The sequence below is a fragment of the Triturus cristatus genome, chromosome 12 (genome assembly GCF_964204655.1).
Source record: "Triturus cristatus chromosome 12, aTriCri1.1, whole genome shotgun sequence".
In the NCBI taxonomy this organism is placed as follows: domain Eukaryota; kingdom Metazoa; phylum Chordata; class Amphibia; order Caudata; family Salamandridae; genus Triturus; species Triturus cristatus.
In genome coordinates this window covers 96,496,209-97,556,991 of record NC_140595.1, presented here as the reverse complement: position 1 = coordinate 97,556,991, position 1,060,783 = coordinate 96,496,209, and the positions used below count along the sequence as shown (strand labels likewise).

At 45.7% G+C, this 1,060,783-nt stretch overlaps 2 protein-coding genes across 2 annotated transcripts in view; both read right to left on the bottom strand.

Annotated features, from left to right (window-relative positions):
* The window catches only part of GOLPH3L (golgi phosphoprotein 3 like), a 111,213-nt gene extending 23,290 nt beyond the window's left edge, over positions 1 to 87,923 (bottom strand). The window contains exons 1-3 of the mRNA XM_085639251.1: positions 87,616 to 87,923; positions 85,513 to 85,678; positions 29,119 to 29,250 (exon numbers count right to left, since the gene is read on the bottom strand). Coding sequence (XP_085495377.1) covers positions 29,119 to 29,250; positions 85,513 to 85,677 — 297 coding nt within the window. The 5' untranslated portion in view covers position 85,678; positions 87,616 to 87,923. The remainder of the gene's footprint in view (positions 1 to 29,118; positions 29,251 to 85,512; positions 85,679 to 87,615) is intronic.
* Positions 87,924 to 173,870: 85,947 nt separating this feature from the next.
* Positions 173,871 to 1,037,082, bottom strand: HORMAD1 (HORMA domain containing 1). Its single transcript, XM_085638767.1, has 15 exons — positions 1,036,727 to 1,037,082; positions 1,015,009 to 1,015,066; positions 960,586 to 960,730; positions 957,802 to 957,865; positions 853,892 to 853,928; positions 699,723 to 699,743; positions 699,605 to 699,631; positions 641,711 to 641,778; positions 610,109 to 610,260; positions 491,120 to 491,367; positions 457,891 to 457,957; positions 347,270 to 347,352; positions 271,277 to 271,357; positions 244,825 to 244,905; positions 173,871 to 174,323 (listed from the first exon to the last, which is right to left on the bottom strand). Exons 2-15 carry the CDS (start codon positions 1,015,039 to 1,015,041, stop codon positions 174,237 to 174,239), a joined length of 1,194 nt encoding a protein of 397 aa, XP_085494893.1. The 5' UTR covers positions 1,015,042 to 1,015,066; positions 1,036,727 to 1,037,082; the 3' UTR covers positions 173,871 to 174,236.
* Positions 1,037,083 to 1,060,783: the final 23,701 nt, after the last annotated feature.

Here is a 1,060,783-nt window from a genome sequence, read left to right as displayed (position 1 = left end):
ACACACACACACACAGAGACACTGACACACACACACACAGAGAGACACTGACACACACACACACAGAGAGACACTGACACACACACACAGACACTGACACAGACACACACACAGAGACACTGACACAGACACACACACAGAGACACTGACACACACTGACACACACACACAGAGACACTGACACAGACACACACACACAGAGACACTGACACACACACACACACACAGAGACACTGACACACACACAGAGACACTGACACACACACAGAGACACACACAGAGACACTGACACACACAGAGACACTGACACACACACACACACAGAGACACTGACACACACAGAGACACTGACACAGACACACACACAGAGACACTGACACACACACACACACACACACAGACACTGACACACACACACACAGAGACACTGACACACACACAGACACGGACACTGACACACACAGAGACACACACACACACACACACAGACACTGACACACACACACACACACACACAGAGACACTGACACACACACACAGAGACACTGACACACACACACAGAGACACTGACACACACTGACACACACACACACAGAGACACTGACACACACTGACACACACAGACACTGACACACACTGACACACACACACACAGAGACACTGACACACACAGAGACACTGACACACACAGAGACACTGACACACACACACACAGAGACACACACACACACAGAGACACTGACACACACAGAGACACTGACACACACACACACAGAGACACACACACACACACAGAGACACTGACACACACACACACACACAGAGACACTGACACACACACACACACACACAGAGACACACACACAGAGACACTGACACACAGAGACACTGACACACAGAGACACTGACACACAGAGACACACACACACACAGAGACACTGTCACACACACACAGAGACACTGACACACACACACACAGAGACACTGTCACACACACACACAGAGACACTGACACACACACACAGAGACTGACACACACACACACACACACAGACACTGACACACACACACACAGACACTGACACACACACACACACACAGAGGCACTGACACACACACACACACATAGACACTGACACACACTGACACACACACACACAGAGACACTGACACACACAGACACTGACACACACACACACACAGAGACACTGACACTGACACACACACACAGAGACACTGACACACACACACACACACACACAGACACTGACACACACACACACACACAGAGACACTGACACACACACACACAGAGACACTGACACACACACACACACACACACACAGAGACACTGACACACACACACACACAGAGACACTGACACACACACACAGAGACACTGACACACACAGAGACACACAGAGACACTGACACACACACACACACACACACTGACACACACACACACACACACAGAGACACTGACACACACACACACAGAGACACTGACACACACACACACAGAGACACTGACACACACACACACAGAGACACTGACACACACACACACAGAGACACTGACACACACACACACACACAGACACTGACACACACACACACACACACACACACACACAGAGACACTGACACACACACAGAGACACTGACACAGACACACACACAGAGACACTGACACAGATACACACACAGAGACACTGACACAGATACACACACAGAGACACTGACACAGATACACACACAGAGACACTGACACACACACACACACACACACACACACACACTATAGTGACCAAAGAGGGATTTTTTTGATTTTTGTCCCTTTATAACTTTGCAACCGTTTGACGAATGTGCATGAAAGTTTGCAGACCTGGTGCCTCATTTCTTTTAGGGAGATCTTAAAGTTTTGCTACATTTGGTCAAGGGTACACCAAAGTACTCCCTTTGATATGTCCGCCCCCCCCCCCATTTTTTGGCTGGTATTCAATGCACTTTTGACTGGAAGTGCACTGGCACCTGCTAACCCGGTCCCCAGTGCTAGATCTCTTTCCCAAAACTGGACAATTGTTTCCTCAATTGGCAAGATCTTTGCCACTCACTGTAAGTCTATAGTAAGTGGTACCCCTGGTAACTAGGGGAAAGTGGCTAAAGAGGGTTCCTAATGGCTGCAGCATGTATTGTGCCATCCTAAGGGACCCCTCATCAAACACATACAGACTGCCACTACAGGCTGCGTGTCTCGGTGCAGACAAAAGTGAAAACACAAAGTGGCACACTGCCCTGCGTGCCATGTCTGCAAACAGTGCATGTCGAATAGGTAAGTCACCATTAACAGCAGGTCTTAGAGCTCTAAGGCAGGGCGCACTATATTATATGTGTGGGCATATCTGCACAAGCAGATATGTCCCTGTGCTGGTCAGTTCAATTGCTGCCAGTGATCAGGGAAGCCATTTTAAGTACATATGCTGGGTACTGGTCAAAAACGAGTTCCACAGCTACATGATGGCTTTATTGAAACCAAAGATGTTTGGTATCAAAGATATTGAATTAATAGGCCCACACTGATTGCAGTGATTACTTTATTAATACATGCACCCAGAGGGCCCCTTAGAGGTGCCCCCTGAAAACTTACCAACCACTAGTCTGCTGACTGGTTTTAGCCAGCCTGCCAACACAGATTAGTTTCTGCCCCCTCCCTCCCCCCTGAGGGAGGGCCTTTTCTCTCAGGTCAGAACAAAGCCTGCTCGGGCAGAGTGTTTACACCCCCACCCACAGGATGACATGCGAATTAGTATTCCAAGGCAGGAAGCTTCAAAGAGCCCACCCCTTCTGGCATGTGAATCTGGCTTCAGGCTAGTTCCACCCCTAAGGTGGGCTACCTAGAATTAAGATGACATTTCAGAGTCTGCTATCTTTGGGATATCAAACTTCAGAACTCTGGAACAGGGTTATGCCCACTTACCACAGAAATGACACAAGGGGTAAGTAGCCCATTGGCTACTACCCTACACCCCCCTAATGCCCATAAATCTATTATTTAGAGGAGCTCCGGACACCAGGAAATGAGATCCTGCCGACCTGAAAGACAACGACAGTCGTGAAGAGTTGCAAGAACAAAAGAACCAGCAACTGACTTGGCGCCAACTCTGCTGGCCTGTCTGCTGACTTCAACAATTGCACCAAAGATTACTTTTCCTGCAGGTGCTGCATTTCCAAAGCCTGGGAGACCTACCAGCACTTCACTCAAGAACCAGGAACTCCTGAGGAGCAGCGGAGTTGCTTCCCTGCATCCTTCAGGCACCCTAAGAGACCTGTGAGGACTCCGGACCGCCAGAAACCAGACACCATTGCACCAGAGCTGAGCAGAAGTGGGCCACCTGTGCCAGCAGGGTCCCTCGACCCTCCACAGTCGAAGGCCACCTTGGAGTTCCCCACTGTGGACTTCCCGCCACCGCCTGCAGCCTCTGTGTACAGGCCCCCTCAACCGGGTCTCGTGTGACGAAAAGCTGACGCCTTGAAGTACCTCTGCACCCGTCATCCGTGATCCACGGAGAGGAAGACTAAAAGTGTCCCGGAGCATCGTGAGACTTGAGCCCTCCCTGTGGTGCAGGCCAACAGGCCTCTCAATCCAAACATGCAGCCTCTTTGTGACCGGATCGATCCCCATTGACTAACATTGGGCACCTGACGCCATTACACTATACGACACTCCACAGTACAACACACTGCTCTGCGCTACTCCACTCTACGCTATTACATTGTATGCATCTCCACTCTACGCCTCTTCAGTGTATGCCACTCCACTGAATGCTACTCCGCTATACACTACTGCAGTATATGCTATTTCACTCTGTCATTCCACTGTATGCCACTCCATTCTATCCCACTGTGTGCCACTCCATGCCACTCCAGTGTATGGCACTCTACCCCACTTCATTCTACGCAATTTCATTGGACGCCAATCCATTGTGTGTTAATACACTCTACTCCATTCCAGTGTACGCCACTCCAGTCTACAATCGCTCCACTGTACGATACTCCACTATACGCTATTCCAGTCCATGCCACTGTACTGTACACCACTCCACTCTGTTACTCCATACTACGCTAGTCCATTGGATACCACTTCACTATATGCTATTTCACTCTACCCCACTGTACACTACTCCAGTCCACTGTACGCCACTCAATGCTATTCTACTCTTCACTATTCCACTCTACCCCACTCCACTCAATGCTATTCCACTGTACACCACTCCATTCTACGCTATTACATAGGTCGTAACTTCTATCTTTGCCCCTCTACTGCACTGTATTCCACTCTACCCCCACCCCAATGTATGTTGCTACACTCTACCGCACAACACACCACTACATTCTAAACCACTCCTCTGCTCCCAACTCCACTGTACGCTACTACACGCTATTTAACTTTACGCCACTCAACACTATTCCACTTTATATCACTCCACCGTATGCTAATCCACTCTACGCCATTACAGTGTACTCTCCTCCACTCTATATAATTCCACTGTACTCAATCCCTATACACTCACCACTGTCCAAATTTGCACTCAACTCTATGCCTGTACACTAGATTGTACAACACTCTACAGCAGTTTCAGACACTGTACGGAACAGCACTCCATTCTACTGTACAAGATGCCACTACAATTTATAAGTGTTTCCTTAACTCTACACCACTCTCCACTATTCCACTCCACTGTACAGTATTCCACCTTATGGTACTCCACTCTACGGCACTACAGTGTATGACTCTCTCCTCCACTCTATAAAGGTTTACCACACTTCATGGCACTCTGACATTCTAGTCCACTATACCTCACTCTACACTACTATAAAACATTCCACTCTACTCAGCTCCACTGTTTCACATATTGTACTCTAAGCAACTCTACAACACACTACTACACTGTGTCACTCTCATACTGTACTCCTGTCAATACCCCTTCACTCCACTGTACTATACTGTACTCTAGTCTACTATACGACATTGTACGCAACCCTGTGTAGGACACTGAACCTCGCTCTACTCCACTACACACTACTCAATGCCATTGTACTCTAGAACACTGTACACCACTTCACAAAAATCAACTAGCATGTATGCCACTACATCACTTTCCAATACTGTACGATCCCCCCCCCCCACCACTACACTACTGTACAACACAGTACTTCAGTTTAGGACTGTGGAAAGTGCCCCTTTGTGACATGGTCACTGTAGGAAGCTGGCTCTGTATATACTATACCAATGTGAGGTATAGCGTGCACAGAGTCCAGTGGAACCCCAAAGGTAGGCAGAGGTAAAGTCAGATAGCACCTTACTCTCTATTTGTGGTAGTGTGGTCAAGCAGTAAGGCTTTATCAGAGGACAGTGATAAGCATTTGTTGTACACACTCAGTCAGAAAAGGATTACACACACTCAAAGACTGAACTTCAGGCCAATTGTTTTTGAATAAAAATATTCTTTTAGTTATTTTGGTTTCTAGAACCAATCAAGTCTGGCACTGGTAAGCAATAAATACTTGACAGTAGTAATGCAGTTTGTAAATAGTTTGAATTGAAATTGTATATGCACTTTGTTTTTAATTACAGTATTGTCACTGATAAATGCAATGTTTTGTAGAATACAGTACATATACTTTGAATGGGCTTTTCAGTAAAATTACAGGTAAGTTACTTTTGAGATTACTTTTCTTACACAGTGTAGTATACCAGAATACTAAACTGGGACATTTCCTGAAAACAGGTAAGTAAAATAATTTTAGTTAGTTAGTACAATTTTAAAGAATTTCTTTAGGTTTCTAAACTCCACACTTAGAAACGTTTCCAAGAAAAACAGTCAATGTTATCCTACAGAGGAAAATAGTGTTATCGGTTTTAGGGTAAGTATTTGGTAGTGGGAGTTGAGGTTCTGGGGGTAGACTCAGGGGTCCCCCTGGGTCAGGGATGGACTCTTGTTACACTCTCAGCAGCACTAGGGCGGCCAGGTGCAGAGTGCTGAGGCCCAATGTTATCCAATGGAGGATAGGGGGGCCTCCGGTTGGTGGCTGCTGAAGAGCAGGCCACTTTGTTGTGGGAGCAAAGCTCCTGGACTTTAGCTCAGGGCTAGCAGCACTAGGTCGGCCGAGTGCAGGGGGTTGTTTCGACGTCGGGTGCCCTGTTTGCAATGGGGAACCTCCTGTTTGCAAAGGCAATGCAGGCTCGGGGACAAAGGTCTTATAGGTGCGACCACCACTTCGAGAGGTAAGTTGGGATGCTGGGGGTTGGTTAGGCACCGGTGGTTGGGCCACCCAAGGCTGTGGGGCATCTGGTGCAGGGGTGCCTTTTAGGGTCGCATCTTCTTACCAGCTCCTGGTCGCGGTTGGGGGACCTTCCGGACTTAGGCTGCAAGCGTCAGCTGGAGGCTTGAGGCAGGTCAGGGATCTCTGGACCTCGGGTCAGGATCGCTGGGGAGACCTCCTCATGGTGTTTGCCTACTCGAGCTCGGTCTGTGGACGGCAGGTGCAGAGTGGGGCGGATTTGCGGTTTCTGTCCGGGGCCAGAGGTTGGAGATGAACAAATCCGGTGTTCACAGGAGACAAAGTCTTTGGGCTTGAAGGCAGGCAGGTCCTTCGGGTTTCTCGAGGTTGCTGTCTGCAGGACACACCGGGATTTCACAGGAGCAGGTTCGAGGGGGAGACAGGCCGGTAGGGCTGGGGCCGTCAATAAGCGTCTTCCTCTTGTTAGCTTCGGCACAGCTGTTCGGTTCCTCTTCTTCTTTTCTTGTTGCAGGTTCTTGTCTGACTTCTTGGTTCAGGGCTGCCCCCTAATTACTGTATTTAGGGGGCATTTTAGGGGTCTCGAGGTCAGTAGCCTACGGGCTGACCTTAGGGTGACTACTCCCTTGGTGTGCTCATCCCACGTGGGGGTGTGAGCACAATCCCTACACCTGATTGGGGAGAGCCTGCCATCTGCAAGATGGCGGGCACTGAAGAGTGGGCTTTACCTCGCCTCCCCACCTGAGGGGTGGAGTTGGCAGAGGTGGGCACACCTTCTGGGCTGGCTAATTTTTCCCACCCGTCTTACCGCCGAAAAGGAGGGGAGACAGGAAGGGGGCCTGCTCCTGATAGCAGGAGAGGCTGGGGGTCGCATTACAGAGGCTGCAAGGCCTTTGAGGCTTCCCTGCCACAGATGGCTTTTTCTGGCCTGGGGGAGGTGTGAACACCTTGCCCAGGAAAGGCTTTGTTTCTGGGCTCAGGCAGCAAAGGTTCCCACCCTAGGGGTCCAGAAACATGTCTCGTGGTGGCAGGCTGGTGTGTACCAGCCAGGGAACCCACCAGAGGCTGGCCGTTTTTCAGGGGGCATCTCTAAGATGCCATCTGTGTGGGTTTAATGTGCTGAGAAGTTTGATATCAAACTTCTCAGATTTCAGTGCAGCCATTATGGTACTGTGGAGTTCGTAATGACAAACTCCCAGCGCCATATACTCTTAATTGCAGCACTGTACTTACAATGTTTGAGAATTGACTTAGACACTGTAGGGGTACAGGGCTCATGCACCTGTACCCTCACCACTGGCATCGTGCACCCAGCCAGAGGGGTGACTGATCCATGCCAGGGCAGTGGGTTGTAGGCCAGGATGTGTGCCATGTCGACTCTTCACTTTGTTCAGCACCAAAACAAGCAGCCTGCAAAGGCAGTGTGTGAGTGTAAAGGTACAGGACCTCTAAGGGTAGCAAAATAAGTGCTGCAGCCCTTAGCGGCCTTCCCTGGTCACAGTGCCCTGGGTACCATTTACCAGGGGCAGACCTGTGGTCAGAGAGTGCCAATTGGGTGTAAAGAACACAGCCCCTGGGAACCTGATTTGCAGGGACCCAGAGCACATCAAGTAAGTCAAGGTGCATCAGTAGTCTAGCAAACTGTGTGTGTGTGTGGGGGGGGGGGGGGGTTGTTACTGCAACAGAAACCCAGCTTCTCACAGTCACCCATACAAGACGCCTTCGGGCATACGTGCGCTAATCAAATCAACAAATCAAGCAATCAATCAATTTTGCCTCTGGTAATGATGTTTTTCGACTGATATGCACTTGGCCCCTTCTAACCAGGCCCAAGTGCTAGTGCTCTCTCTTTAAAACAAACTACATGTTCAATTGTAAAACCAATTGACCAGGACTTAAGCATCCCTATTAATCCCTTGTAAATGGTACCCCTCGTACCTAGGGCATGGGTACTAAAGAGGGTACACCCCCCACCCCCACCCCCCCCCCCCCCCACACTCAAATCCATGCAAACTGCCATTGCAGGCTGCATGAAATGGTGCAAACCACTGTGAAAACATGACATGGAACACTCCGTGTGTGCTATGCCCACAGACACTGAATGCTATATATTTAAGTCGCCCATTCATGAGGCCTTAAAGCTTAAGGCAGGGTGCATTATATTACATGTGAGGACACATCTGCATGGGCAGGCATGCCCCTGTGATGTCTAGCTTCACTGCTAGATACAACAAGTGATCAGGGAGCCATTTTAAGTACATGTACTGGTCATTACCCAGCTACATAATGGCCTCACTGGTAAAAATGGCATGCCCCCCCCCCCCTCCCCCCAAGGGCGCTTTTGGCCCCAGGGATCCCCATCCCCGGGGCCCAACAACATATTTGAGGAGAAGTGGACACCCGGGCCCCCCTCAGGCGCTTTTGACCCCCCCCCCCCCAATGTCAATTTCAGCCACAGGGACCCCATTCCTCTGGGCCAGAGACCATTTTTAAAGTGGAGGGGGCACCCGGACCCCCCTCCCCGGAGACCCCATCCCCCTGGGCCATGCTAACAAAGGGTTGGTGCCCTGGTGCCTACCCAGGGCACCCACTACACTATCATTGGGGGCCGCCGAGGGAGCCCTAAGACCCCTGCGGCCTCAGCTGGCTCTCCGCATCTAGTGGGAGCTGGCACTGCTCTTGGTCGCAGGGAGCAACTAATAATACTGCTCCCTGCAGGCGGGAGCAATCTTTTCATCAGTTTCCCTGCTCACATCACTGCGGGCAGGAAAACAGATGAGTCTGCTCCCAGTGGGCGGGAACATTTTTCAATCTCTCACCAGCTGAGAGCGGACTTGGTGTTTGCTCCCACCTGCTGGGAGATTTGAAATTGCTTTCGCCAAACAGGATCAAACACAGGTTTACATGCCGATGCCAGTGCGGGCAGGGAAACTGCTCTATCCCATGGGTGGACTCCTCCGGACATAGCTTGAGCAGGCCCTGGGGGATGGGGTCCTCAGAGCCATTAATGGGTCAGATAGGAGGGCAGCAATTGACTACTTCAGCCAATGAGTGAGCTATACAGCGAGGACTCCTATATTAAAAAAAAAAAAAAAAAAAAAAAAATCAGCTAACACACCGCCATCCTAGGCTGATATGAGAGGCTAGTTCAGGTCAACTTTCTGCCCTGCAGACAAAAATCCTAGAACATGACAGAAACACCTTGTTTACATGCGTCAGAAGATGCATTGGAAAGTGCATAATGGTGGAAATTCCCAGCGAACCTTAAGGCAGGTCCCCATTTTCACCCCCCACTGACACCTTCAATGAAAGGCTGGGGGAGGGGTTCACATGCAGAAACTGTCCGCAAGCACTCCCCGGTCAGATGAGAAAAAATTGCTTCATGTAAACATCCTGAAGCTGAGGGCCTCGATTTAGGACTACAAACGTAACTGCAGAGACTGCCACTGGCTGGCCAAGCGGTATTGGTCAGAATAGACACAACCTCAATGTACCTCATTGCCAAGTAGGGAAGCATGAGTCTTCTGTCCCTGTCAAGAGTTGCAGATGCTGTGGGACTGTGCTATAGCAAACAGAGTGGATATGACCATAGATCCCCCTTCCAGGTTATAGAATGAACAGTCGCGCACTGTCAGTTTGCCATGGATGGGAGCTGCACCAGGACTAACTAGACTATGTCTTCCAAAAAATTGAGTCATCCTACTGTATACCTATTTGCTACCCTGCAGAATACGAAATGTCTATACTTCCCCAGTAGGTGCTGGCAACCTGCTTCCAATAGAAATGCCCGTTCGATGGAATGTTTTCACTTGCTTTTATTTTCTGTTTCCCCACATTCCAAGAATACCACAGACAGTAAAAGTGAATTACTGCTCACTAATATGGATTGTTTAAGCATAGTTGCACCAGTTTTAATACAGCAACATTTTTAAAGTGTCACAGTATCTACTAAAACTGAAACCATTTGTCGCTCTTCTCCAGACATAACAGAAATGTACTCCACCATCACTGGAAGTCACTGAACCAGACAGCTTGGCTCCCTGACTACTTACAACTTGGCCAAGTCGACATTCCCTCGGACACCTTCTACAACACAAAATTACAATGCTAAGTGGAAGGTCCTAGGTTGGAGATAGAGGGATTAATCTCATCTTGGTGCAGCCCCATCAAATACTATACTAGTTTCTACAAACAGCCCTAGAAAGGATCAAACACTCCTTGACCAGAGTTCACATGGCCACAATATCACTATTTAGGGCAAATGACGCAGGTCATTATTCTCCCAGAGGATCTTCAGGTAATTCATAAATCACCTTTTCGGGCTTTTCTACCAGTAGTTGGACACCATCCAGTACCATGGGAGTTAAATATAGTGCTTGGTCTGCTGATGAAGCCTCCCATCGACCAGCACCTTGGGGTATCTCAAGTTCCTCCCAGGGAAAACGAGGTTACTGCCCTCTCCTCAGCAGGGCAAAATGGAGAGCTAGAAGCGTTCACCATAAAAAGTGTCACTGTATTTCTCAAAAGACAGCCACCTTGTGTATCAACCATAGGTTAATGTTTTGCCTAAACAAACCTGCACTCTTTTTCCCCCAAACCCATACACTTGAGGAGAAAAATCCTTGCATTCACTGAATGTGTGCAGATGAATCAGTTTCTATATAGACAAAGCCTAAGACAGTTCTGCTCCTGACCAGTTATTTGTCTTGTTTGAACACCTAGGCAGGGGTCTCCCTCTATATAAACAAGAACAAAAAGGTAATTTAACTTTGGTAACCACCTTTCTGATAGATGCTGTAACTGCAGATTCCTCACCTTGTGAATATTCCCCAGGTGTCAGACTGGATCTAGAAATTATAAAGTGGTACTTCTCTGCGCCAGTAGGTGGCGTCATTCGGGTATGCGCCATGGTTGTCCTGCTCAGGATGCCAAGTGGAATCATATGCAAGCGCCACTCATGCGTGCGGATGTCAGTTGGTTTCTTATGCGGTTTCTACCATCATACGCAGATTGGCATGACAGGTGCACATACCTGTAGATTGGGACCTTTTTAGATGAAAAGTCCAGCTCAAAGAACGAGTAGGCGGGAGGGTTAGTGGGGAATCTGCAGTTAGGTAGTGTATCCACCTGAAGGATCATTACCAAAAGGTAAATAACTTCTGATGGATACTTCAGATTGTAGATGTCTTACCTTAGCAGTACCTTCCCACCGAGTCGATCTGTAACTGGCTGAGACCAAAAAGGCCTGCAGACCAGAGGGGGCAAAATCCCCCTCTTGACGGACCTCACTGTCAAGACAGTAGTGCTTTGTGAGCGAATGTACAGATGGCCATGTAGATACCTGACAAATGTCCAGGACACAAACTCCGTTTGCTAGCACAGTGGTACCAGCGCTCGCTCTTGTGGAACGAGCCCGTGAGACTTCTGAAGACGGCGTCACCAGTTCGTAGCAGATCTTTATGCAGAGAACAATCCACTAGGAGATCTGTTTTTGAACTAACCTTGCCCTGGGGAAACCCACAAAGAGCTGATTGTCCACCCAATGTTCTTTGGTGGGATCTCTATAAAGGTTTAATGCCCTCTTAGGGACAAAATAATGGAGCCTCTCTTCCTCAGAGGGATGAGGTGGAGGCAATACGAAGGCAAAAGGATATTAGCATGTCCAACATCAAATGGAGTGACCACTTTCAGAAGAAAGGAAACTCGGGTCTCAACACCAATTTATCTGGTAAGAATGTTGAATGAGATGGGTTAACTGAAGGAGACTGCAGTTCGCTCACATGACTAGCTGATGTTCTAGTAATGAGCCTCAATGGGCTATTATGCAACTGCTCTAAAAGTGATGCACATCAAAAAAGTGTCCCACTGTGGCATCACAAAATGTTGATGGCAACAAGCAATGCAAACCTTTCAAAAAGCTCATCACAAGAGGCGATTTAAATTAAGAAGGCTGATCTGAAAACTTTGAAAAGGCAACAAATGACATTTAACAATGCCCAAAGCAAATCCTCGCAGGATGTGGCCAAAACAAATAAATAAAACACACCTTCAGACACCTTGGCTCACTATGGGCCAATTGGGTAGGTGGTCACCAAGCAACAAATTTGTCCCAATGACATGCAAACACCAATTTCTGTAGAAGTACGCCTTGCCACCAGGATGACAGACAACCTCAGAAGGAAGGTCAAATGAGGTTAACTACAGCTGCTCAGTCCCCAAGAACGGAGATGCAGATTGCACAGACCGGGGTGCAGCACCCAGCACTGCTGCTGTGACAGAAGATCCATCCAAACAGGCAGCTTGATCGGAAGACAGATGCTCGCATTGCCCACGAGTTGTGGGTACCACACTATCCTGGTCCAATCTGGCGTCACTAGGATGACTTTGGCCCTGCCGTTCCTAATCTTCTTCAGAAATTTGAGCAGGAGTGGAAGTGGTTGAAAGGCATACAAGAGTCCAGAGCTCCACTCCAGACTAAATGAGTCTCCAAGAGAGCCTTTTGGGGGAACTTCAATGTGCACAGGTGGTGGGATTGTGTATTCTAGGCGGTGGCAAAGATCGAGCTTGGGTTCTTCCCATAGATGCAAAATGCCCTGCTCCAACTGTAACTGCCATTGTGGTCTCCTAAGCATCGACAGCTGAGTTCATCCACCCTGGTGCTTAGAGATCTTGTCAGGTGGTCCACCACTAGAGAAGTTTTCTGGCATTCAAGACACTTCTAGAGGTGTAGTGTCTTCTGGCACAGAACAGGACCCATGACCCCACCCAGTCCTTGTTGCAGTAACATCCGGTGGTGGTGGTGTTGCCAATGAGCACCCGCACTAGTCTTCCCATGATGTTGGGCTGTAAAGATTCCAACGGCACGTAAATCACACTCAAATTGATGTGGAACCGAGCTTCTGCAGGAGACCATAGACCTCCGATTTCCACCGCTCTCAGATGGCCTCCCCCAGAGAGGTCTGCCACTGTCCCAATCATTGTCCAACAGCCACAGCAGATTTTTTGCAGTCTCCCTCGAAATCTGTATACCAGGTGTCTCCAATCAGTCGATCGCAAGCTACCAGGTGCTCCTTGACACCTTCATAGTCTTAAGTTCATTTGTTTTAAAAAGCACTGGGTCACATTTTTCTTTTAAAGTTAAGGGAAGGCTGTATTTTTTGTTACATTATCATCTTCAGGCTGCAGATAGCAGGGATTGATAATGAGCAGTACTGGAGTCAAATTTATGGCCCAGGGCACAAAGGTGAAGAACTGGTGAAGAATTGAAGCACTTAAGTATTTAACTCCTAAATAAGTCCTTGTCAACTCAATATTGGAGCATGAGAGCAAAATTATGTTTCTGAATACTTTTAAATGGTAGGAAATTAAAAAGGAAAGTTACCTTCATGATTAAGTTAACTCTTCATTTTAATAGTCTCCCATTTGATAGTGACCTCCTTTGCACGGCTCATGGAGTAGGTCTGTCACCTAGTAACCAGTACAAGAATGAGGTGTAATATCTAGGTCATCATGTGGAGCAGGTGTGATACTAAGGAGGTGCTAATCTCACAACAGAACGGTGAAGTGAGCATTTGTAATACCCATGAGGTACTGGGAAGAAGTACAATACCAGTGAGTTACAGGAAGCACATGCCATACCAGTAAGGCACATAGGGAAGGCGAGTTCATCATTGTGCCAAGGATCTCAGAACTACTCCCTGTGGTTTGTCACCATGCATCTCAGACATGTCGCCTTCACAATGCATGTGGACTCACATGCAATCCTTGGTCCTAATCGGTGTCAGTCCTGTACCATGTCATGGATATCCAGAGAGGCCACCAGTACGGACTCACGAGAATGAAATATGCTATTTGTAGCGTGTGTATCGCTCAGCTCCCTTTAGTGTGTTGCACTTTTCCCTACTGTTATATGGGTCAGCTCTTTGGTCTAGGTTTGTCAGTAATCCTCCTGTATCTCATCATTTTCTAACCAGTGCCCCGAACAGTATCTGAGACCTAACTTAGGCTCAGTACTTTACCGGTACTGCACAAGCTCCCTGTACCTCACTGGTATTGCACAAGCTCCCTGTACCTCACTGGTATTGCACAAGCTCCCAGTACCTCACTGGTATTGCACACGCTCCCAGTACCTCACTGGTATTGCACACGCTCCCAGTACCTCACGGGTATTGCACATGCTCCCAGTACCTCACGGGTATTGCACATGCTCCCAGTACCTCACGGGTATTGCACACGCTCCCAGTACCTCACGGGTATTGCACACGCTCCCAGTACCTCACGGGTATTGCACACGCTCCCAGTACCTCACGGGTATTGCACACGCTCCCAGTACCTCACGGGTATTGCACATGCTCCCAGTACCTCACGGGTATTGCACATGCTCCCAGTACCGCACGGGTATTGCGCCTATTTCCGTACTTCAAAGATATCAGACCTCCAACACAGAGGTAAAAGACTTGCTCCGTGCACCACGCTTTGTACTCTTACCGGGCATCATGCTTGCTCCATCCATTGTGTCATTCGTACGGACCAGTATTTTGTACTAGTTTGCGAGTACGGGATGTGCTGATTGCATTCTGTTACTATTCAACACGTTCTTTGTACCGCAAAGGCATAACGCATGCTGCCCGTATTAAATCATGGGTGTTCAACCTGGTCCAAGTAGTGTGTTCTGGTTACCAGACCTGCACCCTGTACTGCCTTGGGGATGTTGCACTTCTCCCTGTGCAGTTGAGAACTGCTTGTTGTGGACTCTTGACGTGCTCCCTGTACTGTGGGGGGGATCAGATGGGCTCTCTGGACTCTGTGTTAGGTAGCATACCCATGTCCTGTGCTTTGAAACCGCTGTCAAATCATTCAGTGAACAGTGCTGTGATTATTCCCACTGCTCCATATACTTTCTGTATGTATTAAACATGTTTCCTGTATAGTATATTGGGAATCTAATCTGTTCCCTATATTGCTTCCACCAATAGCACCTGTTCCATGTACTGCATTTGGTGTACCGAACCAGCTCTTGTAATGTTTTGTGGGTATTCAACCTGCTCCCTGTACAGTTATGGATATAGAGACTGCGCTCGCCACAGTTTTGTGGGTTTCAGACCCATCCCTTTACTTGTGAGCATCAGATCTGCTCAGCATTTTTGTTGTGCGCATTAAACCTGCTCCCTTTACAACGGCTGGGTCTATACGGTTACCTACACTGTGATTTGGGTACAAGACCTGCTCCCTTTACTGTGCTGTGGGGTGATTCGGCCTGCTTCTTGGACTGCATCACGTGTCAAACCTCACTTTGAACTGTGTTGTGGGTATTCAACCTCCAGACTGTACGCTGGAGAGTTATAATGTCGATCTTATGACTGTTTCTGGATATCAGACCTCTTCTATGTAACGTGTCTAAGCATTGGCCTTGTTTTATATGCCTGGTCATGGGTCAGCAGCAGTTCCTTGGATAGGGCGCCGGGCTATGCCCACACAATTATCTAGGCTAAGTGGGTAGTAATTGGTAACACAAACTGCCATCCACTTAACACTTAATAGAAAACGTAAAGATTGTTCCGTCCTCTGTGCCTGGCTTCTTTTTGTAACTCGTCCTGCCTGACAGGACGGTCAGGCAGCCAGGCACATTTCAGAAAGACCTGTGCGCTAGTGTCCTACTGAGTGAACTAATGTAATCACTGAAGACTACAGGCTGACCTAGCATCAACCCCGGCGTACAGTTCTCTGGGGTCTGAAGAGACCACCCACTTATGACGTAAATCGGCGTCCTATTTTCGAAGCAGCCCCGGTCGTGTAAGGTAGTAGCCCTCTATTAACAGGGTTGCCCATCAATCACTACACGGGGCGGCAACACCAGTTTCCACCTCGTCAAGAGTGACGAGTTGAGAAATGGGTGGGGTTGCAACACATTGCCTGGGAGTGATGTTTTGGTGGTGAAAAGTCCATGTTTGTGCCAGTTATGGAGCTTCAGCCTTTTTAGCACATAAAAAGCAGTTGGTAGAGAAATGAAAGCCTTGAAAGATCCTTTTTAGGTCGAGCCTAGCGCAGCGTGCATGCACTGCTCTAGGAAAAATCCTCTTGGAATCGTGCGTGTTTCTTTTTTGTTAGCATTTTTTCTACTGGGCTTCGCGTGGGTCTTTCTAAAAAGACAGCACGCAATTGGTCAAAGCTGGGTGCATGTCCCACCTTTCCCAGGAAATGTATACGCCTAGCGGTTACGAGCAGGGGCGCAATCTGTTCGGGGTCATGTCACCATCTGTTTTTAATTAGCGCATTCGCCGCGCTGCCGTGCTCACTCTCCCCGCGCCATTCTTTTTAACCAACCGTCCCTTCACATGCCACATGCACACGCACAGCCCTGCCAATGCTCTGTTTGCAATGAGAAACTTGTGCATTCGCTGTCATGCTAGGCCCATTGCTGATGACTTGTAGAAGGAGGAAGGCAGCAGAATTGTGTTTTAACAGTGGCGGCCGAGGTAGTGAGGCCTCTGCTTACACACACGGCTCCTGATTTTCTCTACTGTGCTCGCTTTCTGATTTGGTACTGGCATTATGTAATGCAATCTTAACTTTAAGGCAAGCATCCTATTAATCTTATGTTTGACCTCACAACCACAGGTTCGAACCCCAGTGTGCCTGCTCAGTCTTTTATCGTACTAGAGGCCGACGGACTAATTAACATTCATTTGGTTGGCAATAAACATCTGTTACTCGGCACCAAGATGCAGCATACTCCAGCCCCGCCTTCACTTGCAAACTGCGATAACCCACTATCTCCTCCTTTCAATTCGGCTCCCGATTTTCTATACTGTGCTCGCTTTCTGATTTGGTACTGATTTGGTACTGACATTCTATAATAGGAGCCAGCAGCGGCGGCGTGCAGGCTGCCATAGGTTTCGGGTCAGGTTTCATTTCCAGACCTTGCCGCTTTCATTAGAAGGCACGTCCCCTCCACCCCACTTCCACAAGAGTGCGCTTTCATTTTCTCTAAGACACAAAGGAACAGAAACAAAGTCAATTACGGTGACAATCTTACTTTTCAGCGGAATCGTCAGCACCGTCTAATGAGCGGGCCTTGACCAACAAGCCTTCCCTAGAAGGCAACAAGCAGCTGCTACAGTAGTTAAAGCTCCTTAAAGACCACTCATGTCTTGGGGAGGAAGGGAACAATCCTCATGGGGATTCAGTAAATAGCTACATTGTAATGCTTAACCATTTGTTGACCGGATGATCATGCTTCCAATTAAACAAAACAGAAGAACGTTAGCAATCTGCATTTTACCTCAACTGTTGTGGAGAAAAACCAAACATCTACAGCAGATCAGAGAAGTGTTTAGATGTGCAGGAAAGGCACGCTCCAGTTCAAATTAATGGGTGTGGAGGTGTGCCGGTTCGGTAATTGAGTGTTATTGCTACAGTTACGGTACCAAACGAGGACTGGGTGACAAGGGTTAATTTCTTATTAATGTCCACCTGGGAAGCAGCATAGTTACATAGTGCGTCAGCGACCAAATCGGGTGTAACCCGAGAGAAGAGCACGAGCCCAAAAAGGCACTATGGCTTTTTGGAAGTGAATGCACGTTCACCTGAAGGCATTGTCAAGTCTGCAGAGTGATTTAACTGCTTACTGGCACATAATTAAAAGGGCAGTAAACGCACACTACAATACCAGGCGCAGGTATGGGAACCTGTTCAAATAGTAAATAATTAATGAGAAGTTGAAGTTAACTTGCAGGTGAGGCTAGGTAAAGTGAGATCAACAGTGGCTAATGTTGGTCAATTCTATGACCACATAATGTTTCCTTTTCCTGCTGTTTTGGAGTGTACATGCTAATGAGTTGCCCACATGTAATGTACTTGTACTTAAGTCCCACGAAGCATTGGAGACTGCTTAGAACATAAATGTGGTGCAAATAATATTTAAATTTGTTGGAATGTGGAGTGCAATAATGTTTTTCTTTTGCTGACATACTGTCTCAAAATAGAGTGCGCAAGTATCTGTTTTCGGGAGAGAAAAATGCACCCACTCACCTCTAAGCACTACATTGACTTTTACTTTTTCATCCTGTTAATGTTTTGGCAGTTGTATACTTCCTTCGTGTGCATTTTCACAGAAGCACAACTGAAACAGGAATGTGTCATTAGTGCTCTGGACACTCTACAAAGAGGCCAAGGATTGGATGAGCATGTATTCTGTACACCTTTCTAAACCACTGACTGGCACACTGAGCCCCTCGCACTGCTTTCAGCCTCAACTCCACAGCTCTCATTTGTGGCACGTTATAAACACCAGCAAGCAAGAGTAATACGCTACACAAATAAAAGGTTAAAAAAAACATTAAGAGTTTTCCCTTCATAAATGCTATAGGAAAATTATTTGATACATTTGTCACAAAAATAGTGCTGACAATGACACCTATATAGACCAGTTTTTTTAAAAAAAAACAGTCTTGGGAGAAGAACCCCCACACCCCCCCCCCAAAGCACCTGAGAAATTGTGGTCTTACGCACCACCACTTTAAAATTTCACCAGCTGCGACGTTCAAGGGTATTGGACCAACTCTCTGTACAGTGTCCTGGACACAAGACCTAATTCCTGTAATGTGATGTGTGGTTATCAGGCGTTCTCCCCTCGTACAATACCAGTGTACTAGGTCATGGATATCAGACCCGTTTCATCAACTGTGTCCTCGTTGTACTGTGCCAGAGGTAACAGACCAGGCTCCTTGGGCCGTGGACCGCCCCCTTGGGCCATGGGCAGTGGACCCCTCCCCCCCCTTGGGCAGTGCGGACCGCCTCCTCGTGCCGTTCGGACTGCCTCCTCATGCGGACTGCCTCCTCATGCCGTGCGGACCGCCTCCTCGTGCCGTGCTGCCTCACCTCCTTGTGCCGTGCCGCCTCCTCATGCGGACAGCCTCCTCGTACCGAGCGGCCGCCTCATCGTGACGCCTCCTTGTGCCGTGCCGTCTCCTCATGCCATGGGGACCGCCCCCGTGTGGACCGCCTCCCCGTGTCGACCGCTTCCCCATGCCGTGCGCACCGCTTCCCCGTGCCGACCGCCCCCCTGCAGTGCGGACTGCCTCTCTGTGCCGTGCCACACCGCCTCCCCGTGCCGTGCCTGACCGCATCCTTGTACAGTGCCGGGGGCAACGGACCGCATCCTTGTACCGTGCCGGGGGCAACGGACCCCATCCTTGTAACGTGCCCCAGGCAACGGACCACATCCTTGTACCGTGCCCCAGGCAACGGACCGCATCCTTGTACCGTGCCCCGGGCAACGGACCGCATCCTTGTACCGTGCCCCGGGCAACGGACCGCATCCTTGTACCGTGCCCCGGGCAACGGACCGCATCCTTGTACCGTGCCCCGGGCAACGGACCGCATCCTTGTACCGTGCCCCGGGCAACGGACCGCATCCTTGTACCGTGCCCCGGGCAACGGACCGCATCCTTGTACCGTGCCCCGGGCAACGGACCGCATCCTTGTACCGTGCCCCGGGCAACGGACCGCATCCTTGTATAAGGTCATTGGGGACGGATCTGCTTCTTGTAGAAGGTCATTGGTGACGGATCTATTCCTTGTGCTGTGACGTGGGTAACTGACCGCCTCCTTGTACCAAGCCGAGGGTAATGGACCCGCTTCTTGTATAAGGTCATTGGTGACGGATCTGCTCCTTGTGCGGTGACGTGGGTAACACACTGTTATTATTCTGGTACCGGGTAGATGAACTGGTCCTGGTACAGTTTCAAGAGTATTGGAGCCGCTTTTTGCATCGAGTCATGGGTATCAAACCTGCTCTGTTAACCTTGCCTCGGCTGCAGAGGGTGGACTTCCAGGCCTCATTGAAGCGGTCCTGCACGTGTCCTGCTGTTCTGGTATCAGTCCGCCTAGAGTCCTGCTGGGAGTCAAGTGAGATCCTGGCCGTGTGGCTCTTCATCGCAGGCCTCGGGACAAGGTAGCGTGAAGTCTGAGCTATCCTTAGGCATGAGGGGTTTCCTAAATGGCACTTTGATTAATATGTACGGCATCCGAAGGCCTCATGGTATTGCGAGATGCAAATGGTTAACCTGGATTGCAGAGCTTCCTGGTTATGCACCGGTGTTTCTGCCTCCACATAGGCAGCCTTGCTCCTTTTCAATGGACTGGGCGTTTCTCAACACTTTTGTTCTGCCTAACTGGATTTTCAGCATTGCAGACGACTGGTTCCTCTCCCTTGGCGACAAGCATTTCTTTTGTGTTTAGTTCCTACACCCTCCAAGTGTGGGTGAGGCAAGCAGAAAAATCCAACGTAGACGGCAAAGGTCAGACAGGCCCGTGGCAAGGAGATAGGAGTTCCCAGCTAGTGCCCTCGGGGTATAGAGGGGTGCCCGACTACTTCACTGGAGCATGGGAGAGGTTTGAAGGGGGCATGGGGGCACCGGCGTGCCGGAGAGAAAAGCCAATCAGGTTTGACGGTAATAACTGGAGGCATGGGGGAAAGGACAAACACAGGCACTGGGGCAGCACCCACCTTACACGCAGAGCACAATAATAATAGCCGAGTAGTCTCGCCGGTGAAAAGCAGAAACCATTAACTTTTCAAAAACAGAGCCTTTAGTGGTTATCATTTGCCAGAAAGGTGCCGGTTTCTAGCAGAATTCAGACCCCGAGCACCTCGAGGCCGAGAGCAGGCAGGTAAGGAGAGGAGACTGCTCCTGCCATCTCTGCTCTGCATAGGACACCAGCACAGACGAGGCGAAAAGACCCCTCACTTCCGGGACCTAAACGAGTCAACAAAGAGAAGGTATGATATATAGATCACAGCACAGAGATATGGTCTTGCAGTCACAACAGTGCAGAGAGCAGGCCTTCCACCCATTACGAGTACAAAGAGCAGCTCGGATTGTCATAACATGATGCTCACAGCCAGTCTGATGTGTCTCGCATAGGACAGGTCCGACACCTGTGTTATGGTACAGAGCGGACATGGTGCTCTGTGTGCATCTCATACACCAGTCCCACGACAGCTCTAACACTTATGGTACAGACATCTGACATTACAACCACAACATGGTACTCTGGCCTAGTCCGATACCCAGTGGCAGGGTACAGACAGCTGACATTACACCCACAGCGTGGTACTCTGGCCTAGTCCGATACCCAGTGGCAGGGTAGACAGCTGACATTACACCCACAGCGTGGTACTCTGGCCTAGTCCGATACCCAGTGGCAGGGTACAGACAGCTGACATTACAACCAAAGAGTTGTACTGTGGCCTAGTCCGATACCCAGTGGCAGGGTACAGACAGCTGACATTACAACCAAAGAGTTGTACTGTGGCCTAGTCCGATACCCAGTGGCAGGGTAGACAGCTGACATTACACCCACAGCGTGGTACTCTGGCCTAGTCCGATACCCAGTGGCAGGGTAGACAGCTGACATTACACCCACAGCGTGGTACTCTGGCCTAGTCCGATACCCAGTGGCAGGGTAGACAGCTGACATTACACCCACAGCGTGGTACTCTGGCCTAGTCCGATACCCAGTGGCAGGGTACAGACAGCTGACATTACAACCAAAGAGTTGTACTGTGGCCTAGTCCGAGACCCAGTGGCAGGGTACAGACAGCTGACATTACAACCAAAGAGTTGTACTGTGGCCTAGTCCGATACCCAGTGGCGGGGTAGACAGCTGACATTACACCCACAGCGTGGTACTCTGGCCTAGTCCGATACCCAGTGGCAGGGTACAGACCGCTGACATTACAACCAAAGAGTTGTACTGTGGCCTAGTCCGATACCCAGTGGCAGGGTAGACAGCTGACATTACACCCACAGCGTGGTACTCTGGCCTAGTCCGATACCCAGTGGCAGGGTACAGACAGCTGACATTACAACCAAAGAGTTGTACTGTGGCCTAGTCCGATACCCAGTGGCAGGGTAGACAGCTGACATTACACCCACAGCGTGGTACTCTGGCCTAGTCCGATACCCAGTGGCAGGGTACAGACAGCTGACATTACAACCAAAGAGTTGTACTGTGGCCTAGTCCGATACCCAGTGGCAGGGTACAGAGAGCTGACATTACAACCAAAGAGTTGTACTGTGGCCTAGTCCAATACCCAGTGGCAGGGTACAGACAGCTGACATTACAACCAAAGAGTTGTACTGTGGCCTAGTCCGATACCCAGTGGCGGGGCACACGCAGCAAACCTAATATACTCGGGGATGGTCCCATAGCCGTGGCAAAATACAGAAAGAGTCTACCTATGGCATGGTGAACAGGGCGAATGATCCCTACTCCATGGAAATCTTGAGCACAGGTTGCAGGTCCAATACTTGCGTTATTGTACAGAACGCTGGTCTCATGTCACCAACACAGCATGGGTCTCGCACTAATGAGGGAGACGAAGCAGATCCCATACAGAGGACTTCACAGAAGGAGCTGGTCCCATACCATGCCATCCTACAGGAACTACATCCTATGCCCTTGGCCCTATAGTGGGGGGTGGTAGATAAACACAACACCATGCAGGGAATACATCCTACACTCATGACCCCAAACAAGAGACAGTCCAATATCGATGGCACAGTACAAGATCAGGGCAGAGACACATGGCTTAGTAGTCACAGCATATCAGGTATTCATCTCTATGACATGGTCCAGGGAGCAAGCTTGACATCTGGAGGAAACATGGAGGTGGTCTGAGGCCTACAACACAGTGCAAGGAGAATGTGTTTGATGAGCATGAGATGCAAGGAGCAGGTCCAATACCCTTGAGATCCAGCATGTCTGATATCCCAACACAAAACAGGACTGGAGCCCATTAGGGGTAGAGAGAGGTGTGATAACTATGGCATGGTACTTGGGGCCAGCCTGACATCCTTGGCATAGAACAGGTAAACAGCACAGAGAAGCAGGTCAGACACTGATGGCATTATAAATGGAGCAAGCCTGACACTTCAACAACCTGGCCAATAATCATTATCTCTTCCACATGCTGCGCTGCAAAAAAGATAAGTTAAAACATCAAACAGGTTCTAAACTATGTAGAAAACCATAACCTATTGCATCAGAGTTAGGTCTGCCCCCGAGGACCAGGGAAACCATCCTAAAGCCTTCGGCCAAGATCAAGCAGTGATCATGATCTTGCTCCAACTACCCATGGCCCACAATGAACACGGTAGGCCATAAACACTCTTACAGCAATTAAAGGACTAGCTGTGAGTACCAGGTCCTCATAGAAGGTCTGATCATCGTTCCAGAGCTGCAGTCCAGAATCAGAATGGGAACTCTTGGAGAAACAAAAGGGTCACCCTCGTTCACCCTACAGGCCCTCTGTTCCATTGGCAGCTACCCGAACCCAAGGTACCAGTGAAAGCGCAATCGGAGATGTCCTACGCTTCCTTCCTTCAAACCCATAAGACCATCCACAAGGTGCAGCTTTAACATTAGAACATAAGTTCTATGTATTCGGGGCTTACGAGGAAACAGTTACAGGAACTGCATAGTTCAGAATCCGCTCACAAGACGATGTATACTTCTAAACAAGCCAACTCCCAAAACAGGGATCACTGAGACTGGGAACAGAATAGCCACTTCAGAGAGGATTACGTTACTTTGTGGAAGCCAGTTAAGGGGACTTTGACCCCACACATCTCAGGCGAGGGTGCATTTCAGAGCTACCACAGGCTCCTCAAAGCCTTATTTTTGTGCAACATCTCTACATGTGTGTGGAGCAGAGTATACAGCTCATTTCACAAGAGCAGACCCCGTATGAAGGGATAGCAGTGGGGCAAGGGCGTGGCAGACACCTGGAATCATGCCAGAGAGATTGGGGTACCACACAGGTCAGCACAGCACCTCGGCAAAATGCGAATGATGGACACAAAAGGGTAATCATTTACAGAGAGGGCGAATTAGGCAACTTATTTTAATAGGAGTCCACAGCAGTGTTTAAATATGAATAAAGTAGAAGCAAAATATCTCAAAGTAGAAGAGTGGAAAGGCGTGAGGAGAGACAAGTCACAGGGCGAGTGTGAGGTTCAGGCAGAGAAGGCACCGCCCAAGAAGGCCAGCCATGCACTCAGAGGCACAGTTGTAGGAATGTTCCAAATGGGCAGATGTTGGCACAAATACTGGCACTATGCTGTTCTGTGGCGGAGGTGCTTTTCTGCATAATTAAGGATTTACTCCACTTGCCACATTATTCGTCAACTACTTCGTAATTTAGAGTCGTCAACTGATATGAGAGTCCGTAACTTAAACGGACCAAGAGTAACTTAAAAAGCACCGGAAGTGGTGCAGCAGAGTGGCAGCTGTTAGGAAAAGATCTACTTCCCTTGAAGTAAAAAGAATTACAATTTCTTTATTGACCGTTCGATTAATTAAAATCATTACAGTAAAATATGCGTTGCTGTTTACCCTCCCCCCACCACCCTACTTCCCTCTCAGTTGATATTTGCTGTATTTAATTGTTAAACCGTGCTAATGAGGCAAACCCGTTGCCCAAACAGTGTTTTTTTTTTTTTTTTTTTTTTTTTTTTTTTTGAAACCGTTTATTGCAGTTTATAGAAGTTACAGGTATGGGCCTACAACCACACGGCCGGCCGCTAGAGCATCAAAAGCATATTACATACATACAGCAAAAATTTTCCTCAGCGGTGCACAGTAGGAAAACAGGAGTGATCAATGGTGCCGGTCTCCAAGCTCCATGCCCACAGTACGGTTCCATTTTCTTAATACAAAACATAAACAAACCACAACCGCAAGGCAACCCTCGATCCAAGTGACAACACGTGCTCCATAAGTGGGGGATCCACACCAGCAGCAAAATTCTGAAGAGGGGGACGGGAGTAGATCAGGGATTGGGGGACCGCGCGCCCGCGGCCAAGGGAGGGGCGCCATCTAGGGAGACGGAGCCGGCGAGGCCGCCGGTAGCAGCGGCGGCTCACAAATACCCCCGCGGTAGGCGTTCCAGGGGCCCCAGAGTTTCATCCACGCCCCAGGCTTACCCCTCGCCACATACACCACCTTTTCACGAAACATACACCAATCCATATGCTCTTTCCAGGCCGACACCGCAGGGGGCCTCTGGGATCCCCACAATTGGGCAATATCACGCTTGGCTATCATGTATCCCAGAGTCACCCACCGCGCCTGCGGGACTGAGTAGTCATTTGGTTCCCAGACATTCAGCAAGCATCTCCTCGCTTCAGGCAGCAGCGTGACACGCGTAACCATTCGTAGAACCTCATGCACACCACGCCAGAATCGCTCCACCTTCGGGCACTCCCACAGTATATGCATGAAAGTCGCCAACGCACCACAGCCACGCTTACACATTCCATCACCGGCAAAACCCATACGTAAAAGCCTTGGCCCCGTCACGTAGACCCGGTGAAGGATCTTGAGCTGGACGAAACGAAGGCGAGCCGGGATGGCCACCTCTTTCGGAGAGGCCACCGCGGAAATCCAATCCTCGTCGTCCAGCTCCAGCCCGTCGGCAACCCAAGCCTCGCGGAGACTGGTCAGCAGACACGATCTATCGTTAATCAATTTTTTGTAGATGAGGGAGATCGTGCTGTCCGGGACATGGCCATCTAGCACTCTGTCCTCCAGGGGGGAAGACTCCGGAATGGATGCAACATCCGGGAAGACGGAGCCCAGCGCATGGCGAACCTGCAGGTACCGAAAGTACTCACTGCCCTGCAGCTGAAACTCTGCCTGCAGCGTCTCAAAAGTTTTGAATCCCCCCCTCGTCCAGAGATCTCCCACCGTGCTGATTCCGATCGTGTCCCACTTCTCGAAGCCCTTCGACGTCCACAGGGAGCCCAGCCTCTCAGACGCATACAGCGGTGACGCCCGGGTCAAACGGTCCTTCCACCCCATAGCTGCATTAGCCGCGTGCCAGACACGCACCATGACACGCGTCGGTCCCGTCAAACGGGAGTCGGGCGCGCCAGAGTAGAGCGCTCGATTATAATCGCCACCGGGCAGAAGCGTCCTGTCCATCTCGAATGCCGGGTTCAAAGCGGGCCCGTAAAGGCCATGATTAATTGCAGCTAGTTGGGAGGCCCAGTAATACCGTTTGATGTCCGGGAGGGCGACCCCTCCGTCGTACCACGGGAGCGTCAATTTAGCCAGAGCAATACGCGGCCTCCCGTCCCAGAACAGGCGCCGCTGGAGGCCCTCCACCTCGCGAAAGTAGCGTGCCGGGACCAAGTCCATGGTATTCTGGAGGGCGTAGAGGAAACGCGGCAGGGACATCATTTTAAATAAGGCCGCTCGGCCGAGCGGCGAGAGCGGCAGACGCCGCCAGCGCACCACGTCCTCCCTCAGACGCTGGAGGGGGGGCAGCAAGTTCCGCTCATAGCGGGCCTCCGGGTCAAGAGTGATATATATACCCAGGTACCGGAAACCCTGGGAGGCAATCTGAATCGGACAGTCCCGTGGCAGGACCGGGGCCTCCCCGGAGAGCACATAGACACAGGATTTCGCCCAGTTGATGACCAGGCCTGAGTTGCGACCGAAGGAGCGCAGAACATCAACCAGGACGATCAGTGACTTGCGCGGGGAGGCGAGATACAAAAGGATATCGTCAGCGTAGAGCGACACGCGGTCCTCATGCTCTGGGGTCCAGCGGAGACCACGGATAGAAGGGTGCCACCGCAGCCACTCCGCCAGGGGCTCCATGGCCAGGGCGAACAGGAGAGGGGACAGGGGACAACCCTGTCGCGTGCCCCGCCCCAGCGCGAACGGGGCAGATACTCGCCCATTCACCACCACCTGCGCCAACGGGCCCGAATATAACAATTTGACCCAGCTGACGAAACCCGGGCCGAACCCAAACTTCGCCAGCATCGCCCAAATATATGGCCATTCGAGCGTATCAAACGCCATGGTGGCGTCCAAGGACGCCAAGATGGCCGGCTCCCGCACAAATGGGACACGCGCGAGCACCCCGTGCAAGCGCCGCAGATTAAGCGCCGTGTTGCGGTGCGGTATAAAGCCCGATTGGTCTTGGTGGACCAAATCGCTCACCACGCCAACCAACCGGTTGGCCAACACCTTGGCGAGGATTTTGGGCTCCGCGTTCAAAAGCGAAATCGGCCTATAGGATGTGACCCGCTCACGGGGCTTCCCCTCCTTATGGATCACCACAATTGTGGCCAGACGCTGGTCCGGCGGGAGGGAGCCCCGCGAGTGGGCCGCAAGGAACATCGCGCGCAGGTGGGGCGCCAACACATCCGGGCGCAACTTGTATAGCTCAATGGGAATACCATTGGGGCCCGTGGCCTTGCCGGATGCAACCGAACGAATAGCCGAGGCAATTTCGTCCGAGGTGGGAGGGGCGTCCAGCGAATCCCTGTCCTCCACCGTAAGGGAGGGCAGTGCGATGTCCCGAAGCAAGGCATGGGAATCTTCCTCCGAGCAGGGAGAAACCGGGGAGTAGACTTCGCGGAAATAATCCGCGAAGCAGGAGACAATGGCTTCCGGCTCAGTGACGCACACACCATCCACGCTCTCAATCAAAGGCACCACGCGGCTCGCTCTCTCCCTCTTGTCCAACCACGCAATCAATTTGCCAGCCTTGTCACCCACATCATACAATCGCCCCTGCTGCTCTCTACTGAGGCCCCTGGCCGCCTCCGTAACGAGGGCCCGATAGGCCGCCTGCTTTAAATGCAAAACATGCAACTTGGCGTCTGTTGCCCCGCTCCCCAGGTCACCCTCCAGTTCAGCAATCTCGGCCTCAACCCGGGTCACCTCCTCCCGCTCGCGCCGCCGGGCATTGGAAATAAAGGAGAGGGCCTCCCCTCTGAGAACCACCTTGAAAGCCTCCCACAGGGAGATGGCAGATGGGACCGACCCCACATTCTCATCGAAATAGCGCTGTAAGGATTTGATCAAGTCGGCACGAATGGTGGGGTCACGCAAATACCATGCATTGATCGGGGCTACCCTGCCATCCCCCCTCGGGAAGACATCGAAATGCAACAACAATGGGGAGTGATCTGAGATACCCCGTGCCAAATGGCGCACCTCCCCCACCCTCCCTGCATGGGCCGCCGGGACAAGGATGTAATCAAGCCGCGAGAGGCTACCATGGGCCCCCGAGTGGAAGGTGTACTGTTGCAATACGGGATGCTTTAAGCGCCAGCAATCCACCAGGCCCAGCGTGTCTAAAAGGCCGGGCAGCCACGCCTGTGCCCGGGGGAGGTCCCTAGGGGGATGGCGGTCCATGGACCCAGAGGCAACCGCGTTAAAGTCCCCTCCAACCACCAACAGGCCACCCGGAAGGTCCAGAAGGAGGCGCCCAAGGTCCGCAAATGTAGTGGCTTGTAACCCAGGCGGGACGTACACTGATATAAAGATAAACACTCTACCCTCCATTCGTCCCACCAGAACAGTGTAGCCCAAACAGTGTTAATGTGTATTAAATTGGCAACTAGCAAAATACTTAAGACATAATATGCCACCTTATGCTAAATATTTTCAATTTTTTTCCACTTATTTTAGTCAACCATGCCACATAATTTGGTCTTCCGGTGCCGCATACTTCCTGAACCACTTAATACCAGAGAGGCTCGAATGAGGTGTCTATTCAGAGGGCTCAGTAGCTGTTCATAGCCAGACTGGGCATGTGAAAGCTACAGAGATTCAGTGAGCGCCGATGTAGAAAATATTGGTAAGGGAAGGCTAGTGCGGGCTGGGAAAGGCTACTGATGACAAGGGGATTCAGGGGAGTAATTTCTGGCACAGTGTGTCCGAGTTTTGTCCTACTGTGATCCCTGCCACTTGCCCCCCCTTACACATATTTACAGATGTGTACCTTTCGGTCCAGTAGCCGCTTCTTCCTCAGGGTGGCAGGTTCCAGCTGTACTCGCCCCCGCATCGCCAGCTCGATGAGGATGCCGCCACGCAGCCCAGAGGAGATGCAGTCATTCCAGAAAGAAGTATAGCCCTAAAAAAGACATGAAAACAGAGGAAATCAGCAAACCCTACTGCAGAAGCACGAGAGTTGCAGCCACACACCTGTGAGATAAACTACTGAAACCGCTGTCAGAGAAGGTGTGGCTGTTCTAGTTATCTGAAAGTTGTAACACATCCTCTTACATATTTACTCCGGTTTTCCTTAATGTAGTGGAATTTCAACATCTGGAAGCGGCCAGTTTACTTTTATTGTCCTTAAGAAATGAGAAGGCAAAACGACGGACAAAAGCGATGGACTGGTAAAATCCACATTAGGCAATGTTACAAAGACGGCCTGATGCGGCCTCATCCAACTTACAGATGGTAGCAACCTATCATTCAAAGTATGCACAGCTGCCTACTCCACGCACAATACACAAACCACATCAAAGTATATTCAGGGTCTGTTTTATTATGTATTGCTTTTGCAAGGCTAAAGTCAATATAGAAGAAACCTACCTTTGCGTGGCTAACCCAGTGCCAGATGTCTGGGAAAATGTGTGGCATCTTTTTGTCTCCAAACAAGGCAACTTTATCGTCCACTTATTAACCTTCCTAGTCATGGAGAAATGGTTTTAAAAGCGTCGGTATGTCGAATCTGTATACTTGTATTAGTTGGCATCGGTCTATGGTCCTTCTAAATAAATCTCGACCAGTTACAACCAGTTTTACTACTTTCTAGGGCACTTCCGGTGCTTAATCCTGCTGCCCGAGTGTTCTATTGTATGTGCTTTCAGGATTGCTTTTCCTTTAGCATTGCTCCCGTTTATGTTTAACTTGCCTGCTGTTTGTAGAGTGCTCCGAGACCCTGAGGGATCATGGGCGCGCATAATAAAACTCCAAAAATAAAAATAGAATAAACAACGACTCGGCCACACGATAAAGGATATAGTGCGTACAAACCAACAGAAAGAACACAATGAGAAAGGAGAAACACCACCAACCAAAAAAGAAATCACAGAGAGATGGTAGGGTGGAATATTTACAGAGTCCCGAATCGAATCATCAAGCTAGAGAGAGGCGAATCGAGGAAAACGGGCAGCACAAACGCTCGAAGAAAAGAAAGACCCAGATGCAGTCACTCAACCAGAGAGTTTAGAAGAAAAACGTAAACAAGCTGCCATATGATTTTAAAGACTGAGAAAACCTACTGCCACAGCGGAGTTACAGAACTGAAACACTACAGAAAATAAAAAACACAAAAAAAATAATAACAGAACAGCAGGGTCGGACTGGCCTACAGGGCAATCGGACACGGCTAGAAAAGCTGGTCTGACGGGCCAGTGTGTGGGGAGTTTTTTTTTGGCTGTTTGTGGCCTGTTGGGCCGGTTTCTCCTACTGAATTCCATGACATTAGTACAAACATTGCCTTAAGCAAGCACGAGTTCACGCGGTCTCCTATACCTTGTAAAAACCTATACATCTTATCTTTAGAAGTCCAAAACCTCGCCGATTTGATAATGGGAGGCACTTTTTTAGCTACAGATTTTCTGTGTCCTATTTCTATTTCAGAGCCCAGGCCTATTCTCTGCCGCAGTCCAATCCGGTAGAACACGAGGAATAGTAACGGGCAGACAGAACAACAGACACTTAATATAAGCAGCACTGACAGACACCGTAGGTGTGAGAGGCAGCGATGGATTAGAAGAGAATGAGACAGAGGCAGAAAGAGACAGAGGCGTGGAACAGAAAGAGACGGAGGCCTGGAACAGAAAGAGACGGACAAAGATATACACGGACCAAAGATGGCTTTCGGAGATGAACATTCATTGCCAACAAACATGCAAACCGAAAGCTATAAAGACACAGAACCGAAACGCGACCAGAGAAACTCCGAGAGAGGCTCACAGCCTTTGAGACCACCACAGGTGCAGTGAAATGCGGCCGAGGGTTCAAGCTCCCAACCTTGAACAGTGGCGGCGTCAACTCCCAAGATAAACTGTGCGTGTACCGTTCAACTAACCCGCACTAGTCACAAGCAAAGGGGAGTGTCCCTAACTCCTCACACCCCGCCACCATCATACCACCTAACACCACACCGCACCACACCACACCGGGGGAACAGCAAACAAGGAAGTAATAAACGATCCACATTTCCCTCAGAGAATGTACAGACGCTCCCCAACCCGGTCACCCCGTGGATCCGATACTTTTAATATTTAACCAACAGAGAAAGAACCCGGACACTCCCGGGAGTGTGTTTGCTGTGTTACTGTTGTACCTACAACGCCCCCCGACAGATGTCTGCAGACTTGCTGCACGCGGCCTTGTTTTTCCTGCTTCAGAAAGCTATCTATCGCCTGAACGCACTCATCGAAAGATCCTGTTGGGGCACAGCGGGACTCCTCTGTGGCACGGCTTCCGGTCTCATTTTTTGGAGGGGGTCCGTATCACAGCGAAAATAGCATAACATGACGTGTGCAACGCCCACGTTCACACAGAAGGGTATCTTGGCGCTAAATAACAAATGATTATGGTTACCAAACTCAATGGTACTCATTTTATCGACCTCTGAAGTATGAAAGGCTGAAAGGACAGACACACCGTATAAAGAAAATTGAATCTGCTTGTGCGCGTCAAGTCTGCCGTGGTAACCCTCTGTTGGACCAGGGTTTATACTATTAGGTCACTTCAGAACGAGCTTCCCTTTTAGTGACAAACTGTCTCCCCGTATCCCCCACCCGAGAGATCCAGAGTGCCCCCGAGGCAGGATTTACTCAATGATGCCACAAAGACTCGAGACGCCTGCTCATAGTGCTAGGACTTTCCGCCATGCTGCAGTCCACCAATCACACCTCCAGCTGCCCCACAAACGTCTGAGAACAAATAACACACCACTGAGAAGAACTGAACACCCAGGTCTGCCTTAGAGCCTGGGGAATCCGGCCGGGCTGCACAGCGGACAGCAAAACACCACAACTACTTTCGAATGTGATGAACATGCACCAGAAGACAGCAAGAGCAGATCTGATCAATCATACACACCACAACGCCTGCGCCCAGGCATGCACTGGCAACAGGGCCGTGCCACCATACCCGCCTACTGCGACGCAGCACCAGCAAACAGACCTGCACAAATCAACAAAAACTAGGAGAGGCCATTAGTCCAGAGGTGGACCGAGCACCAGAATCGACCTCAATCTGCCAAATTTGGGGCTTATAGTTCCATGGGTTTAGAAATGTGCACCAAAGTGTTCCGATGTTCCCTCACTTCGCCAGTCATTTTGTCCATCTACCAAGGAAATCAGTACTTGGATAGAGTGACTAGCTAGGCTTTGTAAGACTTCTACCTTTGGAAACAGTGCTCCCATGAACCTTATGCCACTTGTTTCCATTATTTGACAATTTTTGTTTAAATTTCAAGTGATTCGAATTCCACACCAAACTATCCTACAGTTAACAGCGTAATCCCGAGACCACTACTGTGGAGCAGGATTACACACGCCTGTCCTCCAGAATCTCCCAAATATCCCAGAAATAACTGAGGAGGAATTTCTGGGATCCTGTCATCCTCATTTTAACTGCTTTGCTACCACAGGATATATTCCACCAGATGCATTTTTATCCACCCCTTATCTTGACTGCTTTAAAAAGTCACTTTGAATTTTTTTTATTTTCTTCGTGTTGGTCAAATGTTTATAAACAAGTTAAGGGCAAGGACAAGAGCCAGAGCGGCAAGAACTCGGATCCTCCAGTGCATTCTGGTCTAGTGCTCATGAAAGCTACTTGCTCTCCTGGCTCCGACAGCTGATAGAGTTGGAGGACAGGTCTGCGGAGGAGTATTTACGCCCTTCCACCGAGCATGGTTCCAAAGATGAGAAAAAAAAGAAAGCGATGCATGTCGCAGGGCAGAGGTAAAGGGCTACGATGCATCTGTGAGGTCACAGGAGAGCAGAGGGTAGAGTGGCAGCTATTGCCTTTGGGCTAGGTGAGAGGAGAAGTAGTAGAGATCTGGTACGGATGCAAGCATTGGGAAGAGGAATCACTGAATTTTCGAGTAGGAGTGACGTGCAGGAACAGGAGCGTCTAATCGTGGCCATTACAATGCAGACACTCAAGTGGGAGGCTCCCAACCAGTACTCCAAAAATAGTCACGCACACCCTTGTCACAAGCTGAAGTACAGGAACACCCTCTATACAGGGATAACTTTTTTTTTTAAAAAACGCACACCAAAAGGCTACAGACCATTCAGAACTCGGCAGTCAGAATAACTTTCAACCTCCCACGCCGCACTCCAGTCACACATACCAGAAGGAGCTCCACTGGCTCCCCATACATAAACGAGCACAATTTAAACTCCTCGCCCACACTTCAAGGCACTACATAACTCTGGCCCAGCGTGCCAGAACAACTGTATCTGCTTTCACAAATCTTTCAGGCACCTCCAGTCGTTCGGACTCCTACTTGCACACATCCCATGCATACGGAAAACCAAATGTGGTTTGAGCCTTCTTCTACATCGTTCGTAACGCGTGGAACGACCTGTCACTATGCAGAAGAGCCTCCTCCTCACTTCTTGAATTTTGCAAGAAGCTGAATACCTGGTTTTTCCAGTAGCCCTCAAGGCAAATGATAGTTCTTTGAAATCTCAAAAATATGTATTTTTCCATTATTGAGCCTCGCCAAGTTCCATGAAAGAAGGAATCTTTTTTTCCACTAAACCGGCTAAAATATCGGAGTGTGAAATATATTTCTATGTAACACGTTGCCCTAAGTTTGGCTAGGCTCACACACTTATAATGCAGATTATGTAATCTTATTTGACCGGACACCATTAGGTCTTCAATGAAACTTGCTGGTGTTATAGCATTAAGCGAAAAAGCATAAAAAATATATATATATAACAGAAAATATTTTAGCTTTTGAAGAAGGGGGAGAGGGCTGCATATAATTGGTGCATGGGTCATTAACAAATTGAAACTGTACGAAATTATGGCCATTTATGTACAACATTCTCTAGTAATTTAAGTGGCAGGCTGCACTTTACAAGCATGGGGTAAAGCTGTTGCACACACTTCTCTACAATCTCTCTATAAAATTCTATGAAGAGAAAACATTTAAATTATAAAATGCAAATTTCTAAAATTAAGATCCCGCCCTCAAGTTATGCCCTCCAGTATAGGCTCATTTCCAAACAGTAATTTTGAAATGTATACAAACTAAGTATTTTAAGGACATTTTGTAATCCGAGTTCTGCTATTCCTGTTCAGATGCTCAGTTCTATCTAGTACATATGCTCAAGCATGGGCGGATATAGAGCTCCTCCAAGGGCCAGTAATATCCTTAAGAGAACTCCACCGGGAAGACTGAAACAAGCAATCTGCTTATTATGCTACGATTTCCCATAATCGAAAAAAATGCTCTGGAGACCTTTAACTGCAATATGGACTTTCTTAAAGGTTGGTCCCAAGAGCACATTCGATTATTTCTTAGGGATATGCCAGTGCTCCGCTGGAAGACCACCAATGCTGTTCTCACACCACCCACCAGATTACTATCCAAAACGTTGGCGGGCGGACGGTGTTGCGGCGGTCCCTGTCTAAGGCTCATAGGAGAGCCTAAGACAGGCACTCCCATGGAACCGCCGGAGCACTTTCCTGCACTGGAAGTAATGCACCATGTTGTGCATTGCTTCCCATGTAGGAACTGGGGGTGCATATTTACAGGGTACACAAAATGTGCCCCCCTGCATGTACCCCCAGGCCCAGAGGCACAAGGGGGCCCTGTTGGGGCCCACTTTGTTGCCTCACTGCCACCCTTTTCATGGCAGTCTCCCCGCCATGAAAAGGGAGGTATTGAGGCAACTCGTAATACGCTTGGTGGTGCGGCTGCAGCACCACCAGCATTTTACTGCCTCTGATTCTGCAGGACCGCCGCAGGATCCTGGATCCCCCGCAGTTGCAGCCGTCCTGTGGCAGTCCGACCCCCTCACTCGTCATGCGACACACGATGCCACAGTGTGGCATTGGTCAGACAGCCACTACAGCTAATCAGGCCCTTAAGAAGCAGCCTGCCCAGTTAAGTTTCTTACATGATGTGGAGCATTGCACCAAGCTGAAAATGTATAAAAGCTTAAGTTCCAATATTTCTTTTGGCTAGGACCCACCCTACCTTGTTTTTCACATTTTCCACAAGGTAAGGAGTTTAATTATGATTTTATGAATGAGAACCTCACACTTAATCCCCTCACTGGGAGATGGAGAAGAAATTCTCTTGATTCCCACAGCTGTAATATCTGCCAAGTAGGAACTAAAACTCTGTTCCCTGTGTTACATCTGTGTCTAGCATTACAAGGAATCTAAACTAGGATTTCTAAACACATTAATTGAACATTTTAAATATTGACACACATCATGAAGAGATTAATTTACTAATGAAGCCTCGCAATGAACAAGTTTATTTTAAGGCATTGGGAGTTTCTTACCAATATTCTGATGAGAGAATATAATCCGTAATAGATGACAATTTTAATATTGCATATGGAGCTTGTTAATATTGTTCGGTTTGTTTTATTATGTATTGATGTGAAAAATTGTTCATCTTACTTGAGGTCAAAATCAGTTTTAAATAAAACTTTAGCCAATAGGTCTCGCCTTTGGGACCTTATAAGTGTTTAGTTATCCAGCACAATTTCCTTGGTGCAACAATATCAACTGTTGCATGGCTAAACACTTATAAGGTCGTAAAGGCCAGACCTATTGGCTATGCCAATGCTTGTTTACTAAACAGGGTCTTTATATAGAGGCCTATCATCCTATGGATGATACAATGCATAGCATGCGGTCAGCTTCAAGATTGCAAACTGTGCAGCCCTTCCTAATAGCAACAGACCAAACAGGTTTGAAAAGTGACAGACAAGCCTTTAATAACACAAAGCGCACAGCTCACGTAATTCACAAGGTCAGAGGCACACCTACAGCGAAAATACTGGTTTCCTTGGATGCCTAAAAGCCAGCTCACAGACATTTCTCTTCAACGTTTTGGTTAATGTTGAGATAAGGCCGAAGTTCTGCAGGCTGATCGAAGTCAATTACAAGGACCCCGCACAACTTTTATTATAATGAACGGAGACCTTTTGAAATTAGTAGTTTCCAGAAGAAACTAGTCAAAGAAAAACGTCCTTATTAAAGGCTTTCCATGAAACCTTTTCTAACACTAAAAGGGGAAAAGTAGATCAAATGGATTCGATGTGGAGAGAGAACCCCCCCCCCCCCCCCAAAAAAAATGAACAGTGAATGAACTGCTCCTGACACCCAGTGAGGCATGTAGTGGCAGCAGAACGATATGCTTGCATGGAAACCGGCAAAAGCAATCTTTAAACAAGGAAGCAGACGAAAAAGCCTAGCCCTCTTCCTGGAACGAAAAATCCTTTAATGGTAATCAGCACACATGCTTTCTGTAATAGGAGAAAATATGTAGGAGAGCTCCCCAATATTCTCGGTCTCCCAACACCTTCCTTAAGCCAATGGATGGTCTACAGAGGTTGCAGGATGACCTTAGCCATGACGGAGTCTACAGTAATCAACGCCTGTGTAAAGGAGTGGCATTTAACTCAACAGTAAGTAGATTTACCTTTTGTTGAAATAGTCTAAATCCAGCGTGGAAGCGGCACTCCTAGGCCTACATTCAGAATCCTCACTCACAACCAGAAAGAGATTTAGAAGCCCAGGGCATATACCTTCAAGAGTAAGCATTGGTCACTGCAAAAACTATGGAATTGTCGTCCTTACCAGATACCATCAAAGGTATCGGAGAAGGCATCACAGGTTCTTTTACCATAAAAGAAAAAAAAGGATGACACAGTGATATTCACGACGGTAAAATATTCATCTAGATACTAGTATTTTTTAAATTTTATTATTATTGATTTATAGCACGTGTAGCAGTGTGCATTGAAACACTGAACATCGAGATCCCGGAAGGCAAACCGGTGTTGATTCTGTGTGGGTAGAGAGATGATCGTGACAGTGAAACACAATGTTCCTGGATTATGCCGCTATATATCAGTAATTCTTTTGAACGCTTCTTTCAAAAAGGAAGTGAAAAAATCTTAAATGATCAAGTTCTTGCCCTAAAGGCCTTGGCTCTGCTCCTTCATTACTACTCTCTTTTTTGTTGCTCTGATTATTGATTACATGATTGTACACCTGGGAATAACAGTGTTAGCAGGCCTTTGCTCATATTTGTATTATATATGGTTTGTTCTTCTCCCATTAACTGATCGGGAAGTATGCTGTGTTTGCCTATTACATGCATGTACTCCGGGGTTTAAGTGTTGGCAGTCTATGCACATATCGGTATTGTATATATTTATTCCTCTTCTCCCATTACTGGATCCGTCCAATCTCAAGTTAAGTGCTTTGAATCGCGCTGGGGTCATGCTCACGCCTCCCACTTATTTGCCCTTTATTATTTCCTACCTACTCAAATTGTGAAGCGCTCCGATAACCGCCTGGGTCATGTATGCGCTATACAAAACTTTATAAATAAAAAATAACTCCACTGCTAGATATGATGTTAGTGTATCGCCTACTTATAAATTCTACTAACCACAAAGCTGTTTATGCAACGTGACTTTGTTTGTTTAACCTGCAAATTGTGTATGTAAACCTTTGTAAAATATAATACATATCTTCTTGTTTGCTTATATAAAACTAGAAAAAGCACTTAATAAAAGCTTACAGGTCAATTAATCTAGGTAAACCTCGTAAAGAAACGAGAGAGAATCAAGCAGCAATGCCATGGTAACAATTTATAGTGGTCTCTTAGATGTGTTCGGAGGCCTAAAGACCAAGAAACCAGTTCAATCCTATTCAATCCTGTCGCGCGCGCAGCCCCCAGGGATTGGCTTTCATCGCTTGGCCTTCTCGCGAGGAGAGATTTGCCTCTGAGGCGGGTGAATGCGGAAGTGCCGGCAGCGGCACGCGGCAGCCCCAGCACACCTGTGTCGCACCTACAAGTATTCCAGGAAGGCTGGGGAGATTCTTCGCCGGGGCCCCCCGTCCCCTCTAGGCTGCTTTGCGTATTTAGACATGCAAATGCGGCATGGCGATACAACACGTGCTAGGAAGGATGCGACAAGACTGGGCCACCCTGAGAGAATTAGCTTAAAGACAACCCGAGTAGGGGCTGTGGGGTGGGTGTTCTCTACGAACAAGAAGAGCACCCTAGATTTAAAAGCAGAAGATCCCGTGTTCGGATCCACTAAAGAGAAATGCACCGCCCAAACGTTCACTGGGGTATAGTCCAAATAATGTCAGGGGAATCAGTTCGAACACATTTTTTGATAGCCAGTCAACACAGCAGCAGCAAAGCAATCTACGCTCGTTCCTCTCTGCACCTACTTCTATCTCGCGCTTCTTTTAAAGAATTATCGGGAAAGAGGCACTGGGTGCAAAGGAATTGCAAACTGGCCCTCGCCCATTGCTCTCCCTACTGTCGCCGACTAGGCACTTTCACACCAAAACATTTTGATTGAAGGAATGAATGAATAAATGTTGGCTCCCGAGGATGGCTCTGGACCACACCCCAGCCCATTGTTTTTCACCCACTATGCCACTCAGGACAGAGTCCAGCCATACGCAAATCATTTTCGGTCCAGGAATGGTCCAAACCGAATTGCCCGGTCAGGTACCCTTCAGAAGTCTGCACTGCTCCTACTGGAGCAGACCAAGATGTATGGAGACGAAGGATTGGAAAACGAGGGTGAGTAATTACAAATAGTTGAGATTAAACCAAACATTGCATCCATCCCCTATTCCTTTTCCTCAGTGTGACGCCTTAAGTCTGGCCACTATACCCAGGCAGGGTTCGGTCCTCGCTATGCTATCAGTATCAATCTATCATCGATGAGGACTAAATCGAGCAAAATAGATAATGGGTTCCGCATGGGCCCAACTGGAGGTGACCAGGCCTTTGGGCTGAAGATTCCCTCTAGCACAGGATCAAGGCTAGTTTGGATATGGCTGGTCTCCGTCCAGAAAGGGACAGTGGAGAAAAAATAATGGATTGGACTGTCCACCGGAGTAACTCCCAGTAAATGAGATTTATTCATTTTATTCTTTGTCGCCTTCACACAGCAGCACATGTGCGCTTGCACTGGTAGAGTTAAAGGTCAGCAGATGGCCCGATGTCACTAGGACCCAATTTTCAAGTCCTCAAGTTCTTAGAACAGCGTAATGCACTCCATGCAATATGGGAATTATATTCCGGGTTTACGTTTAACTAGACCAACTGGAATAGGACATATGAAAACAGTGATTTGGGAAAGAAATTCAATCCCATGATGCAAACCCTTCTCCACGAGGACATATAGAGTCCACAGGCAAGGTTAGATGGGGCTGTTCGTTAACTAGGCTTCCCTGACATATCGATCACCAGTTGTCTGTGTGCTGTGGACTCCTAGCCAGCCAAGTTGGATTATTTTGCCACAAAACAGAAGTCCCAATTTGTCGTTCTCACATCTCTAGCTAAAAGTGTGTGGTACACAGAGGAAAACCTGGGTCATTTGATGCCTCTTGCTTAGCATTTGAAAAGTGGCAGGGAGACCAGGGATTCGTAATGGAACATCGACAGAACTCGTAGTACATGTCACAAGCATAGAAGAGTGGTTCTGCGTTAAATAAGTAATATTTGCCTATACCCATGTGACTCCAGAATTCTCTCTGAAGAATGGGATTAACCAGTTTAACTTCAACTAAAAGGCCAGCTTTCTACCACACGCTAATAACTGCTCTACTGGGTGAGATACTCAAGTTTTGGCGAATACCAAATCATCCATAAGATAACCTCCTCATTCTATAATTTCCTTTCTCATCGAGCTCCGGTCTGCCCTAAGCACTTCGAGATAATCTCCGGGCCATACAAACAGCCATGTAATAGAGCGTAATAGAGTTTTGTGCCTGACCTCCCAGAATTTCAATGGTTCATCATGGCAATAAATCTCTTTTTACCCAGAAATCTACTACTGTGTGGGGCACTGCATTAGCCCTACCGGCCTCCAGAGACCCCATCATGTTCCAAAATGTCTCCATTTGCTTAGAGTCCTTCAACTCCTGACACCGACTTGGGTCTATCAAAGTCCTATTGTATCCAAATATCGCACCCTTTTCCTGTGGACCTTACGGAGTTGTGGGGCGGTGGTCTAGAGGTATTATTGGAGCTTTGAGTGCCTTCTCTATATTGACGGGTGTTTAGTGCAGGGCAAATAGTTAGTCCCAGTAAGGCCTGGATCCTGAAAATCTGTCTTGTGACAACAGCCCTAAAATCCTGAAGCATAAAGCACATTTCTGTAGCTGCTTCCTCCATTCGTCACAAAAGCGAGCTCCAGCATTTAATGGGCTAAAAGCACAAAAGCCACCCTGAAGTAGCAAGCAAAGCAACCAAAGAATAGGTCTTGAGGAATTAACACTCAGTCCATGCCACACTAGGCTTGCTGACAGCAGAGATGCCCTTCAGCAACCTGAGAAGCCAAGCATCCACAAAATAGGTAGCCGCAGCTCTTCACAAAAAACTCTTATCTTCACCAGTGAGCACAAAGGTAAATCCATCTTCTAGACAGAGGTTGAGCTGCAAGCACAGTGAACAAGGTGAAGACTTTACAGCCTACCTCTCGGGTCTCTCCTGCATGGGCCAGCATATCCCAGGCAATGCACCAGGACATCTACTTTTTGAGCCTTGCAGTATATAGATGTAGATCACCTGGAAGAGCTTAACCAAGGGCAGATTGTCTAGATTTAAATATTACCAAATTACTTCGTGGTGTAAGAATCAACAGTGGTAGCCCTCTGGAGACAATGCTATAGAGGACGACCTCCAAGAAAAAAGGAAATAGCGCTTTGGTATAATCATCTCCTTACTGCAGCAAAAAATAAGCTCGACCCTCCATATTTGATCTGGGAGAAGTGCTTGCCGGACAAAGTGCTGCAAAATTTATGGCAAGTATCTTTAGACTTATTATATCCCCGAGTAAATTGGCTGCACTAAAGAAGAACCACCTTTTCACTCTTTACAGAATATATTGGTCCCCTCTTAAGTTATCCAAAATACGGGGGAGGAGGAGATGCCAGCTGTACTAGATGCCGAACCCCGGAGGCGGACGATATTCATATGTTTTCTACCTGTCCACTTTTGAAGGAGTTTTTGGACAATGTGGGTAAGACCTTGACAGACGCATTGGGCAGAAGAGTGGAGGTAAGCCCTATTTTAATTCTTTTTGTTATAGTTCAGCTCTTGGAGGGTGAGGCAGACTTTACGAATGAGCAGAGCAAACTTGTGTTTTATCTAATCCTTCTAGCAAGACGAGAAATTTGCAAGAATTGGCGCCAGGTAGTTCCCCCAATTTGGAGGCGTTGGTGGAACTCAGTAAGCTATTTCAGAGATCTTGACCAAAAGGTTAATTCCTTTAATAAGAGAAATGAGTCTGAGCTATTTTGGAAATTACTAGAGTCTGAGTAAATGGTTTTATGGTAAAATGTCCAATGATTACACCTCTTGGTCAGCTTCTGATGTGTAATACGGGTCGGATCCCTCAGTTACACCAGCTGAGACTTGCTTCTAGATGTAAGCATTAGATATAAGCATTAGGGTTGGCAAGGACCCAGAGAATGCTTATTCTTTGGAGGTTATACGAGGACAAAAAAATAGATAACATACCCAAACAAACACAGGATCTTCTAACTGGAGGTTTTCATAGCAGAGCACAAAATATTGTGAGGGCGTTTCTCCATTTTCTGCGCTTTCATCATGTCTGCTAGAGCTCAACATTCAGGGTGTTTGGGGTGTGTTGTGTGTGTGCGCTTTCCATCATACTGCCCAAGTGTAAATTGGAAATATGCCAACAACACAACTCAAACATAGGGGGAAGGGACCACTTTAATAGGCAACTTGACAGATTTTACAAAGACTGCTTGTAAGCCTCCCCTCCCCACCGGTGACACAGGTAAAGATAGCTTGTGCCCCAGCAGTACAGAATCAAGTGTCCTTAGTGTGGTTGGTGGCGGCTGTAGCCACACTCCACTGGGTGTGATAGAAAATTGTGTGAGTACAACCTGTCAGTAGATCCTTATGCTCAGATAACTGAACATCCAACTAAGCACATGTGTAAACTAGACCGTTGTAGAGTAACAAAATGCTCCGCTTTGATTTAGTTTTGTTTATTTAAGGAGTTTTATATAGCGTGCACATGACCCGTCAGGGTATCAGAGCGCTGTACAAACAGGTAAGTTATACATACAAGGGAGAAATGCAAAAAGGAAAAAGCAATCGTCAAAACGTATACAATAGAACACTCAATCCGCATAATTAAAGCAGCGGTAGTGCCCCAGAAAGTAGTAACACTAGTTGTAACTGGTCAAGACTTATTTGGAAGGGCAAAAGCCAGTTGCCAACTCCTACTTGTATAAAAAGATGTGGCACAACGATGCTTTTTTTTTCTTTTCAAAACTGTTTAATAAGCAGCAAAAAAAGAAAGGCATTAGATCATATATTCAATCCCCTCTAAAAACTAAAGAGGACCCAGTTTCTCAATGCCTGGGTACATCTAATATTAGACAACTTGTCCATTCCAATCACACCGATGCTTTTAAAACCATTTCCTCACAACTGGGACGGGTAATAAGTGGGCAATAAAGTTGCCTTGTTTGAAGGCAGCTAAGAGGTCACGGATTCCCCAGACATCGGACACTGGGTTATCTATGCAGACGCTTGAGCGCCCGGCTCCGCCGGCCCTCGGCCTATCATCCTGATTCCTATCCTCGCCGATTTTCGAGGTGCAACGTGCGCGACGACGCGCTGACCGCGCCGCCGCTTTCCCGGAGTCTGAGCCCGCCCGGATGCCGGAGTTCTTGGTGCCTTTGTTCTCCGCGCTGGACCCCTGCTCTATTGTGGCCTTGGCCGGCCCCCTGGAAGCTCCGCAGTCACTGGACCCCCGGGGCAAATCTGAGCCCCGCGGCCCCCGATCCCGCCTCACACCACGGATTGTCGCCAGATGAGCCGGGGGAGAGACGCCCGGACACCTCCTTCACCTATCACCTGACGGGCTGGAGCTATAGGGTAAGCCCCGGTGTGGCGGGTCTCCTGCTTCGCTCTGTGGCCCGCGCTGTGGAAGGCTGCGGACCCCCTTCTTCTATTGCCTAGTCGGCTGCAAAGAGAGTCCGAGAGAGGGGAAGCGACTGTTGGCTTTCACCTGTTGCGGCGCAGACCTGCGTGGAATTGCCTCCTTGTTACGACCCCCCCCCTGGCCACTGTACCGTTCAGCGGTAAAACATGGCGTTGATTGCCTGCTCGCTGCTGGGGGGCGATGCTCCGGTCTCGCCCGCTGCCCGCTTCGCCCTCCCTCTACCAGACTCCAGCTCCACAGTGCCGTCCCGGATTGCTGCCGATGTGGGGGCGCAGCTTCCGCTGACATGCGGCTCCGTGCTGGCTGCCCTGCGGGACCTTCGTCTGCAATTGTGTGTTGGCTTGCACACGCTGAGTGAGCGGTTCGACTCCATACTGTCGGCTGCGGGTCGTGAGCGTCCCGTTTGTTCTCAACAAGACGTGGGTCTGCCAGTGCTTCTGTCCTCTTGCGGGGACGCAACGACTGTGTATAACCGTGCTACACTGGTGTCTGCATCTGGCCTTTCCGGCACCCAGGATCAATCGATCTCCTGCTCAATTGTGGACACTTTGTTTCCCCGTTCATTGCTGCCTGCTTTGTTGTTGCCTGCCTCACCGCGTCCGCAAGAGTATCCAGCTGAGCGACACCTGACGTCCTCGAGGAACCGTTCACGGTGGCCTACGGCTTCTTTTATGTGGAACTCCTGTACTTTACAGGCCAGGTCTGGATTTTATATGGTGCACAAGGGGACCTCAATAGATGATCGGCGGCCATTTTGTGACTCTACTTCTCCATCTTCTCCCAAGCGGCCATATTGTCTTTGTCTGCACGGGCTGCGGGGCCTTCATGTGGGGGCTAGTCTAATCTTACGCCCGCGATCGGGCCAGGGCTAGATTGATTTCTATCACCATGGTGTCACGGATGGGCTGGACTGGGACTGGAACTGTCTGCATATGTTGTGCGCACTCGTCGCGATTTGTCTGCCTTCATTTATATTGTTGTGACACGTTATCTTCCCACGACCGCCTTTGGGTGTAGTGGGTTCTCAGTGTGTGGAGACGTAGTTGGCCGGTGGTTTCGGGCGCTCCGAGGTTACGTGGGCTCCTCCCCGCTTTCTTCTTTGTTTTCTTATTTTCTTTACTCTATTCCTACTTTCTCTCTTGTCTATATTTCGGGTTCATTGGGCGACAGGCACTATGCCGGGGGGGGGGGCAGGCCGTAGCCTCCGCATTGGTGTAGGGTGGGGGGGTAATTTACCTTTTCTTTTTAGTTCTATGGGCCTCTTTCTTCTATGTCTCTGCGCTATACTTGTTTCCGATTCGGGGTCCGGGTGTGGGGTGGATTGAGTGGGGGCGGCTTTGGAGGGGTGCGCATTTACTCATGTGACTATCCTGTTATATAACTGCATCGCCTCACTGTCTGAGATTTTCTATGGCCGTTTTAATGATGCTGCTGCTCTCCCGTGTGATGAAGCCATCTTGCGGACTCGAATCTCCTTGGTTCTATCCTCTACTGACTTTTTCCTCGATAAAATTATTTTGAAAACCTTAAAATTAACCTTTACTTCTCCTTCCCCTGGTGTCAAGGATCTCTCCAGTGTATAACTCCTGAATCGTTGCTAATCTTGACCATTGACGCACAGGGGTTGTAATGTGTGTCTCAGTGCTTAACCGTTTTGTGGCCGGCCTGATGGTTGTAGGCCCGTATTTGTCCTTTTCATATGCACAAATAAAGGTTTTAAAAAAAAAAAAAAAAAAAAAAAATACAGTTCCATGAGGTCGATACCACCAACCGGGCCTATTGCAGTGTAGGGACCACAGTTCTGTGCGACTTCAATGGAGTCGAGGGCTGGCTACAGCGTAGGGGGGGACAACCTACCAACAGTACCTGGAAGTTGAAGGGGCCTAGAGGACCGCGCGGTGTAGTGTAGCGGCAAGGTGTCGCTGGAGTCGCAAGGCGTCGGTGCAGAAGTCGGCGAGTCCTTGAAGTCATGGGTGTTGCAGATCGAATTCCATAAAGTAGTGGTCAGGATCACTGATTGCAGTGCCAGGGCCGCGGTATCGTCACGGGCAGTGCATCATGCACTACACGATGGGGTGTCTGTGGCTTCGGTGCAGGCAGCAGCGTGGAGTCTGTGCGGCGTGGCGAGGCGTGACCACAGCAGTGCTGCAAGCAGTGGAGTTGGTGACGGCACTTAGGCAGCATCGGTAAGACCAATGTTGCGGTGCGGTCGAAGTCTGCGGCGAGGTGGGAGACTATGGCTGCTGTGTCCTCGAGGTCCGTGCTACGCTCACTCAGCCAGGGTGACCACAGCATCGGTGCAGGCATTGGTGACAGCGTCGGGAATCCTTTTCTTGAAGTTACAGCCCAGCAAATACCTCTAATGGCCCAGAACTGAAATTGGCACCACTTGGCAGATCAGAACTCCCAGCAATGGAGTTCAGGTTCTATAAGTGAAGTCTTTGATGGCCCTGAGACTTCCAACAGGAGACAAGCACACATAAGCCCTTGGAGAAACGTGGAAAGCAGGATTTCAGAAAGCATAGTCCGGTCCCTTTCAGTGCTCATAGACCGAAGCAGCAACTGCAGGCCAACCCAGCAAAGCAACACTTAGCAACGGGGCAGTACTCCTCCTGACAGCTCTTCAGCTCTACTTTTTGGCAGAATCCTCAGTCCAGAAATGTTTTAACAGTCAGGGGTTTTAGGTCCAATACTTATTCCCACTTTGAAGTAGGCATTCTTCAAAGGATTTTCTTTGTAGTGCATAAGATCTTGTCCTGCCTGGTCTTGGCTCCAGACTCACTCCAGGGAGGGTGGAGACAGCATTGTGAGAGGCCAGGCACAGCCCTATTCAGATGTAGGTGACCACTCCTCCCACCACTCTAGCTCATGAAGGCCCATCAGCCTGGTGATGGGCCATCAGGATATGCAGGGCACACCGCATCTCCCCTTTGTGTGACTGTCTAGAGTGAATGCACAAACAGGCTCTTGTCTGTCTAAACCAGACGTTGATTTCACCGGCAGGGAGACGCAAAGGATGGCTTAACAAAAAAAAAAAAACTGCCCACTTTCTATAAGTGGCATTTGCAGGCACGCAGTTTAAAAACCATCTTTACTAAAAGATGTGTTTTTAAATTCTGAGCTCAGAGAGCCCAAACTACAAATCTCTAGCGTTTCCCAGTATTTCACTAGGAGGACATGTAAAACATACCAGAACATGTCCTACCTTTCACATACATTGCACTCTGCCCATGGGGCTACTTTGGGTATCTTAGGGGTGTCTTACATGTTGTGAAAGGGTCTAGCAAGTGGGTGCACTTGCCAAGTCAACATGGCGGTTTAAAACTACACTCACTGACTGGCCTGAGATAAGTATACAGGGCTACTCATGTGGGTGGCGCAACCAGTGCTGCAAGCCCACTAGTAGCATTTGATTTACAGGCCCTGGCATACTCAGTGCACAGTATTAGGGACTGAACAGTAAATCAAATATGGCACTCCTTTTGAACCAATCAGAATCGCAATTCACACAGGGAGCCCTTGCACACTGATCAGTAGTGGTAAAGTGCCCAGAGTACCTAAACTAGCTAAAACGAAGTCCAGCATAACATCAAAAATACAGGTGGTAGAGGCAGAAAGACTGGGGAAACCACGCAAAGGATGCCAGGTCTAACATTTACTCATCTGGCTTTTTGTGGCTCCATGTAAATCCACTCTGTAGCTTTTGAGACTTTAGCATTTAAAAAAGGTACTACAAGGGTTCTAAAGAATTAACACTTTTTGTCCCTGCCATTTAAACGAGTCAATCCTGTTGATCACACTTTAGAATTCTAACAGAATGGGACTGGCTCGGTTAGGGCAGAATTATTATTATAATATATATATTTTTTTAACTGTCATATTGACACTCGTGAGTCAGCACTTTTACACTTGAAATCAAGTTGAACGCAGCCATGGACAGCCAACCACAAAGGAGGCAGACCCCAGGGCAGTGTTCAAGGATATCCAGAGGCATGAAAAATCCACAGAAACCCTAAGAAAAACTCAGTTTTAGGCACATGGCTCGCGAGTTTGAGCCAACTCAAGCCCAGCTATTTTAGGAGGTTGATTCAACGGCCATTTTGTGTCAGACTCATAATTCGCTTCCGAGTGACTTACAAAATCAAACACTAAGATTATTGTCCCAGCTATCATGGAAGGGAGGAGGTACGATCTGGTCGAAAACCAGGCCCTGCGCCCGACCTCAGCGCACTTCCTAAGGCTCTGAGGCGTGTGGGCTGGGCAGGCATGGCACACTGCCTCCCCCAATAAAGTTGCTTTTAAAAAATGACTAAAGAATAAGGCACTGTCAGTCAAAAGTCCTGCAGCCAGGCCCCAACCAATTGGCTTTGCCAATGCTTGTTTTTAATGTACACAGGCTGGACCAGGCGGTTAAGCGCACTGCAGGATTTCTTTCTCACATACTGAGCCACAAAGTCACCCACATTTAAAGGATGTAACACCTTCCAGGGCTTGGGAGGAATGCAGTCCATGCAGTAAATTGCTCCTTAATGATACCAAGCATTCCTAATGCAAGTCACCTTAACAAGCATTCAAGTTCATAAGTAGCCTAAAATCCTCTTGGTCCGATTCATAACAACTAAGTAATAACATGGTTTAGAACAGGTCACCAACTGCCCTGATGCTCGCAGACTGTACACCTGGTTTCTCAACTAAAGGAGCCGCCCATGCAAAATCTTCACCACCTCCATCTTAGTCATTCTCACTCGACTCTCGAAATGCATGTGGGGAATTTTTGCTCATTCGGCGGTCTGTAATGTTCCCTCAAACCATAGTCAGGTCATGGGGAACCCTGCAATTTGGTGAAGCTCCCACACCAGCTGTGCACCGGTCGGCAGCAACCCCGCACCAGGCGGCGGATAGCACACCCCTATTACAGGGAGGATAGATCAACAAGCTAGTAAAACACGCCCACTGTCAGCCATGACAAACCACCCAAAAAACTGGAAGCACATAGCAACCAACACACATCTAAGGCAGAAGCTGGTGTAAAACAATATTGGAACACAGGCAGCTGCCAGCATGGACTAGCCCACCCACAAGAGCTGGCATCTGGAACATCATTCACGAGTAGGATTACACTAGGTGGCAGCCAGCAAACAGAAGCTGGCAGTAGGCATGGACACAGAAAGCAATCAACATGACCCAACCCGCATATCACCAGTGGCACTGCCAGTAGACTATGCTCAGTGCACTATACCCTCTGCAACCAATTACTAGCAGGTCTCACCTTTCACCAGTGAAATTCACTTCGCAAGGTCAAACGCAGTGCCACCCTGTGGGTCATGTATGGGATGCCAAAGCTACATAGTGCCCTTGCACCCACCGGGCATTCCAACTTCACCCATTTCCCTCCAGATCCTACCTAAAAGGTCTATTCCTTCTTCACCACATCAGCCGTGACCGATCAGTGTCCAACCTGTTTTGATCTACTTTATTTATAAAGTTTTTTATAGCGCGAACATGACCCTTGCGGGTATCAGAGCGCTTTACATTACATTAGATGGATACAGGGGAAGGTAATATACATACATTTGGTTTAAGAGGTAGACAGGAGTAGATAAGATAATGTATATCGATAACAGTAAAGTATGATTTAAAGTCCTAGGATGTGCATTTGTTCGATAATAGTCATCATAATGATGCAACTGTGTGCTGCTTGAAGGCCCATTAAAGTGCCCTTTAAATGAAGGACTTTTTCAAAAGCCATAAGAAGAACCTTCGGCCTCAGCTGTGCTTCCAAACTCCACACCCCTCTAGACCCCACACTCCGTATATTGATGCTCACAACAACTTTCTCCATTGGTTTCCAGCCTCATCAGCACGGAGTCAAGTAAAGCAACAATCTCTCTTGCAATGGCTGGTGGCACAAATATGCGCACCTCTGCCAATTAAGATACGTGTATTTCAAGTCATGTCACACACACACTAACTGACAACTACTACACACCGGCCAACAACTACAAGTCAGCAGTGAGCCACTAGCTACAACTAACCAGCAGCCTTCCAGCACAAAATAGCTTATCACTAAATTACATACAAGCTGCCGCCCGGGCATAGGCTGTAAACCCCACCCTCACATATATCCCACAATATCAACCAGAGCCAGCCCACACTCCCTGGAGTAGCCGTGCGCTTTATAAATCATTCATTCACACATACCAGAGAGCAGTTAGCACAAACAGCCACACAAATGTGCCAGCTCAAACGAGCTGGCACAAAATATCAGGCAAGAAGCACAGAACTGCTGAATGCCAATCCACTCACACTGGCAATAAAGGCTGCAGCCCATCGGACAATTACGGAGGATGAACAGCCAAGATGACAAGCATTGGCATAGCCAATAGGTCTCGCCTTTGGGACCTTATAAGTGTTTAGCCATGCAACAGTTGCATAACTAAATACTTATAAGGTCCCAAAAGCGAGACCTATTGGCTATGCCAAGCGGCCGTGCAAGTGATCGCGATCAAACATCAAAGCGGCCCTGCGGCTGCGAAAGTGAAAGTAATCGCGATAAAAGCGGCGCGCGCGCCAGCGCACCTGCACTGTAGCTCTAGGCTGGCCTGGTAGCACTTTTTAGAGCCCTCTCAACAAGTCTCGCCAGACCAGCGCATGCGCTGGGTCAGGCGAGACCTAAAAAATGAAACATAGGCTTGAACCTGTGGAGGAGCGGTCCTGAATCAAACAAAAGGCATCTTGGGGCCCACTGCTAGCAGCTTGTTCAGAAGCGGCAGGTTTAAATATGCAGCTCTGCTGGCATCCTGCCACTCTAGCCCTGGAAAGATCTCAATAACCTGAATGCGCGCACTGCAATTTAAGCCTATAAAATATTAACTGAGCGAAGAATGACGAACGAAGAATGAGGACCAATTTAGTACGTCAGAAACCGAAGTTGGAAGAAAAATGATCTGACAATGACCTACTGTGAAGTGACGATACAAGGCCACTCTGCTTGACGCGGACCTTTAAAAAGGGAAGAGAGAGACACGCTGCTAAAAGTTATCTAGTTTAGAGAAGTATTTATGGCTAGTACTCCCTCTCAGATTATTCAAGGGACAGAACACTGTCATATGGACACTGTCTAGTATCGACCAGCTCTTGTCAACTGAAAGTGGGGGGGGGGGGGGGGGGGGGGGGGATCTCCTCACTCCCAAGCGTACCCCATGTGCTCCTCGCACTGAGACCAAGTTTACCTTTATGGGCCACCACTCCCAACGTTAGTCCCTCAGCCATTGGGTCCAGTGAGCTCAACCTCATCCTCTACAAGCTCACATCAGTCCGCTGTGGTCTACCGCTGTATCGCTTAACTTAAAAACCACTGTGGACTCCACTTGATGTTCTGTGGACTACAGCAGTTCTCGGGGCACCAACACTCTGTCAATGACCAGTATTGTTGGTTCCCTACATGGAGTGGCATTTTCCCACACCTAATCCTGGCACTAGAACAGAGTATGTGAACTTGGCCTTCCCTTGGGACTTGCTTGTACCCACTATGCACTCCACCGTACGCCCTGTGAATTCCCTCTTGGGGTTGTGCAAATGCTAATTAGGTTCATATTATTTTGAATCAAAAATATCTGTTTGTCGCGGACCTTCAGGAGACTTTAGGGTACAGACTAATGTTAGAGCATCCAACAAATGTTTCGCAAGTTTGCTGACTGCGGACATGCATGAATATTCATCTTGACCGGTTGGGGAGTTCCTTATGCTGAAGCATAGTGTTGGGCTGGACCATGTGTGGAGACGGATAGGCCTGTCTTTTGGGCTATATGTGGGGGGATAAAGGAGACTTAGTATTGCACCTTTGTGATTCTTGGCAGAGCACTTTTGAGAACACTCCCACCTGGGAGGTCGCTAAAACGGTCACTGTGTACACTTGTCCTGCATATTGATTTCCTCACCAATTTATCATGGTGCCCACAGGGCTGTATGTATGCTTGTTGAAAACCAATAAAAAGCTGTTTAAAAAAAAAAAAATCTATATATTCATCGAGCTTGTTTAACCCCTTCCCCACTCATGACGGAACCGCTCCGTCATGAGCCACGGTCGCCGTGTGCTCATGACGGAGTGGTTCCGTCATGCTGCGGCCGTTGGCGGCCGCGCCACCCACGCGGCGCTAATTCCCCGCCTGTGCGGGCGATTAGCACAGTGGGCGGAGTCATGACGGAACCACTCCGTCATGAGCACAGCTCAACCGCGGCTCACGACGGAGTGGTTCCATCATGAGCACCGCGCCACCGCGCTGCCCCCAAACCCCCCCCCAGCGCTGCGGCGGAATTCCCGCCGCAGCGAAAGGGTTAATAAAAAGTTTTATAACAAAAAAAAAAAAAAATATGTCTGTAAATGTCTGTTAGTAAATAAATATTTGGATTGGATCACACAAAGGTGTATTGATTCAAGCAATAAGTGTCACTCTTGGAATCAAGATTTTTTTTTTGTTGAAATAAAAGCTACTTGGGGGCACGAATTTAAACACTTATCAATAAGGACCCCATCATTGAGATAACTGCCCTTAAGGTCCTTACTGCTTAAGATGAAAAAAACATCAAAAGACAGTAACAGGTCAAAACCGCACTAACAGCATTCAGTTGATGAACCCCACCAACACTCGGCACCATGAAAAAAGTCTCACAAGAGACCAATAACTGTCCAGTCTGTGCATCCACACAGTCAATAGCACATCACACTAATTGTTCGCGGAACACCAAATGCGGCCCACACTTTCAACATTATGAATATATTTAAAGCTCCAAAAACAGCAGCCATCACCACAGGAGGCACCAGTCTCAAAAGATTGCAGATGTGGACGCCATAGAACTTCCTCATATAAGGCTCTGTTGACACTCTCTCATGAAGCAACTCTAACTTCTTTCATCTGACCCTGGAATACAATGGGTTCATTCACAGTATCAACCATGGTAAAATACGGACATATATTAGCATGAGCCCGTGGCAGACTGTCTTCTGCTTTGCGCACGTTTCTATACAAACATATATTGCTTTGTGCCACAGGGCAACTTTCACAAAGGACATGCGGTTGCTTTTGCGTTCTGTTCTTTCCTGGGATTTAGTCTGAACACTGCAGACAAGATAGAACAACAAATGGCCCTTGTTATCCTGGTCTGGTCAGGCCCTAGAAGATATACAAAACACGCAGATGCAGCTATTTGGGAACATTTACTTTGTTCATATAGGTATACACGGGTGGGTAACACATTTTGGAGAGGGATCTTTCCAGAGAAGGGAGCGCGACAGTACCTGTGATGTAGATCGTTCATCTATAGACCGGGGTACTGGGTCTGCTGCTAAACACCCAGAGATCTTCTAATATAATCATATTGCTTCTGTAGAAGGGGGGAAGGGGTGTTGGGCCCCACAGTTGTAAACAATGACAGCACCTTTTATAACTTATGGACTACTTACTATGCTAACCATATTTGTGTTAGGTATTTTTCTACTTGTTGTGGCACGTATACTGCATACAATAGCATGTTAGTTAAAATAAACATTTTTAACTTTTCTCGTGTCTCTGTCAAATCTTATTGTGGACTGGTACGAGAGTGAGAGCAAATGGGTGTGTCCTGCAACCGCATTTCCCGAGAGGATTGGGAGTGGTATGATCTGGGGTGTCAAATCACTTGTTCCTCTGTGAGTGATAGGTGGACAAGTGAGACACTATAGCTAGTCGGTCTCCGTGCTCATGGGTACCTAGGTGGTAGGATGACTCAGTCAGTCCCTGCCCACTAAGGTTCCATGATCTCAAGCATAGTTCTGTGAAGCCGCAGAATCCCTGCAACAGTTACATCTAGACAGAATTGATCCATTGTGATGCATCCCCGAACCCCACCAGTATCTTACTGCTCCTTTCAAGGCAATACTTAAGCAAGTGACAAGGATGGCCACAACCTCAGGGGATATGATCGCATCCCACCATACTGCACGATCTCCACCGGCTTCCTACCATCATGATAAACATTCATTTCAAAGCCTGCTGCTACGTTACAAAGCCATCCAACACAACACCTTCTCATCTAGCTGGATTACGGTCTATTTTTGGTGGCCCGCTTAGAAACCAAAAACAAACCTTCAAATCGGGGTATTGGATTTCAGGACAACTGGCCCAAACCCATGATTCACCACTGAGGCTGCTACGGGCAGAAATGTCATACACCTCGACGACATTAAGAAGAAATCCACCTTTTCCACCTTCAATAAACTTCTGAAAATCCACTTCTACCAATACCAAAACAAAGGCCATCCAAACTTTTATGCTCAATACTGTTATATCTTTGTTATAACTGCTTGTTTCCGATGCTTATTATTCACCCTGGTCAACACTTCTCTCGGTAGGGCCTGTTGACGAAAAAAAAAAAAAAAAAAAAAGTTTTATGAGAGGTGCCCTAATACCAAAGGGCCAGATATGCTAAATAAATGATAATGGCAAAAATGCACCAGGGAAAAACGTAAATAGAAGAGAATTGGTACATAAATACAGAATGGGTTAAATTTACAGGGAAATATGGGAATGCAGAGACTCCAGTCGCTTCGACAAAGGACAAACTTATCAAACAGTGGACAGATTAAGCCGCCAGCTGCATTCTCATAGAAGCAGGCAGGAATTTTAGAACGGCCACAGTATATTTCAAATGATCCCAAATGTGTGAGGATTTGTCTCGAAAGGATTACATACTTATCTGGGAGTTTTCAGCTCCTAGTTAGGTGCTCTGAAGAACTTCCACCACTGAGCTCATAATATTATGAAGCAAGATAATGAATAAACAAGGCACAAATGAACCCATTCTAGGCTTCAGTGAGGCACCTTATACCCCAAACTAATAAATCCGATTCCTGCTCATGCTCTAGTCTTGCCAGTTAACGCCAGGATTTTGTGACGAAGACATTGAGCCAAACAAAGCAGGAAGTGTAGTGAAAAGCAGAGACCGCACAAGAGTAGGGAAGGAGAAGTAACAGTAAGTAATCTTCCTCCTCCAGGACCAGAGAGTTGTGGGTCTTCTTGAACAATTGCCAGTGCAGGATTAAACCCTGCAGAGGCCCACTAGGCTTCGAGATTTCGCCCCCCCCCACCCCCTCGCAAATTATCTCCTAATACGTGTTTAATTTTACCAACCAACAGTTGTAATAAAAACGCTACTACACAAAACAAAACATTAACAATGAATGTTATTAAACAAAAAATAATTGAAAAGTTAAGAAAGGTGGATTGTAATTTTCTATCAAGATCAAATCAATATTAATTTGAACTGTTGATGCGGGGCCCCCAAAAAGGAGTGGGGTCCCAAGGCCGGTGCCTACTTTTGTCTATTTGGTAAAGCAGAACTGGCAATTGGCATGTGCACTATAGCAGCTCCACACAAAGGTGATGGGAGCAAGGCTATCTTGAGCCCCCCCACCCAAGAAAATGCTTGGACTGACTCCACCCCCCCCCCCCCCCCCCTCCGCCTAGTAGAGGGACAGTTGGCAGTGTCCACACAATGTTTAGTGAAAGCGGTTCCATGTGGCAGTCTCTCAAACATAGGCAGCAGTAACTACTGTGTTTCTGGTTCACCGACCTGGTACATTCAATCAATCAGGGCAATGAGATTTTAACAACCTAATGAGCAGAAAAACACATTAAACGGTACACCGCGTTATGGGTTAGATCAGACCGTGATTACAAATTGTTTCCAGACAAAGAATTTAAAACAATCGACTTAAAGTCCTTATAGGTATTACTTTCTACAGAGAATGTAAAAAAGAATCTTCATTCCATTATGTGATCACTATTCGTATGAGGTGTGAGACCTTTATTTTACTGTTAACATAAAAGCTGAACAGAGCTGGGAAGAGATGGAAAATAAAATGGCGTTTGGTAACAAAGAAAGAAAGTACTTGATCCCAGTCTTAGTAAGGTTAAGCATCAGGCAACTAGATCTCCTCCCAGCGAGTCCGTGTAACAGGAGAGGCGGGACACCAGCAACGCACAAGTTCGAACCTAGAAAGAGGTCTGTTGCTCCAACTCACAGCCATTCCTCTCCCTACGGATCATCAACATCTGGTTTCCATTTCGTGAATTATCAACAGCTGCTGTACCCCTGAATATTATCTTTGCTAGTCTCTTCTTGGTTCATTCTTTTATGAAATCCTCTGCTTTGCTCTCCTGCTGCTGGCAGGAGTCAAGGATTATGTTAATACATCTTCAGGGGAATGTAGCCGAGGCACTCACACTGAAACCAGGAGGTTCCTTGGGAGAGCGTCAGTTCATTCAAATGTTCGTTTATGGAGATGGCTGAAAGAGTACCAGACTGGAGAGCTCCACAGAGGGGGTCGTGCAGAGGGCCCCAGAAGAGAGACGCTCAGGCAGACCAGGGCTCAAACAAGCATTGGCATAGCCAATAGGTCTCACCTTTGGGACCTTATATGTGTTTAGCCAGAGCAATTGGCTTTATCAATGTGTTTAAGCTATGTTATAGAGCATTGTGGCTGTTGTGCAGGATGTTGAAAAGATATAATAAAAAGTGTTATAAGTATTTTTGTTACCTTATATAGAACTAAGAAGACAACAAGAGAGTGACGGTTGGGAAATAGTACCTGAATTGCAACATGAGCAGCGGACGGACACTAGGGGAAAATCAACAGATGAGATTCAGAGGGCAGACTGAGGTGGTGCTAAGTGATGCTGAGGTGGTAGTGTGCTGGTGCGGAGGTGATGCTGAGGTAGTGGTGCTGCACTGATGCTCAGGTGGTGCTGAGTGATCCAGAGTGGGTGCAGTGCTGAGTTGATGTGGCACGGATGCCGAAGGGGGCTGCGCTGTTGCCGAGGTGGTCCACTAATGAGGAGGTGGTGCTGTGCTGAGGCACAAGAAAGGAGAGTGAGAAGAGCAGCAGGGAGGTACAAGGAAGTAGAGAGCAGAAAAGCAGCGTGAGGCACAAGGACGAAGAGTGAGGAGGAGAAGAGCAGCGTGAGGCACAAAGACAGAGTGAGGCAGAAAAGAGAAGCATGGGGTAAAAGGAAAGAGCATGAGGAGGAAAAGAGCAGTGTGAGGCACAAGGACAGAGAGTGAGGAGAAGAACAGCGTGAGGCCCAAGGACGGAGAGTGAGGAGAAGAGCAGCGTGAGGTCCAAGGGAGGAGAGTGAGGAGGAAAAGAGCAGTGTGAGGCACAAGGAAGGAGAGTGAGAAGAGCAGCGTGAGGCCCAAGGACGGAGAGTGAGGAGAAGAGCAGCGTGAGGCCCAAGGACGGAGAGCGAGGAGGAAAAGAGCAGCATGAGGCACAAGGAAGGAGAGTGAGAAGAGCAGCATGAGACAGAAGGACGGAAAGTGAGGAGGAAAAGAAGCGTGGGGTAAAAGAAAGGAGAGTGAGGAGGAAAAGAGCAGCGTGAGGCACAAGGAAGGAGCGCGAGGAGGAAAAGAGCAGTGTGAGGCACAAGGAAGGAGAGTGAGGAGGAAAAGAGCAGTGTGAGGTACAAGGAAGGAGAGTCAGAAGAAGAGCAGCCATGAGGCCCAAGGACGGAGAGTGAGGAAAAGAGCAGCCGTGAGGCCCAAGAACGGAGAGTGAGGAAAAGAGCAGCCGTGAGCCCGAAGGACGGAGAGTGAGGAAAAGAGCAGTATGAGGCGGAAGAAAGGAGAGTAAGAAGAAGACCAGCAACAAAGAACTTTAGTTGTGATTATTTATAATACGATCTTGCTTTTGTGCATTAGGCATCTATTCACCACTTAAAAAAAGGGACACAAATCTTAAAAATTTACACATGATAGGACGATGGTGTGCATGCCTCGAAAGGGACTGCCAACAAATCCACAGATGCTGAATTGTTGAAAATGTATGGTGCAGAATGCTTCAATTTAAAAAAACAGCAAAGGAAATTTTCGCTTGCTTTCTTGGATTCTTGGAATTTTTAGGAAACTTGATACATATGGTTGAAATAAATAAGCGCCGATTCTGTAAATCTGTCCTGTATGGAAAAGGTAGGAGTCCGATGGGAAACAAATGTACAGGCTGTGTCTGTGGGGGTTGGGAGCAGGAGGCAGCCAGGAATCCTAGGCACCGTTGTTCCCCCAAGCCAGCGTCTGAAGTGGGAGAGAGGACCCTGCGGCTACAGAGCTGGTATGGACATTCCTCAGGCTATGATCCTACAATCCGTGCAGGAGTCCACGACGGGGGCGCTTCCTGAACTGTGAAGCCTTGCTTCAGGGAGCTAGGTTTGTGAGGAGGTCTTCGTTTCAGCTCAACAATGCTGTTGGTTAGTGACGGGGTAGGTGTACCTTCCACAAACCGGTCCTGATCTATCCCAGCTCACTCCAGCAGCCTTGTGCGTAGCAGTATGTTCCCCTGTAAGGCAGGCAGCTCGGACTCGCTGGCTGACAGAGGCCTCCTTACAAGGCTCGGGCCTGGTTTACTGTGAGGCTTCTCCAGGTGTCCACGAGCCTCCTCTTTCAGACTAAAGTCCCTGGTTTAAGGTAGCTGCCTCCCTTCTCATACCCCGGCTCCAGTCACCTAGGGAAGGGCTCGTTGCTCCTCTGTCGGGATGGTGTGAGAGGGGGAGTGTGCTACATTTGTCTCCTACCTTCCGTGACCGATGCCCACCCCTCATCCGTATCAATGTACCCCAGTGCAACTCGGAGGCTGCAAAACACTGTTGTCTCGATGAGCTGAGGTACAGTGCTCTGGAGTCCCACTCCCTTGTCCCAGGTCTCTCTTCCCCCCCCCCCCCCCCCCCCCGAAAGGGCCCGCTGTAGCCTTACCGTTAATGACATTGCTGTTATTTGGAACTCCTCCTATGCCCGTATGTCGAAAGCAAATGCCCATGAATAATGCGCATTTGCTTGAGGAAGGTGAATTTGCCACTCTCGCCTGCACCCAGCTGCAGGATCGTCATAAGCCGCTTGATGCGAGTCTTCTCCACTTGAAGGTTTTTATCAATCTCCCTCGACTTGCGCTGCTACTCGGCCTCGCGGCTATTAAGCACACAGTGTGGAAAGCAGACTGAGCACACAACGGGTGGGCAGGAAGTGTGCCATATTTGCAGAGCTTCATGCGAGGGACGCCAAGAAAGGAGCGCGCATGACCTGCCCCGAGAGGCCCGGCCTGCAAGGTTTGCCGTCCTCTCACCACCTCTGTTCCTAAATGCGGGAACTGCAAATCACCACTCGAGTAGGGCAACCAGATTCTCAAAACAAGCGCGGCGAACACGCTAATTAGAAACAGATGGCGCTCCTGCTCGTAACCGCAAGCCATAGGCCATGGGCGGATACATTTCCTGGGAAAGGTGGGACATGCACCCGCCTTTGCCCAATTGTGCGGGTTTTTTTTTTTAGAAAGACGTATGCAAATACCAATAGAAAAAAAAAAAGACAAAAAAATAAATAAAAACCACACGCACGAGAGTGTGTAAAGTCCAGAGTGACTCCAAGAAGTCGTTTTCCTAGAGCAGCGCATGTGGCCTGCGCTAGGCTTGACCTAAAAAGGGACAAGCGGACGGCACGCCTCATCATGACAGCCTTGGCGGCCCTGCCACTCGCGTCTGCAGCGTGGTGGTCCCTGCCTACAGCCCCCAAAGAGCTAAGCTCACTGGTGTGAAACCCACACAGCCAAACGGTGACTGGATACAGCGAGCGATGTGAAAAGGGGAACTGAGGCGGTGAGCTCAGGGACTGCAGAACCATCGAGGAACCACCCGAGGTTTGCCAAACAGGCCTCTCCGATCTCGGACCGTTAGGTGCAGCATGAGAGACTGCACGCAACTGCGACAGAAGTTCAGTTTTCGTTATCTTCCACATGGGAGGACGGACATAGAGGGACTGGTCCTTTATACTTGGGAGACTGCCAGGGACTGCCATCTTGCTAGCCCTATCCTGCGCTGGGATCGCCTGGAGTGCGGCGTCTACGGTACCTCCCGCGGCCCAACATGACCACATCAAGGTCAATAAAGGACACTGCTAACATCAGGGATCTCCTGAGTAAGGGCACCGTCAAAAAAGCGGGGGACGCCGCGACCTCCCAAGATGCAAGTGGAACGAGCTCACCGGCGTGACAGGAGGCAGACGAGGAGGCCCCAATTACAAGGGGATTAATGGAAGCGCTCATAGGCACGCTACAGAGTGATATGCCAGCCCACCGAACAGACATGGCCACCGAAATTAAAGACTTGCGCCATGACATGGGGAAATCGGAGAAGAGGGTGAACTCGGTGGAACGCACCGCAGATTCCAGAGAGGAGGAGATGGAAGAATGCTGCAGGGAGATCTTGGAACTTAAGGATCGAAATGCGGACCTCAACCTGCATCTGGAAGACTTGCAAAACAGGTCAAGTGGGTCAAACATCCGAATTAAAGGGGTGCCTTTACAAGCAGATGCGGGGTGCTTGGAGGACTACGTTCTGTGCTTCTTCCGACACATCGTGCTGGCCCTGGAGGGAAAAGAATAGGGCGGGTCGCCCCTCTAACTCACCAGGTGTGTCACAGGACCTCCTGACCTGTCTCCATAACTATAAACAAAAGGAGCTAATCATGGCAGCGGTTTGGGACCAGCCCCATCTTCTCTTTAAGGGCAACAAAGTCCGCTTGTACCAGGACTTGTCAGTCATTACACTCCAGAGGCGTAGAGAACATGAGACCTGTGATGGCGTTCCTACGGGACAAAGGAGTGCGGTACAGGTGGGGCCATCCGTTCCGGCCGGTTTTTGAATGGCAGGGAGAGACACGGGTGACACCACACAGTCAGAGGCAGTGGACATTCTGGGTCTAGAACTTGATCAGGACTCTTCCCCACAATGCTATAGCATGCAACGATCAGCTCCGGACTCCCAAAGGGGACGCCGCGTCAGGAACCCTCCCATGTCACAACATACAAGGCCCACGAAAACCAAAAGCATCAAGGAACGCTCGGCTTTACTGCAGAAGCTCTCTGAACACCACCAGTTTCCAGAGTGAGACAACGATTAAGGGTAAACCGCTCAGTACTTAGCCTTAATGGAGAGGGACGGGTGGCTCCCCCCAGGTCCTATCTGTGCCTTTCTTCCTATCTGACCGGTTGCAGTGGGGGCCGTGTACTCCTATCTCTCATCACACCTCCCGTGGATGACCAGCGTCATGGACCCTCACTAAACACTCGCAAGTTGGGCACCATTTCGTGCTTTTTTTTACTTTTTGTTCTTGTTGTCATGTTCACTCAATGTTTCAGTGCCCTATCCTTCATCAGACAGGCTCACTTTATACCTAGGTTGGGGGTAGGGGTGATGCAGGCGCCGTTGGGGGCTCTCACAGCGGCTCTGTCCCCATTGAATTATGGTGATGGTACTTAGTTTGAATGTAAGAGGTCTCAATTCCCCAGCCAAAAGAATAGCAATCCTCAGCCAGCTTAGGGCGGCCCGATGTGATCTATGCCTCTTACAGGAGACACACCTTTTAGAACAGGACTGCCACAGAATGCGGTCGAGATGGTTCGATCGCCAGTACTGGTCCCCTGGCCAGGGGAAAAAGGCGGGGGTTGCGATCCTCGTGGCCACGCACTTCAATGGGAGGGTATAGGGGTACAATCTGAAATTCTGGGGTGGCTGTTGTCCCAGAGGGTGTCTTTAGCTTAACATACACTCACTATAGCCACCTTCTATGCCCCCAATGAAAGACAGGATCCCTTTATTCGTCAGGCATTAGGCAAGGTAATGGCTTCCCCAGACTCCAACTTGGTAATAGGGGGCGATTTTAACTTGGTTATGGACGCTGCCATAGATGAGTCCCCTCCACGTCCAGGGCCCACCGGGATGTTTTCTTCACAAGGGGTGAGCTGGATTGCGGAGGCAGAGCTTACCGATATTTGGCAGGTATTGTATCCGCCTTCCCGGTCCTACTCCTTTTCCGCTGCCCACCAATCTCACGCTAGAATCGATTACTTTTTGGTCTCGCCCCTTTATGCCCAAGAGTAGTTTCTGCCATGTTTGAAGTGGCAGCCATATCTGACCATGCCCGATCCAGCAAGATATACGCCTCCCGGCCACACATCAAACTGACAAAATGTGGCGTCTTAATCCTAAACTGTTAACTTATGATGCTACTGCGAAGGAAGTAGAGAAGGCAGTAGTAGATTACCCATCAGTCAATGATAGGCCGGAAACCACGAGTACAGTGCTTTGGGTGACTCTCAAGACGGTCGTTAGAGGTACCTATATCGCGATAGTGGCCAAGCTTAACAAAGAGCGAGCCTCGAAGTTAGCGTGAGAGAGCTGGAAGACGATCATCGACAAGTAGCCTCACATAAAAACAGACGGCAACTAAATATAGCGCGGAAATAGCTTAGAGCGCTAGATATGGATGCGGCTGTGTACGCCTTGCTGCGAACGCGGCAGAAGTACTATGCGGGGTAACCAGGCCTGGAAACTGCTAGCACGCAGGCTGAGGGCGCAGACACACTCTAGGCATGTGCAGGAAATCATAGACGGCAGCGGACACCATCTTGCGAGGGATGAGGATATAGCAGTGGAAGTCGGCCGCTTCTATGCTCAATTATACCCAGCGGAGGAAACATCCCCAGACACTAGCTCCTGGTACATCGAGCAGGCCCCCCCATCACAAAATTGCTGACCTTTCATGCTGAGCAGTCGGAGAAAGACGTAACTGAAAGAGAGGTGTTAGATGCAATAGGTCGACTGCAAGTAGAAAAAGCGCCAGGGCAGGACGGGTTCATAGCCACCATTTACAAGCAATACGCGTCGCCTCTATCTCCCATTTTAGCTCATCTATATAATTCCTTTAGTGAATCGGGGGGGGAACTCACAGAATCAATGCGCATGGCAACCATCACGGTGTTACCAAAGCCAGGGAAGGACCCCCAACTCTGTGCCTCCTATTGCTCCATTTCCCTCCTGAACGTTGATGCTAAGATTTTTACCGGGATTTTGGCAGAGCGACTGGGTAGACACATGCCAGGCCTGATAGAGCCTGATCAGTCTGGCTTTACACCAAGTCAAACCTGCGGTGATAACACTAAACAGCTTTTTCACCTATTGGGCAAGACTCGGCATTACCAAGTCCCGACGCTGTTTTTGTCCATAGACGCCGAAAAAGCATTTGACCGGGTGCATTGGCCTTTCCTGCAGTGTGCGCTGGAGATGGTAGGCTTCGGACCCAGGTTCCAGCGTTGGATCGGGGCTGGCTATGTGGATTCCAGAGCAAGGTTACGGGAAAACAACACCGGCAGGGCTGCCCTCTCTCACCCCTTCTATTTACGCTCTATATGGAGCCGCTAGCGGAGCGCATCAGACGTCATCAGCAGATAGAGGGTGTCTGGATGGGAGGCCAATCTCACAAACTAGGTCTATACGCGAATGACATCTTATTGACCATCACCAACTCGCGTCACTCCTTGCCTCCTCTCTTGGAGGAACTGGCACGGTTTGGAGAGGTCTCCGGTTTTAAAGTGAATACAGCCAAGACGCAAGCCCTGAACATCACCATTTCTCGAGACGAACAAACTCACTTGGAGTCAGCATTTCCCTTTCAATGGGCACAGCAGGGTATCCAATACCTGGATATTCAAATGTTGCCCATTATAGAAAGCTCAATCGCACATAATTACACGACCCTGAACCGTATGCTGGTAATGTCGTTGCCACCTTCCCCAGCCATTTTGAGGAAGTTGCAGGTTGCTCTTGAAACCTTCATATGGGCGGGTAAGCGGGCTTGGATGGCGAAAGAACGAACATATCGGCCACTAGCCAGTGGGGAGGGGGCGCACTGGGAATACCAAACCTGACAAAATATTACCAGGCCGCTTGGTTGCACCATATAGTCGAATGTCAGCGTCTGATGACCGAAAAACACTGGTGCTTCCTGGACCAAGCGGTCGCGGGAATCCATTTTTGGAAGATCCCGTGGTGACAGCGTAAGTATCGCCTGCCGGGTGTATACATCTCGCCTGTGGTCAGAGAGACTATCGGGGTTTGGAACAAGGTATACTCCATTCATCAGCTATCCACAAGTATCTCGCCACTTATGCCGATCATAGGAAATCCAGATTTCCCTCAGGCTATGTCAGAGAAGGTGTTTGCACATTGGCAGGAGGCATAATGTAAGAGGATTGGGGACCTGTTTGATGTACGAGGCCTGTTGGACTTTAATGCTCTCCGACAGGACTTTGGGCTCCCGGACTCGGAGTACTGGCATTATCTAGCGGTCAGCTGGGTGTCCCTTCCTACAATTAAGCCACATGCTAGTAGAAGACTAATGCTGTTTGAACACTGGCTTTTATCTCGGAAGGATGACTCTCATATTTTGTCTGACATATATTCCTTTTTAAATGCCCTGCCTACACCGATACAGACTCCAGCTAGGAAGAGATGGGAGCGGGAATGCGAACGCAGCTTCACGGATAAGGAGTGGTTAGATATATTGCACCGAGCACGCACTTCCGCCACGAGCGCCGCAGACAAATAAACTCTCCTAAAACTAGTACACTACTGGTATTACACCCCGGCCCGCTTGGCTCAGTGGCAGAGGGGGGAGGTCGAATGAATGTTGGAGGCACTGCACTCACACGGGCACACTCACCCATCTATGTGGCACTGCCCCAAACTTCATAGGTATTGGAATGAAGTCCTGAACGACATTAACAAGATGTTCAACACTGAAATACCCCGCTTCCCGGCCTATGTATTGTTGGGGTTGCCCAATGCCTTAACTTATCCACTACACTCCGAACAGGGCAAAGCCATCACATTGGCGCTGTGTGCAGCGCGCAGGTCCTATTGTCAAAGTGGGGCACATATGCAGTTCCAACTCACACAGATTGGCTTCATAAACTTTGGGATTTATTAGGGATGGAGAAATTGACAGCCACCATTAGCCACACTTTAACCAAATTCAAAAAAAGATGGGGGAACATGCATTGCGCACCTATCGGGAGAATTCCAACAACTTACATGCCCGATATACTTGGGCATACTGCAGATCACGCCACCCGTACCTACGACGGATCCAGGGTAAAAGAAAGAGTGATGTCTACAACCTAGCGACTTGAGCACATGTTCCTTTTTTTTTTTTTTTTTCAAGGATTGATGCAGCTTTGGATTATGTTTCCCCAACCATCTCTAGCCTTCCTACCTCCCCCTTCATTTCTGGTCTCATAACTACCGCGCCGGCCAATAGATGAAGGTGCAGGATGATGTAAATTGAATTAACACCTTACTGCTTATTGCCCACCGGCCGATAGATGTAGGCGACAGCTGATGTTCCCTATCCCTTCCCTTTCTGAAATCAATAAAATGTTACAATCCTAAAACAGATCTCACTGACATTTACTTAGAGTACCAGAGGCGTCTCACTATGACATTTCTCTAACAGGAGCATCCGGCTGGTGTCGCTGTGACATCTGGTGGGCGAGACATCCTTCGAAATAATCTAAGAGCCAGGTTGACCTTCCAGGGATAATCTTAATCAGAGTCTCGAACTGATATCACCGTGACACCTCAAACCCAGGTCTCAAGCAGACACCTCTTTAACTGGAGTGCCAAATGTACCCAGATGTGACTTCTCTATATTATATGCCTCAGCAAGATCTCACTGGAACATCTCCATCCCAACACTGTAAGATGTCCCCAACCATGCATGCCAGGGAGAAATCTTTATACGGATTGCTAGACCCTTCTCGCTGCAACATCTATGGAATAGGAACTTAAGGCTGGGCTCCCCGTGATCTCTCGTTCAACAGTCATGAACACTTCCCACGGTGGAAGATGGTCCTACCCAAAGCTTACAAATGTCTCACTACAGCATTTCTAGCCGGAGTCTGACTGATCTCAAAGTGACACCTCGTTAATTAGTGACATATGAATCTGATTAGGAACACCTAGTCAATAAAAAAAAAAAATGTGTATTATATATTGTTCACTGTGGCATTCAGTTAAACAGTCTCAAAAGTTTTTCGCTTTGATAGATGGCTTCAATCCAAGCCAGAGGGTGATCTCACTGCGTCATCTCTAGCCTGAGCCAGACCGTGACATCTCCAAACCAGAGAATCCAAGAGCAAGACCTCTTTAACATGAGCCTTGGATAGACACCGCTCTACCCAAAGCAGCAGGTTGCTGGTCTCCAGGAACCGTGACGAGACCTCAGGTTAAACATTACACAAGTGCTAGGTGAGGTTCGGCCCTAAAGGTTTCTTCCTTCTGGCTGAGGCAGGAGGCGCGGGGTGTTTACTCAGCACGTACATTCACTGCCAAGGCGGGGCTGCAACACCCTCCATGACATCCACAGGTAAATCCTGGGATTAGAACACAGCAAAGAGGGTGGGAGGATTCTGCACACTAACACCCTGGAGATCTGCTATGTCTAAAGGGTTTTTAGTGACTCAGGAATATGGGCGCACTACTCTGTAAACGTACTGTATATAATGATGGCGCAAGCGGTAGATGTACGGTGCTACCAAGTAAGGGGATTTTCCCTAAAAGTGTGTAAGGACGGCCCTACACAATTCAATGAAAAGGTAAGTCCCGGGCACACGTAAACAGGGTGTCAATCAAGTGACAACATTGGTAATCCCAAAGAAAAGTCAATGTTCATCTCCAGTGTATGGATTCTTGTTTTAATTATTCAAACGGACAAACAAAAACCAGCAGACACGTGTTTCGTCGCAAATGGGAGTAATCCTGCGACTTCCTCAGGGCTGTGGAGTAGCGATATTAGTATTGGTATGAATGCTCTGCCGGTGATAACTCCAACCCGGCTGGTGATGGTGTCGCAAGGTGAGAGTGGCCGATAACGGAAATCAAATACGTGATCTGTAGGTAGCAGAGTAATCTTCGTATGAACGAGCTACCGGTGATAATTCCAACCCGGCTGCTGAAGTTCTGTTTGTAAGTAAAAAGTCCAAGGAATATAACCAGTACAGTTCCATCTACAGCGAGTAAGCTGTGGTATCTCCCGGCAGTATCAATGGAAGCAAAAATACAAAGTAGGGTGTGCTGCGAATGTCAGGTACACAAAGTGTAATCCGTGTTGCTTCAGCGGATACGCGGAGGTTGTTCCCAATGTTGACGAGGAGTGCACAGTCACTGCACGAGGGGTGCTGTGAGCCTCGGATTGCACGGAGAGTCGTCCGTGTCTTTATCAGCGGGTGCGCTGTCGAGATACACTGCCTTAGTGTGTGCGGATTTCCCGGGTATCGCACCCTAGAGATCTGACTGTACTACAAATGCTGAACAATGTCAATGGTGAGGACCTGTCCCTGGATCCGAATAAACGTTTATGTGTCACATTAAACAAACAAGCATTGGCATAGCCAATAGGTCTCGCTTTTGGGACCTTATAAGTATTTAGTTATGCAGCACAATATAGTTGGTACAACAACATCAACTGTTGCATGGCTAAACACTTATAAGGTCCCAAAAGCGAGACCTATAGGCTATGCCAATGCTTTTATTGTATCACTCATTGTCCTCAGGGGATTGCACTCATAAATGGTAATGAGTGCCTAAATATTAAGCTTTGTTAAAACCTTTGATTCCAAGTGAACAAGGATATCTAATGGGCTTATTAGAGGTCACATTTGTGTAGACAGAAAAATGTCGGTACATTTGTCAGGAATGAGCTTGTGTAATTATTTTCCATGGAGTATTGTATGCCCGACCTCTATTCTCTTTTAGTCTCTTTTCCCTTTCACCTTCAGTGGGGACATTTACTCAGGCATGGTCTGAGCAGAGGATATGCTGTAGACCATTCTGATGGAGTTCAGGTAAAAAGGTAAATAACACGTTTAGACTGCGACATCCTGCATGAGTAGGCTCATCACCAACTGAGTGAAACTAGGGATTTCAATATCATCAAGGAGGCTTTCACTATACAAACTATATGGGTCATCTGCCCAGGTGCTTAGGATCCCTTAGGGTGAAGGTACGATTTGAAATGGGTGATGTCTCTTGGGCTAGTTCAGGAAGGTCCAAGGGTAGCAATATTAGACATATTTTAGGACAGTGATAGATTATTGCGCTTATTAAAGATGTGAAAGGACTGTTTCTGCATTGGATTAGCAGTTATTCACAGGAGGTAAAACGGGTCTCGTATACTCCTTCTAAGACAATTGCTGTATGTAATGGAACTTCACTGCCTCAGATCTAAAAACTGTTCTTGGTAATGAGATTATAGTTGTTTGCAATTTGATCAATGATGATCAGGTGATTGTTCTTTTTGCATATATAATTGGCAGCCAGAAGCTGCACGTTTTATATTCACATTAATGACATGTATTGTAGTCAAATCTCTTAATCTCAGTGTGTCTCAAATTGTAAAATTGTTCAGTTAAATGAATAATTCTAAGAATGTGTAATGCAAATATGTAAATGTCCATTTGATGGATGCAGTCTTGATTACAAATGATGTCGGTTGCACCCAAGCCAAGTTTTAGATTTATTAACACCAATGTATATAAATGGGGAGTACTCAGAGGGCGTGTAGGAATTAATGGTAGAAGAAGGTAGAGCACTGTCCTCATGTGAAACTCAAGTGTGCGAGCTAGCTTGGAAGGAGGACAGAGCAAAAATAAAATCAACTATAAACCCAGGTTCCCCATATAGGGAGTTTGTGTTTCAAACAAGTGGATTTTCATCCTAGGCAGGCGGCTGCTGTAGATAATCAACATGATTCTGAATCGGTAGGTCAAGAAGCAAGTATCACGTGATCATATATTTCTTTCCCAAATAAATAGATGAAGAAGTATCCAGCAGCTCTTGGTGACTAATTAGGAAAGATCTGAGGATTTTTTTCATCATCTCAAAAAAAAAATACATTGGTTGTTATTCTTTGCAAAAATTTTAAAGTATATATTTGAATTATATGTTTGTAAATTATTACGGTTTTATACATTTATGTGATTCGTGTGTTTTTCAAAATGTAATATTTTTAAAGTAAGTATATGTTTTAAAGTTAATATGTATAAGAGTTAAAATTCAAAAAAAATTGATGTTTTATATTTATGTTATTGATTTTTTTGACTTTACATACAGAGTATCCTCATTTATGCAATGTTTTGTAAAGCAACTGATTCAGCAGCAGGCATTTCTTCTACGAAAATATTGTGCTGACGAAATGTGTGTACTTGGCACACATTGTTTCTATTGTGAAGCAATCACTAATGGAACGGATATTCTAAATGGGACCTGGATGCCATGAGATCGAGATCTAGACATAAATGTACCCCTGACATGGGTTTTCTATTTTCTAGTGGAAATAGAGAAATGGAACTTATGAAATCTTCAGGAGGAGGTTATCATGGATTTATTGAGAGTCATTTGTGGAAAATTATGTCCATTTGCGCTGATTGTGCATCCTTAATTACAGCCCCCTATTGCCTCTGCTCCCTGAATTCCGGGCAACTCATAAGGAGTGCTATAGTGTTGCGCATTCTGCTGACATCTGTATGGGGAGAATTTAATGGGCTTGTTGATGTGAATAAATATTAAATTTTTGCTTATGCTTCAATTGTATCACACACAACTCAATAGATCTGGTGTGGTACCGTACATACAAGGCACCAGACGAGCGCATCTGTTACAAGGAACTGCAGAATGTATTTCGGTAGACAAGTTGCAAGTAAATATAAATGGTACAAAGAAACATTGAGACGGATCACAAGTGTGTGTTAATACCCTCCTTGTTGACTGGTAACTTCAGGGAGTACGGTTAACAGGACCCTAAGGTAGCATGGAGAAAAATGAAATTGCTAAAGGCATCACCCAGATTTTCAGCTGGCGTCTTTGAGTGAAACTTAACAGTTCTGTTACTTACTGTGGACTTTCTATTTCTGATGGGACCGCAAATTACGATCACAATGTCCCATCCGAATCAAACTCTTAACCAAGTCTTTAAAGGGTTTTCTGTTAAGATGAATCTGATTACTTTCAGGAAGAGCTCAGGTTATCAACAGAACACACCGAATACCATGAGAGCATTGCAGATAACACTACAGCCAGCCCTTCATTGACTTTCTCTCAACAATAGACAGCATGTGCTTATCACATGAAGAAACAAGCATTGGCCGCGCGGCAGTAAAAGTGACGCCGCGCGGTCGTAAAAGCGAAAGTGATCGCGATGATGCGCTAAAGCACGCTAGGGATGCGCGCGCAGCAGCGGGGGGGAGGGGTATGGTGCTGAAGGCTGGCGCAGGAAAAGCAGATGGCTGGGCGAGGAGGGAGGGGGGAATGCGGGGAGCAGCTGTGCGCGTGCACGCCATCGTGCACTGAAGCTTGTAGCCAGCACAAAAATGTGGGTAGCACTTTCAAAACCCACCTACTAAATGTCTCGCCAGACCAGCGCATGCGCTGGGTCAGGCGAGAACTAAAAAGATTTGAATAAACTGCAAAGGGGAATCTCCGGAGCAAAGGACAAGAAAGGAACAGAGAGTTTCAATTCGAATGTGAACAGAGCAAACTTGACCCCTCATCTTAATAACATAACAGGTGTATTAGCAGAGAGCATGTTCATTTTTGCATGGTCTCTCTCCGCTACTGCTAGACAGCAGTTGGTTGCAGTCAGCTGGAAATACGGAGGATTTTATAAAACCAGAATTTTCAGTTGGGTAATATATTTTATAAATATCATGAGATTCTTTTAAGACAGAACTATATAGCAGTCTATCTTAATCAATAAGGAGAGACAATCATAAGAAAATGGCTTTAACCTTGAGTCAACCAGCGTTAAAGAGAACTGGAGTGAAAAACCATGTGGATGCATTAGAATATGATTCTGGGTCACGTGATTGGAGGGTACTAACTTCATAAGCAGGGCCACGATCAAGCAATGGAGGTGCTGGCTATGAAAACAAACACATAACATAACAACACTTAGCCAAATGAGAGACGCCAAATGAGAGACGGGGCACACATGGAAGGCCTAGTCAAAGCATAGGCAGGCGGACTCAGACAGAGGTGCACAGGAAAATCCACCGCTAAGGTCTACCTTTGTCAATCAGGAAACAACACCATGAAACTTGTGGTAAAGGAGGCGTAGCAAGTGACTGTACTATCAGTGATCTGTATTATAAAGCAAGTTGTGGCACAGGTAGCATAGCAAGTGACTGTACTACAACGCAAGCTGCTGCACAGAAGGTGTAGCAAGTAATAATACTATAGGTGATCTGTATTAGAAAGCAAGTTGTGGCACAGGTAGCAAGAGACTGTACATTTGGTGATCTGTATTAGAACGCAAGCTGCAGTACAGGAGGCGTAGTAAGGGACTATACTATCATTGATCTGTATTGAAATGCAAGCTGTGGCACATAAGGCGTAGCAAGTGATTGTACTATCGGTGATCTGTATGAGAACATAAGCTGCGGCACAGGAGGTGTAGTAAGGGACTGTACTATCGGTGATCTGTATAAGAACACAAGCTGCTGCACAGGCGTCGTAGTAAGTGATTGTACTATCGGTGCTCTGTATTAGACTGGACACCTGTACTGCTGGAAATTTACTTCACTGGACTAGTCAAAGGATAATCACACTAGTAAGAATTCGGATTAAACAACCTTCATGAACTGGCCAGCAAAAATCCTACAATGTTTATTTCAGAAACTGACTAACTCCCTAGGAAATAAGAGTCAAATATAGGACGGTTGAGAGATTGAAAATGAAGTGCAAAAGTGTGTTGATGGAGAAAGGGGAAGAGATAAGGGGAGCAAAAAGAGCTCAAGGTCAACCCCCTGTCTTATCCAGAGCACTTGATGCCCTGAACTGAAGAGGTCGAAAGCACTGTAAAAGGCAGCCAGCAAAATGCATCCGACAGGTTCCCTTTTGCACCCAACATGCGCCCCATCTAAATGACACGACGCTTCTCCAATATATAAATGATGCTCGAAAAGGAGGCGTTGAGAAGAATATTACAAATCACCCTTTGGGTCCATCTCTGGTCTTGCCACTGTGCACTTACATGCCACACTGTATTTTGTGGCTTCAGTTATAAGATGTTTTTTTAAACAACTGGCATACAAAAGCCTAATCTGTACCAATAAAGAACAAAAGCCCAAGGCCAGCCGGCAACTCAATACTGGCATTCTGCTGGTGAAAGTAGCCTTTGTATCTGTAGCAAGGCTAAGGTACAGATGAGAAGGGCACCACTCAGACAGGTACAATGGGGCTGCTGTCCCGAGGAGGAAAGCAGCTGTGTCATCGTCTGGATGAGGGGGGCACTGGGAACTTCAGTACAAAAACACTACAGATTGCAACTGAAAGGCAAAAGATGGAGAGGGCACAAGTGAAGAGGCATAAATGCAGAAAAATCACGGCTGCAAGCAAGTGTGAGACCAAGCAATAACAGAACTTTTGAGATATGGAGACAGCAAATATCAAGGGCTGCTACGAGGACAGAAGAGTGCTGGGCCAGACTACTACCTGCTGCCATATTCCAGCTTTCACATGGCACCTGAATTTTCCACTCACCTCTGGCTGTATGTATATCTGGCCAGAAGGGGAGGGTTGGCTAACCTGCCTGCCATCAGAGCCTCTGAAAGAATCTTCTTGGGATGTTGCATTTCTGACGACTATGGCCTTCATGAAGTTAGTACCCGCCTTCGTACTGTTCCCATGAGGGTACATGAGCACTCTACAGACCATTGAAGGCAAAACTTTTGGAAGCCTAACTATTGTGGAAGTTGAACGTGCACTGTAGCCTCGGCCAATGAGTCCAAGCCAACTGCCTCTGCCACTCAAATAACCAGGAGGCTTAAGCTACACAGCCACTATCAAAATCTTAGCCCACAGTTTTCTGTTCCACACCACACTGATTTAACTTTCATCGCTTGTCGAAATCGCACCTGGAGTCAATGCAGTTCAGTGTGTGCCCCTACTGGCCACCGAGCTACAAAGAGGCGTGAGCAGGCTCTTAAATGAAACAGTGCAATCTTCACCTCACAGCTCTGCCGTAGCAGATCCATGCTTTTGTAACACTTCCACTGTGGATGAGTCAATGAAATAGTGGACTTCTGGAGCAGGCTGCCTCTATTAGGGCTGCAATCCCCAATTCTCTTTCCCTTGTGCTTGAAGAGCTAGCCAAGGCCCGTGAACACATTTGAGGAAGAAATATAAAGGACTTCTACAGAACAACTTAACCCACTCTTAGAGACTTCACTGCTCGATTACAGCAGAATGCACAGTCCTGTTCCAGTCCTAGGTGCACTTAAGAACAAGAAAGCATGAGAGAACTAAGGCCTTCTCAAAACCTTCCTGATTGATTGGAACTAACAGACTGCTTTTCTGAAAGAAAACAGCCTCAGATGACGATACGGATTATAGACTAGCTTTTCTTGCACCTTAAACTCAACAGGAGGTCTAAGACACCTTGGTACAGACAGCAGTGGCAATATCAACCCCATGGCTTCCCGCATCCAAATGCTCTTTAACGATGTGTGCGGGATCTGAATAGACTTAACCTGTTGCGGCAAAGCAACTGTAAATTGGAAACTGGACAGAGTGAAGGTGAGAGACCACACAAACTGCAATCCTGAAATAGCGAAGGTGTGGGACTACAGCAATGGTAAAGTGTAACCTGGAAAAAGTGAGACCACAGCAGCTGCAAAATTGTAACCTGAAAAGAGTGATGGTGAGAGAACAAAATAACTTTAAACTGTAGCCTATAAATAGTAAAGCTGAGAGACTATAGCAAGTGCAAACTGTAACCTAGAAAGAGTAAACAGGGCAACAGAAGGATGGAAGTTGCTTGAGTCCTCTACCATCAAAGAGAAATTTATGAGTGATGTGACAAAGTGTTGTCTAATCTGTGGGGTTTGGTACCTCAACACTGGCAGAAAGGTAGTCTGGCCCCAGTCCGAGCACTTAAGAGGGTGCAGTTTGTGTCTCAATGCCCCTCTCCACAAAATCTAGGGCTGCTTTGTAGCAGTCTACACTGCCACACTGAGCTGCATATAGAAACCAAGTATGTTCAAGCCTCCAAAAAGCAGAAGTAAGCATCTATCTTGTTCCCTTTCTGGGGTGAGGAGTAGTTGGCACACCCTACTGACTTTCTGCCCCTGAAGTCGACTATCATCACACCCGGGCATACAATTGCCTGCCTGAGAGTAAACAAGGCTTGCAAAGCACAGAGCACCAAGGAAATGTTGGTTCAAAACGCAGTAAAATCCATGATGGAGAAGAGGAACAAAAAACACAAAGTGAAGATAAGAGCACACACTTGAATGCATGGCTGATGCCATAAACGACTGAAAAGCATGGGTGCAGTTCATCCCTGCACCCGGCACCCCAAGGTGCCTGCCACCGGGTGCAGGGATCCACAGAGGGGCACCATAGGTGCCTCGCACCCATGGGGACACTACGGGGGGCCCTAAAGACAGTTTCTGACTGCCTTTTCATGCCGGAAAGACCGGCACGAAAAAGGCAGTGAAAAACTGTCATCGTACTCCCTCGGGCGTACAGAGGCGGCCGGGGGGAGTACTGAAGGATTTCTGGACGGCAGACGGGCTCTCCGAGCCTGTCGTCAGCCATCTGGAAATCCGAGTCGGATTCCTTTCCTACCGAGCCCATCGGAATGGCTCAGTCGGAAAGGAATCCGGATAGCACATTCCGATGCGGGCGGAAGGGCTCCGAACGTCATTCGGAGCCCTTCCGACCAGATTCGGAATCGGCCCCTTGGTATATGCAATTTTCCCAGCAGCTGTGACACCACAGGGTTTCCCCAGGGGATTTCATGGCAAATACGACAGACAGCCACACACTCTAGTCCCAACTTTGTGGATCGCAACAGACAATTGTTAAGACTCTGTTTGACATCCCTCTGTGCTTCAAGACTTACACCTATCTGGCATAGGTTTTGCACAAAGTAGGTGAAAATGCACAACTTATTGTTACAGAGTGTATGGCATAGAGATGACGTCACATGGAAAACATTCTACGTGAAAGGAAAAATAAAAGTTCGATAACAAGAAGTCCCTTAAGCATATGCTTGCAATTCCTTCACTATGAATCTACTTTGTATACAGAAGTTGGGGGAAAACAGCCATACACTAATTAAATTAGGAAAAGTGTACATTTTCATTCCAGACAGCACAGAATTTTGTTTAGTAGGTAAAATATTGGACATCCCAAAATGCACTGGCAAAAGCCCATGCGGGCAATGTTTTAGGACTATTGTTTTAAATGAATTAAAAAGTGTCTACACCAAGCGATCCAATGTTTCCAGCAAAAAGAAACAAATAAAATCCATGAACTCCTCCAATGCCTCCCTGAAGAAATAAAAATTATCTATAACAAAGAGCACTGATCAATGCCCCTGTCAACCTCATTCGGCGACGTCCTCCACACATATGTACCACAGTAGACAGACTTTCTTCCATACTTTAATATCACATGCAAAGCCCTGGACTTTCCATCACCTGGTTACCAGTGTTTCGAAGAAGCGTGGTGACAGCATAGGGCTCCTATCATGACATTATACCACCAAGCCTACAATTAAACCAATGTCTCTGTCACACTTGTCAAGCTTTCAAACCAGTTCTGTAACTGCTGACAGTATCTACTGCTCAATGTTGGTGCCTCAGCTCTCGCCTCAGAATAAGATAGCCCTTAGTCTGGTAGAAGCAACAACTATAACTTAGAGACATTGTGGAACACAAGTTTATTAGACTAACTGTGTACATCGATGACAGCAATGTTGAAAGGAAATTCAACCAAGGGTCAGTGGACAGAAACATACAACAATTAGATGAAGTAAACCATGTGGTGGGGTGACAGAGCAGAGGTCCGAAGTAGGGTGCAGGCCGAACAAGGTGAGGAGTGACAGAAAAGCATGGTAGGACAGTCCACAGAGGAGCAAGATAGACAGGGCTTCCTAGAGGTGAAACACAGAGAAGCACAACACACCTTAAATCATTTTGTTTACACCATAAATAAAAGAAACTATAGGTGGTATTTGGATTCAATTGCCATATGATGTGGAGCATGTTTAAGGGGAGCTCCAGAGAAGCCCACACTAAATGAAAGACACCCATTTTTTTTTTTTTTTACTATTACCCATATGCAAGCAGGGATATCCACAGCATAAACCAATTTCCCAAAATAATTCTAAATTCTATTTTCAATACATCTCACCGGTATGCATCTCTTGCATAAGGTGAAGGGAAATAGCAGAACTCTGCTGTTGAAAACCTAAGGTGACCCTTGATGGATTCATATTGGTTAACAATGTTCAACAACTAGATACTCTGCCCCACACAGCACTCCCTTTTGCCTTCACATCACACAATATGGAAGAGTGGTTTGATAAAAGAGACGTTTTCAATATCAGATTATTCTGCAACGCTTGCCAAAAACGTTATAGGTATTTATGTGGAGACCGTTCTGCTAGTGGTATGGTTTACCAGCATCAGTCAGTTTGGTTCCTTCTCAGGTAGGTTTAGTGGCTTGCACTGGCGACTGGAGGCTGCTGGTGAACTGTAGCAGAAAGTGAGTATCTATGGTTGATAAATAAGTGTGTTATAAGTTGGATGGGAATAACCAAAGCTATGGTCCGGTGCAATGTTACTGTGCTCCCTCATTCCCTCTATGGTTCCATCCTTTTCTCCCTCCTGCTGAAAGCCTGTTCCCCCTACACCTCTCTCTGCCAAATGCTTCGAGACGGCTTTTCGCGAGACACAGCGCTAAGGGCCCAGCCCACCTAGCCTAAGATGGAGCACGTTCACAGACAGTTTCAAGATTTTAGTTCCAAAATAAAAAAGCCTCAGTGCCTCCTTTGTGGCCAAGTCATTATCCATCTAGCTGAGATACCCTTCCGTCTCATCCCTGAAGTGTTAATGGTCCTCGGTGACAGGAGCAGAGAGCACCGCGCCATCACCCCCACAACTAAGGTAGCTGGAAACTAAGCAGGAAGAATTTCGGAATAGGATTTCCTGCTGTCTTCAATGGCTCACTGAGGTAGGTATGGTTAGATGCCACCAGTGACGCTGCCGTATGGGCTTTTCGAGCACAGGTGTATTCTTGTTTCCGAGTCGAAGGGTATATATATTTGTCTCACTGGTGTTATTCCTATTTTAAGGCAAATTTGATGGAATGCATTGAATTATTGTGATATATTTAAATCTATAAAGCGTGTCATAACTTACATCCCATATGGTTCACCTCTCTAGAGCACTTACAGATTCCTTCCCATTAACACCAACAAGCTGCATCAGCTTTGAAAACTACTCTTAACATTCCACCCCCAGAAAACACAATTATGTAGGTTTACAGCTTAGTATGGTGTGTTGGGTCTTATGTCCTGCCACGGATTCCCTCATGTCATTGCATTTGCTTCAACCCTATGGCTTAAAGGTGAAGATCAGATGCTAGGGTGTGAAGGAATGGAGAAAGGGCTCTACTTGGAAGTTCCTTGAGGGCCTTGCAGAGGATGGGCTGCTGGTTACTGGTTCTTCCTGAGCAGTGATTGTTTGATGGATGGGAGGTGTGAGGGATGGGACTACCATTTCTGTTTCTGGGTGAGGAGACTATAGGAAGAGATTTTCTTTTTTGTGTGTCCAGTTGCTACTACAAGAGGTCTTAATAACAGCCAGATGCACTATTTTACACTTTATGGTGCATATTTTGTGGGTGCTCCAGATTGAAGACTGCCCCGGTACTGCCTGTCCAGAGAAGCATTACTTTATACAAACTCACTAGAATGAACTCTGTTCTCCTTTAACCCACTTGGATTAACAGCGGGAGAAGGAGAGCAGCATTTCTAGAAGGAACATTTAAACCACAACATTCCTGCTTTGTGGTTTCCTTCCATCAGTTTTAATAGGAAAGTAAACCCATATTTAATTGCATTTACCCCATGGGTGATGGTGGTTTCTGTGCACACTGGGATTCACATGGCGTATAGTGTTATTATAACACATGCACATAATGTTTCCTTCTACAGTTTTGCACACTATATCAGAAAGCCTCCACAGTACTCCTAAAAACCCTGTATGAGAAAAGACCTGGACTTTAAAACTTCTGATTTGCAACTCACCTTTTTAGGTCGAGCCTGCGACCGTGCATGCGCTCTAGCATGCAAGACCCTACTGTTTAGGGTAAAGGGCTTGGAGCCCATCTATTAGGGACCGTTTGTTGACTTCAGTGTCACTCTTATTTGCAGCCTCCTAACTGGCAAATACAGGCCAAGTTTCACTTCTGTTCCTTTCTATGGAGCACGGACCAAGCACAGACTGATTCGACATAATTAGTGCCCGTCCACTACTCATGCTCTGCTTGAGGTACTACTTCTTCCCCTCTCCCTGCCCCCGTTCAGTCCTCCCAGCGCCCTCCCTAGTTTTGTTTTCCCCATAGCCCCCTCCTCGCTCTCAGTTACTGCTACCACCTCTACCATCACACTCCTGTTATAGTGCACAGAAGCACAGGCTACTGTAGAACAGGGCTTTTTTTTTTATTTTTAAAGCACTACAACGTGGTCACCGCTGACAGCACCCTATCACTTTTCTTTCTGGACTTTAAACCAGTGTGCACAGCAGCTCGTGCTACTTCTCCGAAAAATATTGACAACTGCATTAGATCTCGCATAATTATTGGCCTTGCAAATGCTTGTTCTTTCAAACGATACTTCCTTTCAATCTTCTGCATGCCTCCGCTCTGTGAGCTAGCCTACTCAGAATCATGAATGTTTGCCTTAATCCCCATTATTGTATCTCAGCAAATTGCCCACAACTCATTTAAAAAAAATCACTTGCTATACTTTAAAAGCCATACCCCTTTTACTAACAATCCTTAACCTCCGGTAGCCCAGTAAAGATCACACCTAACTCAGACTAATGTAATTTATCATACAGAAACTAGAGTAAAGGCTGGAATGGTTTCCTGCAGAGCACAAGAATAAACTCAATAACCACAACAACAAAAAACACTAACCTTGGGATCTGGACCAGCGTGCTGTCCGGCATAGAAAGCAAAACCAAAGGGGATGACGGACGGAGTGTTGAACATTGCAAGCACTCACCCCTAGTCAACTGATCTGGGTTTAATCCATCATCATTCTTTAGGTCACTCTGCCACCCCAGTTCAGACATGGCCATATGCAAATCAGTCTGACCCTGTGCCTCATGGGAACAGTCCAGCCCGAACTGCCAAGCCATGTCTTCCCTGGACCGGAAACAAGCATCCTGGGACCGGTTTCTGGCTAATCAGCCGTCATCAGCCAGGCTAGCTTGAATCCAGTGGCAAAGTGAGCAAGGGACCCACGTCTGGGCATACCCTGCCAACTTAGGGCGAACAAAACAAAACCAAAGGGGATGATGGACGGAGTGTTGAACATTGCAAGCACTCACCCCCAGTCAACTGATCTGGGTTTAATCCATCATTGTTCTTTAGCTCACTCCGCCGCCCCAGTGCCGAACTGCCAGCATTGAACACAACAATGCCCCGTAAAGGATAGTAAGAGCTATATAATATAATGCAATTATGATACATTACAGTATAACCTGTACTAAAACTAATGCCATAACCCACAGCATTCAGACAGTCGATTATAGTTCGGATCTGCTGGAATAATAAGTCGACAGTATCAGACCACAGGAGGTAGCCCATAAACCACAGTGAGACTGGGGCAGTACATGATATCTAACAACAATGTCTCAATGTGGAATTCATTGGGAAGACAAATTATTCAAAAGTGAGCCGTATCAGGAAGTATAAGAGGAATCAATCCATACAGAGAAGACACAGGGAGACCAAGAATGCCGGAAAGAATTATATTTTTCAACACATGATGGACATATTACGTCATATGTACATATCATATAGGTTAAAAGCACTGCGTAACACTTAGTGAAAGTGTAACCAACAAAATACTGTGCACAAGTGCTCGTGGAGTTTTGTGACGGCGCAAGTGACACATAAAGTGGTATGTACAGCGGTGAAGGGGCACAAAGAACAAATGGTACATTAAATATGTCAGTGTTAGAGCATTTACACAATTAATGTAAGAATTTACAGAAAACAATAGAGCAAATGCCCATGTAACAAATGTGCCAAAAGTAACGCTGTTGTAGTCGACGGCGTTTCGGCCCGTAACATTCTAGGCCATCATCAGGACTGGTTACACCTATTTAGGGCAGTGTGAGGTGGAACGGGGAGAAACAGGACGGAGACCGCGTGGTCTGTCAGGTCAGTCCGTGCGAGTCGTGATTCAGCGGGGAGGGGGCAATCAATGGGTCCATACACTTCATTCACCTCCTGACTCGTGCTGGCTAGCTACTAACTTCGGACCCCCTCCGGTGATTGATTCGCCTATAACTCTTCCTCATTGATTGCCCCCTCCCCGCTGAATCACGACTCGCACGGACTGACCTGACAGACCACGCGGTCTCCGTCCTGTTTCTCCCCGTTCCACCTCACACTGCCCTAAATAGGTGTAACCAGTCCTGATGATGGCCTAGAATGTTACGGGCCGAAACGCCGTCGACTACAACAGCGTTACTTTTGGCACATTTGTTACATGGGCATTTGCTCTATTGTTTTCTGTAAATTCTTACATTAATTGTGTAAATGCTCTAACACTGACATATTTAATGTACCATTTGTTCTTTGTGCCCCTTCACCGCTGTACATACCACTTTATGTGTCACTTGCCCCGTCACAAAACTCCACGAGCACTTGTGCACAGTATTTTGTTGGTTACACTTTCACTAAGTGTTACGCAGTGCTTTTAACCTATATGATATGTACATATGACGTAATATGTCCATCATGTGTTGAAAAATATAATTCTTTCCGGCATTCTTGGTCTCCCTGTGTCTTCTCTGTATGGATTGATTCCTCTTATACTTCCTGATACGGCTCACTTTTGAATAATTTGTCTTCCCAATGAATTCCACATTGGAATAATAAGTCAGCAGAACATAAAATTATGCAGCAGGATTGACTAAAATATGCAGCAAGAAAAGGCAAATTATGCGGCATAATGCAACACATTTTTTGTTCACATTACGTCATTATTTTATCATTTTTACATATGGTAATACATCTGGGTAAAGCCTTCACCTCATAGGTAAATGTTTAACAACCAAATACAGAAATAAGCGACTGAAAGAGGACCAGTTAACCTTTGCAAAGGACCTTCCACTGTGCACGAACATGTTACCACGTTTTAGTAACTTTTGATCAGTTTGAGCTTGAAAAATGTTTATTTGAATCTGCAAATTATGCAGCAGATGATGGATTCAGTGGTAAATAAGGCAAATCCACAATTATGCGGGACAAAAAGGGGCTGCAGAATCGCATATTTCCAGTGGCCACGACTCTAGATCATACGGGCTGCTTAATAATTCTTTCACTACTTGGCATTTTTACATTCACAGAAGACAAAACTGTTGCAGGTCATATCCATCATCCAGTGCTGTACCAGTCCACAGCAATAAACCTTCCATTACTATCTGATCAGGTGTGGAATAACTGACGAAATCTTCCACATGGTGCAGTCCAAAAGAGTACTCTTATTTAGTTCACCACTACAGGTCCATACAAGCTATATGCTACAGCCACTTCTTTACATCTCACAAAGACAATCAGATAAGGGATGCCATTAAAGTCCACCCCAGCAGATCACTCCACCATTTCTCCCTTTGACCTATGCCTGCTCTGGACCATAAACCTTAAACCAAAAATCTCAGATTGGACATTCCAGTGTAGTAACCAGCTAACTGGACGATAAACATGAAATACCAGAAATTGAACTGCAGAGCTGCTCAAAGCTGCCAGTTACTGAAAACCATAACTGCACACCTGTCGTTCATACTTCATCCATCACACTGCTAAGCGCTGTGTCCCATAACACAATTATCGCACCTCGATGATCCTCACGTGCAACATGCAAACACTTCCCACATAAAATGTTTTAAAAATGTAAACGAAATGAAAAGGGACAGCTCACTTCTAAGCACCCGGAACAGATTAACGTGCTACCATCGTAGGCAGGCGTTTCAGTGCCCCACATTGGGGTAGTAACTGCTATGTACAAGTTACAATAAGATATGTTACTGATTTGGATATTTCTGAACAAATAGCTATGACAACAGCTGTAAATATACTAGTTTGTTATAAATTGTAACGGAGCTCCAATTTAAATATTACTCAATTTTGCAATAAAATGTAAATAATTTACATACATGGGCGGCTGGGGGGGGGGGTTTAAACATGCCTCAGGAAAAAAAAATAAACACCCAACTTGATTTCGAAATGTACTGCTGCCTGGGCTGCTGGACATACGGCTCTGTGATTTGCTCAGCAAGCAGTACGGTTGACAGGGTTGTGCCCGGGGCTTGCTTGTATTCTAACACTACTACCCAGAAAAGCAAAGAAAGACTTGCTGTTATGAAGCACATGAAGATGGGAAAATTATGTACAACATGCACTGTGACTTTAAGGAAATGTGACCAATGACTGACCAGAGGCTGGTTAATCAGTGTGCACAAGACCTAACTGCGTTACAGAACAAAGGAAAAAGCTACTATTCACAAGGAGACCACAAATTCTGGAGACACTATCAAATAGGAAAGGCTCCTAACAAACCAAACCAGAAGTAATACAAATGTACAAAAGAGGAACATGAGCAGTACAAGTATATTCCATAACCTCGCCCACGAAACAGGCGCACGGCACTAATAACACAAGCGTCCCCCAACACAAAAAAGAAGTTCAGCATGAACAGCAGTAGCAATAGATATTCACACACATAGCAGGTACAACACAGGAAAATGGAGTCTATACCTCCACATACCAAGTGCAGTACAGGCAGCTTTAACAGACGTTGGCTTACGAGGGCAGGTACAGCACATGCAACAGCAGTCAAGCATTTGCTCTCACACACTGAATAAAGACAGCCAACAACAAGGGATTAAGCATACCAGCTTCCCTTTGCAGAGAGGACAGGTAGGCATAGGCAGCAACATTGCAAGTTTCCCCATGTTAACTGAACAGGTACAGAACTGGCAGCAGCAAAGCAAGCTTGCCTAGCACACACAGAATACGTAAACCATGGGTAACAATTGTGCAGCCTCCTCCCACTCACTCTCCCCCTCAAACTAGAGTATGAACAGGTACTGAAGAAACTCCTGCGACACAAAGACCAGGTGCAGCACAGACAGGAGAAATGTAAGTTAACCTCACACATATTTTAGCAAATGGACAATTCGTAATTGTGCAAGCTTCTCTCACACACGAAGCAAGTAAAACACCATTTTTCCTCGCTCACCAAACAAGCAGAGCATGGGCAGGTGTGGCAAAATCCCCACTTAAGGCCCGATAACGAGTGGCTCAGTTAATTCCGACACATCGCTAAACACCTGTTTTTCCACGGGTTGGAATTACAAGTTTGGTTTTATTTAACACATCCGATAATTATCGGATGATTAAATAGGAATATCAGTTTCATTTTGGCAGGTCAAACCTGACAAAATTTAATGGGGGAGGGGAGGTGAATATGCGGTATTTACCGTAACATGCGGATTTTGGTGCGATAAACACCAAAATCCACGTTATTTCCCGGAAACTCGTAATAGAGGCCATTTATCGCACCCGTGGTATCTTTATTTACCAGGTACAATAAAAATAGCACCTATACTTGTAATCAGGCCCTTAGGCACAGAGAAGGTAGGACGGACAGAAACAGTTTGAGCTGGCCTCACATACAGCAAAGGGACAGAATGGGTAGCAACAAGGAAACAATAACTGAAAAAGACAATACGTGCACCACAGATAAACATCCCTCACGTATATATCAGGTTCATCACAAGCAGAAACTTATTGAGGTGTGTATACCAATCTCCCCTGCCTTGGGTGGGGATAGCGGGGGCTATACCTACTGGAAAAACCTGAACATCCAGGTTACTTATCTTTATCAGACTCACTTCCGCCTGCTGACACAAACATTCTCCCTCACACAACACAGGTCCCTTAATGCAAGTGGAGACGCTCAAAGCGGCCAGAGACGTTGGGCGAGCAAACTGAGGCTCTCATCGTCGAAGGAGGGATTAAAGCAGCAAAAGTCGAAGACCACCAGTCTACCTGTACCCCACCCATCCAGCTTCAGGGACTCCCTCATCCCGTAGCTGAAGAAGGCCTGTGGGAGAATGTGTCAAGGGAGGGTAAAAGGACAACCAGACTAATCCAAGACACTATTTGCATCGCCCACTCATTGGTGGGAAACAGACAATGGTCTAGAATGGGGAAAAAAAGTGTTTGCTCTTGCTGAAAGAGAGCCTCCTGTTCCAAGACTCTTAATGAAGCTTTTAATTTTGATGAAATCGATGCTTACACCACTGTAAGGTGCCGAGTAAGCACTGTGTGATGATTCACATCAAAAAGAATACATATGAGAGAAACATCTGAAACAGACTCAAATCCTGACCTAGTCTCACTTTGTAACCATTCCCCCTTTACCGATGAGAAAGGACACAAGATAAAATGGTCCAAAATTAAAAATAAAAAACACACAAACGTTTGATTATTTTACCTGCACATACAATAACTGAAAGTAGGGTACAAAGAAGATTTTGTGGTCAAATTTGACCCAATGAAGCATCTTATCTAGTTAAGCTTTCTTGCACAGACCAGGAAAAACTGAAAAAGTCAATTGGTATTTTTCCACATCCATTTGATGAAATTTTATGTTATGTTCTTAATAAACAAATATGTTTTTTCTTTCCAATTTTAGATCTAAAAATACAAACTCATCACAAGTTACGTCCATGCACTCCGATTACCAATTCATTATATAAAATACTGCAGAAAATGTTTACAGCGGCGATCTGAGCAAATTTTGCAAGTGTTTTATTTTACAGGGAATGTTGACTCAAATAGGAAACATGCAAAGCCAAGAAAGGTCCTGTAGTCCCGACACGCCAAACTCGAATTCACATTCAATGGAAAGATGCGACGCTATTATACTGTTCACTGTTAAGAGATAACATCCTATCAATACACAGCTGCAGCTTTACAAAAAAATTCTAAGAGCAACAGCTGATTTGAGCTCATATTAAGGTGCACCATGAAAGTCTGGTAAGATCTGCCGCCAAGCTCATTGAACAAAAAAAGTGAGATTTTAAAACTGATTAATTTAAAAAGTTACAGAAATATTTTCATAGCAAAGAATTCACAGACTGACTTTAACCAGAACATTAACAACACCCTCATTTGGGACTAGCCGATGAATATCGCATTAATGTCCAGAGCAGAATGTATTCCAGTCTTTTACAAGTTCCCAGTCTTTTACAAGTTCCCAGAAATGAATGGGAATCAGCAGTAGAACCCAGGTTGACAGATCCCACTTCTTCACAGAGTAGTTTTCTGGCAACTTTCAAATGTCAGCGATTAGTGCTGTAAATTCTAGCTCCACGTCATGATAATTACCGTTAAAGAATAAATGCAACACTGTTGAAAACATCTAATTTTAATGATGTTTACTTTTGTGACGCCCAAAAGCTGCCTTCTAATGAAGCCTTAAGTATTCAAAATACCATTACTTTGTAACATAGAAAGACAACCAATTGCACAGCAGGTTAAGTGGTTACAGCACATATATCTGTGCATAATGTGCAAGCAACAGGTCACACTCGTATCAATACAGTTCCGAGGTTCCATGACTGTCTTATCTGAAGGTCTAAACCCCTGTTCAGGCAACTTAACCTCTTATTCTAACAAGGCCAATAAAAAGCTCCATTGATTTGGGAAACACTAATGACGTAATCAAAAGGCTAGGAAAATGAACATTTATGAAGCAAGTTCTCTAAATAGTTCTTTTTAGTAAGATGTGCATGTAAAAAGAGTACTTTATATCATAAGCACGCAAATTAGTACTGCACAACACAGCAAAAAAAAATAGATGGTTAAAATTAGGTTTTAAAGGGACAAAGGAATCTTAGAGAACCCTCGGTGAGGAGTAAGAGATGGTTGGCCATATCTCATCTTATCTCAAAGCAAGCATTTCACATCGCTCTCAAAATACACAAGCTCGCCAAAAGGGTTAAGTCTATGTTGAAGTGCCAAAGTGCCTTAGACGGATGCTCTAAGAGCAGGAACTATCCAGGGACACCGAGCACAGCACATGGCACTTTCCCAAGCTCAACAATCACAGTCATTTACCTCCTTATCCTTCAGGCCCAGGAGCAGCACCTCCTCCATCAGTGTGAGACGCATGTCCTTGCAGTCTCCAGGATCCTCATCCTCTCTGTCCCGGCCCGAGTCCTCATCTTCTCTTCGGTCCGGGCCATCATCTGTGCGCCTGCCGCGACGTATCAGTGTGGTCATCCTAAAAGCACCGAAAAAGCCAGAAGAGGAGAAAGTAAGAAACAGGCTTTTGATACAAGGAACAAGCCAACTCATGAAATTGAGAAAATATATCACGATAGAAAAAAAACACTTCACATAACTAAGATGACAATATTTCCATAAAACAAGTACTTTTAGTACCTTTGCAGACACCATAAAGCAAGTGTTCTCCAATACCTCCTGCGGAGCAAGAGGGACACCAATATCTCCAAGTGGTGAAATGGGATACCACTAGCTCCAAGGAGGTGTCAGAGGAAGATCAATTACGGAGTAGGACAGCCTTTCGGAAGAGGGGAGGAGGAGGAACCCCAACATCTCCTTGGGCAGATCAATCAATCATAGTATTTGTAAAGCACGCTACGCACCCGTGAGGGTCTCAAGGTGCTGAGAGGGGGGGGGGGGCTAGGGGGGGAATTCGCTACTGCTCAAAAAGCCAGGTCTTGAGGAGTCTTCTGAAGGCGAGTAGGTCTTCGGTCTGCTGTAGGAGGGTAGGTAGGGTGTTCCAGGTCTTGGCGGCGAGGTAGGAGAAGGATCTGCCGCCAGAGGTTGTTCGTTGGATGTGGGGGGACGGCGGCGAGGCTGGCGGAGCGGAGCTGGCGGGTGGGGGTGTGGAAGCTGAGTCTGCTGTTCAGGTAGGCTGGTCCGGTGTCGTGGAGTGCTTTGTGTGCGTGGATGAGGAGTTTGAAGGTGATCCTCTTGTCGATAGGGAGCCAGTGTAGGTTAGTCAGGTGGGGGGGGTGATTTTGACAGATAAAAAAAACAACAAATCCAACATAAAAGTATATTCCATAAGTGGAGTGGTCTGAAAGCAGATCGCAGCTTCCTGGACCTCCGAAAAAACATGGATATTGTAAAAAAAAAAAAAAAAAAAAAAAAGTGTTCCTTTAACCCCTTCCCCGCTCATGACGGAACCGTTCCGTCATGAGCCACGGTTGCCGTGTGCTCATGACGGAAAGGTTCCGTCATGACACGACCGTTGGCGGCCGCTCCGCCTACGCGGCGCTGTTTCCCCGCCTGTGCGGGGGGGGGATAACGCAAATGGGCGGAGTCATGACGGAACCGTTCCGTCATGAGCACAGCTCAACCGTGGCTCATGACGGAGCGGCTCCATCATGAGCCCAGGCCCACCGCGCTGCCCCCCTGCCCCCCCCAGCGCTGCAGCGGAATGTCCGCAGCAGCGAAGGGGTTAAGAACCGAGGCGAGAGGAGTGGAGAACAACAAAGAGGGGGTGTGGAGAAGTCAAGGAGGATGGGTGGGAGCAACAGGGAGTGGGCTGAGGAGCCACACAAAAGCGGACGTAAGGGAATTCAATGAATAAAAATATAGACTAAAAAGGGGGGAAATATGAAACGCAAGGGAGTTGTTTGAGGGAGGATGCTGCACAAAAGGAAGAAAGCACGCGCTCTTTGGAATGCTAAAAGAAAAAAATTAGTCCCCTGAACATGGGCAGTAGAAGGATAATCCCACAGTAAGTTTTAGTGTGGTCTACAAGAGTTATTTCGATGATTAGCTGTCTGGAGATTAAAGAGAGGCATAAGAACCATGAAGTCAATGATCTTGCACCGAGGCAAGGAAGTGTGACCCTACGAAGCACTGCGGGTTAACAACTACAGTTCCAGGTTACTGGACACCTACTAGAGTCCATCAGGGCACACATCATCAGAAGACTTTGCGCACAATAAAGCACATACTACAGCCCTGATAAGTGGGGCTAAAGAGAAGCACCAGGAAAGTAAGAACCAACAACTGTGTGTGGGGGGGGGTCATTATCAAAACATGGGACTGGGAGGAGCAGGCACCATCTCATTTACTGGCGCAACATCCAAGATGCGAGGACAGGTGGGAGGAAGGAGCTGCCAATGTCTAAATCAAGCAGAGATGACCACCTCAACCCCATAATGAGAAGCAGGGACGTACCTGGTGGAGCTATCCTAAATTACTGAAGAGAAGAATGCGCTTCAAGGAATCGTTCGGGAGCTCCTCCTGGGGGAGGGGTATTTCTCCTCCGGCGTTCCTTCTAGCCAGTCTTTTTCAGAGGGTCCTCGTCCTTAGGGACTGCTCTTGCTCAGGCGCCTCATCATCCTGTTCCTCAAAGGATACTCTCTAATGGAAGGGGAGTCCTCCGGCTTCTCGGGGATTCTCTCTGAGGGATCCTCTACCGCAGGGCCTCAGATCTACAGCTCACAAACTTCAGCTCCTGCAAACTTTACTTCCTGGAGTGCAGCAGGATGGGGGAGGTTCAAATTCATCATGTTACATTGAAATAGAAGGATTACAAATTAGTCATATGCATAGAAAGGGGAAGTGAAAGCGCCATCCCTTAGAAACCCTAGCAAGACCGGCGGCCATCTTAGACGGTAACGATTCCCCAGGGCAGGAGAACTGGCAGTTGGGCCACGGGTCCTTATATTCTGCCGTCAGCCAAGCCTCATTGCGTAACTGGGGTCCAAACTCTACGTGCCGCCTTACCCAACATATTTAGCGCTTTACTTCTTTAACATATCTCGACGTTATATAGCGGCAATTCAGCGACGTTTTGTACTTGTTATTTGGGGCTCCCATCATTAATGCTCCAGCTCTTTTTCTCATGACATTTTGTTAACACTATGACCACTCGGTTCTGTCTGTCCGCAGTTTTTCTTACGGTTCGTGAATACCCCTCCGGAAAAGCAACAATTCCAAGATGGTTGACGAGATCACAGAGTTTACAAAAACCTCGCACTCGCATGACATTTAGTCCTACTTCTATGTTTCTATGGGTTTCCCTTGGCTTCCAAGAAAGCCGCGTCATTGACATCATTGGTTGAGCAGAGCTCCTAGCAAACCAGCCCTTGAAATTGACACCCATTCGCTTACCTCTAGTTGACGTAAAAACACGGAAATCCGGTTCAAGAACGGGTGTGAATGATACGTGTAAACTCATCCGCCAATCCTAGGTGTCTAGCGCCGCCGCCCACTCAAGAGGGATATTTCGAAACAAAATCGAGCGAATTAAGTTTTCCCGCGAAATCGCAATGTTGACACCAAAGAAAGCTGAAATGCAACAAATATTGTTGAAAACCCGCTAGTCTCTCTCCCAAATGCAAAGCTCACAATTTTGAACATTTCTGTGAGTGAGGACTATTTGGCATAAACGAGAGCACCACAAGCAGTTCGTTAACACAATACATACTACACGCCAACATTTTAGACCAGGAACATGGGAAATTTTTGGAAAAAAAAAAATTGAGGTAATGTATTTCTCCCATTGACTTCTATTGGAGCAGAGGCAATTACAGGAGGACGACTGCTAAAACAGCCATTTTTGGCTTCAAATATCTGGAGTCTCCCGCCTGAATCAGGTCTATTGGCATTAGACACGAATGCCAAAACGGGAAGTAAGTAAGAAACCATACCAAACACCTTTACTTGCAGTGAACTGATACGCTATGTCCAAATTAAATGTTTGGCTGATGATATCACCCCGCCTCCTACATCTTAACACGGTCACTATTCCTTAGGCCAGCAGAATTGGCAGTTGGGCCACGGGTCCCTATAATCTGCCGTCAGCCAAGCCCCATTGTGTAACTGGGGTCCAAACTCTACATGCCTCCTTACCCAACATATTCAGCGCTGATACGGTATGTCCAAATGAAATGTTTGGGTGATATCACCCCGCCTCCTACATCTTAGACGGTCACGATTCCTCGGGACAGGAGAATTAGCAGTTGGGTCACAGGTCCCTATAATCTGCAGTCAGCCAAGCCCCATAGTGTAACTGGGGTCCAAACTCTACGTGCCGCCTTACCTAACATATTCAGCGCTTTACCCCTTCAGCATATCTCAACGTTATCTAGCACCCAAAAAAATTGAGGTAATGTATTTCTCCCATTGACTTCTATTGAAGCAGAGGCAATTACAGGAGGACGACTGCTAAAACAAAGTAATTTTTGGCTTCAAATATCTGGAGTCTCCCGCCTGAATCAGGTCTATTGGCATTAGACACGAATGCCAAAACGGGAAGTAAGAAAGAAATTATACCAAACGCTTTTACTTGCAGTGAACTGATACGGTATATCCAAATTAAATGTTTGGTTGATAATATCACACCGCTTCCTACTTCCAGAGAATATGAGTTATTTCCCTTAATAGCACATGGACCCGGTAATACCGGTCCACATCAGCATTATTTTTCCACCTTCTGGAATAAACACCAGGATGAAATCTGCACATACTTCCTGTTTGTAGCAGATGGTAAATATGTGTGAGGCCTAATTTCCCGGTTGAGGAATATAAAAAAATCTTTCTAGCATTCGCAATAAGAGTTTTCAATTCTATTAAGAACACGGAGGCAAGTATTGTGCTTCTCTTTGTATGATTTATTTTTTCCGCAGCCAATCAAAAGTTACAACTGAAACACTACATATCAAATGAGTATCCACAGTCACATGCACCAATCATAGAGCCCACAGCCCTATATAACTCCAGAAATGCCATCTTGTGTCCTCTGTCTTTGGCCAGATACGGGAAATAGCTGTTCATCACTCCAGAATCCCACAGCGAAGGATCCTACAAACTTTGAAGAAAGCGTGGCTCGGCGATGCGTGGGGACGTTGGCCTCCTGGCTCAGCCTGGGTGTCCGCTGGTACCGACCCTCCGGCTCGTCTCCGTCCTCCGTCTTCTCCTTTTCTCCACGTCACTGCAATCGCTACGACTCTCCCGTCTTCCGTCTCTCCTCCGGTGTCGATGCACACCGGCTTCTGGGTTTCCTCGGCCTTTAGCAGCTGATTCCCACTGACGTCAGCTGGGGGCGGGGCTTCTTCGTACTGAAAGTCCCAGTTAAAGGCGCCGGCCTCTTCTTCTTGAACTGTCACAAGCGGTGTCTTTTCCCAGTTCCACTCACCCTGCTGAGAAGGGAAAAGAGGGAGAGTTGGGGGTATAGCGGTCCACCAGTTCCTGTCGGGGTTACTTTGTGGGGCCGGTGAGTCCACCCAGTCACACACCACCCCCCCTGGATTCTCCCAATCGGGGAGAGGAAATGTCCGAGACAGGTAATCAGCATTCGCATTTTCCCTTCCCTTCCGGTGACGTACTTCAAAGGCAAATGGCTGCAGGGATAAAAACCAGCAGAGTACCCGAGGGTTCTGGGCCTTATTCCTGCACATCCACTGTAAGGGGGTGTGGTCTGTGTATAGAATGAAGGGACGTCCTTCCAGGTAATACCTTAGCTTATCGACAGCCCATTTTATCGCTAAACATTCCCGTTCTATTGTGGTGTATCTACACTCCCTAGGGAATAGCTTTCTACTTATGTATAGGACGGGGTGTTCCAACCCATCATCCCCAGTTTGTGACAATACCGCCCCCAACCCAGAGCTAGATGCGTCAGTGGACAGTAAGAAGGACTTGGTGAAGTCTGGGGATATTAACACGGGACTGGTGGTAATGACCTCTTTCAGATTCTGAAAAGCCCTCGTCATGGATTTGGTGGGACGTAGTAACTGCTGTGGTTTGATGTCCTTTCATAAGACTTTGGTTAGGGGCGCTGCTACCTCTGAGAATAGGGGGATGAATCTCCACTAATACCCAATGAGCCCCAGGAACGCTCGTAATTCTCGCTTGGTGGTGGGAAAGGGTGTGCTCGCTATCGCCTTTACTTTCTCTGATTGGGGGCGATTACTCCATTCCCCAGTACATATCCGAGGTATCTCACCTTATGGTGTGCAGCTCGTGACTTTTTAGAATTAATGTGTACTCCGGCTCGTTCTAGGGCCTGCAGGATAGTGTCCAAGTACTGTAGGTGTTCCACCCAGGACGTACTGAAGACAACGATGTCATCAAGATACGCTGAGCAAAACGAGGGATAGGGTTGGAGGATGGTGTTCATGAGCCGTTGAAAGGTGGCCGGGGCGCCATGAAGCCCAAAAGGGAGGACGTTAAACTCAAACAGACCTTCTTCGGTCGCGAATGCTGTTTTCTTTTTGTCCTCCTCTCGAAGGGGCACCTGCCAGTATCCGTTCGTTAGGTCGAACGTGGTGATGAACTTTGCCTCCCCCAGCTTTTCGATTAACTCGTCAACTCTCGGGATCGGGTAGGCATTGAACGAGGATATAGCATTCAGAGCTCGAAAGTCCATACAAAAACGGGTCGTCCCATCCGGCTTGGGGATCATCACAATAGGCGAGGACCAGTTACTTTTGGACAGCCGGATGACCCCAAGCCGGAGCATCTCCTGTATCTCTCTTTTTACTTCTGCCCTTCTAGCCGCTGGTATTCTGTAAGGCTTCTGTTTTACGTGTTTTCCAGCCTGGGTCTCGATGCAGTGCTCAGCTAGCGTTGTTCTCCCTGGGGTGTGTGAGAATATGGCTGAGAAGGGCCACAAGGTGTCCTGCAGGTCTCGTCTCATGTCGCCGGTGAGCTCCTCGTTAACTATAAGTTGGTCTAGAGTTGTTTTGTCGGGGGATGTCGGCAATACTAGCTGGGCAGTCGTCGGCAAAGGCCCCAACCATTTTAAAAAAAGATTAATGTGGTAGCACTGTTTTCGGGTGGGAGAGATCTGGACTCGGTAGGTTGTGTTACTGAGTGTTTCAACCACTGGATAGGGGCCTAACCACTCACTCTGAAATTTACGGGTGGACGAAGGAAGCAGAACCAACACCCAGTCTCCTACCGATACTCTCCTCCATTTCTTTCCTCTGTCATATTGTTTCTTTTGTTTTTCTTGGCTTTTCTCCAAGTGGGAGTAGGCTAGGTCCCTCAGTTTCCCCAGCTTGGATCTCAATTGGAGGGTGTACTCCAAGAGGGACTGTTGATCACTTTCTTCTTCTTTTTCTCAGGAATCCTTTGTGATCTTGAGAAGCTACCGGGTTGTCGGCCGTAAAGCAGTTCGAACGCTGAACAACCCAGGCTACTTTGCACCTGAGCTCGTAGGACATACAGTGCCAAAGGGAGGAGGCGATCCCAGTTCCGCTCTTCCAGTGTGAGCATCTTCTTATAGGTGTTTTTTATTGATCGGTTGTACCTTTCGACCAGGCCGTCAGTTTGGGGATGGTATACTGACGTGCGTAGGTGGTGTAGGTCTAAGTAATGGCACACTTCTTTCATCAGCCTGGACACAAAAGGCGTCCCTTGATCCGTCAGGATCTCTTTGGGGAAACCAACCCGGGAGAATAGTTCCAGCAGTTTCTCGGCGATGTTCTTCGAGGTGGGGGCCCAGAGGGGAAAGGCTTCGGGGAATCGGGTGGCATAGTCCACAATCACTAGGGCGTATAGGTTTCCTTTGGATATACGGGGTAGGGGGCCTATTATGTCCATCCTGATTCTTTCAAAGGGATTACCTATGATTGGCATTGGTTGTAATGGGACGGCCGGGGGTCGCTGAAGGTTCTTCTTCTGGCATGTTTCGCACGTCTGACAGTACCTCTGTGTGTCTTTATAGATGCCGGGCCAGTAGAAATGCCGCCAACAGGTTTTGGGTGGTCTTTTCCCCTCCGGAGTGTCCTGCGGTGAGATGTGCATGAGAGTAGAACAGTATCTGTTCGCAGAAGGACAAAGGAACTAGCAGTTGCATGGGCTCTCCCGCACCCCCTTCCCGATATAAGAGCTCATTTTTGATCACGAACCGGGGATAAGTAAGAGGGGGCGTATTTTGGTTGATATGGGCTGCTTCCCAGGCATTGAGGAGGGTGGTGTCGTTAGCCTGGGCAAACCTGAAACTACGGTCCTTCAATCAGGGCTCGGGGGTCGTTAGGGCGGAAAGGGGAGATCCCGGATTCCCTACTGTGTTACTAAGAGTGTCGTGAAACAGGGAACGGAAGTCGGGATTGTCCACCCCTAAAATAAGATCCTCGAGGAGGGAGTCCACTACCCCAACCCTTACCGTACAAGGGGCCCGGGAACACGGGAGTAGGGTGACAACCGCAAGGAGGTATGGTTTAACATCACTATGCACGCATCGGATGTGGACTAGGGTGTCTGGAACGTGTTGGGAAGGAAGGACAAGACTCTTCTGTATCACCGACTGTTTACACCCAGAGTCTAATAAGACCTTCACCACTTTGTCATTCACCTGTACACGTACATAAAAAGATGGGACCATTTCTGCAGAGTACAGCACGGCCTTTGGGATGTACCCGACCTCCATGGGCTCGTCTACTGGTTTCTGTCTAGGACATAGCCGGGCGATGTGGCCCCATTCGCCACATTCGTAACACTGAGGTCCTCTAAGCGGAGGTAGTTCAGTTCTGATAGGTTTACTCCTTGTGACATTTAGTCCTGGTTTTGACTTCTTCTCTGTTTTTGGAGGAATCCCGCCTCTAGCGGTTTTATCGCTATCCCAGGGTAGGGCTCTAGGCTGGGCTCTTGAGTAGTTGGCGGCCATCTCTATGGCCTGTTCCGCAGAAAGGTTAGAATGCTGTTTGAGCCACCGCTGGGTAGCGTATTGAAGTGCCTCCATGAACTGCTCTAGATAAACCCGGTTCATGATTTCCTCCTTTGTGCTGGTGGCGGGTCTGAGCCATTTGTCAGCTGCCTTCTTTAGCCGAAAAAACAAAGTCTTTGGGTTTTCCCCGGGTATCCCTCTTTCCTTGCGGAACCTAACTCTATAGGCCTCCGCGTCAAGGCCCAGGTGGTCGAGGATAACCTCTTTGATCTGTGGATACGGTGTGTTAAAAACGGCCATTTCTCTTCTGGCCAGCCTCATGCTCGGGCGGTGCGCTCAAAGTTTGTTAAGAAGGCATCGGGGTCCTCCCCTGTCACATACTTCTGGAGGGACACCCCCGACGGGCTATGGGAGGGGGCTCGTCTTTCTCCTTGTACGAGCGCCCCTGGTTCATGCATCGCTTTTTGTAGGCTCTCTATCTGGGCCGATATGGTGTTTTTAAATACTTCTCGGTCCGCTTGAGCCGAGGACATCTGTCTTTCAATGGCCCATTCTAGTTTCTCCTGGCCTTTGATCAGGTGTTGTATCACGGTCTCCATCACAGGATCACTGATGGAGGAGGATAATCCCACTTCTGACACCAGTTGTGGTGGGGTCGGAGGCCAGGTCTCGGTAGATAAGGTTTTATTTTTTTAAACACGCGCTTATGGCGACTTGACAATCTCTCTGCGGCAAACTTAGCCGGATCCGTGATGCCGGGTGGTTCGTCGCGCTGTCTTCGGGCCCGGTTTTCTGCTTAGGGTCAGGTCAGGCTTCTCCGTGCGTCAGCCATCGATAGGGCATGTAGGAAGGAAGAAAACACAGGGTCAGGACGGCGTCCGATGGCTAGTATACAGTCCAGGGACCGGGGAGTGAAAGGATCACCACACTCCTGTGCACTTTTAGTAGCCCACACAAAAAAAAAGAAGGAGTCGTAGGAGGGAGGGTAGTGAAAAGTGACCAGTGCGCGGGTGAGGATCCAAAATCAGGTCGTGAGATGGTATGGGGTTTCAGGGTTTGTTCCGCTTTACGCAGTCGGGCGTCCCCACCTCCCAACCCACCCCGAGACTTTCTCTCGTACCTGTAATAGCCACGCTCCTCCAGGAGCGTGGCTCGGCGATGCGTGGGGACGTTGGCCTCCTGGCTCAGCCTGGGTGTCCGCTGGTACCAACCCTCCGGCTCGTCTCCGTCCTCCGTCTTCTCCTGTTCTCTCCGTCACTGCAACCGCTACGACTCTCCCGTCTTCCGTCTCTCCTCCGGTGTCGATGCACACCGGCTTCCGGGTTTCCTCGGCCTTTAGCAGCTGATTCCCGCTGACGTCAGCTGGGGGCGGGGCTTCTTCGTACTGAAAGTCCCAGTTAAAGGCGCCGGCCTCTTCTTCTTGAACTGTCACAAGCGGTGTCTTTTCCCAGTTCCACTCACCCTGCTGAGAAGGGAAAAGAGGGAGAGTTGGGGGTATAGCGGTCCACCAGTCACTGTCGGGGTTACTTTGTGGGGCCGGTGAGTCCACCCGGTCAAGGTGCCCAGAGATGTGGCTGTCCTACTGGATTTAGCAACAAGTTCCGACTAAATGGAATCAAGATCGGACAAACACACACCAATTCGAGTACCGGAAACCATGCTTCGGCTTTCCAAAACAGAGTCAAGAGAATCAGCTCTGTCCTTTGACACCTCACCTGGGAAAGAGCCCTGGGAATCATTATAGAAGGGGAAAACACGTAACTCGGAGAAAGACACCAGTCCTGAATGAAGGCATCCATGGCCTCCATTTCCAGATCTGGGGGCGAATTGAAAAAGGTCGGGAGTTGCCAGTTGAGGTGAGAGGCGAACAAGTCCACTACACAAGGCCCCCACCAGCGATGAAGCACGTGAAAGATCTTTGAGCGAAATCCCTAGTCACTAAAATCCCATAGGTGACAGGAGTGCCAATCCGCTGCAACATTGCGCTGGCCTGGGAGATATTCCGCCACCACCAACATGTGACTTTGAAGGCAAAAGTGCCAACAATTCTTGCCTATCTCTGCAAGCAGGCACATTTTGATTCTGCCCAATTTGTTCACATACAGAACCGCAAAGACGTTGTCCTTTTGCATAAGGATGCAACAATTTGTTCTGTCCAGGGAGAGACTCCATATTGCAAAATTTCCCGCCAGGAGTTTCAAGCTAGTGATGTGCAGGGACAGTTCTGACTTGGACCAACTGACCTCAATGGATATCGTGCCACATAGAGATCCCCAGCGCCACCGGCTGGCGTCCAATTCTATAATCATCTCCAGGGTCGAGCCAAACACCGCCCTCCCGTTCCAGGCTTCCATGTGATCCAGCCACCAAGACATTTCTGTCCTGGCTTCATCTGACAGAGAAATGTGCTCTGCGTAATGTAGACCCTTGCGGAGGTGTTGGATCTTGAGCTGTTGAAGGGCCTGGTAGTGAAGAGGACTCGGGAAGATGGCTTGAATTGACAAAGCCAGAAGCCTAACAATCCAAGCTATCAACCTCAAGGAGACCTCAACTCTTTCTTTATATTCTTGACTTTCTAAGAGGGCAGGACTAGCTGTGTTAAGATCAAATCTACCTGAAAACGCAGAAATTCCAGGTTTCGAGATGGGAAAAGGATTGAAGTCTGGAGATTGTTAATGAAACCCAGATCTTGCAAAAGAAGATTTGTCCACTCTAAGTGAGACAAAACCGTTTGAGGGCTCTGGGCCATAATAATTATGTTGTTCAGATATATGATCAAGCGCACCCCCTTGCTTGAAGGGATTCTACCACTGGCTCCATGATCTTAGTGAAGCACCATGGAGAAGAAGAGAGGCCAAAGGGAAGGACCTTGAACTCGTAACAACTGCCCAGCCAAAGAAACTGAAGAAAGTGCAGATGAGTAGTAAACATTGGGATGGTGAGATAAGCATCTTTTAAATCTAGACGAACCATCCAATCTCCTTAAAGGATGGCTTGTGAAAGATGAATGACTTCCATCTTGCAATGCCGGTAAACGAACCAAGCATTGAAGTCCTTCAGATTGAGTACCAGACGCAATCCGCTCCCTTTCTTCTCCACAATAAATATAGAAGTGAGAAACCCTGATGGTTGAGAAGTCAGCCCTATAGCTCCTTGTGAGAGGCTGGCCTGATATATGCTGTCCACTAATGTAAGTGTTGCAAAACAAGGGAACCCCTGATATTTGAACCTGGGGTGGTCAATAGTATTGCAGAGTAACAATGGTTCATATAAGGCCCAAAATAGGTCATAAGGCAGCGAGAGCTGTTAGTTTTGAAAGTGGTAATCACTTAGCCTATAGCTCAAGGCATTAAGCATTGAATACATGTTAAGAGAAGCACCAATTAGACAGATTCTAGTTGTATAGAGGGACAAAGAAAGGTACTGACAAAGTAAATTATTTATTTCATAAATAATATGTTAGCGCTTTTTTTTTAAGAGTATTTTTTTCACAGAAGCTGAGGTTCTGTGTAAAAAAACTTGCTGACAGAGGCTACGCTAGATGATTGATAAAAAGGTCCTTGAAGCGTGCATGGTACTCCCACAGAGAAGTTCTGCTAGAACCTAAGAATAGGTCAGCAATATCAAGAATCACATGTGTCACTACATTTTGTCCCATTAGCAATAAATTGACCAAAATTATCAAAAAACATTGGTTGGTCCTAGCTCCAGCCAACTTTTTAGAAAAAGCCCCCCTTTTTTCCTTTAAAAGAGGCCGCAATATCAAGGATCATCTAGTGAGAGCCTATAAGCCAAACGCAGCTAAACCACCATTCAGTCATACCTAGGACTCACCTCCGTGCAGGGCGACTTTAAATGCAATATTTGCACGGCTTGTGCTTCAACCAAAAATACAAAAGTGTTTGAATATGGGAACGTAAGACACACTCAGTTTCTTCTCCAACTGTAATTCGAGTAATGTCATATACTGCATTCGTTGTCCTTGTAACCTTGTGTACATGGGCCAAACCACTCAAAAAGTAAAAGCAAGGATAAGCCAACAAGAGCAGAATCGGCTGCAAAGTCGTTATGGCCCCCCTGGTCAAACACTTCATGGAAAAAGGACATACGGTAATGGATTTTACATGGCAAGTTATTGATACGCTACGCACACAACAGAGGGGGCAACCACTAACAGTCTCTGAATAGACTTGAATGTAAATGGATTTTCAACTGCCGCTCAGTTGAACATGGTCTAAATTTTCTGGAAGAGTGGAACGCAATCTTGTAAAAAAAAAAGAAATCCACTGCCATGACTTACATGTATCCAATGTTACTCAACTGCACTGCCAACTGCTCAACTTCACATTGACCTCGTTGTAGAAAACAATGTTATATGTATTTTCATTTGGTTATCACTGAATAATCCCATTATGTTGTACATATGTCTTTGCTATCCACATGTATATAATTCACCTCCTTCCAATTATCACACCAGGCATTTCCCTATTCTGTACGCTTCATCATACCGCCGCAGGCATTTTACTAGACGTAGCTTGGTGTTTAAACAAATGTCACTCAAGTGTACTCCTATTTGTTCGACTTTATAATGACCTTGCAGAAACAAGTAATACCATATGTAATTTTAAATGTTCATCCTCAAACATTCCCATTTTAATGCACATATCTTCTCCAATTTTTTCCTATCCTTCCGATTTTTCCTATCCTTCAATTCACCACTTTTCACTAACCCCGGCACAAGGGGCTGCCCGAAGCCTAATGCTTAATCAGATCTGCCATAGACATCATACTAAGCACTGCCCAATGGTGCTCTCCCCCACACATGTGCTAGTTCTCGCGCGGTCTAGTTGTTTTTAGACAGCTCCATAAAATTTCCAGCTTCCATTTAGAAATGATTCCACGGGCATACCAAGACAAAGCGACTGCCCGTCCTCAAACCCGAACGAGTAACACGTTCTTCTACAAGTAAGTTTCTCCTGATATGATACCATTCGAGATCAGGCCTGGCCCAATTCCCTTCTGTAATAACCCCGTTTTTCTCCCGTCCTTTCTATCACTAATTAGTTTTTCCCTGTGGACACAGTGCGTCTCTGCCGACCGCCTAAGGGGCTTGGACACTTCCACTATAACTCAGTGAGCATCCTGTTTGAGATCCGCTGACTCCCATCACAGCTTCATTGATTGACCCTTGGAGGCCCCAGATAATTATTAGTAAGTCGCTAGTACTGACTAAAACCATTTGTAGACTCTTACAAAGACGGGTCCTCATTCACCCTTACCCATTTTCTTTAGGACGCGTGCCTGGGTCTGGATTCCTCCGGTGACCCACCCTGACTCATCCATCTGGCTCCATTCCTTCTCGGCCTCCTCCGGGTTGCCCAGTAAGTTATTCCTTGCTGCATGCTCTAAATCACCTTAGTCAATTAACTATCGAGGGACACACTATAAAACAGATATATCTTATTCTCTTCTTATAGATTCCACATGCTCACAATCTTGTCCTGATGATGATCTCAATTCCTTGAGATCGAAACTCCGTTGACCCCTTTTAACAACAAAAAACTCCTGTATTGTGTAAATTCGTCGTTAGGAGTTTCTGGTTATGTTGCCAATGCGATGTATATTTTAAATGTCACCTTCACTCGTCACATCATGCCCTTTTCACTTTTTTTGTGAGCATGTGAACTATATTCAGTAATGTAAGTGGGTACCTTGCACCAGTCCAGACAACCCTTATGGTGATTTTAGAGGTCTCAGACAACCTTAGAAAGCCATCCAAGTGGTAGCTGTGGAGAGCAGCCTTCAGGCTTAGTCTTGAAGGAGTGTAAAGCAGCTTGTTTTACCAGAATGCAATATTTTAGTATAGATCATATGAAAGAGAACCACACAAGGTACTTATAAAAATATGTATTTATTATATAATACTCTCTAGTACGTTCCAGTATCTCCTACATAGAGATATACACAAAGCACACAATACTTAAGCAAAGAAATGTCAGTAAATAGCACTAATATACAGTGGGCCCAAAGGGGGGACCATATCATATACTAAGAAAGTGGTATAAGAACCATGACTCGAGTCAGGACGATGTCGAGAGGACGTAGAATTGCTGGGACCCCAAGGAGCCACCCAAGGTGAATAGATAGGGACCCCACGGAGTGCGTGTGAAGTGTGAGTACACAACCGCGTACTCCGTACAACTCTATGTGAAAGTCGCGGTTGGAGTTTTAAAGATTAGGGACCCTTCCCAGTGGACTACGAAGAAACCCCATGGAAGACACAAGGTTGGAGAGCCAACCCATCCGTGGATACAGAAGTACCCAAGTTACCTAACCCAGGGAAGCAGGGTGCATAGGTGTGAAGTGGCGTCGGAAACCACAGTCGAACCAAAGTCTGGGTCACTTGAGAGTGACCAGGGGCTCAGTAGACGAATGCCCACCGATGTCGGGTGCCTCAGGATAGTTGACGTTGACCATGACTCTGTAGCTGCGGGTTCCAGGCGACGTTGACGATGATCAGGAGCCAGATGCGAGCTGTCCCATGAAAGATGTCAAGCGCTGAGGGGTCGGTGTCCGGAGGGAGCACAAACAAGCTTGGCAACAGCAAGCCACACAGGAGGTCAAGGATGTGTACGGTTCGGACCAGCAAGGTCCAGGAGACTCACCACAGCCAGGGGAGTCGGGGCAAGTCTGGAGCAACCAGAGGAGCCCAGGAAAAGCAATGTTGACCCTCAATTGGACCCACAGGCCAGAGGCACAGGATTCGCAAGAGGACCTTGAGCAGCTTCACAAAATGACAGGTCACGGAGCACATGGTGCAAGGTGGTTGAAGATCTTTGTGGAAAAAGGTGTCAGAGGTTAGCGCTCATCGGAGCCCAATGCAGTTGTTAAGGAATTGTCAACAAGCACATGCACTTGCAAAAGTACGCATGCACAGGGGTTCGGGTATAGCAGCCCCCACGAGGGAGTCTGACCTCAAACTTGTTGATAGGGCAGCTCGTACCTTGAGGGACCTCCTGTGTTGCTGACCCTTTCGGAGTCCGTAGGAGCTCGGGATCAGCAGACCAGGCAGCAGTGTTGCGGTGCCTGCGAATGCAGGGGAGTGACTCCTTCACTCCAAGGGAGATTATCTTCAGGTGTCTTGGATGCTCCACAGGTCCTACACGGATCCTGTACGGGGTACAGGCGCAGACGAGGCAGCAGACGGAGAGGGAGACAAAGTCAGGCCCAAAAGAAGTCCAGCAAAGTCCAGAGTGCCCAGACGGTCAAAGTGCAGTGGTTTCAGTTCTGAATCTTGTCCACGACAAATCTAAGGTCCTACAGCTAGGTAAGCTCTTAAGTACCCACGGGAGAGGGTTGGAAATATTCAGGGGAAGGTCTTGACAGGGGGGAGGCTACTCCCATGTCTTTTGTCCAGTTTCGCGCCGGAGCGGGAGCCAACGGCTCCCAAGACAGTTTTGAACTGGACTATGCACAGGGACACCAAATGTGCCCCTCATGCAGACTTTCAGTCGCTGGCAAGCGCACCCACCCAGCCCTAATTCACTAAATCCTGTCTGGGAGGTGGTCACACCTCCCTGTGACAGGATGCCTATTGTTCAGCCTTCCCCTGCTCGAGCTTGGCTCAGCAGCAGGAGGGCAGAAATGTATCTCTGGTCGGCAGCAACAATTTGGTGCTGTCCGGAGTTAGAAGGCTGGTACCGAGAACACCAGGGACCCCACAAAGCACACTTCTGAGGGGTGGAATCATACCTTCAACACTGATTACCAGTGTGGGCGTATGATTTCAACATGTTTGACAACAAACTCGATAGGGTTTGTTTCAGCCATTTTAGAGTAGGTCATCACGCGGTCGCGTAATACCCCTCTATAGTAGTCTATGGCTGCTTCACTGACAGCCCGGGAGAATGGACTCCATAGGCTGCAGGGGTGTCCTGCTCATGCAGGGGCACCCTCTCACATAGAACCAAGCACCCTGCCCTCAGGATTGTAAAGGCCTGCTATAGGGGTGACTTATAGGTTTTTAAGTGCAGTGACCCTTAGTTATAGTAAACCCATATCTTAAGTAAGTGGTGCATGTACCAACTTACACAGGCTGCAATGGCAGGCCTGTAGTTCCATAATGCATGGCCTCTCATGGGTGGCAAAATACATGCTTCAGCCTACGGGAGGCCTCTGGGGTACCTATGCCCTGGGTATATGCGTACCATATACTAGGGACTGACAAGGGTACCCCAGTATCCAATCTGGAGTGTACCTAATAACATAACAGTTTAGGGAGAAATCAGATACACTGGGGTCCTGATTAGCAGGATCCCAGTCAGAATAGTCAAAAACAGTGTTACATCAAGCAAAAAGTGGAGGTAACCATAAGAAGCAGACCCTACTTTCCTACACTCCTTTATTTAGGAGAGTCTGAATATCCGAAAAAAATTAAATCTGGCTTTTTTTGTGAAAAATATGTCACATTGGGTTGTTATTCTTGGAAGGTGATGTTCTAAAACTCCAACCTGAACCCTTGCACTGACTCAAGTATCCAAGCGTCACTGGTTAGCATTTGCCAATTGTGCACGAATAAACCAAATCTGCCCCACAAAATGACCTCTGAGGTAGGAATAATTCTCACCTGGATCTCCAGATTCCTGGGAGGGTCCTTGTGCTCCTCTGTAGCGCCCTCTACTCTGGCGATTTCGGGGCTTTTGATGCCTCGATTACGTGAAGGATAGAAGGTGGAGGTATAAGAGGAGTCCTGACCATCTCCTCTGTTGCGTTAGTAATAGCCTCTCTGTGAGCCTTGGTGGTAACCTCAGGCGAACACTCACCCCCTAGGATTCCAGCCCTGCCAAAAAGGGATTGGGACAACACTTTCTTTAGTGACCCCTGGGTCTTGGTAAAAGAACTGTAGGTGTCAACAAATTTGGATAGTTCTTTAAGGAACAGGGACCCAACCAGGAGAACTTGCGCCATAGGTCCTGTCTTGGAAGAAGTCAGCTCTTTCAGCTTAGGGTCAAATTTGATAAGGATAGAGCATCTGCGTTAGGAGGAGACCAAACAGTTTGCATTGCCAAGATGACACACAGCCCTTTGGGCCCATCCAATCAAGACATCCAGATCGATGGGGGTTGCGTAAATCCTTGGCCTGGAAGGCCATCTCAAGGATCTTTGCGTGAGGGCTTGAGACGTAAAGCAACTTGTCCTGGCAGTTGTGCCAGGCCCGGTCAAGTCCAGTCCCTTATTGGGATCTCTCGAATATTTCTTAAGAAAGGTATTCATAATGAGATTGACATCTGGGGTTTCAGTCAACTTGCTCGGAAGATCTGGTCTGTGGCATTCCAGCTGAAATCGTGCCCTGATGCCCTTGTTGAAACCCTGGCGAATATGGGACTGAACATAGTCCACCACTTCTTGTGGAGGAAGCCAGTAGGTGGAGCGAGGATGATTAATTTGTGTTGGCAAGAAATCTAGTACTTTTGGATGCTTCAATACTCCCCATGGCACGTTTGGCGCTTATGTTTGCCGGGCCCAGTCTCGTCATCATGATTAGAGGTATCTGAGTTAGATGAATCTGTATCTCCCACAGTGGGGGAAGAGGCCATATGAGGTGGAGCACTATATGCGTGATCCCCCGATAGCGGAATGGAGACCTTTGGAGGCCTTATCTTTTGTCTTGTTTTGCTTGTGGGCAGTAACTTTGTCTCCTGTGAAAGAGGAGGGGGGAAACCAACATTTCTGGTTAGCATAGCCACGGAGATGCCGGGTAATAGGGGCCAGAGCTCTAACCAAAGCTATATTAACCGACTGTTGTACTCCAGCATCCAATTTTACCACCAAGTCTTGTACTAAGGACCCTTGAGGGTCATCATAGTATTGATCCATCTCCCTTTGAAAGGATCATACATTCTGAAGACTGCTAAGCAGGCAAATGTGCAGTACAGTAAAGTAAATATATCAATGGCTCCATAAAGGGAGAATCTCAAAGGGGGAGTGTACACCAATAAACTTTTGACCCCGGGCAGGCAGTATCAAAACTTAAGATGTGGAGGGAGCAGCCTGCAGCAGTCTAGGTCTTGACAACTTTGTAAAATACTTCAGCCCTGAAGCATAAATATGATCAGGGCGTCTTCTTGGAGGTTGACGGGGCAATCTGCACTGGCGAGGATTAAAGTGCCAACAACGAAGTAGAACCAACTGCCTACAGAGTACGGATATAAGTAAGCCCAAAAATTGGGTCAGGATTAAATGGGCAGACACACAACGAGGCTGACAATGAGAAAGTCATACAGGAATAGGATGAGGTACAAAGTATCAATTTATTTTAATACAGAAATTCAGGATAATAGTCAATAGAATACAGCTAAAAATATATAGGTCCCACACTACATCAAACATTCATACTAGCATTCATTCCCACAACATACTCATAAATTTAACATACAAAGGATCCAAAATGTCAGTTCATAAATAACTTGGAACAGATGGATTTCAGGAAATGATAATTCCAAGGGGTAACAGTTCCAATACTCATGAGCTCCCAGTCGTTGGGGGAGGCAGGGTATCCAAATAGACACGAGACAAATAGAGCCAACGCATGTTTCGGTGTTGGGCCCACAAGGGGCTACACCTTCGTCAGGGCAGAGGTTGATATAATCGTGAGGGACACAATATAGCACCTAAAACACAATACAAGTATTAAAAAGAGAAAGACATTTAGATAACACATACATTTCATATGTACTTTGATGATTCACTCGTCGTGGTCTAATAATTCAAGCATTAATTGTATTAGCGAGCTAGAGATCCAAAAAATGATATTATGATTTATTTTAGATCAATGTCAATCAAGGTGTGGTTCGATAACGTAAGAATAAGAAAAAATAAGACAAAGAGTTTAATAAAAACGAAGTGCACCATAGATAAGACGCCAAGAAGATAGGGGGCGAAAAGTAGAGTGCAGCATAACACATGTGATGTCTATAAAAAATAAATCAAAGAGTGCAGGAAATACCAGAAGGGTATAAAGGGTGATGAAAGGAAAATTCCAACTGTTCCAGAAGGAAGAAAAGCTCAATACCTTTGTTGGGATACGTGGCTTTGCTATCACCCTCTGTTCGTAGAGGAGGTCAGAGTCTCAAGAGACTCAAAGGGATACATTCTATGGCAATAATAAAAATACAAGAAGGAAGGAATCATCAGATGGCCTATAGTGTATATCAAAAAAGAGTATTTAGTTAGGTGATACTTACCCTGGAGATTAATGGTACAACAGGTTCAAGGCTCATTCATCATATAAAGAGCTGGGCCGTATGTCGAGATTAAAGGAGGGGCACTTCAGTGTAATTTCCAGTACGGGGTTCCAAAGAGCCCATCAAGTGTGCCGGTGAGCACAGATATTAGCTGATTCCTACACAGAGCGAAGAGACGCAATACAAAAATAACGGGGAGTTAAAACAAAGATAGCATAATGATGTAAGTGCATACCAGTAGTACCGACAATCTGCTAAAATCCGCCAATTCCAAGGCGCAGGTGGCACGGAGAGGGGATGTTGGTTAAATGTTAACTGAAGGACAAATGGGGCAGGCGTGACAAGTGCTGGTAATAATACCTAAAATAGTTAGGTAGGCCTCCCTGGAAGTGAACTAACAAAAAAGTGCATATAAAGTTATTTAGCTGGGTAACGAAAAGAAAAAAATAGAGGCCAACCCTAGGGTTCAGAGTACGACGCCAGGTCAAAAGGAGAGGAGGATTCATACCGTTGGTCGTTCAGGTGCGGTGTACCGGATACAACCAGCCGGGTATCCGGATCAGGGGCGAGTGATAGCCGAATAAACCGTTTCGGACGTCAGCGGTGGGTTACTGCTTAGCGTTCTTAAACACAGCGATAGGGAGTCTAGCGAGGCCTAACTAGGTAACACGAGACAAATAGAGATAGAGATAGGACACCCGCGGTGCGTGCCTGATGGGGGCAAAGGCGGCGGCCATATTGGAGCGATGAACGCGGGGGAACATGAAAAGGGAATAGGGGGAGAAAAACCAAAAGACATTTATTTAGTTATGTTTGGGGATATAACACTACAGCCAAAAATGAGAGAACGTGTTATTTGACCAAAGATATGGTCAATATGAATATTAATCAAACGGGAGAATGGGGTCGTAGTAGGGAGCGTAAAGAGTTCAGGTAATGGCATTTTCCCAGGAGCAGATTTCATTAAGGCCTTGGGTTACTGCATTTAGAAAAAAGATCCAAAAAACCTCCCTCTTTTTTCTAGTAATGGTGGGATCCTTGCCAGCAGGAGTACGTATTTTTTCCACAATAGACCATTTAAGGTCATACTCTGTGTGGCCACATTCAGTCCAATGGGAGACCAGAGGGGCAGAGAGTTTGTTGGTACGAATATTGGACTTATGCTCTCCCACTGTGAGTCTACATTCTCGGCCTGTTTCACCAATATAAACCAGATCGCAGGGGCAGAGAATGGCATAGATGATGTGGGAGGTACGACAGTTAGTCATTTCAGTCAGGTTAATGACTCGTTTGTTAATACTGATGGTGTGCCCTACAGTGGCATTGGGGCAGGCTTGACAGGAACCACAGCGGTGGTTACCTGTGATAGGTGCGAATCCAGTGATGGAAGTTTGCCTGAGGGGATGGTTATCCACAGTTTTTCCTCTAACCAAATGGTTTTTAAGATTTTTATTCCTCCGAAAGGCAAAGAGGGGTTTGGACAATTTGTTATCATCATCAATATTCAGTAGGTACCACAGTGAGTTTATAGTTTGTCGTATTTTGTGGTTAATGTTGGAATGTTTGGTCACACAGACCAAATGATCCACCTGTTTTTCCTCCTTCTGAAGGAACATAGACTCGCGGTTGTAGTACCTAGCCCTCTTAAATGAGCTCTTGACCAGTTTGGGTGGATATCCCCTATTCAGGAGTTTGACCTTCAATATATCCGCCTGTAGTAGAAAATCCTTCATCTCAGGGCAGTTTCTCCGGAGGCGGAGGAATTGGCTGAAGGGTATGCCTTCCCTTTGGCAGCGGGGGTGATAGCTTTCATATTGAAGCAAGGTGTTTCTTGCGGTGGGTTTAGTGTATAACAAGACAAATAGTTTGTTGTCTTTGTGCTCAATCCACACATCGAGGAATTCAAGCTTGCAGTTGCTGGAATGGACCGTGAATTCGAGGTTCTCATCGGCCAGATTGATCCATTGAATAAAGTCATTGAGAGATGCCTGATCCCCCTTCCAAATGAAAAAAATATCATCAATGAAGCGGGACCAGGCGTACACGTTCTCATAAAAGGGGGCCAGTTCGTTGTAGATGTTGGTTTTCTCAAATGTGCCCATGTACAGACAAGCTACACTAGGGGCACATGCGGCCCCCATGCTGACTCCCTGAATTTGTTGGAAATATTTGTTGTTAAACTCAAAATAGTTCTCCGTTAAAATGACGTTCAGACATTGAAGGATAAAGGGCGCATTGAGGAATAACGTGCCGCCTATGCGTTCATTCAGCCGCGTTGTACTGAGCCAGCCGTTAGGGGGAGACAAAGACACATGCGAGTTTGATTAAAGCCATGAAAAGAAACAGAGAACTGCAGCCAGCGCAGACGTATGCTTGCTCCCGCTCCACAGAATGGACGCGCGCGGCAAATCCTCGTGGTCTGGAGACCGCTGTGCTTCCTTGGGCAAAATAAGCCCTGCACAAGATGCAGTAATGAGAATAAACACGGCAAAAACTATCCGCAGTTGAAACCTGAACGGGCGTTCGCCCAAAGACTAAGACATTGCAAGCAAAAACAAATGATTAGACAAGAATAAAATATGGGGCACTCATCCAATATGTAATACAAAGTTACATGTAAACTGCACGAATCAAACAAGTACAATATATATAAAGGAATGAACACTTAACTGGCTGCGATGCAGCAAAGAAAGAGGACCCAAGATGGCGTTTCTGGAGTTATAGAGGGCTGTGGGCTCTATGATTGCTGCATGAGACTGTGGATACTCATAGGATATGTAGCGTTTTAAATTAACAATCCCTGCTTGGTAACCAGGTAAAGACCACACTATGGGCGCTCAACTGAAGTAAACGTTAATGTAACAGCTGAAAATATGCGTCTAAAGTGGTGCTCAAAGGGGAAGAGTGGTTGGTTACCAATGTTACCACACAAATACCTTCAAAAAAGAAGGGATACAACATAACAAATGGGGTGTCTACCCCGAGCACGCTAAATCACTATTTGCAGTCCAAAGTATTGAGACAGGTCTTATAAGTTGTTCCAAATTCTCGATTTTTTATTCCAATATTCACAGTTCAATCAGGTCGCTTTTCCAAGATACAGCTTGATACAAGGGTAAATTCACGGATAGCTACAGTTCAATCAGGTCGCTTTTCTGACGAAAACGATGCCATTTTAGAAGAAGTACTTACTAAACTGCAGGATGATTGATATAAAGGGTAGGGAGGCAAGAAAGCCGCTATCTGCGAATTTACACTTGCATCAAGCTGTATCTTGGAAAAGCGACCTGATTGAACTGTGGCTATCTGTGAATTTACCCTTGTATCAAGCTGTAATAGTGATTTAGTGTGCTCGGGGTAGACCCCCCCATATGTTATGTAGCGTTTTAACTTTTGATTGGCTGCTGAAAAAATAAAGAATAGACAGAGAAGCTTAATCGGCACAAGTGGGCAGAATACATGTTGAACCTGTACCACTCCGTGGAAGACTGAATAAGTACAGTTCATCTATCGAACAATAAACTGGAATTCATGCAAGAAAAACAAGAGCAATGGTGAGAAACGATGGCTGAAAAAGAAAAGATTGCACGAATATTAGCTTCATTTCGATCAGCAGGAGCGCTAAGACCAAACGGTCTTCCAACTAGAATATTTAAATAGGCGCCAGCAGAATGGGCCTCTTTACTAAGGCCTGTTTTAAAAAATTGCATTGTAATATATGAAGTGCAGGACAGTTGGAGTGATGCCATATTAACACTAATTTATAGAAAGGGCACACAAGATGAACCAGACAGTTTTAGGCTAATTGCCCTCTTAGACATCGAGGGCAAATGCTTCGCAAAAATTTTGAACAACGAGCTATAGGAATGGGCATACCAGAAGTCCTTAATCCCTATTACTCAGTCCGGTTTCATGTGCGGTCATGGAACGGAGGACAATCTAATTATCCTCTCTACTCCAATCCAAGCCGCCAACATCAAAGACGCCCCAATTGATTTTTACAACAGTATCCGACAAAGTGGACAGATCGAGACTCTGGCAGAAGCTATCCAACTGGGGCATCCCAGGAATCCTATTCAGAGCTACAAGAAGCCTTTATACCAGAACCTGGGTACGAGTGAAAACATCAGCAAGTAGAGTTACAACCCACAAGATATATACCACTACTTGGGTGAAACAAGGATGTATTCTAGCCCCCTTTCTGTTCAATATCTATGTGGTAGACATAAATGACGCACCAGCCTCAGCCCGAGATTTCCCCACCCAAATTGGCTGGCACACACATCCATTGCCTCCAATCTGCAGATGATACATTACTATTTGATCAGACTGCAGTTGGGCTTCAACGATCACTGGAGGCTCTTGTACAGTACTGCAAGGACAACATATTAGCATTAAACAACTCTAGAACAAAAAACTATGGTCTGTGGCGCCAGGAGTAACAGCACTTCCAACAGACCGAAGTTCAAATTCACCATGAACGAGATAGCCCTGGAGGTAGTTCCAAGTCTAAAGTATCTAGGCATTTACATTACTCAATGAGGCTCAAACGCAACACATCTTGATTCCCTGAAAGATACCTCTTTGTCTATGATTAGAGCTTCAAGAAACTGTCAAAGAAAATGCATGGTCCAACCTGACAGGCATTTGCAAAGTAATTGAAGCCAAGTTTATGCCAACATTAACCTACGGGTGCCTGATTTTTAAATACCAAACTGAGACTGGCTTGATAAAGCGCAAATGCGATGCTTCAGAAAACTGTTCCTTCTTCCCACTGCCACATCATTGTCCCAAATTCGATTAGGAGTCGGACTGAACAAACAAGCAGAAATGATAAAAGCTCAATTCTTGAGCTATTTTGTTAATCTCACGGTGGCTCCATCAGGATCCCTCAAAGAACTGATAAAGCAAGGCCTTCAGGAAAAGAAACTTCAATGGGATCCTTTCGTGACAACAGGAACAGACTATTTAGTACCCCAGAGAATACTCACACAACAGCTGCCGCAAAAACTAATATCCAAGATTCTAGTTAAAAATGCAAACTCAATATCATGGGAAGAAGACCGACAAGGACTAGCGCAAAAGACCACACAGACATATGCATGTCATTTTATCAGGACCAGAGAAAAGCCCGATATCTATCCAACTCTATAAACCTGGCCCTTAAAAAGACACTCTGGAGGATGCGATGTGGTCTAATTCCATTAAAAGCATATACATTTGGACGCTTAAAGGGCACTGGCAATTGCAACTGCCCACTGTGCAACTATAAGCAGAATCAATCAATCAATCATAGGCATTTATAAAGCGCACTACTCACCCGGAGGGTCTCAAGGCGCTAGGGGGGGGGGGTCCGCTACTGCTCGAACAACCAGGTCTTGAGCTTCTTCCTGAAGGAGAGGTGGTCTTGGGTCAGGCGTAGGTCGGTGGGGAGGGCGTTCCAAGTCTTAGCGGCCAGGTGGGAGAAGGATCTTCCTCCTGTTGTCGCTCTGTGGATGCGGGGGACGGCTGCGAGGGCGTGACTGGTCGAGCGGAGGTGGCGTTTGGGAGCGTAGAAGTTGAGGCGGCTGTTGAGGTAGGTCGGGCCTTGGTTGTGTAGGGCTTTGTGTGCGTGGGTGAGGAGCCGGAAGGTGATTCTTTTGTTGATCGGGAGCCAGTGCAGGTCTCTCAGGTGTCTGGAGATGTGAGTTTGTCTGGGGACGTCGAGGATGAGTCTCGCCGAGGCGTTCTGGATCCGCTGGAGTCTCTTCTGGAGCTTGGCGGTGGTACCGGCGTAGAGGGCGTTGCCGTAGTCCAGTCGACTGGTGACGAGGGCCTGGGTGACCGTTTTCCTGGTCTCGGTGGGGATCCACCGGAAGATCTTACGTAGCATGCGCAGGATGTTGAAACAGGACGAGGAGACGGCGTTGACTTGTCTGGTCATGGAGAGGGAGGAGTCCAGGATGAAGCCCAGGTTGCGTGCGTGGTCTGTCGGTTTGGGTGCGTTGCCCAGGGCGGGGGGCCACCAGGAGTCGTCCCAGGCGGAGGGTGAGGAGCCCAGGATGAGGACTTCCGTCTTGTCTGTGTTCAGTTTCAGGCGGCTGGTCGTCATCCACTCGGCCACGTTTTTCATCCCTTCGTGTAGGTTGGCTCTGGCGGTGGCGGGGTCGTTGGTCAGGGAGAGGATCAGCTGGGTGTCATCGGCGTAGGAGATGATGTTCAGGTTGTGTTGGCGTGCGATGGCCGCAAGGGGGCTCATGTAGACATTGAAGAGGGTGGGGCTGAGCGAGGAGCCCTGAGGGACGCCGCAGATGACTTCCGTGGCTTCTGATCTGAACGGGGGCAGGCGGACTCTCTGTGTCCTTCCGGTGAGGAAGGAGATGATCCATTCCAGTGCCTTCTCCTCGATCCCGACGTTGCTGAGGCGCTGCACTAGGGTGCGGTGGCAGACAGTGTTGAATGCCGCGGAGAGGTCCAGGAGGATGAGGGCCGCTGTTTCTCCGTTGTCCAGCAGGGTTCGGATGTCGTCGGTGGCAGCGATGAGGGCGGTCTCGGTGCTGTGGTTGGCCCGGAAGCCTGACTGGGAAGGGTCGAGGGAACCAGTCATCTCGAGGAAAGCTGCCAGTTGCTTGTTGATGGTCTTCTCGATGACTTTGGCTGGAAACGGGAGGAGCGAGATGGGGCGGTAGTTCTTGAGTTCGGTGGGGTCCGCCGTTGGTTTCTTTAGTAGAGCGCTGAGTTCGGCATGCTTCCAGCTCTCAGGGAAGGTGGCGGTGTCGAGGGAGGTGTTGATGATGTCCCGCAGGTGGGGTGCGATGACAGCGTCGGCCTTGTTGAAGATGTGGTGAGGGCAGGGGTCGGTTGGGGATCCGGAGTGGATGGAGTTCATCGTGCTGATGGTGTCTTCGAGGTAGATCGGTGTCCAGGCATTGAGGGTGGTGGTGGGGGGCGTTGGTTTGGTCGTGGGGAGCGTTGGTTGTGTTCTGAAGCTGTTGTGTATGTCAGCGATCTTGTTGTGGAAGTAGGAGGCGAGGGAGTTGCAGAGGTCTTGCGATGGGGTGATGTCGTTGGTTCCGGCGTTGGGGTTGGAGAGCTCTCTGACGATGTTGAAGAGTTCCTTGCTGTTGTGTGCGTTGTTGTCCAGCCGGTCCTTGAATGCTGTTTTCTTGGTGGCGTGGATCAGTTGATGGTGCATTCGGGTGGCGAGCTTGAGGGTAGTCATGTTGTCCGGCGTTGGGTCTCTTCTCCAGGCTTTCTCGAGAGATCGGCAGTTCTTCTTGGAGCTCTTGAGTTCGTCGGTGAACCACGGGGCCTTCTTGCTTCCGGGTCTGCTGGGTGGGGTCCTCAGAGGGGCGAGCTCGTCCGCGCAGGTGGAGATCCATTTCGTGAGGTTGTCGGCGGCTTGGCTGGGGTTCGGTGAGCTGGCGGGAGGGTGCTGGCTCAGGGATGCGGTGAGTTGTTCGGCTGTGATCTTGTTCCAGCTTCTTCGTGCAGCCTGTTGCTGGTGGTGGTGGACCGTGGTTCTTTTGAAGGTGAAGTGGATGCAGCTGTGGTCCGTCCAGTGGAGTCCAGTGGCGTGGCTGAAGGAGATGTCTTTGCTGGACGAGAAGACGGCGTCGAGTGTGTGTCCGGCGAGGTGGGTGGGGGTGGTCACCAGCTGCTTGAGTCCGAGGGTGGCGAGGTTGTCAAGCAGGGTGGTGGTGTTGCGGTCGTTGTTGTTCTCCAGGTGGAAGTTGATGTCCCCGAGGAGGATGTAGTCGGCAGAGGGGAGGGCGTGCGGGCTGATGAAGTCGGCGATGTCTTCGCTGAATTGAGTGCGTGGTCCCGGGGGTCGGTAGATCAGGGTGCCTCTGAGGGTGGTCTTGGGGTCGGTGTGGATCTGGAAGTGCAGGTGTTCGGCGGTTGTCAGGGTGTTGTCGGCGTTGGTCGAGATACGGATGGTGTCCCTGTGGATGATGGCGATGCCTCCTCCAGTCTGGTTGTCGCGGTCTCTCCGGATGATCTTGTAGCCCTCTGGGATGGCAATGGCGATGTCGGGCGCTGAGGAGTCGTTCATCCAGGTTTCCGTGAGGAAGGCAACGTCAGGAGCTGTGGTGTCGAGGAGGTTCCAGAGTTGAACGGCGTGTCTGTGGACGGAGCGGGTGTTGAGCAGGATGCACTTGAGGTGGTTGCTGCTGGTGTTCGGCTTGGCGGGTGCTGGTGTGGGGCAGGTCCGGATGCAGGTGAACTTGCAGGTGAGGCAGCTGAAGGGTCCGTGGGTGCGTCTCGGAGTGGCTCGGTAGCACCCGGGGGTTCGGCCGGTGTTGAGTGCGTTGAGGGTGGCGGCATCGTAAGTCCGGCGGGTGGGGTGGCCTCTGCGGAGGCCAGGGATTCTGGCGCTGGGCGCGGTCCAGGCGCGGACGGGCGCAGACGGGCTTACCTTTGGCGCACCTTCGGCGCTCAATCGGTGCTCCCGCTGCGCGCGTCCGCTGCGCGGTCGCTCTGGGGGCGTCATAAGAGGGGAGCCGGGAGGGAGGGTCTGCGGGGAGGCGGGGAGCGCGGGATCCAATCGGCGGGCGGGGGGGCGGGGTCTCGTGGGAAGCGGCGGGAACCTGGGGGCTCGGTGGTGGCTGGGGCGGCGCTCGGCGGCCCTGTGGCGGCTGGGGCGGCGCTCGGCGGCCCTGTGGTGGCTCAGGCGGCAGCAGGAGGCCCCGCAGGTAAGGAGCAGGCGGGAGGTGTGGGGGCGACCAGGCCGAGGGCACAGTGGTCACACCTGGGGCAGAGGAGAGGGTCCCCTTAAGAGGGGAGCCGGGAGGGAGGGTCTGCGGGGAGGCGGGGAGCGCGGGATCCAATCGGCGGGCGGGGGGGCGGGGTCTCGTGGGAAGCGGCGGGAACCTGGGGGCTCGGTGGCGGCTGGGGCGGCGCTCGGCGGCCCTGTGGCGGCTGGGGCGGCGCTCGGCGGCCCTGTGGTGGCTCAGGCGGCAGCAGGAGGCCCAGCAGGTAAGGAGCAGGCGGGAGGTGTGGGGGCGACCAGGCCGAGGGCACAGTGGTCACACCTGGGGCAGAGGAGAGGGTCCCCTTAAGAGGGGAGCGGGGAGGGAGGGTCTGCGGGGAGGCGGGGAGCGCGGGATCCAATCGGCGGGCGGGGGGGCGGGGTCTCGTAGGAAGCGGCGGGAACCTGGGGGCTGGGGCGGCGCTCGGCGGCCCTGTGGCGGCTGGGGCGGCGCTCGGCGGCCCTGTGGTGGCTCAGGCGGCAGCAGGAGGCCCAGCAGGTAAGGAGCAGGCGGGAGGTGTGTGGGCGACCAGGCCGAGGGCACAGTGGTCACACCTGGGGCAGAGGAGAGGGTCCCCTTAAGAGGGGAGCCGGGAGGGAGGGTCTGCGGGGAGGCGGGGAGCGCGGGATCCAATCGGCGGGCGGGGGGGCGGGGTCTCGTGGGAAGCGGCGGGAACCTGGGGGCTCGGTGGCGGCTGGGGCGGCGCTCGGCGGCCCTGTGGCGGCTGGGGCGGCGCTCGGCGGCCCTGTGGTGGCTCAGGCGGCAGCAGGAGGCCCAGCAGGTAAGGAGCAGGCGGGAGGTGTGGGGGCGACCAGGCCGAGGGCACAGAAAACACTGATGCATGTGATCTGCCTTTGTCCTGCTTTAAAAAAAATTAAGATGCTATTGTCTAAAACCGATATTCCGACGTTTGACTATCACCCAATGCAGTCAGGCTGTCACTGCGTTGACAAACAACTTTCTGGCAGATGCATGACATTTCTTCAGGAAGTGCTTATGGTATTGAACTCAAGCTCTTTAGACGGCAGAAAGAATGGGCTGCCCATTAAACTCCATTACAAAATCTTGTATTACATTCAAACAAAGCATATAGTCAGGCCTAGTGGGATGAGGTGGTAGGCCCACTCTATTATACTCAACATTCTATGATCAGGCTGGGAGTCTTTGAGGCCCAGATTTTTACCAATTTGATGTGGGCCTGTCTCCAAGCAGGCTGTGTTCCCTTTCCTCAAGGCAAGCCAGCATTTGCATGACTTATCACTGGTTACAAGCCACTGTTTGATGCCCTCCACTAACAAAGCTGTTTATAAACCCCATAAGGTTGTACAGATACAGTCACACATGCAATTACTACTATTATCACAACCCACTGTATATTGTGCTTCAAGAAACATGCTGGCCGTAAGCCCATAGAATGGCATTGAGTCAGTTTACCGAGTGGCCACTTTTTTTTGTAACATTTTAATATTTTTAGCTCTGACCCCCTTCCTGACATTTTTAGATTAGTAATTGCAATCATTTCTGACAGGAGTGCAGAATAAGCGGGACAGCTGTAAAGCTTTATATGACCAGTGCTTTCTAGTGGTGTTATTATGCAGACTAGTCGCAGATTTGAATTCTGTGCCCCTTGGATGAACCAACTGAGTGGCACTACGCACGAATGGAGAGGTTGTGTTGTTATCTTGATGTTATTGCAGGGCGCTGACATGAACTGACGAACTGTGACACCATGTGATTTTATGGTTTTTATTATATGAAAGACTTCATACAATGTTACGGTTTTAAATAACTTAAAACATTAAAAGTTTACCTGCCCATCATTGGAGCCTCCGGTCCTGACATAGAATGGCAGAGCTGGTGAGACGAAAGTGTTTGCTGCTCTCCTCATCCTGCCTTGGAGCAGGGACCGCGCACAGCAGCGCATGCGGCTCGGAACTAAAGGGCACGAAGTCTCGGGGCCCAGAATAATCTGTTCAGAAGTTTGTGGTCCTGATAATTCCCGGCCTGGGGACACAGGTAAACTAAGAATGGCCCAGATCGGTATCTGCTCTAAGGGTTTCCTCTCCATGCCCCTCCAAATGAGGCCTTAAGTAGTGGCGAATGTAACATTTTCTTTTATTTCTAAACGTTTTAAATGTTAATAAGAACTCAGCTGGTCCATTTAGGGACTAAACAATATAGTGAATATGGAGTACAGTCATTCAAAATACTCTCAGTGAAAGTGGGGGTAGCAAGAAGAACTAAGAGCTCTTGTTTTGCTAGCATTGATTGATGCGCAAAGGATGCTCGTCACGACAGAGCCCCTGACAACGGTGAACCACTGAAAAGCTTTACAACCTATAACACAGAGCAACGGAGTACAGACACCCAGTCTGACCCCCCCTGACTGCCCAATTACTTTTGAGGAAGTTTTTTTGTGTATCAATAAGTTAAACTGGGCAAGTCCCCAGACCCTCATGTTTTCACAGCTCCACTTCTGAAATACTTCTCATTGAGTCCCTTACCCACTTGAAGTGTAGTTTTTCACTTCCTTCTGCAAATCAGGTACCATAGCAGGCTCAGTGCTGGATGCAGCTGTTCTGATCATTCCAAAACGGGATAAGGATCGTCCACAATGTGGCTTGAACAAGCTCATACTCTCTTGAATCCAGACATAATACAGTTTTTTAGGGTACTCACAGGGAGCAATGGAGGACCACTGACATGATTATTGCCGTCTAATCAATCTGGCCTTCTAGGGAGGCAATGTAGAGAAGATACTGAGAACATTTTTCATATACTGAAGAATGTACACACACACCTTAAAACGCTCTATTCCTTCTTAGAATGTATTAAAAGCATTAGACAGAATCAAGTGGACATCTATGGTGACCTTGTTAAAAGATTTCCTAGGTTTTCAGCCCTGTTTTGTTTGGTTGCTTCAAGCTTACTACCAGAACCCTAGGTAAGTGTTTCTTAGCCTTTTGACTTCTGTGGACCCTCACTGAATCCTTAATGGAATCCAGGGACCTCTACTGAGTCTCTATTAGAACCCAGAGAGTCCCGGCCTAAGCAGTTTCTATGATTTAAGTAGCAAAACTACACAAAAATATAGAAGCAATTATACACAAAACAAATTCTCAAAAATTGAAAGCTTTTATTTAATTCGCAATCAAAATATAAAGTTTTCCGATTTTCAATTTTGTTTCTTTATTTGTATATAATTCATTAATTTAAATGTATCAATTTTAATAATATTTAATTTTGTAAAACAGTCTTGGACCTCATAAGTGGGCTGTGCAGACCCCATGGGGCCTCAGAGCACTTGGATACCCTCACAGGTGACAAGCAGAGATCTACAAATCCACCTTACATTACAATACATTGCATTCACATTTATAGAGGCAATGAACGACTTTCATTTGTAGGAACTTTATGAAAACCATTCAGCAGAGGTAGGAAACTACAAAGGTGAAGTTGTGCATAGCTGACTCCAGCCATGCAGTATTAAACAGCTAAAATGCATCCAACTAAACCTGATATAATTAGCACTCACCTCTTTGCAAGCTTAGGCTGTCTAATAGAAAATCTAGTCCACCTCCACATTGATAACACGTACAGCCAATAATGCTGCTTCACATGAAAATACCCTTCAACATCAGGCTATAAGTTGTGGGCGAGCTGCAAGAACTGGAAGAAGCAAGAGTTATTAAAAAGTTTGAGCAACCTACCTTCTGGGTACTCTCCATGGTCATCACTGAAATCCGTATGGCCTGGATCTTTGAGAACATGAATAGACATGAGGTTACCAAACAGAGATCACTAAGAGAGAGAGGCACCTCACACCCACAATCAATGACTTAGTTGCTGATTGAAATGGTGCAGGATGATATTCCAAACTGGACCTTAATTCTGGGTTTTAAGAACTACCACTGGCTGGAAAAAGCCACTCCATCAACGCTTTCTCTACCCATGTCTTCTTCAGGAGATACATCAGCTCGGTGTTGACACCTCATCTTTTCCCAAGGTCTTCGGAAACACCATTAGGGAGGACTTTGCAGGACTTACGAAGCCAAACAATGTGAGTGGTGAAATCCTCCTATACACCTCAACCTTTTCCGAGCACAGTAAGTGGACTTATAAGTTGTCAGAATAGGGACTGAGTTAGAAGCAAGTTGGAATCCTTTGAGTATGTGTTCACTCACCAGTGAAAGAGTATGTGCTGACCAAAAAAAGGTACAAGACGTTCACACAGCAGGCTCACCCCAGAATGTCACAGCAATACGTGCTGCAAGTGGGCATATTGACCATGAAAATTAACAAATGGAAGACATTCTCGAAGAGCACCGACACAAGAACTGTCTACCAGAACCATTCCCTAGGCCCGGAAGAAAGTAATGCATACCAACCCGCCATGAACAATTACCCTAGCTCATTCAGGACATCGAAAGATAGGTAAAACCTGAGCCCGTTTGCACTAAAAGGTTGCTTCCTAACTTAGACAATGTTGTGGAGGACATTATGTCATCTTTACAATGCATTCAGAACTGTTGAACTTTAAAACCCAATTACCATAGAGGAACAACGTTCATGTTCCTGGACCAAGACAAATGCAGAATTCTGCACAAGGCAGACAACTAATGGCCCTTATGGATGCCTGCATAAAGAATCCTCTAGTGGAGTTTGAATTGTCTGACCTCATTCAAGAACATCATCCCCAAGTTAAAGACATATTGGCAACACAACATACCATAGTAGATCAAAAGAATAAATAGGGTACTGTATCCGAAATCAGAGTTCCAACATCCAAGAGAGATCCAGCAGGCTAAATATTAAGCATAAACCCTAAAAAGGACAACGAGGATTGGCGTGGAACAAAATGTTGACTCGAAATAGACTATTTTCCACTTCGTCAAAGTATACACAACTTGTCACATAGCTCTACGAGATGCCCTCCAGCCTCAGTGCTACTTCGCTACACCTTAAGAGATGTCAGTCCCAATGGCCCTGGGTGGCTGGCATCCACGACCACCCAGAGGAGTCTGAGAAGTGATGAATGTATACCAATCAATGACAGTCAGTTCAAATCAGAGAACCCGCTAGTCCATGAGTAAAATGGGTGTCACTGTACAGGTCAAAGATCTTCATCCTGGGAGAAAGGTTAGCATGGTGTTTTAACATGAGCCGTGAATTGTAATAGCTAAAAAGTGTCCATAGTCATGGATGCAAGAGGACTGATCATGATACCCAAAACATCCGTGCTCAAATCGACAGCTACTACAGAGGCTGAGAAAATTCCATCTGTGTTGAGGGCACTGGTGAATCTGCAGAGAAGTGTGCAGTGCCTGAGAACAACACCGAAAAGCATTAGCCCATCAGGTGGGTCAACTACAAACCCCATTGGCAGAAGTGAACGTGAGCAGTATGTGGAATCAATGGATGATGCAATTTCTGCCCTCTCCCATGCCTGTCTTAAAGACTGCAATTACCGATTAAAATAAACAATTTATTTCTCTTTCCCCATCCCTGTCCGTCCTGATTAAAGGCCAGATTCCGACTTTTGGCTGAGCTGTGGCGCGGCGGTGCAAACCGCCGTGCCACTGCTCCGCTGAAGGTCACCGCCTCCCGCCTGCCAGATTACGACTTTTCAGTAGTCTGGCAGTCGTGTGGCATTACGGTCCCATGGCGGTGCCTCTTTTAAAGGCTGCGGTGCCTTTTTGAAAAAGGCACCGCAATGGTACAGCACGACAAGGTTTCTGCCCGGCATTGACTCGAAAGTCCATGCTGTGCGGGAACCTATGTGCATGCACACAGGGGGGCATATGTTATGCCCCCCTGTGTGCATATACATGCGGTTGAGGCACAAGGGGGCCCTAAATGATTTCTCTCCCCCAAGGTTTAAATGGAGGAAGAACCTCCATGTAAATCCTGGAGGTAAGGAAACTCGTAATATACTTGGCGGGACCGCGGCAGTCCCACCAAGCATATTGCGGCCTTTGACCGTCGCTCCAATGCCAGGGAACGGCGGTTCCTTGGCGGAGCCGGTGGTCCCAACTCCTAATGGTGTGATCGGACTGCCGGTGCGGCGGTGGCTGAATCCGCCACCTCCACAGCACCATGAGTCTGGCGGTCCTCGGACGGCCAGACTCCTAATAGGGCCCTTGGAGTTTGGTGGCCAGGTTGCTCTATCATGAATGTAACACATATGCTGTTGTTTGTACAGTTGTACTACAAGTGCATTACACCCTACGGCACATATAATAAGGCGGATATCTGAAACGTTCGTAATTGAGTAAAACATCAGCCAAAATCTAAATAAGGCCCTAAATCTTTGTTTTCTCTATTTTGTTTCCTGTGATTGATAGGATCGGCTGTTATATTTTCCCAGCTAATATAAGATGTAGTGTGCTGGCTAGAAGCAAGTACAGGTCGCTACCGCCGGGAACGGCCGCTGGGGAAAATAAAGGGATCTTGCGCCACACAGGCGGCGGTCTCTAATGCATTTACTGCACGTTCTGTCATGGTGAGCTGTGTATGTGTGTCTATTGTGCGTTCAAGTGGAAATAGTACCCATAACATAAAAGAATTGCTCCATCCTGGCTCCTTTAACACACTATAGACTCGCTTCCCATCATCAGCACACCACTGTGACCTTATTACCCCCTGATTACACGTAATACTGGCAGGCCTCCCATTCCCAAGCACAAAGCTGCCCTCTGCGGAGTCTCTCAAGGCATCTGCCTCTACCAGTAGTGAGATTCCAAATTAAAAATAGCAGGGCATTAGTTTCCCCATTTACACGTATTGCAGTGGAGAAGGTCTTAAGCAGGTGAAAGCTAGAATAATGTAATTTTGCCTAAAAAATCGAGGTTGTTGATGCATATTCTATGTCCTCTAACAGTAAAAGCCCACACCTCATTAGTATCTACCCTCCTGTTTGAGGTGAAGATTTAAGAATAAATGTCAGAAAAGAACAGTGGTGGAGACACTATACACATATATTTCAGCCTGCTTGTCATCTTTTGAGACAACGTTATCCCAGTTGCCAAACGTCTCCACATAACATCTGACTCTTCTGAGTCCACCCCAGGCATTGTCTGTAAATTCTCTAGCAAATGGTCCATTTAGAACTTATTTGGCATAAACCATCATAGCCATGCCATGGCAGATTTAACCCTTTGATGGCATGCACACAACATACAGAAATTAAATTTATAATACATTTAGATACCAAAACCAAGGAAATTAATCAAGAATGATTAGCTGAAAAGTGAAAGAAAAGGAGTTACCTTGTCATGCACGTAAGAAGGAAGTGGTACTTAATCTATCAAGGTACTTGGCCAGTTATTATTACTATTTCCTGCAGCCCCAGCCCCAGCTCCAAGGGACCTCTATCCAACACCAGGTAGAAAAAATTGTTCGACAAGAAGGTCTGAACTATTTCTGCCTGTGCCTGTTTCAAGGATAATTCAATTTTTCAATAACCATCAACAGATGGTCAAGTGGCTACCAAGAAAGAGTATCCCATATCCAGAACGAAGAATAACATGCTTCTGGAACACGACAACAACGAATTTGGAAATCTGTTTCCTCAAAGGATTCTATGTTGGAATTAGAAAATACTACTCAGCATAAAATGGCGAACTGGGATCTCTGTGTAGTGAAAATGCTGCTCTAAGGCAGACAATAGTTAGTCGAGTGTCCTCAGGGTAATCATGTATTGCAGCTAAGGCTACATGTTTTGATGGAGATCTACATAAACAGAGTACGTTCTTGTACTTTCTTATGGTGCAGTTCACTTTCGGATTTATTTAGTTTCCCCTAGAAATAACAAAGGTTGAGTGTTGGATTTGTGCCGGCAAGTCTGCAATGGGCCATCTTTTGGTTTCTTCGGCTGACCCCAGTTCAAATGATTATGCCACCCTTGTTTCTGCATTTCATTGAATGTTTGAACGGCCTGACTCAGAAAGCCCTGAAGGAGAACTTTTGAAGTTCAAAAGGGTTTCATTTCATGTATTGTCTTATGCCACCTATTTTAAATGTGTGCCTGCAGAAACCACTTGAATGAAGAGTTTAAAGATGAATATGCCTCGCTCAGTTTCTTTGACTGAATTAATTGAGACAGTTTTATATACTGAATACAAATCAGTGAATAAAAAAAGAGAAGTAGATGTCCTTCTTGCCCTTAAGCATCGGTGAAACCAGTTAGAAACACAAAGATCCAAAGTCCAAGTAGTAACCCATTTATCACCATCGAAATCTTTATTATGATTTATGTTCAGATCCATAAAATAGACAAAGATCAGTTTTATACATAAAAGTGGGGAGTCCGTTTCTGCATATTGCACTTGCCTGAACCGCCGGAGAGAGCGGAGACCCAGCGTGCCTGTCACCAAAGCCCACAGCCCACGGCCTTTACCTTCGTGCTGGGAGGTTGGAGACTACACCTCCCAGCGCTCCGAGCGGCAGGGACGCCGCGAGGAAGCCAAGCTCACGCCAGGAGGTGCTTGAACAGTCACGTAGGGCGCCTGCAGCGCGGGATGCGCGCGGGCGCGCTTGGGCCAAGGGCGGGCCCGTCTGCGCCCGTCAGAGACCGTAGGAGGCCGGGCTCCGCCATCCCTCTGACAAGTACTCTGATAACTACTTTGGTGAGTTAAACATCTTATTATTAATACGTGTAAAGGATCAACAAAGCTATGGGGAAACGCACAACCTAATCACTATAGACAGCATGTTGGAAAGAGCTGTTAATATTGTTGCTACCGAGATAGAGTTAACTGAGAGGCGCTTGTCACTGGGACTTACAACCCCCCGGATTGCTCCTATTACTACTCTTATTGTGGACAGTGATCATTCTAGCCCGCCCCTGACTTCGAACTTGCCATCTACTCCTATCAGGGATACACAAGTCATGGAATCTGGCTATAACGACGAAAGAAGCGAGAATGGTGTGGCTACTGGGGGTGTTTCTGATGGGGTCCCCTCAGGAGTGATATATAATGACCTTGTACCGAGCATGAATGTCTCCCCAAATTCAGCAGTCACAGGGGCAAAAAGAACAAGCATTGGAAATGCAATAGGTCTCGCATTTGTTGGAGCTGGAGCTATTGGTATTGTAAATGGCAATGTTTTGTACTTTGAAAAAGGTCTTGTGTTTGTTGGAGCTATTCACATTGTAAATGGCAATGTTTTTTATTTATCCTTAGGGTTCTATATAGCACGAACTTAACAGCCTCTGTTGTGAATTTCGATTCATCAAAGTTTTGTGAGCCCTGAAATTTGCACAAGTAAAGTGCTAACAGTATAAATATGGGCACTGTTTAATAAACGAAGCCACTGCAATACAAGAGCAAAGGTGACAGAGTGACTGCTTCTGGGTTTACGGAGTTGCTTACACTCACTGCCCGTTAAAGCTAGCTAGCCCGCTACTATGAGTTTATCAAACGTAATGCTATGTTTTCTTATGTTATGTTATGCTATGCTATGATATGTTTTGTTATGCTATGCTATGTTTTGTGTATGCTATGCTATGTTTTGTTATGCTATGCTTTGTTTTGTTATGCTATGCTATGTTTTGTTATGCTATGTTTTGTTTTGTTATGCTATGTTTTGTTGTGTTTTGCTATGCTATGTGTTGTTTTGTTAGGCTATGCTATGTTTTGTTAGGCTATGCTATGTTTTGTTATGCTATGCTATGTTTTGTTGTGTTTTGTTATGCTATGCTTTGTTATGCTATGTTTTGTTTTGCTATGCTATGCTTTGCTATGTTTTGTTATGTTCTGTTATGCTATGTGTTGTTATGCTATGTTTTGTTTAGCTATGCTTTGTTATGCTATGCTATGTTTTGCTATGCTATGTTTTGTTATGCTGTTTTGTTATGCTATGTTTTGTTATGCTATGTTTTGTTATGCTATGCGTCGTTATGCTATGTTTTGTTATGCTATGCTATGTTTTGTTTTGTTATGCTATGCTATGTTTTGTTTAGTTATGCTATGCTATGTTTTGTTGTGTTTTGTTATGCTATGCTTTGTTATGCTATGTTTTGTTTTGTTATGTTATTTTTTGTTATGCTATGCTATGTTGTGTTTTGTTATGCTATGCTATGTTTTGTGATGCTATGCTATGTTTTGTTGTGTTTTGTTATGTTATGCTTTGTTTTGTTATACTATGTTTTGTTTTGCAATGCTATGTTTTGTTGTGTTTTGTTATGCTATGCTTTGTTATGCTATGCTGTGATTTATTGTGTTGTGTTAAGCTATGCTATGTTGTGTTGTGTTTTGCTATGCTATGCTGTTTTGTTATGCTATGCTATGTTTTGGTATGCTATGCTATGCTTTTTTATGCTATGTTTTGTTTTGATATGCGATTCCATGTTTTTTATGCTATGCTATGTTTTGTTTAGTTATGCTATGCTATGTTTTGTTGTGTTTTGTTATGCTATGCTATGTTTTGTTATGCTATGCTATGTTTTGCGATGCTATGCTATGTTTTTTTGTTTGTTATGCTATGCTTTGTTTTGTTATGCGATGTTTTGTTTTGCTATGCTATGTTTTGTTATGCTATGCTTTGTTATGCTATGCTGTGATTTGTTGTGTTGTCTTATGCTATGCTATGTTTTGTTGTGTTTTGCTATGCTATGCTATGTTTTGTTATGCTATGCTATGCTATGCTTTTTTATGCTATGTTTTGTTTTGATATGCTATGCTATTCTATGTTTTTTATGCTAAGCTATGTTTTGTTTAGCTATGCTATGCTATGTTTTGTTGTGTTTTGTTATGCTATGCTATGTTTTGCTAGGCTATGTTTTGTTATGCTATGCTATGTTTTGTTATGCTATGCTATGTTTTGTTGTGTTTTGCTATGCTATGCTTTGTTTTGTTATGCTATGCTATGTTTTGCGATGCTATGCTATGTTTTGTTGTGTTTTGTTATACTATGCTTTGTTTTGTTATGCTATGTTTTGTTTTGCTATGCTATGTTTTGTTATGCTATGCTGTGATTTGTTGTGTTGTGTTATGCTATGCTTTGTTGTGTTTTGCTATGCTATGCTTTGTTATGCTATGCTATGCTTTGTTATGCTATGTTTTGTTTTGATATGCTATGCTATTCTATGTTTTTTTATGCTATGCTGTGTTTTGTTTAGTTATGCTATGCTATGTTTTGTTGTGTTTTGTTGTTTTTTGTTATGCTATGCTATGTTTTGTTATGCTATGTTATGTTTTGTTATGCTATGCTTTGTTATGCTATGCTATGCTGTTTTGTTGTGTTTTGTTATGCTATGCTATTTTGTGTTTAGTTATGCTACGTTTTGTTTTGTTATGTTATGCTATGTTTTGTTATGCTATATTTTGTTATGCTATGCTATGTTGTGTTTTGTTATGCTATGCTATGTTTTGTTATGCTATGCTGTTTTGTTGTGTTTTGTTATGCTTTGCTTTGTTTTGTTATGCTATGTTTTGGTATGCTATGCTATGTTTTGTGATGCTATGCTATGTTTTGTTGTGTTTTGTTATGCTATGTTTTGTTTTGCTATGCTATGCTTTGTCATGCTATGCGTTGTTATGCTATGTTTTATGCTATGCTATGTTTTGTTTAGTTATGCTATGCTATGTTTTGTTGTATTTTGTTATGCTATGTTTTGTTATGCTATGTTATGTTTTGTTTTGTTATGCTATGCTTTGTTATGCTATGCTATGTTTTGTTTTGTTATGCCATTTTTTGTTATGCAATGCTGTTTTGTTCTGTTTTGTTATGCTATGCTATTTTGTGTTTAGTTATGCTACGTTTTGTTGTGTTTTGTTATGTTATGCTATGTTATGCTATGCTATGTTGTGTTTTGTTATGCTATGCTATGTTTTATGCTATGCTGTTTTGTTGTGTTTTGTTATGCTATGCTTTGTTTTGTTATGCTATGTTTTGTTATGCTATGTTTTGTGATGCTATGCTATGTTTTGTTGTGTTTTGTTATGCTATGTTTTGGTTTGCTATGCTATGCTATGTTTTGTTATGCTATGCTATGTTTTGTTATGCTACGCTACGTTTTGTTGTGTTTTGTTATGCAATGCTTTGCTTTGCTATGTTTTGTTATGCTATGTGTTGTTGAGTTTTGTTATGCTATGCTATTTTTTCTTATGCTATGCTATGTTGTGTTTTGTTATGCTATGCTATGTTTTATGCTATGCTGTTTTGTTGTGTTTTGTTATGCTATGCTTTGTTTTGTTATGCTATGTTTTGTGATGCTATGCTATGTTTTGTTGTGTTTTGTTATGCGATGTTTTGTTTTGCTATACTATGCTATGTTTTGTTATGCTATGCTATGTTTTGTTATGCTACGCTACGTTTTGTTGTGTTTTGTTATGCAATGCTTTGCTTTGTTTTGCTATGTTTTGGTATGCTATGTGTTGTTGAGTTTTGTTATCCTATGCTATTTTTTCTTATGCTATGCTATGTTTTGTTATGCTATGCTATGTTTTGTTATGTTATGCTATGCTTTGTTTTGTTATGCTATGCTTTGTTATGCTATGCTATGTTTTGTTTTGATACTTTTGTTATGTTATGCTATTTTTTGTTGTGTTTTTTATGCTATACTGTTTTGTTATGCAATGCTATGTTTTGTTGTGTTTTGCTATGCTAGGCTTTGTTTTGTTATGCTATGCTATGTTTTGTGATGCTATGCTATGTTTTGTTATGTTTTGTTATGCTATAATATGTTATGTTATGCTATAATATGTTATGTTATGCTATACTATGTTATGTTTTGTTATGCTATGTTATGATTTGTTATGCTATGTTAGGTGATGCTATGTTTTTTTATGTTATGTTATGTTTTGTTAAGTTATGGTATGCTATGCAATGGTTGTGTTTTGCTATGCTAGGCTTTGTTTTGTTATACTATGCTATGTTTTGTGATGCTATGCTATGTTTTGTTATGCTATACTATGTTATGTTATGCTATACTATGTTATGTTATGCTATACTATGTTATGTTTTGTTATGCTATGTTATGATTTGTTATGTTATGTTATGTTAGGCGAGGCTATGTTTTTTTATGTTATGTTATGTTTTGTTAAGTTATGGTATGCTATGCAATGGTTGTGTTTTGCTATGCTAGGCTTTGTTTTGTTATGCTATGCTATGTTTTGTGATGCTATGCTATGTTTTGTTATGTTTTGTTATGCTATACTATGTTATGTTATGCTATACTATGTTATGGTATGCTATACTATGTTATGTTTTGTTATGTTAGGCAAGGCTATGTTTTTTTATGTTATGTTATGTTTTGTTAAGTTATGGTATGCTATGCAATGGTTGTGTTTTGCTATGTTAGGCTTTGTTTTGTTATGCTATGCTATGTTTTGTGATGCTATGCTATGTTTTGTTATGTTTTGTTATGCTATGCTTTGTTTTGTTATGCTATACTATGTTATGTTATGCTATACTATCTTATGTTTTGTTATGCTATGTTATGATTTGTTATGTTATGTTATGTTAGGCGAGGCTATGTTTTGTTATGTTATGTTTTGTTAAGTTATGGTATGCTATGCAATGGTATGCAACGCTAGGCTATGTTTTATTATGTTATGTAATGGTATGTTTTGTTATGTTAGGCTATGTTCTGTTATGTTATGCTGTTATTTTATGTTAGGCTAGGCTATGTTTTGTTATGTTATGCTATGTTATGGTGTATTAAACTACTGTGGATTTTATAACATCCAAAAGCTGATGAATGGAGCGGGCTTGCACGTCTTTGGGCTTGTGCGCGCTCCCCTCCCTCCCCCACCACAGTACTTTGCATTTTGCCCTGTGTCTGTGTTTAGTTATGCTACGTTTTGTTGTGTTTTGTTATGTTATGCTATGTTTTGTTATGCTATATTTTGTTATGCTATGCTATGTTGTGCTATGCTATGTTTTATGCTATGCTGTTTTGTTGTGTTTTGTTATGCAATGCTTTGTTTTGTTATGCTATGTTTTGTTATGCTATGTTTTGTGATGCTATGCTATGCTATGCTATGTTTTGTTATGCTATGCTATGTTTTGTTATGCTACGCTACGTTTTGTTGTGTTTTGGTATGCAATGCTTTGCTTTGCTATGTTTTGTTATGCTATGTGTTGTTGAGTTTTGTAATGCTGTGCTATTTTTTCTTATGCTATGCTATGTTTTGTTATGCTATGCTATGTTTTGTTATGCTATGCTATGCTTTGTTTTGTTATGCTATGCTTTGTTATGCTATGCTATGTTTTGTTTTGATATTTTTTGTTATGCTATGCTATTTTTTGTTGTGTTTTTTATGCTATACTATTTTTTGTTATGCTATGCTATGTTTTGTTGTGTTTTGCTATGCTAGGCTTTGTTTTGTTATGCTATGCTATGTTTTGTGATGCTATGCTATGTTTTGTTATGCTATGCTTTGTTTTGTTATGCTATACTATGTTATGTTATGCTATACTATCTTATGTTTTGTTATGCTATGTTATGATTTGTTATGTTATGTAATGTTAGGCGAGGCTATGTTTTGTTATGTTATGTTTTGTTAAGTTATGGTACGCTATGCAATGGTATGCAACGCTAGGCTATGTTTTATTATGTTATGTAATGGTATGTTTTGTTATGTTAGGCTATGTTCTGTTATGTTATGCTGTTATTTTATGTTAGGCTAGGCTATGTTATGCTATGTTATGGTGTATTAAACTACTGTGGATTTTATAACATCCAAAAGCTGATGAATGGAGCGGGCTTGCACGTCTTTGGGCTTGTGCGCGCTCCCCTCCCTCCCTCACCACAGTACTTTGCATTTTGCCCTGTGTCTGTGTTTAGTTATGCTACGTTTTGTTGTGTTTTGTTATGTTATGCTATGTTTTGTTATGCTATATTTTGTTATGCTATGCTATGTTGTGTTATGCTATGCTATGTTTTATGCTATGCTGTTTTGTTGTGTTTTGTTATGCTATGCTTTGATTTGTTATGCTATGTTTTGTTATGCTATGTTTTGTGATGCTATGCTATGTTTTGTTTTTTGTTATGCTATGTTTTGTTTTGCTATGCTATGCTATGCTATGTTTTGTTATGCTATGCTATGTTTTGTTATGCTATGCTACGTTTTGTTGTGTTTTGGTATGCAATGCTTTGTTTTGCTATGTTTTGTTATGCTATGTGTTGTTGAGTTTTGTAATGCTGTGCTATTTTTTCTTATGCTATGCTATGTTTTGTTATGCTATGCTATGTTTTGGTATGCTATGCTATGCTTTGTTTTGTTATGCTATGCTTTGTTATGCTATGCTATGTCTTGATTTGATATTTTTTGTTATGCTATGCTATTTTTTATTGTGTTTTTTATGCTATACTATTTTTTGTTATGCTATGCTATGTTTTGTTGTGTTTTGCTATGCTAGGCTTTGTTTTGTTATGCTATGCTGTGTTTTGTGATGCTATGCTATGTTTTGTTATGTTTTGTTATGCTATGCTTTGTTTTGTTATGCTATACTATGTTATGTTATGCTATCAGTGGAAGCAAAGCGTGAAGGCGATACACTGAGGACAAATGAGTGTGTGGCAAAGGAGCAGAGAGTGATGTAAAGTTAACTAAGGACAACATAGGAGGAAGGGAGAGATGGAGAAACATGATGCAAGCGTCGATGTATAGTCATGAGCGAGGAAACATGAAAATCTGCTGCGCGCTGACAAACACACGTGCTGAAGACAAAGTTGAATGGAAGCACAAGCGATTATCCTTACCGTTTGTCTGATCGTGCCTTTACATTTATTTACATGCGTTAGAGGACACGCGCTGTAGATGATATGAAATTAAAGTACAAGCGATAATCCTTCACGCTTGGCTGCATGCTGTTAGTTGAAGATGGCTAAGACTTCCCTTGAAATCGGAACAAGCGCGTATGAATCAAGGCTCAGCAAAATAAAAGAAAATCAAAGGTGGTAAAAGGCTTGAAAAGTTTGTAGCGGCGAAAGTGAAAGTAATCGAGCAGAGCATCAAAGGGCTGGGTGAGAAGGGAGGGGGGAATACAAGGGTCAAAGCGGCTAAAGTGAAAGAAAGCTATAGAGAAGGGAGGGGGGAGTGGGAGCAGCTGTGCACGTGCATGTGATCGTGCACTCAAGGTTTAGGCCAGCCAAAAGTGTGGGTAGCACTTTGAAAATCCCACATACAAAATGTCTCTTCGAGCCTTTGGCTCGCGAGACCTAAAAAGGAAGATAACTAAACCTGTGAGCTCTAAAAGAAAACAACCACCTCGTTTAAATAAACAACGCACCGCCCTGAGCTCTTGGATTCAAGGCACAGTGGCCCCCACGGCTCAGAGCGTAACTAACGCTATTGTCACTGTTGATTCAACAGCACTCGTAACACCTAATCAGTCTACTTACATCCAGACTCATACCCAGACTGAGCCCGTGATATGCCCCTCATCCTGCTTTAGACTTGGCGATACTGCAATTGATATTATAGCAGACTCTGTGTATGAGCGCGTTAAAACAATTATTGATAAGAATTTCACAGCCCTCTGGAAATGCCTAGATCGTTTAGAGTCAACAATGAAAAAACTAGGCTTGCATAACAACACCTACAAGCAGGCCCCACGGCAAGGGGAGATTCTTAAGACGCCCCCCTCTAATGCATCTAGCGTAATTAGCCCTAATAATCAAAAGCAAAATCCGACCCCTGTACATCTCTCCTCTATTAGTACCCCTAGTGCCTGTGTTACTTGTTGTAAGCTAAGGGAATGTTTAACGCCTAAACATACTTCCGCACAGAGCGCACCATTAACGACTGGCGCTATTAATAACGTACACCAACTAGCTTATTCAGCCACTCACGCTGTTGCTACAAACCATGCAACCAACACCACTCTAGTTTGTAACACCCAGAGCAACACGCAGAGCGCGAAACCCTCTACTACAAATAATGCTAGTGAGTCTGTGATGCCCAATAAAGAAAACCTTAGTCTACCTCCGGCTGCCTGTCCCTATGTCCTAGTGCTAGCAGGTGTCCCCCCCCTAAGGAAAAATCAGACTGAGTCATGGGAACAACTGCGTAACAAAAGTGCTGATTGGCTAATCAAGCACAAAGGTTTTAGATGGCAAACACTAGTGATATCATAATGGTGCATAGGGTAGGGTGGGTTGGCTCTTCAGCAAAGAACGGGAGTTTGTGTTGTTATTAATTTTCGCCGTCCAGCTTTAGTGAGATCAATATTAATTTCACAGGAACTTAACAGCATTACTCCCACCCTTATCTGGTCACTACCCCTGGGTTTCTTTTATAAACCGACCCCGGGGCCAAACACATATGTCACTACCCCGCTCATAGAGCCTAACAGATTTTCTGTTTTGTCTGGGTTGAACAGCCTAGATTGACTGTCGTCTATTCGAACACCTCCTGAATATATTCCCCCGAGACTTATGCCAGATTCCCTAGAACATGCCATTTTAGAAACACATGATCCAAAGCCCAACCACATAGAATATGACACCATAGAACTACATGATCCAAATCTGCAGGTCCTAAGCTGGAATATTGCTGCCTTAGTTTCAAAAATAAGTTCTGAAGACTGGGCAAATTTAGTTAAAAAATACGACATCCTCATGTTCCAGGACGCTTGGGCAACAACAGAACTATACCTAGAGGGGTTTGAATGTTTTAATATTACTGTTTCCACCCCGAAGCAAGGCCGCCCATCTGGCGGACTCTCTATATGGGTTAACATCTCTTCATGTGGTAGCGTTAAAACCCTTGCTACAAATAACGACAATTACCAAGCTGTCATTTATACCCGAGGGATTTCAATCTGTTTTATTAATTTTTATTATAATGATTTTTCTAATGTACCAAATGGGAATTACATTAATCTGTTTAACTATGTTTCTGTTTTACAAAATCAGATCGAGTTAAGTAAACTCGCAGGAATTTGCTTGGGCGGGGGATTTTAATGCTAGAATGGTGAGGGCAAATGAAGTAGTCCCCGCATCTATCATAGACATGTATACATGTAAAAGAGGGAAATAACTGCTGGATCACTTGTCAAATTACGATCTACTGAATGTGATGGATATTGCAAACGTAAACCATAAAGTCAGTCCTATTCCAACTTATAGGGGTCGTGGTTGTGCCTCGATAATAGATTATACTTTTATTTCTGCCTCGTTAGAAGATTTCTTAGTACAAGCCGAGGTCCTACCGACTGTGTATGGTGACCATAACCCTATCTTAACAACAATTGGGTTTGCCCCCAGACCTGTCTTCATCAAAGAACCGGGTGCGAGAAATGTAACATACTCAACAGATAACTTGAGGGTAATCTGGAAGGGCATCGGTAACGGCAAACTGTTTCTCAATATGATTACAGCATACTTACCATCTATTGAGATCTGTTTGTCTTCTAACGATCCAAACTTGGAGGCAGTCAATGCTTTTTGCCATCTATGTGCTGGCGTTAAACGATTAATCTCGAGGCCTTTACCCAATACCAACTCGAATCCCAGATGGTTTAACAATGTCTGCTCCCGAGCTAATAGAGAGCTCCGTGCAGCACTCGTAGCGGTACCCAGGGATGCAATTCTTGTTGGAATTTTGAGACAGCATTATAAACAAGTGACCAGGCAGCGCATAGAGGAGATTTTAAAAGAACGCTGGGATAAGCTCGCTTGTGCCGCCTGTCTCAATAATGGAAACAGTTTTTGGGCAGCAGTCAAAGACATACGATCTATTGGTCTTCCACTTACGCCTATAAGTTGCAACATAACAAGCGAGGCCTGGGAAGCACATTTTTTAAAAATGTATGCAGCCCCCTCCGAGAGTAAGGAGCCCTTTGATCTTTATGATATAGCACGCATCCAGACATCAATAACAGAAGTCGAAGATGCAATTAACCAAAGCTTAGGTAACAAGGCTCCTGGCCCAGACAGGCTTCCCATCAACCTGATTAAGTACAATCATGAGTTCTGGGCCCCTCTTTTACTTAATGTTTTTAACAACCTAGTAACTAGTTTTATGCTAAGCACATGGTCTACCAGCATAATTGTTCCGATTTTTAAAAAAGGGGATTGATCCAACCCTAGCTGCTATAGACCGATCTCCCTGATTGACAACACACTTAAGATACTTGGGAGGATCCTGTTTAATAGAATTAGATCATGGGCTGAGGAGGAACACATTTTAAATAAATGCCAGTTAGGATTCAGAAGCAAACTGGGAACAGTCGAACAATGTTTAAATCTTAACTTGATCGTCGGCAAATATATCATAGCGCGGCAATCTCCAATTTATCTGGCTTTTATGGATCTCTCCTCAGCCTTTGATTTTGTAAATAGGTCACGTCTATGGTCAGCACTTTTAAAGTATGGGTTGGATGAGGTTTTAGTTCATTTTTTAGCTTATCTGAACAGGGACTTGAAAGCACGGGTGAGGATCAGCAAGGATGGGGAGGTTTCAGGAAACATTATCATTGGTAAAGATGTCAGGCAGGGGTGCGTACTGGCCCCTCTCTTGTTCATCCTGTACATCAACGATTTAAACAATGCCCTGTTGTAACTCACTTACGATGTTCCAAAAATCAATGGCAATACACTCCCCGCCTTATTATATGCAGACGATGCGGTTCTAATGAGCCGCATTCCTAACGCACTTCGCACTTTAGTTAGGGCTTTGTTGATTTTATGGCTGGCCTATATCTTTGTACTAATTTTAAGAAATCGTTTATAATGTGTTGCGGTCCCAAAAAACATTCTATCCACTCAATTATCGTAGGGTCTGAACGTCTTCTATGCACTCGCACTTTTCCATACTTAGGACTAATGTTGTCAGACATTGGTTCCTGGGCAGCTCATCTGGCCTATAGTAGGACTACAATTTTAAGGGCGGTGTGAGAGATTGCAGAGCGGACTCACCAGCATGTCGCCATGGGACGGCTCTTCTCGTAAAATGCGAACTCCTCCCTGCCTTCAAGACGCGCGGGACTGCAGAGAACTACCATACCCATACACCTCTCCTGTCTATCCACAGACAGAGGTCGAGGAAGACCCGGAAGTGGGCGGGGTCGACCCCGGAAGTTCTATCAAATGCCCAATGAAAGGAGACGGTAGCAGTAAGGCGAGGTCTCAGACAAGCGACGTGAGAGAAAGAGGTCGGCGGGACGAGCGGAAGAGAGAAGACGGATCCGGTACGAGGACGACGGGAGGAGAGACCGGGAACCTGGAACCCCAGGAAGAAGACGGCGACGACGCGGAACCAGAGGAGCGGTGGTGTGAGGAGTGGTGGTGTCCGCCGGAGGATGCTGGGGAGCGGCCGCAACTCTGGAGAGTTGCGGCGGAGCCGGTGAGTAAAAGCGTCCCAAGGGATCAAGGGGTGGGTCTAAGGGGAAGTGGGGAGTGACCACAGGGAGCGATACGGGAAGGGGCTGGGAGGGTAGGAATTCAGCACTAAAGTCACCCCTAGGCTCCGACTACGCGACGGTTGCCCTGCTAAAAGAGAACCTCAGCGTGTCATTGACGGCATAGCCCAGTGTAACCCGGACCCTGCGTTTATTCAAGCACTGCTAACTTCCTATCGGCACCTTGTGTTATGTGGCGTTAAAAACCCAGTTGACGCATAGGAACAGTCTTGTAGTTGGGTTCTGTCGTCCCCTTTTTCTTTCTTTCTCCCCCCCTCACATCCCATCAGACAGCAGAAACGGTGTAAACACTTCATGGTGTGGTGACGGTTATATTAAACACAGAAAAGGAGTGTAAAACACATAACTGACGGCTCACTCTCTTTTCCTCCTATGAGCCTCTGGGGAGACAGCCGTAACAACGAAGAGGAGGAGCCCGGCACATTGACTTCGACGTCCCCATTGGACCCAACTAAGGCCACCGCGGGAGGAGAACCAGAAGGGACATTACCCTCCCGATATATCTTTTCCGATAAAGGAAATAAAAATCTTTCTTTTGGCAAATATATACAGCCTCCTCGCCTGCTTATCAGACCTGCCCTCCCACAGGCGGTTAACTCAATTCTATGTCTTCCGCAACCAAAAAGAACTGAGGTAGTGCTATCAATAATTAAAATCTATAAATCACAATGCATACCTACAGCAACCTATGGTGCGGAAGTCTGGGGCTACGTAAAAAGTATCAGTATTTAGGGAGAAGAAAACCGGTTTTGTCGAAAACATTTGGAGATTCCAATTTCTTCGTCAAATTTTATCTGCCATCAGGAACTACAGCTGCCTTATATCGAAGATTATATCAAGTCTCGTCCTGCCATATTTTGGTTAAAAGTCTGGCAAAACCCGGCAGCGTCGTTAACTAGAGAAATTATAACGGACTGCCTTAAATGTGACAGGGGGGAGATATACCTTGGCTCGCTGCTGCCAGAAATAGCTTGATCAGCGTAAACCTTGACCATATTTTCCTGAACCCAAACAGCGTAGAGGGCATAACCAAGAAGACCCTACAGGAGGCCTTATACGACCAATACAGGAATTCAAGACATGATATAGAATTTGTGAAGTCGTCAGTTATAAGGTATATGTCTTCGGCATCTACTAACTGTCCTCCATCCCATTTGCCATCTAGCTACCTCCTACTGAATTTAAGTCACTGGGAGAGAAGCTTGTTATTTCACCTTAGGGCAGGCACCTTAAAATACTTACTGTGCTTCCCCGTAGGCTTCAACATTAACCTTGGGCAAATGATTTGCCCTTGTGGTATTCAGAGAAATCAATCAATGCTACACTTTTTATTTTTCTGTAATTTTTATTTATTATATACTAAACAGTTTCTGATTCCTTTTTTCAAGGCTACTGCCACCACTGATTTTAGAATAGCTTACATGGAAATTATTAATCTTAAAAATGTGGATTTGATTTTCAGAGTAATCTCTTTCCTGAAGGCGACAGTTCGCTCACGCGCCTCAATGAGCACCTCTTAAAATCATCAGATTTTATCTGTTTACATCAAGCTGCTATTTATTGAGAAATATATCGTTCAATGTTTGAGGGCGCCATGTAGAAACTGTTGCCTAGCACACCATGGTTTCTTACAAACAGCCTAAACCTGTATGCACTTTAATATAATACGCTGCTATTTTCGCACTATATTTTACCATAATGCGTTGTGCTGTTATTTGCTACCTTTGATTGTCCCTAAATTAATCGATTTGTTATGTTAATTGCATATTTGCACTCACTACACTATGCTGCTATTGATATGAATTACCACTCCATTTAAAGGAGTGGTTGTTTGACATACTTGACCCTTTTTGTACTATGAACATTTTATCTCTGATTATGCCAAATATATAAGTTGTTGTTATTTATTGTCATTGTTGTCTTTCTATTGAAAACATTCTTAAGGTATTATTTTATGCTGCTGTTTTTCTGACCTGTGCTTTTATTGATACTGCCTATCCGAATAAAGATGATTTGAATTGAATTGAATAGAAGTGGAATATAGGTGGCATATACCTGGATTCCGGAGAAGAGCTGCCAAGGATTAATGGATACAGGACTGGATGTATTATATGTTACAGGATATGCACATTGTAATGATGCACATGAAACTAAGAAATGCAATAAAATATGTTTAAAAAAAAAAAAAGAATAGAAGTGGAATATATCATCCAAAGATATAAAAGAAACCATACAAAATATATTAAGAATGTAAAATATTACAATCAGTGTTTAGGGGGGGGGGGGTCAGCAAATAGTGCAAATTACATATTCCAATTTTTAAAATAATTCCAAATGGTTATTTATATACATTAACAGGCAACATTTAAAATTTTAAACTGACAAAAACATTTTTAGCACTGTTTAAAAAATAAGCAATAATAAAATATAAATCAGCCATGCCTCTTCCTGGGAATTGACATATCACTACAGCCTTTTCAGTTTTCTTTGTAGCTTAAACCGTCCAAATGAGATAGTGCTTTTTGCCTACGAAGAGCCATTTTAATATAAATGAGGGTTGTACAACACTTATGCACATTTCTCAGAGATTTAAAAAATGTGAGGGCCTTGTGATGGTAAACAACACCTTGTGACAGGAAAAGGGGTCGTAGAATAGAAGATCTAACATCACAGTAAAATTGACAAAATAACATAAAATGAGTTGTCGACTGTGTTGCCTTTCCGTCACACGGGCATCTCGGTAAGTTCCGGGGCCGCAGATCTATTTTTGGAAAGACCACTAAATAATGAATCAATTCTAGGCGTAATCTGGTCAACAAAAACTGTCATAGGATTTTCAAACACCTACTAGGTAGCCTTTTATGCCTTGATCATATTGGGCCATACAGTACCTATTTATTGTAGGTTTAATTTTTTCCTGGCGTTCTCTACACATATTACTTTTACCCACCAGGATGGATTTGATTTCCTTTTTGCAGAATTGCAGGATACTACGAGGTATCAACAAATCAAACATTCACCCCCAGTCACAGATCTGGGTTTAATCCATCTTTTTTAGCTCCCATTGCCATCCCAGTTTTGACCAAGCCATATGCAAATCAGTCTTGACCCTGTTCCCTATGGGAACAGTCCAGCCCAAACTGCCAGGCCAGGCCCTCCCTGGACCAAAAAACAAGCATCCTGGGACCGGTTTTGAGGTATCACCCCATATTAGCCAGGCTAGCTTGAATCCAGTGTCACAGTGAGCACGGGACCCACCACTGGGCATATTCATCCCACTTAGGGCAACAAAAGCAAAAAGAGCAGGTGATGAACGGAATGCCGAACAAATTAAGCATTCACCCCAGTCACAGATCTGGGTTTAATCTATCGTTTTGTTGCTCACAATGCCACCCCAGGTGGACCTAGCCATATGCAAATCCTGAGACCGGTCCCGGGATGTTTGTTTCTGGTTCAGGCAGGACCTGGCCTGGCAGTTCAGGATGGACTGTTCCCATGAGAAGCAGGGTCAAGACTGATTTTCTTATGGCTGGGTCTAATCTGGGGTGGCATTGTGAGCAAACGAATTATGGATTCAGCCCAGATATCGTGACAGGGGTGAGTGGTTGAAAAGCTTCTGCACTCCGTCCATTATCTTGTTGTGTTGCTATGTTTCCCGACATGGCCAAGGGTATGCCCAGAACTGGGTCCCTTGCTCGCTGTGCCACTGGTTTCAAGCTGGCCTGGCTGATGAGGGGTGATACCCTGAGACCGGCCCTGAGATGCTTGTTTTCAGTCCAGGGAGGACCTAGCCTGGCCGTTCAGGCTGGACTGTTCCCATGAGGAGCAGGGTCAATACTGATTAGCATATGGCTGGGTCTAATCTGGGGTGGCATAGTGAGCAAAAGAATGATGCATTCAACCCAGATCTCTTGACTGGGGGTGAATGGTTGAAACATTTTAGCACTCTGTCCATCATCTTGTCGTGTTTGTTATGTTTGCCCTAAGTGGCCAAGGATATGTCCAGACGTAGGTCCTTTGCTCACTGTGCCACTGGATTCAAGCTGGCCTGGCTGATAAGGGGTGATACCCGAGGCCGGGCCCGGGATACTTGTTTACGGTCCAGGGAGGACCTGGCCTTGCAGTTTGGGCTGGACTGTTCCCATGAAGAGCATGGTCAAGTCTGTTTTGCATATGGCTGGGTCCAATCTGGGGTGGCATAGTGAGTCATAGAACAATGGATTCAACCCAGATCTCTTGACTGGGGGTGAGTGGTTGAAAAGTTTCAGCACTCCGTTCATCATCTTGTTGTGCTTGATATTTTTGATTCATCAATAATTTATGGCTTTCCATGGATTATTATAGGGGGTGAACAATTGCCCACTTCAAGGAATAATCACAATCCTTGTCAGGGTGAACCCTTAAATTAAATAAAGTAAACAGATTAACCCCCTGATAGTTATGCCACAGAGCAGATAGGCTTAATTTAGGACAATGTGTAAAGTATTTATCCAGTACCAAAACAGTAATAAAGTCAAAATGCATAACAATAAAAATCCCAAACCGAATTAGAGAAACAGTACCTTTTAATAAACAGACTGACACCAAAAATCATATAAGGGGAATCAGAGATATGAACTTTTAAAGTTTTAAGTGGAAATAGTGCCATAAAGCACAAAGTGCCTATGATAGTCAATTGTCGGAGTAGAGTGTTTCTAGGCTAATAATCAAGGCTCATCGCAATGGAGTATGGGTCAGATACACACACCAAATTTGCATTGGTCAAAGGTTTTACCTTCTGACTTAGTCCTTTATATCCCGGTCCACCATAGGTGTGCACTTCTAAAGCACCACAGGACATCCGGGCAGGTATGTACATACTTACTGGATGTTAGGACAAGACCAACAGTAGATCGAGTCTATGTTGTCTATGTCCAGTTGATTCTGGTCAGCTGGGTGCCTCCAGGAAAAAAGGCCTCTGGTAGCTTGTTGAGTCACTATAGCTTGAACAGGAGGTCAGCCTCATGACCCTTGGAATCTACCTCTTTGTCCTGGGTAAAAGATGGAGAGATCCAGTCCTTCACGTTCCTCTCATGTCACAGACAGCAAGTCCATTCCTCATCTGATCTTGCGTAGGTGCAAGAAGTGTTCTGAAGTAGCTGCCTAGAGGAGCCACATTTATACCTGGCATAAGCTAGTGGGTGGGAATGACTCAGAGGCATTCCCTAACCAATGTGGTTAAAGTTCCGGGGCTCAATTCTACCTACTTTGGGCATTTTCACGATTGGGAACGTCTTCAGCCACACTAAACTTGGGGTCTCAGGCCTGAGGGTTTGTTTGGGTAGTGTACTATGGTAATTGTAATGTCCTCCTACGTCTAACACTAAAATCCATTTCATTCACAATGAACCCATAAACAGAGGTCTGGTAAGACAAAAGCAGAGTCCTTCAGCTTCTAGGTAGAAGATATACAAAAATTGTCTTGGCATCTTATCCTAGTCTCTCCCTTTTCAAGTATGCCCCAAGTGTTGTATGTAAACTGAGAGACAAAAGTCTAGTAGGATAAAATCAGAGTCCTTCAGCAACCAGACAGTAGATCCACATTAGTCTTGGCATCCTGTTCTCTCCGCTTTCAAGTGTGCCCCAATTGTCCCAGAGGACCTGTCAAGCAGGATTTGATACTCAAGCAGCATTTGACAGTGTAGTGTCCGAAAAGATGCCCACAGCCACACCCTGCAATTTAGAGGAGTCATCTCTCCCCATTATGGTTAGGCTATTGTTTGCTCCTGGGAGGCATTTCACACTTATTCACACCTATTCAAGGCTAATTACTAGCTGAGAACTGACAAAGGCTTAAGACTCCAGGGCACTCCATAACCAATGTGGCATGGAGGTGAAAAAACGATGGTCTGGCGTGTGGCCTGAGTGATTGCAATTAGCTGAGATTACTTCAAGCAATCCACCCATCACTTTCTATTTGAAGCTTAAGATGGAGGCCTCTCTCTTACACAGCAAGGCTGAACATTGTATTCGAGGTCAGAACCCACATTTTACTGAAGTGAAGGCAGTTGTTTTGTTCCTAATAATACCTTGTTTCAAGCTGGACAGGAAGACTATGCGTACTATGGGAAACTGTAACATTCAGGTTCTTGCACACATTGTATATTGTCCCTACCTAGGCTTGAACCGATCCCGTTGGATCATTGTTGGATATTTATTTGAGTTGCTGAATTTGTTCAAGATGGAGATCCAGGTTCTTTGCCACCCTTCTTTCCTCATTCACTCTCCTGAGTCACGTGGCATCAGGGACATATTTGCTGATACTGTGGACTCATCCTCTGATTGTCGATGTAGTCATACTTTTGTACATTAAAATACAAGACAAGGTCAGCATTATTCATATTTACCATCTGATGTGGGCAGTGCGTTTGCCTAAACAGTTTTGCATGAGATATGTAATCACAGTGTGTGCTTATTTTCACTCAATAGAACGACTGAACAATAGTCTATGGAGCAAGTAGTGGTGAACAGCTCCTAGATCCTGCTTTTGCAACACAGGACTGAAAATAACACTTATATTTGTTTGCTAGGAAGCATGTGGAAAGCAGAGCTCCTGTTTCAGTTCAGTTGCGCTAGCAATGAAGAAGAGATTGCAAAGCTCCTTCTCCGTGTCAATACAATGGGAGCAGCAGAGTTGACAAGCACATTTACCAGTTTTATGAGCTAAAAAACTGGGATAGTTACAGAAGAATCAGATCCAGACTTTCTGCTACTTCTCCTTATGGGATGAGGAGAAGCATTTATGTTTCTTGTGACATCTGTGGAGCTTTTCAGGAGAACGGTTCTGGGTAGGAGCCCTTGATCCGATGGGTGTCTTTGTTCTGCCTTTCAAAGCTTCTAGAGCCATCTTAGCCTACATCTTACAAATTGTCTTGGCATGCATGAAAGAGCAAACGTTGTAGGGCACAAAAATGTGGTTCAACCCGGGGTGTTTTACCGTGACAAGATCCATTAGCGAACTCCCCTTGAAACATTTCTAATAGGCTTAAAGCCACAGACCTATCTGAGTGGAAAAGTCATGGAAAAGATACAACTGTTGACAAAATTATGAAAAAGAAATTGAGGAAATCCTGTAAGCATGTAAAAAAAAAAACTTGCATCAATGGCTTAGAGGCAACATATAAAGGTCTCCTGACATCACGTCTGATTGGCCAAACTCTACAACTGACATCATCTAGCTCTCCGTTCACATGTGAATCACTGCCAAGATATTTTGAACTACTTTGGTGCCTGGAGATATATTCACACTAAGAGGTGACTATTTTAAATATAACATTACCAGATGTGCCACAACTGAAGTGGCATACTTCTCAAAAATGTGGATAAAGACTTGAAAAAAATTGAATGCTTACTGGATCCTCTTACCCCTCTTGGATTAAAAAGAAAATCCTGTGACTATATATTTCCAGTGTTGTATCTCCCATCGATTCACAAACTTAATTAATTCCTAGCTGTCGAGCTGAGAGTCTCACAGTGATTATATATTGGTTGTACAGTCAAATTCCGTACAAATACTCGGAAACCTTCCTTGTTTTAGTAGTCAATATGCCTCACTAGAGAAGATCCGAAGTCCAATCAATCAGGCGAGAGAACATTGAACTTCGCCGCTCTAGACGCTTCCATACTTCAGATTTTCCATATCACAGTGTGAAAGGAAACAAATGTGATACATCTGACTTTGGAGGAGGGGGTCTCAAGTGAATATATAAAAAAAACACCAACAATGAAGAAACTGTATTTTCAGGTATGTACGTTTCTCTTCTTCAACACTGGACTTTCAATACATTCACATGCCTAAACTGAGTAGCAATAAGTATTGCTTTATACTATGGCAACATACTGTAAACATCTTGCAATTATATGCAATAAAATTACATAATACTTTGATTAACTAAAGTGATATATCATTAGCAGAAAAAGCCTCACACTTTAACCGAAAAGATGTTGAAGCACTGTCTGCAGAATCAATTGACATTCTTGTATCCAGACAGTAGTGTTTCAGACCTCTGTGCTTCCAGGTTGCTGCCCAACAGATGTCTACTAAGAGAACATCAGCGTATAGTGCACAAAGGCAGCCATAGTTCTGGTGGAATGAGTAACTTTGAAGTTCGCTGAGACGACTAGCTGTAAAATGGCAGAGAGCAAATGACAATCCAATACTCCTGAGTGTACCTTGTTTAGAAAGTGGACAACTTTTTTATGCACGGTCAAAGGCAATGCATAAATAATCCTATTTTCTGAATGCTCCTGTTTGAGATAAAATTGCAAACATAAGCTAATGTCTAATAAACGTAGAGTTCTTTTAGCCGTTGATGTGGGATATTGGTACTACATGCACTATTAGAGGAAAGTCTGATCGAACTTTTGGAATACATTTCGGGTCACTCAGAAGACTGATGCTGTCTCTAATAGAAAATGACTTTGAGGCAAGCAGCAGTGCAGTGTTCCAGAAGAATTCTTAATGGCTGCTGAGCGCATTGACTGAAAGGGTGCTTTCATAAGTTGACTGCGAACCGTTTTCTACTTTGCTGGAGGAGGCAATACTGGTGGATAAGCTCTGAAAAGCCCTGCAACAAAGTGTTCAATGATTCTAGTAGATAAAAGAGCAGTTAAATCCAAAGATCACCAGAATCTTGGTATTGCTAAAGGGCGACCCTTAATGGAAGTATGTTTAAGTTCTGAATAGACTCACTACAAGAGGTGGACTAAACGCTTGTGCGGCTCCGAAGTTACACTGTGGAGGCCATTATTACTGACACCAAATAGAGAACATTTTCCATTTTTACCTATACATATTCCCTGTTGAAGGAGCTTGAGCTTGAGCTTGATGCAGACCAGCACGGCAGTCTGGAGCAATAGCTTAACGGGGAGACTCCAGGTATTAAGAAACTAGCCAATAAACTGAGAGATCCCAGACTGTGGTGATGAATCTGGGCCCTCTCTCTGTATTGAAGGTCCTTGCAACTGCCAAATGGAATGTGCAGGGTTTTCTGACCAATGAAAATAATCAATGAATGTATTCAGGCGAAGGCACACTAGGACTGAAAGGAGACTGCAGGGTACCCTCTTGGTATCTCTGGTCACTCATAGGATGAGAGGATGTGTTGGAAAAGGGTATGCAATTGAAAACACATTGCCTCTTAAAGTTGGGTACTACTTTCTCCTTGCAAATTACCAGTATTCCTTTGTTCTGTGGTGATGTAAAGAGATTTATTGTTGTTTGACTCAATTTCTGGAATACCATCTCTGCCATGTCCTGGTAAAACTCCCATTGGTGAATAACACTGGCCATTTTGTTTAGTGTGTCTGCTTATGTGTTGGTGATTCTATGGAGAAATACTGCATTTATTGAAATGCTGTGACTTATTGCCTAGTCCAAAGATATTGAGATACATATGATCTTGTTTGTGACTTTGTACTTCCTTCTTGATATAAAACGTTGTGTTTGTCCGGACGAGCACAGTAGAGTTGGCCTCCTTCTGATTGATTTCAGTTCAGGGATCTTCAGGTAGAGCTGGATCTGTGTTTGTGACCAGCGTCCCTTTTGTACAAAATCATGCAGCCATTGGGCCCAACCCTCCAGACAAGCGTCTGGATGAGCTTGTAAATATAAACCTTCTTTTGTACTAGACTTCACTTTCCAGCATGCCAGCGCTTGTTTCATTCTTGAAATGACTTCCCCACAATCTTAACAGGAGTCAGATATCTGAAGCCACTGCACATCCAACTCCTCCTGAAAAAAACATATGGATCAGAGAAATGAAAGAGGACATCATACCCACTAGTGATTTGCTGGTGCAGACTGAGACCTTCTTTAGACACTACATACTTTTACAGTACAGTGTTTATAGTTCCTGAATTCTTTCCAGCGATGGAAAGAGCTTCCCCTTCACTATGTCTAGAATGATCTCAAGAAACTGGATTGAGTTGGAGGGCGATAGCTGTTATCATTGTATTCAGAGAGAGATCCAGAGACAGGACTGGTGCAAATATGATTCTGTTGATGATTTGGCACTGTTGAAAGTTCTGCCCTTGACTAACCAGTCATCTAAATATGAAACAACCTGGCACTTATGAATGTCACTAAAAGGGCCATACATGTTGTGAAGATTCCTGGTGCTGACTTGAGGCGACAAGATAGGCACCTGAGCTGATAGTGTTTCCTGGCTCATTCAAATCACAGGTACTTGGAGTGCTTGGGGTGTATGTAAATGTTGAAATAAATATCCTTCAAATCCAACAAAGGAATGTATTGATCATAGTGGAGCAGCTGCAACCGCTCCTGAAGAGTGACTTTTCTAAAAGATTGTTTTTTCTGGCACGTTTTCAGCAGTTTTAGATCTAAACTGGGAAGTCACACTCCTGATTTCCTTTGCATCAGAAAAAATGTGTAGTAGAAGTGTGAATTTTGAGGTGGAGGTTCTCCAAAGCCTCTTAGGCAAGCATGGAAAAGCCTTACACTTTCAACAGACACACTTGTTGATGAGCAATGTATGCAGGGGGAATAGGTGGTGGTCTTGGAAGAAGCCTGAAGGTATGCCTGTAGCCAACTACATCCGGTAATCACTTGTCTGTAGTAATGCCTTCCCACTTCTGATAGGAAGCTGAAATCCTTTTCAACACCCTAACCAGGCTCGGAAGGAAGGTCAAGGGACACGTGGTAGCTGGGGCCTGCAGGACGTCAATCCTAACTGGATAGATTTGTTGTTTATTTGGTCAAGTATCTCTAAAGTGGGATTGTTTCATGGAGCAGAAGTGAAAAAGGCAGACCGTTGTAGACGGGTAGTAAGACAAAAGTAGAGCACTTGCTGTGGTTGCTACTGATATTTGCTATTACAAGTGGAAACACAACAAACTCAAAAAAGAGGTTCTCTTCTCGTGTCACGGTCATGTCACGTGAGCGGAGCACGGAGCAGAGCGGCAGAGGAGAGCGGCTGCGAGCTGAACCGAGATACTGGCGCTGAGCCGGGTCCGAGCCACGAGAGCGCGGGGCACGGGCCCGAGTGACAGCGGGGCGGTGGAGAGCTGCCGCGAGCTGGGACTGAGCCGCAGTACTGGGACAAATACCGGCAAGTACCCCCGGAGCAGAGCTCAAATTTGCAGTAGCTGCGTGTGCCTCCTATTGCCGGCCGGCAGACTGTCCTTTAGCGGCGGGCTATCCTTCAGCAGTGGGGAGTGGAGGGGAGTGGCGGCCGGGTGGTGCCATCCCGCAGTTTGTACCCCCCCCCCCCCCCCCCCCGCAGGGAAAGCGCAAAGATAGCACATTGCTCCAAAACTGTGTAAACTTTACCATAGAGTCCAACAGAGTCCTTTGTTGCTGCAGTCTGGACCTGTTGGACCAAGCTATAGCGAGCTGACCCACTGCTTTGTGCTTTATGATATATTGGGTGAAAAGAAAGCTACAGGTTGTCCTCCTATGCAGCCGAGATCTCTCCCGCGAGCTGTGGTTTCCTGCATCCTCATCCCCCCCCCAGGGTTACTCTCTACTAATTTTAATAATTACTTCAACCATTGCACCTACTATCAGCTAAAAGATCGCTAAGTATCTCAAGCTCCTTATAACTAGTTACTGCAATCAATCTAGAATGACTTACAAAAAATTAAGATCTCGTATGATCTTTATGAAAAGACTCGGAACACAGCAAGCCATACGCAAAAATGCAGGCAAGAAGGTCCATATAGGACACGCGGTGGGGAACACTGAAATAACGGAATTCTTTCCAAAAAAAGTCATATTGAACAAGGGATTGACCCTAATGATCAAGGAACTGCGCAGAACGTCGGAAACATCAATGAAGTGCACCTGACCGAAAGTCAAAAAAACCTTAAGGGAAATAAAGTCAGTAATTCCACTGTTCAAGAACTGGTAAATACAGAAGTACTGCAGGACCAGGGGATAACACCTACATTTTTACTGGAACATAAATTACATCAAATTTCTGCAACAGATTTTACTCTACCTGATATCACTGTATCTCCCTCGAGCCAAGTGCCTAGAGAGATGAAGGATCACTTGCCAATTGTAAATAGTACTCCCCCAACAATATCAATTTCATCAGGGAATTTCTCTCTATTACCAGAATTCCTCTCTACAATGCATTTACAATCTCCAAATGACCACACACCGGTATCTAACTCTTTATTTACTCTACAAAACATTTTAGAATCAATCCTTACCCTCTTGGGGAATATGATGGATAACTCAGATCAGATGTTGGACACACAAACAGGTATGTTCCAATATCTCGTGGATAAAAACAGGAAACAGCAATGTATCTGCCAGTCACCACCTTGAAAAGGAGTAGAAAAAATCGAGGCTAATCTCCCCAACCATAAAGATACTCCTTTAAACAAAGATGTATTACTGAAGATGAAGCATACATCAACCCAAACGGGGAGGAGCAAGCAAAAAGTATCAAAGAGGACATTCAAATATTTTCGCTTAGGAAACTTTTTAAGGAATCAGATACCGATAAACCTTCAAACCAGGTCTGTTCATATTATCCAATCTTTAATCAGACAAATTCCAAAGTTGTAGCCGACCAAACTAATAATTCTTTGACTACCGAAATCAAAAAAAGAAGAAAATCTTCCGAATCTCCAGCCCCACTCCTTTCAGATACGCCCTTATTAGATGCGCCCTTATCTAAAAAGGAAAGGAGAACCAATAAAAACACAAAGAAAAGGCAGAAGAAAAGAATAACAAGAAGACTCATGAAACATAAACCACGAATGTTAAAGTTTCCAAAACTTTCAACTCCCGATCATCAAACTTCAGGACAAGACAAATCCCTGAAAAATAACTTAAATCAGAGCATCACAGAGCAGAATGACACACAATCAAAAAAGAAATCTTTAACGTCTTAAACCCCCTGGCAGTTAGCTTTTCAACAGCTTTAAGTGGTAATAAACCCTCCCATCCAATGTCCACTCAATTGACAGAACAGCCTCGGACCTCTCACTAACTGCAGACTCGTTCAAGTATTTTGGAGTTCACAGATCTATTACCAACAGGGATTGACCCACTCAACCGGGAGAGAATTACGAATCTTATCCAAAAGATACCCGTGTTACACACTTTTTCAAGTTCAGAGATGAAATTACTAGTCTTTCCGCTGAAATCTAAAATCACGGTGGCTGTAGTGGAGTTCTGGTCTCCGGTGATTCTGGGAATTATTTTGAAGGAAAGAGAATTTCTGTTTAAAAATGGATACGATGTCGTAGCAGTTGACCATGAGGCATTCCACAGTCGGAACAACCCCAAAGAGATCAAAGATACGAAAAATCATTCACCCACACAGGATGTATGTCGTTACAACGCACACTTTTACAACGCATGCACTTACAACGCATTTTTTACAACGCAACATCCACTACAACGCATTCCATTACATAGCATGACAATACAACGCATTTTTAAAAACTACCTTTACAACGCATTCCATTACATCGCATACTACCTTTACAACGCATACCATTACAACGCATAATATTAAATTGCATTTAAGGTAAGTGTTGGATAGTATAGGGGTAAAAATTGCTATTCTAACTCCAGGGGGTGCAACAGTAGGGTAAGTGTTGGATAGTATAGGGGTAAAAATTACTATTCTAACTCCAGGGGGTGCAACAGTAGGGTAAGTGTTGGATAGTATAGGGGTAAAAATTACTATTCTAACTCCAGGGGGTGCAACAGTAGGGTAAGTGTTGGATAGTATAGGGGTAAAAATTACTATTCTAACTCCAGGGGGTGCAACAGTAGGATAAGTGTTGGATAGTATTAGGGGTAAAAATTGCTATTCTAACTCCAGGGGGTGCAACAGTAGGGTAAGTGTTGGATAGTATAGGGGTAAAATTACTATTCTAACTCCAGGGGGTGCAACAGTAGGGTAAGTGTTGGATAGTATAGGGGTAAACATTACTATTCTAACTCCAGGGGGTGCAACAGTAGGGTAAGTGTTGGATAGTATAGGGGTAAAAAATACTATTCTAACTCCAGGGGGTGCAACAGTAGGGTAAATGTTGGATAGTATAGGGGTAACAATTACTATTCTAACTCCTGGGGGTGCAACAGTAGGGTACGTGTTGGATAGTATAGGGGTAAAAATTACTATTCTAACTCCAGGGGGTGCAACAGTAGGGTAAGTGTTGGATAGTATAGGGGTAAAAATTACTATTCTAACTCCAGGGGGTGCAACAGTAGGTTAAGTGTTGGATAGTATAGGGGTAAAAATTACTATTCTAACTCCAGGGGGTGCAACAGTAGGGTAAGTGTTGGATAGTATAGGGGTAAAAATTACTATTCTAACTCCAGGGGGTGCAACAGTAGGGTAAGTGTTGGATAGTGTAGTGTAATATTATGCGTTGTAATGGTATGCGTTGTAAAGGTAGTATGCGATGTAATGGAATGCGTTGTAAATGTAGTTTTTAAAAATGCGTTGTAGTGTCATGCTATGTAATGGAATGCGTTGTAGTGGATGTTGCGTTGTAAAAAATGCGTTGTAAGTGTAGTGCGTTGTAACAGTTGCGTTGTAAATGTTGTTCCCCCCCCACACAAGGCCATAGCGGTTACACTGACTCGACTAACATTAAGAAAGAAAGCATAACCATCTCAATTCGGAATGGTGAAAGAAGGATTTGGAATAAACCCATTCCCAAGGAGGAGATAAAAACCGATGTAAAGCACTGGTCCTGGATCTCGGAGAACCTAAATGGTAATAAACAGGGAAGGGCAACCATACTCCCTTTTTAACCAAGGCCTGACCATTACCTTCTGGAATATTGCAGGGAAAAGCCAGGAGAAACTCGCAAAGATCCTGGAAGATGACCCAGGGATTGTGGCACTCCAGGAAACCTGGTCAACTACAACTTTTCACCTAGATAAATACATTGTATACGACATTCCAGCAAAACCAGTTACCCGGGGACACGCCAAAGGCGGAATCGCAGTACTTCTAAGCGAAGATTTCTTCTGGGATCAGGAAATCATCCCCATGAAATCAATGAATAACCAATGTATTAAGGTTAAGTGCCGGAAAGAGCCAGCAGACACTCCAAATTACTTACTTATTTTCAACTTACATATTCCGCCTGGCTCCAAATCGGATTCCCTTATGTGTCAAATATTTGAGGAACTGGAATTGGTGGTAGATAGCCAAGGATTCCCGTGAGTCTTCCTAACAGGAGACCTCAACGGGAACATTTCCAATGATTTACTGGAGAAATGGGAATGCGGAATACAGGACGAGGCCCTGTCAATTTCAACACCAACTTTTCCTCCAGGGATCAAAGCAGATAAACGGGGGAAAATAATACTCTCCTCGCTACCAGCTTCTAATGGAGTTATCTTAAACGGTAACATAGAAGGAGACATACCGGCAACAAGCACAAGAAGAGGTATTTTTAGGTCCTCAATACTAGATTACATGATATGTAGCCAGGATTTGCTGAGGAGGATAGAAAACCTAAGCATCAACTTCAATCAGGGAAGCGACCATGCAATTCTTAATCTTACGACTGGTCTAATAGTGAAATCCAGCTCTACGGGTTATAACACATTTCCACAAAGTCCTGCACTGGTGAACCAGGTACAAGGACGTCTCACCTGGAATATGAGGGCACTCGATAACATTAACATAGTAAAAGCAATTGTGCAAATAAGTGAGAGTATATATTCCACAGATCCAATACCAAATTTGGAAGTTGTTTTAAAGAAACTGGTGAAATTCCTGCAAGATTTCTTAAATCAGCGAAGTTCTCAATTATGAAATCACAAACGGAAAAATTTCGACAAAAATGCAATACTGCTCAACAAATTAATTTGGGCACAATTCCTACATTTCTCCGAAAGTAGACAACACGAAATTAAAACACTTAGAAATCGCTTGCGGAGGGCGAAAGAAAAAAAAAGAAAAGCGCAACAGGACATAAAATGGATGGACATTCAGATTGCGGCTAAACAAAATATTGGACCCTTATTGTGAAAGAAACAGGCACAAAGAAACCTTTACAAGCCTCACCAGTCCCCCCATGGGAATGGGAAGTGTATTTAACAAACTTGTACAAGACAAATGTGAGGAAAGAAATCATGATACGACCACCAGGCAAGACAGGGGTCATTACTCTTGATGATGCCGCTCCTTCACCATTTCAAATTGAACTTCACATAAGAAATGCAAGAACATCTGCAGCAATGGGCCCTGATCAGATTCCAATAAAGGTGCTCCAAAAGAATCCAAAAGAGTGGAGTCTGCTTTTAGCCCCCCTCTTTTCCCATTGTTTTGCTACTGGCGAAATTCCCAAATCCTGGAAAGGAAGTATAATTATTCCAATACACAAGAAGGGCTCTCGACTGTCCCGTGGCAACTACCGACAGATCGCCCTGCTTGACGGGACAGGAAAGATCTTCGCAACCAGTGTTTTGGACCATCTCAAAAGAGTGGGCCTTTTCAACTGGATCAATCCCATTAAACCAAGCTGGGTTCCGTAAAAATCATTCTGTAATCGATAATATAGCGATGTTACAAACAATAATTGATAAATATGTGGTTTCGAAGGCACAGGTCGTCTAATCTGTCTTTGTTTTTTCAACAGCATTTGACAGAGTGGACAGACCAACACTCTGGTGCAAGTTCAAAAAACTGGGAATCCCGGACAACCTGTTACATATATTTGTGTCACTCCACTCCGAAACTTGGTGCCAAGTGTTAATGGGGAAAGAGAAGGGCCTCACTCCCCCAATTAAAACATCGAATGGTCTAAGGCAAGGGTGTCTCTTAGCTCCTCTCTTATTTTCCCTTTATCTTAGTGATCTCCCAGATTGTTTCATGAAAGTAATTAATTTCTCTCCGAAAATTTCTTTACATAAAATTCACACCTTGATGTATGCAGATGATGTGATTATCATTGATCTTACCCCGTTTGGCCTCCAAAGGTTATATACAGAAGCAAATTTCTTAGTCCCTTAATATAACAAAAACAAAAATAGTTCCTTTTCGAGGAAGACAAAGATATGTAAATTATAACTGGAACTTATGAGGACAACCACTGGAAATAGTGAAGGAATACACCTATTTAGGGCGTATTTTTTCTCAAACTTAAAAAAATGATTCTCATCTGCAGCACTTGGCCCACAAAGCTGACGTTCATGCCGGGGCGCTTCAACGATTATACTCCTCTACCGGGTATAGGCACTTTTCATGCCTTTTACAGGTTTTTAGTATCAAGATTCCACCTGTTCTTTCATACGCTCTTGAGCACATTCCTATAACTCAATGGCAACCAATACAACTCAAAGAAAGCCAGATTCTTCGGAAATTAACCAAAGTGCCTCAAGCTGTACCCGTGCAAGCCCTCCGCCTCAAATTTTCTCTAATTAGTACATATGCCAGAGGAATCACGAGCATTATTCGATGGGCGTATAAAATCTTACATGCTGAACAAGGTACTCTAAGAGCTCTATTAAGATTGGAAACCTTTGACCAAGGATCCTCAAAATATGTTTTTTATCGAAACCTAGCATTTGCACTGAAGTTGTCAGGATGTACAGTTGATCTGCTGAAATCCTGGACCCCGGCACATTTGAAACTCCATCTAAAACATTTGACTCCAAGGATAAGCTATGATCTTGACTTCCAGCACTGTACAAAACTGCAATGTTATAAGGTTTATTCTGAGTCAATTGAATTCAAACAAAGGCAACAATATCTTACTTTTACTTTAAGACATGGCGCCCGGCGATGCATTATTTTACTTCGGTTTGGGATCCTCCCTTTTAAATTTCTTACTTGTAAATGGACAAATAACAATCATGCTAGTAGTTTATGTGACCTCTGTAAAGGAGGAATTCAAGACCTGATGCACGTTTTGTTTGTCCTAATTCCACAGCAGTTGTTGCTAGAAAGCTTTTTTTTAAACCAATTCAAACAAAGTGTAATTCTACAAGTGTACAGAGCTTGATTTCTCTTCTTAAGTCACCTCCCAATGAATTTGTTTGTTACAATCTGTTTACATTTTTTAATTTTTTTATAAATTTGTATTAGGTGGAAAGTTCAACATTTTTATATCCATAAATGTAATCCTATTGTTTCTAATAATTTTATTTGTTGTTCTCAGTAGAGAACTAAATCAAATGAATACAAATTTGAAAAAATTGAGGTTCTCTTCTCTTTTAGTAAGTTTCTGAGAGATCAAAGAGTATGTGTGTTTGATTAAATAGATTGTAGAGCTTTGTTTAAGTACATTCCAAGCATGTTCCTACATCAAAAAAGATGTCCAATAAGCAGTTCTGAACTGAGGTCACAATGAAGTGGATTAAGGTGCTGCACCAGTCATCTGATTAAAGCCTGTAACTGTAAGCTCTACATCCATTGTATTACGCCTCATAGCCGCTGAGGATTTTCACCCTCTTGGGAAATTGTGCTCACCTCTTGCTTCTCTGGTAGGAGCTCCAAATAAAAAACTACACCTGCCCACATTTGTCTGTTATAGCATCCGACATATGACATTAGCCACTCTGATGTAAGTAGCCACCAGTGTAGATACTCGCTTGCCTGAACTGTCTATCTCTTTTCCTTCCTTACCTTGAGAGGCCGATCACTGAGAAGGGGGGCTGTGTCAATGGGACTGAGCTGGCATCATTACAACAGAATTGGCACAATGATGTCTAGTGAGACATGCTCAGAATTAAACATTTCCTGTATTTTTTAAGACAAGGTACAATCACGGAGACAGCCTGGGGACTTCATTATTTTGCTCCTTCCAAAGTAAAAGTAAGATGCTAAGCAGAGCTCTGAATGGGACTCTCTCCATATTATGTGAGATGGAAAATCTGAATTGTGACCTCCAGGGGGAGTTGACATGAGTGTTTGCTTACCACAGTAGTTAGACTTCATGCCTGTATAAATCAGGTCTTTTGGATACAAAAGCAACGTTTTTTTCCATGTAACTGTAAAAAACTTAGCCAGTGGACTTCCAGTTCAAAAGCGAGGAATGATTCAAGGATGTGAAACTATAAAAGATTCAATGTTGAAGCTATCTAGATGTTTGTAATTTGTTTTTATTTTGGTCATTTTTTCAGCATGCCTAGACCAAGTAGGTCAAAGGTCCCTTAAAATAAAACAGATCTGGAAACGGGTTACATTGGAACAGGAAAAGGATTAATGGTTAAGAGAAATGACAGTCATTGTAGAAGTGAAGAACTCCTTAGCGTAGCCTATGTCAGTGCAGGCCAGAGCTGCCTATGTCAGTCCGGGTCATAACTAGTTTAGGAGCTGTCTGAAGAGATCAACTTTGAGATGTTTTCTAAAAGTGATGAGCGGGGTTAATTTACATAGATCATAATAAAGAAAGTTCCATAATAATGCAGCTTCCCCTGAGAAGGCGACGTGTGAACAATGGAGATTTAGAACTTGGGGATTTTCAGGAGCAGCATGCCTCTGCGTCTTAGTTCTCTCAATCAAGAAGAGCTGGTAAGTAAGCATATTTAGAATTGAATAACCAAGAGGGGGAGTGAAGAGACAGTGCTCAGAAGAGCATAAGAGGCGGAAACGTCCTCCTCTAGTCAATAGGTAACAAACAAAGGGATCCACCCTTATGGAAAAGAAAGGTAGTGTTCCTCCAGACCTAGTGTGTCTCCTACAGTGGTGGAAAGCGCACAGCTTTGTGAAAATACCCCTCACTCACCAAAAGGACCCTTGGTGGCATGCTTCATCATCGGGGTCTTCCCGTCCAGCTGAGGGACGGGGCGTGCTGCGACCTACGACTACGTGGGAGCACTGATTATATAACAATACTATGTGTGGTGTAGGAGAGTGAGGATGTAGACAAATCACATCTATATATACCCCGGCCTGAAGGCGCTCCCGGCAGCTCCCTAGCTTGAAGTAAAAGAGCACTGGGATGGTGATTGTGGGCTCGAATTGTCAGAAACGAAATTGAACAGTAAAATAAGTTACTTGCCTGTAACTGCAGTTCTCCAGTATTGGTATCTTTCAAACATTCACATGCTTGAATCGTTCCTAGTCATCGAAAAGGGAGCCCCAATGGTACCATAATAAAGCAGTATCTATCACTATCATAGGCAATGTTCCCTCTAATTATTTTCCTCTGTGTGCGGCAGAGTAAGGTCTCTGTGCGCTACAGCCAAGGCTATGTGCACTAAGAACCCAACTGCGCGTGTAGACCAGGGGTTTGAGTGGGATGAAAAAACTAGGGGGTCTCTCAAAGGGGCGTAACCGATGCAAATAAGGGCATGGCTTAAAAGCAATTAAGCTAAAAATATGTGACTCGCACAGTGTGCCACCCAACTGATATTTTGCTGCTTCTGTCATTGCATCCAGATATATAATACAAGTAACATTACACCTACAAGAAGCCAGGACTATAGGCTTTGTCAATGGTTGTTTTTTGCATCAAGTTGTATATAATATTGAAAATGCTTCTGCTCTTGTGGTAGAGGTTGTGGCTTAATGCTCGAGCTGTCGACTTAGGAGATGGGTTTTGAGTCTTGGGTCAGCTTAACCTCCTGTGATTCTGGGCGAATCAATTAATCTCCCCATGCATACCCTAAAAAATAATAATAATAAATCATGTAAAGCGCTTCAATACTTTTGGGTTGAGTTCGCACTATAAAAAAACTTGCTGCATTTCTTTTCTAAATGTGGGGTTGATGGTTTGCCTTTTGAAAGAATTTACATCTGCACTTGATAGGGTGGGATAGCTTTGCTCAAAGTTTGTGAAAAACCTCATTGGCATTTCAAGCCTGGGACAGCCTCTCCCTGCCTATGGGCAAAAATATACTCTCCCGAAAAGAGAGTGAGTGTATGTAGCTTTTGATAACATCAAGCGTGGATATACACTCCTAAATCAAAAGAATATGCACACCTAAATTCACCTTAGGCATGCAAATAGATTTGTGAATCAGGCCTTAAGATTCCCCTGTCTAAGGGGACCCACAAAGTTATCACACTGATTCTTGGGCCTGAGAAGCCACTACCTATATAAACAGATTTTAGAAGTGATAGCTTTTATTGTAAACTGAGAAACTTCACACACTGCCCGATGGTGGAATCCCACTAAATCTTCTTGGAAAAACATCTGAGCTACATTATGCACCATTATACCGAACATTGTCAAACGCTGAATTTATTTAAACTCAGAATCAATAGTCCCCAACTGGGGTGTTAGGCCCAGAAGGGCCACAGGAAAAAAGAACAATAGTTACTTACCTGTAATCTGTGGTTCTCCAGTATTGGTGTCTTTCATAGATTCACATGCCTGAATCATTCCCCGTCGTCGGAGTGGGAGTCCCACGGTACATAGAAAAGCAATAATTATGCATATAACAACCAAAAAACCCTGGTAACCTGAACCAGGAAGTAAAGTAGCCTAAGCTACAAGGGAAAAAACTTCCACAGCTATGACTATCACAGTCATTATATCCAGTCCAAACTGCAGCCAATCAGGCGACAGCACCCACCAGAATGTTCTCCTCAGAGGCTCAGGCTCTCAGATTTTCTCGCACAGGAGTGAAGCAATACATAATAGCCTAAAAAAGCCTCTGAGGGGAGGTGGGCGGGTTGCATGTGAATCTATGAAAGACACCAATACTGGAGAACCACAGATTACAGGTAAGTAACTATTGTTCTTCTCCAGTATTTGGGGTGTCTTTCATAGATTCACATGCCTGAATCAGAGTAGATAGCAGTACATAACCTTATGCTCATAAGACGCCACTTTGTATCATAGACATATACATTATGAAACAGTATAACCATAGAGAAATACATGTGTGCTTCAACGTATGCAAAACAATTTCAAGACATAAATAGTATGGAAAAGAGTGTCTTATAAAAGCATAGTGGAGGAGGGAGAACAGAGGCTCACCTTATTTGAAAAGATTGCGTAGAACAGCTTGTCCCACTGATCCATCCGCATCACTTGCAGCTTCCAAACAGTAGTGTCTGGTAAACGTATGGCAGCTGGACCATGTTGCCGCTTTACAGATCTGGTGAAGAGGCACATCGGCGAAAAGAGCTGTAGATGAAGAGATTGCTCTCGTAGAGTGTGCTCTTGGGGTCGCTTGCAATGGTCTGCCAGCTTGATCATGGCATAAACAAATTGCAGCCGAGATCCAACGAGCTATGGTTGGCTTTGATACTGAATGGCCTTGGCGTGGTTTACCATATGCTACCAAGAGTTGGTCCGATTTGCGCAGTGATGCTGTTCGCTGTAAGTAAAACTTCAGACATCTTTTGATGTCTAGGGAGTGCAAGGCCCTTTCTGCAGCTGTTATCGGATTTGGGAAGAATGTTTTCAAAACTATGGGTTCATTAAGATGGAAATCCGTCGGAACCTTTGGCATAAACTTTGGATTAGTGCGCAGCACCACATACTCAGATGTGAATTGCAGAAAGGGTGGATGAACAGTGAACGCTTGGAGATCACTAACCCTTCTTGTTGAAGTTAGAGCCAATAATAAAGCAACCTTCCAAGAAAGGAACTTTAGATCCGCCTTGTGGATGGGCTCGAAAGGATGCCGCATTAGTTGTGAAAGTACTATATTAAGGTGCCAAGAAGGAGGTGGATACCGAATAGGCGGGAACATCCTAAATAACCCCTTAAAAAATTGTTGGATGACTCTATTGGAATAGAGAGAGTTAACACCATCCTGCCGAAACCTTGAAATTGCAGCCAAGAACACCTTCAGAGTAGAGTGGGAAAGACCTGACCTCGCCAACTGAAGAAAGAAAGGCAGAATTTGCTCTGGTCTTGCGTGGATCGGATGGAGATTAACGGATTGACACCACATGCAAAACCTCTTCCACTTTAGTTTGTAAGTCTTAACAGTTGCGGGTGCTCGAGCATTGGCCAAAACCTCTTGACAGTCTGGAGGGATATCTAGCTGTGCAAATTCAAGTTGTTGAGGAGCCATGCCGCTAATCTCAGCGATGCTGGGTCCGGATGACAAATTTGACCGTTCTGAAGGGTCAGAAGATGTGGAATTGGTCGAAACTGTATGGGCTCGACCTCCGAGAGGAGGAGAAGTTCTGTGAACTAGTACTGGCGGGGCCACCTGGGAGCAATTAAAATCATGCGGCAAGGCTGTTGTTTGATCTTGCGCAGAACTCGTGGAACCAACGGGATTGGTGGAAAAGCGTAGGCATATATTTGCGACCAATTCATCGAAAAGGCATTTCCCAGCGAGTCCTTGTGGGGAGCCCAACTTGCAAAGAATGGGCATTTGCGGTTCTGGCTGGTTGCAAAGAGGTCTAGATCGGGATGCCCCCATTCGTGAAATACCCCGTCTAGGAATGGTTGGTGTAGCTCCCATTCGTGATTCGACGTTGTGGTTCTGCTGAGGGAATCCACCAGAACATTCGTGATTCCTGGGACGTGAATGGCTTTGAGGTTGATCTTGTGGCGAATCGCCCAATCCCAAATCTCTTGCGCTTGCTGAGATAGGAGGGCTGACCTCGTCCCGCCTTGTTTGTTCAAGTAATGCATACTTGTTGTATTGTCTGTTCTTACAAGTATGCATGCTCCTCGGATGATGGCTTGGAAGGATTTTAGAGCCAAGAATATGGCTCGCAGTTCTAGCAGGTTGATATGCCACTTTCTTTGTTCTAGAGTCCACCTGCCATTGACTGTCATTCCTTGAAGGTGCGCTCCCCAACCCTCGAGGGATGCATCTGTGGTGACTGTGAAATCCGGCATTTCGACCAGAAATTGACAACCCTCTTTCAAGTGGTTCATCTGACCCCACCATTGAAAGGCGTCCCGCATTCGTGAGGTGATGTGAATGATATCCTCGAATGACCCTGTGATCTGAAGCCATTGCAGATTGAGCTCCTCTTGCAACGGTCTCATTCTGTACCGACAGTTGGGAATGAGATGAATGCAAGAAGAAATCATCCCTAGGAAGGATTTGTACACACGGACTGAAACGCACTCTTTTGATAGCAGTGAGCGCGCAAGGTTGCATATCTTGATTTGCCTTTCTTTTGACACAAAGGCCTTGGACAGATCCGTGTCCAATGTCGCTCCTAGGAACGTTCTTCTTTGCGAAGGAGCTAGATGTGATTTCTCCAGATTTGTTGACAGACCCAGGGACTGGAAGAGTAAGAGGCATTTTTGAACATGTTCGGATGCTACCTTGGCGGAACTCGCCTTGATAAGGCAGTCGTCTAGGTACGGGAATATTTGAACTCCTTGCAGACGGAGATGCGCAGTCACTGGCGCTATGACCTTTGTGAAGACTCTGGGTGCAGAACGGAGTCCAAATGGGAGGACTCTGAATTGAAAATCCCTGCCAGCCACTCTGAACCGTAGAAATTTTCTGTGCCTGGGAAGGATTGGTACATGAAAATAAGCGTCCTGCAGGTCGAGGGTGGCCATGTAATCTCCCATCGAAAGCAACTGCAGAATTTCTTGGAGCGTTAACATCCGGAAAGACATTTTCTTTAAAAATCTGTTGAGAGCGCGAAGGTCGAGAATTGGACGCCACTCTCCTGACTTTTTCCGGATGAGGAAAAACCTTGAATAAAAGCCCGTTCCTTTCTGTAGGAGAGGGACTTTTTCGATTGCTCCTTTTTGAATCATCAAATTTATTTGGGAAAAAAGCTCCTTGAGATGAGCAGGGGGTGGGCCCTTGGGAGGAGAATTTGGCGGAATTTTTGTGAATTCCAGAGCATGGCCTCTGGATACTATATCTAATACCCACTTGTCTGTGGTAATCTTGGACCAATTTGAATAGAAGTGGGATATTTGACCTCAAATCTTTGTATGTGGTAACGGTAGAGATGGTGGCAGGTGGCAGAACTCATTGCTTCTTACTGGACTCTCGTCCACGAAAGGACTGTTTCCTTCGAGACTGCGAATATGGTTGATTTCGCTGTCCGTAATATTGCTGGCGATAATTCTGAGATCTTTGGCCAGATTGGGAGGTTTGGAAGGAACGCTGCTGATTATAACCTCCCCTGCTAGAGAAGGATCCACGTCCTCTGGCTCCACAGAAGGAAGACTTTAGAAATTGCAAACTACCCAGGGACCTTGCCGTCTCCGTATCCTTCTTAATCGCCTGTAGTGCTTCATCCACATGTGCACCGAACAAGGACTCACCATCAAATGGCATGTCTATGATTTTAGACTGCACCTCCTGGCGAAAAGATGTTGACTTTAGCCAACCCTGCCTCCTCAGCACTGCAGCTCCTGCCAACTGCCTGAACCCAGTTGATGCCACATCCACTGCTGCATCAATGATCTCCGCTGATGCATACTCCCCTTCCTGCAAGATCTTTATGGCCTCGGATTTTGAAGGCTCCGATAAAATGTCGAGGAAAGGAGAGATGTCGGACCACATCTGGCGGTCGTATCTCCCTAAAATCGCCAGGGAGTTTGCAGCACGAACTGTGGTTGCTGCCATCGTGGAAACCTTCTTTCCTATTGCGTCCAACCTTCTACCATCTCTATCAGGTGGAGCTGATATGGGCGTTGATGGATTTCTAGCCCGTCTCTGAGCCGCTTGTGCTATAACAGAGTCCGCCTTAGGTTGACCAATAAGGCATGTCGGCGAGTTACTCGGGGCTTTATATTTCTTGTCCAGCCGTGGTAAAACTGCTGGAAGAGAATTTGGGGTAGCCATCAGTCTCAATCCCTCCTTCCAAATAAAGTCAATAATTGGTATTGCCCGAACCTGCTTCCTTGGTTGGTCTTTAAAATCATACAGGAAGCAGTCATCCTCCTTTGTTTCCATGGGGATCGGGAATCTCTTGGTCGCTCTTTCCATAAGTGAATGGAAATTCCCAATGTCCACCGGGGGAGAGTCCACCGGAGCCGGAGCACTTGGAGAAGGAGTTTGTACCTGATAATTATCCCACTCCGACATGCTAGATTGATCATCTACCTCTCCTTCCTCCCTTTCATCGTCAGTAACCTGCAATTGACGAGATGGCAACGGAGAAGGTGGTCTTGGAGACTGAAAAGACGACAACTGCACTCTTGGCCTAGGTGTCGACGGAAGAGATTCCGCCGTTTCCGAAGGAGGGAAACGTCTATAATAATCTTGCAACATATACTGCAGATTATCAAGCAGTTCCAATGGCATTTGACCAGACGGCACCGGTGCAGGAGGTGTCGGCTGTGGTTCCGTATTGGGATGTTCGTCCTGGTCATCATCATCTTGATATTTGATGAGACGCTCCGAAGGACTCCTTGCAGTCCGAAACCTCTCATCCTCTCCGGAGTCGTTATCCTCATCCTCCTCCGATTGTAAAAGTTGCACCGGCAATTTTAGAGGCGAAATAGCTCCTAAAGACGATCCTCGGCGCTCAAGAAGCGTAGTCGCTGTTGCCCTTTGATCAGATACGGCAGACGCCGGCGTCGCAGTCCATACCTGCATATCCATTCAGGTAGATAAAGGAGGTGGTGACAATCGCGTCGACGGAACCGACGACGGTGGTAATCTTGACTTAGAAGCCATTTTCGACGACGAGGTTGTTTTCGTCGACGAGATGATAGCCGTCGACGAGGCAATCTTCGTCGACGAAGGCGTCGACGACGAGGCAATCTTCGTCGACGAGCCACTCTTCGTCGACGGGGCAACTGTCGACGGTACCACAATCTTCGTCGACGGAGCAGTCGTCGACGAGGAAGTCTTCGTAGACGGAGCAACTTTCTTGCTTCTTACCGTCGACGGAGCGGAGACGAGCGATGACACACCCTTCGTTGACGAGATGGGTTTAACACTCACCGAGACCAGCGTCAACGGCGACGAAGCTGATGACATTATCATTGCAGGTCTCGGCGACGAGAATGTAATCGTCGACGATGAAACCGTCGACGCCACTGCCGTCGACGGCGCCGTCGACGACGGCAATCTCGCCTGAGGTAAATTCCTGTCAGGAAAACTTTTAGCTGGTAGAGCTTTTCCTGATTTCCTCGGGGGCGTAGAGGGCTTGGTTCCTGAAGGTGGAGACGTCTTCTTAGATGAAGACGAAGACTGACCCGAGCCCTTAACAGACTGGGCTCTCCTCAACACCTTCGCCCCAGTAGAAGAAAACTCTTCTTCAGCCACCCTCTTTCTGGAAGAGATAGAGGATCCAGAGGCACTTTCTATCTCTGACAAAGGAGCATCTTTATCCTTGAGCTTCTGTAGCCACAGAAGAAGGCGTCCTTCCCTATCCCTTAGGGTTTTCTGAGGAAATGTCCGGCAAATCTTACACTCCTTCACCTCATGATCAGGATAGAGGCAATAGATGCATTTTTTGTGAGGGTCTTCAGAAAAAAGCCGAAGCTTCCTGCAGGACTCACAAGGTCTGAAGAGGGATCTCTTTGTAGTTGACATCCTAGAAGTTGAAGAAACAGCAGAAAAAACTTGAAGTACTGAGCAGAGCTCAGGGAGACTCCCTTCACACGACGTGTGGTAGAAAATCTGAGAGCCTGAGCCTCTGAGGAGAACATTCTGGTGGGTGCTGTCGCCTGATTGGCTGCAGTTTGGACTGGATATAATGACTGTGATAGTCATAGCTGTGGAAGTTTTTTCCCTTGTAGCTTAGGCTACTTTACTTCCTGGTTCAGGTTACCAGGGTTTTTTGGTTGTTATATGCATAATTATTGCTTTTCTATGTACCGTGGGACTCCCACTCCGACGACGGGGAATGATGCAGGCATGTGAATCTATGAAAGACACCCCAAATACTGGAGAACACTGGATTAGTTTAGGCATGAGCAAGAACTCACAGCGAATTAAACAGAAATAGTGACTACTAACTTCAACAGGTCGGATCCAGACTCAAGGATGTTTGTATGTTTGTAACGTGAAGTAACCTAGGAGGAAGGGTGGGGCTATAGGAGCAGTGACCGAAAGGAAGAGAATGAGAGAAGGACTGGGAAGAGTGGGAGTGAGGAAGGGAATGAATGGTGGGAGAGAGGAAAGGAATGAATTGTGAGAGTGAGGAAGGGAATGAAGGGTGGAAGGGAATAAAGGTTGGGAGGGAATGAAGGGTGGAAGGGAATAAAGATTGGGAGTGAGGAAAGGAATGAAGGGTGGGAGTGAGGAAAGGAATGAAGGGTAGGAGAGAGGAAAGGAATAAAGGGTGTCAACAGGAAAGCGTGACAAAGAAATACATGACGGAAAAGTGAAAAGTGGTGGACAAGGGTAAAAAAGTGGGAGAAGAGAAGGTAAACAGTGGGAGACATGATGGCAAAGGGGAGGGACAGAGGCAACAAAAGGGAATATAAGTAGTTTACCTCTTTACCTGTTTCTGTGACTGTGATGCGTTGGCAGTGGTCCACTGTTGGCTCTGAATTAGGCCAACACCCTTTCCATGAAATGTGTCAGATGGGATGGAGTAGGCGAGAGATCAGCCTAAGCCAGGAGGCAGTACTCTTTAATGCATTCCACAGAAGTGTATGGAGCATCTTTGGAGGCTTTATCCGAGGCCATCACTGACAACCGCACCTATCTGCCTCTCGGATGTTACCACCTCCTCGGCAAATTCAAGGGTCAAGTAACTTCTACTGATGCTACTCTGCTGGTGGAGCATGGGGTCTTGTTGACAACTTTACATTAGAAGCATAACTCATGATTATCACGTTTGGGGAGGATTGCCCTGGTAGAACATAAAGCATGTAATAGGCTATTAATACTACTCACATGCTAGCTTGAGACAGCTCTTGTGGATCTTGTACCTGAAAAGACCATTTTATTCAATTATTTCCTCATTTCAGTCTCTGCATTAATTTGTCGGAGATTCCAGAGTGTGTTTATAACATTAATTAATTATAGATCTGTATCTAAGAATTGCTGGGGTGTGGGGGGGAGGGAGGAGTTGCAAAAGTGGGTGCCTTCAGAGTGTTTTCATTTGACTTTCCTCGGTGTCCCTGAGTTTTCGGCTGAAACTGAATACTACATCTGCAAGTCTGGTGTAGTGCTCCAAGGGTTGTGGTTTTGCTTCCCTAGCAGAGAAGAAGCCTGAGAGCAAGTTTCTTGTAGACTGGGGTATGCATCATTATGCACTATGTCCATAACGGACAGTACCCTCTCATATCTACATGAAGGCCCACTTCTGTTGGTAGATACTAGCGTTGGACACAAATGCTTTTAACCACACCTCTGGGAGACAACACACACAACTGGCTTACTGAAAAATATGCTCAGCTCTCATAACTAAGGTCCTTTGGTAACCCATGTCAACATGGGGTGAGCTACAACATGCAGCCTGTGTGGTGAGCATGGTTGGTTTACAAGTTACATGACAAGTTACACATATGCTTCATGAGTGATGTCCTTCAAGATGACACTGAAGCACGCGATGGGGGTTCACTGCCATCTAGTTTTCATGTAGCTTTCCAATGCACAGCTTTGTATCCCATCTAAGAGTATTTGTGGATTCAACATTCAAGCCCACTGCACGGCTGAGCCTATTGGCAAATAAGGCTCTGACCAAAACCATTCTGCCTGGAGCAGATGAGGTTTCCCCTCCTTGGATTGGCTGGCTGGTTATCCACTGCTAGCCAACCTTGAGACCATATGTACTCAACCGGAAGCATCCTAAGCTAAAATGTCTCCGGAAATCACAGGGTCCACACCGTTTCCCTTAATATATATATGTATCCTGTAATCATTTGATACCTGCTCTCAGTTTTTTGGCACGAAAGCCTGGGAAACGTACTGTGCTTCAAAAGCCCTGGTATACAAGTAAGGTGTGTGTTTGCAATAGGAGGAGTATAATGGCAGCAGGCACCACCAAACTGAGACTGATCAGCAGCTTCTGTGGCGGCACTCACTGGAGAGCCAAAGAGAGCGCGGCTGAGGGCTGATTGTGGGCCATTGTTAAAATATTAGACTTGATAATCAATATAGTAATCATTGTTTCCACGAACTAACTCGAGGGAAGACAATAAATACAATTAGGAACAGCATTATGCAGATCAATTTATGTATTGAGTGATATAACAACTATGCTATTGGGGCATTGTACTCATGTGTAACTAACTTTTGGAACCTACATGTGTCACATTTCTGTCCATTAGGAATCAATTGTAGGACATTAACTGTTGATTATACTCCCCTTTGTTTAATGTTTTAAGGTAAAGACTAATCTGTTTTTCTGTGAGTTTGCTTATGTCAGATGTATTTTGTCAGGATATTTCTCTAAATTCATTTTTTATTTATATTTTTTTAACAGCCCTGAAGAAGTTCCATGAGGTTGGGACGAAACACGTAACCTGTGCTTTGGCTGTATCGTGTTTGTTGTATAATGATATGAAGATTGTTGCTCCTGCTCGTTCCTGATACGAGAAGCACTCGAACGCTGACACGGGCTTCGAGCTGCAGCCCGAATAGCTAGTATGGAGGAGTCTGTCTCCCAATCACTTTCACAGCCAGACCACCGCTAAAACCTAAAGCCTGATGCGTTTCGATAACTTTCTTTTTCAAAGGCAGAGGTGGAAAGGAAAACGTCAATAGCCGTTACTGCATCAATACATTCCCTTTTATTGCGTGCCTTCTATAGGCTGCCCATAATGAGACTACGCTCAGAGTTCTGGGAGATGCAGTCCAGGATTTGAATGTGTTAATGTTCTGCTGTAATATTTCAAGCCCACAATGAAGCCTCAGTTGAGGTTCGCCTCCTAAATCCATTGTCAGTCGCCCCACATGACGAGATGCTGTATGCAAACTCCAGTGGTCCCCAGGTTATTGGGGTGGTGCATTCTCGGCGGTAAGAACACCGCCTTAAAATTGTTGCTCCTGCTCGTTCCTGATATGAGAAGCACTCTAACGCTGACACGGGCCTCGAGCTGCAGCCCGAATAGCTGGTATGGAGGCGTCCGTCTCCCAAACACTTTCACAGCCAGACCACCGCTAAAGCCTAAAGCCTGACGCGTTTCGATAACTTTCTTTTTCAAAGGCAGGGGTGGAAAGGAAAACGCCAACAGCCGTTACTGCATCAATACATTCCCTTTTATTGCGTGCCTTCGCTGGGGACCATTGGAGTTTGCTTACAGCATCTCGTCATGTGGGGCGACTGACAATGGATTTAGGAGGCGAACGTCAACTGAGGCTTCATTGTGGGCTTCAAATATTACAGCAGAACATTAACGCATGCAAATCCTGGACTGCATCTCACAGAACTCTGAGCGTAGTCTCATTATGGGCAGCCTATAGAAGGCACGCAATAAAAGGGAATGTATTGCTGCAGTAACGGCTGTAGGCGTTTTCCTTTCCATCTCTGCCTTTGAAAAAGAAAGTTATCGAAACGCGTCAGGCTTTAGCGGTGGTCTGGCTGTGAAAGTGATTGGGAGACGGACGCCTCCATACCAGCTATTCGGGCTGCAGCTCGAGGCACGTGTCAGCATTAGAGTGCTTCTCGTATCAGGAATGAGCAGGAGAAACAATGATATGAAGATTTACAAATAAAAAGAAGAAATAACAAGGACACTAAGAGTTTCTGACTCCATGAGAAAAAGTGACTGTGTAGTCTTGTGTAAAAGAAACTTTATATTAGGAATGCAGGATGTATGCTCTATGCCTTAATTGTGTGGGACTCATTGTTCTTTAATGTGAGCTATTAACATCTATGGTCACTGTGCTCCTCTACCCTTGTGATTATTCACCCACTTGGAAGGCATACACAAGCGAGCAGAACAGCATGAAAAACACATTTCTACCGCCGAACAACACATTTCGGATCTTGAAGACACGAGCTCCTAGCAACCAAGTGCATTGATAAACTTAAGAGGATCCTCAAACAAACTGCTGCTAAAGCAGAAGATTTAGTGGCAAGGTCACGCAGAAACAATATACGCATAGCAGGAATCACAGAATCCACTAACACTGGACGCAGAACTCCTATGTGGAGCATCTACTCACAGAATTTTCATAATTGAAAGAGCCCACAGGACCCTCGGCCCGCAACTGGTGCTGGGAGCACCTTCCCGGTTGATTATAGCCAAGCTTCTCAATTATCAAGATCGTGATACAATTTTACGCCTTGCCTGGGAAAATACACCACTACAATACCAGGGTATGACACTCAGCTTCAAGTTTATTGATGCTTAGCGCTTTCTTAGGAAGGCTAATATAAAATATTCCATGCTGTATCGGTGCGGCTACAAGTGCAATTTAACGGCAAGACCCACATCTTTGATTCACCAGCTGAGGCCATTCAGTTCTGCAAGCAGGAACCATGTTGGATGGAATCTGCCAGTTGGGGAAAGACCTGATGGCTCTTCTGCCCATTCCCCAACAAACTAGTGACACACTACTCCTCCTGCTCGATGATGTCTCAAAGAACTGTTTACATACATGACTGATCACATGGCACATGGATGGATGTTGGCTCTGGTTGAGCACATCTAGTTACTATCGTTTCTGGCACTAATTTAGTAAGACTTTACCTCCGTTTCTTATGAGGCCTTTTTTAATACACTAGCATGATCACGGATAGCTGGCGCTCTCCCCTGAGTTTTGCCTCCCCCAAGGATGACTCCATTTGTTAGTTTCTATTTCTGGTTGGTTATATATTGGGATGGGATTCACCGGTAGCGGGTTGTTAGCTATCCGATGTGGGTGGGGGGATTTGGGAATTATTATGTTTAATTATTTGGTTATCACTTTAGATTTTATGCAAGGGAATGAACATATAATGGAAGATGCATTGCCTTGCACTCAGAAAAATGCTTGTACCCACTACTGAGGTTGAAAAGACGACTTTAAAATGCATAACTTGGAATGTACGTGGATTATCCAACCCGCGGAAAAGTTGTCAAGTCTTGTCATACCGAACCAGGCATGGTGTACAGATAGCCTAGTCACAGGAAACCCACTGTGCCCCTGGTTCTCTCAACAGCTACACTTCCAATTGAGGGGATACTCGTTTTTTCGCCTACTACAGCACATACTCTAGAGGTGTGTGTATTCCAGTGCATAGGGCGATCCCTTTTGTACCGCGTAAAACAATAGCTGGTCCTGAAGGTCACTATCTGTTAGTCTCAGGCACGCTAGCTAACATGCCCCTCCTATTGGCTAAAAATTTACGCCCTCAATGTGGATGCCCCTGATATCTTTGCTGACATTTCCATACACCTAAATCATATGCAGGTCCACACAGTGCTTATGGGGCAATTTCAACCTCACTTTGGAGCCCTCATTGGATTCGACAGGAATGGGACATATTACCAAACCTCATTCACTTCAGACATTCTCCACTCTCATTCAATCCTCTTTCCTTGCGGACGCCTGGCAATCCAAACACTTGTCTGCCAGGAGTTACAGTTTTTACTCCGTCCCACATGGATCCTGGTCTTGAATTGAACAATGGTACATTGCCCCGATTCTAACACTCACACTCACTGACGTTGAACACCTCCCCAGAACCTTGTCGGATCATTCCCTGGTGCTCCTCATTCTCCAACTTCCCAAGGCAGTATTACAATGTGCGCCCTGGCGTTTCTTCACGAACGCCTTGCTTGACAACGTTTTCCGTCCTGAAGTACGTGACACACAATAATTGAATATTTCCAACTCAACACAGGACCTGTACAGCAATACCCAAATGCTTTGGGATACCTGTAAGGAATACATCAGAGGGGTGTGTATAGCCAACACTCAGGAGTACTGCACTCCATATGGGGAGAGCTGGCAACCGTTAAACAGGCACTGGGGACCTTGACACATTAACAAAGATTGATGATTCCCTTTCATTGCAACGTCAACGGGCTTCTTTACTGCACGAGTTTCAGGATCTGGCAGCCTGTGAGGTCAATTACCTTGGTAAATATGCACAGGAAAGGTCTATGGTGAGGGGGAAAGGCCTGTCCGCACTCTGGCTGGATTGCTCTGTTCCCCCTATCTGGCATCTTTGATCACACGCTTCCAACTTGACGATGGCTCCCCCATCACCACCAACGACGATATAATTTATGCTTCTCTTAACTATTATGCTCAGCCGTACACATCTTGCTGAGATGCTTCTGTAGACACAATCGAAAGCTATCTGGCGGAGATTGCCATGGTTTGGCTAGATGCAGGGTAGCAGTAATTTCTTGCTTCCCCTATCTCAGGCGACAAGATCTCACAAGCCATCCACGACCTGAGGAGCACACGAACCCCGGGACAACACTGCTTTACTGGAATTTTCTATAAGACTGATAAAACAATATCTGCCCCACACCTGCTCGAGGTTTACGCCACGTTCTTGACACACGGAAGCCTCCCCCGACAATACGCGAAGCCGTCATCACCCTATTGCTCAAACCTGGCAAACCCCGGATAAGTGCATCTCTTATAGGCCATTGTCCTTATTAAATCATGACAATAACATTTTAGCAAAAGTTCTTGCCACTCACCTTTCCCTACTTATGGACAAAATATTTTCTCAGTTACAATCAGGATTCATCCTGAATTGTTCCACATCAGTTAATTTGCTAACTATTTTCGCCCTTCTTAATCAGATTAATCCGGAGCTCCCTGAAGCAGCAGTCCTACTTACGAGAGCTTGTCCACCTTCTTTTTACTTCCCCACTGGCCCGCTTAAAAATCAACAGTACTTACACAATTTATATTAACATGCAGCACCAGACAAGGATGCCCTTTGTCCCCTCTTCTATTTATCATATACATGGACCCCCTGGTGCGACATTTCCAGGAGCGTCACTTGGCAAGGGGCCTTTGTTTCCATCATGGCCCACATTTGGCGTCTCTCTACGCATATGACGTAATGGTATTTGCCAGGGACTCTGAGACCAACCTGTCACCCTTTCTTCGGAGGGGGTCCATTTCGGAGCGCTCTCTGGTCTCGCGATTAATTGGAACAAATCCTAAATCTTCTTCTTGACGGACACCACAGCCTCTGGTCCCCTGGACTTTCCCTTAAAATGGTGCACAGACCCACCCAGATACCTTGGCATCTATCTCCATCATCAAAGTGCCAAAGTTATACGCCTAAATTATGGTCCAGTAATAGATAGATTAGCATCACAAATATAGCAATGGATTACACTTCCACTATCCATAGCAGGAAGAATAGCATTCATAAAGACGGTGGTACTACCCCATTTTTTATATTTATCCCTCAACATCCCGATAGTCCTGACTAATGCCTTTTTTCGATACTTTACGTGTCATGCTAACGCGCTTGGTATGGGCTGACAAGCAACCCAGGGTCAACTGACAAACCTTGACCTTGCCATATGAACGCGGAGAGTTTAATGTCCCCAATTTTTAACTGTACTATTTAGTGGTGCAATCACACTTCGCATACCACTGGTTTCATTATGATGCATGTCTGCAATTTCTGAAGCCAGATGGTCGCAGGCCCACCCATACCCACTCTCCGCAATTATGCCAAGAGGCCTACCTAGAACTGATACTAAAAAACAAATACTTCCAACTACATGCTGGCTTGGGCTAGACTCCAACGGTATCTTGGTTTTAGTTATTTATATTCCCCACATGTCTCTCTCGCTGACAATCCCTGGTTGCCAATAACCACTGAAGCCCTAACCAAACGCACCTTATCCGTATGCTGACTATTCAGGCTGGGCAGCCTCTTTGCATATGCCGAAATACACTTTGTCACTATACTAGCAGAAGGGTATAATGTGACATACATGGACAGATTCACTCTACATCGACTGTGCAATATAGTCCGCACTGCAGTCCTGACTAACCAGACGGAACCGCCTGATTTTCCATTAGTCTCACTGGTCATTACAACCTCGGACGGTTCCCTTTTGGTCCAGCGACTATCTTATGCAGCTCTTTCACTGAAGCTTGTTGTAGATAGGGGTGCACCAGCAGAGTGGGAGAGAGATCTGGGTAGCCCAATACCAGATACGACACGGTACTTCTGCTGTGAACAAACCAGATTGATCTCAAGTAATCACAGGCATAAATTCCTACATTTCAAATATTTACATCACGCCTACACTATGCCTCGTTTACTATCCCACTAAATCACATTGCTGTACTAGATGTGCAGCAGAACATGCTGATTTTTCACATCTTGTGTGGAACTGTGCGCCGATACTAGCCTTTTGGGAAGAGGTATTTCGCACTTTGTCACAAATTATTGAAACCGAGCTAGTTCTATTCCCGCTTATGGTGCTGTTGGGATACGTCAAACCACTCTCGGTAGGAATTCAGTGTTACGCCGCCAGTGCACTTCTGTTAGTGAAGCGCCTGGTATCTTTGCATTGGTGTGAAACATCAGTCCCAACAGTCAAGGGATGGATCCGAGACCTAGTATGTTGTGATACTATGAGTGATACTTACGCCACTCTACAGCCACCCACTTCTAGGCCTACAAACATATGGCATCCACTGAGTAATTACCTATTACTCTTCTCGCCTGATGATGGGATACCTACCCGTGCCTGTGGCGTCCTCAGATCCAGGGCAAGTACTCCGGATCACACAAGGTGGCTACTAAACCTCACTATAGCATATATGATAAGAATCCTCATTGTAACATCCCTCCAGTGCGGGGTCACTTTTTGTATATTTTACCCTGCTTATGTTGGTATTATTGTGCTCCCACACCATTGGTTAATTTTCTCACTCTCACTCCTTTCTCATTAGTATTGTCTATCAATGTAGAGGCCTATAGTTTCTTCTTTTTCTTTGTTTTAACAGGAATACACACACAGACTATAAGTTTCTGATTGCCATAATTTCCTCCCTTGCTTATTCTTTGTTTATGTAATGGTTTTGTATTGTTTGTTTCTTCATCAAAAATAAATAAAGACAAATAAATAGTCGAGTTAGTTGAGGCCGTCATAGATGAGGCCATTCATAGATGAGGCCATTCATAGATGAGGCCATTTGTAGACGAGGACGCCGTAGACAAGGCCGTCATAGGTGAGGTAGTAATAGTCAACATAGTTGTGGTTGTCGATGTTGTCATCGTAATTGTTGTTAAAAATGATTTTGATGGTGGATTTGCCGTAGATGCTTTATTGTTAGGTTATGAGGATTTTCCTGATGTAGTGTCAGGGCCGAAGAGGGATTTGTAGGGTCTGCCTCTGAGGTAGTTTTTTTTTCAAATTTTCTCTTTCTGTGAGAAGAGCCTTAAGAAGACTCGTGGTAAGTCTTTTTTATGGCTTTTCTGCGTGCCTTCTAGAGACTCTTGGCACAACCTCTCCCTTTGACCTTTCCTGTGAGGTGGAGGAATCCTCACTGCCCTCATCAGAAGTGACAGATTTAAGTTTCAGAAGTCCCAATAATAGCCTCATCTCTGAATGTTAGAGTTTTTGAGGAAAAGGTTATACATATTTTGTAGTCCTTTACCTTCTTTTCTGCTACTCTGACATATTAATGCCAAGGTCCGAGAAATGAAACATTAAATATAATCATGGATGTTCCAAAAAGGAAGTGATAGCTGAAGAAACTGAGCAGAGCTCAGGGAGACTCCATTCACATGACGTGCTGTAGAAAATCTGAGGGACTCAGACTAAGTTGGGAGTGTTCTAAAGGGTGTTGTTGCCTGATCTTGTACTAGTATAACTCTATTTGGGAATGCCCAAAAGTAAGGCAATGTTGGGTCCAGGTTCCAAGTACATAGAATGAAACAAAAGGTTGGGCTATTTGTGTCACTTACCTCTCAAGAATATATGTTCGGTCCTATTGTGAATCAGGTTAATGGAGGAACAATTAGTCACAAGCCGGTTATTAAAGACATTGAGACGAGTGGCTAAACGTTGGTTAAATCTCGTAGCATTGACTTTGCAATTCTGCCTTAAGGTCAGACAAGATTAAACTCTGGTCAAAGACATGCATAAATATAAAGCTAGGAGTGATGAGAACCTTGCAGCTGACCTCATGGATTGGAGGGAAAGGGGCACATGCACCTGATATCAGACCTCTTTAGACAGTATAGGACAGAGCTAAACCACACTATTTATTACTGATATTAAATTGATTCATTATTGTACTGGAGAGGAATGCAGAAGTCAATAGATTGCTGAAACCTAAGAATTATTTGTCTTTCAAATAACGAAATTAGCAACTCTTACAGTTTGAAAGTGTGATGTTGTTACTGCCATAAACTTCGTGAATGATGTAACGTTCTTATTGAACTTTGTATAATGTGAGTCTAAGGCTGTGTCTCCTAATGTAATGGATCATGTTTACATTTTATATGCGCTTAATAAATAAAAAAGAAGGTTCAGCGTGTTTGCAAGCATGCTTAATTTATCCTTGTGCTGAGCAGTGAAGGGCCCTGCGGTTGCAGGGTCGTCCTCTGTCAGGCAGTGACAAGTAAGATTCAGGGTTTGTAATGGAGCCATGTAGTCCACGCATTCCGTGAGCCAATCAGGGAGTGCTGGACTCAGGATGCAGGGGATGGACAGGCATGTTCAAGCCTTGGTCATAATCCTTTGTTCAGGTATTCATAATCCTTTGTTCAGGTGTTCCTTCTCTCATGTCACAGTCACACTTTCCATGCCCTGCTTGAACAACAGAATTGAAATAATTCTTGGTGCTCCATTTATGTGGTTATTATTTCAGAATCAGACACTGAACAGCTGGCTTGCAGTGGTTACGTCATTGGGGAGGCAGTGGAGTAATCAATACAGAAGGACATACTTAAAGGGGGAGATAGCTGACTTTACGAACAACCATCCCTAAAAAGCACCCTCCAAACCTGGGGTTACCTACACGGAGTGGCCTGCCCATCTCTTTGAATGCGCCACCATTCACCTGCACAAGCAACCATCACAAACACACTCAGGCACACCTTTCAATCTCAAACACTTATGTAATGAGGGGTTACTGTCAGACGCATAATACAAATTTAACTGGGACAGCAATTAGGCAATTACATCAATTTGGGGGGGGGGGCACCTGTCATAACCTGGATAACTACTGGAAATTAACAACAAATTCATATAGAGCACGTGGTCAAGAAAACACACCGATTCTGTCAGGAAACTGAAATGAGAAACGACAGAATATAGGTAATGTGCCATTAAGCTTTAAATCTATAACAACCTACAATAAATAAAACACTCCTCTATCCATGTATCACGAGTGCTGTGCTTCAGGTTCTATCAATGACAACGCATAAGAATAAAATGGGGGGGCGGTGACAGCGCACAAGTGTTATCTATTTTCAAACACCCCACATATTAAATCCGACAAATGAAACCTATCCAGACGCTAAATGTGAGTTTGAGAAATCCCCCACTTTGGCAAAGGGTGGTGCGAGCCACAGGAAATAAAGAGCAAAACCACAAACATTCTGTGTGTATCGACTGTTTATTCGTGACATACATTTAAGGGACAAGTCTTGCCACAATGAAACTATACTGAAATTCATATTTAAAATTGTTAATTGAGAATAAAACATTGCGTTCCTAAACTATCTTGTGTATTAAAATGCATTAATTACCAAGCCTTGTAATCTTAGATTTTAATAAATGAGCCCATCCTTATCAGGGGCCGAGAATCCGTTGATGCAAACTACCACATAACAGTGAGTGAGTAAAGAACTTAACAACATGAGCTGGAACCTTAACAGTTACATATGCTGTTTTATGCAGTGTGCTCGATTCTTTCATGACAATCTGCTAGAACACAATTCATTGCATTCTGCAAACTGTTGGTAATGAGACCAGAACTGTTTCTTTTAATTCAACCGCTACCTTTGAAAGAATGGCATGACGAAAACCCCTTTTCATATAGCCAAAAACAATACAATTGAGAATATAGGGTTTACTTTTGATATGTATATTTACTTTTAATATAACATTTTAAAAGGTACTACATCTTGCAAGGCTATATAAACATATTTAATATGGGTCTTTTGGCTCACTAAATTTCTTTCTTTTCACAGCAGGGTCTTCGTCCTGGCTACATGGAATGTCCAAAGTTTGGATCTATGAATAGAAACAAATAATTCCAATAATGACTTCACTGCTTCGTTAAAACATAATTTACAACGCTGTGCTGAGTGATATTATCACTATCAGAGCATTTTAACTGTTTCCAAGCTATCAGCTTCAGATAATCATTGTGGTATTCTCACCACTAATTAGAACCAGTTATTTCACTTCTTACTAGTAAGTGTCTAAAGGCATAACGGGAAACATCCATTACAACGAATCTATAACAACGCATGCTATTACATAGCATGCCATCACAACACATGCCATTACAACGCACTACCATCACAACACATGCCTTTACAACAAATTTTGTTGTAAAGGCATGCATGGTAAAGGTAAATGTGTTTTACATGTAAGTATAAGGTAAGTATATATGGTTTAGGATGGGTATGGGTTTTGGCGTGGAAGAGTAATTTTGGGTTCAGGGTGGGTATAGGTTTTGGAATGGCAAGGGTCATTTTTGTGTTCTTGGTGGGTATGGGTTTAGGTGTGGAAAGGGTAATTTTAGGGTTCAGGGGGTATGGGTTTTGGGGTGGCAAGGGTCATTTTAGGGTTTAAGATGGGTATGATTTTTGGGGTGGTAAGGATGATTTTAGGGTGGGGATGGGTTGAGGGGTTGGGGGTTTAAGGAATTATGTGTGTATATATATATGTTTTTTATATATGTGTGTGTATATATATATATATATAAAATATATATATTTATATATGTGGAAATATATGAAAACATCTCTAAAATATATACATTAGTGTATATATATATATGTATATATTATATTTCACGCCCCGGTTCATCTTATATCACACTTTTTGGTGTATAGTTTATACCATATACTATATCTAGTTTTCATTTTCAATCGTGCTCTCAGGACTATGTTCTATATAACACTGCGTCCACCTGCCCTTTTCACGGGCATTACATTTTGCGATGGGGGGTGGAAGGTCAGGGGATGTTTCTGCTAAGTGAGCCCGGAGTCACAGTCCCAAACGTCCTCTTCTTCCTGAATAAAAGTGAGATTATGCTGCATACTTGTTCATATTTTAAGTAGTTCGCACAGACACACATTTTTAAAACAATAAAGTTCCTAATACCCACCTTCTATGAACAGTTAGCTTGCTGCCCCATCCACCTCCTCCCTATCCTCTGTTGTCTGAATCCATGGACTAGCCTCCTCCCTCCTGCCATGCATGGTCTGATGTGCTGCCACTGCCCTCCATTTAGCATGATGTAACAGTCCACTCCTCCTGCCCTCCATTGCCCAATTCTATGGGCAATCATTGACCTCCTGCTTAGCCTCTGTGCTTAGCTTGCTGCCCCTATTCTCCTTCCCCCTGCCCTCCGATGTCTTTGTGCATGCCCCTGCTCCATCCTTTTTGACCACAATGTTCCATGGACCTGCCACTCCTATCTACTCTGAGTGTTCTGTTGAGCTGCCACTCCCCTCCCAGCTGCCTAGCATTGTCAGATGACTGTAACCTGTCCCTGCCACCTCCACCCTGCCTGTCCACATGCCATGCCCCTATCCCCTTCCTCCTGTCCTTCATGGTCCATTTCACTGCCACACCCTTCTGCCCTCCCTGGTCTGTTGTGCTGCAACCTGCTTCTCCTGCCTGCCCCACGCGGTCTGTTGTGAGGCCCCTTCCCCTGAACTCTCTTGTCTGTGCCCAGGTCCTGACCCTCCCTTCTATCCTCCATGGTCCTTTGTGCATGCCCCTGCACCCTCCTTCTTGCCCATCATAGCCAATGTGCTGCCACTAACCCTCCCGCTTGCCATGCATGGTCTTCTGTGCTGCCATGGCCCCTCCCACCTTCCCTGTGTGGTCAGCTAGATGCTCCTGACCCCCTCCCACCTTCCCTCCATGGTCTGTGTGTATGCCATCAGTCTCACTGTTGCTCTCCATGGTGTGTCTTGTTTCTAGTGCCCATCATGCCTGACCTCCATGGTCATCTTGCTGCTCCTGCCCTGCCCCCTTGCCCCCAGCCCTCTGTTTCCATGTGCAGACCCCTATTCCCTCCTTCCTGGCTTGTCGGTTCCATTGTAATGCCCCTGATCCGTCCCTCCTGCCCTTTATGGTCTGTTATGCTGCAGCTTTCTCTCCTGTCTGTCCATTATGGTCAGCTAGCTACCATTGCCTCTTTCCCCTCTGTTGTCTGTTGTCCATGTGCATGGTCCTGTCCCCTCCCTATTGCTTTCTATGGATTGTTGTGCTGCACTCCCGTCCCGCATGCCCTGTGTGGTGTATTGTGCTGCTGCAAACCCTGATGCCTGCCCTGTAGGGTTAGTTTGGTGCACCTCTCAATGTCCCTCCTGTCCTCTGTTATCCGAGTCCATGTCCCTACCCCAATTCCTCCTGCCTACCATGATCCAATGTACCATACTTGCGAATATTTTGAACTTGGTAAGAGGGAGATTTTGAAATAAAACTGGGGTATTGATTTTCCCCTTTGAGTTACATTGAAAAAGAGAAGATTGTAGACAGGAACCAGATCAAGTAAAGCCCATTTGAGCTTAAAAACATTGGACGTTTCCTGGCTGAAACGGGTCTGTTGGCATGTATGGTTGTATGACCACTGCCTCTTCCTTCTGCCCACAATGGTCTATTACATCACCACAGCCTCTCTTGCCAGTCCTGTATTGTTGGTTTGTAGCCCCTGCCCCCCTTTCCACTGCCCTCCATAGTCTGTTGTGCTGCCACTGCCCTTCCTGCCTGCCTAGTGTGGTCAAATTGTTGCCTCTGCACTCTCCTACCTGCCTTCAATGTTCCGTGCCCCTGGCCTCTGCCTCTCAACAGTATCCCAATGAACAACTAGATTGCTAACATTCTATATTTATTACAAAAGTGTGGAACGCCTGACGTCATCTTGATGTAATCAAAACTGTAATGCCTAGAGCATTTCCTTTAGAAATTACATATATGAGATGGTCTTATTTGCATCAAATTTATGGTTAGTGCTCTAAAAAACTAAAATGAGGACATATTTTCTGAGTTTTCAAATAGCGACAAAGAACTTTTAAATTATTTGTAATCTTAGTTTTTTTATCCAGTTGACCACTTGATTAAATGTTGCATCCAAGGGGAGAGGGTGTGGGGTTACTTCCAGAGCTGCAGACTTTGCAACTGGGGAACCAGGTTGGAGTTTCTGCTTCAGCACAACATTCTGTGATTCTGGTCAAATCACTTAATCTCCCCATGTCTACAACCAAAATGAATTTGATCTTGTGTGATGTAACCAATGCTCATGTAAAGCACTCCAATACCTGACAAGTCTGCACTATATAAAACTGCAAATACACAAAAAATAAGTGTTTTGCACACTTCTGTAATTGGGCTACATTTGGGCTACATTTGGGTGATATTTGGGCTACATTTGGGCTCTTTTGTCTCTGGTGGCCATTTTAGGAGATTTATTTGTTATGAAGTTTCCTAATTTCCTCATTTACTGCAGTCTCCTCAGTAGGAAATACTTTCAGTTTTTTACTTTGATTCCATCAAGAAGGCATTCAGATGTGTCACACATTTTCCATAAATTCTGAATGTTAGCACTCTAGTTGCTCATTAGATCACTGTAGTAAAGCTACTGCTCACCAGGCAAATCTGCTGCTGGTATTGTAAGTGCATGTTTCAGTCTGCATGTCAGAATTTTTTTATGAAATAAAAGAGGATTTCAGAAGTCAAAATGTGTTTTACTTTCTGCAGTACTAATCATAATTTATATGGCAAAATGAACCCCCTCATTTTGTTCCTTTGTAAATTAAACGTTTTAAGTGTTACCACTTTATTCCAATCAAGATGGCTTCAGGTGTGCCATACTTTTGTCATAAGTAAGACTGTTAGCGCTCTAGTTGTTCTTTAGAACACTCTGGGAAGCTGCAGTAGAACACAAAGGAATCAACTGACAGTCTCTGCCCTTGTTGGATGTACATGTTTTACTGAGAATGTCAGACTTCATTCTCACATGACTGAGAAAGATAATGTGAATTTACAGAAAATATGCTCTCAGTTTAGCTTATAGATCACCTTCCAAACCTCTGTGGGAAAACCACGAGAAAATAGTTTTCTCTAAAACATGGTTCATGATATCACAGCAGAAGGCTTTTTCACATGGTAAAATCACCTTAAAACACACCACAATTCCTTAAATGAGTATGGTACCATCAACAAATGATTTATAATGTAACTAAAGTCTTAAAACCTTCTATTAACTGCAATGCTTTTTAATGAGGTGCTATCATGTACAAGATGGCTGCCAACACTTCTTGGATGAAGTGCTGACAGCCAATCAGATCTCAGGATGAGATGTGTGGTTAGGCTCCGCCCAGATATATATATGATTTTACTTTTGATTTTCTCAGGAACTACTGAACAGATTGACTCCATATATGCAAAAGGCACTTCCCTGAACTGAGGACTACCTCTTTGCCAAATTTCAAGTAATTCTGTTCAGCCGTTCGGGCTGTACCTTGGACTAAAGGTCCCTATGGAAAATTGCATGGGGAAAACGCGTTTTGGGACCCCCCTTTTTTTCTCAGCCCCCGCTTGACGAATCCCCCCGAGACGTTCAGGGTAGGAGCGGAGCGGAGCGCCCCACCTATTTTGAAAATTTCGCGAGGATTCGTCAACCGGCGCCAAAGTTATTCCAAATAGAATGTTGCGGATTTCCTATGGAAACACGGTCCTAACTATAACTATCTACTGGCGACCGCCAGTAGATAATATATATATAATATATATATATATATATACATACACACACTCTCCAAACTTCGGCGAGATGGCCGAATAAACAGCAGGTACTCCAGGACGTGATTAAAGATGTTTATTCAACAACGATGCACTAACGCGTTTCGTCCAGAGCCTTTTTCAAAGTGCAAACCACTCCATCTTTGTTTTTGCATTTTAAATAAGTGCATGTCATCATCAACATAGAAGAAATACGTTCATCTATTATATCCTGCAGTCATAGCTGCGTCCAAACACCAAGTATCGCAATTATTTACAAAATACTATTCCTAAAACCACCAAATTTATAAAAAAGTGCACATCATCTTGAACATAAAAAAATGTCCATCCAAATCATGCCCCAATGTACACAACACGGAAACATCAAATATAGTTATTATGTACAGAAAAATCATATATTACAAAGAAAAAGGACTCATTATTTCCATTCCTTGACTCTTTTTTCCTATCATTTCCTGAAATGTAATTAAAGGCAAGAGAATTCAATCACAAATAAATTCATCCATTTCTTTAAATCTATGTTATGCCTTTCTCAATAGGAAAGAAAAGGAACATGGATCCCAAAGATAAAGTGTGGGACCCTTAGGGAGAGGAAGCAAACAAAAATATGCGTATGTTACACAAGCACCTACAATTTATAATTAAGGTTGAGGTCATTCTGGGCAAGTGCCCTAACTCTACATGTGTCAAATAAGATGTGGTTGAGACTCCAATACAACATGTATTCCACTTTTTCTTAATTTGACTCTGTTAGCAACTGGTAACACCATATAACTTCTTAAGAAGTAATGCTCAAAAGGACTAACATTGCTATGTTAACTCAAAACATCTGTTCATCCAAATTTGTGCTCAGTCAAGTTCCAATATTATAATAAGTGTTCAATGTTTGAAATTGTTTAACCAATGGGATTATACAATCTCAATTATACCGCTTATGTGGGTATGTAGAAAGGAATTGCATGTATTCAGTTCAAACAGGTCATTCTAGGGGATTTCAAGCTGGGATACATGTTATCCCACATGTACTTCCATCTCCTCATCTTTGTTAAGCCCAGCTGGAGTTTTTTTTGTGGAAGGCTAGAATTTATTGTGATTCAAGGCGTCTAACTCTGCCACCTTGTTCACTCTCCTCAGATTAGCGGGGATTCAATCAATAGCCTAGAACCTTAATTTGAACACATCACTGTCATGTTGTTCTGAAAAGTGGCGTGCCACATGGTACGAAAAAAACACCTTTTTAATGGCTCTCTGGGGTTCCAAGATCCGCTTATATAATGGGAAGATAGTACTTCCCACATACAAAAGGGAGCATGTGCATTGTAAAACATATACACGGTGGTCAGTATTACAGTTAAAAAAGCTGTTTATACTCCTTTTTTTTCCATCAGAGGTCGCATATTCAGATGTATTGGAGATAAACCTATAAGCCTTACAGTGACCACATTTGAAAAATCCTCTGGTTTTATTCAGCCACGTGTCCTTTGTCCGGGCCTTGGTATAATACCTTCTAGTTAGGATAGCCCCCAAAGTTTTGCCCTTTCTACGGGTGACTGAAGGTTTTTCAGGTAAATCTCGACCAATGATGAGGTCTTTTCTCGCTATGCTCCAGTGCTTACATATCAAGTTTTTTGACCCTGTAAGATGTGGCGTTGTAGGTCATAATCTCGTAATGTTATTTTGTTTTTTGATTTTGTCATTTTGATATAAAAGTTGTTCTCTTTTTAGGGGTTCCACTTTCTTAGCGGCTATATTTAATTTTTTTACCCATATCCTCTTGACTGAAATCTCTTTCTCATGAGCCTTGTTTGTGTTTTCAGCACTTCCGGGTAACTGCAAATCCTTTTTAACCTCAGTGTTTCTCCGTACAGAATGTTTTCTATTGAATTCCTAGGATGCTGACTAGGGTGATGTAGTGTGCTATTTCCTGCAGTGGTTTTGCGATATACTGAGGTGTGTATCTTGTCATTCTGAACCTGCAGCAGTATATCCCAAAATGTGATCTCTTCGGAGCTCACAAACACAGTCAATTTTAAATTGTGTGTGTTTTGATTAAGCTTCGTAAAAAATGTGCGTTCCTTTTCTTCTGGCCTGACCATAAAATGAATAGGTCGTCACTGTACCTTGTCCACATCAGGCTACTATCCAGGTACTCCTGATTGGCATCTGTCCAGGCCACCTGCTTCTCACACCAGCCCACCACCAAATTGGCTAAGCTGGAGGTGATGCAGGTGTCCATCGCAGTCCCCATCATTTGGCGATAAAATACACCATCATGAACAAGAATGTTCTCTTTTAGGCAGTAGAGAATCATTTCAATAAACATTTTGTTGTGCTCAAAAAAACAAGCTGGTCTGGTTTTTAAAAAGATCCCACGCTTTCACTCCAAAATCATGGTCAATGCAGGTTTATAAGCTCAATTCATCAATGGTAATCATCAAGTAGGCGTCGGTCCATGTATCAGTTTCAATCTAGTTAAAAAATCTCCACTATCCCTACCATAAGACGGAAGTGTAACTACAAAAGGGGCGAGGAAAGAATCGATGTAAATCGCTGTGTTCTCCAGAAAGCCATTATTGGAAGAAACAATGGCCCTGCTAGGAGGATCAATCAAGCTTTTATGTACCTTTGGTAGTATATAAAAGGCAGGTACCCTGGGAAAATCAGATCTCAAAAAAACAAATTCATCATGGTTAATAATAGCTCTATCTCTCCACTGAATCAGGCTCTGGTGGAATCTTTCCACCAAATGTTTGTAGGTCTCCATGTTAATCACCTCATATCAGTACCTTTATGACAATTGTCTCATAATTTCACCCTCATACAAGAAGGCATCCATAATAACTACATTGCCTCCCTTATCTGAGTTTTTTTTATCACTATTGTTTTGCCGTTTTTTTTAGGCTTGTGAAAGCTTCTCGTTGAGTTGGAGATAAATTGTCATTTAATTTTTTTTTATTTTCTTGTATAGATATCAATTTTTGGACCACCATTTCATGCAACACATCTATATTGTCATGAGGTAATGTCGGAATAACCCAACAGGGTGGCTTAAAGCCACTCCCACTCGGGGTGTCCCCATCAATGCCTAAAGTGTTTAACATGTATTCCATATTTACAATTGAGTCATCCCATTCACTTTCTCATCATAAAATTTCTAGAGCCAGCAATCCTTCTGCCTCTCCAATTTGTAGATCACAAAATGAATGACTTACATGATCAACATTCGTAGATTTCTTTGCCATTTTATGTATTTTGTCTAGTTTCAATTTCCGCACAAAAAGATATAGATCAATACATGCTTGAGCATATTTGAAAACTCTATGTGGACAAAAAGATAAACCCAGTTCCAACAGTGAAATTTCCTCTTTTGTCAACTTTCTTCTAGATAAGTTCAAAACAGTCAATTTGGAACTCAGTTCTTCTTCATCTGGCACGTGGTCCTGCTGGTTGGTGTCTGTTCTTCTTCTAGTCCCTCTTCTTGTCCGGTATCTTTGTTGGCACCGTCTGCGCCCCCTTCCTTTTCCTTGCAACTATGGAAGATCTTGTTTTGGTTTGGGTTTCTCGACACCCTAACTAGATCCAGCTGAAACAACATTGTGTCTTTTTAACATATCCTCAAGATGCATCTCTTTTCTATAGATGTCATAATTTCTAGCAAACGTGAGTACTCGCCCTTCAGTATAATCCTGTTTATCGCTCTGGAATTTCTGGTGTTTGTTAGCTTTCACCTTATTCTCGTATTTAGCAAGTCTCTCATTCAACTTGACTTGTAGTTCCTTCAGGATCTCCTTGTCATATGCAGCTTTCACCTCCGATTTGAGTTCTTTCAATTCTTACGTATCCTTGCCAGGTCTAATGCAGCGTATTTTATAAGGATCTCTAGCATTTCCTTGCCTGATTTAGCCGTAAAATCGGCCCATTCTTCCAAGAGACCCGGATGCGGGGTTTCATAAGTGGGCACTGTTAATATTCGTAAGCCACGGGGAACTAGATTAACTTCCACATAACATGTCAACGATGTCAGTTTCCACCATTTGCTGATTTCCTTTTTAACCAGTCTCTCTATGTTAAACATTTTTTGTTTGAGAGTTGTCATTCCTGTGTTTCCATTGTTGGTGTGGATAGCTGGGCCACTGTTCCAGACCTCTAAGGTGTCATTAAAGATTTCTTTGGCTGCTTCCATTCTCAGAGAGTCACTTTTTGTAAATTCCATTGTATTATCTAATAACTTCAATGATTAGCTTCGCTCCTCTTCGTCGCCAGCACCATACGATTGTCGGCCAGGGGCACTGCCGCTATTATCCCAATATTGACGGAGATAACAGGAGACACTCAGGGAGAGAACGACTCCGTCTGACTCGAAGCACTCCAACGTACGAAACTCCAACCTTCTCAATGCAGTTAATTGGATGCGGTGGCGGAGACTACTTCGTCCAGAAGACAGAAACAACAAATACAGCGTATGTAGTCACTACCACCTACGTGCGGGTGCACTGCGGCTGACGCAGTTTTCAGCCTATACATGCTCCAAACTTTGGCGAGACGGCCGAATAAGCCGTAGGCACTCTAGGACGCGATTAAAGAAGTTTATTCAACAAGGATGAACTGATGCGTTTCGGCCAGAGCCTTTTTTAAAGTGCAAACCACACCATCTTTGTTTTTTTGTTTGAAATAAGTGCACGTCCTCATCAACATATAAGAAATACATCAATCTATTATATACTGCAGTCACAACTGTGTGCACACACCAAGAGTCACCATTATTTACAAAATACTGTTCTTACAACTACCAAATTTATAAAAAGAAAGTGCACATCACATATATATATATATCTATATCTATATATATATATAGCGCGTTTATACTTACCTGTAAAATACTTATATTTTCAAACTAAACTTTAATCATGCATATGCCTTTACCAATCATGCTATTAGAAAGAAATTCGTTGTAAAGGCATATGCGTGGTACAAGTTTGCGTTGTAATGGTAACGCGTTGTAACAGCACTTGCGTTGTTACAACCGCGTTGTAATGGCATGCGTTGTGCTGTCATATATTCTTTTCAAACATCAACAAATGCAAAGTATATCGATTCAATTCAATAAACTGTATTCGGTTAATACAATGTTAAAACCATAAAAGAATCATGACAGTTGTACAATATTAAAATATGAATATCATATATTCTAAATATGGCAAAATTCACACTGTCATCAAGTGTTCAAGGGTCCTACGCAAATCTTTGTAAAACCAGTTAAAAAATGTAATCTGCAATATTGTGCGCAGCACCATGTAAATATCAAATTAGACAGTAGTTACGATCCTAGAGAACTAATGAAAAATTGGAATTTGCCCCAAAGGTGATTTCAGCAACTACCCAAAATGAATTATGTAGTACGTTATGTAAATATTTCTCAAAGCTAGTCATATTTGACTTTGCATTCAATTAGCAATTTCAAAGGTTTTCTTTACATCATCAGCAAACTGAAATTTTCTTCACAATTTAATGCACTTTTAGAAATTATTTACAACCATTTTTCAATTAAAATAAGACTCAGTACACTCATTCTTAAAGACTATATCTATAATTCTTGCGATCACCAATTCATTCAATTTCCTGTGCAAATGAAGCATTTAGTTCAAACAAGATTTTGCCAATTAGGGCATAGGTTTCTCAAAAATTACAATGTCAAAATACTTACGGGTCAATTCACAAGCTGTATTTTGTAGTACATGTACTACCACAGTAGTACTACTCACGTAATACAAAAAGCTATTTAATACTCTAGAGACAGAGATTTCCACCTCTTCCATCTTTGTGGAGCTATCCATGCTGTCTGAGATCCCTTTATTTGTACGTCTATGTTTTCGTGGTAAATGATCAAGTGACAAGAGATGTGGCAAGAAAATGGAGAATGCTAACTACAAAGTGGGATGTCTTTATGGAAAAGTGAGGAGGGGACAAGGAGGAACAGGCCCTCACAAACACCAGCACCCAAAAGAGTAAGCCTATTGCTATTGACAAATGATACTTCTAATGCTACTACATTACTAAAGGTGATAACATATTAGTAAATGTACTCTAGCCCAGATTTGGCATAAGTCAAGCATCAAACCTGAGAATAATGGATCAGGGTCATAAAATAACACTCCATAGGAAACCATGTTGTATAAAATAATTTCAGTGTGTGTGTGTGTGTGTATATATATATATATTATGTGTAAATATATATATATATATATATATATATATATATATATATATATATATATATATATATATATATATATATATATATATATATATATATATATATCTCCTTGCTCTCCAAAATCAGTCTGAATATGCATTGATAGGTAGTCCATTGCTTATGTTTTGCACTTTCACATCTTGAGGATGAATTCATAAAAATCATTGACATTGTAAGGACATATAGTCCACTTGGACGTTTGCACAAATACTCACACGTTTTGAACTTTGAATTATACCTTTGTGAAGCATTTGACCAATTGATTTATAAATTAACATTGCACTTTGAACATTTTCCATGAAGGAATCAATGTTGAAAATGGATAAACTATATTACTTTATGAAGTTGTGGTTATAATATAGTGATTCACCTAGATTTATTTTTGTAACCTTGTTTCAGTACCATTTTCAATTCAACTGCTGATTTCGGTAGCATATATTTTTTATGTCCATGAAGCCATATCTATTTGTTTTGAAGAAGTGGTGGGGCGCATTAGTTTGATGAACGTCTTCATGCCGAAACGCGTTAAGTCTGTAACCACTTGAATAAAATGTGTTTGGAAGCCCCCTTGGAGTGCCGATTCATTACATAACGGAAGAGAAGAGTGTATATCTATCTATCTAGATATATAATTAAAAAAACAAAGATTAATTGACGCTTTATTTACGTGGAAACGTTAGTAAAAACGTAACATTTTTAGTTAAAAAACATTGAAATACACCAGTAGGTAACTCATGTAACTTTAATTTGCACACTCGCCATGCACAGTGATGTCATCAATAATGTAATTTCAGTTGCCATCATTGATGTCATCAATAATGTCATAGAACATTTTATGAGTGTTGTAATATGTGAGGTCATAGGCAGTGCATGGTGAGGGCACAAATTACTGAATTAACTATAACTGTTGATTTTAGAATTTTCTTTTTAGCTTAAATTGTTAACTGACATTTTCACCTAGCTGTAAGGTCACTTTAACCTTTGTTTTTTTTGTGACTTTCGAGGGTGTTTTTAATTTAAAGTAAGATTGTATTACAATACCTAACTATGCCGATCCCCGCTGTGCATGTCCTTGGGGGTGCTCGACGTGTGGTTGGCCACAGGCCGGACCCGACTGGGAACCGAAAGCATCTCTGGCAGTTTTGTCAGACCTGCCCCCGCACAGTGCATAGTTAGTAAACCTGACCACTACAAGGAGAGTTTGGGAGAGGAGTGTGTGTGCAAGTGTGAAGCATTGGCTGTCCCAGAGATGCCGGAAATAAAAGTGAGTGGATTATGCTTCCTTGCTGCTTTTGTTACTGAGGGCCTATATTGCAGCACCTCTGAAAAACCAGCCCCCAGTAACAAAACCGGACCCCACCCTTCCAGCCGTCTGAGGAATCACCCGATGCTCGGAACGGCCAGCCTGCCCTGGCTGCAGGGCCTGGCTTATGGCTAGGCTTTTCACCCCACCCCCTCTGCCAGTCAACCTCCCAGCACGTGTAGTATTCAGCTGAGAATGGCGTGCAGTTGGTCACAGGGCCTGCAGCCAGGCTCTACACAAGGCCTCTGCACACCCCGCCACCCCCCCACAACCTCGCCCCGGGCAGCCAGCACCCGCACACCCAACCATACCTTTTTATTTTTAAAAAATATTTAACCGATTCTTTGGGAAGGATAAGTCACTTACCTGTAATCCTAGTTCTCTTCCAGGGGTATCCTCATCAAAGTCATAAGCACTGAATATTCCCGCCCATGTGCGGGGACCCCGGAAATAATAAAATTATATATGTAAAACCATACATATATACAGCTCTGTATATGTATAAACATATATCATTTTTTCCAAGCAAATGCAGCCCCCATAAAAGGCTAGACAATGTATTTATAAACATCCAATAAAACATATAGGTATAATATACACCTAAATCTCTTTTTTTTTTTTTTTAATGAGGTAAAAACACTCATGAGAAAGAAAAGAGAACACTGTGAGAAACACAGATCACAAAAACATTGTTAGCCTGCAGGCTGCATTGCAATACAATACCATAGAGACTGAAAAGCTCTGTACAGGTAAAAACTGGCACCGTGCCTTTAAGGCAGCCCTGACTGTAGTATCCCATCATGCCTCAGGGGTGACAGTTAGGTCAGTTGTTCTTTGCGGGACCGTAGTCTTAAACACAAAGATATATCTTTTCCATGGTAAATAATACACTCCTCTCATTTGCCTGGGGAGGCGGGTGGGTTGCTTATGACTTTGATGAGGATACCCCTGGAAGAGAACTAGGATTACAGGTAAGTAACTTATCCTTCTCTTCCAGGGGATCCTCATCAATAGTCATAAGCACTGAATAGAATAGCAAGCCCACCCTTCACCTGCAGGCAAATGCAAAAATTGTACTATACATGGAGTAAGAGAAAACATGAAACAGTTTAATTATTGAACAGATTCCTCAAGGAGGCTTGTCCTACTTGAGTGTCTGCTCTGGTGTCCGAATCCAGACAATAGTGTCTGGTAAAGGTATGGACAGATCTCCAAGTAGCTGCTTTGCAGATCTCGGAGAGTGGGACATGATTGAGAAAAGCAGCGGTAGCCGCTTTTCCCCTTGTAGAATGCGCCTTAGGGCGCGCCATCAACGGCTTCTGGGCCAGTTGGTAGGCCAATTTAATACATGAAACAATCCACCTAGCAATGGAACGTTTGGATGCAGCAAAACCCATGCGGGCAACACCATAGTTCACAAACAATTGATCAGATTTCCTGACAGCCTTAGTCCTATCTAGGTAGAATTTTAGGACCCTTTTGACATCTAAAGAATGCAACGCCCTATCCGCTGGCGAGGAGGGGTTGGGAAAAAAGGTAGGCAAGGAGATGGTCTGATTGACATGAAAGTCCGACACCACCTTTGGCAAGAAAGATGGATGAGTCCTCATCACTATCCTATAAAGATGAAACATAGTGTAGGGTTCTTTAGAACAAAGGGCCTGTATCTCACTGACCCTCCGTGCTGAAGTGATGGCTATTAAAAAGGCTGTTTTCCATGTAAGGTGCTGTAAGGTAGCCTTATGTATAGGCTCAAAAGGCGACTCATGAGCCTTGACAGAACCAAGTTTAGCTCCCAAGAAGGTGAGGGAGGCCTAACAGGGGGATACACTTTCTTGAGACCCTGCAAGAAATCCTTCACCACCTGCAGCTTAAAAAATGACTGCTGCGTTGGAGAGCGCCTATATGCTGTAATGGCTGCTAGGTGAACTTTGATGGATGAAAATTTCAACCCCGCCCTCGCTAAGTGTAGAAGATAGGGCAAAATTACATCCTCCTGACATTTTGTAGGATCATAGTGATGTTGACAACACCATATGTAAAACCTTTTCCACTTACAGAGGTAAGAGTGTCTAGTCGAAGGCCTCCTGGCTTCCTTCAGTATGGACTTACACTCCTGTGGAAGGTTCAGATGGCCATTCTGGAGGACTTCAGGAGCCATGCAGTTAAACTCAGCGAGGGAAGGCTGGGATGGTAAATCTTCCCCTGCATCTTGGATAACAAGTCCGGCCTGCACGGCAGCCGTTTGTGAGGTCGGATCGACATGTGTAGGAGATCCGTGTACCACCACTGCCTCGGCCAGTCCGGTGCTATGAGGATCATCTTGGTAGATGAATTCTGCAACTTGTTCACTACCTTGGGGATTAGTGGGAGAGGCGGAAAAGCGAACACAAATGTCATTGACCAATTGATCAAAAGGGCATTCCCTATGGATCCTGGCCGATGGTATCTTGAGGCGAAGCCTCGGCATTTTGTGTTGTGCTCGTCCGCGAAGATGTCCACTTGCGGACGCCCCCATTCCCCGAAGATGTCTTCTAACACCTCGTCGTTTAGTACCCAGTCCTCTGGTTCTTGAAAATGACGACTGAGTAAGTCCGCTTGCACATTGAGTTCGCCTGGCAGGTGCACCGCTTTCAACGAGATGTTCCTTGCTAGGATCCAGTGCCACAGGGACAGAGCTTCCAGCGAGAGCGTCCTGGATCGAGTACCCCCCTGCTTGTTCAGGTAGTACATTGTGGTGTTATTGTCCGTCTGTACTAGAACGGTACTCGTCCTGATCACGGGCAGGAACGCTTTGAGGGCTAGGTGGACTGCCCTGAGCTCCAGCATGTTGATGTGGTACAACTGCTCGCTGCTGGACCACCGCCCCTAGGTTTGCAGAGATCCGAGATGCGCACCCCAGCCTTGAAGGGATGCGTCGGTGATTAAGGTCTGAGTTGGTGGTTCCTGGTGGAAGAGAATTCCCACCTGTAGATTGGACGGTTTCAACCACCACTTGATTGACTGTTTGGCAGCTGAGGAAAGGCAAACTTTTTCTTCCCACAGGGAATTCCTTTGGTCCCATTTGTCCTCGAGATCTTGCTGGAGAGGACGCATCCTTAATCTGGCATTGGGCACTAGGAAAATGCAGGATGCCATGGCCCCTAACAGAGATGAGATTTGTCTTGCCGTAGACATATTGCTGGATATGATCTGCTTGCCCTTGAGGATAATGGATGACTGTGTCTCCTCCGAAGGAAACACTTTTCCTACTGCGGAGTCTATGGTTGCAACCAGATAGTGAATTTGTTGTGTTGGTGAGAAGTTGGACTTCTTGACCTTCACCCTGAGCCCCAGTCTGCGACATAATTGCAGGCAAAGCGTCAGCTGTGATTGAACACTTCGAGGCGATGGACCTTTTATCAGCCAGTCGTCTAGATAGGGATTGACGAAGACTCCTGCGCGCCTCAGTGCCGCCGCTACTACTGACATGCATTTTGTAAACACTCGAGGAGCTGACTTCAGGCCAAATGGTAGAACCTTGAACTGATAGTGAGAGGTTCCCACCACAAACCTGAGAAACCTTCGATGAGTTTGTAGGATGGGAATATGAAAATATGCGTCCTGAAGGTCCAGCGAACACATCCAATCGCCTATCCGGAGGAGAGGATATATTTGGTGGAGCGCCAGCATACGAAATTTTTCTCTTTTGATGTGTTTGTTCAGTATTCGCAAGTCCAAGATGGGTCTGAACTCTTCTTTTGTGCTCCTTTTTTGAATCAGAAAATATCTGGAGTAAACTCCTTTCCCTCTTTGCATTCTGGGCACTCTTTCTATTGCGGACTTGAGTAGAAGAGTTGCCACCTCTTCTCTTAGCCTCTTGAGATGCTGAGAGGAATGCACAGGGTGAATCGAGGGAGGGTGACTCCGGAAACGAAGCGAGTATCCATGACGCAGTATCTTTAGAACCCACTGGTCCTTTGTGATGGATTGCCACTCTGGAAGATGATGCGCAATACTTCCTCCCACCGGAGCGGTGGACAGCATCGGAGGAAGCGGTCCCTCATTGTTTCCCTGGAGCTTTATTTCCAGCGTTAGATTGTCGGTTGTTACCACGTCCCCTGGATGGTCTGCGGGACTGGTATTGCTGTTTCTTTTGACCTTGCTAGTCCTGATTTTTCTGCCAGTGAGGGGTTTGAACCCTCTGCTGGTAGTTACGCCTATTGTTCCCCCTGCGGCGACGAAATTCTTTTCTCTTTTCAAGCCCCACGGCTTTCATGGTGTCGAGCTCTGCCTTCATGCGAGCCATTTCATCATCCGCATGAGACCCAAAAAGCGAACTACCCGAGAAAGGCAGGCTCAGTATTCTCGCCTGAGCTTCAGGCTTCAGAGCAGTCAGCCTCAGCCATGAAGATCTTCTGGCCGTAATCCCATGTGCATACGAGTGTGCTGCTAAGGTTGCTCCATCCGCTGCTGCGCTTATCACTTGGTTGGAGACCAGACTGCCCTCTTGTAAAATCTCTTCAAAGTCCCGTCTATCTTCTGATGGAACTTTATCTATAAACCTCTGGAGAGAGTCCCACAGTGATCTATCGAAGCGCCCCAGAAGCGCTGAGGCACTGGCCACTTTAAGACTTGAAGATGCAGAGTCACAAACTCTTCTCCCCCACGAGTCTTGTGATTTGCTGTCCTTATCTGGAGGCACTGTGGAAGACGCAGCCACTGCATGAGTTTTTCTGGCAGCAGCGGTGATAACAGAATCCTGTGGTGGATCTGATTTTAGAAAAAACGGATCCTCAGGAGCCGGACGATACTTCTTAAGAATCCGCGCCGGCGCAGATTTAATAGTCGCTGGCATGAGGAAAATATCCATTACTGGTTGTAACAAACTAGGGACTAACGGCAACAGTGGGCGCGATACTGCTCGCTCATGAAGGGTTTCAAAAATTATAGAAGAGGTGGTTTCTTGAACTGGCATTGGGATGTTCAATTTCGTAGCCCCTCTGCACAACACTTCTTGGAACGTAGAGATAGCATCCACCGGCGATACTCTAGAAGGTGGTGTATCCGAGAGTGTAGGTGAATAATCCCTTCTTGAAGAACGACTTGACGGAGAGGATGAGGGAGTCCTACGCCGCCTTCTCCCCGATCTGGTTGACTCCCTTCTGTGAGAGGAGGACCTGGATCGTCTCCTTGGTGTTCGAGAACGACGTTGAAAATCTCTTTCTCGAGAACGTGATCTTCCTGTTCTCAATGGGAGGTTTGTGTTTTTCAACCTTTCTAGGGAGGCCTTAACTGCGAGAGACATAGCAGAGTCCTGAGGTATCTCTCTCGGAGGACTTTGAGGAACCGCATTGTCCTCTTCCTGGGAACTATTCTCCATTGCAGGCACTGGAGATAGATTAAAAACCTCTGGTGATCCAGATCTTGATCTCGAACCATCTGATAATGAAGGCGAGATAGAGATAGGGCGCGGTGAATCATGCTCAGATGTAGTATACAATAGTCTATGAGGAGATTTGCACCTGGATTTTGGTTTGATAGTCAGACGAACGTGCGACAGCTCTTGATAACCCACTGGAGAGGGTCGCCTCAACGGTGATAAGCCTATCACCGGAGACCTGGGCCTTGACTCCGGGTGGATAATTGGTGAGTCTTCCTTCCTCGACGTCGAGAGCCTTGTCGTCGACGGAGGGCTTCGTCTGAACGGAGGCCTAGACCCCGACGGGGAATCTCGCCTCGACGTCACAGTCTTCTCCAAAGCCTTAGAGACTTGTGAGGACGGAGGCACCTGCCTCGACGTTGATCCCGACGGAGGCGCATGCCTCGACGTCGACCCCGACGGAGGCCCCTGCCTCGACGCCGGCCTAGACGGAGGCGCCTGCCTCGACGTCGAATGTTCCGACGATGAAGGTCTCGACGTCGTAAGTGTCTTCGCCGACGGTCGGTCTTGTCTCGCCGGCGAACCTGGTCTCGACGACGATCTAGGTCTCGACGTCGTAGCAGACTTTGAAGTCGAACGCCTATGAACTTCTTTCGACGTCGACTTTCCTCTTGCCGCTTTTGACGTCGAACGATGTCTCTCTCTCGACGTCGAACGATGCCTTACTCTTGACGTCAAGCGATGTCTTGACGGCGAGCTATGACGACGTTCCCTCGACGCCGATGATTTCTTAGACGTCGAAGTCGCCGACGACGAACGCATCCGCTTCGCCGCTGTGTCTAGAGTCAACGACGATTTCCTTTTCGAAGCATGACTCCCCCTGGACTCCTCACCTCTCAGCGACGATCCCGCCGCTGGAGTCTTCGACGCCGAGCCCGATGCCGAAGGAGAGCAAACAGGGACCAGCTGCTTCGACGTCGACCGCTCCACTGATAATCCATAGAGCCTAATCCTCTCTCTCTCCTTCAAAGTTCTCTTGGAGAGGTCTTTACAATGACGACATGTAGCTGGAGAGTGAGATTCTGGCAAACAGACGATACACACAGCATGTGTGTCTGAAGAAGCCTTCTTTTTGCCACAGGAAGGGCAAGGCATAAATAAAGAAGGCATTTTTCTGTTGAAAATAGTCAGAGAAACACAGGATACAAACTTCCTCACAGATATTAATAAGAGGAAGCTTAAAAAATTACTAGAAAAGCAATAATTCTTGACTGACAAGTCAAAAAGGAGAGAGCTGAATTCCAGGGTCCTGACTGAAGGAGCCGGAAAGAACAACTGACCCAACTGTCACCCCTGAGGCATGATGGGATACTACAGTCAAGGTTGCCTTAAAGGCACGGTGCCAGTTTTTACCTGTACAGAGCTTTTCAGTCTCTATGGTATTGTATTGCAATGCAGCCTGCAGGCTAACAATGTTTTTGTGATCTGTGTTTCTCACAGTGTTCTTTTCTTTCTCATGAGTGTTTTTACCTCATTAAAAAACAAAAAACAAAAAAAAAAGAGATTAAGGTGTATTATTATACCTATATGTTTTATTGGATGTTTATATATACATTGTCTAGCCTTTTATGGGGGCTGCATTTGCTTGGAAAAAATAATATATGTTTATACATGTACAGAGCTGTATATATGTATGGTTTTTACATATATAATTTTATTATTTCCGGGGTCCCCGCACATGGGCAGGAATATTCAGTGCTTATGACTATTGATGAGGATCCCCTGGAAGAGAACCAGGAGGTTGTGCTCACTCCTGTGGGACTCCAGCTAGATCATGGCACCTCAGAAAAAAAAGTCGTGAACTTGACCCATGCAGGGGGGGGGGCTCGCTGGTACCCCCACACAAGGTCCACGAGTCAGGGTACCGAATCCTCTTAAAGCTTATTTGGTATTTAATTTTCAGGACTCAGGGACCAAGTTCCTGAGTCCAGTAATAGCAGCTGCAAATCTTTTTTAGGTTTCAGACAACAATCAGAGAGCAAGCTCCTGCAAGTATGACAGAAGCCTTTCACTATCATGGGAGCAAGGCAGCCTATGGGATAAAAAGCCCTCTCAGTCAATATCATCGCTCTATGTTTTAAATTACCTATCTGTGGGACTCCCACAAACCCAACCGTCCAGATATTTATCCCTGTTAAACCTTAATTTCTCAAAAACGACTGAACAGATTTACATCAAATCACAAAGGAAAACTTTCTGAGTAAAGGATCAAGGGCCCGATTACAAGTTTCAGGTAACATTCCGACCCTTGCATAAACTACTGTTTACCCACAATTCGGAACTACAAGTTTCAAGATATTTAACCCATCTGATAATTATCAGATGCGTTAAAAAACTCAACCTTCATTAAATTTACAGGGGTAAACATATTGTATTTACCGTATCATGCATGTTTTGGTGCTTCAGACACCAAATTCCGCATGTTATTCCTCATGAACTCGTAATAGGTGTTATTTATCGCATCTGCTAAATAACGTAGCCTGTGGTATCTTCATTTATCAGGAGCGATAAATAATGCCTTAACTCATAATCAGACCCTTAGCTTTCTGGCAAATTTGGTATAATTCTGTTCAGCCAGTTTGGCTGTAGTCCTGTTAAAAAATCCCTATGGAAATTGCGTGGGGAAATTGCTTTTTAGGATCTGCCTTTTCCTCTGCCCCCATTAATTACCCCAAAATTTTCCAAGAAGATTTGGAGGAGGGTGAACTTTTTTTTACGTTTAGTGAATATTGGTCAAAGTGCACCAAAGTTATTACGACCCAAAAATCTATTTCCTATGGTAACTAGGTCCTAACTATAATTACACAGTCGGGACCACTACTGTGTAATATACTATACATTATTTAACAAAGCAAAATATATATATATATATATATTTTTTTTTTGTGCAAATTTTATATAGCGCAAACTTGACCCGAATCGGATATAAGCGCGCTTTACATAGCACCAATTACGTTACATGAGGACACACATTCATTTTTGTTAGGCACGGGGAGATCATTGAAAAAGCAGGGAAACTGGACCTTTCCCAGTCAGGGTTCAGGCCTAGACACAGCACTGAGACCACCTTGCTGTCCGTCGCAGACGATCTACATATGTTCCAGGACAAGGGTTATTCCGTCATCATGGTGCTGTTGGATCTGTCTGCGGCGTTTGACACCGTGTTGCATAACATCTTGACTTCCAGGCTAGTCAACATTGGCCTGGGAGGTAAGGCGCTGGCCTGGCTGAGGAGTTTTCTAACAGATCGTACCCAAAGTGTCATCTTGGGTACATTTCGGTCAGAGGAGCTGAGGATCTCCAAAGGGGTGCCACAGGGCTCTTGTTTGAGCCCTACGCTTTTTAACATCTATGTGGCCCCCTTGGCTAACATCATGAGATCCCATGGGTTCATCCTGGTGTCTTACGCGGATGATACCCAACTCCTCTTTCCATTTAAAACACTCACTACAGAGACTAGGAACTCTTTTGCCCAGGGAATGAAAGCAGTGGCACATTGGATGGCGTCCAACTATTTGCAATGTAATGTTGCTAAAACCGAGGTGATGCTATTTGGCGAGGTTAAACTCCTGTGGACCCCGGACTGGTGGCCTCAAGATCTTGGGCCAGTCCCTGAGCCTAAACTGATAGTGAAAGATTTGGGTGTTAGGTTGGACCAGGAGCTTTCCTTAAAACAACATGTTAATCAAGTGGTGGGCTTATGCTTTCATATCATTGGGTTGCTTCGGAAGGTGTTTCCGTTACTCCCAGACGCCACAAGAAAGACCTTGGTGCAAGCCTTAGTGTTAAGCAGACTAGATTATTGTAACAGCCTGCTACTATCTGCTAACGAAGGAGTCATCTCAAGATTGCAGGTGGTGCAGAATACTGCTGCCCGTCTTGTATTAAACGCACCCCCTCGAACACCCTCAAAACCTTTGCTGATTAAACTACACTGGTTACCAGTGAAACAGAGGGTGAAGTTTAAAATATGTTGTATTATACATAAATGCCTGACGGGGTCAGGCCCGGCTTACCTGGCCAACAAGTTCATTCCCTATGTTCTCACACGCTGGTGAATAGCAAAAAAGTTTAGATTTACACCTAGGCGCAGCAACAGATGTACATGTGAGTAAATTTACATAAGTCATTTTACCTTTCTGAATAGGCTACTTTTCTTTAACTTTCTAGCCCGCAAACTCCAATTGCTCCCATTAAAGAGGAGATGAGAAGACTTCCCGTTTTTGTGATCTTTAGGTGCTGTAATACCACACAGGGGAAATATCAAAACTGCAGAATGCAGTATTTACTGGGTGCTATATTATCGCATTATTTTCAGTTATGTACATTCAGATGTAGCCAAAAAGTAATACTGCATGCTTTCCATGCGAAAAATCAGAAGGATGTATTTTTTGGGCTGCTCAGATGTCATCACATTCTACTTGGTTAAAAATGTGGGGAGTAAAACTATCAAGTCAAGTCAAGTAATTATATAACTAAGAAGTTAAAACCTTTTTTGGTGAAATGCCATCAAGTCTACTTTGAGTGTGCACGTTTGGTGGCACTTTAAAAAATGGTAAATGTCTTCTAGATTTTCACAACCAATGTTTAATACATTTTATGACCCTTGAACTAATGCAAATAAGAGTCCATATAAGCAAACTCACAAGGGACTCAATTGTTTTGGCATTTTAACTGTTGGCAAACAGCTCTGTTCATTAGTCCAGTTTCACGGCTTTTGAGAACAAGTCTACCCCTTCTTCATTTACTATCTTTAGGAGCAATACTCCGACGGATGGGATCAGTGAAAGACTTATGATCAAGCAAAACCCATAAAAAGAGCACGTTAGACCAATTAACAAGAGGAGGTGCGGGAATGAAGATCTCGTTAGGACAAGTTATGTCATTGTCCTTGGACCCATTGGAATTAGCTACTAGTAACTCTGCTTTAAACTTTAGCTTTCAGTAGGTACAAAGGTCGAACAGTTAATTCATGCTTACTGTTGCAGGGTGGAATGGGGTAGAACACTTAGTTCAACTAGCACAAGTATAACATTAAATATAATGTTAAGCTATGTTATTCAGTAAAAAGTAATACAGCTTTATTTTTTATTAAGGCAATGAGCTCAGTGACTCCATAGCTTACTCATTATCACTCTGTACCTAATTCTATGTTTCTGGACCTACACACAAGTAAGCTACGTTAGTTAAAATAGGGGTCACTAGAGGCTACAACAAAGTATGGTGCTGGACAGAGGCATCTGCTATTTAACAACGGTGCTGAGGGGAAAGGGGGAGGGAATGAAAAAAAAATAAACATCCGCTTACCTGTGTGCCGCCGCTGCCTCTTGGTCCTCTTCGCCCGCTTCCAAGCAGGAACAGGAAGCACCCAGGATTCCAGGATCCCCCAACCCAATCACAACCCTGTCTGAGCTTTGTGGTTCGGCGCTCACATGGGGACAGGGAACCTGGGCATGGTCTCCACCAAGGCTGTAATGCAGACTGGGTGGAGAACATGCAAAAGACGCATGAAGGTTTGGCCGGCCCGAGACGGCTGGCCAAACCATCATGCGCACTTAAGAGAGTGCAAACCACTCCTCAGTAAGAGTCCAGCACCGCCCCTACCCAGCTGAGCAACAACTGAAGAAAAATAAAATGATAATCACAATGAGTTATCATCATTTTCTTTTTTGACCTGCTCAGTAGGGTAACACTCCTCCGCGTTAGCAGATTAGCCGCCCCTGGTGCTGGATTGAAGCAGCCAGTGACCACATAGTAATACAGTCATAGTTCACCTACATCTCTCGGATGCTACATCTCCCACCAGCAGCCTCTCTCTGTTACCAAGCCACAATTTCTGAAGTCTATATGAAAATTGGAGTAGTTTCTTTTCTGTAACTCCAGTTCTGTAGTAGGGGTATCTCTGTTATAGTCATAATCTAGTGAATAGTCCCGCCCATGTGCGTGGACCCCGGAGCAATAAAAAATAATCTCTAAAAGGTGACAAATCATGCAGACCTGCATACACCTTTAAGAGAGAATTTAATTTAAAGACAGATAATGCAGCCTATACCCACAGGCTACACTGTCCAGTACTTCAACTAGAATTCCACCAACATCCACAAACAGCACTGCCTGTCTAGTTTTTCTCCACATAGGAAAACACCCTGCCTCTACCAGCAAAAGCCTCTGGAATGATAGAGAGGAAGGAATGGACAGACAAGCCCCATAGGCTGCCATTATGTGGCTTAGAACAGGATACTGTGCCTTTAAGAAAACTTTCCAGATTTCCAGAACTTTCCCCAGTATCCCAGAATGCCCAGCAGGTCCCATTTACTTTCAGTTCTTTTTGAAGGGGTAGCACGCCAGACCTGTAGCATTCTTCATATGAATAAACATCTCTCCACCGGGGAGGAGGGCGGGCGCTTATGACTATAACAGAGATACCCCTACTACAGAACTGGAGTTACAGAAAAGAAACTACTCCTTCTGTAGTAGGGGATCTCTGTGTATAGTCATAATCTAGTGAATAGAATGGCAAGCCCATCCCCACACAACAGCGGTGGAGAACAAACAAGACAAACCCACTACTGTGCGAACAAATTTCGCAGCGAAGCCTGCCCAACCTGAGCATCTGCCCTGGCATCCGAGTCCAGACAGTAATGCGCAGCAAAGGTATGGACCGACTTCCAAGTGGCCGCCTTGCAGATTTCCGCAATAGGAACATTACGCAGCAAAGCCGTCGTGGCAGCTTTGCCCCTGGTGGAATGAGCCTTAGGCTTACCCCCTAAGGTATTATTAGCCTTTTGATAACACAATTGTATGCAGGACACAATCCACCTAGAAATGGACTGCTTAGAGGTCGCAAGACCAGTCCTGACTGATCCATAATTAACAAACAATTGGTCAGACCTACGAATATCCTTGGTCTTATCCAGATAAAATTTCAACACCCTCCGAACATCCAGGGAATGGAGAGACCTTTCCGCTGGCGAAGAGGGAGTCTGAAAGAACGTAGGTAAAGTTATGGTCTGGTTGACATGAAAATCAGAGATAACATTAGGAAGAAATTTAGGGTGAGTACGCATCACAACCTTAGCAGCATGAAATACAGTATAAGGTTCTTGACAACATAATGCCTGAAGTTCACTCACCCTGCGGGCCGATGTAATGGCCACTAGGAACGCCGCCTTCCAGGATAGGTGCTGCAATGAATCCTTATGAATGGGTTCAAAAGGCTCCTTCATCAGTCTGGACAGCACCACATTCAAGTCCCAGGAAGGCGAGGGAAGTCTGACGGGAGGAAACACTTTCTTCAAGCCTTCCAAAAAATCCTTGACCACAGGGATCTGAAAGAAGGAAGTCTGTGAAGGGCATTTCCTGTAAGCAGTCAAAGCAGCCAGATGAACCTTAATGGAATGGAAATTAAGGCCAGACTGCGCCAGATGTAAAAGGTATGGAAGGATGACATCTTCCTTACATGTTGTCGGATCAAAGTTCTTGGACTTACACCAGATACAGAACCTCTTCCACTTGTAAGCATAGGATGTCCTAGTGGAAGGTCGTTTAGACTCCTTCAGTATGTCCATACAATCGTTTGGTAGATTCAGATGGCCATATTGCACTATTTCAGGAGCCATGCCGCCAAACTCAAAGACGAGAGGTTGGGGTGCACCATCCGTCCCCCGAACTTCGTGAGAAGGTCCGGCCTGCACGGCAACCGCATGTGAGGAAGGAGAGACCGGTGAAGAAGGTCCGTGAACCACCACTGCCTGGGCCACTCCGGGGCGATCAGGATCATCCGCGCCCTGGACTGGGACAGCTTGATGAGCACCGCCGGAATCAGGGGAATGGGTGGAAAAGCGTACAGAAAGTTGTTCGACCAATCGATCCATAGCGCATTCCCCAGCGTCCCCCGCTGGTAGTACCTGGATGCGAAGTCTCGGCATTTGCTGTTTTCGGCGGTGGCAAACAGATCTACGTCTGGAGTCCCCCACCTTGCGAAGACTTCTCCTAGTACTTCGTCGTTTATGACCCATTCGTGGTTTTTCTGAATCAGCCTGCTCAAGGCGTCCGCCTGAGCATTCTGCACCCCTGGCAGATGCGTGGCCGTAATCGTCAGTCCTCGGGCCAGCAGCCAGCGCCAGATCGCCTGCGCCTCCTGCGTCAGAGTGCGCGATCTCGACCCCCCCTGCTTGTTGAGGTAATACATCGTGGTTGTATTGTCCGTCTGTATCAGCAGCGAGTTGGTCTGGAAGGACGGAAGGAAGGCCTTCAGTGCTAGGAAGACAGATCTGAGTTCCAGGAAATTGATGTGGTACGTCGATTCCAAAGGAGACCACTTTCCTTGAATCTACAAGTCCCCGGAATGCGCTCCCCAGCCATCCGTTACGACACTCGTCGTGGGAATGTCCTTGTGGAAGGGAGCCCCCTTGAGGAGGTTTTCCGCCGAACACCACCACTTCAGAGACTGAAGAGCATGCAGCGACAGTCGTATCTTGTCGTCCCAAGAGCCTGTCCTCTGATCCCACTGATCCTCCAAGCACTCCTGCAGTGGTCTCATGTGTAGCCGTGCGTGAGGAAGATACAGGAGGCCATCGATCCCATTAGAGAAGACACCTTCCTCACTGTCGTCGATGGAGCAGTCCTGAGCCTTCCGAAGGAGTGATAACCGTCTCTCCTCCGAAGGAGACACGCTTGCTGACTGCATATCGATGGAGGCCCCCAGGTACTGTATGCACTGGACCGGAGTCGTGACCGATTTGGACATGTTGACGTGTAACCCCAGCTTGTGCAAGAGAGCGCACGTCCATCGGAAGTGATCTTGCGCTTCCGAGAAGGATGAAGCCTTGATCATCCAATCGTCCAGATACGGGTAGACAAACACCTTGTTCCTCTGCAGGTGTGCCGCCACCACCGCCATGCACTTCGAGAAGGTCCTGGGCGCAGACTTTAGCCCGAATGGCAGTACTGTGTATTGATAGTGATTGGCGCCGACTTGGAATCGCAGGAACTTCCTGTGCTTCCGTGCTATGGGCACATGGAAGTACGCATCCTGTAGATCTATGGCACAGAGCCAGTCTCCCCGTTGCAGCTGAGGGTAAATCTGGTGCAACGATAGCATGCGAAACTTCTCTCTGCGAATCCATTTGTTTGCCTGTCGCAAATCCAGAATGGGCCTGAACTCGTTCTTGTCCTTCTTGCGAATGAGGAAGAACCGAGAGTACAGACCTCTTCCCCTTTGAGACAGAGGTACCTCTTCTACCGCCTTTTTTCTCAACAAGATGTCTGCCTCCGCCTGGAGCTCTCTCAGCTGGAATCGAGAGCTGTCCGGCGGGATCGCTGGAGGCGGGCTGATAAACCGAAGGCTGTATCCATTGCAAACAATATTCAGCACCCACTTGTCCTGAGTAATTTTTCTCCACTCTGCCGGAAAAAATGGAATGCTTCCCCCACTGGAGTGGGAAACGGTTGAGGGGGAAGTAGCCGCTCAGGGCCGAGACCCGGCCGGGCCCTTGGTAGTGGTAGTAGCCTGCTGGCCTCCTCTACCCCTCTGGCGCTTCTGGAAGGGCTTGCGGAACTGCTGCTGTTGTTGCTGCTGCTGTCCCGAACCCTGCCCACGCCCTCTGCCCGAAGACCCGAACCGCCTCTGGAACGGGCGCTTCTTCTTCTCGGCCTTCTCCAACCCGACGGCCGTCAGGGTTTCCGCCTCCGCCTTCATGCGGGCCATCTCATCATCCGCATGTTTCCCGAACAGGGTTTCCCCCGAGAAGGGCAGGTTGGCCACTCTTTGCTGCGCCTCTGGCTTGAGGGACGTCAGGCGCAGCCACGAATGCCGTCTCTGGTGGACGCCATGACAGTAGGCGTGGGCGGCCAACAAGGATACATCCGCCGCTGCGCCGATCACCTGATTAGAAACCAGCATGCCTTCGCGCACAGTCTCCAAGAAGTCCTCCTTCTTGTCCCGGGGCAGCAGGTCCGCATACTGCTGCAGGGACTCCCACAGGGCCCGGTCGTAACGGCCCAACAAAGCCCCTGCACTCGCCGCCTTCATGGTGGTGGCGGCGGTCCCACACACCTTCCTGCCCGCAGAATCCAGCCAGCGGCTTTCTTTGTCAGGCGGTCGCATGCTGTTTCCTCGCCGCCGTCACGATGACCGAATCCGGCTTCGGGTCCACCGTCAAAAAGGTAGGGTCCGACTCCGGGGCCCTATACTTTTTCATGAGCCTGGAGGGGGCGGCCTTTGTCACCGCGGGAGTGAGGAACAGCTCCAACGCGGGTTCCACCAGTCCTGGTACCAGAGGCAGTAGAGGGCGAGACAGATGTTTCTTATGAAGTGTCTCGAATATCACGGACGTCGTGGGTGTTGGAACCGTCACCGTGATTGTGAGAAGTTGGCCTGATCTATGATGTCACTAGTTCTAGTGTACACCCTATATCAGTCCAAATACCCTTATGGTGATTGGTTGTAAAGTCAACCTTATAGACCAGCTATCCTAGTGGAAGCATGGACAAGAGCAGTCTTAGGCTAAACTCTGAATGGCATGTGAAGCCAGCTGTGATACCATATATAATCCCTTGAATACCAAATGAAAGGACACCACAACAGATATATATATAAAATAAAGTGTATTTATTCTAGACAAACCCTCAGCACTCTTTATGAGATTAGAGGTAAGTACAACACAGTCTTATTTATGCATACATTAAGTCACACAGGTAAGTAATACAGTTAGACCCTAGGGGCCACGCAAACCATATACTAAGTAAGTGGTATAAGGACCACTGTCACGGAAATAGGATAGGCCTAGGCCTAGGGAATCGCTGGGGCTACACTATACTACCAAAGGTTAGGAAGTGGGAGGCCCACGGGATTCAGGTGCAGAGTGGAAACACTCACGCGTAATGCTTATAATCGATAGAAATAGTACAGTTTTGAATTAAATAGATTTAGGACACTTCCGGAGTAGCTAGGAAGTCGAGACTGGAAAACTAGACACTAGGATAGTCACTACCCTGATGAGCACCGGAGTACCCAAGTTACCTAGCCCACAGGCTGCGGGTGCATAGGGGTGAAGTTGCGTCGGGTTTCGTCGTCGACTCCTATGGATGCCTGAAGAAAGATGCTGACAGGCAGTCAGTGAAGAGTGTCCGGTGGATCCCAAGGCTGGGATCAGGAAGAAAGGATACCTGCAAGCAGAGGGGACAGAGTCAAAGTCACTAGCCAGTGACCACGTGGAAACAGGAAGGAACCAGGCGATGTCGTGAAGATTGCAGGTGAAGGTGAAGCTTGTCACTGCAGCCATGAGGACCAGGGAACGTCGAGGACGACCAGGACCAGGAGGCGAGCTGTCCCACGAAGGCTCTTGCTGTCGGCGGCGTCGAAGTTGGACTAGGACTCACCAAGCCTTGGCAAGCAGAACCCACGAAGAACGGAGGACTTGCTTCTGGTGCAGACCAGGAAGGTCTGGGGTGCTTCTCTTTTGCAGAGAAGCGGGAGCCAGTCTGGAGGAGCCAAACCAGCGCTGAAGATTTCAGGGTGCGTCGTCTCAAAGGCCACTAGCCAGCGGGCAAGCAACCGGACAGACGCGGCAAGCAGGAAAATGCAGAAGGGCCCCACGCAGGACTCGTGGAGTGTGGGGGGCTGATCTTCGGTGCAGATGGTGCTTGGGGTTGGGGCTTCTCAATCCCCGGTGCACAACTTCGAGGGTGCCTCAGAAGCTGCGCTTGAAGATACTAGCCACTTTTCCCAGGTAGCCGGTCCCACGTCTCTCGTCGCCTCCACGGATCTCAGCACGGCTGTGGATGTGGATCAGGGTCGGAGAAGTCTGGAAGTCAAGGCTCTGGTCGGGCTCTGCAGTCGGTCCCTCGTAGAACTGGAGCAAAGCAAAGGGTAGTCTCTTGATGGTGCCTGTTTGCACAGGGTAGCCACTCCTTGGCCACAAGGGAGATTCTTCAGTCTTCTTCTTTCGTCGAATGTCGAAGGTCCAGAGTTTCTGTTCAAGTTGCAGGTTCAGGATAATCTAAAGTCTTGAGGCCCAACTCCCACTCTTATACTAATCTGGGGGGCTGGGATACCTGCTAGGTCACGCCTTATGGGTGGGACCTGGGAGGGGGGTGGTTACACCCCCTTCCCTTTGTCCAGTTTCGCGCCAGGACTGGGGCTGGAGTGCCCCAGCACTGGTTTGAACTGGACTAGGCACGGGACACCTTGTGTGCCCCAGGCCTGTCTCATTCTATTCATCCCTTCCTGCCCCAATACACTAAGGCCTGTCTGGGGTGGTGCTAGCACCTCCCAAGGCAGGAAACCTATTGTCCAAGCCTCCCTTGCCGGGATCACTCCCAGCAGCAGGAGGTCAGACTCGTGTCTGTGGCAGCAGCATCCATTTTGTGATGCTGGGGCTCTGGTTAACTTTAACCGGGTAAGTAGGTTACAACATGTCTTCTCTCGCTAGAAGGGAGGGATAATATCCTCATCCCCAGAAATGGGATGGGGGTATTATTCCAAAGTGTTAGACACCTTACACGACATGTTTTGATAAAGCCAAACCATAGTTACCATAACCGTTTAAGATTATAAGGCACTTTAAGAGTATATGGTAGGCTATATCATAGAACAGCTATAAGGACATGGTTCCGAAAACTGCAGACAGGCTCAGCTCATGCTAGAGCACCATCTCACATGTTACCAAGCACTCTGCCTCCAGGATTGTTAATGCCTGCCATAGGAGTGACTGATAGGTACACATGTGTCTATACATAAGGTAGGTATAGGAATACTACACCTAAGCAAGGGGTGATTACACGACCTTGCCCCAGCTGAGTGATCAGCCAGTTGTGTCATAATAGAAGGCCAGGCCAGGGGTGGCATAATACATGCTGCAGCCCCTGGTAGGCCTAGGGTACACCAATGCCCTGGGTACCTAAGGTACACTGTACAGGGGCCAATAAGGTGATCCTATCCAATTGGGTTATGCACCTAAAGTACATAGTATTAATTTAGAGAGAGAACAGCAGGGCTGTGGGTCTGATTAGCAGGCCCACAGCCACATCTAAGTCGAAAACCAGTAAAGCAAAAGCAAAAAGTGGGGGTGAACATAGAAAGCAGACCCTACTCTCCTACACAACCCCCCCCCCCAAACTTAGGGACATTAAACAAACCTTGACCAGTTGAGTCTTCATGTTCTAAGTGGAAATATCTGGAGAGTCCATCTGCATTGGCATGGTCAGTCCCAGGTCTATGTTCCACTGTGAAGTCCATCCCCTGTAGGGAAATGGACCACCTAAGAAGTTTGGGATTTTCACCCTTCATCTGATTTAGCCACAAGAGGGGCTTATGGTCTGTCTGAATCTTGAAGTGAGTGCCAAACAAGTATGGCCTCAGCTTCTTCAGGGCCCAAACCACAGCAAAGGCCTCCCTCTCAATAGCTGACCAACGTTTCTCTCTAGGGGTCAGCCTTCTACTTATAAAAGCAATGGGCTGGTCTTGACCATCTACATTCAGTTGTGAAAGAACAGCTCCCACACCTAACTCAGAAGCATCTGTCTGGACAATGAACTCTTTGGAGTAGTCTGGACTTTTCAGAATAGGTGCACTGCACATGGCCTGCTTCAGGTCATCAAATGCTTTTTGACAGCTTACTGTCCACTGAACTTTCTTTGGCATCTTCTTTGAGGTCAAGTCATTAAGTGGTGTCACAATGGACCCATAGTTCTTAACAAACTTTCTGTAGTACCCAGTCAGGCCCAAGAAAGCTCTGACCTGAGTCTGGGTAGTTGGAGGAGTCCAGTCCTTTATGGTCTGGATCTTGCTCTCCAGTGGTTGAACCTGACCCCCACCAACTAGGTGGCCCAGGTACACAACCTTGCTCTGCCCTATCTGGCACTTAGTGGCCTTGATAGTGAGGCCTGCCTTTTGCAGGGCCTCTAAAACATTCCTCAGGTGGACCAGGTGATCCTCCCAGGTGGAGCTAAAGACAGCAATATCATCAAGATAAGCTGCTCAATAATCATCCAACCCAGTAAGGACTTGATTCACCAACCTTTGGAAAGTGGCAGGTGCATTCTTCAAACCAAAGGGCATTACCACAAATTGATAATGTCCTCCTGGGGTCGAGAAAGCAGTTTTGGCCTTTGCACTCTCAGCTAGTCTGATTTGCCAGTAGCCTGCTGTCAGGTCAAATGTGCTCAAAAACTTAGCAGCTGCCAGTCTGTCAATGAGCTCATCTGCCCTAGGTATTGGGTGGGCATCTGTCCTAGTGACAGCATTGAGACCTCTGTAGTCTACGCAAAACCTCATCTCTCTCTTACCATCTTGGGTGTGAGGTTTTGGCACAAGAACTACAGGACTAGCCCAAGGGCTCTCTGAAGGTTCAATGACTCCCAGCTCCAACATCTTTTGTACCTCAACTTTTATACAGTCCCTGACATGGTCAGGTTGCCTGTAGATTTTACTCTTCACAGGCAGACTGTCACCAGTGTCCACCTCATGGGTGCACCAGTTTGTCTGACTTGGGGTCAGAGAGAACATATGTCTGTAGGACTGCAGGACTTGCCTGCAGTCCTGTTGCTGATAGACAGTGAGGCTGTCAGAAAAGACCACACCATCAACTGAGCCATCATCAGGGTTCTGAGTCAACAGGTCTGGGAGAGAGTCACTCTCTTCCTCCTGCCCCTCATCTGTAGCCATGAGTAGCCCCATGTCTGCCCTGTCAACATATGCCTTCAATCTGTTGACATGAAGCACCCTGTGGGGGCTTCTGGGAGTCCCAAGGTCCACCAAGTAGGTGACTTCTCCCTTTTTCTCAACAATAGTGTGGGGTCCAGACTATTTGTCTTGGAGTGCTGCTGGGGCCACTGGCTCCAACACCCACACTTTCTGCCCTGGCTGGTAAACAGTCAGCACAGCCTTTTGGTCATGCCAAGCTTTTTGGAGTTCTTGGCTTGCCTCAAGGTTTTTAGAAACCTTCTTCATATACTCTGCCATCCTGGAGCGGAGACCAAGTACATAATCCACTATGTCAAGTTTGGGTTGTCTGAGAGGTCTCTCCCATCCTTCCCTTACCAAACACAGGGGTCCTCTTACAGGATGCCCAAACAAAAGCTCAGAAGGGCTGTAGCCAACCCCCTTTTGTGGGACCTCTCTGTAAGCAAACAGAAGGCAGGGTAAAAGGATGTCCCATCTTCGCCTAAGCTTGTCTGGTAACCCTTTTATCATTCCCTTTAGGGTCTTGTTGAATCTCTCAACAAGCCCATTGCACTGTGGGTGATAGGGTGTGGTGAACTTGTAGTTCACACCACACTCCTTCCACATTGCAGTCAAGTATCCTGACATGAAGTTGGCACCTCTGTCAGAAATGACCTCCTTTGGAAAGCCCACCCTGGAGAATACTCCAAGCAGGGCCCTTGCCACAACAGGAGCTGTTGTGGTCCTCAGGGGAATAGCTTCTGGATGCCTGGTGGCATGGTCCACTATCACCAGTATGAATCTGTGCCCAGATGCTGTTTGTGGGTCCATTGGTACTACAATATCTATGCCCACTCTTTCAAAGGGAACCCCCACCACAGGTAGTGGTATGAAGGGGGCCTTTGTTGTGCCACCTGATTTGCCACTGGCTTGGCAGGTGACACAGTAGCGACAAAACTCCTTAGTATCTTCTGACATATGGGGCCAGTGAAAGTGAGGGACAAGCCTGTCCCAACTCTTGTTCTGGCCTAAATGTCCTGCAAGGGGAATATCATGGGCCAAGGTAAGAAGGAAGCCTCTGAACTTCAGTGGTATGACCAACCTCCTGGATGCACCAGGCTTGGGGTCTTTAGCCTCTGAGTACAGTAGCCCTTTATCCCAATACACTCTATGGGTACCTTGAGCATTCCCTGCAGCCTCAGCAGCAGCCAGCTGTCTGAGGGGTTCAAGAGAGGGGCAGTCTAATTGAGCCTGCCTCAGATCTGCCCTTGAAGGTCCCCCTGTCCCAAGAAACTCAACCTGATCAGGTTCAAGTTCTGCTAGGACAGTTCCTTCAGGGCTCTCAGAATCATCCTCCTGGGAGGGCTGATCCACCACCTGAGGCAGGGGGGAAGGCACAGCCTTAACCCTACTGCTCTTTCTCTTGGGTTGTGACTGGTCCATAGTTTCAGGATCCAGCACTTGTTCAGTGGTGCACTTTTTGGCCTGTGACCTGGTCACAGCAAGGACATGTGCATCTATCCCCAGCATTTCTGCATGGGTCCTATACTCCACTTCAGACCAAACTGAAGTTTCAAGATCATTGCCCAGTAAACCCTCCACAGGAAGGTCTGAACTAACAACAACTTTCTTGAGGCCAGTTACCCCTCCCCAGGAGAAGTTAACAATAGCCACACTATGGGAGGTAGTGGCATTGCTAGCGTTGGTCACTAGGTAATTCTCACCTAGTATGATCTGTCCAGGGTCCACAAAGGCAGGTGTCACCATTGTGACACTAGCCCCAGTGTCCCTGTAGGCCTGAGCCATTCTTTGGTTGATAAAAGGAGTCTGTCTGTACTTGCCCAGGTTACTGGGGCCTATAGTAGAGGACAAAGCTAAGTCCCCATCACAGATCAGAACAGCCTGAGTAGGTATTCTGACTAGGCCAGAATCCTCCTCAGTTCCCAGGGTTAACCCTACTACACCCTTTTGCTGGGAACCACCACTTACAGCTGAACTAGGGGGTACAGTTGCCTTAGGGGCAATGGTGGCTGGGGGCTTATCCTTTTTGGTGCACTCACTAAACCAATGTGAGTTGGACTTACAATAGTTGCACCATGGTTTCTTTTGGCCTTCTTTCTTTTTATCCTTTTTGGGACCACCCTCCCCCTGAGCCTTTTGGGGGCCTGGTGAAGACTTCTGGTCTTTTTGTTTCTGATCATTACCCTTCTGGTCTGCCTTTTTCTGATCACCGCCCTGGTTCTGGTTTTTCTGCTTAACTCTAGTCCTGACCCATCTATCTGCCTTCTTTCCCAATTCTTGGGGAGAAGTCAGATCAGAATCAATCAGGTGTTGATGCAGTAGCTGGTTTTGACAGTGGTTAAGGATTTGCTCTCTCATGATCAAATTATACAATCCTGTATAGTCCTTAACCTTACTTCCCACTAGCCTGCCTTCCAGAGCCTTAGTGGCACAATCTACAAAGTCAGTCCAGTCCTGAGTCTGTGTCTTCTGGGTATCCCTGAACAACAACCTGTATTGTTCAGTGGTTAGGGCAAACCCATCAATTAGAGCACTCTTCAGGACAGTGTAATTATCTGCATCCTCATCACTAACTGTGAGGAGCTTGTCTCTGCCTTTCTCAGAGAAGGAGAGCCACAAGATAGCTGCCCACTGACTTTGAGGTACCTGCTGTACTTTGCAAGCTCTCTCCAAAGCAGTTATCCATTTGTGGATGTCATCCCCACACTTGTAGGGAGGGACAATCTTGCTCAGGTTTCTATTATCATAGTGCCTGTCTCTATCCTTAGGGATATTGCTGCCACCAGTGGGTTCTAACCCACTTAACTTTTGTTCTCTAGCCAGAGCAAGCTTCTCTTTGGCAAGGGCAAGTTCTTCCCTCTGAATCCTCAGATTAGCTTCCCTCATTCTGGCTTCATGCTCCTTTCTCTCAGGGGACGTCATTCCCCTGTGAGAGGAAACACTAGAGATGCTAGAGACATGGGAGTGGATGGATTCCCTTGAAGGGGATCTGTCCCTCCTGTTTCTCTGGTTAAGCCCACTTGGGGGTCTGTATGGGGGAATCCCATGCAAACTCCCATGTAAACTTAGGTTAGCCTGGCTAAGTCTTCCTACTTGGCCCTGGCTATCTACCTCTCCATCTGAAGCCCCATCTGACTCCTCTGTGGTGGGTAGACCCTTATCTACAGCTATGGCCCCGTCCTGGGCAGCTCTTTCAGCATCATAGGCCTCCAGAAGCTCCACTAGCTGTCTAAGGGTAGGGTTGGAACCCTGTTTTAATCTCCTGGAGGTACACAGTTGTCTCATCTCCTGGAAAGTGAATGCATCATACCTAGAGGGAACCTGTCTAGGATTCTCCTCTCCTGAGGGAGCATCAGTGTGATCTCCATCCAGGGGCATGATTCTAGTGAGGGTGTGGTGTGTGCACCTACCTACACTAGTTGTATCTACTAAACCTCTCTAGTAGTTGTAGTCAGGGTGTGTTACTCCCTTCAACCTACAACCACTAAGTCCAGTAGGACTTAAGTATTATAATCTATGTTATATGTACCTAAACAATATCTGTGTGATCTTTCAATCTAGTATCTCAAGATTACAATGGTATTACAACAGCAAGCTCAGATCCCAACCGCTGCTCACCAATGTGAGAAGTTGGCCTGATGTATGATGTCACTAGTTCTAGTGTACACCCTATATCAGTCCAAATACCCTTATGGTGATTGGTTGTAAAGTCAACCTTATAGACCAGCTATCCTAGTGGTAGCATGGACAAGAGCAGTCTTAGGCTAAACTCTGAATGGCATGTGAAGCCATCTGTGATACCATATATAATCCCTTGAATACCAAATGAAAGGACACCACAACAGATATATATATAAAATAAAGTGTATTTATTCCAGACAAACCCTCAGCACTCTTTATGAGATTAGAGGTAAGTACAACACCGTCTTATTTATGCATACATTAAGTCACACAGGTAAGTAATACAGTTAGACCCTAGGGGCCACGCAAACCATATACTAAGTAAGTGGTATAAGGACCACTGTCACGGAAATAGGATAGGCCTAGGCCTAGGGAATCGCTGGGGCTACACTATACTACCAAAGGTTAGGAAGTGGGAGGCCCACGGGATTCAGGTGCAGAGTGGAAACACTCACGCGTAATGCGTATAATCGATAGAAATAGTACAGTTTTGAATTAAATAGATTTAGGACACTTCCGGAGTAGCTAGGAAGTCGAGACTGGAAAACTAGACACTAGGATAGTCACTACCCTGATGAGCACCGGAGTACCCAAGTTACCTAGCCCACAGGCTGCGGGTGCATAGGGGTGAAGTTGCGTCGGGTTTCGTCGTCGACTCCTATGGATGCCTGAAGAAAGATGCTGACAGACAGTCAGTGAAGAGTGTCCGGTGGATCCCAAGGCTGGGATCAGGAAGAAAGGATACCTGCAAGCAGAGGGGACAGAGTCAAAGTCACTAGCCAGTGACCACGTGGAACCAGGAAGGAACCAGGCGATGTCGTGAAGATTGCAGGTGAAGGTGAAGCTTGTCACTGCAGCCACGAGGACCAGGGAACGTCGAGGACGACCAGGACCAGGAGGCGAGCTGTCCCACGAAGGCTCTTGCTGTCGGCGGCGTCGAAGTTGGACTAGGACTCACCAAGCCTTGGCAAGCGGAACCCACGAAGAACGGAGGACTTGCTTCTGGTGCAGACCAGGAAGGTCTGGGGTGCTTCTCTTTTGCAGAGAAGCGGGAGCCAGTCTGGAGGAGCCAAACCAGCGCTGAAGATTTCAGGGTGCGTCGTCTCAAAGGCCACTAGCCAGCGGGCAAGCAACTGGACAGACGCGGCAAGCAGGAAAATGCAGAAGGGCCCCACGCAGGACTCGTGGAGTGTGGGGGGCTGATCTTCGGTGCAGATGGTGCTTGGGGTTGGGGCTTCTCAATCCCCGGTGCACAACTTCGAGGGTGCCTCAGAAGCTGCGCTTGAAGATACTAGCCACTTTTCCCAGGTAGCCGGTCCCACGTCTCTCGTCGCCTCCACGGATCTCAGCACGGCTGTGGATGTGGATCAGGGTCGGAGAAGTCTGGAAGTCAAGGCTCTGGTCGGGCTCTGCAGTCGGTCCCTCGTAGAACTGGAGCAAAGCAAAGGGTAGTCTCTTGATGGTGCCTGTTTGCACAGGGTAGCCACTCCTTGGCCACAAGGGAGATTCTTCAGTCTTCTTCTTTCGTCGAATGTCGAAGGTCCAGAGTTTCTGTTCAAGTTGCAGGTTCAGGATTATCTAAAGTCTTGAGGCCCAACTCCCACTCTTATACTAATCTGGGGGGCTGGGATACCTGCTAGGTCACGCCTTATGGGTGGGACCTGGGAGGGGGGTGGTTACACCCCCTTCCCTTTGTCCAGTTTCGCGCCAGGACTGGGGCTGGAGTGCCCCAGCACCGGTTTGAACTGGACTAGGCACGGGACACCTTGTGTACCCCAGGCCTGTCTCATTCTATTCATCCCTCCCTGCCCCAATACACTAAGGCCTGTCTGGGGTGGTGCTAGCACCTCCCAAGGCAGGAACCCTATTGTCCAAGCCTCCCTTGCCGGGATCACTCCCAGCAGCAGGAGGTCAGACTCGTGTCTGTGGCAGCAGCATCCATTTTGTGATGCTGGGGTTCTGGTTAACTTTACCCGGGTAAGTAGGTTACAACATGTCTTCTCCCTCTAGAAGGGAGGGATAATATCCTCATCCCCAGAAATGGGATGGGGGTATTATTCCAAAGTGTTAGACACCTTACACGACATGTTTTGATAAAGCCAAACCATAGTTACCATAACCGTTTAAGATTATAAGGCACTTTAAGAGTATATGGTAGGCTATATCATAGAACAGCTATAAGGACATGGTTCCGAAAGCTGCAGACAGGCTCAGCTCATGCTAGAGCACCATCTCACATGTTACCAAGCACTCTGCCTCCAGGATTGTTAAGGCCTGCCATAGGAGTGACTGATAGGTACACATGTGTCTATACATAAGGTAGGGATAGGAATACTACACCTAAGCAAGGGGTGATTACACGACCTTGCCCCAGCTGAGTGATCAGCCAGTTGTGTCATAATGGAAGGCCAGGCCAGGGGTGGCATAATACATGCTGCAGCCCCTGGTAGGCCTAGGGGCCAATAAGGTGATCCTATCCAATTGGGTTATGCACCTAAAGTACATAGTATTAATTTAGAGAGAGAACAGCAGGGCTGTGGGTCTGATTAGCAGGCCCACAGCCACATCTAAGTCGAAAACCAGTAAAGCAAAAGCAAAAAGTGGGGGTGAACATAGAAAGCAGACCCTACTCTCCTACAGTGATACCCAACTTTGCTGCCCCTCTCAACAGCACCTCTTGGAAAGAGACCAAATCGTCCACCGGAGACACCCTAGTCCCCGGCGAGTCCGACAGCGTCGGGGAAAAGTCTCTGGTTGAGGAGCGCGTGTGTGACCTGGACCTGTGCCTCCTACGGCGTCGTCCTGAGTCCGACGATGACCGTCCATGGCTCCGTGATCTTCTCCTCCTGAGAGAGCGGGAGCGCGACCTCTTCGGCTTCGGTCTGCCCGCCGGTCTAGCCGGTCCCGGCGACCGCGGGCGTCGTGGCTTCGGAGTCCCCTGCGGCGGAGTCGGGTACCTCGGAAGGGAAACCGACCGCGGGGGAACCGCCGGCAGCCCCACTGGAGTGCGTGGCAATGACCGAGGTGGGGGCGGCGGAGGCAGTGTCCGCGGCTGTGGAGGCGGAGGTGGAGGTGGTGGAGGTGGTGGCGGTGGTGTTGGCGGTGGTGGTGGAGGCGGAGTCGGAGGTGGTGGGAGAGGAGGCGGTGATGTAGGCATCCGAGGAGGCGTATACACCAGAGTACACCGATCCCGATGACTCTCTTCCTCGACCTTCGCCTCGACGTCGACCTTCGCCTCGACGTCGACCTTCGCCTCGACGGCGACCTGCGCCTCGACGGCGATCTGCGCCTCGACGGCGATCTATGCCTCGACGGCGATCTGCGCCTCGACGGCGATCTATGCCTCGACGGCGATCTTCTTGATCTCGAGTGCCTCGATGTCGATCCCTTCTTCGACGGCGACGTCGACCGTCTCCTCTTCATCGACGGCGATCTCCCCTCGACGGCGAGCGCCGACGCCGGGTCCGATCTCGACGCCGACTGCTGGACGGCGCCGTAGACGGCGTCGTCGCCGACGATGCCGATGTAGTCGACGGCGGCCTATTCAGGTCCCTCGACGTCGACCGTCGACGCCGCTTCTCCCCAGAGCCCTGGGGAGACGGCGAACAGATGGTGATCATCCTCCTCGACGTCGCCGTCGACGCCCTCGACGTCGACGGGGAGTGGGAGCGCTTACTGGTCTTCCTGCCCCTGGGGAGCCCCCCAGAGGCCTCAGTATGGGCCAAATCAGCCCCTCCAGACCCACCTGGTGCCTTCAGTCTTCTCTCTTCCAGAACTTGAAGCCTGATTTTCATTCTGTCCCTCAGGGTCCTGGCAGATATCACAGTCTGCAGGCACGTGGGACTGGGGAAGGCAACCAATACACACCTCGTGTGGATCAGTTTTAGCCTTCTTTCTACCACATTCCGGGCACTTGTCGAACAAGCCAGGCATGTTGACAGTACCAGCTACTAAGCACTTGAAAAAAGTGACAAAAATTGACAAAATCTCCAATAAACCCTTGAAAAGGGGAGAGCTCAATGCTCCAGGGTCCTGCTAGCAGGAGCCGGAAAAAAGAACTGAAAGTAAATGGGACCTGCTGGGCATTCTGGGATACTGGGGAAAGTTCTGGAAATCTGGAAAGTTTTCTTAAAGGCACAGTATCCTGTTCTAAGCCACATAATGGCAGCCTATGGGGCTTGTCTGTCCATTCCTTCCTCTCTATCATTCCAGAGGCTTTTGCTGGTAGAGGCAGGGTTTTTTCCTATGTGGAGAAAAACTAGACAGGCAGTGCTGTTTGTGGATGTTGGTGGAATTCTAGTTGAAGTACTGGACAGTGTAGCCTGTGGGTATAGGCTGCATTATCTGTCTTTAAATTAAATTCTCTCTTAAAGGTGTATGCAGGTCTGCATGATTTGTCACCTTTTAGAGATTATTTTTTAATATGGGCGGGACTATTCACTAGATTATGACTATACACAGAGATCCTCTACTACAGAAAGTTACTTACCTGTAACTAGTTCTCCAGTATTGGCGTCTTTCATAGATTCACATGCTTGAATCATTTCCCGTTAAAGTGGGTGTCCCACTGTATAAAAAGAAAACAGTACAAAATGATAGATATAGAACACAATAAAGCATTACATTCAGTAACTTATCCACATTATTTATTAAGAACTACAGCTAATCAGGCAACAGCACCCTCTAGAACACTGCCCACAGAGGCTTCACTCCCTCAGATTTTCAAGCACTAGTGGGAAAGAGAACCTTAACAAATAAGAGGAGCCTCTATGGGGAGGAGGGTGGGTCACATGCAAAGCTATAATAGATGCCTATACAGGAGAACTACAATTACAGGTAAGTAACTTATTTTCTTCTCCAGTATTGGATCTTTCATAGATTCACATGCTTGAATCAGAATAGCTAGCAGTTAGAACACATGCACAATCATTATAGTGACACAATAGCAGATGGTGGGTAATAGAATATGCCAAGGCTCACCTTATTGAAATAGATGACGGAACACTGCTTGTCCCTCCGCCGCATCCCTCTGTTCAGAGGACTCCAGACAATAGTGTTGTGTGAACGTGCGCATGTTCCTCCATGTTGCCACTCGACATATTTCCTCAATAGGTACACAGCGGACAGAGCAATGGTCAAAGAGACAGCTCTGGTAGAGTGCGCTACTACTTAGGCCATCAAAGGCCATCCAGCGTTACTGTTACAAAGCTGGATAGCCGCTGCAATCCATTGAGCTATACTCGGCTTTGGAACTGGAATTCCTTTACCATAGTTACCAAATGCGACTAGCAGCTGGTCGGATCTTCTGCATTGTTTTGTCCGGTGGAGATAGAATTAGAGGCATCTTTAAACGTCCAAAGTATTTAAGGATTGTTCAGCAGCACAATCAGGATTCATTTAAATGAAAATCTGCTGAGACCTTAGGTATACATTTTGGATTGGTTCTAAGAGCCACACTGTTATCTTCAAACTGCATAAATGTTTCTTTAATTGTAAACGCTTTAATTTCACTAACTCATCTTGCTGATGTGAGTGCTAATAATAGTGCCATTTACCAAGTTACAAATTTCTTGTTTGATTTGTGAATTGGCTCAAATGGAGGCTTCATCAGTTGCGCAAGCACTGTATTGAGTTGCTAAGATGGAGGAGGTTTCTTTATTAGAGAAAAGACTCTGAAAAGACCTTTAAGGAATTATTTAATCACTCTACTAGACCATATATAGGCGTTCCTGTTTTCAGTTTCTATTTTCGGTAAATTCTGGTGGGGTTTTTCAGTGATTTCAATACTTTTAAAACAGTGGTTATCAGTGGTTACAATTTTTTGGACCATTAAAAACAACAGAAATAGTGTTTTCCAGTGTCTATGGAACATTTTGCTTTTATTATTGCTTGCTTTCGGCACTAATAGTGCATGGTATATATACAATGTACGTACAGTGTACATGAGGCCCTAATACACTTTTACAAAACAAACTTATTGTAGTCCACTATACAATGCTTCTTTAGTGAGTCTTTGGTCATGCGCGCATGCTCTTTCCTTACAATGTATATTTTTATCCGTGAAAATGCCCTCTGAACATTGACATATCAGACGGGCAGCTCCAAAACAGTCAATACAATTTTTTCTAACTCTAGAAACTGACATACCTTTCCATGCCAATACTGGTGCACCTGAAGATTGCGACTCTCTGGGACAGGTTCTGCAACATATGTGTTAAATGGGGCACATATGCCCTCAGAGTTATTGAAGCGGGGAAAAATGAGGGATTACTTTTCAAAGTCCGGAGAAAATTCCCCTTTACAGAGGGATCTAGGATTTCAAATGCAATGGTTGGTGAAGGGCCCCCTACCATCCCGTTTACCACGGCACTCCGCCTTTTGAATTCCAGTAATGACCTTACTGCATTCTGCACCAGCGCCGGTTGCAAGAGGACATTATCATCTCCCCATGGCCTTCAATTTCAGGCAGGGGTAATTGTACCCTGTGCCTATTGTATCCTGTGCCGATTTTGGCTGCAAGGGGGTGTTGGTCAAAACATCCGGACTTGGCCCCTCCCCACCTGCCCTTTAGGCAGGAACAGCTTTTGATTGCTTTCTCTCAGACATAATCTCTTCTGTCCTGATGATGAGCCCACCACGCTAAGTTGCGATCTAAATGCCGTCGACAAACATCTTGACTCTAATTGCTTTCGTTTTGAATTTGAGGAGCACAAGATGTCCTTTACATTCTGACTACTGTAAATATGTAAATTGTTGTTGAAGGCACTATACTTGTACATGCCTGAGGTCTGGAAATCTGCTGATTTCCAAGCCCGTTTTTACCCACTGCACTTCATTGATAAATTTGACCTTTTTTTCTTTTTTGAATGCTCGTTTAAATAAATATTTCTCAATTTGGTCAATAACTTCGCAGATCATAATGTTGTTCTGTGTAACATTACCTATACTTACTTGATAGGGACCACTGTCTCTTAAAATATAGGGGGATTTCTATGCATCACTGCAACCCATTTCTCATGCATTGTAAAACAAAATTTCCTGAATTGCTCCTCAACATTTCCTTGCTTACCAAGTGGCAAGCATTCTAACATAGAACGTGTTGCACTGCTAAAGTCACTAAAAGTGTCACCCAGCCTACTCTCAAAGAGATGTTTCACATCTACACCAATTACATTGAACACTAGGTAGACAAGGCTGTTTTCAGACACTACTTTTTTGATTATGTTCACTACAGCAGTCATGTTTTCCTGTAAAACTGTAAGAATGCAGTAGAGTACTTTTTTTCACATTACTATCAATATGCTACCGAAGATCCTCACATTTCTTGCCTTTGGCATCATCACTAAGCAAAAATTCTGTAAACTGCCGCCACATAGATAATATAGCATTCACGGCCTCTAGGACTGAGAACCACCATCTAAACAGCACAGTTGGGATAACTTCTTGATGCCACACAAAGCACAATATGTGAAATATTTGCTTTTTAGTTTCCATGCATAATAAAACAATGCACCAGAATGGACTACAAAGTCAATAGCATTCTTCATTAACTCTGAAGATTGTAAAGAAACTTTCAGCATACCATCTGGCAAGTGGCAAGGATCACTTACAGGGAAGCACTTCAGATTAGGTATCGATTTTTGACAGGTCATCACACAACTTTTTCATATACGTAGCTAAATCACTGCAAATACAAACAATATCACTCCAATCTTTGTTGACCTTGGAAAGAACTCTTTGCCGCAGTATTCCAAGTGACACTGCGTTCCGTGTTTTCCAATAATCTGGTGTCATGTTTTCACCACTATCCCAGAGTCTTGGTGACAACACTCTTATCACATATACTTGTCACTACACCTTGCATTGAATGTTTAATGCCTGGGGTGTTTGGCAATTCACCTAATATCACTACTGATTCGCTGGAAAAGGGGGCTTATGCATCAAAGGGTTTCACCCATTCGTTGTCTGTGGGTAAATGTAAGGGTACATATTGGGAAAGATTCTTATGAAACCAGCCATTTTAACTATTAGTGAAAGAATCAAACGTTGCCATTTTTTGATTTTGATATTTCCTGATTCGCTACAGTTTATAAAATAAATAAGATCTAAAATATGCCTCTAAGCCCTGCATCTCTTTAAATCAAAGACCACAAAACTGAAAAAAGCAAAAGGAAGAAGAACCAATATTTTACTGACATCCCTAAACAACAAAGCTCACGCAGAAAAATGTTAACCCAGTCTTTCTTGCTGCTACCTTGCATAACAAAGTTGCTGTGTAATGGCCCCTTCAAGAAGAAATAAAAATGGCTCTTTCACTCTTAACTTTCTTTGAATGGCATTTAGTTTGTGGTTGTGCGGGTATTTTTTCAGTGTTTATATGTTTACACTAGTGAGGGCTATTTCCCTTTTGGTGTGGTTTTATCAGTTATTATAGGTTTAACCCTAAAACAGTATAGCCTAACCATGAAGGAGGTGAACCATTCAATCTTCTAAATCTTGAGATTGCCAGTAAGTGCACTTTGATTGAAATATGTGCCAGACCTGATTATGCTAAAAGTAACAGATAGGGTAGAATTAGCTGAAACAGGGTGAATTTTTGAGTTTTGACACCACAAAAACCAACACTTTTATTTCAACATGTATGTCCTATTGTTAGTATAAGCTCTGGCTTTAGCAAGAATTTCTCTGCAATCGTGAGGAATATTCATGTTAGCAAACTCATGTATTCAGGAGCCAGGCTGACAAGTACAAGGATGTCGAGTTCAGGTGAAGTACCTGGTTGTGGTTCATTGACAGTAGTGGTGGTACAGGCTTCTGGCAAATGTTACTCTTTTCGGATAGGATCAGTAGTTCTGTGAGCCGATGCTGTCTGAGCCATCTCGGGGCAATCAAAATTACTTGGCACGGTTCCCTTTTCATTTTGCTGATAATACTTTAAAGTAACGGGGTTGGGAAAAAAGCGTAGGCAAATATCCTTGGCCATCTGACTGAAAAAGCATTCCTCCATGACCCCTGCTGTGAGTGCCAACTTACGTAGAACTTGAATTTTCGATTTTCCTGTGTCACAAACAGATCTAGGTTTGGTCTGCCCCAATGATTGTGAATGCTGCCCAGAACTTCCCGGTTGAGCTCCCATTAGAGATTGTTGTTGGTATTTCTGCTCAATGTATCTGTTAGAACATTGATTGATCCTGGAACATGCTCCGCCTTGATTGTTATTTGGTGTTGTAAAGTCCGGTTCCAGATTTCTTGTGTTTCTCGCGATAGAGCTTTGGATCTTGTACCCCCTGGTTTGTTTATATAATGCATGCTGCTGGTGTTGTTTGTACAAATCAACACTGACAAAACTTTTATCCTGGGTTGGAATGACTGTAGACTCAGTGCTATGGCTTTGAGTTCCAGTAGATGTATGTGCATTTTTATTTGATCTTGAGTCATTCTTCCATTGATTTTCAAATCCTGTAGGTGAGCGCTCGACCCCTCTAGGAACACGCCAGTGGTACTAACAAATTCAGGTATCTTAGGTAGAAAGGTTAATCCTATGGACAGATGGCCATCTTTCATCCACCAGCGTTAAGACATTTTCATGTTTGGAGTTATTTGTATTACGAAGTTGAATAACCTGTTAAATTGATGCTATTGTTTCTCCAACTCATCTTGTTAAGGCCACATTTTTCGGCGGCAATAGGGTACTAGTGAAACGCAAGAGGACATCATCCCGATAAGTGACCTGAATAGGCAAACTGAAATACACTTTCTTTTCAGTAATCTCTGTGCTAAGAGCTTGATATTTATTTACTTTTCTTGTGACAAGAATGCTTTGTCTTGGATTGTGTCGAGAACTGCTCCCAAGAACGTTCTCTTCATTGAAGGACTGAGGGACAATTTCTGCGGGATAACTATAAGGCCCAGATTGTTGAATAGCGTAAAACAAGCTCTTGTTGACTCCTCTGCCTGACGAGAAGTTGGTGCTTTTATGAACCAATCGTTGGGATATGGGAATACCTGAAAACCCCTTTGTCTTAAATTAGCTGCAACTGGAGCTAGGCTATTCGTGAAAATACGGGGCGCCGATTTCAGTCCAAAAGGCAGAACTTTGAATTGATAATGAGTTGCCAGTCATCCTGAATCTTAGCTACTTCCAATGTTTTGGGTGGATTGGGAAGTGAAAGTAGACATCCTGGAGATCCAATGTGTACATATAATACCCTTGATTGAGAAGATACAGGATGTCTTGGAGTAACCATGCAAAAGGATTGTTTCCTTACGTATTCATTTAACTTCCGCAGATCCAAAATGGGTTGCCACTCTCCTGTCTTCTTTCTGATCAAGAAGAATCAGGATTAGAAAGCATGGTTTTCTGGGTGAGCTGTACTCTTTCTATAGCTCCTTTACTGATGATGGTTACTAGTTCCCGCTGAAGCAGGTGGAGATGAGGAGGGGATGCGCCCTTTGGAGGAGCATTTTTTTTTGTGAATTCCAAGAAATTACCATAGGTGATTTGATCTAAAACCAACTTGTCGGTTATCAGTTTTCGTTAATACAAATAATTTATGATCTGGCTCCCAATACATTGTCGTGATAAAGAGGGTGTAGCCCGCACCATCAAGTTGTCTCTGTTTTCGACCAGTGTCTCTTCCTTGAGAAGGTTGCTTCCTTCTTGTAGCTTGTTTACTGTAAGCCTCTGTTGGTGGTTGTCTAAACTGTTGGGGATAAGAAGGTTGAAAGGGCTGATAATGCTGATATCTATATAGTTCATATCCTCCTCTGTAGGAATATAGCCCTCTTCCTCCTCAAAAAGGCAGCTTTCTCATTTGTAAAGTTACCATAAATTTTGGAGTATCATTGTCTTTTTTAATTCTCTGCAAAGCATCGTCCACATGCTTTCCAAACAAAGCTTCTCCATTGTATGTCATGTTCAAGATTTTACTTTGGATTTCTGTCTGAACAATGTTGCTTTCAGCTATACCTCCCTCTTGAGAACAGCAGATCCAGACAGCTGTCGAAAACCTGTTGACGCAATGTCCATTGCACAGTCAATTCTTTAAGATTATGTTCTTTTCCCTTCTTGTAGGATCTTTGTTGCATCTCCTCTCACATCTTCTGACAGGATATCTATATATGTGGTGATGTCTGACCACATTTGCCTATCATAGCGGCCAAGAATAGCCAATGAATTTGCAGCTCGAGCAGTAGTCGCTGACATGGTGGAAAACTGTTCTCCTATAGTATCTAAGAGCCAGCCTTCTCTATCAGCTGGTATGGAGATGGTCCCTGCACCAGACGGTGATCCATAAGAGAAGTGGGGCTGGTTTTATGAAATCTTTGACGAACCTCAAACTCAATTCATCATGGATTAAAGTGCTTGGGCTAACTGGGCCAACCCCAAGCAATTTTCGACAAAACCGGTTCTCTTCCTTCTGCACTTTTGTTCAATTCTGGCAGCCCCAAATGGTTGTGCCACATGTAAGTACCAGCAAGTATTCCATCCTATAAATTTGAAACCGAGGAACTATAGGTTTGTTTCCAATGGATGCAGAAAACTTAAAAAGGGCACCACAGGCTTGATTAAACCGCTGACGTCTAACATCAGACAGGGGCTCCAGTTGCAGTGCTGATCGAAAGTAATTCCCATTAGGCGAAGAAACTAACTCGCAAAATTACTCTGTCCTTAATAATTAAAGGCTAATTTTAGAGGGCAACTTCTCACAAAACATTAATGGGGGTTGGAGATATTGGTTGTAGGAGAGTAGGGTCTGCTTTCTATGTTCACCCCCACTTTTTGCTTTTGCTTCACTGGTTTTCGACTTAGATGTGGCTGTGGGCCTGCTTCTCTTTTTTTCACTATACACTATGTTTTACACACTATTGCAGTAGCGAAAATTTAACAACAAGGGTCCTGAAGAAAGCCGCAGGGAGAAATGGTTCCCACTGGGCTGAAACATGTCGACCTCTCTATATAGCAGTTATTTGTTTAACACTGCTTTTTGCACTGTTGTTTTATTTAGAGTGTGAGACACATATTAAACTAGTAGTGTTTTCTCACAATTCTATTTTAACACACCACTTCAATTTCTCTTTTGCTAGCACTGCATTCCTTTCAATTGTTCTATCACTTTGCAATTGTTGGTCTCCTCGCTCCAATCCTTTGACGATCTTGGGCCTTTTTTGAGTGAAATCACTCCAAATTAGATGCTCTCCATGATCAAGAGAAGTATCTTATCCTGGATTGGATGACCAGATGATAAGATTGATCACTCAGACAATTGATGGGTATCCAAACTTCGCTCTGAGGTCCTCATAGATTACATTTGGATGTCTCTTTCTTCTTCTTTTACTCCCTTTTCTGCCATGTGGGACTAATAAGCCCTCTACCTACACTTCTGCTCACTCTGCAGGATTTTGTTAATCCCCCAGTTCCTTTCATTTGTTTTGCAATTATAGGATTAGGGGATTAGAACTGAGGCAGGTCATTAAACTTTCCCTTAGACCCTATCATACTTTTTGTGTTTAGGTGCTAGCACCACCCTAGACAGGCCTTAGTGTATTGGGGCAGGGAGGGATGAATGAAACGAGACACTGCCTGGGGCACACAAGGTGTCCCATGCATAGTCCAGTTCAAACCGGTGCTGGGGCACTCCAGCCCCAGTCCTGGCGCGAAACTGGACAAAGGGAAGGGGGTGTAACCACCCCCCCTCCCTGGTCCCACCCATAGGAGGGACCTAGCAGGTAACCCAGCCCCCCAGATTAGTATAAGAGTGGGAGCTGAGTCCCTAGGACTTTGGATTATCCTGATAACTGAAACTTGAACAGAAACTCTGGACCTTCGACATTCGACTACGGAAGAAGACTGAAGTATCTCCCTTGTGGCCAAGGAGTGGCCACCCTGTGCAAACAGGCATCATCAAGCGACCTGCCGTTTGCTTTGCTCAACGTTCTACGAGGAACCGACTGCAGAGCCGGACCAGCGCCATGACTTCCAGACTTCTCCGACCCTGATCCACATCCGCAGCAAAGCTGAGATCCGTGGAGGCGACGAGAGACGTGGGATCGGCTACCTGGGAAAATTGGCTACTTGCTTCCAGCGCAGCTTCTGCGGCATCCTCGAAGTTGTGCTCTGGGGATTGAGAAGCCCCAACCCCGAGCACCATCTGCACCGAAGATCAGCCCTCCACACTCCACGAGTTCTGCGTGGGGCCCTTCTGCATTTTCCTGCTCGACGCGTCTGTCCGGTTGCTTGCCCGTTGGCTAGTGACTTCTGTGACGACGAAACTTGAACTTTCCACCGCTGGTTTGGCTCCTCCAGACTGGCCCTTGCTTCCCTGTGAAGGAGAAGCACCTCAGGCCTTCCTGGTCTGCAACAGAAGCGAATCCTTCATTCTGCGTGGGTTGCGCTTGCCAAGGCTTGTTGTGTCCCAACTCGACATCGACGCCGCCGACAGCAAGAGCCCTCGTGGGACAGCTCGCCTCCTGGTTCTGGTCGTCCTCGACGCCTCCTGGTACCCGTGGCTGCTGCGACAAGCTTCACCTCTTCACCTGCATCTTCACGACATCGCCTGGTTCCTTCCTGGTTCCTTCCCGGCTCCTGGCTGGTGACCTAGACTCTGTCCCCTCTGCTTGCAGGTATCCTCCTTCCTGATTCCATCCTTGGAATCCACCGGACACTCTTCACTGACTGCCTGTCAGCATCTTTCCTTCAGGCATCCATAGGAGTCAATGACGAAACCCGACGCAAGTTCACACCTATGCACCCGCAGCCCGTGGGCTAGGTAACTTGAGTACTCCGGTGCTCACAAGGGTATTGACTATCCTAGTGTCTAGTTTCCAAGTCTCTAACTCCTAGTTCCTTCCGAAGTGTCCTAAAGCTCTTTAATTCTAAATACTACTATTTCTATCGACTTTAACGCATTACGCGTGAGTGTTTCCACTCTGCACCTGAATCCCGTGGGCCTCCCACTGCCTAGCAACTTATAGGATAGTGTAGCCCCAGCAATTCCCTAGGCCTAGGCCTAACCTGTGTTCGTGACAGTGGTTCTTATACCACTTACTTAGTATATGGTTTGCGTGGCCCCTAGGGCCTTACTGTATTACTTACCTGTGTGACTTATGTATGCTTAAATAAGACTGTGTTGTACTTACCTCGAATCTCATAAAGAGTGCTGAGGGTATTTTGACTAGAATAAATACATTCTATTTTTATAATATATCTGTTGTGGTGTCCTTTCATTTGGTATTCAAGGGATTGCAAATGGTATATCAGCTGGCTTCACATGCCATACAGAGTTTAGCTTAAGACTGCTCTTGTCCATGCTACCACTAGGATAGCTGGTCTATAAGGTTGACTTTACAACCAATCACCATAAGGGTTGTTTGGACTGATACAGGGTGTACACTAGAACTAGTGACATCATATATCAGGCCAACTTCTCACACTGGGGGTCATGGCTGCCTTAAAGGCACGGTGCCAGTTTATTTCTATGTTGCCATGAGTTAGCTTTTCAGCTTTTCTGGGCTATGTTTTCTGCAATGCAGCCTGTGAATGCTTTCAGTCCTTGCTGAGCGATTGTGCTAAGTGCTAAGCATTAAAGCAGTTTTCAAACATACTTTGCTGTTGTTTTTCCCTGGTTTTTAAGGTATTGTTCATGATATACAGGGGAGCCCTTACAGCATTATTCAGCTCTGATTATGAAAGGCTGCATTTGCTTTTTTATAATATATATATATATATATATATATGGATATATATAGGGAGATACACATATGTTTGTCACATATATGATTGTGTTTCTGGGGTCCCGCGCATGTGCGGGAATATTCTAGTGCTTATGACTATTGATGAGGATCCCCTGGAAGAGAATCTCTAGTGTGCCAGTCTATGTTGTTACAGATTTTCGAGCCTGGAAGTTCGCATGCACTGTCTGCAAGACATGCTGTATTCACTTTTAATCCTGTCTGCAGCTTACCATACTCCAGTGTTGCTCTTCTTTGCTTCCTCCTAATTGGTTTGCGACCCAATACTTCACTTCTGTTTTCTTGCTGAGGAGCAAGGCACAACTACAGATTAAGGGCCAGATGTATGAACACATTTTTCTATAGATGGGTAAAACTGTTTGATATATCTGGCCCTAATTCTTCTTGATTAGTGGCCCTCCGCTTTGATGCAGGTACTATTTCTGCTACTCCCCACCCATTTCCCCTGCCCTCTTTACCATGGCATGTATTTTTTTCTTTCAGGGTATTTTATGATCCATTTTTGTCACAACGGCCACTTGAGGACTCAATGTTCATGTATGCCGGGCTTTGTGCGGTTAATTTTTTTTGTTGCTTGAAAAGGCAGTGTTTAGTTGTTTTTTTTAAATGGCGTATAAATAATTATTGGCCTGGAAAAGGGATTTATAAGTTCGTTCTGATTGCAATGTTTGGTGTGCTTCAAAAAGCATTCATACTGTGTGATCGGCAGCAGTTTCCCCGGACCAATCAGGGAGCGATTTGAGTGCTTCCCGATCATCACACACTCAGTAGTCCTCCCCCCGGAGCCAAAGTAGGCAACCACTTCAGTGCATACAGTGAAGGTACTGACAACTGCAAAAATGACTGGGGCAGGATCCGACCAAGGGGCAATGGAAAGTAAGCTCTTTCTTTACTTTATATTTAGTAGTTTGTGTTTAAATTTAAATCTTATCTTTTCAGGCTGATCTTGCACCATCTTTGATATTTCGTGAGTAGGCTCTCCCTTCCACCTTGCACACACTCTGCACACAGCTCTGCTGCCTCTCTCCAGACCTTAGATCCATTGTCACCAGGCACCTATTCCCCCCATGGTCCACTGCAAGCCCCTGCTGGAGAAGTCAACAAGTGGTCTGGAAGCCCCTGCTTCTGGTGCCGTGCCCACTTCCACGGACAGCTCTGCACACTCTGCGCCACCAGCTCCATGCATTTCATGCCAAGCCCTAGCACAGCAATCTTTACTGCCATTGTAATCTTTTGGGTCATCTATTAAAAATGGCTCTTTTCAAAAGAAATCCAGCACAATCTCTACTTTACTAGCCCATATGTGACTCCATTCTGGCGGTGGTTTCAGAAAAAGAAGGTGAGAGGGTCATATTTTGATTGACTTAATTAGTGTGGCACCTGCTTCACGAACGCTGTGCTTTATCTCTCCTAACCTAAACTATATAGGGTTCGGCCCACAATCAGTAAGGCTAGGCCATATGTAATCTATAAATATCAAACAAATGCCAATACTGATAATCATTCAGTCTTCCATTCAGCCCTGATGATCACAAACCTCAATTGTTACGATCATTTGATTATTTATTCAGAATGGTTCTTTTTCTTTCTATGCTATTTCTTATATTTTACAAAATTTCTCAAAACGTAATGAATCCCCAATTAGAAACAATTCAATGAACCAATGACATTACATACCACAGAGACACAACACTTATAATATGTACTACATTGGACGAATCACACAGACAATAAAAACAACATATCAGACATCAAAATACAAGACAAATTATTGCTCCGGTTCTGTACAATTTGAGTTCTTAGAAATAGAACAATAAACCCTGATATATACAATCTAAAACAATTTTGTATCTATTTATTACAAAGGCAATCACCAAACAGTGATCCTACTGGGCTCGAACAGAAGTAGTCATAAATCTGTAAATCAATTGCCATTCGAGTCACAGTGGCATTTCAAATGTAGAACACCTGTTTGGTTATGAAAATAGCAGTCGACTACTTTGTTTTTGTCATCTGATAAACTCATTTTTGTATTTTTTCCTTTGCCATTGTTTGTTTATACTGAAGTTTGTCTCCTTTTTAGGTCTCGGCTCGAAGGCTGCGCTTGCGCAGTCTCGCTACGAGATTTAATGTTTTGGAGAAGAGGGGCTTGAACCCGCCCCTCTTCTCTCCTCTTCTCCATTGGCTGGCCTCTTAAATGCTGGCCAGCCATTGGAGAAGAGGCTTTGTCTCTCCGAACAGGCCCCGTCCTTTTCGGATTCGGGGGCGTGTTTTTTTGCTACTTTTCTAATTATCTCCTCCAGCCAATGGCAAGAGGAGAGAAAAGTAAAACACGCCCCCGAATCCGAAACCGCCGCTGCCTTTCTCCGAGGCATTTCTGCTTCGCCTCGGAGAAAGGCAGTGGTGTGCTTGTTCTTGGTCTTCGTTTCTACTAGTCCTCCTTCGTTTTACATTTATTTCATATCTGTTCTCGTCTCTGGCTCCCTTTTTAGCCCCAACACTATAATGCAGCACATTCAAGATTTAAAGTACGAGTCTTTATAGCAAGACCAACGACCACGCGTGTGCGTGGAGCTAAACAACAATATAAAGTAACTGAAACCGTCAATATACACATGACAGAGAACGCGACCACGGTAGCAATGGGCGTCTTCCATTTATCAACAGCCAATGGGGGAAAGCGCAAATTCAGGCAGGGGTGTCTTTTGTCACATGTAGTCGTTCTTTTCCCGCAGTTGCATCAGCCGAAGGGACCTATCGCAATGAATTTGAAAGGCAGCTCAATGCTCCAATGGCAAAGCCGGAAACTTGCCTGTTACCCTTTCAACTTCTGGAGGGCGTGTCCGAGGCTGCGTAGAATTCTTTCTGTCAACCCATGGGCCGCGAGCTGGAAGCCGGTTGTGAACAAGAGCGAGGTAAGGGTGTGTAACTGGGTAAGGAGTCCAGGGGGGCTGGTACTATTGACCGGTGGGTGCTAAAGGAACTTGAATGATTCAGTACAGTGAGCTGAGGGGGTCCGTGAAGGCTGCCGGGGGGTGGTGTTCATTGAACTGTGGAAGTTATTGAGACATCATGGTGTACTGTAGAAGGAGCCGTGTGGGTCACTTGTATATGTAGCTTTAGGTGTATGGAGGCAAGTTTTTCCGCCGTGCATCGGTTTTCTTCCCTTCACAATGAAGTGCGTGCGCAGGCCTCTCACACTTTTTTTCAAATATCGGTCGAAAATGTTTTTGCAATAATTTGATTTAATGAGCTGCGCCGGAGGCTTTGAAGTTTTTAGTGTCACTGAAGAGCGGAGGCAGTTTATGAGGAGAAAGAGGCCTTTGTGCACAGGGCGGGCGGCCGGGCCTATTGTCGCCAGGAAAAGAATGAAATCTTTCGCATCTTTGTGTGAAATATTTTTTTTGCTTTGCTTTTAAGTGAGCACCCTGGCGCAAGTTAATGCGGGCCTGTGGCACAGAGCGAGTACCTCCAACTGCATCCAATGCGCAAACAGATCTGTTAAACTGGGCAGGGGCGGCCAGTAACTTTACCGTGGAGGAGGCGGGGCCGCACGCACACTCACACCCAAGTATTCACACACGTGAACGCACACACCCATTCACAACACTCACTAACAAATACACAGGCAACCATACACATGCACTAAACGAAAACAAAACAAAACCCATAAAACTTAACTTCACTGTAGAGAGGGAAGCCTCGGAGTTCCCGACGGGGTTGGGGCTACTGCCTTCCCATTTAATCACAATAACAGTCTTGTGAGCTACCGGGATGTTGACAGTCTGAATGTTGACGATGTAAATTACATTTTGTCAAGGCCGAATGTGAAACTCTTGGTTCTTTCCACTGGCTAAGGACTCTGGGCACACGGCATGAAGTGGGTAGCCATGCCATAGCTGTGAGAAATGCAACACGGCTTATACGCAGAGGGAGAGGTGTGGCGCAGCGGTCAGAGAGGCTGACTCCGGAGCGCGGGGCACGTGCTTCGATCCCTAGTGCCAGCGGCAGCTCAGCACCATGCGACTGAGCAATAGCTCACAATCTCCCCGATGGCCCCGGGCGCCTGGATACCTTTGCATGATAAATTCACACTTTACAAATCGGAAATTATTATATTACGCATACGAGTAGGTGCAAAGGTTGGCACCAAATAGGGCATAAAGATCCTGTCATAAGTCCTAAGGGCAGCAGTAAACCCACAGGGTCCGGTCCGGCTGCCATACTGTACATAGCTATGACGTGCTTACTTGCTGCCACCACTGCCTGCATTGCCCAGCCGCGGAACAAGGAAGTGTTTGTTTGCATTCCAAGGTTCCAGGTGTGAAGGTGGCGCAAGACAATAGATTTTAGGGGGGCTTGCACTTGTCCACGGTTCGGCCCATTTCTTTCATTGAACCATCCTCATGATCCGTGGAGGCCCCGAGTAGACTGGGGGAAAGAATAATTAAGCCAACGAGATCTGCACAGTTCCTGAATTACACAAAATGTAGCAAATTCATGTAGTATATGCAAGAAGGAGACCCGCTCACCCAGAAAATTTCACCAGCAGACATTTTCTACTCGAACCACACTTGTCAGTCTCACAGCCTTCGTTATGCAAAGTCGGAGTTTAGATTTTTTTTTAAAAAAAGCAATGCGAGACACCGGCAAACAATATATCAATCTAAAACCATCATTTTGCTTTTTATAGTAATTGGCAATACTGTGGAACAAAATATGGGACTTCCTAAACTCCTATGGGGTGGCGGTGTGAGTACAAACTCTGCAAGAGGCCCTTATCACTACCACTTCATACCCAGACGTGTTGTCCATCTGTCTGTCCTCTGGAGAGGACAGTGAGCAGGGCCTCTCGCCTCCTTTGCACCAAGTACTCAGACCCTGGGACATGTCGACTGACAGTTTCCAGGGCCTACAAAAGAGATGGCTACGTCATAGAAATGATAATATGGAAGGAATGGGGTGTGGCAGATAAAATCCCCCAATAACATGTCCTTCATGACCGCATTTTCCAAAACAGATCGGGTTCAGCAGTGGGCTATGACGTGCCAGTTTCAGAAATGAAAACACATTTTATTTCACCTCCTTAAAGTATGGTACATTCCAATGACATAACACTCGCTTTAAGATGCTGCTGGGGACCACAGGCCTTCAGAAAACCTCATGTCCTTCTAGTCCAATCCGCTTTCGCTTATTAGGTCTCGGCTCGAAGGCTGCGCTTGCGCAGTCTCGGTCCGAGATTTAATGATTTGGAGAAGAGGGGCTTGAACCCGCCCCTCTTCTCCATTGGCTGGCCTCTTGAATGCTGGCCAGACATTGGAGAAGAGGTTTGTCTCGCAAAACAAGCCCTGTCCTTTTCGGATTCGGGGGCGTGTTTTTTGCGAGGTTTTCTCAGGGCGTGTTTTTCTCTCCTCCAGCCAATGGCAAGAAGAGAGAAAAAGGAAAACACGCCCCCGAATCCGAAAGCGCCACTGCGTTTCTCCGAGGCATTTCTGCATCACCTCGGAGAAAGGCAGTGGTGTGCTTGTCTCCTTTAGCCTTCAATTTCTCTCCTGTAAGACTCTCGCCTTTTATTAAGTTAAAGCCATTTGCTTTGCTGTACAATACCATTAGCAAAGCAAATGGCTTCAACTTGATCAAAGGCAAGACCTTGTTGCCTCTATGTGTGGGTGGCTCTGTCTGGGGGTAACTGTGTGTGTGTGTAGGCGGCTCTGTGTGGGTGGCTCTATTTGTGTGTGGGTTGCTCTAATGTAAATGTAAATGTTGTAGACTTGTAAAGCGCACAGCTGCCCCAGCAACAGGGCGTCCCGGCGCTGTAGACCGCTGGGGAACCCGTCCTGGCTATCCCTGTGAGATGGTCCCTTTCTGGGTATCTCCAAGGTGAAACCAGGCATCCCCGGCATCTGTGGGGGGCCGTTGTAGAGATGAGGCAAGCTGAATGCCCAGAGTTGCCGAGTGTGTTCCTGGTTAGAGTAGGTACCGAGGCGAGAATTATCAAGTCCGTTTTGACCCTGGTCCACAACCCTGCCGCGTTGGGAATTGAACCCTGGTCCCTGGCCAATTCTCTGCTTACGGGTCTGCCGCCTCTAACCAGTGAGCCACACCTCTCCAGAGAATGTGAATAGCTCTGTGTAGGTGGCTCTGTGTGGGTGGCTCTGTGTGTGTGGGTGGCTTTGTGTGTGTGGCTCTGTGTGTGGGTGCAAATGCAATAGGTCTCACATTTGAGAGAGATTAAGCTATTGACATTGTAAATAACAATGCAGTTCCGTTAAATTTTTTAAAAACAAAAACAATGTCATGAGCAATGCCAATAGCTCTAACTTTAACAATGCCGAGACCGTTGCATTGTAAATGCTTGTTTATATATGTATGTGTAACCTTGTGAGCACCACTGTATTACTGTACATTTGAATATTTTATATTTGTTTATTAACAAAAAATTGTTTTTGATATATATATTTGCGGGTACTTTATTATTTATTTGTGTGTTTCTTTGAATGGATCAAACGATATAATTGTTATTTTTTCTCTAAATTAGTACCGGAACCATTGTTGCATTTACATTGTTTTTTAGCCCCAGGTTTGGGTTACAGGGCTGCCCCTGTTTGTTGCAATCACACAATTCTAATCAGCGTAATTTCACTCAACGTCACACACTTCCACACCACACAATTCAACTCTACACATTTCAATTCCACAACACATAATTCAACAACAAACCACATAATTCAACTCAACACAATTACACAACACATCACATACATCCAATCCAACCCACGCCACAGAATTCCACATCATGCTACAAAATTCAACAGCACACCACATAATTAAACTCCACTACATTCCACTCCACAACTCAAAATAGCATTTCACATAATTACACTCCATGACACACACTCTGACTCTACATAATTCCAGTACACAAGTCCACTTCACAGCTAACAATTATGATCCAACCCACATAATTCCACTCCACGCCAAATACATGCACTCCACTTCAAACCAAAACACATGGGTAGAAGACATTGTCATTTATAACGCCAATAGCTCTAACTCTAAAAAATGTGAGACCTATTGCATCACAAATGCTTGTTATGTTTGTGAGAGAGTTCTCCTGATGTACTAAGCTCTCCTGACAACCCACAATGCCTTTTTGGGTAATCCTGAATATAGTTGCTCATGTGATCTGTCTTATTTTTAGGACCTGTGTGTTATTTAGGAATCTTCACTGCCTTCCTCAGAAACTGAAGACTCTAGATTTTAATTTTTGAAGTCATATAAGCCTCCCCACTCTAGCCTTCAGAGTCTTAGATGAAAAGGTACAATATATCTTACAGTCCTTTACCTTATGTGAAGGATGGAGACAGCAAATACACTCCTTGTGTAGGTCTCCTGAGTGTAGACTTTTCTTCCCATATGTCCTCATGGTCTGAAAAGTCATTTCTTTACTGATTCTGACATCTTTAGTTGTCAGATCTTGGCAGGTACAGTATGAATGTTTTTCCTGATGAAAAGTATTTATAAAAGGAATAGACTTGTAATAAATAACCTGAACAGAGCTCAAGGAGACTCCCATCACATGATGTGCAGTAATAAATTTGAGCGAGTGAGGCCTCTGTGGGGAGTGTTCTAGAGGGTGCTGTCGCCTGATTGGCTGAAGTTTAGGTTCTTAATAAATGATGTGGATAAGTTACTGAAATGAATGCTTTATAGCCATTGAATGCTATATGTATAATTTTTTACTTCTTTCTAATTACACCATGGGACTCCTACTTCGCAGACAGGGAATGTTTCAAGCATGTAAATGTATTGTAATTGTATTTATATAGCACTTATTGACCCTGACAAGGCATTCAAGCACTTTTGAGTGAGTAATGCTCTACTCCACAACCCAAAAAGGATTAAAGGTGAGTTAGTATAGGGAAAAATGAATTAATTTGAGAGGTGGACATGTGAGTCTGTTAGCTGGATTGAAAAGGATAGTGGAGGGATAGAGTAGGGAAGGATCTAGAAAGTGTTTATTTGGAGATCATAGCAGTAGGTCTGGGTGAGTAAAGGAGAGATAGAGGGGAGGGAGAGTCTCTAGAAGTGGATTAGGGAAAAAATGGCGTATCAGACGAGTCTAGGAGGGATACATGAGATTAGTAAAAAGAGGTTTGAGATGATACATGGATGGATAGAGGGGGAAAGAGTAATCTAGAAAGGGTTATTCTGGGGATCATGGTAGTAGAATGAGGTTTGGGATGAGTCACAGAGTGGAGGTAGAGGATATATTCAGTGAGATATAGGGTAGCGCATTGGAGAGGCTTACGTTTTTTTTAAACAGTAGAAGTAATATATTTAATATATAGGTAATATATAGGTACATTAGTACATGGAAGATATATATGTATAAGGAGAATAATATATCAAGATTTAAGTTGTATTTAATAAACTCAGACTTTCAAGTGTTGTACTTTATGCTAATTTATTTGAATGTTTAGTTATATATATATTTATATGTATATTTAGTTTAAGAATTCAATAGTGAAGCAATTGTAGATAAATAGGTATGATAAAAATGGACATATTGTGACAAAAAAATAAAGGGGGAACAATAGGCATCTAGTCAAATAACTTATATGAAAATTATGCAGTGACCTATATACACGTTAGGCATAGAATAATATAACCATAAGTAATATGTACTTTTGTTAAGAATATCTATATATTTATAAACATAATTATTATATACATTTATACAAAGGAATACACATATCCAGATACATACATATAATCAAATTAAGTGCTTATATACACAGGGATATGTTGCACATTTATGTTTGAGTATGGTGGTTATGTAGGGAAGAGCCAACTCTTAAGTAGTCTTCTGAAGATAAGACAGTTATCCATCGATCTTACATTTGGGGGTAATGAGTTTCATAGTTTGGTTGCTTGAACATAGAAGGATGTGCCACCTATGTTTTTTTTATTTGGGGGGATTTTGAGGGGAGGTACCAATCTGGAGCTGAAGTTCCTTTGTTAAATGTATTTGGTGATTTTATTCCTAATGAAGAGTGGCCCTGTTCCATGTATTGCTTTGTGGGTGATACAAAGCAGCTGGAATGTGGATCTTCTGGCAACTGGTAACCAATGTAGGGCCCTCAAGGCAGGGGAGATGTGGACCTGTGGCTTTACATGTAAGAGTAGTCTGGCAGCAGAGTTCTGAATCCCTTGTAGTCTTTTCATAGTTCATCAAGATTATCCGTGGTAGAGGCCATTGACATAATCAAGTTTAGACGGTACAAGAGAGATTGTAGCCTGGGCCTTGTGTGTGGACTTTGTGTGTGATTCCCAAGTGGGGGAAGATGAGTCTCAGAGTTTTTAAAGTAATGAAATTTGATCTCGCTAATTTGTCCACTTGGGCATTCATTTATAGCTTAGCGTCCATGGTAATTCGAAGGTTTCTTACTTTGATACTTTAGGCGGTATTCCCAGATTATCAGGCCAGGCGGTGAGTGGGTCATAATTTTTCCAATCGCCACATGTAAGTATTTCCTTTTTGGAAGCATTCAAATTGAGATGGCTCCAAGTCATCCACTGAAATGTTTTGAGTTTCCAATGTCTTTGAGGCATTCCAGTTTAAGGAGTATTTGTGTGTCATCTGCATAGTTACAGCATGTGAGGTGAAACTCATGATCAGTGCCGGTAATGACTGCATGTAATGTTGAAAAGCATGGGTGAGATGATAGAGCCTTGAGGGACCCCTGCTTTTGTGAAGTATGGTTTTGATGAGAAAGGCGGGTATGGATGACATTTGTTTTGTTTCGAAGGATGGATGTGATCTAGTCGAGGGCATTCCCCTCTATGCCAGCTTCATAGATTCTTTGTATTAGAGTGTCATGGTCAACTGTGTCAAAGGCAGCTGAGAGGTCCAAGAGAAGTAGAACAGCAACCCTGTTCCAGTCTACTGGTTCTAAAGGTCATCTCAGATAGCAATGAGGGCAGATTCTGTGCCTCTTCCTGGAATGAATCCTGTTTGGAAGTCTGAAAGTATGGAGTCATCTTCAATAATTGTGACATTTGGGGCGAATGCTGCTCTTTCAATCAGTTTGCCCAGGAAAGGTCCATTTGTAATTGGTCTGTAGCTGTAGTGGTTAAGCGGGTCCAGGTTTGTTTTCTTTAATAATGGGCGTATGTAGTGCTTTTTTAGGTCTTCTGGAAATATTCCCGTACTTAACCAAGTATTGATAATTCTTCTTACTGGTGTTGCAGCAGAGGGAGTCAGAAGAATTTTCTTGAAGGTTTGTAGCGGACATGGGTCAGAAGGGCTGCTGGCTGGCCTGCTTGCTTTGGCCAGATCCATAAATTGACTTTGTGATATTTGTTGGAAGGAATGCATAGGCTGGGTTAGCCTACTCTTGGGAATGCTTTGGGGGAAAAGGGTCAGTGCTGGAAGTTTTCGTTTGTTTTAAATAGGAGTCCCATATGTCTGCTTTGGTTGTGTAATGATTTGCCAATTTGGCTGTGAAATCTTGATAATGGGATGGGTTCCTTCAAGGCAATTTGGATTACGAAATTCTGTGAGAATTGTATACAATTCTTTATTTGCACATTCAGCATTTTGAATTCTGTCTGAATAGTATCTTTTTTTTTTTAGCTTTTTTGATTGTAGACTTGGATAATCAATCAATCAACAAGCTTTATTTCGACATGTAATATCATAAAAGCACATTTACACGTAAAGACACAATTCAGTGAAATACATTTAATCTGTTAAGTTCCTGTAGGTGAAGTTTGTCTTGATTGCTGTTTGTTTTGAGCTCTTTAAGCTCTGTATTTCTCCAAGGTGCCTGTATGCTTTTGTCCGATATTGTTGTTCTGAGTGGTATTATTATATCAAATGCTTCCTGTAGCCACTCATATAGATTTTTTTTAAATATATATTTTTAATAATTTCACAGCATTAGAAGTCACATTCAGCCCTTGGTCAACATTTCAGCAAGTTATACAATACATTGAACCATTAGGGAGAGTAACGCAGGTGCATTCACGGTACCTCCAAAAGCCGCCCCCCAGTGTGTTGCGATTCCATTTCCACCGATGGGGCAACACATAGTTCACCTCGATATACATTCCATTTGCCCCATTTTCTGTCCCATTTCTTTGGACACCCTCTCGTTTTAAATACCTCCTTCTCAGCTATCATACATTTGTTAAACTCCTTTGCCCACACTCGATGAGAAGGCCTATCCGCCACTCCCCACTGTTTTGCAATCTCACGCTTGACTAAGGTGTAACCCAGTGTGGTTAGTTGCTATTCCACTTCTGTTAGGTCAGTCTGTTCCCACATATTGAGAAGGCCCAGTCATGGAGTAAGGGTGAGCTCATTCCCCAGTGCATCTTGGATACGTCTCGTGGCTCCCTCCCCTATGGGTCGTACAACTGGACAGCGCCAAATTGTATGATAAAAGGTTGCCGCTTGTTGACAACCACGTAAGCAGAGCACATCAGATCTCGAGCCTATCCTCACCAGTGTTACCCCGGTGAGATATGATCTATGCAGAATTTTAAGTTGGATTAGTTGGAAACGAAGGGTGATGGCCGCCTCCTTCGGGGACATTAGTGCCGCTTGCCAGTCTTTATCGTCAATGGGCCCGAGATCTATCTGCCATTTCTCTCGGAGTTTGTGGAACGTGTCTGGTAGGTTGTTGCACAGTTTTTTATAAGTTAGTGATATGGCTTTATTGAGCAACGACCCCTCTAGCAGCCGATCCTCTAAGCGGGACGACTCTGGTATGCCGCTCATGTCGGGAAGAGCTGTGGTAAGGGCATGTCGAATCTGTAGGTACCTAAACACCTTCCCTGCAGCGCCGGGCTCGAAAAATCTGAAAAATGGTACTAGTCCTGCAGGTCTAGTACCTTGAAAAATCTCCTCGACCTAACAATAACCTACTTGACCTCCGTCTCTGAAAGCGGAGCAAAAATGACAAGATAAGAAGATTTAAAGGCATCTTTATTGCTCATTTGCTTTGTGAGCAATAAAAAGGCCTTTAAATCTTGTTATCTTGTCACATTTGCTCCGTTTTCAAAGACGGAGGACAAAAGTCAGTATGTTTTCCTACTCGCCAGAAAGGGCGAGTAGGACCTAAAAATAGCTCGACCTCATAAAATTTACCTCGCAAATGCGAGCGGTCGAGTGGATTTGTCGACCCCTGGAGCCATATCGTATTTCTCTCTTAACTCCCCAAATTTAAGGATCATACCCTTCCTCACCAAGTCCCCTATTGTGGAGATTCCGATAGTGTTCCACTTATCAAACCCAGGCTGATAGCACAGTAGTTCAAGTCGTAGGGTAAACCACAGTGGTGTGGCTTTGGTCAGTACATTTGACCAGCCTAAATGGGAGTTTGTCTGCTGCCAAATTGCAACTGTGTGGGCTGTAGGGCCGAAATACTTTCCTTTCCAGGCCTTCGAGTACAGCGCCCTCATATACCTCTCTCTCCTCATTTGATATTTGTTCAGCAGATAGGCCGGATCAAAAGGGGAGCGATATATCCAGTGATTTACCACCATCAGCTGCGATGCCCAATAATAGAGTCTTATGTCATGGAGGGCAATTCCCCCGCCATACCACCCTTTGGTTAGCTTGCTCATTGCTATGCGAGGGGATCCACCGTCCCATAGTAACGTCCTGACCTCACACTCCACTCCCGAGAAATAGGCATCTGGGACTCTATTGGGACAGTTCTGAAGGATATAAAGGAAACGTGGAAGGGCTAGCATCTTAAATAGAGCAGCGCGGCCTACCAAAGAGAGGGGCAAGGAACTCCAGTGTTTGACATTGTTACGCAGCCTGTCTAAGGGAGCGGCTAGGTTGCGATCATATGAGAGTTGGGGGTCTGGAGTTATGAAGACTCCCAGGTATCGAAAGCCCTCAAGGGCCACCTCCACCTTGCATCCTGGGGGGAGCCGGGGCACTCATAGTTTTTTATCTGAATTTATTGTGTCTAGATCTGTATTGGATGTTAGTTGTGTTTCTAAGTGTTCAATTTTTAGTTTGTTCCAAGGTCGATAGGTTGATACAAGTAAGGCGATTTTAGGTGTGTTGGTTTGTGGTGTTTTATGTAGGAAAGCTAGCAAATGGTGGTCTGATCATGGCACTGGAGTACTGGTTTGAAAGGTAACTAGTACTGTATTTGCAAAAAGGACATCTAGGATGTGTTTAGCGGTTCATGTGGGTTTGTGGTTGATCTGATGTAGGTTCAATGTGTCTTGGCTCATGACGATTGTTTTAGGATGGGGCATATTGGGTTTGTCAAACAAATGTTTAGGTCACCAAGAATACATAGGTTGGAGTGTAGTGTTATTAGGTCTGTCTAGAAGTGTGTCTGGGAATGTTGCATTGCTAGGTGGAGGTCTGTAAAGCAGTAGGATGTTACAGGAGGTAGATGGTGTAGGGTTGCATCTGGTGAAGAGGGCCGCACAACCTTGTATGGAGACGTTGTCTGCTTTAGTGATGTTTAAAGTTTGCTTGAATACAACAGCTAGGCCACCTCCTCTTTTGCCTATACAATTCAGTGTGGAAATCATGTCAGTATAGTTGGTTTAGGATGTGTATTATTTGTGAAGTAAGGAGGTTGGGAGTGGGTGTACCTTTCTAGATTGTGACGGAATTTATTATGAGGTAGTGTGTGTGTGTGTGTGTGTGTGTGAGAGATTTTGTTGTGCTGGCCTGTGTGCTATGTTTTGATTTTGAGGAGTAGTGAGAGGAGATGATGTAATTGTTTTCTAAAAAGCATTTGTATGTAAAGTATTGTTAGTGAGTGGAGGCTGAATGGTAAAGAAGGTGTTGATATGTTTTGGAAAAGAGTGCATGTGGTGTGTGAGAGGGGCTTAACAAGAGTTAAGAGTGTTTGTGTTAGATTTGTGTGATAGAGTGGAGTGTAAGGGTTGTGTGGTAGTCTTTTTTGGTAAAACAAAGGGGAAGGGGGTTGGTGGATGAAATGATGGATGGTTGAGATTAGTTTGGTGGTGACAGGAAGGGGTCTGTTAAGAGTAAGTAGATTGTTACGCTGGTGCTTTGTATGAGCAGGGAGTGTATGTCTGGATAGAATATAGTTATGAATAGTGTGGATTTGTGTTGTGCTGGCGATGTGTGGATTTGTTAGTCGTATAGGATAGAGTGGTGTTTTGTGTCTGAGTGGAGGTGCCATTGTGTGGTAGTTGGGGTGGAATGGTGTATAAGTGTGGTATGTGGGGGGTTTTGGTGGTTGCTGAGATAGAGAATTGTGGTAAGTGTTTGTTTGAAATTAGTAGTGCATTTGCTGTAAGTGTGTTAATATGTTTGTGGTTAAGGATGGGTTAACGTGGGTGCTGGTGAATGGGAAAAAGGGCAGCATTTCTGACCCCAGGCCGGACCAGACCCGAACAGGTCCAAACAGGCAACTGCCCTTGTCCTCTCTGCCCTTATCCTCGATACCCGGATTGAGATGCTCTAAGCTTAAATAGCCCTAGTGATCAGGTGAGACTTTCAGCCAATGGGAACACTAGCCCTCACCCTAACCAGTCAGATCACTAACCCTAAGCCCTAGGGCCAACAGGAGACCAAGTCTTTGCAACCAATCACAGCCCTAGTGGTCAATCAGAAAACAAACCCTAAGTTCTAAGGCCAACAGAAACCCTAGCCCTAGGACCAATCAGAGCACCAGAAACCTAACCCTAATCCCAATAGAAACTCTAGCCCCAGGAACCAATCGGAGCACTAGACCTATCAGCCAATCAGAATCCTAGTCCTAAGTCTAATAGAAACACCAGATACAGGAACCAATTGTCAGGTTATCAGGAGCTCACCTGTATTTTCTGCAGAAACGCCCAGGAACTGAAGACAAGATCCGAAACTTCCCTCAATCACCTATTGTGTCTATCAGACTCTATGCTACAAAGGTGACTAGGGGAAGAAGGGAGACAAAACAAGGAAAAAAGGGGAAGAATCCCTTGTGTGATGTCAGCTTCCGGGAGACTCTCTTCAAAGGAACTAAAAGAAAGAAGGGGTGGGTTAGATGACAGTATCGGTAATCATTTATGTATCTAACTATATGTAACCACTCTTAGTACCTTAATTCTCCCTTCTTCCTAACTGGAACTGAAAAACGATAACTCTGTGCAGAATGCAGGGCTGTGAATAGAAGGAGAGAAAGCAGGACTATCATACAGTTAGTGCCTATATTCTATTAGTAGTCACTATTATCAATGATCATGCTCACCAGTCTAATTACCCGATGGTTTGGTGAATATTCTCGTGATCTAACCTTCTGTGATACACTACTGGTTAGACTTCTGTACTTCTTTGCTTAAGAGACTGTTCCTTCTATCTTCAGGAACAAAGGAAGTTTAAATGCATGAAGAAAAAATTAGAAAGCAGCGAATCCTCGCTGTTACCGTTACTCAGAGTTCACTTGGTAGTTCATACTGCAGCTTGGGGCATGCACCGGAGATCCGCAAGAACGTTCAGGGCAAGAACGTTCAGGGCTACTTTACAAGAACTTGTAGCAGTATTCAGATGGGTAGAAATCCAGCGTGGTCCGCCACTGGTTTGCCAGGAGTCTTTGCCATACCAAGAAGAGCCATAGGTGGGAAGTGATATGGTGGCAGTGTGGCGGGACCACAGAGTAGAGGTAGTCCGGCAGACAAGCAGAGCGGCAAACCCGTAGTCCGGCCGGTGGGCGGGACAACTAAGTCCGGCTGACAGGCGGAACCAAAAGCCCCCGCTCTACCCGACCACAGAACTCCCCTCTCTGGAAACCGGCCACCGGGCAGAATGGATATCACTCCTGGTCGGGCGGACCGCACTGCTACACAAACGGTCCGAGAGCACTGAGGTCTCACTTCTGAGAGACCTTTCGGGGAAACCCAGGTACGTAGAAAGCAAGGGGCAGGAGTTCCAAGTACTAGAAAAGATACGGGACGTAGATTAGGCTTCGGGAAAATGAGGTTCGAGAATCTCGTACGCAAAGCGCGATATCTGGTGGAAGCTAGGCTTTTGTGCCTGCCTGACTTCCTCGTGCATGCGCAGTCTTGGGCCGCCATCTTGGATCAGGAACGACGGCAATCGTGACACCAATCAGAGCACTGATTCAACGCTCAATAGCAAACTTATATAAGGAGCATGTGAACTCAAGCACAGGCTGATGGCCAGGAGGCAGTGAGCTGCTCCTGAAGATCAGAATCTCCTTGGATACAGACAGGCTCAATCCACACTTTTCTGATCCTGGTTCACCCTGCAGACCAATTTCACACAAGACAAGAGATTAAAATCAAACAGTCATGGGTAGGAAAAACAGCAGTTTAAAGATTAAAAAACACAGCAACTCTTACCACCTTCTCTTTAGTTTTTTCACTGGGGTCTATAGGCCGCAGAGAGCCTGGGGCTACAAGATGGAGGTGGGTGTCTTGGAGTGCCCCACACACACCTTAAGGGTCGCTGCAGGTGGGGGGGAGGGCTCAGGGTTGCTTGCGAGCTAGAAGGCCAATCATGAAGGCTCAGGCTGATGGCCAGGGGGCAGTGAGCTGCTCCTGAAGATCGAAATCTCCTTGGATACAGACAGGCTCACTCTACACTTTGCTAGTCCTGGCTTAGGTAAGTCCAAATCTAAGCCACTTAAATACTGCTTTTCTAGCACTTTAACAAATTGCTCTTTTCTAGCCAAAAACAAGGGCTATATACACTTTCCAAACACAGGCTATACCTTAAAGCAGATTCAGAAGTCTCATAGGCACACTCTACTTAACTTCTGAGGGTGCAGTTTGCCTTTTTAACTTTTGAAAGAATGAAGTGGGGGGGAGGGGTTGCCCCTGCACGCCTAATGACAGTATAGGGGCAAATAGGACAAAATCTCTAACAGTCACTGGTAGAAAAACAGCAGTTTAAACAGTATCAATTGCACAGAAACCAAGAGTTCAATTCAAACAGCCACCTTGGGGGAAGGGCTCATGGTTGCTTGGTTTCTACAGGGCCAGTCAGGAAGGCCCAGGCTGATGGCTAGGGAGCAGTGAGCTCCATACTCCACGGTTTCCAAGAAAGCCTCTACAAGCAACTGCAACTCTGTGTGACTGCCTATGCCTTCACATATGTCATCACCCTGGAGGGTCTACTTCTGATATTGACCAGGAAATAAAGTGTGCGCCTGTGTGTTCACCAACGATCTTAAAATCAACTACAAGCAACCCCAACCTAAAGGGAGCGGACCTATGTTCCTTCATATTACCAACATACTTGAGAATGTTTATTAGCCTGGCAGAGAAGGCCTGTGTGTCTCCAGGGAACACAGCCAAGATTAATGTCTCTAGTCCCAGGGTCCTCCGCAGAGGTGTGCAGAGCATTCCCAGGAAAAAGTGATAATCAAACGTGCCAGTTAATATACTGTACTGTTGCCAATGGCCAATTAGCCACTTAGATACAAAGCAAACCACAATTATTCGGGGAACCAATCATTACACAATGTATTTCCTTACAGACTGACACAGCTCCATGTGGCCAGCCACCAGTGGAACCAAAACCCTCAGGGTATGAATTAAAAACCAGACAACCTTTGTCCAATCAGATACTATTGCTTGGCCCTGGCTTCTCTGGCAGAATAGGACACTTGACGAGAGGGATGGCTAGGGAGCATAGTGATGCTGGGGATAGGCTGGTAGGTAGACAATCTTTTGCTAAGGTGTGCCCCTTTCGCCATACCCTGCCATTGGTCACAGCCATTGTTCATATGTCCAAGGACCCTTGTGTCCTATGGGATAGTCTATTGGATAAAACTGTATACTCCACATTAATGTCATGTAACTTTAAATGAATTTATAACAACAGTTATTTAAGATTGTCCATGTATGTTCTGCTGTTGTTTACCTTTCCTGCACTCCCTTCCATGTTAAATACTGAACCGAAATATTGTCTCTGACACTTATTTTAGTATAACTTGCTGACCTTCCGAAAAGAGTTGAAAACATGGCTTTTCTCTCAGTAATCTTTGGCTGCTCCATCTACCCTGTTTTACCTCACGGGTTTTTGCTAAAGCGCCGGGACACTCCTTGGAGTAGCCGTGCGCTATAAAAGACCCGTTTTAACATAACATAACATAACATTACCTCTTAACCACATTTTCATTAATCTCATCTAAAATGTGTGCTCCCATAAACCGGTTTACTTAGAGTAGGATTTCTAAGTTCTAAAAAGCTCCTCTAGATACTTTGCTGCAAGGATCATTAAGAATAAATGATTTCCTCATAATTTATAAACAAAGAAAAATATATCAGCAAAGCTAATCGAGACACAGCCATTAACCGGGAAGTAATGAATTTAAGAAACATCAGTTTGTCACTCCCACTTAAAGGCCCATTATATATCTGCTAGAGCAGAATCTAGTTATGGGATGCAGCTCTGCCCAATTTTAAGTTGCCAGTGTTCCTCGACCCGAAGTGACCATGTGCAAGAACCCAAGGCCCAATTTTACTGGGTGTCATACCCAGTAAAACCTCTTGGGACTCTGGGGAAGGGACTGCTGGCACAGACACGACACAGCACAGTGTCACAATAATGTCCAAAACTAAGCTAAAGATCAGAGCGTACCCAACTTCATGCAGTTTGGAAAAGGAAAAAGGTTTTCTAAGCATTACTGTTCAGAACACTGCTGCATGCCTTCCCATGTTGAGCTTATGGTTTGCTATTCTTGGGACTCTTTCCAGCTCCTCCACCCCCATGGAGACCTGAATGGGTATCATACAAGTAGCTGGCAGCAGAAGACCTCCAGAAAACTACGTGGGGGCGAAATGTCAAAGGTGGGCTTAATCTTGCAAGCACAGACACCACACGTTTTCATCTAGGGCAGAGGTTTACTATGTGAAATATCTGATCTAAGATAGTGGCCTCCATTGAGATATTGAACTTTCCTGTGCTAGAAAGTCAGTTCCTGGTAAGGAATATACAAGCCGGTATTTGAAAAGGCTAGATGAATGGGAATGTGCACATCCTTTATTTTTCCTTGAGCTCTTCACCCCCTTGCAATCTATTTTTATCCCAGATTTTTCTCAGCAGATAGGATTATTAATTCGGAATTAACCACTTTCATCTACTGTCTTTCTTACTATTTCTTACTACAATAATTTTTCCTCAAGCAGTTTGGATCAACACCCTTGTTGATTTTCCGACTCTGGAATTCTATTTCTTCTCCTACCTGATATCACGGGGAGGTTGGGGACTTCCTGATTTTACCAACAGTCTACATCTTCAATCAACCAAAAATCAACTACATCTTCAATCAACAATTACATGGATTCCCAAAAGTTTTTCCCCCTTGTGGGGTTCCACCCCTAGGTGTGACCCTCAAATTAATACTCTCCACCAGTAAGCGGGGAAGACTGCTTCAACCGCCAACTGATTCCCCCTCTATTGACTACCACTTTTTACTTACTACCTGCTCAACGCAGCTTGGAGGCAGGAGGGAAAGTACCCGGAATTTGCTCAGACCCATGTGGAAAAGAATCCAGAATTTCTAGGTCTGCCCAGTCATTCCACATTCTGGAGACCGATACTTGCAATTGTATGCATTTAATTTTGTCACACCTGCACCGTGGAACGCGTAATTAGCCACCAATTACTTGTTTTTATACTTGGCAACTTACAGATTTGATAGATCGAGTTCTCTTTCTGTTTTCTGCAAAAGTTGTTTTTGCTTCAGATTTTGGAGCTTCAGTTGGATCAACCTTCAAAGAGAAAAATAAATAAAGCTACAATTATTTTAACATAAAATAAAACTTTAGTCTACATTCTCAGTAACATAATTAAATCTCCTCCATCAGAAACAGAATCAAGTAACTCCCTATTTTTTCAAACAATAATGCCATTTCAATCTCATGCTTGCACACACTATCCTAACACAACACCAATAGGCACAAAATTATTCTGACGATCAATCAATGAGATTGGAACAGTGGTCTTTAGGTGACGCTCAAAAACCTCTTCAGATGTGAGAGTATAGGAAAGTAAAATTTACTTTACCACCATTATATGTAGAAGGAATGCTTTCTGTAGCCATGGATGTTAATCATGAATATCCTTGTCCTTTTCACGTTTGTAGTTGTTTTATTGTGAACCATTTCATCCAGAAGAACAAGTTACTTACCTTCAATAATAATCTTTCTGGTGGATACTCTATCTAACCTCAGATTCCGCATATTGTGAAGATTCCAAAGGCATCACACTGGATCTGGAAACTTTTAATTTAGTTCTCCTCTAGATGCTCAGGTCCTCAAAACCAACTTATCGTGGAAGGTGGTGGTCTGAAGTGGACTGACAGAAAGAGCCTGAAGCTCAATCACACATCTAGCCAATGTTATGGAAATCAAGATCTTAAAGGTCGTAAGTCTCAAGGGACAACTGCACAGCGGGTGAAAGGAGAAGGCTATGTTCAAGTCCCACTGAGGCATCATATTGGGGTTTGGTGGGAAGGAAAAGTTACCTGCCTGTACTCCTAGTTCTGCATTGTAGCTATCTTCATTGAAGTCATAAACGTTACATAATACCCCACAGGCTGCAAGGACCCCAGAACACCTTCTTTAATATATCTATTTAAACATTAGGAAAATAAAATTGAAGAATGTTCATCACTGACAATAATTTCCCATAAACTCTCAGTATTGTCTGTCAGCGATGTATTTTCCTTCTGAATGCTGTAGAAGAATTGTTGAAAAAACTCTAAACAGCCTTTTAATGATCAACCCTTTGTCATGGAAAAAAAGGCTGCCTGTGTACAAACAGCGTAGGCTGCTGATAGCCTACTGCTGGTGGTAGCTAAAAAAGATGCTTGTACCTGTAAGAACCTCAGAAGCACCCTTTCCCACAATGTACGGTAGAGGCAGTTTGCTTGTGAGCAGCAGTTCTTTCTTATGTGAAGTACACAATACATTTGTCCTGACAGCCGGGGAGGAGGGAGAGTAATTTATGACTTCAATTAAGATACCTATGATGCAGAACTAGGACTACAGCTATGTAATTTTTCCTTCTGCATCGTAGGATCTTCATTGATAGTCATAAACGTTGACTAGAGTAGCAAGCTGAAAGAAGGAACTCCATACCGCGGCTGTCAGGTAAACCTCTTATGTATGTTAGCTGTAATAGTCGCACTACATTGAACTAACACATCCAGTCAAAAACTTCAAACTATTTAAACAGATTCCTCAACGTTTCTTGCCCGAACTTTGCTTCGGCTGAGTTTCTGTGTCTGGATACTAGTGTCTTATAAAAGTGTGTATAAATCTCCAAGTAGCTACCTCACAGATATCAAAGTTGGAACCTGTCTGACCCAAGCTATAGTTGAGACCAATGCCCTTGAATCGTGAGGGGGCCGCTGTTTTTGTAAATATTGATAAGGTCACCTAGGGGTTTGAATTCTATGGTAATAAAACTGCCTGTCCCAAGATCTGTATTGTTGTCTGAAGGCTCTCTTTTGATGTTCAAGGCCTACAGTCTTTAATGTTTCCGCCTCATTTTTCATTCTTATCATCTCTTCCTTAGTATGTTGGCCAAATAAAGAGGAACCTGAGAACGGCAAATTCGCGATTTTCAAACTGGGCCTCAGACTTTAGTGAAGACAGTCTAAGCCAGGATGTTCGACACAAGAAAATGCCATTACAGAATGATGTGGCTGAGAGCACAACAGAATCCACTACTCCAATAATGGACTGGTTAGAAATTAAGGAACACTCATTCACCATTTGTAGGAAGTCTTGCTGTCTGTAAGTTGGTAAATCAGACATATAATCCTTTATTCCGTTCTAGATTTCTCAGTGATATATGCCTAATAGGGTGGAGCATTGGTATTTCTTAAATGGGTGGAGGCTGTTCCACAGACTTTCTTACCAATGGCATGCATCCATTCGCTTGATCTCCCTATCTGGTGGGGCTGTGGATTCCAGAGCAGAAGCAAGTCTCCGCCTCACCACCGTCGCAATTATTGAATCCAGTTTCCGATCTGTCAGTACAAAATCTGGATCCTGTTTCGGAGGCCTTTACCTTTTTAGAAGCCTAGCTGTAACCAAAATTCACTGTGGCTGGAGTAAGGAACTTCTCCTCTATTATGTTCAGAAGCCAGATAGAAGAGGTCTTTGCAGTGTTCTGGGCGGCAGAGTTTCCAAGATCACTGATACTGTTGGTTGGGGAGTATCTACAGTAATATTTAGCTCCGTAGCCCTCCTAACTAGTGCATCCTGAAAAGTGATAATATTGTCCACTGGTGAAATCCTAGCCGGAGACTGAGCAGGAGAAGTTGGAGTATAGGAGGAATGCGTTGAGGTGGAATAAGGTGACCTTGACCTTCATTTGGAGCATAATGGGGTCATGGATCCTCTGTCAGAAGGCATCCTTGGTGGCGGAGTTCTTATCGGAGAAGGAGCTTTTAATTTTTTTAATAGGTGACATGGACATGACTTTTGAAAACCTTTCCACTTGAAATAGATTCAGAGCGTAAAGGAATCTGTAAAGCATCATCCATATGTATTATTGCCTTATAGGAGAAAGCGTACTATCCGATTAAGCCAATGAAACCTCTTGCGGCTGAGAGACGGATGAATGAGTGGTTGGAGACCTGGAACATTCTAGAGAAGAGAATAGGCTGACTTGAAGTACCCTCGACGTCGTTCAAGACTTGTTTGCTGGACCCGGTGTCTTCGATGGAGAAAGGAGTATTTTTGACATTGAATTAGTACTGCTACTTCAATGCGAACAGTGGGATCTCAATGTCGATCGGTGACTTTTTGGCGCTGATCGAGAGTGTGGCGGCAGTGAAGATAGTGCAGTCATAGTCTTCAGCGTTAAATGTGGTGATGACAATCTCTCTGCCAACTTGGATGCAAAGCAGTGCTGATGACGCATCAACGTTGACCCTTCCTTGGATAGCTAACAAGTCGGGCCAAACCTCTCAACGAGTTTTTAAAAAAAAAATTTCAACAGCATTCAGAAGTAAAATAAATCACTGACAGACTACACTGAGGCTATCAATGAAGATCCTACGATGCAGAACAAACATTACAAACCTTTCAAAAATCTCATCACAGCGGGTAATTTGAATAATAATGGCTAGTCTGGCAACAGCAAAAAAGCAGAAAGAACCACTAAATAGCCTTTAAAGTCCTTGCTGGGCTAGGGGCAGTACAAACAATAATACTTCAGACAACTTTGCTTGTAATGGGTCAATTTGTCAGGTGCCAAACATATCCATAAATTGGTTCCAATGAAAGGCATACACTTTTTTTGTGGGTGGAGGCCTTGCTGCTAAGATGACATGAACGGGCTCAGGGTGAAGGTTGAAGGAGGTCAACTGCGGCTGATCTATTTCCAAGCATGGAGATGCGAAGTGTGTAGGCAAGGATGCCATACCCCACCCTCCTGCTGCGACAGAAGATCCTACAGAAGCAGTAGCTTGAGCAGGGAACAGATGCTCATGCACAGGAGTTCCAGGTACCCCACTCTCCAAGCCCAATTCAGCATCACTAGCATATCATGGGCCTGGTCATTTCTAAACTTCAGAACTGGTAGCAGGGGAGCTAGTGTGAAGGCATATAGGAGTCCTGAACTTCACTCTAGATGGAAGGCTTCTCCGAGTGAGAGCTCATGGCCTGAAGGTGGCATGTGCCACCTTCGGGTGCAACTGCCATTCGAGATCAGCTAAGCAGCTGAGTATATCTGCCCTGCCGTTTAAACCACCTGCAAAAATCCCGTGGAGGTCCAGCCACATACAGAGCCACCTGGCTCTGCTTGTTGCGGTACCACACAGCAGTGGTGTTATCCATGATCACTTGCACCAACCTTGCTTTAATGCTGGGTAGGAAAGCCTTTAACACCAAGCGAATCTCCCTCAAATAAAATAGATTGATGTAGAGTGGAGTCTCTGCCGGAGCCAGAGGCATGGCCATCCCTACCCAGCAGTGATGCATCTGTGACCACAATCAGATCTGCGTGGAGTAAGGAGCTGGGCTTACCACTGTCCCAATCACGGTCTAGCAGCCACCAATGCAGATCTTTTGGAGTCTACTCCGAAATCTGGATGCAATTTAACAGATTTCCTTGATGTTGTGCCCTCTAGCATTTAAGGTCCCACTGCAGTCTGCACGTGCCATCTGACTCAACTCACCAACCTCAGTAGCTTTAGATTCATCCCCACTGAGATCAAGGGCTGAGGCTGAAACATTGAGATCATAGCCCTATGTCCTAAACTCTTTGATCCGGGGAAAGGCACAAACCCATAACGTATCTATAATAGCTCCAATAAATAGGAGCGTCTGCCAAGGAGTTAGGTGAGTCGGCACATTAATAATGAGCCCCAACATTTGGTGATTTACCGTCATCTGAAGCTGGTAGGCAACTTCATGGGGGTAGCGCTCCTTCAACAGCTAGACTGGTAACCCGGATCTCCAATGGTGTGTTGCGACCACCGCCATCACTGGTGAGTCCAAAAGGAAGCACTGAGAACTCAAAATACTCCTGGCCTACTGAGAACCTCAGGTAGATCCTGTGGGCCTGAATGTGAACATAAGTATCCTGCAGGTCCAACACCACCATCCAGTCTCCAATGCTTAAGGCAGACATGACCTGGGCTAGCATGAGCATCCTGAATTTGTCCTTCTACAGAAAAGCATTGAGAGGACAAAGATCTAAAAAAGCACTAAGGTGCATGTCCTTCTTCAGTACAAGGAAGTATCAATAGTAACCCCCGCTTCCTACATCTGAGTCTGTGGACCAGCTCTATGGCCCCTTCGGACAAAAGAGATTGCACTTCCTACCAAAATGTCCCTCTGTCAGCCACCCTGAAGGCTATGGAAGGTGCGACAGGGTAGAAAAGAAGGAAAGGACATAGCCTCAATGCACAATTTGGAGGTCCCACTTGTCTTTTGTGATTGCCTGCCACACTTGGCGGAAATATCAGATCTTGTCTCCTGCAGGATGGCTGCGTGCCGGCAAGGACACACTATAGTGGCTTTACAGCTTGATCTTTTAAGGGGCGCAAAACAGTTTTGAACAGTGTCCTTGCTATCTCTGAGAACCGCAGCCCATGCTACGAAAGGGATAAAAGGCATGCTGGCTTGGAGGAAAAGTATGGTGCTGGCAAAATGGGATGCCTGTGGGGACATATGGCCAATTGCAGGTGAAGTATCAAACCCAGCAGCACCTTGAAACTCTTCGCACCAGTTCTCCTTGTCATGCTAAAGAACATAATTGTCCACTGCATCATAGACTGTATAAGGTCTGGGTCCCACTGCGTGGTAATGGCAAAGTATTGAATTCAGAAGGACTGCCAAGTGGATGCCTGCCAGTCAGTGCAAGATGCGACTTCACTCAAGATCATGGTGGATAGAGCTCACAATCGGAAAACACTAAGGGCTGTACATCCTCAGCCAGCGTCAGCATTAATGCAAGTGGAACTGGAGCTGGGGGTGGCAGTGAAGCAGGCACCAGAGTCAGGGCTGAAAGATGATGCGGATTCAAGGGCCGCTGGGTGAACCCACTAGTGGAAGTTCAACTGGAAGCCCATGCAGTTACTTGGGCCTGAAGTCAAACCTGAGGGAGCTGGGAAAATGCAAAATATGCAGCATGGCCTCACTGAAGGCTTCAACTTGTGACATTGCCAATAGGCCTGGAAACTTAGGCTGCTTCCGGACCAAACTAAGAGTTGGCTACTATGGACATCAGGAGCGAGACTGGGAGACAAGCTGACGCTCTTGCGTCCTCTCTGGAGTTCAAGAGTGATGGGAAGGGGTGGTTTCCTGCTTTGCTTTCTTTTTGTCTTCAACTTACCCAAACACTTTGACTGTGACATTGATCTGCCATGGGAACATTACCTTCCTTTCAACTTCAACTGTTCACACCGTAGGGTCTTCTTGTGTTTTTCAATGTAGATTTTGGCATTACGGTCCCGTATTGTCTTAAATTCCCTTTGTTGCAGGGATTCTGCTTATGCACAGAACTATGCACAGGAAACCAGGACCTCAGTGAATTGTGGTGTACCAAAAACTCACCTCAGAACCCAGAACCCCTTATCCGACCAGCATCAGTGTCCCATTCGTTATCCGAGGTTTATCTCGGCGGTCCCAATGTATAGACAACCCAGAAAAAGCCACTTAGGGTATTCTCAGAAATGGTGGGAATCAGAAATACCTGTTCGTAATTATTCTCATATCAGTCCACAACAGAATAAACAGAGACACGTTAAAGTTTAAAGAGTTTATTTTATAAACCTCGTGTCCTAAGATGCAGTACTTTGGCTAACATAAGCAGACAAATGATTAAGATCAAAACCATCAGCATAGTTACAATACCATAGAAAATGAAAGGAGTAATCATACTAAAATGACAGTGGATATCAGCCACCTTCCTTTCCTAGTAAACTAATATTATTATTAGACTAATAAAAGGTCTCTAGGCTTGAATGGGGAACCCCATACCGTAAAGATCAGCTAAGTGAGATCACATCACAGGATCAGCTAGACTCTGCTCCTGGGAAAGCTCTTCCTCCGAATGTAATGAAAAACATGCAACACTGCAATATTAAAAGCCCCCGACTTTCAGGTATTTGCAGCTACGTGCGTGTTATGGCTAAATAGTGGGCCGATCAACCTGAACCCAACAACATGCACCGTCTAGCGACCCAGACTGTTTCTTTACACGATGTTCAGACCAAGGTCGCTGCACACTGTTCGGGATGTGAACAACAGACAGTTCTCATGTGAAGCAAAGTCGAGCAAGCATTTCTCAATTTAATAACATGTAGCTAAAGTGTCGTGTGCAAAAGCAGCAGAAGCGGCAAGATGGCTTTCTAACATCTAACGCGGTTGAGCTAACTTAGCATTGTACGTATATAGATAGCAATCTTCACTACACCCCCCCTTGATCGGACCACTAACCAGTAGGGGCGCACTTGCAAGAACGCAGAGTTCAAGTTTGATAGAACGGAACCAAGGGCATGAACTATAAGTCCATATAAGGTAAGTGAAAAAGTTCAAAGAGAAAAAAACAAAGAAAAAAATAAAAAGGATTGAAAAAAACCATTTAAAGGATAAAAAAACATCAATGAAGGACGTATGACGAAATGAAGGAGCAAAAAAGTCAATCCATCAATGTATAAGCACAATAAGTTGCAACAGCTTCCAAGAGGAAATCATTGGAACGTTCTGCAAAATTATCTGCCATCCAGTTCAGCACGGGGAAGGAACACACATGCTCCTCGTCAACCGGAGCCTCCAGCACCATTCGAGGACAACTGGCGTGCTCTTCAAGATAACTTCTTGCTAAGAATTCAGTTGCAGCCGTTCCGATGTCCCAATTCCCAAGGACTCCATGTGCTGCTCCACAGGCCATAATCCTGACGCCAGAACAGTCCAACTCATGAGCCACTAAGGGGCTCATTAGCCGATCATAATCCGGGGTAGGAGACACCGAGTTCGACAGGCACAAGTCCAGAGCCCATTGGAATGGACAATCTAGGCAATGAAAGACAGGCTGTACACAAGTAAAGTAGGGAAACCGGAAGGACAATCCATAGGCTATGCTTAAGGTCGCCAGTGGTAAAGTGCCACAGTATTCAAGCATCCGGTTACGAAGATGGAGCAGCCGGGACCTGCTGTCGTGAGACGCAAGTTGTGCATCCATAGCGTAGTACGCAGATCAACAAAAGTACCCCAGCTACGAGGGCGAGAAGCAAAGGGAGACCTCCGAAGACGCTGGAAAAAATAGAATGAAAAAATGCCGGGATCACACCAAAAATAGTTTGAAAGGAGGTCACGAGGCCGGAGCCCACAATTTTAAAAAAATGAGCCAGGCCACTTGTTGACGAGGCATTAAAGATAGTCTGAATCAGGGCCCCAAAATGAAGTGGGAGATCAGTATTCAAAAGCGCTTGCACCTCAGTGCGCGTGTTTGCTACATGAAGGACAAATGTTTCCCGGGATGAAGTCAACGCGACTTCTTTTTGAGACAATAGAGCCCTTATTCTGCTCATCTTATTGAACTCTGCTTTCAAGGTTGGAATGGAAGGCCAGATGGATACATCGAGCCGTCCATGCGGGAATGGGAAAAGGATGTTATTACAGCAAACCGCTCTCTGTGATACAGTCACTATGTAGGGAATTCCCACTAACATCCCACAGCAAGCTTCATTATTTAATAGCAAATAACTACCGTTAGCAAGCAGCGTAAAAGACGGTGTTATAACTGGCACAGGGATCCCTTTCAGGACGCAAGCTAAATTAGGAGCGTGCACATTACATGCACCATGCAATTGAATGTGCCTACACACTACAGAGTGATCCGGAGTGGAAGTGCACTCTTCACCTTTTAAGTATACTTCTTTTCCGTCTCTCACACATCTATACGTGAATGGGAGTGACCAAACTTCGTGCAAGAAGGCAGTACCAAGTTTTTCATATCTGCCAAGAGCATAATGTTTCATGCACGAACTGAACTTAAACAGAGGGAACGGTAATGTGATCAACCCGTTGATAAGCCACACAGCGGAATTTAATTCGGCATCAGAGAAAGGTAAAGGTTCTAACTTTTCAATGTGCAGCAAAGAATATGTCGCATCTTTCATGGACAAAAATTGTTGTTTCGCAGTTAAATTAAAAGGGAGGAACAAAGATGAAGTATTCATGTAATCCCAAGGGACTTTCCCAGCCTTTAACGTTTGCAAAGTCCATGCAAACTGCATAATGGAACGCAATTGATTCTGACCATGATACAAAACAGACAAATCATCCTGCACAATGTCTACCATAGATGAAACAATATTATCTAAGGTATACATTCTGGAAGACAAGGTGTTAATGCTATTATCTATTACAGCCAATACCTTCTCCATATTGGCCTGGTCAATAGCTCGTAATCTGGATGCAGCCTCAATCTGTGATAGCTTCCAAACTTCGTTGTAAATAGCATATACCCATCTTTTGGACCTGCCAACCGCAGGACCCTTAACAAAATCATTCAAATCTATTTTGTCGTTTAATTGTGATAAATGAAGTTTAACGGATGCTAAGGTGGAATGTTGAAGCCAAGATTGGCATAACTTCCCTACTGAGTAGGTAGTCACAGTGTGAGAAGACTCAAAACGGGGGTCTACACGAACTTGTGTATACCCCAGTGCTAAATCCAGAAACCGGGAATCTGAACTCGTCTGCCATACCAACCACCCTTCCGGATTCAATTCAGAAATATTGAAGGATGTGTTGGAAATGTATGACTGCAACGTAGCAAGGGACAGATCCGTATGATTACCCCAATTAGGATAAGCACCCAGACCCGGAATGGAGGGAGAATTAAATTTTTTAGAAGTAGCCAATCCAAAACAGGTGGTCTGAAAAATTGACGAATTTAAAAATAACATGTGGTTCGGGATGAAGCAGGCACTATGCAAAGCTTCTGTTCCCTGTACCTGCCACGGTTTAGAACCCCAAACCGATTTAAGATCGATAGTAGCTTTCCACAGATCATATCCTCCAATCGCCAACTTGTCCATAAAGGACTTGGAATACTACAATTTGGTGTGTGTCAGTCTAACTTTAGAAGCAGACTCAGCCGCAACCTTAAAATAAAAGGATGCCGGATTTGACACACTGAAATCCGAAAAATATGTGAATTTGTCCACTAACGTGGTGGAGCTGCCCAGCCTAGGGGCGGGACAAAGTTCCCATTGTGTATAATTTACTAAATTTCTAAACGTATTTGCTTTGTGTAGGAAGTGTGTGCCATAATGTTGATAGCAGAATTGCTTATCATAATTAGCATTATCTATATTCAAATCTTCAGCATCAAATGCAGCATAATATGTCAAATCAGAAAACAGTGCTTCTATTGCTTGAACATCCCAATCATCCGAGTGGATGTTCTGCTTAACTACATCACCCATAGAAACACGAAATACATTTGGCACATTGATCACTTCAGTGGGGCCATGAATTTGAAATTTTACAGCATCCCAAGCGATCCCATCACGTACAGGCCAGGCAGTAATGTTCACAAAAGTCTGGTCCCTTTTCATGATATGTGACGAGGAGTGGGGGGCCAAAGTTCCATCAATTAGTCGAATTGTAGATCTTTCTTTCAGCTAGTGTCCATTGATAAGTCTAAAAAACACAACCACAAAGCCAATGGACATAAACAAAAAAATACCTATGAGCACCAGCCAAATGTAAGTCCAAGGGGGAATTAAAAAATGTCTTTTGAACCAGGCCACAAAAATGGAAACTTTGGACGGGGCCAATGGAAGTCATTGAATTAGAGTCAAAAGAGTATCGTGACTGGGTAACTGTGGTGGATTGTAAAACAGGCAATGGAACATCCGCAGGATAAGCATACTCAATATCTTCAGGTAGACCACCAGGTGTCGGTGGCAATAAAGGACCAGTAACTGTATGCATCTCGACGGCAACATCAGGCAAGGTGTTAGAAGCTGGGGCCACAACAGAATTTCTCAGCATCGAAGGGCAAGAAACTGCCGGTGTCATACTAAGAAGAATCGGCCACTCGCTGTAGCTTGACATTGTCAATAGAGATGTACCTGTTATCCTTTCGACCAGGAAGTGTAGGTAAAATGACTGTACGTGTACCCTGTACTCCAAGCACTGGAACTGGTGCACGATAAGAGGGGCCGATCTCCTTCTTGTTCTCCACCTTCTCACAGACCAGATCACCAACTCGAGGTAGCCAGCCGACTACCGGAATCTGAAGCGCAGCATCAGATGTGGAGGGTACGTGTTCCTTCGCTAGACTGTCTCTGGCTTCTTGAAGATTCTGCAATACAGCACAGTGATCATCTACGTCAAAGGGTGCGGCCGATGCCGCCATGTCTAGACCATCAAGGTCCGGGACAAAAATTCGTATGCCAAAGAGCATCATGTATGGGGTCCGCCTACCCAGAGACCTTCTAGGGAGATTATTAAGTGCACGTTGCACGTCATAAGTGGGCTAGCCAGTTCCGGCCAGTACCTAAAACCCTGGCTGTCAAAGATTGCTTTAAGTCATGGTTCATTCGCTCCACTACACTATTACCCTCAGGTCGGTATGGAGACCAATATTTGAATTGGACCCCCAAATTTGTCATTGCATCTTTGTACGCCTCAGAGGCGAACGCAGGGCCCTGATCAGAATGAAAGGTACCACATGCAAAACTTCCAACAAAGACACGCAAATCCTTGATGACAGTACGGGCATCAGCACTCCTTTGTGGCCACACCCACAGAAAACGTGTGCACGAATCCACTGCAACCAAGATGTATTTGTACACAGTATCAGAGGTAAATGGACCGCAATGATCTAAATAAACACAACCCAGTGGTTTATTAGATATGTACGACTGAGTTTGTGGTGGGCGCGCCGCAGTTGAAGGTTTTAACTCGCTGGCAAATGTCACAATTAAGAACATAAGCACGGGCTTGTTTATATGAACCGCACCACCAGTAACGTTGTTGTAACAGAGATACAGTAGCTGCAACGCCGGCATGCGCGGACGCCATGCCCTCGTGAGCTGCTAATATCAAAGATGGTCTGCAGTCCGCGTTGGGAATCAATCTGTCACCAACATCATTAATCCTCACTAATGGGACGTTATCAGGACTTAAGCGATAATGGTAACGAGAATGGAAACCTCTTGTATATTTTGTTCCCTTCTCTGTCGCAGCAATAGCTGCCAAGATGTCATCATCAATCTTACTTTTGGATCTTAACTGCTGCTACTAAGTATGTTGCCACTGCTGTTTTTGCTGCATCGTCAGCTAGGCTGTTGCCGACAGCATGGACACCAACTCGTTGGTGACCAAGAGTGTGAATAACATTCACGAGAGGCAGATGTTCTTTAAGTTCTGCCACTCAAACCCAAAGCGTTTTATGCTTAATCGTGCTACCTTTGGAATCCTGGTAGTCATTCTGAGACCAAAAATGTAGATTGTCGTTGTATGATTGGACACAATAAAATTAGTCACTCACTATAAGATAGTGACTCGGTGATCAGCAAACTCTATTGCAAGCACCAGAGCACGAAGCTCCGCCAACTGTGCGGTACAATCACCCAATGACTGCGTATGCACGACATCGGATTGGAATTCACCATTTACGAAAGTACCGACCACAATTGCGCAGGCCGCTGAATAGGCATGCTTCGCTCCAGTTGCCGGTTGCGCAGAACCGTCAGTGTAAATGACACAATGGTAATCCACAAGCGGGTGCAAAGACTGAGGTGCTGGATGAACGAATTCATACTGCAAAAACTCCTGAGTCTGAAGTGCCGCGTCAAAGAGATATGTGACGTCAGGCGATGTCAAGGAAGTGGCCCATTGTATCCACCTTGGATGCAAAGCCTTAGAATTTGGTACACTTGCTTTTGTCACCGCCTCAAGGGCAGGATATGGCGGTACCACCAACATGCGTTTACCTTGCGATAGCGCTCGCTCTTTCAGAATTGCCATCTGTACTGCCGTCAGAACTTTCTCGACAGCGGAAAATCGCAGTTCAGCCGAAGTGTACAAGTGTGATTTGTAGGCCTTGGGGACGGTGTCGCCCTCATTGAACGTTAAGTATGTGAAACCCACTGCACCTGGCACAATTCTTATTACCAGGTTAGTGTGGTTATCACGCGTTAGTAAGTATTTTGAAGCAAGAAGATCAGCTTGCAATGATTGCAATAAAGCTGAATCCTCTGGCAGCCAACATGATTTGGAAAAAGTAGGTTTTATCAAGGCATAAAGCGGCTTGATATGCTGGGCATAATCTGGAATGTAAGTTCGACCGAAATTCAGAAAACCCAGCAGAGATTGTAATTTCTTCAGTGTCGTGGGAGCACGTAGGCATGGGCATTTCTCTAGGAAGTGCAGAGCCAATCCTCGACCTTCATTGTTGAGTTCGTACCCCAAGAACAACACTGTATATTCTGCAATGTGAGACTACACAAAGTTGAATTTGTAACCAAAGTCTGCAAACAAATAAATATCATCCACATACGAGTACGCATCAGGGTCTTTGCTCTCTAACAGAGAGACCACGTGAGCGGCGAAGACACCAGGGCTGTTTTTATAGCCCATCGGTAATCTTTTGAAATGTTTTTGTTTGCCACCCGAGGTAAATGCCATCCACTCACTACTAAGAGATGACAGGTTATGACTGTAAAAGCCATTGGAAATGTCAAGTGTGGTTTTAAACCGTTTTCTCACGAGACTATCGACGAGAGCCGAACTGTGGGTATTTTGTACTGCGCATGTCCGGCAATGAGAGTTTAAATGCCGGTAATCCAAAACTAGGCAGTATGACCCGTCAGGTTTCGTCACAGTGAATAAAGGAGTATTCATTGGTGACTCACAAGTTTCAATTACCCCTTGATATTCCAATTGTTCAAGTATAGCCGCGACGTGAGGTATTGTATTGTATTGTATAAAATATTTATATCGCGCAACTATCACCCCACGGGTATCCTGGCGCATAGAGACCATGATGACATAAGGCAACCAATCGATTCGGCCACTAAACGGGAAACCTACTAGCTGTTTCTGGCAAATAGCCAAGTCTTAAGGTTCTTCCTAAATAACAGTAAAGAGTCTACTTGTCTAAGGCTTAGGGGAATTTCATTCCATAGACAGGCTGCTGCCAGGCCGAAAGCTCTGCCCCCTAGTTTTGTCGAATTAACTCTGGCAACAGACGCCAGGCTTTGGCCTTGCTTCGTGACGCATGGGATATTGGTGTTGTGGCTGGGGCGTGGACCGCAACGGAATTTCATGGCTGGGGGACAATTTATCCCAGCCTACCTGATTACGATACAGCGCAGGTGCAAGCACCAGAGCCCACTCCTCGGCGAACTTTTTAGCTTGGTCCTTTGGCACCGTGTGCGCAAAGGACGGGAGGATTACCTCCTCCCCTCTAGGAGCATCTAAAACGAAAGCCGGGGGCTAATCTGCCTCTGCCAATAGAATATCATATGAAGTGGTCAGATGATCCCAAAAAATCCCTTTAATCGTGCGTTGTATGTCACCTTCAATTAAAAGGACTATGTTATATAGTCTGTCAGGGGGAGCCACTCTAGTGTCAGCAGTTTCTACAGTTATGAACGTATCAGTTGCTGTCGCCACCAGATATGGATGCAGTGCTTGTCGCACTACTGTAACTTCCGCCACGCTGTCGAGCAGCGTTAGTGCTCATGTCAGGTTCTGAAGCTGCGTCCGCACCATCTGTGGCATACCTCGCTGTTAGCGCAGCAACTTTCTTCTTCTGAAACGGGGGTCGTTGACGCGCAGACTCGTCCTGCTTGCCTTTGCCGTCAGTCTGGCGGGGTTGCTCCCGATCTTGGGCACCCCTTCCTTTCCCACGGTCTCCGCCACCGGATTGTGAAGCCGATTCCTGTGAAGAACGAGGAAAGCGTTGTTCAGAAACCTGAAATCTATCAGGTGACTTAATACGAGATCGATCGCGCAGATCATATGTGCGTTCACTAGACGAATGCACGGGCGAGGCAGGACGAGACCCCTGTTTCTGTTGCTGCTTCCCCTGTTTCTTTGCTCGCCAACTTTGTTTAGGAAAGTTTGGGCGTTCGTCTTTAGTTGACGAGCTCACCTTCGTTTGCTGTACTATATCAGGAATAATTACGGCTGGTTTAACACCCAACGCACTATGGCCCACTTGCCTGTAGGCTTGCGCAATTATTTTTACGAACTCCTTGGGCTTGTCGAGTTCATCCACTCTGTCCAACTTATTTAGTACTTGGAACTGCATGGCATCGCCTTTGAGGTTGCCCATTACCATGGGAGCCACCACATCGAACACTCCGACAAGCCTCATTCCCAATTCAACAGCAGCCTCCGCACCGTGATTCTCTTGAACACGTTTGATGACGGAGGGTAGTACAGACATAGACGGAGTGCCGAAGCACTTCGAGTAGGTCGCGGCAAAGAACTTGCCCCCGTTTGTGCAATCAGCCATATCTGGGACTAAGTCTTTCGGCAAACTAATGGTGAGAATCCTGTGTTTCTCCACAGGAGTGGTATGCAGAAAAACCGCCTCCAGTTGGTCAAATTTCTCAGCAAGCCAATAAGGAAAATCATCCTTACTCTGTGGGCGCTTGTCCATAACCGAATTAACCATAACAGGACTAATAACCACCGCGTGGTGGTCCGTTGGTTGCCCCGCAACAGCAGGTGTCCCCACCTGCACGTTGCGCGACACGTACTGCACTAAAGCCCTATGAATTGTAATCAGGGCTGTGTGTAGTACCCGCAACTCAGCCACCGCCACCGTGAGATAGCGGGGATGAGGCGTAAAGCCGGCCAGCACCGGCCATGTGGCCCCTGCAATAGACAACGGGCCCATTCTTTCCGGTGCAACCGCATGGGGAAGGGCGCCATTAAACCAAATGGTATGCTGCCAGGCAGAGATTGGAATTTCTTGTGTCCTATACGGCGTATAGACCGCAGGTAGCTGTGGGGCAGTAAAGGAATGAAACGTATCATCGTCATCCACCGCCGGAAAAGTCACCCAAGAGTAAAACAACTCATACGGGTAAGACGCATCAGCGCTCACCACAAAAATAACAGCCATCCCATCATCCGGCATCCCATACGTCGTCAAATGACGGCGTAGAGGTGCACGACTATGCGCGGCTATCTCAACCGCCATTAGAACACACTAAAGAGTATCAACGATATCAACAGTAGCACTGGGGTTCAGTAAAAATAATCTTTTTAATGATCAAGCTTGAATGAACCTATTAGACGAAACACAGGTAGGTTAAACCGTCACTCCCGTCAACCGGAAACCAGAGTGAGGGTGTTGTGGACTAATACAAGCACTACTAAGGCGTTTCAAATCAATAGACCAAACGCTAGGTGCGCCATGTTTCAGGGATTCTGCTTATGCACAGAACTATGCACAGGAAACCAGGACCTCAGTGAATTGTGGTGTACCAAAAACTCACCTCAGAACCCCTTATCCGACCAGCATCAGTGTCCCATTCGTTATCCGAGGTTTATCTCGCCGGTCCCAATGTATAGACAACCCAGAACAAGCGACTTAGGGTATTCTCAGGAATGGTGGGAATAAGAAATACCTGTTCGTAATTATTCTCATATCAGTCCACAACAGAATAAACAGAGACACGGTAAAGTTTAAAGAGTTTATTTTATAAACCTCGTGTCCTAAGATGCAGTACTTTGGCTAACATAAGCAGACAAATGATTAAGATCAAAACCATCAGCATAGTTACAATACCATAGAAAATGAAAGGAGTAATCATACTAAAATGACAGTGGATATCAGTCACCTTCCTTTCGCTAGTAAACTAATATTATTATTAGACTAATAAAAGGTCTCTAGGCTTGAATGGGGAACCCCATACCGTAAAGATCAGCTCAGTGAGATCACATCACAGGATCAGCTAGACTCTGCTCCTGGGAAAGCTCTTCCTCCGAATGTAATGAAAAACATGCAACACTGCAATATTAAAAGCCCCCGACTTTCAGGTATTTGCAGCTGCGTGCGTGTTATGGCTAAATAGTGGGCCGATCAAACTGAACCCAACAACATGCACCGTCTAGCGACCCAGACTGTTTCTTTACACGATGTTCAGACCAAGGTCGCTGCACACTGTTCGGGATGTGAACAACAGACAGTTCTCATGTGAAGCAAAGTCGAGCAAGCATTTCTCAATTTAATAACATGTAGCTACAGTGTCGTGTGCAAAAGCAGCAGAAGCGGCAAGATGGCTTTCTAACATCTAACGCGGTTGTGCTAACTTAGCATTGTACGTATATAGATAGCAATCTTCACTACACCTTTGGCACAGTCATCGGACTCCTAGGAGTCGTGCTCAAGCCATAAACTGGCTTTGAGAAAGTCCTTCCCAGACATTTGTTTGCAACAGTCCCTGCACTGCTTAAACCCTGTTGTTTTGGGGTGCGACACTTTCCCTTGCATTCTGAAAACATTTAGGCTAAGAAGCTGGTTAAAACACCAGGGATAAGATCCAGATTGTCATTTGATGGCGCAGAAAGAAAGAAACTGAAATCAGCATACATTGGTGGCACATATATGCTGCTTTGCTCTTTGCTTCTGGAGCCGAATGACACTGGCACGGAGTCGCGCATTAGAAGTGCTCTACAAGATTCCGAATCCAGTCTGATGCCTAAGGAATATTCACAAGGTGTGGAATCTGCAGTTCTAAGTATCCATCAGAAAAGTTCTACATAGTATCAAGCAGTACACTACAACAATAGTGGCAGAATAGTAACATCAATTGGTGATGAAAATGATTTGTGAGAAATGTGACAATAAAATGACAGTACACTATATATATTAAATTTTGAAGCATAATATATATTGCTTGCTAAGGTACCAGCAAAGAATTAGAGGAAGAACAGACTCTAGACACTGAAAAAGTGGATCTTAACAAAATGTTTGAAGGGGACAAACTTCCAGTAAACCAGTTGCTGGGATTTGAAAAGACTTTTGGTCCAATTTAGAGTTTGGTGACTTGGGCACTCCGTTGTAACAGCAAAGGAGTACAATGTCTGTCATCAAACTCTCTTTCATCCTGGATATTGGGCACTCTATTCCAGGAACTTGTAACAACAGAAATGAGAAGCGTTTTCATGTAAACATTCAACCTTCTTTACAGTCAATTGAATGACGCTAGAGCACTGCTCTCCCGCAGCAAGTCACCCTGTGAAAACACATTCTGTGATCTGGGACAACACCTAGTTCTAAGAACTATGTGATCTTCTCTGGCAGCTGTTTGTAAAAGAAGACATAGAGATATATGGCTGGATACAGATAGAGGCTTATTGCGGATATTAGCTATGAGTGTCCTTGGTAGATATCGACTGACTAGGACCACTCAAATTCCAGCATTTTGGTAGAGAACAGCTGTGTGATTTACAATGTACATTATGTCTGATTCCCACATACAAGTTTATTCCAAAATGAACCCTTTCTTCTAGCAGTTGCACTTCAAAAGAAGAAATGCGATGATGGGTCCTTGTACTTTTGTAAACCAGTCAACTTCATTTGCAAAGGCCATATTAAAACCTTCTCAAGACTGTAAATTGCACCAAATACATGTGTTGATCTATTTGCACATTTAAAATGTTTGCCTAAGTTGATGGTGCATAAGAATCTATTTTTACCATTTATCTTCGCATGGATCTGTGATTTCCTCTAGTTTGCGTAGTTTAAGAGCTGTGTTCTCCTTTGGTATAAATAGTTTGGAGTTGTGTTTCCCTCAGATATCAGTAGCTCTGCTAGAAGCAGATTTCACAAGACCCAGAACTGAGCATCCAAAACCTCTACCAAATAAGATGGGACTTGCGTAAGCGCTCTTCACTCTTCAGTCATGTAGGCACAACATGAATAGGTGTATATCATGGAGACCCTGTATTTACCATTATTTCCGCTTCTTTTTGCAGATGGCCACTCTCAGGCACCAGTTGTGACTTCAGTCATCAGCTCGGTGACTTTAGGATAGAGGAACACATTCAATTGTGATGCTGGTACCAAAGATAGCAGTAGAATAGTTTTCATCAAGCATATTCCAGGAGAAGTACCATGGGCATCATTACTCATCATTATACATATTGATACGTTTTCTAAAGCATGGGAATGCCAGTGGCATTTTGGCGCTAGTGCCTACCATACTTATTAAACAGGGGACTAAGGGTGGAAACTCATTGTATTTACCTCTCATAATGCGCAAGTGACAAGCCAGGTTTGAAGAAGTTTTCTGAAACTCAAAACTTTTTTATTTTAGCATTATATAGCTACCATCAATTCTGCTGGCTGTAGTCTGAATTTATTGTGCAAAATATAGGATGTAAGAACATTACTTCGTAAAATGTTAAGACAGTCCTACTGCATACAACTGTGATTGAAAGTCTGACAAAAAAACTACCATCCCCACAGAAACAGGAATGGAGAAAATCAGATCTGAGTTGTTCAGTTAGTTATAGCTGCTTTGCAGGACTTTCTGCTCACACAACGTATTTCATGTTCAACTTCCTTTTGTTATTGCACATTTTTACAAACCTTTAGTTTTGTAATGAACAAAAATTGAGTAATGCAATATGCAAAATAATTTTTTAGGATGAAAAAGTCACACTGTATCAGTGTTAACAATGAACAAATAGTATTTTTGGCAAATACACATCAACTTTTAAGGTGCATACATGATTGTTGGACTTGGCCCTTTTTGCAGGGTCATCCCTGAACTTTTTGCCTTCCTCCTATATATTTTCTGACCTGTTGTTGGCTGTTTTATGACTCTGGGCACTTTACCACTGCTGATCAGTGCTAAAGTGCATATGCTCTCCCTATTGTAAATTATTGTACGAATTAGTGATTCCATGATTGGTTGGTTTGGTTTACCTGTCAGACCCTAGTACAGTGCACCAGGAGTGCCCAGGGCTTGTAAATCCAAATGCTGCTGGTGGGCTTGCAGCACTGGTTGTGCCACCCACAGAAGCAGCCTGTAAAAGTGTGTCTCAGGCCTGCCATTGCAGAGCCTGCATGCAGTCTGGTACTGTCATGCTGACTGGGCAAGTGCACCCGCTTTCCAGTCCCTAAACCTTCCCTTTTCTTCATATCAGACACCCCTATGGTAGGCCCAAGGGCAGGGTGCATTGTAAGGATAAGGTAGGACATGCCCTGGTGTGTGTGGCATGTTCTAATAGTGAATTACAGCCATTTTCGTTTTTCACTATTGCAAGGCTACCTGTTCTCCATAGGCCAGAATGGGCAGTTTGGTTATTACATCTTATAATCCTAACTGACTCAGGGAACATGGTTGAAATTCGAATTTAGTATGCCTGAACTCAGAATGATAAAATACATCTTTTAGTGAAGTTGGTTTTTAACATTCTGTGTTTGAAAATGCCACTTTTAGAAAGTAGGCATTTTCTTGTCTAACCATTCAAACCTGCCTCTGCTAGGCTGTGGATTCCCTGTCTGCAGTTTGAGTGACAGGGCTGAGTAATTCCAGGAGACAGGGTGAGTCCGCCCAGTGGTGAATAGAGAGATCTGCATATAGATGGGAGGGAGGAGTTGCACCTGGGACCTGAATAGGACAGTGCCTGCCCCCCACAGTGCTGGCTCCACCCCCTGTGGTGCGTCTGATGTCTCTGTCCTGCACTGTGAAAGGAGAGAAGGAATCATGTCAACAAAGTGCTCCAGGGCTGTGCTTTCCCTCCACAATGCTGGCTCCACCTCCTGTGGGGCGTCTGATGTTTCTGCCCTGCACTGTGAAAGGAAAGAAGGAGTCGTGTAAACAGAGTGCTCCAGAACTGGTTTGGACTGGGCAAAGGCCCCTCTGCCCTTAGAGGACAAAGGATTTTGGGGTATAAGTATTGGGACCCTGATCCCAAGAATTTAGATCACTTTGGGAAAACAAGAAGAACCTCTGCTGAGGGAGGAACCAGAAGAAGCTGAGGAGGGAACTATCCCTGAACCTGGGGGATTGGCCTGCAGTGGTTGCCTTACTGCCAAAGACAGGAGAAAGGAACTTTGTGTGTATTTTTGCTCAACTTGTGAAGGATCTCCAAGGGCTTGGAAAAGAGCTTGCCTCCTGCTGAAGTCTAAGGAACAACAGACTTCACCCCCCAGCTCCCCAGAGTTCTTTGGAAGTGCCTGCTGCTGTTTTGGGCCTTCTGAGGGACTGCGTGTCGCAAGGAGCTGGAAGCGCGACTCAAGAAGGAGAAGCGTGCCGCCGTCGGAGCTGTTGTCGTCGCATCTCGTAAAGTGTGTCGCTGCTGCAGCATCGCATCGAGCGGAAGCGTCTCACATCATCCAGGAAGTGTCTCGCAACGCCGAAGAAGCGTGTCGCCATCGCAGCCATCGTAGGTGACGCATTGCACCGCCTCAAGAGAAGAGTCTCGCATCGAGGAAGAAGCGTGTCGCCATCACAGCCATCATAGTTGTCGCATTGCACCGCATCAAGAAAAGCGCCTTGCATCCACGGAGAAGCGTGCCGCCGTCGGAGCTGTTGTCGTCGCATCGCGTAAAGGGTTGTCGCCGCTGCAGCATCGCATCGAGCGGAAGCGTCTTGCAACGTCGGAGAAGAGTGTCGCTGCCAAGGCCGCTGTCGTCGCAACGCGTAAAGGGTGACGCCGCTGCAGCTGAAGCATTGAGTCGAGTCTTCTCGCAACATCGGAGAAGCGTGCTGCATCTGGAAGATCTTCACGTCTTTATTTCTTTGCACCAAAAACTTAATCGCATCAACATCGTTGTAACACTTTCGTTGTCCTGCGTGTCGGATCTAAAAGGTACACTGACTTAAAGTGTCGCATTTAAGAACTTAAGAGAACTAAGCAAAATTCTACTATCTAAAGTATCAGTATTGTGTGTTTTTGTCGTTTAATGGTCTTGTGGTAAATCTATATAAAGAATACTCATTTTTGATATAAAGCCTGTGTGGTGTCCATTTGTAGTGTTGTCACTTGGTTACTGTATGTGTTCACAAATGCTTTACACATTGCCTCTGAGACAAGCCTGTCTGCTCGTGCCAAGCTACCAAGGGGGTGAGCAGGGGTTATTTTAGGAGTGTACCCCCTTACCCTGACTAGAGGCGAGGGTCCCTATTTGTCACAAGTGCATACCTGTGCCAACTAGAGACCCACAAGTCTAACAATGATCATCAGGTTTATAAAGTATAATGTGACATAATGGGGGAGATAGGAAACATGAGGAAAGATATCACAGTTAAAGCTATACAAAATTCCCTTGATTGGGTCTTCTAAAATGTATTTGTCTTACAGTACTTATGGCTGCAATGGCTGGATTTGTGTTTTCCCTAGGAGATGAGGCTATTTTATGTTTAAATTCAACAGTGGGCCTGCTAGCCTCCTAAGACATGGAGATTTCAGGTAAAATACAAACACAGCATTTCCCACGCTCAGTCACAATTTTATTTGTATTTATGTTGTTCACTACATCACTTTTAATAAAGGCATCACAGAAAGATAATGCAAAGGCACAGACATTTTGTAAATAATTCCAATGTACAGAGCACAAAAGCTACCTGAAATATAGATAAAACAGAAAACCAAGTGCAAAGGAACAAAAGAACAGCAATAAAAGAATTGCCTGCGCCTAAAAACCAGTGTGAACTTGTTTAGGGCATCGAGAGTGGCAATCAAAAAGATACTGGATACTTAGTAAACCAGTATTAAATCAGGAAGAGATTTAAGTCTTGTGTAGTTAATGAAGAAATATATGTTGGAACAATATACACAAAAATGTGAGATCTCCTGGCAGGAGCAATAGTCCCGCCAGGTTCTTGCTGCTTTTCCCCATCGTGAGGTTGTTAGCCAGGGTAATGTGACCAGTGACCAAACTGTACATTTCTGAACTTCTTAACTCTTTTGTATGCACTCTGAAAGAATGAAACTTTGTTTTGTTTTCTTTATGCAATCATTGAAAATCCTAACATTTAAAAACATTTAAAAGATTAAAAAATATTCAGCTAAATACATAGCTCACAGCTGTTCCTTCTTATTAATCAAATAGGGAAATAATTTGAAAAACATTTATCACAATTAAAACAGAATTAGGATTTTTTTATTCAATAACATAAATTAAATGTTCGTGCAGTTCATAAATTTGAGATTTTCTGAATAATGGCAGTATTAAACCTTTTTTGGGTTTATTTATGGTTTTGCAGAATAAGATCACATGATTGAAGTAGGTGGCCCCTGCCATAGGTGTCACATTAAGTCAGCTCTTTGGTTACCTTTCCATTACAATGTTATTCCCTTACTGTCACCCAGGTCTTAAGTTCTAGATCAAATGCCTTGCTTCTCTAAATTGAGCACTTTATAAATATAAGGGAGGTCTGCCAAAACTGATTGTTTTCCTATATGCGCATATTTAATACGACCATTGCAAAACCCCAAATCCAAAAAGTTATTTTCCTGTCCTGACAGTCTCTTATTATGTTTTTGCAGCTTGCATAACTTAGTCTAGATGTTAACTCTGCCATCTTCAGTCCAAATCGACTGCAGACTGTATTGCGATTCTTTGTCCATAACCAACATGCATATTTTTCCAGGTGATCCTTTATCAAAAACCTTAAAGAACTCTCTCCTGAAAAACAAATACACTGAATGGTTGACAAGAATCTTGCATAGTATTCAAACAATATGATAATATACTAAGTTCCAGTCTTAAACGAGAGGCCCAGATGATTTAGAAATAAATGCCCATTTTTACATATTTTCATCACTGCCTAAAGGGGTGTACACAATGAGTTACAATCTTGTAGTTCCCAGAGATACAGAAGTATACACCAAGTTTTTTCCTCAAACTCATATGTTATAATATTTCAATAGACCAAAAACCTGGGGCTGCGTCAATTCTTGGCAGTGCACATCCAACCTTTCTTGCGCACGTTATGGTTGAAATAACATGGGCTTTAAAAGACATATGCAGGTAAAGGTAACACCAAGGTAACAATACTTGGAAACAGTCTCTAATGGTATTCCATACAGCTCCCAAATGCTTGTCGGGAACTTCCACTGTGTTCTTAAATCATCTTGGGAACTAACTAATTGTTTTCTAACTAACAATGATGACAACTGAGCTTTTCTTACAAACCTTGTCTGGTCATTACCTGCCCATATGATACAGGCCTTCGCCACATTTTCCATGTCCTTGTCCACTTTGGGATACCAGTATCTCTCCCTCACCCTTGCCATTGTGAGATTAATGCCTCTTGTTAGCCAAGTTACATTTTCACCTCTGGAGCACCAGGGCTATCAACCTGTCACCTTTCCATAACTCATTCAAACTATGAGTGAGCTCACTCCTCAAATTCCAGTATTCCTTCAGAGGTTCAGGCAACTCAGCAACACTAGGCCACCCTACAGTTACGTACCTTTCGACCTAGTGGAGCACCACATCATGATCAGCTTTGCTTTTCCATTCTTCTGTACTCTCTACTTAACGTCCTCTTTCTTTTGGACTGTACTCAATTCTTCTCTATTGCACCTAACCATGGGATTTCCCTCCATCATCTTAGACTTTCCCAAGGGCAACCTCAACAAACTACCGCAGCAACATTTCTTTTTTTTAACTAAAATCCTGTTTATTAGTTATTCAACAATCGGTACATACAGGACATGTTCATGGTACATTATCAACTTCAGTGTAGGTCAATAGCAGCAACATTTGTAACCCAGGAAGATATTCCAAACAAACTTGAACTACACCAGTCCTTGAATCCATCTTTTGATTCTGGGCATCACCACCTCTGCAAATACAAATATGTTGCAACGGTCTGTGTTCAGCCCTAACTATAAAGGTGAGGGCCCACAGGAAAACATGTAAATGATTTATAGCCCAAGAACATGCAAGGGCCATGCGTTCAATAACTGATTATTGCTCTACGAACCCCTTGAGCGAATGTGATGTGAATGTGACCACTCTCTCTTTCACGTTCACTGGTTGGGGAAAACTGTTCCTATCACCATCATGCTGGCAGCAATAGCCACAACTGACTTTTTGGTGACATTCAAATGTACCAAAATAGGCATATTACAAATATCCTCCGTTACACTCCTAACAAGAGAATCTTACACCTTTCTTCTGCAAGCACCTCACAGGCTATATATCACACCATCAAAAAAACTGTGCACAAATTTTGAGAAATACTCAGTCAGGCCTAGGAAAGACCTGACCTAGTTCTTGTGACAAATGGCAGGTGTCTTCAGAACTGTGCCTGTTAACTCCAGCTTGGGACTAATGCCATTACCCGATACTGTGTCTCCCAAAAAGGATACTACTCTTACTGTGAACTTGCACGTCTTTCTCTTCCAAGTGAGGCCACTCTAGCTCAACCTGCAGAAACGCATCTTAATGTCGCATCATGATGCTCTATATGCTCTTTCATAGGCCAGTATGTCTTGTTCGAAAAACATCACACAACTAATTCTTTAAAAAAACCTCTTCATTGTTCTCTGGAAACACAGAGCTTGAGATGCCAAACTAAAAAACATCCTGACAAATCTTTAAAAAAAGATGACAAAATATGTTAAAGCCCTATCATCCTTATGGAACGGGCACTGGTGGTATGCAGAAGAAAGGTCTATTATTCTGAAACAGATTTGCTTCGCCCAGCATGAACAATGCTTCTCAGGTACTAGTATGGCCAATTTGTGTTTCCTGGGGCTGTGAACATGCTTATTTGAGGATATTGTCAGTCCTGGAAGATGCTTTGTAGAACTTCATCCATGAGAACCCACTTGTGGTTTTCTTGGAAAGATCGGCTAAAGTCCACTTCTTCAGTCTGAATCCCTGACAGCTACATCAGTATGATGTGTATGTCTCTTGCTGTAAGCCATCTCCAGATTGTTTGCACTTTCAGGCACAGTGGTTTAGATGAGTCTTTCTCTGCTTGTTTAAGTAACATTGCTTTGTGGTGTCCGTTAACAATTAGGAACTTTGTCTTTAAAAACTAAAGTAATTACTTTATAGAGAGATGGACAGCTGTCAATTCCAACAGGTTGATATCAAAGGTATTTTCCTTCTTTGACCCGGTCCCTTGAACCTTTAAATGATCAGTGTGTGCCCCATCCCTGAAGGGAAGCATCCATGACTATTGTATGTGTTGGGATATCTTAGTGAAGGGAAACTCCTTACAGCAGATTCTTTGACTGGAACCACACCACAAATGATTGGATCGTCCAACAAGCACATGCTAATCGATCTAGCAAGCAGCAGCAAATTGGAGCATGCGCTAGCATCAGGTAGGACCCAGTCAGCTAAGCTCAGTAATCTTCAACATAGGTGCCACCCAATTTCAGTACACAAGTTCTATGCAAGTGCCTGGGAAGAGCTGGAGGGAAGGTTCATGATGAGGTCAGTCATGTTGAAGATCAGAAAGAGGCTCACTTTCCTCCACTTGGTTAGTACACTACTTAGCCACCACCAGCAAATAGTATGAAAATTAATAACAACTTAGATACATCCTTACAGCAGATGGATACATGAGTCATGGAACAGTGCACTTTGTGCCACTAAAATGCCAATTTAATAGCATTTGAAGCCAAGCAGTTAACAGATGGAAATACTAACCATGTTTTGAAATATCTTCCCACTTCTTGTTCTGGCTCCAGAGACCTCGAGTTGAGATGTCTGATTTACCAACTGTTCCACCTAAAAGAGACATGTAGGAATCTTGTTACATGTTTATTGAATATACAAAGCACAAATATTCTGCAGATGGTAAACAATGAAGACATCAAAGTTACTATCCTTAAGCAAAATGCAGTGTTACATTTATTAGGATTTTGTTACTCCTATCCCTTAGTTTCCCCATAAACCTACCCCGTGGGGTACCCTGCCACATAACAACACTCGCTAGTTTCAGTAATAAGGACATAATGGCGTTGACCAATGTCAGTTGGCTATGCTGGAAGATTATTGTAATAGGAGAAAACGTACGGGCCATGAGTAATGGAGTCAATGGATTTAACCTACTCCCGTTTTGCCTGGCTTCTGTTCCAAACCTGTAGGCAGATACGCCATCATGGCATCTGCTTCATGAATAGTAGAACACTTCTGCTCATGTGTGGGACTGCTTTGACATTCAGAAGATTTTCCTCGTTTTAAAACAAAAATGAAAAGTTGTGAGCTAAACGCTTCTAATTCTTTTCTTTTTGCACATACAGTTGGAAACTGACTAAGAAAATGGCTTTGACCTCTGCTAAATGTATTTGTGTTGCTGATTGTCAGTTTCTCCTCTATATATTTTCAAAAACTAGAAAAAAAGCAAGCATTTAACTTCACATCTCAAACTCTTTACAGAGTCCAAAAGCCACAATGTCCCACAATTCACTGCAAGGTCAGTTAGCCAGTGATTTTATGGCAAGATACTGAGATACTTTGGTAACTATCATCATAGTCTTTATGGGAAGGAGCGTGGGACGTTTATGAATTCAAAAATAATGTCCAAGACGGACTATTAGTATTATAGGTAAGTTCTCTTTACTTGTTCGCCCTAGTATTTTCCTTGCCATTAGTTAAAACTACAATACGTTAGCAGGCCCATCCCAAAGACCACCACAGAGGATCATCCTTTAAGCAATCAATCTGCACACCTTTAAGCAATCAAGCTCACAAGGAGGTTTGACCATGGCAAAGGTATACAATTACATCTAGATAGCTGATTTATATATGTTTAAAAAGTTTACAACAAAAACAATGATTCGGCACTCCAACATGTGTACGGGTCAATATTTTCCACAAGTACAGACAAGATGAAGAGAAGCACACCAACTCAGCAGGTTCTTGTTTCTTTATTGAAAAAAATTCTTCTTAAAAAATTACTGTAGCCAACACATTTTGACCCAAAGGGTCTTCTTCAGGGCAATGGTAGTAACAAAGTTCTATTGCAGTTCATTAAGATCCTTTTCTGTAATTTAACTCAGTCCCCACTCTATCTAGGAGTGCCACTTAAACCTCTTATTATTTTTTAAGGAGACCAACAAGGTAAGTATTTTCCTGTTTGAGGTGCTTCGCAATGAGCTATTTCAAGTAGGTCATGTCGTTGTGGACATGGGTTTTTCAGCCCATGTGTATCTTTGTTCTGTATAAGAACCGCTCCAGCCACATGTCCAAAGTCGTCACCTATGATTAAAAAGTGTATTTTTCTCAATAGAGCTGCTGAGGCAGCACTGATACTTATGGAATGAGTTTTGTAGTTACCTGTAAGGGGGTCTGTTGGTGTTCTGGTGGTATGTGTGTATGAAGGATATTATACATCTAGCAATAACTTGCTTTGAAGAAGTGAAACCAATGTATATATAACTACATTTCACCAATAATTGTTGGACTTACTTATGTCTTTTATGTTCTAAATAATAACTGACGGTTCTTGTTTGTGCCCAAGATCTAAAGAGGTCTCTCTGCTGTGGAGATCTCTCATTTGCTGTGAATTGCATCAATAAAACTGCCTAGTTCATGTGGAAATCTGAAATGATTTTGTGTAAGAGACAGTTGCATTCTCAATGGCACCATAATATGCCAAACTACAGTACTGCTCTTGTGGAAGCATGCAGTAAGTATTTAGCACAAACACACATTAGCACTATTAGAGCAGAACATACATTTAAGTGTTTCAAATCTTTCAACAGTTCACCCTATTAAATTGGACAATGCCACATCCAACCTCCAAGGAAAAGCTGTGCTCTTTACTGGAAAACACTACACAATGTAGGGTTCCAGATCACATGTAGATGCTCTGGCACTTTTAAAATCCATTACTTTTTTCGGATCTCGGAAGAATTTTGGGAAAGTTAAGGGTGGCATTGAAGATATAAAAATGTGCTTCTTTCCAGGTCCCGACCCCTGCAATGCCCTTCCATTGGCATGAGGGCCTAAGGGCCGCATCACTACTTAAAGTATTTGGGAAAAGAATACATTATATGTTGTTGACCTGTTTATCCATTTGGCATTCTATTATTGATTGAGGTGCTGGAAACATCCATTCAGTATGTATTTTCTGTGTTGTAAAAAAAGTCAATGCTTGGTGTACATGTGGAGAAGACTCATTTGAGCACTTTGCTCTTCTGAACCCATTGTTTGCTCCTGCTGGAGATGACTGCTCACTTACTCTGCCTCAGTGTTTTGCAGGCCATGTATGTGAACGGTTACACCTTGCTATAAACTAGATGCCACTATCAAATTTTCTATGGCTCCCACAACAGAAATGTTGATTCTGTTCCACAATACTTGGTCAGATAACATATTGTTGTGGTACTATCTAACTGAATTAAGATAGGGTCCAAGAACTGACTTTAGAAATAGATGAACCAATAACAATTTCAACATGGGATGTGTCATGGCCTCTTGCCCTGATGTGTGATGTTGTTGAAATATTCCTATATTGTCGTCTCAATTTCCTGAGCATCTATACATTTCTAAAAGGGTCTCATTTGAGGAGTGGTATTAGGCACTATGAAAATCACCCGATTCACATTCTTTGACAACTCTTGCATCCAGCACAACTCTGAGGGCCGATTATGGGCGGTCTTACCGCCGTACCGCCTCGGCAGCAGTCCCAAGAAGACCGCGGCGGGATACCGCCCGCCGTATTACAATGTCACAGCTGGGCCAGCGGCAGTGTTTCTGACAGCGGGGAATATTTTTTCATGTGTGTCAATGCAGGTGTGTATATTTTGACTTCAGTGTACACATATGCATGACATGTGAAACAATACCTACTACGAATACTTTCCCATTTTTTGAGTCTGGACCGTATGTGCCCAGTCCAGTCAATGGGTAAATAGTACAAAACTGACTTACCTCGATTTCGGTGCCAACAGGGTCGTTTTCTTCTGGGTCAAAATGCTGCTGTGAAGGGGTACTTGGAGGAAGGAAGCCAACTGGTAAACTGAAGGTAAGAAAAGGAAATGGATGAATATGCATTCCAATTCCTTTGATTCCGCCGACTCGCAGCAGGCGGTCATCCCACCACGGTCGGTTCGACGGAAAGCCAACTCGTAATTTGCATGGTGGTGAACTTGTCTGTACCACCCTCTGACAGCTGGTCTTCTCCTACCGCCCTCGAGGGAGTCTGCGAATGGCTGGCGTGGCTCTCTGGCGGTCTTTCATTCAGCAAACCGCCAACATCATAATATGGCAGTCGGACCGCCACTTGTGCGGCAGGGTTTCCGACACCGTTTCGACGACGGCTCGCTTACCGCCAAACTCGTAATCATGCCCTAAGTTATCAGACTGAGTGCAATGGCACCTGATGGATTTCTCATATTGGATGATCCAGATTGTGAAGAGTTGCTGCATGATCTAAATATTCTTAAAAACTCTGAGAAAAGGAGAATTCATGAGTTAACTGTCAAGATATGGGTACACCAATTTCTAGTCACATCTCAAGAAAGCTGCCGTCACTGGTCTGTACTTCAGAAGGCTGGAGTAGCCAATTCCAAGCTGACTAGTATGGCTGACGTTGGGAATGTCAATGCATACATCGGAGCAAAGGAAATTCCTGTTTCTTTAGAAGTGGAACATGAAAATACGTACTTCAAATGTACAGTGACCATTCTGTCCAATAATAAGCATTTGCTTGCGTTGTGTCATACTCTGACATGGTGGTAGATTAGGTGCACTATTTACAGAGAAGGAGATATATCAAGACCTGGCTGAATTTATCAGTTGCCAAAGCTCCACAGCTTTGATCATATGAAGGACTGTGGAAACCTGGGTTGTTGCAAGGGAATCTATATAGGAACTTGCCTGACCAGTCAAATGTTCACCAATGACAAGGGATACCCTTGCCTTTACAAATGGAACATTTGCTGCTTTCTGAATTGTTTGGGTCTAAATGTTTCTACATCAGGGTGACTCTAAGTGCCAAAGATGGGAACTGTTTTGTTTGAGTTCCTATTAGTGGGGTGACAATACACAATATTTGAGGCTGGTTGTTCACTGGCTGAGTACTCTGGAAATGAGGTGAAATAGATAGAATGGGCCCTGGCAAACTTTAGTTAAGCATACTGAGGTGGAGCATGGATATCCATACCGAATTCCTGGATTTTCAAATGCTCAAAAAGAAACAGTGATCGTGTATGTGAACTAAGATTAAATATTAGTAAATACAAAACAAACCCTCCTAAAAGAACAATGAGTACAATTTGCCACAATCTATCTATTTCTAAGAGCCTTATTTATAGGATGCAGGTAATGGGACTTTCATTCCTTTGTCCAAAGAAGACTCTGACACTAATCCCTTTCAAAACATTTGTGAATAAGCAATTTGCCACAATCTGTCTATGTCTACAAATCCCATGTAATGAATTATTTTAAAAATGAAGAAAAACTCATTGTTTTTTAAAAAGTGAAAGAAAAGAGTACTGTATCAAGGTAGGCTGAAGTCCACAGGGACTGAAACATTCACACTGTTGATTTAATGAAGCACATCAAACCACTGTCACATCATGCCCTGTCAGTGGCAGTTGTTCAAGTTCTTTTAATGTGTCTTTTCTTCAGTAGGAAGGAGGGTTGGTTATTTACTTTTTTTTTTTATTATAAAGTTTTGTATAGCACGAACAAGACCCTAAAGGGTATCAGAGCGCTTCACATTATAGGGTAGGTAGGATACATTTGTAAGAAAAGACATGTTACATATATGAGAAAGGCAAAGTAGTGCTGGAGTTAATGGTTGCACAACAATGTAGTGGTCAGGGCATTGGAATAGCGGGTAGATGAGTGATCAATAGGACCTAAAGTCACTAAGTTAGAAACGTGTTCATCAGTATTGTTTTCCCTTCTTTTTTGAAGAGGAAGATGAGATTCGGCGGACATCCCGTGGGAGAGACTTCCATATCTTCGGGGCGATGCTTGAGAAGGCTCAGTAACTTGTTCTCTTTTTGCGGAAAACCTGTGGTCTCAGTAGCAGTGAACTTGTACTTTGTGAGGATCTGCATCCCCCTGAAAACTCTAGCTTTTGAGCCACATATATGGGGATTTTGAAATGTAGGGCTTTATGAGTCATGCAAGCTATCTTTAGCTGTATTCTTGCTTCGTACGGCAACCAGTTTAAGGTTTTTAGTGCTGGGGATATGTGACCATCGGTCCGATTATGATGATGGGCGGACTCTAGTCCGTCCGCCCGCCATCGTTGTGGTGACTTGGACTGCCTGCCTGTAAGGCTGCGGTCCAGCACCAGGGATTACGATGCGACCGCCACCATGGCGGTTGCATTCAGGCCATTTAGCATTGTGGCGGGTGCTGCTGGCTGCAGCACCCGCCACAATGCTAAACAACCATGTCGTGCATTTCCCTGCACTGAGGGGCAGGCACCGCGTGTCACTTAGTGCAGCCCCCCTCAGTGCACCACCCCCCAAAACAAGGGGGGCCCGCAACGGGCCCCCGAAGCCAATCCTCACCAGCCTTTACATGGCGGTTTCACTGCCACCATTTTACACATGCTGACCGCTCCGCCAGGCAATCGGTACGATTGCCTGTGGCAGAACCGTGGCGGGCGGTCTTTACGACCGCCACGGTACCAGAACGGTTCCCACTGCCATCGTAATATGGCGGGTGGAAAATTGCTATCCGATGGTGGAGGGCCCGCCACCGCACGGATGGCGGTGGCGAGCCCTCTGCCGACGTAATGACCCCCCATTTCTTTTTGTATGTTCTTTTATCAGTCTGCCCGTGGCATTAAGGGAGGCCCTTAACTGGGCCAAATTGTATTTAGGAAGACCACAAAGAGTGGAGCTTCCATAATCTAGCCTTGGCAATACAAGAGCTTGGACCGCCATCTTGAAGTCGTCCTGAGGTAGAAAAGGTTTGAGTTTCCTTAGTGTACTCATCAGGTATTTAGCTCCCTTTGTGGCATTGCGCATATGATTCTGCATATTCAGGTGTTTCTCTAGTGTGATTCCAAGTGATTTAACAGATTCAATATTGTGAGGAGAACAGTTGAAGGCTGTTAGCTGTTTAATCAAGAGGTCGATCTTGCGAGAGTGGTTAGGAGGAGCGATGAGGAGGGATTCCGTCTTGGGGGTGTTGAGCATGAGGTGGTTATCAGTGAGCCAATTTTGAGGTGTTCAGCAAGATAGAGTTCAGTGAAATGAAGTCTTCTGGGGAGGAGATTTTCAGATACAACTGTGTGTAATCAGCATACATGTGATAAGTAATGTTTGCAGAATTCAGTGCATTTGCAAGTGGTTCCATGAATAAGTTGAAGAGTATAGGCGACAGTGGGGAACCCCTGTGGAACCCCCATATTGACTGCGGAGAGCTGAGAGAGAGCGATTGATTCACCTGGACTCTTTGGGTTCTGTTGTGGAGGAATGACGTAAACTTTTGCAGAAGAGGCCTGATAGGCCCATTCTTTGTTCAAGAATGGAGAGTAAGCTATCATGTTTAAGAGTATCGAAGGCAGAGGACAAATCAAGTAGAATCAAGAGACATGATTCATTTTGGTCTAGCATTTTTAAGATGTCGTCCAAGATGTGAGAGCGGATTCAGTGCTGTGCTCTTTATGAAAAACAGATTGATGTTGATCCAATAGTTGGAATTCCTCAATATGTGGGCTGAGTTGTATATGCACGCAATTTTCTAGGAGGTTCGCAAGAGTGGGGATGTTGGAGATAGGGCGGAAATTGTTCAGATCGGAGCTGTCTGCATTAGGTTTTTTTAAAATGGGGGTTACCTGTGCTATTTTTAGGCAGTCCGGTATAGAGCCTTGCGATAGTGAAACATTAACACTCTTTGCCCATAGGAGGAGAAGTCCTGCTTTTATTTCATTGAAGATTGGATGTGGTAGTGGGTTGATCGCTAGAAGGATGTAGATGTCACTATCGCTGAGTGGAGTGAAGGTGTGCTTAAGGACATCGCCAGGGGGACCGAACCCATCACTGCCCAGAAAGGCGAATGGAGGAACTATCCTGGTATTTGGAAGAAGAGCCCTCTTTGATTCCAGGTCTTTTTCAATGCTTTTTGTTTTCTCCAAGAAGAAAGCGGCTTATTCCTCGCATGAAGGAATGCTGTCATCATGGGCTGACCGGTTGGATGCGTTGAGCGATTGTTGCTTCACAATTTCGAAAAGGCTTTTGGCTTCGTTAAATTGAGTTCTAAAGAAGTCGGCTATTTCTTTTTTGATTTTTCCGAGTTAAGCGTTCCTGATCGATCTAAGGAGTTTTAGGGTTACGGTGGAAGGTCTGGATCTCCAGATTCTTTCGGCTGACCTTAGAGAGCAACGTACAGAGTTTAGGTTGTCATTGAACCAAGGTTTGGAAATTTTGATAGAAGCATTTTTTTGTTATAGAGGGGCGATAGAGTCAAGGATGCTCGAGATGGAGGAGTTATAGAAGTCTGTGCGGTCTTGTATATCTTTCATGTCAGCTTGGAGGGTCAGGGCATTGTTCCATCGGGTTGCTAAGACTACGGTATTGATGTTGTGGAGATTCCTTTTCCATTGCTTTGTTTTCATGGGTTGGTCTCTCTTCAGAGTCACTTCCAGGTTGGTAAGGAAGATGATGCTGTAATAGTCAGACAAGTCATTTGGGATAATGGAATCCAGTGTGATGGTGTTTCTTTTAGATATGATAAGGTCCAGGGTTTACCCCATGTTGTGGGTAAGGCTTTCGCAGAATTGGGTGAGCTCGTACTCTGTTTGGAAGGTTTTGTTTGGGTTAGACCAGTGGAGGTTGAAGTCTCCAAGAAAGATTTGGGTCACTAGGGGGTCATCGTTGGATGTGATGATTTCCAAGAGTTGTTCAATGAAGGACAGATTGTCTCAAGTGGGGTAATAGAATGTGTGTGGTTTGCAGATGGGGTTGTTATTGCTTGAAATGTTGATGCAGAGATATTCACTGGTGAGCAAGGAGACGGTTTCTGATTGGGACGCCAAGAATGTATTTCTATGAATACAAGTTATTCCCCCACCCTGTTTAATGGCTCTGTCTAGACAAATTATGTTGTAGCTGGGAGGGACTAGTAGGTCGACCATAGGAGTGGAGAAACGGTTTAGCCAGGTTTCAGTGAGGATGATTATGTCAAGCTCATTTGTGAGGATGAGATCGTAGATATTGGGGGCATGTTTACTTGCTTATCTTCAGTTGAGAAGAATGTGTTTCAGTTGGCTAGTAGAATGGTTGGTGGGAGTCCGAGGGAGATTAATACACTTGAGGTTATCACTATTTATACCTCTAAGATTGAGGGTGGGCTCTCTGTAGGGGTTAGCTGGAATGGTTTGGATTTTACCCATGAGTGTTTTGTTAGTGTCTGTTGTAATGGTGTACGAGAAATACATTGTGGATATCAGCGTTAGATAGATCAGCCTTCAATCTTCTGGGATGAGAGGAGGCACTTGGAAGGGGTAAAGTTTTTTAGTTAAGTTGAGGGGTGTGTGGGTCTCGGGCTGGGTAAGCGCAAGTTTGAGAGTTGGCCCGGGTCCTCAGGGTACTACTGTTTCTGAGCAAGGATAAATGCTCAAACGTGATGGCTGTCAAATTATGGATTTCGTCTGTGAGGTAGCTGAGTCAGTTAAGGGTTAAGGTGAGGGTTCCGGTAGGGGGGAGAGGCCTTGTGAGAGAGCTGTTTGGGCAGAGGCTGCATTATTACAGTCCAGGACAGCGAGTGAGTCAGGGGTGTCTTGTGGAGGACCACACTGTGTGTAGAGGGGAACCGGGGTTGGGGGGAGGGTAGGATGGCCACTGGGCAGAGGGTAGGAAGTGGGTGATTAGAGGTTGAACGCAATGGGTGTTTTAGGTTCCAAGGATGGAGCTTTCTGTGCATTATTAAGGGCTGATGGCGTCCTGAGATGGATCTTGCCAGGTAGATTCACTGGAGAGGGATAACTCAGATGAGCAGGAGAGGTCATAGCGGTGGGGGACCCGAAGTGTGTTGGCATAGAATTCGGGGGAGTATGTGAAAAAGTAGGGCATCTAATCATTTGAGTAAACGGTTGTGTAGGGGATGAGGGCTCTGTATTTGCTGGGTCAGGGGACTGGATGGGGTGGGAATCGCTTAAAGAAAGAGTAGGGCTAGGAGAAGTTGGAGTCACCCGGTACGTTAGTTGAGGTGTGTGGGTGATATGGCGATTAGTGTGAGTGAGGGGGGCTGTGGGCTCTTATTAGTCACCTCTTTCTTGAGTATAGGGAAGATATTATCCACTTGAGATAAATTGTCATTCAAAGCTTGAATTAGGATGATACCATTGTTGTAAAGGGATATGGTGGTGTTCGCATTGAAAAAGGGAGAAGGCGAGGCAGATAGGCTGAGGCCATAAGGAGTTTTCCTGGTGCCCGTGATGCGGAGCATGAAATAGAAGACACTTTCACTTTTTCTTTTGATTTCTCCCTTTCTTCTGAATATGTCTAAATTACTATCTTCCCTACCTTTAACTTAAACAGCATCTCTCCTTCATTCCATAGTAATTTAACCATTATAAGCAGTCAAAGATGGCTACCAAATTAGCAGTGTTGTATGTTGGATGAGGTTAGTCCTCTTTTGGTTTCAGTGTAGCTCAGAGGGAGGGGCGCCAACTTGTGTGCATAAGCCCAGATCAGTGATAAAAGAGGTTTGGGCCTTGAGGGCCCTGCTGGGGGGCAGTGCTGGATCACAAAAAGCCCAGCGCTCGCCTCAAGTTATCCTAATGGGAACAAGCAGGCTTCCCAGAGTTTCCTTCCCCAGGCTAGCTACACAATGCGGGTAATATGAGTCATCCTCGGGGGCTAGTGCCCCTGTTCATTTGTTCCTGAGACTGAGCTGAGCTGGGCGAGAGGCGAGCATGTCCTAGACTCGCCGGAGCTCGTCCGGCCTCAACAGGCAGAGACCTCCTGACTCACGGGCAGGTCAAGCAGGGGGGATTAGCATGTGGGCCAAAGGTGAGGTTGCCCGCCCCTCATACGGACAAATCAGCAGCGGCATCACAGGCGGGCCTACCCAAGACATCAAGCAGTAAGCCACTCACTGTCTCACTCACGCAAGCCAGCGGCCCTGGATCCCGTCAGGCAGAGGCTCACCATGCGGACAGAAGTTCACAGCCTTGGGACAAGAGGCGAGCGTGTCCTGAAGATGCCGGAGCTCGTCAGACTCTCCCGAATACATCTGACTCACGGCAGGACAGCAGGGGGCCCCAGGTGACAAGCTTGAAAAACAGGAGCCGCAATGCGATGTCAGGCAGCCATGGAGGGGGGCAGTCACTCTCTGGCTTACCCGGTCCAGCAGCATTGGTTCCAAACAGGCTTTCATCAATTTCGGTGGTCATCCAGATCAAGTAAGCCGCGGCCCTTCCAACATGTGCAAGGGGAGGTAGTCACTCTTCGATTCAGCTGCCCTGGGTCCCAATGTGCCTCATTCAGCTTTCGCATCAGCGGCCATTCGGATTAAGCACGCTGCTGCCCTTCCAGCATGAGCAGTTGGGTATCACCCCGAAGCCGAGACCGCATTTAAATTATCAGGTAAGTGGTTGGATGATATAATTGAATGAAACCGGCATGAAGTTCGCAATCTTCTGCAGGTTACCCCAGGCTAGATGGCAGGGGTAAACAGGGATATGACACGATGGGTAATTGCAACCCCGGGAGCAGCAACCAAGAGCTCCTACTCCTGGGCCATCTTGCTTCAATGGATATTACCCTAAAGAAGACCTAGGATTACAGGTAAGTAACTTTTCCTTCTCATTCAGGGGATCTCCGTAGATAATTGTAAGCACTGAATGGAACGGCAAGCACACCTCATGAAACTAAGAGTCAGAAGCAATAACATTATGCACCGATCAAAGATTCTACAAAGCTTCTTGGGTGTCTGCTCTGGAATCCTAAACAAGAAAGTATTGCCTTATCAATGTGTGTGCTGATCTTCAAACAGCTGCTGTACAAATGTCTGCCTAGGGAATGTTCCTTAACAAGGCAGTGGTTTCAGTTGTTTCACCTGTAATAGAGTGAGCTCTAGGCCTGCCTATTAAGGATTTATTGGGCTTCTGGTAACACACTTTCAGACAAGAGACAATCGGTCTGCAAATGCACTATTTAGAAATGGATAGGCCTCCCAGGGAAATAGTGGTACATGAAGGGAGTTTCTTGGAAGCTTTATCAGAAACATGAGGACAGTTTCAACTATTGATCTTGCCAAATAGATTAGATATTAACCATAATAATAACTGAGTGACTGCAAGAAAACCACCATTCAAACTATCTGAGTGACTGCAAACAAACCACCATCCAAACTATCATCTCCCAGTTTAGATTATGTTATATCTTTGTATCTATAGCTATTCAAATTTCTGCTGTCATGTTTTAGATGGTCCAAAATGCTGTGAAATGTCTTTCTTGATCTCCCACAATGTACTTCTGTTTGTGACCACCTGCAAGGACAATTACATTTTGACCCAATCGATAAAAGTGTGATACACAAGGTCCTCTGCTCTGTCACAGCACATTTTAGAAGACTGATTCTTTATATTTTTAGGCTTTGCTAAATCCTTTTGTCCCAAAACTTTTTTTAATCCCAATATTACTTTCCATATGTTCCAAAGATCAAGAAGGCTGTAAATTAATTTCCATACTCCCTCAGATATCAGCTCATTCACATTCATGTTTGTAAGGCTCTTAAAAGTTCACATATTTATTCATAGCAAGTTCCATCCTCGTCTTATTCCTCAGCGCCAGGACACAGTTTTGGGGTAACAATGTACTCTAAAAGTCATAAACAGATAAGAAGTAGTGCTTCTTCATAACAGTTCATTGGCTTGATGTTTTTCTGGCTGAAACAAATGCAGAATCTATTTAATTTGAAAGCAAAGTATGTTCCATTAGATGGGCATTTAATTTCTTGTAGAGAGTCAATACATTCCTGAGGAAGACTCGAATGGTCATGTAGTTTAATTCGGGAGACAGGCCACCAAGTTCAAAGGGTGGTAGGTTGGGTTGCAGGATCTGGCCTCTGAACTTGTGAAGGAGATCATGTGCAGTTGTTCTCAAAGTTGAAGAACATTGATAAACTAGCACTGCCACACCACTCAGCTTCTAGGGCTCAGTGGGGCATGAGTTTGAAGATAAACAATGGGATTAGAGGTATTGTGGGAAATGCACGTAGAAACTTCAGTGATCAGTTGCTCAAAAAGGCATTCCTTTGTCCACTGTGAGAAAGTTTGGACCTTTCTTGTCCTCTGTGTATTTCTTGTCTTCTGTGTCTGAAAAAATATCCAGTCGAGGATACCACCCATGTGTCAGAGATGCTGTGTTGCACTTCATCATTTATATAATTCGCATTCCCGGCAGGTGGAGAAAGTACTGGTTCAGTTGAAAGGTATACTGGTTGCATCACAATCTGGGGTGAAGTTGGTGAAAGTGATAAATGCAACTGAAGACACAGAGGCTTGAGCCATCTGCAGCTGGGTGTTGAGGATCTAGGAAGAGATGGAGATAAACACATTTTTAAAGAAGCTTACTTTTGTGCGATCAAGAGTGGACCTAAAATATTCACTATCAGAAAGATCAGGACTCGTACTCCTCCTCAATGTGCTGATCCAGTCATCAGACAAGTGTAATGATCTGCCTGAAGTTGAGACTGAAGCATTAAGGACATTTCCATGGGGGATGAAAATCAGGGAGACAAACAATCCAGGCATCCTATGAATCAGTTTGTGGGGGGGGGGAGGGGGGGAATTAAAACATTTTCTGTCAGAAAACAGTAAATAAATGTTCCTTAGTTCAAAAGATTTCGAGTGTATTTTGTATATGTCTGGATAGGTTTTTCCAAGACAATTTGTCAAAGGTTCAGTGCTCCATGATCCTGTTTCCAGGACCCCAAAAAAACAGAAAAGGAGCAGCTGCCACTGACAGGGAATGATGGGATAAGTCTGGAATTTGTGCTTTCATAAAGAAGTACTTTCTGTTTTCAAGCCTCTGTGGGCTGTAGCTATCTTGCTACATTGCCTTCCCTTTCTCTCACTAAACCTTTAAAAAAGGTCTTTTTTTAATATAGCAACTTTTTAAATTAACATTATGTTGCTTTTTTTAACAAATAAAAATTGCCAATAGGTGTCAAAAATATAGTTTGTTTTCAAAAATTACTTTTGTTAAAGAGTATACCATATATACATTTTATAAAGATTTCTTCCCAGATCCTGTGCATTAGAGGTCCAATTCACAACTTGATAAATGATTAATAATGGAGAACCCCTGAAGAACATTTATTTTAACTTGTTTCAAACGTAAAGATTGCATTTTGGTTTCTGTCTTGGAAAAGGAAAAAATGGCAACAGATCCGTCATGCTGCAATTGCACGGTGGGCACACTGGCATTGTGGAAGGGCTTCAGTTGTGCCACAGCCACATGGAGGAACGTGTAAAGGCAAATGTGGCAGAGTTGATCAAACAAAGCAAAACAATCAAATAAAATATATGAAAAGAGACTCTACTAAGCATGAAGAAGGATAAAGTATGGTCTTTTAAGAGCTAGTGGCAAATGTAACCACAACTGTTTTTATACAAACACTGCAGAAAAAGGACTTAACTCCCTATAATTTCTGAATTACTAATGGCAAATATATATATACTTTAGTGTCAAGAGAATAAATTTCCAATTTGCATGCATGTGAATGTTTTACCTAAGACTGAATCACATACTAAAGCTTCCGAAATGTAAAATACAGGCATATCTAAATAGCCTGGCTTTATGAGAGTTGTTAGTCCGAAACCGGTCCCAGGATGCTTGTTTCCGGTCCAGGGAAGACATGGCTTTGCAGTTTGGGCTGGACTGTTCCCATGAGGCACAGGGTCAAGACTGATTTGCATATAGCTGTGTCTGAACTTGGGTGGCGAAGTGAGCTAAAGAACGATGATGGATTCAACCCAGATCTGTGTCTGGGGTTGATTGCCTGAAAAATGTCATCGCTCTGTCCATCATCTTCTTGTGTGTGCTTTGTTTGCCCCAAGTTGGCAGGGTATTCCCAGACGTGGGTCCCTTGCTCACTTTGCCACTGAATTCCAGCTAGCCTTGCTGATGAGGGCTGTTAGCCCGAAACCGGTCCGAGGGTGCTTGTTTCCGGTCCAGGGAAGATATGGCTTGGCAGTTCGGGCTGGACTGTTCCCATGAGGCACAGGGTCAAGACTGATTTGCATATAGCTGTGTCTGAACTGGGGTGGCGAAGTGAGCTAAAGAACGATGATGGATTCAACCCATATCTGTGACTGGGGGTGATTGTCTGAAAAGTTTCAGCACTCCGTCCACCATCTCCTTGTGTTTGCACAGGATGCATACCTCCCATGTGTTACCCACTGTGCGTTCGGTGCAGTCCGCCAGGTGAGTGGTGACTGCTAGCCAGTAAACGGTTAGGGCAGTGCTGCCCCATAACATGTGGATTATGTCTGCGTTTACCAATTTGCAGGGGAGGCAGTGTGCATCAGTGCGCTGAAAGTAGCAGTTTATTTTTTATGGGTGAGGTATCCCCTATGAATTATGTAGAGCTGTATGAGGTGGAACCTGCCATTCCTGGGTATGAGTACGGGCCCTGTCAGAATGCTCTCCCATTCTTTATCAGTGCTATGGCGATGGAGGTCAGCGTTCCAGCGGTTTCTTAGTAGGGTCAGTCGGTGTGTTGCATGCATATGCAGGGATTCAGCTAACAATTTGACAAGATGTCTCCCTGTACCCATGAAATAGATGTACTGGATAGTGTGGTGTGTTGTAGGTGCCTGTGACGGGTCCCCCCACAGTGTCCTCATTCAGACCCTCCAGCTTTTCACGATTTCACGATTCACAAAAAAATAGCGAAATCAGCTGAGAAGCGCGATGGCCATGATATTTACTATTTCGGCCACAAAAAAGGTGTCCCAGCTGCAATAAAAAAAAAATGGTGGCTGTTTTCATCTCGTCCTTAGAGAGGGTGAACCACGATCGTTTCCAACACTCCCTTTTTTTCTTGAAAACTTCTGAGCCCCGCGCCGCCGCACCAGTAGTTAGCGCTTAGTGCAAGATCAGACGTGTTTGTTGTTCATCTGTATCGGACCACCAAGCCCTGGCAACGGCGTTCTTCGGATCACTTCGATTTCCACGAAAGATGTGTAAGGCCTCCTCAGACGGACTGCATGTACTTCAGGCCCCTGCTCATGTAAGAAGGATTAGTTACTTACCTGTAATCCTAGTTCTCTTCCAGGGGTATCCTCATCAAAGTCATAAGCATTAGAATATTCACACCCATGCGCGGGACCCCGGAAACACTATATTATATGTGCCAGACATATATATATCCATATATATATACATATATATATATAAAAATAAGCAATCGCAGCCTAATAAACACCAGAGCTGAATCATGCTGTAAGGAATTTCCACCATACATGAAAAACATGCATTAGAAACAGGAGAAACAACAACAAAAAAAGGAGAAAAGGGAAAAAAAAAAAGGAAGGAAAGGGAAGGGAAAGGGGAAAGAAGAAGGGAGGGGAAAAAAAAAAAAATATATATATATATATATAAATAAATAAAGGGAACACGTTGTACGAATAAGTTCAATGGAGCTTAAGGGTGAAGAGAATGGAGAGAAGGGAGGAGAAGTGAATAAGAAGGCTAGATGAGGGAGCTCAGGTCACATGCTGCACGTCCATCATTTCGGACTCTTATGGAGTCTGTTTGTCTCACTATTGGGTGGGGGTGGGGGGGGGGGTTGGAGGGCAGGAGTTGGGCGGGGGAGGGGTGAGGGTCAAGACTAAAGGAAAAACAAGCAGCTTCAAATTTAATACTATGACAGTACAATATAAAGGAATAGCGATTGTGAAGTATATACCCAGAGAATACGATTGGATCTATTTTTATATAGCAGATGGTTTCGAGGAATTTGAGAGCTTTTATTCTAATTGTTTATGGGGAGATTAACATGTTGTTCTTGGAACGTGGCTGGGTTGAATGATAAAAACAAGAGGGCGTGTTTCTGTGAATTAATAAGGCAAGGCTCCTACGACATCGTTTGCTTACAAGAAACCCACATTTCTTGGGAGAAAAAAGAGCTTTTAAAAATTGCTGGCTATAATCTGCTGGCCTCCACAACTCAAACTTCGAACATCCGGGGAGTAGCAATTATGGCTAAAACTGCTTTGGGGAGGCCTAATCGTAAGCTAACCGACACCCAGGGTAGATGGGCTATCGTAACACTGACATCTGGCATCACCATTTGCTCAGTTTATGGGTCAAATAAAGATGAGCCACAATTGTTTGAAAATCTGGAGATTGAACTTGCCTTGTGGCCAAAATCAATAATCCTTTGTGGTGATTTCAATATTTCTTTAGGCCCCTCTTCTGGCAATAATATACAAAATCACTATGCAGGCCGAAAGCCTAAAGTCTTTAACGCTATTAGCCATCTTTGCTCTAGCCATGACTTAGTAGATATTTGGAGTATAAAGAAACATCATGATCCTGGCTTTACCTACTATTCATATCCTCACAACAGATATGTTAGGATAGATTATGTTTTTACATCACGCGATTTAATCACTAAAGCAGAAATAAAGAAACTCCCCAAAATCATCTCAGACCACAACCCTCTACTTCTGACAATCGAGGTAACCAATTATACCAGGCCACTCTTTAAATGGACATTTGACAGAAAACTTCTTGTTGACGAAGAGTATATAATGGTTATCAGAAAATGGGCAGAGGAATTCTTTGGATATGAATCGATACAGTGCTTCCAGGGGGGTAGTATGGGATTGTTTTAAGGCAGCTTTAAGAGGGGAAACGATTAGCTATGTGGCTAGGGTAAAGAAACAGCGTGAGGTGCAGAAGCTACAATTAATTAAAGATCTAGTAAAAGCCGAAGAAGAGCATATTACAGTAATTTCCCACGGTAAGGATGGAGCTCATATTCTCTATCAAATACTAATCCTTAAAACTGAGTTGAACAGTTGGCTAACAAAACGCTCGGCCGAGATATTTAAGACACATCATAGAAATGTATATGAAAATGGTGAGAAAGTGGGCAAACAACTAGCGCTACGTACTCGCCAGAAGGCCTCGTATAATTCGATAGCATCTATTAATATAAATGGCAGTAACTGTACAGATCCCGTTGAAATAATTGAAGGATTTCGCCAGTACTATCAGGGATTGTATATGGACGATACTTTTCAGAATGCCAACGAAGTTACGAACGCTCTGACCAATTTCATCGAAAATACCACACAAATGGGGATATTAGATGAGGTAACTAAGGAGGATCTGGAGAAAGAGTTTAGTATCGCGGAGATACAACAAGCCCTTGATGGGCTAGCCCCAGGGAAGGCAGCAGGCCCGGATAAAATCCCTCTAGAAATATATAAGATTCTAGGCCCATTCATCGCTCCTCTTCTCCATGATTTATTCACTGGTATACAAAGAACCGGTAATTCTCCAGATTCCTGGAAGGAAACAGACTTAATAATTTTTGCAAAAAAGAATAAACCTCCCGAGAATCCAGCATCATATCGTCCTATCTCCCTAATTAATTCAGATTCTAAACTTTACGCGAAGATTCTAGCCAATCGCCTCGGGAGGGTCATCGAACACTTGGTCTCCCCCTGGCAACACGGGTTCATTCCGGGAAAGGGCACAGCGGATCATATCCGCAGAGCCATTGCGCTCTTTGATTATATGTCCGGTGTGGGGGGTCGTATGTCGATGATCCTACTCGATGCCGAAAAGGCGTTTGATCGAGTTTCCTGGGAGTTCTTATGGAGGGTCCTTTCCTTAAACAACTTTGGGACTAATTTTATAAACTCGATTAAAGCTATGTATCAACACCCAAAAGCGAAACTGCAGATAATGGGCAAAGAATCAAAGTTCATCAATATATCTAGGGGAACAAGACAAGGTTGGCCCTGTTCCCCGATTCTCTTCGCCCTCTATATTAATCCATTAATTTTAAGACTACTGCAAGAAAGAAAAATTGAACCCATAAGAATTGGCAATTATGAAACAAAGGTTCTAGCATATGCCGATGATGTGGCTATATTAACACCAAATCCCGCTGAGGCAATTACAGAAATCGATATAATTACTCACCAATTTGGCCTTTTTTCTGGATATTTACTTAATAAAGGGAAAACAATTATCATATGTACTGATAATACAATATATAGCGACCCACGGAGAGCTGAGCAATCTACATATCTTGGTATATGTTTAACATCAAAGGTTGAACTGATCAATAAGTTGAATTATGACCCGCTAATTAAGAATATTGAGAGTGATCTGAAAAGAGTTAACAGCCTACATTTATCTATTATTGGGAAGGGAAATTTTTTAAAAATGAATGTATTACCGAAGCTTCTTTACCTATTTCGCACGATACCTCTTACAATTGGAAGACACTACATTAAAAACTATCGACTCGATGCTATCTTCTTATATGTGGCAATATGGGAAAATAAGAAGGTCACTTAAATATTTAACGCTGCCACAACATCGAGGAGGCTTAGCACTCCCTAATATGGTATTCTATCACTGGGCGGCCTTCCTCCAACAGATGCTTCCCTTATTTACTATTTTAACGCCAGCTACAGAGAATATTTCATCAAGAATCCCCTCCATCTATGAATTATTGATAGGAAAAAAGTACCAAGACTGTCTCTTAATCCAATTAGAGCCTAGTTATTTAAAAAAAAGTAAATTTAATATTATTAAAAATACGTGGAATGTCTGGTGTAAGATCTCAAGGCTTCTCAAAATCCCAAAGTACAACAGATACACCCCTTTATGGGGCTCCTCGCTATTGCCCTTATTAGCAAATGATGATATGGCAAAAAAATGGGAAAGGGCAGGTATAAGAACAGTTGGGGACTTCTGTGGCAAAGAATTAGATTGCAACTTCTCTAGGATTCAGAATAAATTTGGAATTCCGAAGCACATAGCTTTAAGTTTATGCAGGTTAAAATAGCTCTGAAATCAAAAAACCCTAAGATTCTATTAGAAAAAATACCACTTTTTGATATTCTTTGCATAAAATCCGTTAAAATTGGGAAAGTCTATGACTTGCTTTTAAATACCCTATCCGATGACTTAGAGCATACTGAGTCCTCCTGGGCTCGAAGACTTGTTAACCCCAACGTGGACATTGATAAGAATTTGTATTTGATAGATAAAATATTAATGTCATCGAGCCTTAAAGCCCAAGCTTATAAAACTATTTTTAATCTATACTTTACTCCTGCTAAGTTGTTTACATGGGGAAAGAGACTCGATGATCATTGTCCTAGATGTGGACTGGGACCCGCGGATCTTAGTCACATGCTTTATGACTGTGATAAATTATCAGAGCTAAAAGCTAGAATATGTAAATATTGGGAAGAGGTACTTGGATATCCTTTATGTATTTCCTCTTCATTGCTTATCTTAGGTTGCGATAGCTCTTTGGGGTTGAACAAATCTGCAGAATTATGCCTGTTTATTGGATCGGCGGTATTTCGAATTTTACTTACAACTAATTGGAAGGAACAGATTCCACTGTCTTTTCAAATGTGGCTTGCCAGACTTTTGGCCATATTTAATCAAGAAACAGCTATATATACAACTAGGGGTAGACACCATAGATCACGTGGTCAAAAAATCTGGCAACCCATTGCAGATTGGATGGACAGAGTGAAGGGGGACTCATAAGTTGGAATATACTTGTGATAATGTGTTTTAATATTGTATTCTATTTATAATGTAACTTGGAATAATATTCACTCTTTTTTGTAAAATGCTATTATTATCTGAGCTGCTATCTCTTTTTTTTTTTTTTGTATAATATATATTGCTGTTATGTATTTATTTGTCGCTGCACAATAAAAAAAAAAAAAAAGAATATTCACACCCATGCGCGGGACCCCGGAAACACTATATTATATGTGCCAGACATATATATATCCATATATATATATACATATATATATATAAAAATAAGCAATCGCAGCCTAATAAACACCAGAGCTGAATCATGCTGTAAGGAATTTCCACCATACATGAAAAACATGCATTAGAAACAGGAGAAACAACAACAAAATTTGTTTAGAAACTGTTTTAATGCTCAGCAAACAGTAGAAATTCTCATAAATCACTGAAAGCATAGGAAGCTCCCAGGCTGCATTGCAAATACCCAGTCTAAAAAGACTGAAAAGCTAACCTGTAGCTGCATAGTAATAAACTGACACTGTGCCTTTAAGGCACTCCTGACCCCCAGCTTCCCATCATGCCTCAGGGGTGACAGTTAGGTCAGTTGTTCTTTGCGGAGACTGAAAAAGCCATGGTATAAAGAGTTAACAATCTCTTCAAAATATAAAAATCCTTTGCCCGGGGAGGCGGGAGGGTTGCTTATGACTTTGATGAGGATACCCCTGGAAGAGAACTAGGATTACAGGTAAGTAACTAATCCTTCTCTTCCAGGGGATCCTCATCAATAGTCATAAGCATTAGAATAGAATAGCGAGCCTCACCTCATCTCCCTGCGGGCAAAGGAGAACACAGAAATGTGATCAGTAAGCTTAGAAAACCAAGCTCGGATAGAGCAAAAAAAGAAAAACTATCCAAACAGATTCCTCAAGGAGGCTTGGCCTACTTGAGCATCAGTCCTGGAATCAGATTCTAGGCAGTAGTGCCTCGTAAAGGTATGAACCGATTTCCAGGTTGCTGCCTTGCAAATCTCTGACAATGGGACGTCATGTAAGAAAGCAACTGTGGCCGCTTTACCCCTAGTGGAATGCGCCTTAAGAGGCAACGGTAAGGGTCTTTTCGCCAGCTGGTAAGCTAAGGTAATGCAGGATACAATCCATCTCGAAATGGATCTCTTAGCGGCTGGGAAGCCTGTTCTCATGGCGCCATAATTGACAAATAACTGATCTGTCTTCCTTATGCCCTTGGTACTTTCTAAGTAGAACTAAAGCACCCTCTTGAGGTCTAAGGAATGAAGCGACAGCTCAGCCGGGGTCGCTGGATCTGGGAAAAAAGATGCAAGGGAAATGGACTGATTGATATGAAAATCAGACACCACCTTAGGGAGAAAAGATGGATGCGCCCTTAAAACTACTCTGTTATGGTGGAAAACAGTGTAAGGCTCATTGGTACACAGCGCTTGGATCTCGCTTACTCTGCACGCTGATGTAATGGCTACCAGAAAAACGGCCTTCCAAGACAAATGCTGCAAGGAAGCTCTGTGGATTGGTTCAAAAGGTGGGCCCATCAATTTAGATAACACCAGGTTCAACTCCCACGGAGGAGAAGGGTTTCGAACAGGGGGATACACTTTCTTCAACCCCTGTAAGAAGTCCTTGACCACCTGCATTTGGAAAAAGGAGGGCTGACTAGGTGATCTCCTGTACGCCGTAATGGCAGATAAATGCACCCTGATAGAAGCATACTTTAAACACGATCTTGCTAAGTACAGAAGGTAAGGGAGAATGACATCCTCCTGCCCCTTCGTAGGATCAAGGTGATGTTCTCTACACCAAAGAAAAAACCTCTTCCACTTAATCGCATATGACGCTCTTGTGGAGGGTCTTTTCGCTTCTTTCAAATCATGCATGCAATCAGGAGGCAGTTTCAAATGTCCGTATTGCAGAACCTCAGGAGCCATGCTGTCAAGTTCAGTGAGGGAAGGTTGGGATGAAGAATCCTCCCGCCCATCTTGGTCAGCAGGTCCGGCCTGCAAGGTAGTCTCCTGTGTGGAAGTACCGACAGATGAAGAAGGTCCGGGTACCACCACTGCTGTGGCCAGTCTGGAGCTATCAGAATCATCGTCATGCTGGATCTGAGTAGCTTGGAAACCACCTTCGGGATCAGGGGCAGAGGAGGAAAGGCGTAGGCAAATGTCCCTGACCAGTCCATCAAGAGCGCATTCCCTCTTGTCCCTGGACGGTGGAATCTGGACGCGAAGGCGTGGCATTTTGTGTTTTCGTCATCTGCGAATAGATCTATTTCCGGACGACCCCAACTATAGAAAAGGTCCGCCATCACCTCGTCGTGTAGCACCCAGTCTGGCTGATCTTCGAAGTGCCTGCTGAGTGCGTCTGCCTTGACATTTAGCTCTCCTGGAAGGTATACTGCCACCACCGAGAGGTTCCGGGCGAGAAGCCAGTGCCAGATCGTCTGTGACTCCAGGGAAAGAGGACGCGACCGAGTTCCACCCTGTTTGTTTAGGTAGAACATGGTCGTCGTGTTGTCGGTCTGGACCAGGACCGAATCGGACTCGATTGTCGGTAGGAAAGCTTTCAGAGCAAGGTGGACTGCTCGTAGCTCCAGCATATTGATGTGGTAGGTCTGTTCCTTCGCAGACCACCGTCCTTGTATCTGAAGGCACCCCATGTGTGCCCCCCAGCCTTGCAGAGACGCGTCTGTCACCACCGATTGCACTGGAAGTGGCTGGTGAAAAGGGACTCCCACCATCAGATTCCGCTGCTGAGTCCACCATGTGAGGGAGGATCTCGCCGCCTGGGAGAGACATATCTGATCTTCCCAGCGACCTGTTGACTGATCCCACTGGTCCTCCAGAGTCTGCTGCAAAGGCCGCATCTTCAGCCTGGCATTGGGAATGAGAAAGATGCAGGACGCAAAGGATCCTAGCAGGGATGCCACCTGCCGGACTGTCGGATTCTGCACCTGGAGAAGAAGCCTGCACTTCTGTCTCATCGAAGACAATCTCTCCTCCGAAGGATACGCTCTTCCCACGCTTGTGTCCAGAACGGAGCCGAGGTAGTGGATGGTCTGGGTAGGCTGCTGCACTGACTTCTCCATGTTCTCCATGTTGACATGAAGGCCGAGATCGTGCAACTGTTGTAGACAGATCTGGAAGTCGTGCCTCACCTGCAGCGGGGATGGACCTTTCAGCAGCCAGTCGTCTAAGTATGGATAGACGAAGAGACCTTTTCTGTGAAGAAAAGCTGCCACCACTGCCATGCATTTGGTGAAGACTCGCGGAGCCGACTTGAGTCCAAAGGGCAGGACCTTGTATTGATAATGTTTGTGGCCGGCCACAAGTAGGTACTTGCGGTGACGTTTTGCAATGTAAATGTGGAAGTACGCATCTTGGAGGTACACCGAACACATCCAATCCCCTACTTGCAGATGTGGACATATTTGGTGAAGGGCCAACATGCAAAACTTCTCCTTCACTATGACCTTGTTCAGAAGTCGAAGGTCCAGGATCGGTCGAAACTTGTGCTCCTGATCTTTTTTGGGGACAAAAAAGTACCTGGAGTAAACTCCTTTTCCTCTTTGACAGGGCGGCACCTCTTCTATAGCCTGCTTTTGAAGAAGAGCCCTCACCTCCTTTCGAAGCAGCTTTAACTGGTGAGGACGAGACTTTTTCGGTGGTATGTCCTTTGGAAACGCACGGAAACGTAGTGCGTATCCATTGCGCAGTATATTCAGCACCCAGTGATCTTTTGTGATGCTGTCCCACTCTGCCAGATGTTGTGAAGCACTTCCTCCCACTGGAGTGGGCAACGGCGGCAGAGGTAGCCCCTTCTCATGACTTCCGTCCCGCTCTCGCCGTGGTAGAGGACTGCTGCTGGTGGACCCCCTCTACCTATGTTGGACTTTCCTCCCCGAAACTGGGACTTCCCCTGGTTCTTGTTCTGGGACCACTGTGGGGTTTGAACCCTCTGTTGAGGCCCCTTGTGCTGGTTGGATTTGTAGCGGCGTTTAAATCCCTTCTTTTTCTCCAACCCAACCGCCTTGAGGGTGTCCAACTCGGTCTTCATTCTATTCATCTCTTCATCTGCGTGTGTGCCGAAGAGAGAAGAGCCAGAGAATGGGAGGTTCAAGATCCTCTGCTGCGCATCTGGTTTTAGTCCTGTCAATCTTAACCAGGACGATCTCCTGGCGCATATTCCATGCGCGTAAGAGTGCGCTGATAGCACCGCACCATCTGCCGCTGTGCTAATCATTTGATTTGCCACCAAAGATCCCTCAGTGACTATCTCGTCAAAATCCTTTTGGTCCCAGAGAGCTCTGTCATAACGGCCTAGCAACGCAACCGCGGTGGAGACCTTAAGGGATGCAGCCGCAGGAGTGCAGGCTCTGCGACCCCACAAGTCCTGAGACCTGCTCTCTTTACCCGGTGGAACAGAAGAAGTGGCCGTTACAGCATTCGTCTTCTTTGCTGCCGCCACGATGACTGAGTCTGCAGGAGGGTCCGTCTTGACGAAGACCGGATCCGAGGTAGCCGGCTTATATTTCTTTAGGATGCGAGCCGGCACCGCTTTGATGGTTGCTGGAGTTAAAAAAGTGTCCATGACCGGGTCAAGGATCCCAGGAACCAATGGAAGCAATGGCCCAGATGCAGTCTTCTGATGAAGAGTCTCGAAAATCACTGTTGTCGTGACTTGCGGGACAGACATCTCAATGTTTAGCTTCTGAACACCCCTCTGCAGAACCTCATGGTATGTATTAATGTCATCTACGGGAGAGACCCTGGAAACCGGGCTGTCCGATAGTGTGGGGGAATAATTCCTCTTGGAGGACCGGGTAGAGGAAGTAGATGGTGTTCTTCTACTTCGCCTTCTCGTGATCTGACTGCGCGTTCTTCTCGCCTGGGGGAACGCGATCTATAGTGCCGTCTCTCAGGGCACTTCTCGTGCCTATGCCTGGGAGAACTCACTCTGTCCACTTCGTCCACCAATCTCTGAAGAGGAGATCTATAAACCAGACCGGCATACTCCAGCATTCGCCTTGTCGCCCCTGAGTCCTGCTAGTGACGTAAGGGCAGCTGCCATCTTGGGGACAACTGAACAGCAGAAGGGTCCTCCTTTTGTCTTGAAGGAGACTTGCGGACATGGCTAGCAGCTTCCGGAGTGGCTGACCTTGAAGAAGCCCTCCTGGAAGAGTGAGAGGACGAATGACGCGAGGCTGACTCCGTCACCAGGACCACGATCCATTCCCAGACCTCACCGAGGCCTGTCTCGATGTCGAGCGTGCTCTCGTCGTCGAACCTGCATGCATTCCAGACGTCGATCTTGGCTCCTGACTTCTCGCTAGTTGGACCTACCGTCTGCTCGACGGCGACCGGTGCCGATGAGAAGCAGGTGAAGAATGCTGTCTCGACGTCGAACGGCGATGTGAAGCAGACGACGGAGGCACTCTCTCTCTCGACGCCGAGCGTCGTCTAGACGACGTCGGAGCTGTGTCCAATCTCGACGTCGAAGGTCTGCGAGACGACGGCGGAAGGGTATTTTTCACCCTCGACGCCGAACACCGTCGAGATGACTACGGAGACCTCATCCCCGACACCGATCGTCGCCGAGTTGACGACGGCGGAGGAGTCTTTGCTCTCGACGTCGAACGCTGATGGGACTGCGATGACAGAATTGAGCCTGCCCTCGACGCCGAACGTCGTGCCGATGACGGTGGGGGGTCTTCACTCCTCAACTCCGATCATCACCGAGTTGACGACGGCGGAGGGTCTCTGCTCCTCGACGCCGATCGTCGCCGAGTTGACGACGGCAGAGGGGTCTTGTCCCTCGACGCCGATCGTCGCCAGGTTGACGGTGGAGGATCCCAAATCTTCGACGTCGACGACGTACCTTTTCTCGGCGGTGAGCCCGCTGTCGAAGGTCTTTTCTTAGATAAATGACCCACCTGAAGATCTTGTCTCAGCGCCGAGCCCAACGCTGAAGCAGAAGGACGCGAGGACTTGGTTCTAGAAGGCGTTCTAGATCTCTTGGAGCCCTTCCTTACCGGAGACCTTCCTCTAGATGATTTATCTGCCAGGCCATACAGGCGAATTCTTTCCCTGTCCTTTAAGGTTCTTCTGGACAGGTTCTGGCAGTGAGGGCAGGTTTTAGGATCATGATCCTCAGGTAGACAAAGAATACAGATCTCATGAGAGTCTGTTTTGGCCTTCTTTTTACCACAAGGGCAAGAGTCAAAAAAAGATGGCATTTTAAGTTGTTAAAAAATGCCAAAACTTGTCAGAAAAAGACAGCTTCTTACTTCAAAAGATGAAAAACGTCGAAGTAAGGAATAAAAGTTGTGAAAAGTGAAAAGATTTTCTGACAAAAAGCAGAAAAGAGTGGAGCTGTGTTGCCAGGATCCTTCCTGAAGGAGTCGGAAAGAACAACTGACCTAACTGTCACACCTGAGGCATGATGGGAAGCTGGGGGACAGGAGTGCCTTAAAGGCACAGTGTCAGTTTATTGCTATGCAGCTACAGGTTAGCTTTTCAGTCTTTTTAGACTGGGTATTTGCAATGCAGCCTGGGAGCTTCCTATGCTTTCAGTGATTTATGAGAATTTCTACTGTTTGCTGAGCATTAAAACAGTTTCTAAACAAATTTTGTTGTTGTTTCTCCTGTTTCTAATGCATGTTTTTCATGTATGGTGGAAATTCCTTACAGCATGATTCAGCTCTGGTGTTTATTAGGCTGCGATTGCTTATTTTTATATATATATATATATATATATATATATATATATATATATATATATATATATATATATTCACTTAAAAAACCATAGGTTTCACACATGTTATAGTTAGCTGGGCATTTTCCTCGTGAAAAACCAATGAAATTCCCCCGTTATAGTTAGTGCAGGCAACTATAACTCACGCGACCGTAATCCGCTGCTGATGACGTCAGATATTACATCACTGATGACATATGTGTCTTTCTGAAAAAAAAAAATATATATATGTATAGCTAAAAAAAAAAGGAAGAAGACATGGGTATATAAATGTGTAAATACAGTGATGTAATATCTGATGTCATCAGCAGCGGATTACGGTCGCGTGAGTTATAGTTGCCTGCACTAACTATAACGGGGGAATTTCATTGGTTTTTCACGAGGAAAATGCCCAGCTAACTATAACATGTGTGAAACCTATGGTTTTTTAAGTGAATATATATATATATATATTCACTGAAAAAACCATAGGTTTCACACAAGTTATAGTTAGCTGTACATTTTTTTCATAAAGACACATATGTCATCAGCAGAGGATTGCGGTCGCGTGAGTTATAGTTGCCTGCACTAACTATAACGGGGGAATTTCATTGTTTTTTTACGAGTGAAATGTACAGCTAACTATAACTTGTGTGAAACCTATGGTTTTTTCAGTGAATTTGCAAGGTTTTTTAAATGCTAATTCCTAACTATAACGTGTGTGAAACCTATGGTTTTTTCAGTGAATTTGTACGGTTTTTTAAATGCTAAGTTACTTTACGCCATTCGTGGCGTTCGCGCCCAGTTAACGCAGTTCGTTCCGTGCGCGCACGGTGCGCTTCGCGCACCGTGCGCGCACAGTGAGCACGCGATGCGCTTCGCGCACCGCGCGCCCACTTTACGCAGTTAGTGCCGTGCAAGCACGGTGGTCACGCGGTGCGCTGCGCGCACCGCGTGCCCACGTTATGCGGGATGGCCCATGTACGCACGATGCGCTTCGCGCACCGTGCGCACATGGGGGACATATTATGCGCATCGTTGTGAAATGTATTCTTTATTAATTTCACAGGTGAAATATGCCATGCACAAATTGTGCCCTTCGGCCACCATTTGCACACGGGGTGGGGAGAGTGTGGATAATTTTTTTTTTTTTAAATTTTTTACCGTAAGCGTAATCGGCGATTTTTCGAAAAAAAAAAAATGCTGGGTGGTTATGATCTCAATATACTGCCCCTTTAGACATTTTTTGGCTTTATTTTGGCTGCCCCACTCAGAGTGCGAGAGAGAAAATGGCAGCCGCCGCTTCCTGGTTTCGACCGATTCGAATGTTTACTTAGATCTAACAGCCAATCAGAATCGCGCTCGCGCACGTCACCGTACGCGTACGGTAAGCGCACGGTAAGCGCACCGTAAGCTGGCTCAGATATATATATTGATTTAAAGGCTATTTTCTCAGAATCTACTGAACAGATTTACGCCAAACCTACAAAAGGCACTTCCTTGACCTGTAGACTACCTCTCTGCCAAATTTCAAGGAACTCTGTTCAGCCGTTCGGGCTGTAGCTGTGTCTAAAGGTCCTATGGAAAAATGCATGGGAAAAACGCGTTTTGGGACCCCCCTTTTATCTCAGCCCCCGCTTGACGAATCCCCCTGAGACTTTCAGGGTAGGAGCGGAGCGCAGCGCCCCACCTATTTTGAAAATTTCGCGAGGATTCGTCGACCGGCGCCAAAGTTATTCAAAATAGAATGTTGCGGTTTTCCTATGGTAAGAGGGTCCTAACTATAACTACCTACTGGCGACCGCCAGTAGGTAATATATATATATATGGATATATATATATGTGGGGCACATATAATATAGTGTTTCCGGGGTCCTGCGCATGGGCGAGAATATTCTAATGCTCATGACTATTGATGAGGATCCCCTGGAAGAGAACTGCCAACAGCTACTCTCCCACCCACTCCCCTACTCCTCACCCAGACCCGCACGACTGCTTATAGAGGTTTCACTGCAGAATTTTACTTCGGGGTGGGCAAGCGGACGCTCGAAGTAGTGTAACGACCTGATTGATGGCAGTCTCTCGCTCACAATCTTTAATAGATTTTTCAGGGCCATTTTCAAAAGCGGTAAGTCTCTCTCCCAGGTTAATGTGTATTAAAGGGGAGGGTGTGTGGCTTAATGACCTGAGCTGACGTATTTGGATTTGGTATGCCAGGTTAAAATCTCGGCATCGTGTGACATCCTGTGATTCTGGACCAATCACTCAATCTCTCTGTGTATTAAAGAGACACCAGCAAAAAAACCTGGTGCTCATTTAAAGCACTGCTGGTCGAGTTTGAGTTATATAAACCTGTAAAACAAAAAAAACTGAAAGGTCTGTCTGGATTGTTGCTTACTTTGAGATAAACAGGGACAGTCAGGGGTTTAGCTGTCGACAGTGCAACAGGTGCAGTAGCACAGGGGCCCAGAACTGTGATGTTCCCTTTGCACCTCAGTTATGGCTGATTTTTTAATGTGTACCACAGGTTGTGGGCTCCTATTTTCCTTATATTTATTAGGGTCTTTGACAACTTTGCAGCAACACTGGCGAAAGACTTGAGATGTTAGTACCAACACATCTCAAATCTGGAAGTCCTTATAAACAACCATAAAATGAAAAATCACAAAGTTTGAAGTGAAAAAGAAAGGAAATCTGTGTAAAATAGTAATAGTTTAAAGATTAGCAAGAATTTACGAACTGATCATCTGGTACTGCTGAGGAAATCTGATACTACCCGAGATCCTAGCTGGGATTGATAGCGATCAGGGTGTGTATAATATTCCCACTACCACAGATAGAGTAATCTCACAGTTACACGCACATACATCCATCATACGCTAGGGCCCATTTCACTAACATACGCTCAAATACTCTACCAGCAATAAACCTGTGGAAAGAAAACTCCTAGTCACCCTGCATCTATATCGAGATCGATAAGACCTGCTTATTATGACTGTCCATAAACATAATCTATACAACCTATACGGCAATAATCAAAATATAATACACAATAATTGACAAGAAATAATATCCAACACCATGTTCAAATTATATTGCTTTATCTAAAATTAGTCAACATGGAAAATCAATCAGAATAAATCATTTTCTCATAGTTACCTATTCTAGCTAAATGTCAGAACGGGTCAGGACAAGTCTCTCGGTAAAGTCTCTCAAGACGAAGTCCCTTCAGCATCAATCCTCAGCAACGCAGATTCGGTACGCGGCAAAGGCAAATGGCAAGTGGCAAGTGGCCTCTCTAGGCTAACAATTCTTATAATGAATCGAACAAAAGAAAGATACATAGAAAAGTTGTAATGTCCGCTGGACCGCTGAGCAGAGCGAGAAGGAAAGGATGTAACATTGCTACATTTGAAAATCTCCGCTCAGGAAAAATCACAAAATAAAGACTACGGAACAGGAACCAAGAAACATAAATGTATCTTGTTAGTTCTACTTCTCCTCGGCAATGAAACCATAATTCAGAGTCTTTCTCTAAGGCTCCTTTGTTTCCCAAGGCTGCCAAGGACGTTCCATTTCACTTGGAGATTACCCAGGCTGCTGCTGTCCTCACGGAAATTTTAGCAAGGCAAGCAAGGACTGTGGTCAGCTGACTTCAGGACCATATTCAGCAGGGCTCTCTCCCATCACGGTTTTCTACTTTCAAATCGAGGCCAGGCTTACAAAATCGGCAATCTTTGTCTAGGCCACCATAGGCCACAATAGACCATCTTAATTAAAAGAAACAAAAACAACGTTACCACAGCATAGTGATTAAACAGTGTTAACCCCACTAATACCCTTATGTGTATGTATCTATCTAGCACTTGCAACATAGAAAAGCATTAATTCGGAAAGCGTTTTGTGCTAAAAAATAAACAGCACATAGCAACGTTTAAACATGAAAACACGCACGTTATTATTAAACAGCACATTTATGCGTACCCACGTGTAACTCTCTCTTATTAGAACAAACGGATTGATTAATATAAACACACTTGCACAAGACAAATAATTAATTATTAGTAATTAATAAATTTAATATGACAAATAGACATACCAGAGCTTCAAAAACCAACGAATTTTCAAACAGAAAACTCTGCTCCAGCAATCCCCCCTTTGGTGATTTTATCACCAAATAAACCCAAAAAAAAAAATTAGTGAAAATTTAGTCCCATTTTAGGAGAAATCGGAAATGTCTTTTTCCCCTTACACAACATTACACACCAGTCACTCTTTCATCATCCCTCTTTGTCTCTAAGTAAACACTCTCCCTCAATTCTTCCAATTCAATTTCTTGCGGTTCTCTTTTCAACCTCTTGTTTTTCTTCTCTTTATTCAGTTTCTTCTTCCCTCCCCTGTTTTTACAACACACACACACTAATCTCAGTATCAATAAAGCAACAATTATACAAGTTAAAGGAAACAATATTCTACCTATAATAGTACTACCTATTTTTGCAATAAAATCCTTAACAGCTATCATTTTATTAGCTATTTTAGTCCATAAATTCTCAGCTTCAAGTGGTACTAATTCTTCATGCAAATCAGTAATATTTTTGATATAGACCTTCAGGTCTTTGCTTTCGTCTGGAATGTAAGTGCAACAATGTTGAACTTTCAGCATTCCACAGACTCCACCCTCCTTGGCCAATAGAATATCAAAGGCAAGTCGATTTTGCATAGACATGGCACGTACGGCACTTAATTCCGTATTCACCAAAAGAAACCCTCCAGCGGTATTCGTCGATAAGCGATCAACCACTGTGGACAGTTTCCGAATTCCATAAGCATTCAAAGAAATTCCCACTGCTGGAATCAAAACTCCAAAAATATCACCCACTATTTCAGACCAAGTTTCTCTCTTAAAACGCATTAGTAAATTAATATGTTCCACATCTCTTATCTTATCTATATGAAAAATCTTTGGAAAAACCAGGCCCACATAACACGTGCCATACCAATGGTCAGGCAACTTGCTCGAAAGATTAAAAGGGGCAGGACTTGGAGGTACGGCGTTTAGCTGGGTAGCCAGCTTCCTCACTGACCGTACTCAGACACTGAATTTTGGCCCTTTTCGTTCACCCACCGAGTGTCTGTCCAAGGGTGTCCCGCAGGGATCATGCCTGAGCCCTATACTGTTTAATATTTATGTGGCTCCCCTTGCCTCTCTTCTAAGATCTCTTGGGTTCATCCCCATTTCTTATGCGGATGACACTCAACTAATCTTTCCATTTGACACATCTTCATCTTCTGCTCAAATCCGCTTCTCACATGGTATGCTTGCCATCTCTGAGTGGATGAGTAGTAATTTTCTGCAGCTCAACACCAGTAAAACAGAAATTATTCTTTTTGGAGACGCTACCATTTCGTGGTCTCCCACCTGGTGGCCTACTGAGCTGGGGCCTGTTCCATTACCTAAACAGACAGCAAAAAATCTGGGCATCCGTCTGGATCAGGCCTTGTCTATGAAGGAGCATGTTTCTCACACCGTCAGCACATGTTTCTTCACCTTGCGCCTTCTGAAGAAAGCCTTGTAATTTCTTCCAGACCCTTTTCGTAGGACTCTGGTCCAGGCCTTGGTATTGAACAGGCTGGATTATTGTAATGCATTACTGGTTGCTGCCAATGAATCTGCTCTTAACCGTCTGCAAGTGGTACAAAACACCGCTGCACGACTGGTTATGAAAGCTCCTAGCAGATCTGCTTCTATTCCGCTACTCCAGCAATTGCACTGGCTGCCAGTGAGGAAGCGTGTGAAGTTCAAACTTTGCTGCTTGACCCACAAAGCACTGTGGGGTCCCGGTCCGCTCTACCTGACTGAAAGGCTCCATAGGTATATTCCAAACCGTGATTTGAGGTCTGGATCCAAAGCGTTGCTTCTTGTTCCGAGGATTAAGAGAATACGTTTGGGAGGAAGATCTTTTTCATACCAAGCTCCTTCGGTATGGAATCAATTGCCTCTCCCACTCAGACAATGTTCCGACTATCTCGGCTTTAGAAAGGCTCTTAAGACCACTCTCTTCTCAGAATGACCATACTTTACCTCCTTTTGCACTCGGTGTCCAGCGCTGAGAGACCCCTGCGGGGGTGATTCATGCGCTTTATAAACTATAAACTAGAACTAAACTATATAAACTATAAACTTGTAATAAGCCTTGTTCCCACAAACATAGTATACTCCTGGAAAAATTGTATCTTCTCCACCTCTGAAACCCCAACCTGTTGCAATGAAGTATGTATCATGGCACTCACTAGTCCCAACAAAATATGTATCATATTGGGATTTCCTTCTTGTAATGCAAAGTTTACCCTTCTGTGGTGCATCTAAAGCTAAAGTTGGACTAGCCCCATTCTTCAACTCTTTTCCCATCTCAATGTCCCAAATTGTCTCACTCACTTTATATTTTCCTGCTTTCTCCTGCATATTCAATCTCCTTTCCTCTACCATATCCAGGAAAGCTTTCTCCTCTCCTTTCAGACTGCAAGTTAAATTATTCTTAAAAATGTAATCTAATGTTAATCCTTTTTCTTCAATAAAAATGTCACCAAAAGTGTTAGCTTCTTTAGCTGGATTCAGCTCCTTGTTCATTGGCAAATGCCCAAAAATACTATCTCTGTTAGACATCTTATAATCTACTTTCCCTAACAAATAAAAAACACTACTTAAAATACTACAAGAAATACCATATGTAGCTGGTAAATGATGATAAGTAACGCCCTCTGAAACGGATGCAGGTAATTGCATACAAACGTAGCAATCCCTCACTTCCATTGTTTTCACATATTCATATAACAATTTTGAAAAAACATTACTAGAAAAGTTATTAATTGACCTATCTTTGTGTATGTAAGTATTACTAATTCTAATCGGAACTACTTTTTGCGAATTCTTCTCTACATTTGTCACATTCTCTGTATGCATCTCAAACTCAACTTTAAAAGTAACTAATAAAACTAAAACACCCCATAGAAGCATTAATAATCCAGTACAGCAGCAGCACATTCTACACCACCTTTTAAAGAAGGCACATCTATTTCGATTATCCTCTATGTTAGCCATTTTACTACTTTAATTTAGCCTCTACTACTCCACTACTGAAATTGGAACTCTTAAATTCTTCAACAATTCTTTCCAAAAAATTTTCTACAGTCTTTCCAAATGATCCTTTCGTTCACTTAATCCAAGTGAATCCTTCCTTTATTCAGTTTGGATACTTGTCATTCTTCACTTCAATTTCTTCAACATCAAATTGTATTAGATCTCCAACATCAAAATCCTCAGTACTTGACTCTTCTCCAATGTCAGTCAAGAGTACTTTCAGAATTTCACCAGTATCTTCCTCAACCACTTCTCTCAAGATCTCTTCCGGATTATCTCGAGTCACTGTTTCTTCTTTTCCTTCTTCAGACAGTGCCACATAAGACCATTCCGGTGATCTGTACTTTTGGTTGGGTCTTCTTACTCTTTTTATTTCTACTGGTTCTTTTGATTCCTTTGATTCTTCTCCTTCAGCTTTTGAACTTTGACTCGATACTTCATTCACTTGTTCAGCTTTCGATGTATTTGCTCTTACTATTTTGTATCTCAGCCTCTTAACTCTGTTGTTAGGCCAACGATCTCCTTTTATCACCTTTTTCGGCTTTATTTCTTTATTATTTCTTTCTCCAATCCAAGTTCTCTTTCTCAGAACTCGACCCTCTGTTTGTTCATTCTCATCATCCAATTCTGCTTCAAGTGCCTTCTGTTTTCGTTTTCTAGCAGTTTTCTTTTTTTCCACAGATTCTTTCACCACTGTTTGAGATTTCCCTACTTCTGTCCCTCCTCGAGTCTCCGACACGCAATCTTCTTGCTGTCTACTTGTCCCTTCACCTAGCTCATCAAGAATGTTCCCTACACCTCCTCGGGGGTCTTCCGCAATCTTTCCCTCTCTATCTTCTTCTGACCCTACTTCTTCAAGTATAATCTCAAGTGGTTCCTCAATCTCCTCCTCTTCTGATTCAGGAGTAGTCTCTGTGAAATTTCTCTTTTCTTTTCTTCTTCCTTCACTGCTTTTTGAAACTTCAGGCTTTCTTACAGAATCTGATCTTTTCTCTGATACTCGCAGTGGTTCATTCGAAGCTTTTCCTACTTCTTTCCCCACTGATTCTGTATCTTCATCATCACTGGAATCTGACTCTTCAAAATACTCTTTACCAGTCCCTTCTTTTGGGTTTGGAACTCTCAGAGTATGACTTGCATGTACCCAGTGTTTCACTCCAGCACACTTTACTGCAGTTGTCGTAGTCAGAATAACTTGTCTCGGCCTTCCCCACCTTGGAACCAAGCAATTTCTTCTTCTGTGTACCTTAATCCTCACCCAGTCTCCTGGACTCAGATCATGGGCTTGCTTCTTCTCAAGTGTGGTAGCTTCTTCTCCAACCTGGTGAAACACAGAATGAACTGCGTCAGCCAGGCCTTTACAGTAATCCAAAATCATGTCATCAGTTATTGTCACCAACTTATTGACAGGCACAAATGCATGGCGCATTGCACGTCCCATGATTATTTCGTGCGGACTCAAGCCAGTAGTTCTATCTGGAGTAGATCTAATAGTCATCAGCACTAGAGGTAAAACATCTGGCCATTTCATGCCAGTGGCTAAGCACATTTTTCCAATCCTGTTCTTGATTGTGCCATTAATCTGCTCAACCACACCAGAAGCCTCTGGTCGGTATGCACAATGTAGCTTCTGCTGTATTTTCAATGCTTCACAAATCAAACCCATGAGTTCATTTTGAAAGTGTCCACCTCTATCAGACTCAACTGTTACTGGAAACCCGTACCTAGGAATCAACTCCCTTAACAGTAACTTTGCCACTGTTATTCCATCATTTCTTCTAGTCGGGTAAGCTTCCACCCACCTTGAAAACAAACAGACTACCACTAGAACATACCTCAGTCTGTTTACTTGGGGCATTTCAATAAAATCAATCTGCATTCTTGTAAAAGGACCTCCTTCTCTGCCTATTGTTCCCAGACTCACCACTGTCTTTTTCCCAGTGTTAAATTGCTGACAAACCAAACACCTTTGACAGATGCTTTCTGCAATTGTCCTGAACTTTGCATTGTACCAGGTTTGTTTAAATGACCTAACCATCGCATCCCTCCCCAAATGTCCCTGGCCATGATACATTCTTGCCATTGACGACAAAATGGAGTTAGGCATTACTGGTCTGCCATCTCTATAGACCCAAACATGGTCTGTTTCTCTTGGAGCACATCCTGCCTTAATCCAATCTTTTTTCTCTTCCTCTCCTGCCTCATCTTGCAACTGTTTCACTTCATCCCATGTTTCTAAGACATTAGTAAACATCACAGAGAGAAAAGACATTTCCCCCTCTCGGTCCCGATTAATGGACTGATTTGTTTTGGCGCAGTATTACGCAACATCATTTGTGTAACGGTTTCCGACCGTTATAAAATCTTCTCCTTGTCCATGGGCAGCACATTTTACAACTGCTAACTCCTTAGGCAGCTGTATCGCCTCAAGCAATTTACCAATCATTTCAGCATTCTTTATCGGAGTTCCACTCGATGTCAAGAAACCTCTTTGTAGCCAAAGCTGGCCAAAATCATGCACAACTCCAAATCCATACTGACTATCAGTCATCACAGTTGTCCTCAAATCTTTCCCAATTTCGCAAGCTTTTGTCAATGCTATCAATTCAGCAACTTGCGCAGATTTCACTCCTTTCAATGGTGATGCTTCCATGACCTCTGAAACTTTGCACACCGCATATGCTGCACATAACACACCATCATCATTTCTCAGGCATGATCCATCCACAAACAACACATGATCACTCTCATGCAAGGGAAGATCCCTTATGTCTGGTCTCGGTTTTGTACAGTACTCAAGCACATCCAAACAATCATGATCATCTTCCATCTTTACACCCACATTTTCAATATCCGGCAAGAGTGTCGCTGGATTCACATTCACACATCTTTCAAGAGTCACATTTGATGCTCCCAGAATCACTTTTTCATATTTAGTCAACCGACTATGTGACATGTACTGGGTTCTGCTTCTTGTCAAAAGAATTGCCACATTGTGAGGTACGAATACCCTTACAGGATATCCCATTATGATTCCCTCACTTTGTTCCAGACTTCTGCATGTTGCAGCCACAGATTTCAGACAACCTGGTAAACCCACAGCTACAGGGTCAAGTGTCGATGAGAAGTACGCAATAGGCCTTCTCAGTAATCCATGCTTCTGAATTAACACTGAAAGTGCACATCCATTTCTCTCACTGCAGTACAACTCAAACTCCTTTTCATAGTCAGGCATACCCAAAGCTGGAGCCTCACACATTTTACTTTTGAGCTCTTCAAATGCTGCCATTTGTTCTGCATCTAGATCCAATGGGTCTGTCATCTCACTTTTTGTCAGTTTAATCAGTGGCTTTGCTATCAAAGAAAAATTAATTATCCACTGACGACAATAACCCACCATACCCAGGAACATTCTCACTTCCCTCTGAGTTTTTGGGGCTTTCATTTCTCTGATTATTCTGATCCTGTCATCCGTCACTTTTCTCAGACCCTTTTCAATATGGTGTCCAAGATAATGCACCTCTTTCTTGCAAAATTGCAATTTAGCTGGAGATACCTTTAACCCTCCATCGGCCAGATGATTCAGTAAAGCTATGGTATCTACTTCACAAGCTTCACGTGTCTTTGATGCCACAAGTAGGTCATCAATATACTGCACTAGTACTGAACTCTCAGGCATGATCAAACTCTCCAACGATTTCTTCAATAACTGATTGAATATCGAAGGACTCTCCGTATACCCCTGTGGGATACGACACCATGCTAAGATACGCTGGCCAAACCTAAATGCAAAAATCGGCTGGCTATCATGATGTAATGGAATTGAAAAGAACGCATGACACAAATCAATTACTGTATACCACTCGGCATCATGTGGAATTTGATACAGGATCACTGATGGATTTGGCACGATAGGACAACATGCCACCACAATTTGATTAACTTTTCTCAAATCCTGTACGATCCTAAATTTCCCATAAGGCTTTTTTAGTCCCATTATCGGTGAATTACACGGACTACTCAGTAGTTCTCTCAGGACTCCCTGCTGAATCATTTTCTCAATTATAGGAGTTATCCCTTCAATTATTTCTGGTGTCATTTTGTATTGAGGAATGTTAGGATATGTAATTCCCTCTTTTACTGCAATTTTCACTGGATCTACATTATTCATCAATCCCACATCCTCTCCAGTAAAATCCCAAACTGTCCTTTTCACTGTGTCTCTCAGCTCTCGAGGCAAATCCTCCGGATTAAACACAGCAAATGCACCAATTAACTCACTTTCTCTATTCTCTAGAGTCACTCGGTACAAAACATCCTCATCTGGTGTCTCAAAGGCTATTCCATCCGGTGTACAAAAAATTGTGCAGTTCATCTTGCACAACAAGTCCCTACCTAACAGGTTCACTGGACTCGTGTCACAGACAATGAATCTGTGCATGTCTGAAAATTTCCCTATCTGTACTCTTACTGGTTCAGTAAGACGTGTTCTGATTTGCGTATTGGCTACACCAACTACTTGGATTGCTTCATCCGAGAGAGGAAGATTTCTAACATCTGTTGACCTGACAGTTGATCTTGTCGCACCTGTGTCTACCAAAAAAGTAACACTCTCCTCATTTATTTTCCCATCCACAAATGGTCCTGTCTGGTCTATTTCTAGAGTTGCACCAAGTATGCACTCTTCTTCCTCTCCTCGGCACCGTCAATAATCACCCTCAGATTCACTCCCTTCACTCTTTAACAAGTACTGTTTTACCTTGTTTGAACGTCTTGGTTTGTTTACCTGTTCATCATTGTAGAATCCTGAATCCTGATTATACTTTTGTAACCCTTTATTCTGCGGCAAGGGCGGTTTTGGCTCTTGACTCTGCTGTCTCACAACTTTCTGTTGTTGCTGCTGTTGATTATTTCCTTCATTCTGCACCTGTTGATTTAAGGATTTATTCTCATTACTCACTAATGGTGGATTAGGACACTCCGATCTCCAATGCCCCAATTGGCCACAGTTGTGACAAGGAAACTTTTTTTTCGCTTCCTCAAGACTTCCTTTTCCTTTCCCTGCATATCTAGGTCTATTCCCTGCATTGTTTCCTGGATTATTCGCCTGTTCCACTAACTGTGCTTCCTGTCTTTCCGCAACTTTCACTTGTGCCCACATTGCTTTCTCTTTCAGCTTTCTTTGTTTCGCTTCAATTTCATCACTGAAGTATTTCGCATGTCTCAGAATCTCATCTACTTTCTTACTCTGCCAATCCACTGTATGCTCACGAATTCTCTCACCAATTTCAGGTCTAAGGCCATATACAAATCTGTATACAAAATGACTCAAATCTTTGTCACCCAGGTGTTCATCTCCACTGAATTGTTTAAAAGCCAGTATCAGCCTCTCGTAAAAAGCATGAACTGATTCTTTCGCTTCCTGTTGTGTTCGATCTATCTTTACCCAGTCTGTCTCTTTTGCAGGAACTTTACTCTTCAGGTATACCATCACCTGATCATACTTTCTCATTACCTCTGGATCTGGTGCCCCTGTTCTTGGGTCTCTTGGATATTCCTCAGTAGGCCAACTCACAACTATTTTACACTCAGTCCACAAGTCTGCTGGAACAATTATATCAAACAGACTATTCAGGTCAACCCACAGCACTTTTGACAATTTCACAAACCTATCTACCTGCCTATACCACTCGACGGGCTTTTCTCTCAATCGAGGGAAATCATTCGTGAATGATAAAATATCCTGTCTGGTCCATGGAACATGTACATATCCTCCTCCAGGTATTTCTCTCATAGGATAATTATCCACCGGTTTCTCTTTTTCTCTCACTGGAAATGCTGAATATGTTGTTCTATCTTCAGCTTCCTCTCTTTTCTTATACCACCTATCCTTCCACTTTTCTACATCACCCCATCTTCGCAATAATGCTACCATTTCCTTAATCTGTCCTGTTCTACCAGTAGCATTCAAATTTTCAATATCCTTCTCTGTAAAATCCATCCTGTAGGTTTTTTGTAAAGCTTTCACTTTATCAATGTCAACTCCCTGCTCATTCGCTATTGCTCTTAGCCTGTCATGTGTATTTCTTGCTCTCCAGGTAATGTTCTTGCACATAAACATTAATTCCCCATCATGATGACTCTTCAGAATTTCTGTTGGAACTGTTCCTGTAACAAGCTCTTCTAGTTCTACACGCAACCTAGCCACGTCAATTACTTGTGAATCTTTATCCTTTTTCTGTAGAACTTTCATCCAATCATTCAAATCTTCAACTGTTATTTCAGCAGTTTTTCTCACTGGAACCACTCTCTTCTGCGGTTCTAAAATTGGCATCCCTGAACAACTAGCTTCACTAGTATCCAATATTTCACTACATATGTCATGTCTTGATTGTCTCAGGTCACTTCTTTCTGCTCTTTTGCCTGAATCTCCTGAAGGACCAACTGAATTTGTCAAATTATTCCCAACATATGGAATCACCAGTCCATTTTCACCTGTCCTCTGTTTGTCAAACACAGGCATAACCGGACCTATAGTTACAGGCACCATAACAGCTTCCAGATTCTTCGTTAACTCCCTAATCTTCTCAGTCAACTCTGTTGTAGTTCTGGCTAATTGTCTGGCATTCTCATCAAGGTAGTGATCATTTCCTAATTCAGGTGTCTCATTTTCTGTCTCACTGACACAAACTGTATCTCTTATCGGAGAAACAACTGGTGTACTCTCATCCGGTTCTGGTCTATATGGAGGTGGTCTCTTGTAAATCATGTCATTCAAGACCTCATCCTCATACTCATTAACTCCATATTTTCTCATTTCTGACTCAGGAACCCTTTCTGCTCCTCCTTCAACTGTTCTCATCGGATATAATCCCTCTGACATACTAACATCTCGCCACCTTTTCATTCGATCATGATGAGTCTCACGATCATGTCTCCTCCCAAACATATATCTGTAGTACCCTCCAGATCTCTGTTTTTCTCGCTCATGTACTTCCTCTTCCCATTCCACTAAAGCCTCGAACTGTGTAGGTCTTGGTTTCGGGTCTAGACATAACATCTTTTCCCGTAAATTTCTCAACACGGCCAGATTAAATGAACCATGTTCTGGAAATGCTAGAACACCATCTTCTTTAGTATACCTAACCCAATTCTCCAACCATATACAGGTATGAAACCCATATTTCGCAGCCATGAAGGATGCAGGTGATTTCGTTGGAGGTAACAACTCACCCTCTCTCGTTTTAACATCTTTATCCTTGTTAAACCACTTTTTAATTTTACCAAAAAATGTTTTCTTCTTTTTCTCTTCTTGGTAATACATTTTAGCGTTTACCAAAAACTCTCTACTCTTTCCGTATTATAAATATACAATACGAATTTTCAACCAATAGCAGCGCGACTCACACCAACGCACCAATCCTGGAGCGTCTACGTCACTAAATAGCTCTTCCAATCCTTGCGCGGCTCACACCAACGCACCAATCCTAGCGCGAACACTATTCTGATCCACTATCCAATCAGAGCGCGGTCTTTCTGATGTCAACAGTCGCTGCAGTCGCTTGTCTCCTGTCTTCTGTCACTCGTCTACCCCTCCTTTACAAAATCTTCTCAGTAGACTTCGTGTCAAAATTTCTACAAAATCTATTAGTTACAACATAAAAACATCTCCATTGTCTGCTTCGCTAACCACAGAATAGTAAAAGAGAGTCTATTCCTCAAGAGTCAACAAACTTTCATACATCTCTTAACTGTTTCCTCTAGGACTTGTCCAAAGAGTCTTACAATCAATTAAATATGTATATACATTTACGCACATTCATACAAGAAAATAAAGTACATACATACAGAATCCTGCTTCCCGAGAACAGCGAACAATCTGTCCCACTACAGAATTATAACATACATCAACTAAACAGCTTTCCTCTGTCCAGTTTCTCAAACAAGCTCAGAGAATACCTATTACTTCTCCCGTGATAAGCTTTAACGGTAATCCTTACGGATCCCTGGGACTTAAGACCAGAGTTTCACAGATAACCTTCACTATCATACACACTCCTTATATACCAGAAATATCTAATAGTAACATACGACAATGTCACTGATTCCGAACCCAGACAATGTGACGCGCAACTTCAATTGTCACACGTTATTCCTTACAATTCCGTCTTTCCCGAGAGCAGCATATACTTCCCTCTGCCCTACTACGGAACTGCTACCAGCTCCCAAATTCCAGAAGCACTACATATAACTCAACATGACGACTCCAACATATAGTATTAGTACATATACCAACATCAACCAATAATCAATAAGCTAATGTACAAGCAATCTTATCAGATCAAGACAATCATCAATAACCATCCTACTCTGCTACCAGGAAATTGATAGCGATCAGGGTGTGTATAATATTCCCACTACCACAGATAGAGTAATCTCACAGTTACACGCACATACATCCATCATACGCTAGGGCCCATTTCACTAACATACGCTCAAATACTCTACCAGCAATAAACCTGTGGAAAGAAAACTCCTAGTCACCCTGCATCTATATCGAGGTCGATAAGACCTGGTTATTATGACTGTCCATAAACATAATCTATACAACCTATACGGCAATAATCAAAATATAATACACAATAATTGACAAGAAATAATATCCAACACCATGTTCAAATTATATTGCTTTATCTAAAATTAGTCAACATGGAAAATCAATCAGAATAAATCATTTTCTCATAGTTACCTATTCTAGCTAAATGTCAGAACGGGTCAGGACAAGTCTCTCGGTAAAGTCTCTCAAGACGAAGTCCCTTCAGCATCAATCCTCAGCAACGCAGATTCGGTACGCGGCAAATGCAAATGGCAAGTGGCCTCTCTAGGCTAACAATTCTTATAATGAATCGAACAAAAGAAAGATACATAGAAAAGTTGTAATGTCCGCTGGACCGCTGAGCAGAGCGAGAAGGAAAGGATTTAACATTGCTACATTTGAAAATCTCCGCTCAGGAAAAATCACAAAATAAAGACTACGGAACAGGAACCAAGAAACATAAATGTATCTTGTTAGTTCTACTTCTCCTCGGCAATGAAACCATAATTCAGAGTCTTTCTCTAAGGCTCCTTTGTTTCCCAAGGCTGCCAAGGACGTTCCATTTCACTTGGAGATTACCCAGGCTGCTGCTGTCCTCACGGAAATTTTAGCAAGGCAAGCAAGGACTGTGGTCAGCTGACTTCAGGACCATATTCAGCAGGGCTCTCTCCCATCACGGTTTTCTACTTTCAAATCGAGGCCAGGCTTACAAAATCGGCCATCTTTGTCTAGGCCACCATAGGCCACAATAGACCATCTTAATTAAAAGAAACAAAAACAACGTTACCACAGCATAGTGATTAAACAGTGTTAACCCCACTAATACCCTTATGTGTATGTATCTATCTAGCACTTGCAACATAGAAAAGCATTAATTCGGAAAGCGTTTTGTGCTCAAAAATAAACAGCACATAGCAACGTTTAAACATGAAAACACGCACGTTATTATTAAACAGCACATTTATGCGTACCCACGTGTAACTCTCTCTTATTAGAACAAACGGATTGATTAATATAAACACACTTGCACAAGACAAATAATTAATTATTAGTAATTAATAAATTTAATATGACAAATAGACATACCAGAGCTTCAAAAACCAACGAATTTTCAAACAGAAAACTCTGCTCCAGCAGGATTCTATGACACTGCGTAGAAGGTCACACTAATAAAGTCTTGTAACACTGAAAAGACACTCAAGAAAAGCTCAAACTGCAGGTGTCCTACAGCATGAGAGCCTGCGACTGGGGGAAGCTAATAGTTCCTAGGATCACAAAAACACAGAAAAGGCTTTCACACAGGGGCGGTAGCTACCATTGGTGCAACAGGTGCAGTGGTACCAGTGTTAAAGCCGTAAGGAGGTGGGAAGAGTCTCATATTTGGGATGTAGACTGCACACACATCACCTGTAAGTCACATTGAGGTGGGGGCTGTATTTTATAAGGGCGCACACCCAGCCCATGCCACTGATCTGCGTAGTGCAATATATATATTTTTGATTTTGATAATCTTTTTATTGGTACGTAAGATTACGGAACTTACAAAAAGCACATACATTGCATCCCCCATCTCTTTTCAAGGTTAGAACAAACCCATCCTGTAGCATATTACAATAATGCGATATTAACTAACAGTGAACAAAACATTACACGTTTCCCATCTACAGGCCTCAGTACGTCTGCCATGGCGTAGAGCAATATTTAACATCCTTACATTATCCGTGCCAATGCACCTCCACCCACTACGATCCTGTGCTCTAGGGCACATGAGGAAGAGGTGTCGTGCCTCATGGGTCCAGGAGGCAGCGGTGCCACAGCAGGGGTGCGTACATGGGTGCTAGAACATCCTGGGGAGAGATAGGATCCCCTCAAATGTGGTTAGGATTGGAGCTGTGCTTCTGTAGAGCGGCAGAACTTTAAACATGCCTATTTTAAAGTGGAATACTCTGCTAAAACATTTTCTATTGATTTAAGGCTGAAAATGAATGATTATGAGAAAATAAAGTGCCGCAAAAATGACGCTAAATTTCCATATTTGTGACGCTAAATTTCCATATTTGTGTTGCTAAATTTGGTAATCCATGCCGCAATATCCTTGGGGTCTGCTCATTGCTGCGAGCAGGGAGGCATGTAGCAGGAGCTGTCTCCGTGGCAATCGGTCTTCTGTCACTAGTGTGCCGAAGGGTGTTAGTTGCCAGTCATGGTAAAGGTCTCCCAGTGTCTGCAATCCTGCTGCGTCCCATACTGGAAGATCAGTTCTGTCGATGCTACATCGGTCTCGCTGCATGCCCAGTATGAGTAAAGCAGGTGTGTATGGGGTATGGTTCTTGGTAAGGGATAGGGCCTGTTTGAAGCATAACATTGCTGTATTTAATATCGTTGTCAATTTTTTTTTCAGGTGTTTTATTTAATATCGATGTGTTTAATATCGATGTAGTTAATCATGTTTTTCTGTGGTAAACAGGGTGCAATACATTGCCCTTTTCTTTTTATAGTTTTTTATTTATAGTAATTGTTGATCATTTTAGTAATGTTTTATGAGAATTAATTAAAACAAAATCCCTTTCGTATAATTATATTTATTAGGAGCGGGATGTTGGGTTTATAGGGGATAAGGGTGGGAAGTATTTTAAAAATAATGTATTACTGTATATATTTTTATGTTTATCATATGTTTAAGAGTGGAATTATAGCATGCTCCCAATCAGTCTGCATGAGAATATGTAGAGGTTGGAATTTGCTTGATTCCTATTTAGAAACGCATTTGAGTCCTTATGCGAGATATAAAGGGGCTTTCCTAATCTGTTAAACTCCCATGTGGGAACGCTACTCAAGAACAAGCATTTGCAATACAATAGGTCTCGCATTACTGAAAGTTTGAGGTATTGGTGTAGCTAATAATAATGCAATGGTAATAGCTCAAACTTTCAGTAATGCGAGCTCTATTGCATTTCAAATGCTTGCACCCACACTTAATAATGCCCCGGTTACTTACCGGTAATCTTTATTACTCCAAGTATAGTCTTCCTCGCCACATGACTAACAAAGTGAGCTTCAGCTCCACACCAGAACCCTCCAAAGCAAAAAAGTCAGTCTCCCATGCCTCCCATCCCTTCCCAATATGGCCGACCCATTACACCCTTGACCTCTATAAGAGGCGGGCCGGCCCAACCTATCAGCCTGAAACTAGCAAGCACAAACATGAAGCCGATAGCCAGACAGGGAGGGAGGGATGGGAACTCATGTGGCGAGGAAGACTATACTCGGAGTAATGAAGCGTACCGGTAAGTAACCGGGGCATTACCTCCTCGTAAGTCTTCCTCGCCACATGACTAACAAAGTGAGCACATACCAGAGCCAAGCGGCTTCATGAAAACTCGCAAGAAACCAACGGACCAGAATGGGATGCCCACGAAAGAGGGAAAACCCAACAGACCAGATGAGTGGAAGGACCACCCAAGAGAGAGGCAACTGTAGGAGAGTAGGGTCTGCTTTCTATGTTCACCCCCACTTTTTGCTTTTGCTTTACTGGTTTTCGACTTAGATGTGGCTGTGGGCCTGCTAATCAGACCCACAGCCCTGCTGTTCTCTCTCTAAATTAATACTATGTACTTTAGGTGCATAACCCAATTGGATAGGATCACCTTATTGGCCCCTGTACAGTGTACCTTAGGTACCCAGGGCATAGGTGTACCCTAGGCCTACCAGGGGCTGCAGCATGTATTATGCCACCCCTGGCCTGGCCTTCCATTATGACACAACTGGCTGATCACTCAGCTGGGGCAAGGTCGTGTAATCACCCCTTGCTTAGGTGTAGTATTCCTATACCTACCTTATGTATAGACACATGTGTACCTATCAGTCACTCCTATGGCAGGCCTTAACAATCCTGGAGGCAGAGTGCTTGGTAACATGTGAGATGGTGCTCTAGCATGAGCTGAGCCTGTCTGCAGCTTTCGGAACCATGTCCTTATAGCTGTTCTATGATATAGCCTACCATATACTCTTAAAGTGCCTTATAATCTTAAACGGTAATGGTAACTATGGTTTGGCTTTATCAAAACATGTCATGTAAGGTGTCTAACACTTTGGAATAATACCCCCATCCCATTTCTGGGGATGAGGATATTATCCCTCCCTTCTAGAGGGAGAAGACATGTTGTAACCTACTTACCCGGTTAAAGTTAACCAGAGCCCCAGCATCACAAAATGGATGCTGCTGCCACAGACACGAGTCTGACCTCCTGCTGCTGGGAGTGATCCCGGCAAGGGAGGCTTGGACAATAGGTTTCCTGCCTTGGGAGGTGCTAGCACCACCCCAGACAGGCCTTAGTGTATTGGGGCAGGGAGGGATGAATAGAATGAGACAGGCCTGGGGCACACAAGGTGTCCCGTGCCTAGTCCAGTTCAAACCGGTGCTGGGGCACTCCAGCCCCAGTCCTGGCGCGAAACTGGACAAAGGGAAGGGGGTGTAACCACCCCCCTCCCAGGTCCCACCCATAAGGCGTGACCTAGCAGGTATCCCAGCCCCCCAGATTAGTATAAGAGTGGGAGTTGGGCCTCAAGACTTTAGATTATCCTGAACCTGCAACTTGAACAGAAACTCTGGACCTTCGACATTCGACGAAAGAAGAAGACTGAAGAATCTCCCTTGTGGCCAAGGAGACGCTACCCTGTGCAAACAGGCACCATCAAGAGACTACCCTTTGCTTTGCTGAAGTTCTACGAGGGACCGACTGCAGAGCCCGACCAGAGCCTTGACTTCCAGACTTCTCCGACCCTGATCCACATCCACAGCCGAGCTGAGATCCGTGGAGGCGACGAGAGACGTGGGACCGGCTACCTGGGAAAAGTGGCTAGTATCTTCCAGCGCAGCTTCTGAGGCACCCTCGAAGTTGTGCACCGGGGATTGAGAAGCCCCAACCCCAAGCACCATCTGCACCGAAGATCAGCCCCCCACACTCCACGAGTCCTGCGTGGGGCCCTTCTGCATTTTCCTGCTTGCCGCGTCTGTCCGGTTGCTTGCCCGTTGGCTAGTGGCCTCTGTGACGACGCATCCTGAAATCTTCACTGCTGGTTTGGCTCCTCCAGACTGGCTCCCGCTTCCTTGCAAAAGAGAAGCACCCCAGACCTTCCTGGTCTGCACCAGAAGCAAGTCCTCCGTTCTTCGTGGGTTCCGCTTGCCAAGGCTTGGTGAGTCCTAGTTCGACTTCGACGCCGCCGACAGCAAGAGCCTTCGTGGGACAGCTCGCCTCCTGGTCCTGGTCGTCCTCCACGTCTCCTGGTCCCCGTGGCTGCACGGACGAGCTTCACCTTCACCTGCAATCTTCACGACATCGCCTGGTTCCTTCCTGGTTCCACGTGGTCACTGGCTAGTGACCTTGACTCTGTTCCTTCTGCTTGCAGGTATCCTCTCTTCTTGATCCCATCCTTGGGATCCACCGGACACTCTTCACTGACTGCCTGTCAGCAACTTTCCTTCAGGCATCCATAGAAGTCCACAACGAAACCCGACGCAAGTTCACACCTATGCACCCGCAGTCCGTGGGCTAGGTAACTTGGGTACTTCGGTGCTCACAAGGGTAGTGACTATCCTAGGGTCTAGTTTCCGAGTCTCGACTCTCTAGCTGCTTCAGAAATGTCCTTAAACTGTTAATTTCTAACTGCTAGTAATTCTATCGACTTTTACGCATTACGCGTGAGTGTTTCCACTCTGCACCTGAATCCCGTGGGCCTCCCACTTCCTAACTGTTGCTAGTGTAGTGTAGCCCCAGCGATTCCCTAGGCCTAGGCCTATCCTATTTCCGTAACAGTGGTCCTTATACCACTTCTTTAGTATATGGTTTGCGTGGCCCCTAGGGCCTAACTGTATTACTTACCTGTGTGACTTAATGTATGCTTAAATAAGACTGTGTTGTACTTACCTCTAATCTCATAAAGAGTGCTGAGGGTTTGACTAGAATAAATACACTTTATTTTATATATATATCTGTTGTGGTGTCCTTTCATTTGGTATTCAAGGGATTATATATGGTATCACAGCTGGCTTCACATGCCATTCAGAGTTTAGCCTAAGACTGCTCTTGTCCATGCTACCACTAGGATAGCTGGTCTATAAGGTTGACTTTACAACCAATCACCATAAGGGTTGTTTGGACTGATATAAGGTGTACACTAGAACTAGTGACATCATACATCAGGCCAACTTCTCACAGCAACCACAAGCAGGAAGAACCAGCCCGGGACAGAAAAACACCGGGAGGGCCGAAAACCCGGACCCCCGAGACATGCAGCCCCGCCAGAAAAATCCACCCCAACCAAAGGTCGAAGGAGGATAGAGAAGGCACGGAACCAGACCGCACGGAGCAAAAAGCAACAGCAAACAGACCCCAGAACAGAAAGCAGCAAGTCGGTCCAAACACACCAAGACTGCCCAACGGACAGCCAAAAGTGAGAGGGGAGCAAAAGCCCAGACAGTGGAACCGAAGAAACAGAGGGCATCCCCGCCACAGCGACCCAACAAAAAGTCACAACAGAAAAGAGACGCAGTCTGCCCGAAACACAGCAACACCGCACGGTGGACCACCAACCGCGAGAAAGCCGAACCATCAGAGGGACGGGGCAGTGAAACCAGATGCACCAAACAGACAGGCAGGAGCCGCAAGAACGGACAGAAGTGCAAAAGGAACCCAGCACGCCAACCGAACAACCAAAACCACGAAGGTCACCACAACCCCACCCGCAAGGAAATAAACAAGCAGGAAACGGACCCCAGTCACACAAAGGACCCCCCGGAAGGGAGCGCGACACCAAGAAGAGAACCCAGGCAGGCCCAAGGCAAAAAAGACCCAGGTAGGCGCAGGAAATGACTCAGAAGAGACTCGTCCACCAAGGTAACCCAACCGGCCAACAGCAAAAAGCGGAAAGCCCACAAGGCCGCCCACGGATCCTGAAGAGCGGAAGGGACCAGGCCCAAGGCCAAGCCACCAGGAAGGAAGCAAAGTCTACCAGTGGCCACCATGCAGAAAAAAGCACCCAGAGCCCAGCAGGGAGGGGAACGCAGCACAGAGGAGCGAGACTGCCCCGCACAGGGACCAAGCAAACCGTCCCAGTAACATTCCACAAGAAAGGAAGCGAGCACCCAGACGGCCACACAGCCAGCCAACATCCAGGCCCGGCCCTGCCGAACAATGAAGAATCAACAGGAACAGGAGCGCACAGGGAGGAAAAGCCACAGACAGAAACACACCAAAGTAGGGAAGGACAGAAGAGCTGGGTGAAACAAGCCCGAGCCACCACACCACCTCCAGGGGGCAAGCCCGAGCCAACAGGCCCCAGTACCCCAAAACCAGGGACAAAGAGGAAGAGGAAGCAAAATCCACACAGGAAGTGCAGGGCCACGCCCGGGGAAGGAGAATCAGGAAAATCCAGTAGCCCCGGACAACGAAAAGCAACATTTGAACACATACCACCTTGGGACAATTCGAAAGCCATGGCGGGAAACAAACCCATGTCTTGTGCAAGAATGTGCCCCCCGAAGCACAATAACGACCATTGAGCCAGAGCACCACGGTCCAACACTCGCAGCAGCACAAACCAAGGGAGAAACACCCAGGTGAGCACCACCAACCAGCCAAATGCCCTGTCCAGGCCAGACAAGCAATCAATAACTCATATAGACACTCATATAGGTATTCACAAAACCATGCAGCCACTTATACACCAACATACAGAAACATACAGACATTTACACAGTTTAGTCACTAGTCTGCAGTAAGATACATTTAATGACTCACTTATAGAGTTAGTTACGCACCACAGAAAATCATCCATTTACACACTTGTACACCCACTCATTCTTCAACAGGCCTTTCCCTATATATATTAAACATATTAAAATTGTTCAGAAACACATACTCAATGGATGATGTCATCAGTGATGTCATCAGTGATGTCATCAGTGATGTCATTTGAGATGTCATCAGTGATGTCATGAGTGATGTCACTGCCCATGTCATGAGTGATGTAATATGTGATGTCATCAGCAGTGGATTGCGGGCGCGCGAGTTATAGTTAGCTGAACTAACTATAACGGGGGAATTTCATTGGTTTTTTACGAGTAAAATGTCCAGCTAACTATAACATGTGTGAAACCTATGGTTTTTTCAGTGAATCTGCAAGGTTTTTTAAATGCTAATTCCTAACTATAACGTGTGTGAAACCTATAGTTTTTTTCAGTGAATATATATATATATATATATATATATATATATTCACTGAAAAAACCATAGGTTTAACACATGTTATAGTTAGCTGGACATTTCAATCATAAAAAACCAATGAAATTCCACGTTATAGTTAGATCAGGTAACTATAACTTGCGCGACCGCAATCCACAATGTGTCATTTCAGATGTCATCATTGATGTGAAGAGTGATGTCACTGACCATGTCATGAGTGATGTAATATGTGACATCATCAGCAGTTTATTGTGGGCGCGCAAGTTATAGTTACCTGATCTAACTATAACGTGGAATTTCATTGGTTTTTTATGATTGAAATGTCCAGCTAACTATAACATGTGTGAAACCTATGGTTTTTTCAGTGAATATATATATATATATATATATATATATATATATATATATATATATATATATATATTCACTGAAAAAAAACTATAGGTTTCACACACGTTATAGTTAGGAATTAGCATTTAAAAAACCTTGCAGATTCACTGAAAAAACCATAGGTTTCACACATGTTATAGTTAGCTGGACATTTCACTCGTAAAAAACCAATGAAATTCCCCCGTTATAGTTAGTTCAGCTAACTAAAACTCGCGCGCCCGCAATCCACTGCTGATGACATCACATATTACATCACTCATGACATGGGCAGTGACATCACTCATGACATCACTGATGACATCTCAAATGACATCACTGATGACATCACTGATGACATCATCCATTGAGTATGTGTTTCTGAACAATTTTAATATGTTTAATATATATAGGGAAAGGCCTGTTGAAGAATGAGTGGGTGTACAAGTGTGTAAATGGATGATTTTCTGTGGTGCGTAACTAACTCTATAAGTGAGTCATTAAATGTATCTTACTGCAGACTATTGACTAAACTGTGTAAATGTCTGTATGTTTCTGTATGTTGGTGTATAAGTGGCTGCATGGTTTTGTGAATACCTATATGAGTGTCTATATGAGTTATTGATTGCTTGTCTCAGTATCTGTATGGGTTCCTGAGTGTTTGTGTGGGTAGGGTGTGTGTGACTCTATGCATAGATGTGTGAGTGGGTGATTCTATGGGTGCATGGTTTTAAGAGTGCATCTGTGATGGACTGTATGGTTGAGTGAGTGTATGTATGGGTGTGTTAGGGATTGAATGTATATCTCAGTGGTACATTTTTGACTAACTACATATGTGAAAGGCAGTATATATGCGTGTAAGAGTATATAAGTGGGTAGATGTAAGAGTGTGTGATTGTGAGAGTGACTGTATGGATGAGTGTGTGCTTGTATCAATGATTATATAAGAGCGTAAGAATGTGGTACTATTTTTATGATTAAGTGAACTTGAGTGTGTATAACCGCATAGGTGAGTAAATGGGAGTTTAATTATTTGCATGACTGACTAGGTGTGAGAGTACCTCTATGGATGATTGGTGGTGTGTGAGTGTCTATATAGGTATATAAATGCATATGATAGTCTTGTATGGAGTGACTGTAAGTATGAGTGACTGTACAGGTGAATGAGTGGAGGTGTATGTAGACCTAACAGTTAATAAGTGGGTATGTAGTTATTGGTATTGGAGTATGTATGGTTTTGAGAATGGAACTCTTAAGTTTTGTGTACCGGTGTACCGGTGTATCAAAGGTTATATTAGGGTGTGAGAAGATGTGGTAATTTATCACATGGATGACGTCATCAGTGATGACATCAGTGATGTCATTTGAGATGTCATCAGTGATGTCATGAGTGATGTCACTGACCATGTCATGAGTGATGTAATATGTGACGTCATCAGCAGTGGATTGCGGGCGCGCGAGTTATAGTTAGCTGAACTAACTATAACGGGGGAATTTCATTGGTTTTTTACGAGTGAAATGTCCAGCTAACTATTACATGTGTGAAACCTATGGTTTTTTCAGTGAATTTGCAAGGTTTTTTAAATGCTAATTCCTAACTATAACGTGTGTGAAACCTATGGTTTTTTCAGTAAATTTGCAAGGTTTTTTAAATGCTAATTCCTAACTATAACGTGTGTGAAACCTATAGTTTTTTTAGTGAATTTCAAATGTTTTTTAAATGCTAATTCCTAACTATAACGTGTGTGAAACCTATGGTTTTTTAAGTGAATTTGCAAAGTTTTTTAAATGCTAATTTATGAATGTATTATTATATTTTTTAAATATTTATTTTACAATAAGCTACCTATATATATAGTTATAGATTAACTTTATCCTGTAATATGGAATGGCTCAGTTTTTTTTTTTTTTATTTGGATAGAGTTGAACAGCATAGTTAATATCTTCTATAAACTTATAAACACTTTTAAAAAAGTATTATTTTTTTAAGGGTTTTTGTCCGTGCGTGCACGGTGCACGCATGCGTACATGCTCAGTGTACGCATGCGTACGTGCTCCACGTGCGCATGTGTACGTCATGCGTGCTCCGTACGCGCAGGCGCGTGTGCTCCGTGCGCGTGTGCTCCGTACGCGCATGCGTGTGTGCTCCGTGCGCGTACGCACATGCGCACGTGCTCCGTACGCGCATGCGTGCATGCTCCGTGGGCGTACGGTGCGCGCACGGCAAGTCATATGATTTAGAAACAACACTTTAAATTGGTTTATAGTAGTTTCAGGTCATGTGATTAAGAAACAACACTTTTCATTGGTTTATAGTAGTTTCAGTTCCAGAAACTTCCAACACCACACCCACTCCCCTCATTATTACTTCTGATTCCCTGGGAGAAGGAGCTGAGCAGCTTTTCCAGTACTCCAGTACTTAAGAATGGCAGAGCAGCAGTCATCTTCTGGGAGTGAGCAGGAGACCCTTGTGAGACAGAGACAGAGGAAACAGAAAGACTCTTTTATATGGCAATTTTTTACATTTCCAGAGGGGCAGAAGAAGGTGAATGCTCCAAAAGTCACCTGCACTCTTTGTGATCATGTCTTATCAAGAGGAGATCCTAAAAAGAAATACTCTTTTAGTATCTTCACTATGATCAGGCACGTTAGAGATGTACATCCTGTGGCTTATGCTCCAGCTGCTAGAGAAAACCCTCCAGCAGCTCAGCCGAGCACATCCGCAGCAGCTCAGCCGAGCACATCATCGGCAGCTCAGCCGAGCACTTCATCTGCGGCGGCAGCTTCACCTGCTTCTGTTCCTCTGGATATACACCCTCTGTCTAAGAGGGTGCATATACGGTGCAATACGTGCAATGCTCTTCTCTCTTATGGGGACACCAGCATTCCCCTAATAGAGAGCAAGATACAGCAGCACACGTGCGGCACCCTGTAATTTTTGCCATTTTTCTGTTCCTCTGTCCCTCTATTAACACAACGGCTCTTTTTACAGCCACCTAATATCTAAACACTTAAATTTGATTTTTAATTCTATTTTTTTTATGATTTTTTTTCCGCCGTGCGCGCACTTCGCGACGGTGCGCGCACGGTGCGCGCACCCCGCGATTTTAAAAAAAATTTTAAAAAAATGTTTCACCCTTCATGGTCCTTCAGGGACCCCCTGACAAAAGCTAGGGGGTCAGGAACTCTGTACCCTGCCCCCTTTTCACGTTCTCCATCTTTCTTTTTCACTGTCACACACAAAATGGCGGACAACACTTCCTGATTTTGACCGATTCGAACGTTGACTGACATGTAACCACCAATCAGAATTACGCTCGCGCATGGCACCGTGCGTGCACGGTGCGCGGCTATAGATATTTATGTACTTTTAACTGCAATTTTCTCAGGAACTACTGAACAGATTGACACCATATATGCAAAAGGCACATCCCTGACCTGAGGACTACCTCTTTGCTAAATTTCAAGTAATTCTGTTCAGCCGTTCGGGCTGTACCTTCGACTAAAGGTTCTATGGGAAAATGCATGGGGAAAACGCGTTTTGGGACCCCCCTTTTTTCTCAGCCCCCGCTTGACGAATCACCCCGAGACTTCCAGGGTAGGAGCTGAGCGCCCCATTAGTTTTGAAAATTTTGCGAGGATCCGTCAACCGGCGCCAAAGTTATTCAAATTAGAATTTTCAGATTTCCTATGGAAACACGGTCCTAACTATAACTATCTACTGGCGACCGCCAGTAGATAATATATATATATATATTCCAAACTTTCTGGCAACGATCCTCATGCGGCGAGAAAAAACCTGTGCCGCAGCCACAGTTTTGCTCTAGCGTATTTATTTAGGCAACAAGAACACCCAACGCATTTCGGAGTTGAACTCGCTCCTTTCTCACGGGTAAGGTTACACATTGTTAGTTTCCATTTAAAGGTACAGACAAAATCATAACGTGCACGTGATCATGGACATAGAAAACATTGTTCATGCTGTTACTTTGTTGCTGTTTTGGTTTAAATAACGTTTTTTGGGAGATTAAGCATAAACATAAAACAACGCAGGCTTATTATTCAAAACATATTTGCGGGGTTTATAAATTTGTTTACATAGTCTACCATCGTAAATGCACATAAAATAAACGTGCAGTTATTAGTGATTATCATAATCTATGATAACTTTGTGTGCATCTTTGTACTTCGTTCATAACCTTAATCAACCTGGTTATGTTTCACAATTCTGCCCCAGTGGGCCGGCACATTTTAATCAAACTACCCCAAGTGGAGAAATATAAACAAAACAGTTGTTAGCAAAACACAAGACAGAGAGAAGAAACTACGAATTCTAGAGTCAAGATACATCATTGACCTAAATTGCAAAACTCCCAAAGGTCTGAATAGTGGTGAGGAGCTTGCAACTCACATTGGGCACTAGATGTAGAGAAAGTAACAGTCACTGCTATTACCATCTTTTAATCAGTTTATATTTTAGTTTATTATCTTTTTGATTTGTGTCACTCTTTCACAATTTTAAAGGAGGAAGAAGATTTTGAAAGTCTACTGTCTATATTGAGCCACATTGTGGCTTCAAAGTGTGGTAAACAAGTACACATTTGTGGCTTATCACACTGCTTCCTATGATGATTAGGTAACCCTCAGACAGATCTACGCCCCAATCAGATTCCAGCCATTTTTCACCTGTGTTAGGGGACATTCACTCACCTCAGTCCCATTCACTTTGCACCACGTAGAGGCTTATTCCTGGTTAAAGATGCGAAAATCTTATGGTTTCAGAAGGATATTGCAAATCTTATGGTTTCACGAGGATATCGCATATAGAAAAAAGAGCGATTTTGCAGTTTGGAGTGCTCCTAAGAAAGGCATACATGGACTGAAAGATACTCTTAGGCAGTACTGGGGAGGAACTACTTAGGTACTTGATTACAGCAGTAGTTGCTCACATATCAATTAGGTGGCATTAATTGTAAAATTTGGATTCACGAAATGGCATTTTTCATAAAATTATTTAGGAGTCCAAAGATATGGTCAATAATCGTATTTATACCTACCATTGCCAAGCATCGCACGTACTTAAATAATTGTACTGGGGAAGAGCTACTTAGGTACTGAATTATAGCAGCAGAGGCTCACATATCAATTAGGTGACATTAATTCACTAAATGGCACTTGTCATAAAATTGTCAAGGAGTCCAAAGATATGGTCCAAAATTGTATTTGTACATAGTTTAGAAACCATCGTTAAGTACTGCACGCACTTGAATAATTGGTGGAATGCCAGATTGATTGCATTGTGCCGAGATGATATAGTTTGAATTTAAAACTTTATTCGTTTCGCAGCATTCACACTGCGAGTATATTTGTCAAAGTGGCGGAAGATATATGGTGGCATTGTGAGGTACTTGTGGTTAACAATTATGCTTTTGGAAGTATGACCAATAGTGCAGAGGACTCACTGTTGTTATGGCAGCCCGAAGACTTTATTGTACCTAAATGTAAAGAACAAACACTGCCGATGATTCTTGCGTGTTTAGCGGAAATTAATAGCATGTATCGTGATGCTTATAATGAATTGCAGACTACTTCTATTGCTCTATGATGTATTCAATTATCATTATCATTTAAAATGTTTTGATGCACTGCTAATTGTGAGACATATGAAATACGTAAAGTATGTTGTCTATGCCTATGAACTCTGAAACCTATTTCTATCCGAATTAGTTGTACAGGAAGTTACTTGATAAAGGCGAAACACCGAAACGCGTCGTCTTTAACTTTGGTGCACAATAAACTATTTGTGCTGTCTCCTGGTGTGCCGCATCCTGATTTGTTCAGCCATCAAGGCGGAGCGAAGGACTCCTTTATAATTTACAAACGGCTGCTGTCGCCGTTTAGCTGGCACAGACGCCGTGGGATCCTGTTATTATACCAAAATTATTTCCTCACAGAAGTATGACGACTCCAGTGCACAAAAGATTTTAAGCACTTTATTTCAAACTCTGGAGACAGGCTGGCAGTCCATCTTTAGGCACTTGTCATAACACCTTACGCGTTTCAGCTTTTCCTTAAGCCTTGATCACAGGAAGGCAATCATCAAACTAACGCAAAATGGCACGTGCTTTTCTAGCATAGGTAAGACTACCTGATTGAATGTAGTCTACCAATTACTGTGTCCGTGTTTGATGAGCACATTTTTGAATTTTTAAAGAGAGATTTCAATAAACTGCATACTTGTTGAATTATTAGAGGATTGAAAAACTGCAGTTCTTAGTGTTATTAATGCTGTAGGAAAATATGAAAAATAAAACAGTGCAATGAACTTGCCTTGTGCATTTTCAGACTCCGAGTGTGTGCTTTATTTCCTTGAACACCAACCAGCAGAATACATTATTCCACAGGCATCCCTTGAAATTTTTTGTGCACTGGAGTTATCATATTTCTGTGAGGAACTAATTTTGGATATATATATATATATATCTTCTGGGTCCGATTTATTGATGATTTGTTTCTGGTGTGGGATGGGACCACTGCCGAAGTAAAAGAGTTCATTGATTGCATTAACAGTAATGATCTGAACCTTAAATTTACAGAAACCATAAGCAAATCATCAGTAACTTTCTTAGACTTGGAAATATACGTTACGAATGGAAGCATCCATACGAGAACTTATAGGAAAACCACTGCAGGAAACTCGATTCTTCATGCAGGGAGTTTCCATCCCCAGTGTTTAAAAAAGAGCATCCCTTATGGAGAACACATCAGAATCAAAAGAAACTGCAGTGAGGGTACTGAATTATTCAACGCACAAACTGAACTCAATTTAAGATTTATACAAAGGGGCTTTGAGACCACTACCTTAAATCAGGTTTTAAAAAAAGTTGAAGTCTTGCGTAGGGATGAACTCCTCACTACACCCAGTGAACAAACTGTTCAAATCAAACGAGATAAGGGTAATGCAACAAGATTAATAACTGGCTTTTCAGCATATCAAACAGATGTTAGACATAGCCTTACCAGGCATTGGCATCTACTTAAAGGAGACCCAATTTTGAATGACCTTATTCCCAATAGACCACTGGTAACGTTCAGAAAGGCAAAATCGATGATAGACGAACTGGTGGTAACTTGCCCAGAATTAAAATGTAAACATACTTGGCTAAAGCCCAGCCCGGGTTTTCATCGGTGTCTTAAATGCAAAGCCTGCAAATTTGGGAAGAACGAAACACAGGTCACATCGACTTTGATAAAAAATCCATGGAAGATTAGGCACTCGCTTAACTGCAGAAGTGAGTTTGTGGTTTGTGGAAGAAGGGCAGAGACGCCCTTCTTCTTGGACCATAGCTGAAGATGACGACAAAAAAGCACTGTCAGTACAAATCCCTCTTTTATTTCCACAATCAGCATGTTAATCATCACCCAATGTATTCTGGGACCGGTAGTGCAAAATGTCTAACCCATGTGGGCGTCGTCAAAGTCACTTCCCAAACAATCAAAATGGGATAAAAGGTGCTGTCCACCTCACTGTACAATATATATTTGGCATCTCCCGCTCCACTCAAACTGTACAATCCAAACAGCAAGCAGACCCGCGTGGCTCCGGGGGTGGAACTCCAATGTAGCAGCGGCCACACAGGAAATACCTTTTCCGTGTAGCTGACCAATTCAAACAGCACACGGACCCACGAGGCACAGGCGGTGGTGCTTTTTTGTCGTCATCTTCAGCTATGGTCCAAGAAGAAGGGCGTCTCTGCCCGAAACGCGTTGGCCAAAATAATGAGGATGTGGCTGCTACACCTATCTGTAATAAGGAGCGATCCCGAGTGCGCCCTCCACCTGAAGGGGTAACTTTTGAAAACAAATTAGTGACCAGCCCTTGGTCACGGAGGTGCACCACCGCCTGTGCCTCGTGGGTCCGTGTGCTGTTTGAATTGGTCAGCTACACGGAAAAGGTATTTCCTGTGTGGCCGCTGCTACATTGGAGTTCCACCCCCGGAGCCACGCGGGTCTGCTTGCTGTTTGGATTGTACAGTTTGAGTGGAGCGGGAGATGCCAAATATATATTGTACAGTGAGGTGGACAGCACCTTTTATCCCATTTTGATTGTTTGGGAAGTGACTTTGACGACGCCCACATAGGTTAGACATTTTGCACTACCGGTCCCAGAATACATTGGGTGATGATTAACATGCTGATTGTGGAAATAAAAGAGGGATTTGTACTGACAGTGCTTTTTTGTCGTCATCTTCAGCTATGGTCCAAGAAGAAGGGCGTCTCTGCCCGAAACGCGTTGGCCAAAATAATGAGGATGTGGCTGCTACACCTATCTGTAATAAGGAGCGATCCCGAGTGCGCCCTCCACCTGAAGGGGTAACTTTTGAAAACATATATATATATATATATATATATATATATATATATATGCCAAATTTCAAGTAATTCTGTTCAGCCGTTCGGGCTGTACCTTCGACTAAAGGGCCTATGGGAAAATGCATGGGGAAAACGTGTTTTGGGACCACCCTTTTTTCTCAGGCCCCGCTTGACGAATCACCCCGAGACGTTCAGGGTAGGAGCTGAGCGGAGCGCCCCATTAGTTTTGAAAATTTTGCGAGGATTCTTCAACCGGCGCCAAAGTTATTCAACATAGAATTTTCAGATTTCCTAAGGAAACACGGTCCTAACTATAACTATCTACTGGCGACTGCCAGTAGATTATATATATGTATATATATATAGATAGATATATATATACATATATTCACTGAAAAAACCATAGGTTTCACACATGTTATAGTTAGCTGGAAATTTTACTGATAAAAAACCAATGAAATTCCCCCGTTATAGTTAGTGCAGGCAACTATAACTCACGCGACCGCAATCTTCTGCTGATGCTAATACTGTATTTAGACATTTATTTGCCCATGTCTTCTTCCATTAAATTTTAGCTATACATATATTACAAATATTTTTTTTTCATAAAGACACATATGTCATCAGCAGAGGATTGCGGTCGCGTGAGTTATAGTTGCCTGCACTAACTATAACGGGGGAATTTCATTGGTTTTTTATCAGTAAAATTTCCAGCTAACTATAACATGTGTGAAACCTATGGTTTTTTCAGTGAATTTGCAAGGTTTTTTAAATGCTAATTCCTAACTATAACGTGTGTGAAACCTATGGTTTTTTCAGTGAATTTGTACGTTTTTTTAAATGCTAAGTTACTTTACGCCATTCGTGGCATGCGCGCCCACTTAACGCAGTTTGTTCCGTGCGCGCACGGTGCGCTTCGCGCACCGTGCGCGCACAGTGAGCACGCGGTGCGCTTCGTGCACCGCGCGCCCACTTTATGCAGTTAGTGCCGTGCACGCACGGTGGGCACGCGGTGCGCTACGCGCACCGCGTGCCCACGTTACGCTAGATGGGCCATGTACGCACGATGCGCTTCGCGCACATGGAGGACATATGATGCGCTTCGTTGTGAAAGGTAATATTTTATTTTTCACATTAGTTATATGCCATGCACAAATGATGCCCTTCGGGCACCATTTGCACATGGGGTGGGGAGAGTATTGATAATTTTTTTTTTTTAAATAATTTTTGACCGTACGCGTACCGTAAGCGTAATCGGCGAAATTATCGAAAAAATAAAAATTCCGTTTATTGGCCTTGGGGGGTCTTTGAGGACTCCCTCAACATGGCTAGGTGCTTAGGAGCTGTCTAAACAGCCCCTTTACATGTTTTTGGCCTTTGTTTTTTAACCCCCTCTCAGACTGCGAGAGAGAAAATGGCGGCCGCCACTTCCTGGTTTCGACCGATTCGAATGTTTACTAAGATCTAACAGCCAATCAGAATCGCGCTCGCGCACGGCGGCGTGCGCGTACGGTAAGCGCACCGTAAGCGCACCGTAAGCTGGCTCAGATATATATATTGATTTAAAGGCTATTTTCTCAGAATCTACTGAACAGATTTACACCAAACCTACAAAAGGCACTTCCTTGACCTGTAGACTACCTCTCTGCCAAATTTCAAGGAACTCTGTTCAGCCGTTCGGGCTGTAGCTGTGTCTAAAGGTCCTATGGAAAAATGCATGGGAAAAACGCGTTTTGGGACCCCCCTTTTATCTCAGCCCCCGCTTGACGAATCCCCCCGAGACTTTCAGGGTAGGAGCGGAGCGTAGCGCCCCATTAGTTTTGAAACTTTCGCGAGGATTCGTCGACCGGCGCCAAAGTTATTCCAAATAGAATGTTGCGGTTTTCCTATGGAAACAGGGTCCTAACTATAACTACCTACTGGCGACCGCCAGTAGGTAATATATATATACCTAAACCTACACATGTATATAAAAAATGTATCTACATGCATTAGTATCTGACAATGTATATATATAGAATAACAGTAATATAAATTATCATACAACAATTGTCAAACATAAAGGAAGGTGGGAAAAATAGAGGCTCACCTTATTGAAAAAGATTACGTAGCACCGCCTGTCCCACAGCTGTATCAGCATTACTTGCAGCTTCCAGACAGAAATGCTTGGTGAAAGTGTGCCTGCTAGACCGGGTTGCTGCTCTGCAAATCTGTTGAATAGGCACACCGGCAAAGAGAGCCGTTGAAGAGGAAACTACTCTCGTAGAGTGAGCTTTCACTATTGAAGGTAGAGGTTTGCCTGCTTGTTGATGGCAAAACTGGATCGAAGAAGATATCCACCGTGTTATAGTCTGTTTAGTGACAGGATATCCCTTTTCAGATTTTTTCATAAGCCACAAAAAGCTGATCAGCCTCACATATGCTGGCTGTTTTCAGTAAGTAGAATTTTATGCACCTTTTTAGATCCAGGAAATGCAAAGATCTTTCCACTGGTGACTGGATTTGGGAAGAAAGTTTGCAATACGACTAGTTCATTTAGGTGAAAATCCGATGGGACCTTGGGTATCAAGGTAGGATTTGTACTAAGTATAACAGAGTCTGTAGTGAACTGGAGGAAAGGATGATGAGTAGTGAAAGCCTGTATATTGCTTACTCATCTGGCTGATGTCAGCGGCAGCAGAAGAGACATCTTCCATGTAATGTATTTTAAGTCAGCCCTATGAATAGGCTCAAATGGGGCCTTCACAAGCTGCGTTAGAACAATGTTGAGATGCCAAGGCAAAGGTGGGCGCCTAATTGGAAGGGACATTCTGAACAATTCTTCAAGAAATTGTGTTATTCTTGATGACCAAAGCGACTGAAACCTGGAAATAGCGGCAAGGAATACTTTAATAGAAGAATGAGAAAGGCCAGATTTAGCCAGCTGTAGGAAAAAAGGCAGTAATTGTTCTGGTGAAGACTGAATGGGGTGCACCTCCGAACTTAAAAAAACAATGGCAGAATATCTTCCACTTGAGTTTGTCGTGATAGTAGAATGAGCTCGAGCATTAGCCAGGACTTTCCTACAGTCAGCCGTTATTACTAGGTTGGCAAACTCATAGTGTTCAGGAGCCAAGCTGCTAATCGTAGAGATGTCGGGTCCGGATGGCAGACCTGGCCGCAATTGATTGTCAGTAAGCTCAGTGAACCAAAACTGGCGAGGCCACCTGGGAGCTATGAGAAGTATTAGGCAGGGTTACTTTCTCATCTTCAGAAGCACCCTTGGGACTAAAGGAATTGGAGGAAAAGCGTAGGCATAAATCTTTGACCAGTTTATCGAAAACGTATTCCCATACGATCCCTGTTGGGGTAGCCAACTGGCAAAGAATTGGCATTTGTGGTTCAGAATGGTGGCAAATAGGTCTAACCTCGGTTTGCCCCACAACCAAAAGATGTGATCCAGCATTGGTTGGTGGAATTCCCATTTGTGGTTGGTTGTAATCGACCTGCTCAAAGAATCCGCAAGGATGTCGGCCACTCCTGGAACATGTTCTGCTGTTAGTGTTATCTGGTGTTGAATTGCCCAATCACAAATTTGCTGAGCGTGTGGGGACAGCATAGTTGATCTTGTCCCCCCCTGTAGCACCGCCTGTCCCACAGCTGTATCAGCATTACTTGCAGCTTCCAGACAGAAATGCTTGGTGAAAGTGTGCCTGCTAGACCGGGTTGCTGCTCTGCAAATCTGTTGAATAGGCACACCGGCAAAGAGAGCCGTTGAAGAGGAAACTACTCTCGTAGAGTGAGCTTTCACTATTGAAGGTAGAGGTTTGCCTGCTTGTTGATGGCAAAACTGGATCGAAGAAGATATCCACCGTGTTATAGTCTGTTTAGTGACAGGATATCCCTTTTCAGATTTTTTCATAAGCCACAAAAAGCTGATCAGCCTCACATATGCTGGCTGTTTTCAGTAAGTAGAATTTTATGCACCTTTTTAGATCCAGGAAATGCAAAGATCTTTCCACTGGTGACTGGATTTGGGAAGAAAGTTTGCAATACGACTAGTTCATTTAGGTGAAAATCCGATGGGACCTTGGGTATCAAGGTAGGATTTGTACTAAGTATAACAGAGTCTGTAGTGAACTGGAGGAAAGGATGATGAGTAGTGAAAGCCTGTATATTGCTTACTCATCTGGCTGATGTCAGCGGCAGCAGAAGAGACATCTTCCATGTAATGTATTTTAAGTCAGCCCTATGAATAGGCTCAAATGGGGCCTTCACAAGCTGCGTTAGAACAATGTTGAGATGCCAAGGCAAAGGTGGGCGCCTAATTGGAAGGGACATTCTGAACAATTCTTCAAGAAATTGTGTTATTCTTGATGACCAAAGCGACTGAAACCTGGAAATAGCGGCAAGGAATACTTTAATAGAAGAATGAGAAAGGCCAGATTTAGCCAGCTGTAGGAAAAAAGGCAGTAATTGTTCTGGTGAAGACTGAATGGGGTGCACCTCCGAACTTAAAAAAACAATGGCAGAATCTCTTCCACTTGAGTTTGTCGTGATAGTAGAATGAGCTCTAGCATTAGCCAGGACTTCCCTACAGTCAGCCGTTATTACTAGGTTGGCAAACTCATAGTGTTCAGGAGCCAAGCTGCTAATCGTAGAGATGTCGGGTCCGGATGGCAGACCTGGCCGCAATTGATTGTCAGTAAGCTCAGTGAACCAAAACTGGCGAGGCCACCTGGGAGCTATGAGAAGTATTAGGCAGGGTTACTTTCTCATCTTCAGAAGCACCCTTGGGACTAAAGGAATTGGAGGAAAAGCGTAGGCATAAATCTTTGACCAGTTTATCGAAAACGTATTCCCATACGATCCCTGTTGGGGTAGCCAACTGGCAAAGAATTGGCATTTGTGGTTCAGAATGGTGGCAAATAGGTCTAACCTCGGTTTGCCCCACAACCAAAAGATGTGATCCAGCATTGGTTGGTGGAATTCCCATTTGTGGTTGGTTGTAATCGACCTGCTCAAAGAATCCGCAAGGATGTCGGCCACTCCTGGAACATGTTCTGCTGTTAGTGTTATCTGGTGTTGAATTGCCCAATCACAAATTTGCTGAGCGTGTGGGGACAGCATAGTTGATCTTGTCCCCCCCTGTAGCACCGCCTGTCCCACAGCTGTATCAGCATTACTTGCAGCTTCCAGACGGAAATGCTTGGTGAAAGTGTGCCTGCTAGACCGGGTTGCTGCTCTGCAAATCTGTTGAATAGGCACACCGGCAAAGAGAGCCGTTGAAGAGGAAACTACTCTCGTAGAGTGAGCTTTCACTATTGAAGGTAGAGGTTTGCCTGCTTGTTGATGGCAAAACTGGATCGAAGAAGATATCCACCGTGTTATAGTCTGTTTAGTGACAGGATATCCCTTTTCAGATTTTTTCATAAGCCACAAAAAGCTGATCAGCCTCACATATGCTGGCTGTTTTCAGTAAGTAGAATTTTATGCACCTTTTTAGATCCAGGAAATGCAAAGATCTTTCCACTGGTGACTGGATTTGGGAAGAAAGTTTGCAATACGACTAGTTCATTTAGGTGAAAATCCGATGGGACCTTGGGTATCAAGGTAGGATTTGTACTAAGTATAACAGAGTCTGTAGTGAACTGGAGGAAAGGATGATGAGTAGTGAAAGCCTGTATATTGCTTACTCATCTGGCTGATGTCAGCGGCAGCAGAAGAGACATCTTCCATGTAATGTATTTTAAGTCAGCCCTATGAATAGGCTCAAATGGGGCCTTCACAAGCTGCGTTAGAACAATGTTGAGATGCCAAGGCAAAGGTGGGCGCCTAATTGGAAGGGACATTCTGAACAATTCTTCAAGAAATTGTGTTATTCTTGATGACCAAAGCGACTGAAACCTGGAAATAGCGGCAAGGAATACTTTAATAGAAGAATGAGAAAGGCCAGATTTAGCCAGCTGTAGGAAAAAAGGCAGTAATTGTTCTGGTGAAGACTGAATGGGGTGCACCTCCGAACTTAAAAAAACAATGGCAGAATCTCTTCCACTTGAGTTTGTCGTGATAGTAGAATGAGCTCTAGCATTAGCCAGGACTTCCCTACAGTCAGCCGTTATTACTAGGTTGGCAAACTCATAGTGTTCAGGAGCCAAGCTGCTAATCGTAGAGATGTCGGGTCCGGATGGCAGACCTGGCCGCAATTGATTGTCAGTAAGCTCAGTGAACCAAAACTGGCGAGGCCACCTGGGAGCTATGAGAAGTATTAGGCAGGGTTACTTTCTCATCTTCAGAAGCACCCTTGGGACTAAAGGAATTGGAGGAAAAGCGTAGGCATAAATCTTTGACCAGTTTATCGAAAACGTATTCCCATACGATCCCTGTTGGGGTAGCCAACTGGCAAAGAATTGGCATTTGTGGTTCAGAATGGTGGCAAATAGGTCTAACCTCGGTTTGCCCCACAACCAAAAGATGTGATCCAGCATTGGTTGGTGGAATTCCCATTTGTGGTTGGTTGTAATCGACCTGCTCAAAGAATCCGCAAGGATGTCGGCCACTCCTGGAACATGTTCTGCTGTTAGTGTTATCTGGTGTTGAATTGCCCAATCACAAATTTGCTGAGCGTGTGGGGACAGCATAGTTGATCTTGTCCCCCCCTGTTTGCTTAAATAGTGCATGCTTGTTGTGCTGTCTGTCCGAATTAGCACTTGAAACTCCTGATATTATTGAGAAGAAAAATGTAAGAGCAAGGAATACTGCTTTTAACTATAAAATGTTTATGTGTAAGGTTTGTTGGTGGCTGTCCCATCTTCCTTTCACTGTCCGCACTTCTAGATGTGCTCCCCACCCTTCGAGGGATGTATTGGTTGTTATTATGTAACCTGGCGAATCCACTAAGAATGATGGGTCTGCAGCTATGTACGGGATGTGAGTCCACCATTGGAGAGCTTCTTTCATTTGAGGTGTTATCCTGATAATACAGTCGAAGGACCCTGAAATATGCAGCCACTGACTGTCCAGTTCCTCTTGCAAGGGTCTCATCCACAGGCCACAGTTGGGAACAAGGGGAATGCAGGAGGACAACATTCCCAGAAGCGATATGACTTGTGGACTGAAGTGAACTTTCTTGTGAGAAGTAAAGTTGCCAACTTGCAGATCTTTTGTTGTCTTTCATATGAGACAAAAGCCTTTGTCTGATGAGTGTCCAATGTTGCCCCTAAGAATGTTTTCACCTTTGAGGAGATTAACTGAGACTTTGGAAAATTTATAGTAAGACCCAGGGATTGGAAGAGAGAGAGACATTTTTGAGTATGAGTGTATGCCAATGCAAAGGATTTCGTCTTTATTAGGCAATCGTCCAAATAAGGAAAGATTTGAATTCCTGTTTGACGTAGATGAGCTGCCACCGGTGCTAGGACCTTGGTGAACACTCGGGGTGCAGACCGAAGGCCAAATGGTAGAACTCGGAATTGGAAATCCCTGCCAGCCACTCTGAAGCGTAAGAATTTCCTGTGCCTGGGGAGGATAGGGATATGAAAATAGGTGTCCTGAAGATCTAAGGTCACCATGAAATCTTCCTGATTTATCAAATGAAGCACCTCCTGAAGTGGCAACATCCAGAAGGATTACTTTTTTAGAAATGTGTTGAGACAACAAAGGTCCAAGATGGGGCGCCGCTCTCCCGCTTTCTTTCTTATGAGGAAAATCCTTGAACAGAATCCTGTTCCTCGCTGTATACCTAGTACCACTACGATTACTCCCTTTTTTTAACATTATCTTTATTTTGAGACAAAAGCTCCTTTAGATGAGCAGGAGGGGGACCTTTGGGAGGGCAGTTTGGAGCAATCTTTAGAAATTCCAAAGAGTGACTGTTGGAAACTATATCTAAAACCCATGTTATTGTAGACCATTCAGGGAGGAAAAAGGAAATTCTTCCACCAACTTTGACAGGATTGGTGGGAACTGAGGCCGGCAGTGGGCGTTTGTTACTGCTTCTTGGAGTTATCCCTGCCTCTGAAGGCAGTCTTTCCTCTGTAGTGCTTGTAGGAAGCGGCAGGAGGTTGTTTAAACGACTGTTGATGCTGTGATGATGGGTACCTCGATTGACCCTGATATGGCTGGTACTGCTTGTACTGGCTGAAACCTCCTCGAAAGGAAGACTGTGAGAAGTTGGCCTGGTATATGATGTTCACTAGTTAAAGTGACCACCTTGTACCACCACACAGATATATATTGAAAATATATATGTATTTATTTCTCAAAGTATCCCCTAGACTCTTTATGAGCACAGGAGCACAAATCGTTAAACAAGACAATGTTATAATATACAGAAGTTGCACTTTATATGGATGGGCCCGGGTGGCCACTCAAACCATATACTAAAATAGTGGTATAAGTACCACGAACAGGAAAGTGAAAAGGCCTAGGGCCTCTAGAATCGCTGGGCCTACAAGGAGCTAACTTTAGTTAATGACCAGGAGGTCCAAGGGTCGCGTGTGCAGTGAGGAAAGTTACACGCGGGCTCCCATAGGTTTTCAATGGGTGCGTAAAAGTTAAAAAGTTACTGCAGAAAGGGTCTTCTGGATGGACTACGATCTTAAGATTCAAAACACAGACACTAGAGATGTTTCTCTACACTTGGGCACCGGAGTGCCAGCTTTACCTCACCCACAGGAAGCGGGTGCATAGGTCTCGAAGTGCGTCGGGTTTCTTCTATCGATTCAATGGAGCCTGATGACAAAGATGCTGCAGGCGGTCGGTCCAGAAGAGCTGCGTTGGATCCAAGGGTGGATCGGAGTTGTAGAAGACCTGAAAGCAGAGGGGACAGTGTTCACAGTCACTAGCCAGTGACCGGCATGGCACCAGGTAGGTACCAGGCGATGTCGGGTGCAAACAGGTGGTGAGGTGTAGCTTGTCTCTGCAGCCACGTGGTCCCTGAAGGTCGACGACGTCCAGGAGTCGAGTCACGAGCTGTCCCACGCAGGCTCTCGCTGTCGGCGGTGTCGGCGACTCGAAAGAAGCAACCAAGCCTTGGCAAAGGCAGGAGTCGTGGAAGTTCAAGAAAGCTGATTGTTCTGACCAGCAAGGTCAGAGGGGCTGCTCTTTTGGAGAGCAGCTAGGGCCAATCTGGAGCAACCAGACCAGCGTCGTTGATTTCAAGTTTCGTCGCCCAAATGGCCACTAGCCAACGGGCCAGGGACCGGGCAGGCGCATCGAGATGCAAAGTGCAGAGGGGCCCCACGCAGATCGTGGAGATGCTGGAGGGCTCACCTTTGGTGCAGATGCTGCTCGGTGGTTGGGCTTCTCAGGACCCAAAGCACAACTCTGAGGGAGCCTCTGTCGTTGCGCTTGCAGCTTGTCGTCGGTCTTCCAAGATGGCTGGCTCCACATGTCTCGGTGCCTCCACGGGTTCCTTCTTTGCAGGGACTGTGGATCGGGCGGTGAGAGGTCTGGAGGTCCAGGTGTTGTCGGGCTCTGGGCTCGGGCTCCGGCGGGAGGCGGCGCCAAAGCAGACGTTCAATAGCTGGTTGGTGCTTGCGTTAGCAAGATGGTCACTCCCTGACCATAGGGGAGATTTCCTTCAGTACCCTGTGCAGCAGAGCGTCGAAGTTCCCGTCTTCTTCTTGTGGTTAAGTTGATTCCAGGATGTCTGAAGTCTTAGGACACAGCTCCTACCTTTAAGCGGATTCTAGGGGCCGGACTACCTGCTAGGTCCCTCCCTAAGGGTGGGACCAGGAAGGGGGGTGGTTACACCAACCAATCCTTTGTCCAGCTCACCCCAGGTCCGGGGCTGGTGTGCCCCAGGACCGGTTTGAACTGGCATATGCACCGAGGCTCCTTGTGAGCCTCAGGCATGTCTGGTTTCTTTCAAGCCCTACCTGACCAATACACAAAATCATGTCTGGGGTGGTGCACGCACCTCCCCTGGCAGGAAACCCTTTGTCCACACCTCCCAAGCTGGAAGGACTCCCAGCAGCAGGAGGGCAGACTTGTGTCTGTGGTGGCAGCATCCATTTTGTGGAGCTGAGGCTATGTCTGATTTTACCCGGGTTTCAGGTACTGTACATGTCGTGTCCCTCTAGAAGGGTGGAATGCTAACCCCGTCGCCAGAATTGGCGAGGGGTTAGTATTCCAATTCGTATGACACCTTACTCGACATGTTTTGATATAGCCAAACCAAAGATAGCATTTAACAGCGAGGTTCATAATGCACTTAAGAGTATATGGTATGATGATATCTGGAAACGGTAGAAGGAAGTTGTTCCGACCACTGCAGACAGGCTCAGCTCATGCCAGAGCACCATCTCACATGGAACCAAGCACTCTGCCTTCAGGATGGTTAAGGCCTGCCATAGGAGTGACTTATAGGTTAACATGTGTCCCATTTAAGGTTAGGTATAGGTATACTACACCTAAGTAAGAGGTGGTTACACCAACGTACCCCAGCTGAGTGATCAGCCAGTTGTGTCAAATTTGTTAGGCCAGGCCAGGGGTGGCACGATACATGCTTCAGCCCCTGGTAGGCCTTAGATACACCAATGCCCTGGGTACCTAGTGTACACTGGTACAGGGGCTCACAGGGTGATCCACTTCCAATTGGTTATGCACCTAGGGTGCATAGTGTTAATTTAGTTAGAGAGAACAGCAGGCTGGGGGTCTGATTAGCAGGCCCACAGCCTCAATATGTCAAAAACCAGTGAAGCAAAAAGCAAAAATTTGGGGTGACCATAGGATAGCAGACCCTACTCTCCTACAAAGACGAACCACGTCCTCTTGCTCCACGAAAGAGCTGCTTCTTGAACTGTAGAGTGCCAAGAGCTTTTGCCATATATGTGTCCTGCTTGATGGTCTAAAGCGCTTCGTCGATGTGTTGTCTAAATAAAGAATCACCATCGTAAGGCATGTCAATTACCTTGGTCTGCACTTTCTGTCTGAACGAAGTAGCCTTTATCCAGCCCTGATGCCTCAGGACCGCAGCTCCAGCCAGTTGGCGAAATCCTGTGGAAGAAACGTCCACTGCACAATCGATGATCTCAGCCGAGATCCTTTCTCCCGCCTGCAGAATCTTGAGCGCCTCAGCTTTGTTTCCTGGCAGCATTTCTATAAAAGGGGAAATGTCCCTTGTATGTACGGTGCGTAACCCCACCCCACCCCATGTAGGTACGGAGCGTACCCCCACCCCGTAGGTACGGAGCGTACCCCCACCCCGTAGGTACGGAGCGTACCCCCACCCCCCGTATGTACGGTGCGTACCCCTCGTATGTATGGTGCGTACCCCCACCCCCCGTATGTACGGTGCGTACCCCCCACTCCGTACCTACACGGGGTGGGGGTACGCTCCGTACCTACGGGGTGGGGGTATGCTCCGTACCAACACGGGGTGGGGTGGGGGTACGCACCGTAAATACGAGGGGTACGCACCGTACATACGGGGGGTGGGGGTACGCTTCGTACCTACGGGGTGGGGGTACGCTCCGTACCTACGGGGTGGGGGTACGCTCCGTACCTACGGGGTGGGGGTATGCTCCGTACCTACACGGGGTGGGGTGGGGGTATGCTCCGTACCTACGGGGTGGGGGTACGCTCCGTACCTACGGGGTGGGGGTACGCACCGTACATACGGGGGTGGGGGTACGGCGCGGACATGGGGGGGTGCTGGGGTACGGCATGGACATGGGGGGGGCTGTGGGTACGGTGCGGACATGTAGGGATGGGGGTACGGTGCGTACCGGGCCCCCTTTTTGCCGTGCATCATGGCGTACTTAGCTTTTACGGTACTTTTTGGGTCCCGTAAAAATATTGCCGTGCGAAGTGCTGTGGGTACGAATCATACTTGCTGGTCCGTTAAACGCTGCCTGACTCCGTGCGAATGTCGCGTACGCGGTGTCCCGGATCGGAATTGCGGGTATATTTTAGCCGCTCGTGTTTTTTACGATTAGTACGGAAATGGTGTTTCCGTACGAATCGTACTTGCATGTTTGCAAGGTATTTTTCCCGGGTACGAGTCGGACGGAGAAAACGCTCCGTCTGACGATTCGTACCCGGTTTTTCCAGGATCGGAATCGGCCCCCTGGTGTTCAGGGTGAAGGCAGTAGATACACTTCTTGAGAGGATCATCTGAATGAAGTCTTAGTTTTCCACAAGAATCACAATGCCTGAACGAGATCTTTTAGAAGAAGACATGTTGAATTGAAGACCTGAAGAAATCCAGAAGGCCAAGAGAAAGTACTGAGGAGACTCCCTTCACCCGACGTGCGGTAGAAAATCTGAGAGCCTGGAGCCTCCGTGGAGAGGGTTCTAGAGGGTGCTGTCGCCTGATTGGCTGGAGTTTGGACCATCCTAATGAATAGGATGAGATATTAAAGTGAATGGTTTTTCTCTATTAACTTTAATGTTAGAGTAATTCTTACTGCTTTTTATGCACTTCGACGACGGGGAATGATTTAAGCATGTGAATCTAAGAGAGATACCCCAAATACTGGAGAATCAGGTTATCTACTGAACAGGGAAAAAACTCAGATTGTCTGTACTGAAAATATTGCCCTTATAGATACTCGTAGGACTGATACAATTACATATCTCGGGATCAAGATAAACCCCAAGCTAGATACTTTATGCCATATTAACATCGATACCCTGATGAACAAGATCAGTACTGGTGTATTAATGGTTTACATCAATTACTGGTAGATGTAATGTCTTTAAAATGATAGTTCTAACTAAGGTACTCTATCTGTTTTGTTCTATTCCCCTTGCGGTTGATGGTCCCTTACTCAGGAAGTTGGATTATATTTGTATAAACTTTATACGGCAATATACGAAGATTAGGTGGTTCCTTACATTTTTTATTATTTGTCAATGGGACCGGGAAAGCTGGGCAGTAACTAGCTCTTTGTTTTATTATTGGGCGGGCCTCTTACAACAGATGGGGGCATTGTTCTCTTCAGAAAGGTGCTACATGGAAGATCAGGGACATGACATGGCCCCAATATTATATATGAGCTTGTGCTTAATAAAACAGATTGGGGCTGTCTCCTACGGTAAGTTGAGCCGAGCTAGTTGAAAAAAAAGTGTTCACCACTTGGAGGGTTTTCAGCAAGGTTTGAAAATTGATGAGGATCAAACGCTACAGTAAGTATACCCCCTTGTGGCGGTCCTCTCTTTTTCCAATTAATTTTTATGATGTAATGGGTGGGCAGTGAGAAGAATCTGGTCTCAATAAGATAGGGGATCTTTATTTTGCTAACCTACTCTGCTCCTTTATGGAATTATGACAATATTTTGGAATACCGGCCAGTTCTTTTTTCAAGTACTTGCAGGTAAGGGAATTTCCGAGTCAACTTAGTGTAGGCACGTTTTCCCTGGAAAGAATCGCCCTTTTAAATGCAACAAGTCCGCCAGACTGCAGGATAGGACAAGTGTATAAGCTTTTAATGGATACAGGCCCAGATGATCTGAGAAAGCTGAATCTAACTGGGCAAGGAAGTTAGGGGAGGGAGATAAGGATCTAGATATGTGTTTTGGACTAGGAATGAAGGTTCTTCTTTCATCTAATTTGAGAGCTCAGCACTATAAAATGGTTTTTAGTTTATATTTTACTCCAGCGAAATTGTTTGGATTGGGTAAAAGGGAAGATGATAAGTGTCCTAGGTGTGGGGAGGGCCCAGCTGACTCTATACACATGTTCTATAGTTGTGAGAAATTACAGTCTCTGTAGGAAGGTATCGAGACATTTTGGAGGAAGCTGTTTGGGAAAGAGATATGCATTGGTGCACACATGATGCTTCTCGGCAATGGTAACCATTGTGAACGAGACTTGACTCAGACGTATTTTATTTTTATATCAATGGCAGTAGCTTGATTGTTAATCACAATGGTGTGTAAAAATGTAGAGCCTCCTAAAATCAAGGCATGGCTGGGGCGACTAATGGGCATTTATAATCTGGAAAGATCCTTATTTAACTGTAAGGGTAGGGAGCCAAGAGATGGGGTAAAAGGATTTGGTTTCCCATGAACAACTGGGTGACTGGCTGCCTTGGACATGAGGATTGGTTAGTCCCTGATTCCTATTTGGGAGGGCGATAGTCAACTACTCTTGACACGAGCAGGGAAATCAGATTTGTAGGAGGAGGTTTATCGCTCGATTGGCTATATATAGTAATGGCCTTATTTGGTTGGGTTTCTGAAATAGCACTCTCCCATGGGCAGGGGAATGTATTACCTATTATCTTTTTGGTTTTAGCAGGGATTATTTTCATATCAATCAAATACCCATCCCCTTATTTACAATGCCTCATGATCCAGTGGAATGGGAGACTATGTTTTTTTTATTGCCCTCTGATACATTTGAAGTTTGCTTTTAACCAGTGGCGGCCGGCACGGATATGTGGCGTCGGGGCGGGGAGACAGGCGGGGACCTCCTCACTGCGTCCTCCTCATCCAGTCTCTCCTCTGGATGGAACAAGGCACAGGAAGCACCCAGGTGGAGGCTACCCTGAGCCAATCACAACGCTGCATTACAGCATTGTGATTGGTCTGAGTGCCAAACCATGGTGCTCAGACGGTGGCAGGGAGCCTGGGCAGGTTTTCATGACGTTGAAGCCCATGACGTTGAGAGTCATGACGTTGAAGCTTATGATGTCGAGGATCATGACGTCGAAGCGCATGATGACGAGGGTCATTACGTCGAGAGTCATGACGTCGAGGATCATGACGTCGATGCTCATGACGTCGATGGTCATGACGTCGACACTCTTGACGTCCATGGCAAACGAGGGTCATGACGGCGAAGCTCATGACGTCGAGGGTCATGACGTTGAGGGTCATGACGTCGATGGTTTTGACGATGATGGTCATGAGGTCCATGATCATGACGTGGATGACCAGAAAAGATGCTGTTTTGGTGCTGAAAGCCTCAGTTTGGACCTTCCACGTCCTTCAGAAGTAAATGGTAGAGCCCTGGTTGAGGACTGACCCTCTCCTTGCTATTCAAAGGTAAATGGCCGAGCCCTGGTCGAGGTCTGACCCTCTCCTCGCTCTGAAGCCCTACCTTCAGATGATATTCTTTTCTTCAATGTATGTGCTGAAATTCTTCAGAGCGATGCTGCCTAGAAGGCAGAGTCTTGCTCCCCAGGCAGATAATTTTTTTTTATTTGACAAATAAACACCATTTTCTGTCAGAAAAGGGCAGAAACTGCAAGGGAGAGATGAGAAATGTGGAATGCAGTTGAAACCAAAAGAAAACAATGTTTTTTGAAGAGAAAAAAACTAAAAATGCTGAGCTCAATGCTCAAGGATCCTGTCAGCAGGAGCCGGAAAAATGAACTGACGCAACTGTCATCTGCTGAGCATGACGGGATACTGGTGGTCTCTGGGTTGTTAAAGGCGCAGTTCTTTTTTAGACAGATAATGACAGCCTGTGAGGCTACTCTGTCCTGCTCTCCTTCATGTCTATGATAAAAAAGAGTTTGTGAGGGAGATTTATGCTGCTTGCAAATCATCTCAAGTTGTCCTTATTTACTTTATCTTGGACCTTTTTTGTCTTCATGAAGAAGAATGTGGCCATTGTAGCCTAGGTAAATAGGCTGCCTAATCTGTCTCTTTCTTAAGTGTCTTTGCAGGCCTTCCTCAAGATAGGCAAAAGTCTACACTTAAGAAGATATACTGAAGTGCTCCGGGATCCCCGCACGTGGGCAGGACTATTCAGTGCTTATGACTATAAATGAAAATCCTCTACGAGAGAATCAAAGTTTAGGTAGGACACACATATGAAGAACAAGCATCAACTGGAGCTTACACTGTTTCCAAGGTGGCCATCCTGCTGACTGCTGTGGAAATTGTATATTGTCATCTGTTCATGGGATGGGTGAAGTTCCGAAACAGAGGAGTCCACAGTCTTTGGTGAAAAAAAGAATAGTCCTAATCCTCTTCGATGATCCGAAAATTGTCTTTAGGAACACCAAGGATTCAGAATTTCTCTTAGATGCTAAGGGGCTGATCATCGACAACGACCTAGATAATAAAGAATGAGTCTCTCTGTTTACCTGTATGATGGGCTTTCTCCTTGTTTCAGTCTTGTGTATTGCATCTCAAGATAAACCTAACTCCTCTTTTACGAACTTGCTCGTGCTCCTCTTTAAAAAATACTTCATGTATGAGAACGCTATTTATTGAAGAGAACTGGCATGGTGATTTGGAAAACAGGATGTGGAAAGGAATTTGACTGAGATCAAAGGACAATAAAATGTATGTATCTTGTATAAAATAATATATTTACCAGCAGTCTGCAAAACAGCTCAAGTACAAGATACACTCAAACATAGGGGTCAGTATATGTTTTTGGGCTGCCTGTCGGTCAGCAGGTTTGGCAAAGGTCTTTTCATGAACTGATTTAAGAGGTAATTTCCAATCTCATAACTATTTGGTTGGTTAGGAGGAGGCGGGATCCATTGCAAAGTCACTTATTTTGAAAAGAAGCATTTTGAAACAAAAGAGGTTGTACCTGAGAATGACATTCCGAATCTGAAGTCTTGTGGCTCTCTTCGGACTTCATTGTTACATCCTCCTCACAAGCTAAACTCGGTTCTGCAAATTGTTAATACAATATTAAAATTGACAAAATTCAACAAACACTAAAATCCATTCATTATTTTGAAAGGTAGTGGTTTGACATTTATAACAGAAACAGAGTAGGACACAGTTACATACCCGTAAGCAGCTGCTTAGTTTTATCAACACCACATGTTCATGTCACAAACTTCATCACATAACCATTATCCAATCATCCTCTTCTATCTTTGTACCGCTTACACTTTATATAGCATTCATACTATAGATCACTCTATTTCACTTGAAACCCTCAAGAACTCAGCCATCTTAAGTAAAGTTCTCAACTGGTTCCCTTCCTTTTTCACTGACTTCTCTTGTTCAGCAACGGAATACACCAAGCTATCATCATCCACATTCCAACCTCAGATTTCAATCAACAATCAGTCCTGAGCCCTTCTCTTTTCTCACTCACCATTTCCGTTGGTGACAGCATCTCTTTGTCTGATTTCTCTTACCCTCGATATACTGATGACACCCATATCTTTTTTCATTTCCTACTCTCTCTCTCTCAATCTAAATTGTCTCATTGCTACTCACCCCTGAATGACTCTATAATCTGTCATGAGGAACACATCCAAAACAGAGTCCTTCTACTTTCCTTCCTCGTTTGCTCTTAAGTCATCACTAAATTAATTCCACTCCCCTCCAAACTCACTGACTTCGCCTCCTCTGCCAGAACCTCAGTGTTTTCTTTCACTCATCCATGTTCCTGGAATCTTTCATCACCACCACTGTGAGAGGGGTCCACCGCCAAGTTCATCACATTACACACATCCAGAGGACTGATCAACTCCATGGTAATCAGTACTCAACAATGAAGGGTTAAACAAAAGTATGGAATAGTTTCTTACCTATATCTCCTGTTCTCTGGTATGGGAATTTCCATGATAGTCATAATCACTGAATAGTCCTGCCCACGTGCGGGGACCCTGGAGCACTTCTTCAATATATATCTTCTTAAGTGTAGGCTCTTGCACGACAACATTGTTCAGCACATCTTCGAACTGTGGGGCACGCCCTCCATCCACTTGTTCGCCACCGCACAAAACAAAAAATACTGCAACTTTTTCCTCGAGGTACTACCAACCAGGGATATTAGGGAATGCCCTACGGATCGACTGGTCTGGCAAATTTCTTTACGCCTTTCCAACGATTTACCTGATCCCCATGGTTCTAATCAAGCTGTCCCATTCCAAAGCAAAGATGATCCTCTTAGCTCCAGAGTGACCACACCAATGGTGGTTCCTGGACCTGCTTCACCGGTCACAGTGTCCACATCTCAAGCTCCCATGCAGACCAGACATGTTGACGAAATTTGGAGGCCAGTTGGTACACCCCATTTGCTCCTCCTTGTGTATGGCTGCATGGTTCCTGAGCTAGTGCAGTATGGACATTTGAACCTGCCACAAGACTGCATGGAGATCCTGAAGGAGGCCAAGCGACCGTCCACACGGTCAGCATATGCTTTGAAGAGGAAGAGATTTTGCATCTGGTGTTCCTCCAAAAGTGTGGACCATACAACTTGCCAAGATAATGTCATTCTTATATACTTATTACATCTTGCAAAATCTGGTCTGCAATTCACTTCCATAAAAGTTCACTTGGCAGCTCTTACTGCATACAGGAAATGTCCTTCACAAACCTCTTTTTTTAGAATCCCCTTCATCAAGGATTTCTTGGAGGGTTTGAAGAAGGTTTTTTCTTCCATCAGGCGCCATTCTCCTGCATGGGAGCTTAATGTAGTTCTTTCATGCCTTACGTAGGATCCCTTCGAGCCCATACACACGGCATCTCTCCAACAGCTGTCGTGGAAAACCGCTTTCCTTATGGCTATAACTTCCCCACGGTTAGCAAGATCCAAGCACTCTGCTCTCATGAACCATACACTGTATTTCACTCTAGAAAAGAGGTCAAGAGAACTCATCCGAAGTTCCTCCCTAAGGTGGTTTCAGACTTCCACGTCAACCAGACAATCTTACTATCAACATTCTTTCAGAATCCCTCAACTCCAGTGGAAAGATCTCTCCACTCGCTGGATATTAGGAGAGTTCTGAAATTCTGTCTAGACAAGACATGAGACATCCACAAATTGGACCAATTGTTTATCAACTACGATACTATCCATACAGGCTTAGCCACCTCTAGGCAATCCATTTCTCAATGGATTGTTTCATGTATTTTGTTGCGCTATCAAAAGGCTAACAGGGCACTCTCAGATAAACCTAAAGTACACTCTACCAGGGGAAAAGCGTCCACAGCTGGTTTACTACGCAATACCCCTATTCCAGAAGCTTGCAAAGCAGCTACCTGGAAATCAATATATACATTCGCCAAGCACTATTGCCTAGACTCTGACACTAGAGCAGATGGTCAAGTAGGGCAGGCTTCCCTCAGAAACCTATTTGCATAAACCTTCTCCTTGAACCTCTGTCTCCTCCACCACACTATGTGGGGTTGGGCCTGCTACTCTATTTAGTATTTATGACTATACATGGAAATCCTCTACGAGTAAAGGAATCATTTCTTAACCTTTAACTCCTGTTCTCTCGTAGGGGAATTTCCATGATAGTCATACGCAACCCTCCCTTCTCCTTGGTTGAATGGACAGAGGTAGTCATACAATCTACATCTGTTCACACTTCACCCTAAAAAGAACTGAAGTAACTGCCACCTGCTGAGCATGATAGGATACTGGTGGTCTCTGTGTTCTTAAAGACACAGTCTCTTTTTAGCCATATAATGACAGCCTATGAGGCTACTCTGTCCTCCTTCTCCTTCATCTCTATAATAAAAAAGGGTTTGTGGGGGAGATTTATGATGTTTGCAAAAACATTTTGAAATTATACACAAATGCTTTGTACTGGCCCTTATTTGACTTCATGGGGAAGAATCCACCCATTGTAGCCTTTGTATATAGGCTGCATAATCTGACTTTTTGTTAAGTGTCTTTGCAGACCTTCCAGAAGAATGGCGAAATTCTACACTTAAGAAGATATATATTGAAGAAGTGCTCTGGGGTCCCCGCACTTGGGCGGGACTATTCAGTGATTATGACTTTACATGGAAATCCCCTACAAGGACCCTATACAGCCTCCCAAAGCACAAGCACACATATGCTAAGGTTGGATTTCTTTCTATATCATTTACAAGTCTTTTACTTTTATTTTATTTTTTATTAGGCATTCAGTAATTCGGATCTTTGTATTTAAAATGTGTATAAAATGTTAAAAAGCTTGCTAAACAGAAGAAAGTAAGATGAGGGGAAAGAAGGGACTGCATCAATCACATGCTGGAGGCCTGGGGAGAAAGGGTGTAAAAAGAAATTCAGTTGAAACTATAGAAGATATGAAGACATTCCATCTAAGCTTGCTAAAAATGTAGCTCTATATGGCCATCGCCCTGCAACACTCCAGCTTTTCATTTTGTGGACATACATTTTGTCGTTGCATGGTTGTCAGAACTTGGTGGTTTAGTCTGTAGCCCCAAAATGAGTATGAGTGCCCAGTGGAAAAATAGGGCAACCTAGGTAGAAGAAAAGGTGTCTAATACACACAGACAAGAATATTGTTTTTTCTTCCTGCTGGGTCCTTCAAAGTTGCCACTAAGGCAGTAATACTTATATTTCTTATTTTCCAGGATGCCCTGAGGAAAGCTACAACTTTCTGTGTGTGTGTACTGGAATGATCTTCAGATTAGACTGTCTTCAAAACTTCTTCAAGAAAGGTCTTTCTACTCTTGGACCAATATATCACACTCTAAGACAATATGTTTCTTACTTTTGACTGACTGGTCCATATATGAATTCTTCACTGGAGTCCAGAAAATTGTAACATCCAGGGTGAAGCTCCAGCAATCATCCATGTCTTGCAGAGTCCGGATGTGTTGCCGCGTTGTGGGATGCTTCTCATAGACCTCAATCCATGGAATGCTTTTAATCAATTTTACATTCTCTTGCCATTCTTGGAACTTGAATAGTGTGTACCTCTTTTCGAGTGCTGATTTATAAGCTGCTCTGCTTGAACAAAGTCTATTGGGTGAAACAACTTTATGGTTAAATTAAGTTTTCTTTATTTTTGGGCCACCTGGTCTTTCTTACCGGCTTTATGCTGGGAATACATTTCTCTTTGCATTGATCGAACACCGTGGATGAGCATGCAAAGCTGAATTTGGCTGCATTTCCCATGACCTTTTTACGGCACTGTAGTTTGACTGGGGTAAATGTACAGTCAGATTGGAGAACTGCTGTTAGAGCTGACTGTGGTATCTGGAGCAAAGATTTCCAAAATTTCCTCAGTGGGGTGCCTTGACCCAAGTATTCATAAATTGCACAGAGCACCTCCTTCAAAGCAGCCTGAGAAACAGGGGACTCCCTTAGGAATAATTTCCGTTTTCTAGAGGACTTCTTCAAGTGTCATTTCCAGAAGATTGACACTATGAAAGTTATGACCAGTAAAGGTCTTTTATCATGACTCTATAACCTGATACACACACACCCGAAATCCAAGTTGCACCAATTCAAATTTTCTAACTGTCATGTGCTATATCTAGATGTCGATCATTTTATCTTCTCTAACCCCACCAGGAGAACTGACTTCTACAACTAATCCAAGTATGCACCTCACTTCACAGCTTAAAACAACGATGGAGAGACCACTGCTTATACTTGAAGGAAAAAAGCAATCTTCACCTTATAAAGTTGGCAAATGTCACTATAATTAGATTACTTGTTTGTACACATGTGGCACTTGAAACATGTAGGACCAATACTCACCAATGTAAGCCATGCACTCACCTAAAGTTCACGCTGCATAGTGTGGCACATTATATTGCGATCCTAAGTGCAATAGGCTGTTACAAGATTCCCTTCACATAATTAATCAAATGTGAAGAATTCAAGAATGTCACAGAAATCATGATATAAACATCTAATGAAATACTGTCAAATAACATGGCCATGGAAGAACTGTCTGCTGATTTTCAGACAGTAGAATGTCCCTGACCATAAGCAGAAATAGTTTTTTGTATCTTAGTTGGGATTAGCCATGCCCAGGGGAAACGCGCATTCTCAGAGGATTTATATACTGCAAACATTTGGCATTTAGTGATATGCTTTTCCCTTAAACTAACCTCATTGTCAAGCATTTACAAACATGAGTAGCTGTGCTCATCATTGTTACCGCTCGTTATTTTATTTGCTCTGTATGTCAATCCATTCATAGGTGTCGAATATACTGCAAATAGTTTTATGTACTTCAGCCCTGCTCAAATTGTGTTTGAGGAAATAATGTAAAAATAAATAAAGTAAAATAACTCAGACCTGCTTTTCTACATGCTTAAACCAGAGCATTTCATGCCAAGTGTATATTTTACCTTGCTCACCGTGCCTTGAAAATCAAACACTTCAAAATCTGCATTATCAAAAAATGTAAGATTACAAGTAGTTTAATTTCTTTGGGTTTTAACTAGACTGTCAATATTCAATCACCGTCTAACTGACACTACTAGAGTCCTTCGAAACCCAGCATCTTTGTTTGCTACCTGAAGTACAGATGATTATCATTTTATTTCTGCTTGTTTTAATTGACTATACATATTACCTATATTTTTTGTTGCAATTATATGTTTAGGTATGAAAAATATAGCGCTGCCATTGTGAATAAGCACTTTTTCAGGAGAAAGATTTTTGACAAGGCTGGTCAGGGTAGATGACATCCAGCTGAGAACAATGGTTGAGTTCTCTGGCATTGCATCAAACTAGAGGATGCAGTGTAAACTACATTATGAGAGGCAGGAGAGGAAGCAGCATATTCTTTTGAGAACCATATAAAGGCACAAGAAGTCTCCAAGTAAAGAATTGTTATAATTTCTTCCGTAGTAAAGGTGTTAGGAAGCTAAAATGATTATTAACAAGTGGGAAAGCCCGACTTCAGATGCCTAGGTCATTCAAATTGGAGGGCTTCAGAATACAATTAAACTGAATATTTATATACCCTGCCTGACCAACAATGATTCACTTCTCCAAGAAGCAGCAGCAACTAGTTTCAGGGGATGTAATAAGCCCCGAGCTGAAGGGAGCCATTGTGCTACTATACAGTGCTATTCAAGCCAATGGTAGTGGTGCAGCAACATCATCTACTTAGGTTGACAAGATCTGGGGGGTGCAGTCTGTGATCATTCTAAAATCTCATTTGCATGTGGTGATCCTCATTCTGGAATATGATTCCCAAAGGACAGTGGTCTTTTTAGTCACAGTGAGTTTTGTGGAAGCCTGATCAGCTTTACGATGGACATGCTAAATTTGACTATAAAAGAAACAGCGGTGAACCAAATGTGGACAGATGCTTCTTCAGAGAACTAGCACACTTGGCTTTCTGGCTTCCTCAGTTCAAGTGATTTATTTAGGTCTTCTGGCATCCAAAGATCTTTCACCTATGAAAGTGTTCGTCAAGGTGTATCACAAAATATTTTTAACACAAATATCTTGTGACATGAAAAAACTGTCAAAAATGTAATTTACCAAAATATGGTGTTTCTGTATTTATAATAAAATGACAAAAATATTGTGTAAAGAAATTTGCAGACTAGAATATCGCCGAAAAAAGGCAAGAATATATTCTTTTTTCTAACTAAACACCGACTTTAAAGTAATTTACTTAAAATAAGGTATTAGTTAAAAATTATATCATTTTAAATAGTTTTAGTCATTTAATATATATATACATACACTTTAAAAACATAACAACAACTACTTTTAAAAATACATTTAATTTTACATAACAGTAAAATAAAGTGAAAAATAGAAAATATATATACAACCAAAAATAACCCTATTTAAATTATTTTTTTAAATACAGTTTATTTAATCATTTTAATTAAATATACAAATACACACATATATTTTAAAAAGTAGTAACAGAAAAAATAAAAAGTAATTATGAAAAAGTAATATAACACATATACAAATAAAATATATACTTCACAAAATAATAAAAACGTTTAAAAAACTAAAATTTTAAAAATAAAAACAAATAAAATGAACCAACAATATAAAAAAATATTATAAAGCCACTCCAATCAATATCTCAAAACTGTTGGACTTCAAAGTAATTAGATTTACTATTGCCACTCCAGTCTAATCAACGGTAGGGAAAGCATTTTACTTGGGAGGGGTAATATTTACTATTCTCACTCCAATCTAAGGAATAGTAGGGAAAGCATTGGAATTCGGAAAGGTTATATTTAAAATTCCCCCCTCCAATGTATGCAATAGTAAGGAAAGTGTTGGATTTGAAAGGGTTTACAATTACGATTCCCACTCCAACGTAAGCAACAGTATGGAAAGTGCTGAACTTCAGAGCAGTGACTTTTGCTATTCCCACTCCAGCCTAGGCAACAGTAGGGAACGTTTAATGGACTTCGGAGGATTTAGATTTACTATCTCCACTCCAGTTTCAGCAATAGTAGAGAAAGTATTGGACTTTGGAGGATTTAGATTTACTATTGCCACTTCAACATATGTAGCAGTAAGAAAAGTGTTGAACGTCGGAAGGATTACATATACTATCCCAACTCATAAATATTTTTTAGAAAACATTTACATAACTACAGCATTTTAAACATAAAAAATTAGACTCTTACTGTTTCTTGTGCATCACCGATAGTTTATTCGATAATTATTGCTGGTATGCAACATTCAGTGTGGGAGAGGTCACTCCCTGTTAGGGTCTGTATGAAAAGCAAATGCTCATTGTCCAGTACTGTTGTTTCAAATGTGTATTGCCTTCACGTCTTCTTGAGGTTCTCTAAATTCATCTCATCACTGTCAATTCCCTGAAACCTCAAGAATAGCTCTGCTTATGGCCTTCATCCTCTTGTCCCTCATTCCTTTTCAATGTTTAGGTTAGACATAATGTATGTATGAGGAGGGTGGTCGGTGGCATCCAGTCTTGATTATTTCATATGCACTTCATGCATTGATTAGCTCTGTATCAGAGTCCTTACTGATCTTGAAGGAACCACCTTGGCCAATCTCACATTCTGGCACATCATGGTCAGTACAGTCAACATACACACACTTTAAAAGTGGGTCACCTTCAGAAATGTTCCTGCCTTGAACATATGCATTCTTCTTTATTGACTCTATTGAACAAGTTACTTACCTTCGGTAATGCCTTAAGTGATAGAGACTATATTTAGCTGCAGATTCCTTACCTTGGAATTTCCCTAGGTGTCAGTCTGGATCTGGAAGATTTTTCGCGAGTAGTACCTCCATGCACTGGTACGTGGTGTCGAACGGCTCTGCATACGTCATCAGCGTCAGAAATGACATCCACGGCACCTATATAGGCGCCACCCAGGCATGCTGATGTCAGTTTCTTTTCACGACTTTCCATGCCAAGCCATGAACAACACTGACCACTGGTGTGGAAAACTATGGCCCTGAAAGGGATCAGTCCTGTCCCTAGAAATCACATATTGATATACACAGATGCATACATGTATATATGCATGTTTATATATATATATATATATATATATATATATATATATATATATATATAAATTTAATTTTAAAGAAAGTTGATCAGACCACCTATGTGGGGAGGGGGTGGGGGGGGATCACTGCGTAGTATGACATGCCACCACAGTCTCAGCACTTTGAGCTTTTGAGTCCACTTGCCTTCTCTACAGGCAGCTTAAATATAGCACTCACTGCGCGATATACATTTTATGTATAAAATAGCTACAAATGCGCGTTAACTGGAAATAGTCATCACACTTTTACCCTAATACTGTAGAAAGGTTGTGAACTGAAATGTTTGGTTTCCCCACAAGTCATACACTTCTCTGTCTATCATATTTGGCAAGGGTCCAGTTATGCTTTTTTCACTCCAATGAAATGCCTCCCTTCTGCAGGGACTCCCCCGATGCAACTCCCCCATTATTATCAGTCTCCCTTTTCTCCTATCAGCTGATCCGAATTGCTGGCATCCATGCGCGGCGCGACGAAATAGAACTCTTAACAGCTTAGGTCCGTCCATACACCTGATTGCACAAACCAATAGCCCCAGCAGAGATAAGTGATCTATGGCAGGCAGTCAATGCAGTAAAATAATCTATTGTATGAAAACGAAACCTAAAAGTTCAAGGAGTAAGCGTCTTACCTTTTGACGAGTTACCAGTTTACACATTTGTTGTGTAATTTATGTGCCAAACTGCAATGAATCGGCCCGTGCTTTGGCCCTTAGGGCCCAGCCAGACCCCTGGCCCCACGGCTCTCTCTGGCGCATTTCCTTATTATCTTGTATTGGTATAATATATTACAATTTCCTGATTCATGAGACCCCCAAAACGAGTCTGGTCGAGGCGGGAGGTTTCTTAATTTCCCAAGAGAACCAAAAACCGGTGCTTGAAACCTTAGAGAGAGATGTCGCACACTTTTAGTCATTATTGTATCTCTTAATGTGAGTGCGTAGGGATTTTCAATTCGCATTCTGTCTTTTGCCATCTCTACAGAGTCGCCTTGCAAAAGTGGAGCAGGGAAGAATATTATTACCCATACATGAATAAATTGATGTTAGTGCTGACCGGAAATACCTCCAGGATATAATGGTCCCCCATCACCCGATCCATTTTGCGGCCACTGGAGCCTTCACACTTCCTGCCCACGCTCCCCTTAACAGGCCAATGATCAGAGGCGGCCGCTATTACTGGGGGTGGCAAGGTGGGGAGAGGAGGGGCGGGGATGTAAATGAAAATAATTAATAAAAAAAACTCTTACCTTTAGGCCGGTCACCCGTTCGGCCTCCGCCTCTCATTCTACTAGCCGCAGCCTCTCGCTCATCAGAAGCAGGAATCGGGAAGCACCAAGGGTCCTGACTCCCCTAGCCAATCACAATGCTGCATTGCAGTGTTGTGAATGGTCAGAGCGCTATGGTTCGGCGCTCAGACAGGGAATCGGAGCCTGGGCATGTTGTGCACCCTGGCTGTAATGCAGCTGTGTACAGCAAATGCAAAGTGAGCATGACTGTTGGCTTCTGCACACTTTAGAATGACAGTCATGCTCACTTTAAAATGAAGCAACCACTCATCCTCCTGGCCCCTGCTCTGGCAGTATAGCTCTGCCCCACACCAGGAAATGGAAAACTAAAATGATAATAACGATGGTTATTATTATTGTAATTTTTCTTTAACTACTACTCGCAGAGCAGTGGGGCTACGCTCCTCTGACTTAGTGGAGGAGCTGCCACTGCCGATGCCACTACCCGAAGTCTCTTTTGCCACTCGTCGTGACCTCAACAACCGCCTCTGCTGCCCTCCCTGAACCTCGATGCAGCGATCCATTTTCTCAGGCACCAACCAAGACCTGGGGTGCAACAATGATATCGTGCCCACAGGACTGGCAGGGATGCTGGGTATGGCAGCGTCGCGGTCTCCTCTACAAATGAAGGTACGAAGAATGTCTTGTGTGCTGCCCCTGCTTCACGAATGTACTTTCTGCAGGGGATTCACCGTCCTTTTAAACCCCGCTGCTGAGGTGTATTGGTGTACCCCCCATAGGGGAGGTTCCAAACATTACCTGGTCCCCCACTGGCCCAGTGTTTTCCGCCAACCTTGGCATGCTTTTTTCTTCCCATGGGAGGGAGCCGGACGCCTCTCTCCTCATTGTTTGCCGCTATGATGGCTTAAACCGGATTTTCGGGTCCCTGGTGGTTGTTATTGCCCCGGCCTTTAAGGCCCCCTACGGGGGTGGCCTCTGCCAAATTTAGCAATGTGCCCAGAATCGAGGGACGGTGAACAGCTCTCCCAGTAACAAAAAGTTGGAATTCACTGACTGCCTTTAATGCCACACCCAGGGTTAAGGCTTTGTTTTACCTCGTTGTGAATTTTTTTCCAGGCTTTGTATAGCGCAAGGTCGCACCAATGGTATTGCAGCGCTTTAAATGAGCACCAGTTTGATTACACAAGGTCACTTTCATTTTAAGAAGCATCGAGAAATTAAGTGATTTGCCCAGATTCACAGGATGGTGAGCCGATGAAGAGACTCGAGCCTGTTTCCCCAGTTGCCATGCACTGACCGCCCTTAACGCCACACCATGGGAAGAGGGAGGCTGTCAGGAAGAAGCTTCCTATGGGCTTGAGGTTCCAACAGGACCTTGACCTGAGCCAGGCTTCAGGCCTGAGTTCTCAATTGGTACCCCACCTCCAATATCTGGATGCAATAACTTAAAGCTAAGAGATGCTCCAAAATACTAGCCAGATGGCAAAGGGAAACAGGAACAACAACAATTCATCCGTGTGCAGCAGGTATATTGCTTGTCATGTCCACAGAATCACACAGAGACAGGTAAGAAACAAGTTACTTACCTGTAACTACAGTTATCCAGTATTGGTATCTTTCATAGATTCACATGCCTGAATCATTCCACTTCGTCGTAGTGGGAGTCCCACGGTACATATATAACAAAGTAGTAAGAAGTAAATATTACATTTCCATAAGCTATTATGGTAGTAACCATATACTCTATAGCCTATAAGTCTCCTTTTACAAAAAGGATCAAACTGAAAACTCAGCCGATCAGTAACCAGCACCCTCTAGAGCATTCCCAAGAGAGGCTGAGTCCCTCAGATTTTCCAGCACGAGTGAAGTCATTACTGTATCCAGAGGTGCCTCTCCGGGGAGGAGGGTGGGTTGCATGTGAATCTATGAAAGATACCAATACTGGATAACTGTACTTACAGGTAAGTAACTTGTTTCTTATCCGGTATTGGGGTATCTTTCATAGTTTCAAATGCCTGAATCCGAATAGTAAGCAGTTCCTTATCTTTGTGTGTATATATATGTGTGTATATATATGTGTGTGTGTGTGTATATATATATATATATATATATATATATATATATATATATATATATATATATATATATATATATATATATATATATATATATATATATATATATATATCTCCAGCTCCTTACTTTGTAGTAAAATAGGGCCAGCACTCACGTTAGGTTAAATCTATTGTAGATTTATTCGCAAATTAATTTCAACAACAAACGAGTTTCAGCGTCAGCCTTCGTCAGTGTCGACGGGCGTCATTGGCATGGCAACTTAGATCGTACATCAAATTCATTACAACAAACAAAGGACTGTTGCTCCTCTATGAGCGCCATCTTAATACATGTTATCATTCACATGTCCTACCTTTCGTAGATAATTTGACAACTTATAATGCACAAATCTCTTACATTAGTGCTTCATACGTTTGTAACTCTTTACCATAATTCATTAAGAATCTGTTAATCAATACTAATGGTTCTCGCGCACAACTAGGTTAATGTTCGTTTTGTGCGCTCTACTAGTAACGTCATATCTCCCTGTATGGGCTAACTGTATTTGTATATACATTATTAATACGTTACTTGCATCTCGAGGCTCACAATACCCATTGTAAAACACTAATTAAATTCATTACAACAGACAACAGATTATTGCTCCACTATGAGCGCCATCTAGGAACATGGTGTCGTTCGTATGTCAATATATTTACATTATATCGCTAATTCAAATTCCATAGATCTCTTTGGTTGATGCACCATGCGTGCATCTCTTCACCATAATACCTTAAAATCTATCATATCGCCCTATATGGGCTTCCTTTATTAGTACATGTGTTGCAATACGTTGCGTGCATCCCTATGCTCTCCATGTCTGTTATAACTTGCTCTATACGTTGTTCAAATCATATATTATTTGTATTCTTATGTAATCTAGTTCTCCTGCTCTCATATCGAATGAAGGTTACAAATTTCAAATGTTCCTACTTGTCATAAATGAACTGCAAGTTCTTCCCCACTGTTCAGACCTCCCGGATGTTTTGTCTGAAGGTCAATAATATAACGAGATTCTAATCTCCTCAAACACTTCTCCCTGTAGTCCCCTCTAATACTCTTTGGGACGTGATCTAAACAAAAGTATTGTAATAGAGATCTATTACTGTTGTGCTTGCTTGCAAAGTGGCGTGCAACTGGATAGTTCGTGTCTCTACTGGTTATTGCCCTCTGATGTTCTAAATCCGCATCTTCACAGGATTAATAGTACTCCCAATATATCGTAAACTGCATGGACATTCCAGACAATAAACCACATATGGGGTACTACATGTCATAAATTTATTAATGTGCCTCTGTCTTTCATCATTCCAGATTTTATATGTCGTGACTCGTGGCACATGCTCTACACTTGCCGCAAGGAAAAGAGCCATGAAGTTTCTGTAGACCTGTTTCTGATTTGCTTACTTCTAAATGACTCTACACCAATTGGTCTTTTAAAGGTCTAGCTCTTCTGAAGCTTATACTAGGTTCCATTGGTAGATCCTTGCCTATGATGGTATCTGATCTAAGAATTCTCCAATTGCTCCGTAAAATGTTCTTAACTTCACGTGCAGCATTGGAGTAGCTGGTAATCATTCGAAATTTATTCTCAAGACTTGTTTCTGCTGTTTGGGTGCCCTCCTGGCTCAAAAGTTCTATCCTATTTTTCTGTGCTACCTTAGCTTCTGCTGTCTTCAAGATATCATTGGGATATCCCCTTGCTCTGAAGCGTTGAAGGCTCTCTGCTGCTGCTTTTTTATAGTCTTCTTTCCTTGAGCTGTTCCGTTTGATTCGAAGTAGTTCCCCATAGGGGATACTCCTGATCAAACTAACAGGGTGGCTACTTTTCTTGTGTAGTACAGAATTACCAGCTGTTTTCTTTCTGTAGAGTGCAGTGTGTATCACATTGTTCTCTACAAATACTCGCAAGTCTAGGAATTACACTTCTGTGGTGCTCATTTCTCCTGTGAACAGAAGGTTCAGTTCATTGGTATTTAATGAGGAGATATATTGTCTAGCTGATTCTATAGACCCTCTCCATATAATCAAGAGGTCGTCAATGTACCTCCTCCAACAGATTATATTGTCTACCCAGCCCTCATTGGTTTCGGCCCAGGCCACCTGCTTCTCCCACCAGCCCACGAATACATTTGCGTAACTGGGGGCGAAGCAGGTGCCCATCGCCGCCCCCTGTATTTGCCTATATCTCTGTTCCTGAAATAAAAATATATTGTTATTCAGGCAGAACAATATAAATTCAACAATCATGGCATTGTGTTCCAAAAATTTGATTGATCATCCTTTCAAAAAATACTCTACTGCTGCCACTCCGTCTGTGTGTCTAATACTTGTGTATAGACTGGATATGTCCAACGTTATCATAATTAATTCCGCTTCCCAGTTGATTCCCTGGATTTGTCTTAGAAAATCTTTTGTATCACGTGTATATGATGTCAATTGTGATACTAGAGGTGCCAAAAAAGAATCTACGTATCTCGACAAGTTTTCTGTTAGGCCTCCAATCGAAGAGACTATCGGTCTCCCTGGAGGGTTAGTGGCATCTTTATGTATCTTTGGAAGATGATAAAAAGTGGGAATCCGTGGGTGTTTATTCCATAGGTAGTTGACTTCATCTGTGGACAGAATACCTTTTTAATGCCATTTGTCAATCATTTTTTCAAATGCATCTATGCTGTGCAAATAATCTCTCTCGCTGGCTAGTATGTAGTTCTCACGGTCATTCAGTTGTCTGAGTGCCTCTTTGCAATAAGCTTCTTTAATCTGTAAGAAAATATTGCCCCCTTTATCTGATGGTTTCACAATAATTGCTTTGTCATTCTTTAAGTCCTGAATCGCCTTCTTTTGATTATAAGTTAGATTCCAATTTCTGACTTTTTGCTTCCGTGCTCTTAGTAAAAGGAGATCTTTATTCACGTTATCCGCAAAAACGTCTATGGCATCCAGTGGCATCTGAGGACAAAATTTCGAAGTTGGTTTAAAAGGACTCAACGCTCGTGTTTGCGTAATTTCCATCTCTTCTATTCTGTCTTGGTAGCCTCTATGCCTCAATTCCTGTGAACTATATTCTTCTCCTAGTTATTCTAAGGTAGCCAGAGTGTCTAGGTCTCTAATTGTCAGTGAGTTGTCTTCCTGTCCCTTCATATCATCTCTCGAATATGCCCCAACTGGATCTTTCATTTTAAAAAATTTATATAATTTCATTCTTCTTATATATTTGAAAAGATCGATCCGAGTTTGTGTATACTCAAAGTTCTCCGTTGGGCAGAATTTCAGACCCATTCTTAAGACTGATTCTTCTGTCATTGTAAGCCTTTTACTGGTCAAATTTACTATTGTGAGGCTATCTTTCACCGTTTCATGTTCCTGCCCCTCCTGCTCCTGGTATTTGTTCTGGTGTTTTCTGCCGCCCCTCCTTTTGATTCTTTGGCTTTGGTTTCTGGGGGTCTCCCTTTCCCCCCTCTTAACCATGTCTGCCTGATCAAATTGAATTCCTCGTGAAAAGGGGGGTCTGGCGTATAGCTCCTTGATTCGCGCTTCCACCTTCCTCTTCTGACTGCTCAGCACTGGTTACTTCTGATTCCGAGGTAAAGCCTGGCTCTGTAATTGGTCGTTTTGTGGATCTTAAATCACGTCTTGGGGCATCATATCTTCTGGTGAAAGTTAGTATTCTGCCTAGTTCATAATCCCTGGCATCCCTTTCGAATTTTTGCTGTTTTCTTTCTTGGATCTTCTTTTCATAGGCTGTGAGTCGTTTCTTTATAATCTCTTTCTCCTCTTGATGTTTACTGCTGTCCGTAGTTTCCAATATACATTTCTCAAGTTCTTCGGTCTCCTTAATTGCTTTCTCTCTATCTCGCCACGCAAAGCGCACCAGAATTTTGAGCATTCCTTGCGACGAATTAGCTGTAAACTCCGCCCATTCATCTAGGAGCTCTGGATCTGGATTTTCGTACGCCGGGACCGTATATATTCTTAGACCCCTGGGTACCCTGTTAACATCAATGTAGTTTTGTAAGAATACAAATAATATATGATTTGAACAACGTATAGAGCAAATTATAACAGACATGGAGAGCATAGGGATGCACGCAACGTATTGCAATACATGTACTAATAAAGGAAGCCCATACAGGGCGATATGATATATTTTAAGGTATTATGGTGAAGAGATGCACGCATGGTGCATCAACCAAAGAGATCTATGGAGTTTGAATTACCGATATAATGTAAATATATTGACATACGAACGACACCATGTTCCAAGATGGCGCTCATAGTGGAGCAATAATCTGTTGTCTATTGTAATGAATTTAATTAGTGTTTTACAATGGGTATTGTGAGCCTCGAGATGCAAGTAACGTATTAATAATGTATATACAAATACAGTAAGCCCATACAGGGCGAAATGACGTTACTAGTAGAGCGATCAAAACGAACATTAACCTAGTTGTGCGCGAGAACCATTAGTATTCTTAATGAATTATGGTAAAGATTAACAAACGTATGAAGCACTAACGTAAGAGATTTGTGCATTATAAGTTGTCAAATTATCTACGAAAGGTAGGACATGTGAATGATAACATGTACTAAGATGGCGCTCATAGAGGAGCAACTGTCCTTTGTTTGTTGTAATGAATTTGATTTACGATTTAAGTTGCCATGCCAATGACGCCCGTCGACACTGACGAAGGCTGACGCTGAAACGCATTTGTTGTTGAAATTAATTTGCGAATAAATCTAAAATAGATTTAACCTAACGTGAGTGCTGGCCCTATTTTACTACAAAGTAAGGAGCTGGAGATTTAGCGGTTTGCCACCGCTGGACCGGGCACCCGCTCACGAGTGCAGTAACTAGGCAACACACGGAGCAACGATATATATATATATATATATATATATACAGTTGAGACAGTCCAGGTCCCAAAACAAAACACGTTTCGGTGTTACCGCCTTCCTCGGTGTTGGCTACCATAGATAAAATCACCATTTTTAAAGTGCTCAGTGTACGTAAACAATGATCATGAACAGCGAAGAAGGCTTTATTTCACCTAAAATTCATGCTTTTTGTGGCGGCCATCTTAAAGCGTCCCTTTCGTGCAGTTTCATTAATGTCTTATACATATGGAAACAACTATTAACATATCAGAAAAATGCAATAATTCTGTAAATTATGTTAAAGAAGGTGAGGGATTTCGCAGAGCAGCGGTAAGAGGAAGTAAGAAAAAGTTCATAACCATAGTTATTCATACAGGATCTTTAGTCAAATTAATTGTTGCAATTCATTGATATTGATCCTTTCAAGTTCTTACAAGCAATGTTATTTATGATGTATCATACCCTTCCTTATGTAGGGTCCATCTCTCCTCCTCCCTCTCATAATCCTAATTTACAAAATTGTATGTCTGATAAACAATTGGACATCTTAATTAAGCCCTGAATGGGCAATCACAGATGGTACTTTTAGAATTCTACGTTGATACCCAGGAAACAGAACGGCCCTCTTTAAAAGGGAGGAAACAGTCGCTCTCAAGTTATTTACATAGGACCTCTCAAGAATGAACATTTATCAGAGAATATATATAGATACATTTCCCTCATATACAAAAAAATCCTAGCCTTTTTGGAAAGGATCTTATTACAAGAATTGCGTGTGAGATGGTTTTCTTAAAATGTCAGTTCTCATTCTAAATGAGACCAGAGTTCTTCTGTCGTATTGAGACCTATGGGAGCCATGGTATTAAGTTCTATAATGTACCTCGACTCCATCCTGCATGGGGTTTTTACTCTATCCCCTCCCATTTCATGTTTGGGGGCCTGGTCTATACAGAAGAATCTTATGAGATCACAGTTACTGCTATGGACACTTTCGAAATGACGTGCCACTGGATATGTAGGATCCTTTTTATCTATTGCACGCATGTACTCCAGAATCAGTTTTTTCGTTGGGTGGATGGTACTGCCCACATATCTTTTAGGACAGGGCACTCCAAACAGTAAACCGTGAACTCTGAGTTGCAATTAAGCAACGTATTGATCTTTCTCATTTTGTGTTGGCCCTTAAGTTGAATGCTATAGCTGTTAATTTTCTGACTGTACTTGCACGCTGTGCACTTCATGCAAGGAAAAAACCCTGTTATGCACTCTTTGCGTCGTACCCACGCAACATAGTGACTTGATACCAAATGGTCATTCATGGATTTGCACCGTCTATGTGTAATGAGTGGTCGTTCAGAGATTACTGACTTGAGGCCAGGATCAGCTTGAAGGATATGCCAATTTTTCTTAAAGAAATGCATTAGTTCTGGTGTTTTAGAGCTGTATCGAGTAATCATTCTAGCAGGCTGAACAGTATTTTTCGGAGCTCTGCTTTGGGACTTGGAGACAAGGAGTTCAGACCTATTTGGAATATCCGCTCTTTTCTCTGCAGTTTGTAAAGCCTGTTGCGAATAGCCTCTGGCTTCAAATCTTACAAAGGCTTCGTTCTTGGCAACATTATATTCCTCTGCAGACGTACAGTTTCGTTTTAACTGTAGGAGTTTCCCATACAGGATGTTGTTGGTCATGATTCTGGGATGAACACTTCAAGCATGTAGAACGGATTACCCGCTGTAGGTTTACGATATATATATACACATACATGTAAACATATGCATGACTATGCATAAAATGTAGATGTATGTATGTTCGTCAGGGAAAAGCACCTTATGTCTTTAGTTCTTTGCAAATAAAATTTGAGACATCTCTTTAGGTCTAGAATGTGTAGCGCTCTTTCCACAGGCGTTGATGGGTTAGGGAAGAAAGTCATTAGAATGACTGCCTCATTCAAATGGAATTGCGTAGGAACTTTAGGGATGAACTTAGGGTTCGTCCTCAAAATGACCATTGATCCGTGAAGCGCAAGAACGGATGGGATATGGTGAAGGCCTGTATTTCACTAACCCTTCTTGTCGAAGTAAGTGCTAGCAAGAGGGCGACTTTCCAGGTCAAGTACTTCAATTCTGCCTTATGAATGGGCTCGAATGGTTGTTTTAGCAACTGAGACAACACCACATTAAGCTGCCATTCCGGAGGTGGAGCTTTGATGGGCGGAAAAGCTCTAAACAGTCCTTTCATGAATTGCTTTATGATTCTTGATGACCATAAAGATGGAGTATGTGGCGATCGTCTGTATCTTGATATAGCAGCCAGGTGAACTCGGACTGACGAGTGTGCAAGATCAGATTTTGCTAAAGAAAGCAAATAATGTAGGACCTCTTCTGGAGCAGAGAGAAATGGATGTCCTTGTGTTTGCACCATACACAGAAACGTTTCCACTTAAGCCTTTAAGTCTTATTGGTGCTTTCAGCCTTAGATTTGCCAATAATGTCTTTGTAGTCTTGCGCAATGTTCAAATCTCTAAATTCAAAGGATTCAGGAGCCAAGCATGCAGTTGCAGAGAAGCTGGCTCTGGGTGAGGCACTTGGCTCTTGTTCCTTGTCAACAGTGTCGGTGTTGGCAACAGACGGATGGGTCGAGATTCCAATAGAAGGAGGAGTTCCGTGTACCAATGCAGTCTTGGCCACCTGGGGGCTATCAGCAGAATGCGGCAGCGTTCCCATTGCATCTTCGTGAGGACCCTGGGTATCAGAGGAATGGGGTATGGAATGGGCGTATGCATAGATCCCTGACCAGCGCATCAAAAGAGCATTCCCCCGTGAGTTTGGGAGAGGGAATCTGCTTGCGAAGAACCGGCATTTGGAGTTGTGCTGGGGCGCAAATAGGTCCAGCGCTGGTTTACCCCAGAGTGCAAATATCTCGTCCAGCTGTGCTTGTTCGAGCTTTCATTCGTGACAGTTGTCGCTCATTCTGCTCAAGGTATCCGCCAAGGTATTCCGGAGACCCGGGACATGTTCTGCTGTCAAAGAAATGTGGTGGAGCGTCAGCCAGTTCCACAACTGCTGCGCGTCCTGTGACAGAGTTAGAGATTTTGTGCCTCCTTGTTTGTTGATATAAAACATGCTTGTGGTGTTGTCCGTCCGGATCAACACCGATGACCCTTGTATTCGAGGAAGGAAAGCCTGAAGAGATAGGAAAATGGCTTTCAGTTCCAGTCTGTTTATGTGCCTCTGCCTCTGAGCCAAGGACCACTTTCCTTGTACTTGCAGGTCCTGTAAGTGTCCTCCCCAGCCTTCCATAGAAGCATCTGTTGTTACTACGTAATCTGGGATGACTGGAAGAAAAGACTGGCCTTGGGACAGATGTGAAGTCTGAGTCCACCACCTTAGGGCCTCTTTCATCTGAGAAGTGACGTTGATTATGTCGTCAAAGGAACCTGAGATTTGAATCCATTGATGTTGCAACTCCTCTTGAAGAGGCCTCATGTGCAATCGAGTTAGTGGCATGAGATCTATTGTGGAAGAGAGCATCCCCAGCAGAGATTTGAACACTCTCACAGAAACGCACTTTTTTCTGTACAGCTTGAGTGCTAATGCTCGTAACCTTTGTTGCCTTTCCTCGGAAAGGAAAGCTTTGTTCTGGATGGTGTCCAGCTTGGCTCCCAGAAATGTTGTTATCTGGTTTGGGAAAATTGAAGATTTCTGAAAATTGACTGAGAGACACAGTTTGTGAAAAAGAGTGAGGCAATTGTTTGGTGTATTCTCCACTAGGCGAGAAGATGGTGCCTTTAGCAGCCAGTCGTCAAGGTAAGGAAATACCTGATGACCTTTGCTTCTCAAGGCTGCTGCTACGGGACCTAGGAATTTTGTGAACGTCCGTGGGGCGGATTTGAGGCCAAATGGAAGGACTCAGAATTGATAGTGGGTACCAGCCACTGTGAACCTTAGGAATTTCCTGTGATAAGGATGAATAGGTACATGGAAGTATGCATCCTCAAGATCCAATGAAGTCATGAAATCGCCACTGTTGAGGTGTCATAGGATGTATGAAAGAGTAACCATCCTGAATGATTGACTTTTGAGAAATTTGTTCAATTTTCTGAGGTCTAGGATAGGCCTCCACTCTTCTGACTTTTTGCGAATGCCATATTAGAAGTCTTCCTTCTCTATCCCTCAATGTCTTGGTTGAGAAGGTACGGCATTGTTTTGTCTCATGGCTGGGATAGAGACAATAAAGACAATCCTTGTGGGCATCGTCCACATGTAACCTCTTCTTCCCACAGGATTTACAGGCTCTAAATAATCCTTTTTTATCAGACATTCTTCTTAAAGAAATCTAAAAGAGACGTATCTGAGAAACTGAAGAAAACGGAGCAGAGCTCAGGAAAACTCCCTTTCACAACGAAGTGCGGTGAAAATCTGAGGGACTCAGCCTCTCTTGAGAAGGTTCTAGAGGGTGCTGGTTACTGTTTGGCTGAGTTTTCAGTCTGGTCCTTTTTGTAAAAGGAGACTAATAGGCTATAGAGTATATGATTGCTACCATAATAGCCTATGGAAATATAATATTTACTTCTTACTACTTTGTTATATATGTACCGTAGGACTTCCACTACGACGACGGGGAATGATTCAGGCATGTGAATCTATGAAAGATACCCCAATACTGGATAAGAGTTCTTACAGTATGTTCTTTATTCTGGTGTCTCGCTGCTGCACTTACATGCACGTCCTTGCCCATGCCCTCGCTGTCCAGGAATGCCCTCCTCACTCCCTGACCGGAAGTGGTGTCCGGTTCCTGTCCCCTCCCAGCATTCGGGTGCAGGGTCCTAGTGCCCCTGACCCTGGTCACACATCTCCCCCCTTTATCGAAAGAAAATGATGAGAGGAGAGAGAGAGAAAGAGAGAGAGAGATAGAGAGAGAGAGAGAGAGAGAGAGAGAGAGAGAGAGAGTCATCATTATCCTTCTCCCCATCATTACATTTCTTCTATCAGTCTTGTTGGCCTTTTGCTTACTCTTTTTGAACATGTTCCTTCCGTGATCCTTCTTCTTGTCTATCACCGTTGTATGTCCTTCTTCTGTTCTCATCCATAACTTCCTCTCTTTCATGTGTGTCACTGTCCTTTGCTGCTGTGTCCTCTCCGTTTTCATCCATGTTCTAGCCCCTTGAAGTGAGACTTATTCCTGGTGATCCGGTAGGGGCCAGACACAGCTGTAATCATTGAACCCTTAACGCTGGTTATCATTAGCGGTTCACTTGAAAATGGACTGTTTGATTTTCTCACTTGCCACTGACGCACCACCACCGAGTCTCCTTGCTTAAGGTGCGACAGAGTGGCATGTCTCCTAGTGTCTGCATATGCTTTCATCTTTTCTTTCGCCTCCTGGTCTCTGACAGCGATACTGCTGTGCTCAAGTGGCGCTTTTGCTTCTAGTTATGGTAGTCTCGTTCTACTTGTCCTTCCCAGCACTAGTTCAGCTGGACATTGTCCCGTGGAGCTGGGGGGGGGGGGGGGTGTTTTGATAGTCTCTTAGTATTTGACAGAGTGCTTGTCCTATGGAGATATGCGCTAGCTTTGCGCTTTGGACTGCCTTCTTTATGTTCCCCATGAACCTCTCCACCATGTCATTCGCTTGTGGTCACAGAGGCGTTATTTTCCGGTGGTGAATGCCTAGGTAGCAGATGAACTTGCGAAATTCCTCCCCTGAGAAGGGAGGACCATTGTCTGTCTTTAAGGTCTGTGGGGAACCCCAGGCTGCAAATATGTCATTCAGGATTGGCAACGTCGCGGTCACTGATGTTGACGAGATATATCGCACTATGGGGAATCTTGAGTATTCGTCAATGACCACGAGCAAGTAATTGCCCGTGTCCAGTGGCCCATAGAAGTCTGCTGCCAACGTTGCTCACACTGCCTCTGGAAGCTCCGACTTCTGTAGCTGTTCGGGCTTTGCTGGTCGTCCTGTTATTTGGCACGAGTGGCAATTTATGATGGTGTTTTCCACCAGTCTATCTAGACCTGGGAACCATACTTTCTCCCGTAGCATCTTTTTTGTTAGCTATCATTCCACTGTGGGATTCATGTGCCAAGTTTACAGTCTGCCGACGTAGTGCATTCGGCATGACTATCCTTGTTCCCCTCATTATGATTCCTTTTTCAGCCTCTGATAGTTCTTCATGTATCTTTTTTTTTTTTGTAAAAGATGTTTTTATTAATAAAAAACACAGAAAGGAAACACAGGCGACAATTCCGCACAACTTCCCTCGCAGGGTGACGCATATTAGGAGGGGAGGCCTGGAAGCCAATCCAGCAGGCAGTGTATCAACCATGTCAGGCAGTCCACCATGCAGCTAGGAAGCACCCCAAAGTAGGACCGATATAGCAAGGAAAATGTCAATGACAGGGTTATGCTTCCTCCCCGCAACATGCCCCTGAAAAGACCATATTATCGAGCCAGGCTCGGCTTTTGAGAAAGATCCAGCACTCCCCTCCGCTGCCTGCCCTCGCCCAAACTAAACTCTGAAGAAAAAAGAAAGCCCCCCGCCCCGCAACCTCCCCAACTCTCCCAGGGCCACCCACCCTCCCCCAGTGGTGGCAGCTCTCAGTCGTACGTGGGAGCAGCTCCAATCGACAATTACACCTGGAACAGGTGAAGGGCTCGAATCGAAGAGGGACACACCGCTGTCGGCAACCCCCTAGAGAGAAAGCGCACTAGAGGACCCCAGCGGAAACTGAAATTCTTAAAGGACCCCAGAAAGACATCAGCCATCCGTTCCATGCTCAACAATTTCCACAACCTCGCATGCCACAAAGAAATCGCCGGGGCTTCCTTCTTTTTCCAAGCTGCCGCCAGAGTGATCTTAGCCGCCCCTATGCACAGCCAAAGAATCTTTTTATCCACGCGTGTCTGGTGTTCGAGGAGGGGATCCCGGAGGCCCAGTAACACAGAAGCTACAGAATCCGCGATGGGATAACCCAGGATCTCTTTAATATGGGACAGGATATCCTGCCAGTAAGGGCGGATGACCGGGCAATCCCACCAAATATGGCGGAAGTCCCCCAAGAAGCCAAAGCCCCTCCAACACCTGTCCGATGAGGCAGGAAAAATGCGGTGCAGTTTGGCGGGAGAGAGGTACCAGTCCATCATAGTCTTGAGGTGTGCCTCGCGCAGCTCCACTGAATGATTGTGGCTCGTCAAATCACGCCACAGATGAGACCATTCTTCATCCGCCACAGCCCTCCCCAGGACGTCCTCCCAAAAGCCCATATAGCGCGGCCGCGGCGAAAGAACGGTGGCTAAGAGATGGCCATATATAAAGGAGATGGTACCGCGCATCGTCGAGGCGCGGGAGAGGAAGGCCTCAAAAGGGGTGGGCGGCCTAATTGCCGCCTCACGGACCGGTGGGGACAAAGCCCAGTGCAACAGTTGGGCGTGGCGGAACCGCTCTGTCTGAGGAACCCCATAATCCCGACCACAATTGTCAAAGGTGAGCGGGGCAGAGCCATGGAACAAATGCGTAAGGGCGAGACAGCCCCCGCTTCTCCATGCGTCAAACGGGCCCTCTTGGAGCGCCGGTGGGAAGGCCGGGTTGAAATGTATGGGAGTAAAAGGTGACGGGAACGTAGTCCAGCGGTCATCCCCGGAAACTGAATCCCAGACCTTAAGGGTGGTGCCGGTAGGCGTGCTGATGTACGCATTCTGGGGCCTGTCCCCCTTGGGTTTCCATACCAGGTCCCAGATCGTACGCCCCGCCACACTCCTGTCCATGTGGAGCCAGTGCTTCTCTGAGAGCGGCTGGGTCAACTCCACCAAGACCCGCAACTGCGCAGCTTTATAGTAGAGGTGCAAGTCCGGGAGGCCCACCCCTCTCTCTCCCCGAGGGCGTCGGAGAGTGGCAAAAGAAAATCTAGCTCGCCCCCCCTGCCATATCAAACGGAGCATTAGAGACTTTACACAGCAAAAGAAATCAGTGTCCAAGACAATCGGGAGCGCCTGGAATAGGTATAAAAGCTTGGGCAAGAGCGTCATTTTAATCGCATGTATCCTACCCAGCCAGGAGATGAACAATGGCTTCCAGCGGTCCAAATCAGCCCTTAGCGCTGCCAGAAGAGGTGGGAAGTTGGCCGAATATAGTTTCCCCACCGTGGGAGTCAAGTGCACACCCAAATACAGTAGTGAGGAGTGTGCCCAAGGCAGGGGCGAGAGCGGTCGGAGGAGGTCCATCTCACCCGACGAGAGTGTGAGATTAAGGATGTAAGATTTGTCGTAATTCACCTTAAAACCCGCCACCGCTTCAAAACTCGCCAGTGCCATTTGCACGTGGGGGAGAGATTGCGCCGGGTCCGCAAGCGAAAGCAAGACGTCGTCCGCGAACAAGGATATTCCTCGGATGTCCGGGTGTTCTCGTATCGCCAGCGCCAATGGTTCAATACTCAGAGCGAACAGCAAGGGAGAGAGTGAACACCCCTGCCTCGTGCCCCGCGTGTGCGGGAAGAAAGGTGAGAAGTAGCCATTGACCGCGACACGTGAACGGGGCTCGTTATAGTTGGCCCGAAGCATGGTGAGGAATCTGTCCGAGAACCCAAACGCTGCCAAGGTACGGAAGAGGAACTGCCAGTCCACCCGATCAAACGCCTTCTCGGCATCCAGGCCTAGTAATATAGCCGGAATGTTAAAGCGGTTGGCCTTCTCGATAAGGTGAATCACCCTCCGAATGTTGTCATGGGTTTGTCGCCCCTTAATGAACCCCGATTAATCCGGGTGGATTAGCACTGGCATCAGATCTTGCAGGCGGGACGCAAGAATGGAAGAGTAGCGTTTGGCGTCGATATTGAGCAGGGCGATCGGCCTGTATGAGGAACAGACAGCGGGGTCCTTACCGGGCTTAGGGATGACTGAAATGACTGCCTCCGCCATAGAGGCTGAGGATACCCCAGACTCAGCCATTGCATTAAACAGATGGACTAAGAAGTCACTGATGTCAGCGGCAAAGGTTTGATAAAAGAGGGCCGTAAATCCGTCCGCCCCTGGCGCCTTGTGAGGCTTCAGGGCCTTGATGGCCCCCAGCACCTCCTCCCCAGTGATGGGAGCGGAGAGCAGCTCATTCCAGGCCGCAGATACCTGAGGGAGCGGGAGAGCGCGCAGGTAGTCTCCCTGGGCAGCGGGATCCAGGGAGTCCCCCGCGTATAGCGCCGCATAAAACTCGCCAAAGCGTGCAGCCTTGGCCGCATCACAGTGCTGTAGCGCACCCGTTGCATCCCGAATACCGCCAATGTAATCCCGTTCACGCTTACGACGCAGCTGGCGGGCCCAGTGTTTCCCTACTTTGTTCCCCTGAGCATAGGAGAGATGACGGAGCTTCAGGAGGGTAAACTCCGACCTATTGTTGTAGTGAGCCCGTAACTTGCCCCGGAGAGCCGCGAGAGGGTGCCACGTTTGTCTGGAAGGTTGATCCTTATGCGTACGCTCCAGCACCGCTAGTTCCGCCTCTAAAGCCTTGCGCTCCGTCCTCCGTAATCTATTAAGTGCCGCATTAATAGCTATGCAACTACCCCTCACGGATGCCTTAAAGGCGTCCCAGGTAGTGAAAACAGATGTGTCGTGCACCGGGTTAAGGTAAAAAAAGTCCCGAATCGCCACCCGGAGCTCCTTGCAAGAAGAATCGTCACGCACCAGGGAGGCCGGAAAGTACCACCTGCGCGGAACCTCCCCCACCGGCGCCCACTGTAGTCCCAGGGCAAACAGGCTATGGTCAGAGACAGAGAGGGGAAAAATCCGGGCCTCACTCACGGATCCCCGGAGGGATTGGCTGTAAAAAATATGGTCTAGGCGGGAGTACGATTGGTGGACATGAGAGAAGAAAGTGTAGTCCCGAGAGAGGGGGCGCAAGGAGCGCCACCCATCTAGCAACCCCAGTTCCTCAATCCGCCAGCGCAACTCAGCAGAGAAGACACCAGTCTCAGCTCGACGGCAGTGGGAGCAGTCCAAGTCCGGATCCCAAACTAGATTGAAGTCCCCCATAACGAAGAGCGCCCCCTCTACAAAGTCCTCTACCGTGCGCAATAAGTTCAAGAGGAATCTATTTTGTCCCATGTTGGGAGCGTACAGCACAAGGAAGGAGCAAGTCCTCCCGCGGAGCACCCCCTTAACCAGGAGCCATCTACCCTCCTTGTCGCTTCGGACTCCCAAGGGCTGGAAGTGGAGAGTTGAGCGGAACAGCAGAGCTACTCCCCTATGTTTAGAGACCGCAGAAGACTTATATATAAGGGGGAACCGCTTATGCTTCAGCCGGCCCTCATCTCACCGAGCCAGGTGGGTCTCCTGGAGACCCACCACATCCAGGTGATGGTCAAGGACATACTTCCAAACCTTTTGGCGCTTCTGCGGTGAATTCAACCCCTTCACATTCCAAGTGCCTAGGGTAACAGGCATTCTTCACGTCTCCCAACTCTCAGCTCTCTCAAGTCAGTCACAGCCCAAGCGCCGCTCCCGTCCCCGGGACCCAACCCGTCTAGAAAGGCCACGTCAGAAGTGAGCCCACACCGCACCCCCGGACCACAGCTCGTCGACCCCCTTAAACCATCTCTCCGAAGGCGACCGTCAGCCACCACACAGCCAGGGCAGCGGCCCTTACAGCAGCACCTCCCTCCACTTCCACCCCCCCCAGGACCAGGGTCCCCTCTAAAGCAAGCGTCACTCCCTCCCTGCCAATCCCGGGTGACCCCCTCTACCCTCTACCCTCTCAGGTCTCCTCCCCAGAGCCCCCACTAGGCGCAGCCCACAAAGCCGTCCTCGCAGCCACTCCATGCTACCACCACTGGATCATCCCCTCCCCACACCCACCCATCCACCTCGACGCCCCCCCCACCCCATCCCCAAGATCCCCTTCCCAAAAACTCAACAGAACCCCATAAACATCAAACACAGGAGCTATCCGCCCCCACCTAAAGAAAGTCAAAAAGAGAAAACATTGCAACCAAGAGGGCTGACGTTGAGACCCTAGGAGAGCGGAATCGCAGGCAGTGGGGGTGTCCCACCCGCTCTCCAGACCGGGGTGTCTTCCCCCAAATTACATAGTTACCCCCGGTACCTGAACAGGAGGAAGGCGTCCCCCCGCCACCAAACAGCCTTCACTTTACCATCAAGCCGCTGAAGAGCTGTCCCGCGGCGATGACACCGTCACAGTCACTACGGAGGCCACAGCTCCATCTCTTTCCTGCTGACTGGCCGCGGTGTTCGGCCCAGTCTGTGCCGCCAGTCGCCCAACTCTGTGCCAGGAGGAAGAGCGCCGTCGTCGCCGTGATGGTGAGCGCCCCCCCCCCCGGAAGAATCCGCAGCATCAGCCAGCCCCAGGAGCTCCTTGGCAGCTGGATGACCCCAGGAGTAAGCCACATCTTGAGCGCGCAGAAAGGCCGTCACAGGCCAGAAGTCGCGGCGCTTCTGCAGCGTAGAGGCTGCCAGATCTTGGAAGAGCTGGGGACGGTGATTCCTGAATAACAGGTCAGCCATGGACCGCGCCTTCTTAAGATTACGTTCCTTGAGTTGGAAGTCATTGATGCAGACCAGAATGTCCGGAGGGGGGGCCCCGGAGCCCCTCGGTAGGCCCACTCTGTGGACCCTGTCCATCCTAACTTCATGGAGGTCATCGTCACCCAGGATTTGCAAGAAGAGGGCCTCCACATACCCACGGAGATCTCCAGCCTCGCCATCCCATGGCACTGCTCGGATACGGATGTTGTTGCGCCGAGACCGGTTTTCCAGGTCTTCCGCATGGGCCTGGAGATCCAAGTTCTGCTCCGTTAGTCGGAGGACATCTTGTTGGAGCTGATGGACATCCCCCGCCAAAGCAAGATCATGCTCTTCCAGCGTCGCCACGCACTCACCAATGCCATCCACTTCTCTTCGCACGTCTCTGAGGTCCGCGGCGAGCTGGGAGCGGAGATTCGAGATGTCCTCCTTGATGGCGGAAAATAGCTCCAACATGAAGGCCTTGGTGGCCGGCGCGTCATCGTCCTTCCGCTGGGGGGAAGCGCTGGTACCCAGGGGCCCCTCTTTGCCTGATTTTTCCTTACGGGGCCTATTCGACATCTCGACTTGAGTCCCCCGCCGCCGACCAGGCCAATGTCCGCGCTGCACAAAAGTCCCGGCTCCGCAGGCCCCCGGCGGCAAGGCGGCCAGACAAGCGACGCCGTCCGTCGCAGCCCAGGTGGGGAATGCGCGTCCCTCCGGTCGTATGCAAGTCCACAGTGGCAGAGGCGTCCGGATTCCCCTGTGGTACTGTAAATTTCGGAACCATGTTGGTAGCATGGTCCTACCCTGCCGATTTCGGTATCAGCGAACCGCAAATGACTAATGAGGTATGTATGAGTGTTTTCGTCATGTTTCACCGATGAATTCACCGTGTATACGATACTACATATCGAACCCTCGGGTTCCATTTTAAAACGGTAACCATTTTGTGGTTGCCCTCACATAGGCTGCGCATTGAGGCCATGCCTAGGCCTAAATGACACGCAATCTTTCTGTGACTTCCTTGTGACCTGTGCAAACTGACTCCGCTGCCCGAGGTCAGTCCTGCCCGGCCGGTTCCTTTTACTGCGGCCGTATGGGATTTGCATCAGGGCTCGACACATCATAAAGTCGTTCTTCCCACACGAACCCTGACCAATCTCTTTCACACCTGACTCTGTTTCCTACTTTATGGCTTGTTTTACGAGTAGGAGGTGTCCGTTTTATTGGGGTCTGCTGATATCTGATGAGGTTTCTGAGCCTCGCTGGGTAAATAATTATGTTCTGACCGAGCTGAAATGTGGGATTATCATCATGACTGCGCTCTTTCTTTGAAGCGAAAATATGTGAACGACCACTTGTAAAATAGGGGCGGTGTTGCCCAGAGCGTAATATTCTGTATATAAGAAAAGACTGGTTTTTGGTTTGGGGCAGTCTCCTGAGAACATACACCGTGCTGTACTTCTCGGATACCTGTGATTGGTCTGCAGCCAATAAATACGATCTTTGACTTCACCTAGAAGACTCTGTGTTTCTGTGGTCTGAAACAGGAAGAACTCGAAGTCTTCGGGTGTGTCCCCTGGCACCGCTGGGTTGGTTCTGAAAAACCCAGTACTTCAGTTGGCGCCCAACGTCGGACGATTTCAGCGGTACCGGTCCAAGCCAGAGGTTTGTGAGGAGCTTCGTGTGAAAATTCTGGAGGAAGGCTGCCACTTCATCGACCCCTGCATGTCGACGTGGTCTGAATTACTGCGAGGTTCTCCGCGTCCCGACGGCTACAAAGGACTGCTGCCCTGACTATCGCCCTGTTTTGGACCCTTGATGATTTGGTAGAGTGAAACGATTTAATGAGTCTTCTGGTAACGTCATCGATACCTCAGTTAAGTATAAGTGGAGCGTCTCCCAGTTCTTAGTTTGGTATCCCTTTGGGATCGCTTTGATTTGGAACTTGCAAGTGCCAAAGCCAAAGGACTCGTGTATTCACGAGACTATCGTATTCGATAATCCTTTGAAGTTTGAAACTAGACTAGTGAGCGACGATGCCTGGTTCTAGTATATTTGGAAATTTGTTTTGTTTGGGTTGTAATAGGGACTCCCGATTAGAGGATTCGTGTCCGGTTCCTCCAATTGGAACTCCAACGTATGAGCTTTATGTGAAACATGGCGTGGGCCCCACTGCGTATAATGAAGTATGGATCCGATACACCAGGAAGGATGGTGTTTTAAAATGGCCCCAAAATGGTAGTTTCGACACAGAAGTCCTAGATAACTTAGAAGTTAAATTATTTAAAAAGAAAGCCCGGCCGGCGATGTTTGATTCTTTCCGCCTATGGCGAAAGGAAGCCAAGCAGAAAGAAATCAAATTAGCGAAGAAGAATGAAAGAGAGAAAGGTATGTCGATAATGCAAGCAGCCTTACAGTTTAAAGACAATGAAGAAGAACAGATGAATGAGCAGTTGCGTAAATTAGCGATTGATGAATGCTACCCAGTTTTGCCGCCCCTTCAGCAAGATGTGTCAAAAGAAAAGGAGAAAGATCCCCTAATGTCACATTTGCTGAGTTCGCCACCCCGTATGCGCAGAGTGCTACAGCGCCTCCGCAGCCTTTAAATGTACGGCCTCCAGTTAATTTGCCGCAAGCTTTCCCGCAGCTGCCAGCTCCTCCTCATCCGGCTCCTATGCCCACGGCGCAGCCCTCTCAAGGGCCGCCGGTTTCGCTGCCTATCTCTTCTGCGCTTCCTGCGACTTTTCCTAGTACATCAGCTGCCTCCCTCGGCGCTCTTCCTGATACGACCCCTGTACCTGTATCTGCACCCGTTTTTCTTCCCTCTGTCTTTCCCCCTGTTCTTGCCTCAACTTCTCCTTCTACACGACAACGAATAGCTAGTGCGGTCACTAGTTTTATATCGCCTCTCTTCGGGTCATCTAGTACGACCCCTGGTTCACAACGTGTGCAGTTGCGTAGTCAGCTGCCAGGTTCTGAAGAGAAAGAAGTATTAGACCGGATGGCATATAAATGGATTGTTTTTCCTTCAAGATATGATGTAGAGTCTGTTGTAAATGTTTTTCATCAATGGGAAGCACCAAAACAGAGATACGTTTGAGAAAATGTGTGAATTCCTCTGTGAGGAATTGGAAGATCATGGTTTGGACTTAAGCCCGCAGGAGTTGTGTCATGTACGGTTTGAATTCGGAAAAGGTACGATTGTGGGTCCCGATGTTGAGAAAGCAGTTGCGACATTATTGTCTTTTAGGATCGAGGGTCCTTCTCAGTCACTGTTTGAACATGACTCCTCTGATAGGAAGGTTAAACAATACCCTATGAGGGAAGTCCCTCCGGTATGGAAGGACGCGGTTGCGGCTGATGCCGCTAACGGTATTGCTGCTATGCCAGCTCATTTCCAGCGTGTTTGGGTACATGTTCCTTGGAAGCGATCAGAAGTTTTAGCCCTTAAACAGACATTGCCTGACCCCCGTAAAAATCCCGCAGGATATTATAAGGAGTTATCACAGACTGCAGAATCGTGTGTCATGAACCTAGCTGACATAGATATGTTGTTCGGGAATGTCGTTCCGCAGCCTTTATGGGGATTGATTCGTAATACAGATGATGCTGCAGAACTAGGTGGCCCATGGGCTAATATCACTGCTACAGACACTAGACAAGTTGGTGGTGCGAAACCTGAGCCCTTAGTAGCCGAACTCCCTGGTAGAATTATTACCTACATGAAGACTTTAATGCCGGCGATGCGTGTGAATTGGGATAAATTATCCGCATGCAAACAAAAGAAAGACGAAACAGTGTCTGATTTCTTCACCAGGTTTGAAGAAACATTTATCGACCACAGTGGTCAAGACATGAGTACGGAAGGTGGTCAACGGTTATTTGTTGATAAATTTGTGCATAATTTGCTTCCCGAGTTGTGTAAGAAATTAAAAGATTCAGAGAGTTCTTGGGCTGTTCCTTATCAGCGCAAATACTGGCTACTGCACAGTATTACGAAAATAGGGATAAAGATGAGAAGGATAGAGCAGACAAGAAAACAAAAGAATTAAAGACGAAGGTTCTTTTACAGCAGGCTTACCCGCCACGTGGAGATCAGAATAACTATAAGCAAGGTCAGAGTAACTATCAACAACCCCAACAGTTCCAGAGTAACTCGCAAAGGTTCGGGTATTCCCAACCGCGTGTTCCTGTGGGTCCCAATCGGTGTTCGTATTGCAAACAAGAAGGTCATTTTAAGTATAGTTGTCCTATATTGTTGCAGCGCACGAATAATGCTTATGGCGCGAGAGGTAGAGGTGGTCAGCAAGCTCCTAGAGGTAGAGGGCGTGGGAACGTTCCCCAGAACGCGCGTCCTCTTCCGCCTCAAAATACGATGAACAGTTTTGATCAGCAGGCCAATGTAACTGGTGGGACAGCTCAGTACTATAATAACGACTATTATGCAGAAGATGGAAATGCGGAAGGTGATGATTACTAGGACAGCCATAGACAGAGAGAGGGAGTTGTTTCAGTGCCAGTGGACCAGAGTGGACCGTATGTCAAGGTGACTACAGCGGGTGTATCAGAGCCATTTCTGTTGGATACTGGTGCTGCAAAGAGTTCAATTATGCACTCAAAACTCCCTGGCGCGCCTTTGTCTGGCGAAATGAATGTTTCAGTAGGTTTTCCTGGCGCCCCGGTTAGGAACCCGATCTCTAGTCCTATGCCCCTTTCTGTTGGACCTTGTGAGCTGAAAGCACCCCTTATCCTAACGACAGGTTGTGGTGAAAACCTGTTAGGATTGGATTTGTTAAAGAGATTACATGCGACATTATATTGTTCCCCCTCGGGAGTACAACTTACACTGGGTAGGGAAGTGATTTCTACAATGTATTTATCGAAGAATAAACTGCCAGCTGAATTGTCGTCTCTTCCGGATGTCCTTTGGGCTACTGGTCCTAACAATGTGGGTCTCTTGGAAATACCGCCATATGTGGTCACTTTGAAAGCCAATGTTAAATTGCCACGCATTCCCCAGTACAAGATCTCTAATGAAGGTGAGAAAGCGTTGTTAGCGATCATCTATGACTTGATTGAAAAGGATGTAATTGAAGAGACAAGAGGCAACGTTTGCAATAGTCCGGTTCTGCCTGTTTTAAAACCTACTGACCCTTCTCAGCCACCTGTTAACAGATTTGTGATCGATCTTAGAGAGGTCAATAAGATAGTTGTGCCACAGTTTCCAGTTGTCCCTGATATAACTGCCTTGTTAACTATGATCCCAGCTTCCGCTGCTTGGTTCTCAGTGATTGATTTAAAGAATGCTTTCTTTAGCATTCCGATTGCAGAGGAAAGCAGGGATATTTTTGGTTTTAGTTTAGGAGGTCGCAGCTTCCGCTTTAAACGCGCCCCACAGGGCTACTGTGAAAGTCCATCCATATACAGTCAGGCTTTAAAGGCGCAGCTTGATGCAATTGTCTCACCTAGTGGTGCTACCCTTATTCAGTATGTTGACGATTTACTAATCGCCGCGGATACTGAAGAGATTTGTAAAGAAGCTACATTGTCGCGTCATTTGTCTGCCTTTCATCACAAAGTGTCTCTCTCAAAACTGCAATATTGTCGACAAGAAGTGACCTACTTAGGTCATCTCTTGTTGAAGGAGGGAAGGAAACTGACCCCAGAAAGAATTCAGGCCATTGCACAATTGAGCGTGCCAAGAACACAGAGAGAAGTGCGTGCTTTCTTGGGTATTACTTCATACTGTAGGCAATGGATCCCGAGTTTTTCTTTGCTGGCAAAACCTTTGATAGCATTAACATGTAAAGATACACCGAATCCCGTCCCATGGTCTGAAGAGTGTCAGAAAAGTTTTTCGGAATTACGTAAGGCATTATGTTCGGCTCCTGTGTTGGGTACCCCCGACTACAGTAAACCTTTTACATTGTATGTTCACGAGAAAGAAGGTTATGCGTTGTCAGTGCTGACACAGTCTTTTGGAGACAGACAGCGTCCATGCGCGTATTTTTCGTCAATTTTGGATCCGGTAGCCAAGGCATTGCCAAGTTGTTTGAGAGCCACAGCGGCAGCAGCTGTTTCTATTCGACAGTCTGCTGGGTTAGTAATGAACAACACGTTGATCGTGATGGTTCCACACGCAGTGGACACATTATTAAACAGGACCAAGACACAGCACTTAACTAGTGCTCGATTGTCAGGTTATGAGTTGACACTGCTAGCAAGTCATGTGCACATAAAGAGGTGCAATACGTTGAATCCAGCTACATTATTACCGATTTCAGCAGACACAGATGAGATTGAACAGCATGATTGTCTGTTCAGAACAGAAGAAGAAACAAAAGGGAGAGTGGATCTTAAAGATACTCCCCTGGTTGAGTGTGATGGTACCTTATGGGTGGATGGCTCGTGCTTCAAGCTTCCGAATGGTGATACGACTGCTGCATATGCTGTTACGACTTTGCACATGATTGTTGAAACTGCACGTATACCACATAATTCGGCTCAAGCAGCAGAATTAATTGCACTTACAAGAGCATGCGTGTTGTCGAAAGGAATGAAAGTGAACATATATACTGACAGTCAGTATGCCTTTGGCGTGGCCCATAGTTTTGGGCGCTTGTGGGAAGAACGTGGGTTCCTGACTTCGCATGGAACTAAGATTCAGAATGGTCAGTTGGTGAATGATCTCCTTGAGTCGTTGACCTTGCCATTACAAGTTGCGATTGTGAAATGCAGTGCACACAAGAAGGTTATTGATGATGTTGGTCGTGGTAATGCATTTGCTGATGAAATCGCGAAAGAAACAGCAAAAGATGTGACGAATCGAATGTATGTTGCAGGCCCTGCAAGATGGGTTGGTGATGTTGGAATGTGTGAAGACACGATAGAGAGTGTGAAGTCCCTTCAAGCTGAAGCCACAGGGAAAGAATTGAGCATGTGGAAAGAAAGTAAGGGTAAATTGGATGAAAATGGTTGTTGGATTGATTTGTCAGAACACCGGCGATGGTTGTTACCTGATGCATATGTGCTTCCAATGGTCAGGATGGCACATGGAATGGCGCATATCAGTGTGAAAGGGATTTGTAAGTTGTTAGCTCCAGTATGGCAGAATGCTGGGATTCCCAAGTGTGCAGAGAATGTGGTCAAAAATTGCATGGTATGCTTGAAATACAATCCTGGTAGGGGAACCCCAACTCCAGCTGGTCATTTTGCGCCTCCAACGTATCCGTTTGAGGTTTTGCAGCTGGATTTCATCCACATGGAAAGGTGCAACAATTTGAAATATGTACTTGTTGTTGTCTGCGCTTTTTCAAGGTGGATAGAAGCCTATCCCCTAAAAGACAATACTGCCTTATCCACAGCTAAAGCCCTTGTCAAGGAATTTTTCCCTAGGTTTGGAATGCCAAGAATGGTATGGAGTGATAATGGGAGTGAATTTGTGGGACGAGTGATGAAGAATGTATGTGAGGGACTAGGTATAAAGCAGAAATTCCACGCTGCAAATCACCCCCAATCAGCTGGACTAGTAGAGTGTTACAATGGCACATTGAAGCTCAAATTAGCCAAGATCCAAGCGAGTTCTGGTCTTAAATGGCCTGACGCTCTGCCCTTAGCACTCCTATCAACGAGAATGACTGTGCATTCACGAGTGGGACTTAGTCCGTACGAGATCGTGTTTGGCCGCCCGGCCAATATATGGGGAGTGCCAAGGCCTACAAAATTCAGCGAGATTGAACATCCAGTACTGCTTGATTACCTGTATGAATTGACGGCTAAATTGCGTGTTTTACACCAACAGGTGCATGATACTCTGCCTCAGGTCTCTGAAGCTCCAGGACATCCTATCAATCCTGGATCATGGGTGCTGGTCAAAAACTTCAAAAGGACAAAGAATGATGAGCCCCGTTGGACCGGCCCCCATCTCGTCCTTCTTTCCACGAGATCGGCTGTTCGAGTAAAAGGGAAAAAGAACTGGATACACGGCATTCACTGCAAGAGGGTCCCTTTGCCTTTGCCCTACGACCAGTGGGTCCAGAAAGGGATCGCTGACTCAGAGACTGAGACTGCGCCTCGTTTTCTGCCCTTTAGCGATGCACGAGTAAAAGGAACGCTTTCTCAGAAGGAAAGCGATGACATTTTGCAAGAAGCTGTGCCACCGTCAATTCGATTGGACACTACAGAGCCTGAACTCTTGTTTTAAGACCAAACAGTACCTACAAGAAGTCGCTACAATTTGGGGCCGAGAACTATGGACAAATAAAAATTCTTTTTCTTTATTATTTTTTGAGAAGTGCAGCTCTCTCTTCCATCTGAGAAACTTTCTTATTTTTGGTTTTCCGAACCGCCATCCGGGTTCAGCTGTAGGGTCGCGGTGCCAAGACTTTGGGGTACAAGCCGGAGACGTTAGGTCAACGGTCTGGTTGGTCTAGGGCGTTCCCTGGACTGACAGGTGTACTCCTTAGCAGAAGACACTCATCCGCCGCGAACAGCACGATTAGAGGATGGAGTTTATCGAGATGAAGAGACCCGCTGAGGAAATAAATTTTAAGAGCAGAATATGTAAAGTAATGAATAGCAAACGTTTTGTAATATTATGTCTGTTTGTCCTATTTAGCATGATGATGTTTTCTGTAGGTTATGTATTATTGTCTTTTCAAGTGCCGTTTGCACCCACTATACAGCCCATACCTCCTCCTACTGTTTCTTCACACTCTTTCCACCATCTGCCTGAACACGAACAAGCTAGACGTTCTGAGTTCGTAAACAATTCGTTTATTCAACTTCTGCACCAGCACCAACTAGTTATGAATACGACAAATTGCTGGGTGTGTGGTTTGATGCCGCATACCATTAATAACGGTATCCCATAGCTAGTGCTGCCGTTTAGCTATAATGGGTCATCATGGGCATTCCAGACTATGTTTCTTTTTGCGCTTGAAACCTACTCCCCGCGACCACCGCGTTCCATTAGACCTAGCACGAACAATAAAGCCTTGATGAGAGGAGTTGCTGATATGAGTAGAGATATCGATGCATACTCATCTATCCCCAAGGATGAGTTGCGAGCTTATGTGGGTTGGAACGCGACGGGGTATAGCATTAGTCTGGGCGAGAAACAGCGTAAAAGTTAATCTCCGATTTGGGTCGTACCCCAAATAGGTCGGTTCTGTTTACAAGGTAATGGTCAGAATCCAAGAGCTCAATTAGGGAAGAGTGACTGTGCTGAAACGTACATTTTCCCATCACAGTTTTCCCCTGCGTTTTTGGCTGCCAAGGGTACATACTTTGTCTGTAATCATCGAGATATACATGGTTGCCCCCTGATTTCTCGGGCACGTGTTATGTTGCAAATTTGCTACCGCCGACATTCACTGCCGCCTCTGATTATCACAAGACCAGAGTTGTGAGAGGCGTTGTTAGTAAGGAGGATACTGCCGGTCAGGAAGCGGGAGACTTTTTCCTGGGTTTCCGGCCGTTTTGGGGACCAATGGTGAATAGTAGGACCCTGAGACAACTGACTCGTGTAGTTGAAACCACTGTTAATGCAACGGCTGGTGCCCTTGGTAACTTGACAGCTGAGCTCCAAGCGGATCGCCTCATGACGTTGCAGAACCGTATGGTTCTAGATGTCATACTCGCAGACCGTGGTGGGGTATGCAAGGTTATCCAATCGAGCTGCTGTATTTTCATACCAGATAACGCTCCGACAGTCTATCAAGCCATCTCCAAACTGCATAAGATTTCCGAATCCATTCATGTGGATAAAGGAGATTGGTCGATGATGGGGTGGTTCTGGGGACTGATATCAGCTTGGGGATGGAAGATTCTAATAGTCACTGGGACGATCTTAGCCATTCTTTTCCTGTTCTGTCTATGTGTACAGTGTGCTCCTGTAATGTGTAGCCTCTGTGTTACATCATGTGTAAGGAGACCTGTATCAAGGGACGAGTTGAGCAATAGGATGATGCTACAGCAACATCTCCATGGCCTTATGAAAATAGACCTGGACTCAGATTAGTATAAGTATAGTTATTGCCTATGTAAGGGCAAAAGGAGGGTCTGTGGTACTGTAAATTTCGGAACCATGTTGGTAGCATGGTCCTACCCTGCCGATTTTGGTATCAGCGAACCACAAATGACTAATGCGGTATGTGTGAGTGTTTTCGTCATGTTTCACCGATTAATTCACCGTGCATACGATACTACATATCGAACCCTCGGGTTCCATTTTAAAAGGGTAACCATTTTGTGGTTGCCCTCACATAGGCTGCGCATTGGGGCCATGCCTAGGCCTAAAGGACACGCAATCTTTCTGTGACTTCCTTGTGACCTGTGCAAACTGACTCCGCTGCCCGAGGTCAGTCCTGCCCGGCCGGTTCCTTTTACTGCGGCCGTATGGGATTAGCATCAGGGCTCGACACATCATAAAGTCGTTCTTCTCACACGAACCCTGACCAAGCACTTTCACACCTGACTCCGTTTCCTACTTTATGGCTTGTTTTACGAGTAGGAGGTGTCCGTTTTATTGGGGTCTGCTGATATCTGATGAGGTTTCTGAGCCTCGCTGGGTAAATAATTATGTGCTGACCGAGCTGAAATGTGGGATTATCATCATGACTGTGCTCTTTCTTTGAAGCGAAAATATGTGAACGACCACTTGTAAAATAGGGGCGGTGTTGCCCAGAGCGTAATATTCTGTATATAAGAAAAGACTGGTTTTTGGTTTGGGGCAGTCTCCTGAGAACATACACCGTGCTGTACTTCTCGGATACCTGTGATTGGTCTGCAGCCAATAAATACGATCTTTGACTTCACCTAGAAGACTCTGTGTTTCTGTGGTCTGAAACAGGAAGAACTCGAAGTCTTTGGGTGTGTCCACTGGCACCGCTGGGTTGGTTCTGAAAAACCCAGTACTTCACCCCCCTCCGTGAGCCGCAGCGGCCGCGTTGCCCCACACTCGGCCCCCAAGAAGCCTCGGGCCCAGCGAAAGTCCAACTGGGGAGGTGGGGGGGAATGAGGCAGGAGCTCACCAGCGGGCGCTAGTCCCCGCCCAAGCGATGTAGCAGGGCCCACTTCAGTGGCAATTACTCCTGCTCGGCCGGTGCATCAGCGTGTCAGGGCACTCCACGGGGCCGTGCGTAGCAAAAGTTCCCACCAAATCACCAGAGCTGGCCCACCACGAGACCGATCAAGTCCAGGACCCCAGGGATCGATCCACGCCGCAGCACAGGCTGCACCCCTGGCCCGGGCGCCGCAGCTCCTCCGACCAGCACCCCCGGTCAGCCCGAGCACGCCGGCCCCCAGGCGCTCCTCTCCAGAGCGGGGGTAAGGGTCAAGGATAGGCCCCGCGTCGGACTCCCATGCAGGGGCACCACACCGCAGCCACATAAATCCAGCCAGGAGCTCCACGGGTGCCGCTCCTCCGAAGCCGCGGGTCCACTCGAGGACCAGGCCTCCAGCCGCCAACGTGACACCCCAAGCTCACCTCCGCCGCGGCACTCTGCTTTCCGTCCGGCCACCCGCAGGCCCGGCAATGCGCTCCGCACCGGGGGGATCGTCGGGACTTCGCCAGCGGGACCCGACCGCCGCTCCGCAGCCAGCAGCACTGTCCCCGCGGCGCCACAGAAGGCTCCGCCCCAGCCGCGCCTCCACGCGAGGCGCCCTTCAAATGCTCGGCCACGCTACAGGCCCCAAAGCTGCCGGGAGGGCTCCGCTCGGTCCACGGGACCGGCTCCGCCGGCAGACCGTCCCCAGAGCAGTCAGGGGGACAGCGCTACCTGAGGGCCCCCGACAGGGCAAGGGAAGGCTCTTGATCAAAGCTAATGCATTCACGGCGGCGGAGGGACTGAAAACACGTCTTACTCCGCCGCCATCTTGGACACGCCCCCTTCATGTATCTTTTTGAATGCCAGCATTTCTTCCTTGTCAACTCCGTCTCCCATGGCGCTGTTGTTGTTGATGTGTCTCCATCTTTGATGCCGTGTCGTCATTTTGACTGCTTGCATTGTTGCGTCCCGTGCTGTTTTTTGATCTAGTTGTGCCAGTGTTATTGGTGCAGGGGTGTTCTGTCTTAGCACAAAATTATGGTATTCCTCGGCCATTGATGCGCTTTCTTTTGCCTGCGGTAAGGGGTGCCGTGACATGTAATCAGCTGAGTTGTGTTCCTTCTCTGGCTTGTGCACGATCTTGAAGTCATAGTCCATCAGTCTTATACCCCATCGCTCAATGCGGGCTTTATCTTTGCGTTCAGATTGCCGTATATTGTCACTAGGGCCTGATGGTCTGTTATGATGGCAAATGGTTTCTCGTAGATGAACATGTGGTAGTGTTCACACGCCCGTACCACTGCTAGGATTTCCTTTTCTGGCTGGGAGTATGCCCTTTCTATGTCGGACAAGCTTTTGCTGGCATAAGCGACAATTTTGCTGGGCGAATCCCGACCTGGCATGTGTTGTGCTAAGATTGCTCCTAACCCTACCAGGCTGGCGTCCACTGTTAGCTCGGTGCATTGCCATGGGTCAAAGTCTGCAAGATGATCCACAGTCATCATGACATGTCTGATGGCCTCAAATGCCAGATTGAATTCCTGTGTCCAGATGAATTTTTGACCCCGCTTTGTTAGGTCTCTCCGAGGTGTTCTCACTGTGGCAAAGTCTTTTAAGTAACGAGCACAGTAGTTGGCAAGACCCAGAAATGACCTCACCTCTGCAACGTCTGTTGGAGGACTTGCCTTTTCCAGTGTTTCCACCTTGCTGGGGTCTGGCCTCATTCCATTCTTTGAGAAGATGTGCCCAAAAAATACCAGTTCATTCCTCCCCAGTTCGCCCTTGTCTTCATTTAGAGTTAGTCCTGCTTGTTCCAGCTGTCTGCAGACCTCACTTAAAGCCTTGTCGTGTTCGTCGTCTGAATGACCGAATACCAGGATGTCGTAACTGTAGTTCAAACTGTTTTTCACCGGCCTTATTATTTGCCGTATAATTTCTTGAAATATCTCCGCTGACGATGATATGCCAAAACTGTTGAGAACGTGGTGATGTACCATGATTGCGGGTCGAGCACCAACTGATGATATCCTTTGCAGAGGTCTAGTTTCGAAAATCGGTAAGCGCCTGTGAGACAGCTAATCATGACATTAAGGTGAGGTCCAGGGTGTCTTTCCCTCTCAATTGCTGTGCTAGGTACTCTCATGTCCACACATATACGAATCTTTGAAGTGTTCTTTTTTGGTACTGTGACTATTGGCAACATCCAGGGGGTCGGCCCGTCTGTTGGCTCTACGATGTCCTGGGTCAGCAGGCTTTGTATTTCTTCCTCCACTTGTGGTTGCAATTGTATGGGCACTCGTCGGTGATGTTGAGCCAGAGGTTTTATCGCTTCATTGATATGCAGTGTTATTTGTCTTTCTTTTAGTTTTCCTGGCCCTTGTAGTATGGCCGGATCTTCTTGCAGGATGTTCCGTCTTTCTGACATGCTGTATGTCATTGCTAGGAGACCCATCACCTGTGATGTGACGATGCTTAGCAGACAGGGTGCTGGAAAGTCTCCCCGTAGTACATGGATTTCCTCGGTGCTTGATTTTTCTTTGTAAGTCAATGTCTCTGTGAACTTCCCCATGTTTACTACTGGTTTCCTCGAGCATCAGATGAATACATCAACAGTGGACGGTGATAATGGCGGCTTCACTTTCATCTTCTCATACTCCGACATGCACGTGATATTGCATGTAGCCCCACTAACTAACACGAAACGTGTATTGTGTCTTCCTACTTCAATGTCCACTGTCGCTGTTTTCTTGATCTTATGTTTCTCTACGACATTGATGTGTTCTTGCATTCGATCTGCCACTGGGGCATCTGACATTGGATATAGCCGTTCCACCACTTCTGGCGTGGCTGCTCCTTCTGATTCAGCTGAGGAACTGCGATTTGTTGTTTCCATGTGCCTTGCGTACCTGCTTGACACCGTACGTGGTCTTGCCGGTAGTCCTCGCTCACTTTTAAATTAACCACTCATTCAGGCGCTTGCAAAATGGTTTTCTCTGTTGCATTTCCTGCATTTGTGGCCCATTGCCGGGCACGCGCCGACATGTGGAAACTCGAGTCCGCACCGATAGCATGTTTTCTCATGCTTCCTTCTTGGTGGTGGCAGTGTAGCGTCTCTCCTTTTGCCGTTTCCAGTTAAACAGTTCGCTTGCTCTACTCTTCTTTCTTTTCCTAGTTCCATCTGTCTGGCATGCGTTGTTGCTCTGGCTTCTGCTCGAGCCATGGTCAGTATTTTCTCTAGCGAGGACGGCTCTTTCAGAATTCGTGCCCGGAACTCCACTGACTGACAGCCTTCAATGATGCACAGTCGTTGAGGCACTCCTCTGCTCGTTGACATGTGGTGTTGACGGTGTACCATAAGAAGTCTATGCTTCTTTGCGGGCCAAATTTGTCAGTGAGGCACTTTATCAGTCCCTTGTATGTTGCTTTTATCTCTGCAGGAAATGTTATTAGCAGGTCTTCCACTGCATCCCCGACGAAAATTAGAAATAGATCCACGTGTTTTGCTTCTGCGATATCGGTGGCCACATGTATCTTTCGAATTGCCTAATCCATCTTTCCCACCTGATGCCGGTCTGTGGTTCCGATAGGCTGAATGGTAGTGGTCTGCGCAATATTGCCTGCGTGCTATTCTTGTCATTTGCGTCGGCCCTTTTGTTGTTATTCCCTCCTTTCTTTGTGTGTCTGTTTGCTTTTGTTGTACTTTGTTCCTCTTTGTGTTGAAAGTCTTTTTTATTTCCACCAATTTCTTCTTTTCTATGTATTTAGTTATTGCCTGACTTTGAAATGGCCACCTGGCGTTCTCTAGCCTCTCATTGGCTGTCCCGTCTGACTCTAAAATGGCCACCGGGACTTCAGTATGGGCGAGATTTGCTATTAGTTGTATGGCCTGGCTCTAAGATGGCCGCCGGGTCTTCTTCAGCATTTCATTGACTGTCCTGCCTACCTCCAAGATGGCTGCTGAGCTCTAGCAAGATTTTAGCTCAAAATCCATACGTGGGAAGCTTGGGGCTCTCTTTCAGTCGGCGGGCAGCTTTCTTCACAGTCGGGTGCCTTTTTGCTTTCCCCTCACCTCATCTCTCTTGATGCGGCCGGGGTGGGCTCCCGATGTCGCTGCAGGCACTTGTACACGGACCAGGGTGGGCTCCTGGCTCCGCTTGGTTCGCGCTTCTACTTCTCGGTGGTCAGCGGACCAGGGTAGGCTCCTGGCTCCGTTTGGACGTCATAGGTAGGGCACGCGCTTCTGGTAGTGAATCCTGATCCCAAACCTTCGTCGCCAGTTGTCGTGTCCACAGAGTCACGCAGAGACAGGTAAGTGTTCTTACAGTATGTTCTTTATTCTGGTGATTAACTGCTGCGCTTACATGCACGTCCTTGCCCATGCCCTCGCTGTCCAGGAATGCCCTTCTCACTCCCTGACCGGATGTGGTGTCCGGTTCCTGTCCCCTCCCAGCATTCGGGTGCAGGGTCCTAGTGCCCCTGCCCCTGGTCACTACATCGCTCAAGGACACATACCTTTGGCTTTGCCCCGGCTGGGACAGAGCTCAGTCGAGGGGAGGCAAACAAGACGGCAAGTCAGCCACAAAAAAGAAAGGGCAAAAAGGTATGGCACAGAAGAAGTGTTCACACTCCCACACAATGACGCATGGATCTGACCACGATTGGGTCAAAGAAACTAAGGGGCAGGTCAGCAGGGTTATGGGGGCAGGTCAGAGGTCAATGCAAGACCCTCATAGGAAGGAATTTCCAGCACATCAAAAGATTCATAGCCCTGCAGGTGTTACTATGGACGGCCCCTGGGCACCTCACCCCTGACTGTAAATACGCCTTTCACCTCAACGCAATCGGCACCCTGCAGGTGGAAAGAACACTAGTCTGATTGGTGCACCAAGTGCTAAGGAAACCATCTTCAGATTACAGTGGTTGATAAATTTCCACTGCCGAACACCTCTGAACCAGAACCTTTAATGTGCAAATAACCAGCCTCTGGGATATGCTTGGATTTAAAAAAGACAGTATTTGAGCCTGGATGTAGTCACTTTTTCCTTCTCTTATGGATTTTTGGAGGCAGACATTATCATGTGGATCGGTGTGCCTTAGAATATTTATACGTGCCAGCCTTCTGTGAAAGTGGGTGCTGTTTCTGTTAGTGCTCGTTGCCAGGGAAGGATTGACCCCTGTGTAGAAAGGGGCCCTGAGCTTCACTATCCTTTGAGGGAAGCTTCGCGGTGAGGGGTGCTGGAGGGTGTCTACAGGCACGGCGTTCCTGGCTGCACTTATTCACCCCTTTCCAGAGCAGCAGTTTGACGGCAGGGGTTTCAGATTTCTCTCAGCAGCCCCTATGCGCCTCAGTCACGATTTTCCAGATGAGCAGAGGCGGCAGGAGTAGATTTGGGTCTCACTGGCTTATGCGAAGGAGGGCACATTGTGCGCCGGGTTCACGCCCCGCTTGGTGTCTCCTTGTGGCGGAGCGACCTAGCATACTTCACCCCGCATTCTGCTGCCAGTATAGACAGCATGTAGCTAAATGTCAGAATTTTTCCGTTTCTATTTATAAAGACCGGGAGCCTAAATAATAACACTTAATACTTGCATGTACTCACCTGAAAAACCTTTAAAATGCATATGCCTTTACCATTCATTCCTTTACAAAATTAAAATGAATAATACTTTTAAAACCTTTACCTCGCATATGGCTTTATCATTCATGCCTTTAGAACAAAATTGGATGTACAGGCATGTGTGGAAAAGGCAAATTCGTGGTAACGGCAGGCGTGCTAAAGGCACGTGTGTAAAAGGCATATGCATGGAAATGGCTTTGTGGTAATGGTCACGCGTGGTTATGACCCCGTTGTAACAGCTGTTTCCCATCTGCGGCTAGATAGCGTCTCTACCGGATACAGTGTTACCGAAGGTAAGTAACTTGTTCAATTGATAGAGACTTCTAGCTGCAGATTCCTTACGTAAGAATAGATACCCAAGCAATACTCTCCACGGTGGTTGGTCTGCGTACCAATTTCAAACAAGGAAGTCCTGCAGGACATAAGGGGCAAAATGGCCATCTCTATGGACCTGACTGTTCAGATGGTAATGATTGGTGAATGTGTGCAGGAAAGCCCATGTTGCTGCCTGGCAGATGTCCAGGACCAAAACTCCGCAGACTAATGCAGTGGTCGCAGTTTTAACTCTAGTGGAATGACCTCGAAAGCCTTCGGGAGGTTGCTTCTTGGCCAATGCATAGCAGATTTTAATGCAGAGCATGACCCATCTGGAGATGGTCCGCTTCTTGTGCAGCTGAAAGCTGGGGCTGGGCACCCCACCTTTCTTTGCACCAACATACCCCACGAACAGTTGGTCGTCCACCCAGAACTCTCATGTGCAGTCAAGGCAGAACAACAGTGCTCTTTAGGGGTCCAGGCAGTGGAGTTGCTCCTCTTCATTAGAGGGATGTGAAGGAGCGTAAAAAGTAGGCTGTGTGAAGAATTGGCCTACGTGAAAGGGATTGACCACTTTTAGGAGGAAGGAGGCTCTTGTGCGAAGTACCATTTGGTCAGGAAAGATTGAGAGTATGGCAGCAGCTCACTTACTCTTCAGGCAGATGTAACAGCCACAAGGAAAACTGTTTAAGCCTGAGGGGACCAATATGGAGAAGCTTGAAAGGAGCACACATCAAGAATGTTAAGACAAGATTAAGGTCACACTGAGGCATGATAAATGGTGAAGGAGGGAAAAGATGAACAAGACCTTTCCGAAACCTATGTAACATACAGGATTTGAAAAGGGAGTGTTGGTCAGACAAACGCAAAAAGGCAGAAAGATAGCCCATAAGAGTGCCAAGAGCATAGCCCTGCTGGGTAAGGGAAAGAATGAAAAGTAGAACTTCAGAAAGGGGCCATAGAGGGGATCAATGTAAATTTTTTCCAACGGCAGGCGTATACCGTCTTGGTGGAGGGACGACTGGCTGCCAAAATGACGTTGAAGACTTCCGGGAGGAAGGTCAAAAGCTGTCAACTGCTGCAGCTCAATCTCCACGCAAGAAGGCTGAGACTGGACAGGTGCGACAAAAGATCCTCCAAAATGGTAAACCTCATAAGAGGATTAATGGCCATGCTCAGTAGCTCGCCATACCAAAATCTCCATGCCCAGTTTGGAACGGCAAGGATGCCTTGGGCCCGGACATTTTTCATCTTTTTGAGAATTCTGGGCAGGAGTGGTATGGGAGGGAAGGCATACAGGACACCTGTGCTCCACTCGAGACAAAAAGTGTCTCCGAGCGAGAGCAGCCTTGGAAACTCCAGCATGCAAAATTGCTGACATTGCGCATTCTCAGCAGAGGCGAACAGATCTAACCAAGGCTCTTCCCACTGTTGCAAGAGACCTTGCACTTCCTCCGGGTGGAGACGCCATTCATAATCCACGAGGCATCGAGAGCCTGCGAGGTGTAGAACCACAAGGGATATGCCCTGTTGTTCCAGCCATGTCCAGAGACGCTTGACAAAGGGTCCACAACCCCACCACACTCTGTCGCAGCATCACATGGCAGGGGTATTGTCCGTGAACACTTGCATTAGCCTTCCCTTGATGGATGGTAACAAGACTTTTATTGCCACTTAGATCGCACAGAGCTCCGACAGGTTGACGTGGAGTCCAAATTGCGCCGGAGACCAGAGTCCTATGATTTCCACCTCTCCCTGATGGCTGCCCCATCCCAGTAGTGATGCCGCTGTCACTACTGTGAGATCTGGTTGTGGAAGGGAAAGGGGTCTGCCTCTGACCCAGTCTTGGTTCGTTAGCCACCACTGCAGATCTTTTGAAGTTCCGGACCTTGTCGAACAGGTTCCCCTCATGCTGCACCCACTGGAAATTCAGGTCCCACTGCAGAGCCCTGATATACAATCAGGCATAAGTTATCAGCAGGATGCAGGAGACCATGAGCCCCAACAGTTTCAGAATATGTCTCACCGAAATCCAGGAAAGAGACTGAAATATCGGTTTCGTAGCCAGAATATCCTGGACTCGCCGCTCAGGAGGCTAAGGCCAAAACTTCACTGTGTCCAGAATAGCTCCGATGAAAGGGAGCTGAGAGGGAGTCAGGTGATGCTTCGGCAGTAGCGAAGCCCAGCGAGTGTAGGAGGGTCGCCGTAGCCTGGAAGTGGGGGATGACAGCCTGGGGTGAGCCAGCCTTTAAAAGACAGTCGTTGAGATAAGAGAAGACTGGTACGCCTGATCTCTGCAGGTGCGCTTTAACCACCGCCATCACCTTGATGAACCCCGAGGAGCGCGGGTAAGGCCAAAAGGGAGCAGGGTGAAATGAAAATGCTCTTGGCCAATCGTAAACCTCAGGTAATGCCGATCGGCAGGCAGGACCAGAATGTGGAAATAGGTTTCCTATAAGGTGATTATTTTTAACTACTTCTTAAGGATATAGTTGAGAGGCCATAGGCATAAAATAGGATGAAGGCCTCCATCTTTTTTGAAAACCAGAAAGTAGCGGGAATAGCAACCATTACCCACTTCTTGCGTCGGAACCTGGCTCTCTTGGCCAAGATAGCCGTGACTTCCTTGCGGAGAAGGGATAGATGATCCTCCATCATTCTGTTGTGAGGTGGTGGCATGGAAAGAGGGGTGGTTACAAAGGTAAGGGAGTAGCCCTTTCGGACGATTTGCAAAACCCACCTGTCGGATGCTATGGACTGCCAATGGGGCAGGTGATGGCGAATACTGCCACAAATTGGGTGCCCATGATGGTAATAAGGCAGATTAGGAAGGTTCGGAGGCTGAAGCTGCTGGGGGGTGTGGGTGGAGGAGAGGCTGTAAATGATGTTGCCAGAGCCCCCGTGGCTCAGGTCCCAACACTGAAGGCGTCCGGGATGGATGTTGACATTACCCTGGATCAAATATCTCAGGCCATCCGGAGCCTACCCTCAGGCAAGGCCCCTGGTGATGATGGCTTTACCCCTGAATTCTATAAAACATTCGAGTTGGATCTTCTTGCTCGCCTTTACAACTCGTTTAGTATGATAGGTAGCCTTACTCCTACTATGCAAATGGCTTCCATTATAGTTCTCCTAAAGCCAGGCAAGGACCCTAAGAGATGTGCATCGTTTAGGCCCATCTCCCTGCTAAACATTGACCTGAAAATATTTACTAGTATACTGGTGGCGCGTCTGCCTCCATATATGCAAGGCCTCATAGACCCGGATCAGTAGGTGTTCATCCTGGAGAGGAGCTGTAGTGATGGTACAAAGAGACTCTGCCATATCCTAGACAAATCACGGAGCACACAGACACCGACTATGGTCCCGTCAGTGGACGCAGAAAAAGCCTTTGATAGGGTACACATGCCATATCTGCAAGAGGTACTCACCAGATTTCGGCTTGGGGAAAGATTCCAGCGTTGGGTCCGTTGTAACTATACTCTTCCGGAGGCCAGGCTCAGGGTAAATGGAATATCATCCCGCCCCTTTGGAATCTCACAAGGGACAAGACAGGGTTGCCCCCGTCTCCTTTATTAATTGCGCTATATAAGGAGCTATTTGCGGACCGTATCCGCCAACACACTGGCATTGCGGGACTTCACATGGGAGATAGGAAACACAAAATGTTGCTGTAAGCGGATGACGTGCTACTGATTTTGACACAACCATTTACTTCCTTATTCCCCTTATACAGGAAATTACTACTTTCGGTCAGGTCTCGGGGTTTATAGTTAACCTACAGAAAACACAAGCCCTTAGTCTGACAATACCCAGAGCTGAACAATCACGGTTGGCGAGCATGTTCCCTTTTGAATAGGATCCTGAAGGGCTGATATATCTGGGCATACGGATCTTAGGCACACCTGAACGCACAGCGAAAGAAAATTACGCAGCTTTACTCACTATGACCAGATCTGAACTACTGAATTGGAAAGCACACACATTATCCTGGCTGGGTACACTGGGGGTGGTTAAAATGACACTACTTTCCACAGATTTTATATGTCATGCAAACATTCTCTATACAATCCCCCACCATGGTGATATCTAAATTACAGCACCTTATAAGCAACTTCATATGGAGTGGGCAGAAAGCGTGCATGGCCCAAAACCAGACCTACCTGAAACAGAAAGATGGAGGACTGGGAATTCCCCACCTAGATAGATATTACCAGGCGGCCCAAATCTGATACATGATAGAATGGTATAGAAATGCATCAGAGAAGCACTGGTTCTTTATGGACCGCTCAGTCACTGGGATTCATGTGGGAAGATGCCGTGGCTCCCAAAGAAAATCAGACCTATAGGAATGTACATTTCACTAGTAACTAGGGCAACTATGGGACCGTGAGACAAGGTGCAAGGGAAAAGACTTCTCTCCACTCCAACATCACCCCTGACTCCCTTAATAGGGCAGCCAGAAGTCCCACAAACGGTAGTCGGGGATGGTTATATTAAGTGGCAAGAAGCTAATTGTAAAAGGAGAGGGTACCTCTTTGATGAGGAGGGAGTGATGGAGTTTGCGAAGTTGCGTGCCAACTACAGCCTACCCCCAGACACCCAATGGCAATATAGTGCACTAAGACACTGGGTCACATATTCCCACATACGCCCACATGCCAGTCGCCCTTTAACAGCATTTAAAAAGTGACTTATTACCCACCAATCGGATAAAAAGCTGCTATTGGAAATATATTCCTTCCTTACTGCACCTCAACAACAAATTAAGTCACCAGCGCAGCGTAGGTGGGAGAATCAATGTGAACAGGAATTTTTGGCCAAGGAGTGGCAGGACATAATACACAGAGCACGGGCATTCTCGTGTAGTACAGCGGGCAACGATATGTTTCTCAAAATTGCCCACTACTGGTACTATACTCCACTGAGGATTGCAAAATGGAGGGTGGGAGGGGACACACAGTGCTGGAGACATTGCAGACAGGAGGGCACCTTGACACACTTACTGTGGGACTGCCCAAAGATCCAACAAACAGGCCAAAGTTAGGAATACTGCCAAGATCAGTCCTTTCTCCTGGAGTGTGGGTAGGACTGACAGGACAATCTTGAACCAAATGTGTTGGATCTGTACAGTACAGCCTTTTATCTTCACTCTTTCTCAGCCTCAGACAATGGTCCATTAATATTTCCAGTCTTTGCCACTCTTCTTGTGCAGCAGAGCTAGAGTGAGAAGTGGAATCAATCCATCAGAAAATTTGAGATTGGGGTCCAGAATAACTGGCTCGGTGTCTGTGTCATTCAGTCCTTTTTTCTTGAAGTCTATGTTCAATCTGTAAGGTTTGATAAGGCAACTCAACTCAGCTAAAAGGATGAGTGTTACGAAATAGTTCATCCTTGAGACCTCTCCAAAACCAGGTAATCCAGGTTGTCTCTGCAGCCAAATTATGAAAGTGTGTTATATATGCTAGGAAATTCATTGAACCGTAAGATGTATCACAAAGTGGGCCTTCTGCAGAAAACTTGCGATCTGTACTGTCACACATTTTCTTAAACTTCTCTAGAGAGTACGAGTAGTTATTTACACTAGGTTCCATTGCAGACACTAAAGGAGTTGCCCAAGCAAGAGCAGGGAATGATCTCAATAGCCAACCTTTGGACAGTCGGAAAAAAACCGTCCTGGACGAAAGGCAACATGGACTGAGACCAGCCAGGAGCTTCTGTAAATTTGTAGGATCTCCATAGAAACGTGGAGTGCCTGGAGCTACAACTGGAACAGAACATCCATAATTGTAGCTGTCAAGGGTTGACAAAGAGCTGCATTCTCAGCCCCTAACTGATTCAATTCCTGACACTGTTTCTGTAAAAGACCGGCCACGTCCAAGTTCGGAGCCATGACTTCACTGGAAACTAAAAATTTTGGACATCTCAACCTGTCAAGGGTTGGACGATGACATAGGTTCCAATTTTGGGCATTCGTCTGTCCTGAGTAAGGATGACTACACCTTGAAGGCAAGTGTCTTTCTGCAAAATGAGTAATGTGTAAAAGAGAGATGTTTGCAGCGAGGGTTACAACTGTGAAAAACGCCAGGAGCACAAAAACCTGCAGGGAGTAGAACGGCTAGAGACTGTGATTCAAAAAGCCAACGAGGAAGATGGTATCAGGATAAAAACAGGCTTAAGATGGTTCCAATTCTCGAAGAAAAATCTGGTCCAAAAATATAGGGCAAGGGGGATGAAAACCCACCAAAAAATACAATGGCCGTGTTGCAACATAGTGAAAGGAAGCACGTCTTTAAGTAGCCTACAAAAGGAAATTATATGGAAATCACATGGCAGAAGCCACTGGAGACTGGGAAAAAGGTATGAAAAAAATAGGGTACCTCCACCTTGGAATCAGAAGGTGGTATTCAGAAAACCAGGACTGCACTTCACTTCCTTAAAAGACTCTTACAGACCCTTTTAAAAGACTCCTAAAGGCCCTTACACGAGTGCTAGCCCTCCTCCTCCAAGAAGGCTCAGAGGCAGTAAGAGTGTATTGGCCCACTCCCCTCTTCCACTGAGGGAGGCTAAGCTGCAAAATGGTGTAGGCTGAAACTGTCAGAAAGAGCATCTACTAAGAACCCAGCAAAATAGTAGGCCGGGAACTCCTGAGATTGCAGGGGGGTCTGGGCATCCAGCAAGAGAGTTCCCTGAATGCTTGAGTCATCCTACTGGTCCATAGAAGCACCAGGACCCAGAGAAGACATCCTACGAGCGGACGCAACACTTCTGAGGGTTGGTCCTTCACAACCACGACCTGGGGTGAAGGCAAGAGAAGTCTTGGCAGCCATCAGCCTCCAATGCTGGCTCCTAAGGCTGGACCTCGCTCCGTGAATGACATGTAGGTTGTCCCTCCATCTGTATCCCACAGTAAGTCTGGCTTTTCTTGCAAGACCCATCTCTTTTTTAAACTTGTTTTGCTTTCAAAATATAGATTCAGAAAAGTAGAGGTTGACGTCTGTATGTACCATGCTCTAGAGTGGCTATTAAGGCATTAATCTCAGCATTTAGTTTGCATCTACAACTGCCTCGGAGGTAGGCAGTGACATCCACAATGTGGAACACCATGGAGTACGCGTCACCTTACTGATTATACAGTACATTTTTCAATGGACTAATCCGTTAACAAGAAACACGAAATATAACAGTAACTTTGGCAGAGAAAAGGCAGTCGGGTAAATCATCACATAGCATCTTGTTTCAGATAGATGGGTCTACGTGAGTACTAGGGACTGCCACACCCCCTTCTGGATTGGGCCCCTGATGGATCTTGATTCAGGGTTGGGAATGTAATCTGAGGTGTCTAGCGAAGTTAGTAGCTGTTTGGGCATTGAGTGCATCTGGTAGCCATTAAGTGTCCCCCCGGGGGGCTGTGACCTCAGCCTGCATGTGCCCGTGGGTGCCATGTCTCGTCTTAGCACCTGCCTTCAGCATGGACATCACTGTACTTACCATTCAGTCTCTCCATAGTTATTGTCCTTATGTAGCAACAGTCACTCCGTCTATGGGTCAGTCTTCTGTATCCCCGCATGTGATGTAGAAATCGTCGTCTGGGTTGTGCCTGTGGTGGCCTCTCCCATCCCCTAGTTGCCTGTAGCGTCTCTCCCATCTCCTTCCACACACTCAAATCACGTTCTGCGTTCTCATCCGTACGCACTGATCGCAGGCCGCGCTCCTCAGCCACACTCCATTCACTGAGATCAGTTTTCCACTTAAATAATCAAGGGGGCGCAGTATGGCTATGCAGTGCTTGGCAACACTAGGCTCATCAGGGCAAATCTGTGTTGCAAGCAGGTCTCCAACTTGGGGAGCGGTAGAACCCGAGCAGGCAATATTTGGCCGATGATTCGACAGGGACTCCCGCAATCTCCCGTAGTAATTTCAGGACTCTCGCCCAGTATGCTCAGAGCCGTGAGCAGTTCCAGGTCATATGTATAAACGTCACGGGTCCGTGCGGCAGCGGGGGCATGCCGATGATGTAGCGTGGCAGGGTGACCGGCTGGAGCACTGGACGGAATACTCTCGGACAACTCAGTTGCTGTGCCTTGATGCGTCGACCCGGCAGCATCCGGACCACCATGGCTTGCTCGCCGGGGTGTCTCCAGCGACGGACTCCCCATGATGGGTGATGCAGGAGGGAAGGAGCTCAGAAGCTTATCTCGATAGTCAGATACTTCTTGGCCCAGCTCACTCTCAGCCGTCTTCTTGAAGCTGGACACCTTCCTCGTTACAGAATGCTGTCCCTTTTGAGCAGTGACCATGGTCCCTTGAATGCCCACAACGGTCCATACTTCTGGCTCGTAGGGCGTCCGGAACTTCCAACCGGGGTGTTGGTCTTTGATCACTACCCGATCTCCCACTCTTAGCTGGGGTTCTTGTGCCCTTCGGGCTTCGCTGGCTTTCCGGTTCGTTGTCTCCCTCCTTGCTTGGACCGCCTCATCGTCCCGCTCCACGGGCACCCACGTCGGGTCCGACGGGAAACTGTCCCGTGATGCCCGCTTGAACAGTAGATGAGCCGGAGCACACTTGGTTGTGCTGTGAAGGGTCTGTCTATATGCTGTCTCGGCGTCCTCTCCTTCATCCACCGCGATGTGCAGCGCTCGGTTGAGTGTCCTCATCAGACTTTCCACTTCCCCGTTTGCTTGTGGCCACAGTGGAGTGATCTTCCGGTGGCGAATTGCCTTATTCTCAAGATACTCCTGGAACTCTCGGCCTTGGAACGGGGGTCCGTTGTCGGACTTTACCTCTTCCGGCAGCCCCATCATTGCAAAAGTCTTGTCCAGGACCCTCTTAACCTGGGGAAACGCCATTGATGCCACTACTTCCATGATGGGAAACTTGGAGAACGAGTCGACTATGACCAACATGTGTCGTCTGTCCGGGAAGCTCCCAAAGTCTAGGCTGATGTGAGTCCAGGGGGTCATGCTCGGTTCTTCCGTGATCACTGGCGCCGGTGCGGGGTCTCCTCCGGTGATTGTACAGGCATGGCACTGCCTCACCATCTCCTCCACCATGGAGTCCATCGCTGGGAACCAGACCTTGTTCCGCAGCCTGGCTTTTGACTTCGCCATTCCATGGTGGCCAACGTGCGCCAATGTGAGAATCCTCTTTTGCAACCCCTCCGGGACCACTATGAGGTGTCCTCTCAAGATTACTCCTTGCTCCCCCATGCTGAGTTCGTGGTGGACCTGCCACAGCTGCTGCCGGGCATGGCTGACCTCAAGCTGGAGGATGCGGGCTCCATCCATGAAGTGTGTCCATCCATGGTTCTCCAGCGCCTCTGTCACTCGGGACAGTGTGTGGTCTTCTTGGGTAGCCCGGACAATTTCTTCGAGCGTCATGGCCATGGGACACGCCCCTTGCGACACCATGTTGACGAAGGCCTCGGTGTGACATACATCTTCAGACAGGTCTGATGGCATTGGTGATTCTGGGTGACGGGACAGGTAGTCAGCCAGGTTGTGGGCCCCGGGACGGTAGATGACCCTGAAGTTGTATGATTGCAACTGTACCGCCCACCGTTCTATCCTCGGGGGCACTAGCCAAGATGAACCTGCGAACAGTGGGAGCAGCGGCTTGTGGTCGGTCACGACGAGAAACTCCTGGCCACACAGATACAGGTGGAAATGCTGGCACGCCCATTTGATGGCCAATGCCTCCCTTTCGATTTGGGTTTATCTGGTCTTCGTGTCAGTGAGGACTTTGCTGGCATAGGCGACCGGTCTCCAGATCTCTGAGCCGTGTTCCTGCAGGAGAACCGCCCCTAGGCCGACCGGGCTTGCGTCGACAACCAGTTCCGTTCGCCGCCGGGGGTGGAAGTAGGCCATTACTGTCTTGTCTAGTAGCCCTGCTTTGATGTCATTGAACGCCTTGTTGGCAGCCACCGTCCACTCCCACTTGTGATCGTGGCGTGTGAGGGTCCAGAGTGGCTCGGATATGGCAGCCAGGTTCGGAATGAAACACCCACAATACGTGGCCATGCCGAGGAAGCTATTGACTTCCGTGGGGTTCTTTGGTGTACTGGCTGCGGCCTTCTTGGGGTCCACTAGGAGTCTTTCCCGGGTGAAGGTGTACCCAAAGAAGTTGATGGTGTCTTGATAAAATGAGCACTTGGACTTATGTAGGGTCAGGCCACAGTCTGTGAGCCTCTGCAGAGTCGCTCGGAGATGATGGTGGTGGGCGTCCAGCGTGTTTGAGAATACCAAAATGTCATCACTCAGGTTGATCACCCCCTGCAACACAGACAGTGTTTCTCTGATGGCATTTTGGAAAACCTCGGCTGCCGATGACACCCCAAAGCTGAGCCTCTTGTATCTTCGGAGGCCGATGTGCGTCGAGAAGGTGGTGATATACCGGCTCTCCGGCTCCAGTTCCAGCTGATGGTACCCTGCGTTTAGATCCAACTTGGAGAGCTACCTTGCTCCGTTTAAGTCTGCCACTATGTCGTCCATCGTGGGCGTGATGTGACGCTCTCTATTTACTGCTGTATTTGGCAACCTCATATCGACGCAGAGCCGGATGGCCCAGGTTGCTTAGGTTTGGGGGCCACGACCAGCGGGAACATCCATGGGGTTGGGCCAGAGACCTTTTAAATCACGTCAAGATCTTTGAGCTTTTTCAGTTTCTCCTCCACTTGTGGGCGAAGATTGAACGGCACTCGCCGGTGCCGGAGGGCCACTGGTCTTCCGAGGGGTCGAAGTGGAGCTTGAATCTCTTGCCCTTGAGCTTTCCTAGTCCTTCGAAGAGAGCCGGGAACTCCTTCAGCAGTGCATCAGCATGGGAGTCATGGATCTGATTTGCGAAGAAAACGAGTCCTAGATCCTCGGCCGTGTGGCAGCTGAGCAGAGTCCCTTTTCTTCCCTCCGTGATGTGGAACCTGGTCTCCGTAGAGTTGTTTCCGCTCGTGACCTTGGCGTGTATGACTCCACGGAGAGGCAGCGGATCAGTCCCTCCATAGGTACATATCCGGGCCTGGGAAAGTGCTAGTGGGGGTTGAGGTGACAGGCGGTTGTACTGCGCTGAGTCCATCACGTTGACAGTGTCAATGAGGGCTCGTACTTCTGTGCCTTCGACTGAGACAGAGCACATGGGAGGTGGTCTTCGGCGATGGTCTGTCCTGCTGACATACGACACCACAAACACCTCATCGTCCTCAACTTCGTACCTCGGCTGTTGCCCCTGCGGCGGGTCTTCCGCAGTCGATGGCGGATCTTCGAGGCAGATCTGGCGAAAGCGTTGTGGAATGCTCCTGGACCTTGACGATGTTTGTCTGAACCGTCCACCGCGGCATACCTTGGCATATTGATTTATCTTGCCACAGCGGGAGCATGTCTTCCCTTTCGCCCCGCAGACAGCCGTCGCGGGGTGGTCTTCTTCGCAGAATCCACACAGTCCTCCTGGTGGCGGCCTGTGCGCTTGGCAGGCCGCGGTGGGGCATCTCTGGGTTGCTTCAACCCTCTCTTTTTTGATCGGCGGGTGCCTGGGCGCATGTGAGATGGCAACCGGTGTGTGTAGGGCGGCTTCCATTTCCTCTGCTTGGACGTTCGACAGCTCGTGGGAGCTGGCCAGGATCTCGTCCAGCGAGATTCCTGGCTGACGAAGGATCAGCTTCCGCAGGAGCTTGGAGCGGCAACCCTGGATTATTTGGTCTCGTATCTCCTCCCGTTGGTTGGTGAACGGGCACGTGCTGGCCAGCCGGCGTAGGCGTGCATCGAACATGTCAACAGACTACGAGTCCATCTGCCACGCTCTCCTGAACTTGAACTTCTCAAAATCGGGGTTGGTTGGGGGTCAAAGTGACTGTTGAGCGCGGCGACCGCCGCCTCGTAGTCGTCGTCATTTCTGTGTTGGGGAGCGTCTCGAAGAGGTCATAGATTTCCACGCCCCCATAGTAGATGAGAATTGACCGTTTCACGGTGCCATCGGTTTCCCTTGTCCCCTTGAAGTAGTGGTTGAGCCGTCCAACCCACAAGTTCCATCTTGGCGCAGCTGTGGCAGGGTCAGAGGTCTCACTGAAGGGGGGTAGAGGTGCGACCGCCGTGTGGCTGTGTCCTGGGGGAGGCGCATTGGCACCCCCATGCGGATTATTTGTACCATCCTGCTGGGCCGCAGTACTAGCTGTTGGCGGGTTGCTCATTGTGGCCGTGCGCCGACGCGCCGGCGCAAGGGTATGGCTTGGGTGCTGAAAGCCTGTGTCTTGGCACGCGTGTCAGCGTGTAGTCACGTGTTTCCGACTGTCCCGTGGCTCTACTGGCGTGTAGGAGGTGACATGCCCCTTGGCGCAGCCTGGTGTGGCAGAAAAAGTGTAATTTCCAGGCCTCTGTCCGCCTTGCGCAGTAGCTGTCCTGTTCCCTTGTCTTTATTTTATTTGCTTAGTTATCGTTTCTTTTTTTTGTTTTGTGTGTTTGTGCCCACAGTGTCCACAGTCTTCCCCCAGGATCCACCTGTATGGGGGGTGCGCCTATTGTGCTGGTTGTCTCCGGGGGCAAACACACGCAGGATGACCTCTGGCAGGGTATGTAAACGCTGGTGTACACCACTGAGGATCCTTGCAGCCTGAGTCAGACGTGAGGGAGGTGCTGGGCAGGCAGCCGACCGGGCAGCTCAGTCACGGGGCCTAGTCCTTTAGAATGCAGATGGGGAGCCGTGCACTTTGCCGGTGTTGCACTACGTGGCACTGATGAGGCAGGGTGGGCGGGAGCAAGTGTGCCTCGGAGCTGTTTCCTCGTGTCGTGCAGACGGGGGCGGTCCGACCGCAGCGAGGCTCACTGAGTCTTCGCGCCCGCGCGGTGGGCACTTAACCCAGCTTGAAGACGGCTGCCACGAGCGCCGTCAGCTGAACGCGCTCCCGTTGGACAGGGAGACGCGTGGGCGGGCGCAGGCTGATGGGTGGTGACAGCACGGCAGGCGGTGTGGCTGCGGAGGCCGCGGGCAGCCGGGGCTTCCAGGAGCGGCAGGCGCCGGCCGACGTGGGGCGGTACGGGTGGGCTCCGCGAGCTCCCTGCGGGAACCAGGCAGGTAGGCGGGCATGCATGGGGTGCGACCGGCCTCGTCGCCAATGTAAAGCGGTGGGGCCTGGACAAACTAGGCCGCAGCAGCGCTCGGTAAAAACACACTAGACACTGTTACTTTTACACTCGTGGCCGGAAGACCCCGAGCGGTCTCCGGCCGTTTATTTATCCCCTCGGGTCGAGCCCACCCTGTGGGGTGTGTGTTGATGCATGAAACTGCTACATTGTAGTAGAGGGCCCGGGTGGCTCTCTACAGATGAGTGTGCAGAACAAAATCTGGATAATCAATGAGGTGTCAATTATGTGAGATGCAGATAGTGGAACATTGCAAGTTTAAAATGAGCATTTCTGGCCACCTCCAGAACCTGTGCCAATACCTGCTGCCACTTCCACAATGTAAGGGGCAATGGCAAGTCCTCCGACCATCTGCTTTGGATTTAAGAGACGTTGACTCTGCTATCTGACTTCAAAGCTTAATACAGGCAGGATATAAGAGTCCGGAAGGATCCTTGGTCTACAGTAACCAGCAAAGTATGGGACTCCTCCGGGAAGGTTGTCCATATCTTGTGTGCCGTGCAAGATATTTTTGCTTATTGCAGAAAATGACCCTCGGGGATGTTGCAAAAGTCCCTCGCATTTGTAAAGGAGAGAAATTTACTGTATACGTAGATATCGCAAGCTGCCTCGCAGCTACCTTCAAACCATTTTGTTAGGTTCATAACCTCTGTATGTGGTGGAAGCCGTGAAGCCAGCGGAGGGGAAGTGAACTCACGTATGGGGCCCTATGGTAGAGCCTCCCCAGAGTTACAGGAGATATCCTGCCTGGCATGAATCCAGATTGGTCATTGTGAACCAAATGTGTCACCACTCTACTCAAGCACACTGCAAGTACTTTAGCCAGTATTTTTGCATCCACTACTAGCATGCGCAGGGGTCAATAACAGCCAGGTAGGTGGGGGTCCTTGCCCGGAAGCATAACAATCTGGGCTTCCTGTATGGATAAAGGTAAAATCACCACCCGTTTAGCCTCCGGTAGGGTCTCTAGCAATATGGGTAATAAGAGATCTGCAAAGGTTTAGTAATACTCCACAGGGAGACCGTCTGGGAAGGGGGACTTGCAAGACCCATTTCTAATGGGATCACAGAGCTGTAGAATGGCATTAGGTCCACTAGAGATGTGAATTGATTGCTAGTCACCCATGACAATACTTAGAAGAGTCACTGTCATATTTGTCATGGACTGTATTCTGTGCTTCACGATTGAATCTTGAATAATTTACAGTTAACCTACAGAAAACACAAGCCCTTAGTCTGACAATGCCCAGAGCTGAACAATCACGGTTGGCGAGCATGTTCACTTTTGAATAGGATCCTTAAGGGCTGATATATCTGGGCATACGGATCTTAGGCACACCTGAACGCACAGCGAAAAAAAATTACGCAGCTTTACTCATTATGACCAGATCTGAACTACTGAATTGGAAAGCAAACACATTATCCTGGCTGGGTACACTGGGGGTGGTTAAAATGACACTACTTTCCACGGATTTTATATGTCATGCAAACATTCTCTATACAATCCCCCACCATGGTGATATCTAAATTACAGCACCGTATAAGCAACTTCATATGGAGTGGGCAGAAAGCGTACATGGCCCAAAACCAGACCTACCTGAAACAGAAAGATGGAGGACTGGGAATTCCCCACCTAGATAGATATTACCAGGCGGCCCAAATCTGATACATGATAGAATGGTATAGAAATGCATCAGAGAAGCACTGGTTCTTTATGGACCGCTCAGTCACTGGGATTCATGTGTGGAAGATGCCGTGGCTCCCAAAGAAAATCAGACCTATAGGAATGTACATTTCACTAGTAACTAGGGCAACTATGGGACCGTGTGACAAGGTGCAAGGGAAAAGACTTCTCTTCACTCCAACATCACCCCGACTCCCTTAATAGGGCACCCAGAATTCCCCCAAACGGTAGTCGGGGATGGTTATATTAAGTGGCAAGAAGCTAATTGTAAAAGGAGAGGGTACCTCTTTGATGAGGAGGGAGTGATGGAGTTTGCGAAGTTGCGTGCCAACTACAGCCTACCCCCAGACACCCAATGGCAATATAGTGCGCTAAGACACTGGGTCACATATTCCCACATACGCCCACATGCCAGTCGCCCTTTAACAGCATTTGAAAAGTGGCTTATTATCCACCAATCGGATAAAAAGCTGCTATTGGACATATATTCCTTCCTTACTGCACCTCAACAACAAATTAAGACACCAGCGCAGCGTAGGTGGGAGAATCAATGTGAACAGGAATTTTCGGCCAAGGAGTGGCAGGACATAATACACAGAGCACGGGCATCCTCGTGTAGTACAGCGGGCAAAGATATGTTTCTCAAAATTGCCCACTACTGGTACTATACTCCAGTGAGGATTGCAAAATGGAGGGTGGGAGGGGACACACAGTGCTGGAGACATTGCAGACAGGAGGGCACCTTGACACACTTACTGTGGGACTGCCCAAAGATCCAACAAACAGGCCAAAGTTAGGAATACTGCCAAGATCAGTCCTTTCTCCTGGAGTGCGGGTAGGACTGACAGGACAATCTTGAACTAAATGTGTTGGATCTGTACAGTACAGCCTTTTATCTTCACTCTTTCTCAGCCTCGGACAATGGTCCATTAATATTTCCAGTCTTTGCCACTCTTCTTGTGCAGCAGAGCTAGAGTGAGAAGTGGAATCAATCCATCAGAAAATTTGAGATTGGGGTCTGAGACCAGCCAGGAGCTTCTGTAAATTAGAAGGATCTCCATAGAAACGTGGAGTGCCTGGAGCTACAACTGGAACGGAACATCCATAATTGTAGCTGTCAAGGGTTGACAAAGAGCTGCATTCTCAGCCCCTAACTGATTCAATTCCTGACACTGTTTCTGTAAAAGACCGGCCACGTCCAAGTTCGGAGCCATGACTTCACTGGAAACTAAAACTTTTGGACATCTCAACCTGTCAAGGGTTGGACGATGACATAGGTTCCAATTTTGGGCAATCGTCTGTCCTGAGTAAGGATGACTACACCTTGAAGGCAAGTGTCTTTCTGCAAAATGAGTAATGTGTAAAAGAGAGATGTTTGCAGCGAAGGTTACAACTGTGAAAAAAGCCAGGAGCACAAAAACCTGCAGGGAGTAGAACGGCTAGAGACTGTGATTCAAAAAGCCAACGAGGAAGATGGTATCAGGATAAAAACAGGCTTAAGATGGTTCCAATTCTCGAAGAAAAATCTGGTCCAAAAATATAGGGCAAGGGGGATGAAAACCCACCAAAAAATACAATGGCCGTGTTGCAACATAGTGAAAGGAAGCACGTCTTTAAGTAGCCTACAAAAGGAAATTATATGGAAATCACATGGCAGAAGCCACTGGAAACTGGGAAAAAGGTATGAAAAAAATAGGGTACCTCCACCTTGGAATCAGAAGGTGGTATTCAGAAAATCAGGACTACATTTCACTTCCTTAAAAGACTCTTACAGACCCTTTGAAAAGACTCCTAAAGGCCCTTACACGAGTGCTAGCCCTCCTCCTCCAAGAAAGATCAGAGGCAGTAAGAGTGTATTGGCCCATTCCCCTCGTCCACTGAGGGAGGCTAAGCTGCAAAATGGTGTAGGCTGAAACTGTCAGCAAGAGCATCTACTTAGAACCCAGCAAAATAGTAGGTCGGGAACTCCTGAGATTGCAGGGGGGTCTGGGCATCCAGCAAGAGAGTTCCCTGAATGCTTGAGTCATCCTTCTGGTCCATAGAAGCACCAGGACCCAGAGAAGACATCCTACGAGCGGACGCAACACTTCTGAGGGTTGGTCCTTCACAACCACGACCTGGGGTGAAGGCAAGAGAAGTCTTGGCAGCCATCAGGCTCCATTGCTGGCTCCTAAGGCTGGACCTCGCTCCGTGAATGACATGTAGGTTATCCCTCCATCTGTATACCACAGTAAGTCTGGCTTTTCTTGCAAGACCCATCTCATTTTTAAACTTGTTTTTCTTTCAAAATATAGATTCAGAAAAGTAGAGGTTGACGTCTGTATGTACCATGCTCTAGAGTGGCTATTAAGGCATTAATCTCATATCAGCATTTAGTTTGCATCTACAACTGCCTCGGAGGTAGGCAGTGACATCGACAATGTGGAACACCATGGAGTACGCGTCACCTTACTGGTTATACAGTACATTTTTCAATGGACTAATCCGTTAACAAGAAACATGAAATATAACAGTAACTTTGGCAGAGAAAAGGCAGTCGGGTAAGTCATCACATAGCATCTTGTTTCAGATAGATGGGTCTGCGTGAGTACTAGGGACTGCCACACCCCCTTCTGGATTGGGCCCCTGATGGATCTTGATTCAGGGTTGGGAATGTAATCTGAGGTATCTAGCGAAGTTAGTAGCTGTTTGGGCATTGAGTGCATCTGGTAGCCATTAAGTGTCCCCCCGGGGGGCTGTGATCTCAGCCTGCATGTGCCCGTGGGTGCCATGTCTCGTCTTAGCACCTGCCTTCAGCATGGACATCACTGTACTTACCATTCAGTCTCTCCATAGTTATTGTCCTTATGTAGCAACAGTCACTCCGTCTATGGGTCAGTCTTCTGTATCCCCGCATGTGATGTAGAAATCGTCGTCTGGGTTGTGCCTGTGGCGGCCTCTCCCATCCCCTAGTTGCCTGTAGCGTCTCTCCCATCTCCTTCCACACACTCAAATCACGTTCTGCGTTCTCATCCGTACGCTCTGATCGCAGGCTGCGCTCCTCAGCCACACCCCATTCACTGAGATCAGTTTTCCACTTAAATAATCAAGGGGGCGCAGTATGGCTATGCAGTGCTTGGCAACACTAGGCTCATCAGGGCAAATCTGTGTTGCAAGCAGGTCTCCAACTTGGGGAGTGGTAGAACCCGAGCAGGCAATATTTGGCCGATGATTCGACAGGGACTCCCGCAATCTCCCGTAGTACTTTCAGGACTCTCGCCCAATATGCTCAGAGCCGTGCGCAGTTCCAGGTCATATGTATAAACGTCACGGGTCCGTGCGGCAGCGGGGGCATGCCGATGATGTAGTGTGGCGGGGGGACCGGCTGGAGCACTGGCCGGAATACTCTCGGACAACTCAGTTGCTGTGCCTTGATGCGTCGACCCGGCAGCATCCGCACCACTTTGGCTTGCTCGCCGGGGTGTCTCCAGCGACGGACTCCCCATGATGGGTGATGCAAAAGGGGAGGAGCTCAGAAGCTTATCTCGATAGTCAGATACTTCTTGGCCCAGCTCACTCTCAGCCGTCTTCTTGAAGCTGGACACCTTCCTCGTTACAGAATGCAGTCCCTTTTGAGCAGTGACCATGGTCCCTTGAATGCCCACAACGGTCCATACTTCTGGCTCGTAGGGCGTCCGGAACTTCCAACCGGGGTGTTGGTCTTTGATCACTACCCGATCTCCCACTCTTAGCTGGGGTTCTTGTGCCCTTCGGGCTTCGCTGGCTTTCCGGTTCATTGTCTCCCTCCTTGCTTGGACCGCCTCATCGTCCCGCTCCACGGGCACCCACGTCGGGTCCGACGGGATACTGTCCCGTGATGCCCGCTTGAACAGTAAATGAGCCGGAGCACACTTGGTTGTGCGGTGAAGGGTCTGTCGATATCCTGTCTCGGCGTCCTCTCCTTCATCCACCGCGATGTGCAGCGCTCGGTTGAGTGTCCTCATCAGACTTTCCACTTCCCCGTTTGCTTGTGGCCACAGTGGGGTGATCTTCCGGTGGCGAATCGCCTTATTCTCAAGATACTCCTGGAACTCTCGGCCTTGGAACGGGGTCCGTTGTCGGACTTTACCTCTTCCGGCAGCCCCAGCATTGCAAAAGTCTTGTCCAGGACCCTCTTAACCTGGGGAAACGCCGTTGATGCCACTACTTCCACGATGGGAAACTTGGAGAACGAGTCGACTATGACTAACATGTGTCGTCTGCTCCCAAAGTCTAGGCTGATGTGAGTCCAGGGGGTCATGCTCGGTTCTTCCGTGATCACTGGCGCCGGTGCGGGGTATGCTCCGGTGATTGTACAGGCATGGCACTGCCTCACCATCTCCTCCAACATGGAGTCCATCGCTGGGAACCAGACCTTGTTCCGCAGCCTGGCTTGTGACTTCGCCATTCCTTGGTGGCCAACGTGCGCCAGTGTGAGAATCCTCTTTTGCAACCCCTCCGGGACCACTATGAGGTGTCCTCTCAAGATTACTCCTTGCTCCCCCATGTTGAGTTTGTGGCGGACTTGCCACAGCTGCTTCCGGGCATGGCTGACCTCAAACTGGAGGATGCGGGCTCCATCCATGAAGTGTGTCCATCCATGGTTCTCCAGCGCCTCTGTCACTCGGGACAGTGTGTGGTCTTCTTGGGTAGCCCGGACAATTTCTTCGAGCGTCATGGCCATGGTGTGACATACATCTTCAGACAGGTCTGATGGCATTGGTGATTCTGGGTGACGGGACAGGTAGTCAGCCAGGTTGTGGGCCCCGGGACGGTAGATGACCCTGAAGTTGTATGATTGCAACTGTACCGCCAACCGTTCTATCCTCGGGGGGGGGGGGGGGCACTAGCCAAGATGAACCTGCGAACAGTGGGAGCAGCGGCTTGTGGTCGGTCATGACGAGAAACTCCTGGCCACACAGATACAGGTGGAAATGCTGGCACGCCCATTTGATGGCCAATGCCTCCCTTTCGATTTGGGCGTATCTGGTCTCCGTGTCAGTGAGGACTTTGCTGGCATAGGCGACCGGTCTCCAGATCTCTGAGCCGTGTTCCTGCAGGAGAACCGCCCCTAGGCCCACCGGGCTTGCGTCGACAACCAGTTCCGTTCGCCGCCGGGGGTGGAAGTAGGCCATTACTGTGTTGTCTAGTAGCCCTGCTTTGATGTCATTGAACGCCTTGTTGGCAGCCACCGTCCACTCCCACTTGTGATCGTGAGGTGTGAGGGTCCGGAGTGGCTTGGATATGGCAGCCAGGTTCGGAATGAAACACCCACAATACGTGGCCATGCCGAGGAAGCTATTGACTTCCGTGGGGTTCTTTGGTGTACTGGCTGCGCGGATGGCTGCGGCCTTCTTGGGGTCCACTAGGAGTCCTTCCCGGGTGAAGGTGTACCCGAAGAAGTTGACGGTGTCTTGATAAAATGAGCACTTAGACTTATGTAGGGTCAGGCCACAGTCTGTGAGCCTCTGCAGAGTCGCTCGGTGATGACGGTGGTGGTCCTCCAGCGTGTTTGAGAATACCAAAATGTCATCACTCAGGTTGATCACCCCCTGCAGCCCAGACAGCGTTTCTCGGATGGCATTGTGGAAAACCTCGGCTGCCAATGACACCCCAAAGCTGAGCCTCTTGTATCTTCGGAGGCCGATGTGCGTCAAGAAGGTGGTGATATACCGGCTCTCCGGCTCCAGTTCCAGCTGATGGTACCCAGCGTTTAGATCCAACTTGGAGAGCTACCTGGCTCCGTTTAAGTCTGCCACTATGTCGTCCATCGTGGGCGTGATGTGACGCTCTCTCTTTACTGCTGTATTTGGCAACCTCATATCGACGCAGAGCCGGATGGCCCCAGGTTGCTTGGGTTTGGGGGCCACGACCAGCGGGAACACCCATGGGGTTGGGCCAGAGACCTTTTAAATCACGTCAAGATCTTTGAGCTTTTTCAGTTTCTCCTCCACTTGTGGGCGAAGATTGAACGGCACTCGCCGGTGCCGGAGGGCCACTGGTCTTACCGAGGGGTCGATGTGGAGCTTGAATCTCTTGCCCTTGAGCTTTCCTAGTCCTTCGAAGAGAGCCGGGAACTCCTTCAGCAGTGCATCAGCATAGGAGTCATGGATCTGGTTTTGCGAAGAAAACGAGTCCTAGATCCTCGGCCGTGTGGCAGCTGAGCAGAGTCCCTTTTCTTCCCTCCGTGATGTGGAACCTGGTCTCCGTAGAGTTGTTTCCGCTCGTGACCTTGGCGTGTATGACTCCACAGAGAGGCAGCGGATCAGTCCCTCCATAGGTATATATCCGGGCCTTGGAAGGTGCTAGTGGGGGTTGAGGTGACAGGCGGTTGTACTGCGCTGAGTCCATCACGTTGCCAGTGTCAATGAGGGCTCGTACTTCTGTGCCTTCGACTGAGACAGAGCACATGGGAGGTGGTCTTCGGCAATGGTCTGTCCTGCTGACATACGACACCACAAACACCTCATCGTCCTCAACTTCGTACCTCGGCTGTCGCCCCTGCGGCGGGTCTTCCGCAGTCGATGGCGGATCTTCGAGGGAGATCTGGCGAACGCGTTGTGGAATGCTCCTGGACCTTGACGATGTTTGTCTGAACCGTCCACCGCGGCATACCTTGGCATAGTGATTTATCTTGCCACAGCGGGAGCATGTCTTCCCTTTCGATCCGCAGACAGCCGTCGCGGGGTGGTCTTCTTCGCAGAATCCGCACGGTCCTCCTGGTGGCGGCCTGGGCGCTTGGCAGGCCGCGGTTGGGCGTCTCTGGGTTGCTTCAACCCTCTCTTCTTTGATCGGCGGGTGCCTGGGCGCATGTGAGATGGCAACCGGTGTGTGTAGGGCGGCTTCCATTTCCTCTGCTTGGACGTCTGACAGCTCGTGGGAGCGGGCCAGGATCTCGTCCAGCGAGATTCCTGGCTGACGAAGGATCAGCTTCCGCAGGAGCTTGGAGCGGCAACCCTGGATGATTTGGTCTCGTATCTCCTCCCGTTGGTTGGTGAACGGGCACGTGCTGGCCAGCCGGCGTAGCCGTGCATAGAACATGTCAACAGACTCCGAGTCCATCTGCCATGCTCTCCTGAACTTGAACATCTGGGTTGGTTGGGGGTCAATGTGACTGTTGAGCGCGGCGACCGCCGCCTCGTAGTCGTCGTCATTTCCTGTGTTGGGGAGCGTCTCGAAGAGGTCATAGATTTCCACGCCCCCATAGTAGATGAGAATTGACCGTTTCACGGTGCCATCGGTTTCCCTTGTCCCCTTGAAGTAGTGGTTGAGCCGTCCAACCCACGGGTTCCATCTTGGCGCATCTGTGGCAGGGTCAGAGGTCTCACTAAAGGGGGGTAGAGGTGCGACCGCCGTGTGGCTATGTCCTGGGGGAGGCGCATTGGCACCCCCATGCGGATTATTTGTACCATCCTGCTGGGCCGCAGTACTAGCTGTTGGCGGGTTGCTCATTGTGGCCGTGCGCCGACGGAAGGGTATGGCTTGGGTGCTGAAAGCCTGTGTCTTGGCACGCGTGTCAGCGTGTAGTCACGTGTTTCCGACTGTCCCGTGGCTTTACTGGCGTGTAGGAGGTGACATGCCCCTTGGCGCAGCCTGGTGTGGCAGAAAAAGTGTAATTTCCAGGCCTCTGTCCGCCTTGCGCAGTAGCTGTCCTGTTCCCTTGTCTTTATTTTATTTGCTTATTTATCGTTTCTTTTTTTTGTTTTGTGTGTTTGTGCCCACAGTCTTCCCCCAGGATCCACCTGTATGGGGGGTGCGCCTATAGTGCTGGTTGTCTCCTGGGGCAAACACGCGCAGGATGACCTCTGGCAGGGCTATGTAAACGCTGCTGTACACCACTGAGGATCCTTGCAGCCTGAGTCAGACGTGAGGGAGGTGCTGGGCAGGCAGCCGACCGGGCAGCTCAGTCACGGGGCCTTGTCCTTTAGAATGCAGATGGGGAGCCGTGCACTTTGCCGGTGTTGCACTACGTGGCACTGATGAGGCAGGGTGGGCGGGAGCAAGTGTGCCTCGGAGCTGTTTCCTCGTGTCGTGCAGACGGGGGCGGCCCGACTGCAGCGAGGCGCACTGAGTCTTCGCGCCCGCGCGGTGGGCACTTACCCCAGCTTGACGACGGCTGCCACGAGCGCCGTCAGCTGAACACGCTCCCGTTGGACAGGGAGATGCGTGGGCGGGCGCAGGCTGATGGGTGGTGACAGCACGGCAGGCGGTGTGGCTGCGGAGGCCGCGGGCAGCCGGGGCTCCCAGGAGCGGCAGGCGCCGGCCGACGTGGGGCGGTACGGGTGGGCTCCGCAAGCTCCCTGCGGGAACCAGGCAGGTAGGCGGGCACGCATGGGGTGCGACCGGCCTCGTCGCCAACGTAACGCGGCGGGGCCTGGACAAACTAGGCCGCAGCAGCGCTCGGTAAAAACACACTAGACACTGTTACTTTTACACTCGTGGCCGGAAGACCCCGAGCGGTCTCCGGCCGTTTATTTATCCCCTCGGGTCGAGCCCGCCCCGTGGGGTGTGTTGATGCATGAAACTGCTACATTGTAGTAGAGGGCCCGGGTGGCTCTCTACAGATGAGTGTGCAGAACAAAATCTGGATAATCAATGAGGTGTCAATTATGTGAGATGCAGATAGTGGAACATTGCAAGTTTAAAATGAGCATTTCTGGCCACCTCCAGAACCTGAGCCAATACCTGCTGCCACTCCCACAATGTAAGGGCCAATGGCAAGTCCTCCGACCATCTGCTTTGGATTTTAGAGACGTTGACTCTGCTATCTGACTTCAAAGCTCAATACAGGCAGGATATAAAAGTCCGGAAGGATCCTTGGTCTACAGTAACCAGCAAAGTATGGGACTCCTCCTGGAAGGTTGTCCATATCTTGTGTGCCGTGCAAGATATTTTTGCATATTGCAGAAAATGACCCTCGGGATGTTGCAAAAGTCCCTCGCATTTGTAAAGGAGAGAAATTTACTGTATACGTAGATATCGCAAGCTGCCTCGCAGCTACCTTCAAACCATTTTGTTAGGTTCATAACCTCTGTATGTGTTGGAAGCCGTGAAGCCAGCGGAGGGGAAGTGAACGCACGTATGGGGCCCTATGGTAGAGCCTCCCCAGAGTTACAGGAGATATCCTGCCTGGCATGAATCCAGATTGGTCATTGTGAACCAAATGTGTCACCACTCTACTCAAGCACACTGCAAGTACTTTAGCCAGTATTTTTGCATCCACTCCTATCATGCGCAGGGGTCAATAACAGCCAGGTAGGTGGGGTCCTTGCCCGGAAGCATAACAATCTGGGCTTCCTGTATGGATAAAGGTAAAATCACCACCCGTTTAGCCTCCGGTAGGGTCTCTAGCAATATGGGTAATATGAGATCTGCAAAGGTTTAGTAATACTCCACAGGGAGACCGTCTGGGAAGGAGGACTTGCAAGACCCATTTCTAATGGGATCACAGAGCTGTAGAATGGCATTAGGTCCACTAGAGATGTGAATTGATTGCTAGTCACCCATGACAATACTTAGAAAAGTCACTGTCAAATTTGTCATGGACTGTATTCTGTGCTTCACGATTGAATCTTGAATAATTGTGAATACAACTAAGCTTGCAGGAAGAGTATCTCCTGACAAGTCTTGGACTAACTTGAAAGTTCATTGTTAGGTGGGGGGTTTGGAACATTAGTAGGCATGTTATCAAAATGATCTTGACTTATGCTGAGTCAATCCATTTCCGATAGAGAAACCAACTGTCCTAATATAGAACATTGTTTTTATCTGTAAATAAGGTTATTTGCAGGTGTAAAACTAACTTTAATGTGCAAATAACTTTAAAAATCCAGCCTGTCGCATTTTTAATGCAATTATCATACAAATCACAACTGATGTGGGGGTATATTCAAACACTGAAGTAGTCACTATTTTTGCACAGCGACTGGTTTGCGAACTTGGGATTATAGCCTGATATAATGGATGTATCTTTTACAGAGCAAACTGACTTCCGGTAGGATTTGCAAAACCCTCACCCATTAATGTTGATGAAGTAATAGTCTGCTTGAGAATCCTGAGAAAGGGGCTGAGAATACCTGGACAGATGACTGCGAGGACCAGCAGCCCTCAGTTCCTGCATTCAAAATCGCAATAAGATTTGTACATCCAACTCAAAATGGGAATGCTTCAATCCCTCATGCATTGTGGGAGGGATTCACATGAGTGGGACACTTTACACCGCAAGCTTCTACATCTGCCATTACCCCGCAAAATCTTTTACAATGCAGCGCTTTACAACGCAATCCATTACAACAAATTCCCCATTACAACTCAATTTACTATTCTAACTCCACCGGGACATAACTTTGGGGAATGTGTTGTAATGGTTTGAGGTGTAAAGCAGTGCGTTGTAAAACTTTTTGTGTTGTTAAAAATGTGGGGTAATGGCATGCGTTGTAACACATGCGTTGTAAAGGATGTTTCCCGTTTCATATCTATTATTTGAGGCAATCCCATTGCCTGTTTCCATCCTACAGAACAAGATAAAGAGGCAGCAGAGGCCATGCTGGAGGCCAAGCTACTTAACCTGTAAATAAATGAAATATATGGCCTCTAGCGAGATTCCACTAAAAAAGATGTAAGCTTCACAAGTAATATAAAAATAAACAGCAGCGCTTTCGACCTAGTTGACGACACTAACGTCTGAACAACTCTGCTCGCTATGCAGTGGCGTAACGATAATTGAGGGGGCCCCCCTGCAAGGTACGTGGAGGGGCCCACTCCGGACTCTATCAGGAGCTCCCCGGCAGAAGTGCAGTGCAGAGGGGGCCCCCTGGAGCTTGGGGGCCCCCCGCACTGCGGGGGATGCGGGGGCCTGTGTTACGCCCCTGTCGCTATGGGGGCACCTAGGTCTATTATTTGCTTTCTGGCAAGGTTATATGAGAAATTAGCATGTAAAGTACGCTATGGTACACAAGGTGGATGTACTAACAACTTTTCAGTTAAACAAGGTGTTTGGCAAGGCTGTGTACGTGCCTGCTTACTATTTTATTTGTTCATTAACAGGGTGAATCAGACCTCACAAGCAGTGCAAGCAGACGCCCCCCTAGTTGCTGGGCGCTCTACACCAGTGCTTTTGTATGCAAACAATGCGGTCTTGTTTACTAGGACTCCGGTGGGGCTACAGCGTCTAATGAATACATTTGGAGATCTTATTGCTGCTAGAAAATTGATTATTAACAAAAACAAAACCTACACAATGATTTGTGGGACAGGACAAAAGCAATGTAGAACATTTTTTATGGACAATTCGTCGGTGGTAACTGTTGATACCTTTTGCTATCTGGGTATCACCTTCTCAGGCAGCGGCTCATGGTCCCGAGAAGTTATAAATGTTAGGGGTAAAATGAACAGATGTACTCTTAGAATTTTTAGATTATCAGCCAAGCTGGGCTTCCAACCGATTAAAGAGATGACAGCAATCTATAGGGCGAGGGTTTTATCTATAGCAACATACGGGCCGGTGTATGGGGTTACTACAATAGTAAGGCGCTACAGACTGAGGAAAATAGTTTCCTCAAGCGCTTACTCTGTTTGCCTACCTCAGCCTCTTCTGAGATTATCCATAGAGAGGTAGGGCTACAGTACCTCACAGATATAGTCACACTCCGCACCTTGTTGCTTTGGTGCTTCATCTGGTCCAGAGATGAGACCAGTTTTACCAAGTTAATCATTTCCGATTGTTTGTCTCTGGATAATGCACTGGCTATTTCCAGGCTAAGTTATATTAATTTTTGATATAATAAATTATTTAAGATCCCTGTTTGGACTAAACCCTTATCGGTAACATCACTTACCAAATTGTCTATCCGAGAAACGTTTTACAAAAGGTAAGCCCGGATGGACTGTGAGAGAAGGAAATCAACTGTCATGTTTTATCTATCACTTATGTTAATGGAAGGCTGCCAAGAGTACTTAACTTATACTTCTAATTTAATGCACTGTTTTGTATTAATCAGATATAGACTGGGAGTTGCTCAGCATTTTGTTGCCTCCCCTAACATGAAACTTTGTCCCTTGTCCATGTGACGGCCAGAGCAAGCAAAGCACTATGCACTTTATATTGTTCTGTGAATTTTATACAAGTTTTAGACGTTATTACCTAAAACCACTTTTGCTTGCACAAGGTATTAGATCGCATATTGCTGCTTTAAAATATTTCTGTGAGCTAAATGATATTAAGGTCTGTCTTAATGTAGCACTTTTTATTATAAATGCAATTAATTTACGTAAAATTAATGTCGCACCGACATAGTTATGACCTAGCGGTATCCAGATGGACATTTTATCTTTTTAAATACTTTTTATGCTTCTCTGGTATGATTAATTATGGAATATTGGGTGTTGACTTATCTTATTTTTCTTAATTTTTCATACTAATTACGTGCAATGTGATCCGTTTTTATCTTCTCTTGAATACTTTTATGGTTGTTCTACACATACCGAATAAAGTTTCTTGAACTGAAATATGTAAATAAACAACCACTCATAATGTGAGCCTGAACTCTTCTCAGATTGTCTTCAATGGCATGCACAGACTGGGGGCTTCATACAGTATCTGGGGTTGTGGGGTAGTCCATAAGTTCTGGTCAGACATTCCAGGCATCCTATAATAAATATCAGGTTAGAGTGTTCAATTGTCCACCAATAAAACACTTTTGGGATTAATGGAAGACCTTTAATACACAAGAAGTGTTAGAGCTTTGATTTACATGGGGCACTTGCTGGCTAATTGAGATAATGCTTGGCACTGGATATTAGATGGGGTTCCCATTAAACCTGACTAGCTAGGAAGGGGTGAACTGATGTTCACTTTTAGAAGGGCCCATGTTACTTGCCGGAGGCACCCTGTTAAAATTTGGGGACCCTGGTAGAACTATTTTCGGATTTTTGTAGGAGTTTATTTCCCTGGGTGTTTTATGTGGAAACCATCAACAGTTCTATTGCTATACTGCAGGGGTCTCCAACATTTTTGTATAATGAGAGATACTTCATTCTAAGCTACGTTATTTATCCCTGTACACAACTGATCACATCTGATAACAATACACTATTAAGCACCCAAACATTTCAGTGGTGTTGCCAGCAGAAATGTCAGGAAAAGCATTATCAGTATGCAATACCTCCATGTGACTAATTAAATAACACCTAAAGTAGCACGCACCCTTGACACAAAGGACATAACCCCAGCAATAAGTCTCTCCAACTCAGCTTGAATTCCATTACTTTGTTTTCAACATGCAATTTTAGCTTTTTTTAAAGCAGTCCGCTCGCTGTGTGTTTTTCTCTGCCATGCCTTTTCTCCGTGCTAATACTGTAGCCACAGAAAGCAGTTTGTGTGACTGCATGTTATTCTCTGCTCTGCCTCTTCGTGCTAACACTGAAGCAATGGACATATTTAATTTTTAAAAGCTCCATGGCGTTACTACCATAGCTGACTTATTTAATGTTTAAATGCACAAGTTACTTACCTTCGGTAACGGTTTCGGTAAGAAACATTAGTTAGTTATAGATTCCTTACCTTAGAATTACCCCCAGGTGTCAGACTGGATCCGGAAAGTTTTTTTGTCAGCAGTACTTCTGAGCGTCGGAAGGTGGCGTCAGTCGGCTCCGCGTCTGTCGTCGTGGTTGCCGGGATGACGTTGCAGCAGCTACTTAGACGCCGCCCTCGCGCGCTCACGTCAGTTCTGTACATGATTTTCCACACCAGAAACGCAGAGCCATGCAAGACACTGACCACTGGTGCACAAAACTAGGGCCCTGAAAGGATGTCCTAACCCTAGATATCATTTCGCAGAACGGGGAGGATGGGTGGGGCGGTAAGGAATCTATAACTAACTAATGTTTCTTATAGATATATCGTTACCGAAGGTTAGTAACTTGTGCATATGAAAAAAACATGTTAGTTATAAATTCCTTATCTTAGAATAGATACCCCAGCAATACCAACCCCGGTGGTGGGTCTGTGAACCAAGATCACACCAGAAAGTCCTGGAGAAGAGAACGGCCAAAGAACTCGTCCCTCCGGACTTGGCTGTCCAGGCAGTAATGTTTGGTGAACGTGTGCAGAGATGCCCACTTGGCCGCCTGACAGATGTCATTTAGAGGAACTCCTCGTACTCAGGCAGTGGTGGCCGCCGTCGCCCTGGTGGAGTGAGCGCGCAGCTAAACTGGAGGCTCCTTTTTAGCCAGATAGTAACAAGCCTTAATACACAACACGACCCATCGAGAAATGGTGCGTTTGTGTACGGCCCGACCCTTCTTTGTGCCCACGTAGCCAACAAAAAGTTGATCATCCACCCGGAACTGTTTTGTGCGATCCAGATAGAAGGAGAGCACACGTTTTGGGTCCAGACGATGGAGCCTCTCTTCCTCCTTCGAAGGATGCGGAAAGAAGGTGGGCAAAGTAATGGTCTGCCCAATGTGGAAGGCAGTGACCACCTTAGGAAGGAAGGATGGACGGGTTCGGAGCTTGGAGCTCACTAACCCATCTAGCAGAAGTGATGGCTACCAGGAAATCAGTCTTAAGAATTAAGAGACGTAAGGGACAGTTATGAAGCGGCTCAAAGGGAGCGCACATTAAATAAGTTAGTACAAGATTCAAGTCCCACTGAGGCATAACGAAGGGGACTGGAGGAAAAAGATGTGTTAAGCCTTTTAGGAAACGGCTAACTATCGGGGACTTGAAAAGAGAAGGCTGATCTGGTAGCCGAACGAAGGCAGAGATGGCTGAAAGATAGCCCTTGATAGTGCCCAGAGCAGAAGATAGAAGAAACAAGAGTACTTCAGAAAGACTGACTGACTGACTGAAGTATTTATTAAGCGCACTTATGCCGCGGCGTCTTGGCGCTGAGATAGAAGGAGGTGTGTGGAGAGGATCTAAGGTTTGGTGAAGAGCCAAGTTTTCACGGCCTTTCTGAACAAGATCTTACTAGTTGTTAATCGTAGTTCTGTTGGTAGTCTATTCCATAAGCTTGCTGCCTGGAAGGAAAAGGCCTTGCCTCCCCATCGGGCCCTTTTGAATTTTGTAATGCCGACTAGGCCCATACTAGTGGATCTGAGTGTACGACTTGGAACATACCGAGGAAATAACAATTTCATGTCATCTGCATCTCCTCCATATACCGCTTTATGTACAAGGCATAAGGCCTTAAATTGAATTCGGTTACGCACAGGGAGCCAGTGGAGCCTCTTCATGTTTGCTGAGGTAGGATGATGCTTTGGGAGGTCCAGCAGTACTCTTACTGCCACGTTCTGCAAAGACTGGAGCTTTAAAAGCTGTCGCTCACCTATCCCAGAATATAGTGCATTACAATAGTCTATACGAGATAGAACTAAAGCTCCCACTACTGTTTTTCTTAGAGAAGAAGGGATGAAAGGTAGGAGTTTACGGATAATCTTGATCATCAAGAAACAGGCAGAGGTGACCTGGTTGACTTGATAGGTTAATGAGAGATCTTTGTCAACCAGGAAGCCTAGGTTCTTCACTTTGGGTGCAGGAACAGGGCAAACGCCCGCCTCTGGAGGCCACCAGAGGTTGTTCCAGATGGAGGGTTTTTGACCGAATTCCAACACCTCAGTTTTTTCGGTATTAAGTTTAAGAAAGTTTGAACTCATCCATTGCATCACCCTGGAGAGACAACTTCTGAATCTCTGCGCAGTGACTTCAACAGTTTGTGCCAGAGACACCACCAGCTGGGTATCATCTGCATAAGGTACTAATTTTAGACCATGATTCTTGATTAGGTTAGCTAGTGGTGTAACATATAGATTAAACAACGTAGGGGATAATGCTGATCCCTGAGGAACGCCACAGGGGAGAGAGAGTTCAGCAGACTGAAGTCCCTCCCAATGGATTTGCTGTGATCTGGAATCAAGGAAGGAATGTAGAAGCGCTAAAGCAGAGTCTTTGATGCCTATTTTATTCAGTCTTTCCAATAGTACTCTGTGATTAACGGTGTCAAAAGCCGCCGTTAGATCAAGAAGGACAAGAGTGGCCCTGCCTCCACTGTCCATGACTCTGCGGATTTCCTCCGTAGCCATTATTAAGGCTGATTCAGTAGAATGACGAGGTCTAAAACCATGTTGTGTTACATCCAACAGGTTATTAGAGTCAATGAAGTGCATTAGCTCCTGGTTAATCACTTTTTCTAAGACTTTTGATGGAAATGGAAGACAGGAGATAGGGCGATAGTGTTTGGTATCCTGTGGGTCAAGTGAGGGTTTTTTAAGAATGGGCCTGATACAGGCCTTTTTCCAACTTGAAGGGAAAACACCTGAACTAATGATCTTATTTAACAAGGGAGCCAGGGAGGCGCTTATTACTGTAGGGGCCAGATGGTACACGTAAGAGGTGCACGGATCAAGGGGAGAACCTGACTTTATTTGAAGTAGTGCGTCACTGACCTGTTTTACGCTAAGAGGTGAAAATTTGGACAGGGCGTTAGACGATAATCTATCCTCCATGGGGTTGCCTATATTTTTATCAGGATCAGTCTGTAGCTTCTGGAGTTCATTATAGACGTCTTGAATCTTACGTTGAAAAAAGAAGGCAAGATTATCGACAAAATTTTGATCTGGACAAAAAATTGTGTCGTTAGGACTTTTGATTAAGGTGGTCACTGTTTTAAAAAGTTCCTTGGATGAATTTTTTGCCTCTTGAATATTGTTGGTAAAATATGTCGTTTTGGCAGAGGGGCAGAAATGGGATCCATAGCCTTTGCTGTGCACCATGCCACAAATTTGTTCCACCGGCAGCCAAATACCGTATTAGTGGAGGGACGCCTGGCTGCCAAGATTACGTCACAGACTTCGGGAGGCAGGTCGAAAGACATCAGCTGCCGCCGCTCAATCTACACGCAAGGAGGTGGAGAGTGGACTGGTTCGGGTGGAGGACCGCCCCCTGCTGCTGCAACAGAAGATCCTCCCGAAGAGGCAGTCTGATCGGAGGATCGATGGCACATGTTAAGCAGCTCGGGATACCAGACTCTTCGTGCCCAATCCAGGGCCACAAGAATGAATTGAGCCAGGTGGCGCCTGATCTTCTTCAGCACTCTGGGCAGAAGTGGTATAGGCAGAAAAGCGTACAACAGACCGTAACTCCACTCGCGATGAAAAGCGTCGCTGAGCGAGTGTCGCATTGGAAATTCCAACACGCAGAATTGCTGACATTGCATGTTCTGTGGCGAATAGATCTAACCAAGGCTCTCCCCACTGTTGAAAGAGACCTTGCACCACCTCCGAGTGAAGACGCCATTCGTGATCCATGATGCACAAGCGGCTGAGTTCGTCGGCCCTGGCATTCAGGGAACCTGCCAGGTGTTGAACCTTATGCCCTAATGTTCCAGCCATGTCAAGAGGCGGAGGGCCTCTTGACATAGGGTCCACAACCCCACCCCGCCCTGTTTGTTGCAGTACCACATGGCGGTGATGTTGTCTGTGAATACCTGCACTACTCTTACCCGGACAGAGGGAAGGAATGCTTTCAGTGCAAGACGAATCGTCCGGAGCTCCTGAAGGTTGATGTGAAGCCGGACTCCGCTGGAGACCAGAGGCCTCTGATCTCCACCTCTCCCATGTGGCCACCTCATCACAGAAGAGAGGCATCCGTCACCACAGTGTGGTCTGGTTGGGGAAGGGAGAGGGATCTGCCATTGACCCAATCCTGGTTTGTGAGCCACCACTGCAATTATTGTGCAGTGCCCTCCGAAATCTGGACGCAATCAGACAGATTCCCCCGATGCTGTGCCCACTGGAACTTCAGGTCCCACTGCAGAGCTCGCATATGCTACCTGGCATGATCAACCAGCAGGATGCAGGAGGCCATGAGGCCCAGCAGCCTCAGGGTCCTTCTGACCGAAACCCGGGATAGAGGCTGAAAGATCGGAATCATAGCCCGAATATCCCGGACTCGCTATTCGGGAGGATAGACCCGAAACCGCGTTGTGTCCAGAACCGCTCCAATGAAGAGGAGCTTCTGAAAGGGAATCAGGTGCGACTTTGGCATGTTGATGGAGAACCCCAGCGAATGCAGGAGGTCAGCCGTAGTCTGGAGGTGGGAGACGACTGCCTGGGGCGAGCCCGCCTTCAACAGCCAGTTGTCGAGATAGGGGAAGACTGAAACCCCTAATCTGCGCAGATGAGCTGCGACCACCGCCATCACTTTCATGAACACCCAAGGGCGCTGGTAAGGCCAAAGGGAAGCACGGTAAACTGAAAGTGCTCGTGGTCTACCGTGAACCGTAGGTAACGCCGGTAGACCGCCAGGACGGGGATTTAAAAAATAAGCGTCTTGCAAGTCCAACGCTACCATCCAGTCTTGCGGGTCCAGGGCAGACAAGACCTGAGCAAGCGTCAACATCTTGAACTTCTCCTTCCGGAGGAAGCGATTGATGTCCCTGAGGTTCTAGATAGGAAGCAGGCTTTTGTCCTTCTTGGGAACCAGAAAGTAGTGGGAGTAACAACCAAGACCTACTTCTGGGACAGGAACGCGCTCGATGGCTCCCTTAGCCAAGAGAGCTGTAACTTCCTGCTGGAGAAGGGCCAGATGATCCTCTGACATGCGGTGGTATTGCAGTGGCATGGCTGGAGGGGTAGTCTCAAAGGGGAGGGAGTAGCCCCTCTGGACTATTTGCAAAACCCACCTGTCCAACGTGATGGTGCGCCAGTGGTTGAGGTGATGGCGAATCCTGCCGCCCACTTGTGTTTGATGGGCCTGAAAGGTCGGACTAGGAGGGTTTAGAGGCAGCTGCAGAGAGGGGGGGGGGGGGTTGGTGGACTGGCCCGCCCGCTGGCCCCCGGAACCACAACGGTTGTTACCACGTCCCCGGCCACGTGAAGGTTGAGTAACATCCTGTGGCCCTGGGTGGGACGTAGCGGGGCACCCCTTCCGTAGCCACAAAAGGGGCGAAAAGCAGACTGCGCAGAGTGGGTGGAGAGGCCCAAAGACTTGGCCATAGCCCGTGAGTCCTTGAAGCGCTCTTGGGCATTGTCTGCTTTGTTGCCAAAAAGGCGACGGCCATCAAAGGGCATTTTTATCAAGGTGTTCTGGACATCCCCTGAAAAGCCAGTGGACCTCATCCAGGTGTAGCAACGAAGCGCTACCGACGTTGAAATGGTCCTGCCCAGAGAGTTGGCGGTGTCCAGCCCACAACAGATCGTAAACTTTTCTGCATCCCTCCCGGCGGCAACAGTCTGGGAGAGCACTGCCCGGGCCTCCTCCGGACACTGAGGCAGCACTTGTGCCACCGTATCCCACACTGAGTGCGAATAACGGCCCTAGAGACATGCGGTGTTTACGGACTGCAGTCCTAAGCTGGAGGAAGAGGACATTTTCTTCCCAAGGTGGTCCAGCTTCTTGGATTCCCTTTTCGGTGGAGCGGTAGGGAAGACGCTTTTGGAGGTGGAAGCTTGAACTACCAAGCTCTCAGGGGTGGGATGTTGGGAGAGAAAAGTGTGGTCACCCGGAGCCGGGCGGTGGCGTCGGGCAATCATCCTGTCCACGGGAGCCCCCGTGTTGGGCCTGGACCATGTGCCCAAAAGGACGTCAGTGAGGGCCTCATTGAAAGGCAGCAGGGGCTCTGAAGAGCTCACAGCTGGTTGAAGCACCTCAGTCAGGAGGTTAGTCCTGACCGCCACCATAGGAAGCTCGAGGTTGAGAGCCTCGGCCGCCCCACGCAACACCACTGCGTATGATGCTCCTTACTCTGTAGCCACGGTAGGAGGCGACAACATGCCAAAGGTCAGGGGAGGTGTCCAGACCACTGGCATCCCCAAGTTCTTCTCTCCAGTCCAATTCACTGTCCAAGTGGTCAGTTAAAGTGTCACCTGACCCCTCCCAGTCCTCCTCCTCATCCTCTGGGTGCCACTGTGGTTGAAAAGGAACCCCAGGAGTGAACAGGGGCACGAAAACCCCACCCGGCGCCGGATCCGGCGCCAGACAAGGCCGGTCCAGCTCCGTGTCCACGTCAGGATGGAGGCCGGGGGGCCGACTTGTGACGAACGCGGAATGGGTGCCGTCGGAAGTGGCACCTGTGGAGGCGTAACGAGGTCGACCGGCGCCGATCCGGATCCAAGGGGGGCTTGCGGCGCCGGGGCCAGAGCCGCCAGAGGCAAAGACGTACTGAGTCCGCGGGGCCGGAAGGTGCGCCGGCGAGGTCGGTCCGCCCAAAGATGGCATGCATCGCTTCGTAGAACGTACGAAGCTGGGCAGGGGTCGCTCCGGGTCCCAGAAAGGGAGGGAAACTCGGAGTCGACCCTTCGGGCACCGGGTGCCTCGTCGAATCGGCTGACCGACGAGGAGAAGTCGAAGAGCGATGATGCTTCTTTGACTTCTTCTTGGGCTTTGACTTACCCGACCCCGAGTGCGAAGACTTCGATGATTTCGAACCGGAATGGTGGTGGCTCCGCGAACGGTACCTCGACCTCCCTCTCGACCGGGACCTCGAACGGCGCAGAGCCGACTGCCGGTGTTCAAGCAGCTTTCGGGAACGCTCCCGCAGAGCCTTCGGCGCCATCCACCGGCAGTCGGAGCACGACTTGGGGATGTGGTTGCGCTCCAGGCAAAAAAGACAAACGTGCAGAAAAAGTTAGTCAAAAAATTACTGAGGTACAGCTCTTCCCGGATCTGCGCTGACTGGTGCGGAAAACATCAGCGAACGAGGGCGGCGTCTAAGTAGCTGCCGCAACATCATTCCGGCGACCACGACGCCGGACGCGGAGCCGACCGACGCCACCTTCCGACGCGCAGAGGTACTGCTGACGAAAAAACTTTCCAGATCCAGTCTGACGCCTGGGGGTAATTCTAAGGTAAGGAATCTATAAGGTAAGGAATCTATAACTAATGTGTTTCTTTCAGATACACTTTGTTTCGTTTGCAATATTTACAACAACGTTGCTTTTAGATCCTTCAGGGCAACACTGTAATCACTGACTTATTTAATATTTAAAAGAATTATTTATTTCAATGTGCAATTTTAGCTTTTTAATCAGTCCACACAACATACCATACTATACAATGCAATAACAGGTCATACCATATAATACCATACTATACAATAACAGGCCATATCATATTAAACAGAGAAAGACTATACCATACTATACAATAGCAAGCTATACCATACCATATCATACAATGATAGGCCAGACCACACTATACAACGTAACTAACAAAAATCAACAAATTCAACAGATCTTGCATAGGCGAGACTTATTTGCTTTGCCAATGTTTATTTTCTCACTGCAGCCTCTTAAGGAACAAGAGCTGCATTTGAAAATTGATTTTTAAACTTAAAAAAAAACATAATAACAACCATTTTGGACGTTTTCACAACAGTGGCATAGCAGACCAAATCAAATTATATGCAATACAGCGTAGCAAATTTAGAGATGGATGTATGTCGTTACAACGCACACTTTTACAACGCATGCACTTACAACGCATTTTTTACAACGCAAAATCCATTACAATGCATTCCATTACATAGCATGACACTACAACGCATTTTTAAAAACTACCTTTACAACGCATTCCATTACAACGCATAATACCTTTACAACGCATACCATTACAACGCATAATATTAAATTGCATTTAAGGTAAGTATTAGATAGTATAGGGGTAAAAATTACTTTTCTAACTCCAGGGGGTGCAACAGTAGGGTAAGTGTTGGATAGTATAGGGGTAAAAATTACTATTCTAACTCCAGGGGGTGCAACAGTAGGGAAAGTGTTGGATAGTATAGGGGTAAAAATTACTATTCTAACTCCAGGGGGTGCAACAGTAGGGTAAGTGTTGGATAGTATAGGGGTAAAAATTACTATTCTAACTCCAGGGGGTGCAACAGTAGGGTAAGTGTTGGATAGTATAGGGGTAAAAATTGCTATTCTAACTCCAGGGGGTGCAACAGTAGGGTAAGTGTTGGATAGTATAGGGGTAAAAATTACTATTCTAACTCCAGGGGGTGCAACAGTAGGGAAAGTGTTGGATAGTATAGGGGTAAAAATTACTATTCTAACTCCAGGGGGTGCAACAGTAGGGTAAGTGTTGGATAGTATAGGGGTAAAAATTACTATTCTAACTCCAGGGGGTGCAACAGTAGGGTAAGTGTTGGATAGTATAGGGGTAAAAATTACTATTCTAACTCCAGGGGGTGCAACAGTTGGATAGTATAGGGGTAAAAATTACTATTCTAACTCCAGGGGGTGCAACAGTAGGGAAAGTGTTGGATAGTATAGGGGTAAAAATTACTATTCTAACTCCAGGGGGTGCAACAGTAGGGTAAGTGTTGGATAGTATAGGGGTAAAAATTACTATTCTAACTCCAGGGGGTGCAACAGTAGGGTAAGTGTTGGATAGTGTAGTGTAATATTATGAGTTGTAATGGTATGCGTTGTAAAGGTAGTATGCGTTGTAATGGAATGCGTTGTAAAGGTAGTTTTTAAAAATGCGTTGTAGTGTCATGCTTGTAGGAGAGTAGGGTCTACTTTCTATGTTCACCCCCACTTTTTGCTTTTGCTTTACTGGTTTTCGACTTAGATGTGGCTGTGGGCCTGCTAATCAGACCCACAGCCCTGCTGTTCTCTCTCTAAATTAATACTATGTACTTTAGGTGCATAACCCATTTGGATAGGATCACCTTATTGGCCCCTGTACAGTGTACCCTAGGTACCCAGGGCATAGGTGTACCCTAGGCCTACCAGGGGCTGCAGCATGCATTATGCCACCCCTGGCCTGGCCTTCCATTTTGACACAACTGGCTGATCACTCAGCTGGGGCAAGGTCGTGTAATCACCCCTTGCTTAGGTGTAGTATTCCTATACCTAGCTTACATATAGACACATGTGTACCTATCAGTCACTCCTATGGCAGGCCTTAACAATCCTGGAGGCAGAGTGCTTGGTAACATGTGAGATGGTGCTCTAGCATGAGCTGAGCCTGTCTGCAGCTTTCGGAACCATGTCCTTATAGCTGTTCTATGATATAGCCTACCATATACTCTTAAAGTGCCTTATAATCTTAAACGGTTATGGTAACTATGGTTTGGCTTTATCAAAACATGTTGTGTAAGGTGTCTAACACTGTGGAATAATACCCCCATACCATTTCTGGACATGGGGATATTCTTCCCCCCTTCTAGAGAGAGAGACATGTTAAAAACATACTTCACTGTTAGCCTCTGACCAAAGCCTCAGCATCACAAAATGGATGCTGCTGCCACGACACAAGTCTGACCTCCTGCTGCTGGGAGTGATCCCAGCCAGGGAGGCCTGGACAATAGGTTTCCTGCTTGGGGAGGTGCTAGCACCTCCCCAGACAGCCTTTAGTTTATTGGGGCAGGGTGGGCTGAAAGGAATGAGACATGCCTGGGGCACACAAGCTGTTCCTTGCATAGTCCAGTTCAAACCGGCGCTGGGGCACTCCAGCCCCAGCTCTGGCGCGAAACTGGACAAAGGGAAGTGGGTGTAACCACCCCCTCCCAGGTCCCACCCATAAGGCGTGACCTAGCAGGTATCCCAGCCCCCCAGATTAGTATAAGAGTGGGAGTTGGGCCTCAAGACTTTAGATTATCCTGAACCTGCAACTTGAACAGAAACTCTGGACCTTCGACATTCGACGAAAGAAGAAGACTGAAGAATCTCCCTTGTGGCCAAGGAGTGGCTACCCTGTGCAAACAGGCACCATCAAGAGACTACCCTTTGCTTTGCTCCAGTTCTACGAGGGACCGACTGCAGAGCCCGACCAGAGCCTTGACTTCCAGACTTCTCCGACCCTGATCCACATCCACAGCCGTGCTGAGATCCGTGGAGGCGACGAGAGACGTGGGACCGGCTACCTGGGAAAAGTGGCTAGTATCTTCAAGCGCAGCTTCTGAGGCACCCTCGAAGTTGTGCACCGGGGATTGAGAAGCCCCAACCCCAAGCACCATCTGCACCGAAGACCAGCCCCCCACACTCCACGAGTCCTGCGTGGGGCCCTTCTGCATTTTCCTGCTTGCCGCGTCTGTCCGGTTGCTTGCCCGCTGGCTAGTGGCCTTTGAGACGACGCACCCTGAAATCTTCAGCGCTGGTTTGGCTCCTCCAGACTGGCTCCCGCTTCTCTGCAAAGAAGAAGCACCCCAGACCTTCCTGGTCTGCACCAGAAGCAAGTCCTCCGTTCTTCGTGGGTTCCGCTTGCCAAGGCTTGGTGAGTCCTAGTCCAACTTCGACGCCGCCGACAGCAAGAACCTTCGTGGGACAGCTCGCCTCCTGGTCCTGGTCGTCCTCGACGTTCCCTGGTCCTCGTGGCTGCAGCGACAAGCTTCACCTTCACCTGCAATCTTCACGACATCGCCTGGTTCCTTCCTGGTTCCACGTGGTCACTGGCTAGTGACCTTGACTCTGTCCCTTCTGCTTGCAGGTCTCCTCTCTTCTTGATCCCAGCCTTGGGATCCACCGGACACTCTTCACTGACTGCCTGTCAGCATCTTTCTTCAGGCATCCATAGGAGTCGACGACGAAACCCGACGCAACTTCACCCCTATGCACCCGCAGCCTGTGGGCTAGGTAACTTGGGTACTCCGGTGCTCATCAGGATAGTGACTATCCTAGTGTCTAGGTTTCAAGTCTCGACTTCCTAGCTACTCCGGAAGTGTCCTAAATCTATCTATTTCTAAACTGTACTATTGCTAGTGACTTTTACGCATTACGCGTGAGTGTTTCCACTCTGCACCTGAATCCCGTGGGCCTCCCACTTCCTAACCTTTGGTAGTATAGTGTAGCCCCAGCAATTCCCTAAGCCTAGGCCTATCCTATTTCCGTGACAGTGGTCCTTATACCACTTACTTAGTATATGGTTTGCGTGGCCCCTAGGGCCTAACTGTATTACTTACCTGTGTGACTTAATGTATGCATAAATAAGACTGTGTTGTACTTACCTCTAATCTCATAAAGAGTGCTGAGGGTTTGTCTAGAATAAATACACTTTATTTTATATATATCTCTGTTGTGGTGTCCTTTCATTTGGTATTCAAGGGATTATATATGGTATCACAGCTGGCTTCACATGCCATTCAGAGTTTAGCCTAAGACCGCTCTTGTCCATGCTACCACTAGGATAGCTGGTCTATAAGGCTGACTTTACAACCAATCACCATAAGGGTATTTGGACTGATATAAGGTGTACACTAGAACTAGTGACATCATACATCAGGCCAACTTCTCACAATGCTATGTAATGGAATGCGTTGTAATGGATTTTGCGTTGTAAAAAATGCGTTGTAAGTGTAGTGCGTTGTAACAGTTGCGTTGTAAATGTTGTTCCCCTTAGAGATCTGTACCTAAAAAAGTGATAGGCAATGACACTGTTTCCATTTCTGGGATTTTGTAATACCATGTAATGTAATGTATCCATAGTCCCGGTTTGCATCCATTTGCCTCATCAGTCTAATAAACCTGCGAGCCAGAATTTGCAGATAAACAATCCAGGACAGGAAACATGTCAGTAATAACATCAAGGGAGCTGACTGTACTTCTCACGTGGGCCGCTACAATGGCCCAGGTTAAGTTGGTACCACCAACTGTTGGGAGGTTTCCACTTCTCGGTGTGCCTAACGTGGTCCCAGGCCGCCACTCTCACTGTTCGCAACAGGCGAGGGAGATGCTCGAAACGTTGGATTCATTATGAGGTACATGGTGCCTTCTCTCTCCATCTTTAACACTTCTCTTACATTCCTGTTCCCTCTCAGAGGACCTTACTTGATTCACTATTGCCTGTGCACTTAAAATCCATGCTATGGCCGTTTGGCAGTGTCTTAGGCCCCTCAGCTAACTAAGAGCTCACTCCCAGTAAAAAGAGATTCCATCTTGTTCACCCTCCTTTGCTTGCCCCTGGTTCTACCGTCCCTCCCACCAGACTGACTCTCAGCAATAGGTCGTGGTGCGGAGTGTCCCTAATGATCGCCTTCGGGCTTCAATTCCTCCCCCCCCCCCCCCCCCCCGACCCTAGACTCGCTCCCTGTAACAGGAGCCTCGGAACAGAGCATCCATCATATTGGTCTCTTGAAATTATGCTCATGCTCCCGAACAAAATAAACAAAATTTGGTCCTCAAAGCTAGAAGATATGCTAAAAAAATATTTACATTTCAAAATAACTGTATGTTTTATAAAATGTGGTCGACCATCCCTGGAACACATGCCAATTTTCAGTGATTCTGACTATCACTGAAGACCCCTCAAAGAGATTGGGGCATTTCTCCAACAAGCAGCAGTGCTGCCTCTGATCTTTTGGAATGATCCTTGGACCTACCCAGGAGACTCATGTTGGTCATCATATAGCAAACGACTAATCGTGATAGTATGCATCTGGCTACCAGTACTTTTAGAATGCTAAATCAATGTGAACAGAACTTTAATTTACGAAAAATTGTGTACGTTTTCATATCTTAAGTCTTATGAAGATTACACTTTTTGACATGATTATTGACATAGCAGCCCATTCCGTCAATCTGAATGCAAGACAGTTAGGATCGTGACAACCCTAATTATAAAACATGTTGCACAGAGAAACATGACACAAAATAATATCAATTTTGTTGTCAGGATAGAAGCAGCTTTTTCTTTCACAGGTATGAATCAATATCTAGGTGGCCACTCAGCAAATCTCACCCGCAGGGATATTCCTTATAAGATATGCAGCTAATATTTTCTCTGTTGTGAAGTGAGCCTGGGACCTCCAAGGAAGAGGTCTGCTAGGCTCCCGATAGCAAGCAATAAATAACACAGGATCTACCTATCAGGCTAGGATTTATTTGCCAATGATGGCCTGATACAAACTGACAGTTAGAGAAATGCTGTCTAGACGTAGGTGCATTCTCAGTTTTAGGTCTCTCCTGATATCAAAGGTATGTATGTACATGCTACTATGCCAGAGAGAACAATCAGAGAGGAACGATCTCACAGGGGCAGTTTCAGTGGAGTTGTGAGGCCTTGGGGCCACAAAGGAGGAAACAGGGCAGTGAATGGACTGGTCGTGAACAGCCCCGTTTTCAGAGCACACCCAAGTGCAGGGTCTGGTCCCCAGCACTTATTCCCATGTGCCACGGTTTCTTGCTGATCTGCGCCAACAGCACTCCAGTTGTACACTGCTTGCTGCATACCTGCCTCATCCTCACTCATATACCTACACTGTTCTTTTCCCTGTTTCCCTATTGTGGGAAGGTGAAAAGTAACTGCCTTCCACATTTCGACTGCAAGATCTCCTGCACGCAAGATATCTTGCATAGGAAATCCATTGCTCGAGCAGGTAGGAAGAGTTTTACTACGCTCAGCCATTTCTTGACCACGCTTACATTCAAGGACTGAGACAAAACCAGAACATAAACCTACTTTCTGTGTCCTGCATCTGGACACTAGGCAAATAGCATTTTGTTAGCAGCCTGAAGGAAAGCCTCCATTTCACGGCCATTAGGTATAAACAGTGAGTTGACTTCGATTATCATCTTAGGGTTAGAACTTCCAAACCTGGAACCACGCTCAGATTTGTGGAAGTAAGGGTGTGTGCATTTCAGATGTGGCTGCCCACTCTATTCTAAAATGGCCCTTTATGGGCAGCTCTTCTAAATTTGTAACAAGTACTGCCAAATAACTTGTGTCATAGGAAGTAAGCAGCTGCTACTCTGAGGCACAATTGGTGAGGTCATATTGATGGTGACTGTGATGCAGAGGACCTCCTTCTCTGGAACCATTACTGTCACCTCCTATATTAGAACCTAGGGTGTTTATTGCTTTATGTGAATGTGCTGTTGATGGAGCGGGCAGTATAACATTTTGTATACCCCGCCATTTCTGCATGTTTATATTAATCCGAGGAATCTATTAATTGTAATAATATGAATCTGTTTGAAGTGATATCTATTCAACTATATTAATGAAAGAATTACACGTGGGATTTGCATTTGCATGGCTGAAATAATTTGTATATTAATATATGTACGCATACTAATGGTAGAAAATTAGAATATTGCATGATATATGTTGTTTTTGTGACGTAATGGTAAGTTGCACCAGATGACATCGTTGGGTGAATATAAACACTTTGAATGTTGCTATCATGCTAGATAATTACATACACATAAGGGAATTAGTGAGGGTTTAACATTTTATTAGCCATTTCAATGTTTTAATTACGTTTTGTGTTTGTTTTGCTTAAGTTGACCGATTTGGGCCTTCGTAAAGATGGCTGACTTCGACATGACGGCCCTAGTCACCGTTCCACAAGGTTTCGGGTGAAGTGCGCCTGCGCCACAGCCAGCAACAAGTGGCCTCGTCCTGACCCCATGAAGTGTACCCATCAAGGACGCACTGGGAGAGTTGCCAAGACTATTAAACAAAAGACTGTCTTTAAAACCGGAACCAGCAAGTAGACTATGTGAGAACTTCACCGAACGACCCCAAACCCTCCAATCAGGACTGCCTAAAACTGATTTTTGTTACATCTTGACATTAAATTTATTATAAAAGATGGTAGAATAGTGAGTTAAAAAAAGAACGCAGAGATTGCTGACGCTGACGGAGAGGACGGTGACACTGCTGGACAGCTGTTTTCCTGAATCTTTGACAGACTGAATTGCTGCCTGACTTTGATGAATTAAAGACTTTTCACGACTTGATTGACTTAGAGGACGACTAATAGCCAGATTAGGTAAATATGATGTTCCGTGGTTTTGTTTATGACTTATTAAATTTGCAATTAATTAGATAAACAAAAATATTATTCTAACAAACAAATGTGTTGGGTGATTTATTTGAAGAAATTAGAATAAGATTAAATGTAGATTAAAGAATTGAGTCACCAAATATCCAATTTCAACTAACTGATCTATCTACTAAATGGAGGGAATATCTCGAGGTTCTGAGTTTAATAAAGGTACTTAATGTATGTTCATGTGAATTAAGTTCTTTAGGTGAAAAGGTATTCCTTTCATGTCAGCGTTTGGAAAATGTATCTCTCCCATGACAAAGGATCAATGAAGTGTGAGTGTTGGTGTTATGGCCCCCACCATGAGTGAATATGCTAGTACGATATTTGGTCTGTGACGAAGGGAGGATTTAAAATTCCACGCTGCATCAGTTTTTCTGGTAGCAGAATGATGGTTGTTATTGTTTTGGTGATTATTGCTTGTACATTGCTTATCGATTATTGGTTATTGATTAGTATTGGTTTATGTATTAACACTCTATGTTGAGTCGCGTCAGGTTTTATGTTGTTTGCACGGCTTCGGGGATGTAGAAAGTTGGAAGTTTGTAACAGTTCCGTAGTAGAGCAGAGGTAAGCGCTGTTCTTGGGAAAGACTGAATTGTTGTTGCCCTGTAGGTACACAGGGAAAACGTGTAACGAGTGAAGTTGCACGACGCATTGTCTGGGTTTGATACGGTGACATCGTCGCGTGTTGCCATTAGAAATATCTCCTGTATGAAAGAAGTGTATGGTAGCGAAGGTCACCTGTGAAATTTTGGTCTTAGGTACAGATGGCACTCCGATAACGCTTATCACTAGAAAGGTAATAGGTGCTCTCTAAGCTTGTTAGAAGGATAAAGTAGAGGGAAGTGCTACTTTATTAACGTATGTCATAATTCTGTAGTAGGACAGACTGTTCGCTGTTCTCAGGAAAGACAGGATTCTGTGTGAATGTACTACATTTTCTCTTGTGAAAGTGCGTGAATGTGAAGGCATTCAGGTTAATTGTGAAACTCTGGTTTAATTTCTCAGGAGCATTGGGTCTCCAACTAAGTGTCTTAATTCTGGAGAAATGGTTAGCTAATGCTTGTTAGAAGGGTAAGGTAGAGGGATGTGCTACTTTATCAACGGAAGTAACGATTCTGTAGTAGGGCAGAGGTAAGCGCTGCTCTCGGGAAAGACGGAATTCTCGTGAAAAAGGTCTATTGCTATTCCTTGGTTAGCGAAGCGGACAATGGTGGTGTTTTGTGTTGTTAACTAACAGATTTGTAAAATGTGAAACAAAACTTACCGAGTGAATTTTGTAAAGGAGGGGTAGACAGGAGCAGGAGCTGTGGCAGCAGACGTCAGAAAGACCGCGCTGGGATTGGCCAGTCAGAAACGTAAACGCTCCGGATTGGTGCGTTAGTGTGAGTCGCGCTAGGAGTGGAGAATTACAGAGTGACGTAAACGCTCCGGATTGGTGCGTTAGTGTGAGTTGCGCTGGGATTGGAGAATTGCAAAGGTGACGTAGACGCTCCTGATTGGTGCGTTAGTGTGAGTCGCATTACAATTGGTCAGAATAGCGGTACAGTCGAGAGGAGAGACTAGAGATAAACGAAAAGACAGGAAGATGTATTACGATCCCCCAGAAAAGGAGAAGAAGTCCTGGTTCGGTAGAATTAAAAAGTGGTTTAAGGAGGACAAACCGAATGTAACTAGGGAAGGACAATTACTTCCTCCACCGAAACCCCCCGCATCCTTTATGGTTGCGAAATATGGATATCACACCTGTATTTGGTTAGTCAACTGGGTTAAGTACACTAGAAATGACGGAGTTTTGGCTTTTCCAGAACATGGTTCATTTAATTTAGCAGTTTTGAGAAATTTAAGAGAGAAAATGATGAATCTAGAACCTAGACCGACACAATTGGAAGCATTGACAGAATGGGAAGATGAAATGCATGACCGAGAAAGACAGAGGAGTGGCGGAAGGTATAGGTACATGTTTGGTAGATCATACGGACATGAGAATCATGATGATCGAATGAGAAGGTGGCGGAATGCAAGTATGACTGAGGGTTTGTTTCCCGTAAGAACTGCAGAAGAAAATGGAGGAAGGAAATGTGCAGAAAAAAGACAATGTGGAATCGAGAGGGTAAGGAGTGAATGAATCAGAGGATGATGTTCTTAATGACATGTTCTATAAAAATCCACTTCCATATCGGCCAGAACCAGAAATATTAACACCAAGTGCCCCAATGAGAGAAACTTTACGAATCATAAAATCGGAACCAGAGTCCCAAGATTTAGGGAAAAATAATTCCATTAGAGAGGTAGAGAGGAAGTCGGAGAGTAGAGTAAATGGTGAAAATTCAGCAGAACTAGCAAAGACAACCTTAGAATTAACAGAGAAAATAAGAGAATTGACTAAAAATCTGGAAGCTGTAACAGTTCCGGTAACAATAGGTCCAGTAAGGATTAGTTACTTACCTGTAATCCTAGTTCTCATCCAGGGGTATACTCATCAAAGTCATAATCTATGAATAATCCCCATATATATACATATGTGAAAACATATAACTGCACCCTAACAATGTTCAAAACCTGGCAATGCTGTAAATTACATATATTTGCATAGTAGTGCACCCCTATCCCATAAGGAAAAAAGGAAGCATAGACAAATCATAACACAGCACTGCTTTATTGCCATAAAGCAACATGTAATTGTAGGCATTCGCCAGTAGGCTGCAGCAGAGTATCAAGAAACCAAGAAAACTGACACCCTGCCTTTAAGGCATTAGAGTAGGGGGACCGTGCCTTTAAGGCCTGCCTGAGACCCCCTGCTCCCATGATGCATTACAGGTGGCAGTTGGGCCAGTTCTTTTTTGGCGGTGCCTCCGCACCTGAGTAGATCTGCCTTCCATACATCACTTATTTAAAGAGAAAACAATGCTCGTCCGGGGAGGTGGGTGGGTCGCTTATGACTTTGATGAGTATACCCCTGGATGAGAACTAGGATTACAGGTAAGTAACTAATCCTTCTCATCCAGGGGATACTCATCAATAGTCATAATCTATGAATAGAGTAGCAAGCCCATACCCAAAGTCTCGCGGACGAGCAACAAAGCAGTTAAAAACATACATTAAAAAACACATCTTGCATTACAGTTATGCAAATAGGTTCCTCAAAGAGGCCTGCCCCACCTGGGCGTCGGCCTGCGCGTCTGAATCTAGGCAATGATGGCGCGTGAAAGTATGGACTGAGCGCCACATAGCCGCTTTACAGATCTCAGACATGGGAACATTGCGAAGGAGTGCTACAGTAGAAGCTTTCCCTCGAGTAGAGTGTGCTCTAGGTTTACCCTGCAGAACTTTGTGGGACAGTTGGTAAGCCAAAGCTATACAAGAGACAATCCATCTAGAGATAGACCTCTTGGCCGCAGCCAGCCCGGTATTAGTGGGCCCATAGTTAACAAAGAGCCTGTCTGACTTTCTAAGAGTAAGGGTCTTAGCTAGATAGAATTTCAAAACCCTCCGGAGGTCAAGAGAGTGTAGAGCTCTCTCCGGGGGAGTGGTCGGCTGAGGAAAGAAGGTGGGCAACGTGATCACCTGATTAATATGGAAGTCCGAAACCACCTTGGGCAGGAAGCTCGGATGAGTACGGAGCACCACCCTATTAGCATGAAACACAGTGTAAGGTTCCTTGCAACAGAGGGTCTGAATTTCACTAACCCTAAGGGCCGAAGTGATGGCTACTAAGAAGGCAGCCGTCCAGGTCAGATGTTGCAAGGAGGTCTTATGAATAGGCTCAAAAGGAGCTCCCATCAGCTTAGAGAGAACGATGTTAAGTTCCCAGGAAGGGGAAGGAGACCTCACTGGTGGGTAAACTTTCTTAAGCCCTTCTAAGAAATCCTTTACCACTGGCATCTGGAAGAATGAGTGTGAGAAGTTGGCCTGATGTATGATGTCACTAGTTCTAGTGTACACCTTATATCAGTCCAAATACCCTTATGGTGATTGGTTGTAAAGTCAACCTTATAGACCAGCTATCCTAGTGGTAGCATGGACAAGAGCAGTCTTAGGCTAAACTCTGAATGGCATGTGAAGCCAGCTGTGATACCATATATAATCCCTTGAATACCAAATGAAAGGACACCACAACAGATATATATATAAAATAAAGTGTATTTATTCTAGACAAACCCTCAGCACTCTTTATGAGATTAGAGGTAAGTACAACACAGTCTTATTTAAGCATACATTAAGTCACACAGGTAAGTAATACAGTTAGGCCCTAGGGGCCACGCAAACCATATAAGGACCACTGTCACGGAAATAGAATAGGCCTAGGCCTAGGGAATCGCTGGGGCTACACTACACTAGCGTTAGTTAGGAAGTGGGAGGCCCACGGGATTCGTGTGCAGAGTGGAAACACTCACGCGTAATGCGTAAAAGTCACTAGCAATAGTACAGTTTAGAAAACGATAGATTTAGGACACTTCCGGAGTAGCTAGGAAGTCGAGACTGGAAAACTAGACACTAGGATAGTCACTATCCTGATGAGCACCGGAGTACCCAAGTTACCTAGCCCATAGGCTGCGCTGCATAGGGGTGAAGATGCGTCGGTTTTCGTCGTCGACTCCTATGGATGCCTGAAGAAAGATGCTGACAGGCAGTCAGTGAAGAGTGTCCGGTGGATCCCAAGGCTGGGATCAAGAAGAGAGGAGACCTGCAAGCAGAAGGGACAGAGTCAAGGTCACCAGCCAGTGACCACGTGGAACCAGGAAGGAACCAGGCGATGTCGTGAAGATTGCAGGTGGAGGTGAAGCTTGTCGCTGCAGCCAGGAGGACCAGGAAGCGTCGAGGACGATCAGGACCAGGAGGCGAGCTGTCCCACGAAGGCTCTTGCTGTCGGCGGCGTCGAAGTTGGACTAGGACTCACCAAGCCTTGGCAAGCGGAACCCACGAAGAACGGAGGACTTGCTTCTGGTGCAGACCAGGAAGGTCTGGGGTGCTTCTTCTTTGCAGAGAAGCGGGAGCCAGTCTGGAGGAGCCAAACCAGCGCAGAAGATTTCAGGGCGCGTCGTCACAAAGGCCACTTGCCAGCGGGCAAGCAACCGGACAGATGCGGCAAGCAGGAAAATGCAGAAGGGCCCCACGCAGGACTCGTGGAGTGTGGGGGGCTGATCTTCGGTGCAGATGGTGCTTGGGGTTGGGGCTTCTCAATCCCCGGTGCACAACTTCGAGGGTGCCTCAGAAGCTGCGCTTGAAGTTACTAGCCACTTTTCCCAGGTAGCCGGTCCCACGTCGCTCGTCGCCTCCACGGATCTCAGCTCTGCTGTGGATGTGGATCAGGGTCGGAGAAGTCTGGAAGTCAAGGCTCTGGTCGGGCTCTGCAGTCGGTTCCTCGTAGAACGTGGGCAAAGCAAAGGGTAGTCTCTTGATGGTGCCTGTTTGCACAGGGTAGCCACTCCTTGGCCACAAGGGAGATTCTTCAGTCTTCTTCTTTCGTCGAATGTCGAAGGTCCAGAGTTTCTGTTCAAGTTTGCAGGTTCAGGATAATCTAAAGTCTTGAGGCCCAACTCCCACTCTTATACTAATCTGGGGGGCTGGGATACCTGCTAGGTCACGCCTTATGGGTGGGACCTGGGAGGGGGTGGTTACACCCACTTCCCTTTGTCCAGTTTCGCGCCAGAGCTGGGGCTGGAGTGCCCCAGCGCCGGTTTGAACTGGACTATGCAAGGAACACCTTGTGTGCCCCAGGCATGTCTCATTCCTTTCAGCCCACCCTGCCCCAATACACTAAAGGCTGTCTGGGGAGGTGCTAGCACCTCCCCAAGCAGGAAACCTATTGTCCAGGCCTCCCTGGCTGGGATCACTCCCAGCTGCAGGAGGTCAGACTTGTGTCGTGGCAGCAGCATCCATTTTGTGATGCTGAGGCTTTGGTCAGAGGCTAACAGTGAAGTATGATTTTAACATGTCTTTCCCTCTAGAAGGGGGGAATAATATCCTCATGTCCGGAAATGGCATGGGGGTATTATTCCACAGTGTTAGACACCTCACACGACATGTTTCGATAAAGCCAAACCATAGTTACCATAACCGTCTAAGATTATAAGGCACTTTAAGAGTATATGGTAGGCTATATCATAGAACAGCTATAAGGACTTGGTTCCGAAAGCTGCAGACAGGCTCAGCTCATGCTAGAGCACCATCTCACATGTTACCAAGCACTCTGCCTCCAGGATTGTTAAGGCCTGCCATAGGAGTGACTGATAGGTACACATGTGTCTATATGTAAGTTAGGTATAGGAATACTACACCTAAGCAAGGGGTGATTACACGACCTTGCCCCAGCTGAGTGATCAGCCAGTTGTGTCAAAATGGAAGGCCAGGCCAGGGGTGGCATAATACATGCTGCAGCCTCTGGTAGGCCTAGGGTACACCTATGCCCTGGGTACCTAGGGTACACTGTACAGGGACCAATAAGGTGATCCTATCCAAATGGGTTACGTACCTAAAGTACATAGTATTAATTTAGAGAGAGAACAGCAGGGCTGTGGGTCTGATTAGCAGGCCCACAGCCACATCTAAGTCGAAAACCAGTAAAGCAAAAGCAAAAAGTGGGGGTGAACATAGAAAGCAGACCCTACTCTCCTACAATGAGGTCTGGGTAGGAGACTTCCTATAGGCTGTAATAGCCGCTAAGTGTACTCTGATGGAAGAGTATTTTAACCCAGACTTCGCCAAGTACAGTAAGTAGGGGAGAATAACCTGTTCTTGACCCCGGATCGGATCAAGGGCGTTATCTCTACACCAGAAGCAGAATCTTTTCCATTTAAAGCCGTACGACTTCCTCGTGGAGGGCCTCTTTGCCTCCCGAAGAATGTTCATACAGTCCGGAGGCAGATCTAGATGTCCGTATTGGATGAATTCAGGAGCCATGCCGTCAAGCGGAGGGAGGGAAGATTGGGATGGAACACCCTCCCCTTGTCCTTGGTCAGCAAGTTCGGTAGGCACGGCAACCTCCTGTGTGGTACTTCCGACAGCTGGAGGAGATCCGGGTACCACCACTTTCGGGGCCACTCCGGGGCTATTAGGATCATCCGAGTTCTGGCTCTGTAGAACTTCTGTATCACAGCCGGGATGAGAGGGAGAGGAGGAAAACCGTAAAGCAATGTCCTCGACCAGCTGATCAAAAGCGCGTTCCCCTGCGACCCCCGTTGAGGGAACCTGGAGGCGAAGACGGGGCATTTTTTGTTGTCCGCGTCTGCGAACAGATCGATGTCCGGTGTGCCCCACAAGCGGAAGATGTCTTGAGCGACGTCTTCGCTGAGCACCCAGTCGTGCGCTTCGATGAAGTCTCTGCTGAGGCCGTCTGCCTGCACGTTCAGGGTCCCTGGCAGGTGAACCGCAACGATCGTCAGGTTTCTCGCCAGAAGCCATCTCCAGATTGACTGGGCCTCCAGAGACAGGACCCGTGATTTGGTCCCTCCTTGCTTGTTCAGATAGAACATAGTTGTGGTGTTGTCTGTCTGAACCTGAATATAGTTGGTTTGCAGGGATGGATACAGGGACTTGAGAGCCAGGTGGACTGCTCGTAGCTCCAAGAAGTTAATGTGATAGCTCTGCTCGATAGCGGACCAGAGACCTTGTACTTGAAGCCGGCCCATATGAGCACCCCAGCCCTGCATGGAGGCATCGGTGACCACTGTCTGTGTCGGGGGCGCCTGATGGAACGGGACGCCGTGAAGCAGATGGGAGCGCTTCATCCACCACCGGATGGAATCTTTGGCGGCTTGATGAAGGGTAATGCGATCCTCCCAGCGGCCGGACCTCTGCGACCACTGATCCTCTAGATCTTGTTGCAGAGGACGCATGTGCAGACGTGCATTGGGCACAATGTAAATGCACGAAGCCATCGACCCCAGAAGAGACGACACTTGTCTGGCCGTGGGGCAGTCCGTGCTGAGAAGAGTGCGGCCTTTCTGAAGCATGGAGGATAACCTCTCCTCCGAAGGACACACGCTTGCCCTTGAGGAGTCTAGAGAGGCGCCCAGGTAGTGGATCCGCTGAGTGGGATTGAGGACCGACTTCCTGTAGTTGACCTGAAGGCCCAGCGAGTGTAGAAGGTTGAGGCAAAACGAAAGATGACTCTGGAGTCGAGCCGGAGTTGAGCTTTTCAAGAGCCAGTCGTCTAGATAGGGGTAGACGAATATCTTCCGTTTGCGGAGAAAAGCAGCCACCACCGCCATGCACTTTGAGAATGTTCGTGGCGCGGACTTGAGGCCGAATGGCAGGACCTTGTATTGATAATACTGGCGAAATATCTGAAATCTGAGAAACTTTCGATGTTTCGCTGAGACAGGAATGTGGAAGTATGCATCCTGTAAGTCGATGGCACACATCCAGTCCCCCTGGTGAAGATGTGGGAAGATCTGGTGCAGTGCCAGCATCCTGAACTTTTCTCTTTTGACAAATCCGTTGAGTAGGCGGAGATCGAGGATGGGTCTGTACTCTCTGACCACTCCTCTTTTCTGAACAAGAAAATACCGGGAGTACACTCCTTGATTTCTCTGCCTGGTTGGAACTTCCTCTATGGCGTTTTTGGAGCGGAGAGTGGTAACTTCGTCCTTTAAAAGTTTGTTTTGGATGGGAGGGAGCGACTGTCTCCGTGGGGGTACCTGCGGAGGGGGAGATTTGAACCTCAGCAAGTAGCCACGCTCTACAATACTCAGCACCCATCTGTCGCTTGTAATGGCTTTCCACTCTTCCAGGTGAACAGTGATACTTCCTCCCACCGGAGTGGTGAACGAGAGCGGAGGAAGTAAGGTTTCACTGTTTGGAGGGCTGCTTGTTAGAGGACTGCTGCTGTTTTGTACTTCCTCTTCCTCTGCCCCGACCCCTTTGCTGAAACTGGGACCTCTGTTGGTTCTGAGAGGACCACTGGGGTGTTTGAACGCGCTGGTGAAAGGCACGTTTGTCGCCCTGGCGAAAGCGCTTCCGGAATTCTTTGCGCTTTTCCAGCCCCACAGCCTTCACGGTGTCCAACTCCGCCTTCATCTTGCTCATCTGGTCATCAGCATGAGCCCCAAACAGTGATGATCCATTAAAAGGCAGATTGAGAATTCTTTTCTGCGCGTCCGGCTTGAGGCCCGTTAGCCTGAGCCAGGCCGAACGCCGGGAGCAGACGCCATGGGAGTAGCCATGCGCTGCTAGGTCCGAGGCATCCGCCGCTGCGCTGATGATTTGGTTGGCCACCAGGCCGCCTTCTTGTAGGATCTCCGTGAAGTCCTGCCTGTCGTCTCTAGGCAGTCTGTCCACGAATCTGGTGAGGGAGTCCCAGAGGGAGCGATCATACCTCCCCAGCAGGGCTGAAGCGCTAGCCACCTTCATGTGCGAGGCAGAAGTGTTGCACATTTTCCTGCCGTAGGAGTCCATCAGTTTACTGTCCTTCTCAGGGGGGACAGAAGAAGATACTGAGGCCGAGTGGGATTTCATAGCCGCCGCCACGATTACTGAGTCTGCTGGCGGGTCCGCCCTCAAGAATAAAGGATCCTCGGTCGGAGCCCTATATTTCTTTGCTATCCTCGACGGCACAGAGCCCGCTGTAGCCGGAGTGAGGAACGTGGCCATTGCTGGTTCCAATAATCCTGGCACCAAAGAAAGCAGAGGTCTGGGAGCCGACCGATGATGCAACGTGTCAAAGATCACAGAAGTGGGCGCCTGAGGAGTGTGCAGCGCGATGTTCAACTTCTGCGCCCCTCTACCCAGAACATCTGAGAAAGTTGCGATGTCATCCACCGGGGACACTCGCGATGGAGGTGTTGAGGAGAAGGTAGGAGAGTAGTCCCGGACTGAGGACCTTGTCGATGAAGTCCCAGTGGACGACCTGGTGCGTCGCCTCTTGTGGGAACGTTCACTATGGTGAGCCCTTGACCTTGATTTGCGCTTGGACGGAGATCTTCGACGCCTTGGCGCGGAGCGACGGTCTCTGGAACGAGACCGGCGTGGTGAAATTGGCCTTGGCTCTCTCGGAGGAGACTTACTCCTGCGCGGTGGGGAATACATGCGGGAGTAGTCCGATCCCGGACTCCGACATGCGCCAGTGTTCCCATCTCGTAACCAGCGCGGTGACAGTCCGAATCGCTCTGGAGCCTTGGGGGATCCTTCAGGAGATACTTGCACGATGTGCAGTCCCGGCGATGATGACTGTTCTCCTGGGGACCTCTCCGTGGTCGCTCCAGTTTTCGCCCTCGATGTCGAACCGCTTGACGTCGACGACGTCTGCGTCACCATCGGCAAGTGTGGGGTGTGGCGTTCTGGTCTCGACGGCGGTCTCGACGCCGATCGCGGAGACCTCGATGTTGACCTCCTCTATTCTGGCACCTGACGTCGGCTAGATGACCTCGACGTCGGCTAGATGACCTCGACGTCGGCCGTGACTTCGACGGCGACATCCCTCGACGTCGACTGGGCGACTTCGACCTCTCTCGGCGCCGACTGGGCCTCGACGTCGACCTCTCTCGACGTCGGCTGGGCAGCTTCGACGTCGACCTCTCTCGCCGTCGACTGGGCGACTTCGACGTCGACCTCTCACGGCGTCGAGGTGGTTATCTTGACGTCGATCTTCCTCTCGACGTCGACCTTCTATGTCGCCGAGTGGGGGTAACCTTCGACGGCGACCGGTCCACTCGCGGCGGAATGTACGTCGCCGCATCTCTCGACGCCGACCCCCTCGAGGGTGGCGGAGAGTGTCTCGACGTCGACGGAAGCCTCAACGTCAGTCCAGACGTCACTGTACCAGCAACCTGCGAGCCCGCAGGGCTGCGCCTCGACGCCGACTTACTTTTGTGCGGCGGAGAATCTTGATGGTGGGATGAATCCCTCGACGTCGAAGTTCTCTGCCTCTTCGCCGGCACCCTCGACGTCGACGGCGAACCTCTTGGACTCCTGTTCTTTCTGGAGCCAGGGGAGCTGGTGTGTCGCCGTTTTTATACTTGCGTAGCTGAAGAAGGAGGTCTTGATGAAGAATGCTCGCCTTCACGACGGCTTCGTTCCCTCTGCAGTCCTGCATGTAATTTAATGCGCTCTCTGTCCCTCAGAGTGCGCTTAGAGAACTTCTGGCAGTGGGGACACTGGTCAGGATCGTGTTTAGATGGTAAACACACGATACACACAGAGTGTGGATCCGCCAGTGCCATCTTGTTGCCTCAAGAAGGACATTTCCTAAATAAAGGAGACATTCTGACTGGAAAAAATGCGAAAATTCACTGGACACCAGCAGAATTATCCCTTAGAAGTCAGAAAACGTCGAAAAAAGCTTGAAAAAGCTGTATTCCAAAATTTCAGTCAAAAAACTGAAGAGCTCAAGCTCCAGGATCCTCACAGAAGGAGCCGGAAAAAAGAACTGGCCCAACTGCCACCTGTAATGCATCATGGGAGCAGGGGGTCTCAGGCAGGCCTTAAAGGCACGGTCCCCCTACTCTAATGCCTTAAAGGCAGGGTGTCAGTTTTCTTGGTTTCTTGATACTCTGCTGCAGCCTACTGGCGAATGCCTACAATTACATGTTGCTTTATAGCAATAAAGCAGTGCTGTGTTATGATTTGTCTATGCTTCCTTTTTTCCTTATGGGATAGGGGTGCACTACTATGCAAATATATGTAATTTACAGCATTGCCAGGTTTTGAACATTGTTAGGCTGCAGTTATATGTTTTCACATATGTATATATATGTATATACATATATATTTTCTATATGCTCCGGGATCCCGCACATGGGCGGGGATTATTCATAGATTATGACTATTGATGAGTATCCCCTGGATGAGAATGCCTATTTTTGATAAACAGAAGGATAGCGAACATTGTCTAACGGTCCCTTATAAAAGCAATAAACAGTTTGAGCAGCCAAAACCGAGTCAAAATGAAAATCCATGGAGACAGACAATAAGTATGATTGAACCAAATGTTTCAAATAATCCGTTTATAGGCCAGAATTTTGCAGAAAAATGTATAACAACAGTGGAGCCAATATTAGAAACACAAAAGGATTCTAAACAAGGTAATGTAGACAAGTCAGTAGGACCATCTACAGAGGAATTAAGTGAATGGTTGAGAAGCTTGCAGAGAAAAGACAAAGAATCTCAGTCAATAGATTTGGCCAAACTACGAATGGTATTAGAAGAGTGAATAGTAGGAACTATTCCCACGGAGAAGTTGAAAACTTACCAGGATGAGCAGTTGCTTTTTCTGTGTAAAAGCATAACTTGGAGAGCAAAAAGTCTCCATGAAAGATTAGAAGAAGACGCAAATTAAATGGGTATAGGCATTATAAAGGTAAAAGCCCTACAGAAACCATATCAAATAGATTTCACTGAAAAGGACATGAAAATATGAATACCACAGGACGAATGAGTCAGATTAAGGAAATAATTATCTTGCTGAGAAAATGGGGAGATGTGGACAAATGGAAAAGTAGATGGTATCGAAAACGAGATGATGCCTCAGATAAAACGTTTACAGAATTCCCTGTAAGAGAAAAAGAGAAGGTAGTAACAGAATACCCTATGAGAGAAATTCCAGGAGGAGGATATGTACATGTCCCATGGACTAGGCTAGATATTTTGTCATTCACAAATGACTTCCCTCGACTACGTGAAAAACCCGCCGAGTGGTATAGACAGGTTTGTAAAATTGTCCAAAGTATTATGGATTGATCTAAACAGCCTGTTTGACATAATAGTACCAGCAGATCTATGGACAGAGTGCAAAATTATGATAGATTGGCCAACACAAGAATACCCAAGGGATCCAAAAACAGGGGCTCCAGACCCCGAGGTAATGAAGAAATACGAACAGGTTATTGCCTTTCTGAAGAATAAGGATCCACCTAAAGAGACAGATTGGGTAAAAATTGTCAGTACATGCATATTATGAGAGGCTGATCTTGGCCTTTAAACAGTTTAGTGGAGATGAAAATATGAGTGAAAAAGATCTAAGTCATTTTGTATACAGGTTTGTATATGGTCTTCGTCCAGAAATTAGTGAGATGATAAAACAACACACTGTAGATTGGCAGAATAAGAAAATAGACGAAGTATTGAGACATGCTAAATATTTCAGTGATGAGATTGAAGCTAAACAGCGAAAATGTAAAGAAAAGACTATGTGGGCACAAGTAAAGGTAGCAGAGAGACAGGAAGCTCAATTAGCGGAACAAGCGAATAATACAGGATCAAGACAAAAATTCAGTCCTGGGAAAGGTAAAGGGAATATAGAGGAAGCTAAATTCCCATGTCATAATTGCAGTAGAATAGGGCATTGGAAATCCGAGTGTAAATTTCCCCCAAGTACTAACGATGAAAATGCATCATTGAATCCACAGGTGCAGAATGAGGTGAGTGGTCAACCGCAGCGACAGCAGCGGGTTGTTACCCAACAGAATCAGGTGCCAAAACCGCCTTTTCCACAGAGCAAAAACTCCCAGAGGTATAGTAGTGAAACGGGATTCTACAACGAAGAACAGGTAATTAAGCTGCCACGTGCTAGCGCTGTTTCGCCGTATTGGCTGCAACGCGATGAGAGTGATTCAGAAGAAGGTTATTGACGGTGCCGAAAGGAGGAAGAAGGGTGCGTACTTGGCGCAACTCTAGAAGTAGACCAGTCAGGCCCCTTTGTAGATGGAAAGATTAATGATGAAAGCATTACTTTCCCAGTTGATACTGGTGCTACTCGATCAACTGTCATATCAGCTGATGTTAAGAATCTTCCTCTCGCGGATGAAACGATCCAAGTAATTGGTGTATCCAACAGGCAGATTAAAACTTACCTTACAGAGCCGGTGAAAGTTAGCATAGGGAAATTTTCTGAAATGCACCGCTTTGTCGTGTACGACACCAGTCCTGTGAATCTGTTTGGTAGAGATTTGTTGGGCAAAATGAACTGCGCTATATTTTGTACCCCGGATGGGATAGCATTTGAAACCCCGGATGAAGATGTGCTGTATAAAATGACAATGACAAACAGGGAAAATAAGGTTATTGAAACCTATGCTGTATTTAACCCTGATGAATTACCTAAAGAATTGAAACAATCTGTAAAAGCAGAAGTTTGGGATTTCACAGGAGAAGACGTGGGATTAATGAGAAATGTAGATCCAGTAAAAATAACAGTAAAAGAAGGAGTAAGTTATCCAAATGTCCCTCAATATAAATTGACACCTGAAATAATTGAAGGAGTAACTCCTGTGAATGAAAAAATGATAAAACAAGGTATTTTGAGAGAAATAATGAGTAGTCCATGTAATTCACCAATAATGGGACTGAAAAAGCTTAGTGGGAAGTTCAGGATATTACAAGATCTGAGAAAAATAAACAAAATTGTTGTGTCATGTTGTCCCATTGTACCAAATCCATCTGTGATTTTATATCAGATTCCCCATGACGCAGAATGGTATATAGTAATTGATCTATGCCATGCTTTCTTTTCCATCCCATTGCACCATGACAGTCAGCAAATTTTGCGCTTCGTTTTGGCAAGTGTATTTTGGCTTGGTGCCGAATTCCAAAGGGGTATACTGAAAGCCCCTCAATATTTAATCAGTTATTGAAGAAGTCTTCGGAAAGTCTAGAAATGCCCGAAAATTCAGTGTTAGTTCAGTATATCGATGACCTTCTTGTGGCGTCGAAAACCTGTGAGGCTTGTGAACTAGACACTATAGCCTTGCTGAACCATTTGGCAGATGGAGGACTTAAAGTGTGACGATCAAAATTTCAATTTTGCAAGAAGGAAGTACAATATTTAGGACATCACATTGAAAAAGGACTGAGAAAAATAACGATAGATAGAATCAGGATCATAAAAAGAATGAGTGCACCCGTGACCCAAAGAGAGGTGAGAATGTTTCTGGGAATGGTTGGATATTGTCGTCAATGGATCAGCAACTTTTCGTTGATCGCAAAACCTCTGGTACGACTGACAAGAAGCGATGTGAAAGATCCCATTGATTTGAACAAGGAAGAACTGGCAGCATTTAAATGATTGAGAGATGGGCTGTGTGAAGCACCTGCATTAGGTATGCCTGACTACGAGAAAGAGTTTGAGTTGTACTGCAGAGAGAGAAATGGATGTGCGCTCTCTGCGCTAATACAGAAGCATGGAAAACTGAGGAGACCAATTGCATATTTTTCATCAATGTTGGACCCAGTCACTGTGGCCCTACCTGGGTGTTTGAAAGCAGTAGCTGCTACATGCCGAAGTTTGAAACAGAGTGAGGGAATTGTGATGGGATATCCTGTGAAAGTGTTTGTACCTCATGATGTGGCAATCCTTTTGAAAATAAGTCGTATTCAGTATATGACACACAGTCGGCTGACTAAGTATGAGAAAGTTATACTAGGTGCCAAAAATGTAAGTCTTGTGAGGTGTTTAAATGTGAATCCTTCAACATTACTGCCTGATGCTGAGAATGTGGAGGTCAGAGATGAAGCAGATCATGACTGTCTGGATGTACTTGATTTCTGTACAAAACCACGACCTGACATAAAAAATGTACCCTTACCAGAAAGTGATTTCGTCATGTTCGTGGATGGATCTTGTTTGAGAACAGATGATGGAGTGTTAAGTGCAGCATATGCGGTATGTACGGTTGCAGCAGTGATGGCAGCATCATATCTGAAAGGAGTAAAATCATCACAAGTAGCTGAAATTGTTGCTTTGATTAGAGCATGCAAGATTGGAAAGAGTGTGAGAGTGACTGTGATAACTGACAGCCAGTACGGATTCGGTGTCGTACATGACTTCGGTCAAATATGGCTGCAGAGAGGCTTTTTGACATCGAGTGGAACTCCCATTAAGAATGCTGAAGTGGTTGGAAAATTGCTTGAGGCGATACAGCTGCCTAGGCAATTGGCTGTTGTGAAGTGTGCTGCCCATAGTCAAAGTGGTGATTATATAGCCACTGGCAACAAATATGCAAATGACATGGCACAATACTGTGCACGAAATCAGAATTCTATTAATCGGGCTAAGGAAAAAGAGGTGATTTCTTGCTCCTTGATGTTTACTAACATTGTGGGAACATGGGAAGAAGTGAGACAATTACAGGAAGAAGCAGGAAATGAGGAAATGAAGCAGTGGGTAAAAGCAGGATGTGCACCAAGAGAGAAGGATCATGTGTGGGTCTATCGGGATGGAAGACCAGTTATGCCTGATAGCATGATGTCTGCCATGGCACGGATGTATCATAGTCAGGGACACATAGGGAGAGATGCCATGGTCAGGTCATTTAAACAAACCTGGTACAATGCAAAATTCAGACTTGTAGCAGAAAGTCTTTGTCAGAGATGCCTAATATGTCAGCAATACAGTCCTGGAAGAAAGACAGTAGTGAGTCTAGGAACCATAGGTCGAGAAGGAGGGCCTTTTACCAGAATGCAAGTGGATTTCATTGAGATGCCTCCCTGTAATAGACTGAGGTATGTTTTGGTTATGGTCTGACTGTTTTCCAGATGGGTAGAGGCATTCCCAACTATAAGAAATGATGGGATGACAGTGGCAAAATTACTTTTGAGGGACTTTATCCCTAGATTTGGGTTCCCAGTGACAATTGAATCAGACCGAGGAGGACATTTCCATAATGAGATCATAAAACTGATTTGTGAAGCATTGAATGTACGACAAAAACTACATTGTGCCTACCGACCAGAGGCTTCTGGTGTGGTGGAACAGATGAATGGTACTATCAAAAATAGGATAGGGAAAATGTGTTTAGCCACAGGTATGAAATGGCCTGATGTCTTGCCTCTGGTACTCATGACTATTAGATCAATTCCAGATAGAACTACAGGGTTAAGCCCCCATGAAATCATCATGGGACGAGCCATGCGGCACGTGTTTATACCAGTCAACAAGCTGATGACTATAACTGATGACATGGTGTTGGAATACTGTGAAAGCCTGGCTGACGCAGTTCATTCTGTGTTTCATCAGGTTGGAGCGGATGCCACCACCCTTGAAAAGAAGCCAGCCCATGATCTAAGCCCAGGGGACTGGGTGAGAGTAAAAGTACACAGAAGAAGAAACTGTTTGGTTCCAAGGCGGGGAAAACCAAGACAAGTCATCTTGACCACAACAACAGCTGTAAAGTGTGCTGGATTGAAAAACTGGATCCATGCAAGCCATACATGGAGAATTCCAAATCCAGTGGACAGCACAGAAAAGGAGTATTTTGATGAATCAGAATCCAGTACTGAGTCAGATGACGGAGAGCCAAAAACTAAAGAAAACCCTGAAAGTGGGGAAGCAGAACAAAGTTTAACATATGTTCCAAGAAGTATTTCCCTGAGAAGAAGGTTACAGATTTCTGATACCAGTTCAGACTCAGAGACCGAACAAGGAGCGAAGTGTTCAAGGGAAAAACAAGGGAAAACCAAAGAAAAAGACAGTGAAGAGACAATAAAAGAGATTCATGAAAAGGAAGTGCCAGATGAAATATTGAGAGAAATTCCACCCATTTAGATGGACAGGTGCCAGATACAGAGAGAGAGGGAAAGATTATTGCGGAAGACCCCCGAGGAGGTGTAGGGAACTCCAACACTCAGTTAGAAGCAGGGACAAGTAGTCAGCAGGAAGATTGCGTGTCGGAGATTTGAGGAGGGACAGAAGTAGGGAAAACAAAACAAGAGGTGGAAAAAGAAACTGTTGAGAGTAAAAAGCAAGTTGAAACAGAATCGGAGGAAAGCGAAGATGAAATACCTGAAGGTCGAGTTCTAAGGAAGAGAGCTTGGAGAACTGAAAAGAATGATAAATGAAATAGATTGAAAAGAGCAGCAAAAGATGACGTTTGGCCGAATAAAATAAAAAGATTGAGATATCGACTGACACGGGTGAATTCACCAAGGGCTGAACAGGTGAATGAAGTAACAAGTCAGGAGGAATCAAAAGACGAAGAAACCATTGTAATTAAAGAGAGTAAAAGAACAAGAAAACCTAACCAGAAGTATAAATCCCCAGAATGGACGTATGTGGCCCTGCCTGAAGTAAAAGAAGAGGCGGATAGCCAAGGAAATCCAGAGGTGGTTGTACCAGAAGTGGTTGAGGAAGACGAAGAATCGGAAATCCTGAGAGTTATCTTGTCCGATATTGGAGAAGAAGCGGATGTTCAGGACATTCTGTATACAGATCACAAAGGAAAAGTGAAAGACGATGAAATGCCAAACTGAATGAGATAAGAAAACAACTGATGGAAAGACAATAAAAATACAGAAAAAGATAAAAACTGGTAGAACCGAGTAGGTGCTTAGAGCCTTGGGTTAGAAAACTAGTTGTGAAGTAGAAGAGGCTATGTCAAAAGACACAGTCTATTTTAGCAAAGATGGCAAACATGGATAGTAGAAAAGATAGATGTACATTTTTGAAGAGATGGTGTAAAATGTGTTGTTATTGTACAGGATTATTAATGCTTCTATGGAGTGTACTTGCTCTCCTGATCTCAATTAAAGTTACTATAGATACAATAGAAGGACATAGTGAAAACATAACTAATATAGGGAAGATTCAAAAGGTAGTTCCGACTAGAATAGATAAAAACTATTTACATAAAGACAGGTCTATAACTAATTTTTTTAATAATGTGTTTTCGAAATTGTGTAAAGACAATGGATGTAAGGGACAGCTATGTCTGTATGCAGTTACCTGCCTCTGTATCGGAGGGAGTGACTTATCACCACCTTCCAGTAACTCATGGAATAACATGTAGTGTAATAGCTAGTCTATTTTATCAAACAGGGAAATTAGAATATTATTTTTCAGATGTAGATACTATATTTTCACAAGTACCGTCAATTAACAAGCTAAACAAGGTAAAACCTACAAAGGTATTAGGTGAATTTTTCTTAGAGACTACAGAACTAACATTAGAATACATATTTGAAAACAATTTTGACTTGCAGTTTAAAGAAAGAGGAAAAGATATTTTTAGACATGGTTGAATAAAGGAGACTGAAAATGCAAAGAATGGCATCTGAAGGAAAGGTGGATAAAACAGTCTGGGATGTAGAACTGGAAAAACACTTGAAAGGGGAAAATAGTCCAACTATGGCTTTAGATTGGCCTCAGAAAGGGAAATGATGTATTAGAAGGAATCAAACTGCATATGATAACTATTCTGTAGGGAATAGCGAATGCCATGATACATACCGAATCATGGGTGGATGGGGATTTAAAGGTGGGAAAGATCCAGTTTTTCCTGGGTTATATTTCATTTGTGGGAACAGGGCATATTATCGTTTGCGAGACCATTGGTGTGGCACATGTTATGTGGGCCTGGTCTTTCCGAAGATTTTTCACAAAACTAGAGAAGAAGATGGTGTACATACTTTAGGTAGTAATTTAGCACATAGTAAAAGAGAATCTTGGTCAGAAATTGTAGGTGATATTTTTTGAGCACTGATACCAGCAGTGGGAATATCTCTGAATGCAAACAGAATTAGAAGACTGTCAACAGTAGTGGATCGCTTGTCAACAAGCACCGCTGGAGGATTTTTATTGGTAAACACTGAAATGGTTGCCATGCGTGCTATGGTAATGTAAAATCGACTTGCCCTTGATATATTATTGGCAAAAGAGGGTGGAGTCTGTGGAATGCTGAAAGTTCAACATTGTTGTACTTACATTCCTGATGAAAGTAAAGATTTGAAAATTTATATTAAAATATTACAGAATTGCATGACGAAATTGTACCACTGGAGGTTGAAGGTGTATGGGAAAAGATTGGAAGAAAAATATCAGCTATTAAAGATTTCTTAGTAAATTTAGGTAGTACCTTTTTAGGCAAAATATTATTTCCATTAACATGTGTGATTTTCATAGTATTAATAATAAGATTAGAGTGTATCTGTCGTAAAAAGAATAAAAACCAGAAAAAGTTAAAAAGAGAAAATTTAAGGAGAAAAGACATAAAACAAGAGAGATAATTTGATGGAGATAGAATTGGAGGAAGTTAAGGAGAGTATGTACAAATCAGCAAAAAGAGAAGAAACAGGGGAAACTGAATTATGAATAAAAGCAAGAAATCATTTTGAAATTCCGTAAAATAGATACAAAATTTTGATGGTGTGGTGATATAATCACCAAAGGGGGGATTGATGGAGCGGGTAGTATAAAATTTTGTATACCCCCCCCATTTCTGCATGTTTATATCAATCCGAGTAATCTATTAATTGTAATAATATTAATCAGTTTGAAGTGATATCTAATCAACTATATTAATGAAAGAATTACACGTGGGATTTGCATTTGCATGGCTGAAATAATTTTTATACTATTATATGTACGCATACTAATGGTAGAAAATTAGAATATTGCATGATATATGTTGCTTTTGTGACGTGATGGTAAGTTGCACCAGATGACATCGTTGGGTGAATATAAACGCTTTGAATGTTGCTATCATGCTAGATAATTACATACACATAAGGGAATTAGTGAGGGTTTAACATTTTATTAGCCATTTCAATGTTTTAATTACGTTTTGTGTTTGTTTTGCTTAAGTTGACCGATGTGGGCCTTCGTAAAGATGACTGACTTCGACATGGCGGCCCTAGTCACCGTTCCACGAGGTTTCGGGTGAAGTGCGCCTGCGCCACAGCCAGCAACAAGTGGCCTCGTCCTGACCCCATGAAAGATGTACCCATCGAGGACGCACTGGGAGAGTTGCCAAGACTATTAAACAAAAGACTGTATTTAAAACCAGAACCAGCAAGTGTGATGACCTAACCAAATAGACTATGTGAGAACTTCACCGAACGACCCCAAACCCTCCAATCAGGACTGCCTAAAACTGATTTTAGTTACATCTTTACATTACATTTATTATAAAAGATGGTAGAATAGTGAGTTAAAAAAAGAATGCAGAGAATGCTGACGCTGACGGAGAGGACGGTGACACTGCTGGACAGTTGTTTTCCTGAATCTTTGACAGACTGAATTGCTGCCTGACTTTGATGAATTAAAGACTTTTCACGACTTGATTGACTTAGAGGACGACTAATAGCCAGATTAGGTAAATATGATGTTCCGTTGTTTGGTTTATGACTTTTTTAAATTTGCAATTAATTAGATAAACAAAATTATTATTCTAACAAACAAATGTGTTGGGTAATTAGAATAAGATTAAATGTGGATTAAAGAATTGAGTCACCAAATATCCAATTTCAACTAACTGATCTATCGACTAAATGGAGGGAATATCTCAAGGTTCTGAGTTTAATAAAGGTACTTAATGTACGTTCATGTGAATTAAGTTCTTTAGGTGAAAAGGTATTCCTTTCATGTCAGCCTTTGGAAAATGTATCTCTCCCATGAGAACGAATCAATGAAGTGTGAGTGTTGGTGTTATGGGCCCCACCAATGAATGTATTGAGTGAGTATGCTAGAACGATATTTGGTCTGTGACGAAGGGAGGATTTAAAATTCCAGGCTGCATCACTGTAACTACTGCCTAATCACAATACATTTTAAGGGTATGCCAACATTTTAAGATGAGAAAAACATAAACTACTATGAAGTCCTGATGTACTTGCAGAATTCTGGACAAGTCTTATTTTAATGTGCATGTTGCACATCTCTTTGACAGTCCTACAAATATTGTTCACAATCCTAAATTGCTTACATGTTTTACCTTCCAATCTGAAATCTTCAGTCCCCTTTGTCATGTTCTCCAATTTACATTCTGAGCTCACATCCTCCTAAAAATAATGTAAAATGTTGCATTTCATATTTTTTATTTAGTTTTTTCAGAGTAAAAATATTTGCAACAACATTTCTAAATAGAACATTTCACTCGAGAAAATTCCACTTGTAAGCTCTCTACCGCAAATTGAATAATTATTTTCTACCAGTGTCCGGATTTAAATCAACAGAGGCGCTGTTAATCAAGAAGACACTGCACTCGCACTTTAATAATAATGACGCTCTCCCTTCACCTGGAAGTCTGTGCTGCTCCTGTGCGCTATTTTCGTCTATTCTCCTTCTCGTGATTGAACCCAGCAAGAGCGTTCAGAAGACAGAGGGCAGGGCGAAAGTAAAAAGAAAGACTGATTTGAACAAGGGGAGCATATTTTGTGCTCTTTTACTGCTGAAGAAAACAAGTTACTTACCTGTAACTTTGGTTCCCCAGTACTGGTAACTTTCATAGATTCTCATGCTTTGTATCATTCCCCGTCGTCAGAATAGGAGCCTCGGTAAATAAAAAATATCATAACCATAGAAACAAAAGAGAAAATAGGCTTAGGCTGTGAGAAGTTGGCCTGATGTATGAGGTCACTAGTTCTAGTGTACACCTTATATCAGTCCAAACAACCCTTATGGCGATTGGTTGTAAAGTCAACCTTATAGACCAGCTATCCTAGTGGTAGCATGGACAAGAGCAGTCTTAGGCTAAACTCTGAATGGCATGTGAAGCCAGCTGTGATACCATCTATAATCCCTTGAATACCAAATGAAAGGACACCACAACAGATATATATATAAAATAAAGTGTATTTATTCTAGTCAAACCCTCAGCACTCTTTATGAGATTAGAGGTAAGTACAACACAGTCTTATTCAAGCATACATTAAGTCACACAGGTAAGTAATGCAGTTAGGCCCTAGGCGCCACGCAAACCATATACTAAAGAAGTGGTGTAAGGACCACTGTCACGGAAATAGGATAGGCCTAGGCCTAGGGAATCGCTGGGGCTACACTACACTAGCAACAGTTAGGAAGTGGGAGGCCCACGGGATTCAGGTGCAGAGTGGAAACACTCACGCGTAATGCGTAAAAGTCGATAGAATTACTAGCAGTTAGAAATTAACAGTTTAAGGACACTTCTGAAGCAGCTAGAGAGTCGAGACTCGGAAACTAGACCCTAGGATAGTCACTACCCTTGTGAGCACCGAAGTACCCAAGTTACCTAGCCCACAGGCTGCGGGTGCATAGGTGTGAACTTGCGTCGGGTTTCGTCGTGGACTTCTATGGATGCCTGAAGGAAAGTTGCTGACAGGCGGTCAGTGAAGAGTACATAAACAAAGGGATCCACCCGCAAGTGCAATAGATCAAGAGACTCCCGTTCATACCATGTGTGTCCCACGGTCGTGGAGAATACACATCAGTTGTTAAAATACCCCTCACACACCAAAAGGGCCCTTGGTGTCATGCTTCATCATAGGGGTCTTCCCGCCCCTCTACGGGACGGGGCGTGCTACGACCAACGTATACGTGGGAGCACTGTTCTTAATGAGACTACTATGTGTAGTGCAAGGGTGTGCAAGGAAGGGTCAGGAGTGAATGGAGAGTGATTTAAAAAATACCTGGCTCACTGGACTAGGAAATTTTTTTTATTCTGCCATCTAAGCTGGTATTAGTAAAAAGGTGGGGGTGGAGGGTGTATGCCTCAATGAGCTTGACCTCCTGGTGTCGACATGTTTCGAAGCTTCCCCAAGCTTCTTCGTCAGGACCTAAAAGATCCCTTCCAACGACGCACTGTGATGTGGTAAAAAATAGTAGGTGAAAAAATCAAAGAGGAGGTAAATAGCCTCCAAAAGTTGGTAACGCCCCAATGGGTCTTACATACTCCTTTTAACCTAAAAGGAGAGAATGGTATGAATGAGAGATACACAAGACATTATTGTAATATGGATAGAAGTTCATTCCGTCGTGTTAGAACAGTGATCTGAAAAAGGAAGTGAATGATGATCGTCTTCTAACGCTATCACGTGATCTGTGATAAAAATACTGTGTGACATACTACATCAAAAACATAACATAACAAAACACAACATAAAACACACACTCTATTCAGAAAGGAAACGAAGTTCCTGTAGGGCGAAATATAATAGTGGTTGTTTGCATGCCCAACAAAGCAAAGAGTAAAACATACTTGCTGCAAAAAGAACAATATCCTCATGAGCTCAATTACCGAGTGGTTGGAGTGCCAAAATAGGCTACCTAAGTAACGGGAGAAAGAGACTGTAATCCAATCGTCAATATTGCAAAGGTACATCCTCCACCTGCCGGCTGTGCCGTACTTACGCCTCCAAGGATCAGTGTCCTGCCCAAATAACCACCCCGGTCGGCTCCGTCGATAAATTCAGACTGGAGATTTCGTAGTTTAAATACCCACACCAATCAGGGAATCCGCGCCAAACAGCCCCGTTTGACGGACCAATAGAAGGCAACCTGCTCGCAAAGTTAGTGGAAACCTGCAGGCGCTGCTTCACGGGACCCGGTGCCGGAAGTTAAAAGCGGCCGGGTCACCGTGGTGAGATCGCAAAGGACTCCCTAGAGGGAGAGAGGTGTCTATGTAAGATGCCTGATAGAACGCTGACCGTGGGACACACATGGTATGAACGGGAGTCTCTTGATCTATTGCACTTGCGGGTGGATCCCTTTGTTTATGTACGCTTTATTGGGAGGAAGTATCCACCTCCACCACTCGTTGAGTGGAACCTCTCTACTCCCTGTAGGAGAGTAGGGTCTGCTTTCTATGTTCACCCCCACTTTTTGCTTTTGCTTTACTGGTTTACGACTTAGATGTGGCTGTGGGCCTGCTAATCAGACCCACAGCCCTGCTGTTCTCTCTCTAAATTAATACTATGTACTTTAGGTGCATAACCCATTTGGATAGGATCACCTTATTGGCCCCTGTACAGTGTACCCTAGGTACCCAGGGCATAGGTGTACCCTAGGCCTACCAGGGGCTGCAGCATGTATTGTGCCACCCCTGGCCTGGCCTTCCATTTTGACACAACTGGCTGATCACTCAGCTGGGGCAAGGTCGTGTAATCACCCCTTGCTTAGGTGTAGTATTCCTATACCTAACTTACATATAGACACATGTGTACCTATCAGTCACTCCTATGGCAGGCCTTGACAATCCTGGAGGCAGAGTGCTTGGTAACATGTGAGATGGTGCTCTAGCATGAGCTGAGCCTGTCTGCAGCTTTCGGAACCATGTCCTTATAGCTGTTCTATGATATAGCCTACCATATACTCTTAAAGTACCTTATAATCTTAGACGGTTATGGTAACTATGGTTTGGCTTTATCAAAACATGTCGTGTAAGGTGTCTAACACTCGGGAATAATACCCCCATGCCATTTCTGGGCATGAGAATATTATTCCCCCCTTCTAGAGGGAAAGACATGTTAAAATCATACTTCAACTGTTAGCCTCTGACCAAAGCCTCAGCATCACAAAATGGATGCTGCTGCCACGACACAAGTCTGACCTCCTGCAGCTGGGAGTGATCCCAGCCAGGGAGGCCTGGACAATAGGTTTCCTGCTTGGGGAGGTGCTAGCACCTCCCCAGACAGCCTTTAGTGTATTGGGGCAGGGTGGGCTGAAAGGAATGAGACATGCCTGGGGCACACAAGGTGTTCCTTGCATAGTCCAGTTCAAACCGGCGCTGGGGCACTCCAGCCCCAGCTCTGGCGCGAAACTGGACAAAGGGAAGTGGGTGTAACCACCCCCTCCCAGGTCCCACCCATAAGGCGTGACCTAGCAGGTATCCCAGCCCCCCAGATTAGTATAAGAGTGGGAGTTGGGCCTCAAGACTTTAGATTATCCTGAACCTGCAAAACTGAACAGAAACTCTGGACCTTCGACATTCGACGAAAGAAGAAGACTGAAGAATCTCCCTTGTAGCCAAGGAGTGGCTACCCTGTGCAAACAGGCACCATCAAGTGACTACCCTTTGCTTTGTGAAACGTTCGACGAGGAACCGACTGCAGAGCCCGACCAGAGCCTTGATTTCCAGACTTCTCCGACCCTCATCCACATCTGCAGCAGAGCTGAGATCCGTGGAGGCGACGAGCGACGTGGGACCGGCTACCTGGGAAAAGTGGCTAGTAACTTACAGCGCAGCTTCTGAGGTACCCTCGAAGTTGTGCACCGGGGATTGAGAAGCCCCAACCCCAAGCACCATCTGCACCGAAGACCAGCCCCCCACACTCCACGAGTCCTGCGTGGGGCCCTTCAGCATTTTCCTGCTTGCCGCGTCTGTCCGGTTGCTTGCCCGCTGGCTAGTGGCCTTTGTGACGACGCTCCCTGAAATCTTCTGCGCTGGTTTGGCTCCTCCAGACTGGCTCCCGCTTCTCTGCAAAGAAGAAGCACCCCAGACCTTCCTGGTCTGCACCAGAAGCAAGTCCTTTGTTCTTCGTGGGTTCCGCTTGCCAAGGCTTGGTGAGTCCTAGTCCAACTTCGACGCCGCCGACAGCAAGAGCCTTCGTGGGACAGCTCGCCTCCTGGTCCTGGTCGTCCTCGACGCTTCCTGGTCCTCCTGGCTGCAGCGACAAGCTTCACCTTCACCTGCAACTCTTCACGACATCGCCTGGTTCCTTCCTGGTTCCACGTGGTCACTGGCTAGTGACCTTGACTCTGTCCCCTCTGCTTGCAGGTTTCTTCTCTTCTTGATCCCAGCCTTGGGATCCACCGGACACTCTTCACTGACTGCCTGTCAGCATCTTTCTTCAGGCATCCATAGGAGTCGACGACGAAAACGACGCATCTTCACCCCTATGCACCCGCAGCCTGTGGGCTAGGTAACTTGGGTACTCCGGTGCTCATCAGGATAGTGACTATCCTAGTGTCTAGTTTTCAAGTCTCAACTTCCTAGCTACTCCGGAAGTGTCCTAAATCTATCTATTTCTAAACTGTAATATTGCTATTGACTTTTACGCATTACGCGTGAGTGTTTCCACTCTGCACACGAATCCCGTGGGCCTCCCACTTCCTAACTAACGCTAGTGTAGTGTAGCCCCAGCGATTCCCTAGGCCTAGGCCTACTCTATTTCCGTGACAGTGGTTCTTATACCACTTACTTAGTATATGGTTTGCGTGGCCCCTAGGGCCTAACTGTATTACTTACCTGTGTGACTTACTGTATGCATTAATAAGACTGTGTTGTACTTACCTCTAAACTCATAAAGAGTGCTGAGGGTTTGCTTAGAATAAATACACTTTATTTTATATATATATCTGTTGTGGTGTCCTTTCATTTGGTATTCAAGGGATTATATATGGTATCACAGCTGGCTTCACATGCCATTCAGAGTTTAGCCTAAGACTGCTCTTGTCCATGCTACCACTAGGATAGCTGGTCTATAAGGTTGACTTTACAACCAATCACCATAAGGGTATTTGGACTGATATAAGGTGTACACTATAACTAGTGACATCATACATCAGGCCAACTACTCACATTGGTGAGCAGCGGTTGGGATCTGAGCTTGCTGTTGTAATACCATTGTAATCTCGAGATACTAAATTGAAAGATCACACAGATATTGTCTAGGTACATATAACATAGATTATTATACTTAAGTCCTACTGGACTTTGTAGTTGTAGGTTGAAGGGAATAACACACCCTGACTACAACTACTAGAAAGGTTTAGTAGATACAACTAGTGTAGGTAGGTGCACACACCACACCCTCACTAGATCATGCCTCTGGGAGGAGATCAAGTAGATGCTCTCTCAGGAGGGGCAGGTCTGCAGAAGACCCCCTCTAGGTATGATACCTTAACATTCCAGGAGATGAGACACTTGTGTACCTCCAGAGGAATAAAACAGGGTGCAAACCCTACCCTCATTCAGTTAAGACAACTCCTAGAGGAGTATGATGCTCAGAGGGCATCTCAGGAAGGTGCCCTAGGCACAGAGGAGGGTCTACCCACCACAGAGGAGTCAGATGGGGCTTCAGATGGGGAGGTAGACAGCCAGAGCCAAGTAAAGAGACTTAGCCAGGCTAACTTAAGTTTACATGGGAGTTTGCATGGGGTCCCCCCATACAGACCCACAAGTAGACATTCACAGAGAAACAGGAGGGACAGATCCCCTTCAAGGGAATCCATCCACTCCCATGTCTCTAACATCTCTAATGCTTCCTCTCACAGGGGAATGACTTCACCTGAGAGAAAGGAGCATGCAGCCAGAATGAGGGAGGCTAATCTGAGGATTCAGAGGGAAGAACTTGCCCTTGCCAAAGAAAAGCTTGCTCTGGCTAGAGAACAAAAGTTAAGTGGGTTAGAACCCACTGGTGGCAGCAACATTCCTAGAGATAGAGACAGGCACTATGATAATAGAAACCTGAGCAAGATTGTCCCTCCCTACAAGTGTGGGGATGACATCCACAAATGGATAACTGCTTTGGAGAGAGCTTGCAAAGTACAGCAGGTACCCCAAAGTCAGTGGGCAGCTATCTTGTGGCTCTCCTTCTCTGAGAAAGGAAGAGACAAGCTCCTCACAGTTAGTGATGAGGATGCAGATAATTACACTGTCCTGAAGAGTGCTCTGATTGATGGGTTTGGCCTAACCACTGAACAATACAGGTTGTTGTTCAGGGATACCCAGAAGACACAGACTCAGGACTGGACTGACTTTGTAGATTGTGCCACTAAGGCTCTGGAAGGCTGGCTATTGGGAAGTAAGGTTAAGGACTATACAGGATTGTATAATTTGATCATGAGAGAACAAATACTTAACAACTGTCAAAACCAGCTATTGCATCAACACCTGATTGATTCTGATCTGACTTCTCCCCAAGAATTGGGAAAGAAGGCAGATAGATGGGTCAGGACTAGAGTTAAGCAGAAAAACCAGAACCAGGGCGGTGATCAGAAAAAGGCAGACCAGAAGGGTAATGAGCAGAAACAAAAAGACCAGAAGTCTTCACCAGGCCCCCAAAAGGCTCAGGGGGAGGGTGGTTCCAAAAAGGATAAGAAGAAAGATGGCCAAAAGAAACCATGGTGCAACTATTGTAAGTCTACCTCACATTGGTTTAGTGAGTGCACCAAAAAGGATAAGCCCCCAGCCACCATTGCCCCTAAGGCAACTGTACCCCCTAGTTCAGCTGTAAGTGGTGGTTCCCAGCAAAAGGGTGTAGTAGGGTTAACCCTGGGAACTGAGGAGGACTCTGGCCTAGTCAGAGTACCTACTCAGGCTGTCCTGATCTGTGATGGGGACTTAGCTTTGTCCTCTACTGTAGGCCCCAGTAACCTGGGCAAGTACAGACAGACACCTTTTATCAACCAAAGAATGGCTCAGGCCTACAGGGACACTGGGGCTAGTGTCACAATGGTGACACCTGCTTTTGTGGACCCTGGACAGATCATACTAGGTGAGAATTACCTAGTGACCAACGCTAGCAATGCCACTACCTCCCATAGTGTGGCTATTGTTAACTTCTCCTGGGGAGGGGTAACTGGCCTCAAGAAAGTTGTTGTTAGTTCAGACCTTCCTGTAGAGTGTTTACTGGGCAATGATCTTGAAACTTCAGTTTGGTCTGAAGTGGAGTATAGGACCCATGCAGAAATGCTGGGGATAGATGCACATGTCCTTGCTGTGACCAGGTCACAGGCCAAAAGGTGCAACACTGAACAAGTGCTGGATCCTGAAACTATGGACCAGTCACAATCCAAGAGAAAGAGCAGTAGGGTTAAGGCTGTGCCTTCCCCCCTGCCTCAGGTGGTGGATCAGCCCTCCCAGGAGGATGATTCTGAGAGCCCTGAAGGAACTGTCCTAGAAGAACTTGAACCTGATCAGGTTGAGTTTCTTGGGACAGGGGGACCTTCAAGGGCAGATCTGAGGCAGGCTCAATTAGACTGCCCCTCTCTTGAACCCCTCAGACAGCTGGCTGCTGCTGAGGCTGCAGGGAATGCTCAAGGTACCCATAGAGTGTATTGGGATGAAGGGCTACTGTACTCAGAGGCTAGAGACCCCAAGCCTGGTGCATCCAGGAGGTTGGTCATACCACTGAAGTTCAGAGGCTTCCTTCTAACCTTGGCCCATGATATTCCCCTTGCAGGACATTTAGGCCAGAACAAGACTTGGGACAGGCTTGTCCCTCACTTTCACTGGCCCCATATGTCAGAAGATACTAAGGAGTTTTGTCGCTCCTGTGTCACCTGCCAAGCCAGTGGCAAATCAGGTGGCACCACAAAGGCCCCCCTCATACCACTACCTGTGGTGGGGGTCCCCTTTGAAAGAGTGGGCATAGATATTGTAGGACCAATGGACCCACAAACAGCATCTGGGCACAGATTCATACTGGTGATAGTGGACCATGCCACCAGGTACCCAGAAGCAATTCCCCTGAGGACCACAACAGCCCCTGTTGTGGCAAGGGCCCTGCTTGGAGTATTCTCCAGAGTGGGCTTTCCAAAGGAGGTCATTTCTGACAGAGGTGCCAACTTTATGTCAGGATACTTGACTGCAATGTGGAAGGAGTGTGGTGTTAACTATAAGTTCACCACACCCTATCACCCACAGTGCAATGGGCTTGTTGAGAGATTCAACAAGACCCTAAAGGGAATGATAAAAGGATTACCAGACAAGCTTAGGCGAAGATGGGACATCCTTTTACCCTGCCTTCTGTTTGCTTACAGAGAGGTCCCACAAAAGGGGGTTGGCTACAGCCCTTTTGAGCTTTTGTTTGGGCATCCTGTAAGAGGACCCCTGTGTTTGGTGAAGGAAGGATGGGAGAGACCTCTCAGACAACCCAAACTAGACATAGTGGATTATGTACTTGGTCTCCGCTCCAGGATGGCAGAGTATATGAAGAAGGCTTCTAAAAACCTTGAGGCAAGCCAAGAACTCCAAAAAGCTTGGCATGACCAAAAGGCTGTACTGACTGTTTACCAGCCAGGACAGAAAGTGTGGGTGTTGGAGCCAGTGGCCCCAGCAGCCCTCCAAGACAAATGGTCTGGACCCCACACTATTGTTGAGAAAAAGGGAGAAGTCACCTACTTGGTGGACCTTGGGACTCCCAGAAGCCCCCACAGGGTGCTTCATGTCAACAGATTGAAGGCATATGTTGACAGGGCAGACATGGGGCTACTCATGGCTACAGATGAGGGGCAGGAGGAAGAGAGTGACCCTCTCCCAGACCTGTTGACTCAGAACCCTGATGATGGCTCAGTTGATGGTGTGGTCTTTTCTGACAGCCTCACTGTCCATCAGCAACAGGACTGCAGACAAGTTCTGCAGGCCTACAGACATATGTTCTCTCTGACCCCAAGTCAGACAAACTGGTGCACCCATGAGGTGGACACTGGTGACAGTCTGCCTGTGAAGAGTAAAATCTACAGGCAACCTGACCATGTCAGGGACTGCATAAAAGTTGAGGTACAAAAGATGTTGGAGCTGGGAGTCATTGAACCTTCAGAGAGCCCTTGGGCTAGTCCTGTAGTCCTTGTGCCAAAACCTCACACCCAAGATGGTAAGAGAGAGATGAGGTTTTGCGTGGATTACAGAGGTCTCAATGCTGTCACTAGGACAGATGCCCACCCAATACCTAGGGCAGATGAGCTCATTGACAGACTGGCAGCTGCTAAGTTTTTGAGCACATTTGACCTAACAGCAGGCTACTGGCAAATCAGACTAGCTGAGAGTGCAAAGGCCAAAACTGCTTTCTCGACCCCAGGAGGACATTATCAATTTGTGGTAATGCCCTTTGGTTTGAAGAATGCACCTGCCACTTTCCAAAGGCTGGTGAATCAAGTCCTTACTGGGTTGGATGATTATTGTGCAGCTTATCTTGATGATATTGCTGTCTTTAGCTCCACCTGGGAGGATCACCTGGTCCACCTGAGGAATGTTTTAGAGGCCCTGCAAAAGGCAGGCCTCACTATCAAGGCCACTAAGTGCCAGATAGGGCAGAGCAAGGTTGTATACCTGGGCCACCTAGTTGGTGGGGGTCAGGTTCAACCACTGGAGAGCAAGATCCAGACCATAAAGGACTGGGCTCCTCCAACTACCCAGACTCAGGTCAGAGCTTTCTTGGGCCTGTCTGGGTACTACAGAAAGTTTGTTAAGAACTATGGGTCCATAGTGACACCACTTAATGACTTGACCTCCAAGAAGATGCCAAAGAAAGTTCAGTGGACAGTAAGCTGTCAAAAAGCATTTGATGACCTGAAGCAGGCCATGTGCAGTGCACCTATTCTGAAAAGTCCAGACTACTCCAAAGAGTTCATTGTCCAGACAGATGCTTCTGAGTTAGGTGTGGGAGCTGTTCTTTCACAACTGAATGTAGATGGTCAAGACCAGCCCATTGCTTTTATAAGTAGAAGGCTGACCCCTAGAGAGAAACGTTGGTCAGCCATTGAGAGGGAGGCCTTTGCTGTGGTTTGGGCCCTGAAGAAGCTGAGGCCATACTTGTTTGGCACTCACTTCAAGATTCAGACAGACCATAAGCCCCTCTTGTGGCTAAATCAGATGAAGGGTGAAAATCCCAAACTTCTTAGGTGGTCCATTTCCCTACAGGGGATGGACTTCACAGTGGAACATAGACCTGGGACTGACCATGCCAATGCAGATGGACTCTCCAGATATTTCCACTTAGAACATGAAGACTCAACTGGTCAAGGTTAGTTTAATGTCCCTAAGTTTGGGGGGGGGTTGTGTAGGAGAGTAGGGTCTGCTTTCTATGTTCACCCCCACTTTTTGCTTTTGCTTTACTGGTTTACGACTTAGATGTGGCTGTGGGCCTGCTAATCAGACCCACAGCCCTGCTGTTCTCTCTCTAAATTAATACTATGTACTTTAGGTGCATAACCCATTTGGATAGGATCACCTTATTGGCCCCTGTACAGTGTACCCTAGGTACCCAGGGCATAGGTGTACCCTAGGCCTACCAGGGGCTGCAGCATGTATTGTGCCACCCCTGGCCTGGCCTTCCATTTTGACACAACTGGCTGATCACTCAGCTGGGGCAAGGTCGTGTAATCACCCCTTGCTTAGGTGTAGTATTCCTATACCTAACTTACATATAGACACATGTGTACCTATCAGTCACTCCTATGGCAGGCCTTGACAATCCTGGAGGCAGAGTGCTTGGTAACATGTGAGATGGTGCTCTAGCATGAGCTGAGCCTGTCTGCAGCTTTCGGAACCATGTCCTTATAGCTGTTCTATGATATAGCCTACCATATACTCTTAAAGTACCTTATAATCTTAGACGGTTATGGTAACTATGGTTTGGCTTTATCAAAACATGTCGTGTAAGGTGTCTAACACTCGGGAATAATACCCCCATGCCATTTCTGGGCATGAGAATATTATTCCCCCCTTCTAGAGGGAAAGACATGTTAAAATCATACTTCAACTGTTAGCCTCTGACCAAAGCCTCAGCATCACAAAATGGATGCTGCTGCCACGACACAAGTCTGACCTCCTGCAGCTGGGAGTGATCCCAGCCAGGGAGGCCTGGACAATAGGTTTCCTGCTTGGGGAGGTGCTAGCACCTCCCCAGACAGCCTTTAGTGTATTGGGGCAGGGTGGGCTGAAAGGAATGAGACATGCCTGGGGCACACAAGGTGTTCCTTGCATAGTCCAGTTCAAACCGGCGCTGGGGCACTCCAGCCCCAGCTCTGGCGCGAAACTGGACAAAGGGAAGTGGGTGTAACCACCCCCTCCCAGGTCCCACCCATAAGGCGTGACCTAGCAGGTATCCCAGCCCCCCAGATTAGTATAAGAGTGGGAGTTGGGCCTCAAGACTTTAGATTATCCTGAACCTGCAAAACTGAACAGAAACTCTGGACCTTCGACATTCGACGAAAGAAGAAGACTGAAGAATCTCCCTTGTAGCCAAGGAGTGGCTACCCTGTGCAAACAGGCACCATCAAGTGACTACCCTTTGCTTTGTGAAACGTTCGACGAGGAACCGACTGCAGAGCCCGACCAGAGCCTTGATTTCCAGACTTCTCCGACCCTCATCCACATCTGCAGCAGAGCTGAGATCCGTGGAGGCGACGAGCGACGTGGGACCGGCTACCTGGGAAAAGTGGCTAGTAACTTACAGCGCAGCTTCTGAGGTACCCTCGAAGTTGTGCACCGGGGATTGAGAAGCCCCAACCCCAAGCACCATCTGCACCGAAGACCAGCCCCCCACACTCCACGAGTCCTGCGTGGGGCCCTTCAGCATTTTCCTGCTTGCCGCGTCTGTCCGGTTGCTTGCCCGCTGGCTAGTGGCCTTTGTGACGACGCTCCCTGAAATCTTCTGCGCTGGTTTGGCTCCTCCAGACTGGCTCCCGCTTCTCTGCAAAGAAGAAGCACCCCAGACCTTCCTGGTCTGCACCAGAAGCAAGTCCTTTGTTCTTCGTGGGTTCCGCTTGCCAAGGCTTGGTGAGTCCTAGTCCAACTTCGACGCCGCCGACAGCAAGAGCCTTCGTGGGACAGCTCGCCTCCTGGTCCTGGTCGTCCTCGACGCTTCCTGGTCCTCCTGGCTGCAGCGACAAGCTTCACCTTCACCTGCAACTCTTCACGACATCGCCTGGTTCCTTCCTGGTTCCACGTGGTCACTGGCTAGTGACCTTGACTCTGTCCCCTCTGCTTGCAGGTTTCTTCTCTTCTTGATCCCAGCCTTGGGATCCACCGGACACTCTTCACTGACTGCCTGTCAGCATCTTTCTTCAGGCATCCATAGGAGTCGACGACGAAAACGACGCATCTTCACCCCTATGCACCCGCAGCCTGTGGGCTAGGTAACTTGGGTACTCCGGTGCTCATCAGGATAGTGACTATCCTAGTGTCTAGTTTTCAAGTCTCAACTTCCTAGCTACTCCGGAAGTGTCCTAAATCTATCTATTTCTAAACTGTAATATTGCTATTGACTTTTACGCATTACGCGTGAGTGTTTCCACTCTGCACACGAATCCCGTGGGCCTCCCACTTCCTAACTAACGCTAGTGTAGTGTAGCCCCAGCGATTCCCTAGGCCTAGGCCTACTCTATTTCCGTGACAGTGGTTCTTATACCACTTACTTAGTATATGGTTTGCGTGGCCCCTAGGGCCTAACTGTATTACTTACCTGTGTGACTTACTGTATGCATTAATAAGACTGTGTTGTACTTACCTCTAAACTCATAAAGAGTGCTGAGGGTTTGCTTAGAATAAATACACTTTATTTTATATATATATCTGTTGTGGTGTCCTTTCATTTGGTATTCAAGGGATTATATATGGTATCACAGCTGGCTTCACATGCCATTCAGAGTTTAGCCTAAGACTGCTCTTGTCCATGCTACCACTAGGATAGCTGGTCTATAAGGTTGACTTTACAACCAATCACCATAAGGGTATTTGGACTGATATAAGGTGTACACTATAACTAGTGACATCATACATCAGGCCAACTTCTCACACTCCCCTCTTTGTTTTTCTTTCCCGGTCAGTGAAGAGTGTCCGGTGGATCCCAAGGCTGGGATCAAGAAGAGAGGATACCTGCAAGCAGAAGGGACAGAGTCAAGGTCACTAGCCAGTGACCACGTGGAACCAGGAAGGAACCAGGCGATGTCGTGAAGATTGCAGGTGAAAGGTGAAGCTTGCCGCTGCAGCCACGGGTACCAGGAGACGTCGAGGACGACCAGGACCAGGAGGCGAGCTGTCCCACGAAGGCTCTTGCTGTCGGCGGCGTCGAAGTCGAACTAGGACTCACCAAGCCTTGGCAAGCGGAACCCACGAAGAACGGAGGACTTGCTTCTGGTGCAGACCAGGAAGGTCTGGGGTGCTTCTCTTTTGCAAGGAAGCGGGAGCCAGTCTGGAGGAGCCAAACCAGCAGTGAAGATTTCAGGGTGCGTCGTCACAAAGGCCACTAGCCAACGGGCAAGCAACCGGACAGACGCGGCAAGCAGGAAAATGCAGAAGGGCCCCACGCAGGACTCGTGGAGTGTGGGGGGCTGATCTTCGGTGCAGATGGTGCTTGGGGTTGGGGCTTCTCAATCCCCGGTGCACAACTATGAGGGTGCCTCAGAAGCTGCGCTGGAAGATACTCGCCACTTTTCCCAGGTAGCCGGTCCCACGTCTCTCGTCGCCTCCACGGATCTCAGCTCGGCTGTGGATGTGGATCAGGGTCGGAGAAGTCTGGAAGTCAAGGCTCTGTTCGGGCTCTGCAGTCGGTCCCTCGTAGAACTTCAGCAAAGCAAAGGGTAGTCTCTTGATGGTGCCTGTTTGCACAGGGTAGCCACTCCTTGGCCACAAGGGAGATTCTTCAGTCTTCTTCTTTCGTCGAATGTCGAAGGTCCAGAGTTTCTGTTCAAGTTGCAGGTTCAGGATAATCTAATCTCCTGGGGCCCAGCTACCACTCTTATACTAATCTGGGGGGCTGGGTTGCCTGCTAGGTCACGCCTTATGGGTGGGACCTGGGAGGGGGGTGGTTACACCCCCTTCCCTTTGTCCAGTTTCGCGCCAGGACTGGGGCTGGAGTGCCCCAGCACCGGTTTGAACTGGACTATGCACGGGACACCTTGTGTGCCCCAGGCATGTCTCATTCTTTTCATCTCTCCCTGCCCCAATACACTAAGGCCTGTCTGGGGTGGTGCTCGCACCTCCCAAGGCAGGAAACCTATTGTCCAAGCCTCCCTTGCCGGGATCACTCCCAGCAGCAGGAGGTCAGACTCGTGTCTGTGGCAGCAGCATCCATTTTGTGATGCTGGGGCTCTGGTTAACTTTAACCGGGTAAGTAGGTTACAACATGTCTTCTCCCTCTAGAAGGGAGGGATAATATCCTCAACCCCAGAAATGGGATGGGGGTATTATTCCAAAGTGTTAGACACCTTACACGACATGTTTTGATAAAGCCAAACCATAGTTACCATAACCGTTTAAGGTTATAAGGCACTTTAAGAGTATATGGTAGGCTATATCATAGAACAGCTATAAGGACATGGTTCCGAAAGCTGCAGACAGGCTCAGCTCATGCTAGAGCACCATCTCACATGTTACCAAGCACTCTGCCTCCAGGATTGTTTAGGCCTGCCATAGGAGTGGCTGATAGGTACACATGTGTCTATATGTAAGTTAGGTATAGGAATACTACACCTAAGCAAGGGGTGATTACACGACCTTGCCCCAGCTGAGTGATCAGCCAGTTGTGTCATAATGGAAGGCCAGGCCAGGGGTGGCATAATACATGCTGCAGCCCCTGGTAGGCCTAGGGTACACCTATGCCCTGGGTACCTAAGGTACACTGTACAGGGGCCAATAAGGTGATCCTATCCAAATGGGTTATGCACCTAAAGTACATAGTATCAATTTAGAGAGAGAACAGCAGGGCTGTGGGTCTGGTTAGCAGGCCCACAGCCACATCTAAGTCGAAAACCAGTAAGCAAAAGCAAAAAGTGGGGGTGAACATAGAAAGCAGACCCTACTCTCCTACATAGGCCTCATCTCATTTTGTAGCATATCACCCTCTTTGTGTAAAAGAGCCCAAACTTTTGCCAGGACCAATCAGCACAGCCTCACCCTCTGGAACCTTCCTGAGAGAGCTCAGAGCCTCAGATTTTCGTAGTCGTTGTGCAAACAGCCACTACCTCAGTAAACAGGCAGAGCTTTCCCAGGGGAGGTGGGTGGGCGCATGAGAATCTATGAAAGTTACCAATACTGGGGAACCAAAGTTACAGGTAAGTAACTTGTTTTCTTACCCCAGTATTGGAACTTTCATAGATTCTCATGCTTTGTATCAGAATAGCTAGCAGTAAATCATAAAAGCACATTTTGGTAGACACTTGGCCTTACATAACCATCTCAATTTACAGTAAAAACTAGTACATGGTAATCAAGAAAAAACAATCATCACTGAACCAAATGTGCTTACCAGGATGGAGGGATTGTAGGGAAAGCTCACCTCTCAATGAAAAAGATTCCTGAGGACTGCTTGACCAACAGCAGCGTCATCTCGTCCCACCGACTCCAGGCAGTAGTGTTTCGTGAAGGTGTGTAAACTGCTCCACGTTGCTGCCCTGCAAATGTCTTTGATAGCAACTCCAGCAAAAAGAGCCACTGAAGACGCCATCGCTCTTGTAGAATGAGCACGGGACCTTCTGTCCAAAGGTTTGCCCGCAGCCTGATGACAGAATTGAATTGCACTGGAGATCCAGCGGGAAATGCCACTCTTAGCGAGAGGCAATCCCTTCCGTGGTGCACTGTAGGAAACAAATAACTGTGTAGACTTCCTGAAAGATTGTGTGCGCTCGAGATAGAATTTCAGACATCTCTGGACATCCAAAGAATGCAATGTTCGTTCCGCCTGGGTAGAAGGACGTGGAAAAAAAAGAATTCAAAATCAAGGGTTCATTCAGATGAAAATCCGAAGGCACCTTCGGGATGAATTTTGGGTTGGTTCTCAATATTAGCACATCCTTTTTGAACTGAAGAAATGGCTCCACTATGGACAGAGCCTGGAGTTCACTAACCCTCCTAGCCGATGTCAACGCTAAGAGGAGGGCTAGCTTCCAAGAGAGGAACTTCAAGTCTGCCCTGTGAATTGGCTCAAAGGGAGCTTTCATGAGCTGAGCCAGTACTAGGTTGAGTTGCCAGATCGGTGGAGGTGCTCGGACCGGAGGTTACATCCGAAACAACCCTTTAAGGAACTGTTTTACAATCCTCTCGGACCATAAAGATGGCCCGATGGCTTTCGTCGAAAACGCGATATGGCAGCCAGATGTACCTTGACAGAAGAGTGCGCCAGACCTGATTTAGCCAGCGACAGGATGTAAGGTAAAACCTGATGTGGCAGGGATTTATAAGGATGGAGTTTATTCCTCTGGCACCACAGACAAAACCTCTTCCATTTTGCCCTGTATGTCTTATTAGTGCTTGGCGCCCGCGCCTGAGACAAAACATCCCTGCACTCCCTGGAGAGATTCAGATGACGAAATTCTCTGTATTCAGGAGCCACGCTGTCAAGTGTAGTGACTTCGGATCCGGATGGAGCACCTGTCCCTGATCCCGCGACAACAGAGATGGAATCAGCGGCAAGCGAATTGGGCGATCCTGGGAGAGAAGCAGGAGTTCCGTGAACCAGAACTGCCGGGCCCACGCTGGAGCAATGAGAATCATCTTGCACGGTTCCGCCTTGACCTTCCTGAGAACTCGAGGAATGAGGGGAATGGGAGGAAAAGCGTAGCAAAATGCGCCGAACCAAGCAATCGAAAGGGCATTCCCCAGAGATCCTCTATGGGGAACCTTGCTTGCGTAAAACCGACATTTGGCGTTCTCCGGGGACGCAAAGAGGTCTATGGTCGGAGTACCCCATACCTCGAACACTCCCTCCAGCGTGGCTTGGTCTAATTCCCACTCGTGAGTCACTTCCGTCTGACGACTCAGAGCATCCGCCGTGATGTTGAGGCATCCTGCTAGGTGCTCGGCTTGTAGGTTGATCTTGTGAGAAATTGCAAAATGCCAGATCGTCTGAGCTTCCTTGGACAGAGTTCGCGATCTTGTTCCCCCTTGCTTGTTGATGTAGTGCATGGTCGTCGTATTGTCTGTCCGGACCAGCACTGCACGATTCTGAATTCTGGGAAGGAACGCCAGCAAGGCTAAGCGAATGGCCATCAGCTCCAAGAGGTTGATGTGGTTTAGGCTCTGTGCTGGACTCCAGTGACCGCTGATTTGAAGCTCCTGGAGTACCGCTCCCCAGCCTTCTAAGGAGGCATCTGTGGTCACCACCATAGGAGACGGTGGAGTCCGGAATGTTAATCCTACTGCGATGTTCTCCTTTACCAGCCACCACTCGCAGGCCTTGCGCATATCTGGTGTTACCCACACCTTGTCGTTGAATGACCCTTCTGCCTGGCGCCATTGTTGGTCTAACTCCTCCTGCAGAGGACGCATATGAAGCCTGCAATGCGGTATTAATGGTATGCAGGATGATATCGATCCGAGTAAGGACTTGTACCAGCGAACCGACAAATATTTCCTCGGCAGCACTTGACGAGCGGAGGTGATCAACTTGCGTTGACGCTTCTCCGACGGACGAGCGGTGCATAGTGTCGTGTCCAGAATAGCTCCAAGGAACCTTTGCGACCTGGAGGGTATCAGCACCGACTTGGACCTGTTGAGCTGAAGACCCAAGTGGGTGAACAACTGAATGCAAGTTGAAACGGCTTGAGAAGTTGCCTTGAGCGATGGAGCCTTGACGAGCCAGTCGTCCAAGTATGGGAACACTTCTAGGGATTGCTTTCTGAGAAAAGCAGCGACTGGTGCCAGCATCTTCGTGAATATCCGAGGTGCAGACCGAAGGCCAAACGGAAGCACTTTGAACTGGAAATGGCTCTTGCCTACTGTGAAGCGTAGATATTGCCTGTGAGCTGGGTGGATTGGAACGTGGAAGTACGCATCCTCTAAATCCAGGGACGCCAAAAAATCGCCCGGATTCAGTAGACGGAGAATACACTGGAGAGTGACCATCCTGAAGGAGAGCTTGATGAGATAGGTGTTGAGCTCCCTTAGGTCTAGTATAGGACGCCACGTATCTGCCGTCTTCCGAACCAGGAAGAACCTGGAATAGAAACCCATGCCCCTCTGTGAAAGAGGCACCCTTGATGAATAGTTGGTGGGCTTCGAGATGTAACAGTTGGAGATGTTTTGAGGGACGGGCGTCCGGAGCTCTCGTTGGAGGAAGATCTTGGAATTCCAACGTATGGCCACTCTGAACAATATTCAAAACCCACCGGTCCGATGTTATAAGGACCCAGCTGTCCAGACAATAGGAGATCCTGCCCCCAACCGGTGTCTTTGGTAGGGGAGGAACAATAGTCAGAACCAGGAGGCCGCTATTGCCTCTTGGCATTGCCTCGTCCCTGACGATTCTGACGTCCTCTCTGGGACTGACGAGAGAAAGACGCCGATTGACCTTGGCGTTGGTTCGAGTACTGAGCCTTGTATGATTGTCCTGACTGCGTTGAATACTGACGCTGGTTGCCTCTGTAAGAAGTGAACCCTCTTCCACGAGCTCCTCTGAATGGAACCTTCCGATAATTTAAGGATCCCAAGGACTTTGCTGTGTCCGTGTCCTTCTTGATGCTCTGCAGGGCCTCATCGACATGCTTGCCAAAAAGCATTTCCCCGTCAAATGGAAGGTCCAGGATCCTATTTTGGACCTCCTGACGGAACCAGGTTGCCCTTAACCAGCCTTGACGGCGCAAGACCGCTGACCCTGCCAAAGCCCTGAAAGCGGTAGAGGCTATGTCCATAGCACAGTCAATGATCTCAGAGGAACATCTCTCTCCTTCCATGAGGACTTGCTTGGCCTCCTCCTGATTAGAGTCTGGTAGTAGATCAATAAACGGCTCCATGTCGCACCACATTTGGCGGTCGTACCTGCCTAGAATGGCTAATGAATTTGCTGCCCGAACCAACAAACTGGCCATGGTGGAAAATCTCTTCCCTACATTGTCCAGCCGCCTGCCATCCTTATCCGGAGGCGTAGTCAAAGGTGTTGAAGGATTCTTGGACTTGCTCTGTGCGGCCTGAGATATCACAGAGTCAGGCTTTGGTTGTCCAAGAAGACATGCAGGACTGCCCTCAGGGGCCTTGTATTTCTTCTCCAGCCGGGTAAGAACCGGGATGACAGTGGCCGGGTTCTGCATAATCTTGATTCCCTCATCCCACACATGCTCAATGATGGGAATCGACCTGACAGACTTCTTGTATTGTGCCTTAAAATCATATAGAAAACAGTCCGACTGTTCCACTGTGAGAGGCAGACCAAATCTATTGGATGCACGCTCCATAAGATTATGGAACCCCCCAATATCTGCCGGAGGCGACACGTTCGTGTCCCGCCCTGTAGCATCCGGATCTTGCATTCCAGTATCATCAAGATCCACATCTGCATCCCCTGGATCAGATAGTGGGACCACGTGCCCCTCATCCTCTTCATCTGTATCAACATCCTGTGTATCTTCATTGGCAGGTTCCGGATACGAAGTCTGAGGAACCACTACTGGTACCACCACTGGTGAGGTACGTGGTATATTTTTAGGGGGAGGTGGCAAGTCCACTGACGGCCCTTGCGGAACCACTGATGTAGATGGATGCACTGGTTGAACGTCAGGGTGTGATGGAAATCGAGCTCTGTAGTCCTGCAACATCATCTGCAAGTCCGTAACCAGAGCAACTGGCATAGCTATCATGTCCTGTCTCAAAGTGCGAGGACGTACTTCCTGCTGAACATATTGTTGTTCCTCCTGCTCATCTTGTTCATAATAATCCTCAGTATTAATCTCTTGCTGCTTTACATGCAGATCTGAGGGACCGTAGGCATCCCCATACTGCTCAACCTCATCCTCCTCCTCCGACTCATCTAGCAGCATAGATGGTGGTAAAGGCGTAACTCGCCTAGGTGATGTCATCTCAGGTGTAATTTTCAACCTCTGTATTGAAAAACCAGAAATTTGACCCGTCGACGGTCCCGTCGACGAAGTCATCGTCGAAGGAATCCCAAGCGTCGACGAAATCGATGATGATATCGTCGACGGCACAGTAGTCTTCGTCGACGGAGTGTGAATCGTCGTCGTCAATAAGGTCGTCGACGATGCTTGAATCGTCGTCGACGGTAGGATCGTCGACAGAGCCTTTTTCTTCGTCGACGGCAAGCTCGTCGACGGAGCTTTCTTCATCGTCGACGGGACAACTGTCGATGGTCTCGTCATCAGCATCGACGACGACGTCGCCGTCGCCGTCATCGTCGAAACTGCCATCGACAGGAGCTTCATGGAAACCGTCGTTGACGACGAGAATGAAGCTATCGTAGACGATGAAACAGGAGCAGACATCGTCGACGGTCCCGTCGACGAAACCAAGGAAACAGTTTTTACAGTGGAAATCGTCGTCGACGTACCTGCTTTAATCACCGTCGACGGACGCTGTTTCTTCACAGGAGCCATCTGTGGATTTCCTGCAGAGTGTTTCTTAGCAGGCTTTTCCTTCTGGGACGGAGGAGAAGATATAGAAACCTCCTTTTTGTCCCTAGAGGCTGTGTCCACACCAGCAGCCTGTCCCTGCCTCTCCTTTTCACTTTCGTGAGGAGATTTCATGGGACCAGCCTCCCCAGACCTTTCAGAGATCCTGTGAGGGGCTTTGACAGGGGGTTCTGCAGAGATGGAGGGAGATGACCTACCCCTCTTCTTTGATCTCCTGGAGGAAGTGCCAGAAATCGAATCTTCCTCATCTGAAGAAAGAACCTCCTTCCTGGTCTTCAGCTTTTGCAGCCATGTCAGCAGTCGACCCTCTCTGTCCCGCAAAGGCTTAGTAGATAGAGTCCGACAAATCTTGCAGTCTGTGGCCTTGTGTTCAGGGTATAAGCAGTAAATACAACTCTCATGCTTATCCTCAATGAAAAGTCTCTTCTTTCCACAAGAAGCACAGGGCCTGAATAAGGCTTTCTTTTCCTTATCTGACATAATGTCACTATAGATGTTAAAAAAGTAAATATCTGAAATAAAAGTTGAGAAAACTGAGCAGAGCTCAGTGGAGACTCCCTAGCACAACGTGCGGTAGAAAAATCTGAGGCTCTGAGCTCTCTCAGGAAGGTTCCAGAGGGTGAGGCTGTGCTGATTGGTCCTGGCAAAAGTTTGGGCTCTTTTACACAAAGAGGGTGATATGCTACAAAATGAGATGAGGCCTAAGCCTATTTTCTCTTTTGTTTCTATGGTTATGATATTTTTTATTTACCGAAGCTCCCATTCCGACGACGGGGAATGATACAAAGCATGAGAATCTATGAAAGTTCCAATACTGGGGTAAACAGTTTTCCTTCCAAGACCCTGCATTTGCGTTTTGATGTTATGGACAGTCTCTTTACATTGAAATTGATACGCTGCTTCAAGCTGTTTCCTTCTTTCTTGCTTTCACTGACTGACTCCTGCAGGTGACTTTACGTACTAGAAGTCTGTGTCATCTTAAGGATTTTTGGGGCCATGGGCAATACATATTGAGGGGCTCTTGTCTGGAAGAAATTTGAATTTTAATACCCTTTTCATGCTAATTAAAGCTTCAATAAAGCAAAATAAAACTAAATTATATGTTAAACTTTATCACAGTCACACAAAAAAGTTTCAATTTGTCTTTCTTTGGACACCAAACGTCTTTAAAATGATACATGATAGAGAGAGAAATAGGTTTAGATCGAGAAAAGAGAGAGAAAATTCAATTTCCCAGAGGGCTCCTTGAAAGGTAGGGAGCCTGGGCAATTGCCACTTTGCCTATGCCTTAAAATATCTCTGTAAAGAGTGGAACCAAAGTAAATTGAGAAACTCTGATTTGCACATTTGGAACATAAGTTGGCTGCAAAGTGCCACTTTACATCAATTTTATTACAGGATCTTTTAGAAGTATTAACAAGTTTGCACCTTTCGGAAACGATGTATGATGTTTTTCATGCTCTATTCTTTAAAGAGAAGATTAATGCACTGGCAGGAGATACACTTCATCTACCATAGGGATTGCCTCCTGTGTCCTACAGCAGGACATGTGATACAATTGCTGAAAAACCCAACTTAGATCCTTGATCTTTCTGTAAATTAGAGAAGGATGTCTACCATGTCCTCGCTAGATAAAATAGTTGAGACAGTTGGCACTGGTCAGGTTCAGGTATATCCCTCTGAATACCAATCTGGAATCGGTTCCTGGAGAGACGGAGACACCTGTGTTGATTGTAAGGAGTAACTGCTGAAGTTTTGGGATAAGAGTTGTTCTGCTGTCTTCTTCGCCTTGGCACTATCATCTGCCTTAAATACATCAGGCAAACAGTTGCTACACAATTGTCTGGATCATGGTTTGGGGGCTCGAGGTGACACATCAAACTACATCAACACAATAAAGGTAGGAACACGGTTTACTGATCACCAATCTAGCAGCAGCTGTACGTGGAACTGCTCTGGCCCGTGTTAAGTGATACAATCCATACAACCTTTTGACGTTCCTCTGTCATGTTTTTTCAGCATTATAACCATAATAGTAACAACAATATGCAAGATATAACACATCTGCCTTTCTCACAAACCAACAAACAAAGATGAAACTATAAAAAGAACATGGTATATAAAATAGCAAACAAATGCACCAGATTGGTTTTTGGCAGGGACGGATAAATGTTAAGCGTAAAAGTTACATTTCCACACATGTGTGAAACTATCATAATCAACTACTATGCACCAACACTCAATCCTTGAATCTTGAATGAGCATGACCTTTTCTCTTTTCACTCCAGCTTTTCCTCTTCATTAATACCCTAACTTCCAAATTGTCATTCGTCCTAGCTTTCACTTTTAACTCTTGCCTAACCTTGGGAAGGGTTGCATCAGGTAAACTTCAGAATATTCCACCTGCCACCATTCTTCATTACAACAGAGTTATCAAAAACCTTTATTACCCTTTTGGGCTCTAACTACTTCAAACCATGTTTCAATTCGCCATACCTAAATATATACGCACTGTCATTCTCCTTGAACCTCCCTGACTTATCCACAAATGCTTCTGCACACAATATTTCTGTTGCTTGGTACTGAACTTGTCCACAATAAATTCAATGTTACGCTATTTCGATCGTTTCTTCTTTATCCAGCATAGACATATGTTTGTACACTTTAACCCACTCTGCATGACCAATTCCCCAATGAACCTTTCCACCTCTTCAGGACATCCTTCTTTGAAATATTAGTTACCATATGTCCCTTTACAGTTTTTGCCTTAATCTCTTTAACAAACTCTACCTTGGGCCAGAATAATTAACAATGGTATATCTCTCTGATGATCCCCTTCCTGAGAATAGACCACGAATATCTACTCAAACCCTTTGCCAGCTGGGAAAAACTGGTGTTTCGTTCACTTTAAGTTACTCGTCGCTATTGGTGCATGGTAGGCAATTTATGATCTCTCATCTGCCTTTCCATTCCTGGCCATGAAAAGTTGCAATGGGTCCTACATTTCATGACGGACATGCTACCATAACCCTCATGTACAATCACAATAAGGCTGCCTGCTTATTTCATCAGGGACTGCCAACTTAACCCCTCAATTTACAATTCCTTTTATTACCATCCATTCCAACCATACCATTTTATAAGGATTCAGGAGCACTTTCATGTCTTTTTCGGCCAACTTAATCCATTCCATGACCTCTTTATGTTCTTTGTCTTTTCAGTAACTCTTTTCTATTCTTGTTTCGGTAATTACTCCCTGATAACATTCACAGTCTGTAGGTCAGTCCGCACTACATAACTCTCCTCCTTTTGTTTTTATACAAGCAAATGGGACAAACAGGAGACATTGATGTTATGACAACAGGAACACATATTAAATGAAACCTCTTGCACATAACACACCCACTCGGTTAATTGCGCCTTATTTTTTACACTCTCCTAAATGGAAAATATGTCTGAATGTTGTATAAGGTCACTCCACAACTCGAAAACGGGGAACAACCTTTACAACGCAACTTTTACAACGCACTACACTTACAACGCATTTTTTACAACGCAACATCCACTACAACGCATTCCATTTCAACGCAGGACACTACAACGCATTTTTAAAAACTACCTTTACAACGCATTCCATTACAACGCATACTACCTTTACAACGCATACCATTACAACGCATAATATTACATTAAAACCCCTACACTATCCAACACTTACCCTACTGTTGCACTCCCTGGAGTTAGAATAGTAATTTTTACCCCTATACTATCCAACACTTGCCCTACTGTTGCACTCCCTGGAGTTAGAATAGTAATTTTTACCCCTATACTATCCAACACTTGCCCTACTGTTGCACCCCCTGGAGTTAGAATAGTAATTTTTACCCCTATACTATCCAACACTTGCCCTACTGTTGCACCCCCTGGAGTTAGAATAGTAATTTTTACCCCTATACTATCCAACACTTGCCCTACTGTTGCACCCCCTGGAGTTAGAATAGTAATTTTTACCCCTATACTATCCAACACTTGCCCTACTGTTGCACCCCCTGGAGTTAGAATAGTAATTTTTACCCCTATACTATCCAACACTTGCCCTACTGTTGCACCCCCAGGAGTTTGAATAGTAATTTTTACCCCTATACTATCCAACACTTGCCCTACTGTTGCACCCCCTGGAGTTAGAATAGTAATTTTTACCCCTATACTATCCAACACTTACCCTACTGTTGCACCCCCTGGAGTTAGAATAGTAATTGTTACCCCTATACTATGCAACACTTGCCCTACTGTTGCACCCCCTGGAGTTAGAATAGTAATTTTTACCCCTATACTATCCAACACTTGCCCTACTGTTGCACCCCCTGGAGTTAGAATAGTAATGTTTACCCCTATACTATCCAACACTTGCCCTACTGTTGCACCCCCTGGAGTTAGAATAGTAATTTTTACCCCTATACTATCCAACACTTGCCCTACTGTTGCACCCCCTGGAGTTAGAATAGTAATTTTTACCCCTATACTATCCAACACTTGCCCTACTGTTGCACCCCCTGGAGTTTGAATAGTAATTTTTACCCCTATACTATCCAACACTTGCCCTACTGTTGCACCCCCTGGAGTTAGAATAGTAATTTTTGCCCCTATACTATCCAACACTTACCCTACTGTTGCACCCCCTGGAGTTAGAATAGTAATTGTTACCCCTATACTATGCAACACTTGCCCTACTGTTGCGCCCCCTGGAGTTAGAATAGTAATTTTTACCCCTATACTATCCAACACATGCCCTACTGTTGCACCCCCTGGAGTTAGAATAGTAATTTTTACCCCTATACTATCCAACACTTGCCCTACTGTTGCACCCCCTGGAGTTTGAATAGTAATTTTTACCCCTATACTATCCAACACTTGCCCTACTGTTGCACCCCCTGGAGTTAGAATAGTAATTTTTACCCCTATACTATCCAACACTTACCCTACTGTTGCACCCCCTGGAGTTAGAATAGTAAGTTTTACCCCTATACTATGCAACACTTGCCCTACTGTTGCACCCCCTGGAGTTAGAATAGTAATTTTTACCCCTATACTATCCAATACTTACCTTAAATGCAATGTAATATTATGCGTTGTAATGGTATGCGTTGTAAAGGTAGTATGCGTTGTAATGGAATGCGTTGTAAAGGTAGTTTTTAAAAATGCGTTGTAGTGTCCTGCGTTGTAATGGAATGCGTTGTAGTGGATGTTGCGTTGTAAAAAATGTGTTGTAAGTGCATGCGTTGTAAAAGTGTGCGTTGTAACGGCATACATCCCTCGAAAACTGTTCCATCCACAAATTACTTAAAATGATTCACCACCTACCCCATTGCTACTACTTCCTCTGCGATCACAGTGAGCAAGCTTTCTGTCACTTTATACGTCTGTGATGCAAACACCACAACCCTTTCAATTTCACCTTTCCTCTGCATTAGAAAACTAGGCCATAAGCACTTGCATCAGTGGTTATAATTGTGTTGTGTTTGGCACTGGCACCAAAAACATTAAAACACACAGCTCTACTTATACACATCCTAATCTGTAGGCATGCTGTAGGTTTGTCCATACAAACCTGGCATTCTTCTTCATTGTAACTCTCAAATCCTTTATCTGGTCTGAAAAAGGGTCAAATGATTTTGCGCACTACACTGCCATGCCAACAATAGAGTGAAACTGCTCCTTGTATTGCAGACACGGAGCTTCATCAATGGCACTTATCAATTTCACCTAGGATTTAATCCCCTCAGAAGATAGTAAATGTCCCAGATATTCAAATTCTACCATAGCAAACCAACACTTGATAACTCCATTGGTCAATCCAGCTCATCTAAAATACTCTAAACCTTTCTCAATACTACAACATGATCTTCCAATTAATTTCTCATAGCACAACATCATCTTGAAAAATCCATGACTTGCTTCACTCTCAAGCAATCACTTCACTACACGTTGAAACGCTGCAAACAGTGGAATTCGTAAGCATCTATATTTTTTTTAATTTATGAAAATATCAAAAAAATCAGATACAAAACACAGGAATAAGTTACAAACTGAAAGGTGCATCAAACGTCTACAAATCCACCTGAAAGCATAACCGAGAGCACATTAATTACAGTACATGTAGCTTAACACATACCTGGAATGTAACCTGGAATTAACATCTGCATCCATTCTTTTATCAGATCCTATGTTCTCATAAACTTAATGTATCAAGGATCGTTTTGAATAATGGAAATTTCTAATCTGCAAAGAGTTCTAAACTCTTGCGACCAAGCACTTGGATGAGGAGGATGTTCCTGTAGCCACAGTCCGGCTAACCTAAGTCTGGCAAGACTGATGGTTAAAAAAATAAACTTCCCACTTTGAATAAGGTATCATTGATGAGTGGCCTAATATAAGAATTTTTGCAGCCCATACTATTTCCAACCTTATTAATCAATTTAGCAGATAATAGACCATATTCCAATACCTCTGAATCACAATATATGTTGCAAAATGATGTATAATATCGGCCTCAATACACTGACATTGAAAGCACTCAGAAGTTCCCTAAGCCTCCATTTCCAAAGTCTATAGGGAGTATGATATAAATTGTTTTGTATTTTAAAATGGTGCATTCTAATGCAGGAGATATTAGGAACTGAGAAAGAAAGCAAATTACTCACCCGAATTTCATCTGCGGAGACCTCAGTGACAAGATCACTCTTCCATTTTAGAGCCAGAACATCACATTTATGTCCCCTGCCATCATTAAGGAATCTATAAACAGCTGGGTCTTACTAAAAAGTTCCAGAAAATCATTGTTAGTTAGATCAAACTCACTAGTTCAGAAAAGTCAGGACCAAAACTCATCCAAGTCATAGTTAACAATAAAAACCCAGGAGAAGACAATGTTGAATGCCTTTTCTGCATCCAAAAGGATCATCCCATAGGGCTTACCCGTAGGACTTACCCATCACCTCAAGTGCTGTTATAGCACTATTAACACGAGAGGATGCGTCCTTATTTGGGAAAAATCCATGACGTAAAGGATAAACAAGACTGGTAATGGATGTAGCCAAATATTTGGACAATATTCTAATATACATTTTAGAGTCTACATTAATCAGCAAGATTGGCAGAGAAGAGTCACTGATCCTTATTTTTCTTTAAAAATATTGCTATATATGTCTTCCTCCATGAAGGTGGCAGTGGATCCCTAAACGTTGCAACAATAAAATGATCATATATGTTTGAATTGGGTCTCTAATTGGCAAGGTTTTGCACCCTGTCCAAGTAGGGAAGGCAAGCCTAGTCAGGGTAAGTCAGATACACAACCTAAAATAACCTGTGCTTACCCTCTAGTAGCTTTGCACAGAGCAGTCAGGCTTAACTTAAGGGGCAATGTGTAAAGTATTTGTGCACAATTTAATTACAGCTACACAGTGAAAACAGCACAAAAAGACTACACCACAGTTTAGAGAAATAGAGAACATTTATCCAAGTTAAAGAAGGTCAAAACAACAAAAATCCAATAAGTAGAACTTAAGATATCAATTTGTAAAGAATAAACTGCAATATAGTGCTTTAAAGTCGAAAGTGCTTAGGGATTACTTAAAGTCACTCTAGACTGCGGCAAATCCAAAGTTTCAGGCCGACCGCTATGGAGGGCAGGCCGGCTACAGAACCCACGCAGGGCCTACTGAAAAGTCCCTTGGATGGAGCCAGCGTCAAAGACTCTATGCGTCAGCTCCCATTCATGCAGGCCGCTCGATGCGTCGAAGTCGAGTCCTTTACGGTGAAGGTGCTGAGTTGTTGTCGGCCTCGCATCCTGGACCTCAGATTGGCATTGGGTCACGCCTCATAGTTGGATCCTCACATCACTGCTGCATCGTTGCCGAACCTCTTAGTTGGATCCCGCGTCACCATCGAGCAGAAGGGATGTCCTCAGATCAGCACTGCGTTGGCTTCGAAGGGCACTGCATCGATTCTGACCGGCACAAAGTCGTCACTGCGTCGAAGTTTGAAGAAAAACAGCTGCAGAACCCACTTTCAAACCCCAGGACTGGATTGGCACCTCTTGGCAGGGCAATACTCACAGTTGGCAGACTCCAGCAGCTGAAGAACGGTGGAAGGAAGTCTTTGATGGCCCTGAGACTTCAAGAATAGGGGGCAAGCCAGCAAATCCTTGAAGAAACTTGGGTTCAAGGATGTAGAGAGCAAGTCCAATCTTTCTCACTTCCAGGCAAGAAGCAGAAGGCAGTAGGCCAACACAGCAAAGCAGGTAGCAAAGTGACAGTCCTTCCTGCAGCACAACAATCAGCAGACAGCAGGCCACACCGCAAAGCAGTTAGCAAAGTGGCAGTCTCTCCTGCAGCATAGCAGCTATTCTTCCAGGCAGAATGTCTGTAGTGCTAGAGGCACCCCTATGTACTGAAACCACGTGATGACTTTTGAATACTATTGTTTTAATTGACTTTTGGTGTTTTATTTTATCCTAACTTGAATGTCCTGCATGTCACGTTTCTTTGAAGATTTCTTTTGTGTCTCTCTGAAGATTTAGAGTGGGAGCTTTCACGGAGTAGAACAGCTTTGCCAGGAACAGAACGTGTGGGATGTGCATTTGAAAGCATGAGAGAGAGAGAGATGTGGAATGTACTTCTTGGTCTCGAAGTGCAGTGTTATAAGCAGTGGTGCTCAAATGTGCATATTTATACATTGGGAGATGAAGTGTGCAGTGCAACAGGCAGTGGTGCACAAATGTGCATTCTGTTGTACATTGGGAAGTATTATGAAGTTCTTACTATTGGCTTTGACATGCCCTCATGCCATCTTGAATTCTGTCAGCCAGCTTGAGCTTTTGCGCACACAGGCAGGCCCCCAGATTACTCTTGTTGTTTAGGCTATTCATGTTCAAGGTTGTTTTAGCCTTTCATAAGCCTCCTTGGGATAATGTGTGGGAAATGTGCTTGGTACCTTTCAGAGCAGAGATTGTTGTTGCCAGAGAAATGTAAATGTGGTATTCTTTTTGGCATGTGCACTGCAAGTAAATTCAAGCGGTGTATGAGGAGTAGGAGGTTGAATTTGAGGAGAGTGAATTGCTTGTGGTGATAATGTAGCCCAAGAGGGCTATTGAAATATTTTATAATAGTTCAGTAGCATGCTCTGTAAGTCATGAACCAAGGTTTTTGGTACTTGCACCATCTCCTCCTGGGGTTCATGATGCTTACAGGGTTGGCAAAGTTCAATAGAAGTAGATTTATCCATAAACTGTGTTCCTGAGAAATAATAATCTTCCTCACTCTGCTCTTGATTTTTGACATGAAGTTCTGAAGGACCATGTGCTGTTCTGAAAAGACCATCATCATTTAAATACTCCACATCTAATAAATGAGTTGGTGGGACAGTGTCATCAATGGCTTTTTCTGTAGAGTGGACTTTGTTGATGGCACTTAGGAGGGCTTTTTGAGTTGTAACAACAACCTTGGAGAAGATGTTATAGGCTCTGACTTTAATATTTTGAGGAGACATCCTCTTTAGAACGCTTACCCAAGTGCTCACTAGAGGAAGCATGTTCCTGAGATGACCCTTGATGAGTCTTTTGGTGAGCTTTTTTTGGTGGATCACGAGACATATGTCCCTCAGCCCTCTCTCTCTCTTCTGAGACTTTCTTCATTAAGGAGAATCCTCATTCTCCTCTTTAGATAGAGGAACTACCCTGGTCTTAAGCTTTTGAAGCCATACGAGCAGCCTCCCCTGTCTATCCTTTAAAGCTTTTGAGGAAACGGTACGGCAACTTTTACAGACCTTTGCCTTATGAGACTGGTGGAGACAGTAAATGCCATCCTTGTGAGGATCCTGAGTGCAGTCTCTTCTTGTCACAGGTTCCACAAGGTCAAAAAAGAAATTATTTGCTTTAATCTGACATTTCAGCTAGCCAGTTTAGGTTAACCAATAAAGAAATTCAGAGAAATACCTTTAAATATTAGTTTTCTGCAGTCCCGTGCTCTCCATGCCACTGGAGTCAAGCTTGCCTGACTGATGGGAGGTGATTCCTCGAAACCGGTCCCAGGATGCTTGTTTCCAGTCCAGGGAGGACCTGCCTGGCAGTTCGGGCTGGACTGTTCCCATGAGGATCAGGGTCTAGAGTGATCTGCATATGCCTGGGATTGAACTAGAATGTCAAAGGGAGCAAAAGAAGATTGATTTAGGGCCAGATCTCTGTACTCGGGTGAATGTTTGACATTGTTCAGCATTCTGTCTATTAATTGATCTTTTTGAATTTGTCAGCCCGAGTGGGACGGGTTTGCCCAGACGTGGATCCCGTGCTCTCCATGCCACTGGAGTCAAGCTAGCCTGGCTGATGAGGGTTGATACCTCGAAACCCGTCCCAAGATGCTTCTTTCCAGTCCAGGAAGGACTTGGCCTGGCAGTTCGGGCTGGACTGTTCCCAAGGGGAGCAGGGTCACGACTGATTTGCATATGGCTGGGTTAAACTGGATTGGCATGGGTAGCAAAAAAAGATGGATTTAGGCCCAGATCTCTGTACTGGGGTGAATGTTTGACATTGTTCAGCATTCTGCACATTAATTGTTCGTTTTTATATTAGTTTCCTGACAGAAACTCCTGGATAACTGAACAGGGCTTAGGGAGACTCCATTCACACGATGACAATCTGAGAAATGAAGACTCTGTGGAGAGTGTTCTAGAGGGTGCTGTTGCCTGCTTGGCTGGAGTTTGGTTCTTTTGTAATGATGGAGATGAGTTAATGAAGTGACTTTTTCTTTTAGCTCTTATGGGCTATGTATGATCTATACTGCTTTTGAATGTACCACTTTGATGCAGGGGAATGATTGAAGCGTGTATCTATGAAAGATCCAATACAGGAAAAAAGTTACAACCTCATTGAGCCATCCTCCTGACCCGTTTCTAGGTTCACTCATATAATGTAAACTTCAGACAGATTACAGAAAAGAGCTTTTCTACAGGCCTCGCGCACTAATTAAGATATGCTAGGCACCAAAAACCATCTCAGGATTTTGTTGTTTAAAATAGAGGCACTTTAGTCAAAGATGGGACCAAAGGATATAAAGCACCAGTAATCTGTGAAAACGTGTTCTTTGTAGGGAATTGATACCTATTTATGAAGTATATTACATCACTTTAGGGTATAATAAATTACGGTACAGAATACTGTCAGTGTATTCTGGAAGCCCTCTTCATTGTCCCAAGTACAACACATAAGAGTGTCTGTTTTCTAGTCTGTTAAAAGCACCATAGTTTCTCAACATTAAATTAACTTTATTGTTTCAGCTTTACAAGTGTAAGCCATACATGATAAACACAGGATGCTAGTTCTATACAAACACAAACAAACCAAGAACATATACAGAAAATAAAAGTCATATCAGTGCCAGCAAAAGGACAAAAGAGTTATTTTGGGCTTGTTGCTCTTCATCTGTCTAGTAATACAATGCAATGAAAATGTTTCTCTCTGATCAGTTACACGGGGTCAGAACTAAAACAGGCACTGATTAAAACATATTAATATAGATACACTATTCTCTTGGGTCACCTGAACAAAGAATAAAGATAAAATGCAAATTATTCTTTCATGACGCATAAATGTGCAAACAAGCTAACAAAGTGGTTATATTTTGTGCTACAAATTGTAGCGGACATGGATATTCAATTAAAAGTAAATTTGGTAGTTGTCAGAAAAGCAAAACTCCTAAGTGTCATAAATATGATATGGCCGGACCTGGACTGCTAAGTGAGGAAACATATTCACTGAAATTGAGTATTTTCTTTGAAAATGCCTATACAGAATAGTCTGAGATGAGAAGAAAGTGCAAACAAAGTTTACAACCCTTGACTGTGCAAATGAGCTCATGAGGTACGGCAAGCCTGGCACGTCTAGGATATACCATTTCCTGTCCATATGTGACGCTTGGTTTTTGCCACCCATATCACCCAAAAATTGAATCTCTCTTTCGCCAACAGCATCCCTGATCTCTCCGTCTACTCCATGAATATTTATTCACTTTAATGAAGGAAATGTGTTTTTCTTCAGCAGACAATCATATATATTTGACATTCAATTTAAATTGTGACTGAATCTGCGAAATGCACATATGCCACTGACTCACATTCATTTGATTTTCCTGCCCTTCAAAGTCTTCTTTGTCCAAATCAATAGCCTGTACTTGATGACTTTCTTTTAATATGGTTTTCTCAAGATTTTCCATTCGTTCTCTCTCAGTCGTTACTTTCACTTTCAAAACATGGAATGGGGTGGCAACTTCCCCGACATTCAGATGCATCGGTTCCCCCTCAAACATCATCCCTTCTGCATTGCCTTCTTTAAAACCAGGAGGTTGGTAATCTGGTGGTGTCACTGTCGGAAGAAAAAATGCCATCTGAAGCATAATATAATGCAATCTGTAATATCTGAAAATAACTTTGCACTCACTGTAAGTTAATTGTAAACAATTAGGTATGAAGAACGAGACGGTGTGATTGGAACAAATATTAAGCAACCTTTATAATGACTGTTATTCTCAGCCACCGTCTCTCCTCTCAGTACATACGTTCACTGCTACTAAAGGACATACCAAATTAAATTAAGGAAACTGGATTGTGAAACTGTGTGTATAAGGGTCACACTCTTTATACATCTATTGATCTGCTACAAAGTGAAACAGTGTTTCCTACTAGAAAATGTTGATTCTTTGAGGAATTGTACTCACCCTTAGTAGCTAGACAAGAGAAGTGGGTCCTTTGCCAAAAAAAGTACATAGTACATTTGCAATAATACCAAAACAGCAGTGCAGTTAATAAATAAATGATTTAAAATGCAGATTTTCCAATGTTTTAATGGGAAGAAAATCATGATTTTATTAAAGGCATGGAGGCCAATATTATGCATCATCTCTTTTATTGCCTCATACACAGCAGCAACAAGAACATAGAATTAGAACAACAACCAACATTCCTGAATCTTAGAGCATACATATAATCACTGAACGCGCAGCCATATTCCTTATTTTCTTGCTGCAAATAAATTGTAAGTCCATTCCAAAAATACAGCAAAACCACCAGAAGCAACTTGTCCATATCCATAATATCCTTCTGAATCTCCACCTTAATCGTTCTCTCAGCTTTGTCCCGAAACACAAATTTAAACAATTCAGACGGGCGGAGCACAAATCAGGGAGGGATAATATTAGCCTCCATGCATTTAATAAAATCATTATTTTCTCCCCATTAAAACTGCGTAAAATCTGCATTTTATGGCTAGGCCGGGAGGCCAATACCATGTATGTTCAAAGCTCATCCAAAACTCTTTGCACAGCATTTTCCACAGGTTTAACGTAGAAACATTTACACTTTGAATCACTAGACCAATCCGCAGCCTTAATGTTAGTACTTAGACTGGAACCTGATAAAAAAGCCTTACTAGCCATTGCCCCCCTCCCCCCCCGGTAGTATATGGTAAAAAAACACTTACCTGCCACTTCCATCGGCTCCTTACACCTAGCCAGCGTAAAGGCAGACACAGCTTTAAAATGCTGTATAAAAGAAATCAACATTTGCAAACATCCTTCCCTCTCAACCTCTGTCCTTTTCTCATAATTCTTCAAGCAACAGATCACACACAAATCGTAATGTCCCTCTATTTTTGGATAAAAAATGGTTCTAGACATAGTCTTAGTGCTCCTTCGCAACTCAAAACACACACCCTCAGGCTGGAAACTTCTAGAGGTCACCTCCAAAGCCCTAATATCAGAAACTCTCCTAAAAGACATTAAGCATAGCAAAATAGCCATCTTCCAAGACATCATCTTTAGCACCAAACATTTATTTCCTCCCCAACTTCCCTCAACACTTGAGAAACATCCCATAAAATAGCACACTTAGCTTTGGGAGGAATTTCCATACACACACTCTTAACTATCCTTTTCACCAAAGCATGCTGTTCAACCGGAATCCCGTCTACCAACTCATGCCCTGCTGAAATTGCAAATCTACTTTTTTTAAATCATTTTTTTATTATTTAATCCACAGTATCAAAAACATCAATAAAAAACAGACAGATCTGATAACACAACATAAAAACAATTCATTTTGTTCACTTTTACCAAAAATTAAATTTCAACACTTCATGTGATCGATCATTGCCCCCTATACATAGATACCTAATTTGCGTTTTCTTGGTCCTTTAACAGAATACAAACTGTACTCCAGATTATATATTTTGTAAAACCGGGCACGCTACATTTCATAAGACGGTACTTCAGGCTGAAGCCATGAAGACGCTAAACACAGCCGTGCAACTGCCGTTGCAATAAAGAGCAACAACCGGAATTTATACATGGGTCTCCCTTGCTCCAGGTCTTCACCAATTCCAAGTAACATCATAGAAGCTGATATTTTAATAACAACCCCAGTAACCTCTGTCAGAAACTTCTCGATATGTTCTATTAATGGCACCAGTTTAGCAAAAACATAAAAAATATGGAGGCTGTCAGCATTATCTATGCCACAGCGAAAGCATTTACCATCGTACCCCCTCCCACATTTCATCATCTTAGCTGGAGTATGGTAAAGATTAAATATCGTTTTATGAAACTGGGCTTTGAGATTCGCCGACATGCAAATTTCCCTGGCGATATCAATCGCCATCTCTAAAGAAACCGTTGGTTCTCCCAGTTTAAGTGCGCACTTAAGGTTGTGCTTATCCAGATCATCCCTTCTCGAGGCTAACAGGATTTTATAAAGGATCCCTATCTTTTCCTGGCGCCTAATAGCTTTTACTAATTTATGAGATGTCATCAAAGTGGGCTGTTTGCTCAGGAAATCTCGAGTCTGTAAGTATTTGAAAAACTGATTCTTAGGTAGAAGAAATTTGTCAGCTAGGTCACTAAAAGATGAATATAACCCCCCTGCGTTGTAAAAGTCCCCAATTTGATTAATACCCTTACATCTCCAGCTGGTTGCCACGTGGTTTTGAAATATCGGCGGAAATATACCTACAGCCGTAGTAGGTGTATAAAAGGTTGATCCCTGAATTTGTATGTTTTTACGTACTGTGCTCCAAACCTTAAAAACTGCCCCCAAGATTTTAAAGCACGTCTTTTTGTAATAGCTCCTATCCAATTTCTTGAACAGGCAATCCTTAACCTCGGATCCTAACACCACCTGATAGAATGAGGGTGCCTCAGCAGGATTACTCACGTCTTCTCCTGTCAATATTATCCGCATATTTGACAAGAGGGACGCATTATAATAGAGCGTGAAGTCGGGAACCGCCCACCCACCCCTCTCTCTTGGAAGAGTCATAAATCGCATGGCCCTCAGTGGTTTTCCCGGAGCCCACAAGAATTTAGCACAAAGTGCATGTAGATGTTGTAATTGACCACGGGAAACCTCCAACGGTACTGATCTAAAAATATACAAAACCTTGGGGAGTATATTTATTTTGAGAATGTTGGCTCTACCAACCAAGGACAAATGTAGACAGCCCCATCTTTCTAATGATTGCTTTACATTGCCAATGATATCCCCCCCAGTTGATGTCAACCAGTTCTTTCAAACACTCTCGGATCTTGATTCCCAAATATGTGACCTCCTTGGCCCCTCTAGAGTCATTGGCCATGAAATGGTTCGAACACAAGATCTGAGTTTGAGATATATTCATCTTATAACCAGAGACTGCGCCGAACTCATAAGCCAGAGGTTCAGTTTCAGATATAGCTATAACAGGATATGATGTTATAATGGCTATATCGTCGGCATATGGAAGGACGCAAAAGTGATCTTCCTGAACATGAAATGGTTTAATCAGGGTACTTCTATCCAGCATTGTTAAAATGGGTTAATGTATAGGGCAAACAGCAGGGGGGAGCAAGGGCACCCCTGCCGTGTGCCTCTAGAAATCTTTATAGGATCCAATACAAGACCCATAGAGCAAATCCTGGACATGGGCGATCGATATAATATGCGTATAGCCTGAATAAACCCCTGACCAAACCCCATCAGCTGCATAACCCCCCCAGAAAATCCCAGGCAACGCGATTGAACGCCTTCTCAGCGTCGAGTAAGATCAGTCCTAAGTCTCTAGATTCGACCTGAGCAATATCGAACATCGTCACGATTCTGCTAATATGATTCACAGTTCCCCTGCCGGGAATAAATCCATGTTGTTTTGGGGAGACCAAAGACAAAATAACTTTTGCCAACCTATTTGCCAAAATGTTGGCGTAGATCTTCCCATCGCAGTTAATAAGATAAATTGGCCGATACAACCCTGGCAGCTCCGGTGGCTTATCTTTCTTCTTAAAGATGACAATATTAGCCTCATCCCATGATTGTGGTGCCCCGCCTATTTGAGCTGTTTGGAAGACGGCTAACAAATCTAATTTAATATCCTGAAAAAAGGCCCTATAAACCTCCAAAGGGAGCCTATTTGGGCCCGCTGCCTTACCAATTGTCATACTATTTATAGCTAGCTCTAACTCCTCCATAGTGATGGAGCTATCTATTATCTCTACCTCCTCCTGACTAACCCGCTCCACTAAATGTTGTGACCCGAGATTCCTAATTTGCTGCCCCAGCTCCTTTTCCAAACTTATGAAAGATCCGAAGAATCTCTTAGGGGTCATATACTATATCACCTAGGGCATTCTTCATGCCTGCTATTCTGAGAGCATCCTCCTTAGAGCGTAACCTTTTAGCTAAGCTACGTCCTATTGCCTCCCCATACTCATAGCAGTCCTTTCTATATACCAAATATTTAGCTGCAATTTCCTTGCTCTAGGATAGGTTGATGTTAGCCTTACATCTAGCCACATTAGTTTGTAATTCATCGATATTATTCTTAAACAGAATCCCCTGTGCAAGGCGTTCTTCCGCAGTTTTCAGTTTGGTATATAATTCCTGTACTACGAGTTTAGCTTTCTTTTGTTGATACAGTCCATAACTCAGGACCTCCCCTCTGAAGCAAGCTTTAAAAGTATTCCACAAAACCCCCACCGATGTAGAGTGCTGATTATTTTGAAAGAAATCCTTAATCCAAATCTTCATATGATCTATGAAAATATTATCAAGAAGAAGTTTCCTATCAAAAGTAAAAGTTCTTGGGGTTATACAAGAGCCCAATGCGGGAATATCCAAAACCACTAGTGCGTGATCAGAAGCGATTTTTGGGTATACTCGTATTTTAGCTTCAGCAAATAGTAAGGGAGATACAAAAAAATAGTCAAGACATACTAACATCTGATGGGGGTAAGAATAAAACATGAATCCTGGATGAGGCATGCATAAAGAGTCCCAGACATCGACCAAGCCGTGATCCACCAGTAAGTGATATAGCGCCTTAAAGACTCTGGGTTTTCTTCCTTTATAGTTTTGTATACCCGATTGCAGTTCCTTATTAATCAAATTAATGTTGAAATCCCCGCACAGGACCAGGGGGGTAGGCCACAATGCAAGCTCCATATTTAGTTGTTCCAAAACCATGGCTACATTGAAATTGGAACCATTAACAGTGCATGTGAATTTTTCCCCCTATCATACATTCCACAATAAGCCAGCGCCCCAACCCATCCCGAAGTTTGTATGGTAGGTTCTGCTAAAACCACCACCCACGAGTCGTAGAGGATTGTTGTGAAGCGGCTAAAAGCACGAAACCCATTTCCGATAACAATTTCCGCTTTCCCCAAGGTAAATGAGTTTCTTGTAGGCAGATCAAGTCGGGTTGAATCACCCGAAGTTCAGAGGCAACCCTTTGTCTATTGTTATAACTATTGAGCCCACATACATTTAAGGAACATATTTGAAGTCCAAATCTAGCCATTAGAAAAATAGGGGAGCAAACAAATACTCAATTCTCTAGATAGAAACATTATATATGTCAAAGTACAGGATGTATGTGCTAAATTGCCGCTCCTTACCAAAACACAGCACACAGATTGCCATGCTGCTTGAGGAGCAAAAGCCAGACGCGGTTTTCCTGACTGAAACCTGGCTCACTGTCCATTCTGAGCCAGATGTGGCTTTAGCTCTACCCGGAGGCTATCATATCCTTAGGCTGGATAGACAGGTAGGGAGAGGCGGAGGTCTAGCGATCATATTGAAGAATCAATACCGATGCCGCACTACTGCAGAAACTATCTCTGAGTGCGAGAGTGTAGCATTCTGCATAGAGTTCAACGCAAACAGCTCCTTCTCAGGCACCCTGATCTACCGCCCCCCTGAGCCTGTAAAAATTTTCCACAGGTCTCTTCCTGAAATTATAGCGGAAAGAATTCTTTCTTCCGCTATCTACACGATTCTAGGGGACTTGAATCTCCATTTTAACTCCCCGTCAGACCATATTGCTCAGGAACTACTAGACGACCTAGAAGCTCTCCAACTGTTTCAGCTGGTTGAAGCCCCGACCCATGAAAAAGGAAACTTACTGGACCCTATATTCAGTAACTGCCCGGATATAACTGTTGACCAACCCATCCCTCTTCCATGGACAGACCATTTTTTGGTCCCGTTTACCTGGGTCACACCCAAAACCTCCAAAGCACCTCCTCAAGCCACCACTAGGAGGAACTGGTCAAAACTCCCTTTGGAAACCTGGCTGCACAACCTGGACGCCACTCGCCCGGCACCCTGCCTAGACCCTAATGTGGCAAACGTCAACTATGAAAGTTGGATCAACCATTCGCTAGATTCGATCCTCCCGTTTCATAGATCCTCCTCGAAGAGATCACAGAAATCTGCCCCCTGGTTCTCTGACTCTCTAAGACAGTTAAAACGCCGTTGCAGGCAACGAGAGAGAGCCTGGCGTTTAGACTTCCTCCCAGACAAAAAGGCCGCCTATAAAGAGGCGATTAAAGCCTACAAAGAAGGGATCAGAGCGGCCCAGGCAACCCACTACACTGAGAAAATTTTAGGAGCAAAATCAAAACCCAAAGAAATTTTTCAAATTATAAAGCAATGTACCAGTACCAACACGGCACCCCCTCCTAATAAAACCCAGGACCAATGCAACGAGCTTGCAGATTTCTTCTACAATAAAGTTTAAAAATGTATTCTTCTTTTTCAACTACAGCAACTACCGCGGACGTGATTAATCCACCCCCCCCTAGATCACCCTGTCACCCTGACCAGCCTCGTCTCGATCACTTCCCTCCTCTGGACCTCGACACTTTAAGCAAAGTGGCTCGACAGGTCAAGTCGGGCTCTCCCTGTGATCCTGCCCCCCCAGAAGTCCTGATGCAGGCTAGCAAAGCCATCCTGCCTGTAGTTCTGGATCTTCTGAACTCGTCCATATCTGCCTGCTCTGTCCCCACTGCTTGGAAGCAAGCCATGGTACGGGCGCTATTGAAGAAACCTAGTCTAGATCCAGACGACCACTCCAGTTACCGCCCCATCTCACTTCTCCCCTGGGCCAGTAAGGTACTAGAGAAATATATAAATGCACAGCTGGTCCAGTTCCTGGAAGAGCATTCTCTATTACACACATCCCAGACAGGCTTCAGACCAAAACATGGTACGGAAACTGCCTTGTTAGCGGTCACCGAAGAAACTAGAAGGATACTGGATCAGGGAGGATCAGTGCTAGTGATCCTCCTTGATCTAAGTGCCGCCTTCGATACGGTCAGCTACACCACCTTGCTGGACCGTCTCCATAACATCGGAGTTTCAGGTGATGCTTTAAGGTGGTTTGATTCCTTCCTGTCTGGTAGGTCGTTTCGGATCTTCGACGGTGAGACAACGTCCTCTAACAAACCCTTGAGCTGCGGAGTACCACAGGGCTCCTCCCTAAGCCCGGTTTTGTTTAACGTGTACATGGGGCCGCTGGCGGGTGTTGTCGAACCATATGGCATTAAAATGGTGTCATACGCCGACGACACCCAGCTTGTGGTCTCGCTGACAACTGGGAATGATAGGCACTCCCCAGCCAATCTGTTAAAATGCTTAGAGGACGTCAAGGGATGGATGACCACCTCCTCCCTCAAACTAAATGGAGAAAAGACGGAGCTCATGCTCCTTGGTCCAACCTCTCCTGTACCTCTGACCTCCCTGTGGCCCAGTACTCTGGGACCCCCCCCCCTCCCCTAAGGAAAGTGTTAAAAGCCTGGGAGTATGGTTGGACAACAAACTTTCCTTCTCCATCCAGGCCACAAAACTGTCCGCCTCATGTTTTGGCCTACTTCGAATCTTGAGATAGGTTCTCCCGCTACTTCCCTTAGAGGCAAAAAAGGTGGCTGTACAAGGTCTCATACAGTCTCGCCTGGACTCGAACAATGCCCTATACGTGGGGGCTCCTGAGATGACCCTCCGAAAATTGCAGGTTGTGCAAAACTGTGCAGCACGCTCTCTGCTGAAAGTCCCGCGCACCCAGTAGGCTAGACCTGCTCTAAAAAGCCTCCACTGGTTGCCAGTGAGGCAGCGAGTGGCCTTTAAGGCACTGTGCCTGTCGCACCGCGCCTTCTGGAAAACGGGCCCAGCTATTAATAACGACCTTGTCATCCCCTACCACCCTAACAGGAATCTTCGGTCGACGGAGGCGTTCCTTGCCGTCGTTCCCAGAGTGAAGCGAGCCAGGTCTGGGGGCAGGCTGTTCTCTTTGAATGCCGCCAAGCTATGGAATGCTCTCCCTTATTCACTTCGTTACAATCCGGATCTTTTCTCATTCCGTAAAAACCTGAAGACACTGCTGTTCGCCAAATCCTGCGTACCTTAGCTCCTTCTCCCTTCACCTCTCTGATCAACTTAGCGCTTGGACGCCTACGGGCAGCAATCGCGCTTAATAAATACTTTTACAATTACAATTACTCAAAATCTTAACAATACTGTGGATTATTTTTCTTATTTTACCCCACCTATGCCACCCAGCCCCTCCACCCCAGACCCCCACCTGACCCCCCTACAACCCATGAACCCCACCCACCTCACCTCACCCTGCCCGTACCTCAACCCTTCCACGAGGCTTTAGGACCAATGGTCCCTGTGATGACGAGCTCCCGCCACCCTGGTGATCACCCCTACCACACACCTCTCACCCTATGGACCATACAAGACAACAATAAGACAGAACAGATTTCAAAACATTCTTAGATCATATATATGTTGCCACTAACCAGTTATCCTATTAAATGTATTACCCCAGTTTCACATAGGGTGAGATAATACAAGATAATAAAAAAAAGAGAAGAGAGAAAATAGCCACATAATTACAAATCTGCATCTTAGATAAAGATAAAGGGAAAGATATTCAATCCCCCCAGGGTGCACCTACTGCTGCAGCATCAGGCTGCAGGAACATTACTGACTATCTCAGAACAGGGAGGATCTACCCTCAGTCACGCTGGTAATTTTAATCCAGGACTATCACCCATACATGGAGTAGCCCAAGTGAGCAAAATGGGTGAGGGTGTAACTGGAGACGGGGAATACACGATAGCTCACATAGGGCTCCTATCCGGGATAGTGCCTCCAATGCCAAGCTTATAAGCTCAAAAGGTGATGCTGCTGGCCTCAAATCTCCTTTGAAGGAAATAGAGTCTGGAGATTATTTCTTTTCACTTTCGGATAATTCAAACTCATCAAGTGACAACCTTGAGTCCATACTTATGGCGTCGGCCAAGACCGGCGCGCAGGGTGACGGTGGTAGTGATCTCAGTAACACACATCTGGGAGATACAGGTGATACATCGGATACTAGCCCTTGGACAGTTTGCAAAAGACTTGATATTAGAGGAGGTGCCAAGCAAACGAATTGTGGCAATAGCAGCAATGCCTTACAATGGGACTATTCCGGCTCAGCTGATTTAAGCACCGATAATGGGCATAGTCTTGGGACTGTTACTGAACCGCCAATTAATTCATCCGAAGATATATCACTAGCTCCTTTTTTATCAAACAATCGGCACCCACAGGGAGGAGGCATGAGTAGAGAATCAGAGAGTGCAGGGCTCATGTTGTAAACTACAGAATTCAGTGCGGCGCATAGCTAAGACCTGCACAGAGTTTACAACTAGTAATTAAAAGAGAAGCAGCTAGGTTAGACGCGAATGCACTGCCTGGACATGTCACTGTGCAGTAGTGAGAGTATTGCCCACCACAAATGGCCAACTGCTTAAAGACCATAAATGATAAATATGTACACAAATATATGAGAGGCAACACAAAGCTAGATATGCTAAGTCAATATAGTAGGAAGCAGGTTGTAGAGTCCACACAGAACTTGTAAAATTCAAGTATTCTTTATTCCATAGTTCGGTACTATCACATTCCCAGCCAACGCGTTTCGCCCAAACTTGGGCTTCTTCAAGGCAAAAATATATAAAATTGATGAAGCACAGATGACTGTCACGAAACCAGGGCGTGTCTTTAATAAATTTATGGTAGCGTGACGCCAATAAGAGAACGTACATAGGTATCCGTGAGGAAATATATGTATCAAGAAATCCTTGTCAATCCAATCTTGCCAAAAGGTAACGTAAGACCAGTAAAGAGACGTCTGTAAGTATACGTGAAGAGTTGAGTATTCTAAAAAATCCTGATGAATTAAATTTCATGTATCGTGAATCAAATCCCTTCGATGGGTGGTCTGTAAAGAAACGGGTACCGTCATGTTGGAGCTTCAACGCGAAACGCGTTGGCTGGGAATGTGATAGTACCGAACTATGGAATAAAGAATACTTGAATTTTACAAGTTCTGTGTGGACTCTACAACCTGCTTCCTACTATATTGACTTAGCATATCTAGCTTTGTGTTGCCTCTCATATATTTGTGTACGAGTTTACAACTAGATTCAATGAAGCTGAAGCCCGAATTTCATGTCTCGAAGACGAACTGGTTGCACAGAAGGCTTTGACTGAGTCTCTGCGGTCTCTAGAAGATGATACGCAATGGAAGTGAGCCGACTTAGAAAATCGCTCACGTAGGAATAATCTCAGAGTTCTACAAATCCCTGAGGGGGTTGAAGGACAGGACCCTCGCAAATTTATAATTGACTTGTTCACGGAAGCCTTCCCTGAGCTGGAAATATGGGATTGGCAAAGAGAAGTTGAGAGAGCACATCGCTTCCTATTTACTCTTTGTCCTAGATCCGGTCAAACTCTAGACAGACCTAGAGCAATTTTGATATCTCTTAATAGCTTTTTGGCTCAGGAAGATGTGTATTCGCTGGCACGTCCTGATAAAAAAAGGGCAGGGAAAGGGCTAGAGTTCTTTGTTAGGCCTAACTTTTGTCATCTAACCGTGGAAAGGCACTGGCATCTACGTCAACATATTGCACCTTTTCAGGCCAAGGGGGCTCAAGTCTTCTTACTAAATCCAGCAAAACTTAAAGTTATACATAAAGATCAAACCCGTTTTTTTTTTCTCTGAGGTGTTAGCGAAAGCGTTCTTATAATCTTTGTAAAAAGCGCTTAACCGGGATGATTGCTGTTATATGTGCCATAAGGGCCAGAACTAAGATGCAGATTTGTAATTGCAAATCTACTTAACTTAACATAATTATATGATAGACCTTTCCTGAACAATTCTGTAAAATGATTCACCACTTCTACTACAGGTGCTGATAAGGGATCCAAAGAAAGCCCTTGCCACACACCTTCTCCCTCATTCCGATCTGTACGCCTTAGTCATCACTGGGGCCCAGGATTCAATAATAAGCTCTGTAGCCTCTTTCAATAACCCAGACACTTGCTACGCTCTCCTAAAAATAACCAACCTATCAACATCAACTGCCCTTCCACAATCATCTCGTGACAATTCCCCTGGCCATCCATCAGTACTTGAGGGAAACATGGTAACACAACTGGATCGTCCAGCAATAAACTCTTCAGATCCGGATATCACACCTGAGACTGCCAAAATGGAGTTATCAACACCAACTCCTTTCCCTCTCTCCTGAGCTTCATGAGTACTCTCTATATCATTGCGAATGGATGAAAAGCATTTATCCTTTCTTTCCTCCAATCTTGCAGAAAAGCATCAACTCCCAATCTCCAACTGTAAAACTTTGGCAACTGAGCATCCAATCTGTCCGCAAATAAATCTACCTTCGAAGGCCCCCACCTTTTCTCCAAACTCCTGAACACTCCTCTGTCCAAACTCTAATTGCTTGGATCTGTTTGATTCCTTGAACTCCAGTCCACCTACAAATGGCTTTTCCCTGGAATTTATTGAGCCTGTACCATGATCTTCCTCTCTAAACAAAACCCCCAAAATTCTTTCACCATCTCTGCCAACCCTCTCAAACGAGGACCCGCAATTTGTTGACATACCGCACTGCTGACACATTGTTTGTCTTCAACAGCACACAATTTACTTGACCCTTCACAAAACTCCTCACTGCGAAAGAAACCGCCAGGAGCACCAGACAATTGATATGCATCTCCATCCCTGAATAATACTTCCCCAAAATTTGCTCTTCCATTCCATGCATCCATGTTCATCAACCACCAATCCAGTTCCTCCAACGTATCTTGATTCATTCTCACTTTCTGTGAATACTTCACCCCTAATCGCAAACGATAAGCCTTAAATCTTTGCAGGGCCCTGTAATGAAGGGGACCCGGAAGTATTGCCTGTAAGGATGCCGACAGCAGACCCAAAAGCCTCGCTAACTGGCGTAACGAAATCCATTCCAAATCCCCCACTCTTCTCAACTCCTTGCAAACCCTCTTTACCTTTTCCATAGGTAATTTCAACACACCCGCCAAGGACTGTATATGGAAACCTAAACATTTCATCTTCTGTGCCGGTACTAGGCAGAACTTGTCCCTGTCTACAACAAAACCTAAATCTTCCAACATCCCTACAGTCAACTCTGTCTGTTCCAATGTCAACGTTCTCTCCTCTGCCATAATCAGCAAATTGTCCAGATACACAATTAGCCGGACCCCTGTGTGCGCAACCACGCCATCACTGGTCTTATGACCTTCGTAAAACACCATGGCACTGAAGTCAGCCTGAACGACAGACTCTTGAACCTCCCGCCGTACCCAGTCCACCTGAACTGAAGAAAGTCCCTGTGCTCCCGACACACTGGGATCGTGAAATACGCATCCTTCAAGTCCAATCCCATCAACAAGTCTCCCTTCCCTTACAAATCTCTTAACAAGTGTATCCCCTTCATTTTGAAGTGATTGTAACACACCCAATCGTTCAATTCCCTCAGATTGATTACAGTCTCATCCCCTTGTCCTTTTTCCCAAATAGGAAAATGTTGCTCACAAAACATCCTAGGTTCTCCACTGCCCTTTCTATTGAGCCCTTCTCCAGAAGCACCTTTGCCTCTTGAATAACCGAGGTTCAGCATTAGAGGCGGGCATATAGGCTTACCTTAAAAAACTATAAAAAAGCCCTAAAAGAGGAGACCTGAGAGAAACTGCATGAGGCCAGTCGTAGTAATGATACCACCGTATTTTGGCGTGTTATTAACTCCCCTTTTTTAGTGAGGGTGATAAGCCAAAAATAGAGGTTGCAGTGACTAAAGAGGACTGGGTAGCACATTTTTCCAGCTTATCTTTGGCTACTACAGATTGCGTTATTGATCATCCTGTTTCCGCTCTTATGGTAGATCCTTCGACATTCCCCCCGCCCTTGACTGGTTTGCTCTAAACTTTACAATGGGAATATTTTCCTTGCAATAAGTTCAATTAAGGGAAATAAGGCTCCAGAACCTTAGGGGGTCCCGATTGACCTATTTAAAGCTAATATTGATCTTTGGGGCCCCCTTCTCACTCATGTTTTTACATCTTACCAGAGTGTGGGGTTCCCTATGTCATGGGAGAGGCTCAGATCGTACCTATATTTAAGAAAGGTGATCGCAACTGCCCAGCGCACTATAGACCAATCTCCCTACTAGATTCGATGGTTAAGGTGGTTGGCAGTATTCTCTTAGCTAGACTACAAAGCTGAACGGACTGTAACAATATCTCAGACTTACAATATGGATTCTGTCAGGGTATTGGGACCAAGGAGCAAGCCGTCAATTTGAATTTGTTACTGGGCAAATTTGTGTATATTAAAAGTGGCAACCTGTATGTGATTTTTGTTGATTTATCATCAGCTGATGAATGTGTATCCCATGACAAGCTTTGGTTTATGAGTTTGATGTGTATTGATTGTACTATCATTAACTTTTTAAGACCCTAATACTCAAACTGTTACGCTAGGGTACGTTTTGGTATAAAAGGTGAGTGCACACGCCCCTTTAGTATTGAAAAAGGGGTCCGCTAAGGGTGCGTACTTGCCCCTTTTTTATTTAACTTGTGTGAGAAGTTGGCCTGATGTATGATGTCACTAGTTCTAGTGTACACCTTATATCAGTCCAAATACCCTTATGGTGATTGGTTGTAAAGTCAACCTTATAGACCAGCTATCCTAGTGGTAGCATGGACAAGAGCAGTCTTAGGCTAAACTCTGAATGGCATGTGAAGCCAGCTGTGATACCATATATAATCCCTTGAATACCAAATGAAAGGACACCACAACAGATATATATATATAAAATAAAGTGTATTTATTCTAGTCAAACCCTCAGCACTCTTTATGAGATTAGAGGTAAGTACAACACAGTCTTATTTAAGCATACATTAAGTCACACAGGTAAGTAATACAGTTAGGCCCTAGGGGCCACGCAAACCATATACTAAGTAAGTGGTATAAGAACCACTGTCACGGAAATAGAATAGGCCTAGGCCTAGGGAATCGCTGGGGCTACACTACACTAGCGTTAGTTAGGAAGTGGGAGGCCCACGGGATTCGTGTGCAGAGTGGAAACACTCACGCGTAATGCGTAAAAGTCAATAGCAATAGTACAGTTTAGAAAACGGTAGATTTAGGACACTTCCGGAGTAGCTAGGAAGTTGAGACTTGAAAACTAGACACTAGGATAGTCACTATCCTGATGAGCACCGGAGTACCCAAGTTACCTAGCCCACAGGCTGCCGGTGCATAGGGGTGAAGATGCGTCGTTTTCGTCGTCGACTCCTATGGATGCCTGAAGAAAGATGCTGGCAGGCAGTCAGTGAAGAGTGTCCGGTGGATCCCAAGGCTGGGATCAAGAAGAGAAGAAACCTGCAAGCAGAAGGGACAGAGTCAAGGTCACTAGCCAGTGACCACGTGGAACCAGGAAGGAACCAGGCGATGTCGTGAAGATTGCAGGCGAAGGTGAAGCTTGTCGCTGCAGCCAGGAGGACCAGGAAGCGTCGAGGACGACCAGGACCAGGAGGCGAGCTGTCCCACGAAGGCTCTTGCTGTCGGCGGCGTCGAAGTTGGACTAGGACTCACCAAGCCTTGGCAAGCGGAACCCACGAAGAACGAAGGACTTGCTTCTGGTGCAGACCAAGAAGGTCTGGGGTGCTTCTTCTTTGCAGAGAAGCGGGAGCCAGTCTGGAGGAGCCAAACCAGCGCAGAAGATTTCAGGGTGCGTCGTCACAAAGGCCACTAGCCAGGGGCAAGCAACCGGACAGACGCGGCAAGCAGGAAAATGCTGAAGGGCCCCACGCAGGACTCGTGGAGTGTGGGGGGCTGATCTTCGGTGCAGATGGTGCTTGGGGTTGGGGCTTCTCAATCCCCGGTGCACAACTTCGAGGGTACCTCAGAAGCTGCGCTTTAAGTTACTAGCCACTTTTTCCAGGTAGCCGGTCCCACGTCACTCGTCGCCTCCACGGATCTCAGCTCTGCTGTAGATGTGGATCAGGGTCGGAGAAGTCTGGGAGTCAAGGCTCTGGTCGGGCTCTGCAGTCGGTTCCTCGTAGAACGTGGGCAAAGCAAAGGGTAGGCTCTTGATGGTGCCTGTTTGCACAGGGTAGCCACTCCTTGGCTACAAGGGAGATTCTTCAGTCTTCTTCTTTCGTCGAATGTCGAAGGTCCAGAGTTTCTGTTCAGTTTTGCAGGTTCAGGATAATCTAAAGTCTTGAGGCCCAACTCCCACTCTTATACTAATCTGGGGGGCTGGGATACCTGCTAGGTCACGCCTTATGGGTGGGACCTGGGAGGGGGTGGTTACACCCACTTCCCTTTGTCCAGTTTCGCGCCAGAGCTGGGGCTGGAGTGCCCCAGCGCCGGTTTGAACTGGACTATGCAAGGAACACCTTGTGTGCCCCAGGCATGTCTCATTCCTTTCAGCCCACCCTGCCCCAATACACTAAAGGCTGTCTGGGGAGGTGCTAGCACCTCCCCAAGCAGGAAACCTATTGTCCAGGCCTCCCTGGCTGGGATCACTCCCAGCAGCAGGAGGTCAGACTTGTGTCTGTGGCAGCAGCATCCATTTTGTGATGCTGAGGCTTTGGTTAGAGTTAAACAGCAAAGTAGGATTTTAACATGTCTCTCCCTCTAGAAGGGAGGAATAATATCCTCATCACCAGAAATGGTATGGGGGTATTATTCCAAAGTGTTAGACACCTTACACGACATGTTTTGATAAAGCCAAACCATAGTTACCATAACCGTTTAAGATTATAAGGCACTTTAAGAGTATATGGTAGGCTATATCATAGAACAGCTATAAGGACATGGTTCCGAAAGCTGCAGACAGGCTCAGCTCATGCTAGAGCACCATCTCACATGTTACCAAGCACTCTGCCTCCAGGATTGTTAAGGCCTGCCATAGGAGTGACTGATAGGTACACATGTGTCTATATATAAGGGTAGATATAGGCATACTATATCTAAGCAAGGGGTGATTACACGACCTTGCCCCAGCTGAGTGATCAGCCAGTTGTGTCTGATTGGAAGGCCAGACCAGGGGTGGCATAATACATGCTGCAGCCCCTGGGAGGCCTAGGGTACACCTATGCCCTGGGTACCTAGGGTACACTGTACAGGGTCCAATAAGGTGATCCTTACCAATTGGTTATGTACCTAGGGTACATGGAGTCCATTTTAAAGAGAGAGCAGACAGCCTGAGACCCTGAATGGCAGGATCTCGGGCCAACTAAGTCGAAAAACCAGCTAGACACTAGGCAAAAAGTTGGGGGTAACCATAGTCAGATATCCACCTTCCTACAACTTGTATATGAATATTTTGGGTGACACACTCGCAAGTACGTGCATGGACCTGCCACAAGTTTAGCACCGGCCAATACCTGTTCTGCTATACGCGGACGATGTGGTACTTATGGCACACACCCCACTGGCATTGCAGCGTCTTCTCTACAGTTTTGTCCTTTTTATGGAAAATCTGGGGTTACAAATTAACATAAGTAAGACATTTGTTATGAAAGTGGGCCGTAATGCAACAAAGTGTTGAAATGTTTATATAGGAAAAGATACTTTACCATTTACCCCGACCTTCTCCTATTTGGGAAATCTATTTGACTGTGAAGAGAACTGGAAAAGTGCCATTAATTCGAGAAGGTTGCAATTTGTTAGATCTATTATGGCTCTTCGCATTTTTGCAAGGAAACTGGGGAGTATTCAGCTGAAAGAAATGTTAACCATATATTATGCAAAAGGAAGAACTATTGCAATGTACGGTTCTGTAATATGGGGCCACACAAATGCTGAATCACTTCTGGTGGTGGAAAATGCCTTTTTCAAAAATCTTTTAGCACTACCTTCAAGTTGTTCAAACTGTGTATGTCACTCTGAACTGGGAGCTTATTATTTAACAGATTTGATCAAGATTCAGCCAGTCCTGCTTTGGCACAAAATATGTACCTCAGATTTTATGGACTTGAATCGTGCCATACTAGAGGACAGTTGTAACTCAGAGTTTGTTTTAAAGATCCCCTGGCTAAGGTATATTAAGAATTTTATGTCAGATATTGGACATCTTGAATTTTATGATCAACCTGAATCTTTGACAAACATCTTGAGAAAAGAACTAAAGAAAGAGTGTTTAAACCTATTGGAGGATCTCAGATTGTGCGTAGAACTGGCCAAACCTACTTTTCAACATAACCAAATGGTTTTGACCACCTCTACAATGCAACCGTACCTTTTTAATGTTCTTAATGCCCAGCACAGATTTGTTTTAACGCGTTTCAGGCTAAATATATTTCAGCCGTACAGGGTAAACCAGGGTGTGCAAAAGGGATTCACGCACTTCTTCTTGAGACCCAATTTGTTGTTGGTACGTGCCTCACAAATGGATACACCCACAAGCCATTGGAAGGGAGATCATGTAGGTAATTGTTGGAGGTTTGTACCCTTCTTAATCATACAAAGATTTAGGTGAACATAAAAGTTCATACGATGTGTTCGTTGGACAATAAATAATCTCTTTATTGTCATGTGCAAGCAAATTGCTGGTGTAAAAAGAAAACGACAAGCCACCGGGCGAAACATGTGTTGGCTGTTTGTTTTCTTTGTTGTTTTCTTTTTGCACCAGCAATTTGCTTGCACATTACAATATAGAGATTATTTATTGTCCAACGAACACATCGTATGAACTTTTATGTTCACTTAAATCTTTGTATGATTAAGAAGGGTACGAACCTCCAACAATTACCTACATAAATATATTTCAGCGCCTGATAAGTATCCCAAGTGTTAACAACTGGTCAAATGATCTACAGCTCTGCCCTTGTGATAACGCGTCTAATCAATCAACTATACATCTAGTGTTCTTTTGTACATTTTATACAGACTTGAGAAGAGCTTTTATTATACCTTTATTGAAATCTTTGAATTTAAAACAATGTAGGCCAGCATTTTTACATTTGCAGCTCCTTCCAAATCTTTAAACATGTGTGTTACTTGCAAGTTTTTTTAGGGCAACTCAAAGGAGAAGAAAGTCTCTACCTGTGGTATGCTAAAGTGTAACCTTTATTATATTGTTTTTGTTTTATCGTACCAAGTCTGTTTTTAATTGATTGCAGTCTTTTTATGTATTCTTTTATGATACACCTTGTGCGAATCGAATAAAGATGAAATTGAATTGAATCGAGTAACCAACTTGTCTTGATGTCTGGCAAACCTTAGAATTTTTGGACATCCCTCGGAACTCCCATAAAATCTATATGATAACTTTGTACCATCCTCAAAACTCACGTGTCTTGCATAACTTCTATTCACCTTGTACCGAACCGAGTTAGTCTGCTGCCCAGCTTTACATGGGTACATGAAATGCCTTTGCCTAAACTCACCTGCTGCTCCTCTTCCTCTTCTCTCACTCCATGATCTGCGTGACCTTGCCCTTTGTCCTTGTGGATAAAATTCATCTTGCTCGGATTCCGTTGATGGAGCCTCATTGGCATAGACAACCTCTGGGATAAATGGCGGAGTGGGAACATGATCACCTTTAAGGAACTTCAGACAGAATATCTAATGACTGACGGAGAACAGTTTTGTTACTTAAACTGAGACATGCCCAATAACGCCACATACCCGAAGGGTATTCTTTGCCCGACCACTCCCCGCTGGAGGATAGACTGCTACTCGACCCCATGATTGACAAAGCGGTCTCCCTCACATATCGAAAGTTATTGAACAACCTCCCTGACCCCTTAGGCCCGTTGAGAGCAGCTTGGGAATCAGATTTGGGACTGATGGAAGATGATGACTGGCAAGAAGCATTCCAGAGCCCCAGGGAGGTTGCCAGACGGGCAAGATTCAGACTAATCTCGCTTAGAGTCCTGCACAAGTTGTGCACTCCCCGAACACTCCACCACAGACTAGGTAGATCAGACACAGACCACTGTGCTAGGGGATATGGAGAGACAGGCATTTTCTTCCACATTATCTGGGAGTGTCCCAAAATACAGCGCTACTGGGCAGGGGTGGCTGGAGTGATGCCCGAAGTGCTGGGCCTACACATACACATAGACGCACGCTGGCACTTACTGGGAGTCACAGGAGAGACCAGGTGGCCCACACATCTGAAAATCTGGCTCATGTTGGCCTCGGCGGTGGCAAAGTCAAATATAGCAAAGCTGTGTGGGGCACGTGATCCACCAAAGCTCTCCAGTTGGAAGCAGGACCTGGATTGGTGCAGATTGTAGAAAGAGCTGTATATAAAAGTAATCCAAAACGTGGAAAAAAATTGGAACCCATGGGAGAAATATAGGACCTAGCTGGATGAGGGGACAAAAGCGAGGGAGCGATAGAGAAATAATTGTAAGACGTATCAAGTGTTATGTCTGTGATCCTTCCCAAATGCATGCAATATTATATCTCCTGTTCTGGATGTTGCCAAAAATACATCTACTTGATGATCTTTGACTGTAATGGTGGATCAATTACAGATTTAATAAAAAGATATTAAAAAACAAAATAGACCCTGCTCTGATCTATACCCGTATCCATACCCATATCTATAGCGCCTGTTTCCCCATGGGAAGGACCCACGAGTAATCCCTCGTCCACGGCTGGGGAATCGACTACGCATTCTCCTGGCCCGCCAAACAACCTTTCACATATCCTTTTTGACCTTCTGTAAGGAATTAAAAGTGCCCACATATTTAGACATATCTCTGATGAATTCCTCGCCGAACAACAATCCAAGGGTCTCCATTCCAAACTCTTTGCTTACCAGCTCCGCCAGTTTGGGATTGATTTTCATTAATATACTCTTAAGCCTTTTCATGCACAAGGGAACATTTATATTTCCCAGAAGGAAAATCGCCCTCTCGACCCATTGCCGTAACTCTGTAACATCCATTCCAGTATTAATCGAATGTGCCTCCTCGCACAAGTCAAACACCTTCGTAAGGATTTAAAGGACATCTAGCAACCTATGCTGACACCCTTTAAATCCTTTGTCCAACCCCTTCCGAGGCACATAACTGGACTTATTGAAGAAGTTCAGCATCTTAGGGCCTAACTCTGGGATATAAGCCACTTTTGACTCCAGTGTGGGTCTCGGACAGTCTGAATGCAAACGAGTACGCACTTTCTTAGTTATTTCTCTTCGTATCCAATATGAAATATACTGAGCCACATGCTCAGCTGGTGACCACTGAGGAGAGAGCATATGCTGTATAAACAGGGGATCAGACATCACCTCCTCGAACAGGTCTATAAGGTCACACTGTTCCAACTTAATCCTTTTATTATCTTTCCTCATCCTGCTACACCTCTCACCTTACTCTTCAGTTTAATCAAACTATGGAGAGCAGTTCAACTCAACATTCCCACTTGTGGAAGACCCGTCGAATGCCACCACATTATGACTATTCCCATCTGCCGTTATAGACCCTTTTTTGCCTTTATAACCACATCCAACTCTGGAGTGTTATGCCCAGATTCTTTACTCCCTTTATGCACCTCAATATGCTTTTTCTTATATGTCCTCTTTTTTCCTCCGTCTTTTGAGTCGCTAGTACCTGGCTCCACCTTCTCTACAGACCAATAACTTTCATCCTCTACCACCTAAATAGCACTTTCTTCTCTAATGTTCTTCGGTACACAACTGTTAATTTTCTTGCACATTCTATCTGCTAAATTCCCAAACATTTCCTCCATGTAGTCCTTTACCTCATTATTAAAATCTTCATCTCCCTTAGGTAGGGAGAGGGTATTTGATTATTTGGGAATACGTATTTCACAAACAATGCAATGGACCCCACATTTAGCCAAAATGCTTCTAACCCATAAGAGGGTAACTGGGGCCCTATTAAAGGAACAGCGCCTCTGCTCAACAAAACCAATAGCTCCAGTTATTGATATTTACAAAGCAAGAGGAGTTAGTTCTGCCCTTTATGGAGCTGAATTATGGGGTACCCATAATATAGAAGAACTCTCAAGGTCGGAAAAGAAATTTTGCAGGTCATTGATGCTACTTCCTCAGGGCACGCCAACCTTACCATTGATGCTTGATTTAGGCTGCCGCCCGATTGCTGACCTTGCTAAACTCCGGCCATTGCTCTTATGGGCCCGGTTGTGGCGAGTTCCAGAACTCGCCAAATACGCCAAAGGGTTGTCCGAAATAATGGCATCACCGGGATGGCACAAGATAAAGTGGTTAAAAGATGTAAAAACTTTACTTGTTGATCTTGGGTTAAGGAAAGCATGGGATGACAGATCCTCTCCTCCAAAGGCAACTCTAAAGACTTTATATTGGAAATGGGTTATGTCCCGAACAAATGCTGACCATTCACTGGGAAAACTCTCGGAGGACTTTCTAAAGTTCAAGGACTATCCCATTCGGGAACTCTATTTGGACATCATCGAGAAACCGTTTGATAGAGCTCTTTATTTCAAGTTTAGAGTTGGGACTCTCCCATTACGAGCATTCACCGCACGCTGGAAATATCCGGCTCAGACTACCGCATTTTGCCCCTTCTGTATAACTAGTTCTGAGACCTTAGCGCATTTTTTGTTTCAATGCCCGGAGTATGCGAAACCCAGACAAAAGTGGCTCAAAGCACTGTGTCGCCTCTTAGGCACTAGGTCCTAAATTGAGGCCTTGCGTATTTTAACGTCAGACTCACGTCCACTATATGTTTGTGGTCTATCTAAATTCTTATCATGGGCCTGGTATCTACGTAGCAAAAGGCTTAAATCTAATGTTTAATTACTTTTTACTATCAATTTGCACTAACTGCTTTTTAACTTGTGTAGAATGTATGTACTCTTTTTTAAAAAAACCAATTAACATAGTGATTGCTGTAAATAACTTTTTAAATTTATTTATATCCAGCTTTTATGATATGTTTTTATCGAAATAAAGCCTTTTTGACTGACTGACTGACTGACTGACTGAAAATCTTCATCCCGACTGATATCATTCTGCAAATCCACCTTACTAAGAGTAACAATGAATGAAAAACATCCTCTCACAGAAAAAACACTCTGATGCTGCCCCTTTCTTCACAGCTGATCGCAATGACAGTTACGCTAAAGCTGCTTCATAGCAATGACCTACAATCCCAAAATATGTCTTCCTATGCTATAATACTGTGGGCAGTCAACTTGCCCAATCCTACAAAATGGCCGCTGCACGCAAGCGCATACGGTCTCTCTCTTGGGACATAAAAACAATTCTCGAGTGCAAGCCTTCTAAAACCACAATTTGCGCTTGCTCAGCGGCTGGCCTCGATACGAGCCTAGTAACCAGGAAGGGTAGAGGTGTACCAATCGCTGCTGCCCTTCAATGCCGCAAGGAGACACACGCTCTCCAAAGCCACAGTAAGCTCTTTTAAAAAGAATAAACTACTGGCTTTAACTGCCACGCTGCCCCCACTCATCGCTGCTCCCCGGCCAATGAGTCCGAAGAACGCCAAACACCTTTGCGTCTTAAACAAACTAACTACAATATGACTCCAACTGAATTTATTAAACAAATTACAGTAGACACCCGAAGAGCCCACAAACAGTCATCCTCCACAACAGCCCGATCTGCCTATACTACTATACGATTTCCAGCTGGAAACACCAGAACTCTGCCTTTATTAACATGCCCAAGACAAATGTAGCCCACATGCACAGGCTATCATCCCAATGCGACTACCACTGAAACCTGTATTCACCTTACAGGAATCTCCCAGCATACTCCCTGTTTCCACATATATGTGTCAACCCTGAAATACGCCTCAATACACTCATAAAACCCTTAAACTTCCTTCACATACAATGAATCAAGCTACTTATAGAAGGTACTTATCTGTGCATGAGCAGCAATAAAAAAAGGAATATGGCTGTGCATTCAGTGACTATATGCATGCTCTAAGGCTCGGGAATGTTGGTTGTTCTAATTCTATGTTCTTGTTGCTGCTGTGTACGAGGCAATAAAAGAGATGATGCATAATATTGGCCTCTGGGCCTTGCCCTTAAAAGTTTCAACCAATCTTTTTTTTTATAACAAATTCAGATATATCAATTTAAAGTTATTGCATGGTTTAGTTGGACCAAGACACCCTTCAAGACTGAGCAGCGACTGTGTGTAGTTGCATACAGGCTGCCATTTCACCTCATTCACAAGATATTAGGACCATTCCGATTGCACCTTTCAAGGCTCGCCAATATTTGTTTATTTTTATCTCTCAAGGTAATTGACCCAAACATAACATGTCACTGACACATGGCCATGGGTTCACGTTTTAGAAAGTCTTCCCACAAGTCCAAGTTCAGGTCCATGCTCCAATGAGAAATTTCCTATGGGGCACCTGAATAACTGTCAAGTTACTACTCATAGATTAATCTTTTTTCCTGATGGATGCATATTTGTAGACCTCTAGGACACTACGCACTCCTTAACTCTAGCAGAGAATTTCTAACATGCAAGCAAGTTCTCCTAGAACATCTTGTCCTTTTAGTTGGAGCCAGGGTTATCATCCTTAGCACTTTGGGGCAGATTACCAGTCCGAAAAATTGAAGATACAGCTTGAAACTAAATTTGTTTTACATTTCTCTATCAGGTAGATAGGAATTCTTCACTAGAATGTCTTCTTTTTTTTCCTATTCCTAATGGCTTTCAATTAGAACAATTTAAAAAGGTTAAGTTAGCCTGTGGTTGATGGCAACCCCAAACAATTCTAACTAAATGCCACACAGTTACCCAGCCTGATACTTACAACAACGACTCAGATCCTGTTTGAGAAAATTGCTTTGATGCAACTGTATTCGAGCACATCTTCCTCCAAAGACAAAATGATGTCAACACCTTCCTCCCGCCAACCGTCTCCCCATCATCCACCCTGGTCTCCAATCATTCATGGAGCCAAAGGATCAAAGAAAGTCCCCCACCTCGAGGTCAGCGGTGCTGTGAAGGGTTTTGATGGGATACGAAGGTCTTGGTTTACAAAGGGGGCAAGAATTATGGCCCCAATCGATAGGAGATAAATTCATAAAAAAAGGATAGGCCCTTAAAGCAGACTTGTGTGATGCCTGCTTTTGAAGTCAGGCAGTTTGTCACTTGGGTTTTAAGACTGATAATATGTTAAGTTCAGCAATTAGGTGTAATTAACCGGGGCTGTTAAGGCAAAATGAATGCCCTTTTGCTGAAACTAAAGTTTAGTCAGTCACTATGACAAATTATAACACATGTGCATTCTTATAGCAGTGGCCTAACAAACTTTAGAAAAATAGGGTTAAAGTCAATCTGGAAAACTATTAAACTCAATGTTTTCTAACCAGAACACAAAATGTTTACTTTTTAACACATTTCCTTTCTTCAACGTATGTGAAGAAATCATCTCCTTCAAGTTTTCATCTAATTTTTTAACTCTGTGGAACTGATCCAAACGTTTGCACATAACTAAAGCTCACTTAAACAAAGTGTAAAATTAGCCAGCTCCTACGGAAAACAGTAACAGATAGTCTATTTACAAACTGCACCTTGTAGTATATTAGGGAGTAATGAACTATTACTGCGAACCTACTACATAAATGCTACTCACAAACCAAAGGGCGGAAATCGGCGTCTCTCCTATCCTTTTCTATGCAGAAGTTTCTGCATATGCAAGTATACATTTTAGTAGTTAATGTGGATGTGGCTGAAAAGATATCTATTTGCACCTTAATAGTAGGGGTTATGGAGGGACAACACAAACCCACAAAAGAGTAACCACTCTTTATCACCATTTACACTTCTAAAGTTAGTAGAGCCAAAAAAAGGAGCAAAAGTACTCCAGCTCAGCTTTGGAGTAAGTCCAGCACCATACTTGGCCACTCGTAGGGACATTACCACACTCCCATAGATAATAATGGAGGGTAGGGCTTAAAATACAATCCCACAGGAAATAATGTTAATTTTGTTTAATGTTAAAGCATTCATATAATTAATCTATCATTATTATTATAATCCAAATGTAATGTCTAAAATGTCAAATTAAATCAAACATTGGCAAAAAAATAAGATAAAATAAAATAAAACGACTTTAAATTAGTTCAAAATATAACGTTAAGGAAATTTTAATTTATTAAATTCAATTTTTACTATAGGTGTCATTTAAAAAATTAATTATTACAAACAGAATTCATAAATGGATTAAATACATTTTAATTAATTATTTAATACACATTTAAGTTAATGTGCAGTAACTTTTTTAAATTTATTCTAAACTTGAGATTCATTTTTATAATTATTTTCTATTAAAATATTTGCAATGTTTTTTAAAGTTGAATAACCTTTATTTTTCCCTGATTCTCTATTATACGTAAATTTACAATTGGAAATTCTGTCTTAGTAGTCTTCAGCCACTGGTTTCAGGGGTTGAAGACATATAAGTCTGCCCCAAGAAGTAACTTTACACTCAGTGGTGGAAAGCAAATAAGTGTAAAGTTTCTATTAGATCCAAGAGTAAATGTAAAGATGAGTAAATATACACATGTAAATTTACTTTTGGGAATACGCCGCACAAATCTCCATAAGGTTTACTTGTATAACTTTCTATACAATGACGTGAGCTGGCAGGATAAAGTTGGTAATATTGGTTGAAACTGTTTCATGTTAGCAACCATAAACAAATCAGTCAAGGATAATGGATAATGGAAAACCAAGGTTTTGCAAAGTCTCTTCATCAGGTTCAGAATTCCACATTTTTGTAAATCTTTTTTTTATTAATATATTTTTAAACATACAATTGAAAAATCAAGGTGTGCCCATTCAGTAACCTACACAAATACATATGTCCTCAAATTTTTCAAATATAACCTAATGTCCTCCATACAGTTCACTTGTGGTAGTTAAGACTCATGGACGTAGTTCATCCACTGCCCATGTGAGCCAAGTCCCACCTCAAAAGGGATGGTGAATGTGGCACCCATTCTGGGAGACCATGTTGGGTCCTATTAAAGAACAAAGAAAAAAGTTTGGACAATGAAGGTGCCGTATTTGTGGGTGACAACCTAGCAATAGAAAAAAAAGCTAAGGAGAATGGGAATGGCCTACTGGGCTGCTGACTCCTGTTACAGATAGGGGAGGCAAACCGGTAGTGTGGATTGAAATAAGATGGACATAAGGAAATTAAGTCGATTCGGGAGGATGTGGTTGAAATTGGAAAAATGTGTAAAAGGGATTGGGGGGCATAGTGGAGATTGGAAGGAGGAGACAGAGAAAGGAGGTAAGAGAGGAAAGGTGGCGTGACCAGGATGTTTAAAGGTAACCCTCAGTGACAGTGGCCAAGTGCTCCAATTTAAATTATAACCATTACTTTCACGACTGTAAACCTTCAATAAAATAATATAATAATCATGTGGGTTTGGGGATGCATTATCCAATATAGTACGTTCATTCCTCAAGAGCTCTGCAGACATCTGCTTCTGCTCAATTTGTCATCTTGGCTTAGCCAGTGCTTCATTTGTAAAAAAAAAAACTGCAAAAATTCTTTCTTCGGTGCATGCCAACGGTGCTGCAAAACTCCAAAGTTGCGCTGTTTTGATTCCACCTCATTTGTCTTTCCACCACCCAACACTTCCAGGCTCTTTATCTCACTCATGTAGTTTTTTTCATCCAACATTTCTCCCTTTGTCATTGTTTCCTATCTTTCTCTTTTTCTAATTTCGGCCTTTCTTACCTGCTTGGGGTGAAAGATGACATTGACAAATATGTCCCTGACGAACTCTACTATGACCCACTGTGTTTATATATATATATATTTAACATTCAATACTTTTATTACTATGTTACACCACAGTTGACAACAGGGTTTCTGTCTTTCTCACACCAGTTCCGGTTTCTCATAAGTTTGATTTTCAGCACTGGTTTTTCACTTGGCATGTAGAGGGTCTGTCTGCTTGCATTGGTGGTCGTGGCAGTTTGCAGGCCAGCTTTAGAGCTGCTATTCAGACTACTGAAGAATTTCTGAGGATATTACATGCTGCTAGAAAAGAAAGGAGAAATCTGCTTGATAGATTAAGGGCCAGATGTAGGTGGCCAAATAGCGATCAGTAATGCTGAAATTAGCAGAATTCCAGCGTTACCGATTGCTATTTGGCTGCGAGCAATGTAGGTGAGTTTAAACCTACTAGCAAAATAAGGAATCGCAAAATTTGCGTTTCCTTATTTTGCTCTTGCATTTAAGGAATCGGGAATTGTGAATCCTTAAATGCAATGTAAGTAGCACAAAAGTAAGTGCACTTTAGCCTTAAGGAATCGCTAATTACCACCAACTTCAAGTTGGTGGTAATTAGCGATTTCCTTTAAAAAAGCACTTTTTTGCTTTTTTTAAAGTGGCATGTGGCACACATTCACATGTATGTGCGCCACATGTGCACACATCCACATTTTGACACCATGGCACCCTTGAAATAGCGCCCGCTAATTGCCATTCTTTAATACCGAATCGCTAATAGTGAATATCTTCCCATTCATTCCTATGGGCCTCCTAACCCATAGGAATGAATGGGTGGGTATTCCTTATTAGCTAATCTCAATTTGATATTCGTTATTAAGTAATGTTAAGGAATCGCTAATATTTTAGTGATTCCTACCTACATTCTTAATAGCGAATCTGTAAAATTCGCTATTTCGGTTTTACCTACATCGGGCCACAAATCACTTGCATAGTCAAATCATTCCCCTAGCACTAAGGTAGCTAATACATCTGGTTTGGCACAGCCCCAATACGATCTAATGGGGTGTCATCTTCTATTAGAGCTACACTTCCAGTCACTAGCAAAAAGCATCATGTGAATGGCATGCCCAGAGGAAGTTTTGGGTGATCCCAAACACTTTTTAGCATTACTTTTCCAAAGCCAAGTGCATTTCATGAACTGGCCTAACCATTTCTAGGTATGATACCTTCCTTGTTCAATTTAGGGCTATGTTTGAGAGCGGGCAAATTGGCCAGGAGGCACATATGGGTCTTTTTACACTGCAACAAGGTAATTAAGTATTGGTTCCTTATGTAACAGCCTTCCAACGGCGGTGTGCTAAAGCAGTACTGACAGATGAAGTGGCAGCCTCCGCCTTCTATAATGGCCTACGGAAGAAAGTTAAAGCTACTGGGCCAGATTTAGAGTATTGCAGATACGGTACTCCACCCCAAAATGTGGTGAAGTGGCCTGTCCACCAAAATGACTGACCTTCTGCCCTATTAGGTTGTGCAGATAGTCATTATTCCGATGGTGGGAACCCCACATGTTTCTTCATTAGAAACCCTCCACCGAACGCCCAAAGGAGTTGGGCGCCATCAGTAGAGGTACAACAGAGAATCTGCACTATTTAAAGTGAACTGCATGATGTACTTTTTTTGTGCTTGGAATTAGCAACGAAACTCTGGTAGTCTCAAACTGAAAAAATGATCCCTCTGAAGTCACACAGATCTCCACAGGACGGCAGAGATCTCTAAATATATCGGCCATGATCGAGGAGGAACTGCCTCTGCCATCTTGTCAGACAGCGGCACAGCTGCCTCACTTTAAATCTGGCCAATAGTTCCTACAGTGGCCAATCGATCCACTACTAACACTGGATTGACTGACTTAGTTTTGCAAGTTGATAAACGATTTTAACATTGACGACATTATAGGAAAGGGATCAGATTTACTTTTGTGATGGCAAATCAGGGATCATCCATGCAACCATTCAAAATAGGAACAGTTAGGAAGAAATAAATTGCAGCAGTGAAGAATCACAAATGTACTTTGTTAAAGGGGCAACTTTCTGAGGCAGTTTCCAAAATTATGGGAAAATTCTATTTGCATTAAATTCTGTTGAAAACAATGCACGTCTTACAGGACATGACACTCTCATTGCCAGAAGGCCCTTGTTGGGTTACTGCACTGCTGGATTCCAGAGCTTCAGGTGTTTTACGAATACATGATATGCTCCAAATATGTCTATTCAGTTAAGGAAGAAGGGTCATTCAGAGTCCACACAGGCCATTAATGGAAAGCTCCACAATTCGGAAGCTATGGCTCAACAAACAATGGCATTGATATTACCTTCTTAAAAAGAAACCGCCATATTCAATGAGATTGATGCCTCTGCATTTTTCATTATTTTAGCACTCACAAGCTTACAACAACATAACCTGTGCATCAACTTTGTTTCTCTTCCGTTCTTTGCTTAAAACACTGTTTCCCTCTACCTTAGCATGCAGTCGAGTACATTTGGCTCTGCAACAATGGTTAGAAGCTCTACTGCTAATCATGGCAAATACTAGTGAGAAAGTTAATTATAAAATAACGTGCGATTTTGGAGGTTTTTTTAGACTACTTTTGATAGCCCATGTCCCCATCATTAAATCACAGGCCCTATGAGTGTTCTATCAACTTGCTTCAGAATGACAAGATTTGTGCTCTACCATAGAAGTACATCTAAGAAATCTGACCAAAAGTGTAATCTATACCTCTTTTTGTCCCCCCACTCGAGCTACCATTTTATTTGTGCCAACAGGTAATGGTGAACTATGACCAAGTGTGGACTACAATGTGTAAGGAATGTTTTCTTACCTGTAACTTCTGGGACCCCGGAACACTTCTTCAATATATATCTTCTTAAGTGTAGACTTTCGCCTTTCTACGGGACGGCCTGCAAAGACGCTTATGAAAAAGACAGATTATGCAACCTATAGACATAGGCTACAATGGCCCAGTATTTCATAATGAATTCAAAAAAGGACGAGAAAGAAGTATTTGTATATAATTTTATGATGTTTAAGCAAACAGCATAAATCTCCCTCCCTTTTTATGACAGAGATGGAGAGAAGGACAGTGTAGCTTCATATATTATCAATATATGGTTAAAAATAGAGACTGTGTCTTTAAAAACCCAGAAAGCAACAGTATCCCATCATGCTCAGTAGGGCCAGTTGCTTAAGTTCTTTTTTAGGGCAATGTATGATAATATTTAGATTCCATGGTTACCTTTGCCTAGTCCACCGGGGAGGAGTGAGGATTGCTTATGACAATAACGCAAGTTCCCCTATGAGAGAACTGGAGTTAAAGGTAAGAAACTATTTCTTCTCGTAGGAGATTTCCATTTAAAGTCATAAGCACTGAATAGAGTAGGAAACCCATCCCCTCTAAGAGTGGTGGAGAAGAAAGAGGATCAACTAAGGTAGCCTTCAAGCAAACAGATTTCTGAGAGAATCCTGTCCAACTTGAGCGTCTGCTCTAGCATCAGAGTCTAGGTAATAGTGCTTGGTGAATGTATGAACAGATTTTCACGTGGCTGCTTTGCAAATATCCAATATAGGGATATTCCTTAATAAAGGAGCAGAAGCCGTTTTACCTCTAGTGGAGTGTGCTTTAGGTTTAGTTCAGAGTGTCTTGTTAACTTTTTCATAGCACAATAGGATACAGGAAACTATCCATCAGGAAATGGATTGCTTGGAAGTGGCTAACTCCGAACAGATCGAACCATAGTTGAAAAACAATTGGTTCGATCTGCAGATGTCCTGTGTCTTATCGAGATAAAATTTCAAAACTCTCATCACATCCAGGGAATGAAGAGTTCATTAAGCTGGAGTACAGGCATTCTGACAGAAAGTTGGTAATGAGATGGTGTGGTTGACATGGAAGTCCGAAATAACCTTATGGATGAATTTCGGGTGAGTGCTCTTGACCACTTTGTTAGAGTGGAAGACTGTGTATGGTTCATGAGAACAAAGTGCTTGGATCTTGATAATCCTGCGAGCTGATGTTATTGCTACACGGAAAGCTGTCTTCCAAGAAAGGTGTTGCAGGGAGGCTTTGTGAATAGGTTCAAAGGGATACTGCATAAGACGTGAAAGTACTATGCTACGTTCCCAGAGAGGGGAAGGACGCCTAATAGGAGGGAAATCTTCTTCAACCCTTCTAAAAAATCCTTTATCACAGGGATTTTGAAGATTTTGAAAAAAGAGGTTTGTGAAGGACATTTTCTTTTCTGTAGGCAGTAAGAGCTGCCAGGTAAACCTTTATAGAAGAGAATTGCAAGCCAGATTTAGCTAAGTGTAGTAGATATTGAAGAATTACATCTTCTTGACAAGAAGTAGGGTCCATGTTCTTAGAGGAACACAAAATGCAAAATCTCCTCCACTTGAAAGCATAAACGGGTTGAAGTCCGCTTAGCCTCCTTGAGGATCTCCATGCAGTCTTGTGACAGGTTCAAATGTCTGTAGTGCACTAGCTCAGGAGCCATGCAACCAAATTCAAGGAGGAGAGATTGGGGGGAACTACCTGGCCTCCGAATTTTGTTAGCAGTTCTGGTCTGCATGGTAGCTTGAGATGTGGATGCTGTGACCAGTGAAGCAGGTCCGTGAACCACCACTGATGTGCTCACTCTGGAGGTATGAGGATCAACCTGGCTATCAAGTGGGACAGCTTGATTAGGACTGCCGGGATCAGTGGAAAGGCGTAAAGAAATTTGCTGGACCAGCTGATCCATAGGGCATTCCCCAGTGTCTATGGATGGAAGTGCCTTGAGGCCGAGCCGCATCATTTTTAGTTTTAAGCGGTAGCGAACAAGTCGATGGTTGGGGTGCCCCACATGTGGAAGATACTTTGTACGACATCGTCGTGCAAGAACTATTTGTGGTTTTTGGCGAGAAGTCTGCTGAGAGTGTCTGCCTGTACATTTTGGACACCTGGGAGGTGAGTTGTGATCTTCAGGTTTCTGGCCAAGAGCCACCCTCATATCACCTGGGTATCTAGTGACAAGGCTCTGGACCTCGTGGTCCCCCTGCTTGTTGAGGTAGTACAAGGTGGTTGCACTGTCTATCTGAAGAAGCAGGGTCGTGTTCGTGAATGATGGGTGAAATGCCTTGAGTGCGAGATGAACTACGCAGATCTCTAGGAGATTGATCTGATAAGTCATCTCTCTATGCGACCATGTGTCCTGAACCTGGAGGTGAGCCATGTGGCCCCCCCCATCCTAGTAGTGATTTATCTGTCACTATGTTCTGAGAGGGGACTTGTTGGTGGAACGGCATGCCTTGCAGGAGATTAGCTGGAGAGCACCACCAATTCAGGGAGTGCTTTGCATGTATGGATAGCTTGATCTTGTCCTCCCAGTTGTTTATTAGTTGGTCCTACTGGTTCGCGAGACATTCTTGCAGAGGCCCCATGTGGAGGCGAGTATTTGGGGTGAGGAAGATGCATGAGGCCATTGATCCGAGAAGAGTTGATACTGCTCTCACAGTTGGATGAAATGCTTTCATGAGAGTGTGACATTTCTGAAGGTTCAATGAGCATCGCTCCTCTGAAAGACACACTGTTACCTGTCTGGTGTCGATGAAGGCTCCCAAGTAAAGCAAAGTCTGAACCGGAGTTGGTGTGGACTTGTTGAGGTTGACATGAAGCCCCAGCTGTTGAAGGATAAAGCAGATCCAGTTGAAATTAAGTTGGGCTTCCTGAGAAGTTGAGGCCTTTATTAGCCAATCATCTAGGTATGAGTAGAGAAAGATTCAGTGCTTTCTTAGCTGGGCTGCCACCACTGCCATGCACTTTGAGAATGTTCTTGGTGTTGACTTTAGGCCAAATGGAAGCACTGTGTACTGATAATGGTCCTTCGCCACAACAAACCTTTAAAACCTTTGATGCTTTCTGGTGATCGGAATATGAAAGTATGTATCGTGAATGTCAATGGATCAAAGCAAATTTCCTTGGTGCAATTGGGGATAGATTTGATGTAATGCCAGCATACGGAACTTTTCTCGTCAAATCCACTTCTTGGCTATCTTGAGATTGAGTGTGTGTCTGAATTTGTATTTGTCTTTCATTTTCACCAGGAAGTACCTGGAGTAAATGCCTGCCCCTCATTGTCTGTGAGGAACGGCTTCCACTGTCTGCTTTTGTAAGAGGATGTTGACTTTCGACCGTAGAAATGTGAGATGGAAACTTGATGGTTATGGAGTAATGGACAGTGGCGAGGTGGTGAACCAGAGACAATATCCATTTTGCACAATATTCAGAATCCAGGCGTCTTCTGTGATGTTTAGCCACTCTGCCAGATAATGAGAAATGCTTTACCATACCGGAGTGTATAACGGAAGAGGGGGAAGAAAAGACTAATGGCCTGGACGTTGATGCCTGTTTACCTCCTTAAGCAGGCTGTTGGGTAGAGCGTCCTCTTGTTTTAGCTGTTGCTGGTACAATCTTTGGTGCTGATGCTGAGATCCATCTGTGTACCACTGAGGGATTTGAAACCTCTGAGAATAACGTTGGTAGGGTCTGAACGATTGTCTATGTTCTTTTGGTCACTCTAGACCCACCGCTTTTAAAGTCTCCATTTTGCTTTTTATTCTCGACATTTCATCGTCAACATGACTTACAAAGAGTGTGGAACCTAAGAATAGCAGGTTCTGTATGCGTTGTTGAGACTCCAGCTTGAGAGACGTCAACCGGAAGCAAGCATGTGTCCTTAAGGTCACTCCATGACAGTAACCATGTGCGCTAACAGGAAAGAATCCACCGCTGCACTAATCACCTAATTAGATACCATTGCTCCCTCATTGACTATCTCCATGAAGTCTTCTCTCTTTTTTCTTAGAAGATGTTCAGTGACATTCTAGATGGAGCCTCAGAGGGCTCTGTCATTTACCTGCCCAAGAGAGCTGTTGCACTTGCTGCCTTCATTGATGCTGCTGCAGTCCTGCAGACGTTGAGTCCAGTTTTCTACTCTTTATCCAGATAATGATGGAGAAGTGGAGTAGTACTTCTTAGCAGCTAAAATTACTACAGAGTCTGGTGGAGGATCAGAGTCAAGGAACAGAGGGTCTTGATCCGGAGGCCAATATTTCTTTTGTACCCTCAACAGAGCAGGCTAAAATATGACCAGTGTCAAAAACAGGTCCATGGCAGGTTCTAGGAGGCCAGGGACCAGTGGTAATAGAGTTTTAAAGCCGCACATTTGTGTAGTGTCTCAAATATCACAGATGTGGAAGGTGTTGAAACTAACATTTGTATACTCAGTTTGGCTGCTCCTCGTACCAGGAGCTCTTGGAAGGTTGTATTATCATCCACCTGGGAGATACGAGGCGGGGCACAGTCCAATAATGTTGGAGAATATCCTCCTGTAGACCTGGAGGAAGTATCTGTACGTCTATGATGAGATCTTGAGTAGATCTTGTATAGTCCGACCTATGTCGTCGATGAGAATGGCGTGAAGATATTGATGAGCGCCTAGGACTATGATATGTATGATGGCGAGAGAGGTGGTGCATTTGAGAGCACAACCTATTCCTTGGAGCGGAAGTGTCTCTAGGTGGAACTGGCACCACTGGAGGAGGCGCTATTGGTGGAGGTAGTGGTTGAAGACATGAGGTTGGTTGCGCAGTTGGAGGTAATGCCGGTGGTGGTTGAGGAGGAAAAGGGGCAGCAGATACCTCAAATGGAGATAAATAAATTCTTCTCCTATTCATCCTTGTCTCCTTTGGCCCCCTCGATGTTGAGAAACTCATCAACACTTCACTCCTCGATGTCGACCTCCCTTGACGTCTTGATATTGAGCATCTCCATCCTGACGATAAGGCACTCATCAACGTTGAAGAAGTAAGTTACTTACCTGTAACTGCAGTTAACCAGTATTGGTATCTTTCATATATTCACATGCCTGAATCATTCCCTGCTCGTCAAAGTGGGAGTCCCACAGTACATATAATAAATCAGTAAAAAATAAATTAAATAGGCTTTCATGGAGGTAACCATGTATTCAATAGCCTATCAACCTCCTTTTATAAAAAGGACCAAACTCAAAACACGGCAAATCAGCAACCAGCATCCTCTAGAACCTTCCCAAGAGAGGATGAATCCCTCACATTTTCCAGCACAAGTGTGGTTAGTAGTACTGTAATTCCAGAGGAGCCTCTCCAGGGAGAAGGGTAGGGTGCATGTGAATCTATGAAAGATACCAATACTGGATAACTGCAGTTACAGGTAAGTAACTTATTTCTTATCCAGTATTGGGGTATCTTTCATAGATTTACATGCCTGAATCAGAATAGTAAGCAGTTCCGTATATATATAAATATAATATATATATATATATATATATATATATATACATCATCCTAGTAAGCACTTAAGTGGAAGGTAGGCAGTGCTAAAATATCCTTCAATTTAATGCAAATACCCAAAGTAATGGTGTGCATACTCAATATTGTTATATCATATAAATCAATAATATGACTTAAAGAAACCACAAACAGATATATATATATATATATATATATCCCAACAACGAGTTGCCTGCAATGAGGGAGCCCAAACAAGTATATTGATTCAGCGAACATCTTTAATGAAGGACAGCATAGGAAACGACCTGGTACTTCGCCAAAGTTTTCAAAGAGTCCAGCCCGACGCGTTTCGTGCCTGGCAGCACTTCCTCATGGGCTCTGGGCTTGCAGGTAAGAACAACGGCAGTTTCAAACAGCACATCTTTAAATATCCTGACACACCGCCCCAGTGGGTGTGGCCACCCGCGTGGCCTGATGGTTGTCGTAGTGCTGCTGATTTTCTCTAGTGAGTTGTCGTGTCTTCCTTATGATAAAATGCAGTATTATCCAAGTGGATTGCAGACAGTGCTTCAGCCGTTACCATAGCCTGCTTACACCTCCATAAGCTGATACTTGCTCCTTTAGCTGCCGCGTCAGGTGGCGCCGCAGCAGGTCAACACCAAGGTGAAGCAGGGCTCTCCTCGCGGCTCAGGCGGTGCCGCTAACATCCCAACAACGAGTTGCCTGCAATGAGGGAGCCCAAACAAGTATATTGATTCAGCGAACATCTTTAATGAAGGACAGCATAGGAAACGACCTGGTACTTCGCCAAAGTTTTCAAAGAGTCCAGCCCGACGCGTTTCGTGCCTGGCAGCACTTCCTCATGGGCTCTGGGCTTGCAGGTAAGAACAACGGCAGTTTCAAACAGCACATCTTTAAATATCCTGACACACCGCCCCAGTGGGTGTGGCCACCCGCGTGGCCTGATGGTTGTCGTAGTGCTGCTGATTTTCTCTAGTGAGTTGTCGTGTCTTCCTTATGATAAAATGCAGTATTATCCAAGTGGATTGCAGACAGTGCTTCAGCCGTTACCATAGCCTGCTTACACCTCCATAAGCTGATACTTGCTCCTTTAGCTGCCGCGTCAGGTGGCGCCGCAGCAGGTCAACACCAAGGTGAAGCAGGGCTCTCCTCGCGGCTCAGGCGGTGCCGCTAACATCCCAACAACGAGTTGCCTGCAATGAGGGAGCCCAAACAAGTATATTGATTCAGCGAACATCTTTAATGAAGGACAGCATAGGAAACGACCTGGTACTTCGCCAAAGTTTTCAAAGAGTCCAGCCCGACGCGTTTCGTGCCTGGCAGCACTTCCTCATGGGCTCTGGGCTTGCAGGTAAGAACAACGGCAGTTTCAAACAGCACATCTTTAAATATCCTGACACACCGCCCCAGTGGGTGTGGCCACCCGCGTGGCCTGATGGTTGTCGTAGTGCTGCTGATTTTCTCTAGTGAGTTGTTGTGTCTTCCTTATGATAAAATGCAGTATTATCCAAGTGGATTGCAGACAGTGCTTCAGCCGTTACCATAGCCTGCTTACACCTCCATAAGCTGATACTTGCTCCTTTAGCTGCCGCGTCAGGTGGCGCCGCAGCAGGTCAACACCAAGGTGAAGCAGGGCTCTCCTCGCGGCTCAGGTGGTGCCGCTAACATCCCAACAACGAGTTGCCTGCAATGAGGGAGCCCAAACAAGTATATTGATTCAGCGAACATCTTTAATGAAGGACAGCATAGGAAACGACCTGGTACTTCGCCAAAGTTTTCAAAGAGTCCAGCCCGACGCGTTTCGTGCCTGGCAGCACTTCCTCATGGGCTCTGGGCTTGCAGGTAAGAACAACGGCAGTTTCAAACAGCACATCTTTAAATATCCTGACACACCGCCCCAGTGGGTGTGGCCACCCGCGTGGCCTGGTGGTTGTCGTAGTGCTGCTGATTTTCTCTAGTGAGTTGTCGTGTCTTCCTTATGATAAAATGCAGTATTATCCAAGTGGATTGCAGACAGTGCTTCAGCCGTTACCATAGCCTGCTTACACCTCCATAAGCTGATACTTGCTCCTTTAGCTGCCGCGTCAGGTGGCGCCGCAGTAGGTCAACACCAAGGTGAAGCAGGGCTCTCCTCGCGGCTCAGGCGGTGCCGCTAACATCCCAACAACGAGTTGCCTGCAATGAGGGAGCCCAAACAAGTATATTGATTCAGCGAACATCTTTAATGAAGGACAGCATAGGAAACGACCTGGTACTTCGCCAAAGTTTTCAAAGAGTCCAGCCCGACGCGTTTCGTGCCTGGCAGCACTTCCTCATGGGCTCTGGGCTTGCAGGTAAGAACAACGGCAGTTTCAAACAGCACATCTTTAAATATCCTGACACACCGCCCCAGTGGGTGTGGCCACCCGCGTGGCCTGATGGTTGTCGTAGTGCCGCTGATTTTCTCTAGTGAGTTGTCGTGTCTTCCTTATGATAAAATGCAGTATTATCCAAGTGGATTGCAGACAGTGCTTCAGCCGTTACCATAGCCTGCTTACACCTCCATAAGCTGATACTTGCTCCTTTAGCTGCCGCGTCAGGTGGCGCCGCAGCAGGTCAACACCAAGGTGAAGCAGGGCTCTCCTCGCGGCTCAGGCGGTGCCGCTAACATCCCAACAACGAGTTGCCTGCAATGAGGGAGCCCAAACAAGTATATTGATTCAGCGAACATCTTTAATGAAGGACAGCATAGGAAACGACCTGGTACTTCGCCAAAGTTTTCAAAGAGTCCAGCCCGACGCGTTTCGTGCCTGGCAGCACTTCCTCATGGGCTCTGGGCTTGCAGGTAAGAACAACGGCAGTTTCAAACAGCACATCTTTAAATATCCTGACACACCGCCCCAGTGGGTGTGGCCACCCGCGTGGCCTGGTGGTTGTCGTAGTGCTGCTGATTTTCTCTAGTGAGTTGTCGTGTCTTCCTTATGATAAAATGCAGTATTATCCAAGTGGATTGCAGACAGTGCTTCAGCCGTTACCATAGCCTGCTTACACCTCCATAAGCTGATACTTGCTCCTTTAGCTGCCGCGTCAGGTGGCGCCGCAGCAGGTCAACACCAAGGTGAAGCAGGGCTCTCCTCGCGGCTCAGGCGGTGCCGCTAACATCCCAACAACGAGTTGCCTGCAATGAGGGAGCCCAAACAAGTATATTGATTCAGCGAACATCTTTAATGAAGGACAGCATAGGAAACGACCTGGTACTTCGCCAAAGTTTTCAAAGAGTCCAGCCCGACGCGTTTCGTGCCTGGCAGCACTTCCTCATGGGCTCTGGGCTTGCAGGTAAGAACAACGGCAGTTTCAAACAGCACATCTTTAAATATCCTGACACACCGCCCCAGTGGGTGTGGCAACCCGTGTGGCCTGATGGTTGTCGTAGTGCTGCTGATTTTCTCTAGTGAGTTGTCGTGTCTTCCTTATGATAAAATGCAGTATTATCCAAGTGGATTGCAGACAGTGCTTCAGCCGTTACCATAGCCTGCTTACACCTCCATAAGCTGATACTTGCTCCTTTAGCTGCCGCGTCAGGTGGCGCCGCAGCAGGTCAACAGGCTATGGTAACGGCTGAAGCACTGTCTGCAATCCACTTGGATAATACTGCATTTTATCATAAGGAAGACACGACAACTCACTAGAGAAAATCAGCAGCACTACGACAACCATCAGGCCACGCGGGTGGCCACACCCACTGGGGCGGTGTGTCAGGATATTTAAAGATGTGCTGTTTGAAACTGCCATTGTTCTTACCTGCAAGCCCAGAGCCCATGAGGAAGTGCTGCCAGGCACGAAACGCGTCGGGCTGGACTCTTTGAAAACTTTGGCGTAGTACCAGGTCGTTTCCTATGCTGTCCTTCATTAAAGATGTTCGCTGAATCAATATACTTGTTTGGGCTCCCTCATTGCAGGCAACTCGTTGTTGGGATGTTAGCGGCACCGCCTGAGCCGCGAGGAGAGCCCTGCTTCACCTTGGTGTTGACCTGCTGCGGCGCCACCTGACGCGGCAGCTAAAGGAGCAAGTATCAGCTTATGGAGGTGTAAGCAGGCTATGGTAACGGCTGAAGCACTGTCTGCAATCCACTTGGATAATACTGCATTTTATCATAAGGAAGACACGACAACTCACTAGAGAAAATCAGCAGCACTACGACAACCATCAGGCCACGCGGGTGGCCACACCCACTGGGGCGGTGTGTCAGGATATTTAAAGATGTGCTGTTTGAAACTGCCGTTGTTCTTACCTGCAAGCCCAGAGCCCATGAGGAAGTGCTGCCAGGCACGAAACGCGTCGGGCTGGACTCTTTGAAAACTTTGGCGTAGTACCAGGTCGTTTCCTATGCTGTCCTTCATTAAAGATGTTCGCTGAATCAATATACTTGTTTGGGCTCCCTCATTGCAGGCAACTCGTTGTTGGGATGTTAGCGGCACCGCCTGAGCCGCGAGGAGAGCCCTGCTTCACCTTGGTGTTGACCTGCTGCGGCGCCACCTGACGCGGCAGCTAAAGGAGCAAGTATCAGCTTATGGAGGTGTAAGCAGGCTATGGTAACGGCTGAAGCACTGTCTGCAATCCACTTGGATAATACTGCATTTTATCATAAGGAAGACACGACAACTCACTAGAGAAAATCAGCAGCACTACGACAACCATCAGGCCACGCGGGTGGCCACACCCACTGGGGCGGTGTGTCAGGATATTTAAAGATGTGCTGTTTGAAACTGCCGTTGTTCTTACCTGCAAGCCCAGAGCCCATGAGGAAGTGCTGCCAGGCACGAAACGCGTCGGGCTGGACTCTTTGAAAACTTTGGCGTAGTACCAGGTCGTTTCCTATGCTGTCCTTCATTAAAGATGTTCGCTGAATCAATATACTTGTTTGGGCTCCCTCATTGCAGGCAACTCGTTGTTGGGATGTTAGCGGCACCGCCTGAGCCGCGAGGAGAGCCCTGCTTCACCTTGGTGTTGACCTGCTGCGGCGCCACCTGACGCGGCAGCTAAAGGAGCAAGTATCAGCTTATGGAGGTGTAAGCAGGCTATGGTAACGGCTGAAGCACTGTCTGCAATCCACTTGGATAATACTGCATTTTATCATAAGGAAGACACGACAACTCACTAGAGAAAATCAGCAGCACTACGACAACCATCAGGCCACGCGGGTGGCCACACCCACTGGGGCGGTGTGTCAGGATATTTAAAGATGTGCTGTTTGAAACTGCCGTTGTTCTTACCTGCAAGCCCAGAGCCCATGAGGAAGTGCTGCCAGGCACGAAACGCGTCGGGCTGGACTCTTTGAAAACTTTGGCGTAGTACCAGGTCGTTTCCTATGCTGTCCTTCATTAAAGATGTTCGCTGAATCAATATACTTGTTTGGGCTCCCTCATTGCAGGCAACTCGTTGTTGATATATATATATATTATATATATTCTTAATTTGTAACATCATTCATCATTTCATTTTATTTTTATGTAAATCCTCTAATTAAAGAAGCTTACCTTACTGAAATAGGTTTCGTAGCACTGCCTGTCCCATGGCTGCGTCAGCTTGCTGTGATGACTCCAGGCAGTAATGCTGGGTAAACGTGTGTGTTGTTTTCCACGTTGCAGCTCTGCAGATTTTTTCCAGTGTTATTCCACCAAACATAGCAGCTGAAGTGGGAAATGACCTAGTGTATTGTGCCTTGACAGTTCTTGATAATTGTTTGCCAGCCTTGTTGTGACAAAATTGGATAGTGTTCGCTATCCATCTGGCGATAGTAGCCTTAGAAACTGCAGCGCCCTGGCGGCCTTGTCCATAGGCTACGAATAGCTGACCTGACATCTTTTGACGTCGACAGTGTGAAGCTTTCTTTCTGCAGGCGTAGAAGGATTAGGGAAGAAAGTTCTTAGGATGACCGGTTACTTTAAATGGAACTGAGAGGGAACCTTAGGGATGAATTTAGGATTTGTTCTGAGAACGACGATTTCATCAGTGAAGCGCAGGAAAGGATGCGCTATGGTAAAAGCTTGTATTTCACTAACTCTTCTCATTGATGTGAGTGCCAAAAGAAGAGTAACTTTCCATATTAAATATTTTTTGTCTGCTTTATGGATGGGCTTAAAGGGTTGTTTTAGCGGTTGTGATAGAACTACATTTAGCTGCCACTCTGGAGGTGGAGCTCGGATGGGTGGGAAAGTTCGAAACAGCCATTTCATAAATTGCTTTATGATTTTTGATGAGCACAAGGATGGGCAGTCAGATGAGCGTCTGTATCTAGAGATAGCAGCGAGGTGAACTTTAACTTAAGAGTATGTCAATCCAGATTTTGCTAAGGATAGCAAATAAGTTAAAACTTCTTCTGAAGCAGAGAGAAAAGGATGCACTTCATTACGCCTTCACCATGGACAAAAACACTTCCATTTTAGTCCGTATGTCTTATTGGTGCTGTCAGCACAGAATCTAGCGATTATGTCTTTGTACTCCTGTGAAATGGTCAGATCCATAAAGTCGAAGAATTCAGGAGCCACGCATGTAACTGCAGAGTTGCTGGCTCCGGATGACATTTGGTCCTGGCTCCTGGTCAACAGTGTTGGTGTTGGCAACAGGCGGATGGGCTGAGCTTCCGATAAGAGGAGACATTCCATGTACCAATGCTGTCTGGGCCACCTATGGGCTATCAGGAGAAGGCAACAATGTTCCCATTTCATTTACGTGAGGAATGGGGGGGGAAAGCGTATGCATAGATCCCTGACCAGCGCATTGAAAGAGCATTCCCCCGAGAGTTTGGGAGAGGAAATCTGCTTGCGAAGTATCGGCATTTGGAGTTGATTTGGGTCGCAAACAGCTCCAACGCTGGCTTTCCCCAGACTGCAAACATCCTGTCCAGTTGGTTCTGTTCTAGTTCGGACTCGTGGCAACTGTCTTTGGTTCTGCTCAAAGCATCCGCAAAGGTATTCTGGAGACTTGGAACATTCCTTCCTTTTTGAGTAAGTGAAGACGAGAGGGGTGCGATCCCCTGGGTGGGGTATTGAGTGGTATTTGGGTAAATTCCAAAGTGGCCATAAGAGATGAGATCCAGGACCCACTTGTCTAACGTGATGTTGCGCCACTGGTGGATATGGTTCGAAATCTTCGCACCGGTTGAGAAGGGGGGAAATGTAACTGGTACCCTGTTGTAATCACTGCTTGCGACCGGAGTCGCGGGCTTGAGACACTAGCTTGCGTCTGGAGCCCTGTCTAGAGAAAACCAGCCGTTGTTGGTTGTCAGTAGGATTGTTGTTGGTATCCTTGGTGATATTGTGGCTGGTAGGATTGGTGAGTCTGGGCACGTTGGTAGTTTCCTCTGTATCCAGAAATACCACAGCCTCGAGCTCCTCGAAATGGCACTTTACAATACTGAAGGGTAACAAGCGCTTTGGCAGAGTCCGTATCTTTCTTAATTGCTGTAAGCGCTTCTTCTATGTGATTGCCGAATAGGCCATTGCCATCGTATGCCATGTCCAGAATTATTTACTGTACTTCTGGGCGGAAGGTTGTTGCTCTTAGCCACCCCTGGCGCCTTATAACGGCCGCACCCGCTAGTTGACAGAAGCTTATAGTGGCAATATCCATAGCGCAGTCTAGGATTTCTGCCGCTGCTCTTTCTCCTTCTGCATGGATCTTATTAAACTCTTCCTTATTTTCTTCTGGGATAAGGTCCCTCCTTGTTCCCATATCGGACCACATTTGTCGATCATAGCGGCCCAAGATGGCTAAAGCATTCGAAGCTCTGACAGAAATTGCCGTCATTGAGGAAAATCTTTTTCCAATGGAGTTAAGACGGCGACCCTCTTTATCCGGTGGAGATGTGATGGGAGTAGATGGGTTTTTTGTTCTCCTTTGGGATGCCTGTGAGATTAAAGAGTCAGGTTTGGGATGACCTGTGAGACATGCAGGAGAATCCTCTGGTGCCCTGAATTATTTTATCAAGGCTCTGTAGCACCGGAGCCACAGATGCTGGCATCTTCATTACCTTAATACCCTCTTGCCAAATGTAATCAATGATAGGCATTGACCTGACGGTCTTTCTTGATTTTTCTTTAAAATCGTACAGAAAGCAGTCCGATTGTTTTACAATTGTGGGCAAGTGGAATCTGGTAGGGGCTCTGGCCATTATATTGTGGAAACCTCCAATATCCTTCGGAGGCGAGTCTGAAGGACGAGGTGGAGGACACGGTGTTGGTACTACATAATCATCCCATTCATCCGTGGGCGGAGGAGGATCAAGGATTTCTTCTTCCTCAGTGTCTTCCACATCTAACAGATGACCTGGAGGTAATGGAGAAATTTTTGGTGTTCTAAATTCAATTTGTGTAGCTTGTAGGAATGGAGTTGATGGACCTGCAGACGAAACTGGAATTTTCGTCAACGATGCCATCGTCGACGGTATAATTATCGTCATCGACGGAGCTGTCGTCAACGGTGGTATTGCTGTCGAGGATGGAGTTGTCAACGGTGCAGCTGTCGCCGATGATGAAGGTGCCGTCGACGATGGAATCGTCGTCATTGTTGGGGTCTTTGTCGATGACGAGGTCTTCGTCGACGATGAGGTTTTCGTCGACGATCTTGTCAATGATGAGATCTTTGTCAACGGTGGTGTCTTCGTCAACGATAGAGGTAACGTCGACAGTATGGAGCCCTAAATACTCGCCATCGATGTACTTAGCGCTGTCAACGGTCTCGACGACGATAGAGTTATAGTCGTTGTTGTTGATGAAGTAATAGGCGTCGCTGGCGAGCTTGACCCCGATGAAGATTTGTGCCTGATTTTGCGCCGGGAATAGATTGAAGAACAAGTTACTTACCTTCGGTAACGCTTTTTCTGGTGGATACAGTATCTGCCTGTGGATTCCTCACTTTATGAATACCCCCTGCGCCAGCATTCTTCGAAGAACGGTGCCGAGAGCCATGTCTCCTCTTGGGCTTCTTATGTTTCTTCGACGTCGATGTATGGGAAGACAAAGATTTCGCCCTCTTACGACCCCTCTTCTCCTTTTTGTCTTTGGCCATAAACAGCTTAGCTTCACCCTCCTTAATAGCCTTGGGATTCATCTTCCTGCAGCTTCGACATTCTTCGACGTCATGATCCGAAGATAAACACTAGAGGCAATCTTCATGCGGGTCCGTGATCAACATATGCCTGCCACACACTCTGCAGGGTTTAAACCCGGTCTTCCTGGAAGTAGCCATCAAAAACCAACAAGTGATACAAAGTTTTCTTCTAAGAAAATGGAGAGCCCCTAGATAAACCACTAAGCGTTGACGGAGCGGAAAAAAGGGAACTGACGCCAGCACGCCGATGAGGTCCTCTTATGGCTCCGATGATGTCATACAGTGTCGCAAGCGGAGCCTTGTTATTGTGACGTCCTCGACGACGTGAGAGAGCTCGGAAAGAATTTCTGCTGAATGCTGGCGCAGGGGGTATTCATAAGGTGAGGAATCCATAGGCAGAAGTATCCATCAGAAGATTCTGGTTTTTCCTTGGATGTCCCCGAAGAATGAGGGGAACCTATTTCTGAGGAGACCTTAGGCTGTTTCTCCTGTTTTAGAGATTCTCTGGTCAGATGAGAGACTTTAGACTGTTTCCTTCTTTCTTCAGGCTGACCCTCAGGCGACCTGGGTCTCTTATGAATCTTGGAGGATGTGTTGCTCTCAACATCTGATGAAGCACTCTGCTTTCTCTTCAGCCACAATAAAAGTCTGCCCTCTCTATCTTTAAGGGTCTGAGTTGAAAAAGTGCGGCATATTTTACACTGCTTCGCCTCATGATGAGGATGAAGGCAATAGATGCAATCTTTGTGGGCATCATCAACATGCACTCTTTTCTTTTCGCAGAATTTACAAGGTCTAAATAATCCTTTTTTATGAGGCATTCTTCTATAAAATTATAGCACAAGACTTATCTGAGAAAAGTTGAAGAACTGAGCAGAGCTCAGGGAGACTCCCTTACACATGACGTGCGGTGAAAATCTGAGGGATTCTGCCTCTCTTGGGAAGGTTCTAGAGGGTGCTGGTTGCTGATTGGGCGTGTTTTGAATTTGGTCCTTTTTTATAAAAGGAGGTTGATAGGCTATTGAATACATGGTTAACTCCATGATAGCCTATGGAATTTATTATTTACTGCTTTATTATATATACCGTGGGTCTCCCACTTCGACGACGGGGAATGATTCAGGCATGTGAATCTATGAAAGATTCCCCAATACTGGATAATGCAGTTTGTGAGTCGGCGGAGTAAGGTCTTTCGACGTCGACTGGGGATGCCTCGACATCAATCCAGCTCTTGACGGCGAACATGTTGGAGCAGTACCTTGCATCGACATCAATACTCTCAACGTCGACTGGGACCGATGTCGTTTTTGCCCAGAAACCTCTTTTCAGATCTCCCACATCCTCTAGAGGTTGAAGAATGAGCCCTGGTGGAAGACTTGTCTTTCCCTTGCTCTGAGTTCCCACCTTCAGGCTGTGTTTGCTGCTGCCGTCTTTCTTCAGTCCCATGAAGGTAAATTTGGTCACTTTCATGTAAGGTGCATCTTGAAAAGTTCCTGCAATGATGACATGCGGCAGGAACATGGGATGGTGGAAGGCAGATGATACAGACTTTGTGAGGGTCTGTTTTGGTCTTCTTCCTGCCATATTTTGGGCACTTGTTACATAATGAAGGCATTTTATTTGACAAAACAGCTCACTTTTCTGTCAGAAAAAAACAGAAAAAGGCAGGGAGTGATGAAAAACGTTGAATAAAGGTGTTGTCACCAATTTGTAATAGAGAATTCTGATGAGAAAAAGCCTAAAACAACTAGCTCAATGGTCCATGGCCCTGTTAGCCGGGAAAAAAATTTAAGCCACTGCCGCCTGCTTCTTTCTGGCCCTTTTCTGACTTCATGACGAAGAATTGGCCTATAGGCTGCATAATCTGTCACTTTTTGGGGTCAAAATCTTTTTATTGCATTTTCAAAGATTAACAACTGATAAGGCTCATCATAGCATTACCATAAGCCAAGATCGTTAAGTATCTAAAAATCAAACACAGCTTTCCCACAAATACTCGGCACTTTCCATAGTATATTCAGGTACACTTTTCCCCTTCATCAGTGTGCAACTGCCAATCATTTACACATGTCTTGATGTACCCTTACAATATAAGCCTGAGCCCCCGACAAACAAGAAATTATATAAAACAACACAAACTGGTGGCCTTCAACTTTTTTAAGTGTCAGTGCAAACCTTCCAGAAGAAAGTGGAAAGTCTACACTTAAAAGCAGGTGAGATTATTCAGTGCTTATGACTATAATGGAAACACCCCTACAAGAGAACCATATGGAACGGATATCATCTTCCACTCATCTGTCATTCGAGACCAGTTACATATAGCAAAGTGGTTTACCTCTCTCACTTGGATGGTTGGTAACAACGTTTTACGAAATTGAGAAGGCAGGATTGGAAGCCAGCATTTGACATTAAATTTGGAAAACTATGGTTATTTGGCCATGCTTTTTGGTCTTTCTAAAGCCACTGCAGCTTTCCAACACTTCGGCCCAGATTTACTAAGGCTTAGCACTGTCGCACAATGACGCATTGGTATTTAATTTGTAGCACAAAAGGTACTTTGCGCTGGAAACATGTCCATCCCCCAGTGCAAACAGTATCTATGCTTGACAGCGCTCACTCCCCTCCGTACCTTGGTGCTAGGCTGTGCGTTGCACAAGGCAGCCTAACTAGAGCATCAACGAAGGGGATGACAGAAGGAGGCCAATCTTAATTGATATGGCTCTACGCAGTTTTCCCCTTTAAGCAATGTAGCGCAGCGCCGTTAACTTAATAGCTGCACTGCACGAAAAATGTATAAATCTGCCCGATCGTGAATTATATGACATATAATACCAACATGTAGTGATGTCTCGATGACATCTAGATTCCCCCCACCAATCTCAGAAAATCTGGTGTAAGCATTGATCAAGTTAAGAGGGAAGCTTTGCAGCAGTTACTAATTTAAAACAGATCTGTGGCTTTCTATCATTAATATTTTTTGCCACCAGTTTCTACACTAATTTTCCACCTTCATTGCACCCGTCACTCAGATGACCAAAAAGGCAGTGACCTTTCATTGGGGACTAAAACAACAAGAAGCCTTTGATGTATTAAACGGGGCCCGATGTTTCGTTATCCCATTGTTTGTTTTCCATTTGTTTTAGAAACTGATGCTTCAGTTACAGAGGATGGGGTAATCTTTTGCATTGAGACAAAGAGATGGAAGAATAACATCCACTTGTTTTCTTACTCTTGCACCTTGACTACTATGGAACATTTTACCATATATTATTGTGAGCTGTTAGCCAAAAAAGGCTGAATTTGGGCATTGGTGACTTTCCTGATAGGACTAATCATCAAGTACAGGTGTGGATGGAACATAAATTGCTGGGCTTTTAGACGCGTAAGAGGGTGAAAAATCATCAATATGCCCAATGGGAAACCATCTCTTTTCCATCCATAGAGCATATTAGTCACCTTGGAAGCTGTCGAAGTTTGGGAGGAGAGGCGAAGTTCCTTGCCCAAAGTGTGGTAAAATTAAGGCGGATGATGTCCACATGTTTTTAGAATGTGTAGAATTGCAAATATATTGGAATGAAGTGACTGGGTTGTTATCCCAAATGCTTAAGCTGCAAGCTAAGGTAAGCGTTCTATTTGTTATTTTTGGGCAGTTGCAGACTGAAGTAAAATTAACTAAAGACCAAGCGAGACTTAGCTTCTATATTGCATTGCTTGCACGAAGAGAAATCTGTAAATTATGGGTGTCTCCTCTCTCCCCAAACCTAGATGATCTGTTAAATTCAGTCAAGTATATAGTCACCCTAGAGGGGAAGAGTAAGAGAGATGTACATTTTTGGCTGCCTTTCACTGAATGGTGCAATAATTTAAATGATAGTAGGTAGTCTTTTTTATGGTCCGATGATTACGCCTTATCAGCCTCGCTCGGCATTTGGGTTTTGGTATGTGTGATTTGGTTCTGCTTGGCGGAAAGTGAGAGAAAAGAACGCAGACAAAGTCACATGACTCCACCCCCCTTGTCTTACATTCTCATTCATACCTACCTGTATTGCTAAAAGCATAAGAGGGCAGTGGCCCAGGTGCCCATCAGGATGTGCAATTGGGAAGAACGGCTGTTCTTTTTTCTTCCTAATAAAGAGGCTTATGAGGACTAAAAAAAATAAATATGCCCAATGGATATAATGTGTTCTCATTTCAATTTTGTTATCCGTTATTTCCGAGGTAACTGATGAGGCAAAGCAGATACCATGTTGAAAAGTCACCAGTTAAGAAATAGGATACAAGCTCCCAAGATTTTATCAGTCGCAATTGTTACTTCACATTTTCCAGACACATTCTTCCAAGGAATACAAAAGGCTCAACAAGGAAGCTCAAGTTGCACACTGATTCATCACTTTCTATGCCGAAGGGTAAGCTATATGTTCCAACTAAAAATCCACACATTGTGATACACCATTAATGTTTGCCGGTGAATTGAGGATTTAATTTCCTTTTTATTCTGGTGGCCCACCCTAACAAAGATTATCCAGGAATATTTAAAGGTGTGTTGTATCTGATCCATAAAAATTGCAAAGGAATAATACTTCTATGACACCAAAAAAATTGCAAAGGAATAATACTTCTATGGCACCAAAGGAATACTACTACTATGGCATCAAATAAAACCTGACAATGATAGGAGGCTTATCCACAGATGAAGCCATATTGTTTTCCCCACAACTTGAAAACCACATCTTCTATTCCAAATTACATTTCTTTTTCATATATATTTCCATATACATGCCAGAAGGTCCGAAATCCAAAGCCAGATAAATAATAATGTTAAACATAAATAGAAGAGACAGCAAGATTAGTTCTGCTTAAGGGTGAAGGTGAAACAGTTCAGTAGATCTTACACTGTGACAAATATGCCTCAATTAGTCACAATAAAAACATACATTATGTAACATGAAATAATCTATTTTTGGTTTTAATTCGACCCAAACTATCCACGTGTTTATTCTTAAGGGTCTACTTGGATTCCTGTTTCAATATGGCTTGACTAACACACTGTACTTGCCAGAAGCTACTATCATAAATACAAAATCTAACTGAATAGGGTATAAAACTTAGCAAGAGGGGCGTGGCCAGGAGCGTCAAGATGGCGGTCGCACTTTAGAAGCTCTGGACCCCTCTGTCATCCGCCACCATTAAAGAGGGCTTACCTCGTAATCCTGCTGCCAAGCTGCCTTGGGCCCCGAATCCATTCCTGGATGTGGTGTCGGTGGCATCTGGGCACCGCAGGCAGCCTTTGAAGTGAAGTCCGGCTTGCGGTGAATTCAAGATGGCAGCCCCGCCAGCTGAGTTCCGGCTCCTCCTGGCACCCTTGTAGTCTTTAGCTGCCTAGCGGCTGTGCGAAGGTGAGAGCCTCTGAGGGACTGCCTGTGCCGGACCAGCTGCGAGCCGTAGTGCCATTCATTGACCCGCTGTGGATCGTGCCTTGTAAAGGTGTGATAAAGGACAAGGGTACCCCTTATGCGAACCTGGGGTGATATAATGTGGAAGAGAACAATGGTTCGAGATGGCCTGAGAAGGTCCGGTGAAATGAAAAACCCTTTGGAGGGCGAGATGATTTAGTATAGGTTCAGGGACTCATATTGGAGAGTGATACTTAATATAGAGAAACAGGGGACAGGAGAGGTCAAGGTATGACACTTATTTATTGAACAAAGATTGAATTCAAGTGCTCACATATTTAGTGACAAGTAAGCGTGACATGCAGGTGAGGGTGGAGTCTTTAAAAAGGAACATCGCATTGGCAACAATAGAGAACCATTTTTTCTTAGTAAAATTAGTACAAAATAGGTTCGAGTTGCATAGGGTCGACGGCGTTTCGAACTCAGTTATTTGAGTTCATCATCAGGACAAAATGTGAGCATATGAACTCTAAATGTGAAAAAAATACAGAAAAAATAAATAAATAAACAAGTACAAAACATAAATTAGTCCCTGAACTGTAACAAGCATCACAAGCAATTAATGAGCGGTACATAGTGTTCTCCAAAACGTGATGCAGTTTCATATAGATGAAAAAATGGTAACCTGGCAGAGTCAAGCAAAGTGATGGAACTGACCAGTCTAGTTCCCGGAAGGAATGCGCAATTACAAGATTAGGATGTAAGAGACTCGGAGCTCATAGTGACGAGGTAACTTATAGCGCTAGGGGCGGAGGTTGGGGCATCATTGCGCGCGCATGAATTGGATCACTTACTGAGCATATGAGCGGTAAAGTGACGGGGTAGTCGTCAGTAAAAACCGTGCTCGTCGCGGTAGTGAACGTCTTGATGTGAGTCAATAGCCTAGGAAAACGGAGTGATTATGGGTTAAAAACGGACAAGGCGCGTGGTGATTAAAGCAAGAGTGCCGGGAGGTGCCAGGATAGTGAGGACACTTACTGAAGTAACACACTAGGTCCAGCCTTCTCAATGAAGGGAGGCGCGGTGTCAGTGCCGAAAATTATTCAATCAGGTATCAGGAGGAAGTTGCCTGAGGAAAAGGGGGGGTTTCGTTAATAGGACGTAGTTCGGTGTGTGTACACGGGAATACGGGGCGGTGCCAAATTAAGGCGGAAGCACTTACTGAAAAGAGGAGTGTAATCATGCCTGCTCAGCGAGTTGCGGCGGGTTTTCGATGCCGAGAAACTTAATCAGTAGAAGAGGATGCGGGAGGTTACCTTCAGGCGGATAATAAAGCCGCGAGCAAGTGGAGGGAGGGGGTGTAGTTTCAATAGTACTTACTTAATCCATGCGGCACTCGATGCAGTCAATGGGGGTCACGGGGAGTGGAGCGAATCCTGGATGCGTGCAGCTACGCGCGGCGACTGGCCGTGAAGTGGGAGGGGGAGGTTTTTAAAGGAACAGGGTTGCCCCTGGTTACGTGAGGCGTCTGCAGCTGCGCGGATCGCATTGTGTGAAGGCCCAGCAAGGAGAGTAGGCTCAGAGGATGCCTGTGTTCAACTAAAAAACGCTAGCATGAAGGGGACTGCTCGATTACTAATTACTGAGATTGAGCATGATTCCAGAACGTTGGGCAGCCAGAGTTGAGAATTCTTAAGTCTGGGGTCAATGCAAAAGAGCCAAAGGGGGTATTGGTAGGTTCAATAACTAAATTGCAGCAACAATATAGTAGAGAGGCAGCGTAGGTGTTCTAATACTTGCACGCTTAGTCTCCATTCAACTGTATACATATAGTACAATAAGAAACAGAAAGGTTGCTTTACAGACAAGAGTACAGAATTGCATATACGTTGTCTCAGGGTAAACAAGAAGAAAAGACTGGTGTTACAAGAGTTAATGGCACATTTGAACACAGAAGGTGGTTACAGAATGGTTCTGTATTCGTCCAGAGTGTTAAGTCCTTGTTCAATGGAGCGGCATTTAAAAATCCATTTACATTCCATGCGGTTAAGGATTTGCTGTTGATTTCCTCCTCTGTGGTTGTGGTGTAGACTGTCAATCACTTGCCATGTGAAATCAGATTCAGAGTGTCCTTTGGCCAGAAAATGTTCCACAAGTGGTGCCGTTTGTATTTTGCAGCGGATCCTGCTCCTATGCTGCGAGATCCTGGTCTTGATTTTTTGCGTGGTTTGTCCGATATAGAGTAGTTGGCAGGGACATTTAATACAGTAGATCACATTTTGTGAATTACAATTAGAGAAGAACTGTAAAGTGTGTTTGGTGCCATTATATTCAAAGGACTGGGTGTTACAGGTGGAATCACACGACAAACAATTGTTACATTTATAGTGGCCTTGTAGAGGAGGGAGGCCAAGGAAAGAATGAAGAGTATTGTCCTTGTGCACTGGTTTCTGGGCTCTAACTAGGTGGTCCTTAATATTACGTCCTCTCTTGAAGGCAAAGAGTGGGGTGCCTGTATTGAGTTCCAATGGGCCTAGTACTGACCAGTGTTTCTTTATCATTTTGGTAAGTTTGTTGCTAACTGGGCAGAAGGTAGTGACGCATGTGATCTTGTTGAGGGATGCCTTTTCTTTGGGTTGCAGCAGGAATTCACGATGTGAATACCATGCTCGTTTCATTGACCGCTTTACTAGACGTCTAGGGTAGCCCCGATTGGTGAGTTTCTTACATAGGATTTCAGCCTCTTGGAAGAAATCCTCTTTGAATCTGCAATTTCTGCGAATACGGAGGAATTGACCGTAGGGTAGGCCATCTCTCAGAGCCCTGGGATGACAGCTATCATACTGTAAGAGGGTGTTACGCTCTGTAGGTTTTCTAAAGAGGGTAGTGTAGAGTTCACCCTCGGAGGTTTTGACCGTGACGTCTAGGTAGTCAATTTTGTTCTTATTGAAATTGTAGGTAAATTTTAGATCCGGCTGGGTGTTATTGAGCCATGCACTGAATAGTTGGAGTTCAGTTTCAGTGCCAGACCAAATCATGAAGACGTCATCTATGTACCTTCGCCAGACGCGAATTTTGTTAAAGAAGGGGTCGTTGTTGTTGAGGATGAACTTATTTTCAATGTCATCAACAAAAAGTATGGCAAAATTAGGGGCAAAAATGGCCCCCATTGAAGTGCCTTTACATTGCCTGTAGTACTGGTCTTCAAACATAAAATAGTTTCTGGTAAGGGCTATTTCCAGGAGTGAGATGATAAATTCTGTTGGGACCCGATGAGGTGCTGGGCGTAGATTGAGATGTTTTTTGATAACTTCTATGCCTTTGTCTTGGGGAATGTTGGTGTATAGTGACTCGATGTCCAGAGTGACAAGGAGTTCAGTTTGGGGGTCAAAGGGCTGGGATTCAATTAGATTGATAAAGTGAGTGGTGTCCTTAACGTAAGGATCCATTCTAGAACCTTTAGGGAGCTACATTGACTTTTTTATAAAGAATATGGTACAAGACACCGCCACTTACGTTAAGGACACCACTCACTTTATCAATAACACCCAGCCGGATCTAAAATTTACCTACAATTTCAATAAGAACAAAATTGACTACCTAGACGTCACGGTCAAAACCTCCGAGGGTGAACTCTACACTACCCTCTTTAGAAAACCTACAGAGCGTAACACCCTCTTACAGTATGATAGCTGTCATCCCAGGGCTCTGAGAGATGGCCTACCCTACGGTCAATTCCTCCGTATTCGCAGAAATTGCAGATTCAAAGAGGATTTCTTCCAAGAGGCTGAAATCCTATGTAAGAAACTCACCAATCGGGGCTACCCTAGACGTCTAGTAAAGCGGTCAATGAAACGAGCATGGTATTCACATCGTGAATTCCTGCTGCAACCCAAAGAAAAGGCATCCCTCAACAAGATCACATGCGTCACTACCTTCTGCCCAGTTAGCAACAAACTTACCAAAATGATAAAGAAACACTGGTCAGTACTAGGCCCATTGGAACTCAATACAGGCACCCCACTCTTTGCCTTCAAGAGAGGACGTAATATTAAGGACCACCTAGTTAGAGCCCAGAAACCAGTGCACAAGGACAATACTCTTCATTCTTTCCTTGGCCTCCCTCCTCTACAAGGCCACTATAAATGTAACAATTGTTTGTCGTGTGATTCCACCTGTAACACCCAGTCCTTTGAATATAATGGCACCAAACACACTTTACAGTTCTTCTCTAATTGTAATTCACAAAATGTGATCTACTGTATTAAATGTCCCTGCCAACTACTCTATATCGGACAAACCACGCAAAAAATCAAGACCAGGATCTCGCAGCATAGGAGCAGGATCCGCTGCAAAATACAAACGGCACCACTTGTGGAACATTTTCTGGCCAAAGGACACTCTGAATCTGATTTCACATGGCAAGTGATTGACAGTCTACACCACAACCACAGAGGAGGAAATCAACAGCAAATCCTTAACCGCATGGAATGTAAATGGATTTTTAAATGCCGCTCCATTGAACAAGGACTTAACACTCTGGACGAATACGGAACCATTCTGTAACCACCTTCTGTGTTCAAATGTGCCATTAACTCTTGTAACACCAGTCTTTTCTTCTTGTTTACCCTGAGACAACGTATATGCAATTCTGTACTCTTGTCTGTAAAGCAACCTTTCTGTTTCTTATTGTACTATATGTATACAGTTGAATGGAGACTAAGCGTGCAAGTATTAGAACACCTACGCTGCCTCTCTACTATATTGTTGCTGCAATTTAGTTATTGAACCTACCAATACCCCCTTTGGCTCTTTTGCATTGACCCCAGACTTAAGAATTCTCAACTCTGGCTGCCCAACGTTCTGGAATCATGCTCAATCTCAGTAATTAGTAATCGAGCAGTCCCCTTCATGCTAGCGTTTTTTAGTTGAACACAGGCATCCTCTGAGCCTACTCTCCTTGCTGGGCCTTCACACAATGCGATCCGCGCAGCTGCAGACGCCTCACGTAACCAGGGGAAACCCTGTTCCTTTAAAAACCTCCCCCTCCCACTTCACGGCCAGTCGCCGCGCGTAGCTGCACGCATCCAGGATTCGCTCCACTCCCCGTGACCCCCATTGACTGCATCGAGTGCCGCATGGATTAAGTAAGTACTATTGAAACTACACCCCCTCCCTCCACTTGCTCGCGGCTTTATTATCCGCCTGAAGGTAACCTCCCGCATCCTCTTCTACAGATTAAGTTTCTCGGCATCGAAAACCCGCCGCAACTCGCTGAGCAGGCATGATTACACTCCTCTTTTCAGTAAGTGCTTCCGCCTTAATTTGGCACCGCCCCGTATTCCCGTGTACACACACCGAACTCCGTCCTTTTAACGAAACCCCCCCTTTTCCTCAGGCAACTTCCTCCTGATACCTGATTGAATAATTTTCGGCACTGACACCGCGCCTCCATTCATTGAGAAGGCTGGACCTAGTGTGTTACTTCAGTAAGTGTCCTCACTATCCTGGCACCTCCCGGTACTCTTGCTTTAATCACCACGCGCCTTGTCCGTTTTTAACCCATAATCACTCCGTTTTCCTAGGCTATTGACTCACATCAAGACGTTCACTACCGCGACGAGCACGGTTTTTACTGACGACTACCCCGTCACTTTACCGCTCATATGCTCAGTAAGTGATCCAATTCATGCGCGCGCAATGATGCCCCAACCTCCGCCCCTAGCGCTATAAGTTACCTCGTCACTATGAGCTCCGAGTCTCTTACATCCTAATCTTGTAATTGCGCATTCCTTCCGGGAACTAGACTGGTCAGTTCCATCACTTTGCTTGACTCTGCCAGGTTACCATTTTTTCATCTATATGAAACTGCATCACGTTTTGGAGAACACTATGTACCGCTCATTAATTGCTTGTGATGCTTGTTACAGTTCAGGGACTAATTTATGTTTTGTACTTGTTTATTTATTTATTTTTTCTGTATTTTTTTCACATTTAGAGTTCATATGCTCACATTTTGTCCTGATGATGAACTCAAATAACTGAGTTCGAAACGCCGTCGACCCTATGCAACTCGAACCTATTTTGTACTAATTTTACTAAGAAAAAATGGTTCTCTATTGTTGCCAATGCGATGTTCCTTTTTAAAGACTCCACCCTCACCTGCATGTCACGCTTACTTGTCACTAAATATGTGAGCACTTGAATTCAATCTTTGTTCAATAAATAAGTGTCATACCTTGACCTCTCCTGTCCCCTGTTTCTCTATATTAAGTATCACTCTCCAATATGAGTCCCTGAACCTATACTAAATCATCTCGCCCTCCAAAGGGTTTTTCATTTCACCGGACCTTCTCAGGCCATCTCGAACCATTGTTCTCTTCCACATTATATCACCCCAGGTTCGCATAAGGGGTACCCTTGTCCTTTAAAACACTTGTACGTGCAGTGGCTTCACTGCAAGGGTTCCACTCTTTAGTGGTTATATTAAGATATACTATAAAGAAATTACTCTGTTCCCTTCTTTTGATCTATGTACATCACCCTAACTTACAGGCCAGCCAGAAGCCCTACCTCGTTATCAGACTATGTCTACACCCACTATCCCAACCTATACCGAGGAATATATAGCGAGATTGATTAATGGTCCTTCACTTTTCCATACATCGATACCAGCTAACAACACTCCCTCTAATGTAGCAAGTGAGAAACTTATTAGTCTAGAAAGACTAAAAAAGAAACACATACGTACTGAACTACACGCCCGTATGCTTACGGAATATCTGAAGGCAGACATAATTCCAGTAGGTTTGCAAGTACGCAATATCCCTGCAATTTTCCTACAAGACCCAAAATTTAAGAACGGTTTCGCCCACATTGGCACTACGTGTTCCCGCCACTGGATGGTGCTAGGTATTGACACTGCATTAGAACACAGCAGAAAAGAACTACTAGAAATCCGAGAACTAGAAAAGGCAATCTTGGAACTAGACAGCCTAGCAGATGCCAAATCAGCCCTAGAAAAACTAGAACGAACCATTGTTGACTTTCAAAACTTTGAACACCATAAAAAGTCAACTAAAGTGACAAAGGACATAAGGAATTACAACAAAGAACAAACCTACCCTTACCTCAGAGAAGACTTCTTTACTCAAAACAACCAAGATCAACAGAGGTACCCAACAGGCACTTGGGGTAGATTTAGAAACAGGCAGCCGGTCACGTTCTCAACCTCCTCTCTAGAATCCGACAACTCTGACCCCGGGGAAGGTACTAGTTCCTCTACATACAATCCCAATTTTTTAGAGAGAGGCCAAACATTCACAGGGGAGAGACCAAGAGGCAGAGGTCGGGGCAGAGGGAGGCCCAGGTACAACCTCCCCCCAGGGGAGCGACAAACACGCAGGAAATTCTACCAATGGGGATACCAATACTAACCCCTTCCCCCCTCCCATCTCCCTCATCCAACATGGACCAAATGCCTATCTTTAACCTTTCCAAACATCAGCTGGCCTCGACTGACATAGCCCTACTTAGTAGAGGACTTTCCTTTGTCATCACGGAAAAACCTAACTGGTTTGACATTCACACCGAAATTCTTCAATTCTTTAGGAAAGTAAGACTTAATGTATTCTTCCAAGATAAAGAGACAATCACTAAAAATGATATCACAGGACTGCGACCCAAATCCACATTCAATCCACCTAGTGGTTCGATGCCCCCGGAAGTTATTGCCTTTGAACATCTCGTACTTAAAGACTTCAACAACATAAAAACCAACTACAGGTTCACTCCCTTTAATGTTAGCCTTGAAGAAAGACACAGTCTCAACGCTCTAAAAAACCTCGATGACGTGGTCATAAAACCCTGTGACAAGGGAGGCGGTATCGTCCTACAGGACAAAACCGCCTACGACAATGAAATCCAACGCCAACTCAGGAACACGTCACATTATGAACGCCTTATGCGCAATCCTCTTCAAGACATCAGTGACCTCATCCTCACAGCTACCACAACGGCTCTAGAAGAAGGCTACATCAGCAAACACGAATTTTCCTTTCTAAATAACAAAAACCCTAGGACTCCTGTCCTATATACTCTTCCCAAGATCCATAAGAATCTGGAAACTCCACCAGGCAGACCCATCCTTTCTGGTTGCGGATCCATTCTAGAACCTTTAGGGAGCTACATTGACTTTTTTATAAAGAATATGGTACAAGACACCGCCACTTACGTTAAGGACACCACTCACTTTATCAATCTAATTGAATCCCAGCCCTTTGACCCCCAAACTGAACTCCTTGTCACTCTGGACATCGAGTCACTATACACCAACATTCCCCAAGACAAAGGCATAGAAGTTATCACAAAACATCTCAATCTACGCCCAGCACCTCATCGGGTCCCAACAGAATTTATCATCTCACTCCTGGAAATAGCCCTTACCAGAAACTATTTTATGTTTGAAGACCAGTACTACAGGCAATGTAAAGGCACTTCAATGGGGGCCATTTTTGCCCCTAATTTTGCCATACTTTTTGTTGATGACATTGAAAATAAGTTCATCCTCAACAACAACGACCCCTTCTTTAACAAAATTCGCGTCTGGCGAAGGTACATAGATGACGTCTTCATGATTTGGTCTGGCACTGAAACTGAACTCCAACTATTCAGTGCATGTCTCAATAACACCCAGCCGGATCTAAAATTTACCTACAATTTCAATAAGAACAAAATTGACTACCTAGACGTCACGGTCAAAACCTCCGAGGGTGAACTCTACACTACCCTCTTTAGAAAACCTACAGAGCGTAACACCCTCTTACAGTATGATAGCTGTCATCCCAGGGCTCTGAGAGATGGCCTACCCTACGGTCAATTCCTCCGTATTCGCAGAAATTGCAGATTCAAAGAGGATTTCTTCCAAGAGGCTGAAATCCTATGTAAGAAACTCACCAATCGGGGCTACCCTAGACGTCTAGTAAAGCGGTCAATGAAACGAGCATGGTATTCACATCGTGAATTCCTGCTGCAACCCAAAGAAAAGGCATCCCTCAACAAGATCACATGCGTCACTACCTTCTGCCCAGTTAGCAACAAACTTACCAAAATGATAAAGAAACACTGGTCAGTACTAGGCCCATTGGAACTCAATACAGGCACCCCACTCTTTGCCTTCAAGAGAGGACGTAATATTAAGGACCACCTAGTTAGAGCCCAGAAACCAGTGCACAAGGACAATACTCTTCATTCTTTCCTTGGCCTCCCTCCTCTACAAGGCCACTATAAATGTAACAATTGTTTGTCGTGTGATTCCACCTGTAACACCCAGTCCTTTGAATATAATGGCACCAAACACACTTTACAGTTCTTCTCTAATTGTAATTCACAAAATGTGATCTACTGTATTAAATGTCCCTGCCAACTACTCTATATCGGACAAACCACGCAAAAAATCAAGACCAGGATCTCGCAGCATAGGAGCAGGATCCGCTGCAAAATACAAACGGCACCACTTGTGGAACATTTTCTGGCCAAAGGACACTCTGAATCTGATTTCACATGGCAAGTGATTGACAGTCTACACCACAACCACAGAGGAGGAAATCAACAGCAAATCCTTAACCGCATGGAATGTAAATGGATTTTTAAATGCCGCTCCATTGAACAAGGACTTAACACTCTGGACGAATACAGAACCATTCTGTAACCACCTTCTGTGTTCAAATGTGCCATTAACTCTTGTAACACCAGTCTTTTCTTCTTGTTTACCCTGAGACAACGTATATGCAATTCTGTACTCTTGTCTGTAAAGCAACCTTTCTGTTTCTTATTGTACTATATGTATACAGTTGAATGGAGACTAAGCGTGCAAGTATTAGAACACCTACGCTGCCTCTCTACTATATTGTTGCTGCAATTTAGTTATTGAACCTACCAATACCCCCTTTGGCTCTTTTGCATTGACCCCAGACTTAAGAATTCTCAACTCTGGCTGCCCAACGTTCTGGAATCATGCTCAATCTCAGTAATTAGTAATCGAGCAGTCCCCTTCATGCTAGCGTTTTTTAGTTGAACACAGGCATCCTCTGAGCCTACTCTCCTTGCTGGGCCTTCACACAATGCGATCCGCGCAGCTGCAGACGCCTCACGTAACCAGGGGAAACCCTGTTCCTTTAAAAACCTCCCCCTCCCACTTCACGGCCAGTCGCCGCGCGTAGCTGCACGCATCCAGGATTCGCTCCACTCCCCGTGACCCCCATTGACTGCATCGAGTGCCGCATGGATTAAGTAAGTACTATTGAAACTACACCCCCTCCCTCCACTTGCTCGCGGCTTTATTATCCGCCTGAAGGTAACCTCCCGCATCCTCTTCTACAGATTAAGTTTCTCGGCATCGAAAACCCGCCGCAACTCGCTGAGCAGGCATGATTACACTCCTCTTTTCAGTAAGTGCTTCCGCCTTAATTTGGCACCGCCCCGTATTCCCGTGTACACACACCGAACTCCGTCCTTTTAACGAAACCCCCCCTTTTCCTCAGGCAACTTCCTCCTGATACCTGATTGAATAATTTTCGGCACTGACACCGCGCCTCCATTCATTGAGAAGGCTGGACCTAGTGTGTTACTTCAGTAAGTGTCCTCACTATCCTGGCACCTCCCGGTACTCTTGCTTTAATCACCACGCGCCTTGTCCGTTTTTAACCCATAATCACTCCGTTTTCCTAGGCTATTGACTCACATCAAGACGTTCACTACCGCGACGAGCACGGTTTTTACTGACGACTACCCCGTCACTTTACCGCTCATATGCTCAGTAAGTGATCCAATTCATGCGCGCGCAATGATGCCCCAACCTCCGCCCCTAGCGCTATAAGTTACCTCGTCACTATGAGCTCCGAGTCTCTTACATCCTAATCTTGTAATTGCGCATTCCTTCCGGGAACTAGACTGGTCAGTTCCATCACTTTGCTTGACTCTGCCAGGTTACCATTTTTTCATCTATATGAAACTGCATCACGTTTTGGAGAACACTATGTACCGCTCATTAATTGCTTGTGATGCTTGTTACAGTTCAGGGACTAATTTATGTTTTGTACTTGTTTATTTATTTATTTTTTCTGTATTTTTTTCACATTTAGAGTTCATATGCTCACATTTTGTCCTGATGATGAACTCAAATAACTGAGTTCGAAACGCCGTCGACCCTATGCAACTCGAACCTATTTTGTACTAATTTTACTAAGAAAAAATGGTTCTCTATTGTTGCCAATGCGATGTTCCTTTTTAAAGACTCCACCCTCACCTGCATGTCACGCTTACTTGTCACTAAATATGTGAGCACTTGAATTCAATCTTTGTTCAATAAATAAGTGTCATACCTTGACCTCTCCTGTCCCCTGTTTCTCTATATTAAGTATCACTCTCCAATATGAGTCCCTGAACCTATACTAAATCATCTCGCCCTCCAAAGGGTTTTTCATTTCACCGGACCTTCTCAGGCCATCTCGAACCATTGTTCTCTTCCACATTATATCACCCCAGGTTCGCATAAGGGGTACCCTTGTCCTTTAAAACACTTGTACGTGCAGTGGCTTCACTGCAAGGGTTCCACTCTTTAGTGGTTATATTAAGATATACTATAAAGAAATTACTCTGTTCCCTTCTTTTGATCTATGTACATCACCCTAACTTACAGGCCAGCCAGAAGCCCTACCTCGTTATCAGACTATGTCTACACCCACTATCCCAACCTATACCGAGGAATATATAGCGAGATTGATTAATGGTCCTTCACTTTTCCATACATCGATACCAGCTAACAACACTCCCTCTAATGTAGCAAGTGAGAAACTTATTAGTCTAGAAAGACTAAAAAAGAAACACATACGTACTGAACTACACGCCCGTATGCTTACGGAATATCTGAAGGCAGACATAATTCCAGTAGGTTTGCAAGTACGCAATATCCCTGCAATTTTCCTACAAGACCCAAAATTTAAGAACGGTTTCGCCCACATTGGCACTACGTGTTCCCGCCACTGGATGGTGCTAGGTATTGACACTGCATTAGAACACAGCAGAAAAGAACTACTAGAAATCCGAGAACTAGAAAAGGCAATCTTGGAACTAGACAGCCTAGCAGATGCCAAATCAGCCCTAGAAAAACTAGAACGAACCATTGTTGACTTTCAAAACTTTGAACACCATAAAAAGTCAACTAAAGTGACAAAGGACATAAGGAATTACAACAAAGAACAAACCTACCCTTACCTCAGAGAAGACTTCTTTACTCAAAACAACCAAGATCAACAGAGGTACCCAACAGGCACTTGGGGTAGATTTAGAAACAGGCAGCCGGTCACGTTCTCAACCTCCTCTCTAGAATCCGACAACTCTGACCCCGGGGAAGGTACTAGTTCCTCTACATACAATCCCAATTTTTTAGAGAGAGGCCAAACATTCACAGGGGAGAGACCAAGAGGCAGAGGTCGGGGCAGAGGGAGGCCCAGGTACAACCTCCCCCCAGGGGAGCGACAAACACGCAGGAAATTCTACCAATGGGGATACCAATACTAACCCCTTCCCCCCTCCCATCTCCCTCATCCAACATGGACCAAATGCCTATCTTTAACCTTTCCAAACATCAGCTGGCCTCGACTGACATAGCCCTACTTAGTAGAGGACTTTCCTTTGTCATCACGGAAAAACCTAACTGGTTTGACATTCACACCGAAATTCTTCAATTCTTTAGGAAAGTAAGACTTAATGTATTCTTCCAAGATAAAGAGACAATCACTAAAAATGATATCACAGGACTGCGACCCAAATCCACATTCAATCCACCTAGTGGTTCGATGCCCCCGGAAGTTATTGCCTTTGAACATCTCGTACTTAAAGACTTCAACAACATAAAAACCAACTACAGGTTCACTCCCTTTAATGTTAGCCTTGAAGAAAGACACAGTCTCAACGCTCTAAAAAACCTCGATGACGTGGTCATAAAACCCTGTGACAAGGGAGGCGGTATCGTCCTACAGGACAAAACCGCCTACGACAATGAAATCCAACGCCAACTCAGGAACACGTCACATTATGAACGCCTTATGCGCAATCCTCTTCAAGACATCAGTGACCTCATCCTCACAGCTACCACAACGGCTCTAGAAGAAGGCTACATCAGCAAACACGAATTTTCCTTTCTAAATAACAAAAACCCTAGGACTCCTGTCCTATATACTCTTCCCAAGATCCATAAGAATCTGGAAACTCCACCAGGCAGACCCATCCTTTCTGGTTGCGGATCCATTCTAGAACCTTTAGGGAGCTACATTGACTTTTTTATAAAGAATATGGTACAAGACACCGCCACTTACGTTAAGGACACCACTCACTTTATCAATCTAATTGAATCCCAGCCCTTTGACCCCCAAACTGAACTCCTTGTCACTCTGGACATCGAGTCACTATACACCAACATTCCCCAAGACAAAGGCATAGAAGTTATCACAAAACATCTCAATCTACGCCCAGCACCTCATCGGGTCCCAACAGAATTTATCATCTCACTCCTGGAAATAGCCCTTACCAGAAACTATTTTATGTTTGAAGACCAGTACTACAGGCAATGTAAAGGCACTTCAATGGGGGCCATTTTTGCCCCTAATTTTGCCATACTTTTTGTTGATGACATTGAAAATAAGTTCATCCTCAACAACAACGACCCCTTCTTTAACAAAATTCGCGTCTGGCGAAGGTACATAGATGACGTCTTCATGATTTGGTCTGGCACTGAAACTGAACTCCAACTATTCAGTGCATGTCTCAATAACACCCAGCCGGATCTAAAATTTACCTACAATTTCAATAAGAACAAAATTGACTACCTAGACGTCACGGTCAAAACCTCCGAGGGTGAACTCTACACTACCCTCTTTAGAAAACCTACAGAGCGTAACACCCTCTTACAGTATGATAGCTGTCATCCCAGGGCTCTGAGAGATGGCCTACCCTACGGTCAATTCCTCCGTATTCGCAGAAATTGCAGATTCAAAGAGGATTTCTTCCAAGAGGCTGAAATCCTATGTAAGAAACTCACCAATCGGGGCTACCCTAGACGTCTAGTAAAGCGGTCAATGAAACGAGCATGGTATTCACATCGTGAATTCCTGCTGCAACCCAAAGAAAAGGCATCCCTCAACAAGATCACATGCGTCACTACCTTCTGCCCAGTTAGCAACAAACTTACCAAAATGATAAAGAAACACTGGTCAGTACTAGGCCCATTGGAACTCAATACAGGCACCCCACTCTTTGCCTTCAAGAGAGGACGTAATATTAAGGACCACCTAGTTAGAGCCCAGAAACCAGTGCACAAGGACAATACTCTTCATTCTTTCCTTGGCCTCCCTCCTCTACAAGGCCACTATAAATGTAACAATTGTTTGTCGTGTGATTCCACCTGTAACACCCAGTCCTTTGAATATAATGGCACCAAACACACTTTACAGTTCTTCTCTAATTGTAATTCACAAAATGTGATCTACTGTATTAAATGTCCCTGCCAACTACTCTATATCGGACAAACCACGCAAAAAATCAAGACCAGGATCTCGCAGCATAGGAGCAGGATCCGCTGCAAAATACAAACGGCACCACTTGTGGAACATTTTCTGGCCAAAGGACACTCTGAATCTGATTTCACATGGCAAGTGATTGACAGTCTACACCACAACCACAGAGGAGGAAATCAACAGCAAATCCTTAACCGCATGGAATGTAAATGGATTTTTAAATGCCGCTCCATTGAACAAGGACTTAACACTCTGGACGAATACAGAACCATTCTGTAACCACCTTCTGTGTTCAAATGTGCCATTAACTCTTGTAACACCAGTCTTTTCTTCTTGTTTACCCTGAGACAACGTATATGCAATTCTGTACTCTTGTCTGTAAAGCAACCTTTCTGTTTCTTATTGTACTATATGTATACAGTTGAATGGAGACTAAGCGTGCAAGTATTAGAACACCTACGCTGCCTCTCTACTATATTGTTGCTGCAATTTAGTTATTGAACCTACCAATACCCCCTTTGGCTCTTTTGCATTGACCCCAGACTTAAGAATTCTCAACTCTGGCTGCCCAACGTTCTGGAATCATGCTCAATCTCAGTAATTAGTAATCGAGCAGTCCCCTTCATGCTAGCGTTTTTTAGTTGAACACAGGCATCCTCTGAGCCTACTCTCCTTGCTGGGCCTTCACACAATGCGATCCGCGCAGCTGCAGACGCCTCACGTAACCAGGGGCAACCCTGTTCCTTTAAAAACCTCCCCCTCCCACTTCACGGCCAGTCGCCGCGCGTAGCTGCACGCATCCAGGATTCGCTCCACTCCCTGTGACCCCCATTGACTGCATCGAGTGCCGCATGGATTAAGTAAGTACTATTGAAACTACACCCCCTCCCTCCACTTGCTCGCGGCTTTATTATCCGCCTGAAGGTAACCTCCCGCATCCTCTTCTACAGATTAAGTTTCTCGGCATCGAAAACCCGCCGCAACTCGCTGAGCAGGCATGATTACACTCCTCTTTTCAGTAAGTGCTTCCGCCTTAATTTGGCACCGCCCCGTATTCCCGTGTACACACACCGAACTACGTCCTATTAACGAAACCCCCCCTTTTCCTCAGGCAACTTCCTCCTGATACCTGATTGAATAATTTTCGGCACTGACACCGCGCCTCCATTCATTGAGAAGGCTGGACCTAGTGTGTTACTTCAGTAAGTGTCCTCACTATCCTGGCACCTCCCGGCACTCTTGCTTTAATCACCACGCGCCTTGTCCGTTTTTAACCCATAATCACTCCGTTTTCCTAGGCTATTGACTCACATCAAGACGTTCACTACCGCGACGAGCACGGTTTTTACTGACGACTACCCCGTCACTTTACCGCTCATATGCTCAGTAAGTGATCCAATTCATGCGCGCGCAATGATGCCCCAACCTCCGCCCCTAGCGCTATAAGTTACCTCGTCACTATGAGCTCCGAGTCTCTTACATCCTAATCTTGTAATTGCGCATTCCTTCCGGGAACTAGACTGGTCAGTTCCATCACTTTGCTTGACTCTGCCAGGTTACCATTTTTTCATCTATATGAAACTGCATCACGTTTTGGAGAACACTATGTACCGCTCATTAATTGCTTGTGATGCTTGTTACAGTTCAGGGACTAATTTATGTTTTGTACTTGTTTATTTATTTATTTTTTCTGTATTTTTTTCACATTTAGAGTTCATACGCTCACATTTTGTCCTGATGATGAACTCAAATAACTGAGTTCGAAACGCCGTCGACCCTATGCAACTCTAACCTATTTTGTACTAATTTTACTAAGAAAAAATGGTTCTCTATTGTTGCCAATGCGATGTTCCTTTTTAAAGACTCCACCCTCACCTGCATGTCACGCTTACTTGTCACTAAATATGTGAGCACTTGAATTCAATCTTTGTTCAATAAATAAGTGTCATACCTTGACCTCTCCTGTCCCCTGTTTCTCTATATTAAGTATCACTCTCCAATATGAGTCCCTGAACCTATACTAAATCATCTCGCCCTCCAAAGGGTTTTTCATTTCACCGGACCTTCTCAGGCCATCTCGAACCATTGTTCTCTTCCACATTGTAAAGGTGTGAGGCGCTGGGAGCGGCCTGGGACGGTCCCGCCCGCCGCGCTCGGCGTTGGCTCCCGCAGTGGACGGAGGGGGAATTCGGCCGTCGGTTCGGGCGACAGGAAGCTGAGAGGTCCGACCCCCCCTCGCCCTCTTGGTGATCGAGGCCGTTGGTGACCGGAGTTACACGCTCTCTCCCCGGGTGCAGCAGAGGGGTGCTATGAGCACTCGGCTGGCAATCCGGACAGCGGTGGAGGAGTTGGTGGATTCCTTCCCCCCTCTCCCTCGGCACCGCGTTGGGGCCTAGCCGCGCTCGGCTGAGGCCCTGAGGTAGGCGGTGGCCTCCTAAGAGGGTCCAAGCGGCTGTGTGACGGACAGAAACCCTGAAGAGCAGCCTGCGCCAGGCCGACTGCAGGCCAGAGGACCATCCATTGATCTGCTGTGCAGTCTGATCTGAGGAGGTGAGGACGCTGGAGGCAGCATAGGACAGGCCCGCCTACCACGCTTGGCTGTGGATCCCGGAGTGGACGGGGGCCAGGAGGGAGAGTTCGGCCGTCGGCTCGGGCGGCAGAGAGATCGGAGTCTTGTCCCTCCCCCCCTCGTCCTCTTGGTGACTGAGGGCCCTGATTGAGTGTTGGTCCCTGGATTCTGGGCCTGCAGCTGACGCGTGGCACGTTCCTTGAACTGCACGCTCTCTCCCCGGGTGCTGCGGCGGTGTGCGGAGAGCGGCTGGGCTGTCAATTCGGACAGAGGTGGACGGGCTAGTGGATTCCCCCCCTCCTTCTCCTGCGGCATCACTGTAGGGCCCTCCGCGCTCGTCTGCGGCCCCAAGGTAGGCAGGAGCTCTCCAGGGGGGGTCCGGCTGCCACGTCGGGCGGCGGGGTGATCGGGGCCTTCCTTCCTCCACCCCCCCCCCATAGCCTGCTCCCTACATCTTCACTTCGCACTACCCCTGCACTCTACCCTGGACCGGACTCTGCGCCCCGGACCCATCGCCAATGCCGGCCCTGACGTGGACCTACACACCTGACTCCTGGCCTGGTGGTGCGAGGGGGGACTGCGGAGAGGAGGTATCGGCCGTCGGTTCGGGCACCGGGGGGTCTGGTGAACCCTACCTTTTGCCCCCCTATTTTCCTCTTTACTTCTCCCCTGCCGTGGTCCCCCCTAGAACACCTCTGGAACAAAGGGGTTCTCCCATCTGCCCGCCTTCCACCCAAGCGCCAGACGATCAAATTGACCACCAGCCTTGGACCTGTGGATAACGTGGGGCTCGGGACGGATTGGCGCTGCAGCGCCCCACCGCCTGGCCTCTAGGGTGACCGTTGGGCCTACCCGCACCCTGCTGCGACTGTCGGTGGGCCGGCGGTGGGGGTGCATTGTGGCTGACTTGGACAAAATCCGCTGCACAGTCATTGGTCGCTGGGCCGGGTGCCCCGAGGTCCTGCATCTTCTCCGGCCCTATGGAGTAGTGGGGGGAGGGCCCGTAGCCATTGGTCTGACTGCTTCCTCGTCTCCTCCCCAAGAAGGGGTCGCAGCTCCTGTCGCGAGCGCTCCCCGTTTCTTTCCTGCCCGAGCTAGACGCAGTTGGCGTCCCAGCCCCACGTGCTGAGCGGTGACCATGGGAAGAGACTGGGCACCGAAACACCCCACCACACAGACTGAAATGGATCAGTATACGATCACCAAACCTGGGGCGACGGGGGGGGACCACGGAAAAAGATGCCCCCACCGCTACAGACCTGTCCACTATCCTCCAAGCCATCCGTACCTCCTAATCCTAGGTGGAGGGCAAGATCGAGGAAGTCTGGGTCAACATGACTCTTATCCGTCAAGACCTCCGCAACGCTATGGCCCGGATCAAGGAAACGGAATCCCGCATATCCACGGTGGAGGATGCGGCCAACAACTTAAAACCCAGGTCGCTCGCCTTCAGAATCATACCCAAGAACTACACAGACGGGCCGAAGATGCTGAAAAAGGTCAAGGCAAAACAACCTCCGCCTAGTGGAGTTTCTGGAGGGTGCGGAACAAGGCCGGACCTCTGACTTCACTGAGCGCTGGCTGCATTCGTGGATGCCCGAAGGCTCCCTCTCCCCGTGGTTCGCAATTGAGCGGGAACACCGATCTCTCGCCACCAAACCACCACCGGGTGCACCCATTAGGCCGATAATAATGCAGATCTTTCATTTTAGAGAACGGGACTCCATCCTGGCTGAAGCGCCTTGTAAAGTGTGAGGTGCTGGGAGCGGCATGGGACGACCCCGCCCGCCGCACTCGGTGGTGGCTCCCGAGGTGGACGGAGGGAGAGTTCGGCCGTCGGTTCGGGCGGCAGGAAGCTGAAAGTTCCGCTCCTCCCTCGCCCTCTTGGTGATCGAGGCCGCTGGTGACCGGAGTTGCCCCCTTGTGCACTGGCCAGGTGTTGGGCCCTGGATTCTGGGCCTGTATCCGGTGTGTGGAGTGCCCCCTCCCCGGGTGCAGCGGCGGGGTGGTACGAGCCCTCGGCTGTCAATCCGGACAGCGGTTGAGGAGTTGGTGGATTCCTCCCCCCTCTCCCTCTCTCGCGGCACCGCGCTGGGGCCTGGCCACGCTCGGCTGAGGCCCTGAGGTAGGCAGTAGCCTCCTAAGAGAGGTCCGAGTGGCTGTGTGACAGAGAGAAACCCTGAAGAGCTGCCTGCGCCGGGCCGACTGCAGGCCAGAGGACCATCCATTGATCCGCTGTGCAGTCCGATCTGAGGAGGTGAGGACGCTGGGGGCGGCCTAGGACGGGCCTGCCTACCGTGTTTGGCTGTGGATCCCGGGTTGGATGGGGGGCAGAAGGGAGAGTTCGTCCATCGGCTCGGGCGGCAGAGAGATCGGAGTCTGGTCACTCCCCCCCTCGCCCTCTTGGTGACCGAGGGCCCTGATTGAGTGTTGGTCCCTGAATTTTAGGCCTGCCGCGTTCCTTGATCTGCACACTCTCTCCCCGGGTGCTGCGGCGGTGTGCGGAGAGCGCCTCGGTTGTCAATTCGGACAGCGGAGGAGGGGCTAGTTGATTCCCCCCTGCCCCCTCTCCTGCGGCATCACTGTAGGGCCTACCACGCTCGGCTGCGGTCCCGAGGTAGGGAGGAGCTCTCCAGGGGGGTCCGGCCGCCACGGGTGCGGAACAAGGCCGGATATCTGACTTCACTGAGTGCTGGCTGCGTTCATGGATGCCCGAAGGCTCCCTTTCCCTGTGGTTCGAAATTGAGCGGGCACACCGATCTCTCGCCCCAAAAGCACCACCGGATGTGCCCCTTAGGCTGATAATAATGTGGATCCTTAATTTTAGAGATCGGGACTCCATCCTGGCTGAGGCACGCAAGCAGCAACACCTCAAGTATCAAGGCCAGACAATCATGATCTTTCCCGATTATACCCACGAGGTCCAGGGCCAACGTCGCTCGTTTGGACAAGTCAAACAAAAACTGCGTGCCCTCAACATCCAATACAGGCTTCTCCTCCCGGCCCGCCTCCGGGACCATATTGGAGGTACCCGCCAGGCCATGCCTGGCCCACTCCCGCAGCGCACCCGCTTAAGCAGGAGACGAGGCCCGAGGCGGGTCAGATCGGACTCGCCGCAGGGTCCCTCCCATCCTCCAGCATCCGGAGCGGCCCGTGTTATCTCCTCACCCCGCGTCGCCCTGGCTCCTCGAACCGCTCGGACCAGGGGGCGCCTAACCCCGACCATCGCTGCTGGACCTAGCAGACACACACCTCTCCCGAAGCCCGACCTTCCCCATAGGGCTACCTTGAGCCCACCATAACCTTCTGGCCATAACCAGTCCGGTGGCCCATGGTGCTGCACTTCAGCTTATTGTCGCTTCTTTCTCTCGATGGACACTACCACAGAACATCCTACTATGAGGAGGGGTCCTTCATGATTCCCCATTCCCAAGCGTTTTAGTTTGGTTCTCTTCTAGTGCTTATTTGTTAGGGTCAACAGATGCTTCAGTTCCTGAAGTATAGGGAAGGGGTAAGGTTGGGGGGTAGACCGTTGTCCCAGTTTTTCTTTGACACACTCTGTTCACTACACTAGCATCTTTGATCAACAGCATGATGACCGCGCAAACAATAGGGACAGTTGTCCCGGTTATTCGTTGTCCCATGTCGTTCATTACATTCACATCTTGACCAACACCATAGCGAGCGCACACACCCTCAGCCTTATAGATACTCCTACTGCCTCACACAGGCCAAATACTTCGCCCGTGCCTGACACCCACTCTAGATGTCTCCTCCTGCACTCATACCCCCAATGACTGACATTCACAATGGGAAGGGGTCGCTCCACATAATGTCCTGGAATGTCAATGGGCTGATAGATAGGGTCAAGCGAACAGCGGTTCTGCGATATGAACAGCGCCACACTGTTGACGTATTGCTACTCCAAGAAACCCACCTGGTAGGTAATAACTGTCCCTTCCTGGCGAGGTACGACTACGATAGGGTTTGGCACTCTGGCTTTAATTGGGGGTTGAGAGGTGTAGCTATCCTTGTACGCTGGACCCTCCCATTCACTCTACATTAGGTTACTACGGACCCTCAAGGTACCTACGTCTCCTTGGAAGGAGCCATAGGGGACAGAGTCCTAAATCTGCTGTACGTATACTCCCCACCATCACTGATGGCCCCCCACACTCAAGCGCATTGTGGGGTTGATTGCCACCCAGCCCCCAGGTATGGCCATCATTGGGGGAGACTTCAACACATTAATGGACCCTGCCCTTGACACAGCTGGAACCCCTTTGACCTCTAGAATCTCCCAGGCCAATCTTTTATCAAACTGGGTGACCGCCCTGGGGGTCTGCACCGCCTGGAGACTTTGGCACCCCATGCCCCGACACTACACCCACACCTCAGCATCCCACCATACACATGCACGACTCGACTACATTTTTATGCCGGCCCTGGATTGTTAGATAATCAAAGAGATAACCAACCTCCCCAGAGGTATATCTGCGAACCACGGGGAGAGGGAGATTTCGGTGGCGCTGCAGGTGGGCGACCTCCCAGAGTCTTTGCACCCGATTTGGAGGCTGAACGCCTGGTTTCTCCAAGACAAAGAATTAAGGAACTCAGTGGGCAGCGAGCTCCGTCATTACTTTACTACCAATCGGGGCTCCGTTCCCTCCCCTGGCACCCTATAAGAGGCTGGTAAGGCCACCATTCGTGGCTTTGCCGAGGGCCAGCTCAAACTTTAACAAACTGAGCAGGATTCCTGGCTTACCCTCCTAGAAGCTCAAACCACCCTAATTGAAGGCCAGCCACCCGAGGAGAGGACCGAAGCTCTGAACAGGAGACTGGCATTTCTGAGAGATGAGATCAGACAGACCTCCCTGGAGGCTGCCAGGCTGCTATGGAGGTCTTCGGTAGCATGAGTTTACGGGTGGCGAGACAAAAATGGGAAGCTCCTTCATCTGCTGGCCATGTACCTGATGGCCAACTCCATCATTCCCGAAGTGTTAGCTCCGGACGGCGAGGTCCAGCGGTCCCCGGCGGCGGTGGCCCAGTGCTTCGCTGCATACTACACCCCCCTCTTTGCCGTGCAACCTCCCACTATCTCACTTTTGGAGCTGCTTCATAGAGAACGGATCCCTCTCCCGCGACTTAGTGAGCCGGAGGCAGAGGCACTGGACCTCTCGATTACTCCGGAAGAGGTCAACAATGCAATATCTCACATCTCATAAAACCCAGGGCCCGATGGACTCCCACAGAAGTTTTACGCAGCTTACCGGGACACGCTAGTCCCCCACCTTTTGGAGTTGTATGCTGAGGCGACTGATAAGGGCTCGTTTCGCACCGAAACCGATATGGCCACCAACGTGGTGATCCCTAAGTCTCAGTCTCCCTCGAAGCACTGCTCCGACTACCGTCCCATTTCGCTCATCAACTCGGAGCTCAAGGTGTTTGCCTCCGTCTAGGCCAATCGCGTATGACCGTAGTTGGCCAAACTAGCCCATCCTGATCAGTGCAGCTTTATGCCATGGCAGGGTACCAGACACTGCCTCAGACGTCTCCACCTCGCCCTAGCGAACCGCCAGCGCTTGACTCCATACTTATCCCTTCTTCTAGTTGATTTTGAGGAAGCTTTTGATTCAGTGGACTGGCGGTACCTGGAAGCAGTGTTGGAGGAAATGGGATTTGGGGCATACTTCCGCAAATTAGTGAAGATGCTATACTGCCCGCCGAGGGTCCAAGTACTGGCTAATGGAGCCCTGTCGCAGTCCTTTCCCATCAGAAGGGGTACAAGGCAGGGATGCCCCCTCTCGCCCCTCCTCTTTGCTTTAGCAATGGATCCCTTTGCATAGCTCATATGATCGGACGAGCGAATTATGGGGTGGAGATGGCCTGGATTGGAGGAGGACAAAATCGCTCTCTACGTGGATGGTGTCCTCCTATTTCTGGCGGAGCCTGCGCAGTCGGGATCCCGGTGCCTCCGGGCGCTGAGTCTCTTTGAGCAGACCTCCGGCCTTCGACTGAACACCACTAAGTCCATCCTAGTCCCCCTTCACCTCTCTCTCTAGAGAGTGCTTTGGGTGGCAGTCCACGATCCCGTTTCGTTGGCAGTCCTTCAAGTATCTTGGGATTTGGGTTGCCCTCCTCCCGGACCTCGCTTGGGTGCTCAATGTAACCCCACTAGTGAAGAAAGCTCGAGTTGATCTCCTCAGATAGAAAACGCTGCCCTGAACCCAATGGGCAGAATATCCCTATTCAAAATGATGATTTTGCCCAGGTTCCTCTACATGCTTCAGAACACACTCCTATCCTTCTCACGTGTGTGGTTTAGGGAAATGGACAGTCTGGCCATCAAGTTCCTATGGGGGGGTCGAAGACCCCGTCTGGCCCTTACTCAGTGCCGGATACCGCCCTTTGATGGCGGTCTGGGGATGACGAAACTGTACGTCTATTATTTAGCTACCCGGCTCCTTACCTTGCATGACTGGATCAACGGTGGCTGGTCGGACCCGGCATATCGACTGGAACTACACGCCCTAGGTCTGCCCAACATTCAGGGGATGCTATACGGGAACACTGTCCCCCAGAGCCCTGCACAAGGTCACGCGCGGGGTACTTCTGGCCTGGCGGGTCTTTTCTGCGCCACACCCATTGGTCGGGAAAATTGACTCAATACACCCCACTTTGGCAGGGCGCCCGGCTTTGTGAGGTCGCCAGCTTATCTGGCTTTAGAGCGTGGGATCTAATTAGGATTTCACAGTTGGGGGACGTCTGGAAAGGGGGCAATATACGTACTTTTCAGGACCTTCAAAACCTGTATTCCCTGCACACCTCACAGTTTTACTGCTACCTGCAGCTGCGCCACGCTCTCCACTCGCACATCACAGAGGGCACATCTATACCCGAATATAGCCCGCCTGAAGCCCAGATTATGACTGGCAACCTGGGGAAAGGGGGGATTTCTCGTATCTTCCGCTCCCTCACGAATAACACCCGCAACACACTAACCCGGCTCTGAGACAGATGGGAGGGATGGCTTGGGTCCTTAGATGATGACAGCTGGAGGGATGCACTAATGGCCCCTAAAACAATCAAAGCCACAGCGCGGCTTCACTTGGTCCAAATATACTACCTCCACGCCGCTTATCTTACACCGCTGCGCCTCCACTGTGCCGGGCTCCAACCCGAGGCATACTGACCCCGCTGCAACCACCCACAGGCTGACTTCTTCGATATATGGTATGGCTTTGCTCTGTAGTCACACGCTTTTGGGAATCAGTGATTAGGGAACTTACTGAGGTCCTAGGCTGTGAAGTTCCTCTTAACCCACTTAATGTGCTCCTGGGAATCACCGAAGGGCTGAATGGCTCTAGAGCCGACAAACGTTTTCTGAATACAGCCATGATGGTAGCTAAGAGAGACATTGCAGCAAACTGGCTGAACTCGAATGCCCCTGCCATGACACGGTGGGGCAGGGGGGTGGACTGGTGCGCGGCGCAGGAGCTGCACTTGTACGAGGCCAGGGGATGCCCGAAGAAATATCGCAGGGTGTGGGGTAAATGGGTGGGGGTGATGGAAGACTGAAGCTCTCTTTGGGCGCTCGTGGGTTGTGGTGGGTGCTATCCTACTTCTTCCTTGTCTATCAAGATCATGTACAATGCCTTAAGGTCATCATGTATATGCGCTGAGATCCGCACTTGCTGTTGGTCTTCTGTCCTTTTATGTATGCTTCCCACACAATTAATAAAGTTGGTTATCAAAAAAAACTTAGCAGGAATGGTTATGTTAATGATGAAGCTAGGACAGGGTGTAAACCTTTACAAGGCACAATAAATAGCATGTTCATTTTATTCAGAATAAAGACATAATCTATGTATCATCTTCTAGCTTTTCCTCATCAGACAGGATCAACCTATTATCTAAAATTTGCACAGGATCTTTGATAGATGCAGGAAAAGCCATTAATAGCTAGACACCTTAAGATTAGCACAATATGCCAATGAATGAAGGAATCAATCAATCAATCAATTCAATTTTTTTATTCGGTTAATATACATCAACCATCTAAGCACAGACATAATATCAGTCATCATGTAACAACAGGACTATCCTTGATATAAATACATGGGACTTCGTAGGCATGTTAATCAATCAATCAATCAGGGGATTTTTAAAGCGCGCTACTCACCCGTGAGGGTCTCAAGACGCAAGATAATCAGGCTCAGCACAACCATCACTTTATCCATCATATCTTCATAGCATCTGTAGTGTCTCGAAACAAGCATCTTACCTAGCTAATTTGTTGACCTTACAAGAGATCAAAATGCCTATTCTGCCAAGGGTTCATTACTAGCACCTGCAAATATGTTTGAAATGAACACAACTGTACTCTAGGGGGAGGTGGAGATTGGAAGTGAACAGTATGTCCACCTTCCATCAGAACTCCTCTGGCCAGGCTAGATAGCTAGCTCTGATCGTGGATGCAGCTTGTTGATTTGGTTGAGGACAACTTGGAAGAGAAGCATAGGAGAGGCCCTGGGCATGCTGATATTCTGGGTGCAGCCACAGTGGCAAAAGAAGTGTTGGAGTATTGAGCACCTGGCACATCATGTCAACAAGATGTGGGAGGAAGAGAGAAGTGGCCTATTGTGGAGCGGTGATCCAGGTGAGAGGAGCACATCACCTCCTGTAGCATTCAATCAATCAAACATTTGTAGAGCGCACTACATACCCGTGAGGGTCTCAAGGTGCTGGGAGGGGGGGGGGGGGGGGGGGGAGGGGCGCTACTGATCGAACAGCCAGGTCTTGAGTAGCCTCCTGAAGATCAGCAGGTCTTGGGTCTGTCGTAGGCTCAGTGGGAGGGTGTTCCAGGTCTTGGCAGCGAGGTGGGAGAAGGATCTCCCGCTGGTGGTTGTTCTTCGGGTGCGCGGGACGGTGGCGAGTGCGAGGTCGGCGGAGCAGGGCTGGCGGTTGTGGATGTAGAAGGAAAGTCGTCTGTTGAGGTAGGCTGGGCCGGTCTTGTGGAGTGCCTTGTGTGCGTGGATGAGGAGCTTGAAGGATATCCTTTTATTGATGGGCAGCCAGTGCAGGTTTCTCAGGTGGGAGGTGATGTGGCCGTGGCGTGGTACATCGAGGATCAGTCGTGCCGAGGCGTTTTGGATGCGTTGCAGTCGTTTGATGAGCTTGGTCGGGGCTCCCGCGTAGAGAGTGTTTCCGTAGTCGAGTCTGCTGCTGACGAGGGCCTGGGTGACAGTTCTTCTTGTATCTGTCGGTATCCACCTGTAGATCTTGCGGAGCATGCAGAGGGTTTTGGAGGAGGAGACGGCGTTGACTTGCTTGGTCATGGAGAGCGTTGAGTCAAGGATGATTCCCAGGTTGCGTGCGTGGTCGGTGGGTGTCGAGGCTGCCCCCAGTGCCGTCGGCCACCAGGAGTCGTCCCAGGCTGAAGAGTTGGAGCCGAGGATGAGGACCTCCGTTTTGTCCGTGTTCAGCATCAGTAGGCTGATCTTCATCCAGTCGGCGACGGCCTTCATTCCTTCGTGGAGGTTGGCTTTGGCGGCAATGGGGTCCTTGGTGAGGGAGAGGATCAGTTGAGTGTCGTCGGCATAGGAGATTATGTTGAGGTCGTGCTCCCGGGCGACGTGTGCGAGCGGGGCCATGTAAATATTGAACAGTGTCGGGCTGAGGGAGAATCCCTGGGGTACGCCGCAGATGATCTCGGAGGCTTTGGATCGGAATGGGGGGAGGCGGACGCTCTGGGTTCTGCCAGAGACGAAGGAGGTGGTCCATTCCAGGGCTTTGTCTCGGATCCCTACGGCATGGAGGCGTAGTGTGCGGTGGCAGACGGTGTCGAAGGCGGTGGAGAGGTTCAGGAGGATGAGGGCTGCGGTCTCACCGTTGTCCAGCAGGGTCCTGATGTCGTCGGTGGCGGTGATGAGGGCGGTCTCGGTGCTGTGGTTGCTATGGAACCCTGACTGGGAAGGGTTCAGGATTCTGTTTTCTTCGAGGTATCGGGTTAGCTGTCTGTTGACGATCTTCTCGATGACCTTGGCCGGGAACGGGAGCAGAGAGATGGGCCGGAAGTTCTTGAGGTCTCTAGGGTCTGCCTTGGGTTTTTTGAGTAGGGCGTTGATCTCGGCGTGTTTCCAGCTCTCTGGGAAGGTCGCGGTCTCGAGGGAGAGATTGATGGCGTTGCGCAGGTGGGGTGCGATGGAGCTGCTGGCTTTGTTGAAGATGTGGTGCGGGAATGGGTCTGACGGGAAGCCGGAGTGGATTGTGCTCATGGTCTTGATGGTGTCATCGATGCTCACGCTGGCCCAGGCAAGCAGGGGGTCGTGGTCGATGGTGTGTGGAGAGTCTGTTGGGTTGCTGTCTGTTGGGGCTGTCTGGGTGTTGAAGCTGTTGTGGATGTTTGCTATCTTGCAGTGGAAAAAAGTGGCATTGAAAGCGAGAAATAGATGGGGAGTAAACCAGAAAAGTTTGCAAACCTTTGTGTACATTGGGGAACCGTGACGGATGAGCTCCATAATTACTATTATTGTGGATGAAGTGGAGTGCGGCAGTGACCCCTCACACAACAGTATCTCTTACTGGGCAGAGAAAAGGTCTACGCCACCATGTGAACTGTGTCAGAATGGCTGGCAAGGCATTCTTATACAGTCCTGGGTGACAGAGGTGTCTTGAGAAGAAGCTACGGAGAAGCCCTCTCTAAATGACTTAGCTATGGGTCAGGGTGAGAAGGTGGATGCTGTGGAAACCATAATAAAGAAACTATAAGAGGTAAAACAATCCGTTTCCATAATGGAAATATGGCTCGAGAAAATGGAGCATGTTATTGCTAGCATAGATACCCTTGGTGGAAAACAAGGGTGCTTCAATTCAAAAGTAAGAGAGACGCAGTCGAGTCTCTGATGCGGGAATAAAGCGACTGTAGAACCACTGTGACATATGCAATAATTCTGCCAGAATAAATGATAAAGCTTGTAAAGGAGAGAAGACTGCCAAGTCTTCCCATCCTGGATTCCCCACCACAGTGCTCCTCTCATCTCCATGACTGAAGTAGTGTATGCCTTTTTTTCTTCTTTTTTTACGAAGCAGCTGGGCTCTGTACAGGATGTCAATGGAGAGCTGGTGCTAAAAATCTATAGGCATCCTGTTAAGGCATTGTGCTTAGGTACTTCCTTTAACAGGGTCTCAGATTGACCTCAGGGCACCAAGTTTGCAGGCACCAGCCTCATCATGGAACTCCCTATGAGTGTGTGACCCAAGAGTACTTCTCTTCCCAGATTGTGAAAACATTGCACAAAATGAGAGACATCGGATCGAAGCCGTCACAAGGAGCGGTTAGACTTGGGTGTAAGCACAGTTGTGAGAAACCCAGTGAGGCTAAAGGTCTGACATGCAGAAACAGAATATCTCTTCTCTGACGTGGATGTTGTGCAATCCTTCATTGATGGTCTTAAACCGACTGAGGCATCTGGAAGTCATTATATGGGTGATTTGGTATGGAGCACTATGACAGTTCTTGATTGTACCACTGTGAAAACATTCCAGAGCCATTAAAGGGCATGTCAATCAAAGACACTTGGACACCTCCTGAAAAAAATGATTGTACTCATCCAGGCATGCTTTTTGAGTATGACACTGGTGCCAATAGCTATGAAAACACAGACTGTGGTGTCTAAGTCAGCATGTAAGGAATACTTTCAGAGTCCTGGCAATCATGTATCGTTTGAGCCAGCAAGATTCTGGGGTCTTTTGACATGGTTGGCAAGATCTTGCTGGCCAAGTCCCATAAAGAGTGGCTGTACCTGCCCAGAAAGGTCACTTTGTTGAAGAGTCTGAAAAGGACACTCCCTTTCTGAAGGCATCAATATGTTATGACTCTCTATTCTGGTGACTGATCAGAAAGGCAAGGAGTGACTTTACTTGTTGATGAATGCACCACCAGGCTTTCACACATAGTATGCTTTGTCAAACAACTGGGATCTTCAGAGTCGGGTCTACATCAGGACCACTGACTGGAGGCTCGAGCACAGCTTACATCAGGTTCAGGTGGCCATGAGAGAGTCAGTGAGTCCTTCCTTTAATGGCAACAGTGGCTCAGAAGATGAAGGACCTGGTTGAGGAATGTCTGGAAAAAGTTAACCTTGGTTTAACAGTAGGCAACTGAATAGCTAGCACTTATGCTGCCATTTGCACAACTACTGCAAAAGTGGCACTTTCTTCCTCTAGTGGCCCAAGTGGTGAGTTCTGCTCAGCTTCTGGCAGCATGCCTTGCCCACAGACCTTTTGTAAATCAAGGTATACCCATCATCAGCATAATGAGGGGGGGGGTAGATTGTCCATCTCCTAATTATCATCAGTGTTGTGGGGAACATTCTGCACACCGTAAACTGCATCATATCCGGATATGAATAAGGACTCCTAGCCTCTGATAGTATTGGCATTGAGACAAAGGCCAAGGATTAATCTGGTTGTAAAGTGTCAGGTTGCACTTTTGTAATCTTGTAGTGCAGCACAAGCCTAGGGCAGGCTGATAGCGGCTCGGGTTCAGAGGCTGGAGTCATAATCGGGACCAACACAAGTACTAGTAGAGTCGGCAGTGGAGCCAGCACAGAGGGACCGTCATACAGCTGGGAGTGGGGGGAGGTGGTGGAAGTGTAAATTCGCCTCAGAACAGTCCCACCTTGTCAGTTGGCGCTAAGGGATAGCCCACCAGAGGAAGTCCGACTGAAACCCTTTGCATCTCCATTTGGTCTAAAGGTGCACTAGAGAGCCAGAACCATCTGAAAGAGCACCAGCATGGTCTCCTTGAAGGTTGCAATTTGCCGCGGGTTCCACTATGTCATGAGGAATCGGGGGGGGGGGGGGGGGGGGGGGGGGCGCGCATAAAGACGAGCTACCGGACCAAATAAGAGTCAAATGTCACTTATGGGTATGATCTTTCTATTGCGGCATTCGGGCTTTCTTCCTACTAAGCTTTCTTCCACTTATGGCGCATCTTTGAATTACCAGAAAGATTGGAGTGGGACAGGGACTTCAGGTGGGACCCTTGAGGCCCCACGAAATGGAGCTGAACTTGTGTTTCAAGCACAACCTCTTCTTGTGTTAGGTGATATGGAATTTCACCGCCCGCTCCAGGATTGCCTTTGATTCAGTGAAGATACATTTATCACTCAACCTCAAGTCTTGAGAGGAGTCTAGGCACCAAGGACACATATTGTGGAGGTCCGTGACCAACATCTGCTTCCTGTATATGTAGCATGGTTTGAATCTGGTGCTTTTTTTGGGGGGGGGGGGGGGGGAGGGTGGTAGGAGTAGGGTATCATTCAAGTAGTCTGAGGACCGAAATTATTGAAAGCGGTGCTCTGGACAGGCAATGAAGGAGGAAAAAAGAAAGAGGAAATGAACTAAGATCAGTCTACAATGGTGGTAATTATATGCGTCTCTGCTCTGTCTCTTCCAGGCAGTAAGGCGTCAGAATGAGCCATACAGTGCCACCTACTGGCGCACCATTGCACATTGCTGTAAAATCCTTCAGATCCATTCTGGTGTCTGGAGATTTTCTAAAGGTGAAGACATTCCAGTTGGAATAAGGAACACAAAGTATGTATATATGGATGGCACCAATCCAGGGAAATGATTTTCATGGGTTTTAGCTTCTTGTAGTCAAAGTGACTTGGAAATGTTTGAGCATTACCAATAACCATATCCACGAAAAGCTGAACTGTACATCTATTTAACCTTTAATGGCGAGAGAATTCAGATATTTTAGCTGAAGCACTAGAAACAGGTGACTTCTTATTATATCTCAAACAAAAGTTAAAAAATGTTCTGGGTAGGAAATCACCTAAATAGAGGGCTACAATTTTGTCCTTACTAGTCAATAATGTGATCTGCTTTTGTCTGAAAAGATATATAATAAAGCCCTTCTGTAAAAAAAAGAAAACTGCAGAGATGCAGGGGAAAATAGGTTAGGCATCTTTTTGCATATTTTCCACCAGGTATTGCAGTTTTGGGCTAATGACAATAAATTAGTACTTGTTGAACTAGCTTTCTTTCTTTTTTGCCTGGGATGAGTACACTCCACCAATTGTAGATTTTGGCCACAAAGTCCATGAATGGTGCTTCATAACTCCACTTTATGTATTTTAAGGCAGCCGTTGATACAGTGGATTATGTTGCTCACTGGAGTAAGATCATTGCTTGGAAGCTTCCTTCTGCTTTATTGGAATTTATTTACATCCTTTTTTTTCTTGTAAACTGGGCCCAAATTTAAGTGGAAACAAGGGTTGCGCTATCTAAGAAAATTGTCAAAAATAAAATGTTGTCTGCTTAAAAACACTAACCATGGGACACGGAGCAGCGTGTAGCCTAGTGTAAAAGCACAACAATGCCTCATCAGGAGTAGTAAGTGCTAAGTAATGCAATTACAATACAATATATAACCAACACTAAAACAAATACCCTAACACTAGTGTAAAAGCACAACAATGCCTCACCAGGAGCAGTAAGTGCTAAGTAATGCAATTACAATACAATATATAACCAACACTAAAACAAATACCCTAACACTCCGCAATCAGTTAATTGTGGCTCATACAGGGAGCATAACATTCTCTTTTACTGCTTGAAACTCTTACACTCACATTAGGACAAAACTGCTAAGGGTCATATCCACCACCCACTACTGTACCAGTCCACAGCAATATACCAAACATTACTAAATGAACAGGCACAGAAGTCAAAGTATATTTATTTCAGTTAATAAAAACCATAACAGGCACAGTATAACTACATAGATCTAATAAATATCGCTAGCCAATGGAGGACTCTAATGTAGTCCCACAATGCAGGTCGCAAAGGCCACATTCTGGCATTTAACAATGATTATCAGATTTAGGATGATATTAACAAAGTCCATCCCAACAGATCTCTCCACCACTTCTCTCTTTAATCTATGCCTGCTCAGGACCATAAACCTTAAACAAAATATCTCAGAACCATTGGACTATGAACATAAGAAATACCAAAAAGAGACCTGCGGAGCTGCTTAAATCTGCTAGCTTCCTGAAAACCATAAACTGCGCGCTTATCTGTCACATTTCCTCATCCATCACACTACTAAGCTCTGCATATCATAACACGTTCACAGCACCTCAGTGTTCCTCACGCACGACATGGAAACACGTCCCACACAGGATCAAAACAAATACAACTTGTTTCCAACCAAACACCCTACACAGTGTAGGGTTCGACCCATGTAGGCAAGTGCTAAAACACCTGACATAGGGGAAGTAAGTGATGTATAAATATTGAAATACAATATAATGCAGTAAAAGGGTTTGCCGTCAGCACACTTACCTGGCGCAGTAACAAACTTGTGTGCAAGGGGTGGTTCCATCTGCTCTAACCATTGGGGTCAAGAATCCTTGCAGCAGTCCCCGATTCAAGGGGAAGGCTTGTGGCTTGCAGTGGGGCTGCGGAGGCAGCTGGGACTGATGGCCTCCTGCATCCAGCTGGTTGAGCACACCAGGTGACATATGCAGGCTCCACGTGGAATTTAAAGTTTTAGTGGGCCCACCATCAAGCGGACCTCTGTGACCACATTCAGATTTCATGAGACTGCAAAAGATTTGCGCTGGGGGTTACTGAACCACGAGTGGGTCAGAAGCAGACCCCTGTATCTTTCCCACACAGAGCTGACAGTGGTGACTGATGCATAGCTTTTGGGTTGGGGTGGCTATCTGGGAGAGGTGGAGATCAGAGGCCTCTAGTCTTCGGCTGAGTCCCAGTTCCATATCAACCTTCTGGAGCCAAGGGCCATCTGATTGGTATTGAAAGCCTTCTTTCTATCCATTCATCAGGGTGAGGCTGGTGTTCACATACAACATCACTGCCATAGTGTTATGACAATGAGAAAGAATGTCTCCAAGGTCAGAAGCCTCAAGGGCAAACTGCAACAGCTCAAATGTGGTGCACATCAAGAATGTGAGGACTAAGATCAAGCCCCATTGGGGCATGACAGAGAGATTTAGAATGAACAAATATTGAAAACCTTTAAAAAATCAGATGATTTGAATAATGAAGGCTGGTCCGGTAACCGCAGAAAGCCTAAAGTGCTGATAAATTGCTCTTAACTGTGCCCAAAGCAAGTCCTTGCTGGCTAGACACAAAACAAATAATGAAACTTCAGACACCTTTGCGTGCAAGGGATCAATATGTTGGGTACCACACCAATCCTCAGCTTTGTTATAATGATTTTGTTGGAGGATGCCTCGCTGCCATAATGATCCGCTGGGTGCCTTAGCTGAGTTCATCCGCACTGGCATTTAAATATCTCGCAAGGCGGTTCACCACCAGAGAAATCCCTAGACTGTCCAGCCATTTCCAGAGGCAAACAAAGAGTCTCCTCGGAAAGGGCTCACGACCCCACCCCAACCTACCCTGCTTGTTGCAGTACCGGGTAGCAGTGGGGTTTTCCATGAGCACCTGCATGAGCCTGCTTTTGATGGTGGGCAGGGAGGCCTTCAATGGCAAGCAAATCACCCTCAACTCCAACAGATTGCTATGGAGTTGAGCCTCCACGGAGCCCATTGATCTCGAACTCTCCCTGATGATCTCCCCAAACTAGCAGTGATGCATTCGTGGGGTACAGAGGGGGGCCTGCCACTGATCCAATCACGGTCCAGTAGTCACCCCTGCAGACCTTTTTCAGTCACCTCTGCAATCTTTATAAAAAATGCCAGATTTCTCTGATTTTCTGCCACTAGGATTTTAGGGCCCACTGCAGAGCCAGCATGTGCCACCTGGCATGAGTCACCAGCAGGATGCAGGAGCCCAGCAATCCTAGCAGCCTCAAAGTCATTCATACAGAGATCCAGGAGAGAGGCCGAAACATCAGGATCATAGCCCGAATGTCCGGGACTCTCCATTCAGTGGGAAAGGCACTAAACCGTACCATATCTAGAATGACTCCAATGAAAAGAAAGCACCTACGAAGGAGTCAGGTGTGACTTTTGCTCATTGATAGTGAACCCCAATGATGCTAGGAGGTGAACCGTCATCTGGAGGTTGTTGATGACTGTCTGGAGTGATCTTGCCTTTCACACACAGTCGTCAAGGTAGGGAAATACTGAGATCCCTGACCTCTGAAGATGTGATGTGACACCCACCATCAATTTGTGAACACCCGAGGGGCACTGCTGAGGCCAAGGGGAGCACTGTGAACTGAAAATGCTCCTGGCCCACCATGAACAGCAGGCAGAACCTGTGAGCCTGCGGGATAGGGATATAGAAAGAGTTCTCCATAACTAACACCGCCATCCAGTCTCTAGGGTGGGTCTAAGACAGAAAGTCACCAGCTATTGTGAACCTGTCTTTCCATAGGAAGGGGTTGATAAGGCAAAGATCTAAAATAGGACGAAACCCTTGGTCCAATTTTGGTACAAGGAAGTAGCAGGAGTAACCACAAGTTCCTACTTATGAGGCAGGAACCCTGTCCATGGCCGCTCTGGCCAAAAGAGCCTGCAATTCATGGCATAAGATAGACAGATGATCTTCCTTCAAGGCGGTGGAAGGTGCAGTGGGGTAGAAAGGAATGGAAGGCCATAGCTCCGCGGGAGAATTTGGAGGACTCAATTGTCTGTTGCGATGGGCGGCCAGTCTTGGAGGTAATATCGGATACTACCACCGGCAGGGTAGCTGTATATCAGCAAGGACACACTAAAGCGGTTTTGGGGCTATAGGCAATGGAGGGGCAGGAGACTGAACTGCAAGCTGTCCAGTCTGTCCTTGCCGTCTCTGAGAACCGCAGCCTCTGCCACTGGTGGGATGAAACGCCTGTTGGGCTGGCGGAGCATAGCATCAATGAATTTGGGAACCTCAACTGTAGTCATGGAGAGGGCGAAATTATTTATGAAATTGTCTTGTGAGAGCAAAAAGACCTAAAAACAAGCTGTGATTCTGCTCTCCTTGTACTGTTTCAAGGCCGAGTTGCTTTGTCAGCAAAAAGGTGAGTCGTCAAACAGTATATGTGTAGGAGAGTAGGGTCTGCAATCCTATGATCACCCAGATTTTTTGCTTTTGCTTCATTGGTTTACGACTTTCCCTGGCTGCGGGCCTGCCGATCAGACCCACAGCCTAGCTGTTCTCTCTCGAAATTAACACACATGTACCTTAGGTGCATCCACTAATTGGAACTGGGCCGCCTTATCAGTCCCTGTATCAGCATACCACAGGTATCCAGGGCATCGGTGTACCCAGGGCCTACCAGGGGCTGCAGCATGTATTGTGCCACCCCTGGATGGCCGCCCAAATCTGACACAACTGGCTGCACGACAGCTGGGGCAAGGTGGTGTAATCACCCGTTGCTGTAGGTGTAGTATTCCTATACCTAACCCTAAAATGGACGCATGGATTCCTGTCAGTCACTCCTATGGCAGGCCTTATCAATCCTGAAGGCAGAGTGCTGGGAATCATGTGAGATGGTGCTCTGGCGCGAGCTGAGCCCGTCGACGGCTTGCGGAACCAAATCCTAATAGCCGTTCCATGGTGACGCGGGCCAACTACTGTAAAGTGCATTATAATCCTCGCGGTTATTTGCTAGCTTTGGCATCGCATCACCCAAACATGTCGAGTAAGGTGTCATACGAATTGGAATACGAACCCCTCGCCAGTTCTGGCGACGGGGTTAGCATTCCCCCCTTCTAGAGGGACACGACATGGAAGTAACCTTGAACCCCGGTTAAAGTTGACTCAAGCCTCAGCATCACAAAATGGATGCTGCCACCAGACACAAGTCTGACCTCCTGCTGCTGGGAGACCTTCCAGCGAGGGGAGCTTGGACAAAGGGTTTCCTGTCGAGGGCGGTGTTAGCACCATCCCAGACAGGGTTTGTGTATCCCAGGTAGGCAGTGCTGAAAGGAAGGTGATTGCAAGTGGCACCCCGGTGCTCACTGTGCATAGCCCGGTTCAAACCAGTTTCGGGGGCACACCAGCCCCTGAGCTGGGGCGAAGCCGGACAAAGGATAGGGGTGTAACCACCCCCCTCCTGGTCCCACCCATAGGTAGGACCTAGTCATGGGCCAGCCCCTTTTTCCTAGAATAAAGGTGGGAGCGGGTCCCCTTCCCAAATTGGATAATCGGATAATTCTGAATCTTGAACTACGTTCCACGAAAGGAACTCTTGACTATTTCTGAAGACTCTCCCTTGTGGCTAAGGAGTAGCCACCCTGCACCAGCAGGCACCACCTAAGCGCTTGCAGGTTGCTGTACGTCTCTCCCACGGATCAAGACTGCCCAGCTCGACGAGACCCGGGTTCCCTGCCATCTCTGACCTCTACCTACATCATCAGCCCAGCTGAGATTCGTAGGTGTGACGAGACCTGCGGGACCGGCCATCTTCAGAACCTGCACGACGCTTATCTAGCACACCCACCGAGGGACCCTCGAGTGAGTGCACCTAGGGTTTGAGAAGCCCTAAACCTGAGCGGCTCCAGCACCGAAGTCCGCCTCCCCAGCATCCACGAGATCTGCGTGGGGGCCCTTCTGCTCCTTGTTGCTCACCGCGTTGTCCGACCACTCGCCGACCGGCTTGTGGCCCTCTTCACGACGCACCACGACAGACTTTCATCACTGGTCTGGTTGCTCCAGACTGGCTCTTGCTCCCCTTCAACAGAGGAGTACCTCGGACCCTCCTGGTCCACTCCCGACGCCATCTTGACTCCACCGCGTGGGTTTGCCACTGCCAAGACCTGCTGCCCCATTCCTGGGCCCAGCATCATCGACAGCAGACACCTTCGTGGGACAGCTCGCCCTCCATCCTGGTCACCGCCGCGCCTCCTGGTCCGAGGAACAGCCGAGTCCGACGTCATCCACTCACCTGGTCGAGGTGACTTCAGCCGGTACCTTCCTGGTACCCACACGATCGCTGGTTAGCGGTTGAGAACTGAGTCCCCTCTGCTTTCAGGTTTTCTTCATCACCGATCCAGGCTTGGATCTCTCTGAACATCAACACTGGTCGCCTGCCAGCAACTTCTTCTTTCAGGCTCCTGAGACTACAACGAGGACTCCCGACATCTTGCTGAACCCCACGCAGCCGCAGCCTCTGGGCTAGGTAACTCGAGCATCTCGGTGCTCCATCGTAGGTTCGCTCTACGAGTGTCCAGTTCCTTTTTCGTTTAGTCCCACTGATCGGATTCCTCCGGAATCAGTGACTTTAAACTATCTAACCTTTCCCATTCCACTTGCAGTGTGTATGGTTTCGTGCCCTCCGGGCACTTGTGTAAATTGTGCAACCAGAAGTATTTTCAGAAGAGTTTTGTAGTGTGCCTAGCTCCCTGACTCATAAAGAGCCAGGGTAGTCTTGTTATAAATAAATATCCTTTATTTTCATAACAACTTGTGTGGTGTCCTTTCACATGGTGTTCAAGGGGTATATGTGATGGTAAACAGCTGGCTTAACACGCCCTCTAGAGTTTAGCCTGAAGACTGCTCGTATCCACGCTACTAGGATAGCTGGTCTATACGGTTGACTTACAACCAATCATCAATAAGGGTCGTTTGGAATGATACACAGTGATCACTAGAATAGTGAGCACTACATATCAGGCCAACTTCTCACAATATGCATTAAAGATGCCAGGATATTCCCAGAGAAGCCTGAATACCTCATCTAAGCATTGCGATAAAGACCCACACTATTATCCATGGCACGTATCAATAAATAAGTCAGTCCTGATCTTATGTTGCAAGGGCAAGGTATCAGAATCCGAGGGAATGCCAAGGGGCTACACACGTGTCGATGCTGGGCACGACTTTTGTTGAGAATTCAGCTGACAGTCAGATAGCACTATGGGCTGTACATCGTCATCTAGTGTCAACGGCATTGATGCAAGTGGAAACAGCACAGGGGATGGTGCTGGAACCGAAGCAGGTACCAGTCAGTGCTGAACCTGATTCGGGTCCCAGAGGCAAACAGGGTGCCAAGGGTGGACCTGATGACAGAAGTCCAACTGGAGCACCCTGTAGATCTTTGGGGCCCGAATACAAACCAGAGGGATCAGTAGGCCGCCAAATATAAACAGCAAAGCCTCCCTGAAGGCTTCTATGTTGCCGATGGACCTGGGAACTTGGGGTACGTCTGGACCAAACTCAGAATCGGCTCCAATGAGGATCGGGAACAAGACCGGGACGCACATTGATTCCCTCGCTCCCTCTCTGGAGTTCCAGAGTGGCAGGAAGTGTCTGTTTCCCGCTTAGATTTGTAGGTGTTTTTTCTTTGACCTGCACAAAGATTTTGACCACAACGATGATCTGCTGTGGGAATGACTTAGGGAGCAGGAATGGGACCTTCCTTTTGACTTCGACTGGAATGTTCTTGCGTTTGGCGATGTAGAGATTGGGCTTATTGTCCTGTATGGCTTTTGGATTCTTCTAAGTGTAGTCACTGCAGGCGTTGGACTCATGACTTTCTGAGGGTCAGCCAACAACATAGTTTTGCATAAAGTCCCAGCAAAGTTTTAAATCCTGTGGGTTTAGGTGGCAAGATCTTTTGCAGAAAATGTCTAATCGAAGACCAGGGAGAAGGTTAAGTTACTTACCTGTAATCCTAGTTCTCTTCCAGGGGTATCCTCATCAAAGTCATAAGCACTGAATATTCCCGCCCATGTGCGGGGACCCTGGAAATAATAAAATTATATATGTAAAAACCATACATATATACAGCTCTGTATATGTATAAACATATATCATTTTTTCCAAGCAAATGCAGCCCCCATAAAAGGCTAGACAATGTATATATAAACATCCAATAAAACATATAGGTATAATAATACACCTAAATCTCTTTTTTTTTTTCTTCTTTTTTTTAATGAAGTAAAAAACACTCATGAGAAAGAAAAGAGAACACTGTGAGAAACACAGATCACAAAAACATTGTTAGCCTGCAGGCTGCATTGCAATACAATACCATAGAGACTGAAAAGCCTGCACAGGTAAAAACTGGCACCGTCCCTTTAAGGCAGCCCTGACTGTAGTATCCCATCATGCCTCAGGGGTGACAGTTGGGTCAGTTGTTCTTTGCGGGACCGTAGCCCTAAACACAAAGATATATCTTTTCCATGGTAAATAATACACTCCTCTCATTTGCCTGGGGAGGCGGGTGGGTTGCTTATGACTTTGATGAGGATACCTCTGGAAGAGAACTAGGATTACAGGTAAGTAACTTATCCTTCTCTTCCAGGGGATCCTCATCAATAGTCATAAGCACTGAATAGAATAGCAAGCCCACCTTCCACCTGCAGGCAAATGCAAAAATTGTACTATACATGGAGTAAGAAAAAACATGAAACTGTTTAATTATTGAACAGATTCCTCAAGGAGGCTTGTCCTACTTGAGTGTCTGCTCTGGTGTCCGAGTCCAGACAATAGTGTCTGGTAAAGGTATGGACGGATCTCCAAGTAGCTGCTTTGCAGATCTCGGAGAGTGGGACATGATTGAGAAAAGCAGCGGTAGCCGCCTTTCCCCTTGTAGAATGCGCCTTAGGGCGCGCCATCAACGGCTTCTGGGCCAGTTGGTAGGCCAATTTAATACATGAAACAATCCACCTAGCAATGGAACGTTTGGATGCAGCAAAACCCATGCGGACAACACCATAGTTCACAAACAATTGATCAGATTTCCTGACAGCCTTAGTCTTATCTAGGTAGAATTTTAGGACCCTTTTGACATCTAAAGAATGCAACGCCCTCTCCGCAGGCGAGGAGGGGTTGGGAAAAAAGGTAGGCAAGGAGATGGTCTGATTGACATGAAAGTCCGACACCACCTTTGGCAAGAAAGATGAATGAGTCCTCATCACTACCCTATTAAGATGAAACATAGTGTAGGGTTCTTTAGAACAAAGGGCCTGTATCTCACTGACCCTCCGTGCTGAAGTGATGGCTATTAAAAAGGCTGTTTTCCATGTAAGGTGCTGTAAGGTAGCCTTATGTATAGGCTCAAAAGGCGAACTCATGAGCCTTGACAGAACCAAGTTTAGCTCCCAAGAAGGTGAGGGAGGCCTAACAGGGGGATACACTTTCTTGAGACCCTGCAAGAAATCCTTCACCACCTGCAGCTTAAAGAATGACTGCTGCGTTGGAGAGCGCCTATATGCTGTAATGGCTGCTAGGTGAACTTTGATGGATGAAAATTTCAACCCCGCCCTCGCTAAGTGTAGAAGATAGGGCAAAATTACATCCTCCTGACATTTTGTAGGATCATAGTGATGTTGACAACACCATATGTAAAACCTTTTCCACTTACAGAGGTAAGAGTGTCTAGTCGAAGGCCTCCTGGCTTCCTTCAGTATGGACATACACTCCTGGGGAAGGTTCAGATGGCCATACTGGAGGACTTCAGGAGCCATGCAGTTAAGCTCAGCGAGGGAAGGCTGGGATGGTAAATCTTCCCCTGCATCTTGGATAACAAGTCCGGCCTGCACGGCAGCCGTTTGTGAGGTCGGATCGACATGTGTAGGAGATCCGTGTACCACCACTGCCTCGGCCAGTCTGATGCTATGAGGATCATCTTGGTAGATGAATTCTGCAGCTTGTTCACTACCTTGGGGATTAGTGGGAGAGGCGGAAAAGCGTACACAAATGTCATTGACCAATTGATCAAAAGGGCATTCCCTATGGATCCTGGCCGATGGTATCTTGAGGCGAAGCCTCGGCATTTTGTGTTGTGCTCGTCCGTGAAGAGGTCCACTTGCGGACGCCCCCATTCCCCGAAGATGTCTTCTAACACCTCGTCGTTTAGTACCCAGTCCTCTGGTTCTTGAAAATGACGACTGAGTAAGTCCGCTTGCACATTGAGTTCTCCTGGCAGGTGCACCGCTTTCAACGAGATGTTCCGTGCTAGGATCCAGTGCCACAGGGACTGAGCTTCCAGCGAGAGCATCCTGGATCGAGTACCCCCCTGCTTGTTCAGGAAGTACATTGTGGTGGTATTGTCCGTCTGTACTAGAACGGTACTCGTCCTGATCGCGGGCAGGAACGCTTTGAGGGCTAGGTGGACTGCCCTGAGCTCCAGCATGTTGATGTGGTACAACTGCTCGCTGCTGGACCACCGCCCCTGGGTTTGCAGAGATCCGAGATGCGCACCCCAGCCTTGAAGGGATGCGTCGGTGATTAAGGTCTGAGTTGGTGGGTCCTGGTGGAAGAGAATTCCCACCTATAGATTGGATGGTTTCAACCACCACTTGATTGACTGTTTGGCAGCTGAGGAAAGACAAACTTTTTCTTCCCACAGGGAATTCCTTTGGTCCCATTTGTCCTCGAGATCTTGCTGGAGAGGATGCATCCTTAATCTGGCATTGGGCACTAGGAAAATGCAGGATGCCATGGCCCCTAGCAGAGATGAGATTTGTCTTGCCGTAGACAGATTGCTGGATATGATCTGCTTGCCCTTGAGGATAATGGATGACTGTCTGTCCTCCGAAGGAAACACTTTTCCTACTGCGAAGTCTATGGTTGCACCCAGATAGTGAATTTGTTGTGTTGGTGAGAAGTTGGACTTCTTGACATTCACCCTGAGCCCCAGTTTGCGGCATAATTGCAGGCAAAGCGTCAGCTGTGATTGAACACTTTGAGGCGATGGACCTTTTATCAGCCAGTCGTCTAGATAGGGATAGACGAAGACTCCAGCGCGCCTCAGTGCCGCCGCTACTACTGCCATGCATTTTGTAAACACTCGAGGAGCTGACTTCAGGCCAAATGGTAGAACCTTGAACTGATAGTGAGAGGTTCCCACCACAAACCTGAGAAACTTTCGATGACTTTGAAGGATGGGAATATGAAAATATGCGTCCTGAAGGTCCAGCGAACACATCCAATCGCCTATCCAGAGGAGAGGATATATTTGGTGGAGCGCCAGCATGCGAAATTTTTCTCTTTTGATGTGTTTGTTCAGTATTCGCAAGTCCAGAATGGGTCTGAACTCTTCCTTTGCGCTCCTTTTTTGAATCAGAAAATATCTGGAGTAAACTCCTTTCCCTCTTTGCATTCTGGGCACTCTTTCTATTGCGGACTTGAGTAGAAGAGTTGCCACCTCTTCTCTTAGCCTCTTGAGATGCTGAGAGGAATGCACAGGATGAATCGAGGGAGGGTGACTCCGGAAACAAAGCGAGTATCCATGACGCAGTATCTTTAGAACCCACTGGTCCTTCCTGATGGATTGCCACTCTGGAAGATGATATGCAATACTTCCTCCCACCGGAGCGGTGGACAGCGTCGGAGGAAGCGGTCCCTCATTGTTTCCCTGGAGCCTTATTTCCAGCGTTAGATTGTCGGTTGTTACCACTTCCCCTGGATGGTCTGCGGGACTGGTATTGCTGTTTCTTTTGACCTTGCTGGTCCTGATTTTTCTGCCAGTGAGGGGTTTGAACCCTCTGCTGGTAGTTTCTCCTATCGTTCCCCCTGCGGCGACGAAACTCTTTTCTCTTTTCAAGCCCCACGGCTTTCATGGTGTCGAGCTCTGCCTTCATGCGAGCCATTCCATCATCCGCATGAGACCCAAAAAGCGAACTACCCGAGAAAGGCAGGTTCAGTATTCTCGCCTGAGCTTCAGGCTTCAGAGCAGTCAGCCTCAGCCATGAAGATCTTCTGGCCGTAATCCCATGTGCATACGAGTGTGCTGCTAAGGTTGCTCCATCCGCTGCTGCGCTTATCACTTGGTTGGAGACCAGACTGCCCTCTTGTAAAATCTCTTCAAAGTCCCGTCTATCTTCTGATGGAACTTTATCTATAAACCTTTGGAGAGAGTCCCACAGTGATCTATCGTAGCGCCCCAGAAGCGCTGAGGCACAGGCCACTTTAAGACTTGAAGATGCCGAGCCACAAACTCTTCTCCCATACGAGTCTTGTGATTTGCTGTCCTTATCTGGAGGCACTGTGGAAGACCCAGCCATTGCATGAGTTTTTCTGGCAGCAGCGGTGATAACAGAATCCGGTGGTGGATCTGATTTTAGAAATAGCGGATCCTCAGGCGCCGGACGATACTTCTTAAGAATCCGCGCCGGCGCAGATTTAATAGTCGCTGGCGTGAGGAAAATATCCATTACTGGTTGTAACAAACCAGGGACTAACGGCAACAGTGGGCGCGATACTGCTCGCTCATGAAGGGTTTCAAAAATTATAGAAGAGGTGGTCTCTTGAACTGGCATTGGGATGTTCAATTTCGTAGCCCCTCTGCACAACACTTCTTGGAACGTAGAGATATCATCCACCGGCGATACTCTAGAAGGTGGTGTATCCGAGAGTGTAGGTGAATAATCCCTTCTTGAAGAACGACTTGACGGAGAGGATGAGGGAGTCCTACGCCGCCTTCTCCCCGATCTGGTTGACTCCCTTATGTGAGAGGAGGACCTGGATCGTCTCCTTGGTGTTCGAGAACGACGTTGAAAATCTCTTTCTCAAGAACGTGATCTTCCTGTTCTCAATGGGAGGTTTGTGTTGTTCAACCTTTCTAGGGAGGCCTTAACTGCGAGAGACATAGCAGAGTCCTGAGGTATCTCTCTCGGAGGACTTTGAGGCACAGCATTGTCCTCTTCCTGGGAACTGTTCTCCATTGCAGGCACTGGAGATGGATTCAAAACCTCCGGTGATCCAGATCTTGATCTCGAACCATCTGATAATGAAGGCGAGATAGAGATAGGGCGCGGTGAATCATGCTCAGATGTAGTATACACTAGTCTATGAGGAGATTTGCGCCTGGATTTTGGTTTGATAGTCAGTCGAACGTGCGACAGCTCTTGATAACCCACTGGAGAGGGTCGCCTCAACGGTGATAAGCCTATCACCGGAGACCTGGGCCTTGACTCCGGGTGGATAATTGGAGAGTTTTCCTGCCTCGACGTCGAGAGCCTTGTCGTCGACCGAGGGCTTCGTCTGAACGGAGGCCTAGACCCCGACGGGGAATCTCGCCTCGACGTCACAGTTTTCTCCGAAGCCTTGGAGACTTGTGAGGACGGAGGCATCCCGACGGAGGCACCTGCCTCGACGTCGACCCCGACGGTGTCAGAGTCCCCCCCACGACTTACCGTCAGCTGGGTGGGATGTTCCTGCAGAGGCGACAAGAACCACCACCCCGTTCCCCGCCTTGCCCTAGTCGAGGTGTAGCTCCGTCTAGGATAAGGGGGTACCCGGGGTGGAGGCCAGATAGGCGTACGGTCTAGATGGCGCTGGACACACGCTGTGAGGGAAAGAAGGGAACACCGTTAGCGTTCTGCTCGTTCCTTCTCCTTCCTCTGTCCTGTGTCGTGCGTATGAGACCCTGGTTTACCTGGTGCGTGGGTGTGCGAGCCGCTGGCCTCCGTAGTCTGTTCCAGTGCTCCAGTGCAAATGAGGCAGAGCCCAATTCTGCTGGGTCACGGTGTGAACAAAAATTATAAAACAAAACCAGCGCTCCTGCGCAAATTATAAAGCGCCCAATCCTGTTGGGACAATGGGTGAACCAAAATTACATAAAACAAAACCAGCGCTCCTGCGCAAATTATAATGAGGGCTAGAACCCCCGTTCCACTGCACTCCTTCGGTGTGCCACGGAAGCAAGGTCACGAGTTAAAACGGCAAGGACCGCCGTTCTTCTGTAGGCGAAGCGCCGTTAATGAAAGTCGGTACCTAACCCGTAGTTGTCCGCTTCCGCGTCCTTCCGTCGGCTGGTACTCGTCTTCTCCGGAGTGGCGTCTCTCCTTCCAGGGCGATGACTTGAATTCAAAGCGATCAGTAGCCGGAGTTCCCGGCTTTTGTGCGCGGTCAACCGGAAGTGAGTCTTTCGGCCTTCCGTTGTCGTCCCGCAAGAGCTAGACCGCTGACCCTCCTCCTCGAGTAGCGGGTGGCGGAACCATGACAGCCGGAGGCCCCTGCCTCGACGTCGAATGTTCTGACGATGAAGGTCTCGACGTCGTAAGTGTCTTCGCCGACGGTCGGTCTTGTCTCGACGACGATCTAGGTCTCGACGTCGTAGCAGACTTTGAAGTCGAACGCCTACGAACTTCTGTCGACGTCGACTTTCCTCTTGCCGCTTTTGACGTCGAACGATGTCTCTCTCTCGACGTCGAACGATGCCTTTGTCTTGACGTCGAGCGATGCCTTGACGGCAAACTAGGACGATGTTCCCTCGACGCCGATGATTTCTTAGACGTCGAAGTCGCCGACGACGAACGCATCTGCTTCGCCGCTGTGTCTAGAGTAGACGACGATTTTCTTTTTGAAGCATGACTCCCCCTGGACTCCTCACCTCTCAGCGACGATCCCGCCGCTGGAATCTTCGACGCCGAGCCCGACGCCGAAGGAGAGCAAACAGGGACCAGCTGCTTCGACGTCGACCGCTCCACTGATAATCCATAGAGCCTAATCCTCTCTCTCTCCTTCAAAGTTCTCTTGGAGAGGTCTTTACAATGACGACATGTAGCTGGAGAGTGAGATTCTGGCAAACAGACGATACACACAGCATGTGTGTCTGAAGAAGCCTTCTTTTTGCCACAGGAAGGGCAAGGCATAAATAAAGAAGGCATTTTTCTGTTGAAAATAGTCAGAAAGACACAGGATACAAACTTCCTCACAGATATTAATAAGTGGAAGCTTTAAAAAATTACTAGAAAAGCAATAATTCTTGACTGAAAAGTCAAAAAAAGGAGAGAGCTGAATTCCAGGGTCCTGACTGAAGGAGCCGGAAAGAACAACTGACCCAACTGTCACCCCTGAGGCATGATGGGATACTACAGTCAGGGCTGCCTTAAAGGCACGGTGCCAGTTTTTACCTGTACAGGCTTTTCAGTCTCTATGGTATTGTATTGCAATGCAGCCTGCAGGCTAACAATGTTTTTGTGATCTGTGTTTCTCACAGTGTTCTCCTTTCTTTCTCATGAGTGTTTTTTACCTCATTAAAAAAAAAAAAAAGAGATTTAGGTGTATTATTATACCTATATGTTTTATTGGATGTTTATTTATACATTGTCTAGCCTTTTATGGGGGCTGCATTTGCTTGGAAAAAATGATATATGTTTATACATATACAGAGCTGTATATATGTATGGTTTTTACATATATAATTTTATTATTTCCGGTGTCCCCGCACATGGGCGGGAATATTCAGTGCTTATGACTATTGATGAGGATCCCCTGGAAGAGAAGCTCCAGATTCACATCTGAAAGCACAGAAATAAAGAAACTGGCAACAGAGCGCAAAGTGGTGCTTATGTCCAGCTATTGAATGTCACTTCCAGAGTGAAACGGCTATGAAGGGGAGCCAAACAATGTCCCCTAGAGCAGCGCATGAGAACTGCTTTAAAAGTTGTCTGTGGATTATTAAAAATATGAGTGATCTGCGGTTAGAAATAGCCATCAGAATTAGGTTTATTTTTCAATGGCTGTCATTCGACCTCTGCTCTTGTCTCTATCTTCAGTGATGTTGAAAGCACCTCCACTTATTTTATATTGGGTAAGGGAAGTTCTTGAGAGGGTAGGGATAGGATCAACTACATTGAAACTAAATCTCATTTTTTGTTCCTTATTTCATGTTCAGCTCATTATATCCCAGCATACAAAACTCTTGTGCCAGTTATCCTCGCTTCAAAAACTAATACAAATCCACAATTCATATCCTCAAGACACTACATGCAGTCTGCAAGCAATGTTTCTTTGATTCACCAGCTTTTATATATGTATATGTTGTTTGTGTTGGTTGTCCGAGTGATATCAGGGATTGTTCTGAACATTACGGTCTCTTGACAAAGTCAATTCAAACTGTTAAAGGTATGTGATAGGTACGTGCTTGCAGCAGTTATTTTCTGGGAAATCTTCCAATATCTTTGGGAACTTTCTATGTGCTGAGAAGCTTATTTATATTTAACAGACTCCATTTTAAGGGTCAGAACCCATGCAATGAGTCCTGCTTAGCAGGGCTCTGTCATTTCAGAGCCATTACACTAGTAGCTAGTAGTCAAAATGGATGCAAAAGGTGGGGGTGAAACTGCAAAAAGCCTGTTTCTCTACCTTACCTTCAGGGGAGCACCCCATAGGTCAGCTATGATTGTAGCAGTTCGAAAAAGTGGGAAGAAGTGTGTATGGGTAGTTGTGCAATATATATAATGTCTGTGATCATTTTAAATAGGACATCACTGCCAACAATAGATATTGGGAGTTTTCAGATGAGAGATGGAAACTAAATATCGTTCCAGTACAACAGAAAATGAAAGATAAAATAGAGGCAATGGGCATACTTCCAATCTCATGCTTGCCCGAACTGCATATGCTTGTGATCCTGGTTTTTGATTTTATTCCAGTCCACACACTAATCCAGTGTGCAAACATTGACCTAGGCCTAGTCATTGACAATGATAGGGTTTGAACCTTGTTCTGAACTAGGATGGGCACACCAAGCTTACCCTCAAAGTGACAGAGGACTACTATCCTTGTGACAGGTTTCGCACCCGACCACGGTGTGACCGCATACCATGTTAAGTGAATTATAGTAACAGGTCATTTTACCTGAGATGTGCAAGGGCAACTACAGGCCCATTCAGCTAAAAAGTTCAGCTGCTCACGATGAATACAGGATCCTGAAAGCCGACATGCCATCCATTGAACATCTGCGTGTTGTGCTAGAATTAATAGTGTGCCATGCACAAGTGATACAGAGCAGCTGGTTCCATTTTGGAAGCCCACAGAGTGGAGAACAGTACACAATGGAATAGAGGATGCTTTATGTGTATGGCTGGCATCTCTTAGAAGGAAGGAGGGAAACACAAGATGCTATGGTAAGAAAACAGGAGACAGGCTTTCTTTGGCAATGCCAGGCCATTCACGATATAGTTCATTATAAATAACTCTAACTGCAGCATGCCTGTAAGCAGATGGCAGATGCAGGATGAGGCTTGCAGGATCTGTTTTAGGGAAGAGTCATTTAAAGGGGCACAGTTTGTCTGTATTCCTGATCTCTGTGAGGAGGGAGTCTTAAACAGTTGGGTGCAACACACTCACTCCTCTTTGTACTTTTGGTGGAGGGCACTCCTGCTGAAGATTGGTCTGCTGAGCAGGTCAGCATTGGTGAAAAAGGCCAGGACTAGAAGGAGGCCTAGCCAGGATACATGAAAGGGGAACAGACCCAAACTGGTTCCAAGAAAGCAGATCTGAATTCACAATTTGCAAAATCGGTATAATGATGGGAGTCCAAGACCCATTGTTGTGGTCTCTTATACTGAGGAGGGAACACTCCGTAGAGTGCTAACAGCTACTACGCAGTTAAGGATTGATGTCACACTGACAGCCAACTTCACAAAGGTGAAGGAATATCACAGGGAGTCCTATCTGAAGGAAGAATTACTGGACTATCCTCGGTGCCAAGAAGTCCAGCCTATGAGCAAAGGAAGGAAGGGCTAATCCCTCACGAGGTACTGTTCGTGGAAGGGACTGCCATAACTGAGTTTCACCTCTCAGAGACTCACTAATTAACTGTGCCAAAAGAACTGCGGTACTCCTGTCAAGCACAAGAAGAAGCGCTAAATACTCACCAGTGTGTTGGAGTAAGGCACACAGTGAGTCCTGTACCCATCAGAGTATTGGAGTAAGCCGTGACCCACAGCTAGCCGTCAAAAAGATGATCACCGGAAAAGCCTTCACTCCTTTCAATACACTCAGCAGAATGCTGCACAGTTATTTACAAGGCCCTGTGTGCCGCCTGGAACCACCCCTCCCACTGCAAATTGTGAGATCCTGATGTAGAGGGTGGGCCAAACTCAGCATGGTGCTGCTTCTACGAACTGGGTGCGAGCCCGAACGGGCCTAGGCCTGAGTGACTGAGTGCTGAGACGACAAAGAGACGCGGGGCTGAAGCAAAAGCTTCACCTATAAACCTTAACTCAAACACCGAACCTGACTGATGACACCCAGAGAGGGACAGGCCCACAAAGGGAACATGGAGGGGCCCCTGAAACCACACAGAATTGCACCTGTGAATCAGGTATTTGTGCTTTAGTGAGTGTATAGTGGAATTCTGTGTTTTCTGTGTAATAAAATATTTCTCTTTTCTTTACAAAGAGAAGCAATGGGCTGGACAGTGATTGTATTGAGCTGCAAGGTGGTACTGATCCCAGAGCCCGAGTACCTGCACACTAACCCCAGATTCCAGTCATCTTGTTTTAGTAGAGAAAGTTCTTTGCTGACCACACATTTTTTGTCTTCCAGTGTTTGGGGGTATTCAGAATAACTTCCGGATCCATTTCTGGAGAGACTGATTCTGAGGATGAGTCATGGGTGCCACCCAGAGTCTCACTCAAATGAGCCACTTTCGTTTGGGGAGGCCTTGTATCACCGTCGATCTTTCCCTGGTACACAGGGCTTCGGTCCTTGTCCTTACCAATTTGGCCAATTTATTAGTATCGGTGGGTGGGCTTGCTAACTAGGGCGTGATCTATGATGCAACTGCTTATAGATGATGCCGATCTCCAGCCTGGGTGACCAAGACGCCTCCAAACCATGTAATCCCAGCCTTCTCAGGTCCTGCACAACTGCAGTTTCATATCCCACTTCAACTAATGATGTTGCCCGGGTCTATTACTGGTATTTCTGGGCGGTACATGATTATTGGGCACAACAATTCTGGGCCCAGTCCGCATGTGGGTGGGGCGTACGTGTGGGGGGAGCACACTGACCCTCCCACCCACCCCAGTCCACAATCTGTTCTGGCAATTAGGGCTCCCCCTACTCCCCACTCCGCCAGGCCACAGATATTCCCAAGTAAGCGCGATGGGGTCATGAGGGAAAGCTGGCCACCATACACCTCATTTTTCAAGCACAGGCCATGGTTCACATAGCGCCTGGTCTCATTCCTTCAGAAGAGGTGGGAAAAAATTAAAGGAGTCCCCGTAATACATTTGGGTCACTGCTGGATCCATTCTTGAGAGCAGCAGTATTTTGCTCTGCTAGGTCAGCCATGCTTCTTCACTGGAGCGGCCAACCAGGACGTTGAAAAAATCTGTAATTCCCCACAAATAAAATCCACGAATGAGTAAACTTACTGGATAAAGCCTGAATTGTCTCTTAGTCCCACTACACCACAGGAGGGAGGAAAGTTTCTCCTTTTGTTTAAAAGGATTCACACCGACTAGGATTCCTAGTGGCATGCATTTTCATCGTGTCCTCACCCAGATACTGGCTGCATCTGAGTGGGCCTTACCTTGAGCCAGAAGGGAGCTTTTATGATTTTCCAGAGGGAGTGAAATTTGAATATAATTGGATACAGAAATACTGAAAGAACTGAATATAATATGGTATCCAGTGGCAAGATTAAAAATATAAGGTGATGTCATAGAAGTAATTATGACTCTGACATCTCTTAGAGATAATTATTTCATCCAAGTTTCAATGCCCAGAATGGTCAATTTGATATTCTCAGGTCTGAAACCCCTTTACCAGAGAACTATAAAACTATTAGTGTACCAATTGGTGCTGCTGCATTCTTTGTGCTAAACCACCATACTGTGTTCATTTACTGTCATTCAAGCATGCATTACATACAAACCCAAATGAGGAACATCTTCATACTGTGGAACATCTAGGTTAAAGGATAGACACAATTATGGAAATGTCATTCTTAATTCATATTATTTGCAAAATCACTACTGGCATTCTATTTGGTGCAGAGTAAGAATATAGTTGTAAAAATATCGACTTGAACAAATATCGAGGTAAAAATATCGTAGATCAGAAATATCCTCAGACAAAATATCGTGGTCAAGAATATCGATTTTAGGTAAGTAATATTGATATAAAACATATCGAAGTGTTTAATATAATTTGTAAAAATATAGTTGTGTTATTAATGTTATGTATTTTAGTATATATTTTATGTGTGTGAGGTTTGTTTTCTGTATAAGAATTGTTTGTATTTTTATTTTTGTGTTAACATTTTAGTAGTTATTAATTTCTTTTTAATTGAATTATGCGTTTTTAGTTCCGTAGCGGGTTGTGGGTTTATAGGGGAATAGGGTGGGAAGTAATTTAATTATATAAAATGTATTGATTATAGTAGTTATTAAAAAAAAAATTATGTGAAATTTGCATTTTTAGTTCCGTAGCGGGTTGTGGGTTTATAGGGGAATAGAGTGGGAAGTAATTTAATTATATAAAATGTATTAAATATGTTTTATTTATTAATATTTGTTTAATTGAGATGTTATAGTGTTAAATGTGTACATTCATTTATTAATAATTGTTTAATAATTAGTTGTGAATTAATTTAATTTAATTAACTAGTAATTAATTATGGTTATTATGTAATTAATTGTTAACTTTCATAGATTCCCATTGCTTGTATCATTCCCCGTTGTCGAGATGGGAGTCCCCGGTATACATAAAATAGCCATAGAAATAGGTACAAAAAAAGAATCAGGCCTAGGCCTCACCTAGTTTTGTAGCATATCCACCTCTTTTTGTAAAAGAGACCAAATAAAATGACCAGCCAATCAGAACAGCCTCACCCCCATACAACCTTCCTGAGAGAGCCTCAGATTTTTGTAGCCGTTGTGTAACAGTACAACAGAAGATGGTGAAGGCTGAGCTTTTCCCGGGGAGGAGGGTGGGCGCATGGGAATCTATAAAAGTTACCAATACTGGAGAACCAAAGTTACAGGTAAGTAACTTGTTTTCTTACTCCAGCATTGGAACTTTCATAGATTTCCATTGCTTGTATCAAAATAGCTAGCAGTCAGAACGCACATTTTGTGAAACAATACAGTGTTATAAAACATTGCAAGATGCATCATGTTCAGTACAGATAAAAACATCAAAAGCATCTAGACTTGCAAAATGTGCGAAGAACAAATAAAAAGGAAGGAGTGTTAAAATGGAAAGCTCACCACTCGTTTAAAGAGGTTCCTCAGGACTTCCTCTCCCACTGGAGCATCACTACGCGTGGAGGAATCCAAGAAGTAATGCTTTGTGAAGGTATGGGCACTACTCCAGGTTGCTGCTCTGCAAATGTCTCTGATAGGCACTCCGAGCCGCTGAAGAGGACATAGCTCTCGTAGAGTGCGCATGGACCCGCCCCTCAAGGGCCTTGCCAGCTGCTTGGTGACAATATTGGATCACGCTGGCAATCCAACGAGCAATACCCTGCTTTGAGAGAGGGAAACCTTTGCGAGGAGCACTGAAGGCCACAAAGAGTTGTGTTGACCTCCTGAAGTCTTTGGTACGCTGTAGATAAAACTTCATACATCTTTGAAGATCCAGAGAGTGGAGTGCCCTCTCTGCTGGAGTAGTAGGTGGAGGAAAAAAGGATTTGAGAATAACCGGTTTATTCAAGTGAAAGTCTGAAAGCACCTTTGGAATAAATTTGGGATTTGTTCTCAGTATCAAAGTCTCTCTTTTAAACTGTAAGAACGGTTCCTGAATAGTGAGAGCGTGCATTTCACCCACCCTTCTGGCAGATGTTAAGGCGAGAAGGAGGGCCACCTTCCATGAGAGGAATTTAAGGTCCACCCTATGAATCGGTTCAAAAGGATGCCTCTTGAGTTGAGTAAGAACCAAGTTAAGCTGCCGCAGAGGAGGTGGAGGCCTAACTGGAGGGAAAACCCTAAAAATTCCTTTAAGAAATTGTTTCACAATCCTTGCAGACCAGAGAGAAGGTCCAGAGGAAGTCCGTCTGAATCTAGAAATGGCCGTGAGGTATACTTTGATAGAAGAATGAGCGAGACCTGATTTAGCCAATGCCAGAATGTACGGTAAAATCTGATGAGGTGCAGAAGAGTAGGGATGAATGTTTTCTTGCCGGCACCAAAGGCAGAAACGCTTCCATTTCAAGCGATATGTCTTATCTGTACTCGGGGCTCGACTTTGAGCAAGCACCTCTCTACATTCGGACGAGATATTTAGATCTTGAAATTCTCGGTGCTCAGGAGCCACGCTGATAACTGAAGAGATTTCGGATCGGGGTGTACCACTTGGCCCGGGGACATTGTCAGCAGGGGAGGCATCGGCTGTAGATGAACTGGACGGTCCAGGGAGAGTAGAAGAAGCTCCGTAAACCAAAACTGGTGGGGCCACCAGAATCATTCTGCAGGGTTCTGCCTTGAGCTTCCGGAGAAGTATGGGAATCAGTGGGATCGGAGGAAAAGAGTAAACAAAGGCACCTGACCAGGCCATCGAAAGCGCATTCCCCAACGATCGGCATTTTTTGTTCTCCAGAGTGGCAAAGAGATCTATGGGCGGAGTGCCCCAGAGTCGGAAAATCTCCTCCAGAGTGTCGTGGTCTAACTCCCACTCATGGCTCACAGATTTCAGGTGACTGAGCGTGTTCACTGTCTTGTTGAGGGCACCTGGAAGATGCTCCGCTAAGAGCGATATCTCCTGCTGGACTGCACATTCCCAAATCGCCTGAGCCTCTTTGGACAATCGACAAAACTTTGTACTCCCCTGCTTGTTGATGTAATGCATGGCCGTCGTGTTATCCGTACGGACCAGGACGGAGGATCGTCGAATCCGTGGAAGGAAGTTCTGCAAGGCTAGACGAATCGCCCTAAGCGCCAACAGATTGATGTGGAGCAGACGATGCTGGGGCAGCCAGCGGCCACTTACATGAAGGTCTTGCAAGACTGCTCTCCAGCCTTCCAGTGAGGCATCTGTTCTTATTATCAAAGGAGCTAGGGTTACCCTGAAGGTGAGACCCTGGGAGATATTGCCCTCGTCCGTCCACCATGTTGCAGCCTCCTTCATAGGCTGAGTGATTATGATCTTGTCCTCGAAAGAGCCCTCTGCCTGGCACCACTGCAAATCCAGTTGCTCTTGGAGGGGGCGCATTCGCAATTTGGAATGAAAGGAATGCAGGATGAGATAGACCCCAGGAGGGACTTGTAGAGGCGAACTGAAAGTGACCCTCTTCGTTGCAATCGACGAGCTGAGGTTATCAGCCTTGTCTGTCTTTCCTTTGAAGGGAACGCTTTGCAACAAGATGTGTCCAGAATGGCCCTTAAGAACTGGACCGATTTGGACGGGCACAGGACTGACTTTTCGTGTTGAGCTGAAGCCCCAATTGATGGAAGAGCTGTGTTCAGGTCCTGACAGCTTCTCCTGCTGCGTGATGAGACGGAGCTTTCAGCAGCCAGTCGTCCAGGTAAGGGAAGACCTGGAGCTTCTGCCTCCTCAGAAACGCCGCCACAGGGGCTAGGACCTTTGTGACAATCCACGGAGCGGATCTGAGTCCGAAAGGCAGGACCTTGAATTGAAAGTGGCTCTTGGCTACTATAAAGCATAAGAACTTCCTGTGGGCAGGGTGGATGGGGACATGAAAGTATGCGTCCTCGAGATCCACAGTGGCCATGTAATCTCCCGGTTTGAGGATACGCAAAATGCCCTGTAAGGAGACCATCTGAAAAAAGAGCTAGATGAGATAGGTGTTTAGCTCACTCAGATCTAAAATAGGGCGCCATTTTTCCACGGTCTTTTGAACCAGAAAGAACTGGGAGTAGATTCCTTCTCCCCGTTGGGATCGAGGGACTGGTTCTATCGCTCCTTTGAGGAGTAGTTGGTGCACTTCTAGACGTAGAAGATGAAGATGTCTGGATTCGGTGGTGCGAGGGTGCTTGGATGGTGGTTGATGTTGTAATTCCAGAGTATGGCCCGATTGAACTATATTCAGAGCCCATCAATCTGATGTTATTAGTTGCCACCTGTGGAAGTATTGGAATATCCTGCCCCCCACTGGTGTTACAGGGGACAAATGAACAGTAGGAAGAGCCAACAAGCCGCTACTGGCGCTTAGAGGAATCCCTCCACTGGCGCCCCTGTCGTCCTCTAGATGATTGATGAACGAGCGAAAGAAGACGATTGGCTGTGTCGTTGAGTATATTGCGGCCGGTATGATTGAGAGGGCTGCGAGTAAGAGGAATTGCGCTGCTGCTGATATCCGCCTCTGTAGGAGGGGAGGCCTCTACCCCAAGCTCCACAGAAGGGGACCTTGCAGTACTGTTAAGTCCCAAGGGATTTTGCAGTTTCAGTATCCTTTTTTATATCCTGCAGCGCATTATCAATGTGCTTCCCAAAGAGCGCTTTGCCATCAAAGGGAAGGTCCAAGATCTTATTTTGGACTTCAGGCTGAAACCAAGTAGCACAAAGCCAGCCTTGGCGCCTAAGGACTGCTGCCCCCGCTAGGGATCGGAAAGCTGTTGTGCCATTGCGCAGTCTGTTATTTCCGAAGATGTTCTCTCTCCCTCCTGGAGGATCTTCTTAGCTTCCACTTTAGAATCCTCTGGCAACTGGCCCTGATAAGGGGACAGATCACAACACATCTGGCGATCATAGCTTCCGAGAATTGCTAAGGCGTTGGCTGCTCTGGCACGGAGGCTAGACATAGAAGAGAACCTCTTCCCGGCATTATCCAACCGCCTGCCCTCTTTATGCGGAGGTGTAGTGAGAAGGGCCGCCGGATTTTTAGATTTTCTCTGGGCCGCTAGACAAATTACGGAATCCGGTTTAGGTTGGCTGACAAGACAAGCTGGGCTATCCTCGGGGGCCTTGTACTTCTTTTCCAGACGAGGCAGAACAGGTATGACTGAGGCAGGCGTCTTCATCACCTCGAGTCCTTCATCCCAGGCGTGACCCACAATAGGGACAGATCGCACGGACTTTCGGTATGCTTGCTTAAAGTCGTACAGGAAACATTCTGACTACACCAATGGTATGGGCAGATCGAATCGTTTAGACGTTCTCTCCATTAAATTATGAAAAACCCCAATATTTGCAGGGGGGAATCCGCCGGCTCCGGAACAGGAGAGGCGGGATCTGAATGATGTAAGCATCCCATTCCCTGGCAGGATCCTGAATAGTTGTTGTACCCTGGTCATCATCAGATGTTTCATCCTGGACAGTAACCACTGGCTGCGGTTCAGGTAAGTCTGGCAATGAAGTTTGAGGAGGAAGTTGAGGTGTCACCGGATGAGCAAGTGGAGTAGGAGGCACTTGCACTGTGTCCTGGGCAGGAGATTGTGTAGGAAATCTCCGCCTGTAATCCGATAGCATGAATTGTAAGTCTGTGATGAGGGAGGATGGCATACAGACCATCTCCTGCTGATATTGCTCCTGAGATCTTAACTGGGGCTCATATTGTTGCTGCTCCGTGTAGTACTCTTCCGAGTCAGAGTCCTGGTATTTGACATGTAGCTATGATGGGCTAACGGCAGCACCATAAGGACCCCGTCATCGTCCTCAGAAAACTCCTCTTCTAGAAGGAGAGCAGGAGGCAGAGGTGTCACTTTCCTGGGAGAAGTCATCTCCGGTGTAATGCGGCATCTCCGTATTGAAAATTGCCACATTTTGTATCGTCGACGAGGTTGTCGTCGACGATGTTTGAGTCGTCGACAGAGAGAGGGAAACCGAAGACGGACCGTCGTCGAGACTGTCGTCATGATCATGCTGGAAGCCGCCGCCGTGGTAGCCGTCGACACCATCACTGACGGAATAGATGTTGTCGTCGTCGACGAGCGAACTTCTTTCTCAGCTTTATCATCAGGTGGGGCAGAAGCTGGTTTATTAAAAGTTTTAGGGCCCGATGTAGGTAAAACCGAAATACCAAGTTCCTAATAGTGATTTTTACCGATTCGCTATTAAGAACTCAGTATTTCCGATGTAGATAAAAAAACGCTAAAAGTTAGCGAATCGGAAAAAATCGCTAATAAAAATACCAAATTCTCATTACTGAATCGGTATTACCGATTCCATAATACCGATTCGGTATTTCAAAAAATTGTAAATTTGTGCTTCAGCCAATTCTGTGCTTCCTGATGACCTCACAACCAGAAGTGGCCACACCCATGCAGCTGCACTGATCCTGAATCTGTTGGAGAGGCAGGGAGCAGGAGCAAAAGCACAGGAGCTGCACAGCTAGCACCTAGCTGATACACAACATCAGAACCATGGACTCACAGGAGAAGGGGAAGGATGCTGGAGAAAGAAAGCGCAAACACAAAAAAGAAGCGATGGTATGATCTCGGGAAACATGCCAAGGAGAGGGTGGCCGACCGGATGTAACAAGCCAGGATGACAGGTGGGGGGACCTCAACAGCGCCTGCACCGACTGCATTAGAACAAATGGTGGAGTCCACCCTCCAGCCGGAGAGCATCAGTGGCATCTGAGACGTGGACAGTTCAGCCACAGGGTCCAACAGACAAGGTAAGGTGCATGCACAGCATGCTGTGCCCACTCCCTAAACCCAATCCCCCTGCAAGAATCCCACTCCAGACCATGTTTTGCCTAAAATCAAAATGCATCATGGGAGATGTAGTCCCTATCAACTAATAGCACATCAGTCAGTCCACAAAAAGCTTATGCATTTCACACAAATCAATACATAAGCAAGAGGGGGACAGACAGCTAGATTGGCAGTCATGACATTTATTTGAAGGCAAATGCTGCCAGACAAGTGAGTAATAAATAGTACATTCTGTATCCACAGGCGAAACATTGCGCAAGGCTGCAGAAGGGGAGACAGGAGAGGCTTCCAGGGAGAAAAACACACTGGAGGAGGATGTCCTATCACCTGCTGATGCCACACCACCACCACCACGTGCCAGGAGGTATACAGTGGGTACCCTCCAGGTGATGGAGGGCACAGATGATGAGAGCCAGAGAGCACAACAGACCCCGCAGGATGATAGACAGGCATCTGTAACACAGTCTCCCATGGAGGTTGGCAACACAGGTGCACGTAGACGCCGACAAAGGGCACACAGTCCTGAGGCAGAGGAGTCCAGTGTCTTCTCTGGTCTGGAGGGGCAGATGCTTAAAGTGCAGCGCCTGCAAGGAAAAACAATTATGGCAATGCAACGCCAGATGGTGGCAAACAATAGACACATCAATTACATGAAGGAGGCCATACACTGCCTCAACAACACCGTGGCAGAGGGCATGAAGGAGATGTCTGATGCTCTGAGGCTGTTTTGCAGCAAGATTGACAGTGACCGTGGTGCAAGGCGCAGAGACAGACAGAGACTGGAAGGGCATACTAAGGCAGTTAACAGGCTGTGCAATGCCAGCCATGTCCTCAGCAGGCGCTCAGTGGCCATGCAATTGGAGATGGCCAAGTGCAGCCGTGAAATCACTCAGGGGTTGGTAACAGTCACCAGTGCTTTGGAGGTGCTTCAGACCAACCAAATTGCTGCCACAGGGTCGGAGATGGGGCTGAGAGTGAGGAGGCAACAAGCCGCAGCAGCATCACCCCCCCCCCCCATTACAGAAGAACAGGAGGCGCAGTGGTAGGCACGGTTCAACCGCAGGACACAGCACTGGCGAGGACAGTGTGCCTGCTGAACGCAGCAGTGCTGCGCGTAGGCACAGGAGATAAGCACTGCCATCACATTCCATTGTGTGGCGGGTGACGTAACCCATTGGACACAATGCTAGGACTAGGGATGTTGCATGGTGGAGTGACTATGCCATGTTTGGCTTGACCAGGCACTGTGAGGCCATCATATTGTTGCGGTGTGCTGTACAATTGCCTGACTGAAGGTCAATTAAACGCCGTCACACAATTGCAGTTACTAGCTTTGTCTCATTACTTACTCAGAAATAGTTGTGTGTGATCTCTGCCAGTCTCTGTCTCCCATCGGGTGCAGCTGTGACGCCTGCAGCGCTGTGCTGTGGTTGGGGACATTCCTCATCGTCTGATTCACTGATTTCCACGGGTGTACCCCTCTTTGTGGCAAGGTTATGCAACATGGCACATGCAGCTATCATTTTGCAGCAGATCAGGGGCCGGTACTGCCGTGCATCTCCACTTTTGTGGAGGCAGCGGAACCTGCTTTTCAGGAGTCCAAAAGTACACTCCACCACATTACGCGTAGATTTATGTGCCACATTATATCTCCTTTCACTTGGGGTAGATGGGTTGAGGTACGGAGTCAGGATGAAAGCACACACCGCATATGCGCTATCACCTAAGTGTAAAAGAAAGGAAAATTATTCACAGTCAGCAATCGTTGCATCAAATGTATACTTCAGGGTGTGTCACGTGGATTTACCTAGCAGGTAGCCTTCTTCAAATTCACCTGCAGCAAGACGGGTATAGATCCTCCTGTTCCTGAATATGTAGGAATCATGCGTGTTCCCTGAGAATTTGGCAACTATGTCGGTGATGATGTGAGGAGCAACACATATAACCTGTACATTTATTGAATGTGTGGATTTGCGGTTGCGGTAGATGTACTCAGTCGCAGCGGGGGGGGGGGGGGGGGGGGGGGGGGGGTGCCAGATTGGTATATGTGTTCCGTCAATGCACCCTATGACGTGTGGGAACTGGGCCTTCTGATAAAAGTCCATCTTGGTCTTATGCAGTTCTGCCTGTGTGCTGGGGATTGGATATAGTGTGGTATCCTTTGCAACATGGCGTCCAGGATTGTATTGAAGAAACGTGACAGGCAACTCTGTGAGACTCCACCAGCCACAGCTATTACCCCCGGTAACTGCCGGATGCCGGTAGGTGCAGGCAACAGGGTACCTGTACATGTGGAGGTATTGCGTGCGCCCTTGGTGTCTGGTGCTCCAGGATTAAGTGCAGGTCCCGTATCAGGTCCAGGCGAAGCCTGTACCTCTCATGGATTTCAGCCTCTGTGAGTTGGAATAAGGTGATGCGCAACCTGTATACGCATTCCTGTCGTCTCCAGATCCTTTGTGCTGCAGTTCGCATCCTTAACCGCCTTGCTATGACGTAGAGGGCTGCCATTGTGTTCAGGCTGATGCATTCTGGGGCTGTTTATATGCTGCGCACCTGGTTACCACCTGCTTTGAGTTTGTGGTAATTTGCGACTCTTAATTAGCGATTTTTAAAGGATTCGGTAATAGCGAGTTTATGTACATTACTTTAGCAGTACTTTATTTTGCTAATCACTAAATAGTGAGTCGGTGTGCCATTTTCGCTAAATAAGGAATCGCTAGTTGTTTTCCGTTGTTTTTAGCGATTCCTTATTTAGCGATTCGGTGTTTCTGCCTCTACATCTCACCTGGGTTAATAGCGATCGCTAACGCTGAAAGTCTGCGATTTTCAGCGTTACCGATCACTATTTGGCCACCTACATCTGGCCCTTAGTCTTTTCAGAAGAAGGAGAAGAAGAAGAAGGCACCTAGCTTGCCTTCTTTTCAGGTACCGCTCCTGGGACAAGTCCTTCCCACTCCTTTACACCTATGTGAGGAGATTTGATGGGACTACGCCTGTCAGACCTATGAGAGGTCTTTTGTAAGGCTTTGGAAGGGGGTTCTGAAGAAGTAGAAGGTGAAGACATACCCCTTTTTTGAGACCTCTTGGATGAAGTAGCCGATGAAGCGTCATCACTGTCACTGGAGACAGTATGCTTCCGTGACTTTAGCTTCTGGTCCTGCAAGGTCTTTGAGGAGAAGGTCCGACAGATCTTGCAGTCAGCCGTCTTATGGTCAGGATACAAACAATAAATATAGTCTTTATGTTTGCCCTCCACATAAAGTCTCTTCTTGGAGCAGGTGGCATAACCATTGAAGAGAGTCTTCTTCTCATTGTCTGACATGCTGAACACGTAGTGTAGTTGAAGAGAAAGATCAGGTTCAAAATAAAGGTAAATATTGAAGAAACTGAGCAGAGCTCAGTGGAGACTCCCTTGCACAACGTGCAGTAGAAAATCAGAGGCTCTGAGGCTCTCCCAGGAAGGTTCTATGGGGTGAGGCTGTTCTGATTGGCTGTTCGTTTTATTTGGTCTCTTTTACAAAAAGAGGTGGATATGCTGCAAAACAAGAAGAGGCCTAGGCCTGATTCTTTTTTGTACCTTTTTTCTATGGCTATTTTATGTATACCAGAGACTCCCATCTCGATGACGGGGAATGATACAAGCAATGGGAATCTATGAAAGTTCCAATACTGGAGTAATTAGCTGATGTTTTAGGATTTGGGAAGAATGATTTTAGTACAATCGGCTCGTTAAGATGAAAGTCTGAGAGGACATTAGGTCTAAACTTAGGGTTGGTGTGCAGAATTACCGTATTGTGTTTAAACTGTACGAATGGCTCCTCGGTAGTGAAAGCCTGGGGTTCACCAACTCTCCTTGCTCATGCAGGAGCCAGGGGGAGAGCGACCTTTCAGGACAGGAACTTTTTATCCTTTTTATGCATAGGCTCGAATGGATGCTTCATCAATTGTGCAAGCACTGTGTTAAGCTGCCATGTAGGAGCGGGAGCTCTCACAGGTAGAAAAGTCCTGAATAATCCTTTATGGAATTGCTTTACCAGTCTGCTGGACCATCAAGATGGAATCTCAGATGATCTCCGGACACAAGAGATAGCGGATAAGTGTACTTTGACAGAAGCATGAGCCAAACCTGTACGTGCTAGATGCAGGAGGTATGGCAAAATATATTCTGGAGATGACCAAAGAGGGTGCACCTTAGCTGATCTGTACCAAATACAGAATCTTTTCCACTTTAAAGAGTATGCTTTGTGGGTACTGTCCGCTTGAGCCCGAGATAGGACTTCTCTGCATTCCCGTGGGATCTTTAAGTGCTGAAAGTCCGGAGACTCAGGAGCCAGGCGGATAACCTCAGAGAACTGAGGTCTGGATGTTGTACTTGTCCCTTGTGTTCATTGTTAATAGAGATAGAATCGGTTTGAGGGGTATCAGAGGTTGCAGTGAAAGAAGATAAAGTTCTGTGTATCAGTGTTGGCAGGGCCACGCTGGTGCTATTATGATGATTTTGCAGGGCTCCGCCTTTATCTTCTATAGCCCCCTTAGAAGGAGAGGAATGGGAGGAAAAGCGTAGGCAATTATGCCGGACCATGCTATTGAAAAGGCATTCCCCCATGATCCCTGATGGGGATGCCAGCTTGCGAAGTACTGGCATTTGGCGTTGCCGTAAGTTGGAAACAGGTCTATGTTTGGTTTGCCCCACCGGGAGAAGATGTTGTTGAGAGTGCGTTGATTCAACTCCGACTCGAGGCAGGATATTTGTAGCCTGCTTAGCGTGTCTGCTATGGTGTTCGGTTTTTCCAGTACATACTCTGCTGTCAGAGACACCTTGTGTTGAACTGCCCAGTTCCATATCAGCTGAGCTTTTTGAGACAAAGGAAGAGATCGTGTTCCCCTTGCTTGTTTAAGTAGTGCATTGTCGTAGTATCATCTGTCCTGACAAACACTGAAAAAAACCTTATTCCGGGTAGGAAAGCTTATAGAGAATGGGACACTACTCCTAGTTCGAGAAGTTTTATATGAAGATTCCGATGAGATGGTGGCCACTTGCCGCTGATCTGAAGTTCTTGTAGAAAAGCTCCCCTGCCTTTCAAGTAAGCATCTGTTGTTATCATCAGGGGGAGAGGCTTAAGGCAGGAATGGCAAGTCTTGCGACAGATGACAAGGTTGTGTCCACCAGAGTAGTGAGGAAACCATGGGTGGAGTTATTCGAATTAAGTCATTGAATGTTCCCTTGACTGACACCCACTGGATGTTTAGAGCTTCCTGGAGAGGAAGCATGTGCAGGCGACAGTGAGGGACGAGAAAAATACAAGAGGACATCATGCCCAGGAGAGATTTGTAAAAGTGTACAAAAATAACCTTTTTTTTGTGTGCAGTTCACCAAAGTTATTAACCTCTGCTGTCTTTCCAATGTGGGATAAGCCTTGTTTAAGGCAGTATCCAGTATGGCTCCTAAGAAAGTTAGTCGCTGAGAGGGTTGGAGGACTGATTTTTCCTGATTTAAGGTGGGGCGTAGCTGACAGAAGAGGCGCAGACAGGCCTTGGTTGATGCTCTTGCAGCCCTGTAGGTAGGAGCCTTGACTAGCCAGTCGTCGAGGTAGGGAAAGATTTGGTGATGATGTTGCTTGAGTTATGCTGCTACTTGCGCAAGCCATTTCGTAAAAATGCGAGGGGCCGATTTGAGCCTGAAAGGTAATACTTAGAATCTGAGAAACGTTTTGTGTTTCTTGTGTATGGGTATGTGGAAATATGTGTCCTGAAGGTCTAAGGACGGCATGTAGTTGTTTCCGTTGAGAAACTGCAACAAATCCTGGATGATGATCATGCGGAACAACTGTTTCTTGAGGAATTTGTTGAGACTTCTCAAGAATTGGTCTCCACTTTTTTGACTTCTTGCGAACAAAGAAGAAACGGGAGTATAATCTTTTCCCCCTCTGGTGAAACGGAGCGCTTTCTATTTGCTCCCTTTTGAATCATGGAAACAACCTCTAACTTTAAGAGGTGTAAATGCTTGTGAACAAGAGGTTGTGGAGGCGTTAGGGGTGGGGTTTTTATATATTCCAGAGAATGACCAAATTGTACTAAGTCTAAGACTCATCGATCTGTTGTAATTTGTTTCCAATTTTACAGGTAATAGGAAATTTGACCTCCTACTTTGGTAGGAATTGGAGGAACAGCAGCTGGCATTAGTAGAAGGTCATTGGCAACGGTTAGTATCTTTGCCCTAACCTGCAGTCCTGTTTTCCCTCTGAAAAAGGACTTGTTGTAGCCAGCTCCAGATGGTTGTTGTTGGGGAAACTGTGGCCTATATTGTTGGCTGGAAGAGGTCTAAGTGGGATACCGTTACTGTTGGTAACCTCCTCTGTAGGATGACTGACACTTGCCCCGTGCACCATGAAAAGGCATCTTTCTATACTGCAGAGTGCCAAAGACCTTAGCAGTGTCTTTATCTTTCTTTATTCCTTGTAACCCTTCATCGATGTGTTTTTCAAAATGTTCCTCCCCGTCATAAGGCAGATTTAAAATCTTGGTCTGAACTTCAGGCCTGAATGTTGTAGCTTTCAGCCATCCCTGATGTCTTAAAAACTGCCCCCCCCAGACCAGTTGCCGTAAACCAGTGAATGCGATGTCCATCGCACAATCTACGATCTCTGAGGCAGATTTTCACGCATCAGCAGTATTTTCCTAGCTTCTTCTCTGCTGGTAGGTTATTGATGTAAGTGGCAATATCTGACCACATTTGCCTATTGTAACAGCCTAATAACGCCACGGAATTAGAGGTTCTGACCGTTAATGCTGACATTGCCGAGAAGCGCTTGCCTATGCTATCAAGCCTTCTACCTTCCTTGTCTGAGGGTGCTGATAATGGTGCCGAAGGGTTTCTTGATCTACGTTGCCCCGCTTGTGATACCATCAAGTCTGGTTTTGGATGACACATGAGACAAGGAAGCATCATCAGGAGCCTTATACTTTTTATAGTCTTGGTAATACTGGAGGCACTGCTGCTGGATTCCGCATTATTTTCAAACCATGGTCCCAAATATAATCGATAATGGGCATGGATCTGACTAATTCGCTAAAAGGCTCCTTGAAATCATAAAGGAAACAGTCCTGCTGATGCACAGGCATTGGTAACTCAAAACGCCTGGCAGCTCTCTCCAAGAGGTTATGGAAACCTCCTTTGTCCTCTGGAGGTGAATCAGTTTGTGGTGGAGACAGCGACGCTGGTGGAGGAATTATGTAATCGTCCTATTCGTCATGTTGTGGTATCTCACCTTCCTCCTGCTTTTCTTCGTCCTCAGAGGATGATAGTTGTTGTAAAAGTACTTCTGGTTGAGGAGGAGGTGGAGGTTGACTTTGCACCGCAGGAAGTGGAAGAGGTGCTTGTGAAGGAGACAGCGATGTTGGTGTAAATCTCTTTCTGTAATCCGGTAACATGGATTGTAAGTCTGTAACAAGAGTGGAGGGAAGACATACCATATCTTGTTGAAGCTGTTGCTGATGGCGTTGGTTAGAGTAATAATATTGTTAGCCATAATACTCTTGTTCATCTGAGTCTTCGTGGTGCTTCACGTTAAGCTCTGATGGGCTTTGAGCTGCCCCAAAGAGACTGTAATCCTCAGAATAATCATCATCATCCAACAGATGTGTTGGCAACAAAAACGAAACTCTACTTGGTGATGTCAAAGAAGGAGTTAGTGTTTTTTGCTTCACTTTTTGGTGAAAAAACAATTTCTTATTTTTGATGTTGGGGTCATCGACGAGGTTGTTGATGCAGTTGTCGTCAGTGGTACATCTGACTGGCTTCTGGAAGAGACTGTCGTCAACGACGATGAGCCGTTGGCGACGGCAAGCTGCCTCGACAATGACAATGGGGGCGCCACAGTTGATAAAGGCATGGACGTTATTATAGCTGTCGACAATATATCCACCGCTGACGCAGCAACTGATGGGATGATGGCTATGATTGTCGGTAGGTTCGTCGTCGACGCGGGAATCACCGTCGACGTTGAATGCTTCGTTGACTATGACTTGGAAGACATAGTCATCTTTACCGTCAACAACAAAGGGAGATGAGGCAGGCTTTTTGAAAGTATGTTTAACCTTCACAGGAGGAGTAGAAGGTTCTGAGGCCAGTTTCTGAGATGATTTTTTGGCAGAAACTGGATCTTTATCCTGTTGGTATTGAGGAGGCAACCTAGAAGGGGTGCCATGTTTTTGGGGACCTTGTGAAGAATTTTTGTGAGCCTCCTTTGGAGGTTGCTGAGAAGAATGACCTGCGGAGTCAGGAAGCGGTCTTTTTTTTAGGTGTTTTCGAAGAGCACCGTGTAGAAACATCACTCTCCTCATGAGAAACAGGATCATCTCTGTCTTTAAGCCTCTGCAGCCACAATAAAATTCTCCCTTCACGATCTTTTAGGGTCTTGGTGGAAAACGTGCGGCATACTTTGCAATCCTAGATCTGTGGTCTGGATAGAGACAATAAAGGCAATCCTTATGGGGATCATCAATATGTAGTCTCATCTTCCTGAAGAGGCCTTTTTTAGGTGTTTCTGACATGGAAGCGTCAGTTTACTTCACCTAAGAACAGATACAGTGATCTGTATAATATATATAACTGTAGTGAAGAAAAAGAAAAAAACTTGTAGAAAGGTAATGCCAAAGAGTTGTGAGGATAAACTGAGCAGAGCGAAGTGGAGACTCCCTAGGATGACGTGTGGTAGAAAATCAGAGGGACTGGAGCTTCTCTCAGGAAGGTTCTATAGGGTGGAGTCATCTGATTGGTTGTTTTCTAAGTTTGACCCTTTTTTAAATAAGGACACGTATATGTTACTAAATAATGAGCCCATAGGCCTTTAGGTTCTATGTCTATTTGGACATTACTTTTTAAATGTACAGAGGACTCCCATCTCGACGAAAGGAAATGGTTCAAGCATGTGAATCTATGAAAGTTCCAATACTGGAGTAATCTTGCCATTCATTATTGTTTTGTCATTATGTATGACAGCAGGAATTGTCAGTTTACTGTCTGTTCCTGCCAGACGACCAATCAGTTCAGGACCACTGGGTTCTTGCATATGTTCTATATTTCATCTTGCCATAACCACTTTCATGTTTCCAAAGCCATTGTAACTTGTTTAATAATGCTTTAAAAAATTAAATTAAATTGAAGTAAATAAGATGAAGGAGGCAGGATGGTCCCGGTGGAATAGAGGAAGATGCGAGTCGTAGGAAAGACTGGTACAGGTGAACCACACAGGGCAGAAGTTGTTGCCCACAGAAAATAATTTCTGTACGAGATCCACAGACAGAAATCTTTTGGTTGAGGGGGATCCAGGTCTATCACCGATTTTATTCCTTTTATACATAAATGGATTAGAATCAGCCCTTACAAATAAAAACATAGATATCCCTCTACTCTATGCAAACTATGCTTCTTCACTTACTTTTGGCCCGAAGCCACGCATGATGCTCAGTGTATACCAACAAGAACACCCTGTTGCCTCCATCCAAGAATGTTCCTACTTGGGTGTTCTTTCTGATGCCAAAGGGAACTATCCCCCTGTGAAATTAAAGCCTCCCATAGATAGGGGTTTTTCTACAGTTTAAGCTCCTGTATTGGGAGTAAACCGATGGCTGGCCTGTTGGAGGAGCACAGAAACAAATGTCTCCCTATTTTCACTTATAGGGCGGGATTTTGGGGTACTCGAAACTAGCTCCCTCCAGGGAGAGCAAAATAGGGTGCTAAGGCGCACCTCTGTCCTGCTAAACCTTTATAACACGTGCATTTATAACATGTATTTGTAAAGTGCACATTCATCCAGAAAGGCATCATGTACTGAATAACTGATGTCTATTGTTACCCAACTCAATGGTACTCATTTTATCGCTCTCAGAAGGATGAAAAACTGAGTGGACCCGCCGGGATTTGATCCTGTGACCATGAATTCAAATACAGGCCCCTACAGTGTAAACATGAGTCCACTAAGCCACAAGAACCAGCTTACTGTTCATCAAGCGTTGAGGGTGGAGTATGTGAAGGGGATCCTCAAAGTGGTCCCCCCTCACCCTGCGGTGTGCTATCTGGGAGAACCCACACGCCGATTTTAACAGAGAGGTTATCCTTGACTGCTTATCTAGTGTGAGGGCCCTGAAATTCCTTGGTTTCAATAAATTAAGTCAGAATTAACCAATCTAGGGAGATCTGACTTATTTTCTAGCCCCCTCCAGTATGACTAAATGGGACTTGGCTTGGGTCAAGAAGTCCTCCAAGGCCAGGTGCCAGCACACAGGAGAGGAATTTGAGGCAAAAAGTACCGTTAGGACTTAAATGAAGCTTCAAACCTCCCCTGTGTTGGAACTATACTTAGAATGGGCTGACAGCTCTTGGGACAAACTGCTTCTGACCAGATTCAGATTAGGTTTTATATGGGGGAACCTTGGCTTTCCACTTGGCCAGTTCGATCCTGCTAAGGTTTTACTCTTGTGACTAGTCTACCTCCCACCCCTCCCCCGATATTGCTGCGTTTTATTTTTTTTGTCAATTTTATAAAGCTTTTACAAAAAAAGTTTTAATTCCAGTTTTAAGACCGAGTGGTATCAGAAGAGGAGGTGATGCCCTGGTATATTTACAATAATTCAACTCTTTCTCACTCTGTGTAAATATCTGCGCCTTTTTAAAATGCGCCATCGCAACGAAGAAATATGTTATTTTAAGCAGGTGCTGCTCGGAGAGATACCTTTGTCCTGTATCGTTCTCGATGGGGTGGGCTTTCAAAGTTTAACTTGGAAGGTCGTACTCATTCTTGAGCTCTGTCTGTAAACTAAAGTGCTCTTCATATTTTTTGAGTCTGTTCAATTATATTTCTGCTCAGGAGGGGTGTAGCCGAGGCCTTTCGACACTATATGATGTGTTCTTGTTAGTTTATTAACCTGATGCATTATCATGTGCCTGCCATTGTATTTTGAATTATGAACTGCTGTTAGCCTATCATTTTTATTTGATTTAATCTTGTAATGTGAATGATTTTTGCTTTTATGGTTACTGGCTGTAGCCGAAATAAAGTTTTTGAAACAATACAATACGACTGAAGCACCAAGTTACAATTGATTGTTTCACTCATTTTTAACAGAACTTGAGTAAATCTTAATTCTTAATGTACTATTAATTTGACCGCCTGGCTTCATCCTCCTCCACTTCTAACACACTCCATCCTAGTTTGTAATCCACAGATGACTCAGATCATTTTGATTTTGTTGACATTCCCTTCAAAACATTTAGAGCATGACTATAAGCCAAAATACCAATTTTACAGAAAACTTAAGCACAAAGGTCAACTATCAGAAGGTTTTACAATAGAAAAAACTACAGTTTAACAATGTTAATTTGAACACCGAAAAATAATCTACACTGTTCACACATCACTTCAATGAAGGAAAAAAATTTAAAAGTCTGATGGGTTGTACCTTCATCGAAGTAGAAAAGTTTCATGGTCAAACAGACATTATTGGGCAAGGGACCAAGATTTTGCATAAGAACATAAAGTTTGCGAATAAGGAGGATACTTGATTTTTTCAGATCAGTACATGTCACACTGGTTTCTCGCTTGTTGCAATTACTACAAAGAAAATTCAGAATAAAAAAATTATATTAAAGCACTGTCACTTATTTATTATTTTATAAACATTCTATTTCCATTTATTTATTGTATTTTACCTTTACAACCAAACGTGAATATGAGCATTAGGTTAAGCTTTTTCCTCAATTTGAGTGGGTGTGAATAAGAACGGGCCACTGGCCCATATCAAACGAATAAGTGACTAACCTGTAAAATCAGTAATCCTGCAAACAAGAGAACCTATTAGGGAGTCGAGATTAAAAAACTGTTAAATCAAGGGGGCGTGGTCAGGAATATGGCAGGCGAGATGCGTTGGTGCGGAGCTCCGGCCAGGCCCAGGGATATCCTGCATTAATCATGTGCCCCTGTATGTAATCGACCTACGCAAATGCTGGCAGTATACTACTGATGTATGATGGATTGGCCGGGCAGGTTGCTACTTAACGGACCGCTGATGTAAGACGCTGTTTGGTCCATGGGAAGCTGAGGCCCACTGAGGACAATATAGCTGCGACCTGACGTGCCAGAGAACTGCTACGGTCGTTCGCCAGTGTCCGGAGCCTGAGGGGCGGGAGAACGGCCCTATCATGGCCCTGCACCGTCCGCATCGATCCCCTCTCCACCCCCTCCGGAGGAGCTGACCTGCAGGGCGTAGGACCGGAGCGGAGGGGCTGAATCGCGTCTGGAGCACTGAGGCCTGGGAAGCGGCTGAGGTGAAGCTGGCTCCGCTGAGGCCTGACGGTGGAGGAAGTTGGAGAAGCCGTGGGGGGCAGGCAGCCCGTCCTGGTCCCCGGGGATACCTTGCAGATTGAAGACTGTCTGATAAATATTGCAGCGACCTGCGCCTCCACCCCGCATTTGGCCTGGTGAGACGGTAGAGGCGGACGGGAGCCTGGGGGACCGGGGACGAGCTGGGACTGTCCCTGAGGCTGTTGGACCCACAGAGACACAGGTCCAATAGGCAAGGGGCCACCCACATACACCGGGCGGAGGTGGATGGCGTTAGGTCGGAGAAGCTGGCCTGGGTATTGGGAGCCCTAGTCTGACCGCTGTGGCCCCTGCGGCAGGGATCTGCTGGACTTGGCGTGCCTCTCTCCCTTCATCCACGGCTCAAAGGACCCTGGTTGGTGAAAACGTGTCATCCCCTCCCCCCCACCCCCCCGGACTACGGGGCGGCGTCACTGTACCCTGATCATAACAATATGGGTAACATTTAGACTGCCTAGCTGCTAGGAGGGAGGTGGAACGCAGCCCACTGCCTGCGAGTTGGTGGCCCTGGTTCGACAACTCACTAACACCAAGGAAATGACCAAGAATAAAGCCCCCAAGACAGGGACGACTCAACCGTTTTGTGAGTTTGGTGAATGCCCCCTTTCCCTCGGGGTCTGAGGCGCAGCCAATGCCGGATAATGCAGCCCTCCTCTTGGCTATACAGTCTTCCCGGACGACCCTGGAGGACTGAGTGGGTGAAGTACAGTCAGAGGTCACTCTACTGCGCCAGGACCTCCGCAATGTGGCAGAGCGAGTCACTACGGCAGAGTCACGAATATCAGAACTCAAAGACATTGTGGCCACTCTGCAAAAAGGAAGTCACAGAAGCCCGGTTCACCACGAAGGACATAACATGGCGGCTAGAAGACTCAGAAAACTGGTCCCGCAGGAAAAAAATCTTCGCTTTGTAGAATTCCCCGAGGGTGCTGAAGGCACGGACGTAGCGAAGTTCCTTGATAAATGGCTTCGCTCTCTCATTTCACAAGTCAAGTTCTCTTCCTGCTATGTCATAGAAAGGGCTCACCGGACCCCTGGTAGACCCCAATCTCCAAGCGCCACATCCAAAATTATCATAGCCCAATTTCAGAATTATCGAGATAGGGATATGATTCTGGCTGAAGGTAATAAACTCGCTGATATGATGTACGAGAACTCTAAAATACTCATATTCCAAGACTATAGTAGAGAGGTACACAAACAGAGGAGGCCCTTTGATTAAGTGAAGGCCTGATTTCAAGGACTACGGCTAAGATACATGCTTATGATCCCAGCCAAATGCAAAATCCTTTTTCAGAGGAAATCCCACTTCTTCCTCACACCTGAAGAGGCTTGGCACTGGATTGAGGAACGTCCCACCCTAAGGCGCATCCAGGGATAAAGCAGGGCTCCTGTTCTTATGCAACAGAAGGAGCCAGGCCTAAGAAAGATGTCGGCTCAGGAGCGGGAGATCACAGCGGGCCGCTTGACAATAGTTCTGACATGACGTGGCCGGGATGGCCTGGACAAGTCGTCTGTCTCCTCAGACTCAGAAGGAAGCCGGCCGTGAGAGGAGGGGCTGACAAGCGCAGCAGAGGTGGATGCCACACTTTCTACTGGTCACGAACTGGATTCTGAGACTACGCACTCCCTGGCAGCAGCCATCGCGGGGCTTGAGGGAGAACAAGAATGGACCTGGCAGGACATGATGACCCCGATCCACCAGCGACGTCCTAGCAGCACTTGATAATTCATCTGGGGCCTCAAGGCGATGAGCCGGCATTACCCAGAAGATTTTCACTGATGACTACTCTCTCCAGGGTTATCCTCTATTATTACCAAGATGACACACAGGTGGGAGACTGCATCACCTTGGGGCCTGACCCAAACACTCGCTAAGCTCTCAGAATCCAATTCACTGATGAGACCTACCCAGAGCCCATGCAGTCTCTCACTCACTACATTGGGACAGCCATGTACGGTAAAGCATTAGAGGAGGGCCCTATCTCGTCCCTATCATGGAACATAAACTGCCTGGGGGACAAGATCAAGAGAGGGCTAGTCACACAATATATATAGACATTCCAACTGTCTGTAGTATTTTTACAAGAAACACACTTCAAAGGGACACACTGCAAGTTTCTAGACAGGGGGGCATACCATATGGTGGCACATGCAGGCTACACATCTGGATCAAGGAGAGTCGCCATTCTACACCATAAGAACTCTCCCTTCACAGTCAATAAATAATGGATCAACACACTGGGCAGGTACCTCAGGGTGAGGGGTTTATGAGGTCACCGAGCTGTAACGCCGATTAGCCTGTATGCATCCCCAAGACTCCAGGCCCCCATGTTAGAGGAAACATCACATATTCTTCTAGAAGCAGGTTCCTCCTTTCATCTAATAGGTGGGGACTTCAATGATGTTATGGTCCCTACCCAGGATAGATCGAGGCCAAGCCTACTGAGTGCCCGTTCAACCCCTCTGGCTCCTATACAGAGGAAGAGCAGGGGCCTCTGCAATGGTTGTGGCCGAGTCACAATGAACCATACATCCTTATGGGCTATAAATGTCTTGACAGTGCAGCCTAGCCGGGCGTCTGTGGCTGCCTCAGTAGTTCATGTTTCTGAATTAATCAGACTGTTTCTCAAATTCAGTCTTAGAAGCTGCTCTGAACTGTTTGGGCAGCGCAACACGTCTCCAGGTGAGAGGTGCGAGAGGTACTGGAGGCAACTTATCTGGCCCGGGGTCTATCGGACCATTCTCCCCTGATTGTGCGCATAGGAGGAAGGGGAAGGCAGGGCATCTCCTGGAAAGTTAATGCCTTGGACATGGAGGTGGCGACTGGTCTCAGAGTATTCTCCAAAATTACCCTATGGGAGGCGTACAAGGCAGTCCTCTGGGATAGGGCATAGAACTTAGTGGCACAGAAACGACGTCAGGCATATGATGCTCTCGAAACTCTGGAGTCCCAGATACAAGAGCTAGAGGGTGGACTGGACTCAGACTCGGACCCCACTGTACTCCGACAACTAGCACTCTTTAGGAAGAATACCGCAGTCTGGAGCACAGTAATACAAAAGCACAGCTTCATGCAACACCACAAAAACTATACAATGCCAGAGAGAAGGCCGGTAGACTACTGGCCTGGTTGGCAAAGAAAGAGTTCGAGACCTGATGTGTGCACCGGGTGATCGGGCCGAGTGGGGAGGTGGTGGAATCAGACCGGGAAATCGCGAAAATGTTTGCACACTATTATAGGTACCTCTACAAGGACAGACCACTGCACACCCTGACGGAGGTCCAAAATGCAATAGCCTGCCTCAACACTATCAAAACCCCGGGAACCAACGGGTTACCCTCTAAGTTCCAAAAGAGATACATGGATCTCCTGGGTTCCCGGCTCCTTGATATGTTCCTAGAGGCTGACAGGGAAGGAGCTCTCCCCCCCGACCTTCAAAAGGCGACCATAAGAACAAGTTACTTACCTTCGGTAACGATGTATCTGTAAGAAACATTAGTTAGTTAGATTCCTCACCTTAGAATAGATACCCCTTAGAATATCCCCAGGCGTCAGGCTGGATCCGGAAAGATTTTCGTAGCAATACCCCTTGCGCGTCGCTAGGCGTCGTCTGCGGCTCCGCGTCCGTCGTTGGCGTCGTGCGCCGGAATGACGTCGGAGTACTTAGACGCCGCCCTCGCGCGCTGACGTCAGTTTTTGTACATAGCTTTCCGCGCCAGGAACGCAGTGCCATGCAAGAGACCGACACTGGTGCCAAAAAGTCTAGGGCCCTGAACAGGATGACCTTAACCCTAGATGTCGGTTCGCAGAGGGGGGAGGATGGGTGGGTCGGTGAGGAATCTAACTAACTAATGTTTCTTACAGATACATCGTTACCGAAGGTAAGTAACTTGTTCATCTGAAAGAAACATGTTAGTTAGATTCCTCACCTTAGAATAGATACCCCAGCAATACCAACCCCGGTGGAGGGTCTGCGAACCAAGATCACACCAGAAAGTCCTGGAGAACAGAACGGCCAAAGAAGCCATCTCTCCGGACTTGGCTGTCCAGGCAATAGTGCTTGGCGAACGTGTGCAGTGAGGCCCACGTCGCCGCCTGACAGATGTCCTGCAAGGGAACGCCCCATCCCAGGGCAGTAGTCGCCGCCGTGGTCCGGGTGGAATGGGCTCTCAGCCCAACAGGAGTGTCCTTTTTCGTCAAGGAGTAACAAACCTTTATACACAAGACGACCCACCGTGAGATGGTCCGCTTGTGTACGGCTCTCCCCTTCTTACAACCTACGTATCCAACAAAAAGTTGGTCATCCACCCGGAACTGTCTGTTGCGGTCCAAATAAAAGGACAGCGCACTTTTGGGGTCCAGACGGTGGAGCCTCTCTTTCTCTTTCGAAGGATGCGGAGGCGCAAAGAAGGTGGGCAAAGTGACCGATTGCCCCATGTGAAAGGGGGTCACCACTTTCGGAAGAAAAGAAGGAAGAGTCCGGAGGACAACCTTGTCCGGATGAACAGAAAGAAAGGGAGGCTTAGATGACAGAGCCTGGAGCTCACTCACCCGTCTAGCCGAGGTGTTAGCTACCAGGAAAGCAGTCTTAAGAGTCAGAAGACGAAGTGGACAATTGTGAAGGGGTTCAAAGGGAGCGCACATCAGAAAGGTCAAGACAAGATTCAAATCCCACTGAGGCATTACGAAGGGGACAGGAGGAAACATGTGAGTAATGCCTTTAAGAAAACGCGAAACAACAGGGGACTTGAAAAGAGAAGGCTGATCAGGAAGCCGTAAGAAAGCAGAGATTGCAGAAAGATAACCTTTCAAGGTGCCCAGAGCAGAACCCTGCTGGGCCAAAGAAAGAAGAAAGAGTAGAACCTCAGAAAGAGGGGCGGAAAGGGGATCCACAGCCTTTGCTGTGCACCATGACACAAATTTGTTCCACCTGCAGGTGTATACCGATTTTGCGGAGGGACGCCTGGCTGCCAGAATCACATCACAGACTTCAGGAGGCAAGTCAAATGGCATCAACTGTCGCTGCTCAATCTCCACGCATGGAGGTGGAGACTAGACAGGTTTGGGTGGAGGACCGTCCCCTGCTGCTGCGACAGAAGGTCCTCCTGAAGAGGCAGTCGTATCGGAGGATCGATTGACATACTGAGTAGCTCGGGATACCAGGACCTTCGTGCCCAATCCAGAGCCACTAAGATGACTTGGGCCCGGTCGTGCCTGATCTTCTTCAGCACTATGGGCAGAAGTGGTATAGGCGGAAAGGCGTACAACAGACCGCAACTTCATTCGCGACGAAAAGCGTCTCCGAGCAAGTGCCGCCTTGGAAATTCCAACGCGCAGAACTGCTGACATTGCGCGTTCTCTTCGGTGGCGAATATATCTAACCAAGGCTCTCCCCACTGCAGAAAGAGACCTTGCGCCACGTCTGAGTTCAGACGCCATTCGTGATCCATCATGCACCGGCGGCTGAGTTCGTCTGCTCTGGCGTTCAGAGAGCCTGCCAGATGTTGAACCACCAGGATGATGCCCTGGTGTTCCAGCCATGTCCAGAGGCGCAGAGCCTCCTGACAAAGGGTCCACGACCCCACCCCGCCCTGTTTGTTGCAATAGCACATGGCGGTGGTGTTGTCCGTGAACACCTGCACGACACTTCCCTGGACAGAGGGAAGGAAGGCTTTCAGTGCAAGCCGGATCGCTCTCAGCTCTAAGTTGATATGGAGTTGAGACTCCGCCGGAGACCAGAGGCCTCTGATATCCGCCTCTCCCATATGGTCCCCCCATCCCAGGAGGGACGCGTCCGTCACTACTACGTGCTCCGGTAGGGACAGGCATCTGCCCCTGACCCAATCGCGGTCCGTGAGCCACCACTGCAACTGTTTCGCAGTGCCCTCCGAGATCAAGACATGGTCGGAAAGGTTGCCTCGATGCTGGGCCCACTGAAACTTCAAGTCCCACTGCAGAGCCCGCATTCGCCACCTGGCGTGATGCACTAACAGGATGCAGGAGGCCATCAGCCCCAGAAGCCGCAGCACCAACCTGACCGAAACCCAGGATAGAGGCCGAAAGATGGGAATCAGAGCCTGAATATCCCGGACCCGCTGTTCCGGAGGATAAGCCCGGAACTGCGCCGAATCGAGAACCGCTCCGATGAAGAGGAGCTTCTGGGAGGGTCTCAGGTGCGACTTCGGCACGTTGATGGAGAACCCCAGCAAATGCAGGATGTCGGCCGTAGTCTGGAGGTGGGAGACGACTTGCTGGGGCGAGCCCGCCTTCAACAGCCAGTCGTCGAGATAGGGGAAGACTGGAACCCCCGATCTGCGCAGATGAGCTGCGACCACCGCCATTATTTTCGTGAACACCCGAGGGGCACTGGTGAGGCCGAAGGGGAGCACGGTGAACTGAAAGTGCTCCTGACCCACCGTGAACCGCAGGTAACGCCGGTGGGCCGGCAGGACGGGGATGTGAAAATAGGCGTCCTGCATGTCCAACGCTACCATCCAGTCTCCAGGGTTGAGGGCAGCCAGAACCTGAGCTAAAGTTAGCATTTTGAACCGTTCCTTCCGGAGGAATGCGTTGACGCTCCTCACGTCCAAGATAGGGCGTAGGCCCCCTTTGCCCTTCTTGGGAACCAGAAAGTCGTGGGAATAGCAACCACAGCCTACTTCTGGACCAGGAATGCGCTCGACGGCGTCTTTGGCCAAGAGGGCCGTAACTTCCTCCCGCAGAAGATTCAAGTGATCCTCCGATATACGGTGGCACTGTGGTGGCATGGCTGGAGGGGTCGTCTCGAAGGGGAGGGAGTAGCCCCTTCGGACGATTTGCAGCACCCACCTGTCCAATGTGATGGATCGCCAGTGGAGCATGACTTCAATGATGATCCGTATGATGCAGGAAAGAATCTTCATTAAAGGCATATGTGATTAGAATAGCAAGCACACCCTTTTTTATCCTATCCTCTCTGCTCAAATAGAGAAGAGAGAATACTAGAATGGCTAGTGCCAAAAAGAAAAGTTCACTGAAAAAGTTTGATGGAGCAGATGGACCAACTGCAGTGTCTGCTCTTGCACCGCTTGAGGGAAGGTTACTCACAGAGGCCCTGAGGAGGGGGGTAATCTCCTTGACGTACCAAACCCTCCTTAATAACACACCTGATCAATTGAAAGGCCTCAGAGAAAAGTGATGTAGGAGAACTAGAAGATATTGATTGGGAAGCAGCCTTGATGTATACCCGCGAAGAAGCAATAAAGGCATGACTCCACCTGATCCAATTTAAATTCCTGCATAGAGCTTATGATAGAAGGTGTCTTCACGCCATGGGGAGAGACCCCGATTCCTACTGCCTACGTTGTGCGGCTAAGGAAAGCTCCTAGCTGCACACAGTCTGGAGAATTCAACTGTACTGGGTAATTATCACGAGGGAATTATCAGCGGTGATTGGCACTCCCCTCCCTATGGGTCCTAAGTCTATTATCCAGGGAATCCCGTGTAATGTTGATCTGCCATGAACCCAACTACTATTCTGTAACTTGGCTTTGGTGGTAGCCAAAAGAGATATTGCCCACCACTGGGGATCAGCAGAAAGCCCTACGGCCCAGGAATGGAGAACTGCCATGGACATATACATGATAGCCGAGAGGGTGATGTACCTCAACAGGGGCTGCCCCATAAAATTTGGAGTAAATGGATCTTCCACAACTCTCTAGAAAGCCTGTGGTGGGAGGAAGGACATGACTAGTGACTGAGGGATGACTGTCATTATATCTGTAGCTGTGTGTTTGTGTTTCACAAACTACCTTTATCTTTCTCCTCAACTGCGATCTGGACTGGAGTGCTGTCGGTGGAAGGGGGGTTGTTGCATGTTATGCATTGCATTGTTTACTGATGTTGATACGGCGGTGGCCTCCTGGAAGTGTACTAATTATGTACTAATGCTGTGTCTTTGCTAGTTGGTCAATATCAATTCAAAATGTCAATAAACATATATTTTTTTTAAACGGTAACATTATGCACGGTCACTTTAAGGAGCCAATAGCTTCCATATCCCATCATGGTTTCTACTGGAAGTAACCAAAGATGTTCAGTTATTATAACAATGTCATAACACCCATATTCTGTAAATACTATAGCCACACAAACTCAAGGATCTAGGGAAATGGGGCATCACATATGACTTCAATGATGATCCGTATGATGCATGAAAGAATCTTCACTAAAGGCATATGTGATTAGAATAGTAAGCACACCCTTTTTTATCCTATCCTCTCTGCTCAAATAGGGAAGAGAGAATACTAGAATGGCTAGTGCCAAAAAGAAAAGTTCACTGAAAAAGTTTGATGGAGCAGATGGACCAACTGCAGTGTCTGCTCTTGCACGTGAAGAGTATTCCAAGAGCCTGCACTGCATATGTGTATAATGGAACATTTCTCCATCAAGGATAAGCACTTTGGGTTATCAGGTAAAGGTTTATTTGCTTGCAGAGTCCTTAGCATAATTCATTAAACCATCCAACTAGACAGGGACTGTTTTAATATGACTAACCCTATGCAAATGAGGCCAAAGCTGACAAAGAGCTGGCTAGATTTCATGGCCTCCCTAACAGTGTTGGGGTTACCAAAGGGAGACCAACAAAGAAATTGACTGGTTGATATGAATGTCTCAAGTTTTTGTTAAATAAAAGGGATATGTTCTCATAACCACTCTATGATAATAAGAAAGTGTGTGAGGTCCTGAAACGGAGAGAGCCTGAACCTTGCTCACACTTCTAGCTGATGTGATAGCCACCAATAGAGAGATCTTCACTCAGAAGGAGGAGAGAGCTTCCAAAGGGGAAGGAAAAGGAAAAGTTACATACCTGTAGGTATAGTTCTGCGTCATAGGTATCTTCATTTAAGTCATAAACCTTGAATAATTCCGTGCTGCCCGCGCGGACCCCAGAGCACATTATTCCATATATGTAGAATATCCAGGAAAAAGATCTGTATAGCGTTCATCACTGAAATACATTTTCCATTCATTTGCAGCGTAGACTGTCAGCGTTGTATTTTCCTGGAGAATGCTGGTAGAGACTACAGGAGGCAGGAACTGCAAACTTACAACACTACGATGTAGAACTATACCTACAGGTATGAAACTTTTTATTTCTGCATCGTAGGATATATATATATATATATATATATCTATATAAATATATATAAATCTTCATGAGCAACTATAAAGATCGTACAAGGGAGGCTATCCTGAACAATCTGTAGAGTAGCATAGGACAAGAAAACCTATTTGAAGAGGTTTCTTTCTTTTTTTTTTTCATACATTTAAAAAAAAAATTAAATCAAGGCTTGACAGACGAAAAAAACACGTTGCACATACATTGGCAATATCGTTACATTACAAGTGATGCTCAAGACATAGTGATCACGACTCATTAAATACAGTCCCCAATGAAACATATTCAGATGCCATTCACAATATCTTCTCTCAATCTTGGAGGTTCACATATCTCTCCCCTGTGAGTGTTCCATTGCCCCTAAATTTGCGACCATTTATTCGGGCGCTCCCTGGCTTCGTATATGGACTTTTCCGTGACCATACACCAGTCCATATCTTTACCGCATTCTTCGATACCAGTCCCTATCTTTGCCGCATTCTTCGATACTCGGTGGGCTCTGAGCCCCCACAGTCTCGCAATGTTTCGTTTTGCCACCATCAGCCCCAAGGTAGCCCATATTCGCTCCTTGGAACTTAGGTCGGTAGGGCCCCATACATTTAGGAGGGCCAGTTTAATGTTACAATCTATCTGCTGTCCCAACACTTCTTCCATAAGGTTCGCTACCGCCTCCCAGTATAGCTGGATAGTCGTGCACTCCCAAAGTGTGTGGATAAAGGTTCCCTCCTGCCCACACTGCCTTACACAGCCACTATCTGAGCTATATCCCATGTGAACCAACAATGACCCAAACAGATAGGACCTGTGGAGAAGCTTCAGCTGCACCAGGCGAAGCCTGGAGGAGATGGCCACCTCATGAGGGGAGGCCACCGCCGCCAGCCACTCGTCATCATCCAATCCCGCCATGTCGTAGTCCCATTTAACCCTCAGGTGAGTCAGGGGATCTGCCATGTTGTTAAGCAGTTTTTTTGTAAATGAGTGATATGGCCTTCTCCGGCAGGTTACCATCTAGAACTCTGTCTTCGAGTGGGGTGGACTTGGGGAGTGCACTACCTTTAGTGAGAATCGCAAGTAGGGCATGTCTAATTCGGAGATATCTGAAATGTTCCGAATGCGCTAATTCATATTCCCGCTGCAGCCGAGGAAAAGGGACCACCTCATTCGATTTCCACAGATCACCCACTTTGGATATACCTATGAGGTCCCAGCGATCAAAGCCCCTCGAGTGAATCAGCCTGCCCAATTGTTCGCTATGCCAGAGTGGTGCGGCATGTGTGAGTTTCCCGTCCCAACCCAAACTTTTGGTAGCTGCCTTCCATACCTGCACCGCATGCCCAGTTGGCCAGTCAGGGCAGGTTTTAACGACTGCACATAAAGGGCCCCCTCAAAGTTACCTCCCGGGAGGAGCCACCTGTCGATCTGGAAGGCCGGGTCGCCCTGCGGTCTATACATACATTGGTTGATCGCCGCTAGGTGTGACGCCCAATAGTACTTTCGTATGTCTGGAAATCCGATACTCCCATCAAACCACCCTAACGTGAGCTTGTGCGTTGCGATACGAGGCGGCTTCCTCCCACAGCAGGTCCCATATGATACAATCGATTTCTTTAAAGTACGAGGGTTCAACAGGGTGGAGAGTATTATGCAAAGCCTATAAGAACCGGGAAAGGGACATCATTTTGAAAAGGGCCGCGCACCCCAAGAGAGACAACGGAAGCGATTTACAATGTAGGACGTCAGCTTTAAGATGCACGAGTGGCGGCAGAAGATTGCGATAATAAAATCTGGATGGATCTTTAGAGACCTAGATCCCCAGATATTTGAAGCCATCAATGGCTTCCACCAATTGATATCCAGAGGGAATAGAGGTCTCCTTCCATAGAGGACATATAGCAATGATTTGGTCCAGTTTATAGAATAGCCAGCATATCTACCGAACACATGAAATATGTCTAGTACCACATTGAGGGATGCAGCCGGGGATGCCAAATAAAGCAAAATATTGTCCGCTTATAGCGATATACGGTCTTCCCATCCAGACGTCCATTTAAGGCCCCTAATGGCGGGGTCTTTGCGGATCCACATTGCTAGAGGCTCAAGGGCCAGGGCAAAGAGTAGTGGGGACAAAGGGCATCCCTGCCTGGTGCCCCTGCTGAGAACGAAAACTGAAGATTTCCTGTTGTTAACCACTACTTGGGCGAGCGGCTGTTGGTAGAAAAGCCGAACCCAATTCGTAAACTCGGGGCCAAAACCCAATTTGGGAAGGACTGCAAACATATAGGGCCATTCATTGGTGTCAAATGCGGAAGCAGCATCAAGGGAGACCACAACAGCATCCTCTTTAATTGGCACAACACCCCATGAAGCCTACGCAAATTGAGGGAGGTGTTCCTAGCAGGCATAAACCCCTATTGGTCTGAGTGGACCATACGGGTGATAACCCCGAGCAGACGGGAGGCAAGCACCTCTGCCAGGATTTTCGCTTCGCAATTAAGCAACAAGATGGGTAGGAGGAACACTTGTTACTCGGTTTTCCCACTTTGTGAATGACAACGATATTAGCAAGTCTCTGATCCTCAGGCAGGATACCCCCCTTCTTACTTTCACAAAACATTTTGGTGAGATAGGGTGCTGTCTTGCCCGCAGTAAGCTTAAACAATTCAATGGGCAATCCGTTAGGGCCCGATGCTTTCCCACCGGGTAGGTCGTGAATGGCCTTTTCGATCTCTATAACTGTGATGTCGAGGACAAGATCAGTACGCTCCTCGTCGGTGAGAGAAGGCAATGAAATGTCCCGCAAAAAGTGAGGAAGCCTCCTCCTACGTGTGTGCTGTTTGGGACTTATAGAATAACTGATAATACTGACCGAATGCATTCGCTATATCCTGGAGGCCAGTGAGGTGGAAGTGAGTCTGTCTCTATCTCCACTACAACACGACAGGCCTGATCTCTACGATCTAGCAAGGCTAACAGTTTGCCAGCCTTATTTCCAACGTCATAAATTCTGCTGAGCGTGGCCCTATGGTGCGACTTGGCAGCCTCATTCGCCAATTCGGTATATTCCTTGACTTTAATACACAATCTCTGTCGCACTTCCACCGAGTCGTTTAGCCGAAGGGTTTCCTCTGAGTATAGGATTTCTCCCTCCAAGCGAGTCATATCTGCACACTTCTCTTTCCGCTGTCCCGAGATCTGGGCCAATGCCCCCCACCCCTATAACGGCCTTGTAGGCCTCCCAAAGCGTTGTTGTCGAGTCCACCGACCCATCATTCTCCTGGAAGTAAAGGTCCGACTCACTTAAGATCTTATCACAGATTTGGGGAGTCGTAAGATACCAGGGGTAAATCGGGGCTGTACGGCCCACCGTGGGCTCCCCCACCTCCAGGAGACATAGGATAGGTGAATGGTCGGAGATCCCCCTGGCTAAGTGTTGTATTTCCTTCACGCTGTCAAGTTGGTGTGCGAGCGTTAAAACATAGTCTAAACGGGACATACTATGGTGTGCACCTGAGTAGAAAGTGTATTGTTGCTCAGTCGGGTGCAATCTCCTCCAGACATCCACCAGGCCCATCGCCCCAAGGAAGCTGTGGATCCGTGTGCGGGAGGGCGGCAAGGCCTTCTGGGGCCATCGGTCAAGGGAGTCAGAGACAATGGAATTGAAATCGCCCCGATGAACACTCTGCCTTCCGGCAAGGCCAGGAGGAGAACCCCAAGGTCTACAAAGGTTTGGGTGTGCAGTCCTGGTGGTACATAGACAGAAAGGAGATTGATTGTGCACCCTTCCCAGGTCCCGGAGACGGCCACGAACCTACCTAGGACGTCGGTACGGACAAGGTCAATTGTCATGGGGAATGATTTGAGGACAATTATGCTCACTCCCCGGGAGCCAGAACCAAAAGCTGAGTGTGCCACTAATTGGAAACCGCATCGCGACATGGCCTTACACGCATTTCCAAGCAAGTGCGTCTCTTGTAAGAGGACTACATCGGGGGTGTGTCTTTTAAAAAATTGGAGCACTATACCCCGCTTGATCTGGACTCCCAGCCCGTTGGTGTTCCACGACAACAGCTTGAGCCCCTGTCTAGTTGTCGTGTTCATTGCGTCCTATTGCTTGTTCATTCAGTTGCAGGAGAAGCCTCCCGTGAACACCCCAAGGGGGGTAAACATCAGTAGACCACATTCCATTCATAGACAGAAATACCAAAAGCATGTAACCAGTGATTGCCATTTCTTGGAGACAGTCATATATGTCATACGTGAGAAACAAAGAACAATACAAACTAGAACATCCCCCATCCCTTGCTAAAAAAAACAATACACTGAGTGAAATGCATGACAAAGAGGTGCTGCGAACAGGATGCGCAGCCCCCAAACACAGAAATGGTCCAACAGAGATAACCCCCCCCCCCCCACCCCCAAGAAGCCCCCGTCCACCCCCTCCCTGCCTCCCTGCATGGTGGGCAAGAAACCACCCGCCTCCCCAAACTTGCAGAGCGCCTTTCGCCCACCCTAGAAAACTTGTAGGTGCATGTACTAACCCCACTCCCCATAGAAGCGTTTTGTGGTGAACGTATGCCCCCAGCACATGTCCCTAGAGAAGAGGCAAAAACGAGCAACAGTACCATTCAGTGAGTATCCCCAACACCCCACTTTATATACATAGTTACGTTTCTGTTGTCTTCTTCAGCCGCAGCCAGCAAACGCAAGCAATCGACCCACAGTAGGCGTAGCATACAGTGTACAGTGTCCACAATGAGTTCTCTAGTGTGGATCGCAGTTGAAAAAGTTCCATGGTCTCACCACTCCTCCGTTTGACTCTGACATGGTGAGCCATCTGCATCAACGACATCGGTCTTTGTGAGGCTTTGACGACTGTCCGTCCATGGCTGACGACCTGTCTCCCGACGATCCTTGTTATTCCGCTTCTCGACTGTGCGCCATCCCTCCAGCCAGTCCCATGCATCCTCAGGGCTGGAGAAGAACCAGGTTTTTCTTTCAGCTTCGACACGCAGCTTTGTGGGAAACAGCATTGCGTACTTAATCTCGTGCCCACGCAGAGCTTGTTTTACCACTAGAAAGCTGTGGTGTTGTTTCTGTACCCGCAGTGTAAAGTCAGGAAAGAAAGTGATCGTGCTGTTATCCATCGTGACTGGCGGGCTTACTCTGGCCGAGTGTAGTATGACATCTCGATCGCGAAAGTTAAAAACCCGCGCCAGGAGGGGATGGGGCGGTGCTCCTGGTTTTCACCTGCCACCCGGCACCCTGTGCTCCCTTTCGATCAAGAAATAGTTGGAGAGTCCTTTGGGTTGGAGGTGTTTTAGCACAAGATTCTTAATAAAGACATTGGCCGCCTGTCCCTCCGCCCGTTCAGGCACACCCAAAATTTGCACGTTGTTACGGCGCATACGGCCCTCATAGTCATCAAGCTGATGTGCTAACAGTTCCTGGTTGGCCTTCAGATCCGCAACTGGGCGCTTGAGAAGGTCAGAGTCATTCGCTAGGTCCTTGGTTGTAGATTCCATCTCAGAGAGATGCTCATTCGTTCTTGCGCATGTCCGCCCTGATCAAGGAGACCTCAGCCACGGCGGTGTCAGTGCGGCCCTCTAGGGTTGTGCACACCGTGGTGATGGCTGCCAATATATCCTGCAACGTAGGCTCTGGTGGGCTGCTTACTTCTTTGGGAGAGGTCTGTGCATCCCTCTGCCCCTTTTGCCAGGCATATTTTTCCAGCTTCCTCTGCAGCGCGTTGTGGCCACCACGGACACTCGCCATGTTTTATTCGGTGCTTCAACCGCAGCTGGGCGAAAAGGAGGGGTCTAGCTAGCTACTCGCTGCCGCCTGCGTACAGGACCAGCCCTGAACCAACCTGTTTCGCCAGCCAGATTGCGCCGGGGGCAATGGCTACTGAAGCGCGCCCTCGTAAGAGGAGGTGTAGGGCTGGATTACGACCCCCGTGTCTCAGGTGTTCTGGTCAGTTGTGCCCTGTGTGCATAATGTGTTGCTGGTAGCGGCCCTTGGTGGTGGCACCGGTGCTGCGTCGCTGTGGCTGCCTGCGGGTAATGAGTCTTAAGCATGCTCCCAGCTGCTAATCTCTCAGGCCATGAGGCGAGCTAGATTCGTTGTCCGTCTCCCATTAAAGACGGGGCATCATGACGAGCTCTGTGGATACCAGGTAACTTAATTACAGGGGCACTTCTCCTGCGCTTCGCATTTCATACCTGGTGGGGGCAGCAGGTTGGGGCATCCGCCCCGCGGGCGTACGGCACGCCTGTCAAGCAGAGGACCTGCTGGGAGCTGGAATCAGTTTGGCACCCACAGGTGCCACGTAGTGGTTGAGGTCGCCGCAGCGCCCAGCGCCGTCGCTGCAGGGAAGTCTCATCAGCAAACCGAGCTCATTGGCGCAGCAGTCGTTGTGGGGGCCAGTGCCGGCGAGGAGTTATTGAAGGCAACACGCAGGCTCCTGCGCACACACCACCAGTCACCTTCAGGCCGTCGGCGTAATGAACTGGCTGATTGCACATAGGACCCGAGTCGCGCCACCCGCCCAACAGCAAATCACCGGGCACTCCTTTGCCGCCAACCCGGCAGAGTTGGAACCAGCTCCGGATACACAGAAGCGGCCCCCCAGGAAGCAGCAAACGGGGGCCGCACATCAGCGAAGTCGGGCGGTGCGCGCTCACCAGGCCGCACCTCGGTCCTCCGTACGCCCAGTCCGGATCCGACTCAGGATCAGTAAATGTGCCCAACGGACTCGGCCCAAAATCGGCTGGGTGACTCTCCTCCCCTCCGGGAACAATCAACAGCAGTTGCAGGTAAGTTGGTTCGGGGCAACACTGGAATTTACAGATTATAGGAGTGGCGTGAGGGAGCTCCGCTACTATGTGGCCATTTTCCTCGCTGTTGACCATGCCCCCCCTCGAAGAGGTTTCTTAATGTCTCTTACCCAAACTTACAGTCAGCTTGAGTATCTGATTCCAAACAGTAATACTTTGTGAAAGAGTGCAGAGAGCTCCAAGTTGCTGCCCTGCAAATGTCCTGAATAGATACTTGCCTCAGCCAAGTTGTGGTTGCAGCTTTTCTTCTTGTTGAGTGAAGCCTAGATTTGCCTGGTAAAGGCTTAATGGCAATCTGGTAACATAGGGTAATGCATGAACTTATCCACTTAGCTATGGATTGGTTTGGAGTAGGTAAACCTTGTCTCATGGCCCCATAATTTATAAACAGTTGGGAAGATTTTCTAATATAATTCGATCTAATTAAAACAAGGAGTCTTTTAAGGTCGAGAGAGAATAATGTTCTCTTTGCTGTAAAAGTGGGATTTGGAAAAAAAGGTAGGAAGAGTAACAAATTGATTGAGATGGAAATCTAAGAATACCTTGGGCAAGAAAGAAGGGTGTGTACGTAAAACAAACCTGTTATGGTGGAAAACTGTAAACAGTTCTACAGAAGATAGAGTTTGCAATTCACTGACTCTACGAGCCGAGGTAATTGTAACCAAAAAGGCAGTTTTTCACGATAAGTGTTGCAGCGATGCTTTATGAATCATTTTAAAGGGGGAACCTATAATTTGGATAATACTATGTTTAGCTCCCAAGGAGGAGAGGGGTATCTGCGGGGAGGAAAAAGCTTTGTGAGGCCTTCCAGAAAGTCATTAATAACTGGAATCTTGAAAAACGATTCTTGTGTTGGAGATTTATGATATGCAGTGATAGCTGCCAAGTGAACTTTCATAGAGGACAGTTGTAGGCCAGACTTGGCTAGGTGTAGTAAATAAGGTAGAATTAGGTCTTCCTGTACTGTGATGAGATCATAGTTCATTGATCGACACCATATGCATAAGTGTTTCCACTTAAAGCGCAGCAAGCCCTTGTTCAAGGGCGCTTCGCTTCTTTAAGAATGTTCACACAATCTTGTGGAAGACTTAGATGTCCATACTGGATGACCTCAGGCGCCATGCTGACAAATTCAATGGTTGGATCGAGGGATGGAGAATTCTGGCCTGATGTTTAGAGAGCAGGTCTGAGCGGGAGACGCTTGTGGTGGGTTATGGATATGTTGAGTAGGTCCGTGTACCAAAATTGTCTCGGCCAATCCGGAGCTATGACGATCATTGTGATGCGTGATCTCAGTAGCTTTGGATCACCTGCGGAATTAGTGAAATTGGCGGAAAGGCTTACACAAATAAAGTCGAACAGTCTATCAAAAGGGCAATGCTCAGAGACTTTTGTTCAGGACCTCTGGATGGGATGTCTTGGCATTTTGAGTTTAGGTAGGTAGGGAACAGATCTAGAGTTGGGGTGCCCCATTCTTGGAAGATAGCATCTACGACTTCGTCGTTGAGAACCCACTTGTGGTTTTCTTCGTTGAAGCGGCTGAGGAAATTCGCTTCCATGTTTAGAACTACTGGGATGTGAAAGGCTGTAATGGAGAATCTTCTCGCTAGAGCCTAATGCCATAGTGTTTGCGCCTGGTAATACAACTGTCTGGACCTTGTTCCAACCTGTTTGCTGATGTAAAACATTGTGGTGGTGTTGTCTGCTTCAATCATGAGGTCCTTCGATTGCGGAGATGGAAAAGACGCTTTGAAGGCCAGTAACACTGCATTCAGTTCAATAATGATTATGTGGTATTTCTTTTCTTTTTAGGACCATAGTCCTCAGATAGTCGGATCGTTCATGTGGGCACCCGAGATGTATCTGTGACGATCGTCTGAGATGAGGTTGTTTGATTTTTTAAAAAGAACAGATTGCTGGAGGTGGTCCACGATAGAAGAGATTGACGTGCATTGTACGTCAGAAGGATCCAATCTTCCAAAAAGCCTGCTCTTTGAGACCATTGATCTTCCAGACATGCCTGTAGAGGTGTCGTGTACAGGGTGCGTTTGCCACAATATTGTTGCAGGACGCCATTGACCCTAGGAGAGACGCTACCTTGCGAACAGTGGGCCTGGTCTGTAGCAGAATTTGGGAGCATTTTGTTTGAATTTCAAACACTCCCTCCTCTGAAGTATACACGCCTTCTTTTGGAGTGTCCAGAGTAGCTCCTAGATATGTGAAGCACTGCACCGGTGTTGCGATGGACTTCTGTCGATTTAACAAGAGACCTAATTTTGCCAGGAGATACGGTGCGTGGGTTAGTTATCCTTTGTATTGTGAAAAGACAGCTCTGATGAGCCAATCGTCCCAGTATGGTTATCCCAAAATACCTTATTTTCTTAGTTGAGCCGCAACCACTACCATACATTTGGAAAAGGTTTGTGGCGCTAATTTGAGTCTGAAAGGTAGCACCACATATGGATAGTGGTGAGAGCCCACAAGAAACATGAGAAATTATATGTGACGCGGAAGTATGGGAATATAAAAAATATGCATCCTGTAGATCTACTGCACAGAGCCAATCGTTCTTCCTCAAGTGAGGAAAAATTTGGTGCAGTGAAAGCCTTCTGAACCTCCCTCTCTTTATAAATTTGTTGAGGAAACTGAGGTGCAGGATTGGCCAAAAAATGATGTAGGTGACTCTTCATCTTGACCCTCTCATGTAGTGGGACTATCTCTATGGCCTTCTTGTGCAGTAGTACAAATGTTTCTAGTTTGAAACCGTGCAAATGGGCCATTATGATTGCTTGTGGAGGGGCTGATGGTGGGCCGCTGGGGAAATGTAGAGCATAGGTGTTCTGAATAATATTTAGGGCCCATTTGTCTGTTGTTATTTTTGTCCACTCTTCCTAATGAGAATGTACCACTCCCCCACCAGAGTGGGTAACTATAGAGGGGGTATGTGATCCTCATTGCTTTGATTGAGATCTTTTCCCCTTGGTTTGTGAGGGTTTGTGTAGAGAGGAGCTTCATCTTTGGGATCTTCTTTTAAAAGACCGTTGAGGTTGTCCCTGTTGTGGTTGGTATTGATAAGGCCACCTAGGGGTTTGAACCCTATGGTAGAAATGTATTTTGTCTTTAGGTTTGATTTGTTTGAAGATTTTTTTGTGTTCCTCTAAACCTACTGCCTTAAGCACATCCGCTTCATTTTTCATGCGTAACATTTCCTCTTCCGTGTGCTGTCCGAATAGGGAGGATCTAGAGAAAGGCAGATTACCAATCTTCAGTTGTGCGTCTGGCTTTAAAGATGAAAGTCACAACCAGGATGTATATCTTAGGGAAATGCCATGGCAAAAGGCAGTAGCGGTCAGATCAACAGAGTCAACGTTAGCAGTGATGGATTGGTTGGAAATGAGAGAGCCCTGTCTGATCATTTCTATATAATCCTATTGTCTGTGATCTGAAAGATCAGATATAATAATTCCTTCCCAAATCTCCCTATGACATCTGCCCAATAATGCTGCTGAATTGGCATTACGTAACTGTGTAGATGCAGTGCCACACATCTTCTTTCCAATCGCATCCATTTGTTTGCTTTCTCGGTCAGGTGAAGGCATGGTCTCAGAGCAGAGGCTTGTTTCCTGCGAACTGCTGTGACAATCAAAGAGTCAGATTTAGGATCAGTGTTGAAGAAGTCTGGATCCTGAGGAGGAGGTTTGTATTTCTTTAATAGCCTCAGAGTTGCAATTTTACTGTAGCTTGAGTCAGAAACCTTTCCTGCATGATGGTTATGAGGCCTGGAAGAAGAGGAAAAAGAGGCCTTGGTGTAGCACTAGGTTGCAGAGTTTCCAGTATAACCGATACTGATGGTTGGGGGGTACCAACTTGCATGCTGAGCTTAGAAGAGCCTCTGGCTAAAGCCTCCTGAAAAGTAACAATATCATCAACAGGAGAAGATCCAGATAGAGAGCGAGGTGGAGACGTTGGTGTATATGAAGAAGAGGAATATGGAGATCCTATTTGTGATGATGTTGACGGTGATAGTGGAAAACTGGGAGTTCTAGGACTAGTGGAAGATTTTATAGGTGAAGGAGCTTTCCACTTGCGATATGTGACATTGATGAAGCTCTTGAGTGCCGTTGCATAGGAGAAATATTAAGAGGTTGCATGGGATCCTGAAGAGCATCAGAAGGAGAGATAACAGGACGTATTGATGGAAGACCTGTTTAGGTGAGGAAGGGTCCATATGATGGGGTGAACCAGACCAGCGAGAAGAGGAGAAAGATCTCCATCTGAATGATGTTCGACTTCGAGAGAGGGGTGTTCGACGTCGTACGCTGTCTCTTAGAAAGCAACGGAGATCTTGTAGGAGAGGCATGCCTTTTCAAAGTAGAGTGTTTCGATCTGTGAGACCTTGACGTTGATCGAGGTCTTGCCATAGATGCCGACCTTAAAAGAAGCATGACGGCAGTGCCGTACCTGTTTTTGGCATTGAGATCAGTCTTTCAGTCGATAAGGACGGTGGCAATTTCCCATCGACGTTGAGACGTCCTTCGAAGGCAAGCAAGACGGTAGCAGACTTCTGTCGTGACATCAGCGACTATAATAGGAAAGAATGCCACTAACCTCAGAAAAACACCGTCGGGAGCGATGGAGCATGGAATACCCCCCCTGGACTCGGAGGCGCAGACCCCCGCAGCGTGATGGAAACACCACTGCGCGAGAAAGCCCCCCGGGGAAAAGGGAAGTGGAGAAAATAATAAAGCGCTGCTGGACAGCGAGGTGCCTCTAGTTCTGCGCCTGATGTTGGGGTCGGTGCAGATGCAGAAGGAACTCCCAGAGTATAACTATAGAGGGGACAAAAACAAGAAGTGTTGTGAATTAATGCTCCCTACACCCACTCCTTTCATACACACCATGCTACGTCTCCCCACTATGTTCAACAGATACTCACAGGGGAGTGTAGCAGCAAGCGCAGGGAAGCTCTGAGGGACTGAGGGGGTGCTTCTGTCTCAGGAAGCAGGTCCTCCGCCTGGTCGAGCCCTTCAAGGACGGGTAATGTCAAGGACAGGATAGGGCACCCTCACACGGGCACCCTCACACCTCAATGCTGTTGCTCCACAGCATGGGTGTAACAAACAACAGGAATAGCGCTGTGCTATTTAAACAGAAGAAAAGAGTACCTGGGTGAGACGCTTCCGTGCGTTTCCTGGCACGTACGGGATTTCACCGCTCAGGTCCCTTCAAACTACTCGGAGTACCTAGTTGTGCGCTCCTGCGCTCTGCTCCCTTATGGTCCAGAAACTCCGACTCGCGTAGTCCCACAAAAGGAAATGTCGTTATTCCGTGATTCTTGCTTGCAGGCTCGAGAATCCTCTGGCGTCGATCCCGCGGGGAATACCATTCGCGATCTGCTCCGGAACTGGATTGTCAAGCCCTGATCCCTGGAAGAGGGAAGGGCTTTATTGTGTCAATTCCGGCGGCGAAGCCGGGAACTACTTCCGGGCCGCCGGCCTTTGCATGCCGGGAATTGTAGTGCCGGGCGTTGGCGGACTCCTCGGTCTCCCCTTACGCGCCATGCATTCCGTACAGCGCGCTGGATCTGAGAGGCGCCTGGGGGGCTTCGTGTCGTGCACGCCGCACCCTGGCCTTGGTAAGTGCAAATCGCGACAACTTCTCTGTGTTGACGTTGAATGCTTTGATGTCGAAGCAGGACGATGACGGTGTTGAGAATGTGATTTTTTTTTTATTTAGATATCCTCTCAATTGAGTCTTTATCCATTTTGTACCTTTTCACAGAAGGATGAAGAGAGGGAAAACTCTCCAATCTCCTCCTTTCTTTGTCTGCTTTCAAAACCTCCATTCATCCAAGAAGTCTGATGCCTTCTCTGTCTTTACGTGTCCTTTTCAACGTTTTACTACAAGTGTCACAACCTTTTGTGAGGTGCTGAGGAGATAGACACACCACACAAATCTTGTGTGCATCAAAGGAAGCTTTCTTTCTGCCACAGGAAGGACACGTTGTGAAGAGAGATGGCTTTTTGACAGAATTTTCCTCAGAAAAAACTATAAAAGTATTTCACTTGACAGAAAAGGTGATAAGATGTCAAGGAAAAAGCTTTGGAAAGCACTAAGAGTATTTTAAATTAGTAATAAAAGGGGTGTTCTGAGATCGTGTCAGAAGAAGCAGGAAAAAAGAACAGAGTCTCACAGACAAACTGCCACTGCAGGGCATTGTGGAATGAGGACTGTAGGAAAGTAGGATCTGCTTTCATGGTCACCCCCACTTTTTGCTGGTGTAATTATGCTTTTCTGACTAGTCTGACTGGGATCCTACTAATCAGGACCCCAGTCTCTGTGTTTTTTCCCTAAATTGGACATGGTGAGTACTTTAGTACACCCCAGATTGGCTACTGATGTGCCCTTGTAAGTCCCTAGTATATGGTACTAAGGTACCCGGGGCATAGGTACACATGGGGTCCTCCATGGGCTGAAGCATGTATTATGCCACCCATGGCAGACCACACAAATAGTGACAACAGGCCATCCATTGCAACCTGTGTAAGCTGGTGCTAGCATAACTTAAGTCAGATATAAGTTTCCTTATATCGAAGGTCACCGCACTTAAAACCTATAAGTCACCCCTAAGGCAGGCCTTTCAATCCTGAAGGCAGGGTACTCGGTTACAAGTGTGAGGGTGCCCCTGCATGAGCAGGACACCCCCACAACCCTTGAAGTCCATTCTCCCGTGTTGTAAGTGCATCAGCCATTACGATACATAGAATGGCCATGCGTCATTACGTAATGGGTAACTCTAAACTGGCTGTAACAAATCCTGTTGTGTTTGGTATCAAACATGTTGGAATCATACCCCAACACCGTTAACAGTGTTGGAGGTATAATTTCATTCACTGTAAAGCTCCTCCGGGAGGCCCTCAGTGCTCCCGGTACCAGTCTTCTGAACCCGGACAGCAAAGTATGGCTGCTGCCGACTAGAGACACAATTCTGCCCTTCTGCTGCTGAACCAAGTTCGAGCAGGGGGAGGCAGGACAATAGGTTTCATGTCACAGGGAGGTGTGGCCACCTTCCAGACAGGACTTAGTGTATTGGGACAGGGTGGGGGCGCTTGCCAGTAACACTAGACTGCTTTGAAAGGCTCTGAAGAACACATTTGGTGCCCTCCTTGCATACTACAGTTGGAACCAATTCAGGGAGCCGTTGGCTCCTGCTCTGGCATGAAACTGGACAAAGGACATGTGAGCATCATCCTCACTGTCTAGTCCCTCCTGTGGCAAGGACCCTTGAATCGTCCTAACCCTTGCCTTAGAGTACTAAAGGACTTACCTGTGGGTGGTTCCTTAGATTCATCGTGGGACAAGATTCAGCTCTGAAACCACTTCATCTTCATCAGTCTGGGCACTTTGGACTTCGCTTTGGGAACCGAGACTGCAACTGGGAAGACTCCTGCTGGTCTCATCGTCCTGCCAGTCTTCTGCGTTGTCTGTGCCTGTGCTCCATACAGGTTCTTCTACAGGCCTGTGAACATCCAATATGCCCGAAGGAATCGCCCTTGAAGTGAGAAAGTCACTTCCCTGCTTCTGCAGGCACTGCAACAAAGATGACTGGTTTACTGTCCCTGAGCTCCTACTGACTCCGAAAGGTTCAGCAACACAGGTGGTGGTTCTGCAACTCCCTCGAGGCCTGCACTGTCTTTACAGCAGGTTTGAAGCCAGTATCCCTCGCCCGAACTGCTATAGCAGTACTCCTGTGCACAGAGTCGACTTGCCATTGCCAAGGCTTGTTGACTCTCTTCACCAGAGATCCTCGGGGTCCAAGAAGCTCCAGCCTCAAGCATCTCCTGCAACCAAGATCTTTAGCTGCAACACATCCTCTGCACTGTGGGCCTTCATCCTTTGGTGAGCTGCTCGAGGTCATCATGCGACTTCTGTACCTTCGGCCCGTGGGTCCTCTTGAGGGTCTTTTTTGGCTCCAGTGGGCTCCCCTGCTTGCTCTGGGCCTGCTCTGACTTTACTGCTCATTGTGAGTCACTTCGATCTTGCTGGTCCCAACACTGCACCTTTTTTGCATACTACGTTTGTTGCCACTGCCAAGGCTTGTTGGTGCTCCTGACGGACACCGACCCCCTGGCTCTTGACGTCCGACGTGGGACAGCTTATGAACAGCTCCTGGTTTTCCACAGCATCACCTGGTCCGCACAGCTGCAGCTCCAAGGGCACCGTCAACTCTCCTGCATCACCGACATCGGTGGGCATTCGTCTCCCGTGCCTCCTGGTCACACCTGAGTGGCATAGACTCTGTCCCTTCTGCTTGCAAGTACCTCTCATCTTGAATCAACCTTTGGGTTCCACCGGACACTTTCCCCTTCTTCACCAGCAGCATCTTCATTGAAGTCCTCCATTGTGGTCTACAGCGCTTTCTGACGTCACTTTGCACCTATGCATCCGGCTTCCCTGGTGTATGTATCCTGGTTCCTGGGGTATTCACGGATAGGGTGATTCTCCAACCTTCCATCTTCCTGGGAGTTTCATCAGTGCCCTCTGGGAAGGGTCCTTCTTCTTAAAAACTGCAACCGCGACTTACCCATTGATTTGTATTCAGCACGCGGTTATGTTCCCACTCGGCCTCCGAGGGGTTTCTGGGTACTTACCTTGGGTGGTTCCTTGGGTCCCCGGCTCTTCTACGTCTTCTGGGTCCAGTCTAGACTTAAGTCATGGTTCGCATTCCACTTCATTAGTATATGGTTTGGTCTCCCCTTGGAGACCACTGTGTATTTGTGCTACTTACGTGTTTTATCACTAAAGTATTGTGACTATATCTCCGGGTGGGAGATTTTGCAATGTGTTAGTGAGTGTTTATAATAAATACATATTTTTTATAACTACACTGTGTGGTTCTTTTTCAATTAACCTACACTATATGATTAGTTCTGGTAAAACAAGCAGCTTTACACTGCTTTTGGATTAACCCAGAAGGTTGCCCTCCACAGCTACCACTTAGAGAGCATTTTAAGGTTGTCTAAGACCACTAAAATTACCATAAGGGTTGTCGGGATTCGTGCAGGGTGCTACACTTACATAAGTGAGCACCATATACTAAGCCAGCCTCCTACAGGGTCCCTTTGGGATTCTTAAAGGTACAGGTCACATTTTGTACTTTCTAGTGTTATGTTATCAGACTGTTTTTCCTTTACATTCTAGGCTTTCTGACACAGCCCCTTTTCCTATAAAAAGTGTTGCAAGCTTTGCAGTTCCTGCCTCCTGCAGTTTCTACCAGCATGCTCCAGGAAATTACAGCGCTGACTGTCTACACTACAAATTAATGGAAAATGTCTTTCAGTGATCAACTCTATACAGATATTTTTCCCGAATATTCTCCATACATGGAATAAAATGTTCGGGGTCCACGCAAGCAGCACGGAATTATTCAAGGTTTGTGACTATCAACGAAGATCCTACTATGCAGAACATTCTTTAAATCTCACATTAAGTCCTTGACCAAAGGAATCGTAAAAAATTAACTTTGGGCCTGGTTCTTTTGGCTAGCCATAATTATTGCTAGTTTTACATTCATTGAAGCAATCTGTCATCTTGACTTGGCTATGTGAAGACAATATTGCAGGATAACTTCTTGACAGCAGATAACGTTAAAGCCTTGATGAGGGCACAGCAGGTAGAATCTTTTCCATTTAAAAGGCTAGAATGTTCTTGTAATGGTGTTTTAGTTACTTTTAAGATGTCGGTACTGGACTTAGTCAAATTTAAGTGACTAATTTGGATGAATACAGGAGCCATGCTTCCAAAGTGAAGGACGTCACATTGGGTTGGAACATTTCACTCCGCCCCAAGTAATATGGACAGAAGATTCAGTTTGCATGGAAGTCCCCTGTGTGATTTCACAGATAGGTGGAGAATACTTGGAAACCACCACTGTCTCAGCCGTTTTGGTCAGAGTGGGCTATGGTCTCGAGCCGAAAAGTGTCTCCACATAAATCCTCTGCAGCTCCTTCCCGAAACCTCTGCCATAAAAAGCCTCACCAAAAACAGGTCCCACTGTTTCCTTCTGCTCTTCATTAACAACCAATCCAGGGCAAAATATGTCAGCAAATGCGGAGGCCGCCAAGATCCAAGTCTCTAGCTGGTCTCTCACAAAATCTTTGGGAACTCTGCCTCAAATATACTGTAGATTGTTACTCCATACATCTCAGGGACAGCAGCAACTCTAGACTATATGCAGCCATTTTCCTTTCTTTGTGTCTTATTTGGCGTCCGTGGACATAGTCTTTCTTGCTTCCCACTTGAATTGCTAGCTTCTCAGCTTCTTGAGTTGGCATCCCGACTCTGAAGTTTGGACTGGTTGCAGTTCTGCCTCTATGTTTTTCCCTAATTAAGTCTTCTCTGCATGGTTATTTTGTTTGCTAAACACTTCCCATGCAAGATGGTCATGATCACCTCCCACTGACCTGCTCAGGCCTGATTTCCTCACCTCTTGGTTTTAGCCGCGGACATTCATCACCTCCTCCAGCTCTCTCCTTCTGGACGAAGAAGGCCATACTCACAACCACTTTTTTACAGTGCCACCTTCAAATTTTGGTGTGGGACATATCTGGGAATCTTCACAATGGCAAGACCTTTCAGATATCGCTGCTCATCTGGCCGACAAATCCTGGGTTCCAGGGACTCTATGAACCTATAATTCTGCCTGGACAACCTTGACTTTTTGGTGCTAGGAACAACAGCAGGACCCCCTTGCTTCCGCTTTACTGATCTTGTCCAATTTTCTCTCAAAGTACTTTCCCAAAGGTATCCATTTCATACAGGACCATCAACATCGACCACTAGTGTAGCTCATCTTCCTCTGCTTAATTATACCTCCAAAGGAAACCACCCCCTTAACTACACTCTTATAAAGAGTATTCCTCCTGGAACGCTGCAGCCATTCTTTCCTTCTTTTTGTCCAAGTTCCCAAATTCGTCTCTCTTCCTATTTTTGAAGGCTCTATCTCCACACTTGGGATCACTACGTTGTCTCATTTCTTTCAGAAGGGTCTTGGACCTCAGACCCCCTTTCCTGTCAGACCTCCATTGCTTTCTGGACAGGTTCGTGTTATACATTTCGGCATTAAACCAAGGAAGCCTCCCTATCGGTCCTTACTTTAAGCTTTCCCTGCTCTCTGTGTTAATCTCCTGCCTTCAGGAGTATATATTCAGCACTTCCCATCTCCAGTCCTCAGACCAGCTTCTTTTATCTTTCAAGAGTCACCCAATCTGTTTCATAAGCCATCTCCAACTCATTGGTCAGTTTGAACATGCCCACTGTGAGTTCGGACACCTCCTCCTCTGGATATCAATCTACTTGCAGAGTTTTGTCTTCTAAGGCTTTTCGCTGGTTCCAGGCTCAAGAACATCCTTAGCTCTACAAACTGATCATGAGCTGTAACTTTTAGAACCCTTTACTTTACTCCAGCTGAACACATTGCGATCCAAGTCCTTTCCAGGATTTAAAGCTACGCATTTTACCGTCTTCTTGTGATAAAATGGGGATTTTCCTAGCTTCAGTGATGAGGAAATCTAAGATTTTATTAAGGTCAATGAAACATGATCAATATATTTCCCTCCCTCACAAGGATAAGTATTTCGAATTAGCATCTAATGTCTTCATTTTGATAACTTTACAAGCCAGTTTCATTTATTATCTCCATGCTACTGCCTTTTTTTGGTCTCGTCTAACAAAAGGTTTTCAGCTATCTGGTTGCGAAGCACCTTTTGTGGCCTATACCAATTTACAGTAGGTGTAGAGTCCACCCCTGCTTCCAATGATGGCTTCATTGTCACTCTCATTTTCTTGCTTCTCATTTAATGGTTTTTCTTCACCTTCCTAAATCTGTCCCTCCCCTGGAGATTGGCCTTTTTACCATCCTTTTGATTTACTGACTTGTATTCTTCCACTGCTCTTTTTAGGGAACTTTTTTCCCCCTCGTTATTAGGCACTCTATGAGAATGAATGGGTTTTCTAGCTCTCTCTTCCTCATGTGCTTCTCCCCACGCCAAATATCCGTCCATGTTCTTTGTTGCCCTTTCCTTCGTGTGCTGCTTTCTACTTCTTTTGTGGTTCTCCCCCCAAAGTCTGTATTGCTCTCTCCCTGGTATGCTGCTTCCCCCGCCATTTAATCCCTTCTCCACCCACCCAGCTTTTTATTTGTTTTATAGCTCTTCCTCACGCTGGCACCTCATAGCTCCCCGTCCCGTGCGGGCATTTACATTTCTTTTTAACTTTTGTTTTTATATTGAACATTTTCGAATAATCAGTACAGGACAATCATTTTAAAGTAAAAGGGAAGAAAAAGGGAAAAAAGTGGGTGGGGGAGAATACAAAACAAAGTACAACCATATTCCTGAAATTAACATTAGGTGATAAAGACAGATGGGGAAATTTAGAGTCTCAGCATTATATGTCACATTCAGTGCATGTTGGCATAGCTGTGTTACATTTTTTCATTGATGGGAAATACATTACATGTTAATCGCATCCTGGTTGTCTATACAGCGGTCTGTTCTTTATATAAAGGTTACGGACGTATTGTGTCAAAGTGATTCTGCCTATGGCATGATCTGGCAGCACAATGCATCTATACTTCATGCTCCTACTGGGTATGATCAAGACACGGTCACTACTGTAACTCCACAATAGCCTGATTTGTCTGTACATGTTGCTGTATCCCTTGTTGCCCTGCAGCCTCCCGCCGCTCTGGAGTGTTTGGTATAGCGTCTGGAATTTAACTTGCAATTTTGGAGAGCCTTGCAGCTGCTGGGCACTCCTGCACAAAAAGCCCTTTCACGCACTTAAAAATCCATTTAATCTCCCAATCTTGGAGGTGTCTGGCATCTTAGATCAGTCAATAAAAAAAAGAAAGACAAGGGCGCTTGCATCATTTTGTAGACTTGTGCTTTAGTAGTGATGCATGCGACCATCACAATGACCGCGCAAATGGCATATTTTCCCCTTTGCTGCGTAGCACATTGGCATAGTGAACATATCAAGAATGTCAGAGATACTGACTATACTAATGATTTTTATGATCACGTTTCATGTTGTACTTACTGCACTGCTGGATCGGCCTGCACCCGGGCATCTTTATGAGGTTCAGCTTGATCACAACACTCCCCAGGACCAGCAGTCCCGTTTTATTCTCTAACTGAACCCCGATGTCATATGTCCTCCATCTTGCTGTGGTTAGAACCAACTACTGTTTCTTCAAGTTTGCACTGACCTTCGGTTTTGTCTTGCAATAAGAGGGCGCTGCCGTACAGATTCTTATATAGTGCCCGTCACATCACTGCCTTCATTATGTCACCTCTCATTGCTACTGCCAGGAAAAATAAATTACATAGATGCTGCATATTATACATGCCCCATTGTCTTTAATGAAATCCTTAATTCCGTCATCACTCTAGCAAGGAAAATTCCCCGTTTCAATCAAAAACACAAGGAATTGTTTGAACCAAGTTCATTGCCTGACTGACTACATGCTGGGCATTATTGGACAATGGCTGCATTTGTAGTTCTTCAAGTGGCAGGACAGGTCTACAGCATTCAACCAATTTAAGTGTAGGAACATTTCCAACTTTCTTATTCTTTGATTTCATCAACTTTACAGTGTATGTTCAACTTGGAAGATAGAGTTAAAAAACACAAGACAGAATATGTTTCCCTTGGTATGCATGTTTCCTGTTAACTTTGCTTACAATTTGATAACATTTTTATTTAATAATGGACTCCATGACCTGGCACATGTGCCTAAATATTCTAACATTTCTAAATATCAGAGGCAATGCCAGGATGGAGAATTTAACCAGATTGCAAAAACAATTCCAACACAAAACCAAAAAGTGTGGTCCTGATGAAGGTGCATTTTCTGCAAAAAAATTCAATATGAAAAATAAATAAATGGCAAAAATTTCAAAATAAAGAAGTGACCCTGGAGCCCAGGGACAAAAGATAGGGTACTGAAGTGTATTCCTTCTTAGACGGGTGTGCCCATGTGATGAGGCAAAATGCCATCACATACAGTACAAGACAACCAATGGATTAAGTGGGCTGACATTGTATGGTGTGATGGCCGTAAGGTGAGCATGACATGCCAATACACCAATGAATGAAGAGGCCTGAATGAAAGTCAGTATGGGGTGATGGGTGTAAGGCGTGAACGATATATTAAAAGACCACTGAATGAAGAGTGCTGACTGAAAGCCCCTGTGGGTATATGTGCATGTCTTTTTCGCATAATGTTTTTTTCAACCATGAGATCTACAAGACAGATAAAGGTTTTACTAGGTGCAAAGCTTAAAAAATATTATAACTGATAGTCCTCTACAATGGTGCAAAGAAATGCAACAGTTATTTTTACATAAAGTGCTCTATGAACAATACCACTATATTGTAAATATGAGACTACATAAAAATTCCACTTAGGTAATGGTTCTAATTGTAATCTGATTAATACCGCTGACAGTGTGTATAAATACCACTGTGTCACATTTAAGAAACCCGTACTTATACAGAAAAGGCCCGTAAAATGCATAGTGTGTCAAAAACTGCTCCATGAATAAGAATCGACTAGTCTGTAGAGCTATAGTTTAAAAAGAAGTACGTTAAGATGAAATAAAAATCAAAGAAAATATTAACCTTGAAAAGTCCATCACAGGCCCGCTGCTGGTATATTTGAACTTGAACTGATAGCATTCTGTAATCGTCTAAACAAAAGATCATCTCGTTACCACACGCCATAATGGTGTACATTATTCACAAATTATCTATATATGCAAAAACATGCTTCTTTTTTCCTTAATTCTGCACGGACTTCATTTTTTGTTAACTGTGCTAAAAAATGATGGCATTTCTCCGTACACCTCAAGTGATTATTTAAGTTTAAGAACAGTTCTTGAGCAATGGAACTTTTATAAATCCACGCGCATAGTGACAATCAAAAGTCTTCAAATCGACTTAAAATAAAATAAAAAATTAGATTTCGCAGACTGTGTGTTATGTTTGCTTTGTGCTGTCACGAGACATGACGTTTCCGCATAACTGCTTCTGCAAGCACTCTGTCTCCACTCCTATCTTAGAGAGATTTTTCTAACGCTCATGAATCTTAGGATCCTACATAAGGATAGGTTTATATTCAACGTTTTGTTCAGAAACAAATTATGTCAACTGTTGTTTGGCAGAATGTGTAACTGAGTATGCATCTAAGAGCTGTCTTGCGCTAGGGAAACTATAGAATCGTTTTTTATGTATCCAAAGAGCAGAACAGGCAAATGCAACAGGACTGTGTTTAATGTGCAAATACATGCAAACATAGGCGTGCACAAGTATGTATTTGTGCATGCTTGTGTTGTTTGCCTTAGCACTTTAGAGCTAGATCTTTTAACATTGCCAACGCTCCTTTATTTTCCTACTACCTGACTGCTGTGTCAGCATGGGCAGTTCAACCAAGTGGGCACTGTCAGGTGTAGCGTCTTGTAAAGTCAGTTTAGGCAACAGAACTTTACAGGCTTGTATTTTCTTTCAGCAGTACGATAATCTTTTAAAGGAATGGGCAATTGGTAGGAGACCTACCTTCCAAGAGCCCACGGCTAAAGTGGTTAGGACATTTAGAAGACACACACCCATAACTATGTGATAAATAACATTTTATGTTTTAATCTGACAGCTGGCCTGCCTAACCATAACCTTTGCGTTCTCTGGTAGTTGGCGGTGACTAAAAAAATAATCTTTGTGTCCCATGTCCTTCTTATTTCACCTCTTCTCCCTGACCAAATACTCTTTATTGCCCTCTTTACCTATCTCAACATCTACCATCTTTCTCAACTCTCTACATCACCTAACACCGCCTCTATCTCTTAATACAATCCCAACTCTACCTTTCTCACAACTTCAACTATCTCGACAGCGCTCTGTGCCTAGCTCAACATCTCTGTCTCTTGGTACCTCAGTATCAATTTTCATCTCACTTTGCTGTCTTGCTCCATCTTCTGTACCTCTCTCAACATCATTTGTTTCGTCATCTCTGAGTCCAATTTTTAGCTTTCTTCATTCACTATTTCATCTCACTACCAAATATCTCAGTTTACTCAAATATTTGTTTGCTACCTCACATCTCCACCTCCCTCCTCTACCTCCAGTCTTTCTACTACTAAACTTTTGTTTGCTGCCTTTCTTTGTCTACCTCTAGATCTTTTCCTGTTATCGCCTCTCTTCGCTCTGCACCTCTTCTCTATTTTAGCTCAATCTCTGTACCTCACTCCTTTCTTCTTCTCTACTTCTTCCTCCCTCACCACCCGCACCTCTGTATCAGCCTCTCCTTCCTTTCCCTAATCTCTGCTTTGGGAGGTGAGGGGGATGCTGGGTGCTCCAGTTAGACAAAAGTGATGTTCCTGATCTTCTTCCATTTCCCTTAACCACCCCTATTAGGAAGCGCATGGGCTCACGCGTGTTGTTGGAATGCTGAGGGACGTTTTGACAATTTGGGCGCAGGGTGGCGGTCATTCAGTGGGAAACCGATGATGAAGAAAGAATAAAGGTTGGTTTCGCTACCTTGCGTCCTGTCATCACTACAGGAGGAAAATTGGTGAGAAGTGCGGGGTGACGCTGTACCTTCAGAACTCTGGCCGCTAAAATAGCAGACCAGTCAGTAGGGTAACTAACCGTTGATAAATTTCATGGACCGTCCGTAATTTGGACCTCACGCCCATTGTCCGTGAGTATCCCTATTACGGACGCCTTTTGTCTGTAATTTTGGGCTTTCCAGGGAGCAGAGTTGTTCCACTGCGAGATGCCTCAGCCCTGATGGGGCCGCCTCGCACTCATCCTCGGAGCACAAGAGCAGCCCCACCCCGCCCATTGTCATTCTGTATGCGGCTGATTGTTACATACCGAATGACAATGGGCTGTTAAAGCATGTGGTGGCCTCCTCCTGCTTCGTTCTAGGGCAGGGCATTTGTTAGGGTTAGATGGAAGAAATGTACAAAACAAATGTACAAAAACGCCCATGCTGTGCTATGTGCCAGTTCATGAAAAGAAGCATACGAAAGAAGCTAAAAAGTAGAGGTTATATTCTTACAGTTTCATCATTTCAGAGCTGAAGCATTTTTTATATTCTATTCAACGAAGCCATAGTTGCTGCTTTTTTATTTATTTTATTCAACTAACATCCATTGACAAAGCCAATAGTCATGGCTTGTTGTAGGCCTTATGTTACTGGATGCAATGATAGAAACAGCAAAATACCAGTCAGGCGGCACATTATGCTCAGCACATATTTTTAGCTTAGGTGTTTTAAGCTATCCCCTTAAATACTTCAGAAACACAATTTGGAGAGAGCCCCAGTTTTTTCATCCCACTTAAAGCCCTGGAAACAACATCATAGTCACCTCACGTCCTGGCACTGTGCATCATGCATGACTCATGACTTCCAAGTTTACAGATTGCCTATATGCAGGAGCATAGTGAACCCTCCCTCACCCCACCCCTTGCTTTAGCAACTACAGTGAGGGTGAAGTTCTTGATGGACCTCTTCTGTCTGCAACTCAGTAGACAAAGGCTCAGCTCATAAAATGGCTGGATGGATTAGTGAAAGGATGAATGGATGAGTGAAAAGGTAAATGGATGGATAATGAGAGAAAGTAAGGATGGATGAGTGAGTGGAAGGATGGATGAGGGTAAAAAGATGGATGGATGAGTGAAAGGGTGGATGATGGGCGAGTGAATGGGTGGATGGATGAGATAAATGATGGATGGATTGATGAATTGATAAGTGAAAGAGTGAATGCACGGATGGATGAGTGAAAGGGTGGATGTAAGGATGGACGAGTGAGTGAAAGGAAGGGTAGATGGACAAAATGATGGGTGAAAAGGGTGGGTGGATGAGAGAAAGGATGGATTGATGAGTGAAAGGATGGATGAGTGATAGGGTCAATTGATGGATTCATGAGTGGATGAGTAAATGGATGAGTGGGTGGATGGGTGAAGGATGGATGGAAGGATGGGTGGCTAAGTGAAAGGGGAATGGAAAGACAAAGGGAGGATAAATGGATGGATGGATGAATGATTGACCAAATGGGTGCATGGATGAGTGAAAAGAAGAATGGAAAGATGGATGGCTGAAAGAATGCATACATGAGTGAAAGAGGGGTGGAGAGCTGAAAGAAAGGATGGGTGAGTAAAAGGTTGAATGCATGGACGGATGAGTGACTGGGTGGATGGATGAGTAAGTGAAAGGATGGCTGGATGGGTGAAAGGGTAAATGGTTGGATGGATGAGTGAATGAATGGATGGGTGGGTGGAAGAGTGGATGGATGAATAAAAGGATGGATTGGGTGAAAGGGTGGATGGATGATGGATGGATGAGTGAAATGATGGAAGGAAGGATAGATGATGGATAGGTTTGCAAATGGTTGAAAAGGTTTGGATATGGATGGGCACACAGATGGAAGGACAGAATGAATGGTGAAAAACTGAATGATGGATGAAAGAATTAATAGATGACTGAATGTTCATTTGAAATGGTGGATATCAGGGGTTTGATGGAAGAATAAATGGCTAGATCCTTGGACAAGAGAGCTCTTCTGGGGGAGGGTTTCGAAGACTTGCTTTGCTTTCTTGGTGCCATAAGAGCTTTAGTTCAAAGAGTGAGGTATTTAAATTTCCTGGCTACTGCCTTGCCTATGTGTTACTATTCTGTATTTGCTGTGTGCTTATGTGTGGGATCTATACATCATGCATACAACATTTTGAGTGACACCCAACTGCTTCTTGAATGTAACACTAGTAACTGTAAAGGTTTGCATGTTTTGTTTTAGGTGTAAGCTTTTAGGGAGAGCCTCACAGTGCCATGAGCTGTGCTTGAGATGTATATTGTGTTTGTAGCAATAGGCAAGGTGTCATAAATAAACAATGTAATAGTGTATCGACAGTGCCTTCTTTAAGAAAGCTGCAGGGAAAAGCACCTTTGTGACTTCCGTCAGCTAGTGCAACTCTCTGCGAAGCCACCATAAGCAAAGTCAGATTCCATATTTTAATTTCCACTTACTAAAACACCCACAATTCGTTCCCTATAGTGGGTTCATCACAGCAATCCTCCCTTTAGTTCACCTATGTGTGCCGCTTTACATCTTAAAATGGCACTCAAATACAAGATGCTATTAACAAAGTCTAGATCTTCCTGACCACTTCTCTCCCCAAACATGCCTGCTCAGGACCACGAGTTGTACATAACATATCAGACTGTACAACCCAGTGCAGTAACCATATAGATAGATTATTATCATATGAAATACCACAAAAAGACCTGCACAGTTGCTCAAAGCTGCGCGCTTACCGAGAAACCGTGAAGTGCACGATTGTCTCAAACTAATATAAACTTATTTTGACTTGTACTTAAGTGGTTCTCTATTTACTTACTTTTATAGTATTGAGCAACTTCCTCTGAAGTGTCTGTAAAACTTACCTTTTGTCCCGAAGTTCTGTCCTTTATTTTGACCTTCTGTCCTGAATTTTTGTCCTTAATTTTTACCCTTTGTCCTGAATTTTTACACTTACCATCCTGAATTTGCACCCATGCCAGTTGGTCACCCAAGTTATTAGTGCCCCTGTTGGTTTTCCTTCCTTGCCAGGAGTGCTCAAAGCTATCTGCCATTACGTTTGGGTTCCTCTTTAATAGCACTACTCAGCACTCTGGCAGCTGGGTGTATCCTGTCATCTTGACCTGGGACACGTGTTTTCAGTGAGGTTTACCTGGCCCTGTGCTTCACACAGCTCCGCCTCCGTTGTCATTTGCCCAGCTTTTCTGTCAGTGTTGTCGCATGAAATCTCTGCCCTTGCCCACCTTCCCTGGAGGTTCGGCCACACCCTACACCCCCTCCCTGCATCTTCTGTTACTGCATAGTGTTTATGCAGAAACTACAAAATGTTCTCTGCAGTTGAAAGTGTTTTATCCCAAATTACAGTGTCATAAAGACCACTCTCCATTAAACTAAGTGTAAAGGATAATCTATGTTAATCCCACACATCTCTTCAATTGAGGAAGCTTCTGGAGCAAGTTAAAGTAGCAGTACTCCACCAGTCAAAATATGGTGTAGGAATAACTCTTTAGCACAGTGCCTCTGATTTCCTTATTTTGCAGCGCCCTGAATGCCGTTCCCACACAACCGCAATTCCTGGATGTAACGGGTGCTCCTAGGGAGAGATGGGGCCAATGAATTAAAGTTTTGAGATGTATTTGGTTGCAAGTGATGAATTGGAATACAGTGCTGATCGAAAAACAGCATTTGAGTACAATAGTCTTGGTACTGAAGGTAGGCAGTTGTTTGTTAATATGAGTCCAGTTGAAAAACCTAAAGGAGAAGAAGTCTGAAACATATATACAGAAGAAAAGAAAATAACGGGATTTGATACTACTCTTGGCATCATAAAGGAGAAACATAAATTCTATTACAGATACCAAGCCCACGGTGAATCTGTTGAGAGGTATTATGCCACCTTACGGATGCTTGCTTCTTCATGTGCCTTATAAAATCCAGATGAAATGATCCGGGATCAATTAGTAATGAGTACGATGAGCATTAAGGCACTGGAGAACCTGTTATGTCAAAAAAACAATGTTGGATAAGGTCATAAGGGCTATAAAAAGTTGCGAACGTTCAGCAAAGGTATTAAAATGTTAAGGAGAGCCGAAAAGACTAATGACATTAATTTGGTTCGTACACAGAAAAATGAGAAAGAGGAAATTCTGCGCACAATGGGCAGAACAGAATTACCAACAGAGAAACTAAATGAGCACATAAAGACTGAATGCTACTGTTGTGGATTAAACAGCCATGTAGTATCATACAAAAGCTGTCCAGCTTTAGGTAAGGGTTGCCGGATATGTGGTATGAAGGACCACTTTTCCAAAGTCTGTTCTTCTGTTTCTCGCCTTAAAAAGGACCTAACTGTACAGGAAGATGACTATACACAGCAATCTTGAGGAGCATTTGGATGATTTAGTCCCAACGGGCCTGTACATGGGTAATATTGATTTTGGGCTCCCCTGCTCATGAACTTGTTAAACTCCTCCTGCTTGGCTGTTTTCCCAGAGTCTTGGAGGTCTGCAATTATCATACCAGTTAAAAAAAAAAAAAAAGGGGGGGGGGGGGGGGGGTGATAGACAGGACCCGAACTGTTACCAGTTCATTTCCTCCTTAGGCTCTTCTTTTAAAACAGTGGGCCACATAATCCAAGATAGGCTGGATCTCTTGACCAGTCTTAATAACGTCCTCTCGGGGGCTCTGTATGGTTTTCGACCTGGATTGGAACTGTTGAACAATGTCTCAATCTTCACTTTATGATTAGTATGTATGAATTGCTCAAGCGCAGTGCAATCCATCTCACTTTCATAGATCTGTCTAGCACGTTTGACAGCGTTAACAGATCCAAGTTTTACAGATTTTGTGAGAGCGTTGCACTCTAATCTCTCTGCTACAGTGAGATATGGGAACAACGGTAAATGTTCAGACCCCTTTAGCCTCAAGTGAGGTGTCCGCCAGGGGCGTGTGCTGGCCCAATCATTTTCTTATTCTATACAAGATAGAGTCTGATTTTCAAGGTGTAGGAGCCGATGTCCCAGTACTTAAGAACAGATCATTGCCGGCGGTCCTCTATGCCGATTATGCCATTTTGTTAGTCAGAACCACTAATAGACTTAAGGATATCTCATTGACAGTTCTGGGCCCTTTGTGGAGAGCCTTAATTTGTAAACCAAAAGGTCCAAAATCTTTGTTATGGGTTATGGCCCCAAGATCGTGAAGACTCAAACTCTTAGCATCAACGGCAAGTGTATTGAGAGCGTGTGATCTTTTCCCTATTAAGGTGTTACTTTTGAGGAAAACTACATGCATGGTGAATAGGAGTATTTGCTTCTCAAGTGCCACTGGCTCTATTTTTAATGTCTCGCCTTGCATCAGGAATAAGCCTATTTGCCTGCTCGGTGAGATCTACAGGCCCTGTCTTAACATATGGTGCTGGGATTGTTGTAAAACTGATAATTTACAAATTGAAGAAAGTATTATTAGGTGTTGCTCCCAGCAGCCATAATCCTATGGTGCATGAGGAGCTTGTTTATATTATGTGAAAGACTGTATTAAACTGGCCCCTTTGTTACTCTGGTATTACAATGGGTGTAATGTTCGGGTCTCCATCAACAAAGATGTAACTGAGGATTGCTTGGCGTGTGCTCTGGGATCTTTGATACCCTGGTTTGGATGTATGTCGTTACAACGCACACTTTTACAACGCATGCACTTACAACGCATTTTTTACAACGCAACATCCATTACAACGCATTCCATTACCTAGCATGACACTACAACGCATTTTTAAAAACTACCTTTACAACGCATTCCATTACATCGCATACTACCTTTACAACGCATACCATTACAACGCATAATATTAAATTGCATTTAAGGTAAGTATTAGATAGTATAGGGGTAAAAATTACTATTCTAACTCCAGGGGTTGCAACAGTAGGGAAAGTGTTGGATAGTATAGGGGTACAAATTACTATTCTAACTCCAGGGGGTGCAACAGTAGGGTAAGTGTTGGATAGTATAGGGGTAAAAATTACTATTCTAACTCCAGGGGTTGCAACAGTAGGGAAAGTGTTGGATAGTATAGGGGTACAAATTACTATTCTAACTCCAGGGGGTGCAACAGTAGGGTAAGTGTTGGATAGTATAGGGGTAAAAATTACTATTCTAACTCCAGGGGGTGCAACAGTAGGGAAAGTGTTGGATAGTATAGGGGTAAAAATTACTATTCTAACTCCAGGGGTTGCAACAGTAGGGAAAGTGTTGGATAGTATAGGGGTAAAAATTACTATTCTAACTCCAGCGGGTGCAACAGTAGGGTAAGTGTTGGATAGTATAGGGGTAAAAATTACTATTCTAACTCCAGGGGGTGCAACAGTAGGGAAAGTGTTGGATAGTATAGGGGTAAAAATTACTATTCTAACTCCAGGGGGTGCAACAGTAGGGTAAGTGTTGGATAGTATTGGGGTAAAAATTACTATTCTAACTCCAGGGGGTGCAACAGTAGGGAAAGTGTTGGATAGTAAAGGGGTAAAAATTACTATTCTAACTCCAGGGGGTGCAACAGTAGGGTAAGTGTTGGATAGTATAGGGGTAAAAATTACTATTCTAACTCCAGGGGGTGCAACAGTAGGGTAAGTGTTGGATAGTATAGGGGTAAAAATTACTATTCTAACTCCAGGGGGTGCAACAGTAGGGTAAGTGTTGGATAGTATAGGGGTAAAAATTACTATTCTAACTCCAGGGGGTGCAACAGTAGGGTAAGTGTTGGATAGTGTAGTGTAATATTATGCGTTGTAATGGTATGCATTGTAAAGGTAGTATGCGATGTAATGGAATGCGTTGTAAAGGTAGTTTTTAAAAATGCGTTGTAGTGTCATGCTATGTAATGGAATGCGTTGTAATGGATGTTGCGTTGTAAAAAATGCGTTGTAAGTGTAGTGCGTTGTAAAAGTTGCGTTGTAAATGTTGTTCCCCCCCTGGTTTTGGTACATCCAGTCACACCTCGCTACTTCTGGGAGACCTAACCTCTTCACCGACCCAACCTCCGTTAAAGATATTAAATTGTGGGTAAAGGAAAATTTCTTGATGAAGCAGGCCAGGGATAGGGATCTAGCAATGTCCATCTCGGTTACCCTTAGAAGTTATGCGACGATCCAAACATGCCCTGTGATTGAGCCATACTTGGAATGGATTAATTACCCTTCAGAGAGATCACGTCTCACTAGATTCTGCTTTGGCTTAGTCAGATGGAAACTATTTTTCCTTATTGGTAAATATGATGTTACCACCAGCAGCCGCTGCCCCTGTGACAAAACAGCTGCCCAAATATTGTTGCACTTTGTATTTGTTTGCAGATTATATAAAGAATTGTCAACTGGCTTGCTTATCCCAGCGATTTAAAAGGTATAGATTATAAATTGTAGAGCGCTTTAATTTATCTGCAATCTCTACATATGCAGGAAACATGCATTAGAATAGGCCTATTTTTAAAATCTGCTGTTAGACTTCGTAACTTGAAGCTGTTTTAGTACTATTTTTATGCAACTTACACCATTTTATATAGCTTTTGATATGACTCACATTTTTGTCAACTGTGGTTACAATTATTGTTTTGTACTAGGGTGCTTGTTTTTAATGTATTATGTTCTTGATTGTATCTGTAAGTGCTTTTATGGTCGTTTCTGGTCTAAATAAAAATAATTGAATGCTATTGATTTAGTTGTAATGGTAGCTCTTCTCAATAAATTGGATCATCACAACCAAACAAGATGAACTATACAAATAAACAAACAACCTCTGGAAATTTTAGTTGATACTGGATATCGCATTACTATAACTTCAACAAAAGAATACAACAAAATCTTTTATAAAAGAACACTACAACCTGGTAAAATTACACCAGGAGCTGATGGAAGACACAAAATCTAGGACTTTTTGGTGCGGATATCAGATTAGAAGAAACAATAATGAAAACAAAAGAATATGTAGTCAACCAAGGTGTGAACATTCTAGGATGGTCTGCGCAAACCCAATCACGCATGAAAATTAAACCTTGCGTAGCTCCTTATGTATTCGCTATAGCAGACAAGCATCCTGAAAATTTTTCACAAGAATTTGAACCAGTATTCAAGTAAAAATTGGGACAACTAAAAAGATTTCAACATAAGATCAAACTTAAAGTCAATGCAGTCCCTGTTAAACAGAAAGTACAAAATATTTCTCTATCAGTGAGAGAAGATGTTAAAAGCATCTTAGATGACTGGTTAAAGGAAGAGATAATCGAACCAGTAGATGCATTGTCATGGCTATCCCCAGTCGTCATTGCAAAAAAAGAAATCTGGTGAAATAAGATTATGCATAAACTTGAGGCAGCTCAATCAACAAATAATTGTTGAAACACAACCCATGGCTAACATCCATGAACTGATGGCAACTCTTGGCAATGCAAAGATATTTTCCATATTAGACTTAACTACAGCATATCGTCAGGTGTTGATACTCTCTTTATCTCACGTCATTCATAACACCTATGGGATAATTTAGGTTTTGCCACATGCCCTTCAACCTTAGTTCAGTGTCAGCCGTTTTCCCAAAAATTTTGAACAAACTATTTGATGGAATGCAGGGGGTAAAAGCCTTCCAAGATGATGTATTACTTTTGTCCAATGAAAGGGAAAATGTCACCTACAAATTTTGCGAGAAGTACTCACTCACATACAGTCCAGTGGATTAACTCTTCAAAAAGACAAATGTATGTTTTTTAAAAAGTAAGAGGTAACGTTTTTAGGCTATGTCATCAACGCTGAGGGTGTTAAACCTAAACCCATTCATGTTACAACTATAGTCAATTCACCCAGGGCTGCAAATAAAGATAAACTAAGATCCTTCCTGAGGTTATGTAAATTTTATTCAAAGTTTATAAGTGGGTCACAACACTCCCATACAGCTGTGACTCTCTCCTCTATGCAGTCCAAAGTGTAAATGAAGCCCAATGAAGCGCCTTCACAAAGTGATATGGCCTGTTCAATCTAACAAATGACTCGTGTTACACATGCCCCCCCCCTCTCCATCTTAAGAAAAGGACAGAACACACTAGAGAACTGAGCCATATTGAAATGGAATCAATCTTATCCTTAAGTGACATTTCCTTGTCAGATACTGTGGGTCTGTTTCAAAAAGGGCCTCTGCACTTGTGGCGGAGGCCTCGCAGTTGTGGGGGAGTACCATTGCAGGGATTCTGACCCGAGTGCGGAGACTCCCCTCACGGCTCTGGGTTGAAACCAGAAAAGAGCTAAATTGACCATGCAACTTAAGGAAAAAGCCCCTTTTAAATTAACCGATGATTGAGCTACATAAAACAGTAAGGAGAAAGATGGCCAGATGAGTAGTTTGAGCCACGACAATTATTGCAATAACAAAAAATGGTCAGTCAAGGTTTCTGGCCTTTAATGGCACAAGGATCAAATCTAATTGAGCCTACTCTGTATAGGCATCAGATTATTATCCTGTCTTTCATCAAGCAATTTAATTATAAGTAGGGCTCCCGGTTTTCCGTTTAAACGGATTTTTCCATATGAATACAGACGGAAAACAAGCTTTCCTTTATCTGTATTTATATATAAAAACAGGAAAATACTAGTACATTTGTCATTGACCATCTGGTGTCTCCTCCTCCTTAGAGGGTTAAGAGGTGTCAGCCCGGGCTGAGACAGCTTCCCGGGCACACACTCAGCCCCACCCAGGTACTTCACAGGTCTTTGAAAGACTGTTTCCTTGTTAATGACGCTTTGATGTTCTTTCACCCTTAGCCTCTGCTGATTGCACCAGCACCCGTCTTTTCCTCGCAGACTGAGTTTTACAATATCCAAGGCCTGCAGAGGAGGCTCGGCATTAGTGGCTGTTCAGGGACGGGCGGGGAGCAGAGAAGGAAAAGGTCTCCATCTCTTGCTTCCTACCCAGACAAGGAAGGTGTCCGCTTCTGCTCTGCCGCTGGCAGCTGCCCCTCTCCCCTCTCTTTCTTACTCTTATTCCCTCTGTCTGTCTAACTCCTCCTCACTTACTGAAAACCGTGACTCAAGAAATGGTTCTCACCCTCTTTTTCTTCCTGACATTCATGTGTTCCCCTGTGAAATGGATGCAAAAAAGAAAACCACTTTTGATGGAAATGCCGTTTTGAGATTTTTCTATTCCAAAGTGCAGCCACGGAAATAAAATGTTCAAAGTATGAAAAATCAATAACTAAATAAAGCAAGACAGAGTGTTCTTAAAGTGGCCGGATCGGTTTTATTCAAACCCCAAAAACATTAGTGTCACTTTACCGAATTTGCCAGTGAAGCGCTGTTTTCCCCCCGGTGGGGAAGTGCGCCAAACCTGGAGGTACAGCAATACTTGGTTGATGGGTGGATTGGAAAACAAAATGTGTACGGCGGCTTTGTGTTCACGAATGTGGTCTTTTTAAACAATACTGTTTACGTTTTGTAAGCATATAAGCAGTGGACATTGAAATGGGTCCTTTTTTGGCCCTGTAGTTTTCTGGCATAAGCACTCAGTGATTTCTGAATAGTGAGTGTAAAAGCGTTACGTTCACCATGTTGTTCCTGCTTATATTTCATTATTTAATCTTTCATTCCCTTTCATGCTCTTGCCTGGTGCTTAATTTGAATTGAGTCGCATCCAGGTGTTTATAGCAGATCAAATTGGATTGTAGTTAAAGGCAGTGTGAATTTCTCTCAGTGGGGCAGTATGGTGTTCAGTGAGGGAGCGGATGTGGCACTCTGCCTATGACAGAAACTGCAAGGCTCGGAGACAAATGACTTGTGATAGCACTTTTAAGCATATTTGGGACATTCTGCAAATAGCAAAGTTTTCAGATTAATGTATAGTGTTGAACAATAAAAAACCGAGCGCATGTGTGCATTGTCAATTTAAATAAATGTGGAAAAATACTAGCTGTACCGTCGTCTTTTGCTTGTGGCAAAAATAAATATGGATAAATACAGAAAAAATGCCCAACAAATATGGATAAATACAGACGGAAATGGCAAAAAAATAAATACCATAAAACAGGGAGCCCTAATTAGAAGATGCTTTGGATTGGACCTCTTGGGAAATTGTAACACGGACTTCACAAAAACCTTTGATGCTAGAGGTCTCATCAAATGTACTTACAACAGACATCCTCACACACCAGCTTGTCAACAAGAAAATAAGGAAGCCTAGGAGCAGCAGCACCGCGGCGCCAGCTGCCGCCTCTTCCAGGTCCCACTCGTAATGTAAGCTGCGTGACCGCTTTTGTTTATCGACCGCTACCCCTTTCACTTGGAGAAAAGCCACGGCCGGCGGACGGCCTGGAAGCTGACACCGCCCGGGATCGTTAGCAGTGTCGGGACTCCACGTGCACCCACAGAATTATACATTGTCCTTTCCGCAGGAGGTGTACTGCAAGAGATCCCACGGCGCCAAACAACCGCGTCGAGGCCTCCCACATCTCCTCACCTTGTATAGTTCTACTTTACTTAATGTGAAGAGGCTCCTGTACTGCCGTCCCTGCCTCTGGACTCGGTGAGCAGCGGCCCCGTTTGATTCTGGATTTCGCCCCTGCTCTGCAGATGTACCGGCTCTTTCTCTGGACCTGCTACTGGACTGCTGTTGCTGCCATTATTGCACTTTGCCTTTTCTGTCTTGAAATTCACCAGCAACTCGCCGGACCCGCTTCGCGGGTCCCGCAGCGCCCATTCCACCAGCGAGAGTTGCTGCTGAGAGAGGGGCTGTCTTCTGCTTACTGACTTGGGGTGTGTCATTGCTGGCAGGGCTGTGAGTACGTTAGCAGGGACTCCATCACCCAGGAGTCCCTGCGAGCCCGATTTGTTTCACCTGGGCTGCTCTCCCTGCTGGCCACGCCCCCCCGCCTTCGGAGTTAAAACTGTGTCTCAGGATTTTGTTTGTGGGATTCCTACCGGCTCTTTCTCTGGACCTGCTACTGGACTGCTGTTGCTGCCATTATTGCACTTTGCCTTTTCGGTCTTGAAATTCACCAGCAACTCGCCGGACCCGCTTCGCGGGTCCCGCAGCGCCCATTCCAACAGCGAGAGTTGCTGCTGAGAGAGGGGCTGTCTTCTGCTTACTGACTTGGGGCGTGTCATTGCTGGCAGGGCTGCAAGTACGTTAGCAGGGACTCCATCACCCAGGAGTCCCTGCAAGCCCAATTTGTTTCATCTGGGCTGCTCTCCCTGCTGGCCCCGCCCCCCCGCCCATCACCCCCTCAGTTTGCTATTTCAGAAGGCCGTATTGCCGCAGCGCGGGAGCGCGCGGGTGGCGCTGGTCTAAGCCCGGGCAAAGGGCGGGTTTCTGTGGCCGTCCGGGGCTGGCCAAGGCTGGGCTGGGCCACCCCCCTGATATGTGCTGAAGGAGGTGTGTGTGTAGCAAGTATTGTGTTTAATGGACTGTTAGCTGAAGCACTTCTCCCCTAGGCCCAGTTAGTGGCTTAACTATCTTGCTGAGGTCTCTATGTCAATGTCTACGCGATCTGGTAGGGGCTTGAGGCGGGTAGGTGGGGCTGGTGCTGCTAGAGTTTCTGGGACTATGGACCAATTTATTACCCGGGTTGTTACGGTTATCGAGAAAGAAATCGCCATGACAGAACGGCGTCTTTCTCGGGAACCCTTGACCGGTAAACGCTCATCGTTGGGCTCTTTGGAATTAGTCCCTTCCCCAGTACGCCCAACTGACTCTCTAGTCAATGTTTCTCCTGTTCATGCATCTGATTCCTTAGCTAATGTTTTATTAGACCCTGACCACCCACGGGTTGTTGCGATTAGGGCCAGCCTGGACCGGCTAGAGAGCTTGTCCGCTGCGGTTTCGCTGGGAGGCGAGAGCGTCCTACCAGAGCCACGGCCGATTGAGACCCCTACACTTTCGCTTCCTGTCGCTACTTCCCCTCGTCAGGAGGATTTCACCTCCCCTTCTGTGCCCTTACCACTGGTAGCAAATGGCCTAGCTTCTAGTAAAAGGAAACGACTGGCTAGTCCACGTAAGGGCAGTTACTTAAAACTTTCTAAGAAACCTAGGAGAGTTGGAAGTAGGGCAGGTTGGTCCCATAAGGGTGCAGGGGTGGGTGTTGGTTATTTTCAGGGACTAAAAGGGGGAGCAGTTACCGGTGCTACTGTAGAGAAGACATGCGTGGATTTGACGTCCGACCCTCCTGAACCTGCTGAAGGCCCTCCTACCGAGACCCCATTAATCATCCAGCTCGAAAAAAGTTGTGAAATCACTGTTGATCCCGGTTCTAGAGAGAGTGAAGGGGCTAATAGAGCGACTGGACAGATTCCAGCAAGTCACTCTTGATAATTTCTTCTCCCTAAAATCTCTCATTAAACTCCACTCTAGAATTAGGGAGGACGGTTAAGTAGGGAATCTTGCTCCTCGAGAGTCACCTACTGCCTCAACAAGCCTTACTAACACAGGTGGGACAGTGCAAGGGGCAATCAGCCCTGTTGTACAAACTGTGGACATCCCAAAGCTTGGGGTGGCCACAGTGGGGGTCCCGGCGCAATCTAACACAGCACTGGGTAGCATGGTCTATCCAGTAACGACTGCGAGGACTGTGGGCCCAAGTTCAAGCGGTACCGCTACGACTAAAAAATCTGGCTAAAGTCATTGTACTGGTACCACTAATACCAAATCTGGCAAAACAACCCCAACTCCCATCTTGCAATTAAGAAATGCTCCAAGCAGTGTGCCTGCCCCTAATGCCAACCTACCCCCTGACTGCCAGCCCTATGTGGCAGTACTTACTGGGGTCCCCGTACTAAAACCAGGCAAACAGGAGTCATACGCCGAACTTAAGAATAAAACCTTATTCTGGCTGAAGGAAAACAGACCTCTCCCTAGTTCATTGGGTGGTCGGGTTATTCATGTGAGGAGGGTTAGCTGGTTAGGTACCCGGCCCAAAGACATAATGGGGGACTGTATTATAGTTAACTTTGAAGACCCTAGGGTTGCCAGTTATGTTTGTAGTTTCAACAATAGTGAGGGCAGTATGGGCCCTAACACAGGAATTGGTACGCGTGACCTTAGTTTTTTTAATCCCTATGTAGCTCCCGCCCGGCCTGCTAGAGCCATTAGTTGGGAGGGATGGAATGGCAGACAAATTCCTCATAATTTCCCTCAATTTAGCCTGTTTCGACAAAACCCATGCCCATTTCCCACTTGGTCCTGGCAGGATTATTGACATAATAGTTACCAACCTCCCATGAATTCATTTGCTGTACTTGAGGAGGAGGAGAGCTGCGTTTCTGATTGTAATGGGATAGTTTTGGGACCACCCTGTTGTAATTCATCTTCTTCTAAGGGTAGTGCTGTGTCCCATACTGGGTAGTCTACAGGTTATTTAAATTCTGATGAGTCTGCCCTTGATGCCCCAAACCAGCTGAAATCCGTGAGTGATGTACCAACTAACTCTGGATTTCACGATAGTCTATCCGAGCAGAGGTTTCCCTCTGCGCAGGTTGTAGTTGATGACGAGGTACTGAAGATTGTCAGCTGGAATATAGCGGGCATTTCTCGTAACCTGGACATACTGGAATGGAACTCTTTTATTGAGTCATACGGGATATGCTTATTCCAGGAAACCTGGTGTCTGGAACCTCGGTACAAGGTTGGTTATATTACCTACTTCGTACCTGCAACCCCTTCGCCCGCCGGGAGAGGTCGACCTTCAGGCGGTCTATTAATCTGGGTAAGCATCATTTTGGGGTATCATATAAGGTCTATAGAAACTAAGTCCCCAGACTTGCAGAGACTAGTAGTCAGAGGGGCGGACTATAGAGATTTTTAATATCTATGCTAGACCCCCAAAAGGGGGCACGCCCCCATTGACCCTACTGGGTTTAGAGGATGCACTTAGATCCTGCAGGCCAGAAACGTATATTATGTTAGCAGGGGACTTTAACTGTACCTTTGGGGGGCGTGGCTTGGCTGCAGAGTGGAATGGCTGCCTAAAACCGCAGCTCCGCCGATCGAGCACATAAATCTGTCATTTATCGGCTTTACTGGCGTCTGGGCTCGGACCTCCTGACCCTGGAAGTGTGCTGGGTATATCTGCCCCGCTCGCCGGACCATCCGGTCCCGTTGTTGCAGCTGCTGCGGTACGAAGCCCAGAGTGATCGCATTGCCGCGGCGGCCTGGAGCTCGAGCGAGCGCCGGGGACTGGAGTACGGCGTGGCCCGAGTGCAGAACGCGCAGTGGGGCGGCGGCCGCTTGATCGCTCCGGCTTGCAGAACGTCGGCTGGTTCAGCGCATTCCCCTGAGGCTGCCATCGAGGTGTCGCGAGGCCAGCGAGCCGGCGAGATGGTCCGCGGCATCGAATACTGAGGTGTGACGAGGGGAGGAATCGTGGACTGGCTGTGGGACGCCACGGGGTCGAGAGACGAGCGCCGGAGCTGGCGGTGAGCGGAGTTGCTGGGGCGGGGGCCAGGGGGCTCCGGTCCTGACCAAGAAGGGGGGGGGGGGGAGGCTGCCCCGTGCCCATAGATCGCCTGCGCTCACCTCGGGACTTCGGAGACTTCGGCGGCCCTGGAGGTGGCGGCTGTGAGGCGGCCATTTTAATCAGCGCCGGCTACGTGGCGACTCCCTACCATTGAGAGCCTAAAGGTGTCGATCGGTGTGCCGTGGTTGGCTGGGGGGCTCCTCTCTGGCCCTGGATCGGCGCTGGACCGCGCACGCTGTGGATCGGCGGCCCCTGCTGCGGCGACCGGACTGTTGGATGGGCCCGGGGCCGGCTGGCTCTGACCCCGGATTGTGGAGTGTATGCTCCCCCCCCCGAATTGAGGCCAAGGACGCGGCTGCTGGCGGCGGAGTGTGCGGTGCGAGGATCCACTGTACAACAACTGGCCCGGGGCTGGAGGGCTCGCTCTGTGGGCGCCCCTGTTCAGTTTGCCACGTTACGACCATATCGCGACTCTGAAGTAGCCCCCTGGGACGTCTGCCCTTCCCGCTGCCTGCTGCGAGAATCAAATCAGGGGTGGCCCGTATCGGGAGGGGAGTTTGTTGACTGTCTGCCCTCGCCTGCGACACGCGCTGGGAGGTAGCCATGGGCAAGCCGGATACGCGGCAGCCGAAAATTACCTTCGACAAGACCAAGCAGAAAACGTCGGACCAGGAACACCGCGACGCAGAAGCCGCCCGAGGCGATCAGAGTGGCTCCCAGGACGCGGACATCAAATCCATGTTTCAAGAACTAAAAGTAAGCCTGCAGGGCATAGATGGCAAAATGGACGCAATGGCGGCGCGCATGGACAGTATCACGTCTCGTGTGGACAAACAAGAAGGAAGAGTAGAGACGCTTGAAACGCGAGTGGCTGACACGGAGGAAAGCCAGACGGACCTCGCCACAAAACTGCGGGGCACGGACAAAGTCCTGGCGCTTATACAACAAAAAAACGAGGACTTAGAAGTGCGCTCAAGGCGCAACAACGTTCGCGTCACGGGAGTAGCGGAAACGACAGACATCACAAACATGGAACTATATGTTGAACAGATGATGAAAGACCTGTTTGGGTCGGGTCTATCGCCGATGTTCCTTGTCGAGAGGGCGCACCGCACACTGGGGCCCAGGCCTAAACCAGGCACGCCACCTAGGCCTATCATTGCACGCGTGTTAAATTATAGGGACCGAGACACGATATTGCGCATGGCAAGAGACATGAAAGATGTGCAATATAAAGGCAACCACATCGCAATATACCCTGATTATACTATGCAGGTGCAGGCCGCTCGCAGAGAATTTATGCCAGCAAAGAAACTATTCCAGCAAACGGGAACGAAATACTCCCTAATATACCCTGCGAAACTCCGGGTACAAGGCCCCGGAAAACCATCTTTCTTTTGTGGACGCGAAGGCGGCTCTGCTATATGCGAAACAACTAGCGAAGGATCAGAAGAATCAGGCACCTCCAGTGGGACCGGTACAAGGGGACAGGCTGAGTGATGTTGAATAAGTTACCCTGTGTGGCTTTCAGTTATGCTGCTCTGTTTTGCCTGCGCTGGCCGGTTCGGCTACTATTGACTGTTTGGTAGATGGGAGGATTGGATTGAGACGCTGGGAGGGCACTGTGGCAGATTGCTGGGTTCTGGCGAAGGAGGTCCTCGAGCTGCCATGCCAGGTCATAGCTCGATCACCCTGTCAAAAGTACGGGGGTAGGTGTTGGCCAACCTGCGTACCTCAAGGGATGATTCCCACACATTGGTTACGACCACTGGCTGTAGTTGCAGCTCTATTAGTTGGGAGGGTAACCTGGGGGGGTATTGCACAACCTAATTGGGGGGTTGGAGCGGGTGGGGATTGGGTTGACTTCAGTTTGGGGAGGTATGTTAAGGTTGGAGTGTTTTACGGTGTTGAGTCGAGAGAGGCGAGATATGTTGCTGCAACGCATGCCGCTCACTGTTCACTGCCTTGTCGGCAGGCTTTCAGTTTGCTGAGCTCTAGACGTCCCCGCATATTGTGGCCCGACAGGCTGATAGGGTATTTTTTGCATCTAGGCGCGGAATGGCCGGGCGACTGGGAGCAAGGAACATGTCTGCTGTTTGAACGTGATCTTATCCTATGCCTGTCGCTGTGAAGAACATAACATGCATTACTTGGAATGTACGAGGTATGAATGATAGACGCAAAGCGCGATTGGGGCAGGCCTTCCTACTCGGAAAAGGCGCCGACATCTGCCTCCTGCAGGAGACGCATTTGACAGCTAATGCTGCGCAGTTGCTCAGACATAACAGATGGGGTGAGGTAATTCATGCACCTTATTCCAACTACTCCAGAGGGGTGGCGATATTACTTAGAAAGGGTCTTCACTGGAGGACACATGTGGAAATCAGAGACACAGGGGGCAGATATATTCTACTAGTGGGGTCGTTGTGTGGCGCAAGAGTGATCCTGGTGAATGTATATGGCCCGAATGACGACAACCCAGAGTTCTACAAGGACTTGTGGCACAGGGTGCGGGCCCGCAGCGATATTGTGGGGGTGACTACAATGTGGTACTGTCGGATACTATAGATAGGCAGGGCACAACCAGAGAACATCACCCCAGGGCGTCGGAGGCGCTTGGCTATATTATGCAAGATGCAGGGCTGGTGGACTCCTGGAGGACGTTGCACCCCGGGGTCCGCGCGGGTACATGCATTACAGCTCACGAGCGGCCTGGTCCAGACTGGACTTCTGGCTACTGTCCAGAGACTTACACTTGTCGGTGTTAGAGGTGACCCACTTGCCGCGGTCTTTATCTGACCATGCCCCGGTATGCCTGACGCTATCCACGCCGCCACAGTACATCCAGCCGTTTAGCTGGAGGTTCCCCTCCCGGGCGCTGCGTGACCAAGTCTTTCAGCATTCTTTGCGGGAACGACTGGAAGAATACTTCGAACTTAACGAGGGCTCTGTGGATTCGCCTGGCACGCTCTGGGAGGCTTGTAAGGCAGTGACGAGAGGGCACTGCATGGCGCTAAAAACGGGAGTACTGAGAACCATAAGGGAAACCTTGAGCAGGTTAGAAACTGAACTCGCGCAGCTTGAGGCTGTGCTGCTAGAGGCCCCCTCTGGCGGGGCGCGTGCTGACTTTAGGACGAAACTAACCATGTATCAGGTGGAGGCAGACAGGGAGGTTGCGTTCTTGTCTAAAGATTCTCAAGCCAGGAGGTATGGGGAGGGTGATCGTGCCGGACGCACGCTAGCGAACATGCTGTGTGCGCCGCGAGGGTCGGAGCATATCCTGGAGCTACATGGGGCAGGGGGTGGCATGGTGCGAGAGCCTCCGGCTATATTGGCAGTGATGACGGATTACTATAGGGACCTGTACACCTCTAAGGTGACACCTGAGGACACGGTTCTCAGCGATTATCTAGACACCATAGCCCTAGCGTGGTTTAGTAACAATGCCCGACAATATATGGACTTGCCGTTCACGCAGGAGGATATTCGAGCGGTGATAGCCGCTATGCCCCTCAGCAAGGCACCGGGCCCTGACGGGCTGACGGCGGCCTTCTATAAGGAATATGCCGACCTACTTGTCCCACGATTGCACAGAGTATTTGAGGAGGCGGTGGAAAAGGGCATCCTCCCCAATCGATGCGAGAGGCCCTAATTATCATGCTACTTAAACCTGGTAAGGACCCCGTCAGCCCGGACTCATATCGCCCACTCTCGCTAATCAACCTCGACGCCAAAATCTACGCGAAACTACTTGCCGACCGTTTGAAATATATGCTGCCACAGATAGCGCTGTCCGATCAGTCGGGATTTGTAATGGGGAGGTCAACTTCCCACAATTTGAGAGTTTTGTTTGGGCTACTGCATTATTTGGACCCCAAGGTGCAGGCCGCGGCTGCATTGCTGGACGCCACTAAGGCATTCGACTCCTTAGAGTGGAAATTCGTAAGGACGCTATTTACTCGTATGGGGTTCAGCCCATCCTTTGCCAGGCGTATCGGCATACTCTATAATGATCCGACGGCTAGGGTAAGGATAAATGGCCAGACGTCTGCCCCGATCTCCATAACTCGAGGGACTCGGCAGGGTTGCCCGTTGTCGCCATTGCTCTTTGCCATGGCGACGGAGCCGCTGGCGGCCCGTTTGCAACAACATCACACTCAGCGCAGTATCGGATTCGTCGCGGGGCTTACTAGTATCTATGTATGCCGACGACATCACCATTTATATGATGAATCCGTCGGAGAATTTTGACCCGCTGATGCGAGGGGTGACCCGCTACAGTGGCCTCACAGGCATAGACATAAACTGGTCAAAGTCGGCTATGTTCCCACTAACGGATGGTACGAGCAAATGCCACACGGAATTTCCGATTGACTGGGTCACGGATGAGGTCAAGTATTTAGGCATACAGTTGAGCCACTCTGTACAGGATATATAGCTGGCCAACTTTGGGGTGGCCGTGGAGAGGCTGGAGAGTAAGGTGAAAAGATGGAAAGCGCTGCCGCTGTCTAGGACGGGCCGCATAGCTATTGCAAAGATGGTGGTCGTGCCTAAATTTCTCTACTTGTTCGTGAACATCCCTGTGCCTCTTACGAAGGCTTTCTTCCGCCGGCTCCGCTCAGCCTTGATTGAACTTGTCTGGGCGGGTAAGCAGCCCAGAGTGGCATGGAACCTACTCATGCTCCCCTTCCGCCAGGGAGGCCTTGCGGCCCCGGACATGGAGCTGTATGCGTATAGTGCACAGGCTCAGTACCTGCACTACTGGCATCACCCGATTCCCTACCAACCCCACGCGGCAATAGAGACGGACGTTGCGGCCCCCTGTCCCCTTCGAGCGGCGGTGTATCAGAGATACAAACGCTCCCAGGAGGGCATTGATACTGTCGAAATGGTGCGCTGGGCCTGGTCGAACATTGCTAAGCGTGCAGGCGTTGGAGATTTATATGCGCCGAGTATGCCCCTTGCGGCTAATCCACTGTTAGGTCCATTGACAGACGCGGCGGTGGTGCGACGGGCGCAGGCTTGTGGTCTGAGTGTGGCGGGAGACTTGTACCCGGACGATACCTTCCTCACAGTGCAGGCTATGGTGACAGCGCCTGAACCGACGGCCTCGGAGCTTCTTCTATACTATCAACTGCGGTCTGCCTGCAAAGGCAGGTACCCTATGTTTCCAGATGCCCCGCCGACGCTTGCGGCTTTGGAGGACATACTCTCGAACTCCTCGCGTAAATTGATTACGCGTATCTATAGGTCTACTCAAAGCGCAACACCGGTTGCGCACGTGGACTCCAGGTCCTCGTGGAAGGGTGAAGCGGGTATATCTATTACAGAGAAACAGTGGGAGTATTGCTGTTCCCAAATTGAAAACCTATCACCTAATTATAGACTGCGGTTGGTACACTTCAACTACCTACACAGGACCTACCGTACGCCCATACAACTGTGTAAAATGGGTCTGCGGGCCGATGCGAACTGTTGGAGATGTGGCGAGAGTGAGGCCACGTTCTATCATCTAGTTTGGGTGTGTGGCCCCATACGCGGATTCTGGGTTGCAGTCCTCAACACCATAGGACAGATCGTAGGAGCGGAGATGGAACTGGACCCACTTGTGGCCCTCTTGGGTTTCATGAGAAATGTGCCTATGGCCTCGCGCAGGCTTGTGGCCCTTTTGCTATTACTTGCCAAGCACCAAATAGCGATACACTGGAAGAAAACGGCTCCGCCGAAAGTGGCGGCCTGGATAGGAGCGGCGGTGTACTGTAGGGAGCAACTAGATTCCTACTGGGACCAGTTACCACAGCGCTCGAGGCCCGTAGATATATGGCAGCCGCTGGTGGACTGGCTGGCGAGGACCACAGTGTTGGATGATGACTGAGGAGGCGGGTTGTGGGTCTGGCGGGATGGCGTGGCTGGAGGGTGACTGCGGTGAGATGCACGCAGTGGGGCCGCCTGATATAAGTGCTCTGAAATATGGGGTTTGCTCTACGCGGAGGACTGCCTGGTGTCTGAGCAGATATGGCGCAATGTGGATGCAGAATGGCGACAGTTGTGACATTTCGTCTAGTCATTACTCGCTCTATTTCGACTCTCGCTCACTGTTAATTTGGTTGTATAATGTTTATCGTATACTATTGGAATGCTGCTCAAATGTGCGACCTCAAATGCTTGGGCGGAGAGCCGCCGTGCAACCTAGCTGCCTGCCTCCGGGTTGTTGGCTGAATAGCAGTGTACAACTTGATGGAATAATAAAGGTTTTTGAAAAAAAAAAAAAAAACAAACAAAAAAAAAAACTGTACCTTTGAACCCCTAGCCGAGGATGATATATTAGGCACTCAAGAAGAAGATGTTAGGAGAGGTATTCCATCCCTGTCAATACCACCGATTAAGAGTTGGACCCAAAGTGCTATCCATTTAAATGCCCTAACCCTGGAATACGGTGTGAGGGCAGTAAATGAACGGTCAAAGTCGGACTCCTGTGGGGCCCACACCTTCAATAGGGTAGGTCATTCATCCCGAATTGACTATATCCTGCTGAATTTCAAGCTCTGGGGGCATCTGTTGGATATGGCAGTCCTCCCTTCGTCTGACAGCGATCATAACCCGCTGTCTTTGTCATTGTCCCCAATGTGGACGGTTGGGGAGAAACTGCAAGCCCCCCAGGCGTGGAAGTCAACAAGTGACGTCTGTCCCTCGAATTGTGGGAGGTGCCTAAAATGGAAAAATGTAGCTTTCGACGAAGGCAAGATTGTGGAAATAAGATCAATTATGGCTAATGCCCTGTCCAGACTAGATTCCCTTGTGTTAAACGTTCATGAGATTTCCACTCTGTTTACCTATACTACCAAAGCACTGGGTGATCTTTTCACCGTGCGAAACCCAGAATATAGGGCTAACAAGTTGGGACGCCCTAAGGGTAACCCTGGTTGGTATTCCGTTCCCTGCAGAAGTGCGAAAAGGGACTTAATAAACGCAGTTAAACTTAAGGATACCGAATTGATTAGTGCAGCCAGGAAGCTGTACAGGGGTGCTATTGGTAAGGCGAAGAAAGAGTGGGAGAATCAGTTCTGGTGTGATTTAAAACTGGCAAGTGCTGGGAGGGACTCGAAGGGTTTTTGGGACCTAATCAGAACCAGGGAAAAACCCATGGACTCCCTTATAACATGCAACATCCCTGAGGCGTCATGGTTTGACCATTTTCCAACCTTTACACTGTAGCAACGGGGGTTGGGGTAGATTCAGCTGAAAGTTCTTTGGTTGACTTCTTTGGGCTGAGCGAGGACTTCTTTGGGCTGAGCGAGGACCTCCTGTTTACAGGGCAGGAAGTAGAGGATGCGATTTCGTGTCTTATCCCAAATAAAGCTGCGGGCCCGGATGGGCTACCCGGGGATTTGATCCGCATTAATACATTAGAATGGGGAAAGCTCATTGCAACATTACTTAATGCAAGTTTTTATGATGCACCTCTCCCAGACTCCTGGATGGGCGCTGAGGTCGTCCCGATTTTCAAAAAAGGGAGTCGGGATGACCCAGCTAATTATCGCCCTATAAGTCTATTGGATTCATCGCAAAAGGTGGCAGGAAAGGTGGTTTTAGGGAGGATGCTCCAGTGGGTTGAGGAGAATAGGATACTTTCTGATTTCCAGGTGGGCTTTAGGTCAGGTACTGGGACCATCGAGCAGTCATTTCGTCTGCTGTTGTTATACTGGAAGGTGGTCGTGTTGGGCAAAGGCAGTCTGTATCTCGCCTTTATAGATGTACGGACTGCCTTTGACTTAGTGCCCCGCAGCCGCCTATGGAGGGTGTTATCAGACCTAGGCATGCCACCGTACCTATTATCTTTGATAATTAAGTTTCATGCAGAAAACTTTGCACAGGTTCGGTGGGGTAATCTGGGCCAAAAGACCGCCCGAATAACTGTAAATAGAGGTGTCCGTCAGGGATGTGTTCTAGCCCCCACTCTGTTCTCATTGTATGTCAATGGAGTGATGGAGCATCTCTTACAAAATCCTTCAGATGCTCCATCCCTGGCGGGCAGGAGAATACCCACTCTATTATTTGCTGATGACACCCTCTTGATCTCCAAGACCCCAGTTGGCTGCAGAGCCTCCTTGATAGGTTCCAAACTTTTTGTAATTTGAGGGGATTAGAAATTAACACGGGAAAGACCAAATATTTGGTCTTGAACCCCCCGAAGAGAAGGGGTAGGCCACCTGTACTGAACTCAGTGTCCCTAGAAAGGGTTAAGGAGTTTGACTATTTAGGAATCCGCCTCTCCGACACCATGAGGTGGAATTGTCATCTCCATAAAATGCTGCTAAGCCATAAAAGGGTGGTGGGGCACTCCTTAAAGAACAACGGTCCTCCACCCTCAAACCGATTGCCCCAGTACTTGACATCTATAAGGCAAGAGGGGTGAGTGCGGCACTTCATGGAGCAGAGCTTTGGGGGACGCAGAATCTGGACCAGCTGACCCGTTCAGAAAATAAGTTTTTGAAGGATCTAATGGGCCTCCCTTATGGTACCCCACCCTTCCCCTATTCCTGGACTTGGGCTGCTGCCCTATCAAAGACCAGGCAAGGTTGCGCCCTTTACTTCTCTGGGGCCGCATATGGAGAGTTCTGGAGCTTGCTAGTTATGCGGAGGGGCTAAATGAGGTTTTATCAATGCCTGGTTGGCACAAAATAGGATGGTTGAGGGATGTTAAGCAGTTGTTAGGTGAGTTGGGTCTTGGAGAGGCCTGGCAGTCCAGGACCGCACCGTCCAAGTCTGTCCTGAAAAAACTGTATTGGAAATGGGTAACGGATTCTAGAAACTCTAATCCTAATTTATGCAGATGTACTGCTGAATTCCTACTAGTAAAGGAGGTGGCACTACTTGAGCCTTATCTCGATATTATTTCAAAATCTAGAGATAGGGCTTTATATTTTAAATTTAGAATAGGTGTGCTGCCCGTGTGTGAGTTGACTGCTGGATGGAAGGTGCCAGCACAGACTACTCCCTTTTGTCCTTTCTGTGAGACCAGGATTGAGTCGGTTTCTCACCTTTTATTTGAATGCCCCGCATATAAAGCTCCTCGCCTCAGGTGGCTGAAACCCCTATGTAAAGAACTAGGCACAAGACAATGTAGTGAGGCCCTCCGTATTTTAAAATCTGATACACGCCCTTTACTCGTCTGTGGTATGGCGAAGTTTCTAAATTGGGCATGGACGATCAGATCAAAAAGGCTTTTGTATGTTGTTTAATCATGGTTTTAAAATTGGAATTTTTTATGTAATTTATTTATGCCATTCGTATTTTGAACCTGTATAACTGTTTTCTTATGAATTGGCTTTTTATTGTATTGCTTTTAAAGGTATGTTTTTTATCAAAATAAAGCCAACTTTGACTTTGACCGACTTTGAATAAGGGAGACAACTCTAGAAACCCTAGAGGGACTATCTTATAATGTCAACCATGAAAACAAATCAGTGACAAGTTTGGGACAGTCTGACTAATGCTCTGATATTCCAGCTGTTTCGTCTGCTGTTTCAAGAAGCGCAGGAGATTAAATTAACTCAAGCCACAACGTTTTCATTAAAACACACCAAGATCAATAACAATAAAAGTTAGACTGAAGTCTTCTCTCGCCACGTTGAAGTCTTGGGAGTCAAAGCTTTCTGTATTGGAATATATCCATGCTCTTTCACATGCCGTGGATTTCTTTACGTACAAAGTAGGTATCTAGTCTTAAAGTTTGAAGACCTCAAAAATCGCTCACAGAGAACAAATATTCTAATTGTCTGGGGTTCTGAGGGGAAGGAGGGTGGACAAAACATAACCTAGGTTGATAACGAGTACCGCTTCTTAATCACCTGTGATAACTCCTACAACATATCCAGAAGAGGATGAAAGTTGAAGCAATTTACTGAAAATGTTAGGAACAGTGCCACAAAGGCATAACTTTTGAAAGCAACCAGGCTTAAAAGCATTGTGGGACAATTTTTCCCACGTGCAATCAGAAACCTCATCTGTCCACTCTGTCAGTTCAAATCTGACAATTTAATCTTTCAACAGGGAAATACCAGAAGAACTGAAATCCTTTCTCAACGTTCATAGCACTAACATATTATTATAATTTAGCAGGTTTTTTTGCCTGCAAGTGTTTTTTTTTTAAAACAATAGCAAAATGTATCTCTTACTGGATTTGGGTTAGTCCCTTGAGCTGGCGTAACATCAAATAATCAAACCGTGCTATGATAGGGAGGCATTCCTATAGCGGAATGTTTGTGCACCCCGGGCACTAGGATGGTTCTTTTTCTTTCTTTTTTTTCATATTTATGATGGCGGTGGGGGAAGTTTGCACACTCTTATTGAGGGCAAAACAGGGAGGTGTTTGTGGGTTTGAAAAGGGGGAAGAGAAAATGGGGGTGCAGAATTCCTTTTTGTGTCTAATAGTTGGATTGCCCATATGTTTTCCTTTCCTAAACTGATAATTTATGGTATTCTGTATTATTAGTCTCAGTGTGAATGGTCTAAATGAACAAAAGTTACTTACCTGTAATCTGTGGTACACCAGTATTGGTATCTTTCATAGATTCACATGTCTGAATCATTTCCCGTCGTCCGAGTGGGAGTCCCACGGTACATAAAAATAGCAATATATATGCATATAGAAACCATAGCCAGAAATCAAAAGGAAAAAATCCTCCACTTTCATGACTCGTCCAAGTCATTATATATGGTCCAAACTACAGCCAATCAGGCGACAGCACCACCCAGAATGTTCTCCTCAGAGGCTCAGGCTCTCAGATTTTCTAGCACAAGTGTGATCCAGAGTGAACAGAGAAGAGCCTCTGAGGGGAGGTGGGTGGGTTGCATGTGAATCTATGAAAGATAGCAATACTGAAGAACCACAGATTACAGGTAAGTAACTGTTGTTCTTCTCCAGTATTGGGGTATCTTTCATAGATTCACATGCCTGAATCAGAGTAGAGAGCAGTAACTCCATAACAATACTAGTGATATTATCATCACAAACATAAGCATATGCATATCACAGGCAATATGTAATCACAAATATAGATATTTCTATACATATATAACACATATATAGATAGATATATATATCTACGCATGTATATGCACCAACAATCATAGAATATCTGTATGTCAGAAAATAGCAAGAGGAGGAGGGAAGAACAGACGTGTCGGCATCGCTGGCAGCTTTCAAACAGTAGTGCTTGGTAAAGGTGTGCCTGCTGGACCACATAGCAGCTCTGCAGATTTGATGAATAGGCACACCAGCAAAGAGAGCAGTAGAGGAAGAGATTGCTCTAGTAGAATGTGCTCTCGGAGTTGTCTGTAAAGGTCTGCCTGCATGTTGAGGACAGAAACAAATTGCAGCAGACATCCAACGAGCAATGGACTGTTTGGATAGTGGGTGTCCTGTACGCATCTTTCCATAAGCTATAAATAGCTGATCAGATTTCTGTATTGAAGATGTCCTCTGTAAATAGAATTTGAGACACCTCTTGACATCAAGAGTATGTAAAGCCCTTTCAGCAGGTGATTGAGGATTAGGAAAGAACGTTTTTTAAATGATCGATTCGTTGAGATGGAAGTCCGAAGGTACTTTAGGCATAAAAATGGGGTTATTGCGTAGCACTACCGAATCTCTGGTGAATTGAAGGTAAGGCGGTTTTATAGTGAAGGCTTGAATGTCACTGACCCGCCTAGCAGATATGAGGGCTAATAATAGAGAGACTTTCCATGAGAGAAATTTTTAATCTGCCTTATGGATAGGTTCAAAAGGATGGCGCATGAGTTGTGAGAGCACAACGTTCAGATGCCAGGATGGAGGTGGACGGCGAATGGGAGGAAACATGCAAAACAATCCCTTGAAGAACTGTTGAATGATCCTAGAAGAGTAAAGAGAGTTGGAACCATCCTGTCGGAATCTGGAGATAGCCGCTAAAAATACCTTAAGGGTAGAATGCGAAAGGCCTGATCTTGCCAGATGCAAAAAGAAAGGCAAAATTTGTTCTGGTTTTGCATGAATTGGATGAATGTTGGCATCATGGCACCAAATGCAAAATCGCTTCCATTTAAGCCTGTATGTCTTGATTGTGGAGGGCGCTCAAGCATTGGCCAAGACTTCTCTTCAGTCCGAAGGAATATCTAAGTGAGCGAATTCAAAGTGCTCAGGCGCCAGTCCGCTAAGTGCAGGGATGCAGGATCCGGGTGGCAGATCTGACCAGTCTGAATGGATAGAAGGTTCGGTATTGATCGCAACTGAATGGGATCGCATTCGGAGAGAAGGAGGAGTTCGGTGACCCAGAACTGGCGAGGCCACCTGGGAGCTATGAGTATTGCACGACAAGGCTCCTTCTTCATTTTCCGGACAACCCTGGGAACCAACGGTATCGGTGGAAAAGCGTAGGCATAAATCCGCGACCAGTTCATCAAAAAAGCATTACCGCACGATCCCTTGTGGGGAAGCCAACTTGCGAAGAATGGGCATTTGCGGTTCAGACTGGTCGTGAACAAATCCAGACCGGGCCGACCCCACTCCTGAAAAATCTGATTCAAGGTTGGTTGATGGAGCTCCCACTCGTGATTGGAACTTGTCGATCGGCTGAGGGAATCCGCAAGAACGTTGGAAACTCTCGGGACATGGATTGCTGTCAGACTTATCTGATGTTTGATCGCCCAATCCCAAATCTCCTGGGCTTGCTGAGACAATAGTGCGGATCTTGTCACTCCTTGTTTGTTCAAGTAGTGCATACTTGTTGTGTTGTCCGTCGGGATCAACACTGATGCTCAGAGAATGATGGTGCGAAAAGATTTTAGGGCTAGGAAGATCGCCAGCAATTCCAAGAGGTTGATATGCAAAGTTTGTTGCTGAGCATCCCATCTTCCGCTTACTGTCAGTCCTTGCATGTGAGCTCCCCATCCTTCTAGGGAGGCGTCCGTGGTGATGACAAAGCTTGGAGCTTCTATTAGGAAAGAGCAGCCTGCTGCTACATTCTTCTTGTAAGTCCACCATCGTAGAGCGTCCCTTATTTGAGGAGTGATGTGGATGGGATCGTCGAAGGATCCCGAAACTTGTAGCCACTGTTTGTTGAGTTCCTCTTGCAGAAGTCTCATTCTGAGACGGCAGTTGGGGACCAGAGGAATGCAGGATGAAAGCATCCCCAGTAGCGACTTGAACTGCCGGACTGAAACCCACTCTTTTGATCGCAGTAGCTGGGCAAGTTTGCAAAGTTTCAGTTGCCTTTCGTTTGAGACAAAGGCTTGTGTACGCAAAGTGTCTATGGTGGCTCCTAAGAACGTTCTGTTTTGCGATGGGACGAAGTGAGACTTGTCGAAATTGATGGAGAGGCCCAGAAATTGGAAAAAAGATAGACATCTCTGAGTATGGACGTTTGCGATGTTGAAAGAATTCGCCTTGATAAGGCAGTCGTCCAAATAAGGAAACAATTGAATTCCCTCCAGTCGAAGGTGTGCAGCCATCGGTGCTAAGACCTTGGTAAAGACCCGGGGTGCGGAACGTAGTCCGAAAGGGAGGACTTTGAACTGAAAGTCCCTGCCAGCCACTCTGAACCTCAAGAACTTTCTGTGTCTGGGTAGAATTGGTACATGAAAATAAGCGTCTTGGAGGTCGAGGGTGGTCTTATGATCCCCCGCAGTGAGAAGTTGAAAGATTTCTTGCAGAGTTAGCATCCGGAAGGATAATTTTTTGAGATATTTGTTGAGGGACCGAAGATCTAGAAAGGGACGCCATTCTCCCGATTTCTTCTTTATCAGAAAAAATCTGGAATAAAAGCCGGTTCCTCTTTGCAATCAAGGGACTACTTCGATCGCTCCTTTTCGCAGCATCAAATTTATTTGGGCAAAAAGCTCTGAGAGGTGAGCTGGAGGTGGTCCTTTGGGAGGAGAGTTCGGAGGAAATTTTACAAATTTTAGAACGTGGCCTCTGCCTACAATGTCCAAGACCCATTTGTCTGTTGTTATCTTCGACCAGTTTGAGTAGTAACGGGAGATTCTTCCTCCAACTTTTAACAGGGCAAGCGGTAGAGCAGGTGGCAGTTGTCACTGCTTCTTGGACGTATCAAATCCGCGGTAGGTAGACTTCCTTCTATTTTGCGAGTAGGAGGTAGATGGTTGCTGTCTGAATGATTGTTGGCGCTGGGAAGAGTAACGTTGGTTACTTTGATAGGACTGATATTGTCTTTGCTGATTACATCCTCCTCGATTAGAAAAGGATCTGCGGCCTCTCGCACCCCGACAGGGCGGTTTACGAAACTGAAGCGTTCCGAGAGATCTTGCTGTCTCGGTATCCTTTTTAATAGCCTGTAGGGCCTCATCAACATGCTGACCAAATAGAGACTCGCCATCAAAAGGCTTATCAATTATTTTAGCCTGAACCTCCTGGCGAAATTATATCGATTTTAACCAGCCCTGCCTCCGCAGGACTGCGGCACCTGCCAGTTGTCGAAAACCTGTAGATGCAACATCCACTGATAAATCAATAATCTCAGCCGAGATTCACTTCTCTTCCTGGAGGATCTTAAGCACCTCTGATTTAGAGGGCTCAGGCAACATGTCGATGTAGGGAGAAATGTCCGACCACATTTGTCTATCATATCGTCCTAAGATAGCCAGTGAGTTAGCTGCACGAACTGTCGTCGCCATAGTGGACACCTTCTTTCCAATAGTGTGCAGACGTCTACCATCCCGATCCGGGGGAGCGGACAGTGGAAAGGAGGGATTCCGCACTAGTTGTTGAGCTGCTTGGGCGATGACTGAATCTGCCTTTGGTTGGCCTATCAAGCATGCAGGCGAATTGTCCCTGCCTTGATAAAAAATACAAGGCGGGGCAGGACCACAGGAACAGAAGCAGGAGCTTTCATAACTTTTAATCCTTCTTGCCAAATGAAATCAATAATCGGAATAGACCGTACTTGTTTTCTTGGTTGGTCTTTAAAATCTTAAAGGAAACAATCATCCTTTTTTGTTTCCATAGAAGTAGAAAATGCTGTGTAGCCCTCTCCATAAGAAGGTGAAAACCTCCAATGTGAACAGGAGGAGAGTCGACAGGAGCAGGAGTTGAAGGCGACGGAGTTTGAATTAGGAAATCATCCCATTCCGTGAGGAGTGATCTGTCATCCAATTCTCCTTCCTCTCTATCGTCATCAGAGGTGTGAGCATCCTGAGAGTGATGCGAAGGTACAGGAGAATGAGGCCTGGGCGACCTCAAAGCTGATGAAGATTGAGGCACAGGTGTGGGTGGTATAGAAGAAGCCGATTCAGATGGAGGGAAACAGCGATAGTAATCGTCCAACATGTACTCCAGATTGTTTAAAAGAGCCAAAGGCATTTGGGCCGTAGGAACTGGTTCTGGAGCTGAAGGAACCATCTCCGGACAAAATGCGTCACCTTGATCCACATCTTGGTACTTAATGAGGAGTTCAGAAGGGCACCTGGCGGTACGAAACCTATCTCCCTCATCTGACTCTTCATCATCCTCTTCAGAATCCAGTAGTTGTTCAGGTAACCTAAGAGGAATCTTAGCAGGAGAGATTGTAATTGGAGAAAGCACCTCCAATGAAGATCCACGTCATTGTAGTAAAGAAGACGTTGTTGTCGACGGAGGTAATTGTATAAATGGTGTCGTAGACGGTGTAGAAGATACTGCAGGGGTAGACGAAGACCAAACCTGAAGAGCCGTACATGAAGATAGTGGTAACGTCGACGAAGTAGTCATCGACGAAGCGGACGTCGATGGAGTCATCGTCGACGAGGCGGACTTCGTCGACGAGGCGGTCGTCGACGAGGCAATTGTCGACAACACTCTTTTAATCTTCGTCGCCGAAGGAGCGTCGACAGTAGATTTAATGTCTTTCGTCGACAGAACTGGTCTGACGGCTACAGATACCAGCGTCGACGGCGAAGACGCCGACGACATTATCATCTGTGGCTTCGGCGACGAGAAGGTTGCAGTCGATGTCGTCGTAGCGGCGATGGATGGCTTCGTCAACTAAGGCGTCGTCGTCGAGCTCGTCGACGAGGGACCCCGTTTCTGAGGTAAATCCTTGTCAGAAACCTGCTTTGAAGAGTGAGACTTCGCAATCTTTCTCGGGGACGTAGAAGGCATAGTTTTACTCTTGGAAGGTGGAAGAGCATTTTTTTAAAGTAGAAGGCAACTCAGCACTCTTGGAGGTATGCTGTTTCTTAGACACCTTAGCCCCAGGAGAAGATAAATCTGTGTCAGCACTCCTCTTTCTAGAGGACGTAGTCTGGACAGAGGAAACACTCCCAACTTCAGATAAGGGATTGTCCTGATCTTCAATCTTCTGAAGCCACAGAAGTAGACGCCCCTCTCTGTCCCTCAGAGTCTTTTGTGGGAAAGTTCTGCAGATCTTGCAGTCTCTCACCTGGTGGTCAGGATACAAGCAGTAAATGCACTTCTTGTGGGGATCACAAGGTCGAAAGAGAGATTTCTTTGAAGGAGACATCCTAACAGGAAAAGTTTCCAAAGAAAACTGAGAAGAACTGAGCAGAGCTCAGGGAGACTCCCTTCACACGACGTGCGGTAGAAAATCTGAGAGCCTGAGCCTCTGAGGAGAACATTCTGGGTGGTGCTGTCGCCTGATTGGCTGTAGTTTGGACCATATATAATGACTTGGATGAGTCATGAAAGTGGAGGATTTTTTCCTTTTGATTTCTGGCTACTGTACTTCCTGGTTCTACGTTACCCATGATATGGTTTCTATATGCATATATATTGCGATTTTTATGTACCGTGGGATTCCGACGACGGGGAATGATTCAGGCATGTGAATCTATGAAAGATATCCTAATACTGGAGAAAATAAGCGTACAGCAATTTTTTGAGAGGCCATACATTTTAAATACTGCATTAATACTGCTCCAAGAAACACATTTTGTATGTGGAAAAAGAGCAAATTATCTGTCCGTATTTAGAACAGACATACTTTTAATCATTCTCTGCAGCTATGTGTCGTGTTGCCATCCTTGTTAATATACAAAAATACAGACTAGGTAACTGTTACAAAAGACATCCAGGCCAAGTGTTTTACAGTTCCATCAAAAGATTAATGTTGTATCTTATTTACAGACACTATTAGATGATTATCCATCCCTACAGAAGTTAGGTTGCCAACCAGGTCAGCTACCCGGCTGGGTTTGTATAGAAGGCGATTTACATTTCTGCCTCTGACTAGATTTCTCTTATCCTGGGTGTGCTCAATCTCGGTTCACTCCCAAGGAAGTGTTTCAGTCCTTCACAAAGGCTCTTGGCAAAGCCGAGACAGATATTCCGTCCCTCCACCATCAACCAAAATGGACTTTGGCTCCCACTCTAGTTGTATTGAGTTCCATTAGCATATATATCAAAGAAGCAAACACCCTAATAAATGCATAGACATACAATGCAAGAGCCTATAAGGAAGGTGAAAAAACTGGCATATTTTTTGCCTCTTTGAGAAGAGAAAAAGAAGGTAAAACACTAATAGTATCAATTAACTACCCACATATAAAACCCATGACAGAGAAACATTTTCTTTTTTCCTACATCACAGCAAATCAATTTATGAAAAAGAAAACACATTTCATCTCATACTGCCCTTTCTTTCTTCTTCTAATTCTATTTGACTAGCTAAATCTCTAAGATTAAAACCGCTATATTACAAGTGCTATTAAAAAAGACCCTGGAGAAGATGGGTTTAGTATTGAGCTTAATAAAATCTTTGTTTCTAAGCTAATCCCTTCTTTTACACTATTTGTGAATAATATATTCTATGAAGGAGAAATTTCTTCGTCTTTTGATGTCACAGTAAGTTTTCTGAAACCCAAAGTAAGTCCCTTAGAACTCAGGTCATATTGTCCAATTATACTATTTAAATAATTTTATAAAACTCGGGTCAAAGTTATTACTAATCGATTATTACAGGTTACCCCTATGTTAATATACTGTGATTGAATCGGTTTCCTACCAGAACGCAATATAACAGTGCACACATATTTTCTCGTTGGAGATTCAGATTATTTCAAAATTAATAATATTCCAGCTGCGACTGTTTTACTCGATGCCAAAAACCTTTTTGACCTGGTAGGTTGTTTTATTTTTTATTTCTAATTATCCAGCATTTGAGTTCACTACCTTTACAAAAGGGCTAACCCAGTAATCATTTGTAAATCTAGTGGTATTTTAATACCCAAAAGAGGCATGTGTTATGATTGCCCAATTTTTACTAGTGCTTTCTGCATTATTTATTGAAACTTTAGCAATATTTATTTGCCCTTTTCCTTCATCCCCCAGAGACAGACTTTCCCATTATGTAACTGTATGCCAATGACATAGCCCTGTACTAAGGCTTAGCAGCAGGATCTGATAATATTTGTTTTGCACAGTCAGCCATCAGGCAATACACCAAGATGAAATATATTGCATTAAAGAGATAAAAACTAAAGTATTATTTAATAATTAAACAGAAATTCTAACCTCTATAATTCGAGGTCACTACAATTCAAGCCCTAAAAGGTATTTGTGGATATATTTTACAGAATCCTTCAATGCTCTTTACAATAATTATTATGTCCCATTCAGGGGAAAGATTGAAAGGCTACTTTTGAAATGGGATAATTTCCCAGTTTATTTAATTGGTTGTCCTTCTCCAATTCCAAAACAATTTCCTTACCTTTGGAAACGCCTTATCGGGTAGAGACTCCATCGAGCAGCAGAATTATCCCCAGGCGTCAGAATGGATCCGAATTTCTTTCGTTAGTAGTATACCTGCGCGCCAGATGGTGGCATTATTCGACTACGTGTGACATCATCGAAGTTGTCTGCACATGAAGTGATGTGTACGGTGCCTATATAAGCGCCACCCCAGTGAGCTGATCTGTTACTTTTTACAACTTTCCACACCTGGAGTACGGAGCCACGAAGAACACTAACCATTGATGTGGAAAACTACAGCCCTGAAAGGGGAGCAGCCCTGTCCCCAGAAATCCAATCGCAGAGTGGGGAGGATGGGTGGGGCGGTAAGGAATTTGCGACTAGATAGTCTACCAGATAAAAAGTTACCGAAGGTAAGTAACTTATTCATCTGATAGAGACTTCTAGCCACAAATTCCTTACCTCAGAGTAGAAACCAAAGCAATACCTACCCGGAGGTGGGTCTGCAAAACTGTTTCACACTATAAAGTCCTGCAGGACGGGACAACCCAATAGCCTGTCCCGACGGACCTGACTCTCCAGGAAGTAATGCTTCGTGAACATGTTTAGAGAAGCCTATGTTGTTGCAAGACAGATGTTGAGGATCGAAACTCTGTGTGCTAACGCAGTGGTTGCAGCCGTAGCTCTGGTGGAATGAGCACACAAGCCCTTAAGGGGTTGCTTCTTGGCTAATGCATAGCAGATCTTAATGCACAGTAGGATCCATCAGGAGAGAGTCCGTTTCTGCGCGGCCTTCCCCTTCTTTGCTCCGACATACCCCACAAAGAGTTGGTCATCCACCCGATACTCTTTCGTGCAGTCAAGGCAAAATGAAAATGCTCTTTTTATATCCAGTCGGTGGAGTCGCTCCTCTGTCTTACAGGTATGTGGCAGAGTGTAAAAGGTAGGCAGGGTGATGGACTGGCCTACATGAAAAGGAGTGACAACTTTTGGAAGGAATGAAGCTCTAGTGCGAAAACCAGCTTATCTGGGTAGATGTTCACGTACGTGGGCTTGGATGACAAAGCCTGAAGCTCACTGACCCTCTGGGCAGATGTCATTGCCACTGGGAAGACTGTGATGGTAAGGAGCTTGAGAGGACAGTTGTGCAGTGGCTCAAAAGGAACGCACATCCGAAAAGTGAGCTCTAGATTAATGTTCCACTGAGGCATGATGAAGGGAGGAAACGTGTTGCAGACCTTTCAAAAATTAATTTACAACAGGGGAATTGAACCAGGAACTTTGATATGGCAACTGCAGGAAGACTGAGATGACAGAATGATAGCCCTTTAGGGTGCCCACGGCAGAGCCCTGCTGGCCAAGAGAAAGAATAAAGAGAAGGACTTTAAAGAGGGGAGCAGAAAGAGGTTCAACCTATTTCTCTGCACATCATGCTACAAACTTGCCCCAATGGTAGGCGTATACTGTCTTGACAGAGGGACGCCTGGTTGCCAAGATAACAGACTTTGGGCAGAAGGTCAAAAGCTGTCAACTGTCACCGCTCAATCTACACGCATGAAGGCGGAGCATTAACAGGCTAGAGTGGAGAACCCTACTCTGCTGCTGCGACAGAGGATCCTCCCAAAGAGGAAGCCTGAGTGGAGGACCGATGGCCATGCTCAAGAGCTCGGGATACCAAATTCTCTGAGCTTAGTCTGGAGCCACAAGGATGACTAGGGCCTGATTGTTCCTGATCTTCTTGGGAACTCTGGGCAGGAGTTGTATGGGCAGAAATACGTATAAGAGGCCTGAGCTCCACTCAAGACAAAACATGTCTCCGAGTGACAGCCGCCTTGGAAACTCCAGCACGAAAAACGGAGGCTATTGCACGTTCTCTGCATTGGCAAACAGATCTAACCAAGGCTCTCCCCACTGCTAAAAGAGACCTGCACCAACTCCAGATGGAGATGCCATCCGTGATCCACTAGACACCTTCAGCTGAGTTTGTCTGTCCAGGCATTCAGAGAACCCGCCAGGTGCCGAACTACCATGGATATGCCGTGACATTCCAGCTATGCCCAGAGACATAGGGCCTCTTGACAGAGGGTTCCCGCACCACCCTACCCTATTTGCTGCACAACCACATGGCGGTGTTTTTTTCTGTGAACACCTGTACTAGCTTTCCCTTGAAGAAGGGTAGAAAGGCTTTCAATGCCAGGCGGATTGCCAGGAGCTCCAGTTGGTTGACGTGGAATCCAGATTCCGTTGGAGACCAGAGATCTCCACGTCTCCCACATGGCCGCCCCATCCCAGGAGTGATGCATCTGTCACTACCGCCATATCTGGTTGGGGAACGGAGAGGGGTCTGCCACGGACCCAATCGGGGTTCATTAACTGCCACCACAGATCTTTTGCAGTTCCCTCCGAAACCTGGACCATGTCGGAGAGACTCACCTGATTGCTGTGACCACTGGAACTTCAGGTCCAACAGCAGAGCCTGCATATACCAGGAGGCATGTTTTACAAGCAGGATGCAGAAGGCCCAGCAGCCTTAAAGTCAGTTACACCGAAACCCAGGATAGGAGCTGAAATGTCTGTATTAAAGCCCGATTATTCTGGACTGGTCGCTGGGGAGGATAAGCCCGAAACCACACACTGTCAAGAACAGCCCAGATGAAAGGGAGCATCTGAGGGGGAATCAGGTGCAACATCGGCATGTTGATATTGAACCCAAGCCAGTGCAGGAGGTCTCCCATAGTCTGGAGGTGGGAGATGCCTGACTGGGGAGAGCACGCCTTCAACCGCCAGTCATCGAGATAGGAACCCCTGATTGCGCAGATGAGCTGCAACCACTCCCACCACCTTGGTAAACACCTGAGAAGATCTGGTAAGACCAAAAGGGAGCATGGCGAACTGAAAGTGAACTGCCACTAAGGTCTGTGGGCAGGCAGGACGGGAATGGAAAAATATGCGTCCTGCAAGTCCAATGCTACCATCCGGTCTCCTGGGTCTAGGGCGGATAGGACTTGAGCAAGTGTGAGCATTATGAATTTCTCCTTTGTGATGAATAAATTGAGAGGGCGCGGTCTAGCATAGGACGAAGGCCTCTGTCCTTTCTAGGCACCAGAAAGTAGCAGGAATAACAACCACGACCTACTTCCGGCGTCGGCACCCTCTCTATCGCTCCCTTGACCAAGTAAGGAGAGATGGTCCTCGGCAGCCTCTTCGGACAATCTGGAGAACCCAGCAGTCTGATGTCATTGACTTCCAGTGGTGCAGGTGAGGGTGGAAGAAGTGCGGCGCAGTGGCCAGGGCACCAGACTCCGGAACCCGGGGGCTCACGGTTCGATCGCTGGCGGCAGATCTGCCCAGCACCATGTGACTCTGGGCAATAGCTCGCTTAATCTTCCTGACGGCCCCCAGCGCCTTGACACCTTCGGGTAATTGTTTCCACTTTACAAATACTGGACATTTACATTTACCGGGTGTATCCTACCTCTCAGAGGGTGCCCACGATGGTTTGAGTGCAAACCAGGGACTTAGAATTCTTAAAGCCCAACGCCCAGGACATATTATTTGGGGTCAAGGGCAACAAGTTTTCATGTGTATTTTGTCCTTGGGACAAGTAGGCCCAACCCCCTACAGCACAAACCCTTTGGCTGCCAGTTTACAGTAACACATTATGGATCAGGAAGTAATATTTGTGTCCGTGTGTTAATGCTGTTCAAACTTGTATGTATGGTTCATTAATGCAAGGCCTCTATTATTAGGGTGAGCGCTCCAAGTAAATGTTGTAAGCTCAGACTGCACTACTGACAGTGGTTCCAGCATATAAATGTATACACACATTTTCAATGTTTAGCAATACGAGGCTATGTATAATGCGCCCAGAATGCTCTCTGATTAGGTGCAAATATTTGCAGAAGCTTGAAAGCAAGTTTGATGATTCTTTGCTTTCAAAATAAAATGTTCACAAAAAAATACAAAAACATTTGGCTAAACTACTGTAAAATTGTAAGTAACATTTCTTTGCAGCATCATTTAGTAAAATGTGTTGATGTATTCTAGTATTTCCCAAAAATATTCATAATGGAAAATCAGTGTAACCAGTTTTAATAAGAGTATGGGTAACATAAAAATAAAAAAGCATTGGTAAAGCCAGTAGGTCTGAAATTGTTGGCCAGCCTTTTGGTTTTGTCAATGCGTGACTTGTTTTGGCATGGTTTTTGTAAAACCTTATTGGTGTGGGAGCTGCCTCACCATTATAACAAAGTTGGTGAAAATCCATAAAACATTTAAAACATGCAAGTTAGTAGGTTTGCACAGACTCAAAAGGGCATTCCAACCCTGGAAATGTTGCTTACTAGTACCTTCAGCCCCAATATGTAGATCTGCAGAAACGTAGTAACTTAAGAGATTGCCTGGCATATTCAGAGAGGCTATTTCAGAGCTCTTATCTAATTAGATTGTTGACATAATTTGTCGCCGCATTACACTGAACAAAAGGGACAAGTGGATTTTGTTACAGGACTGCGACTGCCGGGGAGGGGGTGCAATTGGAAAGGCGCGACCTCTGGCTGCCCAGTGCACGGGGTCTGTTGGTGCCACGCAAAGGCTGGGAAGCTTGCGCGTCGTGGTGGCTGGGCGGGTGAGAACGAGGCTAAGGAGGCCCTTCTGTAGCCAAGAAATGCAGATTGGGGTTGGCGGGGGGCCTTGGAAAGGCGGAAGGACCTGGTCGTAGCCCTGCTGTCCTTGAAGCGATCCAGTGTTGAGTAAGCCTTGTCTCCAAATATACAGGAGCCATCAAATGGAATGACCATAAGCAAAGCCAGTCTTCTTTCGCCAGGCGTGGCGCCGTACGCCCACTGATGAAGAAACCACTCTGCCTAGCAAGTCGGTCATATTCAGCCCACATCATCCCTCCCATCTGCCATAGCTTGGAAGAGTATGACCAAGGCCTCCTCCGGGTCCATGAGCAGCACCTGTGCAACCAAATCCTACAGTGCATGGGAGTTGGTGCTCAGGGACAGCAGTGCCAGGCTGGTAGAAGAAAACATTCTTTCCTAAGGTGTCCAGCCTTTTGGATTCCCTATCTGGTGGGGTGGTAGGTAATATGCCGGCATTTACATGGGAACTGGAGGCTTGGATCACCAAGCTCTACGGGGTAGGGTGTTGTGTGAGGGAACTGGGGTCTCCTAGGATGGGGAGATGGTAGTGGGCAATTGTCCTGTTCACACGAGTCCCTGTGCAGAGTTTGGACCAGGTCCCAAGTAGGACGTCTGTAAGGGCTTCATTAAATGGGAAAAGAGGTTCGGAGAGGGTCACTCCCGGCGAAGCACCTCTGTCAAGACGTTAGTCTTGGCTGCCACTCACGGTAGGCTAAGGTCCAGGACCTCGGGTACCCTTCTCACCACCAAAGTAAAAAACGTTCTCTCTTCTGTAACTACGGTAGGAGGAGGGACCATTCAAGTATCTGGGGAGGTGTCCAGTCTGCTGGCGTTCGCCAATTCCTCGCACCAGTGCAGGTTAGGGTCTAGGGTTGGTATTCTTCAGGGACCAGTCGCCCCTCCCAATCTTTTCCAAGTACTAGCTCATAGGAATAGGGCTCAAGCTCTGGCCTGGAGGGCATGGCTCCAGTCGGTGCCAGAATATGTGAACAGTGCCCCTTCAGCTCCATGTCGGAGTGCGGGGTGAGAATGTCGATGGCACAAACGGAGTCGACATTGGGACCGGGGAAGACCCATCTGTGGATCCAAGGGGCTAGACTGGTGCCAGGTGTGGAACTGCCAGCAGAGGACCCATTGTGGTCTCTCCCAAACCCACGGGGCCCAAAGGTATGCCAGTGGGGCTGGGCCACCCAAATATTAGGTGCATGACCTCATAAAGTTTGCAAAGTTGAGCAGGGGTTGCGTCGCTTCCTGGAAACACTGGGAGGTGTGGAGCTAGCCCAAGCACAGGGTCTACTGTGGAACCAGACCTTGAATGACGACGCTTCCTTGTCTCGTCGTATGACTTCGACGGACGGAGCATAATCGAAGACCTCTTCAACTTCTTGCTCTTCTTCTTTTTGTGGGACTTACGAAAGACAACTTCAAGAGCGACTAGGACCTAAGGCTCCATTACCAATTCTGCGACCTTCATCTCGACAAGGATCCAGATCATCGCGGCCACGCACGTCGGGCAGCAGGGAGCTTGAGAGGTCTCGGAGCACATGAATAGGCAGTTGACATAAGTCTTCGCCTCATGGTCGCGCTTGAAAAGGCTTTCCTAACTGACATACCTGCCACACCAAGAGAAAAGATCTAAAAAAAACTTCAACAAAAAGTTGAAAAAGAGCAAGTCAAAAACTGAATAGACGTACCTCTCTCCAGGTCTGCGCTGACTGGTGCGTAAAGAAATGAACTGACGTCAGCGTGCTGGGGTGGTGCCTATATAGGCACCGTGCACATCACTTCTAGCGTGGACGACACTAGTCAGAGCCGAACTACGTCACCTACCGGTGCGCATGGGTATGGTCACGAAAAATGTCTGGATCCAGTCTGACACCTGGGGATAATTCTAAGGTAAGAAATCTGCGTCTGTTATGTTATGTTATGTTAAGTGTAATTTGTAAAGCGCACTGACACCGAAGCTTCCTGGCGCTGATAAACAGAGCAAATGAGGGGAGAACATAAATGATTAATTCTAAATAAGAGGGTTAAAGAGATGGGTTTTTAGCATTTTCCTGAAGTTCAGAAGGGAAGAACAGGATTTGATTGGGAGAGGGAGGAGGTTCCAAAGTCTAGAAGTCTTTATCAGGTAAAACTAATAAGAAATGTCTGTTTTACCAGTTTTTGTTCTTTTGTTTTTAAACTTTTTGTTGTTATTTAATGTATGTTTTTTATTAACATTGATTATTTTTTCCCCACGTTTTCTGGATCACAAAAGAACTAGATGGTCAATGAAGATTCTTAAACTTTCCAAGGATGAGGGAGGACTAGCCCTCCCCAATCTTCGCTTATATCATTTGGCTTCTGCCGCAATCCAGATTAGAAGAATCAATACTGATCAGTATGACAATGTTAATGTGAGACACATGCTTAAACAAATTGATATGTTTATGCTTTCTTTGCTTATTCAGTTCGGGTAAGTAACCAAAATAGTACACTATAAGGTTTTTAACTTTCTTATTAAGAATAAAACTTGGCTTCATACATTGCTTTAGATTCTCATTATTCATGCTGAGACTCCACTACAGGTATTATCTAATTAATTTTTTTAACAGTAGCAACTCCAACATGGATGAATGTTGGACCCGACTAGGCATTGTGAAAATTGTCTGTTTTTTCAAGATTACTTTAAAGAAGAAAAAAACAATTTACTTTACTTACTCACCAAAAATGTGTCAGTCTCACAGTTAGTTCACTGGGGTGCCATTTGAGGACATTTGACGTGCAGTAACCTGGAAGAACCCTATCATTAGTGCCTTGAGTAGGCAGTACCAAAAGATGCTGCGGCTGGACAAGCGGTTCTGCGCCATCTCTTTCAATAGGGTAAGTCCTCTTAAAAAACGTTCCCACCTTCCTCATGTATAGGTACTATCTTATGTGAATGCTTGCCAGTCTGACTCAAGCAATTGTGGTTCTCCGTGATTGGTATCTTTCATAGACTTACCTATTCACCTCCCTTTCAGAGGCTCCCGTAATGCTGAAATTACTTCCCACTAAAGGTAGAAAAAGGAAGGATGGTGGCATCTCAAGATGTAGTCATCAGGCTGACTGTCTTTGACTAGTTGGAATTTGGTTATTTGCAAATGGTGTTATTAGGCTACTAAACATTCTTTGTTTCAGCTTTAGAATTAAATTAACAGACAACTGCAATTGAGATGTTTCCGTGGGACTCCCAGTTCGACAACAAGTATGATTCAAGCATGTGAATCTATGAAAGATACAATTCTGGAGAAGCACAGAATCTGGTCTAGGATGGCTCAGGTGACAAGCAGAGGAGATGTCAGGAGCATTGCAGACAAGGGATAATAGCTGCTGCAGTTGCTGTGTTCTTCGTTAATTTCAAACACTCCACCCAGATGAAATCTATGATCAAAATGACATTGACCGACTTGTGATCTGATTCCCTAAATTCATATTAAAATATTCTGACTTTTTTATGGGAAGAGGTAAACCAAACCTACTAGATGCATTCTCAAGTAAAGAATGAAACTCTCTCAATTTCATCAGGTAGAGAGCTTGTGCAGGTGGAGTAGCAGGAGCGGATAGTAGTGTCATATCATTGTCCTATTTGGAGCCTGCATCCTGATGACGATCATCAGAAATCTCACATTCCACCTGGCCCTCATGAGAGTACAGGCCCTCATGTGTTGGACGGACAAAAGGTAATGGAGGAGGCTCAATACATTTTACAGTTATTATTGGAGTCTATAGAAAAGATACCATCTGCGGGTATGAGGTGTCAATGGCAGTGTCAGTGGCTGGATCCAATGCAATGCTGGTGTGGCTGTAGATTGGATAGGTTATTTTGGGAATCTTTTATTACAATTTGCAAGCATAAAATGCAGGTCTTTAACTAGTGTTGTGGAAACCTGCAGCATAGATTCTCCCGGGTAATGGTAGCCCTCTTTATAGGGTTCATAGGCAGATTGTTCTTCAAAGGTTTCCACATATCTTGGTTTGAGCATCCCTGAATTTGAAGATAAAATTGAGATAATTCTCTGTTTAAAAGACAAAAAACTGAGCAGAGCTCCGGGAGAATCCCTTCATACGACATGCAGTAAGAAATCTGAGATATGGTGGCCCTTGATAGGAATAGTGTTCACTGATTTGTCCCGATTGGCGGAAGTTTGATTCTTTTTATATAATGTGAATAGGGTAACAATATGGAAATTATACTCTTTTTCAAGCTCAATTTGGTATTGTACTCCTTACTACAAATTACTGAAAGACCCCCAGCTTGCTGACAGAGGATAAGTCAAGCAAGTAGATTCTAAAGATCCAATGCTAGAGAATCTCGGCTATCCAACAGTTGAGATGGTGGAGGCTGGTTGGCTCAATTTGCTTAAGTATAATTAACTCATTACATTAAACAATTTCAGATTCCCTTCATTACACAAACTATTCATTACACAAACTACAGAAATAACTAGTCGGTTATACACTGAAAAATTGCCTATTTCAAAGGAAATAGATCAATTCAACAGGGATAATTCTCAATGATGCGGATTCCTCCAAAATGAATAACTTCACCTACTGTGCACTTAGCAGTTCAAACTTCCATTGCGTGGCATTCTTCAACAAATATCCTCAGGAACTCAAAAAATTCTCTTACCGGTTTTCTGAAGCTTGCCCTAGATGTGTTAACAGCCACTTAGGAGACTGGAAACATATGTTTTGTGACGCGTTTCTTTAATGTTGTGGCCTGATTTGCCCAAGTCGTCATGCCTGTGAAGAATGTAATTCTCATTTTTGAATGTTTGAATTCAAATTATGTGAAATAGTTGATGACTTGCCTGCAAGTAGTTTGCTAGCACATTGGTTGTGCTCCTGTTCTACAATGCATTCCTGTTCCATAGTGCAGAGAGATATATAGGTGGAACATCAAGACAATAGGCTCTTTGAACGCCCTCATCTAGTTACATTCTGGAACAATAATTTTTGCTTCTCAGATCTGCAACCTGGGGTTCAACTTACACCAACTCCAAAAGCAATCTTCACTGGTCTTGATGAAAACTTGTTAACAAAATATGGACAAGTTTTTATTGGACTTTTGATCACTCGATCATTAATAACTACTCACTAGAAAACCCCTCTCCTGCCCACGGTTGGTCAATGGCATTATAAAATGCTTAAGATTCGTAAATTTGATATGCTTTATTTGTCACAATCACAAGTAATATTTATGACAAATTATGGGGTATTCTATACTAAGATGCTATGCTTCCTGTTTTAGTTCAATAGATTTACAGTTTGATTTGATCTGTTTGTTATTTTTCATTTCGATTTCCTTAATTTCCGTTTGTTGTATTTTTCTGCATTTCCCCAATAATACAAATAAAAAGTAATCTCTGCTTCTGTACCTAACCTCTTTACTCTCTACACCTCATTTTTGCTACTCTTTGCATTTATCTATCTTCTTCCATGCGTCACTATCTTGACCTCATCTGTCATTATATACCTCTTTTCATGTTAGTCCCCCACCATACCTGTCCCATGCGTCTTTCTATACTTCTGTCACTACCAACCTCAACCTCTTCATCTCTATATCTCACTTTACCTCTCCTCTCATTCCTCACTCTACTTCACCTTTCTCTTTACCTTACCTTACTCCACTGCACTTCTAAGCACCTCACCCCTTCACCCTTATTTTCTTCTGTATCTCAAATCGCTCTCCCTCTCACAGTAAAACCTTCTCTCTACCTCTTTCTCTATGTACCACCGCTTGTTTCCACCTTTGTGAATTGTTCTTGCTACCTACCTTACTCTCCATACCTTATCTCCTTAACTCATCACCTCCCCAGGTCAAGTCAATTTTTGACTTCCTTATGGCTCTACTCAATGACGATAGAAGCATCCAGTTAGTGGGAAGAACCTGCCATGTAACAGCGTAATTGTTTGGCTCTCATATCCTCACTTCATCCACCATAATTCTGTTCCATTCTCCTTGTATCTTTCAAAATTTGCTTGACTTTTCTACCTCTCTTTGCTTTGTATTTTTATTGAAGGCTCCCGCTTTTACTTTGAATGTTCAACACCTGATTTCATACTAACGCCACACTCGTTCCTCTGTGTCTCCTGGTGTTCCTGAGCTCGGGAATGGTCTCCCCTGGTACTTACTGGGTTTGTAAAAAGCTACCTTTAATTAAGCATCTGGTGAATTAAACAGGAATGGGAAGTGTGTTGTACATACATACCCGTTACACTGCGTAACTGTGTAGATTTGTCTTTATTGTAAGGCCAACAAATCTACTAGCATGTGCTGTCCCTTTGTCACATTTGCAAGAGAGAGATGTGTACCAACCTGTACTACTGCAAAACAATTTACCAACCTCCAGTGTGTTTTTCTTTCCTTCCTACTCCCATCTCTCCTTCACAAGAATTTGTAGGCATGAGTTCACTCACATCTCAGCACTGAGCTCCTTTTTTGTCGAGAGGTTGATTTGTACTGGAGCCAGTTTCTTTCACTTCTCCCACCAACCTCCTGGGTCGTGACAGTTTTCGAAGGCAGAGCCTTAGAATCCTTTGTCCCAACTGCCACTGGACTCAGCATACAGAGATGGGATTTGTGCCCTATTCAGGGTTGGCAGCCCCACATGCACTTTTTACTATTTGTGAGTGCGACCACAGGTAAGACTATTAGGAACAAGAAAAAGCAGTCTCTGCCGAAGCTAAGAAAGGAAAATTACTGCTCATCAGGGGCACTGTTTTGTGATTTGCAGGAAGAAATCCCAGCTTAATGGACTTGTTTCTGTCAAACAAAAATAAATGTTCTATGGCCCATAGATATATATATATGCAGGACCCAGCCAGGAGTCTCTCTGAATATGGCTGCTGTCACCTGTCCTGGCCCTGCTTCAGCCTAAATTTTTTGGAGGCTGAAGGAGGCCAGATATCCTATCTATCAAAAAGTCTCAATGGCCATCAACAATAAAAGGGTAGGGAGACTGGAACTCAGTGTCTCCCTTCCCACCCCAGTTTGCAACGTGACACTGCTAAGAGCAACACCAGTGCCCTGTTCATAATCATAAAAAGCGTAGTGGGGCTGCCCAAGGGTGATGGGAGATAAGGTTTTTGCAAAAAAGTTCGAAGACAACTCAATGCGGTCTGTTGGAAATGACGATCTTTTGTGTGGTAGTCGAACAGTTTTTTGCTTTAACTGGTTTTGTTGGTCTTAGAACACTGCTCTTTACCCCTGATAAACAGTGGGCAAATGCCTGTGCTAATCTTTTAAACATGATGAAACTGGTGCCCACTTGATTGGCAGCTTTAACTTACCTATAAGTCCCTAGTATCCCTAGTATATAGTACTACATGTGCCAAGGGCCCAGTGGGCAGTACTGCCCATAGTGCCACCCATCTGCAGTCCATCTTGACATAATTGTAGTTATAAATTGTATAATGTTGGTTTGACAAAAATTGGCAGAGTTGCATCACCACAACAAAGATGAATTATTTCTTAGACATTTTTTCTCATGCATATCCAGTATTCGGCAGGTCTTCATATGATCAGTTTTGCTTCTCGTGGCAGGCAGGGAGACTCTACTCTACTCTACTTAAGGCCGCAGCCATGGATCTGGCACAACTAAATAGGGTATTATCTTGCTAGAGACGGGGTGAAATTCTCAAATGTTTCAAACATTTCCACGTGCAAGTCTAACTTAGAGGTTAGGCTTATTTTAAAAGCACAAATCTATGTTTGATATTCACAAACTCAACTTTGCATTTGTGAAGTAACGTACGCATACATTATATACCCGATGGAGATGTGATATGATGGCTCTGTAAATCCTACTGCAGGGGCATGGAGGGACATTCCAGAGCTGGGATCACCTCAAGGTTTGGGAATAACCACAAACTAGTGAGTCTGTGAGCATGTATTCAATATTTTCCACCCTGGAAAGTGTGAGAGTTACTTATGTCATGGGCAGAATTAAACCTTGGTCTAGTTTGGGAATGGAACACTTAAAAAACTGGTGAGGGTGTAGGGAGAAGGAGTTTTGCAATTGGGAAAATAATGTAACCTTCGGAGAAAAAAAACAAAAAGATAAACTGTTCAAATGCAAAAGATTTTTTCAGACATAACAGTTTATTTTGTTTAATTAAGCAGGTGGAAAGCCCTTTGTGTGGTTTTAGGTAGAAGTTCACGAAAGATTTTGAGGAGTATAAAAGTTTGCAAATCACACTTATGAGAGGTAGTAGCCAGAGTGTGCAGATTTCCTAACATCACCTAGTCCATCCTTCACCCACTTTCAATGGCTGAAATGGTCCCTAATGGATTAATAAGTCAAAACTCAGTAAAGATGAATCACACAAAAATCAATGATCTGATAACACAGATGTATATATATATTTGACAGAATCCCCTATACTAGTCTTTGTAGGAAGTCAAAAATATGTGCATCGTAGGGTCAAGTAGTCCTGCCACAAACAGAAACACAAGTATTTCTAAGGTTTTTTTTTTAAACTGTATCAAATATTACTGAGATGTTAATAGAATGAGTAATAGCCTCTTGGTGATGCTTTTTGGCTTCTCAGTTGGTAACTACATGAAAGAAAGTTATAGTGTGTACTGGAAAACTCCAGGAAGGTAGATTGCAAGAAAAGAAATCCCTAGTGTGCAGACTAGGTCATTAGCGAATCTGCTCTAGGATGACCAATGAGATAGGAAAAGTGTTGTGTGCTTGTTTGGGAGGGGAGAGGGGGGGGGGGGGGGGGAATCTGCTTTTTGTCTAGCCACAGAACCATTTTGGCCACCATTGCCAGAATCCATGCTAAAATACGATCAATGATCGGAATCACTCTTTGTTAATTTTGTTTGGTGGTTTGCAAATATCATACCAGCAATCTGCCTCTTTGTTTGCCAATCGCAGTTCTAAAATTTCAGAAGCCACTTCAACTAATGAATGAAACTCTGTGATGTCATCCGGTGCCAAGTACATTAGTAGCGCGGTCAAAGGGGTTGGTCAATGGAAAGACATAGTCGCTCTATTCTCCACCAAACCTGCAAGCGACATAATGCAGAACTTCACACTCCATATTTTATTTCTCATTATCTTCTTCCATCATTTCTTCTGATAGTCACATTAAGAGGCCGTGAGTCAATTACAGCAGTTGTTGAGGCAGCTATTATTTGGGGCGTTTGCTGCAGTTGAGGTTACTGTGGCTAACATGGGGACAGCTGTGGAGCAGGTGTGCTTCTTTCAGTGGTAGTGGTGGCAGCGGTAGAGTAGCCTGGACCACTGGTCAAGGTTGACTGGGAAACCTGGAGTAGAAGTGATTTCTTGAAAGTCCTCTACAAGATAGGGGGAATCTGAAGCACAGGCAGGTGTGTCATCATCACAGTGAGGATCATAATAACAATCATAATGGGGATGGTTATACTAACATCGGTTACCCTCTTCATGCTCGCAGTATGGACATTGAGGTTCAGTCATTTGGTGATCTCCTGCTTATCTTTGTCCTGAAGGCCACTGATGGGTTTCGTGTCTTCTTCCTCAACAGCCTCTTGGCATTTGGTCCTCAGCTGTGTCAGGCTGTAGGTTCAGAGTACATTTTTTGGCAGTGGTTGAGAGGATACCATTCTCAGTGAAGTCAGTTGTGGCAACACAACTATCTTAATGCTCTTGGTGAAGACAAAAGTGTTTCTGGTCTTGAGGGACTTTTCTGAAGGTGCTGTCAATAGTGTCATTATCGACGTAACTATCAGTTATGAAGGTGCTTCTGACGGAATCACTGTCAAGGAGCAGTCAACATTGACTATGGATAATTGGGCAATTAATGAGAAACTGGCACTAATGGTAGTTATCAGCAGGCTGAACAATCTAGCCAGTAAAGGTCACTGGCAGGGGTGTCGCTAATTGTTTCTTTGTCAATGGTGTTTCAGTGGCCAACTTTGTAAAGACACCGCTGTTCAAGTTGACATGGTAGATGCAAAGGTTGACAATGTTTTAGCTCTTGATGCAGCCATCAATGATGATTTTTGTTGGAACCACTACATTGTTTAGATCATGTCAGGAGAAAATTGCAGTATCTAACACCTTTGTTAAATATGAATGTTATTTTTTAGTGCACCTTTTATAGAAAGCTGGAAGAGCTGTATCTTCTCATGATCAGAGAATTGTAATAATCCTGTTCCCATGGCCTGGGTCCTTTGCAGCCATATGAGGGGGCGGCCCTCTTTCAGGGTCTTAGAAGAGAACTTCCTGCATATTTTGCAGTCTTTGGATGCATGGTTGTGCCTAATAGACTAATTATTAAAAACTACCTTTCTCAAACAGGAAGCACAAAAGGCTTAGTAGTATTTAGTAATATAGCCTAGTTTTAATTTTTCGGAAACAATAGTATGTTAAAATTGCATATTTATTCACATCAAAAAAATAATGTTCTAGATAAACATATAACATGTTCTTTACTAAATCGGTGCTTACCAAACAGGTCTGACAAAAGCAATTCATGAATGTAAGAAAAACAATCTACAGGCCTCACTCTATTCATATATTCAAAGAATGAATGCCTACCTGTGGATCTTCTGGATTGGTGTATATCTAATATTTTTAAAGGGACATTGATTATTAGTGCTAGTTAATTCAATATTTGGGAAAAATGTTCTGAATCAAGCATTTTAAGCACACTTACCGCCAAAACAACCTTCCAATTTGAAAACTGGACATCCTGTGGGGGAAAGTCTGTTGGCGCCATCCCTGACCTGCTGTCCCGTCGCTGTTCCTGGGCTAATTAACACCGTGTCTCCCCTGCTGCCGCTTCACCATCGTGCGGCCGAAGAGCGGGGAGACTACATTCCCCAGGTGCCCCAGCGCCCGCCTCACGCAAAGCACGCGCCCGGAGGCGCTTGAAAGGACGTGGATCCCCCCGCGTCGCGGGACGCGCGCGGGCGGCGCCGGGCTGAGCCCGGGCAGAGGGCGGGCCGGGGCAAATCGCTCATCCTGCTCCCTCTCCTACCAGACACTGTCCTGCAAGGCAAGTACAAAACCGCTGCTACAGGATTTGGGACACTGAGACTATTGCTGCGGATGTCGATTCACTGGGTGTATCCATTGTATTCTGTTGACCGCTAACTTTTCCCGTTCTTTGCGGTCAAAAGTCCCGCTTTCATCCCGCCTCATATATTGGTTGGAGGCAGTGGTGAGAGATCTATGTTGTGTCCTGCACTACCCCTTCGGTGCCCATTAAATTTATAGTTGGCCCGTCCCGTCCCTTACCCTATCGCCATGGTAAAGAGCAAGAACCCTCAGCCTAGGGCGGAGGGAGGGGTTAAGGGGACCCTGGACGCCTTTATCGTAAGAGCAGAGTCCCTACTTGCCCATGAAATCTTACTGACGGAAAAGCGGCTTTCCCTGGACGCTTTAATAGCCAAGAAACGTTCCTCGCTGGGAAACTTAGCCCTCAGTGTAACGCCGGGAGGAACTCTCCCTGACCCTTTGCAGGTGGCGGACCCTAGTCCACGGGGGTCCCTAGATCTAGAAAGCCCGTCTGCCATAATTATTTCCCCGACTTCCAGGGAGCCGCAAGCTGCTGGCTCTCAACACCCTGACACTGTCTCAGGAGAAGCAGAAAGGGGGGGGGGCAAATGCACTCTCGCCAGCAGTAGTCACTGAATCCAAACAATCACCCACCAGGGAAGTGGTAACTCGCTCGAAAAGATCTCAATTACGGCCAGGCCCAGTAACCATAGGAGGGATGCATACCCCTAATCCCGCGAGTAAGCCTAGTCGCAGAGGACCAACCAAGACCACCAAGAACCTTGAGTGCTCTAAATGCACAACTTGTAAAACCATAATTGGCTCGACAGGGCTAAACGAAGCCACTACAGCACTGGAAGGGAAATTGGAACAGCTATTAGTCCAACATCTAGGCCCGGTATTATTAGCACTTTCCAGTTTGGAACGCACAATAAGGAGGCTGGTGGAATCAGTTTCTGAAAAGCCAGATGGGATCCTCCCACAGAGGAGGCAAGAGGGTGGAGGGAATGAAGAAGAGTCACACAGGGTTGCCTGTGACAAAACGGTTACCTTTAATAACGAACCTGAACATAGTAACTGTAGGGAAGCCACCTTAGTACAAGCACATACAGGCAATAAGCACCCGGGACAAAAATCTAAGGGTAACACACGCACCCCCCCCGACCCAAACACCGCCCCCTGTGGTCTAAACGAGAATGTAGTCCGGCCCAACACTAGCAACAACACTGCTTGCGCACAGAATACCCCAGGCCTCCCGATTCTTGATTTACCCCCTGCATCCAGTCCCTACACGTTAGTGTTAGTAGGTGTTCCAGGCCTTAATAAAGATGTCGAGGAATCAACTAGCACCCTGATAAATAAGACCGCACACTGGGTGCGTAACAAACCACATGGGATGAGGCTCGAACACAGGCACATCTTAATGGCTAGGAGGGTGGCCTGGATCGGGAATAGCGCGAAAAGTTTCACAGGTGACTGTATCATAGTTAATTTTAGACACCCCGAGATGGTGAGAGAATTACTTGACAACCGACATGTACGGGGGCTTAGAGTCACCTATATCGATGCTACCCCTGCATTTTTTTTATAGGAATAACATACCAGACATTGGGCAAGGATGGCGGGGGCCTTGGCGCCCCAAAAATCGGAGGGAGGTGGCACCTGTATTTGACACAAATAGATTTGCACCGCTCTCTTGTCCCTCTGCATTGGACGAACAGGACTGACTGTTGGAATTAGGGAGTATGGTGCCTGAGCAGGTAAATCCTACCTTGGTCAATATTGTAGATGCCATAGGGATCCCGGAGCAAGTGGTAGTAGCCGCCCCTGGTGTAGAGCAAGGGACGGAAACGGAAGACAGGCCGCTAACATCACACGGTCTGGACAAGAGCCCCTCCCTAAGAACGATGCTTAGCAAGACTAGGGGCATAGCTCCAAACTCCAGGGATTTGGGGATCATTTCCTGGAACATTTCAGGACTCGCTACCAAGATCCATAACACTGAATGGTTAGCATTTATAACAAACTTTCAAATCATTTGCCTACAGGAAACATGGGAATCCAACAAAACTGTCCCATTCCTGGAAGGATATAAAATGTTTTTTGTACCAGCCTTGAAATCTAACATGGGAAGAGCCAAAGGCGGTTTAATCACGTATGTAGCATTGTCATTGCAGGGGAAATGGCAAGATCTGGGGTGGGACTCTGCCTGCCTTCAGGGCATAAAATACACATTGGTGGGTCAAAAGCTGATTTTTATAAATTTTTATAATGCGGGACAATCATTAATAAACTTGATGGAATTAGAGGAAAGATTGGCCACCCTTCAGAACTCAGGGGACGAGGGCTATCAACTAATTCTCATGGGTGACTTTAACTGCCACCAGTGCCCACACTTGAAATGGGAGGGCGGCACTTGGGATAATTGCCCCTCTATTAAGGGTTGGCACTTGGAGCATTCCAGAGAGGGTTTTTCCCTGAGTACAATATTGAGTGAGTTCGCCCTAACCCACACAATGGATCTGATTGATCGGGGGAATTCTGAGGATATAGCCCCTTCCTTTAAAGGAAGAGGCTGTAATTCAATAATAGACTACATCTTCATTCCCACTGTCTTAATACACAGTATAGGCAAGTTTATGATAGTACCCAGCGTGTTTAGCGATCATAACCCCTTGGCTTATGCTTCTAGTGGACATCCTCCCAGGCACCAAAATAGACAGAAGGACCACCACGGGTGTATTCAAGGCAAAGGATCAAGGAAGAAGAATCAAATGGGAAAACATCGATGGAGAACAACTCCATAAAGCCCTCCTTGCCAATGCCGAGAATCACCTGTGGAGATGTTTAGATCCCACGGTTGAGGGGATGGATTTGATTGCAGCGTTTGAGGGCACCGCACAGCATATAGACACCCTCTTAAGAAGTAAACCAAGGTCCCAGGCAGATTGCTGCCCTAGATGGTTCGATAAGAACTGCTCTAGAACCCATAGGGACCTAAAAATGGCATTATCATCCGCCCCTAGGAATAGAGGAGAGATTGCAGCGTGTAGGGCCCGGTACAAAAAGGCAACGAAGTTGCGAAAAATATCCTTACAAACAGAGGCATGGGAATCCCTGAAAGAGGCTGCAGAGCTCCATGACATGACCAGTTTCTGGAGGATTATAAACGCCCCATGTTTTCAACCCCCAAATAAGCCCCAGGTGGCTTCCCATATTTTGCCAGATGAATGGATGGCGCATTTTAGTGGCCTATACAACCGTGGTGAGTCGGAGGAGTTGCCAAATATCGGCATAGAATCACTCGGTGACGATTGGTCCCACTTCACGGTCGAGGAGGTCACACTGGGAATTGAGTGCTTGGTGATGAGGAAGGCCCCAGGCCCAGACGGGATACCCCCCGACCTTTTTAAAAGCCAGGTAGATCTCTGGGCCCCGGTATTGACTAGGGTGCTGAACACAGCCACTGAAGTAGGCATGCCCAGATCCTGGTCCACTGCTACGATCGTACCCATATTTAAAAAGGGCAACAAAAACGATCCACAGTGTTATCGCCCAATTTCCCTTATTGATGTCTCGGCAAAAATTTTAGGAAGAGCTGTTTTAAATCGTCTGCTGACTTGGGCCGATGAAAATAACATCATCACGGATGTGCAATACGGGTTTAGAAATGGGCGTTCTACTACAGATCAGTGCCTTAACCTGTACCTCCTGACAGCGAAGTACACTGTGGCCAGGGAAGGCACCGTTTACCTGGCTTTTATGGATCTCTCAGCAGCATTCGACTGCGTGAACAGAAGACGACTGTGGGAGATCCTGGTTGCGATGGGCGTCGAACCTGGCCTGATTCATATTCTACAAACACTCCATTTAAACACCACGGCACGAGTCAGATTTGGTGAGAGAGGGGAAGTGACAGAGGACTTTGGGTGCAGTGGATAGGTGAGACAGGGGTGCATCCTCGCCCCTTTTTTGTTCACGCTCTATATTAATGGACTTGACAAGGCACTCAGAGAGCTGGAGGCCGATTGTCCCTGCATTGGGAGGAGAAGTATACCAGTCCTCCTTTATGCAGATGACGCAGTACTCCTGGCACGCACAGGAAGGAGCCTGCAGACCCTCATCAGCGGCTTTGTACGTTTCATGGCAGATTTAGACTTAGTTCCCAACCTATCAAAGTCTTATGTCATGGAAGCGGGCAAAACGCCTCTAAGGAATTACACCTTCTCCATAGGCACCCATAAACTTGAGAAGGTAAAAACCTTTAATTATTTGGGGATCATGCTCGATAAGGACCTCTCTTTTAAACCCCTTGCAAAGCACAAATGCAGTCAACACCCGAGTGCAGCGGGGTCAATCATGAATTATGCAAGTAGACTGGGTCGGTGGTCTCCCAAAGAAATAGTAATGCTATATAGGTCAGTTTGCCGTGCTAAGACTTTGTATGGGAGCGAGCTGTGGGGTTTTATAGATCCAAGCAAAATCCAAGTGGAAGAAAACAAGTTCCTAAGGAGATTATTGCAAGTGCCCCAATGTATCCCCTCATACATCGCCCACGAGGAATTGGGCACTCCTCACCTTGGTGACAGGATACAGCTTAATCCGTTAATTTGCTGGATCAAGATCTGGACAAACCCCGAGGCACTGTTAACTAGACAAATCTTGGAGGATTGCATGAGGGGGGATAAGGGCCTGCTAATACCTTGGCTCAAGTACGTCAGGGAGGCACTAGATACATTGGGCCATGCATCCTTTTTCAACAAACCTTCTACACTGGCCAAGAATGATCTGGTTCTCACCAAGGCTGACCACCTACGACATATAGCCAGGGCAAGAGAGGAAATAGAAGGCCGAAAACATAGTGTCCGTGACTATCAGCTCACAAAAACCTCCGTGGGGATGGAAGCCTACCTGTCTAACACATACAACAAACAGGATAGATTCCTGATGACTAGATTCAGGTTAAACCTTGTGCATCACATTTTGTCAGTCCCCGCTGGCTTTGTGAGCGATGTTAGGACAAAAGGGTGCTGCGGCTGCGATCTGCGATCTCCGCAGGACACCCTACACTTCGTCCTTCTTTGTCCCTTTTATGCACTACCAAGGTCCCGGTTTTTAAAAACAGTCTTAAAACAAGCTAAAATTAGACAGGCCAAAGTGGCCCTTTTGTTCCTTAAAATGTCGACTGACCCTTTTGTCTTATTTAGCACTGTGCACTTTTTGAGACTTGCAGTCAAATTAAGATTGACCAAAGGAGAGGCCCAATGAAGCAGATAATGGACAATTTGTCTGGGAATGATTTGACACACACAGATATATTTTACCCCCTTTCATGTAAGATTGTCGTATATAAAGGCTTTCCGCATTGGATTGTTCTTTTTTTAACTTGTTTTTATATAGGGATTTTATATTATTGATTTTACTGGAAATGTATATAATTGACTCATATCATTTTTATTGGAGTTTAATATTGTTGTATGAATTGTATCTTTTATGGATATCTTGTCTTTTATCCGAATAAAGATTATTGACTTGACTTGAGCTCTTGATGCAGCCATCAATGATGATTTTTGTTGGAACCACTACATTGTTTAGATCATGTCAGGAGAAAATTGCAGTATCTAACACCTTTGTTAAATATGAATGTTATTTTTTAGTGCACCTTTTATAGAAAGCTGGAAGAGCTGTATCTTCTCATGATCAGAGAATTGTAATAATCCTGTTCCCATGGCCTGGGTCCTTTGCAGCCATATGAGGGGGCGGCCCTCTTTCAGGGTCTTAGAAGAGAACTTCCTGCATATTTTGCAGTCTTTGGATGCATGGTTGTGCCAAATAGACTAATTATTAAAAACTACCTTTCTCAAACAGGAAGCACAAAAGGCTTAGTAGTATTTAGTAATATAGCCTAGTTTTAATTTTTCGGAAACAATAAATAGTATGTTAAAATTGCATATTTATTCACATCAAAAAAATAATGTTCTAGATAAACATATAACATGTTCTTTACTAAATCGGTGCTTACCAAACAACAGGTCTGACAAAAGCAATTCATGAATGTAAGAAAAACAATCTACAGGCCTCACTCTATTCATATATTCAAAGAATGAATGCCTACCTGTGGATCTTCTGGATTGGTGTATATCTAATATTTTTAAAGGGACATTGATTATTAGTGCTAGTTAATTCAATATTTGGGAAAAATGTTCTGAATCAAGCATTTTAAGCACACTTACCGCCAAAACAACCATCCGGAGCTATAACAACACAAAAGAATCGAAAGGTTTTAATTTTCATTACAAATATCTTTATTACATTAAAACTTAAATTCTTTAAATTCTATGCGATGTATTGCCTAGCATAATCCCACGGGTAGTCAGATTAGGGATCGAGTGAAGATAACCCAGTGAGTTACCAAAAGGTTTGCTCCACATAACCCCTATACTCTTGCTTCTTCAGCCACTTCACTCATGTGCATAGGCTGTCCAAACATTGGAGAGTATCTTAGAGCCAGTGTCAATTTTTATTTACACACACACACGCGCGCACACACACACACCATTACACGCAGTTCCAATCCCAACAAATCTAGACACGTCTAGTAAACCCAGTTCTACTTTTCTGTGCCTATGAGTGGACATGCATTAAGGAAATATCAGCATGGTGAGAATGGATAGATAGTAGTTCGACCAAAGGGTCTTAAGGATTAAGGACTCCATTTTGGATCTGGAGGCCAAACTGCTGTGATGGAGGAGGGCTATCTCCGGTGGCCGTGCAATGACCTATTCACCATAATTAAAGATCTCCATCAGATGGGATTATTTTGTCTAAGATGTATCCGCTTGACAAACTGGGAGCACCTTAGGTCAAAATGTTCAATGCCATTTACTCCAGGCACGTTAGCTGGGTCTGCATTTGTTTATTTTTCAGAAACAAGCCCCAAAATAGAAAAGTGTTACCATCGCTATATATTTCCAGCTTGGGCCCACCTCATCCTACATAGAATGTCCAGGAAGGAGAAACATTGGGGGAAGCTGCACCTTAATTTGGGTGTGGCTTCCAACATCGTGGAGATGTGGTCCTGCATCAGCTAACCAGATAAAACTGTTTGGTCTGTAACATAATCCACTACATAGCTTAAATGCAGCATATCTTCAAACCGCAAATGTCAAATTAACACCGCCAATAGATGCAGATCTACAATGTATTTTTAAAAGTTAGCATTTGCAAAAAACATTTAGGAAAAAATAAATACCACTATATTTACAGTTACATCTACAGTAGCATGTAATGATACCCCTTTCCCAATATCGCACTTACACACGCACTAAAAAAGACAGACAAATCGTGATTAAAATAAATGGTGATGAAATAAGTGCCTGCTGATGGTGTTCATTTCCCATTTGAGGTATTGAAAAAGAGCTGTGTTCAAGCCATGTAATGTAATTTGTTACAGACCACATATTATATATTGTTACAGCTTCTAGTCGTTTCTCTTTGAATCCCTTTCCTACTATCTAAATTTGGTGTACACCTTTAACTTTAAAAAAAAGATTTTTTACAACTGCTGACAAGGTGTTTCCACATGCATTGCTGGCTGAGGCTCTGTCGTTAGATACTTAGCAGGTCCCATACCACTCAATCAGGCTGTTGAACTACAAGGAATGAATATGGGAAATGGTGATTTTTGCAAATGTCTTGTTACCACACACCTCTAAATAACCGCTAAAAGTAAAGATGCTTATTGGAACATTTCAGAGTTAAGTTTTCAAAACACTGCGGTAAAAAACTGCTGCACTCATATCAGCTGTCTCAGAGTTAGCAGCAGTCTACAACAAACTGCAACAATTCCTTGAAAATAATGAAAGATGCAGCGGAAGTGATCATCACATTTTAGTAATATTTAGCCAATTACAAAAAATAAGACTAACTGCCCCCCACTTCATCAAGTGTTTCCACTTCCTTAAAGGCTTGCTTGGGATAAAAAGATAACCTCCCCTCCACAACACTATATGTAGTGCTTCCTGTCTTATTAGTTAATGTTTGTATTTATTACAGTTCGACGTGGGGGGCCCACCAAAAGCTTAAGCCAGAAGCGTGGCTCTGGCACAGCTCGGGGCCCTCTTCGACGATTGACCTCAAAGCAAGCTCAGCTTCACAGGAGGCAATATGGCCTTATCTGAGCATCCTGCAAAACTTGGTAAATCTCCCTGTGTCGATAAAAAGGCTAATGTAGTCAGTGTCTGTTGTGAAGTGCCCTTATATACTTGACCAAGGTTCGCGCTGTTTAACTCTCAAAATTATAATGTCGATTCAGCCTATCACTAATGCGCTAATCGCATTCAGATAGAATTAAGGGCCATTCATTAACCTTTCATGGCTCAAAGAGATACCCAACTGGTGGCTGAATTGCACACAATGAAAATGGAAAATTTGGGATCAATCCCAGCTTCTCTTCTTGACCAAATCTAGTGATCCTAGGCAAATACTTTATTTCACAGTGCCTCTTTTTTGTTAATTTGGTTAATTAGAACACCTTTAAATACACAAGTTCAAGATGGAAATTGAATAAATATCTCTTTTGTTTCGTTTATTGTCTATAATGTTGCTCCATCTATAATAAGACTCGACTGAGGCTACATTCAGGGTACACATAACTGACTTGCCTTTTAGTTTAACTTTAATAAAAAATACTTGTGAATACAGAAATATAGCCTCATTTACTATGTTTTTAAATAATTTTGACAACACCTTATCAAATTTGATCATGATGTGTGTTTCATTATGCTAAGTTACCTACCTGTAATCTTAGTTCTCTTCCAGGGGTATACTCATCATAGTCATAAGCACTGAATAATATATATACACATACATACATACATACATACAGGGGTGTGGAATTTAGTAAAATATCTACTTGTCCATGGGGCAGGGTTCTTCATAAATCCATTTGTCTTGTAACAAAATCCACTTGTCCCTTAGGTGCCATGTAGTGCAGCGACAAATTATGGCAGCAATCTCATTATTCAAGAGCTCTGATATAGCCTCTCTAATAATGCCAGGGCTCATACCATAGTATTGTATAGTGTTTGAATATTTGCAATCCCCTTATATGTTGCCACGTTTCCGCAGATCTACATACTGGGGCTGAAGGTAGTGGTAAGCAATAGCTCCAGGGTTAGAATGCTCTTTTGAGTCTGTACTAACTTGCATGTTTTAAGGGTTTTCAACAACTCTTCTCTAATCTATCACAAACTGTGAAATGTTGGAAGTACTCCTGACAATGGCAGACGTAAACCTTCTTCCAGAGTTGGGAAAAAAGTAGTTGGAAGGAAAGTGAACTAGCAAACACTCAGGTTTTCGCATAAGCAAATCTACACATGCATATTTACTCATGCCAAAATACAGTTCACAAATATGTTCTAGGAGTGCTATTTCTTGTCCTACTTCTGTAAATTCTTGGGACTTTACAAAAGCCATTTAAATGCATGCACATATACCACGGGGGCACTTTTGAGACTTTCTTTAATAATTGGGCCCTTAATTTGGTTTGGCGTTGACCATGACGTTTTGCGTTTATTATAATTCTGTCTCTCTCTCTCTCTTTGTATCGGCTGGCTTCACTGTGAGTGACAGCATTCTGCTCTTTCACAAGGAGCATATCGGCACACAAAGTAGTTTTGTTCAGTGCCAGTAACTACTGTGGCAGTGTATCCTTTTTGAGACCTAAAACTATTTTTCCTTTTGCCAATGTTTGTTATAATGGAGAGGACCCGGCAGCTCCCACACCAATAAGGTTTTACGAAAACCATGCCAAACAATTCACACATTAACAAAACTAAACAGCTGATCGCCAATTTCAGACCTACTGGCTTTACCAATGCTGGTTTATTTTTGTCTCCCATAATCTTATTGAACTGGTTACACTGATTTTCCATTATGACTATTTTTGGGAAATACTAGCATGCATCAACACGTTACTAAATGGTGTTGCAAAGAAATGGTACCTGAAATTTTACAGTAGATTAGCTAAATGCTTTTTTCCCTGCTTTAATTTTGTTTATCAACATTGTATTTTGAAAGCAAAGAATCCTCAATCCTGCTTTCAAGCTTCTGCAAATATTTGCATCAAATCAGAGAGCATTCTGGGAGCATTATACAATGCCTCATATTGCTAAACTTTGAAAACATGTGTACACATTTTTATACTGAAACCACTGTCTGTAATGCAGTCAGAGCTTACAGCATTTGCTTAGCGCTCTCACCCTAATAACAAAGGCTTTCAATTAATGAACCATAAATACAAGTTTGAGCAGCATTAACGTGTGGAAAATATAACCTTAACTGCAGACGGTGCCCTTCCCTGATCCATAATGTGGTACTGCAAACTGGCAGCCAAAGGGTTTGTGCTGCAGGGGGTGGGGCCTACTTGTCTCAAGGACAAAATACAATTGAAAACTAGTTGCCCTTGACCCCAAACAATATGTCCTGGGCGTCGGGCTATAGGAATTCCACATCCCTGATTATATATATATATATATATATTATCTACTGGCGGTCGCCAGTAGATAGTTATAGTTAGGACCCTGTTTCCATAGGAAATCCGCAACATTCTATTTGGAATAACTTTGGCGCCGGTCGATGAATCCTCGCGAAATTTTCAAAATAGGTGGGGCGCTACGCTCCGCTCCTACCCTGAAAGTCTCGGGGGGATTCGTCAAGCGGGGGCTGAGAAAAAAGGGGGGTCCCAAAACGCGTTTTTCCCATGCATTTTTCCATAGGACCTTTAGACACAGCTACAGCCCGAACGGCTGAACAGAGTTACTTGAAATTTGGCAGAGAGGTAGTCCTCAGGTCAAGGAAGTGCCTTTTGTAGGTCTGGTGTAAATCTGTTCAGTAGTTCCTGAGAAAATAGCATTTAAATCAATATATATATGTGGGCGGAGCCTAACCACACATCTCATCCTGAGATCTGATTGGCTGTCAGCACTTCATCCAAGAAGTGTTGGCAGCCATCTTGGGACCAATATACATGATAGCACCTCATTAAAAAGCATTGCAGTTAATAGAAGATTTTAAGACTTTAGTTACATTATAAATCATTTGTTGATGGTACCATACTCATTTTAGGAATTGTGGTATGTTCTAAGGTGATTTCACCATGTGAAAAAGCCTTCTGCTGGGATATCATGATTGAGAGAAAAATATTTTCTCATGCTTTTACCACAGAGGTTTGGAAGGTGATCTATAAGCTAAACTGAGAGCTTATTTTCTGTAAATTCACATTATCTTTCTCAGTCATGTGAGAATGAAGTCTGGCATTCTCAGTAAAACATGTACATCCAACAAGGGCAGAGACTGTCAGTTGATTCCTTTGTGTTCTACTGCAGCTTTCCAGAGTGTTCCAAAGAACTACTAGAGCGCTAACCGTCCTACTTATGATAAATGTATGGCACACCTGAAGCCATCTTGCTTGGATTAAAGTGGTAACTCTTAAAACATTTAATTTAAAAAGGAACAAAATGAGGTGGTTCATTTTTCCATAAAAAGTATGATTAGTGCTGCATAAAGAAAAATTAGGGCACATTTTGAGTGACTTCTCAAATCCTGGCATGCAGACTGAAACATGCACTTTCAATACCAGCAGCAGTTTTCCCTGGTGAGCAGTAGCTTTACTACAGTGATCTAATGAGCAAAAAGAGTGCTAACATTCTGATTTTATGGCAAACGTGTGACACATTTGAATGCCTTCTTGATGGAATCAAAGTAAAAAACTGAAAGTATTTCCTACTGAGGAGACTGCAGTAAATGAGGAAATTAGGAAACTTCATAACAAATAAGTCTCCCAAGATGGCCACCAGAGACAAAAGAGCCCAAATGTAGCCCAAATATCACCCAGATGTAGCCCAAGTATAGCCCAATGACAGAATGTCCATAAAAACAACTAGAGCACTTACTGTCTTCATTATGACAAAAGTATGGCACACCTGAAGCCATCTTGATTGGAATAAACTGGTAACACTTAAAACATTTAATTTAAAAAGGAACACAATGAGGGGGCTCATTTTGCCATAGAAATTATGATTAATGCTGAAGAAAGAAAATGAGGGCACATTTTGAGTGACTTCTCAAATCCTCTTCTATTTCATTAAAAAATTCTGACATGCAGACTGAAACATGCACTTTTAATACCAGGAGCAGACTTCCATGGTGAGCAGTAGTTTTACTACAGTGATCTAATGAGCAACTAGAGTGCTAACATTCAGAATTCATGGCAAATGTGTGACATATCTGAATACCTTCATGATGGAATCAAAGTAAAAAACTGAAAGCATTTCCGACTGAGGAGACTGCAGTACATGAGGAAATTAGGAGACTTCATAACAAATAAATCTCCCAAGATGGCCACCGGAGACAAAAGAGCCCTAATGTAGCCCAAAATCACCCAGATATAGCCCAAATATAGCCCAATGACAGAAGTGTGCAAAACACTTATTATTTTGTGTTTTTGCAGTGTTATATAGTGCAGACTTGTCAGGTATTGGAGTGCTTTACATGAGCATTGGTTACATCACACAAGAACAAATTCATTTTGGTTGTAGACATGGGGAGACTAAGTGATTTGACCAGAATCACAGAATGTCGAGCTGAAGCAGAAACTTCAACCTGGTTCCCCAGTTGCAAAGTCTGCAGTTCTGGAAGTAACACCACATCCTCTCCCCTAAGTGCAACATTTAATCAAGTTGTCAACTAGATAAAAAAACATAAAGATAACAAATAATTTAAAAGTGCTTTGTCGCTATTTGAAAACTCAGAAAATATGTCCTTATTTTAGTCTTTTAGAGCACTAACCATAATTTTGATGCCAATAAGACCCTCTCATATATGTAATTTCTAAAGGAATGCTCTAGGTATTACAGTTTTGATTACATCAAGATGATGTCAGGCGCTCCACACTTTTGTAATAAATATAGAATGTTAGCAATCTAGTTGTTCATTAGGATACTGTTGAGAGGCAGAGGCCAGGGGCACGGACTCTGAAAATTGAAGGCAGGTAGGAGGGTGCAAAGGCAACAATTTAACCACACTGAGCAGGCAGGAAGGGCCGTGGAAGCACAACAGACTATGGAGGGCAGTGGAAAGGGGGGCAGGGGCAACAAACCAACAATACAGGACTTGCAAGAGAGGCTGTTGGAGGGAAGATCTATTACGGGTCAAGGAAGCTAGGGGCGGTCCCCAGAGCCCCGGGAGCCACCACAGAACTGAGCAGGAGAGTGAGTCAGGGACAAAAGGGGCACCTTAATTTGAGCCGGGGTGCCTAGGAACGCTTGCTCCAAAAATGAAGAAAACAGACATATGAGACATGGAATTGGAGGCAGAATACAATGGCAGTTTAATGAGAAGATGCAACTTCAAAGAAACCGCAGAATAGAGACCTAAAGTACAAAATACAGAATCCAGATAATCATACAGCTGTCATGATATTCTCTGTATCTCAATTAATGGACTGACAGAGAGAGAGAGAAAACACATCTATAAATGCATCATGAGAAACAAGTTACACCAAGGAAAATGTTACCTAGGGACACTCACATTTACTCTTAGAGCAAGCATTCCTGCAATTACAATACAACATCTTTTAAATGCAAAAGTAAAGAGAACAATGGTTAAACATAACATGACATTTCATATAGGTAAAATAGAATAAGATACTTCAAGCAAAGCCGAGCAAGACATTTTAAGCAAAGGAAGACAAGAGCTCCCAGTTCTTGGGGAAAACCTGCACAGCCTGTTAACCTACATACAGACGGCGAGGTTGTCCGTCGATATCTGTGGGTGCTCCCTTTTTATATCATTTTGTGGGCTCCTTTGCACGCTACATCTACCTACGTATGCTACCCAAAAGCTTCGTCTGCAGATTTTACCAGACATTTCGTCATTTACCCACTTAATGCTGACAATGGACTGGGTGAAAAGGTCAGTCTCTCAGGCCAATCGCTTATCGTAAGTTCCATAGAGCAAGCAGAAAATAATGGGTATTGTACAGGAATTCAATATATTCATGTATAAAATCTCCTCAGTTCTCCTAACTTGACGCTCTGCGGTTGCCACTTCCTTAAAAGCGGGAAACCTGCCCAGGAAGCAAGTACCAGTCCAGGATGCAGCCTACTGTATGTCGACAGCTTCAGGGGGATGTTGAACTTTGATACCGAGCACGGAGCACTCGGGTAGGGTGGGGGCTACTAGTTTGGAGCAGAAGGCCTCGCAGACCTGCCTTCAGACTGCTATACACTAAAATTGCAGAGCTATGGTCAATTTAACAAAGAGGCCTACATATTGAACAGAAGGGCCTACACAGGGGTTTTATGCTGGCTGAGTGGTAAGGATGTCTCAGGATAATTATATAGCAACACAGGACCCGCTGGTCAATTTAATACGGCCTACAAATGCGGCTGGCAGGGCAAGGACAAGGGTCTCATACTTCAGGTGTGGACAGAACGGGCCAGGGGCCCCCTGTGATACAAAATCTACCCTCCTTCAAGGCTGTGGCAATGTAATAGACCATTGTGGGCAGAAGGAAGAGGCAATGGTAGTACAACCATACATGCCAACAGACCCGATTCAGCCAGGAAACGTCCAATGTTTTTAAGCTCAAATGGGCTTTATTTGATCTGTCTCCTGTCTACAATATCCTCTTTTTCAATGTAACTCAAAGGGGAAAATCAATACCCCAGTTTTTTTTCAAAATCTCCCTCTTACCAAGTTCAAAATGTTCGCAAGTATGGTACATTGGATCATGGAAGGAAATGGGATAGGGACATGGACTTGGATAACAGAGGACAGGAGAGACATGGAGAGGTGCACCAAACTGACCCTGCAGGGCAGGCATCAGGGTTTGCAGCAGCACAATACACCACACAGGGCATGCAGGACGGGAGTGCAGCACAACAATCCATAGAAAGCAAGAGGGAGGGGACAGGACCATGCACATGGACAACAGAGAACAGAGGGGCAAGAGGCAATGGTAGCTAGCTGACCATAATGGACAGACAGGAGAGAAGGCTGCAGCATAACAGACCATAAAGGGCAGGAGGGACGGATCAGGGGCATTACAATGGAACAGACAAGCCAGGAGGGAGGGAGTAGGGGTCTGCACATGTAAACAGAGGGCTGGGGGCAAGGGGGCAGGGCAGGAGCAGCAAGATGGCCATGGAGGTCAGGCAGGATGGGCACTAGAAGCAAGACACAACATGAAGAGCAACAGTGAGACTGTGATGGCATACACACAGACCATGGAGGGAAGGTGGGAGGGGGTCAGGGGCAGCTAACTGACCACACAGGGAAGGTGGGAGGGGCCATGGCAGCACAGAAGACCATGCATGGCAAGTGGGAGGGTTAGTGGCAGCACAATGGCTATGATGGGCAAGAAGGAGGGTGCAGGGGGATGCACAAAGGACGATGAAGGATAGAAGGGAGGGTCAGGACCTGTGCACAGACAAGAAAGTTCAGGGGAAGGGGCCTCACAACAGACCACACGGGGCAGGCAGGAGGAGCAGTTGCAGCACAACAGACCAGGGAGGGCAGAAGGGTGTGGCAGTACAATGGACCATGTAGGACAGGAGGAAGAGGATAGAGGCATGGCATGTGGACAGGCAGGGTGGAGGTGGCAGGGACAGGTTACAGTCATCTGACAATGCTAGGCAGGTGGGAGGGGAGTGGCAGCTCAACAGAACACTCAGAGTAGATAGGAGTGGCAGGTCCATGGGACATGGTGGGCAAAAAGGATGGAGCAGGGGCATGCACAAAGACATCGGAGGGCAGGGGGAAGGAGAATAGGGGCAGCAAGCTAAGCACAGAGTTTAAGCAGGAGGTCAATGATGGGGCATAGAATTGGGCAATGGAGGGCAGGAGGAGTGGACTGGTACATCATACTAAATTGAGGGCAGTGGCAGCACATCAGACCATGCATGGCAGGAGGGAGGAGGCTAGTCCATGGATTCACACAACAGAGGATAGGGAGGAGGGGGATGGGGCAGCAAGCTAACTGTTCAGAGAAGGCAGGTATTAGAAACTTTATTGTTTTTAAAACATTTTGTCTGTGCAAACTACTTAAAATATGAACAAGTATGCAGCATAATCTCACTTTTATTCAGGAAGAAGAAGACGTTAGTGACTGTGACTCCGGGCTCACTTGGCAAAAACACCCCCTGACCCTCCACCCCCTATCGCAAAATGTAATGCCCGTGAAAAGGGTAGGTGAACACAGTGTTATATAGAACATAGTCCTGAGAGCACGATTGAAAATGAAAACTAGATATAGTGTATGGTATAAACTATGCACCAAAAAGTGTGATATAAGATGAACCAGGCGTGAAATATAATATGCAATACATTGTGCGCAATGACAGATTCATTGGAGAGCGCGAGATAGCACAGGCACTAGCGTGTGCTATGCGATATGCGCCTTGGAGTGTAATATGCACAGGGCAGTGTTGTGTAACCTAACTAGTCTCTAAAGTTGTAATATAAAATATGTGCTGGGGAGTGTAACGTTGCATATGCACTGTGACAAAGATATGGATCCCAAATTGTAATATGTATGGCATAGCACTGTGCGTTATAACATAGGCATCGAGGAAGGCACGTTAGATGGGGCAATATAACCCGTGCGAAGACAAGTGTGGCATGACATTTTCACGGGGTGGTGTTACAGTGCACATGGGCTAGAGAGTGTCATAGCATATGCACTAGCTAGTGGAATACAATACAGAGGTGTGTGGCACTCGGCAGGCAATGGTGGGTGTAACGCAGCATTGGGCTCTGTCAGGAGCGCGCTGTGACTCGCAAGTGATGTTCGTCCCCTTTCCAGAGAGTAAAATAAAAAGTATTACACATCCGGCAGTGGATGTGTGTTTTATTAACTGTGAGGGGGGTTTCTTGCATAGTTTTGGTCGAATTTTTGTCGAATCCCCTTTGAATGGCTTGGTGTGCATGTGTATTAAATGTGCCCGTCAATAGCTACCCATGTTTGTATAAATAAACGACAAGGGTGTCTACCGGGATTAGGCACGGTAGAGCATCAGACATGTCAGAGCTTCACTAGTGGTGTAAATACATTCCACGTGGATTAATTGCATGCATAGTCGCCTTTTAATGAATATCACGCAAATCGTCATGGTGATAGGTACGTACGGTTTGTCCAGCATGTCCTAGGTGTGTCTATAAATATATATTTTTTAAAAATAATAAAAAACAGTGGCCGGCCCTGGGGATTGGGGTCAAAAAAATATAATTAGGAGACAGGCCCTGGGGGATGGGGTCATCAGGGCCAATAAATTAGAATAAGAAGGGGAACCACACAGCCCCCCTTCTTAAAAAAATAAAATAAATAAAAGACTGGCATCGTGCCGGAGGCCATGCCCCCTCCATGCAGCACTCTGCAAACGCGCCCCCAACAGGCATCTCCAGTATGCGCCAGGGAGCTGCGCTGCAGACAGGTGTTCTGAGGCCAAGCCCCTTTTTACACCTCTCTGCAACGCAGCTCTGTGGCGCTTACTGGAGGTACCTAGTGGTCTAGTGTGACCCTAGGGACCCTTAGGATTCAAGGGGACTTAATCTCTCAACTTAGAACAGCCACAGGGCGCGTTTACACAGTGGTGAAGGGAGGGGACGGGGCCTGAGGTGACGTGTGCAAACACGCACCATGGCACGTTTTAAATTGGGGATATAATTTCCCTTCAATACTGAGGGCCCCTGGGGGCTGACTAGCCCACCAAGTGCTTCCAGTAAGCGCCACTGAGCTGCATTGCAGAGAGGTGGTCCAGGCCGTGCCACTTTTTACACCTCTCTGCAACGCAGCTCTGTGGCACTTACTGGAGGTACCTAGTGGGCTAGTTGGACCCTAGGGACCCTCAGGACTCAAATGAACTTAATCTCCCAACTAAAAACGGACACAGGGCGTGTTTACACAATGGTGAAAGGAGGGGACGGGGCCTGAGTTAACGTGTGCAAAAACGCCCTGTGGCCTGTTTTAAGAGGTAGTTTTAATCCCCATGCCCTATTATATACTAGGGGCTTATAGAGGAGGTAAGGCTAATCACAGGGGGACCCCAACGCATAATGTTCCCTAGTGTATGTAGGTGTTTTCACTGTATTCTAAGTGTCTTTTAACATAGCACTGGCTCTAGGACTGGTTAGTCAGACTCAGTTACCACCAGTATCCGTCTGAAAAAGTTGAGGGTACAGGATGATTTTGCAACAAGGCTTCTTTCTGCTCTTCTTTTTGTTCTTTCTGCACGTTATCCTTCTTCCTGCACTTATCTTCGTATTTGAGGACTTCTGTTGCTTCTTTCTGCACTTCTTTTGTTTCTTTCTGTGCATTTTTTCTTCTTTCTTCACATGTCCTATCTCTGTAGGCATAGTTAGAAATTAGCATTTAAAAAACCTTTGAAATTAACAGAAAAAACCATAGGTTTCAGGCACGGTATAGTTAGGAATTAGCATTTAAAAAACCTCAGAAATTCACTGAAAAAACCATAGGTTTCAGGGGTGTTATAGTTAGCTGGACTTTTCACTTGTACAAAACCATTGAAATTCCCCCGTTATAGTTAGTTCAGCTAACTATAACTCGGGCGCCCGCAATGCACTGCTGATGACGTCACATATTACATCACTCATGACATGGTCAGTGACATCACTCATGACATCACTGATGACATCATCCTTGTGATAGAGTGGCAGACCTCCTCTCACCCTAATATAACCTTTGATACACACATTCAAAAATAGAGACTAAAATTTTCAAAACAATGGACATACCAATACCAGTTACAACAACCTCTTCAGTAATTCTAAGATCCACATACACATCCACTCATTCACCAACAGTCCAATACAGTCACTCATACATGTACTCACTCATCATATGTACTCATACACCTATACATCCTGTTACACAATGCCACTCATCCATAGTTACTCACACACATAGTCACTCATGCTAATAAAGAATCAAACATACATTTACTTGCATATACAGTTATACACACACCACCACACTTACTTCTACGGAAACTTACACATACTTAGTCTTTTAAACAATCACTTATAGAAACACATACTTATTCATACAGGAACTCTTTCAATCTCTCACTCTCACATATACTCACATATATACACCAATAGTCACATATACTAGTTTAAAACATATGTAGTTACTCATAAAGACACTATTGAGACAGTCATTCACTCACTAACACACCCATACACACACTCATCCACCCATACAGTCCTGCACACATACTGTGTTCAACACATACAAACAGTGAGTCACTCATTCATGCACCTATGCACTACGTAATACCCCCACCGAACCATGCAGACACTCAGACTGATACTCAAAAAACCAACTAATAACCTATATAGACACCCATGTAGCTACTCACCAACCCATGCAGCCACTTATACACAAAGTGAGAGACTGATACAGATATTTACATATTTAAACATTACTCACTAAGCCACGTATTCACTATGATACACTTAATCAGTCAGTTACACAATCAATTTTTCAAAAACAAATCATCCATTTAGACACTTATATACCCATTTATTCTTCCATCGACCTTGAGATATACATATATAAAACATATTTAATTTTCAGAATAACACACATTCACTGGATGATGTCATCAGTGATGTCATCAGTGATGTCATTTGAGATGTCGTCAGTGATGTCATGAGTGATGTCACTGACCATGTCATGAGTGATGTAATATGTGACGTCATCAGCAGTGCATTGCGGGCGCGCGAGTTATAGTTAGCTGAACTAACTATAACGGGGGAATTTCAATGGTTTTGTACAAGTGAAAAGTCCAGCTAACTATAACACCCCTGAAACCTATGGTTTTTTCAGTGAATATATATATATATATATGTTAGACCTGGCACCATTGGCGTGGGTCTCCCTTCCATTATTCGCTGTTGTCCCCTCTGTTTTTGCTGGCATTAGATGCTCTGGGCGCTGTGCCGCTGCCATTCAGTGCCACAGCACGAATGCTCCCTGTGTAAATACGACATGTGAATTGGTATATCCATGATTGTCTTATTTGGTTTGCCTGTTAGTCCCTAGTAGCGTGGCCTGTGTGTGCCCAGGGCTGGTAAACCAAATGCTGCTGGTGGGCCTGCAGTGCTGGTTTGCGCCACCCACTGAAGCAGCTTGTAAAGTGTGTCTCAGACCTGCCACTGCAGAGTCTGTGTGCAGAACTGCCATCTTGGCTGTGAAGTGCACCCACTTCCCAGCCCCTGAACCTTCCCTTGGCATCATATAAGTCACCCCTATGGTAGGGTGCATTGTATGTGTAACGTAGGACATGCCTTGGTGTGTGTAGCATATCCTGGTAGTGAATTACAACCAATTTAGTTTTTCACTACTGTCAGGCTACCTGTTCTCCATAGGCCAGAATGGGCAGTTTGACTATTACATCCTATAGTCCTAACTGACCCAAAGAACATGGTAGAAAAAAGAATTTAGTATGCCTGAGCTCAGACTATTAAAATACATCTTTTAGTGAAGTTTATTTTTATATTCTGTGTTTGAAAATACCACTTTTAGAAAGTAGGTATTTTCTTGCCTAAGCCTTCCAGTGTGCTCTGCTGTTATGTGTACTGGCTGTCTGGTTTTGGAGGGACAGGACAGGCTGAGTCAGACCTGGGTTGAATAGAGAGATCTGCATTGGAGTATGGGGAGGGGTAGCTCCTTGACCTGAATAGGGCTGTGCCTGGCAAGGTGAATGCTGGCTCCACCTCCCACTGCATCTGATGGCAGACCCCCTCTTTCTGAAAGGAAGGATGCAGCCTGGTAAACAAAGTGCTCCGGGACTGGGCAGAACTGGTTCTGGCTGGGTTCAGTGACTTGTAGCTTCTGAGAACAAAGACTTTTGGGGTATAAATATCTGTGCTGAAACCCCTACAATTTGTATTGCTCCTGGACAAGAAGAACCTCTGTCCGTGTAACTGAAGGAATCTGCAGGAGGTGACTGTCCTTGTGTGCTGTTTCTTGGATTGGCCTGCAGTAGTTGTCACTGGACTTGGAAGAAGAGGAAAAGGACTTTGAAGAGAACTTTTATTTCAACTTGCTAAGCAATCACCCAAGGGTTAGAAGAGAGCTAGCCTCCTGCTGGAGTCTCAGGCACATCAGACTCCACCACCAGCCTCTTGTTTCCTCCCAGCGAGGATTTCTATCGGCAGGTGAGGCTCCTGTGAGTTCCAGGGCCTCTAGTTCTACTACAGAGAAGAGAGTGCTGAAAATCGACGCTAACGCTCGTTTGCGAGCCGCCGCAGCTGAAGAGCGTATGAAAAATCATCTCGCTGCTGCCGCCGAGTGCTCACTACCGGAGATCATCGCATCACACGTCTGCGGGCTGCCAAATACTCACTAACCTCAAGATTATTGCATTGCACGGTTGCGGGCTGCCAACTGCTCGCTAACCCAAAGATTATCGCATCACACGTTTGCGGGCCTCCAAGTGCTTGCTAACCAAAGATCATCGCATCGAGTTCATCGCTTTACGGCATCGCAGCGCAGACGCCGGGCGTCCACCATTTTCATCGCATCGCATCAGGATCGTCGCTCCCTCGCGGAGCGCCATTTCTTTTCATCGCAACAAGATCGCACACGCAACAGGCTCGGCGCATCATCCTCCCTCGCGGCAAGGATTTCAACGCATTGCCGGCTTAGCGTGGAGAAGTTTGTCGCTTTGTCCCGCACGCTTCTGCAGATCAGCGCATCATCCTCCCTTGCGGCAAGGATTCAACGCATCGCTGGTCTCGTGTGAGGAAAATCATCGCTACAGCTCCCATTGTGACATTTTGGGTTGTTTTGCTACAGAATCCAGGTACTTTGTAAGTAAAAGGGTCGCAGAGACCACTGCTTTGAACTGAACTCCTCTTTGCACACTTTGAACTATTTTTGCAGCATTTCAGGAATAATCCTATTTTACAGTATTGTGGCTTTTTACTGTTATTGGTCTTGTGATAAGTCTATATATAAAGATACTTATTTTTCTATAATTACTTGTGTGGTGTCCCTTTGTAGTGTTAGTCACTGTGTTACTGTGTATGGTCATAAATGCTTCACACACTGCCTCTGAGATATGCCTAGCTGCTCGTGCTACGTTACCACAGGGTTGAGCAGGGGTTATCAAAGGGTGTAGCCCGCTTACTCCGATTTAGGAAGAAGGGTCCCTACTTGGACAGTCGCCAGCCATTGCAAATTAGAGACCCCCATTTCTAAAAAATATATATATATATATATATATATATATATATATATATATATATATATATATTCCACAGCAGGATCCCAGGGGTACCACCATCCAAAGAAAGGCGCAACACCAGGAAACAGACTCCAAAGGCAAAGTTGAGAGTTAAATGATGATTTATTCAAGCATCAAGTGTCCAAATGACACGTTTCGGCTGCCAGACATGCGGCCTTGATCACATAGCGCTGTACTTGTGAATGAGTGGTATTTATATATATGTGTGAGTGGCAGTGTTTTTACTATGTTCATTGCAATGACCGAGTAGTTTTGCAGCGTGTGACTGTGGGCAAGATGCAGTAAAGCACATGTGTGACATCATGTTTTACTACAGTTAGTAACACCAGTGTAAACAGACTATAAAACTGTCAACTATCTGCTGAAGCCGGTGATTGCCTCAGTCCTCCCGCACATGCATCGTGGAAGCTGGTACAAGAGCATATAGCGTCCCCAGATGCAGCCAACCGTACACATTAAAACGGAAAGCATGCCCCTCGTAAGCAATCATGTTAGTGTTACCAATTGCACACAACTAGAAACGCGAGACCTAGCACGAGTGTGTGTCCGTAACTCCCTGCTCTCGGCATGTCTCATGAAGCAGAAAGTGAAAGCGCTGCATGTGAACAAAGGCTAGTGATAGGATATGCGCGTCTAGCCCCGGTACAGTAAAAATGCAAACAAACTAAATAACTGCATAAATGCAAAACAACGCTGCCACTTAATACAACAAAAGTTGAAAGTGTGAGTGAGGGTGAAATGTGCACATAGGTGTGTATATACATGTTGAAGAAGGCGTGAGTGCGCATATAGGCCAAAATATATCAGTGTGGTGTTTGTACCCCCTCAAGAGCATTTGAGTGACATAAAAATGCATAGAATGTACTAATAAAAAATGTGTGAAAGCGCAGGAAATATTCTAGAGTCTGCCAGTGCTTGTTCAAAGTATCCCTTACAATGAAGCAATGGGTGTAATGCATAGCGTATTGTGAAAAAGTGACATTCTAATTCATAATCAAACGCAAACATGGTCTAAATACATATGTTGCCATTCCTGCCGCAGCATTGGTTACAAGCCTGTAGTGCCTATGCTTAAAGACCGACTATAGACAACCAAAATGACAGTATCAATACTGGGTATTCTCTTCGTGGAAGCACATAGCCTGATGACAGGAAACCCAACTCTATGTGAATTCTGAGAGTGCACAGGTAGAGCCTGATATTAACAGTGAAATATATACAAGTGATAACATTAATATACAGTTACAATGCGATGGTATGATCACTAAGGGTGTGAATGCAATGCTATGTTACAGGAAATGGTGCAGATCCTCCGTGGTGTTGAGACCAGCGGGCGCCTTGGTGTTAAATTGCAGAATATATCTACTCTCCAACTGCCTCAAAAGCTTCTCCCTGTTGCCACCACGTCTAAGTGGTGGGACGCAATCAATGACTGAATAACGGAGGTGCTCTAGATTGTTATTATGCATCTCCTTAAAATGCCTGGCTACGGGGTAGGCTGGGTCATTCTTGACTATCGCTCTGAGGTGCTGGAGAATTCGCAGGTGCACTTGTAATTTAGTGCTCCCGATGTAACGCAACCCGCAGTTACATTCGAGCACGTACACCGCAAATTCCGTTCTGCACGTGAGTCTATGTCTGATGTTAAGTGGCGCGTGTCTAAAGGCTGAGTCTACCTTCGTGATGTTCTTACCAAACCTGCATGCCCTGCAACTCTGGCATTTAACAAAACCCTTTCTGTCTGCTAGCCAATTCTGTGACGTGGCGATCTCCGGACTGTTTCTGACTAGTGCATCCCTCATGGAAAAAGCTCTTCTGTATGTGATGTCAGGTTTGTGGGCTACTACAAGTCCTAGTGCAGGGTCTGATTTAATGATACCCCGATGCTTGTTGATTACTGCTCCGATAGCTCTTTCCTCAGTGTTGTGCGTTATAATCAATCTCGGGGTTGTGGTAAATAAAATTCCTTTACCGGGACTTAATTTGATGCGGAGACATAATAAAATAGCTCAGTAAAATGAGAGGCAGAATCCGTGGTATTAGAGGTTCGGAATGGGCTTTATTCCAATGAACGATTATAATCGGTTGCTCCAAGTTCCGTCACCACGAAGGTTCAGGAAGTGAAGTACATACTTTATTGACAAGAAATGACTTCTATAGTACATACATTACAATGAAGCGAATACAGTAGGCGTAACAATTGATAAGGAAAATGACGATTCATATGCGTAACCGAAAATGGGTGTAATAAGAAGTAAAAAGGAACATAATTGGTTATGATGTCATATATAGGTGGATCTATAAGATAATACTTGGCATAGATGCGCGCGCAGCAGCATGACGTGTGATTGACGTGCAACTAGGGGGTGAAGGGGACTTGACATTTAGCTCTACATGTGGAGACGAAAAGTCTGGGGGGTCAAGTCAACCTAATCCCAAATCATATCTAACATCCTATGTTTAAAGAACTAGGTTATCCATAAAAGAAGGACTCTCGGACAGAATCTATTCTATACTGACTATACTGACTGTTAGTGCGTGCACAAGCGTCTAAGTGTCTACACTAAATGCGAGGGCGGAATCTTCCATAGTAACAAGGCTATGAATTACTTGCATAAAGACAGAGAAGCCGAGCCTTTGCTCGGTAGCTGGAAGAATGTTTACTTAAACTACTAGACAGGAATGCATCGGGCAGGGAACGGAGCAGATAATTTTGAAGGTGAAATACAGTTCTTGGCAGGCAGCAAGCTGATGTCAGGCTTCGTGAGCCGCGCAGAGAATGAGACAAAGTTCATGGTCACAGATGCAGGCTCAGACTGGAGTTTTCAGAGGCAGAAGGCAAGAAGAGTTCGATGACAGAATCAGGGCCTACTTGCCTGGACTGTGAAATGGCATAAGTGAACCATATAAAGGCGGTGGCCTTTCGTACTTAGGAATGGAATATCCGGCCCATTCATGGCGGATCAACAGAGGACATGTTAACGGTGGACGCACATGTATTTGCGTCTTCATAACTGGAACTGGAGGGAGCATACATGTACTTGTAACATGCACATAGAACCGTTGGGGTCCAAGATAGGGGACATAACTGACCAGAAAAATCCATATTTCCACATTCCCTCCTTGTCCCCTACTTGCCCGTCAAGAGATATCAATCTTCATTAATCCATTGATCTGTTCATATAGCATCATTTGTTCTTCTTTCTTCTTCCGGGATCTTGAATGAAAATCTTGATGTGGAATGCACGATGTGGCACACAGACCACAAATCGCTGGTCCACATTGCAGGCATAAGCAGCAACTGAATAATATGAGAAGGCCAATACCTAGGAAGGATAGGACTCTCCATCCCCAGGCTGATATCACACTCCAAAACCAACCGGACCAAGTCCAGGTGCCTGGGTTCTGGTGTATCTGGCTTACAATCTTATGAAGGCGAGTTATAGCTTTATATACAGATGGCGAATTTTCTGGTATGAATACGCAGCAGCTTGATCCGATGACCCTACAAGCTCCGCCCCTATCAGCCAGGATGACGTCAAGGACAAGACGATTTTGAAGCACAACAATCCGCATAGCAGACTGCTCTTCTGTTAAATTGCCTAAGGCGGAAATAGTTTCATTTACTACTGCTTCAAGGGTTCTAGTTAATCTACGTATCAGCTTACTATTAGTAACAGTACCTATATAGGGAAAGATGCCTTTATTGAAATCTGTGTATTTTTCCCATGCTGTTTCAGTGTAATCGACTATCGGGAGATCTCTCCGCTCTCTGTTGTGTACTAAATGAATATTTCTATAATAATCAGGAGGAGCTAGGAAAACAGGTGGCAAAAGGAATGCAATGTAGCAGGTACCATCCCAATCTAGAGGTAGACGCATATATGCAGTCTGACCACATATAAAGTAGGAGTGGCGATAAGCTCTAAATGAAGATTTGCCTTGATCACTGAATTCTACTGTAGTAGTGCATTTACTATGGCCCATATGTATGGAACCAACTTTTCTTACACACAATTCACCTTTCGCTGGGAATACTGACATGGTTGGTAAAACTAGTTCAACTTCGGATTCGACATTTAGAACCATGAGATTAGGAGTAAAGTTACCTAATCCATATACTTCATTTTCTAGATCAGTTCCTGTTCCTTTGGGGCGACCCTCCTTGTCAGGGTAACAGACTTTGAATAAAACTAGGTTCAGATTTCCCCATACCCAATGGTCTTGATAAACTGCTGTGTCTGAGTCTATGGAATTGATTAAGCTGAACCATGCTCCACAGGAGCCATTATGTGTAAACGGATGTGGAAAGAAAGGCAGGACTCCTTCATAATTCTGATAGGGAGGGAGCCGGCCACACACCCAACAATTAGTTGCATTACTAGTCTGATGGGAATGATGTAACATACTAATGAAAGTGTTATTGCGCAGCGCAAGTCTATAAGACAATTCATGCGGGGGTAAGTCACTAAAAGAATGTTCAGCAGTAACATTGTAAACGTTTCTGGCAATAGGGTAATATATGTGCAACAATATACTTGCAGTAATTATTAAAAGACTTAAGAAAAACAAGATTAATAATGTCACTATGCAATGGCTACGCAGTGATTTACAATACGCCTGTCGTTTCATCATTTTTCGCGACTGTCCATGATTCAGGTCTAGGCGATACATGTCGGAGACAGATTCAACCGCTTCACCTAGGAGAGGACTTAAACAATCAAATCGTCCGACGGCCTAGGCCTTAATTTTAGTTTGTAGAGTTCTTTACTGTCGGCCTCAGCCAAAGGTAGTTTTGAGTCAATTGGTGAGGACACACGAGGTGGGCTGTTTATATCTGAAGAAAGTCCATGAAATTTCTTGATATGACTTGAGTGAATCCATCCTTTCCTGCCTTCAATCTTCACGGCTGTCCTTGTGGTTAGCAAGACCAACTTGGGTGTCTTCCACCTGGGCTCCAGCTGAGTCTTTCGGTCGAAATTCCTCACAAGGACGAGGTCCCCCGGAATTACGTCATGGGGTTTCACCTCAGTGTTGTCGGGAAAGGCTGCAGCTACCTGTGAACGACAAGATTGTAGTGCAGACATCAAGGAAGCCAAATAATCTGTCAGCATATTACAGTCAATATCAGTTATTTTGCGTGGTATAGGCGTCCCCCACATATTTGGTGGTCTGCCGAAGATCACCTCATACGGGGATAGCCCTGTTCGAGAATGTGCTACCATTCTTGTGAAAAAGAGTGCAACTGGTAGTGCTACTACCCAGTCGACACCTTTCTCCCTGCATATTTTGGACAATCTAATTTTCAGTGTCTGATTATGTCTTTCTACGAGACCTGCTGCCTCAGGGTGTCGGACACAGTGGAATTTCCACTGATAACCTAACAAAAGTGAAACATGTTTCATTAATTCGGATGAGAACGGCTGGCCGTTATCTGAGTGAACAACACGTGGTAAACCGTATCGTCGGAAGAATTCTCGAACTAACTGTTTGGCAGTAGTCGGGGCAGTGTAATCTGAAACCGGGTATGCCTCCGTCCAGCGGGACAGAGCGCAGACAACTACGAGAACATATTTGAATCCTCGACATCGTTCCATCTGGATATAATCCATCTGGAGGACTTCAAAAGGGTGATTAGGAGGATGAAATCCACCTTGTTCTACGGGAACACTTTTTCCTGGGTTGAACTGGCAACAGATCATACAGGTACGGACCTTTTGTTTGGCTGCAGCTCGTAAATGCTTGTTGAACCAAATATGTTGAATGCTGTCTAGCATAGCTTTCTCTCCTAGATGCGCTGGACTATGGATAGTGTTAATAATGACTTGGACCATTGAATCAGGGAGGAACCACACAGACTTTTCCTTCATCAACCATCCTTGATCCGTTTGGGTCCCTCCTAATTCGGTCCATTTCTTTATTTCATCTGGTGTAGCATGTGTCTGGATGTCAATTACGTCAAAAGTAGGATCTTTAACTGTCATACAATGTGTCGGCATCGGGACTATTGTCTTTGTCATGTCGGATGTTTGAGTTTGAGCAGTCTGTTTAGCTGTTCTGTCGGCTAGATCATTGCCTTGAGAAATGATATCAGTAACCTTCGTATGTGCTTTGCATTTCATAATCGATATTGCAATCGGTAGATGTATCGCATCTAATAAGGCATGAATGAGGGGTCCGTGCTGAATGTGGGCACCGTGGGAAGTTAAATAACCTCTCTCTCGCCACAGCACGCCGAAGTCATGTACAACTCCGAATGCATAACGTGAATCAGTGTATATGTTGACTTTTTTACTTGTGGCTTGAATACAGGCTTGTGTCAGAGCAATAAGCTCTGCGGCTTGAGCTGACAAAGTATTTATACGATTAGTTTCAATGACTTCAGTATCTGTTGTGACTGCGTAAGCAGCCACCAACTCTCCTGTACTTGTTCTCATACATGAACCATCTACATACAACGTCAGGTCTGGATCTGACAATGGAACATCTGTCAAGTCTTGTCTGGGTTTCGTCGTGATAGTGATAACTTCAATACAGTCATGGGCTAGTGGGTCTGTTCCGGTTACTGGCAAAAGTGTGGCAGGATTCAATGTGTTACAGCGTCTGATTTCTATGTGCGGTTGAAACAATGTAAGTTCGTACCCTGTAAGTCGCGCTATAGTCAAGTGTTGTGTTTGCGTTCTATTTACAAGAACCTCTACTGCATGTGGTACTTGAACTGTCAATGGATGTCCTAACACTATGGCATCGCTTTGTCTGATTGCTAATGCTGTCGCTGCCACTGATTTCAGGCACGCAGGCAAAGCCTGAGCTACTGGATCTAATGTGCTAGAAAAATAAGCACATGGTTTGTGTGCTCCTGCTTGTTCCTGTGTGAGTACTGACAGGGCAGTACCTTCGCGTTCTGTAACAAAGAGTGTAAACTGTTTTCTGTAACATGGTGTTGCTAAAACAGGTGCTTGACATAAAGCTTTCTTTAGGCTTTCAAAAGCTTGTGTATGTTCCTGAGTCCAAGGGAGAACAGTCGATGTGGCTGCCTCCTGTGTTGTCAACTGAATGAGTGGTTTTGCTAGAAATGCGTATTGAGGGATCCACTGTCTACAATATGAAGTGAGGCCTATGAAAGCCCGCACCTCCTTTTGTGTCTTGGGTATTGGCATGTTAGCTATTAACTGAATGCGGTCTGGTGTAAGCTGCCTTCCCTCCTTGGACAGCGAGTGACCAAGGTAAATAACTCGCTGGACACAGAATTGCAGCTTAGAAGGGGACACCTTGTGCCCCTTTTCGGCTAGAAATTGTAAAACTGTCAGTGATGCTTTTTCACATTCGGGTTCGCTTCGGGCGGTGATCAGCAGATCATCGACATATTGAAGCAAGGCAGTGTTAACTGGCATGTGGATACTGTCAAGTTCTCGTTTCAGTGCTTGGCTATAGATGCTGGGGCTTTCTGTAAATCCTTGAGGTGCGCGTGAGAATTTAAAGCTACGTGCATTTAAACTAAATCCGAACAAATATTGGCTTTCCGGATCTATTGGGACGCTGAAAAAGGCATTCTTGAGATCGATTACAGTAAAGAATGTCGCTTCGGAATCAATGGCTGTCAATAATGATGAGATATCGGGGACCACAGGGAATTGTGGCACAATGCACTTGTTTAATTCGCGCAGATCAATAACCAATCGATATACTGGCGGGGCCTTTGGATCTGTTCGTTTAAGAATCGGAATTATCGGTGAATTACATACATTGGAGTCTGTTTCTACAACCACTCCTTGGGCAATGAGCTCGTCAATGATTTGTAGTAAAGCCACTACAGCATCTGGTGGTAACTTGTATTGTCGCATTCGTGGTAGTACCACTCCTGCCTTTAATGTGACTCGATATGGTGTAATATTCATGCAACCAACATCAGTAGGGCCTTGTGCCCATAGATGTGTAGGTAAAGTCTGCAGTCGGGGGTCCATGTCTCTAGATACATAGTGACCTTTAAAATCACGTAAAAACAATCTTACTCCTTCCGGAGAACAACATATTATAGCTCCTAGAGCCTTCAGTGTCTTTATTCCTAACAGGTTTTCTGGACATGATTTAGTAAGCAATAAATCTGTAGTTCGGGTCAAAGGTCCTATCGTAAGTGGAAGAGGCTGTGATACTTCATTAACAATAGGTTTTCCTGAAAAACCAAGGGAAATATTCTGTGAGCCTGAGAGGGGTGCCCCTGGAACTTCGCTACGTTTTATGGTTGTTCGACTTGCCCCTGTATCGAGTAAAAATTTTCTGTCTTGGCCTAATAATTCACTATGTACATAAGGTCCTTCTTGATCTACAGGGATCTCGATAAGGGGTAAGTCAACTTCCCTCTCTAGGCTGGTTCATGCGTATCGTTGATAATCAGGATAGTCGTACTGTGCGGTCTGGTACAGTTGTCGTGTCGTGGTTTGTGTGGCAGCAACAGGCAGCGCTGGTGCAGCTGGCACAAACTGTATAGACTGTTGTGAAGCTGGCATGGACTGTGCATGCTGCGGAGCTCCTTGTTCATTCTGGTCCTGTCTAGGTGGCCGTGATCTTTCTTGTGTTTTACCTATGGCGATATTATGTTTCAAAACTGGACAATCGTGTACGTAATGACCTGGCTTTTTACAATAATTGCATGTCCCTTTTACAGGTCCGGCTGAATCACCGGAATGTGTCATACCCTTCTTATGTCCTTCAGCTGGAACTGTCTGAGAGACTAGCATTTTCATTTTCGTGTCTTTCATGCGTCTTTGTTCATGATCTTGTTCCTCTCTGATTCTATTGTGATGGTACTGTAACATTTGTAACATTTGTGATGGAGTGTTACCTTGCCAGGTACTCTCGAATTTTAATACTCTATTCTTTACTTGGGGCAGGGCATTTTCTACTAATTTTGTTACAAACAGATGTGGGTATGATTCGCTACTCGCTTTTATGCCACTATTTATACCAAAACATTTTTCAAATCGGGCATAGTAATCACTAGTGTCTTCATCTTGCTTCTGTTTACAGGCTGAAATTGTACCCCAATCTTCCTTTTTCGTAGTTAATAAACGTGGCAGTACCTGTACTAATAAACCTGGTAGTGCTTTAGTTTTATCCCCAAGTCCTGCTCCTGCAGTTCGGGCCTTTTCTTCTGCTTCTAATACTGACCATTCTATCTTTTGGTCTCCTACCTCCGACTCTTTTTCTCTGAGTTTCTCATAAATGCCAGCAGGCATCAATACCTTTAATATTGTCATAATGTCGGGATAGGTATACTCTCCCATGAGTAGCATGTCTTTAATTTCTCGGTGAAAACCCGCTGGATCTTTGTCATGACTGGGTACCACTTTCTTCATTTCTAACAATTCTATTTTTGATATGGGGTATATACAAATACGCGCTTAAACTCGTTGTCCTCGCCCTTTATTGGGTGCACTTCTCGTAAGGGATTCTGTCTATCCATGTAATACGTGGTTCTTTCCTTGATGGGCAATGAGACACGGTCTGAACATACAAAAAGAATATACTGCTTTCTTGATTCTAGAATTTCTTTAATTAATTTAGTACCTGAACCTCTCCATCTATTCATGAGTAATTCAGTCAATATATCAGGTAAGGGACCAGGATCTGAATGTTGACTCTGATATAGTATAATGAGTTGTTGAATCATATAAATCCCAGCTAAACGCTGTTCATATGGGGTGAGATTCAAAAATGTGCGTGCTACTGTATCATCACTATATTTTCCGGGACTGTCAACCCAATGGACAGCTGACCTGGCTAATTCTTGTTCATCCATAGAATCGAGAAAATGATAACCCCTTCGTTCTCGGAGTAGTTTGTCGGCGGCTTGGAACGAATGCTCGTTAGACCTTATATGGACTATGGGTGTTAGGAAACCCCTGTTATTGTCTGGACATATCGGACGTATCGGGTCAGTAAGACCTCTATTACTATTACAAGATCTTCCTCTACCTACATAGGCTATAGTTTCTGACTGTCCTGTGGGCAGTCCTGACCCTTCCTCCTCGTTTTGTTCGAACTCGTCTACCGCTAATCTTTCTTCGTGTAGGCGTTCTATTTCTTTACGGATCTTTCGGCACATGGCTATTAAACAATTCTGCTTATCATGTCTTCCTTCTGATATATTCTGACTCCATCTGGTAAGAATTTGCATTGCTTCCGGGTCTACCCCCGGTCGGTCTTCATTTCTGATCACACAATTTATAAGGAAACGCAACAGTTCCCCCTGTATTTCCACTTTCTGGTATTCCATAGCTCTGTTAATACATTCTGGATCTCGCCCTGTTTGGACAAAATGGTATATTTTATCTAGATGTGCAGTCATTCCTGGTAATTTCCCTAAATACACTGCGGCTCGTCTGATACGTAATGATGCTAGGGTCATTTCGTCCTCTTTTCCGGGCACAGGGTCATATCTACAATCTATCAGAAGTTCCTTAAGCGTACGGGCATTTATGAGTTTGGGTGTACGTGAATGTGCTGACTCTTGAAAAGTAAGTTTATTTATTCTGGGTGGCGTAGAAAAGATGTTGCTAGCACCTCCCGTAGCCCCATCTGGGGTGTCGGGCGTGAAAGGATTCGTCGAACGTGACACAGCAACTATAGGTGTGGACACAGCTATAGAAGCAGCTGTGGGAACAGATGTAGAAACAGATGTGCTTGCCGGAACTCGTTGCTGTAGAGATACGGGTACCGGATCTTGGCGTTGAACCTCCCTGATAGGTGGTCTATGTGGGGCGGAATTAGCATACTCGGGAGCTGCGTCATCTAAATATGAGGAAAGAAAAACATCTTCTGCGGTTCTAGGATGCCCCTTGGGATGTACCTTTATTGGGAATAATGGGGGTGGCAAGTCTTTCGGTATCTCTGGAGTAGCCTTAGGTAATCCTTCGGCCAGAAGGGGATACATACCATTCATAAGGGCATTTCTTTGTCTGTCTACTTGTTCTGATTTCACTCGGATACCTTCCTCAATTAATAGATTTTCTTGAACTTTATTGGAATTCTCTTTACTCTTCTCTTCCTGTCTACGTGCTTTTTCTGTTCGTCTATGTGATTCTTTACGCCATAATTCAATGGCATCTTTCTGTGATTGTCTAGCTTTCTTTTTCCATAATTCTTCCTCCACTTTCACGATGCACTCTGCATCCCAGGTCCCCGCTGCGGGCCACCTCTGACTTTCTGGTAATTCCTTGGTGTAGTCTACCCATAGATCAAGAAATAATATAGCATCTAAGCCATGTTTATGATACATGAAGTACCCTGGAGTGTCCCTAGGAGGAATAGGAACGGCTTCTTCGAGTACCCCTTTTCTTGTAGTGATCTGTCTTAGTTTCGAAAAGAGCGGCATATTGAGAACTGATCTGATACTTAATCTTGAACACACTTAGTACAAAAGCACAATAATGAACAACCATTCATACCACAAAATGCCGGACGTTTAACACATTAAACATTAAACATTTTTTTTTTAACCTTTAAAAATAACCTACAATGATGATCGTCTGCATAACTAATCACCAAGCATAATTCTTTGACAATAGCTAGATACTTCGGAATACTTGATATACTGCTAAACAGTACATATACACTGCTAAAACAGTGTAGACCGGATTTGTGTACCCAAACCCGTCTTGACCGGCACAACCTATGTGCACGTCAGAAATGCCTCCCCAGCAATGGTACTCACCGGGTAGCTTCGGAAACGGAAGGCCTCGGAGACTGAACTTGGACCGGACTGGACTCGACTCGACGGACACTGGACTCGACTTGTGACTTCGGAAACTGGTGGGCCTCTGTATACCTCGGATCTTGCTCTCTCAGCTAGGCTCTGGTCGGGATACTTCGCACTTCTCACCGCCTCGTCTGGGTGTTGATCGCAGCCTCAGTCGCCCCCGCTTGACCGGAGGGAGATACAGGAAATCCTGCTGGTACGCGTTATTGTCCGTCCAGCTGTGGCAGGAAACCGGGCCTGCAACTCACCGCCGGCGCGTGAGATGAGAAAGTGTCCCTATTCGGGCGCCATTCATGTGGTAAATAAAATTCCTTTACCGGGACTTAATTTGATGCGGAGACATAATAAAATAGCTCAGTAAAATGAGAGGCAGAATCCGTGGTATTAGAGGTTCGGAATGGGCTTTATTCCAATGAACGATTATAATCGGTTGCTCCAAGTTCCGTCACCACGAAGGTTCAGGAAGTGAAGTACATACTTTATTGACAAGAAATGACTTTTATAGTACATACATTACAATGAAGCGAATACAGTAGGCGTAACAATTGATAAGGAAAATGACGATTCATATGCGTAACCGAAAATGGGTGTAATAAGAAGTAAAAAGGAACATAATTGGTTATGATGTCATATATAGGTGGATCTATAAGATAATACTTGGCATAGATGCGCGCGCAGCAGCATGACGTGTGATTGACGTGCAACTAGGGGGTGAAGGGGACTTGACATTTAGCTCTACATGTGGAGACGAAAAGTCTGGGGGGTCAAGTCAACCTAATCCCAAATCATATCTAACATCCTATGTTTAAAGAACTAGGTTATCCATAAAAGAAGGACTCTCGGACAGAATCTATTCTATACTGACTATACTGACTTAGTGCGTGCACAAGCGTCTAAGTGTCTACACTAAATGCGAGGGCGGAATCTTCCATAGTAACAAGGCTATGAATTACTTGCATAAAGACAGAGAAGCCGAGCCTTTGTTCGGTAGCTGGAAGAATGTTTACTTAAACTACTAGACAGGAATGCATCGGGCAGGGAACGGAGCAGATAATTTTGAAGGTGAAATACAGTTCTTGGCAGGCAGCAAGCTGATGTCAGGCTTCGTGAGCCGCGCAGAGAATGAGACAAAGTTCATGGTCACAGATGCAGGCTCAGACTGGAGTTTTCAGAGGCAGAAGGCAAGAAGAGTTCGATGACAGAATCAGGGCCTACTTGCCTGGACTGTGAAATGGCATAAGTGAACCATATAAAGGCGGTGGCCTTTCGTACTTAGGAATGGAATATCCGGCCCATTCATGGCGGATCAACAGAGGACATGTTAACGGTGGACGCACATGTATTTGCGTCTTCATAACTGGAACTGGAGGGAGCATACATGTACTTGTAACATGCACATAGAACCGTTGGGGTCCAAGATAGGGGACATAACTGACCAGAAAAATCCATATTTCCACAGGGTGACTAGGCTATTTGGCTCACTTAGTATGTTGGTCGCACTGGTGACCTCAGGGGAGGATGGGACCACTAACAATTCCTCCCTAGGGATGGCATTGGCTCTGACAATGGCTTTACGTATGACAGCCCCTGAGTAACCGCGTGCCTTGAATCTTTTGGCTGCTTCCCCCTGGCACTCAAGGAGATCTTCATGGGTACTGCAAATTCTGGCCAATCGTAACATCTCCCCATAGGGAATGCTGGTTATGAGGTGCCTAGGGTGAAACCTGGAGGCGTGCAGTGTGGAGTTTCCTGCGGTAAGTTTACGGTGAAGCTTGGAATGCAAAGCCCCATTGGCGATGTACAGATTGACGTCCAAGAATTTGGTAGAGGTGGCACTAATGATGGCATTGAATTCCAAATTAAGATCATTGTCATTGATCTCACTAATGAAAATTCTAGCACTGTTAACATCACCTCGCCAAATCAAAAAGACGTTGTCTATTTAACGCAGCCAAGACACAATTTTGTTATTGAAAGGGGTCTGGTGCTTGACCATGAGAACCCGCTCATCCCATCAGCCAACATGTAAACATGCGTAGCTGGGCGAGAAGCAGGCTCCCATGGCCACGTCCCTGAGTTGCTGGTATACCTTCCTATTGAACATGAAAACATTATGTGTGAGACACCAGTCAATGAGAAACAAAATGAGTTTGTTGTGTTTGTGACTATTGATGGGTCTTTTACCCAAGAAGTATTTGCATGCAGCTAGACCATCATGGTGACGTATGCTGGTATACAGCGTTATAATGTCCACAACATAGAACATCCATGCTTTCACTGTTTAGACATAGCCTTTATTTTCCAAGAAAAGGCAAAGTAATAGAAGGCATGTTAGCCCATAGGCTGCATAGATAAACCACAACAGTATAAAACTGGCGCCGTGCCTTTAAGACCTTCAAGACCTCCATGCTCTCATCATGCCCTCACAGGTGACAGTTAGGTCAGGTCTTTTTTACTGTGTATCAAAATGTAGAATGATAGTAAGGAATACGAGTGCTACTGTGAATGGTATTTGTCAGGGGAGGCAGGTGGGTTGCTTATGACTTTGATGAGTATGCCCCTGGAAGAGAATTAGGATTACAGGTAAGTCATTTATCCTTCTCTGTCAGGGGGTACTCAGTGACGTAACGAAACTTGAGGGGGCCCCTCTGCAAAGCACATGGAGGGGGCCCCCCACCCCCCCCCGGCGGCCAAGCCCACCACCTACCACTTTGCCCCACCACCCAGAAATCTAGCATATTTTGATTTGAAACCTCCAACATTTAAATGAAATGCCTCTATAATGTCTTTCTCTAAGTTCCAATGAGAAAGTGGGAAACACGCTTAACATATAAGCTATGCCATTTGTAACAATAATGTCAAAAGCAGATTATTTAACTGAGGCAGCATTCAGAACAATGCCAAGGAGTGATCCTATTGTCTCAGGAACTGCCTATGGATGAAGAACAAAGAACAACTATGAAGGGTCTGAAATAGAATTGACAATACCTTGAAACTTTGAAAGACAAACCCAAACCTGCAATTCCATAAAAACTCAACTGACAATATACATGAGATGTACACAAGCTATAACTCAGTACCCTGCGAAAGTCAAGAGAAATAGACTGGTGAATTATCTGCATGCCACACACTAGCGACTGTCAAGGGCTGTGCATGAGAACGTGAACTGAGGAAGCAATTTCAATCATAATGTCTTTATTAGTAAGCACTGCAAAACAGGCAGGCAAACAAGGCTGACGAAGAAAACTGTTTGGATGCTTCAGAACATTGATGCAGATGTTTGTCTGTTTTAATTTATCATTTCTGTAGTGTAAACAATGCTAAATACAAGATTTAAGGTACATGTATTACAGACAAGAGCAAGCAACACTATAAATAACACTGCATGTAGAATAAAAACAAACCATATCAGCAAGTACCTAATGACAATCTATTCAAACTCTAGTTGGTAAAGCAAAAGAAAAAGTGCAAATACTTTCAAAGTGCAAAATAAAGCAATCACCAGTCCAGCAATATACAAAAATCAAGCATGTTTTGTAAAACAATCCAAGTTTCTTCTTGTATCAAGGTGAAAATACTTTCAAAGTGCATGGTAAAAACAAGTCCAGCAGCTTCCCTCACAAGGACTGACCTGAACCACCAGACTGGGCCTTACTTCATAACAAACAGAGGCCTCAGACCTCAGTGTGTCAACACTGGCGGTATTTACAATTTACTAAGAGTATAGACACGCCTGCTAAATTACAGATTCACCATTGCCTCCAAATGGCTCTATCATCACGGTTGACACCGCCAGCTAGGCCTGGATTTTAAGCCAACAGCGCCTTGCATTCTGGGAGTTGTGCTGTGACCATCTAAGTAAGGGGTTAAACATTCCAGCATGCAAAGTGTTGTTGGATAAAAGCTACGAATGGACACAACATGGTGCCAATGCCACTTGGCAGCTATGTTTTATACAAGCACAAGGGGATGTTTAATTTCCTCAACACAAGCTGCAGAAGTCTGGCGTCAAATAGCAAACACGTTGTGCAGAGAACCTAGAAACGTGTTGTGTGTAGCCCCCGTGTCTGGACCTGAGGTGTCATTCTCTAAGAGACCCAGTGGTAAAAGCCCACAGTTGTCTCTAATGCATGCTAGTGCCAGGCAGTGGTCGAAGTGGAGGAAAAAAAGTAGGGACTGTGGGAGGAGAATCAGAGGGTGGGAATAACCAATGGATTGGGTCAGTGGGCGGAGTGAGAGGTGTGGCAGAAAGAGCAAAATATCCGAATTTTTAGTATTTGTTTCCCATTTCACTAACCGGTTACAGCTTATTACATGTTTATTTAAGGTTAAATATGTGTTATTGACATTCACATACATTCACAAAGTGGGATACGTTTCCAATCACAGAATTTCCCAAATATCCTTAAAAGTGGAATTTGCAAGCCATTTGTCTCCCAGCCATGGAGTTTCTGTCATCAGCACTTCTCCTCCCTCTTTCCACAAGAGCAGTTCAAACATGAATGGCAAAATATCCTAGTTTGCAAATGTTTTCCACATAACTATGGCTTTGCCATATTTGCCACCTAATACATCATCTGCTGCATAATCTGACGATTTTAACTAATAAATTGTTTATAGCTCAAACACATCAAAAGTTACAAAAAAATGTGACTTGTGCTGCTGTGAAGTGGAGGGCCCTTTGCAAAGGTTGACTGGTCACCTTTCTCATTGCTGCAGTTGTATGTTCCACTAGTACTAATAAGGGAAAATCTTTGCAGAGACTGTTAGCATATGTAAACATTTCAAAATAATAAAGTATCAGAAAATGTATAGCAACATTAATACCAGTGTAGGGTGTCAGAGCACTTTACATCACACATATTACACAGAGACAATCATTCATATGTGTGTAAATCACTGTGTAGGAAATGTTACATAAGACAAAGGACTACAAGGTCTAGGAGTCACATGACAACCATACTAGTAGGCAGCATAGTTTAATAGTGATTGGTCTGCAGAAACACAAACTCAGAATCAAAAACATAATACCATGATTGGGGGTTCTCTTTAATTATCAGAATTGATTTCTACCCAAATGAACCCTTTTTTGCAACATTAGGATAATCGAAGACTGGGGAAAAAAACATAACGCTCTAATTTATACCTTGCAGTTTGCATGCAGCTCTTACATGACAGTTAATAGCTCACTGTTCTATGTTAGGATTTTAACTTATTAATTGCAAGTAACAATAGGGTCTCTCTGACAAAAGCAGTGACCCACTGACCTAGTCACATAATGTGCACTTTGTGATCTGCATGGCTCATGTTCTTCGCAGCATGCACATTACACCTCTGCCATTCCTTTTCATGAGTCAAACCTTCCACTAGACAAAACACCATCTCTCTCTACTAAGAACATTAATCACTGGAATTATCCAGACATGTTTATTGTTGCACAAAAATGTTGGAGGCCAGGAAGGAGGCAGCAAGTGCTTTTAAAACCATATTATACTTACAAACACGACGCCCCCACCTGAAGTTAGCGCCTGGTGCGGTCGCACTGCCCTGGAGCCACCCTGCTCAAGGTTCCTGTGACCTCAGTGACAGAGTCACTGCCACTCTATGTTGTGCTGCTTCATAGGTCTGACCCAAAGACTGGAGGTGAACTTCATGGATAGTGGTGGACAGGCCTTCAAGGTTAATCCACACTTGGCACCGCTAGGGTCCACCTGCTGGTGCTAAGACACCAGGGCTTTTAAGATCTTGTGGCGCCTTCTAAGGTGTAGCACAGGAATGTGCTCCCTCAGGAGAGTGGTCTGGGAGCCTGGTCATTAAGGCTGAACCTGGTTCATCAGTTCCACTTCAGCAGCTCTGACCATAGTGCCACATCCTCTCCCCCACTGAACACCATACTGCCCCACTTAGAGAAACTTGCACTGCACTGACCCGCTATAAACACCTGGATGTGACTCAATTCTAATTACGCACTAGACAAGAGCAATATGCTGCCTACAAAAAATTAACAACATCCTAGAAAAAGCAAACAATCATAGGGAATGCAAGATTAAGTAAAGCATGTGAAATGTAAGCAGGGACAACATGGTTACCTTTTTCCTTTTACACTCATTATTCTGAAATTAGTTAGTGCTTTTGCATGAAAAGGTAAAGCCATGACTACAGGGCCCGGAAGGGACCCGTTTCAGTACCCATTGCTTATATCCTTTCAATACATAGGCAGTGTGGTTTAAAAAGACCACATTCGTAAACACAGTCGCTGTACACATTTTGGGGCATATTATCAAGGGCAATATCGCCGCTTTAGCGGCACTTTTTGCCGCTAAAGCAGCAATATTTTTATCGCCCTATTAGCAAGCTGTCGCTAACAGCTGTTAGAGACAGTTTACTGGCAATAGCGTCAGTTTTGTTGTCAGCGATATTTATCGCTAATGACATGCAAAGTAGGCGTTCCTCACTAAAACTAAATGGAAACAGTCGTAAACACAACTTCCCCCTATTATCAATGCCCGCGTTGCCATAAAACAATTCGGGTTAACCGCGATTATCTCTGGTTCCTAATGCCTGATTGAAACCTGACTTAGACATCTTTTCACTGGGAGGTGGATTGTCAGGCTGAGACCACCTTAGCTTATTACCAAGGATTTCACAATCGCAGGAATTTCATCACTGGATTTCCAGCGATGATCAGTAATTTCGCCGCTATTGCTGTTTTTTTTATCGCCTTGGAGATACACGTTGCTAATAACGTGCTATCTCCGCGATAAAAACCAGCGATAAACAAATTGACGCCAAGCGCGCTTTGCGATATTTATCGCAAAGCGTTGCTAATATGCCCTTCTGTTTTCCAATTCACCCATCAAGCAGGTATTTCAGTACCTCCAGGCAAGGTGCACTTTCCCACACAGGGAAAACAATGTTGTTCAAAGAGAGAGGCGAAAACAAAAGTATCACTTCACTGGCAAACACTGTAAATTAGTTATTTGTTTTCCACATTTGGAATGTTTTATTTCTCTCCACCCGGAGGCTGCACTTGTGTCAGAAAAAGACAAAGTTTCCAGCAAAAATGGTTTTCTTTTTTGGATCCATTTCACAGGGGAGCAAATGAACGGAGGAAAGAGAGGGTAATACCCGTTTCTTGAAGTCTCGGTTTTCACTAACTGAGGAGCGAGACAGAATGAGAGGGAAGACTTGGAAGCCTAGAGGCCGTCACCGTGGCGTGCGCGCATAGTTTAATTTATGGGAAGCCTGAAGAGGCTTGCTTGCAGGCGCAGCCGTCTCCCTCGCTGAGAGTGAGGGGGCTCCTGGAGTGTCGGGGCCTGTGTTACGCCCCTGGGGGTAATCATCAATAGTCATAAATGCTGAACAGAATAGTAAACCCATCCCCAGAATCCTGCAGCCTAACACCAGAACAGTTAACACACCCTAAGGCTAATGTACCCAAACAGGTTCCTTAACGAGGTTTGCGCAAACTGGGCATCTGCCAGAGTGTCAGAATCTAAGCAATACTGGCGAGCGAAGGTGTGTATCGATCGCCATGTGGCAGCTTTACAGCTTTCGGCAATGGGTACATTTCTGAGAAGAGCCATAGTGTAGGCCATTTCCCTCGTGGACTGAGCCTTCGGCTTACCAAGGAGTTGTTTGTTAGCTAACAGGTAAGAGAAGTAAATGCAAGAGACAATCCTTCTAGAGATGGTTTGTTTAAAGGAAGGGAAACCAGTGTGCATAGGACCATAATTTACAAATAAACGGTCCGATTTCCTTATGTCTTTGGTTTTATCAAGATGAAATTTAGGAAACCCTTTTGAGAATGCAACGCCATCTCTCGAGGGGCGGACGGGTTATGGAAGAAAGTAGGAAGAGTAACTGACTGATTAATATGGAAATCAGAAATAACCTTTGGTAAAAAATACTAGGGTGTGTTTTCAGGACCACCCTGTTGGAATGGAAAATCAGATAAGGCTCCTTAGAACACATAGCCTGGATCTTGCTAACCCTGTGAGCAGAGGTAATTGCTACTAAAAAAGCAGCCTTCCAAGTCAGGTGCTGCAGGGACGCTTGATGTATTGGTTTCGAGGGAGAACCCATCTATTTAGAAAGGGCTACATTAAGCTCCCAAGAAAGGGAGGGAGGCCTAACTGGAGGGGGGGGGGGTAAACCTTCATCAACCCTTCAAGGAAGTCTTTAACTACAGGCATCTGAAAAAAGGAAACCTGCGTGGGTCATTTCCGATATGCTGTAATGGTCGCTAGGTGAACCTTTATCGAGGCGAACTGAAGACCAGATTTAGTCCAATACAATAAGTAGAGAAGGATAACCTGTTCGAGCCTTAGGATGGGATAACAGCTGTTGCTGGTCCACCACAAGTAGAAACACTTTCATTTGAAAGCGTATGACTTTCGCGTAGATGGCCTCCTCGATTCTTTCAGAATGTTAACAGTCTGGTTAAATACTTAAGATATCCATATTGGAGGAGCTCAGGAGCCATGCCGCCAAGCTCAGGTAGGGGAGGCTGGGGTGGAACACCCTCCTCTTGAGTTTGAAGACTAGATCCGGATGGCATGGCAACTTCCTGTGTGGGATCTCGGAACAGTGAAGAAGGTCCGGATACCACCACTGGCGTGGCCACTCTGGTGCGATAAGGATCATCCTGGTCTTAGCTCTGTAGAAAATGTTGAAGACTATAGGAATTAACGGTACTGGAGGGAAGGAGTACAGTAATGTCTGACCAGCTGATCAAAAGTGGATTCCCTCTTGAGCCTGGTTGGGGGTACCTGGAATCGAAGATGCAGCATTTTGCATTTGTTGCGTCTGTAAACAGATCGATGTCTGGAACTCCCTATCATTGGAAAATGTCCTGTGCTACTTTGTTGTTTAACACCACGTTGTGAGCTTCGTCAAAGTTGCGACTAGGGGCGCCTGCATGAACATTGAGAGTGCCTGGGAGATGGATCGCAGATATGGTCAACTTGCTTGCCAATAGTCACTTCTATAAGGCTTGGGCCTCTTGCGATAAGGGACTTGACCTGGCCCCTCCCTGTTGTAATGCATGCTTGTGGTATTGTCTGTCTGAACTAACAGGGAGCGTGCCTGGCTAGAAGGGAAGAATTATTTGAGTACTAGATGTACGGCCTGAAGTTCCAACATATTGATGTGATACCCCTTCTCTGTTTCGGACAACAATCCCTGCACTTGAAGAGTGCCAATGTGGGCTCCCCAGCCCTGGAGGGACCCGTCCCTTGATGAGTGTCTGGCTGGTAAGGTCCTGATAAAAAGGGACCTCTTTCAACAAATGAGGACGCTTCATCCACCATTGAAGGGAGTCTTTGGCCATCTGAGGCAGAGTCACTGTGTCTTCCCAGCGGGCCGAGATCTGCGACCACTGATCCTCAAATGCCTGCTGGAGAGGTCGCATGTGCAGCCTTGCATTGGGTACAAGGAAGATGCAGGACGCTATGGATCCCAGCAGAGAGGATACCTGTCTGGCCGTGGGATGAAGGGTGAGGAGGAGAGTGCAACACTTGTTGGTGATTGAGGATAACCTCACCTCCGAAGGGTATACTCTTGCATCTGCGGTATCCAGAGTCATACCCAGGTAGTGAATCCTTTGGGTTGGGCTGAGGATAGACATTTTGTAGTTGACTTGAAGGCCCAAACGGCTTAGCAATTGAATGCAGGATTGAAGTTGTTCCTGCAGTAGATAGGGTGACGAGCTCATGAGCAACCAGTCGTCCATGTATGGGTAGACGAAGAGTTTCTGTTTCCGCAGGGAGACTGCTACCACTGCCATGCATTTTGAAAACGTGAGGGGTTCTGATTTGAGTCTGAAATGGAGAACCTTGTACTGGAAGTGCTCTGATGCCACCTGCAACCATAGGTATTTCCAATGTTTTCTAGAAATCCGTACATGAAAATATGCGTCCTGCAGGTCAATGGAGCACATGCAGTCCCCTTAATGGAGCTGGGGGACAATTAGGTGCAGGGCCAGCATACTGAACCTCTCCTTGCGGAGGAACTTGTTTAAGAGTCTTAAGTCGTACTGTACTACCGAGCTAGACCTTTCTTTAACACCAAGAAGTGGCGAGGGTAAATTCCCTGCTGTTGTTGGGACAAAGGAACTTTTTCCATGGCTTCTTTTTGCAGCAGCATAGCTACCTCCACCTGAAGTAACTTTTGCTGACGGACAGATGTTCTCCGTGGTGAGTAACCATTCTGCACAATATTGAGCACCCAGTTGTCTTTTGTTATTTTGTGCCACTCGTCTGGGTGTGCTGTGATACTTCTCCTCACCGGAGTGGGGAACAGAGATGTGGGAAGCAAATGCTCATTGTTTTGCCGACTGTTTAGCAGAGGAAGGTGATGGTCTGGAAGCTCCCCATCCACACTGATGGTAGTGGTGTTTTTGCGATGCCCATTGGAGGGTTGGAACCTTCAACTGATAATGGTGGCGGTCGTAGGGGCAGTATCTGCACCTAAAATCCTTGCGTTTCTCCAGACCCACTGCTTACAGGGTGTCTAGCTCAGATTTTTGTTCTTCGCCATTTCATCATCAGCATGAGTGCTGAATGATGAGGTTCCACTGAAGGGTAGGTTCAGAATCCTGAGCTGAGCCTGAAGTTCCAGTCCAGTGAGCCGTAGCCGGGAGGAGCACTTATAACAGATGCCAAGAGAGTAACCATGGGCTGCTAGGTCCGAAGCATCAGCTGCCGTGCCGATTACCTGATTTACCACTAATCCACCCTCCTCGAGAATCTCCTGGAAATCTTGCCGATCTTCCATTGGCATTTTTGTCCGTGAACCTAGCCAGGGAGTCCCATAGCGCCCTATCGTATCTTCCTGAAAGTGCTGAGGCACTCATGACTTTCATAGAGGAAGCAGAGATGTTGCACATCCTTTTACCAAGGAAGTCCATCTGCTTACTGTCCTTATTGGGTGGTACTGTAGAGGAGGATGTCACTGGGTGAGTCTACCTAGCCGCTGACACTATGAGGTAGTGGATCAGCTCTTAGAAAAAGTGGATCCTGGTCTGGTGCTTTGTACTTCTTTGTAATAGGCGAGGGTGAAGGCCCTATCGGAGCTGGTGTAAGAAAGGTCTGAAGAGCTGGTTCAAGCAGACCAGGTAACAGAGAAAGCAGAGGTCTAGAAGACGCTTTGTGATGCAGTGTCTCAAACATTACTGATGCCGAGGTGGCTGGAGCAGGCATCTAAATGTTTAGTTTAGCTGCACCTCTACATAGGACCTAATTGAATGTGGCGATATCGTCCACTGGTGAAACTCTAGCTGGAGGGGTCGCAGACAGGGTAGGTGAATAGTCTTGAACAGAAAATCTCAACGTATTTGCAGACTAGGAAGGAGATCTGTGTCTGTGCCACCGAGATCTGGATGAGTAAGAGTGATGAGATCTAGGAGATGATCGTCTGTGAGGTGTCCTAGATCGAGACCTTCTGTAGAAGGAGACCGCGTTATTCTTGGAGACCTTTGAGGAGATCTTGTGGCAGTTGTCATATGAGGAGGAGCACCAGCGGAGATCGTGGAAGGGGAATAGGTTTGAGAAAAGTCCGAAGTCTTTCAAACTTTGTAGCCAGCACGGTGAAAGATTAACTGGCAGCGTCCCTTGTTCTCGAATCGGAGAGCCCTCCCGAGTAATTTGCACAATCCGGAGTTCTGGGGAGGATGATGTGCTTCTCGATGATGACCGTCAAGATCCCAATGCTGTTCTCTCCGTTTCACTTGTACCTTTCTCGGCGTCGAGGGAAGCCTCGACGTCGGTGTGGGTGAAGCAGAATTCTGCTGCCTTTTTGCCGGTGGAGACACGTGTGAAGTCAGAGGTCTCAACATCGACCTCCTAGACGCTGAGTGCCTTTGCCTCGACGTTGGTGAAGCTGCCGACGTCGACCGTCTGTGTCTGGATTATGGCGAGGCTCTCAATGCTGAAAATTCTATGCCCTGACGTTGGTGGAGTTTGACGTCGACCATCCATTTGCAAGGCTCTTGACTTTGAATGTCTGTGTTCTGACGTCGGTGAAGATTTGGAAGTCGACCTTCTTTGAGGGGTTGTCGACGTCAGCTGGTAAAGCAGCGGAGAAGTTCTCGACACCAACCCAAGTCCACTCTTCGACGTAAACTTACGAATAGCCAACTGTGACAACGATCTTCGGACTTCAGTCCCTGATGCCAGACGAAGTTGTTTCTATGTCGAACGCCTCAACGGCTATTTCTCCCTCGACGTCGTTGCATGCCGCGCGACACCGATGGTGAGCAAACAGGTATTCTCAATGCTGATCTTCTCCCTGTCAACGTGGAAGCAGAGCAGTGTTTACTTTATTTCTTTCCTCCCCTGTGCTCAGACTGCATGAGAGGAGAGCTCAATGAAAGGTTGTTGAGAACCTTTAAGGCCACTTGTAGATCTCCCCTTTCTTCTCTCCTGTATGGCATGCAGTTTGATTCTTTCCCTGTCATGCAGGGTCGTTCTGGAAAATTGTTGGCAGTAATAACATTTGTCCGGCTGATGAGAAGATGACAAACACACAATGTAGACATTTGTTGTACAAGGTTGGCATTTCTGACTAACAAATATAGCAAAATAGTCATACAAACAGGATGGAAGTACAGATTGTACTCAAAAAGTCTATGACTATTTATGAGTATTCCCTGGAAGAGAAGGATAAATTACTTTTGTGAGATAAGGGATGAAAAGGTCCTGATCCCTTACTGGCCGTATATTGAGCAAAAAAATTCTTGTTATAATACTTGCCCTTGACAGGGGGAAACCCCTAACCCCCTAATATAGACAAGGTTCAAGATGGTTGTCAGGGCAAGATTGGTTTCTCGTACTCCTTTAGGAAAAAATTCCAATCAGACCATGGTTCATTTTGTTGGTTGTTTATAAAGGTGTTGTCACTCTATCCGTGAGAGTGAGTGAAAAAAACAAACTGACAGCCAACACGTGTTTCACCCCTTTACACGCCTGGGGCTTCCTCAGGGCGTTTTATTAAAGTTATTGATTCAAAAGAGTCGTCTGTGTTGATAAGGTTCCTGATAATTCTCTAAATATCGGGCGTAATGCCGGTTCAGTTATTCTCAGTCAGTGGATGTGATTGGAATTTTTTCCTAAAGGAGTACGAGAAACCAATCTTGCCCTGACAACCATCTTGAAAGATAAATTACTTACCTGTATTCCTAATTCTCTTCCAAGGGAATACTCATCAAAGTCATAAGCAACCCACTCGCCTCCCCTCACAAATACCATTTACAGTAGCATTTGTATTCCTTACTATCATTCCACATTTTGATACACAGTAAAAAAGAACTGACCTTACTGTCACCTGCCATCAAGGGAGCATGGTGGCCTTGGAGGTCCTAAAGGCACAGCACCAGTTTTCTGTTATGGTTTACCCATGCAGCCCATGGGCTAGGATGCCTTCTATTACTTTGCCTTTTCTTTTTCTTTGAAAATAAAGGCTATGTTTAAACAGTGAAAGTGTGCATGTTCTATGTTACAGAAATGCTTTTAGATATATGTTTCTTTTAAATAAAAAATTCAACACAATTTTGTCATTTTATCCTTTTGGTGTTCTAGGCTGCATATATGTGTATGTGTATATACATATGCATGTTTGAGAGTACTTTGTTTATTTTCTTAAACATACATGTATATATATATATATATACATATATATGTGTGTGTGTGTGTGTGTGTGTGTCTGTGTTTTTGTATGCTCAAAGACTATTCAGTGCTTATGACTATTGAGAAGTATCCCCTGGGTGAGAATTTATATAACAAATATTTCCAAGGCTTGGCTCATGCACGGGCGCTTAGAGCCAGAGTTGGCCAAAGGCTCGACTCTGGTTCTGGTCTCGTATTAATTTGTCGGCTCGCTCAACTCTAATTAAAATGTATTTAAATAGCATTGGACCGACCACATTGCAGTGAAAACTTTACAAATAACAATAGCAAAAATTCATACATGGAGAAAAGAGTCTATAAAAAAGTAGATCATACGAATACAATTAGTCTTTAAGGTGGAGTCTGAAGACAAGGGGCTCTATACACAAAAGTACATTTGCACACGTAGCTTTACTCACGTGTAAACTCTGCCCAAGTAGTAAAAAAAATATTTACACCATATTCTACAGTTATCACATTACACAAATCATTAACATGACATTAAAATCGTTGATTACCAATACAGCCCATAAGAACCTACCAATTAAGTCAAATTTATTGCACATCATATACAAATCTTATAGGATCTATCCTAGTCTTTAACCCATATTTGATAAGAACAAGTTTTAAAAATGTATGCCTTATTCATATAAACTGTAAATAATCCATCGGAACATGTACGTTAGAACAGTGCAAATCTAACCCACACCCACAGTTACTGTCGCCATCAAGAAGTGTATCCATTAGCATAAATTGGATTTAGCCCTCTCCGAAATTTAAGCATCACCATATGCATTGTAGGATAGAGTAACTCAAACATGGGTACACCTTTATGTTCAGCCAGTGAGCTAAAGTTTCTTAGATATCTTACCCTGGATTCCAAATAACTTCTTTCCTTTAATTACTTATTTGTTACAGGTAAAGGGCCGTCAATTTTAAAATAATTTATATTAAAATGTTAGCCATCCTCTGCAGTTGTTCCTTCACGCATCTTGACCAACATAAGTTTAACTTGGCTTCTACACCAAACGCTTGGACCACTGAACAGGGAAGGCCTTAGAGATTTTTTACTGCACATAACTTCTAATTTCACACAGTCTTGCCTTGAACAGAGACACACCATTTCTTCCCCATATAGTACTTGTAGAAGGACCAACACTTTATGTACAGTTAACATTGGCTCTTTGGAAGGACAACCAAATTACCTTTTGAATTTCTTAAGCCCTCCCACGGTTGTTAGTGTCGGAGTTTTTATAGCGTCAAGATACAGTTTCTAGTTTAGTTAATCAAACATCATACCTAGATATTTGTAGGAGGTTTCTTCCACGACTATGTCCCCAATAAATCATGTAAAAGGATTGCCTTTTTCCATATTTTCATGATTTTAATTTTCTACATATTGTTAATTTTTTTACCTCACTGTACATATTCAACATGTGTAATTTCCTTTAAAGCCCCACCTGCGTCATGTCCAGAATCACTAAATCATCTGCATATAGTAAATATGCCTCTGCCCCATTCTTGGGTAAAATGCACAAGTCTTCCGCTGGGTCACAGGAAGATCAGCGATATACAATGCAAATAAAGTTTGAGCTAGTACGCATTCCTACTGTATGCCATTCTCCACTGGAATTTTACAGCATAAGGTTCCATTTTTATTTAACTCTACCCTTGACTGATTCCCTTGATGTCATTCTTTCAGCACAGCCAATAGGCTTCTACTTATATTGAGGTTGCTTAATGTTTCCCAAAGAATCGCCCTGTTAAGTAGGTCAAATGCAGAGCAGAAATCAAAGAAGATACAGAATACGTTTACTCATGTTTCCACAGCTTGGTGGCCCATCGACCAGCGGCTAAAGCAATGATTCATCGTTGAGCGCCCCTTTTTAAAGCCACTTGGTTGATCATTACTATCTACCCAGTCTTTCAAGTATTGGCGTATTACTTTTGTGTACATTTTTGCACCTACATCTATTAAGTGAGAAACGTGAACATTTTTGGGATCGGAAGGATTAAGTTTTCTTCAGAATGGGCTTAATTATCACACCCTTCTAACTAGAGAGAAATTGGCCAGAGGCAGTGATGGCTGGAAATGCTACAGAGAGAAACCTTGAGCACCAATCCATGTTTGTATTTGTGGTTGCAGGCAGATCTGGGTCCACTGCCCTTGTTACATTGAGGAAGGATATTATTTTTTTATAGTGCTGTCTGTGATAATGATAATATTGATTCCTCATCGGGACTATACCTCTCTTTCTGGGGGAACTCACTATTATTTGAATAAATCCCTATTAAACATCTGATCCAATAATCTTTTTGGAAACTGCAGCTTGGAGCACTGCTATCTTTGCTTGTCCCTTTCTGTGCAAATTTCCTAAATGTTTTAATGTCCTTTAAGGCAAGCATACTTTGCATTTCATTCCAATTAGATTTATTATGGAGCATCTTGTTTTTCTTGATTATTGCAGAATAGTTTGCTCTTATTTCTCATATGCTCCTTTGCAAATTATCATGTCCTATTTGTCCCTTTTTCTGCATGAGCTTTCTGAATTTACTTTTAAAATTCCGGTATGGGGCATCAAACCAAACAGGCGATTTTTAGGTTAAGAACTCAGTAATTGTACTGTTGTGGTATTTGTTCAGTGTGACTACCATGCAATCAACAGCTCTCTTTATCAACAGTGAATACCAAACTATTATACCTGCTGTCCAATCTCACTGAAAATAGCATCTGCACAACCAATGCCAGCTGCTTTTTGCTAAAGAATCACTTGCTCCTGCATCCTCATTTCCAATTTTAGTATCACCATTAAGGGACTATGATCACTACCTCTTACCTTTAACACATTGAAAGTTTTACACAACTCATAATACCATATTTGTATACATATATATTCTATGAGACCTTTTTGAATCCCTTTTGCGACAGGTGACCAGTTGGAATAGCTGCATCAAAAGGCCCACTGAGACACAAAACCCCATTTGTTACATGTTTTTGCATTTCCCCCGAGTCATTTTCGGTTGAGCACATTTGGGAAATACCACTATGGTAAAATATATGTGAGTTCAACATATCTGCTGCACAAAAAATTTTGTTTAATACATTGAATGTTTGCTCCATGTATAATTCGAATCTAGTCCACATGTAGGGTACACATGATTACTGATTTGCTTCTAAGTTCACTAACCGCATTGTCATCAATGACTATGATAAAACTATATAGCATAGAAACAAATGTTTGGAAATCTGGTTTCAGCAAATATTTATTATTTGCACATCATCAAGTAAAGTGTTCTGATTTTTTGTGTTGAAATTTGTTATTGAACTTTGCAATAAAAATACATCAAGAGAATAAGGGTAAGGATGGATTAATAAATGAGGGATTCTATAATGATAAAAAGTGACAAATACATGACGTTTTTTGATGAATAAAAACATAAATATGGAATATATAAATAGACACATTATGAATAAATAATTAAATAAGTAGATAAATAGTGAAAAAGCAGAGAAGAAGAAGAGAGAAGTAAGCGGAGGGGAAGGGGGAGAATGCAAGGAGGGTAAGAATTAATAGATATGTAAATGGCATAAAGAAGAAACTGATACAGCAGATATTAATTGATTAAATACAATTAGATCAAATACAAATATGAGTCAATAGCTTAACATGAGATTATCATATTAATCAAAGACAAGAACAATAGTTACTTACCTGTAAACAGGTGGTTCTCCAGTATTGGTGTCTTTCATAGATTCACATGCTTGAATATTCCCCGTCGTCGGAGTGGGAGTCCCACGGTAAATAAAATAGCAATATATATATATATATAAAATATATACATAAGTAATCATATAATTAGCGCATGTAGGTGTAAAACACACACAGTGTACCTATAAGAGAAAACTCCATAGGAATACAATGGAGAGAGACAAAAGACCTTTGTAGTCTATCTCTGTCATTATGTAAGTCCGAACTCCAGCCAATCAGGCGTCAGCCTCTCTCTAGAACCTTCTCCTCAGAGCTTCTCACCTCAGATTTTCGTAGCACAAGAGTGACTGTAAAGTGCATGAGGAGAAGAGAGCCTCTGAAGGGAGGAGGGAGGGTCGCATGTGAATCTATGAAAGACACCAATACTGGAGAACCACCTGTTTACAGGTAAGTAACAATTGTTCTTCTCCAGTATTAGGGTGTCTTTCATAGATTCACATGCTTGAATATAGAATAGCTAGCAGTAACAATCACCATTGTTTCCATGCCAAAATAGATTCAACATATATAGATTATCAATCTTCTTATGCATAAAAACAGTATTGAACAACTGTAACATTGTAAATGCATAAAATACATATATGGAAACAATATGGAGGCGGGAGGAAGAGGCTCACCTTACTTAAAAAGATTGCGCAGCACTGCCTGTCCCACTGCAGCATCCTCCTCGCTTAAAGTTGCCAAGCAGTAGTGCTTAGTAAACGTGTGTCTGGTCGACCACGTAGCTGCTCTGCAGATGTGTTGCAAAGATACTCCAGCAAATAAGGCAGTAGATGATGATACTGCCCTAGTGGAGTGTGCCCTCACTGGAGACTGCAGAGGCTTATTTGCCCTTTGGTGACAAAAGACAATAGCTGCCGAGATCCAGCGTGCAATCGTTGGTTTAGTAACCTGACGTCCTTTATGACAGCGTCCATATGCTATAAAAAGTTGATCGGATTTCCTGAAACAAGCTGTCTTACTGATGTAGAACTTAAGACACCGCTTGACGTCCAAAGAATGTAATCTTTGTTCTGCAGGTGTCTGAGGATTGGCAAAAAAGGTCTTTAATATTACTGGCTCATTAATGTGAAAGTCAGTAGGCACCTTGGGTAGAAATGATGGATTGGTGCGTAACACTGCAGCATCCGGTTTGAACTGCAGGAACGGAGGTTTGATGGTAAAAGCATGGATGTCACTGACACGACGAGAAGACGTTAGTGCCAGAAGTAGAGCTACTTTCCAAGTGAGATATTTTAAGTCGGCCTTGTGAATGGGCTCAAACGGAGGTCTCATCAATTGTGCCAACACAACGTTGAGGTGCCACAACGGAGGAGGACGCCGAACTGGCGGAAATTTCCGGAATAGGCCCTTAAAGAATTGGCGGATTATTCTTGAGGAACAAAGGGAACTTGATCCATCTTGCCGGAAACGTGAAATGGCTGCTAGAAAAACCCTTAGGGTTGCATGCGACAGTCCAGAACTGGCTAGGTGCAAGAAGAATGGTAGCAATTGCTCTGCCGTGGAATGTATCGGATGAACTCCGTTAGCAGCACACCAATGGCAGAATCGTTTCCATTTAAACTTGTACGTCCTGATTGTAGAAGGTGCTCTTGCCTGGGCCAAAATATCCCTACAATCCTGGGGGATGTCTAGGTGGGCGAACTCATGGTGTTCAGGTTCCATGCTGATAAGCTCAGTGAGGAGGGATTTGGATGACAAATTCTCCCTTCGCTCATTGTAAGCAGATCCGTCCGATGTTGCAGGAGGATTGGTTGGCATTGGGACAGGAGGAGCAGTTCTGAGAACCACGCTTGCCGTGGCCAGCGCGGGGCTATTAGGATCAGGTGGCAAGGTTGTCTCCTCATCTTCCAAAGAACCCGAGGTATGAGGGGTATTGGAGGAAAGGCGTACGCAAATAGATTGCACCAGTTTATCAAAAGGGCATTCCCTTGTGATTGCTTGTGGGGATGCCAGCTTGCGTAATTTCGGCATTTCCGGTTCTCCGGCGTGGCAAAGAGATCGAGTTGCGGACCGCCCCATAGTTGGAATATCCTCTCTAGAGTGGGTTGGTGTAACTCCCACTCGTGGGTCGACGAGGAGGACCTGCTCAGGGAATCCGCTAGGACATTGGATACTCCTGGCAGGTGGACTGCCGTAAGCAAGATCTGATTACTGAGAGACCAGTCCCAAATTCTTTGAGCTAGCCTGGAGAGACTTGGGGATTTTGTTCCGCCCTGTTTGTTGACATAGTGCATACAGGTTGTGTTGTCTGTCTGTATTAGCACTGACTCTCCTTGGAGCAAAGGCAGAAACGATTTTAGAGCCAGAAAAATCGCCATGAGCTCCAACTTGTTGATGTGCCAAGATCTTTGATGTGTGGACCATCTTCCCTTCACAGAGAGATCCTCCAAATGAGCGCCCCATCCTTCCAATGAGGCGTCTGTTGTGAGTGTTCTGTCCGGTGGCAGCGACAGAAAGGACATGCCTTCCGTCAAGTTGGCTGGAATTGCCCACCATGCGAGTGCTGACTTTATCTGATCTGTGACACATATCATGTCGTGGAAAGATCCCGTTACCTGACGCCACTGAGCATCCAGAGCTTCCTGGATAGGACGTGTCCTCAGCCGGCAATGAGGGATCAAGGCAATGGATGAGGACTCCATCCCCAGAAATGATTGTAATAGTCTCACAGAAACTGACTCTCTTGATCTGATCAGAGCCACCAGTCGCAGCATCTTTTTGAGACGCTCCTGGGAGAGGAATGCCTTCGCTGACACAGTCTCCAGAGTTGCGCCCAGGAAATCTCTTTGTTGGTACGGATGAAGTTGGGATTTTTCCACATTTACGGACAGGCCTAAAGAGCGAAACACGTTCTGGCACAGAAGAGTGTGTTGTCGCAGGTGAGTGCTTGACTGAGATTTCAGGAGAAAATCGTCCAGGTATGGAAATATTTGCACTCCCTGGAGGCGCAAATACGCTATTACTGGAGCCAGTACCTTCGTGAACACTCGAGGGGCCGAGCGCAGGCCAAATGGTAACACTTTGAATTGGTAATCGTGTTGACCCACTCGAAAACGCAGGAACTTTCGATGCCGCTGTAAAATAGGGACATGAAAATAGGCATCCTGGAGATCTATAGTCGCCAGAAAATCTTCCTGCAAGAGTAAGCGCAAGATGTCTACCAGCGTCATCATACGGAAGGATTGGCTCTTTATATATTTGTTTAGTGCTCTTAGATCGAGGATGGGCCTCCACTCTCCGTTTTTCTTTGTGATCAAAAAGAACCGGGAATAAAAACCTTTTCCCTTCTGAGACACTGGTACCAGTTCTATAGCTCCTTTTTGCCTTAAAAGTCGGACTTGATGCAACAGTTCTTTCATGTGAGCTGGTGGCGGTCCGGAGGGTGGAGTGGGAGGAGGGAATTTGGTGAATTCTAAGGCGTGTCCCTTCTTCACAATGTCCAAAACCCAACGGTCCTTTGAGATGGAGGACCATTGGGAAAAGAACAGAGAGATTCGACCTCCAACCTTGTCTGTCCGGTAAGAGTCACTGTCTCTTTGATGTGGATCCTCTGTATGAGGATTTTCCTCTATATGACTTGGAGGTTTGCTGCCGTGATGTTTGCTGTTGCTGTCCATAAGAGTAACGGTTGGACCCTTGATTGTAAGGTTTGTATTGCTTATTGTCTCTTCGAAAACTTGAGGAGGTGCCACGTCCGCGTGCACCACGAAAATTACTCCGCTGAAATTGAAGGTTTCCTAGTGATCTAGCTGTTTCAGTGTCTTTCTTTATGGACTGTAGAGCCTCATCCACGTGGCTCCCAAATAAAGACTCGCCGTCATATGCCATGTTTAGGATCATAGACTGAACCTCCTGACGAAAGGATGTAGATTTTAACCATCCTTGCCTACGCAGAACAGCCGCTCCGGCAAGCTGACGGAAACCCATGCAGGCGATGTCTACTGCACAATCGATTATTTCCGCCGATGCCGCTTCTCCCTCTTGGAGCAACTTCATTGCCTCCACTTTAGATGGCTCTGGTAACTCCTGAACCACATCCGAGATATCAGCCCAAACTTGTCTGTCATATCGTCCCAGGATGGCCAAGGCATTAGCTGCTCTAACCACCGTAGAGGCCATAGAAGAGAATTTACGCCCTATGGCATCCATCCGACGTCCGTCACGATCCGGAGGCGAGGTGATAGAAGATGCCGGATTTTTCGCCTTACGTTGCGCTGCCTGCGTAACGACCGACTCAGGTTTAGCCTGACCCGTGAGGCATGCTGGGGTTCCTATTGGTGCCTTATATTTCTTTTCTAATCGAGGCACCTGAGCTGGCAAGGTATTCGGTGTCTGCATTAATTTCTTGCCTTCTTCCCAAATAAACTCAACTATGGGAATAGCATGAGTCTGTTTGTAGGGTTGATTCTTGAAATCATAAAGGAAGCAATCTTCCTCCCTGCGCTCCGTTGTTAACTTAAAACGGTGTGATGCCCTTTCCATCAGTTGGTGAAAATTGGCTATGTCCACTGGAGGTGAATCCCCTGTTACTACCTGTGAGGGGGATGGTGTTTGTGCCTGGTAATTGTCCCACTCCGCCATATCATCATCATTGTCATCTACATCCCCATCATCATCTGGGATTTCACCCTCTTCTGGGTCCTGAGGGCCTTCCTCTACAGGCTCATAATGAGGCAACAACCTTTCCGGAACCTGTCGTGGAGGTACAGGCGGCATCTGAGGAGCAGGATTTACAATAGGTACCGGTGGAGTAATTGCTGGAATCACCGGGGTTGACGGAACCTCTGAACGTTGAGGGGATAGAGGGAACCGTTGGTTGTAGTCGTCCAACATGCGTTGGAGATTAGTAATGAGCGACAGAGGAAGAGTCGCCGTTTTATGCTTCGGAGGGGCCTGGTGTATATATACTGGATCCTCATCCTCACTACTGACATCCTGGCACTTAATAACCAAGTCGGATGGACTTTGTGCCGTTCCGAAAGACTCCGGTAACCCCTCGGATTCCTGATCCGAATCTGTAGCGAATAATGGTGAGGGAGGCTGTGCAACTCCCAAAGGAATATTATGTTCCTGGCTCTCCGAGCCCACAGTAGGAGGTAATGGTGTCCAAGAAACTCCTTCCCTTCTTGTTTTCTGGGTAGCCGCCACACCGCGTATTCGTACCCTTACGAATGTCTGTGGGGATGTACTTGTCGACGGAGCCGTCGTCGAAGGAAATGATGGTCGACGGAATTATCGTCGACGACGTCTGTGGCAACAAAATTGCCGTCGTCGGATTCGCCGTCGACGGAGCCGCCGTCGACGGGGCCATCGTCGACGGAGCCACCGTCGACGGAGCCGCTGCCGACGGAGCCGTCGTCGAGGTCTTCGTAGACAAGGCTTTCGTCGACGGAACCACCGTCGACAGTGTCGTCGTCGGGATCTTCTTTTTCTTCGCCGACGGAATGGGCGTCGACGAGCTCGACGACGTCTTCGTCGACGACACAGTCTTCGTCGACGGAACCTTTACCTTCTTCGTCGACGTGGAAGTAATGGGCACAACAGAAGTCACCGCCCTTGAAGAACTGATGGTAATCGTCGACGAGGATAACGTCGACATAACGCTCGTCGACGACGAAGCAGCTGACGTCGTCGTCGGGGTCACCGTCGACGAGGTAGAAACAGCAGATCTCGTCGTCGGGAGCATCGTCGACGAGGCTGACAAGTTTTTCCCCGAGGAATGGGAAGTAGACGCCTCAGCAGCCTGAGAACAGTGTCCCTTAGGCGACAAAGCAGTAGGTGAAACCACAAAGGTGGCAGTTGTCAGAGGCAAAGCCAGCTTCTTTTTCTTCAGGAAAGGAGATGGTAACTCCTGCACACTACTGCGCTTAGAGGCTGGTTGAGAACGACCAGAAAAGAGACTTTCCACTTCAGAGAGAGGGTTATCCTTGTCCTTCAGTCTCTGTGGCCATAATAGCAGGCGGCCTTCTCTGTCCTTTAGAGTTTTCGTAGAAAAAGTTCTACAAAACTTACATTTTGCCACCTCATGGTCAGGATATAAACAGTAAATACACTTACTGTGTGGGTCCTCAGAGAACAAACGCAGTTTTCCACATGAAGAACATGGTCTAAACAAAGATTTCTTACTAGAAGACATCCTCACTGACAAAAACTGAGCAGAGCTCAGGGAGACTCCCTGTCACCCGACGTGCGGTAGAAAATCTGAGGTGAGAAGCTCTGAGGAGAAGGTTCTAGAGAGGGGCTGACGCCTGATTGGCTGGAGTTCGGACTTACATAATGACAGAGATAGACTACAAAGGTCTTTTGTCTCTCTCCATTGTTTTCCTATGGAGTTTTCTCTTATAGGTACACTGTGTGTGTTTTACACCTACATGCGCTAATTATATGATTACTTATGTATATATTTTATATATATATATATATTGCTATTTTATTTACCGTGGGACTCCCACTCCGACGACGGGGAATATTCAAGCATGTGAATCTATGAAAGACACCCTAATACTGGAGAAATGTGTTATCATAGGAAAATATTCACATAGCAAAAAGTTTAAGAAAAAGTAGATTTGGGCGAAAATAGTAAAATAGTGTAAATAAGAAGAAAAGGCGAATAAAATAAAATATGTAGGATAATGTGGAGGGGTAGAGCCAGGGTACGGAGAGGTGTGGGAGAAAAATAGGAGGAGAGGGAAGGTAATAATGAAAAGAATATGGGAAAGTGGAAGAGACAGAACAAGTAATAATAGGAAAGACATAATTAACAAAGATGTAGAACAATGAGTAAGTTTCCTTATGTGGGTGCAGTGAGAGGAACGGGAGAATTAGTAGTATCATCAGCTTTTGTTTTTATAAAAGGTGACCAGGTCTGCAGAAATATGTCAGTTTGATCCTGAAGGTTATAGATCGTGCGTTCATGTGAAGCCTTTTGTATCATGGCTCCCAACCATTCTTCCAGTGAGGGTGGATAGGATAATTTCCAATGACGTAAAACAAATATTTTAGCTGTAGCCAATGCAGTGTGGAAAAGACGGTGTTGTGGTTTAGAGAGCTTTGGGGAATTACGTAAATCATGTAAAATAATATTGGCAGGTGTGAGTTGTAGATGTAAGGGCATTGTGGAGTGCAAAATTTTTACCAACTTAGGGGTCTATCACTGTAACGGAATGTGGGACCGTGCGCCAGGAGTGCAGCGGCCCCGCACCTGCAATTAGGATGTCACCGCCACCGTGGCATCCCCCATTACCAACATTGTGGCGGGCGGAGCTCACAGCACCGCCCGCCACAATGCTGGGAATGCACAAGGTGACAGGCACCGCGCGGCGCCTGCCACCTTGCCCTTGCCAATGTAGAGGGATATCACAGGACCCCCCAAGCGACCCCCCAACACTTAGGGGGCCCGCAACGGGCCCCCGCAGGCGGAAACTACATGCCTTTCTTGCCGCCATGGAAAAGCTCATCTCCGCACTCATCATGATATGAATGGCAGTGTCTTGCAGACACCGCCACCATGTCATGACCTTTTTCCGCCCGGTCGACGAGTCGACTGGCGGAAAAGCGGCAGACGGTCTTTCCATCAGCTGCGGACCCCCCAGCCATACTAATATGGCAGGGGGTCATTCAGGCAAGGATGGCGGTGGCTAGCGCCGGCCCGGCGGGGGCGATCCGCCCGCCATCCTAATGGGGCCCATAGTTCCAAAAAGGTTGTATACTTGGGCATTCACAGATAATGTGAGTTGTGTGACAGCCAGAATTGGAGCATCTCCAACAATTAGTATGTGAGAGTAGGCCGGCTTTATGCAATTTGACTGGCTAGCAATGCCAATCATGGAGTATTTTAAATAAGCTAAATGTAAGCCTTGCTTCACAGGTTCCTTTATGCAGATTCTCCAATAGCTGTTCCCATTCATTAGCTGTATAAGAGTTTGATAAACGGGATTGCCATTTAAGATGAAGATTATGAGAGAGGGATTGTCAAAAGAGGTGAAACGTGAAGGTTTTATAAAGATCAGAAGTCACTCCTTTATGTTTCCCCCATGTATTTAAATAGGATGATATTGGTGAGAGTTGAAGAGACCAAGGGGGCGATCCCAAATGTTTCTTCAAACACTGTTGGAGTTGAAGGTATTTAAAAGAATGTTGTGCAGGAAGATTAAATTCCTCCCTTAGTTGAGAATGATTCGAAATCGCCATTATGAAGAAGTTGATCTACAGAGTGACTGCCTGCTGTTTGCCACCAAGGCCAAGATAGAGTTCGGCCATTAATACGTGTACCTGAATTATTCCATAAGGGAGCCTTGTTGTGGATGCACAGGTTTGAATCTAGTAAACTATGTCCTCTTTGCCAGGATTTAAGCATAGCTGATAAGATCGGGTTTTTGGGGTCAGAACGACTAGTGCCGCTTCCATATAAAAGAGAAAGACCTGAATCTGTGGATAAAAGATGGCATTCTATATGAACCCATTGTGGAGCATCTTTGATCCCTGGTAACAAATAAGATATTTGAGAGACGTGTAATGCGAGGGCATAATGTTCAATCGATGGGAGGCCCATTCCTCCATATAGCTGGTGTGCTTTCAATTTTAATGCAAAACCAAAGGAAAGGATGGAGGGAGTGTTGAACATTGCAAGCACTCACCCCCAGTCAACTGATCTGGGTTTAATCCATCACCGTTCTTTAGCCCACTCTGCCACCCCAGTTCAGACATGGCCATATGCAAATCAGTCTGACCCGGTGCCTCATGGGAACAGTCCAGCCCGAACTGCCAAGCCATGTCTTCCCTGGACTGGAAACAAGCTTCCTAGGACCGGTTTCTGGCATTTCAGCCGTCTTCAGCCAGGCTTGCTTGAATCCAGTGGCAAAGTGAGCAAGGGACTCACGTCTGAGCATACCCTGCCAACTTATGGTGAACAAAGCAAAACCAAAGGAAATGATGGACGGAGTGTTGAACATTGCAAGCACTCACCCCCAGTCAACTGATCTGGGTTTAATCCATCACCGTTCTTTAGCCCACTCTGCCACCCCAGTTCAGACATGGCCATATGCAAATCAGTCTGACCCTCTGCCTCATGGGAACAGTCCAGCCCAAACTGCCAAGCCATGTCTTCCCTGGACCGGAAACAAGCTTCCTAGGACCGGTTTCTGGCATTTCAGCCATGTTTTGGAGACCGTGACTGGGAGTGATTTGCGAATAAGAATTGCAACTCCACATTTGCGAATAGGGCCAGCATCTGCGGATTCACCCTTTCTAATACTACTGTGAATGACCCTCCCCACCCAATCTCTGCATTGTTGATCAGATTCTAGCATATCTAGATTGGTTTCTTGTAGTAAGGCCACATCTACGTGTTTGGATTGGAGATAAGAAAGCACTTTTTCCCTTTTAATGTAATGGGTGAGACCATGGACATTCCATGTAACTGTACATATAGGATGAGTGCTCGTTATGCTAAAGATATGTCAATAGGAAAAAAGAATACAGCACACAATGTCCTTGTCAAGGTTAAGAGAAGAGGAGATTACAAAGAATATAAGGAGGAAGGGAGAGATAGAAAAGAAGTACCTTGGCTCACCACAAAGACATCAATGTGTGGGTATGTAGGTATAATCAAGAATGGGGGGAAAAAAACTAGTTAAATAGTATAGTGTAAACGATCTATAAGTTTTTGTTTTTTGAAGGAATAAAGAAGAAGAAGAAGGAGGAGAGAAGGGGTGAGGATATAGAATGAAGTTAAAATGAAATGAGAGAGTATGTATGGAACAAAACTAGGGGTCCTAAATCAAGAACGACACATGAAAATACAAGGGAAAGAGTGGTAAATCAGACCCCCCAGGATATTGTGGCATGGATTAGCACATTTAGCGACACAGATATGGAAATTTAGCGGCACAAATATGAAAATTTAGCGGCATTTTTGCGGCACTTTATTTTACTCATAATCATTCATTTTCAGCTTTAAAACAATGGAAACTATTTTAACAGAGTATTCCACTTTGAAATAGGCCCTGATGTGATGTCATTTCCTGTGATGTCCCTTCCACTACCCCTAGCATTTTAGTGAATTGATGCCCATGCTCTAGTTGGCCATGTTACCCCCTCACCTTCCATGTCCAATGTGCCTGTATTTACAGTATATCTTGATGCGTTGAGACAACTCATACTTTCATATAATAAAGCAACTTCTGAATTTGAAAGGTTTATTAAAAAGGGCTTTCTATTTTAGCTTTTACGTATATTGTTAGCAGGAAATAAATATACTTGAAAGAAGATTAGTTGCCTTTTCCTGACAATGTCAGACATACTCTCAAATATATTTTAAAGAGTGCTTTTTAAATGTAAAATACAATTTAAAAAAATATATAAATAAAATTTTGTAATTGTATTTATATAGCGCTTACTACCCCTAATGGGGCGTTTAAGGAGCCTTTAATAGAGGTAAGCTCTTTTCTGCCGCGTCATTTTGTATACCTTCATGAGTGGTATTCAGACCTACAAAATGACGAACAGCCATGTCAAAAGGTTTTATTTTGAAGTCTTTAGTCCCGTGTCACAGGTTCAGGGGATGTTGTGGCGAATAACTAAAACCATTACTAAAGTCAATAGATGCCAAATGTGAGAATTATTGCCTTTGCCAATGCTTTTTGGATGTGCCTGCCATGCACGTTTGTGACTGAGGCTCTTACTCTTCATACAAGTTGAAAAAGACTCAATTACAGTTATGACTAAAATAAAATCTATTTATTTGCAGATTAAAAAAAGTTCTGTAAACTGGTAAAAGCTAGAACCAGTCAGAACAATTATGGGGTTTGGATGCATAATACATTGTAATCAAACAAGCAAAGCCAGCATTTCAATTTTTAACTATCCTTTTTATTTTTAGCCAACTTTACAGCAGGTTTTGAACTGGCGCATGTGATGTGGCAAATATTTACCTCATATTATGTGCTATATGTAAATACTATGAAACAAACGGGTTTCTCAAGATTTACTTGACACGTTTTGCATAAAAGCTTTCATTAGACGAAAGTGAAGCAAACTCAGTTTAGTATTTTCTCGCTTACCTAGGAAGTATAGTTGCAGACTGTGTCTGCAGCACATGAAACCCAAAAGATGTTTGGGGTAGCAACTGGTTAGTATCCTGCTCCTTGTATAAACCACACCAATAATACAGTATTAATTTGTTCCATGTTTGGCAAAGTTCAACACACAATGTAATATGCCACAAAGCAAAACTTTTCTTAACCCTCTTATTACGCAGGCAGCAAATATGGTATGAGTTGAATTCCACTACTGTGCACCTTAATGCCGTAGAGGTATTAGAATTATCATTTTGATGGACTTCTTGGCATTGGAAGCCTCTCGGTTCAGTTTAGTGTAATCTTGGTAAAGTCTTCTGTGTTAAAAACATTAATGGAAATAGTTCATGTCTCCCTGATCCACCCTCTTGTATGAGTAACTCAGTTGCAGGGGCGGGGATAGATTTTTGCTGAATCACCAGATGAGTGAGGAACACCTCTGCTTCCAAATGCAGATTATGAACTCAACACTCTGCCTCAAAATCTGAGCAACATTAACTTCTTCAGGACAAGGTAAATGTGTGCTGCTGGTGAAGGTAACTTTAAGTATCTAATGTATTTTCACTTTAAATACGGGACTTTGCTAATGTGCACATTAATTGCGGCATTTTTACAAAAGTGCCGATTTCGCGGGGCATCGCGAAATTGCAAAATCCTGGAGGGTCTGGTAAATATGCTGTTCAAAGAAAGCACAGCACCAGGGAAAGGAACTGCTTACTGCCGGTCTAGACTTTCGGGCTACTCGTGCCCGAGGAGCCCCATCTGGCGGCAGAGTGAATAATAAAGAATGCAACTACGCAAAAATAAAATAACAGTTTTCGAACAGTAGAATAGAATTTGAGATTATAGTAAAGAAGTAGAGAAATACAAAAATAAAGGAATAAAGGAGTAAAGGATTATAAAAATAGAGTGTAGAAGAGAAATTGATATCTTGAGGGTATCGTGTTAGAGGGGATGAGGGAATAGAAAGAGAAAAGGAATGGAGGGGGAAAAAATAAATAAGAGAAAGAACAGTACAATATGAAATTGTCCAATATATAGTACAGTCAAGGAAGCTAATATTTTTTTTTTTTTTTTTGAAACCGTTTATTACAAGACTCAAAAATATACAAATATGGGCCTACAACCTTCCGGCCGGCCGCTAGCAATGAAAGGAGCATACGATATACATTTATAAAACACATGGTGCTGCGGATGAGCATGCACAGGAGTTAACATCGTTGAGAGCCACACCATCCAGACCCCACTATACGGTTCCATTTTAAACTTAAAGAACAACAAGTACAAACAAACCCACAAGGCAATCCTCAATCGGAAATAGCAACACGTGCTCCCCTAGAGGGGGGATCCTAGCCATCCATAGGAATCTCAAGAGGGGGGAGAGATCAAAACTAGGGCTGGGTAAACCCAATGCCCGGTACCGGGGGGATGAGTTGGCTAAGGGGACGGGGCCGGCGACGGATCGGGCAATAACGGTGGAGCACAGATTCCCCCGCGGTAGGCGTTCCAGGGGCCCCATACTTTCACCCATGTCCCAGGCTTACCTCTCACCACATACACCACCTTTTCCCGAAACATACACCAATCCATATGTTCCTTCCAGGCCGAGACAGTCGGGGGCCTCTGGGATCCCCACAGTTGAGCAATATCACGCTTGGCAACCATATACCCCAGAGTCACCCACCACGTCTGCGGCACCGAGTAATCGGTAGGTTCCCACACATTCAACAGGCATCTCCTCGCTTCGGGCAACAGCGCCACATGCGTAACCACTCGCAGCACCTCATGCACACCACGCCAGAACCCCTCCACCTCCGGGCACTCCCACAAGATATGCAGAAAAGTCCCCAACGCACCACACCCACGCTTACACAAACCGTCCTCAGCATAGCCCATACGCAATAGCTTTGGCCCCGTCATGTAGACCCTGTGGAGTATCTTGAGCTGGACGAAACGAAGGCGAGCCGGTATGGCCACCTCTTTCGGGGAGGCCACCGCGGAGATCCAGTCCTCGTCGTCCAGCTCCAGCCCATCGGCTACCCAAGCCTCACGAAGGGCAGTCAACAAGCCTGAGCGGTCGTTGATCAGTTTTTTGTAGATCAGTGAGATCGTGCTGTCAGGGACGTGTCCATCCAGCACTCTATCCTCCAGGGGGGAATACTCCGGGATGGAGGCAACGTCCGGAAAGACGGAGCCCAGTGCATGACGGACCTGCAAATACCGAAAGTACTCGCTGCCCTGTAACTGAAATTCCGTCTGCAGCATCTCGAACGTTTTAAATCCTCCCCTCGTCCAGAGATCCCCCACTTTGCTAATGCCTATTATGTCCCACTTCTCAAAGCCCTTCGAGGTCCACAAGGAGCCCAACCGCTCAGACGCGTATAGTGGTGACGCCCGGGTCAAACGGTCCTTCCACCCCATAGCTGCATTGGCCGCGTGCCACACTCGCACCATGACACGCGTGGGGCCCGTTAGGCGAGCGTCGGGCGCGCTAATGTAGAGCGCTCGATTATGGTCACCACCTGGAAGTAGCATCCTATCCATTTCAAATGCCGGGTTTAAGGCGGGCCCATATAGGCCCTGATTAATCGCAGCTAGCTGGGAGGCCCAATAGTACCGTTTAATATCCGGGAGGGCAATCCACCCTTCATACCATGGGAGCGTCAGCTTCGCCAGGGCAATACGTGGCCTCCCGTCCCAGAACAGGCGGCGCTGCAAACTCTCCACCTCGCGGAAGTAGCGCGCTGGGACGAGGTCCATAGTGTTCTGCAACGCGTACAGGAAACGCGGCAGCGACATCATTTTAAACAATGCCGCCCGGCCGAGCGGCGAAAGCGGCAAGCGCCGCCAGCGCGCGACATCCTCTTTCAGACGCTGGAGGGGGGGAAGCAAGTTCCGATCATACCGGGCCTCCGGGTCCAGAGTAATGAAGACACCCAGGTACCTAAATCCCTGCGGGGCGACCTGGATCGGACAGCCCCGCGGGAGGATAGGAGCCTCCCCGGAGAGAACATACACACACGATTTAGCCCAGTTGATGACAAGACCGGAGTTACGACCGAATGAATGCAAAACATCAACCAGTACTATGAGTGATTTACGTGGGGAAGCTAGGTACAAGAGGATGTCATCAGCGTATAGGGATACGCGGTCCTCATACTCGGGGGTCCAGCGGAGACCACGGATGGAAGGCTCCCACCGCAGCCACTCCGCCAGGGGCTCCAAGGCAAGTGCAAAGAGGAGCGGCGATAAGGGGCAGCCCTGCCGTGTGCCCCGGCCCAGCTCGAACGGAGCCGATACTCTTCCGTTCACCACCACCTGCGCCAATGGGCCCGAGTACAGCAATTTGACCCAACTGATGAACCCTGGGCCAAATCCAAACTTCGCAAGCATCGCCCAGATGTATGGCCATTCAAGCGTGTCAAACGCCATGCTGGCGTCTAAGGACGCCAAAATGGCCGGCTCCCGTATGAACGGGACACGTGCGAGCACACCGTGCAAACGCCGCAGATTGAGGGCTGTGTTGCGATGGGGAATAAAGCCGGACTGGTCCTGATGAACCAAATCGCCCACCACGCCGACCAGCCGATTGGCCAGTACCTTGGCGAGAATCTTGGGCTCCGCATTCAGTAGCGAAATGGGCCGATAGGATGTAACCCGGTCCCGAGGTCTCCCCTCCTTGTGGATGACCACGATTGTAGCCAGACGCTGGTCCAGCGGGAGGGAGCCCACCGAGTGTGCCGCCAGGAACATAGCCCGGAGGTGGGGTGCCAGCGTATCTGGTCGCAACTTGTACAACTCGATAGGGAGACCATTCGGACCCATGGCCTTGCCGGAAGCGACCGAGCGTATGGCGAGGGCGATTTCGTCGGAGGTGGGAGCGGCGTCCAGCGACACCCTGTCATCCCCCGAAAGGGACGGCAGCGCGATATCCCTGAGCAGGGCACGGGAATCCTCTTCCGAGCAGGGAGACACCGGGGAATACACCCCACGGAAATAATCCGCGAAACAGGAGACGATTTCTTCTGGCTCAGTTACACACACACCATCCGTTTTCTCAATCAGCGGAACCACACGATTCGCTCTCTTTTTTGTCCAACCACGCTATCAGTTTACCAGCCTTATCACCCACATCATACAGTCGCCCCTGTTGCTCTCTACTGAGGCCCCTGGCCGCCTCCGTGACGAGGGCCCTATAGGCCGCTTGCTTGAGTTGGAGGACATGTAATGCGGCATCCGTCACCCCACTTTCTAGATTACCCTCCAACTCGGCTAGTTCAGCCTCCATCCGGGTCACCTCCTCCCGCTCGCGCCTCCGGGCGTGGGAAATAAGGGATAGGGCCTCCCCTCGGAGTACTGTCTTGAAGGCCTCCCACAGTGGTACAGCCGAAGGCACGGACCCCACATTCTCATCAAAATATCGCTGAAGGGATTTAATCAATTCAGCGCGAATGGTGGGGTCGCGCAGGTACCAAGGATTGATTGGGACCACCCTACCCTCACCCCTCGGAAAGACATCAAAGTGTAGTAGGAGCGGGGAGTGGTCCGAAATACCCCGTGGCAAATGGCGCACCTCTCCCACCCTCCCAACATAGGCCGCCGGGACAAGGACATAGTCTAGTCGTGAGAGACTACCATGGGCACCCGAGTGGAAAGTGTACTGCAGCTGCGCGGGGTGTTTTAAACGCCAGCAGTCCACTAATCCAAATGTATCCAAGAGGCCGGAGAGCCACGCCTGTGCCCGGGGGAGGTCCCTAGGGGGGTGACGATCCACAGTCCCAGATACCACCGCATTGAAATCCCCCCCCACAACCAAAAGCCCCCCCGGAAGGCCAAGGAGAAGGCGCCCCAGGTCTGCAAAGGTGGTCGACTGCAGCCCCGGTGGGATGTATACTGACACAAAGACAACCACTTTGCCCTCCAGTCTTCCCACCAAGACCGTGTAACGTCCCCTGTCATCGTGGAGCACCTCATCAATCTCCAACGGGAGCGAGTTCTTCACCATGATGCCCACACCCCGTGGGCCACTAGGCGATAGCCACGCCGATTCATGGCGCAGAAGGAGTTGCCAATGAGGTGTGTCTCCTGCAGAAAGACTACATCGGGCGAGATTCGCTTCAAAAACTGCAGGACCACACCTCGTTTGATCCTGTCACCCAGTCCATTCACATTCCAAGACAACAAAGTTAATTCCCTACCCCCCATCATATACAGAAGCCATCATTCGTCCCCCGGAGAGCACTTTAGAACTAACACAAAAATACGTTTGCCTTGTGATAAAAACGAACAACACCCCATCCCTACCCACCCACCCCAACAGAACTCCCCCCTCCCTGCACCCCTGCATGAGCCCGAACAGCCCCCCCAACGTGCAGTGTGCCTGTCGCCCCATATATAGTTAAACTAACTAGACCCCCTAGAGGAGGAGGGAGAACCCCCAATAGACCCAACACAACCTCCATAGGAGGGGAACTTACAAAGACTGACGCAGAATCGAAAGTGGCATCATTTTCGTCCAGAGTGAGGCCCAATATTAAACCCTCAGTCCCGATCCAGCGTGCCGTCTCCCCCCGCCGCCCCCGCCGCCCCCCCCGATCACGATCTCCGGACAGAGTATCCAGCCAGTCCCCGGCCGCTTCGGGACGATCAAAGAAGTGCGTGCGACCATCCACCTCCACTCGCAGCTTGGCTGGGAAGAGCATGGCGTATTTGAGGTTTAGGTCCCGAAGACGGCGTTTGACGCCTAGGAAGCTCAGTCTCTGCTTCTGGACCGCTGGGGTGAAATCAGGGTAAAAATTTACCTCCATATTGTCAAACTTGACCGGTCCATGCAGTCTGGAGGTTTGCAGGATAGCGTCTCTGTCCCGAAAATTGAAAATCCGGGCAATGAGAGGTCTCGGAGGGGCTCCGACCTTCGGCCTTACCCCGGGAACCCTGTGGGCCCTCTCCACAGCGAAGAGTTTACTCAGCCCCCGTGGCTGGAGATGGGTAGCAATCAGGTCCTCCACAAAGAGATCCGCCGCCGCCTCCTCGCGTCCCTCGGGCACCCCGATGATGCGGATGTTGTTCCTCCGTGCCCGACTCTCGGAGTCCTCCAGGCGTCGATCCATAAGCGCACTCGCCTGACTAAGCCAGCGCACCTCTGTTTGTAAGGCCGCCACATCTGTCGTAAGGCCCGATGCGGTGTGGGCCAAAGAATCTACTCGGTCGTTGGTTTTGGAAAGATCGGCCCTCACCAGGCCAACATCCACGAGGACCGAGTCGATCTTATGCGCCAGTGTATCGAACCGCTGGCCCACCGAGGCCTTCATCTCGGCAATGGCGCCCATGACATCTCGCAGAGTCAGATCTGCGGGCAGGTCCGGGGCATCAGGAGGGCTCTAAGGGGACTTGCGCGGTCCATCGGGAGATCCCTTCTGGAGGGTATAGCGGTCCATACTGTTGGCCTGATGGACGGCGCCACGCCGGGTCGATTTGATCTTTGCCCGGTCTCCATCTTGTTTCGTGGCCATGGCCACCAGTCTCCCAGTCGCACCAGCCACGTCATGTAGGGCAGGAAAGCAGGGCCACGAGCTCCGGGGGGGGGCCACCTCAGAGCAGCGGGGTGGATCACAGCCTGCAGGCAGGCAGGGTCTCCCAGCAAGACCACACCAACACCAAGAGCTCCGCGACCCAACCTCGCAGAGACGGCAAGGGGGTGCGAAAGCAAAAGCGAAAGTGCGGGGTACGCGAGTCGCCAGGCCCTGCCTGCCGCTGTTGTTCACTTTGTCACTGGATCACCCCACAGCGCAAATCCGGGGTCCGGCGAGGGGAAGGCCGCAAGCCTCAATCGGTGCTCACTCCGGTGTCCGAGGTCCGATTCGGAAGCGGGAAATGGGTGCCACCTCAGCTCAGGTTCTCCAACATAGTCCCCTCATCCAGGGCAGGATAATTTCAGGATAATCGTAGGAGGTTGCGGAGGTCCTCGGGAGCCTCGCACCTACGCGGCCATCTTGGTTGCGCGCTAGGCTCCTCCCTGAAGGAAGCTAATATTAACATTGTAATAATAGTAATTAAATATCAAATAATAGCATATATAATTATTATCACATTGAAATATGATCTCATTATAAAAATACCATCATGTAAAAAGCCAATAATATCATAATTAAATTATTAAATATGAAAATTAAATAATAAATAACATAGATAAATAATATATCAGTAATATCATATATAGTATTTATAGTATTTAAGTAGAGGAGGAAGGGAGGATGGGGAAGATATGTAGGAAGAGTTGATAAAGGAGGAGCATAGCAATACCAATAATTTGTAATGAATTCATGTCCAATTTATAACAAAAGGCGATCAATCATCTATTTAGTCAATAAATCTAATGTCTATATTATAAAGTTTTAACAATATCTAATAAGAGGGAAAAATATTAGCGAACAGGTTATTAATATATCATATGCAAGTTATAATAAGACAGACTTTACACAAAAGAGGAAGAAAAATAAATAACGTTAAATATTTCCTAATTTTGCCATTAGAATAATTTAATGGTATCATACCAATATATTATGAATACAGATCACTCTAGTTAAATATGAAAACAATTGTCTATTACATATTAAAAGCAGTTAAATGTATTGTTATATACGTAGGATAATTACGAAGAGAAAGGTGTATGAAACATGTGGGCTGACGAGCTCATGGGAGGCACCTGTGTGCCAGGGAGAGGTACAGAGACCTGAGAGGATTGTGGCAGCTTTCTCAGCAAACCCCAGAAGAATTTCGTTTTATCTCTACTGAAGAAGGATGAAATCCAGAAACACATGTGTCTAGAGATTAACAACACTAACCTGCACCAACTTTGGTGAGACACTCTGCAAAATTTCAAGTAAGCATTTAAATTGAACTGCATGTACCAGGATGCAAAGGGGCGAACTGTGCTGGGAGGTAGCAGTGTGCTCCCATCCCCCTTCTGTTTCAAAAAGGCTCCCTTGAGCCACTGGGCTGACGAGCTCATGGTAGGTACCAGGGAGAGGTACAGAGACCTGAGAGGATTGTGGCAGCTTTCTCAGCAAACCCCAGAAGAATTTCATTTTATCTCTACTGAAGAAGGATGAAATCCAGAAACACATGTGTCTAGAGATTAACAGCACTAACCTGCCCCAACTTTGGTGAGACACTCTGCAAATATTTCAAGTAAGCATTTAAATTGAACTGCATGTACCAGGATGCAAAGGGGCGAACTGTGCTGGGAGGTAGCAGTGTGCTCCCATCCCCCTTCTGTTTCAAAAAGGCTCCCTTGAGCCACTGGGCTGACGAGCTCATGGGAGGCACCTGTGCGCCAGGGAGAGGTACAGAGACCTGAGAGGATTGTGGCATCTTTCTCAGCAAACCCCAGAAGAATTTCGTTTTATCTCTACTGAAGAAGGATGAAATCCAGAAACACATGTGTCTAGAGATTAACAGCACTAACCTGCACCAACTTTGGTGAGACACAATGCAAAATTTCAAGTAAGCATTTAAATTGAACTGCATGTACAAGGATGCAAAGGGGCGAACTGTGCTGGGAGGTAGCAGTGTGCTCCCATCCCCCTTCCATATTATGAATACAGATCACTATAGTTAAATATGAAAACAATTGTCTATTACATATTAAAAGCAATTAAATGTATTGTTATATACGTAGGATAATTACGAAGAGAAAGGTGTATGAAACATGTGTAAAGAAAGAATAAAGTGGTACTTGTAGTGTATGTGAAACTTAAAATATGTTTATAACAGATAAGCAAAAATTTATATATATGATAAAATATAATAGAATATATTAGATAAGAGGAAAAATAGGATAAAATAAGAGAATAATAATTAGGTAGTATCATTGATACATGGTTAACAGAAAAGTAGAGAGGAGAATAAGGATGAACCAATCAAATAATTATAAATAATATATAACAAATACATATGACAAATAAAGAGATGTTCAAGTACTCATCCGATCATCTTTTTCAGCAGTCTTCAATGGGACAAGTTCCCAACTGTTATTTAATCTGCTCATCCTCTCCAATGATCATCATCGGGATGAACACCCACCCAGTGATTAATGTAGAAAGACAATTAATCAGTCATAGTTCAAGATACTCCTTCTTCAAATGAAGAGGATTTTAGAGGAGAGCGTGATCTCAGTCTCTTTCCTGTGTAAGGGTAGCTACTGCATGAAGGGCCTGTTCTCGATCTCCTAAGGAACGTATGAGTCGATCTAGATCTCGTCCTCTACTCTGGGAACGGCTTGAATCACGTTGAGTTTCCCCAGAAGATATCATGGATTTCAATGGTAGAAGTTGGGATTGGACCTGTGGCAAGGAATCTGCATATTCCATGTCTTGGGGGGAAAGATTATACAGAAAATGACGAAGGTCCTCTGGATCAAACAAGTCTTTGGAAATCCCATCCTTGGTGATTCGTAAACGTGTAGGCTCGAAAAGACCATACTTGACATCAAGCTGAAGAAGACGAGGTCGAAGAGAGAGAAAAGCCTTGTGACGCTCATTAGTTTCTTTTGAGAAATTTGCGGCCATTTTGTTTTCATGACCTTGGAATATGAATGAACCTTGATTATGAGCCACTGTGATCAGTTGACGGGCTTGTTCATGACGCAAGAAGCAGGCAATGAGCGTGCAGGGTTGTATATTTTTGCCCGTATTGATCGGTCCAAGACAATGGGCTCTCTGTATCTCCAACGGTGGTTCAAAAGTGAGGCCTGTAAGTCTTGGTAGGGTATCTCTGAGAAAGGATTTAGCATCTAATCCTTCTATTTTTTCAGGAAAGCCAAAAAAGCAAACATCATCCCGATGGTTCCTGTCTTCCAAGTCAACTATTTTACTCCTTAGAAAAATTAGTTCCTGATCACGGTCTGGTATAGCATCAAGTCGGTTCTCCACTATTTTCATTCGTGCAGATAAACCATCCATCGTGCATCTGGTTAGACGAAAAACTCAACTTCTCAGCCCAAGCACGGAAAACCGCTGGAACCTGTCACGGTCTGCTAAGATCGGCAAGAAAAATTCTACCCTTGCTTCCAACTCAATCCCGCAAACTCCTCATCCACGGCCTTGTACTATCTCGTTTAGACTATGGCAACGCCCTATACCTAGGGGCCCCCCAAAAAGTTTTAGCAAAACTCCAAACGGCCCAAAACGCGGCAGCCCGCATTCTCACAGGTACCCATCGTCGCTGCTCAGCCAAACCGTCTTTGAAGGCCCTTCACTGGCTCCAGATCCAAGAGAGAATTCAATTCAAGGCTCTCTGCACGACCCACAAGATTATGCATGGCAAGGCCCCTCCCATACTCCAAAATCTTATCTCACCCCACACCACCTCTAGAACTCTCCGCTCTTCCAACTGCAATTTAGCCTCAGTTCCTAGGATCAGAAAAGCCCGCTCAGGCAGCCGACTGTTCTCACTCAACGCTGCCAAACTTTGGAACTCGCTCCCCCCTAACCTCAGAGCCCAACCTAACCTTCTTTCATTCCGTAGAGCACTTAAAACATGGCTGTTCCCATAAAGCATCTCTCACTAGGTTCTTGTCTATCAGCGCTGGGACGCCCATGGGCAGCCATGCGCTCTACAAATCTGTAAAATAAATAATAAATAATAAATAATTTAAGTCTCAAAATTACTTTTTTTATTTAACATTATTTCATATGGGGTGTTTTAATAAGTCCCTGCCTCCATTATGTTTTATGGAAGTGTGCTGCACAACCTCTGAGAGGCAATGTGTGGTGTTGAACTTGCTGCAAGGTTTTGCTAGAATATATTTAAGACTGTATTGGGTCCTATTTGGCTGCAGTCGCTCTAGAGGTGCAGTTTGAAAACAGCAATGGGTTTACTCTTTTGTAGATGGGTATTTACATTTGCATGTCCCTCCCTAAAAACTTATCTTCCTTACACCTCCCTGATCCCCATCAAATTAGGTGTAAGCCCCATTTTCCAAACTTTCCCAGGTTCTTCCCACATTCACTATTAAAATGTATACCTAGGGGCGTGGCCAAGATGGCGGTGCGACCAGACGTGTAGTGTCGGAGCTCCCGCCGACGGCCTGTTGCAGCACCGGCCTTCAGGTCGTCATAGCTCCTGCCGACCCTCGCTGTGGGGCCGGTTGCGACCCGGAATAGTGGAGCTGTTAGTCCGGGGCGACAGTGGTGAGCGGGAGAGCTCAGCGTGGGAGTTGCGGCGCAGCATCGGCATTGGAGTGTGGTGAGGCCCGAAGCGGCAGGCTCGCTCACCGTGAGGCCTACGAGACGGACAGAGTGACTGCCAGACTGCCGGGGGCGGCGCCCACTTGCCGAGTCGTTGGCCCATTGGGAGCAGTCTGCGAGTGGCAGGGCTGCAGCGATGCACTTCGCGGCAGGAAGACGGGCGAGGCGCTGTGGAGACGACGGGGAGCCCGGACCGCCAGCTGCGGGGAGGGACCTAGCTGGCACTCGATTAAGCAGTGACTCTGTGGGCCCCACGAAGGCCTGGATCCGGACGACCCCACAGGCGAAGCGGTCGCCCCGCCGGGAGAGCTGAGGACGGTGAGCGGATGATGGTCGAGCGGGGGGCCCGGTAGGAGGTGTGGTCGGCGCCCGGGCCCCCACGGATCAGAAGGCCGGTGGTGGTTAGTGGCCGACGGAGCAGGCGAGGCTCGCCCTTGGGCACCAGTGAGCGGTGGGCCCCAAGCAGAGGTAGCTCACGTGGGGCCAGACGGACTGTAGCGGCCAGGACATAGCAGGCATCCTTCTGGGATTGTGAGGGAGGCGCCGCTGGAGGCTCACTGGGGGGCCACGAGTGAGGTGGTGGCTACCGGCGACTGCTTCTGAGATGACCGCCATTTTAGTGCGCTGGAGGGAAATGGCAGCCTGAAGGATTACCTGCGGCCCGGTTGTCACACCTGGCGGTTTAAACCGCAATCGGAGCAGCGCAGGTGCGGACTGTGGGGTGACTTTGGCATCGTTTGGAGGGGCCCTTCTTGGAGTGGACAACGGAGGGGATTGGATCCTGGTGTTTTCTGCCCTGCAAGATCCCCGGCTCTCCTTGGGATAGTAGCGGGCCGAGTGAACCTGGTGAGTGCCTGATTCGCCTCTCCTGCGAGCTGCCGCTACGCATCCGGCGGCTGAGGGGGCTATACCGCACACTGCCCATGCCGCAGAAGGGGGGGTTCATCGCTGTCGTGGGCACGGGAGCTGAGGGAGTGAGTGCCCGTCTGGACTCCGGCAGTGAAGCCGCCCGGGGGTGGGGGGGGGAGATGCCCAGCAATCGGACTAGTGCGCTTCCCGAGGGCTTGGGCCACGAAGGTCCTGGGGGGGGCGCACACGCCCTACAGGACAGAACAGCGGACGGACGGCTCTCTACTTCCCCTGCCATTTACCTGCATCCCGGTGTGGATCAGAGGCCGCGACATACCGGAGTTGGGCGGCTCATGGACGAAGGGCAGAGGAGGGGGGCGCCCGTATTGCATCAGCTGGAGGTCCTGTGAGTGAGTTGGAAGGGCGGACTACGCACCGCAGCTGTGGTACTTCGGCGGAAGCAGAGGGCACGGGCTCACTGAAGGGCCTGGTGTGGGCGGCGTGAGGCTGGTACCCCTGCGGCTGTTGGGCACGGGGCCAAAGCTGGACGTTACGATCTTGACCTTCTGAGTCAGTGAGGAGAGCAAAGAGGAGGGAGATACTGACGTCTGGAGCTCCTCTTGGCCTGGAGTGTAGCACGCTATGGTCCCCCCTAAGGGGCGCAGGAAAAAACTCTGAAGGACCTGTGTGCGAAGGTGCAGGCGGGTCAGCAGCCGGACGACATAGCGACCGGCGGAGCTCGCCCAGCAACAGAGAAGGGTGAGGGTGCAGAACCGATTACCAAGGCCTTCCTGGAGTCCATGTTTGCAGCCCTGAGGGACGATATTCACACTCTCAAGCTGGAGTTCACGGCAGAACTCAGAGAGGTTCGCAGAGATGTTGACAGCATTGGGGAGAGAGTGGCTGAGTTGGAGGGCAAAAGCGACGGACGGGACACGGAGCTGGCGGCGCTACAGCAGGAAGTCCCCAGGATTCCCGACCAGCAGGTAGACCTACAAACGCACGTGGAGGACCTGGAGGACCGGTCCGGGAGCCACAATATACAGATCCGCAGAGTGAAGATGGATGACGATTTGAAGGACCTTTTTGGGTACACAAGAGAGCTCTTTAACCACATTTTGGGCAGGCCACTTGAGACGGGGCTGCCGATTGATCGAGCTCACAGAGTGGGGCCTCCGCGAGCGCAATCCGCCCCTCCACCGGACATATTAGTGTGCGTCCAAGACTACCGCACCAAAGAGGACATAATGAGAAAGGCCCGTCAGACGCACCCGGTGTCGTTCCGTGACCAACGGCCGGTTTTGTTTCAGGACCTCTCTGCCCTCACCCTTCACAAACGCAGAACCTTCAAGCCAATTACAGCGCATCTCCAGCAACGCAAAATTCCTTACAGTTGGGGCCATCCTTTTTGATTGGTGTTTCAGATTGACAATACGCTCTATCAATTGCGCTCCTTGGCCGAGGCGGGCAGGTTGCTGGGAGTGGAGCTACCAGCGGGTGATAGCGAAGACGACAATCACCCAACGGAGGTCAATGATTCACGGCCCAGATGGCGTCAGCAGGGCCGTCGACAGCGGCCCAGAAAACCCCCAATGGCAGAAATACTCAAAGATCAGCAGGCAGCTCTTGAGTCTGTGTCCATGGAACTGACCGGCTCCCAGTCTGGCTGACCCCGGCAGCAGCGAGGGTCCGGCTAGGTAACTGTTCTTTACACGGGTCGTTGGCGGTAGGGGGGCGTCCCACCGCAGGCTACTTACTCCATGATGCCATCCTTCCATTCACCGGGAGGAAGAGGACAATGGGTTACGATACACTTTTCTTCTTGGTTGGTTTTACTGTTCTTGTATTTGGGGACTTTGTTGGGGGGGGGGATTCAGGGTTCCATGTCCACCTTCGGGGGTGGGGGGGCCACCGGGGCTCCATCAGATGATACCACACACGCGGACTCCTCACTCCGCACTTCTCCCAGGCGTTCTTATGGTTCCTTGAGACACCATAAATGACGGCTTCCACACTTAAAATACTAACTCTCAATATTCGGGGTCTCAATAACCCCGTTAAGCGTAGGGCGGTCTTATCATGTCTTGAAAACTCCCAAGCTGATCTATTCCTTTTGCAGGAAACGCACCTACTAGCTAGGGACTGCCACCGTCTCCGATCACGGAAATTCCTGACGCAATTCTTTTCCTCCGGCCCTACCAAGACCACAGGGGTGGCGATATTGGTGGCGCAGCGGTTTAAAGGGGAGGTCCTGCGGAAGGAGGCAGAAATAAGGGGTCGGCTGCTGGCCTACAGATTCGCCCTGGGCATCATGACTTTCAACGTGGGCTCCATCTACGCCCCAAATGAGGGCCAGGAACAATTCCTCCAATCCGCCCTTACTGACATCACGGCAACAGCAGACCGCCACATTATTATCGGGGGGATTTGAATCTGGTTTTAGATAATATACTGGACAGATCCTGTGAGCGGACGCATCAAGCCGGAGCGCACTAGGCACTGGGGATGGAACGATTGCTGGACCTAGGGCTTTGCGATTTGTGGCGCAGTTTCCATCCGCAGGGCCGGGAATATTCTTACTATTTTCACGCCCACAAGACCTATGCCCGGCTAGATTATCTTTTGGTATCTACCTCGGCCCGAGCGATAGCGACAGGGGTTGAGATAGGGGTTGCCTCACTCTCCGATCATGCACCGGTGACTGCTACTTTTACCCTTCCACCCTTGTCACAGCCTGCTAGGATATGGCGCCTTAGAGGCACCCTCCTACATCGAGCAGACGTTGTCACACATATACAGAGTTCCATTACTGATTTCCTGTCACATATCGCTAACACTGACACAACTCTGGCAACACAGTGGGCGGCACTTAAGGCAGTCCTCTGGGGGGAGTTTATTGCCATATCGGCGGCAGATAATGTAGAGCAAAGGTGTAAACGGGACGACCTCACACAACGGACAAGTGAGCTGGAGCAGATACATCAGAGAACGCGAGCCCCCCCCGAGTGTGGCGTCAGCTAAAAGCGATACGCCAACAACTCACTGTCCTGGATCAGGATAGGGCGGAGTTTGTGGCCCTGTGGTTGAAACATGCCTACTACACGGGGGGATAGGTGCGGGCACCTTCTTGCCCACAAGTTACGTGAAGTCCGGCAGAAGCAGGGGGTCCGCGAGATCTGCAGAGGAGGCGGCACGCGAGTTTCAGAGGACGGTGCCATCGCCGAGGCGTTCCGCGATTTTTATGCTATGCTTTAACCTGCCTCCCCGTTGGAATAGACGGAGGGGGCCGACTTTCTGGACTCTGTCACTCTCCCGGCCCTGACTCTATTAGATAGGGACATACGAGTCGAGGAGGTAATTGCTGCCATAGCCCGGCTAAAGCTTGCAAAGGCCCCCGGCCCAGATGGCTTCCCAGCCATCTTCTATAAAAAGTTTTGTGCCTGGCTCGCTCCTCTCCTCACCCAACTTTTTAACTCCTTTTCCAAACCCGGGGCGATACCTCAGGATCTTTTAGAGGCCTCTATAGCAGTAATCCCTAAGCCAGGGAAGGACAGGACTCAGTGTGGCGCATACCGCCCCATTTCCCTTCTAAATGTAGATCTTAAACTATATACAGGGATCTTGGCCAATCGTCTTGCACCCCACATGCCCGGACTTATTGACCCGGACCAAGCGGGTTTTATTCCGGAGCGCCAAACATTGGACAACACGAAGCGTGCTCTCTATTTAATTGAGAAGGCTTCTCGCATGGAGGGAGAGTATATGCTACTCACAATCGATGCTGAGAAGGCATTCGATCGAGTTCATTGGCCGTATTTGGAGCGGGTTTTGCACCGGATGGGCCTGGGAGAGAAATTCCGCACCCACATATTTAATTGTTATAAGTTCCCGTCTGCTTCCGTCCGTGTGAACGGCTACACGTTCACTAGATTTCCGTTAGCGAGGGGCACCAGACAGGGGTGCCCTCTGTCACCCCTCCTTTTCGCCGCCTACATGGAACCGTTGGCCCAGCGGATTAGGCCAAACCTAGCGATCTCCAGAATCCGGTTCGGGGGCTATGTCCATAACATCAGTCTGTACGCAGATGATGTGTTGATCTCGTTATCTAGTCCACGCACGGCGTTGCCGGCATGCCTTGCGGATCTGGATACCGTTGCGCGGGCAGCGGGGTTTAAGGTCAATGACGACAAATCGTTGGCTCTTGATCTCTCCCTGTCACGATCCACTCGGGAATATCTTCAGAGTCTACTACCCATTCAGTGGGCTCAAGAAACGATTCCCTATTTGGAGATCCAGTTGGCGCCCACTCTCCCGCAAGCCGTTGCTATCAATTATTCCTCCCTGCGTCGGAAGATCCGTCGGGAACTTGGCCACTGGAAATATAGCCCCCTCTCGTGGCTGGGCAAAATTGCAGCGGTTAAGATGGCCATTTTGCCTCAAATTCTCTATCTCTTTCGCACTATTCCTCTACATCCGCCCACTGGCTGGATGCAGCAGACCCAGTCTGAACTTGCCCAGTTCATATGGCACGGTCGGAAGCCACGCATGAAGCGGATATTGTCGACTCTACCTCCGGAGGGAGGCGGTCTGGGAATTTCCGATTTACAGCTTTACTACCAAGCGGCCCATTTGCGACACTTGGTCTCAGGACCAAGCGGTAGCAGGGCGGCCTCTGCAGGAGATCCCCTTTCTACGCAAGCAACATAGGCCCCCTAACCTGTACGCCTCATATGTAACCTGCGTTCAACTGGAAGTTTGGGACCGCACTAATATTAAGCATGATCTCACTACCTTTCACCTCCCCGCTTACTCCTTTGCTGGACAATCCGGATTTCGCTCCGGGAATGGACCAGGTGGCCTTCGCGGCATGGAAACCGGCGGGATGCCGCTGCCTGTACCATCTTTATGGAGCGGATGGCGTTATCCCCTTTCAGCACTTTAAGCAGGAGTAAGGGCTGCCGGAATCGGAAAGGCTCAGGTACTTGCAGGCTCGACATTGGGCGCTTGATGAGCGAGTTCGTCCGACAGCTGATAGACGCTTCTCTCCCTACGAGCGATGGCTCATTACACGCACGTTGGACAAACAATTAATCTCTGACTTATATAGGATGCTCCAGGTTAGACTTGCACACATCCACAACCCTGGTAGGGCGCGTTGGGAGAGGGAGCTAGGCAGGACACTTAGCTATAAGGAGTGGGAGGGTATATACTATAGGGCCCGGCATTCAGCTTATCATATGGGGCTCACCGAGACTCACGAAGGTGGTAACATATTGGTACTACACCCCAGAACGTCAACATTCAATGGACCACACAAGGGTGGCGCGGTGTTGGAGGGGGTGTGACCATCTAGGCACATTGGTGCACTTGTTGTGGGAGCGTGAACATATTCAGCCTTATTGGACACAGGTGATTGATGAGGTAGAGAAACACTTTAACACTGTGCTACCACGATTCCCAGCGTACATTTTGCTTGGTCTTCCCAATCCCCTGACTTACCGGCTTCGATCACTTAGAGGTTGGCAAATGGCAATAGCGCTGGGGTCGGCGATACAGAACATACTTACTCACTGGCGTATCGCCACCGTTCCGACCTTCACGGGTTGGCTGTATCGTTTGTGGTACGTCCACGGAATGGAGAAACTCATGCTGACAATGGCGGGTGAGGGCTCCAAGTATAGAGAGTTGTGGCAGCCTGTTCAGGCACTTTTGGCTACTGAATTCCGAGACGTCACCTGCCCACGTTATCTACGTTTATTACGCCTAGCGGACACACCAGAGACGGAGGGTTGAGGGAGTCACATTAGGGGGTCTGGGGGATCTACAGGGTGGACATGGAACAGGGGGGGGTCTTATGGAAGGGAGGGGGTGTTTGTGTCTTTTTTTTTCTCAGGGTATATTAGCCTTTGCTTCGACTTGGTGTGGTTGACTTGCAAGGACGCATGCCCGCGATTGGAAACGCACTTCTAAGTTGGCTTGTTCAGTTGCATGCCCTATGCCAGTATGGTTTGGATAGCTCACCCGATCAGAATTGCCTTGTGTGTTTTTGTTCTTTTTGAAAATTCAAGAAAGATTTATACCTAAACATGGAACGCCTTCCAGAGCCTATAGATCTTAGCGGGTCATTTCTTGAGGGACAGGGACTTATTGCATCTCAAGTGTTTTGCTCGCCTGCTCATGATATTACTTGACAGTTAATTTCCCTTGCTACATTCTTTCAGACACGGCCGGCCCGGATGGGTTGTAGGCGGCATGCTGTGTTTAAGTTGGAAGTGTTTGCTTTGACTTTTGCTTTGCCTTGCTGATATACCTGCGCAGTAGCACGCCGGCCCGCTGGGTTGTAGGTGCTAAGCTCTTGTATCACTGATGGTGTTATTTCTTTCAATAAAATAGATTTAAAACTAAAATGTATACCTATGTGTGCAAAGACCCTAACAATCCAGGGGGAGAATTCTACAGTGAAAAGGTAGTAGAGGCAGAAGTCTCAGTACATAGGTTTTGTGAATAGCATTTTTTGGTATTAGTCATACTACTATAGTATACTACTAAACATACTAAAAGTACCAATAATGCCAAATTTGTCCAACCTGATAGAATAATCATTGGGTCAAATGTATTGATTTACTGGTTTGGGGGATTTCTAAAAGCCTGGATTACCTCTCATATTCCTTTACCCTTCAGTAGGTTAAAGTGTCTCCTACAGACAGGTTGCTTGTACAACATGCCAAGTTTTGGGCATAATACTGGCCATATTAAATCTAATTCTAGCTTCAAGGGGAAGCTAATTAAGTTTTCTTACAGTAGGGTCGTATTTTCAGATTTCTCAGCTCCTGTGACAAGTCAAGCTGCTGAAGCTGGGACAGCTGTGAAAGGAATCCAGCATATATTTGAACTAGCATAACATTACCATTGCTTTGGTGTGAAAGGGCTAATGCATGCACTGCTGTCTGAAGTGGATAAAATGAGGGGTAGTTTGAGTTTCCTCTGTAAATTAAATTAGGAGGATGCAGTTTTATAAGTTAAGAAATATGTGGAATCATCTACATGTCCTGATCAATGATGGAGACTAATGATTTGTTGTGGGGAGTAGAGAAGCAAAGACAGCAAGATGAATTATTTTTTCAAGTTATTTTTGTACTGGGAAAGAGAATTATTGAAGTAGATAATGAATAATTCAGACTGAGATGAGTTTGATTCACAAAGATGTATCACATCCAGTTAATTAGTTCCTGAGGTATAATTAGTTATCCTCAAAGTACTGATGGATATTAATCTCACCGCTACATTTCATAGTGGATAGTGGTTCACTGTAGAGATTCGGTGGGTTTGAGAGAGGACTGACCTCTGCGGTACACTGGAGTTTACTGGCATTCCTGTTGAGCTGTAAGAGCATGTTTTTAAAATTGTGAACATTACTTAAGTACGGATAGGAACCAGTTTACATTTTTGCCTACTTTACCAACCTCAAATGATAAGATGTTTAGCCATGCGTTTTGATCAACTGTGTTTGAACAGTTACAGTTTCCAGGGCTGCATTTGGGTCAGAAACTGGACTGAAAAACAATGATCAGGTTGTTGGTAGAGATCTGGGTAAGATGTAGTGTAAGGACAGCCTTTTAAATAATTTCCTCTAGAAAGGAAGTGTAGAGCCTATTCCTACATTCGAAGTTTTATGGGATCTAGATAAGGTTTTTAAGAGAATGATGACTTGGCCAGATTGTAAGGAGAAAGGCAATATACTTTCTTTTAGTGAGGTGTTGAATTAGTGGATCAATGTCTTGGCCTCAGGTTTCTATTCTGGTTTCTCGTTTTGGGTCCTCACATACGTTGAGGGAGTGGCTGATGCGGTTATTTTAAGTAGTTCTTATGAGTCTAGTTCCTAGAATTATGTAATTGTTGGCCCAAATTACAAAAGTATTAGCAAACATCAGCAACATTTACATGTCCAAATAGGATTAGTTACTTACCTGTAATCCTAGTTCTCATCCAGGGGTATACTCATCAAAGTCATAATCTATGAATAATCCCCGCCAATGTGCGGGATCCCGAAGCATATAGAAAATACATATATATACATATATCCTTGCTTAGCCCCCAGTTATGCGAACCTGTTCGTTGGCTGGTGGGAGGAGCGGGTGCCCAAAACCTATATGGCTCAGAGCAGTGGCAAAGTGGTGGAGTGGTATTGATATATCGATGACCTGTTCATTGTGTGGCAAGGGACAATGGATTCGGCTCTTGGATATGTCGATGCCCTCAATAACAACGATCTTAATCTACACTTCTCGGGAACAGTGAGTCCAGTGGCAGTGGACTACCTGGATCTGAGGGTGTTTGTAGAGGATGGAAATATACATACGGCACTATACCGCAAATCTACAGCGGGTAACTCCACATTGTTTGCCATCAGTAATCATCCACCTAAACTCATTCAGAGTAATCCATAGGCCGAACTTCTCAGATTAAAGAGAAATAGTACTAGGGAGAAGGACTTTAAGGCGGCTGCCACAGAGTGTATTGCCAGATTCACTGTGAGGGGGTACGAATCGGCAGCCCTAGAAAAAACTTTGCAGAAGGTGCGAGGGATTCCAAGAGATAGACTATTAACAGATTAACAGAGTGAGAAGGACAATAAGGGTAAATTCCGGATGGTCACCCCTTATTCTTCAGAGGCTAACCATCTGAAACATATGCTTAAAAAAAATTGGCACATTTTGAAAACAGTTAGTGTCATCTGTGACGACATTCCGGCCTATCCTTTACTAACTTTAAAGAAAGCAAGGTCTCTACGGGATGTTGGTAAGAAGCCATTTAGAGAAAGTACCAGAAAGAATGAACACTCTAAAAGAAATGAAGGGATTTTTTCCTTGTAGTAGGTGTAAAGCTTGTTCTAACAGCAGAAGGGTCCTATCATACAAGATACCAGACACAGGGAAAACAAAAGAAATAACTAAGTTTTTAACCTGCAGTACACCGTATGCAGTATACTGCTTGGTATGTCCATGCGGGCTACGCTACATAGGTAGCACTATACATCAATTGAAAATCAGGATATTGGAACATTTAAGAGCCATAGATAAAGTAGATACTGCATATCCTGTGGCACGTCATTTTGCCGAATACCATCAAAGTGATAGAAATCAATTACAATATTTTGGCCTAGATTGTGTTCCAATAAATGTCCGCGGGGGAAATAGACTACGTAAATTACGGAGACTAGAATCAAGATATATTATAGATTTACTCACAAAATGTCGAAGAGGATTGAACAGTGGGGAAGAATTAGCTGTTCATATAGGCTCCTAGTTCATATTAGCTGCAGTGGATACATGAGTTTTTTGAGTGAATAAATACTGGGATGTAGATTGTTTTCTGAACTTTTGATGATAACATATGCGATTCAAAAATATAGCGCGTAAATATGGAGTTCGATAGGAAGGGACGAACGCCGATCCACGGCTAGAGTCAATATGATGTTTTGTGGTATAATACAGAATAGCCGATACACGGCTTAATCAGTGACAATTTGTCCTACAAATATTATTTTAGATTATAATCATGTAAAACAGGAAGTATATTGTCAATGAATTTCTGTGAGAACTGTATAAGTATACACAACTTCAAAATGGCACTCACGTTAGTAAGAGAGTGCTTGTCCCTTCTCAATTTCAGTGCTCCATTAGAATGTTTTTTAAACATACCTCCTCCGATGTGTCATGAACACCGAAGAAGGCTTTTCGCCGAAACGCGTTTGTTTGCTGTTGGTTGCTGAATTAAAAGACTTTCAATCGCCCCCCGAGAGTGCGGTATTTCTTTACGACTGAAGAAATAGAGCGAAATATATACATATATATATGCATATGTGAAAACATATACATGCAGTCTAAAATGTTTCAAACATGGCCAAAATGCTGAAATTACATAGGTTTGCATTGTAGTACCCCCAACCCATAAGGAAAAAAGGAAGCACTAAACAATTGTCATACAATAATGCTTTATTGCCATAAAGCAAACTTGTAATTGCAGGCATTTGCCTGTAGGCTGCAGCAGAGTACCAAGAAACAAAGAAAACTGACACCTTGCCTTTAAGGCATTAGAGTAGGGGTACAGTGCCTTTAAGACCTGCAGGGGACCCCTTGCTCCCATGATGCACCACAGGTGGCAGTTAGGTCAGTTCTTTTTGACGGTGCATATGCACCTGAGTAGATCTGTAATCAATAAACATGAACTTGAAGAGAATGCTCGTCCGGGGAGGTGGGTGGGTCGCTTATGACTTTGATGAGTATACCCCTGGATGAGATCTAGGATTACAGGTAAGTAGCTAATCCTTCTCATCCAGGGGATACTCATCAATAGTTATAATCTATGAATAGAGTCGCAAGCCCATACCCGAAGTCTCGCGGACGAGCAACAGAGCATATAGAACATGAAGTAACATCACATTCAAACATCAGTTATGCAAACAAATTCCTCAAAGAGGCCTGCCCCACCTGGGTATCGGCCTGTGCATCTGAATCTAGGCAGTAATGGCGTGTAAAGGTATGTATTGAGCGCCATGTAGCCGCCTTGCAAATCTCATATATAGGAACGGTGCGAAGGAGAGCTGTAGTAGAAGCTTTCAATCTGGTAGAGTGTGCTCGTGGTCTGCCCAGCAGAACCTTGTTGGCTAGTTGGTAAGACAAGTGGGCAACGTGATAATCTGATTGATGTGAAAATCCGAGACCACCTTGGGCAGGAAACTCGGATGCGTCCGCAGCACCACTCTATTGGCATGGAAAACAGTCTAAGGCTCCTTGCACCATAGGGCCTGAATCTCACTTACCCTGCGGGCTGAAGTGATGGCTACTAAGAAAGCAGCCTTCCAGGTCAAATGCTGCAAAGATGCCTTATGAATACGCTCGAAAGGAGCACCCATCAGTTTGGTGAGGTAAATGTTAAGCTCCCAGGGAGGCGAAGGGGACCTCACTGGTGGAAACACTTTCTTAAGCCCCTCTAGGAAATCTTTGACCACAGGCAGTTGAAAGAATGAGGTCTGGGTAGGAGACTTTCTATAAGCTGTGATAGCAGCTAAGTGGACCCTGATGGAGGGGTACTTCAGGCCTGACCTTTCCAAGTGCAGTAAGTATGGAAGAATCACTTGCTCTTGACCTTGAGGCGGATCTTGAGCTTTGTTCCTACACCAAACGCAAAATCTCTTCCACTTGAAGGCATAAGACTTTCTAGTGGAGGGCCTCTTTGCTTCTCTAAGAATGTCCATACAGTCAGCCGAAAGGTCTAGATGTCCGTAGTGGATGACTTCAGAAGCCATGCAGTCAACCGGAGAGAGGGGAGGTTGGGATAGAACACTCCCCTCATTCTTGGTCAGTAAGTCCGGGCGGCAGGGCAGCCTCCGGTTGGAACCTCTGACAGTTGGAGGAGATCCGGGCACCACCACTGGCGTGGCCACTCCGGCGCTATCAGGATCATTCTGGTGTTGGTCCTGTAGAACTACTGTATGACCGCCGGGATTAGAGGGAGCGGAGAGAAAGAGTACAGCAATGTCTGCGACCAGCTGATCAAAAGTGCATTCCCCTGTGATCCCTGCTGGAGGAATCTGTACGCGAAGACGGGGCATTTCGTGTTTGCCGCGTCTGCGAACAGATTGATGTCGGCACTCCCCATTGCCGGAAGACCTCCTGAGCGACGTCTTCGTTGAGCACCCAGTCATGCGCTTCTACGAAGTCTCTGCTGAGGCCGCCTGCCTGCACGTTCAGGGTTCTTGGAAGGTGGACTGCGACGATTGAGAGACCTCTCGCCAGCAGCCACTGCCAAAAGGATTGGGCTTCCAGAGACAGGACACGTGACCTGGTGCCTCCTTGCTTGTTCAGATAGAACATAGTTGTTGTGTTGTCTGTCTGAATCTGAATGTGGCTGTATTGAAGAGACGGATACAGGGATTTGAGCACCAGATGGACTGCCCGTAGCTCCAAGAAGTTGATGTGATAACTTCTTTCTGTGTCGGACCAGAGACCTTGTACCTGAAGTTGGCCCATAGGAGCACCCCTGCCTTGCATTGAGGCATCTGTGACCACTGTCTTTGTTGGAGGAGTCTGATGAAAAGGGACCCCTTGCAGCAGGTGAGAACGTTTTATCCACCATCTGATGGAGTCCCTGGCAGCTTGGTGGAGAGAGACGCGATCTTCCCAGCGACCTGACCTCTGAGACCATTGATCTTCGAGTGCTTGTTGTAGAGGCAGCATGAGAAGGTGTGCATTGGGTACAATGTGGATGCACGAGGCCATCGACCCCAGTAGTGAAGACACTTGCCTGGCTGTGGGAAGTGCAGTGTCGAGAAGAGTGTGGCACTTGAGAAGCATTGATGACAACCTCATTTCCGAAGGACACACGCTTGCCTCTGCGGAGTCCAGGGAGGCGCCCAGATAGTGTATCCGTTGAGTGGGGTTGAGGACAGACTTCTTGTAGTTGACTTGCAACCCCAAGGAATGCAGCAGGTTGAGGCAGTATGAGAGATGGCTCTGGAGTAGCACAGGTGTGGAGCTTTTCAGGAGCCAGTCGTCTAGGTAAGGATAGACTAAGATCTTCCGCCTGCGGAGGAAGGCAGCCACCACCGCCATGCACTTGGAGAATGTCCGTGGGGCGGATTTGAGGCCGAACTGAAGCACTCGATACTGGTAGTGGTGACGAGAGACCTGAAACCTGAGGAATTTGCGATGTTTCACTGAGACAGGAATGTGGAAGTAGGCATCCTGCAGGTCGATGGCACACATCCAGTCTCCCTGGTGAATGTGCGGAAAGATTTGATGCAGGGCTAGCATTCTGAATTTTTCCTTTCTGATAAACCTGTTCAGCAGGCGCAGGTCGAGGATAGGTCTGTACTCTTTGGCTACTCCTCGCTTTTGAACTAGGAAGTAGCGGGAGTATACCCCCTGGTTTCTTTGGAAAGGTGGGACCTCCTCTATGGCCCTCTTGGATAGGAGGATAGATACTTCGTCCTGTAAAAGCTGACTTTGAAGTTGAGGAAAGCGCTTCAATTGCGGGGGCACTTGCGAAGGGGGAGACTTGAACCTTAGCAAGTAACCATGCTGCACAATATTCAGCACCCATTTGTCTCTTGTTATGGTTTCCCACTCTTCCAGGTGAAAAATGATACTCCCTCCTACTGGAGTGGCGAACGGGTGCGGAGGAAGCAATTCCTCACTGTTTGGAGGACTGCTTAGTGGTGGACTGTTGCTGCTTGGTGTTCCCTTTTCCTCTGCCACGACCCCTCTGCTGGAATTGGGGCCTCTGCTGGTTCTGGGAGGACCATTGAGGGGTTTGAACCCTCTGCTGGAAGGAACGGACGAAAGCGCTTCCGGTATTCCTTGCGCTTCTCCAGACCTACAGCCTTGACAGTATCCAGCTCTGTCTTCATTTTATTCATTTCCTCATCGGCGTGAGCCCCGAACAAGGAGGAGCCGTTAAATGGAAGATTAAGGATCTTCTTCTGTGCATCAGGCTTGAGGCCTGTTAGGCACAGCCAAGCTGAGCGCTGTGAACAGACGCCATGGGAGTAACCATGAGCGGCGAGACCTGAAGTGTCCGCTGCCGCACTTATATCTTGATTGGCTACTAGCCCACCTTCCAGTCCCAAAGAGACCTTTCATATCACCCGAGAAGGGCTGAGGCACTTGCAATCTTCATGGAAGAAGCGGACGTATTGCACATTTTCCTGCCATAGGAGTCCATCTGCTTACTGTCCTTCTCTAGGGGGACAAAAGATGACACAGACGCTGAGTGAGACCTCATGGCTGCCGCCACAATGACGGAGTCCGCTGGTGGATCAGCTCTGAGAAATAAGGGATCCTCGGCTGGGGCCTTATACTTTTTGGCAATCCTGGATGGTACGGAGCCTACCATAGTAGGGGTGAGGAATGTGGCCATAGCTGGTTCCAAGAGTCCTGGCACCAAAGGAAGCAGCAGTCTAGGAGCTGTGCGATGGTGTAAGGTGTCAAAGATGATCGATGTGGGAACCACAGGGGTATGCAAAGTGATGTTCAGTTTCTGCGCACCCCTACCCAGGACATCTGAGAAGGTCGCGATGTCATCGATGGGAGACACCCGCGATGGAGGAGTCGAGGAGAAGGTCGGAGAATAGTCCCGGACCGAGGACCGATCTTGTACGTCTTCTCTTATGGGGACGGTCGTCATGAGAGCTGCGACGACCCCTGGACCTTGATCGGTGCCTAGAAGGTGATCTCGGTCGTCATGAGAGCTGCGACGACCCCTGGACTGTGATCGGTGCGTGCAAGGCAATATTGGTCTTCTGAGGGGAGACTTGCTTCTCTGAGGAGAGATCCTAGAAGGCGGGTAAGTGCGACAGTATTCCGAACCCGGACTTCTGCAGTCACCTGTCCCAACACCTTCCAGCCAGCGAGGCAACAGACCGTACTTCTCTCCAGTTTTAGGAGATTTCTCAGGTGAAATCTGCACAATATGCAGTCCTTGGGATGATGACTGGTCCCCAGATGACATCTCCTCTGTGGCCACTGCACTTTTGTTCCTTGACGTCGATGAAGTCTGCGTCACCATCGGCGATCGAGGGGATCTGCTATGGGAACGCCGTCCCGCTCTCGACGGTGGTCTCGAAGTCGATCGTCTACGGCGATGTGGAGACGTCGACTTTCACCGTCGGCCTGGTGATCTGGACGTCGATCGCCTACGATGATGGGGCGATCTCGACGTTGACTTCTGCCGTCGACCTGGTGATCTCGACGCCGATCTCCCATGGCGCCGAGTCGACGTCTATCTTCTTGACATCGAGTGTTGGTACTTCGACGAAGCTCTCGACGTCGACAAGCCCACTTGCGGCGAGATGTTCGCCGTCGTGACTCTCGACGCCGACCCCCTCGAGGGTGGCGGAGAGTGTCTCGACGTCGACGGAAGCCTCGACGTCGACGGAGACTTTTCAGGTCTGTCAGGACCCACAGCCTTGGAGCCCGAAGTGATGAGCCTCAACGCCGACTTACTTGCATGCGGTGGAGAATCTCGACGTCGAGATGGTGATTCGTCCCTCGACGCTGAAGAGTGTCTGGGTCTCTTCGACGGCGACTTTGACGGCGAATCTCCTGTTACCTTCTTCTTTGCGGACTCAGGAGAGGTGGTATGTCGCCATTTTCGGTATGGTTTGCTTGAAGAAGGTGGTTTGAAGACTCCATGGTCACCTCCATGATGGCTTTTGTCCTTCTCCAGCTGGGCATGAAATTTTATGCGCTCTCTGTCACGCAGAGTCCGCCTGGAAAATTTAAGGCAGTGGGGACACTGGTCAGGATTGTGTGAGGATGGAAGACACACAATACACACAGAGTGTGGATCTGCCATTGCCATCTTATTGCCACAGGAATGGCATTTCCTGAATAAGGGAGGCATTCGGACTGGAAAAAATTAGTGATGGACCAAAAAACCAGTAGCATAAGCCTTTAGGAGTCAGAAAATGTTGAGTTTTCTGAGAAAATATCAAATAAATCACATTCAGTCAAAAAACTGAAGAGCTCAAGCTCCAGTATCCTCATAGAAGGAGCCGGAAAAATGAACTGACCTAACTGCCACCTGTGGTGCATCATGGGAACAAGGGGTCTCCTGTAGGTCTTAAAGGCACGGTACCCCTACTCTAATGCCTTAAAGGCAAGGTGTCAGTTTTCTTTGTTTCTTAGTACTCTGCTGGAGCCTACAGGCAAATGCCTGCAATTACAAGTTTGCTTTAAGGCAATAAAGCATTATTGTATGACAATTGTTTAGTGCTTCCTTTTTTCCTTATGGGTTGGGGGTACTACAATGCAAACCTATGTAATTTCAGCATTTTGGCCATGTTTGAAACATTTTAGGCTGCATGTATATGTTTTCACATATGCACGTATATATATGTATTTTCTAAATGCTCCGTGATCCCGCAAATGGGCGGGGATTATTCATAGATTAGGACTATTGATGAGTATCCCCTGGATGAGAACCTTAGTTTACAACCGCAATTCGACATCAATGATTTTCAAAAAGCATATTTATACTAGTAAATAAATATGCTCACATCTACAATCTGAAGAGTTATGCCAAAATGATATGTGAGCAAATGTAATCACAGGTCTGGGGATACTTACAGATTGGGTATATAAACGTACTCTCATATTTGTCGGTATTCACAAAACGTTTGTGTGTTGCACCATGAATCTGGTCAGAGAGTTACTTTTTTTACCTAGGAGAAGAATGGTTACATACTAGTAGTCCTGGTTTTGCATCACAGGAATCTTTCTTTGAAGTCATAAACATTATACTAATTCCCTTATGCGTTTAAGGACCCTGGATCAAATCTTTAAAAATATATTTCTAATATTTGTCCATAATTCATCAGATATGGTGGAGACTTTCTGGAAACCTATCTTAGCAAGGTTTTCTGGATTCCAGACTTTTAAAATCATGATAAAACAAACCTTTTCTAAGGCGACATTGTAGTACCTATGGTTAAAAATGTCAGTGTAACATATAAGCAGTGAGGAAAAGTGAAGCCTGATAGGCTTGCACTGAATTTTGATTTTATAAAGCACAAATACCCATGGGTGTCCTGGTACTGCAGACTGCTAAAGAAGGACATTACATAAATAGATAGTATCACAAATTGTTATTGGAACAAATGTGCTTTCAGGACTTTACATAAGAATAAATGTGGATCCAAAACCGATTAGAAAAAAAAGAGTTCCAGACTTTTGCAGTAATCACCAAGAAGGAGTACCCTCCCAGGTTGGCTCTCCAAAACGTAGGGACAGAAACCAAAGAGGAAATGGTAGAGAGTAGAGGCCTGGAACGGATATATCTCAGGAAAAATGCACAGATTTAGTTCCTGTTGAGTGGACTGCCTTGTGGCAAAACCTGTATAAGCATTTGCCTCACACAGAGTCAGTTATTTTTCGAGGAATATTGGACAAGGTAAATGAATCGTAATATGTTATCAATAATGCTCAGTTGCAAAAACATCAGGAGAAGGGAGATGTAGAGTTTATTTCTTGTTTGCCCAGTAGAGATGTAATCGACAGATAGATAGGCCTTGAAGTATATGACCATAATTAATGACGAGCAGGTTGGACTTGCATACTGGTTTTGTTTTTAGGAAACTGACACAAGGAATCCTATTATTTCATCTAAAGAATGCAAGCATGCTCTGCTAGTGTTGATGGTTTATTAAAGTATATTTGAAGAGTGATAATCTGGATGTTTTGGAATTCTAGGAGTACTTTTGTGATAAATGATTGGAAGGCTCTCAAAACCAATTTGTTAGTACAGAATACAATGTACGGCTCCATGGAGAATTATGCCATTATTATTATTATTATTATTATTATTTATCATGCAAACTTTAAGGGCTGGCGTGATTGCTATGAGGAAGGCAGTCTTCCATGACAAATGCTGTAATGAATCACTATGAATTGGTTTGAACAGTGGGCACACTGATCTGGTCAATACCAAAATCAATTCCCGGGAGGAGATGGAGATCTATTACCTTCCTTAGGCACTTAAGGAAGTCTTTGATGACGGGTCTCCTAAAAAGGTGATAGAGTCGTAGCTTTTTGTTGACACAATATACAAAATTTACTCCATTTACAGGAATAGCATGCCCTAGTAGAGTGAAGCTTAATTTCCTTTAATGTGCCTGATTGAGGAGGATTTAGATGACCATATTGTCAGAGGTCAGGAGCCATGCTGCCAAATTCAATTACGTTAGATTTAGGGGGAACAGTTGGCCCGACACAGAGTCAACAGATTCAGTTCACAAGGCAACCTCTTGTAAGGTCTGAGTGAAATGTGCAAATGATCCACACACCGCCACTGCTTTACCCGGTCCAGAGCAATGAGTATCATTGATGCCTGACAATTTCGGAGTTTCAGGATGGCTGCAAGAATCAACGGAATTGCAGGAGAAGCCTCCAATGTTCCCGTCAAAATAATAAAAATGCTATTGACGAATGACCGGGTGTCTGGTAGTTTTGGAATGAAGACTTGACATTTTTAGCTTTCGGATGTTGCAAAACAGTCTACCTCTGCAAGCCCCAATCTATGAAGATTCAATATAATAATTTGTTGCCCATGGCCTATTTTGATTTCTATTTAAAGAACTGACACAGGAAGTCTGGTTGATGACTGACGGTTCATAGCAAGTAAACTGCTTTCAGAGACAGGTCTCTAGTCAAGTCCTCACCAAATGCTTTGAGATTCCATGGAAAGAAGTCAAGCTCTCGTGCCTTGAGGAAGTACATTGTTACTGTATTTACTATTTGTCTGAGAACTGTGTTCACTGTTACAGCAGCCAGAAGTCCTTGAGATCTAAATGGACTGCTCTCAGCAGATTGATGTGAAACATGGCCTCTTTCTTAGACCATTGACCTTGTACTACCAAAACGACTGGATGTGCTCTCCATCCAGTGGGAGTAGCATCTATGACAATCATCTGAACTGCTGGTCCCTCTGAAAAGGGAAGTAATTTCTGCACCACTGTGACAGGAAATGTCTTGCAGAGGTTGTGAGTTGCAGTTTTTCTTCCCAACTGTTGCCATTTAGGTTCAATTAAACTTGTGTTTAAAGCATGGCTTATCTGTTGAGTTCAATATGTGTGCAGTAAATGCAATAATCTTATCTTTTTTGATTCTCTGTTAGAACACAGTAATATTTCTGTATTTGCTTAATGTTGATCAGTACTGTAATATTTCCTCTTAAGGTAATGCATGACAGAAAGTATGCTTTACCTTCAAGAAGACTTGAAAGTGGTTAAAACAACTGAAACAAGGAAATAGAATATTTTTCAGTGATAAATATATTTGTTTGAAGAAACAATGAATAGTAGAACAGTTGCATTTTTTCTCTAACGTGATTATTGGGAGTTTGCTGCAATTTCAGGACTAGCCAACAAGCAGACAAGATTGTGAGTGTAGCAACTGTTGCAGTTAATATTGAAATCCTGCATGAAGAAGAAGCTACTTACCTTCGTAATCTCAATGTGGAAGACAGTCTTCAAAATTAGGAGATGCAGCGAGAGAACATATAAATGAGAAACGTCAAGACCAATTTAAGGTCACACAGTGGCATCACAAAGGCCTTGTGGAGGGATCAAGTGGGTCAAACCTTTGCTAAATTGCATTCACAACAGGTGACTTAACACAAACGTTTGGTTGATAAACATAGAAGGGCCACAAATGACCTTTAATAGGGTCCACTGCAAGACCTTGCTGGGTTAAAGATAAAAGAAACAAAAGGAAGTCAGACAGCTTCACTTGTAATGGATCAGACTTAGATGTTATGTGTGTTGGAAGCTGGTTCTGTATACACTAGTCCAAAGTAAGGTATAGTGTGAACAGAGTCCAGTGGATCCCCAGAGGCTTTACAGAGGCTAACGAAGATAATACTAAATGGTCTCTTTTGTGTTAGTGTGGTCGAGCAGTTAAGCTTATCAGAGGGCTGTGTCAAACACTTGTTGTATACACTCAGGCAAGAAATAATTACACACACTCAATGAGTTAATCCGAAACCAATTGTTTGTAAAAATATTACTTTTTGAATGTTTTGTTACATGTAACATAAGATACTTTGTTGCAATAAAATGGGGCATTTTTCAAACAGTTACCTATGGAAGAAAAACAATCATGCAATTTCACAGGTAAAGTACACGACTTACAAACCCAGTCTTCGGGTTTTAGGACCAACACTGTGCAAGGGTCAGGTAAATGTAGAGACTGCACCACCGGCAGCACTGGGGCAGCCGGGTGCAGGGGTCATATTCGGTCACTGGGCCCAATGATAGTCAATGGAGACTGGGGGCACGCAAAGCGGTGCCGGTTGCAGGTGGGTAAAATCAGAATTGGGGTTCAATCTCCAGGGGGTTAGGACCAGCACTAGGAGGGGGCCACGAGACAGCACCAAACACACACCCTCAGCAGCACAGAGGCGGCTGGGTGCAGAGTGCCAACACAGCGTAGGCGCCCAATTTAAAGCAATGAAGATTGAAGATCTTGGACAAAGGCTGGAGGCTCGGACCAGAAGGCTGGATGAACAGAACCGATGGCTCTTGGGATGTTGAAACGCACCTGGGCACCAACGGTCGGGCTCCCCAAGGTCGGGGGTGCAGGGGTGTCTTTTGAGGTCAGAAGATCCTTTCATAAAAACAGGAAGAGTGAGAGAGAAGCAGAGATTCATTCAACTTCCCGAACTAGTACTTGAATAATCAAGATGAATGAATCACTTAGGTTGTTTTTCAGAGGCTCTTGGAAATGTTTGATGAAGACCCTCAGCCACACTGTCACAGAAGTGGTATATCTTGGTTCTCTGCTTATTTGATTAAGTGGGGTGAATCATCATAGGGTCTTGGCACCTGAGTGTCCCGTTCGCCAGGTGTTCATCATCCTCCACCAGGAAGGAGACTGGTGTGCGACAGTCGTGAATGGGAAGAGCGTTGGAATAAAAAATTATTACAAACATCTTCTCTTTTGTGTAGTTTGTTTTTATTTTCACAGGGGAGGGATAAGGTTAAAAAAGTGGGCGGTGCTTAATTGGATGATTATAGGTCCAATGTACCTGGTGAATGGTCGTTTGACAAGTTTCAGCCTCTGACGCCCATATGGGTCGGATGGCTCAAAAATTTCCAAGTGATTCTGGAAAACGACCTAGGTGATTATTTAAGTCAGAAGATCCTTACCTGAGCCAGTCGTGGTTAGAGGACCCTTTGTGTTGGGGCTGCAAGCGTCGTCGTGGAGTCCAGGAATGGTCACTCTGAGATAGACTCGAGCTCAGGACTGCCGGGGAATCTTCTTAGCACCGGTGGGCCACTTGGACTCGGGCCGGAGACGTCAGGTGCAGAGCTGGGTTCAGAGGGCTGACTGTGTGGTTCGGCAGGGCACTGGAGCTCTTCTTGTTGGTTTCTTTGTGGACTGGACTGCTGTTATCTGGAGTTTTTAGTCTTTAGGGAAGGCAACCAGTCCTCCTAGGGTTGTGAAGGTCGCTCGGCCTGCAGGACGAGTAACATTTTGGAACAGGTTACTTTGAGGGCTACATATAGTCAAGTAGAGCTGGGGCTGAGTCAGTTGTCGTCTGGAAACTTCACTTCTGCACAGCTCTTCGGTCCTTCTTCTTCTTTAGGTCACCAGGAATCTGAGCATCAAGGTTCAGAGGTGACCCTAGATACTCAATTTAGGAGTGTTACAGTTACTGGCAGGTAGTAGTCAATGGGCTACTTATCTTTAGAGTGTCTACACACTTTGTATGTCCACACCCTTTGGGGAGGGGGCATACCCCTAATCCTATTGGCCTAAGTCCTCCTCACCAATATGGAGGATTTTCAAAGGAGGGGGTCACTTCAGCTCGAGGCACATTAGGGGCGGTCCTGGCTGAGAGGGGACACACATTTCCCGATTACTAATTTTTCCGCCTATCTTGCCGCCAAAACTGGGGATTGGTCAGGGGGCGGGCCTCTTCACTAGCTGGAGAGGACATGGCTAGCATAACAAAGGGAAGGAAGCCTTTGAGGCTCACCACCCTTGAATACTGTTCCTGCTTGGGGGTAGGTGTGAAGCACCTCCACCCAGAGCAGGCTTTGTTTCTGAACCACGAGAACACAAGGCGCCCACCTCAGGGGGTCAGAAACATGTCTGGAAGTGGCAGGCTGGTGCAGACCAGTCAGCTACACACTAGCGGTTGGTTAGGTTTTCAGGGGGCACCTCTGAGGTGCCCTCCGAGTGCACTGATTAATGAATGCTACACTGGCATCAGTGTGGGCTCATTAATCTGAGATGTTTGGTACCAAACATCTTGGGAATTGGTGAAGCCATCATGGAGCCATGGAACTTGTATTGACAAGCTCCCACCCCATGTAATCGGTATGGCTTCACCATGCACTTATAATGTCTAAGAATAGACATGCTCAGGCAGTTATGCCCTCTCCAGCGGTATAGTGTACACTGTATTAGGGCTGTAAGGCCTGCTAAGGGGATTACTTACCTATGGCTCTGGCAGTGCTGGCAGGTCTGACACACAGGGAGTGTGCCAGGTCGACTCTTCATCTTTAGTTGCACCAAAACACGCAGGCTGCAGTGGCAGTGTGCATGTGTTTGGTGAGGGGTGTCTTGGGGTGGCATAATACGTGCTGCAGCCCTTTGAGATCCTCTCTGGTAACAAGGCCCTTGGTACCACTGGCACATTTTACAAGGGACTTACATGTGGGCCAGAGGTGTGCCAATTGTAGAAACAAAGGCACAGTTTTGGGAAAGAACACAGACACTGAGAAACTGATTAGCAGGGACCCAGTGCACATTCAAAGTTGCATTCCGAGTCAGGCACAAAGTGGGGGGTAACGAAGCCAAAAGGAGCACTTTCCTACACAATGTATTTGTAAAATGCACTATCACCCGCAACAGTATACTGGTGCTAAGCAGGTGTGCGTTCCAGGCCCTGCCTATGGTAGGTTGATTAATTGAAAATCCAGGAATTCAGCTTCTTACAGAATTAGAAGAAGAGAGGATGAGACTGATGTGGAGTGAGAGACCGTGGAGAACCACAGTTACACCCAGGGTCTGGCCCGGGGAGGGAACTAGAGGCGTTAGGGCACTAAAGAACGGTCAGCCTCCAACCAAAGCTATGAACCACAGAAAGGACAGTCCCTAGTTGTGTCTTAAGAGATGCCCAATTTAGTGGGGGCAAATCACAAAAATTGACGGACTGGCATCACACACCACCAGGTGTCATGCTTCATCATCTGCCAGTCCTCGCCCTCTAAAAACCGCGTTTGATAGAGGGCGGGCATACACCTGAAGACAGGGATGCACTTCTAGACTAAGTGGGGGCCCAAACAAAAAAAGGAGTGAGTGAATTTAAAAACCATCATAGTATACCTGAACAATTTTTATTCTATGGGGTTACTATGTGGGATTAAAATATATAAGTGCGGTGAGTGGGGACCTTATCATCCCGTCGCCGCTGTGAATCAGTGATTGTTAATAGGGGGTCAACATGTTTCTGCCTGTATTGTCCACTTGGGTACGTGGCATTCGTCAGGACCTTAAATATTGGGCTCCAATCTTACCACTGGGGGCGTAGGCCTATAGCCAGCTGCCACCTGTTTAGAGAAACCTGTAAGAGAGAGGGGGTGAGACAAACATAAAATACTCAAACTGGTTGTCATTCGGTAGACCTTGATGTGTCACAGTCACGCTCCATACTTACTGCTCTCTCCTAAAGTGAAAAGGTGAAAAATGTATATGAGTGTCAGGCATCTGTGTTCACAAGTCTTACCCTATTGGAAAAACCTATTTGCCCCATGGGAGAGGTAGGGGGGAAATCCTTGTGGCCACATTCTGGTGGGAGACGATAAAGGATGAAGACAAAAGGGTTAAAAACCAGACTGGTTGGGAAGGTATATCAAAGATACTGAATTAGTTAGCAGAAAAAACCGTCAGGGCGTGCTTGGTCTACTATAGTTTCAACCTGTTGGAAGAAGAAATCAGAACAATGACTTACAGTTCAAGGCGTACTCCCCGCTAGAAAACCTAGTGCTGCATGCGTCTAGCCTCCTACCCGGTGACATTAAGTGTAGTGCGCAGCAAGCTTTTATACTGTTGGGTGGGGTCGTGGCATGCGATATGGGTTTCAGGTGAGCGTGGCGCACAGTGATGATGCTGCATTTCCTGTGTCCTGAGCGAAGCATGCAGAAAGGACTGCACGGTGCCTGTTTGTTGCCTGACCCTCGTTGGGGTGTGTCAGCACATGGCGCTGCTCTATGACACGCCGCTTCCTGTGTCCCGTCATTACCTCAGATGATTGCCTGGGGTGGGGCGGGACCAGCTGTGGTCCAATGAGAGCGCCTGCCATAGTTTCTGGAGATATTTAACGTGTGTAGACAAGTTATATAGAAATATGGGGAACATGTGCCCTGCTCATGAGTATTATTTCATGACGGGAGCAGTTACGAGTATTTACACAGAAGAAAGGAAGAGAAAACAAACCCAGATTGTTTACAGTCAGGGTGGCGGTGTGGTTAAACCTACAATTAGTGCACAAGTTGATTTGACAGCTACCGCATGATTGCTGATCAAGATGATTCTAGTTTTAGGGAGTAAGGGAAACTGCGTGTAGCTCTATTCACATGTATTACTGTGTCTATTGTTTGTGTTTTTGTCTTTATAATGGGTACTGTTAAAGTGTATGTTTTAGTGAGCGCTAAGGGAAGTTACTTCATTTGTAGCCATGGGATATCATCGTTCAATCCGTTTTTCCATGTCCCAAGGCGAAACACCCAACGCTGTTCTCTAACATGTAAGACATGTGAGAGGCAGCCATTGCGCTTCTGTACTACTTCCAGTACCGTCCATCTTAGATCTTTATCAGAGTGTTCTTTCTCAAGGAAGTGTTTTGTTAATTTGGTGTTATCTTTCTTCCTACTGATAGTGCTCCGGTGCTCACTAATTCTGATCTTTACACACCTAGTAGTCATGCCAACATACATGAGTTGGCAAGGGCATTTGAGTAGGTACACTACATTTTCTGTGTTGCAGTTAGAGAAGTTCTTCTGAGTCCATGGGCGCTCAGTACCTATGTCCACTTCTTTTGTGGTGGCCGTGAATTGGCATGATACGCAATCGCCACAGGGGTAATGTCCAGTTGGTCGTTGGTGGCCCCATAGTGTCAGTTGGTTGTCATCTGTAGCGGCTGGTGGTTTTGTATGGACTAGTTCATCCTTGATGTTCCTACTGCGTTTGTACGCAAATAGGGGTTGGGTCCAGACTTTGTCGCTGGTGTTTAATATGCGCCATTTCTTTTGAATAATGTTCTGAATTTTGTTGGACGCTGGGGTAAAGGTGGTGACACACACCATCCGGTTCGCCGGCTCCTTTGGCGTATTTTCTAAAAGAGCTGCCCGGTTGTTGTTTCGAGCTCTTTTTTTGGCATTCTTGACCAATTTTTTGGGGTAATTTCTTGCTCTGAGTTTCATTTCCAGGGTGTCTGCTTGTTCATGAAAGTCTAAAATTTCTGAACAATTTCTGCGGATGCGCAGAAATTGCCCTACCGGGAGGTTTTGTCTTAGGGCTTTGGGATGGAAGCTTTCAAAAAGCAGAAGGCTGTTTTTGTCGGTTGCTTTGTTGTGAACTCTTGTGCGTAGGCCTTCTGAAGATAGGTTGATTTCAAGGTCCAGGAATATTGCTCTTTCTTTGTCGATGGTATGTGTGAATCTCAAATGTGGATCAATGCTGTTTACCCATTCCACGAATGATTGTGCTTCTTCATTGGTACCCCTCCAGACGATCAGAACGTCGTCGATGTACCTCTTCCACATTTTGATTTGATCAAGGTAGGGGTTGGTTCCCTTAAAGATATGGTCCTCCTCAAATTGGTGTATGTAGAGGCATGCCAGACTGGGAGCGAATGTGCTCCCCATTGAAGTACCTTTGATCTGGTGGTATATCACGTCCTTGAATTCAAAAAAGTTCTCACATAGTGCCATTTCTGCGCAGTCCATTATGAAGTGTTGTGGTGTGACATAGTTCCAATCTTGGTTTAGAATTATTTGCTCTACCACTTGTAAAGTGCGCTCCTGTGGTATACTGGTATATAGCGCTTCAATATCCATGGTGACCAGGGTGTCTTCCATATGATTGATAGGCATGTCACGTAGGAGACAGAGAACATCCTTGGTGTCCCGTAGGTAGGTTCTTGAATTTTGGACAATAGGTCTCAGGAACCAGTCACAGAACTGGGAGAGGGGTTCTAATATGGAACCGATCCCTGAGACTATGGGTCTTCCTGGTGGTGGGACCCTGTTTTTATGTATCTTCGGCAGGGTATAGAACCTGGGCATCCTAGGGTTCTCATTAATGAGGAAGTCTGCTTCATGTTGTGTAATCCAGTTGTTGGCGGTGGCTTCTACCACGATGGACTTTATTTTGGTCATTAGGCGTCCAGTAGGGTCCGTCTGATAAACCTCATAGCTGGTTGCATCGGCTTATAGTCTCAGGCACTCTTGATCGTATGCGTTTGTGTCCAGGATCCCTGTGGCCCCACCTTTATCCGCTGGTTTAATCGTGATGTCTCTGTTGGTTTTGAGATTTGACATCGCAGATTTTTCTTCCCGGGTTAGGTTTTGGAAGCCTTTTAGATTGTGAAAATCGATCTTTTCAATTTCTGCCAATACTGCCTGTTCAAAAGCCAGAACCTGGCATGGAATGGATTGTATAGGTGGGCAAAAGGTAGATTTATTTCTTAGATCAGTATGTCCATCGTCCTTCGGTTTGTTTATTTCAGAGTCTCCAAAGAAGGCCCTGAGTCTGATTTTCCGAAAAAAATGTGCCATTTCGGTATGTAGGGTAAATGGATCATTTTGGGGAGTGGGTACAAAGCCTAAACCTTTCTGTAGTACTGATTGTTCAGGTCCTGATGGTTGGTAATTACTCAGGTTCACTATGTTCGTGTCTGTTTGCTCGTTGAGGCTGTGGTGCCTTTGCCCCTGCTCCTTGTTACTGCGCCTAGTTGGTCTTCCGCGGTTTCCTCCCAGTGTACTCTTGGTCCTCTCCATTGGTTCTGTTTTCCTCTGCCTCGTCCCCTGCCCCTGGATAAAAAAGGTTGTGGGCCGGGATAATAGCCAAAGTTCGGCGGATAGAACGGTGGTTGCTGCCAAAATCCATACGGATTCATTGGAGGGGCGTACATCTGTTGGTTATGGTGTGGTCTTTGTTGTTGACCTTGGTTGGTAGTACCTCCATTGTCTTCTTCGCCGCTTTCTGATGTACTGCGCTCATCTCCTGAACTGAAAGTCCAGTTCAGGGGAGTTGGACGGGGGCGTTGTTGCTGCTGTCGTCTCCTTGTAGGTTGGGGTTCTGGAGCCTTGTCGTAGTACTCATCAGTCGTATAGGGGTAGACTGTATCCCTATTGAATTTCAAGACATCCTTTTGAAGTTTGGTAATCTTGGACTGGGTGAGGAATTTCCGGTATTCTTAATGGTCGTTATTGATATCGTCTAATTTTTTCTTAAAGATTTTGATATCAATAGTCGTTTTAAGTCGACTCTCGCTCTGCTGGATCTCAACAAGAAGGGCATCCGCCAGTTGTCTTGCTGTGTTAATAATGAGCGCCAGCCAGTCCTTGGTACATTTCCAGGCTATACCGGACCAGTTGATCCCGAATTCTTTATTGTTCAGAAAGAGTCTGGGTTCGTTGGTGACTATCAGGCCCCTGGGAGCGGTGTTCTTCCTCAGGTATTCGGTCATAAAAGCTCCATGAAGAGCTGTTCTTATCTGTTCTTTCTTCTTGGTTGTTAGAGCTTCCCATTCGAGAGAGTTTTTTACGGTGCATGCTACTACTGTTTCTGCCAGTAGTGAGGGGGTTCTCAGTATTTCTGTAAAGGTGTCTTCGTCAAACATGACTTCCGTCTCCATTATTAAGGAGGTGGATTGTGGCTACACCACGGACTTCCAATGTAATTATAGTATATGGGACGTTTGGCTTTTATCCAATACAGTCCTCGAAAGACTCCCAGTTGTGGAGTAGGCCCTAGTTAATGTTCCCACAGCCAAGAGGCTGTACAAAGCAAAGAACCACAGTTACACCCAGGGTCTGGCCCGGGGAGGGAACTAGAGGCGTTAGGGCACTAGAGAACGGTCAGCCTCCAACCAAAGCTATGAACCACAGAAAGGACCGTCCCTAGTTGTGTCTTAAGAGATGCCCAATTTAGTGGGGGCAAAACACAAAAATTGACGGACTGGCATCACACACCACCAGGTGTCATGCTTCATCATATGCCAGTCCTCGCCCTCTAAAAACAGAGTTTAATAGAGGGCGGGCATACACCTGAAGACAGGGATGCACTTCTAGACTAAGTGGGGGCCCAAACAAAAAAAGGAGTGAGTGAATTTAAAAACCATCATAGTATACCTGAACAATTTTTATTCTATGGGGTTACTATGTGGGATTAAAATATATAAGTGCGGTGAGTGGGGACCTTATCATCCCGTCGCCGCTGTGAATCAGTGATTGTTAATAGGGGGTCAACATGTTTCTGCCTGTATTGTCCACTTGGGTACGTGGCATTTGTCAGGACCTTAAATATTGGGCTCCAATCTTACCACTGGGGGCGTAGGCCTATAGCCAGCTGCCACCTGTTTAGAGAAACCTGTAAGAGAGAGGGGGTGAGACAAACATAAAATACTCAAAATGGTTGTCATTCGGTGGACCTTGATGTGTCACAGTCACGCTCCATACTTACTGCTCTCTCCTAAAGTGAAAAGGTGAAAAATGTATATGAGTGTCAGGCATCTGTGTTCACTCTGACATTCATGTGAAACAAATATAGAAGTCTTACCCTATTGGAAAAACCTATTTGCCCCATGGGAGGGGTAGGGGGGAAATCCTTGTGGCCACATTCTGGTGGGAGACGATAAAGGATGAAGACAAAAGGGTTAAAAACCAGACTGGTTGGGAAGGTATATCAAAGATACTGAATTAGTTAGCAGAAAAAACCGTCAGTGCGTGCTTGGTCTACTATAGTTTCAACCTGTTGGAAGAAGAAATCAGAACAATGACTTACAGTTCAAGGCGTACTCCCCGCTAGAAAACCTAGTGCTGCATGCGTCTAGCCTCCTACCCGGTGACATTAAGTGTAGTGCGCAGCAAGCTTTTATACTGTTGGGTGGGGCCGTGGCATGCGATATGGGTTTCAGGTGAGCGTGGCGCACAGTGATGATGCTGCATTTCCTGTGTCCTGAGCGAAGCATGCAGAAAGGACTGCACGTTGCCCGTTTGTTGCCTGACCCTCGTTGGGGTGTGTCAGCACATGGCGCTGCTCTATGACACGCCGCTTCCTGTGTCCCGTCATTACCTCAGATGATTGCCTGGGGTGGGGCGGGACCAGCTGTGGTCCTGCCATAGTTTCTGGAGATATTTAACGTGTGTAGACAAGTTATATAGAAATATGGGGTACATGTGCCCTGCTCATGAGTATTATTTCATGACGGGAGCAGTTACGAGTATTTACACAGAAGAAAGGAAGAGAAAACAAACCCAGATTGTTTACAGTCAGTGTGGCGGTGTGGTTAAACCTACAATTAGTGCACAAGTTGATTTTACAGCTACCGCATGATTGCTGATCAAGATGATTCTCGTTTTAGGGAGTAAGGGAAACTGCGTGTAGCTCTATTCACATGTATTACTGTGTCTATTGTTTGTGTTTTTGTCTTTATAATGGGTACTGTTAAAGTGTATGTTTTAGTGAGCGCTAAGGGAAGTTACTTCATTTGTAGCCATGGGATATCATCGTTCAATCCGTTTTTCCATGTCCCAAGGCGAAACACCCAACGCTGTTCACTAACATGTAAGACATGTGAGAGGCAGCCATTGCGCTTCTGTACTACTTCCAGTACCGTCCATCTTAGATCTTTATCAGAGTGTTCTTTCTCAAGGAAGTGTTTTGTTAATTTGAGAAGATTTGTTTTGTTAATTGGAGAAGTGTGGCTCAATGGTTGGAGTGGCAGACCCTGATGCAGAGGTCTGGCCCGGGACCAGGGTTCAATTCCCCGCCTCGGCGGGTCTCGGGCTCAAAATTCCACGGACCTGACAATTCTCGCCTCGGTGCCTATTCCAATCATGGAGTCCCACTCTGCAACTCTGGGCAATAGCTTGCTTAATCTCCACAACAGCCCCACAACGCTAAGGATGCTTGGCCTCCACCTTGGGGGTGCCCAGGAGTGGACACCTCACAGGGAAAGCCAGGATGGGTTCCACAGCGGTATTCGTACAAGCGCCTTGAGACCCTTGCGGGTGAGTAGTGCGCTATACAAGTATCAATTTACATTTATTTACATTTTAATTTGGTGTTATCTTTCTTCCTTCTGATAGTGCTCCGGTGCTCACTAATTCTGATCTTTACACGCCTAGTAGTCATGCCAACATACATGAGTTGGCAAGGGCATTTGAGTAGGTACACTACATTTTCTGTGTTGCAGTTAGAGAAGTTCTTCTGAGTCCATGGCCGCTCAGTACCTATGTCCACTTCTTTTGTGGTGGCCGTGAACCCCAACCTACAAGGAGACGACAGCAGCAACAACGCCCCCGTCCAACTCCCCTGAACTGGACTTTCAGTTCAGGAGATGAGCGCAGTACATCAGAAAGCGGCGAAGAAGACAATGGAGGTACTACCAACCAAGGACAACAACAAAGACCGCACCATAACCAACAGATGTACGCCCCTCCAATGAATCCGTATGGATTTTGGCAGCAACCACCGTTCTATCCGCCGAACTTTGGCTATTATTCCGGCCCACAACCTTTTTAGGTCTCGCCTGGCGAACGCAGCGCGAAGCGCTGCTATCGCCAGCGAGATCTATTGTTGCTGACTTGCCTCGGAAGCGGGACAGGAGATGTGCACGTGCAGGCTCTTGGCAGATTTGAATTGGTGTACGCGCTTACAGCCACGCAGCGTGCACATCTCCTGTCCCCCTTCCGACCACGTCAGCCCTGTTGGAGCGGCCCGCTGCAAGACGGGGCCGCTCATAATGCTAAAAGGACGCTGTGCCTCGATCAGGCACCAACAATAGCCCACACGGAGCCCCCCAGCCCTTCTTCACTCACCGGGCTGCTCTTCTGGGGGGGCTCCTCCTCGCGGCTGCAGCACTTCTCTTGCGGGGCTTCCCTGCACTCCCGGGAGCCCCGCGCTGCCGTGGGCAGCCTCGGCCGCCGCAGTCTTCACCCGGGCCCCCTCCTGGGACCCGGGGCTTCGCTCCACTCCGGTCGCCACCGCGGGGCACTCCCTTCAGCATGGGAGCCCCGCGTTAGCATGGCACGCCGTTTCTCTTCCTGCCGGAGCAGGCCCCGCCCACGTCCCGGGCAAGGGCGCCTGACTTCCGGCTTGTTCTTCTGTCCGACTGAACTAGCGATCTGTTCTGCAATGTTGTGAAGCGCCACAGAAAGGGCTTCAGGGCGCTAAGGGATGGCGTATGTTGGCCGGGGCAGCTGCAGCGGGATGGGACACGGAAGGTAAACAACTTTTTCAAGGTTTGCTGGGGGGAACGTCATTAATGACTGCGGCATTCAGACTAGTGGTCGCCCATTCGTGCACTTTGAAAGTATGCAGGGTGCCATGGTGGACTGTGTTTTTTGGGAGGGGCAGTGGTTCATGCCCCTCCCCAAAAGATAAAACCATGCGGAGGGGAATAACGCTGAAGAGGGCCGTGCCTGTGCGAGATAACAGCGGGAGCGTACTTCGATGTATCCTAGCCTTTTGAGAACATCCGTGACACTATGGGTCTTTAATGGTCGAAAAGGTAATGGATGAACAATCCTCCACGCTGTTAAAAAAGTAATAACATATTAGAACAGTCACCACCTTTTTTCCTTCTACCCATAACAAATAGTATTCCTGCCGGGAAGCGCCATGCTTGGGTCTTAAAAGCGGACTTTTGAACAAGCGCTGCTGAGTGGTTAATGCAGGTATACATCCACATGTGTGCCCAAAACATTACTTATGTTCCAGCAAAGCACTCCACGGGAGGCCAGGGGGCCACCCCTCTCGATACATGAATCGGGCATAATGTGTACGTTAGCGTTAAGGGAGAATGGCTGCAGCCATGCTGGTAATATCCTTGGCGATCCAGGGGGCGCTGTAAAGGTGCTGCTGAGAGGGTGCTGCGTAGGATGGATAGTGGAAATTTAAAACACCAGCAGGTACTGGCTGCACACTTCGATGGGGACTGTAGGGGAGTGGCTGTTTACCTTCTCAAAACTCACAGCTTCCCAGAGGACTCCTCTAGGGGCGTCTTTCCATGGCGTGACAGGCATTCTCACACGGAAACTGCAAGCTATCTTCCTTTTTTCACCTCCTTACACAAAACACTTATCGCTCACACATCTACAAACCGCCCCTACTAACCACAGCGCTTCACATATTGCTAACACCACCTGCCCCCAAGCCACAGCATAGCCCGCCGGCGCCTCCTCTACTATCACACCCACACTGCGAGCTCCACCCTCCGCAAATGCATCACAAGCCATTGCCCACCCACCTCCGTGAACATAACTGGCACTGACAGCCCTTCTCTCACACATTATGCCAGCCTCCTACTGCGCATACTCAAACAACTTGTGCGCATACTTAAACAACGCATCTTCCTCAAGCCACAACCCCTCTTCCCACCTACCCAGCCCTTCCACTTTTACTCCACACCACTGTCTTTTCCAGCCTCTTTTTACCCTCTAACCTTGCATCCTACAGCGCAACACCCACGGAACTACTCGCCCACCTCCTATGCACTCATCAAGGAGTAACCCATGGTGAAATTTTCTTTTCTACACTTCATCGTAGTTGCAGCTTTCTATACATATATTGGTCTGTGGTTTAGGAAAGTAAATGAGCAAGAGTTACACTGGTGTGAGTGAATGTATGGCATTATCATTCATAAAACTGAGCTCCTTTTACCTTTTGGCGCACTGATGAATTATTAATGGTCCAGAGTAAACTGGGTTTTCGTTTTTATTTAACGCACAATATATTGCTGCACTTTAAAAAAATATATTTCGCTGCAGATCAGGGCAACAAGCAAATGGGTCAGATTTGTTGAACGAAAATGTTCCTTGGGACATCAAACATATGTAGTGGGGTGCTGGGTGCTTACCACTGCAAGCACGAATCAGTCTGTTCTGCTCTTTTCTTGAGACCACGAATAAACTAGGATGATACATTTGTTTTGTCTAATTTGGCCCTATTCCTGCTGATAAGGAAGACACTTGCTCAGAAATTATGCACACAAAATTTAGACTTCAGTGATGGCAAACTATGCTGCTGTAAGAAGAAGCAGTTAACGTAGTAAAGAACCTTCATCACCTGCAGGATGCCAGGGGTCGTTTGCATTTGCAGTTCACAACAGGAATTACGTTTTTTTTTTTTACATTGTAGGGCCATTTTATGGGATTTTGTGTATATTTGGAAGTCAGCACAAGGACCTTGGAGTATTTGCAATGCAATAGGTCTCGTATTTGCGAGACGTTTTTGGCTTTGTAAATGCCAATGCCTTTTATGTATGTGTTTTGAAAAACCTGCAAGCGGCGCATAGTCATTGCCTGGCAGTAACTGCACCTCTTTTGCTGCCAGCCTTACTTCTCGTAAGCAATGGCTATATGTACAAAGTGCGTGTTTACGCACCGCTTACAGGTTTTCAAAACACAAATAAAATGCATTGCCCTTTACAATGCCAATAGCTCAAACTCTGGCAACTGCGAGACCTATTGCATTGCAAATGCTTGTTTATCCAGGGGCAGGGGACGAGGCAGAGGAAAACAGAAACAATGGAGAGGACCAAGAGTACACTGGGAGGAAACCACGGAAGCCAACTAGGCGCAGTAACAAGGAGCAGGGGCAAAGGCACCACAGCCTCAACGAGCAAACAGACACGAACATAGTGAACCTGAGTAATTACCAACTATCAGGACCTGAACAATCAGTACTACAGAAAGGTTTAGGCTTTGTACCCACTCCCCAAAATGATCCATTTACCCTACATACCGAAATGGCACATTTTTTTCGGAAAATCAGACTCAGGGCCTTCTTTGGAGACTCTGAAATAAACAAACCGAAGGACGATGGACATACTGATCTAAGAAATAAATCTACCTTTTGCCCACCTATACAATCCATTCCATGCCAGGTTCTGGCTTTTGAAGAGGCAGTATTGGCAGAAATTGAAAAGATCGATTTTCACAATCTAAAAGGCTTCCAAAACCTAACCCGGGAAGAAAAATCCACGATGTCAAATCTCAAAACCAACCGAGACATCACGATTAAACCAGCGGATAAAGGTGGGGCCACAGTGATCCTGGACACAAACGCATACGATCAAGAGTGCCTGAGACTATTACCCGATGCAACCAGCTATGAGGTTTATCAGACGGACCCTACTGGACGCCTAATGACCAAAATAAAGTCCATCGTGGTAGAAGCCACCGCCAACAACTGGATTACACAACATGAAGCAGACTTCCTCATTAATGAGAACCCTAGGATGCCCAGGTTCTATACCCTGCCGAACATACATAAAAACAGGGTCCCACCACCAGGAAGACCCATAGTCTCAGGGATCGGTTCCATATTAGAACCCCTATCCCAGTTCTGTGACTGGTTCCTGAGACCTATTGTCCAAAATTCAAGAACCTACCTACGGGACACCAAGGATGTTCTCTGTCTCCTACGTGACATGCCTATCAATCATATGGAAGACACCCTGGTCACCATGGATATTGAAGCGCTATATACCAGTATACCACAGGAGCGCACTTTACAAGTGGTAGAGCAAATAATTCTAAACCAAGATTGGAACTATGTCACACCACAACACTTCATAATGGAATGCACAGAACTGGCACTATGTGAGAACTTTTTTGAATTCAAGGACGTGATATACCACCAGATCAAAGGTACTTCAATGGGGAGCACATTCGCTCCCAGTCTGGCATGCCTCTACGTACACCAATTTGAGGAGGACCATATCTTTAAGGAAACCAACCCCTACCTTGATCAAATCAAAATGTGGAAGAGGTACATCGACGACGTTCTGATCGTCTGGAGGGGTACCAATGAAGAAGCACAATCATTCGTGGAATGGGTAAACAGCATTGATCCACATTTGAGATTCACACATACCATCGACAAAGAAAGAGCAATATTCCTGGACCTTGAAATCAACCTATCTTCAGAAGGCCTACGCACAAGAGTTCACAACAAAGCAACCGACAAAAACAGCCTTCTGCTTTTTGAAAGCTTCCATCCCAAAGCCCTAAGACAAAACCTCCCGGTAGGGCAATTTCTGCGCATCCGCAGAAATTGTTCAGAAATTTTTAGACTTTCATGAACAAGCAGACACCCTGGAAATGAAACTCAGAGCAAGAAATTACCCCAAATAATTGGTCAAGAATGCCAAAAAAAGAGCTCGAAACAACAACCGGGCAGCTCTTTTAGAAAATACGCCAAAGGAGCCGGCGAACCGGATGGTGTGTGTCACCACCTTTACCCCAGCGTCCAACAAAATTCAGAACATTATTCAAAAGAAATGGCGCATATTAAACACCAGCGACAAAGTCTGGACCCAACCCCTATTTGCGTACAAACGCAGTAGGAACATCAAGGATGAACTAGTCCATACAAAACCACCAGCCGCTACAGATGACAACCAACTGACACTATGGGGCCACCAACGACCAACTGGACATTACCCCTGTGGCGATTGCGTATCATGCCAATTCACGGCCACCACAAAAGAAGTGGACATAGGTACTGAGCGGCCATGGACTCAGAAGAACTTCTCTAACTGCAACACAGAAAATGTAGTGTACCTACTCAAATGCCCTTGCCAACTCATGTATGTTGGCATGACTACTAGGCGTGTAAAGATCAGAATTAGTGAGCACCGGAGCACTATCAGAAGGAAGAAAGATAACACCAAATTAACAAAACACTTCCTTGAGAAAGAACACTCTGATAAAGATCTAAGATGGACGGTACTGGAAGTAGTACAGAAGCGCAATGGCTGCCTCTCACATGTCTTACATGTTAGAGAACAGCGTTGGGTGTTTCGCCTTGGGACATGGAAAAACGGATTGAACGATGATATCCCATGGCTACAAATGAAGTAACTTCCCTTAGCGCTCACTAAAACATACACTTTAACAGTACCCATTATAAAGACAAAAACTCAAACAATAGACACAGTAATACATGTGAATAGAGCTACACGCAGTTTCCCTTACTCCCTAAAACTAGAATCATCTTGATCAGCAATCATGCGGTAGCTGTAAAATCAACTTGTGCACTAATTGTAGGTTTAACCACACCCTGACTGTAAACAATCTGGGTTTGTTTTCTCTTCCTTTCTTCTGTGTAAATACTCGTAACTGCTCCCGTCATGAAATAATACTCATGAGCAGGGCACATGTACCCCATATTTCTATATAACTTGTCTACACACGTTAAATATCTCCAGAAACTATGGCAGGACCACAGCTGGTCCCGCCAAACCCCAGGCAATCATCTGAGGTAATGATGGGACACAGGAAGCGGCGTGTCATAGAGCAGCGCCATGTGCTGACACACCCCAACGAGGGTCAGGCAACAAACATGCAACGTGCAGTCCTTTCTGCATGCTTCGCTCAGGACACAAGAAATGCAGCATCATCACTGTGCGCCACGCTCACCTGAAACCCATATCGCATGCCACGACCCCACCCAACAGTATAAAAGCTTGCTGCGCACTACACTTAATGTCACCGGGTAGGAGGCTAGACGCATGCAGCACTAGGTTTTCTAGCGGGGAGTACGCCTTGAACTGTAAGTCATTGTTCTGATTTCTTCTTCCAACAGGTTGAAACTATAGTAGACCAAGCACGCCCTGACGGTTTTTTCTGCTAACTAATTCAGTATCTTTGATATACCTTCCCAACCAGTCTGGTTTTTAACCCTTTTGTCTTCATCCTTTATCGTCTCCCACCAGAATGTGGCCACAAGGATTTCCCCCCTACCCCTCCCATGGGGCAAATAGGTTTTTCCAATAGGGTAAGACTTCTATATTTGTTTCACATGAATGTCAGAGTGAACACAGATGCCTGACACTCATATACATTTTTCACCTTTTCACTTTAGGAGAGAGCAGTAAGTATGGAGCGTGACTGTGACACATCAAGGTCTACCGAATGACAACCATTTTGAGTATTTTATGTTTGTCTCTCCCCCTCTCTCTTACAGGTTTCTCTAAACAGGTGGCAGCTGGCTATAGGCCTACGCCCCCAGTGGTAAGATTGGAGCCCAATATTTAAGGTCCTGACGAATGCCACATACCCAAGTGGACAATACAGGCAGAAACATGTTGACCCCCTATTAACAATCACTGATTCACAGCGGCGACGGGATGCTAAGGTCCCCACTCACCGCACTTATATATTTTAATCCCACATAGTAACCCCATAGAATAAAAATTGTTCAGGTATACTATGATGGTTTTTAAATTCACTCACTCCTTTTGTTGTTTGGGCCCCCACTTAGTCTAGAAGTGCATCCCTGTCTTCAGGTGTATGCCCGCCCTCTATCAAACGCGGTTTTTAGAGGGCGAGGACTGGCAGATGATGAAGCATGACACCTGGTGGTGTGTGATGCCAGTCCGTCAATTTTTGTGATTTGCCCCCACTAAATTGGGCATCTCTTAAGACACAACTAGGGACGGTCCTTTCTGTGGTTCAGAGTGAGAGACCGTCCCATGCATTCGGAGTGATGTAAGAAAATACTTGTCACGGTGATCTGGTTCTATGTATACGTGGGATGTGTGAGAGTAGGAGTCCTGCAGAGCGGAGGTGTCTGGGTAGTTGTTGAAGAGATATGACTGTTTAGGTAGGTGGGGCCTAAGTTGTGTAGTGTCCTGAATGAGTGTGTGGGTATTTTTAAATGAGTGCATTTGTGTATAGGGACCCAGTGGAGCTCTAGGAGGTGTGGTGTGTTGTGAGTTCTGTGTGGGAGATTGAGTACGAGTCTGGCTGCTAAGTTCTGGATGGTTTGTAGTCTTCTAGTGAGTTGCTTGGTGATACTAGAGGGTGTTCCTCTAGTTCAACTTACTGAGGACTAGGGCGCGAGTGAGTATTTCTAGAGTTGCTTGTGGGCCATATGAAGATCTTCCTCAGCATCCTCAGGCATTCATGTCCAGTTTGCTGTTGATGATTATTCAGATGTTCCTGGCACGGCTGTTGGGTGTGGGTCTGAGTCCTGTTGTCCACCAGCTGGAGTCCAATGGTGAGGTGTTCTTGCTGAAGATTATCCACTTCCGTCTTCTCCGTGTTGAGCTTTTAGACAGTTGGCTTTAATCCAGTTGGCTACTTCGATCATGCAGGACGTCAACTTGGGTCTTGAGTTAGGGGTTTTTTCTGAGAGGGAGACTATGTGTTGCATGTTATCGGCCTAAGAGAGTATGTGCTTGTTGTGTGCGCTGATGACTTTGGCCAGAAGGATCATGTATACTCTGAAGAAAGTGGGGCTGAGCGATTAATCTTGAGGCCCTCCGTAGATGAGTTTGCTGGATTCCAAAGAGTAAGGTGCCAGGCTGATGGCTTGTGTTCTACCAGCAAGGAGTGGGTCCTTAGAAGTCAATCTTGTGCAAGCACCTGATGAGGATGGGGCGTGAGACTGTCATATGCTGTAGAGAGGTCCAGGAGAATAAGGGCTGCTGTGTGTCCTCTGTCAAAGATCATGCAGATGTCGTCTGTGGAGGCGATGAGTGCTATTTCTGTACTGTGGTTAGGCCTAGATCCGATTGGAAAACATGACTGGGTACGCAGATGTTTTTTTGAGCAGGGGCATGATGGTGGCATGTTTCTAAGTGACCAGGAATGTGGCTGAGTCGACAGACATTATGGAGGGGTGTTAGCACTTCGCTGATTGATGGAGCACTATGGTGGAGGCATAGTGCTGGCAAGGGTCAGATGGGGCCTCCGAGTGGATGGTCTTCGTGGTAGCAATGATTTTGAGAGTGTGCCACAAGGTCATGGTTTGTTTTTTGACTATGATGGGAAGTGTGACTGCGACAGTGACAGAGTCCAATTCAGGACTCTGTCACTGTCGCAATTCAGGAATACATGGAGGTGATTTTGTTAATGAAAAATTCTGAGAAATTTTTGCAACGATTTTAGGAGGGGATAATGTTGCTGGAGGTCACAGAGTAGGAGCAGTGAAATCATTGATGGTAGCGAAGATTTCCTTGTTGCTCGCGACGTTAATGCGATCTGCAAGAGCTGTGCACTTTGTGTTTCTTATCTGCTGGAGATATCGCCTCAGGGTTTGTTTAAAGATGTCTTTATGTGTGGTTTCTTGACTTGTTCTAGATTTACTGCTCCAGGTTCTTGTAGTGACGTTTCGTCAGCCTGCATTCCTCTGTGTACCAACTGGCCTGTGGTTGATCTCTTGCCATTGGGTTGCACTTGAGGGGAGTCAGAGTGTTGGTGCATGTGGTGATCTAGCTATTAAGGTACTTGATGGTTTTTGGCTTCCACCCGCTCTGCTGACGGCCCCCCTCACGGCGTGTGTGTGGGGGCGGTCAGCAGAGCGGGTTGAAACCCTCTACTCTTCTTCAAAGCTTTTCCAGTTGTAGTGGGTGGTTCAGGTGGTGGTGGTGGAGGGGAAACTGACAAGGGTATGGTTTGTCCAGGCCATGATTGTTGGCTTGTTTACTTGGATGGTGCTGATTGAGAAGAAAATGGGGTCAAATAGGTGCCTGGTGTGGGTGGGTTCGGTAACATATTGGGTGAGACTAAGGTTTCCATGTTTTTCTAGAAGGGCTGTAAAGTTGAGGTCGGTTTGGTCTTCAAGAGGAAAGTTGAGATCTCAGAGGAGGATCAAGGTACTGATGTTGATGATGACTAGTGCAACGAAGTCCATGATGTCACTAGTGAAATTGTTGCAGGGCCGTGGTAGTCTGTAGAGGAGGGTTCCGCCCAGGGAGAAGCTGGCTATGATGTGTATCTTGAATGTGAGGCGTTCCACGTAGCTGGTGGGGATGTCTGTATAGGTGGTGCAGCTGATGGTATTTTTGAATATGATGGCAACTCCACCTCCGGGCCTGTGCTGAGGGTCTTGCCTGGCGATCTTGTAGCCACGGGGCTGGCCGTAGTGATGTCTAGTGCAGAGGTTGAGTTTTGCCATATTTCCCTGAGGAAGAGCAAGTTCAGAGCCTGTTCGTGCAGTAGGCCCCATTTCTCCATAATGTGTTTGGCTGGTGAGCGAACAGGCACTGAGGAGCATGCATGCAAGTATACCGTGTTGTGGGTGGCGTTTAGTCTGAGTGAGTGTGAGCATGTGGCTGGTTTGTGTGAGTGTGAGCAAGTGGGGTGCTGTTGGTCCAGAAGTGGTGGGTATAGTGAATGAAAACTTTCAGGATGCGCCCATGAACGCTCTTTTTGTGTTATGTGGTGCAGTATGGAATTAGAATGGCGAGCGACAGCGGGGGTTGAGAGCACGGAGGAGGGTTCCTGCCACTGGGCATGCAACAGGTGCAGATGGGCTTGCCTTTGGGGCAACTGTGGTGTGACAGTACTGCAATTGTCATAAATAAGGTCCTGGGAAGGGGGAGGAGCACAGGGTGCCATGGGCGGGAAACCATTGATGTCACTTTATGTGTGGATGGGAGATGGGAAATTAAGTCCTCTTGCTAGGCTTATTCTTTTAAAAACGGTTTTAGCTGCAAACCAGTGATATCACTTTCAATGCAGATGGATTACCGGAAATCCACTTCCTGAGCAGATGGATTATGGGAAATACATGGGTGTCACTTCCTCTGCAGCTGGGTGACGGGAAATGAAGTCCTCATGCTTGGCAGCAACATGAGTACTGGAAGGGGTCACCCATTCCTCTAGCAGTAAAGAACTGTGAAAACCTGGGCATCCGTTCTAACTAGGAACCAAAGACTTTCCGCCAGGCATCAGCTTTGTGAAGGGTATATGAAAACAGGTGTCCTGCAGGTACAAGGACACCATTCAGTAGCCCGGGACCAGAGCAGACAGAATCTGGGTCAATGTGAGCATTTTTAATTTGTTCTCGGCCCATGTGCCCCCCCCCACCCCTAAAAATATTGTTGCGGATGGAGTTCCCAGGGCCAAAATTGGCCCGTGGATTGGGTGGGGCGTGTTAACCCCCTCACCCTAAATATTATGCAGGGCCCTTGGGGATGCGGTCCCCTGGGTTGAAATTGGCACGGGGAGAGGGGCTACGCACATCGATCTCCCCTTTATTTGAAGGAGTGGCCTTGAGGGATGGGTTCCCCAGGGCCTAACAAGGCTTGGGAAGGGGGGCCACGGGGGGCCACGTGGCCCCCCTCCCCTTTAATTTTAGAATGGCCCTGGGGGATGGGGTCCATAGGGCTAAAAAGGCACACGAGGGGGGCCACGTGGCCGCATCCCCTTTAATTAAAAAACAAACGCCCATAAGCGCATGGTGTTGCCTTTTCATATGGTAATTAAGTATTACTTTAAGTTAAAAAAAACAAACTATAAATTCACTGAAAAAAACATAGCTTAAAGTAATGTTATAATTAGGTGTGATAAAAAGATCTTGTTTTTGTTTGGAAAAAAAAGTCGCAATTCACTGAAAAAAACCTAAGGTTAAAGTAACGTCATAGTTAGGTGAATTTGTCAATGACAACATTAACAATTTTGAACTACAAAAACCACAGAAATGTACCAGTTATAGTTAGCAGCAATAACTATAATCTGCGCCCTTGCTATGCACTGCTTTTGACCGCACATAAGACATCACTCATGACATGTTCTAGGATATCATTTATGAGTGAAATATTTTTTTTTATAGTCTACGAAGTGTTGACTGAGTACCATATTGCTTGTCTACATAATTTTGTACAGCCTGGGTCCAGCTAATGGGCTTAACTGTTTAAAAAACACATGTGCTTCTAATGCACAATAGGTGTGTAGAGGTATTGAATGCATGAATAAATCTCTTTATTCAAGAGTAACTCTGTGCAGGTGACAGTTGACTTGTGTTCATTATGTTCCACACAAGTTTTTTAGTTCTACAGAAAAAGTTTTAAACAGGAGTAACATTCTACGTGGTAGACACTTGCTTTTGTAAGCAACCTTGAGTTATTAGACAGAATCGTGTCAGCATGACAATTTCTGCATAACAAAAGCGACTGTGTGCAGCAGGAACTAACCTATGTATATGTGCTTGTTTTGCTTGAGAAGATCGGCTATCTGTAAAGTTTTCACCACAATACGAAGGGTGCAGGTACTATGATGTGTAGCACTTTCAGATCTTGGTTATTGCTTAGCAAATAGTGTATTTTTTGACTACTGTTGAATAGAGTGTACACTCTTAGTAGATACTTTTTAATACTATGGTGTATTTCTCATGAAAGTTCCACTGTTTGCAAACAGTGTGGTATACAGTATCCAGTTCTCTACTGATATCAATTTCATTTCTCAATGTGGTTCAGTGAGTGTAAGGAGTTTGATATAGATAAAAGCTGTCTGTAGTAGGGCATTTGATTTGAAATGGACATTCACTTTTTTTTCGGAACGTGGCTTTCTCAGTAAAGTTGTATACAGATTGAACACTATACTCAAAGAGGGTTTCCTATATATCTGTGGTTGATTGTTAATGTGAATAATGCTAGCTATAAAGTGTACGGTATAAGGTCAATCTTGCACATAATGCGCACCTTCTACACCTAAAGGAGTTGTTTCTGTGATGGCAGTAATGATGGCTGATAGTCTCCTGAGCTATTTTGTACTTACTGTCAGGCCTCTAATGCCATAGTAATTTACAGAGCAATATGTGAGAAAACCAAGCTTGGATGATGTCAACAGTAATGTCACCAGTGATGTCATCAATAAATTCATTTGAGATGTCATAAATGCTGTCATAGAACATGCCATGAGTGATGTCATAATTAAGGTCATAAGCATGGCATTCGTGCTGCTAACTATAACAGGTAAACTTCTGTGTTTTTCTTTTTTTTAGTTCAAAACGTTTATGTTGTCAATATCATTTTCACCTAACTATAACATTACATTAACCCCTTCGCTGCGGCGGAAATTCCGCCGCAGCGCTGGGGGGTGCGGGGGCAGCGCGGTGGCCCGGTGCTCATGAGGGAGCCACGCCGTCATGAGCCACGGTTGGGCTGTGCTCATAACGGAGTGGTTCCGTCATGACTCCGCCCACAGCGCTAATCGCCTGCACAGGCGGGGAATTCGCGCCGCGTGGGCGGCGCGGCCGCCAACGGCCGCAGCATGACGGAACCACTCCGTCATGAGCACACGGCAACCGTGGCTCATGACGGTGTGGTTCCGTCATGAGCACGGAAGGAGTTAACCTTTGGTTTCTTCTATATATATTTGAAGAAGATAAATATATATTCTAGAGAATACCTCCATTTATTTGGATTATTTTCTCTGCACATATGTTTGCAACCGTCCCTCTTATTGTAGGGACACCATGGATTTCTTGTCTAAAATACAAGAGATTCCATGGCGGGACACATACATTCTGGCAACAATTGACGTTGTCGCGTTATATACTTGCATTGAACAAGATATGGGCATTGAGGCTTGCAAATACTTTTTGAGAGATAGACCGCTTAAAATGTTTGATCACACCATGGTTCTGTTGCAAATGTTACATTTTTGTCTCAATAATAACGGTTTTCTTTTTGAGGATCAATGGTATGAACAATATACAGGTACTGCGAAGGGAAGTTGCTTTGCTCCAAGCTACGCCTGCCTACTGATGGGGTGGTGGGAGGCGGAGCATCTATGGCATAAGGGCAACGCAACCTACCAAGATAATGTCATCCTGTGGACCCGCTACATAGACGATATTTTTCTGATATGGGATGGTCCACAGGATGACTTAAGACTCTTTTATTCAAGGTCTATCTACCAACAAACTGAATCTTGATTTTACGAGTAGGACTGACTCTACTATCAGAGTTTTTAGATGTACAGGTCGAGGTAAGAAATGGTACTTTGCAAACGAATCTGTACAGGAAACCCACCGCAGGGAATAGTATTTTGCATTTTAACAGCCATCATCCCGTTGGTTTGAAGCAGAGTATTCCCTATGGCGAACTCTTAAGAGCTAAGAGGAATTGCAGCACCCCGGAATTGTATGACAAAGAGGCCACTAACATGCAGGCCCGTTTCAAAAGCAGAGGATATGCAGCCAACAACTTCAAAGCAGCTGCCAAAAAGGCTAGTATGAGATAGGAACAGCTTATTAACTCCTAAGCTTCAGGGTAGTGGCAGACAGGAAGTAAGACTGATCACTACGTTTAACCATGCATCACAAGATGTACATAACAAAGTGCGTAAACATTGGCATATTATTAAGTGCGGTGCCATAATTGGCAGATTGGTCAGTCCCACGCCTCACGTCACATACCGTAAATGTCAAGCTCTTAAAGACCTCCCAGTACACAGTCATTTGAAAACAGAGTAAAACATCCAAAACCTGGTTGAGGGAACTCCCAGGTTTGTATAAATGTGGGAGGTGCAAAGCCTGCAGCTGCAGCACGAAAGTGAAAACTTTGTCTCCCGAATGGAAAAATGGGGAAAATAAGTAATTTTATCAATTGCAACACAGAGTATGTTGTTTATGTGATAACTTGCATTTGTGGCCTACGGTATGTAGGCAGCACTATTTTTCCTGTGAAAAAACGCATTTTGGAGCATTTGCGCGCAGTTAAAAATGGCGACATGTCATATGCAATAGCGAAACATTGTGATCTAATGCATGCTAACATCAAAGACATCAATACTAAAATCACATTTTTTTGTATTGACAGGGTCCCTGTAAATGCTAGAGGAGGAGATCGGGAACGTCAATTGCGACGCCTAGAATCTGAATATATTATCAAACTTTGCAGCAAGACCCCGGGAGGGCTTAATCACGAGGAGGACCTTCATGTACATCTAGGCTAGCAGGACTGTCATTATATATACATATATTTTGTGGCTGACAGACAAAACTTGACATCTTTGTTGCTTGTAATTAATGTATTGGCAACTTTACCTAGCTGATGTCCCTCGCTGAGAACAATAACATCAATTAAAAACGAAAATGGAAATAATTCCCTCTTTTTCCTGTTCTCTATTTTCCCCTTTTCTTTCTGCTTTCGTCTTTCTCTGTCTTTTTCTACTTCTTTTTTCTCTTTTAACTTTCTCCTCACACATGTCCTGAGAACGTCGATCATTTTTTGTAATAATACAAATATTTTTCTGGCCTTTGTGGTAGGAGCGGCTGCTCCACCCATGGCAATATTGGCCAAATTTTTCCCTATCCTCCTGGACTGTACCGCCTTTTATGTACACTTAGTGTGGTTTTTCTATCACCTTAAGAGACCCGCAGTGGGATGGATAGAGTGTTCTTATCCTTCCTGTTTTAGGCATGAGTCTGGTCTTCATTTACTAGCATTGGCACTTGCCAAATATTTGAAGATTTTTTCATTTGCCAGTTGAGCCCCAGCACGTATATTTTAAAGCACATGAGATAATAGTAATGAGAAGCAGGCAAAGAATGGCTTTTGATATTATATCATTTTATCTCTGCCACTTGGCATTTTGTGCTTTATGTGTTTGAAGCGGCTGCATTGGTGTGTTTTTCTTATTTACACTCAAAATGCATTTCCGCCACATTCTTATTAATTTTGAATGTATATTGGAATTAATTTGGTATATTGTACTGGTTTTCTGAAAATAACTTTGAAAGTCTGTCTTCTGTTGAAAATGACAAGGGTATCAACTGAAATGCACTCTGTTTTCTATGTCTACTAATTCACAGGAACTGTTTTTAAGTTCATTCCCACTTCCGGGTCACTGTATGACTTGTTGACAAAGACTCGGTTGTTGAAACGCGTCAAAGTCAAATAAAATATATTTTTCGCTAATTTCAAATCCTGAGTGCGACTCCTTCTTGTGCTGTAGCAGCGTGAGGTGATTATGATATATATATATATATATATATATATATATATATATATATATATATATATATATATACCAATAACTCCAACACCTTCTTTTGCGTTGAATGATGAAAGCACACAGGTCTCCGGTTCCACAGTGGTTTATTTATAGACCCCCTACCCCTCTAACAAACGTGTTTCACCGCCTGGCTTCGTCAGAGTTAGTTGTGTGCATAAAGTTAGACCATTTTAAACCGTGAAGCCTCACGGAGTCCCAGCAGACATGAAAAATGGATTTCACTTATTTGTTTGTCACAATGGCGGCCATCTTAAAATGTGTTTACCTTAGGACAGTCTCATGAACAAGGTCTCCGTAGAGACCGAAACACGTAGAGTTGCATAGCTGGCATGCTGAAATGAAATAAAAATCGAAATGCATACATCGCTGTATAATCGCTTCCTAATTCGTGAGTGCGCGAGGAAGCCCTGTGGGGAATATATATATATATATATATTACCTACTGGCGGTCGCCAGTAGGTAGTTCTAGTTAGGACCCCTTTTCCATAGGAAATCCGCAACATTCTATTTTGAATAACTTTGGCGCCGGTCGACGAATCCTCGCGAATTTCTCAAAATAGGTGGGGCGCTACGCTCCGCTCCTACCCTGAAAGTCTCGGGGGGATTCGTCAAGCGGGGGCTGAGATAAAAGGGGGGTCCCAAAACGCGTTTTTCCCATGCATTTTTCCATAGGACCTTTAGACAGGGCTACAGCCCGAACGGCTGAACAGAATTACTAGAAATTTGGCAGAGAGGTAGTTCTCAGGTCAAGGAAGTGCCTTTTGTAGGTTTGGTGTAAATCTGTTCAGTAGATTCTGAGAAAATAGCCTTTAAATCAATATATATATCTGAGCCAGCTTACGGTACGCTTACCGTAAGCTTACCGTACGCGTACGGTGGCGTGCGCGAGCGCGATTCTGATTGGCTGTTACATCTAAGTAAACATTCGAATCGGTCGAAACCAGGAAGCGGCGGCCGCCATTTTCTCTCTCGCACTCTGAGGGGGGGGCAGTAAATAAAGGCAAAAAACATATAAAGGGGCTGTTTAGACAGCGCCCATGCACATAGCCATGTTAGTTGAGTCCTCAAAGGCCAAAAACGGTAAATTTTTATTTTTAGAAAATTTCGCCGATTACGCTTACCGTACGCGTACGGTGCGCTTACGCTAAAAATTTTAATAAAAAAAAAAAAAAAACTCTGTGCATGGCATATTATTGTCATCACTTACAAATTAAATTTAACAGATTACCTATCACAAGGAAGCGCATAATATGTCCTCCATGTGCGCACGGTGCGTAACGTGGGCACGCGGTGCGCGTAGCGCACTGCGTGCCCACCTTGCGTGTACGGCACTAACTGCGTAAAGTGGGCGCGCGGTGCGCGAAGCGCACCGCGTGCTCACCGTGCGCGCACGGTGCACGAAGCGCACCGTGCGCGCACGGAACGAACTGCGTTAAGTGGGCGTGCACGCCACGAATGGCGTAAAGTAACTTAGCATTTAAAAAACGTACAAATTCACTGAAAAAACCATAGGTTTCACACACGTTATAGTTAGGAATTAGCATTTAAAAAACCTTGCAAATTCACTGAAAAAACCATAGGTTTCAGACATGTTATAGTTAGCGGAAATTTTACTGATAAAAAACCAATGAAATTCCCCCGTTATAGTTAGTGCAGGCAACTATAACTCACGCGACCGCAATCTTCTGCTGATGACATATGTGTCTTTATGAAAAAAAAATATTTCTAATATATGTATAGCTAAAAATTTATGGAAGAAGACATGGGCAAATAAGTATCTAAATACAGTATTAGCATCAGCAGAGGATTGCGGTCGCGTGAGTTATAGTTGCCTGCACTAACTATAACGGGGGAATTTCATTGGTTTTTTATCAGTAAAATTTCCGCTAACTATAACATGTCTGAAACCTATGGTTTTTTCAGTGAATTTGCAAGGTTTTTTAAATGCTAATTCCTAACTAGAACGTGTGTGAAACCTATGGTTTTTTCAGTGAATATATATATATATATATATATATATATATATATATATATATATATATATATATATATATATATATATATAGATAGATAGATATATAGATATATATTATCTACTGGCGGTCGCCAGTAGATAGTTATAGTTAGGATCGTGTTTCCATAGGAAATCCGCAACATTCTATTTGGAATAACTTTGTCGCCAATTGACGAATCCTCGCGAAATTTTCAAAATAGGTGGGGCGCACCGCTCCGCTCCGCTCCTTCCCTGAAAGTCTCGGGGGGGGATTCGTCAAGTGGGGGCTGAGAAAAAGGGGTGGTCCCAAAACACGTTTTCCCCATGCATTTTTCCATAGGACCTTTAGTCCAAGCTACAGCCCGAGCGGCTGAACAGAATTACTTGAAATTTGGCAGAGAGGTAGTCCTCAGGTCAGGGATGTGCCTTTTGCAGGTCTGGTGTAAATCTGTTCAGTATTTCCTGAGAAAATAGCATTTAAAAGCATATATATATATATCTATAAGCGCACACCGTGCGCGTACGGTAAAACTTACCGTACGCGCACGCTGCCGTGCGCGATTCTGATTGGTTGTTAGATCTTAGTAAACATTCGAATCGGTCGCAACCAGGAAGTGTCGGCCGCCATTTTGTCTCTCGCAGTCTGAGGGGGTGAAAAACAAAGGTGGAGAACGTGAAAAGGGGGCAGGGTGGACAGTTCCTGACCCCCTAGCCTTAGTCAGGGGGTCCCAGAAGGACACGCAAGGGCCAAAATTTCCTTTAATTTTTTTGCGAAAAATCGCGGAGTACGCGTAGCGTGCGCGTACGGTGGAAACGGAAAAATTCCGCTAACTGCGTAACGTGGGCGCGCGGTGCGCGAAGCGCACCGTGCGCGAACGGTGAAAACCCTTAAAATAAATAAATAAATAAATAAATACATAACTTAGCATTTAAAAAACCGTACAAATTCACTGAAAACACCATAGGTTTCACACACGTTATAGTTAGGAATTAGCATTTAAAAAACCTTGCAAATTCACTTAAAAAACCATAGGTTTCACACATGTTATAGTTAGCTGGACATTTCACTCGTGAAAAACCATTGAAATTCCCCCGTTATAGTTAGTGCAGGCAACTATAACTCACGCGACCGCAATCCTCTGCTGATGACGTCAGATATTACATCACTGATGACATATGTGTCTTTCTGAAAAAAAAATATTTGTAATATATGTATAGCTAAAAATTAATGGAAGACGACATGGGTAAATAAGTGTCTAAATACAGTGATGTAATATCTGACGTCATCAGCAGAGGATTGCGGTCGCGTGAGTTATAGTTGCCTGCACTAACTATAACGGGGGAATTTCAATGGTTTTTCACGAGTGAAATGTCCAGCTAACTATAACGTGTGAAACCTATGGTTTTTTAAGTGAATTTGCAAGGTTTTTTAAATGCTAATTCCTAACTATAACGTGTGTGAAACCTATGGTTTTTTCAGTGAATATATATATATATATATATATATATATATATATATATACATATATATTGAATATGCTACTTACCAGTATGCATCTGTTCTTGGCATGTAGGGCTGCTGACATTCATATCTGTGCATAGATCGCCACCTAGTGTTGGGTCCGGATGTTTGCACGTTGTTGTCCTGGAAGAGTCTTCAAAGTATCCTGAGATAGGTGACTCCTCCCCTGGACCACAGTGCGCATGGGCATCCTCTCCATCCTCAGATTGTTTTTCGCCATTGTGGCAGTGATGGAGTAGATACAGAAAGTGATGACCATGCTTACAGTAATTCTGAGAGCTGCAGCTGCTACAGGCGCCGGGGAGGAGGGTGGGCGATATGAATGTCAGCAGCCCTACATGCCAAGAACAGATGCATACTGGTAAGTAGCATATTCAGTTCGAGGCATGTGGGCTGCTGAATTCATATCTGTGCATAGAATATATAGCAGTACCCTCTATCAGCGGCGGCTACCAGTGCCAGCTGCAGCGGTCTGAAAAAGGGTTTTGAGAACAGCCTGTCCTACAGCTGCCTGCTCTTTTGATTGCACATCTACACAATAGTGTTTGGTAAATGTATGTGTAGGGGACCAGGTGGCTGCTCTACATATATCATGCAAAGGAATGTTTCCCAGGAAAGCCATGGAGGCCCCTAACTTACGTGTTGAGTGGGCTCGTGGGGGGATCGTTAATGTGCGTTTAGCTTTTTGATAGCAAATTTGAATACATTTAACTATCCATCTGGCTATACCTGCTTTGGAGATGGCGTTACCTTTGTGGTGTGGGGCAAAGGCAACGAAAAGTTGTTTTGTTTTCCTAAAGACTTTAGTCCTGTCTATATAGTACATGAGGGCTCTCTTTACATCCAGTGTATGGAGTGCTCTTTCTGCGACAGTTTGTGGGTTTTGAAAGAAAACAGGCAGTTCAATAGTTTGATTCATGTGGAACTGCGATATCACCTTGGGCATGAATTTGGGGTTGGTACGTAGTACGACCCTGTTGGCGTGAACCTGTATGAATGGCTCTTGAACGGTTAGTGCCTGGAGTTCACTAACTCTCCTCAACGAAGTGACCGCTACTAGGAAAGCTACTTTCCAGGTGAGGAATTGAATCTCGCATGAGTGTAGAGGTTCGAAGGGTGGACCCATCAGGCGTGTGAGGACCAAGTTGAGGTTCCACATTGGAGCTGGTGGGTGGCTTGGAGGAATTACTCGTTTGAGTCCTTCCAAGAATGCTTTGATGGCAGGCACTCTGAATAAAGAGAGGTGCTGCCTGGTCTGGAGATAGGCTGATATTGCGGTCAAATGGACACGTATTGAGGTGTATGCCAGATTGCATCGGTATAGGTGTAAGAGGTAACAAATTATGTTTTGGATGGATGCGTCTAGCGGGTTAATGTCATTGTTATTGCAATAAATTACGAACCTTTTCCATTTGGCTGCATAGCAAGCTCTGGTAGTGGGTCTTCTAGCTTCCTTGATGATGTCCATACAGTCAGGTGGCAGGTTTAGGTAGCCAAACTCTAGGACTTCAGGAGCCAGATTGCCAAGTTCAGCTGTTGCGGATCTGGGTGCTGAATCTCTCCATGGTTCTGCGTCAAATGCGCGGGTTTGATCCGCAGCCTTTGATGCGGCACCACGGAAAGTTCGAGGAAGGTGGTGTACCATGGTTGGCGTGCCCATGTTGGAGCAACCAGGACGAGTGTTAGTGAGTGTTGTCTGAGTTTGCGTGCCACCAGCGGTATCAATGGTGCTGGGGGAAAAGCGTACGCAAATCTGCCGGACCAGTTCATCCATATCGCATTGCCCTGCGACTGCGGATGTGGGAACCTGGCGGCAAAGCTTTGGCATTTTGCGTTTTCGTTTGTGGCGAAAAGGTCTATCTCTGGATGACCCCACTGTTGGAAGTACGGTTGGAGTACTGACGGGTGTAGCTCCCACTCGTGCATCTGGTGGCTGTGTCTGCTGAGCAGATCCGCCATCTGGTTGTCCTTGCCGGGGAGGTGTTCCGCCATGAGGAATATGTTCCTCTGAATGGCCCACTTCCACATGCTCTGAGCCAGATGAGACAACTGTGGAGAGTGTGTTCCTCCCTGCTTCTGTATGTAGTACATGGCAGTCATGTTGTCCGTCCGGATCAACACGACTTTGTTGCACAAGTGTACCTTGAATGCTTTCATTGCCAGGAAGATTGCCATCAGTTCTAGAAGGTTGATGTGCATCTTCTTTTGTTGTATTGTCCATAGTCCCTGCACTGTGTAGTTGAGTACATGAGCTCCCCATCCCTGGAGAGACGCGTCCGCCGTCAGTATTATTTGTGGAACAGGCTCTTGGAACGGTCGGCCCTTGCAAAGGTTTTGTGGATTCCACCAATGCAGAGAGTTGTATGCCTGACCGCTCACCAACACTAGGTCGTTTAGTTGCCCGTGAGCCTGATTCCATTGACGTGCTAAGCACTCCTGAAGCGGGCGCATATGTAGTCTCGCGTGTGGGACTATGAAAATGCAGGAGGCCATCATGCCTATCAACTGCATGAACACTCGCGCAGGAAGGGAGTGTTGGGGTGTGAACTTTGAAATCAGCATTTGCATGCTGTTGATCCTCACTAAATTTGGCTGAGCTGTGGCTGCCAGAGTGTCTATGGTCGCACAGAGGTACTGTTGTACGTGTGCTGGTTGGAGATGTGATTTCGGGTAATTTAGTGAGAATCCCAGATTGTGAAGGAGGTGAATGGTGCGGGACATGTGGCTGGCACATTGCTGGGCTGACTGTGCCTGAACAAGCCAGTCGTCCAGGTAAGGGTAGACGTGAATATGTTGCCTCCGTAGATGTGCAGCCACTGTAGCTAGGCACTTTGTGAAAACTCTGGGTGCTGTTGTCACGCCGAAGGGAAGAACCTTGAATTGGTAGTGCTGCCCTTGAATAGTGAACCTGAGATATTTTCTGTGTGAGGGGTGAATGGGTATGTGGAAATACGCATCTTTGAGGTCCAGCGTGGCTAGGAAGTCTCCCTGTTTGAGCAGCGGGAGGACTTGTTGTAGGGTGAGCATGTGGAAATGCTCTGAGAGAATGTAGCGGTTGAGGGGTCTCAGGTCTAGTATAGGTCTGAGTGACCCGTCCTTTTTTGGTATTAAGAAGTACAGGGAGTACACCCCCGTACCTTGCTCGTGGACGGGTACGACCTCTATTGCGCCTTTTTTCAGCATACTTAGCACTTCCTGCTGTAATAGCGCTAAGTGCTCTGAGGACATAGGACGGTGTTTTGGCGGTATTGTGGGTGGAGTGGAGGTTAATTCTAGGCAGTAACCGTGTTTGATAATATCTTTAACCCACCTGTCCGTGGTGATGGTGTTCCACGTGGACAGGAACCTTTGTAGCCTTCCCCCGACAGGTGTTATGTGGTCGGGAGGAAGGGAGAGCGCGTCACTGTTTGTTCTTGGGGGAGGACCTGGTATTGCCGTATCCGCGTCCTCTGCCCTTTGTGCTGGAGCCACGATATCCACCCCGGGTGTTTTTATCGTAGGTACCTTGTGTGTTGCCCTTGTTGTAGGTTGGCTGTGACCCCTGTCCTCTACCTGCTCCTCTATTTCCGGGGCGACGAAAGGAGCCACTCCGAAAGGTCTGCGTTTGGAGAGCCCCCATGGACTTTGCAGTGTCTGTGTCCTTTTTTATTTTTTCTAGGGTGGTGTCAACTTCTGGTCCGAATAAGTAGTCGGGGTTGACCGGCTGATTGAGGATGTTATTTTGAACCTCAGGTTTGAATCCGGAGATTCGTAATCAGGCGTGTCGTCGTAGCATGACGCTGGTGTTTATTGCTCTGGCAGCTGTATCTGCGGCATCCAGTGCACACTTAATGGATGCGTTCGTGAGGAGTTGTCCCTCCCTGATGAGGAGCTCTGCTCCCTCTTTGTATTGGTCAGGGAGATGTTGGAGTAGGGTTTCTAATGTGTCATAGTGTGCGCGATCGTAGCGAGCTAGGAGCGCCTGGGTATTGGCAATACGCCATATGTTAGCTGCCTGGGCTGCAACCCGTTTGCCGGAGGTCTCTAGCACCTTGGACTCTTTGTCCGGGGGAGGAGCATCACCAGTTGTCTGCGAGTGCGCCCGTTTGCGAGCATTAGCGACTACGATGGAATCCAGAGGCAACTGGCTTCTAATGTACGTAGGGTCCCCAGGCGCCGACTTATATTTCTTGTCGATCCTGGGGTTTATTACTCTTGCCCTGGTGGGTTCTTTGAAAATGTCCTTTGCTGGTTTGAGGACACCCTTCAACATGGGCAGAGTTTTGATATTCCTTTCTGAGGATGCGAAAGTATCCATTAGAAAATCGTCCTCGATTGTGTCAGAGTTGAGTTGCACACCATGATTGGCCGCAGCACGTTCATTGAGGGCGTTGAATGCGGCAGTGTCCTCTGTGGGAGACGTTTTCGCGCCATATAGCTGCGTGTCCTGTGTATCCATAGCTGCACCTGGGTCTACAGGGTCATCCCAAGCCTGATCAGGGTCCTGTTGGCCTTCAGGGTCCATCTCCCTGGGGTAGGGGACGTCGTCACCCATGTAGTCCTCCAAAACGTCGGTTTCGGAGGGTGTCGGAGAGAAGGACTGTGGATCTGGGTAAGAGGTATGGAGACGTTCGTAAAGAACTGGTTCCGAATCCGCTGGCAGCTTTTTCTTTAGCGGGATCCGGTAGGAGTCCAAAGCTTGCTCGGAAGATATTCTCCGCTTGTGGAGCATAATTTTGCCGGTGTCGGCATCGATGATGTGGGACGGTGATGTCTCCGTAGGAGAGCGTTCGGCAGGTGTGATCCTAGTTTGGGTGACACGTGTTCTGATTTCAAACAGTTTTGGCGCCGTGGATGGCGGCAGGCCAAAAGTGATGTTGGGTGTTGCTGGAGAAGCTTTTTGAGCTTTTTTCGGCTCGGAGCCCGACGTGTCCTGGAGGGCTGCCTTTTCTTTGATGCGTTGCAAGGACGCTGCAACTTGTCGCACCTGGAACGCCGACGGTTCTTTGGCGCCGAGCGGTTCTGTAGAGGCAGGCGTGGACTTCTTTGGAGCCACGGGGTCATCGAGTCGAGGAGAGGTAGTAGCTGTCGACGGCGTCGATGATTGGGCCTTAGGTGCTGCTTTCGAAGTGGCGTGCGACGCAGCGGCCATTTTGACCTTCGTGGCCGGAGCCGATTGTTTCGGTGCCGGGGCGGTTTGGCGGTACCGATGGCCTTTTTCCGTGTGTCAGCGCCGACGTCGGCTGCTGCGAGTTCGGCACCGAAGTCCCGTTTGGTGCGGTCGGTGCCGACGGGTTTGGCTGGCGTCGAAGGTGTAGTGGGCTTCGATCCGACCAGTGTCAGTTTCAGTTTCGGTTTCTGTGGAACCGATACGACTATTGGTTTCGAGGAAGGGAAACCAGTCGTTTTGGGTACTAATGGCTTTCGCTGGATGTCCGAGGCCGGGCCAGAGGGCGGGGCCGAAGAACTGCGGGATAGGTCTTGGGTAAGGCCCGAAGGCGATCCTTCGACCGGAGCCATAGACTGACACACTGGGATATCCTCCGTCTGTACGGGTAGGCCTTGCTCGTCACCGGAGCTACTTTCTTCGGCCCCTAAGGCCTCATCGTAGTCTCCTACCTCGGTGTTGGCTTCTTCCCTGTGAAAGAGGTGTTCTTCGATGTCTTCCGATCCGGAATCGTGTTCGGAAGCGGGGCTGGATGGTAGGTTCTCCACGCCTTCCACATCTTCGTCCTCGGCGCTGAAGATGTTGGTTGGGGCCGGTGCCGCTTGCTGCGCTTCAAGTCTCGCTGCTCGTCGATTCCGGAGAGTCTTTTTGGATCGGAATCGGGCACAGGCCATACATGTGGATTCGTCGTGATCCGGTGAAAGGCATTTGTTGCACACCGGGTGGACGTCGACATGGGGATATTTCGCATTGCAAACAGGACACTGCTTGAATGGGGTCCTCGATTCCATCGTCGATGTGGGGTCGATGGTCGGATATGATGCGAAAAAGTTGTTTGTGAAGTCAGTAAACTAACAAGTAACTGTCGATACCGATAGGGAACAGTACCGACGCGAACTAAAGGCCTTTTGGCCTGAAAAAAAGTTTTCCCTAACTTGAGTCAAGATAAGCACATCCGAACCCAATGGCGGAAAAAAACAATCTGAGGATGGAGAGGATGCCCATGCGCACTGTGGTCCAGGGGAGGAGTCACCTATCTCAGGATACTTCGAAGACTCTTCCAGGACAACAACGTGCAAACATCCGGACCCAACACTAGGCGGCGATCTATGCACAGATATGAATTCAGCAGCCCACATGCCTCGAACACATATATACATACACACGCGCACACACACACACACACACACACACACACACACACACTGTGGCTAGTCCATATGCTCAACTTGCTGTAGGAGATGCGAAGCGTAGTTGGGCACCCTCCTTCCTACGATAAAACTCAAAATGATTTGCAAGTTGTGACTCATGACTTGAGATGGCAAAGATATAGTGTTAACCCCCTCCAAGCCCACTCAGTAACTCTTTTAAACTGAACTGATTTACATCAAACCAAAAAGAGCAAGCTTTCTGAGTAGCGTTCTACTCTACAGGCACTGTTCCAGCACTCCACTCAGACTCCATTAGTGGGATTCAGAACCAACAACCGTAAGGGCTACAAGATTAACATTGTACATCCTCAGGTTGAGAATAACTGACATCCTCTCCCTTTGAATTAAATGCAATATTACAGGCGACTGGAGGCTCTCTTTTGTTCCGATTCAAATGTCCGTCAAGGAGCTCAGTATATTTTTCATAATGAAGATGCCAATGATGAAGCAGACAGCTTTCTTCTCCCTATATTACACTGATGCTAGCTTATATCTAGGTCTACACAAAACCAGTGGCTTGGACACTTCTCCCAAAACAGGAAAGAATTTGTCCTTGAAGCCCCTGCTGAAGAAGTTACCTCTTTTGTGGTGGTATGCGCATACTCACAGTGGTACTGGATTTGCCGCTCACTGCTGTGGAAACTGAGGGTAAACATTTGCCAGATCTTGTGTCTTGGGCCATCGACTTCAGGACCACTCCTTACATTTTAGAAATCCTTGAATAAGTCACTCATGGAGACCTGGTCCAGATCTTGTTCAACCCTGCCTGTAGGGTGTCTTATTTTTGATTACACAAACCTACACCAGGTGTTGTGACTTTTGTAATTAAGCACCTACTTAATTAATACTTATAGTTCAGGCTTTCACAAGTAAAGTGAATCTGAACTGATTTCCCACTGCACTTCCAAACAGGAAGTCCAAGAAAATTGACCCTATGAACAAAATACTTGTTTTCATGTAGCATGCTGCTCTGATCCTCAATGCTTGGCCTTACCCTCTGGAATGTACTAATTGAATCTTTACCCACCAAGCCAGAGAATTTCAGAATTCTTTTGTCCAAATTGCACAAGACAGCCAGGACATGGCAAAATATATTTTTATGTCTTGCCTGGAAACTAAGGACTGTGTTGCCCGAGCTCTTGGAACCTGTGTCATTACCAAAAGCTACGCTTAGATGCACACCGCTGAAGTTTCTAGGGACTTCCAAGGTTTTCTAATGGATGAGCACTTTGATGTGGCCAGACTCTTTGGTGAAAAGGCAGTGTCAGTGCTGGAGTGCTAAAACGATAGCAGAGCTATGGCTCGTTCCATGATGTTACTGTCCACCAGTGGAAAATTCTACAGCACAAAATTGAGTTTTGAAGATACTCAAGCCGCTTTGCCAACTGCTAGAGGCAACCCTCAGCATTTCCATCAGTCGGCTTAGTCCTTTTGTGGCTCCAACGGCAAGGATGTTTATAGAGCACAAATTTACCAAAAGATACAACAGTCCTCCTCTTCATCTGCTGTTTACGTCTGCAATTGATAACCCTTTGGTACCCAAGAACAACAGCTGTCTGATGCTGATATTAGACTTGCAGCTCTTGAATGCTTACCTAAGGAAAGAGAAGTTCAAATTCATGATGCTTTCCAAGTCCTTTTGGTCTTGAACCCCTGACGACTGGATGGTGTACTTGAATATTTAGGACACATCCTTTATGTCATGGTCCTGAAGTCCCACAGGCAGTATCTTTACTTTCTAGTAGGGTCAAAACATTTTCTAGTCACCCTCCTGTCCTTAAGCCTCACCTCGGACCATTAGGTTTCACGAAAAATGTATTGATGGTTATGGACCAGCTTCAGAGACTGCGGATACATGTACCAAACTTTGCCATCTGGCTCCTGGATCTAAGCTTGCTTCAGCAGTCTCAGACAACCTGCAGGTACAGATTTTAAGATTTTTTGATGTCCACCCTGCAGTTCACGATCAACAAAACAAAATCCCAACTTCAGGCCTTGCAGAGGAATCTTTTGATAGGAACTCATCAGGACACAGTGTCATCAAGGGCTTTTCAGCATCTGCAGCATGTCTGGAACATTCAGCCTCTGATCCCTGGGTTTCGAAGCCTGGTTTTGCTCTGACTCAAAGGTTTCTTGTGCTCCTCCTCGTACATGTGGCTGGTGCCTCCTATCTGTTGACAAATGCAGGCTCTTCAATAAAATCTTCACCTTCAGTTGGCGCAGCAAAAAGGGTGCATTTTGAGATAACATACCCTTTGTAGGCAAAGCAACCCAGAATCTTTGGTGGTGTATGATGAATGCCCACCTAATGTGCTGCAAACCATTCTTCTTAGTACAGACCGAGCTTACAGTGGTGATGGGAGCATCATCTCTGGGCTGGCAGGGAGGCACCCAGACAATGTGGAAATCAGACCAAGTCCTTATGGGCAACATCACTGCCATGAGGTACTGAAACAAGAGGGGAGAGTGTCATCTTGTGTCCTCTTTCTGGAGGCTGAGGCTTTGGCAGTGACTGGAACTCACTGGAGCTCCCTGATGGTCAGTCAGCTATCGGGTACCCTTAAACTTAGGGAAGTCAAACTCAGTAGGTAGCATCTTGCTGATCATGAGTGAAGTATGGACTCCTTGAACGTACGTGGTAGATGTGATCGGCCTAAGTGGGGCATACAAGATCTTTACACATTTCCTCCTCAGTTTCTGATTCCTCAGAACTTCAAGAAGGTGACACAGGATCAGGCTAGGCTCATTCTGACAGCTAGGAGCTGAGCCTAGTGGATTTGGTATTCAAAGCTCCTGAATCTCAACCTATGCCCTCTGTTTCAACTCCCTCTTTGAGAGGAATATCAGCAAGACCGAGTCCTTCACTGAACTCCACAACTATAATCCTGTGAGAATACATCGAGTGTAATCAGCGGAGAGGTTACAATCTTCTGTCAGAGTTAGTGCTTATCATCCTGCTGTTGTTCATCAATCACCCACAAAGTCTATTTCATTAGATCCATCAACTAAATTTGTTATCCGAAGTGGAGCATGTTGATCATCTACAGCAGGGGTCTCCGAATTTTTCTGTAGTGAGAGCTACTTCTGATCGGTGAAAATCACTGTGAGACACTGAAGGCCAAGCCACTCGCGTAATGTTACCAGACACCCTCACATCCAGTTCAATTGAATTTAAGCCTAATTGTATAGTATTGTATTGTAATTCAATTGATATAGAGCTTACTACCCCTGCCGAGCTGCTGAAGCGCTTTTTCTGCAACACGCATGCTACTCCGGAACCCAAAAAGGATTAGTGGTGAAGTTTGTATAGTGAAATTTAAATTTTTCACAGGCTGGTGGGCAGAAAATCTGGATTTTATTAAGGACATGGAGGCCAAGATTATGCAAATCTCCTTTATTGCGCAGCTCACAGCAGCAACAATGAAGAGATCTAGAACTTCATAAACATTCCAACATAGTATATAATCCATGTGCACGTAGTCATCTCCCTTCTTTGTGCAGCGAACAAGATAACTTTAAAATCCTTTTTCAACCAACTTTCTTAGAGAAGTAATCTGAAATGCCTCTGAAACCATTTAATCTGTAAGAAAAGAGAACAAAATTATATTAACAGGGTGGGTTCAAATGTGGAGGGATAATCTTGGCCTCTGTGTCCTTAATAAAATACAGATTTTTTGCCCACCAGGCTGTGAAAAATCTAAATTTTATGGCATGACACGGAGGCCAACATTATGCAAGTTCAAAGTGTGTTCAACACATTATCGATAACATTTGATACAGGTTTAAAATAACAACTTTTGAAAATCCATTCATTTGACCAGTCTGCGGCCCTAAGGAAATCTTTAAGGCCACCACACAAAACAAAAGCTTTTGAAGCTGAAGCACCTCTAAGAGAATGAGCACCAAATATGAAAGTATTAATTCCAGCTTCTTTCATAACATCCTTAACCCATCTAACTAAGGTGGAGGAAACCGCTCTATGAGGGGATCTGTGAGATATCAGTAATTGATCAACAGAAGTTCTCAACCCTAATGTTCTTTTTTCATATTCCAACAAACACTTGACAACACACAAGATTTCGTTCTGTGGAAAAGAGGGATAGAAGACAGAAGTTGACATAGTTTTAGTCCTTTTTTTTTAGGAAGAAACTAACTCCCTCAGGTTGAAAAGCCCTACTAGAGATGTCTAAGGCTTTGACATCCGAAGTTCGCCTGAAGGAGACAAGACACAATAAAACAGTGAGTTTATAGGAGAGTCTTTTTAAAGAGAGGGAAGAATTCTCGCCCCATCGGTAATTAGTTTAAGAACATCCCTGACCTCCCATAAGGCGGAATATTTGGGTAAAGGTGGATTTAAAACGCGCATACTACGCATAAGCTTCTTTGTTAGCAAGCTCTGGCTTACCGAGGTATCGTCTACTAGGCAGTGACCTGCTGCAATGGCGGATCTATAGACGTTAACAGTTCGATAAGCCAGGCCTGAAGCGAATATTTCAGATAAGAAATTAATAACTTGAATTAGACCGACTGAAATGGGATCGTAATTCAGTCGAACGCACCAACAAACCCATTTACGCCAAGCCAGTCTATAAGCTTTCCTTGTCCCAGGTGCCCAAGACTCTGATATGAGTCTGAAAGCGTTCTCTGAAATCCCTGGGAGGCGCCATTGCCATCAATGACAGGAGGACCTGAGTCACAAGGGGGTGGCGTTCTCCGTGAGGACCTGTGATTATCATCCCGAAGGTAGGAATGAGGATTGGAAAGTCTACGCTCATTTCCATCAGAATTGGAAACCAAGCCTGGGATCTCCAAAGGGGGGTTATTACTACCACTAAATCCTTGTTTCTCCGAACTTGAAGAAGAACATGTGGGAGAACGGCAAAAGGAGGGAAGCCATAAGGGTTCAGACCAAGCCAGTTCTGAAGGAAGGCATCTACCGCTAAGGCCTGAGGGTCTGGCCTCCAGCTGAAGAAATTCGGTAGTTGAGTGTTGAGTCTGTCTGCAAACAGATCTATTCCACAGGGTCCCCATAAGGATTGAATGGACAGGAAAACCTGTCTGTCCAGTTTCCAATTGCTCGAATCTTTGAAATTCCTGGAGAACCAGTCTGCTACCCCGTTGTTCAGGCCCGGAATGTGTTCCGCAACCACTGAGATGCCTTTGTTGAAGCAATAAGCCCAGAAATTCTTGGCCCGGTCCGAAAGACCTTTGGAGTGAGGACCCCCCACATCTTGTTCACGTATCTCACAGCAGAAACGTTGTCCATGCGGAGCATGACTGAACACTTGATCATATTCTTGGTAAAGCTCCGGATTGCAAAGGATCCTGCCAGTAGTTCTAGGCAGTTGATAAGTAACTATTTCTCTTGAGAAGTCAAAAGACCCCTGTTGACGAGTCACCGCACGTGGCACCCCATCCTTCTAGGCTTGCATTCGAATCTATGATCAGGTCCGGTTCTTCCCCAAAGATGGCTCTGCCGTTCCAGGCTTCTGCATTCTTCAACCACCAGAGTATCTCTTTCCTGGAATCTGAGTCCAGGTACACGATCTGAGAGTAGGAAGGATTGCTTCTCAGGGCTTTTGCCTTGAGAATCTGAAGGGCCCGGTAATATAGAGGGCCCGGATATATGGCCTGGATAGTCGCGGACAGGAGGCCCAGTACTCTGGCTAAAGACCTTATAGGGAAGAATTTTTTCCTTAGAATTTTCCTTAGCTCTTTCCTGAGTTTTCTGAGTTTCTCCCCGGGGAGTTTTAAGTCTGCCTGAACTGTATCTACCGTAAAACCGAGGAACTGTGTATTTTGGCTTGGGGTTGTTGATGATTTTTTGGTGTTTATCACGAAACCCAAGTGTTCTAAAACTTTTATAGTCAGATCTATGTGTTGAGAGGCTACTTCTTTGGACTGAGCCATTATTAAAATGTCGTCCAGATATAAAATTAGTCTTATTCCCTTGCTTCTTAGCCAGGCCGCTACTGGACGTAGGATCTTGGTAAAGCACCAAGGGGCTGAGGATAGACTGAAGAGGAGGCTTGAAAACTGCCATAGCTTGCCTTCCCAGAGAAATTGGAGGAATTTTTGGTGCGGGGGCCATCCCCTCCATTTTGAATTGGCGGTAAACCACCCATTGATTTAGCTCTTTTAGATTTATCACAGGTCTCCTCTTTTTGTCCTTCTTTTCTACTAAAAAGACATTGCTGATGAAGCCAATCTCTTTCCCTTCTCGGATCGCGGCTTTTGCGAAAAGGTCATTTACCTCTTGAGAGACTAGAGCGGAGTCTTTTTTTGAAAATCGAATTTCTCGGGGAAGTCTCTCCTGAATGGGTGAATCTATGAATTCTATTTTGTAACCCTTGACTGTATCTAACACCCACGGATCTTGAGTCACCATTTTCCAATTCCCACAAAACAGGGCTAGTCTCCCTCCCACCTTTATAGGGGTATCTAAAGGGTCTTTGGTTGCTGAAAAGCCTCTTTGTTTTCTTTCACCCCTGAAGCCTCTTGAACGGAACCTTTGTCTCTGGGGATAAAAGGACGATTGGGCTGCCAAGCCAGAATGGGGAAATCTTCCTCCACGAAGTGATGAGAAGTTTCCTCGGCAGAGGAATCGACCCTGCATTCTCCCGGCCCTGGTAAAAACTCTGTTATTAAAGACTTTTTTAATGTCTTTTTGAGACTTTTGGATAGAGTTGAATACTCCTACGTATTTGGCCATTTCTTTGATAAGGGGACGGTCCCCCTTCTTTGTTAGCTAGCTCGACAAGCTTTGGGTCAATCTTTAGGAGCACACTTTTCCGTCTCTCATTTGAGAGCGCGGTGTTTGCATTGCCTAATAGGCAGATTGCTCTTTGCGCCCATTGGCGCAGCTCTTTAGGGTCTTTGGGAGTGATATTGAGGTAGGGTGTTTCGGCCAGTTCGAACATCTTAGTCAGGGGACCCGTAATGTCTAGTAGTCTAACTTGACAGGACTTAAGTCCCTTGTCAAGACCTTTTCTCGGGTCTCACCCTGTCTTGGCAATGAATGCCACGACTTTACTATCCAAATCAGGGGTCAGAGTTACCTTGTCAGGGAGGGAGGGGCGAGGGCACTCAGATCTAAGTCGTGATCTTACTTCTTTAGGGATCTCCTTACGGAGCCAAAATGAAAGGTATTCCCCTATGTGTTGAGAGGGGACCCACTCATAAGAAGTGGGTCGAACATGTATTCTCCAAAGGGGTCAAGGATTCCCATAGTAGACCCTGAGGCCTTAGATGCCTCTCCTGGTGTATCCACAATTCACCTTCCTCCTCAGAATCAAAGTCTGAGGAGTAGGAAAGGTCGATCTCATCCACCTCTTCTTTATCACTGTCAATGGGGATGGGTAAATTCGGGCCTTTAGTCTGCCCATCTATTGTGCCCGAGGCACTATCATTGTCACTGCCAGCACGTGAGGTCAGAATTGCAGGGTTTAAGCGTTTAGCTTTCTTGCTACCCTTGGGAGGGTTATCAATAATTGGCCTTTTTCTTTGTGCCGTTCCTTTGGGGTCACCGTGAGAGGTTGTGGATGTCCAGCTCCTATTGGATAGGCTCTCAATTGTGTTCATTAAGGTGTTGTCTAGTGACCCCATTACCTTATCTAGAGCTTTGTTGATTAGTCCCTCTATTTTGTCTTCCATTGCGCTGGATGAGGGATCTGACGACATAGATAGGATGAGAAGAAGCACACAGGTCTAGGAAATGAGTGATGGAAGTTAAACTGGCAAGTCAGTTTGAAAATATAAGGGGTATAAAATGGCTGTCCCTCTTGTTGTGGAGTGTATTGAGCTCTCAAAATGGATGCTTGTACCTGCTAGGGGCCTGATTTTAAAATGGTGTATTTTGGAGTCTATATGAGAATTTTGTTAAGGGTCTTTCCTTTAATCTAAATATTGAGGGCTCAGGGTGGTAGTCCTTCTTTAGTTATAATGGACTTTGAGCAGCTTTGTCCCGTTACCCTTGTAGTCCTCTTTCGGTTTCTGCTTCTTTTTTTTATTTATTACACTCATGGAAGAATGAGCTGTCGGTAGAATAGAGCGGGGGGAACAGCGCGATAATAAGGTGAGGAAGAAAAAAACGGGACTCCGTGAGCGTATTGAAGAGCTCTTATGGAGGTTTAGGAAACACGTTGTCAAGGTAACCCTGAGTGGTCACGGCCGTGCTCCGGCTGAGGCCGCAGGGTTACCATAGAAACCGTAGCGAGTGCGAGGCACGTTAGGAAACCGGTATTTGAAAAATGCCGCTCCCAATGTATGAAGAGCTTTCCCCGGCCTGAAGGGACCGGAGAAGGCCTTAAACAGCGTCGGACGGAGGCAGGGGTGTCTCCGTTCGACTCCCTTGGTTTAAAATCAATGGGGCCTTGCGATGGGGAGACGGAAGTTCTCCACGTCAAATCCATTTGTGAGCGACGAGGAAAAGAAAGGGCATAAATATTATGAGGCATGGAAGGGGAAGCCTCGGTATAGAGTAGGGGTAATAAACAGCATGTACAATGTTGTACAAGGCGCAAGAGACAAGCTAGAATTAAAATTAATACAGAGTAAGGCTAGCCATATCAATGAGAGGGAAGGGAAGGGGGCACAGTCACACCAATAGCAATCCATTTCATTCAAACCGCATGCTGAACACAGGCATACATGATGGACAAGAGAAAAAAACAGTACTTATCTTGTGAGCAGCAGCAACAAAGAAGGGAGATGACTACGCGCACATGGACTATATACTATGTTGGAATGTTTATGAAGTTCTAGATCTCTTTATTGTTGCTGCTGTGAGTTGCGCAGTAAAGGAGATTTGCATAATGTTGGCCTCTGTGTCATGCCATCAAATTTGAAATGAATTTGAGTGGTGGACATGTTAGTCTGTTATTTGGATTGAAAAGGACAGTGGAGGGATAGAAGAGGGAAGGGTTTGCATTTATATAGCGCTTGCTATCCCTGATGAGGTGTTGAAACGCTTTTCGGCGAGTAGCATTCTACTACAGAACCAAAAGAGGATTAGTGATGAATTATTATAGGGAAATATTAAATTAATTTGAGCGGTGGATGGGTCAATCTGTTATCTGGATTGAAAAGGAATAGTGGAGGGATAGAAAAGGGAAGGGTCTAGCAAGTTTTTTTTTTTGCAGTTCATAGTAGTAGTAGGAGGTTTGGAATGAGTAAAGCGGAGATGGGGGGACTTTAGAAAGGCTTGTTTGGGAGATCTGATTAGTAAAAGAGGTATGACATGATGCAAGGAGGGGTAGAGGAGGGTAGAGTTTAGAAAGTTATTTAGGGGATTATAGTAATGCAGTGGGTTTGGGATGAGTGAGAGAGTGGAGGTAGAGGATATATTGAGAAGTATAGGGTTAGAAATAAGGTAGTGCATTGGAAACAGTAGTAGACTGATGTTTGAGATGAGTCAGAGGATACACAGAGGGGAATAGGACGAGAAACAGAGTAGTGCATTGGCGAGAGTACCAGAATGAGGTTTGAGATGAGCCAGAGTGGAGGTATAGGACACACTGCAAGAGGTACATGGTGAGATATAGGGTAGCGCATTGGAGATGCTGAACTCGACGTACAGTAACAAATACAAAGATACGTAAGTACATGGAAGATATACATGCAGTATATGTAGATTCAAGCTGTACTAAACAAACTCAGACTTTCAAGTGTTGCTGTAAAGCTATTTTTTTTGTAATTCAATGCAGTCACCTATATACATGTCAAACAGAATAATATAAGTAATATGTACCTTTGTTAAGCAGAACTAACGAATATCTATATATTTAAAAATATAATTAATATACATGTTTATACAAAGCAAAACACATATGTAGGTACACACCTATAGTTAAAATAAATGCTTATATACAGAGGGATATGCTGTATATGTATGTTCAAGTATGGTGGTTATGTGGGGAAGAGTCAACTCTTGAGTAGTCTTCTGAAAATAAGGTAGTTATCTGTGGATCATATGTTTGGGGTAAAGAGTTCCATAGTTTGGCTGTTTGAACAGAGTTAAGTAATTGATGATGATTCTTCTTACTGGTGTGGTAGCAGAGGTAGTTAGAATAATTCTCTTAAAGGTTTGTAATGGACACCAGGTCAGTATATTAATTGTGTGAAAGTTGTTGGAAGGAATGGAGAGACTGGGTTAGCGTACTCTTGGATTGCTGTTTTTGAAAAGGGAAGGCGCTGGTGGTTTTCTTTGTTTTAAACAGGAGTCCAGCGTGTCTGCTTTGGTCGTGTAATGATTTCCCAGTTTGTCTGTGAAATCTTGAGTCACGGGATGAGTTCCTTCTAGGCAATTAGGTTTTTTTAAATTGAGTGAGAATTTGATAGAATTTATTTGCACATTTAGTATTTTTGAATTCTGTCTGAATAGTATCTTTTTTAACTTTTTTGATAGCTGACTTGTATAATCTGTTAAGTTTCTGTATGTGAAATTTGTCTTGATTGAGGTTTGTTTTGAGCCATGTACGTTGTAGCTTTCTAATTTGCTGTTTTATCCCTTTAAGCTCTGTATTTCTCCAAACTGCTTGTTTTCTTTTGTTTTGGTGTGTCGTTCTTAGTGGAATTAGGATATCAAAAGCTTCCTGTAGCCACTCATATTGTTTATGAACTGAATTTATTGTGTCTAGATCTGTACTGGAATTTGGCTGTGTTTCTAAGTATTCAAAACTTTGTTTATTCCACGGTCGATAGGTGGATGAAGGTAAGGTGGTTTTAGGTGTGTTACTCTGTGTTGTTTTATGTTGGAAAGCAAGCAAATAAATGGTGGTCTGACCATGTTGCTGGAGTCATTGTTTGAAAGGTAACTAATTATGTATTTGCAAAAATGACATCTAGGTTGTGTCCAGTGATGTTTGTGGACAATCTGATGTAGGTTCCATAAACCTAGGCCAGTAATTATTGCTTTTGGACGGGGTATATTGTGTTTGTCAAACCAAATGTTCAGGTCACCCAGAATGCATAGGTTGGAGTGTAGTATTATAAGGTTTGAAACTGTGTCTAGAAGTGTGTCTGGGAATGCTGCACTTCTAGGTGGAGGTCTGTAAAGGAGCAGGAAGCTATAGGAGGAAGATGGTGTAGGGTTGCATCTGGGGAAAAGGGCCTCACAACCTTGTATGGAGATGTCGCCAGCTTTAGTGAATTTTTTTTTTTAACAACAAATTTTATTGAGTTTACAACCTCCAGTGGGCAAACCCCAGTATGCATCAGAGAGGCAAATAACAAAATGCGAGGACAAAATATACTGGAGAGGGTCTCACCAGAAGATCTGTAACGCATTCGGTCCAACAACCCACCCCACCCCCCACAACCTGCACCACAGTTCCCAAGAAGAACAATATAGACAAATATTATCACAAAAAAATAAGTCCACAGCTGTAACCAAGAAAAACATTAGACTGGGGAGTCACTGACAACCAGCCGCTCAATAGGGTCAGGGTTTGCAGGCTGTACAAGGAAGAACAGGTTGATACCCCTGTATTTTGCCCACCTAGTCCAAATTTTCCCATGTTTCTGTGGGCACCCCCGTGCCTGAAATACCGCCACCTCGGCCGACATACATTTGTTTAAGGCCGTTTTCCATGCCGCCACCCCTGGAGGGGAGGGAGATTTCCAATGCTACGCAATGTCGCGCTTGGCCAAGGTGAGGCCTAGGAACAGAAGATGTCGCTTATATCTATTTCCCCCGATGTCTTCTGTGCCGTGAAGAAGTGTAAGTCTAGGGTCTGCCGGGATGTCCCAACCTAACACCCGCCTCAGACAGAACACACACGCGACCAAAACTGTTGTAGTGCGCCGCATCCCCAGACGGTGTGGAGAAACGACCCATCCTCAGAGTTACAGCAAAGGCATGTAGGGGACTGAATAGCTCCCATCTTCCAGAGGCGAAGGTGTGTGTAATATATTCTGTGTATGTATTTTAAACTGAATCAGCCTGTGCAGAGAGGAGACGGCAGCATATCTGGCAAGGGCCTCTGTCCAAACATCGTCTGTCAGGGCCGGTAAATCTGCCTACCACGCCGCCCTAGTCTTATGTATGTTCGTCTTGGAGTGTGTAGTCAAAGTTTGATAGATTTGACGAATTTTGGGTCCTCCTAGATCCCCCAGTAACAGTCTACCCTCCAGTGGGTGGAATTCGGGCAGTGACTTAAGGTGCTTTATCAGGGGGGACAGGGCATGGCGGAGCTGAGATACTTATGAAACTGAGATTTATGAAGGTCAAACTCTGCCTGCAGCCTCTGAAAAGAATTGAGTGTGGGCCCAGGCATCACGTCTCCCAGCGTAGAGATCCCTATAATATCCCACCTATGAAATCCGGTTAGAGTGGAGACGGGCCGGAGGTGCGTGCCCTGCCAAAGGGGAGTCATGCCAGTCAACATGCCCCACCAGCCCATGCTCCGGGACACACGTCGCCAGACCTGAAGTACAGTACGGCAGGCTGGGGGAAGGGCTTCTAAGGGCGAGTTACTGTATAGAAGACCAAGCAGTGGGTATTCTGCCAGGAAGAGCCGTTCCACAGCATAGGCCAGATCAGTTTGGTGGTTGTACCACCAGTCGTTGATTACTGGGAGCTTCGACGCCCTATAATACGCCCGAACGTCAGCTGCTGCAATCCCGCCACAATAAGTGGACTGGATACAGGTCACCAGGGCCACCCTTATCGCCCCTCTCCCCCCAAAGGAATCTGTTGAGAAGCGCGTTGATTTGAAGGAACCGCGACGGGGATAGGATATGGGTAATTCTGCAGCCTATAAAGCAAGCGTGGTAAGGACACCATTTTAAAAATAGCAGACCGGCCGTATAATGATAAGGGGAGGTGGGACCATACCGTCGTCTCCTCACGTACCGCAGCGAGCAGGGGGGCCATGTTGCGCGACCACGCCGCGGTGGGACATCTGGTTATATGGACACCAAGGTATTTAAACCCCTCGTCCACGATAACTAGCTGTGCGGCCCAGGTTTGATTCCCCTGGTCGCCACAGATAGGGAAGAGAACCGATTTGGACGGGTTGGCATGGAGGCCGGTCGTTTCGCCGAATACCCACAGAATCTCAAGCACCTTTGGCCCAGTAACCTAAGGATCGGAAAAGAAGAACAGTGCGTCGTCTGCATACAGTGTTATCCTGTATGCGCATTCCGGTGACAAGTCCAGTCCCCGATAAATCGCATCTAGGCGCACCCACGCAGCCAAGGGCTCTATAGCTAAGGCGAAGAGGAGCGGAGAGAGGGGGCAACCCTGCCTAGTCCCTCGGCAGATGGGGAAGGAAGCGGAATGGTAGCCGGCCACGCGAACTGAGGCCGTAAGATGTGTATAATAACTTTACATAGGAGCGGAGCCGAGGCCCTAGGTTAACCGCTTCTAAAAGTTTAAAAAGGTAGGTCCAACTCAGGTAGTCGAACACCTTGTCGATGTCAGCGAGCAGGACTGCCGCAGGGCGTCCTAGACGGTGAGCCTCAGCTACAGCAGTGTGCACGCGCCTGATGTTATGTCTGGTAGAACGGTGTGGCATAAAGCCAGATTGATCTGGGTGTACGAGATCTAGAATGCAGATGCGGAGGCGATCCGCCAACACCTTTCCCAGTAATTTCGGCTCAAAATTTAGGAAGGAAATTGGGCAATATGAGCCCCGGGCCTCCGGGGACGGCCCGGCTTAAGGAAAACGACTATTTCAGTGTGGCGCCAGTCTGGGGGCAAGATCTCCTGTTCTGATGCGTGGTGCAACGCGCTGAGGTGGTGGGGGCTGAGGATCCCTATACGAGGACGCAAAAAATCACAGAGGAACCCGTTTGGTCCTGGTGCGCGCCCCGGGTGTGTAGCAGCCGAGGGCCGCCTGCAGCTCCTCTAGAGAGATGGGCTTATCAAGAACATCACGCTGCTCGTCTGAGAGGCGCCTGGGGGGAATATCTAATAAAAAGCCGTTTATAAGCGATTCAGCAAGACCCTCGCGGTCGCTGTATAGGTCTGCGTAAAAGTTGGCGAAAGCCTGTACCACCGCCCCTGGGGAGGTGCACAGGTCGCCCGCAGGAGATCTCAGGAGGGGGACCTGAGTCGGGTCAGCCCGAGCCTGGCATAGTCTGTGGAGCATCTGGCTAGATTTATCACCCCACTGGTAGATCCTATATTGCGTCGCCAGCCAGGCCTCTTTGGCGTTGTCCGTAAGCAACTGGTGTAGCTGGTGTAGCTGCTGTTGGACATGGAAAAAGTTGCGGCGAGCACTATCGTCTGAGCCTTCCACTAACGCAGTTTGAAGGGCCAGCTGTCTATCCTCTAGGTCATGGACCTGTGCCATACGGCGCCACTTTTCCACGGTAAGATAACTGATATCGGCCCCCCGAATAGTAGGTTTAAAGGCTTCCCACATGATTATCGGGGATTGAGTAGACCCGGTGTTAAAGTTGAAGTAATTAGCCGTGGCCCGCTGGAACAGCCAAGGGGACATACGCCATTGGTATGGGGCACGGCCGGTCTGCAGGCAGAGTTTGAGCTGGATTGGTGAGTGATCAGATAAGCCGCGGGGTAGAATAGAGGTATGGGACACCCTATGGACATAGCTACGTGGAAGGAAAAGGTAATCCAAGCGTGAAAGGGTGGGATGTACGGACAATGCATAAGTGAACCCAGCCTCAGAGGGATGGAAGGCCTGCCAAGTGTCTACCCAACCCAATGTATGTGTCAAGATATTGAGTTTGGACCTAGGAGGAGTGACCGGAGGTCGTGCGCGCCATCTATCCGAGGGAGTCATTACGTCATTCCAGTCCCCACCCAGGATAGACAGACCGTCAGGGAGATCCCCCCCAGAGCTGCGTCAGTCTGTCAATAAACGTCTGGCCTAAAGGAGGTGGGGCATATATGCTTCCGAACGAGATCCGTTCCCCAGCTAGAGTACCAGTAATGACCATGAAGCGGCCACCGGGGTCAGACCAATGCTGAGTAACTTGAAATGGGACTCTACGATGTATAAGTATGGCGGTACCGCGTGCCCCCCTGGAGAAGCCAGAGTGGTACACTGTAGCATAACCATAGCGAGAGAGACATGGGGCCTTGTTGCCTAGCATATGAATTTCTTGCAGCAGCAAGACATCAGCTGAGTATCGTTTTGCCAGTTGCAGTACCGACCCCCGCTTGATCTTATTCAGGAGGCCCCGTACATTCCAGGAGAGAATGCTGAGGTCTCCCAGAGGGGTGTCACCTACTGTGGGTGCCATGACCGGGTTTTAAGGTGTAGTGTGCAGTACGATGTGGACATGGGATACTGTGGTGTGTGCAGTGTGTCAAACAAGTAGAAAACAAACAACCAAAGGTCGCGCAGCTGCCGCTTGGCCGCCACAAAGAATTGACGCTGTTGCTGGACAGTCCGCGTGTAATCCGGGAAGGCCATGATGGGGTGGGACTCAAAAAGCATTCTGTCCTTGTGTGTCTTGGCAAAGCGAAGGATGCCATCACGATCAGTGTAGTTAAGGAGGCGAGCAATTACTGGCCGCGGGCGATCCCCGGGTGGTGGCTTCTTAGTCAGGGCATGATGAGCTCTCTCGATCATGAAGGAGGAGAGGTCCTCAGGGGGCAGCAGCATCTTGAGCCAGTCTGTAAGGAAGCTGCCCATCGAGGTTCCCTCGCAACCCTCCGGAAAACCCACCAGACGGATGTTATTGCGGCGGGCCCGCCCTTCTGCATCTTCGGCTCTCGCCGCCAACTCTTTGGACACCATGGCCAACTTATCTACCTTCTTCTGGAGGGCGGAGACGGTATCCTCCACCATAGAGACCCGCGCCTCGGCCTTAGTGATTCGATCGACTGCCTTAGGAAGGTCCTGGCGAAGGAATGACACCTCGGACCCCACCGCTCCTATCTGGGCCTCCAGGGCGGTTCTCGATTGATTGATGGCCTCTAGGAGTGTTGCTGTGTCAGAGGAGACGCCCTCCGCAGCTCCCTAACTCGCCGGGGCACCGTAGTATATTGGTCCATGGTGGGTTGTTTGGGTGCCGCCGCACCTGGGTTGCCCTTGCCCATGAGGATATGGGGCGCCTCTCTGGGGGCTCGCTCCGGAGCACCTGCGCCTCAGCCAGTACTGAAGACAGGGAGGGGTGATGGGATATACCACCCACCACAGGGCCTAGCGGGGCGCTGTGGCCGCGTCCCCGGCCCGGGCCCCCAAGCCCAGATGTGTCCAGCAGGATGCCCTTCCGAGAGCCCCCAAAGCCTCCAATGATAGGGCGATGGATGCAGCCTCCTCTGTTAGCCGTCTGCACGGGGGAAGCTAGGCGATGGGGTCCCACCCCCGACTTGCTGAAGCCCCGCTCCGGCACTCGGGATCTCGGCGCGTGGGCCACCGGCAATGTGTGCACTGTGTGCCACGATGAGACCAACCCCAGTGCGTGCCCCTTGCCCAGCTCACCACACTGTTGATATCCGCTGGGGTGCAGGGCAGTCCGTGGACCGTCTAGGCCCCTTCGGCAAAGTCTAGGCCGAAGCGGAGTCCAATGCTGGTGCCGCCGCGATGTGAGCGTCCGAGAAATGCGGCCCTGGCCTGTGGACACACCGTCTGCTGCCTCTGGGGACCAGGTCCCGATCACAGACCTTGCAGGGGCTCTTGGATGGGGCGGTGTCCACCGCGGCGCCCTGTCGATGTGCGGCCGCCTCGGCCCGGCCGCGACCGCCCTCCAGTGCGAGCGCGGTCCGCCCCAGGTCCGGACCGCCCACGAGGCGGCTGAAGCAGGCCCCTTGTTGCCGTCTGGTAGCTGCTGGGGGATCACTGCATTCCCGTTAGGAAGTCGCTCACAGGAACGGGATTGGGGACCAGGATCGTTGCGGATATTGGCCCTGGAAGGGAGCGAACAGCGGAGCTCTATAGAGACGCGTCCACCATGTTCGGCTCCCAGGCCACGCCCAGCTTTAGTGACATTTAATGTATGTTTGAACACAACAGCTAGGCCATCTCCTCTTTGGTCTATATTTTTTTGCATAATAGTTTGATAGCCTGGAGGAACGGCTTCATATAAGACTGGAGCCATATCATCTACCTACCATGATTCCGATATGAAGAATAAGTCAGGTTGTGTGTCAGTGAGAAGGTCATAGATGTGATGCTTGTTTTTTTAGAGTGATCAAGCATTTATTAGTAGGCGGTTTAGAGAATGTGCTTTGTTGATAGTGTGACTTTGTTTTGTAGAATATTGAACAGTATTTTGTGGGCTTGTAGCAGGTGTGTCCTTTGTGCTGGTATTAGCTGTATGACGATAGCAATAGTGTAGTTGTTCAGTATTGTGTTCCTCGTCCAGCAGGCTAAGAAGGCATTTTGACGGGTCTGCGTGTGCAGGTGGTGGAGACTGGTGGAAGTTGTGGTTGAGGGGGACTTGGTGAGCTTTTGTTGTTTTTGTAGAGTAGCCTTGTTGTGCAGTAGACATAGAGATGCAAAGTTGTGAAAAGTGGCATGTTGTTTATTTTGTTTGCGTCTGTTTAGGGTGGAAGGCATGAGTTAGGTGTGGTGGTGCAGCATGTGGGTCATCATGTAAGGTTCTAAATTGTCCAATGGATGAGAGGTGGTTAAAAGAGAGTCGCTGTATATTTCTTAGGTGTGGGGGAGGAGTTTGTTTATGGTGTGTATTATTTGTGTAGTCAGGAAGGTGGGAGTGCATATATGTTTCTAGTTTGTGATGGAAAGTATTATGAGGTGCTGTGTGTGAGAGATTTTGATGTGCTTGTGTGTATGTTACGTTTTGTTTTTGAGAAGTAGTGAGAGGAGATGATAATGTAATTGTTTCCTGAGAAGTATTTGTATGTGAGGTATTGTTGAGTGGATGCTGAAAGATAAAGGGGGTGGTGATGTGTTTTGGGAAAGAATGTATGTGGTGTGTAAGAGGGGATGAACACGAGTTGAGTGTGTTAGATTTGATTGCTAAAAGAGGTAATATGGGTGGTGCAGTGGAGTGCAATGGTTATGCGGTTGTGTTATTGTGTTAAAAAGAAGAGGAGGGTGTTGGATGAAAAGATGGAAGGCTGGGTATAGGTGTTTTGTTGACAAAAAGGGGTCTCAGGAGTAATTGGAGCAGGGAATGTGTGTCTGGCTGGGATACAGTTAGGTATGGTGTAGATTTGGGTTGTGTTTGTGATGTGTGGATTGGTTAGTGGTATAGGATATAGTGGTGTTTTGTGTGTAAGTGAAGATGCTAATGTGTGGTAGTTGGGGTAGAAGGGTGTAAAGCTGTGGTTTGTAATGTGTTGTAGTGGGTACTGAGACATTGAAATTTGTGTGACGGTGGTTTGTAATACATGAGTATAGTACATTTGCTGTGAGTGTATTACTCTAGTTGTGGATGGGTTAAGTTGGGTGCTGGTGAATGGGAAAATGGGCAGCTTTTCTGGCCCTAAGCCCAGCCTGCCCCGAACAGGCCCAAACAGGCAACTGCTCTTGTACTCTCTGCCCTTATCCTTGATGCCCGGGCTGAGACGCCTTGAACTCCGACCTTAACTAGCCCTAGTTGTCAGGTGACAGCTTCGGCCAATGGGAACCCTAGCCCTAACCCTAACCATTCAGAACACTAACCCGAAGGCCTAAGACCAAAAGGAGACCAGGCCCTTACAACTAATCACAACCTTAGTTCTAGCAGCCAATCAGAAATTAAACCCTAAGCCTTAGGTCCAATAGAAACCCTAGCCCCAGAAACCAAACAAAAAACCCTAAACCTTTCCACCAATCAGACCTCTAATCCTAAACCCTACGTCTAATAGAATCACTGACCCAGGAACCAATCAGAACCCTAATTTATCATCCAATTAAAACACTAACCCTAAGCCCAAAAGAAACACCAGATACAGCCACCAAACAGTACACAGATGTCACGTCCAATAGCAGGATATATAAGGTGCGTGTGACTTCATGCAGAGGCTACTGGGCAGGAGACTGGGAGCTGCTCCTCAATTCAGAACCTCCTTGGAGACAGAAAGGCTCAATCCCCACTCTGGAGTTTTGCAGGTAAGGGCCTAAACTAGGCCTCTAACAAAACTGTTTTTTATCACTTAAACAACAACTCACTCGCCTAGCAAAGATTACGAGTGCTGCAATCACTTTTTAAAGACAGTTTGAACACTAAAAGTAGATTAATGCAGTCTCTGAGTACACTCTGTTTATCTGCTTAGCCTCTGAGGTATTATATGTATGTTGCTTGGGAGGGGGGGGGGGGGGGGGGGGTAATCTTGTTTCTCTCACTTGCTAAGACAAAAGGGAGCTGGAGCTGGATTGCTAACGGGGAGAAACTGGGAGGGAACATCAGGCAGTCACAGGCTGGTGAAGGACAACAGATTTTGAACTAAAAAAGCCAACACACAAGTGAGATTGAAGCAGTCACGGGCAGGTGCAAAACAACAGATTTTGAACTACAAAGCCCACAATGCAACAGGTAAATTGAGGAAGTCATGGGCAGGTGAAACTTCACATTTTAAACTATAAAGCCCGCAAACAAAACAGGTGAAAATGAGGCAGTCACAGGTCCATAAAGCCAAAGACTATGGTTTGAACAAAATACTTTGACTACCGGCACTATGACAGGGCTTCCATGCGTGTCAATGAAAGCATGGTCTTTGGGGATGTATGAACATGTGTGTGTATGAATAGGATATATGTGTACGGTGGATGAGAGTCTGTTTATGTACTTGTGGCACAGGACATACCTTACCCATATGTGGCACTGTTACACGTATAACCCAAACACACAAACATTGTTTTTAACGGGAGACATTTAAAGTGTAGAAAAATGCTCTGCAAAAAATTTTCATAACATGAAAATGTTTTCTGCACTTTACTTTTCTCCCATTAAAATAACTGAATATATTTTTTTTATAAATATGACCCTGTGTCTACCAGCCACTGGGAGCAAGGTGACTGCTGGGTGTAAATGCGACACTTTGAAAAGGGAGAAAATAAGACTGAAGATTTAACTTTATGTTTATGTGGGTTCCATAAAACTCATCATTTAATTTTGCTTTCATGTTGCAAACAGTAGGCCTCTTGCACCCTGTGGACATGGTGCCATATTTAGAACAGAAAACTACAGCCATTTTTTTAAATAGGAGGAATTTGGAGTGTAGAAACATGCTTCATAAAATATTAAGACATAATTGGCTTAATTGAAGGTGTAGAAAAACATTAATTCAATCCACAGAAATATTTTGTAGCCACATTAAATTTCTCCCATTTGAAGAAAGAAAATGACAGTATTTTTCAGTTATAAATACAGCACAGTGTCTACTGGAAACTGGGAGCAAGTGGCCTGCTGTTTATAAATGCAACACTTTGAAATTGGATAAAACTAAAATGAAGAGTAAACATAATCATTAAGTTAACTCTTCATTTTAATGTTCTCTCATCTTAAAGCATTCAGAAACATAATTTTGTTCTTGTGCTCCTATATTGAGTTGACAAGGAATTTTATTTAAGATTTAAATACCTCTTTAGAGAATCTTCTCTTGCAGAATAGATGGATATTAAATAGAACCCTCCTAGGAGATCCAGATGTTGTGAATGCCTTAAAAGCTGGCACTGTGTTCTTTTTTAAACAAAATGAATTATCAGCCCCTAGATATTGTATGGGGTGCATACAAAGATTCTATCCGTAAAAAAACGAATCAGCCTTGTAGCATATAAAAGAATGGAGGGAAGAACAAATTAAGAAAACATGAAACGATTATTAAGGAAATACAGGAGGAGATAACAAATGGTCAATATGTGCAAGAGTCTACAAATGAGGCACTTCATAGTAAACAGAGAGGCGAAGGAGACTTTATTAGACTATCTAGAAGGGAATGTTAAAAAGAGATGGGAGGGTAGTAAGTTGGCACATTACGAGTATGGTGAAGGGTGTGGAAAGATGCTAGCTTGGAAGGTGAGGGAAGATTATGTTAGGAATAAAATTAAATTAAGGAAGTGGTAATTAACAAAAACCCAATGTACGGCAGATCGGATTTTTTTTTTCTTTTCAAGATCTATATACTGATGATACTACAACTACACAATCAGAAATTAGGGAGTGGCTAAAACAGGATAAACTCCCCTGCCTGGATATAGATCAGCAGGCATCCCTTAACCAAAAGATCATCATCCTGGAAATAGATAAAAACATTAAAAATCTAAAAAATGGGAAAGCTCCATGTCCCGATGGTTTACCTACTGAAGTGTATAAGGCCCTGAGGAAGGAACTCAACCCCTTTCTGGTCAAGCTATTGAACAATATATATACAAATCACATACATCCTCCCCTATCATGGAATGAGACAGTCATAACTCTAATACTCAAACCTGAGAAAGACCCTAAAAAATGTGAACCATGTAGACCGATATCCCTGCTTAACTCAGATTATAAAATATACAACAGATCCTTGCCAAAAGGCCGGACAAGGTTTTGGGTGAGATCATACATGAAAATCAGAAAGGCTTTATGAAGGGAAGATAGCTCTCCAATTTTAACCTGGACTTGGTCTGTGCAATAGATGTGGCCACTGTGACGGGAGTCCCTTTAGCTATAATAATGTAGACTCCGCTAATGCCTTTGACAGAGTCAGCTGTCCTTATTTGTACGAAGTAATGGAACAGAATGGTTTGAGATGTAACTTCCTTATGGTAATTAGAAGCATATACTCCATCCCTACAGCATGGATATTGGTCAATGGCTCACTAACTTCAAGCTTTTGTATAAACAGAGGGAAACGGCAAGGTTGCCCTCTCTCGCCTCTACTGTTTAATCAGCCACTGAAAATCAGCGTCAGGATGAGGGGACGTTTCAGATACCCGTGACCAGTCCTTTTGCCTCAATAGCTATACCATCGGATACGGGTCGGGCCCACTCTATACCGACAGTTTAATTAACCTCCTGGAACTTAGCAGCTATCCGCTCGAAATTATCAGCTAAGGTTTGGTTAGAATATATCAGGGGATTTTATGTTATTTGTTTACAGGAAACATGGGATAAAGAGAGCATAGTGATGGATGGCTATCATGCCTTTGATGTGCCTGCCACAGCATCCTTATCTGGGAGGGCAAATGGTAACCTTAACAGTTAAATTCGGTTCTATAAAAGCTCATTGCGTAGGATCATCACAGTGGTTTCAATTGATTATGATTGTTAACATGATGCAGGTTAGAGTTTTACTTGTAAACTGGTACTATAATATGTTCGACCTAAAGAACTGCCATGTTATAGAAGCCTTGCAAATGGAAATTGCTAATGTTGCTGGGAAGTGGCAGGCCTTATGTGTTCTATGGGTGGGGAATTTTAATTATACGTCCTGTGAATGTAGTAATGAAAGAGTTTGTGGTCTCCTGGATACAGATGGACAGCCCTTGCCGCATTTCATTCACACCCCGCAGGGGATTGCCCAAAATACCATCATTATTAAGAACAATTTGGCTAGTGTGACCAAGAGTTTCTCTAAATAAGTGCCCAACTTTTGTTGGCAGGGGTAGGGAAAGCTTTATTGATTTTATGTTTATTTCCAGTGAGTGTTCTTCACTGGTTTAAGATTTTAATGTAGAACCAAAAATAGCGAGTGACCACAACCCACTCATTGTCTCACTGTAACAGCTATGACCTCAGGGGGTGATGGTCGCCGGATTGACTATAACAGTAATAAAGGGGTAAGAATAAACTGGGGTGAGTTAAATCCATCATTACTTGAGGGGTGAAATAGTCAGAGCAAATCATGACTTGATCATGGACTGCCTTCAGCAGGATTCTCCCTCAACAACGACAGTACGAAATTTTGAACGGATCTGCACTGATGTAGCAAATAGATTAACACGCCCTGCCAGATCTAAGCAGCACCACGAAACTCGATGGTTCAATGCAGAATGTTCTAGAGCCCACAAGAACTTAAAAATTGCCCTCAAATGTATCCCCCGCAATAGAGAGCAAATAAAAAGTGCTAGATGCTTATATAAAATACCACCAATGAAAGAAAAGAGGAGTTGGGGCGCCTAGCATGGTAGGATTTGGAGAGAGCTAGTGCTCTCAAAGATAGTAAAGGTTTTTGGGCCATTATCAACCGACCCCAGTTCACGGAGGAAGTGGTAAAACAAAGGACTCAATGATTCTGGGTGACATTGGGGAATCTCATTTTGCGTCCATTTTTAACCCACATTGTAGGGATCTGTCGGTGTGTAATGAGGCTCTCACAGCAGACTTGGCACAATCTGCAGAGCTTAGTGCCTCGCTTAAGGTGGTAGAGGTGGAGGAAGCACTAGCAAAGGGAATAAGTAAGAAGGCACCAGGTCCAGATGGAGTCCCACTAGATCTTTTTAAGCTAAATATAAATCTTTGGGCACCCCTGTTGAGTAATGTTTTTAAATCAGCGGTGATTGGTTAAATCCCAGCCTCCAGGAAAGAGGCCACAGTTGTACCCATGTTTAAAAAAGGGAATAGAAACGATCCTGCCTGTTATAGGCCTATTTCCCTTATGGACACCACCGTCAAGGTGCTGGGTAGGGTAATCCTTGCCCAATTAGAAACCTGGGCAACTAAAAAGGGGATCTCAAAAACTCTGTATGGTTTCCGAAGGGGGCTAGGAACAATAGAGCAATGCCTAAATTTGTCCCTGATCATGGGCAAGTACATGAAGGAAAAAGGTGGCTCTATCCACCTTGCCTTCATGGACTTGTCCAGCGCATTTGATATCGTCAACAGGGAGAAATTGTGGGCGCTAATGGCAGAAATAGGCTTTGAAAAGGCACTGATCCTACTTTTATAAAGACTTCATGCTAATACCTCCGTCTCCATAAGATTTGGCCCACAAGGGGAAAGGACGAAGCCCATCACCTCGACCGAAGGAGTTCGGCAGGGGTGCATTTTAGCTCCTTTTCTTTTTTTGATATATACAAATTGTTTGGAAGCGTTTTTATTGGGCAAGAAAATTGATTTTCCTTGTATTAAAGGTAACCCAGTCCCGCTACTCTCGTATGCGGACGACACTGTACTTATGGCCTTGACGCCCAAAAGTCTACAAACCTCACTGGACGCATTTACTAATTTTATGGCGGCTCTAGACTTGGTCAATTATTCAAAGTCTTATGTAATGGTATGTGGCCCAAAAAACACCAAAACCCGAACTTTTAATTTAAGGGGCAAGTCTATCGAAAAGGTAGATACATTTACATATCTGGGGAACATGTTTAATAAGGAGATGAAATGGGATTCTTTAGTCACGGCAAGAGCACAGCAAACAAGCAGAGTAGTGGAGGGGCTGTTTAGGTTTGCCTGTAAGTTAGGCCATTAGCCAGGGCCGAGCTTGTTAATTTATACAAAGCTAAATGCATGTCGGTCGCATCTTATGGGGCGGGTGTGTGGGGCAACCAAACACATCCCTTGCTACAAGTGGTAGAAAACAAGTTCATAAAACGCTTGTTGATGATTCCAAACAACTCCGCCACCTCTTTCTCTCACTAAGAAGTGGGGATGGAATATATAGAAGATCGCATTGGCTCTGCCCCCTGTTCTTATGGACAAAAATATGGGTTTCTGAAGAGTTACAGTTTTCAAAGGAGATTATCGAAGACTGTATTCATTTGGACAAGTCTTTGAAGATTTCTTGGCTTAGTTTTGTGAGGGATAGGTTTTTTGAGAATGGGTGGGCGAGTACTTTGACACCCCAATGAGTATCCCTGCAAAGGCCATAATAAAAGAGGAGTATAACACCTGGGCAACCTTGCGTCATTCGCAAGTGGAGGCGGCAGGCCCTAGCTGCCCTTTTATGCCCAAACAGCAATTTTACCTATTCTTCACCACGAATAGTCAGATGCGTTTTCTTTTAACAAGATTCCGCCTAGGCACTTTGCACTTTTTAGCGACATTCCCCAAACAATCTGGGTGGATGGATAACCTCACTCCTTGTCCTTGCGACAACATGGCCACCTAGAGCACCCTGCACTTTACTCTTTTTTTGTGCACTTTATAAAGAACCGAAGAGAAGATTCTCGATACCCCTGCTAACGAATATTCACCCATGCACATATGTTGAGGGGTTTAGACATCTGCAATCCCTGACCAATTTGTAGTGTGGTGTTAAATTTCATCAAAACAGCAATGGGCATTAGGAAACTTTATGAATTACAGTAACTGGTTGGGGAGAAGAAATGATTTGCACAGTTCTATGTTAACATATATGACATTTTCCAGCCGATGAAGCATTTATTTTTAATTGTGATTGTATTTCATCAAGGATTTTATCTTTTTTTTCAATATTTTAATAATGTATTTTAAAAATGTATTGTCTGATTGACCAAACTTTTATGGTCTTGTGCCGAATAAAGTTATTTTGAATTGAATTGAATTACTGTTTAATCTGTATATAGAACCCTTATTGAGAAAAATCAGAGTAGAACAAAGAATTCCCCCATTTTGTTATCTGGGTTGGTCTAAAAAAAAAGCTCTATATGCAGATGATTTAAATATGTATACAAGCGACCTCATGGTGTCCCTGCTGGTAATAATAGAAGTGACAGAACATTTTGGGAAAACCTCAGTTTATTTAGTCAACAAAGACAAAACAGAGACTATGACCTGGAACAGACCCACCCTCAATTACTTTAATAAAACAGAAATCAGATACCTAGAAATTCGAGTAACGAAGGACTTAGAAAAAACGACATATATCAACTTCAACAGGCTAATGAATGAGACCAAAAAACTCCTGCATCGCTGGGCCCCCCTCCCGATTTCGATTTTAGGAAGATCCAACATAGTTAAAATGATGATCCTTCCAAAATGTACTCTCTTCAACTCTCTCCCTTTATATTTCAATCGAGTATGGTTTAAAAAACTACATGGAGAATGTAGTAGTTTTATATGGAGGAATAAGAGTGTATGAATTTCATGAAATAAACTTCGGAAGAAAAAGATGGAGGACGGTATAGCACTCCCTGATTTCCAGCTTTATTATTGGGCCTTCTTCTTGAAAAATGCTAGACGGCTGTTGATGGACTTTCAAGATATGCCAATGCGAAATAGAGCATTAACAAAAAATGTAGAAGAGGAAGGTAAATATTTCCTATCCAAATTCGGCCACGCCAAATACGTTAAAATAATTAAATTCATAACCAGCATGTAAAGCATTGATTCAAATTAGGAAAATTCTAGGAATTGCATATTACAGTGGTAGGGCACCAATCTGGAGATCCCCAGGGACCCCGCCCTGTCTGAACAACAGTTTGGCGACCCCAATATTAACTGCGGGACTGCTATAGTGAGACCAAATCACTGAGCAAGGCTCTCTGGTATCATGGGACTTCCTATGGGGAAATACGAATTATAATCTGTCCAGATTTAAGTACTATCAACTGGCTAGTTGGTCGCAAACTCAGACAAATCCGGGGATGGAAACTGAAATTGAAGAACTACAAAACAACCAGTTATAGAAAAGAAGTCTCAAAGTGGTACTGGGCCCTGGTACGGAGGAGGACAGACCTCTTGACTCTACCGGAAGAGTTATGGAAGCTTGACATGCCCAGCTGCGATATCCTACACTTATGGCAAGTATCTATGGCTATACTTTGGTCGTCAGTAAAGTCTGCACCACTCAGGAGCAACCACTTATTTACACAATACAGGGTCTAGTGGTCTCCCAAGAGGCTTGCAAAAATGGGTGGAGGCAAGAAGAGATGCTGCCGGAAGTGTGAGCTGGGAAATACGGATGATGTACATCTTTTTTGGCAGTGTCCAGCTATCCAGTCTTTCTGGCAAGAAGTGAGTGAAGTATTGAACAAAATTCTGGGGGCCAATATTTAGGTAATCTTACCACTAGTTATCTTTGGGGTTATTGAACGAGGATAGGATACTTTTGGGGAAAATCAGATCCCACTTTGCCTTTATACTAATAGCCATTGCACAAAGAGAAATCTGTATAAAATGGGTCTCTGAATCACCACCTACCTGTGCGGGCTGGGTCAGGTTTTAAAAGATATTTTGCCAGACTTGATTGTCAATCTGGCTCAACAAAAAAGGAAAAATGTGGCTCCTTTTTTCACGTTTTTTTCATAATTACTAAGCAGTCTCACTACCATAAGAGGGTAGTGACCGTAAACTGTCTTGTTTTATTTGGATAAAGTCCAAGGATTAAGACAAAATCTCAACAGGTTCACGAGGATAGTGGTGGTAATCACTTAAGCCCTCCTCGATTACTAGTTGAAGAAGGCTGGTTAATGCAGACTAAAATAATGGAGGTTATGCTGCGCCCAGATTTCAGACAATTTCCAGATTACAACTCCAGCCTTTGTTACATACGAGGACAAAAAAAAAAAAAGATTTAAATACCTCAGTGCTTCAGTTCTTCAACTCAGTGCCCTGGGTCATAAATCTATGGCAAATATGGTACTGTGTGTGGGATATCGCCATAGGGGCTGCAAATCCATATATACCAGTTTAGATTTGCAAATGGTAATAGGAAGTATGCTGTGGTCTAGCCCTTTGTAAGAAGACAGGAGTTGTCGGTGCCTGAATCCAGGGGTATTGTGTAGAAAGCCCAATCTACCTGGTTGATGTTTGGGGGCAAGAAGAGTGTGTCATTTCACCCAGAATGGGTGATGTCTTATGAAGTTGCAAATAGACGTTGCAAAAAGGGGGAAAGAGAAATGTACAGTGGTCTTGACAGACCACTGTACCATTCTCTTTCCCCCTTTTTGCATAGTGGTTTGACCAAGAATTGTTGGGTTCGATTAGTGCGCTATAATGACAAATTATTTATGTCTATGATATTCTCCCCTTTTTTGCAACATGAAGTTCCTCGAATGATTGATAGGTTTTAGAATAATTCTGGTGTGGCATTTGAGATTGTTAAGAACGAGATTTGTTGTGTATATTTTTATTGTCATATTAAATGTACAATTTATATATTTGATACTTTTTAACTGGTTGGTAATGAAATAATAAAATGATATATTGGAACTACGATCCTATCAGGATTTCTTGGTGATATTAGTTACAATCTAGTATGAATGGTGGATACATTGTAACTAGGTTTTTTTTAAATATTTCCAATGGAATTTAACTTTGACTGACAGTATATTCTCAATTTGCCAGACGTGCACCTCATCTGAGAAGAAGTAAATGGTAATTAAGTAAACTGATGCCAGTGTGCAGAGCTGGCACCTAGAGGTGGCTCTGTGTTGTCATGTCTGGAAGTAGGAGAGAGTCACGATGGAGGTTGATGGTGCCACCTGCCGGCAACATGAGAAATTGAATAAAGCATTGGATGATTAGGCGAATGGTCCACAAGCCTTATGGCATCCAGGTTTCTTGGGCACAGTTTTCCTTTTAGCGATGATGATTTTATACTTTTTAATACATTTATATACTATGCTCATTTCATATAATTGGGACCCTTTTATTGTATGTCTCTGTTTTTAACATTGTATGTATATTTATTTTTAAGGATTGTTGTGTATATTCTCATGTAAATGATCACTAATTGGTCGAATAAAGCTACTACTACTACATTTTGACTTAATTTGTACTACTGCAGATATGACAGAATTTTTACCTCAGCAGGTCTTGAAGAGAACACGGTTTTAACAAGATCAAAGATTGAGGGAAGTGAAAAGAAGGCATACATCAACTGCTTGAAGGAGGAACTACTGCATGGACATTAATATCTCCACAGGCTCAGAGATCTGGCTAAAAGTAGGGCACGCCGACTGTATGTATCTTATTTTGACGAATACGTCTAACTACAGATTCCTCCCCTGGGAATACTGCCCAGGTCCAACCTGGATCTGGAAACTTTACTTCAGCAGTGCTCTTGCATGTCACTAGGTGGCGGTATGGGGTCTGCACTGGCTCGACACTGCCCTTGAAGTAAAGAAACAGGGCTGCTTATAAACATCGCGCGGACGTCCTTTCTTCTCTTTCTGCGCCTTCTGACAGGGATCTGGAGCTCTGCTCCCAATCTTGTTCAGTTTGCCACAACTCCAGAAACAAATTTCAGTGTGCTGTGGAACAATATCCACACCCAAAACAACAGGTTTCACATCATGCTGCAGCAGCAGAAAACAGATGTTGGTCATTCCCTCGCATGAGGTGTTTCTCTGGTGTCTGGGCTCGGGTCACGACTCAAATGAGCATGATAAATGTGCCCATATGACTGAAAACGCACTCTGGGACCCTGAGGCAAAAGTGTATGTCACTGAACACAAGAAAAAGTTGGCGCCTTCACACAAATCTTGCACCAATTTACGGACTTGATCACATTCCGAAGAACATGCCCGCAAGTGGTCAACTTTGCACTGGAAGACCTTCAGTAAGTCAAAATTTAACATCGAAGCGCAAACAAAAAAAACGAAGCAGGACTCCATCCCTTATCACGACTCTAAACCTAAAGAGAAGGTGTGAGCAGTCACAAAGTCAGTTGTACACCTTCTAGGTCTCCAGTCCTGTATAAATGTATTTTGGGGGTGTGTATATATGAGAAAACAAGGTTGATGCAATTCAAACAAGTTTTGTAAACAGGTTTTAAAAAATGATAGTACACGCTATGCTGGTGTGCTACACCCTAAATATCCAAAGTCCAACATGTAACATTCCAAGGAGAGTCACTATGTAAATGGTGTTCACTGCGGTATTGGTGCGGTTTCTCTGAGTGGGCACTTCATCATCAAGCAAGGTCTGAAACAGACCCATGGTATTGCATAGTATCTCTCTATGCTCTTCTGCAAAGCAGGACCTCTGAAAAATAGTCCCATTGACTCATAGGGCTTCACAAGGCTCGCGGAGATCTTGAATCAGCCTCTGATGGTGTCATTAATCTTCACATGGTTGGTGAACACATTTGAAACTGATATAATTCTGGGGAACCCATTTTCAAGCCCACAGAATGTCACTGGACAGAGACTGATACCTCATCCATGTTTCCTGTTTCCCTGGTGTACTGCTGTCATCTCGCCTATCAGAATTAGCACAAGAAAGGCTTTCAGAGCAAGATGGACAGATATGAATTCCATCAGTATTGAATACAAGGTTATTTCTGTGGGAGAGAGAAAACCAGTGTTGAAGGTCCTCCTCAATTTTGCAGGGACACGTCGGAACACTAAGATCCGTGTTTTTACCACCATTGTAATTATTTCTTTGCTTTAGGTAATCTTTTTTAGCACAGGATTGCTATGTAGATAACTCCTGAGTTTTAAAATTATTATCAATTAGTGGTACTCAGTAATGATAACATAAACATGGGATTTGTTAGCCATTAAACATAAAATGCAATCTTTCTACTTGTTTATAATAGTTTGACTTACATATTTCTTCTGTAAAGCATCGTAGCATCCAAGCATCCTGAAACAACCAATAGTATTTTACCTAGTATAAGAATATTTGTCTTAGTTATTCTCAATCAAATCACTTCCTTACTAACATAATGCATGTTAGCAAGCTAACACGGTAATTTATAAGCAGGCATGCATGAAATTAAGCACAATACAAATATCTTGAAAGTACTCATACATATAAGGAACAAAATAATATTACTGAACCTTTAATTTATAGCATATCTTAAAAGGAAAGGCTACCTACATGTAATTCGATGTCTGCATCAAAGGAATCTTCATAAAAGCCATGCACAGAAGTATGCTACTGCCTGCATGCACACAATTCTGCAGTGCATACACCTTACATTAAATGGTACATCTGTGGCCTTTCATCAAACTGCTGCCACATATATGCAACCCTTTTTCAAATTTTCCACTTACAACAAGCAACGTACACCAAACCACATTGCAACCAGAAACTACAATTTTACTGCCGAGGGAAAATGAGACAAAACATGTGCACAATGGAGAGAAGCACAGGTAGCGATCATTGACGGGCTGAAAAAAACTGATCCTTTATGAATACACTGGATTCCAAATGTCATAATGGCTTGTACTGACAGTTACTCCATTGATCCTTGGAAGAATAACATGGAACCCAGCAACATTTGAGCTTCCAATGAACAAATGAAGACAGAGAGGAGGACGGAGTTTATGACTTTAATAAAGTAACCTGTGACGTAGCTGAAAAAGTTACTTAACTTTAATAACAATCTTCCTGGTGAATACTCTATCTGCAGATTTCTCATCTTTTGCATATCCCCAGGTGCCAGACTACTTCTGAAAACCTTTGTTACAGATCTCCACTGGTAAGTGGCGCTAGCTCTGTGTTAGCACCCAAAGCCGCGCAGGTGTGAAATCACTGTAGCAAAACAGTGCCATCTCGGCACACTAACAACAGTTCCGCTGACATTTTTTTCTGAACCCTTAGAAGCAGAGTTGAGGATTAACAACAGATCAAATGTGGATGTGCAGTGCAAAAAACTAAGCTGGATCTTTATTTGTATCAGAATCTATGACCATCCTTCAAAATGAGGAAGTGGCCTCTAATTCCAGCTCTGCGTTGTCATAATTCTGAATCAAATGTAGAATATCCTCACACACTGTGGCGGGAATATTCTAAGTTTATGACTATCAATGAGGATCCAAGGATGCAGACGGAAATGTAACTTACTTGTAATTGCCGTTCTGCCTTGCAGGAATCCTCAATGAAGTCAGAGGGAATTCAGAGGCAGAAATCAAGATGGCGAGAACAGATCTGGAGGAAACAAAATCTAGAGGCCGATAAACTGGTATACAAAAAATCTATTTGAGATTATAAAATGGCAATTTTCAAAGAAAGCAACCTATTATTCTCAGATTATAGAAAGCTCGTAAAATATAATGAAAGAGCTATTTGAAGTCATCAACAATTGTAGCCACCCAATGCCAAGCTTACTCATTCGTCGCCTAAGGGGAGGTGTAATGAATTAGCTGATTTCTTTCAAGACAAAATCAAAGATATCTACTAAGATTTTCTAATGGAGATTCTAGCAAAGCAGAGCGTGGTTTCAGGTAAATTCTGTCCTTGAGCAGACACTTTAGTAAAAGAGCTCCCCATCACTTCTAATTCGGGTTCTCCACCAGTTCCCTGCACTCCACATATCTTGCCCTAAGTGCCGGACATTGTCGTTAAAAACCACACACTACTTTGCAATCGGGCCACTGAGTTGCCCTCTTTCCTCAATTAAAGAAAGAAAAACCACCATTCCACTCGGAAAAAAAACAACTAATGCTGACCTTAAGACGTTGAAAAACTATAGACCTATCTCACTTTTACCACTACCAGCAAACATATTGGAGAAAGCAGTAAACTGAGAACTAGTGCTAAGGATGGAAATCCATAATTTGTTAGATAGTTCACAGGCGGGCTTCAGAAGGGGACACAACATGGAGTAGATATCTGTTTTGGATGAGATTAAAAACATTCTAGATATTGGAGCTGTGATGGCCCTGATTCTACTAGACTTATCTAAGGCTTTTGACACTGTAGCACACTCTGTGATAATGGCATAACTTTCTAAATTGTCCATAAATGATCAAGCTGTTAGGCTCCTGTCTTCCTTCCTTACAGGAAGAATGCAATCAGAGGCTTGAACAACATTTAAGTCACAATCATCTGTGCTTCCCTGTGGTGTTCGTCAGGGTTCTGTACTTAGCCCAACACTTTTTAACCTGTATATAGTTCAGTTGGCAGATATAGTGTACTCCTACAATTTTAGGGTATAATCATATGCTGATGAACCGGTACCTAGTGTAAATTCTTCAGCTCCTGCACAACAAGATGATACCTGGGTACTCCAGTAGTAACTGAACTGTGGCATTCTAGGCTATTTGTGAAAATATGTGCACAGCGATTTGTGATCAGCAAGGAGTGATTATATGCTTATGACACCCAAATTGTGATCGATAGGCAGAACATTTTCTTAACTGAGGGAGGTAGATTTTTGGATGAGATCTAACAGCCTAAAATTAAATGGTGACAAGACAGAGGGTTTAATCCTCAGCAAACCTTTAAGTACTTGGTCTACGCTGTGGTGTTTGTTGAATTTGGAACTGCACCTATACCAGTGGATTTGACGCAAATCCTAGGTGTAGTATATGATAAGAAACTGTCCTTCTCTGCACAGATAACTCTAGTGGTCACATCAAGTGTCTACATCATTTGAATGCTGAGAAAACCATGTCATTGGGCTAATCAGACATGCAGGAATTGATAACCGCTCACTTGAATTACTGTAATGCCGTATATTTAGGTACTACTAAATCACGTTTACAAAGAGCCCAGAATGCAGCTTGTGGGTTAGTTCTGTGGTACAGGTATCAGTCTGTTGCGCAGGGGACTAAGAGTTTATACTGCCTACCGGTTCGTTCACAGGCTATTCTCAAGGAACTGTGAAGGCACAAAAGGCCCAGCATGAAATTGGGCTTTGCACTCTATTCAAAATATATTTAATTGGTATGTTCCTGGTGGGCCTCTTATCTATAGACAGCAGAGATGCTGTGATGAAGAGTCAAACAAAGCAGATTCTTTGTGTTGGTCAATCCTAAATACTAGATGTTAGACCTGGCATCCTTGGTGTGGTTTCCCCTGAAGTTTTGCCTTCTGATCTCCCATTTGTTGACTTCATTTTTGCTGATTCTGGGAACATTACCACTGCTAACCAGTGAATATGCTTTTTAATCTAAACATGGTAAAATAGGTTTATTCACAATTGACAAATCTGATTTACTTATAAGTCCCTAGTAAAGCGCACTTAATGTGCCAAGGGCCTGTAAATTAAATGCTACTAGTGGGTTTGCAGCACTGATTGTGCCAACCACTTCAGTAGCCCTGTAAACATGTATCAGGCCTGCCACTGCAGAGCCTGTGTGTGTAGTTTTAAAGTGTCATTTCGACCTGGCAAGTTAATCTACTTGCCAGGCCTAAACCTTCTTTTTTATTACATTTAAGTCAACCCTAAGGTTGGCGCTAGGGAGTTAAGTTATACATGTCCTGTAGTTAAATACTCTTAAATTCATTTTTCACTACTGCAAGGCCTATCTCTTCAATAGGGTAGCATTGGATTGCCTTAAAACATCTTTTAAGTGTAATTTCTAATTGGAAAAAGATAGACATTATAAGTTTGGTGTCTCTGGAGTTACAATTTAAAATCCCGACTAATGGTGAAATTGGATTGTAAGTTGCCAGCCTGAAAATTCCACTTTTTAGATACTTACCCCAGATATGTATCTGGGAGGTCCAGTGCACTACGAATGGTACACTATCCAGTGTACAAAATATTAACAACACATATGTTAATTGTGCAACAATTTTAAATAATAAACTCTTATTCAAATTAGTAATCCATGAAACGTGAAAATGAAATCCAATGTTCCAACAATCTGAATCAGATAGATGAATTTAAATCTGCTTTATTTCTGTAAACTGCAGATATAGTTGTAGAATCAACAGAAAATTATTTTGCTTGTAATCAGCGAAAGTCAGAGTGATACATCCTCCGGTCCTATTCAGCAACAAATTCGCCAATTAGAATACTTAATGCGCAGAGGGATCAATCAACGTCTGCATGCCACGACGCTGATCCAATATCATAAAGCTAGTCGTATTCCAAGGGGGCTTCGGCTTGCCATTAAACCCATGTTATTTAAAATGAATAGAAAATTCATGGAAAAATGGTACGCCATTTTAAACAAATGCTCTTTGGACCTCATTTTATTAATTGTTGAGGAATTATCACAGGTACTATCTGGTTTAGAATCGGAAATCAAGGAACTACAGGCGAGTTTAACATCTAGAATGGAGATTAAGGTGTGGACCACTACTGAAGACGAAATTAACTCTAAACTTGATACGTACGCAAAAGAGATTCACGATCGGAAGGCCAGAAAATTTCGACGAGATACGATAGATTATAAATTAGATGAGGTTTACTCATGGGCTGAAGTATATGCTCAAAAACGCAATTGGCAAAAGCCAAGTACAACTTCATCAGATGAAAGTTTAGCATCAGTCAGTGACACGCAGTTATCTCGTCCTCCTGTGTCGTCTATTACTCAATCGACGTTGAGTGACCCTAGTACCACAGGTCCCAGCACTTCCAAGGTTTCTGTTTTGGCAACCAGCCCAGCTGCAAATCAACCGCCTACGCAAACAGTGGCAGAACCCGCCAAACATGTAGAGGTCACCGATTCCACAAAAAAAGGGACCACAAGTCGAACAAAGAAACACTAGTGGTAAACATTTCTTCCAAACAATTGACTAATAACCAGGTTTCTGTATTGAAGAAGGGATGCTCATTCGTACCCACTCATCATTCACGAGGTTTGGATTCTATGATTGCCTTGCATAAATTCACTAAAAAATTACGATTACGTCATTTTTTTTCAACTTTTGTCACTCATGTGGAATCTTCAACTGATGAGGAATATCTTGAATTTAAACCTCTAAGTACGTTTGTTTCCCACATTTCGCATAAAACCATTGACTTGTTCGAAACCTTGGTCAAACAAGACATTGCTAAATTTCCATCTTTAATGGCAGGCATCCCCAATTTATCTAAAAGAGAAAAATTTGCTTTAAAATCTTTGCAATTGAACAAAACTTTACATTTTACTAAAGCGGACAAAGGCGGTGCATTAGTAGTAATGGATCACACCCAGTATGATAACAAGATAGATTTGATGTTACAGGATTCCTCTACCTATGTGCCATTGGCTGAAGATCCTACCGAAGAGTTTTCAGTGATATTGGAGTCCATTTTATCACATGCGGTTGATATGAAATGGATTACCATGAAAACCAGAGAGTACTTATTCATTCGCTTTCTGCGCAGACCGGGACTATACATGCTTCCCAAGATACACCAAAATGTTATGGACCCCCCGTTGAGACCGATTTTCTCCGGGTGTGGTTCCATACATGAGCCATCGGGACATTACTTGGATGTCTGCTTGCAACCCATTGCGCAAAATTGTCCATCATATGTTCAGGACACTACACATTTTTTGACCATCTTGCAAAACATTGATCTCCCTACGCCTGGTGACATTTATTTATGTACGATAGATGTTGTATCATTGTACACATCGATTCCACATCTAGAAGTGATTGAGGCAATTGACTGGGCTTTATTAAGGCACAACAAGATAAGGGCCAACAAAGTGTTTCTGCTTGAAATACTACATTTTTGTTTATTCCACTGTTATTTTCAATGGAAAAAACAATTTTTTCTTCAAGCAAACGGCACATCGATGGGTTTTCCTGGAGCTCCCAGCTATGCGAATATCTTCATGTTCAAATTTGAAACTGAAAACATTTTTTCCAATAGTGCATGGTCATCGAGATTGATTACATACAGACGTTTCATTGATGACATATTCATCATTTGGCACGGATCACGCAGTGATATGGAAACTCAAATTATGTCACTCAATCAATTAAGCTTTATTCGGTACAAATTAATGACCATAAAAGCACAATGGACAGACATAATAAGAAAAAATACAAGGGCAAGTTATGGTAAACATAGCGATACATTAAGTATCACAATAAATAAATAAAAACTGGTTAAAATACGTAAACATATCCACACTTTGTTAAAAACACATGCTTTTCCTGGAATTGATGCATTTGTTTAAAAAAGTTGCAGTGTAAAAACAAATATCCGCAGATTGCAAATTAAATATTAATTTCATTGCATGCTCAACTGTCCGTATTCTATATTTAACAAATATTGGTTTGAGAAAGGCAATACGGAAATTAAAGTATAATTTGCAAAACAAGATAAAGTGCAGTGTGCTTTGCGTGGAGGTCCCATCACATCTACAAGGCCCAGATGGATGTTTTTTCATTGTCGGATGGGCCACCAAATGGTGCACCATTCCAAATCTGAGTCTTGTTAACACAAATTTATGCGAGGGCCTTGTGACCAAGGTTAAGAAGACAGGAAATCCTTCCGTAGATAGGTATCTATTGTAGAACATGACAGTGGACAGAGTTCCAGCGGCAACTGCCCTCTTTCTCTCTGCAAAGGCCAGAAAAACCCTTTTTAGCTAATTTTTGGGGATCAATAGAACTGCTTTGGGATCTTTTACAATGTTCAGGTTAAAAATATCTGAAAAACATACTATAATGTATTTAATCCAGGGTATTGCTACAAATTTGTCTAAACGCAAACAGTCCTGAATAATAGACCTAGTAAAAGACTTCTCATCCTTCAGCCAGATAGACCGCCAGGTCATCAAAGGCCTAAGGGATAAAAAGTCAAGTAGGTAGTTAACAGATAATTCCTGATGACTCAAAACATTAGAGGCCGATGTAGGCAAGCATAGAAGTTTTTTAAGAAAAAGATTTTCTTCCAGCTGCAAATTAAGGGCACAACAATAGCCCCAAATTCCTGCCCCATACAGTGCAATAGTTACACATCTGGCTTGGTAAATTTTAAGCATGTGCCCGGTCCTACGGTCCCCAATTTTGACGGCAAATCTAAAGATGCCATGGGCATTTCTAGCCATTTTATTACGTATGTTATTGAATTTATAATTCCACTTCTCATCACAAGAGAAGGTAATACCTAAATAACAGAATTTATCCACTTGTTGCACCTTTACATTATCAATAAAATACCCTTTAGTAGTATGTTTAGAATTCTTTGAGCCACAGATCATGGTGTGCGTTTTTCCTTTGTTTATAACTAGTTTCCAACCTTTAATAAAGGATGCAAAACTATCCATCAACCGCTGCAATCCTACGGAAGTTCTAGATAACAAAACAGCGTCATCGGCGTATAACAACACCAGCACTGAAACGCCATTGATGATAGGAGCATCTGCGTTAACTTCCTTTAAAATAGCATCAATCCCATTAATAAATAAGATAAATAAAAGAGGAGCTAAAACACAACCCTGCCTTATACCACGTTTGACACTAAAGTTTGGGGTACATTCTCCCTTACTGCCATAGCGCACGCAAGTTTTTAATTTCTCGTACATCCTGGCAAGAAAGAATATTATGCCCTCCGGTGCTCCCATTTTCAACAAGGTTGGCCACAAAATCGAGTGGTCCACCATGTCGAAACCGCTGCTCAGGTCGGCAAAGCACAAGTACATAAGGCCTGGTTTTGCATCACTGTACTTCCCAATCAACAGTTCTAAATTGACACATTGATCAAGCGTACCCCTGCCTTTCCTAAAACCATACTGGCTGTCTGCCAGAATGCAATCCTGTTCCACCCATTCTTCCAATCTTACAAGCATGACCCTACTCATAACCTTTATGGAGGAGCCCAATAGAGAGACAGGACGATAATTCTTTGCATCAGACCTGCTTCCTTTTTTATAAATTGGAACAATAATAGACTCCTCCCAGGTTGGGGGAGGCTCAGTACAGACAGCAGCATTAAAAACGACGGCCAACAGGGGACCCCAGACTTTAGGTGCAGCTTTATAAACATCAATCGGGACCCAGTCCGGGCCTTGGCCCTTCCCGCCCTTGCTCGCCCGAATGCCACTTTCGACCTCTTCAACAGAGATATCAAGTGGCAAAATAGGCCAACTAGGTAAACAAGCATCAGTAATTTTACCCGAGTCAAAAATAATCGAAAAGTGGATAATCCACCCTTCTCTAGAAACATTTGCTGTTAACTCGGGTACATTGGCCTCTTTAAGAAATGGTGAGTTAACCGTCGCCCAAAACAGTGTGCAGTTAGATAATTCTGCAGCTTGGTTAAGTGAATCCCAAGCTTGCTGCTGTAGGACCCCCTTCCTATATTTGATAGCGTTTTTATAATCTGTCCTCAAATTTATTACTAAGTTTTTATCCCTAGGCTTCATTGCTAAAGCCTGCTTAAGGCTGGTTAGAGCTGCCGAACAGGTGTGATCAAACCAACCAGGTCCAGTCCTTGAACGACCCGTATTACGACCGGTAAACTTAGCATCAATGGCAGTGTTGATTCCTTTAAAAGAAGATAAGACCCGCTCATGGTCAAATCTGTTTTCCAAGATAAAAACAATGTCTACCAAATTCCCCTTTATTATAGATGTAATAAATTCTAAAGCTTTCTCCCCTACCCACCTAAGTCTTACCCCATTAACCCGGTGAGCTTCTATATTATCGATTGTGATCCCCACCTCTGCATCACTATCCTCCCACAAAGTGGTGGCCATAATAATGCAGTTGTGGTCACTTCTAACTGTTATTTCAATTTCCAGTGGGGCAAAGCAATCGACAATACTAGAAGATACTATCACATGATCAATCACCGAATTAGTAGGCCAGTTTTTAAATGTAGGGACAGGCAAGCCATTTCCATCCTTGCAACATTCCAATATTTCCAGGTCATGACAACCCATTAATTTATGCAAGGTTTCCCCATAAGTATCATGGCCAAAGTGCGGTACGTCTCATCCATCATTATTAGTGACCCCACATACCTTAAACGGTGACAATTCACACAGCGTAGTGTTAAAGTCCCCACACCAAATAATATCAAATACAACATTAAATTCCAAACTCAAAATATCAATGGTATTGGCCAAATCTGTTACTATTTTACCCCTGGTGCTGTCAAAGATATTATTATAATAGTTGATCAGAAGGATATTGCGGCCTTTGCCTTCAGAGATCCAGAGCATCTGAACAAGATCACCTACAGGTATATACTTTTTTACTAGTATTCGGCGATGAACCGATATAAGTATAAGTGAACCCCTCTTAGCTCTACCAGGTCCTTCTCCCCGTGCAGGTAAATTGTAGGACACAAATCCCTCATAATCAACATCACCTTTGCACCAGGTTTCTTGGAAGCATAAGATGTCATACTTGCTAATAAAAGTTTTCCAACCTGGATCTCTATCCTTGGATTTTAAGCCGGCCACGTTCCAGCAAACCAATCTAGTATATGTGCCTATTCTAGTAGCATTCATTGTTACGGGTCCAGTAACATGTTCAGTAACAGTGGCCCCCCCAGTAGACTGTCCCATATTGCGTAAATACACAAGACCCTCACCAACAGTCTCTACCTTAGTCAAAAAGGACGTGGGTGGTGTGGCCATGGTTGGTGTGGCCATGGTTGCAATTTTGTTAACACAGTCATCCACACCAATACCTTTAGCCCTCTCTGGGTACATATCTCTCTCTTGTATAAGTCAGTCATTAGAATCCAGGGAGCTAAGGGCATAAAATCTATTTTGAGTTGGAATACCAAGGTGAGGTCTATAGGTAGCCGGATGGGTAATGGTTCCACTATTCTCACAATGATTGATATTGAGATGACTATAAAAGAAACCCAACGATCGAACACACACATTAGCATCAGAGGTTGGGAGAGACGCAGCTCTTAGGAGGACAGTGGCAACATGTTGTGGATGTTTAAAATTTACAATCACACAATTCCCCTTTGAGCTTTTCCTAGAACTCCCTATCCATTTAACTCTCCTGGTAGTCAGGACTTGGTCAGAAAAATTTACCGGGAAACCGCATTGTCTATTCAACCAGGATATACTTTTATTTTTTAAAGAGTCATGTGTTTCTTGATGACCCCTACTTTCTAGTGGCGGTACATTTGTTAATACTACCACGTATGGTGCACACTCAGGCGGAAGGTTAGTAACATGCCCTTTATTTATTTATTTCCAGCCCTCGTTATTTTTAGTAACAATTACAGTCTGTCATTACGGATTGGTACTTGAGGGGTTATAGAATTAACTGTGACATTCTCCCTACTATCTGTTACCTTAATAGAGAAAACGTCCTGGGTATTACCTTTATCATTAATTATGTCAGTGGTCCCTCTTCCTGGTCCTTCGATGGCTTTTTTAAGAAGTCCGCCCAGTCTAACGACTTCTGCAGTTAATTCTTCAAGTGGGTGTATAATACCTTTGATCTTTAGATCAATAATATCCGCTAAGTTCTTTGTCGTATCAGCATCTAGACTAACATTGTTAATCTTGACAGCCTCATCTATTTCACAATGTTTTAATGGTGATGCTACCCATTTCCTTACAGTACGTGTTCCCCCCCTTTTATATTGAGTTTTCCTACATGCTCTAACTGCCCGCGCTACTGGGGCAGGGGAGCATTGTACTACCTTGTCAGTACAATCTTCTAGATCCACTAAAATGGGGGGAACCTGCTCAGATTCGGACAGTTCCCCAGCCAAAACATCCACATTAGTAGCACTAATACCACTATTATCGTCCAATAGAACTAGCGGGCACTGGGTAGGGGTTACCGGCGGTGGAGAAATGCTTATCAATAATGACTGTCGCCTTTCAGTATTTATTTTACTCACCACTTGCACCAAATAATTATCCATGGTACGTGGCCCAGAAGGGGCCTTCAATTTCGACATACTAGTGGGAGAAAATAATCCTGAACAAGCTTACTGAATTATAAAATAATATAATAACGATTGCACAATTAAAACAAATACTAAACACTTAACAAGGTCCAAACACAGTATAATGTCTAAGATCTCACTGTGTACAGCTATATTTCCAGCCAGCAGCTTAATTGGGACAGAGTCTCTGGCCCAGCCCAGTCTCTTCTGGCCTCTTCTGGCCACAGAGGGCCCGCCCTTTGCCCGGGCTTGGCCCGGCGCCGCCCGCGACGCGGAGGGAGCCGTTTGAATTTAGCGCCTCCGGGCGCGGAAGTGCTGACGGGTGGGGGCGGTGACAACAAGGGAGTCCTGGGAGGCGTAGTCCTGCACTCCCTGCGTGTGGCGCACAAACCAGCAGCAACAGCGACGGGGGAAGAAGAGAGCGTCCGCCCCAACGAGCTCCCCAGCGCTGCCCAGGTAAGAACTGCTCCGCCGATAATCAAAAATGCTTCAGCAAGATCTCCCGCTCCACCGAGGGAGCCGTTTGAATTTAGCGCCTCCGGACGCACAAGTGCTGACGGGTGGGGGCGGTGACAACAAGGGAGTCCTGGGAGGCGTAGTCCTGCACTCCCTGCGTGTGGCGCACAACCAGCAGCAACAGCGACGGGGGAAGAAGAGAGCGTCCGCCCCAACGAGCTCCCCAGCGCTGCCCAGGTAAGAACTGCTCCGCCTATAATCAAAATGCTTCAGCAAGATCTCCCAATTATGTCACTCAATGCCATAAACCCTAGAATTCAATTTACTCATCAGATTGAAACTGTGAGCATTCCATTTCTTGATGTAATGGTCACGGTATCTGGTACTACCATTAAGACTACTGTTTTTCAAAAACCAACTGATCGAAACAATGCTTTATTATATCAAAGCTTCCATCCTTGGTCATTGAAACGCCACCTCCCATTATCCCAATTTCTCAGAATTAGACGGATTACATCAGATTTGGCGTTAGGACAGGAGACAGTTGAAGTTTCTAAAGACACATTTTTACGCAGAGGCTATCCCTTACATGTAGTAGATGAGGCAGCCACAAGGTCTTTAGCCATTCATCGTGATGATTTGCTAAAAAAGAGAAACAAACAAACCGATACTGCCAGAGAAGTATTTGTTTCCACGTTTTCCACTCACTCTCAGATGCTTAAGAAAAGCATCTTGTCAAGATGGGATCTCCTTCAATCAGAGTCTGATGTTAAAGGGTTGTTCTCTAATCCTCCATTGTTTGCATACAAAAGATCCCCCAATTTAAAAGACATTTTGAATAAACCTAAGGAAAGTACAAAACCGTGTAAGGGTACGTCTAAGTGCATGAACTGCTCACACTGTAATAACGTGATTCTGGGTAATTGTTTAGCACATCCCCGCTCTGGCAAAAAGATTAGTTTGAATTTCAATGCGAATTGCAACAGCCATCACGTAATTTATGTCATTAAATGTCCTTGCGATTTGTATTATATAGGAAAAACTGAAAGAGTGCTGCGCACCAGGATAACTGAACACAAAAGCAGGATCAGAACCAAAACGATTACCTCTCCGCTAGCATTACATTGGTTGAAAGCTAAACATACCATTGCTCAATTAAAATTTGGTGTTATAGAGATGGTAGAAGTGCGTCCAGATCGAGACACTTCTAAGTTTCTATCTCAACGTGAATCGTATTGGATCTGGTTTTTGCAAACTTTGTCCCCCAAGGGACTCAATGATAAATTTGAATTATCCTGTTTTGTATAAGATCATGTACAGTCATGCGCTAACTCTGCTTGTTCATTCTTTCATATTGTTGGCGGTTGCTTAGGATAGGTGTTTTATTGTATTAGATGAGGCTGTTTCAATAATAAGCTTGTTGACATTGTATTCTCATTTTTACTTTTATTCTCATTTTCATTTTTTCTTACTCATTATTTATCATTTCGTATTTCTAGTGTAATCTATCCTCTGCACTGGTGTTTGGTCTTTACTTTTATGCAGGTCTTCACTATTCAGATTGAGTCTATCAGGTTATTCACCTTGCCAAGATGGCTGCCGTTTAATCTTGTTCATGCAGTCCTATCTTTGTTTCCATGCATTGACGCACTAGCACTCTTTTAATGACGCGTAGTCCATTGGTAACCATCGTGAGAGCTGACAGTCCGGGCATCGATATTTACACGCTTTGAAATTTGCTGTTTAGGTGAGCCTTGTCATGACTTAGCCGGCACAATTAAATTTCAAGGGTGGCAGATAACATGTACTGTGGCGGTTTTGTACGTGTGCGTGGTAGACTTTTTTTTGAGAAAGGTGTGTAGCTGCTGGCTTTGAAGAGTTTTAGCGTGGAGGAATCACCACTGTATTTAATGTGATGGCTTTGCGACATTCGCGTGTATTGCAATGATTACAGCAGAGGAAGAGTTAGGCAACTTCTATTGAATTTTCAACGCAGTTTGATTCTGTTGATTTTGCAGATTTTCATGGCGGTTTGCTTCGTGGTGTGTGCCTAATGAGCACATTATAGGTAAGCACTTGACCTTTGGGGAGATTTGATTTACGTACACTTAGTGCATTTGACCTCCATCACCACTTAAATTTTTTCCTAGGCATTGGTCTAGAGACGTGTTACGGCGTTGAGCTTGTTCTAGAAGTGATTCTTCTTATGGTAGAGGTATGATTTGTTTCCACACATTCCTGTCAGACTCACGCTTGTATGACTCACGGGTGTTAGTTTACCACTATAGAAGTTTGTGTATGTCGCACTAGATTGCTTCGACACGAGCTAAGAAGATTGACTCACAATGAGGTTTGGGCTCCTTTACTTTCGCTCACTGTAGATAATCTCTTTCTTATTTATTTTCCCTTTTATATTTCCTTTTTTCTCCTTTTTTCTCATTTTATCAAATGACAAAAGCTGTGTATCATTTTCCTGCCCTCGACTGACCCATATTGTCTGTTGTAATGTTGATTTAAGTATCACCATTTCATATGAATTATACATGATATTATTGTTTTCACAGATTCCCCTGAAGAAGGGCTCATGTAAAGAGCCCGAAATGCATTGGGACTTTTGATACTCTGACTTTCGCTGATTACAAGCAAAATAATTTTCTGTTGATTCTACAACCATATCTGCAGTTTACAGAAATAAAACAGATTTAAATTCATCTATCTGATTCAGATTGTTGGAACATTGAATTTCATTTTCACGTTTCATGGATTACTAATTTGAATAAGAGAGTTTATTATTTAAAATTGTTGCACAATTAACATATGTGTTAATATTTTGTACACTGGATAGAGTACCATTTGTCGTGCACTGGACCTCCCAGATACATATCTGGGGTAATTTGTTCACATTTTTTAATCAGGCGGCCCGCAGAGCCCCTTTTCTGGTGCACACATATATTTGAACATTTTGTACACAGATGATTTCGTTGTAAACATTGTTTATTGTAATGTATTGAGTGCATCACAGCTGTGTTCTTTCACTTTTTAGATACTTGACATTTTCTTACTTTAACCATTCTGTGCTGCTGCCTGTCTCTGAATATACGTCTGGGTTGGGTGGCAGCTAGGCTTCGTTCATTCCCTCTAGACAGTCACGCACACAAAGGGAAGAGAGGTGTGCCACACACATCCTAACAGCCTACCACCAGGCTGATGGGTCTTTTCTGAGCTAGATTGAGAAGGGGAAGCTGACACTTGCACTGGAATAGGGTTGTACCGCTCCCAACACAAAGTGCTACATATCCCCAACCCCCCCCCCACTTCCCCAGTAGGTCATCTGGAGCCAGGGAAGGAAGGGCAGGGACTTTGGGGGGGATCAAAAGCCCCCTTGAAGTCTCCCTACTTCAAAGGATAAAATTGGTGTAAATACCGGACCTCTGCCACCATATACTCAGTTCACTTTTGGGACCTTAGGAGATTCTGCCACGAAGAGGAGTTGCGCTCCAGGAGGGACTGACACTTTGCTTTGGTGGCCTGCTTCCTGCTAGCTCCTGTGCTGTAGGAAGGTCTGCTACTATGCTACCTGATTTCCTGAGTTGGCCTGCTCCCTTTTGCCTCTTGCCTGGGAGTGAGAAGGACTGGATCTACTCTCTACAACCTTCGAAACCCAAGTAACTCCAAGGGTTTGCTGGCTTGCCCCCTCTTCAGGAAGTCTCTGGGACATCAAAGACTTAGTTCCCCCCTTAGGCTTCTGCTGGATTCTACAAACCGTGAGTCCTGCTGCTGACATTTACAAGGGTCAGCGTTGCGTCCCTGACCTGCAGCTGAGTGTTTTAAGGATCAGCACGTGTCTGACCTACAGCTGAGTTTGCCAAAGATTTGCGCTTCGTGGCTGTGTACCAATTCAAATTGCTGCATTCATTTCCTACACCAGCGCAGCACTGTGGGAGGACCTCCCAGCGCAGCTAAACAGTAACGTGTTGCCTGGGTTACACAGAGTTCACTGGCGACATCGACACCGCATCAGCTCGCCTATGTTAGGAAGAACCAACACTGTGCTTTTAACATCAGCAGGCCCTCCAGAAGGATTCGGCAACACGGGTCTCATGTACAAGGCCCATCGACCCCACATCAGCCCGTCTACGTGCAACGGCACCGACGCTTTGGGCTTTCAATGTCGGCGGCCCCTCCAGTCAGGTACTGTTCTCAGCGGGACCTGTGGTGTGCCTGTATCCGGCCAGCGCTCCCTCGCAGGCGGCTCGAACTGCGTGATTAAACCGGTCTAGGTGACTTGCCGTAACATTTGGATTGCTACCGACTTTTGGGAGTGTTTTCTTTTCACTATACTGTGAGAAAGCCTCTCAGGAGATCCCCTGAGGGATTTTGTCGTTTTACCCTGGTCTAGCGTGACCGCCAATAACCCTTGAATCACTAGTGACATTTAAGCACTGTACTTTAAAAATGCATATCTTGAGATCCGCCAATTGGATTTTTTGTTGTTTTGGTCTTAATTTGTTAAGTAAATATCTATTTTTCTAACTTAGTGTGGTCTTTTTGTGGTGTTTTCACTGTGGTACAGTATTTTAAGTGTGCACATATACTTTACACACTGCCTCTTAAGTTAAGGCTGACTTCTCTGTCCCAAGCTACCAGAACGTGAGCACAGGCTAATTTAAGTGTGTGAATGAGTATTGGTCCCTACTTTGACAGGGTGCATACCCCTGCCAGCTAGAGTCCTAATTTCTAATACTAGAATTCCCTCCAAGCAGGAATAAAAGCTGTGGACAAATATACCAGGTTCAGGAAACTCATCTCAGGTCTTTTCTATAAAGATCTGGATGCTCTCTTTTCTCGTTATCTTGCCAGTTTTGATGCGCCAAGATTAGTATAAAAGATGACTTTAGAAGCATGCCTCATTCAGTCATTCATAAACGTGGAATAGTCTCAACAGATTAAACTGTCAGCAGAGAAATGTTCCTTCTCTACAGCTATTAACATTTTGGATTGCTTGTCCGGAGGGGCCTTAAGGAAAGCCCCTGAAATCTGTTTCATGCAAGATGAGAATGAGACGTGCACCACTAAACTCTGAAATGAGAGATGCACTGAGAAGAGGGAAGATTTCCCTGGGGCTCGCATACAGCACCTGGCAACCAACGGGCTGAGGAAGTGGACAGTTAGTTCCAAGCTGCCTTAATGGGTGTGAGCAAGGCTTCATTAAGATCCAGTAAGGCCATGCTTTGTAAGTTGCCAACTTTTAAACTTAAAAGAAAGGGAGGAGGATCTCCTTTTTAGCAGCAAAAGCACAGCATGAGCTTCCCCTAGCCCTTGTTATTATCAATAATGAACTTTAGCACAGAAAATGTTGGAAGACTTGGTTATTTGCTTCTCTTTGACTCTCAGAATAGACAATTTATCTAGCTTATCCGTCTAGCCCAGGGATGCCCTATAGTTCAGCTGAACTTTAAAAATCAATTCATTGATTCAGTTTGAGGAGAAGAGAGGGCTGTGAAGAACATGCAGTTAGAGTATCCACCAAAAACAGCATATACAAAGTTAAGTAACTTGTTCTTCTGACAGATACCACTAACAGCAGATTCCTCACCTTAGAATAGATACCAAAGCTGCACCATCCACAAGGTGTATGGTCTGTGGAGGAGGTTAAGACCAGAAAGTCTCGCAGAGCCGAGCAGTCGAAATATCCTTCACATCGGACCTGGCTGTCAAGGCTGTAGTGGCTCGTGAAAGTATGCATAGACGCCCATGTTGCAGCCTGGCAGATAGCAAGGACAGGTACCCCACTTTTTTCTTTTGCAGTTTTATATAGCGTGTACTTGACCCAAAGGTATTGTAGCGCTTTACATGAGCACCAGTTGCATTACATTCCTTTTTTGGAGGCACAGGGAGATTAAGTGATTTGCCCTCTATCACATGATGTTAAGCCGACACCGAGATTTGAACCTATTCCCCAGTTCCAAAGTAAGCAGATCTGGCTGTTATGCCACATCCTCTACCCCTTGCGCAAATACAGTAGTAGTGGCCTTGGCCCTGGTGCAATGGGATCTCAGAGTTTCCGGGAGCCGCTTTTAGGGCAGGGCAAAGTGAAGCTTAACGAAGAAGACAATCCATCTCAACAGTGTCCTCTTCTGCACAGGCTTCCCTTTATTTGCTCCTGAGAAACCCACAAAATGGTGATCGTCCTTGGTACAGTCAATGTAAAACATAGATGATGATGATGAAACGAAATTTATAAAGCACGCAGCTACTCCTCGGAGTGTGCCGGCGCTAAGCTCACAGGTAGGGCCACTTTATTTTTAGCCTCTTTTTAAAGACAGAGACAGATTTGACTGAGCATAGGTCGTGAGGGAGCTTATTCCAGGCCGAAGGACCCAGATAGGGAAAGGAGTCCCTGCCCTGGCTCACCGTATCTTGAAAACCATTGCTAAAGACCTGTTTGAAGAACACATATTCCTAGTGGGAAGATAGGATCAAATTCTGGAGACCAGACAGCCAGGCCAAGTTTGATAAAAGTGCTTTGTGAGTAAGTACAAGAGCTTTGAACAGAATGCTCTTCCTTATCGGGAGGCAATGTAAAGAATTAAGGTGAGAAGACACATGCGTTCTCAGCGGGAGACTGAGAAGTGGGATGGCTGCTGCATTTTGTGCAACCTGGATTAATCACGCAGACCAAGGTACAAGGTGTTTGCATAGACCAACCTAGATGTGCTGAATGCCTGAATTACTGTTTTCCTAACTTGGAGAGAGAGAGGAAGTGAAGAAACTATTCCAGTACAAGAAGTAGGCTAAAACAGGATCCCACCCCAGAATCAACTTGTTGCTGGAAGGACAGGAGGTTGTTGAACTTGACCCCTAGGTTAACAACTCCTGATTGCGGGCCAAGAGGGGGAAGCATCCTCTGGCCAAATGTTTGCCAGGCTGAGGAGAGAGTGTGGCCAAAGAACAAAACTTCGGTTTTATCTGCGTCACACGTTGGTTAAGGGTCATCCAATAAAAAACAGCAGCTAAGCAGGATTTAATAATGTCCGGTGCAATCGCTTCTCTTTCTTTAAAGGATAAGAGTAGTTGCGTGTCATCTGCATATGAAATTATTTTTGCCGCGCAGGCTTCCGCAAGAAGTGCCAGTGGCGTGAGATAGCTGTTGAACAGAATGGGGCTCAGGGCTGAGCCCTTAGGAACCACCACTTTTGGCTCTATTGACCCTGAGGAGAATGGTAGGGTCCAAACTTACTGTCCTCTGTCACTTAAGAAGTGCCCTTTAGGGGTCCAACAGATATTGCATCTCTTCCTCCTTTAAGGGGGTGAGGGAAGCACATTAAGCTGGTAGTGTTCAGTTGCACAACTCAATAGAAGTCATACAGTGAATTTTCATTCCAGGTTTTCTGGGAGATGATAAGACTTTAGAAATATGCTGGATCCTTTTAAACCAGGACAACAGGTGGAGGGGCAAGTGTGGCTCGTATTTGGAGATAGGTGGCCGACTAGATAAAAATATGGCAGCTGGCTATGAGACAATAATGCTGAGTTTTAACAGTGTCACCTATGAAAATTGACAGATTATTGGCTATTCATGGGGATAGTAAAGTCACTTTTTTATGGAGATAGTAACGCATGAAAGTTCTGTGCTGTAATGAGCTGGTTCTACTCCCTTGTTTAGATTGGCTGTTCCTTAAAGAAACCCACTTAAAATCCAATAACCCTAAGGCATGGGTACTCACAAACTTTCTCTCGAGGGCCAAATTTACAGTGTGGTTTGTGGCTGAGGGCCGCACCGGTGGGGGCGGGGGCAGTGGGGGAGGAGGCGGGGCTAGAGCAAAAAAAAACCTATGACCATGAGGTTGAACACAGGCCCCTGCAGCGGACGCCTTCGTCCACTGAGCCACCAGACCCGGCATTCACACATCTTTATCTATCTATCTCACGCTCCGTCTCCCTCCCTCTCTCTCTCTCTCTCCCTCTGTCTCCCTCACTATGTCTCCCTCTCTCTGTCTCCCTCCCTCTGTCTCCCTCCCTCTCTCTCCGTCTCCCTCCCTGTCACCCTCCCTCTCTCTGTCTCCCTCCCTCTCCCTCTCTCTGTCTCCCTCCCTCTCCCTCCCTCTGTCTGTCTCCCTCCCTCTGTCTCCCTCTTGTCTGTCTCAGTCTGTCTCCCTACCTCTCCCTCCCTCCCTCCCTCTATCTCTCTCTCTCTCTCCCTCTGTCTCCCTCTCTGTGTTTGTCTCCCTTTCTCTGTCTCCCTCCCTCCCTCTCTCTCTGTCTGTCTGTCTCCCTCTCTCTCTCTCCCTGTCTCCTTCTGTCTCCGTCTCCCTATGTCTCCCTCCCTATGTGTCCCTGTCTCCTTCTCTATCTCTCTCACCGTCTGTCTCCCTCCCTCTATCCATCTCCCTCCCTCTGTCTCCCTCTGTCTCTCCCTCCCTCTGTCTCCCTCTCTCCGTCTCCCTCCATCTGTCTCACTCTCTGTCTCCCTTTCTCTCTGTCTCCCTCCCTCTCTATCCGTCTCCCTCCCACTCTCTCTCCGTCTCCCTCCCACTCTCTCTCCGTCTCCCTCCCACTCTCTCTCCGTCTCCCTCCCTCTCTCTCTCTCCCCCTCTGTCTCACTCACTGTTCCCTGTCTCCCTCTCTCTCTCTCTCTCTCCGTCTGTCTCCCTCCCTCTCCGTCTGTCTCCCTCCCTCTCCCTGTCTCCCTCCCTGTCTCCCTCCCTCTCCCTGTCTCCCTCCCTCTCCCTGTCTCCCTCCCTCTCCCTGTCTCCCTCCCTCTCCCTCTCTCTGTCTCCCTCCCTCTCCCTCCCTCTCCCTCCCTCTCTCCGTCTCCCTCTCTCCGTCTCCCTCTCCCTGTCTCCCTCCCTCTCCCTCCCTCTGTCTCCCTTTCTCCGTCTCCCTCCATCTGTCTCACTCTGTCTCACTCTCTGTCTCCCTTTCTCTCCGTCTCCCTCCCACTCTCTCTCCGTCTCCCTCCCACTCTCTCTCCGTCTCCCTCCCTCTCTCTATCACTCTCTCTCCCCCTCTGTCTCACTCACTGTTCCCTGTCTCCCTCTCTCTCTCTCTCTGTCTGTCTCCCTCCCTCTCCCTGTCTCCCTCCCTCTCCCTGTCTCCCTCCCTCTCCCTGTCTCCCTCCCTCTCTCCGTCTCCCTCTCTCCGTCTCCCTCTCTCCGTCTCCCTCTCTCCGTCTCCCTCCCTCCGTCTCCCTCCCTCCGTCTCCCTCCCTCCGTCTCCCTCCCTCCGTCTCCCTCCCTCCGTCTCCCTCCCTCCGTCTCCCTCCCTCCGTCTCCCTCCCTCCGTCTCCCTCCCTCTGTCCCCCTCCCTCTGTCCCCCTCCCTCTGTCCCCCTCCCTCTGTCCCCCTCCCTCTGTCCCCCTCCCTCTGTCCCCCTCCCTCTGTCCCCCTCCCTCTGTCCCCCTCCCTCTGTCCCCCTCCCTCTGTCCCCCTCTCTCTCTCCGTCTCTCCCTCTCTCTGAATCACTGTTTGTCTCCATTTCGCTCTCCCTCCCTCCCCTCTGTCTCCCTCCCTCTCCCTCTGTCTCCCTGTCTGTCTCCCTATCTGTCTCCCTCTGTCTTCCCCCTCTCCCTCTGTCTTCCTCCCCCTGCCACCTCACCTGCTGCTCTCACTCCCTGCTGCCCTCCGTCACCTCACCCTGCTGTCCTCCTCACCCTTTGACACCTCACCCGCGCTGAGACAGCTTCCGAGACCACACACAGCCGCCGCCGCACCCAAGTACTTAACAGGTGTTTTAAAAACCATTCACTTGTTAATGAGGCTTTATTGTATTTCACCTCTTCTTAGCTCCCCTGCATCAGGGGCGCTAAGAAGAGGTGAAATTCAGCAAAGCCTCATTTACAAGTTAATGGTCTTTAAAAGAAATCGCCCGGGCACCAGAAGCTCCACGCTGCTGCAACCGGCGATGTAAAAAACACACAGGTATGATGTCTGTAAGGTCCGCGGGCCGCCACGGAAGGCTTGCCGGGCCGCCGCCAGCCCGCGGGCCATACTATGAGTACCCGTGCCCTAAGGTATCAATTCCTGACCAGGTTTCACAGGCACGTTTTGGTTCAGCTAGTGCAGCCCATAGATGTGTAGCCATTTTTCTAGGCATGCCTTAAGGCTGGAAATTATAAAGATGTACTCTGATCCATTAGGGAGAAAGCTCTGGGAGGGAGATGGATCTGGGTTAGTGCTATTTTAGAGGCCAAGATCTTTAATTTTGTCAATTATTATGGGCCTATCACAGACCACCCGGGTCATGCCATCAATTATATTCCTTGGCTGCACATTCTAGAGGTCCTATTATTATGGAAGGGGACTAAAATTGTTTCTAGGCACTGGAAAAGGATGCCTTAAAGAAAGATAAAAAAGCAAGCTAAACACAAGACAGCTGCTGTCTTTACATCTTTTAAAGATGATTTTGGTTTGATAGACCTTGACGGAAGCAATACCCATCTCAAAAACACTTTCCTAGTTATACAGCTAGGCACAAGACAGCCTCTAGATTAGATTTGACTTCTGATCTCACAAATGTTAGTAGGCAGGACCTCCTCTATTGTTGCCAACAGTTTTACTGAACTTTCAGTGGTTACTGTCGAGTTTGAGTTAGATCATGGCACCTCCCCTTTCAGAAAATTATATTTTAATGAATCACTTTTGTCTGAGGTTGACTGGGTCGAATGGAATCATATTTTTATGGTTGAATCTTTTCAATATAATTTTGACTCTGCCCAATTAGCTATTGCTTGTAATGCTTTTAAGGCAGCACTGAAGGGTTGTGGGATTGCCCAATCATCGAGATTGGCTAAAATCTGGAAAAATATGATCTCATAGCACCAGGAGGACACTGAGAGGGCATTTTCGATTTTGAGTGCTCAAAATATAGAATATAAGCTTTAAGGGTTGGAAGTGGCAAACCAAAAGCTTAGAGATCATTATATAGCTTTGCAGCTGTTAAGGGAAAATAATATTGATCAAGGATGCCATGAAGAAAATTAGCATGTTGGCATTCTACTAACTTGGTCAGATAAAGCATAGGTTAATACAAATTTATTTAAATGTGTTATGGATCCCGTACCCAATCTACTCGTTTTAGTTCAGGTCTCAAGAAAGAGGATTTTTTTAAAATCATTATAAGGCTATTTATCAATCAAACAAATCTAGTGATCAAAATTTGATCACAGACTTTTTTCAGTCCACTTGGTGAAACGATTTAGGGCACAGGAAAATTAAGTCCACCTGAGACCACTGTAAAAATGGTAAATTCACAGGTAGCAATGGGATGCCTATAGAAACGTATACATTTTCTCTCTGAACTTCTAGAGATATTGGTTAAATTATTCAATTCAATCCTGAATTGGGAGCACCTTAAAAGAAGAGAAACTGTAGGATAACACTCACTTCTTCCATCCTATTAGCTTGCTAAATTCAGACTATACGCTTTTTATGATAGCCCTTGCTAATAGGGTCATGCTAGCTGCACATAGTCTGATTCGCTCGGATCAGAACGGCTTCCTGGTTAATAGATCCATAAGGGCTAAGACTCATCTTCTGCTCCAGGTTGCAGAATAATCTAATAGTGCAATTTAAATGTCCGGTGCAAAAAAAAGGCCTTTGATTTGGTTAATTGGGAGGGCCTTTTTCAAATATTAGAGACCGTTTCATTTCCCAGACAGTTGATATCACCTTTGAGAATGCTGTAAGTCAGTGCTTTATCTTTTCAATTCTCAATTGTTATTAATTCTGTAGAAGTGGGTATTATCAAGATTATGTGCTGGACTTGTAAGGGGTATATGTTGCCCTCCAGTGTGTTTGCTCTATTATTGAGCCTCCGACAGTAGCAGTAAGCAAAGGTGGAAGAATTAGCCCTCCTGCTCCTGATGACTTATTTGACAATGTGAAGGCTGAAAAATTCAATATTCAATATCTCTTAGGGACAATCCAGGAATTCACTTCTATGGGGGAGGCTATAAAATTAATCAAGAGAAATCTGAGATCTAATTATTTAATACTTCTCCTATTGACCTCCCTCAGGGTTTGTGTTTCAGGTATAATTCTTCTCGCCCTAACAACAACTTGACAATATATATCACATCAAACTATGGCAATTTATTCAGATTAAATTATTTCACCACAATATCTAAAGTGTGAATCCTCTTAATTAATTGGAAGACATTACCCCATAGAATTGTAGGAAAAGTTGCTTGGTCAAAATGTCAATTTTAACACTATTACTATTTTTTTTTCAAATGTCCCGGTGAAAGTTGCAAAACTTTTTTTTGTTGCTCAAATTGATTCTATGATGCACAGCTTTATGTGGAACAAATGTCAGGCTTGTCTGATATTCCCTATTTTACAACTAAATATAGTGTACTGGGGGCTGTCTTTACCTCATTTGCATTTTACTATCGGGCAGCCTTTTTCAATATCTTAGCCAGGCTAAGGGATGTATCCCCTGTTCAGGCTTTTGGCAACTGATTTTTGCACTTAACTATTGAAGAAACAGGTTCCCGATTCTGTGTTTTTGTTTAAAAATGTTCTCTCTAAAAACGTCCAGTATAAATTTATTGCAGAGTTAATTCTCTGGAAGCAGGACGTTTTAAAGGATTTTACCATACCAGAATGCCATGAATTCTTCTCATTGAAGGACTGTATAGGCTTTGGTATGCAGCTTTCTAACACAGAATTAAATTGTTGGAACACTTTGGGCTTCCATCTGGATTTTAAATTTACTACATCATGAAAAACATAGGCGTACCGTGGTATCTCAGAGCTTGGTTAACAGCTTTTGTCCCGTTTTTTGAAAATCAAAAGTATCTTACATATATACTCGCCAGTTCAAAAGAAAGGAGCTATTGGTATTTTTTTGAAAATGTTGTTCAAATTTCAACGTAGGTGTACTGGAAGCTGGTGCAAGCAGATCCAGTCTGGCCATGTTCCCAATCCTCTGTATTTATTTTGAGAAAGTAAAGAAGGAAACAGGGTTGAGAGTTAAACTCAAAGAATGGGAGGTATTAAGCAACTATAGCTATATGTTATTTTGGGCAGCAAACTTTAGTAAAATGGAACTCTTCTCGCATTGACTACTCTATCATAAAACAATCAGCAGGTTAGTTCCATCTTACATAAATTGCTGTTTTAAATGTCATTGAAAGGGGGAGGGGGCTGGAAGCATGTTTATGCCAATTGTCTAGCTTTGTGTAATTTTTGGGAACAACTGTTTTCTTATTTAGGCTCAACAATAAATAAGCATTTTACATTTGAGACACTTGCAAGTTTGTTTGGCATAATTATAAAGTACAGTTATACAGCAGCCAAACAAAGTTTTTTCTTACTGCCATGTCGATACCTTGTTCCTTTATTTTGCAACGATAGAAAACTTCAAAAATGCCCCTCTGCTATTGTTGGGCGTTTAAAAAAAAATTGAATGTGTTTTTTTTACTTATTTTATGTGAAAAGGATAAATCAAATAGGAAAATGTAATAGGATTTGGTGTAATCTAGTCCCAGAATGAATTTGACTGTGTATTATGCATCTGTTTTTATTATCATGAAAATATGAGTACTGCAAGTCCTAAGACACCATCCATTCTCAGTTCTAAGCAGAGATGATCTGAGCAAATATGAGCATTTTGAATTTGTCCTTTCCACAAATCGTAGCAAATGAACGGAAGTTAGAGGACTGATGCCCTGCTGGCCTGTGCGTTCTCTGCAGGTGATCCCTATCCAACTCTGACAGGACTGGGCTTCTTCTGTATCACCGGCTAGGAAGACTGTCTCTACCTATATGTCAAAACACAGGAATAGCACCACAATTTTCAAAACTGGTGCGGAAATAGCTTGGTAGGGGTCAACAGTCTTAAGAAACACACTGTAGCTCTGCTGTCTTTTGAATTCCACATCAGAGTCCGCCTTCTCTCTGAAAAGGCTAGATCCACCAAATGGCATATCAATTAGAGATGCCTGTACAATGCAGGAGAGTGCAGTGGACCACATCCAGGCATTTCCATAAAGGCCAACACTAGTAGAATACCCTGACAATGCAGTTCATGGTATCCAAGTCGACATGGATAACTTAATTGGCCTTGTCCTGCCTGTCAAGGATCATCTGAGCAAGAGAGGCCATAACGTCCATTTGGACTGCTGGCACGATCTCACAGGTCATGTACTAAAGGGCATGTGCATTATTGGACTAATAGACTGCTCTCATGGATCATAGTTGGGGCTTAAGAAACAGGGGCTTACGAAACTAGTGTGCCAAAAGGCATCAATCAGTCCTTTTGGATTCTCTGCCTGGGGACTAGTTGGAAATAAATTGGGGTTCAACTTACTGGCTGATGCCTGTACAATGACATTCTCTAAAGTTTGCTGCTTAGTGGGAAAATCTGGGTCACAAGGTGCTGTCTATGTCGCTTAAGCAAGAACATGGTTTTGAAAACAGAGCCACCAAAGAATCTCTGAAGGCGACAATAAATATGAGCAACAGTTCAGGTGAAGCTGGACCCAGCTGCAAAATTGCTGTCAAAACATTTGTTTTTGCCTTAACGGAGTGCAACTGCAGCTCTAGATCTTTGGCTACCCTCTGAACCAACACTGCAAATAAGGAGCTTTCCTCAAAATGGTGGCCCATGTAGCAAGTTGAGTTCTGTCTCAGGGCAGGTATCAAGCCCACCAGCATTCTTTAAATCATAAGCTAAGGCGTCATCAACTACTTCTTGGTTATGGCAACAAAGTACAATATAGCCTCTAGGCCCTGAATAGTGTTCAGGTGAATCAGGGTGCATCACACTACTTAAGAGTAATATTCTTTGCCCAGGCACTAAAGATACATCTCGAGAGGATCTGTGATCGTCATCTCTTTGCTGCAGTTGCAGCTCAGCTTGAATCTTGTCATTTTTAGTGAGGCTGTCGTTCCCTAGCACACTGTGAGAAAATGTTGGACTTGACGGAAGACTAACAAAGCTGGGTGCAGAGCTGCAGAACGGAAGATGCAGCATGTACTGAATAGGCATCAGTGTGCAGGTACGGCACTTATATATGGCTCTGCTCAATCACTTCTGAGGAGTTATGGAGTCTGTGCTAAGCAGCAAGGCACCACCTGTTTGCACGCAAGAGCACCACACTTGTCCAGATCTAGTCTGGCTCCTGTGGATATTCCAAGGTGATGAATATCAAATTAGAAGTATCCATTAGAAGAGGGAAGCAGGACCGGAGTAAGAATACTGAACGAGACATCACACTTGAGGCACAGGTAGCTCCAACACCTTTGCTGTCTTCCTCAGAACAGAGTGGAAGAATTTAACTTTTCGGAGAAGTCAGTCATTTTTTGTTGTTGTTTTTTTAAAATATCTTTTTATTAACTCTTCAATTCCGAGTGACATAGACATTATTCATAACATAGTATTGTATTTAGCATAAAGTGATGCCTGCTGCTTCTCTCGCTAACCCCACCCCTCTCCTATCTACCCCAGTCACCAGTGCGCCTTAAGATATATACAGTATAAACATTTACACAACTTCCTTGGGGCAGCTCAACAACATCAAAGAACAGGATCAGTGCTGTACCATAGGCATTGACTTAACCCACATTAACTGCTGCTAGTGGCCTGCAGCTAGTTGGTCAATCTATGCAAGTGTGGGAGTTTGGATCCCTCGTTCTCCTTCTAGTGAGCCCTCTTCCAAATCTGCATCTGGTGTCTGAAGTGCTGCAACCAATGCTTCCCACGCCCTTGCTGTCTCATACACTGTGTCATTATTCATACGTGAGGCCTGTTGCAATCGAAGAATTCCCTCACTCCGCGATCGGAGAAGTCAGTCATAGAGGTCAACAGAATCTACATTCCTGGGAATGTGTACCGCCTAACAGCATTTTGTAATGTTAGGTAATCGTCCTGAGGCACCATCTTTGTCATTTGGATGTGATCTCAGTGAGATCCGAAAACATCGTCCGTAGTCTGCCAGTGTTTGGCGTGGGCCCAGGTTGGAATTCCTCCCTGTACCTGGCATCTATGGCTAAACTGCTTCATTATGGTCTTCATTTTGTGACAGTTGCTCTCGTGAAGGAAATGGCTATGGAGGTGATGCTGCTGTTTTCATCACCAGTAGTAGCGAGGGTATCAACTCCAATACACGGGTCACTGGCAAAGGGCTTGGCACCGGAGTTGTGCCATAAAAAAGTCCTCTGGGGTTGAATGGCTCTGAGGGCAAACCTGTCAGTGGTATCTCAAACAGAGCTTTAATAGGTCTCATAGGACTGGGAGGCGTGCCAGAGGACTCAGCGGAGTTTATGAGCAACACCATCATGGTGTGGAGGAAATGTGCCAGATTGGAACCAGGAACACTGGACAAAGCTTAAAAGGTGCCAGGAACTGAAATGAAGCCACTGCCAGACGAAGGAGAGAACAACAGGCTCAGACCTTGCTCTGAGGAAGGTGCAAGAACAGACAGCACAGCTGGGTAATGCTTTTGTCGCAGAGTAATGTAAACATGCTACAAATCTTAAGAGTACTCTGCTGGAGGTGGAGAGTGCCACGGTAACCCACCTCTTGATCAAGATTGACGTCAAATAGACCTTTTGTCCCTTCAGTTCGCTCCTAACGCTTTCCATTTTTCTCTTTGGAAGACGGAGAGTAACGAGACTTTGAGACTGACTTTGACCAGCATTGTACCAAAACGTCATCGTGACACAAAAAGTTTGGCTTCTCGCTCCTTGATGGCACTAGAATACATGAGACCGCATTTATCTCATGACTTCGAGACATTCTTCAGCCCCAGACCTCACAGGAAAACATGTCACAATATTTTTCCATGGTAGGTTTGCCAAGGTATGAACCCTGATTGCTTGGGGGAAGAAACATCCTTCATTTCTGCACAACTGAAAGATTTTGGAGACAATTTATAAAACAAAGTCCTGGAGAGTAGCTCTAGATCCGCATTGAAGGGCATGGACAAAAGGAAACTGACATCTGAATCCTATTGTGGAGATATATGGTTCTAGTAATGTGACACCAGTGCTACTCCTGGCGTCGACATGGCGCTAGCTCCACCTCCCGGCGTAGAAGAGCCTTAACAAAAGTTGCAGTATCCAGTCCGTTACCTGAGGATATTCAAAATATGAGGAATCAACAGGTTCAGAACTAGGTTTAAAAGTAAATAACTTTCTATCTGCATTGTAGGGTCCTCAACAGAAGCTGGGATAGAAACCATATTCCCAGCACCATGTGGGTTAAAATTCTTAAGCTGTAAAGGGCTGAAGAACTGAACTTACACTGTAATCTCCCCAGAGTGTTGAACAGTGCAATTTCTTTAAAAAAAAAAATCTTTTTATTGCATATAAAACAAAGAAAAATGTGGTGACATTCAGCAGCATGTATTGCAATGGAAAAACACAAGCATACAGTGGAAAATTCCCACCTAATCCTCTCAACCCCATCACACCCAGCCACCCCCTCAACCCTTCACAAGGTGGTAACAAAGTCCGGGTGTCTTTGGCCCCCTAGTATCACTGTTGGTATCAGCAATAGGAGCACAAAGCTATCCAGAATATGCATTCTATTTCCCCCATATTTTAGTTAATTTGTTTGGACAGCCCTTACTCTCATAGATCACTTTCTCTGCCTGCATACACCTGTAGTTACAGGTAAGTAGCTCATTTTCTTCTCCAGTATTGGATCTAACATAAATTCACATGATTGAATCAGAGTAGCTAGCAGTTGCATAGATAAATGTGTATAGACACAATTCAATATATACATAACTACCCTTAAAGGATGGTGGGTAATAATATACATGCATATACTGTAACATATAAAATACAATGTAGCTGTTTATCATCAGCATAGAAACAAAGTAACATGAGAAAACCAAATACCATACCATCACTTTAAACTGGTAAAGGCACATAATGCAGAAGGAAAAAACACCTCTAAGAGTAGCAGCTTACCTTATTGAAACAGATGATGTAGAACCGCCTGTCCTTCCGCTGCTTCGCTGTAAGTTGCCATATCCAGGCAATAATGCAGTGTGAAAGCATGTGCACTCTTCCATGTAGCGCACGCAAATCTTGTCCAGTGGTACTCCAGCAAAATGAGCAGCAGAAAAGGAAACTGCTCTCGTAGAATGTGCCTTGGCCTTGATTGTAAGCTGTTTACCCACCTTCGTATGACAGAGCTGAATAGTAGCAGCGATCCATCGTGCAATAGTTCTCTTTGTGACAGCAGAATCGTCTTTGAGGCCCATAAGAGACCAGCAGTTGATTCGTTCTGCGTAGCTGCTTGGTCCTTTGCAAACAGAACTCAAGGCACCGCTTGACATCCAAGGAATGGAGAGATTTCTCCGCCAGTGAAGAAGGATGCTGGAAAAAGGTGCGCAGGACAATAGGTTCATTAAGGTGAAACTGAGATGGAACCTTCGGAATGAACTTAGGATTTGTTCTCAGTAAAAGTAGTCCTCTGTAAAACGGAAATAAGGTTCTCTTATGGTGAAGGTTTGAATTTCACTGTCCTTGTGGACGCAAGCGCAAGAAGCGATGCCACTTTCCAGGTGAGAAACTTGAGCTTAATTTTGTGCACTAGTTCAAACAGTGGTTTCATTAGTTGAGACAGGACTACATTAAAGCGCCATTTCAGCGGAGGAGGCCGAATGGGAGGAAAAGTCCTGAATAATCCCTTCATGAACTGTTTGATGATGCGAGAGGAACAAAGGGAAGAAGAGTCGGAAGTGAGTCTGTACCAGGAGTGGGCCATGAGGTGGACCCTTACGGACGCATACACCAGACCTACTTTCACCAGAGATAGGAGATAAGGCAAGATTTGTTTTGGAGATGAGAGATGAGGGTGAATGTCGTTCTGAAGGCACCAAGAGCAAAAACGTTTCCATTTTAGCATGTATGTTTCAGTTGTTGACTCAGCTCTAGCCCTGGACAAAATATCGCTACAGTCCTGGGGAATGACTAAATCCTTGAACTCGATGAATTCTGGTGCCAAGTATGCAACTGAAGAGAAGCTGGGTGCGGATTAAGGATTTGTCCTTGGCTCATAGTCAGTAGAGTCGTCGTTACTGGCAGGCGATAAGGCTTGGATTGTGACAGCAGGAGTAGCTCCGTGAACCAATGCTGGCGGGGCCAATCTAGAGCAATGAGGATGAGCTGACATGGTTCCCTTTTCATTTTCATTAGCACCCTGGAGATGAGAGGGCATAGGGGGAAAGCGTGCGCAAAGATTCCTAACCATCTTATCGAAAATGCATTCCCCTCTGACCCTCTCTGAGGTTCCCTGCTGTTGAAGAACCGGCATTTCTGGTTCCCTCGAGATGCAAATAGGTCTAAGTTGGGTATTCCCCATTTCTGGAAGATGGAGAATCAGCAGATCGAGTTCCCACTCGTGATTTGTTTGATTTAATCTGCTCAAGGTGTCAGCCAGGTTCTTCTTTATGCCTGGGAGATGCTCTGCCTTGATGGTTATGTGATGCCCTGGTGCCCATTCCCAGATCCTTTGAGCTTCCAAACATAGCATTGGAGATCTAGTTCCTCCCTGCTTGTTGAGATAATGCATTCAGGTGGTATTGTCTGTACAAATGAGGACTGAGGGTCCTCGTATCATTGGGAGAAACGACTGGAGTGCTAGGAAAATTGCTCTCAGTTCTAGGAAATTTATATGCATTTTGGACAGAGATTGACTCCATTTGCCACTTATTTGGAGGTCCTGAAGGTGCGCCCCGCAGCATTCCAATGACGCATCCGTGGTTAGAATGAACTCTGGAAGAGGAGAAAGGAATGACAGCCCCACAGAGAGATTGTTGGCGAACTGCCACCAAAGAAATGTGTTTCTCATGACCAGGGTGATCGGAATGATATCCTCGAATGATCCTGTTATCTGAAGCCATTGTCTTTCCAATTGCTCTTGAAAAGGTCTCATCCTTAGGTGTGTGTGAGGCACCATGAGTATGGCAGAGGACAGCATGCTGAGAAAGGGTTTGAGGAGATGAACAGAAGCAGTTCAGTTAAGTTCAACAAGCTTTTTTCGGTGTATACAACAATCTTAAAAGCATAATAAGTTTAAAAAAGGATTCCAAAAGACTTGGGGGCCAGATGCATCAAGCATTTTTCTCCTCGTAAACGGGCCGATTCGCAGAATCGGCCCATTTACGATCGCGAAAAATGTTTTTGCGATGCATCAAACCTAATTTTGCAATTTGATAACCTGTTACCGATTCGCAAAAAGGGTTTGCGATTCGCTATTTGGAAGGGCCGTGTTTAGGGCGTCCCATCCAAATAGCAAATCCTAACAGTATGCATGAATGTTTTGTGACCTTGAATGCGGTCGCAAAATATTCGCATATTACCACCTACTTCAAGTAGGTGGTAAGACATTCACAAATGGGCAGTAGTCCCCAAGGGACCCCTTCCCCTTTGTGAATGTTTGTAAAAGCATTTTTAAGAGCAGGCAGTGCACTGTCCCACGGACCACTGCCTGCTCTTAAAAAAAGAAAACTTTTCATTTTTGTTTTTGTAAAGCATCTAGTTTTCCTTTAAGGAAAATGGGCTGCTTTACAAAAAATAATGACTGCTTTATTTAAAAGCTATCACAGACATGGCGGTCTGCCGATCTCAGCAGGCCACCATCCCTGTGAATTTTGTGATTCCTAGGGGGTCGCAAATTGCGACCTACCTCATTAATATTCATGAGGTAGGCCATTTGCGACCCCTTAGGAATCGCAGAAAGTGTACTGTACACTTTCATGCATGCCGTTTTGCGATTCCCTAATTGCGAATCGCAAACATCCGCAATTCGGGAATCGCAAAACATTTTTTTCATGCATCTGGCCCAATGTCCGCCATACATAAAACAATCCTATTAATTACATATAAATCTGTTGACAAGCACAATGCCTTGTCTTACAACCAATTGCTTTTTGTATTTATGACGCAACATAAAAACATAAATACCCAGATCATCAAGAGTAACAAGTAATTTCATAGCAGCATGGGTTGTTCTCACATTATGTTTTATAAAAAGTGATTTCAGATAAAAACGCCTAAAATACAAATAAAAGTTGCAAAAGTGCATGGTGCATTGCTTGCTCATCACAAGGGCATTTCATTGTGAGGAAAGCAACTAAGTTATGTACTATTCCTAACTGTAGTCTAATCAGCACAAAGCGATGTGAGGCCTTGGTAACTGTAGACAGATATTTTTGAAAACCCATTCTGTGTTCAATTGTTTGGAAAAATATAAATGTGGTTTGCTTCCCTACTACACTCACGCAGATCTTTTTTTTGCGGGCCAAAAATGTATCCTTTATCTCCTGTTTAGATAGATTCATCACCTGTCCTGGATTTTCACTATGTGAATCAATAAGATATTTTAACCAGGGGATCCGTAAACTTTTATCCGGGAGAAGTCAGTCCTTAATAATAGTTTGAGTAAATTTAGTTTTGCCTTTGGCCCAAATTAATCTCCATAACAGTAGTGGTCGCATAGCAATCAGATCGGATAAGTAATCTATACCTACTTCTTGATGAAGTATTTCAGTAGATGCAGAGGAAGGTAAACTTAAAAGACGTTTTAAAAAAGAGTTTTCTTCTTGTTGTAAAATCTTGCTACAATTGTGGCCCCAAACTGCTGCACCGTACAAAGCAGTGGCGACACATCTGGCCTTATATACATCTTCCACAACTTTAGTACGGCGGTCGCCTAGCTTTGATGCAAATCGAAAAATCTCACGTGCACTCTTAATCATTTTTGAATGGACGTTAGTTAATTCAGGTGTCCAGTTCCCGTTACCTGAGTATGTTATTCCCAGGTAGCAAATATTAACGGTTTCCATGGGGTGCTATCGATGTAAAAAGTTTTGTATTTCTGGGGGTTTTGGGCCACACACCATAGTAAAAGTTTGTTTTATTAATTAGCAATTTCCTTCTAGCAAAAAAAAGTCCTAAACTTGTCCATTAATCGTTGTAGGCCAACTGGGGTCTAGAGAGTACTCAATCAATCATAGCATTTGTAAAGCGCAAAACATACCCGTAAGGGTCTCAAGGCGCTAGGGGGGGGGGGGGATGCTGCTACTGTTTGAAGAGTCAGGTCTTGAGTCTCCTGAAGGTTAGAAGGTCTTCGGTCTGCCGTAGGCGGATGGGGAGGGTGTCCCACGTCTTGGCTGCGAGGTGGGAGAATGATCTGCATACCGGCGGTCACTGTTCGGAAGCAGGGGATGGTGGCGAGGGCATGGTCTGCAGAGCGGAGCTGGCGGGTGGGGGTGTTGAGACTGAGTCGTCTGTTGAGGTACGCTGGTCCGGTGTCGTGGAGGGCCTTGTGTGCGTGGGTGAGGAGCTTGAAGGTTATCCTCTTGTTGATGGGGAGCCAGTGCAGGTCTTTCAGGAGGGGTGTGATGTGGCTGCGGCGGGCGATGTCCAGGATCAGGCGAGCGGAGGCGTTCAGGATGCGTTGGAGTAGTTTCTGGAGCTTGGCCGGGGCTCCTGCGTAGAGTGCGTTGCCGTAGTCTAGTCTGCTGCTGACGAGGGCCTGGGTGACCGTCCTCCTAGTTTCGGTGGGGATCCACTTGAGGATCCTGCGAAGCATGTGGAGGGTGTTGAAGCAGGAGGAGAAGACGGCGTTGACCTGCTTTGTCATGGAGAGTGTGGATTAGAGGATGACCCCTAGGTTTCGTGCGTGGTTGGTGGGTGTAGGGGGTGCTCCTAGTGCCGTCGGCAACCAGGAGTCGTCCCAGGCCAAGGGGGTGGAGCGGAGGATGAGGACCTCCATCTTGTCCGAGTTCAGCTTCAGTCGGCTGTTCCTCATCCAGTTGGCAACGGCCTTCATTCCTTCGTGGAGGTTGGTTTTGGCGGTGTGGGGGTCCTTGGTGAGCGAGAGGATCAGCTGGGTGTCGTCGGCGTAGGAGATGATGTTAAGGTTGTGCTGTCGGGCGACGTGGGCAAGTGGTGCCATGTAGACATTGAACAACGTTGGGCTGAGAGATGAGCCTTGGGCTACGCCGCAGATAATCTTGGTGGTTTCGGAGCGGAAAGGGGGGGAGGAGGACGCTCTGGGTTCTCCCGGAGAGGAAGGAGGTGGTCCAGTCCAGGGCCTTCTCTTGGATTCTGGCGTCGTGGAGACGTGCTCTTAGTGTGCGGTGGCAGACTGTATCGAAAGTGGCTGACAGGTCCAGGAGGATCAGGGCCACGGTTTCTCCGTTGTCGAGCATGATCCTGATGTCGTCGGTGACAGCGATGAGGGCAGTTTCGGTGCTGTGGTTGCTGTGGAGCCCTGACTGGGATGGGTCCAGAATGTTGTTCTCTTCAAGGAAGCTGGTCAGTTGTTTCTTAACGGCCTTTTCGATGACCTTCGCCGGGAACGGGAGCAGGGAGATGTGTCGGAAGTTCTTGAGGTCCTTGGGGTCCGCCTTGGGTTTCTTTAGTAAGGCGTTGATCTCTGCGTGCTTCCAGCTCTCCGGGAAGGTCGCTGTCTCGAAAGAGATGTTGATGGTTTTCCGGAGGTGGGGTGAGATGGTGCTACTGGCTTTGTTGAAAATGTGGTGTGGGCAGGGGTCTTCCAGGGATCCGGAGTGGACGGTGTTCATGATCTTGATGGCGTCGTCTTCGTTGGTCCAGGCGACCAGGCGGTTGGTGCGGGTGGTGGTCGTGGGAGCGGGGGTGTCGGCTGTTGCCGGGGTGGTGACGGTGTTGAAGCTGTCGTGGATGTCTGCGATCTTGCGATGGAAGAAGGTGGCCAGCGAGCTGCACAGGTCTTGTGACTGCATAAAGCAGAACTGGTACGGGAGTGTCAGCAATTTGAGGTGCATCCAGCTGCACCAGTCGAAGGGCTTTGTCGACCTCAATTATAAATAATGAAAAAAGCAATGGTGCTAAGACGCAGCCCTGGCGGATACCTCGTTTGACTGCAAAGTTTGGTGTGCACTAACCACGCTGCCCGTATTGGACTTTACATGACAGTGTTTCACATAACCTCGCGAGAAAGAAAATTATAGGTTTGGGAGCTCCAAGGTTAAGCAAGATTGGCCACAAAATAGTATGATCAACAAGATCAAAGGCACTGCTAAGATCTGCAAAACATAAATATAATCTTCCCTGCTTTGCACATGTATATTTACCTATTAAAAGTCCTAAATTAATACATTGCTCTATTGTTCCTAGCCCTTTCCTGAAACCATATAGCACTGGGGAGAGTGTCTCATTCGCCCAATATTCAAGTCTCACCAGTAATACTTTACTTATCACCTTTACTGATGAGTCAAGGAGCGAAACGGGGCGATAGTCTTTAGCTTCCGATTTATTGCCTTTTTCAAAAATAGGAATTATAACTGATTGACCCCATGTCGGCGGTATAGACTCGTCACTGCAGTATTCAAAACTCTGGTAAGGATGGGGCCCCATAAATCTGTTACTACTTTAAAGACGTCTACTGGGACCCCATCTGGACCCGGTGCTTTCCCTCCCTTGCTTCCGGTCAACCCTATCTGAACCTCGTCTATTGTAATATTTAGAGGTAAAACCGGTCACCTACTCTGTGCTGGACTTTGGGGCCTAGGTATTTCATAGTCTGAAGGATTAAAAATACTTGAAAAATGTATCACCCATGCTTCGCAATTAATATGGGATAGTAATTTAGGGAATGAGTCGCACTTTCAGAACCGAGTTCATAGCTTCCCAAAATAACTTACTGTTAGCGGTGTCTGCTGCCATGGATAACTTGTCCCACGCTGACTCCTGTAACTCCCTCTTCCTTGCTTTCAGGGTAGATTTGGAGTTAAAACGTACATTTTTAATTAATTCATTATTTCCAGGTTTGTTATGCAAGGCCTGTTTCAGTTGTTTTGAACCCTGGGTACAGGTGTGATCAAACCAGCCCCTACATTGTTTACTTTTATCCCTGAGAGGGGCAGTCAATATACCTTCAATAACCTTGTTAATTTTACTGACATTTGCTAACAACTGAGGAGGGCTAATATCCTCGTTAAGGCAGTAGGAAATCTCTGCACCACATTTAGTAACAATTTCATACAATACTTTAATCGGATCCATCCCCTCCCATTTGATTTGTGTCCCATTCGGTCTAATAGGGGCAATGTTAGTAATAATGTTTTGGGGTAATACAGCTTTTGGGCCCCAGACGAGTGCTGACATAATAATGCAGTTGTGGTCGCTAAGTGCTAACTGGACGATCCATGGGATGGAACACATATGATTTATACTTGTTGAAATTAACACATGATCAATAACGGATGCAGCATTCCTACCTATAAAAGTCGGTATTAAACCACCACTAGTGTCACAGGCACATTGTAGCAATTCAAGGTTGTATTTGGCCATCACAGAGCTTAAAGCTCCTCCATAGTCTTTAGGTGGGAAATGTACACAATCATTGCATTCATCGTTCCTATGTCCACAAACTTTGATCATAGATAATGGACATGTTTGCATATTAACATCCGCAACCCATATGATTGCGATGTTGTTGTTGATCGTGCTTAACAAGTTATCAAGCCATTTGTCTAGCTCAAATACAACATTACTGCGAGTTAGATCAAACACATTATTATAGTAGTTAACATAACTACATCCCTACCATCTTTGCAATGCAACCACATAATCTGAGAGTGTGCTCCAATTGTAACAACTCTTTTAATAACAGCTGGAAGCTTATTTGAAATAAGGATCAGGAGCCCCCCTTTCGCTCTTCCTGCAGGGGAAGGCACTGCCTGTAGCCGGTATAATGTAAACCCTTCTACATAAACAGGATTAGCAAACCAGGTTTCTTGCATACAGATTATATCAGGTTCGTTAATGAAATCTTAACATCCAAGTGATTCTTGTTTTCTCACGAATCCGGCGATATTCCAGGTTGCAATTGTATATCCATTTTCTTGCATCTGTCCTGGATCGACACTAGGGTACTCACATTTACTTGCTTTATCTGTGCTTATATATGGGGGGTCTCTACATACATGCTCTGGATGTTTTTGACAATGATTGATTAATTTTCTAGTAGATTAATAGCGACTTGTCCCCCAGCTCCATAATCAACTATCTCGTCTCCAGTAAAAAGGGGCTCCATGCTGGAGGGACGGGCACCCAATTGTCAATCATTATCTTGTAAAGTACTCAAGGTTTGGTATCTATTCGACACTGATACTGCGTATTGAGGGTAGGTTATCAGGTTGGGGAATGTGCAAAAATGGCCTCGATCAACTTCCCTATGATGTGTCGGCCTTAGATGTCTATAGAAAAAACCAAGTGGTTGTAATGACATTCTGATCAAATTGCAATGGTGGGCCCAGCTTGGGTTTCTAAAATTAATATTTATGCAATCTCCTTGGAGGCTCTTAGGTAAGGGGTCAATCCAACTCACTCTTTAGGAGTATCTGACTTGCTCCTACCACCGGATAACCACAGTTCTTATCTAGCCAATGTATCACTTTGTTTTGTAGGGTATCATGTGTCTCATTTTGGCCAGGCTGTATGTGGGGCACATTAACCAGAACCGCAACATACGAGCAGCATTCAGGTGGCATATTTAAGGTTACATCAACTTTTCCCTCTTTAGCCACGTTATCTCTTAGTTTAGTGTATTTTACAGTTGGTTGACCCAACTCAGGCCCATCCCCTCTGGTTTGATGGAATTGATTAAGCTGGCCTGCTGTCTGGGAGGGATGGAATTTACTAACTTGCTACTTCCATTATTACTACCTGCATTTTCTATGTCATGGGATTCTCCAGGTAGAGCTCTGCCTAACTCCTTACTTGTTACCTTCGCTATGGTAGTTTTTATCAGGAGCCGAGGTTCGATTTGCCCCCCCTTTACTGCATCCCTCTTTTCCCCAACGCCGGTGTTTGTATTCATTAACAGGCCACTAATCTTGGACACTTCGCTAGTAAATTTATCAAGTTTGTCCCAAAGCGGCTTTAGTAACTCCTCAACCTTAGTTGCTATGAGAGCTACAATTTTTTTGTTTGTGTATTTACGAGACTGCCTTGTTCCATTGGGCTATCACAGGTTTGGTCTATTAGGTTCGGCATAGGTCCTTTCCTCACTCTATAACGGACTTTGTTACTCCCCACCTTTGCTTGACTCTTCTTACACCCTCTCTTTTTGGGGTCGGTGATCCATCAGGTGTTGGCGTGCGTGGGGGGTCAGTTTGTATATGGGGTTCTGGGACACGTTCTATTATAATTTCAGAAGTCCTAGGGGTTCCTTGTTGCTCAGTATCAGTTATTTCCCTTAATTGTGTACTCCCATCATGTGCTAATCCACTACCATCACCTGCCAGCCTTTCTATCACCATGCCTGGTCCCAGGTATAGACGGCGTTCTGTTCTATCTATTTCTTCAGTAATCGCACTAACCGCTCTAACTAAGAAAGAGTCGATGGTAGTGCGTGGATTATTGGTTTCAGATTTTTGCATCTTGCGCTAAACCGATTTCATCCCTTAACAGATATATAAAGTCTTACCTAGAAGTATCTTAGGGTAGGGGGCAGCCAGGTAAATTATTTAGAATAAAATCAGGATGAGTGGGGGCACAAAGTACCAATTGCAAAATGTACGGAGTTAGACTCAAAGTGCAAGGTGCAGGGGGCTAGATACAAAGTGCTAAGTGCTGATAAGTGTTAATAAGTGCTAGTAAATGCTAATAAAACAAATCCAATAAAATAATAAAATTGTTAAAACCAAATTGATTTAGTTGAACTTTAGAGAGTTTTTGCGTAATAAAACACCATTATTAAGGCATATCTAAGTAAAATCGGATAGAAGTTCAGGTCCTCCCAGGTTCAAGTCCACCTAGTTGCATGTGCAATAGTATGTATTTCAAAAGCAATAGTTAAGTATTACTTGATTTACTTTCTTCTGCACCGTTTTTCTGCTAATCACTTTTATTCCTCGACCTATTATTGCCTGCAATGACGTCCTTACGTATTGTCGGGGCCCAGAGCATTAATGTAGCAGGGACAGAAGATGTCTAGGTAGTACCTGAATCATAAAACCAAGGGGGGTGGGAGGGAAACGTCACCTACCGCGCCGTGTGTGAGGTCTGCTGGGGGACAGAGTCCCACCACAGCGATGCACCGACGAGACGAGGGTGTTAGAGGCCGCCTGGATTCTGGGCAGTGGCTTCGGACGGCCTGCGTTGGAGTCCCCGCTCCGGACTGCAGTTGAGGGCAAAGAAAGCAGCGCTGGGGCTAAAACAGACCTTTTGGTGTGGAATGGAAGCAAACTCTCTTCTGCAGAGATTGTGATGGTATGGTGTCCTGCCTTTCTGTGGATAAGAATGCTTTGTTTTGGAGGGTATATCCAATTTTGCTCCGAGCAACATCATCAACTGTGAAGGTGTGAGAATGGACTTTTGATAATTGACTGCAAGCCCTAGAGAGCGGAACAGCTGTAGGCAGAAGATGACCTCCGAAGATTGATGAAGAGAAGGAGCCTTCACTAACCAATCGTCGCGATATGGGAAGATCTGCAGGCCTCTTAATCGTACGTATGCTGCCACGGGAGCAAGACACAGTAAAAACCAGAGGAGCTGAGCGGAGGCCGAAGGGAAGCACTTTGAATTGATAGTGCGCGCCTACCACAGTGAAACAGACATTTTCTATGCATGGGGTGGATAGGGATATGGACATATGCATCCTGCAAATCTAGGCTGGCCATAAAATCTGAATGGTTCAGAAGCTGTAATATCTCCTGGAGAGTTACCATGTCAAATGATTTTTTCTACAGGTATTTGTTGAGCTTTCTGAGGTCCAGAATGGGGCGTCATTCTTCCGATTTCTTCTTTACAAGGAAAAACGAGGAATAGAAGCCCCTTCCTCACTGAGAGTGTGACACACATTCTATTGCTCCTTTCTGGAGCATGATCAATGCCTTCTTCTTTAGTAATTGAAGATGCGGTGGTATTGAGGATGAGGATGGGATGTTGCGACAAACTCTAGGGTATGGCCATATTTTATTATATCCAGAACCCATCTGTCTGTGGCTATTTTCTGCTATTGAACTAGATAACGAGAAAGAGGAGTTTTCTTGGTTGAAATAATTGTGGGAAGAGTGGCAGGCGGGGAGACCTCGTCACTGTTTTCTGACAGTATCCCTGAAGTGACCTTGTTGATTCCGCCTGGGCTGTCTGAAGTAAGCAGCCCGCGGTGGTGCACGATATTGTTGCTGCTGCTGGTAGGAAGGGTGAAATGAAGTGTAAGCCTGAGGTTGGTACTTTGGGTACCCACCACGAAATGAAAAGGCTCCTCTATCACGTGCTCCACGAAAGGGGGTCTTCCTGTATTGGAGCGTGCCCAAAGCTTTAGCTGTTTTGGTGTCTGCCGTAATGGTCTGTAAGGCATCACCAATATGTTCGCCAAAAAGCGCATCACCATCAAAAGGCATGTCCAGTATTTTGCTTTGCACTTCAGGGCGGAATGTTGTTGCCTTTAGCCACCCCTGACGCCTAAGGGCAGCAGCTCCAGTGAGCGGACGAAAGGCTGGGGAAGCCACATCCACAGACGCATCTATAATCTCTGCTGCAGATCTTTCTCCCTCAAAAAGAATCTTTCTTGATTCTAGTCTTTTGTCCTCCGGTAGGATGTCCATGTACGGAGCAATATCGGTCCACATTTGGCGGTGGTATCTTGCTAATATCGCCAGAGCGTTAGCCGCGCGTACAGTAGTACCTGAGGTGTTGTTAAACCTTTTGCTAATATTATCAAGGCACCTTCCTTCCTTGTCAAGTGGTGCAGTGATAGGAGCTGAAGGATTTCTTGATCTTCTTTTGGCAGCCGGAGAGATAACAGAATCTGGCTTAGGATGCCCTACCAGTCAAGCTGAAGCATCATCAGGAGTTTTATATTTCTTGTCAATCCTTGGCAAGACTGGGATAACCGTGGATGGTATTTTCCCAACTTTCACACCTTCCTCCCAGATGTGATCTATAATGAGTATCGCTCTCACAGTCTTTCTAGATAGATCCTTGAAATCATAAAGAAAACAATCAGACTGCTTGACTGTCATTGACAATTGAAAGCGAGAAGCTGCCCTTTCCATTAGTGCGTGGAAGCCGCCAATGTCTTCCTGCGGAGAATCCGCAGTTTGAGGAGATGTTGAAATAACATAACCTTCTCATTCATTACCTGATTGTCTTTCATTCTGAGGTTCACCCTCCTCAATTTCTCCATCATCAGAAGAATCATGTTGTGATGGCAAAACAGAATCCGTCACAGGGGATGTCATAGGAGAGGGCTCAGATCTACGTGAAGGAGATACCAGTGGTGGAGGCAGCGGAGGAGCACTTGAGGAAGGAAAGCGAGTGCGGTAGTTGTGAGAAGTTGGCCTGAAGTATGATGTCACTAGTTCTAGTGTACACCTTATATCAGTCCAAACAACCCTTATGGTGATTGGTTGTAAAGTCAACCTTATAGACCAGCTATCCTAGTGGTAGCATGGACAAGAGCAGTCTTAGGCTAAACTCTGAATGGCATGTGAAGCCGGCTGTTATACCATATATAATCCCTTGAATACCAAATGAAAGGACACCACAACAGATATATATATATAAAATAAAGTGTATTTATTCTAGTCAAACCCTCAGCACTCTTTATGAGATTCGAGGTAAGTACAACACAGTCTTAATCAAGCATACATTAAGTCACACAGGTAAGTAATACAGTTAGGCCCTAGGGGCCACGCAAACCATATACTAAAGAAGTGGTATAAGGACCACTGTCACGGAAATAGAATAGGCCTAGGCCTAGGGAATCGCTGGGGCTACACTACACTACCAACAGTTAGGAAGTGGGAGGCCCACGGGATTCAGGTGCAGAGTGGAAACACTCACGCGTAATGCGTATAATCGATAGAAATAGTACAGTTCTGAAATAAGCAGTTTTAGGACACTTCTGGAGTAGCTAGAAAGTCGAGACTCGGAAACTAGACCCTAGAATAGTCAATACCCTTGTGAGCACCGAAGTACCCAAATGACCTAGCCCACGGGCTGCGGGTGCATAGGTGTGAACTTGCGTCGGGTTTCGTCGTGGACTTCAATGGATGCCTGAAGGAAAGTTGCTGACAGGCAGTCAGTGCAGAGTGTCCGGTGGATCCCAAGGCCAGGATCAAGAAGGAAGGGTACCTGCAAGCAGAAGGGACAGAGTCAAGGTCACTAGCCAGTGACCACGTGGAACCAGGAAAGAACCAGGCGATGTCGTGAAGATTGTAGGTGAAGATTGACGCAGCAGCCACGGGTACCAGGAGACGTCGAGGACGACCAGGACCAGGAGGCGAGCTGTCCCACGAAGGCTCTTGCTGTCGGCGGCGTCGAACTAGGACTCACCAAGCCTTGGCAAGCGGAACCCACGAAGAATGGAGGACTTGCTTCTGGTGCAGACCAGGAAGGTCTGGGGTGCTTCTCTTTTGCAGAGGAGCGGGAGCCAGTCTGGAGGAGCCAAACCAGCAGTGAAGATTCAAAGGTGTGTCGTCGCAAAGGCCGCTGGCCAACGGGCAAGCAACCGGACAGACGCGGCAAGCAGGAAAATGCAGAAGGGCCCCACGCAGGACTCGTGGAGTGTGGGGGGCTGATCTTCGGTGCAGATGGTGCTTGGGGTTGGGGCTTCTCAATCCCCGGTGCACAACTTTGAGGGTACCTCAGAAGCTGCGCTGGAAGATACTCGCCACTTTTCCCAGGTAGCCGGTCCCACGTCTCCCGTCGCCTCACGGATCTCAGCTCGGCTGTGGATGTGGATCAGGGTCGGAGAAGTCTGGAAGTCAAGGCTCTGGTCGTGCTCTGCAGTCGGTCCCTCGTAGAACTTCAGCAAAGCAAAGGGTAAGTCTCTTGATGGTGCCTGTTTGCACAGGGTAGCCACTCCTTTGCCACAAGGGAGATTCTTCAGTCTTCTTCTTTCGTCGAATGTCGAAGGTCCAGAGTTTCTGTTCAAGTTGCAGGTTCAGGATAATCTAATCTCCTGGGGCCCAGCTACCACTCTTATACTAATCTGGGGGGCTGGGTTGCCTGCTAGGTCACGCCTTATGGGTGGGACCTGGGAGGGGGGTGGTTACACCCCCTTCCCTTTGTCCAGTTTCGCGCCAGGACTGGGGCTGGAGTGCCCCAGCACCGGTTTGAACTGGGCTATGCACGGGACACCTTGTGTGCCCCAGGCATGTCTCATTCTTTTCATCCCTCCCTGCCCCAATACACTAAGGCCTGTCTGGGGTGGTGCTCGCACCTCCCAAGGCAGGAAACCTATTGTCCAAGCCTCCCTTGCCGGGATCACTCCCAGCAGCAGGAGGTCAGACTCGTGTCTGTGGCAGCAGCATCCATTTTGTGATGCTGGGGCTCTGGTTAACTTTAACCGGGTAAGTAGGTTACAACATGTCTTCTCCCTCTAGAAGGGAGGGATAATATCCTCATCCCCAGAAATGGGATGGGGGTATTATTCCAAAGTGTTAGACACCTTACACGACATGTTTTGATAAAGCCAAACCATAGCTACCATAACCGTTTAAGATAATAAGGTACTTTAAGAGTATATGGTAGGCTATATCATAGAACAGCTATAAGGACATGGTTCCGAAAGCTGCAGACAGGCTCAGCTCATGCTAGAGCACCATCTCACATGTTACCAAGCACTCTGCCTCCAGGATTGTTAAGGCCTGCCATAGGAGTGGCTGATAGGTACACATGTGTCTATATGTAAGTTAGGTATAGGAATACTACACCTAAGCAAGGGGTGATTACACGACCTTGCCCCAGCTGAGTGATCAGCCAGTTGTGTCTGATTGGAAGGCCAGACCAGGAGTGGCATAATACATGCTGCAGCCCCTGGGAGGCCTAGGGTACACCTATGCCCTGGGTACCTAGGGTACACTGTACAGGGTCCAATAAGGTGATCCTTACCAATTGGGAATGTACCTAGGGTACATGGAGTCCATTTTAAAGAGAGAGCAGACAGCCTGAGACCCTGAATGGCAGGATCTCAGGCCAACCAAGTCGAAAAACCAGCTAGACACTAGGCAAAAAGTTGGAGGTAACCATAGTCAGATATCCACCTTCCTACAAACCCTACTACACCCTTTTGCTGGGAACCACCACTTACAGCTGAACTAGGGGGTACAGTTGCCTTAGGGGCAATGGTGGCTGGGGGCTTATCCTTTTTGGTGCACCCACTAAACCAATGTGAGTTGGACTTACAATAGTTGCACCATGGTTTCTTTTGGCCATCTTTCTTCTTATCCTTTTTGGGACCACCCTCCCCCTGAGCCTTTTGGGGGCCTGGTGAAGACTTCTGGTCTTTTTGTTTCTGCTCATTACCCTTCTGGTCTGCCTTTTTCTGATCACCGCCCTGGTTCTGGTTTTTCTGCTTAACTCTAGTCCTGACCCATCTATCTGCCTTCTTTCCCAATTCTTGGGGAGAAGTCAGATAAGAATCAATCAGGTGTTGATGCAGTAGCTGGTTTTGACAGTTGTTAAGGATTTGTTCTCTCATGATCAAATTATACAATCCTGTATAGTCCTTAACCTTACTTCCCACTAGCCAGCCTTCCAGAGCCTTAGTGGCACAATCTACAAGGTCAGTCCAGTCCTGAGTCTGTGTCTTCTGGGTATCCCTGAACAACAACCTGTATTGTTCAGTGGTTAGGCCAAACCCATCAATTAGAGCACTCTTCAGGACAGTGTAATTGTCTGCATCCTCATCACTAACTGTGAGGAGCTTGTCTCTACCTTTCTCAGAGAAGGAGAGCCACAAGATAGCTGCCCACTGACTTTGGGGTACCTGCTGTACTTTGCAAGCCCTCTCCAAAGCAGTTATCCATGTGTGGATGTCATCCCCACACTTGTAGGGAGGGACAATCTTGCTCAGGTTTCTATTATCATAGTGCCCGTCTCTATCCTTCGGGATATTGCTGCCACCAGTGGGTTCTAACCCACTTAACTTTTGTTCTCTAGCCAGAGCAAGCTTCTCCTTGGCAAGGGCAAGTTCTTCCCTCTCAATCCTCAGATTAGCTTGCCTCATTCTGGCTTCATGCTCTTTCCTCTGGGGGGGGGGGGGGGGGGGGGGAGTCATTCCCCTGTGAGAAGAGGCATTAGAGATGCTAGAGACATGGGAGTGGATGGATTCCCTTGAAGGGGATCGGTCTCTCCTGCTTCTCTGGTTAAGCCCACTTGGGGGTCTGTATGGGGGAACCCCATGCAAACTCCCATGTAAGCTTAGGTTAGCCTGGCTAAGTCTTCCTACTTGGCCCTGGCTGTCTACCTCTTCATCTGAAGTCCCATCTGACTCATCTGTAGTGGGTAGACCCTCCTCTGTACTTAGGGTACCAGCCTGAGAGGCCCTAAGAGCATCATACTCCTCTAGGATTTGCACTAGCTGAAGGAGGGTAGGGGTTGCACCCTGTTTTAACTTTCTGGAGGTACACAATTGTCTCATCTCCTGAAAAGTTAGGGTATCATATCTAGAGGGGGTCTTTCTCAGACCTGCCCCTCCTGAGAGAGAATCTCCTTGATCTCCTCCCAGAGACATGATCTAGTGAGGGTGTGGTGTGTGCACCTACCTACACTAGTTGTATCTACTAAACCTCTCTATTAGTTGTAGTCCGGGTGTGTTAGTCCCTTCAACCTACAACAACTAAGTCCAGTAGAACTTAAGTATTATAATCTATGTTATATGTACCTAAACAATATCTGTGTGATCTTTCAATTTAGTATCTCAAGATTACAATGGTATTACAACAGCAAGCTCAGATCCCAACCGCTGCTCACCAATGTGAGAAGTTGGCCTGATGTATGATGTCACTAGTTCTAGTGTACACCTTATATCAGTCCAAACAACCCTTATGGTGATTGGTTGTAAAGTAAACCTTATAGACCAGCTATCCTAGTGGTAGCATGGACAAGAGCAGTCTTAGGCTAAACTCTGAATGGCATGTGAAGCCAGCTGTGATACCATATATAATCCCTTGAATACCAAATGAAAGGACACCACAACAGATATATATATAAAATAAAGTGTATTTATTCTAGTCAAACCCTCAGCACTCTTTATGAGATTCGAGGTAAGTACAACACAGTCTTAATCAAGCATACATTAAGTCACACAGGTAAGTAATACAGTTAGGCCCTAGGGGCCACGCAAACCATATACTAAAGAAGTGGTATAAGGACCACTGTCACGGAAATAGAATAGGCCTAGGCCTAGGGAATCGCTGGGGCTACACTACACTACCAACAGTTAGGAAGTGGGAGGCCCATGGGATTCAGGTGCAGAGTGGAAACACTCACGCGTATAATCGATAGAAATAGTACAGTTCTGAAATAAGCAGTTTTAGGACACTTCTGGAGTAGCTAGAAAGTCGAGACTCGGAAACTAGACCCTAGGATAGTCAATACCCTCGTGAGCACCGAAGTACCCAAGTTACCTAGCCCACGGGCTGCGGGTGCATAGGTGTGAACTTGCGTTGGGTTTCGTCGTGGACTTCTATGGATGCCTGAAGGAAAGTTGCTGACAGGCAGTCAGTGCAGAGTGTCCGGTGCATCCCAAGGCCGGGATCAAGAAGGAAGGGTACCTGCAAGCAGAAGGGACAGAGTCAAGGTCACTAGCCAGTGACCATGTGGAACCAGGAAGGAACCAGGCGATGTCGTGAAGATTGCAGGTGAAGAGGTGAAGCTTGTCGCAGCAGCCACGGGTACCAGGAGACGTCGAGGACGGCCAGGACCAGGAGGCGAGCTGTCCCACGAAGGCTCTTGCTGTCGGCGGCGTCGAAGTCGAACTAGGACTCACCAAGCCTTGGCAAGCGGAACCCATGAAGAATGGAGGACTTGCTTCTGGTGCAGACCAGGAAGGTCTGGGGTGCTTCTCTTTTGCAGAGGAGCGGGAGCCAGTCTGGAGGAGCCAAACCAGCAGTGAAGATTCAAAGGTGTGTCGTCGCAAAGGCCGCTAGCCAACAGGCAAGCAACCGGACAGACGCGGCAAGCAGGAAAATGCAGAAGGGCCCCACGCAGGACTCGTGGAGTGTGGGGGGCTGATCTTCGGTGCAGATGGTGCTTGGGGTTGGGGCTTCTCAATCCCCGGTGCACAACTTCGAGGGTACCTCAGAAGCTGCGCTGGAAGATACTCGCCACTTTTCCCAGGTAGACGGTCCCACCTCTCTCGTCGCCTCCACGGATCTCAGCTCGGCTGTGGATGTGGATCAGGGTCGGAGAAGTCTGGAAGTCAACGCTCTGGTCATGCTCTGCAGTCGGTCCCTCGTAGAACTTCAGCAAAGCAAAGGGCAAGTCTCTTGATGGTGCCTGTTTGCACAGGGTAGCCACTCCTTGGCCACAAGGGAGATTCTTCAGTCTTCTTCTTTCGTCGAATGTCGAAGGTCCAGAGTTTCTGTTCAAGTTGCAGGTTCAGGATAATCTAATCTCCTGGGGCCCAGCTACCACTCTTATACTAATCTGGGGGGCTGGGTTGCCTGCTAGGTCACGCCTTATGGGTGGGACCTGGGAGGGGGGTGGTTACACCCCCTTCCCTTTGTCCAGTTTCGCGCCAGGACTGGGGCTGGAGTGCCCCAGCACCGGTTTGAACTGGACTATGCATGGGACACCTTGTGTGCCCCAGGCAGTGTCTCGTTTCATTCATCCCTCCCTGCCCCAATACACTAAGGCCTGTCTGGGGTGGTGCTCGCACCTCCCAAGGCAGGAAACCTATTGTCCAAGCCTCCCTTGCCGGGATCACTCCCAGCAGCAGGAGGTCAGACTTGTGTCGTGGCAGCAGCATCCATTTTGTGATGCTGGGGCTCTGGTTAACTTTAACCGGGTAAGTAGGTTACAACATGTCTTCTCCCTCTAGAAGGGAGGGATAATATCCTCATCACCAGAAATGGGATGGGGGTATTATTCCAAAGTGTTAGACACCTTACACAACATGTTTTGATAAAGCCAAACCATAGTTACCATAACCGTTTAAGATTATAAGGCACTTTAAGAGTATATGGTAGGCTATATCATAGAAAAGCTATAAGGACATGGTTCCGAAAGCTGCAGACAGGCTCTGCTCATGCTAGAGCACCATCTCACAGGTTACCAAGCACTCTGCCTCCAGGATTGTTAAGGCCTGCCAAAGGAGTGGCTGATAGGTACACATGTGTCTATATATAAGATAGGTATAGGAATACTACACCTAAGCAAGGAGTGATTACACGACCTTGCCCCAGCTGAGTGATCAGCCAGTTGTGTCATAATGGAAGGCCAGGGGTGGCATAATACATGCTGCAGCCCCTGGTAGGCCTAGGATACACCTATGCCCTGGGTGCCTAAGGTACACTGTGCGGGGGCCAATAAGGTGATCCTTTCCAAATGGGTTATGCACCTAAAGTACATAGTATCAATTTAGAGAGTGTGAACAGCAGGGCTGTGGGTCTGATTAGCAGGCCCACAGCCATATCTAAGTCGAAAACCAGTAAAGCAAAAGCAAAAAGTGGGGGTGAACATAGAAAGCAGACCCTACTCTCCTACAGTAGTCATGTAGCATATCTTGTAATTCATGAACCAAAGCCAGAGGAAGGTGGACCATGGGCTCACCAACAGGCTCCATGTACTGCATTTTTGCATGTGGAAGGTGATATTCTTGCTGAAAGTAACTTTCATAGTCATCCTCATCATCGTCCTGGTATTTGACATGAAGCTGAGAGGGACTATGAGCAGGACCAAACATTCCCGCATCATCAGATTCCTCCAAAAATGTTGAAGGTGGCAAAGGTGAGACCAATGCAGGATTCTGGAAAAAACGCCTCATCGACGGTGTCGTTGACGAGAATGTCGTAGACGGGTATAAAGGTGTTCGTTGCAACGTCGACGGTCATTTATGGCCAGGCGTGGGATACAACATCGTCAGCTTCGTCGACAGCACCGGTGTCTGTGTCGCCAACGACGACATGATAGGAGTAGATGTAGAAATTTTCGTCACTATCGTCGACGATGCCAAAGCGACTGTCCACGCGGTCGTAGACGACGAAGAAGAGGTCGTTGACGGAACCAACGTCGTCGATGAGAAAGTAGTCGTCGTCGTTTGAGTCATCCTCGACAAGGAAGTCGTCAGCGGTGTTGGAGTCTTCGTCGTCGCTGGAAGCCGTCAACGGCGCAGTCGTATTCGGCGTCAACGATGCAGTTTGACGACGAGACTTTCGACTACGAGGCAGAAGAAATGTGTTCAGATGGTGATTTTTGTGTCTACAAGGACCCAAAAGACAGTGCAGTCGATGACATAAGCTTCTTAGAGACTAATCTTCATGGATGGTTCTGCTGATTGTTTTTCTTGTTTAGATGTCAGATGCATTTTCTCCTCAGTAGGAAATTAATGCTTTCGTTTTTGTGAGGTGACTGCACTTTCATGACGAGACTTTTTGGAAGCCTTGTTCTTCGAAACTTCAGGAGATTCATGGGATCTTTCGCTCCTTTTAGATATTTCCTGAGAAGCCTCTGAGGTAGCGCTCTCCTCATCCTCAGAGATGACATCAGATGTATTTTTCAGTCTTTGAAGCCAAATCAACAATCTACCCTCTCTATCTTTAAGGGGTTTGGTTGAAAAGGTCCTACAAATCTTGCAGTCCTTTACCTTATGTTGGGGGCGTAGAGACAGTAGATACAGTTCTTATGGGGCTCTTCAGCATGCATCCTCTTCTTACTGCATGTTCCACACGACCTGAAGAGACCTTTCTTTGAAGAATCCGACATTTTGAGTAGAAATCTGGTAAACTGAAGAAGAAATTGAACATAGCTCAGGGAGACTACCTTTCACACGACAGGCGGTAGAAAATCTGAGGAACCTAGCCTCTCTTGGGAGTGTTCTACAGAGTGCTGACTGGCTACTACTTAAGTTTGGTTCTTTTTTTTTTTTTTTTACAAAAGAAAATGGATAGGCTATTGTATTGACTGCTCATTGCATGGTAGCCTATGGTAGTATTAACTACTGCTTTTATAAGTATACCATGGGACTCCCACTACGACAACAGGGATGATTCAAGTATGTGAATCTTTGAAAGATCCAATACTGGAGAATTAGGAGGTACCATGTCACTCCCACAGACACTATTAAGACAATCAATAACAGCCTCCAAATATCATTGGAGTGCCGGGCAGCTCCATATCATAGGAAAAAAAGTCTCCCTCATGACCATATTTCTTGAGCCACAGTGCTGGATCTGTTTTATCTATTTTGACCAACGTCGTACAAGTAAGACCAATGACGAATGTTGAGCTGCACGAGGTGAGATGTTGATCTGATAGGCACCTCCCGGAGGGACGCTAAAGCATCAGGCCACTCATTGTGCTCTAGGAGCCCTAAATCACGCTCCCAACTCCCATCGCAAAGAGGAGTACAGAGTGCACCACCAACCACTCTCCAGCCATCTAGCCAGTCCCAAGCCTCCTTCGGGAAGGTGAAATACCAGATTTTACCATCTGCCAGCACGCGCAGTTTACCGGGAATATGATGAAGTACTTTATTTCACTATCTCCCAATGCTTTCTTGACATCAAGAAAGGACCATTGTAGTCTCTGCAGAGAGCAAGGTCCAGGAAGAAAGCGATGATGGCATTATCACATTGGACTGATGGCGCACTGCGAGAGGATTGCAGAATGAAGTATCTATCCCAGTAGTTAAAGAGGTGGCTTCCACCTCGCCACATAAAGTTATTGTTGCCGCCTAGGGAGAGTGTCACTGGGGGAAAAACAGCTGTTCATTAGCAACTGCCTCAGCTCGGGAGTCTCGCAGGTCTGAAAACTCTGTCCCAGTCGCTAGGGCCTGGTCTATGTCCTTCATGTGGCACCACGATTAGGGGTCGCCGCGGGATGAGTATCACAGTGGGGCAGACGGTCTAACTAGCGCCCAGCACTCCCCTGGACCCAACGAGTCGTGGCATCAGGGCAGCTTCATGGGAATGTGGGCGCACGCACCTCCGGTGCATCTGTTGCTCACCTCCGGGCTGAATGTTGAAAGCAGAGGCCCCACAGGACCTCTGTCTTGGCGCGCCTCACTGGTCGGGTCGACGTTGTCTTTTGTGTTGATGTCGGCGTCTGCTTCAAGGCAGTGCCACAGTACTGATGCCCAGGAACATTATCTTGTTTGATGGAAGAGTCGATGATTTCTGGTGGTTGACAGTAAGCCCTAAGCAGTTGACTCAATGCAAGGCAAGCTCCTGTGGCTCTTAATGGGTCGTTGGTGCTTTTTTTATCAGCTAGTCATCAAGGTATGGGAATACCTGGTAACCCTATTTTTTTAGGGATGCTGCCACAGGAGCTAGGCATTTTGTGAAGATGCAGGGAGCTGATTTGAGACCGAATAGGAGGACGTTAAACTGATAGTGGGACCTGGCTACAGTGAATCTTAGACATTTGCGATGCATGGGATGTATTGGGATATGCAAATATGCATCCTGCACGCCCAGGGTTGTCACGTAACCTCCATGGTTGAAGAGATGCAGGATCTCTGGAAGGGTTACCATGCAAAAGGATTGCTTCTGTAGATATTTGTTAAATTTTCAGAGATCCAAAATGGGTTGCCATTCCCCTTTTTTGCGAGGAAAAACTGGGAGTAGAAACCCATTCTCTTTTAGGAATGAGGAACTTTTTCTATTGCTCCTTTGCTTAACATGGTGAGGGCTTCCTTCCGAAGTAAGTGAAGACGAGATAGGTGCAGTCCTTTTGGTGTAGTGGTAGGCAGTCTCTTGATGAATTCCAGAGTATGACTTTAGGTGATGAGGTCCAATACCCATCTGTCTGATGTTATTTGCCACCATAGGTGGGAGACGTTGGACATTTTTGCACCCACAGGTAGGGTGGTATTGGGAGTAACCAGCACTTGAGGGTGGTCACTGTTTTCTGTTAGTGTCTCTTCCCTGGGGAATCTGCTTTCGCTTAGGCTCTTGCTTGTTATAGGCCGCCACAGATGGTGTTTGATAGGATTGCTCCTAGTAGGACAACTTATACTGTTGCTGGTAAGGTTGATATTGTTAAAAATGTTGGAAACTTCGTCTGTAGGATATAAAACCACTTTCTCTTGCTCCTCGAAGGGCACTTTACGAAACTGCAGAGTGCCCAGCGATTTCGCAGTGCTGGTATCTGCTTTAATGGCCTGCAAGGCATCCATGTACTTTCCAAATAGAGCTTTCCCATCATACCACATGCCCAGAATTTTACTCTGTACTTCAGGCCGGAAAGGCGTTGCCTTCAACCATCGCTGCTGTCTTAAAACTGTAGCTCCTGCGAAACCCAGTGGTGGCCATATCCATAGCACAATCAATGATCTTTGAGGATGTTTTTCTACCTCTTGTAGGATTATCTTTACTTCTGTTGTTTTGTCCTTTGGCACGAGATCTACGAAAGCACTAATGTCAGACCACATTTGCCGGTCGTAACGGCCCAATATAGGCAAGGAATTGTCAGCATAACTCGTGATTGCTGACAGCGGAGAATCTTTTCCTGATGTTGTCAAGGCGCCTGCCTTCCCTATTCGGTGGAGCAGAGATAGGTGTGGATGGATTATTGGACCAGTGTTGAGCCATCTAGGAGATGACTGAGTTCGGCTTGGGGTGTCCCCCTAGACAAGGAGGTGTATCTTCTAGCACCATGTATTTTTTGCCATCCGTGGTAAAACGGCTGTGATGGTTGTAGGAAACTTCATGATCTTTGTGTCTTCTTCCCAGATGTAATCCACTATTGGGATTGCTCACACAGATCTTTTGGCAGGCTCTTTGAAATCATAGAGAAAACAGTCGGACTGTTTAACTGTCTTTGCTGCTCTTTGCTTCCCTTTATTTAGTAAGGACAGATTATCTGCTATTTCTCCGTCTTCTCTGTCATCGTCTGATGATGAGGGATCATCCTTAGGAGGTGCTGCATATTGAATGCAGGAGTCATCCTGGGTGTATAGGGTCACGGAATAGGACTCTATGTCTTCGGAGGCAGAGCCTTAGGCTGCTTTGGTGGTGGGTGTTTAGTGGGCTCTAGAAACCTTTTATAGTAGTCCTGCAACATCCCTTGGAGGAACTGAAACAAGGTCAAAGGTACCTGCACCATACGTATTGTGAAGGAGATTGGCCATAATGGTGGAAATGCTTGCCTCCTGAGGATCATAATGTTCGTCATAGTACTGGTCATCATCCTCAATCTGATATTTAACGTGGAGCACCGAACATGCCATCATCATCTGACTCTTCAACATCAAGAAGGTGACTTTGAGAGAGAGGAGATACTTTGCCTGGGGAAGTATGTTCAGGTAGGAGGAATATTTTTGCACTTTTTACTCTCATCAACAGTATCATCGTCGAGTCCAAAGATGTAATTTGCAGCGGCGATGGCTTTTTCATGACCTTCAACATCAACAAACTAATCATGTTGTGTAGTTTTCGAGTGCTGTTCAGGTGCCATAGATGGAGCTTTTGTCGAGAATACCATCGTAGACGGTATCGATTCCGACAAGGAAATGGATGGTGTAGACTATGTAGCCAACGTCAATGTCAGTGTCACTGGAGTTACTATCATCATCATTGACGCTGGTGTTCGACAACGAGGTCAAGATTTTCAAAGCAATCTTAGGCTTCATCATCGACGGCGCTGAGGAGGAATTCTCTGGACACACTCCAAACTTAGCAGATAGAGTGGTGGGTTCAGCTTTACAGTTGCTGCTTTTTTTCTCCTTTTGGGAACTGTCTCTGACAGACTCATGGTGAGTCTTCCTCAAGGCCTTCCTAGACTCCTCTGCTGTCGGGTGGTCACGAGATCTTTCCTCCTGTGTGACCTTTTTTAAGAGGTTGATGAGGTGTCACTATCTTCTTCCTCAGAAAGACAAGATTGTTTAGATTTAAGTTTTTGAAGCCAAAGAAGAAGCCCCCCACCCCTATCCTTTAGCGTCTCAGTACAACAGATCTAGCAGTCTTTTACCTTGTGTGCAGGCTAGAGGCAGTAGATACAGTCCTAGTGGGGGTCTTCAGAATTAAGTCTTTTCTTCCCACAGCTGCCACAGGGCCTGAAAAGGCCTTTCTTAGATGAATCTGACATGGTAGTATTAAATGATACATGTTTTCCAAACTCGTTGAGAAAAACTTACCAGAACTCAGGTGGACTCCCTTCCCACGACGTGCGGTAGAAAATCTGAAAGAACCAGTTTCTGTGGGGAGTATTCCAGAGGGTCTTTCGCCTGACTGACTGGAGTTCAGATCCTTTTAAATGATTTGGATAAGTTATTAAAGTGAGTGTTTCATTTTCATTATAGACTACGTCAATGTTATGTACTACTTCCTATGTAACCGTGGAACTCCCACTTCAACGACGGGGAATGATTCAAGCATGTGAATGTATGAAAGATCCAAAAGTGGAGAAATGTAAATTATTGTAAAATACACATACCTACAAACACAACATAATTATAGTGGTACGCATACCTTCTAATCCAGTCTAATGAAATACAAAATTGGATAATACAAGTGTTAAAGCAAGTGTAGAAGATATACCTGAACCACTCTGGTAACTACGGGCATAACATGCAATACTACTGACTTCTGTGCAACATATAAAAATGAATATATAAGAATGAAAATAAATATATTGGTTCACATAAAATTAAGCATAGTTATGCTCATTTACATATTGGACTGTTACAAAGTTTGTATTTAAATAAAACAAACTCGCAAAGTGGGAGGTTGTTCATGAAAACCAAAAAACAAATGACCCCCACATCAAGAGAGTTGTTTTCCCCTGGGGGTTGGTGTTGTTTTTCTGTCTCTCACTGCCAGGTTTTAACTGCTGATGATAGAAGGAAAAAAAGGATACCACACTGTCCACCATAGTTAGGACAGGTGGTGAAATGGCTTCCTTCGTCAGCTTATATGCAGGCCGTTTGAGGACAGTTTCCACTGACAGAACCAACAAGCATTGGCATAGCAACATGCAACAGTTGATGTTGTTGCACCAAGGATATTGTGCTGCATAACTAAATACTTATAAGGTCCCAAAGGCGAGACCTATTGGCTATGCCAATGCTTGTTAGTTGTAGTTATGTTTTAAAAACCACACATAAATAAACACTTAACACTCGCGTCAATGGCATCTGAAGAGGGAGGGCGGAGCCTTCTTAAAGCCAATAATTATTCGGACGCACTACTGTCCTGCTGACATACCAGCATTTCCACCAGTGATGCAGTGCCAAAGTAACACTGCTACATCAGAGGCAAACTTCCATGAGGTAAAAAATAGGACGTAACTAACCCTCTAAGCTGCATGCTTTGGGACTACATCACATGTAATGTCTTACTTTGAGTAGAGAGAGGATTCTCACCAGACAGCTTCAGGTAAATTTACACATAGTGAATTTAAATAGAATTTATTTAAACAGTCAGAGGTTATTCCGAAATTGTAGCATGGTTCTGGCCCTCACACAAGTAAAATGGATCTGCTTGTTATTTACAAGCTACAGGTATATTTTCACTAGTCAGGCTCCAGGTCACTATTTAAGGCAGAGTCCCTCCCCACATGATGAGATAGTGTCTAGTGTGCGCGATGCGTCGGGAATCGCCATAACTCCTGATTTTGCGGACTTGTAGTCTGCCTTCCACACCACTGGCCATCACCACAACCGGCATCAGTGCCCACGTAGCTGACAAGTTTTCAATCTCTGGAACTCTTGACATACCTGCAGCCAGGTTACCATCAAAAGGGAAAAAAAAGAAAAAAACAAGGCGACAAGCCTTCTCCATTTAACCACCATGGATCTATAATGACATCCCCTGATCCAGTAGGTATGACCCAACCCTACTCCAATTTAGAAAAGAGCTGGAGACATCTCTTTAAAGAACACTACCACCCATGATGCAGCAACTACCACAACCAGAATCCAGGTAGCCCTCCAAATCCCTCCTCGACTAGCTTTGCCTTTCACAGTGTACAGCGCTCCACTGCCTTCTGGCTTGGTTACCACACTGAGTAATAATGAAGCGAGTCTGTGATATATATGTTAGAGTCGGAGGGGTTAAGACATTTTTCTTTATGTTGGGTTAACTCTTCGCTGTATTTAACATGCAGGGGAAACTCGAGGGTTTCCATTCAAATTCAGTATCAGAGGCATAGGTCTACGTTCTTCCACAAGGTTCTGCCCAATGGTCGTCTTTTTAACACTGCTATGCAGCCACTGATGGGGCCTGTACAGAGGTCTTGTATGGGTTGACAGATCATGCTGATGACACCTTGTGTTACCAGTGAAGGAGAGTAAGGAAGGAGTGGGGAGGAAGACTGGAAACTAGAGGGCAGTGAAAATGGGCCTTAACTGAGACCCTCTATCAGGGCCTCCACTCTCTCCTGAAACCTCTACCACAGCGGTCAGAGACGCATGATAGCAAGAAGACAAATATGAAGTGAGAGAAAGAGGAGAGAGTTAGAGACGTATAGTTAAACTACCTCAACGAGTCTTAATCATAGCATCATCAACTCAACCTTCTATCTCTCAGTTTATCTGATATTATCAGGGCCACTGGAATTATGTAATTCTGCAGCTGCAACACTTTCCACATAATTATGTATTTGTTGCATTTGCCACATAGTCTATCTGCTAGGTAATTTGCAGATTTTACCAATAAATTATTTTTTAGATCAAATGGATCAAAAGTTACTAAAAATGCAGTGAGAAGACTTGCCACGCAGTGGGACGCCCTCCACAAAAGGCAACTGGTTGCCTTTCAATTGCCTATTCCTGTATTTGAGTGTTAAACTGTTACTAATGAAGTAGGTGATTTGCCCTGATAGAGTTAAAAAATACACAACAATGCAGTAATACCATCACAAAATGTGCCACATTATGGAACATAATTTGCCTTTTCTTGCCACATAATTTGGTTCCCTCAGGTTCCATGGTTCCAGAGGCCTTATGTATTTTTTTTTAAGAGTTACACCTTTATTTCACAGTACAAAAAGCAGGACCTCCTCCCGAAAGTGTTTAACTGGAAAGGGTCAGTTTAAAAAATAAGTCAATGTCGTTGGCCCGTGCTTATCATTTGAGTGGGTTGACTCATGTTTAGGGACGTTCAGCAATGACAAGAGAATTGGGAAGCTAAAACTTTCAAAGATTCCTTGGCATATGTTAGTCGGTGTTAAAAACCTATGACTGCAGATTGTCCACTCAACGGAATGATGCAATTTCTGCAAAGTAGTGAATTATGTGTTGAAAAAGGTAAGTTAATGCTTGTGAATATACAGACAGTACCAAGTTACCACTTTGTTGGTGTTCAGCACAAAGTATGTGCTAACCCCCAAACAACTTCCATTGCATGAGAGCACCTGATCATCTGCGAACAACCCCGCCACCGGGCAGAGCGTTCATCAGTCTTGCCATCTGCCTCAGTGAAATGCACATATCTTCGTACTGAGAATCAGTCTGACATCTGTAATCACAATCTAACTTCTTTTTCACACAAGCACATTGAGGTTGCCAAATGGCGCCATGTCTTCAGGGGCACCTTACAACAGTACATTGTTTTCCCTTTTGAAAGGCCTCGTAGTCTGGAAATTTAGCCCAAATAGGGGTAAACTTTCGTGAACTACAACTGCCTGAATGCAGCAGGCTGTTAAATACATGCCAGCGGCGTGACAAAGCCATTTCAGATGACTTGGCGACCTTGATGTGAATCCGTTTGCGAGAATAGTGCGTTTCAGCGCTCTCGTGAAATAATGGCCAAAATGAGCAATAACACCGCAGCGAGGGGGCCTTCCATGACCACACAATATTGACAGAGTGGAAGGGTAAGTTACTTACCTGTAATCCTAGTTCTCTTCCAGGGGTATCCTCATCAAAGTCATAAGCACTGAATATTCCCGCCCATGTGCGGGGACCCCGGAAATAATAAAATTATATATGTAAAAACATACATATATACAGCTCTGTATATGTATAAACATATATCATTTTTTCCAAGCAAATGCAGCTCCCATAAAAGGCTAGGCAATGTAAATATACACATCCAATAACACACATATATATATATAATTATATATATATATATAAAGGTATAACAATACACCTAAATCTCTTTTTTTTTTTTTTTTTTTTTTTAATGAGGTAAACACTCATGAGAAAGCAAAAAATAAAGAGAACAAACTGTGGAAAAACACAGATGTACAACACATTGCCAGCCTGCAGGCTGCATTGCAATATAATACCATAGAGACTAAAAAGCCCTGTACAGGTAAAAACTGGCACCGTGCCTTTAAGGCAGCCCTGACTTCCATATCCCATCATGCCTCAGGGGTGACAGTTAGGTCAGTTGTTCTTTGCGGGACCGTAGTCCTAAACACAAAGATATATCCTTTCCATAATGAATAATACACTTCTTCTCATTTGCCTGGGGAGGTGGGTGGGTTGCTTATGACTTTGATGAGGATACCCCTGGAAGAGAACTAGGATTACAGGTAAGTAACTTACCCTTCTCTTCCAGGGGATCCTCATCAATAGTCATAAGCACTGAATAGAGTAGCAAGCTCCCCTTCCACCTGCAGGCAAATGAAACTAAGGTTGTATCACCCATGGAGAAAGAGAATCATGAAAATGATTATGTATGGAACAGATTCCTCAAGGAGGCTTGTCCTACTTGAGTGTCTGCTCTGGTGTCCGAATCCAGACAATAATGCCTGGTAAAAGTGTGGACAGATCTCCAAGTGGCTGCCTTGCAGATCTCGGAGAGTGGGACATTATTGAGAAAAGCCGCGGTAGCCGCTTTTCCTCTTGTCGAATGCGCTTTAGGGCGCGCCCCCAATGGTTTCTGAGCCAGTTGGTAGGCCAATGTAATACTTGAAACAATCCACCTAGCAATGGAACGTTTGGAAGCCGCAAAGCCCATACGGACAACCCCATAGTTCACAAACAATTGATCAGATTTCCTGACATTCTTAGTCCTATCTAGGTAGAATTTCAGGACCCTTTTGACATCTAGAGAATGCAACGCCCTCTCTGCTGGAGAGGAGGGGTTGGGAAAAAAGGTTGGTAAGGAGATGGTTTGGTTTACATGAAACTCCGATACCACCTTGGGTAGGAACGAAGGATGAGTTCTCATCACAACCCTATTTAGATGAAAAATAGTGTAGGGTTCTTTAGAACAGAGGGCCTGTATCTCACTGACCCTCCGTGCTGAAGTGATGGCTATTAAAAATGCTGTCTTCCATGTGAGGTGCTGTAGGGTAGCCTTATGAATAGGCTCAAAAGGAGAACCCATGAGCTTCGACAGAACCAAGTTTAGCTCCCAGGAAGGAGAGGGAGGTCTAACAGGGGGATAGACTTTCTTGAGCCCTTGCAAGAAATCCTTCACTACCTGCACTTTAAAAAATGACTGCTGTGAAGGCGAACGCCTGTATGCTGTTATGGCTGCTAGGTGAACCTTTATGGATGAAAATTTCAACCCTGCCCTCGCTAAATGTAGAAGATAGGGCAAAATTACATCCTCCTGGCATTTAGTGGGATCATAATGATGCTGAGCACACCATATATAAAACCTTTTCCACTTACAGAAGTAGGAGTGTCTTGTCGAAGGCCTCCTGGCTTCCTTCAGTATGGACATACACTCTTGAGGGAGGTTCAGATGGCCATACTGGAGGACTTCAGGAGCCATGCTGTTAAGCTCAGCGAGGGAAGGCTGGGATGATAAATCTTCCCCTGCATCTTGGATAACAAGTCCGGCCTGCACGGCAGCCGCTTGTGGGGTCGGATCGACATGTGTAGGAGATCCGTGTACCACCACTGCCTCGGCCAGTCCGGTGCTATGAGGATCATCTTGGCAGATGAATTCTGCAACTTGGTCACCACCTTGGGGATGAGTGGGAGAGGCGGAAAAGCGTACACAAATGTCATTGACCAATTGATCAAAAGGGCATTCCCTAGGGATCCTGGTCGATGGTATCTTGAGGCGAAGCCTCGGCATTTTGTGTTTTGCTCGTCCGCGAAGAGGTCCACTTGCGGACGCCCCCATTCCCCGAAGATGTCTTCTAACACCTCGTCGTTTAGTACCCAGTCCTCTGGCTCTTGAAAATGCCGACTGAGTAAGTCTGCTTGCACGTTGAGTTCTCCTGGTAGGTGCACCGCTTTCAGTGAGATGTTCCTTGCTAGGATCCAGTGCCACAGGGACTGAGCTTCCAGCGAGAGCGTTCTGGATCGAGTACCCCCCTGCTTGTTCAGGTAGTACATTGTGGTGGTATTGTCCGTCTGCACTAGAATGGTACTCGTCGTGATCGCAGGCAGGAACGCTTTGAGGGCTAGGTGGACTGCCCTGAGCTCCAGCATGTTGATGTGGTACAACTGCTCGCTGCTGGACCACTGTCCCTGAGTTTGCAGAGTCCCAAAATGCGCACCCCATCCCTGAAGGGAAGCGTCGGTGATTAAGGTCTGAGTCGGGGGCTCTTGATGGAAGGGGATCCCCACTTGTAGATTCCTTGGCTTCAGCCACCACTTGACTGACTGTTTGGCTGCAGAGGAGAGGCAAACCTTTTCTTCCCACAGGGAGTTCCTTTGATCCCATTTGTCCTCGAGATCTTGCTGAAGAGGACGCATCCTTAGCCTGGCATTGGGCACTAGGAAGATGCAGGATGCCATGGCCCCTAGCAGAGAAGAGATTTGCCTTGCCGACGACAGATTGTTGGTTATAATCTGCCTGCCTTTTAGCATAATGGATGACTGTCTTTCCTCCGAAGGAAACACTTTTCCTACTACGGAGTCTATAGTTGCGCCCAGGTAGTGGATCCTCTGCGTTGGTGTAAAATTGGACTTTTTGGCATTCACTCTGAGACCCAACTTGCAACATAAGTTCAGGCATAGCGACAGCTGTGACCGCACATTCTGTGGTGATGAGCCCTTTATTAGCCAGTCGTCTAGGTAGGGATAGACGAAGACTCCTGCGCGCCTCAGAGCAGCCGCTACTACTGCTACGCATTTTGTGAATACTCGAGGAGCTGACTTCAGGCCAAATGGGAGGACTTTGAACTGATAGTGCGAGTTGCCTACCACAAACCTGAGAAATTTTCGATGATTCCTTAGGATGGGAATATGGAAATATGCATCCTGAAGGTCCAATGAACACATCCAATCGCCCATCCGGAGAAGAGGATATATTTGGTGGAGCGCCAGCATGCAAAATTTTTCCTTTCTTATGTGTTTGTTCAGTATCCGTAGGTCTAAAATGGGTCTGAACTCTACCTTCACACTCCTCTTTTGGATGAGAAAGTATCTGGAGTAAACTCCCTTTCCTCTTTGGTTTAAGGGCACTTTCTCTATTGCAGATTTGAGTAGAAGCGTCGCTACCTCTTCTCTGAGCTGCTTTAGATGCTGGGATGAATTGACAGGAGGAATCGATGGGGGGTGACTTTTGAAACAAAGCGAGTACCCATGACGCAGTATATTCAGTACCCACTTGTCCTTTGTGATGGACTGCCACTCTGGAAGATGATGTGCAACACTTCCTCCCACCGGAGCGGTGGACAGCATCGGAGGAAGCGGCTTCTCATTGCTTCCCCGGAGCTTTGTTTCCAGCATTAGACTGCCTGTTGTTACCCCGTCCCCTGGATGGCTTGCGGGACTGGTATTGCTGTTTCTTTTGACCTTGCTGGTCCTGGTTCTTTTGCCAATGAGGGGTTTGAACCCTCTGTTGGTAACTGCGCCTGTCATTTCCCTTGCGGCGTCGAAACTCTTTTCTCTTTTCAAGCCCGACAGCTTTCATGGTCTCCAGCTCTGCCTTCATACGGGCCATTTCTTCGTCTGCATGGGACCCAAAAAGAGAACTACCGGAGAAAGGCAGATTTAAAATTCTTGCCTGCGCTTCCGGTTTCAGGGCCGTCAATCTAAGCCAGGATGATCTTCTGGCTGTGACTCCATGTGCATATTCATGCGCTGCCAGTGTTGCCCCGTCCGCCGCTGCACTTATGATCTGGTTAGAAACCAGACTCCCCTCATGCAAAATCTCTTCAAAGTCCCGTCTGTCCTCTGATGGAACTTTGTCAATGAACCTCTGCAGAGAGTCCCATAATGACCTATCATAGCGCCCCAGAAGCGCCGAGGCACTCGCCACCTTTAAGCTTAAGGATGCTGAGCCGCAAACTTTCCTCCCCCAGGAGTCTTGTGTCTTACTGTCCTTATCTGGTGGTACCGTTGAAGACCCAGCTACTGCATGTGTCTTCCTGGCAGCGGCGGTGATGACAGAGTCCGGTGGAGGATCTGATTTTAGGAATAGAGGATCCTCCGGAGCTGGACGGTACTTTTTTAGAATTCTCGCCGGCGCCGTTTTGGTGGTTGCTGGTGTGAGAAAAATATCCATTACCGGTTGTAACAAACCGGGGACTAATGGCAATAACGGGCGTGACACTGTGCGTTCATGAAGAGTTTCAAAGATTATGGATGAAGTGGTCTCCTGAACCGGCATAGGGATATTCAATTTTGTAGCTCCTCTACACAACACTTCCTGAAACGTAGAAATATCATCTACCGGAGATACCAGAGAGGGTGGCGTCTCCGAGAGTGTCGGTGAATAATCCCTTTTGGATGATCTGGAAGAAGGGGAGGTAGAAGGGGTTCTACGACGCCTTTTCTCTGATCTGGTCGACTCTTCTGCGGGAGGGAGACCTAGATCGCCTTCTTGGTGCTCGAGAGTGACTTCGGGATTCTCTTTCTCGAGATCTTGGTCTGATCGGTGTCGCTGGGAATACCACGCCCCTTATTCTTGTTAGCGATGCCTTTATTGCGTCTGGCATAGCAGGGTCCTGAGGCATCTCCCTTACGGGACTTTGAGGTACCGCATTGTCCTCCTCCTGCGAACTTTCTCTTGCAGGTGTTGGAGATTGATGCACAAGCTCTGGTGATTCGGATCTTGAACCTGAGCCCTCTGATCCTGAAGGCGAGATCGATATGAGACGCGGTGACTCAGGAGTTGTATATATCAGTCTATGAGGAGATTTTCGCCTTGAGACTGGTCGAATCGTGAGGCGAATATGTGACACCTCCTGCGTACCCTCAACAGAGGGCTGCCTCGACGGTATTGTATTGTATTTATTGCTTATTGAGCGCAGCTGTCACCCAAAGGGTATCCTGGCGCTGAGACCTAACCGTGCATCTATTAAACAGCTACATTACTCTGGGGAACAAGTAAGTTTTAAGGCTCTTTTTAAAAGTGAGCAGATCAGGGCAGCTCCTTAATGCTAAGGGGAGAGTGTTCCACAGCGTGGCAGCCGCAAAACTAAAAGCGCGACCACCCATTCTCGTTCTATTAATTTTAGGGACTTTTACCAAGAACGCCGAAGATGATCTTAAAGGTCTGGCTGCCTGATACCAGAGGAAGAGAGTCTGAAGAGGTATTGGTCCCAGTCCATGCAGGGCCCTAAAAACAAGGCAGAAAGCCTTAAACGCAATTCTCTGCTGGACTGGGAGCCAGTGTAAATCGGCTAGAGCTGCCGATGAAGAGGCGGACCGTGGTCGAGACAAGGCCAGTTTAGCGGCCATATTCTGTATCCTTTGTAGCTTTAGGACCAGAGTCTTCGGAGCACCCAGGAGTAGTGCGTTGCAGTAGTCAATCCTGCTAAGAATGGAACTACGCACTACCTCAGCTCTGGAGCCCCGTGGGAGAAGTGGCAAGATTTTCCGTAGAGCACGGAGCAAACCCATACATGTTGCTGCCGTTTTGTTTACGGAGGCATCGAGCTGCAAATTGGGTTCGAATAGAACTCCCAGGTTGCGAGCTGAATCTGCCGCCTCCACCGAGCCCGGGATGGACACTGGCCAAAAATCGGCCGGTAGTGTACGGGGAGTACGGTCCAAGGAGCAGTAGAGCACCTCCGTTTTTGACCCATTGAATTGCAACGCATTGGCTCGCAGCCATGCTGCTGTGGCTGCCATACAACGGTGAAAGGCATCCCTTGAAATGGACTCAGAACCCTCAAATGAAAAGATCAACTGAGTGTCATCGGCATAGTTGACAACAGATATGCCGAATGACTTTATCAGTGCTATCAAGGGACGGAGATATATATTAAATAGGATCGGGCTAATTGCCGATCCTTGAGGGACTCCCTGTTTCACCCGCCTAGTGGCTGATCGAAAAGGTGGTAGTGCCACGGCTTGTTGTCGGTTGTCCAAATAGGACGTGAGCCAGTCTAGGGCCAGACCGCACACTCCCGCACTCCGAAGACGGCCAAGTAGTACTTCATGGTCCACCGTGTCGAACGCGGCCGACATGTCAAGTAGCACCAAGAATGCAGACTTGCCCTTGTCGACTCGCGTTCGCAGATCGTCCAACACGGTGACCAAGGCCGTCTCGGTTCCGTGCGCTGGCCTGAAGCCAAATTGTGCAGCATCCAGACACAGATTTGTTTCTAGGAAGTTGGATAAGGCTCTTGTGACCCATCTCTCGAGGATTTTTATCGCAAATGGTAATAGCGAAATTGGCCTGTAATTAGCCGCGCAGAGAGGGTCCAGAGAAGCCTTTTTCAACAGAGGTGTTACAATAGCCAACTTCCAGCTGTCTGGGACTGACGCTGTGGTCAATGATTGACAGCAGATGGAGTGCAACGGCGGGAAAAGCTCCTCTTGAAAAGCCTTCCAGATCTTATGAGGCATTGGATCCAGCGGTGATCCTGACGATACACTGCTTGCCAGGATACCAAATTCCTCTAACGAGGGAACGGGAAAGCTGGACAACTGAGGCATACCTTCCTTGTTAGGTGCCCAATTGGAGTCCAGGTTGTTAGACGGGTCCAAAGGAGAGACTGCGGGTGTTGCAGATTGTTCAGAATTTTTGAGTCCAGTCAGAATAGTCCTGATTTTCTCCTCAAATGCAAGGGCCAGCGAGTCGCACAGTGCCTGCGAGGCCGGGATAGTAGACGCCATGCAAGGCGGGTCAGACAGAGTCTTGACCAATCTAAACAGGGTCTGAGATTTGTTAGAGGCCTTCGCCAAAGTGTCTTCCAAAAACTTGGCTTTTGCGGTTCTTAACTGGGCCTTGTATTCGTGCAAGGCTGCTTTATAAGCCGCCCTATCCTGCTCCCTGTATCCTCTCCTCCATGTACGCTCCGCCTGTTTACAGCGAAGTTTGGAGTGACCCAATTCTTCGCTGAACCAGGCATTTAGGCCCCTGGGCCTGTCTCTTACCTTACGTAAGGGGGCCAGGTCATCAAGAGATGACACAATATGCCGGCAGAGAGAAGCATAGCTCTTATCCACATTCTCCTCCACCTGAAAGGTTCCCGGTAGGAGTGTGGGTCGAATCGGTTCCCTAAGGAGACGACTCCATTGCCGATTCAACTTCCTACTGGTCGGTTTATTGGGTCTCCATGGGGCAGGCATAAGAAGGGACAAAACAATCAAGGAATGATCGGTCCAACCCTGGGCCTCGACCTTATCTACCACAACCAAGTTTTTATCTGCAAATACCAAGTCTAGTATATGTCCCCTATCATGGGTGGGTACCTGTACCAGTTGAGCAAGTTGGATATTGCTACAGGCTTGACACAGTTCTCGGAAGGCCAAGTCATGGGGGCCAGAAGGCCAGAGGTTAAAATCACCCAGTACTAGAAAATTGGTATGCGAGTTCGAAAGGTCGTAGATCAGATCAATCAGAGATTGAAGGGCTGTCGTGGGCAGAGAGGGCGGTCTATAGCATAAAAGACCTGCTACTAAAGTACCTCCTTGAGCCACGATGGAAAAGCCCATAAGCTCAAACCCTGCTATCTTGGTAGTCACCAATTCGGTCAAGGAGATAGAATCTCTGAAGATATAGCCTACCCCACCACCCCTGCCTGAGGTGCGGGGGGTGTGTCTTATCAAGTAGCCTGGCGGGCAAGCCCAGCCCAATTCCATGCCACAGTCCTTCGTGGCCCACGTTTCAGTCACGAACAGTATATCTAGCTGTGACGATTCAATTAATAAAGCAGTCTCAGCGTGGTGCTTTATCAAGGAGCGTGCGTTCAACAAGCCGCAAGACAATGTCTTATGCGGGGTGATGATGGGCTCGGGCTCTAAGTCCTCAGTGGAAGCAGGGTATGGAGGGGCAGGAGCGCCAGAGGCGCCCGGGACGCGAACGGGCGCAAACGGGCTTACCTCTGGCGCACCTCCGGCGCATCTACGGCGCCTCCGCTGCACGCATCCGCTGCGCGTCTGCTTACACATCCTAGTTATAGTATTACGCCGAGCGGGCTTCCGGCTGCTCGAGCCTCTAACCCCAACCAATATGGCGCCTGAGAATCTCCCAGAGCGTCACTACCTACCCAAGATGGCGGACGAATCACCAGTGTAGGAGAGTAGGGTCTGCTTTCTATGTTCACCCCCACTTTTTGCTTTTGCTTTACTGGTTTTCGACTTAGATGTGGCTGTGGGCCTGCTAATCAGACCCACAGCCCTGCTGTTCTCTCTCTAAATTAATACTATGTACTTTAGGTGCATAACCCATTTGGATAGGATCACCTTATTGGCCCCTGTACAGTGTACCCTAGGTACCCAGGGCATAGGTGTACCCTAGGCCTACCAGGGGCTGCAGCATGTATTGTGCCACCCCTGGCCTGGCCTTCCATTTTGACACAACTGGCTGATCACTCAGCTGGGGCAAGGTCGTGTAATCACCCCTTGCTTAGGTGTAGTATTCCTATACCTAACTTACATATAGACACGTGTACCTATCAGTCACTCCTATGGCAGGCCTTGACAATCCTGGAGGCAGAGTGCTTGGTAACATGTGAGATGGTGCTCTAGCATGAGCTGAGCCTGTCTGCAGCTTTCGGAACCTTGTCCTTATAGCTGTTCTATGATATAGCCTACCATATACTCTTAAAGTGCCTTATAATCTTAAACGGTTATGGTAACTATGGTTTGGCTTTATCAAAACATGTCGTGTAAGGTGTCTAACACTCGGGAATAATACCCCCATGCTATTTCTGGACATGAGAATATTATTCCCCCCTTCTAGAGGGAAAGACATGTTAAAATCATACTTCAACTGTTAGCCTCTGACCAAAGCCTCAGCATCACAAAATGGATGCTGCTGCCACGACACAAGTCTGACCTCCTGCAGCTGGGAGTGATCCCAGCCAGGGAGGCCTGGACAATAGGTTTCCTGCTTGGGGAGGTGCTAGCACCTCCCCAGACAGCCTTTAGTGTATTGGGGCAGGGTGGGCTGAAAGGAATGAGACATGCCTGGGGCACACAAGGTGTTCCTTGCATAGTCCAGTTCAAACCGGCGCTGGGGCACTCCAGCCCCAGCTCTGGCGCGAAACTGGACAAAGGGAAGTGGGTGTAACCACCCCCTCCCAGGTCCCACCCATAAGGCGTGACCTAGCAGGTATCCCAGCCCCCCAGATTAGTATAAGAGTGGGAGTTGGGCCTCAAGACTTTAGATTATCCTGAACCTGCAAAACTGAACAGAAACTCTGGACCTTCGACATTCGACGAAAGAAGAAGACTGAAGAATCTCCCTTGTAGCCAAGGAGTGGCTACCCTGTGCAAACAGGCACCATCAAGAGACTACCCTTTGCTTTGTGAAACGTTCGACGAGGAACCGACTGCAGAGCCCGACCAGAGCCTTGATTTCCAGACTTCTCCGACCCTCATCCACATCTGCAGCAGAGCTGAGATCCGTGGAGGCGACGAGCGACGTGGGACCGGCTACCTGGGAAAAGTGGCTAGTATCTTACAGCGCAGCTTCTGAGGTACCCTCGAAGTTGTGCACTGGGGATTGAGAAGCCCCAACCCCAAGCACCAACTGCACCGAAGATCAGCCCCCCACACTCCACGAGTCCTGCGTGGGGCCCTTCAGCATTTTCCTGCTTGCCGCGTCTGTCCGGTTGCTTGCCCGCTGGCTAGTAGCCTCTGTGACGACGCTCCCTGAAATCTTCTGCGCTGGTTTGGCTCCTCCAGACTGGCTCCCGCTTCTCTGCAAAGAAGAAGCACCCCAGACCTTCCTGGTCTGCACCAGAAGCAAGTCCTTTGTTCTTCGTGGGTTCCGCTTGCCAAGGCTTGGTGAGTCCTAGTCCAACTTCGACGCCGCCGACAGCAAGAGCCTTCGTGGGACAGCTCGCCTCCTGGTCCTGGTCGTCCTCGACGCTTCCTGGTCCTCCTGGCTGCAGCGACAAGCTTCACCTTCACCTGCAACTCTTCACGACATCGCCTGGTTCCTTCCTGGTTCCACGTGGTCACTGGGTAGTGACCTTGACTCTGTCCCCTCTGCTTGCAGGTTTCTTCTCTTCTTGATCCCAGCCTTGGGATCCACCGGACACTCCCCCCTGACTGCCTGTCAGCATCTTTCTTCAGGCATCCATAGGAGTCGACGACGAAAACGACGCATCTTCACCCCTATGCACCCGCAGCCTGTGGGCTAGGTAACTTGGGTACTCCGGTGCTCATCAGGATAGTGACTATCCTAGTGTCTAGTTTTCAAGTCTCAACTTCCTAGCTACTCCGGAAGTGTCCTAAATCTATCTATTTCTAAATTGTAACATTGCTATTGACTTTTACGCATTACGCGTGAGTGTTTCCACTCTGCACACGAATCCCGTGGGCCTCCCACTTCCTAACTAACGCTAGTGTAGTGTAGCCCCAGCGATTCCCTAGGCCTAGGCCTATTCTATTTCCGTGACAGTGGTTCTTATACCACTTATTTAGTATATGGTTTGCGTGGCCCCTAGGGCCTAACTGTATTACTTACCTGTGTGACTTACTGTATGCATTAATAAGACTGTGTTGTACTTACCTCTAAACTCATAAAGAGTGCTGAGGGTTTGCTTAGAATAAATACACTTTATTTTATATATATATCTGTTGTGGTGTCCTTTCATTTGGTATTCAAGGGATTATATATGGTATCACAGCTGGCTTCACATGCCCTTCAGAGTTTAGCCTAAGACTGCTCTTGTCCATGCTACCACTAGGATAGCTGGTCTATAAGGTTGACTTTACAACCAATCACCATAAGGGTATTTGGACGGATATAAGGTGTACACTAGAATTAGTGACATCATACATCAGGCCAACTTCTCACAACCAGGACCAGGGACCCCACTAACTCAGTCTCGCAAACGCGGCTTGTGGGGGCACAATTTAAATGCAGGTAAGCCTATCTAATCCCCAGGTGACAGCAGTAACAGCGCTCAGAAATAAAACAGCAAAATACAGCTGCGCAATTACAGTGACGCAAATTTTTAAAATATCGAGCTGTGCAAGTTAAAAGCAAGAATCCGAGGTAATGCGCGTGATGGCAGGAAAAGGTCTGAAAAACGAGAGCTAGGAGCAGCTATTATAAGCTCTCCAAGTGCGGGCTTCCGGCTGCTCGAGCCTCTAACCCCAACCAATATGGCGCCTGAGAATCTCCCAGAGCGTCACTACCTACCCAAGATGGCGGACGAATCACCAGGACCAGGGACCCCACTAACTCAGTCTCGCAAACGCGGCTTGTGGGGGCACAATTTAAATGCAGGTAAGCCTATCTAATCCCCAGGTGACAGCAGTAACAGCGCTCAGAAATAAAACAGCAAAATACAGCTGCGCAATTACAGTGACGCAAATTTTTAAAATATCGAGCTGTGCAAGTTAAAAGCAAGAATCCGAGGTAATGCGCGTGATGGCAGGAAAAGGTCTGAAAAACGAGAGCTAGGAGCAGCTATTATAAGCTCTCCAAGTGCGGGCTTCCGGCTGCTCGAGCCTCTAACCCCAACCAATATGGCGCCTGAGAATCTCCCAGAGCGTCACTACCTACCCAAGATGGCGGACGAATCACCAGGACCAGGGACCCCACTAACTCAGTCTCGCAAACGCGGCTTGTGGGGGCACAATTTAAATGCAGGTAAGCCTATCTAATCCCCAGGTGACAGCAGTAACAGCGCTCAGAAATAAAACAGCAAAATACAGCTGCGCAATTACAGTGACGCAAATTTTTAAAATATCGAGCTGTGCAAGTTAAAAGCAAGAATCCAAGGTAATGCGCGTGATGGCAGGAAAAGGTCTGAAAAACGAGAGCTAGGAGCAGCTATTATAAGCTCTCCAAGTGCGGGCTTCCGGCTGCTCGAGCCTCTAACCCCAACCAATATGGCGCCTGAGAATCTCCCAGAGCGTCACTACCTACCCAAGATGGCGGACGAATCACCAGGACCAGGGACCCCACTAACTCAGTCTCGCAAACGCGGCTTGTGGGGGCACAATTTAAATGCAGGTAAGCCTATCTAATCCCCAGGTGACAGCAGTAACAGCGCTCAGAAATAAAACAGCAAAATACAGCTGCGCAATTACAGTGACGCAAATTTTTAAAATATCGAGCTGTGCAAGTTAAAAGCAAGAATCCGACTTCCTCGTTATTCCTGACAGCTGAGGTTCAGAACTGGTCCCACGTTAAGTGTGCTCAGCTGCAGAAATACTGAAGCATGTTAAAAGCAGCATTGCATTTCTCGGCACTCCACCTCGGAGAAAACAGCCGTTGTCGCGCTATAGTCCGGTCCGGTCCGGTCTCAGCTTTCCGAGATAGGCCTATCACCGGAGATCTTTGACTCGCATCTTCGAGGCTCCGAGCTTCTTGTCTCGACGTCGAGATTATCTTCGACGGAGGCTTCATGTACCTCACCAAAGCTTTGGAGACCTGTGAGGACGGAGGCACCTGCCTCGACGTCGACTCCGACGGAGGCACCTGCCTCGACGTCGACTCCGACGGAGGCTCCTGCCTCGACGTCGACTCCGACGGAGGCTCCTGCCTCGACGTCGACTCCGACGGAGGCCTCTGCCTCGACGTCGACTCCGACGGAGGCTCCTGCCTCGACGTCGGCCCTGACGGAGGCGTCTGCCTCGACGTCACTCCTGACGGAGACTTCTGTCTCGACGTCGAATGCTCCGACGACGTCGAAAGCCTCTTGATCTTGACGGCGATCTTGGTCTCGACGTCGACTGTGGAGATCGCCTACGTACTTCTCGCGACGTCGAATGATGTCTCGCCGACCTCGACGTCGAACGATGTCTTTCTTTCGACGACGAACGATATCTCTGTGCAGATGTCGATCGATCTTCTCTTGACGTCGACAGATGCTTTTTCGACGTTGAACTGTGGCGCCGAGTCCTCGACGCCGAGCTTTTAGACGCCGTCGACGTCGAACGCATCCGCTTCGACGCTGAATCTAAAGTTGACGACGATTTTCTCTTTGCAGCATGACTTCCCCTTGACTCCTCACCTCTCCGCGACGACCCCGCCGCTGGAGTCTTCGACGCCGAGCCCGACGTCGATGGGGAGCAAACAGGGACCAACTGCTTCGACGTCGACCGTTCTGCTAGGCCATACAGCCTAATCCTCTCCCTCTCCTTTAAAGTCCTTTTGGAAAGGTCTTCACAATGATGGCATGTTGCTGGAGAGTGAGAGTCCGGCAGACAGATAATACACACCTCATGTGTGTCTGAAGCAGCCTTCTTTTTTCCACAAGATGGACATGGAACAAATAAAGAAGGCATTTTTCTGACAAAACAGCAAAAAAATCAGTCAGAAAAACACAGGATACTAACTTCCTCACAGATGTTATAGGAAGAAGTCCAAAAATTTTTAAAGTAGTAATAATTCTTGACTAAAGAGTCAAAAAAGAAGAGAGCTGAATTCCAGGGTCCTGACTGAAGGAGCCGGAAAGAACAACTGACCAAACTGTCACCCCTGAGGCATGATGGGATATGGAAGTCAGGGCTGCCTTAAAGGCACGGTGCCAGTTTTTACCTGTACAGGGCTTTTTAGTCTCTATGGTATTATATTGCAATGCAGCCTGCAGGCTGGCAATGTGTTGTACATCTGTGTTTTTCCACAGTTTGTTCTCTTTATTTTTTTGCTTTCTCATGAGTGTTTACCTCATTAAAAAAAAAAAGAGATTTAGGTGTATTGTTATACCTTTATATATATATAATTATATATATATGTGTGTTATTGGATGTGTATATTTACATTGCCTAGCCTTTTATGGGAGCTGCATTTGCTTGGAAAAAATGATATATGTTTATACATATACAGAGCTGTATATATGTATGTTTTTACATATATAATTTTATTATTTCCGGGGTCCCCGCACATGGGCGGGAAAATTCAGTGCTTATGACTATTGATGAGGATCCCCTGGAAGAGAAGTGACACACGGTAGCGGCATGTCCTCTCCGCTGCATCCAACATGGACGTCTGAAGGCTTGGACATGTAAAGCTGCTGCTGGCAGGAAGGAAAGTGAATTAAAAAGATGCAGTGTCGATTCTGCAAACTTAACGAGCACTGGGAGGAGGGAGGGTTGGGGGAATGAGAGCGGAGCGGGGTTTGCAGGGGGGGGGGGGGGGGGGGGAAACAAGTTTGACGAGGAGAGGAAGAGGCAGCAGGGGGAGGGGAGAGAGGAGGGGGCCTGTGCCTGTTTCCCTTGCAGGAGCAAGCTTTAAAACCATCTGTTAATTACAAACAGATGATTTCAAAGCTCGCTCCCGCAAGGGAATCGCCAAACGTGCACGCTTTAATAAACAGCCTGTGGGATGCTGCAGTGGCCACGTCAGTTCGAAGCCTCACCTTTGATCCCAGAAGCCATCTTTAGGGTTAGTGCTTAGGAAGGAGTGAGGCAGCGCAGAGCTACTTTCACTAATGTGTGTGCGCGGTCACCTGGACTGTGATATTACAGCCGTTTTCCGTGGTGCCCATCTCATGCAGGTGTGTTTTATATGTTTGGTTACACGTATTGCTATGTTTCCTTTAAATAGAGCACTCTGGGCGCACACAAAGTGAAATAAGGTCACTCAAGTTAAAGCGGTCACCGGTTCCCGTGTACCAGCTGCTGCACATGCCTGCAGGGCGTCTTTCCATCGGCAGTGAAATGCGCCACCCCGTGAAGCCTCCGGTGGGGGTGTTGCCTGCACCGGGATGTGCCTGTGCTTTAAGTATCACTCTGTCACTCTCAGCAGAATCTGGGAACTGACGAGGACGCAGGTAAAGCGTCTGACTGGAATTGGGTGGTGACCCGGCATCAGTGCACGGTTAATGCTGGTTCACGTGGAACACCTTGCCGTGCCTCACCATGAGTATTGTGAGCCTTGCCTGCTGTGAGGGGTGGCGAGTTTTCCCACGTGCCGCACGTGTGGCCTTTGTCACAGGACTCGGGCTGCAGCAGCGGGACCTGGATACATTGTTCATCAGCTCTCATGAAGCATTTACGTCCCGCTGCTCTGCCCTCCTTTTCTCCTTGCCCTGGTGGGATCTGTTGATGCTGAGTTTGGATTGTACCGTTTGCACAGGCACAGGCACGTGCTATAAGCTATGTGTGGTACAGCACATTATAATGCTGACGTTGGTCTTGGGCAAAGGGACACCCATGGGGCTTCATTCTAAGTTGTCTTGTGCAGAGTTCCGTAAAAAGCATGGCGTGTCCAGTGAAATCTTATAGCGGCACATCAAAGCTACGCACTAACCGGAGAACAAAGCCCCGAGATATCTATGTGCGGAGGGAAAGTGAGCAGCCGCATGGAACAAATTAAATACAAATACACTTGCTTAAACAAAACATACTAAATCCGAAAGCCCTGTGGCGAGCTGCTAAGTGGGAAAAATGGTTTGTGAATGTATAGCTCAGCAGTGTGCGAAGAGATGCCAGCGTCCCACATAACCGACGCAGTTCTAAACAAGTGGGAGGGGTGGGGGGAGTGTGGCCGAGAGCAGGGATGCGCAGCGTTTACCTTGCGGGAGCGAGCGCGATCATTGCTAACAGATGTTGCTAAAGCTCGCTCCCGCAAGGGAATCGCCAAACGTGCACGCGTTGCCATTGAAAGCAATGCAATGCGTGCACGTTTTGGGGGAAAAAGCAGATCGATTCCAAGAGGTCCCCCCTATGCAACGCATGTGCACTGCGTAGGCGAGACCTAAAAACGGCTCCATTAAGCAGAAAGCAGACAATCCTCCCAATCCTAATTAGGGTGGGCAGACTAGCAACTCTGTTGCGTTTGAGACACAGAACCCAGTCCCCTAACTCTAAATCTACCCCTATACATTTTTTAATGATGTAATCGATGAACTTATAAAAATCCTCTGTTTCTACATCTACTAGAAAAACAAAGAAAGCTGAGCCAACAAAACAGTAATTAAGATCCTAATCTGTTTATCTGGATTAAGGCATCCAGTCATGCAGAGCATCTTAGGGCAAGTCCATGATAACAGAGATCCAAATGTATAACTTAGTTAGACAGCATAAGAATATCCTTGACCATTTGTAAAAAAGTATCTCTCGTTTTCACGGGAAGATGATTTGTAAACTGATAAATTGACTCATTTAAGGATCTATCAGATCTACTAATGAACACAGTGTTGTTAGCTGCTCGAAAGAGAATAGCTCACCTAGAGTATTCTAGTGGCTGAGATTCCTTTGCTGGTGTCTTTCTGTAAATCGACAATCCCATGCCTAATATTTTCTGTCCCTTAGCCAGTCTATCTTGACATGTCACAACATATCTCACAGTTTTTTTTACTGACAACTGTCAGAGCAACTAGCAGGTACCTCTACATAAAAAGAAATCTGTGTTTGACGTCAAATTTCGACTTTTTGTGCATACTAAAGAGGCAACCAAATGCAAATGAATAAGCTGTTACTCACTACCACAATGCACAGATTTAGAAATAGACATTTAATGAACAGGACGACTCTTGGTCTCTCTATGAGAGTGCATGTATGATTGTCTATGTGACCACAGGCTGAATATTATACAAATTAGCTCTGAACCTGGTTTACATTGTTCTCAAACTCCTCAATAGTGGGGAAACCTCACAGTTGCAAACGCTGGCACTATTACCCTGCAAATCTCTAAGCATGTACTTCACCAACGTGACATACTCCAACATCCCCAGGGTCCACCACAACAGCATTCCTTTAATTTTCCCTAAACCTGAGGACCCTTTCTTCATGATGATAGTTTTTTTTTTCTCCAAAACCTCAACACCAGTGAACCAGTCTTTTTTCTTGACCACATGTAACTGATATATCATTATTTGAATTTCTCCTGGTGTTCCCCAATTCTCTGACTGACACTAGATTTCTCAAGACACACATTTTCCCACACTGAATTTCAACCACAATGGATTCAGTTTTGGCCCAGATAAGTATCCCCCCCAAACTTTGAAAAGGTGACAGCCTAGTCACACTGAGATGTGTGGTTTTATGGGCCTAAAATGCTTTTCTCATTGCACACTTCAGCTGTACTACCTATCACACACAAATCTTGACCAGTCTATTATACACACAATCAATCAATTTGCTTGAGGTAGATACAGGGCCAAGCCGTGTGATTGCTGGATTATGGAGGATTTCACGCTTCTCATCTGACCCAAACTGCACCTCATTATCAGTTACTAGAAATGTCAGTATACCTTCTCTGGCAAGGTCTCTATTAAAAACTCCACACCGCACAGGTTGTTACAGAGCTCACACATTTGGAGGCATTCTACTTGGTAGGATAAGGCACTAATAAAAACATCTTTCCACGTTATAATTAGGGCTCCCAGTTTTCAGTTTTTACTGATTTTTACAGAAAAAAATACAGACAGAAAACAATGTGCTTCCTGTCTGAGTTTATTTTCAAAAATGGAAAAATAAATAAAATTGGGCTTCTTTTGAGAGACTTTTCATACTGTCTTTCATTAATTCCAGCCCAACAGCTGAACAGTTAGATGGTATGTGGAGTTAAAAACAGGATGAGGTTTAATTAAATATCGACATATTTCAACATCCATTTGTAGTAGAATGTCAATGCTTACCTGTGGGTGTATTATGTTATGTTATGTTTGGCTGCTTAGTTTGCTAAAACATGACAGGCGTGAAAGTATAAGCACATATTTATAAGTTAAATATATGTAGAAATATACCATATTAGAACTTCATCTATTCAGGGAACACAAAATAAATATGGATAAAAACTGACAAGACTGGCAAAAAATAAATATATAAATACAGATGGAATTGTTAACAAAATAAATACCGTAAAAATGGGAGCCCTAGTTATAATACAGCAAAAGGACCCACAGTGTCCATACCTAATTTGTGCCAAGATTCCGCTGGCAGCTCTACCGCGGACAAAGTAGACTTCCACACCTCTTTACTAATAACATAGCATGCACACAGGAGACAGTCTTTCACAACACCCTCCACCATCGTATCCATGTTGGGCCTTCAATGCTGCTCCCTAGCCTTTGTCAGGTTCCTGCCTAAGTGTCTATCATGATCCTCCTCTGGTAGCATCTGCTTATCGACTCGCCCTCCTGGAACAATTCATCCCTAACAACCCAATACAGTTCCTCCGCATCAGAGAAGGCACTCGTGTGGGGCCCACCAAGGACTACATACTACCTTACTACCCCAGCACCAAATCCACTGTCTCCACGACTTCCAACTTCTATCTCACCGTACCAATTTAATGAACCTACATAATAGACAAAGGTTTAGCACCATCCTCGCCCCTGGCTTTGGGAATTCAGGACAGACAATCAACTGCACCATTCTTACAACAAGGAAGGTACTGTATTTGGTAATGTAATTTCCCGTAAAGTTGCTCTGTCACTACAGTTGCACAAAAACAAATTTTATGATCACTCCTAACTAAGACCTGTAAACTCCATAATAATCGTCAATGTTGCATTACCCATGTGCATGCTATCGCTTCAAGTTCAATTACTGAATAGCTTGCCTCTGGATTGTTTTGTAATTGGGATGTGAATACCACAGCTCTTTCCTCTCCATTCCGCACCTAGGATAACTGAGCATCCAGGTCCATTAGATTGACATCCGTTGCCAATACCATTGTGCAATGCACTTTAAAATGCTCTAAAATATGCCTACTTCCATGCAACATCTTTACCTAAGCAAAAAGCATCAATCATCAGTCCGTACAACTGTCTGACTTTTTTCCACAAGCACTCCCAAGGGGTGGAAGCGGCTGCCAATGTTCCTGATAAACATCCAATAGAATTCAGCTCCCCAAGTAAAGAACGCAATTGGTACTTATTCTCAAGTACTAATTCTTTCAATATCGACTGCATCAAATCTGTCTTATGAGATATACCTTCCCCAGACTGTGTATCCCAGGAACAATACTGTTGCAACTCCAAATGGATGCTTCTCTCCTGTGATTACCAGACAACTACCTGTTTTTCCAAAATTCTAACAGTACCTTATGCACCTTCCTTTCTTTGCTGCAAACAGTAGGTCGTCCTGAAAAACAGTACCTGTTTGACATATTCAATAACTTCATCATACGCAGGAAACATGCCACAGAATACACTAATCTGAATGGAATTTTGGTAGAACAGAACATTACCTGAGGATATACTGAGGACAAATCTATTATGCTTCAGACTTGTGCCCCACTAGGAATTGATATCCCCTCTGCAATATTAGGCAATTACAATCTGTTGTTCCAGATTCACCAGTACATGTCTTGGAAGCCACATACATTGGATACTCTAGTCTTCATCTTTTGGGGCTAGAACTGTGGCGGCAAGCCACTCAGATTGCTCTATCTCATCAGTCCCCCCCCGCCCCCAACTCGTTCAGCTTCAGGAGTTTGGCCTTCAACAGTTATAACATCAGATGTGAGACCCTCCTCACCTTGTGAATTACATCTCTTTCATTACTTCAAGGCACTCGCTCATTTTTCAAGAGAATTTTGTGCTCAAAGTCTTTGAGCAGACCAAGTTTGTCACCAAACATTTCAGGGTCTTTAGCTTCAATCAGTTGTGTGACCACCATAACCTGCTCCGTGCTCTCCGATTCAACATGCTCCCCGGAGTCCGATGTTATCACCACCCAAGCAGGTTATCTCTCATCTTCGTGACACAAACATTGCTCGCAGTCTCTCTGCCTCTGAATGCAATCTTCCTAGCATCAGAACTTGATCAGGTTGCTCCTGCAGGACTATTCTACCGTATCTGAACATCCTCTCCCAAATTTCAAAACCAATACGGGTACAGGGTGACCCTGAATCTGCCAGTACATTAACTTCCCTGTCACCCTTCATAATTTTACACTCAATACATTGTAAATTTCCTGTCAAATATTTGTTTCACCTCACATACTTGTGGGATCGACAAAACAATCTTCTACATACCCTCTGGGGCAACTTCCAGTTACTGCACCATTTCACTGTAACTCTTCCCTGCTACCATACCACTATACACTCTTGTATAGTCTCCCTTTTCCGGATTTCCTGCATGTAGAGGTTTTAGCACAGCAGTTCAGGCTTTTTGAAGTTGGCAGCTCAGTACCACATCTGTAGCATCTCTACCTACTCCCTCCCAAGGTTTGTGTAGTTCAGTTACAACTGTTTTCGATTTAAAGGTATCATCACTGCTAAACAGTTTCACTCTGGCAATTTCTGCAACTCCAACGTCTTAATTTCTCACCTCATACTGAAGTGTATTTTATCCTCTCTATTATGGCTATGGCGTCTTTCAAATGTAGACACTCAGCCAAATGTTCTCTTTTACTACTGGATTATTTATATTTGTATTTACTAAGTTAAAACACAAACTTCAGAAGTTCTGGCCATGTTTTTAGGTTGGCCAAACAAAATCCCCACTGTTCCACTTTTCCCTTGTTGGGCACAGAATTTTTGTCTATCTAGTACCACATTAATGTGAGCCCCAAAATGCTGTTCAAAAGTTTTACTGACATTTCCTACAAATCCCTAGGCTCCCCCACTCTACAGCCCATAGTAATTTCCTCCATATGCACATAAAAAGGTTTCTGCAACAAATCTCGAGACTGGGCAGTCAAACACTTTCTTGGCTGTGGAGAATTAGTTGACGATGATGTACGGCCCGAGTTGCTCCCAAAGCCCTCCTTGCGAAAAGAAGACATACTGCACATTTCAATTCAGAAACTAGAGCACTTTCTTTCCTCGTGATCTTTCTTGCACTTAGATTAAAAACTCATTTTACCTTATTTTATTCTGACATACTCTAGTACTACACTCATGAGTGCCTAACACCTACGATCTTCTGCGGTAATTAGAAAAGAAGTCCGTGCTTGACAGCCGTAATGAACTACATCACAGAAAGATGGAAATTCAGAACAAGCGCATTTTTTAATACAAAAGCAAGGTATTGTGCTTGCGTGACAATAAGGTTGTTAGCACTTTGTCTGCCAACCATCTAGTTCAATTAAGGGGTACCATACAGTTCATCAAATTCTTACCGGACAATGAACTGTTGGCATATCTTGCTTCTCTCAATGTGTTAAAACATTGCATATGTTCCCTCCTGACGAGTTTAGTTTTTAAATTTATAATGCGCAACAGCTACCCAAAAAGTGTTTCCCGGAGCAAAGGACAAGTCAGGGCTCAAAAGAAAACAGAAAAGACAGATTATATGTTGAATAGCCAAGTTTTTAAAGACTTGCGAAACTGAGTATAGTTCATCTCATTACCAAGTGCTGTGGGTAAAGAGATCCAGGATGAGGGATCAAGTTAAGAGAACGACCTACCGCCCATCCGAGCTAGTTTAAATTTGGGGACAACAAACCTTCCTTGGGTGGCAGATCGGAGATTTCGGGAAGGAAGGTATGGGCTAGCCAATGACTGAAGATAACGAGGAGCACAACAAGATTTGATTTTGTGCATATAACTTAGTGCCTTGAATTTTATTCGGTTTTCGACTTTAAGCCAATGCAGCTTGCGTCGATAGGTCGAGATGGAAGTGGTCTTTTTACTCAGCAGTGTTTTGTACCATCTGTAGTCTATGGACTACAGATTTGTTGGAGCCCAGATAAAGTACGTTTCCATAGTCAAGCCTAGATGTAATTAGAGCATTGACCACGGTTTTTCTGGTAGATTACGGTAGCACCCAGCAGATTTTCCTTAACCATTTGAGAATGGTGAAGCAGGTCGCTGCAACTTTGACTGATTGGGGGTGCATGCTGAGTGAGCCATCAATCGTGATGCCCAAATTTCGAACTTGGGGGGGAAGGGGACGGAAGATCACCCATTTCACATGGCCAGTGTTGATGGTTCCAGAGATCCTTTTTTTTTCCTAACACCAATATCTCAGTTTTCTCTCCATTTAGCTTAAGAAAATTTTGCTGCATCCAAGACGCTATTTTGTTTAAGCCAATTTTGAGAATAGAAGGGGCATTTATATTGTGTGAGGAAAGGGAGAAAATTATTTGAGAATCATCGGCATAAGAGAAAAGGGATAACCCTGATATCTCAGCCACCTCAGCCAGCGGTCTTACATAAAGATTGAATAACAGGGGGCTGAGGATGGATCCCTGTGGCACCCCATGGGCAAAAGAGTGGACTTCAGAGCAGGCATTTTGTGAGGAAACTTGGAAAGTACGATTTAAAAGGAAAGCGATGAGCCAGTTTAAGGCAGGCCCACCGATACCCTGTGGCTTGAGTGTGTTTATTAGCACAGTATGAGACACCGTATCGAAAGCGGCGCTCAGATCAAGTAAAATGAGCGCAACGGTGTCCCCATTGTCCAGATGTTGACGTATGCTATCAGTGACCCCAAGTAAGGTGGTTTCGGTGGAGAAACCTGCTCTGAAGCCTGAATGAGAGGGATGCAGAAGTCCATGTGTTGTCACAAATTGAGTTAAGTGTGAGTGGATGAATCTTTCCAGAATCTTCGAAAAGACCGGAAGTAAAGATATAGGACGGTAATTACTGGACACCTCAGGGTCAGCATTTGCCTTTTTAAGAAGGGGATGGATCATGGCATGTTTCCATGCTGATGGAATGATAGATTCAAGCAGTAAGGCATTAAGGAGATCCGTTATCACAGATAGTGAAGAAGAGCTCAGCTGTTTTAATACTGAAACCGGTAGTGGATCATTTGAAGATCTGGATTTGATGTTTAAAAGTTTTTTTAAGCTTTCAGTTGGGAGTAGAGGTCAAGTCACAAGGGAATAATCAGGGAGAGCCAGTTGTGCTACTTGATCTATGAGTGAGTCAGTGACATCGAGAGGAAGTTGTGGTGAAGAAGCAGCGGAGGGATTTCTTGCCTGTTCCAGCACAATGTCTTGGTATATTTTATCAACTTTTTTAACAAAAAAAGGAGGCCACGGCCTCACATTTAGGTTTAGTCAGGGCAGGAGACTGCGCTTGAGTCTTGGAACCTGCAAGTTCCTTGACAGTATTAAAGAGAGTCTTGGAGCAGTTAGCAGCTTTTATGACAGTAATGGAAACAAAATCTGCTCGTGCTAATTTGCAGAGTTTGTGATAGTTTTTAAGGCATTTTTGTAAGCGGATTTGGATACAGAAGTGTAATTCTTTCTCCACTTTCTCTCCAAAACTTTACAGTTAGCTTTTTCAAATTTCAGTGACTCATTGAACCATGGGGCTGGTGGTCGATCGGTGTCAAATGTTTTGTTTGTAAGAGGTAAACAAGTGTTTAAGGCGTCTAACAACCAGTTTTGCACTGAAGATGATAGCTGGCTTACTTGTTGCGAGGATTAAGGTTTGTGGGAGTCTGAAAAACTATTAAGAGCAATGATATCTAATTTTTTCCAATTTCTAATTTGTGAAGCTGGCGTGCTGGTAGTAGGTGAGAGGTATGCTGGGAGTGTTAAATTAAATTTAATAAGATAATGATCCGACCAGCTGGTTGGAAGGGCCGGAGAGCAAGAGATCTGTTAGATTGGAAAAAATAGGGGCCAGAAAGTGCCCTGCTACATGTGTCGGACCAGAATTTAGCAAATGAATATTCATGGAAGCCAGATCTGAAATAAGATTTAAGCTGTTTTTGCATGCTGTATTTTCTAAATGGAGATTTAGATCTCCAAGAAGGGAGAAATTGGCTGTTTTCATAGCCAACGGAGCTATGAGTTCAGCAAAAGTCAAGGTCCAAGATGAGGGGGAGGTAGGGGGGGTGATAAACGAGTATACCTGAAAAGGTAAATTTAGGGGAAGAGTCAACTTGAAAAGAGCAGCCTCACAGTTTGGAAAAGAGAGATGTTCAAAGTCTCATTTAAAATCTTTCTTAAAGATAACCGCTATCCCACCACCCATTTACAAGTTGCGGTCCTTCCTTACTATGGCGTAATTTGCGGGTAATGCCGCTGCAATATCTGGACCAGAACTCTCATGGAGCCAGGTCTCTGTGAGAAAAACCGCATCAGGTTGATCATTAAATAGTACATCGAAAATGTCTGATTTATGTTTAGGTAGAGAGCGACAATTAATACTAATAAAAGAGAAAGATTTGTTTTGAGAAATTGATGGGTTTGTACTGGATAATGGGTTTTCCATCTTAAGACGGGGAGTACAACGAAAACCACAGTTAACGTAAATTTTTTAATTTTCTAAGGAATGTGCTCTAGTACAGTTTGGAGTCACAGGTATATGAAAGGCCCTTAATTGCTCAGGGGCATATTTGAGTCTGCTAGTTTGTCCCTTAGTTTCCAGTCTCTGGTTATAATAGGGCCCTGAGTATCTAAACGAGGGACCAGGGTTTCTGGCCCTGGGCCCGGTCCAGGCGCGGACGGGCTTCCCTTTGGCACGCCCGCTGCGCGCGTCTGTTGCGCGTCCCTGACATCAATCCTATTTTATGCAGCCCGTAAGCTAGCGTCAGGGGGGGCGTGTCACGCTCTGCCGGTCCGACCTCCACTCAAACAGCCAACAGCTGCGGTGGACCGGGGTGGGAGCGGGAGACGTGCGGCGCGGTGAGTTTCAAAGGAGTGATTTTTTTTTTTTTTTTTTTTTTTAAAACACAGTGCCCTAATTAAAATTAATTCCAAAACAAAATTATAAAGTTAAAAGCAGAAACAACACATAGTGCAGAGCGCAGCCTGCAGTAACGCGACTCACAACAGTTTTAATCGCGTGTCTCTGAGGCTACAGCCCTTTTGTGAAGTTCGTAAGCTACCCCTACTCTGTTTTAGCATCACAGTTGGGTGTTGGGTAAAAACTGTCCCCTGCATAGGGCAACTTATCACCACCTACGGTGTCCTGTTGCATTTGATACAGGCCAGGCAATCCCAAGAGAATCTTTGCTTGTAAAAGAGAACACCACCAAATAGACTATGCAGCTCAGCAGCCTTCATCAACTGTTTCCAGAAGGTTCAAGCCCGCTCAGCCTTTGATAAGGGTCCAAGCCACAACATAAATCTTGTCTTAGCTCTCTCTAAGCAGTGTACCTTTACAAGCAAGTCGCAGAAGTAAAGAATTCTTTGGCAACAAACGTGGGCTGCAACTCCTGACATGCATTTGGGAAATGTGAAAAGTGCACACTTCACGCCAAAGGGGAGCTCAGCGTACTAGTAAATTAGTGCCCAGTCATAAAAGGTAAGATCTTCATGTGCTTCTATGCTACAGTAGTGTGGAATAGGGAGGCTGCTTCCTTGCGGAAACTGTCTAGATAATACTATGACACCGGCTCCAGTGGAATGGAAGGGTCTTGAAGGCAAGCGAGTAGACATTTTGACAATTGTTGGCAACCATCAGTTGGCCGAGATGTTTTACTACTCTTTTAAATGGTTATAGAGCCCTCCACTGAAATGAAACAATGGGGTGGAGGACATAGGAGTCATTGATTGCTGGATTGAGAACAACAGGGACTATGGTCTATTTCAATAACACATATCTTTTAGCTCTGCATCTCTGATAACACATACACCTTTGACTCTAACTGCTGTTGCTGCTGCAGCTTGTCAAACAACAAAGGGGACTGAATCCGCTAATGTAGATAATGAATTAAGTCTTGAGGAATTTTTCTTTCTCTTCGAAGGCAACAGCCTTCAATGACTCCCCCTCATATAAAATCCTCTGAATCTCTTTCCGAGTGTGTTAGTGAAATAGATCTGAGCCAGAGAAATGAAGATTAAGGGTCTTCAGCTTGGTATCTGGCTTTAGCATGATCAACTGTAACAAAGAACAATGTTGTAGAGCGCTACGTGGACACTGATCAAAATTCAAGTCCTTTGCATGCATATGGAGAAAAAGTGGATGGAGGTGTAAGCAAAGTTGGAACTGAAAACAGTGAATGCCTTGGAGTAGAAGATTATCTTCCTTACTGCGTATATACATGTCTGTACAGATACTAAGACAGGCTTAAATACTGGAACAGATGGAAGGAAAAAATAGAACCTGTAATGGGTTCTCCAATGGAACTGTAAAATGAGGAGGTCTTTTTTTTTTTTTGATAAACAAGTTTTTATTGTTTTCGACAACACAACAGAGAAAACTTTTGGACCCTGTGAACCACCACCCCACAGTAATACATTAGAAGGAGCACCACAAACCACTCTCCCCCCGAAACCCTCCCCCAACCGCCAAGTCGCCCTATGAAGGTACGTTGCCCAGCCATTTCCCCCAGACCTTTCGATATTTCTTGGGGCAGCCCCGCGCCTGGTAAAGAGTCCGCTCCTGCGCCGCACACCAGTCCACCCCTGCGCCCCATTTGGCTAAGCTGGGCGGCTGTTTCCATGCCGCTGCGATGTCTCGTTTAGCCACCATTAAAGCAGTCATAAGGAACAGCTGTTCCGGGCGTGTGCCATCTAAGCCGTCAGTGATGCCCAGTAGGGAATGTTTAGGTTCATGTGGCACCTCCCACCCCAGGACCTCCGTAAGTTCAGACTCTACGCCCCTCCAGTATCCCTCCAACTCCACGCAAGACCACACCATGTGAAGGAAATCAGCCGGCTCAGAGTCACAGCGGGAACAGGTCGCGTCAGTGGAGAGGCCCGCTCGGTGGAGGCGGGCCGGCGTAAGATAAGCAGTGTGAAGGTAGTAAACCTGGATAAGCCACAGTCTGGCGGAGGACGTCACTAAGCGGGGAGCCATAAGGGCGTCCCGCCAATCAGCCTCATCCAGGGGTCCCACCCAGCCCTCCCATCGTTCCTTAAGGCCCTCCAGGGATGTGGGGGTGCAATTGACAAGGGAGCGATAAATCCTGGAGATGCCCCCCCTCCCTAAATTGCCCAGCATGACGTGAGCCTCTGTGGGGCTGTGGTCCGGTAGCCGGACGTCCAGCGGGGTGTATGTGCGTATGGCGTGTCGCAATTGGAAGTAGCGGTAGAATTGGGAGGAGTGGAGGGAGAAGCGCTCCTGCAGCTCCGAATAAGAACACATTCGCCCTCCCCGCCAAACGTCTCCCAGCTGGGAAATACCGAGGAGGTCCCAAGAGTTAAAGCCCTCCAGATCCGCGCCCTCCCGCAGCCATGTCCCGTGCCACAGAGGAGTGACCCGGGTCAGCCTCCCAGTCCATCGGGTGTGACGGAGCGCCGCCCGCCAGGCCAGGAATATAGCTCTGGTGATATCCGGGCAAGAGGCAGGGATGGGGGCACCATACAGACGGTCCAGAACGCCGGAGAAGCCCAGCTCCCCAAGTTCCACCCTATAGGCCGGGTCCGACCATCCCCCCCCAAACCAGTCGTGAATGACCAGGAGGCGGGTGGCTAGATAATAGAGGTAGAGATTAGACATGCCCAGGCCCCCATCGAAGGTGGGCAGGCGGCATGTCGACAGGGCCAACCTGGGCCTCCCACCCCCCCAGAGAAATCTCGTCGCCATCCCATCTAGTTCACGGAACCAAGGCCGCGGAAAGGAAAATGGGGTATTTTGCAGCACATACAGGAACCGGGAGAGAATCATCATCTTGTAGAGGGCCACCCGCCCCAGCGGGTTGAGGGGCAGCTGGTGCCATCTCGCCAAGTCTGCCTTAGCTTTCTTGACCAGGGGGGTCCCGTTGAGCGCCCAACTCAGCCTTGGGAGGAGGGAGACCCAGATGCCCAAATATTTAAAGGACAACCGGCGGAGGGGGATGGTCCTCTGCCAATCAAAACAGTCCCGGGAGGGGTGCAAGGAACCAAAACCGACTTCCTCGAATTCAGGGACAGACCAGATGCCCGGCCAAAACGACCCAAGATGGACAATGCACGAGGTCCAGAACGTGCCGGGTCGCCAAGATACAGCAGGACGTCGTCCGCGTAGAGGGCGATTTTATCAGCCTCAATGCCCGGCCATTCCCAGCCTTGAAAGAGATGGTCACTTCTGATCAGGGCCGCGAGGGGCTCCATCGCGAGCGCAAAGAGAAGGGGTGACAGTGGGCACCCCTGCCGCGTCCCCCGGCCGATCCGAAAAGGCCGCGACAGCACTCCGTTACCCAAGACCCTGGCACGGGGGCGGGCATACAGGACCCGCACCATCCCCAGAACTTAGGGCCGAACCCCATATGGGCCAGGACGTCAAATAGGTATGGCCACCCCACCGAGTCGAAAGCCTTTTCGAAGTCGGCAAGGAGGAGGGCGAGGTATGGAGTCAGGCGGTGGCGGTGAGCCAGGGCCACGTGGAGGCGGCGAAGACAGTGGCGAGTGCCCCGCGCTGGCATGAAGCCGCATTGGTCCGGGTGGACCAGAGTCGACAAAAAGGGCCGAAGCCGCTGGGCCAGGATCGCCGCGTAAAGCTTCACATCAGTGTTAATAAGCGAAATCGGTCGGTAAGCTGCTCTGTCGGTGGACGGCGGCGTAGATTTAGGCAAAACCACAATGGTGGTCAAGTCCGCCTCTAAGGGGAAAGAGCCCTTCTCGATCGCCTCCGCATAGTGGTCCCGCAGCCACGGGACCAGGCTGTCCCTATATGCGGCATAGAATTCCTAGGGGAGGCCGTCGGGTCCCGGGGTCTTCCCCGCGGACGTACGCCCTATCGCTCCCCAATTTCCTCAAGGGAAATGGGAGTTTCCAGGCCCTCCCATTCGTCCGGTCGAAGCACGTCACTGGACGCGAGCAGAGTGGCCAGCGAAAGATCCGGTGCCCGAGCCCGGTAGAGCTGGGAATAGAATTGGGCGAAAGCAGCCGCTATCTCCACAGAAGAGGAATGGAGCACGCCCTCTGAATCGGTGATCGCCGGAATGATGCGCGATGTCCTGGGATAGGTGGCCAGGCGGTGCAACAGCGTGCCGTTTTTGTCACCCCAGCCGTACACCCGTGCCAGCGAAGACTGCCAGAGAAGCTTGGCCGCCTCAAGGGAGCGCTGCCGAATCTCCTCACGAAGGAGCCGCAGCTGCCGGTCCACAGCCGGGTCGTCGAGCTCAGCGAGAGACCGTTCCAACCGCAGCGCCCGGGCCTCACAGGCAGTGAGCTGCCGCAGCCGCGTCTGGCGGTGTCGCACCACGTGCGCCTTAGCCACGCCTCCGATGGTCGCCTTGCAGGCCTCCCACAGGGTGCCCGGCGAGGAGACCGATCCCACGTTGGTGCAGAAGTACTGGGTAAGCTCCGTGCCCACCGCCTTACGAAGCGTCCTATCCTGGAGGAACCAAGCGTTAAAGCGCCACATCGGCCGGGCCGTGGGAGGCGGAGGGCCCAGACCCAGGACGACCGGAGAGTGGTCCGAAATCCCCCTGGGGAGGATACGGATATCTTGGATGCCTCCACAGGCGGCAGGGGGGACAAAAATCATGTCAATACGCGCATGAGAGTGGTGAGCGGCCGAGGTGTGGGTGAACTGGCGCGCGTGAGGGTGCCAGGTCCTCCAGGCGTCGCAGAGGGCCGGGGCCTTGGCCCAGCCCGCCAGCTGCCTCGCCCGCGCCGCCCGGGAATCCGACACCGGACCCGACGAGTCCAGCTGAGGGGCCAAGACAGCGTTAAAGTCTCCCCCAAGCACGACATCGCCCAACGGGAAGGCATCCAACAGAGAATCCGCGCGGGATAATGCCTGCGACAAGCCAGCAGGTGGCGCATAGAACGACAGGAAGCTGGTCGGCCTACCGTCGAGTGTGCCGCAAACAGCAAGCCCGGTTCCCTGAAGGTCGTGAATCACCCGTGTGAGGACATAGGGGAGGGAGCGTCGCAACAGGACGGCCACCCCGCGGGAGCCACGAGAAAAGCCAGAGTGCCACACCCGGTCATACCCGTAGCGGGCTAAAAAGGGACACCTCTCACCAAGAAGATGGGTTTCCTGAAGCAGGAGCACATCGGCCCCCATTTGCTGGGCGTACTTAAGGACCGCAGCGCGTTTAAGCCGATCCAGCAGGCCGTTGACATTCCAGTATAGGATGCGCAGCTGAGCCTTGGGGGCTAAGTCTTCCATGGGAACAGTGGGCGGGAATCGCAGCGGGGGCGAGACACCCAGGGGGGCGCCGGCGGGACACCGAGCAGCAGGGACGCGCGGGGAAAGGACAAGGTGCATGGAAGCGCCCCGGGGAGCATGAATGATCTATTAGGGGGAACCAAGGAAGGCCAGCAGAGAGCGGGCGCTGGCGGAGCGCATGTGAGAGTCAGGGGGAAGCCACGCAGTGGCGCTCGCAAGAAGCTGTTGTGTGATGGGCCCAAGAAAAACCAAACCTGAACTAAAAGGAACACCCTCCCTAGGAGGAACAACCGACAAGACCCCCTCCCGACCCCCCACCCCCCACCCTACACTTCGAAAACGGAAACATCTGTCGCCCGAACTTCAACAAACAACTACAAAGCCCCAAGCAGAGGCGCTCGGGTGTAGAGAGCGTGGTGGACCCCTCCTGAAGTACGGATGGAATGGTGCTGTCCTAGGTAACTACACCAGAGCGGAAAGCCGCCGAGGCCAAGTCTGAGATTGAGGCCCGTGCAGCGGGACCAGGCCGTCGAATCCTCCGCCGAGACTGAGGACAAACAAAAGTCACTTCAAATGGCTGGGCTGCAGGAGAGGTCGGAGAGGTCTATGTGCAGGGGTCGGGGACGGGTCGGGGACGGGTCAGGCAAAGGCGATGAGCGGAGGCGAGAGCCCCCAGCCGCCTGTAAAGAAGTCCCAGATGAGGCGGATGAGTCCCTTGGTCTCCTCCCCGACATACTCACGGATCGAGGCCCCTTCGCCGCCCCGCCGCGGGGTAGCCGGGACTGCGTGCGCCACCAGCGTCGTGGGCGCGGGAGTCGAGCTGTGTCCTGAGCCGAGAGCCGCTGGGTTGGCGACCCCCGCCCGGGCTGGCGCAACGGCCATTCCTCGGTGAGCCGGGTCCACGGCGCCCGGGGAGTGTCAAAGAATAATGTCTTGCTCTGGAAGAGGACGCGGAGGCGCGCCGGGAACTGGAGTTGGTAGCTGAGGCCCAGGGAGCGCATCTTGTGTTTCACCTCCATGTACGAACGGCGCTGTTCCTGGACCACGCGGGTGTAGTCCGGGAAGACCATGATGGGATGGTTGTTAAAAAACAGGGGGGCTTGCAACCGCGCTTCCTTCAGGATAGCGTCCCTGTCTCTAAAGTTGAGGATCCGCAGGATGAAGGGGCGCGGGGGGGCCCCACCGGGGGCCTGGCCGCCAACGACCGGTGCGCCCTCTCCACCACAAACCAGGTGGACAAGCTGGCCGCCGGCATCCAAGATTTGAACCACTTCTCCAAAAAATCGTCGGTGCGGCCAGACTCGACCACCTCCGGAAAGCCCACCAGGCGGAGGTTATTGCGGCGGGCCCGGTTTTCGGCATCTTCCGCCCGTCGATGCAGCTCCTGAGAGTGGGTCGTGAGCTCCCTGACTTGGTCTTGGAGCTGCCGGATGTCATCCTCCGCCGTCGAAATACGGGATTCCGCCTCCGTGATACGGGCTGTGGCATTGCGGAGGTCCTGTCGCAAGAGCGCGACGTCCACGTTCACCTCCCCAACCATCCCCTCGAGGGACGCGCGGGAGGCGTTGATGGCCAGCAGGATGGCAGCGAGGTCTGTGCCAGGAGCCGACATCGTCTCACCGCCCGTGCCCGGGGGGTCCGGGGTCGTAAAGAGGTCGATTGTGGTCTGTCTGGTGGGACGTGGTCTTCGACTTGGCGCCCCTGTCCTTGCCCATGATGGCGCTCGGGGTGGGTTCACTAGCGTCCGGGCTCAGCAAGGCGAATCGGTGGCCAGCCGCGCCCCTCTGCCAATCGACCGGCCGGTGGGAGGCCAGGGACTGGTGGGGCCAGAAGAAAGGGAGAGCAAAGGCACCGCTGTCCCCAGGCGGGGGGAGGCCAGGAAGCCGCCGGAGACACCACAGCCCCGCTCCGGGCCGGGCCGGGCCGCCCCCTCACCTCACCAGAGCCGCTCCGGCACGGACCACCCCGCAGGCGTCCTCAGTCCAGGCACAGTCCCGGGGCCCTCTCGCTGCAGCCCCTCACCTTAGGTCCACTGGTGCGCCCGATGCAGCAGGTCAGCTGGCAGACGCCCCCGGGTCCGGTCAGCAGCCGGGGGGGGGGGTGGAAGAGAAAAGAGCGCCGTCTGCCCATCCGCGGCGAGGCCCTACCGGTAGGGAGGGAGGGGATCCGAGGCCACAGACAGGAATGGGTTCCCACGCCGGCTGCGGAGACCCGTGGCAGCTGGGCTCCGCCACTCCCCACAGTGGATCCCACCACACAGCTTTCCAAAGGGCCGCCGCCCGGTCACCGCCGGTACGGGTCCGCAGCGGTGGCGCTAAGATACACAGGAGCCGGTTCCAGCGCGGCCCACACAGGCTCAGCTCACCCGCTCCTGGCCGTCGTCGTCGTGGGCCTCTGCAGGTCCAGGGGGCACCCCACGGCTCCAGAAACAGCACCCTGCTGGGTCACCAGTGGTTGGGGCAGCGTTGAGGCAGTGGTCAAGCAGGCATCTCAAGAGGCAGCCTTCCCGGGTCCCGCAATGGCCAGCCAGCCGCCACCGTCCACACAGCCTGCGGCCCTCGTTGACGCCGCGGGGATCGCGCAACTGCCAGCGCCGGCCGCGGAACCAGCCCGTCACGTCCCCAGCAGCCTCGTAACCAGGGGCAGCAGAGCTCAGCCCGGGGAGCAGGGAAACAGCCGAAAGTCGCACCGAGTGTGGTGCCTCGGTCCCGCTGCCAGTAGAGACCTCCGGATCGCTGCTAGGACAGCAGGGGACGGAGAAATGCCGGATGAGAGGGGTCAGGCATCAGGAGCCTCACAGAGGGGCGGCCATCTTGACCAGCGCCACCTAGCGCTGAGGAGGTCTTAAAGGTGCTGGCGGCTGATCATATGAGGGAGACAGCCTTAGCTCAGTCTCAGAATTCCTGAAACCAGTGAAAAAATGGCCTGACGCCAAATGTCTATTTTAACATTCGCTTCCTTAGTTTCCTAATATGGACCCGGTTGTAGATCCCACGTCGGTCTGATATAACCAGGGGGTAAACAGGGGTGGCTTACCTTAACGAAACAGGTGCCGAAGTACTGCTTGACCCACCACCGTGTCATTTTAGACTGCAGAGTCCAGGCAGTAGTGCCGGGTAAATGTGTGTCTATTCTTCCACTTTGCTGAATGGTAAATCTCAGGAAGTGACACTCCCGCAAACAAAGCTGTAGACAACAAAACAGTTCTCGTGGAATGGGCTCGGACTCAGGAAGACAGAGGTCTGCTTGCTTTGAGATGGCAACATTTTATGGCACTTACGATCCATCTAGAAATACTCTGAATGGAGAGCGGGAAACCTTTCCTTGGTGCACTGTATGCGGCAAATAATTGGGAAGTCTTGCAAAATAGTTGTGTCCTATGCAGATAAAACTTTAGGCAACGCTTGAGATCCAATGAGTGAAGAGCCCTCTCTGCAGATGTTTTTTGGATTCAGGAAGAAAGTCTTTAGTACCACAGGCTCATTAAGGTGGAAATCAGATGGAACCTTAGGTATGAATTTTGGATTTGTGCAGAGTAGCATTCCGTCCATTTTGAATTGTATGAAGGGTTCCTCTATTACAAAGGCCTGAATTTCACTGACCCGTCTAGCTGAGGTCAAGGCAAGAAGTAATGCCAAATTCCATGACAGTAACTTGATCTCTGCTGTGTGAATTGGTTCGAAAGGGGGTTTATTCAATTGTTCAACTGCCATGCTGGAGGTGGAGGCCTTATAGGGGGAAAAACATGAAACAGCCATTTGAGGAACTTTTTGATTATTCTAGAAGACCACAAAGGTGGAGTGGAAAGTGATCATCTATAACGGGAAAAGGTAAGGTAAGACCTGCTCCAGAGAAGAGGACAGCGGATATATACCGGCTTGATGGCACCAGATGCAGAAACGCTTCCATTTGAGGCGGTACGTCTTGTTGCTACTGTCTGCCCTGGCTCTGGCTGAGATATCTCAAAACTCAGCAGAAATGTTCAAGTGCTGGAACTCATTGAATTCAGGAGCCATGCCGATAGGTGTCTGTTCCTGGGATTTGGGTGTGGGATCTGCCCCTGGTTCATAGTCAGAGGATTGGGAACCACTGAAAGTCGGAAGTGTGGAACCTGTGATAGAAGCAGCAGTTCTGTGTATCAGTGTTGACCTGGCTACGCTGGAGCAATGAGGATTAGTATGCATGGTTCTATCTTCATCTTTCTCAGGACTCTTGGAAGAAGAGGAATGAGGGGAAAAGCGTAAGCAAAGATGCTGGACCATGCAATTGAAAAGGTATTCCCCCATGACATTTGTTCTGCATTCTGTTCGACTGTTTTTTAATTTGTCACCCCGAGTGGGACAGGTATGCTCAGACGCGAGTCCCGTGCTCTCCATGCCACTGGAATCAAGCTATCTTGGCTGAAGAGGGGTGAAACCCCGAAACCGGTCCTAGGATGCTTGGTTCCAGTCCAGGGAGAACCTGGCTTGGCAGTTCGGGCTGGACTGTTCCCATGAGGCACAGGGTCAAGACTGGTTTGCATATGGCTGGGTTCAAACTGGAATGGCATGGTGAGCATAAAAACGATGGATTTAGGCCCAGATCTCTGTACTGGGGTGAATGTATGACATTGTTCTACATTCTGTCCATCAACTGTTGTTTTTGCAACTCGCATAGTACCGGCATGTGCGGTTCTGGGGAGTTGCAAACAGGTCCAATTCTGGTGTGCCCCAGTGTAAGAATATGCTCTGCAGGGTTTGCTGGTGCACCTTCCACTCATGGCACAATGTCGTGAGCCTGCTGAGAGTGTCTGCAATCATGTTCTGACGTCCCGGAGCATGTTCTGCTCGGAGGCAGATTCTGTGACTTATGACCCATTCCCACAAATTCTGTGGTTCCCTGGAAAGATGGCGAGATCTTGTGCCGCCCTGTTTGTTTAAATAGTGCATTGTTGTAGTATTGTCCGTACGGACTAGCACTGATGAACCTCATATTCTGGGAAGAAAAGCCTGTAGTGCCAGATGCACCTCTTTCCGTTCCAGCAAATTTATGTGGGATTGAGTCTGAGCCTGATAGCACTAGTCACTTACTTGGAGCTCTTGGAGGTTGTAATTACTAGTGGTGTCGCCTCTCGCTGCAGGAACATCCCTACTGACAGATGGCTTTTCTCTATCCACCACTCCAGGGCTCATTCCCAAGAGGGATTTGTAAAGTCGGACCGAAAGAGTATATTTTCGTCTGATGGCATTTACCAGAGTGAGAAGCAGCCACTGGTGTTCCTGTGTAGGAAAGGCTTTTAAGCAAACCGTGTCTAACTGGGCTCCTATGAAGACAATCCTTTGTGATGGATTCTGATTGGACGTTCTCGCTGCTGTCACAGGTGTCTTGATCAGCCAGTCGTCCAGATATGGAAGAGTTGACGTTGCTGTTGTCTGAGAAATACTGCGACAGGAGCCAGGCACTTTGTAAAAATCCTGGGCGCAGATCTGAGGCCAAAGGGGAATACTCTGAATTCTCTGAATTGGTAGTGGCGTCCGGCTACCACAAATCTCATATATTTCTGTGTTTTGGGTTAATAGGAATATGGAAATAGGCATCCTGGAGATCTAGTGTTGTCATGAAGTCTTGCTGGTTTAGGAGCTCCAGTACCTCCTGCAATGTTATCATCTGAAATGACTGCTTTTTCAAATACAGATTGAGGTTCCGGAGGTCCAAATTTGGTCGCCACTGCCTTAACTTCCTTCTGATAAAAAAGAAACGGGAGTAGAAACCTGTGCCCTTGCTGGGCAATTAAACCTTCTCTATTGCTACTTTTTGAAGCATGTGTTGATCACTTGTTGAAGAGCTTTGAGATGCCTGTGGGGAAAGGCTTGAGGAGGGGTTGCAGGTGGTTTTCGGATAAATTCTAGTGTGTCTCCAAATTGTACCAGGTGTTGAGCCTACTGGCCTGTAGTAATAGTTTGCTATTGGTGGCGGTAGTAGGAAATGTTGCCTCCCAGGTGGTAGGGATGGGTTTGCGAATGAGATGAATGTGGGGAAAGAATAGTTGGAGCCGGAGCCTGTGCTATATCATTGTTGGCGGCTAGAATCTTTACAGCCTGTGGTGTCTTTCCTCGATTTGTTCTGACATAGGATGTATGAGGTGGTTGTCTCTGCTGGAATTGAGGTCGGTAAGATTGGAACCCCGAAGAATAGGCAGGGTATCAGTATTTTTGATAGCCTCCTCTGTAAGACGGCAGTCCTCTTACTTTTGATCCTCGAAAAGAAGTTTTCTTGAACTGCAACATCCCTAATGACTTAGCGGTATCTGTACCTCGATGGTTTTAAGGCCTCCTCCACATGGCTGCCAAAAAGAGCTTCCCCATCATACGGAAGGTCCAACATCTTATTTTGAACCTCTGGACGGAATGGGGTGGCTTTGAGCCATCCCTGCCTTTGCAAAACCGCTGCTCCAGCTAGCTGCCTGAATCCTGTAACAGCAACATCCATGGCCAAATCTATTATTTCATTGAATGCTATCGCCCCTTCATGCAAGCTCTTTTTTGCTTCTTCTTTACCCTCTTCCGGCAGTTGGTCAATATATAAAGCAATGTTTGACCACATTTGGCGAGCATAGCACCTTAAGATCGCCAAGGAGTTTGCTGCCTTCACTGTCAGTGCTGACATAGCCGAGAATCTTTTACCAATGGAATCGAAAGGTCTGCCCTCTTTATTCGGAGGTGAAGAAAGAGGTGCCTCAGGATTTTTTGCACAGCCTGCATGACCACAGAGTCCAGTTTTGCGTGGCCTGTGAGGCACGCTGGGGCATCATCCGTGGTCTATATTTTTTTTAACAAGACGTGAAAGCACCGCCGGTACCTAGGCTGGGTTTTTCATGATCCTAATATCTTCATCCCAGATATAATCAATTGTGGGAATAGCTATGACAGACTTACAAAATGGCTCTTTAAAATCGTATAAGAAACAGTCAGCTTGCTTGGCAGACATTGGTAGAGCAGATCTTTTCGCTGCACGCTACAATAAATCGTGAAATCCCCCAATATCCTCTGGTGGGGAATCAACCGGACTAGGTGTAGGTGAGGCAGGCAAGGACATTCTGTAATCGTCCCATTCCGAGGCCGTATCTTGAAGTTCTCCCTCTTCATCTGAAGAGACCGGTTCCTGGAGAGGAACACATTGAGGAGTATTTGGTACAGAAAGTAATGTAGGAATATTCACGCGTACTGGTGATGCCACCTGAGGAGGTGGAGTTCTAGTAGCTAGTTCTCTATGTGGGAAGCACTGCCGGTAATCTTGTAACATGAACTGCAGATCTGATAGTAATGCAGAGTGCATTGTGACTATATCTTCCTGATACTGCTGGTGTTGTTGCTCAGATTGAACAAAATATGCCTGAATGTAGTACTGTTGATCATCATCCTCGTCATCGACTGGCTGACACTTAATGTGCAATTCGGACGGGCAATATGCATCCCCGAAAAAAACCTCCCTCTTCTTCAGACTCTCCCTCCTCCAGAAGATGAGTGGGCAAAAGAGATGTAATTTTATCACGGGGAGAGGTATGTTCTGGCGTAATCTCTGTTGCCAGTGTCTTTGCCGGTGAAAGGACCTTCGATGACACAATTTTCATCGACGACGATGTCTTCTCTTCCGCTACCTTCAACTTCGTCGTCGATGGCGACGCCGTCGGCGAAGATGACCTGGTCATTGGCTGTGGCTTTGTCGACGACAATGACTTCGTCGCCGACAAAGATTTTGCCGACGGCGTCGTCGACCGCTGTAACCTTGTCAACTTCTCCGTCTGCACTTTTTCCGATGCCGATGATGCCGTAGTCAACTTTAATTTCAAAGGCAACGACGAGTGCTTTGTTGACGAGAGCTCCGCCTCCTTAGATGACGATGTGAGAGGAATGGTTGAGGAGACTGGACCTTGCGTTGATGATGATAAAGATGTCGTCGAAGAAGAGAGGGCCATAGAACAAGTTGTCGATGTGCCTGAAGTGCCGCCTCTGGTCATCGGCAGTGCTGAAACACTTCTCTACACTGACAGAGAGCTCGCTGACGGCTTGTCAGAAGCAGGCTTTCTGAATAATAATTTGAGCTCTGTAGGTGGTGTTTTTGGCTTAGAAACTGTCTTGGATGGCTGTTCTATTTTGTGAGAACCTTTTTTGCGCTCAGAGGAAAATTCATGAAGGGACATTTTCTGAAAGGCTCTTTATCTGATTGTGAAGATTCTCTCACCCTCTTTGAAGAAATTTTAGACAATTTTACAGAAGCAGACTGCTCATTCTCAGAGTCTGATACAGGGTCAGACAGGGTTTTCAATTTCTGGAACCAGATAAGAAGACTTCCTTCCCGGTCTATGAGGGTTTTGTTAGAAAAAGTGCGACATAGCTTGCAGTCTGACACCTTTTGAGATTGATACAGACAATAAATGCAGTCTTTATGAGGGTCCTCTATATACAATCTCTTCTTCAAACAAGTGGCACACTACCTGAAGAGAGCTTTCTTAGCCTTATCAGCCATAACCCATTCAGATTTGGTAAACACCAGTAGATATACAGGATGGATGAAATATCGGTCTATGAATATACAATCAAATGAAAGTACTTTCCTGAGGAAAGAAGTCCAGAAATGTTCTTCAGATGAGAAAACGGAGCAGAGCTCAGAGGAGACTCCCTAGCACAACGTGCGGTAGAAAATCTGAGGTACTGAGCTTCTCTCTGGAGTGTTCTAGAGGGTGAGTCATGCTGATTGGTTAAAGCAAAACTTTGGTTCCTTTTCTTAATAAGGACTATGATAGATTAATAAACTGAGAGGCCTAGGCCTTTCCTAGTCTATACCTATCAGTGTACTATTATTAGCATTAAACAGAATGCGAGACTGGATCAATGATAATAAGATATTAACCCCTTTACAGGCAAGATTTCGCTCCAACGTGAGCACAATAGACCAGGTCTTTCGGTTTGTTTTGATTTATTGGTGTGTCGTTGTATTGGCTGGTGGCACCATTTACGCAGCCTTTATGGACTTAAAATCCGCCTTTGATCACGTTTCGGGGAGTAAACGTTAGAGCGTATGCAAAGATTTCGGCATGCCGGCAGAAATGTTATTTGCTGTACAGCAATTATATACGTGAAATTTTGCCCAAGTACGCTGGAGCACCCAGGGCAACAAAACTGGTCTATTTCCAGTATTGAAAGGAGTGCGTCAAGGGTGCGTTCTGGCACCGACCCTATTTTCACTGTTTATGAATGGTGTTGTAGATTATTTTTCTGCATTCTCAACTGATGCACCATCCCTTGCAGGTGTCAAAATCCCTATACTTATGTTTGCAGATGACACCCTGAATATTTCTAAAACCCAGAGTGGTCTGCAGAGGGCCTTACTAAGATTTGAAGAGTTCTGTAAAGATCGAGGGTTGGTGATCAATGCAGATAAAACTAAGTTTATGGTCCTGCATAAGCATAGAGTAATTAAGGGTAGGGTGCTTCTTAATGGAGAACTGCTGGAGCAGACTGTTGTTTTTAATTATCTGGGGATCACGCTGGGGAATAGACTTAATTGGAATGATCAGACAAACACTCTGGCCTTAAAGCATAGTCAATTAGCTGGTGCTTTGCTGAAGGAATTTAAGACCTCCCATATTCAACCTATGCATCCCCTACTTAAGATATAGAACACCAAAGTATTAGCCGCTGTCCCCTATGGTGCGGAATTATAGGGTTTTAGTGATATAAAGCCACTAGTCTTAGCACTGAACAAATTCGGGAGAAGTGTTATTGGACTGCCACAGAGCACACCTTCAAAACCAGTCTTCCACGACCTGGGTTGTGGTAGACTGGAAGAGGTTGCTAAGTTTTGCCTTATAGCGTACTGGCGGAGACTATGGACAACCCCTGAGCTGTCTCAATATGCAGCTGCTTTCAAAGATGTACGGATCTTAGATACCTCATGTAAGATCAAGTGGCTGCAAACTTTGAAACCTACATTGGTCAGTATGGGTATGGGACACCTGTGGGATGAGCCAGAGACCCATCAATTTCCCCCCAAAAGAGAGATGCAAATACTATACTGGTCTATGGTAATAAATAATAACATTTCTACCTCAGAGTCCACATAATTGATGGGCAAATATTTAGAGTTTAAGCCCAGCTCACAATATGAGCAGTATTGGGATGTTATCACCAAACCCAGGGATAGAGGTTTATATTTTCAATTCCGGGTAGGCACACTACCCCTAAATGTATTCACAGTGGCACTGGGATAATGATAGTCTGTGCAAGATGTGTCTGGAGTATAATGAAAATTATTCACACATTCTATTTGTCTGTCAGGCATATCAGGCTCCACGCAACAAATGGTTGCGTCCACTATGTAAAAACTTAGGCGTGAGGAGCAGTGCCATGGCGATGAGAATATTGCAGACTGACACTGGTGCCTAGTGTGCAGTAGCTGTTGCTAAATGTTTAAGTTGGGCATGGTCAATCCGGAAAAGAAAAATGGCAGAAACTGGTTTGAACACCCCAGCTTACCTAAATCAGAGTTCGTAAATAAAAGAAATCAAAAAAAAAAAGAAATCAAAAAAAAAAAAATGAGGTATCAATGGTTACGTGGGTATTGCACCTGAAAAGTGGTCGCTACTATGAAACTAGGTGGCATTCCTGGTTATTACTGCAGCAACATCTTCCCTATTTGCAATAAATATTATAGCCTTTCTTTAGTGTATCTGTTGGACTTGGCCCTTCTGGCAGGTTCACCCCTGAACTTTTTTTTGCTTTTTACTGGTGACTTGGTGTGGTGATTTTTTGGTTTCTGCGCACTTTCCCTGTGTCCCAGGGTAAAGTGCGTGCGCGCTGTGAGTGCATGTGGTGAGATAGGCCTGCCCTCCCATAGGAATGCATGGGGAATGTATGTGTCCCTAGTAGTTCCTGATGCGTGGGGTGTGCAGGCCAGAGTTTGGTATGTGCGGACTCGTGGGAGTGAATGCTGCGCGATGATGTGTGCGGCGTGCATGTACCTAGTGTGGAAGTGCCACTTCTAGAAGTGGGCACTTCTGTGTGCAGTGTGTCTGTCGCATGATTGGCTGGTCATGTCATGTGACGGGCTAGGGATTCCCCAAGAGTCAGGATGAGTCACCCAGTGGTGAATGGGGAGATCAGCAGCTAGATGGGTGGGAGGAGTACACCTGGGTCCTGAATAGGACAGGGTTTTCCACACACAATGCTGGCCCCGCCCCCTGCGGTGCGACTGACGACCCTAGCCCGGCCAATGAATAGAGTGAGGGGCTGAGCACATCAAGGGTGCTCCCCAACCAGCTGCGACTGGTTTTCCCCCTCACCCTGAACCCAGAACAAAGGGGTTTGCTGTATAAAAATGGGGCTGTGTCCCCACAGAAACTGTTCTCTGCCAGGATCTTACCTGAGGGGGGCTGCTGCTGCTGCTGGACCAGAGGACCGCCACCTGGACTACCTCCCTGCCTGGAGGCCCAGTGAGCTGGCTCTGGGTCCAGCCTTGCCCCCCACCCCTGCCCTGCTGCATGCAGGGAAGAACATTGCTGGACTTTGGTACTTTCCTGCTCCCCAAAGCACCTGGGAGCGCTTTAATTTGCCAAAGCGCTGGGAGTGTTTTATTTGTCCCTCAAGCGCCTGGAAGCGCTTGTAATTGCCTTTTAGCGCTCAGAGCGCTTTATTTCTCAAAGCCGGTGCCCACCCGGCGTTTGCCCCGTCTGTACAGATTCTGAAGTCCCCTGGCAGGTGCCCACCCTGCCAGGGACATTGCCGTGGTCATTGGCGGGTGCCCACCCCGCTTGTTTGTCTTAATTTCACGGCGGGTGCCCACCCCGCCGTATATTTCATATCGCGAGGGAGCCTACCCCTCTTATTGCCGAGAGAAGTCACCGCCGCGGCCGGGCTCGAAGGAAGTCAGGCAGGCCGGGGGCGGGACTCCGGGACAACAGGAAGTAGGAGGGCGGGAGCCTACCCCGCCTCCCTTCGTGGACTCGCGACGGTTTGTTTGGCCCCCGGAGCAGGCAGGAGCAGACTCTGCGCCCGGTGCCCTCGCCCGAGAAGCGAAGGGTCCCTGAGGTCCTGGCTGCCCGAGCGGGGCTCTGAGGAGGAAGAGGAGAGCCCCGCCGCCTTCAGAGACGCTAGCGCCGCCTCCGCCAGGATCCCGGTGAGTGAGGGCAGTGGTGCTTGAGCCTGTGAGGCTCCGACGGGACAGTGTTGATGGGCCCAGAGCGCGAGTGCGCTCCAACATAAAAGGGGGCATTAGTTTGGCAGGAAAGAGCGGCCCCGGAAGGCAGCGGGCCGCTCCAACGTTGCCCCACAGTTGGTCCAGAGCCCCCGAGGCTCCAACAAAGGCGCAGGGTCCTAGAGCCGTGAAGGCTCCAACGAAGGGGCACATTATTATTTAGAGCCCGCGAGGCTCTAGGGGGCATGTGTTTAGAGCCTAGAGAGGCTCCCAGGGCAGCAGATTGACTTCAAGGGGCACAGTGGTGCCCACGCTCCCTGTTCACAGTTGCCCAGCACTTAGTGGGCAACTGCTACGTTTAGGTTGTGACCCCCTGAGTTTGGGACTGCGCCTCCTGCGCAGTCTTGCCCCTGACTTTGCGGAACACCGGGCGTCCTAGCCCCTACCAGGCCAGTTGGCCCAGGGACTGCCACAGGTGGTGGCTCATGTGAAGTGTTGCGCTGTTGTTCCTTCCTGCACCTCTGAATGTGTTTATGCGTCATGTGCTTTGTTTTACACCGCTGAATGTATTTTATGCATCATGTGTTTATGTGCGTTTACCCCTACAGGTATTGTGATACTTAGGTGGTTGCTTTTCTCCTAGTACAGGTGGTGCTAGTGAGGTCCTGATTCCCTGCGCAGTATTTTTCCTAAGGTGGTTAGGGTTGCGTAGGTGGTACTTACCTGATACCAGTAGTCACTGGTTGTGTGCTACATTTGCTATTTTGTACTACAGTATTATTCCTATGTTCCAAAAGTGCTAATTCCCGACAGTGGTCCATGTGGCCCTGTCCCCTGTACATATAATCCCTTGTAAATTCTGCCCGTGCCTGTTGGCACATTGTAGAGTGTGTGTTTTTATCTAATGTGTTGTGTATAATACAAAGGTTATTTTTATAGAATACCTTGTGTGGAGTTTCCTTTGTGGTGGGCCTTGGGTGTTGTTGCTGGGTGCGCGCGCAAACGCTTTACACATCGCCTCAGGGATAAGCCTGACTGCTCGTGCCAAGCTACCAAGGGGGTGAGCAGGGGTTATCTTTGGCGTGTAACTTCCTTGCCCTGACTAGAGTGGTGGTTTCTGCCTGACTTTGGCGCAAGCCTTAGCCAACCAGAAATCCCATTTCTAACAGTATCTACCACTAGTACTTCACAAAGTTATGAGCACCAAAAAAAGTACTTCCTTTGTTTCAACGCCAATTGTATTATAGACTCATTTATGTCCCTTTTAACATAATTATGAACTTCAGATCAATCTGTTTTATTAATCACAAATTTGAATATGTGGATTTTAATGTATGGATTTGTTTTTAACATGATTGATATCTTTTTTATAAGTGCACATTGTATATAGATTGTAGCATTTTATGGAAGGTTAATTGCTCCTCTTACTGTAACATTGTCTTTTATGATCTCAATTGATCGAAAAATAAAGATTGACTGACTATTATTACTATTACTACTACTATTTATAGTATCGATGACGAGGAATGATTCATGCATGTGAATCTATGAAAGTTCCAATACTGGAGTAAACTGGCTATCCATCCAGTATCAAAATCTGCCTGGGTATCATACGAAGTTTAAACCTCTTTTCGTTGGCTCGTTTGTTGAAAAGGTCATCGATCCAGTGACCCTACTTCTCACTTGCAAATCCGTCCTGTTTTATATGCGTCTTTGTTCAAGCTCCTACCATTCTCTTCATTCTGGGCTTCAGTCTCTCACCTCTGGAAATTATGGGTGAAATCCTGGAGTATGAAGACCTTGCTATTGAGGATACATGTGAATACAGATTTGTGGACAGCTACAGTATCTTACTGATTGGAAGGGGTATGGGCCAGGGGACCGAACATGGGAACCCGCTTCTTTCGTCCAGATCTCTTGATTGGTTTGTGCTGCTTACCTCCACCTGCCTTGGAAAACTGAGGGGGTCTTAACAGCAAGGGTAAGGCCTGGTCTGGGATGGGCTTTTGGGGTGCCATGTTTAAAGCAGTTGTTGCAGACAGATAGCATATGGCATCTTTAATGCACGGCCCAACTCAAGTTGGTGGCTAACCTCTCCAGGTCAATTGGGAGATTGGCCAATGGACTCACAAATTGACAAGAGGTTCCTTGGAAAGACTGGTGAGCAAAATAAAAACAGGCCATTTTTGTTTCCTCTTCATGTGTCAATGTTCTTTTGGTGGTCTATTTCTGCATCATCTAATTCACACCTATTGCTTCTCTGTGTCTTCCGTTTGTTGTTTTCCTTGCAGTCTCTCAATTCTGTTCATAACATCTCACTTGAAATTCCCCCCTTTCATTCTGAAGCTGCTATTCTTCAGAAATAACCACTACTACTCTGGCTTCTAAACTCTACCCAACTGGCCAGCCTCAATTTATTCTATACTGACTCCTGAATTTCTCCTGCACCATTTTTCATACCTAGAATGCAGAGCCGACTTTAAATTGCCATCTTAAAATCACTATTTCCTCATATTTATGCTACCTACATGACTTGAATTTGCTACCAAAGGCAAAAGCCCTATCATTACACGTTCACCTAATTCTACAAATAACAGTACCCCAACATGCATATTGCAGGAGAGTAGAACTCGTGAAAACGACAACCATGTCAAATCCACATGAACTTAGCATAATCATACTTTTACCCTTTGCTTTGTATATTCAGAATTTTGACATGAGAGCATGGCATCATCTCTGATAAAACCAGGCACGCCTCTGTATTGGTCTCAGCAGCTATAAAGTTAGTACGCTTCTTTTAAGTAGTAGCAGGATCCCCATCTTGCATAGGGAAGTCAAACTATATTACTCTGACGGTTTTATGGTGTTAGTCACAAGAACCATCTCTTTTTCCCAAGACATAATAGAGGACTGCCTGAATGACTACTTGCTCGTTTGGGGTGAATAAGCACAATAAAGGATCAAACATTGAACGAGTATTTTTAAAGAGCATAGCAATATCAAACAGTTCTCATTCCTCCATCATATCTCACCCTGCAGATCAGTCTTCTACGATTCATTTACTCAAGACACCAAGATCTAATACATGAAGCATTGGGCACAACAATCAACAAATCAGAGGGCTGAATACTCAAATAATTGGTAAATGCATCAAAATTCTACATCCCAAAATTCAAAGTCAGCAGTGTATTTATTGCAGTGCCTGTGCAATCTGATACTTTGGCATAAATATTACTAACCAACATCTACACATTTTACATATATGCACTCTGCCTGTGCCATATTAAAAATGTACTATTATTGTCCTTGAAAAATATTACTATATTTTGTCCAATTTAAAGGGTAGTACGTACCATTTAACAAGCTGAGTGGAACCAGGAGAGTTTTTGTCTTCTCTCAAAATTTTAATGCAAAGGCCTAAATCAAAAACAAAATCACTTTTCTGTAAATTATCATAGGTAAATATTACAACTGTTATAGGCAGAAGCACCTCCGGCATTTAGTGACCAATGCTGCACTTTAAACAGAAGGCTGGAAATCAAGTCAAAATTAAGGGAGATTTATAAGGCACTAAACGTCATGTGTATACAGGTGATAAAAGCAAGACAGTAAACAATTCTCTAATACATGCTGCCACTATGAGAATTTTCTAATGACCCCCAACATAAGAGTTATCTGGGTCTCCAAAGCTAAAATTATTTTTTTTTCTGTTAAAAAATATCAACAGGCAGAATTTACCCGTACCCCTAAAAACAGTGGGCAAACACAACATGGTTTAATAGTCATTCTTTATGTTATTTCAAAATATTAGATAGACTTTGGGGCCTATGAAGGCCATAACAAGCTCTGGTGTGTTGAACAATACTTGAAAACTTTCCAAATGATCAGATAAGGCATTAGTGTCCTACCATTTCAATGTCAGCACTTGGATCAATTAAATAAAGTAAACGTAAACGGCCTATAGTCTACTGAGATAGCTTACCAGTGCAGACAAGTATGACCTAATTTCAAATTTAGGCTGTGGACTTCCCACCCCTAATGTCATTGGATTTTTACCTCAGCCAAGGCAGAGTTGAAAAATATCAATATTAACATTGTATTGTGGATTGTATTAACAGGTGGTCTGTGTTTCTTACCTAAAGTGGCTGCATGGAAATGTTTATTTGAGGAAAGCTGTTTTGGAGTGAAAAACCAAATTAAGAAAATTAAAACAGGTTTTATTTATGGGCTCATACTAAGGGCACATTTAGTTCCTCATTTAAAGGATGGCTGAAACAAGACTCATGCCATTAAGAGTGGAAGCCCTGTTCCGCCATCCCCTGGGTATCCGAACCTCAATTGGGGTGTGTGGTCTTCTGAGTTTTTGTTCCAGTAGAGGCAGATGACTCTGCTCCTGGAAACCAATTTGACACAGGACCATACTCTTCAAAGTTGGAAGGCTAGTCCTATTTAGGGAGAGCCTTCTGATGTAGATGTTTCTGTTTGTGACTGTGGTGATTCACACAGGGGTAACAAGCAGAAAATATCAACATTTGGTAGATGGGGCACTGCCATTCTGGAGGAGGTTGGTCCTCTGCCTCTCTTAATAGATTGGGTGACGTTTGAAAAACTCACAATGAGGCCCTAACATCATGACTTCATATGGGTAGGATGAGTGGGAGGTATTTAAAGAACCAAATTAGATAAGCTTTGATTTTTATGTGCCTTTTTCCCTGATAAAATTCCGTAGGTTTGGAATGCCAAAACATGTCAGGAAAAATCACTGGGGATGCAATAATTATCACAAAGCTCCCCTGGTGGAGGACACCTGGCATATTTAGAGATCCCTGCCAGGCAAGTGGGGATATCTCAACCAACCATGACAGTAGATTAGGAGTTGAAAACTGTCGGCTAGTCATTCCCCTTTTTTAGGAATATAAGCTAGGGATCATGGTCCTGCTTCAATATCTGGAAACGTACCATGCCTCAATGATGAAGACATAATGTTTATCACAGCACCAAAGTGTTTCAAAATATAGGAGCAGGCGGTCATTCTGAATTGCATCTACTAATTAAAACACCCAGCTTCTCTGTTTAAAGTAATCCTGTTTAGAGCGAACAGGGATTCGCAACTACTCTGGGGGTGGTTGATGCCAGCTTTGAAAGCTAGTTGTTACCTACATGAGCAGCCTCATCCTCTGTGACTGGAGCATTAAGATATCCATCTACGACTGTAAATCTTGCATACTTTTGAAAATTTAACTTCTTTCTCTCAGGTCAACAATATCGTTTTAGGCAGTAAAATCCCTAAGAAAAGTTATCGCCTCAAATGTAAGTGTTATAAGCATTGACAAAGTAAAAAAATTAACTCAGGTGTGCCTATCAGGTACAGAATGTTAAAATTAGCAGTAGCTAACTGCTCTCTCTGGGAAACTGTCCTCTAGACTCATGAGTGAATGAGAAGTTCTAGACCTCACTGATGTTAAGTGCCCCGATGTCAAATGCCTTAAAAAATAATACTTCGAAACTCAATGCAGCAGGAGTAGTAAAGTTAGTGATGAAAAAACAGAGGGTCCTGAGTAGATTCAAACCTGGAAATATCAGGGATAATGAGGAGGGTGAGTGCAAGCTCCTCCCCAATGTTCTATCATTTATTTAATGCTTTTTCTCACAAGAAATATACAGTAAAAAGTAATTTGGAGTTCCTGCATGTTTGCAAAGGTATGATGATAGATAAACATAATTATTAATATCACAACTGGCTGTTTCTGCTTCTTCTTGTAATAGGTAGGTAGGGATTTGTGGTGGAAGGTGTTCAGATAATTTACTTCTAAAATTCTTTAAAGTTTATCAGACAAAAACGACTAAAAATTATAACTGGTTAATTTGGAAGTTAATACATTTTTGGTATAGCTGACACCATTACAATTTGTACAGTCTCAATAATTATTTAAGGAATAGAAATGAATCACCATATAACCTTCCTACCGACATGACACTTCATGTTTCCAGTTCATTCAAACAATGCTCATTCAACCATAAATGACAGGAGACTTATTAATAGTAAATTTATCAAAACATAAATGAGATAATCTAAAGCTTGAAATAAGACACAAGTCAATGACATTCAACAAAAGTAAGAAAGAATTTCATGTTACCGTCTAAATATCTACTGCCGTAGGCACATTCAGGAAAGAGTCCTCGGAGATATGTTATGCAGGATACGGAAACAGCTAAGAGTCTCTTGACTAAAACTAAGGATTGCTGATGTGTAGATACCTTGTTTGGAAATGTGACTGCACTCTGAAAAAGAAGAAAGAAAAAAGGAATACATTATTTGCAGCATTAGTGTTCAGATTTTAATTTCAAATCATGGACACTGGAGAAAGCAAAAATGTTACTCTTAAAAATAAGGGAAATTACTTACTCAAAATACCAGTCCTCCATTCTTTTAAGTTACAATACATTTGCACACTGAGGAATATCAGTAGTCTCATACAACAACAATTACAGAAATACCCAAGAATGCATTTTGCAGAATTTCTTTCTAAGGAGATGTTTAGATTTTACTGGAAATGACCCAACTTCCCAGTCATAGAATGCATTTGTGAAGTGAAGAGAAATTACCAATCTTTACTACATTAGTTGAAAAGATGATCCAAAATTGTATTTATTTTTTCCTTTTTTTGTCAAACATTTTCTTTTCATTTAAGAAAATACAAAAGGAATTAGAATCCAATACCTGACTCTATACATGGGAGTATAGGGATGATTGTTTCGATACCGTTGCAAAAGACTGCAAGCTTTTTCAGGGCATGTATTTAGCGCTAGTTTGTGTTAGAGTAATTTGATTTTGAGCCTCATTCAGTCCAAAAAGTAACTACTGATAAAATCCGTCCTGGAGTCCTTTGAGTTGTCCTTGGATGATGACTTTTTATTCTATTAAAGCAGTGCAAATATCTGCATTAGGATCAGGGTAACTCAAAGCAGATAGAATGAGATGATAAAGAACAGTAGATGTCATGTGTTTCAATAAATGTTTCCATACGTGTGTAAGCAGCTTAACATATGGTGAGTCGTGGAAGGTGAACAATTTACATAATGGGACAGGGAAGTGGTCAGAGACGTTCATTGTGCAGGGTAGCAGTTTACACTGTAAGGGGCTTCCAGACATGCCGCACTAGAAAGCTGGAGGCAGCAGTTATACAAGTTCTGCTATTGTAGTGCTGATATCCCTTGTGTGGCCCTTGCATCTCTCACACACACCCAGAGCCTGAACTCCTGAAACCAATCAGAAATCATGAAAGGCAAATAAAGTGGCACAGCCACAGAAGGACAGTATCTGTGTGGCTTTCACAGTATCAGATAAGACCTTCATGTTTCCCACAACAGTTCTATTTTTTTCTATCTTAAAAGCTTAGGAAATTAGACCTTTTGGTGATTTTCTTTCAATTCCTACCTCATTCTTTTTTCCTGCTATAAGAGAGTTCCAGTGATTCTTTCTCATCTCTACTTAGAACCCATATCCTGCCCTATCACATTTTGACCCATCCACTTCAGAGTGCGAGTTTGTTTCCAGCCACCAGAACCGGGAAGTCTGCAATGATGGGACTATATCAGATTTTCTTTTTAGATTTTGGAGGAAAGCTGAATAATGGTTTGTAATTGAAGGAGGATAGCTAGGGCAAAGTGAATTTCATACCGATATCCCCTAAGAGCATTTGGTTAAGGGTAACGTACTCCATAAATTCATCAGTAAATTTTCAACCAAGTTTAAATGGATGGCAAATGATTGGAAGTGAGGTGTTAGCAGAAGTAACTATAATATGTTAAGGTATTCAAATCATGGTGCTTGAGGTAATCAGAAATATTCTGCAGTGTAATGAGTGATTACAGATGGAAGCAATGCTGCTACTTTGTTTGAGACCCCCATTTTCATGCAAGATGCAATACCCTTCATGGACCAATGAAGCCACAATCAGTTGATGGTCGGCAGAAAGTCAAGGTTTTGAAAATGCACAGCTGCAAATCTTACTGAAATTAATGATGTCAGCATGGTGGGATTAGCAGATCTGAGACTGTTTAATATATAAAGAAGACAGAATGTTGGCAAATTATTTAAAAGCATGATTGGGCATTTTATGTGGATGGTATTTTTAAACATTGCAAACTTAATAATAGTATGATGTGAGCACATTTGTGGCATTGAGAATCGCAGATATTGGTGTTGGGAAGTTGAGCTAAATAGACACACATGTAGATTTTGTATTGAGAGGGAGAGTTCCACTATAATTGAGGTGAGTGTCATGCTGGAGTTAACTGGAAATGTATAAGCAAAATCATAGAAGATTCCTAAAGAGTAACCTTGATAGACCAGATCAGGGAGTTCAAGACAACGGAGATTAAGAGTTTAACTCTCTATAACACAAAAAATGTTTTATAGTTATTAAAGCAGTAAGAGGGACCTTTTAAGAAGCAGCTTACATTTTCCGATATAAGGTTCTAGTGTATCAGGAAGTCAGTGGCTAATGTCCCTCAGAACAGTAGGACTTTACATTTACATAAAACCTGCTGGCAGAAATAATTAAATAGAAGAACTCATAAAAGTTATAATGAGAAGTGTCCTTAGTCATGCACGTTAGACAAATGGCAGCAAATTCATGGCCAGAGCATACTGCAGAATACTTCTTGTAGTAGAGTTAGTAACAGTGAAGCTTACTTAACTGCAACACGAGTTCATATCAAAGTTATCGTCATTAAATTATTAAATACTGACTAGTGCTGCACGTTCATGGAATCTCAGAACACGTAAAAACGGAGATGAAAAAAACAGCAAATAACATAAAATACTAATGGAAAGACAACACATGAGTAAGTGCTGCCAGATTACTGCACACTATCTCTCTATCATCTATAACACTGAGTCCCATAATGTGATAATCGCACCCCAATAGACATCATGCGCAAAATCCAAACACTTCCCACATAGGCACAAGGCAAAGGCAACACATTTGCAACCACATACCCACATTGTGTAGCGAACTATGTCTGTTTATCTAATGCTCCACAAAGGTGTAGTAAGCACTATACAGATTCTACAACAGAATACACTATCTCATGGCATTCTTTATACAATTTTACATACTCAGATTGAATGCTGCCTCAAAACACCTCTTGCCACTATATTCCTAAAACCCTGCAAGAAAAATTGCACTTAAACCTATCAATTGTTTTCCTCTGGTTTCTTGTTTGTCGCACAATCCTCTCCTCTCTCCTATCCCCTGCTTGCCTTCTCTCTCTCTAGCCTACTTCAAGATACCCACATATAATTTCATGAGCCACAACTTTTCTTTCTTTGAAACCATATCCCTACATATTAAGAACACTTGGGGGCCAAATACGATGTTGGGTGGCACAGTCGCGGAAATGGGACCGACCGACCTCCAGTCTGCGGTCCCTACCGCCTGATTACAATGCTACTGAACAGTACTCCCATTCCTCTTTGGGAGCTCGTGTTACGGCCGTATCATAAGCTCCCATAGAGGAATGAGAGTGAGTTCATCCCTGCACCCCGTGGCTGGCACCTCAAGGTGCCTGCCACAAGTTGCAGCGATCAACAAGGTGCCCCCTCGGCTCCCAACCGGAAGCCAAAAACAGAATGGGCCCTACTAGGGGCACTCAAACATGATTTCCAACAGGCTTTCCAAGTCGGAAAGGCCAGAATGGAAACCCTGCATTCTAATCCAGAAGGCGGAAATGCCTTCCATTTAGATTACAGGCCGGTCTCCGACTGGCAGACGGGCTCATGGAGCCTGTCGGGAGCCATCTGAAATGACCGGCCGGTTTCAATTCCGACCGGCTGCATCATTATCAACCAGTCGGAATTGAAACCGACAATGCCGCTCCTAAAGCCTCCGACCTAAGGTCGGAGGCTTTACGAGCGACATTGTAATAGGCCCCTCAAGCTCCTCTATCATATCTATTGATGACACCAACCAATTGCAAGAACTCACACATCCCCTCCACCTCATGCAACCTACCACAAATCACTGGAGGAAATACATGGAATGGGTCCTTTAGAGCGCAAGACTAATAGAATAATCAACATTATCAAATAATCACCAGATTAATGATTAACATTAAGAAGAATGCTATTATCCCCAAAATTAGATCTTGAACCTGGGCCCGTCACCCCTACCCCATAGTACATCCATAATGCCACACCACATGCGACATAGACCTGTCGAGACTGTCTCTGTAACCAGACAGTGCGTCACCAACAACTGGTAGCAAAGGAACCTAGATGGATGTACAGTAATAGGCTGTAGGACGCAACAACAAAAACGCAGACCAGGAGGGAGGGAGGTGGGAGGGCAAGGGGTTGTTATAGGTAAGGTAATAGTTTAAATTGCATTTCAAACTGTAACTGCTCCAGGCAATAAGTCCGTATTTTATAAGCACGCATTATTGGTCGCACATATGAACAGCCTTTATTTTGATGTATCATGATTCGCACTTAACTGTATTACCCTACAAGAGGGAATATATTCGACTAAGAGGTCTCAACAAAAACAAAAATGAAAATGTCATAACGTACCTAGTAATAACACTGTAATCTTAATTTGGTGCTCAATAAAGTTTGTTTAAAAAAAAGAAGAATGCTAATATCCACAAGTGGTTCAATGCCACGTCGGGGTAGTAAGAACTACACTAATGAAATTACAAAACATGTTGTTAAATGATGCGACTAAGCTCCTAAAGGCCAAGGTTACAGGCTCTAAACTAAGATTAACATGGGACTGCTATTATAATGTTACTGCAGGACTCTCAGCTCAATGACTTGAAGCTATGAAAGACCCAACACTAGAGAAGAAGGGCACAATACTGAGGCAGATTTTGAAGACTCAGGAGTTGATTAGCTCTCCTTTTATAAAATACCACATTTGGCATCAGGTCTCTGTGTTCTCTCACCAATAGTTACAGAAAGAGCAGACCCAAACAAAATTGATTGTCAACGGACAGGATGTGTACAAACCACGACGGTCAGCATCTTAAAATTGCTTGAGGCATTGTAAAAAGAGACAAACTGTCAGTATTAGAGAAATTACATTAATTTTTTTTAAAGTTAAATATAATTTCATGTTGGAGAAAATATATAAAAATAAAACATTAATTATAAAATATATTAACAGCCTCTTTATAATTAAAAAATGAATGCAATTTTTTTATATAATTAAAATTACTATAAATGTATTCTATATATCAATTTTATTATTCATAATCAAACTTTTTTTTTACTTAATGGGAATTTATGTTTTAATTTAAACTTCAGGAAAGTAATTTTATTTAATTAAATATTTTTTAATTAAATTAATTTTTAATTTACAATTACGCTGTTAATGCAGGAGCATTTTACTTTTGTTCTGTATTTAAAATGAAATATATAAAATGAATTTACACTGATATATAGAGTACAGGCGGATGTAACATGGCGACCGCGAGGTAAACGGTCGCTGACCGCTGGGAGAGGAAGGTGCTTGTAATGGGCTCTGGCCTCCCCCTCGCCCCCCCCCCGTTCCACCCATCTCTGTCTAAAATTGAGTTTTTTAACTGAAGCTAATGCAAAATTGAACAGAACCTGTTGGAGAATGAGTGAAAATGAAATACCGGAGTGCGCACACCCCGATCGGCGGCGTTCAGGCCAGGAGTTCAACGGTCCTGGATTCGACACCGGGAGAGAGAGAGAATGTCTGCGTGGCTGCGAGCACCAGGGCTGCTACGGTGCGTCAGAGCCGCACGTATGCTGAGGGGCAGCGCTGGCGGTGTCAGAACCAGTCGGAGTGCGGCGTGTGTGGAGCGGAGGAACGTCCCGCAGCGAGTGTATTGCAGAGGGGAGCCCCTGTGCAATGGAGAGGGTCAGCGTGTTCTAAATAAACTCACACAGCACTCACCTCAGAAGTGGTTGCCCCTTATGGAGAAGGTTAATGTAACTGCAGCTAAGGTTGGTGAGAATGTCAGTGTAATTCCAGACAAAATATCAAGATACGCCCTTTGGGCAAGAACCTTTGGCACTTTGGGAAGCCGTAACGGGATAAGTGACGACTTTACTCTTTCTGCTAAAAGAGCCCCGGGAGACATTACTGCCAGTACTATCCCCCCAAGAGTGGTAAGGGCAAACAAACCATGAAAACTGCAAGGGAAGAGCCCAAGGGGGAGAGGAAAGAAAATCTCCCCTACACAAATGAAAGTCACTCCGTCTCTAAAAACGTATTATAAAGTCTTAACACACGGGGTGGCCTCCGGAGAAAAAGGAGACACTGGGAACAGAAGTATAGGGGAGCTGCCAATTTTACCCATTGAAGTTGAGACTGTTAATACAAGTGGAGCTAACCCCAGTATGCTTGAAAGCAGCATTAGTGAAGGGGGCAAAGGGGGAGTGAAACAGGGAGCAAAAATGGCGCAGAAGAGATTTTTTTCAGGTCACGACACAAAACATGTTCAGTGCTTTGTCCACTCATGAGGTGGTAGACCGACCTGAGATGGGACCCGAGATGGGACCAGAACAAGAGAACCCATCAACCCCGTTAAGTTGTCTCTCACAAGCTGAGCCTTTAGTAACAACTCGACCCAACCCAGAAAACTTAGATGCTCCACTGGCATCCATCCTTATGGGCCTGCGGGAGGAACTTAAAATGAGATTTGAAACATCAGAGGCAAATCAAGCCGATATTCAGGCCTCTTGCTCAGTGCTTGCGCAAAAATTAGATGATATGGTCGCTCGGACAGGGCAATTGGAGGTGGAAGTCAGCTCAATGCTAAACGATACAACTAAAAACTCTAGAAAGTAGAGGTTCTGGTTAAAGAAAATGCAAACGTCAGAGATGACATGGAGCGAATAGAAAATCCTTCCTGTAGGAATAATCAGCGGATTATAAATATACCTGAAGAGGAGGAAGGGTCAAACATAAAGGCTTTCGTGATAAAATTGTTAATGGATACGGCTTTAAAGGACAGATTGGACATCAACCTTGACTAGGAGATCCAGCGGGTCTATAGGGATCCATTCAAGAGAAACCTGCAGCGGCAAAAGCCAAGAAAAAGTTTGGTAAATTTTCTATCGTACTCTGTCAAAGAGATTATTCTGCTTGCTGCCTAAATAGTCTATGTGCTAAGGCTCAACTAAAATTTCCAGCCACGCTCCGTGTTATGTGGAACAATCAAATGCGTAACATACGGTCCAAAGATGAGGCAGACAGTCTGATAGATGGCATAAAAAAAGGGAGCAGTGGGAAAAAACAAAAAAATCAGTCCTTATTTCACACATTATTAGGTTCCTCTTTTAGAAATATGAAGCAGAGATCCCCGGGTACAAGTCTGTTGGATTACCTAAAAGTAGATGGCCGGGAAGGATAATAATTTACAAATCACAACGTGGAATGTAAACGGTATAAGAACAAAAAGCAGACAGGGCCTGGTAATGAGGTATTTGGAAGAATCACTAGCCCACATAAGTATTATTCTAGAGACCCATCTAACTGCGATAAGAGAGCAGGGAGCTCTATAGGAAGCAAAACTGGATAGAGAGCTATGTCACCTCCGATCAATCGGAAAATTCAAAGGGAGTGGCGATAATAATAAGGAAAGGGTCAGGAGTTGAGATGACCGCTTCTAAAACTGATAGTTCGGGCAGATGGGTTATGGCCACTCTTAGAGGTACAGGCTTTGAAATTGTTTGCGTCGGGTTCTACGGCCCCAACGTAGACGACCCTCAGTATATAGTAGATCTGCAACTTATGGTAGCTGGGGCAGTAGCATCGATAATAATAGGGGGGGGGACTTTAATACGTTATTAGACCCAGTATTGGACAGGTCCAACAGTAGGAGTGGCGCCCAAAACCAAGGGACTAAAACAAGACAAGCTCTTAAGCATGTGCTATCTGAATTGGGCTTGGTTGACTCCTGGAGGTACCTAAAGCAAGGTGAAAGAGCATATACCTTCCACAGTAAAAAATATCGCCACTTTTCACGACTGGACTACTTGTTAGTAGACAGGGAGTTGGCAGGGAGCCTTAAAGAAATATGTATACTCCCAGGACATATCTCCGACCATGCTATGGTTAGTATCCTACTGAGGGGTGTAAAAAAGAGGAATAATCTGAGATGGGCATTAAAAAGGTCCATACTATCAGATTTAGATGCGACTGCTCGCTTGAAGGAAACGTCTCTAGAGTTTTTTCAGATTAATACCCAATCAGCCCCAATAGGAGTTATTTGGGACACCTTTAAAGCCTATCTCAGGGGGGTACTACAAAGTTTGGTCTCCTTTAAGAATAAGGCGGAAAGGGCGGACTTAAAAAAATTGGAAGAGGAGATTGGGATATCATATAGAAGAGCGCAGCAGTGAACATACAATATACAGCAGGGGAGGAGATCCTGAAAAACCTTGAGGAAGTTAGGATTAATTATGAAATCAAACTAGACCTAAAATGTAGGGAAAGGTGGGCCACTGGGCACCTGCAGCATTTTGAGTACGGAGAAAAAGCCGGAGAACTTTTAGCTTGGAAGTCCAAGGCTGAGAGAACGAGAAATCACATCGGGGAGTTGATAATTAATCAGGAGGGAACTATCACAAAAAAAGAAGAAGAAATACAGGAGAACTTGGTCTCCCTCTTCTCTGAGTTCTATACCGACTCAGTGCGGCCAGATGAAGAGGTATTGACATACTGGTTAAAAAATGTAGGCCTCCCAGCCTTAACAACTGAGGGTAGGAATAAACTTGATGCTCCCATTACAGAAGGTGAAATCAGAGAGCAGCTCAAACATATGAAAAACGGCAAAGCTGCGGGGCCCGACTCTATACCAATTGAAGTCTACAAATTATTAGCAGATGAGATAGTGCCAGAAATGGAAGTTCTTTTTAATTCAGTTTACAGAGAGGAAGGGTTGACCCAGAGGTCCTGGAGAGAGGTTATAATTACATTGATTTTAAAACCAGCCAAAGACCCGAGGAGGACTGACTCAGATCGCCCGATTTCACTACTGACTACAGAACGAAAAATCTACACGGGTATCTTGGCGGGCCGATTGGCCGAGGTAGCCCCTCAACTAATCTATATGGATCAGAAAGGCTTCGTTCCAAAGTGACAAATACAGGATCTTACATTGTCTTTGATTGGGACAATAGATTTAGCCGTTGCTCGATCAATTCTGTTGGCGGTAACCACCATAGATGCCGCCAAGGCATTTGACCGTGTTAGTTAGGGGTTTTTATGGGCTGTTCTAGATACCATGGGTTTTAGTCGAGACTTCATAAGGACAATGTAAAAGCTGTATGAACATCCCACGGCCAACAGTCTTATAAATGGTACTTTGACAAGGAGCTTTGAGATCCAGAGGGACAAGGCAGGGTTGCCCCGTCTCCACTCCTTTTCGATTTATATATAGAACCTCTGGCATACTTGGTGAGAGCTGATGATCAAATTACCCCCATACATCAACTTCCGTCACATAGTAAACTTGCACTATATGTGGACGATCTAATAATATACACTTCTGACCCAGCCCAAATATTAATTAGAATGGAACAACTGACAAATTAATATGGGACCCTTTCAGGTTATTCAATAAACTTATCAAAGACAGAAGTGATGTGCTGGAATATGGAGGACTGGGGCAGTAGAAGATGCAAAGAGAGGAGATATTTGGGGATAGTTATTACAGATAAAATTGAAGAGATCCCTTCTTGCAATTTGAAACGAGTCATGAAGGAGGTGGAAAAGCAACTAACTAGGTGGAAGAAATTACCTCTGTCCATTTAGGGGAGAGTGAATCTGATTAAGATGTCTGTTCTACCAAAGTTAACATATCTTTGTAATGGTATACCTCTGTGGAGAAAATGGAGAGTATAAGAACAAAAAAATAACTCCCTTTTCCCTTAATAATTAACTTAGCATACTAAATGTAAGTGGAGAATACTATCTTACGGACCAGTACTGCAAGGGAAAACGTATTGTTCTATGAGCCCCTCGGCGCAAATTCGAGGAGGACCACACTTTCTAGATAGAACACAAAGCCTTAAAAACTCAAGAAAATTGCATAAACAAGTGAACATAATATAATTCTATATTCATTATGATTCATAAAAAGCCATTCATATTTTTTAAAAAAAAGAATATCTTCATATATTTTATTGTATATCAGACGAGTCTGTTGGATGGACAAATTGTGTATCACAGATAAAAGCCAAAATCACAGTTCCAATTAATCAATCCTCAATATAAAACAATTTTTGAAGATACAGGTGTTAAAATCTTAAACAGAAACGAAAAGAAAAAGAACAAAGAGAGAAAACAGACTCTTGCACAAGGATAATAGTACAAGTCATCAGATCTACAGTATTATAACAAACATAAATACAGATCATTTATCATGTTACACATCAAAACAGTAAGATAAAACTTATTAAAAACAATTGTACAGAAACAGCGGGCTCCGGCAGTACTGGCTGACTCAAGAGTGTTGAAGCGGCGTTTTGGTGAAACAAACAACATTCATCACCTTCTTCAGGACAAATTTTAAAACTTTCACTAAGATGCTGAAACAATCTATGTTCACAGAATCCACAAAATAATGAACTTGTGTTCCAATTAGTAGAACGTAGGTAAGTGTAGAGACTTTCCAAGGTGCATTAGGAACCTTATTTCAACAACAGAATTCTGATATATTTGAGCAATTGTCTGTGAATTATATAATGATGGTCATCTGTTGGACTAATCGAATACCCAAAACCAGGTAAAAATCAAGGTCAGGCAAGGTCCATTGTCACTGATACCTATCAACGAAAGATGTCTGGAGTATCCAGATCACTTTCCCAAGCCGCAATAGAAAATATACACTTTTAAAACATCCCAGACACCATGCGGTGCCTGTCACATGGTGCAGGGATACATAGGTGGGCACCATAGGTGCCCCTCAGGCCCCATAGCGAAGGGCCAGGGGGAAAGGTGGCCTGCTATGGGCCCCCTAAGTCACTTTCTGCCTGCCTTTTCATGGCGGTCGAACAGCCATGAAAGGGCAGGCAGAAAGGGACATTGCAATCCCTATGGCGGTGCCTGCGAAGGCATCGCCCCAACTGTAGGAATTACTGACCCTCCGACAGTCGGACAGGCTCCTTGAGCCTGTCGTATAGCATCGGACTGTCCCTCCCCCTGATGCCTCCGACTGCATGCATTGTAATGCGTCTGTTGGAACGCAGCAGCAGATGGCGGTCAGCCCGCATCCGATGAGGCATTGGATGCGGTCCGACCACCATCAGAAGGATCCCCGTAGTGTTTAAGATAAAACAAGTGCTTTACAAATATACACTTTTGTATTAAGTAATCAGTCTGTATCTAGTCCAAACATTTCTTAGTTTCCATTAAAAAAACATGGTAGAGAACTCCGCTGATTTGGCTTATGAATTTCTTTATTGACATTTCCAACACTACAGTGGCTAGTCAGGTCGATATGCCTCAGCATTCAAATACTGCATACTTCCAGTATAAAAGAAGTGTTACCATGACCATCCTCAGCCAATTAATGAGCAACGAGTACAGTACAGTTGAAGGATTTCATCCTTGAGCTCAACAACATCAACATATTACCATAGCGGCTACAATACGAACTGGGTAGTGTCGCGCCAGCCCGTCACCGTACATGCAAAGCAATAAAAAGAAAAAAAAGAAGAGAAAAGAAAAACCGCAAAGATTAACATGTAAACCATGACTCAAAACCGGGCATGTTTCTTCGGTTCTTGTTGCAGTTCACACTCATAACTCAGCAAACAAGGTGGTACCAAACAAAGAATCAGAGAAACACTACAAGGGGAATACACCTGCCTATATACTAGGATACATATACGCCCAGAATAGGATCAGACTGATATAGGACAACACCGGGGCTGACACACTGACAAATTCAAAATATAAATACTTTAATTACGAAATTCTATTATAATTGTTCAGATAATTCATCAGTTAATGTCAGAGTTCACATGATAACTGAATAGATATAAGATGCAAAATGCACTGGGTCTATCCTTGATTATGTTTGACCACATCTAGCCAACAACAGGGTTATACCCAATTGACCCTATATATACCTGGGTATGGAACAATTATATGCAAACAAAACGTGGTATAAAGGAATAGATATGGAGATTACTTTTGTATAGAGCACACTTAGTTACTCTATCTCTAGTTTATTAATCTAGAAGGATTTTATCAAAACATTTTAACATTTCTGCATCAAGAATGACATAGGATCAAGAAGGGAACAACAACTCAAAAAATACAGATATACACATAAATTGTACATACGCAAATTCCTAACATACAAAAGAAAACAAGCAACTTATACATACAAGTTAACCCCTAGAAAAGCACAAATAATTTCTACTAGTGTCCTCCAAATAATTTTAGGACGGACCACTGAGAGATAGTCCAGAAAGTACGCTGCGACTCAATCAGTTAGTGTCGGACCTTCTCAGCGTACTTGACAGTGAGTTTCCAAACTTTGCTTAATTTCTGTGACTCCTCCTTCAAAAAAGGGTCTACGCAATCGCGTTTCGGTCTTACACTTTCCTCGGCCTCCTCAGGACAGGGTTAATGCAATAACTGTACACACAGTTAGGGCGGTGGACGTCCGGACGCTTGTGTAATGGGGTCATCCGGGTCCCCGGAGACCCATTAAATGACGGGCCTTCCTCGGAAGCAGAGTCCCTCCTTGTAAAGCTACGTGTAGAAAACTTCCGTTTAATCTTTTAGTCTGGTCCACAACTGTAGGGAAAAATCCAACTGGTTATCAGGGTCCAGCACCAATGCTCGAAACTCCCAAAGACGCCGGTCAGCGTGTCCTGAGGAGGCCGAGGAAAGTGTAAGGCCGAAACGCGATTGCATAGACCCTTTTTTGAAGGAGGAGTCACAGAAATTAAGCAAAGTTTGGAAACTCACTGTCAAGTACACTGAGAAGGTCTGACACTAACTGATTGAGTCGCAGCGTACTTTCTGGACTATCTCCCAGTGGTCCGTCCTAAAATTATTTGGAGGACACTAGTAGAAATTATTTGTGCTTTTCTAGGGGTTAACTTGTATGTATAAGTTGCTTGTTTTCTTTTGTATGTTAGGAATTTGCGTATGTACAATTTATGTGTATATCTGTATTTTTTGAGTTGTTGTTCCCTTCTTGATCCTATGTCATTCTTGATGCAGAAATGTTAAAATGTTTTGATAAAATCCTTCTAGATTAATAAACTAGAGATAGAGTAACTAAGTGTGCTCTATACAAAAGCAATCTCCATATCTATTCCTTTATGTTTGACCACATAACAAGTATTTATGTATATGATATATGAGGGTTTGCAATTAATTTGCCTAATGTATATGCTGATGGAATATTCCTTCTGTATCTTATTTTTACTAGGTCTATGTGTGTGTCCCACACTATTTGAATACTTATTGCCCTGATGAAGATGTAGCCCCTCCTGGGCTTGACACCGAAACACGCGTTGGCGCTTATTTCCTCGTGCATTTGGACCCTGCCTCCACCCATGACCGGGAGGATACACAAGATTTTACAACCCTACCCCTTTTGGCTGCTGATCATTTCTGATTGTCTTTTTAGCTATTTTGTATGACCATTATGGATTGTAGTTTATGAATGAATGAGTTTAAGTGTGAATGGATGTTTGTATGACTGATTATGTTGATCGTCTTGTGTGGGACCTATATGCATTTTGCATCTTATATCTATTCAGTTATCATGTGAACTCTGACATTAACTGATGAATTATCTGAACAATTATAATAAATTTTGTAATTAAAGTATTTATGTTTTGAATTTGTCCGTGTGTCAGCCCCGGTGTTGTCTCATATCAGTCTGATCCTATTTTGGGCGTATATGCATCCTAGTATATAGGCAGGTGTATTCCCCTTGTAGTGTTTCTCCGATTCTCTCCCCTGCTTCACCTGCCTATTATCGTTAGTCAGGGGTCCCCCTTTATATTGGGTACCAAACAAAGAAACCCACTTGATAAAGGTCGGGGGGGGCGGGGGTCATTACGGTCCATTCACTGACTCCCCGTATCCCAGCATTAACCTGACAGACCTAAAAAATGTGCACATTTACAGTCCCAGTCTTTGCTAACTCTGCTTTGTGACTCTCAAGCACTTTGAAGGTCCGGGGTGCAGGCCGCAACCCCATCAGCATTATGAAAAGCCTCCAACACCTCTACCCATAACCCCGCTATAGGCTGTCACTGCACCCCTCGCCTTTCTACATCGCGCAACGCTGCAGCCTCAACTCTGGCCCACTGCTCCAAGGACGCGTGTCAGCGAATATGCATGGTCCCATCTCGGCCATGTCTCCCACGTCTCCCCTGCCCAGTGAACGCTACACATCAGATATCATGTCTTTCCAAAACTGTATGCAGGGACCCAGCACCTCCCAAGGTACATCGTGGACATCGCATGTGTTCAGACTGTTGCATGACATAAATCCTGCAGGGGGGGGGCTCAAGTAGGTGGTATGAAGGTAGTTAAATTGCATGAATTTAAACCGAGTATTCCTCGAGACCTTTTGCACTTACTCCATCGCTATGTTCTATTCCCTATCCTGGAGCCCCCTGCCCAGAGTAGCCTCCCATCACTCACGTCTACTCTGCAAGCAATTCGCGTCCATTGCTAAAGCGGACTGGTACAACCATGAGACCTGCTGACACCCCTGGCCTTAGGTCAGGATAGCCTGCAAAAACTCCTGCGTTCTAGGTTCTGTCTCACGTCCGGCCCATAATTGCTGCAAGGCACCTCCAACAGCGCCATATACAAGGAACTGGGCGCTCGAGAGGCCACCCTCCATTATCATGGAGTCCAGTGTGCACATAGTGCCCTCCTTATAACAATCCACGACTATCTGCATACCTGCCTCCAGCCACTGCTCCATTAAGTGCTCCGTAGAGTACCCTAGTCTGCAGTTGGCTAAGCCCACCAATTGTATCGCCGGGGTATAAAGTACCGGATGACGCTGTCTTGCAGCCAGGGCCCTCCAGCACCACGTTGCAGAAGTCAAGAGTTGGGAAGGCAGTGCGTTCCCGTGACCTGACCCAGTATCCAGGCCACAAGTGCACTCCTATGCTGGGGATCTGCAAACCCCCCTATATCTTGTATATCTCTACCCGCCAACCAACGGGCCAGCCATTGTAATTGAACTGAACTATAGTTCCATGTCAGGGACACCCATGCCACCACTTCTAGTAGGCCAACTTAAGAGTAGCTAGTGACACCCTATTACGCCACCTGTCCCATATCAGCTACCGGAGTACGGCGTCCATGGCCCTGAATCAGGACAGAGGGATCCAAACTGGCAAAATAGTGAAGAAGTATAAAACCCTTAGCAGGACCACCATCTTGGTAGGAGCCATCCTTTTCGTAATAAGGAGTCTCAGGGAGAGATAGGATTTGACGCTGTCCCTAAGTGCCCGCAGTACCGTCGCCAGGTTGGCTTCCTGCGTGTCTTCCGCATTATGGGTAATATGCACCCCCAAGTTTTTCAGCTGAGTCGGTGACCACTTTATAAGACGATCCAATATGGTTAGAGGTGCATCTGGCCAAACCGGGAACAGGGGAAAGGTGCAAGTATTCCCCAAAATAGTTGTAAGTCCCGAGGCGGCACTCAGGTCCCCTAGTACGGACCTATGCCATGGTACTCCCTGGTCAGGGTGTTACAATAGATCACCCACATATAGGGAACCCACATGCACTACATCCCTCACCGGTATCCCCCTCGGACTGCATTATACAGGTGAAAGGCTCCACCACCATGGCAAAAAATAGCCCTGCAGCATACCCCTAAAGACACCAAAGGATTCGGAAAGGTTTGTGCAGCTGCATAGTGGAGGGCCACCCACCAGCACCACAGTCTTAAGTTCATTGTATGCATAACCTCCTGTAGGTAGGTACATCCCAGCGTGTTGAAGGCCTTGCGCAGGTCCACAGATAGGACCGTGGCTTCCCAGTTGTATTCGTCTGGTGTCTCAGCCATGAAACGAAACAGCTGGAATATATTTTATAAGAGGTATAAAGACATTCTGGTCCGGGTGGACCAGTGCTGAAAGGTTACCATGCAACTTCCCCGCTTAGACTTTACTTAGTATCTTTTAGTCAATGTTTAACATTGATAGAAGTCTACATGCCCCCGCCTCAGTGTGGTCCCCGCCTGTCTTGGGCACCGACACAATAAGGGCCTCCCATGTAGTGTCTGAAAGGCTCCCCACCTCCTAAAAATGGGCACATAGAGCCGCAAGCCGAAGCATTAAATCCACTGCATACGCTAGGTACAATTCCGCAGGGAGACTGTCTGTGCCTGGGGTCTAGAACCCTGCCATGTCTATAATGGCGGCCCTGATCTCCTTCTCCAAGATGGGGCCCCCAAGTGCCTCCTAATCATCCCCTACCTGCGCTCTACCCAGGAACGTATCTAGCACCGCTGCAGTGGGCTTTGGTTGTGCTCTATAAAGAGCCTTGTAGTAGGATTTAAAGACATCCAGTATGTCAGACTGTGAAAACACAAGATGGTCCTGACTGTGTTTTATTTGTGTTGTGGCATGACTGTGCTGGTCCTAGAAGATCAGCCAGGCCAGTAGCCTATCCGCCCACCCTCCCATTGTGAGCGAGTTACCTAGGTATTCTCTCCAGGGGAGGGTGAGTAATGGTTCGATGATCTGCGCAATCTCCTCCCTCAATTTCAGCAGTCTGAGGTGAACCGCCGAATCCATGGGCAGGGAACGCTCAACATTTGTTAGCTGAGTTTCCAAGGCCGTTAGCCAGTCTCTGACCGACCTGTGCCGTCCAGCCAACTGGCCTATGTGGGATCCCCACACCACTACCTTGAACGCTTCCCATTCAAAGGCTATATTCCCGTGGAGCCTGCATTCTTATTAAAATAGTCTTCTTTGGTAGTCACTAAAGGCACTCGAAAAATGGGCTCCAGTAGGGAAGAGGCTTTCAACTTCCACGTTGGTATTGCCAAGATGTGTCTCCCCCACGTTAGGTCAAGGAGCACCAGGTTGTGGTCAGAAATTTTGCACGCTAGATTCTCTACACAGACTATGGCCCTGTGGACCACCGGGCTACACAGCCAACCACCCAGGCGGACCTGCAGATCATGAACCAGTGAGTAATATGTGTATTTCTGCAGGTGCCAATGTCTCTCCTGCCATGTGCCTAGAAACCACCAGTTGGCACACCACCCCTGAAAGTCCACTGCCAATCTCAATGTTGGGGAGTCTGGCAGGGGCGGGATAGACCAGTCCAGATTCGGGTTGGCAATGACATAATACCTCCCCACCGAAGCATTGGTGTGTCCGGAGCCAATGCCAAGAGTGGAGTCAGAGTCATAAAGAGATGTTTGGGGAACATTTGGTAGGTACACGCTATCCAGCCCCACCTTATCAATATGTTCAGATGCTACGTCCAGGAGCTTCCCCAGCCTTACTCAGATCAGGGCCCCACAGGCATAGGAGGATAATGTTTGGGTGAATACCCTACTCCTTCATCTCAGTCGCAGGGCATCTACCGCCCCTCCAATAGGGTGAGTATCCTGCAAGAGGGCTATGTCCCCCCACGCCATAAATACGAGAAGATTTTGTGCCTCTTTGCAGCAGATTCCGCAATGCCCCACACATTCTAGCTAACTAAGGTGCATGTTGTGTTTCACGGCATGGCAATGCTGTATGCCTTCCCTCCTAACCTTCCGGGTTCCCTCCCCAGCAGAACTTTCATTCTACGCAGCAGATACCAGGTCCAGTGTGTGACGGTAAACCCAGTGCCTGCAGTCAAAACATTCTCATCTCTCCAACACCAGGATAATATGGCAATAGCCCCCCATCCAGACCCAGCAAACTAATCACAAGCATATCATAAATATGCACACATGCAATTACCTCCACCATGAGGAAGGAGTTGGTAGGGGGTGAGTTTGCCGCCACCCAACCACCCGTCCTCCGCCTGCCGCCGTTACAGCACAATGTGAAACGTACTTGCAAAATCAGCATCAGGGAGCAGCATTAGGCAGTCCACAGGGTGCTCCAAATCACCAGTCCGCAGCTCTAGAGAACTACCCCAAGTGTCAGTAAGTAGCACCACCTGGGAACGTAGTCCACAGTTCAGGGCAGTACATAGGGTAAATCCTCACTGCATAGTCACCTAGAGATCATCAGCCATGTGCAGCGTAATCATCGGCAGGGGTAAGTCCACATCTCATTCTCTTTCTGTTTCCGAAACAGCCCAGATAGACCCAGACATGCTTCCACTGGCACCAGATGGTCTCAGTGCTGCAAAGGAGTTGGCCATCTTGAGCGCCTCCAGTATGCCACGTGTGGCCATGTCCTCTGTGGGCGCCACCACTCGCAGCCAGCTACGTCTCCGTCATCTCTTCCTCTTTGGTCTTAGAGGCGTCTGCCACAGCACACCAGCTGTGTCTGCCCCATGCGTTTCAAGACACTGCCAAACAGGTGCAGGATTATCTAAGAAGAAGGAGTTATTGTCCACAATGAGTTTAGGTCGGGCAGGGAACCGCAACATATAGCGCCTTCTTCGCTTCCATGAACGAGGCCCTGCGCTTTGCACCTCCATAGTGTAATCCGGGTAGATGGACACGGAGACATTTTCAACTTGAAATTCTCCAGCTCCTTTGGAGCATTGCTTGATAAGGTCACTATCACGATAGGGTGCACCAGTGGTGGCGTGCCTCCTGCACTATCTAAAGCAAAAAATTAAGACAAATGCTGAGGGACCACGTCCACCTCACGCCTTGTCTGAGTGTGTCGGATCATGTCCAGGCCCTCCACCTTTTCCGCAGTCCCTCTATCCGCACATTGTTTTGCCAGCTGCGTCCCTTCGAATCCTCCGCTCAACGATCCAAGGTGTCCACCCTCTTAGTAAGGTCATACACATGGGTCTCCAACACCTCTAGTCTCTTCAGGACCACTGAAACCTCCGTCTCAGTCACTCTGGAGCTCAGCTTACGATGATCATCCCTGAGAATCCCATCGTCCACCACAAGTGACTCAATTTTTTGCTCCAAAAACTCTTTGGACTCAAATTGCCTCCAACATCTGCGCCAGGCTAGTGCCTCATGCTACCCAGGGGTGGGCCCCTCGGCGCCTTATGCTGACCCGGTCAGTGGTTCACCCTACGGTGAGGTAAACTCCAGGTCGGATCTGGAGCCCAACGCAGACTTTTTGCATTCTAGAGCAGACCAATCACAAGAGCAGATGCCTCCACTGATCTCGGTGGGATAACAGCCTCCATCAAGCCAGGCTCTGAGGCCTCCTCAAGCGTGTCAGCCTCACTGATGCTGCAGTCTCATCATCAGTCTCTACTGACCCTCAGGGCAGGGGGATCACTGCCATATACGGAAGGGCAGACAGGGTCCTGAATGCCAGGCTCGCCAGCAAAGATCTCCAATGCAATGGATCTTTGCCGCCTGCCCCCCTTCACAATACCAGCCAGGACCATAAACTGCAGCTACCTCCTCATGTGGCCAATCCGGTGTGGGGGAAACCCCAGCTGTGCCGCAGTACAGTCTCGTCAGGAGCACCCTCCGTACTGGCTAAGGTGACCTCCGAGTGGGTTCTCCTGTAGGTCTACCCACGCCTGCTCCGTCATGCTAGGGCCACAGCCCCTGAGCAGCATCAGAGGGAGGAGGGGCCTCTATCCTGACTGGCTTAACGCGGCTGCCCCTGTGTCACTGTGAGCCTGCTCAGGGGGTCGCTGCTTTCTACGTGGCTGCCCCTGGGCATGTGTGGCACCAACCTTCTGGTCAAGAACCCATGGAGGGATCTCCCCAGGGAGCTGTCCCGGTCCTCCCACCATCTCGCTCGGGCCTGCTTGAATCCAGAGTATTAAAGCACCTCTCACGTGCCCCTGCGCTGCTCCCTCTGGACGCCAGGCGATCAGGACACGGAAATAACAGGGCAGCCGGCGGATAGCTCATTCAGTGTCTGGCCATCTTCCCCGACCGCAAGCCACGACCTACCCTCTCCCCTGAGAGAACTCCGCTGATACCACCTTTATATTATCTCTCAACAAGAATAAATATTTCTCACCATGAACATCCATTTGACTACACCAATTAAAGTCTATACTGGCTCCCAATCAGCCTTTATCCTGGGTGATTAAGGAATTGCACACATTTCCATTTCTGTCAGGTAGCAGGCACCCTGGTGAGAAGGCATGCTTCTTCTTTAACTCTTTATCCATCTCACTGTTTCACATCATAGGATCCCCTCTGTCAGAGGGAAGGTCGGAAACAGAAGCGAGGAGGCCGTATAGGATCAATACTGTGGCTTTTATTGAGTTTATAAAGCACAGTACCGTGGAATGAGGTAAATAGTCAGGATGAAACAAAGTCAATATTGGCAAGTCTGGTCCAGCCCAGGTTCGTGGAGTATGGCACAGTTCAGTGGGATGGGGTAAAAGAGAAAAATCAGGATGAAACAAAGTACTATAGTGGCAAGTCTGTTCCAACACAGGCTTGTGGAGTATGGCTTTTTCTCCAATGTCCAGGTAAGGGTCGTCGTTCTGCTGTGTCCAGGTGTCCTTGGTTACAGATATGGTCCCTGGATGCACTCCATTAGGGAAAAACGAGAAAGAAAGCAGCAGTCAGTTATCGGGCCCTATGCGGGGTTGCTAGCTGTCACCATACCCAGTGCACAATTTGGTTGAGAGTGAGGGTAAAGGGCAAGGGAGGTAAGAGTTGGAAGAAACAGGAAAACTCATAGGCCGACCAAGAAATACGACCACCACAGCAGTGCTCCTGTGTCGCAAACCCGCCCCTCTTTTCTATACCTGGTCCCTGTGCAGTCCCATGCCCGTCACGTACCGATAGGTACCACAACTCTCCTGAGTTGTGGCGGCTCGTGCGTCCTTCGGGCTCCACCAGTCCTCCTTCCAGGTATCAGGATTCTCCGAATCCTCCTCTTCTGCATCTTCTGGTTCGGTCGTAGCTGCAGTCTCCTTCGGCGTCTCAGCGTCTCTCTGCGCTCCTCCGTCTGCTTGGTCCATGTGTATCTTCCCAGCTGACGACTCGGATGGGATTGATCCTGCCTTTTTCTGGCCGCCTTGACCCCGATCGGGCGTTGCTGATTGGTTGTAGGAGTCAGTTGCTCCGCCTTCCTCGTGAAGCGTTGTTTCCCGGTCACCCTCTTCGTTCTGTGGAATGAGGGAGAAGTCTTGGGTTATTTCCGGGTTTGCGGATATCTCGTCGTCTTCAATGTGATACGGGGGGGGTAGTCGGGGTTTCGCACCCGGGGTGTTCCTCACACCCTCCAATCTGCCCTACTATGAAAAAGGGTGTGGTGCGATTTTCCTTGCAAGCATTATGACTCGTGCCGCACCTAGAACACGACCCACGCAACAGGGTGGTGGTGGTGGTGTGATTTCTTTTTTACATATAACATAGTGCCTGCTTTGGGCATCAGGCCTAGGTGTGAAGGACTCGGAAATGAGCAGGGTAGAGCTGGAGGTAGAATTGATGCTGCGGCTGCAGAATTGGGGCTGTTTTACGATCCTTCCTTTCTTCCATTAGGGGACCAGGGAATACTTGATGAGCTAGTATTGCTTTGGGCCTTAGAGCAATAGTTCAATGGAGGGGGAAATTGAAGCAAAGGAGACACCTTGGTTTGGGCATCAAACATATGGGAGAGAGAGAGAGAGAGATGGCAGAGATAGCCTGATTTGCAAGGAAGTAGCTATCATTAGTACAGCAGCTGCAGTGGCACTGAGGCCCACTGCATCACAATTATGAAGGTCTTACTTTGAATAGGGGGTATGGGTGCTCATTTTCCTTGCTAGCATTACAACAGAGGGAACCCTGGCCGCAAATAAGAGGGGGGTGGGGAGGTTAATGCAGGAGCGCATTTCGTTTTGGAAACTGACAGACAGCCTGTTTCAAAATTGAAGTAATGGTCTGGCATGGTGTGGAAGGGGTGAAAGAAGAAGAGGAGTTAGCCTCCATCTCAGGGTCACAGCTATCATTAGTGAAGCAGCTGCAGTTAAATTGGGGTCCAGGAGTGTAAGGAGCTCACATTGTCCCAGTTATGGGAGTAGTGCTATACTAGTACTGTTATACTAGTTAGCGTGGGTTATGATCAACCAAAAAGCGCCACTAAAATGATCTCATAATCTCAGCCAGCTGCGATCAGCCATGCTCCTCCCAATCCCCCAATTTTTGACATAAAGTTTTAAAGGGAGGGCCCATCTTCCAAACATTTTAATTAGGAAGGCTCAGTGCAAACCAGTTTGAAGACCATTGTCCAATTGAGTTTTATTTTAAGACAATGTCTCCATTATTTTCTGTTGGGAGGTGGAAAGTGTGGCAGTACAAGTGCTTGGCCAGGTATGGGCTGGACCTACTACTGTTTCTTTTTTGGTACTCGGGCATTTGGCTCAGTCTCCTTTTACATTGGGGGTCGAGACGTGTAAATCTACACTTTAAGTAATTTACATGCATATTTTGTGAATAGCCAAAGGTAGTAAAGTTACTGAAAAGTGTAAGAGTAAAGTTACTTGTGTAGCTTACTCACAAGCGTCAGTTACCTTTATGAATTGCCGCACTGTGTTTAAATGAGATAGATCATTGCCACTATGTCAAAGGTGTTATGGACTTTGACACTGAGAAGTTCTTCAATATCATTCTTGTTCCCAAACCGAAGGTTAGTGTATACAGAGAATCATGCCATAATTCTGTGATTCATTGTCTCAGATAAATGGTGGGATTGAGTGTTCATTCGGTTCTCGTTCACGGAATCTTCACTGATAATCATAAGCACTAAATAGTCCTGTCCGTGTGTGGGGATCCCAGAGCATTTTTTCCAAAGTTTCATTTCATGTAACATCTTCGCCTTACTTCGGAAAGGCTAAAGAAGGCTACATTACCAATTCCATCAATTTTTCTTTAAAAGATGGGGAAAATATATGAAGTTCTCAAGTGTCACTAGAAAGAAATAACAGTGACGTTTTAAATACATGCCTAACAAACCCTTTCTTATTTTATTTTAGAGTGAATGAAAGGGAAGTTCTGTAGGCTGAACACTGCATCTTTAAAGACACCTAGTCTTCGGGTGTCCCATCATACCCTGTAGCTGGCAGTTAACTTAGTTACTTTTGATGTTGCAAGTAAAAGTTGAGTATAGATCATTTTTATCTCCTCTATCGGGGAGGTGGGAGGGAAGCTTCTGATTTCAGTGGAGCTTCCTCCAAATGAGAACTAGGATTACTGATAAGAAACAATTCCTTCGCTTTCAGATCTCCATTTATAATCATTGATAAACATTAGCAGTGATTGGAATGGCTAGCTCAACCCATGAACAGGAAAGTAAGAGATAAAAGGAACAGAATTAATCAAAGATTTCTCAAAAAAGAGGCTAGGTTTACTTGGGTATCTGCTCTAGAATCTGAATCAAGACAATAGTATCTTGTAAAGGTGTGAACAAATCTTCAGGTTGTTGCCTTGCAGATCTCAAATCTTAGATATTTTTCAGTAAAGCAGCAGTAATCACTTTACCTTTGGCAAAATAGGCTTTGGCCTACAAGTCAAAGCTTTGTTAAGCTTTTTAATAGCAAATGAGAATGCAAGAAAGTACCCTCCAGGACAGAGATTGTTTTGATGTGGGAGACCAGATTATATTTGACAACTATGTGAACTTTCTAAAGTCATTGGCATTGTGTAGATAAAACTTTAACATCCTTCACTCTGTCAAGGGTTTGGAGTTACCTCTTAACCGAAGATTATTAAATCTGAAACATGTAGTTGATGATTTGATTAACATGAAAATCTGAAACTTTCTAAGGAACATATTTTGGGTGAGTTGTAATTACAAGATAATAGGGCAGTAAGGTTCATGAGAATACAGAGTCTGTATGTCCCTAATCCTGAGAACATAAGTACAGGAGTTACTGCAACCAGGAAAGCCAATTTCCAGAAAAGCTGTTGAAAGGAAGGCTTCGGTGTAGGCACAAAGAAAGGGCTCATGAGATGATAAAGAATAATATTCAATTCTCATAGAGGCGAAGACCACCGGATAGATGGAAAATGTTAACGCCTTGTACTACATCCTTAAGTACATGAATTTTGAGAAAGGACATTTGTGGAGGACATTTTCTGTAAACTGTGATTGCTGCAAGGAGGACTTTAATAGAGGAAAGGTGCAGCTTTGACTTGGCTAAAGTAAATAGATATGAACGCACTGCTTCTTTTTGGCTTGTAGTAGGGTCAGAATTATTCTGCGAACACCAGAGGCAGAATTTCGGTCACTTAATGAGGAGGAATTACAGGTAAGAAACCATTTCTTTTTCAATATTCCCTGCATAGAGATCCAGTGTGGCCAGACTTTGCTGAGGTGGAAAGGAAACCTTTCCTGGCAGCTTCCATTGCATTCACCTTTCATAAATTATATTTTGACTCATACTCTTGTCTTCCTCATCCACCGAGGTAAATTTCTTCACAGTCCCCAAGGCGAACCTTGACATTTTCTAACTGTGTATTCTTTGGTTATGTAGAAATCAGTGAAATCCACCAAACACAGACCAACTGAATTGGTCACTGGTTTATCTCTATTACAGGAAAGAGTAATGCCATTCTTCACAGAAATGTAATAAAAGTAAGGTCTCAAAATTAGGTAAATTTAACTGCCAAAGTGACTCCGTTAAAAAGACGTTGAGAGTACAGATTGTAATTGTATTTATATGGCGCTTACTATCCCTGAGGCATTGAAGCGCCTGACGGCGAGCAGCATGCTACTCCAGATACTAAGGTTAGAAGTTAATATAGTGGTTATTGTGCACTCAAGAAAATGGCATGTATTTACTCCAATTACTTTGTGACAGATTTTATTAAGACTGAAAAGGAAGACCAATTCCTGTCAAAAAAAACTGTAGGACCAGAACTCGTTGTTACAGGATGTTAGTTCACAGGAAGTGGCAGAATCAAATGAAGGACCAACTGACCATACTGGCATTACAAAAACATAAGATGCTGCTTCCATTAAAGATATGGTGATAGTACCCTCAGCTTCAGCTTTTCAAACCTGCTGCCTATCTGGTTTTATAAATAACTGTTAGATGCTATACTATATTATACTAGGAGGACTTACAGAGTGCATGGAGAACCTTAGGCATCCCAGCGCTGATTGAGACATACTGCGACCTGATCACACTGTTTAGTCAGCATGGGTTAGTTCTTAAATAGCCAGGTCTTGAGAAGTTTTCGGAAAGACAGCTCGTTGTCTGTTACCTGCAAGGCCGGAGGGAGAGAGCTCCAAAGTTTGTGCACATTGAGGCTAAATGACCGGCTGGCTCTTCTAATAAGTATAACAGCAGCCAGGTGTGCGTTGGTTGATCTATAGCCCTTTTGGGGAAGTAGGGGGTGATGAGCTGGCGTGAGATAGGAGGTCCTTGTGAACGAATGGCTCTATGATACTGCACAAGGACTTGAATTTGATTCTTGGGCAACTGGGAGCCAAGGAAGATTGGCCAGTGTCTGGAAATCCCTAGCAATGTATGTGCAGCTGCATTTTGCACACCCTGTAATTTACGAATAACTGCCATGGGTGCTCCCAGGTAGAATGACTTGCCATAGTCCAGGCGGAAAAGAGAAGTGTCAGGACTACCAGCCCCTTGAGATTTGAGGGAGCAAGTGAAGTATCTTGCAGAGCATATGCAAGATACTGAAGCAGATGGCTGAGAGCTTGAAGAACAGAGTTTCTATCGAGAGGGATTTATCCAACTATACCCCAAACATTGTATAACCGTTTTGAGGACTGGGGGTGGGCCAAGGCGTTCCGGCCAACCCAACATCTGTTGTGGAGATGCAGCCATACCCCAAACATTTCATAACTGTTTTGGGGGCAGGAGGTGGGCCAAGGCGTTCCGGCCTACCCAACATCTGTTGTGGAGATGCATTGCTCCCAAGGATCATAAGTTTGGACTTCCATCAGTTCAGCTTAAGACATGATTTATCGAGCTGGCTACTAGCTCCAGATAGGATCCAGGTCTGGGGCGAGCAAGAATACCAGCTGGGTATCTTCCACATAGGAGACTATGGGAGTCCCTAAGGGAGTTAAAAGGTATGCTAGAAGTTGCAGGAAGAGATTAAAAAGCATAGGACTCAGGGATGATCGCTATGGGACTCCGCAGTTAAGAGGGATTATGTCTGAAGAGCAGATCTTGTCAATTACCTGGAAGGATCTGTCCTTCAGGAAGGAGCAGAGCTAATCCAGGCCTTTCCCTGAAACTTCAGCCGTGTGGATCTTTCTGAGGAGTATATTGTGGTTCACGTTGTCTAAGGCAGCACTTAGGTCAAGAAGTATTGCGGCTACCGTGCCCCCTTGATCTAGACTCCTTTTTGCGTCCTCCACTACCGCAGGGAGGACAGTTTTGGTGCTATGTTTGGTCTAAAAACCAGTTTGGGTGGGGGTGTAGGAAGTTTTTTGCTTCAATGAAATCTGAGAGATGGCTATTGACATGTTTTTCCAACACTTTGCTTATGCCTGGAAGAAGTGAGATTGGTCGATAATTCACCAGACATGAGGAGTCTAGGTTAGGCTTCTTGAGAATTGCCTTGACCATGGCATGTTTCCACACCAGGGATGCCATTCCCCTCTTCAGGGACAGGTTAACCATGTCAATCAGAATGGGGAAAATCATTCTGCTCCGAGGAAAAAGATCCTGGGGGCGGGGGGGGGGGGGGCAGGGTAGAGTGGGGATCCAAATGTAACTTTGCTAAAGAGGGTAGCAACATTTTCATATGTTAGTGGAGGAAATTCTGAGAGGGCAGTTTAGCTACTTTTCTTACTCTCATAAAAGGAATTGAAGTCCCAGTCTTCCCCCACCCCTTGGAAAGAGAAATAGAAATCGGTTATTTTATTTTGAAAATAGGTGGCCGGAACGCTGCACCTATGATTAGAGGGCTCTGTGAGTTAGCAATTGGGCATGGGTTCTAGAAATTCTTTGATGGTTTTAAACATTTATCTAGGGGAGTTTGCTGCCGCATTGATTCTAGTTTCATAGTGAGTGGCCTGGGCAGTTTTAAATTCTGTGTGACAAGTCCTTACAGTTTTCGCATTGTTATATTCCCTTAGTCCTTCCTCCATGCCCTCTCTGCATTCTTGCACTTTTTTGTGCTCTTAGGTGGAGGGTGTACCAGAGGGCAGACTTACTTTTGTTTCTCAGAGTAAAAGTTTTTCTGGGAATGGTTTGGGCTTAGGGGCTGACAATTCGAACTTGCACTTTACTCTGAACGGTGCTTTATCTTTGCTGCTATTGCTGTATTTACTGTGTGTGGACTCTATTTTAATCTTTTTAAATCGCGCTTGCTTGCACATTTGCTGTTTGGCATTAAAAAAATCAGACAGAGTTTTTACGTAACTCCGCTTTTCGGGGTTCCTCACTTCCGGCTGTCTTCCGGTGTGCCAGCGAGAGGCGCCATTTTGTTTTGTTTGGGCGCTCTCTGGTCTACTGGCCCCCGGAGCTATTTAAATGCACGCTGCACACGTGCACGGACTGGCTTGCCTTAGGCGTGCCTAAGGCAAGCCAGTCCGTGCTCGTCAGCGTCGTGTCGGCGGCCGGGGCCAGTCATGCTGCCCCTCAGGTCCCCGTTGGGTCTCTTCGTCGGTGCTTTTCGAGTGAGTCGCTTAAACGCTTGAGGGGAATGTGCTGTGACCACCAGATCTATCCTAACGTACGAGGGACACAAGATTTTGTTTGCTTGGTCTGTGGGTTTTGTTTATGTCTTGAGCCCAACTCCTCGAGTAGGGCCATGAGGGTTCCTACTATTTCAGCAGCGCTGATAAATGTGCACTCCTTGAAGAAACATCACTTGGATGTGTTTTAGTTACTGGATGATAACTCTCTGGATCTTCTATTTATTACAGAGACTTGGTTGGACAGCTCCTCTGATCCTATAGTTCCATTGGCTATTCCTGGGGAGTATAAAATTTGTAGATTAGATCGGACTAAGGGAGAGGGGGCGGTGTGGCTGTTATTTTTAAAGAGAAGTGGGAGCTCGGTAAGTGTGATTTTAGTATTTGGGGTTGCTGTGAAGCCCTTGATTTTAGTATTCGTTTCTCAGCTCACTTTAAGTTGGGAGGTTCCCTGATTTATCGTCCACCAGGCCTGGTAAAATCTTTCCTTCAGGCCTGTGATGAAGCTGTATCAGCGCAGGCTCTACGTTTCTCCCACTATTTGATTCTTGGAGATTTTACTATCCATCTGGATCAAAGAGATTCGAGGGACACGATAGAGTTCCTTGATATTTTTCAATTAGCGCAGCTTTCCCAATGGGTCACTCAGGCGACCCATCAAGGGGGCCATACTCTTGATCCTATTTTTTCTAACTTCTCTATCAAAGCTAATGACCCACTTCCTGTCTCTTGGTCGGATCATTACATAACTTTCTTTTCATGGGAAGTAGCCTGTCCGAGCTCCGGATCTGTAGTCTGTCATAAACGCCCCTTTAAGAAAATTGATCCTGCCAAATTTGCTATGGCATTGAAGGACAGTAGGCCGTCCCTGCCTCAGGACTTGGATGGGAGCCTTGCAGCCTTTTCCAACTGGATGCTGGGTACCATGTCTGCTATTGCCATCCCCACTTCTATGAGGCGCTCTAGGGAGTCCCCCTCCAAACCATGGTTTACAGCTGAGCTGATACTTTTGAAGCAGGACTGTAAGAAATTGGAGCGCACTTGGCGCCTCAGTAAATACTGTCTGGTGGCTAAGGGTCGGATCAGGCAGGGCCAGAAAATGTATTATAAGGCGATCTCCCTAGCTAAAAGGCAGTATTTTGCCGCGCATATCGACCAGGCCCATAACAACTCAAAAGAGATCTTTGCCATCGTACAGAGCTTTATGTCTCCTACAGCACAGAGCAGCGCTCTGTCTGCGACGGGGGCTTGGTGCGATACATTATCTAAATTTTTTCTGGATAAAATCCAAGAGATAAAAGACAGCTTTACACGACTTGGTGCTCAATCGTGTTCTCCCTCATCGGAGTCGTCTCGTTTTCCCATTCCTGAGGCTCTCTCTCCTAATCACTTCTTGGTTCATTTTTCTCCGGCTGATCTTTCCTGTATGTTGAGGATTTTGAAGGGTCTGAAGTCTGGCTCTCAGGCGGACCCCTGCTCTGCAAGATTATTGGCTTCAGTGGCAGATATGGTGAATTCTGAGGTCAATAGTATTATTAATCTTTCCTTGCGTGATGCTAGGGTGCCAAGTGTTTGGAAGCAGGCTAAAATCTTCCCCCTATTGAAGAAATCTACCCTTAATCCCTCGACTCCGGGGAATTATAGGCCTATCTCTCTCCTCCCTAGCTTTGCTAAGGTGTGTGAGAAGATAGTGAACAGACAGTTGTCTGAGTTTGTGGAGAGGGAGGGGCTCTTACATCCTGCACAGTTGGGCTTCCGCCCCTCCTTTAGTACGGAGGGAGCTTTGGTGGAAGTGACAGAGGCGATTCGGGAGTGTCTTGATTCCGGTGGGAGAGCAGCCTTGGTGCTGCTAGACATGTCGGCTGTTTTTGATACGGTCCCCCATCCCCTATTGCTAGACAGATTAGCGGAGATTGGTGTTGTTGGTTCAGCCTGGGGTTGGATTAAGTCCTTCTTGGAGGGCCAGATTCAGCAAGTTTGGTTACCTCCGGCTGCTTCCTCACCTCAGCAGGTCTCCATAGGGGTTCCTCAGGGTTCATCCCTTAGCCCCTGTTGTTTAATACCTACCTTACTCCTCTAGTTATATTAGCGGAGGGTTTGGGGGCTAAGGTGATTGCCTATGCGGACGATACTCAGCTATTGTTTACTTGGGATAAGAACGTGGCTTCCGTGACCCCGGTCCAGTCTTGTCTATCTTCGGTCTTCAAGTGGCTGGCGAAGGCCCAATTAAAATGTAACGAAGACAAGTCGGAGGTTCTTTTGTTTGGTAACTTCTCTATTGAGTTTAGAGAAAAGATCTGGCCGGTCAAGTTTCCACCTCCATTGTCCAATAGCTAGATCGCAAAGAATCTTGGAGTATGGTTTGATGGAAATCTTTCCTTCTCTAGTCAAGTTAAGAGACTCGCGGGTGGCTGTTTTGGCCTCCTTAGAGTCCAGAGAAGATTTCTCCCGCTGCTCCCTCAGGCCGCACGGGAATCTGTGGTACGTGCGCTCATTCTCTCCCGCTTGGATTATGCCAATGCGCTTTAGGTGGGGATTCCAGCTTATTTCCTCAATAAACTCCAAGTGGTGCAGAATGCGGCGGCCCACCTTTTGGGTGGGATTCGGCCTAGGGATAGTGTGCGTGGCTATCTTCGCACCCTTCACTGGCTTCCGGTAAGGGCGCAAGTGATGTTTAAATCTCTCACTATAGCCCATCGGGCACTGCATGGTCTAGGGCCGGGCTATTTGCAGAAACGGTTCTATGTCCCAGGGAGGATACTGCGCTCGTCGGTCCTCAGGCTGGCGAAGGTCCCTTGTTTCCAGAGGCACCGTTTAGGTGGTGCTTCCTTGGCCATACTGGTGGCCCGAGCATGGAATACGCTTCCTTTGGTACTTCGCTGTGTGGAAGATCCAGCAGTTTTTAAAAAACTGTTAAAAACCCATCTTTTAGCTTAAAGTCAGGTTATGCTTTGTCTTCTCTCTGCTCGCGCCGGGACACTCCTAGGAGTATCTGTGCGGGTTAGAAATTCAAATAACATAACATAACATCTAGTGAATGGTTTATCCACTCTGTGATTCTGCCATTGGTGACGTGTGGGTTGGAACCCAGGAGAAGTGTGATATTACTAAGGACGAGTTTCTAATCTATGTGGTTTAGCTGGAACCAGCATCAGTCTTTCCAGGCAAATGGTGTGGAGGGTGGGGATGGGCAGGTAACGGTGAGGACCATTGGGATCAGGAAGTTGTTAGACCAAATAGTGGGTAAAGGATCCAAGAGCTGTCACTGGGGATTGTTGGTAAAAATTGAGTCTAGCAGGTGACGCTTTACAGCAGTAGGACCCTGAACACTTTAAGTGAGTTGGTTTGCAGCGAGGTCTTGCAGGACATCAGCCGCTTGGGTGTCTGAGGGCTCATCGAGATGTCAATTTAGACCTCCCAAAATGTTGAGATGGGTTTTTCTGATCGTCAAGTTGGCAAGGACCTCCGGTAAGGTCTGGGTGAATTGGCTTCCACGGCCAGGGTGTCTACACATTAGGACTCCAGAGAACGTGAATATGGGGGACAGGGAAATGGCACATGTCAGGGTTTTGCAATTGTGAGGGGTTCGGTTATACATGCGAGTGATAACTTTAGTATGATTATGAGTCATCCCCCATTCCTGTTTTCTCTATCTCTATGTGTGATATAATAATAGGGGGTAGGGCCTGGACAACATCTGGTCCAGACTCATCATGGAGCCTGGTTACGGTCAGGAAGATCACATTAGGTTTTTCTTCTTCCAAGAACGAGACGATTTCCAGCTTGTGGTGTGGAAGGGATCAACAATTTACTAGGAACATTTTCCAGCTGAGCTTGGAGGGGACCGGTGTTTTCAGGCGGAGGGACAGTGAGAGAAGTATAGGAGCAATACTTACTCATAAGGTTTCCCTTGGTCAGGAAGACAGAGTGGAGACATTTGTCATTGTAATCCCTTCTTAAGTTGACCAGTTGCTGTGCAGACCCACTGCCCTGCTGTTACTTTCTGTTGTTGATGTTTGAACCACTAGACCACCGACCTGCCCGGCAACTCTATGGTTCAGTGTCCCAGCCGACTCTAAGGTAAAGCGCTCAGTTAATTTAGCTTTAACCCCCATAATTCTTGGAGCAAGTAGTGTAATTTCAGTAATCAGTCTCTTTTTAACAGAAAACTCTAACCAGATTGAGTTAATGTAGCATGTATAAAGGCAAAAATACAATAATGGCCAAAATGTAAACCTTTTTAAAGGAAACTTTAAGCTGTTAAAAAAAGCTCCACATTCCTGTGCATTGGCAGAAAATTACCATTAATGAACGTAACATTAGAGGAGAACAATGAATTTGAAGAAAGCCATCTAGCACAGCAGTGAGATCTATACTACAGTAGGTCAAAATAAAACAATTCTTATGAACAGACTACAGAATTATTTTTTTTATTGACTTTAGTGATCATAGTCTCCAATAAAACCCACAAGTAGTGATTCCTAACAGGAATAGATTTCGGTTTGAAATCCAAAGGAGGCCCAGATTTTGTAAGCTAACATAAGTTATTTGGAAATATTCCAATAAACTCCATTGTAAATTAGATTTCAGTCAATAATTGTCCTAAAATACAGAAACCAATAATTGTTCCTACTGATAGGAGTGGCTACTATTGGGCAGTAAATACTCCATTTACAACTCAACAGTAGCCACTCCCAGGAGTAGGCAAAAATCGTTATTTCCGAATATTAGGACAATTTTGTGTTGGAAAGTAGAATTGTTTGAGGGTAAATAAAGTAGTGTTCCATTGGTAACAGTTGTTGCTTGGTGGCTGAGTCTGGGACTCCTTTGTATGGAGACTTATATTTTACAAGAATAAAAGTGATTTGACAGACCGCAGCATCCAGGCTTCTCTACAGTTGCAATTGTCTTGAACACTACAGAAATGGAGTTCCATGTTCCATCTGTTCCTGACCAAAGAAGGGGTTTTTCACAGCACTACTATGTCTCAGCCAAAGAGCTGAGGGGCACAGCCGTGTTGAAGTTAGCACCGCCTTCCTGCTGCCTTTGGTGGTTACGTAACCACTCCACCTAAAGGACCCTCCTGCTGGCATGAGTTGGAGGTGGTTCCCAGGATGAAATAATATGTAATCGAGTTACATTTCAGCACAATTATCGTTCAGGGGCCTCTAACAGCTTTGAACATTTATTTCCATACGTAATCTCAGTAGTGCAAACTACTGATTAGCCTCAATTGATCCACGCAAATTGTTGAAATAATCATGGATAGTGAATGTCAGTTTGAACTACATTGCAACGTGAAGGTATGACATTTTGAACTGACATGGGAAGTGAACTACTGAGCTAACTGTAATACTATGTCACAACCTTTCTACATAAATTAGCTCTATTTTAAAGTGGTTGTTATATACAACTTTTGGAATGAGCAGGAATATACACCTAAGCAAGGAAGGTTTCTGACGTACCAGGTCCTTCTCTATAGGATTGTCAACAATAGAAATTAAGGAACAAATGGGAATGGAAGGTGGGGCTAAGCATATTGTAAGGCCATTGAATGTGACATTTTTACTGCAAGAAGGAAAGTATCATTTTTGAAGCATTGTAGCAATTAGAAATGTTCTCATACATTTACCTAGGCTGGAGTAAAATCAGTTACTTCCACAACTGACAAAAATGCTACAATGTTGAAATGGTTAGACAAGCGATACAGTCCAAAATATAATGTATTTTTACAAAAAACATACATTCTTTCAAAGAGTACACATGCCAGGTGAACCTGTTGAAGACTGTGGTCACTCTTAGATGGGAGACAGCGTTTACAATGCTGGTAATACCACGTGGGTAGGTTGCAACGCGGACGTTACATAGTCCGCGTTGTTACCACGCATGGCCTTACATCACAAGTCGTTTCAACGACTTGCGCTACATAGCATGCAACACTAGGGAATGTGTTGGATTTTAAGTCCAACACATTCCCTGCTGTTGCGCTAACTGGAGTAGCAATAGTAATTTATACTATTCCTAAATCCAGCGCGCCATCTAGCGCAAGACATAGAAACGACTTGCGATGTAATGCCATGCTTGGAAACAACGCGGACGATGTAACGTCCGCGTTGTAACCTACTGCGTGGTATTTGCTCGCGGTGTAACGTCATATATTCCTCTTAGATCATTAGTAGGGACCTGCAAATACAGGACATTCACACAAGGAATGACTAAAGGAACAACCTGTTGAGAAAATTAACTTTAAAAAGGTATAAGAGCGCCTCTTATCTACAGAAGATCATACGCTTGAAGAAGTGATAGCAATAGCTCGTGGAACTCAAAATTAGCAGTATGAAAGAAATGCCTTTAACTACAAGATACAACTAAGATGTTGAATCAAGTATTAGCATGAATAAGTCAATAAAGGAAGAAACAACTGCATGTAACAATGAAGAGAAGACAAAGGACGTTATCATTGGAGTCATGGCCTTATAGGAAATTAAAAAAGTTGTTGATAGAACGTTGCATGTCACTTTGCTTGGTGTGTAGGGCAAGTGAACCAGATAAACAAGTAGTGACAACATCAAACTTGGCAAGAAAATTAAGATAAATACACGTGGGGGCAGTGTTGGTGATAAGGAGGGTTATGTTTTAACCTTGGAAATTAAAAAGGAGAATCCTACATTTTGTAATGTTGAAACTAACAGTGTGGAGGTTCTGGATGGGGCAAAGAGGCCCAGAGATGTCACTCTGGATCAAGGACATTTGAGAGTGGGCGTTAGCTGAAGAGACACATATGAAGCTCACACGTAGGGACGAAAACTTACAAACCGATTTAATGAAATGGCGGAAATTGTGTATCACTGGATTTATGATAGAGGTGGGGGGGTCTGACCGAAGTGCCTCGGATGGTGAGCAGGACGTGAATGACAAGGGAGAGCACCGAGAGAGTGGGAGTCGGGGAGAATAACTGTAATAAGTGTACGACCTATGCCTATGTGACCTGCTCTATGTTCCATTCAATGCGGAGACATATATACAATACGATTGTGGACCTCTATTGTTTTTCACTCGCCCCCAGCACTGCTATTTCAGTCCCAAAAAGGTGTAGAATGCACTGTATGCAGTACTGTTGCTATTCTGTTTAATTGAAAAATGGAAAATAAATGTTTAAAAAAAAAAAACTGTGGAGGTTTGAAGGATGGATGACTCCAGTCTCCGTATACCAAGATTGGTGAGGATGTATTTAATAAATTTGGGGATGGCACAATGAAAAAAAGCCAATATACTGATTTTTGTGTAAGATAAGATAATGCTAGAGCGGTCGACCTCGAAAGCTGGGGAACCGGGTTCGAGTCTCGGCAACGACGCTCAACATCCTGTGATTCTGGGCAAATCACTTGATCTCCCCGTGCCAAACAAAAATGAATGTGTCCTCATGTAACAAAACTGGTGCTCATGTAAAGCGCTCTGATACCTGATGTCTCGGATCTAGTTTGCGCTATATAAAACTCTAAAAAGTTCTCTTTTAAATGTCATTATTAAGGCAGTGGGTGAGTTTCTTTGGAAAATATCCTTTAAGAACAAGTGGTAATGAAGATGCTACAATGCATGTAGCATAAGATGACTCTTGTTGGGTTGGGGTGAACAAAAAGCTATGAACATAATTCTTACACTGATCACCTGATCTGATGGAGTAAAATTGGTTACAACTCGAAGGATAAGAGGACATGCATATTTATAGGTGAAGAATTCTTATAGCCGATGTCCATGATGTATGAACAAAACAAAATCCACTTTGAAAACAAAAGGTATTTTTACTAAAACATCTGTCTGAGGGATATTTTAGTAAAATGTGTTTGAAGTGGAGAATCCATATAAAACAATTATGGGCAACATGAAAACAATTCAGAGGCAGATTCTTTAATACACAATACTGCACCCACAGATATGTCTTTGCATTTGTATGGATTTACCAGTTTCAGGAATTTACAAAAGTTTACTAAAGTAAGCCTGAAAACTGTACTCTTTGCAAACGTATGTGAATTCCATTTTTGCATAAGCAAAAATACATTGCTTAAATGCCAGCTGGTCCATTCAGCTTTTCGTCACTCCAAGGTCCGTAACATGAGTACCATTGAGTTTGGTAACAAACATCTGTTATTTTGGCGTCAGGAGACCTTGGGGTCAATATGCGACTTACAAATATACATGTTATGTTATATTTTGGCTCATGCTAAAATCTGCTTAGTGTCTTCAAATTCATTTTTTCTGCACTACCTTTATTTCCACAACTTGGAAAACGTTCTACTCCTGCCCTTGTCAGGAGTAAACTTCAACCTTTTCTAGTTGGGAATTGTTTGGATAGAAGTTTGTGAATACCCTTCAATAAGCAAGTTAGTGGGTGTGCACAGGCTCACAGCGCAGTCCAACCCTGTAACTACCGCTTTCCATCTACTTTAACCCCTTCCATGCAAATGACGGAACGGTTCCGTCATGAGCATCGGTTGAGCTGTGCTCATGACGGAACCGTTCCGTCATGGCCCCGCCCGCGCTCGAACCCTTCAGCACCGCGGAGGAATCCGCGCAGCACTGAAGGGGTTAAGCTCCATTGCATAGTTTTATGGAAATGTGGGAAAATTGGAGCCTTGCTAGAATCCAATCCCTGGTATACTGTGAGCATAATCAGAGAGGTTGTTATCAGAGCCCTGAGATAACAAGAATGCAGCTTTAACTTATCACCTCACTGCATGGCACCAAAAGAGACAAGTGGGTGTTGTAGGAAGCTGGCTCTGTATATACTATACCAAATTGAGGTATAGTGTGCACAGAGACCAGTGGAACACCAAAGGTAGGCAGAGGTAAAAGTAGATAGCACCTTACTCACTATGTGTGGTAGTGTGGGCGAGCACAAGCTTTATCAGCTGGTAGTGTTAAGCATTTGTTGTACACACCCAGGCAGAAAATGATGTCACACACTCAAAGACTGAACTCCGACCAATTTGTTTGTATAACAAATATTATTTAGTTATTTTATTTCTAGAACCAAGCCAAGCCTGGTGCAGGTACGTGAAATAAATGCTTTGCAAAATCTTATGCAGTGATTTACAGTTGAATGCAGGTTGAATGCAGGTTCAAATGCAGTTGGTTGAATTACAGGCAAGTCGACAGTTAGAAATTATTTATCAGCTACTGTGCACAATACTTTTTATATTACTTTTTGAGTTACTTTTGCTAATCAGTGTGATATGCCCAGATAGCACACCAAGACATTTCTTAGACAAGAGGTAAGTAATTAAGTTTTAGCACATTTGCAGTTTTTCAATGTTTCATACAAACCAACTCCACACTTAGAAGAATTTTCAAGGAAAAGCAGTCAATGCAATCCTATGGAAGGAAATGAAGTTAACTGTTTACAGGTAAGTACTTATTTTTGGTAGTTGGTATTCTGGAGTTAGAACCAGGGTTCCCACAGGGTCGAGGATTCACTCTCAGAACACCCTCAGCGTCACTAGGGCGGCCGGGTGCAGAGTGCTGAGGCCCAATGTTATCCAATGGGGGATAGGGGGCCTCCGGTCGGTGGCTGCTCACAAGTAGGCCACAAGGTTGTGGGAGCCAAGCTCCTGGTGCAAAGGGGGATCGGAGTTAGCAAACAAGGTGCACCCGCAGCGGCGCAGGGGTGGCTGGGTGCTGTTTTGGCGTTGGGTGCCATGTTTTCATTAGGAGTTGCCGGTTTTGGATTTTGGCTGCAGGCTTGCTCCAGGAAGACTTCCGGGAGGAACGAAGAGATGGGCAGGTAAGTTGGAGGGCTCTGGGACGTAGGTGCACCTCGGGTTCTCTTCTCCAGGGCACAGGGCGGCTGGATGCAGTGGTGTCTTTTGAGGTCGGATTTCACCTTACTGGGCCACTCGCGGTTGGGGGTCTCCGTGTAGAGGCTGCAAACGACATCGGAGAGTCTTGGAGAGGTCAATCCATGGTGGACTCGGACTCTGGAGCACTGGGGAACCTCGCTGGGTCCGGTGGGCCACCCGGATTCGGGCCGTAGGCGTTGGTGCAGTGGTGGTTCCAGACGTCGGGTTTCTTTGTCCTCAGCAGGCTCAGAGTCTGTCTTGGGAGTTCCTTTTGAATAGAGCTGCTGTTCACAGGAGAGCCGATCTTGGCTGAAGGTAGTCAGTCTTCTCAATGATTATGGAGGTCGCTGGCTGCAGGACAAGGCGACTGTTGGCGCAGAATCTCTGGAAAGTGCAGACAGGCAGGTAGGGCTGGGGCCAAGTCAGTTCTTCTCTGCAATCTCCTCTGCTGGGAGTCTTCTTTCGTCCTTCTTCATAGGTCACGGGAATCTGTCTTCTTGGTTCAGGTCTGCCCCCTAAATATTGTATTTAGGGGGCGTTTTAGGGGTCTTGAGGTCAGTAGGCAAATGGCTACTGTCCTTAGGGTGACTACACCCTTGGTGTGCTCACCCTACATGGGGGAGTGGGCACAATCCCTATTCCTGATTGGAGAGTGCCTGCTATCTGCAAGATGGCAGGCACTGGAGAGTGGGTCTTGCCTCCCCCACCAGAGGGGTGGGGTTGGCAGAGGTGGGCACACCTATGGGCTGTGCTAATTTTTCCTGGCTGTCTCCCTGCTGAAAAGGAGGGAAGACAGGAAGGGGGCCTACACCTGATAGCATGAGAGGCAGGGGTCGCGTTACAAAGGAGGCAAGGCCTTTGAAGCTACTTCCGCCCAGGAAAGGCTTTGTTTCTGGGCTCAGGGAGCGATGGCTCCCACCCCAGTGGTCCAGAAACATGTCTTGTGGTGGCAGGCTGGTGTTTACCAGTCAGGGAACCCACCAGAGTCTGGTCGTTTTTCGGGGGACATCTTTAAGATGCCCTCTGAGTGCATTTCTCATTAAATCCCACACATGCATCAGTGTGAGTTTAATGTCCTGAGATGTTTGATACCAAACTTCACAGTTTACAGTAAAGTCATTGTGGGGCTGTGGAGTTCGTAATGACAAACTACCAGTACCATATACTCTTAATGACATTACTGCAATTACAATGTCTAAGAATTGGCTTAGACACTGTAGGGGTACCAGGCTCATGAACCTGTAACCTCACCACTGGTATAGTGCACCCAGATAGAGGGGTGGCTGACCTATGCCAGGGCAGTGGGTTGTAGGCGTGGCACACAGGGATGTGTGCCATGTCGACTCTTCACTTTGTTCTGCACCAAACCACGCAGCCTGCAATGGCAGTGTGTGTGTGTGTGTAAAGGTACAGGGCCTCTAAGGGTGGCACAATAAGTGCTGCATCCCTTAGAGGCCTTCCCTGGCCACAGTGCATCAGTAGTCTGGCAAAACAGGGGGGGAGGTTGTTACTGCAACAGAAACCCAGATTCCTACAGGTGTTTTTTAATGGGACAAATAGATTTCTAATCCATAGTGTCCCTTGAGCAAGTACATATTTTCTTTTATTCCCTGAAACGTATTATAATTTATAATGGATTTCTTGTAATCAACACTGTCAATTAACTATGTGGTTGGAGGCTCAACATTCTCCATCCATATTAAATAATTCTATTTACGCCTTATGATTGTGCGGTGAATAATTTCTAATCCCCACAAACACATCCTAAAATAGCATACCTGCTGAATTACGTGGAGGGCAAGCCAGCTATTCTTTTATCGAAAGGGAGGCACTTTCAAGTTTTTTAATATAAAACCTGGGATTTCATTTTATTTGCAAGGTGACTTATTGACACAAAACATGTAATGTTGCTGACAGGCATTGTGTTTTGTAAACGTAGAAAATCTATGTGACAACTAGTGCTTATGGTTAATGATACTAACAGATCCAAACCGGTGTTAAAAATTTATAATGGACCGGCGTGGCCTGGTGTCAACGAAGATGGCCGCCTGAGGTGAAAGCTCCGTCGGGGCCGAGCCCTTAAAACCCGTCAAATCTGTTAATCATCCGGTAGGAGTGACCCAGGCATTACCGCAACAAACGGGACCCGTCAGAGGACCAGATCACCGAAAAACCAGCTGCCGAGAGACGCTTTCTACCCGCTCCTCACCAAACAGACGCTGCTGCCGGGAAGGGCCGTACGCGGGCTGAAGGTAAAACCCCCGGCCGCCTCGCCGGCCAATCTGCAGAGAGGTCTACCCTGCCGTGGCCTCACCGGCGCTGCCACCCGGTCTTTCTTCCCCCCCCCGATTCACCAGGCAATACCTGGAGACCGGTTCCCTGCTACATCGCCGACTGGAAGTGATCGCGCCGAGTACGCTAGGAGGCAAACATCAGAGAGGCCCCTCGAAGCCACCCTCCGAGTTGCGGGAGGAGTGCCTGAGGAGCTAACTGCGGCCTACAGCTTACCGTGCGGCCGGGGCTGCATGCCCGAAATCGGTGGACGGAGTGGTAACAGCGAACCTCCGCCCACGCTCATCCGCCCAAGGCCATAACTTACAGTCTCCATAGTCGGGCGGGACGTACAGCACCACACGCACGGAGACTCTCTGGATTATCGCTAAGTAGGAGCGAAAGACTCCGTTTCCTTTCTGGTGTGGGAACAGTTGGTCCATACCCGAGTGCTGGGTGGAAATAGGGCACATGCTGGGAGATATGAACATTGTGGGAACCGCAAACGGACACGTGTGGAGGTGGCAGCAAGCGGGGGCGAGAAGTCAATCTCTCCGAGGTGAGCCGGAACTGCCAGCTTGTAACAATGCACACCGGCATCGACTATAATCCTACTGAGATCTACACGCATCACCTGTATTGGAACTGGCCAAGACCTATGGACACATTTGGGAGATCTGCCCGTTGTGCCGGAGGGGCGGACCCGAGGAGCGGCCGGTGGGCGGCGGTGCCCACTTCTAACCGGGAGTACAGGGGCACCATCTCTCAAGATCTGCTGGGATCGCTCTACCCCCCCCCCCCATCATGTTCATGCAAGCATCGACACTGTTTTAAGTTAAGCGGCGGACTCGTAGGAGCAGACCCACCGCAACTATCACCCGCTCCCCAAACTGGACGGATTGAGACACGTATAGGGAAGAAACCGCTACGTAGCCGAAACAAATAGCCTACACGAAGGTAGAGACTCAAGAGTAGCGCAACAGTGCAAACAAACAAGCTTGATAAGTATGCGGTCCCAAAACAAGCCCACATAGAAGAGTGAGCCCAGGGTGGGCAAACTGGAGACGCCGAGCCCTCCCTCGCGTCCTTAATGGCGGCCATCCAGGTGCTAGGAGCCACACTAGAAACGAAAATCGACAAAGTCTCAATCGAAATGAACTTGCTTAGAGCCGATATGAATAAAACCTCAGACAGAGTCAAGGTCAATGAAGAAAATGACCTAGAACTCCAAACTTCCACGAAAAAGCTCGAGGACAGGGTGCAGCAACTAGTTCACCAACACCGCCAGATGGCTCTCAAGCTCGAAGATCAGGAAGGGAGGGCCTGCCGAAATAACTTACGAGTGGTCGGGGTCCCGGAGGGCTCAGAGGGGCCGAGTATGGACCTCTTCCTGGAAGACTTGATCCTCAATCATCTTAAACCGAAACAGCTCTCCTCCCTATTCACAATTGAGTGGGTGCACCGGGCACCTATTCCCAGGCCCAAACCGGGGGCGCCCCCCTAGAACTATTATCGCAAAAATTCTCAACTGCAGGGACCGTGACGCAATCTTACAGGCAGCCCGAACACAAGGAGTCCTCCACTACGAAAATGCGACAGTTCGATTTTTCCCTGACTTCACGCTTAAGGTCCAACAGGAACGACGCTCCTTTGACGGAGTTTAGAAAGCGCTCAGAGGGGGGGGCGGAGCTTGCTGGCGACTATGGCGGACGTGTGAGCGCTGAGCTCTCCACCATTGCCCTCACAAAATCCTTACATTGATCCTACACGGCAGAGCTAAATAGCGGATAGGAAGGGGGAATCCCTTCTTGACCTGGCGGGGCTGTGTGCGGACCTCTTCAGCCGGCAGCGGCGCCCGACGGAGCACATACGGCGAGCAGTAACATCCTCGGCGGACCAGGCCAACATCCCCGAACTGCCCTTAGGCGCTCCCCGGCGTGCGTGGCACAGCGTGCAGCAGGGTCATCTGTGGCCAGCCCGGTCGAACGTACTCAGCTACATACCTGGAGTGAGACGGTAGGGCCACGACGCTGACGTCTCCGGAGGGGAGTGCAAGCACGAGCGGCTCCATAAGGGGTAGGGAGCGATCACAGCGAGACGACCCTCTTACTCGGTGGGGCCGTTCCACGGGACTGCCAGTATCAGCGGATTGGACCGGGTAGAGCTGCCACACCGCTCTGGACAACCCGGGGAACCCTGGCTAGTGGCAAGCTTCTCATGCGGGGAGGTCCCACACGGTGAACACCTCTGAATTGGGACATTAAACGGAACACTGGCTTGTATGGTGGAGTGTGCACTGGGTGCTTGCGGTGGAGGCGAGGCTCTTGGCGCCTCCGTGGAGCTACGCTTGGCGCACCCCTTCTCTAATAGCCCGCAATAAGATCCCCAGAGGCCAGAGGAGTCGGCGCTGTGTGCAGGCCTGCAGGGGGCTGCGGTGGGGCGACTCTGGAGCTACGCGACGACGAGGCCTGCGGGCTTCCTCGGTGTTGACAGCCCCTCCCCAGCCACTCGGGGTCGCCATTTTGGAATACAGGGCCTGCGTGAGGAGTCACCATTCGGAACAAGTTTCTATCTGACCTGGACTTTGGGTGTGCGCTGGGTTTGGTGCAGTTTCGCACGCTGACTTCTTTCTGAAGGTGGCCAGTCTCGGCTCCGAGGCTGCATGGAATACAGTCCAGTATGCTAAGAAGACAGAGCCGGTAGCTGGGCCATAGACTGCTGTGAGAACACAGAGGTACGGATTGCTCGGCTCTGGCAGCGGATTTATCGAGTGTCTTGCAGGTGGGCCTCGAGGTGGTTGTCTGTGCTTGGGTGCAGCACTGGCTTCCGTCTTGCGTAAGCAGGCCCAAATCTTGGCGATTGCCGATTGACTTACCAAGGGAGCCTTCTCTGTGGCGGAGGACTGCCGATAGCGTGGAGAGCGTGGATTGGGCCGCTTGACCCGTGGGAACTGCGCACTGCCCAGGCCTGTGGTGGTTTTGAGGACTGCCAGCGGCAGAGACCTGATCGGGTGCTAGCAGACGGACTCCGACCGTGTGCTGTGAGGAGAGTCGGGGGCCGGTGTGCGACCCTGCGCTGAGGGTCTTGGAACCTCGCAGACCCAGCTACTGCAGTAGGCCCAGCTGTTAAACCACGGAGAGGTACAGTGGCGCGGCCCTTAAGCTGCTCCGTTGGGGCCGAGAACCACAAGGTCCTGCGGATTGGAGCTTGAATCCGCCTCGGCGCGGCTGGACTAGTGGAATTGCAGACCCATAGAATCACCATGGGTAAAGGCGACAAGACCCAGCCTAAAATATCTTTCGATCCACGTAAAGCGAAGGGATCTAATGTCATAGTGCCGGAAGCGTCTCCCTGTGGTACTGCCTCAGAGAGCTCTATGTGTGCGGACATTAGAGAAATGTTAGCGACAATGGAAAAGGGTCTGCAGGGCAGTCTGACAGCGATCGGTACCAAGCTCGACGCACTCTAATACCGCATGGATCGCATGTCGGAGCGGGTGGACAAGAATGCAGAGCGACTGGACATGACTGAGAAGAGAATCACGCAAGCGGAGGAAGCGCAGACGGAGTGGGATACAGATCGCAAACAATTCACCTGATTGCTTCAGGTCATCCAGGATAAGTCGGAGGACCTGGAAGCCCGCTCGAGGCGATCGAACATTCGCATAACGGGTGTGGCTGAGTCAACACAAACCGGAAGGATGGAGCTCTTTGTGGAAAAACTATTGCATGCCCTGCTGGGGGAGAAAGTGTTCTCTCTCATGTTCGTCGTCGAAAGAGCTCATCGTTCGCTGGGGCCCCGCCCAAAGCCAGGTGCACCAGCGAGACCAATAATAGCAAAGCTGCTGAATTACAGGGACAGAGATACGGCCCTGCGGGTGGCTAGAGAAAAAGGGAGGTTGCAATTTGAAGGAATGGACATCTCCATTTACCCTGACTTCCCGGCGAAAGTCAAAGAAGAACGGAGGCATTTCGCACCGTACAAAAAACAACTTTGCGACCTAGGTCTGGATTACGCGATGCTATACCCGGCGAAACTCCGGATCAACAGGCAAGGCCATTGTCATTTCTTCACTGACCCGAGGGAACTACAGAGATCTTTGAAGGAATGGTCTAAGGAACAGCAGAGCAGTCCACGGGGCCAAAATGACACTCTTGCGAATGCATCACGTTTGGAGGAGCAGGATTAGTTTGCTGTTGGTGGCTTGTCTCTGCAAACGGCCACACCGTCTGTCTGGATTGCTTGTTGGGTGGGGGGTGTTCGCAGTCCTGGCAGTGACCGGAGCGCCTGGAGCTGAATGGACAACAGCGGATGGTGTGGTCCCACATGAGGACTACGCAGTTGCTACTTGGTGAGACCTTTCTGATATATTGAGTATGAATAGAAACTGTGGTCCTAGTCTCATGGGTCACGGGGGGGGGGTAGTGTATTTGCTCTTGCTGGCTGCTGACCTGATTGCTTCTTGCCTTCTGGAGCTGGGGGACCCTCCCCGGGTTTGTTCCGTCCATTTGCTTTGTTGGCCTGCGACTGGGACTACTTGACGATGGGCAGGTTCGTTGCACAGGCCCCTTAGGACTATCAGGAATGCATCTCTAGGCGTAAGGCTTGGATCCCAATACGTATAGTGGGGATGCCCCTGGACCTAATGGTGGAGGAAGGAGAGCGGCTCGTGCCGTATGACTATATGGGGGCAATGGTGCGGGGACACGTCAATACTGTGAGCTGTTGACAGGTTGTGATTTACTTTGCCCGGTAACCTCTGCCCTAGCGCTGTTGGCTCGCATGGTCCCTACGGGGGCTGGTTTGGGGAATGTTCAAGGTGTTTGTTGTAGTGGGGGGTGGGGGAATGGGTCGGGGTCCTGTCTGGCCAGGTTGGGGGTGGTCGGCTGTGGGTGGGGGGGAAGTGACAATAGGGGGATGTTTTGGGTTGGGGGACGGGGGGACGCACGGTACGCTGAGAGGCATGTCTTCTGACCTATCTCTGTATGTTCGGACTAAGTTGCCCGGTGACTGCCAGTGGGTGGCACTTTCCATAGGGAACATCTTTGCTGATTCTATGGCACGTTATGGCAGGGATGTCAGACTCTAGAGTTACGAATGGTGACAGTGGCACTACGGCTCTGAGAGCGCGGACGTGGAATGTCAGGGGGTTGAATGATTTTCGCAAACTGCGAAAAGTGCTGAATTATTTCCACAGGCACCACATCGATCTGGCACTTATACAAGAAACACACCTCCCCCTTACGAGTAAAATGCTTTCTGCGAAGGGCCTAGCGGGTAATAGTGTAGCGGCAGGCTTTACTACGCACTCCAGAGGGGTGGTCACATGGGTAAACCCACGATCAAAACTGAAATTAACAGTGTTGGAAGCTGACTCGGAAGGGCGCTATTTAATTGCTAGATGTTTCGGGAAAGGTCACGAGCTAGTGGTAGTTAATGTTTATGGCCCCAATTACGATAATCCTGAGTTCTACGCCGCACTAGCCGCACATTGTAGGCAGTACGTACACGCTAGAATGGTGTGGGGAGGTGACTTTAATTTCACATTTAACCCGAACATAGACCGCTCTTCGGGGCCGATGCGTCGCCCGGCGGCTGCTGCCTTACACATGCAAGCGGAACTGACTAGACTTGACCTGGTGGATGTCTGGAGACACGGACATCCTGGGAAACGGGGCTATACACACTACTCTGCATTCCATGACGTGCACACCAGAATCGACTACTGGCTAACATCACAGTCGTTGCTTACGGTGATTAAGGGGTGCGTGGTCTCACCACGTACACTGTCGGACCACTCCCCTCTTCTTCTGATACTGGATACTCCGGTCAAAAGAATCCCGCCGTTCACATGGCGGCTGCCACCCTACTCACTGTTAGATGAGGTGTTTAGGGGCGAATTGGCGGAGGACATAGATACCTTCTTTGATAATAACTTGGGTTCTGTTCAGAGTTTCCAAACGGTGTGGGACTCGTTCAAAGCATATATTCGTGGTATGGCTATGGCCAAGCACTCTAGTGTTCTTAAGTCCATACGACAAAGGCTGAAGGCTCTGGAGACGCAACTGGCGCAGTTAGAAGAGCAACATCGGATGTTCGCGGATTCCGATATTGTAGCTAGGATCCAAGCGTTGGTTTCTGAATACAATAGTGAAGCGGATAGGGAAGTGCAGCATATGGGCAAGTATGCTACGGCCCGCACATATGGGGAGGGTGAACGCCCGGGCTCCTTACTAGCGAGGATACTTCGTAATAACAGAAGGCCTCTGGTCATTGACGAACTTGTCACCTCCGCAGGGGCAGTGATTACTGGAGAGAGAGAGATTATTGACAAATTCAGGGATTACTATGCTGGGCTTTATAAATCTAAGTCCTCTCAGATGGAAGAGGAAATAGAGGACTACCTCAGTTATATTAAAATGCCCTTTTTGTCCAACTCTGAGGGAATTTCTGATGCTGCCCATACAAAAGGATGAAATTCTGGAGGCACTGGAGGGAATGAGATCAGGCAGTGCCCCTGGGGCTGATGGGCTGACGGTGGCCTTTTACAAGGCCTTCAAGGATAAGCTCCTCCCGCATCCGATGACTCTTTTTGATGATATATGCCAGGAAGGTAGCATGCCAGGTACTATGAGAGAGGCTCTGCTCATCACCATCTTAAAACCCGGGAGACCCCCTAACTTGTGCGGATGCTACAGACCGCTCTCCTTGATTAATGTGGACGCCAAGTTGTACGCCAAGGTCCTAGCTACACGCTTGGCGCTGCTGGTGCCGGAGCTCGTGGCTCCGGAGCAGGCGGGATTTATCCCGGCCAGAAATCTCACATATAATATCCGAACAGTACTGGGAACCATACAGCATATGCGCCCAGAGCGCAAAGCCTTAGCTCTTTTCCTGGACATGGAGAAGGCGTTCGACTCTGTGGAGTGGCCCTTTATGGTGAGGGTATTGAGGAAATTCGGACTGGGAGAGCCTTTTTTGCAGATGCTTGGAGCATTGTATTACCGACCCACTGCCAGGCTGAGAATAGGAGACCAGGTTACGGAGGCCTTCGAAGTTGGCAGGGGAACCAGGCAAGGCTGTCCCCTTTCCCCCCTCCTATATGCTCTAGTAGCGGAACCCTTGGCGTGCGCGATAAGAGAATACCATAGATTCGAGGGTATTAACTTTCCCACCTACAAGATCGGTATTTCAACATACGCAGATGATACGCTGCTATACGTCCGGGACCCGGAGGAGAATCTCTCTTCTATATTGAGGGAGGTGGTCAAATTCGGGGCCCTGTCTGGCCTTAAGGTGAACTGGAACAAGTCGTTAGCGTTCCCGCTGACGCCGGTTACTTTGCCGTTTCATATGGAAAATCCACTGCAGTGGACGACTGACTCAATCCGATACTTGGGGATTCGGCTCCACAAGGATCCGGAGGTTCTACTCAGGGAAAACTACGGAGTGGCATACGCCAACCTAGTTGAGGACGTAGAGGTGTGGAGTCAGCTTCCCCTGTCTTTGCTGGGCAGAATAGCCATCATGAAAATGGTGGTTTTGCCAAGATTCTTGTTCCTGTTCAATAACATCCCTATAGTACTGTCCAAGGCCATTTTCACGCAGTTGACCCAACCCCTTATTAAGCTGGCCTGGGGAGGTAAACAGCCTAGAGTTCAGTGGAAGGTGTTAACGCTGCCGTATGAGATGGGGGGACTGGGAGCCCCGGACCTGGAAAGATATTAATGGGTAGCGCAGGCGGCTCACCTGCACACGTGGATACATGCCAACTCTGATGTCCCACATGTGATTTTAGAGCGATTGTTTGCTGACCCGCTCCCCTTGCCGGCAACTGTCTTCCAGACGGTTGATCGCAGCGTAGGAAGATTGGACTCTCTAAAAGCCACGAATCATGCTTGGCATGCGTTGATGAGAGCGCAGGACTGTGCACTACTGTATTCCCCGCTGATGCAGGTGGAGTGGGCGGTTTGTCTCCCCCCACTGCGAGAGAAAGGAGTGCTACAGGCGTTAGGCGCTCTGGGCATCGCTAGGGTGGGGGATCTGTTTCTGGATGGGGTAGTCAAGACATGGGATCAGATCGGCTCGGCACGACCTGAGTCCACGCTTCTACAACGCTTTCAATTTCATAGGGTCCGTAGTGCACTGTCAGACCTGTTGGGGCCGGGCATGGCAGAACCCCCGGAACTTACCTATGTCATTAAAACGGTGGCGCCGTCCAAACTGGTTACGACTCTTAAAAAAATTGGGGACCAGCACAAGGCGCACCAGTACTCCACAGCGAGGCAAGACTGGCAGAGCGACCTTCAAATGGATATCACTGATGAGATGTGGAAATACTCTTGCGCTAGCACCAAGAAGGTGTCGCTAAATGGTCGACACAGATTGGTGCACTTTAAGTACTTGCAGCGAGTCTATTATACCCCGGAGAGATTGCATAGGTACGGGCTCCGCCAAACAGCGGAGTGTGAGCGCTGTCACTTCCTAGTGGCGGACTTCATGCATATGGCCTGGTACTGCCCGGGAATAGCTAAGTTTTGGACGGAGGTGTTCCAGGAACTGAGCCAGATTTTGGAAACAGAGATACAGCCCAACCCATCGCTGGCGTTACTGGGGTATTCCAGGCCGCTCCCACTAGCACTGCGACGTCTGACTGATATAGCGCTGTTAATAGCTAGACAAGTTGTGGCGACATGTTGGATGAGAGGGCCACTTCCCACTAAGAAACGATGGGCCAGGGATATGCTGTATTGCAGCACACAGGCGGAGACATATAGCGAATTGCTACCTCCGAAAAGTCGCCCCAAGAACTTCTGGGGGTTGTACAGAATGTATTTGACTGCCGGGGTCACCGAGACGGCTGGCCAGGGGGAGGCACAGAGTGAGGAACTCAATACGCACAATTTGGCAGAGGGGGGCACGGGACAAGATCAGGACTCTAGGGGCGCACGATTGTGAGGGATTCTGGAGCGTCAGTTGGGACGGATGCCCGCATGTAGAGAGTGTGGACAGGTACATTTCAGATCTGACTGTCACGCTCTAATAGGGGTCACTCGGAGGGTGAATGAGTAACGCAAGGTTGTATATAGACTGAATGCGGGGGGGTGCTATCACTGGTTGCTGCTAGAAAGAAGGACTGAGGACACGTGTACATGTAGATGGGCGGAAGGATGAGACAGCTAGCGTGTGGTGGGTGGGGTGGGTGGTTGGGGTTAGTGATACGATTGGAACCTACAGGGACTAAGCCAGGTTTGCAGTCGCAGGTGGATAATTTTATACTTCTAAATCATAAGCGTATGGCTGTAACATAGACTGGGGACTAGTGCAACCTCCAACCGAAGTTGCGACCATGACCAGGCTATTGTATATGATGTTTTATTGAGACACCGCCGGTCCTCCGGGATGTCGGCTAAATGGCCGTGTAAGAGATAACTTAACTGCCCGACTGGACGGCAGAGTCCTCCCACTGCTACCTGGATAGTAGGCTGTCTGCCCTGTACAATTCCTATAAGTAAATAAAGGTTTTTGAAAAGTTAAAAAAAAAAAAAAAAAAAAAAAAAAAAGAAAGCGCTCCGAGACAGAGGGCTCAAATATATGATATTTTTCCCTGCAAAACTTAAAATCATAGTGGACGGAAAATCGCTGTTCTTCACGACCCCGCTGGAGGTACAAGACTGGTTGGACCGAGCGGCCATACGGGGATAATCGGCGAACCAGGGTGATAACTGGAGAGACACTCCCACTCATTCACCAGGCTCGGTGGATGACAGATCGGACTTCGACAGGCGGAGTCAACGTTCCTGGAGATCGAGGTCCAGTAGCCCGGGAAAGCTAGCAGCCCAAAGAGACTGAATGACTCAAAATTGTGGTGTGGGACCTATGGATCTGCAACAACAAACTGTAATGTATGAATACTTTTCTATGAGATGGTGGGTGGGGGATACTTCATGAAGCACTGGTCCGGATGACTTTTGGGGTCCTCAACCTTGCATCTTCTTCTACGGGTGGGGGCAAGCCTCTGGCGGCCGGAGCCGATACTAGCCCATATTCCCCCGTAACTGTTGACTTGTTCCCAGGGCGATAGGCACTCTGCTAGTTGGGGATGTGGGTAGTTTTAAACCTACGTGGCAGGGTAGCAGGGATGGGGGGACGGCATCGGGGGGGGTTCTATTTTTAGTCTTATTATGAGTCTCTCTCATCAAAGTTGGGAGGGGGAACTGGGGGGTGATCATTGGTCGTGCAGGAAATGATATTTCAGGATGTGGTTGTGCTCCGTGACTCACAGGTCTTTTCTCTGTAAAGGTGATTATGCAGTGGGGAACGTCAACAGGCTGGGGGATAAGGTGAAAAGAAGCATAGTACTCCAGCACCTAAAGCGTCATTCCCCGGATGTCGCATTACTTCAAGAGACGCACCTAATTGGTAATAACTGTAAAGCTCTAAATAGATGGGGGTACAATATGGTAGCACACGCTGGCTTCAACTCCGGGTCCCGAGGGGTAGGAATTCTACTTAAACGTACCTTCCCACTCAGCATCAAACACACATGGACAGACCCACTGGGGCGCTATGCGGCGGTCTCAGGACGCTGGGAAGGACAAACCCTTACACTGCTAGCACCACGGGTCTCCAAACACAATCATACAAGGAATTGGGGACACTCATACTCTCACTTCCTGAGGGGCAACTCATATTAGGTGGGGACTTCAACGCGGTTGTATCCGGCACGCTCGACCGTCACACACCCCAAGACATTAGCACTGGGCAAAATTGTCTCTCCAATTTCGTTGAGGCCTTTGGCCTCACAGATCTTTGGAGAATGCCCCATCCTGACCTCCAACAATACACTTTCTTCTCGGGGTCTCACCGCACATTTTCTAGAATAGACTATATCCTCATGCCTATACAACAGAATACGATCACGCAAGAAATCAAGCACTTAGCACGGGGCATTTCTGATCATTCCACTCTATGGGTTCACTTAACCATTGAAGAAAAAAGGGTAGGATGTGTAGCACCCATCAACCCTTGGTATCTCCGCAACCCGGGATTAAAAGCTGCGCTTATTTGAATAGTCGACCAATATTTCCAAGGAAACGATGGCACAGTTGACTCCCCTATCACTCTATGGGAGGCGTTTAAAACAGTAATCAGGGGGCACACCCTCTCAGCCATAGCTGGGCTGCGCAAGGAGAACAATAAACAGATGGCTACTATCGAACACGACCTCCTTTGCTTCGAGGAGGCAGCACACGACGGTGAAGACCAAGCTGCTCTTCACAGGCTAAAACTTAAGGAAGCTGAGTATAAAGCCCTCGCAACTGACGCAGCCAAAACCCTAGCGAGGGACAGGGATGGACGCCTCTACGACCAGGGAGACAAAGCGGGCAAACTAATTGCCTGGATGGACAAAAAAGAAAGGGTGGGGAGGTTAGTGCCGGAGCTTAAAAGTAGTTCAGGTATTGTATTAACTGAACCCCACGATATAGTACATGAATTCGCCACCCACTTCGCACAAGTATATCGGAATGGTTCGGAACTACCGGAGGAGGACTCCTCTGAACTGCTCGCGGACATCCCATTGCCCCTCCTCACTGACTCCGAAAGAGATGCATTGGAAAGTGCACTAACCAACGGCGAGCCAGCCACGGCGATCAGAGATCTACGGCCAGGAAAAGCCCTGGGTCCCAACGGTCTGCCCATCAAACTATACAAACTTAGGCCAGATAAGCTAGCCCCCCATCTGAAAACCATGTTTGAAGATAGTAAAAAACTGGGTATTCTCCCACGGGACCAACGTATCGCCACACTGATGGCCATATCCAAAGCAAGGAAACCGAAAGACGAATGTACCTCGTATAGACCCATTTCTCTACTAAATGCGGAGCCCAAAATACTTGCTAAGTTTTTGGCAAACAGGCTAAGGCAAGTAATAGGCAAACTAGTCCACCCTGATCAATCGAGCTTTATGCCACATCGAAATACTGCGCTTAATTTACAGAGGCTTCATGGAGTGTTGGGGCGCCATGCCACCATCTGAGAAGACGCCATCGTGGTATCGCTAGACGCAACAATGGCGTTTGATACACTCGAATGGACATATCTATTGGCAGTCCTTAAAAAGTTTGGTTTCGGACCCAATTTCATTGGATGGGTACAGCTCCTTTACACCGAACCATTGGCACAAGTGGTGGTAAACAATAAAATCTCAAACGTATTCGCTCTCGGGAGGGGGACGCAGCAAGGGTGTCCCCTCTCGACCCTACTTTTTGCACTCTCTCTCCAACCACTTGCCGCCTGGATACGAAGGGATCCTTCCATCAGGGGACTTAGATGGGCTGAAGACTGGGAGGATCGAATCTCACTGTATGCAGACTACATCCTCCTATACCTCGCCTCCCCTCGGAAGTCACTGAGGGTGGTCCTAGACATCTTCACAAGCTTCGGACGCAACTCCGGTTATAGAATTAACTGGAGCAAATCGTTGCTATACGTCTTGCACGGTGACCCCCCTACAGCACCAAACGACTGCCCGATTCAAACAGTGACAGTCGGGTTCCGCTACTTTGGAATTTTCATTACAACAAATGCCCAGATCCGTTATGAACGGAATCTTCTCCCACCTTTACAGAAGTTCAAGCGAGACACGGCTACCTGGAAGTCACTGGCACTTTCTCTATTGGGACGAGCAACCCTCTTTAAAATGATAAGAAACACGGTTCCTGTGGAATGATAAACTTCATTGATAAGTGAAAAGACGCACAATTGCGATAAACTTGAGGGTTAGAGTGATATATCCTCTTAATCGCGATTGTGCGTCTTTTCACTTATCAATGAAGTTTATCATTCCACAGGAACCGTGTTTCTTGTTATAAAACAGTCACCCTGGTTCCTTAGTGAGTAGGGTCCCCTTGTTCTTCCCTCCCGACTCTTTAAAATGATGGCATTGCCTCGCTTCCTTTACGCCCTTCAGAATTTCCCAGACCAAGTTCCATCGGGGTTCTTTAAAGACATTGAATCGACTCAAAGAGGCCTTTTGTGGGACGGTAAACCGCGTATATCACTTCATAAAATGACGCTCGGGTGGTATTATGGAGGTATAGCACTCCCCGACATTTAAAAATATTATTGGGCAGCGCACCTCTCAGCGATTAACCAATGCACTTATCGCAGTGGGGATGACCCGGGTTATAGGATGGACAAATGGGTACTCCTGGGCGGTAGTTACACAAGGGCGCTCTACTCCAAACCCAACAAATATTCCCTGACAGGACCCACACAGCATTCAGTTCAGCTCTGGCACACTGTACACCTCAGGCTAGGATGGACCAACAAGATCACACTTGCCACTCCCTTATAGGACTCCGAATGCCTGGGCACACTGGGTCGGTCTATGGGCTTTGACAAATGGGACCCGATCGGTCTCTCCCACGTTGGGGAGCTCTGGGGACACAACGGCATGGTCTCATTTGCTACACTGCAACAGACACACGAGTTACCCGCATCGGAATATTTTAGATACATACAGGTCAGACACTCCCTCCAAGCCAACATCTCGGCTGGGTCCCCTATACCGGAGTCTTCTCCTCTAGAAGACAGATTGCTCGACGGCTACTTGTCCGAAAAAGCTATCTCCCTTATATACATAAAGCTGATACATAACACGCCAGATCCTCTAATACCATTAAGGGAGAAACGGGGATGGGAAGGCCTGGAACTGGAGGACGACGAACGGCAGGAAGCATTCTCCTCACCGAAGGAGGTCGCCATTTCAGCAAAACTGAGACTGATCCAATTAAAATTTTTACATAGGGTGTATCTCTCGGGTCCCAGACTGGTACTGATGGGCCGGAGTGAAGAGGGGCTGTGTAAAAGGCATTGCGGCCTAGTGGGGTCCTTTTTCCACATTATTTGGGAATGTCCGCAGATCCAAAGTTATTGGAAGAAAGTACTTGACTGTATGAGTGAAGTATGAGGGGTGGAGATTTGGCTAGAAGCCAAAAGATGTCTCCTGAATGTTTGGGAGCCCACAGACCTCAACACCAAGGGTACACTCTGGGCAACCCTTGGCCAGATGGTAGCTAAACGAAACATCGCCTGCCTGTGGGGAGCGGCAACACCACCGACACTGAGCGCCTGGAAAAATGATATGGATTGGTGTATGGTGCGGGAAAAAACGGTATATGTAGCACGTGGCTGTCCCCGGAAATGGATAGCGATCTGGACTAAATGGAATGTATATCGTGGTAACATATGTGAACCCCCATATGCCCCCCCCCCCCCCCCCCCGACGAACCATTGACACCCTGAACTGTGTGGCCAACCATCATCCTGCTGTACTACCCCACTGAAATAATGTACGGAACAACTGCTTGATTTATGAGTCTGAGATACAACTGTTATTACTGCTTACTGTATGAAGTGATCACCCTACTAGAATTGTTAATAAAAAAGATTTATTAAAAAAAAATTGTTTTTTAAATGTATAATGATTACAGGAATATTTGCAGGTTAATAAAAGAAGCAAGGCTAGAGAACCTTCATTAGGCAACATGCAGGGAAATAGAATGGTATTAAGCAAAGATAAAACTTTGGCCTAAGGACTGTAGTTTGCCACGCTGCATTTCCTATTCAATTTGGCATTCGTTCAAGTAAACAGTTACAATTCTAACAAATACAAAAACTCTTTGTACGTAGCCTAACAATATTAGGGAGTAAAACAGTTATGTACAATACCATACCACAGCATTCCTTTGCATCTGGGCAGTCGCCATGTTAAAGCGGTGTTTCTTTGTCCTGCTTCACAAAAACAAACACAACTAAATCAATATTGAACAACTTAATCTTCATATCAAATAGCAAAATGTCTTTAACAAAAAAGTGCATGTTTCCTTTCGACAGTATGAAAGAACACATTAACTTATTGGGGTCACACATCAGACTACACTTAAACAAGATACAGAGGGCCAAGTTCTTGAAGTAAAGGTAGGGAAAAGTAATCGACTTATGTAAGTTTTCGTCTGAATTTGTGGGGCATTTTCACTTTATTGGATTCATAACAAATCTCTGGAGTAGTCGTGCAAATCTTAAATGCTTGTAGAGTTCCAGGAGTATTCCAACTTTGCACAATGTGCTCATGTTGAAATGCCACAAGGTGGAAAAATCTACATAAATAAGCAGGAATGATCAGTAGCATATAGTTCATTATTTCAAAGTTCTGTTCTTATTGTTTTATTTTAAATATATATTCACTGAAAAAACCATAGGTTTCACACATGTTATAGTTGGCGGAAATTTTACTGATAAAAAACCAATGAAATTCCCCCGTTATAGTTAGTGCAGGCAACTATAACTCACGCGACCGCAATCCTCTGCTGATGCTAATACTGTATTTAGACACTTATTTGCCCATGTCTTCTTCCATACATTTTTAGCTATACATATATTACAAATATTTTTTTTTCATAAAGACACATATGTCATCAGCAGAAGATTGCGGTCGCGTGAGTTATAGTTGCCTGCACTAACTATAACGGGGGAATTTCATTGGTTTTTTATCAGTAAAATTTCCGCTAACTATAACATGTGTGAAACCTATGGTTTTTTCAGTGAATTTGCAAGGTTTTTTAAATGCTAATTCCTAACTATAACGTGTGTGAAACCTATGGTTTTTTCAGTGAATTTGTACGGTTTTTTAAATGCTAAGTTACTTTACGCCATTCGTGGCGTGCGCGCCCACTTAACGCAGTTCGTTCCGTGCGCGCGCGGTGCGCTTCGCGTACCGCGCGCCCACTTTACGCAGTTAGTGCCGTGCCGTGCACTTTTTTTATAATTTTTTACCGTACGCGTACGGTAAGCGTAATCGGCGAAATTAGCGAAAAAATAAAAATTCCGTTTTTGGCCTTGGGGGATCTTTGGGGACTCCCTCAACATTGCTATGTGTGTGGGAGCTGTCTAAACAGCCCCTTTACATGTTTTTGTGCTTTATATTTTAAACATCACTCTCAGTGCGAGAGAGAAAATGGCAGCCGCCGCTTCCTGGTTTCGGCCGCTTCGAATGTTTACTAAGATCTAAGAGCCAATCAGAATCGCGCTAGCGCACGCCACCGTACGCGTACGGTAAGCGTACCGTAAGCGCACCATAAGCTGGCTCAGATATATATATTGATTTAAAGGCTATTTTCTCAGAATCTACTGAACAGATTTACACCAAACCTACAAAAGGCACTTCCTTGACCTGAGGACTACCTCTCTGCCAAATTTCTAGTAATTCTGTTCAGCCGTTCGGGCTGTAGCCCTGTCTAAAGGTCCTATGGAAAAATGCATGGGAAAAACGCGTTTTGGGACCCCCCTTTTATCTCAGCCCCCGCTTGCCGAATCCCCCCGAGACTTTCAGGGTAGGAGCGGAGCGTAGCGCCCCACCTATTTTGAAAAATTCGCGAGGATTCGTCGACCGGCGCCAAAGTTATTCAAAATAGAATGTTGCGGATTTCCTATGGAAACGTGGTCCTAACTATAATTACCTACTGGCGACCGCAAGTAGGTAATATATATATATATATATTCACTGAAAAAACCATAGGTTTCACACATGTTATAGTTAGCTGTACATTTCACTCGTAAAAAACCAATGAAATTCCACGTTATAGTTAGTGCAGGCAACTATAACTCACGCGACCGCAATCCTCTGCTGATGATGTCACTGATGACATATGTGTCTTTATGAAAAATAAATATTTGTAATATATGTATAGCTAAAGATACAGTATTAGCATCAACAGAGGATTGCGGTCGCGTGAGTTATAGTTGCCTGTACTAACTATAACGTGGAATTTCATTGGTTTTTTACGAGTGAAATGTACAGCTAACTATAACATGTGTGAAACCTATGGTTTTTTCAGTGAATTTGCAAGGTTTTTTAAATGCTAATTCCTAACTATAACGTGTGTGAAACCTATGGTTTTTTCAGTGAATTTGTACGTTTTTTTAAATGCTAAGTTATGTATTTATTTTTAATTTTTGCGAGCACGGTGCGCTTCGCGCACCGTGCGCGCGCTGTGGGCACTCGGTGCGCTTCGAGCACCGAGCGCCCACATTGCGCATTTCGTACCGTGCACGCCTCGCCATTTTTTTCAAAATATCAATTGTTTTTTTCTCCCTTGGGGGTCCTTAGATTTATATATTAAATGTGATTGTTATTTTTTTTTTTTTTTTTACCGTACGCGTACGGTAAGCTTACCGTACGCGCACCCCGCGATTTTTTTTTAAAATTATTAAATTTATTTTTCATACTTTTTGGTCCTTCGTGAACCCCCTGACGAACGCTAGGGGGTCTGCAACTCTTCGTTGCCCCCTTTTCATGTTATCAACCTTTTTTTTTCAGTGCGACAGACAGAAAATGGCGGCCGATACTTCCTGGTTTCGACCGATTCAAATGTTTACTTTGATCTAACAACCAATCAGAATCGCGCTCGCGCACGGCACCGTACGCGTACGGTAAGCTTACCGTAAGCGCACGGTAAGCGCACGGAGCGCTGCCACAGATATATATATTGATTTAAATGCTATTTTCTCAGGAACTACTGAACAGATTTACACCAGACCTACAAAAGGCACTTCCTTGACCTGAGGACTACCTCTCTGCCAAATTTCAAGTAATTCTGTTCAGCCGTTCGGGCTGTAGCTGTGTCTAAAGGTCCTATGGAAAAATGCATGGGGAAAACACGTTTTGGGACCCCCCTTTTTTCTCAGCCCCCGCTTGACGAATCCCCCGAGACTTTCAGGGTAGGAGCGTAGCGTAGCGCCCCATTAGCTTTGAAAATTTCGCGAGGATTCGTCGACCGGCGCCAAAGTTATTCCAAATAGAATGCTGCGGATTTCCTATGGAAACACGGTCCTAACTATAACTATCTACTGGCGACCGCCAGTAGATTATATATATATATATATATATATATATATATATATATATATATATATATATATATATATATATATATTAAACCTGCAAATGAGCTACAATCCATTCAGGCTTTCCACGTTTCTGCTGCTCAGCTTCTTCACAAATGCCTCAACACACACAGACGGACTGCCAACCACCTGAACATCATGCAGACAACACTGGCAAGCAGATGCAGACCCTACCATTACTGAAACATGTCCTTCCACATGACAATCTGCGCGGTCAACTGTAGTACAAAGTGGACAATCACAGCCATTTACATATTTCCAAGTATAATGTCTTCCACTACATGCTATTATCTAAGTCATTCTCTGTCCTGATGAGAGCACTGTAAATTATTAACACAGTCGTGATGCGGGGAAATTCCAAGTTGGTTAATGTGTGACAGAAAAAAGAATTTACATTTGGGACCACGACTAACACTGGGATAGAAGTCTCTCTTATTCCTAGAAGCCACCTCAACTTCTCCAACGTATGGAATATTATAATTGGCATGAAATTACTGGTTGCAGAGATCTGCTAGTGCGAATCAGACACACTATAAGAGGGGTCTGCCTGAAGGCTAGTACAAGATATACAAAAAGTATTATAATGAAACAAGCCAATTTCTGATTCCCTCGATTTAAAAATTGGACTTACTACTTACAATTGAGCTTATGCTTGTGATAAGTTCGTTATTGTGTGTGAATTTTCATGCACTGACATTTTTTAATTTTTTGTGTGCATAACATGATCAATGTCATGAGATGGTGAACAACGAATTAACAAGTGCCCTACAAGGAAATCATTTTTAGTTAGATTTGGCACAAAGAGGTTCAGTCATATGTTTCAAAGGAACGAGAATACAAATAAAGAAACACATACAACCAAAGATGCAGATGTTTCAGTTTTGCATTTGAAGCACTGGATTCAAGAGACTGGTCATCATGCTGTAGTCAAACAAAAGGTGCTCCAAGTGACGACGCAGTGAGAAGTGAAAATCAGTGAGCATTAACAAATAATGGAAAAAGAGCATGGAGAGATTAGTATTTACAATATCTACAAATGGCCAATACCCATGGATTTTAAGACTGAAACAATTACAAACACAATGATATGAGCATCTGAATGAGTATCCAACAGTGAATGATATGGGTGGGCCTATGAAATGTCAAAGGTTTCAACCCTTAATTCGAGAAATCATCCGGGGTCTTCATCAGGACAGACATTTGGCAGTCACCTAGTCCGATCAATCAGGGGCAAGTTCATATCAAAACAATCCTAAATGTTTCTTTCTGTTGGGACAAATTGCTGAAAAGTTATTGCGTACTTCATGAAAACATCCGAGGCTCTGTGCGTCCCATCGGCGTTTCTGAACAATCTCTCCTTCTTCCCAGGGAAGGTGAGAGTTGTTCACAGATTTCCGTGAGAGCGGATGTGGCGTTACGGCCTCAACTGCTGACTTCTGACCTGGGAAACCAGGTGCAAATCTGTGTTGAAAGAATTTTTCCTAATGTAATCGAACTGGTGCTAACGTAAGGTGTTCCAATACCTTTGGGTCAAATTTGTGCTACATAACACTGCAGCAAAAAAAGAGTGAGAACTAGGATTGTAGGTCAACAATGAGATCTTCCCTGATATTCATGAAGATAAAAGAAAAGTGCAAACTCCATCTCCACAAACAGAAAACATTCTTGGAGGAGCCGTCAGGAAGATGGTGAGAAACCTGCCCATGTAGACACTTTGGACTTGTTGCCATACGCCACAGAAGACATCTAGACATCTTGATGAGATGTAGGGTTGGGTGCAAATCTGCAGAACTTGTATGTATTACTAGTTTTCTTCCCTGAGGATATAGCAATTTACTCTTGAAGACTGTCTGGAAAAGGCATCAAATCACCAGGAAGTGCAGTCGGAAGTGTGAGTTAAGCTAAAGCTGTATCTCCGAAAGAAGTGCTCAGCTGTTAAATCCCATACCCTACCTCACTTGTGCTTTGGGCCATGGACAGCAAGAGGATCAAGCAGAGAGGCTTTGCCTGCAATAGAGTGCTGTCACCTCATCAGCTGGAGCAAGACTTATGACCTATGTTTTGCTGGCCTTGAATGGAGCATGCCCTCGTATGTCGTTGACTTCAACTCAGCTTAATTGTTTGACTATCTTTTTGACTGAAAGTAGAGCGTCAAGAAAACAAGCATTTGCAATTCAATAGGTCTCGTAGTTACGAGAGTTTCAGCTATTGGCATTGTAATAAAGAATGTCTTTTTTTTTTTTTAAATTAAAAATAAAAGGCATTATTATTTGCAATGTCAATAGCTCAAACTCGCGTAAATGCGAGACCTATTGCATTGCAAATGCTTATTCAACTCTGTGACAAGTTGGGTAAGGGTGGGGTGAAAGGCTGATTGACGTGCACCAATGGGCTCTGTAGGGCTTAAGGCTGCAGCGTCCAGGCCTACCTTTAGCTGCAAAGTCTAGCACATCACAAATGGGAGAGGCACAGAGGTGTGCCAGAGCCCCACTGCCAGGGATGGAATTTCACCAACCCTGGTAAACTTTCTCTAAAGGCTGGTGCAGGCACCTTTGAGTGCGTGTCCCAATCATCAGTTAGACTATTGCTGGACCGAAGGAGGACGGCATTTTTATTATACCAAGAGTGAATAATAGATTACTTTTCAATCTTGGTATAATAAAAAGGAACGGGCCAAAAAACATGGGGGTGTGGCCTCTCAGTCCATTAAGAGGAGCCATTACTGATAAAGTTGGAGGAAGAGGATAACAAATTTGCATTCACTATGCGTGCACTGGAAGAGAATTTAGAAGGCAAAGGTGGATGTTACGGTTGAGCGGTACAAGTTCTTTTTCCAAGAACAGCAACAAGGAGAGACAGTTGAACAATGTATCACAACACTGCATACACTAGCTTCCACATTTAATTTTAGAGATTCACATGGAGCAATTATTAGGGACGAATTAGTCAAAAAAGCGAATGATATGAAAATTCAAGATAAGCTTTTAAGTGTGAATGAATTGGCCATGAACAGGGCAATTCAATTGCAAAATGACTAGAGAATATGTCAAAGTATACTTAACTAAAGCGCAAAGGTGACTAATGCCATTAGAGAGGTTCAAAGAAATAACAAAGAAAGAGGTAGGACTATGGACAAACAGGGTGTACAAGAATATGCTAAACGTTTGAGAAGAGAAACTGATGGAGTCGCCAACAAATCCAAGTGCTATCATTGTTCTGAGACTGTGTAATCGTTTGTGCTATACAAGTGATAATAGAGGGCAAATTTAATGGTAAAGGTTTACAGAGATTGTTCAGCAAATGGCAGTCTGCAAAAGAAAATTGGAACATTAACCAAATGAGTAACATGAAATTCCAAAATCTTAAGTAAAAACTACAGAGTTGGTGCGAAGAACTACTTGTTAGTAAACCGTATATGGCTCGGCAGGTGAGGCCTCTTGTATTTCATTAACTCTACATTGTGCAGTAGTAGCAAATGCAAAAGCCACCGTCCCTCCAAAAATAAGTGTATTAACATTTGTACTAGGGCTGAAAAACGCTTTCTTAGGGCGAAGAGACATTTAAATCCCAAACATGCACTGGGAGAAAAATCCAGTTTAAAACTTCTAGAAAATCTTAAAGCACACAGGAATTTGCAGCAGCATCCAATATTCTCCTTGGAAATTATCTAGTAGCAAGTGATTCCATGAAAAACACAACCTGATCAAATCAGATCGGTCATCCCTTTTCTCATCATTCATGTATCAGCAGGTTACAGCTTTCTCATATATTGCTCTGTCTCAGGTGTTGAAAAAGATTAAAACAGAGCAAGGGAGGGCAGCTGGTCACATCGTCTGCTGGGTGACAATACAGTGGACAGCCTCTTAGTAGTTCCCACCAGCTGGTGAAGGCAGAGTATTTCTTCTATGGCCACCCAAGAGGAATTACGGCTGAGGTGTGAACTGGTGCCCTCTTTCCTCCATGGCTGCACAGAAAATCACCCACCTATCCAGTTCTGAAAGCAACTAGTAATGATGTAATATTACTGATTTTCAGCATTGGAAACAGACTTACAGAGTGCCATCCTAACACAAAAGTTATGAAATGCCGTAAGAATGGAAGATGGGGCACAAACTTGATGTCCTCGGGCCATAGTGGCCTCTGATACTGGTAAGAAAGCAGCGGTGACCCCTTTAATCAATATAGGACTGTTAGTATCCCGACTACTAGCGTTCTGGGGGAAAATGAGAAAGACAATCACTGACCGAGGGACGAGAGACCATCACTTTGTTTGTGCAGGTCTGTAGACTAGCAGTGTCTCTGAGCATTCTAAAGTGGCCGTAAGGTGGCCTGTTAGCACTTTAGCAAACACTTATAACAAGCAAACAAACCTCTACACAGGACTGTGGACAGAGAGAACTTTCACCTTGGCTAAGGGCAGAGCAGGGAGATGAGAGGCATTGCGAAGGCTGACCACGGACAAGGAGTGCGCAGAAAGAAGTCGCCGCAGCAGCTGAATGAGGAACATTTGCCAAATAGCTGTGTGGAGAGATTGTCACACAACTGATTGATGAGAGCTCGCCACAGGGCTGACTAGACACGTATCACTATAAACCTGAGCATAAACAGAGATCGTCACAGAGTCTGATATCGCGAGACAGAGAGTATGAGCTAAATATGAAGCGAGAGACTCTCTACCCAAGAGACCACCAGCTTAGCTTAACTGCAAGAACTGCTGCCACGCTATGAACGAAGTGTGGGAGCAGAGGGAAAGTCAGAACTGGTATGTATCAGAGAAACAATTTGCACTGCGAGGCGCAAGGAAAACGTTTTTACGAGCTTCATATTACAACAACTTGGCCACAATTAAAGAACGGCGAGCCAACTGCGAGACTGCTGACACCGTGCAGGGTCCCCGGGAGCGGATGGGGGGAGAGAGGGAGGGAGGGAGGGAAAGTGAAAGTGCGCCATGCGCGTGCTGTGCTGAAACGACATGAGCCCTATGCGTGCAAGAGCCCTACACGTGCACATCACCTGTCCAGGCGCGAACATGTCCTGTCCCCCTTCGGCCAAGAAACCGACAACAATAGATCTCGCCAAGGCGAGCAACACGCATGCGCTGCGTCGCTAGGCGAGACCTAAGATATATATGCAAGCCCTCAGAGAAATGCCAAGCAGATATGTGCAGACATGTTCTCCTTCACTATGGCTTAATTCAGGAATATTCATCACATGTCTTACCTGCTGGACAGAGTATTGTGCTAATGATTCATAGTGCACTGTTTTGCTTGACTGTTTACCCTAATCCTCTCAGTTCCTTCACTTTTGCCTCCCACTTTATTTCTCGTTGTTGGTAGTGTTTTCTTTTTTTCCACAAAGGTCATTGGCATCAACTCAAGCAAAGCTCACTGTTCTGTTCTTGTCTATCGAATTCTACCACCTTGCCTGCAGAGAAGCACTAGGAGATAATGTGAGCAAACCAGCTGATACGGTAATGAGAATTAAAGCAGTAGGAGACCAAGAGGGTAGCTGCAACCTCTGGTGGCCGAGAATGACAATGTGGCAAATGGAACAAGATGCAATAACATTCATACTAGGAACATTATACACTTAGGTGTAGGTTTCCTCTAAGACATTTTACTGTCCTTTTCTAATGTTTACAGAACATATGGGGGAAATCACAAAGGCATTTATGAGCAAGTGGTGTACTACTCCTAGCGTGCAACTTTACATATACATTAATTCAATCACATAGGTGAGGACACTGATCTCTGCCTACTCTATCCCTGTCTCTTGTGTGAACTTTTTCACCAAGTGTGTGTAGAATTGGGAACATGTAGTTCTAGGTGTAAAGAGGTAGTGGCAAGGATGAGATTTGCAAAATGAGGAATATGCTAGACAATTGAGCAAGAGCCTGGAGGGGCATACAAGTAAAGCCAGTCATAATTCAGAAATGTTATGCTCACATCTCCTCTAGTAGCACTGCAACTCGAACAGGTTTAAATGTACTCCAGCCAAACCTTGCAGTATGTTACCCTCTATACATGGGCACTCAAAGGTACTGCAAGGGGATCACAATGAAAACAATAGAGTTAAGGAATAACATTACAAATACAAAGACCTCCACCTAATGAAAATTAAAATAAATGAAAGGCAGAAAAATTATTAGTTTACTATACATATCCTAGACATTTATATAAAGCATATTTAAGACAAAATAAAATGATTCTATATCTTCATACCTTGCAGAAACCTGCAGGATCAGGCTCCCCAGAGGACCCTTGCCACCTAAGGTCCCCACTTCTATTGCTGAAATAATAGTCTCCTCTCTGATCATTATTTTTCAGCTTATGTTTACATCGGCCGTCTTCCTAATTAGCTGGAAAAGTGTGTCAGTTCTCCCACTTCTAAAGAAACCCGCTTTAGATCCTGCTGAGCCAAACAGTTATCGCCCCATATCATGCCGCCCTTTGCCCGCCAAGCTTATCAAGAAGGAAAATAATTCTCAACTCGTTAAGTTTATTTCTGATAACTATCTGCTGGATGCTACCCAATTCGGTGTCTGCTCCGGGCATAGTACGGAAACGACACAAATTAAAGTAACAGAGGAAGCCAGGGAATCCCTTGATCGGGGTAGCAAAGCCACCCTGATACTTCTAGACCTGTCAGCTGCATTTGATTTCGTGCCTCATGACAGGCTGTTGGGTCGTCTAACAAGTGTCGGTGTCACTGGCACTGCCTGGAAACCCCCGTAGCTCTTTCCTTCATGACCACCAAGAAGCGGTCCGATTGGATAAATTAGTTTCCTACTGTTTTTCCCTTTCACGTGGGGTTCCGGAGGGGTCTTCACTCAGTCTGCCATCCACGTCACCCCTCTTGCAGAACTCAAGTCGTTTGGCTTTGCGCTTACCTCCTACGCCGACGACACACAAATTGTTGTCTCTCTTGCCAATGAGACAGCAGGTATAGGACCCAATTTCTGCAACTGTATGCAAGCCGTAAACCAATGGATGGCAGAGAGCTGCCTCAAGATTAACTCAGGAAAGACAGAGGACCTGCTCTTTGGTGCGCAGCCCTCGTTCTGGACACCCGTCTGGTGGCCCCAGGACTTGGTGCCCTCCTGTATTCTGTTAACAAAACCCATAACTTAGATGTTTTGATTAATAACAAACTGCCCCTTACAGTCAAAGTCGATGCAGCTTCTTACAAGATCTTCCATACCTACAGGCTCATAAAGAAGATACTTCCTTTCATCCCTCCTCAGCTTCAGAAGACGGTTGTGCCTGCCCTTGCTCTGTCCCGACTAGACTATTGCACTATTCTGTATCTAACTGCTCAGCAACATGTGCTAAAAATCCTACAACCTATGCAAAACGTAGCCACACGGCTCCTCCTTAAAATCCCTAAATATCAATCGGTGGTTAAACCCATGAGGGAGCTACACTGGCTGTCTTTCAGGCAGGGAGTTACTTTCAAGGCTTTTTGCATTGTCCATAAAGCCCGATATGAGCAAGGGCGCCTATTTCTTAAAAACAACTTTAATTGGTACCTGCCTAACAGGCCACGTAGATCCTCTTCTGCTAAAATGTCTGTGTGCCCAGATTCAAACGTGCAACCTGGGGCGGCTACAGCTATGTGCGGGGTGCCTCTCTAGCATGGAATGAGCTTCCTCTTCGTATGAAAGATTATCCCAATCTGATGTACAGAAAATCCCTCTTAAAACCTGACTTTTTAATTCCCCATAATGAGGTTTACTTACTTTCTGGAGTTACCTGCCAAACTGTTTCTAGTGCCAAGACATGCTTGGGTAATCGAGCGCTTAATAAATAATTTAACATAACAAACCAATTAAAAGCATAATATAAAAATATACACATCACAGATGAGCATACTTAGAAAAATATATATATGAACATAAATGATAAAAAAACAATACACAACTGATATCACTCATTAGTCTACAAACACATTTAAATGGCATTTTTCACGTCCCAAAAACACACACACGACACAACACAGAGAGAACACACAAACATAACGTGCAATTTCACCAAGAAAAACACCACAACAGTCAAATCCACCTTAATCGCTGGAGAAACATTTCCATCTTCCAACACATCATCCCCTATTGTTTGTATTTGTAGATTTACAGTAGACATAAGTAAATATAAACATATATGCTTTAGAATTATACTTCTAATAGAAAACTAATTCCAAATGGTACATATGTTAGTGACATGTAGCATCAATTGTGCTACCCATGCATCCTCAGTGTCCCTTCTACTTTTTCAAAACACTCTCCTAAGCAACGTATATCTATGCAGTTTAGTTGGATATGTATGGCAACTGGGACAAATGGGAAGTTAGATAGTTAAAGTATGCATTTCAGAACAGCCCTTGAAGGGGTTCACATTCCATCTCTATCCTGCATCAAGATTTTAATTCAATGCCCCAAATGAGGCTGATGCAAGAGAGAAGAAAGGGCCCCGCTTCATCCAGGTGGCAATTGAGTTGATCAGAAGCATTATCCTAAGCTCTATGGGAGGGAAGATGGTGGAAAGGGTTATGCAGCCAGCTGGTGAAGAATGCATGTATGGCCCAAAGTGTTGGGAGGGCCTCCAGTGCTGGGCCACATCAAGGCCCATGAACTACTTAGAAGGTCCAACTAGCCCCACAGCTGACACTCTGCGCAAAAGCCATTACAGATGGCCAAGACAGACCAGCTATAGACCTCCATTGCAAACTGGAAGACCACCATTAGTAAAATAACAGCAAGTAGTATGTGCATTTATTAAGATCCCATACCTGTATGCTGCATGATTGGCCAGTGCATGTGGCTAGGTCTACATGTATATATCATATCTATTTTGTCATGATCCCAGGATCGAATGCACCAATATTCAGAATAACCATGGAGTTAGCGAATGACATGAGATGTGTCGTTAAATGTGTTCCATTTTTATGTTTACATGAACTTCCATACATGCTGATACACAGGAGATTGCGTTTAGCAAAATACGTCTTGACTGTAACATTATCACCATATCATGAACTATAGTACTGACAGCCCTTCCAAGTAGGTAATGGAAAAAAACAGTTGAGAATTATATTGATTCCTTCAGAAGTCTGGTTAGACACCGATCATCCACACTAAGCACATAACATGTAAAATACTCACATAATGTGGAAATCCCACTAAGTTCATGCATACGTATAGCCAACATGTAGTTCAGCTAGATAAGAAACGCGAACCACAGAAAACGACAAACTGTAAATATATCTGAATAAATACAACATTGAATGTCAAGGATCATGTATTACATTTTGTTCAAATCAAATACAAATATTTAAACCAAACAAAACGTAGTAACTGCTGCTTGTAAAGCCAACTGTTGGCATGCCGCTTATATGATGTATCATGCAAACCTTGCGTTAAGCCTACATTCCAATGTGCCATCATAAGGCCATGGCAGTATGACACAGTTTCACTAAGTGGCTCATTCTAATTTGCAGTACGACTTCTATAAATTGCACAAAGGTACACAGGGAGGTAGAAAGCATGCTATGGCATGTGCTACAGCAGCTCCTTTGTTGGCCTGAGTTATCCACTGGCTACTAATATGTGTGATGAATCCAGTGTTGCAGGGGGTAGTGGAGTGTTGCAGGGTCTAAAGGAATTTGATAGCATGCTCACTGATTAACATAAAGTTGTAAACGAATGAAGTCATGGGTTTTCACTCTTTTCCGATTCATCTTATAACCGTCAGCCTGGACCAAGGCCTAGAGCGGTAGGACCCTGGAGGAGAGAGTAGGACCTCAGCATGAAGGCAAATATGGGAGAATACGATCAACTAAGAAGTGGATAACTCGAGCAATGGTCAGATCTGCCCACCAGTAGACTGATACTAATAGACCCAGATAATCGGGTTGTAACACTTAACACCACATGCCACAAGAAATCTCATTATGGCGTTCCTACAGATAGGAAGAAACTGGGACTTCAGCAGAGCAGGACTTTCCACCTTTGTGGCTAGCAGCGACCACCAGGACCGCTAACCAGGATCCATAAACACCAGAGCACGAGGTTGCCACCACTGTTATTCCTCCTTCCAGAGACTGCTTACCCAGGATAAAATGTGTTTAAAGATGCCCTTGCAACCCAACACTGCTGTGTCATTTCGTGTCCCCCCTCACCAGTCATAGTTTCATCTCTGTAGTTGGGGAGGAATTTGAGGAGGCCATTAAGTGGGTGGAGGATGTACAGCATACCATCCTGCCATAGCATTGATTTGAAGGCGAAAACATCATTGCTGCACTTTTTTTATTCGGACAAGTCTGAACCTTTTTTTTTTCTATTGACCTCCATGCTGGACATTGGGAACCAGGTTAGGTTTGATTGGGCTTTTGACTTTTATTTGCACTAATTTAACTAAGAAAATACTGAAAAAAGGAACAGAGATGGGGAGGAGGAAGGGGTGGGGGACTAAGAGGCAAAGAAATGTGTGATCTAAGAGCCAATGAGAAGTATGATTTTAGAGTCAGCTAGGCAAGACGTTCTTTTGATAGAGAAGTTTCAACTCATTTTTGAAGATTGACATTGAGGTGGTGCGTAAAGATAGTGCGAGAGAATTCCAGATTCCTATTAACTGCCAGAAAAGGGTAGTTTTGTCATACATTTCTTTCAGAATGCAGGAGGTACTAAGAGATGTTTCCTTGTCATGATGAAGGGTATAAAGTTGGGCATTATGAGAGTGCAAAGACACTGTGTTCCAGGAGCACCACCGCAGAGTGCTTTCCGTACACAGGAAGGATGGTAGTGTGCATCGGATGTTGGTGCAGCCTGGCGATAGGCTTTGTGCTTGTGGAGGCCCCACTACACAATGCCGCCCAAACAGAAACTACAGCTATCAGGAGCCCCAAACTTTCCCAAAAATTAGAAACACAGCAGATGCCATCTTTGGTTGTCTGGGGTGACTTCCCTCCAGGTTTACGCCATGCATGCCAGGAAACCGATTTATTATGTTGATGTAGTCAGCACTTTAGCTTCATGGACTTGTAATTTATGTTGAGGAACAAAATTATCCTAAGAAGTTGCTGAGAAAACATACATTTCTAGAAAGAAGTGTCTTAGAATCCAAGTTGTTTGGAAAAACAAGCTTTTGAACTGTTCCTTGACTCAAACATTTGTAGTCAGAAACTTTGGAGACTATATAAGTCTTTTTTTAATGGAATTCTTTTGTTTGGGAAAGAAAATAATCTATTGTCAAATCACCATTACGATATGCACATATAATGTGCAATTAAGCTACAAGTGACAGTTTGTAAGTTATACATGTGTCATCAAAATTAAGATTACCAGTTCCAATGACTGGTAATTACTTTTCAGTTGCATCCATGCCAAAACAGAAACTAAGCTACTCCATATAAGACTGCACATAAGTATGAAGTCAGAGGAAGTTATCTTGCCAATAGGGAGGGAGTTTAATTGGCATTTTAGCGGCCACTTATATTGTGTTGCATGTCAATTTCATGAAAGTCTCCTTCATACTAAAGACAGTGTTGGCTATCCAGTGATGTCTTAAAGATATATCTTTACCTATTAAAATTAACATCAAGATGTTTATGGCAATTTACTAAAACCGTTTTTATTTGCCATAGATATCAAAATCACTCTGAAACCGTCCATGCCCAGAAAAGTGAAAAGCCAGAGAGAAATAAAGTGTCTGTTTTTTCTTTTATGCCATACCCCTTACAACAATCTGCCTCACATATTATTCTATGTGTAGTCAGTAGATAATGTGGTGAAGGTTGGAAGAGTACATCGCTTCTGAAGCAGAGTACAATGTTAGTGCCGTCTAACATTTCCCTACTCTGTCAAGATCTGATATCACTTAACACTTTCAGCTTCAGAGCTAACCTATCAAGAGGTGAACCGACAAGGCTTTGTGGTATGTTGTAGAGTTCTCTGACTTTGATGGAGTGCTGCATTGTTACCACCAGAGGAGTAGTATGATAACATTTTTCCGTCCTGAGGTCTTTTTCTGGGACAAACCGATGAATCACTTTAAAAAGTTACAGGTGACAAGTGTGCACTCTTGGACATCAGATTAATTTGTGTGTGACGGTTGAGTCTCTTGTTAAAGAATGATGTTAGACCCGGCCTTGTGGCATGGCCATCCCTGACCCCGAGCCACACCCCCTGACCCGTACACCTCATTCAGTCCCGCCGTACACGGCCTAGCCGGTCCTGCCCGCCAGGACCCACACACACCCGACCCGGACTTCCCTGTCCGTGCCCTCCATCTACCCAGCACCACAGGGCCCGCGTGCCCACTTCATGCCCCTACGATGGCCGCCCGGCCAGCACAACCCAGACCTAGAGGCGCCGCCCCGGCTGGGGAACATCGCGCTCCCATAGAGTGAGAGAAGGAGGAGCAGTTTCCATCGCACCTCTGGCCTCCCCTCGGGAGATGGGTTTCGATCGGCCCTCCGGCCTCCCTGAGGGCTGGCTCCACGCCTGCTGGGTGTCTGGAACTCCTCCCGACCCGGCCCTGAAAAGGATCAAAGGACAACATGGCAGGAAACTCCAGCGAGCGGCCCCCAGGCGCTAAGACCCCTGCCTACACGGACATCAAAGAGGAGTTGACCTATAACAACGGGTGCTCTGGGACTATCTGGCTGATTCGACTCTGGAACGACGAGAGCCCTGCTGACGTGATCGCGGCTCCCTTGCAACCTTGGAACACCTGAGCCCTGATGAGTGACTCGCGGCTCCCCTGAAGATTGTAAGACCTCCGAACTTGTGCTTGAGCCCTGCTGAGTGACTCGCGGCTCCCCTGAAGATCGTAAGACCTCCGAACGTGTGCTTGAGCCCTGCTGAGTGACTCGCGGCTCCCCTGAAGATCGTAAGACCTCCGTCCTTGTGCTTGAGCCCTGCTGAGTGACTCGTGGCTCCTAAAGACTCCCTCAGTCCGGCTGGACCGCGGCGTATCCCCCGGCTCGAGGATTGTGAGCTGTGCGTTGGGTACGCCCCTGCATTTGATCCGGATCCCCAAAGACTGTCCCGCTACCCCCTTTTCCCTACCGAGACTCTCTGAGCCCGTGCTCTATTTGTACATATCCACCTTGGTGATCATAAAGATCCGACGTAGCTGAGTAGATAAAGGATCTGTTCCCAAGAACCTACTGTGTGGTGTCTCTTTGTCGTGTGGTGCCGTGTGTGCGATCCTAGATACGAGACTCTTCCCCTGAGGAGTCTCCCGCCAGTGCCCGGCTACCTTACCCCGAAGGTAGGTCTCAGGGTGTTCAGGTAACCTCCCTGTCTTCCCTGGGATTGCCTTCTAACAAATGACATCTAGGGATTTAGCACTGTGAACGAAGGCAGGTTTACAATCCAGAACATTGGGCTGGTAAGGCTGAATAAGAGGCAGAGATAAAGAGAAACTTAGTATTTAAAAGGACTGAGTTTCAAGTGACCTGAAGTCATCTAGTTTTGAACGTTTTTAAAGCAGTCAGCTTCTTTGTGATTGATTCTTCCGCATACAATCAGTAAAAAATACATTAGATCTGAAAGAAAGTCATTGGCCTACTGATACACAAGGTGATGTATGTGTTGGCGGAACCAACGTAACATGCCCAACAAATGAACTACATTCAAAAAGAAAAAAGTATACTAAAGTAGAAAAGCATCTCTCTTTTATGTTAAAAAACTAAATGTACTTATGTAACAATTGTGTTCATAAATGTGGGGTGTTTACACTGAAATCTTTTTCTATAGCTCTCATAATAGCATCAGGAATTTCTAGTCTATGTTTCACTGCTGGTCTGCAATTATTGAAGAGACAACACCTGGTCGAGTTTACTTTTTTTAAAATAGTTTTGCCATAGGTTCAACTTGCATCTACATAAGGATACTAAATATCACTATTCTTGGAAAACATGACTTTCATAAAAGCCTGTATTCTGAAACTTCTGGGATGAATATATTATAAAAACACAAAATGAGGGCCAAAGGAGATTTAGAGACAAGCAGGAGTTGACACCCCAATACTAATAACAAACCACACACCTGGGTCTAGACAGAGGGGAAAAAATAATTGGTCAATGTGCCCCGCTAAGGTGGAGAATTTCTTTTAAAGGATGAATTCCTTCTTCCAATATAGGTAGTATGCCTCATCATGGGGAACCTCCTCGCACCATGATGCCCAGTGACGGTGAGGGTTACAACACCCTAACTAGAGGGATGAGCTCATGGATGTTTTCAAAGGTATAATAAATGTTTTTCTAATGAACAGGGAGTGGTGAGGGAGACAGAGCGTGTATAAAAAAAGTTTTAAAATTTAAACAGGCTACAGGGTATGCAAAACACTTTATTCATGTGTCCCTGGGTCAGGATTAAAACAACCAAGATCAGCTAGAAAGGTTATACCAGCTAAAGGTAATCAAAGTAGGTTGACATGTTTCTGCCTATGGCTCTCCTCAGAGGTGTTGCAGCATTCCTCATGGCCTATATAAATGATACTTCTGCTCCAGTGCTCAAAGTAAAATGTGATAAGTACACAATACAAAACAATCCAGTGGTCCAATTTAAGTCCAAGGTAGGAACCCACTGGCGATTACCTGAAAGAGATAGTATACATAATGTCAAGAAACTCAAAATGGACTGGGATGCGGCCCTGAGTAATTACGAGTGGCTGAGATTAATTCATGGATACATTCCATCCATCATTTTTTGTACAGTGTCGCCCTAAGTGATCCTGATTTGATTTTGGGTTTTGTAGAGCGCTTGAATACCCTGGGGCATCTTGACTCTGCTTCTGACTTTAAGAGGTGGGGTTGCTAATCTAGTTACTAAGTATCCAGGTTTTCAGAGATGTCCTTAAGGACAAAAGGTCCGGACTGCTCTTCAGACTCATTGGGAGAGAGTTCCACTGTTTCCCATATCCAAAATGAAACTTCTGCCTCCCTACGAGGCTCGGCTTTAACATGGGCACCACCAAACACTTGTCAGTGGAAGATATGAGTTTCCTTGACAGGATGTACTAGCAGGGATGTGGAATGCCTATAGCCCGACGCCCAGGACATATTGTTTGGGGTCAAGGGCAACAAGTTTTCATGTGTATTTTGTCCTTGGGACAAGTAGGCCCCACCCCCTACAGCACAAACCCTTTGGCTGCCAATTTGCAGTACCACATTATGGATCAGGGAAGGGCACTGTCTGCAGATAAGGTAATATTTTTGTCCTTATGTTAATGCTGTTCAAACTGCAATTTATGGTTCATTAATTGAAAGCCTTTATAATTAGGGTCAGTGCTCTAAGTAAATGTTGTAAGCTCTGACTGCACTACTGACGGTGGTTCCAGTATAAAAATGTGTATATACATGTTCAAAGTTTAGTAATATGAGGCTATGTATAATGCTCCCAGAATGCTCTCTGATTTGATGCAAATATTTGCAGAAGCTTGAAAGCAAGATAGATGCTTTTGTTTCCAAATAAAATGTTCATTAAAAAATGAAAGCAGAATAAAAACAGATTGCTAAACTACTGTAAAATGTCAGGAACCATTTCTTTGCAGCATCATTTAGTAACATGTGTTGATGCATGCTAGTATTTCCCAAAAGATATTCATAATGCAAACTCGGTGTAACCAGTTTCAATAAGATTTTGGGAAACAAAAATAAACAAGCATTGGGAAAGCCAGTAGGTCTGGAATTGGTGGTCAGTTTTTTAGATTTGTCAATGTGTGAATTGTTTTGGCATGGTTTTTGTAAAACGTTACTGGTGTGGGAGCTGCTGGGACCTCACTATAATAACAAACATTGGCAAAAGCAAAAAATAATTTGGTGTCAAAAAGAACACACTGCCGCAGTAGTTACTGGCACTGAGCAAAACTACTTTGTGTGCCGATATGCTCCTTGTGAAAGAGCAGAAAGCTGTCACTCACAGTGAAACCAGACGATACAGAGAGAGAAAAAGACACAGAATTTTAATAAACGCAAAAGGTTATGGTCAACGCCAGACCAAATTAGGGGCCCAATTATTAAAGAGAGTCTCAAAAGTGCACCCATGGTGCAGCTATATGGCTTTCGTGAATTCCCAAGAATTTACAGAAGTAGGACAAGAAATAGTATCCCTGGAAAATATTTGTGAACTGCATTTTATCATGGGCAAATATGCATATGTAGATTTGCTCATGCGAAACTCTGAGTGTTTGCAAGTTCACTTGCCCACCAACCACTTTTTACTCCACTCTGGAAGAAGGTTTACATCTGCCATTGTCAGGAGTACATTTTCCAGTATGGGAAAAGATTAGAGACGGGTTGTTAAAAACCCGTAAAACATGCAAGTTAGTAGGTTTGAACAGACACAAAAGGGCATTCTATCCCTGGAAATATTGCTTACCACTACATTCAGCCCCAGTATGTAGATCTGCGGAAACGTGGCAACATAAGGGGATTGCAAGTATTCAAACACTACTATGGTATGGGCCCTGGCCTAATCAGAAAGGCTATTTCAGAGCTCTTATATATAATGAGATAGCAGCCATAATTTGTAGCTGCACTACATGGCACCAAAAGGGCATGTGGATTTTGTTACAGGACAAGTAGATTTAGGAAGCAACCTGCCCCATGGACAAGTAGATATTTTATTAAATTCCACACCCCTGTACTAGGTAAATCTGTCCCGCAAGTATTCTGCCCCAACATTATGTAATGCTTAAAACATTATGCATAGTGTTTTTAACTCAATTATTTTTCCTACCGGAAGCCAGTGCAGCTTAATTAGGGCCTGAGACACAGATTGATATTTGGGAATTACCGTGAGAAGTCATGCTGAAGCATTTTGTTTCATCTGAAGTTTATGGAGAAATCTTTTTGGGATATTCAGAAATAGGGCATTTCCATATTCCAGATTGGATAGGGAATGCTCAGACATGGGTCCCATGCACACTGTCACTGGAACCAAGTTATGCCTAGCTAATGAGCACTAACTAGTGCTAAACCTGTCCTTGGTTACTTGTGTTCTGGTTCAGGAAAGCCCTAGCCGGACAATTCACACCAGACTGGTACCATTGGAACACAGACAAAACTATTTTACATATGACTAGGTACAAATTGAGGTGGCATGGTGTGCAAAATCACAAAAAACTGGGATGCAGCACAAGTAATTATCAGTGGCTGAGATTAGTTCAAGCATTCCATGTGTCACTTTTGTGTATACTTTAATGCCCTGTCAAGTACCTCAAGTGTTATGATGCCTACCAATTGCAGTTAAAATGTTCTGGTGAATGTAACGGAGAGCACCATGCTCACAAGGACCCCAGTTACGGTCTGCTTGACACTAAATCTTTCAGCGATATTACTTTTGGATCAGTCACTCATAGATGAATGGTACAAAACGTCCGGCTCCGAGCTAGAACAGAGCTACTGAACAGACTACCCACAAAACCACCTGCAAAGCAGGTGGCGAGTTCTAGTAATCCTCCTTGGCCAAAAGTACTGATATGCATGCCAGAGATACATTCCAAACATTGCACCAATGAGACCAAAAAATCATTAGATGCTCTGCTCCCTGTTGGATCTGCAGATCCATCACAAGATCTATACCTGACTACTGGAGCTTCCTGGGTACGGATTTAAGTCATGGAAGCCGATTCTGCAGTTAATGTTCTGGGCACAGTTTCCGGCAAACCTAAAAGCACTGCCTCCAGATCCCACTTAAGAAAGCTAAATAAAGGCTATACACAGTGGGCTCTATGACCATATTTTGGTGACATAGCATGCCCTAACGCCTACATGTATGCAATTGACTCTCTCTACACAAGACCACATGGAGGGCTTGGGCAGGGACCAAGAGAGCACACTATCGGCAAGGGTAAACATCTCGCCACCTCACCTCTTGGGTAAGGAGTGTGGAACATAGGAACAGGCCCTGTAACCAAAGGGGCAGGCCTAGTCGGGATCAAAGCGCTAGGCTAGACACTTAAAGGTAGAGAAACCATTGAAAACTCAGGCCAGACGCCTAACTCTGGACCAACTTTAGGTCCTCTTAGAACCTTGAAACCAAAAACGAGCAGAGCCTTTATGTGACTATTGCCAACAACAGCCTTAGCAATCACAAACCCACCCTATCACTTTCCTCCCTCTAGAGGGCTGCTCAACACTGCACATGCAGATAATCAGGCGCTACCAATATTAAACTAGAGTACCTGCCTTCTGTTAAGTCTGTAATTTTTTTCTAGAAAGTTGGTTTGTTTCAACTAAATTTAAAATGGATTAATCGTATTTAAGATTGCGCACTAATGGAACTCCTCAAAGATTAAAACACATTGCATACTCGTTAGTCGGCAACTTATAATCATAAATGCCTACAATTTAGTTTAGTAAAGTTTTGCCAACTGACTTGTACTGAAACGGGCAATTTCAGGCGGGAGACCGCTAAAATATATCAATTTTTCTCCCGCCTGAACTGGCTTGTATGGATAATGTATGGAGAGGGAGATAATGTACCTGCAGCGGTTGACTCGCCTTCCGTCACCTCACTAATCTCAGGGATTGTGACCCTTTCAACTCGAAATATAAACTGCGTCACGTTGGCCTCCCAACGGTGATCCCCGCCCGGACCCAACACTCCCTCCCAACTTGCACCGCTTCTCTACCACCCGCGTGCAGCCCGCCTTTCGTGGTCGCGTGCAGGTGGAATTCTCCTCAGCACCTGTTGTAGAAGAAGCTCACCCTGACCCACATCACGCGAGCACTGTGAGTGACGTGACGCGTCGACGCGAGGGCGGGGCATGTGACGGGCAGTCAGCCGGGTACTACAATGATGACGTCTTATGCCCTATGAGGACGAGGCGCTCAGTCGTTGTGCTGTGAGGACGGTGAGTGTGAGGGAGAGGCTGCTCTGTCTGTACTTATCTACCCAGGGCCAGGGGTGCAACTGGACCCGAACACTCCCAGCCAGCTCTAGCGCTGGATGTCAGGTGCGACAGTCTTTTTGGGCGCCCCTTCCCCACGATCTCCTCCATGAATCCCTCAGCAGTAGGAACAATACTCATTAAAGTTATCTTGACATTTTTATTGTTGCATGATAAATGCTGAATGCACCCCCCCCCCCCCACCCCACCAAAGTCAGTGCCTGGTGCGTGTGCGCGGGGGGGGGGGGGAGGCAACCTAAAGCTAGCCCTGCTCCCAGCAATGGGGCGGGACAAGCATTTCCAGGATCGGTATCAAAGCTAACCTCATAGACATTTTAGGAGGAGAAAAATGACAAATTGTGCAGTTTAAACATATTGGACCAACCGGATAATTTAAAAAAACATATTTTTTGTAGATTTTACACTGTTCCTAGGCTTCACATTGAAAAATGCTCCTGACCCATTGTTGGCTGGAAGTACAGTTTTAGTTTACCCAATGAGATGATGTAAAATATTAATGGGTGCTCTTATGTACAGGTATCAAAATATTAGACTTAGTAGCAGTGCTTAATTTGAGGTGGTAGTTGCAGGAGGAGCTGCTGCATCCCAGGATGAGACACACAACGGGTGGGAGCCTTTTTAGCCCTATGAGAGTTGTGCGCCTGTATCTACCTCGTATGGGCCAAGTCAGGGAGTTAAGTGAAATGAAAAACTGGACGATGTCATTAAGGGCATGGGTTAAGAACTGCTAAGATAAAAATCTATTCTTACCATAGTGTGCCGTCCGACTGGTATTTTCTCCTTCTGTCATTACATCCAGATATATAATACAAGTAACATTACACCTACAACAAGCCAGCACTATTGGCTTTGTCAGTGGTTGTTGTAAGATAAATATGCAACAACTATGACTTCATTTTATATAATATGAAAATACTTCAGTTCTGAAATTATGAGACTATGAAAGCACTTTATCAAGTCTCTTTGAAGTTACATCAAAGGCAGTGAAGGGTGGTACTGCTGCAGAGTTAAGATTTTTTTTCCACCCTGAAAGCAAGGGCAGAAGTGGAGAACCTCATAGGGACCTGTCTCTGTACCTTTTTTTAACAGCAGGACCCGACCCACTTATAGCCCTGGGCCAAGCTCACACCGGGGTTTGCACCCACTCATCCAGGGCCATACTGGGCTCCACCGTGCTCCAAACTAGTACTCTGCAGTGAAGGACCAGACACCTCAGCGTAAACTATGCACTGGCGTGGCCACACCTAAATACCCATATCCAAGTTTCCTATGACTTTACTGTAAAAATTAGTTACTGGAGTCCTCCTCTGGGACTTCTTTCAGTACATTTGCCGAAATTACTGTGCGGTGACTAGGCCCAGGCATGCACGGTATTAACTGAGCACAGACTTGTGTAATTTCTGTTTTTTTTTTTTTTAAACCGTTAAAACTTTTTGTTTTTTATTCCCGGAGTCGACTGGTTCCAATTGAAAATGTCATGTGAGACTCCTGTATATTGAGACCACAAGGCATTTTCTACTTGAATGTTACGTCTGTTGGTATCTTGCTTGACGTTGGTTCACAAGCTATGGCCTAGTTTCAATTTTTAACAGGATACTAACCAAGTGTTACCGTAATACGTGTAGTTTTGCATAATTCTCAAAAAATTTGTGTGCAAGTGTAAACATTATTTTACCCATAGAAGAGTGGAGAAGTGTGGCTCAATGATTAGAGCGGCAGACCCTGATGCAGAGGTCTAGCCCGGGACCAGGGTTCAATTCCCCGCCTCGGCGGGTCTTGGGCTCAAAAATTCCACGGACCTGATAATTCTCGCCTCGGTGCCTATTCCAATCATGGAGTCCCACTCTGCAACTCTGGGCAATAGCTTGCTTAATCTCCACAACGGCCCCCACAACGCTAAGGATGCCTGGCCTCCACCTTGGGGGTGCCCAGGAGTGGACGCCTCACAGGGAAAGCCAGGATGGGTTCCACAGCGGTATTCGTACAAGCGCCTTGAGAGCCTTGCGGGTGAGTAGTGCGCTATACAAGTATCAAATTTACATTTACATTTATAGATGCATCACATATAAGGAATTTGTAGTACTCGTATAGGTATCAATAAATCATAAACGCGTTAACAGATCTGGTCTAATGACTTGGGTAATCTACTTGACCTAATTATAGTGTCTTTGGCCCATAAACTGATCTCAAATTGTGTGATACTCTGAAAATATTTTATTTCACTGAGTCACCTTTTTCTTCATTATCACACATGAGAGTGCTGCAGATCAGAGCATATAAATTCTCCTTACTTCCATGGACAGAGTAATTCCACGGTCATACACACATACACTCACCATACGCTAGGGCCCATCACACCAACAATCATTCTATTACTCTATCCGCACTAAATATACGAGAGAACTCCTAAATCAATCTGCATCTAAGTGAGGTCAATGCAACCTAATTGATTAGTCTCGAGTCATGATTTAAACAATAAGAACACATTTGAGATCTCAATAAATGACAAAGAAATAATCACCCGACACTGTAATTCAAACAAGGAAATACTTTATCTAAATTAGTTCAAATGGAAATCATCTAATAGCAAAAATATTATTCTCATAGTTACCTATTCTAGCTAAAAGTCAGGACAGGTCTCTCAAAAAGTCTCCCGAGTCGCCGTCCTCTTGATCAGCATCGATCCTCTCGAGCATAAGTTCGGGAAGAAGTGGCCTTAGACCCTCTCTAGTCTAACAATATTTATACCGAAACTAACACATTAAAAGTTACAAAGAAGTTTTAAACGTCCGTTGAGCAGAGCGAGCAGGAAAGGATGTTGGCTCGCAACATTTAGAAAAACCCTCCGCTCTCGAATATCACAAAAATAAAAAACACGGAAGAAGGAAACAAACTAAATCTGCAACATCCATGGATGCTCTTCTCCGGAATTATAGTGAAGCCACTGCAAGATTATCAAAATGTTCATTGTGGCTACTGTTCTTTTCCAAGGATAGCTGGCGACGAGCCCAGAGCTGCTGTCCTCACGGAAACTTTTAACACAGACAGAGGCCGAGGTCAGGTTTTCAACCATATTCAGCGAGGCCTCTCTTCGTATTTCATCTACTCAAATGCAGGCTGTAAATATCGGCCATCTTTCACTAGGCCAGAATGGACAATCTTAATTAAAAGAAACACAAAACAACGTTATTACATCGTATTGATTATACAGTGTTAATTCCCAATAATACCCTTATGTGTATGTAATTATCTAGCCATTTGCGACATAAATAAGCATTAAAGCATATTATTTCAAGCGCAAACACATAACAAATAGCACTTTAGCCACACGTATTTAATTAATTTGCCCACCAACTTAGTTCACGCATTAATTTAAGCCATGCAATTGCATTCCCACGTGTATTTCTCTCATTAGTAAGGTTGATTAGTCAAAACCACTCAACAGCAATTAATATCTAGTAATTAATTCTTAATAGTTTTAATTATGACAAATAGAACATAAACTGGAGTTCAAGTTTCAATAGAAAACCCTGCTCCAGCAATCCCCCATTTGGTGATATATCATCACCACAAAAATCCAACCCAAAAAATGTTGTCCCCTTTTTTAGGAGAAGTTCAAATGTCTTTTTGCATCTACACACACTACTTACACACCAGTTTCTTTCTCATCATCCCTTTTAGTCTCCAAATACACGCTCTCTCTAAATTCTTCTAATTCAATTTCTTGTGGGTCTCTTTTTGACTTCTTTTGTCTCTTTTCAGTATTTTCTTTTACTATTTTCTTTTTACTCCTCCTATTTCTACAACATAAACACCCTAATCTAAGAATCAATAAAGCAATAATCACACATGTCAAAGGAAATAATATCTTACCAAAAATGGTACTACCTATCTTAGCAATAAAATCCTTAACAGCAATCATCTTATTAGCCATTTTAGTCCAGATACTTTCAGCTTCCAGTGGTACTAATTCTTCATGCAAATCAGTAATATTTTTGATATATACCTTTAGATCTCTGCTTTCGTCAGGAATGTAAGTGCAACAATGTTGAACTTTCAGCATTCCACAGACTCCACCCTCTTTGGCCAATAGAATATCAATGGCAAGTCGATTTTGCATAGACATGGCGCGTAAGGCAACCATCTCCGTATTTACTAATAGAAACCCTCCAGCGATGCTTGTCGATAAGCGATCCACCACTGTTGACAGCTTCCGAATTCCATATGCATTTAATGAAATTCCCACTGCTGGAATCAAAGCTCCAAAAATATCTCCTACAATTTCTGACCAAGTTTCTCTTTTAAAGCGTGTTAGTAGATTAATCTGTTCTGCATCTTCTATTCTATCTATATGGAAAATCTTTGGAAAGACCAGGCCAACATAACGTGCCATACCAATGGTCAGGCAACCTGTAATAAGCCTTATTCCCACAAATATAATACACTCCCGGGAAAACTGGATCTTCTCCTCCCTTGAATCCCCATCCTGTTGCAATAAAATATGTATCATGGCACTCACTAGTCCCAACAAAATGATAATCATATTGAGATTTCCTTCTGGTAATGCATAGTTTACCCTTCTGTGGTGCATCTAAAGCCAAAGTTGGACTGGCCCCATTTTTCAACTCCTTTCCCATCTCAAGGTCCCACACCGTCTCACTCATTTTGTATCCTCCTGCCTTTTCATGCATGCTCACTCTCCTTTTCTCTACCATGTCTAGGAAAGCTTTTTCTTCTTCTTTCAAACTACAGGTTAAATTGTTTCTAAAAATGTAATCTAATGTTAATTCTTTTGTTTCAATAAAAATCTCACCAAAAGTGTTAGCTTCTTTAGCAGGATTCAGTTTCTTACTCATAGGCAATTGCCCAAAAATGTTATCTTTATTGGACATCTCATAATCTATTTTCCCTAACAAATAAAAAACACTACTTAACACACTACATGAGATCCCATACGTAGCCGGAAGATGATGATAAGTAACTCCCTCTGAAACGGATGCAGGCAATTGCATACAGACGTAGCAATCCCTTACTTCCATTGTCTTTACGTATTCATACAACAGTTTTGAAAAAACATTGCTAGAAAAATCATTAATTGACCTATCCTTATGTATGTATATGTTACTAATTCTAGTTGGAACTACTTTCTGTGAACTCTTCTCTATATTAGTCATATTCTCAGTATGTATTCCAAAGGTGTCTATTGTAACACTAAAAGTAACTAGTAAAGCAAGTACACTCCATAGTAGCATTAATAATCCTGTACAGCAACAGCACATTCTACACCATCTTTTCAAGAAGATACATCTACTTTGATTATTCTCTGTGTTAGCCATTTTACTACTTTGGCTGTGTCTTTTGACTTAGCCTCTACTACTCCACTACTGAATCTCTAGAACACTAGATTATTTCAATCCGTTAATTTTAGATTTCTTCTTCTCCACTCTTCTCCAAGTGACTCCTTCAGTTCACTCATTTGGATTTTCATCACTTTTCACTTCTTCTTCAGCAACATCAAATTGTATCAGATCTTCAATATCCTGAGCATCCGACTCTTCTCCAATGTCAGTCAAGATAACTTTCAGGATTCCAACAGTTTTCTCCTCCTCAACCACTTCCCGTAAGGCCCCCTCTGGATTACCTTGACTTTCTGCCTCTTCTTCTTCAGACAGTGCCACATGCGTCCATTCCGGTGACCTATACTTCTGGTTGGGCTTTCTGATTCTCTTAATCTCCTCTGGTTCCTTTGATTTCTTTTGTTCTTCCTCTTTTGCCTGATTCTGACTCGACACTTCATTCACCTGTTCAGCTTTTGATGAATTCGCTCGTGTCAGTCGATACCTCAGCCTCTTTATCTTGTTAGGCCAAAGATCTCCCTTTACACTCCTTTTCTGTTTCACTTCTCTATTATTTCTTTCTCCAATCCAAGTTCTCTTTCTCAAAACTCGACCCTCTGGTTTCTCATTCTCACTCTCATCCGATTCTGTATCATTTGCCTCTGGTTCATCAACACTTTTCTTCTGCTCCGCAGTCTTCCTGTCCACCGATTGAGATTTCCCTACTACTGTCCCTCCTCGGGTCTCCGACACGCAATCTTCTTGCTGTCTACTTGTCCCTTCACCTAGCTTATCAGGAATGTCCCCTACACCTCCTCGGGGGTCTTCTGCAATCTGTCCCTCTCTATCTTCTTCTGACCCTACTTCTTCAGGAGTAATCTCAGGTGGATCCTCAATCTCTTCATCTGACTCAGGTGTAGTTCTGCGGAACTGCTCTTTTCTCCCCTTTCTTTTTCACCGCTCGTTGAAACTTCAGCCACCTTCCCAGAAGCTGAACTTTCTCCTGAGGTCCTCAATGTTCCTCTTGAAGCCTCTCTTGGTAAGAAAAAAGAATCACCTGACTCTCTTTCTGACTCTCTTTCCCCCCTTTCAGGATTCTTTTTCTTCTCACTGTCTCAGTGTCTGCATCATCACTGGAATCTGACTCTTCAAAGTACTCTTTCCCAGTCCCATCCTTTGGATTTGGAACTCTCAGAGTATGACTTGCATGTACCCAGTTCTTCACTCCAGCACACTTCACAGCAGTTGTTGTAGTCAGAATGACTTGTCTTGGCCTTCCCCACCTTGGAACCAAGCAACTTCTTCTTCTGTGCACTTTTATTCTCACCCAGTACCCTGGACTTAGATCATGGGCTTGCTTCTTTTCAAGTGTGGTGGCGTCTTCTCCAACCTGGTGAAACACAGAATGAACTGCGTCAGCCAGGCCTTTACAATAATCCAAAATCATGTCATCAGTTATTGTCATCAGCTTATTGACAGGCACGAATGCATGTCTCATTGCTCGTCCCATCAATATTTCATGTGGACTCAACCCTGTAGTTCTATCTGGAGTAGACCTAATAGTCATTAGCACTAGAGGCAAGACATCAGGCCATTTCATTCCAGTGGCTAAACACATCTTATCAATTCTGTTTTTGATTGTGCCATTCATCTGTTCAACAACACCAGAAGCCTCTGGTCTGTATGCACAATGTAGCTTCTGCTGTATGCTCAATGCTTCACAAATTAAACCCATGAGCTCATTGTAGAAGTGTCCCCCTCTGTCTGACTCAATTATCACTGGGAACCCGTACCTAGGAATCAACTCTTAACAGTAACTTTGCCACTGTTATTCCATCATTCCTCCTAGCCGGATAGGCTTCCACCCACCTTGAGAACAAACAGACTACCACTAGAACATACCTCAATCTATTGACCTGTGGCATTTCAATGAAATCAATTTGCATCCTGGTAAAAGGACCTCCTTCTCTGCCTATTGTTCCTAGGCTCACCACTGTCTTCTTTCCAGTATTGAACTGCTGACAAATCAAACATCTTTGACAGATGCTTTCTGCAATCAGCCTGAACTTTGCATTGTACCAGGTTTGTTTAAAGGACCTAATCATAGCGTCCCTCCCCAGATGTCCCTGGCCATGATACATTCTTGCCATTGTTGACAACATGGAATTTGGCATGACTGGTCTCCCATCCCTATAGATCCAAACATGATCTTTTTCTCTCGGGGCACAACCTGCCTTAATCCAATCTCTCATTTCCTCATCTCCTGCTTCATCCTGCAACTGTTTCACCTCATCCCATGTTTCCAGGACATTAGTAAACATCACAGAACAAAAAGACATCTCCTTCTCTCTTCCCTTGTTAATCGAATGATTGTTCTTTGCACAATACCGTGCTATGTCATTTGCGAACCGATTACCAAGGGTAACAAAATCATCTCCTTGTCCATGAGCAGCACATTTTACAACTGCTAGTTCTTTAGGCAGCTGTATCGCCTCAAGCAACTTCCCAATCACTTCAGCATTCTTAATAGGAGTCCCACTCGACGTCAAGAAACCTCTCTGTAGCCAAAGTTGGCCAAAATCATGAACCACTCCAAATCCATACTGACTATCAGTCATCACAGTCACTCTCAAATTCTTCCCAATTTTGCAAGCCTTTGTCAATGCCACCAATTCAGCTACCTGAGCAGATCTAACTCCCTTCAAAGACGAAGCTTCCATAACTTCTGAAACTTTACACACCGCATATGCTGCACTCAGCACACCTTCCTCTGTTCTCAGACATGATCCATCCACAAACAACACATGATCACTCTCAGGTAGTGGCAGATCTCTTATGTCTGGTCTGGGTTTTGTGCAATAATCAAGCACATCCAAACAATCATGATCAACATCATCTCCCACATTCACATTTTCAGCATCTGGCAACAGTGTCGCTGGATTCACATTCACACATCTCTCAAGAGTCACATTTGATGCTCCCAGAATGATTTTCTCATATTTAGTCAGCCGACTATGTGACATATATTGAGTCCTGCTTCTTGTCAAAAGAATTGCCACATCATGAGGTACGAACACCCTTACAGGATATCCTATTATTATGCCCTCACTTTGTTCCAAGCTTCTGCACGTAGCAGCTACTGGTTTCAGACAACCTGGCAAACCCACAGCTACTGGGTCAAGTGTTGATGAGAAGTACGCAATTGGCCTTCTCAGTCGTCCATGTTTCTGGATTAACACTGAAAGTGCACATCCATTTCTCTCACTACAGTACAATTCAAACTCCTTCTCATAGTCTGGCATTCCTAGAGCAGGAGCTTCACATAATCTGCTCTTCAATTCCTCAAATGCTGCCATTTGTTCTGCATTCAATTCCAATGGGTCTTTTACTTCACTTTTGGTCAATTTAATCAGTGGCTTTGCTATCAGGGAAAAATTACTTATCCACTGACGACAATAACCCACCATTCCCAGAAACATTCTTACTTCTCTCTGGGTCATCGGGGCTCTCATTCCTCTGATAATTTTGATCCTGTCATTGGTCACCTTTCTCAGACCTTCTTCAATATTGTGTCCAAGATAATGTACCTCTTTCTTGCAAAACTGCAATTTGGCCGGAGATACCTTTAACCCTCCATCTGCCAGATGATTCAGTAAAGCTATGGTATCTACCTCACAAGCTTCACGTGTCTTCGATGCCACAAGTAGGTCATCGATATACTGTACTAGTACTGAGCTTTCAGGCATGTCAAACTCTCCAATGACTTCTTCAGCAACTGATTAAATATTGAAGGACTCTCTGTATACCCCTGTGGGATACGGCACCATGCCAAAATACGCTGTCCAAACCGAAATGCAAAAATCGGCTGGCTGTCATGATGCAATGGAATTGAAAAGAAAGCATGGCACAAATCAATTACTGTGTACCATTCAGCATCATGAGGAATCTGATACAAAATCACTGACGGATTTGGCACAATGGGACAGCATGATACCACAATTTTGTTAACTTTTCTCAAATCTTGCACAATCCTGAACTTCCCATTAGGTTTCTTCAGCCCCATTATTGGTGAATTACATGGGCTACTCAGTAACTCTCTCAAAACACCTTGCTGAATCATCTTATCTATGATAGGTGTTATTCCTTCAATTATTTCTGGTGTCAATCTGTACTGCGGGATATTAGGATAAGTGATTCCCTCTTTCACTGTAATCTTTACTGGATCTACATTATTCATCAATCCCACATCTTCTCCAGTAAAATCCCAAACCACTGCTTTTACTGTGTTTCTCAATTCTTGAGGCAAGTCATCCGGATTAAACACAGCATATGTCCCAACAATCTCACTTTCTCTATTATCTAGAGTCATCCTGTACAAGACATCCTCATCTGGTGTCTCAAAAGCTATTCCATCCGGAGTACAAAAAATTGTGCAATTCATTTTACACAATAAGTTCCTACCTAACAAATTCACTGGACTAGTGTCACAGACCACAAATCTGTGCATATCTGAAAATTTCCCTATTCTTACTCTTACTGGTTCAGTAAAACGAGTCTTAATCTGTGTATTAGCTACACCAACCACTTGGATTGCTTCGTCCGAGAGAGGAAGATTTCTTATATCTGCTGACCTGACAGTTGATCTCGTCGCTCCTGTGTCTACCAAAAAAGTAACACTTTCCCCATTTATTTTCCCATCTACAAACGGTCCTGCCTGGTCTATTTCTAGAGTTGCTCCAAGTATGCACTCTTCCTCCTCTCTTCGGCACCGTCAGTAGTCCCCTTCAGACTCACTCCCCTCATTCTTGAACCAGTACTGCTGTACCGGGTTTGAACGTCTCTGTTTGTTTACCTGCTCATCATTGTAGAATCCCGAGTCCTGGTTATATTTCTGAGACCCTCTATTCTGCGGCAAGGGCGGTTTTGGCTCTTGACTCTGCTGCTTGACAACCTTCTGCTGTTGCTGCTGATGATTACACCCCTCGTTCTGCACCTGTTGATTCAATGATTTATTCTCATTACTCACTAATGATGGATTCGTACACTCGGATCTCCACTGCCCCAATTGTCCACAGTTGTGACATGGGAACTTCTTTTTGGCCTCTTCTAAATTCCCCTTTCCTTTTCCTGTACCATATCTGGGCCCATTTCCTGGATTATTTGCTTGTTCCACCAGCTGTGCTTCCTGTCTTTCTGCAACTTTCACCTGTGCCCACATTGCTTTCTCTTTCAGCTTTCTTTGCTTTGCCTCAATTTCATCACTGAAGTACTTCGCATGTCTCAAGATCTCATCAATCTTTTTACTCTGCCAACCTTCCTCTGCTACCAGGAAACTGCTGCAGATCAGAGCATATAAATTCTCCCTACTTCCATGGACAGAGTAATTCCACGGTCATACACACATACACTCACCATACGCTAGGGCCCATCACACCAACAATCATTCTATTACTCTATCCGCACTAAATATACGAGAGAACTCCTAAATCAATCTGCATCTAAGTGAGGTCAATGCAACCTAATTGATTAGTCTCGAGTCATGATTTAAACAATAAGAACACATTTGAGATCTCAATAAATGACAAAGAAATAATCACCCGACACTGTAATTCAAACAAGGAAATACTTTATCTAAATTAGTTCAAATGGAAATCATCTAATAGCAAAAATATTATTCTCATAGTTACTTATTCTAGCTAAAAGTCAGGACAGGTTTCTCAAAAAGTCTCCCGAGTCGCCGTCCTCTTGATCAGCATCGATCCTCTCGAGCATAAGTTCGGGAAGAAGTGGCCTTAGACCCTCTCTAGTCTAACAATATTTATACCGAAACTAACACATTAAAAGTTACAAACAAGTTTTAAACGTCCGTTGAGCAGAGCGAGCAGGAAAGGATGTTGGCTCGCAACATTTAGAAAAACCCTCCGCTCTCGAATATCACAAAAATAAAAAACACGGAAGAAGGAAACACAAACTAAATCTGCAACATCCATGGATGCTCTTCTCCGGAATTATAGTGAAGCCACTGCAAGATTATCAAAATGTTCATTGTGGCTACTGTTCTTTTCCAAGGATAGCTGGCGACGAGCCCAGAGCTGCTGTCCTCACGGAAACTTTTAACACAGACAGAGGCCGAGGTCAGGTTTTCAACCATATTCAGCGAGGCCTCTCTTCGTATTTCATCTACTCAAATGCAGGCTGTAAATATCGGCCATCTTTCACTAGGCCAGAATGGACAATCTTAATTAAAAGAAACACAAAACAACGTTACTACATCGTATTGATTATACAGTGTTAATTCCCAATAATACCCTTATGTGTATGTAATTATCTAGCCATTTGCGACATAAATAAGCATTAAAGCATATTATTTCAAGCGCAAACACATAACAAATAGCACTTTAGCCACACGTATTTAATTAATTTGCCCACCAACTTAGTTCACGCATTAATTTAAGCCATGCAATTGCATTCCCACGTGTATTTCTCTCATTAGTAAGGTTGATTAGTCCAAACCACTCAACAGCAATTAATATCTAGTAATTAATTCTTAATAGTTTTAATTATGACAAATAGAACATAAACTGGAGTTCAAGTTTCAATAGAAAACCCTGCTCCAGCAAGAGCACCTACAAATATGTGAGGTCAGCATGTCTGCTGTACAAAAACTCTTGTTTTATTTAATGTACTAAATATTTACTCCATAAATAACAAGAATCTAGTCACATTTAGTGGGCGTGTGACCCCTGACTTGCCTGTTAGTTCACTTAATATCATCGCCACCAGGGCTGGGTTGAGAATGTTTCTCACTTCATGTTTAAAAACTCTCACTTTTAATAAATCTGTAACTAAAGCATGATGTGGTAGCACACTTTCATTTACAGAGAAGCATATTTGCTATTAAAATGGCTGCAAACTTTCCCACTGACATGCCGTTTTACTGTTAAAACTATATAGCGCACAAACTACAATGTGTGGAAATCAGGTTACAGCAAATACTTTTCATTTGCATGCACAAATGCAAAGTGTTCTGATATGTTATGATCCTATTAAAATCTTTGTTTCCATCACACTTAAGAATTAGACAAAAATGCTTTCATGACTCCTGATATATTTTAAAATATTTGTACAGTTCACATGCAAGCACTTTAAATGTTGTGTTAGGAAAATACTGACATGCTACAGAGCTACCGACTTTCATTTCACACTCCCTTCACCACAGCACGATTGTCAGACACTTCACTTTACAAAATCCTCTAACTTTGCAGTCAGAATAAGAAAAGTCCCAATCTACCGGTTAAAATAAGCATAAATGTGTAAGAAGACATAAGCTGACGTTTCACCTCTGTCTTGAAACACACAGCAAATGTGACAAGATCAAAAAAGGTTTAAAGGCATTTCTATTGCTTATTCACTTTCTGAATGGACAGAACATCTGTTGTGTGCAAGCAGAATTTCTCTCACTAGAAGAAAACAGTCCAGAAGGCCCTACCAATAGCTTGTCCTGCTCAAATCTGACTCACTATAGAGAGTGGGTAAGTAGAATTTTAAAGGCCTACAATGCATTTTGAGAACAGACTGGAAGAAGTGAGCAACAAAGTGAGGAGAACAATCATACAAGTTCTGACCTAGATGTCCCTTTCTGAACAGACTTGCTTAAGGAATATAGCAGTTTTGTTATAGCAGTTTTCATGAAGTTTGAAGGAATGGGCAGCTTAATTACATAGCTGAGAGCTTTTCAAATGCCTCCCTTCTAAAGGGTGCAAATTAGGTCTAAAAATGATGGCACTGAGTGAGGGAGACCAGAGATAAAAAATATATTTATGATACAAGGGTGAGCGGGTTCCCTATTACACAGAAACCATTGGAATGGTTGAAAGCATGCACAATAAATACTTAATTGGATAGAATCTGTTGAACAAAATCTAGAAGAGTGTGCCATTTCTTTACCTTTTCAGCCAGTTGAGGGTGGTAGTTGTATGAAATTTGGAATGAGTATAGAGACGTAGTATGATCCAAAGTATCACAAAGAGATTTGGACAGTAGAGGGGCTTGAAAGGTTATGCTGAGTGAGGGACTGATAAAGTGGAACCTGGTACCGTACTGTGTTGCTTACAGTGTAATCTTGTTCCAGATATGAGTGATACGTGTTAAGGTACACCGATTTCGTTATAGTCTTTTGTGTTTTTCTCTTTATGTTTGTTATGTTACAGGATGTATTAAAGGAATAAAAAGTAGCAAAAGTCTTAGGTAATTATGACAGTTGATCAGATAATGTGGATGAGCGGTCAGCCAGCCTATATTAAGGGCTTGATTATGACTAGGGGTGGGCGGAATTTGCGTAATTGCGTTACGCAAATCTCCGCGAAACGGTAAAAAATCTTCGCGAACACGCAGAAATTCTGCGAACACGCGGAATTGCTTGTTCGTGATGCTTTTTTCCTGTTCGCAATTGCTGTTTGCGTGCTCGAGGAGAAATATCTCGCGAACATGCATTTTGAGAACGCGAACAAGCAAAAATTTCGCGAAATCGCAGAAAGCAGACTTTTGAGCAATTTCGCGTTCTCCGCGGAACGCGAAATTACGCAAATTACGCAAATTCCGCGAGCGGAACGGAATTTGCCGCCCAGGCCTAATTATGACTACGGCGGTCCATTGGTCCGACATAGTCGCGGTGGCATTCCGGTGACCGGCAGGCTGGAAGTACATCCACCGTATTGCGACTTTGGCAGGTTGGACCGCCAAAGGAACGCTGCTACCGCCGGGGATTCGCAATCTCACGGCGGTGGTGCAGGGGTCCGAGGAAGTAATATGCTGGAGGTGTGCTGCAGCACCACCGAGCATGTTATGAGTTTCCTCACCGCCCTCCTTTTCATGGGAATGAGCCTGCCACGGAAAGGGTGGCAGTGAGGAATCTAAGGGGGCCCTAGCGAGGCTCCCTATCAGCTCTGTGCATTGGGGTGCATGCAGGGGGACAAATGGTGTGCCCCCCGTATTTCTGCATAGTGTGCCCCCCTGTATTTCTGCACGCCTAGTTCCTGCATGGGAAGAAATACATGGCATGGTGTATTTCTTCTGTGCAGGAACGTGTTGCGGCTCCCCCATGGCAGTGCCTTTCTACGGCTCTCCTTTGAGCCTTAGAAAGGCACCGCACTGCCCGCCAGGATTCAACTCGTAATCCGGCGGGCGGTCTTCCTGCGAGGGGCTGGCATGGCGGCCCGCAGAAAGATCGTCAAACTCTTAATCAGGCCCTAAGTCTGATTTTGAAAGCCGGTTCCTTTATACTTTTTCAAAACCAGCCCAGTAAAAATTAACCCCTGAAGTGCTGAGGCCTTGCGCTCATCATTCCCACCGTGCAGAGCCATTCACAAAAAATATTTAGGGCAGTTCATGCTTAATCTTCATATTTTGTTTGTATTCACAGAAAGTATAGATTCAAAATTTGTAACATTTTCCCCCTGCCTGTGTTCGGGATACTAAAGTTATCCAGGGTTTATGAACTCGCCTGGCCTAACAAAGGAAACAGACAAAACGTTGTCTATCATTATTATTTTTAGGTCTTGGCCTGACATAAGCAGCGCATGCGCTGCTCTCGTCTTACGAGGCTTCTTGGAATCGATACGATTCCAGAAGCCTCGTCCCAGCTCTGCCTTAAGTTTTGATTTGTGCGCGTCGTTTTGCGTCACGAATCATGCCAAAGGCAGTGCAATGATTGTGCCGAAGGCATGTCACTCGCTGATTGTTACCACCCTGTCTCCTTGCATCCACGCCCAGTGGGATTGGATCTCTTACCCGCGGTGTGACACAGTAGGTTTATTATTAGCTTGCCGCATTTTTTTTGTATGCTTGTTTATTCTCTGCCGCCATGACGGTAAGTGTATGCCTCTCGTAATTCTTTCTTTTGTTCATTGCACTGTGCGATGCACTTCTGTGTCGTCGTCCCCACCGTCATCTCCCATACCTCCACCCAGCCTCAGTGTACACCACCAGCGCCGCAGCTGCTGAGCTTACCGTGCAGACTCGGCCCGCCATACACCCAGCTCTGGCTCTCACATCCTTGGATCCACAAACAGTTCGCCAGCCATTAACGTGCATATGGCCTACTCTGAAACTTGTTTGGAGAGCGAGGAAGGTTTTCATGGCGGGTGATCTCATTGAGGTATGTGGGTGGTATTTTGCTTGTATTTAAGGGAAGATGAGACCATGAACCTTGTGTGTGGAGAGTAATGTTAAGCGTGTCACACACACCACCCTATGTACGTGTACTGGGGTGACTCTTTGCCCTGCATTAGGGGTTCTCGATGACTCTGCGTCCGGTAATAGACACGCACTGTGACTCTTGTCTCAGCCCAGTTTTCCGAGTTCTCATCCACTCTTCTGCTTCTCGTGGGCTGACGTGTCCTCTCCTCTGTACCCTATACGAGGGAATCTCTTAACTCGTGCCTTGTGTACTGGTTAATGGACTTGCCCAGTTGTGTGACATCGCCATGTTGCACATGGGGGTGGGGCTGTTTTGCGCACTCTGCCTCTTTACTGTGTTACTGCGGCCCCACTGCCGCCTCCTGCACCCCCTCGCGATGGCGCCCATTCACCGTCCCGAATCTGTGCTCCTAAATGCATCGAAACCCCTATAATAGCAGCAGCTCTGAGACAGGAAAGGGAGAGGGGGCGAGATTCGGGGAGCAGACAGGAAATGAGCCGCTCTATGCCTCCAGAGGGAAACAAAGCTCTGCCCAGTGTTTCTGCAGAGATTGAGTCATGTGTGGAATCGCATCAACCGTGACCCAGCTTCCAGAAACCCCCTGTCTGCAATCACACCCGCGACTAGCCTGACAGAAGCCCCCAGCTTCCAAATCACTTCACGTGAGCTCAACTCACAGAAACCACAATCACACCAGTGACGAGCTCAGAGAAGCACAGAGTTTTAAATAATCATTTTACCCGTTTACAGAAACCCACAGCCCAAAATCAGGTGAGACCAGTTTACAGACCCCCTCCCCCAGCATAAAATCACCCACATAAGCGACACATTTGCTGTGAAACCCTCGCCCTCAATCTCTTAACGTGAGGCCATATTTACCTGAGACTGAAATCACATCATGTGTGACCAGTAAGTAGCCTCACATGGAGACCACTGCGGTCACTGCTTAATTGGTGGTTTGGCCCCGGACTTATTTTTGATCATCAGACTTTGACTCGGAGCAGGAGAGAAAAAGCATTGAAAATGCAATCGGTCTCGCCTTTAATTAAGTTAAAGCCATTTGTTTTGCTATACAATACCATTAGCAAAGCAAATGGCGAGACCTTTACATCTTCAATGCTTGTTTTTAAATGCTGTGCTAGAAATGTACAATTTTCTTTTCTTAATGGCATAAACAAACGGTTTGTTGTGCCAAGATCACTTTCTTTTTTATCTCAAATTGTTTTTATTGAGATTTCAAGAAAAGAACAAATAAATGATAAACAGTAATGCTAATAATAATAACAATAATACTGACAATAATAATAACAAAGAAAAATTACAAAAGAAGAAGAAAAGACAACAAGTTATCGAAATGCGTTGCAGTAGGCGTTGCAGCTATGTTGGAGAGGTACAGGTGGTCTATGAATATCACAGTCTTCATTTGTTCTATAATAAGAATAAAATACGTTGCTGGCGTACAATAGAGGATATAACAGATTAAATACGATACATTATTGGAAATCGTGAAACAAGTCCTATACAAAACGATCTTTGCAATGAGATGGGATTCACAGTGGGTTATATGCGAAGGAAAAGGCATCAAGGGACCTCCATAACTTCCTATGTGGAGTGCGCCAAGGAGAGGAGTGTCGAGAGATGTTGCCCGCTCCTCTGAGGAAGGACAGCCATTCTTGCCACATACTGAAGGAGGCTTCTTTGGAATTCTTCCCCTTATTGAGTACTATTTTGCAGGCCAGTGTGAGCATAAGATCTAACAGATAGCGGTCATTCTCATCTGGAAGCATTGGGTCCAGAAAACCCAGAAGGATATAGGGCTGTTCCCTTGGGGGGGGGGGGGGGGGAGGGGGGGGGGTGAATATTAAATGTTTTGCTTATACACTCGTATATTTTGTCCCAATATGTTCGTAAGGTGGGGTATTGGAAGAGCATGTGGGCAAGGTCACCAACATATGTATTACAGTTCCAGCATGTAGGGCTCTGGCTAAGGTTAAGTTTAAAGATCCTTTGGATCCAGTATGTCCTGTTTATTACCATAAGTTTTGTTTGGGATAATATTGGTGACATTTTATTTGAGAAAGGAGTTATATGTATCTTGTCCCAGTCGAAGGGAATTTCTCTGGTGTTAGATTTGGATTCCCATTTTACCTCACTCTTCAAGTGAGATTTGCGAGGTTTAGGTGATAAGTTTGTAGATTTTAGAGACAGTGGTGCCAATTACGATCCGGTAAAAAAAATTCCCGTACGACTCGTATCCGGTCTTTTTACCGTACGAATCGTACAAGTGCCGTACAAACTGGCAATCACGATTTGCATGGTAAAAAGCCCATACGAGTCGCATTGGGAATAATTCCCCACACGTCCTCGGGTCGGAAAAAGTGTCCGACACGTCCTCGGACGATTTACCGTACAAACGTGAAAAGCGAAGTCCGACCGGGGAATCACGATCCGTCCCGGGCGTCCGAATGTACAACCGTATGGTTAAAAGACCGTCCGCACCGAACTCCAATAGCAACCATGGAGACGTCCAAACAGATGCCCGGTAAGCGCCGTACCCCCCCCCCCCCCAGCCCCCGCATGTACGCGCCGTACCCCCCCCAGCCCCCGCATGTACATGCCATACCCCCCCAGCCCCCGCATGTACGTGCCGTACCCCCCCCCAGCCCCCGCATGTACGCGCCGTACCCCCCGTGTATGTACACCCGAGTACGTGTCGAACCCCCCCCCCGTGTATGTACACCCGAGTACGTGTCGAACCCCCCCGTGTATGTACACCCGTGTACGTTCGAGTCGTACCCCCACCCGTGTATGTACGGCGCGTACATGCGGGGGCTGGGGGGGGGGTACGGCGCGTACATGCGGGGGCTGGGGGGGGTACGGCGCGTACATGCGGGGGCTTAGCTCCTTGCTTGCAAAGATACGCAGTTTGATAGTTCTTGAAGTTTGGAAGTCCCAGACCTCCTTTTTCTTTGGGTAGTTGAACTTTTTTCAAGAAAATTCTGGGTCTTTAACCTTTCCAGAGGAACGTGTTGAATATCTTATAAATCTTGGTCAGGAATTCGCTAGAGAGTGTCATCGGTAACATACTGGCTAAATAGTTTACTAATGGGGAAATCATAATTTTTAATGTCTCTGCTCTTCTCCACCATGATAAAAATGTTGGTGACCAGCCATCTAGTAGCGTTGACATTTTTTTTAATGAGAGCATTCTCATTAGTCTGTTGGGTGGTAATTAGGTCTCTTGTGAAGTCTAAACCTAGGTATTTGAAACTATTTGGCTGCCATGAAAGGCCAGGGTTACCAATTATTTCCTTGCCGCCAAGGTTGTTTTATGATTTTACCTCTGTCTTGTCTTTATTTCGCTTATAGCCAGATACAGCAGAGAAGTCTTCTATTGAGGACATCAGTGCAGTGATAGCAGACTCTGCATTCTCGGAGATGACTAACACGTCGTCTGCCTAAACTGTTATTTGACCGTTCTTTTGTTGAAGCCCTTTCCTGTGATCTGGTTGTTGTTCCGGAGTTGATAAAGGAACGGTTCTATTGCTAAGATCACTTTCTTAACAGCTTTCAGAGACAGGCAAAGTTGTAAACATTTTACCAGAGTTTTCTGCAAATTTATAAGTGGTACTCTATTTTTCCATGTTTCGTGGTGGGCTCTATCTATTTGCAGTTTGTAGTGGAAACAGGTGTGAAACCCATGGGTGAACCTTCAGAAAGTTAAACAATCATGAAAAGTACACTAAATCCTGAATTGAACAAGTTTTTTGGGTATATTTCTCATGGTGTTCCAAAATGAACCAATCAGTGAAATCAAGAAGCAATGAAAATAAGTAACAAAAAACTGAAAAATGTTTTCATTTATGAAAAAAATGTCTCTGTCTTATTTGCAAAAGTGAGATACCGCTAGATCCGTCAGATAATCCTGTTCTCAGAGATAATACAGTGTTGGTGAGTTGTCCTAAAGCATGCAATATATCGAACCATCAACAGTTTTTTTTCATTGTACAAACTATACATCAATTTGTATGTTAAAAGTTATGAATGAAAAAGGAGCACAAAGGACACCTATGCATTTTTACAGTATGCCCAAAATAATGAGTGTAGAATCAGTAGGTGATTGTACGACTCTGAATTTTGGGGTTACCCAAAATATCCTGATTCAAAGGGCTTTTTGAAAAATGTGTCCTTTATGTACATTGGCTGCATTTTGAAAAATAGAGAAAAACTGAATAGTTGATAAATGCTGTATAATTCTTGCCCTAATGAATACTTCACCAGACTTGAGTAGGCGAGCTTGACCCCCACACTAGGAAAGGACAAAACACAATTTTGGCTTTCAAATTTATCCAAATTACAGCTTTTCCAATTATTTCTTGATGGGAAAGTCACACAATATGTGGGACTCCAAATTCCTAGCACCCAGCGTTCCCACACTTCTACCCTAAAATTGGTACCCCCTGTGTGTGGCTGGGCCTATGGAGCAATACAAGAGGATCAAATGAAAATTGTCACCATATGAAGTCAATTTACTATGTGGTCACTAGTTTTGTCCATTCTTGAATCAGGCAATAGACCAGCCACACATATATATTTATATTTTATATGGTTTTCATCAGGAGGAGTTTGGGAACACCTTGTCATAGATATTTTGCTGACCCCCGCAGATTCTTGGGCTGCTTTTATAATTAATGGCACTCTCAAACATCATGTAAATCTTCATGCCTTACTAAGCTCTTTTTTGCTTGGTACATACTGACTGAAAATCAGCCATCTTTTTTAGAGCATCAAAGACTTGTCAACCGCTGTATCCTTGCCTGTATGTAGTATGATTTTATGTGAAACATGGCAGAGAAGTGTTCCTCGACAGGTCATTGTCATGGTCTGGATGGTCCCATGACAATTTTACATAATTATCATTGAAATGCAGCATGTACTGCAGGAAAAAAATCTTGACTCATGACAGATGAGAATCTGGGGGTTTCCAAAAAAGTACAAGAAAATCAGTAGGGTTGTACTGACAGTTTGCACAATATTCCCATGCACAGTTTAGGGTCACAACTTGTTTTTCACCTCCCCAAGTGAGGTGGGAGTCCACATGTGTGCCCTGGAATGAGGCACCAGAGTGCCCTCCAGACTCCCTCAAGAACTGTTCAGCATGTAAATTTGATTACTGCACACTTTTCTCAAGGAACAAGTCATTCACAAAAAGTTGGACAAACAAATTTCAGTATTGAACTTATATCCAGCATCTCCAGTTAAAGAAGGAATTAGTGGCTCGAATCTTGGGGGACTGACCGAGTGAGCACTCTTCCCGTGTACACTGCTAATCTTTGTCCGTGGCACAGGTCACACATTCACAGGGACATCACATCTGTCTTGCTGAGATTCATGGTCATGGTTGTCATAATCGCTAGAAGAGGATCATGGGATGGAACTCCACCAGCTGAAAAATCACTTCCAGATTCTGAGCAACAACCCTCTCCCACAGATGCAGTCTCAGAGCTTCTCTCCATTGTTTGAATCAAGGCGTGGCAGCAGTCATCCTCTGCAGTCACCCTCGCTAGTGGGCAGTGCATGAAGATCGCTGCGGAGTGGAAAGTACTAAATTCTTGGGGATTCGGGCCTCATGTTCAATATGGGGCAGCAGCACGGAGGCTTGCTCGCACTCCTCCACAGTGCCAGTAAGCAGCAATGACCAGGCGTCCAGGGCTCAGTATGGGCAATTGTCTGAAATCCCTCACCTCAGATGACCTCTCCCTTCTGCACGAATCTCAGTCCGACCGGGCGAGCTATGGGGAGGGAAATGACCTGGACCAAGAGCCGCCGCCATGCCAGCATGGGGTTAGCTGCAGGGTCTGGCTTGCGAACAAGACCCAGTAGCTGACCAACCTCCATGGACATGGACTCCCCTCCCCCATTCCTTCTATCCTCTATTGGGGACTTGTTCTTCTATGTAACTAATGTACCTAGGCAAAACTGTTATTCTTGTTATTCCTGACCGCGGAGTCCTGAGCAACGTGGCTGATGCCCGGTGAAGCAGCTAGACAGCTATAGAGGAGATCGGTCCCTGGTTCACCCCCTCGGCCATCACCAACCCAGCCAGACATTGGACACAGTTCTTTCCGTCTCCCCGCTGTGTCTCCTTCCTCCCCCTCCCTCCAAAGAAATACCGTAACATTGTTTTTTTCCCCCTGTGGTTTACTATGCTCTTGTAACGGATGTAATTTGTAACATGTAACGTAATGATCCTCATGTAAAGCGCTCTGATACCTCCGGGTTTAGCCAGCGCTATATAAAACTCTTCAAATAAATTAGATAATTTTTGTTTACTGTGTATAACGTTTCTTCTCAAATACTATGTGTTAAGTAGAATACAGTTTTACGATTAGGAGTGCTAATGCACTGAGAATATTGCGACTGTTTGCGAGCAGAAATGTGAGAACGCAATACAGTGCAAGTGAGAATGGGGTACTAAAGTAATAGTTGCAGGCAAAAACACTGGAAGCAATGAATTTAAATCCTATCAGAAAGTACTCCAGTGAAACAGTTCCGGGGAACGGCAAAAAAAACCTACAAGCAAATATAAAAAACAAAAAACTTCTTTGTGCTGCGCACACAGCAAGACAGACTGGAATATAATTATAAAATATTCCATCTCCTTTTTCTGAGAGTGGCAAAACATGGTGCCTTGTTATATTGGCAGTGCTGTTTATCTTAGCGACTCTTTATGATGGAGCCAGGGCTTAGTAGCAGTGGGATGCTGGCCTACAGGTTACCCACTGCATCACAGAATGTAGATGGGCATGGTGTGGTGGTCCAGTTCATAGGACTAGCATTCTCTGTGTTTCCCATCACCTCTGCACATTAGGACGGAGCACAGCTTGTCGCCTGGCCGAGCAGCAGTACTAATGCTAACTGCTACAGGTCACAGTTGCACTCGAAGGTACAAGTGTATGTGTGCGATTAATGCCCATCTACATTACTCATTCTCGCCGTGCTATAAGATGCTGCAGCACTGTAACCTGCAAACGAGTAGGAAGTAGTGCCTAATAGTAGTGTTAGTGACTTCTGTGCCACAGTCATTGTTTCAGTACACGAGGGGGCAAATTTAGAATTTAATCGGTATTCCTCCCACTCCTCTAGACTTGCTATTAAAGGTGAGTGCACCACTAGAGCCTCAGAAACCTGTTATCGGTAGCCTATCATCCAAATACCTGCCAGTCTATGAACTTTTGAAATTCTGACCTTTTTGTGGTGGAGCTTCCAATTCTTTTTTTTCTTCCCCTGACCACCACGCAAAGGAAGAGAAATCAGCAAAGTCCCTCCAGGGCTTTTATTTTTTTCTGCTCAAAGAAACCCCAACATGGGACAAAAAAATGCATAGTGAGCGTCCCTAACTTGGCAGCCGTCTTGGCTCCACATTTTTGATGAAAAGCTTCTGCTGTGTTGTCAGAAACACTTTTCATCAAAAGAATACCCAGCATCCAATCATAAATATGCCATGTAGGCTTCCGCAGCACGAGAACAAGCAGAGCCTCTGCCACCCCACCCGTTTGGTGGCTTGCCCACCTTTCCTTACGTCAGACCTCTAAGCCATGATTTTACACTAATTTTTAAAGCAAAAAGGTTAGTTTCCTACTGTACCTTTTCAAAATTAGTATCTGGTCCACCATACTTAATCGGAATGCTCAAGTTGGAATGGCGGTTCACTGTCACTGCAAAGTGGTCAAGTTAAGAGCTAATCCCAGGGTATGTATGTGTAGGCAGAACAGGGGCATGTTAGTGTTCTGGCGTCCTGTGCAAAGGTGCATTACGATGTGGGACCGAGAATGCGCTGATGCCCATTAAGTGGAGGTATTGTTAGTTCTGCTACAGTATACTGCTGTGCTTCATGATGGAACTAGAATCCATATCCTGCAGAAGGTAACTGTGCTATAATTCACTGCTGCAGTGCAAGAATCAATTACATTTGTTGACCGTACCTAAAAAGCTTACTGGTGCTTGCTCTACTCTGTCACTATTGCACAACCTGATGGAGCCTGACGTGGTGTAGGAAACCAGTTGTGTCATAGTGTAGTGATATACTCCAGGA

Bases quoted from the DNA above. Each gene is read 5' to 3' on its own strand.
- HORMAD1 (XM_085638767.1), bottom strand. From the start codon at position 1,015,041: ATGGCGACTGCCCAGATGCAAAGGAATGCTGTG. The intron at 641,779-699,604 runs GTAGGCATTCAT...TCTTTTGTTTAG, and splicing joins CCAATCCAGAAGATCCACAG to ACGATTACAGAATGCTATCA. The intron at 610,261-641,710 runs GTTAATATTTTC...TTTTCTTTGTAG, and splicing joins CCTGTGATGGACTTTTCAAG to TAATTGCAACAAGCGAGAAA.